The sequence below is a fragment of the Cydia strobilella genome, chromosome 1 (assembly GCF_947568885.1).
Source record: "Cydia strobilella chromosome 1, ilCydStro3.1, whole genome shotgun sequence".
NCBI lineage: Eukaryota > Metazoa > Arthropoda > Insecta > Lepidoptera > Tortricidae > Cydia > Cydia strobilella.
The window spans coordinates 19,127,016-20,280,448 of NC_086041.1; the positions used below are offsets into that span (position 1 = coordinate 19,127,016).

The 1,153,433-nt window shown below is 37.3% G+C and overlaps 19 protein-coding genes and 2 long non-coding RNA genes across 35 annotated transcripts; 9 read left to right on the forward strand and 12 right to left on the reverse strand.

The window, feature by feature from the left end:
• Nucleotides 1-2,567: 2,567 nt before the first annotated feature.
• Nucleotides 2,568-27,539, reverse strand: LOC134746230 (axoneme-associated protein mst101(1)-like). Its single transcript, XM_063680563.1, has 9 exons — nt 27,384-27,539; nt 27,088-27,245; nt 26,468-26,725; nt 23,726-23,818; nt 18,241-18,423; nt 17,123-17,322; nt 6,757-6,936; nt 4,752-4,914; nt 2,568-2,708 (listed from the first exon to the last, which is right to left on the reverse strand). Exons 1-9 carry the CDS (start codon nt 27,391-27,393, stop codon nt 2,619-2,621), a joined length of 1,335 nt encoding a protein of 444 aa, XP_063536633.1. The 5' UTR covers nt 27,394-27,539; the 3' UTR covers nt 2,568-2,618.
• Nucleotides 27,540-44,299: 16,760 nt separating this feature from the next.
• LOC134745972 (N-acetylgalactosaminyltransferase 7) lies at nt 44,300-75,624 on the forward strand. Of its 4 annotated transcripts, XR_010128212.1 has the most exons (8): nt 44,300-44,629; nt 46,814-46,879; nt 52,849-53,011; nt 61,865-62,036; nt 63,027-63,963; nt 64,890-65,040; nt 69,762-72,995; nt 73,045-75,624. XR_010128212.1 is itself a non-coding variant. In XM_063680128.1 (7 exons), exons 1-7 carry the CDS (start codon nt 44,428-44,430, stop codon nt 69,910-69,912), a joined length of 1,842 nt encoding a protein of 613 aa, XP_063536198.1. In that variant the 5' UTR covers nt 44,300-44,427; the 3' UTR covers nt 69,913-75,624. The 4 variants fall into 4 exon arrangements, 3 of the variants coding, with proteins under 3 accessions (XP_063536198.1, XP_063536210.1, XP_063536219.1); XM_063680128.1 differs by having other exon boundaries at nt 69,762-75,624; XM_063680140.1 differs by lacking the exon at nt 46,814-46,879 and having other exon boundaries at nt 44,301-44,629; nt 69,762-75,624.
• Nucleotides 75,625-78,784: 3,160 nt separating this feature from the next.
• Nucleotides 78,785-91,927, reverse strand: LOC134746585 (uncharacterized). Its single transcript, XM_063681008.1, has 6 exons — nt 91,542-91,927; nt 91,214-91,307; nt 86,592-86,731; nt 85,550-85,657; nt 79,010-79,096; nt 78,785-78,926 (listed from the first exon to the last, which is right to left on the reverse strand). Exons 1-5 carry the CDS (start codon nt 91,602-91,604, stop codon nt 79,022-79,024), a joined length of 480 nt encoding a protein of 159 aa, XP_063537078.1. The 5' UTR covers nt 91,605-91,927; the 3' UTR covers nt 78,785-78,926; nt 79,010-79,021.
• Nucleotides 91,928-99,839: 7,912 nt separating this feature from the next.
• On the reverse strand, nt 99,840-102,440 carry LOC134747237 (uncharacterized). The gene is made up of 2 exons (XR_010128305.1): nt 102,248-102,440; nt 99,840-102,009 (listed from the first exon to the last, which is right to left on the reverse strand). It is a non-coding gene; the product is annotated as an uncharacterized LOC134747237 (long non-coding RNA).
• Nucleotides 102,441-114,553: 12,113 nt separating this feature from the next.
• On the reverse strand, nt 114,554-124,211 carry LOC134741673 (tubulin-specific chaperone C). Of its 2 annotated transcripts, XM_063674552.1 has the most exons (3): nt 123,972-124,073; nt 115,935-116,028; nt 114,554-115,875 (listed from the first exon to the last, which is right to left on the reverse strand). In XM_063674552.1, exons 1-3 carry the CDS (start codon nt 124,071-124,073, stop codon nt 114,905-114,907), a joined length of 1,167 nt encoding a protein of 388 aa, XP_063530622.1. In that variant the 3' UTR covers nt 114,554-114,904. The 2 variants fall into 2 exon arrangements, with proteins under 2 accessions (XP_063530622.1, XP_063530613.1); XM_063674543.1 differs by lacking the exon at nt 123,972-124,073 and adding an exon at nt 124,079-124,211 and having other exon boundaries at nt 114,554-116,028.
• Nucleotides 124,212-139,818: 15,607 nt separating this feature from the next.
• Nucleotides 139,819-148,554, reverse strand: LOC134742090 (spondin-2-like). Its single transcript, XM_063675403.1, has 9 exons — nt 148,467-148,554; nt 147,556-147,717; nt 145,893-146,107; nt 145,112-145,294; nt 144,105-144,314; nt 142,546-142,803; nt 141,931-142,153; nt 140,390-140,535; nt 139,819-139,914 (listed from the first exon to the last, which is right to left on the reverse strand). Exons 1-9 carry the CDS (start codon nt 148,486-148,488, stop codon nt 139,819-139,821), a joined length of 1,515 nt encoding a protein of 504 aa, XP_063531473.1. The 5' UTR covers nt 148,489-148,554.
• A 3,548-nt stretch (nt 148,555-152,102) lies between these two features.
• LOC134746025 (spondin-1-like) lies at nt 152,103-185,395 on the reverse strand. 2 transcript variants are annotated; one of them, XM_063680216.1, is made up of 10 exons: nt 185,331-185,395; nt 184,858-185,265; nt 184,540-184,731; nt 184,134-184,340; nt 183,181-183,438; nt 174,354-174,522; nt 173,817-173,910; nt 171,696-171,873; nt 160,586-160,703; nt 152,103-156,658 (listed from the first exon to the last, which is right to left on the reverse strand). In XM_063680216.1, exons 2-10 carry the CDS (start codon nt 185,251-185,253, stop codon nt 156,564-156,566), a joined length of 1,707 nt encoding a protein of 568 aa, XP_063536286.1. In that variant the 5' UTR covers nt 185,254-185,265; nt 185,331-185,395; the 3' UTR covers nt 152,103-156,563. The 2 variants fall into 2 exon arrangements, with proteins under 2 accessions (XP_063536286.1, XP_063536275.1); XM_063680205.1 differs by having other exon boundaries at nt 173,778-173,910; nt 185,331-185,388.
• Nucleotides 185,396-197,455: 12,060 nt separating this feature from the next.
• LOC134747244 (sodium channel protein Nach-like) lies at nt 197,456-198,642 on the forward strand. Its single transcript, XM_063681852.1, has one exon. It carries the CDS (start codon nt 197,517-197,519, stop codon nt 198,627-198,629), a length of 1,113 nt encoding a protein of 370 aa, XP_063537922.1. The 5' UTR covers nt 197,456-197,516; the 3' UTR covers nt 198,630-198,642.
• Nucleotides 198,643-202,019: 3,377 nt separating this feature from the next.
• Nucleotides 202,020-204,633, forward strand: LOC134741685 (engulfment and cell motility protein 1). The gene has a single exon (XM_063674563.1). The coding sequence runs from the start codon at nt 202,125-202,127 to the stop codon at nt 204,336-204,338; it is 2,214 nt and encodes a 737-aa protein (XP_063530633.1). The 5' UTR covers nt 202,020-202,124; the 3' UTR covers nt 204,339-204,633.
• A 9,249-nt stretch (nt 204,634-213,882) lies between these two features.
• On the reverse strand, nt 213,883-257,985 carry LOC134746151 (transmembrane protein 87A). 2 transcript variants are annotated; one of them, XM_063680450.1, is made up of 12 exons: nt 257,742-257,985; nt 257,327-257,387; nt 254,128-254,219; nt 249,207-249,380; nt 248,221-248,370; nt 247,411-247,586; nt 246,470-246,577; nt 246,015-246,111; nt 243,340-243,461; nt 227,978-228,098; nt 226,686-226,836; nt 213,883-214,128 (listed from the first exon to the last, which is right to left on the reverse strand). In XM_063680450.1, the coding sequence occupies exons 1-12, from the start codon at nt 257,832-257,834 to the stop codon at nt 213,917-213,919; spliced, it is 1,557 nt and encodes a 518-aa protein (XP_063536520.1). In that variant the 5' UTR covers nt 257,835-257,985; the 3' UTR covers nt 213,883-213,916. The 2 variants fall into 2 exon arrangements, with proteins under 2 accessions (XP_063536520.1, XP_063536529.1); XM_063680459.1 differs by lacking the exon at nt 257,327-257,387 and having other exon boundaries at nt 257,742-257,981.
• Nucleotides 257,986-268,172: 10,187 nt separating this feature from the next.
• LOC134741694 (mesoderm induction early response protein 1) lies at nt 268,173-269,688 on the forward strand. The gene has a single exon (XM_063674575.1). It carries the CDS (start codon nt 268,382-268,384, stop codon nt 269,567-269,569), a length of 1,188 nt encoding a protein of 395 aa, XP_063530645.1. The 5' UTR covers nt 268,173-268,381; the 3' UTR covers nt 269,570-269,688.
• A 17,902-nt stretch (nt 269,689-287,590) lies between these two features.
• LOC134746010 (KIF-binding protein-like) lies at nt 287,591-292,890 on the forward strand. The gene is made up of 2 exons (XM_063680178.1): nt 287,591-288,903; nt 289,200-292,890. The coding sequence occupies exons 1-2, from the start codon at nt 287,928-287,930 to the stop codon at nt 290,024-290,026; spliced, it is 1,803 nt and encodes a 600-aa protein (XP_063536248.1). The 5' UTR covers nt 287,591-287,927; the 3' UTR covers nt 290,027-292,890.
• A 3,768-nt stretch (nt 292,891-296,658) lies between these two features.
• LOC134746094 (UDP-glucosyltransferase 2-like) lies at nt 296,659-350,389 on the reverse strand. Its single transcript, XM_063680343.1, has 4 exons — nt 349,414-350,389; nt 331,889-332,114; nt 307,095-307,311; nt 296,659-297,068 (listed from the first exon to the last, which is right to left on the reverse strand). The coding sequence occupies exons 1-4, from the start codon at nt 350,275-350,277 to the stop codon at nt 296,780-296,782; spliced, it is 1,596 nt and encodes a 531-aa protein (XP_063536413.1). The 5' UTR covers nt 350,278-350,389; the 3' UTR covers nt 296,659-296,779.
• Nucleotides 350,390-371,397: 21,008 nt separating this feature from the next.
• Nucleotides 371,398-386,376, reverse strand: LOC134747252 (protein cornichon). Its single transcript, XM_063681865.1, has 4 exons — nt 386,204-386,376; nt 386,022-386,134; nt 385,699-385,842; nt 371,398-372,483 (listed from the first exon to the last, which is right to left on the reverse strand). The coding sequence occupies exons 1-4, from the start codon at nt 386,351-386,353 to the stop codon at nt 372,456-372,458; spliced, it is 435 nt and encodes a 144-aa protein (XP_063537935.1). The 5' UTR covers nt 386,354-386,376; the 3' UTR covers nt 371,398-372,455.
• A 7,371-nt stretch (nt 386,377-393,747) lies between these two features.
• On the forward strand, nt 393,748-424,014 carry LOC134746137 (endoplasmic reticulum lectin 1). 2 transcript variants are annotated; one of them, XM_063680429.1, is made up of 8 exons: nt 393,749-394,009; nt 394,147-394,378; nt 409,444-409,608; nt 411,571-411,860; nt 412,340-412,393; nt 414,785-414,955; nt 416,135-416,297; nt 423,666-424,014. In XM_063680429.1, the coding sequence occupies exons 1-8, from the start codon at nt 393,851-393,853 to the stop codon at nt 423,986-423,988; spliced, it is 1,557 nt and encodes a 518-aa protein (XP_063536499.1). In that variant the 5' UTR covers nt 393,749-393,850; the 3' UTR covers nt 423,989-424,014. The 2 variants fall into 2 exon arrangements, with proteins under 2 accessions (XP_063536507.1, XP_063536499.1); XM_063680437.1 differs by lacking the exon at nt 412,340-412,393 and having other exon boundaries at nt 393,748-394,009.
• Nucleotides 424,015-432,854: 8,840 nt separating this feature from the next.
• Nucleotides 432,855-947,684, reverse strand: LOC134746100 (CUGBP Elav-like family member 1). Of its 8 annotated transcripts, XM_063680363.1 has the most exons (14): nt 947,666-947,683; nt 902,399-902,465; nt 706,903-706,959; nt 605,446-605,542; nt 601,699-601,819; nt 595,463-595,545; nt 546,786-546,834; nt 453,608-453,786; nt 449,789-450,053; nt 448,781-449,014; nt 447,944-447,970; nt 438,281-438,403; nt 435,800-437,829; nt 432,855-435,737 (listed from the first exon to the last, which is right to left on the reverse strand). In XM_063680363.1, exons 2-13 carry the CDS (start codon nt 902,449-902,451, stop codon nt 437,558-437,560), a joined length of 1,560 nt encoding a protein of 519 aa, XP_063536433.1. In that variant the 5' UTR covers nt 902,452-902,465; nt 947,666-947,683; the 3' UTR covers nt 432,855-435,737; nt 435,800-437,557. The 8 variants fall into 8 exon arrangements, with proteins under 8 accessions (XP_063536433.1, XP_063536477.1, XP_063536486.1 ...); XM_063680407.1 differs by lacking the exon at nt 706,903-706,959 and having other exon boundaries at nt 947,666-947,684; XM_063680416.1 differs by lacking the exons at nt 902,399-902,465; nt 947,666-947,683 and adding an exon at nt 845,453-845,474.
• On the forward strand, nt 673,282-673,765 carry LOC134747259 (uncharacterized). Its single transcript, XR_010128306.1, has 2 exons — nt 673,282-673,447; nt 673,726-673,765. It is a non-coding gene; the product is annotated as an uncharacterized LOC134747259 (long non-coding RNA).
• Nucleotides 731,436-732,388, reverse strand: LOC134746536 (uncharacterized). The gene is made up of 2 exons (XM_063680951.1): nt 731,751-732,388; nt 731,436-731,704 (listed from the first exon to the last, which is right to left on the reverse strand). Exons 1-2 carry the CDS (start codon nt 732,373-732,375, stop codon nt 731,700-731,702), a joined length of 630 nt encoding a protein of 209 aa, XP_063537021.1. The 5' UTR covers nt 732,376-732,388; the 3' UTR covers nt 731,436-731,699.
• Nucleotides 947,685-997,878: 50,194 nt separating the features above from the next.
• Nucleotides 997,879-1,001,301, reverse strand: LOC134743698 (uncharacterized). The gene is made up of 8 exons (XM_063677640.1): nt 1,001,173-1,001,301; nt 1,000,370-1,001,081; nt 999,946-1,000,287; nt 999,242-999,671; nt 998,752-999,128; nt 998,464-998,671; nt 998,189-998,352; nt 997,879-998,094 (listed from the first exon to the last, which is right to left on the reverse strand). The coding sequence occupies exons 2-8, from the start codon at nt 1,000,727-1,000,729 to the stop codon at nt 997,879-997,881; spliced, it is 2,097 nt and encodes a 698-aa protein (XP_063533710.1). The 5' UTR covers nt 1,000,730-1,001,081; nt 1,001,173-1,001,301.
• Nucleotides 1,001,302-1,051,234: 49,933 nt separating this feature from the next.
• On the forward strand, nt 1,051,235-1,082,953 carry LOC134745938 (sodium- and chloride-dependent glycine transporter 2-like). The gene is made up of 10 exons (XM_063680080.1): nt 1,051,235-1,051,397; nt 1,070,091-1,070,334; nt 1,070,817-1,070,959; nt 1,071,350-1,071,390; nt 1,071,655-1,071,747; nt 1,073,709-1,073,972; nt 1,076,351-1,076,558; nt 1,077,650-1,077,866; nt 1,079,112-1,079,368; nt 1,082,333-1,082,953. The coding sequence occupies exons 1-10, from the start codon at nt 1,051,314-1,051,316 to the stop codon at nt 1,082,762-1,082,764; spliced, it is 1,983 nt and encodes a 660-aa protein (XP_063536150.1). The 5' UTR covers nt 1,051,235-1,051,313; the 3' UTR covers nt 1,082,765-1,082,953.
• Nucleotides 1,082,954-1,143,152: 60,199 nt separating this feature from the next.
• On the forward strand, nt 1,143,153-1,144,022 carry LOC134747266 (histidine-rich glycoprotein-like). Its single transcript, XM_063681885.1, has one exon. The coding sequence runs from the start codon at nt 1,143,185-1,143,187 to the stop codon at nt 1,143,905-1,143,907; it is 723 nt and encodes a 240-aa protein (XP_063537955.1). The 5' UTR covers nt 1,143,153-1,143,184; the 3' UTR covers nt 1,143,908-1,144,022.
• Nucleotides 1,144,023-1,153,433: the final 9,411 nt, after the last annotated feature.

The window sequence follows — 1,153,433 nt, forward strand, 5'->3', positions numbered from 1 at the left end:
CTACTCGGTTCGAAGTTTTATATGGCCGATAGTAGAGGAAATGTACCCGAAAAATATGTTCGTGAAACTTGACAAGTTCGCAAAAAAAAATGGCAAGGAATTTGAAGTTGCGGCCTCAAGACGAAGTTTTATTACATCGTCAACAATCAAGTCGGACTTTTATATTAAAGAGTGCCTAGGGAAATGGAATTTTGCCATTCATTAGAAACCGATAACAGTCCCGTGAAATTTTGGCCTGATTTAGCCAGCTGCCACTACTCAAAAAAGTTTTGGCATGGTATACTTATAATCAGGTTCATTACATACCCCGCGAGATGAATCCTCCGAATTGTCCCCAATTTCGATCTATCGAAAACTACTGGGCAATCATAAAAATAAATAAACATGACTAGTCAAATTGTCCAGGATATCAATTCGTTGCGATCTACATGGGATCAACACGCCAAGAATGTCGACAAAAGTGTTGTGCAGAATATGATGGGGTCCGTTACGAAAAAAGTTCGTAAATATAACAGAGACTTCATAACAGAGATTTTTTTAATTTATTTATACATATTTAAAAGCTAAATACATCTATTTAAAATTCACCATTCATAACTTTGTTATATCGTTTGCTTAAAAAATATCAATTTTCTAGTGCGTACCAATTCTATATGAACTATGCTTTACGGTCGCCATAATCAGGGTGCCTAACCAATATGCCAATTTGTCCCGTAGCGAACGAAAAACTAATATCTCTCTGTCGCACTAATATGCAAGAGTGATAGAGAGAGATTACCGTTTCGATCGCTACGGCGCGAACAATTGGCATCTTGGCTAGGCCCTCTGAGCAGCTTAACTGTCCAGTACCATTGGCTCCATACAGGGTCTTACTACTGAAGCCTTACCCATACTGTACGAGCTGTAGAAGTAATACTGAACAAACAAGTATGGAACTAAGTCAAGACTATACCGCGCTATTATGCTATACCTTGTGATACGTTCGGCAACCTAATCCCAAGAATTGGAATTGGCACAGGCGCTCGCTTTATAATAGCTATTTATGCAACAAGTGCGGAAAGTGTATGAGGCGCGAGTGTATAAAGGAATACGAGTCGGAAATCATCTTTACGCACGTGTATCATACAATGTTTTACTATGCATTGTGCGAGTAAATAAAAAAACATATCATGGCAAATAAGTTTAATTATTAAAAGGAGTGTTTTAAATCGACACGAGTTGCAAACTACCTATTCGCACGTGATTCGTACAACGTTTTACAGGACATATGGCCCTTTAAACTTTCGACATATGCACGAAAAGTGCTCTTTTCCGCACTAGTGCGAGAAAGTACTGTAATATGTACTGTAAAAAAAAATTAAAACAAAATGCACTAGTGCGGAAAAGTAGTACTTTCCGCATGATATGGCTCCGTAGGAAACGCACTTTTCGAGCACATGCATTGTAAAAGCGATGACCCAAAAGGAAAACTAGGTCCTCATGATCGTACTTTCAAAATTATTATTCGGCCTGCAAATTTGTACATTACCTGCCTCGACAATAATGTACCTACCTACTTTTTAAGCCTACATCTCGGTTCACTAGCAGCAATTTCACAGCAAACCGACCGGGTAATGAGATACCGATGAAGCGCAGAAGATTTCCATTATACCCGAAACTTTCTACAAAGTACACTCACTTTAAACGCCATAAACATCATGGACGCCGCAAGACGCCAAGAACTTATAGAATGTCTTGTCATGTGTCATCGTATCCATAAGTAGGTACCAAAAAGTCTAATGGTCTAGAAACATTTGACATTCACAGTTACTCCATACAAAAATGAACTGTCATAGGAATCATCATTCGCCGCGTCAAGTATAGTGAGAATTACAAGATACCTACACAAGATTAGAGTGAACCTGATTGATGGTAAGCAGTTATATTCTAAGGGCGCTTGCGAGTTGGAATGGAACACATGCGCACGTTGCCGACCTGATATTTTTTTAGTTACGAGTCGTAACTTACGCCGTTGTTGGTTTCAAGCATTTGGCTACTACCTTTTAACTAATAACTGTTTTATTACGCCTATCCTGATAGAAATTTTTGTCCATAGGTCACAAAAATATGTTGGTGATCTCCTCTATGCTAACAGACAAAAAATGTCGACAGGTTTTGTTTTAGAGTTAAGTCTTGCTAACTTGTAAAATATAAACCACAGCTCATTATTTCATTTTCTTTATTTAAAAATGCACTACAAAATATATCTAACAACAGCAGTTCTCTACTACAGTTTCACATTGTTCTATAGATAAATTGGCTATCGACATGGTATTTGCTGATTCCTGAATTCGACGCAACTTTTATTCTGCACGCGGTGAAACATATAGCAGCGTCGATTTTGGTTTCCTTTGTGTGACGTAAAACAAAGATTTTCACGTACATTTCCTTACTTTTTGTGTCACATTTTTGCATATTTTTGTGAGAGTTACGGACACTTTTTTAGCAATTTACTCATACATTAATTAAACATTAAATATATTTATTGCGCACCTCATCATCATCATCATCATCCTAAAAACTATTACTACAAACAAAATTAACCTTTTAATTACTGTGTAAGATAAAATAATAAAAACTCAAAACTTTTTTTGTCTCTGGTTTTGTTCCTCGACCCTCTTGTAGACTTCCTTCATTTTGGTGAGAAGATTGTTTTGCATCGTCGTCAACTAAAACAGAGGAAAAATAATTATGATACAGATCAAAGCCGTAAATCCAGAAACTATTATGATAGTTTAACATATGACACCCACAAGTCAGTATTGCCAGCGTAATCAAATAGTCCAGACCAGAGACATAAGCATCGAGTTTAGTTAAGCTACAAGTTACAACTGCGCTGTTTAAAGATAAAAGATAAAGATAGTTTATTATTCAACTAGGCATATTACAATGCGCTTATGAACGTCAAATAAAGCTATACCGGCTCTACCCCTACACCTCTGACCCGAGAAGATTTAAATCCCCCCTCTCAATTGGGTATCCCAATATGGGACCGGCAAGAAACCGCGGGACACATCTTTTCAAAACATCGCTTTCTTGCTTTCGTTTGCTAATCCTTCTTGCAACCATAATAGGGAATATTACGCGATACTGCGCAGGGGGCGCCACTACCACAATCTGAGGGTCTATCGCAAAACGAGAAAATCAAAATTTCGTTATCTAACATCTCTGTCACTTGCATATTCGAGTGATAAAGATGCAGATAGCGAAATTACGGATTCGCGTTTCCCGGTAGGTTCTCTGTAAACAAACCGCCTTAATGCATCAATGTCATATTTTATTATCTCTGAAAACTTGTCAAAAAACTGTTAAAGGCACAGTATGTATAAGTTACTCTATGGTTTACTAAACGGACCAGCGCTGCACTCAGTTGCAGTAATACCCCCTATTGTTAATGCATGCAATCTAGACATGCTTTTGTTATTCTTTTATTGTGCTTTTGTGCCTACGTACGCTTCAAAATAACAGTGACATTTTCATACGCAAATAATTTTTAGCGAAATTTACAAGAATATTCTCACTGCTATCTACGGGAGTTAACGCTCTTTTCAATTTACTAGCCTCTGGTACCTATTACTCAGTAAGTCGACATTAAATACTCGCAAAATCAACTATAGCCAACCATTTGTCAGTATAAAAAGGCGCGAAATTTAAATTTTATAAGAGACTACGAGCCTTCGCGCCTATATGTGTTCAACTTGTTAATTAACACATTCATTGCCACCCCACCCAGCCACACAAGACATCCTCGCCAGGCCACAAAAATCTAGTCATACAAAGCTGTAGTATAACGATCCTGAATATCGGGTCGTCCGGCCTGGGAACGAAACCATAAAATACTCGATAGTCGGGTTTTCGGCATTGAATGTGTTAAGTGGTTTGCCAGACTATGCCTTCTACAAGAAAACCAACGCGTAACTACCTCATCAACTGTTTATGTCGTAGTCGTAGGATCATAGAGTCTGTTTAAAGGTAGACGTCCACAGAGCCGCATCGCACGCAACGGATCAGTGGACCCACTTGTGTGATTTTCTATACAAAGAGTACTAAAATCCGTTGCGTGCGATGCGCGCGGATCAGTGGACGCACTTGTGTGACTTTCTATACAAAGAATAATAAAATGCGTTGCGTATGATGCGCGCGGATCCGTGGACGCACTTGTGTGACTTTCAATACAAAGAATAATAAAAACCGTTGCGTGCGATTCGTGCAGATCAGTGGACGCACTTGTGCGACTTTCAATACAAAGAATACTAAAATCCGTTGCATGCGATGCGGCCTTGTGGACGACTACCAAGTTAACTCTGCAGCCTATGAAGTAAAAACTGGAAAATCCACTTTAAACACCACACAGAAAAAACCGCTTAATAAGGTCACATCTTATACGGTTTCCCGTATAATATACCATTCTACACTGGTCTCAGCTACTTTTTTAATCCATATTCGAATCACCAAAACGAATTAATTTGGATATTTTTGGTAAACTTTGTACATTGGTGCGGCCTGGAAAAGGGTTAACACATTCACTGCCAGCGACCCGCTAGGCGGGTTGTCTATTCGTAGGCGCTTTTCGCTACATACGGTTTTCCCTGTGTTATCGGCTACGCTCGCGCTGGCATTGATTGTGTGAAGCAGTTTAACTGTTTGAACTTGACGTTTATTGTGGCACTCCATACTCTGTGAAGAGTCAGTCCAACTTGTAGTGTACTCACGCTGCCGGCTGCGTGGTCCCTGATGCGGGCGAGCTCGGCGGCGCCGGTCGCCTTGTCGTGCTCGTACGTGGCGGTGGCCTCCTTGATGCTCTGCGTGAGCCGCGCCGCGCGCTTCGCCTGTTGGCTGGCGCACCGGTGCTTCTCCGAGGACTCCAAGAGGGCGCTGGAATAGTAGATTGTGTCACAAGGGAGCAAAATGACATATTTACGGCGAGGACGTACATTGAATCCTGAACAAAGCAAAGGATTCTATAATAGATGATTTGGATCTTTTTGAGACTTATTGCATTGATAATAAATCCGGACAAATGTTTCGTTATAAGTTTTAGCAGAAAAAGGAGTAGTATTAATTTTGACTATAAACTTTGTAATAAAAATTTAGGTCGTGTTCACCAGATTCGAGACCTCGGTGTCATAATGGACTCAAAACTCACTTTTGTACCTCACATTGATGACATGTTAAGTAAAGCATTTAAGCAGTTAGGATTTATATTACGCGTAGGTAAACCGTTTAAGAGACTTTTAACTTATAAGGTACTGTTCAACAGTTATGTTCGTAGTCGTTTGGAATTTGCAAGCGCTGTGTGGAGCCCACAGTATAAAATACATAGTGATAGGATAGAGAGAGTTCAAAAAAAGTTTGCTAAGACAATAGAATACAGGATTAGAAAAAAAAAATCAGATTACGTCACCGCAATGAGAGCACACAATATAACATCCCTTAGTTATCGCCGAGAACGTACCGATATCTTAACCCTTTATAAAATTATTAACAATATTATTGATTCTCCGTTTTTATTACATTCACTATCCTTCAGAGTTCCTCGACGTTGTGAACGCGCTTGCAGGAAAAAACCCCTCTTTTACATCCCCCGTAGTCGGACTGCTTACGCGAAAAATAGTTTTGTTGGAAGGGCATGCAGGTTGTACAACGAAAAATTTCTGAATCTCGATATTTTCTGCGAGAAACTTAATAGATTTAAAACACTATCTATGCAGTGTAATAACCGAGATCATTAGTTTGGCGCTATTGGGAAAAAATCTCAGTATTGAACGTTAATAAGTAATAAGAATAACAAAACCTTTTTAGTATTCAGTTTATATACAATTTAATTGTTAACACCCTGATACTCTTGCATTTTTTTTCTCATTATTGTTGTTATTGTTTTTGTTCTTGTTTGCACAAATAGCTCTGTTTTACTCTGTAGAAACTTTATTAAACATGATGTTAAAATATTTTCATTAAGGAAACTGTAAGTCTAGCTTTAAGAAAATTTCCAGTGTTATGTATTAAGACTGTTTGTTTCTTAAATAAATAAATAAAAAATAATTGAATCCTGAGGCGCTCGGGCCCTGCGGCGCTACTTGCGGCGCTCGGCGCCGCGTACTGTGCGTACTCTGGCGCGCCAGAGTACGCGTGACCTGACTTACCGGTCGTGCTCGGCCTGCTGCTGCGTTCGGGCCTGGCGGCGCTGCTTGCGGCGCTCGGCGGCGCGCTGGGCTGCGTCCCTCGCGTCGGCCAGCGCGCCAGAGTACGCGTGACCTGACTTACCGGTCGTGCTCGGCCTGCTGCTGCGCTCGGGCCTGGCGGCGCTGCTTGCGGCGCTCGGCGGCGCGCTGGGCTGCGTCCCTCGCGTCGGCCAGCGCGCCAGAGTACGCGTGACCTGACTTACCGGTCGTGCTCGGCCTGCTGCTTCGCTCGGGCCTGGCGGCGCTGCTTGCGGCGCTCGGCGGCGCGCTGGGCTGCGTCCCTCGCGTCGGCCAGCGCGCCAGAGTACGCGTGACCTGACACCGGTCGTGCTCGGCCTGCTGCTGCTTTGGGCCTGGCGGCGCTGCTTGCGGCGCTCGGCGGCGCGCTGGGCTGCGTCCCTCGCGTCGGCCAGCGCGCCAGGGTACGCGTGACCTGACTTACCGGTCGTGCTCGGCCTGCTGCTGCGCTCGGCGGCGCGCTGAGCTGCGTCCCTCGCGTCGGCCAGCGCGCCAGAGTACGCGTGACCTGACTTACCGGTCGTGCTCGGCCTGCTGCTGCGCTCGGGCCTGGCGGCGCTGCTTGCGGCGCTCGGCGGCGCGCTGGGCCGCGTCCCTCGCGTCGGCCAGCGCGCCTCGCAGCTCGCCCAGCTCCGTGCCCAGCACGTCCAGCTCGCCCTCCAAGCTGTCCGTGTCCAGGTCGCCGGTCTCCACCTCCCTAGGGGATTACAATTACTATTTACATCTACGCCCGAGTTATCTTAGTCGTAGACGTACTTTAAGGGTCCCCGGCGAGCTTGGTTCTCCATACAAACATAGTTACGATCTCATTTTAAAAAGAGTAGCTAGTTTGCTCTAATACTTTGTCCTTACAATAGGATAAGGTATATCTATGTCTGTAATTAGTTTATGTAGTTTCAGATACCACAGCTAAAAAAATACAGCGAATTTAAGTTTTTCATACAAAACTAGTTTTTGCTCTAATTAGTTTGTTTTTTAAACTGGAGCTATATAAACTAATTACAGACCTATATATACCTCATGTCATTGTATGTGCAAAGTTTCATTAGTCATTACAATCCAACCCGTAGTTTTAAAATAAGAACGAAACTCCGTTTGTATGGGAAGGTGAAATTCGGCCGAGCTTGCCGGGGACTCATAATAAATGGTACTAACTTTTATAATAATTTCAACTGCAATTAGCTCCATGCATGAATTTATTTTTATTTTTGGATTCATAACTTATATCGTTGGAACACCGGAAATGATAAAAATACTTTTGTAAACCTTAACATTATTTTATTAAAAAATATTTAAAATGTTGAAAATTTTTGAGCGGTTGAAACGCTCATAATTTTTGGCGCGAATTCGACAGAGCGTGATGACGTCACACGTTGGGCGGCCCAACTGACGTTTGCTACTAATGACACTAATCTGTCGAACGCGTGACGTCACGTGGCGTTTCGAGCGTTTCGCTCACTAGCTTTTCGCGGGCAAATTTTTGTACTTTTTATTTATAATTTTAAGTAATTAAATGGTAATTTAAAACCGGAAATGCATTTGTAACCAGGGACCGGCCCGCTATCCCTTATCGGGGTTTTATAAGGGTATTGCATAAGGCTTAACTCACCATACCCTTTGCCAGACGAAACCCTTTATTTTGCTTTTAAAAACCCTTATATAAAGCTACCACATTTGAGTAATAGGTAGCCCAAATACCCTTACAAAACCCTTATCATCCGCTCACCAACACCTTGCATATTGCTTATAAGGGTTAGCCTTATAAAGGGCTTCACTTTTAGCATACAAGCGTGCTAATTTAAGTCGTCTACCTTGTTCATAAAGCACACATTACTTCGAATCCGAGCGATCGTCGGCGGCGACGGCGGCGTTCTTTGACTAGGCACGTATTTTCTTTCCTTTTCATACACTACCGTAGATATATACTAATCCTGTCTCTTTCACGCAAAGGGAAACCTTTATAAAAAGCGCTTAAAGATAAGGGTAACCCTTATTAAGGGCTAGCCTTATTTTTGGTTAGCTTTTCGGTAAGGGTTAGTCAAAGGTAGGGCTATGAATGGGCTTGCAGTTCAAAAGGGAAAGTCTTTTAATGTGTTAGCCGTGTTTAAGTGTCGCCCATTGAAAGGGTTTTATCGCGGAAAGGGTTGTCTGGTCCCTGTTTGTAACATGATATAACGGTAACAAACATCCGAACAAAACATATTTCGTTCAAATATAAACTTCATGCATGAGGCTAATTGGCTCTCCCGATTCCTTTCGACTCAACTGTGCAACCCAAACTGCTCCCACTAAGTGCAATTACGCTAAGAGCTAGACTCCCTTCAGTCCAATTTGCAAAAAGGGATTTAATTTTATCCACTGGCAACACTGAATTTCTTGAAGCCTAGGACCACCACGATAAGGATCTGAAGTCAAACTGCGATCTAATAATAATGCAGTCACCAGGTGTAATATTCCTTTAACTCCAGAGGATATACACCATGCGGCATTATTTTTAATCCTAAAACTTAATTATACTGCGCCAATTAAACCTGCTAAAACCCTTATATATAAATTCTATTCAGCAAATTATGATGATATTAACAGCGACCTATTAAATATAGATGGGGACACATTTTTCAATAATTTAAATATCGAAGGTTGCGTAAACAAGTTTAATAATTTGTTATATACTTTAATAGAAAAACACGTACCTTGCCATTATTCTAGAAACTCGTGTACAAATTATCCTGTATGGCATAGTAGGTCTTTAAGAAAGATTTTGAAAGAAAAAAGAAAATATCATAAATTATGGAAATGTTATGGTAATCCGTTAGATTATGAGTTTTAAAATTTTAAGAAAAAGAGCTGAAAAAATAGAAAATGAGTGTTATAAAAATTATATAGACAGTTCCGAGGATAAGATAAATTCACATGTAAAACATTTTTGGAAATTTATTAAGTCTTCAATGTCTAATAAAGGCATACCTCAAACAATGAATTACAAGGGTGTTTTAGCATCAGACGGTGAAAATATTTGTAATATGTTCAGTGATTATTTCCAGTCAGTCTTTGAAAATTCCACCTTGCCACCTCTGGACATCGACTGTCTGGATCCACCGCCAAAGCCAGTTTTTAACTTCAGTACAATCATGTTGTAAAATGAAATGGTCCTTAAGTATCTAAAATCTGTAGATATAAATAAAGGCGCAGGACCTGATCGTATACATTCTTTACTTTTTAGTAAATGTGCTGGCACTTTGGTGGTTCCTGTCACCAAATTATTTCAGCAGTCATCAAGGAGGGAAAGGTTCCGCAAATCTGGAAAACGACGTGGATTACACCTATACCCAAGGGTCCTATAAGCCAGGACGTCGAAAAATATAGGCGTATCTCTAAGTTGTGCCAATTCGGTAAAATATTGGAAAAAATTGTCACTGATCAATTATCATACGCTGCACGCTGTACGGCGTCATATCAATCCGAGTCAACACGGGTTTTACAAGGGTCGAAGTGTGGAGAGTAATCTTTTGTCCTTTAGTGAAGTCATACGAGATGCAATGGATAATAAGCATCAAGTCGATGCAGTCTACACAGACTTCGCCAAAGCGTTCGACAAAATTTCTTACAATACGCTTCTGGTGAAACTCTGGAACCTTGGCATCCATGGGGATCTTTTTCGATGGGTGAAATCTTATATAGAAAATAGGTCCCAAAGTGTTGTACTCGGAGGTTTTTCATCGGCTTTCAAAATAACCACCTCAGGTGTCCCTCAAGGGTCCCAATTGGGTCCATTATTATTTATATTATATATAAATGATATCACGGAGTGTCTGACAAATTCGAAAGCTCTTTTATACGCTGATGATACTAAAATATTTCGAGTCATTAAAACAGACGCTGACTGTGCCCTACTGCAGGATGATCTAACTAGTTTTGAAACATATTGTATTGAAAATAATCTGTTTTTAAATAGTGACAAATGTTCAGTTATTACTTTCACTCGGAAAAGGGATCCCATTGTATTCAGTTACCGGCTGTGCGGCAGTACTCTAACACGACAGCATAGTATACGTGACCTAGTAGTAGGGGTGTTAATGGATGCAAAACTAACGTTTAACCCTCATATAGATCATATTTTAAACAAAGCATACAAACTACCGGGTTTCGTTCTTCGTGTAGCAAAACCTTTTCGAAGACATCTCACCTATAAACTTCTTTATAATAGTTACGTTCGCAGTAGATTGGAATTTGCTTCTGTAGTGTGGAATCCTCTCTTTAATGTCCATAAGACCCGAATTGAAAGACTCCAGAAAAAGTTCGTTAAAGCACTGGAATTTCGAGTGGGTCGTAACTATGTAAATTACGCTTCCTCGGCTACACATTATAATATCCAGCCACTTTCACTTAGACGGTCCTGTACAGATTTAGCATTTTTATTCAAAATTATTAATAATGTTGTAGATGCCCCCGACTTATTACATAAAATTTGCTTTCGTGTCCCCCGTAGGAATGAACGTAGTTGTCGCAGTAAGGCATTATTTAGCATTCCTAAAGGGGCCCACTGACTATCAGTCCGCCGGACGATATCGGCCTGTAAGTTGTTCGGAACTGTCAATTTTTGTTCTAACTGACAGGCCGATATCGTCCGGCGGACTGATAGTCAGTGGGCCCCTTTACAGCTAAACAAATCATGTTACGGTTGAAAATCCTAACTTGAGTTTTGGCTTATATAGGAATCAATCTCGTTTCGATACTCCTAACGCCATCTGTCGAGGTCGGGCAATACCTTTTGTATAGAACCTGGCAACATTTACTGCAAGGCGTGTTTTCAGATGTTTCGCTACATTATCACTCGACTCGACTGTCACATTTCAAACGTAGACAGAGAGAGTCATGCCGTCTTTGTCTTACACTAGTACTAGCGCCCAAAAGAAAGGGATGAATGTGATTTTCCTGGTTGTTACTGACTGACAGATTGGTTTGATGTATTCTGTTGATATGGCAACTTAATACGTGAGGACGTGGAAAAGTTGAAAGTGCTCGATCACTTGGAATCGAATGGCGATGTAGAACGTAACGGGAAAGATTCTGCAAGTCGATCTCTTCGGGCAAGCAGCCCTAAAATGCAAACACACTAAGCATTAGAGCTTATAACCCGTAGCGAGGTAAGTTTCTTGATATTTGTCATCGTGAAGGCACGGCCCAATCTCTAACGTGCTGATTTGTATTAATTTTTGGTTTCTTTGTTTAGAACAACGTGGCAATGGCGTTCCTGTCTTTTTGAATTCCTTGTGGGAATAATTTATTTAAGCTTCAAATCAACATGTTACAAGTTGATACCAACAATTTCATCAAAAGTCCGGGTAAGGATTTGTGATTTAATATAGAAAAGTGTAGTCTTTCTTTGTCTTTGTGCATACGTGGCAATAATGACCATGGGTCACATTTAATAGTTTTCTCATGAGTAGTAGAGTATTGTAGGAGTTTTAATTATTGTCTGGTTTGTTTTCGTGGAAGATGAAATCGAGGTGCACATGGCCATGCACTTTGCCAACATGTGTTTCAATGTGTAATTTTGTTTGTAGCTTGAAAGCCGGTCCTTCCTTCCTTCCCCACGGCATCCTTCCTTGCGCCCCTGCACACCTGGCTTTGTCTTCTGGGAACGTGCTAGTGCAGCCTGCTCTTGCGGTATCGTCCTTGTGACTCCGTGATGTTCATCGCAACTGTGGCGTACCAGTAGAACGGCTGGCTGGAAACGCAACGACGGTCTCGCTGCGTATCGTCGCGACTCCTGCCATCTGCTGCGCGCCACTGGGATGGCACGTGGCCACAGTTCTGCTGCCTCTGTAGCAACACGTGTCTCAGGTGTGGTCAACTCTAATTTCTCTTAGTGATTTTCTTTAATACTTAATTAACCTAGCAAGGAACATATAATAGTGGCCTCTTAGATTTGATTTAAAGTGCGAAGTGTTAAGCGTAGAAGCAGAACTTCATAGACTTTATCACGTTTAACGTCTCATTATAGTATAGTTCACCCTAGCATAATTACCATAAGTAATGTAAATTCTGTATCAGGATCACTGCCCGTCATCCATTTATTTAAGGATTGTAATTAAATGTGTAACTGAGCTCAAACAATAGTTTATTTCATCTCATATTAATCTTCCTTCTTTTGCACGCTTTATGTGTGCTGGCGCCCAATCTTTCTTTAGCTTAATTTGGGGGCACGGCCGTGCCCCCGCCAAGACGAGACAAAGGGCAAAAGGCAGTGCATATCTTTTCTCGGCACGTTTCGCCGTATTTTCGAACCCTCGTAGCTTCGTCTTGGACAATGCTAGAGAGCTGTAACTTTTTGTATACCATGTACTCAGTAGACTTATCAAAAACACCAAGTTTTATTAAGCTACCAATTATAATTAAAATTTTATAGTACCTTAATTTTCACTGTCCGAAACACATGAAATTCGCGTCATAGAAAATACAGACTACTTCCTGAAGTCTTAGAAGGCTGAAATTTGGCATGTAGGGATGGGTCTGTATGCAGACACATATGGTGACCAGAAATCTGTAACTTTCGCCCTGCAACCCCTTAAAATGGGAGTACCTAAAACACCTCTAATCCTGAAAACACTGGTTCCTGAAGTCCTAGAATCGTGAAATTTTGTGTGGTAGCAGTGATCGGAATGCTAATACAAAAACAACAGTAAAAAAACAAAAAAGTTTTCGAAGTACCTATTTGAACCAGGTTCACGTAAACCAGCCAAATAGCGCCCTCTATATTGGCACTGTTTCTTGTCGTAAACTTTTTAAAACCTTACTTCAAACACAAGCGCTGGTGGCCTAGCAGTTAGAGCGTGCGACTTTCAATCCGGAGGTCGCGGGTTCAAACCCCGGCCCGGCTTAATGTTAACAGAAGGCTGGTTAAAAAAAGTGATCGTATCTACATACATGTAGAAGCTTATATAGCTAAGTGCAGTGCCACACTATGACACTACGGATTGGTTATGAACGATTACATATAATGACATAGCTAAACTAAGCTCATAGAGTACTTCTGCAAGTACACAAGAGTTTCGGTAGATGTCACCTTAATTAGTTTAATTATTATATCATAGAATTGAGAGACTTAATCTATCTAGATTAGGTAAGTATTAGGTATTTGCTTTGGTATTTGTATGGACTAATACGTACTTATTTTACCTTGTTAAGATAGGTTTTAACAGTCGCTTTTCCGGAAAGGAAAAAATCGCGAGGAAACGGGACTAATCCTAATAATGGCAGTCGCTTTCGTAAAAAAATGTGGCTTGATATTAGTAGTTGCCAAGCGGACCCCAGGCTCCCATGAGCCGTGGCGTGGCTAAAAATGCCGGGATAACGCGAGGAAGATGATGAACTTTAAGCACAAGGGAGGTTCTGTGAGCTGTACAACCTCGCGAACAAAGCCTAAATAAGTGTAGCCTATTAGAAAAAAAAACTGTATTGATACAAAATTATTTGCCGATGGCGAGCACTTCGCAAGTAGGTGTTTGTGGAAGTCGCAAGAACCATGCATGCATACACTTGTAGGTACTAAAGTTTTGTGTTTGAACACTACAGAAGCGCGCCTCTCTTGGTCACTTCTGACCTTAATATCTTCGCGGAGCTCGACCTTCGGCCAAACCGTTCGCCATGAAGATACTTGGAGACGTTGCGGGTAGCGTGTACCTGTCATACGCTTCGGGCATTCGGCCTTCAGTAGCCAAAATGGCAAAAACGGAATCCTTACAGTTTTGTTTAGTCCGTCTGTCCGTCCGGTCTTCCGTCTGTCTGTCCATATGTGACAGCCATTTTGGAACATTATGTGTATTTTGTGAGCAGACTATGATCAGTTGTTTTATAAACTACATTACATACTCGACTGACGACGTTTATGTGACTCGTATTCTCACGTAACAAAATTTGTTAATTTAATTAAATTTGCCGTATTGTGATGCACAATTTATTTGTAGTAGAAGTTTGCAGGCACATACGACTTTTTGTTTTCGGATGTCACAATACCATCAAACAGTTCCCAACGATTTAGAAACTCGCATGCGTGTAGAGATCTCGAAACACCGGAGTAACGCGACCGTAAGATCCGTAACAATGTATGCATATTCGGAGAGCTCATTTATATACCGGTTTCTTTACCTCTTGACTCGCGTGTGATAAGTGAACTATTTTAATATTTTTTAACTAAATTCTGCTCACAAAATTTCCCGAAAATAAGTTGAGTAATACGTACGACTTATACAGAGGAACAGCCGGAGACTAGAAAATATTTTTGCCCAACTGTAACGAATACCTACGCTTAGCTCGGACTTCGCACTCGCTAATTTCACATTTTAATTTAAAAAATACATGTCTGGGGATCAAACTCGAATCGTCGCACTACAAAGCCGCGGTTTTCCAACAGCACTGCGATAGCACGTACGTACCCACACAAAATTCACAAAAATCGGTTGAGTGAGCTGAATCGGAGACCTTAACTAACGCTTAGGTCATTAAAAACAATTCCGATTATGATAATAATACTTTAACATTTCTAAAACTATCCTGTATTATCGTAGATTCTATAAACGAATAAGTCATTTATAGCTGGTATATCAACTCTTACAATAATGAATGAAATCCCACCAAAAACATTTCATGTAAAGTGTTGCCAAGACTAGGCGCATAAAGCTTTTACACTCAAAAGCTATCAGATCCCGTAGTAGGTACCAAGACTTTTACTCTGTAAGTCCTAACTTTATTAGCTCTAACTGTATAAAGCCAACATCTTGGTCAAACGTACAGTACGGCTTGGCCGTTTCGTTGCTGTCAAATGGACAAATTAGACAATCCCTTAATGACACTCAGAATTTGAAAGACTTGTGTAACTACTTTGTACAACAAGTCCACCGAGTGAGTGTTTATGTGAGTGCAACGAAACGGCCAAGCCGTACTGTACGTTTGACCAAGATGTTGTCTTTATACAGTTAGAGCTAACAAAGTTAGGACTTACAGAGTAAAAGTCTTGGTACCTACTACGGGATCTGATAGCTTTTGAGTGTAAAAGCTTTATGCGCCTAGTCTTGGCAATACTTTACATGAAATGTTTTTGGTGGGATATACTTTATCTACTAGGAGATACCTTAAGAAACTGCCAGACGTGAGACGGGTATTGTGATAGCAGCGTCGAGACCCACGTCACTGAGAGAACCTACATAGAGTCCATAGCGTAATATACTTGTTACAAACACGCACGGCATTCGTATATTGGGCGCGCGTGTAGGCAGTACAATGAAAAATGTATGGACGCAGATTTGTTTAGCAGTTCATTAGGCTTGTTTAAAAGAACTGTATATTCTTTATTAAAATAAGGGTGAAATATTGCAAGCAACCCGATAGTAAGTACTTGTAATTTTATTAATTTAAGTCTAAGTAAGTGAAAAGTAAAAGTATAAGTCTTTTCTCTTTTTTATATATTTATATACTATTGTTATTAGTAGGTATACTATTGTTATAATTATGTACAACTACTGGGTACTACAAGTTTGCACTATTTATTATTACTTTTTAATTGTACCTCGATATGTGAATTAGGAAACTATAGGTCTATAAAAAATCAATTTGTAGCTATTAGCTAAGTTGCTTATGTTTATTTTAAGACTGTTTGTTTCTCAATAATAATAAAAAAAGAAAGTTCTACTCGTAGATTATCCTGCTCTAATGAGGGTGAATCAACTATTTCTTGTCACTTGTTTACGTGGTTATGGATAATGGTCACCCCTAGTAATATGGCATTATTAACCAAACATGAATTTTTGTGGTACCTAGTTATAAGCCCTTTCCACAATGGGCCATCTACCGAGTACGATAATATAACGTGGTACAAGAGTTCTTCTAACAAACTGTGCTACTATTGTCGCCTAGCTGACAGGACAGAATAATAAAAAGAAATAGATGGTTCACCCATGAACCATGAACTTTACCAAGCTATAAACTGAAATAGATAACATACACTAAAGAAAAAGTGACCAAGTCCACCGGCGGCCGAGGCGAGAACCGAACCCGCGTCTTCAGCTTACGCGGCTAACGTCCTGACCACCCATTCGACCGTAAACCAGTAAAGGATTCATATATAGGTGCAAGCACACACTGCTCGCCCTTACGAGTTGGTCAAATGCGCCTAGGATTCCAAAGATAGCATACACCAGAGAATTTGGACGGGTACCGCCGTGGCCTGGTGGTCTAGTAGTCAGGACGTTAGCAGCGTAAGCTGAAGACGCGGGTTCGATTTCCACCTCGGCCACCGGTGGACTTGATGGTCATTTTTTCTGTAGTATATATAGTGGTGTGATTACTTAAAAAATACAAATCAAAAAATATTTCATAAAATAATTTGATTTGTTCCCTGGTTTTACTAATCTAGTCACCAAGTATTATAATAAGTGAACAGTAAGTTCTCTATTTCTCTAAGTTGTAGATTATAGACCGCGGGCCAGGAACAGATTTCTATGACCAATTACCTCCCGGGCGAAAACTCGTATAGTGGTTAACGGCTACGTATGATGAACCCTCGTGAACGTCAGCTGCCGCTCCGTTGGTGGGTTGAAGAATGGCAGCAAATAAAGTCTATAAAAAAAGTAAAGTCATCGCCTCCCGCTTGATACTTTGTCAGATGATAGTTTAGATGCTATTGTAAATAAACAAAATCGTCAGCCGATTGTATCGCTGTAGAAAGACCGTGTTCCTCAACCCATCAACGGAGCGGCAGCTGATGTTTACGAGGGTTCATCATACATAGCCGTTAACCGCTATATGAGTTTTTTCCCTGGAGGCGATGACTGACAAAATTTGCGCCTGGCTCGCGGTCTATTAAGAAAGACTTTCAGACTTACTTAATGCTGTCAGCCATTTTCATAATGTCATGCAGGAGCGTGTTGGTCTGGTCGAGCGTGGGCTTCAAGGACTGCAGGTTGTGCAGACTGCTCTCCTTCTGCGTGAGAGTTGCTGACAGGGTGCTGAGCTTCTCCTCCGCCTCTCTGAAGTTCTGGGCCGCTTGCTCCACCTGACCTCTGATGTCGTCCGCGTCATATACCTCGAAAATTACAATATTACGTAATGTTAACAATTTATAATTAAGTAATAGCACTGGTAGTTGTATGTTAGTAAATTAATAATAAATAAATAACAAAAAACCATTGTTCCGTGATGGGAAAGACATACAAATAAATAATTATTATAGGGACATTCTTATCCAAATTGACTACCATGGTACACTCAAAAAGGCTTGTGTTGCGGGTATAATATACAAATACTTAAATACATAGGTAACATCCATGACTCAGGAACAAATAGGTATCTGTGCTCATCACACAGATAAATGCCCTTAACGGGATTCAAACCCAGGACCATCAGCTTCATAGGCAGGGTCACTACCCACTAGGCCAGACCGGTCGTCAAAAAGTTGTAAGTTAAGTACCTAATAGCAATGTGGGTGGCTGGAAAGCCAGAGGTTGTAGGTTCAACAAGCCCTGTACCAATGAGTTTTTGGAAAGAAATATCATTTAATATTTACTCTAATAGCTTTCCGAGTCCGGTCCGGACACATCCCTACAAACAAATTTCTGTGCATGATGGGTGTTAAATCGTCACCACTGTGTGCAAACTGTCAGAAGACTGATGACTTGTCTCACGTGTTGTTGGAATGCGTCCGGAATTCGGACTTGAGAAAAAGAATTTTTGATAGTCTGGGCTCCATGCACAATGGACAGATCAATTGTTGGTTGGCAGAGCCTATGTCGGATAAAGCAATCAGTGTTTACCACTTTATTGACCTCTCCCTTGAGTAGGGAACTATGATAGCACCCATGAGGCTGACATGTTCACCTAGATTGTCCAAAGCCTCCATAAAAACCAGATTAAAAAAAAAAAAAAAAAAAAAAAAAAAAATTTAACTGCAGATCTTGGTCAGAATAGATGCGTATCATGTATTATGGACACTTAGTTACAGTACCTTCAAAGCCTTTTTCCTTGCATTTTCTGCCAAAATGCCATCCCTGTGAGCTTTCTTCTGTTCCAGCAGAATGTCCGTCTGTTTGTTCTCTTCAGTTATGGCCTCCAACTCTTTTTTTACTTCAGCCTCTATCTCTTTTTCCTGCTTGAATTCCTCTTCTAATAATGGTATGTCATGCTCAAGCTGTAATACAAAATGTTTAGCAGGTAAAATAAAACAAGTTTTTGCAACAGACGACACAGAATTTTAACACAATTGTTGTCTATGCTTTAAGTTTAACACCTCACCATCAGACAGACATCCATATTTACATAATAAATAAATAAATATAGGACATTCTTACACAGATTGACTAAGTCCCACAGTAAGCTCAAGAAGGCTTGTGTTGTGGGTACTTAGACAACGATATATATAATATACAAATACATAAATACATAGAAAACACCCAAGACTCAGGAACAAATATCTGTGCTCATCACACAAATAAATGCCCTTACCGGGATTCGAACCCAGGACCATCGGCTTCACAGGCAGGGTCACTACCCACTAGGCCAGACCGGTCGTCAAAATGTTTATGGAATTATTATTCTATAACTATAAGAAAACAACCTGCTATCCCTTTCAAAGGGATAATATTGACGACCGGTCTGGCCTAGTGGGTAGTGACCCTGCCTGTGAAGCCGATGGTCCTGGGTTCGAATCCCGGTAAGGGCATTTATTTGTGTGATGAGCACAGATATTTGTTCCTGAGTCTCGGGTGTTTTCTATGTATTTATTTATTTATTTAATCTTTATTGCACAAAAGAAAACCTTACAGTACAAAAGGCGGACTTAATGCCATAAGGCATTCTCTACCAGTCAACCTTAAGGCTAAGCAGAGAAATTGTGGGCGGTGCTACAAATACAACAGCAAAAATAAAATAAAAATAACATATAATCACATATATATACAAATATAATATACATATATAATATACATATATAATATATATATAAATAACGACGAGACTCATTATGAAACTAATAAAAATACACTAAGAAACTTTCTTTCCGCTAGCATAGAAAGCACGTAAGGATTTTTTGAACGCGAACTTATTTGGCGCATTTTTTATGTTAAAAGGAAGTCCGTTCCAAAGGCGCGCCACCTGCACAGTGAACGAATACGACATGAACCCGGTTCGGTGAAAAGGGATGGACAGAGACATATTGCCAGAAGAGCGAAGTTGGCGGTCGCGAGAAATGCCGTAGTATTGAAATAAGGATTTGAGGTACTCAGGAGAGTGTGGATCGTTAAGCACAGAAAAGAGAGTGGAAAGCAAGCGAATATTGCGACGTTGTCGAATTGGAAGCCAGCCAAGCTGAGAGCGAAAGGAAGAAATGTGATCATATTTGCGGAGGCAAAAAATGAAGCGAATGCAGTTATTCATCAGGCGATCCAATTTGTCGAGAAGCTCTTCGTTTAAGTCCGGATAACAAACATCACCATAATCAATAATGGGCAGTATAAGGGTGTTCATTAATGCAACTTTAGTTTTGATCGGTAAAAAGTGTTTCAGTTTGTTGAGAGAATGAAGTGAGCCCATGACCTTACGGCTGATTTCAGTAACCTGTGCCCTCCAACTCAGGGTATTGTCAAAAAGAACACCCAAGTCTTTAACGCTCTGACTAAATCTTATTGGGGAGCCGTTAAAGCTTACAGGTGCAAGTGCGTCCAAGTCTAGTTTTGCAAGCTGTCTGGAACTACCTATAACAATAGCCTGGCACTTTGACGGATTTACAAAGAGGCCAAACCTCTCAGACCACTGCTGGATATGCAAAAGGTCCAGGTTAAGTTTACCAATGCAAGTTGGGAGGTCAGTCACGGAGCACTGATCGTAGAGTTGCAAGTCGTCAGCATACAGATGGTAGGAAGAGCGAAGGTCAGGTGTAATAAAATTGATAAAAGTGGAAAAAAGAAGTGGAGATAAGATACCTCCTTGAGGCACGCCAGTTGCCAGATCACACCAGTCAGACAAAGTCCGGTTGACTCGAACTGCCTGCTGGCGCCCCCGCAAGTAGGCAGCAATCCAGTTAAGGGCTGTTTCAGAGACACTGATATGTTTGAGCAAGGCAAGGAGAATGTCATGGTCAACGGTATTAAATGCGTTAGAGAAGTCAATAAGAATAAGGACCGTGACCATTTGATTCTCCATGCCCCGCCTAATGTCTTCTGTTACCTTAACAAGCGCAGTACTGGTGCTATGACTTGGTCGGAAACCGGACTGCAAAGGGCTTAAAAGGTTATGCGAGTAAACGAAGACCGAAAGTTGTTTATGAACAACCGCTTCAGCGATTTTCGAAAGGAAAGGAAGAATTGAAATGGGCCTAAAGTTACTGAGAGTGGTGGGATTACTAATTTTAGGCAGTGGAATCACAAAAGCTTTACGCCAAAGAGAAGGGAATTCACCAGAGGCCAGTGAAGAGTTGATGATGTCAGCTATCACAGGAAGTACGCAGTCGAGGACTGACACAATCATGCAACGACTGACATCATCACAACCTACGGCTTTTGACTGGATAGCTTTAATAATGACCTTTATGTCAAATTCAGAGACAGGACAGAAAGAAAAGGAATCTGTGGCAGGAGAACGCAAAGAAGATATGTTCAAAAGAGTAGTGGCCTTAATAGTGGTGTCAATTGAAGGAGCGGAGGAAAAATGCCTGTTAAGGTCGTTGAGAGAAAAGGAACTGCCATTAAAACTGTTGGGGGGTTTTCCCAGGCCAAGAGATCGCAGAAATTTCCAAACATCGGCCATAGACGAAGAGGAAACATTACGGTGAATAAAACGCCGCTTCGCTGTACGTACCACCTGGTTGCAACGATTACGTGCTGCCTTAAAGAGTTTCCAGTTGTCATCCGCGCGGTCACGTTTAAAGAGCCCGAAAGCTCTGTTCCTCCTCCTCATTGCCATTCGGACGTCCTCAGTGATCCAAGGAGCCGGCGGACGCCTAACTCTCACTGTATGAACAGGCGCGTGTTTGTTGAAAAGCCCTAAAATTGCATCATTAAAGAGAGAGACCTTAGTGTCAGTTGACGAGGTCGAGAGCACAGGAGACCAATCGATAGCAGCGGCGTCTTTTAAAAGAGATTCAGCATTAATCTTGGCGAAGCTACGCATATGAATTAGAGCAGGTTTGCATTTAGGTGCCTTGATTTTGTAAGATGCATATATGAGGTCATGGTGAGAGAAACCAGGCGCCATGAACTGACCTTGCTTGGTAACAAGACTTGGCGATGAAGTAAAGATGACATCGAGCCAAGTGTCCGATGACGCCGTATGATGAGTTGGATCCAGTGGAAGAAGAGAGAAACTGACCGACTGAAGGAGTGACCTGAGTTTACGAGAATGTGTTGTATCTTTCAGAAGGTCCGTGTTTAGATCCCCCATGATCAGGTGATGTGTGTAATCAGAACTTACGGACTCAAGAATTCGTTCCAGATGAGAAAAGTAGTCGACGGTAGGGGGACTATAAATTACACCCAGTACTGCCCTAACGCCTTTAACATTCACCTCGAGGAAAATCCATTCCGCTGAGCCAGAGTAAAGGGAAGGAGTCGAATTAAGCAACTTGTACGGAATGGTACTTCTAAGGTAGATGGCTACGCCACCACCACCCTTGCCAATTCGGTCATTCCTGATCAGCACATAACCAGGCAAGGCATAGGAGGTAGAGTCGAGGGTAGGCTTCAACCAGCTTTCCGACACCAAGATGGCATGGACAAAGTCGGACTGAAATGTCTCAATAAGTTCACTATAGTGAGAAGGGATACTTTGGGCATTGATGTGGCATACATTAAAGTTCCCGGAGTTGAGAAATTCGCGAGACACGAGAGTGCCCAAAGTGTGAGAAGTATCAAAGGAATCTACAGAATGGAAAGAAGTACTGTCAATACTAGCAGAATAAAAAGTTTCATCGTCAGACATAAATAATTAAAATACGTAATAAATATATATATATCAATGCAAATACAAATATTTATAATACATAAATTATAATTACAGCCAAAAAAAAAACACAAACCCTGCTTATCCTGCTGGTTAGCTTGTGAGATTACAAAGTATGTATACGATTAACAGAAATTAAAAACAAAGTAAAGTTGTATGGCAGCAAGTCACGATTATTATGACATAATATTACGAGTGTAGTAAACAGAAACGGTTTAAACATTTATGTATTTGTATATTATATATATCGTTGTCTAAGTACCCACAACACAAGCCTTCTTGAGCTTACCGTGGGACTTAGTCAATCTGTGTAGGAATGTCCTATATTTATTTATTTATTTGTTTATTATTTATAATATGGGTTTTGAATAAGGCTAGATTAACTAGTAGTATTGATCCTAGGTAGGCTTTTTAACCGACTTCCAAATCAAAAAAGGAGTAGGAGGTTATCAATTTGGTTGTTTTTTTTTAATGGTTGTTACTCCATATCTCCGACACTCGACACTTCTGGACCGATTTTGAAAATGTTTTTTTTTTAATGTAAGTATATTGATACAGATTGGTCCCGTTTTTATCAAAACGCAGTCCTGATGATGGGATCCATGAGGAATCGAGGCAACTCCTCAAATGTTAAAGGCATACATATAGTGATTTTAGTATTTTCATCAACAACTCAAGAATTTAGATTTAAAAAAACCAGCCAAGTGCGATTCAGACTCGCGCACCGAGGGTTCCGTACTTTTTAGTATTTGTTGTTATAGCGGCAACAGAAATACATCATCTGTGAAAATTTCAACTGTCTAGCTATCACGCTTCGTGAGATACGGCCTGGTGACAGACAGACGGAAAGACGAACAGACGGTCAGACGGACAGACGGACAGCGAAGTCTTAGTAATAGGGTCCCGTTTTTACCCTTTGGGTACGGAACACTAAAAAGTGACATTTACTGCTGATGATGATCAGAAAGGAACTCTTCAACGACGCATAGTTCACGTTTGGCGATGTGTCTTTTCGTTATGTTTGTTAAGCAAGTTAAGTTTTTAAGACACATTTTTGTCAAGCTCGAGTTCACAGACCCTGACTCGGACCCGGTTCAGACCCGGACCTGCACTCGGACACGGAGTTATAACTGCGACCCTTACAGAAACGATAATGCTACTAGATAAGTGGGTTAGGTTAGGTTTGAACTGTGGTCCTCACAGAACCGAACTGCTATCAGAGAAGTGTGTTTGGTTAGGTTAGAACTGCGACCCTTATAGATACGAAATGCTACTAGAAAAACGTGACGAAATGGATTAATTATACTATATCTGGTGATCAATTAAATACCAGTCAATAATTTATATGGCATTTCAAACTGTTTTGAGAAGTCAGTTTATTTCTATTAAAGATTGTATAGGTGCAGGACATTATAAGTATGGTCTTTGTTTAACTTGATCAGGTCAAACATTTTGAAGTATTCCTGCCTATAAATAGTAATAAGTATACTGAACTTTACCTGCTCTAGGCGTTCTGCTCTGTTACCCTTCTCTGCAGCCTCCATGTTCCTCATTTGAATAAGATTGTCCTTCTTTTCTGTTAAAGCTTTTACCTGAAATTGTAACATAGATACATAAAATTTAATTTGACCGGTCTGGCCTAGTGGGTATTAGTGACTAGGGATTGCGGTCCGGCGGATCCGGTACATTTTTCAAGGTATCCGGTAAAAAGAATCAAAGCGCTAAAATATAAAATAACCGCTTAAAACACTGCCAAAAATTAGAGTTCTCGCCAATATTCGAAGTGCGGTGCGACGTTGCCGTTTTACTGCCCCGTGTTCCCGCTCGCAAACAGCAACAACTTGTTTGTTTTTCGGTATAGGGTGCACAATACGCCGTCTTACAACCAAACTCTGCTGTCGTGCTGTTAGGGGCCAAACGGAAACATATCTTCGGCCTGTTCAGATAGGTTTTGGGACAGCGCGAGGTGTGAGGCAGCGATACATACGACGCGGGCCTATGCCTTTGCTAATAAAGGTACAGACACTGTTTGGTTATACTTAAAATAGATATTAAGAATGTTTTCAACAGCGTGGAAGAGACGTCATTCTTGGTTAGGTAATGGAACAGGGAGCCCTCCCACCCACCTACCTGTTCTTTCCATTCCTTCACCAATGCCATTCAACACCTAGCAACTTGCTATTTAATGGGGTCGCAGGTTGGTGCTCAGCAGGGTGATCCATTAGGACCTCTCATCTTTTGCTTGGCGATACAGAGGATTGTTAAATTTCTTCTCTGGGTTCACCTCTAAATGTTTGGTACTTGGATGACGGGACAATTGGGGGTGATCCAAAGATTCCAGAGACAGTGCTGAATGACCTTAATAAACTTGTGCCAGCATTGAAGGGGATAGGTCTGGAGGTTAACCCTGCCGAGTTAGGTGCGCCAATTTTCCCAGAAGGGGTCGTTGCTGCACTCTTGAGCTTGAGCTTGAGTTGGGGCCAAGGAACACCTGGACAAGCTTATCTGCGCACGTCTCATGCCAAGTATGCGTACATTTTGAGAACGGCTCCAACTTGGTTGTTTGAAACCGAAGTCGCAAGGTTCGATGACATGATTAATAATAAGACAGTTTTAAGGTGGCGCTTGAATCTAGGTATTTTAAATGTGCATTTGAATGAAACGCAGTGGTGTCAAGCTGTTCTTCCAGTCCGTCACGAGGGGTTGGGAATACGTCGCAGTAGAGAGGTGGTACCAATGCTACCACTCCCGAGTGGTAGCATTCCTTGCCTCGGCTCACGGTACCCTGGGTCTTGTCACTCGGATTTTATCCAATAATGATGATATTACCCAGGTACCGTTTGTTGCGGAAGCACTAAGTTAGTTAGTTAATTTTGCTGGGCATTTTCCGCAAATCGACATCCAAATGTGCCTATTTTGCGTGAAACGAGGTAGCGCTATTCTAACCACCCCAGCTCCTCCACGAAGCCTAGGAAAGTCTTCAGGTTGCTAGCTGCCGTCTTCAGTTTGCTAGATGCCTCCTTCAGTGTGCATGGATTCCCTAGGTATTTGCTCCTATATACTTCTACCTGTTTACAGTCTAGGAGAATATGTTTTGTTGTTTCTTCAAGTCAAGTCAAGTCAAAATATTCTTTATTCAAATAGGCAGCAACAAGCACTTTTAAATTGTCAAGTTTTACAAACTTCTTCCATGCACGCTCTGCACATGGGGCTGTCAGTTATATTTTTCATTTGCAAACTCCGCAATACCAATCCGGTATGCAATTTGCAGTTTGCAATCCCTACTCCACCCCTTTCTATCTTGAGCAACGGTTTTGGCCTCGCTCCAGCTCGTTGTGTAAGATGTCCCTTAATATTTTATTATTTTATTTATTCTTAAGGAGTCATAAAGGGGTCATCCGTTAATTACATCACACGTTTAGGGCGGGGGGGAGGGGTCAAGAAAATGTGACATGTTGTGACAAGGGGGAGGGGGGTGTCACAAACTTTGTGACGTCACTATAACTTATTTTAATTATTTTATGTGCTATACAGTTAAATAACAAGTTTTTGGAACGATAATCGTTTTTAATCGTTTAATTTTCTTTCCTAATCAGTTGGATTATAAAATAAGTTTTTGGCAAAAATTAAATTTTGGTACAAGTTTTTATCGCTGACTGTACTTTTTTTCCACAGGAAACTAATACTCATCGAGACAATTCTAAAAACCCCAAACACAATTAGGTTGCGTTGTTTTATCACAGAGTTCCTATGACCACCTCCTGTCTTCATCATCAGATCAGCTCGATTGTACCATAATATTGCATTGTCACCCGACTTACATGCATATGCAAATTTTTAGCTTCATCGGAAACCGGGAAGATGGTTAAATTAGTTACCTTAGATTCCATAGTTAGTTACATACAGGTCGACCTAATAAAAGCGAGTTAATTACTAATATTTCCTTTATCAAAAATATTTTGATAAAATATTAATAATACGTCTTAATTCGATTTGCCGATTTCATTGAAAAAATGTGACATCACACAAATGTGACCAAGTGTGACAAGGAGGGGGGATGGGGTAAAAAAACCTTCAAAATTCGTGTGACGTAATTAATGGATGAACTCTTAAGGAACCTATTTAGATTAACGGCTATTCAACACCAAGTTAACTACTTCATTTAAATTCCAATTTTTTTTTAGAGACGGTGTCCTAAAGACAGGTTAAATGAATATTATGAAATAAACAATAACGTATACCTCATCCTTATGTGCAAACAGTTCCTCCTCACTGGCTGCGATATCCCCCAGCCTGGCTTCATTGAACACCATCTGGTTGAACAGCACCATGAGCATGGTGTAGGAGGAGCCCACCACGGGCTGCAGCAGGTGCATGATGAGGAAGCACATGTTGGATTCTGGCATGATGGGCACCACATGGTTGATGATGCGTGTAGTGTTGATCACAGGCAGTAAGTCACGGTAGTATGTTGTGTGCTCGTCAGATTCTTCTGGAGGCTGGAATGTAAAAGAGTTAGTATTGAAACTGAAACCTAGTTTGGATCATATTAATTATTAAGATGTTAAAGGTTGGCAGAAATAAATACACAATACCAGTCTCCAACTGTAAAAGGGGCAGCTAGTACTTACTACAGGGCCTGGGGCCTAGAGCGGCCAAGACTGCAAATCCGCCACTGGGTAGAGAATGCCTCATGGTATTAAGTTGTACATTGCCCTTTTGTACATTAAGTTTTTCTTTCGTGTAAATAAAAAAATAATTAATTAATTATAACATTCACTTAGGCCATCAACACTCAGTATCAGGCTTCAGTATTTTTCCAAACCGTTTTCCCAAACAGTGACTATATTCAGCATCATACCATTAACACAGCATCCCTGCTAACGCCAAGACGATCTAATATCTGGAACAGAGCCACCATAACAGCCTGAGGTCGCTTCAGGTCCGCCGTCGTTAACTGCATGTCCGGAAACAAGCCACTCCAGTTCGTCAGGAAGTTGTCCACAGCTATTGTCGACACTGGATAAACATTTCACTTTTATACGATATTTTATTACGATATAGTTACCCATAAGGCTAATGGTATTTCCAAATAAAAATTTACATAAATAGTTTCTTAAAAATGAGTTGTATTTCATACACAAGACCTGATTTTACCTTTTTCCATTTTGCCGATTTCTCTTACGAAAATGAGCGCCACGAATTCTAAGTCAATTCAATATGTAGGATATAACGAATATTTTATTCAACCCCAACCGTCTCCGTCCCGTCGTCTCGTCCAAAGAGTGGTTATATACTCTTTGAATATAACCACTATAACCACGTCTCGTCTCGTCTTTTGTCAGTTTTGTTTTGTTTTTTTGTATTATATCATCATAGGTTCTAGTTTTTTTGCCACCAACCACCAAATAAAGCGCTAGCATGACACTCTTTGATAGATAAAGATAGTCTTATTGCGATTCCTATACGAGGAATGAGAAAATAGTGCCATGCTTTGTCCTTATCACCAACCGGGTTTTTTTTCATGGTCGGGTTATGGCAGCATGGCGCCGCGACCGTGGATGTGAAATGACTCCTATTTAGTATGAAAACCAGTGTCGCTAAACTCACACATTCATAGCCACGTTAAAATATGTCACCACGGAGTAGGATGGAGATGGCAAGTGGGCGTTCCCGTCTATCCGACAGTTAGTAGCGACCTCAGAATAATGACTAAAGCAAAGAAGCCGGGCAAAAATAAAAGCTTGGTAAAAGATATCGTATTCACAACACGTTATTACTTTTTGTCTATGAGTGAGTGAGACAACAATCCGCAAGTTCTTTCGTTTTTTTCAGTATTGTCATAAGATGAACTGAGGGAAATGTCAAATGGTTCTATGTGGTTCTATAATATAATCCAGCCAAATAAAATATAAGTTCGTTATTTCACAGGTAGGTGTCAACTGTAACAACTTGACATAGTCGTATTATTTTAGTTGAAATATTTCGGGATGTTTCAGCGGTCATCTTGGTTTATTTTAATTATATTCTTGCTATTCCTGAAAGATTGTTGGAAAACGTGTTGAGTTTTTATTTGTAATGGTTTGAAGTTCTCTTTGTGATAATGTCTTGTGTGATCGAGGGCTGTAAATCGCATACAGGAAGAAAAGAAAATACGCACGAACCGATAACCTTTAATCGGTGAGTTTTGTTCAATTTTGAAGAAATTAATTTACAGGACCTGACCCTAAACATAGAAATCGATATATTGTTTATGTAATTATTACTTGCATTCAAGTCTATATAGATTTTTGCATAAATTTTCGAACTTTTCTGCTAAGTATGAAAGGTTATATTTTTGGCATAGTGATGTATCGACCTCAGATCAATAACCTATCGACATTTACAGCTTTCTTATAGTTTGGCCCAGGACTGTCTCATTTTAATTGATGAGTACAGTCAAGGGCATAAATATATATCATAGACCTAGCATTACATAGACCAGCTATACGCGTGCGCCCGTAAGGGATAGACATAGATGACGTCATAAACGTGGGGATACCATATTGGTAAAAATTACCCCAATATTTGATATCACGTTGGGGCGATTACCCTGGAGGCAAAGTTAGCTTGTTTGACGGTATTAAAAAATTGTTAAACAAAATGTCAATGGGTCGTTCTTTTTATGCGTATAAACAATGAAATACCTCTTATAATTCGCGCAGGTGGTACAAAACTAAACATGTTTAGTAAATAAAACGTAAAATAAAATGTATTATGGGTTTTAATTTAAAGAAATCACAAATCGCAATCACACCAATTAATGTACACCACATTTAATATTTACAACATTTGTTTATTTATTTTTTGGAATTAGAAGTACGAAAAAACTTCGAGGTCAAAATTACCCATAAAATTATGATATTTTCATCTGGTATCCCTAACATGATTGTTATGCAGCTAAATTAAGAAGAAGTTTAAAAATGGCTGACCTCCGACTCCTACCTACCTACGTAATTTGGGCGGATAATTTTACAAATAATGTTTTGTTAATTTGCGTAAATAATTGTGATATTTTTATTGAAATCGTGTGATTCTACATTGCTTTGAGTGTAACGTAATTTTACGATGTTATTCTCACATATTGCGTTAAGAGGAAGGTGTAAAATACCGTACTTACGTGTGAAAGGTTATGATCTCATATTTTTGCGCAGAGCGGCTATTACAGCCGATTACAGAACAATTCACCAGTATTTTATTAAAGTTCAAGCATTCAAAACGCTAACCATCACTATATTTCATAAGAGAAAGCACAATTTCATACAAAACAACAACGATTAAACAAGCAACGAACAAACATGACATGTCACGTACTTATTTGTTTGCCACAACCTCGGTTGTGGCAGCGGTGGAAAAGTGAAACTATGACAAGGACAAACAATAACAGCGCTTTCTCTGCTACTCCTACTGAAAGATACATAAGACTATCCCGTTCGGTCATTTTCCCCCACTCCTCATGACCGATCCAGTTATACTAGATTCATGATATATATACATTCCCAAAGTCTCAAAAATATGTGTACGCTCAGACAATAAAATCGTGTTCACATATTTTTAAGCCATTTGTCTGGATCGATATTTTTGCCTTCGACTGTACCTATAGTTTTCTTTGTTCTTACTTACTGACAGATTGTGTTTGCCAGACTATAGTTTAATACTAAAAACCGGTCAAGTGCGGGTCGGACGCGCGCACCAAGGGGACCGTACTTTTTAGTATTTGTTGTTATAGCGGCAACAGAAATACATCATCTGTGAAAATTTCAACTGTCTAGCTATCACGGTTCATGAGATACAGCCTGGTGACAGACAGACGGACAGCGAAGTATTAGTAATAGGGTCCCGTCTTTACCCTTTGGGTACGGAACCCTAATAAAAAAGACATTAATGATCATTGATGAATGTTCCTTTTATTAATATTGTTGGTCACAAAACTCAACTTTTTATTTCAGATTTCCAAAGGACGAGGAATAGGGGATATTACTGCAATGTTCTGCCACCAGAGTGCAGCACTAGCTTTTTTAGTGCACCGTATCGTAACTTATTCATACTGTACCTTTAACAGGTTTTTGACAAGTTTTCAGGGGACCTACCGGAAAACTCGAATCCGAAATTTCGTTATCTAGCTGCCTCTTTATCGCTCGAATACGCAAGAGTGACAGAGATGTTAGATAACGAAAGTTCGATTTTCTTTTTTCGCGATAGACCCTCAGATTGTGATAGTGGCGCCACCTACGCCGAGTTTCGCGTAATATTCCCTATTATTAAATATAAAAAATATATTACACGAACGTTTTTTTTTTCATTTCCTATTTGGTACAGTCAGCTGCACAGAAAAGGTACCCCACGTCCATACTAATTTACAGAACTTTGTATGCAGGGGGGGTGCCTTTTCTCTGCAGCTGACTGTACATGACTAGAAACTATACTTAGTCTTTTAGCATTAGAAAAAACGGTAAACCATTTCCACGTGTCTTTTTATTGACAAGTTTTTTTATAAATATAGCAATATTTTACTTATGAAAGCAAAAGTATGTAAATGATCGTATATTATATTTGTTGTGACATATTTTCAAAGTGTTTTTCGATAAAACGACACGTTAAGATCGCTCGCCTTCTTTCTAATGATAAAAAAACGAGAGGTATAGTTAGACGGTTCTGAGTGGTAGACTGCAAATGAGATAAAAGCTATATTAGGGACATGCATTAATCCTCATATCAGGCGGCTCTTTGATTCCAAGGATTGCATAATTTTTATACTTTTTAATGATTTTTAGAATATGAAAATTATAAAAGGTATAAAAGTTATGCAATCCTTGGAATCAAAGAGCCGCCTGATATGAGGATTAATGCATGTCCCTAATATAGCTTTTATCTCATTTGCAGTCTACCACTCAGAACCGTCTAACTATACCTCTCGTTTTTTTATCATTAGAAAGAAGGCGAGCGATCTTAACGTGTCGTTTTATCGAAAAACACTTTGAAAATATGTCACAACAAATATAATATACGATCATTTACATACTTTTGCTTTCATAAGTAAAATATTGCTATATTTATAAAAAAACTTGTCAATAAAAAGACACGTGGAAATGGTTTACCGTTTTTTCTAATGCTAAAAGACTAAGTATAGTTTCTAGTCATGTACAGTCAGCTGCAGAGAAAAGGCACCCCCCCTGCATACAAAGTTCTGTAAATTAGTATGGACGTGGGGTACCTTTTCTGTGCAGCTGACTGTACCAAATAGGAAATGAAAAAAAAAACGTTCGTGTAATATATTTTTTATATTTAATAATAGGGAATATTACGCGAAACTCGGCGTAGGTGGCGCCACTATCACAATCTGAGGGTCTATCGCGAAAAAAGAAAATCGAACTTTCGTTATCTAACATCTCTGTCACTCTTGCGTATTCGAGCGATAAAGAGGCAGCTAGATAACGAAATTTCGGATTCGAGTTTTCCGGTAGGTCCCCTGAAAACTTGTCAAAAACCTGTTAAAGGTACAGTATGAATAAGTTACGATACGGTGCACTAAAAAAGCTAGTGCTGCACTCTGGTGGCAGAACATTGCAGTAATATCCCCTATTCCTCGTCCTTTGGAAATCTGAAATAAAAAGTTGAGTTTTGTGACCAACAATATTAATAAAAGGAACATTCATCAATGATCATTAATGTCTTTTTTATTAGGGTTCCGTACCCAAAGGGTAAAGACGGGACCCTATTACTAATACTTCGCTGTCCGTCTGTCTGTCACCAGGCTGTATCTCATGAACCGTGATAGCTAGACAGTTGAAATTTTCACAGATGATGTATTTCTGTTGCCGCTATAACAACAAATACTAAAAAGTACGGTCCCCTTGGTGCGCGCGTCCGACCCGCACTTGACCGGTTTTTAGTATTAAACTATAGTCTGGCAAACACAATCTGTCAGTAAGTAAGAACAAAGAAAACTATAGGTACAGTCGAAGGCAAAAATATCGATCCAGACAAATGGCTTAAAAATATGTGAACACGATTTTATTGTCTGAGCGTACACATATTTTTGAGACTTTGGGAATGTATATATATCATGAATCTAGTATAACTGGATCGGTCATGAGGAGTGGGGGAAAATGACCGAACGGGATAGTCTTATGTATCTTTCAGTAGGAGTAGCAGAGAAAGCGCTGTTATTGTTTGTCCTTGTCATAGTTTCACTTTTCCACCGCTGCCACAACCGAGGTTGTGGCAAACAAATAAGTACGTGACATGTCATGTTTGTTCGTTGCTTGTTTAATCGTTGTTGTTTTGTATGAAATTGTGCTTTCTCTTATGAAATATAGTGATGGTTAGCGTTTTGAATGCTTGAACTTTAATAAAATACTGGTGAATTGTTCTGTAATCGGCTGTAATAGCCGCTCTGCGCAAAAATATGAGATCATAACCTTTCACACGTAAGTACGGTATTTTACACCTTCCTCTTAACGCAATATGTGAGAATAACATCGTAAAATTACGTTACACTCAAAGCAATGTAGAATCACACGATTTCAATAAAAATATCACAATTATTTACGCAAATTAACAAAACATTATTTGTAAAATTATCCGCCCAAATTACGTAGGTAGGTAGGAGTCGGAGGTCAGCCATTTTTAAACTTCTTCTTAATTTAGCTGCATAACAATCATGTTAGGGATACCAGATGAAAATATCATAATTTTATGGGTAATTTTGACCTCGAAGTTTTTTCGTACTTCTAATTCCAAAAAATAAATAAACAAATGTTGTAAATATTAAATGTGGTGTACATTAATTGGTGTGATTGCGATTTGTGATTTCTTTAAATTAAAACCCATAATACATTTTATTTTACGTTTTATTTACTAAACATGTTTAGTTTTGTACCACCTGCGCGAATTATAAGAGGTATTTCATTGTTTATACGCATAAAAAGAACGACCCATTGACATTTTGTTTAACAATTTTTTAATACCGTCAAACAAGCTAACTTTGCCTCCAGGGTAATCGCCCCAACGTGATATCAAATATTGGGGTTATTTCATGAATCTAGTATAACTGGATCGGTCATGAGGAGTGGGGGAAAATGACCGAACGGGATAGTCTTATGTATCTTTCAGTAGGTGTAGCACTGCAGAGAAAGCGCTGTTATTGTTTGTCCTTGTCATAGTTTCACTTTTCCACCGCTGCCACAACCGAGGTTGTGGCAAACAAATAAGTACGTGACATGTCATGTTTGTTCGTTGCTTATTCAATTATCGTTGTTTTGTATGAAATTGTGCTTTCTCTTATGAAGTATAGTGATGGTTAGCGTTTTGAATGCTTGAACTTTGATAAAATACTGGTGAATTGTTCTGTAATCGGCTGTAATAGCCGCTCTGAGCAAAAATATGAGATCATAACCTTTCACACGTAAGTACGGTATTTTACACCTTCCCCTTAACGCAATATGTGAGAATAACATCGTAAAATTACGTTACACTCAAACCAATGTAGAATCAAACGATTTCAATAAAAATATCACAATTATTTACGCAAATTAACAAAACATTATTTGTAAAATTATCCGCCCAAATTACGTAGGTAGGTAAGAGTCTGAGGTCAGCCATTATTAAACTTCTTCTTAATTTAGCTGCATAACAATCATGTTAGGGATACCAGATGAAAATATCATAATTTTATGGGTAATTTTGACCTCGAAGTTTTTTCTTACTTCTTTCTAATGATAAAAAAACGAGAGGTATAGTTAGACGGTTCTGAGTGGTAGACTGCAAATGAGATAAAAGCTATATTAGGGACATGCATTAATCCTCATATCAGGCGGCTCTTTGATTCCAAGGATTGCATAATTTTTATACTTTTTAATGATTTTTAGAATATGAAAATTATAAAAGGTATAAAAGTTATGCAATCCTCGTATTCCACGCATTTCATTTCATTTCAACGAGCCGCCTGCTACAGATTTCTTGAAATTGCCGCGTTTTTTCAGGTTCAACTTTCATTAGCCAGATCAATTTGCCAATTTCGTGATTATTCTTTTACACGGCACATAAACTTATGCATAATTTATCGATATAAAAAGTCGACACAGTCACATCCCTAGCAAATTATCAAACTTATGACACCGTACGTAAATGAGAAATAACAAGCATATATGCATCTCTTTTCGGCACATTATCTAATTCGTAAGGAAGTAAAGTACGGGTATACATATTTGCGAAGCATTTTTGCCCGACTTCTATGCTTTAGTCATTATTCTGAGGTAGCGACCGACTTACTTTATGCACAGACTATGCTCAGTTGTTGTGTAAACTTCATGCTCGAATGACATTCACGTCGTACGTACGCTCGTCTAACAAAAATTTATAATTAAATTTAAAATGCCGTATTGTGCAGTATTAAGCTGCAGAAATCACAGCGGTTTAAAAAATCTTTCACGTGGAGGTATTTCCTATCACCGGTGGTTATTTATTTAAATATAATCGGATAAATACGAAAAATCTGTTTATTTTGCATTATTTACGAATGTTCGTTAAGTAAATCTATATTTTATCAGTTAGAACTTAGAGTTCACAATCCTTTGTCACTATTCTTTACGTTTATCTGGAATATTCGCTATCCTAAATGTCAAATAACTTCGCTACTCAGATGCTGCGCAATGTCGATATTTATATCGATAAAGTTAAAGTTACGATATTTCAAGTTTGATGTTTGGTTCGGTAATAAATTATTATTTTAGACACGTTTCTAATTATTATTTGGGATAATCAATGTCTAAGTAAATATGGCAGCTCTGGTCATCAAGGACTAAGTTAAGTCGGGGTCATTTCATGGCAACCTTTCAAACCTTCGTATTCCTTTACATACGTTTTTGTTTTTTACACCCATCATATTTTCATCGTTAAAATAATTAGACTAGGTACTTAATGTACTTATGCGTACAATGCATGCAATGTGCCATGAATAAACGATTTATATTTTCTATTTCTTTATTATTAATTATTGTAGGTTCCCACAAGATGCCGATATTAAAAATAAATGGATCAATGCTACTGGGCAAGAAAATTAGTTTCCGCAAAAATATAGCACCATTTGCTAGGAGCATTTCTTAGAGAAAGATTTCTGGGGATAAAATTGCCATACATCTCATCTAGCGTCCACACGCCTAAAACTTAGTTACTAATTTAGTAATTATTAGTGACATTCGGGCTCACTAAATTAATAAAAAGTGTTCCATACCACGCAAACTAGCGTCAAATATTGGAATTTTGCCGCCCCCCTTCCTGATTTGATAGGTCACAATCTTACAATCAAATCAAGTGGGATCGATGAGCCAGTTTCATGTATGCTTTCACACCATACAATTAATTTGACAATTTAATCAGGTTGTCCCGTCTAGATTGGCCTTAAATGCTGCTACAAGTAAATATATTGTTAAAGACGAATACTTACCTATGTAAGTAATTGCAGATTTGTGATCACAAAATAACAGCAATACCGAGTTAATAGACCTTTAAAGAACTATGATTTTATCTGTTTGACTTTAAGATATATTTAATGTTCACATCAACAACCTAGTTGGTCAATTAATAAGAAACAAATTTCTAGTTAGATATTTGTTGTACTGTACTACATATTATTTTTCATACAATCACGATTATCACTACCTATATTATAATCATAAATAAAGTATCATCTAAATGTGTTAAAACATACGGTAATGAAATATCAATACCTAACTGAACACACAAATATCGATAAAACACTCCGATTACACTGTCCCCTCCCTATATCGTCGAATGGAAAGAAGTTCCAACGGTTAGCTACTCGCAGGCGTGTAGAGGTCTCGAAAACACCAGTGTAACGTGACCGTGAGATCCGTAACAAACCATGCGTAATTAGACCTTACTTATACTGGTTTTTTAGCCCTTTTCTCGCCTGTAATAAGTAAGTGATTTTAAAACTATATAAAATAACGCCATCTGGTGTTGAGTAGTTGTATTAAGTGAACGTTGAGCGAGCTTTTGTGAGATTAATGAGATAATGAAAGAGTCGTATGTCATATAGCTTTGACATTATATTTTAAACCGTCACTCATGTAGCCTACAGTTGATATTCGTTCGAGAAATGTCCACCGGTAATAACCTTTTGGTATGGAAAGTTGCTACGAATCAGAGCAATTTTGTAAGTGTGTGACGTATTTTAACGTGGCTATGAATGTGTGAGTTTAGCGACACTGGTTTTCATACTAAATAGGAGTCATTTCACATCCACTAGTTTATTAATTCGTGTATGTCAGACAAAATTGCTCTGATTCGTAGCAACTTTCCATACCAAAAGGTTATTACCGGTGGACATTTCTCGAACGAATATCAACTGTAGGCTACATGAGTGACGGTTTAAAATATAATGTCAAAGCTATATGACATACGACTCTTTCATTATCTCATTCATCTCACAAAAGCTCGCTCAACGTTCACCTAATACAACTACTCAACACCAGATGGCGTTATTTTATATAATTTTAAAATCACATTATTACAGGCGAGAAAAGGGCTAAAAAACCAGTATAAGTAAGGTCTAATTACGCATGGTTTGTTACGGATCTCACGGTCACGTTACACTGGTGTTTTCGAGATCTCTACACGCCTGCGAGTAGCTAACCGTTGGAACTTCTTTCCATTCGACGATATAGGGAGGGGACAGTGTAATCGGAGTGTTTTATCGATATTTGTGTGTTCAGTTAGGTATTGATATTTCATTAAGTACCGTATGTTTTAACACATTTAGATGATACTTTATTTATGATTATAATATAGGTAGTGATAATTGTGATTGTATGAAAAATAATATGTAGTACAGTACAACAAATATCTAACTAGAAATTTGTTTCTTATTAATTGACCAACTAGGTTGTTAATGTGAACATTAAATATATCTTAAAGTCAAACAGATAAAATCATAGTTCTTTAAAGGTCTATTAACTCGGTATTGCTGTTATTTTGTAATCACAAATCTGCAATTACTTACATAGGTAAGTATTCGTCTTTAATAATATATTTACTTGTAGCAGCATTTAAGGCCAATCTAGACGGGACAACCTGATTAAATTGTCAAATTAATTGTATGGTGTGAAAGCATACATGAAACTGGCTCATCGATCCCACTTGATTTGATTGTAAGATTGTGACGTATCAAATCAAGAAGGGGGCGGCAAAATTCCAATACTTGACGCTAGTTTGCGTGGTACGGAACACTTTTTATTAATTTAGTGAGCCCGAATGTCACTAATAATTACTAAATTAGTAACTAAGTTTTAGGCGTGTGGACGCTACATGAGATATATGGCAATTTTATCCCCAGAAATCTTTCTCTAAGAAATGCTCCTAGCAAATGGTGCTATATTTTTGCGGAAACTAATTTTCTTGCCCAGTAGCATTGATCCATTTATTTTTAATATCGGCATCTTGTGGTAACCTACAATAATTAATAATAAAGAAATAGAAAATATAAAACGTTTATTCATGGCACATTGCATGCATTGTACGCATAAGTGCATTAAGTACCTAGTCTTATTATATTAACGATGAAAATATGATGGGTGTAAAAAACAAAAACGTATGTAAAGGAATACGAAGGTTTGAAAGGTTGCCATGAAATGACCCCGACTTAACTTAGTGCTTGATGACCAGAGCTGCCATATTTACTAAGACATTGATTATCCGAAATAATAATAAGAAACGTGTCTAAAATAATAATTTATTACCGAACCAAACATCAAACTTGAAATATCGTAACTTTAACTTTATCGATATAAATATCGACATTGCGCAGCATCTGAGTAGCGAAGTTATTTGACATTTAGGATAGCGAATATTCCAGATAAACGTAAAGAATTGTGACAAAGGATTGTGAACTCTAAGTTCTAACTGATAAAATATAGATTTACTTAACGAACATTCGTAAATAATGCAAAATAAACAGATTTTTCGTATTTATTGGATTATATTGAAATAAATAACCACCGGTGGAAATACCTCCACGTGAAAGATTTTTTTAACCGCTGTGATTTCTGCAGCTTAATACTGCACAATACGGCATTTTAAATTTGCATTTTAAAATACGACGTGAATGTCATTCGAGCATGAAGTTTACACAACAACTGAGCATAGTCTGTGCATAAAGTGAGTCGGTCGCTACCTCAGAATAATGACTAAAGCAAAGAAGCCGGGCAAAAATAAAAGCTTGGTAAAAGATATCGTATTCACAACACATTATTACTTTTTGTCTATGAGTGAGTGAGACAACAATCCGCAAGTTCTTTCGTTTTTTTCAGTATTGTCATAAGATGAACTGAGGGAAATGTCAAATGGTCCTATGTGGTTCTATAATATAATCCAGCCAAATAAAATATATGTTCGTTATTTCACAGGTAGGTGTCAACTGTAACAACTTGACATAGTCGTATTATTTTAGTTGAAATATTTCGGGATGTTTCAGCGGTCATCTTGGTTTATTTTAATTATATTGTTGCTATTCCTGAAAGATTGTTGGAAAACGTGCTGAGTTTTTATTTGTAATGGTTTGAAGTTCCCTTTGTGATAATGTCTTGTGTGATCGAGGGCTGTAAATCGCATACAGGAAGAAAAGAAAATACGCATGAACCGATAACCTTTAATCGGTGAGTTTTGTTCAATTTTGAAGAAATTAATTTATAGGACCTGACCCTAAACATAGAAATCGATATGTTGTTTATGTAATTATTACTTGCATTCAAGTCTATATAGATTTTTGCATATATTTTCGAACTTTTCTGCTAAGTATGAAAGGTTATATTTTTAGCATAGTGATGTATCGACCTCGGATCAATAACCTATCGACATTTACAGCTTTCTTATAGTTTGGCCCAGGACTGTCTTATTTTAATTGATGAGTACAGTCAAGGGCATACATATATATACATTCCCAAAGTCTCAAAAATATGTGTACGCTCAGACAATAAAATCGTGTTCACATATTTTTAAGCCATTTGTCTGAATCGATATTTTTGCCTTCGACTGTACCTATAGTTTTCTTTGTTCTTACTTACTGACAGATTGTGTTTGCCAGACTATAGTTTAATACTAAAAACCGGTCAAGTGCGGGTCGGACGCGCGCACTAAGGGGACCGTACTTTTTAGTATTTGTTGTTATAGCGGCAACAGAAATACATCATCTGTGAAAATTTCAACTGTCTAGCTATCACGGTTCATAAGATACAGCCTGGTGACAGACAGACGGACAGCGAAGTATTAGTAATAGGGTCCCGTTTTTACCCTTTGGGTACGGAACCCTAATAAAAAAGACATTAATGATCATTGATGAATGTTCCTTTTATTAATATTGTTGGTCACAAAACTCAACTTTTTATTTCAGATTTCCAAAGGACGAGGAATAGGGGATATTACTGCAATGTTCTGCCACCAGAGTGCAGCACTAGCTTTTTTAGTGCACCGTATCGTAACTTATTCATATTGTACCTTTAACAGGTTTTTGACAAGTTTTCAGGGGACCTACCGGAAAACTCGAATCCGAAATTTCGTTATCTAGCTGCCTCTTTATCGCTCGAATACGCAAGAGTGACAGAGATGTCGGATAACGAAAGTTCGATTTTCTTGTTTCGCGATAGACCCTCAGATTGTGATAGTGGCGCCACCTACGCCGAGTTTCGCGTAATATTCCCTATTATTAAATAAAAAATATATATTACACGCACGTTTTTTTTTTCATTTTATTTGGTACAGTCAGCTGCAGAGAAAAGGTATCCCACGTCCATACTAATTTACAGAACTTTGTATGCAGGGGGGGTGCCTTTTCTCTGCAGCTGACTGTACATGACTAGAAACTATACTTAGTCTTTTAGCATTAGAAAAAACGGTAAACCATTTCCACGTGTCTTTTTATTGACAAGTTTTTTTTATAAATATAGCAATATTTTACTTATGAAAGCAAAAGTATGTAAATGATCGTATATTATATTTGTTGTGACTTATTTTCAAAGTGTTTTTCGATAAAACGACACGTTAAGATCGCTCGCCTTCTTTCTAATGATAAAAAAACGAGAGGTATAGTTAGACGGTTCTGAGTGGTAGACTGCAAATGAGATAAAAGCTATATTAGGTACATGCATTAATCCTCATATCAGGCGGCTCTTTGATTCCAAGGATTGCATAATTTTTATACTTTTTAATGATTTTTTGAATATGAAAATTATAAAAAGTATAAAAGTTATGCAATCCTTGTATTCCACGCATTTCATTTCATTTCATTTCAACGAGCCGCCTGCTACAGATTTCTTGAAATTGCCGCGTTTTTTCAGGTTCAACTTTCATTAGCCAGACTATTATCAATTTGCCAATTTCGTGATTATTCTTTTACACGGCACATAAACTTATGCATAATTTATCGATATAAAAAGTCGACACAGTTACATCCCTAGCAAATTATCGAACTTATGACACCGTACGTAAATGAGAAATAACAAGCATATATGCATCTCTTTTCGGCACATTATCTAATTCGTAAGGAAGTAAAGTACGGGTATACATATTTGCGAAGCATTTTTGCCCGACTTCTATGCTTTAGTCATTATTCTGAGGTCGCTACTAACTGTCGGATAGACGGGAACGCCCACTTGCCATCTCCATCCTACTCCGTGGGCCGCGACGATACCTACTCTGTGAAGACTGTACTTAACATCAATACAGGGCCTAGAGGAAGAGGCAGACCACCAGCCACTTGGTGGTCAACCGTCGAAAAGGATTTGAAAGCCCAGAAGCTTGCACCAGTGACAACCCGGGATAGAATATCCTGGCGCCGATGCACAAGGAGGCCCGACCCCAGATGAACTGGGACAGAGGCAGGAAGAAGAGGAGGGTTATGGCAGCATAGGTAGAAGGCGATGGCGAAATACCGAAATTTATAAGAGTGAAAGAGAAAAAGGATTATGCTGCCATACATTAACCTGTCAATACATGAATATGTCTTTCTCTTACCCCTGGTATCTCGGTTTCATGTCTATAACTACTATACTATGTCTATAGTCTGTCAAGCTAGATATGTCCGTAGCAATGTAATGTCGTAACACACCATCGCACTGCACCGCGACCTTGGAGCAGTTCCAGGAATAGGTAGTACTGGCGTGGGCTTCCACACTATCGCACATTTTTCATAAGGGCCCTCCACACTCGTGCGCGAATTTCGGCGCAAAGCCGCGAACGCGAGTGTGGAGTCTAGTTCGCTAATCTCACCGCAAGACCAGCGCTGGAAGTCGCCAGCAACATGCTGAGGTGAGACCATTTCGTGGCACTTTTTCTTTTATTTATGTTTCTCTGTTCTGTATAACTTTCTATTTGTGTGTGCTAACGAATAAATTATTTCTATTCTATTATTTCTATTTCTATTCTAATCAGCGAAATCGACTCCAGACTCGCGTTCGCGGCTTCGCGCCGCGTAGTCTGGAGCGGACCAAGGACCGGAAAACCCTTTCCGCGATAAAACCCTTTCAATGGGCGACACTTAAACACGGCTAACACATTGAAAGACTTTCACTTTTGAACTGCAAGCCCATTCATACCCTTACCTTTGACTAACCCTTACCGAAAAGCTAACCAAAAATAAGGCTAGCTCTTAATAAGGGTTACCCTTATCTTTAAGCGCTTTTTATAAAGGTTTCCCTTTGCGTGAAAGAGACAGGATTAGTACATCTACGGTAGTGTATGAAAAGGACAGAAAATACGTGCCTAGTCAAAGAACGCCGCCGTCGCCGCCGACGATCGCTCGGATTCGAAGTAATGTGTGCTTTATGAACAAGGTAGACGACTTAAATTAGCACGCTTATATGCTAAAAGGGAAGCCCTTTGTAAGGCTAACCCTTATAAGCGATATGCAAGGTGTTGGTGAGCGGATGATAAGGGTTTTGTAAGGGTATTTGGGCTACCGATTACTCAAATGTGGTAGCTTTATATAAGGGTTTTTAAAAGCAAAACAAAGGGTTTCGTCTGGCAAAGGGTATGGTGAGTTAAGCCTTATGCAATACCCTTATAAAACCCCGATAAGGGATAGCGGGCCGGTCCCTGGAGCGGACTATGGACAATTGTCTATTTTTCATAGACAAACATGGAAATATGGGACATTTGGCAACACTGGCGCACGTGTGCGGCAGTCTGTAAGGTAGGATCGCACCGTTTTGACGGTTCGATGCTATAGTGTGGAAGCCCACGCCAGTACTACCTATTCCTGGAACTGCGTCGCACAATGACCTTGGTGCGGTGCGACGGTGTGTTACGAACTTTAATAATGAGGCCTAAGGCCCCATAAAGCATGCACACAAATTAGCAGGCACTTCGTTAATTTATCTCAATTCCACCCCGCTTTTTACTTTCTTAAGCAATGATTTTCGGGATAAAAACTATCCTATGTCCTTCTCAGGGACTCAACCTATCTCTATGCCAAATTTTATCTAAATCGGTTTAGCGGTTTAAGCGTGAAGAGGGAACACACAGACAGAAAGACAGACAGACAGACAGACAGACTTTCGCATTTATAATATTAGTATGGATGGAGTATGGATGTCTATCATGGAGACTATATAAAGGAGCCAACTCTATGTATGAAAAGTGTCCATCAAAAAACAGTAATTAGGCGGCACCACCATACACCGAAATACTACCAAAAACAACCTACGTAATTTGGTCGGGTTATTTGTTGCCTTATATTATGGTTCATGCTATACTCATGTCCCAGAGCCTAACTAGCGCCACCGGAGAGATTAGGAACTATTATTTACAGCTGAAAGCTGGTCACTTTTGCAATCATGAATCTAGTATAACTGGATCGGTCATGAGGAGTGGGGGAAAATGACCGAACGGGATAGTCTTATGTATCTTTCAGTAGGAGTAGCAGAGAAAGCGCTGTTATTGTTTGTCCTTGTCATAGTTTCACTTTTCCACCGCTGCCACAACCGAGGTTGTGGCAAACAAATAAGTACGTGACATGTCATGTTTGTTCGTTGCTTGTTTAATTATCGTTGTTTTGTATGAAATTGTGCTTTCTCTTATGAAATATAGTGATGGTTAGCGTTTTGAATGCTTGAACTTTGATAAAATACTGGTGAATTGTTCTGTAATCGGCTGTAATAGCCGCTCTGAGCAAAAATATGAGATCATAACCTTTCACACGTAAGTACGGTATTTTACACCTTCCTCTTAACGCAATATGTGAGAATAACATCGTAAAATTACGTTACACTCAAAGCAATGTAGAATCAAACGATTTCAATAAAAATATCACAATTATTTACGCAAATTAACAAAACATTATTTGTAAAATTATCCGCCCAAATTACGTAGGTAGGTAAGAGTCTGAGGTCAGCCATTTTTAAAACTTCTTCTTAATTTAGCTGCATAACAATCATGTTAGGGATACCAGATGAAAATATCATAATTTTATGGGTAATTTTGGCCTCGAAGTTTTTTCGTACTTCTAATTCCAAAAAATAAATATACAAATGTTGTGAAGATTAAATGTGGTGTACATTAATTGGTGTGATTGCGATTTGTGATTTCTTTAAATTAAAACCCATAATACATTTTATTTTACGTTTTATTTACTAAACATGTTTAGTTTTGTACCACCTGCGCGAATTATAGGAGGTATTTCATTGTTTATACGCCTAAAAAGAACGGCCCATTGACATTTTATTTAACAATTTTTTAATACCGTCAAACAAGCTAACTTTGCCTCCAGGGTAATCGCCCCAACGTGATATCAAATATTGTGGTAATTTTTACCAATATGGTATCCCCACGTTTATGACGTCATCTATGTCTATCCCTTACGGGCGCACGCGTATAGCTGGTCTATGTAATGCTAGGTCTATGTTTGCAATAGTTCTGCCATAAGAGATTGTCGTCCTTTCTATACCGTCCATAATGTCCATGCCAACCTCCTAAAACGGTACGACGGTTGACGTACTTGACGTTGTCAACAAACGTCAGTCGACGTCACGTCACGTCATTCGATTCGATTACATTTCGTTGAATCGTGTTGCTGTTATCCGGCTTAAAGTAATATAATTTATTTAAATTAACTCAAATTTGTTATGAACTTATTTTAAATACGTACAAAATGCGGATAACAAATTTAAGACGCGGAAGGATCGCGCGAATGGGTTGTATATGTGCAATTTTACTGATGCTTATTTACGCTCTACACAAGTGGTCAAATGAAAACGTCGGCAAACAAGAGGATGTAATAGTTTCGGAGTTTTCAGATTCCTTTAGTAATTCTTTCAAATCGCACCGTGATGTTTATCCGACCCTGAAAACCGGTAAGTGTCTTTTTATGTTTTCGCCGAAGTTTAACTGGATAAGTAGTTACAGTTGTTTGTGGCCCAATGGGTGAGACGCGACGTAAAGGCCGGTTCTCGGTCCCATTGTTTTTTTTTATTGCCTGTACGACACCCGGCGTGCGAATATGACGATTTGCATTGAAGTGATACTAATCAAACTGTTTGCATGTAAATTGATTTTAATTTGATAAAGGTGAACTGAATTCATTATGTACTGAGTTTAGCTTATATAAGATATATGGCAAGTGTATGTATTCATTCTTACAAAATACATGTTTCAACTGCAAGAAAATATATGATGTAATTAATAGAATTATTATTGTCCTGTTACCATAAAGATGTTTTCATTCACAGTAGGTAGAATCAAGATGGTAAATCAATGAATGTGTATAAAAACGAAACTTGTTTATAGGAAATATTCACAGGAAGAAAGTGATACAAACAAAAAATACCCACTCATATTTTAAAGTTGAACTATTTACCATATACATAAGGGTGCGCTAAGCCCTATGGTAGGTATGACTAGTGATGTGCCGTTACCATGTTTTCAAGGTGAGTAAATTCCCAGTAACATTCCCAAAAATCATTTAACTATGGTAAACTATATCTAATGCCTTTAAACAAGCAATTCTTGTATATATAAATAAATAAATAACATAGGACATTTTTACACAAATTGACTAAGCCCCACGGTAAGCTCATGAAAGCTTGTGTTGTGGGTACTCAGACAACAATATATATAATATATAAATACTTTAATACATAGAAAGCCACCATGACTCAGGAACAAATATCTGTGTCATCACACAAATAACTGCCCTTATCGGGATTCGAACCCGGGACCATCAGCTTCATAGGCAGTGTCACTACCCACAGTACCCACTAGGCCAGACCGGTCGTCATATATGTATATATATTTCGGGGATCTCGGAAACGGCTCTCGCATTCGGGGTCCCACAAGGGAGTATCCTCGGCCCAACTCTTTTTATAGCATATCTAAATGATTTAACACATATTTCCTTAAAAACGCAGATATAATTTGCTACGCAGATGATACTGCTATATTATTTCACGGTAACTCATGGCCACAATGTCTGGAGTTCGCTCAGAGCGGTATTAAATTAGTTAACAGTTGGCTAAAAAGTAATCTACTAACTCTCAATGCCACGAAAACTAAATTTCTTTGTTTTCACAAAACCATTGCCTCAAAACCGACAGTCCAGCCTGAAATAAGGATCCATGAATTAACATGCAACCAAGGAACATGTTCTTGCAATTGTTGCTTAATTGAACTGACAGGAAACTACTTAAAATTATATACACTGCACTTTGTCAGCCAATTTTAACCTACTGCAACACGGTATGGGGAGGGGCAACTAGCTCAGCCATGATTACCTTAGAAAAAGCACAGAGATTTCTACTTAAGGTAACCCTTAAAAAACCTTAAGCTTAAGCTATATGTATCACCTAGTATTAGCACAATGTCAAAACTTCAGCGTAGGAAGATGTTAATTAAAAATTGGAATTGTCTCAACTGACTCCACAAGACAGGCCTAGCCTAGTGTGGAGATCATAGGTTAATAAAACAATGTATAATCTTTTGGTAAATAAACTATTTTTTTTTATTTTTTTTATTTTTTTTTATATTTACTAATTAAAAAGTTTACCAAAATTACTGGGAAATTTACTCACACTCTCAAAACTAATTCCATGTTAAATAATTATAGATTTTATGAGAAATAAAACTAAAATGTAAAAATTAGGTTTGTGTAACAAAATTAATGTCCTTACTTTCTTTGTTGAGTCATTATCACAGAGAACTCACAATGGTCCTAAGTTTCATACTTTTGGCACGTAAAAACATGCCATTACCCACAGAAATTGTATTTACCGGTTTTTGGTAACGTTACTGGGAAAAATGGTAATTACTGTTAATTTTCCCAAATTTACTGTTAACGGTAAATTACTGCCGGCACAACACTAGGTATGACAAATGTTGGCATGAGGTTAGCACTGAATGTATTTTAATTACTATAAAACTGCATTTCATGTTGTATTCAATATTTTAGTTATTATTATCATCCATTGTTGATGGGACTGTCCATACTAAAATTTAGCACATTTTAGTTAACATACCTTCTCCTTATTGGTGTGAGCTTTCAGATCGTTACAACATGTTTGCCCTGGATAATCCTACCTTATCAGATGGATCCATTAGGCATTCCCCAGGTAAAAAAACCTTCCAATAGTTCCCTGTGTAAGACCTTGTATATCTTTTGCTTCATGTAAGTGATATGTAGCAATCATTATCATTCTTATATTTATAAAATCCTTATTTTCCTCTAACCCAGGGGTCGGCAACCTTTTAGCAGCCAAGGGCCACATAGCGGTTAGCAAAATTGCAGCGGGCCGCACTCTGTTAATAATTCGTGAATTTATTAGACAAAAGGTACTACATTGTCGTTTGTCAAAAAGGACTTTTTTTAATATACTTTTTTATGCAAAAGAGTGCCGAAATTCAGATCGCGCTTCGCGAGTTCTTACATACAGGGCGCCCCTCATCGTCTTACATGCAGGGCTCCTGCGGCGTCCCTCACAGTTATTCAGCGCACTTCGCGCGCTCTTACATGCAGGGCGCCTACGGCGTCCCTCACAGTTATTCAGCGCCATTCGCGCGCTCTTACATACACCTTAAAGGTCGGGCGGAGCCGGACATTCATCCCGCTTGGCGCGCTCTTACATGCAGGGCGCCTGCGGCATCCCTCACAGTTATTCAGCGCGCGCTTACATGTAGGGCGCCTGCGGCGTCTCTCTCAGTTATTCAGCGCGCGAAAGCGCGCTCTGACATGCAGGGCGCCTGCGGCATCTCTCACAGTTATTCAGCGCGCGCTTACATGCAGGGCGCCTGCGGCGCTCCTTACACTTAAATGTCGGGCGAAGCCCAACATTCATCGCGCTTGGCGCGCTCTTACATGCAGGGCGCCTGCGGCGCTCCTTACACTTAAACGTCGGGCGAAGCCTGACATTCATCGCGCTTGGCGCGCTCATACATGCAGGGCGCCTGCGGCGTTCCTCACAGTTATTCAGCGCCCTTCGCGCGCTCTTACAAACAGTGCGCCCTCACACTTAGCGATGCGCGCTTTGCGCGCTTTTACATGCAGGGCGCCTGCGCCTGCTATTACATACAGGGCGCCCTTAAAGGTCGAGCGAAGCCCGACATCCAGCGAACCCTCCACACTTAAAGGTCGGGCGAAACCCGACATTCAGCGTGCTTCACGCGCTCTTACATTGCGATAGGCAGACACTCATATTGGCACAGAATAACTAATAGTACTACCGTAATATTGGCACGTCTGTGTATATTGAGTGATCGGCACATTTAATGTAGATCTTGTGATAACCCAACCCAACTCCAAATGATTAAATTGAAATGAAAGACTTTTCTTTTTCACTCGATCGCTTTAGTGACGTAGGACTGATGTACCCCGGAGGCTCGCGGGCCGCCGGTTGCCGACCCCTGCTCTAACCTAATCTTCCACTTTCCTTCCATTTTAGATGAGAAATGTTACATTATAACATTAATGAAAGTATCTGGGAGACAGTCGAGACAGAGCTTTACTCGGAAAACATATAAAAACTTTAAAATGCGCGTTTTCCCAGGGATAAGACGCATTTATTATAGGATTTGCTAATTTGCTAACTTGTGTTAAAACACCAAATGTTAAATGAAATTCTAATTGGCTGTTCTGTGACATGATGGAATATCACAGTGATTTAGGGTTGCCACCCATACTATAACATACTAGAGACCCGTTGCGGCGTCAACACGCCGCTAGAGTATGGTTCTAAAAGTTAGGTTGCCTGTCCACTGAAGCGGAGCGGTAAGCGGGAAAAAAATCCAGCAATAGAATTTCATTAAAATTTCAGAGCGGAGATTTTTCCTCGCTCATCGCTCCGCCACCTCGCTCGGCTCCTGTGGACAGGTAGCCTAAGACTGAACGCTTAATGAAATCAGGAAATGTGACGTCTTCAGATGAATCACTGGCTGTCACTATCTATTTGATGCTGACTATACCCACAGAATATGAAATCTTATACATAATTATCCATACTAATATTATAAATGCGAAAGTGTCTGTCTGTCTGTCTGTGTGTTACCTCTTCACGCTTAAACTGCTAAACCGATTTAGTTGAAATTTGGTATACAGATAGTTTGAGTCCCGGGGAAGGACATAGGATACATTTTATCCCAGAAGTTTTATCTCAAGGGGGTAAAAAGGGGGGTGGAAATTTGTATGGGGAATCAATAACCGCTCAACCGATTTAGATGAAACTTGGTATGGGGATGCTTTGAGCTGTGGGAAATGATATAAAATAACTTTTATCCCCGAAATCATCCCTTAAGGGTGTAAAAAATGGGGTGGAAATGTATAGTGTGGACCAATTTGGGGGTGAAAAAAGGATGGATTAAAAAGCAGATTTGTTTAAGAATTAAGATACCCAAATTACTAATTCCACGCAGACGAAGTCGCGGGCAAAAGCTAGTTTCTTATAAAATGGCGACACGTTTGTATAATTTTAGCGTATTATATTTCGGTCGCGTAGCACCTACCAGCATGTTTTGTGATCGTTAGTTTTGATGCAAAAAAGACATAATTATTGTCTATCTTTTTGCATCTTTCTAAACTAAAAATCATGATACGCGACCGCGATATGATACGGTAAATCAAGATTTCGTGAATAGGATGTCTTCTTGTCATTTGGCTCTCATGCCTAAAATTTCATAGGGCTAGAGTATAATTTATATTTAATTCTCTTTTTCCTATTATTCATGAGACTGAAGTTTACGAATATTTTATAAACATTCCGTGACATTCCGTGTCTGGGCTATACCGCGAAAATCGAAGTTCAAATTGCGGGCATCTTTCTCTATGTCACTCTAATTACGCCTTCATTGGAGTAAAAGAGAAAGATCCCCGCAATTTGCGAATTTCGGTTTTCGCGGTAGACCCTCTGACCTAATAATAGACATAGTATATATACACGTAGTTATAGACATGAAACCGAGCGACCAGGGTATGGATGGTATAGAAAGGAGAAGCAGAATTGTTGCAAAAGTGACCGCTTTCAGCTTTAAATAATAGTTCCTAATCTCTCCGTTGGCGCTAGTTAGGCTCTGGGACATGTGTATAACATGAACCATATAAGGCAACAAATAACCCGACCAAATTACGTAGGTTGTTTTTAGTAGTATTTCGGTGTATGGTGGCGCCGCCTAATTACTGTTTTTTGATGGACACTTTTCGTACATAGAGATTTGGCTCCTTTATATAGTCTCCATGGACCAGGGGTAAGAGAAAGACATATTCATGTATTGACAGTTTCATGTATGGCAGCATAATCCTTTTTAGGGTTCCGTACCCAAAGGGTAAAAACGGGACCCTATTACTAAGACTCCGCTGTCCGTCTGTCTGTCACCAGGCTGTATCTCACGAACCGTGATAGCTAGACAGTTGAAATTTTTACAGATGATGTATTTATGTTGCCGCTACAACAACAAATACTAAAAAGTACGGAACCCTCGGTGGGCGAGTCCGACTCGCACTTGGCCGGTTTTTTCTCTTTCACTCTTATAAATTTCGGTATTTCGCCATCGCCTCCATTTCATTCGGCATTTTTTCATGGTCGGGTTATGCCATCATAGCAAACCCAACCATGAAAAAATGCCCGGTCGGTGATAAAAATAAAGCATGGCACTATTTTCTCTGTCCTCTTATAGGAATCGCAATAAGACCATCTTTCTCTATCAAAGAGTGTCAGGCCCTTGAACCTAATTTACTTTTTTTTTTAAATTTACTTTTTTGAAAGTCTGTACAACGACTGGACCGCGACCTTAGTACCGTCAAAATATCTCTTTCTCGCTCTCGGCGTACGGCCCCCACCTTAACCCTTAAATGCATGATTTTTTGTATAACTTTTTAATAAATTGAAATAGATGTGTCATGCTGTATAAAAGTAATAAATGTGATTTTGGATAGCTGCATATTGAGCCACGGACCATCAAATATACGATGCATGTATACATCATTATGCATTTAAGGGTTAAGCGCCTAACACATTACCGCACCGCACCGGTCATTGTGCGATGCACCTATAAGTAAGAGCGAGAAAGAGATATTGCTTTCTCGCTCTTACTTACCCATAAGTAAGTCACACAATGTGCGGTGCGGTAATGTGTTAGCCGCTTTATAGCCGTATTTAATAGACTATCGTAAAAGCCGTTAGAGACTACCACACCTCACCGCGACCTTGGTGCGATGCGGCGCACGTATCGATAGTGCGCAAGGTGGTCACCGTACGTACGTTAAGGACGCAGCTTTAAGTTAGAGCGAGAAAGAAATATTATAGCCATATTTAACAGACTATCGTAAAAGCCGTTAGAGACTACCACACCTCACCGCAGCCTTGGTGCGGTGCGGCGCACGTATCGATAGTGTGCAAGGTTGTCACTGTACATACGTTAAGGACGCAGCTATAAGTTAGAGCGAGAAAGAGATATTTTGACCGCACCAATACGGCTTTTCGAAATATTCTCTTTCTTGCTCTCACTTATGGGTGTGGCGCACCAAGAACGCGGTGCGGTGCGGTAGTCTGTTACGGCTTTTACACACGATCGCACATACGCCGCACTGCACCAAGGGCGCGGACCGATGCGGAAAATGGGGTTGGCCGGTCGAAATAATTAACAGAGGGCGCCAGCATAGCTTGCCCTGTCAATCCCTAGAATTGTGTCAAATTTTTGTTTTTTTAATGCCCTGGATGCCAGCCCTTTAAGCCAAATCTTATAGAAAAAGAGGCAAGCTATGATGGTGCCATCTCTGCAAACCTTTGACAGTTGCCAACCCCATTGGCTGACCGTTTACCTTAAAGATCCGACATCATTTAACATCCTCATAAGAACAAACCTCGCCGTACGTGCTTTTTGAAGTAAATATAGATGCTTTTCCCCACCGATTTGTATGGTTTATGGTGGCCTGGTGGGCTACAAATTCTGTCAATCACGGGCGCACGCGGTACGCTACTTCTATAGGATCCTACCTTCTATGTGCCAAAGCAACAATAAAATAAACATGTGTCATTTTGATGAGTACGATGTGGATTAGAACGTAGTGATTATATGCTCTTTGATGTGGATGACACATGTCTGACATGTTGTCAAACACAATAATAAAATTTTATGGTGTTTTAATAGAATTTTTAGTGTGGTGTATGCATGTTACAGTCTCAAAACAAATATTTGAATGGATTAGATACCTTACATACATTGGATATAGGTTTGACATGAGTTCAATTCAATCTCAAGTCAGGACAAAGGTCACGTGGTACATTTTTTCAAATTAACTTTTTAGTACTTTTTCGGGAAAAAATCCAAAAACTAAGAGCTTATTGCAAATCTGTAGCATGAGACGAATCTAATGACATAGGTATAATTTATTAAAATCGAACCATAACTGTAGATCTGATGGGATGAACAAAAATCGGCCTCGCGTAATATATATATAGAAGATAGTATCGTACTATATTTTAGTCACTTGTACTATATATTATACAAAAACAATATAGTACGAAAAATACTATATTTTCATCACTTCAAGAATGGGGTATACAAATGTCACCGATATCGCATCGTATTTCTTTAATTCGCCTCAAATCTGCGTTATATTTTTTTTTTAATTTCCCAGTAAATACTACATTTTTACAATATTTTGACAAAAATACTATATGTGTATAGAAAAAAGGTGGCAACCCTACAGTCATTATAATATTGGTATTAGTGGAAAATTTATATGTGAAGTCATGTTTAAGTAATAAATTAACAAGATGGATTTTTAAAGTCTAAATTAAATATATTTAGTTATTTTATTTTATAATAGAATCAACATCCTTAATTTACATTTGCAAAATATAATAAATATATATATTTTCCCCTTAGATTTAATTTGAAAGTTAAGTTTATAGAATCATTTCAAAATCATAGATTGTGGTGTAAGAGACGAGATAGATTTAGTTATTTTATATAAAAGAAATAACAGTACAGAAGAGACAGGGCAAGTTGTAACTTCCAGTAAACTATATCCTCGTCTTATGACTTTTCTTTTTGTCTTAGGATTATTCGATATTTGTATAATTTGTTCCAGATGTGTTGGGTAACTTCGAGCCCAAAGCGCGGCGGTCGGTGGTCGGGCCCGGTGAGGAAGGCAAGCCCTACCACATGTCACAGGACCGCGCCAACGACGTGGCCGAGTCAGAGAGCGAGTACGGCATGAACATAGCCGCCTCCGACATGATCGCTATGAACAGGTGAGAGCTGTACTGTATGTGTATAGTATGAATTTTCTCAAATGAATTTTAGGCCTCAGACTCATCCGTTAAAAGTGTTAAAACAAAAGCCTTTGTTTTTATGGAGAGGCTCCTTAGTCGCGTGCCGAGCGCGTGTAAAAGCAACCATGTCGTTAAAAAACAACTATCGTGATAGTTTTAAGGTTCAAAATGTAACAGCTCATTCTGAGCTAACGAATTTGGGTAATGAAGGAATGGCCTCAGAATACAGAGCTGCTACATAAACTTGAACCATATAAATAGGACGGTAAATTTTCTTTTTAAACGAGTTTGTTCCCGTTCAGTAACCGCTAAACAAAAGAAACAAAGGCTTTTGTTTAACAGATTAGGGTGTGAGGCGTAAAAATCATTTGAGAAAATTCAGATTACGACATGTCGCACGACCGCGCTAACGACGTGGCCGAGTCGAAAAGCGAGTACGGCATTAACATAGCTGCCCCCACCATGATCGCTATGAACAGGTGTTGTTCTGTATGCGTAACAAGCCAGTGGCCGGGCCGAGCGGGGACGACAACCACATCCACATGTCACACGACCGCGCCAACGACGTGGCCGAGTTGGAGAGCGAGTATGACATGAACATAGCCACCCCCGACATGATCGCCATGAACAGGTATTTCTGTATTATCTGTATATGATAACTAAAGCGGGCCGGGTGCGGACGATAAGTGCAAAACTGTGTGTGTGTGCTGTATGTGTGATACATGAACACTAATGAACAGGTAACTGAACTGAGACAGAAACAGGTATCGGTTAGCGCGATAATTATTATTCTAACTTCCATAGAAGTACTATTATCTGTTTCATCAAGGTCAAGTTATACAGATGTTTGTTTGACGAAGTAGTTGACTTGTAAAAAGTGCAATTAGGCATTAAGGTAACCGAAAGGAGTTCTATTTCAACAGCAATGGAGAAAGTACACATAAGGTTTTTTATAGAAGTTTCCAACAGGTTTTATTTAGGTATGCTATTGACCAAGACTGGTTTGCCAATGTCATTGGAAATTTGCCTAAGAGCTCGTTCCCTGTCGGATGTCGGGACGATTTTTAATCGGGTGTCGGCGCCTCTGTTCACACTAGTCGGCTGTCGGGACGATTTTTAATCGGGTGTCGGTGCCTCTGTTCACACTAGTCGGCTGTCGGCCACGACCGCAGCTGGTGCCATTTTAACGACAGTTCAAACGAGGCCCCACACGCGATGCGACGCGCGGGAGGCACAGGGGGTGCGGCGCGGGCGAGGTCAGCCCGACATCCGACGTCATGTGAACAGCGCCGCCGACACGATTTTTTTCCGGACGGAGGGCTGACAAAACACACGATATTTTATGTCGGATCCGACATAAAATCGTTGTCGTTCGTGTGTGAATAGCTTCATATAAAATGTTCTGCCGCTTAGACACCCGATTAAAAATCGTCCCGACATCCGACATAGTGGGAACGTGCTCTAATCGTCTATAAATTTTCATATATATATTCTGTTGCAACCTAGTGCGGCTCCTTAGCCCGATTTAGTATGGAGGTAAGGTCCCATCCGGTAAAAAGCACGAAACTTGGCATGCATTTAGGTTTATAAGAATAAATAGAAGTAGAAACACGCCGAGAAGTTATTGTTTCCCTCCCTCCCCCACTTTTATATCCCCATTTTTAGGGTTCCGTTTCCGTACCTCAAAAGGAAAAAAACGGAACCCTTATAGGATCACTCGTGCATCTGTCTGTCTGTCCGTCTGTCACAGCCTATTTTCTCCGAAGCTACTGGACCAATTAAGTTGAAATTTGGTATACATATGTAAGTTTGTGACCCAAAGACGGACATGTAACGTAAACAAATGAATTTTAAACACGGGGGCCGGCCACTTTTGGGGGGTAAATGAGAAAATTAAAAAATTAAGTTTTTAAACTATATCGTGTTACATATCAAATAACTTATTGTGAGAATCTCAAATATTTTTTCCTTATAATTTTAGGATAAACAGCTTAAAAGTTATTCAAGAAAATAGGCAAAAAATTACGATTCCCTCCCCTTTATCTCCGAAACTACTGGGTCTAAAATTAAAAAAAAAACACACAAAATAGATCTTTACCTATAGATCACAGGAAAACCTACTAGAAATGTGCAGTCAAGCGTGAGTCGGACTTAATTACTTAGTATTTGATCCGACTCCTACGGGGTTTTTAAAGACATTTCACTCACGTTTCACATAAAAAGTACATTGTTTAAACTGTGTAATGTACGGAACCCTTGGAACGCGAGTCCGACTCGCACTTGGCCGGTTTTTTAGTTCTTCACGCATGGAACAAGCATTAAAACATTGTATTCATAGTTTTAAAATTCCAAATTCAGTGTTTTTTTAAACATCTTTAATATTTGACTTTGGCCATTAATATGAAGATCGTCACCGCCACGCGCTACAAATTATTACTTTTTCACAAAAAAAATGTATGAGTGCCTACTTTGAAGTGATACTTTTAAAAATAAGGAATAAACGGGCTAAATTGTCAAATTTTTTATTTATTTAAAATTGCCACACTGTGATTGTAAAGGCCAAAATTGTCACAAAAAGTTACATATATTTTCATTTTTCGTGCAAAAATCTGTTTTTTCGTATGAAAAAGTATAACAATTATTTCAAAAATGAATTCCTCGTCCCTAAATTATTACACGACAATGATATACTAGGGTTTCTGGTTTCTCGAACTTTTTTATTTCTCGAGGCGCGGGAATTCTCGACCAGGATTTCTCGAGTATCTCGAGAAATTTTGAAAGTTTCATAAAACATCATGTTATTTACTTACATTTTTCTGCTTTATTACAAATCAGACTCATAGGAGTCGTAGGTTAGATCATAGAGTAACTTATACTAGCGCGGTACTGTCATAGTAAATTTTGTAACCCCAGTAAATTCACTGCCATCTGTCGACACACTTTAAAACTAAAAATGAATTGAATGATTTATAAAAATACGATAGAATGTATTTAAATATTGATAAATGTTTCTTTTTATTTGCATTAATTATTTTTATGATTTTGACCCATGTTCTTTCACTGATATGCGTTAAAATTGTTAAATAACAAACGAAACCGTCAACGCCATCTATACGACTGTAGGCCAAAACTAGTAGCGCACTCTGAACGAGAATCAAATTTTCTTGATTTTCGAGGCACGTTTTTTCCTTAGACTGTATCCATCTATTACGGAGTTATATCTATCTTTGGTTAGATCAATAATCAAACAAATGGTAAATTTTTAGTTACCATAAATTAACCTTAATAATCAAAAATTCAACAACAAACCAAAAAAACTATAGATGCAGGCGTGCGTGCCGCGATGTGATGTATGCTACAGTGTATTTCTTTAGGAATTTAACAAAATGTAAACAGACCACAATATGGTATTTTATTACGCAAGAATATTAGTCAATTGATTTAACTCGATGCGACAAACTTACACCAGTATACTACGTAATATTAATTCTCAACGTAACAATGAAGCTGCTAAAATTGTGCTAACTTGCTAATAGGAATATATCGTTTTATAATATTTGCTATTACATGGCCATGGGCCATGGCCCTATAATTCGTTTTCTAGCATTAGAAAGAAAATAAGCTATCTTGACATGTCTTTTTATTGAAAAAAAAAAAAATGTTTTAAAAAATAAGTCATGGCAAATATTTAACAGTTATAATAAATCATATACGATCATTTACATTATTTTGCTTTCATAAGTAATAGTTATAGTTACTAATTGTTTAAAAGCGGTTTTCGATAGAAAGGCACGTGAAGGTTGCTTATCTTTTTTCTAATGCTAAAAAAACAAACGAAGTACCTATAGTAAAGAACCTAAAGAGAGACGAATTCTTTAGACATTAGTACTTCAAAAGTTTCAATTGTTTCAAAACATCAAAATGTCAAAATCGATTGAAGCCAGAACGATAGGGGACGGATCAAGGCAGTTTTTTATTTGGTTGGTTAACTAAAAAAATATTTTGAGTACCTGTAAATGTAAAAAAAAAAACATTGTTTAGGTACTTACCTAAAGAAATACACTATGGACACATCACGTGTTATACGCGTGTTTTCTATTTACTTATCACAAGAGATTTATTTCTCGAGTTCTCGAGGCATTGAGCTTTTTTCCCGTCTCGACTCGACAAATTTCTCGAGATTTCTCGCCTCGAGAATTCTCGAGCAGAAACCCTATATACAACTTGCCTTAGTTGCTAATAAGAGAGCAGGAAGAAATATAGCATAATAGATTGGACCTGGGGAGCCCCCCCCCCCCCCGCCTCTTCTTGGGGGGTAGTTACGCACTATCTCGTGGCTACCGGGCTAAATCAGCTTTCTTTGACTCAAGGAACAATCGTGCCACGCAGCAACCCCTGAGACATAAGTGCATACTCACTGCACTTACTTGCCCCACTAGTCGTCGGACGCAAATATTATAAGAAAAAATTAAGCATAATTTGAAAACTATAAGTAAGTCTTAAAAATATACTTCCATATATTGTAGAGAATTTTATGGAGATTATACTTCTTCTAGACATTTTTATTGTAGCTTCCACAGTTTTCATGCAAATTTATAAGAACTAAAAATGGGGATATAAAAGGGGGGAGGGAGGGAAACAATAACTTCTCGGCGTGTTTCTACTTCTATTTATTCTTATACATATACCTTAAAGCTTTACCTACGGATGCCAAGTTTCGTGCTTTCTGCCGGATGGGACTATAAATAGTTGAGGCTAAGAAGCCGCACTAACTAATCGTAATATTTCGTATAATCATGATCAAGGTACTTTAATTATTCCATAAACTATTTATATAAACAAACAATACATTTTTATAAACAGGATTTTAATCTTTAAAGCTATTTTACTTTGCAGAAAATATAATCAGTTGGGTAATTGTTTTGCAATAAATACCAAGTACAATCCGGTGAAAATCGCTATGGTTTGAATACCGTTTATGATTGTAAAATTTCACGGTTCCTTATCTGAAACAATGTTCAACGATAGCGTAGCATACGTTTTTTTGTGAAGCTCTTAAATCTCTCTATTATTTGAACTAAAAGTAAACTAATTTGTCCGTGGGTATATACTTAGAATGCCCTAAATTAAAATACCCTAAAATTTATATTTATTTTTCCCAAAAGAAATTATGATATCTGATTTGACACCGTTTGTTTGTCAATTAGCGTGTTTTTCACTTCTACTTGTGGCGCCAGGTGCTCGTTAGTTTACAGTTATCTACAGTTCTACACGATAGGAGTTTTTGTTAATATTCGTCAGCCAGTTCACATGGAACCACATTCAGGATAGTGACGTCGCAAGTGCATGTAAATATCCACGTAGCCACAATTGAGCTAATATTTGGTTCGAATAAAGTATGTATTGCCGACTTTACCTTTACATCCAGGCCCATGACCACGTATGCCGGCGACGACGCTGTCCGTCAAGCTATGGACATAAAGTTATTAGGTTTTACCATTGATAGTGGCCTGAGGTGGAACGTACACATCGACCATCTGTGCGCGAGGCTGGGCAGCGCGTGCTACGCTTTAAGACGTCTCGCGAGTACTGCGACCAGGGACGTCGTTAGGAGCTGCTATTTTGCAACTGTGCACTCGCTCATTTCGTACGGCACCGAGCTGTGGGGTGGAGCCGCTGACTGGCGTCGAGTGTTCTCATTACAGAAACGAGCCGTACGCGCAATAGCGTGTGTCTCTGATGACGTCTCTGCTCGTCAGTACTTCACAGAATACAGTATACTAACACTACCCTGTGTACTTATTCACCAAATAGCGACATTCACCCACGCCAACACGAACAAATTTACTGTGAAACAGGTTAATCTAAATCGTCATCTGCGTAGTAACAAGAACGTGGGCTGCCTCGCATCTGTGCCACATAAGTTAGCGAAAAGTGGACGATCAGCCTATGTACTTGGCCCACGTATATGCTACCACCTACCTAAAAGTATCAGGGATGCACCTTCCTTCCATAATTTTAAAAGTAGATTAAAACACTGGTTACTAAAATCACCATTTTATGACATAGATGAATATTTTTCCAATGAAATTATTGATGTACCTAAATAAAATTAACTATAAGAATAAAAATGTACTTATAATTGTGACATACAAATTGAATGTGTAATATACTCATAGGTATATGTATACTGTATTTATTGATACTATACGAATTTCAAATCTTATACAACCCTGTCCTGTAACCTAATGTTATTAATAAATTTTCATTTTCATTACCATAGGTGAGAGCCAAAGTCAACGTGTTTGCATTAATTTAAAGACTACAAAACGATTGTTTACTAAATCCATTTGACGTGCGTCAAATGTTTAAATATCAATTAAGTAGATTGAAATATCTTCACTACCTACATCACATTTAAAACTTTCGCGTTTTAAACACATATTAAATCACATTTACAATCGGGTCTATCGCGAATTTATTTTGTTACCTTTATTTACCGACTAGCACAATCGGATTAGCACTGGCACTAACCTCGAAATCTCTTCCAAAGTTATTAAATTTATGTTACGGTGTAACAACATTAAAGCTTATTAAATTCTACACAAAAAAGTCCTAGTATCTTTGCGGAAAAAATACATCTTGTTATAGAAAATAATTGCTGAATCCAGATTTAGCGCTTATACCCTTTCAGGGGATATTCTCTTAATAGGAAACTTGTAGGAATATGAATTCGACTTTTGTCTATACATTTGTACACGTTATACGCCAATGTCAACATTTTACTCGACTGCGACTTAAACTGAAAGTAGGGTTATTTGTTTAAATACCGATAATCAGTACCCTGTAGCTCAGGATACGGGACAGATTTTTTTAAATGACATATCGGTAGATTCCTCTTGCCCTGCACAACCTGTTTACACTTGTTTTATTAAATAAATATCAATACAGCCGCCTTGAGAGGACGCCGAATATTAAATCATATTTTTACTTCTAGCGCCTAAACTTTTTAGTGGATTTCAAAAAAAATGACATCAGTAGATCCATAATTGGTACACGAGTGCTATGCAATACAAATTTACTAAAATAAATGGAGGAAAAATGTTTAGGACTTAAAAATGTGACTGCAAAAACAGATATTAGGGGGTTTAAACAATAGTGAAAGTAATGAAATTTGACACCTACAATTTCAGGGATCCCTGTTTGCGTATCTTCAAAATTGGAGCTTCGGGGACCACGGGGATCAAACGCCATCTTGAAAAGTATAAGTCTTTTTTGGTTTTTCTGTTTTTCTCGGAATATCTTGGTTTAATATGAATACTGTGTATGGCGAAACAAAGCTTATTAAATTCCACACTAAAAAGGTATAAACCACAATGTCCCAAAAACGAAGCCTTTTTTTAGAAATAGGGCTAGTATGATTTTTGAGATAAAAACTATTGTCTTGGGACTTGAAACATCTCTGTACCAAATTTCAACTAAATCGGTTCAGTGGTTTAAGTGTGAAGAGGAGTTAAAAAAAGGTATTTGTTTAAAGTTTAAATTTTTTACTTCGGAATGGTGTCAATGTGATACCATAAATGAATTTGGCACTCCTGATTTATACGAAAACGATACCAAAAATGAGCTTCATTGATGTAGATATCAAGATACAATTTAGAGCCCCAAATAAACTTTCAATAGATAAATTTAATCGGCTTTCGTTTTGTTTAAGTAGTCATGTCGCTAAGACGCAAAGTTTCCAAGATATAAGTGAAAACGAATAATTTAACCTTCAGACCCCCTCTCCCCCTCCCCCTCCCCCCCGGCACCAGGGTTACGGCCGGGGACTTTTCATAATATGAAACTTATTATGTTCATCTCCTAACTAGTCCAATCAAAGTAACGTAGTCAAAAATTGTGTTCCTCTATACCTTCTTATTGCTTGGCCTACTACCCGACGAAAAGTCTATGAAAAGGTTAATAAAGGTAACAAAATAAATTCGCGATAGACTCGATTGTAAATGTGATTTCATATATCTTCACTACAGCCTAATATCACCATCATAGGCCTATCAAAGTCCAGTTTTGGTCACTTTCCTCTAGGTCGACGCGATTTGCTGCCTGTAGAAACCATTCCTCCTCCTCCTCCTTGCATCGGTTTCCTCATCACTGAGGGTCGTGGTCACTTCTAGGGAGCAGCTTCTCTTGGACAATTTGCCGCCACCTCTTTCTGTCTGTCGCCGAGTGTAGGGCACCGTGGAGCGTTACATCAACGGCTGAGCGGATTTGGTCTGTCCACCGCATTGGGCTCCTACGTCTCGGCCTATCGCCTTAGATTTTACCAGTGATTACCAGCTTTTCCAGGTTATCACTGTCCTTCCTGGCAATATGGCCAAAATACACAAGCACTTTGCGTAAGCAGACAGTGGACAGCCTGGTTGTGATGTTCAGTTCATCAAGGATCGATGCATTAGTGCGGCGCGCTGTCCAGTGTATGTTCAGCATCCTCCTCCAACACCACATCTCGAAGGCATCAATTTTGTTACGGTCAGCTTTCCTAAGGGTCCATGTCTCTGCGCCATATCTGAAAATTGAGAAAACTAGAGTCCGAACTAAAGTACTCTTGGTGTTGGTAGATATGTTTCTGTCCTTCCATACTTTCTCAAGCTGCGCCATGGCTCCCTTGGCCATTCCGATTCTTCTGCGGATTTACGTCTCACAGGACCCGTTGTTACTTATGGTAGAGCCAAGGTATATGAAGTTGTCTACGATCTCTAGGTCAAGTGTTCCACTGCGCTCCAGCTCCAGAAACCAGTAAAACTAGGATTAAAGCAACATATCTTCTCACAGGTCGATCCCCGACACGCGCTTGGAAGAGTGCAAATACTGGCACTATCCAACAGAGCTGCCCTCTACGTCGGTGATCATTGTGTTCCATAACGAGGGCTTCACCGTGCTGATGCGCACCGTGCACACCGTCATCGACCGCTCGCCGCCGAACATACTGCACGAGGTGGTGCTGGTGAGTACTGCACACTACAAGTACAGTCAGTTGCAGAGAAAGGTGACCACCCTGAATACAACCAGTCCATGCAGGGGGGGGGGGGTCACCTCTCTGTACATACTGGCTTCTGCCCGACGGAGCTTCCTCCACGTCGGTGATCATCGTGTCTCACCACGAGGGCTTCTCCGACTCATCGACCGCTCACCGCCGCACATACTGCATACGAGGGGTGTTGGTGAATACTGGACACCAAGTACTGGTTCTGCCCGGTGCGGCGGAGCTGCTCTCCACGTTGGTGACCGTCGTGTCCCACAACGAGTCCCACATAATAAATACGAAGGTTTCCGAGAAAATATGACCTAAGAGGATTATTCACTACACTACATCTGTATACACTACCGCTCAAAAGTATTTAGGCACCCGCAATTTTCACTATACAATTGTATACAAAAATTATTTTCAAAATCATACTGTTCGATCGCAGGCAAATGACTCTCTTACATGTTGGATTGAGTTTTTATTTAGGTAAATATATTGAGCCTTAAATTGTTGTCAAATACATCCTTTAAAATTTCGAGTTTACTTCATGCAACGATTTAAAAAACCCTTATGTACTAGTTCATACAAAATAAAACGATTTTGTACTGGAAAACGATTTATGTATTTTTTTACGCTTGCCATTTGGTAAATAGGCAATGTACACGAATATTCTGCACATCATTTAGAAGCTCGATATGTCTGTTAAATTAAAAAAGTAAACTCCACAAAAAACTATTACCCGACTGCGACTTAGCGGTATAATTCTGAAAGTCGATTTTGTATACAATTGTGTGGAAAAAAATACGAGTGCCTAAATAGTTATGAGCAGTAGTGTAGGTAACATTTAACTTAATTAAAAAGTAAAATTTAAATTAAGTAAAAGTACTTAAAAGACGTAAAAACAACTTATTCTCAATTTCCACGAAACGTACAAATACATAAGTTTTCACGTGTTTTATTTGTTTCTAGGTGGACGACTATTCCGATAAGGATAACCTGAAGTCAAATCTCGATAACTACATAAAGCGATGGAAAGGCAAAGTGCGTTTAATTCGCAATTCGCAGAGGGAGGGGCTTATCAGAACCCGCTCCAGGGGCGCCCAGGAGGCGAAAGGGGATGTTATAGTGTTCCTAGATGCTCATTGCGAGGTCAACGTGAACTGGCTGCCGCCGCTGCTCGCGCCCATTTATCGAGACTACAAGACCATGACTGTTCCAGTTATAGATGGAGTCGACCACAGGACCTTCGAGTACAGGCCCGTGTACGCCCACGACACCAACTTCAGAGGCATCTTCGAATGGGGAATGCTCTACAAAGAAAACGAAGTACCGGACAGAGAAGCCAACAAACACGCACACAAATCCGAGCCTTACAAGAGCCCCACACACGCGGGCGGTCTTTTTGCTATAAACAGGAACTATTTCCTTGAAATCGGAGCGTATGACCCCGGTTTATTAGTTTGGGGAGGCGAGAATTTCGAGCTCAGCTTTAAAATTTGGCAGTGCGGCGGCAGCATCGAGTGGGTGCCGTGTTCCAGAGTAGGTCACGTTTATAGAGCATTCATGCCCTACTCCTTTGGCAACTTGGCGAAGAATCGCAAGGGTTCACTGATAACTATAAACTACAAGAGAGTAATCGAAACGTGGTTCGACGAGGAGCACAAAGAATACTTCTACACTAGAGAGCCGATGGCGAGGTTCTTGGATATGGGGGATATAAGCGAGCAAGTGGCCTTGAAAGAGAAGCTAAAATGCAAGGACTTCAAGTGGTTCATGGAAAACGTGGCGTACGACGTGTACGACAAGTTTCCGAAGCTGCCGAAGAACGTACGCTGGGGCATGGTGCGCAACAAGGCCGGCAACATGTGCCTCGACACCATGGGCAAGGCGGCGCCCGCATATATTGGTAAGCTTCATATTAACCATACAGAAATAAGTAAGCTTAAAGTGCTCACTCCATACATGGATTTCCTTACTTAATAATAATAAGCTGTATGGGAGGTACGATTAAACTTATTATTAATCAGTTTAAAACTTGCTTGAAACTTAAATGGGGTATTACACGTTCAAGCAAAAAAAGAAATAGTAAAGGCGATTCGCGCAGCGCCCGAGTAGAGGCAAAAAAGAACTTTTTTAAATAAATTAAAAATTAAGTGGTGTTCATCAGTTACGTTACGTTACTATCACTTGAAAAAAGATGACAATAGTACATTACTACAGAGGCCGTGAAGTAAGGGGTTGCCGGCCGAATAGAATAGACGGCCGAACGTAGTGAGGCCGGATAGTTATGAGGCCGCCAATCCCTTTTCACGCCGAGGTATGTATAGTGCTTTTCTCAAACATGCAATGAAATAATAATACAAACATGATGATGATGATGATGATTGTTTCATGTCGTAATATGATAGGTTATTCAGTGCGTGGAGTATCGAGGAGGAACAAAAATTTGATTATTTTTGCGCTACGACACACGGTTTAGGAGATACAGATAAAAAGAAAAAAAAAAACATTATTTTTTTTGGGTTTTTTTAGCATGTTTAACCGCTTATAAATATAGTACCATTGATTTTGTTTTTTTTTATGTCGCAAGTATGCTTACAGAGAGAGTGGTCGTATGTAATATTTCCTTTGTCAGTCTAATCTTAGTGAGCAAATTTAAAAAGTTAGAGCAGCGGACAATAATGTACGTTTCATACTAACTCCTTACATTACTTCTTGGCCTAGGTCAAGAAGTAATGTAAGGAGCCATAAATGAGCAACTTCATGTCTTCATTTCGTGACATTAACGCATACATTTTGGAGTATGTTTGAGAAAAGATTTTTTTTTTACAGGCACATCAACATGTCACGGCTCCGGCAACAACCAGCTGTTCCGGCTCAACGCGGCCGGCCAGCTCGGCGTGGGCGAGCGCTGCGTCGAGGCCGACGCCGACAGCGTCAAGCAGGCCATCTGCCGGCTCGGCACCGTCGACGGGCCCTGGAGGTGAGCTCGTAGCGATGTCATTGTTGTATGATCAGACTAGCTCGGCGTCGGCGAGCGCTGCATCGAGGCCGACGCCGACAGCGCCAAGCAGGCCATCTCCCGCTCGGCACCGTCGACGGGCCCTGGAGGTGAGCTCGTAGCGATGTCATTGTTGTATGATCAGACTAGTTCGGCGTCGGCGAGCGCTGCATCGAGGCCGACGCCGACAGCGCCAAGCAGGCCATCTCCCGCTCGGCACCGTCGACGGGCCCTGGAGGTGAGCTCGTAGCGATGTCATTGTTGTATGATCAGACTAGCTCGGCGTCGGCGAGCGCTGCATCGAGGCCGACGCCGACAGCGCCAAGCAGGCCATCTCCCGCTCGGCACCGTCGACGGGCCCTGGAGGTGAGCTCGTAGCGATGTCATTGTTGTATGATCAGACTAGCTCGGCGTCGGCGAGCGCTGCATCGAGGCCGACGCCGACAGCGCCAAGCAGGCCATCTCCCGCTCGGCACCGTCGACGGGCCCTGGAGGTGAGCTCGTAGCGGTGTCATTGTTGCATGATCAGACTAGCTTTACGCAATATTGCTAAGGCAAAAGTTTCAGATCTTACTTTTATGTAATAGCTTAGGTACTTTTATTTCCTAAACTTTCTTCTTGCCTAGTCGGTAGTGCATTTATGTAAGGGCATTTATTTGTGTGATTATCACGAATGTTTGTTTAAGTATTTTATCAATATAAGTATGTATACCTTCGCCTATAGTACCCATTGTACAAGATTTACTTAGTTTGGAGCAAGCTTGATCTGTGCAATATTGTCCCCAAATATATATTTAATAAGTTTTTGGCAAAAATTTCATTTTTGGTACAAGCTTTTATCGCTGACTGTACTTTTCTTTCCACAGACAACTAATACTCATCGAGACAATTCTAAAAACCCCAAACACAATTAGGTTGCGTTGTTTTATCACAGAGTTCCTATGATAACCTCCTGTCTCCAATGTCTCCATCATCAGATCAGCTCGATGGTACCATAATATTGCATTGTCACCCGACCTACATATGTATGCAAATTTTCAGCTTCATCGGAAACCGGGAAGTAGGTCAAATTTAACTTGCAAGATTTGACCCTTACAAACATGTTACATACATATTACATACATACTTACATAGGTACATTGCAAGTTAAGAGCGCTATTACATTTCGGCGTTGAGCGAGTTTAGGTATTTTACGCGCTGCGGCGGGCTGTGCGAGCTCAGTATGCCGATCCCTTCTACCACGTTTTCCCTCTCGCTCGCACTACAATGATGGATTATAATCTTGATCCTTCGTGAAGCATACTGAAAACAATTATAACGACACTAACTGTACTTAAATTTTAAAATCCTAATTATTGTTATTTGGTACGAAAATACTAAATCCAGTGCAAATGTACTTACTTGTGTATTATAAAAGAATTATTTTATACTAGAAAGAAATTATACTCGCTTGTTTACATGTTTCGTCATTACATTTGGTACAGGTACAGGGTAACCGTACCGCTTGGGTAGCGAAACTATTTTAGCTATATGTAGCAGTGTTGGCCGTAATTGTTAATTTTAATTAACCATTGATCACTTGCATTAACCATTAGTTCCGCCATTAACCAATTGCATTACGCACCAATTGCATTAAAGTTAATTCGAATTAAATTTTTGAGACGTTAATGGCCATTGAAGTTAAAGTTTTGTTTAGTGTTGTTTGACATATCAGTCAAATTTGACAGATTGACAGTTTTTGTCTTTTTTTAGTGAAAATGAACATGGTTTGTTTGCTAAATTATATCCCAAAAAGATAATTTTCACAGAAAATGACAAAAACTGTCAATCTGTCAAACTTGACTGATATGTCAAACAACACTAAACTATGTCACTTAGTACCAAACTTTAACAAAACGTTAATTTTCACAAAAAATTACAAAAACTGCCAAACTGTCAATTTTGTCAGTTTTGACAGATGTGTCAAACTACATTTTCCATCCCATGACTAATGATGAAGGTCCTATCAAAATCAGACAAGCCGTTTCGTTTTGGGATCCAAAACTGTCAAAATGTCACAAACTGTCAATTTTGACAGATAGTATAAATTTACACTTAACAATGTCACTGGGTGCTAAATTCTATCCCAAAAAGATAATTTTCACTGAAAATGACAAAAAAATGTCAATCTGTCAAATTTGACTGATATGTCAAACAACACTAAACTATGTCACTTAGTACCAAACTTTAACAAAACATGTCAATTTTCACTAAAAATGACAAAACCTGTCAATTTTGACAGTTTTGACAGATGTGTCAAACTACATTTTCCATCCCATAACTAATGTTGAAGGTCCTATCAAAATCGGACAAACCGTTTCGATTTGGGATCCAAAAATGTCAAACTGTCACAAAATGTCAATTTTGACAGATTGTATAAATCTACACTTGACAATGTGACTTGGTGCTAAATTATATCCCAAAAAGATAATTTTCACTGAAAATGACAAAAACTGTCAATCTGTCAAATTTGACTGATATGTCAAACAACACTAAACTATGTCACTTAGTACCAAACTTTAACAAAACATGTTAATTTTCACTAAAAATGACAAAAACTGTCAAACTGTCAATTTTGACAGTTTTGACAGATGTGTCAAACTACATTTTCCATCCCATGACTAATGTTGAAGGTTCTATCAAAATCGGACAAACCGTTTCGATTTGGGATCCAAAAATGTCAAAATGTCGCAAAATGACAATTTTGACAGATTGTATAAATTTACACTTAACAATGTCACTTGGTGCTAAATTATATCCCAAAAAGATATTTTTCACTGAAAATGACAAAAACTGACAATCTGTCAAATTTGACTGATATGTCAAACAACACTAAACAATGTCACTTAGTACAAAACTTTAACAAAACATGTTAATTTTCACTAAAAATGACAAAAACTGTCAAACTGTCAATTTTGACAGTTTTGATAGATGTGTCAAACTACATTTTCCATCCCATGACTAATGTTGAAGGTCCTATCAAAATTGGACAAGCCGTTTCGATCTGGGATCCAAAACTGTCAAAAATGTCAATTTTGACAGATAGTATAAATCTACACTTAACAATGTTACTTGGTGCTAAATTCTATCCCAAAAAGATAATTTTCCCTGAAAATGACAAAAACTGTCAATCTGTCAAATTTGACTGATATGTCAACCAAACCTTAGTTCCACTAGGTACTGCCAGGGTTCAGCATCAGCTCTATCATGGGTACTGCTCTCCTAAGTGCTCATCAAGACGAGTCGGATGACTAAAACAGCGTGTGCCTATGTTGCACCAATCCTAAGTTCCACTAGGTACTGCCAGGGTTCATAAGGAGGATGAGTAATACATACTCAAAACTTATACAAGTTCAGTCTTAGTTATATCGGAGCATCGTTTATAATGGCGTAAACGCCATCGACAATAAGGTCCCTTTTTATAGGAAATACCACATTTTATTCTGTTTTTAGTATTTGTTGTTTTAGCGGCAACAGAAATACTTTCAACTGTCTAGCTATCACGGTTCATGAGATACAGCCTGGTGACAGACGGACAGACAGACAGACAGACAGCGGAGTCCTGGTAATAGGGTCCCGTTTTTACCCTTTAGGTACGGAACCCTAAAAACAGAATAAAATAGATATTTAAGTGGTGCTCCCATACAACGAACGTGATTTATTTACCGTTTTGTGCGTAGTACGGAACCCTTTGTGCGCGAGTCCGACTCGCACTTGGCTGTTTTTTTTTGTTTTAATTTACTACCTATAAAATGTCAGGTAATTTCAAATATTTTTATTGTTGTTCGGAAGTTTGTTATGTTACTATACTATATTATAATACTATAACAACAAATACAGTACTCGGATCAAAGTTTCTCAGTCGCAGTTTACACGCACACAGTATTGCGTTTTACACGGCGCCTGCCGCACACAACGATAAAAAACCTCGTTGTCGCCGTCGAAAACGTGCGGAGCCGACCGACACAGGTCCGACCTCTTCAAGCTCTGCCGCGGTACTGAGATCGCCAGCGCGCTTCATCGGCAATATAGAGTAGTTTTCAAAAAATTGCCAAAAAATTAAAGTAGAATTGGATAAACACAATACCAACAGTATAAGCATACGTTGTAGATTGCTCGTGTATAAAAATGACTTCGATACTAAGTAGATTTTCGTAGGAATTTACACTTGTTTCGAAGAGAAAATTCAATTCGTTTAACATTGATTTTCTCTTTCTTAAAAGCATGTAGGAAGAATATCGTTCGATATTCCTAAAGTACAGGATATTAGTAATACAAAATATCCAACTTTAGCAGAGTAAACTTCTCAAAATTTACAAATAAGAGCTCACAATTCAATGCTTCACGCGGTTTTTCGTAAACGACCATCAGAAAAAAAATCATTACTAATTTAATTAATCCTTTTTCTAAAATGTACAACGATATTCCTAAAGATAAGAAGACGCTCTTACTGGAACAAGTTCTCTTTATTTCTAATAATGAGCGTAAAATCTTAAATCTTGTCGGGAATATCATCAATTTTACATTATTTCGACTTTTCTTGTAAGAACGCTCTTAAATAAAAACTTATAAAAAAAAACTTCTTACGGGATTTAGTCAAGCAACCCCATGCACAATTTACCAATGTACGCAACACGACAAATCTCATATATTTATATTTTCAGGTACGATGAAGAAAATCATCAAATAATCCACCGGCTGCACGACTACTGCCTGACGCTGCAGCCGCACGCGCGCAACCTGGCGCTGGCTCCCTGCGACCCGCGCAACACCTACCAGCAGTGGAGCATCACGCACAAGCAGCCCGGCTGGTGATACCCCATCCCCCGATCGCCTCCCCACACACTCTAGCTCTACTATACATAAGTGTTCGAGGCTATGCTGCCGCGTGCGACGGTGCGATGTGAAGCAGAAAAACGAAAAGTGGCCTAAAATGTGCGGCTAAATAGATCTTACTCGGGAATTCTGTCAGTTTATCCGGGTGTATCGAATTTTTCGCTTCTGGTGAACTTATTTTTACGTCTTCACTCCTTTCACCACCGTCCCCCACAGTTGCATTTGGGTAATTTCGCTTCATATATATCTCCTCGGACCTCGTGTTTGTGTGCCACAGCTGGCAACTGCCTTAATAGTAGTTTATGTGACTGCTACATAATGAAAGGCATTAAAACTCGAGTGTGGGTTTATGAAACGAAGAAAGTGAGTTTCATAATACAATCACACGAGTGTTTTAATGCCTAATTATGCACAGGTACATACACTGCTTTATCCAAACTTTTTATGATATATTCACTAACCTCATATTAGAGCCGACATTGGGGCATTGTCAGTAGACATAGGGGCGTCTCCGAAATATCTTTAATGCACACTTTGCACGAAACTTTTGCTAGAGTTACTTTAAAAATAACAAAACAAATCATTTTTACTTACAAACTAATTAAAAGATAAACTGCACGTCAAATGGCGGCAAAGAAAATTTTTTTCACGCATCCGTAGTTTTTTTTAAATTCAGAGACAAACTAGAGCGGGGGTCGATTGCCATATCGTTCGATACCAACTAACAAGCGAGATTTGTCAAAATTGTATGCAATTGACATTTCATTTCGAATAAAACGTCATCTCGACCAAAGATAGATATAACTCCGTAATAGATGGATACAGTCTAAGGAAAAAACGTGCCTCTAAAATCAAGAAAATTTGATTCTCGTTCAGAGGGCGCTACTAGCTTTGGCCTACTGTCGTATAGATGGCGTTGACGGTTTCGTTTGTTATTTAACAATTTTAACGTATATCAGTGAAAGAACATGGGTCAAAATCATAAAAATAATTAATGCAAATAAAAAAAAAAACATTTATCCATATTTAAATACATTTTATCGTATTTTTATAAATCTTCATTTTTAGTTTTAAAGTGTGTCGACAGATGGCAGTGAATTTACTGGGGTTACAAAATTTACTATAACAGTACCGCTCTAGTATAAGTTACTCTATGTCTATTAGAATATAAAGGTCAAATCAAATTTCTTTGTTTTTCAGAGATGTTCGAAATTTGAATGAAATAATATTATCGAAATCGATGTTATTATTTAGCAATAATAACATTTTCACAGATAAAAAATTTACTGTAACAAAACAGTTTATCATTAAGATGGCCATTATTTACGGATTTTGAAGGCATCATAGAGGATTTATGATATGTGTGTAGATAAAACATATACAGTCTTATTAATAAAAATCGCTTATTTAAAAGTTAATCTACCGTTACACTTGGACTTGCTACTACGAGAGTAATTAAGTATTAACTTTGTAATTAGAACGTTATTAATAAACATCGAGTAACTTTGGCGTAGCAATACATTCCTTACACCGGGATTAACACGAATGTTATGGCAACCCTACATACTTTAAAAGTAAAAAGAGTGAGCTACGGAATGAAATGAACGACAGATGACATTTAAACATTGACATTTAATATAAACTTCAACGGCAGGCTCCAGTGGATTCTTACGTATTTTATAAAATTTTACATGCCTCAATAATGGCATCAAGTTCCCCACCTCATTTTATTCATCTAAATCCCTTAAATCGTCAATAAAATAATTTCTTACCATTTTCTTTGCACAACAAATAAATCACACACGATCTCAAAGCACACGATGCGTTACATAGACATAGTATAGTAGTTATGCGATAGTAAAGCCGAAAAAAGCCACAGATTTAAAAAAAAACGTCAAAATAGACAGCTACTCTATGCTTACTAAGTCGTTAAACTATGTGGTACCTAGGTTTAACTTTTACTCCGAGAATAAAGTCTGATTAGTATACTCCCTGCTTACTCTGCATTTATTAATACCGAATTTCACTAATCTTGAGTTACACCTCGAATTATAGTTACGCCTACTTTACTCCATGTTTATTAATAAGACTGTTAATGTTTCAATATTAAGCGCAGAAAGCATAATCTTGGTCTCGTTAGCACCCAAAAACGACTCATTACAACTGGAGGCAGTAGTAATCAAAGACTTTCTATACAGCCTCCTTTTTAAATTATGATTGAGATGAGAGGATAGATCTTTAATAATTTTTGTTGCCTTTCGTAGAACTAAACGAATCTTCCTTCTGGCAATGGACATGGCGTTTTGATTCGACGTGGCACTGTTAATGCAATCTGTAGCCGTGAATGAATGCCACGTCAGTTATTTTAAAACCCCGTTGACTGCAGTAACCGAATAAATTTACAGGTTACAGTGTGCTTAGTTTTTATATAATTTTATGTTTTTTTTCTTCTATTCGGTCAGTAATGTCAGAATAAGACAAAAGTTATGAAATGTATGCATTTATTTATTTTTAAACTTAATTAGTTGTGTCACTTTTGTCAGAGTACATCTCGTGAGTATTATTTTCTAATACTTTACGGAGATATTGATGTTTTGTCTCGTGCTATTCTTATTTCTCTTATTCTAGCCAAGGAAGACGTTTGAAAACGTAGTTTGAATTCTACGGTGGAACACACGACACAAACTTACGTCCATACATCAACTACTAAAATCATTACCGTAGTTATAAAGAAGACATAATTACCACCTTGTCCCCGCGGCAAATGAAGATCAGACATATATTATCTTAATTATCTATTAACATTTTAAGCAAATCCTAGCCGATGTATATTTTGCATATGTGTAATTGTTTACCTTGGATGGAACGTACCTTGGAGAACACAGATAACTAACTAGTCGTAAGATTTATCGCAACGGGGTAACGCGTAATACTGATTACCCAACAACTATGTATGTTCATTGCTCAATTACTCAGGTCTAGGACTGAGTTGCCGGTCTCTGCGATTGCATTGTAGGTATCTCGTGTACGATTAATTAGCTCAACCCAGAACTATAGTTATAGTTTAGCTAAGGTTAGTATTCCACCTGTTGGAATACTAAGTAACCTTAGCTAACTGCACTCATGGTCGGTAGCGAAACTATGCAAGTTTTCAAAGGTTTATTTACCTGTTCGACTTAATGTTTAATATTTTAAGTTAATATTTTTGAAACAAACTTGTCATTGTTTGACGTGACGTACTTATAAAATTCCATTGTACCATTTGAGAAGTAAATAATTAAAATTGGAGAATTGTACCCAAAAAGCATTAAATAAAATGAACACAGTTCGGCGATATCAGTATTGTTAGTATTCTGTAGTGTAATCACGATTTAGTAGACGTTTTGACAATGACAACGTTACTGAATCGTTATATTTGTTTATAACAAATAATACATTTGATTTGTTTAAGGTAAAACTGGTTGAGATGGTAGGACTATTCGTCCCTTTACGTTGATGAAAGTGTTGGTTATAATATAAAATGCTCATAACTCTCATAAGATAAGGTACTTAATAAATTTAAGAAATTCAATGGGTAATACACGCACTATTCAGCCAGGGATCATTAGCACTAAAACAAACAAGCGCCTATTCTGTAGAATGCTCTTAGCTTAACAATCGATTTATAGGTAACTTTAGCCTAAAAATAGTTTATAATTAAATTAATTTAATTAGATTGTGTATTTAACAATTAATGCTTAGTTGTATCATTATAATAAATTTTACCTTTATTTGACAATTAGTAAATAGTGTATAAGTTATTAATGACTACCTACTTGCCAACATTGCTTCAATTACAAATACCGACAGTTCAAAATATTTCATTCCAGTCAGGCGCAAAGAGTAATCTGCGTCTTATTTCTTTTTTTACGTTATCTGTGTTAAGTATTTAGTTGAAATTCAACGCATAATTAAACTAGATTTCAATGTCTCTTAATTATAGTTATATTGTTTTACTTTGTTATTATGTTGCATATCAATATATCTACTATTTATTCAAAATGAACAATATGTATAAATGTAAAGTCACGGCTCCATTAGGTATCGTTTTTTTGTTAATTTCTCATTAAAGCCTTGTTACGTTTAGGACCGGTTACGCCAAATCGGCTGTTATAACGTCGTCGTAATTCGATAAAGAGATTAGATATGATAAAGAGAAAAGAGGTAAATAAAAAAAAACATCAAGGCTATATCCGAGTTTGATCCATATACAATATTCGTGTTAATTTCTACTTCCATCCCTCTTGCACTTATAAAACTTAGATCAGTTCGTTGATTGTGCGTGGGGCAGTGCAACCTACCCTTAGTTCAGTTCGTTGATTGTGCGTGGTGCAGTGCAACCCACCCTTAGATCAGTTCGTTGATTGTGCGTGGTGCAGTGCAACCCACCCTTAGTTCAGTTCGTTGATTGTGCGTGGTGCAGTGCCACCCACCCTTAGATCAGTTCGTTGATTGTGCGTGGTGCAGTGCAACCCACCCTTAGATCAGTTCGTTGATTGTGCGTGGTGCAGTGCAACCCACCCTTAGATCAGTTCGTTGATTGTGCGTGGTGCAGTGCAACCCACCCTTAGATCAGTTCGTTGATTGTGCGTGGGGCAGTGCAACCCACCCTTAGATCAGTTCGTTGATTGTGCGTGGTGCAGTGCAACCCACCCTTAGATCAGTTAGTTGATTGAGCGTGGTGCAGTGCAACCCACCCTTAGGTACTGCTGCGCCAGACAATTTCTTTTCTACCGAACTTGCCGATTCGGTGCAAATTTAATACGGACTTCAGTCACAGATTAATAAATAGTTTGCTTCAGTCAGGTGGATGTTACATCAACTCGATGTAGAAGGAACATAAAGAAAATTACGTACTTATTATATATGTTATATACTTATATATTATATATTGTATAAAAGCTGACACTAAAATGTTTTTCTAGACTGATTATTTATATAACCGTAATCTATTGTCTTCCTTACAAGTATGTATGTAATTATGTATTTTCGTCTTAAATGTGTAAATTGTCGAGATGTTAAACCCATAACCAACCCGTTTTTTTGTCAATGGGATATAATTATTACCTACGTTTTTGTAAACTGCACACAACTAATAGGTACCTACCTATTAGTTGTGTGCAGTTTACGGTCAAGGTTTTAAATACCTTGACTGTACCTACAGTCAAGGGGCCTATTTAATACCTTGACCGTACATATAAGAAAAGCATGACTAAGTTTTTACCTATAACCATAATAAGAAGCAAGTATGTTGGTATGTCGCACAACCTTCTAAGCTAAGTGGAAGCCATATGAACTGGTCCGCCGGAGACACTGATCGTGGCGACCATCTAAGGTACCATCAAAGGTCTCATCACACTGTATATTTCAAACATTTATTGGCGAAAATCTTCGCCTCGGTAGCAACCCGTATATTTTAAACGATGGCAACTACCCTAACTAAGCTAATTGCCTGGTATCATATGTAGGTATGCAATATAAAATATTTTGCAAATCCTTAAAAAATTGTAGCACTGAACTATGTATAAAATCTGTTCAATAAAGATAATGATTAAACACAAATGATTGGAGATAATCTCACAAAAGGTATTACTGTGATTCCGAATTTAAAATATTTTCAAGGTCGATGTAAATAAATTAATATTTATTGTTTTAATGTCTTTAATCAATGAAATACCCTTAAATTATAATGACACGTTTAGAAACATATGTTACATTAGGGACTTGTGGGATATTTCTAGTACATAACTGCTTGAATAAGATACTTGCATAGATGTAATTTGGAATTTTATTTTAAAGCGCTACATATATCCCACAATTTTAAAATACTTAATACACTTCTATTAAAATATTGACGAGTTTTATCACAATAATATTATAAAAATAGTTGTATTAGCTATGTAAAAATTAAAAAAAAAAGAACTTGGCCATTTTCGGCCTCGATAGTCATGTACTCGTAGCTCTCACATTTAGCACTCAATAGGGGATCAGACTAATAAAAACGTTTATTTCACATTAACGAATAAAATAGACATCAAAAATTACAGACATCATGTAACTTTTGCTCATGTTTGTACCATTACACTTCTACGATGTTTGTTTACTTATAAAAAATACAGTTTTATGACTAATGAAAAATTAAGACCGACTTTATGACGACGTATTTATTCATTGACGTTTTATACTGACGGATCGAAAGCAACAAAGTTGTTACAAGTTTTTATAGTCAATCCGATCCCCTATTCTTCTAAGAATACTTTAAATGTGCCATGTGTGCCCTGTGCCGTAGCTACATCGGCAGTGGAGCTTCTAGATCTAGATCGGGTTACACTAATTTACAAACGTTGATTGTTGCAATCTGATAGTCTCCACCATTCGATGCACTATAATGGGGTTGGCCGGTCGAAGTATTTAGCAGATAGCGCCAGCATAGCTTGCCCTGTCAATCCCCAGAATTGTGTCAATTTTTTGTTTTTTTTAATGCCCTGGATGCCAGCCCTTTAAGCCAAATCTCATAGAAAAAGGGGCAAGCTATTATGGCGCCATCTATGCAAACCTTTGACAGTTGCCAACCACATTAGTTGTGCCAAGTTGTGCGTACCTATTAATGTTTGTCCCATCAAATTGTTACATTTGTAAACCCTATATCTACCCAAAAGTGGCAGGACTGATTAATTTCGAATAGGATACTATATGTATAGGTACAGTACAAATCATTATTCAAAATGTCAAAATCATTATTCTAACTATACATAACCTAAATTATGATTGTGATTAAAATTACACGTATACGTATAATGTTAAAAGAAACTAATAACTCTGTAAGCTACAAAGATATGAAACTTTCAGACGCAGTTAACATAATAATGTTAGAAGATATTCGTGAATGCGTTTAAATACACGTTTTGTACAATTATTAAATCACGACTACGGCATGTCAGCTTTATTAATTACTTCACTATCTCACTATCAAAAATATATTTTTGACATAGTAACGTTACTATGATAGTTAATTCAAAATCACAGGGCAAATGTACCTACTATATTACGCGGAAGAGAATACATTCATAAATAAAAAACATATATATATGACTTAGCACCACATCACTTTAAGAACCATTTTTTAAACAGGCTAAACAGCGCTTCCTCCTAGGCACATACGCTACTTAATGGACAGAAAATCGGTTAATTTTTCCGTGTTTAAAAAAAAAATCTTATCCTAGGGCCTATCAATACAAGAAAAATGAAATTAGAGCCTATAGCGTAGGAAATATGATGATTTTTCTTTATTCGAAAATTTTACTAAACAAAAGAAATGCAACTCTGTTCCATTTGAACATGGACACATTGGAACAGAGTTGCATTTCTTTTGTTTAGTAAAATTGAATACTATACGTAGGACCTTGAGCCTTAGGAGGGTATGTATGAGGAAGGGCTCACAGTTTAGATATAGTTTATCTAACCTACCTACATTTTTCCCTGAATTGTAGGAATTTAGACTGGTTATCTTAATCTTCTGTAGTCAAGTTTCGATACATCATTAAATTACTTCCAATTCTTTAATACCTATTCCGGTCACCTCCAGCGAATCATATTGAAATATACTTAAAAAAATATAAATAATATCAAAGACAAGAGGACGATCACAGTAGTTTAGCTTACAAGTCTTTCCATCCTTATATGATAAGCATTGAAAAAAAGGGTACTTATATATAGATTTATATATAGGTTTATTTATTTTATATATGGGTGGTCCCCAGTAATATAACTTATTCAAATCTTAGTAACTACTTATCAAATAAAATTAACTCCTTAACTTTGCCGATAGTTTCCCGTAACAGGAATTACGGAAACGACCTAGAGCTTATTTTGACTATTTAGGACTAGTAAAATTATTATCGCAAGAAAATTAGAGTTATTTTCCTAATTAATTAACTAAAATGATTACAATTTATTATTTAGGTAGTAATTACTCCCGTTCGTTTCAAGTTGGCCGTTACCCCCCAGCCCGCTCCCCCCGCCCTCGCCCCTCTGACGCTTTGTCCACTTTTATTACTTAAATTTAATACAATCACAAAAATTATTTAATAAAGTGAGCGTTTAAAAATTGAGTACGTAATGATTTATGAGGCTAGATGACAAATTTTCATTAATGGTATCAATCGATCAGGTTTATTTTTAAGGGGCCTACTGACGATCAGTCCGCCGGACGATATCGGCCTGTCAGTTGTTCGGAACTGTCAAATTCTTGTTCTACCTGACAGTTCGATATCGTCCGGCGGACTGATAGTCAGTGGGCACCTTTGGGATCAAATGTCTATATGGAACCCGTTGCATTAAAGCAATATAAAAGTCAGAAATAATAGTTAAAGCCAGACGGTCGTACTTCACTCGCGAAAGGCTTCTAACAAAACGATAAGTGAACGTGACGTCAAGTTCACTGAGAGCCCATTTTGAATGTAGGTATGGACAAAATAAGAAATTTTTTGTCGGTGAAATATTGCGTTTATGTTTATAGTTGCTATACAATATTTTTTTCCTTTTTGGAAGTTGAAAAATTACTTAAATTTTGAAACCGTCAAGTCCTGTATTTTTGTATTATTTCCATATATTATTTTAATATCTACATTATTGTGATAAATTACTCCTTTGCTAATTATGTTACTAGATTTTGTTATAAAATTCAACATGTCATCATCCCTATTGTACGTGACGTAACCATGTAGGAGCCCACTGACTATCAGTCCGCCGGACGATATCGGCCTGTCAGTTAGAACAAAAATTTGACAGTCCCGAACAACTGACAGGCCGATATCGTCCGGCGGACTGATAGTCAGTGGGCCCCTCCGGTCGCCGACGGCTATCTTGAAGCGAACGGGTAGTATTATATTATATGTACTTATAACTTTAGACTAGTAATAAGAAGAGTGTACCTACTCTTCTATGTAGTTGATCTGAAAAAAAAAACAGGGAATTTATTCGGAATCGTCAATATTTAGAGTAAACAACAGATATACTTTTACAGAAAATTACTTACCTCATTACAAAGTCAACAATCATCTGGTGTGCGTACTTTGCCCATACCCAAAATGGCTCTCATATGTTCTACTCGTTCCTTTAGTTCCTGAAAATACATACAAATAAGAATGTCAATGCTACAATACATATTACCAGTAGTTCGTCCCGAACTGAAAACTCGCGGTTCGCCAAAAACTATATAGAGTAGATTTATAGACATCTTAGTATTTAATTTTCGACGTGATTGAATAACAAATGTCTAAATGAATGTTGATTGAATTTAAGATGGTTGCAGTTTTTTTTTTATAATTTCGACTACGGATTTATATTAAAGGGCCTTTCAGATTCTCTTACATCAATTTTGACTAGTCCATTATTGACCCCGATTTCCAACTCAATCAGACCTGACATTCAACTTGGAACACACGGCTGGCTAGGGGCACGTCCCGGCATTTAAATGTTTTTTGACTGAACTTTCAAAGCAATAGTTTGTTATTGTTACGCAATAACTTTAGTAAAGGGTCTAGAAGGCTAAGCGAACAAGAAGTGCCCCCAACGACGGATTTGGTCATTCTTTCAGGTGGTGTACTAGCAGGACCTAAGAACACTACGCTTAATATCAGTCCTCGATATTCTTTTGTTTTTGAGTTATTCAGGATAATGTAAAATAATCAGCGTATCATTGAAAGTGTCATATTTTGTAAACTGTTCAAGTTAGATGTTGTTGTTGTCCTATGGCACCCCAGAGGTGCTAAGGGCCTTCACAAGCTCGCGCCACTCCTTCCTATCTTCAGCGACCCTTCTGGCCTCGCTCCAGCTCAACCCGACCGCTCGTAGCTCACTCATGACGGACCGCTGCCAAGAGTGTACAGGGCGCCCGGAGCCACGGCTTCCGTCCGGCGGTTCAAGTTAGATGAACCAAACAAAATTATATTTGACAATAATAAAATAGACTACAAAATGCATATTTTTAACTTGCATCATGTCCTTATACTTCATTATCAAAAAAAAACATTTTTTTTTATTTATTTTTTTACTATTCGCGGAGGGTACACCTACAAAAGAAATATGCATGAGTAGCCACTAATACCCACTACATACACATATAAAAATATTTGCATAAATCTTCGTGCGTCATGTCAAAAAAAACATTATCGAACAAGTATAGTTACTAGCATCTATACATATAATAAAGCGGAAGAGGGTCGAAAGTCTGTACATGGAAGATATTCGAAAAAAAATTGGCTGGGGATACTTAGAATCGATAACAGAACACGTTTCAACAGTTTTTAGAATTTTTGTCTGTTTATTTGACCGCACATCAAATAAAAACGGCTGAACGGATTTTGATGCAAACTTTACTAATCTGTCGAAAAAATCCACGGCCAGGTTATAGGCTATAAAAATTTGAGAAATTTTACCCCTAAGGGGGTTAAAAAAGGGATGAAAGTTTGTATGGGGTTCAAGATTTATTTTAAGCTAGCAATTTGAAACTTCGTAAAAAGATATATTATTGAAATACAAGAAAACTAATTTTAGCGTTTTTGAAAATTCATCCCCTAAGGAATTGAAAAAGAGGTTAAAAGTTTGTATGGAGATCAAATTTTTTTCGAGTGCGTTACTTGAAACTTTGTATATGGGCATATTATTAATACAGGAAAAGTGATTTCAGCGTTATCAAGAATTCGTCCCCTAACAGGATTAAAAGGGGGTTGAAAGTTTGAATATTACATATGCTTTGAAACTTCTTAGAAAGGTATAATAGACGATTACAAAAAAAAGTAATTTCGACGTTTTTGGAAAAACGCCTCAGGGGGTTGAAAATGGGATGAAAGTTTGTCTTGGGGTGCAAATTTTATTTTAAACTAGGAATTTGAAACTGCAAAAAGGTATTATATTAAAAAGCAAAAAAATTACTTTCAACGTTTTTAAAAATTCATCCCCCAAGGTGGTGAAAAAGGGGTTAAAAACTTTATCTTGATAACTATATCATTTAAGGCGGTTCCCTGAGCCAGAAGGCGAAAAATCTTATATGATCATGTTTTTCTAAGAGGCGTTGATATTCGTAGACGTGGAAAGAATATATGTAATTCTTGACTATATTATCTTTAACAACTCCGATACACGAATTATGACACTTCGCTCGATACAATTAATTCTTAAAGTAACCTCTAACTCGGACTTTTAATCCTACTTTACTCGCTTATTTATTATGTGATACTTTAAACAAAAAAAGAAGAAAAAACAATCTTAACATAAATAGTAATTTCATAGCTTTAGAATTTCGATGTTGTAAGGTAACGTTTTTAAAATAAATAAAAACCGACAAAATTCGAACAAAATTGACACTTGGCGCGTATGTTCTTTCCCGTTCTTTCTTGCGAAATGTGACAAAGACAGCGGAAAACCGATGGAACGGCCTTAAGCTACTAGGCTAAGTTAGGTATCGTTTTGGTATAAATCGGGTATGCCGAATTCATTTATGATATCAAAATGATACCATTCCGGAGTGAAATACAAAAAATATGAAAAAATAATACTTTTTAAAAATATGAAAAAATAACCGCTGAACCAATTTAGTTTAAATTTGGTATAGAGATAGTTTGAGTCCTAAGGAAGAGCATAGGATAGTTTTAATCTCAAACATCATCCCTTAAGGGTGTGAAAAGGGAGGTGGAAATTCGTATGGGATTCAATAACCGCTGAACCAATTTAGATAAAATTAGGTATAGAGTCCCGTAGAAGAACATAGGGTAGTTTTTATCCAAAAAAAATTTACCTTAAAACTGAAAAGGAAGGTGTAATATTGTAGGGGGAATAAATAATAACCGCCTGAACTGATTTACATGAAATCTACGTATACGTACGTCTTTTGATTTAGTTTAAAATGATACTAAATGACTTAGAACCTAATCTTAAACATCCCCACCCCCCTACAACAAAAATGTGGGTAGCTCCACTTCTTAAACACATCTTAGGAACACCAAGATTAATTCTGCCAAATACCTAATCGTAATTATATCGCATCTATATTCATACGTATCTTATTCGTGCTTCTTTCACACCTCCGTGGAGGGGTGAGTTGCCTTCCCATCCCTGCGGCGGATTTTTGGCGGTTTCATTCGCCGCCCGTTACAACGGGCGGGTCATTTTAGTGCCTCATATTTCGCTTGGCTTCTTTTGGCTGTGCCTGGCCATTTGAGATGGCCTGTCATGGCTTTGTGGGTGTTGACTTGGGCCTGCTTGCAGCTTGCGGCTTGCGGCTCCTCTCAGCTGCTGAGGCCCTCGTCCTCCTCGGCTGCCGGCACCAGTGCCCTGGGGAGCTGGCGCTAACGGCGGCGGTTGTCCGGCGGGCGTGCGTGGAGCGGCGCGATGCCCTGTAGGTGGAGGTGTCGGGAGTGGTCGGCGCGCTCGGACATCCTGCTCGAGAGGTGACCGATGAAGGTGTCCAGGCTCTGCCACTTCAGTCCGTTGTGGATGTCAATGTTCCGCACGTAGCGGGGAGCGTTGACTATCGTGCGTAGGGTCGCATTCTCCTGCGCACGCAGTCTCTTTTTGTTGGTTTCAGCCGTCAGGGCGTACCAGGCTGGAGCTGCGTACGTCAGGCGGGACCGCACGTAGGTCTTGTAAATCCCCAGCTTCGTGCGGCGGGGGAGGCTGCTGTCATACGTATCGCATCTTTTAAACACTTAAGACGAAAGTGGAGGACCGCGCGAAATCACCTTTTCGTACAACTGTTAGTCCTCATTTTCCTCTCTTGTTATTAACATTATTCAAAATATTTTGACACAATTAGTTGTGTATCATCTACAATTCTACAGCTATGTCCCGTGTAGGTACGTATGTGCTTTTGGAATTTTTAATTACTTATTATAAAAGTTAGAAGCATTAAAAAAATTGCCTGAAATCAGTTTTTCGCTCCTAATTTTTGAAATAATCAAAAAATCTAAAAAAGTCAAACGTAGAAAACGTAGCGTTTAGCTATGGTAAATATACTTACAACAAATTATGTACCTAAAAATATTTTCATAATGATAGAGGAAAATGGAGACTGGGTTTGTATGGAGAAGCGGCCGTGCCCTTTCCTCTTAATAATTAAAAAAAAAATCATTTTTCTATGTCGTTTGCAGAGCAATTGTCAAACGATTTGGGACTTATACGCGATACCATGCCTTCCAGAAAAAAATCGAATCTTTCGCAAAAGTCTCGCAACGCATTGAGGCTACAAGGGGCTCGGTCTCAGGAGTCTGAGAAAGACTACGGTGAGAGACTCAGTGGCGCTCTAGCCAGGCAGGTCGCTTCGCTTTCGGCTGAAACGACAAGCCAGCGCGAGTCTCGATTGTGATCCCAAAGACATCGTACGCAATACATATGTAGGCGCAGATCCTGACGGAGTGTGGCGCCAGAGAAGCCGTGTTCATCCCGCGCATCCCCCATTATCCCGAGCAACTTCCAGTTCCGCTTTAAGCGCCTACAGGTTCCCGTGAGCGTCTGCTACGCCATGACGTGGCCATGACCATCAACAATAAGTCGTAGGGGCAGACGCTGCGCGCCGCCGACGTCATGCTTAGACTGATTTGACTGGAGGACCGATTTGGATGATATTTGCCATGGACATGATTCGGATAGGTACAGTCAAGGACGTAAAAATACAAAAATGGTACTGTATCGTTCGATATACACCTACTACTCTATGTCGTTTAAATCGCGTCAAAAATTTGAATAAGGGCAAAAAAATATTTTGGAGTGTAGTTTTATTTAGTGGTACCTAATTGTAAAATATTTTATCTGGACTACAGTCCTCTAGCGTATCCATCTGTCAACTTTACTTCCAGTCCCGCCTACAGGGGAGAGGGAGATAAATTAGGGGTGAATTAGCCGCTTACTGACACAGACCAAATTCCACGCAGGCGAAGCCGCGGGCACAACTAGTATATAATAGTACATTTCGATGCTAGTGCGGAAAGTATGTCATTACTCCACGAGTACCGAGATATCTTGCCACGAGCCGTAGGCGAGTGGCAAGACTCGGGACGAGTGAAGAATGACATTTCCGGACGTGTATCGAACGACGTTTTTTAATACAGTTGCGAAAAAATTATAAAAACAACAAGTAAGAAATAAAAACTTTGGAAACTTAAAACGCCTCTTAGTAGGTAGTAAAAGTAAGAAAAAACGCGCTTTCTTTGACAGGCGTTTCGGCAGCTATTCCGTTCCATTCAGACAACATATTAAGAATGGTTTTTCAATATTCAATATTAAACAATAAACGTGTTATAATGGTGATAAGGTAAGTAATTAAATTATAAAATATGTATATTTTTCGTATTCTTACATTAACACTAGGTTTTAACGTTGATTACGACGTTTAAAGGAAACTAATATTAACACTCATCAATAAGTAGTCATGAATTGGAACAAGTATAAATTAAAAAAAATTGGAAAGTAAAAAGCACTAGTTCGCGAAAACCAACTTTCCGCACGCTAAACAGCTACGTAAAGTAGCACTTTTTGAGCAACTGTATTAAAAATAAAGTACCAGTGCAGTGTGAAGATAAGTTAGTGTGTAGGTACAATACAATCTCTTCTAATCTAATAAACCTATTTTATAATGCATCGACGATGACATGTCAACATTGATAATATTTGGCACATGATATTATCTGCATTTGTTTTTTTTTGCATTTTGTGTTGGAAAATGAATAACATTAAGTGTCAGTCTGAAAAAATATGGACGGGAAGAAAAAATGCATAAAAACTGGGCAAGAGGCTGATTTAAATGCAAAAAACAAATGCAGATAATATTATGTGTCAAATATTATACTGAATAACTCGAAAACAAAAGAAGATCGAGGACTGATATTAAGCGTAGAGTGTTCTTAGGTCCTGCCAGTACACCACCTGAAAGAATGACCAAATCCGTCGTTGGGGGCACTTCTTGTTCGCTTAGCCTGCTATAGACCCTTTGTTTTAATTTAAGTAAATGAAATTAGGTTAACGTGTTGTTGAGGGCAATATAACATGAGCAAGATCGATCAAGGGGTTCTGGAGCTAGAAAAGCCTTAAAGGCCCGAAAGCTTTTCAATTTAACCCCACATTCACCTACCAGATGTTATAACACCGATATTTTTTGTTTGTTTTTGTAGTGGTTAATTGATAATATATCGGAAAATCATAAAAAAATCCAGAGGTAAGATCTGTTAGTTTTTGGCTTATCTGGATTAAAATATTTAAAATATCACGGGTCTGAGTTTCGTTGTCACGTAGGTAAATATTTCCATTTTATTGTATTTATAAACAAAAACACACATTTAAAGTAACATACAATTAGGAAATTTTACACACAAAACAATAACTTAAATCTTTAATGTATCTAAATAAACTAAGAGTACAATGTAAAATAAAATATCTTATTCTAAAATACCTCCGCGAGCTGTACCGGGTGCAAAGGTGCCCATCGCACTTGCCGCAAACCTTCCCTACCTAGTACCTACTTAACTCATTGGTTGTCGGCATTGTTTTTATAGGTATATAACATAATTGAAATAATTACAATTACCTGCTGCTTTTTTAGACACATTTCAGCGCTCGGCGGTCTCCACATCTTTTCAGTTTCGATTTCTTTCAGCAGAGCAACGCGCTTTGTCATTGCGTTCTCAAGTGAAGCCTGGAAAAACAGTTGAATAACAAATTACTATTGTGTATCTTCACTTTATTGCTAGAATACTTACCCTAAGAAAGCATGAGTGAATTTAATTTATTTATGTAATCTTTATTACACCTAGGAAAACACATTGTACAAAAGGCGAACTTATCATGTAACAAGTGACGAAGGATGTAATTTCTTTCAGGTTGTGTTTTTTATCCTAGAAGTGTTCCTTCTTCTTCTTACAGCTAAGGTTAAAAGTTAAATGTGTAACATAAGATCAAAATTATTGACACTTCTTATTGCTTTTGAATCCTTTTACGCTCAAGATTCTTGCTCGGACCATTTTATGCCCAAGCAGGTGTGTCTCACTCAGTGTTGGCCGAACGTTAATTGCAATTAACCATTAACCAGTACAAATTGAACCGTAACCCGTAACGGACGGTTAAAGTTTACGGTTCAATTTGTACTGGTTAATGGTTAATTGCAATTAACGTTCGGCCAATACTGGTCTCTCTCCGCGATTTCGTCGCGTCGCTACAAGTACCTGCGGCCGCCTCAATTTTGAGGTTTTTCCATAGTAATTGCCGCGCAACGCTACGGAACGCCCGCCTGCACACGCTTGCGCCGCCTTGCGCGTAGTAGACGCGTTTTGTTAGGGAGTGAATCTTCTGTACCTAGTACTATTATATATTCTGTGGCCCAAGCTAGAACGGAGACGCATTATCGCTCCCTTTCGCGCTGGCTGATTCGGTCAATAAACAAAACATTGTTTGGAGACTACGAGTATTACCGCTAAGGTGACTAAGGGTCGGTTGCACCAAACCGCCTGTCACTGTTAAAGCGTTCGCAAAATTTTATTTTATGGGAATTTTCATAGTCCTCTGTTGAGTGATGTTGATCTGTCTGTCAAATGTGGTTGGTGCAACTGGCCCTAAGACTATTAGGTACTCACTTTGACATCCGCGAGGCTTCGAGTAGCATTTTTACTCGACTGCATCACCTGCAGATAATCCTCCGTGACGCTCGCCCGTCGTTTTCGGGCTTCCTCTAGTTGTGAACGGACGCGGTCTCTGTCTCTAATACTGGCCGCCACTAAAATATACAAAAAATGAGTTACTGCTGACATAGACTAATAAAAAAAAGACTTTTAGAAGACTGATAGTTGATAGTGTATAACATACAGTGGCGTTCCTCCAATATTCAGCGCCATGACTTTGACTTTGACCCATTTACTTTCACTAATATGTGTTAAAATTGTTAAATATCGAACGGAACGGTGTCGCCAACGCCATCTACCCGAGTATAGGCCAAAGGTGTGGCACCATCAATTGGAGCAAAGATAGATATAACTCCGTAATAGATTGATAGTCTAAGGAAAAAACGTGCCTCGAAAATCACGAAAATTTTATTCTCGATCAGATGGCGCCACTACCTTTGGCTTACTCTCGTATAGAGGGCGATGACGGTTTTGTTTGTTATTTAACAATTTTAACGTATCAGTGAAAGAACATGGGTCAAAATCACAAAAATAATTGATTCAAATAAAAAAAATTCTTTATCCATGTATATTTAAATACATTTTATCGTATTTTTATAAATCTTCATTTTTAGTTTTAAAGTTTACTGATTTACTGTGGTAACAAAATTTACTATGACAGTACCGCTCTATCTTATTATATCCTCTTTGATTGGAGTATAACTTTTTCTTGATATTCCGAGGCATGTTTTTTTCTTAAACTTTACTTATCTTATACGGAGTTACATATATATCTTTGGTTATAGTGACGCCATCTGGCAATAAGCTGAATATAAGAGGAATGCGATTTTGTATAGACGTTGTAGAACTTCTTGTTTTATTCGTCCATGGTACTGATTACTGTCATAGAAGCTAGGTGAAAACGTAACATCAATCTTGGTGTCCTTATAAATTGAAATATTTATATACAAACAAAATAATATCATTAATAAAAACCTGTCAAGCGGACTCCAGCAAAAAAAATGGCACGAATAGCTCAACTATTCTATGCGAGGTCGATTTGACACGTATCTATCTACCGTGGTATTCATTTACACCATAGAGTAACTTATACTAGAGCGGTACTGTTATAGTAAATTTTGTAACCCCAGTAAATTCACTGCCATCTGTCGACACACTTTAAAACTAAAAATGAAGATTTATAAAAATACGATAGAATGTATTTAAATATAGATAAATGATTTTTTTTATTTGCATTAATTATTTTTATGATTTTGACCCATGTTCTTTCACTGATATGCGTTAAAATTGTTAAATAACAAACGAAACCGTCTACGCCATCTATACGACTGTAGGCCAAAACTAGTAGCGCCCTCTGAACGAGAATCAAATTTTCATGATTTTCGAGGCACGTTTTTTCCTTAGACTGTATACATCTATTACGGAGTTATATCTATCTTTGATTTACATGGAGGTACTTAGGTAGGTACTGACACAACACATAGTCTGATGAAGATGGAGTCTACGTAGGTACCAGTGTTGGGCAAAAATTAACTTGAATAAGAATAAGAATAAAAACAGAAATGTTATTCTTATTCCAATCGATTTGAAATAAAATAATTCTTGCACTCGTTAGTCCCGAATAAAATGAACGGGACTAAATCATGTAACTTTTATCTTAAATGAGGAATAAAAAACGGACTAATTAGTCCCGATGTAGGATTATCCCAAATAAAGTTTTATTCAATTAAAATGTTATTCTGAATTGGATTAACTTTTGTAGTACAATTGGTTATAGTTTGTAAAATGAATTTCACCCCTCTTTTCAATGGTGGGATAGATTTGAAATTTTTTTAGCGTAAAAAGAGTTTATGTTAATATGTAGATAGGAACATTTTTTTGGTGCCTTTGAAACGTTGATGGTAATTTGATGATGAAGCTACACAGAAAGTAAACAGCGAAATTCTGTGATGGTTCAATGTATTATCCTTTGCGTATTATTTATTTTGTTTATTACTCCTATCAACCTTAAGCCTTAAAGTCTTACATATGCTAACTCTGACACACCTACGGTCGTACGGACAGTAAATGACAGGTAAAAAAAGAACCTGCGGCGCTTATCGCTAGATGTGTAGAAAGTCGCAGCATGAATTGTATAGTATTATTTGGCGTGTTTGCACTTAAGACCGCCATTGCTCATTGGCAATAACAATAGGTTTAAGTCGTAGCTGTTAAAATTCTTTGTTAGCACTTGCTAATAAACACGTGCGTGCGGCAGGCGGTGTTTCAAACGATTTTTGATATTACATATTTCTTTGTTACCTATTTTTCCGTCTCATAACAAATGCAAATTTTAAATACCTCAGAGAGTTTATAGAAACTTCATAATTCTTACTTTGTAGCTGTGTGATAAAGCTATAAAGTGAACAAGGGAACTATATAATGACTAAACGTAATGGACCCAGAATTTTGTGGAAAGTATAGTAGCTTGGGCTAATTTGTTTAGTTAAAGAGGTTAGCGACTGGTTAATGCGGCTTTTTAGTAAGTAATTTACAATGAAATTAGTACCTTTATGTATTTGACTTATTTGTAATTGCTTGCAACCATTGCAGGTATCTATATAATAAAGGTGTAGGTATGGATAGTGGAATAAAAATGCAAGTAATATGAGTAATATCTTTTTTATTATTATATACATTTTATCTCTGACACCCAGAGACTTTTACATCACTAAACAATTTTAATACTTCTGTTGTTTGTATATTTTTTATTAGTTTTTTTTTGTGTAATTTTACATTTATATTTATGTAATTGTTTTTTTTTGTAATTTTGGGTTAATTTTATTGTTTGTAAAAATTGACATGTAAAAGTGCCCCTGTGGCCTATTTACTGAATAAATGTTTGATGTTATGAGTTATGAGTTTAGTTGTAATCAAACTTAAAACATGATAGTCGGGGTATGTATGCATACAAGAAACTTTACAATATAAGTAGGTATGTATTAAGTATGCTATCTCTTTCACATCCACGGAAAGTGAATGAGATAGTAAATTAGAGCAGGTAAGAAAAGAGTCCTACGCTTATCGCTAGATTTATCGAAAGCCGCAGCATGAGTTGTATTGTATTATTTGACGTGTTAATTTTCACGTGTGACTGTGATTGTTTGTTTACTCATTGGCAATTTGGCAATAAAAATAGGATTAAGTCGTGGCTGGTGAATTCTTTGTTAGCACTGCGGCACCCGGGTGTCGAACGATTTGAATACTGTTCCTATGTTATCTTTCCGTCTGATAATAAATGCAAATTTTAAATATCAAAAGAACTTTAAAAAAAAAACACCATAAGTATCGTTAGTAATTCGGACAGTAAAACTACTAAACATAATTCTAAAACAATAAAATCAAGAGTGTATTCCCCATTTGTTCCCACCCCACGTGGCCGCCGCGATACATGAGGCGGGGACATATGGAAATGATTTATATGAAGCGCCTGTTCACATATGCGCCCGGCGGGGAGAAATAGGAATACACCACATCGAGCCATTACTCATCATACCTTTAGAAACATGTATTTTTATTTGTTACTTTAGTTTACGTACAATCAGCCATTTGAAGTTTCGCTACCAACCATTCGATCAGATCAGCTGAATTGTACCTGATGATTTTGTTATCACATTAAAAGCAATACGGGTACCAAGACTATGTGACAGTCAATTTGTAAGATTATACTGCATACAAATAGGTATAAATTAGACAAGAAAGAAACTACAATTATTTACCTCTATCTATACGTAACGCGTATACGGTACCCAGACCCAGACCACATTTTTATTTCAGGAATATTATTTGGAATAAAAAATCATGATTACATTTATTTGAATAAGAATAAGTTATTCCCATTCAATTTTGTCACATACAAATTAGTCCCGGCCAAAATTAGCGGAATAATTTTGACGGGAATAAAATCAACTCGATTTTATTCCGACCAAAGATAGATATAACTCCGTAATAGATGTATACAGTCTAAGGAAAAAACGTGCCTCGAAAATCATGAAAATTTGATTCTCGTTCAGAGGGCGCTACTAGTTTTGGCCTACAGTCGTATAGATGGCGTTGACGGTTTCGTTTGTTATTTAACAATTTTAACGCATATCAGTGAAAGAACATGGGTCAAAATCATAAAAATAATTAATGCAAATAAAAAAAATCATTTATCTATATTTAAATACATTCTATCGTATTTTTATAAATCTTCATTTTTAGTTTAAAAGTGTGTCGACAGATGGCAGTGAATTTACTGGGGTTACAAAATTTACTATGACAGTACCGCTCTAGTATAAGTTACTCTATGATTCCGACGAATTCTTATTCAAATAATGATTTTATTCCTGAATGCCCAACACTGGTAGGTACTTATACAACTTTGGTCACGTGTGATTTTTAAACTACCTTTCTAGTTCTTCTGCATAAGTAGGTACACCTGAACCTACCTGAAATACCTATTTCAAGGTGCATTTGTGCTTTTAATCAATTGATTTTCTACCTAAATTCAAATAATGAAAAGTGAATATAATGAATATACAACAACTAATGCTTACCCATAGCTGCACACATATTCTGCATTTCCACAAGCTCATAATTCATAACCTGCAGCGGAGTTCGCTCCTCAGTCACTGCCTCTTCTTCGACGTCCTTAAACATAAACGAAGTAGTATTTAACCTGCTGTTATTTTACTATTTGAGATTTAAACTTTATAGTCATGTTAGATCTATTTAAATATATGTAATTAGGTACCTACACCTAACGTCAACAATATAGTTTATGAGCATAGAACAATAGTAACTATAATATAAGTATCGTTGTTATTGCAGAAATTGTAGTTATGAAAATAACAAGCACATTATTTCGGTTAAAATGAAACTTACGATGATTTCCACCGTGCTATCTGGTTCACAGGTATCCATTTCCACGTCAATAATATTTGCCATCACTAAAACTATTATCACACTGTTTCACTAATTCTAAGGGCACAGACAAGACAAGCGCAAGCGCACGGTGTAAGACACAAGTTTGTAATGAGCAATGCAAAACACCGGCCGGCTCCAGATTAAGCATTGTTAGCGGGGAGGGGTAGTCTTGTAACTGTGTTCATGTCTTGCCAGTAATTCATTATGGCACTAATCGGTTTTGTAATAAAGTGCCAAATTGCATGGCATTTAAGACAGGTAAAATCATAAACAATATTTTTACAAGTCAATACATGGTGTTTTAAGAGATTAATGTGGCATGAACACTTACCTTTAGGTAAGTAAGTATAAATTTACAGACAGGTCGGCGTCTGGGATATTTAACTTGGATCTTTAAATTAGGTAGGTAGGTATACCTTACCTACCTAATTATCAATCAATCAATAATAATTTATTTCGAACAAAAGTCCATAATGTGTTAGTAACATACATACTAAATACTAATACTTAAATCTTAAATCTAGGGTTAGTACAAACATACTATTAATACAGATTTTTACATATAATGGGGCATGTAGCTGCACTGCACCCAGTGCTTTAGCCACGGTGACTGGTGAGTCCCACCGGTCGGCCAACGTGCACATGATATTTGAGCTGGCGCGCCTTCGCTTCAACAACGAGCTACACCGCTACACCGCACCGCTTCCTGTTGATCGCGATTATACCTAGTATCTAGATGATACCTAGTTACCTAATACATGCATATGTATCATCTTCTTATATCATCTTTGTAAAGGGTCTTAGATCTTACCTTACTGATGATACTGATCTACACCTATAGCTATTTGCTTATTATCTTTACGGAGAACTATAGATTATATAGGTAATTATATATAGTTGTTGGAATTCTTATGAATAATTTAAATAAGTAAGAAAATGTACCTACTAGCCATGAATATTTTTAGATGATCAATTTGAATTCAAACGAGCGCATAAGGTATATACACTTCCTTAACGACAATCGTTATTGGTCGTTAGTTAATTACAAAAAAATAATTAACAGATTAGTTTAAACCGTAAATTAATTTATTTAAATCGTGTTATTTTTTTCTCTTGTTTAAAATAACTCTAGATATCTACATCTAGCTAAAGAAAACATACGGGGTAATATATGAAGTAAAAAGTCAGTTCGTGTGAAAGAAGTTCACCTATTATCTATCCTCCTAAGTCCCAAGTGCCTGCTAAAAGAACAAAATGGCGTTCATAATTGAGTCCTGGGTATTGCTACGAAGAACATGTCACTATAACCGAATGTCCTTTAAAAAGATCAAATGTATTATAGTCATTGAGTCCTGAACTTATAGCAGCAATTTAATCTGTTTCAAACCCGACTATACGATTTTTGCTAGAACAAACATTATTCAGTACCAAAGAAACTTTTTTGCACTAAGTCAACTAATCCATACTTTTGTTCTTATTAAAGAACTCTCGTGCTTAGTATGTAGTAGTTAATGTAATAATTATAGGTAAACAGCATGGGTAATTGGTTATTTGGTTTTATTTTCTTCACCAAATCAGAAATTCACCACGCGTACGCACAAAGCTACGCTTCTCAACTCCTCAACGTTGAGTCCTTGCCCGACGGTTGCTGGCAGAAGGGTAATCAGCCTCATTTTCCGAGTCATATTTATTTTCTGAGCTAGACGAGTCCGCATCAATAATGGTCATCGCTACGTTGACCAGAAACTACGTCTATTTCAGGGTCTTGATAAGTCGACCCTTCGCCATCATCAGTGTTTTTATTTCAGATTCATTGAGAAGCTGCACTATGTCCACGTCGCGTAGCACTAGAATACAAAATACCATTTACAGTACATATGCTGCTACTTTCTCGCACTAGTGCGTAAAAGAGCACTTTTCGTGCATATGTCGAAAGTTTAAAGGGCCATATGTACTGTAAAACGTTGTACGATACACGTGCGAATAGGTAATTCGCAACTCGTGTCGATTTAAAACACTCCCTGCGGTCGTGTTTTAATTTATCACCACTCGTTACGAATTTCCTCTTTTCCGCACTTGTATCGTAAATAACTATTAATAACCGAACTCACTTTTAAAAGAACAAATTAAATTACCTTGCAAAAACATCGTTTACGTCGCACGTTTGTCAAAAATAATACATTATAGTTAAATATTACTAATTCATTAGAAAAAAACACAATTTTAATTGCAAGAAATACCAATATTACTATGAAGTATTAATGGATTTACTTACGTTGTTTCCCACATGCTGCCATTGTCCCCTTTTGCTGGCCACTAAGAACAAATATGGCGACTTGGTTTCGTTTCATTCAACGCGTGTGACAGGGACAAATATATAAACACTAAGATAATGGCGTTTAGGTCTAAAATATCGCAATAAAGTTTAAAAATTGATTTTGTTCTTTTAATAGGTAGTTCGGTCATAACGAGACCTATAATTTTCAAATCGTCAGGACTTAACAATGGTTGCCATTTTGTTCTATTAAAAGATAGTTCGGTCTTTCTAACAAGTAATATTTTAAAAGCCCGGGTCTTAGGAGGTTAAATATATAAACGTAAAAGTCCTGACTCACTTAAATCAACGCCCAGCCCAAATCGTTGGACCTAGAGAGCTGAATTTTTCAGTGGGTAGAGTTTATAACGTTAGTATCCACTAAGAAGGGGTTTTTCAAAATTCATCCCCCATAGGGGTGAAATGGGGGTCCGAAGTTTGTATGGGGTTCAAGTTTTATTTTAAGCTATGAAAATTTTGAAAATTCATCCCCTAAGGTGGTGAAAAAGGGGTTGAAAGTTTGTATGGAGATCAAATTTTTTATCAAATGCGGGACTTAAAACTTTGTATGTAGGCATATTATTAGAATACAGGAAAAGTAATTTCAGCGTTTTCAAAAATTCATCCCCTAAAAGGGCTAAAAAGGGGTTGAAAATTTGAAACCATTACAAATTATTATTAATGCTTAGAAACTTCTAAGAAAGGCATAGGTAATAGCCGCTTACAAAAAAATGTTTCGACGCTTTTGGAAATGTCGATGAAAGTTTGTCTTGGGGAGTTGGGTTCAAATTTTATTATAAGCAAGGAACTTGAAACTTTTCACAAAGGTATTATATAAAAAAAAACAAGAAAACTTATTTCAGCGTTATTATAAATTCATCCCCCAAAGTGGTGAAAAGGGGGTTGAAAGTTTGTATGGAGATCAAACATTTTATTGAGTACGGGACTTGAATATTTGTATAAAGGTATATTATTAGCATAGAAGAAAAGTAATTTTAGAAATTTTAAAAATTCACCCCTTAAAGGGGTTGAAAGTTTGTATAGGGTTCAAATTTTATTTTAAGCTAGAAATTAAAAACTTCGTTAAAAGGTATATCATTAAAAGAGTAGAAAAGTGATTTTAGCGTTTTTGAAAATTCATACTCCAAGGTGGTGAAAAGGGGGTTGAAAGTTAGTATGGAGGTCAAACATTTCTTTGAGTGCGGGACTTGAATCTTTGTTTAAAGGCATATTATTAGAATACAAGAAAAGTAATTTCAGCGTTTTTATAAATTCATCCCGTAAAGTGGTTAAAAAGGGGTAGAAAATTTGTAGGGGTCCTAATTTTATTTTAAGCTAGGTACTTGAAACTATGTAGAAAGATATTTAATTAAAAGGGAAGAAAGCATATTTCAGCATTTTTGAAAATTCATCCCCCAAGGTGGTAAAAAAGAGGTTGAAAGTTTGTATTGAGATCAAACCTTTTTTTGCGTACAGGAGTTCAGTCTTTGTATAAAGGCATATTTTTAGAATACAAGAAAAGTAATTTAAGCGTTTTTAAATATTCATCGCCTAAAAGGGTTAAAAAGAGGTTGAATGTTTGAATCCATTACAAATGCTTTGAAACTTCTTAGAAAGGCATATTGTATAATATTATAAAAAAAAAGTTATTTCAACGTTCTTAATAATTCAACCCCTAAGGGGGTTAAAAAGAGGATGTAGTACAAGTTTTCCTTTAAGCTAGGAACATGAAACTTGGTAAAAGGGCACCGTGTTTGAAAAGTTTGTATTTAATAAAGTTTGCATCGGGAGCGAACATTTTATTTTAATAGTGGACTTGAAAATCTAAGTGTTGAGAAGGATTATATCGAGAAAAATTTTTTCAGTTAGGGACTTGAAACTTCGTACTTTGTGAAAGACAAATTTCATGCGTTGTATAATTATTAACAAATGATTAACCGTCCCTACTGATATCTTTTGCTGCATAATGTTACAAATCCACGCGTACGAAGTCGCGGGCAACAGCTAGTAGTCTATAATTTGCAAATGTAGGATAAGGGTCATTAGAGGAAGTACGGTACCTACGCCTACGTGCCTAATTATTAGGTTGGAAATGTGGTATGCCCATGAGGAATTGCCATTTAACCCTTAGCTACTTTTATACTTTTAATTATTTTGCACTTGCATCGCATTTTAATTAGAGGGGAAATAGTTGAGGCACATAATCTACTTACATTCAGCATGAAAGATAGAACGAAGCATAGAAGAACTCAAGAATGTACCTAATTTTATAAAATAACTACAAGCTGAGCAATCATCCAAACTAGATTTTTAGCTGGCGCTTGCTGCTTTGCCTAAACCGGACTGGATTATACATTTTATGATCGCTTTGTTTCACTTTCTTTGTAAGCGCTTTGAATAGCAGCCTAAAAAGTGAGTAGGTACATGTCCATTGTTAAATAAAACACTCAGGGAAACAATGTACTCAGCAAAATAGACTAGGTACAAATAAAAAAAAATTGGAAACAACTTGTCTCAGTAGATTTCCGAATCAAGTGTCCAATTTACGGTCGTTTGTAGTTTGATTGATGCCCGATTGCCCGCACGTTGTATTTAAAATTTGATTCGTAGGATATTCGTAGTGGGTATAAAATTGCCAAGAGCGTGTCGGGCCATGCTCAGTATAGGGTTCCGTAGTTACCATTCTATCAGAATAGGCTAAACGGGGGCTATTAGTAAGTAGCATGTACAGTCAGAAATACTATTCGCTTAGCACCTTTGCATACAAACTTCTATGCAGGGGGGGGGTACCTTTTCTCTGCAGCTGACTGTACATTACAAAGCAGAGATGGGCATTATTCAAATATTTTTTTATCGGTATAATCATTAGAATAAAAAATAATTCACGATTTTTGTTATTAACGAATGATTTATTCGCTGGTGATTTATATAGCGAATAAATCATTCAATCGCTTTTCAAATGAATGATTTATTCGTTATATTTCATTCGAATAAATCCACGAAAAATATTAGTTTTTTGGCTTACACCAATAGCACGTTTAATAGGACTCGTTTTTACTGTTCTGACACATTAAAGATTGTTAAGGGTTAAAGGAGCCCAGATAGTATAATAAACAAAGGATTATAAGCGTGAAAAATGAATTACTCACACACCAAGTTATAGTAACTTTCTAAGGCCCCTCCAGACTATGTGCGTGAATCGCGGCGCGACTTCGCGGAGAGAACATGTCGCGACGTTGACGTACATAGACATAGTATAGTAGTTATAGACATGAAACCGAGCGACCAGGGGTAAGAGAAAGACATATTCATAGTATTGACAGGTTAATGTATGGCAGCATAATCCTTTTACTCTTTCACTCTTATTAATTTCGGTATTTCGCCATCGCCTCCTACCTATGCTGCCATAACCCGACCATGAAAAAAACCCCGGTCGGTGATAAGGACAAAGCATGGCACTATTTTGTCTTTCCTCTTATAGGAATCGCAATAAGACTATCTTTCTCTATCAAAGAGTGTCAGGCCCTTGTTGACGTAAGACTCCACACTCGCAAACTTCACAGCGATTTCGAAGTTTGGTTCTCGCCAATATGGCGGCAAAGCATCAGCTGATCGAGCTTAACTGCTAGTTATCTATGGCATCCTACGTTATTTAGCTAATTTTCCATTTTGTTTTGTTGTAAAACCGTAAAATATAGCCGCTTTATATAATATTATTATTTATCTTGCCACATGAGTCAAAATAGTGTGTGTAGTGTGTGTAGTAGTGTGGGTGTGTGTCTTGCCAGTTCGCGCTTCGCGCCTCCTTTGACGCGGGCTAATAAACCGGCAAAAAACGGGGAACTAGGCGCGAAGGCTTGAACAATCTGCGAAAACGACGCCACACTACGTTCGCGGCGCCGCGCCGTGATTCGCGCATGAGTGTGGAGGGCCCTCTAGCCTGGCCTAGAAGGAGATAGCTATATACAGCAAAAGAGTGGGAACACCAAATTTGCTTATCAGTTGTTTGCTTCAGAGCGCATCTCACAAGTACTCACAACGCATAATTTACATTTATCAGTAATAACTATTTAGTTTCAGTACTTTGCACATCACAAATCTATCTAAACCGAGAAAAGTTAATATGGTATTTCAATAAATAATTATTCGTGGCAATTCATTCGACGAATAATTTATTCAAATAAGAATAATCATCCGACAATTTTATTCGTCATTCACGAATAACTTTGTTATTCTTATTCGTCATTCGAATAATTTTTTCCATTCGCACGAGAGCTTAAAAAGCATTGCGTGTGCTACGCACCCATAAGTAAGAGCAAGAAAGCGATATCTCTGTCTCTGTTTCACCGTTTTTTTTTTTTTATATTTTACACTTTTTTATTTTTCTTTTGGAGCGATTATTTCCGCAAATATTCACTTTATTGAAAAATGGTTGTTGGAGACCAAGGGCCGACACTCTTTGATAGAGAATGATAGTCTTTATGCGATTCCTATAAGAGGACAGAAAATAGTGCCATGCTTTGCCCTTATCACCGACCGGGTGGCATCATAGATAGAAAATTAATAAGAGTGAAAGATAAAAAATCCTATGCTGCCCAAATTTTATAAGAATATTATTTCTCTTAGGCCCCATATTACGCACAAGAATTTTTCCAACGCGCGTTAAAAAAGCGTTTGAATGACACAAATGGAAACATGTGTATTTGTTCACACGATGGCGTTAGCGCTATTTATCAAGCGTTGTTGGATTTTCAACTTTAAGCCTTGGTCTTTAAATCGAATTTAGCGTGCGGGGAGTTTCAAGCGCTTTTTTAACGCGCATTTGAATGACACAAATGGAAACATGTGTATTTATTTATTCACACGATGACGGTAGCGCTTTTTATCAGGCGTTGTTGGATTTTCAACTTTAAGCCTTGGTCTTTAAATCGAATTTAGCGTGCGGGCAGATTTCCATTTGTGCTAATCAAACGCTTTTTTAACGCGCGTTAAAAAAGCGCTCGTGAGAATGAGAGCTTAAAAAGCGTTGCGTGTGGGACGCACCTATAAGTAAGAGCGAGAAAGCGATATCTTTTTTCGCTCTTACTTATGGGTGCGTCAAACACGCAACGCTTTTTAAGCTCTCGTGCGAGTGGGGCCATATACACATCTTAAACCGCGTTTTTGAGAAAAAGTTAAAAGATGTTTGGAACGCATTTTACTATTGAATGAGACAAAGAAAAAAAGTGTCCCCAGTTTTTCAAACAAATTTTGGGTGTCAGTTCTGTAACGGTGCATACAAAATGTATGTGAAAATGCGTTACAAAACTAACATTTTTTTTGGGACGTTTTTTTTAAGGGCCCTCCACACTCATGCGCGAATCACGAAGCGAAGCCGCGAACGTAAGTGTGGCGTCGATTTCGCGTGAGTATCATGATGGTGGGTTTACATGGAACAACAACACATGGAGCTGCGGTATACGTCAGGAGTTAGTGCTAGCAATGTGCCAAATGTGCGCCAAAATTGGAGCAATGTGCTCTTTAAACTCCAGAGATATTTAAGATATAAATGACGTCCGCTAACCTGACGTCAGGTTGGTGGGTGCATTTCCAGTTCTAGCTAATGGCTGCCTACTCAAGGGTGAAAATACTGCCTTCCACATGTATGAAGAACAATCAAATTCAGAGAGCGGTTAAATAGTAATACCTATGGAATTTAATAAGTATATATATATATATAGACGCCTGCTTATTTGAAATAGCAATGATAAAGATATGATTTGTGATATCGCTGTCTGATACAGTGACTGTATACTTTTTACACTGTGTCCATAGTATGTACCTCACGAGTACATACAAAAGCCCCTTTAAAGTCTGCCTATGACGCTCTTGGTTTCTTGGGTTTTTGATATTGATTTTGAGCTAAAGTATCGCTTATTATATAATAAATTAAATAAAACATATTTCTGGAAGAAGTCACCAAACCGTTTATTATTATTTTAGTAAGTGTGCGTTTCAATTTACCTAGCCTAAAATACAACTATTATATCCAGGGTGTAAAACCCTAATATTTATAAATAATAAAATGTATAATTATCCAAAAGGGATACAGTAATTATCTAATTATTCATCTTATTTTTATTAACCCCTTAACCATTTGTAAAGAAATACCTACCTATGTTATTAGTATTGTGCTATAATCCACTTGTTTAACCTAATGAATCAACATAATTATAATTGAATAAACTCAACAGTTATTGTTTTATAAATCATATGCATGCAATGCATAATACATCTACTACAAGTAACAGTCATAAATGTACTTACAGTGTTATCACAAAAAAATATTAAAAGAAGAGATTCTACTTACTTATTCGAAATGTTAGCAGGTACTTAGTAAATTATGCAGCATTCATTAAATAAATATTTCGATATTCAATACCTATACCTACCTACTTAAAAGTCAGTCATTAGTAAATACAAATATTAAAATATTTACTAAATTATATGTAATGAATATAATTATATTCAATATTCAAGGTGAACAGATTTTTCAAATTTTTTACTATATACTTATTACCTAGGTATACATAATTTAAAATTTGCTTTGGGGTAGTTTTTAAAGATTAGATACCCTCAAAGAAGACAACTTATTGTAACACCATGTTTAAAATAGCTACTATTGTGTGTGTTCAAATGCCATATATTGACATTGTTGGATAAAGCCTATTTATGACATTATATGTTTAATTATTGTTTATGGTAAAGGAAATAGTAAAAAAACAATTGTACAAATCTCAGCCATTACCTTAACTGTTTAAGCATGAAAATTCCTAATCACCATGAGTTGTCTACTAATGAAAGGTTGCAAAGAATTTAATATTCAATAGAAAATGACAATACCTAAAAATAACTGAGTGATTAAAAATTTACCAAATGCTTTGTAAAAAAAAAAACTGTTGAAGCAACATAATAAATCTTATCTTATAATATTCAAAGTCCAAGTAGCTTGGACGGATACATAACGAGGCATACGAAAGGTCAAGTTATAATTTGTGTTTCTCGGCATTCAGTACATATATAATTATCCTATAAATATTACACTTTAAGGTAAAAATTAGGCCCCAATCCCCAATTGTGATTTTAGAGATAAAGACAAATTAACAATGGCTGGCCATAAATAGCCGAGGGAAACTATCATCTTCTGTTCATCAACTTGTACATACATGTTTGTTGCTAGGACTAAGATCCAACTAGGGAACAAATCAAATTATTTAATGAAATATTTTGATTTGTGTTTTTAAGTAGTCACACTACTATATATAAATTATAAACTGAAATAGATATCATACACTAAAGAAAAAGTGACCAAGTCTACCCCTGTGGCCGAGTGGTCTAGTGGTCAGGACATTAGCCGCGTAAGCTGAAGGTGAAGACGTGGGTTCGATTCCCACCTCGGCCACCCGTGGACTTGGTCACTTTATCTTTAGTTTATGATATCTATTTCAGTTTATAGGACTAAGATGTTTAGACAATGTTTGATTTCTAACAAATCTTTGTTCATTGATTGAATTATATGTATAGTCTAAGAAAAGTCATGTCCGAGAGTTAGATAGGTGAAGAAGATGGCACTCTTTGCTTTGTAGTAATTGAATAGATTAAATTTTAACAACCAGTTACCACATATATAAAGCTAGCTTCATTAGTTGTCATATTTGAAGCATGAATTTGTCGTTATTCATCTCACAATGAATCTGTTTAGTATGCTAGTATAGTATGGATCCATGCATACATTTAAATTAAAGTTCACTACCTAAGATGCAGATCTACATCCTGAAGCGTATGGACAGTTAAGTAAAAATTTGAACAGAGTTTATCGAAAAATCATTTGAGATAAAGATAAGTTAAGCCACCACAAATTGCTATAATAATAGCAATTAAAACTAAACTAATAATCTTAGTACAGAAACAAAAGATGATGACTCCCAGTACAGCAGCACAAACCAAAGCAGCCGCCCAAGGAACAGTTGTCAATTTAAAAGCAGGTTTTTCATCTTGTTTTTTATCTGCAGTTGTTGTAACAATAACTGCAATAAGGAAAACTCCCACCGTCCAAGTTATTACGCGCGCCATCTAAAACAAGGATATAAATAGCGGCTTTGTTCGTACTATACAATTAAAGTAGTGTGACGCTCTAGTTCCGTTAAAAAAAATGAGTCACTCGCAAATTAAACATTTAGTAGGTACATTTTTAGACCATATATAATAAGGAAGTTAATTTACTAGTGAAACCCAACGAGTTTGCACAAATGAGAAGCTAATTTTGTAAAATACAAAAGAAACTTGGTAACAGTAAAATGTGTGTACTTACTTTTACGTTATTAGGTTACAAGAAAATTTAAAATATTCCGATGTTCTATTGTATTGTCAGCAGATCCCACGTATTTTCTCCACTAATGACTATACTTAAGCAGCCTTTGATTGATTGTGTCTTCCAAGTCAAAAATTCCTTGTTCATTTGTGCTTTCCTATCGCTTCAGCCATACTTCAGCTTACTTTGTTGATGTTATTTACATATTTACATTGATGTCAATGTCAACCTTGTCACTGTCACTGTCAAAGTGTAAAAGGGCTCTACAGATGTGACGATTGGGACTTCCGGTTCGAGCGCCATCTTGATAGTTAGCATCGTGATTAATTACTTTGTTTTTTGCTTATTAATATTGTTTAAAGTGTAATATCGATAGCTTATTATACAGTAAACTAATGTGGTAGTGTGCAGTGAATGGAGAATTAATTTTGAAGCGCGTTTAACCACCATCTTGGAGTCAACGGCCGGTAGTCCACGTGCTTCTTGTAAAGTCTAGCTATCGATTTACAAGAGCTATCACCGTACACTGTCTTGTACAACCGTACAATTTTTGTCGTTTGTAAACCTCTCAATACCTTGATACTGGCGAAATAGTCCCACTGGGCTGAAGCCATAATTTTAAAAGAAGAAGAAGAAGATGTGACGATTTATCAGCACAATAAAATTGTATAAAGATTTCGCGACTTCGCTTTTTTAGAGGTCGATAAAGGGCCTAAGATAATTATAATCCACTTTTTTGAATGAAAATCTTTGAAAATCTGCATCTAAAGCATTTTTGTCATTTCATCAACTGGCTACTTCGAGCAACACGAAAGGGAGGCGGCATTCGCAGTATTTCCCCTCTGCCGAGGTACAAGAAGTCCAGCCTATATAGAATCGATTACACATATAGATAGTTTGAACCAACGTTTCAGTAATTAAATATCATGTATAAATGTGAGGCTGTAATGTTTATGGACTTTGGATTTAAACTTAGGCAATTATATAGCTCTCATAACATCAACCAAATAATTAAACATGCCGAAATAAAGTTATACCTATTTAGGTAAACTTATTTTTACATTATGTACGTAATAAGAATCAGGCCTCATTATCACGAGCGCTTTTTCAACGCGCGTTAAAAAAGCGCTTGAATCTGCTCGCACGCTAAATTCGATTTAAAGACCAAGGCTTAAAGTTGAAAATCCAACAACGCTTTATAAAAAGCGCTACCGCCACGCCATCGTGTGAATAAATACACATGTTTCCATTTGAGTCATTCAAACGCGCGTTGAAAAACCGCTTGAATCTGCCCGCAAGCTAAATTCGATTTTAAGACCAAGGCTTAAAGTTGAAAATCCAACAACGCTTGATAAAAAGCGTTACCGTCATCGTGTGAATAAATACACATGTTTCCATCTGTGTAATTCAATCACTTATTTACGCGCGTTGAAAAAGCGCTTGAATCGGCCTGCAAGCTAATTTCGATTTAAAGACCAAGGTGTAGAGGGCCCTCCACACTCATGCGCGAATCACGGCGCGAAGCCGCGAACGTATGTGTGGCGTTGATTTCGCAGATTGTTCACCAAAGTTGTTCACGCCTTCGCGCCTAGTTCCCCGTTTTTTGTCGGTTTATTAGCCCGCGTCAAAGGAGGCGCGAAGCGCGAACTGACAAAACTCCACATTACACACTATTTTGACTCACATGTGGCAAGATAAATAATAATTATATTATATAAAGCGGCTATATTTTACGGCTTTACAACAAAACAAAATGGAAAAATAGTTTAATCACGTATGATGCCATAGATATCAGCTTGTAAGGTGTGGCGTCAATGATACAACTGTTGGTGTCTAAATACGAATATATTCTGTTAAAATAACGCGTACATGCTATTATATACTACAGCTACGTACATGTGGTGGTGAGGCATAGTAAACACACTACACCTCCCCCCTTGAAGAAAAAAAATGATTAAAATATAAAACTTAATCTATTTTTTTACGTGAGCACTGAATAGTACATTTAGTTAATATAATAAAATAATAATTACAGAAAAAAAGGATTATACATCAAAACAAACTTATTACGCTATTAAAGCAGTAGATACATTAAATTTAAAAGAAAATTAGACATAATGAAGCATCAATGTGCTTATAAAATGTTTGGTTACAATAAAAAAATACAATTGATATCAAAATTATAAAAATCTTATAAAAAATATTTATGTATGCCTTGATGAGGAAACGAAGCACTTTATTTTAATTATTTTTACATAATTAACTTAATAAAATTTACTTGAATACACAAAAATAACTACTATGTACTTATTTATAAAATAATAAATCTAAACAAAATAAAAATAAACTACAAATATGTTAACTTTATTTATTTATTTATTTATTTAATCTTTATTGCACAAAAGAAAATACAATCGTACAAAAGGCGGACTTAATGCTATGAGACATTCTCTACCAGTCAACCTTCGGGCAAAGCAGATAATTTGTAGGCGGTGCAACATAGTGATTACATATATACAAGTATAGTTAAATAATGGATAGGCATAGACATACATACATATATCTGTATATATAATATTCATATAAATACATACAATATACATACATACAAATACATAAGATATCAGATGAAACTTTCAAAACAGAAACACTAAGAATACCTTTACTAAACTTTAATTAATTAAAACGTTTTACGTTGGCATACCCGCAAATAATTGTTAAATGTTTTTTCCGTGATAAAAGTATTTTTTATGAACTTCATGTATAGGTACCTATTCACTTTATGTTTCTGACGTCAGTTAATCCTCATAATTATACAATTATGACTTATACTTCACATTGTATTATTTACTTATTTCAATAGTGCACCTTTAGCGTGCATTACTTGTGACACGGGTACATAAAGCATATTTCGTGGTCGGCCGACCTTGTAATAACAATATATTTATTTGGTCAAGACACAAGGTATTTTTTTTTAAACGCGCAAACATACTTTATATTTTATTCATTCAGGCAGTTATTTTAACACATCCTTTCATTATATCCTTCCATGTGTCCAAGGAGTCTCCACGATTGATGCTCGATCGAATCATGGTCAGACATCCAAGGATTCCCTACCTGCCTTGTGTCTTGGTGTACCCATGCTAACCTAATCGTTCAAGGCCGCCTCTTGGGCTAACGAAGATACGAAAGGTACTTTTTTTTAAATATTTTTTTACGTTCACACATTCATATATCAATCAGCCTTCCCAAGCACTACTTAAATAAAATGCGATCCGATCATACAACAATTCCATCTCCCCAACTGTCGCTCAAAAACCATATTACATTTTTTTTTCTTAAAACTATTCCATTTTAAATCTTTACATTACATATACTTACAATTTCAAACATCTATAAAACCACAAGCCATAAACTCCAACTTTAAAATAATCCTAAGTATTCTTATACCAACTAATAATTCACCGCAAAACGGAGCCAGTTCACATTGGCTCCCACTTTCCGAAATGTGTCCCTTCCCGTGACCAACACTTTAGAGCTTCTTGGTCTAAGTTTAAAATCAAACTTAAACTTCGGGTCGACTATTGAGTCTAGGGCTAAAACTGCTGCCAAAAAACTTGGTGTCCTATTTAAGGTGAAGCGGTATTTCACGCCGAATCAGCTTCTCTCCCTATACCAAGCACAGGTCCGCTTGTGCATGGAATACTGCTCCCACCTATGGGACGGTTCTGCTAAATATCAGCTGGCGGCCCTGGACTCAATAGAGCGCCGGGCTCATAGACTCTTTGGCGATGACCCATCTGTCAAGTCAAGGATACAGAGCCTTGAGCATCGCCGTCGAATCGCTTGCCTATCGGTGTTCTATCGGATACATTTCGGGGAGTGCGCACAGGAACTGCACGACCTGATCCCACTTTCCCCTGTCCATTATCGGACATCCAGGCGCGTGGAGCGAATGCACCCGTTCGTGGTCCACATTCCATTCGTTCGGACGAAACGTTTTGCCTCCTCCTTTTTGGTACGGACGGCTAAGGAATGGAATGCGCTCCCGCCATCTGTATTCCCTGATCAATATGACCTCGGTCTCTTTAAAACAAGAGTGAATAGACTGTTACTGATCGCTGAAACCCATAAACGATCACAATCCTACATTTGGTTTTTACATCTCTTTTTTACAATCCGATTCATTTATCAATATTGTCATCATTTAATCTCACTTTAATCTTTAATCCGTCAAGTCCGTATTATATGTCAACTCCGTTACAAATTACATTTTAAAAGTCAAAATAATCCTTAGCTAAAAACATTACTCATCTAGTATAATAATAATAATATGATATATGGTTAAAAGGCGGTATAACAGTATATTTTAGCATTATTTGGTATTTAAAAAAAACTGTTAAGTTTTATATGTATGATTAAATTTGTTCTAATACCATTACATATTGAATTCAAAAGATCTAAAACAGTGCTGAAATGTGAGATGAAATGACAGACTCCGCGTGCCATTCCATTTAAGGAGTACACGCGCCGCCGTCATGTGGGCTATATTCGTGAAGGATGAAAGTGTGTCATGTACTAGTATAGGTAAAGATATTATGATACTTTAGAGGAACGTAGTTGGGTGAGAAAAAGGTACCGTTGACGGGTAGACTTAGACTGATTTATTAAATCATAATCAAGTGTTTTATACATCTCTAATCTACGGCGGTACAGACATTATCTTAATCCAATCAGCGCGTGCTCTAACCTATACTAAGTTATCGACACGCGCCGATAATATTTCGCTGACCGCCATAGTTATATAATAACATAGACCTAGCATTACATAGACCAGCTATACGCGTGCGCCCGTAAGGGATAGACATAGATGACGTCATAAACGTGGGGATACCATATTGGTAAAAATTACCCCAATATTTGATATCACGTTGGGGCGATTACCCTGGAGGCAAAGTTAGCTTGTTTCACGGTATTAAAAAATTGTTAAATAAAATGTCAATGGGCCGTTCTTTTTAGGCGTATAAACAATGAAATACCTCCTATAATTCGCGCAGGCAAACGCAAGGCACGCAAAACTAAACATGTTTAGTAAATAAAACGTAAAATAAAATGTATTATGGGTTTTAATTTACAGAAATCACAAATGGCAATCACACCAATTAATGTACACCACATTTAATCTTCACAACATTTGTTTATTTATTTTTTGGAATTAGAAGTACGAAAAAACTTCGAGGTCAAAATTACCCATAAAAAGGATCATTTTACAAGTAATGTTTTGTTAATTTGCGTAAATAATTGCGATATTTTTATTGAAATCGTTTGATTCTACATTGCTTTGAGTGTAACGTAATTTTACGATGTTATTCACACATATTGCGTTAAGAGAAAGGTGTAAAATACCGTACTTACGTGTGAAAGGTTATGATCTCATATTTTTGCTCAGAGCGGCTATTACAGCCGATTACAGAACAATTCACCAGTATTTTATCAAAGTTCAAGCATTCAAAACGCTAACCATCACTATATTTCATAAGAGAAAGCACAATTTCATACAAAACAACGATAATTAAACAAGCAACGAACAAACATGATATGTCACGTACTTATTTGTTTGCCACAACCTCGGTTGTGGCAGCGGTGGAAAAGTGAAACTATGACAAGGACAAACAATAACAGCGCTTTCTCTGCTACTCCTACTGAAAGATACATAAGACTATCCCGTTCGGTCATTTTCCCCCACTCCTCATGACCGATCCAGTTATACTAGATTCATGTATAATAATGTTATTTCAAAAAATGATAAATGCACGAAGCAAAGAAAAAAAAAATGAAAATAATGTGCAACCAAAATATATCAAACATTGAAAATTAATTACTTTCTCCGTTATAGGATGGCCTTTTATCCATATGTGTTTCTTCATCTAGCGGCATTTTCATTTATAAAATATTATCGTACTTAATTACTTAGATTCGTTACGTTCTCACACTCAATTACAAAATTAAATGTCTGAAAAAATTACAATTAAAAACTTTAAAAATAGAAGTCATTTAAAATTGTATAATGTCTGTTTTCCACTTTTATTTTACTAATTTTTTAACTACCACTGTGATACGCTGGACCTTGTGCCTTGGCTAAGGGCACCCGTAGCTGCAGACCACACGCCCTTATCCACCGAAACGAACAACGCCCAGCACCAACCATCGTCACGAAAATTATAAGTCCTAATTTTTATTTTTAATAAGGTCATTCTTATTTGTGTCACGTTTACAGTCACTTTTATTTTATTTACTTCACTGTCCGAGGAGTATTCATAGGCACTCAATTATATTTTACATTGTTTGTTTTTTTATTTTTTTATTACATATTTATTATTGGAAGTGTCCGTTTTCACCTTTTGCCATAGCACAGACAAAAAAACAAGGTTCCGTCATTTCACCATAAGTTCTCTGAATTCACTGTTTATCGTCCTGCCGAATTACTCACTTTCACTGTTTTTAATTGCCTCGAAATGTGTTCTCGTACGTTTCTGGCGGACGCGGAGCGCCGCCAGCGCAGCGCAAGGCCGCACTGGCAGGATCGCCATGTAAGGTGTGGCGTCAATGATACAACTGTTGGTGTCTAAATACGAATATATTCTGTTAAAATAACGCGTACATGCTATTCTATACTACAGCTACGTACATGTGGTGGTGAGGCATAGTACACACACTACAAGCTGATGCAATTCCGCCATCTTGGCAAAAACCAAACTGCGAAATCGCCGTGAAGTTTGCGAGTGTGGAGTCATACGTCAACGTCGCGATATGTTCTCTCCGCGAAGTCGCGCCGCGATTCACGCACATAGTCTGGAGGGGCCTTAAAGTTGAAAATCCAACAACGCTTGATAAAAAGCGCTACCGCCATCGTGTGAATAAATACACATGTTTCCATTTATGTCATTCAAACACAGTTCACATCGTGCCGACATCATAGTCACCCTAGTGAGTTTGACAATTGGGGATACCAATTAATATTCAAAGTTACTACACTGCTACTAAAGATAGATATAACTCCGTAATAGATGGATACAGACTAAGGAAAAAACGTGCCTCGAAAATAAAGAAAATTTGATTCTCGATCAGAGGGCGCTACTAGCTTTGGCCTACTGTCGTATAGATGGCGTTGACGGTTTCGTTTGTTATTTAACAATTTTAACGCATATCAGTGAAAGAACATGAGTCAAAATCATAAAAATAATTAATGCAAATAAAAAAAATATCATTTATCCATATTTAAATACATTTTATCGTATTTTTATATATTTTTAGTTTTAAGGTGTGTCGATAGATGGCAGTGAATTTACTGGGGTTACAAAATTTACTATGACAGTACCGCTCTATCTTATTATATCCTCTTTGCTGCTACCATACTAAAATTAATGTTTTTTTATGTTGTACACATGCTTAGTTTAATCAGTTAATTATATTAACATCATAATTATTTAGAAATTACTTAAAATATATCTGAACCGAATATAGCACTCAAATATTATAAGAAGGTAATTAGGGCGAGCGAACCGCGAACCCTATCACTATTCGACAATCTATGCATTCTTGTGGCACACTTTACAGAAAAACTATAGCACTGTTAGCTTTGACATTTAACATAGTCATTTAAATTCATGTCTAGATGTGTTATCAAACATAAAAATATCATCTTATAAACATAAAAAAATAGAATAAAGGAATAACACTTTGTATGACTACTAACGCCATCTGTTAGAAAAATAATGAATTAACATTCGTACCTACTAATGTTAATTCTTTATTTTTCTAACAGATGGCGTTAGTATTAAAAAACCGAACAAGTGCGAGTCGCACTCGCCCACCGAGGGGAACTACATCACCTGTGAAAATTTCAACGGTTCATGAGATACAGCCTGGTGACAGACAGACAAACGGACGGACAGAGGAGCCTTATTAGTAATAGGGTTCCGTACCCAAAGGGTAAAAACCGGACCCTATTATACTAAGACTCCGCTGTCCGTCTGTCACCAGGCTGTATCTCGTGATCTGTGATAGCTACATAGCTAGACAGCTGAAATTTTCACAGATGATGTATTTCGGTTGCCGCTATAACAACAAATACTAAAAATAGAATAAAATAGAGATTTAAGTGGGGCTCCCATACCACAAACGTGATTTTTGACCGAAGTTAAGCAACGTCGGGCGGGGTCAGTACTTGGATGGGTGACCGTTACGGAAGTTACGGAACCCTTCGTGTATGAGTCCGACTCGCACTTGGCCGGTTTTTTACCCTTTGGGTACGGAACCCTAAAAAAGGGAAGGACAAAATAAAATCTGTAACAGACAGGCGTACCGGGCAGCGACCGTGGTCCGGTCACTATATTTCTTTCCAGCTCTCGGTTCTCCACTCCATACAAACGTAGTTACGCTCTCATTTTAAAACGACTAGCTAGATTGCTCTGAAACTTTGTACTTACAATAGGATATGCCTGTAATTAGTTTATGTAGCTTCGGATACCATAGTTAAAAAAAACCGGCCAAGTGCGAGTCGGACTCGCGTTCCAAGGGTTCCGTACATTACAGACTTTAAATTACCAAATGATATAAAATCAGAAGAGAAATACGTTTCGTTTGTAAATAAATTAAAAAACATGCTAGTGAACAAAGTGTATTACGATATAACAGAGTTCTTGAATGATAAGTGGCCCTAGTAATACAAAGCATATAATATACATATAAATACTAATGTTAAAACAATTAATTTTATTGTAAGTTAATTATTTTAGTTTTAAGTTTTTAGTATTAAGTACTTATGTTGCTACACCCTTCCAGGGTACATGTTCACAAAAAATGGTGTAAATACTTAATATGTTGTCCATGTGTGCAAATAAATGAAATGAAATGAAATGAAATAAACAATGTATTTTTTTGTGAAATACGAGTAAAATGTCTATAAAAAACCCGTAGGGGTCGGATCAAAAACTAAGTAATTAAGTCCGACTCACTCTTGACTGCACATTTCTAATAGGTTTTCCTGTAATCTATAGGTAAAGATCCATTTAGTGTATATTTTCCAAATTTTTAGACCCAGTAGTTTGGGAGATAAAGGGGGGAATGGTCATTTTTTGCCTATTTTCTTGAATAACTTCTAAGCTGTTAATCCTAAAATTATTTAAAAAATATATTTGAGATGCTCACAATGAGCTCTTTCATTTGATATATAACACGATATAGTTTGAAAAACTATTTTTTATTATTTTCTCATTTACCCCCCAAAGTGGCCCCTATGTTTAAAATTAATTTGTTTACGTTACATGTCCGTCTTTGGGTCACAAACTTACATATGTGTACCAAATTTCAACTTAATTGGTCCAGTAGTTTCGGAGAAAATAGGCTGTCACAGACGGACAGACAGACGGACATACAGACGCACGAGTGATCCTATAAGGGTTCCGTTTTTTCCTTTTTAGGTACGGAACCCTAAAAATACAGCGAATTTGTTTTTTTTTACAAAACTTGTTTTTGCTCTATTTCATTTGTTTTATAAGCTTGAGCTATATTAACTATAGTTTGTCAAAGGACTGTCTCATTTCAAACATAGACGAATCATACTATCTTTGTCTTACACTAGTACTAGCACCCAAAAGAAAAGGATGAGTACAGTTTTTTTTGTTCTTATTTACTGACAATTTGGTTTGACCAACTATAATTACACGCATAGATATACCTTATGTCATTGTATGTGTCAAGTTTCGTTACAATTCAACACGTAGTTTTAAAATGAGAACGAAACTCGTTCGTTCGTTCGTTCGAAACGTTTGAATGGGAAGGTGAAATTCGGCCGAACTTGCTGTCTCTATCACTCTTCCATATTAGTGCGACAGTGACAGCTGCGTTTCCTTCGCTACGTATCGGAAACGATAGGCATGCGGGTTACGCACCCTGGTTACAATAATAAACAAAATCGTTAAATATTTAAATGTGAAGTTAAAGGCGTTATAATTCTTTGGCGTGAAATAGAAAAACTTTCTATTGGAGCGTCAGTCATCATGAGGTACCTATCTATAAGTACCTTTAACAGAAGCATAGAAAACTGCTGTCTAAACGCGAAGTATACTTACAGCTAATCTTGGTGAAAACATGAAAAATTTAAATTATGCTCTCACCCATCGCGGAACAATGGTTCTGGACACTTAGAAGGCTTGCGTGGAGCCGAAGCCAACACGTAGTAGCCCTTCTGACACTTACACCGAGCGATTGCTGGCAAAGTGGTACCTTTTGATTGAGAACGCCACAAATATTTATTTTATTCTGTTTTTATTAATATTTGTTGTTATAGCGGCAACAGAAATATATCATTTGTAAAAAAATTCAAACTCGACCATACTTTCTTGTAATAACAGCTGGTGGATTCACCAATTAAAACTATATTTATCTGCTGAATAATATGTAGTTTAATGTTATTTTTACAAAGCGTTCTAAATGTTTTTATTTATATTCTCAGTCAGTCTTGACACTTGCGTTTTGTTATTCCTCATATCAATGGCGTTTTGTTTTAATCAACAGTTTAGGTATGCTAAGATATAATACTAGACATTTACTGGTATTAATCAACTATTAAATATTAACAATATTTATAACAATGTTGATAATGTTTTATAAAACATTAAATTACAATAATACCATAAACTCAAATAAACTCTTTAGTGGTGTAGACTGTCAAGCCTACAACTAAACCAGTCTATATTACTAATAGGAACAGTCTCAGGAAATATCTAACACTTGCAAATAAGATGACCAGAATAGCAAGAATCCTCACAAATAGCTTTTTGGCCTTCTAGGCTCTTCGGCTCCATAATAACCCCTTGATCGAGCCTGCTCATAAACCCAATTTGATTTAAATTAAGTAGAACAAATTTAGCCTAGCCAACCGTGTGTAAGCCAAGTTGAATGTAAGAACTTCGCTTCGCTCGCTCGTTCGATTATACTCTGGCATAGCGACCTTGTCAGTAGTAAAAGGCGGTAAATATAAAAAATTTTGAATCGAAGAACTTCCCCATAGAAAATTTCAATTTCGCGTCTTTTTTTTATCGACAAGCTGGGTGTGTTTCATTCAGTATAGCTCTAGCTAGAGTTAGACCAAGATAACTCTGCAGTGATTTTGATAGCAAACACTATTTTAAACAACAAACCTATGAAATTATGACGTATAAATAACACTTGCAGCGTTGTAACCGTCAGATTAAGGAAATGCGTACAAATCCAAAATCTTCTAAACGATTTGTTGAACCCCTCGGCAACCAACGGATCAAGATTAGACGGCTAAAAGTGGTAGACTCCATAAAATAGCAAGATATCACTAACATCTAGTGATGTACCGACTATGGTTTTGGCCGACTAATCGGCGCTCGGATGGCCGATTAGTCGGCTAAGTTCATAATCGTTACTTCCCGATAAAAGTTACATTCGTATGGCCACTGCAGCAGCTTTGTCTAAGTTCGGGTGCATTAGAAAAACAGTTGTTTTGCTCTTTGCATCGTCGAACTATTTACAATATGAACTGAAAGATGTTCCGAGCTGCATGGAACTAACGTCTAGTCGTATGGTGTCCCAATTCAACTATTAGTGACATTGTTCATCGGTACTGCTGATCGCAGCAGTAAACCTTGTTGGGGACCTTCCCAGGAGCTTATTTCCCGTACGTAGTGGCAAATCAAATATCCCACCCCCAATGGCTATGGACTTTACGAGCAATGTGCTCTGCAATCACACATACAACATTAATAATTCCCATGCGGATTATCTCATACTTAATTCGATCTCGCAGGGAAATTCAAAGCAAAACTCTCACTCTCCCTGTTGGCGTTTGAGCACTTTATACTAACATAGACTTTTCTTAAGAGACCCGTTTTTTCAGGTTGGCATCATAGTAGGTCCTAGCAGCTTAATTAAAGGCGCCTCAAGTAATATAAATAATTATTATTATTACCTACTGTAGAAAAACCAATTTTGCACCCTAAATAAATATTTGAGTAAAATGAGTATAAAACATTTGATTAGTATTGGCTGTTTATTTTGTTTATGTCCTCTTTTTCTGTAACTAATAATAGGCCGACTAATCGGCCTTTTTTGTCGACTACAAATATGGCCGGCGGCAATATATTACAGTAGTAGTCCGATCTTACTGACGCGCTCAAATAACTATAAAAATCCTCTCTTGGGCCCCCCAACCATAACTTTTTTACCTATACCTATACAATACAAACTGATGTTTAATAATATAACAAAATATAATGTGATAAAATGCTTTATTACATAAATTGTTTTCCAATCTAACAAGTACTATCTATATTAATGTAGATTAACTAAGCAGTTAGACAAAGATTTTAAGTAATTATTATAACAAATTCCAATTTTATTAGTCTTCCATATCAAACTACAGGTTTTACATGTATTTTAGGGATAAATAATTCAATAAAATTTTTAATGCCTTGAGACCGAATTATTTCCGGAAGGTTAATAAATTATTAATTATTAGAATTTTATTTAGTGTTGAAGCTTAATTGCAACTCCCATTCGGAATGTTTGAGTCTTGATTAGTACAAATATTAAATTAAATACCAGTTTTTTTTTCTTTAATTATCTTCAAGGAGTTTTTGACCAGTATACATTCCAATCGTTGACTCGATCAGAAACATCTAAAATAGACCAATTGGGGGAAGGGATATCAGGAGCGAGCCAGTTGAAGTCATCTAGACAGTTCCAATTATTGCTCTTCTTATCTAACAATGACATGTTAAAATGCTTCTCTAAATCATCATACTTCAAGTTATATGGTGATGTCCTAATCTCTGTGCAGTCTTCTACAATACCTTTACTTGTCACATGCAAATAGATATCACATTTTGTTGAGGTGTGCATTCTCAGCTGCTGGCATGCCACAACAATCTTGCAGTTTGTACATTTCTCTAAAAAAACGGAGGAAGTTACGGGGCCAGAAAGAATAACGCAGTTGTCCAGGTTATTCATGTGCAGTGTGCCCATGACACCCTTTAAACTAACTGTGCAATTTTTCAGATTGCGCAATGTCACGTCCCTTTGAAATAGTTCATCATTTTGCAATGCCAATATTTCATTTTCCTTTAGATCAAATCCAAAAAGTTTTTCGTCCCATTTGTTGCTCTCTGTCTTTCCTGCGCCATCATGTTCATCCGCCAAGTTCTGCTTTTGATTATCCGATCTAGGCAACTTCTTTCTAGTAAAACCAAATTTTTTTCTTGGTACATATCTGTCTTCTAACTCATAGCATTTTGTTTGTAGATTTTGAACTATTCCTAAATATTTGCGCATGTTAAACTCCTTCAAGAACAAAGCTGACGTGATTACATATTTTTGTAGCTCATTTACTTCTTTCTTAATATTGTCAAAGTGAGATGGGAGAGTTTTAATTTCTAATGTGGGTACTTGGGAGAGCAAGTCTTCAATGTACTCTGATTTTATTTTGAATGCTCCAGAGAAATATTCTTCATTTTCGTTACAGGCATCAACTTCTTCTCTAGCCTTGTGTGCCTTGTGAAGCTTTTCCAGTCTTTGTGCATCTCTTCTGCTTAGTCTCTCTAACACTGTGTTTTTGTCATTCATGTTTATTTCTTTATTAGGTCTTCAATTTTCTTATTAAGCTCGGAATCCTGTTTTGCCGCTTCTTTCAATACACCTAAGGTTTGATTAGCTAATTTTCTTGTGTCAGTGTGCTTCGATTCTTGATCATACTGTAACATAAAAAAAAAACCGTATAAAAACTGCTACAAGTAAGTAGAGATAGATAGAGGTAGGTAGGCAGTGTTGGCCGAACGTTAATGCCATTGACCATTAAAAATTAACCATTGAAAAGGTTAATGGCCATTAACCATTAACGGAAAATGAATTAGGCCATTAACATCAATGGCCATTAATATATTTTTTTTCAAACCATTGACAATTAAAACGAACTAATGGTTAATGGCTTCACAAACCATTAACAATTAAATCAATTTTTAATGAAAATTAAAATGTGATTGAAAATTAACAATTAACAAGAAGAAATATCATAATTTTATAAAGGCGTCCAATGGATCAAAGGTCTGCAAGACACAACTTGTAAAAGTTTTGAGTATGTATTACTCATCCTCCTTATGAACCCTGGCTGTACCTAGTGGAACTTAGGTTTGGTGCAGCATAGGCACGCGCTGTTTTGGTCATCCGACTGGTCTTGATGAGCACTTAGGAGAGCAGTACCCTTTGATAGAGCTGATGGTGAACCCTGGCAGTACCTAGTGGATCTTAAGGTTTGGTGCAACATAGGCACACGCTGTTTTAGTCATCCGACTCGTCTTGATGAGCACTTAGGAGAGCAGTACCCATGATAGAGCTGATGCTGAACCCTGGCAGTACCTAGTGGATCTAAGGTTTGGTGCAACATACGCACACGCTGTTTTAGTCATCCGACTCGTCTTGACGAGCACTTAGGAGAGCAGTACCCATGATAGAGCTGATGCTGAACCCTGGCAGTACCTAGTGGAACTAGGGTTTGGTTGACATCAGTCAAATTTGACAAATTGACAGTTTTTGTCATTTTCAGTAAAATTATCTTTTTGGGATAGAATTTAGCACCAAGTAACATTGTTAAGTGTAGATTTATACTATCTGTCAAAATTGACATTTTGTGACATTTTTGACAGTTTTGGATCCCAGATCGAAACGGTTTGTCCAATTTTGATAGGACCTTCAACTTTAGTCATGGGATGGAAAATGTAGTTTGGCACATCTGTCAAAACTGTCAAAATTGACAGTTTGACAGTTTTTGTCATTTTTAGTGAAAATTAACATGTTTTGTTAAAGTTTGGTACTAAGTTACATAGTTTAGTGTTGTTTGACATATCAGTCAAATTTGACAGATTGACAGTTTGTCATTTTCGGTGAAAACTATGTTTTTGGGATATAATTTAGCACCAAGTGACATTGTTAAGTGTAGATTTATACAATCTGTCAAAATTGACATTTTGTGACCTTATTCGCATTTTTGGATCCCAAATCGAAACGGTTTGTCCGATTTTGATAGGACCTTCAACATTAGTCATGGGATGAAAAATGTAGTTTGACACATCTGTCAAAACTGTCAAAATTGACAGTTTGACAGTTTTTGTGAAAATTGTTAGTTTGGTACTAAGTGACATAGTTTAGTGTTGTTTGACATATCAGTCAAATTTGACAGATTGACAGTTTTTGTCATTTTCGGCGAAAATTATCTTTTTGGGATATAATTTAGCACCAAGTGACATTGTTAAGTGTAGATTTATACAATCTGTCAAAATTAACATTTTGTGACCTTTTTCGCATTTTTGGATCCCAAATCGAAACGGTTTGTCCGATTTTGATAGGACCTTCAACATTAGTCATGGGATGGAAAATGTAGTTTGAGACATCTATCAAAACTGTCAAAATTGACAGTTTGACAGTTATTGTCATTTTTAGTGAAAATTAACATGATTTGTTAAAGTTTGGTACTAAGTGACATAGTTTAGTGTTGTTTGACATATCAGTCAAATTTGACAGATTGACAGTTTTTGTCATTTTCAGTGAAAATTATCTTTTTGGGATAGAATTTAGCACCCAGTGACATGGTTAAGTGTAGATTTATAATATCTACCAAAATTTAACTACATTTTCCATCCCATGACTAATGTTGAAGGTCCTATCAAAATCGGACAAGCCGTTTCGATTTGGGATCCAAAACTGTCAAAATGTCACAAACTGTCAATTTTGACAGATAGCATAAATCTACACTTAACAATGTCACTGGGTGCTAAATTCTATCCCAAAACGAAAATTTTTACTGAAAATTACAAAAACTGTCAATCTGTCAAATTTGACTGATATGTCAACCAACACTAAACTATGTCACTTAGTACTAAACTTTAACAAAACATGTTAATTTTCACTATAAATGACAAAAACAGTCAAACTGTCAATTTTGACAGTTTTGACAGATGTGTCAAACTACATTTTCCATCCCATGACTAATGTTGAAGGTCCTATCAAAATCGGACAAGCCGTTTCGATATGGGATCCAAAACTGTCAAAATGTCACAAACTGTCAATTTTGACAGATAGTATAAATCTACACTTAACAATGTCACTGGGTGCTAAATTCTATCCCAAAACGATAATTTTCACTGAAAATGACAAAAACTTTCAATCTGTCAAATTTGACTGATATGTCAAACAACACTAAACTATGTCACTTAGTACCAAACTTTCAAAACATGTTAATTTCCACTAAAAATTACAAAAACTGTCAATTTTGACAGTTTTGACAGATGTGTCAAACTACATTTTCCATCCCATGACTAATGTTGAAGGTCCTATCAAAAACGGACAAACCGTTTCGATTTGGGATCCAACTGTCAAAATGTCACAAACTGTCAATTTTGACAGATAGTATAAATCTACACTTTACAATGTCACTGAGTGCTAAATTCTATCCCAAAAAGAAAATTTTCACTGAAAATGCCAAAAACTGTCAATCTGTCAAATTTGACTGATATGTCAAACAACACTAAACTATGTCACTTAGTACCAAACTTTAACAAAACATGTTAATTTTCACTAAAAATGACAAAAACAGTCAAACTGTCAATTTTAACAGATGTGTCAAACTACATTTTCCATCCCATGACTAATGTTGAAGGTCCTATCAAAATCGGACAAGCCGTTTCGATTTGGGATCCAAAACTGTCAAAATGTCACAAACTGTCAATTTTGACAGATAGTATAAATCTACACTTAACAATGTCACTGGGTGCTAAATTCTATCCCAAAACGATAATTTTCACTGAAAAACAAAAACTTTCAATCTGTCAAATTTGACTGATATGTCAAACAACACTAAACTATGTCACTTAGTACCAAACTTTCAAAACATGTTAATTTCAACTAAAAATGACAAAAACTGTCAATTTTGACAGTTTTGACAGATGTGTCAAACTACATTTTCCATCCCATGACTAATGTTGAAGGTCCTATCAAAATCGGACTAACCGTTTCGATTTGGGATCCAAAACTGTCAAAATGTCACAAACTGTCAATTTTGACAGATAGTATAAATCTACACTTTACAATGTCACTGGGTGCAAAATTCTATCCCAAAAAGAAAATTTTCACTGAAAATGATAAAAACTGTCAATCTGTCAAATTTGACTGATATGTCAAACAACACTAAACTATGTCAGTTAGTACCAAACTAACAAAACATGTTAATTTTCACTAAAAATGACAAAAACTGTCAAACTGTTAATTTTGACAGTTTTGACAGATGTGTCAAACTACATTTTCCATCCTATGACTAATGTTGAAGGTCCTATCAAAATCGGACAAACAGTTTCGATTTGGGATCCAAAAATGACAAAATGTCACAAAATGACAATTTTGACAGATTGTATAAATCTACACTTAACAATGTCACTTGGTGCTAAATTATATCCCAAAAAGATAATTTTCACTGAAAATGACAAAAACTGTCAATCTGTCAAATTTGAGTGATATGTCAACCAAACCTCAGTTCCACTAGGTACTGCCAGGGTTCAGCATCAGCTCTATCATGGGTACCGCTCTCCTAAGTGCTCATCAAGACGAGTCGGGTGACTAAAACAGCGTGTGCCTATGTTGCACCAAACCTAAGTTCCACTAGGTACTGCCAGGGTTCAGCATCAGCTCTATCATGGGTACTGCTCTCCTAAGTGCTCATCTAGACGAGTCGGATGACTAAAACAGCGTGTGCCTATGTTGCACCAAACCTTAGATGAACTAGGTACTGCCAGGGTTCAGCATCAGCTCCATCATGGATACTGCTCTCCTAAGTGCTCATCAAGACGAGTCGGATGACCAAAACAGCGCGTGCCTATGTTGCACCAAACCTTAGTTCCACTATGTACTGCCAGGGTTCAGCATCAGCTCTATCATGGGTACGGCTCTCCGAAGTGCTCATCAAGACGATTCAAATGACCAAAACCGCATATGTCTATGTTGCACCAAACCTGAATTCCACTAGGTAGTAGGTACTGCTACTACTGCCAGGGTTCAGTCAGGGTCATTTTGCTCTCATTTTAAAATATCACGAATTTAATTTTATTACGTTAATGCAATTGAGAGTAATTCTAATTAATATTTTGAAACTTTAATGGCCATTGAAGTTAATCCGAATTAAAGTTAATGGCCATTAACGTCTCAATAATTTAATCCGAATTAACTTTAATGCAATTGGTGCGTAATGCAATTGGTTAATGGCGGAACTAATGGTTAATGCAATTGATCAATGGTTAATTAAAATTAACAATTACGGCCAACACTGAAGGTAGGTAATAGATAGAGAATCTGACATGTCACAAACATTAAAACTGGACGCTCACGCTTACGTTTTTTAAGTAGGAAATTGTTTGCCATGGAGGTCTTTATAGAGGTCATATATTATCATGTTATGTTATGCAATTTTCAACCGAAAGCATGATTTACCTGTTTTATAATAAATAATTTTTGCTATAACATCAATTTGATACAACCATTGTGATTCCACAAATTGATACAAATATTGATTATTTTATTCAAAATAGGGCTCAAAAAGCAGGTAAAAATTGATTATATTAACAATAAATATAATATATACCTCACAACACTTTTCAAATATTGTATGTATGAAATTAATTCTAAAATACAATAATCATATTATGACTTTGGATGATTCCAAATTCAAGTCCAACTATAATAATGAGTTTATTGGGGTTATTCCCACTAGTTACCATCAAATTGTTCCCACTGGTAACAACTGAGAAAAAATTACAGTAGTTACCACCAACACTGTTTGGTTTGTAGATGTATTAGTATTGAACACTAACAAATGTTGGTGGTAAATACTTACTAAAAAAAATCACTGGTTACCAAGTTCGTGGTAACTATTGGGAAAATCGTCCCTCAGTTGTTACCAGTTTGATCAGGTGAGAAGAAAATTGTCAGTTGTTACCACTGGTAACAACTTAGTGGTAACTAGTGGGGATAACCCGTTGGTTGTTAATAGCTCAACATTCATCCCAACAATGATTTAGAAATTATCAAGTCAAGCATGCTACTCATTTTTTACAAAAAAACTATCCACCTGTTAGTGACTAATTAAAACTGTTGACAAATCAATGGTAAATTTTAGCATCTTTCTTTAAATTACTTTGAAACCATTATCTAAAACTTATAAAAATATATATTATATTTGGGATTCTCAAAAGTAGCCCTTGCATTTGTAAAACTTTGGTTTTTACTTTTAATTTACTCCCCAAAAGGCTACATTTCGAATCAGTATGACAGACGTTCGGACAGATAGACATACAAATGATCCTATAAGAGTTCCGATATTTCCTTTTGAGGTTTGGAATACTAAAAATAAATTTCATTCTAAAATTGTTAATATTGATCATACTTGTTTTAATGATAAGCAAATTCATATCTTCATCATCATCATCATTAGCTAAAAACTGTTTGTATGGTGGCCCGGCGTTCATAGTGTCATTAGCACTATCGGATTAAGACATACATATATACATATACACATACAAGTTAAAGGTCTCTTTTTCATGTCCTCCCGATTCCTAGAGGTCCCCAAATGTTAAATGGTGTGGACAAGAAAAAGGGGCCTTCAATTTATATATGTACATACTAAATTTCAGGACTGTTCTAGAGTTTCGCAGTTAGTCTTAATCCGATTGTGCTATATTCAGTACTATATAGTTTTATTACATCTTTGTAGAAAAGAAATTACAAGAAAATTAGACAGTATAAATGCAGTGTAATGGAATTAAATTAATTGCATTTTAGTGTGAACTTTGCTCAGTTTCTATTTTTTTTTTTCACTAGGACAATTAAGGGGAGATCCTAAACTTGAGATTTTAAAAGGTACCTAAAAACCATTCCCTTTTTTTTGTAAGAATTTAGTACTTATTAAAATTTTGGTGAAATGTAATTTGTTCCTAAAATCTTAAATTTACTTTGTGAAAGCAGTTCAACTCAGTTTTGTTCAAAGATCATTTCATTGTTATAAAGAAAATAGAGAGCAGTAGAAGGTCAAGTTTGATTATGTAATCATAATTTTTTTCTTAACATCAGTCCAGTGCAAAATTGATTTTGAAAAACTTTTCCTGCTAGGATTTTTTCCTCCCTTATACACAATATATGCAGTGATAATGGGATTCAATTAACAGTTTTAATGTAAATTAAATAATGTTAAAACGAATGTAAATTAAATAATGTATATGAAGTATGAGTATGTACCTAGTCGGCTCATAAGTTCTGTCACTGGCCTTTAAAATTTAAATTTGGAACTCCTAAAACAAAAACCGTTCTGCATTTGAATTTCGAATCTTTATTAAATATTTGAGTAGTATAATTTTGCAATTTTCTGTTTTCTTCAACATGGAGTGGACGCTTAAAGATAGCCGTACCGCAATAATTGCACTATATCGTTGTGGTCACTCGCCGACTAAAATTTTTAAGCTACTTGAAAATTTAAAATTCTCTAAGATTTGTGTATCGTACCATAGAAAGATACAGTGAGGTCTCTAGTTTAAATGACAAGAAAAGAAGCGGTCGTCCGCGTACAGCTAGGACTCCAGCGGTTGTACAAGCAATTAGGGCACGCATTGCCAGAAATCCCGCTAGGAAACCAAAAGTTATGGCCCTCCAGATGGGTTTGAGCAAAAACACGGTGAAAAGAGTGCTTAATCAAGACCTGAGACTTCGTGCTTATAAACGAAAAACTGGCCATCTTCTCAATGGTCGGCTTTAAGCTTTAAGGCTTAAAAGATCTAAAGCTTTATTGAAGAAGTACGCTAAAAATAAGCACCGTTGTATACTGTTTTCGGACGAGAAAATTTTTGACATAGAAGAAAACTGTAATAAACAAAATGATAGAGTGTACGCTCGCAATAGTAAAGAAGCGTCTAATAGCATTCCCCGTATTCAAAGAGGTCATCACCCTTCATCTGTGATGGTTTGGCTGGGAGTTTCTTATGCGGGCGTCACTAGTATGCATTTTTGTGAGAAAGGAGTAAAAACTAGTGCCAGTGTACCAAGACACGGTGTTGACTAATATTGTGAAACCACTATCCCATACGATGTTTCTAAACCAGCATTGGGTTTTCCAGCAGGACTCTGCTCCAGCCCATAAGGCAAAGTCTACACAAGCCTGGCTCGCCTCCAATAAAATCGACTTTATACGGCATGAAGATTGGCCCTCCTCTAGCCCAGATCTTAATCCTTTAGACTATAAAATATGGCAGTATTTAGAGGAAAAGGTGTGCTCAAAACCTCATGCAAATCTAGACTCGCTGAAAAAATCTCTTGCTACGGCAGTGGCCAATATCGACATGAAAGTGGTGCGTGAATCCATTGACGACTGGCCATGAAGACTTCAAGCCTGTGTAGATAATTATGGCGGTCATTTTGAATAAATGTTATACATTTAGATTCTCTAGTTTATAAGCTTTCAAACGCTGTACAAATTATACGGAATAAACTTAAACTTTTGATTTTATTTGATACTATGTATATGACAGAACTTATGAGCCGACTAGGTATACAATTTTGAAAGCTACATGAACAAAACATCACAATCAGCCCATAATAATAATATAATGACCTTCTTCAGCAGTTCTTCATTAGGTTTGGCCAGTTTGAACATGGCATAGCCAAGCCCTCCGAACGTAACCACCCAGAAGGAGGCCCTAATAGCAATGTCCATCTCACCGCTAGATCTTGCCCTCGTTAGTCCACACCTTGTAGTCAAGCTCTCGGGTTTTGTGGTCCGCAATCCGTTCACCCAGTTGGTAATAGCCTTCCAGAACCCAGTTGCAGTTCTTGTGCATGTACAAACGAAAATCTGTGTAAAGGAATACATTGGCTGGTTAAGAAGAAAGAGACAAACATACTGATTTCTGTTGACTGACGACGTATGTGCAAAGATATTGAATTACGGAACCATAAACCTAGTAAGCTAGGCTTTCATCATGGGTAAAAGACAATTGTATACAATATAAAGCCTGACCAGTAATATATGATAATTGTCAAGAGGGCGCTGTTCATTCTCATGTATGTATGACTGTTCAGTATAGTATGAAAAATATTTTTTAAGTAAAATTCTGCAACATGACGCGTGATCATATATTCCGGTCAGGCTTAGGTCAGGCACCTTCACTGGGTTGGGGTATATAGCAAAAGGGGCCCGATTTTAGGACCGAAAATTTACGACCAAAATTTTTTTTTGCATTTTTGATTATGTTTTTTCTTTACTTTAAAGGAGACATTAAAATAAGCATCTTTTATTGATTGAAGTTTTTTTATAAACTTGACTGTTTAGGAACTAGAGCGATCTGAAGTTGCCAGCGACAGTTGTGGCGAGTTCGGCCATGGGATTACTAAGGAGCCAGACCAGTGCCTCAGAATAATTAATAGGCAATAATGTGTGTAAATTAGTTTTAGGTTAAAAAAAATGAAAACAAAAATCAAGAAAAAAAAGGACCCGGGTATGTCCTTAAACTATGTCCAAAAGAGAGGTATGGGCACTGTGAATGACATCTCGCTTTGTGTGGTAGGGTACAGGACAGCGGATGTCATTCCAGATCTAGAGCAGAGCCCAACTGGGGAAGTACCTCCACCTTACAGAAAACCGCAGCCAAATAACACTAGACCCTACTCATAGTGTTGTGTTCCTGCCGGTAAGTAAGGTTGCCAGAGCTCAACGAGGGAGAGGAGTGTTAGGGTCGGCAACGCGCGTGTAATATCTCCGGTGTTACAGGCGTCCATAGGCTACGGTAACTGCTTACCATCAGGCGGGCTGTATGCTTGATTGCCACCGACATGGTATAAAAAAAAAGGAAAAAAGTTAGGTAAGGTTCAATTTTGGTTTAGGTTAGGTTAGTGTGTCATCCTGCCCGAAGGGCATAACTACCCAGAATAAAAGCCGCCGCGAACGACCCTGTCACAGAAATGACTACCTATCACCAAAAAAATTTAGGTAAGGTTTAATTTCGGTTTAGGTTAGGTAAGTGTGTCATTCTGCCTGAAGGGCATAACTACCCAGAATAGCTACCCTGTCACAGAAATTAATTTTAATTTTGTTTTTTTTTTACCCTAAAACTAATTATTGCCTATTAAAGTTTAAAAAAAAACTAACAAAAAAAAGTTCTAAAATCGGGCCCCTTTTGCTATACTCTGACCCTTCACTGTGATAGGGGGTCGAAAGACCCCTTGTAAAATATGGTTAATTACGAGTTACGCTAATTGCCGCCGCGAAGGTGTTAAATGTTATTAACCTCCAGTGATAATATTTATGACATTGACAAATTATTAAAAAACCGCCCAAGTGCGAGCTGGACTCGCGCACGAAGGGTTCCGTACCATTACGCAAAAACAGCAAAAAAAAAACACGTTTGTTGTATGGGAGCCCCACTTAAATATTTATTTTATTCTGTTTTTAGTATTTGTTGTTATAGCGGCAACAGAAATACATCATCTGTGAAAATTTTAACTGTCTAGCTATCACGGTTCATGAGATACAGCCTGGTGACAGACAGGCGGACAGCGGAGTCTTAGTAATAGGGTCCCGTTTTTACCCTTTGGGTACGGAACCCTAAAAATGGTTGATATAATTATAATAAAGAATATATGACAACAAAGATACAAAATGAATGACCCACATAAAAAGGTAGGTATATATCACATGTAGACAATGAATTCCCGAATATACATTTCTCATTCATGAAACACGCCTTAATAGTCTCATAATAGTAAAACAAATCATAAAGTTCCAGATTTGTAACATTCAAACAAAAGCTTATAAGTACAAATAAAAAAGAACAGAACTTGCCTCTTTCCGTATTTAGCTTAAAATACACTCCGTACGACACAGCGATTCCAAGTGCTTCCAGAATAAAAACAGTTTTCAGAGTTTTACCGATCCACTTAGAGTAAGATGCAGGTTGCGGCTTTTTTACTAGCATAATATAAAAATACTAAAATCGTAAAAGATTTTCTTGTTTAACGAAGTTTTTTTATTATCGCAATTCGCAATATTATTTGGAATAAAGCGAAATGAAGAGGCCGAGATGAGATGACGTAAATTTTTTTTTTAGTGTGTGTTGCCAATTGCCATTGCCATTGTGTTGCCTTGTTAGAGAGTTAATTGTTTAGGGCCTCTATAGATCTCACGATAATTGCATTCGATTTTCGTTACATCGCGGCATTTGATCGATGGATTGAATGAGGGCTATCGTTTTTTTGCTCACCAGTTGGCGCCTCTGTTGATGGTGGTCCAAAAGACTAAAGCTCAGAATAATAACTAAAGCATAGAAGTCGGGCAAAAATGCTTCGCAAATATGTATACCCGTACTTACTTCCTTACGAATGAGGGCTAACACGTATGAATTCGCCGCTAGGGGCGCTAGTGTAGATGGTGGTCTTTTCCATAGTTCGAAATGTCAAATGTCACTTGTCACTTCAATGACTGACAGCTGTTCTTTAGACTTCCGGTTCGAGCGCCATCTTGATAGTTAGCATCGTGATTAATTACTTTGTTTTTTGCTCATTAATATTGTTTAAAGTGTAATATCGATAGCTTATTATACAGTAAACTAATGTGGTAGTGTGCAGTGAATGGAGAATTAATTTTGAAGCGCGTTTAACCACCATCTTGGAGTCAACGGCCGGTAGTCCACGTGCTTCTTGTAAAGTCTAGCTATCGATTTACAAGAGCTAACGAATCACCGTACACTGTCTTGTACAACCGTACAATTTTTGTAGTTTTTAAACCTCTTAATACCTTGATACTGGCGAAATAGTCCCACTGGGCTGAAGCCATAATTTTAAAAGAAGAAGAAGAAGAAGAAGCTGTTCTTTAGTCTTTTGGACCACCATCAACAGAGGCGCCAACTGGTGAGCAAAAAAACGATAGCCCTCATTAGATAATGTGCCGAAAAGAGATGCATATATGCTAGTTATTTCTCATTTACGTACGGTGTCATAAGTTTGATAATTTGCTAGGGATGTGACTGTGTCGACTTTTTATATCGATAAATCATGCATAAGTTTATGTGCCGTGTAAAAGAATAATCACGAAATTGGCAAATTGATCTGGCTAATGAAAGTTGAACCTGAAAAAACGCGGCAATTTCAAGAAATCTGTAGCAGGCGGCTCGTTGAAATGAAATGAAATGCGTGGAATACAAGGATTGCATGACTTTTATACTTTTTATAATTTTCATATTCTAAAAATCATTAAAAAGTATAAAAATTATGCAATCCTTGGAATCAAAGAGCCGCCTGATATGAGGATTAATGCATGTACCTAATATAGCTTTTATCTCATTTGCAGTCTACCACTCAGAACCGTCTAACTATACCTCTCGTTTTTTTATCATTAGAAAGAAGGCGAGCGGTCTTAACGTGTCGTTTTATCGAAAAACACTTTGAAAATAAGTCATAACAAATATAATATACGATCATTTACATACTTTTGCTTTCATAAGTAAAATATTGCTATATTTATAAAAAAACTTGACAATAAAAAGACACGTGGAAATGGTTTACCGTTTTTTCTAATGCTAAAAGACTAAGTATAGTTTCTAGTCATATACAGTCAGCTGCAGAGAAAAGGCACCCCCCCTGCATACAAAGTTCTGTAAATTAGTATGGACGTGGGGTACCTTTTCTGTGCAGCTGACTGTACCAAATAGGAAATGAAAAAAAAAAAAAACGTTCGTGTAATATATTTTTTTTATTTAATAATAGGGAATATTACGCGAAACTCGGCGTAGGTGGCGCCACTATCACAATCTGAGGGTCTATCGCGAAACAAGAAAATCGAACTTTCATCATCTAACATCTCTGTCACTCTTGCGTATTCGAGCGATAAAGAGGCAGCTAGATAACGAAATTTCGGATTCGAGTTTTCCGGTAGGTCCCCTGAAAACTTGTCAAAAACCTGTTAAAGGTACAGTATGAATAAGTTACGATACGGTGCACTAAAAAAGCTAGTGCTGCACTCTGGTGGCAGAACATTGCAGTAATATCCCCTATTCCTCGTCCTTTGGAAATCTGAAATAAAAAGTTGAGTTTTGTGACCAACAATATTAATAAAAGGAACATTCATCAATGATCATTAATGTCTTTTTTATTAGGGTTCCGTACCCAAAGGGTAAAGACGGGACCCTATTACTAATACTTCGCTGTCCGTCTGTCTGTCACCAGGCTGTATCTCATGAACCGTGATAGCTAGACAGTTGAAATTTTCACAGATGATGTATTTCTGTTGCCGCTATAACAACAAATACTAAAAAGTACGGTCCCCTTGGTGCGCGCGTCCGACCCGCACTTGACCGGTTTTTAGTATTAAACTATAGTCTGGCAAACACAATCTGTCAGTAAGTAAGAACAAAGAAAACTATAGGTACAGTCGAAGGCAAAAATATCGATCCAGACAAATGGCTTAAAAATATGTGAACACGATTTTATTGTCTGAGCGTACACATATTTTTGAGACTTTGGGAATGTATATATATTTATGCCCTTGACTGTACTCATCAATTAAAATGAGACAGTCCTGGGCCAAACTATTAGATAGCTGTAAATGTCGATAGGTTATTGATCTGAGGTCGATACATCACTATGCCAAAAATATAACCTTTCATACTTAGCAGAAAAGTTCGAAAATTTATGCAAAAATCTATAAAGACTTGAATGCAAGTAATAATTACATAAACAACATATCGATTTCTATGTTTAGGGTCAGGTCCTATAAATAAATTTCTTCAAAATTGAACAAAACTCACCGATTAAAGGTTATCGGTTCGTGCGTATTTTCTTTTCTTCCTGTATGCTATTTACAGCCCTCGATCACACAAGACATTATCACAAAGGGAACTTCAAACCATTACAAATAAAAACTCAACACGTTTTCAAACAATCTTTCAGGAATAGCAAGAATATAATTAAAATAAACCAAGATGACCGCTGAAACATCCCGAAATATTTCAACTAAAATAATACGACTATGTCAAGTTGTTACAGTTGACACCTACCTGTGAAATAACGAACTTATATTTTATTTGGCTGGATTATATTATAGAACCACATAGGACCATTTGACATTTCCCTCAGTTCATCTTATGACAATACTGAAAAAAACGAAAGAACTTGCGGATTGTTGTCTCACTCACTCATAGACAAAAAGTAATAACCTCAGAATAATGACTAAAGCAAAGAAGCCGGGCAAAAATAAAAGCTTGGTAAAAGATATCGTATTCACAACACGTTATTACTTTTTGTCTATGAGTGAGTGAGACAACAATCCGCAAGTTCTTTCGTTTTTTTCAGTATTGTCATAAGATGAACTGAGGGAAATGTCAAATGGTTCTATGTGGTTCTATAATATAATCCAGCCAAATAAAATATAAGTTCGTTATTTCACAGGTAGGTGTCAACTGTAACAACTTGACATAGTCGTATTATTTTAGTTGAAATATTTCGGGATGTTTCAGCGGTCATCTTGGTTTATTTTAATTATATTCTTGCTATTCCTGAAAGATTGTTGGAAAACGTGTTGAGTTTTTATTTGTAATGGTTTGAAGTTCTCTTTGTGATAATGTCTTGTGTGATCGAGGGCTGTAAATCGCATACAGGAAGAAAAGAAAATACGCACGAACCGATAACGTTTAATCGGTGAGTTTTGTTCAATTTTGAAGAAATTAATTTATAGGACCTGACCCTAAACATAGAAATCGATATATTGTTTATGTAATTATTACTTGCATTCAAGTCTATATAGATTTTTGCATAAATTTTCGAACTTTTCTGCTAAGTATGAAAGGTTATATTTTTGGCATAGTGATGTATCGACCTCAGATCAATAACCTATCGACATTTACAGCTTTCTTATAGTTTGGCCCAGGACTGTCTCATTTTAATTGATGAGTACAGTCAAGGGCATAAATATATATACATTCCCAAAGTCTCAAAAATATGTGTACGCTCAGACAATAAAATCGTGTTCACATATTTTTAAGCCATTTGTCTGGATCGATATTTTTGCCTTCGACTGTACCTATAGTTTTCTTTGTTCTTACTTACTGACAGATTGTGTTTGCCAGACTATAGTTTAATACTAAAAACCGGTCAAGTGCGGGTCGGACGCACGCACCAAGGGGACCGTACTTTTTAGTATTTGTTGTTATAGCGGCAACAGAAATACATCATCTGTGAAAATTTCAACTGTCTAGCTATCACGGTTCATGAGATACAGCCTGGTGACAGACAGACGGACAGCGAAGTATTAGTAATAGGGTCCCGTCTTTACCCTTTGGGTACGGAACCTTAATAAAAAAGACATTAATGATCATTGATGAATGTTCCTTTTATTAATATTGTTGGTCACAAAACTCAACTTTTTATTTCAGATTTCCAAAGGACGAGGAATAGGGGATATTACTGCAATGTTCTGCCACCAGAGTGCAGCACTAGCTTTTTTAGTGCACCGTATCGTAACTTATTCATACTGTACCTTTAACAGGTTTTTGACAAGTTTTCAGGGGACCTACCGGAAAACTCGAATCCGAAATTTCGTTATCTAGCTGCCTCTTTATCGCTCGAATACGCAAGAGTGACAGAGATGTTAGATAACGAAAGTTCGATTTTCTTTTTTCGCGATAGACCCTCAGATTGTGATAGTGGCGCCACCTACGCCGAGTTTCGCGTAATATTCCCTATTATTAAATATAAAAAATATATTACACGAACGTTTTTTTTTTTCATTTCCTATTTGGTACAGTCAGCTGCACAGAAAAGGTACCCCACGTCCATACTAATTTACAGAACTTTGTATGCAGGGGGGGTGCCTTTTCTCTGCAGCTGACTGTACATGACTAGAAACTATACTTAGTCTTTTAGCATTAGAAAAAACGGTAAACCATTTCCACGTGTCTTTTTATTGACAAGTTTTTTTATAAATATAGCAATATTTTACTTATGAAAGCAAAAGTATGTAAATGATCGTATATTATATTTGTTGTGACATATTTTCAAAGTGTTTTTCGATAAAACGACACGTTAAGATCGCTCGCCTTCTTTCTAATGATAAAAAAACGAGAGGTATAGTTAGACGGTTCTGAGTGGTAGACTGCAAATGAGATAAAAGCTATATTAGGGACATGCATTAATCCTCATATCAGGCGGCTCTTTGATTCCAAGGATTGCATAATTTTTATACTTTTTAATGATTTTTAGAATATGAAAATTATAAAAGGTATAAAAGTTATGCAATCCTTGGAATCAAAGAGCCGCCTGATATGAGGATTAATGCATGTCCCTAATATAGCTTTTATCTCATTTGCAGTCTACCACTCAGAACCGTCTAACTATACCTCTCGTTTTTTTATCATTAGAAAGAAGGCGAGCGATCTTAACGTGTCGTTTTATCGAAAAACACTTTGAAAATATGTCACAACAAATATAATATACGATCATTTACATACTTTTGCTTTCATAAGTAAAATATTGCTATATTTATAAAAAAACTTGTCAATAAAAAGACACGTGGAAATGGTTTACCGTTTTTTCTAATGCTAAAAGACTAAGTATAGTTTCTAGTCATGTACAGTCAGCTGCAGAGAAAAGGCACCCCCCCTGCATACAAAGTTCTGTAAATTAGTATGGACGTGGGGTACCTTTTCTGTGCAGCTGACTGTACCAAATAGGAAATGAAAAAAAAAACGTTCGTGTAATATATTTTTTATATTTAATAATAGGGAATATTACGCGAAACTCGGCGTAGGTGGCGCCACTATCACAATCTGAGGGTCTATCGCGAAAAAAGAAAATCGAACTTTCGTTATCTAACATCTCTGTCACTCTTGCGTATTCGAGCGATAAAGAGGCAGCTAGATAACGAAATTTCGGATTCGAGTTTTCCGGTAGGTCCCCTGAAAACTTGTCAAAAACCTGTTAAAGGTACAGTATGAATAAGTTACGATACGGTGCACTAAAAAAGCTAGTGCTGCACTCTGGTGGCAGAACATTGCAGTAATATCCCCTATTCCTCGTCCTTTGGAAATCTGAAATAAAAAGTTGAGTTTTGTGACCAACAATATTAATAAAAGGAACATTCATCAATGATCATTAATGTCTTTTTTATTAGGGTTCCGTACCCAAAGGGTAAAGACGGGACCCTATTACTAATACTTCGCTGTCCGTCTGTCTGTCACCAGGCTGTATCTCATGAACCGTGATAGCTAGACAGTTGAAATTTTCACAGATGATGTATTTCTGTTGCCGCTATAACAACAAATACTAAAAAGTACGGTCCCCTTGGTGCGCGCGTCCGACCCGCACTTGACCGGTTTTTAGTATTAAACTATAGTCTGGCAAACACAATCTGTCAGTAAGTAAGAACAAAGAAAACTATAGGTACAGTCGAAGGCAAAAATATCGATCCAGACAAATGGCTTAAAAATATGTGAACACGATTTTATTGTCTGAGCGTACACATATTTTTGAGACTTTGGGAATGTATATATATCATGAATCTAGTATAACTGGATCGGTCATGAGGAGTGGGGGAAAATGACCGAACGGGATAGTCTTATGTATCTTTCAGTAGGAGTAGCAGAGAAAGCGCTGTTATTGTTTGTCCTTGTCATAGTTTCACTTTTCCACCGCTGCCACAACCGAGGTTGTGGCAAACAAATAAGTACGTGACATGTCATGTTTGTTCGTTGCTTGTTTAATCGTTGTTGTTTTGTATGAAATTGTGCTTTCTCTTATGAAATATAGTGATGGTTAGCGTTTTGAATGCTTGAACTTTAATAAAATACTGGTGAATTGTTCTGTAATCGGCTGTAATAGCCGCTCTGCGCAAAAATATGAGATCATAACCTTTCACACGTAAGTACGGTATTTTACACCTTCCTCTTAACGCAATATGTGAGAATAACATCGTAAAATTACGTTACACTCAAAGCAATGTAGAATCACACGATTTCAATAAAAATATCACAATTATTTACGCAAATTAACAAAACATTATTTGTAAAATTATCCGCCCAAATTACGTAGGTAGGTAGGAGTCGGAGGTCAGCCATTTTTAAACTTCTTCTTAATTTAGCTGCATAACAATCATGTTAGGGATACCAGATGAAAATATCATAATTTTATGGGTAATTTTGACCTCGAAGTTTTTTCGTACTTCTAATTCCAAAAAATAAATAAACAAATGTTGTAAATATTAAATGTGGTGTACATTAATTGGTGTGATTGCGATTTGTGATTTCTTTAAATTAAAACCCATAATACATTTTATTTTACGTTTTATTTACTAAACATGTTTAGTTTTGTACCACCTGCGCGAATTATAAGAGGTATTTCATTGTTTATACGCATAAAAAGAACGACCCATTGACATTTTGTTTAACAATTTTTTAATACCGTCAAACAAGCTAACTTTGCCTCCAGGGTAATCGCCCCAACGTGATATCAAATATTGGGGTTATTTCATGAATCTAGTATAACTGGATCGGTCATGAGGAGTGGGGGAAAATGACCGAACGGGATAGTCTTATGTATCTTTCAGTAGGTGTAGCACTGCAGAGAAAGCGCTGTTATTGTTTGTCCTTGTCATAGTTTCACTTTTCCACCGCTGCCACAACCGAGGTTGTGGCAAACAAATAAGTACGTGACATGTCATGTTTGTTCGTTGCTTATTCAATTATCGTTGTTTTGTATGAAATTGTGCTTTCTCTTATGAAGTATAGTGATGGTTAGCGTTTTGAATGCTTGAACTTTGATAAAATACTGGTGAATTGTTCTGTAATCGGCTGTAATAGCCGCTCTGAGCAAAAATATGAGATCATAACCTTTCACACGTAAGTACGGTATTTTACACCTTCCCCTTAACGCAATATGTGAGAATAACATCGTAAAATTACGTTACACTCAAACCAATGTAGAATCAAACGATTTCAATAAAAATATCACAATTATTTACGCAAATTAACAAAACATTATTTGTAAAATTATCCGCCCAAATTACGTAGGTAGGTAAGAGTCTGAGGTCAGCCATTATTAAACTTCTTCTTAATTTAGCTGCATAACAATCATGTTAGGGATACCAGATGAAAATATCATAATTTTATGGGTAATTTTGACCTCGAAGTTTTTTCTTACTTCTTTCTAATGATAAAAAAACGAGAGGTATAGTTAGACGGTTCTGAGTGGTAGACTGCAAATGAGATAAAAGCTATATTAGGGACATGCATTAATCCTCATATCAGGCGGCTCTTTGATTCCAAGGATTGCATAATTTTTATACTTTTTAATGATTTTTAGAATATGAAAATTATAAAAAGTATAAAAGTTATGCAATCCTTGTATTCCACGCATTTCATTTCATTTCAACGAGCCGCGTGCTACAGATTTCTTGAAATTGCCGCGTTTTTTCAGGTTCAACTTTCATTAGCCAGATCAATTTGCCAATTTCGTGATTATTCTTTTACACGGCACATAAACTTATGCATAATTTATCGATATAAAAAGTCGACACAGTCACATCCCTAGCAAATTATCAAACTTATGACACCGTACGTAAATGAGAAATAACAAGCATATATGCATCTCTTTTCGGCACATTATCTAATTCGTAAGGAAGTAAAGTACGGGTATACATATTTGCGAAGCATTTTTGCCCGACTTCTATGCTTTAGTCATTATTCTGAGGTAATAACGTGTTGTGAATACGATATCTTTTACCAAGCTTTTATTTTTGCCCGGCTTCTTTGCTTTAGTCATTATTCTGAGGACTAAAGAACAGCTGTCAGTCATTGAAGTGACAAGTGACATTTGACATTTCGAACTATGGAAAAGACCACCATCTACACTAACGCCCCTTGCGGCGAATTCATACGCGTTAGCCCTCATTCGTTGCACCTATGAGCGTGCATGAACTGTAGGGGGCAGCACAGGAGCCCCCTGTTTATTGGCACATAATGCCATAGACTAATAACAGTAATGACCAAAGAATATAATACTCACAATACCGCTCTATCTTATTATATCCTCTTTAATACTCACTAGAAGCACAAAAAAATGTCCCTTTCAAAAGTTCGTTTATGCTACTAGCGCTCTGGTTGTATAGCATTAACTAAAATTGACAACCTGTGTAGCCTTGCGTACTTGTGCGTGCTTATGTTGGCAAGCTTTAGTCATTATTCTGAGTTTGGCATTTAGTATTGACAGTAATCCAATTCAGGAAGCTAATGGTCCTGGGTTCGAATCCCAGAGAGGGAATTTCTTTTTGTATTTTGTTCGTTGTATTTGTTTTTGTATTGGTTTTTGTTGTTTTCTGAAAATTGTTCAGCATTAGACTTTTCGTTCGTCGCGACATCTAGTATTAAGTAGCAGTACTGATAAACCACTACCTTCTTGCCGCTAGATGTCGACTACAAAAATAAGCAGCGTTTTTTGGTTACGCGAGGTTACGCGCTGGTCAAGGGGATTGGCGGTATCATGGTGGTATAATGTTATTAGTCTATGGTAATGTATATGTCAAGTTTAAAAAGCTTCCGATGTAGCCCACAAGATGGCAGAACTTACAATCAAATTATTGCGGCGCTATGCGACGCGACGTAAGCGCCATCCAATATTAATTGGAGCGGCGTTAATAATAGCATAAGCGCCAACCGCCATAAGGTACCTTTACCCGTGGGACGTCACATATATAGCTTTACTATTTTATATCTAGTGATAGATAATCTCATTAGGAATTCATTAGATATTTTTGAAATCGCGAAATGATAATTCATTTCCCGAATCGCGCTGAAAGTACTTTTTAGGATTCCGTACCGAAAGGGAAAAACCATTACTAAGACTCCGCTGGTCATCTCTGTCCGTCTGTCTGTCACCCGGCTGTATCTCATAAACCGTGATAGCGAGACAGTTCAAATTTTCACAGATGATGTATTTCTGTTGCCGCTATAACAACAAATATAAAAAGTACGGAAACCCTCGGTGGGCGAGTCCGTCTTGCACTTGTCCGGTTTTTACATTACGTTCGTGAATAGGAAACACAGTGTTTTCAGTTAAAGGAAGTAGTGAATCCGATGTACTCGGATATGCTTGGGGGAATTAACGACAGAGGGCGTGAAAATAAAATTTATAAGTCTTTCAAATCTTGTAGTCTTGTATAATCTGCGATACCACTTTCATCTTTTTCGTTACGCGCAATTAACAAAAGGAAAGAAATAACAAAATGATTCAGTTTTATTTTTTGTTAGCCTTTTAAAATGTTTTTGATTCATATATCTAACAATAAAACATGCATTGAGTGTTTTTTCCTTAAATTAGTCCGTTCCTAAATTTTAATTTGCACAAATTTAAGGATACAATTTAGAAAAATATGAAAGGAACGGAACGTTTTTGACAGACCCGCCATAACGTTTTTATTTCCAGTATGGATGGTATAGAAAGGATCGCAATCTCTTATGGCAGAATTGTTGCAAAAGTGACCGCTTTCAGCTTTAAATAATAGTTCCTAATCTCTCCGGTGGCGCTAGTTAGGCTCTGGGACATGAACCATATAAGGCAACAAATAACCCGACCAAATTACGTAGGTTTTTGGTAGTATTTCGGTGTATGGTGGCGCCGCCTAATTACTGTTTTGTGATGGACACTTTTCGTACATAGAGATTTGGCTCCTTTATATAGTCTCCATGGTTTACTTTCTCAGCCCAGCCATCTAATCAGAAATTGCCCCCTTTCGAGAGCGACTTTATAAAGGGTAATCAGCGCTAAAATGGTGAAATTACAACTCATTCATTGTGACACACACTTGTTTAATTAATCTCTGTCGGTGGACATGAAATTGTTTCAATTTGCCTCAAATTAAGGTCAATTAGTTGAACCACCAACTTTTTCCTGGAGGGAGTCGTTGCTGTGGTTCGGGCTCCGCTGAAACATAGTATTAAGTATTATAAGTACAAGGCGATGAATATAATAGCTGCCGCCCTTTTCTGGTGATTTTGGCTTATATATATAGTAGCAAAGATAGATATAACTCCGTAATAGATGGATACAGTCTAAGGAAAAAACGTGCCTCGAAAATCAAGAAAATTTGATTCTCGTTCAGAGGGCGCTACTAGCTTTGGCCTAGTGTCGTATAGATGGCGTTGACGGTTTCGTTTGTTATTTAACAATTTTAACGCATATCAGTGAAAGAACATGGGTCAAAATCATAAAAATAATTAATGCAAATAAAAAAAAACATTTATCCATATTTAAATACATTTTATCGTATTTTTATAAATCTTCATTTTTAGTTTTAAAGTGTGTCGACAGATGGCAGTGAATTTACTGGGGTTACAAAATTTACTATGACAGTACCGCTCTAGTATAAGTTACTCTATGATAGTAGGTATAGGCACCTAGGTACCTAGATTTTCTAAGAGTCAGACTATGCTAACTCTGTGTCAACGCCATCTAGTCGAGAATAGGCCGAAGGTGGTAAAACGTGGTGGCGCCATCTGTTCGAGAATCAAATTTTCTTGATTTTCGAGAAACGGTTTTTTCTTCCTGTATCCATCTTATTACTTATACGGAGTTACATATATAAATCTTTGATGTGCACTAACGAAATGTGCACAAACGACATTTGCGCACCAATGAACTGGGCCACTTCTAAGTGCCCGTAAGGCCCATCTTTATAAAGATATAAGTTATCAATGGTCTGCACGAGGCGCTCTTTGCATGCCATTTGCAATGATAAAATGTGACAATGTCATCTTTTTTTTGTCTGCCTTGGGTAAGACTTGAACTCACGGCCTCTGGATTCAAGTCTCACTCAAGGCAGTAGTTTTTCCACTTTTAAATTTATTCTAAGCTTAATAGCATCGTTCGCAGACGTTTCTGCTTGTTAAAAATTAATGTTATCATTAATGTAAAAAAAAGTCCACAAAAAAAATGTAGTTTATAATGGCACTGCCTCACTTTGTTCCATTCGGTGCAAAAGTGCAAAGTTAGCTCAGACGGACTCTAATACCTAATTATAACGTACAATACCTACCTACTTCTTTTGTGCAATAAAGTGTTTATTGCTTAGGTACTTACACGGCATACTTAGTAGATTTTGCAGTAAAACAAATACTTCTGCACAACACGTATATAATTTGTTAAGCACTTCCGAACACCACTAAAAAAATCTACACATGGAATTTAAAAATATACTATAACCAAAACAAATTATTTTTCTGACGGTCCGCTTTCCGCACTGGCGTGAACTGGTGTACGTGCGAAAGATAAAGGGCGTATAAATTTTGCTGCAGAAGGAAAGAAATGGATTAATGAGATGGAGATTATGGACGATAATGGCTGTTTCAACGGGTGATTGGTGCCTAAATTTAATGCCGAATATTAGTTTCGCCTGACAATTAGGGGCAATTAGAATTTTGAAAATGCCGTAAAGAAATGCGGAATACGGATAACAGCGGCTTTACAGAATTAAAAGAAATATGGCACAAAAAATAACAATGAACAATTATAGGGTTCTTAAACGAGAACCGATTCCATAACGTTAAAAAATATTCAAGCTCCGTAGACGATGACAATTTGCTAGTTCCTTTCCAAAGAAAACGTTCGGCCAACCAACGCTGTATACCTATCGAACCACGCAGTATGCGGGCTCGTGTCCTCCGTGGGTCTGCTAGTTCCTTTTACGGAGTTATATCTATCTTTGCTTTCCAAAGAAAACGTTCGGCCAACCAACGCGGTACCGTGACCTATTGAACCACGCAGTATGCGGGCTCGTGTCCTCCGTGGGTCTGATACCTGACCGCCGGTCGACGACCATCCACTGCCGACTGCCCGTCGGCGGCTGTGCCTTGTCGTTGATACGGCCACCACGTACCACCGGAGCACTGCTCGACGGTGGCCTTAAAAAGGTCCTGGTGCAGGCAACTACGGCCAACAAGGCCGCGGAACGACGGGAAGAAAAGCGCACTCCAAGTTATTATTGGCAACTTCCGAAGAAAACGTTCCTCTCGATTAAAGGTTTACTTGACGGAAACAAGGAAAAAAATGAAAAAATATTCGCGGACCACAAAACAGATCTTTCCACGTCAATCTCAAAATCCATCTGACGTCCTCCGAAGAAAACAAATTTCTTCTTTCCGAATCAGAATTGAAATTCAAAATTCAACGCAATTGTAACCTGCCAACATCGAAAATATCTCAATCCAAAAAAAGGTTCCATGTGTTTTAGAGCGCCATCTAAGAGAATTCCGCGCTAACGATAACCCACTAGCCCTCGCATAACAAACAACAAAAAAACCCGAAGAAATACGCAACCTACGTTGATATGGAAGAAGTTCCAAAAACCACCGATAGACGGCAAAAAAATAAAATATGTAGCGAACGCTACAATTTATATTTATAATGATTAAAATCTTAATGCAACTTTATTCACCTGTCGAAGTTTCTTCACAGTCTTCTTCGCACTGTTCAAAGTTGTATTCTTCTATTCCTCTACAGCTTTCTGGTACCTTGTCGTATTCCTGAACAAATAACATAAACTATGTGATAAAGTAATACTAGCATAGTATGAATTTCCTCAAATGATGTTTACGCCTCAAACCCTAATCTGCCGGGCTAGCACATGAGTGTCGCGAGAGTCTCTCGCCGCGACATAGACTACCCGTTAATAAAAGACGGGTAGTCTAACTCGCGGCCCGATACTGTCGCGCCAATCATGTGCTCGGCCTACTGAAAGCCTTTTGTTTCTTTTGTTCAGCGGTTACCAATGCCAATGCTACCGCTACTGACTGAACGGGAACAAACTCGTTTAAAAGAAATTTAACTGTCCTATTTATATGGTTCAAATTTATGTAACAGCTCATAGTCTACAGTATGGAGTTCTTCAAAAAACGAGTGTACAGGTTTTTAAAGGATCGGCAACGCGCATGTAACGCCTCTGGAGCTGCAGGCGGCCATAGGCCGTTATGGTTGGTTGGTATGTAAAATGGTTGTTACCTCTTCGTCCCCATACTCGACAGGATGGTTGTTGACCAAGTGGTACCGTTCCCGCTTGTGCTGCCCTCTGCGCTTGCCGCCCTCGCAGCTGGCAACGCATTCGTCCCAGTCGCTCCAAGCCGACATGGGACACTCCGGTGATGATTCTGGATCCGTTACTAACGATGTTTCACTAAAAATTCGATTTTTATTTTCATTGTAAAATGGCGCATTTACACTGCGTCTATTATTCTGGATCGTCCGCCGCAGCGTAAGTAATGGCTCCTCTACACGATGGCCCAGCGTAGGCCAGTCCAAGGGACGCAGCTATGCGATGAAATGAGATAGCAATATCACTTGCTCCCTCTAACGCATAAATACGAATACATACTTTTAAATCGACACGAGTTTCGAATTACCTATTCGCACATGTATCGTACAACGTTTTACAGTACATATATGGCCCTTTAAATTTTTGACATAGTAACGTAATGTGCTAATTATCGCACTAGTGCGGTAAAGTAGCACCATATGTACTGTAAAATATTTTTTGAGTGAGGGATTTGAAACTTTGTAGTAAGATATTGTGATTTGTGACAGTCAAATGTTACGTTTTGTCAAATTACTAACCCAACTGCATTCTTCTGCACAATGTTCTTGAAAAATTACAAGAACCAACATCAAAATCCTGCGAACGAAGTTGCGGGAAACAGCTAGTTTTTAATAATTTGATGATAATGATTTCGTCTCACCTGGTACTGGAGACAGTTGTTTTTACACTCGATTCTTTATCTTCTTCTGTAACAAAGTTGTTAAAGCTTATGGTTTTTAGGGTTCCGTACCCAAAGGGTAAAAACGGGACCCTATATATTACTAAGAGTCCGCTGTCCGTCTGTCCGTCTGTCACCAAGCTGTATCTCATGAACCGTGATAGCTAGACAGTTGAAATTTTCACAGATGCTGTATTTCTGTTGCCGCTATAACAACAAATACTAAAAACAGAATAAAATGAATATTTAAGGGGGGCTCCCATACAACAAACGTGATTTTTTTGCCGCTTTTTGCGTAATGGTACGGAACCCTTCGTGCGCGAGTCCGACTCGCACTTGGCCGGTTTTTTAAAGTAGGTAAGTACTAGCTACATATGTCATTTTAACATTGAACTATTATTACTAACGTATAGAACCGGCACAGAGAACCAGTATTTTGCGCCACGAGTTGCTGCCGGTTTGGCATCAAACCATAGAAGCGGAGCGTGAATCTCGCAACCTAAACGCGTAAGCGCCATGAATTTTACGGCGCTAACGACGTTTTGATCGTGTGGTACAGGTTGTGATTGCGACAATTTCATTGTTTGGTATGTCTTCTCTACATATAGTAATAATAACTCAATCCATTTTAATAACGTAATAATATCAGTAAACCAGAAGGGGCTACGAGAATGTAGGCTGATCTGAGCTGAGAGTGCTGAGACAGGGTAATTTCCGCGCACATATAGTCTTGAATTTTTAACATTTTAAAGTAATATTTCCTGTTGATCAGCAATGGACTACGCATCTTACCTTCTTCTTTATCTTCTTCTTCTTCTTCTTCAGTGTTGTTGTTATTGCCTTCGCCTTCATCCTCACCGGAGGTCTCAATCTTATTTTTCAAGCAGTCCGGAGTAAGTTTGAATGTTCTTATCAGCTCGAAGTGGAGCTTAGCGAATGGCTTTATTTCTTTGGGAGGGTTTTGGAATTTTACATTGCCTATCGCCTGAGGAGGCATAAGGTTGTCGTTCGCTGACTGTAAGTTTTCAAGGAATACCATTTTAATTTTATTGTATAAATAGTTATATAGCTGAATGTCTTCATCTAGCCGTCTTTGCATAGCTGCAAAGGCCTAGCGAATACCTTCATAGAAGTAAAGGCACGGCAAGGAGTATATAATTAAAACAATAATTGACCTGCATCAGAAAACTGAAAATCCTGAACCATTTTTATAATAAGGTAGACGCCTGAATGCTCGTCACTGTCCCAGTCACATGTCATGTTTAAGTTTACGTGATTAGCAAACGAGGTGACAGACACTTGTTATATATCGGGCATTCATATATGTATCAGCATGTCGAGGACTGAGACTTTTACCTTACGCGCCCGTACCCAGAGTACCTTTAGCGTTAAAGTATTAAGACTTACATTAAAGTCCGATCCCTTGTCGGTTCCCGCATCCAATGGGTAGAGATTATAAGTTATGCTGGGTGTCCACGTATTTGGATTTCTCGCGTTACATAGCTCTAGGTTGGATGCCCCTAAGAACCAATCTGGCGAAGGCAGGATCGCTGTCACTACCGACACAAGGTGGTATTTCTGGTTCACACGGAATATCGCGGAAGTGGCCGCATTTGTAGTGCGGGGCCTAGTTGCCTTGATTATGCTTCGAACACTGTTGCCAATCTGAAATAGTTATTTGTTATACAAGGGTGCAAAGTTGTATTTTACCCGCGAGTGTGGAATTGAAACACGAGAAGTAAAATACATTTGCACCCGTGTGTAACACAAAACTTTTCCCCTCACTATAGCGAGGAAAGTGCAACATCCACAGGCGTTAGATCATCTTCATCACTCATTTTTTTACGATAATACGATATTATAACAGAAATCTCTGGAAGTTATGTATTTTTACGTGTCGGAGTCGGTGAGAAAATTTTTGTTGACAATGTTGACATTTCTGACGATGCGTTTTGAAATTGCATCGACTCAACTTGTGCGTTCAGAATTACATTCAACATTATTTAAAAAAACAAATGTTTCTTATGGAATTTAAGGTTTATGACTTAAAATCATTAAATAAAGCTAAATTTGGTATTGTTTATTAAATTCTCAAAACATTTATTTAATGATAATTAATATTGAACGAACCATTATTATGAGCTTTACGTTTTGTTATCTCTCAAAAGCTACTTAAACACGCTCCATCCAAGGTCAAATTACTTTCCCCACTAGTGGATAAAATGCGTTTTTCCCCGCTTGTTTTAAAGGATAAAAGACGGCTTCCCGAGCTAGTGAGGGGAAAAGGTAATTTAATTAAATGTGTGGTGTTAAGTTAGATAGGTACCTACTATGACCAAATAAAATAATGCAAAACGTCAAATAAAACTATGAAAACGTATTATATCGCGTATATTGATTAAAGGGTTCGAAACGTCGGGATGTATTATAAATTTAATATACGCGATATAATACGTTTTCATAGTTTGATTTCATGAGTAACTATCGCGGTAACCTAAGACAATATAATGCAAAACGTGTTATTAAATCTCCAAATTGCTGAATTTTCTGAATATAACTAGGTAACCAAACACATCGCGCGTCCTTTGGGGTGATAGTCCTAAGTTCGTAGGTTTTTAACTTTTTACCCACGACTCCCACGAGCCACGAGTCGCTTTAAAGGTTTTCTTGTTAGCCTATTTCCCCTTAATCTCCAAAACTCCCGATGTAGTGCTAGCTTCCGGCTAAGCGAAGTTGTCTAAGTCGTCTCGCCATCTCCGTATTGGGTCTTCCCCGTCCAGTGGACGGCGTCCACACGAACACGACACGCCCTTGCAGCATTCGCATGGTGGCTAATATGCTAGCCCACCTATCGGGATGCATGAGGCAGACATGGCCGGCCTAGTCCTATTTGGACCTAGCAGTTTTCTTGCCTTACCAATGCATAAGTTGCCCAACCCATACTCAATTAAGTTAACTTTCAGTACCTTTTCCTGCATATCCAACTCCAGCACTGTGGTATTCCCCTGTTCAGCAAGTGTTTTAACTCCCTCGGAAGCCTCTTTGTTGATGATAAAGATTTTAAAGTTTTTGTTATGTGATGCTCCCACTATATCACTGAATGAGGGCGTACTCGTATTAGACATGGGGTACAAGGGACGGTGGGTATTATAACACCATACGCCTTCGAATGTCACCTGGGAAATAAAATAATTAATCTAGTAAGTAGCTTCCCATAATTGTTGCGTAAGAAAGGTAATCTCCTTTAATAATATCCTATAATCAATGTTGTGTAAGCATGCATTTTCGAACGAGCGAGCGAAGCGAAGTGAAGTTCTTACATTCAACTTGGAACATACGGCTGGCTAGGGGCACGTCCCGGCATTTCGATGTTTTTAAGCTGAACTATCAGAGGATAGTTTGATGGACAATAACTTAAGTAAATATGTTCTAATTTATATTTAGTTTTTGATAGGTATTTTTAATTTTTAGCTTTAGTTATTACAATTGTAGTTAGTTTTAGATTTATTATTTATTTTATGTGTAATTGTTATATTTTTTATTGTAATTTTAAATATCAATCATAAATTGAAGCGTTATTAAGTAGAAGTCAAACAGCTTGGAATATATTCTCTAATTTAAATGAAATTGGGCAAACGTGTAGATGAAGACATTATATTTTAGTCATTAAATTATGAGCAGGCACGATCAAGGTCATCTTGTTTGCAAGAAAGCATACTCCTAGCGCAGACCTTGCAATAAATCGCACGCGGTTTTCGCTATTTTGCCGACTAGGTAGGTGAAAAAGTTAGATCAATTGAATGCAATTGATCTAATTTTTTGGCGAACCGCGAGTACTCAGTTCGGGGCAAACTACTAGTATAAAATCAAGCTTTCGTCAGTTTGTTTCTAAGGGGATCCACATTCCGTATTTAACATTTAACACTTGTCTTCAGACTTTTTATAGGTTTATAGATATAGATTGAAACCACACCTTATACCTGGCCTCTTCACACACAGAGCAGTTAGGGCTTTCGTCCGGCGGCATGTCTTCAAGTTTGCGCACGTCCTCGCACACGCGTCGCGTCAGGCCGCTGTAGTACATGTCGTTTCTGATCGCCACCATTGCGTGGATGGTCACGCAGTCTTGGCCCTTGGGCGGAGCTTTCCATTTAGCCTCGATAAGATGACATTTCAATTCAATTCAATTCAATTCAATTATTTATTTCAGGCACATGCTCATATAATTTGTTAGTAATACAATTAAATTAATCTTAATATGCTAATGTTAGTAAACACACATTAAATTACAAATAAAAATATACATCACATTTTAACTAAGACTGCCACATTCCAAACACTACCGCTGTACATGCAACAGCATCCAGTGGTGTTGGAACGGGCAGTCTAGCCTCTCAGCCAGCACACGCAACAGACTGTTGGAGCATTTGAATAGAGACACTAGCGAAAAGGTCAGCCAAGCTACATATTTCGACTAAGGTGTAGTTTGTGAAGTTGGGGCTTATAGAATTAGAAACTTGGCTCTACGTGAGATCTGATAACTTTTTGACAGTGCAAGCCTTATGGTTTCGTCTTGGCAACAGTTTACATGAAAATGTTTTGGTGGGATACGTATAATAAATACTAAATGCATGACGAAAGTTGATACGTATTTGGTCGTGTTTTACGCGCCTACGTCTATTATAGTGCCTTCCTTCAACACTAGAGAGAGGTACTTATACATTTCATACTTGATTGATTTGACATCAAATTACCTGCACGATATTCTTAGGTACCAAATTAGTCTGAATTACTGTGTTATTGGGACATTCTCGGTCTCCAAATTTCGTCAGCGGATCATCCGGTAATAACTGACCAGCTAAATAAATTTTCGGTTTCCTTTTGTTCTCAGGATTTTCTGCGCTATGCCCCGTCAACCAAATAGTGAAACCTATGAACTTGGCTTTCCCGTCATTAGATTTAAGGATAACTAAAACATAAATTAAATTTTAGCTCAATTAACCTACCTATATAATATTTAGTAATTTTTTTTAAGTAATCAGTCAGTCGCCTTCAGATATATCGGAGCGGCCGAGGTGTTCACAATATCTGAACTCTCACTCTAACGCCCTGACAATAGAAGCGTGTTCAGATATTTGTGAGCGCCTTAGCCGCTCCGATATCTGATGGTGACTGTACATATAATGTGTAAAAATCTCCTAGTCAGCAATATTATAGTGCATATAATGATTATGATATACTTACCTACCGTGAAACATTACAATATTGCCCGCTTTTTTCGATCTTTTCCTTTTTTACGGTTCCGTAGCCAAAGGGTAAAAACGGGACCCTATTACTAAGACTCCGCTGTCCGTCCGTCTGTCTGTCTGTTTGTCCGTCTGTCCGTCTGTCACCAGGCTGTATCTCGTGAACCGTGATAGCTATACAGTATACACACTACACTGAGCATGGCCCGACACGCTTTTGGCTAGTTTTTAGGGTTCCGTACCTCAAAAGGAAAAACGGAACCCTTATAGGATCACTCGTGCGTCTGTCTGTATGTCTGTCTGTCCGTCTGTCACAGCCTATTTTCTCCGAAACTACTGGACCAATTAAGTTGAAATTTGGTACACATATGTAAGTTTGTGACCCAAAGATGGACATGTAACGCAAACAAATTAATTTTTAACACGGGGGCCACTTTTGGGGGGTAAATGAGAAAATTAAAAAATAAAGTTTGTCAAACTATATCGTGTTACATATCAAATGAAAGAGCTCATTGTGAGAATCTCAAATATATTTTTTATATAATTTTAGAAAAAACAGTTTAGAAGTTATTCAAGAAAATAGGCAAAAAATGACCATTCCCCCCTTTATCTCCGAAACTACTGGGCCAAAAATTTTGAAAAAAATATACAAAATAGATCTTTACCTATAGGTCACCGGAAATCCTATTAGAAATGTACAGTCAAGCGTGAGTCGGACTTAATTACTTAGTTTTTGATCCGACCCCTACGGGTTTTTTAGTCATTTCGCATAAAAAATATATACTTTAAAGTGTGTAATGTACGGAACCCTTGAAACGCGAGTCCGACTCGCACTTGGCCGGTTTTTTTATTATTCGATTCGGATGATTCCTACGGTCTATGCACAAAAACCGACCAAATGGGAGCCCCACTTCATTCTGTTTTTAGAATTCTTGTTAATGTTGTTATAGCGGCAACAGGAATACATCATCTGTGAAAAATTCAACGTTTCATGCCTGCATGGTGACAGACGGACGGACGGACAGCGGAGTCTTAGTAATAGGGTCCCGTTTTTACCCTTTGGGTACGGAACCATAAAAAGGGTGAGATGTGGTGGAAAACAAGGTATCTTTCTATAGGGTTAGTAGGTAGGTAATATATCTATAAATAAATATGTAATACAAAACTTTACCGGTGTAAGTTCCTTCTGGTACATAATTATCCACAGGAGGATTAATATCGATTATATAGCGGTCATCAGGAGGCAAAGCGGGCGTCTTAATGCCTAAAGGTACTCTGCAACTTTCGTCGCACAGGACACTTTGTAATAGTATAATGATGAAGAAAGGAAAATCTGAAAGTCGAAATAAAAAAAATTGTCGAAGTAAAGAAATAAGTCATGGTTAACTGTTAGAGATCCTTTAAATGGATAAGTTCGCCTTTGTACTAATGTTGTGTTTTTTTCCTGTTTTGTTTTTCTTTTTTGTACAATACAGTGTTTTACTACTAATATGCACTACTTATTGAATTAGGTATTAATTTTGTCATTTTGTATGTAAATCATAATACACAATAATAATAATAAGGTAAGATGTGTTGATGTGTTATGGTAATTCCAAGTAGGTAGGAACTTCAGAATGTCGGGTAATACCGAAAAACATGTATTTTCTAGGTACTTCGGTGGCAAACAAGCATACGGCCCGCCTGATGGTAAGCAGTTTCCGTAGCCTATGGACGCCAACAACTCCAGAGATACTTATCAATCATATTATAGTCCATTTTCCAAATAACCCGACAATCTGAAACTTAATCGGTATTACCTACCCGAATAAAGACACACACACACACACGACACACACATGTACACGATGAAACCCGGCCACGCATGATGTGGTCAATCTTTAAAATGAATGTACATTTTCAAGTAGCACTTTTCCTTTAATAATAAATGATATATATCATTTAAGCCCGCCATTTGTGAATTGCAAATAATAAGTGTAGTTTCATGTACCTATGGCTATGGCTGAATAGAATAAAAGATATCTCTCTCAGAAAAAAAAAGGAATATATATATAATCAAAATATAGGCAACAAATTACTTACCGATATTGAACGACTTAAGCATTTTGGAAACCTTTTCGTATGAACTTTTGATCACTCGTTGTAACCATTTGAAAGGACAGCACACAAATGCCGCATGACACTAAATATAAACGCCTTCATTAGCAGCATTACATTGTTAAACTGTAATGTATACTTTATCGTCCGCATCCTCATACACCTAATAAAGATCCCTTGGTTACTTGCTGATGTTATTCATACAGTTATTATGAATCAAACGAACGAATGAAACGAATAGAGTTGGAATTTTGGATTGGTAAAGTTATGCAATTTTTTACTTATACGAGGGGGAATCAGAAATTCCTTAGTTTTGTTTTTAGGGTTCCGTATCCAAAGGGTAAAAACGGGACCCTATGTTAATAAAACTCCGCTGTCCGTCCGTCTGTCTGTCTGTCCGTCTGTCACCAGGCTGTATCTTTAATTTTCACAGATGATGTATTTCTGTTGCCGCTATAACAACAAATACTAAAAACAGAATAAAATAAATATTTAAGTGGGGCTCCCATACAACATGTGATTTTTTTGCCGTTTTTTGCGTAATGGTACGGAACCCTTCGTGCGCGAGTCCGACTCGCACTTGGCCGGTTTTTTATTCTGAGCTGGCACTATGACTACAGACGTATTTTAGACAGTTGTTTTTTTTCAACTGTTCTCGCCATTAAATTGTACGAGCAAATGAGTCTTTTCTGAAAGAAGCTGACTAAAACGTTCAATTATGGAAAAAAATGAGTTACGAGCTTACGTCCCTGAATAACTAAATTAATAGGATCACAATCAAATATCTAGCAGACCCTTGAGATTTCATTTGGTAGTGTACATTCGATAATAACAGATGTTTTAGGTTTTAAAAAAGTTTCAGCAAGATGGGTTCCGCAAATTGTGCTTTTCCACCACGACAATGCTCCGGCTCATCGGTCACAGATGGCTCTCACTGCTATCCGCCGGGCTGTTTTCGATATCTTTGACCATCCGCCCTACTCGCCAGACTTAGCTCCGAGTGATTTCCACTTATTTCCAAAATTAAAGGAGTACATTCGAGGAACTAAATTTGACGACGACATCAACAAGGTCATGCGTGCTGTAGAGGAGTTTTTCGAGACCCAAGAAAAAACTATTTTTAAGGAAAAAAAAATTAAAAACGATACGTATACTAACTAAATGTATAGAACAACAAGGAAATTATGTAGTAATTATGTACCCTCCGTACATATATTGACTATATTTTTGACATTGATATTGGACAATTATTTTCTCTGCGTCGTGTATTAGAGTATTAGAGTATTATATATTATATTATTACATACTATTAGAGTACTTTAAAAAGTTTAATATTTTTCATACAATACTAATACATTAAATCATTTTACGGTTTAGACTCACTTGTTTTAGTCACTCACGCGACATGTTAAACAAGTAAAACAAGCGAGTCTAAACCGTAATAGTACATTTTACAACTAGTGTGAAAAGACATTTCACACGTGTTGTAAACGACGTTTTTTAATACAATTGCGAAAAAGTAATAAATTAATATATCATTAGTAGAATCATACCACCAAACCAAACCAAAACCAAAAGTACCTATACAGCTAAGATACGCGAGCTGCCGCAGCCCGCGATACCTTCATACTCGTGCGCGCCCCGGCCGCGGCCGCCGCGGGCCCGGCGCGGGTTGGTTAACGACACCTCCTCATAACTCATGAGGCCCTGGTACCTGCTCCGCGCTAAATTCAATTTTAACTGCGTTTCGAAAGTATAGTTTGGAACTAAAAAGTAAAAAGCACGAGCAATTGAGCTTCTCACACGCTACGCAGCCACAAAAAGTACCACTTTTTGAGCAACTGGTACCAGGGCCTCATGAGTTATGAGGAGGTGTCGTTGACCAACCCGCGCCGGGCCCGCGGCGGCCGCGGCCGGGGCGCGCACGAGTATGAAGGTATCGCGGGCTGCGGCAGCTCGCGTATCTTAGCTGTATGGGTACTTTTGGTTTTGCTTTGGTTTGGTGGTATGATTCTACTAATGATATATTAATTTATTATTTTTTCGCAATTGTATTAAAAAACGTCGTTTACAACACGTGTGAAATGTCTTTTTCATTTCTCATGCTCTGAAAGAGGGTCATTGTTGTTCTAAAAGGTGCGCAGAAAATGATACGTGTCTGCACTAGAGCATTTTACGTTCGAAGTACGACTTTTTTAATTTTTTTACGATACGCAATTGAAATTTGAGTTTAAATGGATTTGTAATAAATTTTTCATTTTGATATTTGACTCTCCATTCCATAAATAACGATACTTTTGTCTGAATTGTTAATTGAAAGTACCCTCAAGAAATACTATAAAAATGTATACTTAGTCATGTTTTAAAAAAAATACATGCATTTTACTTTCCTCGTATTCGAAATGAAAAGTAGAGTGTTTAACTCGGGTGAAAGGCATCATTTCTGCCTCGGACTATTGGCGCTCTCACTGCATTCGAGCGCCAAAATACCTCGGCAGAAATGAGTGCCTTTCGTCCCTTGGTTAACAATCTACTATTTACCACTCGTACCGAGTCTTGCCACTCGCTTTCAGCTCGTGGCAAGATACCTCGGTACTAGTGGTAAAAAGACATTCTTTTCACACTAGTTGTAAAATGTACTTGTTAGTATGTCTCACAACAGTTTCAATTCGAATACTAATACACTCTAGCTTAAAAAATATATTTTTTAATACAGTTGCTCAAAAAGTGCTACTTTACGTAGCTGTTTAGTGTGCGGAAAGTTGGTTTTCGCGAACTAGTGCTTTTTACTTTTCCAATTTTTTTAAATTTATTCTTGTTCCAATTCATGACTACTTATTGATGAGTGTTAATATTAGTTTCCTTTAAACGTCGTAATCAACATAAAACCCTACTATTAATGTAAGAATACGAAAAATATACATATTTTGTATTTTATTACTTACCTCTTCATCATTATAACACGTCTATTTTTTTATATATGAATATTGAAAACCGTTCTTAATAAGTTGTCTGAATGGAACGGAACGCCTGTCAAAGAGGAGGCATTTTTTCTTTCTGCTTTAAGTTTCCAAAGGCAACATTCGATATTGTTTTTATAAATGTACGATACACAAATAATTGTAATTAACGATATTTGGGTAATAATAATAATAATAAGCCCGCAGGGTAGCTTGTGGCGAGCTGTTGGGGAGTGACGACCCTACGGACCCGAGTGCTCCAGAGTCGGTCGGGGTCTCCGTCTCCGGCGTGCCTTCGTCGGTCGGAGTGGACCCCAAGGGGACCCGCAGGACTCTCAGCTCTGGCTTGCCTTCATTGGCCGTCCAGAGGGGAGTCGTAAGAGCTATATGCTCCAGGGGTGGAAGTGAAAGATGCATAAGACGCGAGTTGGCACAGTGGGTGTTAACAGTCACTGGGTAGAAAGCGGCGCACACCTCTCGACACCCCTGAGCCGCTCACACCGGTGTTGCTCCTGGTCGTCTTCACGACGGCAGTTTCAGGGGTCCATCTAGTCAGCGGCAAGTCACCACCTGCCTCGATAACGTGTTTTAACATTGTTATGGCAGGTGTCCGGACTTCTTTACAATAGCCCCGTCTCATTGTCCACCCAAACTTCAATCCATAGACCGGTATACTGTTCACTTTTTCTACAATAGTCCCAATGCCTGCTGCGACCGGTTCATGGGTGTCTATTGTTGCGCCTGTGAACGGGTTCCAGCAGGCGTTCTACATGACATTAAAGCTCTCCAAGGGGCCTCTACGTGTTGGATCTATATCCCCACGCAAGCCTATCAAAAGACCGGGATGCATAGGCCCGTGATATCCAAGGAGATACAAATAATAATAATAATAAGGGACAGGTGCCATAGTATTTCCATAGACCCGGTAACCAGTACACTAGCATCTCAATTAACACAATAGCCTAGTTTATTTTGTTTCGTATCATTGCAATAGTCCTGCACTAACCGGGGCTTGTCCTTGGGTGCACTACTATAGTGCATACAGGGATAATCGTCGGTTGGTGTCACATCACCTTGTCACATCACATTGTCTTTTTACAATGGGCCTCTGCGCACGCCTTCCAAATGTCCGGGACCCCATGGTCCCGAGATTATGTAAAGGACGAACATAATAATAATTAATAAATCTTTATTGATCAAAACATACATGGTACATATGCTGTTGGAGCCCTGGAGACTGCGTTAGTTTACACTGTGTTGCAGCCCCAGTGTTTGCCCGTATTATATAATCAGTTAGAATTATAAAGATCCATTAGACTTAACTTGTAACATAAAATATTTAATATATAATTTAGGTACAAACAATAATATAGCGGGAAGGCTATTCAAAAACTTGCATGCATTTGTGTGTGTGTGTATGTGTGTGTGTGTGTATGTGTGTGTGTACTAATCCTAACATCCAAATAATCCCTGGCTTAATAGTTTCTCAGTCTCATCATAATTCATAGAACACAACCATGTCCAAATAGTTTCGTTAAAAGCATGATTAGATAATGTTTTTATAGTTTTATGTTCCATTTTTATTTTATTATATATTAATGGTGGGGCGCTATAATTGATGTTTCTTCTGGCAAATTTAGTTTTGCATTTCGGAATAGGACAGCGCTCAATACGCTTGTGGCATGTCGATAGCGTTGGGGCTACTTTGTGGTGATATCTTTTTAGGCATTGCATGATGTATAATTTACGCACCGTGGGAACCATAGTCATGTTATATATTCGGTAGTAGGATAGCGGAAAGGTAGGTATAGCATGACCTTTAAGAGAGCTCGCTGGGCTCTTTCTGCCTCAATCATGTGAGTCTTAGCAGCACCACCCCAAGGGCAAATACAGTAATTCACAATGCATTCTCCTAGTGCTTTATATGTTTTAATTAACAATTGTTTGTTTGCCACGCTTCTTATATTTCTGAAAGCATATATGAGTTTCCGAACTCTAGAAGCAACGACAGTAATGTGATGATTCCATTTTAGATGTGCATCGATCTGTACTCCTAAGTATTTGAGATGATCAGTACGTTTCAGTAGGGCACAATTACAGTCCGTGGAGATATTTCTGTTGCATGGGTAAGTGTGTATAGTCACTTTAAAATCTTTCCCTGGTTTAGTGGCTGCTGTTTTACTAAAACAATTGTAATTTGTTTTGGTTATATTGAGTGAGAGCAAAGAATCTTCCAACCAAGAGGTGACTAGCCTAAGGCCATTTTCTGCAAGCGCACGTACTCCTCCCCAACTTTACCGTGGAATAATAGCACTGTGTCGTCTGCAAACATGAGCGTTTCGCAACCTACTATGTTATTTTTACACAGGCCGTTCACGTAAATAAGAAAAAGAGTTGGAGCCAGGGTACTGCCCTGAGGGACGCCGTACTCGATAGGAATCCATTCACTACTAATTCTGTTGATGCATGTACATTGCATTCTCCCTGTTAGATAGTCTGTGAAGAATTCAAGTGCAAGACCCCTTATACCTATATTCTCTAATCGTGCTAACAAAATTGGGATTGATACGGTATCAAACGCCTTCTGTAAATCGAGAAACACCCCCAGGCATTTTTTTCCATTATCTAAATGTTCCGTAATAGCGGTAGAAAGATGGAGTACGGCATCTTCAGTCGAGGTTTTTGCTCGAAACCCATACTGGTTGCTGCCTAGAAGGGAGTTTCTCTCCAAAAAGCTCTTGAGACGTTTATTCACGAGTTTCTCAATTATTTTAGATATTGTTGATATTAATGCTATGGGTCTGTAGTTACTAGGAAGATTTTTGCTCCCACTCTTGAATACTGGTGTAACTTTGGCTCGCTTAAAAAGATCTGGAAATACTCCCGTTGAAAAACAAAGATTACTATAGATAAGTTATTGGTTCTAGTATGGACAGCCTAAGTATTTTGAGCATATCTGAGGTAATGCCATCCTCACCAGGAGCACTACCAGACTTTAGTGATAGTATAGTGGCAGAAATTTCCGCACTATCTGTGGGAAAGAGAAAGAAGGAGTTAGAACTTGCGTAACTATCATCTAGGCTTTTAGATGCCAGTAGAGCGTCTGTGGTGTTGAGATTATTTAGCGTAGCGTCAGCGAGTGTTTTGCGGATTGATGTGAAATATTTATTAACTTTGTTTAAGGATTCAGTTACATTTTAATCTATTTCTAATAATTCTTCGGCGTGATTTGTGTTTGTGCTTAGATTACATACATCTTTGATAACTTTCCAGGTATTTTTTATATCACCATCATATATTTTTTTTATTTGAGACTCGTAATATTCCTTTTTCAACGATTTTATCAATTTGTTACATATATTCCTATATTTACAGTATTCGTTTCTTAACCTGGAATCGTCGGGTGCTCGAGTTAAGTTACGTTGCAATTTATTTCTTTTACGTATGGATCGAACTACACTTTCAGTTATCCACGGCTTTAATGGTTTCCTCTTTTTGGGTATGGTTTGTGCACAGGAGTTTACATCAATAGCTGATTTTATTTTGTTCACTAATAATTCAGCGGCCAGGTTAGCATTAGACACGTAGTAGTCCAAGTTTCAAGAGCAAGTGTTTCACTAATGGCTTTATAATTATATTTAATTTTACGGTAAGACCTCGAAGCATTGGTGCAAGCTCCGTCAGAGACGGTTAGTAAAACAGGGCAGTGGTCGGTACGGTGATCAAATATATATGTGGACCAAGTATTATTACACTTTACCATGCAATGGTCAATACAAGAGTTAGGGCCCGCTGTTGGCTTATGCTATACAGCATTAGTGTAAGGTAGTTAGCACCCTGGCTCGTAATCTGTCCTGGTAAAATATTTATGTTTATATCCCCCACAAATATTACGTTTGGTGTGTGTATATTATGCAAGATTGAATCGAGGGAGTTCAGGTATGCATCTGGATTGCAGTAGCAAGGTGGTTGATAGGAGCAGACTAGTGTGTACGCTTTATTAACCTCTATCACCAAGCAGTTACCATCTTTAACCGCGGGTTCTTGTGAATGCGCACTATGTTTGCTGTGCACATAGACTACGACACCATCGTTTTTGTTAAGTTCAATTTTGGTGTAGTGTAGGTTGTACTCAGTAATATTAAGTGGCGCACGTGAGTCACTGATCCAGCATTCAGTAAGTACCAGAACCTCAACCGCAATATCAAAACACGAGACGAACACCAAAAATTTATCTAAATTGTAGTTTAAACTACGTATATTTACTGTTAACACAGTAAAATTATTGAAATTGCCAAATTGTGAATAGTCTGCAGGCTCCCCTAGTTTGTAACAATTAGTACTGCCGTGTTTATCTATATCATCCTGTAAATTGTTTAATGTTGTTTGACTATCGAATGTTATATCTGGGTAGAACTGGAGCAAAATCCTTGATCAGTATAGAAACTTTAGTAGTTAGTGCTTTTGGGTTTAAGTAACAGTGTAAGACTGAGATGTATGAGAGGTGCAGGTTTGTTTTGGTAGATTGTTTGCGCGAGTTGTAGATTTGTGTAATTTGAATATTTTTGTGTGTAGGTAGAGTTAATTGCCATTTTGTAGCCCGATTGTGTAAATATCTTAACATATATAATTTTTTTTTTTATAATAATAGTACAATGTTTTATATGTACAATTGTTTCTGTCTTATAGAACATGCATTAAAAAAAAAACTTTCATTGAAGTGGGTTCAATAATAATAACACCCAGCTAAAAAAAAACACCTCTTCATAATGTCAATGTCAATGATGTCACAGAATTAATAATATAAAAGTTTCGAATTCCTTACTTGTTGTTTTTCTTATTTTTTCGCAACTGTATTAAAAAACGTCGTTCGATACCCGTGCGGAAATGTCATTCTTGGAAGGAATGACATACTTTCCGCAATAGCATCGAATTGTACTATTACTGACTATGTTATATGTATACCATATAAGTATATGGAAAGCGGTAGGCATGCAGGTATAGTTGGATTTTTTAAGATGTCCGATTATTACTTAAGAGCTCTTTCTAGAATTCGGACTTTTTATATTTAAACTATAGTGATTAATATGTTATCTTAAATTAAATCTAGTTAGAACATAGTTTACAACAAAGATCTGATGTTCTTTTTGTTGAAAAGTTCTCGTTTTCTTGAGCCCCACGGATGTCCCGGAATGATCATGTTCCGTCTACGTTCAGCTGAAATCAAAACAAATGGGTATATGTACCTACGTTTTAATTACATATCAGAGGCCCTGCCGCGAAAATCAAAAATCGAAATTTCGTTATCTGCCTCTATCGAGCGTAGGTATTCGAGTTATAGAGATGCAGATATAGTAGATTGTCAAAGGACAAAATCTATGTTTATTATTAAGTACTAACGTAGGCTAGGATCAACTAACACTCATTGGACCATTTGTTGTCTGGAATAAAATAATATAAATAAATAAAATAAACACCCGAATAAAACACTACTAAGTTTTTTTTTAAAGCATTTCTTGAGGGTACTTTCAATGAACCATTTAGGTAAAAAGTATCATAATTTATGGAACGGGGAGTTAAATATCAAAGTGGAAATTGTATAACAAATCTATTTAAAACCAAATTTCAATTGCTTATCGTAAAAAAATTAATAAAATCGTACTTGGAAAATAAAATGCTCTAATGCAGAAACGTATCACTCGCTGCACACTTTTTGGAACAACCCAACTTTTGTACAGGGTAAAACAAAACCAAAGCCGAAATATAGTATTTTATACAATCGTGATATAATAGAGAGCTTTTCAGTCGAGTAGAAGCTTGCTGAGTTGCTTAAGTAAGGTACGACATTAAAAAGCTTGATTATATCACTATTGTATACAATACTTTACAATGCATGTGCTGGAAAAGTGCGTTTCCTACGGAGCCATATCATGCGGAAAGTACAACTTTTCCGCACTAGTGCTTTTTGTTTTCAATTTATTTTTTACAGTACATATGGTGCTACTTTCTCGCACTTATAAGTAATATAATGCCAAATAGCACGTAAGGTTTATCTGTTAGTGCTGTCTGATTGATATAAATAAATAAACAATTATTATTATTATTAAACTAGTGCGGAAAAGAGCACTTTTCCGCACTAGTGCTTTTTGTTTTCAATTTTTTAATAATTAAACTTATTTGCCATTATATGTTTTTTTTATTTACTCGCACAATGCATAGTAAAACATTATATGATACACGTGCGTAAAGATGATTTCCGCACTTGTTGCATAAATAGCTATTTTCTACGAGACAAAAAATAATACTTTCAACTAGTAGAATCATATAGGTAAACAAACCAAAAGTATACAGCTAAGATACGCGAGCTGCCGCAGCCCGCGATACCTTCATACTCGTACGCGCCCTGGCCACCGGGGCCCGCCCGGCGCCCCCGGCGGGTTGGTCAACGACACCTCGTAACTCATGAGGCCCTGGTACCTGCTCCTTGCTAAATTCAATTTTAAGACAGTTTCTTTCTTCTTTCTCGGTTTTGGCCACCGTAGCCTATGGAGACTAACAAGCAACGCTAAGCGGTTTTCGTAGGGTATGGATGTTGCTATATGAAGGGTGTCACATGCTCGTTTCTGACTTATGAAGCAATGTTTCTACTACAACATAAAATAAAATATTTTTGTTGGCCAACCAGATGCAACGCAGCAGCGTGTTTAAGTAGGCTAATTTGCATTGAATCGAGTCTCCACAAGAAATATTTTATCGAAATGTATGAAGTTGTACAAATTAATGTACAAAAAGGGCGTGGCTTGGGACCAAAAGGGGCGTGGCCAAAATGGGCGTGACTTGGATTAAAAATGGACATGGCACAAAAGGGCGTGGTTCGGGACCAAAATGGGCGTGGCCAGCAAGGGGCGTGGCAAAAAGGCCGTGGCTTAGCAAAGGGGCGTGGTTTGGGTGTGGTCCCTCCCCCCACCCCACCCCCGCTGGGCTGGGGTGCGCTGGAACTCTCATATTTACCCTACTAAGGTCAAAATTAAATTTAAAAAAGCTGGAAAAGTAAAAAGCACTAGTTCGCGAAAACCAACTTTCCGCACGCTAAGCAGCTACGTAAAGTAGCACTTTTTGAGAGCAACTGTATTAAGGGGATCCCATGCCCCAATGACCTTCGATTTGAATCCCTTAGTTTTCTAATGTTTTTTGTAGCTTATCATATTAACAGCAACGGATTTTAGCAATATAGTATCCCATATTTACTTCAAAGTTCATTGTTTTCGAAATATTTGGCATATAAGTTGAACAATTTTAGGCCAAAAAACTGGTTTTCTGGCCATAACTTTTGTGTTAATTAGTTTAAAATTAAAACCCTAGACAAATTTTTAGAGACGTCTAAGACGAACCCAAATATGTAGATTTCGTATAAGTCAGATCTTTCACAGCAATCGAGATACGAAAATAGTTATTTGTTATACAAGGGCGCAAAGTTGTATTTTACCCGCGAGTGTGGAATTGAAACACGAGCAAGCGAAAGGATTCTATAGCTGAACCACGAGCGAAGCGAGTGGTTCTAAAATAGAATCCTGAGCGTAGCGACAACACACAACACAAAACTTTTCACCTCACTATAGCGAGAAAAGCGCAACATCCACAGGCGTTAAATCATCTTCATCACTGAAATCACTAATTTTTTTACGATATTATAACAAAAAACTCTGGAAATTCTGTATTTTTACGTGAGAAGTATTTAAGTAAAAATTTTGTTGACAATGTTGACATTTCTGACGTATGACATGTCAATGATGCGTTTTGAAATTGCATCGACTCAACTTGTGCGTTCAGAATTATATTTAACATCATTATTAAAAAACAAACGTTTCTTATGGAACTTTTAAGGTTTACGACATAAAATCATTAAATAAAGCTAAATTTGGTATTTTTTATTAGATTCTCAAACCATTTGTTCAATGATAATTAATATCGAACGAACCATTATTATGAGCGTTTTACGTTTTGTTATCTGTCAAGCTACTTAAACATGCTCCATCCAAGGTCAAATTACTTTCCCCACTAGTGGATAAAATGCGTTTTTCCCCGCTTGTTTTTAAGGATAAAAGACAACTTTCCGAGCTAGTGAGGGGAAAAAGTGTTTTTTTAGACAATGTTTAAAACAATCATAAATAAATAAGTATTAATTTTTCTCACAATCCGGTAGACAAAAATGGAGATAAAAGATTGAAGAACCGATAGCCGCTTGTCTTATAATTCTATGTGTAGTGCAAAAGTAGGAGATACGATTCAAAACTTGTCAAAAATCGATGAAAACCTCAGGTAGCCCCTTAAAATAGTACATTACTACAGAGGCCGGGAAGGAAGGGGTTGCCGGCCGAATAGAATATAGTTATGAGGCCGACAACCCGTTTTCACGCCGATGTATGTATAGTGCTTTTCTCAAACGTTTAATGTAGGTATATAGTTTGTCAAAGGACTGTCTTATTTCAAACATAGACAGAGAGAATCATACTATCTTTGTCTTACACTAGTACTAACACCCAAAAGAAAAGGATGAGTATAGTTTTTTTTGTTCTTATTTACTGACAAGATTTGCTTGACCAACTATATATAAAAATCAAATATCGTTTATTGTTTTATTTTAATAGGCGTATTGGCAGAATGTCATAAACGAACCAAAAAGCAAATATTGCTGAATGCCATGATGCTGTGCCACAATTATATGTGAAATAGAAATAAAAAATGCCACTTCCCGGCCTAGGCCTGCAACTTTGTATGAAATTTCATTACAGACCTCTCGTCTAGCCGCGCCTGAAACGTAATACTTCCCAGCCTAATATAAAGAACGTAATATCTATATTACATAGCATGTTTGAGAAAAATTATTTAAAGTTTAGCTGAGTTTGATTATTTACAGTTGTGATTTTTTCAACTTTAATTTTTTTTTGTATAATTTACAGCGTGTTTTTTTTTAATTAGGCGAAACTTTAAATAAAATATTTCGGCTTTGGTTTTGTTTTACCCTGTACAAAAGTAAAAGTTTGTGATGGTCATGTTAACAGTGTGTGAAAGAGTAAGTATATAAAAACGGCATTATACCTAAAGCTGTAAACTTTTGTAGGCCCAAATTCATAATGTACATACCAGTGACTTCAGTCCTTTCCCCTTCTTCCGTACACGGTTCCTCGCATTCCATGCGCTCGAAATCCTCGAAATGGGTCTTGCAGTATGTTGGAACTTCTTTCTTGCTTGGATGTTTTTCCTAGGGGGAAATTAATTGCTGTATATCAATGCAGTAGGTGCGTCAAACTTGCAAACATAGGCTCCAGAGGCGAGAGGACAGTGCCCAAAAGGACATTTTAGCCAATCTATAAGAGTTATGGTAACACTAATAATTTTAGCAGAGGCCGTGCCAGGATAAGCTAAGTGATAACGCCCCCGCCCCGCCGAGTTTGGCCTTGTAATTTTATAGGTGGTGTGGTATGGCTTTACATTAGTAATCGCAATACAACACATCAGTCTCCTAAGCTTTAGTAAAAAAAAACGAAATATGATTTTTCGTAAAAAAAAAATTCTGGCAAACCGATTTTAGTTGCCCCACATATATTGTACATTGTACATGTACTAAAAATGAAAAAAAAAAAAACCGGCCAAGTGCGAGTCGGACTCGCGCACGAAGGGTTCCGTACCATTACGCAAAAAAAACTGCAAGAAAATCACGTTTGTTGTGTCCCTAATTAAATATTTATTTTATTCTGTTTTTAGTATTTGTTGTTATAGCGGCAACAGAAATACATCATCTGTGAAAATTTCAACTGTCTAGCTATCACGGTTCGTGAGATTCAGCCTGGTGACAGAGGGACATACAGACAGACAGACAGCGGAGTCTTAATGATAGGGTCCCGTTTTTACCCTTTGGGTACGGAACCCTAAAAAATGGTAACAAAAATTTCAAAAAAATGTTTTTTTCTACTTCCTCGTTAGAGACCACTCCAACTTTTTCACCAGTGTTACACCCACCGACGAGCCATAATATGTATATTTCCAAAATTTTTGCGGTGGAGGAATATGGAAATATCTTTACATAATAGTACATTTCGATGCTAGTGCGGAAAGTATGTCATAATGTCACGAGTACCGAGATAGACTCGGGACGAGTGAAGAATGACATTTCCGCACGTGTATCGAACGACGTTTTTTAATACAGTTGCGAAAAAATAAGAAAAACAACAAGTAAGGAATTCGAAACTTTTATATTATTAATTCTGTGACATCATTGACATTGACATTATGGAGAGGTGTTTTTTTAGCTGGGTGTTATTATTATTGAACCCACTTCAATGAAAGATTTTTTTTAAATGCATGTTCTATAAGACAGAAACAATTGTAAATATAAAACATTGTACTATTATTACCCAAATATCGTTAATTACGATTATTTGTGTATCGTACATTTATAAAAACAATATCGAATGTTGCCTTTGGAAACTTAAAGCAGAAAGAAAAAACGCCTCTTCTTTGACAGGCGTTCCGGTCTATTCAGACAACTTATTAAGAAAGGTTTTTCAATATTCAATATAAAAAAATAGACGTGTTATAATGATGAAGAGGTAAGTAATAAAATATGAAATATGTATATTTTTCGTATTCTTACTTTAACAGTAGGTTTTTATGTTGATTACGACCTTTAAAGGAAACTCATATTAACACTCATCAATAAGTAGTCATGAATTAGAACAAGAATAAATTTAAGAAAATTGGAAAAGTAAAAAGCACTAGTTCGCGAAAACCAACTTTCCGCACGCTAAACAGTAGTAGCACTTTTTAAGCAACTGTATTAAAAAAAAAAATATTTCTCATGTTCTGAAAGAGGGTCATTGTTGTTCTAAAAGGTGTGCAGAAATTGATACGTTTCTGCATTAGAGCATTTTACGTTCCAAGTACGTTTTTTTTTATGATAAGCAATTGAAATTTGGGTTTAATGAATTTGTTATAAAATTTCCATTCTGATATTTTAACTCACCATTCCATAAATAACGATACTTTTGCCTAAATTGTTAATTGAAAGTACCCTCAAGAAATACTATAAAAATAGTTATTTGTTATACAAGGGTGCAAAGTTGTATTTTACCCGCGAGTGTGGAATTTTTTTCAACACACGAGAAGTAAAATACATTTGCACCCGTGTGTAACACAAAACTTTTCACCTCACTATAGCGAGGAAAGTGCAACATCCACAGGCGTTAGATCATCTTTATCACTGGAATCACTAATTTTTTTACGATATTATAACAAAAACTCTGGAAGTTCTGTATTTTTACGTGAGAAGTTATTAAGTAAAAATTTTGTTGACAATGTTGACATTTCTGACGTATGAAATGTCAATGATGCGTTTTGAAATTGCATCGACTCAACTTGTGCGTTCAGAATTATATTTATACGAAGGAAAAAATGACCAAATGACCACAAATTAAAATATTTTCATAGAAAATAATTTAATTTGTTCTTAGAGCATTTGTTTAATGATAATTAATATCGAACGAACCATTATTATGAGCGTTTTACGTTTTGTTATCTGTCAAGCTACTTAAACACGCTCCATCCAAGGTCAAATTACTTTCCCCACTAGTGGATAAAATGCGTTTTTCCCCGCTTGTTTTAAAGGATAAAAGACAACTTGCCGAGCTAGTGAGGGGAAAAATAATTTGGCCAAGCCCGCAGTCACAACTGCGGCAGCAAAGTGTTCCGTGAGTAGGTAATCTATCTACTATCGTACAGTCATCTACAATAATATGTTACTCTTCGAAGGCCGCAAAAATATCTGACATGGTCTTATTTGTAGAGCCTGAGCGTTTCTTATATTTTTGCGGCATTTGTAGAGTAACATATTATTGCAGTTGACTGTACGCATCGTTATGACGCATTAAAGTTTAGGCAAATCTCAAACACTATGAAATGATAAAGCTTATTAAATAGATAAAGCTTTTATCATTGCTTAAGGTATTTCGAACAGGTTTAATTTATGACCCATTTTGTACCTTGTCACAGTGACAATAGTATGAGGTCGGGTCGGGTACACTACATAATTCCGAAAAATTTTATGCCGAATTTTAGAATATCGAATATTATCATTCCGATTTTGAAATGCTCGACCCATCAAAATTCCGACTGTCGTAATTACGAATGATGAAAATCACGAAGAATTTGGAATTAAATATAAATTTACGAAAACCAAAAAACCGAATTTTGAAAATTCCGAACTACATAATTCCGATTATAACAATTCCGATGGTGGCAAACACCGAATTTAACAATAACGATTTTTGAAATCACGAATTCCGAATTGCCATTATTCCGAAATTTTAAATTCCGAACCACAAATAATAATAAATAATAATAATATACTTTTCCCTTCACTAGCTCGGAAAGCCGTCTTTTATCCTTTAAAACAAGCGGGGAAAAACGCATTTTATCCACTAGTGGGGAAAGTAAATTGACCTTGGATGGGGCGTGTTTAAGTAGCTTGACAGATAACAAAACGTAAAACGCTCATAATAATGTTTCATTCGATATTAATTATCATTAAATAAATGGTTTGAGAATCTAATAAAAAATACCAGATTTAGCTTTATTTAATTTTTTGAAGTCATAAACCTTAAAATTCCATAATAAACGTTTGTTTTTAATAATTATGTTAAATATAATTCTAAACGCACAAGTTAAGTCGATGCAATTTCAAAACGCATCATTGACATTTCATACGTCAGAAATGTCAACATTGTCAACAAAAATTTTACTTAAAAACTTCTCACGTAAAAGTACAGAATTTCCAGAGTTTTTGTTATAATATCGTACAAAAATGAGTGATTGCAGTTGATGAAGATGATCTAACGCCTGTGGATGTTGCACTTTCCTCGCTATAGTGAGGGGAAAAGTTTTGTGTTACACACGGGTGCAAATGTATTTTACTTCTCGTGTGTTGAAGCACTCGCTACGCTCAGGATTCTATTTTAGAACCACTCGCTTCGCTCGTGGTTCAACTATAGAATCCTTTCGCTTGCTCGTATTTCAATTCCACACTCGCGGGTAAAATACAACTTTGCACCCTTGTATAACAAATAACTATTATCGTGCACTACAAAGAAAAATACATGTTACAAAAAAAAACGTGTTTATCTAAATTGATTTGAGTTTGTCTGTAGCCGCGGACGTAATGGGACGTTCAAAACGTCAGTCAACCTAACATACTTCTTCTCGCTTTGCTGATCGTGCTTTGCTCTGGCAGAATACCTACAGTTAAAACTAGTTTCACCTAGTGAAAATGCGTTTTCCTGAAAAGTCAACTAGTTTTAACTGCAATCAATTTGAACTAATTATTTTCTTCTCACTAGCTCGGAAAGTTGTCTTTTATTCTTTAAAACAAGCGGGGATTAACGCATTTTATCCACTAGTGGGGAAAGTAATATGACCTTGGATGGAGCGTGTTTAAGTAGCTTGACAGATAACAAAACGCAAAACGCTCATAATAATGGTTCGTTCGATATTAATTATCATTAAACAAATGGTTTGAGAATCTAATAAAAAATACCAAATTTAGCTGTATTTAATGATTTTATGTCATAAGCCTTAAAGTTCCACAAGAAACGTTTGTTTTTTAATAATGATGTTAAATATAATTCTGAACACACAAGTTGAGTCGATGCAATTTCAAAACGCATCATTGACATTTCATACGTCAGAAATGTCAACATTGTCAACAATTCTTTTTATTAAAAACTTCTCACGTATAAATACAGAATTTCCAGTTATTTGTTATAATATCGTAAAAAAATGAGTGATTCCAGTTGATGAAGATGATCTAACGCCTGTGGATGTTGCACTTTCCTCGCTAAAGTGAGGTGAAAAGTTTTGTGTTACACACGGGTGCAAATGTATTTTACTTCTCGTGTGTTGAAACACTCGCGGGTAAAATACAACTTTGCACCCTTGTATAACAAATAACTATTATTTATTTACATACATTATTGCCATGAACCTGTGTTGTACCATATTGTATAAATGACCATTAATTTGTAATATGTATTAGGTTCCTAAATCATATCTGTCCATCACACAACCCTTATCCAGGTTTACTTGACAGTATAATTTGACTAATTAGATACTGAACTGTCAGTCATAGTCAAAATTTTAAATCATCAACACTATTAAATAAATATTAAATTAATTTATCTAGCTATCTACGATTTAGTGACTGTATGCACATATAAATTCCACAAACAAATTTACTAAATGACTTAAATATGTGAAAAATCCCGTTTCAAATTTAAACTTCGAATAAGGTTGTTTTTTTAAGGTAATAGGTAAATTGTAAATTATACAGAATTACCAAGTACTGATTCCCTAAGTAACCTAAGATCAGGCTGCAGTCAAAAAACTAGTAAAGGTCACGTTATCCTGATAATTTTCCCGCCGTCTTCATGCTCGTTTTAGTTCATTATTGTCTGGTTAGCTGCCTGTTAGCTATAGTTTTTGCGAAAATCCTCAGGACAGAGGCGAATATTTTTGTATGAAAACTTGCAACTTTAAATGCATTTTTTATCGAAACTACTGCAGTCTAAAATGAAGTCAAAATCAGTCCATCGACTCAATTTTTTGCAAGCTTCCTAATGGTACCCCACACGATTCTTACAAATGAAATAAAAAAATCTGGTTACCCCTCTCAAACCCCTAAACTTCCCCCTAAAATAAGAAATAAGCGGTCTTGACTAATTTACAATATTAGTTGTGGTAAATTATAACTATTTCAAATTTTAAGTATCTACGTCAAACGGTCTCTGAGAAAAACGCATTTAAGGCGCTTCGCGCAGTTTTTGGCCAAAATCTGTTACTTTTTAGAGCTTATAACTTCTAAATGAGTCAACCAAAAAAATATATATGCATCTTCACTCTATGGACAACAATCGCAACATTTGACTTTTTTCCTGAAATTTGTAGTTTCACCGAAAAAAAATAACACGACAGGCCGTTTTGCGGCTAACTTTGCTTATAAATTCTAAACGGCTTAATCGATTAAAATTATTTTTAAACTAACAAAAATGTTTTAACAGGTTCTACAAATGCAACATAGCTTTTCTTAATCAAAAATTATTTTCTTAAGAAGTCGAACGTTTTTCCACATTTCATGCGTATGCAGCCTGAAAATGGCGCAGTCGTGTGCCAGCTTTGAGACGAGGAGGTTGTGTCGCTCGTCGCTCCGTGCCTTCCTTGCACTATGTTCGCTTATGCACAAGCAAAGTGCTATAATATCGGAGTTATTGTGGCTAAAGAATAAATAACTGCAGAGCGCTGATTTGGTTGCGACGCGCATTAGTGTAATGATAATATCCGTATATATTATACTATAATATACGTATGTTTGAGAAAACTTCATTTGAAATAAATAAATAAATGTTTTCTAACCGACATATTATAATGTCATTTAAGTTTTACGTTTTGAATAATGTTCCATTCCATCTCGAAACAATAAATAATTGATTTAACTTAAGCTACCTATTACGTTGTATGTATGAATAGTACCTGTTAAAAAACATTGTTTTTGTAGTTTAAAAATAATTTTAATCGATTAAGAACTAGCAAAACGGCCTATCGTATTTTTATTTACAGAAAAACTTACTATTAAGTTTATTGTAGTTTTAGTTAAGTAGTAATTAGTGTTAAATAGTGTAATTGTAGTTATGTCTATAAATTTTTCATGGGTGATCCTTGCCTGTTAATAAACGTTTTATTATTTTATTATTATTTGTATCTCCTTCTGGATTTCACGGGCCTATAAATCCCGGTCTTTTGATAGGCTTGCGTGGGGATATAGATCCAACACGTAGAGGCCCCTTGGAGAGCTTTAATGTCATGTAGAATGCCTGCTGGAACTTCACAGGTGCAACAATAGACACCCTGAACCGGTCGCAGCAGGCATTGGGACTATTGTAGAAAAAGTGAACGGTATATCGGTTTATGGATAGAAGTTTGGCTGGTCAAAAGATTGGGCTTTTGCTGAGAGGTCCGCACACCTGCCATAACAATGTCTGTACACGTTATCGAGGCAGGCGGTGACTCGCCGCTGACTAGATGGGCCCCTGAAACTGCCGTCGCGAAGACGACCAGGAGCAACATCGGTGTGAGCGGCTCAGGGGTGTCGAGAGGTGTGCGCCGCTTTCTACCCAGTGGCTGTTACCAGCCACTGTGCCAACTCGCGTCTTATGCATCTTTCACTTCCACCCCTGGAGCATATAGCTCTAGCGACTCCTCTCTGGACAGCCAATGAAGGCAAGCCAGAGCTGAGAGTCCTGCGGGTCTCCAACCGATGAAGACACGCCGGAGACGGAGACCCTGACCGACTCTTGGGAGCACTCGGGTCCGTGGGGTCGTTACTCCCCATAAGCTCGCCACAAGCTGCCCTGCGGGCTTATTATTATTTATTATTAAGCCCGTCACAGACGGAGCGATAATCCAGAGGCACGGCCGTATCATACTTTTCTCGAAACCAATCAGGCCATTTTTAACGTCCTGTAATTTTACTTAAACATAATAAGTGTATCAGACTATTATATGACTATATTTTAGTACTTCAGCGTCTAAGTTCGCTACAAAAAAATCATGAACATAACGTATTGTTTCACGGAAAGTTGAGTAATTGGAAAGTTTCTGATCGGAAATTGAATTACTTATACTCAGCATTTTTATAGGAAAGCTATCAGGTTATTTGGGGCATTTTCTATGAAAAGGGACCTTGTTGTCAATGGCGCTTACGCCGCACAGCATCGCGCGGCATTGTATTTATATCGGAGCATCGTTTATAATGGCGTAAGCGCCATCGACAATAAGGTGCCTTTTAATAGAAAATACCATATTTAGTATCATTTCAAAGCTTATTAAGTCTTCCTAAAATTGAGTACAAAAAAACATATGTTATCGCTTTAGATTTTTTATGAAAAATAGTTTTTTACTAAATATCAGTAATTATTTCATTGGGTCAACTTGGTGTATTATGTCTTCTAAATGGGTAAACAAAAAATTATGAAAAAAATATATATGAATCTTCATTTATTGTTCAACAATTATAAAATTAAACTTTTTTCCTGATATTTATAGTTTTACGGGCCATTTTGCGGCTAACTTTGATAATTTTTACTAAACGGCTAAATCAATTAAAATTATTTTTAAACTAACAATAATGTTTTAATAGCTGACGGTCTTTCCACCGCGATACAACCGGCCGACGATTTGTTTTATTAACAATATCATCTAAACTACCATCTGACAAAGTATGAAATGGGATGCGATGACTGAAAAGATTTTTTTACATGTTCATGTGACCAGCTGACGGTCCACCGAGATACAACCGGCTGACCATTTTTTTAATTCACAATAGCATCTAAACTATCATCTGACACAGTATCAAGCGGGAGGCGATAACAATTTTTTTTGCGTGTTTCGGTGGCTGCCATTCCTCAACTCATCAACGGAGCGGCAGCTGACGTCCACAGGGGTTCATCATACATAGCCGTTAACCACTAAAAAAATAAATGACTACCAAGCGCTGATTTGGTTGTACTGTTTTTCATTTGATTTCAAGTGTGGCGCGCTTGTAATAAAAACCGGCCAAGTGCGAGTCGGTGTCGCGTTCCAAGGGTTCCGTACATTACTCAAATTAAACAATTTTTTTTATGTGAAACGTGCGTGAAATGTCTTTAATAAACCCGTAGGGGTTGGATCAAAAACTAAATAATTAAGTCCGACTCACGCTTGACTGCTCATTTCTAATAAGTTTTCCTGTGATCTATAGGTAAAGATCTATTTTGTGTATTTTTTTCAAAATTTTATACCCAGTAGTTTCGGAGATAAAGGGGGGGGAATGCTCATTTTTTGCCTATTTTCGTGAATAACTTCTAAACAATTTAAAAGTGCTTGCTGCTAGGCCTATTTGAATAAAGAATATATTGAATTGAATTGAATTGAATTGACTGTTTATCCTAAAATTATAAAAAATATACATTTGAGATTCTCACAATGAGCTCTTTCATTTGATATGTAACACGATATAGTTTGAAAAACATTTTTTTTTTCTATTTTACCCTCCAAAAGTGGCCCCCGTGTTTAAAATTAATTTGTTTACGTTACATGTCCGTCTTTGGGTCACAAACTTACATATATACACCAAATTTCAACTTAATTGGTTCAGTCGTTTCCGAGTAAATAGGCTGTGACAGACGGACAGACAGACAGACAGACAGACAGACGCACGAGTGATCCTATAAGGGTTCCGTTTTTTCCTTTTGAGATACGGAACCATAATAATGATGATATTCCCACGTAATGATTGAGAAAACTTCGAACTTCGAAAAATAACACATTTGTAGTAATATATGAAGCTAGTAGGTACTTTAATTTTATAAGTTAACTATTAATGGCATTATTTATATTTATTTATTACGGATAAAAAAAAACTGTATAAAATAAACGCACTGTACGCATCAATTTAGTACATACCAAGCTTTAGCTATAAATCTTAATCCGTTCATTTGACTTAGGTATTTATTTGTAAGAAACAGATAAAACACAAATTAACTAATTGAGGCTTGTAAAGTATAATGCATAAGGGAATATATTTTTATTATAATTTACGACCTCAACTACACGCATGATCTACTCATACTCAAACAACAAAATATCTGCAAAAGATACACAAATACGGGGTATAGCGCCAAATGCCGCGCGCCTCTGGGCTGTAGGTTATTCTTTGAACCTCGTTCCGCCGCAGTCGCCGCACCGAGACGAAATTCACGTACGATCGCAGTGAGCGGGGTGCGGGTACAGAGACGCTGAGACGCTCAAGGCCAAATCAGCGAGAATCGTCTTAACTGATTTGCAAGACCGAAGTGATCCCATAAGTGTTCCGTTTGTCAAAACAAAGTTTTGCACGGAACACTAAAAATTATACTTAGTCATGGTTTTTAAATAAATAAAAACCGGCCAAGTGCGAGTCGGACTCGCGCACGAAGGGTTTCGTACCATTACGCAAAAAACGGCAAAAAAATCACGTTTGTTGTATGATTTTATTCTGTTTTTAGTATTTGTTGTTATCGGCAACAGAAATACATCATCTGTGAAAATTTTAACTGTCTAGCTATCACGGTTCATGAGATACAGCCTGGTGACAGACGATCAGACAGACAGCGGAGTCTTAGTAATAGGGTCCCGTATTTACCCTTTGTGTACGGAACCCTAAAAACACATGCATTTTTCTTTCATCGTATTCGAAATGAATAGTAGTGTTTAACTCGGGTGAAAGGCACCATTTCAGCCTCGGACTATTGGCGCTCTCACTGCGTTCGAGCGCCAAACAACCTCGTCAGTAATGAGTGCCTTCCATCCCTTGGTTAACAATCTACCTAGGTACTATTGATAAGTTTAGTCAGCATTTTTTTTATTTTTTTTCTATGACATAATGAAAATGTAATTTATGTCATCAATTTTTTAACATGCAGATACGTCTGCGAGCGATACTCCAAATTTTATATTAAAGGAAAAAATGGAAAAAGTTACACTTCCGGCAGGATTTGAACCCGCAACCTCCGCAATCCGTAGCTCAATTGGTTAAGAGCAACGCACGGATTGCGGAGGTTGCGGGTTCAAATCCTGCCGGAAGTGTGACTTTTTCCATTTTTTCCTTTAATATAAAATTTATGTCATATATTCATCTTTAGTACATGTGCAATATATTATGTGATGCACGCTAAAATCGGTTGGCTAGAAAAAAAATTGACGTAAAATTATATTTCGTTTTTTGGGGGTGAAGCTAAGCGATTCTGCCCCCACCAAACTCGGTGGGGGCAGAATCGCTTAGCTTCAGCGGCGATTGATACTGCTTAGCTTATCCTGGCACGGCCTTTGTCAAACTTATCTAACACACATGAATGCAAGGTAAGTAAATTAATTTTGTGTATACCACAATGCAATTAGAAAAAATAAATAAAAAAAAAGCTTTGAAAAGGGAAAAGTGGAAAGATTTCCTGACTCGGGCGAGACTTGAACTCACGACTCCGGGATACCAGCCTGCCGCTCTATCAACTAATTATTTATAAATACGAAAAAAACGGGCAAAGTTGAAGAGTTTAAACTGTTAAACTCGTGAAATTTACCCGCTGGTACTGACCAGTGTTTATATTAATTTCAAAATATGCAAAGATTTGCTTACATTAGGGTCATACATCTCGATTGGCAACCCATCCACCAGATGGTAGCGTTCCCGCCATTTATAACCCGTGAGCGTGCCGTCCTCGCAAAGACCTTCGCAGGGGCTCCACTCCAGCCACTGCGTCATAGGACATTCCTCTGTTGATTCTGGATCTTGATCTAGAGGTATCTCGCTTGAACTGGAACGAGACATCATTAAAAGGAAACTTTATTAACTCTGGTCAGAGTGGTCAGATATTAATGTTAAAGCAGTTATGTATCTACCAGATGCAGAGAAAACAAGAAATTTATATACAAGTGTGCATGGCCATGATGTAGACATAGAGATTTATCTAGCACGAACGTCATGTTAGTAAATAATCTTTATTCTTGCAAATAATTAGGACTCTGTGGTCAGCTGATATTAGAATGCGAGAATTTCTAATGAGGCCTACCGTTTTTGCGGTCACCAGTTGGCGCCACTGTAGATGTAGGTCCAGAAAAACAGACCTCAAAATTCTTCTATGCTTATTTTTATAAAATCAATACGTTCTAATATACACAAAGGTATTTAAGCGTCTAAATGTGACATTTTTTTAACCTGTTTAATTTTGCATATTATTAAATTATTTGGCGCTTTTTTTAAACCACTAACATTTATTGAGCTATATATATCTATTGTTTACCATGATTAATCAAAGATGGACAAAGATTTACCACAATTATGAATAAGGAAGGAGTGAAAATTCCCGGTAAAAAAGCTTGAAGCCCCCAAAACTTCTATGCATTTGACATTTTGAAAGACCTCCATCTACACTAGCGCCCCTAGCGGCGAAATAAAACGCGGTAGCCCTCATTAATACCAAATGATCGTAGAGTGGTATTTCGACCAATGGTTATCTACTCGGGTAATCGTGACAGTTACCATACTCTGCGTACATACTAAAATTTTGCCAAAGGTTCCTGCCAAAGCGTGTGCGAAAAATCGGCGTAATTTTACTCGGGGACTCAATAGGGCACCCTACTAGGGTTGTGGGCATAGCCATCGTGCCCACAACGGTAGATCCGCCCTTGTTCCACCCTGTATATAATATGTTTTTATTCGTTTGTTTTTCTACATACCTATTACCTAAGCTAAATATTTTTTTAATACAGATGCTCAAAAAGTGCTACATTTCGTGGCTGTTTAGCGTGCGGAAAGTTGGTTTTAGCGAACTAGTGCTTTTTACTTTTCCAATTTTTTTAAATTTTAAACTTGTTCCAATTCATGACTACTTATTGATGAGTGTTAACATTAGTTTCCTTTAAACGTCGTAATCAACATAAAAAACTACTGTTAACGAAAGAATACGAAAAATATGCATATTTCATATTTTATTACTTACCTATTCATCATTATAAATATTATAACATGTTTATTTTTGAATGTTGAAAACCCGTTCTTAATAAGTTGTCTGAATGGAACGGAACGCCTGTCAAAGAAGAGGCGTGCTTTCTTACTGCAAGAATGTTTTTAATTTCCAAAGGCAACATTCGATATTGTTTTTATAAATATACCATACACAAATAATCGTAAATAACGATATTTAGGTAATAATAGTACAATGTTTTAATATTTACAATTTTTTCTGTCTTATAGAACATGCATTCGAAAAAAAAACTCATTGAAGTGGGTTCAATAATAATAACAAAATCTATTCTAGTCGAATAAAAGCTAGAAAAACACCTCTTCATAATGTCTATGTCAATGATGTCAGTGTCACAGAATTAATTTAATAATATAAAAGTTTCTAATTCCATTCCTTATTTGTTGCTTTTCTTATTTTTTCGCAACTGTATTAAAAAACGTCGTTCGATACACTCACACTCACTCACTCACTCGCCTACGGCTCGTGGCAAGATATCTCGGTACTCGTGAGGTAATGACATACTTTCCGCACTAGAATCGAAATGTACGATTCCGTAATCAAGATGTTTTATTAGTACTTAAACATAGGTAGTTAGGATCTTATTAGCTACCTAAGAAAAGAAATGGAAATGACCTTGTGTTAAACGACTTGGGTAAATAAATAGCAGAGTTTAGGAATACAGAACCATGGCTCACCGGCCGTGTTCGTCGCTAGGTATGTCAGGGTTTTGATACCTGGAAGGCTCGTCGGGTTCTTGACTTTCGGAATCGTTTTTCTCTTCCCCACTTTCAGGTTCCTTAGGCTTTTCTTCTTCTTCTTCCTTTTCTTCTTCATAATAAAAGGAGGATAAAGCTTTCATATTATATACCATTGGCCAGCACACAAACATTGAACAAAATAGGTACTACTTATATAAAGCGAGGTTTAGACTAGCAAGAACTTGCATCGTAGTAACTATTTATTAATCTGTGCTTGCATGCAATTTTCATTATATTGCGGTATCTGACTTTTGAATGCAGTACCTTAGTCGTCGGCAATATAACGTAAATTGCATGCAAGTTCTTGCTAAACCTCGCTTAAGTAATTATGTATCACTAAAAGCCATTTCACATTTTCCGAACCAACATTTTTATACATATGTCCTTCCGACTTCATAGATGCGTCAATTAGGTAATAATTAATGGGACTGCGATATGGTCGCTGAAATCATATCGCTTTCGGTTTAACTTCCGATATTATTTCAAATAATGCGAACGGGCCCTAATACTGACCTGTGGATTCTTCACATTCTCGTTGGTACGTCCTTATTAATTGAATTCGGATCCTTCCGAATGGGTGGACATCCTTCATATCGATTCCATAGAATGGTGAGTTTTTATCGTATGAACTCATTTGGACCCTGCCAATGGCGTCTTGAGGATACGTCTCTATGTTTGGGGACTAGAAAAAGAAGACAAATAGACCTTGACCTTGGTTCATACGATTTTTTTACGTACCAATCACAACCACGGAATAGTCAATGGGTAACATAATGGTACTTATATATACAATTATCTAAATGAGTTTATCTACACACATATCATAAACCCTCTATCATAATGCCTTCAAAATCCGTAAATAATGGCCAACATTAAGATAAACTGTTTTGTTACAGCAAATTTTTTATCTGTGAAAATCTTCTTTAATTGCTAAATAATAACATCATAAGAGATTGTCGTCTACCTCGATTCGATTGACAGCGTCAAACGCGAATATTATTTTTTTATAAATGGAGAATGATTCCCTCGGCGATCCTGGAGGGTCAACAGACCCTCCAGTTCTGACCCCGCCGTCTCCCGCTGCGTTTGTAACTGTCAGGAACGATATCTGCCGCGATATTTCAGCTCGTAGATATAGGCCGGATATCGACCTTAAGACCAGATCCCGCATCCCCATTAGCGAATATAACTCTAAAACAGATGGCAAGATTGCTGGAAATAACAAGGAAGCGGGTATTGCCCTTAGCAACTCATTTTCTAGTTTACCACATACTGATACTGATTCTCAGGACTGGACGTATCCCTATAGCCTAGTGTTAAGCTCATTTTTCATTACAAAAACATAGAAGAAGGGAAAATATACCTTTGTAATACTGAAATCCTCTTCAGTTGCATATTTCGTTCATAATTCCACTAAATATTATGACAGATGAAACTTGAAACACTTAATTCCATGCTTTACTATTTAACACTAGTGTTCTCGTTAAATTAATCCTTGTTTTTAACTTAAATGGACGAAATGAATTTAAAAAAAAGGTTCAATATAAAATTACGGTGACTGACAGTTTGACATCCGTTTAGGTGCTCCTGGTCACAGAATAAATTTTACGTCTGTGCTCCTGGTCACAGAACTAGGATTGCTCCTGGTACAATATGACAGCAATAACGTATTGATACTACATTCTGATCGTAAAATTTACGTGTGAAGGATAGTTGAATCTTAATTTTCGGAATATGTTTTAAACATATTTGTTATTAATAAACGTAAAACACGTCGAAATGAGCGAAGGATTCGGAAATAAACTAAAAATATCAAAGTAAAATAATATGTCAGACTCGTACGTAATGGGTTCTCAAACTGAACCGCTATCTATGTGTGCGTGAAATGTGGATGTCGTTGTAAATGTCTCTGTCATTCTCAAACACCGCATGCGTGAAAGGGATAGATATCGGTGGAATCGACATTTAGTGATAGTAAATGTTAATGTATAGGCCATAAGGTTTAGTAAACGCAATTGGACATATGACGTTCTCCTTGAGTCGAGCATCGTTACGTGTCATGGGGCGAACGACCTTTTTCTCGGTTCTGGTATCCTGGTACTTTTTGGATAGCGTTTGTCTTAATAAGTCGCCAGTCGCTTGTCGCTAGTCGCTACTAAAGGGTATAAATAGCTGGAGCGGGCAGGGGGGATATTCATTCATTCTTCAACCATCGGAGTAGTCGTGACTCTGGCTTTTGGGCGTTATTTTCGTACTGGTAAGCGAGGTTTCTCTGCTATTTTTCTGTGTTTGTTTTTACTTGGAATTATCTTGGTAAATTTAAACTTAGAATTTGTGTCTGTGTTGGGTTTTACGGGGACAATATCGTCGTAACGCCTAACCTAGACTATTGTGGAGATTCTTTGCTGCTAGGAATGGGTTTTATTTTATTGTAAAGTTTTCGATACTGAGTTGTTCCGAGTGCCGCCACGTTATGCAGGGACAATATCGTTGCATAGCAGGGACTTGGAATTGGTCTGTGTTTGGTTTTACGGGGACAATATCGTCGTAACGCTTAGACTATAGTAGAGATTCTTTACTAATGTGTTGTGTGTAGTGTTGTGTGCCGTGAAGTGAAGTTTTCTACACTATATTGTTCTAAGTACAGTCATGTTATGCAAGGAATAAAATCGTTGCATGGCAGGAACTTGGAATTGTGTCTTGGTTTAATTTTGCGGGAAGTAATTTTCGTAATGTTAAGCTTGGATAATGGTGCCTAAGGGAATTTCACTTCTTTATTTAGTTTGTTTGTTTTGTGAGAAACTTATACTAGTAAAATTACTCTTCGTTATTTTAGTGTTTTTTCTATGGGGTCTTTTGCTTTTTTTGAAGCCAGATCATTGCTTGGACTGACAGTTTGTCCAACTAAACATCCATTACACCTGGCGGTGTTAAGAGTCTTTTAGTTCCAGGCTTGAGAGGGGCTGGCATCTCTTCTTTACCAACATAAGAGATGAACTATCTCCCTGGTCTCAAAGCCCAGCTGTTAGATGGAAGTGAAGGGCATCACGTGCGTGCCATTCGGAGTAATCTGAGCTCACTAAAGTCGGCAGTAATTGAGATCTGGTCCCCTATTAAATATATTTATATATTTCGGTGCTCTGGCGCATGCTAGTGCTGATTGCGGGGAAGGATTCTGTCGTGACTATTATTATATACTTAGTCTTAGTTGCGGCAGGACTTCTTATGTGGTTGGTGCTGGTGTGTGCAAAGGGTGCCGATCCACTGATAGACACGGAATAGGGCGACTTACTTCCTACTTCTTTGGCTTGCGAGCGTAGGAGGGGGAGTCAAATACTCAGACCACCTAGGTTTTGCTAATCTCGGTTTGGTCGACCGAACTTTCCAGCTTCTAGTAGGGATACACTCGTGTATATTCCAAGGCACTAGGTCAATGGTAAGTGCGATCTGTGTTTTGGGTGTACATAGAATAGGGCCAAAGGGTAGGATTATAAATAGGCTAGAGTCATACACTATTTGTCTGTAGGTATTTGTGTGTAGGGTCTCTTTTATGCTTGGCCTAAGAATCTGATATGGTTGGTATAAATTCTTAAAGGGCTTCATTATCCTAAAATATGTGTATTTAAAAAGGTGAAGGATTCTAATCTTCCAAACTTTTAATTTATCTGGGGAAAATAATAGTTCTAACGAAATCTTTATTTTATTTATTAAAATTTCTGGTTTTTGGAGTAGAGACGAGGTTCTAAGTATTGCATTCAGGTTTCTAAGGTATTTACAAAATAAATTCTTAAAGTATCAAACTGGGTTTAGGCATACACTCCGTTCTGGGATAGAAGAATGGTTTGTTTTAGGGACCCCTTGGCAGGCAAGAGCAGTCCAATGGGAATTTGAGTGGAATAATGCTCAACTTGATATTTCAGTCTCATAAAATATAGCAAATAACCTTAGTGCTTCGTTTATACTTCTAAAGGACTAGAATTTCAGTCTATACTTTCAGTTCTGGGAATTGGGAAAAGGGATTAGTATCCCTAGCTTTTGAACATAAAAAAAAGTAATTTTGATTGACTGATGATACTTGGCGCTTCTTTCATGAGATCATCTAGGAATGCTTAGGTTGCGAAGCGTTGGTCTTAGCCCGTCTGGCTACAATGTTAGGATAGGTGACCCGAATGATGTTTTGGAACGGGATAAGGCCTTCTGACCCGCATCGAGCATGCGAAGCAGTACGTGTGAACTCACACATCGTTTAGAAGGTGATAGTATAATTATAACTTTTCCTAAAATATTAGGGAGTAAATGGGCTTATCCCGGGAGTGCTGCTTCGTATGTTAACCCGAAGGCTTAATAGGTGTGGCGGGACTTCACCAAAAACATTTTTAAACTAATTTTACTAACAACAATTTTAACCTCATACTAACCATATATGCTGCAATTACCTAAATAACGTCATTTGTAGTAAGCCTTTAACAGCGTTTACATTACACGAATAGATTTAACAAAATTGTAATATTAATTTCATCACTACGCTCGGAATACTATTTTAGAATGCTTCGCTACGCTCAGCATTCAATTATGGAATGATTAGCTCCGTTCAGGATTCGATGTGCTCTCTCACCGTAAATATGTCATTTTTCTCCCTTGCGGCACAATCTATTATTTTTACTACTGTAACTATTAAAATATTCTTTGAATTGTTCCTTAGTATCATAATAAAATATGTATCTTCAGTACCATAAATATTTATTCCTTAAAATATAGGTAATAATAGAATAATACCAGAGTCCAAAATTTTGTCGATACTCATTAAAGAATCTAGGGTTCCGCGGTCCACTTCGAGGGGTTCTAACTACTATCTAGACGATCACTTGGCCAAATTTTAGGGGTACATTCTTAAGAGGTGTTTAGCAGTTATTTAGAATAAGAGTAGTTTAATAGTAATAGTTGGGGTAGTGACAGGACTCTGAGTTGGCCCTCGGCCAAACACTGAAATGGCAAGACGCTACGTCTAGTAATATTTTGCCAGATAAATTCCCAAAGACAAAGTCTATTTCGTCGTATAGCCTCAAAATTAAAAATATGGCACAGGGACAGGAGGTAAGACTGCTGACTGATTCCCATGATGATTCCGACTATTACAAAAGTGATGATGAAGAACATGATGCCTGGATCGTCAGAACAAAAAATAAAAATTCAAACTAAAAACGAGAAAAGGAAGAAAACCGCTGTTGACCCTCCCAAGATAGAGTGGAATGCAGAAATTAACGCTCAAAGTGACAATGTCAATGGACCTCACGAGAACGAGAACGATCGGAAAACGACATTTAACGAGCTGTTAAATGTCGTTTTAAGACGTAAAGGAGGTGATTTTCCTAAATAGTATAAGTATCCAAGATAAAATTCAAGGCGTTATTAAATTATGTGTGGAATGGCTGGTGATTCTGGCGGTAGGATTCTTTTCACTCAAGTATAGTTAAAGGTTTTTTACAGTTTGTTAATTATGGCTAGTTCTAGTAATTCCATTAGTTTAAATATTATCCAATGGAATGCCCAGAGTCTGTTAGGCAAGCTTAAATCGTTTCAAGAATTGTTAAGATTACAAAAAGTTCATATTGCTGAGGTAAGTGAAACATGGTTATCTAAAGATTATAGCGTTAGAGTTCATGGTTATTAGGTTTACAGGAAGGATAGACATGATGGTTACGGGGGTGTAATGATTCTCGTACACAACTCGATTCAATGTCTAATTTCAAATGTTGTCATTGGTAATGCAGGTATCGAGTTCCTGAAGGTTAAGCTTTTAAAATGCCGAGTAATTGAAAACATTGTTGCAATTTATTGTCCTAGCAAAATAAATACAAGTCAAATGGATTGGGATGAAGTCTTTAGTCATTGTGAGCCGAAAACCTTAGTCCTTGGCGACTTTAACGGGCATCACTCTAGTTGGTCGTGTAAGACGGATCCAAGAGGTAATCAAATTTATAATTCTATTTTGGACAGTGACTTGTTAACACTTAACAGCGGAGAAACGACTTGGATGAGGTTATCCGACGGTGTGTTGCAAAAGTCCTCTCCCGATATTAGTTTGGCCAGCACAGATATAGCTCTAGACCTTAATTGGTCAATAGGTAATGAAACATTAGGTAGTGATCACTTTTTTATTAAACTTTCAACTAAACAACAATGCAATTTCAGCATCCCTGTTAAGAAAAGAAATTTCAAAAAGGCTAATTGGCAAAAATATAAAGAAGGTTTACAAGAACACTTTAAAAATTTTACGATCTGTAGTGACCATCAAGAAAATTATAATCAATTTATTCATCTCATTAATCAAGTAGCAGATATACATATCCTATATCATACATTTAATAATAATGTAAAGTCAGCATTTAAGCCAAAACCCTATTGGAACCAAAAGCTATCGGAAGCTATAGCCAAACGCAGGCTGGCGTTAACCAGGTTTCGTAGGAATCCTACTCCAGGTAATCTAGATATTTTACGGGACAAGACTTCTAAGGCCCATAATGATCTGTGTGGAGCTATTCGAAAGGGTTGGCAAGATCTATGCTCTTCAGTCGATGCAAGTACTACTTCGAGTGAGATGTGGAGGAAAATGGCCTGGATGAAGGGCTACAGAGCTCCTAGACAGTACATTGACCCAGTACTAGCTGAGGAACTACCCGAACTACTATGTTCACTGTCTCTAGATTACGCCCTCCCACCTTCACCGTTGCTTTTGGATTATGAGTCTCCCATTGATATTGATATCTCTATACAGGAGTTAAATAAGTGCATTAAACTCAAGGATACCTCCCCTGGGTGTGATGACATTTCATACTCTATGATTAGACATCTTCCAGAAAATGGCAAAAAGATATTGTTGTGTCTATATAATAACTTTTTCGTTAACGGATTTGTCCCTAATCAATGGAAAGATATTGGTATTATTCCTATTCCAAAACCGGGCAGAGATCCGAGCCAAATATCATCATTACGACCTATTTCATTAATGTCGTGTGTATGCAAAATCTTTCACGCAATTATCAACCATAGAATCGAGTGGCTTCTAGAGCGTAATAAGGAGTTCTCCGAAAATACTATGGGGTTTAGGAAATGTAAATCATGCTTAGATAATTTAAGCGTCCTAGTTACTAGGATTCAAATTGGCTTCGCGAAAGGATCATCAACTTTGGGCTGCTTTTTAGATATTGACAGTGCCTACAATGATATTGATAATACAGTGCTAATTTCTACTCTGGACTCACTAAAAGTAGAACGTAGAGTATGCAACTACCTTTGGAATTTTTTGAAGCATAGATACCTCAAAATACAATTAGATGAATTAGTTATAGAAAGATCGACAGGTCGCGGTTTAGCCCAAGGGGACCCGCTATCGCCATTACTATTTAACATAGCCACTATGAAGATCTGTAAAATCCTTGAGAAGGAGATATTCATTTCACAATATGCTGATGATTACGTTCTTTATTGCCATTGTAAAAACCCTGCTGAGGGAGAAGTTAGAATCCAGCAGGCTTTAGATAAGATACAGACTTTATTTTTAGACATAGGTCTAGAGATTTCTCAAAGTAAAAGTAAAGTTTGTTTGTTTAAAAGGGGGTTTAAAAAAGATAACATTTCTATTAATATTAACAACCAAGTACTAAAAGTTGTGGATACCGTTAAATACTTGGGCCTTTGGCTTGACCGAGGCTTGCGATGGGGGAAACACATAAATGAAATTAAAGTTAAAGTTATTAAATTTATAAATACATTTAAAGTGTTAGCGGGAGCGGGATGGGGAGTGCACCAAGTTCATTTAAGGCGTCTGTACATTGCAATGATAAGAAGTAGGCTTGATTATGCAAGTTTTTTATATGGAAACAGCGCTGCAACTAATTTAGCTAGGTTAGACACACTACAAAACACTTGCTTACGAATAATAGGAGGGTTTATAAAAAGTACGCCTATCCATGTGATGGAATCAGAACTGAGTTTACCTCCGCTAGCAATTCGGACTATTCGGAGACGGTATCTTGCAGGTAAAATGTTGTTAAAATCTAAATCTCTATGTACAAATTCCCTACCAGGACTTCTGACGGATTTAAAAACTCTTTTAATTACCTTTACTGGCGTAACAAAACCAAACCGTTACTTGGACTTGTATTTAACGAGTTTAAGGACACCCCGGTATACTGTAGTAACCAGTTAGAAATGTTTTCACTCGATACCTGGGTTACTAATATAGATTTAAGTAACTGTCTAATATCAAATGTTGATAAAATCTATAAAGCTAAACGTAAGTACGACGGTTCTCAGTTACGAAGTATATGTAATTCAATGCTTACAGGCACTTATCATGAGTATTATAAGATATTTACAGACGGATCTAAAACAGATATTGGTAGTGGAGCAGAGTTCTTAGATTGGCAAACCGGAGAAGTAATTAAACTACACATTAAGGACAATATTTCGATAATGGCTATTGAAATGATCGCAATTGCAGAGTCACTATCATATATTGACAGCATCAATAGTCATAATAAATTTGTAATTTTAACGGATTCAAAATGCACTCTTCAACATTTGAACCGCTGTACTTACGTCTTTAGGGGCATTCCAGTAGCTTACACAATAATTCGTCTAGTACTTAAACTCTGCGCTGCCAAAAAGAAAGTTATTTTACAGTGGATTCCCTCTCACTGCGGTGTTGTGGGGAACGAGGTGGTGGATCGGTTGGCTAGGGAAGCATCCGAAATGGGTGACAATTGCCATAATGTTCCTTGGTTTTCTGATGTTCTGTTTAAGGTCAAAAATATGTGCTTTTGACATGTGGTCCGAATATTTTGACGAAAGATCTCGCACAAAGGGCATATGGTATAAAACGATCCAACCCACACTCCCTCGTGCTCCATGGTTCTCTTTCTGTAGGATGAACAGGCAGAATTTAATTGTTGCTCTTAGATTGCGATCTGGCCACATTCCTTTAAATAGCTATGCGTTTATGATGCGTAAAGTTGACTCGCCCAAATGTAGTTTATGCGGAGTAGTTGAAGACGTGTTTCATGTTACAATGGAATGTCGCCGAGGTGCTGCGCAGCGTCGACTGCTTAATGTCAGGTGCTATAACCTCGGCAGGGTCAATAGTATCCTGGCTTGTCCAGCCTCAGAAGAGGCTGGGCTTCTTTATAATATGGTCAAAGACATCATTCAACTTAGAAATAGTGAAAGTTAGTCTGTTAATTTGTTACTACTTAAATCATAACTAACTTAACTCCTCAAGTCATTATATATTACCTATATACTTTATTACAGTATTGGCTGTTGAAATGTGGGTACCCACCTCATAAGATACTCCGCTATCAGTCCCAGCATCCCACGGATACAAATTTAGTTCTTTTTCTTGAAGCCAGGTGTTGTCTTCCTGACACAACTCAAACCTGGTCACTCCTAGGAACCAATCGGGAGACGGGTACATTGCCACGGCGGTGGTGATCAAGTGGCTGACTTTATCGGCTCGGAAGAATGCATGAGATGGATTGTCCATCTTTTTGTAACCGTGACCTTTTGCTTTGATAATTGTCCGGACGCCATCACCAATCTGAAGAAATATCATAGTATACGTCCTACATAAAGGGCCTTTATAGTTCATACTCGTATAAGGCTTGTTTTAAAGAAATTTTTTAGCATACAATTTTGACGATCAATAAGCACTAGTAGCACTACGCAAGTACGCATGATAATATTTAACGAGACTACTACTTTGCAAGGAACCTACATTAGTTACGAGTAATATAATAGTACATTATGATACAAGTGTGCTAAGTTGGTTATCACACACGAGGCGATATTGTGCGCGCGAGCTGTAAGCGAGCGCGCAATAAGAAAGTCGATGTGTGTAATGACTAATGCACACGCGTTTCATACGACGTTTTTCAACACACTTGCGAGAAAAAAAAAGAAACTTTCATATTAATCAAATTTTAAGTTAAAACAGTTATTATTGTGTGTTTCATCTGTCATACTCGTGTCGGCCGGCCCTCGCTCGCCCCGGCCGCGGGCGGCGGGCGGGCCAGCCGCCAGTCCGACCAATTAAAGAAGGCTCCCTTTCCATGCATATTATTAGCAATCAGTTAGCTTCTTAACTCAGTCGGATAATATAATGAAAAAGCACGAGTGGAATAATACACTGAAAGAGCACGCGTGTTTAATATCTAGGATTATGAGCCAAAAATCGGTGGAATAAAAACGTCGTTTTGAGCAAGTGTGTTGAAATAAATAAATTAATCTACCAACCTTTTCCCGTATCTCAGCTTCTAACTTGCTACTGTTGGCATGCTCGGCCAGTTGTCTTAGACCTTCGGAAGCCAGCTCCCCGGGCGCCCAAACCACAAAATCAGTCGCATGAGACGCCCCAATTAAGTTACTATAGCGCGGCAACCAGTCGCTTTCTGGATATAGTCGCGGATGAATGTTACGAGACCAGATACCCGTAAATGTAACCTAAGAAAAAAATATAATACAAAGTTGTTAATCAGTTGAACATACTTGGTTTCACGTAAACCATCTTTAAATATTTATTCGACACGGCGGGCTCATGGGAGACCTCATGGTTAAAAATGGTGGAAAGAATTCCAAAAGCTGATACTTGGCTTTGTACCTTTTGATAGCTTACGGCTACACCCTCCCCTCGTTACCTTACCTGATATTTAGCCTCATCACAAATATTACATTCGTAGTTAAGGTTCGGAGACACATCGTCAGGTTGGCGCATGTCCTCGCACAGTTTACGAGTCAACGGAGCCCCGTCTTCAAACCAGACCTCCTGGCTTTCTGCCACCATAGCTCGGATGGTCACGCACCCGCTGCCTGCTGGAGGAGCTTCCCAATGCACCTGGAAAAATATTACAAATAACCCCTGTACATTTAAAGTTTAAATTTTTGTAAAGCTCAATTTAAAAAATCTACCAAAAAAGTTCTCATAGTAAAGAAGATAACATAATTCCAAACAAGTACTTACTTCTACAGAAGACTTCGTATTATAGCTGGCTTGCTCCACGGAATACAAACAGCGATCACTATACTTTCCTGATGCTTGGCTTTGCGGCCTCAGTTCCCCTGGATTTTGAGCCAACATCCTTCTTGGATTCCTCGGGTCCTGCTTTAAATCACCTTCAACTGACAGCATGAACGCCGTAAATTCTGATTCATCGTCCGTTCTTGTAATTTGAATAGTATAGACTTCTTCCGGTAGGTACGTATTGTCAGTGCCGATAATATTTATCTGAAATCGGCCATCCGAGGGAGATGCCAAAGACGTAGAACCGTAAGGTCGACGATCACAACGAAAACTTGCAGCGGGCTTCAAAAATAGTATTAACAAGAGCAGAAAATGTGCAAGTTTCGTTTGTGACATTCCAATATATATCTGAAAAAAAATGCTTCTTAACTTTTTACTCAACTGATATTGAATAAAATTATAGTAATTTTAACTTACTACTATGTACAGAACACTAAAATGATGTGTTTTTCAAGACTGCGTAACGATTCAAATGAAGTGGGACAGGACTATGTGGGACGCGTCGACGGATATCGCATATCCTACCCAATTACTTAAGAACTCGTCTTAATCTAAAGGGATATATTACGTAGGTATGAACTGTAGACTGTAGTCATACTTCATATGTAGAACGCATGTTGATTATAATTACTAATACATATACAGTTCTAAATAAAATATGTACCTATTTCACTACATACTTACATAGTATAAAACAAAGTCGCTTCCTGCTGTATGTATACTTAGATCTTTAAAGCTACGCAACGGATTTTGATGCGGTTTTTTTAAATAGATAGTGATTCAAGAGGAAGGTTTATATGTAGGTATAATACATCAGCATACAGTGTTTAAGTTAACAAAGAGATAAAAAATAGACGATATAAGAAATCGTCGTTTTTTCCTACTTGTTCATCATAACTCAAATTTTTAGTTTAGAATAAGCAAGTTTAGTCACTGCTGATCAAAAATAAAAATAAAACCGGCCAAGAGCATGTCGGGCCATGCTCAGTGTAGGGTTCCGTACTTCCGTAGCACGTAGTTACCCGCCCGTCAATACTATTGACTCAATAGTACATATTAACTACGTCCGTAACTACGTACATAAATTTTATGTACGTTGGATTGCCTAACGCAGCGTACTACGTAGGCTAACAACACGCGAACGCTTAGCGGCACGGCACGGCGCCTTAATTAATCCTTTGATACCTATAGAAGTGTCCTACGTGGGCGATCTCTTTGCGAACGCGAACGCCTTGGGCCGGCCGCGCCGCGCTGCGTCGCTTCGCTTCGCGTTGTTCGCCTATGTAAGACGCAGCGTTACACGACGACAATAAACGAACTTTCTGTAGGTATTTAAGAACACACCTCAGAACAGAACACACGGTTGAACCTTCTTGGCGCAGTTCGTACCATACTTGTCGGCACATTAGTGTAAATCTAATGCGTTTATATTTTGTCGTTGTATTTTTTAAAGAGCATTTCTTACTAATTCTCGAACAGTCCATAGCATGCAAGTGTGGGATTGGGACTGAGTTATTTTCTGTCGCTTATCCAGAGGACTACATTTCAAAATATAAAACAATTCAAGGAACCTTCATGCCAAATTTCAGCTAAAGCGGTTCAGTTGTTAAGCCATGAAAAGGTAACAAAGAGGCAGACAGAATTACTTTCACGTTTATAATATTTGTACAGTTGTAATGGGATTTATATACAAAAGCTCATTATTTTTGACTGGTATTGTTACTACTTGGCTTGGGACCGACTACAAACGTATCGCTTGAAAACGCATATACTTAAACAGGGAACCCTAAAAAGGATAATATTTTATTTCATCCTTTTTGAAGTCGGTTTATCTTTTTTTATAAAAGCTTTTATTTTTCCATTTTTAGTTTTAAGACATTGTTAAGAGCGTGACGCATGAATGAAAAACATAACCATGTTTAACTTTAAATTCGTAAACTTTATTAAATAATTAGAATTTTCCTTGAGTCCGTCTGGGAAATCATTCCTGTCACTAAATCCATTCTCCGCCCCGCCACTGATCCAATCCCTCAAACCCCCCGATCACTCAACATCACAGCACATCATCAACCCCTGATCACTGAATCCCTCAACCCTAAACCACCAACCCTTCAACCGCCATTCCCCGACCCCTAACTCCAGACCACTTAACTCCTAACCCTAACCTCCAATCCCTTAACTCCCAACCTTTCAGTCCCCGACCCATCAACTCACCTCCCCTCAACCCCCAACCCCCAATCTCAAACCCCCCAAACACTAATACCCGCTACCTTCACCTCCCACACCTACCCCTCACCTGTCAGTCTCTTTGGTTGTTTCCAACACAACCTACATCAAAAATCATAATTTCATTTTTTTTTTTTTTATTTATCACATCATAATACACATACGAGGGAAGTTCCACATTTCGACCGTGGTCTTCATCATCAGTAGCCTTACCACGAGTTTGACATTGATATATTCGCTATCGTGTGCGTAACTTACTGTTTATGCATCTCGCTCGTACTGGCATATTAGTGTAAGTACAAAGTTACGAAGACGCCAGCGAATATTTAGTGTCAAACTCGTGGTTAGGCTACAGTCGCACTACATCAAATTGGTGGTTTTTGGGAGGAAATGCTTGAGTTACCTGAGAAAACACCGAAATCACCATACACGTGCCTTTAAAAATTGAGGAGTTCCCTCAATTCCTCACGGATTCCATCATCAGATCAAAACCAAAAATGTTACGAAAACACCTTGGAGGTAACTTCTTTCAAACAGAAAAAGAATTACTCGAATCGGATCATGGGTGCCGGCGTAATCGCTGAAATCATTATCATCAAAACAATCATCACCATCAGCTCCACTTCATCAAATTGGTGGCTTTCGAGAGAAAATTCTCGAGGTGCTTAAGAAAACACCCAAATCACCATACATGTGCCTTTAAAAATTGAGGAGTTCCCTTGGATCCCATCATCAGAACAGCGCCAGATTAATGTGGGACCACCTTGGGGGTAGTTCCTTTCAAACAAAAAAAGAATTGTTTTAGTCGGACCACGGGTCTCGGAGTAATCGCTGAACATCCTACATTAAGAAAAATCATCATCACTATTATCAAAACAATCATCATCATCATCAGATCCACTTAATCAAATTCAATTCAATTCAATATATTCTTTATTCAAATAGGCCTAGCAACAAGCACTTTTAAATTGTCAAGTTTTAAATATTACCTTAATCTAAATATCAGAGCAATTTATTAATGCAGTTATTATTATTCTTAAAACATTGAATTATAGATATGTCAAACTTAATAATAAGAATTCATAAAAGGATCGTCAAACACCAAAATTGTATAAAAAATACTAGTCTAGAAACTTTCTAGAATAAAAATCTAAATGTCAAAAAAATTGGTCGTTTTCGAGAGAAAATGCTCAAGTTACTTAAGAAAACACCCAAATCACCATACACGTGCCTTTAAAAATTGAGGAGTTCCCTTAATTCCTCATGGATTCCATCATCAGAACAGCACCAGATTAATGTGGGTCCACCTTGGAGGTAGTTCCTTTCAAACAAAAAAAAGAATTGTTCAAGTCGGACCACGGGTCTCGAAGTAATCGCTGAACATCCTACATTAAAAAAATCATCATCACTATCATCAAAACAATCATCATCATCGTCAGGTCCACTTCATCAAATTGGTCGTTTTCGAGAGAAAATGCTCAAGTTGCTTATGAAAACACCCAAATCACCATACATGTGCCTTTAAAAATTGAGGAGTTCCCTCAATTCCTCAGGGATCCCATCATCAGATCAGAACCAGATTAATACGGGCCAACTTGGAAGTAGCTCATTTCGAACAAAAAAAGAATTACTCAAATCGGACCACGGGTCTCGGAATAATCGGTGAACATACATTAAAAAAAATAGCCACAACCGAATACAGAACCTATGAAATTGAAGTCGGTAAAAAAATATTTTAGCGTTTTTAAAAATTTATTCCTGAGTTAAAATGGGGATGAATATATCTTTTAAACCGGAATACCTTAAACTTCGTAAAAATGCATGATATTGGAATACAAGAGAAACAATTTTAGTGGTCTAAGGGGGTCGAGATTTTTTTTTTAAACTTCGTGACACGATAAGAAATTATGAACCCTACAGCTGTTTTACTAGTTTTAATGTACAATGTTCTATGCTCATGTAGTTGTAGAATATAATATAACAACCAACATACAAATCCAGGCGTACGAAGTCGCGGGCAACAACTAGTTTAAACATAGAGTAACATATAATATTTTTCACCTCAGCAGCTCGAACAAGCCTACTTTCGTCACTCCCTGGAGTGAGGAAAGTGCGACTTTCCTCACTCCAGGGAGTGAAACAATGTAGCTTTTTAATTTAGTGAAGGCCATGAACTTCATACTACGGTACGGTACGGTCCGGTCCGGTCCGGTCCGGTCCGTCTCGTCTCGTCTCGTCTCGTATCGTATCGTATCGTATCTTATCGTATCGTACATATTATTTTCTGTTTATTCTGTGTACTTATGTCGAAATATATTTTAACCTTTAATATGTTCTCACTACTGAGGTGAAAAATTATGTGTGCAACACGAGAGCAAAGTTATTTTACATCTCGTGTTTTTGAGTCCCTCGCTACGCTCAAGATTCTACCTTAGAATCTTTCGCTTTCTCGGGACTCAAAATAAACACTCGCAAGAAAAACCAACTTTCCTCTCTTGTTGCACAAATAACTATATTACAATATTAGATGATATAGAAACAATAATTGCGAATTCCCTTGTAGAATATTACCTATGTGACTTATAAAATATTTCGTTTATTCAGTTCTTTTCTGATTTATAAAATAGTTGCAATCACGAACATTTTGTACACCACACATAGTAAAGTCAGCGTGACAAGTAAAATTAGATGATCATATTTTGTAGGCAGGTAGATACTATTGCTTTTTACAATCGAACTAGGACAAATTTCGAAGTCTCACTGTTGGATAGTCCTGAAATTGGATATATGTTAAAAGGAAACTAATGGTACAGTCGACGACCGCTTAATTTTCCATCAATTTAATCTACAATAACGTCCAATCTCAATCCCTGTTCTTGGGTAGATATCTTTTGGTGTGGTTTCCAGCAGGGCTTTCTACGTGATATCAGAGATCTCCAAAAGACCTACGTGTTGGATTTATATCTCCAAGCATACCTAATACCTTATAAATTATAAATTTCGAAGTCCTGAGAGTAGTGAGAGTTTTAAAACGGGGACAAATAATAATTAGATTTCAAAACAACAAGTAATAAGAACCAGTCCAGAGTGTGTCAGTTTTAATAATAGTACATTACTGCAGGCGCCGGGAAAGAAGGGCTTTCAGCTGAGTAGGCATAGACGGCCGACCGTAGGGAGGTCGGGTAGTGATACGAAGCCGGCAAGCCCTTTTCACGGCCAGGCATGTATAGTGCTTTTCTCAAACATATGCAATGAAATAAAGAAATACACCACTCAAAAAAAAAACAAATTTCTCCTTCGACTTTGGCGGCAACAAGTTATTAATTTCTAATTCTGCCTCCGCCCTCAATTGCGACGGAGTACAATTTATTTCTTCGTCGCTATTATTATCGGAACTCACATTGAAATTTTATTTATAAATATCGATCACAAATATAAAATCCAGCTAGTCGATAAAAGTTGTTTAATTTTCCCTCCAATCCCTACATAATGTTTTTTTTTACGGAAGCCGTGCGTATTTCGCGTGTGTAGCTGTGTAGTGTTCGAATAGACCTTATTAGGGTTATTAAGTTATTATACACAACCTGATATAGTTGGTCAAACCCATGAATCTACCTAGTCGGCTCATAAGTTCTGTCATATACATAGTAGTATCAAATAAAATCAAAAGTTTAAGTTTATTCCGTATAATTTGTACAGCGTTTGAAAGCTTATAAACTAGAGAATCTAAATGTATAACATTTATTCAAAATGACCGCCATAATTATCTACACAGGCTTGAAGTCTTCGTGGCCAGTCGTCAATGGATTCACGCACCACTTTCATGTCGATATTGGCCACTGCCGTAGCAAGAGATTTTTTCAGCGAGTCTAGATTTGCATGAGGTTTTGAGCACACCTTTTCCTCTAAATACTGCCATATTTTATAGTCTAAAGGATTAAGATCTGGGCTAGAGGAGGGCCAATCTTCATGCCGTATAAAGTCGATTTTATTGGAGGCGAGCCAGGCTTGTGTAGACTTTGCCTTATGGGCTGGAGCAGAGTCCTGCTGGAAAACCCAATGCTGGTTTAGAAACATCGTATGGGATAGTGGTTTCACAATATTAGTCAACACCGTATCTTGGTACATTTTGGCACTAGTTTTTACTCCTTTCTCACAAAAATGCATACTAGTGACGCCCGCATAAGAAACTCCCAGCCAAACCATCACAGATGAAGGGTGATGACCTCTTTGAATACGGGGAATGCTATTAGACGCTTCTTTACTATTGCGAGCGTACACTCTATCATTTTGTTTATTACAGTTTTCTTCTATGTCAAAAATTTTCTCGTCCGAAAACAGTATACAACGGTGCTTATTTTTAGCGTACTTCTTCAATAAAGCTTTAGATCTTTTAAGCCTTAAAGCTTAAAGCCGACCATTGAGAAGATGGCCAGTTTTTCGTTTATAAGCACGAAGTCTCAGGTCTTGATTAAGCACTCTTTTCACCGTGTTTTTGCTCAAACCCATCTGGAGGGCCATAACTTTTTGTTTCCTAGCGGGATTTCTGGCAATGCGTGCCCTAATTGCTTGTACAACCGCTGGAGTCCTAGCTGTACGCGGACGACCGCTTCTTTTCTTGTCATTTAAACTAGAGACCTCACTGTATCTTTCTATGGTACGATACACAAATCTCAGAGAGAATTTTAAATTTTCAAGTAGCTTAAAAATTTTAGTCGGCGAGTGACCACAACGATATAGTGCAATTATTGCGGTACGGCTATCTTTAAGCGTCCACTCCATGTTGAAGAAAACAGAAAATTGCAAAATTATACTACTCAAATATTTAATAAAGATTCGAAATTCAAATGCAGAACGGTTTTTGTTTTAGGAGTTCCAAATTTAAATTTTAAAGGCCAGTGACAGAACTTATGAGCCGACTAGGTAGTATAACTGGATCGGTCATGAGGGGTGGGGGAAAATGACCGAACGGGATAGTCTTATGTATCTTTCAGTAGGAGAAGCAGAGAAAGCGCTGTTATTGTTTGTCCTTGTCATAGTTTCACTTTTCCACCGCTGCCACAACCGAGGTTGTGGCAAACAAATAGGTACGTGACATGTCATGTTTGTTCGTTGCTTGTTTAATTATTGTTGTTTTGTATGAAATTGTGCTTTCTCTTATGAAATATAGTGATGATTAGCGTTTTGAATGGTTGAACATTGATAAAATAATGGTGAATTGTTCTGTAATCGGCATAGATCTAGTATATTTCTATAGATGCGGCCTACCGCGTGCGCCCGTAAGGGATAGACATAGATGACGTAATAAACGTGGGGATACCATATTGGTAAAAATTACCCCAATATTTGATATCACGTTAGGGCGATTACCCTGGAGGCAAAGTTAGCTTGTTTGACGGTATTAAAAAATTGTTAAATAAAATGTCAATGGACCTTTCTTTTTAGGCGTATGAACAATGAAATACCTCTTATAATTCGCGCAGGTGGTACAAAACTAAACATGTTTAGTAAATAAAACGTAAAATAAAATGTATTATGGGTTTTAATTTAAAGAAATCACTAATCGCAATCACACCAATTAATGTACACCACATTTAATCTTTACATTTGTTTATTTTTCTTTTGGAATTAGAAGTACGAAAAAACTTCGAGGTCAAAATTACCCATAAAATTATGATATTTTCATCTGGTATCCCTAACATGATTGTTATGCAGCTAAATTAAGAAGAGGTTTAAAAATGGCTGACCTCAGACTCCTACCTACCTACGTAATTTGGGCGGATAATTTTACAAATAATGTTTTATAATATTGTCTTCGGTTACCGCGATAGTTACTCATGAAATAAAACTATGAAAACGGATTATATCGCGTATATTGAATTTATAATACATCCCGACGTTTCGAACTCTTTACAGCGTTCGTGGTCAACGGGTAACTGAGGAAAAATTACAAAGTGCAAAAATACCCACATACTAAAATAATGAACAATCATAGACTACAAACTTTAAGGCTGGTTGTACATGCAAAATCGGTTCATAAGGCTAGTTATACACTATAATTATTTTTCAAGTAAAGATATACGCGATAAAAACTATGCCGGCTCCAACCCTACACCACGGACCCGAGAAGATTTAATTCCCTCCTAAATTGTAGGAGGGTATCCCAATATGGGACCGGCAACAAACTCGGCGGGACACATCTTTTCAAAACATCACAATGTCCAGCATCATCCAACACTAAGGTCTCACAGTCTGTCTCGCTTGCTCCTTGGACTACAGGATCTGGTGGTAGAGAAAAGCCATCTTCCCTATTAAAGTTTGGATATTTCTTAATCTCAATGGCCTCGCGCAGCATTCTGGGTATGTAACGCTTCTCCTTGGCAAGAACCAGAGGCTTATCAAACTTGATTAAGTGATTGGCTTTATCCATCACATGCTCACAGACAGCAGACCTAGGTCGACGGTGCTTGACATCAGCTATGTGTTCCTTCACCCGAGTGGAAATGCTCCGTTTCGTCTGCCCGACATATGGACTGGACTGTGAGTGTGGCCTAGTGTGGGCTATACAGATTAGTATACTTAAATTATTTAATATCAGTTCGTGTGTAATAGGCGTTAACGCGGATATTTTTGGTCCGATAACCATTCAGTCACTAGAAAAAAAATTAAAAAATCTAATTCTGCTGTTTAGCCTGTTCGAACACAGACGCCATGTTTACATTAATATTAAAGAAAATTACTTCCCGGCCTAGGCCTTCTATTTGGTATGAAATTCCTTTACAGTTCTCTCGAGTTGCTCCGCCCGAAACGTGATACTTTGAAGCCTGTTTTGACGCACATAAGGACGATATTTCATTGCATGTTTGAGAAAAATAATTAAATGAAGCTAGGGAATCATTAGGCCGCGAAAACTCGAACTAGGCCGGTTTCATTGCAGGCACCAACTTACAAGATGGATATAAAACTTAGGAAATATGAATGAAACAGATAAGTATTGGTAGGTATGTATAAAATAAGTTTTTGCCTAAAATATCATTTTTGGTACGATCTTTTATCGCTGACTGTGCTTTTTTACCACAGGTAACTAACAGACAATTCTAAAAACTCCAAACACAATTAGGTTGTGTTGTTTCATCAGTTCGTCACATATAGTTCCTATGGCCACCTCCAGTCTCCATCATCATATCAACTAGATGGTACCATAATATTGCATTGTCGGCCGACTTACATATGTATGATAATTTTCAGCTCAATCGGAAATCGGGAAGTGGGTCTTTAGCTGTCAAGATTTGACCCGCACTACCCAAGTAGCACAAAGGTTCTGTATTTATAACTGCATTTTTACAGTACACTATGGACATATTAGCTGCTTCCTGCTTACTATTGCTGTATACCTATCAGCACTATATCCTGCTATAATGCTGATATAACTTTAATTTGGGCACAAATTACGTGGCTACATGCTGTACAATTGAGTTATAATTGCATTATATTAGCATTAATAAAGGTAACAGCTACTCCAAGTGCTGAACATTGCCTGAATAACAAGGTACGTGGTAAGTACTATTTATAGCTAATATGCAGCCATTACTGACGACCGGTCTGGCCTAGTGGGTAGTGACCCTGCCTGTGAAGCTGATGGTCCTGGGTTCGAATTTATTTGTGTGATGAGCACAGATATTTTTTCCTGAGTCATGGGTGTTTTCTATGTATTTAAGTATTTGTGTCTCTGCTCTGACCATGGGCGCGATTCTACTCCCTAAACTGAGCTAAGCCAAAAAAAATCACGATTTTGGGGTCGGTCTCATTTCATTTATTTATTATCTCATATAAGCTTACAGTAATATACCAAATCGCTTACACGGTAAACATTATGCATAATTAATTGACAAATACAAGATTCTGACACAAATAACACCATAGAATTAACAACTACATAAAAGGACAACAAAACACTAATTACGGTTAAACAACCAAGTCAAATATAAAGAATAAAAATAATAAAACAGCGTAGTCAATAAACATTAAAATTATTAATTAATTACTAAGTATTACTCATAATAAAGGTAGCTCAGTTTAGCGAGAAGAATTGAGCCCTGAATTTAAAGCCCCATGGTCAGAGACACCCTGTATATATCGTTGTCTGAGTACCCATAACACAAGCCTCCTGGGCTTACCGTGGGACTTAGTCAATCTGTGTACCTAAGAATGTCCTATAATATTTATTTATTTATACTCATACTCATCTGCCAAATTGGGATAAGTGTGGACATCTTAAATGGTTTGAAGAGGCTAAAAGTACCTAAATTAACAGTGAAATTGTGGTACGCGTTTTTAATTATTACGAGTCAGTTGAAACCCTCTAAATCCAACAGTTTTGTGCGGAGGCAGGAACAGCTTACAGCTTATATTGTGCTTTACTGCGGTTGTACCGATCATGCACTTCCTTTAGCCATTTAAATTTCATAAAAAGGAATTCCAGTTTTTTGGTGATTACAATTTTTTGTACTAGAGAGGCTAAGTGCAATTCTCTTCGTCCAGCCATTTTAAGAATGCACTTTTCATTAAGGTACGGTGAAAATATGTGAGCTCTTTTAGGCACCGAATAGCAGAACCTCGTACACGCATTCTGTACCCTTTGAATAGCCTGGGCAGTTTTGGAAAAGATTCTAGGTCCATGTGAGGTCCATAGACCGCTTATTACTGTACACATAATATATAACACACTTAAGCGCCACTCCCAAACTAACTAACAAACCGCTAACATACTAACAGGGCAAGTTAAATAAATTTTGTAAAAATACAATTACCTAAAGTGAAGCTATGTAAAACCGGCCAAGAACATGATGTCGACCATGTTAAAATTTTTTTGGGCCTAGCCCTATGGTACAAGCCCTCTAGTCTCTACCGACAAATTTTTTATCTGCAAAAATATTGGCTTTATCAAGAAATGGTTTTGCATGTCTCGTTTTGAAAGACCTATCCAACGATAAGTACACCATAGAGTTTAAAGCGGAAAAAAATCGTCCCCACTTTACGTGTAGAATACACTGAAACATTTTTTTCCAGTTTTTAGGGTTCCGTATCCAAAGCGTAAAAACGAGACCCTACTCCGCTGTCTGTGTCTGTCCGTCTGTCACCAGGCTGTATCTCATCAACCGTGATGGCTAGACAGTTGAAATTTTCGCAGATGATGTATTTCTGTTGCCGCTATTATAACAACAAATACTAAAAACAGAATAAAATAAATATTGGCTCCCATACAATAAACGTGAATAAACGTGATTTTTTGACGTTTTTTGCGTAATGGTACGGAACCCTTCATGCGCGAGTCCGACTCGCACTTGGCCGGTTTTATTTTACCTTTTTGTCGGCGTGATTAATTTAGGTACCTACCTACATAGCCATATGCCAAATTGCAGATTTCTAGCACTAAGAGTCAGTGAGCTAAGCCTAAGCTAAGCTAAGCTAAGTTTTTTTTTAGCTAACCTTCAGACAAAACTGACGGATTTGGCGAAACCTTAAAAGCCCTAAAAAACGTGTAAAAACGTAAAATTGTTAAAGTTTTTTTTTCTAAACTTGATGTGGACTGTACGTGTTACAATTATATATTCAAATGTCGTGACAAACTGCTGTTTAATTGCTTGTCCGGAATGTATATAGCTCTGCACGTAACGTTATATGTGTACCGTAAATGGTTTTGATCCATTTCATATTAAAGTCTAGAAACAAAAGTAGGTTTTTACTATTAATAGGTAACTAATTATATGATATTGAGATCAAAACTTAGTACTTACAACTTCTGCAAAATTTTCCTTAGAATGGAAAAGAAACAAAATTCATTTTTTCATGAAGAACTCGCGCCGTCTCACATGCCGAAACAGATAAAGAAACTGCTAAACAAGAGAGTTCGTTTTCAGAAAGTCAAGACGCGAGTTAAGCTTAGCCGAGAGCAGATTGTACGAAAAAGTTTACAGCAAGTATTCTTTGAATACATGATTAATTCTTCTTTAAGTGGTGTCCGATTTCTTGTTGATACAACTAAGAGCAAAGCGGAGAAGATGATGTGGTTTGCCATAATTGGTTGTGCAATTTTTGGCTTTTTCTACTTTGTGAACAACGCGCTTCGAGCCCAGAGTGATCAACCTGCATATATGACATTAGAAGATCTATCTCTTCCTATCAACCAAATTATTTTTCCAGCCATTGCAATTTGCAACCATAATCGAATAAAAAAATCTGCTGTTGCACATCTCGTCGATGTTTTGTACTCACACGATAATACAACATTTTCCAGCAAAGAAGAACTTTTTGAAGTAGTTACGTTATACGGCTATCTCTACGATTTTTCTTATTCCAGAAGAGCGGATATTATGAAGTACAATGTTTTCCTTGAAAAAATTGAAAACATAGTGGACAAAGCTGAAAATATTAAGAAGAGTCACATATCCGAATTGATGCTCTCACTGACACCAACCTGCGACGAGAGTTTAATTAAATGTAGCTGGAAAGGAGAAGTTCAAGATTGCAATCGTTTGTTTAGAACGCAAATTACCCAATTCGGCTTCTGTTGCACATTTAACTACTACAATACTGAAGCAGGCAGAAAGGCAGAAGACCTTGATGATCCTCTTGATGAGCCTTATATATTGGAGTATCACGAAGCAGGGCCCTACTACGGCCTCACCTTAGTGGTTAACGCAAACACACACGAGTATCTTTACACAACACGTCAAAGCTACGGTTTTGACGTTCTATTCTTTGATCGATACGATTACGCTGATCAAACTGCTGGCGGGCTAGTCCACAGAGTAGTATCATTAGGCTCCCAGTATGATATGGAACTCCATCCATACGCTTACTACTCGACATCAGACATCAAACGATTTCCTATTGAGAAAAGACAATGCAAATTTGCTGATGAAATGCAAAATGAGTACCACAACCATTATAGCTTGAGTAATTGTCTAGTGCGGTGCAGAATGAGAACTCTAGAGAGACTTTGCAACTGTGTGCCTTTTTTTCTGCCAAGAAGGAGTAACGTTTCAGCATGCACATTGGAAGAGCTGTATTGTCAGAATAAATACAGCCAAAAACTTTTATTCGTATATCCTCCTGAGGATTTACCAGGTTTAGAGTTAGAACGGGAAAATTCTCTAAATTGCCCGATATGTCTCGCTGATTGCTCCGTTACAAAATATAATGTTATTAGCAATAGATTACTGTGTGATGGCGCGATTGAGTTCGCCAAAGACCTTGATTTAAATGATCACAATATATCTATAATCCGTATATTTTATCTTAATCCTACATTGCCACTATTCAGAGAGGACGTGACGTATCATTGGTATGAATTAATTAGCTACTTAGGTGGGCTATGCGGATTTTTTACTGGATTTTCTATGATAAGTCTAGCTGAATTCTTTTACTACATCTTCATACGTCTTAGTTACATTTTAGTTGAAAATTTTAGACGATATGGTTAATTTTCGTGTGCCTATGCCAGAGAGGATCATACTGGCTTTGTCTTACGCTAGTACTAGCACCCAACAAAGGTGAGTATAGTTTTTTTCTTATTTACTGACAAATTATGTTTGCCAGACAATAACTCTTGATCGATCGATCAAATGTCACATTTTTTTTTTTTTATTACAAAAAGGCAAGCACTTGACCGCAATCTCACCTGATGGTAAGTGCCGATGCAGTCTAGGATGGATCATGCTTACCTAAAAGATGTCTATTCAAAAAGATCCAAGTTATAGTGGACTGGGAATATATTTGCAGGAAGTGAATTCCACTCCTTAGCCGTTCGTATGATAAAGCTGGATGCATAGCGCTTAGTACGAATCAGTGGCAGAGTAACGACGTAAGGGTGAAACGCAAGTCCGCGTCTAGTCCCACGGTGACAGAATGGAGATGGGGGGATTAAATTATGTAATCCCATCGCACACTCCCCGAAATGTATCCTGTAGAACACCGATAAACAAGATACCTTTCTACGGTGTTCAAGGCTCTGCAGTCTAGCCTCTACTAATCCCGCATCTCCAATAAGCTTCCTAGCGCGTTTGTCTATGGAATCTAAGGCGGCTAACTGATATTTGGCGGACCCATCCCAAAGGTGGCTGCAGTACTCCATACACGACCGGACTTGAGCTACGTAAAGCTGAAGAAGCTGCCCCGGTGTGAATGTAAAGGGCCCTCCACACTCGTGCGCGAATCGCGGCGCGAAGCCGCAAACGCGAGTGTGGAGTCGATTTCGCTGAATAGCGAACTAGACTCCACACTCACGTTCGCGGCTTCGCGCATGAGTGTGGACCGACCTTAACGCAAACGGATGGCAAACGGCTACGATTATCTGTGAAGTGTGTAGAGACCTCAGAATAATGACCGCAAAGAAGTCGGGCAAAAATAAAAGCTTGGTAAAAGATATTGTATTCACAACACGTTATTACTTTTTGTCTATGAGTGAGTGAGACAACAATCCGCAAGTTCTAACGTTTTTTTCAGTATTGTCATAAGATGAACTGAGGGAAATATCAAATGGTCCTATGTGGTTCTATAATATAATCCAGCCAAATAAAATATATGTTCGTTATTTCACAGGTAGGTGTCAACTGTAACAACTTGACATAGTCGTATTATTTTAGTTGAAATATTTCGGGATGTTTCAGCGGTCATCTTGATTTATTTTAATTATATTGTTGCTATTCCTGAAAGATTGTTGGAAAACGTGCTGAGTTTTTATTTGTAATGGTTTGAAGTTCCCTTTGTGATAATGTCTTGTGTGATCGAGGGCTGTAAATCGCATACAGGAAGAAAAGAAAATACGCACGAACCGATAACCTTTAATCGGTGAGTTTTGTTCAATTTTGAAGAAATTAATTTATAGGACCTGACCCTAAACATAGAAATCGATATGTTGTTTATGTAATTATTACTTGCATTCAAGTCTATATAGATTTTTGCATATATTTTCGAACTTTTCTGCTAAGTATGAAAGGTTATATTTTTGGCATAGTGATGTATCGACCTCAGATCAATAACCTATCGACATTTACAGCCTTCTTATAGTTTGGCCCAGGACTGTCTAATTTTAATTGATGAGTACAGTCAAGGGCATAAATATATATACATTCCCAGTCTCAAAAATATGTGTACGCTCAGACAATAAAATCGTGTTCACATATTTTTAAGCCATTTGTCTGGATCGATATTTTTGCCTTCGACTGTACCTATAGTTTTCTTTGTTCTTACTTACTGACAGATTGTGTTTGCCAGACTATAGTTTAATACTAAAAACCGGTCAAGTGCGGGTCGGACGCGCGCACCAAGGGGACCGTACTTTTTAGTATTTGTTGTTATAGCGGCAACAGAAATACATCATCTGTGAAAATTTCAACTGTCTAGCTATCACGGTTCATGAGATACAGCCTGGTGACAGACAGACGGACAGCAAAGTATTAGTAATAGGGTCCCGTTTTTACCCTTTGGGTACGGAACCCTAATAAAAAAGACATTAATGATCATTGATGAATGTTCCTTTTATTAATATTGTTGGTCACAAAACGCAATTTTTTATTTCAGATTTCCAAAGGACGAGGAATAGGGGATATTATTGCAATGTTCTGCCACCAGAGTGCAGCACTAGCTTTTTTAGTGCACCGTAGAGTAACTTATTCATACTGTACCTTTAACAGGTTTTTGACAAGTTTTCAGGGGACCTACCGGAAAACTCGAATCCGAAATTTCGTTATCTAGTTGCCTCTTTATCGCTCGAATACGCAAGAGTGACAGAGATGTTAGATAACGAAAGTTCGATTTTCTTGTTTCGCGATAGACCCTCAGATTGTGATAGTAGCGCCACCTACGCCGAGTTTCGCGTAATATTCCCTATTATTAAATAAATAAAAATATATTACACGAACGTTTTTTTTTTCATTTCCTATTTGGTACAGTCAGCTGCAGAGAAAAGGTACCCCACGTCCATACTAATTTACAGAACTTTGTATGCAGGGGGGGTGCCTTTTCTCTGCAGCTGACTGTACATGACTAGAAACTATACTTAGTCTTTTAGCATTAGAAAAAACGGTAAACCATTTCCACGTGTCTTTTTATTGACAAGTTTTTTTATAAATATAGCAATATTTTACTTATGAAAACAAAAGTATGTAAATGATCGTATATTATATTTGTTGTGACTTATTTTCAAAGTGTTTTTCGATAAAACGACACGTTAAGATCGCTCGCCTTCTTTCTAATGATAAAAAAACGAGAGGTATAGTTAGACGGTTCTGAGTGGTAGACTGCAAATGAGATAAAAGCTATATTAGGTACATGCATTAATCCTCATATCAGGCGGCTCTTTGATACCAAGGATTGCATAATTTTTATACTTTTTAATGATTTTTAGAATATGAAAATTATAAAAAGTATAAAAGTTATGCAATCCTTGTATTCCACGCATTTCATTTCATTTCATTTCAACGAGCCGCCTGCTACAGATTTCTTGAAATTGCCGCGTTTTTTCAGGTTCAACTTTCATTAGCCAGACTATTATCAATTTGCCAATTTCGTGATTATTCTTTTACACGGCACATAAACTTATGCATAATTTATCGATATAAAAAGTCGACACAGTCACATCCCTAGCAAATTATCGAACTTATGACACCGTACGTAAATGAGAAATAACAAGCATATATGCATCTCTTTTCGGCACATTATCTAATTCGTAAGGAAGTAAAGTACGGGTATACATATTTGCGAAGCACTTTTGCCCGACTTCTATGCTTTAGTCATTATTCTGAGGTAGAGACCCATTAAAAAAAAGAACTGTCATAAAATGTCATTCGCTGTCCTGTCATTTCCTGCTTGCTTCTATTTCGTATTGCCTTATTTAATGGGAGGGACAACGGGGTGTGAGAATTTGAGCATCTCAAATACTCATTTCGTGTATTGTGTACGTGACAAATTATAAATAAATGTCTACTAAGCCATTGAAGATGCCTGCAGCGACGAGGGATTCGACTATACTTAAGATTGCGGTGGAAATGCTAAATGCTCCCGATAAGGTTCCTCAGTTGATAGAATTCGACCAAAGCCAACCCTTATCAAGCATTATTCAGCTCCTCTGCAAGCCGTGGGGTCTCCCAGATCCCGATAACTATGCGTTGCAGTTCTCGGAGAGCAACAACCAGAACTACATCACCGAGAAGAATCGCAATGAGATCAAGAACGGGTCCGTGCTACGTTTGGAGCAGTCGCCAGCGAAAACTGTGCAGGAGATACTGTATAAAATTAACAATGGAAATGAAATCGAGCAAGGTAATGCTCTCACTAAACTCTCTAGCCTAAGCAGTGACCTCACTTTCGCGCTTGAATTCATTAACAAAAAGGGTTTGACCTTAATAATTTGTAATATTGAATCTGGAAAATTCAAAGGTACTTGTCTGAAGCATGCTCTAGTTACTTTTGTTGAGCTTATGGACCATGGTATCATTTCCTGGGATATACTGGAGAATCAGTTCATTAATAAAGTGGCAAGTTTTGTCAGTAACCAAAGCACAGCCCAAGATCCTAAAGTCATTCAGTCCTGCTTGTCTATTCTCGAGAATATTGTTCTCAACAGCTCAGGAAAGAATTCCCAGGTTGAAAAAGAAATAACCATTCCAAGTTTGATCTCCCAATTGCAAAATCCTAATCAAGATGAAGTTAAAGTTATTCAACAAAATACTATTGCTCTCATCAATGCTATATTGGCCAAAGCTGATCTAACTAAAAGAAAAACTATTGCTGCAACATTGTCATCAAAACAGGTCCGTAATGTAATTTATGACAATTTGGTTGGTGTATTGGCCGTTCAAGCACAAGATACAGAGCTGGCGCACCAGCTGTATGTGCTACAGACACTTTTACTTGGCCTGCTTGAACCCAAAATGAGACAGAGAGCTGATTCACAAGAGCAGGAATCACAGGAAAAGATAAAAGAGCTAAGGAAAATTGCATTTGAAAATGATAACAATTTCAACATAGAAGTTACAACAAGACGTCAGCTTGGTAGCTTCTCAAAAGACTTTAAGAAACTTGGGTTTAAATGTGAGATTGATCCAATAAAAGATTTTAATGAAACACCTCCTGGTATGTTGGCCTTGGACTGTATGCTGTATTTTGCAAGAAACTATCCCGAAGACTACACAAAGATTGTTTTAGAAAACAGCTGCAGAGCTGATGAACATGAATGTCCATTTGGTAAAACTAGTGTAGAACTTGTGAAGCAGCTGTGTGACATATTGCACATTGGAGAGCCACCAAGTGAGCAGGGCCAAACATACCACCCTATGTTCTTTACCCATGACCATCCTTTTGAGGAACTATTCTGTATTTGCATAGTCCTTCTTAACAAAACATGGAAGGAGATGAGAGCAACCTCAGAGGACTTTGTAAAAGTGTCCAGTGTTGTGAGAGAACAGATAAGCAGGGCACTGGCAGTCTCGCCTAAAGGTTTTGACAAGTTTCGTCAGAAGGTTAACCAACTGACCTATGCAGAGATCACACAGATTTGGCAGACTGAGAGAACTAATAGAGAAGTTTGGGAGTCACATGCTAGACCTATTGTTGAGCTGAAAGAAAAAATAACCCCAGAAATTATTGATCTGATCCAACAGCAAAGATTGGGGGTACTAGTAGGTGGGACTAGATTCAAAAAGTATTCATCAAGAGGGCAGAGGGTTAAGGATAAATTTTGGTATGTCCGACTGTCCCCTAACCATAAAGTTCTCCATCATGGAGATTGTGATGAAAAAAGCACACCAAGTTTAGAAGAGCTTGGTAACAAACTGTCAGTAGCAGACATAAAGAGTGTCGTAACAGGAAAAGATTGCCCACACATGAAAGATTTACGAGGCAGAAAAATAAACCCAAGCTTGGCTTTCTCCCTGATACTCAAATCTGCTGAAGTGACTTCTTTAGACTTTGTGGCCCCAGATGAGCAGATATTTGACTATTGGACAGATGGTGTTAATGCTCTACTAAAGGAAAAGATGACAAGTAAATCATATGAAAATGATCTTGAAACTTTGTTGTCAATGGATATAAAAGTGCGTCTACTCGATGCAGAGGGCATTGACATCCCACAGGACCCTCCACAGATACCTGATGAACCTGAAGATTACGACTTTTACTATGATAATAATTAAACGTTTCCATTTTATTCATAAGATGATTTTCCAGATTAAAATATTACTTCCATGTGTATCAAAAATTATTATTAAGTATTAGTAGTTGAATAAGTTTTAAGCAAGATATTTATTAATTTTTAATTAATTTAAGAAAATGTTTCCATTTATTCTGACTGAATTTTATCAGCACTTCCACTTAATAATATAACAGTGGCCATATTCCATATTATATTTTATATACCAAAGATCAGGTCTAAAGAACAAGAAAATATATTTTAAAATGTGTGTGTACAAATAAATGTTTTCCTAGACATTCTTGTAGTTTATTTTTCTGGTAAGTAGAATCCTAGTAGTAGTAGTGTAGTTTATTTGCTATATTAGATACTTAGCTTAGTAGTTTGGCATGGCATGATTGATATATATTATACTCGATGACCCGGCGAACTTTGTTTCACCTATATCAATTTTTTTTCGTCTTAATTTTTTCTTTCATAAGAACCTTCTCCTTACAATAACAAACACAACAAAAAAAGAATTAGCGAATTTGGTCCACCCGTTCACGCGTGATGTCGTGACCAAGTGAAATAGGGATTGATTTTTATAGTTTTTTTGGCATGTATTTAACAGATCACCAGATTTAGTAAAATTTAACACCAAATAATTCGTTTTTACTACCAAAAATAATGAAAATAAGAACTATTTAATGAGAAATGATTCCCAAATTTGTACAATATTTTTATCCTTTTAAAACAAATAACACCAAAATAATCATTTTTAACCCAAAAAAGGTAAACGTTTACCAAATTTTGAACTCCATTTTAATGTGAAATTATAACCAAATTTTTTAATCTTGTTATCCTATTAAAGCAAATGCCTCCAAACTAATCATTGTAAACCCAAAAATTGTAAATGATTACCAAAATTAGACCTCCATTTTAATGTGAAATTATAACCAAATTTTTTAATTTTGCTATCCTAATAAAGCAAATTACTTGAAGTCGGTTAAAAATGTGCAAATATTTATCATCTTGTTATTCCATTAAATTAATTAATCCACTTTTTTCTGGTAGCATTTCGTTTCTGTAAGGGTCGCAGTTCTAACCTAACCTAACCCACTTTTATAGTAGCATTTCGTTTCTGTAAGGGTCGCAGTTCTAACCTAACCCACTTATCTGGTAGCATTTCGTTTCTGTGACGATCGCAGTTCTAACCTAACCTTATCCACTTCTCTAGTAGCATTTCTTTTATTTATGCGTGGCGCGTGACTGAATTGAGGATTGGGTCAGGCGAGCGCGGCGCGTGCGGTCGCAGTTCTAACCTAACCCACTTATCTGGTAGCAGTTCGATTCTGTGAGGATCGCAGTTCTAACCTAACCTAACCCACTTATCTGATAGCAGTTCGGTTCTGTGAGGATCGCAGTTCTAACCTTACCTAACCCACTTTTCTTGTAGCACTTCGTTACTGTAAGGGTCGCAGTTCTAACCTTTTTTTTTTTTGTTAGGAGGGAAAAATGCATTACGCATACCACCCGGGTGCGAGGGGTGACCCGAGTGGTTATGTGGGACTCCCGTCTCGGCTAATGAGGCCCACGGTGTACCCACTAAAAAACCCCCCATATGCCGCCTCGCCGCCCTATTGGTGGGGTTACAGGAACGCTTGCGCTTGTCATCTGCGACCCCACCGGCGGCAGCCGCCCACGAGCGCGGCTCCTTCGCGAATGCCCGAAGGCCCTTCACGCTAGGCGCGCCAGATGGTAAGACGCGCCTTCCTCCTCGGCTTCCATTCTGTATCGTAGCGGACCCCCCCGAGCCCGCCACAAGGAAGCCACGGGCGCCAGGAATTTCCCCGGCGCCCGGCGACAGATCAGGTCTATGGTTCTGCCGCAAAACCACAACTCGGCTGCAGAGGACAGGGAGAACGGCACATCGTAACACCGACACTCCTCTTCCTCTGCAGCCCCACCAACGCCGCTACAGCGGAACGGCCCCGCCAAGTTCGCAGGGGATAGGGAGAGTGGCGCATCGAAATACCATCACTCCTCTTCCCCTGCGATCCCACCTCGGCCACCGAGGATAGGGAGAACGGCTTACCGCAATACCGACACTCCTCTTCCTCGACGGTCCACCTTCGGCGCATCACAAGCGGGCTAAACCAGCCCACTTGGAGCGTCCTCCTCGGGCCAGCCCGCGACCCAAACAGGCCGGCCCTGGTTGCCTCTTCGCTTCACCGTGGGTGACCAAGCCACGGTTACTAAGCCCCTCCACCACGACAAGGTGAGCAACCCGCGGGGGGAGCAACCCGCGGGGGGTCGCAGTTCTAACCTAACCTACTTATCTTCATTTCTTGCGTGGCGCGTGACTGAATTGAGGATTGGGTCAGGCGAGCGCGGAGCGTGCGGTGAGGTGTACGGGGGATTGAGCGGGAGAGGCTAGTAATTTTGGCATCATTTTACTTTATTTGGTAATATGTATACATTTCTTGGTAATCATAGTGGTTTATTTAAGTGAAAATATCTCATTAATTTGCTTTTTAAGATTTGGTGATCATTAATTATATTTGGTGATCATTCATGATTTTTGGTGTTTGAATACAATTTGAAGTGCAGTCGTGATTTAAACAGGTGGTAGTTTTGTAATTTTAGACCTTATTTTTTTGGTGTTTAGTTTTTTTTTTGTGAAAGCCATTTCTTTATTTAGGGTACCAGAATATTTTTTGGTGGTCATTATATTTGGTGCCGTTTTTTTTTAATAGCCCGTCAAAGTGTCCCATTGCTGGGCAAAGGCCTCTTCCCTTGATCTCCACAACTCCCGCTGTTGTGCTTTTTAGGGTTCCGTACCCAAAGGGTAAAAACGGGACCCTATTACTATGACTCCGCTGTCCGTCTGTCCGTCCGTCTGTCTGTCTGTCTCCAGGCTGTATCTCATGAACCGTGATAGCTAGACAGTTGAAATTTTCACAGATGATGTATTTCTGTTGCCGCTATAACAACAAATACTAAAAACAGAATAATATAAATATTTAAATGGGGCTCCCATACAACAAACGTGATTTTTTTGCTGTTTTTTTCCGTAATGGTACGGAACCCTTCGTGCGCGAGTCCGACTCGCACTTGGCCGGTTTTTTTATACTCATGACAAATTACAGCGTTCTAGTACTAGCGATGTTTGTTAAGAACTATAGATAATAGAAGAAGAAAGATGCTTGGGCACCTGATACGACACGACGAATTTATCAAAAACATCATAGAAGGGAAAGTTGAAGTAAAGAGGAAGCAGGGAAGACCAATGACAGCGTACATGCATCAAACAAAGGAAAAACTCAACGTCGTGTATCAGGCTGTCAAAGAGAAGGCAGAAGACCGCGAAACATGGAAATTGCTCCACTCTTGTCGGTGGAGCAATTTCCATGTTTCGCGGTCCTCTGCCTTCTCTTTGACAGCCTGATACGACACCCGTCACGGATCATCATATATTTAAGAGTAAGGGTCGGTTGCACCAACTGTTTGTGATCGTTAAAGAGTTCGCTAAATTTCATTGTATGGAAAGTTTCATAGTAAACCGCCGCGGCGCGCCGGTTGACGTTGATCAGTCTGTCCAGTGCGGATGGTGCAACTGGCCCTAAGTCTGACTAGGGATCATTAAGGGGCCCACTGATTACTCGTCCGCCGGACGATAATATCAGCCTGTCAGTAAATCGCATAAGGCCACACACTAACAGTTCTCGTTCAGGTTTCGGCCTGACGGCTAACACGGACCGATAGTGTGTGGCCGCTTGACGATTCCGGTCAGCGCCGACAGATATCGGCGGGGGCCGGACAGTCCGTGGTCTGAAATAGAATTGTTAATGTGTGGCCTGTTGCGATTAACTGACAGGCCGATATCGTCCGGCGAACTGTCAATTTATAGGGACCTGTCAAACTTATGTCAGACCGTTACCGGCGGGCGGCCGTACGGCGGAAAACTGACGACTCTCAACTGCTAGTCTAAAGTCGCAGAGGTGGCAGCAGGCTATTGCCGGCAAGCAATTAATCGCTTAAGGGGCCTACTGACTATCAGTCCGCCGAACGATATCGGCCTTTTTTTTTTTGACGCAGGGGTAAATGCATTTACGCATCTCGCCCCCCGGGCAATGGGGAAGCCCATTGGGGGGTGGTATTTGGGGCTCGCTCCTCCCAAGGCTCCCTCTGTTAGTCAGAGAGAGAGGAGAAGAATACCCACTAAAATCCCCTGCGGCGTTTCCGTCACCTGCCGTTGACGGGAGGCGCCATGTGATCGCTAGCATTCTAACCACGACGCCTCCCCGGACGATATCGGCCTGTCACCTGTCAAATTTTTGTTCTAACTGACAGGCCGATATCGTCCGGCGGACTGATAGTCAGTGGGCTCCTTTATGTGTGTGGACGAGTTATTCCCACTAGTTACCACCAAGTTGTACCAATGGTAACTACTGGGAAAAATTCTCAGTAGTTACCACTGGTAAAAGGTGGGTTTTTTTTCCCAGTAGTTACCACCAAAATTTTGTTAGTTCAATACTAATAAAAATAGTATAAATATAGTGCTTTAATAAATAATTACAAGTCGATTAGTGTTTCAAACATATTAAGAGCCCGGTTACGATTTTAGTCGCAAAAATGTAAAGTTGATAGATTTCTTCTGTGAAATTGTACACCTTTTGTTACCTAATTGAAATAACAAGTACTGGTTTCTATTAGCACGACTTCTTATCTCTAGGTTTATCAGATAATTTTTTTGAAAAAAGGCTTACTAAATTAGTAATGAATTTTTTTCTGATGGACGTTTAGGAAAACGCGTGTAAAGCACTGACTTTGATGCTCTTATTTGTAAACTTCGTAAAGTTTGGACTGCTAAAAATGGTAAATTTGTATTACACATATTCTGTACTCTAGGTTTATCAGATTACATTGTTGTTATATGACTTAATGTTCGAGGAAATGAAAGTTAAACGAATTCAATTTTCTCCAGAAATGACCTCAAAACAACTGACAATTTCTCCGAAAATCTACTTATTTTCGACGTAGATTGCATACTCAAATAATCTGCAATGTTTACTTAAACTGTTGCTGTACTTCATTTTATTTAAATTGCGACTTTTATTTTCTGACGATTTTTTAAAAACTTCCCCTTTTACTGGTATAACATCGGTGACACGCGCCCGCGGCCTCAGTCTCGCGCGGGAGCTGGTAGAGGCAGGACGTTTGTTAATCGGCTCCGCACGTTGCATCGACGACGACGAAGTTATTTATCATTGTGTGCGTCGCTCGCCGTGTAAAAAGTTATATTTGTTTGCGTGTTTGGTTGTACTGTGTGCGTGTAAACTGCGACCAGAAACTTTAATCCTTGGGTTGTAAGTACTTGTTTATTAACCGCCTTCAAAAAAAAGGAGGTTCTCAGTTTGACCCGTATGTTTGTATGTATATGTATGTATGTATGTTTGTCCGCGATTATCTCGCATTTGGCTGAACCGATTTTGATGCGGTTTTTAGAAAAGTGTTTGTTACATTCTGGAGAAGGTTTTAGTATACATAGAGCTGGGCTGATGCTGAACCCTGGCTGTACCTAGTGGAACGCAGGTTTAGTGCAACATAGGCACACGCTGTTTTGGTCTGTCTTGATGAGCAATTAGGAGAGCATTACCCAAGATGGAGCTGATGCTGAACCCTGGCTGTACCTAGTGGAAATCAGGTTTCGTGCAACATAGGCACACGCTGTTTTGGTCTTCCGACACGTCTTGATGAGCACTTGGGAGAGCAGTACCCAAGATAGAGCTGATGCTGAACCCTGGCTGTACCTAATGGAACGCAGGTTTGGTGCAACATAGGCACACGCTGTTTTGGTCTTCCGACACGTCTTGATGAGCAATTAGGAGAGCAGTACCCAAGATGGAGCTGATGCTGAACCCTGGCTGTACCTAGTGGAAATCAGGTTTCGTGCAACATAGGCACACGCTGTTTTGGTTATTCGACACGTCTTGATGAGCAATTAGGAGAGCAGTACCCAAGATGGAGCTGATGCTGAACCCTGGCTGTACCTAGTGGAACGCAGGTTTGGTGCAACATAGGCACACGCTGTTTTGGTCTTCCGCCACGTCTTGATGAGCAATTAGGAGAGCAGTACCCAAGATGGAGCTGATGCTGAACCCTGGCTGTACCTAGTGGAAATCAGGTTTCGTGCAACATAGGCACACGCTGTTTTGGTTATTCGACACGTCTTGATGAGCAATTAGGAGAGCAGTACCCAAGATGGAGCTGATGCTGAACCCTGGCTGTACCTAGTGGAACGCAGGTTTGGTGCAACATAGGCACACGCTGTTTTGGTCTTCCGACACGTCTTGATGAGCAATTAGGAGAGCAGTACCCAAGATGGAGCTGATGCTGAACCCTGGCTGTACCTAGTGGAACTCAGGTTTCGTGCAACATAGGCACACGCTGTTTTGGTCTTCCGACACGTCTTGATGAGCAATTAGGAGAGCAGTACCCAAGATGGAGCTGATGCTGAACCCTGGCTGTACCTAGTGGAACTCAGGTTTCGTGCAACATAGGCACACGCTGTTTTGGTCCTCCGACACGTCTTGATGAACACTTGGGAGAGCAGTACCCAAGATAGAGCTGATGCTGAACCCTGGCTGTACCTAGTGGAACTCAGGTTTGGTGCAATATAGGCACACGCTGTTTTGGTCTTCTGACACGTCTTGATGAGCAAATGGGAGAGCAGTACCCAAGATAGAGCTGATGATGAACCCTGGCTGTACTTAGTGGAACTCAGGTTCATTTATTGTTATCAGAACTTCCACCCCCTTTTAAACCCCAGTACCTACTGCATGTTAAACGTGTGGTAGCTCTGGTCAGGTGCCTGCTTCATCTGGCAGCCCTCCAGGTGTTCCAGGTCTTGAAGAACTTAACCTGCCTACAGCATACTCTACCAACTTCAGATTAAAAGAGTTTTACCCCTGATCCGATGCGTCCAGCAGCACTCCAGGTGTTCCAGGTTTTGAGCTATCTCCGTCATACACTACCCACAACACGTTGAGCGAGTGTTACCCACCCTTTGCCCTTGACCCTTTGCACTCAGCAGCACTCCAGGTGTTTCAGATCTGGAGCTTTCCCCATCATACACTACCAGCGGCACGTTGAGCGAGTGTTACCCGTTACCCCTGACCCTTTGTACCCAGCAGCACTCCAGGTGTTCCAGGTCTGGAGCTTTCCCTATCATACACTACCAGCAGCACGTTGAGCGAGTGTTACCCCTGACTCTTTGCACCCAGAAGCATTCCAGGTGTTTCAGGTCTTGAGCTGTAGCCATCGTACACTACACACTACCAGCGGCATGTTGAGCGAGTGTTACCCCTGACCCTTTGCACCCAGCAGCACTTCAGGTGTTCCAGGTCTTGAGTTATCCCCATCAAACTCTACCAGCGGCACGTTGAGCGAGTGTTACCCCTGACCCTTTGCACCCAGAAGCACTCCAGGTGTTCCAGGTCTTGAGCAGTATTCATCGTACAACCAACAACACGTTGAGCGAGTGTTAGAAGAGTGGAGAAGAGAAGAGGATGACTTTGGAAATAAAAATTATTATACACCCTTCCCAACGATTAAGACTATCTCCATAATATCAAATTCCATCCAAATCGGTTTTATTGTATCCCATACAAATTTCCATAACCCCCCCCCCCCCCGTTTCTGGGGTAAAACCTATCCTATGTCCTTCCCCAGGACTCAAACTATGTCCATACCTCGTTTCATCTTAATCGGTTCAGCGTTTATTGATTCCCCATACAAATTTTCACCCCCTTAAAGGGTAAGTTCTTGAATAAAAAGTATTCTATGTCCTTCCCCGGGATTCAAACTATCTGTATACCAAATTTCAACAAAAGGCTAGTTTCCCCTCTGGGTTGGAACGTTGGAAAGTCAGATGGCAGTCGCTTTCGTAAAAACTAGTGCCTACGCCAATTCTTGGGATTAGTTGCCAAGCGGACCCCAGCAGACTTCCATGAGCCGTGGCAAAAAGGATGGGATAATGCGAGTAAGATGATTATATATATATAAGATATTGCCTTAGTGCAAATCATTATCATCATGCTATATAATTTGTATGTATTATATGAATACATAGGAAAATTGTTAAGAGTAATAAACGATTATATCAAATTTACCGAAAGTTTTATTTTAACCTAATTAAAGTTATAAAGTGACGCATAATGTTGCGAAAGTATCAATATTGTTTAGGCGGTCGCGTTATTTCAAGCAGCGGCCGGCGTTCGGTTACTGTGTAAAAGTCGTATCTTCGCGCGTTTTCAAATCGACTACGGGCTCCGGTAAGTACAAGTGCAAAAACTAAAATATATGTAAGGATAAATTTAATCATCCATTTAGATTATTTTTCAAGTGATTTTATTGGGTAATTAAACAAATTAAGTATTTCTGATCACTTTCAAGGCAGTTTACTGAAATGAAACACTGATTAATTTATAATAATTATTAAAGCAAAATTTATTAAATAACCGGCCAAGTGAGAGTCGGACGCGCGCAAAAAAACAGCAAAAAAATCACGTTTGTTGTATGGGAGCCCCATTTAAATATTTATATTATTCTGTTTTTAGTATTTGTTGTTATAGACACAACAGAAATACATCATCTGTAAAAATTTCAACTGTAGCTATCACGGTTCATGAGATACAGCCTGGTGACAGACAGACAGACGGACAGCGGAGTCTTAGTAATAGGGTCCCGTTTTTACCCTTTGGGTACGGAATCGTAAAAAATTGGCAGTTTGGCAAATTGACATTTTGGCTGGGCTGATGTTGATATTTGTATGGAAGAGTAAAATTTTTTTCGCAATTTCGGTATTGCTTCCATAGTATTAACAAAGATAGATATAACTCCGTAATAGATGGATACAGTCTAAGGAAAAAACGTGCCTCGAAAATCACGAAAATTTGACTCTCGATCAGATGGCGCCAGTACCTTTGGCCTACTCTCGTATAGAGGGCGTTGACGGTTTCGTTAGTATTTTTAACAATTTTAACGCATATCAGTGAAAGAACATCATAAAAATAATTAATGCAAATAAAAAAAAACATTTATCCATATTTAAATACATTTTATCGTATTTTTATAAATTTTCATTTTTAGTTTTAAAGTGTGTCGATAAATGGCAGTGAATTTACTGTGGTTACAAAATTTACTATGACAGTACCGCTCTATAATATTATATCCTCTTTGGTATTAATAAACAGTTGTTCAGTATGACCTGCATACTCACCCCGTAAATTATTGCAGGTGATTATAAAAAACAACCTGTATTTATACTGTTATTATTAGTAACAAAATTTTGGTGGTAACTACAGGGAAAAAAATCCCGCCTTTTAAAAATAATTCCCAGTAGTTACCACCAACTTTCACTCGTAACAACTTGGTGGTAACTAGTGGGAATAAGTGGAATAACCCCTGTTAAGCTAGATTAGGTCAATAATGAATTCACGACGACCCACAAGGCGGTGTCTTTCGTTTAGTCGGAGGTCAAATCAGGAAAAAAACAAATATGATTATAATACTTTACATGTTTATTTAAGTAACTGTTTACTGCATCTTGGACACCTCAAACTTGGTGTTGATGATCTCCTCGTCGGAGTCAAGGAGCGGTAGCGTGCTGGTGGGGATGTTTTCTTCCACCCAGCGCAGGTCGGAGTCCAGCGAGTTGGCGGCCGGCTCAGGAGCCTCGCGCTCCTCGCCGGCGGTCGAGCCGCGCATCTTTACGCCGTACGCGTCGTTCACGAACTGCTCTTCTTCTTCTGAAAACAAATGGGGGCACATAACTGTAATAAGTATATAAAACTTGTAAGCTTAGCTTTGGGCTATTTAAGTATCCGGAAAAAACCACAAACTGAGACTATTGTTGGAAAATGTAAGGGATCTCAAAACTGCGAGGAACACTGTCGCCTGCGTAATGACATCATCAAAATGGCTGCTGGCCTTGTTATGACACCCTATGAAAAATGTAAACTCGATTTAAGTAGAGTATACAGTACCGGCCAATAATATCACCTTTGAGTGCTTTTGTATGAGCTTGTATAGAGTAAACAATATAAGTTAATTTGTAGATTTCATATTGTACTAGTAATTTTATACAAAAATTTGACGAATACTGCAATGAAATACTGTGAATTACAATAGTATATTACTAAAAAAACCTCTAGTAAAAAAAAGAAGTTGACAATACATTAAAGAAAACACCTCTATGAAAAACCCATTACATGAGACTAATTTTTCTCATCGCCCGTACACAGGAATACTACTAGACTGCCTAAAGCAGTGAGGTAGAAGTCACTCACAAAAATAAAAAAAAAGTTATACCGTAAAAACATGGAGGTGATATATTATTGGCCGGTACTGTATAAGTTGTACTACATCTTGTTAATGTTATGCAATTCGAAACATATCTACATTTAAATATCAATAGAAAATAAAATAGAATAGAATAGATGGAATAGAATAGATTCATCGAAATATGTGGTCAAAATGATTGAAATTACTTATGACAAAAAAAAAACTAGCTACCAGTATAGAAGATTGCTTAACAAAGGTATGAAATTATGGTTGGTGCCTTTCGCCCAAGTTTAACAATCTACTTTTCATATCGAACATGAGGAAATCAAAAAGTCAAGGCAATGCATAATTAAGTCAGTACTTAATTAAAGTAATAGATATATTACGGCCTTAGAACTTATTTTCAATCGGAGACTACATTTTGGTCATAATAATCCATAGTGAAAAACATTTAGTCCATGGGCCAGCTAGCCAAAATTTGGAAAATAGTATAATTTGGGGGTACCAAATTTCCTTTTCACAGCAGTTAGATAGGCTTATTATGATTAAAAAACCATGATTGCCATCTCAAAATGGTAGCTAACCAAAATGGCCGCCGATCCAAGATGGCGGATATTGAGTTTAAATAAATCAACCATAACTCAAGAAGTATTCGTCCGAATTCATTACTATTTATTTTTAAACAAAAGCTCCATATGTGTGCTTGAAATTTTGTTCACATATTTGATCGATAAAGTCAACCGTTAATTAGTAATTAAAGAAATATTGAATTTTTTTTAATTTTTATGTTATACTTTTTTTTTTTATCTGGTTTTTACAAAATATCGAACATTACAAAAAAGTTTTAAATAAGACAAAATAGCGTATTAAATTATCTTTTATTTGGCGTATAGTTTGTATGGGTCTGATCACTGAAAATACATGGAAACATGAATTTATTTTACTTCCGTTAAAATTCACCGGTGACTAAATAACTTCGAACAGAAGCTTCAAATAGAACTTGTAGAGTGCAAAAATTATGCTTTTAGTATATTTTAATAATTTAAGCAATCTTTTAGAATAATTTTGTAGTATAATAGTAATATTAATTTTGATATGTTACAGGTAAGAACTAGTATTCGGTTTAAATAGTAATCTCTTTAGTGAAAATGTGTTCGGCTACAAATCAAGATGATGCAAATATACAATGTAAACTAGATATTTGTGTAATATGTTGCGAGATATGACCATTAAGTAACACCCCCCAAACGATGGACAATCTTGGGCAGTATTATTAATAAGGAATTTTGAGCCTATTATTTATTATTAAACGACGTGATATATCGGATGAAAACCCTTTACTCAAGTTATATTGAATTTTTTTCTTTGTAGAATCTGTTAGTTAGCTTTTGTAGCAGTATTATTTAATTTTAATGCTGCATTAATAAGGAATTTTGAGCCTATTATTTATTATTAAACGACGTGATATACCGGATGAAAACTATTTACATAAGTTATATTGAAAATTTTTCTTTGTAGAATCTGTTAGTTACGCTGACGACATCTAATAAGTAAGAAATAAGTTTTGCAAGTAAATAGAGAACTTTGAGATTTTACTCTTGGGTTTATTTATGAATACATCTTCTTATAAAGTCCTAAAGCATGTTAAATGATAACTTCTCTGCTGTACTGTACTCGTCAATATGTTTTTATTTTATCTGGTCGTTGCCTGATAGTTGTGGTGTATGCGAGTTAACAAGATTTATGATAAATTGCTTCTGCAGCTACATAATCTTTAGACGTTACTGCATTTTTTATCTCCTCTTTCAATAACAATTTCACGCAGTTTCTTGTGTGCGTCAGTGTTAAGCTCAAGAACTTGAACTAATGGTTCCCTAGATCGGCTTATTTCACTGTAACAGTTCAGCCGGTAGGTATATCACGTCGTTTAGTAATAGGCTCAAAATTCCTTATTAATGTTATTAACACTGCCCAAGATTGTCCGTCTTTTGGGGGGTTCACTTCACTTAATGGTCCTATCTCGCCACATATTATTGATATTCACACATCTAGTTCACTTTATTTGTATTCAGGGCTCGGAACCGATATAGAAATACCTGTTAACGTCGTTTCAAAATCGTTATATTAATTCGTTTATTAGAAATCGGTTAATTGATGGAACGCCAACTAAAACTCTCGACTCACTTCTGAGCCATGTCTATAAGCTGTTTTCAAGAGTCATTACAAACCGTCTCGCACGCAGGCTCGAAGAGGCTTTAATGCCGTAGACCACATCCATACGCTCCTGCAGGTAATACAGAAGACTGAGGAGTATAACCTGCCTCTCTGCTTAGCGTTTGTGGACTACGAGAAAGCCTTCGATTCGATCGAAACCTGGGCTGTAATACAATCTAGGTAGGTCCAACTTAGAGAAAGAGGTTAATTAACGAATCCGACTTGGATGGGCAGCGTTTGGGAAGCTACGGCACATCTATTTGTCCAATATTCCGCAGTGTCTCAAAACGAAAGTCTTCGACCAGTGTATGTTGCCAGTGATGCCATATGGAACTGAAACGTGGCCGCTTACTGTGTGCCTCATAAGAAGGCTCAAAGTCCCCCAAAGGGCAATGGAGAGGGCTATGCTGGGAGTTTCTCTGCGTGATCGCATCAGAAATGAGGCCATCCGCAGCAGAACCAAAGTAACCGATGTAGCCCTCCGCATCGCTAAACTTAAGTGGCAGTGGGCGGGGCACATTGCACGTAGAACCGATAGCCGTTGGGGCGGAAAGGTACTCTAGTGGCGACCACGTATCGGAAGGTGCAGCGTGGGTAGGCCCCCCACAAGGTGGACTGATGACCTGGTAAAGGCCGCGGGACTCCGCTGGATGCGGATGGCGCAAGACCGGTCATTGTGGTACTCTTTGGGGGAGGCCTATGTCCAGCATTGGACATCTTCTGGCTGATATGATGATGTTGAACTAAAAAATTACGTTTTCTCTTCTAACCGGTAAGAAGAGGGAACGGAATTTTACGGTTCGCGGGGAACGATATACTACCGGTTACTGCGGCCTTTCAGAGACTCGTTGTCATACGTGAAAGAGATAGCAATAACTTACTTGTTCAATCTTACTTCGATATTTTCAATTTACTTAACCGGTTAATTTCGTTCCACAAAAACGAAAGGCGAACGCATCTCATTCTCAACGTTATCTAAATAGAAGAGTTCTTTAACCGGTAACCACAAACGGAACCGAAATCCTTTTCGTTCCCGGGTTTATGAACGAAAAGAAACGAAGCCCTGCTACTATTCTTGTAAATTATTAAAATATATTATTTGTATATTGTATTTTATTTGTAGCCGAACACATTTTTACTGAAGAAATTACTATTTAAACCAAATACTAGTTTTTACCTGTAACATCAAAATTAATATTACTGTCATACTACAATTACTGTAACTAAATTATTGCTAAAATTATTAAAATGTACTAAAAACATAATTTTTGTACTCTACTACTTCTATCTGAAGCTTTTTGTTCTGTACGCAGTTATTTAGTCAACGGTGAATTTCAACGGAAGTAAAATCAAATTCATGTTTCCATGTGTTCTCAGTAATCAGACCCATACAACTTATACGTCAAATTAAAGGTAATTTAATACAATATTTTATCTCATTTAAAACTTTTTTGTATTGTACAAGATATTTTGTAAAAACCTAATTTAAAAAAAGTATCACAAAAAAATTAGAAAATTTTCATATTTTCCTTCATTAGTAATTAATGGTTGACTTTATTGATACAATATATAGAACAACATTTCAAGCACACATATAGAGGTAAGATTAAAAAAAAAAAAATGAAATCGGATAAATATTTCTCGAGTTATGGTTGATTTTTTAAAACTTAATATCCGCCATCTTGGATTGGCGGCTATTTTGTTTAGCTACCATTTTGAGATGGCAATCATGGTTTTTTAACATCATAATAAACCTATCTAACTGCTGTGAAAATGAAATTTGGTACCCCCAAATTATACCGATATCTTGGCTGGCCCATGGACTAATTAAATTGCAATATTTATAAAAAAAAAAACAAATTTTCGAAAACTGCAGTAATTTTAAAATGATCATGTTCGCTATATTTTTCGTGTAATGTCTTTCTTAAGCTCTTTATCTACGATTTTTTTTCATATTTTTTAGACCCATAGTTAGAAAGTTAGAGGGGGGCACAATTTTTTTTCTTGTCGAGCGATTATTTCCGAAAATATTCACTACCTATTCAACGATACCGTCAAATGGGGTGAATAGGGACGGCGGGGGGAATAGGGACAAGAACCGGAAATGACATTTACCTGATAATTTAAAAGAAAATATCTATCACAAATTATATTTATTATCTTGCGATTGAAAATAATAGTTGATTATATTCTTTTCATAATAGAAACACTGGAAAAGCATGAAAGTCGTGATATATTGTCAAACTAACAGTTTAAAATTGAGACTGTCAACGAGTGGTTGATATGAGCTCCAAAACTTTCTTCAAAAGTAAAGGTTTTACTTGTTTGTGACACTTCTGATAGTGAAAAATTGGTTTGGCATTCATTAATAACATATTAATTACATGGTAAGTATAAATAATCTATGTTTTGTATGCAGAAAGTGTGAAAATAGAGATCCATAAACATTTCGCAAAAACACGAGCTGTATAGGGACGCAACAGGGGTTAATAGGGACGACTGAGGGGTGGAGCGTAGTTAATAGGGACGCAATATGTGGGAATAGGGACGCTAAAGGGTCAATAGGGACAGGGCTGCCAAAAATAGTTTTTATAATTAGTTATTATTTGTTTAGTGTTTATTTGGTAGATGAGTACTAGGCACTTACACCAACTTATAAAACAGGCGGAATTTCCGAATGGGATTTAGGTAATAGGTATATAAAGATATTAAGTAACTGTTTTTAATTATTCTGACTTTTGTTACTTTCGTCCGTATAATAAGCCCCACTTTATAATAGAATAAGATTAATCATTCTGTGGTTTTTTATATACCTAAGAGTATAGATAATTTTATGATTACCTACAACAAATAATTAAAAGTTAATTTTTTAATCATAGTTTTAATCGTGTTTTAACTTATAATATTTACCTAATCATTTTAAAGTACAGTCGCCATCAGATATATCTTACCGGCCGAGGTGCTCAAAAATATCTGAACACGCACTCTAACGCCTTGACAATAGAGGCGCGTTCTAATATTGGTGAGCGCCTTGGCCGCTCCGATATATCTGATGGCGACTGTACAATAAACTATCTAGACCAGGTACTTACCTGTCAACTTATTATATTTTTGACAACCCTGATGACTTGTCCCTATTCGTACCTAAGTCGTCCCTATTCATCCCGGATCCAGTTTGAATCAAAATGACCTGTTTTTTTCAAAAAAATGACATTAAAACGAAATGATTAATAAATGGGTGTTATTTAATCGATCTGCAAAATATTCCTATTTTGATGAACAAAAATATATATTTGGTCAGCCAAAATGTAAATTGCTTTGGTTGGCAAATTAATTATTTGATCGGCAGTAAGCGATCCACCATTAATCAAATTTTGTTAAGCAGTCAGTGGGTAAGCGGATTATTTCGTTTTGGATCACAATTTAACTGATCCGCAAAAATTAGTTCTAACCTAACCCACTTTTCTAGTAGCAGTTGGTTTCTGTAAAGGTCGCAGTTCTAACTTAACCCACTTTTCTAGTATAGCAGTTTGTTTCTGTGAATGTCGCAGTTCTAACCTAACCTAACCCATAGTAGCTAATATCTTCCATTTTACACCTATAATACTCTCAAAGTACCAAAACGGATAAATATCCAACAAATACGTTAGAACACCGCAATGTGACTGCTAATAATCATCGAATAAAATGCACGCGCACGATTCCGCTCTGCCTGCAACCCTGCCGATTTTTCAAATCAAACGCAACCTATCTTATTATATCAGATTACCATTTGTTTAATATGCATACGTCTCAATTAAACTGCAAACCAATTTTTAAATCTTGCTGACCAAATAATAATTTTGCAGCTCAACTATTTATTAAGAAGATGGATATTGGTTATAATGTGGTCAACATTATAACCAATATCCTCGTTATGTTTGTGAACAGCTCGATTTTTATTTATTGCCGGCAACATATTTGTATGCTGCCTAAATGATGTAGTGGCTATTTTTTTGCAGATCAGTTTTTAAAATGGCTGATCATTTAATTACTTCCCTTAGTACATATTTTATTATAAATCGATTCTCAAACATAAGACAAAAGTTCATCCTATCCATTTGTGTCCATCGAGGAAAAAATCCTTTAAAATCTCTCTCAAAGTTCAAAATCGTCCCTATTCACCCCATTAGACGGTACCCCACACTGTAGGGTTAAAGCGAAAAAAAATATTACACCCTCACTTTACGTGTAGGGAGGTAGGTATCCTAAAAAAAAATTTTTTTTTTAGATTTTATTGTGCGACTGTCGGATTTATTGATTTATATATCCATGCCAAATTGCAGCTTTCTAGCTATAAGGATCACGGAGCAAAACCTCGGACAGACAGACGGACGGACATGGCGAAACTATAAGGGTTCCTAGTTGACTACGGAACCCTAAAAATGTTGGTAGGAAATTACTCTAGCTTCTTAGCACTTATTCAATTTACTTTTAAAATATCTTGCGGTGCCATGCCATCGTCCACACGCGCGGTTAACCGAGTAATAGTAGACCTTATTGCAGAAACATCAAGTTCATGGATGGCAAATACTTTGACACATTTTGTTGAATATCATATCAACCACAGCTATGCCCCTACGTTTGATTTTTATAAGAGTTAGGAGCGTTTAAAATTTATATGAAATATGTTTTTCACGCCTAATTTTTACAAGAGAGATGGCGGTGCCGTCTACGCGAGCGTATCGGCTCCGCGATACTTTAACGATTAAAAATGTGAATTTGCTCTTGCATAGCTATAGTCCATCTAAGTCGATAAAGTTGTTAAAGGTGTAGACCTGGTGCTGTTATCTCGAAGAAAAAGTGAGCGAATAAGTGGAAAAAGTTGCATCAAGATCTGGGAAGCACAATACAGACTAAGTACTTAGTGGCAGAACGTTTCAAAGTGACCACACAGCTTCAAGAAAGGCGGCGATTGAGCTCCGTGATCGAGGAGGTGCAGTGAGATGTGTCTTAAATGTGCAAAAATATCTGCAATTTTTGTTCGTTTTTTTTCTTGCACGAGGGTGGATTCAAGTTTTACTACAAGCTATCTAACGGACTTTTGTGATTGCATCGTGATATAAGTTGGTAAATTTCGACCATTAGAATATCTATCTGTTGGCCTAGTGGATCCAGTTAGACTTTTGGCGCCGCACATCACCAGCGTCCTCAGTTCGATCCCCGGCAGCTTTAGATTTTGTTTTTGTATTTATTCGAATACATGGGCGTTTTGGGAGCTGTGTCAACTGGAGACAACCGCCGCTCTGCCGCCATCTAGCGCACAACGGCTGCGACGGTACAGTATACATCTGCCTATTTTGGCAAAGCAAACCAATAAGTCAATAAAGTCGGCCCTGGAGGTCAAAGCTGCAGCTCATAATCCGCTAGACAGCGTGAATATCAAGTCGAATACCTGTGACCTGGTTTTATTTAGTGATTAAACTGTAATGTTGTGTAATATTAGTTGTTAGTAGTTTCTTTTTATTTTTAATATTAGCTTACAAACTAAGTTTTTATGTTGACTTATCTTTTGTTTTGTATGGCTTAATTGTGTACTTTGAGATTTTAATTAGTGCTTAAATGTTTAATGTTGCGTACTATTCTTCTTCTTCTTTTGTCGCGACCTTTTCCCATCTACTTGGGGTCGGCCCTCCTTATCCTTCTCTTCCACTGTGCTCGGTCTTGAGCTGTGCAGGCGTCCAATCCTAACTGTTTAAGGGCTTTCTCGACCGTCGTAAGCCAAGTGGTGGGTAGCCTTCCAGGTCCCCGTTTCGTCGTTGGCAAATCTAGGGCTAGCTTTACCATATGGTCCTCTGGCCGTCTTTAGATATGGCCGTACCAGCGGAGGCGGTTTTCTTTAACTTTTTCTGTGATAGGCAGAACCATAAAGCTTCCCCTGACAAACTCATTCCGGATTTTGTCTAACCTGGTGACACCCGCAGACCAGCGAAGCATCCGCATTTCAGTTGTGTGTATTTTGTTGAGGTGCTGTTTGGTAGTAGCCCAACATTCTGACCCATACAGCATTGCGGGACGTACAGCGGTTTTATACACATGGCCTTTCGTTTTTATTGGAATTTTTGTGTCACACAGAACCCCTGTAAGTTGTCGCCATTTGAGCCAGCCAGAGTTGGTTCTTTTTGTTACATCCACATCAATTTTTGCATCGTTACTAATTACAGAACCGAGGTACTTAAATTGAGTTACAGTAGGTACTTGAGTTGTCCCAATAGTGAACTTTACGCTATCGGATGTTGTGATACTGCCAAATATACATGACATGTGCTCTGTTTTCTTTCTGCTTATTCTCAGCCCATTGTCTTCGAGTGCCTCTACCCAGGAGTTGAAGTTGTGTTGAAGCTCGTCCACGTCATCCGACATTAAAACAACATCGTCTGCGTATAAAACATTCCAGGGTAGTGACTTTTGGCATTTTCTTGTAAGATAGTCCAATGTTGTATTAAAAAGCAGAGGGCTGAGAGTAAAGCCTTGATGCACTCCGACCTCCAGTTCGAACCTTTCACTGATACCAGCTGGACTTAGCACCTGTGTGGTGACCGCTGTGTACATATCCTGGATTAGATTCACATAGCACTCGGGCACTAGTTGTTGTCTCAGTGCTTCCCAGATCAGGTCCCGTGGTATGTGGTCAAACGCTTTCTCCAGGTCTATGAAGATCATGTGGAGATTTTTGTGGTTCGCTTTTGTCTTCTCTAACGAAGCGTTTGAAAAGTGTAAGGAAAGCTTAAAAAGCGCCGTCACACTTTCCCATCCACTACCTAAAACCAAGCTGGCGCTGATGACTGATGCATCAGAGGTCAGCCTTGGAGGAGCGTTGAACCAGAAAATTGGGGATGTTTGGCAACCCTTAGGATATTTTTCTCGTAAACTATCGGATGCGCAAAAGAAATATTCAGCGTATGATAGGGAATTGTTAGGAATTTATGCCGCTGTGCGATATTTTCGAAATCTATTAGAAGGTCGTGATCTTAGTATATACACGGACCACAAGCCTTTAACTTTTGCTTTTAGTAAGGTACATAGTGATAAAGAGAGTCCTAGGAGAGTGCGTTATCTGTCATATATAAGTGAGTTTACTACTAATATATACCATATAAGTGGTATGCAAAATGTAGTTGCAGATACTTTGTCCAGGATAGAAGCTATCTACTGTCCCACGGGAATTGATTACGCGGAATTAGCAGTAATACAAGCTGGCGACGATTACCTACAGGAAAGCGTGCAAGCGTCACATGATACCCTGCAGTTTAAGCAAGTCAGCTTGCCCGATTGTGAGAAAAGTATTTACTGCGAGGTGTCAACGAACAACCTGGTTTTTGGTGGTTTACCTGAAAGTTTTAGAAAGCAAGCATGGCATTATATACATAATCTAAGTCACCCTGGTATCAGAACTACGAAACGTTTAGTTACTGAAAGATTTTTTTGGCCGAAAATGAATGCCGATGTTACTAAATGGACTAGATCATGTATACAGTGTCAAAAAGCGAAAATAATACGTCATACAGTGTCAGGCTTAGAACGATTTGCGGAATCTGATCGTTATGCACATGTACACATTGACATTACTGGGCCGTTAGCAACAACCAGCGACGGTTATCGTTACTGTGTCACAATGATAGACAGGTTTTCAGGTTGGCCTGAAGCATATCCGGTTCAAGACATTACCGCAGAGACGATAGCTAGAGTAGTGTATGAGGGTTGGATTACTCGTTTCGGTTGTCCTACGCGTTTAACAAGCGATTGTGGTAGGCAATTTGAAAGTGATCTGTTCAAGCAATTAATGAAGTACCTAGGAGTCCATAAATTGCGTACAACCCCTTATCACCCTCAGAGTAATGGAATGTGCGAAAGGCTGCATAAAAGTATGAAAACAGCCCTTAAGGCTCGCCTTAGTGATAACACGTGTTGGGCGGACGAATTACCAACGATCATGCTCGGTTTGCGTGCCGCGCCTAGAAGCGACACGAGAGAGAGCTCAGCTCAGTTAGCGTATGGAAAAACAATTAGGTTACCTGGTGAATTTTATGACGATATCAAGGTTAGTGATTCAGTTTCGGAATACTTGCAAAAGCTTAGGGATACCATAAGTAAATTAAAACCGAAACCGCCAAGTCACAGTAATTCACGTTCTTTGTTTGTCCATAAAGATTTGAAAACCTGTGAATATGTATTTTTAAGGAACGATTTAGTACGTAAGTCCTTACAACCTCCTTATGACGGACCTTATAAAGTCATAAGTAGGAAAGACAAGACATTTGTTATACAATTGGAAAATAAGGAAACAATCGTTTCCATAGATAGGCTAAAACCGGCATATGTAATTAACGATACGGAAACTACAGATGAAAGTCCTGTAAATAGTTTACCCAATAATTTTAATTGCATACAGAATGACACTTCTTGCAAAATTATGCCCGCGAAAACAACGCGCAGTGGACGCGTTGTAAAGAGGCCAGTGAGATTTGCGGATGCAGCGTTATAGGCTTATAGCAAGTACAATAACAACGCCTCGATGCGGTAGGTATAATGTTGCGAGAATGCAATGTGCATTAACGTTATAACATAAGGTGTATTTTACTATGTTATATCATTTTAGCATTTGAAAAGTATTATTTAGGTTTCGAACGTGTAATTTCTTCATACTAAGAATTTTTGTATTGGTATATAATAGACATTTTCATAAAAAAAATGTTCATTATAAATTTTAATTTGGAATTAGTAACTACTGTTACTACCTATATAGTGTATTTAAACTACCTTGTTCCATACTTTGAATTTAACTTTGTATACAATGGGTTGGGGACAAAGTAAAGAAGGGGATAGGAGTGGCAGTGTCATAACCCAAACACAGACGGTAACCAACGAATTCCAATACCAGCTAGGCACCATAAGTTGGGTGTTAGTGGCCATGTCAGTGATGTTTGGCGTAATCCTGTTGTGTTTACTATGGCATCGCTGCAGAAAAACAGCGAGAAACTGGGTGCAGAAACAGTTAGCGGCTACCCCGCAACAGGCAGTACCGGGCGCCGGCTATGCATAGCGTTATGTTTGCATAATGTTTGGTGTAGACGTACTAAGTGTTGCTGCAACAGTGTGTGTTTTAGTTATAAGGTGTTAAGTTAAGTAAAAAAACTCTCGTTTGTTTTCATGTGTGTGTATTCTCGCCTCATATATTTTTTTTGTAAAAAAAGGGGAAGGGGGAATGGTGTAGGCACATGTAGAATGGGTATCTACCTATTCTACCTATCGTACTTGTAGCTTAGTATAGCCGCGGCTGCGCCTGCGATAGGTTATAAGTGCAGTTAATAAATCACTCGTAAACAGATCACACGTCTTTCGCTATCTCCGGATCGCTTGCAACCTTCGACATATAAATATATATGTACGTACTAAGTTATACAGTACGTACAGTTATTGTATTTTAAATGTAATTTGTATGTGATGTAATTGTTATTGTGGAATTTAACTTAATTTTTTTATTTTTACAATAATCGAAAATTCGAAAAAGTCAAACGTAGGAGCATAGCTATGGTTAATATACTTACATTAAATTATCTAAAAATATTTTCCATAGTGTCAATATCCAGAGAGGAAAATGGGGACTACGTTTGTATGGAGAAGCGGCCGTCCCCTTGCCTTTTAAGAGTGTTGTTGTTAGTACTAAAACTTCACTTGGACACCTGGCAACAGTGGCAACTGTACGTCGGTGGAAGTAAAATTAGTTTGAATAAGTGATCCTGCCTTAGAGCTTCATATAATGAATTACCATCATCCTCGTCGTCGGCGTTGTCGAGTAGCGGCGTGAACGCGTATCGCTGGTTGTTGTTGGTGGGCCGCCACAACACCATGATCACGGTCAGCACGCTCGCGAACAGAATGTGCCAGTAAGCCTCGTCCATCCACACCTCCTTCCAATCCTGACGGTCGACACACATTTTACACAACTTACTATACAAAGTTTCTCTCAGATTACAATTTATATAACCTCAAAAGTAGTGGTAACTTTTTTCCTGCAAATTAAATCTGAGTAGGTAGGTAAAACTACTATAATTACTACTACACTACACTACACTACTACATTTACTACATTTACACACATACATACACATACATTTACTATATTTATATTTACTATAATTTATTTTTGTAAACCTGTGTTGTGTACAATAAAGTGATTACTACTACTACTACTACTAAAACTATGCACTAAAATATAGTGTCGTTTACATATTACTGTACCGCAATATTAGATATTATAAAAACCCTAGCATGTCGGAAGAAAAAGTTAATTACCATTACTTTTGAGGTTAGACAAATTCTAATCTTTAAAAAAACGGAGTATAGCGTTAAATCTTGTGCGGCTGCGTATAGCTAAGGCGATCTTCACATTGGATGCGGATCCACACGCTGCTTCAGTGTGCGACCGGGACATCGCTATACACAGGTGCATAGGCGTGAGGAAATCCGCATGTGTGATAACCGCGTAATAGGCGAGCAAATGATAAACAAATATACATCAAGTATAGTTATATACCATGCTTATAGTGACTATAATCCCATGACAAATGTTTTAATAATTTATGCATGAATAATTATGTATTAATATTAATTAATATGTTTGAAACAAGTCTGAAGTCTTCAGTTTATTATTTTTATTGTTGACACCACAAACTAATGCCACACAGAAGATAAACAGTACAGGAGCATTTAAACTCCAATATAGTCCTCAATTCAGCAAGATGCAGAAGATGCTGGTCTTCACGGTGATCACTACATTTAAATTTAATATACCTAAATATCTACTCTACTTTATATACGATTTAGATGAAACGGCTGAGTCGGGGCATGACTTACTAGAGTTAAAAGAATTTGAACCTTCTAAAACAGTTGTTACAATCTTTAGTTATGTGGCAGGGGCGCACCGCGCCGCATGCCCGCAGCTAGTTGCGACCATCGGCGCTGCCATTTCAATGTTGAATGTATGTGGTACTGTATAGAAGGTTCACAGTCCTGTGACGCTTTGATGTTAATCATATGTAATACAAAAACAAAACTCACAGTGATGCAGGGGAGAACTCGGAACGCCTTGATGGAATACAGCATGAAAACCACGGAGGAGATGACGGCAAATATCAGCGTGTTCGTGAAATGCCGGTACAACGAGAGCTTGATCGTGTTCCTAAAAACAAACATAATATAAATAAAAATAATAAATAATAATGCTTGTATAAATATATATTATATATATATATATTGTATTGTATATTTATTTGTGTGTTAGGTTTCGTTTTAATACTTATATGTATAAGTAGTAATTGTAGTATGTGTGTTTGTGTTTAATAGTCTCCATATTTAGCTCTTTGCACTACCTGTTGACTTTTGTATGAGTTCTACATTTCCTGCTACCCAAAAGTTGTCTGGAAGAGATCGCTTTTTAGCGATAAGACCGCCTGTTGTTACCTGGTTCTATTTTTTCTTTAAATATTTCTTTGTAGTTTTACATGTATGTAAAATGTATAATTTTGGTGCAATAAAGAATATTTACCTTACCTATACAGTGTGACCTGTGTCACCAATTTAACAATTGTCACCTGAAAATGACAATTAGGGAACCCAGTGACCTTCGTTACATGCTGGCCCAGAAATGTAGAGCGAATTGTAAATAACCTGAGAGATAATTGTCAATTTGGTGGCCTGTGAAACGTGGCAATAGAACCTAATAGCCGAAGGAAAAAGGATACTCACAGTAGCGGCAAAAAAATCTATCATATTCCTATTTTCTTGCAGGCATTCATTCTAAAATTCGTGAAATTAGAATTAGTAATATCATATGAACAATGATTGTATCATCATCACAATCAGATATATTATACTTAAGTCCCACTCCAAGTGGCAATATAGGCGGCCACGTTAGCACAATGCGGATTGGGGACTTGCCACACACCAACTAATGTATGTTATAAATAAATATTGAATTTCTTATTTGAAAACACTCAAAAGCGAATCTTACCAACAATAAAACCTAGCTGGTTCTGCTGCCGCGCACTGCCGTGCCCCCGCCAAGTCGAGCAAAACAAAGAGGCACGGCGCTGTACCATCCTTTTCTCTAAGCCATTCAGTTGTGCTTCACTCGGTGGCAAAATTTGTTTAACCCTCGTACCTTGAAACACTCGCAACGCTCGAGATTCCACTTTTCGAACCAATTTAATTCAATTATGGAATATTAGCTTGCTCGGGTGTCAATATTAGCACGAGCGTTAAACAACAACTTTGCCCCTTGTAAAACAAATAACTATTGTATGTAAAAAAAAATAGTTTAACAATTCAGTGTGTAACATGTATAGGTATATTAAGCTGTGGACTATATGTAGGTTCTCTCAGAGCCGTGGGCCTCGACGCTGCTATCACAATACCCTTCTGGCAGTTTCCTAAGGTGTCTCCTAGTAGATAAAGTATATTAAGCTAAAGAAAGACTGGGCGCCAGCACACATAAAGCGTGCAAAAGAAGGAAGATTAATATGAGATGAAATAAACTATTGTTTGAGCTCAGTTACACATTTAATTACAATCCTTAAATAAATAGATGACGGGCAGTAGGCCTGAAATTTACATACTTATGGTAATTATGCTAGGGTGAACTATGCTATAATGTTGTATGTCACCACCAGATAATCAGTAAAACAACTCAATCACTTGAACTACACTTTATTCAACTACCACTTAGACTTCCATTTACACTTAGGTATACACACTTTTAGATACAATCAGACAACTCGTTGTTCACACTCTCGAAGTCAAGCCAAGAATAACCCGCCAGCCAACTGTCCGTAACATTTTAAAAACCGCCGCTCGGTTACGCCACCTCTCGGCATGTCCAATGTTGCCATATTCAAATTAAATTCGCGCGTTTTATTAATGTTACCACAAAATACATTAAAATAATCACGAAACCCAACAATCGTCCATCCTGATAACGTGCATGTCCCCATGCACGCATCATGTGGAACCCAACAATCAGCTGACAGGATTTAAATACAGTACCTAGGAACATAATTCATTTTGCTACAACTAAGACAAAAAAAACTTGATTCATCCAAGTATTTTTGAACGATAAATATAAAATAAATTATAATTATGTGAGCAAATCTGATCCCACAGTGCATTTGATATTAACTTTATGTGTTGATATATGAGCAAATCTGGTCTCGTTATACCCAACACACTAAATAATCAGTTATTTTCATATTTTGTACATATAGTGAGCTAAACTGTTCACACTGTAGAGGAAAAATATAAATATACTCTTTTTAGGTATAGTTAGAATACAACCATTTAACAAAATAAGCTTATTAAAACATCTTAATCATACGTTCTGGTTAATAAACTATATAATTATACTTATTCATTAGTCCAAAATAGTCTCTTATAGTACAAAATTATATTAACAATTCATCAATGAGTATCTGTATCTTCTTCAGTATCAGTATCGTCATGAATTTCAAGGGCAGCAACATGAACCCAGGGCTTCATACGTTCAGCGGCTACAGTGGAATTATATCCCTTTTTCATGTTGCTGAACCCCGGTACTTACGTTATTTTATAGCGGTCATTTCCTAGCACTTTTGATACCCGAAATGGCCCTACATATGCAGGTAGTAATTTCTTACTTTTAACATCCTTCTCATGCTGGTTTAGGTTTAGCGCTGGTAAGGAATTTAAAATGGTGCGATTGTAGCGCTCCACTTGTCCATTTGACTGTGGACTAGCTACTGCATTAAGTATATGTTTAATTCCCTTCTCAGCGCAATACCGTTGGAAGGAATGGGAAGTGAAGCAACTACCCCGATCTGTCACTAAGCGAACCGGAACTTTAAAAGTATAAAATATATTATTTAAACCCTAATGACGTTCAAGGTCTTGGTATTTCTCACAGGTCGTACGAATGTAAATTTGGTAAAGGCGTCGACAACTACTAACAGGTAAGAATTTCCCCTCTTTGATTTGACAAAGGGCCCAAGGTCATTTCTGTCACCTTTAAGGCACCTAAACAATTTGTTGTCTTTGACGACATAATTACGAAATAACTATGAAATAAAACTATGAAAACGGATTATATCGCGTATATTGAATTTATAATACATCCCGACGTTTCGAAGTCTTTACAGCGTTCGTGGTCAACGGGTGACTGAGGAAAAATTACAAAGTGCAAAAATACCCACATACTAAAATAATGAACAATCATAGACTACAAACTTTAAGGCTGGTTGTACATGCAAAATCGGTTCATAAGGCTAGTTATACACTATAATTATTTTTCAAGTAAAGATATATATATATACGCGATAAAAACTATGCCGGCTCCAACCCTACACCACGGACCCGAGAAGATTTAATTCCCTCCTAAATTGTAGGAGGGTATCCCAATATGGGACCGGCAACAAACTCGGCGGGACACATCTTTTCAATACATCAGAATGTCCAGCATCATCCAACACTAAGGTCTCACAGTCTATGTCTCGCTTGCTCCTTTATCAGATGGACTACAGGATCCCAAGCTGGTGGTAGAGAAAAGCCATCTTCCCTATTAAAGTTTGGATATTTCTTAATCTCAATGGCCTCACGCAGCATTCTGGGTATGTAACGCTTCTCCTTGGCAAGAACCAGAGGCTTATCAAACTTGATTGAGTGATTGGCTTTATCCATGACATGCTCACAGACAGCAGACCTAGGTCGACGGTGCCTGACATCAGCTGTGTTCCTTCACCCGAGTGGAAATGCTCCGTTTCGTCTGCCCGACATATGATAGGCCACACTCACAGTCCAGCCTGTACACTCCTGCAGTCTGTAGAGGGGTATTGCATTTTACAGGCCTCAGGAATTCATGAATGAATTCAGGAATGTCATGGATAAAGCCAATCACTCAATCAAGTTTGATAAGCCTCTGGTTCTTGCCAAGGAGAAGCGTTACATACCCAGAATGCTGCGTGTCCCGCCGAGTTTGTTGCCGGTCCCATATTGGGATACCCTCCTACAATTTAGGAGGGAATTAAATCTTCTCGGGTCCGTGGTGTAGGGTTGGAGCCGGCATAGTTTTTATCGCGTATATATTTATATTATAATTATATTATAATTATAGTGTATAACTAGCCTTATGAACCGATTTTGCATGTACAACCAACCTTAAAGTTTGTAGTCTATGATTGTTCATTATTTTAGTATGTGGGTATTTTTGCACTTTGTAATTTTTCCTCAGTCACCCGTTGACCACGAACGCTGTAAAGAGTTCGAAACGTCGGGATGTATTATAAATTAAATATACGCGATATAATCCGTTTTCATAGTTTTATTTCATGAGTAACTATCGCGGTAACCGAAGACAATATTACGAAATAACTATTTAAGACCCATAAGATATTAACACTGCCAGCCGTTTATATATTAGAAGCATGCAAATACATTAGAGTGATTAGAGCAAACCTAGATGCATATAAAAAAACCTGTACCCGCGACGCAGACAGCCGCAGAATGCCCATGCTAATCGCTCCTACTCAATGACTCGCGAAGGCCCGAAAGTCTCTCAGTGTTATCGGGCCAAAAATATACAACAAAATTCCTAATGACATTAAATTTACAGAAAGCGATTCAATATTTAATAAAAAACTTAAATGTCAACTCCTTGACCAAGCATGTTACTCTATTGATGATTTTATGAAAGAGATTATTTAAGAAATTGAAAACTTTGACCAATGTATTTTATCAATCATATTTAATTGTATATAACTGTCGTATTTCAAATGTACCTGTGTGACCTGTAAAATTCTTTTTACCAATAAATAAACTGAACTGAACTGAATTATCCCTAATATGTTGCAGATCTGTAGGGTCAACTTCACTCATAAGAGTATTACGGATCCTAGTGATTTCTGAATCTCCTAATTGAAGCGTAAGTAACCAATCCTCATTGGTTATATTCATAACCGACGGGAAGGGCTCAAAATTAGGGACAGGATCAGCAGCTGAGTTACGGGAGAGTGCATCGACATGTGACATTTTTATTCCAGCCCTGTACTCTATGGAACAATTGTACTCTTGTAGCATGAGCCACCAACGAGCAATACGTGGTATTAAATCTCGCTTTGAGAATGTGTAACGCAACGCGCTGCAGTCAGTCATGATTTTGAAGTGCTTTCCAAGCAAATATACACGCAACTTCTTTAAGGAACAGACAACGGCTAAAGTTCCCAATTCGTATGAATGGAAACTCTTTTCCTCGGGTTTCCGTACAAGAATGATGGGACTGGCATATTCCGATACCGATTCTCGGATTATGCCAGCTGCCAGCCTTTCATCAACCATGTTACGAACTTGCTCTCTTTCATGGTGGAACAGCCTATATGGTCGAGATGCTAAAGGACGTTGATCATTTAATTCAATAGCAATTTGAGTAACATTTGTGCATCCTAACTCTTCTAAACTAGACGCGAAGCAATGTTTACATTTATTTAATAACTGTAAAAGCCTATGTCTGTGCTCTTCAGCAACATTGTTACCTATACGAAGTTGAGATTCTGTTATATGATTGGATTCTACACACTCAAGTATTGTAGGGGACTGCGCAGTAATTCGGTTCACCAATGCTACTCTTTCGACACGACATACAGTGAAATTTTCCATCATCAAACACGACTACATGAACAAAACCTTTCTTTACAGTATAAAGGCCCCCAGTTAAAAAGAATTGCTGTCCGGGTTTGCCTATTATACTTTCCCTAACCACGATGCTTCCACTAAATTCGTCTTCCGTGACAGCTTTGATTGACGCAGGACCGTACAGTTCAATATCATTGGCAATCGAAATTTTGACTATAGAAGAACGATTTGGTTCTGGCTGTGGCATTTCATTTCCAATATCTATGAAACGTAAGTTCTTACAATCTTTGATAACTATGATTTGAGGCAACTCGGTAAACGACTGCCCAACTAGAACAGGTCTGTCAAGGAGACTATCCTCGACTACTTTGCAGGGGATGTTAGCTTTAACACCATCAATGTCGATATCGAGCCGTATTTCACTAATGGATTTCACCAATCCGTTTCCAAATCCTTTCATTATAGACTACCTGATCATTTACAATACCAGAAGAAGAAACAAAAGATTGTTTCGCAAGGGTAAGTTCACTGCCAAAGTCAATAAAAACTTCCATCGCTTTACCGTTTATATGGGCATTTTTAAAATATTTAGCGTTACAATGACCTGACCTCTGGGGTTTTAGTAGACTTGTTGTCAGACTTTCTACTAAAACAGTCCTCAGGTTTATGACCGACCTTGTTACAATGATGGCATTTAAGTAGTGGTTTCGGGCATTGTAAGAAGTGATGACCTTTCTCTTTACAGTTAAAACAAAATGGGCCCTTTGGCTGTGCCTCATTCTTAGAACCTTGATTATTAGCATTAGAATTGTCAAACCAACTTTTGTTTCTCATATGTCCTCGATCTGAGTTACTTAACTCTTTATCACTCATCAAAAATTGCAATAGTTGTTCTGGATCAGAACATCGCACGGCCACAGCGCTCGATTTTGTTGTTCTGACGGTTATACCGTGAATTATACAATCTTGCCACTAAGGCCGCACTGATGCAGGAGAGCCAATTTTTCATAATAGTAAACCGCTATTGCTTCGTTAAATTTGCTTTTCCGCTTCAGCATTTCCTCCAAGATTTGGCCATAGTTTTCCTCACACGGAAATGCTTTGATCAATATCTCTTGCCATTCAGGCCATGAGTACAATATAGTATCTAAACTTTCGTACCACACTTTGGCCAAACCTTGGAGCTTTTGCATAGAAAATTGTATCGTAGTCTTATCATCCCATCCGTATACAGCCGCACATTCATTGTCATTTTTCAGCCATACCACAATACGTTGACTTTTAGAAGAGGGATCAAAATTCGGGAGAATGTTTTTATGGTCTATGCCTTTGTTTAATGTATGCGGTTGAGATGATAGATTATTTCTAATAGAACTAACTATTTGTGCTACATCATCGGTAGAGAAATTGTGACTCCTTGACCTTCGTTGCTGTTGCTCGTCATCACGACTAGCACCAGCCCTCACGGTATCAGTATCAGTGCACTTGTTGCCATTGTGTGTCACGTTACTCCCTCCTCCACGTATATTGGAGGAGTGAGTAACGGAGCTGGGAGTGAGGAGGTAGAAAGGAAAGATAGATATAACAGGGGTAGGTTCTTTATTTAACGGCTATTGTCTAAATATGACACGCTAACAGATGGTTACAAAAAGAATAAAATAAAGTTTATAGTCGCGCTAATAGCACGCGCAAGGCAGGAGCACGCACACGGATAGGCGCGCTGATAGCACGCGCAAGGTGAGGCGCGCTGGTAGCACGCGCACAGTAAGGCGCGCAGATAGCACGCGCAAGGGTAAGGCACGCAGATAGCACGCGCAAAGGTAAGGCGCGCAGATAGCACGCGCACAGTAAGGCGCGCAGATAGCACGCGCAAAGGTAAGGCGCGCAGATAGCACGCGCAAAGGTGAGGCGTGCTGGCAGCACGCGCACAGTAAGGCGCGCTGGTAGCGCGCGCACGGTAAGGCGCGCTGGGTAAGGCGAGCTGATAAGCACGCTCTTCGAAGAGGCGAGGCGCGGTGACAACACGCGCCTGTTGAGGCGAGGCGCGCCGATAGCGGGCGAGGCGCGGTGACAGCACGCGCCTGTTGAGGCGAGGCGCGCCGATAGCGCGCGCCTAGGAGACGAGGCGCTCCGCTAGAGCAACCTCAAAGCACCACCGGACTTGGGTGCGTGCAGAGAGCGCCAGACTTCGCCAGGAACACAGGTAACCTTTTAAGGAGCACGATCGAGGGTTTCTTGATGGTGCGGGGCCTGGCTTGGCCCCGCACGGACCCTTACAACTGATGTTCCTTTGTTGGGAACTAGAAGCAAACTGAATTCAGATGTCCGCTGGGCCGCTTATATAGCTAGCAATAACATTTTCTAGAATTCTTCTTTACTTCGTTATTAATTTTGAAAATATTTGAAAATATTTGTTCACCAGTAACAATTTTTAGGTAAAATTTAGAACAAACTACTTGAAAACTATACGACCTAAACTTCATGCTAAAGAATTTTGAGTAAATTATTAGTTTGACGGATAATGTCAAAACAAAGAAACAAATATGTCAATGGAAAATTTATAGTGAATTTTAGGTCGATTAGCTTCGAAATTATAATAAAAACATGAAATGATTAGAAAAACAGCAAGGTAAGTAACCGGACGGGTCAGGGCCGTATTAGGGTAGAAGAAGTTTAGGGAGAATTTAGAAATGATAGCCAGAAAGTAAAACATTTTAAATCAAAAGTTTCAGGGAGTAATTTGGAAGACGAGAATCAGACAGAAAGAGAACGCAAAAGCGTTAAGGAATTATAGCCGATTGGAGAATCCAGAGCATCAGCCCGTGGGAGTAAGGACTGGGAGTTAGGACCCAGGTATGAGATGCTACATTACCCCAAAAACCACGGAAAAAAAACTTTGTCGTAATCTTAAACGGAAAAGTTTTTTTTTTTTGTGAAGAGTTAAGTTTAGGGGAAAGTAAAGGAAGTAAGGTAAGTAGGTAAGTAATTAAGTAAGTAAGTAGGTAGGTAAGTAATTAAGTAGGTAGGTAAGTCAGAAGAAAGAAAGAGCAAGCTCGTTAATGGGGATGAATAAATGGAATGAGAGGATGAGTGATATAATGGAGAAGAAGATGAATAGATCGAGGAACTTCCCTGCACTCATACATCGCCTGTCATAATCACGCATTCATAAGTCTCTGGCAAAGGAAGGGGATGTGGTTCACGCTCTATGACGCACACTCCTAGGAAGTCCTCGCTATGACCTGAGGCTTCTTTATAGAAGGGAGTAGTCAGCCGCTCCACTGGAAAAGATAATAAGATAATAATGAACGACCTAAGGCTTATTTTAAGGGAGTAGTCAGCCGCTCCGCGAAGATAAGTTTATGTACAAGTTCTCGTCGGTTTAGAGCCGACGAGAATAGAGAGTAGGGGTAGAGCCTACTTAGGTTGTGGTAGGGGTAGACCTACCACAGTAGAGTAAAAAAAAAAGTAGTGTTTGACCATAAGGCTTATTTTTTTCTTCAGAGTTGGACTACCGCTCTGCAGGGTGAAGAAAAGAAAAAGAAGGGCACCTGGCTTATTAAGCCACCCGAGAATGAAGAAATATTTACAGATGACACACTCACACAAAATGAAAGAAATGTAAAATGGCAGTTAATGAAGAATGAAAACGAGCTTGAAGAAGGAAAAAGGGGAGAAGGAGGACGGGCTGAGCTGAAGAGTAAAAGAAGTACAATTATTATAAAGTTAAAGACCTATAAAAAATACATCATTAGAAATAAAAGTGATAAAAAAAGTAGCTATCTAGTCTGATTGCTATAATAAGATAATCTAAAAAACGTGCCATATTGACTAAGGAAATAGAAAATTAAACAGAAAGAGGCCGAAAAGTTGTTTAAGATTTAAAGACACGGATTCTGTCTATAATTTAGAATTTAGTGGGTTAAGAAAGCCGGTAAATTTAAAAGTTGGGCGCCAAAACTGTCACGTTACTCCCTCCTCCACGTATATTGGAGGAGTGAGTAACGGAGCTGGGAGTGAGGAGGTAGAAAGGAAAGATAGATATAACAGGGGTAGGTTCTTTATTTAACGGCTATTGTCTAAATATGACACGCTAACAGATGGTTACAAAAAGAATAAAATAAAGTTTATAGTCGCGCTAATAGCACGCGCAAGGCAGGAGCACGCACACGGATAGGCGCGCTGATAGCACGCGCAAGGTGAGGCGCGCTGGTAGCACGCGCACAGTAAGGCGCGCAGATAGCACGCGCAAGGGTAAGGCACGCAGATAGCACGCGCAAAGGTAAGGCGCGCAGATAGCACGCGCACAGTAAGGCGCGCAGATAGCACGCGCAAAGGTAAGGCGCGCAGATAGCACGCGCAAAGGTGAGGCGTGCTGGCAGCACGCGCACAGTAAGGCGCGCTGGTAGCGCGCGCACGGTAAGGCGCGCTGGGTAAGGCGAGCTGATAAGCACGCTCTTCGAAGAGGCGAGGCGCGGTGACAACACGCGCCTGTTGAGGCGAGGCGCGCCGATAGCGGGCGAGGCGCGGTGACAGCACGCGCCTGTTGAGGCGAGGCGCGCCGATAGCGCGCGCCTAGGAGACGAGGCGCTCCGCTAGAGCAACCTCAAAGCACCACCGGACTTGGGTGCGTGCAGAGAGCGCCAGACTTCGCCAGGAACACAGGTAACCTTTTAAGGAGCACGATCGAGGGTTTCTTGATGGTGCGGGGCCTGGCTTGGCCCCGCACGGACCCTTACAACTGATGTTCCTTTGTTGGGAACTAGAAGCAAACTGAATTCAGATGTCCGCTGGGCCGCTTATATAGCTAGCAATAACATTTTCTAGAATTCTTCTTTACTTCGTTATTAATTTTGAAAATATTTGAAAATATTTGTTCACCAGTAACAATTTTTAGGTAAAATTTAGAACAAACTACTTGAAAACTATACGACCTAAACTTCATGCTAAAGAATTTTGAGTAAATTATTAGTTTGACGGATAATGTCAAAACAAAGAAACAAATATGTCAATGGAAAATTTATAGTGAATTTTAGGTCGATTAGCTTCGAAATTATAATAAAAACATGAAATGATTAGAAAAACAGCAAGGTAAGTAACCGGACGGGTCAGGGCCGTATTAGGGTAGAAGAAGTTTAGGGAGAATTTAGAAATGATAGCCAGAAAGTAAAACATTTTAAATCAAAAGTTTCAGGGAGTAATTTGGAAGACGAGAATCAGACAGAAAGAGAACGCAAAAGCGTTAAGGAATTATAGCCGATTGGAGAATCCAGAGCATCAGCCCGTGGGAGTAAGGACTGGGAGTTAGGACCCAGGTATGAGATGCTACATGTGAGGACTGCGAGACCTACGAGATTAGCGCCGTAAGTCCTCCGACAGCCGCGATCGCGCCCTACTATCGCGATCCTTTTGTAACTCGCGTTGCAAAGTATCCAATTGAGCGCGTAAATCTAGCAACTCACGTTCACGTCCGTGCGACCTACTATTTCGGGTACGTACTGTGCCACTTCGACGACGGGAACGGCTGCGGCTTCTTCGTTCTAGACGGCTGGGGGTGCGCTCCAGACGTGGAGATCGCGCTGGAGACGTCCGACGAGAAGCATCATTATGACTGTTTGGCGTTTTCAACCGTCTCCTTTTGTGGCTTGGTTCTCCACCGCCAATGTCACTCATGATTTAAAACCTCAAACAAAACAAAAAAAAGCATTAGGTAGGACACAACAGTGGTTAAACCAACACAAGGTGATAATGTTAATAACGCGATTAATAAATAATCATCATCATCATCATCATCATCATGGGTCGGCAAACCGCGGCTCGCGAGCAAGTGCGCATTAGATGGTACAGTACAATTGCGGTTGCGGTTAAACCATACAAAAATAATACCTTCTTAGACCACTTAGAAACAACACTTGTGGCTTTTGCTACATATCTATTATGCCGGTCAGCAAAATAATATCAGCGTGTGACAATGCTTCGATATTCGTAACCTCACGCGCTGATCCAAGTCAGATAATGTTTGTACAACGTAGATTAAAGATGTAGAATTCTGATTACTGAATTGTAATAATACGGAATAAATTAATCTCTTTACTCGTCAACGGTTCTTGCTGCGTTTAACGTTTGCCGATCCCTGGCCTAACCAAACCCTCCGAAAAACCGTAACATGACGTTTATTATTTAAAAGTACCCTATATAGTTCGTCGGTAATCGTTCCCATAGCTAATGCTATGCGTGGTAATCCACGGAGCGGCCTTGTCCAATGCTACCTCCTTATTCAAATATTAATTTAAATAAGGAATTATTTTAATAATTCGCGTTTCTTACGTTATCACTTGATGGCACAAACGGAATTTAAAACGAAATAACCCGAAAAAGAAATAAAAGTATAAGATATGGACGTGTACTTACGCAATTTAGCGTTGATTATCCCAATTTCTGAATTGTTGTATGTCACCACCAGATAATCAGTAAAACAACTCAATCACTTGAACTACACTTTATTCAACTACCACTTAGACTTCCATTTACACTTAGGTAAACACTCACACTTACACACACACACACTTAGGTACACACTTTTAGATACAAACAGACAACTCGTTGTTCACACTCTCGAAGTCAAGCCAAGAATGACCCGCCAGCCAACTGTCCGTAACTTTTTAAAAACCACCGCTCGGTCACGCCACCTCTCGGCATGTCCAATGTTGCCAGTATTCAAATTAAATTCGCGCGTTTTATTAATGTTACCACAAAATACATTAAAATAATCACGAAACCCAACAATAATTAGACGTTAAACGTGATTTAAAGTCTATGAAGTTCTGTTTCTACGCTTAACACTTCGCACTTGAAATCAAACCTAAGAGGCCACTATTATATGTTCCTTGCTAGGTTAATTAAGTCTTAAAAGATCACTAAGAGAAATTAGAGTTGACCACACCTGAGACACGTGTTGCTACAGAGGCAGTAGAACTGTGGCCACGTGCCATCGCAGTAGCGCGCAGCAGACGGCAGGAGTCGCGACGATACGCAGCGAGACCGTCTTTGCGTATCAGCCAGCCGTTCTACTGGTACGCCACAGCCGCGATGAACAGCACGGAGTCACATGGACGATACCGCAAGAGCAGGCTGCGCTAGCACGTTCCAGAAGACAAAGCCAGGTGTGCAGGGGCACAAGGAAGGATCCCGTAGGGAAGGACCGGCTTTAAAGCTACAAACAAAATTACACATTGAAGCACATGTTAGCAAAATTGCATGGCCATGTACACCTCGATTTCATCTTCCACGAAAATAGACCAGACAATAATTAAAACTCCTTCATTACTCTACTACTCATGAGAAAACTATTAAATTTGACTCATGGTCATTATTGCCACGTATGCACAAAGACAAAGAAAAAAACTAAACTTTTCTACATTAAATCACAGTTCCTTAAACGGACTCTTGATGAAATTGATGGTATCAACCTCTAACATGTTGACCCGAAGCCAAATTAAATTATTCCCACAAGGAATTCAAAAAGAAAAGGACGCCATTGCCACGTTGTATGCTATAAAAAAGAAACCAAAAATTAATACAAATCAGCACTTTAGAAATTGGGCTGTGCCTTCACGATGACAAATATCAAGAAACTTACCTCGCTACGGGTTATAAGCTGTAAAGCTTAGTGTGGTTGCATTTTAGGGCTGCTTGCCCGAAGAAATTGACCTGAAGAATCTTTCGCGTCACGTTCTACATCGCCGCCAGATTCCAAGTGATCGAGCACTGTCAACTTTTCCACGTCCCCACGTATTAAGTTGCCATATCAACAGAGATCGAAATTATATTTGAGTCTAAAGTAATTTGAGAAAGACGATGGAATATATTGGAAAATATTCCGTGTGCATTATTTTTAATTATACTTCCAGAACAAAACCTTAAATAATGTAGCGAAACATCTGAAAACACGTCTTGCAATAAATGTTACCAGGTTTTATCCAAAAGGTATTACCCGACCTCGACAGATGGCGTTAAACGCCTTCGACCCGACTATCGTTTTAACATACCCAACACTACTTTGCAGCATCGCTGCCAGATGTCGTTAGGAGTATCGAAACGAGATTGATTCCTATATAAGCCAAAACCTAAGTTACGATTTTACAACCGTAACAAGTGTTTATGCCACTTAAAAGCGCCATCGTAGGTATATTGTCGGAAAATTAAAGACCAATTTCAATAAAGCCTTGTGCTTGTAAATACATATGTAACTTTCTTTTTGTATCAAAAATGCGTTTTTATGTTGCCCTATTAAAATATTAGTGGTGGCCCATTAAAAGAATGCCAGCCGTTTTAACACGTTTAAACAAATCTCGAGAAAAAAGCAGAAGTCGTACTCCGACGGGTTTCTATCGTACGTTACTTTTGCTTGTTAAGCTTAATAGAAATACTAGCATGTGCCCGCGACTTCGTCCGCGTAGAACTCGTTAAGCTTAGGGAATGCAATACCGGGATACCAGGATCCCGAAATACCGGGATCCCGCATGCAATTTGTGGGATTAATCCCGCGCGTAAATTAAGCGGGATCCCGCGGGATTTGCGGGATTGAGGAGCGACGTGGTTCTTATGTGTTACTAAGTACAAGTAACACGTCTCATACTGGAGAAAGTTCTTCACGGAGCCTAGTATCTGTGAAGGAAGGGGGAAGGGACACGGAATAGAATTTCGCTCGAGTTTGTCTATTTTTTGCTATCTTGTGAATTGAGTAATATTTGTTTTGATTAAATATTCAAAAATAAACATTTATTTATATGAATAAATATATTTGCTTATATGTACTGTTAAGTATGTCGAAGACGGTGTGTAGATAAAGAGTTCACATGCAATTACTGGCAGTACAGCAACTACTAGGAAATTTACACTGTGTGTGAAAGTACCTATATTTATTGAAGGCGGAAGATTCGCAGAGTGCTAAATGCAAGTTGTGTCAAACAGTAATAAAACTATGGGCCGTATTTTATACCAGTAATGTCTAATAATTATTCTTTAAGAAGTTAAATAAAAAAAAATCACGTCACTTGCTCGTAACAGGTGTTACCTACAACACGTAGGCGATGCGGTCCGTAAATCGTAAATTCCGACCTGGGGTTGTAGTGTTTTTGGACCTGGGGTTGTAAGTAGTGTATTTTTTCGGCACACTTGCTAGGTGATGCGGTCCGTAAATCCTAAATTTGGACCTAGGCTGTACGTACCGAAATTAAGCAGAAGTTTTATTTTTTCCCTCTTTTTTCTCACAAGTGTGATGAGACTTGTGAGGAACATTTGGCGTGCCACGGTACAGGAATTACGAAATTGTGTTTTTAGCCTTCAGTTCACACTCGTTCGTACATTTTTGTTTACCGCCCATAATACACAATGTACTATTTAAAAATTTTGTTTACTTTTTGTATTAAACCTTCAAATTTAGTACCAATTCGTAAAATGGTATAGTAACTTGCGGGATCCCGCAAATACCGGGATCCCGCGGGAGTGAGACTGACAATCCCGCTAAATACCGGGATTGAATTCCTCATGCGGGATTGCATTCCCTAGTTAAGCTTCTTACCACACCCCGGTCAATCCCCTTAGTACTTTACACTAAATTTCAAAACCCTATTTCATTCACTTAAGGGATGCATTCCAAGATAATAATAAAAATACCATGTTTTTTTAGGCAGGCCAAATCTAAATCCGTTTTTACTTGATATAACAAATCGAACAATAACAAAACCAGCTTAGTACATAGTACTGACCTCCTCAGTTGCAGCGTGCGCATGGTGTGTGCGAGCGAGACGAACACCCACCAGCAGATTGCACTGTCCAAGAGCGACATGGGGGCTTCAGATAGGAGCAAGTCGCGATTCGAGTCATCAGCCTGCGAACAACAACTTGTATTATACAATAATACTTCATACATATTATGTAGATAATGAGTCGTCTTCAAAATTTGGAAACCATTTTTCGATCACTTAATCGTATTTGCCATTTGGCATTCTTATAAAAAACAGGTGATAATGCAATATTATGATGAAATTACAAACTGGTCTGATGAGGGAGACCAAAGTGGCAAGAATTCTGTCGTAAAACAACGTAATTTTATTGAGTTTGGGTTTGTCAGAATCATCTGATAAGTATTAAATGATTGTTGAAATCCACAGTACATTCAGCGATAAGCTTTTATCAAAAACTAGCGACCCGCCCTGGCTTCGCATGGGTTACACAAAACCTTAACAAATTATACACCTAAACCTTCTTCAAGAATCACTCTATTGATAAGTAAAAACCGCATGAAAATCCGTCGAGTACGTTCATCGCGAACATACATACACACAAACAGACAGATGCGGCAGGGACTTTGTTTTATAAGGTGTAGTGATGAAATTTTGAGAATAACTTTTTTGTAAAATTTCTTCAAAGACCATATCTCAAATTGTCAATATGTGACCTGCAAAATCTTTTTTATAGGAGTACCTTGTTAAAATAATGAATACGCTTTTTTTGCGGTGGGAGGGTGGCAACATTAATTGCATGTAAAAAATACGCATGAAATTAAAAAACAACAAAGCGTCTGGTATCGACGGGTTGCCAAGTGAAGTATGGAAGTATGGAGGGACAGAGGTCAGGGTTAGAATCTTCCACATAATTCAATGTATCTGGTTAGAGGAACGTCAACCCAGTGAATGAAACGTTGGTGTCATATGCCCACTACATAAGAAAGGAGACAGGAAGGTATGCTCGAATTATAGGGGAATTGCCCTGCTACCCCCTGCTTACAAGATCCTGGCGTACGTCCTACTGTCGCGGCTAGAACCCTACGCTGAAAAAACCATAGGGGATTACCAGTGTGGATTCCGAAGAAACAGAAGCACAGTAGACCAGTTATTCCTCCTTAAACAATTAATGGAGAAGAGGTGGGAATATGCCCAGGGTTTGCATATCCTCTTTGTGGACTTCAAGAAGGCCTACGATAGCATTGATCGCGAGTCGCTATACAACATCCTCAGAATATTTGGAGTACCCGACAAACTGGTGAGGATGATAAGAGTCGCAACCAGCACGAGCAAAATGACTGTCAACACGGGAGTCGGACTTACGGACCAGTTTGACGTCATCACAGGGCTTAAGCAAGGAGATGCACTGTCCCCGATGCTGTTTAACTTAGTGCTCGAGTATGTCATTAGGAAGTCTACAATCCCCGATGGCGGAGTAGAGTTGAATGGCAGACACCGGTGCGTTGGGTATGCCGATGACCTGGCCCTTCTAGGAGAAAGTGAAGAGGATGTCCGCAGAGCTGTCCAGAATTTAGAGGGGGAAGCTGTGAAGGTTGGCCTACGAGTAAATCACGACAAAACTGAGTACCTTCACATGAAGAGATACAAAAACACAAGGATTCGTAGGAAAGGCCTCACAGTGGGAGATACCTCATACAATGGCGTGGAGAGGTTCAAGTATCTTGGATGCATCGTCACAGATACCAACCAGAGAGAGGGCGAGATACAAGTCCGGATCAGAATGCTCTACGTTGTGCTGCTGCCCTGCACAAAGTGTTAGTGTCCAAGCTAATGACCAGGAACACGAAGCTTCGAATATACAAAACGGTCATAAGGCCAATTCTTATGTACGGATGCGAAGCCTGGACACTAACACAAAAAGAAGAGCGCGCGCTGCTGGTAGCCGAGCGGAAGATCTACCGCAAGATATTGGGACCCACACGTCGAGAGGATGGAACCTGGAGACTCCGCAAGAACCAGGAGATTGAAGATCTGGTGTCCGAGCCGAACATCATCGGAGAAACGAAAGCCGCCAGGCTCCGATGGCTCGGGCACGTAGTCCGGATGGGGGAAGATCGCGCAGTCTGGAGGGCGTACTCTGGAGTACCAAGTGGCCGAAGACTGTCTGGACGCCCTAGGTACCGCTGGAGAGACGAAGTGCAGAAAGACCTCAGCGAACTCGGCGCCGTCGACTGGACAGAAACGGCTTTGGACAGAGTAGCATGGCGGTCTTTGGTGTCGGAGGCCAAGATCCACTTCGGGTCGTAGCGCCACAGCAGTAAGTAAGTAAGTAAGTAAGTAAAAAATACGCAAGTAAGTATAACGGGGTAGCACTGACTGACTAGCACGTTATCTTTTCGCGGATAAGCAAAGTAATATTTTTGTATTAATGAGTACCTTTTTGTTTAGTATATGTGATATACCGTCAACCGGGGTGAATAGGGAAGGCTGGGGTGAATAGGGACAAAACATAAAATGTGATTTACCCGACAATTTCTTAATAACTACCCACATAAATTGTATCATACAAAATCTACTATTATTTTCAATCGAATGATACAATTTGTGTGGGTATTTTTTAAGAAATTATTAGTTATATCACATTTAAAGTTTCGTCCCTATTCACCCCGGTTGACGGTATCTGAGTAAGTAAATACCTTGTGGTGCAGCCTCAGCCAGGCCTCGATGGCGGCCAGCACGCCCCACAGCACGCCCGTGCCCACCACGCGCTGCAGCGCCGGGCCCAGCCGCGGCCTGCCAGTGCCACACAACACAAAACACACAATCAATACACACTAAGTCTACACTGCCATTACTATCGGCAATACATTTCAAGTCACGCGCACAAAAACATGTCCTACGTGATATGACATGTCATAACAGCAGGATTTCAAAATTAGTGTTCTTCTCTTTAAACGACATCAAGATTTCGAAGGCCTTATATATCATTATTCATAAGATGTTTGTTAAGTAATTGTCCTATGATCCTATAATCAAATAGACTTCAGCACACCGCTCAAATGAAGTTGATTTAGATATCACTGTCATTCATTCAATTGACAGATTGAAGAGCTGAAGGAGAAAAAACAGCATTAAAATAGAGTTGACTCACTTGACGATACCGAAGCCGAGCGACACGATGATGACGAGCATGCGGGCCAGCGCGCGCTTCGCCACCGACATCCACTCCGCGAACATGTACGCCTCCGCGTTAAAGTATCTGCACAAACAAACATTCATTAGGTACAGTACATATGTATATTCTTCGTTCATTTGGTAAACTATTATTTATTATAAATGTAAAACATCATTTTCCATTTTTAGGGTTCCGTAGTCAACTAGGAACCCTGAGAGCGGTTTCGCACTACGTCCGATCCGAATCCGATCCGAACCCGTGAAAATATCGTCCGAAGTAGCCGTAGAACTATTTCTATGGTAATTTACGCACTACGTCATCCAATTTCGAAAAGAAATCGGACGGATCTAGTGCGTAAATTACCGTAGTAATAGTTCTACGGCTACTTCGGACCATATTTACACGGATTCGGATCCGACGTAGTGCGAAACCGTTCTTACAGTTTCGCCGTGTCCGTCTGTCTATACAAGGCTTTGTTAATTCGATATTCCTATATTTGTTCCTTCCTCAGGATCACACAAAAACGGCTTTACGGATTTTGTATGATGTGATGTCCTGGGTATGGTGGCACTGGCTGGCAGCCACTTGAGATACCGTATCATGCTTGGATTATTACTGCCTATTAATAAGAGAATTGGATATATGCGAAATGCGTAACGGAGGAACAAAAAGCGATGGCAGAGCATTCCATTTTTACACTATTTGGCATAGGTACCCATTATGTCAAAGCTGTTTAAATTAAACACACCCTCCATCCAAATCCATTACTGGATGCTGCAGGTCGGGTACCCCTGTACTCACTCGGTGCGGTCTATGGAGAAGTAGACCGTGTAGTACGTGGCGCTCTCCACCATGCCGAGCAGGGCACGCCGCCGATCCAGTACTGGATGCTGCAAGTCGGGTACCCGTGTACTCACCCGGTGCGGTCTATGGAGGAGTAGACCGCGTAGTACGTGGCGCTCTCCACCATGCCGAGCAGGGCCACGCCGCCGATCCAGTACTGGATGCGCAGCAGGTCGCGCCACTGCAGCGCGCACACGGTGAGCCAGCCCGCGCACAGCACCGTATACACGGCGCACATCACGCCGAAAAACTGTCAATTTGATAAACTGTTAATGCCTGTTGACAAATAACTTGATGGTCTTAAAATTATACAGGGTACTTATCAACCCTCAGCCATATTTTGCGAGGTGTATAAAATGAGCTCCTTTTACTACGTGACCAACCTTGTATTCGCAAAAAAAAGGCTTACCTAATTAATTTTGTATTAAGCAGACACGTCTGTAAACAAGTGGAAAACCCCACTGTCACATGCCCATCGCTCTGCAAACTAGCTCAGTAACCCATTGCCATCGAATATTTTCACCATATGCTTCATATGCGCCTTAGGGAAGCGCCTAGCGACATCTACCGTAAGAGCATGAGCTTTTAATTAATTTCTGAAAAAATGGCAGTTTCATACATTTTTGCTGATCAGATGTAGATGTTTTCTATGGGAGAGCCAAAATAAGTTTCTCGATTTTGGGGTTGGTCACAAAGTAAAATTTACTTAATAAAATGTAATTAAAAGTTTAAAAACACCCTGTATCTTACCCCGTATCCCCGTAACTTTCACCGCCAGGACGCCAGGAGGCCCTTTATAAGTAGTAGTAGGTAGTAGTAGTAATAAGTAGGTAGGTAATAAATAACAGTACCATAAGTTTTATAACTTTTGTGGTATTTCGTACCGGTAATAAGGGGTAGATGGCAGCAGATAGATAACTTGTGCCTGACACCATCTCGATATGTACCGTGCCGTTAAACTTAGTCGTACTTAGCACCGCCATGCTTAAAATGTAGATACCCTCCTTATCCACTGTGATAAGTGGGAGGAATTTCTGTAAAAGACAATTGTAGTATGAAAAATGCATTGTGATAGATATTAAAATATTAATATGCTTAAAACATTTTAAAAAACCGGCCAAGTGCGTTCCAAGGGTTCCTTACATTACACAATTTTTAACAACGTATTTTTTTATGTGAAACGTGAGTGAAATGTCTTTAAAAAACCCGTAGGGGTAGGAGCAAAAACTAAGTAATTAAGTTTGACTCACGTTTGGCTGCACATTTCAAATAGGTTTTCCTGTCATCTATAGGTAAAGAACTATTTGTGTATTTTTTTCATTTTCTTGAATAACCTCTAAACTCTCAGAATGAGCTCTTTTATTTGATATGTAACACAATATAGTTTAAAAAACTTTATTGTTTAATTTTCTCATTTACCCCCCAAAAGTGGCCCTAAAAGCCCCATGTTTAAAATTAATTTGTTTATGTTAAGGGGCCTTCAAATATTACGTAACGCAATTCCATTTCCGTAGATGTTTGACCCCCCCTCCTCCCCGTGTAATGCGCCGTAACGTTTTCGTGTACCCCCCTCCCCCCCTCCCACTACCTGAAAGTTACGTAACACCCAAGTGACCATTTTTGCGTAAAAGTCACAATTATCTTCAGCAAAGTTTAAACATAAAATTGGAGAAATGAGCGAGCGTGTATGAGGAATGTTATAGCATGAAAGTGAAGAAAGCGATAGAGGTATGTCAGGATTGTAGCAAGTGGAAATCCGTGTTTTCTGCCTACCCCTCCGGGAAATAGGCTTGATTATATGTAGGTATGTATGTATTTTATTTAATAAAAAAAACATTGTTACGTAATGCCAGCCAGTAGGTGTACTCACAGATTGTGCGGTGATCCCAGCCTCTTTTTTGCCATTGGCTTTGACAATAGCGTCGTCGTCTTGAATTGGTATGGAGTGCTTGCTTGGACACGCGATCCTGCGCTCACCATTGGCATGGGGAAGCATTGTTCTGTTGCCCACATCGCTGGGGGGCTTTGTGCATACTACAATACGCTGGAATATACGATATTGTCAAAAAGTAATATTAAAAAATATTTGTAATGAAGTTTTATATGTGTCGAACTTCAATACAACACCACTTCAATTCAGTGAAAGAGATACTGTTGTTTTAAAGCTTGATCAAGCAACAAAGTTTGATAGTTACTAAGGTTGTAATATAATAAAATTCATAACCAACAGTTACAATTATTTTAGTTAAACTGTTATTCAAATTTGTTTCTTATGTGTGTGTTGTTATAACGAAACAAAACCTATTTAATCTAAAAGAAATGAAAAAGGGGAAATGATTTTAGTTCTTGCAAAATGGGGCCTTAGGGTGTTGCCCACATCGCTGGGGGGCTTTGTGCATACTACAATACGCTGGAATATACGATATTGTCAAAAAGTAATATTAAAAAATATTTGTAATGAAGTTTTTTATGTGTCGAACTTCAATACAACACCACTTTTTTTATTACTTTTTCTTTTTTTTTTTATTACAAAAAAGCAAGCATTTGACCGCAATCTCACCGGATGGTAAGTGCCGATGCAGTCTAGGATGGATCATGCTTACCTAAAAGATGTCTATTCACTCTTGATTTAAAAAGATCCAAGTTATAGTGGACTGGGAATATATTTGCAGGAAGTGAATTCCACTCCTTAGCCGTTCGCATGATAAAGCTGGATGCATAGCGCTTAGTACGAATCAGTGGCAGAGTAACGACGTAAGGGTAAAACGCAAGTCCGCGTCTAGTCCCACGGTGGCAGAATGGAGATGGGGGGATTAAATTATGTAATCCCATCGCACACTTCCCGACATGTATCCTGTAGAACACCGATAAACATGCTACCTTTCTACGGTGTTTAAGGCTCTGCAGTCTAGCCTCTACTAATCCCGCATCTCCAATAAGCTTCCTAGCGTGTTTGTCTATGGAATCTAAGGCGGCTAACTGATATTTGGCGGACCCATCCCAAAGGTGGCTGCAGTACTCCATACACGACCGGACTTGAGCTACGTAAAGCTGAAGAAGCTGCCCCGGTGTGAAGTACCGCTTGACCTTAGAGAGGACGCCCAATCGTCTAGCTGCAGAATTGGCCAGAGATTCAATATACGCCCCAAAGCTCATGTTAGACGAGATACTCGTGCCAAGTAGCTGAAGATGGTTGGATATCGGTACGGATACATCCCGGAAAGTAGGAGTCAGGCCGAAAGGACTCCGTTTCGCAGAGAACAGACACGCCTGCGTTTTGGTTGCGTTGAATTTGACCAGGTTAGCGTCGCCCCAATCGGACACTGTTTTAAGTGTCAAATTCAGACGGTCCACCATAGCTTGTCGACAAGATTGGACCTCATCTTTTTTGGCCCGAGCATTGGAGAGGTATCTGTCCACGACAGTGCTATCATCGGCATATTCAAAAGTATGTAGTACTAGCATGTCGTTGATATGTAGCAGAAATAAGGTCGCGGACACAACAGAGCCCTGAGGAACGCCGGCGTTAATAGTCCATTGGTCAGATGTGTAGCCATCTAACACCACCCGAATGGAACGTTCGCTCAGGAAATTCTCAATACAGTTGCACAGGCCAACTGGTATCCCATATGCTGGAAGCTTGCTCACCAAACTTACGTGCCATACCCGGTCGAATGCTTTAGAGACATCGAGAGATTCCGCAAGGGCTTCACCGTGCCTCTCAATTGCCTCGCTCCAAAGATGAGTAGCATGCACCAGAAGATCTCCAGTCGAACGACCCCCGCGGAAGCCATACTGAGAGTCGCTGAGTAAATCGTTATCCTCTAGGATAGGAGCCGCTTGTTCAGTACACGCTCCATAATCTTGCAGAGTATGGAAGTGACTGAGATTGGACGGTAATTAGCTGGGTCTGAACGACTGCCTTTTTTGGGCACAGGTTGCACGTTTGCAAGCTTCCAACACGAAGGTACTACGCCAGTTTCGAGCGACAGGCGGTACAGGCGTGTTAATATTGGGGACAACTCGGCTGCACAGTTTCGCAAGACAATAGCAGGGATTCCGTCGGGACCGCTTGCTTTATGCACGTCTAACGTTCGCAGTATTTTAAGGACTTCATTTTGATGTATACGAACATCACTCATACGGCTATTCTTTTGAGGAAGTACGGGTGGAAGTTTGCCGGCTGAGTCAAGACGTGAATTTTCAGCAAAAAGAGAAGCGAACAGGTCAGCCTTTTCTTTGGCTGTATGTGCCAGCGTTCCGTCAGGTTTGACCAGGGGAGGCAGTGACGGGCGGCAGAAGTTCCCTTCGACCGCTTTTGCTAGGGACCAAAACGCTTTACTTCCCGGAGGATACGAGGCTAGTTTGGTCCCAATACGACGGACGTGGTCGAACCTGGCCTTGCGAAACTGCTTCTTACTGGACTTGGCGGCTTTATTGAACTTCTTCTTCAGGTCACGTGTGTTCGGAGCCCTGCGTGTACGAGCATCAGCCCGTTCTCGGTAAGCCGACCGCTTAAGCGCCCCAGCTCGATCACAGTCGGCATTGTACCACGGGCGAGCTTTGTAGCCGGTCGAAACTACAGAGTAGGGAATAAAATATTCCATACCCTGACGAATGACGTCGGCTACTTCAGTAGCGCAGGCCGACGAATCATTTGAAGAAAAGCAGGTGGCGCGCCAAGGATACGATGCAAAGAAATGCCGCATCTCATCCCAGTCTGCTAACTTGTATCGCCACACCCGTCTTTCACCGCTGGGGCCCTGATCGGGTGGGGAATAAACGGATACAGCTTTTACTAGACAGTGGTCGGAAGTTCCTAGAGGAGCATCTACCACTACAGAGTATTGATCTGGGTTGGTGGTTAGCAGAAGGTCCAAACAATTTGCTATGTGAGACTCAACATCAGGTACCCTAGTGGCACAGGTAAAAAGCTGTGAGAGGTCTAGTAAAAGTGCAAATTTATGAGCCTCTCGCCCTGCGTGGTCAGTCATTTGGTACGGGAATAGCCACTCCTGGTGATGCGCGTTAAAATCCCCAACGATTGCTAGCTCTGCTGTTGGGTACCTTTGGCGAGCCTCATCGGCAGCCTCACTGAGGTAGCTAAACAGCCTTGTTGTCTCAGAGTCCCCACTATGCGATCGGTAGACACAGGGGTAGATAATTTGACCTACGCCGGTATCGATCAAAGCCCACAAGACAGAAAGATTAGAACCTTCAAGATTTTTGAGACGCTTAAGGCAGATGTCATCTCGAGCATACACACACACTCCTGCACGTGATAGGAACCTGTGCTCCAGAGTGTAACCTGGGTAGTTGAGGTATGACGAGTCGACTGGACATCTGATTTGCGTTTCGGTGAGGAACAGCAGGTGCGGTTTGTCAGTCTCTAGGTGATGGTGAACTGCATCGATATTGGAGTGCAGACCTCGAATATTGGAGAGGTTTAAATGGGAGGGATTGCAACCGCTGTTTAACTCTACTTTTCTTTCTTTTGTTTTGCATGTTTGTTTGAGGGATGAAGAAGAAGAGCGAATAGACGAGGGAATGCAAGTTGAGCGAGGCAACTCAGCCATCAGAACTCAAACACAAACTGACTGAAAGACTGCGGGGACGCCCGAACCCCCCTGAAATGGCCACCTGGCCCTCCCATCCGGTCGCCAACCGGCAAGGTGGAGCCGTTTCAGGATTTTTCGCTAGTTGGCGGGGCAGCCTTTCACGGGTGGCTCTCCCGCTACTTGGGCCCCCTACTACCTGCGGTCGGCCAGCGGTGCACCGTGCTTCGGATCCCGCTAGCCTCCAGAACTAGACGCTCGGTGTGGCACGCATCAGTAGTGCCACTGTAGTTAGGCCAGAAACTACTGCTCAGACACATCACCTCAACAGCTATCAACAGACTACATGACGGAACACGGTGACCCATTATGGCGCCATGGCTTAGTCTGAGGGGTGGTAACCTGCTACGGCATATGCCTACCACCGGTAAGATTGTCACTCAATTAGCACCACCCGGGGGTCACTTGTAGGGATTCGAATAGGGTAAACTCCTACGGAAGTGAGTGACACAACCCCCGGACTTCAATTCAGTGAAAGAGATACTGTTGTTTTAAAGCTTGATCAAGCAACAGAGTTTGATAGTTACTAAGGTTGTAATATAATAAAATTCATAACCAACAGTTACAATTATTTTAGTTAAACTGTTATTCAAATTTGTTTCTTATGTGTGTGTTGTTATAACGAAACAAAACCTATTTAATCTAAAAGAAATAATAAAGGGAAAATGATTTTAGTTCTTGCAAAATGGGGCCTTAGGGTGTTGCCCACATCGCTGGGGGGCTTTGTGCATACTACAATACGCTGGAATATACGATATTGTCAAAAAGTAATATTAAAAAATATTTGTAATGAAGTTTTTTATGTGTCGAACTTCAATACAACACCACTTCAATTCAGTGAAAGAGATACTGTTGTTTTAAAGCTTGATCAAGCAACAAAGTTTGATAGTTACTAAGGTTGTAATATAATAAAGTTCATAACCAACAGTTACAATTATTTTAGTTAAACTGTTATTCAAATTTGTTTCTTATGTGTGTGTTTTTATAAAGAAACAAAACCTATTTAATCTAAAAGAAATGAAAAAGGGGAAATGATTTTAGTTCTTGCAAAATGGGGCCTTAGGGTGTGACAATGACAACAATAAAATTAACCATGCTCCAATACAAATTGCACTAACAATGGCACAATCATCTCTAAGGTCCCTTTTCCAATGAATTTTTAAAGAGTGTATATACCTTTTCAAAATAATGGAAGTAGTCGGGAGAGCAAGAGCTTTGCTCCCAACGGTAAGATACAGTCAGGTTAGAGTCCACATTGTCACAGGCAACTGGAAAACGAGAAAAAAATCAGATATAACATAATATAATTTTATTCCATTCATTGTCTAGAGTCTAGAGCCCTGATCCGTGGGGTACTGGCACTCAGGATGCTACAGGAGACTGCAGGGCTTCCTTGCTCTACTTATCAATCTAACAATTCATACTACAGGGGCCATTCATAGATCTTTTTAATGTCAATTTAGCTTTTGATTTATTTCTAGATTTTTATTGTACCTGCCACACATACTATGTTTGTCATACACACTATTTCTTAAATATTTAATCTAAATTCTATAAATGTACATGCTAGATGTAAATACAATATATTGATCAAAAAAACAAAAAAAAAAAAAAACCGACTTCAAAAAGGATAAAACAAAATAATATTATTCCTTTTCTATGCGCTAGCAATATTATTTTATTTTATTCTTTTTGAAGTCGGTTTTTCTTTTTTTTTTCATGTCCACTGTCAAATGACACTATTTAAATTGTTAATGCTTAGTTTATTAATGAAATAAAATGATTATAATATTTCAGGAGTTCCCTCAATCCCTCATGGAATCCATCATCAAACTAAACCTTCATAAAAATGTTCTTTACAAATCTTACTGGCTTAGTAAACTTGACGAAGAGGACAAATCGCTAAAGCGAACTATGCATTGTTAAAGAGTTCCGTTCTGGTCTTCATCAGCAGTTCCACTTTATCAAATGGCACTTTTTAATTGTTAATGCTTAGTTTGTTGATGAAAATAAAAAAATCGCTGTATGTATGCTTCTAATATTTGAGGAGTTCCCTAAATCCCCAATGGAATCCATCATCAGACTAAACCTTGATAAAAATGTTCTTTATAAATCTTACTGGCTTAGTAAACATAACGAAGAGGACAAATCGTCAAAGTGAGCTATGCATCGTTAAAGAGTTTCGTTTTGATCATCATCAGCAGTTCCACTTTATTAAATGTCACTTTTTCTGAACGTAAATACTTGATTTATTAATGAAAATTGTATTGCTATGCCCTGACAGGGTAACCATGCATGCACTTAATACATGATAACACCTTAATGTAACCATGGTTCTGCAATAAATGAAAATGAAATGAAAATGAAAATACAAAAATTACTATATGTATTCCTATAAGATTCGAGGAGTTCCCTGGATTCCTCATGGATCCCATCATCAGAACTGGGTTTTGACAAAAACAGGACCAACTTGGGACTATACACATTCAAACAAAAAAATTTTAAAAATTGGTTCACCAATGACAGAGTTATGAGGTAACATACATACAAAAAAATATATATATGTACATATATACGGTTGAATTGATAAGCTCCTCCTTTTGGGAAGTCGGTTAATAAAGTAGACAATGCAATGGTTTTTACATCGTGAAGTAAAAGTATGAAAACGGATTATAGCGCATATATTGAATTTATAATACATCACGACGTTTCGAACCCTTTACAGCGTTCGTGGTCAACGGGTGACTGAGGAAAAATTACAAAGTGCAAAAATACCCACATACTAAAATAATGAACAATCATAGACTATAAACATTACAATTATTTTCAAGTAAAGATATATATATATATATATATACGCGATAAAAACTACGCCGGCTCCAACCCTACACCACAGACCAGAGAAGATTTAATTCCCTCCCAAATTGTAGGAGGGTATCCCAATATGGGACCGGCAACAAACTCGGCGGGACACATCTTTTCAAATCATATTATACTCAGAATGTCCAACATCATCCAACACTAAGGTCTCACAGTCTATGTCTCCCTTGCTCCTTTATCAGATGGACTACAGGATCCCAAGCTGGTGGCAGAGAAAAGCCATCTTCCCTATTAAAGTTTGGATATTTCTTAATCTCAATGGCCTCGCGCAGCATTCTGGGTATGTAACGCTTCTCCTTGGCAAGAACCAGAGGCTTATCAAACTTGATTGAGTGATTGGCTTTATCCATGACATGCTCACAGACTGCAGACCTAGGTCGACGGTGCTTGACATCAGCTATGTGTTCCTTCACCCGAGTGGAAATGCTCCGTTTCGTCTGCCCGACATATGTTTTGGTTTTGTATGGTTTTTATATCATTGTTTTTGAAGTTTCTTTGTCACAACTCTTAGAAAATTTGCTAGGTATAGTCACCTGCAATAATATGTTACACAACGAAGACCGAAAAAAATTCTGACACAATCTTATTTGTAGAGCCACAAGAGTGTGTCACATAATATTGCGGCCTTTGAAGAGTAACATATTATTGCAGGTGACTGTACCACAGAATAACTAATAGTACTACCGTACAGAAAATTCACTCCTTCACAAAAGCCAGATTTAGGTATAAAATTTTACCTACACTCGCCGCCTGCAAGCAAAATTGAAACTTATAACCGCGCACGAACCGTGAATCTTCTTTGCGCGCCGCAGTTTTATGACCGAGCTGCGAGTGTCGGCACGGGGTTGTCACTTGACAAGTTTTTGTACCTATACCTACTGATTTATTATTTTTAAGATAAATAAGTAGGAATTACAAACGTTGATTCTGTAAACATAAAATTTTTAGCCGGAGATAGTATGTCTAATTCTCACGGAAGTAGGTATGCCACAGAAGTACTTATTCCTTTGAAAATATGTCGGTCAATATAGTCCGGAATTTAAAAAATATGTTTTTTCTGCTTCCTTGTTCTTCCGTTTATTCAGACATCCGTAAACAGAACATTATCTTTTATACAGATTAGATCGCGATTTAGGTTTCGAAGCCATTGCGTATTTTCAATTTTGCGCGAGTGCCACGTGACACGACTATCGTGCGAGCCGAGCGCCAGCCCACTGCGATACACCTTCCCGGGCGGTGCGCCGGCCAAATATACCTAAACTGCGCAGTGACACCCCCCTGACTGTACAGTGGGAGTACTGTGTCATTTTCAGGCAGTTGCTGGATTCTGTTATTTCCATCACTCTTAACAGCGAGATGGCAGAAAGTGTCCAGCGAAAGGACAGATCTAATAACCCCTAAACTTATTGCTATACCTACTTATGATACCTATGATAAAATATGCCATAATTGATAAACTAATTAATAATAAAACAACATTATTATAACAACTTACTTGTTACTATGACTCTGGAATCTTTAAATAATGATTTTGCCAGTGTAAACTGGCATAATTCCTGCAACAGATAACATGGCTCCTGTAGTCAACACTGAAGGATTTAGATTTACCTGTATTTAAGTAAGTTGATTAAATATTACCTGTAGCCGTATGGATCATTAAAATTTACTAACATTAGTTTTGGGCTAAAACTTCCTTGTATTGATAACCGTAGGCGTAGACAATAGTAGACATTAAAATGTTTATGCATTGAGTTATGATACGAGTCAGGCAGACACTTGAAACACGACACAATTTGTATATATTGTACGCCCAAGAATCGATGCTTATGAACATTCTTATACGCCGCTCCATCATCTTGAAAATGTAACTAACCGTGTAGCATAACTACAATAAATTAACCAACGCTCACCCCATTCAGCGGCAAGTCCCATTTCCCAACATCGGAAAAGCACAGTGAAACTTTGACGGTCGCTACTAAAAATATACAGAGTAGTCGTAACATTATAAATAAAGCTTAAATATAAGGAACAGGAACTGTAATCTATTTTACTTTCTCCCGACCGCCTCTAAACCACATTTTCTTTTATTTTAACCAAAATTCAGACTTTCTTAAAACTCATATACGCCGCATTTGACAATAATGACAATATATATAAGTTACACTATGATGACATTCTCCACAAATTCTGCACCTAAACAATAGACATTATATCACTATATAATTATAATCAAAGGACTGTCTCATTTCAAACATAGACAGAGAATCGTACTATCTTTGTCTTACACTAGTACAAGCACCAAAAAGAAAAGGATGAGTATAGTTTTTTTGTTCTTATTTACTGACAATTTGGTTTGACCAACTTATAAAGGTCTCTCCACACTCATGCGCGAATCATGCCGCTTCGCGCCTCCTTTGACGCGGGCTAATAAACCTACAAAAAACGGGGAACTAGGCGCGAAGGCGTGAACAATCTGCGAAATCGACGCCACACTTACGTTCGCGGCTTTGCGCCGTGATTCGCGCATGGGTGTGGAGGGCCCTTAAGAGCAAGAAAGAGATATCGCTTTCTCGCTCTTATTTATGGGTGCGTCGCACAATGACTTTGGTGGTGTTATGGCCTTTAAGCCCGCTCCTTAGCGAACTAAACTCCACACTCGCGTTTGCGCCTTCGCGCCGCGATTCGCGCACTAGTGTGGAGGGCCCTTTAAAATTTGAAATAATTCACATTAAAAGCTCTTTCACACGAACTATCCGATATGGTATGTATACCAGCAAAGAATATAATACTCACTAGGAGGTATACCAGTGAACCATAAGCCCACTCTAGACTACGCGGCGCGAAGCCGCGAACGCGAGTGTGGAGTCGATTTCGCTGATTAGCGAACTAGACTCCACAGTCCACACTCACATTCGCGGCTTCGCGCCGCAATTCGCGCACGAGTGTGGAGGGCCCTATAAGTAAAGAATAACTCCTGACCATGAGTGAACCAACGGTATCTAGCATGGAGCAGCAAAAGGATTGGTCATTGCGCAATACAATTTGTTGGGCAACCTAAGGGTTAAGGGCCCTCCACACTCATGCGCGAATCACGGCGCGAAGTCTGGAGCGGCCGTTACAATATATTTTGGTTACAATACACGATTAGAAACTACCAAGGTCGGAATTTGGTCGAAAACAAGTTGCCAAGTGTAGTAGGCAACTAGGCACCAAAGAGTATATAAAGGGCCCTCCACACTCGTGCGCGAATCGCGGCGTGGAGCCGCGAACGCGAGTGTGGAGTCTAGTTCGCTAATCAGCGAAATCGGCTCCACACTCGCGTTCGCGGCTTCGCGCCGCGTAGTTGGAGTGAGCTTTAGACTGGCCTACGCTGGGCCATGGTGTACAGGAGCCTAAGGTGGTCGCCGTACGTGCGTTAAGGATGCAGCTATAAGTTAGAGCGAGAAAGAGATATTTAAACCGCACTAAGGTCGCGGTGCGGTGCGGTAGTCTGTTACGGCTTGGTCTAGAGTCTGTGCGGAAACAGAAGAGTAGTAGGATTTGAGGGCGTGCCGGTGCCTCAGAATAATGACTAAAGCATAGAAGTCGGGCAAAAATGCTTCGCAAATATGTATATCCGTACTTTACTTCCTTACGAATTAGATAATGTGCCGAAAAGAGATGCATATATGCTTGTTATTTCTCATTTACGTACGGTGTCATAAGTTTGATAATTTGCTAGGGATGTAACTGTGTCGACTTTTTATATCGATAAATTATGCATAAGTTTATGTGCCGTGTAAAAGAATAATCACGAAATTGGCAAATTGATAATAGTCTGGCTAATGAAAGTTGAACCTGAAAAAACGCGACAATTTCAAGAAATCTGAAGCAGGCGGCTCGTTGAAATGAAATGAAATGAAATGCGTGGAATACAAGGATTGCATAACTTTTACACTTTTTATAATTTTCATATTCTAGAAATCATTAAAAAGTATAAAAATTATGCAATCCTTGGAATCAAAGAGCCGCCTGATATGAGGATTAATGCATGTACCTAATATAGCTTTTATCTCATTTGCAGTTTACCACTCAGAACCGTCTAACTATACCTCTCGTTTTTTTATCATTAGAAAGAAGGCGAGCGATCTTAACGTGTCGTTTTATCGAAAAACACTTTGAAAATAAGTCACAACAAATATAATATACGATTTTGCTTTCATAAGTAAAATATTGTTATATTTATAAAAAAACTTGTCAATAAAAAGACACGTGGAAATGGTTTACCGTTTTTTCTAATGCTAAAAGACTAAGTATAGTTTCTAGTCATGTACAGTCAGCTGCAGAGAAAAGGCATAGAAAAGACATACAAAGTTCTGTAAATTAGTATGGACGTAGGGTACCTTTTCTCTGCAGCTGACTGTACCAAATAGGAAATAATAAAAAAAAACGTTCGTGTAATATTTTTTATTTATTTAATAATAGGGAATATTACGCGAAACTCGGCGTAGGTGGCGCCACTATCACAATCTGAGGGTCTATCGCGAAACAAGAAAATCGAACTTTCGTTATCTAACATCTCTGTCACTCTTGCATATTCGAGCGATAAAGAGGCAGCTAGATAACGAAATTTCGGATTCGAGTTTTCCGGTAGGTCCCCTGAAAACTTGTCAAAAACCTGTTAAAGGTACAGTATGAATAAGTTACTCTACGGTGCACTAAAAAAGCTAGTGCTGCACTCTGGTGGCAGAACATTGCAGTAATATCCCCTATTCCTCGTCCTTTGGAAATCTGAAATAAAAAGTTGAGTTTTGTGACCAACAATATTAATAAAAGGAACATTCATCAATGATCATTAATGTCTTTTTTATTAGGGTTCCGTACCCAAAGGGTAAAAACGGGACCCTATTACTAATACTTCGCTGTCCGTCTGTCTGTCACCAGGCTATATCTCATGAACAGACAGTTGAAATTTTCACAGATGATGTATTTCTGTTGCCGCTATAACAACAAATACTAAAAAGTACGGTCCCCTTGGTGCGCGCGTCCGACCTGCACTTGACCGGCTTTTAGTATTAAACTATAGTCTGGCAAACACAATCTGTCAGTAAGTAAGAACAAAGAAAACTATAGGTACAGTCGAAGGCAAAAATATCGATCCAGACAAATGGCTTAAAAATATGTGAACACGATTTTATTGTCTGAGCGTACACATATTTTTGAGACTTTGGGAATGTATATATATTTATGCCCTTGACTGTACTCATCAATTAAAATGAGACAGTCCTGGGCCAAACTATAAGAAAGCTGTAAATGTCGATAGGTTATTGATCTGAGGTCGATACATCACTATGCCAAAAATATAACCTTTCATACTTAGCAGAAAAGTTCGAAAATATATGCAAAAATCTATATAGACTTGAATGCAAGTAATAATTACATAAACAACATATCGATTTCTATGTTTAGGGTCAGGTCCTATAAATAAATTTCTTCAAAATTGAACAAAACTCACCGATTAAAGGTTATCGGTTCGTGCGTATTTTCTTTTCTTCCTGTATGCGATTTACAGCCCTCGATCACACAAGACATTATCACAAAGGGAACTTCAAACCATTACAAATAAAAACTCAGCACGTTTTCCAACAATCTTTCAGGAATAGCAAAAATATAATTAAAATAAACCAAGATGACCGCTGAAACATCCCGAAATATTTCAACTAAAATAATACGACTATGTCAAGTTGTTACAGTTGACACCTACCTGTGAAATAACGAACATATATTTTATTTGGCTGGATTATATTATAGAACCACATAGGACCATTTGACATTTCCCTCAGTTTATCTTATGACAATACTGAAAAAAACGAAAGAACTTACGGATTGTTGTCTCACTCACTCATAGACAAAAAGTAATAACGTGTTGTGAATACGATATCTTTTACCAAGCTTTTATTTTTGCCCGGCTTCTTTGCTTTAGTCATTATTCTGAGGCCGGTGCTATTTTACGGATTTTGCTATGCTGACAACACTGTGACGTAATTATAGTACGACAGTACGACACTATATTTCTAGAAAAATACAATCTACTTCACGAGAATCAATTCGGATTCCGCCACAAACGCTCAACCACCTTGGCCGTGTATAATTACGTCCAAGGTGTCCTCGAATGTCTAAAAAACAAAAAGTACGCTATAGGGCTGCTATTGGACATGTCCAAAGCCTACGATAGGGTTTCACATTCTATTCTACTACATAAATTACATGATATTGGGATCCGCGGATATGCTCACACTTGGCTACAATCATACCTGGAAAATAGACAACAATACGTGCAAATTGAACATCATCACACAGACTCTGGACAAATACAAAACTACCAATCCCAATGGAAAACAATTAACAATTCAATCCCTCAAGGTAGCGTACTAGGATGTGTTCTGTTTCTAATATATATTAAGGCCCATTTACATGGTGCGAGTTTCTCGCACGTTTTGGGGCGAGAAATCGTATGACATTATCGTATGCAATAATCGCCAGGCGAGTATCGTATAAAAATGTTTACATTCATGCGAGAAATATAAACTCGCCTACGATTATGTCATTCGATACTCGCACGGAGATTATCGCCAGGCGAAATAGTTTACACGAGGAGCCGCATTCTAGGGAGATATTTGCTTACGATTTCTCGACTTGTCTAAACTCGTTCTCGTATGACATTTTTTCACGTACGTGCGAGTATCGCACGAATCGGTCCGAACCGATTTTCATACGAGTTTTGCCAGTCAACTTACATGATTAGTTGCTAATCATTTACCACTAGGTATATATTGTAAATATTCGTAATAATATTTCTTGTTTTTCACATTATTTTTACTAGCTTTTATTTAACTTGCAAATGTTCGTTTGTTTGAATATGTTTGTTCTGGTAAAATCTTGCACATTTAACCCACTTCCCATTATTTGATTGAGCTGAAAATTCCTATACATATGTGAGTTCGGTGACAATGTAATATTATGGTACCATTGAACTGGTCTGATTATGGACACAGGAGGTGGCCATGGGAACTCAATAAAACAACACAACCTAGATGTGTTTAGGTTCGTTAAAATTCGCTCGATGAGTATTAGTTGTCTGTTAAAAGAAAAGTACAGTTAGCGATAATATCTTCTGCCAAAATTTTCTTTTTTAACAAAAAAAAATATTTTAATGATTTTAATATAATTTAAGTTGCATTTATTTTAATATTGGCTCTTGGCTGAAATGGCGTGACGTTGCCCTAAGAAAAAAAAGTTGGCGGGAAATAGTTAGCAGCATTCAAGTACCTATATATTCAAAGAAAAATTTTGTTGTGCGTTTTGGCGATTAATAAAACATTTAAAATGTAAAAGTAAAATTTAAAACGTATAAAGTACCGACACAATCAGAACAGCGACTTGCAATGCACTCATGATGACGACTGAAAATCATATAAACTCGAAATACGATTCTCGCATTTAAGTTTTGTTTACACGGAGACATCCAATCATCAAAGGCGAGGAGATTATCGCCCCTACTTGTACGATATCGTACGTATAGTTTACATGATGCCATATATTTTCTCGTGCAACGATAATCGCATGGTCGAGGCGAGTAACTCGCACCATGTAATTGGGCATTTAATGATCTCCCGAAAATATCCAATCACAAGTGTATCTTGTTTGCCGACGATATCTCATGCCTTTTCAACCATGACAATAATTCCAGCAATTACGATCATATAAAGAAAACTTTTAATGATATCTCCGAATGGCTACAAGACCACAACTTACTACTAAACACCAACAAAACTAAGATAATCCAATTTAGACCTTACCAAAAATGACCTACAGACTTGACAACCCTTTTACAAGACTTGAACATAGAAGAAGTAAAAGAATTCGAGCTATTAGGACTGGTATTAGACTCACATCTCAACTGGAAAAGACACGTAGGTAAAATTTTCTTCTTTCCTTTTCGCCTTGAGCATACTAAAATCCAACACAAACATGGCATGCGCTTTATCTGTCTATCACGCGTACGCTGAGGCCTGGCTTCGCTATGGTTTATTGTTATGGGGAAATAGTACAGAGTCGAACGATTTATTCCTCCTCCAAAAGAAATGCATCAGAATATTAGTAAACATCCCACAGACCGACACCTGCAAACCGCAGTTTTTGAACCTAAACATATTGACTCTACCTTCTTTGTACATTCTGGAAATTGCTACCTTCTACAGAAACAATATCGAAATGTTCGAATTCTGCAAAAGTGCACGCAGAAAAGATAACATTTTCCCACCGGAACCAGTCCTAGACATATACAAAAAAGGTCCATATTACCAAGCAAATTTACAACAAATTACGCTCAGATATGAAAAACATTGAGAGCAAAAACCTATTCATAACTAAGCTCAAGACACATTTGATAAACAAAACCTATTACACTGTTAAAGAATTTATGGAAGACACAATTAATTAATTTTTTATAATGTAGCCTATATATATCTTGATCCACAAATTATAAATGTATAATAGACCTAGCGCTTTCATTATGAAAGTAATTAAGTTTAGTTTTGTATAATTATGTTTAAGCTAGTTATAAGAAAAACTGATACACCCCACCGGGGTCCATGTGGAACTTTACATAATTTGTAACATCTATGTACATACCATGGTTTGCAATAAAGATTTACTTACTTACTTACTCACTAAAGGTCATGATACTTGAATCCTCTTGTTCCGGCTTTTTGCCACAGCTCAATTAAGGGAGCCCGGTGTCGGTTCTGCTACCTAATCCTATGAATTAGCACAGGCACTAGTGACTGCCATTTTGACTTCTACCCAAAGGTTAAAACCAACTTGTTTTTATATCTCAGATACTACAGTGACAGTTCGATGGAAAATACATGCCCATACTAATTGTTGTATTAGTACAAAACTAGATAGGTTCTAATTTACTCCAATCTGCCCAGTCCCAACAGTTATTTTAGCACAAACCTGGATAGGTAGATTGGGTAGGTAATCAAACTGTAATTTTAGTATCGGGGACATAAAAACAGTGAATAGGTTATTGGGATTATTCGAATCACGATATTTTACTTCGTCTAAAGTCACTGCAAAATATGAAATAATGTTTCATAACTAAAAATAAGGAAACATTTTCAACCAACAACTTTTATTTAAATCGAAGTCTGAGGGCTTACCGCGAAGTTCGCAAATTGCGGGCATCTTTCTCTGTCACTCTCTTTACGCCTTGATTGGAGTAAAAGAGAAAGATGCCCGAAATTCAGGAACTTCGGTGTTCGCGGTAGGCCCTCTGAATCAATATATTCAACGTAACTTATGATTGAGCTAGCTTCAGAAAAACCAGACGAGATACTCATCAAACCGTCTTCATCTAAACTAGATGTGCTTACAAACATGTGAATTACAAGTTTCCTTCCTCCTGTCCTGAAAATAAATTAAGTATGACTAAATATGACTAAAATGGTAAAGTATCAAAACTATTTCTCAGTTATTTTAAGATCACGAATGATCTTCATTATTTACATAAATTAATATATTTTAATGAATATATTTACCGATTATGTACCGGAGACTAATTACTTAGGGGGACTATTAAATAGGTAATTATTTTATATTAAATACAACATAAATACCCGTCATAGCCGAAGCACGTTGTGTGACTTATTGTAAGTCGATATAGTCGGCTTTTAGCCGTTTTCTTCCCGCTGACAAAACTGAACAATATTAAATATAATTTCCCTTGTCGTTTTGAAAATGAAAATGAAAATGAAAAAGCGTTTATTGGTTACAATATTGTGTACAGCAAATTATGGTTGGAATCTCCAAGTAAGTAAAATTATACTTGTGGCAGGAGATCCCGCTCTTCCTACCAGAGTTACATACAAAGTAACCGAACATATACTTAAAATTTTTTTATTTTATTTTTATTTTATTTTATTATTCAAATTAGTTACACAGCATTACAGTATTACTACCAAGGCACTGCGAACTACAAAACAAATAAAAATACAAAGATACAATGCCCTACGAGAAAACACAAAAATTTAAGTATTTAAGATTTGGGCGACGACATAACAGCGTGGCTCCGTTGCGTCGTCTGGCTTGGTGTAGAATTCGGCAAGTTGCCCCGGAACCGCCGAAACACCACACCCTTCGGCCAGAAGTCCGCGCTAGCGATGGTGTCCTGCAGCGGCCGCGGCACGCGCACCACAAATGAACTGAAGTGCACATAGTGACGCGACTGTAGCTGGTGCACCCTCAGCGTATAGCCAGTCTTCCGGCGGATGTACTCCACCACCTCGTCGGCTCCGGCGGAGTAATGCAGTCGAGACACGTAGAGCGCCTTACTCGGTGTTGCAATTCGTAGACCGGAATTAACCGGCTCCGCAGTGCCACACACAGTCTTACGGGGCGACCTGCGTGCCTTTCTCTTCCTTTCCACCAGTGTGAATCCCTCCTTATCCACATTGGTGCGGGAGGACTTCTCTAAAAGGGGAGCCCGTGGTTTACACGCCTTAGAAGGCGCGTTGACCCGGTTAGCTGCGACAGACTGACCGGCGATGTCAGCATAAGCACGCTGACGTGACTTGGAGGAGACAGGAGGCGGTCGCTCGCGCGGGGGGTGCGCGGGCGGTGCAGCGGCGCGTGCGGCACATTTTGCAGTGTCAGCAGCACGTAAACTAACCGACTCGACACAAGTGTCAGGTCGATAATCGCTCTTGAAATTTGAAACCGCCGACCGAGTTGGAGCATTCCGCAAACATGTAATTTCGTCACGTAACTCGGCGATAGTGACTAGGCTAGCTTCAAACTTCATAATAACTTCGGCTAATCTTGTATTTAGGGCCACGATTTCCTTAAACAAGAGGCGAACGTCGACATTACCCGGAGCACACGACGGAAGGATAGGGGCACCCGTCGCCACAAACTCCGGAATCCGATCCTTGTTTTCACTCAGGATTTTCATTATGTCCTCAAGGGACTTCTTCCCGGCTTCATCTCCTCTCCGGTGAGGTACATATGTGCCGACGATCCCGAGGGACTGGCACAGCACTTGCTTCGCTGCACAGATGTCTTCCACGGTGAAACTCGACGCACGCGAACTCATCTGGACAGCAGTCACAGCATCCATCGCTCCTTCCTGCACCAGCTTGTTTTTTAGTTGCAGGAAGGCGAGGAACTCATTCGTGATGGGTTGAGTCGGTTCGGAGTCAGTCATCCCGTCAATTTCCGAGCGGCGGCAATTAATTAATTACATATCAATGCGTCTATGTCGCTGCGCGCATTGGACGCGACTCGGCCGCCGAAAATGAATATCTTACAAACTAAACTAAAATTAATTAAAGCTAAGATGTGTGTGTGTGTGTGTGTGTGTGTGTGTGTGTGTGTGTGTGTGTGTGTGTGTGTGTGTGTGTGTGTGTGTGTGTGTGTGTGTGTGTGTGTGTGTGTGTGTGTGTGTGTGTGTGTGTGTGTGTGTGTGTGTGTGTGTGTGTGTGTGTGTGTGTGTGTGTGTGTGTGTGTGTGTGTGTGTGTGTGTGTGTGTGTGTGTGTGTGTGTGTGTGTGTGTGTGTGTGTGTGTGTGTGTGTGTGTGTGTGTGTGTGTGTGTGTGTGTGTGTGTGTGTGTGTGTGTGTGTGTGTGTGTGTGTGTGTGTGTGTGTGTGTGTGTGTGTGTGTGTGTGTGTGTGTGTGTGTGTGTGTGTGAGTGTGCATGTTTGTGAGTGTGCATGTTTGTAGTTGTGTGGGGTGTAAACACATATATATTTATTATTCATTTTTATTTATTATTTACTGTCTTTGTAAAAGTGCTTCTGTTTCCTCGTAGTCTAATTTTTTAATCCATTCGACTATAGCGTTTTATGTACGGTAAATCCGTTTTGATAATATTTTACGCATAAAACTTGCAGTTTTGTAAATAAAAATACACTATGACGGAAGTATGTTTACTTTTTACAAGAGTTACAAGCATCATCCATAGTTACAACTCAGAAGACAGGTGTCAAAGGTTTGATTGCCATATAAAATTGATAATGTTAGTTCCCGTTTCTGCCACGACGCTTCTCTTTCCGAACAGACTCTACTTTAAGGGCTTCGCGCCGTGATTCGCGCATGAGTGTGGAGGGCCCTTAAGTGCTCTCCAGACTACGCGGCGCGAAGCCGCGAACGCGAGTGTGGAGTCGATTTTGCTGATTAGCGAACTGGACTCCACACTCGCGTTTGCGGCTTCGCGCACGAGTGTAGGGCAAAGAGTAGTATAATATATGTGTAGGAGCTTTAGCTTTTTGTACAGCCATGAATGGTAGTGTAAAACCTGGCAACATTTAGTGTCAGCCATGGACGATTTCGTGTCAAAATATTTTTGTTTGGTTTATAGTATTTCGCATTAAAATTCGCATTAAATGTTATTCTCTTGGTATTTTATTCGCTTGAGTAGTCTAATTTATGAGACAGCTGTAGAATTTAGCGAGAATGTTATTGTGATGTGATCTTCGGCGGCCCTGCTGGTCTGTGGTGGCTGTAGTCATGACCGATTGCGCGCTGGTGACCAGTGTAAGCGAACACGATGCCAGTATGGACGTGGGGAGCGACAAGTCTCTCTTCGAGCCTACTGTTGATATGATGGTGAATGACTTCGACGACGAGCGCACGTTGGAGGAAGAGGAAGCGTTGGCGGCAGGGGAGCAACAGGATCCTAAGGCGGAGTTGAATAGCCTGCAACGTGAAGGGGACATGCCTTTGGACGAGTTGCTAGCCTTGTACGGCTTAGACAAAAATATGGACAAGCCAGCACCCGAACCTATACCTGAGCCCATTCCCGAAGAAGTAGAGAAGCCCGAGTCTGAATTGCAGCAGTTGTACACAGAGACAACAAGCCCTGAGGCGACAAGATGCCTGCGCTCCGGCTCCCGGCCCCCCTCAGAAGAAGAAGAAGACTATGACTACAGCCCTGATGAAGATGATTGGAAGAAAACTATAATGGTTGGTAGTGATTTCCAAGCAGGCATCCCAGAGGGCTTGTGTAGCTATGATGATGCACTGCCATATGAAAATGAGGATAAGTTGCTCTGGAACCCTACTGTCCTAGAGGAAAATGTTATTGAAGATTATATGAAGAAGATTAATGCATTAAATTGTGGCAGTGGAGTAGAAGCAGTGCCTAGAGGGAAGCAGCTACGGGATGACGAAGAGGCCCTGTTCCTGTTGCAGCAGTGTGGTCACAATGTGGAGGAGGCTCTCCGGCGACGGCGCATCTCTGCCCAAACCCCAGCACATGCCAGCTTGTGGTCTGAAGAAGAATGCCGCAATTTTGAAAATGGCCTTAAAGCTCACGGTAAAGATTTTCACCTGATAAGGCAAAACAAAGTAAGGACTCGGTCTGTTGGTGAACTGGTACAGTTCTATTACATATGGAAGAAGACAGAACGACATGATATATTTGCTAACAAAGCTAGGTTAGAGAAGAAAAAGTATACGCTTCATCCAGGACATACGGATTATATGGACAGGTTCTTAGAGGAGCAAGAAGCAACAGGTGGAACAGGTACCGTGCGTCCAGTATCCCCATCCCCCATGATGGTTTATGCTCCATCTTGTGATGCCCAGCCTGACCCGCTGGCTTTAGGAGAGAAAGAAGTGTTCTCACAGTTGAGCCACTCTGCACCTCCGAGGACCATGTCCACAGAAGAACAGGAACCAGACCATGGCTCCTAATATTTGTATGTAAAGGCAAGGCCACACTGTATTTCTTTACATGTACAAAGCATGCTGAATGCTAGCTTGATTTATTCAATGCAATTAGCATAGTAAGTTGCAGTGACTTATTGGGTTAGACAGTGGTTAGTTCCCAAGACAATGACTGAACTAACTTTATTCAAAACTAAAAACTGTAATAGATGTCATATATTAAAGAAAAAGTGACAAAGCCCTCCAGTGGTGAAGGCCGGATTTGAACCGGCGTCTTTAGCTATCGCGGCTAACGCCATGAACCTCCGGCCTTCACCACTGGAGGGCTTCGTCACTTTTTCTTTAATATATGACATCTATTACAGTTTTTAATTTATATATAGTAGTGTGACTACTTAAAAAAACACAAATCAAAATATTGAATAAAATAATTTGATTTGTTCCCAAACTTGTTTATTCAAAACATTAAAATGTATAGGTAGTTCATCTTTTTACAAGAAGTGATTACGTGGGTGTTAAAAGTGCGTTTTCAGTGTTTTCTAAATGTTTTATGAAGTCTATGTTGTCTATCACTATAAATTTGTGGACAAAAAAATATTTTCGCCAAGCGGGTTCCAGGCACTCACTGTGTTAAAGTAGGCCTAGGAACGAATACTTTTGAATACTTGTAATTTTTGTTGTTTTATCAACAGATTCATGAACTTTAAAGAAAAGTTCGGATGTCAATTACAGACTATTATCTGAATACATGAGATATCTGGATATCTCATTAACTGGTTAATCCAGTATTAAAATCTGCCAATACAATACTAAAATTATAATGCAAGAAATAAAAAAAATTGGTATGGTTTTAGCTACCACATATGGAAAAACTGTAGGTAACTGTAGGTGTAGGTTTCTCCAATATTATTCTAAAATTTCTAAATATATTGACTTCATAATTGTACAAGTATGTGAAACAATTTCTGTTAATGTGGATCGATTATTTTCAATGTTTATTCATATATAGACATGACAAGAGTGACATTAAGAAAAAATAATAAAAGAAATCATGTGGCCTTCATTTACAAATTAGTCTATGGAGTTTATCACAACCTCTAACATCCTCCCTTTTTGTTAAACGTTATAGGTTAATCCAATAATGCCACAGATTAATGCCATTCTTGGCTTAGAAACTGGTTTCGTCAGTATGTCCGCACATTGGTATTCTGTTGGAACATACTTCACATATAATTCATTTGAAGCAACTAGCTCTCTGACATAAAAGTGTCTTATGGCAATATGCTTCGTTCTTCTATGAAGCTCAGGATTCTGAGCCAGTTTTATAGCAGCATCATTATCTATCTGCAATGTAGGAATTGCGCTTAATGTCGTGATTTCCTGGAATAATCGTTGAAGCCAGACTATTTCTCGGGCCGCTTTTCTGCTTCAGTTCTTGAGATCGCGACTGATGTCTGTCTGCGACTTGCCCACGATATAGCACCTCCTGCGTATAGGCAAAGTATGCTTAAAGTGGAGCGTCCAGAAGTGAAATCTCCGCCGTGATCAGAGTCACTGTAACACTCCAACACTCCGGGTTTGTGTCCTTTCTTATAGACAATAACTGAATCCATAGTTCCTTTAAGGTAACGAAAAATGCGTTTTACTTTCAAGACATCTTCATGAGATGGATTCGCTAATGTTCTGGAAACAACACTTATGGCATATGATATGTCTGGTCTGGTTCCTGTCATTAGGTATGCCAGTGCACCGACAGCTTCTCGATAAGGGAATCTGACATCATTGTCTTTTTCCGTATCTGACTGTACTTCCTTTATGATTGGAGTGCTGACAGCCTTGCAATCACTCATGCCAAACTTTTCTAAAAGCTTGTTTACGTAGTGTTTCTGAGAAACCTTTATAGAACCATCCTTTTCATTTATGATCTCTAATCCAAGAAAGTAAGAAGCTGGCTTTGTTGTAATCTTGAATTTTCTCTTCAGTTCGTTTAGAAACTTTTCAGATTCCTTCTGATTAGTAGAGGCGATCAAGCCATCATCAACATAGAGTCCCATTATTATTTTGTTTCCGTTTCTGTTACGAATAAACAAACATGGTTCCATGTCACATTGCTTAAATCCGATTGATTTCAAGTAGTCAACAATGCATTTGTTCCAGCATCTTGGTGCTTGTTTGAGACCGTATAAACATTTCTTCAATTTACAAACTCGATTTGTGCCATCATTATAACCTTGGTGCATGTAGATATCTTCACTTAATGAACCGTTTAGGAATGCAGTGGCTACATCGAATTGAGTGAGAGCTAGACTTTCATTTGCTGCAATGCTTAGAATTGAGCGTATGGTCGCCATCCTAGCAACAGGACTGAACGTTTCATCGTAGTCTAACCCTTTTTCTTGTGTATAGCCTCTCGCTACAAGTCGGGCTTTATATTTGTCAAGACTGCCATCGGCATTGGTTTTCTTTTTAAAGACCCATTTACAAGAGATGAGTTTTCTATCTTTAGGTTGGTCTACCAAAATCCACGTCTTGTTAGAATTTAAGGATTTCACCTCGCTTTCCATAGCTTTTATCCATTCAGCTTTCTGAGGATTCTTCATGGCTTCTTTATAAGTTTTGGGCTCATCTGAATTTTCAACTATAGCTGACATGATAAAATCGTCATATCGAACTGGAGGGTTTAGTTTCGATCTATCTCTGAGAATTCTCGCTTCAGGAATTTCATCATGATCATCATTATCTTCATGATCTTCATCAGAGTAATTCATTCGACATCCATCAGGTTCAGGAGTGTCATACCTTTGTACGGGATCTTCCTCTTGTTGACAAGGTAAATCATTTGAAATTTGAGGCATACCAGAAGATACTTCGTCATCTTGTTCTATATCCTCCCTTGCATCAAAGAAGTGATGATTTTCTTTAGTCTTTGGGAAGTGAATCTCTATTTCAGTAGTTGTTTCTTGTTCATCTGCATCTGATTCTAAACCAACAGATCTGATTATAGATTCTTTAAAGGTTACGTCTCTCGATCTGATCAGAGTCGGTTCGTTATTTTTATTAAAACTCAGCAACCGATAGCCATCATCACCTTCGTAGCCAATTAAAATACATTTTTGGGCTTTCTTGGACATCTTTGTTCGCTTTTGCTTAGGAACGTGTGCAAAACATTCTGTTCCAATGACTCTTAAATGTTTTATGGCAGGTTTCTTTCCAAACCAGAGTTCGAATGGTGACTTTCCTTCTTGAGAAGTTGGTCCGGTTCTGTTTAGAATGTAAGCAGCCGTATTGACGAGCTCTGACCAACAGGCAAGTGGGAGTTCCTCGTGAGCGTGCATCATGGTGCGAGCAGCTTCTACCAGGGTGCGATTTTCTCTTTCGCTTGATCCATTTTGCTCAGCTGTGTAAGGCATTGTCAATCGGTGTTGGATACCATGAGATTGAAGTATTTTCTCAACTGCTTCATTTTTAAATTCACCACCGTTGTCGCTCAGTATTGTTTTTATGGTATGGCCAGTTGTCTTTGCTTCGTTGATCATCTGCACGAGCTTGTCTTTAACTTCAGACTTATGCTTGATGAAGTAAACATGACGATATTTGCTGTAGCCGTCCTTGAACAATACAAAATAACGTAGTTTCGTGAATGAATTTGGAAAAGGGCCACATACGTCGGTATGTATAATCTCACCTGGTTCATTAGCTTGTTGTCTTGTTCCAAATTTATGTCTATGTGCTTTTCCGTAGACGCATCCAGTGCATAATTCAGAATCAAGTTTAACTTTGATGCCAAGTTCCTTTTCAATCAACTGTTTAACGTGTCTTTTGTTCTGATGAGCAAATCTTTCGTGATATAGTTGTAAAGTGTTTTCTGTTGACACGATGTTTAATTCTGGAGTTTGATTCGATACAGTAACTTTCAGCTTGTAGAGTCCTCCATTTTTGATTCGTGTTCCAATCAGTTTAACCTTTCCATCATGTATCAATTGACAGGATTCTCTTTCAGATGTGAAGACACTATTCTCAAGTTTATCTTGAGCAGCAAGTACAGAAAAAAGGTTTCGTTTAATTTCAGGGACGTACCAGACATTGCATAGTTGAATTCTGTTGTCATAGTTGAACCTCTAACAATTTCTAGCTTCCTATTACCACTTAGTTGAAATAGCTACCTTATAGTATAGTGACTTAGCAACTTAGATTTGTTGGCTTTTGTACATACAGAGAAGCAGTAAATCGATTGGCATACATACAATTCTCTCACGAAATTAGTTGTTTGGTATCTATAGTAGTAGGTATGTATTTAGGAAAAATTTATTTGTTTCAAGTTAAATTTAAAAGTATTAATTTCTTATGCTTTCTAAAGTAGATGGTGCCCTAATTCTTAAGTGGTCTTTAAATGTGAGGTATCCTTTAGTATGGCACTTTTGACGTTGTACCTGCTCTTCTTCTTCTTTTCTTTTTATAGGTACTTATGTCTTGCAATTATTATTTTATGAAATGAGTTAACTATAAATCTCCTTCTAAAAGTTTGTTAAGGCCGACCGTTTAAGTACCTTGTCGTTTTTCAATATTGTTCCTTCAAGAAGCCGGTTTCAAAAGCCTTCATCTAAGCAAGCAAGGTGAATACATCACTTTCTGTTTCATTTATTTCCATTTACGAGCGCTTATTGGCGGCGGCGGTTATTCATATGAAACTACTGAAACCCGTTTTCAAACCTTACGAACTTCCAAAATGATACAAGAACTAATCTTAAAGAACTTAAATAAAATTATAGTGATAATAGCGCTCCCCGCGGTGAATTGTTGTTAAAATTTTCGATAGACATTCACTTGGACAATACTTTCTCATAATGTTCTTTCATTACACCTGCGAGGAAATAAATACAATCAAATAATCGCATGATGCACTGCCAGTCGTTTCAATGTCGTATAATAATATCAAACCTATAGTCGTAAAATCTGAATAACACTTCATTACTCCCTCGGGAGTAATATCAATTTTTACTCTCCAAATGCCGCGTAAAATTGGAAGTGTAATGAGAAAATGATTTGCCGTGCAAATTCTTTTAAAAATCCTCATTGTGCTAAGAACACTCGTTTTCTTAAGGGGCCGGCCCACAGACTATCAGTCCGCCGGACGATATCGGCCTGTCAGTTGTTCGGAACTGTCAAATTTTTGTTCTAACTGACAGGTCGATATCGTCCGGCGGACTGATAGTCAGTGGGCCCCTTTAGTGTGAAACGGGGAATACACCGAGGTAATGCCTATCGTATATTTATTAGATTGTATAAAATAAATGGTGTATTCAGAATCACAACCGCAACGAGGAAAGTATCTAACTGTCAATTTGATTAAATTGCGATTGTCTATGATATTTTCGAATTCCCTTATAAAATAGTACCGTCGTTGAGAGCACCATCTATTGGGCAATTAACGTTGCCAGCCTTCCCCATTGCTAAGTTTTCCTAGGAACAATGTTAAGTTTAGTTAAGTATTTATTAAGTCAATTAAGTGTAGTTGCGTGTTCCGTTTGTTTCAGTATTTAAGAGAATACTTGTATATTAATTAACTTAAACTTAAGGCAGATCTAAAGCGCTAAATGCAATATACCTATTTTGAGGGACCTTTATGAGTAGGGACGTAGTTATGTTAGCGGTCTATGTCGTGCTCATGAGCTTCAAGTTATTATCTTTCTCTGTAGGTTATCTGCTTAGGGATGTGCGTTTTTAACGTAATTGGAGCAATATTCTATAGATACGTTTAATTCCCATAAAGATTCTTCAAAAACATAGAGAAAAATCATTTTTGAAAAGCGCGCTCACAACAGCTCGTAAAGGCTCTTGATTGTTCAAAAACTAGAAAGTTTCATTTTGTCCACAAGAGAGTGGCAAAGTAATTTGATGCAAATTTTGAGTTGTTTCCTTAAGTCGGCTGGTAGACTTGACTTTTAAATGATGATTGTGAATGTTAAATATTTAATAACGTTAATTTGTTTGATGTTTTAAAATTAGTATTTTCTTTGCGTTGGTGTGGTGAAAAATTTCGTGTTTCACTCGGTGGCGCCATTTGTTTAACCCTCGTGCCTTTAAACGCTCGTAACGATCAAGATTCCACTTTACGAACCACTCGCTGCGCTTGTGGTTCAATTTTGGAATCTTTCGCTTGCTCGAGTATCAATATTAGCGCGAGCGGTTAAACAACAACTTTGCCCCCTTGTTAATTAAACAAATAAGTCAAATAACTATTAAAAGTGAGCGTGTAGCTGCTTTGGCGGGGGCGAATGGCGAATAAAATTGGTTTATCTCTATTTAGGTACCGTACCGAGAATATTTTAATTTTAATGATTATATCCCAATAGGCAAGTAAATACTTCATACTTCGCTTATTAGTTGATGGATGAGATAAAGAAGATAGTGGACGACCGATTCTCCATACATAGTTCCCATTTTCCTCAATACACAATTAAGTATTATTATTTATACACAATTTGATGTATATTAGCCATAGCTATACCCCTTAGTTTGGTTTTTAGATTTTTTATTCTTTTTAAAATTAGGAGCGAAGAATAAATTCCATAGAATTTTTGGATGCTCTTAACTATTATAAAAACTTAAAAATTTTAAAAATCAAACGAAGAGGCGTAGGTGTGCATAATTGACATCTAATTGTATCCAAATATTTTCTATAATGTTGATATCCGGACAGGAAAATGGGGACTACCTACGTTTGTAAGGAGAAGCGGTCACGTAGCGTCGTTCACTTTCGTCTTAAGACGCGCTGACTTTATATTCTCAGTGATCTATAGTAGGTTCATAATAAGTAAGGCTTCCATACTCGACATTAAATTTTTATGGAATTAAAGGCGAGGCCTCCTAGATCATTTAAATGGGTACCTCTTGTTTTTATTTTTGTCATGGCTTAGTCACTCCCATCATATTTGTAATATTAGGTACATATTAATAAGGGTATCATAAATTTGCCTGATGTAAACTTATAATAGGTAGGGTATCAGCATCGCTCGTCTCATTCGTTTTTCGTTTATTTCTTATTTCGTATCATTCATCACTCGTTTTTTACTCGTCTTGTTCGCTCTTTGTCACTATCTTCTTTGGCAATATTCTTTATTTCATTTAATTTATTGATTACATTGTAAAGTCATGTACATACATTTTATAATTTAGGTGTTACATCAATTCTGAAAGTCAGTCCATGACGTCCTGTGAGGACATACAACAATATATTAGACCGTAATCTAGGCAAAACATTATAACATTATAATTTTAACTTTCTCTTAAGAGGCCGTAGTCGATTTTGGAGCAAAAATGTAAAATTGATAGATTTAGTCGTTGAAATTATACACGTTTTGTTACGTAATATCTAAATAACAAGTATTGATTTCTATTAGCACGTCTTCTCATCTTGCCTTTTAATAATGAGGTCGTGAGCGTGCGTCACCGGTAATGCGTGACGAGAAGGGGCAGTTTTTAAAAATTCATCAAAAGATCATGGTGGTAAATTATACAAATTGATGTATAAGAATAGTTTCAGCAAATGTTGTAGATTGCTTAAGTATCAAAATTACGTTGAAATTAAGTCGATTTTCAGAGAAATTGTCACTTGTTTTGAAGTAATTTCTGGAGAAAATTGATTTCGTCTAACTTTCATTTACACTACTTCAAAGTCATAATAATAAAAATGTAGTCTGATAAACGTCAAGTACAGGATATGTGTAATACAAAATTACCATGTTTAGCAGTCCAAACTTTACGAAATTTACAAATAAGAGCGACAAAATCAGTGCTTTACGCGCGTTTACCTAAACGTCCATCAGAAAAGCAAACATTACTAATTTAGTGAGTCTGTTTTCAAAAAATTGATCTGATAAAAGGTAAGATAAGAAGACGTGCTAATAGAAACCAGTACTTGTTATTTCAATTAGGTAACAAAAGGTGTAAAATTTCACGGACTAAATCTATCAATTTTTCATTTTTGCGACTAAAATCGACACCGGCCTCTTAATATGTCTTCTTCTTTAGTTTCATTCATCATTTGTCTGTTTCGTTTTTTATCTCATTGACGTTTTCGCCGAAAATAATTTAACAAGTTTGGTTCTGGAGATATTCGTAATTAGTCTCTTTTGTTTTTTAACGCATTCTGAGTTCATCACATTCGTTTTCTCAATCGCTATTTGTGAGTTTTGTGACTATTGTTTCATATGAAACATGAATTATCAATATTATCATTAAACTATTGCAAATATCGTGTTCAATGCCTATTTACTACTTACCTGGATACGTCTCTAAAACGAATACAATAATGACTCACGAAAAAATACACGATCGAGAATGGGGCGGGTAGCAAATGCACCCAAAAAAGAATGAGACGAATTGCCAATGAAAGCAAAAAACAGAGTGACGAAAAAGGAATTTGACTTCTAAATATAACTTGCGAATGATACGAAAAACGAGGAAGAAAGACAACGAATGAGACCTAGGAAGACCGTGACGAAAAACTAATAAGACATCTTAAGAGAGAGACAGACTATTTACAGACTGACTAAAGTAGATAATGAAAAAAACGAACAAGAACAAGACGAATAAAGAACGAGTGACGAATACAAAATCATACGAAATAAGAAATAAACGAAAAAGTTAAATAAACAGACGAGCGATGCTGATACCATAGTTAGGCAGTTTAGGCAGACCAGACCTGCCTAGTTAGTTACCTGTAACTTATATTTCATACTTGTGTGTGTAGTGTAAATTTGCTAGAGTTAGACCAAGTCAAACTTCTATGAAATAATGACGTTTCAAATAACACTTGCACAGTCTGTGCTATGATGCTATCAAAATCGCTGCTAACTTAGCTTCTTGGTCTACCTATACATGGAATATGGCTCCGTCACAGAATAACTAATAGTACTACCGTACAGAAAATTCACTCCTTCACAAAAGCCAGATTTAGGTATAAAATTTTACCTACACTCGCCGCCTGCAAGCAAAATTGAAACTTATAACCGCGCACGAACCGTGAATCTTCTTTGCGCGCCGCAGTTTTATGACCGAGCTGCGAGTGTCGGCACGGGGTTGTCACTTGACAAGTTTTTGTACCTATACCTACTGATTTATTATTTTTAAGATAAATAAGTAGGAATTACAAACGTTGATTCTGTAAACATAAAATTTTTAGCCGGAGATAGTATGTCTAATTCTCACGGAAGTAGGTATGCCACAGAAGTACTTATTCCTTTGAAAATATGTCGGTCAATATAGTCCGGAATTTAAAAAATATGTTTTTTCTGCTTCCTTGTTCTTCCGTTTATTCAGACATCCGTAAACAGAACATTATCTTTTATACAGATTAGATCGCGATTTAGGTTTCGAAGCCATTGCGTATTTTCAATTTTGCGCGAGTGCCACGTGACACGACTATCGTGCGAGCCGAGCGCCAGCCCACTGCGATACACCTTCCCGGGCGGTGCGCCGGCCAAATATACCTAAACTGCGCAGTGACACCCCCCTGGCTCCGTATTCATGTAAGAATGTAGATTCGCCGTGCCCACCTGACTGTCCGTGGCAGCTCAGTACTTTTTATTACTTTTACAGTACATATGGCGCTACTTTACCGCACTAGTGCGGTAATTAGCACTTTACGTGCCTATATCGTCAATTGAGGTATATGTCGAATAGGTAATTCGCAACTCGTGTCGATTTAAAACACATCCTTCGGTCGTGTTTTAATTTATCACCACTGCGAATTTCCTACTTTTCGCACTTGGATCGTAATGTACTATTAATTTATATTACAGATTGTCCACGGTTAGGCCTTTTGTAACTTTCGTCTACTTTATAATTTTAATAAGTTTTACATGTGCCGTTTTGGATTCGGCTTGAGAACACTGGCTCGAATTTTAAAATTATCAAATACCTATATTGTTTGTATGTGGATAATTGCATTTTTGTGATTTAATTTTTATTATTTTTGACAAGAACGATTTTTAGGAATAATGAATAGGTAACAGTATAACATATAATTATAAGATATTATCAGTACAATGTATATAAATAAATTACAATAATTTTAATGTTTTATTATATGAATTATATCTAACATAATTTAATAAGGAACACCATGCTGGTTTATACAAAAAGACGTGTTGTCATAAGAACGTGTACAGTTGTAACAATCAATGGGTAGTGTAAGGGTTACTAAAATAGATAAAAAAACATTAAACAGTGCAAGTTCCAGTGATGGTTTTTATTTCGTAAAACGTACCTACTTATTAAGTCCGCTCCAGATTACGGGGCGCGAAGCCGCGAACGCGAGTGTGGAGCCGATTTTGCTGATTAGCGAACTAGACTCCACACTCAGGTACGCGGCTTCGCGCACGAGTGTGGAGGGCCCTTAAACTGAAACGTTATTACCTAATGTAATAAATAAGCTTTCACAGAGCTTGCTTGAAATTTATTTTTCACCTCAGCAGCTCGAACAAGCCTACTTTCGTCACTCCCTGGAGTGAGGAAAGTGCGACTTTCCTCACTCCAGGGAGTGAAACAATGTAGCTTTTTAATTTAGTGAAGGCCATGAACTTCATACTACGGTACGGTACGGTACGGTACGGTACGGTACGGTACGGTCCGGTCCGGTCCGGTCCGGTCTCGTCTCGTATCTTATCGTATCGTACATATTATAATACTTTTTTTTTCTGTTTACTCTGTGTAATTCGAAATACATTTTAACCTTTAATATGTTCTCACTACTGAGGTGAAAAATGATGTGTGCAACACGAGAGCAGTTATTTTACATCTCGTGTTTTTGAGTCCCTCGCTACGCTCAAGATTCTACCTTAGAATCACTCGCTTCGCTCGTGATTCAATTATAGAGTCTCGCTTTCTCGGGACTCAAAATAAACACTCGCAAGAAAAACCAACTTTCCTCTCTTGTTGCACAAATAACTAATGAATATTTTTATCCACATAATCCACAGACCTACACGCGAGCGCGTAAGCAGCGTTTTTAAATCGCTGCTTTTTAATAATAGTTTTTAGTGGTATAAAGTGAAGTGTTTACCTTGATATTTATGTCAAATTAATCGGCAAAGGACAGTGAATGTGTTTTTGTTAAAGAAAGTGCAAACAGATATCGGATTAAAGTACATATAGGTATAACAAAAACATAAAATCAAAACGAAAGTGCGCGCGAATCTAGCGACCGTCTCAACAAAACGAGTAAGATATATGAAATCCTGCAGCACTTCCGCCTTTTTTGGACTTGATGTACGCCACAGCTAGTTCCTAGAAAAATTTAGGCGATTTCCGCGAATTGACGAACTGTGTTGAACTTTGTGCAAACGCTTTGTGTAAACGACACTATATTTTGTGAAATATAAGTAGGTAATCGTTGAGTGCATCAGCGAAAGCATCCGTGGAATTAAGATGCATCAAGAAATAAACAACATAATCTCAAAATCTATATAACTCCAACTTCTACCGACAGAGGGCGTGATTATATAAAGATGGAATCCGTATGCGCAGGATGCTTCCGAAAATTACTCTCAAAGGAACACTTGAAATGTTCGCGCTGCAAAAATAAATACGATTTAGATTGCACAAATGTCACTAAGGCCCGATTCTATAATTCGATGAACGCGGCGAACAAAAGAGCATGGATATGCCAGCAGTGTCACTGCCAGACACCAAAAACAGGCAACACGAGTTTACCAGCGCATCCAGCCGATCGTGAACTTATACAGCAACAAACACCCTCCTCAGGAATAAGTAACATAAATCTAAGGAAAAGATTATCTAACGCACTAAACGATATAACGAGTCCTGATGAAAATAGCGTCCTAGGCGACACTATGACCAAGATTCCAGAAAGTGAGGAAGCGGATACCCAACCAGAATTAACGCTACACAACATAACATTACAACTTAAAGAAAACAACAGATACTGCTTAAGAAAGGGGCAAGTAGGTAATTTTGGAAAATATTTGTCAGATCGTCAAGACAGCACCACTAACCTTTCCAGGAGATGGGATCCGCAGACAGGACTCGGGCAGGGCACAATTCTTCAGGTAGGTATCCGAATTCACGAGGTTCACCACACCGGCGGCCAGGTGCATGTCTATTTTACGTCTGTCATAGGTCGTGTCAACTAATTAATTAGAGGGCCGCGCGGGCGGGGTGTGTGGCGGGGGGGGGGGGGGGGACAAATCTGCATACATAGATAGTATTTTGAACTGATACATAATATCAGAATTGAAAGAAATAATTCAAAATGAGATTAAAAAAGCCATCTCGGACTTACGAGAAGACCTCACAAACAAAACAAACATACTTACCATAGAAAATGAAGAACGAAAAATAGAAATATCAAATATCAACACAGAAATAATAGATCTCAAAAAAGAAAATGAAACTCTTCAAAAAGAAATAATGGAGCTGACTATTCAAGTTAATACATCTGGAATGAACAACTCCTTTGCAATTAACCACGTCCCAGAGAGCAACTCTAAGAAATTTGTAATATACGGTTTTGCCGAACATTATAGGATAAAACCGTATATTACAAATTCGTGTTGCCTGTTTTTGGTGTCTGGCAGTGACACTGCTGGCATATCCATGCTCTTTTGTTCGCCGCGTTCATCGAATTATAGAATCGGGCCTTAGTGACATTTGTGCAATCTAAATCGTATTTATTTTTGCAGCGCGAACATTTCAAGTGTTCCTTTGGGAGTAATTTTCGGAAGCATCCTGCGCATACGGATTCCATCTTTATATAATCACGCCCTCTGTCGGTAGAAGTTGGAGTTATATAGATTTTGAGATTATGTTGTTTATTTCTTGATGCATCTTAATTCCACGGATGATGACTGATGCACTCAACGATTACCTATATACTTATATTTCACAAAATATAGTGTCGTTTACACAAAGCGTTTGCACAAAGTTCAACACAGTTCGTCAATTCGCGGAAATCGCCTAATTTTTTCTAGGAACTAGCTGTGGCGTACATCAAGTCCAAAAAGGCGGAAGTGCTGCAGGATTTCATATATCTTACTCGTTTCGTTGAGACGGTCGCTAGATTCGCGCGCACTTTCGTTTTGATTTTATGTTTTTGTTATATGTACTTTAATCCGATATCTCTTTGCACTTTCTTTAACAAAAACACATTCACTGTCCTTTACCGATTAATTTGACATAAATATCAAGGTAAACACTTCACTTTATACCACTAAAAACTATTTTTGAAAAGCAGCGATTTAAAAACGCTGCTTACGCGCCCGCGTGCAGGTCTGTGGATTATGTGGATAAAAATATTCATTAGTTATTTGTGCAACAAGAGAGGAAAGTTGGTTTTTCTTGCGAGTGTTTATTTTGAGTCCCGAGAAAGCGAGTGATTCTAAGGTAGAATCTTGAGCGTAGCGAGGGACTCAAAAACACGAGATGTAAAATAACTGCTCTCGTGTTGCACACATCATTTTTCACCTCAGTAGTGAGAACATATTAAAGGTTAAAATGTATTTCGAATTACACAGAATAAACAAAAAAAAAAGTATTATAATATGTACGATACGATAAGATACGAGACGAGACCGGACCGGACCGGACCGGACCGGACCGTACCGTACCGTACCGTAGTATGAAGTTCATGGCCTTCACTAAATTAAAAAGCTACATTGTTTCACTCCCTGGAGTGAGGAAAGTCGCACTTTCCTCACTCCAGGGAGTGACGAAAGTAGGCTTGTTCGAGCTGCTGAGGTGAAAAATAAATTTCAAGCAAGCTCTGTGAAAGCTTATTTATTACATTTTATTTATCAATTCAAATTATTTTATTAAACATAACATATATAATGTAATAAATTTAAAATTAAATAAACTTTCTAATCTCTAAAACTAAACTAAACTTATAAAACTTAAAATAAACTTATAAATAAAAAATGCTCCCCAGGTCGCTATCATGTGTAATGGTGCCCAGAAGACTGGCAGCGTTACCTCTTTGGATGGCCAGACTTAGTCTCTGGCCGAAGTAGCTGCCAGCCCTCTGGTCACCAGAGGCGTCTACAAGGCGCTCGGAAATATCTTTAAATAATGATTTGGCACTGGGCCCCTACGGTCCCAGAGTTTCGACTCCGAACGGCGCAAATATGTAGCCCTCGCCGAGGATAGCATATTTGCGCCGCTTGTTTAGTTCTGCCGTTGTGGCCGCAGCACCCGCCTTGACGGAGGTCGCCTGTAGGTAACGGCGCGAGCGTGTCAACGCAGGTGGCGTCCCACACAAGCGTCCTCCCCAGCCTCCATGGAATGAGTGACATCCCGTCGGGCCGCTTGCCGTCGTCGCGTGCGATACCGTTCGGCTCAAGTATGGCCGGCACGCTGACGGAAGCAAGCGCCCTACGGATGACATCATTCAAGGATGCGTGGCGGAAGATATGGCCCGCGCTCCTCTGGCAGGACAAGCCGTGGTGACCCAGCTCGTCGACCATGGTACCACAGTGACAGCGGTGGGGCTCATTAGTTTTGGTGCCCAGTCGTAAACAGGTGGCAAGAGTGAGGGTCGTTTTATCAAGGAGGGTGCCAATATTGGTAGATGGTAATGCGTGAAGCCAATAGCCCGCTTCCGGTTCAGCCACTGCCAGCAGACGAGCGCGCTCTACTGAACTGTGAGCAGAGTCAGTGAGTTCTTTTAAAGTTGATCTGCAGAGCGGCTCGTCCCACTGTTTTTGTTATTTAAGGGAAACCGGAAGCGGGCTGCCTGGGCAAGACTGCAACCAGACATCTTTGGCCTCATTCAGGGTGGTGGTGCACACGTTTCCATCAGCTGGGCAAAAAATCTTACACGCAAGGTTCTGTGTACTGTGAAATGAAGCCAAAAACGCAGGGAGGGCCACACTGACGACTTGGCGTATGTCCAGGCCGCCATGCCGGATTGGCAGGGAGGCCTGAGACCAGGCGCGATTATCGAGGTGGATATTAAGGATTGATGAGAGAGTGGTTTTGAGTATGGAATCTAATGGCTCGATAAGGTGGGGATATTTCCAAATGGGACTACATCTGAGTATGTATGTAAATTTGGGAACGTACAAGCAAAACTTTATGATAACTAATGCCATGTGTGCGCTGATTTTTAAAAGGCGGTCCGAATATTGAATATGGATATTAAGATGTTCGTTGATGAGGGGTGGTATTGATTCCGGGTGGATGGGAGCGCCTAGGAGTCGAAGGGATTGTTTGTCAATTATTTTGATATTGGGAGCTAGAATATTAAAGTATGAGATTATGTTTCTCATGTCGACGGCAGGAAAGGGCTTGTTGATAAAGAGCTCGCATTTGGAAAAGTTTAGCTCCAGACCTATTGAGCTAAAAGAATCCGTAAGGTTTTTTAAGTCATCTAAAACGGTTTTCCAGTCTCCTCCTAGGGTCCCATCGTCGAGATACCATGAATTGAATATTGACTTTAGGTCTGAAATGATTGGATGGATGGCGAGGCTGAAAATGGCTGGTCCCAAAGGGTCACCCTGCTGACAACCCACCGCTGACGACAGGCGATGAGTTTTAAAGAGTAGGTGCGTGGGCTGGTGATAGCACTGCCATAGATATTTGTAAATCAGGGGGGTGGCGTCCTGAATTTGTGCAAGAAGAGCACCTCTGTCAACAGAATTAAACGCGTTTTTCACATCCACTTTCAGTAGCACCTCGCAAGTGTCGTCTCCAACAAAGGCACGTGTTGCATGTACAGCGGCTTCACAGCCGCCTTTGCTGCCAAAACCGAGTTGTAGAGGCTGAAATTTATTTGTGAGACTAGGAAAAATTGATTTACAGCAAATTTTTGAACAGATACGTCTAAAAGTTAGGCCTATGGCTATGGGTCTTATGCCCCCATCTTTTTTTTTAAGGGCACAGAGGTTAGCACCATAGAGTATGTCTAAAACTTCGTCACATACTTTGCCAGAAAGCATGATGTTTACTAGCTGTGTGATGGCGTTCAACAAATGGTCGCCGACGTCACAGGTGGCACCGCACAGCAAACCTTTCAGGTGTTGCGGAGAGAGGCCATCGAGGCCGCCAGCGGAGCCATTCTTGAATGACATCACAGCAGCTAGCACATCCTTTTTAGTGGCAATGAGGTGGGGTGCTTCGGAGTCGGGGGGATCAGGCAAGCGAAGAGATACTGCTGGAAGTGGATGTTTAGAAATTAATGCTGAAACGGTGTCAGGGGTGTCTGGTGCAACAACGTCACTTGAGAAAAGCAGTTGTGCGGCTCCCTTAATATCGCCATCTGTGACTTTCTGCTCCACTATTTTAAATAGATTAATATCATTCGGGCTGCGTTTCGACTGAGGGCGGGGAACTGGGTCAGTTGGATTGATACAGTTTGATTTAATTTTCTGAGTGAGGGATATGTTGTTATTATTGTCGCTAGCGTGTAATGTTCTGTAGGAAAAGGAAAATAGCTGGGACCAACTTTGAAATGAGTTATCGCTAACTGTTTTGAATATGGTTTGGCATAGGGCATTCGCGACGGAAATGCGAGCTCCCTTAGGAATTCTTTTGACGATAGGAGTTGCATTCCGTTGCGAACCAAGCCAGGCCGGTAAATTTACAATTGTGTTGTCACTCCTGATATGAGTGGGCGGCGCATTTATTCGTTGCGACTGTTGGTAAGTTTGCGACAGAGTTTTATGAACGCGAGTAATATGGACGTTGAGACCTTTGCGACCTTTGTAAAGACGGGACTGCTGTGGGCAGAGGGCAGTGTAAAAGATCGCCAGTGACGTTGTTGCTGGCAGTGCTAGAACTATTTTGAAGAACGGATGTTGATGGGGTTTGTGACATGGGGTTGGGGAGCATTAACTATCTAATAGGCTAAATACTACGTCTTAAATATAAGTAATAAGAAATAAAATAATATAAAAACACCACAGCACTAAATGTATCTTCTGCACGGGATATGTTTTTTCGAAGGCGGAGAAGAGTCGAAATAACAAAACTTGAACACTGTCGAATATAACAGATACAGCAAAGCACTTTTCAAGGTGTAGTTTTGATGATATAAGGAATATGAGGAATATTTTCACCGAAATATTTGTTAGTAAACATTTTCAATGTTGACATATGTGTCAAACGTCGGGGCATCGAGGTGCGCAACACGCAGGCGGCTCCAGCCCGCACTGCGGGCTCCGCAGAGACAGTATTGCAGTTCGGCTTGTCTATAGCTCGCGAGCGGGTTCTTAGGAACCTTAGGAATATCGGCAAACGATATATATGATTAGTTTTATAAATTTTTGTGGAAGAGAAATAAATTTTGCTTGTTATTCCGTTGCCATTTTATTTATTACCTCAGGGCTATAACCGCGAAAATTGAAGTTCGCAAATTGCGGGCATCTTTCTCTGTCTCTCTAATAACGCCTTCATTGGAGTGAAAGAGAAAAAACCCCGCAATATGCAAATTTCGATTTTTGCGTTGGACCCCCAGACTACGCGGCGCGAAGCCGCGAACGCGAGTGTGGAGTCGATTTCGCTGATTAGCGAACTAGACTCCACACTCGCGTTCGGGGCTTCGCGCCGTGATTCGCGCATGAGTGTGGAGGGCTCTTAAGGTAGGATCGCACCGTTTTGACGGTTCGGTGCGATAGTGTGGAAGCCCACGCCAGTACTACCTATTCCTAGAACTGCTCCAAGGTCGCGGTGCGGTGCGATGGTGTGTTATTTAAACAGCTTACACACCATCGAACCGCGCCAAGATCAGTGTGCGACGCACCCATAAGTAAGACCAAGAAAGCTATATCTCTTTCTCGGTCGTACTCATGGTTGCGTCACACAATGTCCTTGGTGCGGTGCGATGGTGTGTTACGATTTTTCTGATTAAATGGAGGTGCGGACACAAGAATACCATGACTCTAGTTTTCGCGTTTGGGGGCATTTTATTTAGAGCGCTCAAATATCACCATAAACCTGGTGATTAATTGGAGATTGACGCCAATTTCTTTTCTGATCAAATCGACCTATCTGGACTCCGCTTTAGCTATTAGTAGCATATTAGTAGCCAAAGCTCTAAATAATAAAAATGAAATGTCAAATTTGAAGAAATTATAAGTCTAGATAAGTCTCATAAGTAAATGAATACTATACTATTGATATTAGTGGTTATATACTCTTTGATTGATATCATTTATTCATTGATTGATATTGAAACGAATAACCAAAACCAAAATAACCACTAAATTTTAACAAGAGGAGAGTTACTAATTGATATACATTACATGGGTATAATCAGTTTTCTTTAAGACTTAATGTGTAAATAAAGGGAACGTTCGTGAACCTTATGGAATAATCGAAATCTTGTCGCATACTATGTGCTCACTCACACTTAATTTGAAAAATTGATATGCAAATAATGGGGGAAAAGGCAGAAAATATGACTGAGAAAGAAGTGCTTAACGATTTCAAAGAGAGCTATTATAAAGTAAGAAAGTTACTCGACGAGGAGAGCAAAAATGACCCGGAAACTGAGCCCTATCTGTCCAAATACAAAGCGAAAGAGTTATTGTTGACCATGCGCGAATCTCTTACCAAAATAATAGGCTCCCAGACCGATTTGGACAGGTTAAAGCTGGATGCGATGATGGGAACGGTTCTCTTAAACATCGGCATCATTAGCATGGACACGGAAGAATTGACGGCCAGCGAAAAGGTTCTTACGGAAGCAGTGGATCTACTCTCCGAAAACTCGTTAAAACCAGAGGTCATAACGACTGTGCTAAATATTTACAATAATTTAGGCATTCTGTGGTCAAGTAGAGATAATCCGGAATCAGCTAAAGTATTTTTACTTAAAGCCAAAGAACTGTATGAATCTTTCAAATGTACTTTACAAATGCCTTTGCCTATCGAACAAATGATTGTGAACTTTGAGGAGACTCCCGTATCAGATTTTATGCTACTGGAGAAAGCATATACATTGACTCTGTACTACTTGGCACAGGTGTATGGTACATTGAAAGAGAATTTGAAGTCAGGTGTGTATTGTCATTCAACTCTGCGCAGGCAGTTGCAGTACTTGGACTATGAGCCCATAGATTGGGCTTTAAATTCTGCCACACTGTCTCAGTTCTTTGCTGAGCAGAATGGTTTTTACCAGTCAAGACATCACTTAGCAGCCGCTTCTACAATCCTTGACAAGTATGAGGAGAAAATGATGAAGTCGCCCAGTAATGATGATGCATTTTTAGCTAAAGTGGAAACATTCAAACATAGATCAGCAGATGTGGCTCGGTGCTGGGCAAAGTATTGCCTGCTGCTTATGACTGCTTCAAAGGCTAGGTTGATGACGGACAGTGAAATGAGTGCTGATGCAGTAACTGGTTAGTGCTGATATTTTGCATTTTATATTGATATGTTTCATTATTGCATTCACCATGCTGGTTTTGAAGTTGTGATACTTTTACCTCTGGACACCATTATCACATTCAATTAATGCAGTTATTCAAGTAAAAAACTGAACACTTATTTTGAAACCATCATTGTGTATGTATTTATTTTTGTATTGCATTCCATTCCATGTATGATGCCAGCTTTTTGAGATACATCTTGGTGTTATTGTTGCTATTATCTTTTATTAACAAATTTTAATTGTGTATTAAATTTTTACCTATTTCAGACATGTCCAATTTGAAACTAGAAGACAAAGGAAATATCTGTGATGGAGACATTAAAAACCTAATATTCCCTGATCTGGATGTGTCTTCGTATGAAAAGAAAATTACTGATAAGTTCCTCCTCACTTACCAAGATGCCAAGGAAGTGTTTCTAAGTTGCCAGAGCTGGTTAAATAAAGCTAAAGAATACTACAAACTGGATACTTTAGCATCAGATTACATAGAGCTTGTTCAAGACAGTTCTCAAGCTTATTCATATCTGGCATTTTTTGAAGAGGATGATGAAAGACGTGCCAAAATGCACAAGCGGCGTATAGACATGCTGGAAGAACTAATCAAAGAAATCAACCCTACATACTACCTACAGTACTGTCGACAACTGTGGTATGAACTCGGTGAAGTCTACACAGATATACTTAATATAAAATTGGAAAAGCTAAATAATTCCAACGAGAGACCGACCCCACATGCATTGAAGAAAATTAATGCACTATGTGAAAAGAGTATTGAAATGTATGATCATTTTATCAACTCCGTGAAGGATAAAAATGGTAAAATGCAGCTTAAACTGGACAGTGATCATGTACGGCCTGTAATAAGTGCATATGCATTTATAGGTAGAAATAGTATGAAGCGAATTGCTCTAGATAAGAACACTCAACTAGAGAATGTTAAGAAGAGTTTTGACTCATACCAGGCTGTAGTGGACATCTGTACTAACGACCCTGATGCAGCTTCAATGATGCAAGAAGAATACAGTTTGTGTAAGGAGATGGTGAATATTCTGCCTATAAAGATTAAAAAGTTACAAATGGAGCAGCTTGAGTAACTTGCACTATGTTGTTTGTATGTTATTCAATTACTATAGCTTTGCTAGTTTAGCAGCCACATACAATAAGTAATTGGTTTCACAAATAGCAAAATTGTTGTTTCCCCCTTAATCCCCTTATGCTAATATTGAGGCCCAGCACAAGCAAGATAATCTTTGCTTTCAGAATCATTGCTGAGTTTCAAGGCATGTAAGGTGAACTTTGCTGCCAAGTGAAGCATAAAAAATTTTCAAATATGCTCGGAAATGGTCGCATTTTGTTCGTAAATCGAAAACGCAGTGCTTGATTTTTATCCCAGCGACGACAACGCCTGGCCGCCGGGCGCGGGGCGCGGACGTAGCTGGCAAAAATGAAATTCGTATGATTCATTTTACTCCTAGTAGTAAAATAACTGGTACAAATTACATTTCTGTCTGCTGCGCGCCAGGCGCGGTGCGCGCAACTACGCGGAGCGAATGTGTACATAACGTATGGCACATTCGCCAAATATATAATTCAGTGTTTTCTTACATGTTTGAGAAAAACACTATGTATACCTCAGTGGAAACAGGCATTTTCTGACTCGGACCTTTTGCCAGGCCTCGCCAAGCCTTGGCCTGGCATCTAGGTACCTCATTAGAAAATGCCTTTCTTTCCATCCCTGGGCAATAATATACTATTTCATCACAGTATTGAGAGGAAAATACTAGCTGAATAACAATACATTACAAATCCAATCCTATTTAGTTTTATCTTATGAAACTACTTATAATCTACATCTAACTAGCTTTTGCCCGCGACTTCGTCTGCGTGGAATTAGTAATTTGGGTAGCTTGTTTTTTTACCAATGAGCTATTTATTGTTTCCCCATACAAACTTTCACCTCCTTTTCACCCCCTAAATTTTACCTGTTGAACATTCAGCTTTTGGTAGCCCTGGTCTCCCATCAGTACCGTCTCCAGAAGAAACTTGTTCAGCAAAATATTGCAGGCGCCGAGGGACGCGTGGGAAGCCACCTCCAGGTGTTCCAAGTCTTGGAGAACTCAACATGATTACAGCAAACAGTACCTACCTACTGCGTTAAACGTGTGGTAGCGCTGGCCAGGCACCTGCTTCATCTGGCAGCCCTCCAGGTGTTCCAGGTCTTGTAGAACTTAACCTGCCTACACTCTTTGCACCCAGAAGCACTCCAGGTATCTTGAGCTTTCCCCATCATAAACTACCAGCGGTATGTTGAGCGAGAGTTACTCCTGACCCTTTGCACCTAGCAGCACTCCAGGTGTTCCAAGTCTTGGGCTGTATTTATCATCCACTACCAGCGGTACGTTGAGCGAGTGTTACCCTTGACCCTTAGCACCCAGCAGCATTCCAGGTGTTCCAGGTCTTGAGCAGAGTCAGATGAGAAGAGAAGAGAACCCCCTTACACTTTTACGGGATGATTTCGGGAATAAAAACTGTTCTGCAACCTTCCCCGCAACTAAAAATCTGTTTTAATGGTTTTCCATACAAAGTTCTTTTCTACACTATCCTATGTCCTTCCCTGGGACTCAAACTATCTCCATACCAAATTTTTTGATGTAAATCGGTTTAGTGCTTATGCTTATTGATTCCCCGTACAAATTTCCACCTCCTTTTTCACCCCCCTAAAGGATGGAAGGAAGGAAAGGAGGAGGAAAACTACCCTATGTCCTTCCCTGGGACTCAAACTAAGGGGTCACGGGTAAAGCGTGAAGAGGTAAGGGTAACACACAGACAGACTTTCGCATTTATAATATTAGTATGGATATGGATTGTCACATTTCTAAATAAAATAATGTGTTAAAGTAGTTAGTTTATAACACACACTTCTTTGGTAGGAACAAAAAAAATCTAAAAACATTTGACGTTGACAGTATTAACTCCACACAAAAATAAATTGCCATAGGAATCATCATTCGCCGCGTCAGGTCTCTTCACACCTATCCTCTTCTCTTCTCTTAGCTTACCTTATCTCCTCTCCTCATCTCTCCTCTCCTCTTCTCTTCTGTCCTGTCCTGTGTCCTGCCTCCTGTCCTCAATCCTTCCCCGGGGATTTCTGGGATAAAAAGTACCCTATGTCCTTCCCCGGGACCAACCGGCACTCAAACTATATCTGAACCAAATTTCATCAGAATCGGTTCAGCGGTTTAAGCGTGACACACTTTCGCATTTATAATATTAGTATGGATTACTTAGCACTCGTGTAAAATCATAAAATGCAACTTTGCACACAGGTTTCGAAAAATAAACGGAGCTTTTCCGAGCGGGTGTGAATACTGTGAATGGTGTGATGAAATTGTACATTATGCAAAATCGCGATCCCAGGGCTGATCAGATCCCATAGTTGCTCAGTAGATACGGTTATATATTCAACTCGCAAAATATGGCCAAGGGTTGAAAAAACATCCTGTATGGAGTGTATACTGTATATAGTCATTTGGTACCAAGTGGTATCTCAACATGGGTTAATTTTAGAGATAAATTTATTCGACATTTTATGCTATTTACATGCAAGTCTTGGACTCTAATCCATTTTGTGTAATTATATCTACTGTTAATTGGTATTGCCACAGGGCGGACACGCTATACATCAAAAATCTTGCGTTTCTTTTCTATGCGTGAACGGCACGTCTGTACACGTGTACGCGAAAATAGTACTGAGCGGCCGGCAAACGGCCGTCAATCTGCTGTCGCGGGGCGAGGTAATTCGAGTCGGGGCGGGGCGGTGCGTGGCCGTTCTGTATGATAATACTATTACTTATTCTGTGGTATTGCTATGTAAACACTATTTGCACTATATTACAGGATCGTGTATTCCTTATGTTACAAACATATTACACTACATAAACACTTATTACAAATAAAGCAAACTTAAATTGTTTTGACAATTTTAATTTCACTCTTAATCTTTTTGTTTTGAGTTTTTTGATGTTTCGATTTTTATGTATTAAATTGAGATGCTTTTCGTTCGCCAACGCTTACTGAAATGACGTGTTAGTTAATAGCAAAAAAATTATATTGAAAGACAAGACAACAAATGGTATCCCTTTTTATTTTTGGCATAAGGTTACTAACTAATAACAAAACAACATTTATAAATAATTTGGCTAGGGTGTAAACGCTGCCTGCTACCTAGAACTAGCTAGGGTGACCCCATGGTAGGTACACCATGACTTTCGTGTGCAAGGCGTACATATAAAAAAACCAGCAGCCGAAAATAGTTCACAAAATGGTCTCCTCAAATAGATTTCTAGAGAATCAGTTGTGACAAGTTAATTAGAATACCTACCTGTAGGTACCTACGCTGTGTACGAAACTTCTCCTGCTAAATGTATTCAGTGGGTACCTACTCCATGTACAGTTGGCATCAAAAATATTAACCCTTAAATGCATAATGATGTATATATGCATCGTATATTTGATGGTCCGTGGCTCAATATGCAGCTATCCAAAATATTATTCCCTCAATCTATACAACATGACACATCTATTTCAATTTATTAAAAAGTTATACAAAAAATCATGCATTTAAGGGTTAATTCATGCACTCTAATTATTAGCAAAGAGGATATTAGAGTGTATAGAGGATTATTGTCATAGTAAATTTTGTAGTCAGTAAATTTACTGCCGGAAGACAGTCTCCTGCCTAGATATTGATAAGGCAACAGTCGCCTATAGTTAAAATTACCCCCACCCCCCCTTTATCTCCGAAACTACTAGGTCTGAAATTTTGAAAAATTACACAAAATTGGTCTTTACTTATCTAGATGACAGGAAAACCTATAAGAAATGTGCAGTCAAGCGTGAGTCGGACTTAATTACTTAGTTTTTATCCGACCCCTACGTGTTTTTTAAAGACATTCCACTCACGTTTCACATAAAAAATACATTGTTCAAAATTGTGTAATGTACAAAACCCTTGGAACGCGAGTCCGACTCGCACTAGGCCGGTTTTTTTTAATATATCTAATTGAGAGCATAAGTTAAATAACGCTTATCCACCTACACAATTCCGCTAATAACATTAAATATAAGTAGGTAACTATTATTTACTGGGACAGTTTTGTTAATTAATATTTAAAAAATGCAACTAGTGGTAAAATAGACATTGGCATGATGCAATAATTTTTTCACGGCGTTCTTACAAGAAAAGCCGAAATAATGTGAAATTGATGATATTCCTGACAACATTTAAGACTTTACGCTCATTATTAGAAACAAAGAGTACTTGTTCCAGTAAGAGCGTCTTCTTCTCTTTAGGAATATCGTTGTACATTTTAGAAAAAGGACTAATTAAATTAGTAATGATTTTTTTTCTGATGGTCGTTTACGAAAAACCGCGTGAAGCACTGAATTGTGAGCTCTTATTTGTAAATTTTGAGAAGTTTACTCTGCTAAAGTTGGATATTTTGTATTAGTAATATCCTGTACTTTAGGAATATCGAATGATATTCTTCCTACATGCTTTTGAGAAAGAGAAAATCAATGTAAAACGAATTGAATTTTCTCTTCGAAACAAGTGTAAATTCCTACGAAAATCTACTTAGTAGCGAAGTCATTTTTATACACGAGCAATCTACAACGTTTGCTTATACTGTTGGTATACATTTGTGTTTATCAAATTCTACTTAAATTTTTTGGCAATTTTTTGAAAACTACTCTACCGATGACGCGCGCTCGCGATCTCAGTACCGCGGCAGAGCTTGAAGAGGTCGGATCTGTGTCGATCGGCTCCGCACGTTTTCGACGGCGACAACGCGGTTTTTTATCGTTTTGTGCGGCAGGCGCCGTGTAAAACGCTATACTGTGTGCGTATATACTGCGACTGAGAAACTTTGATCCCAGTACTGTATTTGTTTTTACAGTATTATAATATAGTATAGTAACATAACAAACTTCCGAACAACATTAAAAATATTTGATATGATCTGACATTTTATAGGTAGTAAATTAAAAAAAAAACAGCCAAGTGCGAGTCGGACTCGCGCACAAAGGGTTCCGTACAAACGCACAAACCGGTATTTTATACGGCTATTTTATTCTGTTTTTAGGGTTCCGTACCCAAAGGGTAAAAACGGGACCCTATTACTAGGACTCCGCTGTCTGTCTGTCTGTCCGTCTGACCACCACTGGGTGCTAAGTTCTATCCCAAAAAGATAATTTTCACTGAAAATGACAAAATCTGTCAATCTGTCAAATTTGACTGATATGTCAAACAACATTAAACTATGTCGCTTAGTACCGAACTTTAACAAAACATGTTAATTTTCACTAAAAATGACAAAAACTGTCAATTTTGACAGTTTTGATAGATGTGTCAAACTACATTTTCCATCCCATGACTAATGTTGAAGGTCCTATCAAAATTGGACCAGCCGTTTCGATCTGGGATCCAAAAATGTCACAAAATGTCAATTTTGACAGATAGTATAAAACTACACTTAACAATGTTACTTGGAGCTAAATTCTATCCCAAAAAGATAATTTTCACTGAAAATGACAAAAACTGTCAATCTCAATTTTTTTACATGCAGATACGTCTGCGAGCGATACTCCAAATTTTATATTAAAGGAAAAAATTTAAAAAGTTACACTGTGTGTTAGTTCAAATCCTGCCGGAAGTGTAACTTTTTCCATTTTTTCCTTTAGTATAAAACTGTCAATCTGTCAAATTTGACTGATATGTCAACCAAACCTTAGTTCCACTAGGTACTGCCAGGGTTCAGCATCAGCTCTATCATGGGTACGGCTCTCCGAAGTGCTCATCAAGACGAATCAAATGACCAAAACCGCGTATGTCTATGTTGCACCATGGTTGCACCAAACCTGAATTCCACTAGGTAGTAGGTACTGCTACTTCTGCCAGGGTTCAGTCAGGGTCATTTTGCTGCCTCATTTTAAAATATCACGAATTTAATTTTATTAAACGTTAATGCAATTGAGAGTAATTCTAATTAATTTTTTTTTTTGTTATTAATTTTTTTTTGGTCATTAACTTCAATGGCCATTAGTCTCAAAAATTTAATTCGAATTAACTTTAATGCAATTGGTGCGTAATGCAATTGGTTAATGGCGGAACTAATGGTTAATGCAATTGATCAATGGTTAATTAAAATTAACAACTACGGCCAACACTGCTACATATAGCTAAAATAGTTTCGCTACCCAAGCTGTACGGTTACCCTGTACCAAATGTAATGACGAAACATGTAAACAAGCGAGTATAATTTCTTTCTAGTATAAAATAATTCTTTTATAATACAAAAGTAAGTACATTTGCACTGGATTTAGTATTTTCGTACCAAATAACAATAATTAGGATTTTAAGTTAGTGTCGTTATAATTGTTTTCAATATGCTTCACGAAGGATCAAGATTGTTTAATCCATCATTGTAGTGCGAGCGAGAGGGAAAACGTGGTAGAAGGGATCGGCATACTGAGCTCGCACAGCCCGCCGCAGCGCGTAAAATACCTAAACTCTCTCAACGCCGAAATGTAATAGCGCTCTTAAGTTTTTTTATAGGTACTATTGGGACGGTAGATGTACAATTTTCGCCTAGTTTCATTGAAGCGTTTGTGTAATGCAGATGTGAATTTGACTGTGTGTGTCGCGTGAACATGGAAAACTCAAATACCTATAGGTAAATTTTAATAATACATCCCACATTTTTACATACCTACCTAAATAACAATGTGTTACTAGACTAATCTATTACCAAAAATACCTATTATGTCACCTGGACCACCGCCAAACATCAATGAATCTTCTTTTTCTCTTTACCGAAACTTGCACTTATTGTTTTAGGGATAAGGGTGAAGATTGTGTAATGTAGTAGAAGGATAGACAGCGCGATGGTCCCCAGCAATGCGGCAGCGACGTCGAGTAGCGCGTATTCGTGGAAGGCGAGGTGCTTGGCGCCCGAGTGGAGGGGCGCCTGCTGCCCCCAGCGGAGCACCCTCTCCGTCCAGTAGACCGCTGTATCCAGCGGCTCGTTCTGCCTGTCTCGCCAAGTTTGGGAAGCCCGACGAGCGCTGACACGCATTCTGAAATCACGAGATAAACAGGAGATTAACTTTGGCACTGTACTTAATACACGATCTGCCGAAGCCTGCCTGAGTGCATGGCTATGCGATTAGAAGTTTACTTTATTCCCTGGAGCGTTCATCGATTTCACGAAATAACACTTAATAGATGGCGTTGACGCGCGGTACGCGAGCGCCGGCAACTATAACGCGTTTTGAACACAGAGAAGAATAATCTTGATCGTTGTCGATTTCAATAGCAAGTAACATTATTTTTATTGTTATAGCCACTCTTTTATTTTATTTTATATGCATGGTAGTAGTAATTTCAGTTTATTATGTTAATAAAATATACATACAATCTTCACCCAGAGATGACCAGGGTGCCTAGCCAAGATGCCAACCGTTTAGGTACTTATAGTTTACATTAAAACCAAGTCTGCAGCTGGCCTCTGAAATGGGTAATAGAAACGCGATCCGTATGTCTTTCGCTTTCCAAATGACCAGGGTGCCTAGCCAAGATGCCAACCATTTACGCTCCGTAGCAAACGAAACGTAACTATCTCTGTCGCACTAATATTGAAGAGTGATAAAGAGAGATTACGCTATTGTTCGCTTCGGAACGAACGACTCGAATCTTGGCTAGGCACTCGGGTTTAGTACCTACAGTTTACGTTAAAACCACTTAAAACCAAATCTGTAGCTGGCCACTGAAATGGGTAATAGAAACGCGTTCCGTATGTGTTTTGCTTTCCAGATAATCAGAGTACCTAGCCAAGATGCCAGTCGTTCGTTCCGTAGCGAACGATAGGGTAATCTCTCTCTATCACTCTTCCATATTAGTGCGACAGAGACGGTTGCGATTCGTTCGCTACGGAGCGTAAACGGTTGGCATCTTGGCTAGGCACCCTGGTCATCTGCAAAGCGAAACACATACGGAACGCGTTTCTATTACCCATTACAGTGGCCAGCTATAGATTTGGTTTTAATGTAAACTATAGGTACCTAAACCTGGGTGCCTAGCCAAGATGCCAGTCGTTCGTTCTGCAGCGAACGATAGGGTTATCTCTCTCTATCACTCTTCCATATGAGTACGACAGAGACGGTTGCGTTTCGTTCGCTACGGAGCGTAAACAGTTGGCATCTTGGCTAGGCACCCTGGTCATCTGCAAAGCGAAATACATACGGAACGCGTTTCTATTACCCATTACAGTAGGCAGTTATAGATTTGGTTTTAATGTAAACTATAGGTACCTTAACCTGGGTGCCTAGCCAAGATGCCAGTCGTTCGTTCCGCAGCGAACGATAGGGTAATCTCTCTCTATCACTCTTCCATATTAGTGCGACAGAGACGGTTGGGTTTCGTTCGCTACGGAGCGTAAACAGTTGGCATTTTGGTTAGGCACCCTGCTCACCCTGGTCATCTGCAAAGCGAAACACATACGGAACGCGTTTCTATTACCCATTACAGTGGCCAGCTATAGATCTGGTTTTAATGTAAACTATAGGTACCTAAACCTGGGTGCCTAGCCAAGATGCCAGTCGTTCGTTCCGTAGCGAATGATAGGGTGATTACTCTTACATATTAATGTGACAGAGACAGTTGCGTTTCGTTCGCTACGGAGCGTAAACGGTTGGCATCTTGGCTGGACACCCTGGCCATCTGGAAAGGGAAAGACATACGGAACGCGTTTCTACTACCCATTCAGAGGCCAGCTACAGATTTGGTTTTAATGTAGACTATAGGTACCTAAACGGTTGGCATTTTGGCTAGGCACCCTAGTCATCTGGAAAGCGAAAGACCTAAGGAACGCGTTTCTACTACCCATTTTAGAGGCCAGCTACAGATTTGGTTTTATTGTAAATTATATTATAGATACCTAAACGGTTGGCATCTTGGTTAGGCACCTTGGTCATCTAGAAAGGGAAAGACATACGGAACCCGTTTCTACTACCCATCCAGAGGCCAGCTACAGATTTGGTTTTAATGTAAACTATAGGTACCTAAACGGTTGGCATCTTGGCTAGGCACCCTGGTCATCTAGAGAGCGAAATACACAAGGAACGCGTTTCTATGACCCATTTTAGAGGCCAGCTACAGATTTGGTTTTAATGTAAATTATATTCTAGGTACCTAAACGGTTGGCATCTTGGCTAGGCACCGTGGTCATCTGGAAAGGGAAAGACATACGGAACCCGTTTCTACTACCCATTCAGAGGCCAGCTACAGATTTGGTTTTAATGTAAACTATAGGTACCTAAACGGTTGGCATCTTGGCTAGGCACCCTGAACAGACCCGATCACCTAGGCGAAAAAATCTAATATTTGTGCTATAAAATGTACCTATGATTACATTGATCACCTAAGGATCAAGATTTTCTAATCGCAGTATACACCACTTCTCGGAACTAGCTCGTTGGTTGCGAACAAAACAAACGCCTGACGATCGAGTACAGGTCCGTCCCCTAAGCGCTCTCGGCGGAGACTGAGCGCGCAGTGTCGGTGCAGCGTGATTTATACGTCTTTTAAAAATATTTAAATTATTATTAATATTTAATTTATTTATTAATATTTAAAATTGTTAAGTTTTTTTTTATGGGTTCACATAAAGTTAGTTTGCTATAATATTATTTTGAGGGCAAAATATAAGTACAATTTGCGATAAAAAAATATAATGCGACCCTGTTTTCACCGAAAAAATGAAGAAAACTCGGAAGGTATTTTATCATTTTTTTTAAATGAATCTTTGATTTTCAATCATTTCAGCCCCTCGTACAAAATATGGTGAATCGAATTGTAATCATTCATGTACCAAATGATTCTTGTTTACTGCAAAATTGGCAACCGAAACGACACTTCTCACTGCAAATTTTGAAAAATACTCCCAGGAAAACTCATTTATTTTAGGTTTAAAAAGAGAAAAGAACTTTAACTATTTCAGCCGCTAGTTTAGGAAATGATTATTTAAGAACGTTAACAGTTTTTGAATAGATACTAATAGTTACGTCGTAATGTTGAATGAAAAAGGAAGCATTTTGCGAAATACGCTCGTTTGTAGGAATAAGGCCTCTTATGTCAATATAATCTTCGAAAAAGTGATTGCACCAAAATTAACATTTTTAGGGTTCCATACTAGGGATGTACCGACTATCTGGCCACATTTTTAGTCGGCGATTAGTCGGCGACTAGTCGTGAAAAGTTTTGTGTTACACACGGGTGCAATAGTTATTTATTATGTAAGGCTGCAAAGTGCAGAAGGATAGACAGCGCGATGGTCCCCAGCAAGGCGAAATGCAAAGTGGTTATTTGGCGTGAGTGTTGAAATTTAAAGCTGAGCGAGGGAAGGAATCTAAAATTGAATTGGTTCAAAGATAGATTCCTGAGCGTATAGCGAGGCTTTCAAGACACGAGACGCCAAATAATTTTGCAGCCGTGCGGAACACACAACTTTTCACCGCACTACAGTGAGGAAACTGCGATGCTAGTGCGGAAAGTATGTCATTACTGCACGAGTACCGAGACCTGGGACGAGTGAAGAATGACATTTCCACACGTGTATCGAACGACGTTTTTTAAAACAGTTGCGTAAAAATAAGAAAAGCAACAAGTAAGGAACGGAATTCGAAACTTTTATATTATTAATTCTGTGACATCATTGACATTATGAAGAAGTGTTTTTCTAGCTTTTATTCGACTAGAATAGATTTTGTTATTATTATTGAACCCACTTCAAGGAAAGTTTTTTTTTTCAAATGCATGTTCTATAAGACAGAAACAATTGTAAATATTAAAACATTGTACTATTATTACCTTCGTTATTTATGATTATTTGTGTATCGTATATTTATAAAAACAATATCGAATGTTGCCTTTGGAAACTTAAAACATTCTTGCAGTAAGAAAATACGCCTCTTCTTTGACAGGCGTTCCGTTCCATTCAGACAACTTATTAAGAACGGTTTTTCAACATAAAAAAATAAACGTGTTATATAATACTTATAATGATGAAGGGGTAAGTAATAAAATATGAAATATGCATATTTTTCGTATTATTACATTAACAGGAGGTTTTTATGTTGATTACGACGTTTAAAGGAGACTAATATTAACACTCATCAATAAGTAGTCATGAATTGGAACAAGTAACAATTTAAAGAAAATTGGAAAAGTAAAAAGCACTAGTTCGCGAAAACCAACTTTCCGCACGCTAAACACCCACCACGAAAAGTTGCACTTTTTGAGCAACTGTATTAAAAATAGGCTGGACTTTGGATCGAATATAATTATTATTGGCCCTTGTCTCAGTATCCTCTGCAGCCTCTCCTCTATTACTTCCGATAGATACGTCTTTAATAAGAGTAATAAGTCTCCATCCTTTGGTTTTAGCGTAATCTAAGTTATTGTTTACTGGTTCTTCGGAGTGAAACTGTTCATGTCCGTATACATACCTTGAGTGCCTACTTAAAGTATATATTTTTTTTCTAATTAGTGTAAATTCTACCAAGTCTGCAAAGATACCATGTCCATAAGAGTTCATAATGACACGTAAGTACCTATTTACACGTATGGGTTAGACTGGCAGAGTTATTATCAGTAATGTCTACAGCAGGGTAAGAATAAAGCACCTAATTACACATAACAATTAGCAAGGAAACGCGAGGGTTATACTGGTTAGATACGTTGGTTACGTTACTAGGTACCTACATAATAATTATGTATATAATGTATATTATTTGTGATAATGAAAGTCATGCTGCAGAAACCAACGCTAGTACCTATAGGAAGTGATGTAATGTCAATTACCTATGTCTACGTACATGATACGGTGTATAGTTGGGATTTTGTTCTGTGGAGGTTTTGCTCAGTAACTAACGTAACTATCAAACACATTCCCATACTACTTATATGATTCTAACTATACGCCCAATGGTGAGCGTGTCCAAACTAGCTGTTGCCCGCGACTTCGTACGCGTGGATTTGTATGTTAGTGGTTATATATTTTACATGAGCATAGAACATTATGCAGCAAACAACGCATGAAATTTGTCTTTCACAAACTACGAAGTTTCAAGCCCCTAACTGAAAATAATTGTTCTCGATATAATCCCTCTCAACACTTAGATTTTCAAGTCCACTATTTAAATAAAATGTTCGCTCCCGATGCAAACTTTATCAATCAGTTTTCGTCTATTTTAATATAATGCCCTTTTACCAAGTTTTATGTTCCTAGCTTAAACGAAAACTTGAATCACATATAAACTTACATCCCCTCCTTAAACCTCTTTGAATTTCGGTTGAATTATTAAGAACGTTGAAATAACTTTTTTTGTAATATTATACAATGCCTTTCTAAGAAGTTTCAAAGCATTTGTAATGGATTCAAACTTTCAACCCCTTTTTAATGAATATTTAAACACGCTTAAATTACTTTTCTTGTATTCTAATAATATGCCTTTATACAAAGATTTAAGTCCCGCACTCAAAAAAATGTTTGATCTCCATACAAACTTTCAACCCCCTTTTCACCACCTTGGGGGATGAATTTTTAAAAACGCTGAAATTAGTTTTCTTGTTTTTTAATATAATACCTTTTTGCAAAGTTTTAAGTTCCTAGCTTATAACAGAATTTGAACCCCAACACAAACTTTCATCCCCTTTTTAACCTACTTAGGGGTTGAATTTCCAAAAACTTCGAAATAATTTTTTAGTCCTGTACTCAAAAAAAGGTTTGATCTCCATACAAAGTTTCAACCTCTTTTTTACCACCTTGGGGGATGAATTTTGAAAAATGCTGAAATGAGTTTTCTTCCCTTTTAATTAAATATTTTTCTACGAAGTTTAAAAATTTCTAATTTAGGACCCCTACAAATTTTCAACCCCTTTTTAACCACTTTACGGGATGAATTTTAAAAACGCTGAAATTACTTTTCTTGTATTCTAATAATATGCCTTTATACAAAGATTCAAGTCCCGCACGCAAAGAAATGTTTGATCTCCATACAAATTATCAACCCCGTTTTCACCACCTTGGGGGATGAATCTTCAAAAACGCTGAAGTCGGTTTTCTGCTCTTTTAATGAAATACCTTTTTACAAAGTTTCTAATTCCTAGCTTAAAATAAAATTGGAACCCTATACAAAGTTTCAACCCCTTTTTAACTTCTTTAAGAGGTAAATTTTTAAAATCCCTGAAATCACTTTTCTTCTATTCTAATAATATGCCTTTATACCAAAATTCAAGTCCCACACTCAATAAAATGTTTGATCTTCATACAAACTTTCAACCCCCTTTTCACCACCCTGGGGGACGAATTTTAAAAAACGCTGAAATTTGTTTTTTTCTTTTTTAATATAATACCTTTTTGTTAAGTTTCATTGCAAGTTCCTAGCTTAGAATAAAAACTAAAACTTAAAACAAATTTCATCCCATTTTTAACCCCCTTAGGGGTTGAATTTCCAAAAAACGTCGAAGTCACTTTTTTGTAATCGGCTATTATGCCTTTCTAAGAAGTTTCAAAGCATTTTTAATGTATTCAAACTTTCAACCCCTTATTAACCCTGTTAGGGGATGAATTTTTAAAAACGCTGAAATTACTTTTCTCGTATTCTAATTATTATTATTATTGGGGCGTTGTGGGCCTTTGAGTGTCACGTCGACCAAACAGTGATCTATTGTGACGGCCCTTTAAAGCTCATTACTAATGCCCGTTGAATCCAGAAAATTCCAGATTCTTTGGGCCGTAATGTTCTGTACCTCATAGGGTTGCAGTACGTGCCGCCCTAAGTAGGTACTTCTTTTTGACATTAGTGGTCCACAGGAACAGAGAATGTGCATTGCAGTCTCCTCTGACTCCTGGCAAAACCTGCATGTCGGATCTTGTATCTTTCCTATTTGAAACATGTGTTTGTTCAACTTGCAGTGTCCAGTCAGTATTCTAGTCACCGCGCAGGTTTTGTGTCTTTTGAGCCCTAGAAGCTCCTTAGCAACTTTGCTGTTGAATCCTTTGATTAGAGCTTTCGAGTGTTTTTGTCCTTTGACGAACTTCCACCAATCGATTGCTCTCGTTTTTTCTAAGTTGCTGAGCAGAGAATATGCATCCCGTTTTGTGGTTCCACAGAACGGTTCTGGGCCGACCAGGGTTGTGTCTGCGCCCTTTCTAGCAAGTTCGTCCGCTTCTTCGTTTCCGTTAATGTCGGAGTGCCCTGGTACCCATCTAAGTATGACTTTGTTGGAGTTAGCCAGTCCATTTAGTTTTTTTTTACAGTTCTGGACTAGTTTTGAGTTTGACTCAAGTGAATCTAGTGCCAGCAGAGCAGCCTGGCTGTCTGAGTTGATGTAGATATGTTGGTGTCTTAGGTTTTTATCCAGGTTGATCTCCGCACATTTGTTGATGGCGAAGACTTCTGCCTGGAAGATTGAGGCCTATGTGCCCATGCTTACGCTAGCTCTGAGCTTAGGTCTTTCACCATAGATCCCACATCCTACATCATTGCCTTTCTTGGAACCATCTGTGTACCAAATATGGCTTCCCTCCTCAACGTACATTTGGACGTTGGTCCATTTGTCTCTAGGAGGTATTTCTACTGTGAACAGTTTGATAAATTGACATTCTGTGTGCGTGTCATCAGTGGGCATGCTAAGGGTTTTATTTGCAAAAACCCAGGCCTTCAGTTTGGTTAGTGCTTGAGAGCGCCATTTTGGCCTGTTTAGCGTGCATATTCTGTAGACGCACTGCTTGGCCTCCTTTTGCACCTGCAAGTGGAGTGGTAAAATGTCCAGCAGTGCATCGAGGGCCGCCCCCGGTGTCGAGGAGAAGACGCCTGTTACTGTTAAACAAGCCATGCGTTGCAGGCTGTTTAGAGTAACTGTCACGTTACTCCCTCCTCCACGTATATTGGAGGAGTGAGTAACGGAGCTGGGAGTGAGGAGGTAGAAAGGAAAGGATAGATATAACAGGGGTAGGTTCTTTATTTATCGGCTATAGTCTAAATATGACACGCTAACAGATGGTTTAAATTACAAAAAGAATAAAAATACGTTTATAGTTGCGCTAGTAGCACGCGCAAGGCAGGAGCACGCACACGGATAGGCGCGCTGATAGCACGCGCAAGGTGAGGCGCGCTGGTAGCACGCGCACAGTAAGGCGCGCAGATAGCACGCGCAAAGGTAAGGCGCGCAGATAGCACGCGCAAAGGTAAGGCGCGCAGATAGCACGCGCAAGGTGAGGCGCGCTGGTAGCACGCACACAGTAAGGCGCGCAGATAGCACGCGCAAGGGTAAGGCACGCAGATAGCACGCGCAAAGGTAAGGCGCGCAGATAGCACGCGCAAAGGTGAGGCGTGCTGGCAGCACGCGCACAGTAAGGCGCGCTGGTAGCACGCGCACGGTAAGGCTCGCTGGGTAAGGCGCGCTGATAGCGCGCGCACGGTAAGGCGCGCTGGGTAAGGCGCGCTGATAAGCACGCTCTTCGAAGAGGCGAGGCGCGGTGACAACACGCGCCTGTTGAGGCGAGTCGCGCCGATAGCGGGCGAGGCGCGGTGACAGCACGCGCCTGTTGAGGCGAGGCGCGCCGATAGCGCGCGCCTAGGAGACGAGGCGCTCCGCTAGAGCAACCGCAAAGCACCACCGGACTTGGGCGCGTGCAGAGAGCGCCAGACTTCGCCAGGAACACAGGTAACTTTTTAAGGAGCGCGAGCGAGGGTTTCTTGATGGTGCGGGGCCTGGCTTGGCCCCGCACGGACCCTTACAACTGACGTTCCTTTGTTGGGAACTAGAAGCAAACTGAATTCAGATGTCCGCTGGGCCGCTTATATAGCTAGCGATAACATTTTCTAGAATTATTGTTTACTTTGTTATTATTTTTGAAAATATTTGAAAATATTTGTTCACCAGTAACAATTTTTAGATAAAATTTAGAACAAACTACTTGAAAACTATACGACCTAAACTTCATGCTAAAGAATTTAGAGTAAATTATTAGTTTGACGGATAAAGTCAAAACAAAGAAAGAAATATGTCAATGGAAAATTTATAGTGAATTTTAGGTCGATTAGCTTCGAAATTATAATAAAAACATGAAATGATTAGAAAAACAACAAGGTAAGTAACCGGACGGGTCAGGGCCGTATTAGGGTAGAAGAAGTTTAGGGAGAATTTAGAAATGGTAGCCAGAAAGTAAACATTTTAAATCAAAAGTTTCAGGGAGTAATTTGGAAGACGAGAATCAGACAGGAAGAGAAGGCAAAAGCGTTAAGGAATTATAGCCGATTGGAGAATCCGAAGGATCAGCCCGTGAGATTAAGGACTGGGAGTTAGGACCCAGGTATGAGATGCTACAATCTATTGCCGTCTTTTGGCTGGTTTTGTTACACCAGACTGCGGAGGCGTAGGTTATAATGGGCCTCACTACCGCTGTGTATAACCACATAGCAATTTCTAATAATATGCCTTTATACAAAGATTTAAGTCCCGCACTCAAAAAAATGTTTGATCTCCATACAAACTTTCAACTCCCTTTTCACCACCTTGGGGGATGAATTTTAAAAACGCTGAAATAAGTTTTCTTGTTTTTTAATATAATACCTTTTTGCAAAGTTTTAAGTTCCTAGCTTATAATAAAATTTGAACCCCAAGACAAACTTTCATCCCCTTTTTAACCTACTTAGGGGTTGAATTTTCAAAAACGCTGAAATTAGTTTTCTTGCTTTTTAATAATATATCTTTTACCCAAGGTTCGAATTCATAGTTTAAATTAATAAGAAGAGAAACGATAGGAAGAGATAAGAAGCGATTTTGACAAATTCAACCCCTAAGGGGGTTAAAAATGGGATGAAAGTTTGTATGGGGTTCAACATACAAACTTTCATCCCCTTTTTAACCCCCTTAGGGGTTGAATTTGTCAAAATCGCTTCTTATCTCTTGTACACATCATAAATGTAACCGTGTGCAAATTTCAACTTTCTAGCTTTCGCCTCTGCGTTGATGAGTCAGTCAGGACACGTGCATTTATATATATAGATAAATTGTCCATCAATCAAGATACTTACTCTGCGCTGAGAACGCTCTGTAGCCCCTCAAGCATGGATTCCTCCGACAAATCCGCATACGACAAGACCTTGGCCAGCCCCGCAGCCTCGGCCACCGCTGCGTTCTGTGGTTGGTCTCCAAAGAACGGCACTACCAGCATTGGCTTGCCTGCAAATATCGCCTCGGTCATGCCCAGCAGACCTCCGTGCGCTATGAACGCCAACACTTTCTTGTGCCCTGAAAATATTGATAAAACACACTAAGTTAACTACACTTCTTGTGTACTCGTCTAAACCTAAGTTAGTATGTGGTCTAGATGAAAATACCTAATTTTGTACTTTCAAGCATCAGCTTCACAAAATTAGGTATCTGGGGGCACGGTTCCCCCGCCAAGACGAGCCAAGCGAAGCGCAAGGGCACTACCTACCTTTTCTCAAAGCGCTTCGTTGTTTTTTGAACCCTCATAACTTGGGTTTGGATAATACTACATAAACAAAATTCTCGGGAGCGCGGCGGCACGTGATTGGTATTTTTTTTTAAATAGTTGACTACAGCGTATCGAAATGAATATTATAGTTGAGTTGGGAGTTCATACATGAAAAGTACGCAATTATAATTTTGTAAGTATACGAAATCTTGATTCAATCATTACAGTCGACGAGAAGAAAAAGATATATGTAACTCCGTATAAAATATAGACCCGTACCGCTGGCTATATTTTGACCCCTAGGTTATAAAAATATTAAAGTCAATTCTGTTTTCGCTTATGAATACTTTGTTAAGATGTAAATCTTACATTTTGTTTTGTGTCATATATATATAATTTGCTTTTCTAGTAATTTGTTATTTTGTGGTAATTATTTTTTATTTTGAATTATTTTGGAGAAAAAAATATTCGAGAGAAAACATGTAACTGTGTTGCATTTAGGATAGTGTTTTTAGTGTGAAAACATAGTTTGTGTCAATTACGTCCACTGCAATCTGATACTATGTCATAATATTCTAAATGACACAAAAAAAAATTAGAGTTAAAAAAAATTACTTAGGTCGAATTTAATCGTTTAAATAGGTCCATTAAATGATTTTGTGTCTTATTAAGGCATAGCTTCATAAGATATTTGATGATTTTGTTGTAACAGGCTGTCACCGTTACGAAAGAATATTAAAGATATTAGAGTTTACATCTTATTAATTTGAAATGCGGGATAAATAAGATGTATGAATTTGTGTCGCATCCACTGCATAAACAAATATTACAAAAATATTATTTGCGTTCATACGAAGCTAGCGGGCGGTCTGAATGGGCAACGGAGGCCGTGCAGGGTGGGGCCGCGGCGTGACCTTGCCGTACGCAACGCATGTTTACTTCGCCTGTGCGCCAAATTAACGCAACTTATTCAAAGAAGTTACGCAAACAACACAACAACAAGCAACAAGCAAGCAAAGAATGCGTCGAATTATCTTTTACCTATTTAAAACTTATAGATATTGTACAATGTCACCATTATGCAAAAGAACTGTAAGTACATGTTTGATTTGCGAGCGAGCTGGCAACATTGCGCAGGGAAATCTTAAAAATATCGCGTTTACGTGAACGCCACATACATTTGTGACAGTGATAAGGAAAAGGTACCACTAAAGTAAAATTTGGTTATTAATACCGTGACTTTCTTTCATTCTTTGATAAAAAAAATTGCTACTTATGCAACAAGTGCGGAAATCATCTTTACGCACGTGTATCATACAATGTTTTACTATGCATTGTGCGAGTAAATAAAAAAACATATCATGGCAAATAAGTTTAATTATTAAAAGGAGTGTTTTAAATCGACACGAGTTGCGAATTACCTATTCGCACGTGTATCGTACGTTTTACAGTACATATGGCCCTCTAAACTTTCGACATATGCACGGTAAGTGCTCTTTTCCGCACTAGTGCGAGAAAGTAGTACCATATGTACTGTAAAAAAAAATTGAAAACAAAAAGCACTAGTGCGGAAAAGCAGTACTTTCCGCACGATATGGCTCCGTAGGAAACGCGCTTTTCGAGCACATGCATTGTAAAAAAAAATATAGGACTGTATCTCCTAAACCATGCGTCGTAGCGCAAAAATAATAAAATTTTCGTTCCCCTTTATGTAACCCAAAAGTAATACATGAAAAATACAATGAAAAAAAAGGAAACAAAATCTTTATAGGGCTGTATTAGCTGTATCTCCTAAATCGTGCATCGTAGCGCAAAAATAATCAAATTTTCGCTCCACTTTAAGAAGCCCCTAATTAAGATTTAAAAACGCAAAAAAGAAAAAAAAGAGGAAAATATCTTTATAGGGCTGTATCTCCTAAATCGTGCGTCGTAAGGCAAAAATAAACGTTTCGGTCCCGTTTATGTAACCATTAATTTATATTTAAAAAAAACGCAATAAAAAAAAAACAAAAAAAAACTTTATAGGGCTGTATCTCCTAAACCGTCGTAGCGCAAAAATAATCAAATTTTCGTTCCCCTTTATGGAACCCCAAACTAATATACAAAAAACACAATGAAAAAAAAAAACAAAAAAAAATCTTTATAGGGCTGCATCTCCTAAATCGTGCATCGTAGCGCAAAAAAAATCAATTTTTCGTTCCCCTTTAAGAAACCCTTAATTAATACTTAAAAAAAACAGGAAAAAATCTTTATAGAGCTATATCTCCTAAACCGTGCGTGGTAGCGCAAAAATAACAAAATTTTCGTTCCCCTATACGGAACCCCAAAGTAATATACAAAAAACACAATGAAAAAAAAAACAACAAAAAAAATCTTTATAGGGCTGCATCTCCTAAACCGTGAATCGTAGCACAAAAATAATCAAATTTTCGTTCCCCTTAAGAAACCCTTAATTAAAACTTAAAAAAAAAACCAGGAAAAAACTTTATAGAGCTATTATAGCTATATATATAGATATGATATCTCCTAAACCGTGCGTGGTGGCGCAAAAATAATAAGTTTCGTTCCCCTTTATGCAACCCATAATTTATATTTAAAAAAAAAACGCAAAAAAAATTTAAAAAAATCATTATAGGGCTGTATCTCTTAAACCATGCGTCGTAGCGCAAAAATAATAAAAATTTCGTTCCCCTTTATGAAGCCCCAAAGTAATATACTAAAAACACAATGAAAAAAAAGAAAAAAAATAACAAAAAAACTTTAAAGGGCTGTATCTCCTACACCGTGCATCATAGCGCAAAAATAATTAAAAAAACCCATTTAAGAAACCCCTAATTAAGATTGAAAAACGCAAAAAAGAAAAAGAGGAAAAAAAATCATTTTAGGGCTGTATCTCCTAAACCGTGCGTCGTAGCGCAAAAATAATAAAATTTTCGTTCCCCTTTACGGAACCCCAAAGTAATATACAAAAAACACAATGAAAAAAAAAAATAAACAAAAAAACTTTATAGGGCTGTATCTCCTAAACCGTCGTAGCGCAAAAATAATCAAAATTTCGTTCCCCTTTGTGGAACCCCAAACTAATACAAAAAACACAATGAAAAAAAAAACAAAAATAAAATCTTTATAGGGCTGCATCTCCTAAATCGTGCATAGTAGCGAAAAAATAATTAATTTTTCGTTCCCCTTTAAGAAACCCTTAATTAATACTTAAAAAAAAAAACAAAAAAAAACAGGAAAAAATCTTTATAGAGCTATATCTCCTAAACCGTGCGTGGTAGCGCAAAAATAACAAAATTTTCGTTCCCCTACGGAAGCCCAAAATAATATACAAAAAACACAATGAAAAAAAAAACAACAAAAAAAATCTTTATAGGGCTGCATCTCCTAAACCGTGCATCGTAGCACAAAAATAATCAAATTTTCGTTCCCCTAAGAAACCCTTAATTAAAACTTAAAAAAAAAAACAGGAAAAAAAACTTTATAGAGCTATTATAGCTATACCTATATATATAGATATAATATCTCCTAAACCGTGCGTGGTGGCGCAAAAATAATAAAATTTTCGTTCCCCTTTATGCAACCCATAATTTATATTTTAAAAAAAACGCAAAATTTAAAAAAAAATCATTATAGGGCTGTATCTCTTAAACCATGCGTCGTAGCGCAAAAATAATAAAATTTTCGTTCCCCTTTATGCAACCCATAATTTATATTTAAAAAAAAACTAAAATTAAAAAAAAAAACATTATAGGGCTGTATCTCTTAAACCATGCGTCGTAGCGCAAAAATAATTAAAAAAACCCCTTTAAGAAACCCGTAATTAATACTTAAAAAAAAAACAAAAAAAAAAACAGGAAAAAAAACTTTATAGAGCTGTATCTCCTAAACCGTGCGTGGTACCGCAAAAACAATAAAATTTTCGTTCTTCTTTATGCAACCTAATTTATATTTAAAAAAACGCAAAATTTAAAAAAAAATCTTTATAGGGCTGTATCTCCTAAACCATGCGTCGTAGCGCAAAAATAATAAAATTAAATAATATACAAAAACACAAGAAAAAAAAAAGAAAAAAATAATAACAAAAAACTTTATAGGGCTGTATCTCCTAAACCGTGCATCGTAGCGCAAAAATAATCAATATCCGTTCCCCTTTAAGAAGCCCCTAATTAAGATTTAAAAACGCAAAAAAGAAAAAGAGAAAAAAATCATTTTAGGGCTGTATCTCCTAAACCGTGCGTCGTAGCGCAAAAATAATAAAATTTTCGTTCCCTTTTATGAAACCCCAAAGTAATAACAAAAAAAGCAATGACAAAAAAAAGAAAAAAAACAACAAAAAAACTTTAGGGATGTATATCCTAAACCGTGCATGGTAGCGAAAAATAATCAAATTTTCGTTCCCCTTAAGAAGCCCTTAATTAAGATTTAAAAACGTAAAAAAGAAAAAGAAAAAAATCTATATAGGGCTGTATCTCCTAAACCGTGCGTCGTAGCGCAAAAATAATCAACTTTTCGGTCCCCTTTATGTAACCATTACTTTATACAAAAAAAACGCAAAAAAAAAGTTTTTTTTTTATAGGGCTTGATCTCCTAAACCATGCGTCGTAGCGCAAAAATAAATTAATTTTCGTTCGCCTTTATGAAACCCCAAAGTAATATACAAAAAACACAATGTAAAAAAGAAAAAAAGAAAAAAACAATAAAAAAAACTTTATAGGACTGTATCTCCTAAACCGTGCGTCGTAGCGCAAAAATAATCAAATTTTCTTTCCTCTTTATTCAACCCTTAATTTATATTAAAAAAAAAACGCTTTTACTAAACTGCTGTAACTCGGAAACTTAGAATCCACAAAGGGGACTTTACTAAATTATGACACATATTAAAGCCTGACCAGTAATATATGATCATTGTCAAGAGGGCGCTGTTCATTCTCATGTATAGGGTGACAGTTCAGTATAGTATGAAAAAATATTGTATTTAATGAACATCATCATCAATGTAATTAATGTTGCTTGCCACGCTTAAACATAACAAAAATCACAATAAATTGCGTCTTAAAATAAACTTAAAAAGTCTACTAAAAATCGAAACAAAAGTAATTTTTAAGTCGCTGATGTGACATTCTCAATCAAAAGGTAGGTACCACTGTCGTTTACCATAAAGACGAAATTTGATTATATCTTTATACAAATAACCTGTCAGAGAAAGTGGTACCTTTTGATTAGGAACGTCACAAATGTTGGTCAGCATGAGGAGTGCAGCCTACAGTTTATTTTTAATTATATTTATATACCTACTACGGTAAGATTGATAAGACAATGTAATTATGCCTCCGAATGAAATAAATACACTGTATCGCAAAACTAAGTGGCGAGACAGCTCATAATGCCATCTCTTTCACTCTTGGTTGGTCTTAACAAGGGTAAAGGAGATAGTATTAAGATCTCAGTCGCCAGCTGATATTGCGGCAAGTATAATAAGCACCCCACCCGCGTAGGTACCCTTCCCCGCGCACGCCCTTCTTGCTCAATTGAGTTTTATTTTGCCAGATAGTAAAAAAACCGTGGATCAAAATGACCCAAATTATGAATGATGTCTCAATGTGGTATTATAATATTGTAGACGTAAACTTAATAATATGAATTTTTTTTTGTGGCAGATACAGGGTGTTAATTAGAAATTTTTTTTTTTAAATAAAAGCGGTGGATGAATTTGACACAGATTTGTTTGAATAACATATAACAATGTTCTGTAAAGTACAACACTTCACTTACCGACTCTAATATTTTTTTAGGCGTTTTAGGATCAATATTAGGTATTTATTAAATGCCATTATACCCGTGGATGAAAATGACACAAAATGCGTGTGTACGTCGGAAGCCACTTTGCCTTTACAGGGAAACAAAGAATTTCGTCTCTAATATTTTTTTTACAGAATGCTGATTGAAAAAAGAAATACCTAAATTTCTACCTAAGCAAATACCTAGGATGACACAAAATATTATTTTTAGGTTTAGTATATGGTCTGGAAACTATATATAAAAAATAAGCAACATTAATATTCTTATAACCTCAGAAGTTATTGGTACAGGTCTAATAGGTAAGTATAAAGTGTAAAGAAAAAATGTGCCTCGGAATATCAAGAAAAAGTTATACTCGAATAGATGGCGCCACACATTTGGCCTATACTCGGTTAGATGGCGTTGACGACACCGTTTGATATTTAACAATTTTAACACATCAGTGAAAGAACATCCGGGTCAAATTCATATGGCGTTCTAAAAAGACCGGCCAAGTGCGACCGGACTCGCGCACCGAGGGATCCGTACTTTTTAGTATTTGTTGTTAAGTATAGCGGCAACAGAAATACATCATCTGTGAATAAAATTTCAACTGTCTAGCTATAGCTGTATAGCTAGCTATGTGGTGGTTCATGAGATACAGCCTGGTGACAGACAGACAGACGGACAGCGGAGTCTTAGTACTAGGGTCCCGTTTTTACCCTTTGGGTACGGAACCCTAAAAAAAATAAAAAACATTTATCCATATTATATATACATTTTTTGATAATTTTATACATTTTCATTTTTAGTTTTAAACGTGTGTCGATAGATGGCAGTAAATTTACTGTGACTACAAAATTTACTATGACAATAACTTACTTACTATACTATCTATTCTCTTTAAAAATACACTGTAAAACATTACAAATCAAGTCCAAATTAACGCTATTAAATATTTATCATTCAAAATCATAATTTAAAAGTCAATTCTACCAGCCATCATGTGGAAACAACTCAAAGAATCGACTTATTATAACACTTTAAACTCTCGCGTTTTGTACATATAATGAATCTCATTAACGCGTCTAACGCGATTAAATTTCATTATTTTACCTTTTTTCCGACGTTTCAGCTATGTTGCACAAGCTGTCGTCACGGAAGACGACGTCCGCGTCCCAGCAAAATGTCAATTGCGATATTCGTAAACAACACTAAACTACCATGAAATGAAATTACCCGACATTAGTCGACATTACCCAAAATAATGAAATTTAATCGCGTTAGACCCGTTAATGACATTAATCGACTTATTGCCCCCCTTATGGATAAAATTCAACTTTCTCATCAGTTTTTGAAGAATAAAGAGAGCCTACGAGCTGTTGCGGTATTTTATTTTATTTTTGATTAATAATATCAAAATGTAATGATATAAAAGATTATTTTTCTGCTCGTCGACTATAATCTGTGTATTAATATGTTACTTGGGTTACAACTTGATATGCAATGTATATTGATGATATAGGTAAACAAACCAAAAGTAGGTACTCGTTTACAGCTACTGTCCGCGCGCGAATTCCGTGCACGGCTGAGGAATGTTAGGAATGTTGGGCGTCATGACAGGGTAGTGTCATTTTGTACGTACGGGCGCGGCGCACACCCTCCCACTTCCTCGACCTCCGAATGCACGGAATTGGCGCGCGGACAGTAAGATACGCTAGCGGAGCGATGCCTTAATTCATACAGGTACGCGCCCCGGCCACCGGGGCTCGGTGGGTTGGTCAACGAAACTTCCTCGAACTCATAAGGCCCTGGTACCTGCTCCTTGCTAAATTCAATTTTAAGACAGTTTTTTTCTCGATTTTGGTCACCGTAGCCTATGGAGACTAACAAGCAACGCTAAGCGGTTTTCGTAGTCTATAGATGTTGCTATATGAAGAGTGTCACATGCGCATTTCTGACTTATGAAGCAATTGTTTCTACTATACAACATAAAATAAATAAAACTATGAAAACGGATTATATCGCGTAGGGTAGTTTAGCCGGAAATTTCGAATTCAAATGTATTTTATGAACAATGCATTCGACCAATCTTTGTCATTTTATGATTTTTAGACTAAAAATATAATACACTTGCCATGTTTGTATCAAAATCCGTCATTAATAACAAAGTTTTATTTATAAAATCAAGAATATGAAAATGTAGCCATTTAGCTGGTTTTCGGCCACTTTTTTTGGTTCTCGGCCGCTTGTTAAGGCGCTAGTCGCTATTTTTGGCCGTAAACTCTTACTTTCTAGAGTATATATCTTCTTAACGGTTCAACAAAAGATTATGAAAAATATATATATGAATCTTCATTTTATGTACAACATTCCTAACGTTTGACTTTTTTTCTGCGACTTATAGTTTTTCCATAAAAGGAACATTACGACAGGTCGTTTTGCGACTAACTTTGCTTAAATCTCCTAAACGGTTTATTCAATTAAAGTTATTTTTAAACTAACATAAATGTTTTAACAGGAACTACAAATGCAACGTTTCATAATGTAAAAAATATATTTTTTTTTAAGAAATTGAACATTATTCGACATTTCGTGCGTATGTAGCTCGAAAAAGCCGTGGTCGGCAGTCGTGTGCTAGCTTTGAGACGAGGAGGCTGTGTCGCTCGTCGCTCCGTGCCTTCCTTGTACTCTGTATGCTTGTCCTGAGCCCAAGTGCTATAAAATTGGAGTTATTGTGGCCAAAGATTTAATAACTGCAGAAAGTTGAATTGGTTGTGACGCGCTTTAGCGCGCGTAAGACGGTGTTTCGCAGCATATTATTACGAACGTAATGACAATATTTCCACTTATGTTTGGGAAAGCTTCATCTGAAATATAAAAATAATAGTTTTCTGACATGCGCGGACATATTGCATCTAAAAGTTTGATTCCTAAAACTTAAAAATTAATTGAATAAAATCTATCTATATAGGTAGGTTATCTATTTACGTTGTATATAGTTTGATTTAGACACATTAGGATTACATTTTTAGGAGTAATACCTATTAAAAAGACATTTGTTTTTTTTTCTAGGTTTGTAAAAAAATTGTATTAGATCGGTGCGCGGCAAGTCGGCAACATGAATAAGTAGGTATTTATTTACTACTACTCGTAAGTACCTACGCAGTAAAATGTGGAAATAACGTTAAATTCCTTAAAAAATAAATATTTGATTAACGTAAGTTTCATTGTATTTGTGGAACATGTTAAAACATTTATTAATATTAATTCACTTAGCTGTATAATAGAGATAGTCGTTACCTATACGTATTATAAAAATATGTATGACTCAAACCCTTCTTCCCGGTCTATGTATATGTGTGTAGGTATTGAGAACGTTATAAATATGTAATTACTAATAAAACACAGTTTTAAAAATCCGTAAACTTTATATAAGTAAGTAATTCTCTTTCACAGTCACTGCTGCAATTTACATTCTTCCTTTATGTATGTACTTAGATTCATCATTCATGACATAAAAAACTGACTTTATAAACGCACTATATATATATAGGTATATGCCTCAATTTTGTACCCAGCTCTAAATATTAAACTTAATATGTCGCTTTGATTTAGGTATTTATTTGTAAGAAACGGATAAAACACAAATTAACTAATTGAGGCTTATAAAGTATAATGCGTGTGTATGCGTGTTTTTATTATAATTTACGACCTCCACTGAATGTATGATCTACTCATACCCGAACGAAAAAATATCTGCACAAGACACTAATACGAGTAAAGCGCCAACTGCGCGCCTCGGGGCTGTATCTTATTCTTTGAACCTCGTGGCGGTGCAGCGATATAAAATTCACGTACGATCGCAGTGAGCGGGGTGCGGGTGCAGCGGGTACGCATTTTGCCGAGACGCTCAAGGCCATATCACAGACTATCGTCTTAACTAGTTGTCGGCCGCTGTTATTTATGTTTTTAAATGACTCTTATTTCACAGTCAATAGGAATGATTTTTGATTAAAACACCAAATATTCAATGGTACAATACAATGTATTACATTAAGGAACGTTAATGGTAATTTTTATTTTCCAAAACATGCTCAAACTAATTCCAATAAATCCATAACTTGAAGGTCAGATGGCTGTCACTTTCGTAAAAACTAGGTTCCCATGAGTCGTGACAATGCTAGTAGGGAGATCATGAAGACTGAAAATATTAAAATAACGAAAATTCTTCGTCGCTGCTAGTCAAAGCATCTTGTTTGAACCCTGGCTACATATACCTAATATCATTTGTAAGATTTGTTGAGTTATGGTTTTGCTTCTCCTTTGCTATATTCCTTATCAGCCATATTTCTTGCTTCCTTAAATAAATAAAAACAATTTCATGCAAATAAAGTATGCGCAATGCGCAGCTTTGTGATGTTACGTATGATCTGTCAAGATGGGAGGGATCCCACCTCCGTCTCGGCAAGTACCTATCACGTATTGTTTTCTGCCAAAAATAGTGTAAAAATGTTTTTTTTTCAAGGGCCGAAAACTAAATAAATTTTACTTGTTTCTCGGCCGTCATAAGTTAGCTAGGCCGAAAACTAACCTCCTGTTCTCGGCCGCCGAATACAAAAGATTTTAAAGCGGATTTTAACCAAGTATTTGTTAATAAGCATGCGGCCGACAATGAACTACATGAATTACTTTGATACAAATAAGTCTTATTTGAAATATTTATTTTGTTGGCTTTCTTTTAATAGGGAAGATAATCAATTAAAAATTACCTGCCTCAAGCTAAGCCCGTTCTCGGCCGGGCGGCCGAGAACTAAATATTATTGTAAAATTGCATTCAGTTACCCGACCACCAAATTTAATTGACTTATATCAAATATTTCGTACATTTAAGTGAAAATAACATCAATTCAACTTATCCACTATGCGCATTAACATCAATAATGGTCTCAAACCCACGGAAACAATATGTTTACTTACCTCGAAAAAATATTGAATCACAATTTTTTTTGCAAATTTGTCTAACATTCACACTGTGTAAATTACTTTGTTGCACTGACGAGCCAATCAAAACGTTATCAAGCTAACAAATTTAGGATATGTCAATGTCAACTGAATTTATCCGATTACCCTCATTTTTTCAATAAATACGGTAAAGTTGTCATGTTATATTCGCGCACGAGTGTGGAGGGCCCTTTTGCTCGAGTCGGAAGTGCCATAGACTATCAAAAGTTGAAAAGAGTAAGGTTGTAGTGTTGCATATTATGGTCGTACCACACCATCGCACCGCACCAAGGTCATTGTGCGAAGCAACCATAAATAAGAGCGAGAAAGAGATATCGCTTTCTCGCTCTTACTTATGGATGCGTCGCACAATAACCTTGGTGCGGTGCGACGGTGTGTTATAGTCTTTAAGTTGTAATACACAGATTATAGTCGACGAGTAGAAAATAGTAGATTGTGTCACAAGGGAGCAAAATTACATATTTACGGCGAGGGCGTACATTGAATCCTGAATGAAGCAAAGGATTCTATAATAGAATCCTGAGCGTAGCGAGGGATTCTAAAATAGAATCTTGAGCGTAGTAAGGGATTCAAGTGATAACGCTCAACATGGAAATAATTTTGCTACCATGTGACACATACTGTTTTTCACATCACCTATGAGGAAATTATTATGTTCCTAAATATTAATTTACCAAAAAAAATAGTATGCAAAAAAGAAAAAAAAACATGTTTAGAACAGAAAAGTGCCACTCCTAGCGGGGAAGAATAAGCCCTTTGTCGAATAGGTGATGTGAAAATACTATTTTGTCACTTTCTTTTATGTACTTATTTAAGGTACAAAACTCATCATAATAATTAATATGTTACGACTTTAACTTCTAACCGGAGTTTGAATTGGAAATATTGGCTATTGGCAAATTTGCACTTGAACAAGACTTTAATTCTACCACTTCGTCGGCGCGGCGTGACTGATTTATAAGATACTTATTAGGTATGTATTATGTCGGTATGACGGAACTTTAAACCCCGATTTCTCTGACAGGGTTTCGACCAAAGAATAGCTTCGACGCAAAAGTGAAATATTCGAGTCGAGAACCTCTTCCTTTTTAAATAGCTTAAAAAATTCAAATATGTACCTATTAACATAAGCAGGTAATTTCATTTCTATTCATCCGATCGAGTTCGGATACGTTTAGTAGGTAGGTATACCTACATATCAGGTTCATGTGTCAGTGGTGTCGTCGATATAATTTACAAACAATGCTATACAAATGTATGTGTAATGGTTGATAGAAGCAGTACAGGCGTTTGCCTCCTACCACACACACACCAGTGTATGATAACGAAGTAGGTGGAAGTAGTCTCATAAAGTACATAGATATTGAATCTACCTAGAGTTAGACCAAGATAAGTCTGCAACGACTTTGATAGCACACGCAGTGCAAGTTTTATTTTAAACATCAAACTTCTATGAAATTATGACGTTTAAATAATACTTGCACTGCGTGACGAATATATCACTATTGTACATAATACTTTTTCTACGAGTTATCTAAAATATTTTTATTTTTACTATGAAACTTAAATAATTAATGAAAATTGGTAAGTATCTCAGTAGGAGTAGAGCATAGATTCATGAGCATATGAAATAGTTGCCCATTTATTTATTTTCCCCTCACTAGCTCGGAAAGCAGTCTTTTATCCTTTAAAACAAGCGGGAAAAACGCATTTTATCCACTAGTGGGGAAAGTAATTTGACCTTGGATGGAGCGTGTTTAAGTCGCTTTTGACAGATAACAAAACGTAAAACGCTCATAATAATGGTTCGTTCCATATTAATTATAATTAAACAAATGGTTTGAGAATTTAATAAAAAATACCAAATTTAGCTTTATTTAATGATTTTAAATCATAAACCTTAAATTCCATAAGAAACATTTGTTTTTTAAATGATGTTGAATGTAATTCTGAACGCACAAGTTGAGTCGATGTGATTTCAAAACGCATCGTCAGAAATGTCAACATTGTCAACAAACATTTTCTCACGACTCCGACACGTAAAAATACACAACTTCCAGAGTTTTCTGTTATAATATCGTATTATCGTAAAAAAATGAGTGATTCCAGTGATGAAGATGATCTAACGCCTTGGATGTTGCACTTTCCTCGCTATAGTGAGGGGAAAAGTTTTGTGTTACACACGGGTGCAAACGTATTTTACTTCTCGTGTGTTTAAACACTCGCTACGCTTAGGATTATATTTTAGAACCACTCGCTTCGCTCGTGGTTCAACTATAGAGTCCTTTCGCTTGCTCGTGTTTCAATTCCACACTCGCGGGTAAAATACGACTTTGCACCCTTGTATAACAAATAACTATTTCCCCTCACTAGCTCGGAAAGTTGTCTTTTATCCTTCAATACAAGCGGGGAAAAACGCGTTTTATCCACTAGTGGGGAAAGTAATTTGACCTTGGATGGCGCGTGTTTAAGTAGCTTGACAGATAAGATAACAAAACGTAAATCGTTTATGATAATGTTCGATATTAATTATCATTAAATAAATGGTTTGAGAATCTAATTAAAAATACCAAATTTAGCTTTATTTAATGATTTTAAGTCATAAACCTTAAAATTCCATAAGAAACGTTTGTTTTTTTATAATGATGATAAATATAATTCTGAACGCACAAGTTGAGGCGATGCAATTTCAAAACGCATCGTTGACATTTCATACGTCAGAAATGTCAACATTGTCAACAATTTTTTTACTAAATAACTTTTTTCACCGACTCGCGTAAAAATGCACAACTTCCAGAGTTTTCTGTTATAATATCGTAAAGAAATGAGTGATTCCAGTGATGAAGATGATCTAACGCCTGTGGATGTTGCATTTTCCTCGCTATAGTGAGGTGAAAAGTTTTGTGTTATACACGGGCGCAAATGTATTTTACTTCTCGTGTGTTGAAACACTCGCTACGCTCAGGATTCTATTTTAGAACCACTCGCTTCGCTCGTGGTTCACCTATAGAATCCTTTCGCTTGCTTGTGTTTCAATTCTACACTCGCGGGTAAAATACAACTTTGCACCCTTGTATAACAAATAACTATTTCTATGGGAGTGCGGCGGCACGTGATTATTATTTTTTTTTATAGTAGTACAGCGTATTGAAATGAATATTATAGTTGGGAGCCCATACATGAAAAGTACGCAATTATAGTTTGGTATACGAAATCTTAATTCAGTCGACGAGTAGAAAAAATAAAAATATATTTATGATGTGCCACTTTTCTATCGTGGAAACCGCTTTATAGTGGATCTAAACATTATTCCTTTTCTCATGTTATTTTGTGCATCTTTACACGTAAATAATATTTGATTACTCAAGTTGTATATATATATAAGTAACTTAGTTGGCTGAGCATTTCTCCAGGAATCGTTCACTACACGACAAAAGTACTTACTTTACTCTTAGAATATCATGTCGTATTTGTGGTGATAGATGCAAGGAACATCGCTTCAATTCCCTATAATCGGATATCTATTATCACGCACACACCACAGAACGTGATGTGGAGTGAATAGGTTATCAATATTAGATGTAAATAAGTAATAAGGTCAAGTATGATGATATCGTAATATTTTCTGCTTATTCATTATTTACATAAGACTGCATGATTGCACATATGCGATAAGGAAGTATTGTTTGAGGCATAAAACATCACTTTAGTATTAATCTACTTTTTTACTGGAAAGGAAGTTCACTTTTAACAACAATATGAAGTCTGACAATTTTATATGAAGGGTACGCGGAAAGAACATGTCTAGTCACTTTTTTCGGAAAATGAGATTTTCATTTCAAAATGTAGATCTCTTAATGAACTATAAGTTACCGTGTTAGGAACACGGAGATCCTTAGGCGTGCCGATGTCGCTGGAATGGAGGCCTACCTAATGAGACGACAGCTACGATGGTGCGGTCACGTCTCCCGCATGTCCCAGGATCGAGTCGCGAAACGCATCTTCTACTGCGAACTGCAAGATGGAAAGCGCAAGCAAGGCGGCCAGTTCTTGCGGTTCAAAGATGTGTTGAAGCGGCATATGAAGAGTGCTTATATAGAGCCAACGACATGGGAGAGCCTAGCCAGTGACCGTCCACGTTGGAGGCATATTGTGCAGACGCAGGTGCGTCAGTTTAAAGCTAGGCGGCGCACAGAACTCGACGCTAAGCGCGACGAGCTAAAGGCCAGACCACCTGTGGCCATACGTTACAATTATGTCGGAGGGGTGCTGACCTGCAGCGAGTGTGGTCGCACATTCGCTGCAAAAATTGCCTATGTCAGTCACCTGAGAGCGCACAAGCGACGCTCTCAGTGGTAAAACGCAGTCGCTGTGGCCGAAATCGGCTAGGAGATGATGATGATAAGTTATATATTTTGCTACCACTGTATAAATTGTATAATATATGTAACACAATTTTTTTTAGTTAAAAAAGACCTGGTCACGGAATTACCATACATTTTGACATGGTTCCAAATTTTAAAACCGCGATTATAGTACAGCGGCCAGGTGGCCTAAAACACCATTCGATGTGACTGTACAGTATACTACCGACAAGTGGTATCGTTGTGTTCGGTGGAGTCTACTGAGTACAAAATAAGAACTTGTCACTTTCTAAGAGTGTGGGGGGGGATAACTGTGACGTCACAAAATCGGCAGTACAAAGTTTTTAACTTTTTTCTTTTAAACATACCATGTGGGGTATCAAATGAAAGGGCATTGTGAGTAGATTACAAATATATAACATAGTCTAACTAGTGGGAGATCTTAGGTCCACCACCATGCATTTTTGAGACAAAGCAAACCGTTTGGAACAGTTGTCTCTGGGGGTGATCTGAGCTGATTTAGCCCGGTTGTCACGAGGTCCCCCCCCCCCAGCAGGTGGGCAGGGGGGGGGGGGGGGTGGAAAGTGCCTCCGGCGCGCCTCACTCTAAGCTTTATATCTGCATACATCTAGCAAATATATCAAGTTTGGTGTCTTTTTCGTATAATTCGAGCATGAAGAATTCATTTCTGTGACTAAATTTTCACTCACCCATACAAAAAATACGAGAAATTCAAAATTCAAAAATTTTCTTTACACTTTTTTTTTCGAAAATCCTCTACAAAATTAAAACTATGGCGATTTGCTCTACAAAAAAAATACCTGTGTATAGCCCAGTTATCCTTCTATATAAAATAGTAAACTTGTCAAACATATTTCTTTTATAACTCTGTTAAAAAAAAATTGTGTCGCGCGGCGTACCCACGTTGTAAGAGCGGTATGCAGCTTTTAGGATTTTTAAGTATGTTTAGATGATTTCTGATGAGTTGTTATTCTTCTGTTCGTAGATTACATTAATAAATTACTTCTGGACGTGATATATATACAAATATATAAATAAAGACTTTGGAAAAACTTTACTATTAACTAGCTTTTGCCCGCGACTTCGTCTGCGTGGAGTTAGTAATTTGGGTAGCTTATTTTAAATCCAATATGCTTTTTATCGATTTCCCATACAAACTTCCACCGCCCTTTTCACCCCCTTAAAGGATAATTTCTGATATAAAAACCACCTTGTGTCCTTCCCCGGGATTCAAACTATCTCTGTATCAAATTTCAACTAAATCGGTCCAGCGGTTTAAGCCTGAAGAGGTAACAGACAGACAGACACACTTTCGCATATATAATACTAGCTTTTGGCCGCGACTTTTATCCAATCTCCTTTTTATTGATTCCCCATATAAATTTCCACCCCCCTTTTCACCCCCTTAAGGGGTGAGTTCTGAGATAAAAATGTCCTTCCCCGAGACTCAAACTATCTCTACACTGAATTTCAAGTAAATCGGTTCAGCGGTTTAAGCGTGAAGAGGTAACAGACAGACAGAAAGACACACTTTCGCATTTAAAATATTAGTATGGAATAGTATGGATGTGATAAAATTAACATAGTTAGATGTTTGACAAAAAATGCGGGTTGAAATAAGATATATTGTTCGCAATTGCCACTACATGCACATAAATATGTCAGTGGATTTTAGTTTTTTTTAACGCAGTTGCACCTCCCTGCGCATTTTGTTTTGCAGCGGCAACGAATAAGCTCTAAACAAGCAGCAGCCGCCGCAGGTAGGCTTGTCCATATGGGCTCCCAATAACCTGTTGCTGAGCGGCTATAATATGTCCCCAAACATAGCCTCCTTGGTAAACTGCACGGATAATAATGTTTACGTAGCGCATCCTCCGTTGGAGGCTTCATTAGGTAACTTTTGTAGTTCCTCCATAAATTGTAAATAAAATAAATATGTCACCGCAGTACGAGACAGGTCATCTGGGCAATTGGTCATGTGCTGCAAACTTTCTTTAAATATATGATTTTATTTGTAACGCATAGATATATAATTTATTTCACAGGACCAGAAAGTACAGTAGTCTTGGCATTCTTCCACGCCTTTTCAGGTTGCGACACTGTTTCTTTTTTGTGTGGAAAGGTGAAAAAAAGCGTATTTCAAGCTTGGAGGGCATATCCTGCTGTAACAGAGGGATTTAAATACGACAAACAAGGCAATACTGAGCAGGCGTTGCCAATATTGGAAAAAATTGTTATGGTCTTGTATCACAAGTAAGAGTCTTACATTTTTAAGTCTGGACAGATTTGAATTACGAGGTGTGAATTGATCCCTAGACAGTATTTTAACACTATGCATTTTGTTACTGATTTCAGATCAAGTACAAGTACAAGTACGAGGTACGAGTGTAAATGAGTGCCGAAGAGTACTTTATACAATAAGAAATCTCCAGTTAGAGAATCTGCCTCCAACAGAAGATGCCCTACGTAAACATATTCCCCGTGCAGTTTACCAAGGAGGAGTTTGGGGAGGAGGTTTGGGGACAGATTATATCCTCTCAGCAACAGCTATGCCCTGCTGACTGGGGCTGGTCCAAACAAAATGGTTATTGGGAGCCCATATGGACAAGCCGACCTGCGGCGGCTGCTGCTTGTTTGGAGATTATTCGTTGCCGCTGCAAAACAAATGAGCAAGGAGGTGCAACTGCGTTAAAAAACTAAAATGTACGGACCTATGTGCATGTAGTGGCAATTGCGAACAATAGATATCTAATTTTAACCCGCATTTTTGTCAAACATCTAACTATGTTAATTTTATCACATTTATAATAACTACTGGCGAAAGTTCTTCTTCTTCTTTCTTTATTTATATATTTAATTTATATTTGTATATATAGTTCTTATATATATATAGTTAGTCAAGCAAATCTTTTCAGTAGAAAAAGGCGGCAAATTTATAAAATGTAGGCACGAAGGGATATCGTCCCATATAAAATTTGAATTTCGCGCCTTTTTCTGCTGACATGATTTGCTTGACCAACTATATATCACATCCAGAAGTAATTTATTAATGTAATCTACAACCAGAAGAATAACAACTTATCAGAAATCATCTAAACATACTTAAAAATCCTAAAAGCTGCATACCGCTCTTACAACGCGGATACGCCGCGCGACACAAAACATTTTTTTAACAGAGTTATAAAAGAAAAATGTTTGACAAGTTTACTATTCTTTATAGTAGGATAACTGGGCTATTCACGGGTATTTTTTTTCTAGAGCAAATTCTCATAGTTTTAATTCTATAGAGGATTTTTGAAAAAAAAGTGTAGATTTTTTTTAAATTTTGTATTTCTCGAATTTTTTGTATCGGTGAGTGAAAATTTAGTCACAGAAATGAATTCTTCATCCTCGAATTACACGAAAAAGACACCAAACTTGATATATTTGCTAGATGTATACAGATATAAAGCTTAGAGTGGGGCGCGCCGAAGGCACTCCCCCCCCCCCTGCCCACCTGCTGGGGGGAACCTCGTGGCAACCGGGCTAAATCAGCTCAGATCACCCCAGGAACACCTGTTCCAAGCGGTTTGCTTTGTCTCAAAAATGCAAGGTCCCCTTAGAAAACGGGATGTAAGATGCCACTGTCTTTGTCACATTTCGCAAGAAAGAACGGGAAAGAACATACGCGTCAAGTGTCAATTTTGATCGAATTTTGTCGGTTTTTATTTATTTTAAAAACGTTACCTTACAATATCGAAATTCTAAAGCTATGAAATTACTATTTATGTTAAGATTTTTTTTATTTTTATAGTATCACATAATAAATAACCGAGTAAAGTAGGATTAAAAGTCCGAGTTAGAGGTTACTTTGGGAATTAATTGTATCGAGCGAAGTGTCATAATTCGTATATCGGAAGCTATGTTGTTAAAGATAATATAGTCAAGAACTACATATATTTTTTCCACGTCTACGAATATCAAAACCTCTTCATATAAGGAGATTTTTCGCCTTCTGACTCAGGGAACCGCCTTAATGGATTAGTCCAAAATTTATATACAATGACTGTGAATATCCTCTATATTATATCTAAAAATAATTAAACAGATAGTGATACGTTGTGCGAGGAAGCCGCCAGCTCTTCGGTCACCAGTTACGTCAAATATATAAATGATATAAATCTCTTGCCACCATCAATGTACCCGCTCTTCTTGAGCCGACTGGCATTATTAGGGATGATGGCAAGAGGCCCGATGGGGTGTCCTTGGTTCCTTGGAGCTTGGGACGGATGTTGGTGTGGGATGCTACCTGCGTAGACACACTGGCACCGTCCCACCTCCAACGGACTAATGTAAAAGCGGGCGGAGCGGCGGAAAGCGCCGAGATTTTAAAACGTAATAAATATAAGAGCCTCGGTAGAGAGTACTATTTCGTTCCATTTGGAGTTGAAACTCTAGGTCCATGGGGTCCCAGCGCGCACAAGTTGTTTGCAGAAATCGCGAAGCGTCTGGTTGACGTAACTGGTGACCGAAGAGCTGGCGGCTTCCTCGCACAACGTATCAGCATTGCGATACAGCGAGTAAATGCCGCCAGCATCCTTGGTACAATGCCTCAAGGGCCTATTTTAGATTTAAGTCAGTTATTAATTTCGTTTACGTAGTACCACTGTATATATCTAGTAAATATTTATTAAAATAAATTGTTCTACATTAAAAAAAAATTAAACATATATCCAAAAATAAGAAAAGTACATGAAGTTGAATATCAGTATAATTTTCTGGTCTAATGTATGTACTTATTTTGGTATAGTATAACAGAAAATTATAGTGTTATTCAACTTCATGTACTTTTCTTATTTTTGGATATATCTGGTTAATTATTTTTAGACAATATAAAGGATATTCACAATCATATTGTATAATATTTGGACTAATCCATTCAGCTATATTCAATTTAGAGCAGTTCAAAGTCAACTCTGAATTGTGAAATTTTTTATCATTTTCTAATAATTTGTCAGACCAACTAGTGAAAATGTTAGACTATGTTATATATTTGTAATCTACTCACAATGCCCTTTCATTTGGTACCCCACATGGTATGTTTAAAAGAAAAAAATAAAAACTTTGTACTGCCGATTTTGTGACGTTACAGTTATCCCCCCACACTGTAGTATACTGTACAGTCACATCGAATGAGGGCTAACGCGTATGAATTCGCCGCTAGGGGCGCTAGTGTAGATGGTGGTCTTTTCCATAGTTCGAAATGTCAAATGTCACTTGTCACTTCAATGACTGACAGCTTTTTAACCGACTTCAATTTCATAGAAGGAGGAGGTTCTGTATTCGGTTGTGGCTATTTTTTTTTTTTTTTATGTATGTTCACCGATTATTCCGAGACCCGTGGTCCGATTTGAGTAATTCTTTTTTTGTTCGAAAGGAGCTACTTCCAAGTTGGTCCCATATTAATCTGGTTCTGATCTGATGATGGGATCCCTGAGGAATTGAGGGAACTCCTCAATTTTTAAAGGCACATGTATGGTGATTTGGGTGTTTTTATAAGCAACTTGAGCATTTTCTCTCGAAAACGACCAATTTGATGAAGTGGACCTGATGATGATGATTGTTTTGAAGATAGTGATGATGATTTTTTTAATGTAGGATGTTCAGCGATTACTCCGAGACCCGTGGTCCGACTTGAACAATTCTTTTTTTGTTTGAAAGGAACTACCACCAAGGTGGTTCCACATTAATCTGGTGCTGTTCTGATGATGGGATCCATGAGGAATTGAGGGAATATTCTTCGTAACTTACTTTGTACACTAATACGCCAGTACGAGCGAGATGCATAAACAGTAAGTTACGCACACGATAGCGAATATATCAATGTCAAACTCGTGGTAAGGCTACTGATAACTTCCCTCGTATGTGTATTATTTTTAATGTAGGTAGTGTTGGAAACAACCAAAGAGACTGAGAGGTGAAGGTAGAGGGTATTAGTGTTTGGGGGGTTTGAGGTTGGGGGTTGAGGGGAGGTGAGTTGATGGGTCGGAGACTGAGGGGTTGGGAGTTAAGGGATTGGGGGTTAGGGTTAGGAGTTTAGGGGTCTGGGGTTAGGGGTTGGGGAATGGCGGTTGAAGGGTTGGTGCTTTAGGGTCGAGGGGTTCAGTGATCAGGGGTTGATGTGCTGTGAGGTTGAGTGATCGGGGGGTTTGAGGGATTGGGTCAGTGGCGGGGCGGAGAATGGATTTACTGACAGCAATGATTTCCCAGACGGACTCGAGGAAAATTCTGATTATTTAATAAAGTTTACGAATTTACAGATAAACATGATTATGTTTTTCATTCATGCGTCACGCTCTTAACAATGTCTTAAAACTAAAAATGGAAAAATAAAAACTTTTATAAAAAAAAGATAAACCGACTTCAAAAAGGATGAAATAAAATATTATCCTTTTTAGGGTTCCGTGTTTAAGTATATGCGTTACCAACTGATATGTTTGAAGTCGGTGCCAAGCCAAGTACTCCAAGTAGTAACAATACCAGTCAAAAATAATCAGCTTTATGTCTATAAATCCCATTACAACTGTACAAATGTTATAAACGTGAAAGCAATTATGTCTGCCTCTTTGCTACCTTTTCATGGCTAAACAACTGAACCGCTTTAGCTGAAATTTTGCATGAAGGTTCCTTGAATTGTTTTATATTTTGAAATGTAGTCCTCTGGATAAGCGACAGAAAATAACTCAGTTCCAATCCCACACTTGCGTGCTATGACTGTTTAAGAAGTGCTCTTTAAAAAAATACGACGACAAAACGTATTAGATTTACACTAACGTGCCGACAAGCATGGTACGAACTGCGCCAAGAAGGTTCAACCGTGTGTTCTGTTCTGAGGTGTACAGGAAGTTTATTGTCGTCGTGTAACGCTGCGTTTTACATAGGCGAACACTCGCGAACACGAAGCGAAGCGACGCGGCACGGCGCGGCCGGCCCAATTCGTTCGCGTTCGCAACGAGATCGCCCACGTAGGACACTTCTATATAGGTATCAAAGGATTAATTAAGGCGCCGTGCCGCGCCGCTTCGCATTCGCGTGTTGTTCGCCTACGTAGTACGCTGCGTTAGGTAATCCAACGTACATACTTATATAGCCGCATCTTTATCGAATTGCACCAAAATCCCTATGAATATATGGTTTAAAATTTGGCTTGGCACCGACTTCAAACATATCAGTTGGTAACGCATATACTTAAACACGGAACCCTAAAAAGGATAATATTTTATTTCATCCTTTTTGAAGTCGGTTTATCTTTTTTTTATAAAAGTTTTTATCTATAGTCTTTTGGACCACCATCAACAGAGGCGCCAACTGGTGAGCAAAAAAACGATAGCCCTCATTGTGTTTTAGGCCATCTGGCCGCTGTACTATTACTCAAAATGTTACTAAAGTGACTAGACACATGTTCTTTCCGTGTACCTACCCTTCATATGTATTGGCTCTGAGTAGGGATTGCAAATATTCGAAACTTTCAGGTATTCGAATACTTATTCGATTTTTTCTGACGAGATATTCGAATAATACTTGAATATTATAAAAACTTAAGAAAAGGAACGAGAAATCTGTTTATTATAGTTTTATAAGAGATCTATTTTCACATATTGCAAAAACTAATGGTATTTAGCAGAAATCCTTTTAATTGACTAGATTTTATCATCCTACTACTATGAGATGCCCACATTTATAAAAACCGCCCAAGTGCGAGTCGGACTCGCGCACGAAGGGTTCCGTACCATTACGGAAAAAAATCACGTTTGTTGTATGGGAGCCCCAATATTTATATTTTTCTGTTTTTACTATTTGTTGTTATAGCGGTAACAGAAATACATCATCTGTGAAAATTTCAACTGTCTAGCTATCAAGGTTCATGAGATACAGCCTGACAGACGGACAGACAGACAGACAGCCTGATACAGCCTGACAGCCTGGTGACAGTGGTGACAGACGGACAGAAAGAGACAAACAGACAGCGGAGTCTTAGTAATAGGGTCCCGTTTTTACCCTTTGGGTACGGAACCCTAAAAAGGAGTCGAAACGCAAAAATGTGACGTATTCGATATTTCTAGATAAAACTTTTATTATAAATGCATCGTTGCGTGAATTAATATAACTTCAACCATCCAAACACGTAAGAAAAATTTTTTTTAGTAAATTATTTTCCGATTTAAATTTAATATTAACTTCTAGTTGCTCAGAGGCATGGGCAAAGAAGCCTGGGTCCAAGCAAGTTCATTAAAACGGACATTCAAGATCGATTCCAGTTGTGACTTAAGGAGACTATCGATAGGTTGAATTAAATGAGCGACCTTCCAGATAGGGCAGCAACGGAGCAAGTAAGTAAATTTAGGAACCATCAAACAAACTTTTAAAATAAATATGACCGAATAGCTAATACTAATTTTGATTAAATGATCTGAATTTAAACAAAATTTAGAAATAAAATTGGCCAAAACAGACGGAATAGCTTCATCGAAAATGGGGGAGCCGAGAAGGTGGAGAAGCTTTGGATAAAATACATCAAATTATGTAAAACTATTTTTCATAATGTCAATATCCAAAGAGGAAAATGGGGACTAAGTTTGTATGGAGAAGCGACCGTCCCCTTTCGTCTTAAAACTTACGTAACGTTGCTTGTACCTACAGTTCTGCAAATAGTATTAGCCGCACGGAAAAAAACATACTTTTTGATTTCGTTTTGAAGTGTGAAGCCTATCGAGAGGATACAGTAAAAATATTATTTCCTTCGCATTTAGGTATCTACTGTTCCCCGTTCACTGTAAGTAACCGGCAAAACACACAAAAACTGCAACTATGGCGGATGAAATAAATTTTTTCGAGTAATAAAAAATATTCGAAAACCGAGCGACCGAATATTCGAATATCAAAACAGGTCGAATATTCGTCAAATTCGAATATTCGAATTGCAAGCCCTAGATCTGAGGGCCTACCACGAACACCGAAATTCGAAAATTGCGGGCATATGTCTCTGTCACTCTAAATAAGCGTTAATTGGAGTAAAAGAGGCAAATGCCTACAATTTCCGAACTTCGGTGTTCGCGGTAGGTCCTCTGTTGCGCTGCGCGCGGCAGGGATAGCAATACCAGTTTGAAACCAGCCCAATATTTAGGCACATTTTTAAACATGGTTATTGGTTACTCACTCAGCAACTCTGACTGCGGTATCCATTTGACCCTCATGATGTTCCCAGTGATGGTGCCCTCCTCGTCGCTGTTCTCGTACTTCCACACCACCCGCTGCTTCAACTTGGACAGGGCGTTGATGATGATCTCCTCTTTGTACTTCGGTATTGACGCGGTCTTGATCAAAGAGCCGAAGCTGAACAGTATCACGCCTTCGGAAGACTCGTTCAGAAATTTCTCCATATACTGAAACGAACACAACATAAAATAGCCCTTAACTTTGGGTATGGTCCTCAGTATGACTAGAAAACATTTTGTCGTGATAACACATAAATATACCTAATACTAATATCGTAGTGGCTATTGATGATATTTTGAGCTCTCAGTGTTACTGAGTAGTCTAAAATAGAACGCTCGGTATTGGCATGCTCCGCTCCATGCTCTGCTAGGTCTACACAGCCTAAATATACTTACCAGTTAAAATTAGCCGTTAATCATTATTGGCGCGAAGTAACATTTCGCCAACAAGTCACGTTATGTACTGTTGCTTATTACTACCTACTCGTATCGTACCACGTACCACATGTTGAAATAAGACATTTCTATGATCGAATAACGGATCCGTGTATATAATCAGAATTAATTGATTCAATTCAATACCTTAGTAAGCTGGTTGACAGTGGGTTTGTTTATGCACAGTAATTATCGCAAATTCTGAGAAAACGCAAAAAAAATCTAATACATTTTTCCGCATAAAAGGCGCCCCTTGGCAACAAATTTTTACTAACCTAAGTAAATATTCAATAAAGTGAACAAAACGACAAGTAGACCTGTGTTTATCCGAAATATAACTAAACTTGAATAAATTATGTCTACAATAGTTCATAAATCACATATGTATCACAGTTATTACCTAATCGAGATATGGGCATTAGAAAATGGAGTGATCCAGTGTCAACCATCTTACCCTAGGTACATTAAATTTACCAGGCGGGGCATCGAAATGGCACTTTTCTGTTTTAAAACATTTTTATAGTTATTGCTGTCAGTGCAAATTTTGATTCCGGAGTAAGCAAAAGGTCCTATAATAAATTCACGGGAGTAGCGAGGGATACTATAGTCTAGTATCTTGAGCGTAAGAGCGGCTCTAATATGAATTACGAAAAAATGGTTTCGTGTGGCACGTACAACGTTTATCCTCAGACTTTCATTGATGTCAAATTGATATATATATACAGTGTACCGCAAATAATGCCTTTTAATATATTATACAATAATGCACTTTATTAATTAGACAAGCTCGCGCTCGCAGCAAAATAAGCACCAAATCACCTTTGTACTTGTTCGAAGTTCGAACTGCTGGACCGAAAAAATCGTTTATTATTTGCACCCGTGTCTTAATTCGTCATGGTTCATACAATTAAAATAATCGATTAGAAATAGAACATAATAAACGGCCACCTGCAAATATTTTTTATCTAAATAACCATGTTGAATGTAGGTATTATATTATAAGCGTGCCTAAGTTTGCATACTCATTAAGTAATAACAAATGTGATTTAACGAATAGTATTCATTTGGTTTTTATTTCTTACGCATAGTGAAAGTAACATTATAATTATAAAATAAGTATCAAAAACCGGCCAAGAGCATGTCGGGCTATGCTCAGTGTAGGGTTCCGTAGCGTAACAAGCAAAAGGGAGTACTTTTGTAGCACTTTTACTAACCTTTTTGGCAAAAACTCAAAAAGGATCATGTTCACTAGTTTTCCTGTCTTTACAAAAAAAAAATCGTTTCCACTTTTCGTGTACCTACCTCCTTTTTGGAGTGGGAAATGCATTTACGCACCGTCCCCCCGACCGCGGGAAGGCATTGATGGGGAGGTGTGTGGGACTCGCCGCTCCTGTCCCCTCTCATCTGGCGAGAGGGGAGGGAGAACTTGGCCCTACCCACTAAACCCACTCCGGCGTTTCACCCTCTTTGCCGTTTGCGAGAGCGCCATGGGATCGAGTATACTTCACTCCACCATAAGAACTTGGCCCTACCCACTAAACCCACTCCGTGTACCTAGGGGGCACTCCCCCTACCCTAAAAATCTTTTTTTTTCTATTTTTTATTTTACGACTTAATATATAACTATATAACTGATTTGTACTGTATATATCCCTCCCAAATTTTAGCTTTCTAGCACTAACGATCATTGAGCTAAGCCGCGGACGCGGTGCAGTTGGTGCGGTGCGGCGCACGTATCGATAGTGTGTAAGGTCTTCGCCGTACGTGCGTTAAGGAGCAGCTATAATTTAGAGCGAGAAAGAGATATTTTGACCGGTGCGGTAATCTGTTACGGTTTTAAAAGTTGTTCAGTAGGTTATCCCAATTACCCAATGGTACTCGTAGGCCTCGTAGCTACCTCTTATCTATTGCAAGTTACTTCGCATCGCTCAGGATTTAATTACCTACCTGCATATACCAATGTGTATACCCTCGCTGTGTTCCATTTGGCTCTCTTGTGGCACAATCTACTATAGTGGTTTGTATCGTACCTAGTACAGTATATATAGATGACGATAAAGGAGCGCACTTGTCAATTGTATAGTATTGACTTGAGGATAATATCTATCGGAGAACAGGGGTCCTAGCCAAGATGACAATCGTTCGCAGAGGAACAGAACGAAATGCTATCTGTCTCTATCGCGCTAATATGGAAGAGTGATAGAGAGACAATAGCGTATCGTTTCGATATCTGCAAACGATTGTCACCTCGACTAGGCGTTGACGTAGATCAACTTACGTTGAACATCTACGACGACGTATATCTGTACGGCTACCATCAGTTTGGCACTGACATAAACGCCAGCGTGAACGTAACTTACTTTCTATGCATCTCGCTCGTACTGACATATTAGTGTGAGCGAGATGTACATAAAGTAAATTACGTAGACGTTAGAGTATATGTCAGTTTTGACACTGTCAGTGACTCATGGTACGGTAACTTCATGGGTACGGGTACTAGGCTTCGCTAACTGCCCAATTGTCCGAAGGACGAAAGAGGCAGCGAAGCAGCGGTAGTGAAACGGGAGCATCGCCGAGCAGAGAGGCTTCCGATCGCGCGGAGCAAGGAAAGTCCGCCTTGGGACCTTCCAAGCGAGGAAGAGGACGCCGACCAACCACGGCACTCCACGCAGGGCTGACCAAGGCGAAGGCTGAACTCCTGAAGCTTGAGCTGCAAACCGAAGAAGACCTGAGGGCCGCGTCCAAAAAAGTGACCCAAAGACGGCTTGCCCGTCGTCCGGAATCGTTTGGGACGACAAGTGGGTCAGACGACGAAGACCGCACAGCAATGGCCCTGAACCAGCAAGTGCATGATAGTCTGGGGCTTATCAAGAACGTGGCCACTAAGTCCAAAAACCTAAAGGGCACGTACATACGTATCCTGAACGAGGCTGTGGCTGCGATCCGGGAAGCAGTCGGCGAGATGAGTGGCCGGACTGTCTCCGATGAGACGAGGAGGCTCGCCGCCGAAAACGCTCGCCTAAAGGCGGAAATGGCCGAGCTCCGTAAGGAGATGGGCGACCTGCGTGCTAGCCTAGAACAGCGCCTCGAAGGGACGCGCCAAGAGACGGCGACATCACCTGCTCGGGAGCAAGGCGACTTAGAGAGCAACATCGTGACCAAGGTGAGTGCCATGATGGGTGCAAGGTTGAGCGCCTTGGAGGAGAGACTGCTCCCACAGCAACCTACCCAGGCGTCGACTGCTCCCGTACCTTCCAAAGCAGGAAGCTCTCCGCCCCGTCGCACCCCAGCTACTACCAACCCATCGGGTGCAAAGCGGACCGTGAAGGAGAAGAAAAAGAAGGAGGGGCCTAAAAAGCCTCCTACGAGTGTTCCTGGCCCCGCTTCCCAAGTCCATCAACCACGGCGGCAGACACCAGTGCCTGACTCTGAAGGGCGTTGGACGACTGTGGTCAAGCGGGGTAAAAAGAAGACTTCCGTTGGAGCAGCGACGACTGCGAAGCCACAACAACGTCCGGCACCGCTGAAAGCGCAAGAAGGGAAGGGTCGCAATAAGGCCAAGGCGATACTTCGCGCCCCGCGGTCAGCAGCCGTAGTCCTCACCCTTCAGATGGGAGCAGAAGAGAGGGGCGTCACCTACAAAACGGTGATTACGGAGGCCAAGTCCAAAATTTCCCTGGCCGGGCTCGGTATCACCGGTCTGAGGTTCCGCAGGGCAGTGACAGGGGCGGCAATCCTGGAGATCCCGGGCCCAGCCACCACCAGCGGCGACAAAGCAGACTCCCTTGCTGCCAAGCTGAGGGAGACGCTGAATGAGGCCGACGTCCGCATCGCTAGGCCGGTAAAATGCGCGGAAATGCGCATTACCGGTCTGGATGACTCGGTCTCAGAAGAAGAGCTCGCCGCTGCCGTGGCGAAAGGTGGCGGGTGTGCTCTAGATGCGGTGAATGTTGGCCGGATCTCCCGTACGCCAACAGGCCTGGGTACAGCGTGGGTTCGCTGCCCCGTAGCAGCCGCTAAGAAAGTGGCTGAGGGGCGACTCCTAGTCGGCTGAGCTTCGGCAAACGTGAAGTTGCTGGAGTCCCGACCCCTGAGGTGCTACCGCTGCCTGGTGCCTGGCCATGTTAGGAAGGGGTGCACCTCAGAAATCGACCGTAGCGACCAATGTTACCGCTGCGGTCAATGCGGTCACCGGGCCAGAGATTGCACCGCCGCGCCCCACTGCACTCTGTGCGCTGCAGCGGGCAAACCTGCCGACCACAGTGCCGGCAGCAGTACCTGCACGACGGGGGCTAAAGCCCCGAAACGCGCGTCCCAGAAGGAGGCCAGCAAACCAAGCGCCCCTGGAGCGTCAGCGCCGCCGGCTGCACAAGAGGGCCTGATTAATGCGACAAAATGACGAAGTCACTTAATCGGGTCCTCCAGGCGAATATAAACCACTGCGCCGGGGCTCAAGATCTCCTCCTGCAGTCCATGGTGCAGTGGTCGATAGATGTCGCCGTGGTCGCAGAGCCGTACTATGTCCCTCCCAGCCATAACTGGGCCGCGGACCTTGACGGCGTAGTGGCCATTATAACAAAGGCAGGGGCAGAGGGCATACCGCCCCCGTCCACCTTGGCGAGGGGTCAAGGGTATGTGGCTGTCCTCTGGGGCGAAATCACCCTGATCGGGGTATACTTCTCCCCCAATAGAAGAGTCTCTGAGTTCGAAGCTTTCCTCGGCCAGCTAGCGGCTCTCGCTGGGCAGACCCAACCGCGCCAGGTAGTTGTCGCGGGGGACTTAAATGCCAAATCCACGGCTTGGGGCTGTCCCGAAACAGATATTCGTGGAGACCTTCTTGAGGAGTGGGCGACGATGACCGGCATGTCGGTTCTGAACCAAGGGTCGGCCAGCACCTGCGTGCGCTGGCAGGGAGAGTCCATTGTGGACGTTACGTTCGCGACCCCGGCACTCGCGACCCGTGTCCGTGACTGGAGAGTACTAGAGACGGTGGAGACATTATCAGACCATTTGTACATCCGGTTCGATGTCTCCACGTCTTCCGGAGGCACGACAGACACGGATCGTCGTCCGAATGGCCGTGCTGCGAACCCTTCCCCTCGATGGGCCCTGAACAGCCTAGATCGTGAAGCGGTGGAGATAGCGTCCCTCGTCCAGGCCTGGACAACATCTTCCGAGCCTGTGGAGGTCGAGGAAGAGGCAGCCTGGTTTCGAGAAGCCATGTCACAAGTTTGTGACGCAGGTATGGCACGAGCCAAGCCACGGCCTCCGAAGCGCCAAGTGTACTGGTGGTCTCGAGAAATCGAAGAACTCCGATCCCGGTCCAACAGGGCGAGACGCCAGTACACACGGTGCCGCCGACGAAGGCAGACCCGAGACGTCGTGGAGGAGACGCGGCTGTACAGAGCCTATAGAGAGGCGGTTAAGGAGCTGCAGCTATCCATCTGCGAGGCGAAGGCGAGCGCCAGAGCGGAGCTTCTCGAGACGCTAAACCGAGATCCATGGGGGAGGCCGTACAAGGCGGTCAGGGGCAAATTACGCCCCTGGGCCCCCCCCTTGACGGAGAGTCTCGAGCCTCGACTGCTGGAGCTGGTTGTTTCCAACCTGTTCCCGAACAGCCCGGAACACCAGCCCCCAGCAATGGCACCTCCCCATCAGCTCGTAGGGTATGAGGCTCCGGTAACGGAGGCAGAGCTAGATGCAGCCGTGCTGAGGCTAAAAGCTAAAAACACGGCACCGGGTCCAGACGGGATCCCGGGACGCGTTCTCGCTCTGGCGCTGCGGGCCCTGGGGGAGAGATTCCGCGGGCTACTGGATGCCTGTCTACAGTCCGGCCGATTTCCGACCATCTGGAAAACCGGCCGGCTCGTCCTCCTTAAAAAAGATGGGCGTCCCGCGGACTCTCCATCAGCCTACCGTCCGATCGTGTTGCTCGACGAGGCCGACAAGCTCTTCGAGCGTATCATCTGCTGTCGCATCATCAAGCACCTCCGGGGAGTAGGACCTGACCTGTCCGAACACCAGTTTGGATTCCGAGAGGGCAGGTCGACCGTAGATGCGGTCGCGCGCATTAAAGCCCTCTCGGATGAGGCGGTTGACCATGGTGGGGTTCTCCTGGCGGTGTCCTTGGATATCGCCAATGCCTTTAACACCCTGCCATGGTCGTGCATTAGGGAGGCGCTGAAACACCATAAAGTGCCTCCCTATTTGTGTCAAATGGTCGGGGCCTACCTTTCGGAGCGGTGTGTGGAGTATCCGGTCCGGGGCGGCGGGCTGACAAGGTGGGAGACATCGTGCGGTGTTCCACAGGGCTCGGTCTTAGGGCCGCTCCTGTGGAACATTGGATACGACTGGGTGCTGCGGGGGGAGCTCCTCCCGGGGTCAAGTGTGACTTGCTACGCAGACGACACGCTAGTCACCTCCCGGGGGACCTCGTACCGGGAAGCAGCACGCCTCGCCACCGTGACGGTAGCACAGGTGGTGAGACGCATAACGATGCTGGGTCTGGAGGTGGCGCTGCACAAGTCCGAGGCGCTCTGCTTCCACGCTGCCCGGAAGGCCCCACCTGCAGGATCCAGCATCGTCGTTGGTGGCACTCGAATCGAGGTAGAGTCCAACATGAAATATCTTGGACTTGTCCTCGACTCCCGCTGGAGCTTCCGCGAGCACTTTGCCCGCCTGACCCCCCGACTAATGGCAGCATCGGCCGCACTGAAGAGGCTGATGCCCAACATCGGGGGGCCGGAGGTTGCGAGCCGCCGTCTGTATATGGGGGTGGTGCGATCGATGGCCCTGTACGGGGCGCCGATCTGGGCGGTGACTCTGGTGGCCCGAAATGTCGCCCTGCTGAGGAAGGCTCAGAGGGCGATGGCCATCAGCGTCGTACGCGGGTACCGCACCACCTCATATGATGCGGCGTGCCTATTAGCGGGAACGCCTCCTTGGGATCTGGAGGCGGAGGCCCAAGCGGCCCTGTACGAGTGGCGCAGGGACCTCCGGCTCCAGGAGTACCATCCTGCGCCCAGGGAAGTAGAGGCGCAGAGGTTCCTCGTCCGGCAGTCCATCGTCCTCCAATGGGAGGAAGAACTAGCTGGGCGCGAGGGAGGACACAGGACTGTCGAGGCGGTCCGGCCGGTCCTACAAGACTGGCTGGAAAGAGAGCGGGGCTCGCTGACCTTCCGGTTGGTGCAGGTGCTCACGGGTCATGGCTGCTTCGGGAGCTACCTGCACCGGTTCGCAAGACGGGAGGTGACGGCCGAGTGTCACCAGTGCAGCTGCGGTGAGGACACGGCGCAGCATACCCTGGAGGAATGCCCAGCCTGGGCGGGGCAGCGCCGTGACCTCATGGCAGTGGTGGGGGACGACCTCTCCTTGCCGGCCGTAGTTAAGGCTATGGTCGCCGACGAGAGGTCGTGGAAAGCGGTCCTCTCCTTCTGCGAGGATGTAATTTCGCAGAAGGAGGCAGCGGAGAGGGAACGGGAGGCCGACCCAGCCTCGCACCCGATCCGCCGCAAGCGCGCAGGGGCTCGGAGGAGGGCGTATGCCCATCACCTCCCCCCCACCTAGCGAGGTCTTGGCAGCGGCGCGGGGGCGTCGCTGCCCATTACATAGGCCTCGCAGAGAAGGCGCGCGTGGTGTGCCCACGCGCCTTCTGAGGAGGCAGGGCTAGAAGTTACTCCCTAGCCCCCCCCCCCCCCCCCCCCCCCAGAGAAGGGCCCGCTGCATGTGGCGGGCGGCGCCGGCGTGGTCACGGTTGCGTACTTAAGATAATCCGTGGCCACGCCGCATTGGCGGCGCGCAGGCATACCGTTGGTTTTTTAGTGGGTAGTGGCGCCTTTTGCCGAGTCCCACATAACCCGCACTTTCTCCCCCGAGGGTGTGGGTATGCATTTTTCCAACGAAAAAAAAAAAAAAAGGCGTAAGCGAATGCCGAAGTTAACCTTCTGTCACTTGCATTATCCCACTAACCCGGGGTTAAGCGATTACACCGTTAACCCAGTGTCCAATTGTACAATTTGACGATTGTACACTTGGACGATGTACGATTGGACAATTGGGTTAACGATTTAACGGGTTAACTCCGGGTTAGTGGGATGGTGCAAGTGGCGCTTAGGAATACTTATGTATGATATTTTACGAGTAGAAAACTCGGTCACATCAAAATTAGGTCATTATTCGTTGCTGCTACATAATGTAAAAATAAAGTTGCTTGCTACATATTTGTGAGTACCTACGGAATCCGATGGATTTTAACAGTGCAGTCCGACAGGTTTTAATATTATATACTTACTTACCAATAGATTGCAATGATCTGGGCAAAGCGAAGCGCAAGGGCACTACCTACCTTTTCTCGAAGCGCTTCGTCGTTTTTTTGAACCCTCATAACTTCGGTTTGGATTACACCAAATAAACAAAATTCTCGGGATATGATGCCAATAGTGAACTTATTAAGCATTTTTTCTATTGCATAGTTCTTATACTTTAGATTTTATTCATATCAAAAAAACCTCGATTTCGTCACTCACTCATCCTCATCAAAACCTTTAGGGTACTTCCTGAAGTCCTAGGAAGCTGAAATTTGGTATGTAAAATTGTCTTAGTACACAAACAACAAAAAAATTCTAAAAATTTAAATTTTTTGCCCCTAAGGGGGTGAAAAGGGGGGTGGAATTTTGTATGGGAAATCAATAACCGCTGTACCGATTTAGTTAAAATTTGGTATGTAGATAGTTTTTGTTATGGAGAATGATATAGAATAGTTTTTAACCCCAAAATCACCCTGTAAGGATGAAAAGGGGGTGGAAAAGGGCGTAATCAGTAAAAAGCAGATTGTATAAAAGATGCCCCAGATACGAAATTTCAGGATTTTTTTTATAGTAAATTACCCTCAACCCTTTAAATTAGGGTATGGAAGATTGTCACAAGCAACTTACAAAAAGAAGTGAAATCCCACCAAAAACATTTTATGTAAAATGTTGCCAAGACGAAACCAGCCTTACGCACTGTCAAAAAGCTATCAGATCTTTTGTAGAGCCAAGCTTCTAACTCTACAGGCCCTAACTTCACAACTCTACACCTTAGTTAAAATATGTGGCTTGGCCGTTTTGTTACATACAAAATAATTTATAGTGAATACATTTTTCACCTTACGCCCATGTGACAGTAGCGAAACGGCCAAGCCACATATTTTGAGTAAGGTGTAGAGTTTGTGAAGTTAGGACCTGTAGAGTTAGAAGCTTGGCTCTAAAAACGATCTGATAACTTTTTGACAGTGCGTAAGGCTGGTTTCGTCTAGGCAACATTTTACATGAAATGTTTTTGGTGGGATGAACTTGTCTTGATTGTTTACTACCTAGTATATTATTAAGGTTATTTTAGGACGTTAAAGGACCACGTACGTACTACGTATAACGTACCGAGTATATAAGTAGCTATAGTTTAGGAGGTCCCATAGGTACTCGTAAGTTTTTATTTATATTATAAATACTTACCCAGTATCGAAAGCAATAATAGTACGAAAACTGGAGCGTCAAATCCGCGAGTACCGTTGGCTAACGTAGCTACTACAGCGAAACTGAAAGTAATACCAATACCTACCTTATAAAAAGTTAATAGGTTTTTAACGGTTATGGGTTTATACTACTTAATTTATTTTTAAGGCGCTAGTCGCTATTGTTGGCCGTAAACTCTTACTTTCTAGAGTATATATCTGCTTAACGGTGTAATAAAAACTTATGAAAAATATATATATTAATCTACATTTTATGTACAACATTCCTAACGTTTGACTTTTTCCCTTTGACTTATAGTTTCTCCATAAAAGGAACATTACGACAGGCCGTTTTGCGACTAACTTTGCTTATATCTCCTAAACGGTTTATTCGATTAAAGTTATTTTAAAACTAAAATAAATGTTTTAACAGCCACTACAAATGCAGTTTCATAATGTTAAAAAATAATATTTTTTTGAAGAAATCGGATATTATTCAATATTTCGTGCGTATATAGCTCGAAAAAAGCGTGGCCGACAGTCGTGTGCTAGCTTTGAGACGAGGAGGCTGTGGCGCTCGTCGCTCCGTGCCTTCCTTATACTCTGTATACTTGTGCTGAGCCCAATTGCAATAAAATTGGAATTATTGTGGCCAAAGACTAAATAACTGCAGAAAGTTGATTTGGTTCTGACGCGCTTAACACGGTGTTTCGCAGCCTATTATTACGAAAATAATGACAATGTTTCCACTTATGTTTGAGAAAGCTTCATTTGAAATATAAAAATAAGTTTTCTAACATGCGCGGACATATTGCCATTTTTACGTTTTTAATAAAGTTCGATTCCTAACAAAACAATAATTAATTGATTAATATAGGCTATCAATTTACGTTGTATATAGATATTTATTTATTTATTTTTAAGTTAATTTTTTTTAATTGTGTTGGGAGATTGGGTAATCTCCCATTGATTGGTGGTGGTTGATGATGAAAAAGAACAGTGACAAGTAAGAGTCAATTGATATTCTTTTATAAGCTAATCATAAATGAAAGTAGGCATAATCCAAATATAAACTATTTATAAATAACCCTTACAATTAATTAAGTCGTTTAGTAAAAAGACCAAAACGGCCTGTCGTATTTTTTCTTGGCGAACTATAAATTAAGGCGAAAGGAAAAACTAAAACGTACTACTTACCACCGCAACGATAATATGAGTACCTATGCTACAACGCATTAGTTAGTTCGTATTTTACAAATGTTTTCTTGTTCAGATACGAATAGACCTTGCATTTCGTGGAGGCGGTAAATTATTATAATGGTAAATAATACCTCTTTAATTTAGAAACTATATACTTACTTACTGTTACGATCTAGAGCGCATTTCTTTTAAATGGGTAAACAAAAAAAAAATGAAATGTTCAACAATTATAACATTTAATATTTTTCTTCAAATTTTTAGTTTCACCGTAATAAAAATAATACAACGGGCCATTTTGCGGCTAACTTTGGTTATTACTACTTAACGGCTAAATCAATTAATATTATTTTTAAACTAACAATAATGTTTTAACAGCTGACGGTCTTTCCACCGCGAAACAACCGGGCGACGATTTTTTATTTATTAACAATATCATCTAAATTCTAAACTACCATCTGACAAAGTATAATGAAATGGGATGCGATGACTGAAAAGATTTTTTTCGCATGTTCATGTGACCAGCTGACGGTCCACCGAGATACAACCGGCTGACCATTTTTTTATTCACATTAGCATCTAAACTATCATCTGACAAAGTATCAAGCGGGAGGCGATGACAATATTTTTTTGCGTTTTTCACTGGCTGCCGTTCCTCAACCCACCAACGGAGCGGCAGCTGACGTCCACGGGGGTTCATCATACATAGCCGTTAACCACTATATCGGAGTTATTGTGGCCAAAAAAATAAAAAACTGCAGAGCGCTGATTTGGTTGTGGCGCACTTGTAATATAATGATGACGTAATGTTTGAGAAAACTTCGAACTTCGAAAAATAATACTAGTTTAACACTAATAGGTAGGTAACAATTCCCAAAATTTTATATGTAGGTAGACTAGGTAGTAGGTACTTAATTTTATAAGTTATCTATATTTATGGCATTATTTATATTTATTTATTACGGATAAAAAAATTACTATAAAATAAACACACTGTACGCCGTACGCCTCAATTTAGTACATACCAAGCTCTAGCTATAAATCTTAATCTGTCGAATTGACTTATTATATTGGTATATTATTTATTTGAAAGAAACAGATAAAACACTAATTAACTAATTGAGGCTTGTAAAGTATATAATGCATAAGGGAATATATTTTTATTATAATTTACGACCTCATGCATACGCATGATCTACTCATACTCGAACGACAAAATATCTGCAAAAGATACACAAATACGAGTATAGCGCCAACCGCGCTCCTCTGGGCTGTAGCTTATTCTTTGAACCTCGTTGTGGTAAGTTAACGCACGATCGCAGTGAGCGGGGTGCGGGTACAGAGACGCTGAGACGCTCAAGGACACATCAGCGACTATCGTCTTAATGATATGGTTTAATTAAGGGATATTTGTTGGACTAATCGCACGCGATATTGCAGGAATATACTTACTTAGGTAGGTTTATACTTGTTGTGACCTAGCCGCCGTCTAGTACTATTATATATTCTGTGTTCCATAATGATATACGAGTATAGGTACCAGTATGTACCTACATACCAACAACTGAAATTCTAAAAAATCGGCCTTTAGGTCTCATATTCGCTAAGAAGATTTAGATGGCATTATTTTTTTACAAACATGCTATATTATATCAAGGGGTGTTATCTATTATCGGTATAAGTCGAAATTGCTTGGTTGCTTGTAAGTGGAAATACCTAGGTATACAGGGTGGATTTTCTTAATGTGTCAGTGAGGGCAGCTACCAGATCCCGTGCTGCTACGCGGAAACGGTCTTAGAAGACCTTCCCTCGATTTCAAATTAATGAAGAAACTATTTCCATACATTTACTACTTATGGAAAAAAAGTGAAATTTTATTAAATTTTTTCTATCTCACCCATCAGTTCTACAGTAATGTCGTCATATAGTGTTATAGCCCTTAAACGTAACAGGACTGATTGGCGAGATAGAAAAATGTGAATAAAATTTCACGTTTACTCCATAGTAAATGTATGGGAAAAAAATTCTAATTTTTGGATTTTTAGTACATTACCGTAAGTTGACCCCTAGGAAACATTACTGGATAGGAATGGAATCGATTGGCACAAAAAATAGCATGTGAAAAATAAATTTTCATTTTCATACAAATTGTATGGGAAAAGTTTTAATCGATTTGTGGCTTTTCTACTCGTTAATTTTTTTTTTGCTCCCATACAAGCTTTTGATCCTGGATAGGAATGGGATATGGGATCGATTGGCATCAAATAAACGTTTGTCAAAAATGACATTTTTCTCGCAACATGTATGTTTTTTCCAAAATCTGAAAACGCCAATCTTCATTAATTTCAAATCGAGGGAAGGTCTTCTAAGACCGTTTTCGCGTAGCAGCACGGGATCTGGTAGCTGAATTAAGAAATTCCATCCTGTATATTGGATCGACTGGCCAGATATAGCATTAAACAGAGACGAGTGGAAAAAGAGGGGGGAGGCCTTTGCCCAGCAGTGGGACACAGTGGGCTCTGAATAATAAATAATAATAATAATATTGATCGGCCCGCAGGGCAGCTTGTGGCGAGCTGTTGGGGAGTGACGACCCCACGGACCCGAGTGCTCCAGAGAGTCGGTCAGGGTCTCCGTCTCTGGCGTGTCTTCGTCGGTCGGAGTGGACCCCAAGGGGACCCGCAGGACTCTCAGCTCTGGCTTGCCTTCATTGGCCGTCCAGAGGGGAGTCGTAAGAGCTATATGCTCCAGGGGTGGAAGTGTTAAAGGGCATAACGCCGCGAGTAACTTCGGAGAAAGCGCAGCACACCTCTCGACACCCCTGAGCCGCTCACGCCGGTGTTGCGCCTGGCCGTCTTTACGATGGCGCATCAGGTGCCCATCTTGCGAGTGGCGAGTCACCGCCTGCCTCGATAGCACTGTATAGCACAATGTTATGGCAGGTGTCCGGAACTCTTAGCAATAGCCCAGTATTATATTCCACCTAAATTTAAGCCATAGACCAGGACTCTTTCCACTTTTCTATAATAGCTCCCAATGCCTACTGAAACCGGTTTACGGGTATCTATTTATGTACCCGTGAATGGGTTCCAGCAGGCGTTCTACATGACATCAAAACTCTCCAAACGGCTTCTACGTGTTCGTCTATATACGTCTATGTACGTCTATATCCCCACGCACGCCTTATAAATGACCGGGCCTGAAATCCCGAGGGTTTTAACGGATATATTGATCGAAATAAGTAAGAATAATCATAATACTGCTATTGTCAAGGCCAGTTTAACTCATAACATAAATCTAACAAGACAGCGATAAATGTATGGTCCGTTATCGTTCTACGCGCCAGTAAAATTAAACGGTCGGTCGGTGCTTGCGGTACGGTACGGTACGGTAGCCGAGATTATCTGACTTGGTTTGGTTGTGGTTTGGTTCAAGTTCAATATTTATTATCGATGTTGATGCGTCGCGCTCGCGCCGCGCCGTAGTATGAAAACGGTATCCAATAACCAAGCCGCTTGCTTTATGTAACAGTTATAATTATTTTGGATTTCACGGGCCTTTAAATCCCGGTCTTTTGATAGGCTTGCGTGGGGATATACATAGATCCAATACGTACGTCGTTATGCTTAATCAGATAAACTCTATTATTATCATAACATTCATAAGTATACACCAACGATATGGCTAAAGTACTTACTGTAAACTGTATATCTGTCGCAGGCAAATTGTAACAATCCGCCGTTTACAAACGTCGACGTTTGTAAATTGCCGAAGGCAAATTGTTAGTGCGCTCAATAGTGTCGACGTGGTGGTTGTCTGAGGATAACTATGGTTTGCTGTTTTTAGGGTTCCGTACCTCAAAAGGAAAAACGGAACCCTTATAGGATCACTCGTGCGTCTATCTGTCTGTCCGTCTGTCTGTTTGTCTGTCTGTCCATCTGTCCGTCTGTCACAGCCTATTTTCTTCGAAACTACTGGACCAATTAAGTTGAAATTTGGAACACAGGTGTCACAGGTACACATATGTAAGTTTTTGACCCAAAGATGGACATGTAACGTCCACAAATTAATTTGAAACATGGGAGCCACTTTTAGCTTCAGAACATTAAAAAATAAAGTTTTTCAAACTATATCGTGTTACATATCAAATGAAAGAGCTGATTGTATATATTTTTTTATAATTTTAGGATAAACAGTTTAGAAGTTATTCAGAAAATAGGCAAAAAATTATCATTCCCCCTTTCCCCCTTTATCTCCAAAACTACTGGGTCCAAAATTTAGAAAAAAAAATACTAAATAGTTCTGTACCTATAGATGACAGGAAAACCTTTTATAAATGTGTGTTAAGCGTGAGTCGGACTTAATTAGTTACTTTTTGATCCGACCCCTACGGGTTTTTTAAAGACAATAATTCAGTCACGTTTCACATAAAAAATGTATTGTTAAAAATTTTGTAATGTACGGAACCCTTGGAACGCGAGTCCGCCCCGCACATGGCCGGTTTTATACATTTATATTAACTTTTATATCACACCACCATCCTCACGCGCGTTCACAACATCGCCGCTTCGCGGGGGTTCGAAAAGTGGAATCTTGAGCGTTGCGAGGGTTTATAGGCACGAGGCACAAATTTTGCCACCGAGCGAAACACAAAAGTTTTCACCACACCACGCGAGGAAAATACTGTAAAATATCAAACAAAATCAAACCACATTAAATCCAAATGAACGTTATTGAATATTTTTATCATTCAAATATTCTACCAGTCAACATAAGGAAACGGCTCAAAATTTGCATTAGACTACTTTGCCACACATGTGAATAAAACGCAACTTTCTAATTCGTTTTTGAACAATCAAGACCTTCCAGCTCGTGTGGTGAAAAAGTATATTTTTTACAGTCTTTTTAATTTTGCTTGTCTAAAAATAATCTTAATCTTAAGTACTAAATTCGATTTTATGGAGATTGGACAGACGAGTGTAAGACCTAATGTTATCATTAATATTAACTTTATCGACTAGTAGAATAAAATAGCGTTTTTATTTTTTGGAATTTTTAGTCGGTTTGATTCCCGGGCGAGACAAGCGAATTTAAAATAATCTTTGAATGCAGTTTTGATTCTCTTTAAAAATAAAAGAATGTTTCCTTTAAGTAAAATGAGCTAACTTAAGGTCCTGGCTCTTACCCTCCAGTCCAGGGCCCATAATTTTTTTGACACTGTATATACTTGCTCCCTCAGCATGTCATTGGCATGAATACTCAGTTATGTAGTACCTACACAAGGTATATAATTTATATCTTAAAACCCGAGGCAGTGGAGTGACACTGGACCTTTCGGGCATTCTCGGTTTCGTTCGGCTCAGCGTTGCTACGAGCAATTATTTAGGGTTGGCAAAACTTGACGTTCCTCTGCGTGCACAGATAAGATAATTAAGTACTTAAAAATTGACAACCCTAAATAGCCGAAAGGGATAGTGCCATACATCAGAAAGGAACAATATGATTCGTCCCTGAATCGCTGTCAAACGGAGGTTTTGTAGGAACTTAGGAAGTGTCATATGTACGGTAGTACTATTATTTATTCTGTGCCTGAGGACAGCATTTTATGTATGTAAGTGTACCTATACCTACTTATTTGTGGGTACCAACAGGGAAAACGACAAACAAAACTTTGGGGTATTTGATTCGAAACATGACTGAAGAGTTCGTTAGTATAGTGCGACATAAAATAGTAGAAATAAAATAAAATGGAACTAAAAAATTCCATACTAAATTGTTGCCATGTTTAAGCAGTGACAGTTAGGTACGTAGGAAGTGGCGCTCTCAATAATTTTCTACAATTTCTTGTCTGACTATACATCGTGCGTTTAACTACACGTGGGTAGCTTGAGGTAAAAGGTAAATCAATATTTTTGACTAGTTAGTAGGTATAAATAATTAAATATATATTAAATCTTGTGTGAAAGCTAGTGAAAAGTAACCGCAATATTTAGGAGACAATTTCAGTGTAAATACACCTGCCTCTAGTACGGGCAAACGATAAAAATAAATACTTATATACAAGGCCTAACCCCAACCCAACAACTGAAAACCCTTACCGGTTTTTTTTTATTACCTAAATAACTATTCGCAGCGCTCTTCTCTTCACGTATGTACTCCATTAGGAATATTAGGATTCTGCAGCTTGTTGTCATTTATGGACTTTATGGTGGTTTAATTTATTTACCCAAGTTATTCATTTCTAGCCGATTTAAATTTCAAGATGATGATTGCGGGATTAACATTTTCTTATCTTTTTGGTAAAAGTGGTAAAGAACCTATTCAAAATATTAAGTAACCACTTACCGGTGGTATTGTTTTCTTATTTTGATCCAAATGCATACCGCCGACTTCCACCACCCCGGGTAAGAGTGGCCTTGCTCCGTTCAAACCGTGAAAAGTATTCAACAACATCAAAGATATATTCTTCCCCAGATCCGACAAATCCGTTATCTTCCTGCCGAAATGCTTTTCAATGATCTCCTGTTCTTTCACCTGGATGTTATATCTATACCACCACTTAAAGTAAAGTTGTAACAATGTATTCTCGAGACGTTCAATGAAAGTCATTTTATCGAGAAATGCAGTGCTGACAGTAGGGACATACGACGGGTTATCAGCCAGGCCAATCCGTCCTGGCGACCACGGCATCACTCCACTTGATAAAAGTGCTACAATAGGGGCTTTTATACCGTAAACGTGGGCTAGACCTAGCATACAATCACTGTTAAAGTTCTCAACTAACACTAAGTCGTAATCCTTTTTTAAGGCACTTGTTAACGCCGGCCAGTCCACCAGTTTCCGGCAAACATTTAAAGCCATATCAGCTAGCGGCGCAAACTCCATTGCTTGTTTCACCATCCGCTCTACATCCACACCCAAATACTTTATAAAACTGGGCGGGTTTTCATATATTTGTAAGTCTATCGTTTCGACTCCAAGTTGAGCGATACCTTCGAGGCTAACGTCGGTGTAATTAGCTGGAGGGTTTTTCAGCGGGAAAAAAGACACCGTGGTTAAATGGTGTCCGCGCTCGGCGAGAGTTTTTAGCAAAGGCTCGAAGACCATTTGGTGACTCTTGCCCGTGTGAGGGAACAACCCAAGAATACGTGCCGTGTAGACATAGTTAGAAAGCGACAGCGCGGCAGCGATGTAAACGAGGGAACGCATCGCGGTCGTTACAGCGTGCGTCAGAGTCGGAGGGAGGACTGCGAGCCGAGCGTTCACCGTGCACCGACCGGCCACCGTCGCGTAGATTGCACGACTGGGGAGATATTTTCAGCTGTCGTCTGATAGGGTAACGTCCATTAACTGAATTATACTTGAAAGATGGCAAGGCTTCCGCACTGCACACTAGGTAATCCTAATCGTGGTTGTTTCACGATTACCTATGATATATTGAATTCTATTATTAAAACAAGTTAGTTTTGTTTACCCTCTCTTAAATGATTAAATATATTTAAGGTACGATGTATAGGTACCACAGTAGCTACCTATGACAAGTCGGTAAACCAAAGACGGACGTATAACTACGAGTAAAACAAGTCAATATTAAACATGCATGGGGGGGGGGGGCACTATCAAGGGCTAAATTAGAAAAAAAATAAAAAAAATTCAAACCACCTATAGATAGGTATTTCAGATTTCAAATAGGTAGGTATATTTTTTATAATTTTACAATAAATAGTAATATGAGTATGTCTACTTGAAAAACCACAAATTAAAATATTTTCATAGAAAATAATTTAATTTGTTCTTAGAGTATTAATGGCAGCGCCATCTCTCTTCGCTAGCCCGTAATCACCTGAGTTGATTCAGTTAGAAGGTCGAACCATACTGTTCTACCTTAGAGATGGCCAGGGGGCGCCACAAGCCTTCGGGAATTGTCATATACTTGGAAATTTCGACCCATGCCACCGTGGCCGGATAGCCGAGCGGTTCAGGCACCTGTCCGGTAAACGGGGTACGCTGGTTCGATTCCAGCTCTGGACACTGGAGGCTGGTCATTTTTTCCTTCGTATATGATATTTATTTCAGTAAATAGTAATATATTTATAGAAAAGTTTAATTACGAAAATACTCTCTATTTCCAAAACTAACGGTAAACATTAAAAAACAAAAAATAATTAGGCGCAGGATAATGTATGAGGAGAAGAATCTATAATAAGGACAAGCGTGGATCAGTTCCAAAAAAATAAAAACTGTAAAATTGTATGATATACCCACGGAACCCGCGGGGCGCGGGTCCTTCTTGTACTGGCCGGTTTTTTTATTTATGGTGAGTCGAGTTACTTTACCTTAATTATTTCAAATGACACGTCATATAAAAATATGTATTATTTGTATTATACTGCATGTGAAGGGTCAAATAACAGAGATTTCATGATGACCAGCGATATTCGTCTGTCTGTATTTATATGTCCGTTTTTAACCCCCCAACGCAAATAGGGGTGTTATATGTTTGACGCCAATGTCTGTGGCATCGTAGCTCTCAAACAGATGGACCGATTTCGATGTGGTTTTTTACGTGAGAGCGAGTTTCCTTGAGGTAGTTCTTAATAGTTAAGTATGTTTAGTTTGAAGAGTATCAGCTCTTTTCCAAAATGATTTAAGGCATTTTTGACATAAAATGGTTTAAAATCTTATGATTAGAGTTTAAAATCAGTACTTATAGTTATTACACCTTTATTTTACTCTCAAAATTGGGTATTTGACATTTTTTTTATTAATGGTAGTATCAGTCGATCAGGTTTGTTTTGAGGATCAAATGTCTGTAACTCTATATGGGACCCATTGTCTTAAAGTAATACAAAAGTCGCAAATGATGGTCAGTCTGGCACCCGCACTTTATTACTGACGAAACGCTTCTATCAAAATGGCAATAAGTAGGTAGGTACATCGTGATGTCACCATGTAACGTCGCTATTGCTTATTGCTTAGAAGCCGTTTCGATGGTTTCGATATATGGAAAACTAGGAAGTTGCGATTTTGTCGATAAAATATTGCGTTTATATGTATATTGTTGCTATATAATATATATTTTTCCCCTCACTAGCTCGGAAAGCTGTCTTTTATCCTTTAAAACAAGCGGGGAAAAACGCATTTTATCTACTAGTGGGGAAAGTAATTTGACCTTGAATGGAGCGTGTTTAAGTAGCTTGACAGATAACAAAACGTAAAACGCTCATAATAATGGTTCGTTCGATATTAATTATCATTAAATAAATGGTTTGAGAATCTAATAAAAAATACCAAATTTAGCTTTATTTAATAATTTTAAGTCATAAACCTTAAAATTCCATAAAAAACGTTAGGTTTTTATAGTGATGTTAAATATAATTCTGAACGCACAAGTTTAGTCGATGCAATTTCAAAACGCATAGTTGACATTTCATACGCCAGAACAGAATTGTCAACAAATTTTTTACTTAAAACACTTCTCACCGACTCACGTAAAAATCAGAATTTCCAGTGTTTTCTGTTATAATATCGTACACAAAAATAAGTGATTCCACTGATGAAGATGATCTAACGCCTGTGGATGTTGCACTTTCCTCGCTATAGTGAGGGAAAAAGTTTTGTGTTACACACGGGTGCAAATGTATTTTATTTCTCGTGTGTTGAAACACTCGCGGGTAAAATACAACTTTGCACCCTTGTATAACAAATAACTATTTTAATAAAATGTAAGGCATCGAATGGAACCTTTATTTTTTTCCTATTAGGAAGTAATTTTTTTTAAACATGTATTTTTTTTTCTATCTATTTAACTAGATTTAGTTATAAAATTCAACATGTGTCAACATTAGACTTATATTGACCGGGATATAGACCGTGATTACCTTTTGTATTATTTGTGAGTCACCCGTGAACATGATGCATGTAACTGCGTCGAAATATCGGGAGCTCACAAATGATACAAAAGGTAATCACGGTCTATATCCCGGTCAATATAAGTCTAGTGAAACTAACCGTGAATCATTCAAAACTCTAATGTGTCAACACTGTCAACAACCCTATTATGTAAGTAACACAATCTTGTATTGTTAATGAAAATGGTGAATGCCCAATTCATATGACCACTTTGCTATGCTTATGACTAAGAATTACAGCACATGCAATCAAACCAAGGATTGCAACAGTATGTTAAACCGAGTTCATACTAGGCCCAATAAGATTATGCCTAGAAGTAGTATTCTTTAGACAAGTAATCTTGTTGTAATTGAAAACATGCTTAGAGAAACGACATAAGTGTATTATACTGGCTGAACCCTAAAGATGAACATCCCGATGGCTGTTAGGTGTCAACCAGTATAATGTAGTTATGCTGTTTTTAGTACACATCTTTCAATATGACAATGTAAATAAAGCTATTGTAATTTATATCTTTTATATTTAGCACGTGTAAATATTAAATATTAGGTATGATTATAATTGTTGTTGTTTATTGTAGCCATGAGAGTAGGTAAGTACTTAACAATTTACAGCTCCAACTCTGACAGAGCTGCTATATATAATTAGGGGGCGTTCAAATGTTACGTAACGAAACTGGGGGGGGGGGTCTTGTAAAACGTTACGATGCGATACAGGGGTGGGAGGTGGGGGTGTTGGAACAAGGCGTTAAGTAACATGTGTTTTTTTTAATAAATAAAATACATACGTATAATCATGCCTATTTCCCGGAGGGATAGGCAGAGACCACACGTATTTCCACTTGCTACGATCCTGACATACCTCTTTCGCCTCCTTCTCTTTCGTGCTATAACATTCCTCATACACGCTCACTTATATCTTTAATTTTATGATTATACTTTGCTGAACATAATTCTGACTTTTAGGTAAAAATGGTCACTTGGATGTTACGTAACTTTTAGGTATTTAGGGGGAGGGGGGTACACGAAAACGTTACGACGCGTTACACGGGGGGAGAGGGGGTGGGGGGTTCAAAAATCTTCGAAAATTGCGTTACGTAATATTTGAACGCCCCCTTACTAGCTGTTGCCGGCGACTTCGTACGCGTGGATTTGTATGTTGGTGGTTATATATGAATGAGCATAGAACATTATACAGCAAAATATATCAATAGGACGGTTAATCATTTGTTAATAATTATACAACGCATGAAATTTGTCTTTCACAAACCACGAAGTTTCAAGCCCCTAACTAAAAAAAAAGATCTCGATATAATCCCTCTCAACCCTCTTAGAACATTTTCAAGTCAAAAAATGTCACTTCACTAAAAAATATGGTCGCTTCCGATGCAAACTTTATTAATACGAACTATTCAAAAACGGTGAAATCAATTTTTCCCCTCACTAGCTCGGAAAGTTGTCGTTTATCCTTCAATACAAGCGGGGAAAAACACGTTTTATCCTCTAGTGGGGAAAGTAATTTGACCTTGGATGGAGCGTGTTTAAGTAGCTTGACAGATAACAAAACGTAAAACGCTCATGATAATGGTTCGTTCGATATTAATTATCATTAAATAAATGGTTTGAGAATCTAATAAAAAATACCAAATTTAGCTTTATTTAATGATTTTAAGTCATAAACCTTAAAATTCCATAAGAAACGTTTGTTTTTTATAATGATGTTAAATATAATTCTGAACGCACAATTTGAGTCGATGCAATTTCAAAACGCATCGTTGACATTTCATACATCAGAAATGTCAACATTGTCAACAATTCTTTTACTTAAAACCTTTTCTCACCGACTCGCGTAAAAATACACAACTTCCAGAGTTTTCTGTTATAATATCGTAAAGAAATGAGTGATTTCAGTGATGAAGATGATCTAACGCCTGTGGATGTTGCACTTTCCTCGCTATAGTGAGGTGAAAAGTTTTGTGTTACACACGGGCGCAAATGTATTTTACTTCTCGTGTGTTGAAACACTCGCTACGCTAAGGATTCTATTATAGAACCACTCGCTTCGCTCGTGGTTCACCTATAGAATCCTTTCGCTTGCTCGTGTTTCAATTCTACACTCGCGGGTAAAATACAACTTTGCACCCTTGTATAACAATAGTTATTTGTTATACAAGGGTGCAAAGTTGTATTTTACCCGCGAGTGTAGAATTGAAACACGAGTAAGCGAAAGGATTCTATAGGTGAACCACGAGCGAAGCGAGTGGTTCTAAAATAGAATACTGAGCGTAGCGAGTGTTTCAACACACGAGAAGTAGAATACATTTGCGCCCGTGTGTAACACAAAACTTTTCACCTCACTATAGCGAGGAAAGTGCAACATCCACAGGCGTTAGATCATCTTCATCACTGGAATCACTCATTTCTTTACGATATTATAACAGAAAACTCTGGAAGTTGTGTATTTTTACGCGAGTCGGTAAGAAAAGGTTGACAATGTTGACATTTCTGATGTATGAAATGTCAACGATGCGTTTTGAAATTGCATCGACTCAACTTGTGCGTTCAGTATTTAACATCATTATAAAAAAACAAACGTTTCTTATGGAATTTTAAGGTTTATGACTTAAAATTATTAAATAAAGCTAAATTTGATATTTTTTATTAGATTCTCAAACCATTTATTTAATGATAATTAATATCGAACGAACCATTATCATGAGCGTTTTACGTTTTGTTATCTGTCAAGCTACTTAAACACGCTCCATCCAAGGTCAAATTACTTTCCCCACTAGTGGATAAATGCGTTTTTCCCCGCTTGTTTTAAAGGATAATAGACGGCTTTCCGAGCTAGTGAGGGGAAAATAACTATTCTTTTATTTTAATATAATCCCCTATTAAATAGGGTTTTTTTTCTGTAGTGAATGCACTGGACTTTTTTTCCAAAATAGGTAAATTTAATGTTTTTCCTACTCAGAATCACGAGCTCATTCGTTCCTACTAGGAGGAAAAAAGCGGGTCAAGTTTTATTTTTTCACATCACCTATTCGAAAAGGGAACTTTTCTTCCCTGCTAGGAGGGATCAAAGTGGCACTTTTCTGTTCAAGGACATTTTGTTGCCAGTATGAAATATTGACACAAAGACATATGAAATTAGTATGCATATAATCGATTACAATTTCTTTATAATCGATTACGTGCATACAATTTTTCTAACTTAAATAATATTTTGTTAATTGTAAACAATAAATGTAATTAGCGTATTTTAAATTAATTAATAGCATATTTTAATTAAGTAAATTAATTAATTAGCATAATATTTACAAAGAAACGTAAAAAACATTAGTTTAATAATTTAATTTTTATTTTGACATTTTAGGTCTCCTTAAACGCAGCCATACTTGTCTATGCAATTTAAAAAGTTTATATTTAAAAAGTTTTGTACAAATATTTCACAAAGCATAATTATGCGGTTTTGTATTGTGTATAAATTTGTAAATACTTAGTTTAAATCAATAACTTTATAATAATAAATATAAGTGATATCAGTCTTCATAGTGTTCTTCCGAAGATTCGGTTCAAAGGGGTAAGAGCTAATTTGTTACCAGAAAAATCTACAAAAATAATGTACCTGATTTTCATTGTATCATTTTAGGTGTTTGCTGCTGTCTTTGAAAATATATTAGGTACATAATTATGAGCTGTAGGTACTTTTAATTTGTCAGTACAGTCACGTCTGAAAATATCGATACGGACAAAGTGCCAGAAGTATGTACCTATACACTTCTATGGGCCATGCCTGAAAATAAATGATTATTTAATTTAATTTAATTTATACTAAGGTCGTGTATACATATTTTTGGCACTTTGTCCGTATCGATCTTTGCTTAAAATAATAATGTTTTGAAACCTAATATATGTATGTAATTTCCTCATAGGTGATGTGAAAAGCAGTATGTGTCACATGGTAGCAAAATAATTTTCACCTTGGGCGTTAACACTTGAATCCCTCACTACGCTCAGGATTCTATGTTAGAATCCCTCGCTACGCTCAGGATTCTATTATAGAATCCTTCGCTTCGTTTAGGATTCAATTGTACGCCCTCGCCGTAAATATGTCATTTTGCTCCCTTGTGACACAATCTACTATTTCCATTCCGCTACCATTTTTCAAACACTGCACGGCCGAGTACGGCGGTAACGAAATGGAAAGTACGTAAAATGTATGAACATTTTGGGACATTGTTTCTATCCTAGGAGCATGGATGGAATCAGCTCATGATTCTGGGCACAAATAACATTAAATTTACATATCCTAAAAAAAAGTCCAGTGCATCACTACAGAAAAAAATGCCCAATTACCAAGTTTCAAGTTCCTAGCTCAAAAGAAAACTTGTACCACATAAAATTACATCCCTTTAGGGGTTGAATTTTTAAGAACGTTAAAATAACTTTTTTGTTATCTTAAATAATGCCTTTTTAAGAAATTTCAAATCATTCGTAATGGTTTCAAACTTTCAACCCCTTTGTAACCCTTTAAGGCAACTTTTAGGGGATGATTGTTAAAAAAGATTAAATTAATTTTCTTGTCTTCTAATAATATGCATTTATAAAAAAATTCAAGTCCCACATTAAAAAAAAAATTGATCATACTTTTCAACCACTTTTTTACCACCTTCGGGGATGAATTTTCAAAAATGCTGTAGTACTTAATATAAAATTAGGACGCATACAAACTTTCAACCCCTTTTTTAACAATTTTAGAGGATGAATTTTAAAAAACGCTGAAATAACTCTTCTCTTATACTAATAATAGCCCTTATACAAAGATTCAAGTCCCGCACTCAAAAATATTTGATCTCCATTCAAACTTTCAAACCCTTTTTCACCACCTTGGGGAATGAATTTTTTAAAACACTGAAATTCGTTTTCTTGTTTTTTAATATAATACCTTTTTGGAAAGTATCAAGTTCCTGGCTTAAGGACCCTTAGGGGTTGAATTTCCAAAAACGTCGAAATTTCTTTTTTTGTAATCGGCTATTATGCCTTTCTAAGAAGTTTCAAAGCATTTGTAATGGATTCAAACTTTCAACCCCTTTTTTTATATTATAAACTGATCGGCGATTGGCCCTAGTCACACCTGATGGAAAGTGAAGACAGGGCCTAAGATGGAGCTCACCGGTTCAGTAACAGCCTATTCACTCTTGTTTTAAAGAGACCGAGGTCATATTGATCAGGGAATACAGATGGCGGGAGCGCATTCCATTCCTTAGCCGCCCGTACCAAAAAGGAGGAGGCAAAACGTTTCGTCCGAACGAATGGAATGTGGACCACGAACGGGTGCATTCGCTCCCCGCGCCTGGATGTCCGATGATGGAAAGGGGAAGGTGGGATCAGGTCGTGTAGTTCCTGTGCGCACTCCCCGAAATGTATCCGATAGAACACCGATAGGCAAGCGACTCGACGGCAATGCTCAAGGCTCTGTATCCTTGACTTGACAAATCGCCATCGCCAAAGAGTCTATGAGCCCGGCGCTCTATTGAGTCCAGGGCCGCCAGCTGATATTTGGCAGAACCGTCCCATAGGTGGGAGCAGTATTCCATGCACGAGCGTACCTGTGTTTGGTATAGGGAGAGAAGCTGATTCGGCGTGAAATACCGCTTTAACCCTGTTAGGGGATGAATTTTTTAAAACGTTGAAATTACCTTTCTTGTATTCTAATAATATGCCCATATACAAAGTTTCAAGTCCCGCACTAAAAAATTTTTTTGATCTCCATACAAATTTTCAACCCCTTTTTCACCATCTTAGGGATGAATTTTTAAAAACGCTGAAATTTGTGTTTTTGTATTTTAATAATATATCTCTTTATTCTCTTTACGAAGTTTCAAATTGCTAGCTTGAAATAAAACTTGAACCCCATACACGTTTTCATCCCCTTTGAATTTCTAAAAATTGCTTATTATCTATTGTAGATATTATATATGTAAACTGGTGTGTAAATTTCAACTTTCTAGCTTTTGTAGTTTCGGCTCTGCGTTGATGAATCAGTCAGTCAGGGTCAGGACACACGCATTTATACATATATACACTTATAGATTAAAAGTCTGCAATCAAAAGAAATACGTTATTGGTATGTATGGGCTCCGTAAAAAAAATTGAAATAGTACATTACTACAAAGGTCGTGAAGTAAGGGGTTGCCGGCCGAATAGAATAGACGGCCGAACGTAGTGGGGCCGAATAGTTATGAGGCCGCCAACCCCTTTTCACGCCGAGGTATGTATAGTGCTTTTCTCAAACATGCAATGAAATAATAATACAAACATGATGATGATGATTGTTTCATGTCGTAATGTGATAGGTTATTCAATGCGTGGAGTATCGAGGAGGAACAAAAATGTGATTATTTTTGCGCTACGACACACGGTTTAGGAGATACAGCCCTATAATTTTTTTTTGTTTTTTTTTTTTTATATAAATTGAGGGCACCTAGAGGTAAACGAGAATTTTATTATTTTTACGCTACGACGCATGGTTTATGAGATACAGCCATATAAATATTTTTTTTTTACTTTTTTTTCTTTTTTGATTTTCATTGTGTTTTTTGTGTATTATTTTGTGGTTTCTTAAAGGGGAACGAAAATTTTATTATTTTTGCGCTACGACGCATGGTTTAGGAGATACAGCCAAATAAAGATTTTTTTTGTTTTTTTTTTCAAATATAAATTAAGGGTCTGCTAGAGGGGAACGAAAATTTTCTTATTTTTGCGCTACGACGCATGGTTTAGGAGATACAGCCCTATAAAGATTTTTTTTCAAATATAAATTAAGGGTCACCTAGAGGGGAACGAAAACTTGATTATTTTTTCTTATTATTTGTACCATGTAATTTTTAATATGTATATTTGTACAATAAAGAGTTTACTACTACTACTAATACTACTGTTATTTTTGCGCTACGACGCATGGTTTAGGAGATAAAGCCCCATAAAAATTTTTTTGTTTTTTTTGGGTTTTTTTTTAGCATGTTTGACCGCTTATAAATATAGTACCATAGATTTTGTAATTTTTTTAATGTCGCAAGTATGCTTACAGAGAGTGGTCGTTGGCTGTATGTAATATTTCCTTTGTCAATCTAATCTTAGTGAACAAATTTAAAAACTATACTTTCTATCTCTGCCTTAAGTTGCCATTTTATATATTGTATATATGCTTGTATAAATATATATTATATATATATATATATATATATTGTATTGTATATTTATTTGTGTGTTAGGTTTCGTTTTAATACTTATATGTATAAGTAGTAATTGTAGTATGTGTGTTTGTGTTTAATAGTCTCCATATTTAGCTCTTTGCACTACCTGTTGACTTTTGTATGAGTTCTACATTTCCTGCTACCCAAAGGTTGTCTGGAAGAGATCGCTTTTTAGCGATAAGACCGCCTGTTGTTACCTGGTTCTATTTTTTCTTTAAATATTTCTTTGTAGTTTTACATGTATGTAAAATGTATAATTTTGGTGCAATAAAGAATATTTACTTACTTACTTACTTACTTAAAAAGTTAGAGCAGCGGACAATAATGTACGTTTCATACTAACTCCCTACATTACTTCTTGGCCTGGGTCAAGAAGTAATGTAAGGAGCCATAAATGAGCAACTTCATGTCTTCATTTCGTGACATTAACGCATACATTTTGGAGTATGTTTGAGGAAAGGAAACTTTATGGTGCCACTCTGTCTGTCGGCATCGATCGTTCGCGCGCAAGCGTATTTTCCGATTTGGATCGGATCTTGTGCTACAATAATTATTTCTGAATTTACCCCCATGGTGATATTTTTCTTGAAATTTCTATAACAGCAAGATGAAAGACTTTTGTTTAAAAAAATAATAATGGAAGGATCGTAGAGGACATAAACCAGATGTAATAATAAGTAAGATACCAATATAATTAAAAGTCAAGCCGAAGAAATCAAGCTGATAAATGTGCATAGGTATATTTTTAATGAAATTACCATCTCATTCATAATACACAGGCATGACCATATGAACATTTTAAATAGGTAATTTGTAAAGTACCTGTGTAAAATAGTTATTTGTTATACAAGGGAGCAAAGTTGTATTTTACCCGCGAGTGTGCAATTGAAACACGAGCAAGCGAAAGGATTCTATAGTTTAACCACGAGCGAAGCGAGTGGTTCTAAAATAGAATCCGGAGCGTAGCGAGTGTTTCAACACACGAGAAGTAAAATACATTTGCACCCGTGTGTAACACAAAACTTTTCGCCTCACTATAGCGAGGAAAGTGCAACATCCATAGACGTTAGATATTCTTCATCACTGGAATCACTTATTTTTTTACGATATTATAACAGAAAACGCTGGAAATTCTGATTTTTACGTGAGTCGGCGAGAAGTGTTTTTAAGTAAAAATTTTGTTGACAATGTTGACATTTCTGTTCTGACGTATGAAATGTCAAGGATGCGTTTTGAAATTGCATCGACTCGACTTGTGCGGTCAGAATTATATTTAACATCATTATAAAAAATCTAACGTTTCTTATGGAATTTGCAGGTTTATGAATTAAAATTATTAAATAAAGCTGAATTTGGTATTTTTTATTAGATTCTCAAACCATTTATTTAATGATAATTAATATCGAACGAACCATTATTATGAGTGTTTTACGTTTTGTTATCTGTCAAGCTACTTAAACACGCTCCATCCAAGGTCAAATTACTTTCCCCACTAGTGGATAAAATGCATTTTTCCCCGCTTGTTTTAAAGGATAAAAGACGGCTTTCAGAGCTAGTGAGGGGAAAATATAATTTACAGTACATATGGTGCTACTTTTTCGCACTAGTGCGGGAATGAGCACTTTTCGTGCATATGTCAAAAGTTTAAAGTGCCATATGTACTGTAAAACGTTGTACGATACACGTGCGAAAAGGTAATTCGCAACTCGTGTCGATTTAAAACACTCCCTGCGGTCGTGTTTTAATTTATCGCCACTCGTTTCGAATTTCCTCTTTTCCGCATTTGTAATTAAATAACTATTCTCTTTCTTCTTTCAATGGAACGCTTTTACAGTTTCTGTTCCAGTGTTCCTCAAAGGAGGAGTGGTTAATATCAAACTAAAAACCGGACAAGTGCAAGTCGGACTCGCCCATCGAGGGTTCCGTACTTTTTAGTATTTGTTGTTATAGCGGCAACAGAAATACATCATCTGTGAAAATTTCAACTGTTTAGCTATCACGGTTCATGAGATACAGCCTCGTGACAAGACGTTTTTACCCTTTGGTACGAAACCCTAAAAAACGCTATCTTAAAAAAAACTTGATGGGTCACTGACCTGTCCCAGTAAAAAAAAAAAAAAAAAACATTTATTTCAGACAAACATGGTCCATAATATTTTGTTAGTTGTTAATTAAAACTTATAACTACGGTTAACTTAAAAATAAACTTAAAAGTAAAGTGAGGTAGGGTAGGTCTAGGTAGTGTGCGTGAAGTGCGCTTGTGTGTGAAACGTTCCTAAGCAATGCCATTTGTCATTAAACACGGGTACTATTAAATTTGATCCACCCTCGTACAGGGTGTTTTTTTAGTCACCTGCAATAATTTACGGGGTGACTATGTTGAGGGCACCGGGGTAAGCAACTTTTCCTATGGGGCCAACCCCGAAATCGTGAAAAAAAAATAGGCTCTTTCATACATTTTGCTGGCCTGATGTTGATGCTGATATTGTTCAATTTTTTTTCGCGATTTCGTGGTTGGTCCCATAGTAAAAGTTGCTCAGTATGACCTATATGTATATTCACTATGTAAATTATTTCAGGTGACTAAAAAAACATTCTGTATACCATATGTTGCGTTCAAATGACGATACAATTTGAAATTAATTTCCTACGACGTAGGTACCTTACCTACCTACTTACGCTACTGTTTATGTAGGTAACATAAGTTTAAGTGGGTATATATACTTGCATCGGGTTACTAATGTATTACGGAAAACTTTTTGCCGAATTTTCATATCCCAAACTATCTTTCCCAAAAATTTAAAACCCAGCTAATCATTTCCCAACTTTACACAATCCAACCAAACCTAACCCAACCTAGTACGTCATTTTCATTTCCCAACTATGGGGTTGAGAAAAGAAATGGTTGCGAAATAATTATATGGGAAAGATTGAGTTGACAAACGTGCAGTTGGTAAAGTTTGGTTGGGAAATGAAATTTGGTCAAAAAATATTTCGGGAAAATAAAGGGATCCGACTTGCATCATTCCACTAACCCGGGTTTGCCGGTTAAACTAGGAGTTACCAAGGTTAAGCCCGCGTTAGTGGGATGGTGCAAGTGGGCCTAAGTGTAACAAAATCTATACCCTATATAGATTCGAAGTTGTCAGCTTTAAAGGACCTACCACGAACATGGACAATTATGTTTCGTTATCGCTCTTGACTTGCATAGCGTTGAAAAATCCGGGAAAATTACGGGAAAATTTCAAAACGGCTCGTTTTTTTCAAGTTTCTTTGGAAAAAAATAATTGAAATTTCAGTTACAATACTTTCAAAAAAAAGAATAAAGCTAAAAAAACCATTTTTTTTAAAACTTCTGTATATTCAATATACTTAATTAGGAATTTAAACAGGTAGGTTAAGGTTGCATGTCTAATGTGTTTGTTTTTGGCATTGGCACTGTCATCACTCATCAGTGGCATTGTGTGTGACGTATTTAATTTTTCTGAATAGAATTGGAAAAAACCAAAAAAAAACGAAACGTAAAATTCCCGAAAAAAACATTTGATTTTTTCCGGAATTTTTATCCCTACTCTTGCATATTCGAGCAAATAGACACTCGGGGCCGCGTCGAGCGATTTCGCTCGGAGCATTTTTTTGCTGGTGCTTTCGCTTCGGGTAACTGTACGCAAAGATAGATATAACTCCGTAATAGATGGATACAGTCTAAGGAAAAAACGTGCCTCGAAAATCAAGAAAATTTGATTCTCGTTCAGAGGGCGCTTCTAGTTTTGGCGTTGACGGTTTCGTTTGTTATTTAACAATTTTAACGCATATCAGTGAAAGAACATGGGTCAAAATCATAAAAATAATTAATGCAAATATTTTTTTTTTATCTATATTTAAATACATTCTATCGTATTTTTATAAATCATCATTTTTAGTTTTAAAGTGTGTCGACAGATGGCAGTGAATTTACTGGGGTTACAAAATTTACTATGACAGTACCGCTCTAGTATCAGTTACTCTATGCTGTACGTTACGTACATCATCTTCGTAGCCGGCCGCTCTAATTTTGTTGTTTGAACCTAACCGAATGAACTGTACTTTGCCGAGAACCTATAAAAACCAAATTACAAATAGTTCCAGTTATCTAACTAAAAGTTGTGTATTAGAATACCTAAAATTGTTTGTTACTGACGAACGTTACTCGGTTAATAAAGGACAGGAGATCGCTATGCAGCACGCCTCCTTATAATTAGCTAGCTTTTGCCCACGACTTCGTCTGCGTGGAATCATGTTGAATTGATAAAAACTATGTCCTTTCCCGGGCTTCAAAGTCTTCGAACTATCTCCATAACAAATTTCATCTAAATCGGTTCAGCGGTTTTAGTGTAAAGAGGTAACAGACAGACAGCAAGCAGACGGAGCCCTATTTTTAGGGTTCCGTACCCAAAGGGTAAAAACGGGACCCTATTACTAAGACTCCCCTGTCCGTCTGTCTGTCACTAGGCTGTGATAACTAGACAGTTGGAATTTTCACAGATGATGTATTTCTGTTGCCGCTATAACAGCAAATACAAAAAAGTACGGAACCCTCGGTGGGCGAGTCCGACTCGTACTTGTCCGGTTCTTTACTACGCCAAGCTGGCTGTCCGTCGGGTGCGGGTGGTTTAATAAGTGGAATCTTGCGCATTGCGAGGGTTTTTAATCACGAGAGGCAAGCTAACTTTTCTGCCGAGTATAGCACAACATTTTTCATCCCACAGAGAACAATACTGGCTGTCAAACATTATACATAAATCTAAACTAAATATCAACGCTTTTAAATGTGTATCCAACATTCAAAACAATATCTATAGTCCAACGTGAAATAACAACTCAAATTATACATTCAATTACTGCACACTTACTTACTTAATGACTGGTCAAGATTAAATGGTGATACAAAAAACTTGTTTTGGAGCTCTTGCGTTTTGCGGTACAAACATTTTCCGGCAGAGAAAGTGTGAGGGTAAGTGCTTATGTGCGCTGCTGTGTACCGAACGAACGCATCCCTCGCATTTTCCTTACCCGTTTAGACTGACTGCATCTGTGATTGTAAGGTATATTAGTTACATTACATTAAATAAACATCGATGGACTGATAAAATTTTGTGAAGCTTCTTGCATGGTTACTCTAAATTATTACCAACACAACAATGGAGGTACTTACAGGTACTCTGACTTAACCAGTCCTTTGCGATGCGTCCTCTTTAACCGCCTCAACCCAAGTGAACGAGTCTGTCCCCGTTACTCCGTGCCCCACCATTTGCTAAAACTACCGTGTTGCCAACAGTATAATGTTACTTTCCCAGCTACCCCTGTATTAATCGGGGTAACGTACTAATGTTACCACAGTAGAATTATTATTTAACTGCTATCTTAAACGTTAACATAAATAAATCATGACAATTATATGACTTTAGTTCAATGAAGGACTTATTAAGATAAGATTATCAGAGCCAGCGAACTATCTTTGTTTCTTTCGAAATTCAGGAGCATGATTGTCTGTCGGCGTCACATAAGTAGTAGGTACGTATGTCTGTACACTTTGAAACCTTCGTTATACCTACATACTTATCAATAGGACATTTGCAATCAATACTTAATAAGAAAAGTTAGACCAAGCTAAGTTGGCAGCGATTTAGATAGCCCAGACTGTACAAGTTTTATTTAAACGTCATGATTTCAAAGAAGTTAGACGTTTAAAACAACACTTCCACAGTCTGGGCTATCAAAATCACTGCCAACTTAGCTTGCCTACTGTCACATGCTATGCTATTTCAGTCAGTCTCTGTAGGTACAAAAAGTAGTGCGGTTGACTGAAGTAGCATGACAAATACGAAGGATTCCGAGAAGATACGATGGGAAAGGATTATGCACTACATCTGTTGATATACGGTGTAAGCAGTAGAGCGAGCTAGTTGCCCAAAATGATCTGCACACGTTCTTATTTACTTAACAGATAACTTCGCGTTGGACATCAGCTCACCGGCTTAGCTACTTTGGCTGTTGACTGTATACCTAAGTGTAGATGAAGTGAAGCTGGTCTAGCTAGTGAAAAACTAGAATCATATATATCTACTAGCTGTTGCCCGCGACCACGACGCGATAATTATACAACGCATGAAATTTGTCTTTCACAAAATACGAAGTTTCAAGTCCCTAACTGAAAAAAATTGTTCTCGATATAATCCTTCTCATCCTACCCTCGCGCGGGCAGCTTTCTCGCGCAAAGGCTTGCTATCGCGATACAGCGCGGGAATGCTGCCTGCGTGATGGGCACTTTGCCAAGAGGTCAGGGTTTGTTATAGGGTTTTTTTTTTAGGTAGGTTTAGTTTTAATCGTTTTATTTTATAAGTAGTCTTAATTTTGTTTTATACAATTAATGTAAATTTTATTTATCATCTTTTCAATAAAGCTTCTCAACACTTAGATTTTCAAGTCCACTATTAAAATAAAAATGTTCGCTCCCGATGCAAACTTTACAAACACGGTGCAATCAGTTTTCGTCTATTATAATATAATGCCCCTTTACCAAGTTTCATGTTCCTAACTTAAACGAAAACTTGTACTACATATAAACTATATCCTCTTTTTAACCCCCTTAGGGATTGAATTATTAAGAACGTTGAAATAACTTTTTTTTATATATTATACAATGCCTTTCTAAGAAGTTTCAAAGCATTTGTAATGGATTCAAACTTTCAACCCTTTTAGGGGATGAATATTTAAAAACGCTTAAATTACTTTTCTTGTATTCTAAAAATATGTCTTTATACAAAGACTGAAGTTCTGTACTCAAAAAAAGGTTTGATCTCCATAAAAACTTTCAACCTCTTTTTTACCACCTTGGGGGATGAATTTTCAAAAATGCTGAAATAAGTTTTCTTCCCTTTTAATTAAATATCTTTCTACATAGTTTCAAGTACCTAGCTTAAAATAAAATTAGGAGCTCCACAAATTTTCAACCCCTTTTTAACCACTTTACGGGATGAATTAAAAAAAACGCTTAAATTACTTTTCTGCTCTTTTAATGATTTACCTTTTTAGGAAGTTTCTAATTTCTAGCTTAAAATAACATTTGAACCCTATACAAACTTTTTACCCTTTTAAGGGGTGAATTTTTAAATTAGCTAAAATTAAATTTTTCTATGCTAATAATATACCTTTTTACAAATATTCAAGTCTACGGGACTCAATAAAATGTTTGATCTCCATACAAACTTTCAACCCCCTTTTCACCACTTTGGGGGATGAATTTTTAATAACGCTGAAATTAGTTTTCTTGTTTTTTTTTTATATAATACCTTTGTGAAAAGTTTCAAGTTCCTAGCTTATAATAAAATTTGAACCCCAAGAAATCAGAAATCAGAAACATTTATTTTATTGTTCAAACTGTGTAGGTACAAGAAGTATAGCTAGGTACATTTTTTTATGGGTATCAACAGTTTAACACCAAGACAAACTTTTATCCCCTGTTTAACCCCCGTAGGGGTTATATTTCCAAAAACGTCGAAATATTTTTTGTAAGCGGCTATTATGCCTTTCTAAGAAGTTTCTAAGCATTAATATTTTGTAATAGTTTCAAATTTTTTTTTCAAATTTCAAATTTCAAAATTTCAAATTTATTTTATATTTTTCATTTTTTTTATTTTCTATTTTTGTTTTTGTAATTTTTGTAATGTGGTAAAATATGGGTTTGTAAGACCTGAAATAATGAAATGAAATGATTTTTATTTATTTATTTATTTAACCCTTTTTTCCTGCATTCTAATAATATGCCTATATACAAAGTTTTAAGTCCCGCATTTGATAAAAATTTTGATCTCCATACAAACTTATAACCCCTTTTTCACCACCTTAGGGGATGAATTTTCAAAAACGCTTAAAGTAGATTTCTTGTTTTTTAATAATATATTTTTTACCCAAGGTTCGAATTCATAGCTTAAAATCAAACTTGAACCCCATACAAACTTTGGACCCCATTTCACCCCCTTGGGGGATGAATTTTGAAAATCCCCTTCTTAGTGGATAGTAACGTCATAAAAGCTACCTATTGTGAAAAATTCAGCTCTCTAGGAGTCTAGGTTCAACGGTTTGGGCTGGGCGTTAATTTAAGTGAGTCAGTCAGTCAGGACTTTTACGTTTATATATATAGATTATGATATTTCTTACACGTGACATTTTTCAAACGACTCGGCAATGGGACCCTCAGCACAGAATAACTAATAGTACTACCGTACAGAAAATTAACTTCTTCATAAAAGATTTAGGTATAAAATTATACCTATACTCGCCGCCTGCAGGCAAAAATGAAACTTTATAACCGCGCACGAACCGTGAATCTTCTTTGCGCGCCGCAGTTTTATGACCGAGCTGTGAGTGTCGGCACAGGGTTGTCACTTGACAAGTTTTTGTACCTATACCTACTGATTTATTATTTTTAAGATAAATATGTAGGAATTACAAACGTTGATTCTGTAAACATAATTTTTTATCCGGAGATAGTATGTCTGATTCTCACGGAAGTAGGTATGACACAGAAGTACATACTTATTCCTTTGAAAATATGTCGGTCAATATAGTCCGGAATTTAATTTTTTAACCGACTTCAAGATTTCAAAAGGAGGAGGTTATCAATTCGGTTGTATGTTTTTTTGTTTTTTTTTTTTTTTAATGTTTGTTACTCCATAACTCCGTCATTTCTGGACCGATTTTGAAAATTCTTTTTTTGATTGTAAGTATATATATACAGATTGGTCCCGTTTTTATCAAAACGCAGTTCTGATGATGGGATCCATGAGGAATCGAGGGAACTCCTCAAATGTTAAAGGCTTACATATAGTGATTTTAGTATTTTCATCAACAAATCAAGCATTTACATTTAAAAAAGTGACATTTGATGAAGTAGAACTGCTGATGATGATCAGAACGGAACTCTTCAATGACGCATAGTTCACGTTTGGCGATTTGTCCTCTTCGTTATGTTTGTTAAGCAAGTTAGGTTTTCAAGAAACATTTTTGTCAAGCTCGAGTTCTGATGATGGGATCCATGAGGAATCGAGGGAACTCCTCAAATGTGAAAGGCATACATATAGTGATTTTTGTATTTTTATCAACAAATCCAGCATTTCCATTTTAAAAAGTGACATTTGATGAAGTGGAACTGCTGATGATGATTAGAATGTAACTCTTTAATGACGCATAGTTTACGTTTGGCGATTTGTCCTCTTCTTCATGTTTGTTAAGCAACTTAAGTTTTTAAGGCATATTTTTGTCAAGCTCGAGTTCTGATGATGAGACCCATGAGGAACCGAGGGAACTCCTCAAATGTGAAATGCATACATATTGTGATTTTTGTATTTTCATCAAGAAATCCAGCATTTACATTTAAAAAAGTGACATTTGATTAAGTGGAACTGCTGATGATGATCAGAATGGAACTCTTCAATGACACATAGTTCACGTTTGGCGATTTGTTCTCTTCCTTATGGACCCAGACCCAAACTTGGACCCGGACTCGGACCCGAACCCAGGTCTGGACATGGACCCCAACTCGGATCCGGACCCGGACCGAACTCTGACCCAAACTTGGACCCGGACAGCCGGACACGGACCCGGACTCGGATCCGGACCCAGACCCGGACCCGGACATGCTAGAAAAGTGGGTTAGGTTAGGTTAGAACTGTGACCCTTACAGAAACGAAATGCTATCAGAAAAGTAGGTTAGGTTAGAACTGCGACCCTTACAAAAACGAAATGCTACTAGAAAAGTGGGTAGTTTTACCTCCTTTTCTACATTATTAGGCAATATTATAATAATTAGGCAATTAGGCAAAATTAGTCAAAAGATGGATTAGGATAATTACGCAAAATATGCTGTCTATTTCATTTCATTGTCTGGAATCTAAGAGTGCACCATCAACAATAAGTATACTTTCAGCGGCATCCCCCATTGAAGTCGGTTTTTTTTTTTCTTAAAAATTATCTTTATTTCTGCTTCCTTGTTCTTCTGTTTATTCAGACATCCGTAAACAGAACAATATCTATAGATTTAGGTTTCGAAGGCATTATGTATTTTCAATTTTGCGCGAGTCGAGCGGCAGCCTATTGCCATACGCCTGCCCGGGAGGCGCGCCGGCCAAATGTACCTAAACTGCGAAGTGACACCCCCCTGCCCTCAGTAATGGTAAAATGCAAATTACTATTGTACGGTGTTGATTTTTATCTCTTTAGGCTTCGTACCCAAAGGGTAAAAACGGGACCCTAATACTAAGACTCCGGTGTCCGTCTGTCTGTCACCAGGCTGTATCTCATTAACCGTGATAGCTAGACAGTTTAAATTATCACAGATGATGTATTTCTATTGCCAACAAATACTAAAAACAGATTAAAATAAATATTTGTGGGGCTCCCATACAACAAACGTGTTTTTTTGCGTAGTGGTACGGAACCCGTCGTTTTTAGGGTTCCGTACCTCAAAAAGAAAAAAACGGAACCCTTATAGGATCATTCGTACGTCTGTCTGTCTGTCCGTCTGTCACAGGCGTCACAGCTTATTTTCTCCCAAACTACTGGACCAATTAAGTTGAAATTTGGTGTACATATGTAAGTTTGGTGGCTACGGGTTTTTTCACATAAAAAATACATTGTTAAAAAAAAGTTTTGTAATGTACGGAACCTTGGAACGCGAGTCCGACTCGCACTTGGCCGGTTTATTTTATTTTATTATAAAAATGAGAGAACGTCGCTCTACAACCTGGCTGGCTGACGTGTATCTATTGCGTGCGCCTCAGTGTGCTTACGTTAAATTAGTATGAATTAAACTAACCAGATATAGTCTAGGTATTAATTCCAAGAGGTAGGCAAATGTTAACATACTGATGTTAAATTTCAAAATCCTGATCTTGACTTGAGTTTACAAAGACGGCGCATCGTAGTCCATAGCACAGAATTACTAAATTTTGCCCCCTCAATTCCCAGATCACCAACAAGTTTTATAATACTTTTGCCGCCGATCAATAAAAGCCTGTTACAGGGTCAAACTAGGGAGTTAAAGTAAAATAGTTAATAGGAATAAAATGTAACCAGCATTGATTTGCCAGTCAAGAGGACAAAAAATCAAAAATTTAGCATTACATAAATTATTAGCAGTAATTTTTATTAATAAAATACTTTCGTTCACAAATTACACACAACAGTCACTAGAATTGCAACAATATAGGGCAACAACCCCGACAGACATTGATACATATAAACAGCAACAGGATAAAGTAAAAGATATGCTGTTATTACTATATTCACACTGACCCAAGTGTAATAATTAAGTGTTACTGTTTACCTACATACTATTAGTATTGCGTGTTGCTATCAGATTCTGCAGTGAATACACACAATATTCATTTTATGATCAGATTTTATTAAGTACACAATATAATTTTTGTAATTTTCTTTGATAAACAAAATATTGATAACATTGACAGTATACTGTTTTTTTTACTTTTTTAGGGCTCCGTACCTCAAAAGGAAAAAATGGAACCCTTATCACATATAGGATCACTCGTGCGTCTGTCTGTCTGTCCGTCTGTCACAGCTCATTTTCTCTAAAACGACTGGACCAATTAAGTTGAAATTTGGTACACAAATGTAAATTTGTGACCCAAAGACTGACATGTAACGTAAACAAAGGAATTCTAAACATGGGGGTCACTTTTGGGGGGTAAATGAGAAAATTAAAAAATAAAGTTTTTCAAACTATAACGAAATTCAAACTATAATATCAAATAAAAGAAGCTCATTTTAATAATAAATAAGAGGGTACTCAGACAATGATATATATATAATATTTAAATACTTAAATACATAGAAAACACCAATGACTCAGGAACAAATATCTGTGCACATCACACAAATAAATGCCCTTACCGGGATTCGAACCCAGAACCATCGGCTTCACAGGCAGGGTCACTACCCACTAGGCCAGACCAGTCGTCAAACTAAACTGAACTGTAAGAAAAAAAAGTATGTACCTATTGTAACAGATCTGCCAATACAGATTAGTCAAATGATGAGCTTCCCTGTCAGGTAAAAACCATTTACACGAATTTGTTCCTCATACAATGACTTAAGAGTGCTAATTATAAACAACAGGGGTACCACTTAACATTAGGGTCTGCGGCGTCTGCCATCCAAATTATGCTGCAATCAGCACCACAATCATTCTGAAAAAAAAAGAGAACAATATGGTTACTAAGATATTTAACATTTTAGTGGAAGGGGATTCCTAATGGCCCAGTTAAATTAAGGGTTTAACCTCGGAATGAGTGATAATAAGCTGGAAACTCTTATACACCTTCGTTTTTTTCGCGGACGCTCAGTCACACCAGTTGGACACCTAAATTTTGTATGGAGATTTTGGGACTGTTATAGCATTCCCGTCACTACAGACATATCAATTAAGTTGCTATATGACGCGTTATTCTATGCAAGTCGAATGCTATGCAATCCGCGTCAATATGAAGTATATTTTTTATATGCTATGTGACAACAAATGCTATACAATTCGGATGGATAAGCATGTCTGTCACATGACGTAGTCAAGATGTAATTCTATATGACACCGCATGTTATAATAAATAAATAAAATAAAATAGCCTTTATTTGCTGAACAAGGAATAGTTGCACATTAGTAATAGTAATAGTAGTAATAGCCTTTATTTCATGCTTCTTTTTTTACAATTACATAAATTTCAATTATTATTGGTTTATTATTTGCATGTCGCTTGAGCGGAAAAGGCCTCCCCCAGTTCTTCCCATTCCTTCCTATCCTGTGCTGTTCTCCACCAGTATCTGTCGAAGTTCACTAGCTCGTCTCTCCATCTTTTATTTGGTCTTTTTTTGTTTTCTTGCTATTATCACATTATCTCTCTATTATCTCCCATCTTTTGAATTCCCTGCCTGCTTGCCCTTCGGCAAAGGCCTCCTCCAACCTTCTCCACTCTCTCCGATCCGTTGCCACTCTGCTCCAGGTACGGCCAGCTACCTGCGCGATGTCGTCGCCCCATCTCATTATAGGTTTCTTCGCCTTTCTTTTACCTTCTCTTGGGTACCATTGGGTTAACCGCATGTTATAGCATTCATTAATTGTGCTCAACGGCTGAGACTTTTGACTTCTAGAGGCGAGATTATTGCTCTAAAGACTCATTGCTTACTCCTACAAACACTTTTATACTTACTTTCATAAATATGTGTCCCTCATACGTGCGCCATTCCAAATACCTTCGTCGTTCATTCGGCTTGAACTTATGCGATTCCACAACATCATGCGTTGGAGACCGCATAATATATCTAAAGAATCAAAGGGTCTGCTCATGGCATGCCGTGGAGAGCCGAGTTGCAATTACTTGCAATGTTGAGCTCTCTTAGTATGAGGAAGTTTGTTCTTCTAGCTGTCCAAGGTATTATTATTATTATTTATTTGATCTTGGAGCTGATGCGTGTATATCGAGCACTTGTATTTTATTTTGTACTTTTCAAAGTTCTAAAATGTGTATCTAGTCTATTTTTGAAAGTGTTCACTGACGGTGCACTGAAAACAGTTTCTGGTAGAGAGTTCCACACATTTACCACACGATTCGGCAAGAAGTGTTTCCTAGGGTTGCTAGCACACGGGGGTTTGACAAGTTTCTTAGTGTCCTCTCAACTTTGCATTCTAGCTTGATATGTATAGGTCTTTAATATTTGGAACATTGTAGTGTCCAGACAAGATTTTGTATGTCTCAATAAGATCGCCTCGCTTCCTTCTGTCCTCCAATGTTGTAAGACCTAGTTCCTGAAGCCGTTCTTCATATGGCTTGTCCTTCAATGAAGCAACCATTTTCGTTGCTCTTTGCTATACCTTTTCCAGCAATGTGATGTCCTTTTTAAAGTAGGGGGACCATATCTGAAAAGCATACTCAAGTAAAGGGCGAAGGTATGACTTGTATATTCTAATAAATAGGTCCTTAGTAATTACATGGAATGCTTTCCGGATCATATACAGCATAGAATTTGCTCTCTTGGTGATTTTAGTGATATGCGTGTCCCATTTCAAGTTGTGTGAAACAATGATGCCCAGATCTCTTTGACTAGCTACTGCTTGAAGGGGAACAGAGTCAATGTGGTAATTTAGTTTAGGGTTTGTATTACCTATGTGTAGAATTGTGCACTTGTCAGCATTTAGTGATATGAGCCAGTCTTTAGTCCACTGAATTATGCGATCTAAATCACTCTGGATAATATTATGAGTTACTAATGGATTACCCATAACTTTGGTGTCATCAGCAAATAGACCTGTACCAATAACTTCTGAGGTTATAAGAATATTAATGTTGCTTATTTTTTATATATAGTTTCCAGACCATATACTAAACCTAAAAATAATATTTTGTGTCATCCTAGGTATTTGCTTAGGTAGAAATTTAGGTATTTCTTTTTTCAATCAGCATTCTGTAAAAAAAATATTAGAGACGAAATTCTTTGTTTCCCTGTAAAGGCAAAGTGGCTTCCGACATACACACGCATTTTGTGTCATTTTCATCCACGGGTATAATGCCATTTAATAAATACCTAATATTGATCCTAAAACGCCTAAAATAATATTATAGTCAGTTAATGAAGTGTTGTACTTTACAGAACATTGTTATATGTTATTCAAACAAATCTGTGTCAAATTCATCCACCACTTTTATTTAAAAAAAATTTTTTTTCTAATTAACATCCTGTATCTGCCACAAAAAAATTCATATTATTAAGTTTACGTCTACAATATTATAATACAACATTGAGACATCATTCATAATTTGGGTCATTTTGATCCACGGTTTGGAGTTTTAGTGAGTGTCTTATATCAGAAGTGGCAAGAACGTTGAAGAATGGGCTTAAATGTCAAAGAACAAATGATATAAAAGCGAAACCTACTGACTGAGCAAACTGAATGCTTTAGTGCAAAATCTTGAATATTGAGTATTGCACATATGCAAACATTTTACAGCCTACATTCTTAGCTATGATCGCATATACGCATGTCAACAACTCAACAACAATGACAACCTTAGTGACAAGGTTATGCTAACCTTAAAACATGAAAAGAAATGTGTATAATAAAAGTTTGGTTATTTATATAATGTTGAGAAATTGCTTCATGTTGATAAATATTTTAACTATTCTAAGATGAAAAGTAACGAGATTGAGAACTACATGCACAGATGATGATAGTTTGGGTGTTTGGATATCCACAAAGGCCTAATGTTGAAGAATTATAATGAATTATTGCAATGTGCTATATCGCCATATATAAAAGGTTTATGAAATATAATCAGCCATATAAGATTGAATGAAAATGTCAAAGTCTTTCCCAATGATCACTGCAGCTGCTTGATGGGAATCTTCACCAAATTGTGCACAAGGATTTTTTTTTTCAGCGAAAGCAAAGAGCATTGGCAAAAGAAAATCTGCGGTGAGAGATGACTGCAGCTAACTATTATGTCAAAAGTTACCAAGTGGATACTGCATTTGCTACTATGACAAAAGTTAAGTATTCTCTACACAAGTTCTTTGTGTGTTGGCTGTTGGCTTAAGGGTATACTTATCTAATCAGGTGAAGGATATTATTATTATTTTGTTTTAGACAGGCAGCTAATGCTGGTACGTCTAAATCATAGTTCACTTAGCATGATTTCACAGTTTTGATAGTTTGTCTAGTCTATTTTTAAATTGATTCACACTTGTAGAGTTCACAACTTCAGAGGGTAATTTGTTCCAAGCCTTTACTATTCGGTTTGCAATAAAGATGCAAGATAGTATGCTATTTGAAGTTCTCCAACAGTACTGCCATAAGTCAGTATTGGCTCACACTTCAGTGTCAGACACTTAAGGTTGAGACCAATTTGTGAGACTTCAGTGGAAATCGTGGATCGTGTAACTGTATGAGATATATGTGTGAGTTATCACTGGGTTAAGTGTTGTGTATAGAGGTGTTATGAAAAGTGTAGGATGCTGGCATACAAGAGAAATAAAATAAGACAGATTAGTATATGAGGATGGTAAATGGGCGATTTATAGTTATTTAAGAAGGGAGTAAATTTAGAGGTTGAGTTTTTGATCAAAAGTCGAGGAAGATGGCTTTTCTCTACCACCAGCTTGGGATCCTGTACTTCACCTGATAAAGGAGCAAGCGAGACATAGACTGTGAGACCGTAGTGTTGGATGATGCTGGACATTCTGATGTTTTGAAAAGATGTGTCCCGCCGAGTTTGTTGCCGGTCCCATATTGTTTGTGACCACATGTTTTATTGATATTACTGAATGCTTATAAAACTTATTTTTACAAGTTTTTTATTTTTTATTTACTTGCAATGTATCTATATAACTATGTATGTTTGCACGGGTCAAATCTTGCAAGCTAAATTTGACCCACTTTCTGGTTTCCGATGAAGCTAAAAATTGGCACACTTAAGTGCCACAACAAGTTGGACAGCTTTGCAGCTATTTTGCGCAAAAGAGTGGCATCCTTAGTGAAGAGGTTGCGGGGCAGCCCAAATAGCATACCGAACACCATTGCAGAGCGATGTGAGGGGCGCTTCCAGAAGCACTGGAACCTTTTGCATTGCTCGCTAGGTTATGTATGATTGTTCTTGAGTGTGTTATTATCTATATATTAATTTAAGGTGCCTACTAATACTAGCTCTAAGTAAATTTTTTTTTTACTAACAACTATGGACATTGTTTCCGAAATAATTTGAATTTGAATTTGAATAAGTAAGTTGCGTGACAATGCAATATTATGGTACCATCCAGCTGATCTGATGATAGAGACAGGAGGTGTCCATAGGAACTCGGTGATAAAACAAGGCAACCTAATTTGCAAACCAAACCGTGTTTGGGATTATTGGAATTGTCTAAGTATTAGTTGTCTGTGAAAAGAAAAGTACAGTCAGCGATAAAAGCTTGAACCAAAAATGAAATATTTGCAAAAAAAATTTATAATATGAGGGATAGAGTTACCTTATCAAGAATCTCAATAGAGTATTTGACTTGTTTTGTAAGTGTACATCTTAGTGCATGTTGATATTGTAGCCTTCATCATTAATAACAGATGATGTCCCAGTGCTGGGCACAGGTCTTCTCCGCAAGGTCATATTTAATCCTTCTGATCAAACATTATTTTGATAAATTATTAGAAAAATGTTAGTGAGTCAAGAATAGTTGAACCGAAATTTGAAATGTTGAATCCAAACATGCTTTAACATGACGAATATAGTTATTGCCCTGAATTATGATTGCAGAATGTACTGGCAAGAGTCTGCGCACTTGAGCGGCGGTCCGAGTCTGCGCACTTGAGCGGAGGTGCGAGTCTGCATACTTGAGCGGAAGTGCTAGGCTATACGTCTAAGCGGCGGTGCGAGTGTGTGCGCCTGTGTGGCGGTGCGAGTCTGCAGGCCTAAGCAGTGCACAGTCATCGGGGTCAGTGGAGTCGCTGAGGACCAACTTAGCTACGTCGCAAATCTCCTGATGCGATTTAGAAGGCGCACGAGGTGTAGAAGTTCGGAAGTGCTGCTTGCTGACCTTATTGGGCGAAGGCTTTTCATCATGAGGTCGAACTGATAACTGATTATGACGCTTGCTCGAGTGCAGTGCAGCCCTATGTTCAATGTTGCAGATGGTCTGATCACTATATACTGTTGTGGCCAGAGCATTGCCCATCATTGCTGGCGTCATTATGTGGTCTACCTAAACTAATGCTTATCCTAATATAATATAATATCTAATGGTTAATCCGTTATTTAATGATACATGTATGGTGTTTCTTCTTTAACACTACTAAACGCTTGTGACATCTCAGAAAAAAAATGTCTAGGTTAATAATTGTATACAGTCATGCATGTCAATAGTACAAGATTGAGATGATTGATATGATATGTTGATGATTCAGGTTCGGTAGATTCATTAAAATATGATTGACTTTTACATGAAATATTATGAAATGTACGATATTATGGTATTAGGATATCTGAAACAAAGTAACAGATAGCGAAACGAGAATAGTTAGTAAAATAGAATTATTTGGGTGAGAAAGAAGCTATTCCACCTAAGTAACGTGATGTAAATAGTAAGGAAAAATGAAAGTCAAAGAAAATGATTGTTGTTTATGAAAGTCATGTTTATATATGTGAACATATATTTAATTATGATAATACTTACTGCCTTTAGATGAATACTAAAGGTTATAATGTTGCCTTTTTGCCGCTGAGATTGTTATTTGTTGCAAATATGGATAAGTATACTAAACAAAGGAGCAGGTTCACCCAGCCACACTGGTGAGTGGTGTGGTGCAGAGCAAAATGTCACCTCAGGTGAATATTGTTAATCAGTTAATGTTTAGACTGAGTGACCAGGTTTACCCGGCCCTAGTGTGGTGCGGAGTGAAATGTCACCTCAGGTGAATATTGTTAATGTTTAGACTGAGTGACCAGGTTCACCCGGCCCTAGTGTGGTGCGGAGTGAAATGTCACTTCAGGTGCATATTTTTAATGTTATAGACTGAGTGGCTAGGTTCGCACTGCCGCAAGTAGAGACTAATATGGTACGGAGTGGAATGTCACATCAGGTGAATGTTAATAATGTTTTAGACCGAGTGGGTAGGTTCACACGGCCGCATTGGAGGCTAATGTGGTACGGAGTGGAATGTCACATCGGGTGAATATTCTTAATATTCAAGACTGAGTGGGTAGGTTCACACGGCCGCAAGTAGAGACTAATGTGGTACGGAGTGAAATGTCACATCAGGCTATAATTTTTTATGTTAGGTATAGACTGAGTGGGTAGGTTCACACGGCCGCAAGTAGAGACTAATATGGTACGGAGTGGAATGCCACATCAGGTGAATGTTAATAATGTTCTAGACCGAGTGGATAGGTTCACACGGCCGCATTGGAGGCTAATGTGGTACGGAGTGGAATGTCACATCGGGTGAATATTTTGAATATTCAAGACTGAGTGGGTAGGTTCGCACGGCCGCAAGTAGAGACTAATGTGGTACGGAGTGAAATGTCACATCAGGCTATAATTTTTGATGTTAGGTATAGACTGAGTGGGTAGGTTCACACGGCCACAAGTAGAGACTAATATGGTACGGAGTGGAATGTCACATCAGGTGAATGTTAATAATGTTCTAGACCGAGTGGGTAGGTTCACACGGCCGCATTGGAGGCTAATGTGGTACGGAGTGGAATGTCACATCGGGTGAATATTCTGAATATTCAAGACTGAGTGGGTAGGTTCACACGGCCGCAAGTAGAGACTAATGTGGTACGGAGTGAAATGTCACATCAGGCTATAATTTTTGATGTTAGGTATAGACTGAGTGGGTAGGTTCACACGGCCACAAGTAGAGACTAATATGGTACGGAGTGGAATGTCACATCAGGTGAATGTTGATAATGTTCTAGACCGAGTGTGTAGGTTCACACGGCCGCATTGGAGGCTAATGTGGTACGGAGTGGAATGTCACATCGGGTGAATATTCTTAATATTCAAGACTGAGTGGGTAGGTTCACACGGCCGCAAGTAGAGACTAATGTGGTACGGAGTGAAATGTCACATCAGGCTATAATTGTTGATGTTAGGTATAGACTGAGTGGGTAGGTTCACACGGCCGCAAGTAGAGACTAATATGGTACGGAGTGGAATGTCACATCAGGTGAATGTTAATAATGTTCTAGACCGAGTGGGTAGGTTCGCACGGCCGCATTGGAGGCTAATGTGGTACGGAGTGGAATGTCACATCGGGTGAATATTCTTAATGTTTAAGACTGAGTGGGTAGGTTCACACGGCCGCAAGTAGAGACTAATGTGGTACGGAGTGAAATGTCACATCAGGCTATTATTTTGAATGTTATGGACTGAGTGGGTAGGTTCCCACGGCCGCAAGTAGAGACTAATATGGTGCGTAGTGGAATGTCACATCAGGTGAATGTTAATAATGTTCTAGACCGAGTGGGTAGGTTCACACGGCCGCATTAGAGACTGATGTGGTACGGAGTGGAAAGTCACATCGGGTGAATATTCTTAATGTTTAAGACTGAGTGGGTAGGTTCACACGGCCGCAAGTAGAGACTAATGTGGTACGGAGTGAAATGTCACTTCAGGCTATTATTTTGAATGTTATGGACTGAGTGGGTAGGTGGTTCCCACGGCCGCAAATAGAGCCTAATGTGGTGCGGAGTGAAATGTCACATCAGGTGAATATTTGTCGCATTAGAGACTAGTGTGGTAAAGGTCGACATGTCACGTAATGTAAATAAGGCTAATGAAACAAATTCTTTACGAGACTTTAGACTAATTTGTGATAAGTAAAAATGTTAAAATAAGTTAATATTGAAATGTAATAAGAGTCGTGTGGTACATTGGACAAGAAGGTTGTGAAAAGTTAAATCCTAGAGTGAGTTTGAGGACAAACTCCTAGATTGTCAGGATGGCCGAATGTTAGATGTTGAAGGATATCTCAAACGGTCTTTTAGTTTTATTTTTAAATATCTGACAAGTGACAGATGGTTTGCCGCGGTTTTGGACAATAATGACATTGACAGGGGATTAAGTTAAGACAGAGAGAAAAACGCAAGTTGTTGGATAAGAGATTTGTATTGCTTTAATTATAGAAAACTCAAAATAAATAATCTATTGTAAACTAATTTGGAGTTTTAGTGAGTGTCTTATACAATATAAAAAAAATCTAAGTAATATGTGTCAAAATTTAGTAAAGTCCCCTTTGTGGATTCTAAGTTTCCGAGTTACAGCAGTTTAGTGAAAGCTCCGGTTTGGCATCTGTCAAGTAAGCAGTGTGTGAAACGTCGTGTCAGTGTTTTAATTAAAAATCGAGTGAAATATCATCTATCCTAGAACTAAAGTGATTTAAAACAACGGGACTTAATCGTCGGAACACAAAAACAATAAGCTCTAACAAAAAACCTATCGAAAAGTCGCAAAAAGTGGAAAAAAAACTATCACAGTGCTATATATAACAATAACTACGGAATATAAATCTCGAAGACCAACTTCCGGTGCACGTTGTCTGTTGACAGTGACAACTGACATATCGAACCAGTGTTGCCATTACAAAATATATTTCTCCCAAAGAAAAGTGTTGCCCACCCTAAACAAGTGTAGCCATAAGCAAATAAAACCTACCAAATAGTAGAAAAAGATCTTAAAATGGACCAAGTACAAATGGAAACCCTAATATCAAGAATGAACGAAACTTTTAGGGTGAGAACGCAAGAAATCAAAGAAGAATTCGAGAAACAAACTCAAACCCTCACTGATACCTTTACTAAAAGCATGGGGACGGCACTATTCGCTACGACAAACTTATAATCAAGAGAAAATTGCCAGCGAAAAACCATAACAAACGAAACCGTTCACCTACAAAATCACCAGAAAACAAACAAATAGATGAAGACAAAGTCAGCCAAACGGCCCGAAACAAAATAAATAAAACAAATGATCTTGAATTTAGTCGTTCCAGAACAAATTCAGTATCTGAAAGTCAGATTCCAAAAAACTAAAAATGCCCTCTAAGAACCGGAAGATCCCAACTAAACATACAACTAAAACCAAAACATACACACCAAAAACAGATCCCAACCCGGCTGATCCCCGTGGGATGTCAGATCAAAACCCTCCAAATTTACACCACCAAAAGTCAAAAATAAGACTAAACATATGTACCTATAACGTCAGGTCTCTATCGAGCCAAGAGAGACTAATAGAATTAAAACATGCACTCAAAACCATTAAGTACGACATTATTGGCCTTGCCGAAGTGCGACGTCAAGGAAGCACAATACAAGAAGAAGATGACCACATTCTCTGCTGGAACGGAGAAAGACAAGGACATCTGGGAGTCGGATTCCTGTTGAAAAAATACCTCAAAAAACATGTAACTGGATTCACAGGCTTATCTGACAGAGTAGCAGTCCTAAACTTAACATTCGACAAAGAGGACATATCAATAATACAAGTTCACGCTCCAACATCAGAATCAAGTGACAGTGAAATAGAAGAGTTCTATAAAGCGGTCAGAGAAGCCCAAGAAACATCAAATAAAACCCAGATCATACTTGGCGATTTCAATGCAAAAATTGGCATTCCAAAATCCACTGAATCGTTAGTTGCCGGAAAATACGGAACAGGAAATCGAAACCACAGGGGTGAGCGACTGATGCAATTCGCTATGGAACAACACATAAAAATAATTAATACAATGTTTACTATAAAAAATAATAGGAGATGGACGTGGATCTCACCCAACCAACAAACAAAAAATGAAATTGATTTCATACTCTCTAACAAACCAAATAATTTCACAAACATAGAGTTTTTGAACACATCCTTCCCATCTGACCACAAAATGGTAAGAGGAACATATATACTCAATAACAGCAATAAATCCAGAAAAACCTTCAAAACACTCCCCAAAGTACCTAAAAGCGAAGAAGACACTAAAAACTATTTATACAAACTCGATGAAAGCCTATCACAAGTGATGAAGGACCCTCCGAAAACCATTCAAGACTACTACAACAAACTAGAAAAAAGCATCATTGATGCAGCAAAAATAGAACCTACTAAAAAACAACCATACTCAATATTACAAACGGAGACTAGAGACCTCATCGCGAAACGAACTGAACTACTAAGAAAATCACACAGATCGAGACAAGAAAAAGCACAACTAAGCACCTTATTCAAAGTAACCAATAAAGCTATCCGCAAAGACTATGAAAACCATAGAAAGAAAATTATAGAAAAAAATATAGTGGCACATAAAAGCATAAAAAAAGGCTTAAAGGAACTAGACTCACAGAAAAACTGGATTCAACAACTTAACAAAGAAGAGAAGAAAATGGTCACACGGGCCGATATCCTAAATACAGCAACCAATTTCTACCAACACCTTTATAAAACAAGGAATGACGACGATCTCAACTACTCTGAAGATATAGAAACCCAATCAGAAAACGCAAACAACTCCATCCAACTAATAGAGGAAAAAGAAGTCTTAAAACATATTAAGAATTTAAAAAAAGACAAAAGTCCTGGCCCTGATGGCATCAGCAACGAACTTCTAAAACTGGGAGCCAAACTGCTTGTAACACCACTGACCCAACTGTTTAATATGATCATACAATATGAGAAAACTCCCAAACAATGGCATACATCAGACATCACAATTTTATACAAAAAGGGTGACCCAAAAAATATAACTAACTATCGGCCTATAAGCCTGCTAGCATGCACCTACAAGCTCTTCACGTCTCTGCTCTTAAATAGAATAACAAGACAAATTGACAATCTCCAACCAGTAGAGCAAGCGGGGTTCCGGTCAGGCTACTCAACAACAGACCACATCCACACAATGGAACAAATCATAGAACGATACAAAGAATACAACAAACCTCTCTATGTAGCCTTCATAGACTACACCAAGGCATTTGACAGCATCTCCCACAACGCAATCTGGAAGGCCCTCAATGACTGCAAGATAAACTCTAAATACATCAACACTCTAAGGAATATATATGAAAACAGTACTAGCAGAGTCAAACTCGAAACGAGAGGAAAAGAATTCAAAATAGGCAGAGGAGTCCGACAAGGGGACCCAATATCACCAAAGTTATTCATAGCTGTGCTACAAAGCATATTCTGTCAACTGGACTGGGATAAAAAAGGAATTAAAGTATTCGATAAACACTTAAGTCATTTGCGTTTTGCAGATGATATAAACCAGTAGAGCAAGCGGGGTTCCGGTCAGGCTACTCAACAACAGACCACATCCACACAATGGAACAAATCATAGAACGATACAAAGAATACAACAAACCTCTCTATGTAGCCTTCATAGACTACACCAAGGCATTTGACAGCATCTCCCACAACGCAATCTGGAAGGCCCTCAATGACTGCAAGATAAACTCTAAATACATCAACACTCTAAGGAATATATATGAAAACAGTACTAGCAGAGTCAAACTCGAAACGAGAGGAAAAGAATTCAAAATAGGCAGAGGAGTCCGACAAGGGGACCCAATATCACCAAAGTTATTCATAGCTGTGCTACAAAGCATATTCTGTCAACTGGACTGGGATAAAAAAGGAATTAAAGTATTCGATAAACACTTAAGTCATTTGCGTTTTGCAGATGATATAGCTATATTTTCAGAAAATACCAGCATTCTACAAATAATGTTAAATGAGCTGAACGAGGAAAGCTGTAAAGTCGGATTAGAAATGAACTATACAAAAACAAAAATTATGACTAACGGAGCCCCTACAAAAATACACATACAAGGCAAAGAACTTGAATATGTAGACCATTACATATACTTGGGCAAGAGAATATCTTTCGACACTGACAGCAACAGCCAGGAGATAGACCGTAGAATCCATAACAGCTGGAGGAAGTACTGGAGTTTTAAAGAGCTTCTAAAAGGAAATTACAATCTAAAACATAAGAAAACAGTAATGGACACGTGCATTTTACCATGCCTTACATACGGTTCTCAAACTCAAACAAAAAGAGCCATGGAAAGGAGCATTCTCAGTATAAAACTAAAGGACAAGGTTAACAGCAAGTACATACGATCCAAAACAAACATCATAGATGCCCTCGAGTTTGTGCTGAAACAGAAATGGAGATGGGCTGGCCACATAGGAAGATTGACAGATGACAGATGGACCAACAAAGTCACAAAGTGGCCAGGACCCCATGGCAAAAGGAAGGCGGGAAAACCCATAACAAGGTGGTCCAAGGATATTATAGCCACAGCCGGAGAAAATTGGCTAATCAAGGCAAAAGACCGAGAAAGGTGGAAAGATATGGAGGAGGCCTATACCGAACAGGGGTCCTTAAAATAGTAAAAATGGAAAACAATAATATTAGAAAACTTTTTTTATCATGTAAAACTATTTAAGGAAAAATAAAGGCTTAAATAAATAATAAATAAATAAATTTTGTCCCTCTTATAGCATTTTTTCCTAACCAAGCATTTTTAACCAGAATCAGTAGGACAATCAAGCGCCGTGGAAGCTTGAACTCACAACCTTGGCTTTTTTTGTTCTTTAAAGTGTTAAGGTTCAGCTAAACCCGAATAGTCTGGAAATAATTTACATGAAAAGTTTCTAACGACACAAATTTTGCATTTTATAAAAGTATTAAATCACCAAAAAAAACAGTTCAAGCTCTTCTAAATCATAAATTGATACTTGAGAAATAAAGAGCGAGCAGCAGAGCATTGTGGCTGCCATCCAACTCGTAATTGTTCAATGTGCACTGATTACTGATTAATAACCCAATTAACTAATTGGGTTATTAATCAGTCATCACACAATCCACTTACCCGTATAAGTATAAGAAGAATGACAAGAGGTAGAACGCCAATTTGATCCAGCCTTCTCTTTGACAAACTGTCAGAACATCTGCATTCATTATGCTTGTGGGGTCATACAGGCCAGGCCCTGACATCACTGGCCGCGTGCGGTATCTGCATTGTAAAATAACACACATTACTCATGCCATCGAAGGTAAATCTTTAATAAGCAATTTCGTTTGCGGATGTGAATTTGTCAACCCTGTATTACTTAATTCTAATGTTGTTTTGTGGAATTAATTTAATAAAATATATAGCTTCGTTGATTTCGTCACCTAAACATAACCTCTAACCTGTGTATGTGATACAGAATCAAAGGCACGTTTATCAACAGCGAAAACCATTCTCCCGATAGCAGGAATAACACGTTTATAAACAAGTGCAGCAGATATTCCGGCAGGACTAGCTGGAAACAGATAAAATAGGTTACAACAAAGTCATCGCCCAGGTTTTCTCATAAGAAACAAATACGTACCGGGTTGAGGCTGTTACATTGATCTATTGGATTTTTATAATCAGTTTTAAGTTCATCAAAAGCTATCACATGGAAAATTGAGAAAAATATAAGGAATGCATCTATTATGAGGGCTATAATATAGGAAAAGGCAGGAAAGCTAAACGCCATTTTGACAAAACTAATTGACAAAAGAAATGTCAATTGTTAAATTGTCATGTGCAATGCCCACAGGCTATGCTAGAAATGATTGCTCATAGATTAATAATGTTTTTATTGTTTGTGGTGTAATGTTTAGTCCGCACTAAAGCATAACACACCGTCGCACCGCACCAAGGTCATTGTGCGACACATCTATAAGTAAGAGCAAGAAAGCGATATCTCTTTTCGCTCTTACTTATGGGTGCGTCGCACAATGACCTTGGTGCGGGCGATGGTGTGGTACGCAATAAGAATAAGGCCCCATAAGCAAGAGAGCTTTTTCAAAGAGCATTAAAAAAGCGCTTGGATCTGCCCGCATGCTAAATTCGATTTAAAAGGGCCCTCCACACTCATGCGCGAATCACGGCGCGAAGCCGTGAACGCGAATGTGGAGTCGATTTCGCTGAATAGCGAACTAGGTGATTCGCGCATGAGTATGGAGGGCCCTAAAGACCAAGGCTCAAGACCAAGCTGAAAATCCGTCAAAGCTTGATAAGAAACGCTACCGCCATCGTGTGAATAAATACACACGTTTCCATTTATGTCATTCAAACGCTTTCGCGCATTGAAAAAGCTCTCGAGCTTAAGGGGCCTAAATAATAGTACTACCGTACAGAAAGGAAACTTCCTACAAAACCGAACTTTGACAGCGGTTCAGGGTCCAATCATGCTGTCCTTTTCTAGTATATGGCGCTATCCCTTTAGGCTATTTAGTTGTCAAAATTCAAGTTAGGACGCCATTTAGCGAAAAGGATCCATCCTCTAAAATTTGCATAGACATAGTTTAGTAGTTATAGACATGAAACCGAGCGACCAGGGGTAAGAGAAAGACATATTCATGTATTGACAGGTTAATGTATGGCAGCATAATACTTTTTCTCTTTCACTCTTATAAATTTCGGTATTTCGCCATCGCCTCCTACCTATGCTGCCATAACCCGACCATGAAAAATAACCCGGTCGGTGATAAGGACAAAGCATGGCACTATTTTCTCTTTCCTCTTATAGGAATCGCAATAAGACTATCTTAAATCACATTTAGAAACGGGTCTAACCCAACACTAAACTATCTAACTAAGACTATCTTTCTCTATCAAAGAGTGTCAGGCCCATGGAGACTATATAAAGGAGCCAAATCTCTATGTATGAAAAGTGTCGATCAAAAAACAGTAATTAGGCGGCGCCACCATACACCGAAATACTACCAAAAACAACCTACGTAATTTGGTCGGGTTATTTGGTTCATTTATACTTATGTCCCAGAGCCTAACTAGCGCCACCGGAGAGATTAGGAACCATTATTTAAAGCTGAAAGCGGTCACTTTTGCAACAATTCTGCCATAAGATTGGCATCCTTTCTATACCATCCATAGTCAGGCCCTACAAAATTTGCCATTTAATTATTTAATTAAATGAATGACTTTTCGTGTTGACAGAAAGTTCAAATTCTATTGACAGTCTTTTGTGGATTGGATCCTTTTCCCTAAATGGTCTTATCTGTGGTCGTGCACGCTGTGGCGTAGCAAATAACCTCACGTTGGCGTAGCGTGAACTAATCTAGCCGTGAGCGAAATCGCATCTGCGAGGCCATTTTCTTTCACTGTGCCCGAAGGGGCCTAGCGCGAGGCCCCCCTTGGGGTGCAAGGCCGTGACGACGGCCCACTTCGCCCACGCCTAGCTACGCCACTGCGACGAAGACTACGCGCCGCGAAGCCGCGAACGCGAGTGTGGCGTCGATTTCGCTGACTAGCGAACTAGACTCCACACTCGCATCCGCGGCTTCGCGCCACGATTCGCGCACGAGTGTGGAGGGCGCTTAAGGCTCCATTCACGAGAGCTTAAAAATCGTTGCGTGTGGGATGCACCCACACGCAACGCGTAAAAGCGAGAAAGCGATATCTCTTCTATCTAATGGGGCCTTAAAGCCATAACACAGTATCTCTTTCTCGCTCTTACTTATGGGTGCGTCGCACAATGACCTTGGTGCGGTGCGATGATGTGTTACGGCCGGCTCGGAGCAATGCTGAGCCGAATGGAGCCGAGTTGCCCGAAGCGAGGAGTTTCGCACTCCTGCTATCATGAAGGTGAAGTATAGTCTGTCAAGCAATTTCCGTCAGTAGGTTATAGTAGAAAAAGGCGCGAAATTCAAATTTTCTATGGGACGATACTCCTACGCACCTATATTTTTTAAATTTGCCGCCTTTTTCTACTGACAAGATTTGATTTAAACTTTCAAGATTTTTACTCATTATTATTCACAACGGGACTTGCCTCCAAACAACCGGCATTTTTACCTTATGTGAAACAGTAACGGATAATAAGGTTGGCCACAGTACTTGAGAGGTACTCTATAAAGACGGTATACACTCCTTTATCCAAAATAGGCTATTTGACTAATTTTTGAAAATGGTTTTAATTTATTGTTTATGACTTAATAATTACACTACATTGATATTTCCGTGAAATTTCCTGTATTAAATATAAAAAAACAATGTTAAAGTTTATTTATTTTGAACGCGCCTTAAACGCTGTTTTTGCAAAGGGGCTAATCACGTGACACGTGTGACGTCACACGCGAGTAAACTCAGTCAATGACCTTAGTAAATCTTATGGTTTATGTGCATTGAATTGATTATTTCACTGTAAAATGGTATATAAATGGTGTATAGTGCCGCAATGTTTAAGTACGACTATAAAAAAATCCAGATAAATTGTTTGTTTCCGTTCCAACGAATCCCAAAAAAAGAAAAATGTGGTTAAAACTAGCGCGAAGAGACCCAAAGAGCATTTAAGCGCATATAAATGTTTTTATGTGTGAAGACCACTTCGATGTAAGTAATATTTAACTGTAAATAAATATGGTAATTAAAGCAGCGGATTTTGTTATTTAACGAAACAAGATGTAGGTATTTAATGTATAACTACATAACCTCATAACATAGCTCTTTCAGCATTAGTAGGTAGTAAGTAGCATACTTTTTCTTTCAAACTAAAGTGCAGTATGGAGACATTATTCTCGTCATCGTATTTTATATATATACCTATATATATCGTCGTCGTATTCGTATCATCGAAATCGAAATGTTTTTACATTTCTAAGTTCCGCAGCATAGTAATCCGGATTATCTTTAAAGAAAAGTGCAACCATTAATGCGTCTGTCTGGTAGGTTGCGCTATCAGCTTTCACATATTTCGGCTCCATTTTGAGATTCTTATGAATATTGTGCTACTAGATATACGGATAAATCGGAATATATCAGAGAACTGTGGAACAATACCTAAAATTAACTAAATACAAATAAAACAGTTAAAACACTCAAGGCAATCAAGAATTTTTACCCGCGCGTTCACGTCCCTGATGAAATTTCAAAAAATATTAAATTTTCTTTCGTTTATTTTCCAAAAAATAAACATAATTTACATTCAAATATAGTGAAATATACTTTATTAGTTTATTATCTTTCAGGATGACAGCAATTCGTTATATATTTTTAATGTTGTCAAATACCCTATTGCAGGAAACCTGAGGTCACCGAAGGACGTTATCCCGTTCCAGTCACCTGGCGTTTATAAGATCGATTGCAGTCTCAGAATAATGACTAAAGCATAGAAGTCGGGCAAAAATGCTTCGCAAATATGTATACCCGTACTTTACTTCCTTACGAATTAGATAATGTGCCGAAAAGAGATGCATATATGCTTGTTATTTCTCATTTACGTACGGTGTCATAAGTTTGATAATTTGCTAGGGATGTAACTGTGTCGACTTTTTATATCGATAAATTATGCATAAGTTTATGTGCCGTGTAAAACAATAATCACGAAATTGGCAAATTGATAATAGTCTGGCTAATGAAAGTTGAACCTGAAAAAACGCGGCAATTTCAAGAAATCTGTAGCAGGCGGCTCGTTGAAATGAAATGAAATGAAATGCGTGGAATACAAGGATTGCATAACTTTTATACTTTTTATAATTTTCATATTCTAAAAATCATTAAAAAGTATAAAAATTATGCAATCCTTGGAATCAAAGAGCCGCCTGATATGAGGATTAATGCATGTACCTAATATAGCTTTTATCTCATTTGCAGTCTACCACTCAGAACCGTCTAACTATACCTCTCGTTTTTTTATCATTAGAAAGAAGGCGAGCGATCTTAACGTGTCGTTTTATCGAAAAACACTGAAAATAAGTCACAACAAATATAATATACGATCATTTACATACTTTTGCTTTCATAAGTAAAATATTGCTATATTTATAAAAAAACTTGTCAATAAAAAGACACGTGGAAATGGTTTACCGTTTTTTCTAATGCTAAAAGACTAAGTATAGTTTCTAGTCATGTACAGTCAGCTGCAGAGAAAAGGCACCCCCCTGCATACAAAGTTCTGTAAATTAGTATGGACGTGGGGTACCTTTTCTCTGCAGCTGACTGTACCAAATAGGAAATATATTTTTTTTATTTAATAATAGGGAATATTACGCGAAACTCGGCGTAGGTGGCGCCACTATCACAATCTGAGGGTCTATCGCGAAACAAGAAAATCGAACTTTCGTTATCTAACATCTCTGTCACTCTTGCTTATTCGAGCGATAAAGAGGCAGCTAGATAACGAAATTTCGGATTCGAGTTTTCCGGTAGGTCCCCTGAAAACTTGTCAAAAACCTGTTAAAGGTACAGTATGAATAAGTTACTCTACGGTGCACTAAAAAAGCTAGCGCTGCACTCTGGTGGCAGAACATTGCAGTAATATCCCCTATTCCTCGTCCATTGGAAATCTGAAATAAAAAGTTGAGTTTTGTAACCAACAATATTAATAAAAGGAACATTCATCAATGATCATTAATGTCTTTTTTATTGGGGTTCCGTACCCAAAGGGTAAAAACGGGACCCTATTACTAATACTTCGCTGTCCGTCTGTCTGTCACCAGGCTGTATCTCATGAACCGTGATAGCTAGACAGTTGAAATTTTCACAGATGATGTATTTCTGTTGCCGCTATAACAACAAATACTAAAAAGTACGGTCCCCTTGGTGCGCGCGTCCGACCCGCACTTGAGCGGTTTTTAGTATTAAACTATAGTCTGGCAAACACAATCTGTCAGTAAGTAAGAACAAAGAAAACTATAGGTACAGTCGAAGGCAAAAATATCGATCCAGACAAATGGCTTAAAAATATGTGAACACGATTTTATTGTCTGAGCGTACACATATTTTTGAGACTGGGAATGTATATATATTTATGCCTTTGACTGTACTCATCAATTAAAATGAGACAGTCCTGGGCCAAACTATAAGAAAACTGTAAATGTCGATAGGTTATTGATCTGAGGTCGATACATCACTATGCCAAAAATATAACCTTTCATACTTAGCAGAAAAGTTCGAAAATATATGCAAAAATCTATATAGACTTGAATGCAAGTAATAATTACATAAACAACATATCGATTTCTATGTTTAGGGTCAGGTTCTATAAATTAATTTCTTCAAAATTGAACAAAACTCACCGATTAAAGGTTATCGGTTCGTGCGTATTTTCTTTTCTTCCTGTATGCGATTTACAGCCCTAGATCACACAAGACATTATCACAAAGGGAACTTCAAACCATTACAAATAAAAACTCAGCACGTTTTCCAACAATCTTTCAGGAATAGCAACAATATAATTAAAATAAACCAAGATGACCGCTGAAACATCCCGAAATATTTCAACTAAAATAATACGACTATGTCAAGTTGTTGCAGTTGACACCTACCTGTGAAATAACGAACATATATTTTATTTGGCTGGATTATATTATAGAACCACATAGGACCATTTGACATTTCCCTCAGTTCATCTTATGACAATACTGAAAAAAACTAAAGAACTTGCGGATTGTTGTCTCACTCACACATAGACAAAAAGTAATAACGTGTTGTGAATACGATATCTTTTACCAAGCTTTTATTTTTGCCCGGCTTCTTTGCTTTAGTCATTATTCTGAGATTGCAGTTGTGGTAGTTCCTACATCTGGGAAACGAAACGTACCATTGCGGAGCGAGTTAAGGAGCATATATCGCAGCTGTCGAGAATCGTGGTGAACAAGTCTGCCGTTGCTGAGCATTTACTAGAGTCAGGGCCAAACCACTGGATTGAGCTTCACAACCCTAGAATACTTTCTACAGATCGTGGGTTTTATAGTAGAAAAATCCGTGAAGCCATTGAAATCAAAAAACATAGAAATTTCAATCGAGATGGTTTTAAGGTGGTTTTAAGATCTCATCCACATGGAACCCAGTCATTAGTAAGTGTAAGCGAAAACAAATATCGAAAGTTGAAAAATCGAATATTGTGAGTGTTGTGTGTCGACCCGGTGACATCCCTAGTGCGCAAAACGTTCAAGTTAATAAACAAGACCAAGTGCGGGTAGTTTGAAAAACTCGCGCGACTAGAAGATGTTGATGTCAACTTTAGCCAGTTTTCTCCGAGACCACGGGGACAACCCCGTCCTCGAAACGTCGGAGGTAAATTTAAAACTTATATTACGCGATTAAGTCCCGTCGTTGTGAATAATAATGACAAGATTTGTTTGACCAACTTATAGCTTATTAAATGTTTTATGTCTAAAGCTCGCGCCAGACTATGCGGCGCGAAGTGTGGAGCCGATTTCGATGATTAGTGAACCTCCACACTCGCGTTTGCGGCTTCGCGCCGCGATTCGCGCACGAGTGTAGAGGAGGCTTAACTTGTCCCAAAAGCACTAGTTACACTCTATTTTGGCACAGTTTGAAATTAGTGTGTGGGTTTACAATCTAATTTAATTTTTAATGTAATTTGTAATGTATGGATTATATTTTGGATTTTGTCGCCCCTTATATTCTTTGCTCTCAATGGACTCTACAGGACTGGTTTGAGACTTGAGACTTTATATATAGCATGTATGTATTATGTGTGTGTATGTGGAGGGCCCTCCACACTCATGCGCGAATCGCGGCGCGAAGCCGCGAACACGAGTGTGGAGCCTAGTTCGCGATTAGCGAACTTTATAGCTCTATCTATACGTGTTGGACAGTGAACACCAGTGAACACAGACCAACCCCCAGTGAACCATTTTTAGCAATGTATCATTTGCTAAAATACTAAGGCGAAAAGATGCTTTAAGTATGGGACATATGGTCGAATTTCCTTAAAACAATATATCTGTCAGTTTCTTATCATCTGTCGTGGCTGTCTTGCATGGCTCCAGCTCATTGTATTATTATTCGGATAAATTGAATAGTTACGATGAATCGGATCGGAAAATGATATAGCGCTTTGATATTGGCACTTGGCACTGTACTTCTAATCTCTTATTAGTCTGTGCTTCTAATTTAGCTACATTAATACTTGGCTGTTATTTTTTCGTGTACATTTTGCTGAATTTATGGATTAATTTATTAAAATTATAGATGATGATTGTGTGATATTATATTGAAAATGAGGGGTCTTTGTTTATTAGTGTTAACTGCTGTTGGATTCGTACTGTCTATCGAACATGATTACAAGGGATTCGATGATAGTATATTGTTTGGTATTAACTGGCCCGGTGCTGATGAAGCCTTGGAAAATCTAGTCGATGGGGAAACAAAACCACAGGTGCTTATAAAACTCATAGAAATTCTACTAGTATCGACACTTAGTAAATATTACATCATAATAAGAACCTAACAAATATTAGCCTTAACTTCATAATTCATAATACTTCAACTTCATTTACACATTTAATGTTACAGAACAAAGAAATTCACTTAGTAACAACGTCAAACAAAGAGAAATATGAGTGTCACTTGCCAGAGCTACGAACCAAAGAGACCGCAAGGATAGAAGAGTATGAAGGACCATCTCCAATTGAGTTGCTAAAGCCACTGTTTGCTCAGAAGATATGCTCATATCGCCTGGAAAGCTATTGGAGCTATGAGGTTTGCCATGGGCGTTATATAAGGCAGTACCATGAGGAAAGAGAAGGTAAGTCTAAAGAAAAACTAAAAAAATTGTTTTTCCATTGGGCAAATTGGTTACAAAGTGTATACATAATTACTATAATTTTTGTAGTTGTAATACATTATATGCCGATGACAGGGTCAAGTGGAAAAAACCAGGGACCGGCCCACTATCCCTTATCTGGCTTTTATCAGGGTATTGCATAAGGCTTAACTCACCATACCCTTTGCCAGATGAAACCCTTTCATTTTGCTTTTAAAAACCCTTATACACAGCTAACACATTTGAGTAATCGCTAGCCCAAATGATGAACTTAGTGGAATTTACTGATTGCCTTAGTCTGGTGAGTGCTACTATTAGTAATGATGATGTCCGCTCGGCGTACATACTTGGAGACTTTAACGCTCATCCTGATGAACTATTTTATAACGAAATGTTAAATTTTTGTTCTGAACAAAAGTGGACTTGTGCTGACATAGTTATGTTGGGAATACAATCAAACACCTACAGTTTTATTAGCGAGGCTAATGCGCCTAAGCACTGGCTAGACCACATTTTGACAACGGAATTTGCCATGAAAACAATTAGCCTCATGCATGAAGTTTATATTTGAACAAAATATGTTTTATTTGGATGTTTGTTATCATGTTACAAATGCATTTCCGTTTTTAAATTACCATTTAATTACTTAAAATTATAAATAAAAAGTACAAAAATTTGCCCGCGAAAAGCTAGTGAGCGAAACGCTCGAAACGCCACGTGACGTCACGCGTTCGACAGATTAGTGTCATTACTAATGACTCATTAGTAGCAAACGTCAGTTGGGCCGCCCAACGTGTGACGTCATCACGCTCTGTCGAATTCGCGCCAAAAATTATGAGCGTTTCAACCGCTCAAAAATTTTCAACATTTTAAATATTTTTTAATAAAATAATGTTAAGGTTTACAAAAGTATTTTTATCATTTTCGGTGTTCCAACGATATAAATTATGAATCCAAAAATAAAAATAAATTCATGCATGGAGCTAATTGTAAATGTTAGCTTTAAATATTATTATTATTTTTCCTTTATTTATTTTCAGTCTTAGGCTAGGCTTTTTACAATATGAGTGTAAAAGTAAAATATAAAAACACTTACAAAACATGACAAAAATATATAAACACATTATAAAAAACCTAACCTAGGGTGCCGCCGTACGCCCTTAGAAGGGATTGAGAAGGGCGTATGGGTGATACGCTTTCACCAAAACTGTTTACTCTGGTGCTAGAGGACATCTTAAAAAGCCTGAACTGGGAAAAGTGTGGATTGAATATATGGGGTAGTCGCTTGAATAATTTGCGGTTCGCTGATGATATTGTCTTGCTGGCAAGTGACCCCGCTGAACTTCAAAACATGATCCAAGAACTCAGCGATGCTTCCATACGGTGTGGACTGGAAATGAATCTAGATAAGACAAAAGTTATGACCAACACAGATGTCAAGGCGAATATCACAGTTAACCATACCGCCATCGAAACTGTAGATAAATACGTGTATTTGGGACAAGAGATAGTGACTGGAAAAAAGAACCAAACCAATGAGATCAACAGACGCGTACGACTAGCCTGGGCAGCCTATTCCAATCTCGAGTTTGCCTTCAAAATGAACCTTAAGGCCGAACAAAAAGCACGCATATTTGACCAATGTATCCTGCCTGTTCTCACTTATGGAGCTGAAACCTGGGTTTTCACCAAAGACATTGTAAACTCTAGTTCCTCATAACGTGAAATAAGAATTGAAACGCCGATTTGCAACACAATTATATTATTAATAAATTAGACGCGTATACATGACATGTTATTTCTTTGAAGGATATTGCAAAAGTAAAAAGCTTGACAATGGCCGCGCTTATATAGGTCGCAGGAAACCCGTAGCGCGCGATGTGTGCAGCGCAGCGCCATCTACCATGAAATTGAGTATGCTTTCTTGCTTGCCGCAACATACTCCCGCCTAAAGAATAGCAGAATCCTTTCTTCTCACATCTGGTAGTGGACAGAGCTTCGAAATCGAGCGGGTTAGCACTCCAGTTGCTGTGCGGACTTCGTAGACTCGTGTCACGTTGTCTTGTCCAGGGTGTTTCTGTACAACTCTACCTAGTAGCCATTTACTAGGAGGTAATCTATGATCCTTAATTAGTATGAGGTCTCCGACGTTAAACTCTTGTTTTCTGATTTTCCACTTCGGTCTCTCTTGTAATCTTGTTAGAAATTCAGTTTGCCATTTTCTCCAAAATATTTGTAGCATTTTCTGAATGTTTTGCCATCTTGATAATGAATTTGTCTTATGTTGTGTCAAATCTCTCTCCGGGATGGTGACTAACGGTTCTCCGACAAGAAAATGTGCTGGTGTCAGCGGCTCTAGGTCATCAGGATGATCGCTCAGCGGTGATAAAGGTCTTGAGTTCAGACAAGCCTCGACCTGGTTCAAAAGAGTTGTAAATTCTTCGAAGGTAGGTGTAGCGTCTCCGAGAGTTCTCTTAAGATGAAACTTGATACTCTTGACTCCGGCCTCCCACAATCCGCCATGGTTTGGTGATCCAGGAGGGATGAACTTCCACTTGGTGCCTTCTGTATCTAGTAGGGCTGCTAGTTCAACAGGGATTGTTGACTTGCCAAGTCTCCAAGTCTCTAGTATTTCTTTGCTCGAGGAAATGAAGTTAGTCCCGTGGTCACTCCACATCTCCTTGACGAATCCTCTTCTTGATGTAAATCTTCTAAATGCTGCCATGAACGCTTCCATAGACATGTTGCTCACACATTCTATATGTATTGCTTTAGTTACCATGCAGATGAAGATGCTTATATATGCTTTGAAAGTCTTTGTTCCTCGTCCAGGGCTCATGCGCACGTTTACTGGACCTGCGAAATCTACACCAGTTGTAAGGAACGCTCTTGACGGCTTCACTCGTATCTCAGGTAAGTCACCCATCAGTTGAGTTACTGTCTTTGCTTTTTGTTTAGCACAAGGAAAGCAATTTCTCACGTATGTTTTTATAGTGTTTCCTGCGTCAATCAGCCAGTATCTTCCTCTAAGATATGTAGTCATCAGTTGAGGGCCTCCATGCAACGTCTTCTTGTGTGCGTCGTTAAGTAAAAGTGGTATCAGTACGTTGTTCTTGGACAGGATAATTGGATGTTTGCTCAGGAACTCTAAATCTGCATGTTTCAATCTTCCTCCAACTCTCAGGATTTGTTTGTCATCGAGAAAAGGCGTAAATGACAGTAAACGACTTCTTTTCTTCAATGTTGTGTGATTTCTCAGAGCTTCGATTTCTTGTGGAAATTCTAGTTGTTGAGAAAGCTTGATACATGTTGTAAGTGCTTCTTCTCGCTCATCATGAGTTACATATTGAGGTAAGTTTTCTTTTACATGTTTGTTTTTTAAGATAAGCCATCTTCTACAGTAGGCTATGACTGAGATGAGTTTTCTCAATGATGAATATCTCTTTGAAATTGTAAGTATGAAATCTTCTGTCTTCTGAGTCTTCTCTGACAAGGTAGTAGTTGCGCATTTGATAGATTTTCTTGTTTCTAGATCTGTATCTTCTACTTCAACTATGAACACTAGTTCTCTTCTCCATTCTCTTTGATGTAAAAATGTTGGGCCTTGAAACCATAGTGTATGTTCTTTTAATTTCTCAGGTGCGACTCCTCTCGATGCTGGATCTGCAGGGTTTTCTTTTGTGTTCACGTACGACCATGTTGTATCTATGTTGTTGTTGATTGCAATGACTCGGTTTTTCACAAATGTTGTCCACTTCAGCGGGTCTCCGAGAATCCAGGCTAAGGTTACTTTTGAATCTGAATAAGCGTATGTATGGTTGTGCTCGATTCTCATAGCTGTAGCGACGTGTTTCAGTAGTTGGCTCAGTAGCAGTGCTGCACTCAGTTCAAGACGGGGCAAAGTGAGTTGTTTTTTCAACGGTGAGATTTTTGTTTTTGCCATGATGAGTGATATTTTGACTTCTCCGTCTGGTTGGATTACTCTGCTGTAGACTACTGCTGCGTAGGCTGACATTGATGCATCAGCAAAGCCATGCAGTTCTACTAACTCGCTGTTGTTGGTCGTTCCGATCCATCTCTCAAGCTTCACGTCTGACAGGTGCTCTATGCCTCTGCAGAAAGTCTTCCACTCTGTCTTCAAGTCTTCAGGTAACTCTGTGTCCCATGATAATTCTCTTGACCAGGTCTTCTGTAGAAATATTTTCGCCATGGCTACAGATGGTGCTAGCCAACCCATTGGATCAAACAGGGAAGCGATGACTGTTAAGACGTTTCTCTTTGTTACTCGCTGCTCAGATAAAGTGTTGATTTTGTTTGTTACTAAGAGGGTATCTTCGTTTGAGTTCCAAGTGATTCCTAATGTTTTGATTGTCTCTTTTTTGTTGATATCTATCTCAGAATTCTTCGCTCTCTTCTCTGGTTCTACTGTGTTTATGAATTCTTTGCTGTTTGAAGACCATTTTTGTAACTCGAATCCTCCTCTTCTTAGTACTTCTGTCAGTTGACGTTTAGCCTCTACTGCGGTTTCTATTGTATTTCCCCCTGACAGTACATCATCCATGTAGAAAGAATGGTTGATGATTTCTCGAGCTTGTGCATAATCTTCTGTGTTTGCCTCATCGATTGCTATCTGTCTCAGGGTTTTGATTGCTAAGAATGGTGCACATGCTGTTCCGAAGGTTACAGTTAGCATTCTATACTCTCTTATGTCTTCATCAGGGCTGAATCTCCAAAGTATTCTCTGAAAGTCTGTGTCTTCTCTTCTTACAAGGATCTGCCGGTACATTTTGATGACATCGGCGACAAAGCAGACTTTATGCGTTCTCCATCTCATAAGAATGTCTCGAAGATCTCCCAGAAGTGACGGACCAATTAGCAGTTCTGAGTTGAGGCTTACTCCGTTGGCTCCTCTGCATGAAGCGTCATAAACTACCCGAAGCTTAGTAGTGTCTCTGTCTTCACGGATCACAGGATGATGTGACAGGTATACTCTTCTGTCTGGCTCTCTCATAGGTTCATCTCGTTCAACTAATTCCATATGTTGTAACATTATGTACTCTCTCATGACTTCATTGTAGGATTCTCTCAATTTTGTGTTTGCTTCTAATCTTCTCTCAGTGCTCATGAATCTTCTCAGTGCGATTTCTCTCGAATTCTCTGGTAAAGTAGGTTTGTCACACTTGAATGGAAGTGATACGATGTATCTTCCGTTTGTATCTCTTGCTACTGTATCTTGATAAATGTTCTCAGCTCGAAGTTCTTGTGGGGTGAGAGTGTCGTTTTCCTCTGACTCTAATCTCTCTGTCTCCCAAAATTTTTCTACCATCTTCTCTAATGTTATGTTCAGATGCATGCTTTTGAACTCTCTCATGTGGTTGTTGTTCAACTGACCTCCTGACAGGATGTATCCCAAGCGAGTTTGTTGTGCTATGGGAGTACCTGGTTCTCCTTTAATCACTCCGTTCATCAAAATGTCTGTGTAGATGTGAACTCCAAGTAGTAGATCAATGTTGCTTGGTGTATGGTAAGTTGGGTCTGCAAGTGACAAGTATTGCAGATGACTCCATTTCTGTGGATTGATTGGGACTTCAGGCATATTGTCGGTGACATCTTGAACAATGTAGGCTGTGCAGTTGACTTTGAAGTTGTCGTTGAACCTTGAGTAAACTTCTATATCTGTAGCGGACTTGATTCTTGTTGACATATGACCCACTCCGGTAACTAATCCATCAGCTGGTTTTCTTCGCAGCTGTAATTGTTTGACAGTTGCTTCACTTATAAATGATTCTTGTGAACAGGGATCAATGAGTGCTCGTAGAACTTGTATACCATGGCCAGTCTTAATGTTTACTAGTGCGGTAGCCATGAGCGCAGTATGACTCTGAGTGATAAGGTAGTTTCTTATTTTTGGTGTATCTGAAGGTTTTGTAGTAGTCTCTTCTCTCAAATTTGTAGCGGTTTCTCTCGATGTAGATTGTATTGGATTTTCTCTCTTCTCAGTTGGTTGGTTTTCAAAATGAAGTAAAGAATGATGTCTTTTTTGGCAATGATGACAAGATACTCTGGATTTACAATTTTTCACATTATGTTTTGATGACATGCAGTTAAAGCAAAGTCTTTCCTTTTGGACATGTTGAACTCTGTTGTTGACATCTAGGTTTGCAAATTCTTTGCATAGATAGGTGAAGTGGTTTTGTTTGCAGTAGGAACACTGTATTGTAGTTGTAGCGGGGCTTGTTAGAAAGGATCTCTGTCTCACGATAGCTCTCTCTCTGTCCTTTGAATAGGTTGTAGATGGAACCATTTCTAACACTCTGAAACGTGTCTCTAAGAAGGTTGTAAACTTCTCTAGTTTCGGCAACTCTTGTACAGGTAGCGCTTTTATCTCCTCTTCCCACTGTTTGCGCGTCTCGTCATCCAATTTGTTGAGTATAATGTGAATCACGATAGTATCCCACTCGTTAATCTTTACGTCGTTGTTTTTAAGGCTGTTCAGGCATTCTTGGGTAGTATCGAGTAGCTCTCTGATAGATCTAGATGTGCCGTTGTACACTTTCTTTTGATTCATAAATCTATTCAAGATGGTATTTACTATCATGCGTTTGTTGTTGTACCTCTTGTCTAAAGTTTCCCATGCAACATCATAGTTTTTCTCGGTTATTTGCAGATGCTTCAATAATTGTTCAGCTTCACCGGTGACACTTGATTTCAGGTAATGAAGTTTTTGTACCTTGCTCAGCGATGTTTTATTATGAACGAGCGACGTGTACAGGTCTCTAAATGACGTCCATTCTTGATAATCTCCAGAGAATTGGGGCAGGATCACTTTTGGAAGCTTCACCTCTTGCGTAGAATGCTTGTTTACTTCCGACGTTGACTTGTATTGCGGTTGCGATTGCGGTTGCTCACTCAAAGTTTCGGATTTGTTGAATAGCTCGATAGTATCCGATAACTCTCCTTTAATCACAAAATACTCTTCTTCTCCATTGGAGTACAAGTCGGTTGTGAAGTAATTATGCTCCTTTTTCTGAGCCGTAGTTGCATATTTCAAGATTTGGAAATGGTTTGTTTGAAATTTCTGCCAATACTCGTTCAATGTATCAATTCTAGCTTGTACATAGCCTTTCGTAATACGTGATTTTCCTTGCTTCTTGAAGTTTATCCCGATCTTTCTTATTAATTCGTAAGTAATTTCTTGTTCCGACACGTAAGTATCCATTTTGTAGGTTATGTAGTAAAATCTTACGAAATATCTTGAATCTTCACTCTTTTGGCTTAAAAAACACTAAATGTTCGTAGCTTTGCTCGTTTTTACAAGTTTTCTTCAAAATTATTACGAATCTCGATGTATTTTCACAGTTTTATGTCCATTGTTTACACCGAAGCGCCGACTATTTTTACGAAAATCACTCAATTATTGTTCTCGCGGTACTCGATATGGTTATTTATTGTATTTATGCACTGAAACCTCGTAAATATTGTTCATTCATCGTTTATTTCTCGTATTTTTAGTATTTTTTTCATCATTGTTCGTATTTTGTTTTTTCACTCTTGTTCCTTCTTCATTTATTTTGTTCTAGAATGTTCGATGCGTGACGTCTATAATCTCTCAAAATTATTCTTATTTCACTGCGATTGTTCGTTTTTCACCACTAATTCACTATATTTCCGGCTCTAATGGACCACTTTTGCAGACTCTAGTTCCTCATAACGTGAAATAAGAATTGAAACGCCGATTTGCAACACAATTATATTATTAATAAATTAGACGCGTATACATGACATGTTATTTCTTTGAAGGATATTGCAAAAGTAAAAAGCTTGACAATGGCCGCGCTTATATAGGTCGCAGGAAACCCGTAGCGCGCGATGTGTGCAGCGCAGCGCCATCTACCATGAAATGGAGTATGCTTTCTTGCTTGCCGCAACAGACATACTACGTAAATTGAGCGTTGCCCAGCGGGTGTTAGAGAGAAAATTGGTGGGGATCACATTGAGAGACCGTAAAACAAATGAATGGCTGAGACAACAGAGCAAAGTCAATGATGTTATAAAACGCGTAGCCAATTTGAAGTGGGAATGGGCTGGTCATATAGCACGGAAGACCGATTCGTGGAGCAAACGACTACTCGAGTGGCGACCATGGGGGGAAGAGCGTCCTCAAAGTAGACCCCAGATGCGTTGGGACGACGACATTAAGAAGACTGTGGGGAAACAGTGGCTCCAAGTCGCACAGAACCGCGACGAATGGCGCAAAATGAAGGAGGCCTACACCCAAAGGGTAGAAAAAGGCTAAAGAGAGAGAGAGAGAGAGAGAGAGAGAGAGAGGGTGCCGCCGGCAGCGGGGCAGGGCCCAAGCTGCCGGTGGTCAGGGCCGCAGAGAGAGGAACCGGCGGACTATCCGCGCCGTGTCCAAGATCACCGCCTTCTGCATCTGATCCTTGATCCAACCACCTAGCGAGAGTCTCTCAAGGTGTTGGTCGAGACTCTTCGCTATGAGACCGTTCGCTGAAACGACTATTGGGACAATGATCGTCAAATCAATATCCCACATGGCGGTTATCTCGTGAGCCAAGTCTAGGTACTTACTGGACTTGTCCTTCTCGGCTTTCACGAGATTCTCATCATGGGGGATGGGGATGGTGATGTCGACGAGCACGGCCCGGCGCTGCGATCGATCTATTACCACAATGTCAGGCTTATTGGCTACAATAGTCCTGTCAGTGATGATAGATCGATCCCAATAGAGCGTGGCACGACCATTCTTTTTTTTTTTTTTTTTTTCATTTATTTTTCAAAGGCACATATACATAATTAATTTCAAAATTACTCGCCAAACTGCGTATGCAGTTTGTTGGCGAGAAAGCGCTCTTTTTTACAATTTTATGCTTACTTATGTTGCTATCTTACTATGCTTACCCTAAGTTTGACATTAAAGTTAGTCTTAGAAAAAATATACCTATATAATAAAGTAATAAAGCATCCTTTTACAAATAAATGTTTCTACCTAAAGGATACACTATGCTAAAATAACAAACAACAACAATTATAATTTAAATAATAATACACGGTTGTTAAGTCAAGGTAAGTTATCTATAAGTGTTTTTTTTAATTTGTTCTTTACTTCCAATATGCTATATTTATTATCTCCTCTTAACCATTCTATTTCATTATATATTTTTGGGACCAAAAATTTATCTGTTCTCCTACCATAATAATTTTTGACAAAATGTTGCACATATTTCTTTAATCTAATATTTTTTGTTCTATATCTGCTTTGTTTAGGGACTTTAAACTTATTATTACAGTAATTATCTATGGCTATCAAATATTGCACTCTTTGAGTCACAGGTAATATTTTATACATTTTATAAAGTTTTTCGTATTCGCCTTTCAACTTATTTTTAGTTTTGCTGTCCAATAAGTATTTCAGTGACCTTATCTGGAGCTTTTTAATTTTATCGATATACGTTTGGAAGGTTCTGCCATATACATTAAGTCCATAACCTATCACTGAGTCCGCTAGTGCGTAATACACTACAAGCATAGTTTTTTTGCTAATTAATTTATGTAAGTAGTACATTTTGCTCATTACTGAGCGTAGTTTGGAACAAACCACATTTATGTGTGCTTTCCAGTTAAAATTATGATCAATATGCATACCTAGATACCTATAAGTATTTACGTATTCTAGCGGTTCACAGTTACATTTGTTATCCTTTTGGTTGTGCAAGCAATCGTATCCGTGTCCTATCACACCTATCTCATTATAATTAACCGACTTAGCCCTGCGGTTGTATGGGGAATATATGTGCATACTTTTTGTTTTTGATAAGTTTATAATTATTCCGTTATCGTGGGCCCATTTAGCAATCTCGTCGAAGTCGCTTTGGATACAACTGTGAGCCTCTGATATATCTGTATGCGAATATAGTAGGCACATATCGTCCGCATACATGTATACCTTGCATTTCTTTATAACGTTTACAACACTGTTGACCAGCATTAGATAGCCGACAGGGCCATACACCGAGCCGGTCGGCACCCCGAGCGTGACGTCACACTCCGCGCCCATGGCGCCGGCGATGCTCGTGCGTATGGTCCTGCCCGCCAGGTAGCTGCGGAACCAGTCGTTGACGGGGCCGTCTATGCCACATTCCCGCATTGCTTGCAAAAGCACTTCATGGTCGAGGGTATCAAATGCCTTTTTATAGTCTATAAAAAGCGCAAGCACCTGTTTACCTTCGTTTAGACGGCTGTTGATTTCATCCGAGAACTGTGCCAGAGCCGATCCCGTACTTCGACCTCTCCTGAACCCGTGCTGCGAGTCTGTAAGTATGTTATGCTTCTCCAGAAAACCTGAAACTTGTCCGACAACCACCTTCTCGACAATTTTATTAATTACTGAAAGGATTGCGATAGGCCTGTAGTTTGTATAATCCAAATGATTTCCATTTTTATAAATTGGCCTTATAAGAGATTTTTTTAGGTTTTCTGGATAAACACCTTTTATCACACACATATTGACGAATTTAGCCAGAATGGGACATAATTGCTTTTTAATGTACTTAATGTCTTGTGTTCTTATTTGGTCAATGCCCGGCGCTTTTTTTGAATTTAAATTACTAACAATCTTTTCAACATCAATAGCAGACACTTTTTTATACCTAAAAGACAAATCAATTTTATTAACATAAGAGTTCTCGATTAACATTCTCGAGAACTGGCACAGGTAAATACTTGTAGTACGGTACTTCGTCGTCCACAAGGCCGTATAGAAGAGCAAGTTGCTGGTGAATGACCCTGTGCAAGTACTCGCCGTTAGCAAGATGAGAACAACCGGAAATGATATGCCTGAGTGACTCTCCGGGACGGCGGCATGCCCGACAAATGTCGACCGTACCGTCCTTCAGGATATATTTCCGATAGTTGTTCGTCATCATAACTTCGTCCGCAATTGCACAGGCAAAACCCTCGGTTTCTCCGAAGAGGTCCCCGAATCGTAACCAGTTCACCGACGCGAGCAGGTCTACATCGGGTCCCGTGAGGGCCTTGTAGAACCGCCCGTGTAGCACCTTACTCTCCCATACCGCCCTGCGGTCCGCAGCACTTTGTACCACAGGTTTGTGCCAGTTCTCGTTTGCCAAGGAGAGCGGCGTGAAGTTCCTGTCCACTGCCACCACATCACGATGCATCCCACACTCATTGTTAAGGAAATAATTCCTGAGATTGTACACCTCGCGGTTGTGGAGATCTTTGGCGTTAAGGAAGCCTCGAACTCCACACTTCCGTGGGATGTACAATCTCATAACTGACGAGCGTGGGTGTAGCATACGGTGTGTGGTGAGCAGTAGACGGACCCTCCGATCCAGGGCGTCCAGCTCGGTCTGAGTCCACCTTAGTATGCCAAAGGAGTATATGAGTAGGGGCATTACCCAGGCGTTGAAGGCGCGCACTTTGTTGCCTCCTGACAAAAGACTGTTAAGAACTTTTGTGAGCCGACTGAAAAAGCGCTCCTTCACCGTCCGTCTAATACCCTCATCCTCAATACCCAACGACTGTGACATACCAAGGTATTTATAGGTTTCTGATTCAGAGATAGATCTGAAAGACATAGTCTCAAAAAGTTGTAAATTTGTTGAATTTACAACCTTCCCCCGCTGTACATGCATAACCGCACACTTATCGACACCAAACTCCATTCTGATGGCGGTACTGAAAACTTCTGTGGTTTTCAGTAGCACCATCAAGTCTTGGTTATTTGGCGCAAACAGTTTGAGGTCATCCATGTACAGAAGGTGAGAAATGACTTCACCCTCTCTCCGAAGCCGGCAACCTAACCCTGAATCCTTCGGCAGGGTGCTGAGGGGATTCAGAGCTAGGCAGAACCACAGGGGACTCAGACTGTCACCCTGAAATATTCCTCGCTCGATCCTTATAAAGTCCTGCGGGCCAGGGCGGTCATCCCCACCACCTGGTTGACGAAGAACTGTGATCCACTGCCTCATACATGCGCTTAGGAAAGATATTAAAGCTGCATCAAGTTTATACAGCTCCAATACCCTTCTCAGCCATGAGTGAGGCACCGAATCATAGGCCTTCTTATAGTCAATCCAGGCAGCCGAGAGGGCCCCCCAGTTCCGCCGAACTTGTTGGCATATGGTCATGTCTATGAGGAGGAGCTCTTTAGTACCACGGGACCCAACCCTACATCCATTTTGAGCGGAGGCCAAAATATTGTTTGCGACAATATGCGCTCAAAATGGATGTAAGGAGCTTGTAGAGTGTAGGCAAGCACGTGATGGGTCTGTAGTTCTTCGCTTCCGTGGTACTACCGGACTTGTAGAGCAGGAAGGTGACACCAGTTGTTAAGGAAGGTGGGAGAGAACCAAGCTCGAGGGCTTGTTGAAATTGTGCTGCCAAGCAGGAGTGCGAGCATCGGAACCATTTTAGCCAGAAGTTGTGCAATCCATCCGGCCCAGGACTTTTCCAGTTCTGGGCCGTGCGGATGGCACAACTTATGTCATCGGGGCTGATGGTGACTGCCCCCATAGGTTCGATAGACTCGCACTCATGCTCAACAACATTCATCCAACTCCCCTCGGTGTGTCCGACAGGCACCGACCAGATGCTACGCCAGAAGTCAGTCATGACAGTAGCATCCGGCGGCTGCGTGTCAGACGCGCGAAGGTTGGCTTCCTCCCACCTTCGGTACACCTTCCTTTGGTCACTCTGGAAAAGACGATTCTGCTGGAATCGATCCACACGCTCTCTGTAGCGGCGAATACGGTTTGCCCATGCATAGACTTTCTGCTTTAGAAAGTCAACGCGCTCTGTAACATTGGCCATGTAGTCGCGGGGCCTGATATCCGTCCCCGCGAACGCCTGGTTCACAAAGCGCATTACTCGGGGGCGATTATTGCCCCCCCTAAAGCAGATCAGCTTTGCAATGAGAGTCCTAAACGAGCTGATACGTCGCTCGATCCGCGCTTGCCATGCAGGGACACCTCCGGCGGTCCTAGTTCAGCGTCCGGAAACTTGACTCGAGCAACACGGCACGCTGCGATGGCTCCGCAGTACATGATCGAGTGCGTATCTTCTAAATCTTTACTAGTCCACAGATATGGCTCTAGCAAAGCGTTTAGGGCTCCCATTATCGCTAGATTGCGTTTATTCATAGGCAAACGTGGTAATCGTGGCCTAGTGTCGGGTGCGGAGCGATACTGCGTAATTGCCTCCTCCAGAGTCCTCCTCAGTTGCTCATTGGCTGTACTACTCACACTCTGTGCGAACTCCTCCTCGTCGGCATTGAGATCCACCCGCGGCGCCCCCGGTGCCTGCCGGGCTAGCACATGATTGGCGCGAGAGTATCTCGCCGCGACATAGACTACCCGTCCCTCTTTAATTCACACAGTTAGTAAAAGACGGGTAGTCTCGCGGCGAGATACTGTCGCGCCAATCATGTGCTCGGCCTACTGGTCGGGTGCCGGCACCGGATGACGATATTCGGATCCATACAGGTTGGAGTGCGGGGTGAGACAGCAGGGGGGTGTCTCCTCACCCAAGCTCTTCAACCTGTATGTGAATGAATTAATAGAGGAGCTCAGCAGCACTCATGTCTGCTGCCACATTGATGACGTATGTCTCAACAACTTAAGCTACGCTGACGACATGGTGCTGTTGAGTGCCTCTCCGTGTGGCCTTGGGCAGTTGCTTGGCATCTGTGAGCAATTTGCTAGCAGTCACGGCCTAATATACAACGTAAAAAAGAGCGAATGCATGGTCTTTCAGGTCAAAGGTAAAGATCTGCCACCCGTGCCCCCCATTCGCTTATACGGCACTCCTTTGAATAGGTTAGAATCTATTAAGTACCTCGGCCATGTGGTAACCTCCGACTTAAAGGATGATGCCGATATTGAGCGAGAGCGGAGGGCGTTGTCTGTTAGGGCAAATATGGTGGCCCGCAGGTGTGCTCGTTGTTCTGCTGAAGTTAAGGTAACTCTCTTTAGAGCCTTTTGTACAACCTTCTACACGAGCAGCCTGTGGATCTCTTACACGCAGAAACAGTACAACGCCCTTCGTGTACAGTACAACAATGCCTTCAGGATGATGATGGGGCTGCCTGGCTACTGCAGCACATCGGGGATGTTTGCTGATGCTAGGGTACACTGTTTTCACACCACTATGCGGAAGCGGTGCACATCCCTGGCACGTAGGGTGCGGGGCAGCACGAACAGCGTCCTGAGGGCATTTGCGTCAAGGTTTGACTGTCAGTACATGAACCATTGCCATATGATACATGTGCTGACAGGCAAGCCAATTTACTGTATGTAAAAATAGAATGCTGTGTATATATACTAACCTTAGTTGTAAGGCTTAATACTGCTACTAACAAATGAAATTTATTATATAATTTAACATTAATTTTACTTGTAATTCAATTGTATATGGAAATGGTCTGAATTAAAGAATATTCATTCATTCATTCATTCAAATACCCTTACAAAACCCTTATCATCTGCTCACCACCTTGCATATTGCTTATAAGGGTTAGCCTTATAAAGGGCTTCCCTTTTAGCATATAAGCGTGCTAATTTAAGTCGTCTACCTTGTTCATAAAGCACACATTACTTTGAATCCGAGCGATCGTCGGCAGCGGGGGCTGCGTTCTTTGACTAGGCACGTATTTTCTTTCCTTTTCATACACTAGCGTAGATATATACTAATCCTGTCTCTTTTACGCAAGGCTGAACTACGAAATTACTAAAGGGAAACCTTTATAAAAAGCGCTTAAAGATAAGGGTAGCCCTTATTAAGGGCTAGCCTTATTTTTGGTTAGCTTTTCGGTAAGGGTTAGTCAAAGGTAGGGGTATGAATGGGCTTGCAGTACAAAAGGGAAAGTCTTTCAATGTGTTAGCCGTGTTTAAGGGACACCCATTGAAAGGGTTTTATCGCGGAAAGGGTTGTCTGGTCCCTGGAAAAAACGAGAAGCCTTTGCAAAAAAAAAAGTTGTAATAAACACATTAATTCCATTTCCTGAATTCCAGGCAAAGTTGTGAAGACTCAAGAGTACTTTCTGGGCCACTGGAGCATGGACAAACAAACCAAGCTGGAGGAGCAGGCTAAAGTGCCACAGGAATCCATAGTACCTCCTCGGACCACTAAGGTTGAAGGCATGGTGCTGCCCTATGTGGAGATGGTTATGGATGACGGTGAGCCAGCAAAATATTTGATATATGTCAATGTCATTGGTGGGGTGTCATCAGTGGCAGATTTACCCTTAGGCCAAGTAGGCCTGGGCTTAGAGCGCGATATATTAGGGGCGGCACTCGGCAGTCTACCTATATGATGGGTGCTGAGAAAGGGGCGGCTAGTACTTACTACAGGGCCTGGGGCCTAGGGCGGCCGACACTGCAAATCTACCACTGGATGTCATACTTATGAGTTATGTTATGTCTGAAGATGAATTGGAGCCCTTTCTATTCCAATGCTTTTAAAATAATAACAACTACTAGGGTCCTAAAAAGCAGATATGCCCAAGGGAATCAAGTTACATAGGAGCTCTTCCATAGGTGCATATACATATATGCCATAATTCATAAACATTTCCCAACATTATTTTAGTTATAATTTTGTTTATTCTTGTCTAAAACGAATGTTTTTAGGGTTCCGTACCCAAAGGGAGACCCTATTACTAAGACTTCACTGTCCGTCTGTCAGTCACCAGGCTGTATCTCATGAACTGTGATAGCTAGACAGTTGAAATTTTCACACATGATATATTTCTGTTGCCGCTATAACAACAAATACTAAAAAGTACGGAACCCTCGGTGGGCAAGTCCCACTAGCACTTGTCCGGTTTTCTACATAAAAATCTCAACATAGCAATTTTGCTAAATATGTCTGCTGGAGTGGAAGAAGAGGGGGGAGGCCTTTGCCCAGCAGTGGGACACAATAGGCTCGTAATAATAATAATATATCTGCAATACAAGATTTTTGGTCAGGTGGTTGTAAAAGCAAATCGGCAACATGCTGTGTCCCATTCAAACTACTGATAAAATTCTTAACGGGCTTCATCATTCTCAGATTATTATGGAATAGCCCTATTTACAGCATAACCTCAATACATCTTAATTGGTAATACCTACATGATGAAAATAATAGTAGTTTATGTGACTGCTACATAATGCCTAATTATGTACAGTTACATACACTGCTTTATCTACACACATATTATAAACTTTCTATGATATATTCACTAACCTCATATTACAGCCGACATTGGGGCATAGTTGCTCTCTGGCGGAATTCGCGGATATGAGGTGGCGTCTCCGAAATATCTTTATCGCACATTTTACACGAAACTTTACTAGAGTTACTTTAAAAACAACAAAACAAATTATGTTTTACTTACAAACTAATTAAAAGATAAAATGCACGTCAAATGGCGGCAAAGAAAACTTTTTTCACGCATGTCATGCATCCGTAGTTTTTTATTTTATTCAGAGACAAACTAATAGAGTGGGGGTCGATTGCCATATCGTTCGATACCAACTAACAAGCGAGATTTGTCAAATTTGTATGCAATTGACATTTCATTTCGAATAAAACGTCATCTCGACTGACATTAGAATAGAGGTCAAATAAAATTTCTTTGTTTTTCAGAGATGTTCGAAATTTGAATAAAATAATGTTATCGAAATCGATCTTATTATTTAGCAATAATAACATTTTCACAGATAAAAAATTTGCTGTAACAAAACAGTTTATCTTAATGTTGGCCATTATTTACGGATTTTGAAGGCATCATAGAGGGTTTATGATATGTGTGTAGATAAAAGCTTTTTAAAACCATTTCTATAGACTTCAATCAATGAAAAGTGTGCATGAATCAATTAATTAGAAACAATACTTAAACTTTAAACACTAGAATTTGAGATGTCTTGCCACATGGAATTTTAATTGATGTAGGTAATGTTTAATTTTAAACTTTGCCAGTTTATAAAAAAAGCCTTTTATTTCTAGGTAACAATATAAATATAAAATATTTGCAAACTTAGTCTAGGATAAAATCTAATTTATATGTAAAGAATTAAAAATCACACCAGAACTCTCTTATGAGGTAAAAGGCCTCTTCCAGAATTTCAGTTTATAAAGAATTGCTTATGTACCAGGCACGCTCTGCGATCTCAGCAACAAACCGCGCGTGACCCGCGTCCAGTACGTTTGCTACGCGCACGGCAAGCACGAGGTGTACTCCTTCAAGGAGACGTCCACCTGCGAGTATGAAATCATCATACTATCGCCTTTGCTCTGCGAACATCCTCAGTTTAAATCCAAAGAAGTTGGCGAAAACATAATTAATTGCATTCCGATTGGAGACTCGCCAAAGAAACCTAGAAGTTTACTGAAAGCGGAGGTGGATAGCTTGAGGTTCCATCATCAGACTATTAGACTGAGCAATGTAAGTATGATATGTTAAATATTGTTATTGTTTTTGCTATTTTTTTTAATTACTTTTGGTCATATTATTTTTCGGTAGATTATTGTTATTATTGAGTGAAGATTTGAATTTTTTGCGTGTGTTAGTATTTTTAGTAATCTTTGAAATCTGATAGTTTATTAATATTATTGAATTAGTTAAATGCAAGTGAAAGAGTGAATACCTAATTTAAGTACAGTGAGCTGCGAAATTGCATGGAGAAATTATGAATAAATTCACTGATAACTTCGCCATGCACTTTTACAGCTGATGGTACCTAGTTGTTTTGAAGTATATTATTAATTCTGTATTCCCGTGTAGCTTGCTTTAATATTAAAACCTTTCCTGTATTGTATTTATTTGTCATTGCCGTTTTTGAAGGAGACTTACTAATGTTTTATTTAGTAGTGTAGTTATTTAGTTATAGATGCTTGTATGTAACTTTTTGTTGGCATGTTAAGGACGGAGACGCTAAGGACATACTAGCGGTGTTGAAAGTTGAGAAAATTGAAAAGGTAATTATATGATTTTTTTTATTTGCATTGAAGCATCCCATATTATTATTGATAGTATGAAAATTTTACTTACTTTCCCATTTTTCGGGGATCTCGGAAACGGCTCTAACGATTTCGATGAAATTTGCTATATGGGGGTTTTCGGGGCCGAAAAATCGATCTAGGTCTTATCTCTGGGAAAACGCGCATTTTTGAGTTTTTATATGTTTTCCGAGCAAAGCTCGGTCTCCCAGATATTTAAGAACTATGGGACATATTTTTGAGTAAGTTGTATACACCTATATTTTTTATACTTGACAAACGGGGCATTTCACGTCAAGCGGGCAGCAAAAAAATTGTCTGGTTCTGGATTTTGTTCATAGTTCGATTAATTGGACCTATATGTAAACAAAAAAATTTGGCATCATTACTTTTTTAATCCATTGTTCATGCAGGTATACGCTTAAATCTTACTATGCTATAAAAGTGACGTACTCAGATAGTGATGAACTCAGAAAGCGAGGGCCTCAGAAAGTGGCGTTCTCAGAAAGTGACGTCCTCAGAAAGTGGCGTTCTCAGAAAGTGACGTACTCAGAATGTGACAAACTCAGAATGTGACGTCCAGAAAGCGACGTCCTCAGAACGTGACCTAACTCGAAAGTGATCTCTTAAGCATGTGACATACTCCGCCTAAACCGGTAGCGCTACAAGGCACGATGAAATATTGTTTATTGCTTTAATTCCGTCACGCAAAGGTAATAAAACCCGTAATTGGCCATTAAAGACTGCCACATAGAACTACCGCTCAGTACGGAGCGTCGCGCAGTACTTTCGAATTACTTCATGAATCTTCAAAACCAATCGAGATGCCATTATAAAAAAAAAAAAAGGACATTAGTACAACATAAGCTACATTCTTGTGTAAAAATAAAAAAAATAAAAAAATGCGAAGTTGAAAAAAAAAGATATTTAATACTAACTTCCGGTTTATATGAAAAAAAAATAAAAAAAACTTTTTTAATTAATTTTCAAGGAAATCAACTAATATTCTCAAATAATCACTATTTAGTTATTAATAAATCCATTGAAAGAATTGCAATAATAACTTAAAAAAACCGTTCCTCAAATTTTGTAATTTTTTTAAATGCGAATAAATTTTTAACAAAGCAATATATTAAAAAAGTAATGATGCCAATTTTTTTTTGTTCACATATAGGTCCAATTAATCCAACTATGAACAAAATCCAGAAACTGACAATTTTTTTCCTGCCCGCTTGACGTGAAATGCCCCAAACGTCAACTTTTGACAGCCAGAACTACCGTGTAAAGGGGTTATTACATTCATCATTTTTCACCACACTGCTGAGGGACAAAGAAAGGTATATGTTGTTTCCCTGTCCCTCTTAGCAGCTCTTGCTTAGCAGAAAGTGTCTAGCGAAGGGATAGGTGTAATGAACAGGGCCGTACACCGACATTTTCTTCAGCTGCTACATTTAACCACCCAGACAATCAGAGTAGAGTTAACGCATAATGTATAAAGTTGTATAGCGCCATCTACATTAGCTGTCAAACTCGAAGCACGAATTTCACTTTTGGCGTTATGTAACAAGCCATTGATAATGGTTTGTCCCTATCAGTCACATTTGTGTTTTCACACATTTTTACATTTGTGTTTGTTTGAAAGAAACAAAATTTACCAGATTTGCTAATATGGACCGCGAGCCAGGCGCAAATTTCGTCAGTCATCGCCTCCCGGGCGAAAACTCGTATAGCGGTTAACGGCTATGTATGATGAACACTCGTGAACGTCAGCTGCCGCTCCGTTGGTGGGTTGAGGAATGGCAGCCACCGAAACGCGTAACACGGTCTTTTCACCGCGATACAACCGGCTGACGATTTGTTTTATTAACAATAGCATCTAAACTATCATCTGACAAAGTATCAAACGGGAGGCGATGACGCCGATGACTGAAAATAATTTTCTTTTTTACATGTTCATGTGACCAGCTGACGGTCTTTCCATAGCGGTACAATCGACTGACGATTTTGTTTATTCACAATAGCATCTAAACTATCATCTGACAAAGTATCAAGCGGCAGGCGATGACTAAATTGTTTTTATAGACTTTATTTGCTGCCATTCCTCAACCCACCAACGGAACGGCAGCTGACGTTCACGAGGGTTCATCATACATAGCCGTTAACCACTATACGAGTTTTCGCCCGGGAGGCGATTGGTCATGGAAATCTGTTCCTGGGCCGCGGTCTACAACTTACGCTATGTGAAGTTTCAGCTCAATGGAATAATTTGAAGTGGGTCTTAATTAGTTTGCAAGATTTGACCCCAACAAACATAATTGCAAACATTGCAAGTAAAATAAAAGCCTGGAAGAATGTTTTATTGTTTATCAGGATGGTGAAACGCACTTGAAGTTCGAATTGCACCCACTGGGCGAGGGCGAGGGCGACGACCTCGCACAGGAGAGCGCCAAGGCCACGCAGGTCGCCGAGAAACCCCTGCCCATGATATCCGACGACTCGCCCGTCAGAGCCTTCCTCAACGGAGAGAACTGTCTTAATGGGGTAATCTAATCTTACAGAAATAATAAATATGTTCTAAAAACGCAGTGTGTGGAGTGAAGCGCGAGTGTTCCAAATTAAATGTAGGTATATAATTTTAACATTACACAGCAACTAATGTCAAAAACCCAGGTTTTTAATAACACTGGCAAAACTTAATAAAAAGCCTGAGTTTTTTTGCAAACTACACAGGGTTCAAAACTTTCTTGCTTGCAAAACATAGTTTCACATTCCTTCAAGGAATCCAAATACCATACCAAAAATAAACTGAATTGTACTGTGAATTTCTTTACATTGCGCTTTGCGTTTTTGATGTAAAATTTGACTGCTCTATAAGTCATCAACATATATTTAAGAACTGGACTCTTGTCGGTGGTGGAGCAGTTTCCATGTATGTCTGTCCTCCACCTTCTTGACAGCCTGATACGACATCACGTTGATTTTTTCCTGTAGGTGATCCATATGTACGCCCTTCTTAAAATCCCCTTTTTCCTGTTCGCTACAATTCTCCCTTCTATTATGCTTTTTAAGTATTAGTCGTGTCGTAGCAGACGCCCAAGTTTAGGGCAATTAAGAGAAAAATTAAGTCGAAAAACAAGTGGGTCTATCAACTATTTCTTGTTATTATTCTGTTTCTGTCCCATCAACTAGGGGACAATAGTAGCATATTTTGTAAATATAGGTAAATTATGTAATTTTAACCAAAACCAAACCAATCTAAAAGGCCTTTTCGCTTAATTTAAATTTCATAAGTAAAGGTTTAAAGAGTGACCAAGAGGACGTAACGTAACTATAGACACGAGTGAAAAAATAAAGTTGATTTACTGTACTACAGTAAAGTGCGAAGGCAACGCGGATAGGCCCCTAACCTCAAGGCACGAAGCCTTGAAATCCTTGCAACGCTCAAGATTCCACGCTACGCTCGTGGCTCAATTTTGGAAACTTTCGTTTGCCCCGGTATCACGAGGGGTTAAACAACAATTCAGCTCCCCTGTAAAACAAATAGCTAGGTATTTCAACTGACTGTCCTAAAGAACTTACACACATTGATGCGTGCAGACATGTCGTGCGCACATAGACACAACACAAACGATATCTGTCCCATGCGTTTCATAATAAACTCACATTGTTCAACCTTACGTTTGGGGCATAATATTCAAAATTGGATGAACTAACCTCCAGGGCACCGGGTGGTGGAAGTACGAGCTCTGCTACGGGCAGCACGTGGTGCAGTACCACGTGAACCGCAACGGCGAGAAGACCACGCTGATGCTGGGCCGGTTCAATGAGCAGGCGCATCTCGAGTGGATCAAGGAGAACAAGGCCAAGGCGCCCAAGCCTATAGGTAGGTTTAGTGCGGGTTGCACAACGCACAGCTGACTGACTAAGTGCCAGTTGCACCATCCGCACTTGACAGACTGATCAACGTCATCCGGCGCGCCGCGGCGGTTTACTATGAAACTTTCTATAAAATAAAATTTTGCGAACTCTTTAACGATGACAAACAGTTTGGTGCAACCGACCCTGTGTAAGGCCTGAGTTACACTCGCCCGAGACGCTCGGACGCTCGAGTTAGGCGTGCAGCGGGGCGGGGCGTGTGGCGTGCATGTTAAACAAATGCAAACGTATAGGAGCGGCCTTAGTGCACGCTCACTCACACGCTGCTCACATCACTTGTGAGCCCGACGCCACGCTGCACGCCCGGCCGAACGCTCCGCTTCGAGCGTCCACTCAGGCCTTACACTAACGTATCTTCGCAGTACTGTGAATTTCCCATAAGTACATTTTAGCGTTTTGACGATGGTATTTGACAACTAGTCAAATCAGTTTCTTTTTTCGAACTGTCAAAACGATTTTGCTACTATGGAATTTATATGAAACACTAGCATGTGACGTCACAATCAAATTGCCTACTCTTTATACTTAGTTTTATACGGGTTTTAAAATAGAAATTGTGTCTAAAAATAACTGCTGTCTACGTTTCTCTATTAATGGTTGGAGAGCCGGCAGTAAAGTTTCGAACCAACGTGATACCGCGATGAGATGCACAATGGTTTCCCATAAAACTGATGCTAAGTCCGAATTTGATAGTCTGCCACGGCGGAACTAGCCGAAAGTACAAAAAAAATAGCCACTTCCGGTGCGAAAAAGGGGGGGTCATTTAACCCATCTGATACTGCAATAAAAGCTATGGCATCAGTTAGAAATTTACGGGTAGATACAGAAAAGCGAAATCTGCCAGTATGATTCCTGCCGGAAGTGCTTGGCATACGCTCTCAAAGGTGACCATCAGGACCCCTAAATTAACCCATCTGATACCAGCATGAAACCAATTCCAGTCGGTAGATATGAACCTTCTCTTCAGGAATATATAAGTCTGCCAGGGCGCTTTCAGCCGAAACACCTTGACATACGAGATTATGTGGCGCAACATCCGCGGTACCCGTATAACCCGTATTTTGGAATTGTACATATTACGGACATTTCAAATACTGCAGGCTTATTAATTTATTACTCTATGCTTATATTTGTATATTATTACGTTATTAATAACACATATTTATAATAAATTAAGTTAAAATAAATTAAATAATGTGATTAATATGATTAATAGTCATTGAATTAGCTATATGAATCGTTTGTCTTTGTCTGTCATTTTGACTTATGTATTTGTAAGAAAAGGATAAAACATAATTTAACTAATTCAGGCTCGTAAAGTTTTACGAATAAGGTGGTATTAGTATTCATAGCTAAATCAGGCTTGTAATGCGACATAAAATAATTTTTGGTGGTTTCTTTTACGCTTGAGGCGTTTTTTCACCTATTTGGTGTATCTAATCACTATCTTATGTAGGGGAGAGAGGGGCAAGACGAGTAAGACGGGGTAGCGGCTTTATATGGCGACACGACTGACCAACCATCAGAATCCCGTTAACGCATGACGATGCGTCACCATCATAGCAATCAGTTCGCACAGTGACCGGCTAGACAAATGGTGTCGTTAATTATTTATTTGCAAAAAAACTGTTTTTGCCATATTCCTTGTTATTTTTAGGGTTCCGTACCCAAAGGGTAAAACCGGGACCCTATAACTAAGACTCTGCTTTCTGTCTGTCTGTCTGTCTGTCCGTCTGTCACCAGGCTGTATCTCATCAACCGTGATAGCTAGACAGATGAAATTTTCACAGATGATGTATTTCTGTTGCCGTTATAACAAACTATAACTAATTGTTTATAACACCTGTATTCATTACCTGTAATGCACACTTGATGAATAAATGATTCTAAAAACATAATAAAATAAATATTTAAGTGGGGTTCCCATACAACAAACGTGACTTTTTTGCCATTTTTTGCGTAATGGTATTATGGTACGGAAACTTACGTGCGCGAGTCCGACTCGCACTTGGCCGGTTTTTGTGTTTTATTTGGTTTGCGTTTGTTTCCTTATTATCACCAGCACATATATACTGTTAATTTATTCCTATGGCCCAGCAATCACGCCAACAGCTAAGGACTTGTTTGGTTTCAAGTACGGTTTATTTTACAAAAAACTTTCGAATTTCATTAGGCACATGGGGCAAGATGGGGTACATCTTGAGGGCCGTAGTTTTAAAGTGATAAACTGATGAAGAATTGCGGATTTGAATTTATTTATTCTTCAACATCAACATCAACATCAAACATTTATTCAGCAAATAGGCCACAGGGGCACTTTTACATGTCAATTTTTACAAACAATAAAATTAACCCAACAAACAATAAAATCAACAAGGGAAGATGGGGTACATGTTAGCTGTAAACACATTTTCTGTCTCTCAGACGACTTAAGAAATAAAAGTAAAACAGTTCGTGAGAAGTTATCAGACGATGGACCCAAAAGCCAAAAATTTAAGTTTTGTTTAGGCCCTAAATATAATATTTATATGAATCATTCTTATCTTGTCCCGTAGGGGTTCCCCATCTTACCATACTTGGGGGGCAAGATGGAGAGAAGGCACTTTTGGCCATTTTAATTTATTTTTAATTTAATTATCTAACTAGAGAGTTCCTAGTAAGTGTTGATTATGAAAGACTGATTACCAAAGATAAAAATAAAAATAACAAAAACTTAAAAAAAATTGCATTTTCAGTTTTATTGGACTTGAAACATTAAGTATCCCGTCATGCCCACCTCTCCCCTACATTTCTTGACGTTGACGCAAAACTGACGTAGTTTAACATTCAGGGTGTTGTTTTATAACACTACAAATTGAGATAACTAAGGTCTGTTTTTTTATTCCGTAGACTAAAATGACGTTTCATATGTAAGACATGACATTTCTTAGTACCACATGAAATGTCATTTTAGTCTACGGATTACGGAATAAAAAACAGAATATATAGGTAATCTATTGGAGTCTTAGTAATAGGGTCCCGTTTTTACCCTTTGGGTACGGAACCCTAAAAATGATTTAAAATGTTCATATTTGGATTATTGGTAAAAATCTTCCTTGACGTTGAAAATCCTGTCTTTTTACACCCGTTTACAATAAGTATGTAATAATAATAATTTTGTTCATTTTGGTAAATAAAGGATATTGTAATTTGAAATTATTGTATTATTTATATATAAGGTGCTAACAAATTAGCTACAGAAATTTTACGAGATGGTTGGTACTTTACACTAGAACAATTAACTTTTAATAGAAATTAAGAAAGTTTCTCATAATTTTTATTTTATTTACCGAACAAAATAAATAAACTATAATTCTATCTAAAAAATAATCATCATGTATTTAACTGCTTGTTTGTCTTAAATGTCATTGTCAACGTGTCATTTGATTTATCAGCGTGAAGTGGCCAGTTAAGTTTTATATTTAAAAGAGGTTTTAGAATCTGTTCAATGAGGTCTCATTTAATTATCTCATTAACAGAGTTTTTTTTACAAAGCAAATTTGTTTTCCAATTTTCTCAAAATAACATCATAAAACCTATAATGTTTCATACTTACATATACTTCAGGAGCCGAGTACTATCAACTGTAAAGATATCGGTAGCTAATTTGTTAGCACCTTTATAAGGCAAACAAAGAAGTACAAAGCCGTAAGCAGGTATTAAATTAATGCCCAAATTATATTGTGTATATTAATAAATTTGAAATATATGTTATTAATGGCATAAAAATATACAAATATAAGCATTAGGTAATAAATCATAAGCCTGCAATAATTAAAATGTCTGTAATCTGTACAATTCCAAAATACGGGTTCCACGGATGTTGCTCACATAATCTCGTATGTCAAGGTGTTTCGGCTGAAAGCGCCCTGGCAGACTTATATATTCCTGAAGAGAAGGTTCATATCTACCGACTGGAATTGGTTTCATGCTGGTATCAGATGGGTTAATTTAGGGGTCCCGATGGTCACCTTTGAGAGCGTATGCCAAGCACTTCCGGCAGGAATCATACTGGCAGATTTCGCTTTTCTGTATCTACCAGTAAATTTCTAACTGATGCCATAGCTTTTATTGCAGTATCAGATGGGTTAAATGACCCCCCCTTTTTCGCACCGGAAGTGGCTATTTTATTTGTAGTTTCGGCTAGTTCCGCCGTGGCAGACTATCAAATTCGGACTTAGCATCAGTTTTATGGGAAACCATTGTGCATCTCATCGCGGTATCACGTTGGTTCGAAACTTTACTGCCGGCTCTTCTACCATAATCTGCTGGTGCTTTATTTCATGCATGGTGTAAAATAATTGATTTTAAATACAGCTAAATGCGTTTAGGAGGTACAAACGAGATCGTTGCGAAGATAAATGGAACATATTTAAAACAGCCAGGAATAAATGCAATCAGACGGTGAGAGCTGCCAAACGGAGATATATCCACGACAGTATTGCATGTTCGTCACCAGCTGAAACATGGAAATTCCTAAAATCGATCGGCATTGTTAAACCTACTTGCTTAACTCCCTCCTCTTTCTCTCTTAATGACTTAAATTTACACTTCGCTAAAACTTTGCCTTTAAATTCCGCTACCTTAACCAAAAGTTTAACCTACATTAGAGCCTTGCCCTGTCTTTCTAATATAACCTTCTCACTCAATCAAGCCACTGACGATGACATTATTAAGGTGATAAAATCGATTAGATCGAATGCTGTAGGCCATGATGAGTTGAGCAGATTAATGATCGTAAGCATCTTGGAATGCGTTCTTCCAGTTCTAACATACATAATTAACTTTTCACTCACTACCGGAGTTTTTCCTTCAGCATGGCGGAAAGCCTATGTCATACCACTTCCAAAAGTTTCGAACCCCATTACACTAAAAGACTTTCGTCCTATTTCCGTTCTTCCGTTTCTGTCAAAGATTTTAGAAGCAATCGTTCATAAGCAACTTTCGTCTCATGTTTATTCCAATCAAATTCTCTCTTCTTTTCAGTCGGGTTTTCGCCCAGGGCATAGTACTTGCACTGCTCTGCTCAAAGTACTCGAAGATGTTAGACAAGGCATGGAGCTGTCTCAGTTAACGTTGTTGGTACTGGTAGATTTCTCAAATGCATTTAATGCGGTTAACCATGACCTTTTACTAGCCTGCCTAAGTCACTTAAATATGTCATCGTCGGCGGTTCAGTGGTTTTCCTCTTATCTTCAAGATCGCCGTCAATCAGTTCGTGCTGACCGAACCTTCTCTGACTGGTGTGATCTTTCTGCTGGAGTTCCACAGGGTGGCATTCTCTCGCCTCTTCTTTTTTCAATTTTTATCAATATGGTCACCCCTAACATTGGCTGCTCCTACCATCTATATGCTGACGATCTGCAGCTTTATACACAGGCAAACGTTAAGGACATGGATCATGCAGTCTCTATCATGAATAGCAATTTAAGCCATCTTTCTGCATGGTCACGTTCTTTTGGGATCGTAGTTAACCCAACCAAATGTCAAGCGATCGTACTTGGGAGCCCACGCATGCTGGCGTTGATGGATTTACATAGTGTAGCACCTATCAGGTTTGAGGATGTCGTGATACCGCTATCACCTAAAGTGAAAAATCTGGGTCTGATTATAGACAGTGGCCTTACGTGGGAACCCCAGGTGTCTGATGTATGTCGCAGAGTGACGTACACGCTGAGATCGCTTTACAGGTACAAAAACTTTTTGCCAATTAGCACAAAGATCCTTCTCGTTCAAGCTCTTGTACTTCCCACTATCGATTATGCTGATGTGTGCTACTCTAATCTAGTTCAAACTTCACTTAACAAACTGGACAGACTGCTCAACAACTGTATTCGGTTTATATTTTGTCTTCGGAAGTACGACCACGTATCAGCTTATCGTAAGCAGCTTAATTGGCTTCCTATTCGTGAGCGAAGATCTTTGAGACTGTTAGGTACACTTTACTCTCTTCTATTTGATCCCAATACACCAGAATATCTCAGATCCAAATTTAAATTTGTTACTGCTTGCCCTGGTGGTGTTCTCCGTCCCTCCCGTAGCCTTAAGCTTTCCATTCCCCCTCATCGCACTGGTTTCCTGACCAACTCCTATACTGTTCAGGCGACACGCCTGTGGAACGACCTTCCACTCAATATCAGAAAAGCTCAAAGTAAATTCACGTTCAAGCGTATGCTGCGCAAGCATTTGTCTGAAAGATGTAAGTAATGTTTCACAGTAGGTACATGTATAAGTATATATGTAGATATGTATGTAAGTGTATCATACAAAGTATATGTGTAGTTTATGATTTAAATATAATAAGTATACTATAATTAGTATTTAATTTGTAAATAGTAGGTAGTGATATCGTTTAATTATTTTCAAATACAGTACAAAGCCTGCACCAACAAACGTCTCTTTTTGGCCCAGTGGTTGACTGGTAGAGAATGCCTTAAGGCATTAAGTCCACCATTTGTACTTATTTTATGTGCAATAAAGTATAAATAAATGCCCTATATCTGAACTAAGCGGCTATGATCCAGCCAGACGTTAAAGTGCATGTTCAGTGCACCGTTCAGTGCGTCTATTTGCTGAACGCTTTGTCTTGTAGTTCCTAACGTGCGACCTAGCCATTAGCCATGGCAGGTGTAGGAAACTAAAGCGTTCGGGCTTTTTCGGCTCCGTTCGGCTCAGCATTGCTCCGAGCAATTATTAGGGTTGGCACAAATTGATGTCCCTTTGCATGTACGACCACAGATAAGATAATACCCTGAATTTTGACAACCCTAAATAGCCGAAAGGGATAGTACCATACATAAGAAAGGGACAGCATGATTCGTCCCTGAATCGCTGTCAAACTTTGGGTTTGTAGGAAGTTTCCTTTCTATACGGTAGTTCTATTACTTATTCTGTGGCCATGGTAACATCTTGTATGCAGGATTTACTTAAAATTGCACCCTTATACTCTTATACTCTTTATTGGCACACCTCAGTAAAAAGGTACCGCTTAAAAAAGTACAATTAATTAAAGATAAAGGCATACAACAGGTAGGCTTGTCGCTAAAGAGCGATCTCTTCCAGACAACTTTTGGGTAACGGAAACAGCGTTTTAATCAAATAGTACTTAGGTGTTGAGTAGGTAGTGAGTTCTAGCCTTTTGGCGCCAATCCTTGTAATGAATGTAATGATTTTGTTATTTGAAAATATTGACCATGCTCCACCAAGGAACATTTTGTAGGCAACGTCAACCGTAAAATTAGGTTTTACTATTTTACGGTTACTACTTTAATTTCAGGTCAGCGCACTTCTATAACCCACTTCTACTCCGGCGGGGACATCTGCGATAAAACCGGAAAGCCTCGGCAGACCGAAGTAAAGCTAAAATGCCTGGAAAACTCCTCGAGCTCAGCTCAAGTCTCCTTATATCTCCTAGAACCAAGAACCTGCCACTACATTCTCGGAGTGGAGTCCTCACTTATATGTGACATATTGCCGTATGCCGACGACAATGGAGTGATCAAGTCCAACCCGTTGTCAGGGAAGAGAGAAGAAGTAACTGAACCAAAGGAAGAAGGAGAAGTAAGACCGGAGGCGATGCCAAAACTAGGAAATGATTAGAATAAAGTATAGGACTAATTTGAAGATTTTTATTTAAGTTCATTTTACATGCCTGTACGTTATTTGTTTTATTCTAGCAAAGATAGATATAACTCTGTAATAGATAAGATAGTCTAAGGAAAAAACGTGCCTCGAAAATGAAGAAAATTTGATTCTCGATCAGATGGCGCCACTACCTTTGGCCTACTTTCGGATTGATGGCGTTGGACGGTTTCGTTTGTTATTAACAATTTTAACGCATATCAGTGAAAGAACATGGGTCAAAATCATATAAAATTAATTAATGCAAATAAAAAAATCATTTATCTATATATAAATACATTTTATCGTATTTTATACATCTTCATTTTTAGTTTTAATCATGTGTCGATAGATGGCAGTGAATTTACTGTGGTTACAAAATTTACTATGTCGGTACCGCTCTATCCTATTATATCCTCTTTGATTTTAGTAAATGACGTATAATGGGTTTTCAGAAAAAATGGTACCATTTACGTTTTTTCGAAAAGTCTCGAAAAGTTGATGTATTTTAGAAAAAAAGTAAATGGTACACTTTTAAGTGAAAATGCCCATTATAGTTGAGATCGAGAAGATTACCTTCATCTTTTACTAAAGTAAGAATGCTAAGCACGATAAATGTGCCATTTTTAATCAAAAGTGTACTTATTTTCGCTTGTCAGTAAGGCGCTATTTCCATATAGCTTCAATTAGAAATCAACCTTATCGACAAGCGACAATGTGGTACCTTTTGGTTGAAACCTGGTACCGTTCTTATCTCTATCGCAATTATATTGCTGTACCGCTCGCACAGTGGCATTGACCGTCGGCATCTTGGGCGGAACAGCATCTGATTTAATTACGCGTGTGCGAAAGAGATAGGAACAGGTTGGTCAATGTACAATCAGCGTCAAATACTTTTTAGCAACCAAAGTAGTCAAATAGTTCGGTACACCATATAAATATATTAGCCACGCTCAGTGTTGGCCGTAATTGTTAATTTTAATTAACCATTGATCAATTGCATTAACCATTAGTTCCGCCATTAACCAATTGCATTACGCACCAATTGCATTAAAGTTAATTCGGATTAAATTTTTGAGACGTGAACTTTAATGGCCATTGAAGTTAATCCGAATTAAAGTTAATGGCCATTAACCTTAAAGTTTCAAAAAATTAATTAGAATTACTCTCAATTGCATTAACGTCTAATAAAATTAAATTCGTGATATTTTAAAATGAGACAGCAAAATTACCCTGACTGAACCCTGGCAGTAGTAGCAGTACCTACTACCTAGTGGAATTCAGGTTTGGTGCAACATAGACATACGCGGTTTTGGTCATTTGAATCGTCTTGATGAGCACTTCGGAGAGCCGTACCCATGATAGAGCTGATGCTGAACCCTGGCAGTACATAGTGGAACTAAGGTTTGGTGCAACATAGGCACGCGCTGTTTTGGTCATCCGACTCGTCTTGATGAGCACTTAGGAGAGCAGTATCCATGATAGAGCTGATGCTGAACCCTGGCAGTACCTAGTGGATCTAAGGTTTGGTGCAACATAGGCACACGCTGTTTTAGTCACCCGACTCGTCTTGATGAGCACTTAGGAGAGCGGTACCCATGATAAAGCTGATGCTGAACCCTGGCAGTACCTAGTGGAACTAAGGTTTGGTGGACATATCAGTCAAATTTGACAGATTGACAGTTTTTGTCATTTTCAGTGAAAATTATCTTTTTGGGATAGAATTTAGCACCAAGTAACATTGTTAAGTGTAGATTTATACTATCTATCAAAATTGACATTTTGTAACATTTTTGATAGTTTTGGATCCCAGATCGAAACGGCTTGTCCAATTTTGATAGGACCTTCAACATTATTCATGGGATGGAAAATGTATCTGTCAAATCTAATGTATCTACACATCTGTCAAAACTGTCAAAATTGACAGTCATTTTTAGTAAAAATTAACATGTTTTGTTAAAGTTTGGTACTAAGTGACATAGTTTAGTATTGTTTGACATATCAGTCAAATTTGACAGATTGACAGTTTTTTTTGATTTTCAGTGAAAATTATCTTTTTGGGATATAATAGGCTATTTGACTAATTTTTGAAAATGGTTTTAATTGATTGTTTATGACTTAATAATTACACTACATTGATATTTCCGTGAAATTTCCTGTATTAAATATAAAAAAACAATGTTAAAGTTTATTTATTTTGAACTCGCCTTAAACGCTGTTTTTGCAAAGGGGCTAATCACGTGACACGTGTGACGTCACACGCGAGTAAACTCAGTCAATGACCTTAGTAAATCTTATGGTTTATGTGCATTGAATTGATTATTTCACTGTAAAATGGTATATAAATGGTGTATAGTGCCGCAATGTTCAAGTACGACTATAAAAAATCCAGATAAATTGTTTATTTCCGTTCCAACGAATCCCAAAAAAAGAAAAATGTGGTTAAAACTAGCGCGAAGAGACCCAAGGAGCATTTTAGCGCATACAAATGTTTTATGTGTGAAGACCACTTCGATGTAAGTAATATTTAACTGTAAATAAATATGGTAGTTAAAGCAGCGGATTTTGTTGTATTTAACGAAACAAGATCTAGGTATTTAATGTATTACTACATAACCTCATAACATAGCTCTTTCAGCATTAGTAGGTAGTTAGTAGCATACTTTTTCTTTCAAACTAAAGTGCAGTATGGAGATACTATTCTCGTCATCGTATTCTATATATATATCGTCGTCGTATTCGTATCATCGAAATCGAAATGTTCGTAAATAAACAGTTTCTACGTATACTCACACAGCTGTTTTTACATTTCTAAGATCCGCAGCATAGTAATCCGGATTATCTTTAAAGAAAAGCGTCAAATGTGTCAAACTACATTTTCTATCCCATGACTAATGTTGAAGGTCCTATCAAAATTGGACAAACCGTTTCGATCTGAGATCCAAAACTGTCAAAAATGTCACAAAATGTCAATTTTGACAGATAGTATAAATCTACACTTAACAATGTTACTCGGTGCTAAATTCTATCCCAAAAAGATAATTTTCACTGAAAATGACAAAAACTGTCAATTTGTCAAATTTGACTGATATGTCAACCAAACCTTAGTTCCACTAGGTACTGCCAGGGTTCAGCATCAACTCTATCATGGGTACTGCTCTCCCAAGTGCTCATCAAGACGAGTCGGATGACTAAAACAGCGTGTGCGTATGTTGCACCAAACCTTAGATCCACTAGGTACTGCCAGGGTTCAGCATCAGCTCTATCATGGGTACTGCTCTCCTAAGTGCTCATCAAGACGAGTCAGATGACTAAAACAGCGTGTGCCTATGCTGCACCAAACCTAAGTTCCACTAGGTACTGCCAGGGTTCATAAGGAGGATGAGTAATACATACTCAAAACTTTTACAAGTTCTGTCTTGCAGACCTTTGATCCCTTGGACGCCTTTATAAAATTATGATATTTCTTCTTGTTAATTGTTAATTTTCAATCACATTTTTAATTTTCATTAAAAATTGATTTAATTGTTAATGGTTTGTGAAGCCATTAACCGTTAGTTCGTTTTAATTGTCAATGGTTTGAAAATAATAATATTAATGGCCATTGATGTTAATGGTCACGCAAAGGGCAATGGAGAGAGCTATGCTCGGGGTTTCTCTGCGTGATAGAATCTTCTTCTTCTCGTGTCGATGGTTTCGTTCGTATACATTTCATATTAAGCGGGACCAGAAGGTAGCGACGCTTAACGCCCTGTCTGTTGCATTCCTCATATCTTGCTCGGAACATGTGTGCGGGTTCGCTGGGCAGGACAGCATGTGTCTCATCGTTTGGGGAGCCGTGCCACATACGCATAGGGTATCTGCGCCGTTTAGGCCGCCCCACCTTACCAAATTCTCTTTGCTGCAGCCAACTTGGGAACGCAGTCTATTTAAGGCTTTCCAGATCGGCCATGGTTGTTTGTATCCGGCGGGGAGCGTTTCGGCGGGACGGACGTAGTCATCGGGAGGTGCGCGAGTACTTTGCCAGTGTGCCAGCCGGTTCTCGGGTGGCGGGACACTGATAACGGTAGTGCACCGCATAAAGCTCTTTCGGCTCTTTAGACGCGACGGTGGTAGCTTGTGGCCGTGGAGAGGGTGTCTTGGGTCTTGCTCCTGCTTGAGTTTTTCGACAGCGCAGGCCACCTCCCTGCGGGTCTCCGGGGGCGCTATACCCGCCAGGGGGTAGAGCTTACTGAGCGGCGTGGGTTTCAGACAACCGGTGATCGTGCGGCAGGTGTCGTTGAGTGCTGAAGAAACTTGTCCTGCATGGGGGGAGCGGTGCCACATCGGGCATGCGTATTCACCCGCCGAATAGCAGAGTGCTAGGCCGGTTGTGCGGAGTGTGTGTGCAGAGGCACCCCAGTGCGTTGAAGTAAGTTTCCTCAGCAGGTTATTTCGTGTTGTGACCTTTTGGCGTGTCTTTAGGCAGTGACTCTTAAAAGACAAAGTTCTATCGAGGCAAATTCCCAGGTACCTCGGGTTCGGGCAATGCTCAATGTTAACGCCGTCCCAGATTATATTGAGCGGTCGATTTGCGTACCGATTTCGCAGGTGAAATGCGCACGAATGTGTTTTTGTAGGGTTTTGTTTTAGGCAGTTGGCTTTGTAGTACCTCGATTGACCGTCCAAGGCCGTTGACAGAGTTAATTCAGTATCCTCGAAGTTGTTGCTTTGAACCGCTATTGCCAAGTCATCCGCGTACGCGAACCGCCGAGTTCCGGGCGTGTCTGGCTGATCGTTAGTGTATATATTGAACAGGATCGGGGCCAGCACACTTCCCTGAGGGAGTCCGTTTTTTTGTGGACGCCAGTGACTTTTTTCCGATTGCAGGTGAACTTGGAATCGACGATTGTGGAGCAGTTCGCGAAGAATGTTTATGAAGCCCACGTCCTCAGTCATGCCGCCAACCTTCGAAAGTAGTCGTTGTATGTTCACCGTATCATAGGCTGCCGTTAGGTCCACAAAGACTACGCCCGTTACCAAACCGAGCTCGAAACCATCTTCTATGTACTGTGTGAGTTTCAGGGTTTGGCTGGTACAGGACTTTCCCGGCCGGAAGCCTGCCTGCTGTGGAATCAGGAGCGGGTCAATGACGGGAGCAAAGCGATTTAGGAGCAGGCGTTCGAACAACTTATAGGTGTGACACAACAGGGAAATGGGACGGTAACTTTTTGCATCTGACGGATCCTTTCCAGGCTTGAGAAGAGCGATGACTTTGGACTTGCGCCATGCCTTTGGTATTTTGACCGTCGACAGGCAGTTGTTATATAAGTCCAGGAGCCAGTTCGTGGCTTTCGGCCCAATGTGTTTAATTTGTTCTACAGTCAGGTCGTCGACGCCTGCAGCTTTCCCATTTTTCAAGGTTTTGATTGCGGTCTCGAGCTCGTGGAGAGTAAAAGGCTTACTAAGATCGGTGCAATTCTGTTGCTCAGCGGCTATTGGAGTCAGTTTTGGCATCCGATCAGTAGATTTGCCGTTGAGCAAGAGTTGGGTTACTACTTGATTAGCTGTGACTTGGCCTGGGTTCTTTGGTGGCGGTGGTTCACCTGTGAGCTTTCGCAAATTAGACCATGCTTTCTTGCTGTTGTGAATCATGTCTGTGTTGGTCATTGCTTCGCACCATCTTGCCCTTCGGTCCGTAGCTATTTCCCGCATCAGGTGCTCCCCAGCCAGTACAGTGTCCTCCGAGAACGGGTCGCTGCAGTACAGGGATTCGTATGTCTTGAGGAGTTCAACGGAGGTCGGATTGAGTCCTGGAATGTGACGGGTTCGACATCCTCTTGGTATAAACCGGCATGACACGTTCCTGACGATCTTGATAAAATTGTCGTATTCTGACGCTACTGGTGGCAGACCATCCAAGTTCTTATCCAAGCAGCTAGAGAACTCATTCCAGTCAGCCTTTAGGAAGTTAAAGCGGGACTATAACGAGTTGCACAACCGCTTGGATTCGGCACATTAAGGGTCTGTGTTGCGTTCTCGGGATCGGTTTACAGACTATTTTAATGCACTGTGAACTTATCCCTTCACTCGTGAAAATTTAATCAGGGTTGTAGCCCCGCTTCCAGCGCCCGCTGTTGAAGGAGGAAGGTAGTTTCGGGTTATGCAGGAGTGTCAGCCCGTTCGCTTCTGCCCATGCCTCCACTTTTTCACCATCCGGGTTTGAGTCTCGGTAGCCCCACGTAGTACTGTGGCTGTTAAAGTCGCCCATAGAATCAGAAATGATGATATCCGCAGTAGAACTAGGGTCACCGACATATCTCGCAGAATTGCAAACCTTAAGTGGCAGTGGGCGGGGCACATTGCTCGCAGAACTGATGGCCGGTGGGGCCGGAAGGTTCTGGAGTGGCGTCCGCGTACCGGACGACGAACTGCCGGTAGGCCTCCAACGAGGTGGAGCGACGACCTGGTGAAGGTCGCGGGAATTCGGTGGATGCGAGCGGCACAGGATCGGGCGGAGTGGCGAGCCTTGCGGGAGGCCTATGTCCAGCAGTGGACGTCTATCGGCTGACATGATGATGATGATGATGTTGATGATATTATATATATCGTTGTCTAAGTACCCACAACACAAGCCTTCTTGAGCTTACTGTGGGACTTAGTCAATCTGTGTAAGAATGTCCTTAATATTTATTTATTTATTATTTATTTATTTAGGTTCTAGGATGCAAACTCTGCCGATGGGAAGCTTCAGAGAACAGCTCATTGTGCAAGTTGTAGAACACACACACACAGAGTCAAATTGTCTTCTTACTTAAAGATTCAATATCGTTTGTCAGTTTGGAATTGTCGATTCCGATTCGCACAGCGCGCCTTTGGACTGATTCGAAGGGTCCAAGCTGGCACAGGGTGGGCTGAAAATCGCCTTTTATAGAAATAGAAACTAATTTTTTAGTGTTTTTTTTTTATTGAAAGAGTTGTCCGTTGGGCTCTGGCCCTCTGTCTCTTCAAAGACCTGTCGACCCACAACACAAGCCTTCTTGAGCTTACTGTGGGACTTAGTCAATCTGTGTAAGAATGTCCTATAATATTTATTTATTTATTATTTATTTATTTAGGTTCTAGGATGCAAACTCTGCCGATGGGAAGCTTCAGAGAACAGCCATTGTGCAAGTTGTAGAACACACACAGAGTCAAACTGTCTCCTTACTTAAAGAATCAATATCGTTTGTCAGTTTGGAATTGTCGATTCCGATTCGCACAGCGCGCCTTTGGACTGATTCGAAGGGTCCAAGCTGGCACAGGGTGGGCTGAAAATCGCCTTTTATAAAAATAGAAACTAAATTTTTAGTGTATTTTTTTTTAAATTGAAAGAGTTGTCCGTTGGGCCCTGGCCCTCTGAGTCTCTTCAAAGACCTGTCGAAGAGACTCAGATATGCCACAGGAGACCGAAGAGCTGGCGCTTCCTCGCTCTGCGTATTAGTTTAACAATCCAGCGAGGAAATGCTGCCAGCGTTTTCGGTACTATGCCGCATTGGCCTTTTTTAGAATTATTATAGATTCAATTATTTTTTTATGAAAACATTTTAATTTGTGTTTTTTCAAGTAGACACAGACCCACTACTATTTAAACTGTAAACTGAACCGATTTATTTAAATTTTAATTTTAGTTCAGTTTTTAATTATAGTGTTACATCCCAGAACAAATATAAGTGAATTTGGTCGGGAAAATAATTTATTATATTTTAAAATTTGTATTGGAATTTGGAGCGTATGGGAATAATGGGATTTTCCCTGGAACTAACAGGTAAACCCTAAATAATCTAATATTATCGCAGGTGTTTACAATGACAATTATTTGTGATTTTTTGCCATACTTACTTAGAATTTTTGGAGTAATATTTTTTTTACTAAGAACTACTTCAACTTACTATTTCAACTGATTAAAAAACTCACCTGAGGCCAATTTTTAGTTCCAAAGAAAATATCATTACTTATTCCCATACGCTCCATAACCTCCTAAGGCCCAGCCATACAAATGCAAAATCTAAAATTTGCCACTGAAATATGAACCTATAATGCAGGGAATAGAGTTGATTTTGATTTGTTTGAAAATGTAACGAAACAAAAGAAATGCGACTGTTCCAATTGCATAGGGTTTAAATTTCACCGAATTGAAGAAGTACTATAGGTAGGACCTTGGACCTTAGGAGGATAAAAGAACTTCGAAAAAAATGACAATAAATTATTTTCCTAACCAGATTCACTATTGTGTATTCATTCTGGGATCTAATCACTAACACGGGACACAACTCAGGAGCACACTGCTTGAGCACAAATGCTGGTATGCCATCTGGCCCGCACGACGTATGAACGTTCAAGCATAGAAACTCCGCCAACTTCTGGCATAGAGTATTTTTGCACCGCGGGATGATGGGCGGTGCGGTGGGGCGCTACAGTCGTCTTTCAAGGTCGAGTTCGAGGCAAACAATTACCTAAATGATCGGCTTTCTCTTTTGCGCTGTGGGCCAGATTTCCATCAGCATTTCACAGTGGGGGTAAATACGACTGACAAGTTTTCCTGCTGCCTTTGGCAAGCCGGAGGGGTAGCCTTTTGCCCATTTTGGCGCCCCTTCCTTGGACGGCGCCCGGGGCACTTGCCCCCTCTGCTCCCCCCCCCCCTGGTTACGCCTGACTACATGTGTCTGTGCGTTCGTGTATGCGTGCGTGCGTGCGTGTGCGAGAGTCTGTTAATTCGTCGCATGTATGTATATACAACACTAATTAATAAGGACAAGATCCCACATCAGGTGGGAACGCAAACGCCTACCTGTTCATCATAAAAAAAAAGATCAGTAACGAAACATTTTGTTTTTTAAACTTGACATTTATTTACATTCATATCAACAAAACAGGTGTTGTATAAAACAGTTCTTTTATATTAATTTTTTACCATTGTATACTAAAGAAGGTGCCTCGAAATAGTGTAAAAATAACTTTACGTCCGTATTTTAGGATATGCTGACATGGTACATGTAATATGGACTTAATTATTCTGTCCTATTTATGGGTCGATTTAGTGTAAACTCATTTTAGTAGGGTAAGTAAGGACAGTAAAAGCCTGTGGCGAAATATGACTAGGAGAGCCGACCCCAAATAACCTTCCCAGGTCCAATTCGTCCAGGTCTTAGCAACTAGGTTAAGTAATATATCATTTTCGTGTAATTTAGGGACGAGGAATTCATAATTGAAATAATTATTATACCAGTCATGCAAAAAAAATAGTGCAGAAAATGAAAATGTCATGTAATTTTTTGTGACAATTTTGGCTGTTACAATCATAGTACTTATGGCGAATAACACTAAATAAAAAATGGGGTTGGCCGATCGAAATAATTAGCAGATGGCGCCAGCATAGCTTGCCCTGTCAATCCCTAGAATTGTGTCAAATTTTTGTTTTTTTAATGTCCTGGATGCCAGCCCTTTAAGCCAAATCTCATAGAAAAAGGGGCAAGCTATGAAGGCGCCATCTCTGCAAAACTTTGACAGTTGCCAACCATTGGATAATGTTGCCCATTGGGGGTGTTTGTATTGTATGATTAAAAAGAAAAATGACAAATTTGTACCTTAAAAGGGCAAAACCGCATGGGAAAATCATTAAAACATTATATTTTTACTTTTAAAATGCCAAATTCAGTAATTTTGAAAAAAAATTTAATCTTGGCCATAGTTCCATTTGTATGGAACTATGGCTATATTCATACATTTTTTGTACGAAAAAATGTATGAATGCCTACTTTAAAGTGATATTTTCTAAAATGAAGAATAAATGGGCTACATTGTGCAATTTTTTATTTAGTGCAAAATGTCATGTAATTTTTTGTGACAATTTTGGCTGTTACAATCAGTGTGGACTGATTGTAACAGCCAAAATTGTCACAAAAAATTACATGACATTTTCATTATTTGCACAATTTTTTTGTATGAAAAGGTATAATGGTTATTCCAAAAATGAATTCCTCGTCCCTAAATTATACGAAAATGATAAATTACTTGCCCTAGTTGCTAATATAGCATAAATTGGACCTGGGGAGCCGACCCTTTCCCCCTCCCTTTTTGGGGGGTATGCACGGTACGATCTCGTACTCGTACCGGGCCAAATCAGCTTTGTTTGACCTAAGGAAAAATCGTGCCAAGCGGCATCGTCTGAGAAAAAAGTGCATACTCAAGGCGCTTACTTACCCTACTAATTACAAAAATTAACTAAATTGAATGAGTACTTCATAAATGACGGTAGGTATACAATAAAGCTGACAAGTAACAAAATACCTGAAGTTAGCAGTTACCTATTTTGTTTTGCGTAGTCGTTCTGGATTTGGACAATTCTTATAATTATTGAGCTCTATCAGTAATTCAGGATAAAGAAAATAAAATTTTGCTCCCAGCATCGTCAGGTTGAGCTACCTGTGTGGTTGGCAACTACTTACACTTCATCAGTTTTGCATAAAGTTAAATTAGTTACAAACTATTAGACTAATTCTTAACTGACAATAGTAAACCTCTTGTCTCTGCAACAAGGTTTATGAATTGTTAGACGACGGGTGGCATGTTTAGTAAATCTCACTAAAATCATCTCATTCTTAAAGTGCTTGCAGAATAAAATTCTAAACAAATAATGGAGACACATTGGCTGCTGATGGAGTCAGCTGCAAACTTGCAAAGTAACCCGGCATCACATTTTCTCGTTCTGTTGCTTTCATATTTCATGCATATGGAACATATTTGGCCATTTTCTCATTTCTTTGGCATGTTTTTTAATCAAGGAAGCGAAATATAATTTATCACGGCAACACATACAAAATGCTATTTTGTCAATTTTTTAAATATCATCATTTTTAAGCGCAATTTCCATACATCTAAATAAAATAAAATAAATAGATCCCATGGCTGATCTTTTTATCTAAAACGAAGAACAATGTTATCATGGATGGAAATTGTAATGATGTCTATTATTTCGCTTCGTGCTACCTCTCAAATTTTCCCACATGCATTAGTAAACTTCAATGTCGGACGAACACAATATATTTTTAAATGTCAAATACGGATTTGTATAACGTTATAATCATGATTACAAATGTTGGCTGTGAGTGTTTTGGCGGGAGACTCAGATGTAGCACCACTACTATACGAGAACTGAAATCTTTATTTCACATTCAAAGTCCAAAAGGCATTTATTATGCACAACAACAATGAGGTCTCCCTTATATATACCTAAGAAATATTAAGTAGGTAAAAAACCCTCCACACTAGCATTTTTGACAAGTATGACAAATCATACCTATAAGTTAACACTGATCTTGTGGTCGTGTCCCATTTTTTTATTAACCTACCAAAACGTTAAAATAAAATTTAAAGAAATACATTCCCCTAATAATAATTTATCTTACAACAAGAAAAAAGAACGACAAAAAGCTATAATCATGTAAGTTCCACGGAACCCTAAATAAAGGAATCACTAGACAATGACTGAATCACTAACTGCAACACCTACAACGGAACTTATTCAGTCTAGATATTGTCTTTTTTCAGACATCAAAACACGACTAAATTAGAGTAAATAACTTATAAACCATCTTATAATCCTCGCTTTAATATATAACACTCAACTAAATTTAATTAAGCTATTTCAAAGATGATCTACATCAGTTCTTTAAATGACAAAAGTAAACACGTAGAATATAGTCTGCATCTTCTCAAATGATTTTTTCGCCAAAGACCATTTGAGTAGATGCAGACTATAATAACTATTACGTCTATAACTTAAAGTGACAGGTTAGGTACTTTACATTTTAAATTGGTCGTTTGTGGGTAGTTGGAACATAACGCACCGGCATAACTCGAATTAGTGAAATATCATTTACACAAGTAAATAAAATACGATTATGATTCTAACAAGTTAAAATACTCTCATGAATTACTTCCTTTTGCAGGCTTTAACTTACATCTTGGAGTTATTATAATTAAAGGAAAAGCATCTAAAATTACAAAAAGTGTAAGAAGTTTAATTATATTATTATAATAACGTAGAATATAAAGAGAAAACTGTGCCAGTGATATAAGAAGTGAAATGTATTGGCAAACAGTTTTAAGTACCTGAACCCATGTTACGGGCAATGAACATAATAATGTCGCCGAGCTATCTTCTTCAGAATGTTTTGGTGCTCTAATGGGCGATGTTCGAATACCAAACTTACGTACGAAAATATTCTAAATATAAATACTTAAACCTAATAAAATTTTGACTAAAGGTCCAGTGTTCGATGTGTTAAATAAAAGACTAATGGGATCATGGTAAAACGAATCCCCGTAATGGGTCGTCAGTAGTACGCCGAATACAGCCTAGACGGTCGACCAGTAAACGGTTCAATTGAATATCTATTTACAGATAAATTATGTATAAGTTACACACAGGGGCGACATATTCGTTCACTCGAAAAAGCCCTTTAATAAAGATTAAAAAAAAAAAGTTACAAACAAGTACGACAAGAAGGAACAATTTACGATTTGAACCTACTAGATATCTCAAATATCCACACGCTCCCGAATATTTTCGAGTGAAATGAACCTTTTTCTTGTGAGAGCCATTTAACTCGTGGTCTAAGTCAGTATTATAATTTGTGTTTAGGTGCTCAAATATGACGGAAATTAAGAACATCATCGAGAAAAGTACAATGTATAGACATTTCATGATTTGAATAAAACATTTGAGATATCTTAGATATCTACTACGTAATATGAATAATTCACATATTTCGGGTCAATAGAGCGATAGAAACGTTCACGGTAGGCAGTCTTATAAACAAAATTACAAGTTTAAGTACACTATTGACAACAAGTCAGGTAAAATAAATACATTGATCACTTTGAGATCGATTCGTTACTCTAATATTATTTGAAGAAAAACTGCGTAACTGCAATGGCCACGTGGATTACTTTAACACAACAAATTATATCGGTAACACAGAAAATTTATATAACGAAGAAATATCTACTTAAGTATCTAAATATAAAGTTGTTCTATAATATGACGAACAAAACAATGAAATTAGCAATACTCATTTGGTAGTTCCGGCGTTTGTTCACCGGTAATAAGCTTTGGATGGCAAAATATATAGGTATTTTTAACACGTACGTAATTTGAGTTATTCCATGAGCGTATGAATCGACACTGTTAGCTCGGTAGGTACCATTTCTTTGGTGCATAAAGTATCGCTTGCAAAACGCGCTGAACTTACGCTTAAAGTGACTAAAACTTATAAGTTAAAAAATATGAATAAGTAATAAACAATTTGGGGAATACTTTGGAAACGATAAATCCTTTGACACAAACCTTAACCTTATACTTATTAGTTAACAACTGTGCACGTGGACTCGCGTTTTCGTACGAACCTTATCTATCTGTCAGTTCAAAGTGCACCGATTTACATCACAACAAACGTTCAAATACTTACAACCTTTGCATAGTTTTTAGTTTTTTTTAAACAATCACTAGGAACAAGTTGTCTATGTTTAGTACGGTCTCGAGAGTTCCTTGGAACGTTTCAATTGAACTTTGAGTCTTTTTGTACCTATTTGGAAGCCATTCATGGCTTGTATCGCGGCCTGTGCGGAGGCGGCGTTGTCATAGGACACGAAGCCGAAGCACTTGGAGAGGTTGGTCTGTTTGTCTATGAACACTTTGGCCGAAATTACGTGCCCGAAAGGTAAAAAGGTCGATGCGAGATCTGTATCGGTGAACTCCTGCGGCAGGTGGTATATGAACAGGTTACCGCCTTCTGGACCTGCAAGAAAAAGCAATACTCGTTACCATCATTGATACATTCTGCTCTGACCCTAATTAATGGAGGTAAAATTAAACGTACCTACATTTTAATATTTACTAGCCACGACACGACCCGCCCCGGCTTCGCACGGTTACACAAAACCTTAATAAATTATACACCTAAACCTTCCTCAAGAATCATTCTATTCATAGGTGAAAACCGCATCAAAACCCGTTCAGTAGTTTTTGAGTTTATCGCGAACGCGGCGGGAGACTTTGTTTGCCTAATAATGTATTCATTTGTATAGGTACCTACATGAACTTACTAAATAACTACATAATTAATTTTGGTTAATATGCATTAGGATACCACTAAAACCATGGAAAGAGAGCCTTGAAACACTGAGAAAAAACTACTGACAAACAGACTGACGCGTGACGAAATGTAAGTAATAGGTATCGTATCGTACCTTCGACCTGCTTGCCCGCAGCTGCGGCGGCGGCCGAGCCGAGCACGGAACCGAGCGGCGCGGCCGCGAACGCGCTACCAAATTGCGCCGCGTACGCAGAGCTCAGTGGCTCCGCTGTAGACCCTGTAAACATTAGGCTCCTTATTACACGTTGTTCACAGTAGAGTGTAAATTAATAATATATACTTCTGACTAATTTAAGTAAGATCTAAATATGACGTCAATTTAAGAATAAAATGAACCTTATTACCAAGCCCTTCAAACGCGATTATTTTAGAGTTTTTTTAATATCTTATCTTAAGGAGATATCCCACTACTATTCTCTTCTTGGCCAGTGCTTATCAGGAGTCCATATTACTTCGGTGTCTGTCCGTCTGTCGCAGGCGTTTTTCTTAAAGACAGTTTGTCATAAAAAGTTTTTTTATTAGAATATTTAGAATAGGTGATGAATTAACAAACAAAGTGACGAACAGGCTCATATTACAATCTCTTTCACTCTTGCTATGAGCATGCACGTACGAAAGAGAAGGATTACAACCCCGGTCATCCGTGTAGTTACTGTAGTTTGCGGATACCTAGGTAATAAAACATTACTCTGATTAAAAGGAATTTGGGTTCAAATTAAAATTAACCAATATATATTATCATCATGTAGGTAAATCTGCGGCAACAATTTATAACGCGAAACGAATAACACGAATTTAAGGTTATTAGTAACAACACATAAAACACCGCTTTATACGTATACTGCTGGCGGCAAAAGGATAATTTCATGCATTAAGTAATTACCCTTTGTAGATCAAAGGTCTTCTGCCTACTCTTCATTTATAAAGCAAGACTTAAAACGATTTATCACACCTCTACCTAAGTTATTAAGTTTAATATTCTCAGTAAAGTTTATTAAACATGTCTTACTGAACTCTATTACGTGGACATACAATTTGATAAGTTACACATACGGAAAACATGTACCATGTCCTTGGTTATGCTACTAGGTGCAATAAGGAAATTATGTATGAGAAGCTTATGCTTTTTTAACTTTTAAGTACCACGGTACCTTTGTTATCTCAATAGGTTTAAAAAAACAACCCTCTTTTACCATATCAGTAGGTTAATAAATTCATATGTAGCTAATAGGTACTGTCCGCATCAACTAGCAACTAGGTAAGTAGTGACGACCAGTGGCTATTTGATGCTGACTATAGTGACTATATAGGTACAATTAGCTTAATTGGGGCATTTTCTATGAAAAGGGACCTTATTGTCGATGGCGCTTACGCCGCACAGCGTCCCGCGGCATTGTATTTATATCGGAGCATCGTTAATAATGTCGTAAGCGCCATCGACAATAAGTACCCTTTCTATAGAAAATATCACAATTCATTTGTTGATCGTGTGATCACATTGTTTTAGTTTTTGGTAAAAATATAGGTATGTTTTTGGTAAAAATATAAGTATGTTTGTGGTAAAAAATATATGTCACAGCTACACAGTAGATTATTATTAAATAAATATTTATTGTACCTTATTTTGTTATGAGTAGGAATGTCGAAAAACAATAATTGTGTCTCTAAAATAGTTACATAAGTACGTAGTAAATACTTGGCATTTCATTATAAATGTAAATGTTGACTCGCTTGACACCATCCCACGACAGCACTGCACTTAACCCAACAGTGTACAAAAAAATAGTTAGCACACATGCGAAACAATGGATTGTTAATTAACAAGAAACACGTTTTAACAACGCAATACTCATATTATTAATAAAAATAACAATCTAAAGACTAAAGCCACACTCTAGAAATAAAGATTTCAGGCTTAAGCAAAATTATAAAACAGTTAAAGAAATTCTTCTTGTAAGAATAAGGTATGTAGCCTAGGTATGTAGTACTGACATTGAGACCACCATGCAAGCTAACAGGGTAAGGAAGGTCCTCTCCACCAACTCGACTATTACCTTAGGATCCCTGCGTAAGCCAGACAACTCTCTCACTAACTCACGGGAGGAAGCGGAGCGGGTCCTGGTGCAAACACACTTCCCGGACTGCGTTATATCGCACCCAGTGAGTCTGGAGGAAGAGGAGACTACTCCGACAGAGGACAAGTGGCTACAGACACACGAGGTAATCAGCCTGCAACGCACGCGATGGGCCATAAACAGCTATGACTCCTTTAAGTCTTCAGGAATGGATGGGATCTTCCCTGCGCTACTTAAATGGGGCGGGAAACATCTCACCCTGAAGCTGACCACCGTTCTGCGCGCCTGCCTGGCTCACAGTGCAACGTCTACGCCGGGCAGCAGCCACTCCACACCATCTAGCCGTCCTGCTCCCGCTACCGCCTCTGCGCCGCGGAAACAGCGCGCCTCCGCCGTGCGCACGAAAGAGAAGCTCGCAGCGATGACGAAGCAACCGTCAAAATTCAAACGCTTAGCTAAACAAGAGCTCTCGCAAATACCGACCGCCAAATCAGAAAGTGATCTTCATACCGAAACCAGGTAAAAGCGGCTACTCGGATCCTAAATCCTTTAGGCCCATCAGCCTGACCGCCTTCATGCTGAAAACCTTGGAGAGGTTGTGCGACAGGTATCTGAGGGAGAGGGTGCTGAGTAATGTGCCCCTACATCCCAACCAACATGCCTACAGCCCTGGCAAATCTACAGAGTCGGCACTTCATGCAGTGGTAAGCAAAATCGAGGTGGCGATCAAAAGCAGGTCCATGTGATTAGGAACCTTCATTGATATAGAGGGAGCTTTCGACAGGACCAGGTTCAGCAGCATAACAGCAGCACGGAGCGAAAGCAGTTATGACCAAATGGATAAACAACATGTTGAGCCAGAGAGTCATCAAACTCGGGACAGGTGAGACACAACAGGCACTAGTGGCAAAGGGATGCCCCCAAGGCGGAGTCCTATCACCACTTCTATGGAACCTAGTGGTGTACGACCTGATCACTACACTAAACAACAATCACTACTACACGATCGGCTATGCCAACGACATAGTGATACTAACGAGCGGCAATCATTCAGGTACGGTATGCGAGGTTACCCGCTCTGCACTAGCCATCGTTGAGCGCTGGTGCGATAACAACGAACTCACAGTCAATCCACGCAAGACGGAGCTGGTTATGTTCACCAACAAACGCAATTTGGGAAACTACCGCCTTCCCAAACTGTTCAATACAGAACTCCAACTATTGCAGAGGTGTATTTAGGGCTAGGGGTAATACTCGACAGCAAATTAAATTGGAGTAATCACTTAAACGGCAAAATTGACAAAGCTACAATCGCATTCTGGCAATGTCGTAGAATGGTGGGTAAAACCTGGGGACTAACTCCCAGGATAACTCTATGGCTTTACCAGGCAATCATACGACCAATAATAAGCTACGGCGCGATAGTATGGTGGCCACGCACCAAACTATCCACAGTGGAAGCTAGACTACAACGAATCCAGAGGCTGGCCTGTATGGCGGCCACGGGCTGCTTGAGGACAACACCAACTGCGGCCCTGGAAGCCCTACTGGGCCTGCCGCCGCTGCACCTCTTTATACAAATGGAAGCGCTAGCTCCGGCGGTACGTCTCAAAAAATCTAATCTCTGGAGACCGCCTAGGGTGCCACACACCGAGATCCTCTACGAGGCCATAGGTAAGGAACCGCTAATTGAGGCGGTGACTGACAGGATACCCAGGCAATTCGTCTTCGACAAAAAGTACAAAATACAATTACACGAAGAACCCCATGAAAGACTCAACCCAAGGGAGCTGAGAATGTTTACGGATGGATCAAAGACAAGGTCAGGCACTGGCGCTGGGGCATTCTCAGAGGACCTAAACATACACATCTCGACACCACTCGGTGTACATAACACAGTCTTCCAGGCAGAATGTATGGGCATCATAATGGCAGCACACGCAATCGTCTCAAGGAAAGTACTGGACTACCCCATCCGCATACTCTCCGATAGTCGGTCGGTATTACAAGCCCTGCAAAGTTATACTTTGACCTCAGGGCTAATCTACGAATGCCACAAAGCTCTGTCAGAGGTATGTACCACTAATAGCGTAACTCTGCAGTGGATTAAAGGACACAGCAACTCGCGAGGTAACGATGCAGCCGACATATTAGCAAGAGGAGGCTCGGAACTGAAGGTGGCAGGACCGGAGCCAATCCTACCTCTGCCATATGCCTGGCTCCGGAACATGCTGCGATACAACACCAAGGTAAAACACCAACAGTATTGGACTAACTTAGGTACCTGCAGACAGGCGAAGGAAGCCCCGACGATCAACCCCGGTCTGTCACGGAGGCTGTGACTGCTGAAGAGGCCACAGCTCCGGCTACTAACTGGAGCCATAACTGGCCACGCCCCACGCAGGGGGCTATCTGTAACACGCACTTAGTAACCATGCGTGTTACAGATAGCCCCCTTTGCAGGGCATGCATGGAGGCAGAGAGAGCCGCCCACGTCATCCTCGAATGTCCAGGGGTGGCAGAATACCGGCCACAATACCTCGGTTCGCCGGGGTCTCTCCCAGAAGCCGTCGGCAACATCAAGGGTCTGCTAGGCTTCTTGGAAGAGTTGGGTTGGCAAGAGTAGTGCCGGCAACCTATCACGCAAAATAGGCGCAATATATGACGTCGAGTTGTGGAAACCTAGCCCGCGAAAACCTATAGCCTATAAGGTATGTAGCCGCCATTCTTGTGAAAAATTACAAGTAGATAGCCTAAGATACGTTATAAGTTAAGGTCGACCTTAACCTATACGTCTGACGGATGTAACTTATATTTTATGAAAGAAAATATGTTTCTGAAGATAAATAAATAGGGTTGCCTAAAAAAATATGGTCTAGGCTATTTTTAATAGATTTTGAAAGCAAAAATTTTTTTCTTCAAATTTCACGTCTGACGAACGAAATAAGTTCCAATGGAAAGTATACAACTTGTAAAAGATTAATTAATTAGGTTGCCTATCTTTTTCCGGTCACTATTATGTGATTGCTGTGTTTAAACAGGTGAGTTTTTATCGATAATTGCACTCATCTGTCTGACGCTTGAATTAAGACGTATCGGTGAAGGTCGACCATATAATAACGTATCTCCTACTAAGACAACAGCATCTTATTATTATTGTTGGACACCGTACTATAACGTCAAGGCTGCTGAGAGACGGTCTATCAAGTAAAGTAACGACATCGTCAGAATGGCAAATGGCTGCCGAATCGTTACTACCATGTAACTACTCAATAAATAAGAAGTGTAACATTTAATCCAAAAATAAATGCATCGCATGTAATGGAAATGCAATACATAGTGTTACTGTCAGTGAAACTTTCAAATTAAGTAACAGAGCTGCAGCTATTTATTGGCTGTAGAATACCAAAATAATGCAACATTAATACTAGTACGAACTAGAAACTGGAGCTGATTACATGATAATAAGTAAGTACGTAAGTACCTACCTATTCCATTATTAAGAGGAAAGAGGACTATCGCTTCTCCATACAAACATAATCCACATTTTCCGGTCTGGATATTAACATTTTAGAAAACTCTAATTATAGAAAATATTTTTACACAATATGATGTTAATTAAACACAGACCCTTCGTTGGATTTTTTTTCGTTTTATTAGGAGGAAAATACGTTTGTATGGAGAAGCGGTCGTTCACTTACCTCTTAATCAATTTCCATTAAATAATAAGGGCACTACCTAATACCCTGTTGCTCAGTTTCAACCAAAGTTACAAAATTACGTTCTTTTGCGATTTAAACGTTGTCGAGGTAGACAAGTAGGAGGTAGACAAACCTCCATTTAAAATAAGTATATAATTATTAGGTATTCCACAAATTTTTATTAAATGGTATCAGTCGATCAGGTTTGTTTTGTGGATCAAATGTCTGTATGGGACCCATTGTCTTAAAGCAATACAAAAGTCACAAATGATGGTCAAAGTCTGGCACCCGCACTTTACTGACGAAACGCTTCTAACAAATTGGCATTACATCGTGACGTCAGCATGTAACGTCGCTATTGCTTAGAAGCCGTGGAAAACAAGGAAATTGTGATTTTGTCGGTGAAATAATGCGTTTATGTATATTGTTGCCATACAATATATATTTTTAATAAAATGTAAGGAATCGAATGGTAGGTACCATTATTTTTTCCTTTTTGGGTTACTTTTTTGTTTGAAACTGAAGTCTTGTATTTAGTTATTATTCCCATATATTTTTTAAGTTTTCAATTTATTGAGATAAATTGCTCATTTTGTATCTATTTTACTAGATTTTGTTATAAAATTCAAACTAAACTAAACTTTATTAAATAATCAGAATTTTCCTCGAGTCCGTCTGGGAAATCATTCCTGTCACTAAATCCATACTCCGCCCCGCCACTGTCCCAATCCCTCAAACCCCCCGATCACTCAACCTCACAGCACATCAACCCCTGATCACTGAACCCCTCGACCCTAAACCACCAACCCTTCAACCGCCATTCCCTGACCCCTAACCCCAGACCCCTTAACTCCTAACCCTAACCCCCAATCCCTTAACTCCTAACCCCTCAGTCCCCGACCCATCAACTCACCTTCCCTCAACCCCCAACCTCAAACCCCCCAAATACTAATACCCGCTACCTTCACCTCTCACACCTACCCCTCACTTCTCAAGAGGCTGGTTGTTTCCAACACTACCTACATCAAAAATCATAATACACATACGAGGGAAGTTCCACATTTCGTCCGTGGTCTTCATCATCAGTAGCCTTACCACGAGTTTGACATTGATATATTCGCTATCGTGTGCGTAACTTATTGTTTATGCATCTTGCTCATACTGGCATATTAGTGTACAAAGTTACGAAGACACTAGCGAATATTTAGTGTCAAACTCGTGGTTAGGCTACAGTTGCACTACATCAAATTGGTGGTTTTTGGGAGGAAATGCTTGAGTTACTTTAGAAAACACCGAAATCACCATACACGTGCCTTCAAAAATTGAGGAGTTCCCTCAATTCCTCACGGATTCCATCGTCAGATCAAAACCAAAAATGTTACGTAAACACCTTGGAGGTAACTTCTTTCAAACAGAAAAAAAATTACTCAAATCAGATCATGGGTGCCGGGGTAATCGCTGAAATCATTATCATTAAAACAATCATCATCATCAGCTTCACTTTATCAAATTGGTGGTTTTCGAGAGAAGATGCTCGAGTTGCTTAAGAAAACACCCAAATCACCATACATATGCCTTTAAAAATTGAGGAGTTCCCTCAATTCCTCATGGATCCCATCATCAGAACAGCACCAGATTAATGTGGGACCACCTTGGAGGTAGTTCCTTTCAAACAAAAAAAGAATTGTTCAAGTCGGACCACGGGTCTCGGAGTAATCGCTGAACATCCTACATTAAAAAAATCATCATCACTATCATCAAAACAATCATCACCAGGTCGACTTGATCAAATTGGTCGTTTTCGAGAGATAATGCTCAAGTTGAAATGAAAGTTGCTTATGAAAACACCCAAATCACCTTAAAAATTGAGGAGTTCCCTCAATTCCTCAGAGATCCCATCATCAAATTAGAACCAGATTAATACGGGACCAACTTGGAAGTAGCTCCTTTCGAACAAAAAAATAATTACTCAAATCGGACCACGGGTCTCGGCGTAATCGGTGAACATACATATAAAAAATAGCCCAAATCGAATATAGAACCTCCTCCTTCTATGAAATTGAAGTCGGTTAAAAAACAGAATGGCTATCGCCTGAGCCCGTCCCATGAGTCACTGAAAGTGTCAAAACTGACATATATGCTAACGTCTACGTAATTTACTTTCTATACATCTCGCTCACACTAATATGCGAGTACGAGCGAGATGCGTAGAAAGTAACTTACGTTCTCGATAGCGTCTTGTACCAAACTGGTGGTAGCCACACTTTTTTAGGAAGCGTTAAAACAGCCTGTTAAGCTAGACATATTTTGTATAGATATATGTAGATTCTGCTGGTAAAAAATGCAGGTGGCTGAAACATCTTTGCAACTTTTGTAGTCATTCGGTATCTACTTAACGAGGGAGATAGGTAGGAGTAGGCAGATTGATATTTATTTGCTTTGTGCATGACTGCTATGAAAAAGTATATAAATATTATCATCAAATATAATATATACATATCTATATACAGGGTGAAATTGTTATTTCTGACCATACTCTGAGGGGTGGATATGTAGGTCCATACTGAACAACTTTTACTATGGGGCCAACCCCGAAATCACGAAAAACAAATTGTTCTATAGAAAACATTGACTCCGATTCACCGAAATGTTTGGCGTAGACGGCAGATTTTTTTATACAATAGAAGTTGTTAAATATGACCTACATATTCACCCGTCAGAGTTTGGTCAGAGATAACAATTCCACCCTGTATATCTATTGTAGAGATTATGGGACGACAGTTTACATTTTTCCCACGCCGTGTGAAGTCGTCGCTTTGTATGTAAGTGTATTATTTGCATAATTCTATTTATGTATACCTACTGTATTTTTATTCATCAGTCCATTGTATAAGCTTTGCTTAGTTTTGCACAAGGTATGTGGATAATAGTTACAAATTATTGTTTAAAGAAACTTAACAAAAGTATTTTAATTTTAAACGTTTTATTAAATAGTAGGTTTAATAAAGCAAAGGTACAAATAATTTGTCATGAAAAATAAAACTCGTACCGTTTAAGAATAGTACGAAAATAGTTTAAGTTAAGTTAAGTTACTTATTCTGCACTTAACAAAATTAAAATAGGGTTGTACTTAGTCACACCTCGATTTTAACGGAATTCAATAAAAACACCGTGTGTATCGGAACACATCCTTATCTGTAAAGTAACAAAGGTGTGTTACGATATATTTGCCCACTTTGGCTGTCACTATCTATTTGATGCTGACTGAACCCACGGTTTTAAACCGACGTATGTAAGTACTTAAGACTTAGAACTTAGTATCTAATGCTACAAAAGCTGCAAGAATTGGATTCATTCAATTTATAACAATTAATGTTTCTCGTCTACGATATTAGTAGGTAGTAGGATGATGATGAAACATCCTGCATATCAAAAGTCGCAGTCACTTCCGACACAGATTTCTACCTCTACACAAACATACGATTGGTCCTGGTAACACAGTTGTACATTGATATTAATCCAAGCCATCCTCGGATCGGCGTTTTAAATGAGACCTACAAAAATGAGAGTAAATGTGCGCGTAAGGGATTTTTCCCGGCAATTTGCTCAAATCAAATGTAAAGGATTTAGTTAAGGCAGCCATTGTTCGTACTTGTAATTGCTTTCTACTCAATTTTACCCCAAAATCCGTAGGAGTCAGATTAAATTCATTCTTGTAATGTTCCCTGGCCACCTAACTTTGAAATCAACCAAGAGAAGCAATTTCTTTAATGTTAATCCAACACAAATGGAGGTTTCGATTCGAAACGCGGCTTAGTCTAGTAAAGTTACCTATTTGTTATAAGAGAGTTTATTAAACATGCAATTTTTGTAACAAAAACTGATTCGTCTCATTTAAAACGCCGTACCAAGAAATCATAAACAGACAGGCATTCCATATAAACAAGGCACACTTTCGAATTCATAAAAATTCGTTTTTACCTGTTATGTTAGTCTTCCCGAGAAGACCTGAAGTGTGAAAAATGTTCATCGTTAGTAACGTTTTTAATTTTTTCTCAATTTATAAAGTCCAACCTGAAATAGGAAAGTTTGCAGGACAAAAAGTACGTTTTTATGGTTTTTTTATGGTTGCCAACTTATGTAAGCTACGTCCCAATTAGGGATCTCGCAGGGTTGACAATTAGTATGGAATTTATTACAGCTTAATAGCGCTGGTGGACGAGTTTCGGTGAATGGATGGTGAGGGTCCGCGTGAGGGTTGGCAGCCCTATTTATTACCCGGTTTCTACGTATCCTCGCTTTACCAATCCGATCCAATATATCTTTATTACCGGCCATAAAGAGTTGAAACAGGATCAAAAGTTAGGACGTGTTTTCTGAAGTCTTCTTCTACAAACGATATTATAGGTAATCAATTTCTGTGAAACAATTTTCCTGGTCCGGATTTGCTATAGGTAATTTTTAGATGACACTGACAAACTTAGAGTCAAAAGTATAAACTTTTAAAGTAAAAGTGATAGGTGCCTATGTGGTTTGACAGAAGACAGAATCAACTTCGGCTTACTCATACATACGAGTAAGTACATAGATTCAGTATGGATGGAATACTGCATTAAGGTACCTACCCACTTGGCAATCAAACCTGCCGGCCGGCGAGGATCCTATGGTTGTACTCCTCACTCCTCAGTATTAAGCGTTACACATGACGTGGGTAGGGACGTATTTTACTAATGCGAGGATGGAGGACAGGATGATGTAAGTATAAAATAGAATAACGGATCATGACAGTAATTAAATAAGGTAAATTAGCGGACTCACATAATTGTGGCGCCGCCGGCTGTGGCGCGGCAGCAGGTGCCATGGGCGTCGCCTGTGTCACCACGGGCTGCGTCATGGCCGCCAGCGCCGCCAGGTTCTGCACCGACACCGGCGCGAGGAGCCCACCCAGCTGGTCGGCTGCCCCGCCGCCCATGGACGTCACTCCGCCCACCCCGCTCACTGTCCCTCCGCTCAAGCCTGCGCCATTGAAAGCGATATCCTGATAGTTAACACCTAAATGGAGAAATAAAAACAAATTAAAAGGGAAAGGGCAAAATAAAATATGGGAGTGGCAAGGGTGTAAAGTGAACGTAAACTATAAACAAAAAAAAACTTAATCTACATTTTCATTTAATTCAAGTTTAATTGAACGTAGCAATTTTAAGGTATACCTGCGCCTGTGTTAACATTAGGTATACCTACTTAGATATCGCCATGGAGTTAAGGTGAGTGATTAGACATACAGCTACATAGAGTGGGTACCTACCTACTAATAGCTCAACTTTGGTATACATATTTTATGGTTATACGCTTCCTTTGTTTAAGTAGTCTTTTATTTATTGTTATAGCCAATCAACCGAAAATATATTCAGTTCAGGTACATGGAATGAAACTCACTTATATAATAAATAAAACAGATTAAGGCTCATTTGAAACCGTCGTGCCCCAAATCGAGTCATCTGCGGAAACTGAGTCACTGATATTCTTTGTTTGTTATGTGAGTTAACCATAATGCACAAAATGCCTAGGTTTCATTACGGCTTGGCACTAAACTACATAATTATGAATGTCAAAATTTTTTTATTTATCAGTAGTGTTAGGCTAATCGTTTTTTATGAAGGTTAGAGTAGAGTATAATGCCATACACGTTTTACCCTAACTAACCCAACCTTCAAGGTGTCGATCTTTACTATGTTAAACCATATTCTGTTTAATTATTAGGTAACGTAAAAGACGTTGCTGTATCACACTCCACATGAACATTATTTAATCTGGGCAGCAACTAACCTTGCAGCAGCGTGGACCCTTGCCCCTGCAACAGCTGCTGCTGCAGTCCCACCGCCTGCAACTGCTGCAGCAGCTGCAGCTGCGTGGCGGGCGAGAGCGCCGCCTCCGAGGCGAGGTACGCCGTCGGCGTCACCGGCGTCGTCAGCCCCCACAGGCTCGCCTGCATGGCCTGCAGCTTCTTTTGCTCCTTCTCCTTTTGCGTGTCGGCGAATTTCACAACCAGCGGGGCCGAACAACCCTCCATAGTCTGACTGTGGTGCAGTGTCTGGAAATTGGGAAATGTATCGTTACTTATTAGGTTAGGTTTGTAGGTAGGTGTGTAAGCGAAAGTAGGGGGAAATAGGAGCCTTTAACTTTCAACATTTAACAAATACTTATAATCAATTCTGATTACAAACTAGTTTGGTTAACTGCCTAACACAAATATAGAAAATTTAATATGGTAAGTATATCGACAACAAATCCATACTTTCATCCATACTAATATACTAATCTGGGGGCACGGTAGTGCCCCCGCCAAGTCGAGCAAAACAAAGAGGCACGACCGTACCCATCCTTTTCTCGAAGCCATTCAGGTCATTTTCGACGTCCTGTAATTTTGTGCTGTCTATAGCTAGAACCCTGAATTTTCAGTGACATTATAGGGCATGATATGGCTTACATATATTCCGATCATCATAATTGTAAGGTACTTCTAGCCAACCAACAAGCTTCAAATTTTAAACATAAGTAGTTTTTAGCTTAACAAGCCATAAAAAAACCTTAAAATATTGCAATATCAGTCACGTTTTAAAGATTTAGGAACTGCATAAGTAAGTTTGTAGTCCCATATAAAAATATGGTATTACAAAGTTACTTTTGTAGTTCCAACAAATAGTAGGTAAAGTAAAGGTCTATGATGTACGATGTGAGTATAAAGATGTGTATAGTATGAGTATGGTATGATTGTGAGTATGGTAAGGGTGTGGTGTGGTGTGGATATGGTATAGGTATGAGTGCGGGTATGGTGTGGGATGGGGACTTGGGTATGAGTATTGTATGAATACAAGTATAGTTTTGTATGACCATGAGTATCTATTGTATAGGTATGAGTACGAGTATAGTGTAATACGGGTATGAGTATGAGCTTTGAGAAAAGTGGTAATTGACTTACAAGAAGTAGTACCCGAAAAGAAGGACTGCCTACAAAACGAGATGACATCCCATCAAAAACATTACATGTAAAAAGATGCAAGTCTCGCAACGCAATTCTTCTACTACAAAAAAGTTTTGAGATGTAATGTGATACTAAGTCGGTTATTTTAGTCAGTGCCAGGGGGTGTTAAAACCGCATCAATATTAGATATCTTTAATTTTTAATACGTATAATGACTTGGCCATGGCACGGCTGCATAATGACATTAATGACATAAGGATCATCGTCAACTACATATTAAAAATAATTCTAATTGAACATAACGCTAGCGCTAATCACATGCAGCTTGAGCATTACACATATTTAGGAGTACGGTACGGTACGAGTAAAGCATTATGTACGATTGCCAAGTCATTATATATATTAAAAATTAAAGATATCTAATATTGATGCGGTTTTAACACCCCCTGGCACTGACTAAAATAACCGACTTGGTATCACATTACATCTCAAAACTTTTTTGTAGTAGAAAAATTGCGTTGCGAGACGCATCTTTTTACATGTAATGTTTTTGATGGGATATACTAATATACTAATATATACTAATACTAATATACACTAATATATTATTATAAATGCGAAAGTCTGTCTGTCTGTCTGCCTGTCTGTGTGTTACCTCTTCACGCTTAAACCGCTGAACTGATTTAGTTGAAATTTAGCATAGAGATAGCTTGAGTTCCGGGGACGGAAAAGGATAGTTTTTATCCCGAAAATCATCCCTTAAGAGGGTGAAAAGCGGGGTGGAATCATGGTGGAATTGAGATAATGAATGAGTTGCCTGATAATTTGTGTGCATATTATGCTCAAATTGAATGATTGCTATAAGACTTTCTCCAGGCGCTAAACTTACTCTAGCTGCTGTTACTGATTCCACGCAGACGAAGTCGCGGGCAAAAGCTAGTTATTTATAAGTAAAACTAGCAGAAATGATAATTTAGGTCGCAAGAGGGATAATTGTTTATGTCCTCATTTTCCTTGTTCCTAATTACCCGAAGTACTTACTCAATAATAATGTTAATCAAAATAGCCATTATCCAACTCCCTAATAGATACCTATTAACCTACGCACATATTTGACGCGTTCAATAGACATGTGCGAGACATTGTATTACGGGAACGGGAATCTACATTCTACGTTCTCCACATTCCTATGCTTCCAGTAAAGTTTTAATGCAATTTTATTTTTAAATTACCTACCTTCAGTTTCTCATAGGCGCCCGACAGACATTATGCATTTAAAAGTGAGATACAGTACTCATCAATTAAAAGGTAACAACTTACCTACGTATCTTTTTAGTCATAATAACTATATAGTCATTGCCACTTACTTAGATATTACATATTATTACATATTGCGGCATTATTCAGAAACATCAATCCTAGGCGGGTAATACTGTCTAATTCCCAAGGCGCCGGGGAGCATTTCTAATTGGGACCATTAATGGACCGAGTTATTAGAACGATCCAATCCGCTTAAAACTTCACCGCTACTAGCCAATCAAGAATTCGTAACAATTTAAAAACCTCAAGCATTTAACAGAACTTCGAGCTTTCAAAGTTTCTTATTCAATTGAAAGTGATCCAACTTAAAGAAGTTTTTGTGCGAAATCTCTATTGATTTTAACACGAACGATTAGATTTTATTAGTTCAAATTCTGTTGGAAGTTTCTTTTGGACAAGCTAGAGTTAAGAAAGAATTAATGATTCAATAAGTATCGATTTCCGAATGTAAAAAAGGTAGTTATTACTTACGAGTTTGTTGAACACAGATTGGTTAGTGCTCGGACATGCTTGATTTGATCCAATAAAATATTGAGACTCTTTGTGTACAATAGAATGACTATTATACTGACTGACTCGAACGAAATAAGTGGATGTGTAGTGCATGTATATAGAGTTTTTGTTCGAATGTAACTATTACACGCAGTAGCTACCGTAAGCTAAACATAGAAGGAAAACGTAAGTACATATAGGTATTTTTATCAGCTGTCACTTGGCACTCACTATATTCGGACGGTGCTTTGAAAGTCTTTTCCCGCCGCTATAAATGTTCAGTAAGGCGGCTTGTTTATTTATTTAACATACACAAATATTTTGCTACCCGATTTTATTGTAGCATAGAGTAACTTATACTAGAGCGGTACTGTCATAGTAAATTTTGTAACCACAGTAAATTCACTGCCATCTATCGACACACTTTAAAACTAAAAATAAAGATTTATAAAAATACGATAAAATATATTTAAATATGGATAAATGTTTTTTTTTATTTGCATTAATTATTTTTATGATGTTGACCCATGTTCTTTCACTGATATGCGTAAAAATTGTTAAATAACAAACGAAACCGTCAAAGCCATCTATACGACAGTAGGCCAAAGCTAGTAGCGCCCTCTGATCGAGAGTCAAATTTTCTTGATTTTCGAGGCACGTTTTTTCCTTAGACTGTATCCATCTATTACGGAGTTATATCTATCTTTGATTGTAGTTAAATCAGATTTTCAAATATTTGCAGTTCCGCATATCGTTGCCAAAGAGGAATTTAAAACACAATACAAATCTAAGCGTGGATCAGAAGATCAGCTTTAGCAGTCTTAGTGCTATTTATTTAGTAGGTAGTTTACCTTTATGGCAGCGATGGCCGCCTGCTTAGAGACGAACGTGACGAACGCGCAACCCTTGCTCTGGCCCTGCGCGTCCCGCAGCACGGTGCACTCCTCGATGGCGCCATGCCCTGCGAACAGCGCTCGCACGTCGTTCTCAGACAGCTTCTTATTGAGCATCCCCACGAACAGCTTGCGTTCTGTTGGCAAATATATCATACACTTAAATTGAGGGCGATTAAACATTAATTATAGTTATTACACATGTTTCAGGTATCATTAATAAGCTAAGGGCAAGGTATATGCCCAGACAGAATTAATGTTATTTACGATTCTACGAGTACTTTCGGTTTTTCTTATGACCGAAATGTTTAATCAATGTCTCTAGTTTGGAACTTTAAATGTAGTCAGTCTATTCTGTAGTAATTCCGCCAATGATTTTGATATGATTCCAATATCAATATAATATCGGTTTGAAGTCAGTGGACGTTCGTAATTTTAGTACTTACTCATATCTTGGAATTAAATCATTACTCAAAACGACCGAGTCACGTGTTTATTTTAATTAAAATTCAGGGGGGCCATTTCGACTGCGGAAAATTTCAACTAATCGAAATATCTTCTATGTTTTACATTATTAACTAGAGTGCCATATATGTCCAGATAGCGAAAAAAAATGTTCACAATTTCACCACCGACGGTGTTAATAGACCGAATGCTTTCTGAGTTACCAATTTTGTTTTTGACGAAATTCGGTGTGGGCACGTGCGAATTTTGCGAACAAACACTAGATGTTTCTTATTTAACAAACCAAAAAAAAACGGCCAAGTGCGAGTCAGACTCGCGCACCGAGGGTTCCGTACTTTTTAGTATTTGGTGTTATAGCGGCAACAGAAATACATCATCTGTGAAAATTTTAACTGTCTAGCTAGCACGGTTCATGAGATACAGCCTGGTGACAGACAGACAGATGGACAGATGGACAGACGGACAGCGGAGTCTTAGTAATAGGGTCCCGTTTTTACCCTTTGGGTACGGAACCCTAAAAACGAAACGGAAGTCATAAGCCAGGAGAGGTATATTTGTTACCAGAAAGCAAGTATCTCCGTGGATGTTTAAAACTTTGCCCCTCGTTGCTGATGTTGCACTGGGAATTCGCTCGAGGTTAGAAAGTTTCTATTTGTTTCTTGTTTACGTTTATATGTTGTTTCAACCTAATTCAACGACACGGGTTGAAATAATATCGTACAAACAGATTTTATCTAGAACCTTTGTCGAGGCGATCAGCACGTGAACACTTTTGAAATATGTATCAAGCAAGCTTCCAAGTAGCATGTAACATTTATGCAACGACCCCGCGGACACAGTACTGAGTGCATGGTGCATTGTACATTCGAGGCATTGATGTCAGAAATCCTTGCTTTACCCTGAAATATGTACTCCTCGATCCGAAACGCGAGGTTAAGTGCGAATTCACAATTCTTCTGCATTATATAACGTATACTCCAATCCTCGCTCTGCATGTCAATTCTTTAGCTTTTAAACCTTCAAATATACAACATTAAGAATGTAGGTCATATGAAACGCAAACGTTATAAAAACAAACGGCGAGAAATATTCCGGGCGTCAATACATACGGCTAGAGTACACAATGCAGTGAGTTTTACGCATAAAATTCAACATTCGGCGCTTTCAACCCCCGCGGGGGAAGTCCTGGCGAAATTGAAAAGGTACGAAGCGAAGGCCCGCCTGTTACAAATATTTCATGCCCGCAAAATCAGCACGCTCGCGGGGAGATTAGCATGAAAATGGCGCGAGAAAACGAGCCGTGTGGAGTGAAAAACTCACCAGGCGTTAGCAACGGAGCCACGTAATTCCGACTCTCTGTTTCGCACATTAGATGTATGTTTAAATTTGTGATCAACACGCGTGAACGTTTCTCGTGTGAGTATGAATATTGTGGAATCCATTTGCGTGCTACCTATTTAATAATACGTGATTAAATAGAGTCCCTTAGTTACCGAATCATCGTACCCAACATAAAACGATGGTTTTCCAGCGTGCAGGGGTTGATTTTCAATAAGAGGTCTTCGATAACAAAAAATATTTACAGAAGCCCTCATATCATATCATTTTTTAAGATGAAACTCTTATTAAACCGGATAAGTGCGAGTTGGACTCGCCCACCGAGGGTACCGTACTTTTAGTATTTGTTGTTTTCGCGGCAACAGAAATACCTACATCATCTGTGAAAATTTCAACTGTCTAGCTATCACGGTTCATGAGATACAGCCTGGTGACAGACAGACGGACAGACGGACAGCGGACCTATTACTAAATAGGGTCCCGTTTTTACCCTTGAGTACGGAACCCTAAAAAAGGTTAACAAATCTTATGTTGTTTAAAAATATTCATTAATATTAATTATTCTTATGTTGGTGGAACGTGTATAAATGTAACACACTTGTTACCCTGGAAAATTACGGAATACCGTGGGAACAGCGGTATCCTTCTATCATATGTGAGTATTATATGACAATCTCACAATGTAAATAGGTATTTCTTCCGTCACGTAAAGCCCGGAGTCACGATGTTAAATTACAGTCAACCATTAAAAAGGCAGTAAAGAGCGTCAACTACTAATTAGAATATTCAATGTGAATCCCCACTTAGTCTGGAAGCGGTGATCAGTTTAAATGCACAGCTAATTGTGTACTTTGCGCAAATACCGCTTTAAAATGCTAAAGGTTTAAGTGGCCCGTCGTCTTCGTAACGGCACCGTTCGTTAACCAATTTACATAACCTGGCAAGTGCTCGGTCTCTTGTAGCGACTACAATAATTAATCGCACTGTAATGAGCGTTGAGTCTCGTGCTCTTTTCAGGATTCAAGGATTTTTTCCTCGGAGTGCCACTTTAGTTTTCGAAATACGCAAATTAAACGGGAAACCGATTATGCAGCCTATTTTGTTCCTACATGTAACCGAACCAAATATGTTTTTTTATCTCTTAATGAAAATTTAATGAAAAACGAAAATGAAAAATTGGTTATTACCTTATTAAGCTTAATCTACAAACTGCCATCAGTGGTTGCTAAATAATTGTAACGAAAACCTTTAGAAAAAATATTCTTTTTGACTTTCCTTTCTGTTTAATTTGGAATCTCAGCTTCAACAACCATTATGAATTTCCATGGTAACTAGATGCTTATGCAATGGTGAGCATCTAATCTAATTGATTACAAACCAATCTCGATCGAATTTTAATTGAAATTAATATTTTCAGGATGAAATGTAATTACTGATCAATCTTATACACTAGTCAACCATCTATTAATAAATTAAGCAAAATTGATCTAATCTACGCTTAATGCGAATCGATAAAAATGTGAGTTCGAGTTTTCTAATAATATGAACTCAATTATGCATAATCGCAGATCACATACCGGTTACCGGTTACGCTAGGCAAACATTGGAAATAAAGATCCGGCCGGAAGATGAACGGTTCTGTGTAGACGCATAAATAATAGTAGATTATTAACCAAGGGATGAAAGGCACTTAATACTGCCGAGGTATTTTGGCGCTCGAACGCAGTGAGAGCGCCAATAGTTCGAGGCAGAAATGATGCCTTTCACCCGAGTTAAACACTCTACTTTTCATTTCGAATACGAGGAAAGTAAAATGCATGTGTTTTTTTAAAAACATGGCTAAGTATTCATTTTTATAGTATTTCTTGAGGGTATTTTCAATTAACAATTTAGACAAAAGTATCGTTATTTATGGAATGGAGAGTCAAATATCAGAATGAAAATTGTATAACAAATCCATTTAAACTCAAATTTCAATTGCTTATCTTAAAAAAATTAAAAAAATCGTACTTCAAACGTAAAATGCTCTAGTGCAGACACGTATCATTTTCTGCACACCTTTTAGAACAACAATGAGGCTCTTTCAGAGCATGAGAAATGACAAATATATTATAATATAGACATAAAAGGATCAGTCCATGGCGTCTGTCAGTGCGAATACTAAATAAGCATTGTACACTATCGGTCCCAGGTGTCGCATTCTATTAGATACGATGTCGTTTAATTTATTCCGGTTTATTTCCGGTGGCTTGCAATTTATATAATATATTATTGTAAAACCTATTAGTTTGCGGATTAAGTTAAATGTTTTTTACTAAATGTGTCCATTTTTCAGCTCTAAATTTAGTACTTTCAATTGAAATTACGTGGTTATTTCCACAAGAAACCAACTTCAGTAGTTTGTTGCTTTGCTCTCGTACTACTTTTCTTTTTTTTTTTCAATTAAATAATAACGTGGGTTAAGGTGGGTGGGTGGGTGGGGTAAGGGTCACTGACTGCAATATAGAGTGCAAGGTGCTCAGAAGCCTCTGAAATAGTTATTTAAAATATGCCCTTGGGAGGTAGGTGCCACTTCGAACAAAAAGTGAATGTTATTAAATTGTAAAACGGGACTTAATCACGTATTTAAGTTTAAATACATACGCGATTAAGTCCCGTTTTACAATTGTGTAGAAATCGTGAAAGTTTAAATCAGTGAAAAAGTGAATGTTCCGATGGACGCTTTTCTCAATTTGTAACACATGCGAGTAGCATTGGAACATTCAATTCCACGGGTATGAGTCGCGGCGTATTCGACGCTGAAATAAGGTAACTGAACTTATTTACTAAAGTAAATAAGTGGAGTAACTTAAGGGTGACTTGAATGCGGTAAATAGAAGTTAAGTAAAATTGCAATGTAAGTAATATTGATGTATGTAGGTAAGTTAGTTTCAAAATCTTCATTTTACGTTCACTTGTTGGAATCCGAGTTAGAGGAATTAGATATAGAGAGCTATTTGGTAGAGAATCACTATTTTGGTATGGTAGGCAATTTCGAGCAAGTTATAGGTAATTGATCCAAATTAAAAGAAATTCGAACCACTTCCCCATTATGATGAAATTGAAATTGTTCATGGACAAAGGAAACGATATCACAGAGTTGCGGCTCCTTAGCAAGGGGTCGAGGTGGAATTGATAGTGCGACGTGCAATAAATACAATAATGTTCGCTTAGCAATACACACGAGTATAAAAAAACCGGCCAAGTGCGAGTCGGACTCGCGCACGAAGGGTTCCGTACCATTACGCAAAAAACAGCAAAAAAATCACGTATGACAAATATTTATTTTATTCTGTTTTTAAACGGTTTTATTAGTATTTGTTGTTATAGCGGCAACAGAAATAGATCATCTGTGAAAACGGTCTAACTATCACGGTCCATGAGATACAGCCTGGTGACAGACGGACAGACAGATGGACGGACGGACGGACAGCGGAGTCTTAGTAATAGGGTCCCATTTTTACCCTTTGGGTACGGAACCCTAAAAACACATTTTTTGACAGTAAAGTTTTATAGGAATACATTCCTAAATGAGTTGGATTCTATTTCCAAAATTTAGTTACTACACATTTAAGCAATTTTACTACGGTTATAAGTTTGGAAATATAATCTCGGCCAAAAAATTATGATGTTGTGAAAAATAAGAAAGTAAGTATATTTTATTTTCCCATACCAAGAAAGTGGTAGTTTCTTAGAAAATCTGTCATAATGAAGTACTTTAAAAACTAGTTTCATAAACGCCATTCAGACTAGAACTATTATTGGTTATTTATATACTTTTTCTCGTTTGAGTGCAAAAACATTCCGTCTAAATTACGAGGCTTTTATCTTTGGTTAACAATCAACTATTGTTGAATACGTATTAAAACAATAATAGGTACGTATTATTGTTTGTATATAGCAAAACAAATAATATTCGATATGCTGCGGTCTCTTGATCTGGAACAATATAAGCGGCGTGACGTCAGATATCAGTATTCAGACGAGCAACAATAAGTGACCATCGTCTTTACAAGGTGTCACTTTGATGCCGTCATACACATCAGACACAGTAAGGATACGTTCGTGACAAATATAAGTGTTCTTATTGAAGGTTGGTCTTCATATTAGATATGTTTGTTCTAAAACGCTTTGAAGTAAGATCATGTAACACATGACATTGCTATCTGTACCTTAAGTAACAAAGTTTACCCCTATCTGTTTGCATAACGCTAATTCTGCTTGCCTCTAATGCTACTATAAATTTTAGCTACATTCAAGATTAGGTACGTGCTTGCTGCAGTGAACTGGATTTACATTACATTTTTATTTACCTATAGATTTTGTTTTTATTAATTTAAATCTATGAAATAAATCACATGACTAAAAAAAAATCGTAAACCGCGATTGGAAAACATATAAAAAACGGCCAAGTGCGAGTCGGCCTCGCGCACCGAGGGTTCCGTACTTTTTAGTATTTGTTGTTATAGCGGCAACAGAAATACATCATCTGTGAAAATGTCAAATGTCTAGCTATCACGGTTCGTGAGATACAGCCTGGTGAGAGACAGATGGACAGACGGACAGACAGTCAGACGGACAGACAGACAGCGGAGTCTTAGTAATTTGGTAGTTTAAAGGTACAATATAAGATTACAAACCAGTAGGGCAGGGCTAAGATGGTCAGTTTTTTATCATCTGTCATAATGCCTGTCACGTTCTAACAAGTATGTAAGTGCGAAAGTGACGCACGACATAACAAGTGACAAAAATGCGACCATGATACCGCCGCAGATTCGGATTTTAAACAACAACAAGAAATTTAAATCAGAATCAGGCTCCAGATAATTGTATGAAGGATACATGCACATTGCTTGCTACGGCTACGGCGTAGCGTACCGTAACGTAAGTGCCAACTTACTTAAAAGTAGTAAGGAAAAAAATAATAACAGTGAATACTTTACAATTACAGACGCAGACGGGTTGGTGCAACCCGCCATTATTGTTTTGCGGTTTTTAAATTCCTTCTTCGTTCGCGCTTTATACTGTAGAGCTCATTATAATCTTAGAGTCTAGGACCTAGAAAATCGAAGTTTTCTTTCAGCTTTGATTTTTGTTTCAATGAATAAGAATATAGGAATAATAATAACAAATAGGATACGAACGAACGTGAGAATAAAAAATAATATTATTTTAGTCATTTAATCTTATTCGGAGCTAAACTCTGTAGCTGTAAGGTGGTTTTAGCATTAGGAATTGACACGTTCACTGCGGGAGGGCATGCAAAGTATGGTTAATTACGAGGTATGTTAATAGGGTTGTTTCCACATGTTGAATTTTATAACTAAATTTAGTTAAATAGATAGAAAATGAGCAATTTATATCATAATAAATTGGAAACTTAAAAAAATATATGGGCATAATAAATAAATACAAGACTTCAAAGTAAAAAAAAAAAACTTTCTAAATAGGAAAAAAAATAATGGTACCATTCGATTCCTTACATTTTATTAAAAAATATATTGTATAGCAACAATATACATAAACGCAATATTTCACCGACAACATCGCAATCTCCTTGTTTTCCACTAATTCTAAGCAATATAGCGACGTTACATGCTGTCACGATGTAATGCCAATTTGTTAGAAGCGTTTCGTCAGTAAAGTGCGGGTGCCAGACTTTGACCATCATTTGTGACTTTTGTGTTGCTTTAAGACCATGGGTCCCATACAGACATTAAATTTGATCCTCAAAACAAACCTGATCGACTGATACCATTAATAAAAATTTGTGGAATACCCTTTTGCCGCAGTGAAGGTGTTAAGCTTGTAAAGCTGACTCAGTACTAACTCACATTGATGCCACTTATGGTGCCACTCACAGTAATTACATTCCCAATTTTCACACTATATTACTTCGTAACAAGGTGAAAAATATTTTTTAAATAAGTCACTGAGAATCTGTGTGAAGTACCGACCCTCATCCATAACGTGCCTTTGCCAAGTGCGTTTGCTTGTTCGCAGGACAATGTGTCGTTAAACCGAAGTTATGAAGCGGGCCGTTTGCGGCAGAGACAAGGCAGAGGCGCTTATCTTATGCGCGCGGCTTGGACAAGGACACGCCTAAAGGAGGTTAACTGGAGGTTACCTGAGTTAGATTACGAGTTATGTGTGCGTAAATAATTATATCAATTAGGTACTGCTACATCATAGATGGATCTATTTCTTTATATTATTAGGTAGTGCCCACTGAGAAAGCATAAGGACAAATAAAAATAGCTGTTATAACGCTGTTAAAACACTAGTTTAGGTTTTGATAAAATCTACGTACTCTCTTAACTCTATCTATAAATACATACCTTATTTTACGATAAGTGAATTAGCGTTATAAAATGACGCGAACGTGGCGAGCTGGCGAGGCTTTGACAAAAGCCATAAACACATCCTCTTAACCCACGCGGCCGCAGCAGGTGCGAAGAGGTTATGCACACAAGTCGGCCGGGCGCCGTGACATACTAGCATACATTTGTAATGGACCTATATACGAGAGATATGTGCTCTGCTGGATTTATCCAACAGCTTACTGACAGATGAATTGTGACTATAATGCAATACGTGCAATTTTAGCATCAAAGATTCCTTAAGCAATTGAAGGAATTAATAAATATGTATGAAATTAATAAATTCTGGCTCAGTGTATTTATAGCTAATATAAATTACTTCGTTGTGTCAGAGTTAGACCAAGATAAGTCTGCAACGATTTTGATAGCACACCCAGTGCAAGTGTTATTTATATTATATGTGATAATTTCATAGAAGTTTGACGATGAAAATACCTAACGCACTGTGTGTGCTGCACTATCAAAATCGTTGCACTCATCTTGGTCTACCTCTATCAATAAAGTTGTTACACCTGTAACACAAAATAAACAATAAATAAATGTAAGCGTGCGTAGTCAATTTGATGACGTTAAAATTAAATTAATGACAAAACGAATTATAATTTTTGTAAGAAAGAAAAGTTCTTAAATCCGATATTTCGACAAATAATTTAAGTCTCGTATAAGTTAAGTGATTTGTAATCTCTACGGGTACCACAAGTTGGCATTTGACATTTAATTTACGTTAGCGATTGCGTGAACTCGATTGGAATCGCATTCCCTCTCTATCGCACCAATACATTAGTGCGAGCGAGAAGGACTGTGATCGAGTTTACGCAGTTGCCAACGTAAAACCCCAAGTGTCAACTCACGGTACGGCTACTTGTCTGTTGCTCAAACCTAGACTATCTATTATGCTATATAAATACTAATAAATAAATAGACAAAGAAATTGCACATCGGATTGTCTAGCCTAGCTGAATCAGGTATCCGAAATAAGTAACATGGCAGAAGTAGCGGCTATGCAGAAAAGAGATGGTTAAGTACCTTTTTTTTTTTTGACGCAGGGGTAAATGCATTTACGCATCTCGCCCCCCGGGCAATGGGACAAATTCAACCGTAAACTGTAACCGTCCGTTACGGTTTACGGTTCAATTTGTATTGGTTAATGGTAAATTGCAATTAACGTTCGGCCAACACTGCTGCTTAGTATGTAATTACCTACCTACTGTTTAGTATCGTCTTAGGGCCACTTGCAACATTCTCTAATCCGGGGTTAAGCGGTTAAAACTGGAGTAACCATGGTTACCAGTACAATTTGACACTGAGTTAACGGTTTAACCGGTTAACCCTGGGTTAGTGGGATGGTATAAGTGGCGCTTAAAGATTATCGCTGCACAAATCTAAGCGCAATTTCAACGCGTACGCGCAACTGTGCGTTTACGTTCATTCTAACGTCTCTATAACGCTTAAACACGGTTAATTGCAAACTAGAGGCGACTCGGGAATTAAACAAGGTACATTAGAGTTCTAACCATGTTTATGAGTTTAAACAATTTCCAGACCACGTTAAATAGTCACGGGTCGAATTATAGCCGTTTAAGTGTATAATATTAACCTATATGGAACTCGTTTACGACTGTTTGTGACTTTTGTTGGGATTTGTCTGAAATTAGTGTTGGTGATGTTTCGAGGGATGCTTTTAACTTCATATGAAATAGGTATGTTACAGAAAGAACAGAATTTATGGCTTAAACATGTCCGAGTTTGGATTGTCTTTTTATATGTGAACACTATTTGGCACCAATACCGTCTACTAACACTAATATTAAGAAAAAAAAAAGTTATTAAACTTTTGCGCTCATAATTATTTAGTTAAAAATTATGGTACAAGAAAAAATATTAAATGTGCATAGCATATTATATTATATTTTCTCTTGATGTGGTAAAATGGATTTATCCTTGGTTAAGTTTTTTACCGAAGGCATTATCATGCTTAATGTTCTTTAAAAAGAAAGCACCAAGAAATGCAAAATTAATTCACAATTGACATTACCGTCTTTGAAAAGTAATGTTCATTAGAAAAGGTTCATTAGCGCCCTCAGCCGGCTTCAGCTGAAGTTGGTTGGTTGCGCGCAACAGGTCTTAACTTTTTGTGAATGATCATTTTTTGTTTCACCAAACTTGACTCGCTTTGGGTTCAGCTTCAGCTAAACGCCACAGTACATTGTGGGATTTAAAGCCTGTTAGGGGAAAAGAAAATGTTTTTCACGTCGTGGAATAGGATAGGATAAGGATAAGAGTCTAATTATGTAACATAGAGAGTGTACTAAATAGGATAGCTTATTTTTTATCCAATCTGCTTTTTATCGATTCCCCGTACAATACCCACCCCCCCTTTTCACCCCCTTAAAGGATGACTTCTGGGATAAAAACTACCCTTTGTCCTTCCCAGGGACTCAAACTATTTCTATACCAAGTTTCAACTAAATCGGTTTAGCGGTTTAAGCGTGAAGAGGTAACAAACAGACAGACAGACATACTTTCGTATTAATAATATTATTATGGATTTTTAATGGGTCAATCTAATAATACGAAGTTGTACCTGAATAGTGATGAGTCCTACGTAAAGAGCGTAAAATAATTAAAATGTTGGGCCTATTTCGGGGTTTAAAAAAAAAACCGGTTCGTAGCTTTGGTATTTTTGAAGAAATGCTCAATTAATTGTCTCATCAATTATAATTAATGACTAATGTAGCATCACCCACACGGTAACTGTTCATCGGTATATAAACCTTATTACAGTTACATATTACAAAAGGCACAAGGTCCAACGATGGACAGTTAAGAGTGTTGCTGTTTGTACTAATAATATAATGTATACTATAAAAAAAATAACGAACCTTTATTTAAACAAATTTCGTACAAGGTGAAATTAAATTCCCAAGCGGGCACTATCAATTTTATGTTCCGCCATGAACCGTTAAACGGTTATCTCTGCGATAGTATGCTATCGCCAGCGCCCGTTGAGTTCAAAACAGTTAGGATACATGCATACAGCGGTGAGGGAAATTATGCAGGAATTATCAAATAATCATTATTAATATGGGTCAAATAAATGAAGCTTTTAAACATACACAGTAATATATTATAATGCATGGTAAATAAATTAACAATGAAATTTTAGTAAAATATTAAATCATATTAACTATTTAAAAAAAAACGACACCTTTAACTAGATCAGCGGTCGGCAACCTTTTAGCAGCCAAGGGCCACATAGTAGTTAACGTAGTTGGCGCGGGCTGGACTTTGTTAATATTTATGACTTTATCAGACATTGTCGTTTGTTAATATTACATACAAAATAACCAGAGGCTCGCGGGCCGCCTGTTGCCGACCGCTGAACCTGTTTACCTATACTATCCACATAAACTTACACAAAATTGGACTAAGGTTGTTGACACCATTAAGGGGATCCCATGCCCCAATGACCTTCGATCTGAATCCCTTAGTTTTCTCATGATTTTTGTGGCTTATCATATTAACGGCAAAGGCTTTAAGCAATATGTTTATTTTGATGGATGGTGAACTACGGTTTTTAAGCTTATACACGCTATTCATTTAGTAAAAAATATAGTATCCCATATTTACTTCAAAGTTCATTGTTTTCGAGATATTTGGCATCAAAGTTGAACAATTTTAGGCCAAAAAACTTATGTGTTAATTAGTTTAAAATTAAAACCATAGACAAATTTTTAGAGACGTCAAAGACGAACCCAAATATGTAGATTTCGTATATGTAAGATCTTTCACAGCAATCGAGATACGAAAAAAGTGTTTTTTTTTAGACAATGTTTAAAAAAATCATAAATAAATACGTATTCATTTCTTTCAAAATCCGGTAGACAAAAATTGAGATAAAAGATTGAAGAACCGATAGCCGTTTGTCTTATAATTCTATATGTAGTGCAAAAAACTTTATTAGTACATTATTGTCGAGGTTCGGAAGTAGCTACTTGCTGGCTGAGGATTCGTTTTAAACGGACGACCTTGGGAGTCCGTTTAATTGAATCCGAAGCCAGCAAGTAGCCTTCCAGCCGAGTCATATATAGTGCTTTTCTCAAAAATGGCGCAATAAATGCAAATATAATAGAAATATTTTACAGAAGCAACATTTTTATTTATATATTTTCACAGAAAAAAGTAAAAAGATTTGCTTTGCCGCTGTTTTATTTTTTTAATTAAAAATGGAAGTGTATTTTTCTGCTGAAATTACGCCAACCTATTTGAGACACCTAAATAGTCGCGTTGCCAACATTATAATAATAAGTACTGATCATCTGTTTGGCTGTTTAACGAACCTATGCCTTCATTTGATATGGCCACTTCAACTTTTAAAATGTTTGGAGCTCGACAAATAATGGAATTTGTATGCAACGTTGCAGTCCTGAAATCGAGACTGCAATGTTTTTAACTTTGTAATTTTTTGACTGACCATAAACTACCCACTTCGCGACCTACTTTTTAACCGGCAACGTCGACTTTGCCGTCCATTTTTGAGAAAAATAATTATATTGATCTATGTTATCGTAAAGTTCTGGGTGTAATATTGGTATCTTGTATGAGGAAATTGGCTACATTGACCTCTATACGAACAGCAAGACTGAACCTGCTGGCGACATCGCTACTTTTACCTCTCACCTCTCGCGTCAATAATGGTCCCTATGACAGTTCATTTTTACATGGAGTAGCTGTCACGTAAAATATTTTTAGAAATTTATTGGAAGTTATGCTTAAGTAATAAAAATACGGAAAAAACATTTATTAAATTGTGTTTATATAATAAGCCCAACCAAAAGTTACTTGAAGGAATTGTCAGTGGGGTGGGGTCATCATTCGACGCGAGAGGTAACATCGCCCCGCCACAATCTGTCATTACAAAAATACGGCTCTAGTCACCCGTACTGACCACGATACTGCCTTATCTGACAAAGGGACAAATTTGGTCCGTTAAGTAATTATAATAAGTACATGTAATATACCGAGTGTTGTGCTCGGTAATGCAGCACTTACAATCCCAGTGAGTTTGAATAGATTTGAATTTAATTATTACCACCGAATGCAAACGCTGCAAAATCGAAGGAGCGCAGTTTAAAGAGTGTGAAAACCGTAGTGTGGTCGCGCGCTAACAGCGGCGGATGCTAATAGAGCAGGAAGTGTTCCGCGAGACGTTTCATTTCCACTCGGGTCGTCGACGAAATTGAATAAATTTGAATGTGGAACAACGGCGAGGGCGGTAGGTTGGGGTGCCACTGACAGCGATTAATAGTTTCAAGTAAAAATTGTGTTAACGCATTAGGCGTAACTGACACAGGGCAGGGATTGTGTTGTTTACCAAATGCTTACGCATACCCACCCACCCACAACAGTTTTTCAAAGAAAGAAACGTATTTAAAGTCGCATACAGGAAGATTTAAAATGACTATGTCCTTTTAATAATTCCAACTCATAGTTTTCTACTGGAGGTACAGCGTCTTCTTCTTCTTCAGGCCTTATTCCCATCTCTATTTGGGGTCGGCTCTCCTAATCCTTAGTCTCCAGAGTGGTCTTTTCTGGGTCGTCTCTGCGTCCGTGTTGGAGTTTTTGAGGTCTTTCTTTATGACGGATATCCATGTAGTTCGAGATCTCCCGCGATGCCCTGGTCTCGGTTCGAGTTCCAGCACTTTTCTTGTCATGTGGTCGGCAGGCCATACCAGCGAAGTCGTGTCTCTTCCAGCTTTTCAGCTATAGGCCTTATTTTGAAGCTGCCACGGATATACCGGTTAGGAATCTTGTCAAGAAGTGTAACTCCTGACGACCACCTCAGCATTCTCATTTCAGCAACGTGAAGCTTGTCGGTTTGTTGTTTATTCAAGGGCCAGCATTCCGCTCCATACGTCATAGCTGGTCTCACTGCTGTTTTATAAACTGTTCCTTTAACCCGTACTGGCATTCTAGTGTCACACAGCACTCCAGTTAGGTCTCTCCACTTCTGCCATCCGGCGCCAATTCGGTTTGTGATACAGCGTATTAAGTAAGTTAGCAATCGATTTAGCGTCAGGGATTTTTTAAACAGACCAGACCGGTGTGCCTATTTTTAGTCAAGATTCATAGTTATGGCGAGATCTTATATAACTGCTTTTGCCGTGTGTTCGAAACAAACAGTGTTCGAAAACGACATCCAAATCGCTACAACTAAAACTCCATACTGACTGGGAGTTTCCCAGTCTTGTCTTGCGGCAAACGTCACAGGTCCCCGTACTCCTCGTGTAGCTGGCCGGGTCGCACCATCTAATTTTGAACTCTATTCCATTGCAAAGGGATTCGTGCTCGCTTGGCTTGTCCTGTGCACTTAGAGTAAATTATGGTTATGTCGTCTGGCATGTGCAATGGATTGAAGGATTCTGATCATGTTCGTGAGATTCGTGAAGAGTTTGAACTCAATGGGATGTTGTTTTGTTGTTACTTTACTCTTGTAGGAAACATTAGGTAGAACTTTGACTTTGACGTTGTCTTTGGCTAAACCTCCGTGAAATAACTACTCATGCAAGAAAAAAGTTGCAAAACCATTGTTTACTGCTCATTAGCAGTAAATAAAAGAGTAAGAAACGAAACATTTTTGTGGAATCCAAACCCTTTTTCATAAAATCAGCAGCTGGTTACACGAACGCTTTTTAGGGTTCCGTACCTCAAAAGAAAAAAACGGAACCCTTATAGAATCACTCGTACGTCTGTCTGTCTGTCACAGCCCCATTTCTCCAAAACTACTGGACCAATTAAGTTGAAATTTTGTACACGTATGTAAATTTGTGACCCAAAGACGGACATGTAACGTAAATAAATGAATTTAAAACATTCCATGACCTCGAGTTCTGCGGGTCACAGCGGGCAGCGGCTGCTTGAGTCTCTGGTCAAACTGAGCAATTTTTTACTTAGTGGGCAATTAAACCCTGAAGTTTGTCCATATTTATACGGAGCATCCCTGTGCGCTTTGACAAAAAAAAGGGGGGTACACGGCCAATTGCCGTGGGTAGCACGTTTCGCCGTTTGGTGGCCAAGCTGGGGTGTTATGAGGTTAAAGAGCGTATGGCTGGGTTTCTTCAGCCACATCAGTTTGGGGTTGGCACACAAAGGGGGTGTGAAGCCGCAATTCATGCCACACGCACTTTTGTCATGGATCCCGGGAATGAAAACTGCATCATTTTGAAATTAGACCTCACGAACGCGTTCAATACTGTGGAGAGGGATGTTCTGTTGGGCGCAGTGGAAAAATACATTCCTACCTTGTACCCTTTCTTGCACCAGGTGTATCATTCTCCATCTCATGATTCCCTAATTCTTTCGCAGGTTGGTGCGCAGCAGGGTGATCCACTTGGACCGCTTGCCTTCAGTCTAGCTATCCATGAGGCGGTGTCGTCTCCAAAATTCCCTCTTAATATTTGGTATTTAGATGACGGTACTTTAGGGGGGGACCCTGAAGTCGTAGAGCGGGACTTGGCTTTCCTTATCCCCCGCCTTAGGGATATGGGTCTGGAGGTAAATGCGGGGAAGTGTGAGGTTTATTGCTGTAGACCTACCTCTTCTTCTTTTTTCTCTTCTTTAAGGTCTTTGCTTCCTGGTCTCAATGAGCTTTCAGACGAAACGTTTACCCTTCTGGGTTCTCCTATATTCCCGGAAGCCATTTCTAACGCAATAGAGACCAGGAAGCGTCTCCTTTTACTTGCTATTGCCTTTATTAGGGAAGTGGGACGTCGCATTAGGGAGAGGGGGTCTTACGCCCGCGCGGGTTCGTACCTGGTGCAAAGGTGCCTGGCGCAATTCAACGTGGTAGCGCGGCTAGTGTGATGGGCACCTTTGCGCCGGAGACAACTCGTGGGGGACTTTTTGACTAGGCTTAAGTTTAGTCTTAAGTTTATTGAATTGTTTTTGTTTTTGTATTGACAAAATAAAGTTTTTCAAACTATATCGTGTTACACATCAAATGAAAGACCTTATTTTAAGAATCTCAAATATATTTTTTTTTTAATTTTAGACTAAAGAGTTTAAAGTAATTAAAGAAAATAGACAAAAATTTACCATTCCCCCCTTTAGCTCCGAAACTACTGGGTCTAAAGTTTTGAAAACAATACACAAAATAGTTCTTAACCTATAGATGACATGAAAACCTATTAGAAATGTGCAGTCAAGCGTGAGTCGGACTTAATTACTTAGTTTTTGAACCGACCCCTACGGGTTTTTAGTCATTTCAGTCACGTTTCAGATAAAAAAATACATTGTTAATAATTGTGCAATGTACGGAACACTTGGAACGCGAGTCCGACTCGCACTTGGCCGGTTTTTTTTTATCGTAGCAACTTGCGCAAACTCAATGTACCTCATTCTATTGAACACGTCCCAAAAAAAGAAGTCTAAATTCTTGTCATGGCCGATAAGTTACGTAAGCTACAGTGCATTTTTCATATTCATTATTTCAGCCCATATATATTCCTTAACAGGATCGTACGAATCGACGCCGAAATCGTTACCTGTGAAAAGACGCTACATTTCATTTTCATTGTTGTCCTTTGGCGTGTAAAGATACTAAACACAATAAGAGAACTCGACATTCAGAACCTTGTGAGAGGGAGGATTTTAGGGAGTAAAACACACCAATGAAAATTACGAAAATGTTCGGTATAACAAAATACTGTTGACGGTATTAATGAGAATGACATGCTACGCAAAGTACATTTTTATTAAATTTAACGTGTTTGAATGTCATGGAACGAAACAATATAGATTTTCACAAAATAGGTGTGTTGGTTACCCGATAGCATAGTTATGTACATAATTTATAATATGGTTTTTAAGAGTTACGATATACCTAAGAGGGTTCTTTAATTACGAAAGAAAACATTTCCCTTTCATTGAACTCCATGCCGTTGTGGCAGCGATTCGCACAAACGCGTGAGAAAATTAAACAGTAACATCACAACTTTCCATTTCACTTGTCGCTGCGTCGCTCCCGTGCCGTTCAGTGGGAATAGTGGGATGACATCTAGCAAGCCATTTAGTTGCATATAACGCAAATGTTTTCTTACACCTTCATTTATAATTTGTTTCTTGACTTTTACTTACCTACATTTAAGACTAGTGGCTCTATAAGCTGTCGCGAACCTCCATGAGTCTGCCAGTTTGAATAATTCTCAATAAAAATCTGTATAATCGTCAAACCAGCTGACCAACTGTCACGAGAATCGGTTGAAAAATTCGAGCTGTAGACGAGAACATCTGAACCGTGATTATAGGCAACTTTCTCTAGCTCTTTAAAACGTTGTTTTGAACAAATGCTACAATAAAGAAATATCTATCTTTGTTATTAATATAAGTAAGCATACTTTGTATTAAGTTAGTACGTAAGTAAACTTATTAATACTTAGCTTAAGAAAATGTTTGCAACACCCTTCTGGGGTCCATGTGATACTTATATACTCTGTAATTTTTTGTAACAACTTTTTACCATGGTGCAATAAACGATATTATGATTATGATTATGATTAAATAGAGAAATACATAAACAATTATCCGTAAATTTTGCATTTCTGCGAATTCGGGATAGCACGAAAACTAAGTAATAGCCCTAATATTCTACCGATAAGTGTTACATACTTACACATTTTAAGAGGAAAGGGGATGGCCGTTTTTCCATACAAACGTAGTCCCCATTTGCCTCTATGGATATGAACAATATGGAAAATATTTTTACATAAGTGGATAAGATGTGGTCGATTTACAAAAAAAATATGTAAAAATATATTCAATAACGTTAATATCCAGAGAGGAAAATGAGAAAAGAAAGTGATTTCGCGCGGGTCCTCCAATTTTGTCTTGAGCGCGCGGTTGAGCAGCGTTGAATGAATGTAAGTATGAAAAATGACAATGCGCTTAGCGCTGCGTTTATCGCATAAAAGAACCGCTCGCTTTAATCTAAAACCGCAGGCAAACTGACACACTGTAAGAATCTACGAACAAATACACGCGTATATTATATGAAGCAAAGACGCTTTCCACATAGATTTTCGTACCCACCTGTTGCTATCTCTATTGCACGCGCATAATTAAATTGCTGTCATGCTCCCACAGTGACATTGACATGCGCGTGGCGGGTCAATGTGCGAAAATCTATGTGGAAAGCGTTTTCTTTACCATATATTTAACATGCAGCAACAGTTAGCATGAAAATAAAGACTTTTGTACCGTACTACTTTTAACTTTGACTGATATAATAAGCGTCACTTGCATCATTCCACTAACCCGGGGTTAACTGGTTAAACCTGGAGTTACCATGGTTACCAGTACAATTTGACACTGGGCTAACGGTTTAACGCTTAACCCCGGGTTAGTGAAATGGTGCAAGTGGGCCTAAGTGTTGAACGTCACGTTCGTTCACTGTCCCTATAAAAATGATACGGCAGTCACATGTCCAGCACACTTGGACTTTTACTTTGAATTTGTGACCCCATAGTGGAAGCACGGACTCCTGAAGAAAAGCTTCATGACCTCGCTTTGGGGGCACCCGGACAGGGAACGTGTTAAAGCTTAACGAACAAGAACATACCTAAAATATAAAATTAAATTATATATATATGTATTTATTTATTATATTTATTAGATCATGTAATATATTATATTACGTATTTAAATATACAATGGCCTCAAGTTCAAGGATTTTGCCTTTACAAATTGTGGTATACGTTGTGCTTATGCACGTCCTTAAAACTAACGCCGTCCAGAAGCCTGAAAACTGACTTAGCAGACTTACAAGTCGACTCGTTTGTGACACCTCTTGTCAGAACGGGGTCGACGGGGGCAGCAATCCCAATTAACTCTGTCCGGCGTTATCGGTCCGGCGCCATTCTGTACCCAGTTACCTTACGCATTATAACGTAGGCAGAGGATTTGTCATGAAATAAAATATTAATAGGGATTTAATATTCGGCGTGCAGATAATTTTTGGCGCGAATTCGACAGAGCGTGATGACGTCACACGTTGGGCGGCCCAACTGACGTTTGCTACTAATGACACTAATCTGTCGAACGCGTGACGTCACGTGGCGTTTCAAGCGTTTCGCTCACTAGCTTTTCGCGGGCAAATTTTTGTACTTTTTATTTATAATTTTAAGTAATTAAATGGTAATTTAAAAACGGAAATGCATGATAACGGTAACAAACATCCGAATAAAACATATTTCGTTCAAATATAAACTTCATGCATGAGGCTAATTATATATGTATATATATAATTATAATATCCCGCATCTGAGTGTTAATAAACTATAACAAGGGAATGGGTAGGGTAGATCAAATGGATCAGTCGATTAGTCTTTACCAGGTGCCTATAAAAGGGAAGAACTGGTGGTGGGTGATCTTTACTTACCTGCTAGATATGGCTATATCGAAGGCTAGGCGACTTCAGGCCTTGCTGACGGAGACTGAACCAGATGTTACTTACTTGGACCAGATAGCATTCAGGCGAATGATAGCCCGCGCGTACCTGCGACCAACTAAGACAAAAATTCGTCCTACGTCGTCAATGTGTCGTCGTCGTCATACGTGCGATATGTGCCTAAAAACGCTTTGTGTCGAACGAACTTGCTTTGCACAATATCACTCCTAATCTGCCCATTGTACTCGGCTGGGTACACCCCCATAATTCCATTTTTTTTTCTTTTTTTTCTTTGCAAATGTGTTAAATGTCTTTATGTTGTTAGTTTTGAACTAATAAATGACATAAAAACCAATAAAATATAGCCAGTTTTATTTTGGGCATTAATGGATTAGGATTAGACAGACGACGTTTTTCACAGGTCACATGCACGGGTAAAGTCAAAACGTATTTATTGTACATTGATATGTAGTCTTCCTTATAAACCGAGTGAGGCCGTTATGAAAATAGAATACGAAGAATGTTAGTTTAAATTATAAAACTAGTTTCATAGGTTAAGTGTATAAAAACTGAGCGCATCTCGCCATCAAACGTAACAGTTTGGCGAGAATATAAATGTTTAGTAATTAAGTTGTAAATTAGAATATATAAATAAAAAAAATAAAAAAACAATGGGGATGAACATCACACCTGACTAACTAATCACATTATACTCGTGCACGGAGACCGCGGGCTTAGCGACATCGACACCGGTCTTCATCTAATTAAGCTATGCATTCCAGCTCACATTGTTTACACAGTAGACCAGGCTGACGCAACTAGGAAGTCTGGGAACAAAAAAATCTTTTGTATGGAGCTCGGTAAAAACAAAAGAAAAATTGATTCTCGGACAGATGGCGCCTACACCTTTGGCCTATTCTCGGCTAGATGGCGTTGAGGGTTTCATTTGTTATTTAACAATTTGAACACATATCAGTGCAAGAATATGGGTCAAAATCATATAAAAATAATAAATACAAATAAAATAATTATTTATAATTTTTTGTATTTTTATACATTTTAATTTTTAGTTTTAATCGTGTGTCGATAGATGGCAGTAAATTTACTGTGACGACCAAAATTTACTATGACAGTAACCCTCTATCCTATATATTCTCTTTGGTTGCGACCCTCCCCATTTTATCGATATCGATAAGAAAAGCAAGCGTGTAACATACTACACTATATAAGTTTGTAATGTTGGTGCTATTGTTTTTTGACAATTCTTTGTCGTACATGTTGGTAATGATTTCTGATCCAAACTGAGACAAACTGATTCCAGTCGCTAGAATGGGAGTCCCGTCTCTTAAAACGTAGTGATTATATTCTCTTTGCATTTGCAGTAGTCCGTTTTCAAGCGAGACGGTGAAGTGTACTAACTACCTATATACATGACCCGTATCCATGTAAAATTAAACCAACTTAAAATAGATTACTTACTTATTTAATGAAATAAATTACAGTACAACTTTGCCTCAGCCAAAATATGATATAATATAAGAATTCACATCACGATCGTCAAAAACTAAAAACTAACATGCAAGAATTCCATAAAACCATAATATTTTTATCTCCTAAAAAGGATCACCTTGTAGAATTCACAAGAAATATAAGTCAATTTTTCGTTATAAGGAGATTACCTACTTAAATATTTTTACTCATGACATAAGGTAATAAAATTAATTTTAAGCAAAAGTGAAATCCATAAATTACTTAACGGAGAACATACTACATAGACTAGATCACTGCACCAGATGACGACTATCCTAGTTCAGACTCCTAAAATATATAGCTGCGGCAAATGAATTATGAAGTCTATAGTCTGTATCTTTAGGTATTTAAAATAATATAAACAAATCAGAATTAGAAAATATTTAGATCAGTACGGTTTCACTCACTATTAAGCTTCTGTACCGTTATTTGAAGCCTATATTTTAATATTTGAGAGAGCGATGCAGTTTGTCAGTGACGAGCGGTTCCGGTTCATGATTGTGCTGACACGGGTAGCGGGTAGCCGCATGTTTCCATCTTACCAATTTCAATTTTTAACCCCCTCCACCAGCGTCCGTGGCGTGCGGCCGCGGATTTGGTTCATTGGCGTTCTGTTTGTCGGAAAGTTCGGTTCACTACAAAAAATTCTTAGAAATTCTTAAATTCTTAGAATTTTTTGTAAGTACTAATTAAAAGTATTTCTTTTTAAAACGGTGTTACCGTTCGATTATTAATATAATTTAAATTTAAAACATTTGACGGACAGCTCGGGTTCGTTAACGTGTTTAGAGAAGCTGACACCTGATCGATCCACATCGCGAGTGCAGCGCAGCGGTCGCCGTAAGTAAGCGACTTTTATATTATTTTGTTTACAGTGAATCGATTCATCTTAAGGCACGGAACAGGCCCTTGAAAAAGTGAAAATGACAATTTATAGGCCTCCGTTTTAGTGTCCTCCGAAAGGGAGGTTATAACGGTTTCTTTTTCAGAATAGAACTGCCTAATTTCAAAGGTCTTAAAAAGACGCGCTCTATGACGTCGTAATTTATGCTAAGTAATCACTGTGTGTTTGCATTTAGTATTTTTAGGGAAAGTAATTACAGTGTTGATGATCGTGAGATATACCTATGACCTGATATTTTCCGTGCATTTCCACATTTTCTGGTACTGTGCAGCTGTAATAAAAATTATTTTCCTTTGCATTGAAATCGAAATATCACAAAAATAAAAAAATACCATATTTGGTATTGGCATGGGAACCATTAAACAGTTACTCTAGTATCAGGTTGGCTTCGCTTCCAAACTAGTGTCCTATCTGCCTTAAAGTCGACGAAGCCCAGCTGTCTCTGGGCTTCTATTTCCGCTCTGAGGAACGAAAGGTAACTAACAAACCTACATCGAAATCCTCCCTTTTCGATCTTTGTGTTTATATCCTTTGGAAAGTTTTCTCTTAAGTATTGCCAACTTTGGATGCACGGTAGTCACGGTACCGTCAGTACCTCTTTGAATTTTATTTTCAATTAAGGGTTTTGTACCTAACAATAAATACTTAGCTGTTAAAAGCTGCCTGCTAGTTCAAGCACGGGATTGGAAAGTGAAACTCTTGTATGTAAAATTGACGTATCTCTATCCAGTTTATGTGTTGTTATGAATTTTGGTTAATGATAAGTATTTTTATTAATACAAAATTTAGATTTTGTATATAATGTATAACAGCATACAGGAGGGGCACTATTTTAACCTTTGCTATAACAATAACTCTTGTGAAAAATAAAAAAGGAGGTTTGAATTATTATTCGTTTCATGACATTAAGGACGTAATTGAGACTGTATATTATAATTACCAGAGGGCCGCCCCGGCGCCACATATGATGCAAGTCATTGCGATTGCAAGTTAATGGGCCACTAGTGCCTGAAATAAAGTTTTTAATTTTTTCATTCATTTTCAGTTTATTCATTCATTAAAAGGTAGAAATACATTACTCTTGACTGGCTCAGGCCAAAAATTCATCATTTAATCCCATGTGGGTTAAAACATTTAGAGAAAGATTCCTTCTCTACATATAATTATAAAAGTTTGATACAATGTATCCCACCTGCAAGGGTGCATTGTAAGAAGTTAACTTTAGATTCCCTTAACTTTGCATTGTCTTCAGGAAAGACGTGAACGAGGTAATCAAATTACTATATATATAAAATGTGTATGACTCTCACATTGCAACTCATCTACTCAGAGTATCAGTACAAATGAAACAAAGCCATTTTGTTTATCAATCCAGATGAATAACACACGTTAATGATATAAATGTCCTAGATTCCCTAGACAACTTCATGTTAACAACAGAGCCCTCGCAGGCTCGCACGTTTTAAGGAATGGGGACAAAGGTCATTTTCTGGCAAACTGATCCAATCCCTTAAGTTAGTAAGTTGAAAGAATTTGCATACATGTATCAATGGGTTGAAATCCAACAATATAAAAAACGGTCAGTTTGTTTCTAAATATCAAAAGCTAAAAATTACTCAGGAAGCAGTAATAAGGCAATCTCGATGGTTATTACTGTACTAATGCTCATTAATTGGTGTCCGGTGAAATTTTTCCCATATTTATTGTTTTTGGTAACAATATTTTAAAAACAGTATTAGCTTTGTGAGGATGGTACAAATTCATGCGCGAATCAGTAAGCTCACTCAGATAACTATTATTTAAATCATCTTAATATAGAGGGTTGATAAGATTTAAAGCTAGGTGCCTGCGCCATAGCCCAGGCGGCATGTTGAATTGGTGCTCAAATCACGTTTGACACTTTAAGGCACTTCATTTAAAAGCTACATCACTATCTTTCTTTCGTTTCTCTTCAAAAACATAAAAAGAAGAAGGGTACTTAATGCCAAATGATTGAATGCTGATCATTTTACATGCGAAGGTCATTGACCTTACCTACCTAACCCGCCAGATAATAACATCAGTTAAATCTATAATCTATATATAAATATATCTTGCTCTTCCTTGAGCTTGCACTACGGGTAGTACAAGTAATCCCGAAATAAGGTGCTGTTGTAGACAAAACGCCCTAGCTTTGTAGCCCTCTTCCAGGTAGCATGGCTGTTATAGGTTGAAATTATGCGAATGCAAATATTGGTTTTGAAACACTACGCAGATCTGTCGTCTATGCACGGGCCAAACCTTGGCTAAACAGAAACGCAAACATAGTACCTAATATGTAAAATATCAAACGGCACAAAGAACTAAGCGGAAGAGCAATTCTCTGGACAGAGCTTACATTAAGTTGTAGCTGGTTAACCGAAATTGACGGGCTTTTATTACCAATGATACAGCACTTGCTTATGACTTTGATCAGATACGGTCACTACGTTTTTAATCTAAAACCAAAGGCCAAGTTAAGTTATATATGTTGTACGCCCTAATATACTAATATTATATACATCTTGCAGGATGTTATATTTTCACAAATAGCAATGAGAGGAAAATCTTACTGTTATTCTTGCGGTAATACCTATACAGCTCTCGGATTAATATTATACTTACCATACCGGCTCTAATTATTGCTCGCGTAATAAAATAAAACCACATATTAGGTTGGTTAGTATGGGCTTAGGCCCTAGAATATTTTAGAATATCATAGAAAAGGTTTAGTTTTTTACAAAATGTATATATCTATAACAAGGGCATTCACATTATGAATAGCTGAGCACTGTACCTACACAACGGCAGAGAGTTCATGTTGGGTACCTGGCTAACTCCTTCAGATGGGCAACAGAAAGTTGTTATAGCCCTACCGAAATTAACTTGTCAACGTGTCATTCACGATCCAATTGTTATTCAAGATTGTACCATAGCTAGAAAATAATGGTAGCTAATGAGTTAATCCTTTAATTGATTGACCGAAAGCCCTGATCACATTTACATTGTGATGACAAGTGCACTTTACAATTACCTGCCTCAAATACTAAGACTTTTAAAAAGAAACAAGTGAGGCTCGGAGGAATGTATTGAAAACTCGTTTTTGGGTGCCTGTAAAATAAATTGTATCCTGCCTTATCATTACTAATGTCTGGTATTATTACCTAGGTAAATGACACTTGAAATTTTCAACAATCAAGGTTTATTTTCCTCTTTGCAAGGTAAATACGTTGAATACTATAATAAATATTGAAAAAGAATACAAACACAAATTATGGCCTGAATACATTTGTGGGATGGATGAAATAAAAAATATAATAATGTTGTCAGAAATAATTTTAATAAACATACTGATATCTATATACATTCAGTTTTTGACAACCCTCCTTACCCACCTATAAATAATTAGGTGTAGTAGAATATGTCACTTCACACTTAGCCTATTAATCTATTTCACATTCATCCATGTACCCGCATTGTTGTACTAGTTGTTTCCACCAGTTTCACTTATGAGTATAAATGAGTCACATAAGTCACATTGGCGTTTTCTGACCACCAGGCGATCACAGACACGTCTCAAATATTAAAATATAGGCTTCAAATAACGGTACAGAAGCTTAATAGCAGCGTTTTACCTTACAATAAAACGCTTATTAAGCGAAATACCTTATTTGAAGCCTATATTTTTAACTTCGCCTGTGGCTACAACACTCAGTTGCAATAAACCACATCACTTTTATTTTATTATGCCCGTTGAGGGTACTTTTGGCACACTGCTTTTTCTCCTACCATGCAATATGCAAATAGCAACATCTGTCTTTACAGTTCAATGCCAGTGCATACCAGTGATACCAGTGTATGTCTTTGTTTTATTTCACATCGGAATAATAACTGAACTGCAACCCTTTGGTAAGTGGTATATTGCAACTTCGTTTTATTTAGGTATATTTTGAGACCCAATGAACCAAATACGCGGCCGCACGCCACGGACGCTGGTGGAGGGGGTTAAAACTGAAATTGCTAAGGTGGAAACATGCGGGTAGGTGTCAGCACAATCATGAACCGGAACCGCTCGTCACTGACAAACTGCATCGCTCTCTCAAATATTAAAATATAGGCTTCAAATAAGGTATTTCGCTTAATAAGCGTTTTATTGTAAGGTAAAACGCTGCTATTATTACCCACAATTAGGTATTTTATTGGGCAAGAAAATTCATCAAGTCAATTAATTTAACTCGATATGCCAAAACTTACTTACTTTATTCAACGAACTTAACAACGAAGCTGCTATAATCGTCCTATTTTGTTAATAGGAATATATCGGGATGATTTGATTAATCAATACTAATTTAGTTTTGTGATATTTGCTATATCTTAGCCCTAGTAAGGAACCTAAAACGGGATCGAATATTTAGCCATTTGAGGGTAGATGAAAACATTACACGATGAAATGAAATAGCACTAGTTATTACAGGTTAAAGCCAGAACGATGAGGAACAGACCCAGACAGTTTTCTATTTGGTTGGTTAACTGATAAATGTTTCAAGTACCTAAAGATACAGACTATAGTATCATCTTCAATCATTTTAAAGTTACAAGTCTTACTAATTCCCTTTGTAGATATGGCGTTTTACAAAAAATATACTGGACAATATTACAAGCTTGAATATATCCGACACTCAAATAAAGCTTCCAGTCACTTGCAAGCACGTTTGTTGTATTGCATAGCGCAGTTTGCGTTTGCGATTCAGCACTTACTTTTCTATCGCAAACGAGTGCCCCGAACACACTTTTCAAGTGATAACTTCTCCAGGCAGAAATCTAAAAGAGTAGTGTACAGTAGTATCGAGTACGACTTTCTCACGAAAATTTTAAGTTTCAATTTAGCTCAAATTGCATGAACAGAAATACGAACTTGTGAAAGTTATTCTTTACTTTATTGTGGCACGTAAAGCATTGTACTTGGATAGAATTTTAATAAACAGATAGGATGAGATTACGAAATGCAATTCAATGTTTGTTTTAAACAAAATACGTCGTATGAACAGCACATTCTGACATTTTGGTTTTGGATCTTTTAGCCGGACATCGATATACTTAATCCGTTTAAATGAGTTCATACATTTGTGATACGTATATTTCGAAATGGACACATCGCAATAATTTTCTGACATCTTACGATATTAGTAGGAGAGAAAGAATTAGTTCCAACTTAACGTTAAAGAGAGCTGTTTTATGATACGAGTAGCAATCAGAAACTTTGTCGCCGTAATTATATAAATAAATACTTATTAATATTAGGGGACATTCTTACACAGATCAACTTAGTCGCAAACTAAGACCCATACATTAAATGGATAAATACAGGCTTATAGGGTCATTGCGCTAGTTTCCGACCATGCTCTAGTTTTCGTTCACTTGACGGACTAGCATATAATATATTTCATTTTTAATTTGACATATATTGTTTAGACATTAAGGATTGCAATAAGTCCAAATTTGTGCAGAAATGTAGGTTTATATTAAAATTTCGTCAAGTGGACGAAAACTAGCGCAATGACCCTATACATAGAAAACTTCCATAACTGAGCACAAATATTCGTAATAAACACAAATAAATGCCCTTACCAGGATTCTAACCCGGGACCTCCTGCTTCGTAGGCAGGGTCACAGGGTACCGACTAGGCTAGGTCTAATTATTATTCACACCCAATAGATAATACGATATTGTATATTGTATGTAAGAGAGACTGAACTTACTCGTAGCTAAACAACCGGATGTCATTGTAAAACTATAGGTAAGGGTTATCCCTCTTTGAGGACGAATACCCAAAATAGACCAACGCCTCCACACTGAAATGAAAAAACTGCAGTCCTGGCAAGAAGTGCACTATTATATCTCATTTTTCTGTACTGTAACAAATTAAAAAACTGCAGTGGAACAATGAGCTATGTCTTAATGAAGCTGGTTCGTATTCATGCGACCACCGGCCCAACTCGAACTTTAATGTCATTTACTAATTCTAGAAACGATATGGATTAGATATGTCAGTGTCACAAATGACGTTTCTTCAAACAAAAACGTACGTGATACGTCACTTTTGACACTGACACATCTAATCCATATCGTTTCTAGAACTAGTAAATGACGTATCTTAAAGTACGAATCGGGCCGCACATCTCTTTAAATTTGTACTTTTTTTTAAAAGGGATATTATATCATATTAGATTTTTTTCGTTATTGTTCCGTGTGTGTGGCTTCAATATAGATATTGCCAATTATTCTTTTTTTGTGAGTAGGCAAATATAGGTAGAAAGTAAGTGGTAGGTATGAGAGTAATTTGATTGACTAGTAATATAATATGGAAGTTATGAACTAAAAAAAATATTTAAATTATTAGGTAATGGTTTAACGTTTACTTAAATAGAATAATAAAGGCTTAAATCTCTTAAGATTTAACTTTGTCTAATTTGAGCAACTATTATTCAGTTGTAAGGACATTACATTACATTTGGAATTAGAAAAAGTGCTGAATTGGTTTTTTTTCCACTTTTGTGCCTTGAATTGGGAAAAGGAAAAGAGACAATTGATGACTTATTTCTACTCAATTCAATTTTATTTTTATCTGTATATGTATATCATATACAGATACAAAAAAAAAATGAAGTGCCATGTTTCATGCTTTCTGTCGCGGGACTATACATAGACGTACCGTACCACAACTAAGCAGGAGGCTTCTCCACTTTATTTTGTCTGTTTCGTTATTAAAATGTCACATTCACACAAAAGTGAGAGAGTCATAATAATGAAAAAAAAAACAAGGCAGGCAATACCGACAGAGGCGGTTGGATTAATACAACTCAAATCTAAAGTAAGTAAGTAACAATATAATAATATATATTATACTAGCGACCCGCCCCGGCTTCGCACGGGTGCAATGCTGATGTATTATTATACATATAAATAATAAACCACATCAAAATCCGTTGCGTATTTTTAAAGATCTAAACATACATAGGGACAGACAGACAGCAGGAAGCGACTGTTTTATACTAAATATGTAGTGATATAAGTTTGCAGTTTATGAATTTATTTAAATTATAACATTACGAGCCACACGAGTAAGTAGGTACTTTGCTCTTCAGAGGTCGGAACTTAAACTGATCTTCTTGTCATTTAAGCTCCAACAAGCTGGGCAAAGGCTTACATCTATTGGACGTTAAGATTATCGTCGTTCAGTGCAATAAGCGTTCAAGCGCTGAAAGGTGCACTTGTAATGAAGTTCCCAGGGGCGATATACGTTCAGAGCAACAACGTAAATTGTCGAGAAAAGCCGACGATAGCCGAGGAAAGCTGAGCGTACTATGAATTATTACCCCCTGGGATTGTACGAGTACATGTTTAATTGCTGAACGTAGCAAAGATTAAAATTCAACTGCTTATTAAATAGGATTAAGACGTATTTTGGAACGAGTTACAGTTATTTTACAACGGATGTTTTCATGAGAGTTTAAATGTCAATAATATGTGGAAATGTGTCGCTTCCGTTTTTCTTTGTCGTTATTGGCCATAAAAAGTCATAAGATGAATGGAAAATTGTAAATGAAAAACTACTACTATGTTAAACAATCAGTTTCCTATTATTAAGGCTGTTTGGTGGTATTTTATTACTGAAGGTACTTAATATCTCTTCAAAAATTGTACAGCCAAGTCTAATAATTGTCAGTGTAAATCCGTCTTAATGTTTTAGAAGTAATTTTATTGTTACGTTTGTCAAGTTTGAGCGCGGTTTTCATGTTTGCACGAACGAAGTCCATATTTATCATCGAAGGAATAATGTTTATTTCAGTATGATAATCAAGTAATATTGTGAGCTTTTATTTGTAATATCAAATATCTTCCATTTCGCGATTAAAGTAAAACTTGAATGGTTTCCAAGTTGGAAGGGTGTAGGTAAAGACATACCTACCTACGTGTCAAGACTTCCTTCACTAAGCTGATTATAATTAACCCTTAATTAATTAATTAATTGGCCTTTGTACTGCCTATTTCTGTGCCATATTTGGGTTCTGTGTTTTGTACAATAAAGAGTTTATACATACATACATAATTAGTAAGTACTAACTAATTATGTATGTATATGCTGAGAAACAAAAACGGGACGTACTTACCTAATATTTGTAACATTAAAATTATTAATAAGAAACAACTTGAGGTAATGTGTAAAATATTTAATAGGTGATATTATACTTACAATGTAGTGAAGTGGGCCCACGATAACGGTATAATTATCCATTTATCAAATACGAAGTGTATGCATATATATTCCCCATACAATCGAAAGGCAAAAACTGTAAATTACAATGAGTATGGGATAGTGGGTCACGGGTACGAATGTCTACAGAACCGAATAAATAATATCTATAGTTGTAGCTGTAAACCTTTAGAATATGTTAGTATATATAAATATTTAGGTATGCATGTGGATAACAATGTTAACTGGAAAACACACGTTACTGCAGTTTGTTCAAAACTCCGTCCAGTCCTAAGTAAGTTGTATCACTTAAATAAATTATTTAATAAAAAAACAATGCTCGTTGTTTATTACGCGTTAGTGGACTCAATCATTGGTTACGGTCTTAGTGTTTATGGTCGAACTTTTCATACTTATTTAGATGAAATTAGAAAACTACAGTTAAGATCTATGAAATACCTAGTTCATAAAAAAAAGCTTAAAGGAAATTACGACAAATTGTATAAGATATGTAAAATACTTCCTATACATCAAAAGGTGGAATATAGGATAGCAGTAGAAAATTGTTTTGATGATAAATTTAAGGTGCTGAAACAAAGTAGATATAGAACAAAGAGCATAAGGCTTAAAAAAATTGTACAAAACACTGCTAAAAATTATTATGGCAAAAGGACTAATTTGTTTTTGATACCAAAATTGTATAACGAAATTAACTACCTAAGGGAAGAAAATAAATGTAGTATGGCTAAATTTAAAAAATGAGTTAAAAAAAACGTTATTGGAAAAGATACCCTAATATTAAAACTGTAAACTGTATATGTATTTATCTTAATTAGTTGTTAAAATAGTTTAAAAGGTGTAGTGACAATTAAACAAAAAGATATTTTTTTTAATAGTCATCATAAACTATCGCCATGCATGTTCGCTTTTCGGATAGTATCTAAGTTTAGTTTTTTTAGTGTATAAATGTTTAAATTGTAAAAATGAGCGCTATCTCGCCAACAAACTGCAATCGCAGTTTGGCGAGGAATATAATTATAAGAAAATTGTTGTGTACTTTGTGATAAATAAAAAAAATAAAAAAACGTAAATTGTAAAAATCTGCGTATAAGGTAATAATCATATTTATTGATTTAAATATTGGAAATTAGCTTTTAACTTGATTTATGGGTTTGTTAATCATTGGAACTACTTACATTGATCCCTACTAATATCCCTACTATAATAAATGTCATTCGCCGGTCGCGCATGCATTTCGCTCGTACTTGTCTGTAAATGTTTTGGCGAGTATGTTTTACCACCCGGTTTTTGCATACAAATCAAGATTCTACAGTAGGTATAAAGTTAAAAACCGCAGCACCGGACGCCGCGCCGCTTGGACGTGCGGAGCAGTGTGATAACCGCCACCGGTACAATACAAACACAGACGTTCAAGAAGTCGCTTTTCGAAAGGAATAATTTCCAAAAGCAAAACATAAACAAATTTGTAAATAGTAGGTAGTGATATCGTTTAATTATTTTCAAATACAGTACAAAGCCTGCACCAACAAACGTCTCGTTTTGGCCCAGTGGTTGACTGGTAGAGAATGCCTTAAGGCATTAAGTCCACCATTTGTACTTATTTAATGTGCAATAAAGTATAAATAAAATAAACCAAATCATTTATACTCACGAAGGACGCATAATCCAATAGGCAAATTGAATACAGGACATGAGGGTATCAGTCGCTGGCACCCAGGAAGGGCCCATGAAATATTCACGAGGTCATAGTGCCAAGGCCGAGGGCACATTTAACCTGTCAATTTATTATACATATAATGCTATTCCGAAAGGTATGTGGCTAAGACAGGTGATTGATTTGGTAATTTCTAATTACATAGTAAGAAGTATACATAAATACAGGATATTATGAGTTGAGGTTTTTATTCAAATGTCTCGGTCTCGGGGCTGAGTGATCTGATGCCTTTATAGTAATTTCGTGTGAATTCAAGATTCTCTACTCATTTTTACTCGAAAGTTGCAATACTAAACTTCATATGAATTTGAAATGTTGTTGTTTTTCTAATATATAGGTATTAATTATGAATATAATACCAACTAAATTTTGTAATAATTTCTCCTTTAACTTTTACTACATGGAAAATTGTCTCGACATTTTCCTTGATATGTCTCAATTAAGTTTGAATTTCACTTTTAATGGTGCTTGGAATGAGTTTCCATATTTGCTATTAGAACAACGGTGCATAATCTCATTTAGAATATAACAACCAGTTTTAACTTTAACCTAATATTTGTTGAAAGGATATACTAATAGTTTGTAACTACTTTACTGGAATAAATTACGTATTATGTAAATGATTTTAGAAAACATTAATCATATCGGGTGTTCCAGAAAGTATAAGCACAAGCTTCTTTAACAATTTTACTTCAAAATTTTCGGGATTCTCACACTGACTTGGTACACTACACGCGTACCGTCAGCCGCATGTTATGCGAATTACGAATGTTAACTCCGTGTGTTGTGTTGTGTCACATAGGAGCGATAACAATGCAGCTGTTATGCTGACTTCCCACCTCCAGTTAAACGATACTGGCTGAAGTCGAACTCAGGGTTGCCACTTGTCTTGGTGACATAATAGTATATTAATTATAATATTAAATTATTTATGTACTAAGTTTGAATTAAGGACCTCTCTTCGAGTGAAGGCCTCCTCCATATTATTCCATACATCTCTATCGTTAGCTTTGGACATCCAGTCTTTGCCAGCTACTCTATTTATTTCATCTATCCATCTCTGCCTTGGTCTTCCTGTTTGTCGTTTATTTTGTGGTCCTTTAATTAAACTGCACGACATAAAGTATATATTGAACAATAAAAAAAAACAAAAAAAAAATGTATATTTTAAATCTTATCATAATCATATTTAATTGTTTAATATAGATTGATTAAAATTCTAGATAATAATTAAATTAATATTTAATATACTTAATGTTAAAATGAATTATGAAATTGAAATTGCTATTCTAAACTATTTTGCACGTGATATTATTTAAGAATTGTTATGTATATTTTTACTATTCTAATGTTTTTTTAAATTAAGGAATAAATGAGGCTATAATAAATAAATTATAATATTATTTTAATCTTATTAGTGCTAAAAGGTCCCTTACCTTTTTGCACTAATCAGCTTGAATACAATCTCAAAATAAACAAATTATTTAGACGTTTGAATAAATACAGTTGAATAATAACGGGCTCTTTGACAATCTTATGGTACCTATAGAAGTCAGAGATACATAACAGACAAGTTATAATTAGTACTGAAAGTAAAGCTCCATTTACACGGCGGCGCGAGAACTTGCACGCAATATTCTAATTCCATTGCTAACTACAGAGTACTTACAATGAATTTAGTCTATCGACTAAATACCGCAATGTAACGAAAATCGCATGCTCTTGATTCGTCTAAATGGGGCTTCATTCTACGAGAAACTTGCGGAGTTGTTAGTTAAAATCTAATAAAATGTCATATATTCTTTTAAGTAAATTTTACATAAATAGGTAGTAATTATTCAGATCTCGAAAGAATATGACCTGATTTTGAAATCATCTTATTTAAACCACAGCGAAATGTGAAGGTGCACCTTATTTTTTAGTTAGTTAAGTTAGTCATGTGGCATTAACTTAATGGTTTGAGTAGATTTGTAAAGGCGAATCGGTTTTAAACCGGTACAGCGTAAAAAAATTTTGCATACGTAGTTGGTGTCAAAATTTACATATATCCTATTTATGTCATGGCCAGGTCTTAGAATTGATAATTTCATGATGTGGCAATCTTTTTATGAAATAATTGGTTGGCCACATCATGAAAAAGTCAAGTCTAACCTAACCATATCATGAAGAGATCAACTTTAACATGGCATTTCATGAAATTATCAAAATCTATGATCTGGCCACGACATTAAATGTATTTTGAAACGGAAATAGTATAAAATGTAAAATAGTTTATCACGAATAAATGTAATGATTCTGATTCTAACGAAGTAGAAGAAGCAGTAACCCTAGTTTTGCCGAAACCTTACATGTCAGGTGTCCATGTGAACGTCATCGGGGAGTCTGCTGAACTATGATTGCCGCTGCAACAACTTGCCATAATCTGGGTTTGCTGCCATTTTATTTATAGTGTATTTACAGTGGACCGTGAGGTTGATTTTCTCAAAAGTGTCTGTAAACTGAATGACGATTAATCAGATGTGATGATGATGATTAATGATGACTGACGTGGTATGATGTCGTGAGATATTTATTATTGAAAACCAACTGAATTGGTGATATTTTGGGGCTGAAATATTTTTTTGGTTCAATACGAGTATGTATTTTGTCTGTGTAACAAACATTTTAATGACGTAGGTACGTACACAATATTTTCGTATTACTTCGATTGATTTAATTACGAAAAATAAAGTAGTTATAGGTACTTTTAAGGTTTGCTATTTTAACTTGTACAGTTCGCTAAGAGGAATCAAAATGTGCAGATGTGTCTACGCCAGCGCCTAAGTAACCACCTCACCACGTCAGATGCCTAGTTGCAACGCATGCCTTGCCGCTTCCTCAGCCTCGGAATCTACGCTTTTAGTGCGCAAAGTGTACCTACTCACTTTCACATTGCACAAATAACAAAAAATAACTTACTCAGCGTAGTACGTAGGCGAACAACACGCGAACGCGAAGAGAAGCGATGCGGCGTGAGGTGAATCAATCCTTTGATACCGATAGAAGTGTCTTACGTGGGCGATCTCGTTGCGAACGCGAACGCCGTGGGCCCGCCGCGCCGCGCCGCTTCGTTTCGCGTTCGCGAGTTCTTCGCTTACGTAAGACGCTGCGTTTTCGTGAATCTTGTCGTGGCCTTTGTGAAGCGGGCCAAAGGGTACTTAAAATGTCATTATATTTTGTGTTTACGGGAAAGTCAAGAATGCTCTCAGAATCTGAAGTCAATAATGAAGATGCCTATATAGATGCAATCTCAACACATACATGACCTATTGACCCAAATCCAAACACATCCGAAATTCATTAACCATTTGCTGTTAAACACATACTTAGGTACGTGTCAGGTCGTGGTCAGCACACTACTGCACGACCGCATGAGTAATAACAACTAGCATATTACATACCGTAACCAGAAGAGTGCAATGGGCCAAAAATAATCTGGGGGCACGGTAGTGCCCCCGCCAAGACGAGCAAAGCGAAGCGCAAGGGCGCTACCTACGTTTTTTCGAAGCGCTTTGTCGTTTTTTTGAATCCTCATAACTTGGGTTTGGATTATACCAGATAGATTATAGTGGACTTATTAAGCATAAAAAAATTCAATTACATAGGTCTTATACATTAGATTTTATGCATATCTAAAAAAAAAACGATTTCGTCACGCACTCACTCACTCACTAATGATCATCAAAACCTATACTTAGGGTACTTCCTGAAATCCTTAGAAGTTGGTATGTAAGATCGTCTTAATACTTACACAAACAACAGAAGTTCAAAAACTTGAAATTTTTAGCTACCAAGCTTTACCTCCTATACCTTATGACGTCCTCTTTTCATAATATAAAACATAAAACATTTTTCTAATTGTATTGTATTTAATTGAGATAGTTCTGAGGTGTTTTAACTTTGGTGAATATGAGTTTTTGACAAAGTTTCAGAGTGCTAAAACTACTTTCAGTGCTTGGAGTGGAGTCTTCCTGCCTACCATAAATATAAATAAGTTTCAAAAAGCATTTTTTGGTAAGATGACATTCTAATGTGCGTAAAACAGCTTGTAAAAATATAAATACAGTTGACATTGTAGCAGGAAGCGAGTGAAGATCGTCAAAAAATGCTGTACAAGAAATGTACACGTACTTACCCATACATACATTTTAATACTATTTTATTTTTATGATATAGTATTATTTATACAAATTATTAAAAATAAGAAACTGCTTGAAATTGTGTATTCGGTAAAAAGATATACCAGTACGGCTACCATCAGTTTGGCACTGACATAAACGCCATCGAGATCGTAATTTACTTTCTATGCATCTCGCTCGTACTCACATATTAGTGCGACCGAGATGCATAAAAAGTAAATTACGTTGTCGATGGCGTTTATGTCAGTGCCAAACTGATGGTAGGCGTATAGATCGGATCATGCCCGACCACTTTTTTTCGTGGACAGAGTTTACAGTAGCACCCGCGTGCGTGCGCCGCGTATTTTCACGTTTGGCGATTTGTCCTGTTTATTAAGCAGGTAAGGTTTTTAAGGAATATTTGTGCCAAGGTCTAGTTCTGACGATGGGTTCCATGAAGATGAGGGAACTCCTCGATCTTGATGACTTTAGATCCAGACTATAAGTACAGATAATACAGCTTTCTTTATTTCTTATCGAACCGTACCAGGGTTCGACCAGGGTTTCGCATTCGGTTCGACAGTGTTGACGTTTTTAAGATTTGGCTTGGCACCGACTTTAAACATAATAGTTGCTAGAGCATATAAAAGAGATACTATTTTATTTTATTGTTTTTATTAATACCATAAACCCCCACTTTATGGTATTTCGTTGGTGAATTTAAATTCGGATAAAACTGTAGTTTGTAAGAGTGACTACAACTGACAAAAGTTGCTTGTGTATACAAAGTTCGTTTGACAATAAAGCCTTATTTTGCGTACGGCAAGGTTGAATTTGCAAGTGACTGAGCAAGATATAGGAACATGTCGAAATAAATGATTTATATGCGAATAGGTAAAGGTAAAGAAACAAATAAAAATATTATTAGCGTTACTTTGAGTTAGTAGGTATTGCAATGTTTGCGTATAGTAAGATACGACATTGTAAAAATATTTAAGCGGTTAGCGATAGTGCACAAACAAGCCCAAGGCCTGTTGACAATATGACAATGACCATTGTGGTTCCAGCGATTCACTCGAAGCTATTGCTTTTCATACAATTCCTTAGACGTGTCATGAGTACGAAGAGTAGGTACTTAAGAATGATTGATGGCATGTCGTTGTTATCCATGAACAGTGAAGGTTATAAAGAGATTTCCATTTCAGTATTTATATGTGTAGTAAAAATTAGAATAATAAGTGGTAAACTCTAAAGCTGTAGTGTAGAGCAATTTTTATAATCTTTAAGATTGAACAAGTTTGGGAACAAATCAAATTATTTTATTAAATATTTTGATTTGTGTTTCTTTAAGTAGTCACACTACTATATATAAATTAAAAACTGTAATAGATGTCATATATCAAAGACGCCTAGTCTTACTAAGATGGCATATAGTCGAGAAATTCGGACGGGCACCGCCGTGGCGGGGTGGCCTAGGGGTTCATGGCGTTAGCTGCGATAGCTAAAGACGCCGGTTCGAATCCGGCCTTCACCACTGGAGGGCTTCGTCACTTTTTCTTTAATATATGACATCTATTACAGTCTTTAAGATTGACTTAAATCCTTAAGAAGCCAAGATGTTAATAATACTAAGTAAAATTAAGACTTAGACGAGTAGTTACGCATGCTATGTAAATCTATGAAATAATAATTTAAAGATTGTCTACACCTCATACGTCGACTGATGGTCCCTATGATAGCTACAGCTACTCTATATATGAATTAACTGTCATTGGGACCATCATTCGAAGCGAAAGGTATTAATTCGACGGGTTTTTAAAAATTAATTAACACATACAGTATTATATAGGTATCGATAAACTAATTTTAAGTTTAGATTGTACGTGAACATTTCGCATTCCAAAATCAACATGACTAAATTTAATAATTGTAATAAAACTATGAAAACGGATTATATCGCGTATATTGAATTTGTAATACATCCCGACGTTTCGAACTCTTTACAGCGTTCGTGGTCACCCGTTGACCACAAACGCTGTAAAGAGTTCGAAACGTCGGGATGTATTATAAATTCAATATACGCGATATAATCCGTTTTCATAGTTTTATTTCATGAGTAACTATCGCGGTAACCGAAGACAATATTAATAATTGTATTCAATTAATGTAAAGTAACCATTGTAAGTAAAGAAAAGTAACATTTGTACCCTTATTGAGTTATGTACCACATACAGAAATCTTGTGTGTACTTGGCCGCTTAAAGTGATCTCTTAAAAAAAAAACCTAAGTATGCAAACGAATGCGTAGTGCATACAAATATATGTACCTAATTTGACTCATAATTCCGTACGTAACCGCTTATTTTATGGTGATATGACGATCCTTAAATCGAGCCATATAAAGGTATATATGCTATCGTTGCACTCAATATAGTTGCAGAAATTACAGATTATATTCTTCTATTACATGTAATCAAAGTAAATATCTGGCCAAATTCCTGGTCTGTGGGCATTTTCAATCTCTCAACTTCTTAGAAAAGGTCCAGCCAGTGTACTCATATTTATATATGTATACTGTTTTTTTTTGTTAAACAGGTGACGTTGGTTTTAAAACCCATGTTTTATAAACTCTTTAACTTTCTATGTACCTATCGAGCGTATTCGTTGTAACGAATATGTGAAAGCGCATCCTCATGTTCCAATCATTCAATGTATGTGAGGTGACTAGTGTGCAGTGCATACGCTGTGACAGACATTGGCCTGTATCGGTTTCTGCCTTGTTTAATTGTAACACCGATGTATCAAGCAAAGTAACACAAAATAGCAACAACTGACAGGACACGACACTAGTAATATTGCCAGTGTATCAGTATGGTTATGGCTCAATTCAATTCAATTCAATTATTTATTTCAGGCAAATGCCATATTCCAAACACTTAGCGCTGTACATGCAACAGCATCCAGTGGTGTTGGAACGGGCAGTTTAGCCTCTCGGCCAGCACACGCAACAGACTGTTGGAGCTACCGCGCAACCGCCGCATCAGTGAGGCAGTACGCTTACACATTATGGCCTGGAATCCATCAGTTCGAGCCTCCGCAAACATACCTGATGGAGATTTGAAATTTGAAATTACAAAATTACCCCGCTCACGATTGAATTGGATTAATTAAACTACTTGGCTTAGTAGTTGTTCTATATACCTTACTTTACCTACCTACACGTAAGGCATTCTAAATTTGTGAAATTATTTTCGGTGCCAGTCATACAAGCCACAATTAAAAATGTGGTCATGTCAAACAGCCCTGTGCACTTAACGAAAATTAAATGTGCAGCCGTTGGCTGTAGGCACCAGTAATTTTACCCACGACGATGTAATGTTACCGCTGCCGGTAATGGTGCACACGAACCGATAATTTCACGTCCGTACTAGTAATTTTACCTTCCCTTACGAGTGTACAAGTTTGATACCGCTTCTAACAAATTCGAGGTGTCCGAGGACAGGTTGATTATTGTCAGTTTGATCTTTTAATGTAACTCACAAATGAAATTATTTATTAACCGATATTTATTGAGTTTTCATTTGACGTTTCAATAGAATATTTTTCGCAGTTCTTGGACGCTCACAATAATTATAATATAGAAAAAAGCAAACTATAGCTGGGTTAAATATAAATGGTTTTAGTACTACGTTACTGGAGCTGCTCTGCTCTTAATAAAGCCGTTATTCCATGTTAATTTGTAAACCATTCATGTCATTTGTGAACATTACCAGGCGATAGGTAGGTAAACCTCGCCGACTCCACTTTTCAAAACTGTAAAGGCTGGCGTCCACTAGGCTCGCCGAGGCGAATCGCAATAATTCGCCTTCTATACATTTACTATGAAACTGCGTCTATTGATAAAGAGCCGCGGCGCGTCGAATCGAATTTACCATTCATAGTAAATGTATAGAAGGCGAATTATTGCGATTCAATTCGCTTCGCCTCGGCGAGTCTAGTGGACGCCAGCCTTTACTGTTTGTATAAGTCCTTAATCATCGCAGACACTGATTCGTGGAAACATAACGTATCTGAATTTCCTCTCAGCTATCGCGTAAAACGTAAAACTTCATGAATGACCGGTTACTGAATGTTTTTTGTAGCTTGCCAACTTTTTTCACTCAACGTAGGTGTAGGTAACTAATTTGGTCGTTTGCGGATGCGCGGGGTCGGTGTGGATGCTTGCTAATTGAGCCAATTTAGCTAAGTGTCGGATGCAAAATAGGTTTACCGAGTGCCGCTCCTATCCTAAATTGCTGAGCTTATTGAGATGGTGGGTCTCATACATCATTCAGCGGCTTAAGTCAAAGTAGGTATCTCTTACAGACTTACCTAGTGTGGGTGTTATTGAATTACGTTATCCAAAAAAACTAGACTACATCATTTCAATACCTCTGCAACGCTTCAAATTGGACAGATAACAGAATAGTTAACACAATAATATATTTTTTAAACAAATCGAAAGCTTCCACACGCGTGGTCGCGCCGGGGTCTCCGGTCGCGACGCGCGCGCAAGGAATTTTAAACAAACGGTAAGGATCAATAACCCGGCGATAGGCATCCGTGTCGAGTGCTGACATATACCTTCGAGTGGTGGCGACAATAAGTGTACTGGGCCGTTATTCATTAACAGTTGCAGTTATACGTGTCAATTTGTACCAAGGGTTGTTAATAATAGCATAAATTATAATGTAGGTATAGAATTTAACGACAAAACTTGGTTCAGATTTATTCAGTATTTTACAGCGAAACAATACTTGGCAGGACATTTTGTTTTGGCCCATTGGAACTTTACCGTTATCTTTGTAAAATCTTCCAAAGTGCAACAATATAATGTAAGCTAAAGTTTAGGTTTAACTGCTAAACATTTGCAGCATCGATTTGACTGGACGAACGCCTTCATACATACAAATGAGTGAACTATAAGTACAAATATGGATAATATATGAAAAAAAAAACCGGCCAAGTGCGAGTCGGACTCGCGTTCCAAGGGTTTCGTACAATACACAATTTGAACAATGTATTTTTTATGTGAAATGTCTTTAAAAACCCGTAGGGGTCGGATAAAAAACTAAGTAATTAAGTCCGACTCACGCTTGACTGCACATTTCTAATAGGTTTTCCGGTGATCTATAGGTAGAGATCTATTTTGTGTATTTTTCAAAATTTTTGACCCAGTAGTTTCGGAGATAAAGCCCCCCCCCCCTTTATTATGGTCATTTTTTGCATATTTTCTTGAATAACTTCTAAACTATTTACTTTAAAATTATAAAAAAAAAATATATTGACGTAAAATGTAACGAAACAAGGAAATAATCCAATATTTCCAGTTAAAGTAAATCACACTGAATAAAATCGTTTAAAAAAGTAAAATTTCGAATGGAGGAAAATCGCTAGCTCCGCGAAATTCCGCGCGGGCTTGCATTTCCCTAAATAAACTGAACTGACGACCTGTCTGGATTCGCAATGGAGCAATGAAATGCTTTCCGAAACCATGTAAAAGTATAATTAGGTTAGTTTTGAGTGTTACCAATCTTCTATCGATCTATATATATATATATATATATATATATATATATATATATATATATACATGCGTGTGTCCTGACTGAGTGACTGATTCATCTATGCAGAGCCGAAACTACAAAAGATAGAAAGTTGAAATTTGCACACCAGGTTGCATTTATAATAGCAGGGGAGGCGATAACTCGAGACCTATTGGAATCGAAAGATTAGTAAATGGGAAGAAAAAATATTATAAAATATTTTCTTTTTAGCGAGCAAAAAGCGTCTACAGATTTTTAAAATGTAAAAAAACCACCATGTGTAGTTAATCGAGCGCGTCAGAATTGGTAGTGTCAGTCGGGCAACATGTATCTGATAACAAGTTAATCTGCCGGTTTACATAGGCAGGGTGGTCATACGGAAGGGTAGAAAATTTGGAAAAAAATAATTTACTCGAGCGCGTCAGATATTTAAAGGGGTTGTTAAATGGACCGTACAAAAGTGTCAATTTCAATAATCTGACGATTTCAGCGAGCAGTTAGCAAATGGCAGAGTCACAAAGTTGCAAAAAAATACCGCCATCTTGAAATACTCGAGCATGTCAGATTATTATACAGACATGTTCAGATTTATGTCCCAGTTATGTAAAACCTTAATCTGACGATAATGTGGAGCAGTAGCCTTATACTGACGATTAAAAAAAAAACCATTTTCCAAGATAATTTTAAAAATCCCTGTCGTATGTATTTATATTATTTGTAACCTTTTTTGTACCTAAAAAACTATGCCGCTAAGTAGGTCAAAATCGGCCAAGGGGTTCACGAAATATCACAGTTTGAGGATTTCTAAATAAATGTTGGTTAACAACGATTTTTTTTAAGCTCGAGTTGCTTCAAATGAAGCATCTTGGGCTCCCCTGTTATTGTTTAATTATATCGTTAAAAGCATATTATTAAAATAATGACAACGGAGGGCTATATGGGAACAGTGTGAGAGAGAAAGAAAGAAAAAAAATGCAACAACTAAAAATATAAATAACAATAAAATTTTACACCCGCAAGTTATACTTAACCTAGATGAAATCTATAAAAGAGCTTAATTTACAAATAGGAGTTAGAGATAGCGAAAAAGTTAAAGGGTAAAAGAGCTGGGTGCACTAAACTTCATAAATGATTTTTGACACTTTTCTGCTTGCTGTAACTGGCAGATTATTTTAATTTAGTTATTCTTGTATTATTCCCTTCAAAAGAAAATAAAAATCGAACGCGCTCGAGTAAGGTCGCGATTTTTGCAACTTTGTGACTATCTGACTGACTTTGTAATATTGTCAGATTATTGAAATGGGCACTATTTAACAAGTAATTAATCCACCATATCTTAATCCCATCAAAAACATTGCATGTAAAAACATGCAAGTCTCGCAACGCAGTTCTTCTACTACAAAAAAGTTTTGAGATGTAATGTGAAACCAAGTCGGTTATTTTAGTCAGTGCCAGGGGCTGTTAAAACCGTAACAATATTAGATACCTTTATTTTTTTATACATACTTATAATGACTTGGCAATCACACGGCTACATAGTGCATGACATTAAGGATAATTCGTCAACTATTTAAAATAATCCTAATTGAACATAGCACTAGCCCTAATGACATGCAGTTTGAGCAATACACATACGAGTACAAGTAAAGTATTGTGTGTGATTGCCAAGTCATTATATGTATGTATTAAAAAAATAAAGGTATCTAATATTGTTACGGTTTTAACACCCCCTGACACTGACAAAAATAAACGACTTGGTTTCACATTACATCTCAAAACTTTTTTTAGTAGAAGAACTGCGTTGCGAGACTTGCATCTTTTTACATGCAATGTTTTTGATGGGATCTCATCTCTTGTAGGCAGTCCTTCTTTTCGTGTACTCATACGCGTACCATACTCATACTATATATACACATATCATAATTATACACATCTTAATTCATACTCACATCGTACAACGTAGTGTACCTATACTTAACCTACTAATTGTAGGAACTGCAAGCGTAACTTTGTTATCGCATATATTTATATAGGATTACTTACTTATGCAGTTATTAAATCTTTAAAACGTGACTGATATTGCAGTATTTTTAAGTTTTTATTGGCTTAATACGCTAAAAACTTATTACGTTTCAAATTTGGAGCTTGTGGGGTCTGCTAGAATAAGTACCTTAGAATTATGATGATCGTGAGTCAGTGACAAAACTAAGGAACTTTGACATGCAATAATTCTTAAACTACATGTTCAAATTACATGTTATTGAGAATATATCTAAATCATGTTATGCTCTATACGTCACTGAAATTTCAGGGTTCTAGCTAAAAATTACAGGACGTTGAAAATGGCCTGAGTGGCTTTGAGAAAAGGATGGTACGGCCGTGCCTCTTTGTTTTGCTCGACTTGGCGGGGGCACTGCCATGCCCCCAGATCTGACGCGCTCGAGTGTTTCAAGTTAGCGATTTTTTTTACTATTCTGACGGGCTGGCCTTGACTCCCTGCTCGGTGTCAAGGACGCATACTTGGTGGAGGTACTCAACAGGATGCAAGGTATCCCCCATATCTTAATCTGACGCGCTCGAGTGACTCCAAAAATTCCCTCTTGGGCTCCCCGACCATAAAGTGTGCAAGAGATAAGGAGCGATTTTGAAAAATTCGACCCCTAAGGGGGTTAAAAAGTTGATGAACATTTGTATGGGGTTCAGTTTTATTTTAAGCTAGGAATTTGGAACTTTGTAAAAATGTATCTTATTAAGAAATAAGAACTAATTTCAGCGTTTTTGAAAATTCATCACCTATAATAGGATTAAATAGGGGTTTTAGGGGTGTATCGGAAAATACTAAATCCACGCGAACGAAGTCGTGGGCAGCAGCTAGTATTATATATTCGTACATTTAATTTAAACGACGTATGGTAGGTATAATACATTTTTGAATTGCCAGTTTGTCAGCACAAACAAATACACTAACTAGGTACAAAATAAAATGAAACGTACTATTACATGGTCTTATTGCTACCAGCATATAATCCAAAACATGCTCTTTTAAATGCAAGGTAAGGTAAGTTCCGTCCTAATTTTTCTATGATTTTTTGAAAATTCATCATGTAAATGTACAGTGAGATATTCGATGTTAAAGTTTGAAAGATTAAGAGACCAAGTTCTAGTGCGAAAAATCATTATAATCCTAAACAAATTACATTTTTAGGGTTCCGTACCCAAAGGGTAAAAACGGGACCCTATTACTAAGACTTCGCTGTCCGTCTGTCCGTCTGTCTGTCCGTCTGTCACCAGGCTGTATCTCATGAACCGTGATAGCTAGACAGTTGAAATTTTTACAGATGGTGTATTTCTGTTACCGCTATAACAACAAATACTAAAAACAGAATAAAATGAATATTTAAGGGGGGCTCCCATACAACAAACGTGATTTTTTTGCCGTTTTTTGCGTAATGGTATATTAAGGAACCCTTCGTTCGCGAGTCCGACTCGCACTTGGCCGGTTTTTTTTTCTTTAATATTCTACATATTATGTCCCTGGCTTGCGTTTCTCATACGCTTTGTTTTAATAAGTACTTGTCCTGGTGTACCTAATACCCGAATAGCTCATTAAATTAATATGGCAATTTTTTAAACACGAATATTTAATTTATAAATTATGTTCAATAGCGACAATAAGTACCCTTTTGATTGAAGATAACACATATAATTAATGTGTCAATTAACCTCGTTTTTCACATCACCTATTCGGAAAGTCGTTTATATTATGTTACGTTAACAATTTGGTGACATTTCGCGAATTTATATTTAATTTTTGCATAGTTATGTTTAAACTTACTTTATTGTTAAACAATCAGTAGGTAATACAAGCATGAAATGACGATATGACTCAATACAATACCAAGATTTTGTTTATAAATAAAAGCGCATACTTGGTATAGGAGCTAGGAGTGTGAAAGTATATAAATAGACCACTAATAATAAATCACACAAAAGTGTCTCAAGTGGCTGAGACGCGGAACGCCTGGAGTAAGTATTGAGTATTTCTTCTGATTTATGCAATCAATCCGTATAGTTACTAAAGGTCTAATAAATGAGTCATGTTACATACCTATACCTGCTATTGAAATAAATAATTATTTGTGCGCGTATTTATTTATAAGATTAGAATATTCGTCTTAAGAGCGGATTCTAATCTATCCTCAATTTTTTGCTGATTACAAATTTTTGGACTAAATTAGAGTGTAACAGTTTCTATGGGTATAGATTAATTTTTAAGAATTAAATTACAAGTTAATGAGTGTAAAGATTTTTAGTTACGAGTATTTTAATCTTGAATGTCTTGATTGGAATAATCACAGCCGGAGTTTTGTTGATTTGTATAATTCGGAACATAAATCTTTTAATATTACAGGAGTGCTATATGTATTTTCCTTTATTACCAACACTTTTATAAAAATCGAATTGCTACGAGAAATTTCTGTCCACCATCTAATATACAGGATGTCCCTAGCCAATGGACAAAGCCGAAATGTACATATGCATTAGGATATTTAGAACCAGTATACAAAGTATCATAACAACCGGTGCAGTGGTAACGAAGAAATTAACAAATTCCGATTTTTTGCTCCAAAGAGCAGCCTGTATGTGTAAGTAGCTCCTAAGGAAATTAATAGTATGAAACCTTCTTCGACCTTTTTGATCATCTTTTTTATTTGACATTAAATAAGATTCTGACTGTTGACAAATGTCATCATTGTCGCACATTTTCGAATAAATTGTCAAAAACACTGCCAATGACTAATACGGTATGTTTCTTTTTGTTGTATTGGAAAAAAACTTTTGTTTGAAAAGCATGAGCATTCCTGAGAAGTATCCCTACGTGGGATTTCAGGGTTTGTCCAATGGCTAAGGTCACCCTATTTTTTTTTTACAATATAAATTTATTGTTAACTTACTGCGTGTAGCGCTATTGATCTTATTACGTTAAGGATATATATATATATATTTAATATGAAGTTAAAACCGCCAAAGGGACCACTCAATGACCCCTCTTACATGTACCTATTGTTCTTACGATTCGGTATTCCGTACGTGCGAAGGGCGTAGGAAGAAATCCCTTGTGACCCGTCACTAGAGGAATTCTGGTCTGTTGAAGAATTCCAACAACCTTTCTTCATTTGAACTTGTGAAGAAAATTCAGTCACATAAATGACATAGAAGGGTCAGTTATTTATAATTTTATATCTCGAGCGTTGCTCTTTTTCATTATTATACCTAACCAATTTGTAACGAAAATGAAATAAAGAAGTTAGTTACAATTCGTAGTAATACCAAGACAATAGTGTAAATAAAAATACTATTTTGGTACCTAACGATTAGGTTACATATGTTGGTTACGATAAAATTTTAACTTAAGCTAACTACCAGAAGTAGGTAAGCAAATGAACTCGATAACAATATATATTTTAAAATATAAAACATTGTAAAATATGCCGGACACGTGCAAGAAAGCTCGCGTTTGCATATTGTCGTTCGTCCGGCGCGCGCATTGTATTGCGTTGTTGCAATGCGATACGGTTACCAACACTCTTCGTTGACTGAATAACACAAACCGGATTAAAAAAACATTTGCCTGTTTGGCACCTATATAGGTAATGTACAAAGTAAAGTCTGTACACGGTGAAACCCGGCCATGCATGATCTGGTATATCTTTTTACCGAATGCTCTTGTAGATTCAAGCAGTTCTTTTATTTTTAAAATCTGTTATTATTGCCATTTATAATTAAAAAAATACAGTCGTATTACAATGTATGGGCTTCTGCAAGTTTTCGCCGAATACCTGTTATTCCATCATATCTTAAAATTCTTGTCCAGCGTGTTTTGATAATCATCCACTTTCTTCGTACTACAATGCCACAATTGTATTTATATTTTCATAAGCTGTTTCATTAGAATGTCATCTTATCAAAAACATACTTTTTAAATCTTTTTTCTACTTGAGGTAGTCAGGAAAACTTTTTACTCCAAGCACTAAAAGTTGTTTTTTTGTCAAAAAGTCAAATTCACCAAAGTTTACTATCTACACGAATCCGTTTATAAGATGGTTCTTTATTTCTCTTTCGTTGTAACTGTTCTATTTTTTTTGTGATATTCACTAATTCTTTCATCGATAGTACGCTTAGGCATGATTTTAGCGCGTGCGCTCGTTGCCGTGCACGAATAAGGAATGGAGTCTACGGCAGCGCCCCACCACCGGGTGGCGGCCGCCGGAACTACCAATACCGATTTTGAATCAAATGAAGTACTCTAAAAGCGTGCTAGTTGCCTGTAGGTTTAAGGGACTACCTGTTCAAACATTATATCGAGAATGAAGCGATGAAATATAATTTAGTTTATATAATTAAAAATAATAAATATTTTTAACTAGAAAACTTGCTGAAGACTCTCAGAATCAGAATCAGAGAATCGATTCTGATTCAAAATTAACACACACAAAAGTAGATTAGCATATTCGATAAGCTCCTGACTTCCAAAGTTCTTGTCTACCCATAATTTCCTACAAATAGGTTAAAATCATTGTTGCATGAAAACCTTGCTTGATAAGTATATGTAGTAGTTGTGTCTACTGCAAAAGCTATTTTAACCAACTTGATGTTACGGCACTACTTCCTGAAAGTTTCCACTACTTTTCCATCACCGAAAACATTTTAATAAACACAATTGCTGACGAGACGAGTGTTTGGCTGAACCTATATCCATCAACGTCAGCAGTCACGCCCATCTTGGCATGAACAATCATTGAGATTGAACGCGCTTAAAATGGTCCGATGTGACCGCTGCTTCATACATCAAAACTGAAAATTGAACCCTAGATAAATTTGCGTTCTCTACTATAAATATATAAAACTAAGGTATGTATGGTGACACTCGCCGGAACACTAACACTTTTATTGTTGTCCAACCTATGGCACAAAAAACACGAGCTGATATTCATAAATTCAGAGCTTGAATCCATCTCTATGGTCACTTATTAAACTCAGATAATATAATTATGGAACCTGTGTTTAAGTATGGAAACATCTTTGTGGTAACGGAACATCTGAATTTATTAAATGCATGATTTTTTGTATAACTTTTTAATAAATTGAAATAGATGTGTCATGTTGTATAGATTGAGGGAAAAATAAAGAAAAAAATCATAGTATTTAAAAAAAAACATATATTTTTACCATGCATATATACATCATTATGCATTTAAGGGTTAAGTGACCATTGAGGTAAAAAAACATACAGATACGACTGACTTCCATCCATATACCTATAGTACCTTCCTGGAATTTTGGATTGAACTAAGTGTAAATAATCAAATAATGTAGTAGTAGTTAAGTAACTAACGTAGTCATAAGCCAAACTAACAATTCTATGGATAAAATTTATCTGAAATAAATAATTAATAATAATAATAGTAAAATCCTTTTAGTGAAAAAACATAAAATATTCTAAGCTAACAAAACCGTATGCATAACTGCCACGACTAATGAGAAAAAGGTACTTATGATTGGCTCTATCGATAGTGTTCTGTATGTGATATTGGCCGAATAACCTAGTCACGTGGTTTTCCTTGTTTACATATTTAAATACCCAAAAAATGTGGGTTGTATTATTTAAATTGAATGACACCCATGATATCGGCATTAAACAAATCAGTTCAGCCTTGTTTTTGGTTTTAACGCGTACTGTAAAATAATGCGAGCCTACCAAGACAACTGTAGCTTCAATGGAATAGTAAGAGCCGATAATCTCATAACTAGATCAAAAAAGTCCAAACATTCTCATTAACGGAAAGTTGACCCGCGTCCATTGCTCTAATAACGGCTATTAGACAAAACGTCCGCACTAAATGCTGAACATATATCCGAACACGTCCGAAGTAAGCCGAGTGGCGCCGGAGACGGTCGGCATATCCGGCCGGCTTTTGACGAATGAGAATCGTAACATCCGGTGTTTAGGAGGTCACGCTATAACATATTGGGTGGTCTATTATATTGCCTAAGACAATGCATTTTGAGAAAAAAGGCGGATAGGTAATCCGGTGTTAGGTTCTTATGATTTTTTGTCAGCTTTTATACGAGTAAAAAAGAGGCAAATGGTTCAACGTATCATTAATATCGGATATCTAGAGTATGTACAGATACAGAGTATGTAGATATATCATACATCATGAATATCATGATAAACATAATTATTTCAGAAACTGAAACCTTAACGCATTAAAATATGTGACGAAATCCACTATAAAAACAATACCGCATTTAAGAACGAATCTATTAGTCGATTACATAAAAGTGTATTTTATTCTCTAGTGCATAAGTCATATGTTCGGATTCCGAACAACGTGTAAGTGGATCCGATGACGGTGAACCGAGAGGCGTCGTATGACGGATCGCATCTGCGACAGCGCGTGAACGAAACGCTTTGACTTCTAGAAGCCGAGGTGTTTATATAAAATATATGTAAGTATATTATAAAAGGCATTACTTAATGTTGCCTGTGTTACAGAAAATTATCCCAAAACTAATTTTCTATTCCAATTTACAGTACCTACATATGGAATTAGCACATAACGTGCCTATGTCAAAAAATTAAAGGGCCGTATGTACTGTAAAACGTTGTACGGTACACGTGCGAATAGATAATTCGCAACTTGTGTCGTGTTTTAATTTATCGGCACTCGTTGCGAATTTTCTACTTTTCGCACTTGTATCGTAATGTACTACTATGTATATTGTTTTCGAATGTTACGCTTGTACTCACAAATATCACAAATAATACGATGCGCACTGTGGCATTTCTGGCAATACGTACCTAAAACAAAATTAAACAAAGATTAGCAATTGTATGCAGAAAAAATTGCGAAAATAGTGAAATCCATTCATAAAGTGGTCATGCAATTTCGCGGCTCGGTGTACATAAAGAACCATGGTAACCCAGTCAAATTAAGGGTTTCACTGGAAACTGTATAGTGTATACACATTACAGCATTTTAAAAGTTGCCTTAAATCACAGAAAATCTCGTGTGCGCGTAATAGTTGTATACAAATCTTGATATTGGCGAAAACCCGATTTCTGTGAACTTTGACCTCGTGTAATTTCCGATGTGTTCTCGAGATTTTCATTAAAACCCGTATTAAGGTGTATACAAAAGCGCTGATGACCTAGCGGTAAAAGCGTGCGACTTGCAATCCGGAGGTCGCGGGTTCAAACCCCGGCTCGTACCAATGAGTTTATCGGAACTTATGTACAAAATATCATTTGATATTTACCAGTCGCTTTTCGGTCAAGGAAAACATCGTGAGGAAAATGGACTTATCCCAATAAGGCCCAGTTTTACCCTCTGGGTTGGAAGGTCAGATGGCAGCCGCTTTCGTAAAAACTAGTGCCCACGCCAATTCCTGGGATTAGTTGCCAAGCGGACCCCAGGCTTCCATGAGCCGTGGCGAAAATGCCAGGAAAAGCGCAAGAACGATGATCATTAAGGTGTATACAAATTTCCAGCATATTGTCGCTCATTTCGAGGTTGACCCCTTTTTTTGGCTTAGCAGGACTGAGCTATAGCAGAATTCTTAAAATTATAATTATGAAGTTGATATCAATGGCATCTACCTACGTTTAAAACCTACGTTATTAACGAATACGCATTTAGTTGAAAGTATGTACGTATTTATTCACACCTACAAGTAAGTATGTGAAAGCAAAAGCAACAGTATTAGTACATTTCGATGCTAGTGCAGAAAGTATGTCATTACTTCAGGCAAAGATAGATATAACTCCGTAATAGATGGATACAGTCTAAGGAAAAAACGTGCCTCGAAAATCACGAAAATTTGATTCTCGATCAGATGGCGCCACTAGTTTTGGCCTACACTCGTATAGAGGGCGTTGACTGTTTCGTTTGTTATTTATAATTTTAACGCATACCAGTGAAAGAACATGGGTCAAAATCATATAAAAATAATTAATGCAAATAAAAAAATCATTTATCCATATTTAAATACATTTTATCGTATTTTTATAAATATTTATTTTTAGTTTTAAAGTGTGTCGACAGATGGCAGTGAATTTACTGGGGTTACAAAATTTACTATGACAGTAACGCTCTAGTATAAGTTACTCTATGCTTCAGGAGTTTTTTTTTAAATGCATGTTCTATAAGACAGAAACAATTGTAAATATAAAACATTGTACTATTATTACCCAAATATCGTTAATTACGATTATTTGTGTATCGTACATTTATAAAAATATCGAATGTTGGCTTTGGAAACTTAAAGCAGAAAGAAAAAACGTTTTTCAACATTAAAAAATAAACGTGTTAATTAATAATACTTATAATGATGAAGAGGTAAGTAATAAAATATGAAATATGCATATTTTTCGTATTCTTACATTAACAGTAGGTTTTTATGTTGGTTACGACGTCTAAACAGTCACGAAAAGTAGCACTTTTTGAGCAACTGTATTAAAAAGATATTTACACCATCATTAATACTAGGTATGTCACAAACTATATAGAAAGGTTCCTTATTGTTTATGAATCTACTACAACGGACCATTCAGTCGTAGTTAGAAGCAGCAACATTTATTGGATTTGATTTGACCGAGTGAATACATCTTCACGACACCCTTGAGTATGTATCGGTGTCAATGCTAACAATAATTGACATCTTATATAATCGAAACACAGCACAGAGGAATAATATTCGCTACCACCACTGAGGAATTGTCAAGTATGGAAATTTAAACCATTTGCCCTAGGAATAAAGATGCATTCATTAGAATATAGGTACAATTATTGAGTAAACTTAGAACGAATCACACATAAGGTTTATACAAACCATTGAGCGGGAAGGTAAGTAATTTTCGCAAGATTGTATATTATAGTCCGTTTAAAAAAAATCCTAATTGAAACCTTAAATGTATAGTGCAAGATCGTTTTTGCTGTGACACCTGAGCAGTTAGTTGTAGGCAGGCACACGTGATACCTACAAGTCAGCTGGCGTCATCGTTGTAGGTATGTACCTATACTTGCGCTAGTTGCGCTTCTTAAGCTTAAGCTAAAATACACTTGCATAATAATAATGATACTTTCGTAACTTACAATTCAAAATACGAGAAAAACTATTTTCACGGATTATATCGCATATAATGAATTTAAAATACATCCCGACCTTTCTAACCCTTTAATAAAATCCAAAGTGGATATCAACTTTAATAGAGAAGATGGCTTTTCTCTACCACCAGTCTATCATCTTGGGATCCAGTAGTCCATTTGATAAGGGAACAAGACATAGGACTGTGAGTCCATAGTGTTGCATGGTGTGGACATTTTAGTATAGTACCTAGTATTACTTAAAATAATTATTTTGTAATGTAAAAACTAGCTATGAACCTAATTTGCATGCATAACCAGCCTTAATTGTATTTTGACAACTAGTACATAATAAAGGTTCTTAAAATTCTCGGGTCTATCTTTACAAAACTCGACTTCATCTCCTTTTGAACCTTCGGCAATATAAGAGCAAATCGTACCTATACCTACAAGAGTAAATCAATTTGGTTTGTAGCGATCTTTGCCTAGAAGTGATCAACCAAAGAAATACAAACGATGTAATATATTGTATGAATATTCATAAGATGACTGTCAAGCAGTTGTATTATGATCCTATAGACAAGCACCACCGTGCCCCACGCGCCGCGCTTCATATAGTTGTTTTATCTAGATATCACTCGCAGTCATTTAATTGACAAATATAAGTGCTGGAGCAGAAAAAAATAAAATAAGTTTTGCACATTGTAACTTTAACAGAGGCGAACACATTTTTCCTCAGTCTCCCGTTGACCACGAACGCTGTAAAGGGTTCGAAACGTCAATATATATTAAATCTGGGGGCAAGGCAGTTCCCCCGTCAAGTCGAGCAAAACAAAGAGACATGGCCGTACCATCCTTTTCTCGAAGCCATTCAGGCCATTTTCGACGTCCTGTAAAATTACAATTGTTCTGGCTAAAGTTAGAACCCTGAATTTTCAGTGACATATAGGGCATAATATGGCTTAGATATATTCCTAAGAACATTCAATTTTAACTTGTAGTTTAAGAATTATTGCACGCCAATGTTCCTTAGTTTTGTCACTGACACACTCACTCACATCATCATAGTTCTAAGGTACTTCTAGCAGACCCACAAGCTTCAAATTTAGGATGTAAGTACCAGATAGTTTTTATCACGAAAATCATCATTCCCCGTTAGATGAAACGCGGGCAGAAGTAAGTATGTATTTAGCTACTCCTGTATTTAGTCCAGTGGGCAACTAACTCATTATTATGTTTGTCGTTTTGTTTTCAAAACTGAAAACATAACGGAAAAAGTTGGTTATTTCAAAATAACACCCGAAAAAAATAGCCGCTGGAAAACTGCAGAGTTTTCCGTAAATTCTACATTCCGCATCGATATTGTGATCATGATTAATGGACTTATAATTCAGGAACGAAATTACACTGGGGCAGAAAAGTTGCGTTATTGCCTATATTAAACCGTGGGGCCTCCCCCCAAGTGGGAAATAGTGAATTATTACCCCCCCGTGCATTACCGTTGCGCCTGTAGGACGACAATTCTATTCGGGAGAATGGCGGCCGGACTCTAATAGCATTAATTTGTCTTCGCCATAGAAAATATAAGACGCTATATGATATCGCAATAATCTCTAGCCATTTGTCATTTGATGTGTTTTTTTCAAGACTTGAGATATAGTTCATTGTGACGGTAAATCTTAAATGTCTCAAGCGTCCCTCGTATCACTTCGTTCTTAATATTAATTTTACGTCCAAAGTTATACGGGGTGTATTTGTTTTTATCAGTAAAGCGTTCTGTCAATTATGTTTCTTTGATATACAAAGACATTTCTTATTTAATGACGGCTTGGACTGAAAATAAACGTAAAGTAGAGTCTGCGCGGACGAGAAGAGTCGTGGAATATATTGGTTCCCATACATTCCACGATTATTCTCTTTCCGCACAGACTCTACCTATTGTGTATTTCATATGTATCTTATTAAAATACACGTAAAACTATGCTAATGAGTTAAAATTTTGTATCTATGGAGTTATGTCATTGGCGGCTCAAAAAACTCATGTATTTATTTGTTTACATTCTATTAAAATCAATAAAGAATATACGTTTAAGTAAAAACAACATTAAATTATGCAGCACTTATCATTGTCTACTACATTTAAACCTTAAGATTTGTTCGATGGTTCTGGGTTCGAATCCCGGGGTAAGGGCATTTATTTGTGTGATGAACACAAATATTCGTTCCTGAGTCATGGGTGTTTTCTATTGTATATAAGTATGTATAATATGTATATCGTCGCCTAGCACCCATAGTACAAGCTTTGTTTAGTTTGGGGCTAGGTTGATCTGTGTAAGATGTCTCCTAAATTGTTTATTTAATTTGTGGTTACCATTCGATTTTCTAGATAACAGGACAGTTTATAATTTTAGTTCGTTTCATATTAATAAGTGAGGTTGTTTGATATGTAACTTATACAATTTTATAAAATAAGTCTTGCCTCGAGATATTGTAGTAGGTATAGGTGCGTGTATGTAGCTGCAAATATAACATTTCCTAACTTCTTCTTCGTTTGATATAGGTACGTAATGTCCCGAGAGTGTCCCGCTTGAAAACATTCTGCAAACTAATTCAAACCATGGCCGCCACTTGTACCTACCCAAGTTTTTATTTTAGTTCGAAAAACAACGCGGTGAAAATGCGAAATATCCCTCCATCCTTCCCCGGAATACATTTAACCGCATTATGGCAAATTTATGCACATAACAAGCAACCTTGAGTTACCTACTTATCGGTTCATTTGATTCCCGGGATGCGTCGATACATTCATGAGAGCAGAGCTCCCCAGGGCCGGAAGATAGAATGGCTTTAATATGCAATCAACAATCGCTGGGTTATCATACATATAGCTTTGCAAGAAATATTGTGTGTGTCTTGAAGATATAACCTAAGATGAAAAATATGACAAATGTTGTTGTTACCGGGAGTTTTCTTTTGTAGCTTTAAATTATACCGGGAACTACCGGCAAATATTGAGTACTAAAAAAACCGGATAAGTGCGAGTCGGACTCGCCCACCGAGGGTTCCGTACTTTTTAGTACCTATTTGTTGTTATAGCGGCAACAGAAATACATCATCTGTGATAATATCAACTGTCTAGCTATCACGGTTGATGAGATACAGCCTGGTGACAGACAGACGGACAGACGGACAGAGGAATCTTAGTAATAGGGTCCCGTTTTTACCCTTTGGGTATGGATGTAACCCTAAAAAACATACAAGGTAGATGGACGGACTCGGTATACCGATTACCGGTAAATAAGTTGAGTACGGAGTGCATGATCATAATGCCGATTCTTAATTCGATATCGCTAATCATAGGCAATGGGCATTATTAATTATGGTCATTAACTATACGTAGGTACTATACAATCACCAAAGAAGCTTCGACCCGCTATAGTATAAATTGAATATGAGCAGTACTGGTAACGAAGCTTGCACTTCTGCTTATGAGTCAATAGTCATCATGGAAGTCGTATCGGGGGCACAGCAGTGCTCCCGCCAAGTTAAGCAAAATAAACAAAGGACTCAAAATAGGAGCCGTAATCACTTTTCTCGAAGCCTTTCAGGACATTTTCAACCCGCCTCTAACTTCTTTATGGATAAAGCTATAAGACTGAATTTTCAGTGACCAATAGGGCATAATCAAACAAAGGCATATTCTCAATTTCTCAAATATATTTTTAAGAATAAATATAGTTAAGAATTATTACAAGTTAAAGTTTCTTAATTTAGTTTCTGATCACTGACTGTTCATTGATCATCAATAATCAAATTGTTAACACAATTAGTGTTGAACCTAAAAGCACTAGAAAAATGTAACATACCACAATTTCAGTACTTACGCATAAGTAACTTTGTAATTGTATGTAATTATATGAACACACAAAGTTACTAACTACTTAGTAACTAGTGCGTTTGCCACACTAATTATTACATATGTTATTTTGCCAATGCGAACCGAATGATTTTCTAGATTCTCGAGGTGCCGATTTCTAAAATTGTGACCATTTTGGAATCCAAGATAGCGAACTGCCTACAAAAAGAAATGAGAACCCATTAAAAATATGCAAGTCTCGCAACACACTTATTCTACTGAAAAAAGGTTTGGGACGTAATGTAAAACTAAGTAGATTAATTTTTGGAGTACCGTCCCATATACCAGTCCATGGAACTCAACTGTGAATTGTCATTAATTGCTACCTACCACCTACCTAATAACGATTAGTTAACTAACTACCTATTATAATGACCGCATCAAAATGAGAGATTTTTCAAATAAATAGAAGGACTTGGCAATCGCATACGTCATTTACTCGCAATCGTTTACTTATAAGTATATTAGGTATACCTACCTAATATATAACTGGCATCAGTAATATTTTTTTAATAGAGACATCAAATAGAAACGAAGTTTTTTCTCTATGTGTTTCCGGAGCTAATTTTATTTAAACCAGAAATAACTAAACAATACTCATATCTAGGCGTTTGTCCGCAGGTGGCGATGGACGCGCTCCCACATTACTCCTGCATCGGCATTCGGGAACCGACACTGTTAACTGACATCCCTATTTATACTTTTCACCATCATAAGACGAACTACAAAAACCAATAACAACCAGCATATAAGAGACCAGTAAAAAATAGACGGCTTATTTAAGCTGGTGGGACACTAATGACCTATGCGTCATAATGTTTTTTTTTCTTGCCCAGAGACAATGGGATTATTGAAAAGTGAAAACAATAATGTACGAGTATCATGATGTTTACTGAGTTGGTACGATTCACTTGTTGGGCTTTTATTTTGGCAGGTATTGTTGCAGTTCATTTGAATTAATAAAGTATGATTTCTTTCTGTAAGGCATTTTCCACAATGGAAAAAAAATGTATGGAAGAATAGACCTACAAACAAAGAAATAATTAATCTTCCCTAAGTATAAAAATAATAATACTGAATTAAGAATCCATATATCGTCATATAAAAGGCTAGTCCTATCACTACAGGGACGAAATAAAGCAAATACATTCACTCTATGATCATTATCAATCACCGGCCAGGCGGACGGACGGTCTGCGATCGGATACACACGTCACACGCCGCGGTCGGATAGATTTCTACCAGACAAACGTCGTCTTGCTCTCGCTTGATACGGGATTGTCTTTTTGTTTATAACTGTGCAATTTGTTTTGTGAGACTTTTTTGAATACGCTTTCACTTATTGGGGTTCCGTACCCAAAGGTTAAAAACGGGATCCTATTACTAAGATCGCAGGCTGTATCTCATGAAACGTGATAGCTAGACAGTTGAAATTTTCACAGATGATGTATTTCTGTTGCCGCTATAACAACAAATACTAAAAAGTACGGAACCCTCGGTGGGCGAGTCCGACTCGCAATTGGCCGGTTTTTCTAATTGATTTGATCATAATGAAATCTGATTCCACAAAGTTAAAAATTCCACAAGAAAGTGTCTACTGTGCCGAAACGCGAGGTTCTCCATTCGTCGTAAACTTACTTTTTGTGACTTTTCCTGATTTCCAATTTTTTTATTTTATTTTATATAGTCTTTGAAATTTGTATAAAAAGGCTTTACAGTTTATTGATGGATGTGATCCTGGAGAAATCGAGGTCACACTTCAAATATCTCCAACCCAGAATATTTTTTTTTGCTTTCATGCATTTGCTTTCGGAAAGCACCAAAAAATAATGTTATTTTTTCTCGAAGTCGGTTATTTTTTGGTAAATCCTATCCGACATGAATATGCTATTGTGTTTTACAGAGGAGGCCTTAGTCCAGCACTGCGAGCAGTGGGACACTATAGGCTAAAGAAAAAAAATAAAAAAAATAATGGCAGGGCAGCTTGTGGCGAGTGTTGGGGAGTAACGACTCCACGGACCCGAGTGCTCCCGAGAGTCGGTCAAGGTCTCCGTCTCCGGTGTGGCTTCGTCGGTCGGAGTGGACCCCAAGGGAACTCGCAGGACTCTCGGCTCTGACTTGCCTTCATTGGGCGTCCAGAGAGGAATCGTTACTGTCGTTAGAGCTATATGCTCCAGGGGTGGAAGTGAAAGATGCATAAGACGCGAGTTGGCACAGTGGCTGTTAACATCTGTCACTGGGTAGAAAGCGGCGCACACCTCTCGACACCCCTGAGCCGCTCACACCGATGTTGCTCCTGGTCGTCTTCACGACGGCAGTTTCAGGGGCCCATCTAGTCATGAAGCGGCAAGTCACCACCTGCCTCGATAACGTGTGTTAGCATTGTTACGGCAGGTGTCCGGACTTCTTTACAATAGTCCAGTCTCATTGTCCACCCAAACTTCAATCCATAGACCGGTATACTGTTCACTTTTTCTACAATAGTCCCAATGCCTGCTGGGACCGGTTCATGGGTGTCTATTGTTGCGCCTGTGAACGGGTTCCAGCAGGCGTTCTACATGTCATTAAAGCTCTCCAAGGGGCCTCTACGTGTTGGATTTATATCCCCACCCAAGCCTATCAAAAGACCGGGATTTATAGCTCGTGAAATCCAAGGAGATAATACGAAATAATAAATTATTTATTCAAGACCATCGAGGATCATTGTGTTAGTAATAATCTTAAAAATAAATAATCTTATCTGTGTTAGAACTATATATAAATATCCTTAATAACTATAACGGTACATTTATTTATTTGTTATTGCGTGCGTCAATTGCCTAAATTGAAAGACATTTGCTTGTTTTTCGAATTTATGTAGTTATTTACAAACTGTTATATTGTAGGTGAGTAATTTCACTATCCATAACACGAGTTAATTTTTAATAAAGGATGACTATGAAAAGCTCATGGCTTTGACATCATGTATGTAGTTATGTATTATCTAGATAAATAAAGAAGCTGTGTAATTCATATAATACATAATTCATATTCACACACCGCCACTGCTGCTAAAGTGAAGACCAGAAGACCAGCTGATGGTGTTCCAGCATCGATCGCGCCAATACGTGCACTTTTAACTCTTTGGCGGTTATCACACTGCCGCCGCCTTTCGTTGTAAAGTGCGGAGCGATGACGACGGTACGGTGGTGTGGTTTGCTCCGTGTCTTCGTCCGGAGCTGCGGTGCACGACGAACTGCGTGTACGCACAAAAATCCGTACGGTGTTACAGAGCTCGGTGTAGCATTCCCCGCGGCCCGCACCGCATCTCCGTCCGAAAGCGCGAACCGTCGTGCGATTGATGCGATTCGCACCTTCGCACTGAGAGGCGGGCTAATGTGTTATAGCACCGCAGCACCGGACGCCGCTTCGAAGTGCAGAGCAGTGTGATAACCGTGCGCGCGTGATTGGTGCGCGTGCCGCGATCGCTGCTAGGGACCATCATCGGTGCGTCGACTTCTGGCAGAAGTCGTCGTCGTCGGGTGTTTGTGGTGTTTCGGAGGTTCCGAGGCAAACTGTCGAATCCGACTCAAGAGCAGGCGATTCAACGGAGCCACGCTGTTTTGTCGCCTCAATAGTTTTTAGTTTATAAAATTTATATGTATGTATGTTCAGCGTTGGAGGTAATGGCGACCAAATGAAAGCAGGGAATACTGATATCTAAATTTAATGTTTACAGAAGGCTGGTTAGAAAAAGTGAGTTTATCTACATACATGTAGAAGCTTATATAGTTAAGTACAGCGCCACACTATGACACTACGGATTGGTTAGGAACTATTACATACATTGACATAGCTAACAGCTTATTGAGCACTTATAGTTTCGGTAGATGTCACCTTTACATATCATAGGACTGTGGTGCCACATACAGACGATTGAGAGACTTAGTCTGTCTAGATTAGGTAAGTAGGTATTTAGGTATGCTAATACCTACTTATCTGTTACCTACTTGTTAAGATAGGTCTTAACAGTAGTCAATAAGGTACCTATTTGTAATATGGACCTCGTTACCTGATTCAAATTTTAAATTATAAAGTAATAAAGTATTTTTTTCGTGTGGCAAACATGTGAAATGTGAATTTGTATATTCACAATAACTATCATGAAAAATCTGGAAAGTAGAAAGTTCCCGGAATGCATCAACCAACCACGAAAACAGATTGACATGACACAACTGTTACTCTCACCCTCATTACAGCTCAGCTCAGAAGAATAAGTATGCGCGGCGCAAAGCCCACTCGAGTACAATTAAACATTGTTTTAATAGGACTTATGGGTCATTCGAATAGACTCTTTTTACAATAGTGCGCCAACTTGCCAGTATTGATCTCCAATTACTTAGTTAGCCAATTATATATTGATAAGAATGTATACATAGGTAGAAGTTTGATGTCTAACATAGCTCTTAAATATACAAATGTGTATTATACAAGCTATAATATTTGATAAGTGATTATAAATTCCTAACTTCACATAATATTTGTATAAAGGCGTCATTTCATGAAAAAAACTACGAACACAAAAAATTATGTGGTTGATATGGATTGTTTTAAATTGTAGATAGTATTAAGTATATTCAAGGAGAGAATAATAACTAACCAACATTTAAATATAAAATATAATTCTCCCGCCACACGTTCGTTAAAATTGATCAAGTGAACAAATCCGTCGACAAATTGGAATCCAGCAATTATACTAATTAATACAAATGCCTATAAATATGTACTTAGTTTTGGAAAATACGAATGATTGGCAGTTCACGGTCCACAGTTCGGAGGGACAATGTCAAAGTGCCAACAGTATAACTGTAGGCAACTAGGCAGTCATAAATTCATAATTATGCAACACTGAACAACGAAGGCTGGCAGGGCACATGACAGGGTTACACTATACGACGTTTGCTAGTGTGGCAGAGGGCAGGTATTTATTTTTACGCCGTTTTATCGAAATACGGCTACCACCAGTTTGACACTGACATATACGCTAGCGTGTGCGAGATGTGTAAGCGCCACTAGCACCATCCCACTAACACGGAGTTAACCGGTTAAACCGTTAACCCAGTGTCAAATTGTACTGGTAACCATGGTAACTTCATGTTTAACCGGTTAACCCCAGGTTAGTGGGATGGTGCAAGTCGCCCTAAGTAAGTTATGCAGACATTCGTGAATTTGTCAGTTTGACATAAAACTTAGACAAAAGCATAAAACTTAAAATCCACGCAATAAACTGGTTTATATTTGTAGATACTTTTATTAGCGTATTTTCAACTTATCTAGATCACACATCTAGATTTCTTTTAGCTGTAGGATGTCTGATCAGATTATTGAGTGGATTTAATTAATACCTACCACTGGAGCATTATTGTATAGTGGCTGAAGTGTATATAACTTAAGTTGTTTAATGAGAAACCTAGACGTGGTACGACTTAACCGGCGATACAATATAGCCGACTTCCCTTATATTATGATATTATTATGTAAACATTTTTGGTATAAAATAGTTGATTATAAATAAAATACCATTTACCTAGTCATATAATAAAGCGAAAATTGAATAGCGTTAGAATTAAAACTACCATTTTTTTTAATTAGACTAACAGTATATTAAAGCACCTTAATCCATGCTTATGGAAGGTCTCCTCCAGAGATTAACTACCCAATCTAGTTAACCAGTTACACCTAATTCTTTTGCAGGAATCCTTCCATAGATGCCTTTTTAGTCCAAGCTGACTGGTACGAGTAAGTAACTAATTCTACAGAAATACTTAACTAATCGCATTGTCCTCAACCTCACGGACTAGCTACGTGGAAACCGTCAACAAGGCCGCATTACGAAACACCGCAGCTTGAGCAAATGCGAAGACGATATTTCAAATTCGACATCCATTGATCGCCTGTCAAAGGACAAGTTATTTATGCGAGTTGTTAAAAAGTAATGTAACTGAAGGTCGACGGTATTGTTGCGTCTCGGTTTTGAAAGATTGCCCTATTCAGTTAGTATTGTTACCCAAGTGCTGGATTTTTAAACGTTTATGGTATTTACAATGCTAATAAGTCTGTTTAGTTTTGTATTGGTGTTAAAAGTGTTTACTAACCAGTTTTTGACATTGAAATTATATTCTTCATGAATTTGATAATGCATAAGTAGCGTTTCTTATGAAATGCTAACAATTTAAAAGGTTTCAATTAGAAGAGATTGTTTTACTGAAAGTGTTTTGTACTACTTTTGATACCTGAACCCGATTAAGTATTCACCTCTATAAAATATCGTTCGATATAGACATTATTTCGAAAGAACATACATAATAGTGATGAACATCCGACATCATAATATCTCATTGTTATTGGGCACATCTTATAACGTGACGATCTACAAAAGGCTCGGACACTGATGTGTACACACATACAAACATACAAATGCGCACAACAGGCCTTCTGTTATGATTAGCGCAGCCTTGCCAAGTATCCGTGCACGTACTGACTGTACGTTACTTCATAAGTACTGGCTTACACACAAGTGTTTGTAACATTACATAATAAATAAGACAAAATATCCCAATAACAATTAATAATAAATATGCGTATACTGTACCATAGTAAGATGACAAATGCATCTAAGTAAATTAAAGACGGGTAATTCGTTCTCGTATTATTGTAAAACCTACCTAGTAATCGTTTAAAACCGATCGATGAATAATTATGTTTTCCCCTCACTAGCTCGGAAAGTTGTCTTTTATCCTTTAAAACAAGCGGGGAAAAACGCATTTTATCCACTAGTGGGGAAAGTAATTTGACCTTGGATAGAGCGTGTTTAAGTAGCTTGACAGATAACAAAACGTAAAACGCTCATAATAATGATTCGTTTGATATTAATTATCATTAAACAAATGGTTTGAGAATCTAATAAAAAATACCAAAATTAGTTTTATTTAATGATTTTATGTCATAAACCTTAAAGTTCCATAAGAAACGTTTGTTTTTTAATAATGATGTTAAATATAATTCTGAACGCACAAGTTGAGTCGATGCAATTTCAAAACGCATCATTGACATTTCATACGTCAGAAATGTCAACATTGTCAACAAAATTTTTACTTAAAAACTTCTCACGTAAAAATATAGAATTTCCAGAGTTTTTTGTTATAATATCGTAAAAAAATGAGTGATTTCAGTGATGAAGATGATCTAACTCCTGTGGATGTTGCACTTTCCTCGCTATAGTGAGGTGAAAAGTTTTGTGTTACACTCGGGTGCAAATGTATTTTACTTCTCGTGTGTTGAAACACTTGCTACGCTCAGGATTCTATTTTAGAACCACTCGCTTCGCTCGTGGTTCAACTATAGAATCCTTTCGCTTGCTCGTGTTTCAATTCCACACTCGCGGGTAAAATACAACTTTGCACCCTTGTATAACAAATAACTATTTAATTTTACATAACAAAAGTAATTAGTTTTCATATAGTTATATGTTTTTTCGAATTGATATAGTTACAAACTGTCATAATTAAAATAATAAATAAATCAATTATTCTGGCGAAATAAACCCTATTTTTAACCGTTTAACCGACTTCAAGATTTCAAAGGAGGAGGTTCTCAATTCGGTTGTTTTTTTTTCTTTTTTTTTATGTTTGTTACTCCATAACTCCGTCATTTCTGGACCGATTTTGAAAATTCTTTTCTTGATGACATACAGATTGGTCCCGTTTTTGTCAAAAAGTAGTTCTGGTGATGGGATCCATAAGGAATCGAAGGAACTCCTCAAATGTTAAAGGCATACATATAGTGATTTTAGTATTTTCATCAACAAATCAAGCACTTACATTTAAAAAAGTGACATTTGATGAAGTGGAACTGCTGATGATGATCAGAACGGAACTCTTCAATGACGCATAGTTCACGTTTGGCGATTTGTCCTCTTCGTTATGTTTGTTAAGCAAGTTAGGTTTTCAAGAAACATTTTTGTCAAGCTCGAGTTCTGATGATGGGATCCATGGGGAATCGAGGGAACGCCTCAAATGTGAAAGGCACACATATAGTAATTTTTGTATTTTTGTCAACAAATCCAGCATTTACATTTAAAAAAGTGACATTTGATGAAGTGGAACTGCTGATGATGATCAGAATGGAACACTTTAATGACACATAGTTCACGTTTGTTCTCTTCCTTATGGACCCAGACCCAAACTTGGACCCGGACTCGGACCCGGACCCGGGTCTGGACATGGACCCCAACTCGGACCCGGACCCGGACCGAACTCTGACCCAAACTTGGACCCGGACAGCCGGACACGGACTCGGACTCGGATCCGGACCCAAACCCGGACCCGGAAATGCTACTAGAAAAGTGTGTTAGGTGGGTGGGTGGGTTTTGAACTGCGATTCTCACAGAACAGAACTGCTATCAGAAAAGTAGGTTAGGTTAGAGCTGTGAACCTTACAGAAACGAAATGCTATCAGAAAAGTGGGTGAGGTTAGGTTAGAAATGCGACCCTTACAAAAACGAAATGCTACTAAAAAAGTGGGTGGTTTTACCTCCTTTTCTACATAATTAGGCAAAAGATGCTGTCTTTTTCATTTCATTGTCTGGAATCTAATAGTGCACCATCAACAATAAGTGAACTTTCATCAGCAGCATTCCCCATCGAAGTCGGTTTTTTTTTCTTAAAAATTATTTACAATTTAATTCTTCTGCCAAACTGCAAGACAGTTTGTTGGCAGAGGGGACTCCCTTAAAGGGGTAAAATTGTAGATGAATAATTTCACTATCCACAACACGCGTAATCGTTAATAAAGAAATCCTTTGACTATGAAAAGCTCATCGCACAAAAGCGCTAAAAAGCGTAACTAGGTCCCGGTAAAAAGCTCGACGTCCCAACTATGCAGGATAGATGCAATAATTAGGGAGTGCGATCTATATATTTTAACTGCTGGTTCGACATTACTTTCCTCATTTACAGACGCATATCGCATGGAAAGGCAAACACACACAAATATTGAATCAAGGATAAAAGTAATTAGTGTGATTCACACAACGGGGCAATTTACAGCTGGTTTTTAAGGGGCCCACTGACTATCAGTCCGCCGGACGATATCGGCCTGTCAGTTAGAACAAAAATTTGACAGTTCCGAACAACTGACAGGCCGATATCGTCCGGCGGACTGATAGTCAGTGGGCCCCTTTATATTAAAATCTTTGGTTCTTAAAATCACACAGGAAGACATACAGCTAGATTCAAACTTTAAGATATGTACGTCTATTAATAGATCTAGAAACGATATGGATTAGATGTGTCAATGTGTCACTTTTGACACTTACACACCTAATCGGATCCATATCGTTTCTAGATTTATTAATTGACGTATGTTAAAGTTCGAATCGGGCTGATAGACGTCAGTTTTAATTTCGATACCACGTAAATACTGTACCTAAACAGGGATAAGTAAATCTTAGTGTTTCATACATCGGCTGTGTTTGCTATTAAGGATCAGAACGATTTTTTCTGATTGGACATAAGAAATATATTTATAACAATGTTTCATGCAATAATTACAAACAAGACACATAAAACATAAATGTCAAATGTAACCACGAAAGAAAAATATACCGTGTAAGCCCAACCATGTTATACAATTAAAGGCTTGTAATGCCAATGCCTCGTTACCGGTCTACTGCATCACCAAACTGATCTGACTGAACTGAAAATCATCATTAATACGAAAATGTAACTGGATTAGTTTGTTGGATTATATCGTTTGTGTGAGCGAGCTGCGCCCGGCGGCGGCGGCGTCGCTGTTTAATAGGTGAATTATCCGGTAGATGCACCAGCATGGATCGCCAGGCTTCACGGACACTGCATCCGACCCGCTCTGGCGCGAGTCAATCGGTATGTTAGTTATTACTTCGACTGAAAATTTAATTGCTAAAGACTCATAATTATACCAAATAAAAAAAGCAGCTGTATATAGGTAAATTAACACGGTTTGTACTATAAAGGTATGTGCTACCGCAATGGCGACGAATGTATTCCATACCGTCAAATGTTCTGTATGGAACATGGCCACTCTATCTTTAGTAAAAAATCACTACATAGCTTAAAATAAAGTCGCTTTCCGCTGTCTTTCTCTCCCTAGGTATGTTTAGATCTTTAAAACTACGCAATGGATTTCGATGCGTTTTTTTAATAAATAGTGATTCAAGAGGAAGGTTTAGGTGTATAATTTGTTAAGGTTTTGTGTTAATTGTTTGAATTACCGTGCGAAGCCGGGGCGGGTCGGCTATATAGTATAATTTATAAAAGGTATGTATGTATGTATGTATGTAAACACTTTATTGTACATAAGACAGATTACAAACACAATAAAAGAACAAAAATATATACAATGTACAAAGGCGGACTCATCCCTATAAGGGATCTCTTCCAGTCAACCTTTAAACAATTGAGAATGAAACAATAAACAAACCAAGATAGACAAACGAACACTATGAACAGAAAGTAAATTATGGTTCAATTATTACAATCGTAAATAATTAAACCCTGTAATATAGGATATGAAATAAACATATATATACAACGTGTTCACGAGGAAACCGAAACATTTAAACCACGCTTTTCTGAGGCCAAAAAAAGGAAAAAATTTAATAAATTTAGGTCAAATTCACAATTTTTTTTTTGTGTTATGTTTTTTCGATTTTTCAGATGTACTTGTACATAAAAAGTAAATATTATATGTAAACTTGTCACTTAAAATGGACTTTTACTTTTTTTCTGTAAAACGTAGTTTTTACAAAGTGTTACTTGTCACTTTTTGACATCTATCAATAAGGTTACTTAGACTACGTCCCACAGTGGCAACATCGACATCAAAAATGCGTTTTGCACTATGTAATAATAAAAACTTGTTTTTTTTTTTAATTGGTATTAACTGAAACTAGGCAAATTACAGAAAAGTTTATAGGACATTTTAGTCTTTAAATATGATCAGGAATACGCTGTTAAAATTATTCGGTATCCTCATGTTACACCGTATAATTTTAACAGCGTATAAAATATATACCTATAAATATATATATACATATATATAAACATACATATATATATATATATATATTATCACAACTAAATAAATAAATAAACATAGTACTCAACTATGTACAACACAAGTTATCAGAAAGCCACAACTTATGTAATTTTCCCTTGAGTGATGCTACCCAGGTATATATAATGTACCTAGTAATGTTACCGTTAATAAATCATAACAATATCATTCAACTATCGGTGACTGTACCCACACTAAATAAGTAGGCTCCTTGCATATCAGTAGCATACTAATACTAATACAACTAAGTACGATAGTGCTAAGTGGACAAACCAACACACGGCGAGTCGGCCAGACCAAGGCAAATAACTACCGAGATGAATTGATGATAAATATAGTAAAACTAAAAATTATTTTGCCTAATGTTCCTGATACTTTAGGTGCTCATTATGTCTGTATTTTAATTAATGTACTTTCATTATCATATTTGGACTAGCTGCCCGATTCGAACTTTAAGATACATCAAATATGGATTAGATGTGTCAGTGTCAAAAGTGACGTTTTTGTTTGAAGAAACGTCACTTTTGACACTGACATATATAATCCATATCGTTTCTAGATCTATTATTGGCGTATTTTAAAGTTCGAATCGAGCAGTTAGTCCCATAGTCGCAACATCGCGATCAAAAAGACGTTTTGCACCAAGTACCAATAAAAAGATGTTTTTTTTATACAGTTGCTCAAAAAGTGCTACTTTTTTTTAGCGTTTAGCGTGCGGAAAGTTCGTATTCGCTTTTTACTTTTTCAATTTTTTTTAATTTATACTTGTTCCAATTCATGACTACTTATTGATGAGTGTTAATATTAGTTTCCTTTAAACGTCGTAACCAACATAAAAACCTACTGTTAATTAAGAATACGAAAAATATACATATTTCATATTTTATTACTTACCTCTTCATCATTATAACACGTTTATATTTTAATATTGAAGACTGAAAAACCGTTCTTAATAAGTTGTCTGAATGGAACGGAATAGCTATGTAAGGTAGAGGTAGGAATAGCTGCCGAAACGCCTGTCAAAGAAGAGGCTATTTTTATTACTGCAAGCTAAGTTTCCAAAGGCAACATTCGATATTGTTTTTATTCCTTACTTGTTGTTTTTCTTATTTTTTCGCAACTGTATTAAAAAACGTCGTTCGATACACGTGCGGAAATGTCATTCTTCACTCGTCCCGAGTCTTATAGTCGTCTCGATATCTCGGTACTCGTCGCACTTTCCGCACTAGCATCGAAATGTACTATTTTTAGGGTTCCGTACCCAAAGGGTAAAAACGGGACCCTATTACTAAGACTCCGCTGTCCGTCTGTCCGTCTGTCTGTCTGTCACCGGGCTGTATCTCATGAACCGTGATAGCTAGACAGTTGAAATTTTCGCAGATGATGTATTTCTGTTGCCGCTATAACAACAAATACTAAAAAGTACGGAACCCTCGGTGGGCGAGTCCGACTCGCACTTGTCCGGTTTTTTAAACTGATTTTAACTCTGAAACTAGGAGAATTACAGAAAAATACAACACAATGTTGTACATGTATAATCACAAAACAGTTTAAAGTAAATTAAGTAAGATTAACTCACACACACAAACAGTGTGTGTTTATTTTTGTACAATAAAGTGTTCTGAACACCCATAATTATCACGAAGGTGTACCAATAATATTTGAAAAATGTGTTCGAATCTTATTTCCACCATCAGATCTTGACCTTATGACAACGGAACCGAAATACTGGAAATTAAAATTCAATGAAATAAAAATCTAATCTATAAATTAACTATTCTCAAGAGCAACGATAACAGGTCACTTTGTATGGAAATTAAAAGCCTTGTGTTTGTCGAAAAATTCACCGAGACTAATCTCTACTAATATTATAAATGCGAAAGTAACTCTATCGGTCTGTCTTTCTGTTACCTTTTTACGCTTAAACCACTGAACCGATTTAGATGAAATTTGGCGTGGAAATAGTTTGAGCCCCGGGAAAGGACTTATTTAGGATAGCTTTTATCAATCATCATCGTCGTCATTCCACGCAGACGAAATTGAGGGCAGAAGCTAGTTTAAAATAAAGATCATAATATTTTAAAATTAGAATGCGACTTCAGGAGAGGTATTCAGATTTTAAAATATTTCATATTTTTGATGTTGAATTGATATGATACAATTGCTCGCGCTTATCGAGGCACAGAAAATGGTCTGCCAGTCGTGTCAAGGTTGTATCATACCGATAAAAAAATTAGTTTAGATTGGAAAATTTAGAATCGGCTTCCTGGGTATTAAGGGGTTGCCTTATTCACCATATTTCCATGCGTATTTCCATTTTAAACATTAGTACCCTCACAATGAGTTTTACGCGGTTTTATGTCATTACGAGGGAAATGCATTTGTGAGTTAGTTTACGCAGTTGCTAGCGAATATGTCAGTGTCAAACTCGTGGTAAGGATAAAGAAAGGTAAACATCAAGATACTTTATGTTACAGAGTTTGGTAATGTTTTAAATGCCTAAATTCATTAATACCGTTAAAAGGGTTTTACGATGCATTTCAAAATATTTTCAGTCATATTTTTAAGCCGTGATGATTTAGTAGATACAGTACAAATCATATTTCTAACGAACTAGACGTTTTCGCCTTTCCACAGCATTATTAATAGTGGTCGGCGGATAGTACGCGCCGTCATTACGAGTGCTAATGATACAATAAAACACATCCCCACTATCAGGAGCTCGAATCAGTGCTAAATATGAACTCAATTACTATTACATCGGAGAAATGCGGCGAATGAATCAATATATATTATGTAAGCAAATGTAAAAAAGTACATTTAAAATGGGTAGTTTCCGTAGTGTAGAGAATTGTGGCACTCCACATTCTTTGTTGCACCGAGACAAGTGCATTTCAGTTTGTCATGTCTGTTTTTATTTTACGATAAAAGACGACAAAGCCGCCGGTTTCAACGCATCAGAAAATCAGATTCTTCACGATGTTTACGTTCGATTTTCAGCTCAGGTGCACTGTCAATATTATCTACAAAATGAGGTAGTGGTAAAAGTAAAGAGTTAACTCGCATAAAATATTAACTTACTTATGGTAAACTTTGTACAGAGGGTATAGGTAAGCGATTTTTTTATACTGTCAAACGATATAAGTAGTTTATTACGTGGAAACTAAATGAAGAACAAATCATAATATTAAAAAGCTCCAATCAGTTATCTGAATCTAACGAGATTAAAGTAAATTGCTTTAGACGATCATAAGATATTGCGTTAGATGATATTATTACCTCTAAATTAAACAAGTGCTAGTGTTCTAATTAGTCCCGCAAAGCGAATTAATTCGGGTTCTTTCTTATACCCCTTTTTATTTATAAATATAAAGTAATCAATCTATATGTTTCGACCTATCAATTTCAACGAAGTACAGTCAAGTGTAAAAATATGGGTGTAGACAACTTACTCAAAAATATGTATAATTACATATCAGTTTTGGCATTAAATTACATATCTAATATATAATATTTCAGCCTATATACGTCCCACTGCTGGGCACAGGCCTCCTCTCATGCGCGAGAGGGATTGGGCTATAGTTCCCACGCTAGCCCAATGCGGGTTGGGGACTTCACATACAACTTTGATTTTTTTCGCGTATGTATGCAGGTTTCCTCACGATGTTTTCCTTCACCGAAAAGCTAGTGGGGTAAATATCAAGTGATATTCCGTACATAAGTTCCGAAAAACTATCATAATATATTATCAAATATAAATAAGATTAATTTGTGGTGCGCGTGCCGAGGTCGCTGCAGGACACCATCGCAATTGCGGACTTCTGGCCGAAGGGTGTGGTGTTACGGTGGTTCCGGGGCAACCCGTCGAATCCTACGCCAAGTCAGACGACGCACGACGACGACGCTGAAATATCGTCGCCCAAACCTAATGTTTAATTTGTCTTTGTTTTTTTTTGTTTCCTTGTATTTTCTCTTATTTTGTAGTTTCACAGTGCCTTGGTTTTTACTCTAATGCTGTGTCACTTATTTGAGTAATGAATAGGCATCGTAAACTGCGAGCGAAATCCATTGAAATGACGTACTTTGACTTGACAACAATCTTAGTACTTTAATGGATTTCGCTCGCAGTTTACGATGCCTAGTAATGAACAAATGATTTTCGAATACATATAGTTCAAATGAATTATTATTATTATTAGACGACCAGTCTGGCCTACTGGGTAGTGACCCTGCCTGTGAAGCCGATGGTCCTGGGTTCGAATCCCGGTAAGGGCATTTATTTGTGTGATGAGCACAGATATTTGTATCTGAGTCATGGGTGTTTTTTATGTATTTAAGTATTTATATATTCTAGGCCGTGTGGTTGCCGGCTTAAGAATAGCCCACTCCGTGCTTATCCATGGATGTCGTAAAAGGCGACTAAAGGAGTAAAAGGACAGTCACCTAAGTCAACTAGGGATTCCCAAGGAGGGTTGATGTCAGGCAGGCGGCCGATCGTAAAAAGATATGCCAAATCGTATACAACATGAGTGCGACAGATAATAGAATATGCGATAGTGCTAGGGCGTACCCCGCAGGCGACGCGCAGGCGCAGCACCCGGCGGCTGTGAGAAATGGACGAGGGTTGCTGCACCAGGGACGGGGGCAGCGTAAGAAGCTAGTCCGCGGAATAAGACTGAGGATTGCAAGTTGGAATATAGGTACGATGACTGGAAGAGGAAGAGAGTTAGCGGATGTTTTGGAAAGGAGAAGAATAAACGTGGCATGTCTGCAGGAGACGAAGTGGAAGGGACGGAAAGCAAGAGAAATTGGAGCGGGGTATAAGTTTTACTATTGCGGCAGTGATGGGAAAAGAAATGGGGTGGGTGTAGTGTTAGATAAGGAGCTTAAGAACAAGGTGATGGATGTAAAGAGAGTGAATGATAGAGTAATTATCGTGAAATTGTTGATAGAAAACTTGATTTTAAATGTAATTAGTGTATATGCACCGCAGACTGGATGTGATGATAGTTTGAAAGAGAAATTCTGGGAGGATTTGGATGTGGAAATTATGGGAATACCAGAATGTGAGGAGATATACATTGGAGGAGATTTTAATGGACATGTGGGAAGAATGAATGACGGATATGAAAGAGTGCATGGGGGCCGTGGTTACGGAGTCAGAAATCAAGAGGGTGAAGCTCTACTGGAAGCAGCCTTAGTCTTTGACTTAGCCATAATGAACACCTACTATCAAAAGAAAGAACAACACCTTATCACATACCGTAGTGGTCAACACTCTACCCAAATTGATTACTTTCTCCTGAGAAGGAGTAAAATACATTTGGCTAAGGACTGCAAAGTAGTACCCAGTGAGAGCCTAGTTTCCCAGCATAGGTTACTGATTCTAGACTTAAATCTTAAAGTACAACGTTTGCAAAAGAACTCGAAGCCCCCACCTAGAACGAAATGGTATAGATTGAGTGAAAGGGAGTTGGCTGAGGAATTTAGAAAAAGAATAGTCGATAAGATGGTAGGAATGGGTGATATGGCAGAGATGAGAGTGAATGATTGCTGGAATGAAATGGCAGTATGTGTAAGAAGTGTGGCGAGGGATGTTCTTGGGGAAACAACAGGGAAAGGCAAGATTGATAGGGATACATGGTGGTGGAATGAAGATGTGCGAATGATTCTGAAAGAAAAGAAGAATGCTTTTAAAGAATGGAAAAGTGTGGAAGAGGGTAACGATAGAGAGAAAGAAATCAAGAGGTCAGCTTACCTAACAAGTAAGAAGAAGGCTAAAAAAGCAGTTGCAATAGCAAGGGCCAAGATACAAGATAAATTGTACGATTTTCTTGAGAGCCCACAAGGCCAAAAAGACCTCTACAGAATAGCAAGAGAGAGAGAGAGAGGAATGCAAGAGATATAAATCATATGAAATGTATGAGAGACGAAGCAGGAAAGATTTTGACGGATAACAAGAGCATACAAGAACGCTGGAAGAACTACTTCAGTAAACTAATGAACGAAGAGAATAATTGGAGTGGAGTGCTAGAAAATGCTAGAAATAACATTGGTATGGTGAAAGAGATCACTATAGAAGAAGTAAAAATGGCAGTGCAAGGTATGAAGAATGGGAAAGCGGTTGGGCCAGATGGTATACCTGTGGAAGTATGGAAGTTTCTGAAAGCGGATGGATGGAAGTGGCTGACTTTATTCTTTAATAAGTTGTTGCAAGAAGAGGCAATCCCTGAGGAATGGTGCAACAGTTCACTGGTGCCCGTTTTTAAGAATAAGGGTGATGTACAGGATTGCAACAACTATCGAGGAATAAAGCTCATGTCACATAGTATGAAGATATGGGAAAAAGTGGTAGCAAGACGAATGAGAGAAGAAAGTGAGGTAACACAGAACCAATTTGGGTTTATGCCGGGACGGGGAGCTACGGACGCCATATTTGCACTTCGCCAACTGTGCGAAAAATACAGACTTGCGCAAAAGAACTTGCACATGGTGTTCGTGGACCTGGAAAAGGCATACGATAGAGTCCCCCGTAAGGTTCTGTGGTGGTCTATGAGAGAGAAAGGAATGCCAGAGAAGTATGTGCGGCTTGTTCAGGCGATGTATGATAGAGCCAGTACTCACGTCAGGTCCGAAGCTGGAGTAACCGACAAGTTCAATGTGGCGGTAGGTTTACACCAGGGATCGGCTTTAAGTCCGTATTTGTTCCTCCTGGTTATGGATGCTCTGACATCGAACATACAGGAGGAGGCACCCTGGTGTATGCTGTTTGCCGATGACATTGTTCTTGTCGGAGATAATGCACTTGAGGTCCAGAGCAGGCTGGTAAAATGGCAAGAAAAGCTGGAAAGTGTGGGACTGAAAATAAGCAGAACCAAAACGGAGCACATGTTCTGCGATTTCGGTGGTCTAACCAGTTTTTCCCATATTGCCTTAGATGGTGTATCCCTACCAGTCTGCTCCGACTTCCGGTACCTTGGGTCATTGATCCAGAGCGACGGACGCATCGACCGTGACGTGAAAAATAGAATAAATGCGGGATGGATGAAATGGCGACAGGTCTCTGGAACAACTTGCGATCCACGAATGCCTCTTAAACTTAAGGGGAAAATTTACAGGACGATCGTGAGACCTGTTGTAATGTATGGATCAGAATGCTGGGCGACGAAAGTGACGGATGAAAGAAGAGTGCACGCAGCGGAAATGAGAATGTTGAGATGGATGTGTGGAGTGACGAGGAAGGATCGGATTAAGAATGAGTATATTAGGGGAAGTTTGAAAGTAGCACCAGTAACGGAGAAGATAAGAAGTAGTAGGTTAGCGTGGTATGGGCATGTGATGAGGAGGAATGAATGCCATATAGGCAAAAGAATGTTAGGGATGAATGTTGATGGACGGAGAGCGTATGGTAGACCCAAAAAGCGATGGATGGATTGTGTAAAAGAGGATATGAGAAAGAAAGGAGTGAGTGCTGAGGTGACGAAAGATAGAGGAGAATGGAAGAGAAAAACATGTTGTGCCGACCCCACATAACGTGGGATAAGGGTAGGAAGAAGAAGAAGTATTTATATATTCTATATATCGTTGTCTGAGTACCCATAACACAAGCCTCCTTGGGCTTACCGTGGAACTTTGTCAATGTGCGTGAGAATGTCCTATAATATTTATTATTATTGTAATTATCGGACCTAACGATAAAACAAGGTTTTGCATAGAATAGCAAATACCAGCTGCATCTACACTACTAAACACCAATCTTACTCGTAGCTCTCAATCTTCAGGCAAATACTGCAGTACTCGAGTTAAAACGTCACACAACAAACGGGCCGGAATCCACTTTGGAGCCAGATCTGTCTGCGTCCGTATTCCAAAACTCAGTAACGACCTTCTAACTGTGGCCGGCGAGTACAACTTTTAATTGAGTTTGGAACAAAAGTCTCCGTCTAGCTAGGAGACATCTTTGTACCGCGAATTGGTTTGTCTTAATTTTCTTGAATGACCTTAATACCTGCATGTCTTCTAAGAAACTCATCATCCAGGTGGTTGTTTATCAGCTAAGTTTGTTGTGAAGGTGTTTGAAATGACATAATAAAAAAAAAGTTACGCATGTCTGAATTCCAATCGGAATCATCCAGTTATCTAAAAAATTAAAGTGAAGTACTCTATATTTACTTGACGTAAAACAAAATGTCAAGTGTCAAAGCATAAGCGTCTCATGTCTCATCTCGCGAAACTTAAGCAATCACGTCGCCTGCGCCGCCACATACGTCGCAGAACTTTTCAGCGAACTATTCGCAAGCCTGCCGGCGACAGCGTTGAGGAGGCTATTCCGAGATTTGAATCATTATTGCCATCAGAATTAGTACCTATTGTAATCAGGAAAAAATCTGAAATTAATTTTTACGCATTTGAACGTAAAAAAACTAAATTTTTACTTGCTTACACTTGTCCATAAATAAGAGATTTACAAGCACGAAAAGTAAAAATAAAATTAGTGCATGACAAGCTCTTAGAGTTAATACTGGCTTACATCAATCAAAGCTTTTGAAAAGAGGAGGGAGGACTTTGACAAATAATTATTCGATAAACTCAAAAAAGAAAACATGTCACACCTAAAATGCGTGTTCACATATTATAAGTCGTAAAACCTTTCCAGGAGAAACTTTTGAGAGCCTGCCGGCGACAGCGATCGGAAGGCGATCTCGAGATCCTTATCAAGCCAGAGCTTCCGGACCGGTACGTTTACATTTCTCTGTGGATAAAACTCTTGGGAGGCACCCTTAAAGGCAGCTCGATGCGCCTTATCTGCCGGTATTGCTTCGATATTGTTGGCACAGCGACTGCCGGTGTTTGCTCTGTCCGGAATGTAGAGGAATGAAATTTATAAGTACCCATCCGGAGGTAATGGCCGTATATATATACAGCAAACTTTAATGCAATAAAAAGAACAAACTGGAGAGCAATAGAAATATTCTTTATTGCTCACCAATAAGAAGAGCAACAGTACGTACTCGTACAAATTAAGCACTACTTAAATTAAACTATAGTAGACAATAGGTGATCTATCATAGGGGGTCTTGTTGCTTAAAAGCTCAATAATCTCAATATATTTAATTCGATGGTATAATTTATATCATACAAAATACATAATATAAAGGGTCATAAGAAATTAAACTGTATATAGATAGGATAATTTGTTTATCTTGCATTGTCAATCAAAAGAGAAATATTGGAACTATGTATGAATCCCATATACTTTGAACAGTAGCATGAGATACGAGATTTTTTCAAAATAATGACAGTATTCTTTACCTATCCTAATTGATTGTTCTATAAGGTACATTTAATTCATTAACTACTTATTGGTTATTGAAATTCTTTAACACAATTGGTCTCTACACTTACAGCCCACTTAGACTTACTTAGAAAGAGGGAAGGCTGCCTAATATGAACACGGTGATCTTATTATCCTCGTACTACATATTTATGAACCTCTATGAACTAAATGTGTAGGAAGTTTGGGATCGAGTTAACAGTGCAGCCTACTGCGACTTAATAAACATGGTAATGTATTCAAGACCGAGACAAGTGGGCATGTTCCGGGCGAGTGTTACGGCTAATGTTTCGGTTGTTCCGATACAGGAGTACCGGACTGTCCCCGACTGTTCCGGACATGGAGCCAGACGGAACTACAACGAGTCGAATAAGGATTTGCATAATTTGGCCCATGAAGGGATTTCAGCGTGACTGAAATTATTTTAATCTCGAATGCGAGTTACAAATGTTACAATCAGACCGTCGTATAGGCTCTGTCATTAATATTATTTGTACTGCATATAAGTATTCGAATGATGACATTGGTATATAGTGTAATGTAGACTACGAAAGGTTGACTTCTCGTTAAACATAATACAAATAAATAACTTTGAACTTTTTAAATAAGCATGCTGCTTGCAAGCAAGGTATCTATGTATCATGCAAGCATACGACCTAACACCTTATGCTTATTTTTTTCTATTGAATAATTTATACATGCAAAGTATTTTGAAATGATTTATGAGCGGTACGTTTTTCAACGTTAAATATAAAATTGACATGTCAAAATTGTATGTCATTCCATAATGAAATACACATGTAATATGTACCTATATATTTGTACACACGTTTGATTTATATAATATATATATAGGCTATAAGAGTGATCATAAATGCTGGATACAAAGACACATGCCGAGAATTTTTCAAAACCCTGAAAATCATGACGTCAGTGGCTCAATACATATATGAAACTATTATGCTTGGTCGGGAAAAAATACGCACGTTCCGAAGGAATGGAGAATCAGAGCGCCCGAATCGTTATCCAAATGACCTCTGTTTAAGCCCCCACAAGCTCGCAATGTCGAAGAAAATGCCCGGATCTATTGGTCGTAAACTATATAATACATTACCTGAACATCTCAAATAGGGATCAAGATTGACAGTGTTTCGTGCTCAAGTGAATGACCTATTATTAAAAAATACTTTGTATAAGATAAGTGGATTCAATGAAATGTAAATGTTACAAATTATGTCATGCATGCACCTTAGTCCAATAATTTCCTGACTAGTCGCACTTGTTAGTAGTACAGATATTGTGTACATGATGTATATTTTAAATGTATCTATTACCATGTGTTGATGAATAAACTATTATCTATCTATATACCTACATAATGATTGACCATTAGTCATTAATAAATACAAATATCTGAATACTTCCGAATACGTAATACCTCAGTATTTTATTTTATCAAACTATTAACCTACTTAAGTAACTTCTATTTCTAGAACACTAATGTACCTACGTATAAGGCGTTTAACAGAAACACACATCTGATCTAGTCTACTGTAACTAGTTCTAAATACAAGATTCTTTGGAAAAAACTGTTTTTATTTTGAACAAGTTTGGGAACAAATCTAATTATTTTATTAAATATTTTGATTAGTGTTTTTTAAGTAGTCACACTACTATATATAAATTAAAAACTGTAATAGATGTCATATATTAAAGAAAAAGTGACAAAGCCCTCCAGTGGTGTTTTTATTTTATTTATTACTTTATATTTTATTTTTTAAAGAACACTTTTCTTGCTGATATCAATATTTGAAACAAATGCCAAAATAACTTAAACATTATACATATAATACATACAACATTATTTTTGAACATCTACATCCTGCATACTACTAAAAAAATTGTATTAAGTAAATTCAAGGGGACATCATTCATCATTTACGTCGTGTAAGAGTAATAGGTACGAGTAGGTACCTAATTTACCTCATCACTTTTACCTGATGCAGTTTCCAAGTACATAATTTGCATGTCTTTATATTACGCGGTAAAAGTTATAAACGAATTTATCAAGCATAATGCTTAATAAGCATGGTAAACAACCGTTAAAACATTAAATCCTCATTACTGACATGGCGGCGCGTACCTATCAAATTACAGTTTATATCAATTACCGAACGATATGGACAACTAGCACTATCACACTAGTATTTATTTGCAGTTAAAATAGTTGTTAGTAAGTAGCTAAACATATATTTAGTACTATCTTCTGCTCGCGCATTCATCTGCGTGGAATGATTATGATGATTGATAAAAACTACCCTATGTCCTTCCCCGGGACTCAAACCATCTCCATATCAAATTTCATCTAAGTCAGTTCAGCGGTAAGCGTAAGTAAGCAGAGAGACAGACAGAGTTTCTTTTGTATTTAAAATAATATTATAGTATGGATTTGGATATATCTACGAAGTACCTTTTTGGATCTCTATGAGGAAATTACTACAAATTTAATTTGATTTTACAGTTGATACTCAAATATAATGAAGTACTTAACACAATCTGTAGAAGACTAAAGTCATGATTTAGAAAGATTTATTTAATTCTGGTAAATGATTTCGTTTTACTAAATGCTTGTTAAACCAGCCCTAATGGGGTAGGTACATTAAGTAAATGACAATCAATCGTTATCGTTACGTTAATATTCGTGTTTGGATGTTAGGTCATAGAGCAAAGTGAAATATGCGAGACCTCGCCAATTAATGCCATTAGGGTTGGCGGAGAGTCCTCAATAGACCACTTGCTTTTTGGTGGTTAACAGGAAAATATCATCACCCAAATAAATAATAAATACACTTGTGATAAATGAAGTCCATATTTCTCCTAAATAAAATTGTATTGTGGTAATATTGTGTACTTATGACTCTTATGAGTAACACGAAACCGCTGCTAAAAAGCCGCTACCATACAATCGAAATTACGGTCTAATTTTAAAACGACATGTTTAAATTTTATGAAACTCGGCATGAACAGTGAGTAGAAGTATTGTACGTAAAACTAGTACCAGACATAGATAAAAAAATATTAAACTGTTTATTACATAAGAGGTTAGGTACAAACATTCGTCTTAACTTAGTTACAATCTCTATATTTTGAGATTATTTTAACTAAGCTTAGCCTTAATTATATGTGTTATTTGCTTTAGTTAGTTAGTACTTACGTGTTATTTTATATTAGTTAAATAAATGTTACTTTAATGTTCATGTCAAATTTTACGTTTTAAAATGATCGTAACTTCGATTGTATGGCGGCGGCTAGGGTCTTGAAATTTTTAAGTTGTTGTTTTAATCTTTTTGAAAATGGAGAGTTACCTTTGCGTTGCGGTATTTTGGGTGCTAAAACATCAAATAACGTACGCTACTTGGATATGAGACTATCTGTGTTTTGAGCTAATGGAATAGCCTTAGCGGTTTGGAGAATAACTAAAAAATGGCAATGTGTACGTATACCCCTACAAATAATTAAATGTTAAATAAATATCACAGTAAAAACAATGTCAGTTTGATGTTTTACGTCAGCGTATCGAAAATACATACACATTCGTAAACAGATCATGGTATAATTCAAATAAATTGATATACCTGAACAATATTGGGGATTTTATAAAAATAATATATATAACATCCGGATCTGCAAAGCTAGATATATTTTTTTAGTAGCTGTCACAAGACTAAATATATCGGTGCTTCAGAGATTTAAGACCAAAGCAATAAATTAGATATATATGCTGTGTAAGCATGTGTGTTAAGTTTAGGGACGTACACAATACACAAATACTAACACTAGTAATACTGTACCGGCACGGCGACAACCTTGCTATTCGTAGGTAGGTACGTGCTGTGGTATGGCATCGACATTTTACCCTGTACTGAACCGTTAGTCGTACATGGCTGGCTTGGCTCGTGGCTTCCAACCGCTCACCGATTTATAACTTGCAACCCATTTCTAAAACATCGATTGCAACTTAGGTTCTGCCGTTGCATTTGAATTTCGATCTTGAATAACATGGGGAAAGGCTGATTCTAGCATTTACGAGGATTTGAATATTTGCCGTTTATATTACCTGCGCTAAATTCTCGTTCGTATTTGGCTATAAACAAGCTGACGGTTGGAGAATGGTTTCGTTGCCGAAATGTAGTGGTTGCATGCGCTTAGTGAGGCATGGGATGAAACAGCGAGCGCTACTTTCGTAGTCGGATAACTCTCGCGAAGGAAACGACACAAGCTGCGCCTGAATTGTTTAACTCCTCGGTGCGATAAGGCTAGCCATGCACGATGGTAGTTGATATGTAAGTATTTACTAAGTTATATTATTGTAGGTATGTACTAAGCATAGATAGACACAGGTTTACTACAACAACACTTAGATTTGGCATAAATGTTGCTTTTTTCAGCCGATTACGGGAAGGGTCATGATTTTAGCAGAGTATATTTTAGATACGTAAACTGCCAAAAGGGGTTCTATAAGACAATGAACAGCCTGTTTTGTTAAAGCCACGACATGTCTAATTCACCCATCGCCAATCGTTCACCCGTACGTAGTACGTACGTACGTACATTACCATCCTCACCACTTAGATGGTTGGCAGTCCTCAACTGTGCGTTTCTCTAGAAACTTCCTGCCTCGCACAGCTAAACTGTGGAATGAACTGTCGCCTGCGGTATTTCCGGACCGATATGACCTTCAAACCTTCAAGAAAAGAGCGTATTCCCATCTTAAAGGCCGGCAACGCACTTACAACCCCTCTGGTGTTGCGGGTGTCCATGGGCGGCGGTAATCGCTTTCCATCAGGTGATCCGTCTGCTCGTTTGCCTCCTATTTCATAAAAAAAAAAAAAAAAAAAAAAGGTTCTCAGTAGGTCGGTAACCATTGTGCCCGTCGCTTGCGCAATGTGCACTTGTTCAAACAGTGCGCGCGCAGTTGATAACGATCTACTATCAATTGAGTTATAATCGTTGACTTCTCGTCTACAGCTTGCGAACTGTCCATCGCAGTGCAATTTAACTAATTCCTCAAGGAGTTGAATGACAACTTAGTCATGGCAACATAATGTCAATGAAATGGGGCTCCAGGAAACTAAATTCCGTCAGATTCTTTGTCACTGCTCAGATTAAGAGGATACGGGAGCTGAAATTTAAATATTTTAGGTGAATATATCCGTCTCGCTAATGGAAGCGGCTCCTAAAACTGGTGCGATAAGGACAACGCCAGATTAGGCGAAAAATCCTGCGTAAAAGTCTCAAAAACCGAGGTTTAGTACTAGACTGTTTCCTCCTCCAAAAGTTAACCAAATGTAATGAAATTTTGAGATCTAGAAGGTAATGAAATTATCTGTGTCGGTGTTTTGCTTTTTAGGTTAATGGACGTCAGTTCTCTTTGCGGCCTAGTAAATTAAGCCGTTTTTGCGAATATTTGAATATTTGAAATATTTGCGCCTTAAAAATATCAAAAAAATGAAAACAGTCCGACACAGATATTAATTAATAATAATAATCTGTCATAAAAAATTTTTGCTCTAGCTTCAAAACCCATGGAGGAAACAGTCGAGTACGTTAGTATGGAGAAACGACCACTCCTGTTGCTTCTTAAACATGTTCAATAGGGTATATTATACCCGATGGAAGTTTTGTAACTTACAGTCACTAGCGCCCACTTTTGAAGAAAAATCATCACTGACATCTTTAAATAATATTGAAAGGGTCAATTGGAGAGTGGAGGGCGCCATAATAACTGTATACCTACCTTTGTACTATACCTAAGTAAGTAGTCTACTCTAGATGCTGCATGAAATGGCGAATATAAGCGGTTTTGTAATATTATTGCTTATTGCCCCACTTACAGCTCAGTTTCCGAACTAAAGCGTGCATTTATTGGTAGATATATTAGGGTTATATACTTTAGTTTCGATAACAGAAGACAATTATATCCCCTCGTGCCCTTCAAGTGGATGCCAAAACTGAATTAACCTTGATTCCATATATCGATAAAGATGCATTATGCCATGCCATTATACTAATACATATTTTGGATGCATGGACCGTGGAGTATTTATACGTTACTAAAATACTAAATAGGGTCAAATTATAGTTGGTTCATATATTCACAATTACCTTCAGTAATATGGGTAAGCACTGTTCACGATGTTCACGTCACGACGGTCAGATTCTTTTCAATGTTTGAATCGACATGCAGGTGCCGGTGCGTCGTCGGTAAATATTTGTATTGTGAGATGCCTGAGCCGTGACACCCGTTATAGCGCCGTGAAAATAAATTATTGCTTTACCCAACACATCCAGGGTTCCAGGGTTATCAGATAACTATTCGTGTTTCTTGTTAGTCTGACTGGATTTGTATTCAATGAATACCAGAAACGGAAAAAATGACTGATTCGACTAAAATATTTAAAGATGAAAATACCGTTTAACACAATCATATATTATATTGATTCCACTTTTAATATGTCTGGGGATCGGGAATGTTAGAAAGGCAAGGCATAGGTATTAAAATTATTTTACCCCTATCATGTATATCCCTTTTGCACTAATACATAAGCGCAATAGAGTTTTAAGGCAAATGCAATATCTTTAATATAGAGGACAATTCAAACATGGTAATGATCTAAATGATGCCAGTCGCCTGTGCATCTCGCTTTCGCCAATATATGTACGGAAACATACGAACGAAATGCCCGCGCGATAATTATCATTTAGATGTCACAGTGTAAGTTTGAATTGACCTTAGACAGAACGTAGATTCGCTCGTCGAGTTTTGCGCTATTCGTAGAACGTACTGGTAGCATTTTCTTAGCTTCTGGTTTTTGCTGTTAATGTATCCACCTGTTGTTATGTCATTAAAGGCTAGATTAATTATCTTTCGCACTGGTTCAAAATAAGCTTGAAGCCATAATAAGAGAATTAATTACTGCCATGGGGATTCCCGGAACCGGCTTCTTCATAAATTACGAAAATATAAATAAATATATATATATATATATTAGTTTTATAGGTATACGTGCATACATATGAATCTTCTATTTAGCAGATTATTGGAGGTTCAAACTCACTTTTACTACTAGCCTGTAAAGAATACATCGTCAGATGACAACCAACCAACACAAGTATAGTGAACCGTACTGGTATACCATAATAAGGTTGATGTTTGTTTAATTATTTTTTAGTAATATTGTCTTCGGTTACCGCGATAGTTACTCATGTAGGTGTGTTAGTTAGTTTATTTTTTAGGGTTCCGTACCCAAAGGGTAAAAACGGGACCCTATTACTAAGACTCCGCTGTCCGTCTCTCCGTCTGTCCGTCTGTCACCAGGCTGTATCTCATGAACCTTGATAGCTAGACAGTTGAAATTTTCACAGATGATGTATTTCTGTTGCCGCTATAACAACAACTACTAAAAAGTACGGAACCCTCGGTGCGCGAGTCCGACTCGCACTTAGCCGGTTTTTTAGTAATTGGTGAGTTTTAGTTGTCACCTAACCATACACATAATAAAATAAAACTATCGCGGTAACCGAAGACAATATTACATACACATAATGGGAACACCCAATAATTCCGAAATATATTTTTCCGAATTTCATAAGCACGATTTTCATAATCCCGATTTTTTATAAGTCCGAAATATCAAAATTACGATTTTAAAAACATGATGGAAGAAAATCACGAATGTGCTATTTCCGAAAATTTAAAATCCGATTGTCATTTTACCGAAAGCTTAAAGTTCCGATATAACACTTTTCCGAAAAAATGTTTTTCCGAATTCTTAAATTCCGAATAACCATTGTCCGATCGGAAATAAAATAATTCGGAATTCAGAAATTCGGTCTTTTGTAAGGTCGGAAATATGAAATTCGTGATATTCAAATGAAGACACGTTTCGTTTGAGTAATTCGGTATTCAGAAATTCGGTCTTTTGTAAGGTCGGAAAAATGAAATTCGTGATATTCAAATGAAGACTCACGTTTTAGTAATTATTACGGTTGCCTGTCGTGCCGCATCACGTTAAATTCGGCATAAAATATTTTTGGCATAAAAATTCGGCATAAATAAATTCCGATTCGGAGATTCGACCTCCAAGAAAACGAACTGCTGGGTTAGGTTAGGTTATAACTCCGACCTTCAAATAAACGAACTCTTGCCAGAAGTGGGTTAGGTTCGGCTAGAACTGTGACCCCCAAGTAAACGAACTGTTGCCAGAAGTGGGTTAGGTTAGGTTTCAACTGCGACCCCCAAGAAAACGAACTGTCGCCAGAATCAATTCGGAATTAAAATAATTTTTAAGAAAAAAAAAACCGACTTCAATGGGGGCCGCTGAAAGTTCACTTATGGTGCACTCTTAGATTCAAGACAATGAAATAAAAAAGACAGCATCTTTTGCCTAATTATGTAGAAAAGGAGGTAAAACCACCCACTTTTCTAGCAGCATTTCGTTTTTGTAAGGGTCGCAGTTCTAACCTAACCTACTTTTCTAATAGCATTTCGTTTCTGTAAGGGTCACAGCTCTAACCTAACCTACTTTTCTGATAGCAGTTCTGTTCTGTTATGGAGTAACAAACATTAAAAAAAAACATACAACCAAATTGAGAACCTCCTCCTTTGAAATCTTAAAGTCGGTTAAAAATCGGAATAATGACAATTCGGAATTCGTGATTTCAAAAATCGTAAATGTAAAATTCAGCATTTTTCACTGTCGGAATTGTTATAATCGGAATTATGTGGTTCGGAATTTAAAATTTCGGAATAATGGCAATTAGGAATTCGTGATTTCAAAAATCGTAATTGTTAAATTCGGTGTTTGTCACCATCGGAATTGTTATAATCGGATTTATGTGGTTCGGAATTTACAAAATTCGGATTTTCGGCTTTTCGGAAACATAAATCTTTGTGATTTTTATCATTCGTAATTACGACAGTCGGAATTTTGATAGGTCGAGCATTTAAAAATCGGAATAATAAAATTCGGTATTCTGAAATTCGGCATAACATTTTTCGGAATTATGTAGTGTACCCACACATAATACATTATACGGTTAGTAAATGTGATTTTAAAGGGTTTAAATTATGAAATTTATTATTTATGGTACAACTTACTGGTTCCTTTATATTGTTTTTCCCTAACAAGAAATCAGTCACAATTAAGGCGATGAGAGACCTCCCAAAATATTCTGATCATTAAAAATAAACAACAAGACACCCAAGGGATCTGTCAAATGAAGGAAAAGTGGCCAGAAAGGGACAGACGGGCAAAATTGGACTCTGAGTGACAAGGCTTCGTAATAATCTGATTTATTGTTGCAACAGGAAATATTATGTTGAAAAGAAAGAATATAGTAGTGTCCAATATAATATCAGTGAAATACACTAGAGTAAATAATTTCAAAAAATATTTTATACCTACACCTACGCAATCGCGGCTTGTCGTGGGCGACACTCTTGCCAGAGCCTCAAGCCTCAAAGTGCAAATGATGGACCATAAGTACCTACGGTCAGCGAGGAAGATCATCTTATGATGAGATGGGTGTAGAGGTAAAGCTCCGATTAAAAATAATGGGCAATGTAAATATTTTAATAGTTTATTACAGTTTTAATAGAATTTCCGCTAGGAAATAAATAAGCCGGTTTTCATGACTGTTGTTTTTATTGAAACAATTATTATTGTTATAATTTTCTCATAGACTGCTATTATATCATCACATCTTTGATTTTTCCAATGTAATAGATCAAAGGCTTTTTGGCATCTTTGCTCGTTAGTGCAGACAACATGGTTACAAAAAATGTGTAAAAGCATTATTTTGTCGCAACCTTTTAAATTCTATTAGCCGATATTATTTGTTAAAGTGACATATTTAAAGAGATAATGACTAGTGAGATGAAATTTATAAAAAAAGGACAGGAACAGTTTGGGACTTAAAAGATAATTTTTGATGGGACTAGTTTGCTATTATTAAGTTTTTATGGCCAGTAATATATTATATTTAAGGACTTCGATACTAAGTGGTTTAGGTTTACTAGGTTAGTTTTAATTTAATAATATTATAACTTATATAAAGTATAATTTTCATTTCTGTATTGGTAATATTTAGTTCATTATTTGACGTTAATGGGAAAATTAATTTCTATTTAAAATTGACTTCCGCTCACGCCTCGACACTTATTGAATTGCAACAAGAAGTGTTGAGATGCCTTTGGACACGGCATCGGACCGCAATAAGAAAAGGCGCGAGTTGGTCTATTTCGGATCTTGCCATACCTGCGCTAGCGCAGACGGATTCTCCAGTGTTAACTACATTAGAATGCATCGAGACATTAATCAGACGGTACCTAAATTAGACGGATTGAGTGCTAGCTAAGGTAGGTAGCAGTATATAGTTGTATTTAAAGATGTACTTAGGTTAGGTTAGGAACAATTTTAGTAAATAAAATTGGCATTACAACTATCTATGATGTAGGACTTCATTGTTACCTACTTATATCCTACTACTACCGTACATTGCGCAAATAACGGCGAAAAATCACGTTTATTGTATGGGAGCCCCACTTAAATATTTCTTTTATTCTGTTTTTAGTATTTGTTGTTATAACGGCAACAGAAATACATCATCTGTGAAAATTTCAACTGTCTAGCTATCACGGTTCATGAGATACAGCCTGGTGACGGACGGACAGACAGACAGCGGAGTCTTAGTAATAGGGTCCCGTTTTTACCCTTTGGGTACGGAACCCTAAAAAAAGAAACAAGTTCATAGAATATTATGTTTTTTTTTTTACAATTATTATAATTATGAATTTACTGGCTAACTAGTAGTAAAGACTGCTGATTTTGCTGACGTTATTGTACATGTGAACAGATAATATTTTCGGTAGCTAGGAATGTAAAATGTGCATTTTTACAATGAATGTTTCTTAGGTTAAATTATAAAAATATAATCGACTATTATGCTAAAATCGCACTAATTACGTATAAGCAAGAAAATAAGATGTCATCAATTCATTGTTACTAATCAATTATTTAATTTTCTTACAGGCCAATTCGAGTTTTAGTTATTCTATCTGTTTCCAATATGATACCGATCTGCCAGTGTCAAAAGTGACATTTCTTCTTTTAAAATATCTTGCGTATGTAGCCATTGTAATTCAAACTATTAACAGACGATACACAGTAGTAAGACATGCCACTAAGTACTCTATACTCGTATAAATAAGTGATGTCATGTTTGTGTAGATAGGTCGTGAAATAGCAATAGTAAATAGCAACAGTGAATCTATTTAGCAAGCTGCTGTTTCGATAAATGACCTCGTACAAAATAAATGATGTATCTACTCGCATTTGTAGAAGCACACGAAAACACATCTTAGGTATTTGACGGCATTTAAAGTATTCGTCTCATTTCGCGGTGTTGTTTAAATCGATGATTGTTTCGTCGCGCGCGATATCGGTCAATGTCAGAGCGATTTCGATTTTAAAACAAAAAAATGCTAAACTAAACCGATTTCAAAAGCAAAGCGAAAGGCTTAGCCGCGTTAAATATTGCACGAAGTTGATAACGACTCCATTAGACGTGACAGAATAATTACAAGGATAATTAACGCTTATTATTAGTCACTACAACGGGGAAAATAAAATCTAGTTTTAAGAGTAGGTAAGTTTAACATAATGGCAAAATGTAGTTTTTGCTTTGGTCTCAAAAACCCAAGTACGAAACCAATCGTAACACAGTGTCTTATCATAAAAAAAATCGATAGGTATTTAACCGCTACATGTAGAGACACTGAAGATTGTGTAACATGATGTAAAACGTATTCCGAACTGTGAAAAATTTAACCTTTATCTAGCAAACAGAAAGTAACGTCTACAGGGGATCTAAATTAGGTACGGGTATCAGCATACCACTTCGAAAAAAACAATCGGATGATTCAGACATCAAAGGTTTTAAAACAATTTGAAGCACGTCGATGCGTGATCGAACCTGGCACATGGTAGGGGGTCGGGTTCGAGGGGGGCAGCCAGTAGGCGGCACTGATAGGCGGGTAGCCGCCGTTGGACCGGCCCGCGCCCGCCTTGCCGCGCGCGCCGCCCGTGTCACCGCGCATCCTTCACTTCACTTCACTTCACATGCACCACACCACATGACGTTATACGTCTGCATTCAACCGCGGCCGAGCAACTACTAGCGCGCCGCCGGTACACGAGGTGCGCGCGCGCTGACGAACGATCAGTCATTCTTCGTTGTCACCAAAGCCCCCTTTTGCCGTACCCTTCCCCCCCTTTATCACCACTAACGAGCAGAGCAGTCCGTCTGACACGGTTTTCACAAGTCCAGGTGTGATTCCGACCTATACCCGATTTATGTGGGTGACGTTATCATTGCTTCCGTCTTCCGTAGAACTCCGTTGATATGTGTATTTACTCTTTGGGATTAACCCATCGATTTACAGCTGATTAAGTAGCTACAGCTACGCGCTAGACTCAAACGAATGTTGAAGTTAACCTTGCACGTTTGGAAGTAACAATCACATAGACGGGATGGAACGATATTAATCTACCCATTAACTAACAAGTTATGCGGTCAGGAATTGCAACCTGAATACAATTTTGTAACCACTTTGTAAGCATAATATTGTGTTCGGTTACCGGGATAGTTACTTATGAAATAAAACTATGAAAACGGATTATATCGCGTATATTGAATTTATACTACACCCCGACGTTTCGAACCCTTTACCCTTTTATAGTTGTATTGTATTACTAGCCTTATTTTGCATGTACAACCAGCCTCAGTTTATAGTTTATTATAGTTCATTATTTTTGTATGTGGGTATTTTTGGACATTGTAGTATTTCTTCAGTAACCTGTTGACCACGAACGCTGTAAAGGGTTCGAAACGTCGGGATGTATTATAAATTCAATATACGCGATATAATCCGTTTTCATAGTTTTATGTACCTTACCTACGTTGAACAAATAAATGACTTTGACTGACTATTTCTCTTTGTATACAATTAAATATTGCAAGTAAGTAGTAAATAATAGTTGGCCCACCTTATATTAAAACGATTGGTAGAAATATGACATATATCGTAATGAAGAAAAAGTAGGTAATTTTAACTTTCCTTTCTCCTTCTGAAATATTTAATAAGTGATATAGGTAATATTTATTGAAATATTCTTTTGCTGTGTGCTCTACAACTCTTTGCCAAGATAATTCGTGAAGAAACTTTTTCGTTGAACAATATCTAAAAATCGAAATTTTGTGTGATGTAATTAATGGACGACCCCTAGTAAAAAGTATTTACAGTCATACAAAAATTTTCTTGCAATTGCAGCAACTGAATATGGCATGTGTTTTTCAAACACATCTGCGCGGTACGTAATAGGTATACCGCATTATATTCTCCCCACGTGCGTCGATTTACGCCAGGCGACTTTCACAATAGTCCATAATTCGTTCGAATAAGAGCTATTTCATTCTTGAATACTGGAAATACTTGGGGTATGCTGTTTGTCGATCATTGCCAGGCAAGTTACTCGATAGTTAGCGATAGTACTAAATCGATTTGTCACACAGTAAACGTTGGACGTTACTGCGTTATCAACAATCGGCCAAACATTGGGAAAATATGTTAATTAAATTGATTATCAAAGTAATAGACCGCGGGCCAGGAACAGATTACCATGACCAATCGCCTCCCGGGCGAAAACTAGTATAGTGGTTAACGGCTATGTATGATGAACCCTCGTGAACGTCAGCTGCCGCTCCGTTGGTGGGTTGAGGAATGGCAGCAAATAAAGTCTATAAAAAAAGTTTAGTCATCGCCTCCCGCTTGATACTTTGTCAGATGATAGTTTAGATGCTATTGTGAATAAACAAAATCGTTAGCCGATTGTATCGTTGTAGAAAGACCGTCAGCTAGTCACATGAACATGTAAAAAAGAAAATTATTTTTTAGTCATCGGCGTCATCCCCGTTTGATACTTTGTCACATGATAGTTTAGATGCTATTGTTAATAAAACAAATCGTCAGCCGGTTGTATCGCGGTGGAAAGACCGTGTTACGCGTTTTGGTGGCTGGTGGGTGGCTCAACCCACCAACGGAGCGGCAGCTGACGTTCACGAGGGTTCATCATACAAAGCCGTTAATCGCTATACGAGTTATCGCCCGGGAGGCGATGACTGACAAAATTTGCGCCTGGCTCACGGGCTATAACATACACGCTGAGTAGGAAACTTAGCAAACAAAAACATGGTATTGGCTTAGTAGTTCTATAAGGAAAAAATATCTGAAACTAAATATTGTTAACTGGTTTTTGAATTAACTGTTATTTATTAAATCTATTATCTATATTAAAAAATCTATCTATAAATATATTATCTATATTATAGTATGCCGTGTGGTTGCCGGCGTAAGAATAGTCCACTCCGTGCCTATCCATGGATTTTGTAAAAGGCGACTAAAAGAGGAAAATGACAGTTATCTAAGTCAACTAAGGAGTCCCAAAGAGGGTTACCGTCAGGCAGGCGGCCGGTTGTAAAAACTCAATGCCAAATCCTTTTAGCAGCATGAGTATCGGACAAAATGAGAGGTATGGAAGAAAAAGACATGCTGCGCCGACCCCAAATGAATGGGATAAGGGCAAGCGAATGATGATGATCTATATTTAAAAAATGCTTTGTTACAAAAAAATCTCAATGAATGTAATATACTTCGTAAAATTTTCTACTATAGTTACCCTGAAAGCATGTTGCTAGGACTTGTAATTATCAAATCATGACTTGCAAATTTTGTCGATTTTGGCGTGATGTTTTTCTGCCCTATGACACTGTACGGGCAATACGAACAATAAAAACCAGCCAAGTGCGAGTCGGACTCGCGCACGTATGGTTCCGTGCCATTACGCAAAAAACGGCAAAAAATCACGTTTGTTGTATGGAAGCCCCACTTAAATATTTATTTTATTCTGTTTTTAGTATTTGTTTTTAAAGTGGCAACAGAAAAACGTCATCTGTGGTAATTTCAACTGTCTAGCTATCACGGTTCATGAGATACAGCCTGGTGACAGTCAGACAGACGGAAAGACAGCGGAGTCTTAGTAATAGGGTCCCGTTTTTACCCCTTGGGTATGGAACCCTAAAAATTTGCTAAGCAAAAATTTATTATATATTTCAAGAGAAGGGCTACACCTAATGCATAGTTTGGTGCTCTTTTATATTCTTAACCCGTCCATTATATTCAGTCAATTGATATTTCTTAAAGCAGCCATATAGTATGGCTCATACTGTCTTGTATGGCAGCCCATCTTGTCAAAATTTGCATCTAGCATAATTCAAGCCACATTTAGAAGGTTCAAAACCTTGCGTGCAACATTGCGGTATTTGGTAGATCGATTGAAATAATTGTACCTACTCTATAATAGTTAGCAACGTATTGAATATTGCATACATGCAAGTTCTTGAACCGTCGTAATGGGGCTTTAAAAACTGTAATTCCTAGCAACATACTCGAGACTATTGTAGGGAATTGAAACTTGAACTTTTCTAATAACAATCAATACCTAACTGCAAAATGGAACACAAAAGTGGGGGTAGAATAGAGTTGATAAGCTACATGCGTGCTAAGTTTCATGATTTCTTCTGGTTGTGACTGTACTTTGATAAAAAAGAGAAAAACGAGGTAGTAAACTTACCATTTCTATTTTCACTGTCAGCCGGTTTCATTTGGATTGGATGGTGCATCTGAAAATAAACAAAGAAATAATAAGTATAAAAACGTTATAAAAATAAGGAAAATTATCGCCAAAGCAACCCTATTTTGATGATTTGTATAAAAAAGAGATTATTTTGAAGATTCAACAATGTTTTTTTTATAACTCATCATCTCGGAAATCTTTATTGTTTAGAAACAGTGGACAAAAGTAACTTATTTGTTTAGGGGGTAGTGACGACTACAAGTTAACTTAGTATTAACGTTTTCTAGTTTTAAGGATCTACTTGGAATAATTATTTGACATGTTTTAATTAAATACATAAGTAATTATTATTATGATCTTTAAGAATATATTTTTACTTACACATCTTTTACAAAATGTCATTAATACATTACATTAGTATGTCTTAACTACAAATTTCCTAAACTGAAATAGATGTCATATATTAAAGAAAAAGCGACGAAGCCCTCCAGTGGTGAAGGCCGGATTCGCACCGGCACCGGTCTTTAGCAATCATCAAAATCTATAGAAACTGAAGGATAGGCTTGCTCCGGTTGCATATTAAAGTAGAGTCCCTTATTTTTTCCGCAATTAGTAGTAATTGTAGAAAAAGTACTGCACATTTCCACTGCGAGGGAATTCCACTATAATTGAGTTATGAATGAATGAATGAATAGTATTTATTTCAGGACAGGTCCCATATTGTGACATACAATTACAATTATAAATATATTAACAAATAAAATTAGGTACATAATATAAACAAATAAAGTAAGTAAGTAGTTATGATAAAGTGAGTGGCAAAATGTTTTCGGAACTGAACCGGCAGTAAATATATATTATGAACTGTAAATATTAAGCAATAGTCCATAATTTGAGGCCAACATGTTTATCCTTATGTTAATTAATATTAAAACAGGGAATGACGTGTAATATCGCCTACCGATCTAGTGCGCACATTTATAATTTACAAAAACGAAGGTAAATACCTACATGCTACAATATCAAATGTGTGCATGTATTTGACACATAGGTACCAAGGATTTTAACATTAGATAATTTTACGGTTTAGACTCACTTGTTTTAGTCACTCGCGCGACATGTTGAGAAAGGAGACCTAGGCGCTCCGAAACATGTCGCGCGAGTGACTAAAACAAGTGAGTCTAAACCGTAAAATTATCTAATGTTAGTATGTCTCACAACAGTTTAAATTCGACTTTAACATTGTTTTTATTAGCGATCGACTGTTTACGACTGTTCATGATTGTAGCCGAAATTCATATAAGTACTGTTGTCAACTCAATATTTTGAATGGTTGTCGAAAAGGCTAAACACCAGTACCATTAATTAAGGCTCATACGACTGTGCTATTATCTGTTCGAATGTTTTTATTATATTTTGCTGCCAAAACTAATAAATTGATCGATAAAGATTTTGATACCTTCAAAAGCAGCTGCTTCTTGCAGCAAAATACATCAGAAAGTTAAAAGGCTTCTTTCGCTGTCAGTTTTTCATTTTTGCTGGAAATAATTGTACTAGGGCTGTCAATTCCTAAAAACTTAATGGACTGCAGCGTGAGCATAATATTTACTATTAAAAAGGTTTTAAACAAAATATACTGTAGTGTAAAAGGTTATATTTATATACTATACTTTTGCCTTTAAACTTTAAAGCGTCCGACAAACGTGCTTATTTCTTAAAATTTTGGACGAATCCGTTTTCACCGAGATAATACTATTCAGACGGATTATATCGCGTATAGTGAATTTAAAGTACATTATCGCAATTATACGCTACATAAATCGCCTAAATAGTTTTATTTTATGAATAACTGTCATGATAAGATAACACAAGAAAATATTAAGGTTTTCCGGTTAATTAAATTTGTAATTTAATAACTTTTATAAGACTTAACAATAACTGGTTAGTAATACAAACAAAGTACTTACAAGCAATGGCACTGATATGAGGATTTATGGCGTGCCACTACATATTTATGAGACAATGCATGAGAATTCAAACTGCGTAAGATGCGCGTAGCGTAGATTATATTTTATACTTTCACTGTTTGATATTTTCAACCCTATAGACAGTAAACAAATTAAACTATTTAATTAATTCGTAAACAAAGCCCGGCGGCTAAATGCAAACAGTAAACAGTCGATCGATTGATGTTTTAGAGTGACTTCAGACTTCGGTGTTGAGATTAACTAATCAAAACATGGCAAATAGGACAAGTTAAATTACATTTAACTTCACTCAAAATGTTTATGTATTAAAATAAAGTCTTTAAAATACTGAGATTTATGATCATATGACTTGAGCTAGTGGTGCAGTAAGCTGAATATAACATCATTTTAAAGGAAAGTTGGGATATTGTGTTAAATAATTTGCCTTAATTCATTCAGTTCAATCATTCATTATTATTGTAATTTTTGAGATAAGCATAATTTTATAACATGAGATACTGTATTTTGGGGCTATCAACGTTATCAGCGTTAGTTTTCGGAAGCAGATATGTTCTGTCTACCCAAAAACATGAAACCACCTAACATAAAACATGTATGTCAACCGCTTGGTCAGGTGGACTAGTCCAATCTCTCAACGCCTAGTTTATTTCTGGGCGGCGCGGACGGACGCGGCGTCTTATTGAGTAATGAGTTTATGTGGCTATAATTACTACTAAGGAGATAATGATATGTTTCCAGTACTTAAAGGAGTTTGGAAAATTTTTGTTTTATTACCATTTGTCAAATACCGCTCTGGGGGATCACCCATACAAAATTTCATCCCCTTTTCAACCCCTTTATGAATTTCCAATATTACTAAAATTACTCTTCTTCTATTTTAGTATAATACCTGTTCACGAAGTTTCAAGTTCCCAGCTTTAAGTAAAACTTGAATACCATACAAAAGTTCAACCCCTTTTTAACCCCCTTAGGGGTTGAATTTTTCAAAATAGCTTCTTATATCTTATACACTTTATAAATACAACCTAGTGCGCAAATTTCAACTTTCTAGCTTTTGTAGTTACGGCTCTGCGTTGATGAATCACTCAGTCAGGACACACGCATTTATATAATATATATGTATAGAGATGAAGATAGAGATTATTACAATAACAGAACTTAATTGACTAGGTAGATTTTAATGGACACCATGAGGATGAACTTCAGAATGTACCATGTTATCTGAGTTTAAACGTTTCTATGAAACGTAGTATAAAACAGGGTTGATTTACAAGTAACTTGGTTTGATATGAAAAAATAATAATAGTTGCAAATGTATTTATTTTATTTCTCTACGTAATCTCCCCGAAGTTCTACGCACTCGTCCCAACGAATCTGCAACTTCTCTATGCTTTCAAGGAAGTGCGTCCAAGGGCGTCAAAATACGCATTAAGCTCCCGTATATAGCCTCATTGGACTTAAATTTTCGTCGTGAGAGAAATGTTTTGAGTTTCGGGCAGAGGTGATAGTCCGACGCAGGCACATCTGGTGAATGAAAAGCAGGGTGTGGAAGAAGTTCAAATTGTAACTCCGACAATTTTTGTGCAGCGACTTGAATGCACCGGAGCGTTGTCATGGTGAAATATCACGTTCTTTTTTGCCAAACCTGTCCAGTCCAGACGTTTTTCAGCTATTGCCGCCTGCAACTGATCCAAAAGTGATGCACAGTATGCTTCAGTTATAGTTTTCCCCTTGGCAAGGTAGTCAATTCGCCATCACCTTTCCAGCACATCCAGCAGACGGAATGCATTTGGCTTTCTTTGGAGCTGGCTTACCATGACCAACCCATTGTTTCGACTGTTGTTTCCTCTCCGGGATGTACAAAAAAAATAAATACAAAATACAAAAAATACAAAAAATACAAAAATTCTTTATTTAATAAATTAGCAATATATAATGATTTAAAGGGATGGAGCCGCCCAGTAAGCATAAGAATGCCTGTGTCGGGAGACACCGCTCTTCCTTAACTATGTTTTTACATAGAAACAATAACACGACTAATACAATCAATTCTAAATTTAATTTAATTTAATGTAGTGATGGATCTAGGTTTCATCCATAGTGACAAAACTGCGAATAAAATCTGTTTTTAAACACCTGTAAATTTTCATCAGATATTCGCATGCGAATACGCATTTGTTCTGGAGGCAGTAATCGCGGCAAAGACAAGGTGGGTACCTTGCACAAAGCTTTTTCATGTGCAACTCGTTGTGTAAAATACTAAAATAAAATGCACCCGCTAAGAAGAGATGTTTGTGGCTTCAGCTAATTCGCGTATTTTCAATCTTCGGTCGGCTAAAACCATATCATGGATTTTATGGATGACTTCGGGTAAAACTGCAGTTTTCGGGGCTCCAGAGCGAGGTGCATCTTCAATGCTTGTCCTGCCTCGCTTAAACTCATTTACCCAAAGTCGAACCATTTCTTAGGAAGGACACGAACTACCCAAAGTACCTAGCCTATGTAAAATCCTTTCATGGATTTGTTTTGCAGTTTTGCCTTCCAAAAAAAAGCTGAATAACTCCACGAATTCCAATTTTCTCAATTTTGCCGCGTTACTCAAATCACTTGTTTGAAATACTGACAAATGTTTAATTGCCGCCAAAAATGACATGACGCCACTAATTAAATATTTTTAGTTACTTAGCTTATCAATACATACAGAGTTGACGCCAGCGCCATCTATACGTAGGCGAAACAGAGTTACTTCTCAAACCCTCCTCGTACATTGCTTGCATGCTCTTATAATGTCCTTACATTGTGAAGTGCTTTATACAATACCTACACCTACTAAGGCCCACTTGCACTATTCCACTAATCCGGGGTTAACCGGTTAAACCCGGAGTTGCCCTGATTACCAGTACAATTTGACACTGGGTTAACGGTTTAACCGCTTAACCTCGGGTTAGTGGGACGGTGCCAGTGGGCCTAAGCATTATTGGCGAAGAGTTAAGTCGTTTATAGCACGCTAGTTTTGCGCAAAAACTTACGTAAAGTTAATGTAAGAATGTGTCTATTATTATAAATTGATCATCAATCACGGGGACCTTCGGGCGGTGTGCAAAATGAACGATTTGACTTACAGCGGACGCGTTAATCTAAGCTAAACTAAGCCTAGATAAGCCTGGCTTAACTTGCTCAAGCCAGAGCGTTCTAGTTAGCCCAGCATATTTTAGTTAGTGATCATAGGTGAACTACGAGTATAAAATTTAATTGATATTAGGACAGGTGTCCATTAATTTGATAAACCATTAGTTGATTGGGTAGTTAATTAAAATGTCATAGTATGATTGTCGAGCAGCTTTAATAAAGCGTTGGAAAACTGATACGAGAATTAAACGTTTATTGTTCATCGCATGTTGAACTCGAGAAATATTGAGAAATACGACGCTTTGTGAATATCGCCGTGATGGGGAAAAACACAAAGTTAGCAGTTACTTACGCGAAAGTCGCGAAACTAATATTGAGAGATGCTACTGAAACAGTCATTTGACTTAGTGGTTAACTTAAGTATGTGTAGTGTACATATTTTCGACATAGGTACTGTACTGTACAAACTAACATATTGCTTTATTAGGCATTGTAAATACCCAATAAAGCGATGTTAGTGTGTACAGGGTTCTAAGAGTCCGATAACATGTAGTATGCAAATGAAAGAAACCTTCAGGACGAAACGAATATGATTTAGTACTTTGTGCGTATGTATATACGCGTGTACGTTCATATTGTAGGTTTTAATTGTCACTAAAACGAAACTCATTTTACGATTCGACGTGATGCCAGTTTGCTGTCGAGCCAAGGCGAGTTGTTCTGTGTAAAGAATATATAAGGTCTAGATAAGTATAAGATAGATAACATCTTAGGCAGTGTTTTAAAGGCGACTTTTATGATTCAATACTGATTTTCAATATAAATGTTACTTTTTACATAAATACAATGATGCATAATGAAAATAAACATTATTAAAAAATCCGCACGCCGCCGCCGCCATGTAAGCCTATCCTGTGATTCAGGTGCAAATATTTACACTCACCGTAATTCTTTTGCCCCATTCATTTGCATGCAAAAGTGCAAAAGAGAGGACGCTTTGCTAGCTATAGCTGCATCGCCTTTTGTTACTACATATTACATACGAATTAATGCTTGATAAAATCAGATTACTAGAAAATTATAATATGAATAGGAAAGTCGTACGTTAAACCGTATGAGCTTAATATAATTTCGAACACATGAACAAAACAAACAAAATGTTTCTGCATTTAAATGAACCCAGTCAACAATTGGGAGGCGATAAAGTTTTAATTATGAAACCGCTGGATCCTACTAAACCCGTTCATGGAATAAACTATTTGAAAACATAACACATCGACAGGTAAATTTATCTTAACGTAATCTTTTATATAAATTAATAAATCTTATACTCAATAAGGCTTGTGTTGTGAATACTTAGACAACGATATTATATGTAATATATGAATATTTATAAATACTTAAATATAACCCTGGAACAAATATTTGTGCTCATCACACAATAAATGCCCTTACCTGGATTTGAACCCGGGGCCATCGGCTTGATAGGCAGGGTCACTAAATAACCATTAGGCCAGATGGGTCAGGATAGGAATAATTCACATAATATGACAAATATCTACAAGTATATTCCAGTCGATTATTCTGTTACGAAATTAAATGTAGCGTTAGGTACTAGCGCTATATCGGATTTAGTATTTAAATAAAATTAAAAACACGTCAATTTTAAATGAATGCCTACTACTTATGTATTGTGTACTCGCTCGTTTCGCACGTGACGTTCTCTGATTGCTTATTGTGTTGTCGCAGGAGCATTTTGTTGGCCGACGTAACATACTCCCGCGTTAAGAAACTTTTAAATATTTACATACATTACTATACGGCAACACCGCGTAAACTACATAAATAGCTAGCCGTGGATATTAGGGCATTACTGGAAACAAGTTAAAGCAATCCTACAATCTAATATTCTTTGGTGTGAAAAGATCTCACACATTTAGCGCTATTAGAGCTGGTCCGCGCAATCAACACACATGGTTCAATCAAATTAAGATAATTGCCTTGCCCTACCAGGGCCCATGTGAAACTATTATATATGTAACACCTGTGTACCATGGATGCAATAAATAAATATGAAATATGAAATATGAAATATGAAACCCCTTATTTATATTTCAAAAAATATAAATTAAATGTTGCTGCTGTTTGTCCTTCTATAGCATGCCTGTGGTTGATTCTTATGAATTTTTTTTATCGACTTGTCTAGTCTAAGTAAAGATGGTTTGCATATGGGTGAATCAACGTTTATGTCACTACTAGTTGCTATGGTTACGGTCGCCTGTGTCACTCTTAAACCCTTGTTTTATATGGTACTTATTTAAAATATCCAAATTTCTGTTATAAAACTCAAAGGATTACATGGGGTAAGAAAACTATGGGTCAAGATAAACTCTTGTAGGGAAAATAAACAGATACTTAGATATTAAAAACTAAATTACATAAAAATACTAAAAAAAACTGATGCATAAATAAAATTAGCTTAAAATACTTATGTAAAAGGACTTCCCTCATACGGTTTCTCTTTCAGCCCTTTCCATATTAGTGCTGAGCATATTAGTAGAACGATTAGAACGTAGTACCTACGTATAATATTACTTCTAACAAACAATGCTATTGTTGTCGCCTGACTCACGGGACAGAATATCTACTGATTTTTTTTAAATGAAATTTGTTTTATGATACTCACAAAATACAAAGAAAACGTAAAAAGGCGTTTGCAATTAGCCGGTTTTACCCATTGATTTAAATAATTGACATTATACTGATTGAATTTTCACGATTTCTACACATTATTAAACTGTAAACGGGACTTCGCGTATTTAAGTTTTAAGATTTTCCTCCGGCGTTTCGAGGACTGCGTTGTCTCCGTGGTCTCCACCACCGGACGTGGTCACCACGGTGACAACAACGCCGTTCTCGAAACGTCGGAGGAACATCTTAAAACTTAAATACGCGATTAAGTCCCGTTTTACGATTTAATAATTTACATTATATGTACCGACAAACGTTAAAAGCTATGGCCACGCATCACGGAATCTTCCAATCACTTTCGTATTGAAAAGGCTCTCTAGATATAAAAAGATCCAATCCTTTGAACGAAATAATGGTCTGCTAACTCAAAGGATTGTTCAACGAAATATATGTACGGGAGAGTATATGTAAAATTTAAGAAACTTTAAGAACATAAAGGGTAATAATACCTTTGTAGTGTGACCGTGGTTGAAACGGCCGGCTTTGACTTTGGCTTGAAATCGTTAGTCTCTTCAAAGGTGAGTGAAAACCTAAAGAAAAATAGGAAGGGGCCGAAATCAAAGGGCTTTAAGGCTTATTATTCGGGGATGGGGAAGGTTGTTGAAAAAAAAAAATGTAGATGGCACGCGGCGATCAGAAAGGTGTGTTACGACTGCGATAAAGGTGTGAGGAGTGAGGTACCGTACCGTACGTACGTTTTGTAACTGCACGTGTTCACTTAGAACATTATTGAACATAAGTTAAGTCATTGAATTACTTTCATTTTTTGTTTAAATTACTGGGCGCATCTTTCTCTCAAATTTCACAGTTTGTTAAGGTTTACCGTTAAATGTTTCTTGAGTTACATAAATAAACGTTCACATGGATTTATGATACATCTTCCTTAACCGCTTGCTGTCCAACGGCTAAAATAAGCTTCATGAGATGAAAGTAAATTAAAAATTAATAAAATAAATATGAGGTTCTTAATGTGTAGCATTTTATTCAGCGACAGTTACAGCGAGTACCTACCATACTTGACGGACAGTTCACGAAATAGAGCAATTTAATTTCAACACGTGTTATTTCATGATTTAGCCATTAAATTTTTTTTTAATATTTTATTGTAATCATTTTATTCAGGTAACTATGAAATAGGTACATTTAAGAAATATAAGATGATATGTTGGGGGATAATCAAAAACACTTTTAGTAAAGGAAAACTATATGTTTGGAATTGACCAATCATTGTCTGCTAGTACAACAAAATTAAGTATTGTGAATTTACTAGTATCTATTTTGTTTTTGTCCACGAGTGAACATGTTACTTGCAAGCTGTATTTTGAATGCAGCGATTCAAATTTGATGCTTTGGCAAGCTTATTTAAATACGTTTATTGGAGCTGACAATTCTCTTAAAGAGCTTTCAAATTTAAGCTCTAAAGAACATCAAGATTATGCAGTATCAAAAAATATAAACTTTAAATATATCCCTAGCTATTCGCCTACATCTGGAGGCCTCTGGGAGGCAGCAGTGAAAAGCTTAAATAACATTTGTTACATTTGTAATAGCAAAAAAGCATTTTAAGCAGGTCATGGGTAACAGTTTATTTAGGTACTTATGAAGACTTTAATAGTATCATAGTGACCTCAGAAGGGATTCTTCACTCAAGACCCATAACAGAAATGTCTAGAGATCCCACAGATTTTACATACCTAACCCCGGGTCACTTCTTAATTCAAAGACCAATAAATGCCATTCCTGAGCCTGACATAATATCTATACCTCGAAATAGGTAACGTTTATGGCGCCGCACAAATAGATCAAAACTTCTGGAAGTCTTGGCACAAACAATATTTAAGTCTAATGAATAACCGGCCTAAATGGCAAAATGTGCAACCTAACGTTGTACTAGATAACTTAGTGCTTCTAGAGACACTAGATGCAGTCCGTTGCAGTGGCCAGTAGGCAGAATCATCAAGATTCATTATGGGGCGCTGACAAGAAAGCACGGGTGGTAGACTTAAAAATGCCTAATGGTAACATTACTAGTAGGACCATGAACAAAATTAGTGTTTTACCCATTGAAATGTAAATCTATGTATGTTGTTGAATAATATATATATCATTCTGTTAACCTTAAATGTATGTGTTAATTATTAAAACTTAGTAAACTGCATATAAAAATGTAGATTGTAATGTTTAAGAAAATAGTCTTCAAAGTTTAATTTTGTTAGTCAAACCAGCATACTACTTTTAACAAATGTTATTTTTTTAATGAACTTGATCTCTATGTGAAAATTATTGATCTCAAGTACTTATATGGTAAATGTAACTATAACCAACCAGGTAAATGCTTCTGTAACTAACCTTTTGTTATTGTTTAAAAGCATTTTTACTTTGTTTATCTGTAATTCTGCATTAGCATTAGTCCCAGGGCTACATTATTTAAAAAAAAACCGGACAAGTGCGAGTCGGACTCGCGCACGAAGGGTTCCGTACCATCACGGAAAAAAACAGCAAAAAAATCACGTTTGTTGTATGGGAGCCCCATTTAAATATTTATATTATTCTGTTTTTAGTATTTGTTGTTATAGCGGCAACAGAAATACATCATCTGTGAAAATTTCAACTGTCTATCTATCACGGTTCATGAGATACAGCCTGGTGACAGACGGACAGACGGACAGAGGAGTCTTAGTAATAGGGTCCCGTTTTCACCCTTTGGGTACGGAACCCTAAAAAACTGTATAAAATGGTCAAACCATCCCCCGGGATTATGTTTCTGAACGCAACCATACACTTGACCGAATGGTTTTGGTTTTTACGTTTCTCTTTTTCCTCAACAACTCCCATCTCTCTGTGTGCATTTATTGTTATTAATGAAAATATATAGTTTACCTTTACTAAAAAGTGTGTTTAATCATCCACCAACAGATATCAAGCCTCCATTTTAGCGTCGTGTCAATCCCGCAGGGAGGCCGCGGAAGCTCTCGGCAATTACAATGAGTGCCGCATTGTCCCCGTCGCGGCTAGGACGATTACAGTCGTTTTTGCCTTAATGCAATGCAATAAGGTGAAAAAATGTATACATATTTATGAACTCGACTGTACAAGACGGGGCCAATTTAGTCAGCGTGCCATGACGTACAGTATTCGTATAGTCATCAAATCGAATATTGAAGTTCACTTAGTTCATAGTTTTGCATTGTTATAATTAGATACGTAAAAGTGAGCTTTCTTAAATAATTTCACGGTTTAGCCTCACTTGTTTTATTCACTCGCGCGACATGTTGCGGAGAGCCTAGGTCTCCATTCCTTTAGGATTAAAACAAGTGAGTATAAACCGTGAAATTATTTAATGTTAGTATGTCTCACAACAGTTTAAAATCGATTGAGTGAGCTTTCTGTTTTATTTTAAGATATTTAAATGACTCTAACAATTTAAATAGGTGTACTTTTATATACATTTGTTTCAAATGTACATACAAACAGTTTTTTTTAATACAGTTGCTCAAAAAGTGCTACTTTACGTAGCTGTTTAGCGTGCGGAAAGTTGGTTTTCGCGAACTAGTGCTTTTTACTTTTCCATTTTTATTTATTTATTCTTGTTCCAATTCAAGACTAATTATTGATGAGTGTTGATATTAGTTTCCTTTAAATGTCGTAAACAACATAAAAACCTACTGTTAATGTAAGAATAACGAAAAATATACATATTTCATACTTTATTACTTACCTCTTCATCATTATAACACGTCTATTTTTTTTATTGAATATTTAAAAACCGTTCTTAATAAGTTGTCTGAATGGAACGGAACGCCTATCAAAGAAGAGGCGTTTTTCTTTCTGCTTTAAGTTTCCAAAGGCAACATTCGATATTGTTTTTATAAATGTACGATACACAAATAATCGTAATTATTTGGGTAATAATAGTACAATGTTTTATATTTAAAATTGTTTTTGTCTTATAGAACGTGCATTAAAAAAAAACTTTCATTGAAATGGGTTCAATAATAATAACACCCAGCTAAAAAAACACCTCTTTATAATGTCAATGTCAATGGTGTCACAGAATTAATAATATAAAAGTTTCGAATTCCTTACTTGTTGTTTTTCTTCTTTTTTCGCAACTGTATTAAAAAACGTCGTTCGATACACCTGCGGAAATGTCATTCTTACATAATTTCCGCACTAGTATCGAAATGTACTATTATATTACGTAAATAGATATTTAGAAATGATTAGGACAGACGCTTTTTATATTACCTTATTTTTAATTAAAATTATAATATTTGGAAAGTATTCGGAAGTTATTAAGTAAAATATTAATTGTTTAGTGATGACACCGTGCGGTCTGTGCGCTTAAAGCGAATAGAAAAACCGTAAAACGGCATAGTATGCAGGTATACAATATTAGACTTGCAGCAGATCAATGAAGAAGGTACGTGCGACAGACCCGAAATATCGGTAACTCAAATATAAATACAAGGCAAATACCTACTCCGTTCTTAATAGCATTAATAGATATTTTTTGAAAACGACTATTCAAACCTAACAGACAGATTTTAAAATTTTGACTAAAATCTACTCGGTGTTTGTTTTTGACAGTAAGCCAATGAAGAGCCAGGTTAGTGTCAAATCGTCGCAAACCTAATGGAGCGGACGAAGGGAATGAACTTCTAAATTGGTCGACGAATCTTTTTTGTTTGAAGTTTCGTATCCAGATCTACTGACCTGCTTGTGTATTGAATACTTGTTAACGTATTGTGTAATCATATCCTTTTTATCCGGGATTAAGGTGCTACAGGGAAGCAAACAGGCCGAACATTCAGCGACCACCAAATAAATTCTAATTCAATTTTAATTCTAGTTATTTCAAAGAATTTTTCCACATTAGATAAAACGATATAAGAGAATGTGAGAGAGTTCAATATTTACACAAGCATTAATTACTTTTTTCCTCTCGCGCATGAAGAGGCATTTGCCTAGGTGGGGCGTATCTGGGGGCACGGCCGTGCCCCCGCCAAGACGAGACAAAGGGCAAAAGGCAGTGCCTATCTTTTCTTGGCACGTTTCGTCGTATTATCGAACCCTCGTAGTTTCGGCTTGGATAATGCTAGAGAGCTGAAATTTTTTGTGTACCTAAGTAGACTTATCAAAAACACCAAGTTTTATGAGGTTACCTACTATACTTTAAACTTTATAGATACCTTAAATTTCACTGTCCGAACCATATGAAATTCGTGTCATAGAATATACAGACTACTTCCTAAAGTCTTAGAAGGCTGAAATTTGGCATGTAGGGATGGGTCTGTATGCATGGCTTGAACAACTTCCAAAAAAAAATTTAAAGTATGGTTTTCACATTGAAAAATAATAATATAAATAATACATAACGATTACATTACATTTAAAATAATTTAACTTTAAAGCTATTTTATAACTGTTTAGGTCGTTTCATGCGATAAATATAATTTCGGTTATTAACCGGTTGTTGGCTCCAAAAACCGGTTTTCAACAAAGCATAAAATGTCTCGGTTAACCGGCTTTTCGGTTAACCGGTTAACCAGTTTGCATTCCCTAGTCTCAATAAGTATAGCTTTTACTTGCTACGAAAAAAGCAGTCAGCAGTCGGCAATTAAAGCTTGTATCGAAAATGAAACTTAAGATAGGATCTTTTGTAACAGCCAGAGCCAGAGCTAAGAGAGAGAGAGAATGTGGAATCATTGAGTATTTCGGTGAATTCACTTGATAATTGAAGTCTTCTGCAACGTTTTTGCAGTTACATAAAAAAATATTTCATAATTATAGACACCTACCTACTTGCGACATTATTTAACAACAGTCGAATCTAGTTGTGCACGTGACGCACATCTCCAAAAGTGCCAAGCGGCATATTACTGGAACGGGATCGTTGGTAAATGCACCACTACCCTGTCACGTGCGATGCCAACAAATGGGCGCATAAACGTTTAACGTGACGTTCGCGGCGTTAACTGACCGTAAGTATTGTTTTAGGGATTCGAATGTGCCAACTTTACTATGCTTATGCGCTATTACGAAAGTCAGTTCTTTAAATTTATTTACATATTACAAAATAAACATGTTTAAGAAGTCATCAAAAATGCTAAAGTGGAAGCTATTCTTTGACAATATGACTAATTGTCATTTTAACTTTTTCTAGCCCAGCTTGGAGTAAATACGTTTTATTAATGATTTTTTTATGATAAGAATTTACCATCTGATGCCTGCGACTTCGTCTACGTAGAACTTGTTAATTGCATATTAACATATATATGTGTGATAAATTTCATTAAATTCCGTCCACCGTTGTGCGACAAAGATCTAAAAGATTGAGTAACAAAGATCTAAAAAAATGCAATGGGATATGTACATATACTTCGATTACTCGCCCCGCCTGTCAACCTGGCCAAAAAAACTATCAATGCAATAACGCAAAGCCGCTCGTATTACTCCAGATATTACATCAGTTGGAATGCCAATAATGATAGAGCCAAGCGTGCCCTTTTTAATTCGTCTGAGACCATCCTGCGCGTTCCATTCGGTTCGATTAGGCCTCGCCAGGGTACCGCTATGACGTGACAACGTATTGAGTACAAAAAGTTTCTTGAAATCCTAGCTTCAAAAATAAGACAAAAGGAACAATCTGACCTCACGAGGCAATCCGATTGTAAATAATAGCAGGTTATAAATTTGATCTAGATTTCTTACGGAATAGGTTAGGGATTATTTACAATTTTATGTTTTGTAATATTTATACTTTTACCTAATCGCTATTATGAGATTAGGTATATTAGTTAAGAATTATTTGTAAATTGAACACTTCGCATAGTGGCAGTCTTGCTTGACCAAATTCTTATATTCTATACGAATAGTCCCATACGATGCCCAGAGGCGGGTAGGACATTGCACAAATAACTTCACCCCTTTGAGACTCGAAACCCTCATTCTGTTCTTACGCGGCCACTTAACTGACCTCGTTGGGATGTAAGTACTTAATTAACTTGTTAGGGTTTATTTTACTAGTACGCTTTTAGATAAGATTATGTAGAAAGGTAGCACTTCACTTTGTATGTGGTTATATAGAGTTTTGAAGTGTTGTATATTTGAGGGTTTGTATAACTTAGTAACTAGAAAAATGGGGCTGCGTTGGAGAGGGACACGGAGCCAGATTCAGATTTTTATTTCGTATTCTAAAAATCTTATATGTAGCTTTGATTTATCAGCTGTTAATAGTGACATTTCTGGTTCAGATCAGAACAATAAATTAAAATCAATCACATTTCTGGACCAGAAGTGTCACCTGACCAGAAAAAAAATTTTTTGGTACTAGAAAAGTGGACGTGATGATTGTTTAGGCATTTTGAAAGCATTTGACCACAGTATCAAATAATGATGAAAGATGCTATTAGCTATGCTAGCTGGGAATAGATCTTTAGGTGGGTTATACAGCGGAAACAAAAAAAAAGAGTTCATTCTAGCCATGTCTTCCCTTATGCCCATGGCTTGTAGTATGTAGATGTTATTGCTTTGCGGACTTGCAGCGTTATTACTGTTGTTTGACCGAATTGTGGTATTTTTCTGGTATTCATACTCAAAAATGTGGTGATTAATTCCAGAAATATTATCATATTATGCTTGCGCATTTAATAAATTAATTACTTTAATTTCGTTTTAACACATTCACCGCTGAGCTACGGTCGTAGCGCTACGTCTTAGACAACATGGGTTTCCCGGTATGTAGCGAAAATGCTTCGTAGACGGTTAATGATGAATGCTGGGATATGGAATGCAAAGTTTAGACTATGCAAATCAGTCTGTCATGTATATTTATTTATATCATAGGTGCTTTATTCATAATCTATATTCAATGTTTTCCATCATCCATGCGGCGCTATTCAACCAAAACGAAAATCCGCTAGATGCAATGTATAATAGAAAAATGCAATCTTCTTCGATCGCCTTACAAACGCAAAAATAATTCAAAGACCCGACGGAACGGAGTAAAATATCTACCGGGCTCCGATACACCGCTATGAAAACTCGTTGTAAACCGATAGACCACGATTTCAATCCGAAGATACGTGAACCGACTTCAATTGGAAACAGATATAACGAAATATGTATCTTTGTACGAGTAGCTAGCGCCAATTCAACATGATCTCCTCACCCGCCACGCACCTCAGACATTTGGAGAATCAAAGGGGGAATTAGTATAATTTGAGAGGTCCGGTTACATTTGTCGAAAGTAAGATCACATCTCACGTGAAGACTAATATCATCGTAGTAGAGCAAAGTTGTAACTCGTAGCTGGTAAAGTGTGAAGTTAGTGACGCTCGAGTACTCGGAGGCTATTATAACAGTTTCCAATACGCTCGTCTGAACGACTGAGGGAACGTCTTTGGGCAATTATGTAGGCAATAAATAGCAAACTTCACTGCGAGGCAACTGGGGTTAGAATTCAGAGAATAATCCTGGTTAGCTTTTAGCTCAGCGGTAAGGCGTGCGACTTTCAAACCGAAGGTTGCGTGTAGGAACCCGGGCTCGTATCAACGAGTTTCTCGGCACTTATGTACAAAACATCATTTAATATTTACCAATTTCATTTCGGAGACCTAGGCTCTCCGAAACATGTCGCGCGAGTGACTAAAGATACGTGCCGCTAAGTTAGTTAGGTTATGTATTTCACTTTGTATAGTATATTTGTATACTTTTATTTCTTTGAAACTGCACCGACTGCAATAAATGATACGTCGTTAGATTTGTATTTATTGCACAAATACGAGGGCTGATCCGAAAGTTGTTAGCTGCTTCGGCTCTACTCATGCGATCACAATATTATTTATACCACTGTGAGGGATATTTCAATGCTTATTATGGCTAGGTTTTTTTTAAATTAATGCGAGTATTTTTTTATTATATATTTTTAACTGAAAGCTGTTTTGTATGGAGTTACGAATTCCTTAGAAAAAACGGCAATTTTAGGCACAATTAAATAAATTTCGTATTGAAATCTTTGAAAATCGAACTTAAATTTACCCGGGACTAATTACTCTGTTCCTTCTACTATTTCTAATGTATAAATAATAGATAAATAATGTTATATGTATATATATTTTTTTAAATATAAATTTTTACTTTTAATGAAATGACTCATTGTTGACACCTATTAAATCATAATAATGTTTACTCAATTAAAACGGTTTACATGTAAAAGAACGGTCGAGATTCGTAATTAACAGCAGCTAAAAAAACTAATTGTTTTTTTTTAACAATACTGTTTATAAAATTACAGCACATTATGGAGACTCAATTACTGATTTTCATGACTGATGATTAGGCTTAACAAAATAAAAAATAATCTCACCGTTTTCTAAAAATGTATTTACACCACTTCAATAAGTACTGAAAGATCCCTCAGAATGGTATAAATAATATTGTGATCGCCGCATGAGTAGAGCCGGAGCAGCTAACAACTTTCGGATCAGTCCTCGTATTAGTGACCACAATGATCAATTATTTAAAATGAAAATGGTGATATTTACGTGAAAATCCCTGGATTATTCATTTTGTTATGTTTTTTTTAAATGTTATTATTTTTAACCCCCGACGCCAAAGGGGGGGGGGGACTTATATGTTTGACGCCAGTCTGTCTGTCTGTCTGTCTGTGGTCTATATGTGGCATCGTAGTTCTTCATCGAATGAATTGATTTCGATGCGTTTTTTTGTACGTGAAAGCGAGTTTCCTTGCGGTGGTTATTAGCATATTAGCTATGTTTGTTAGTAATTGATGCTCAGCTCTTGTTATGCATGGATATTATGGGTTATAGCGTAGAGGGATTTTAAAAATTTTAATTTGATATTTATTATGCCATCAATTTTACAGTTTTTCTAAAAGGTATACTTTCACTATTACAAGTACAAACTAAGCAATACAAAACAAGTTACACAGAGTATATGGAAAAAACATATCCTCTATACGTTCATTATCTCGCATCATATAACAAGCAGCTTGACCGAACAAATCGGCTGTACAATTCTGCAAACTCGCATCTTACTCAACAGTACAGTTATAACAGAATGCTTGTTCGGTACACATTAAAGTTCAAACTTCAATGCAGCGCAGAAATGAGAGGCGAGTTCAGGAAAGCAGAGGAAGAAATAAACCGGACAGTTTGTACCGGCCGGCGGTCCGGTCGTTCCTTCCGGTACATTGTCTTATCCGGACCACTTGGTCGGTGATCAATCATACCCGGGTGGACGTCGTCGGCACGGCCGAATATCGCAAATGGCGTGTGTGCAGAAGTACGGTTACGTAACATTAGAACCTGGTAAGTTTCATATTGGTACTTGATCTCTTTCTTGACAAAAATGTTACTTTTTTTCTATAGTACAGGCATCAACATGTCCAACTTTATTAAAACCAAATTAAGGTAATTACTATTATAATAATATGACTAAGTAATGTTTCTTTTTATCTATTTTTGCAGCTGGATGTAGGTACAGTCAAGTGTAAAAATATGGGTGCACACATCAAATTCAAAAATATTTTAGAGTAAGTTATATGAACCCATATTTTTACACATGACTGTACACTTATTTTGCAATTCGCCCACGTTTCTTTTAATTGTATTGTTAACTTTCTGTACAAAATGGACTAAGAACTCTTGTCACCAATTCTCAAAATCGTGGTCAAGTTGCTTTATACTAAATAATAGTTTATCTGCCAAAATCCAAGTAGTGTTAGTTCAAAAATGGTGCAATATCGACAACAACTTAGGTCATTAGCTAATGTCGTAATTGGTATACCTATTTTACTTCAAGTAATAAGATAGTGGTGAACGTATAAAAAATGACAGATGGACGGATTTTGCGAGGCTATTCCTAAGTGTTCCGAATTTAGTAACGAATCCTAAAAAAAACCGGCCAAGTGCGAGTCAGACTCGCGCACGAAGGGTTTCGTACCATTACGGAAAAAAACAGCAAAAAAATCACGTTTGTTGCATGGGAGCCCCATTTAAATATTTATATTATTCTGTTTTTAGTATTTGTTGTTATAGCGGCAACAGAAATACATCATCTGTGAAAATTTCAACTGTCTAGCTATCACGGTTCATGAGATACAGCCTGGTGACAGACAGACAGACGGACAGACGGACAGACGGACAGACGGACAGACGGACAGACGGACAGACGGACAGACGGACAGACGGACAGACGGACAGACGGACAGACGGACAGACGGACAGACGGACAGACGGACAGACGGACAGACGGACAGACGGACAGACGGACAGACGGACAGACGGACAGACGGACAGACGGACAGACGGACAGACGGACAGACGGACAGACGGACAGACGGACGGACGGACAGCGGAGTCTTAGTAATAGGGTCCCGTTTTTACCCTTTGGGTTCCCCCTAAAAAGTGACCCTGTAATAAAATTATAACTTCAAAGACGTCCATTATATATGTAAATACAAGCTCGTTGTCGTAGTGAAATTGTAAAATAAGTTAGTACTCGTAACAAAAAAACCCTAGAAATATCTACATAAATACTCACGCAGACTAAGATACACTCATAACAATAGATTTTATTCACAAACGCATATCAGCATTAAGGGCTGAAGTCATCACGGCACTGTAGACAAAGAAATAAAGACCGCAATATTGACTCCGGTCCGGACACTCAAGGAAATTGAAAGGTCGACCCTGGCGGTACCTTTTCGCTACATTGTCTTATCCGGCCATACATCATTTTGCGCGGTTCGCCCGGGTGATCGGACCCAGATAACCAATAATTCGTGTTACACTATTCAATGCGGTTGTTTTAATAAGACTTTTGGGTGACGCCACGTCACCTTTTTTGCAAATATATGCATATATTTTTTTTTTACTAGCCTATTATGGTGTCCCACTGCTGGGCAAAGGCCTCTCCCCTTGTCTTCCACGACCCGATATAGAGCCTCCTCCGGCCAGTTGTTGAGAAAGGTGTCTAGGTCGTCCCGCCATGCATATGCATATTTAAATGTCTTTATTGGAACATGTAAAAATCCATTATGGTCTACTACTTATATATTTTAGTCAAATACCCATTCTACTACTTGATTTGTATTATAACTCTATCGTAATACTTTTTCCTGGATACCCTAATCCCATACAGCTCTCCGATTTTATCGCCGACATCGTCAAAATAAAAAGACGAAGCAATTCCGAGCTTATATTCCATTATCGTCTTAAACCTAAGCGGGGGTCGATTCTGGATTAAACTTTTCTAATTTCGCACCGATGAACAGGTGCGATCGAATTTGTAACTCTATTGTAAGAAGATGAGCAATTTTGGTGGAGTCAGCTAGAGATTAGCGCCGGCCCCCGTAATCCCAGCACCCCGAGATGTGACCCTCATATTTCATAATGGGGGCGCCCCCTCTGTCTTACACAATTCGGCTGCGGCAGATCAGAACCTGCCAAGGAACATTTTTATGGTTCCGTTTTTATCGCTTTGATTTGATTGTCAAGATGCTTGGTGAGTGAAAACATATTTAAACAAATCACGACTTCATATTTAAACTACTTACTTCGCTACATTGAAAAATTATGTGTACCTACTTCTTTTGTAAAGGGATATCAAATAACTTTATCTTTTTTTGAGGTTAGTAGTACACTCTGTCATTCCGTCCGCGTCCGTGGATATATGAAAGCTGAAAATTATCATGGGTATATTGCGTATCCGTATATACAACAACACACCTAAAATATGGTAACTAAACTTGGCCTGACGACTTGGTACTCAATATTTTACTGTTTACATGTGTTCTGAGATAATAGTTTTCAACTTATAAATATGATTACTTTATGCCGTCTGCGTAGTGCTAGCTGAGCCCAATCTGTCTATATATGAGAATAGCCTGCCCCACCCTCTTTACATTCTCCGATTGGTTGATGATATGTTTATTATGGCTTGATCACAAATTGGCATAGTTAAGCGTGATTTGCACTTTGGCTCCTTCCAAACGCAACTTTGACCAACTTGGAGTAACTTTGATTGTTTAATCAAGTTTGATATTGAAATAACTTTCTTGGCAAAAAGTGGGGTGCGGTAAATACATATAAATTATTATTGTTTGATTTATAATGTTAATTTACTGGTAATTCAGGCAATTTGAACTAAAATAAATGATTGTGAACTCTGGTAATTTATAATTAAAACATGCGTTTGTTATGTCATGTTAATATTGTATTATGTAATTATGAGTCTAGTTATTTAAAAAAACCAGCCAAGTGCGAGTCGGACTCGCGCACGAAGGGTTCCGTACCATTACGGAAAAAACAGCAAAAAAAATCACGTTTGTTGTATGGGAGCCCCATTTAAATATTTATATTATTCTGTTTTTAGTATTTGTTGTTATAGCGGCAGTAAAAATACATCATCTGTGAAAATTTCAACTGTCTAGCTATCACGGTGCATGAGATACAGCCTGGTGACAGACAGACAGATGGATAGACGGACAGACGGACGGACAGACGGACAGACGGACGGACAGACGGACAGACAGACAGCGGAGTCTTAAACTGAAATAAATGTCATATACGAAGGAAAAAATGACCAAAGCCTCCAGTGTCCAGAGCTGGAACTTTTTTTTTTTTTGTCCTTCGTATATGACATTTATTTCAGTTTATAGTTTAAATAGTAGTGTGTCTACTTGAAAAACCACAAATTAAAATATTTTCGTAGAAAATAATTTAATTTGTTCTTAGAGTGTTAGAGCGGAGTCTTAGTAATAGGGTCCCGTTTTTACCCTTTGGCTACGGAACCCTAACAAACTCACATTTACGTTGGTATGTTATCTTATATTTGGGATTACTTGTTAATTTTGTTTTCTTTTTGGTTGCAAATATTCTTTGTTTCAAAACCCTCATATTTCCAAACTTTTAGAATCCCTTTTCAATATGATTTCTCCAGGAATATACCGTTACACAAATACCTATATTAGTTTCTGTACAAATCAGCATCGTTAGGGTACCTATTATACTAGTTTGTATCACTATAGGTCGTTTTTTTTTTTAATTAGAAAACAGGTAAACAATCTTGATGTGTCTTTTTATTGAAATATATTGAAAACGCTTTAAAAAAATAGTTTATATTACATATGAAAGCAAAAGAATGTAAAAGATCGTATATTATTAATAATTGTAACATATTTGCTGTGACTTATTTTTCAAAAGTGATTTTTAATAAAAAAGACACGTCAAGATCGCTTACCTTCTTTCTAATGCTAAAAAAACGAAGTATAGATAAACAGCCCAGCATTGCGGCATCTTTAGCACCTGCGTCGAGACTCGTAATCTTGAGTAGTTATAAACTTTAACGGGGCCATTACGGCTCAAGGTCACGGTGCGTCAGCGGATTCTTTTGTTTCAATTGTTAAATACTAATTGGCACAATAAAAACTTGACTTGTTTAAAATGGTAATAAAGTGTAAGATTAAATTAATACTTAAGTCCCCGGCAAGCTCGGCTGAATTTCACCTTCCCTTCCGGACTTTCGTTCTCATTTTAAAACTACGAGTTGGATTGTAATGAAACTATGCATATACAATGACATGAGGTATATCTAGGTCTGTAATTAGCTTATATAGCTTTAGCCTTAAACAAGTTTTGTACGATAAACTTAATTTTTCTGTATTATTTTTAACTATTGTATCTGAACCTACATAAACTAATTACAGACCTAGATATAACCTTATCCTTTTGTAAATACAAAGTTTCAGAGCAATCTAGCTCGTCGTTTAAAATGAGAGCGTAACCACGTTTGTATGGAGAACCGAGTTTGCCGGGGACTCACAGGAAAGGGGACGGCCGCTTCTCCATACAAACGTAGTCCCCATTTTCCTCTGTGGATATTGACGTTATGTTTTTCTTTTACATAATATGATGTAATATAAACCCTACGTTAGATTTTTTGATTATTGTAAAAATTTGGAGCGAAAAATAGTTTTCATACAAATTTTTAAATGCTCCTTACTCTTATAATAATTAAATTTTTTTTTAACATAGCTGTGATTGATATACAACAAATTGTTAAAACACCGCTGAAGTTACCGGTAACTTCAGCGATGTTTACTCGAGTATCAAGCAGTTTCTAGGTCCTGTGCCTAAGAAGACAGCCCCTCTTAAAGAAGTGGATGGTACTGTCATAACCGATAGCTGCCGTCAACTCGGACGATGGGTGAAACATTACACCGAACTCTATTCGAATCCGATTACTACTGACTCAGAGGCCTTGGTACATACGCCAAAACTAGCAGTTGGGTTCGAACTAGATGCACCAGAGTAGAGAGATGTAGAGGAATTTCAAAGAGCTGTAAAGCAGCTGAAACGCGGAAAGAGTCCAGGCAGTGAAGGCACTCAAGCCGACATCATAAATCTCGAGTGTATGGGCCCAATTCTGCATAGTCTGTTGTGGAAATGCTGGGAGGAAGGAAAATTCCTACAGGATATGCGCGATGCTAACATCATCACGTTGTACAAAGCCTACAAAGGGAAAGGAGACAGCGGTGATTGCAACAATTACCGGGGCATTTCCCTCCTTAGTATCGTGGGCAAGTTGTTCGGTATGGTAGTACTATCAAGGCTACAACAACTTGCCAATCGCGCGACAATAAGCGCGACAACTGTTCGCCACGGGCACACTACAGCTGCCTGTCATGCGGTCGTGGTTGCCGCTCCCGTATTGGCTTACACAGCCATGTGAAACGTTGTCACCCTACCTGACATTATTTGTATAGTCTGCAATAGACTGAAAGGCCTATGATTGTTAAAATATTTTCAATAATGTTAATATTCCGAGAGGAAAATGAGTACTACGTTTGTATGAAAAGGAGATTTCCTCCACCTTCGTCTTAAGGGATAAGAGCTAGAGTGAGATTCTCCATTGTTTCACACTTAGAGGCTTATTATACTGGCGATTTAAGGGCGAGTTGAAAGCGAAGCCAACTCGTTGCGCGCTCTCGACGAATTCGCTGCGCGTTCGCTTGTGTTAACGCTCTTAAGAGGTCGTAGTCGATTTTGGAGCAAAAATTTTTAATTGATAGATTTAGTCGTTGAAGTTATACACGTTTTGTTACGTAATATCCAAATAACAAGTAATGGTTTCTATTAGCACGTCTTCTCATCTTGCTTTTTAATAATCAGGTCGCGAGCGTGCGTCACCGGTAATATATGAAAAGAAGGGGCAGTTTTTAAAAACTCATCAAAAACTTATGGTGATAAATTATACAAATTGATGTATAAGAATAGTTTCAGCAAATGTTGTAGATTGTTTAAGTATCAAAATTACGTTGAAATTAAGTCGATTTTCAGAGAAATTGTCACTTGTTTTGAAGTAATTTCTGGAGAAAATTGATTTCGTCTAACTTTCATTTACACTACTTCAAAGTCATAATAATAAAAATGTAGTCTGATAAACGTCAAGTACAGGATATGTGTAATACAAAATTACCATGTTTAGCCGTCCAAACTTTACGAAATTTACAAATAAGAGCGACAAAATCAGTGCTTTACGCGCGTTTACCTAAACGTCCATCAGAAACGCAAACATTACTAATTTAGTGAGTCTGTTTTCAAAAAATTGATCTGATAAAAGGTAAGATAAGAAGACGTGCTAATAGAAACCAGTACTTGTTATTTCAATTAGGTAACAAAAGGTGTACAATTTCACCGACTAAATATATCAATTTTACATTTTTGCGACTAAAATCGACACCGGCCTCTTAACGCGTGCTTTCGTGCACCTAACATCTACACAATCAGTTTCAAACGTTAATTCAAAAGTTTATGCAATGGATTTCGAGGCGTTTATAATTGAAATTCAAAATCGTCCCATCCTATGGTATCAAAAAAGGCGAGAATATAGTGATCGTAATTTTAAGTTCCTCGTCGGAATCCATTATGTAACTGACTGTCCAAAACGCCGATCACGTTCCGCGACTTTCCGCAATTTTTGTACTAATACTAATTCATTTATGAATATTCGATGTTTTTGTTATTGTGAATTCAAACTGCAATCTTCAACATTTATTCAGCAAATAGACCACAAGGGCACTTTTACACGCAAATAAAATACAATGCGCATTATAGAAAGGTTATACTTTAAAATCAATACTCAAATAGATCCTACAGCGCCGCCCAATAGCAACATAAAAATTATAATTCTATAGTAGGTATGTGCAGATAAGTTAATTTGAGCACACCTTTCGCATACAGTTGAACTCGTAAAAAGTTATTACCTTTACAAGAGGCTCCTAAAAATGGCGTCACGTGTAATAAATCCTTAATGAATATTCAGATTTATCGCGGAATCGATGCTGTCACGTAACATTTGAGATGGCTATAAAATGTAATACGCGGGTTTATATCTTTACACCACAAGTTAATGACATTTCTAGGTAAGAAAATATTCCATTACTACTAATAATAATAATAACATTTGGGCCCATCTTGTGTGGGTGAGTTGCCGTCTGCCGGAAGTCCCACTTGTGTGACTAAGAACAAGTGAGTCTAAACCGTAAAATAATTTAATGTAAGTATTTGTGGTTTTGATGTGGGTTTTGAAAACGGTGTTTTTAGGAACTATTTGAATCTTGTCAAGCTTATTAACAAGCAAATAGATGGCGTGATACTTAAACGGCTGATCTTAAATATTTAAAGACCTCCTTACCCCTTTTTTATAATTCCTTAAGTTTTTCCTTGGTAATCGGTTACGAACTAAGCGCAAAGTAAATTAATCTTAATAGTCGTCATTAATTGATTTAGTACATTGATTGGACATGACTAAGCCGTTCCTTCAATTTATTTGGGGTTTACTTGTATCTCTTTCAAGATTATTGCGAACTTTATTTGTCTTAAGCGTTATATATACAGTTAGTAGCATAACTGAACCAATGTTTACTATTTTGCGATGTATCTCTAATTTACATGAAATTGGTAAGAAATTATGTTTGCAATCAATTCTTTTCCGTTATCGTACATATTGAGGATACCGTAGCATTTAGTCATTTTAAAATAGGATTAGGTATTTAATTTTTAAAACGTCTTTAACATTGACTCTATTTTGTACCACCCTCTATGATTGGCGGGTAGTCCAATTCATAGTTTTCATGACATAAAACTCTTCTGAGATCTTCATATCTCTTGATACACGTTAAATACAAATAAACTAATAAATAATAGACAATGTGTAAATTTTTTTTAAGTCGGAGTTAAAGATCATGACTTATATTATCTTAACTCCCTTTGAACCAATAGGTATAAATCAGATATTTTGGTTTTACTTGAATTAAAAAAAACTATGGGAATGTGAAATGTGCTACAATTATAAGACAAACTGATTAAGTACGTGTCTTTACAATAAACAGCAACTCTCTTAAACCAGACATATGTTCTAGTAATTATTGCCGAAAAAAAACAGGTGCAAAAGTGAATTAATTGGCGGCTCCATACAGTATTGCAATAATTCAGTACCACACACTTTGTTCACAAAATTTTCTGCGAAATTTTATTAGACCCAATAGTTTATTTGCTTATGTACAGGTACTCATTCCCTGATTTAAGAATTTTGGGTATTGCCTTTCATACCTACACAGGTTTGGTAATTATCAGGGGTACAAAAAAGTATGAATTTTACGGTATAGCCTTTTGAGTTAATAAAAAACCATAAATGATAGATCATTTCTGAACTGATTGATAGAGCATTTCATAATTTGTAAGTTGTATTTAAAGCAATTAAGTAATGCTTGACTATTATTAATATATCTGTATTTTACTAAGGTACTACTATTGACTCACTTTTGCTCCTAACTGTACATACTTGTCTTGGCACAAACCGATAAGTAGACGGTTAGGTATATCAAGCAAGTAAAATCACTTCAAAACCTTTTATCATAACCTTCTTTGATCGGTTAAAGCCTTATACAGCACCCTTGTGGGTGGGTAAGTTACACCAAAGTATAAAAGTAAGTTAATCAGCATAATTTATTCTTTTTTTTTACAAAAAACCTTAATACACAATACCTATTTCCCTTAAAAACTTCGCCAAACTGCATGAGAGTTTGCAGGTGCATTAATTTAATCCACATCAATGCCCATATCAAATACAAATGAATACGTGTGCAATACCTACTGAAATTTTAAATGGTATAATCTAAATCACTACTTTTCTGTTCCTGTCCTCTGTAGGCATTATATTTTAGCTATATAATAATAACTTATAGTTTTAAGTTAATTATAACCAATGATAACATTTGCAATAACCGTGGAGGTACGTTTTATGTCGACTTTATTTGTACAAGGTCCATGAATACGAAATTATCTCGTATGGTTATTAAGTTGGCACGAGGATACAAAATAATCGAATTCACATGCTACGAGCTCTACGCCCGTAGACTTTGAGGGCTGCTACGAATTGTCTCGTATTTTGCACATGTTTTAATAGACTCTTTGTGTGATTTCCTTTCTCTTCATTCATAAATGGTTAAATTAATTCTGAATTTTAGTTAATGCTGTTTCAAATAATACAAATTATTGAACATATTTCTTTTTGAATATAACATTCCTATTAAAATTTCATATTTATGGTTATACATATTTTTTGTTTGTTTTGGACATTGGTTGTGCGAGGATACATTTTCATTCAATCAGGACCTCATTTAATTAGAACTGGCTCCATATTTGCGGAACCCTGCACAAATTATGTTAAACAAGTATATTTTAACAATTAAGATACGCAAAGTTACCTCAACTTATGTAAAAAAGATCGTCATATTGGGCAGGATCAATTCTGAGGTCCCGGATTTTCGCCCGACTTTAGAATTAGTTACCTAACCAAGATTTGATATTCGTTTTTTCGAATTTTTATTTCTAAGATACGAGCAGGACTTTGTTTTCATTTAAATATTCTAAGTAAGAAATTATACTTTAAAATTTGTTTGGTAAAGGAAAAGTAAATAATAAGGAGTTGTTGTAATGCGGATAGCGAGTGCAAGTAAAGTTTATTCTATTAGTGTAACCTGTAAATTTAAACAGTATTTACTTTAAACAAGAATATTAGATGGCGAGATAGTTTCTTAAAGTAATAAAGTATAAATTACTAGTTTCACATTCAGCATGATCAACAATAATACAGGCGGGGAAATATTCAACATTTCTGCTTATTTATTCATTTATTTTTAAATTTTAAACTTGCTGACTGTGACCTAAAGGCCATCGACCTTGGTGAAACTAACCACACGCGTGAGGCACATAGTAATTGACTAATTAGCTTACATCGCGCACCTACCTAATTGCTTATATAATTACAAGGCAGCGCTTTCATGCGAGCGACAAGCGGGAAAATTTGGAAGTGTTAAAATAACACAATATTACACCATATAAAATACATATAAAAAGTATATAGTGTATATAGTTTACATATAAAAAGTTTAATCTATTTTAAAATGAGTTTCACTTCGTAACTAATTAATACATTGCTAATATTTATATCATTAAATGTTGCGTTAAAAACCTTTTCAGGTCAAACTGGCCAGTTAAGTGTCCCGTCGATGGTACCTAATGATTTCGTTATTTCCAAAATCGTTGTGACACTTGTAACAGCGGACATTGTAAAATGATCGTGTATTGGTGATACAGGAGCATTTTAAAATGTCAAGCCTACAGTAAAATAGGTGCCAATTATGTGTTCAATCAATTATACTTTAATGATTAATGTCATCAAATGATGAGCTATCAAACTAATCTGTTTGATAGAAACATTTATTTGGTGAATGCGCAGAGCCATGTATTTAATCCTCAACTAATGCGCTGGTTTCGACCTCACGCAGGTGCACGCAGTGATATTCTCACAGTGACATGTACGGTAGTTGTTGTAATCCGGGGTTAAAACTAAAAAAGGCAAATCCTCGAGGGGCGGAACACGAATCGCCCTTACAGGATTTGTTTGAAAACCTGTACAATGTGTTCGATACTGGTTGTATTTGGGAAGGGATAAAACGAAAAACTAACTTTCTCGAATTAAGTGTTTCTTGTATGTATAATATGTTATAAATAAATTTAGCTACATTTTCTTAATATCAAATATAAACCAATAAGTATGGAAGGAAATAGTTTAGTATTTTTGATTGCACCATCAATGTTATAATAGGTAGATCACTCTCAAATTAAACTGAGTAAAAGAGAAATGTTCTACTAGTTAAGAACTTCAAAGACACTACATTGAACTACAGTGAATTAAATTATTAGGAGATAGTATATGTCCATTTCCGTTTGTCGGATGAAAGGGTGTTCGGCAGGGTGTTCATCCTCACACCCTAGAACCTAAATGGTCGCGTACTGTGCGGTTTAAGAGGAATTTCCTCCCGTGGACGCTTCGGCTGTGGAATGAGCTCCCTGCCGAGGTTTTCCTGAGGGGATACAGTATGGCGTTCTTCAAAAAAGGAGTATACAGGTTTTTAAAGGGTCGGCAATGCGCGTGTAATATCCCTGGTGTTGCAGGCGTCCATAGGCTACGGTCCAGCTTACCATCAGGCGGGCTGTAAGCTTGATTGCCACCGACGTGGTATAAAAAAATAAAAATAAAACCTTTCTATGTATTTTAGGGTTTCTTTAAATAGATGACTACAGTCTATTACATACTAAAATCGTAATGTCCCCCGCAGATGTAGAGGGTAAAGGGAAAGGGTCAAGCTGGAGTAGTGGGTGTTGGACATATTTCATTCACAAACCGAAGAAGCAAGCGTGAAACAGCTCTGAGAGCGCTGTAAACAATGTAGACGCCAGAAGACGCTTTGTCGCCCTCATCACAGTTAACGTTGTAAAATCAGTACTTCCTTGTATTATTTGCAAAATGCCCAAAGCTAAAAACAATAAGGGGTTTACTCGCACAGATAACCATAAAACTCACACTGTTAGGTATTTATGTGATACGTATAATGCCGACAGTTCCTGTTTGTTTTATTAAGTTTCACAATCTACAATTGTATAATAGGTATGCCATATTACATGAGTGTCTGCATTTGAAATAACAAAGTAGCTCAACCACGCTAACAATGACAGAACAACACCAATGACGTGTATACAGTGTTTAATAAGCTGTTGTCGTAGGTTTCACTATTATATTGAAATTGGTAAATCGTTAACTTTCTTAACGAAAGATTAATAGAGTAATAAATATTCACATCAACATTCCAGCCAAAAGAACATTCGAGGCCAGAACCAAATAATTTAAGGATTTAAACTATTTTAACACTTGATAGTTGATACATATCTAGTTATAATACTATTGCAAAAATATGTACTGTGCATCGTCTGAGTCAGTGTTGTTGTGTTCTACAAATTGAGCTTACGGACCGGCGGATCCACAATGGACGCAGAATGGAAACTGCCGCTTTGTCCACACTAGATGAGATGCAGTGTTTAGAGTTATATTATAATATTGTAGAACACCCGGCTGTAGAGAGGGCGTCTTGCCAATATCGTTACCAACTTGGCCGGGGTAACCGTGCTTGTTAGGGTTCAATGTAACTATTTGGTTGCAGTCTATTAAATTCCATACTTATCGTGTTTTGTAATAGTATGCTCCTGTAGGTAAATAAATCCATGGAAGCGTCAACAGTGTCAGTTATGCTATGGTAGAATTTACATATAGACTTGACAATGAATAACGATAAATTTGTTTTTGACGTACCCACTGCTTCAAATTAAAACCGTATTCGAACGTTTGTTTTGCTAATAACCATATTTTTATATGTGAACGTGAGCGTGGCCATAATTGATAACCGGTCGCCATTGAGTGTATTTAAGCCCGGAAGACCAATCGGAATTTATATTTAAAACCACATTTTAATCTAATATAATATTGATATCTTTGCATCTTGGCCGCACTTATCTGAGCACCTATATTATTCAGTGCTTGTGAAATGCACATAAACTATTAAAACATATTAATATAGTTAATAATAAATAATCTGATAACATTTTTAAAGTTCGAATAGGCCACTGTATGAAAAAACGGAGGTTAGAACTTCGAATCGCCGATTCCTTTCCGACATCACTAGACTTAAATGATATTAAGTAGGTACTTATTCAGACGGCATTTTGACTGCAATGAAATTATTTACCAACAAAGTTTTACTTGCATTGTGATAAAATTTCGCCTTTCAATAGCAATTTAATTGAACATTTGATTGCATGTGGAAGTTAGTTAACGCTACAAGTTCTGCAAATCGGAGCGCAACTTACAATTACTCATAATTATAACAATGTACCTACGCATATAAATTCGAACAACTGAGCTATACTAGACAGGAAATTTTGAAAATTGTTATTCAGAAAACTAAGTTACCTACTTACTTAGTTATCGTGCTACGATAACATTTACAACTTATTAGATATTATCTACAAGGAATTTAAAATTTTAAATATATACATTCCAATATAATAATTATAACTTGTTGTTAAAATATAAATATACTACTACTATAATTACTAATTGTAAGTACAGTACGTGATGTTGCATACTTTTGAATAATCAAATAAGCAAACACTAAGTCTACACTTATTGTGCTTTATAGTTATAATAAATAAGGCACATTTAATGAACGTACGGGGCCGGTAGAGGCTTGAGTAATAAATCAATCTGTTGCCAATGCGCGTGCTGTGTTGCTCCAGGGTTGCCAATCCCGAGTAATGTAATTTATGCGAGCACTCAGGTAAACACAAATAAGATATTTACTGTCATAATGTTGCCGCTTTCTATTTTTTAGAGCTGTTATTTAATGATTCTCTTCGTCTCTACGAGGACTACGAGTAATATATTTGATTTTAGACAATTTAGTAATGAATACTGCAACAATAAAGTACTTATTATTATTGCCTGAATAAAAGTTTGTTTAATATAGGTATTTTTAAGAAACTCCACCACTTACAAACAAAAGTAACAATTATTTCCCATTAGATAGTATAATAAATTCTATAAAATATATAAATAAAGGTAACTTGGAATGTAAGATAGGCGGGACTAAATAAATAAGGATCCACGAATCTTTTTGCCACATCTTACACTTATAGAAACACACCAATTGTGCATCTGTCTGCCAAACACCTGCCCAGATAAGGTTGAGTAAGTATTTTGAGGTTGGTGTGCTAGTTCTATGCTCTAAGCAAATATCCAGATGGGCCAGGAACTCCTTTTCAAATAAAATCAAATCAAATACTCTCTAAGTCACACTTTACAACAGCTTAAAACCGGTCTTTATTAACAAAACAACCAAATAAAATTGTAAGCGGGGTAAATTTGAAATATAGATGCATTTCAGCTTTAAATAATAACGCGACAAGATGGATCCATTAATAACCCTTATACGACAAAATTCCACAAATACAAATAATTTATTAATAACACCAAGTTACATGTCAGGTACGTATATTCTATAATATCGCATTTTAAAATTAATTACATAGGTAGTACATTATTTGTTCTGAAAAAATAACATGCTTATTACAGGTTATCAAAAATACCTGAAATAACAGACATGCGACATGGTGAAAGAATCTAATTACGGTTTCACTAGAATGATAATGCCAATTCGCATTCTTGCAATAGGTATTTAGACTGGCTTTTGAAAATCCGAGCATCTAGCTTTAGATCTGTTGCCCGATAGAAATATACTTGGTCTATTAGTTCATCCCTGAAACAAGGCATTTCTGTAATAAAGTTAATTAAACGTTTTGTTCACGGATATGTAGCAACCCTGCGGGGTCCACGTGACCTGTGATCGATAGGGGATTTATGACGGAGCTCCCCGTTTTAAGTAATTGACTTGCTTTATTAGGGGACTATCGTTTTTGGGTCAGTTACCTAATTCTTTTTGTATTATTTAAGTAATTAGCTAAAGTCCAAACTATTTTGCTAACGGATTTAGTGCCTAGACTCACCTTAAGACTTGGGTGACTGTGCAAATTTGGGGCGGGACTGTAATATGAATAACTAAAATTAGATAAGAAACCTATTGTGCTCAAATTCCTTTCACGGCATACGTGCAACTAAGTTTTGTTCTAAGACAATATTAGAACTAAATTCAATTTCATTAAGTACAAAGGTATGTCTTATATCTGTTTTCGTACAAAATTGAGAATATTGGCATTCAATGCATAGCTTCCTCTCTCCTATTTGGACGGGCTTTCTGAAGGAATGGTAGATTCAGATATCGAAAAAAAGCTTTTGAAAACTTAACCACTTTGTTGGCATACTCAGTTTCTGTACAGCCGACGTCAAATATACACTTGAGGGGGCCTAAAGACGAGACGATTTCAACATAGATTTTCATACATTGACCCGCCTGTTGCTATCTCTATTGCACGCGCATAATTATATTGCTGTCAAACTCGCACAGGGACATCGACAACCGGCATCTTGGACAGCAATATTATTATGCGCGTGCAATAGAGATAGCAAACTGTCGGGTACAAAAAATCTATCTGGAAAGCGTCTCTTCTTTAGCTAAGATGCCAATCGTTGCGTCGTAGCTAACGAAACGGTAATGTCTCTCCATCACTCTTCTATATAAGTGCGACAAAGATACATTAGCGTTACGCTTGCTACGGCACAAACGAATGGCATCTTGGTTAGGCCCACTGTAATCTACTTGAGTTTGTAATAAGGCGACTAAGGCGTAGGCGTACCTACATATTATAAGTACACATTAAGATTAGTTTGGTTGTTTACTATTCCAGTTCATTCTCTTATTATCGGACTATTCCACCTTCTGGGGGCGTAGGCAAGTAACAATGGTTTATAAAAAAACTTATAAGAGAATCACATGACTTTTCGTTCACATCTACCTATTATCCCGATACGTTTTTACTTTCCGATTGGCGTTAGCCGAAAAACGATTGTCATCTTGGCTACGGCACCTGATTACTAGACGCGGCCGGCCCGTCAGTTACTAGACGCGGCCGGCCCGTCGGTTACTAGACTTTACTACGCTCAAGTTGATCCTCTTCAATTTAACTTGCCATGCCAACGGCTAAATCAAGCATAAGGCTAATTATTTTAATTTTATTTGAATGCCCACATTATTTTGAATGGTCCTCTAAATCAAAACCACGACCACATCAATGCTAAGATAATAATTATTATCTTTAAAACATTAGAAATCTAATCCAGAATTAAGTTTTTTTCACTTAAAAGTCCATTCTAAAATTAATTTTATTTAAAATTTTATTAAAATTTAAAATTAATTATTAATTTAAAATTAATTAATTAAAAATTAAAAATTGCCTACTCCAGAGCACACAGTCGCTGTGGCCGAAATCGGTCAGGAGAGCATCATTATAGCTGTATCAGGAAGCACCGCTCCTCCGTAGCAACAAGTTATCTTACATTTTACTTCCTTCCGACATCCGATATCGGATCGGACAATATCAAAATGCTGCTAGGTATTTTTGGTAACCGAGAAAACAAATACCTATGTCAAAAAATAGCGCACAGACAAAACATAATCATGGAAATTGCGATAGGTAAGGAAAAAAAAAGACCGACGAGAAATTATGCGTCCTGTATAAGTCGCCAAAACTTCACGCTGGTATGTCGCAAGTATTTCATTAACAAAATTATGTGCCTCCGGCGACTGCATTCAGCAGGCACGCTAATTCAAGTTTCCATCGTAAAACTTGCGTTCTTGGGCGAACTTGCGTTTCTGAGTCAGTCGGGCAAAGGAGAACGGTAACCGGTCATCTTGTACATATATTTATAGCTGTACACAATTTTGCACATGTTATAGTTTTAACGATTTCTGGGAGATATAGACTAACAATGCCAATCTAATTTACCAATAAGAAAACTAAAAAATATGGGTTACATTTTAAAGTTAAAACTTTTTCAAATATAAAAATAAACGATTTGGCTATTCGTTTTTGTTTTAAATATTTTCATTATATAAAGCTAAGAGTATGAATTTGATGCTTCAATTGAGAAAACTGCAGGTTTTGAATATTTCTGAGTCTTATTTAAGTATATAAAATATAGAAAAAATAAAACTATGAGGAATAGTTTTAGTTTTGGTAGATGTCATGAATATAAATTGAATGGAATGTTTTTTTCACTAAACCAGCTCGTAAAGGCTCTTTTCATTCTTAAAAAACTGAGGAAAATGTATTAAACCACAAGAGTGGCAAAGTAATTTGATGCAAATTCTGAGTTTTTTTCCTTATGGTGGCTGATGTAATTGACTTTTAAGTGATGATTAGATAGTTAATAGCGTTAATTTGGACTTGGAAGAACACGGACGCTCGGGTTGGCGTGTAGCACGGATGCCGGGAGCCCTTATTTTAGGAGCCCTATTGATATCTGGTATAACATAAATACACAAAAATAAACGTCATAGCGGGAAGACAATTTTGGTCACTGTTTAAATGTCAGGAAGGAAAGTGTTATTCGAATAACCAAATAAAGTAAGTCCTGATATTTCAAAAATCATGTACTTATACATAAATAATTTATGAACAACCAAGTCGCTGAATGTCCCATTTAGACGCTGCGAGAACGCGTATGCGAGTTAAATACGTTGACTATTGAGTTTACTAACGTAGAACGAATTCAATAAATCAATCGATACCCGCATGGGAGTTTTCAAACCGTCTAAATGAGACTTAAGATACCTCTCTAAAACTTTGACCGTGTAAGTTCATATTTCCGGTAGACTGAAAATTCAGTTAAAAATAACTCGTGTCAATTATAGTTATTGTTAAGCTCTCGCCTTGGCACGTTTTCTTAGGTCGTCTCCGGTTAAAGGTATAACAATGTCTAAACAGAGACACTGACAAGTTTAGTGTTTAATTTAAAAAGCCTTCTCGTGTACCGAGCTACGCTAATTAGCCGCTTCCCGATCGGACGCGATATAAAGCTAATCGGCGATCGAAAGGCGTGAACGACTGACGTTTAGACGGTGTGGAGGATGGTAAAAGTAACATACCTGCCTAAACCAGGCAAAGCAGATTACACAGAAGCCAAATCGTACAGGCCGATAAGTCTGTCATCATTTTTCCTCAAAACATTGGAGAAACTGGTAGACAGACATATAAGGGATGGTCCTCTTAAGAGACATCCACTGCACCAATTGCAATGTGCGTACCAGCCGGGTAAATCGACTGAAACGGCACTGCACCTGGTGACAACCAAGGCAGAGCAGGCGATAGAGAACAAGGAACTATGCCTAGCCACTTTTCTAGACGTGGAGGGGGCATTTGACCGCACCACGTATCAGGCAATCAGCACTGCAGCATCTAAACATGGCATAGAACCGACAATCTGTAGATGGATTGGTACTATGCTAAATAGCCGACTAATAAAGTCCACCCTCATGGGAGATGAAATATTAGCCACGGCCACGAAGGGTTGCCCACAGGGGGGGGTTCTTTCACCGACTCTCTGGAGCCTGGTAGTGAACTCACTGCTGGAAGAACTAAACAAAGGCCCAATATACACGGTTGGGTATGCAGATGATTTAGTGATTCTTGTAAACGGGAAATTCCCGGGAACGGTATCGGAAATCATGAATACAGCACTGAAGCAAGTGGAGAGGTGGTGCAACCATCATCAGCTCTCCATCAATCCTGGCAAAACAGTAGTAGTACCGTTTACCAGGAAAAAGACCCTTAACGGCATGAAACAGCTGAAGCTTTATGGAAGGGTTCTGGAAATGTCCGATGAAGTGAAATATCTAGGTTTAACACTAGATAAAGAACTGAACTGGAAAAAGCATGTCGAAACTACCATAACCAAGGCACTGAGGGTGTTTGGAATGTGTAGAACGGCATATGGCAAAACGTGGGGTTTAAACCCAAAGGTACTGAGATGGATCTATACCATGATGGTAAGACCTATCATTCTGTACGGATGCCTGGCATGGTGGCCAAGGACACTAAAGAGCACATGCAGGGATGCCCTTACGAAAATACAAAGAACGGCGTGCATGGCTATTACTGGCGCGTTTAGAACGACGCCAACAGCGGCGATGGAGGTACTACTAGACCTCCCGCCGCTGCACCTAGTGATACAATCTGAGGCGCGGAAATCGTTACACAGGCTGGCTTTGACAGGCCTCTGGAGCGATAACAAGCCAAAGACTAAACACACAAACATGGAATGTGACAATTTCATGAAAAGGATTACGAATATGGGCTGCGATAAGATGCAACCCAAGTTTGTGTTCCGTAAGAATTTTAATGTTAAAGTTCCAACAAGGGCTGAATGGACCGAAGGTCTTGAAGCACCAATGTCTAATGAAAATGACATCATATGGTACACAGACGGGTCCAAGACAGATTCTGGTACTGGGGCAGGCATTTATGCAAATGACTTTAGTAGTAGCATAAGCATGGGCAATTACGCCACTGTCTTCCAAGCCGAGACATACGCTATAATTGCCTGTGCACATGAGAATATAGTTAGGCAAACCCAAGGGAAGAATATCTATATTCTCAGCGACAGTCAAGCTGCACTCAAAGCGCTTAAGGCGCCTAGAGTGGGCTCTAGACTGGTATACAATGGCATCCAAGCTCTGAACAAGCTTGGAAGGCAAAACAAAGTGCAACTGGTGTGGATCCCAGGGCACGAGGGATTCATGGGCAATGAAAATGCAGATGAACTTGCCAGAGCCGGATCTGCAAACAACCTTATAGGTCCGGAACCATTCGTGGGGCTCTCACAGGGAACCATCACAACGGCTATCAAATACCTTACTAAGACCAAACACCAGGAAGAATGGGACAGTCTGACGGGTCTAAAGCACTCAAAGCTCTTTATACAAGGGGTAGACTCTGGTTGGAGCAAAAAGCTTTGGAAACTTTGCAAACGGCAACTCCAAATAATAACGGGGGTGTTTACTGGCCATTACGGGGTCAAGGGAATCCTGGCCAAGATGGGGCACGCTGACAACACCGATTGTCGTATGTGTGGCGAAGAGGAAGAGACAATAGAACACCTTATGTGTGAATGTCACGCCCTCGCCAGACAAAGAATGAAGGACTTTGGAACAGGCTACCTGGTACCAAAGGAATTCAAAAAGCTACCCATAAGGTCCATCATCCGGCATATGGAGATGGTGGGGAAGGCTCTTGAGTAGCGGACGGATCTTTTCTAGGGGGTAACTGCACAAAAGATCCCTATGGGTCGAAGTGTATCCGTAAGGGCCCCGAAACCATAAGATAAGATAAGACGTTTAGACGGCGCTATAGTGGCTATAAAGAACCCCTAGTGTAAATAAAGTTTGTTGCTTAAACATCTTTTGATGTACCTAAAGAGTTATTGTGTTATCGTTTATTGAATACAAATAAACATACCAGCTAGGTAATGATTTAATCAACGGCCCCGGCAGAGTAGATGAGGTACTTAGAATATTTTAACACGTTTGTAACTATTCTTTCCATACGAAAAATAGAGCGACGCTGCGACAGTCATGGAAAGTATGATTAGACTTTTTTGTTATTAGAAAGGATATTTTTCTGCGTAGGTAATGGGTCACTATTTTTACTCATTTAAAATATAATCTGTAGGTAGCTAGATTTTTAGATTTTTTTTGATAAGATAAAAATAAAAAAATTAAAAGAGGTATCTATAAAACTTAATTATATGCGATTAAGTCCCGTTTACGTGATTAATAATGTGTAAAAGTTGTGAGTCGAAATCAGTGTGACACAAATAAAAGCGTGACAGAATGGTCAGAAACACGACAACTAAAAGAATTTTGACCCAGCTTTATTAACTTATTATAAAAATAAAGGTACTACTTAACGCCCTTATTCATAAAACTTAGCAACCTTTTTTTAAATTTTGTCTCCTTTAACAAATAGAAATGAAAAAAAGATGGAAATTATCAATGGGATGTTTAGATTTGACAGAAGAATATGAATAACGCCATTAGACTGTAAATACAATGCAATTGTTGGTAAAGTTATGTAGCCAGGTTGGGATAAATGATTTCCATTTAAATTTAAATTTCATGCATAGTTAACAGTTTGGGCGATGGTACTAGGTAGGTAGGTATTTTTTGTATAAAATACAAAATCGTAATACAGAGATCAGCATTTCTCAAGCTTCCATCGCCCTCGCATAAGTAGTAAACAATGTAACAATCAAGTATATTATTTCGACGTGTATACAAGATGGCGCCCACCTGCCACTCCCGGGAAGATCGGAATCAATCGAGAGAGAAAACCCCGATAATATAATGGAATTGAATTATCACGAGATGAAGACGGAATGCCACAGTAAATTCAAGCGCAGTATGGTAACTTACGTCTTTAATTGTTGGTGAAAGTGACACTCACTATGACTAGTCAGTACTAATATAAATGCGAAAGTAACTCTGTCTGTCTGTTACCTCTTCACGCTTAAACCGTTGAACCGAATTAGATGAAATTTGGCATGGCGATAGTTTGAAGCCCTGATATGTAACTTTGACAATAACGTATAAGTTTGTTTAAGTAATTAATTCTACGAGAACCAGACTATATACCTAATGGCATTTACAGAATACCTTTTTCGAAAGTTTAGGGTAATAATAAATAGAGATGCAACGGATAATTGTTTGGCCGGTTACGTGTAGATTTTAAAATTATAATCAACGACTTCGAGTATGGCATTTAAGACTGTTTTTCAGATTCAATTTTACTACCCCAAAATCAAGCAGTTACAGTACAGTAATACAGTTAAAATTTGGCAAATGAAACATCGGACTAACTTTTCTTGCAAAACGATACATTTTGTGGGCTTTTAGTAGCGCATAAACTACTGTTCATTGTTGACATTGCGTCAAGCGAGGCGGGGTAAGGCACGCGCTACAGAAAGAATCGGTAATTCGATTGTATTCTATAACAATTCGGCGCGCTATTGATACGTTCCCGCGAATATCGCTATACGTGGGGGGCTATTGCCTATTACGTCGTCCGGAAATAATCCACCTGTGGGGTGTGTGCGTGTCCTATTTTGATATGAAATTCCTTAGGAATACAATATTAATTTGATTAAGTAGTAATATGTAGTAGTAAAACTCTTTATTATAAAAAAAAGAATAACAATAACAAAACAGGAAAAAACATATCATAAGTGCAAAGGTGAACTTATCTCTTAAAAGGCGCTCTTCCAGTTCAACTTTGAGGAACTGATTAATGAAGGTTAATGTTTAAAACACATATGCAGTTGTAACTTTCCTTTATATACCTAGTCAGTACCCAAAATAATATAAGCGATTTTGGAAATTTCAAACCAGGTACATGTAGCTAGAAAAATATATACCAACGGCAAAAGTAAACACCGCAATTATTTATGTGATCTCTGACATAGGTATGTACAGATTCCAGATTAATTAGCATCGACGATGATCAAAGGACGGGAACTAAGACAACTTCAAAAGAGGAGGTAGAGGTAGCTAATTTTCTCAGAACTGGCTTTTGAGATCTAAGATATAAAAGATTTCTCATATAGAGTAAAAATTTGATTATCAAGAATAAAGAATAATTGCTCTGAAAATATCAATTTATTGATATTCTGGGATGAGAAATAGGGAATATTTATATTTGGCGTAAAAATAAGTTTTTTTCGTAACAATTGTTTATTAAGCATGGTATTTCACGAACGTTTAGCGGCATTTTATTCCCTAGGGAGTGTTATTTTTTTAAACACCTTTTTGTTTTGTTGGTTACCGCTAGTCATAAAAACCCTCTGCGCATCTCGTATCTACCTATTGGGTTTCTATTTACCCTCGTGAAAATTTGCCCATGGCTCTCCACTTCCATTGACTGTTAGTAAGTATTTACTTACAAACGTTCAATAAACGTTCACTCCGTTCGTAATTTATATGGTAAAACTGGTATGTAATCTGCAGATTTAACTTAGCAGTTCTGAATTAATCTTGGGTTTAGCGGCAGCGACACTATACAATCGGGTTGAACGCGGTTAAATCTGTCAAGAGCAGAAATCTCTTTGTTGCTTAGGTTGGATTAAAATTCCTATAGTTACATCAATATCAAATAAAAAATGTCACGTTGCTATAGAGCATTACCTATATACCTATACTAATTCATATGTTGAAAAAAAAAATAACAATCCATTACAGGCTTTTTTCCTTGTGAGTAACTATTATATGTATTAGGTAAGAGGCTAAGAGCATGCAGCGTAGCGCTGGGCTTCTAACGCGCATGGAATAGTTGGAGCTTCAATATAATTTACTGTATCGTAATACTTTTATTCCTATTATTTTATTCCTAAAAGAAATTATCAATAAAACCTACATCTACACTTACAAGGAAGGGTACCCAACTGTCCGGCTTCGATTTGATTTATTTTTATGCAACGTGTTACACGTCCAGCCACTAAAAGCTTCAGACACCCCAACTGATTTTTTAAATTCAGAATTAGTCTAGTGTGTTTATTCTCAAATCGGTGTATTATTTCCAAAGATATTGCTGATTCTTTTATTTTCGTAATTCTGGTCGATTAGTGACTCTACATTCGTTGATTACGTATGTGTGACGTAGTAACCGTTAGCGTATCATCGCCCACACAGATTACTGACAATTCGTAAACATTATTGCAAAGACATAGGGTTCATCGATTGTCAGTTTAGAGTGTTGCTGTTAATACAATAGAACTTTGTCATAGTAAACTTCAAGTTTGACATTCAATGGCAATAAGCGAACGTAATACTTAGTTTAAAATGACAAGGTTGTAAGACTTGTAAGTGTCACTCAACATGTTCTTGGGAAGATGATACTTAGTTAGCACACTTATCTAGGTAAATTTAATTGTCTAACTACTTAGGCAAAAAAACAACACGCAGATTATTTTTTTAAATTTAATTCAACATGTGCTTATTTATAACTTGTATACCTCGGAGTATTTGACTTATTTGTGTTCGCTCTACTTCAACAGCTGTTCAAAATGCCTACCACCCTGACGAGAGCACAGCAACGAGCGTTTTCTTAAATTCATTGTAAGAGAGTTTAGCACTTCTGCGTTGTTTTTCACTGTTTCGAATGCAGCTGTAATTTTGTTTCGAAGCTCGACGACAGTCGCTGGGCTATTTCCGTCATCATACACCAAAGACTTCACTTGGCCCCACAAAAAAAAAGTCCAGTGGTGTCAAATCAGGTGACCTGGCTGGCCACTGCCTGATTTGACACCACTGGACTGGGCGTGGAGGTCCAATCCAGTGGGATTGGACCTCCACGCCCGATCCAATGCTGTCCATACACATCATCAAAATGTCTCCTTACGTTTAGCTGAAAGTGAGCTGGAGCGCCATCGTGCTGGTAGTACATTCGTCTTACATATTGCAAGGGTACTTCGATATCGAGTAATTCAGGAAGTGTTCGTGATAAATTGCAGGTAACTATCGCCATTCAAACGTGGTAAAAACAGTGGCCCCAGTATGTATGGTCCTATTATTCCCGCCCATATATTTAGCGAGAACCGATGTTGGAACGAGTCTTCTTCTGCTAGAAAAGGATTTTCGTGTGTGCCCAAGTGTGTCTATTATGTTGATAAAATGTCCATAAAATGTTCCAGTTTTCCAAGAACCACTGGCAAAACTCAACACGGGGTTCAAAATCGAGAGGGTTTAACATCGCCGGTAGTGATAAGGATGCTGGTGGTCGTCTTTCAAAATACGCCAAATCACTACGTGGTTACAATAGGCTATTTGACTAATTTTTGAAAATGGTTTTAATTGATTGTTTATGACTTAATAATTACACTACGTTGATATTTCCGTGAAATTTCCTGTATTAAATATAAAAAAAAAACAATGTTAGTTTATTTATTTTGAACGCACCTTAAACGCTGTTTTCGCAAAGGGGCTAATCACGTGACACGTGTGACGTCACGCGCAAGTAAACTCAGTCAATGACCTTAGTAAAACTTATGGTTTATGTGCATTGAATTCATTATTTCACTGTAAAATGGTATATAAATAGTGTATAGTGCCGCAATGTTCAAGTACGACTAAAAAATCCAGACAAATCGTTTGTTTCCATTCCAACGAATCCCAAAAAAAGACTAGCGCGAAGAGACCCCAAAGAGCATTTTAGCGCATACAAATGTTTTTATGTGTGAAGACCACTTCGATGTAAGTAACATTTAACTGTAAATAAATATGGTATTAAAGCAGCGGATTTTGTTATTTAACGAAACAAGATCTAGGTATTTAATGTATTACTACATAACCTCATAACATAGCTCTTTCAGCATGAGTAGGTAGTTAATAGTATACTTTTTCTTTCAAACTAAAGTGCAGTATGGAGACACTATTCTCGTCATCGTATTCTATATATATATCGTCGTCGTATTCGTATCATCGAAATCGAAAGGTTCGTAAATAAACAATTTCTACGAATACCCACACAGCTGTTTTTACATTTCTAAGTTCCGCAGCATAGTAATCCGGATTATCTTTAAAGAAAAGTGCAACCATTGATGCGTCTATGTCTGGTAGGTTGCCGCTATCAGCTTTCACATATTTCGGCTCCATTTTGAGATTCTTATGAATATTGTGCCACTACACGATAAATAAAGGGGAGTAAGGGGAGAACGGAACCAACAACCTATCCGTCCCAATTGTCAACCTCACCTGCTCGCGCTACTGGCGGCGGTGGTATTCAACCATCGTGGTGCTCCCTGCTAGACAACAGACGAGGCTCTGGCGACCGAGCAATGGCGGTATAACCACACACCCGATCGGGCAACCGAACGGAAGAGGCAACAGCGGCCTTGGGGTCCAAATAACCCCAGAAATGCCTGGAGCAGAAGGCAACGGGAAACCACTGCTACTAGTTCCCAAGACAGTCATCATGGATAGTAACGTAATGGATGAGAGTATGTTGTGCGACCCGGCTGACGCCCGGCGCCACCCCTCCGGGATGGGTGGTGTGAAATCTGCTACCGGCCATGCCTCAGTGACGCACCAGGCTGCGCATGGAAATTATGTTTCTGGTGACACAAACACCATTAATACCCGACACCCACATCGCATTGGGACTTGGAATGTGCGTGGGCTGAACCAACCGGGCAAGCTGAAGATAGTGGAAAACGAAATGCTAAGGAAGGATATACAGCTTCTAGGACTTAGCGAGACTCACTGGAGAGGTCAAGGCCATTTTTACTCAGACACGGGAAATAAAGTTTTCTTTTCGGGACCAGAGAAGGAGAGCAGCAGAGGAGTGGCTTTTGTGGTACCACCAGAAGTTGAGAAATGTGTCCTAGGGTATAAACCTGTGAATGACCGTATTATTACTATACGATTGAACACCAAACCATGCACGTTAAATGTCGTACAGATATATGCTCCAACGGCTCAGTCCAGTGAGGAAGAGGCCGAAAGCTTTTATGATACATTAGTTACGACGCTCAGAGATATACCAAGGAGAGAAATTACGGTCATCGTTGGGGACTTTAACGCAAAAGTAGGCAACACGGCAGAAGACGACCATCTTCGTCGAGTAGTTGGGAAGTATGGCATAGGAGAACGCAACGAGCGAGGCGAACGTCTGCTCCAATTCTGCAGCGAGGAAAGTTTCTGCCTAACCAACACCTGTTTCCGTCATCACATCAGGCGACTGTATACATGGGTTTCTCCTGGTGATAGATACCGTAACCAGATAGACTACATTTTGGTAGGATCACGATGGAGATCATCTGTTATAAATGCCACTACGTTCCCTGGTGCTGATTGTGGTTCAGACCATCAACTACTGGCAGCTACCATTCGGATCCGTCTAAAGAAAATTGTCAAGCCCAAAGTGAACCCAAACCTGCGTAGAGTGGACCTAACTGGTTTTAGGCAGAGCCTAACACAACAGACAGCAAATATCTCATGCGAAGGGTCAGCACAAGACAGATGGAGTCTCCTAAAACAGGTGATTACCCAGGTTGCCAAGCAGCACATCATTAAGAAACAGGACATGAAGGACTACATAACATCATCGACTAGCCGCATTATCCTGGAACGACGTGAGCTGAAAGAGAGAGGTACAAGTTCAGCTGCGGATCAGCAACGGTACATGGAGCTCAGTCGCGAAGTCCAAAGAAGATGTCGCCAGGACTACAATGCACACATAAACAACGTATGCATAGAGCTTGAGCAACATAACATACGTAACGAAACCAGGGACTTGTTTCGTAAAGTGAGGGAGCTAACTGGGTCTCGAGGCGTTAGAACCTGTGTCATCGAAGATGAAACCGGGAATGTCCTGACAGACACGTTGCAGGTTTTGGAGCGCTGGAAGCGGTACTGCGCAGCACTGTATGATACAGGGAGTACAGAAACTGTGGTAGAGGAACTGTTACCAGACGAACCGGAGATCCTTCGTTCGGAAGTGGAAGGCGCTATCAAAGGGCTTAAATGCGGAAAGGCGCCTGGCAAGGATGGTATTCCTGCCGAACTGCTGAGGAACATGGGAGAAGTAGGAACAGTACTTATGGTGGAAATATGTAATGAGGTGTGGAGAACGGGTAAATGGCCGACGGAATGGACAGAATCAGTGTTCATCCCCTTACACAAAAAAGGATCTACCAAGACATGCGGCAATTATAGAACCATCGCGTTGATCCCCCACGCAAGTAAAATCCTCTTACATATAATTAACCAACGGCTCAACAATTTTCTCAGGAGCCAGATACCACAGGAACAAGCTGGCTTCGTGAAAGGAAAGGGCACAAGGGAGCAGCTTCTTAACATCCGCCAAGTCATCGAGAAAAGCAGAGAATTTAACTGCCCAGTTGTCTTGTGTTTCATAGACTACACTAAAGCTTTTGACTGCGTGCAGTGGGACAAGTTGTGGACTGTGTTGCGCGAGATGGGAACTCCGGAACATTTAATTGGTTTGATTCAGCACCTATATGTTGAGAACCGCTCTTTTGTCAGAATCGGCACCGACTGTTCCAGTGTGTTCAAAACAAAGATGGGAGTGCGGCAGGGCTGCATCCTATCCCCGGCCCTTTTCAACATATATGGTGAATATATCATCCGGAAGGTACTGGAAAATTGGGACAAGGGGTTTCCCATAGGAGGAAAGCGGATATCAAACCTGAGGTATGCCGATGATACGGTCCTTTTGGCGACGTCTGTGGAAGATATGCAGGAGCTGTTTCAGAGACTTGAGACGGAGAGCGACCGAATGGGTCTCACAGTAAACAGGAGCAAGACGAAGCTAATGGTAGTAGACCGTGCCAAAAAACTGCCCAGAATAGTTAACATCGTCCCAGGGGTTGATATCGTGGACCACTATGTCTATTTGGGCGCACTTATCTACGATGATGGCGACTGCGTACCGGAGATAAAAAGGCGTATTGGTATGGCTAAAGAAGCTATGACCCGGCTGAATGTCATCTGGAAGAAGAGAGGTATAACCAGTGCCACCAAGACCCGGCTAGTACGCGCTCTAGTATTCCCCATATTTCTGTATGGCGTGGAAACATGGACAATACGAGCCCGAGAAAGGCAAAGGATCGATGCATTCGAGATGTGGTGCTGGAGGCGTATGTTAAGGATACCCTGGACCGCCATGCGCACCAATGTATCGATCCTTTCACAGCTTCGTGTCCAAACTCGCCTATCCACAGTCTGTCAACAGCGCATATTGTCCTACTTCGGCCACATAATGAGGAGGGGAGATGAAAGCCTTGAAAAGCTGATCATCGTTGGAAACACGGAGGGCAAACGAGGCCGGGGACGGTCTCCAACTAGATGGAGCGATCAAGTAAAAGGGGCCCCATCCTCAACCAGCTTTTGCTCGGTCGTCAGAGACGCGATGGACAGGCACCGATGGAGGCAGATTAAAAGAACCAGGTGTGGAGCATCCACATCCACTGATGACCACGATCCTCAGTCATGAGGGAGCGACCACAGAGAGACACGATAAATATACGAATAAACCGACAAACGCATAAATCGAAATATATCAAAAAACTGTGGAACAATAACTAAAATTAACTAAATACAAATAAAACTGCTAAAACACTCAAGACAATCAAGAATTTACCCGCGTGTGACGTCATCCGAGCGTTGACCAATCACAGAGCCTTCACGTCCCTGATGAAATTTCAAAAAATATTAAATTTTCTTTCGTTTATTTTCCAAAAAATAAACATAATTTACATTCAAATATAGTGAAATATACTTTGTTAGTTTATTGTCTTTCAGGATGACAGCAATTCGTTATATATTTTTATGTTGTCAAATACCCTATTAAATCCCCGACCTGCTTGTCGTGTGCTAGCCGTAGGATTATAGCGAAAGAATTCCAAAATTGCCGCCTCGAAATCAGGATCGCGTTGGATATTTCTTTCTACGGCCATTGGTGGCCGAAAGGTACCGTCAGTACGTAGCCGTTGCGTAGCCGCAAACATTGTGCCGTTTGAAACGGCAACCCCAAACTCCTCTTGAAAACGTCGTACTGCTAAATTGACGTTATCGTTGCAGCGTGCTAACATCCGTACCATTTCGCAGTTTTGAACATTAGTGAATCTAAATGCCATTTCGAAAATAATCAATATCTCAAGAATACCGAAACAATGACACCGAGTCATAGAACTTTTTGACACACATGACAACTTCGTGCAGCGAAAAAAGAATCGTGAAAAAGAACAGTACCTATAGTATGCAACCTCTACCAATGATACAGTAGTAAAGTGTTGCGTTTGTAATTTTTAGACCGGGCACGCTAAAAATGGGAAACTAAAAAAAAAATACAACCTGCATTAAAATATAGTGTAATCGATTCTACTCTTGATTCTGAACAAACTGTTTTCCGGTTTTCAGTGGGTTGTGTAACACGTTGTATATGTAATAGAGTAGTCTAAAATAATAGACACGTATTTTTTTTAGCTGCCCAAACACAGCATACTGGGAGAAATTGGCCTCCAAAGTACTGAAAAGTGACAAAACCCTCTATCTTTTGTAGTTTTTTTCAAGCAAATTGCTCGTTAATTCTGGTTTGATTATATGTTGGAAAACATGAAAAAATAATGGACATGTATTTTGTTATTTTGGCACACTCGTTTAAAAAAAAAAACACACTTCAATGTTTCATTTCGTTTCACTTATCGTTTCACTTACTTCCCTTAAATTCACTACTAGTGGGGCAGTGTTCGAACAAATTACCATAAATGTGGACACGCTGGACAGAAGCACCATTTTTTGTTTCAGACACTTGTTAGGTCCATAGCTTTAAGTTTTTGATAGGAACCAACTCCTCCGTCGGCCATATTTAATTTTATGGCGGCCATTGTGAATTTATAGTTAATTGTTAATTATTACTAAGGGCCACTATGACTTAGACAAATTATATAGTGGTAGTATAAAGGGGTTTTCAAGCTAAATATTTATGTAGGTCATAGTCAAATAACGTAGTTTTACTGAAATTAACCACGTTAGCACAAAAAAAGCTGTGTCATACACATCGGCATCGGCTGATTACAGGTTTTTTTTGGTGTGGAACAGCTATTTCCACTAATACATTTTTAGTATGGAAATCTACCTACATATTATTTGTCTTGTGTAAAATGGCAAGACCTTCGAAAACAATCTTTACCTGTGGAACATAGCAGAAAAAATATAGGCCATTATTTTAAAGTATACATGTGCGATTGTGCAAAATTTTATAACACTGACACTAACTGGCTGACACTTAAGTATATTATTATTTATACCAGTTCCACACACAGTTGGTAGAAAACAACATAAAACGCACTTACCCCGCTCAGCGTTTTGATATTGTGCAAAGCGTCTTGCGCTTTCAGCGCCGCTTTGCGGGTGAAAAACGTCACAAAACAGCACCCTGCAACAGAAGCGCACACGTACATAACATGACACACACCAAACACACACATCGACTACATTACAACAGCGTTTTTTAAAGTAAACAAATACACGTATAAGGGTTTGACACTTATTTAGATTAAAATGTGTCGCTATTATTCTAGAAAATGAAGGAAATGAATTTTTAAACACTTAGGTGTATACTGTTGAGAGCTAAAACTTTCGAACACAAAAAGGAATTTGTCGTTTTGACCGTAAGTGTGCGACCTTTAACATTATTTTAATTATTGTCCTTATTATGAGTACTGAGTAAGCGAAATATTCTATAATCTCGAGGGATCTACTTTACTGTCTCAGGGTCCTAAAACCTAGGAATCTCGCAATCTCTGTGCCACGTAATTCCCAGTGCCCCGAGTCCCGTGGGACATCCCACGTTGAAATTACCTTTAAATGTTAAGATTTATCTAACGCTCGCAACAAAATCGAATTTTGCTCATCTTATTTAAGCAATAAAGTATCCTTGGTCGAGCTGCTAAATTCAAAATATATTAAAGTTTTCTTTATTAGTTTGCTTATGTAGTTAATACAATATGTTATAGGTAGTACTTATTAAGTAACAAAATGAATGAATACAGTACCGGCCAATAATATAATCACCTTTGTGATTTTTTGTATGAGCATGTTAAGAGTAAACAATATAGGTTAGTTTGTAGATTGCGTATTTTACTAGTCATTTTATAAGATGAATACTTCAAAGAAATACTGAAAATTACTATGGAAGACTAAGCATATTACTAAAAACATTAAATTAATCGCACTTAAACTATCGTGAGACATATTTCAAAATATTTATCAGTACGGTTTTTACTCACTATTATTTTTAGTCGCTTTTGGCGACATGTTTCGGATTCTTTGGGAATCCATCCTCAGGCACGAGTGTCCGCGGCGGTAATTTCAATCGGGACGGATGCTGGATGTTGCCACCTGCATGGAAGCCTATAATACCTAGGGTCAAGCGGCAAGTGTGTTGTGACGATCGCGGGGACATAGTGAGTGCAGTGTGCTTGACTTCGTTCGATACAGCCGCCCTACCAGACCTTCACTTGACGACTCCATCTGCGGACTGCCCCGCGCCCCCCGCCCCCCCGCCCCATCAGCGCGTGCGCAACGAGCGACGAGGCGGGCGGCGCGGGCAGTGCACGACCTACAACCGCCGCGGACACTCGTGCCTGAGGATGGATTCCCAAAGAATCCGAAACATGTCGCCAAAAGCGACTAAAAATAATAGTGAGTAAAAACCGTACTGATAAATATTTTGAACATTAAATTAGTTTAACAGGAATGATCAAAATTCTTAATGGCTCTTTTTTCAAGTATTACATTATGATGATGCGGATTTCAAATCGGAATCAAAACTTTAGTTTCTTGGTCATAAGGTCTAATTAGAAAGAACAGAACTAATTAGTTTAGTTCAAAGAGAATATAATAAGATAGAGCGGTACAGTCATATTAAATTTTGTAACCACTGTAAATTCACTGCCATCTATCGACATACCTTGAAACTAAAAATGAAGATTTATAAAAATACGTTAACTTGTATTTAAATATGGATAAATGATTTTTTTATTTGCATTAATTATTTTTATATGATTTTGACCCATGTTCTTTAACGGATATGGGTTAAAATTATTAATAACAAACGAAACCGTCAACGCCCTCTATACGAGAGTAAGCCAAAACTAGTGGCGCCCTCTGATCGAGAATCAAATTTTCGTGATTTTCGAGGCACGTTTTTTCCTTAGACTGTATCCATCTATTACGGAGTTATATCTATCTTTGGTTTAGTCGAATGTATAGGCCCAAAATAAATTTCATTTTGTTGCCCCAATCCCAAAGATACCGACAATGCATTATAAAATTTTCGAGTATCAGTAGGATTAGTCGCCTGAACAACCTAGGACGCCTTTTGTGCCTGGGGCAGGTAAATCGCTGCGGTCAAGAGAAGGTTAACAATTTTACAAGTTTACACATACACATTTTACCTTGATTTTTATACGGGACAAGAATTCTGTAGCTAAAAATTTTGTACAGTCGCCATCAGATATATCGGAGCGGCCGAGGCTCTCACAAATATCTGAACGAGCCTCTATTGTCAAGGCGTTAGAGTGCGTGTTCAGATATTGTGACCACCTTGGCCGCTCCGATATATCTGATGGCGACTGTACCTATAAATACAATAGGCTCGATGACAAATTTTCATTAATGGTATCAAGCGATCAGGTTTATTTTTAGGATCAAATGTCTATTTGGGACCCATTGCATTAAAGCAATACAAAAGTCAGAAATGATTGTCAAAGTCCGACAGTCTTACTTCACTCGCGAAACGCTCCCAACGAAACGATAAGTGAACGTGACGTAAAGGTCACTGAGAGCCCATTTTGAATGTATGGACAGAACAATAAAATTGCGTTTTTGTCGGTGAAATGTTGCGTTTATGTATATAGTTGATATACAATATTTTTTTGGATAAAATGTAAGAAATCGAATGGTACCCTTACTTTTTTCCTTTTTGGAAGTTAATAAATTAGTTAAATTTTTAAATTTTGGCGCCTTAGAACGAGGAGAGCCGACCCCAAATCATGGGAAGTGGCAAGGAAGAAGAAGAAGAAATTACTTAAATTTTGAAACTTTCAAGCCCTGTATTTTTGTATTACTTCCATATATTATTTTTAACCGACTTCCAAAAAGGAGAAGGTTATCAATTCGACCGTATTTTTTTGTATGTATGTTACCTCAAAACTCCGTCATTGGTGAACCGATTTGGAATTTTTTTTTTTTTTGTTTCAATGTGTATAGTCCCAAGTTGGTCCCGTTTTTGTAAAAACCCAGTTCTGATGATGGGATCCATGAGGAATTCAGGGAACTCCTCGAATCTTATAGGCATACATATATTATAGTGATTTTTGTATTTTCATTAATAAATCAAGTATTTACGTTCAGAAAAAGTGACATTTAATGAAGTGGAACTGCTGATGATGATCAAAACGAAACTCTTTAACGATGCATAGTTCACTTTGACGATTTGCCCTCTTCGTTCACTAAGCCAGTAAGATTTATAAAGATCATTTTTATCAAGGTTTAGTGTGATGATATATATACTGGTTCTTTCTTTCTTATCAAACTACACCAGGGTTGGCATTCGATTTGACGGTGATGATACTTTTAAAATTTGGCTTGGCACCGACTTTTTTTCACGGTTTTTACTCACTATTATTTTTAGTCGCTTTTAAATATTTTGAAATATGTCTCACGATAGTTTAAGTGCGAGTTTTTATAATATCTACATTATTGTGATAAATTGCTCATTTGCTATCTATGTTGCTAAATTTTGTTATAAAATTCAACATATGTCATCATCCCTATTTAACTAAAAGGAACCGACTTCATAAAACAGTTTACAACGCCATCATTTTATGGTTCTCATCAGCAGTTCACCAAATGGTACAGTCACCTGCAATAATATGCTACTTTTTGAAGACCGCAAAAATATGTGACGCGTATGTAAGTATTATATATCTATGTATAACCCATTTCAAAATGGCTGTCTCTTCTTTGGTTACTCGTTAAAATATGTACCATAAAAGTAAGCGCCCAAAAAAGGCTTTTGTTGTGCACGATGGAGGTACTCGTTTATTTGCTTTTACACATACATAAACTTGAACCCTAATCCCAATATTTAGCAGCATATGTTAAACCACTATTGAATAATAAACTCTGGAATTAGTTTTTGGTCTTGAGGCTCTCTCGCATTTTAAGTAGTGAGTTTTTTCAGTGGGTCCAAACGACACGATGGAAATAATATGGGTCAGATTGCGTTAGTTGATAATATGATAATACTTAAATACGTTTAGTGTTTATTATTTATACCCTTTTGTACTTGTACAAATTAGCATTTTGAAAATCAGTCCTCATAGAAGACAAGTTTTCTCTTGAGAAGTGTAATGTAGTCTTCAATAACAATTACTATAGGTATATTATATAAAAAACATATTTTACATGTAATGCCATAGTGGATATAGCTTTAGTTATATTTCCTAAAGGCATAAATAGCTGAGCTGGGCTGCAATCTGCAGCCGCACTTTAGGAAGATACTAAATCACAATTATAGTACACAATTGTATTTCTTTCATAGGGTTCCACATTTTTATAAGAATTTTCGCGACTCGGTATAAAAGCCGGTTTTTATGTTTTTTTTTTACTTCCAATATAATTTAAGTAAAGGTTACAGTTAATTTTGAAAGAATGTCAACTAATGTAGAAGAATAAGAAAAAAAGATCCAATATAATTGATCAAAATTTATAGATTTCCCCTAATTTTCATTTTCTTATTGACTGCTGCTACTACGTTGATAACATGGAATTTATCAATTTACCCATATTGTAATTGAAGTCACAGATAACTGTTTGTGCAATGTTAAATATCTACGTGTACTCATTAAAATAGTTTTAAGTAGAAATATTGCAGAAGAACCCGTGCCGTGAATAGTGTTGGTAGGAACTCAAGTCTTTCGAGTCTGAATTTGAAGAACTCAGCTCGTCTTTACGAGACTCGGCGCTTAAAACACTTTGAGTCTTTTAAGTCCCGAGTCGAGTCTTTTCTCAACGAGCAACTGAAAAGGACTCGAGCCTCCGAATAAAGACTCCGTCAACATTTTTATAGGTTTATCCTAAATAACTGTAAAGAAATTAGGCGTTGTTGTATGATTTGTGTACATAATCTACAAATTGTACATAAAGACAATGCATTTCGAAATTGTTTGTAAAAAAAATCAAGAGCTCTCTGAAAAGGACTCAAGTCTCTACAAAAGACTCGGGACACTCACAAGTTGAAAAGAACTCGAGTATAGATTTAATTATAAGAGTCTGAAAAACTGAGTCGAATCTTGAAGCAGAGGACTCAAAGGACTCGAGTCCCAATCAACACTAGCCGTGAACCGAAACATATCTGTGACTGAAATAACTATTTCTGTTTTCTACATAAAAAACACTAAAAATTAAGTAATATCCCGTTAAACTACATACAAGGCGGTTAATTTCCGAAATGGTTACGCCGACGCTGGTAGCTCACGGCATGGCGTGCTCGGGTAATGGGGATTTATACTCAATTCCGGCCGATACACGCCTTTCTAATGTAATTGATGTCAAACTTGCACAGCCATTATTGCCTGAACAAAGAATTTTATTTTGACAATATTATGAACTATTATTAAAAAAAAAGAAATAAACCTACAAATATTAACAAATGTTGTGTGTAAAAACACCTTTAAAAAAGGTTGTAGTACTATTTAATTCTGTACAATAAGTATACCTAGTAAGAGTAGTTTTAGGACGTGAACTTTACTATGTAGCTCAATGTCTACATTTGGAGCATATTTATAGTTTAATAGCTAAGCAAAGCAAGCTCGTGTGCATCGCAACGTAGTATCACATCGTTACGTAGTTTGGTATTCACAGCTTTGCAAACAACATTAATAGCGCAAGCAACACAAAACGACTAACAATATTAAAATAAACATCTAAACGGATCCCAACAGCTTTTCTCCTGACAAAAGGGTCCATATTTGCATGAGAACTAACAAAAGGAACTCTCTAACCGAAGACATTCAACGGAGCAAAACAAAAATGTCAACACGAAACGTACGGACCTTTGTGAACGGAAACAAAAGACAACGTGAATATTTTTCTACTCCGACATTAAATTGAATTGAATTTAACGTAATATACTAATATAATCCTGTTGGTCGAAATAAATGAATTTATTATTATAAGGCGGTAATAATCTGGTGCTGGCATTTAAAAAAATCAAGCACCTTTGGGTAGATGTTCCTCAAGACCAGTAAGGTCTATGTAGGACCAAATTGGCCTCATTTTGATGTAAATTTAGTCTATAAACTAAATAAATTGTCATATATGATGTACAAAGGAAAAAATTACCAAGGCCTCCAGTGCCCAGGGCTGGAATCGAACCAGCGTCCTCCATTTACGCGAACCGCCTGAACCGCTCGGCCAGTCATATAATTGGAAATTTCGAGGCATTTTGGAGGCATCTTGGCAATTTGGAGTTTAAGGCATACCCATTTAGAAATGTATGGTGTTATTGTGATAGGTTTACCTTTGCTCGCACCGGTGATCTTGTCGCGCAGCACGTTGATCTGGTGCACGCGCCCGAACTCCTCAAACATCATGCGCAGGTCGTTCTCGTCCATGCTGCGCGGCACCTGCCCCACGAACATCTGGAACATTCGATGTTGGCTGTTCAGGTGTATGGATATTATGACTGAAACGGAGGCGGAGTACCTAAACATAGCCAAAACTTACTTAAAAATGACAACATCTCATTTTAGTTTAATTTTAAAATGATTTTCCGGGGTCGCGCTTTGACGTGCTTGGCTAGATTTATAGAGGCTAGCGGTAAACGAGCGATACGTTTTTACCCAGTTCATACATCAGAAGCGTATTTAAAATTCATATTAGACGATTGTATGAACGTTTCTGTTAATAAAGGTATTATTGTAGCAGTTTCACCTGGCCCGTTATAAACCTGGCTGATAAAATATGCTATGAATATTGGGTCGGGGGACGCGCTAAAAACTGTGCAGGCCAACTTCATCATGCATTCAGTCAATTCACACACAGTATCCCATTTACACGTCAGTCGCGTTCAATTTAATAAAGCCACGCAACTCATTTAATCGTCGGCGCTATTCGGATCACCTCCCTAACTAAACTTTGTTGTTGGTAAGTTGAAATGCGAGATGAAAGCCTATTGCCTTAAGGAACGACGCGTTAGCTATATTTGTACCTTTAAAAAATTTAAAAAAGAAGTTTATTTCTAGTCAAGGAACAATAATAATTTTAAAGTATATTTTTTTTTCTAATCGTAAACATTTCTACTTTAAAATTAGATATGTTAAAACGTCAGAAATATGAACTATGATATAAATTACATATAAGACCCGTTACTTTATATTGATAGTGTAAGGATCATTATTAATAATAATAATTGCTGCTGGTCGTCTTCACGACGGCAGTTTCAGGGGCCCATCTAGTCAGCGGCGAGTCACCGCCTGCCTCGACTGCCTCCATTTTAATTTAATTCAATAGCCATAACCAGCCAGACTTCAACACCATAACCGGCACTCTTTTCCACTGTGTTTATAATAGCCCCTACGCCTGTTGGGACCGATTTACGGGTATCTATTTGTACCCGTGAATGGGTTCTAGCAGGTGCATTACATAACAGTAAACTTCTCCAAAGGGCCTCTACGTTTTGGATCTGTATCCCCACGCACGCCTATCAAATGACCGGGATGTATATACCCGTGAGTTTATATGAGATACAAATAACAATAAATTCATTTATTTCAATCAACTTTAGGATCACATTACATATAATTATTATATTAAAGTTAAGATTATTATATTATATCTTATATTTTGATTACTCTTACTTTTATTTATGATTACCTGATTAGCTTATAGAATAATAGCAATTGACCCTTACTTGTCACTGGTTGCCGCCATGTTGAACAAGTATATTATTATATAAAATATTGGTAGGGGAGACCAAGGAGATTTGTGACAATTTTTACCTTAACCGACATAATTATCTCAGCAACAAAGCATACTATCGCTATGATGTTTATAATAATGTGTAGCTTAATTCATATTTTTCCAAAACCTGTAATCAACATAAATAAAAGTATTAGTTTTTGAGAAAATCTACGAAAACCAGAACAACTCCCCGTGTCACAACTCTCCTAACACCGAGGTAAGTTGTGACAGCTTCCGAGGTAGGTTGTGACACCCCTTTATTTTGACTATTTGATGAATAAAAAAACTGTTATAGCGGCAACAGAAATACATCATCTGTAAAAATTTAAACTGTGTAGCTATCACGGTTCGCGAGATACAGCCTGGTAACAGACAGATGGACAGACGGACAGCGGAGTCTTAGCAATAGGGTCTCGTTTTTACCCTTTGGGTACGGAACCCTAAAAATATAATTTTATAATTTATTTTTTTGTATTGTATAAACCATGAATACGAATAAGTATTAGGTTGTAGTATTTCTTGAGGTAAGTTTCACGAATTTTCATTACTAAAATTAGAAAAATATACCGAAACGTGAATTAAATGTCATCCTTTCTGCTTATACCACACGGCCATGGTTATAAAAATCAAAAACTTTACGCAATATAACGGTTAAATTAAGGAACAAAATGGAAATAATTACTTAAACAGGCTTTGATTTGACGTAAATCATTAGCATGCACATCCTCAAACAAGTAAGGTCAGTACGGGTAAGTGCAGCTAGGAGGCAAGTGTAACTGACTTTCATAATCTTCATCTTACTTAAAATAATTGAGATTTTGATTCTGTTGTCATGAGCAGGCATCGTAAACTGCGAGCGAAATCCATTGAAGTACTAGGGTTGTTACTTAGTCAAGTCAAGTCAAAGTACGTCATTTCAATGGATTTCGCTCGCAGTTTACGATGCCTGGTCATGAGTAAATAAACTATCAATTGTAATTTATTACTAAAGGTGACGTTGTCAAGCAATTTTAAGATTGTCGTCAATTTGAAATCTCACAATTTTTTTAATACGAGTTGCAGCCTACACGTGGCATACAATGAGTGACTGGGAAAGTGTGTCTATCTCACTTGATGCAAGTACTGTATGTTACACTTGCCCCGTATCAGAGATCGTAAACAATCATTTCTTGTATCATCAATGACTAGTAGCTTTTGCCCGCGACTTCGTCTGCGTGGAATTATTAATTAAGGTACCTTCCTTATATTTCATCTTCATCTAATAAAGACTTATTCGAGTTCGAGTCGAGTTACGGTTATTAGACAATAGCCGGCTGGAACAACAAGCGCCACAGCGTTAGGAAGTGTGTTTATTCCTATAAATAGAAGGTCATTTTTGTTTTGTTCACATATTTTTTTTCAGTCGTAAATATTTTTTTCTTAAAAGTGCATTTTTCATTAAAAAAGTTTTTCCACCCCAGGTTGGAACATACGACACAGTTACCCCGGATTATATTTTATCATAAATGATGATAACTAACTAAGTATATAGTATAGATAAAAATTTATAAATTATCATCGTTTAGTATCATGGCTATTGCGTTTTTTAATATTAAATTTTTTTGTCTAGCGTGCACTAACAAAGTAGTCACAATTACCTCATTTTGTTGGAGAAGTGTGACCCTGACTACTTTCATTAAATACCTTAAATAATACCATCTTTAAATCATCAAACGAACATAAAACACATTGATTTCAGCTAAAGTTGAACCATACCATATTGTACCTTAGGGCACAGTTCGAAATCCAACTTTATGATATTGATTTATGGGTTCAAAGTAAACTTTTACAAAAGTATGTCACACTTACCCATATCGACCTTATTGTTTTTGCACTTGTTGTAAATGGGGGAACACTTGAGGAACATTAGAATTAGATCAAACACCTTTATTTTATTTTTCTATTTTTGTGAAATCCGTAAAATGAAGGACAACACTTTATATCCTTATATCGCTTACTGAGCGTCCTTCGTCTGGGCTATCTAACTTGCCAGTGCAAGTCAGTGATAGAATGTTAAATATAGAGAACTATCTGGTTTTAAACCGAATAATAGTGTGTCTACTTGAAAAATACAAATTAAAATATTTTCATAGAAAGTAATTTAGTTTGTTCTTAGAGTATCTGGTTTTACCCGCTATCTGGGTTCACCCCCCTTTCCACCCTACTACCCTTGAACTTAAGGTTAGCCATAATAATCAACTTATCTACTATGTAAACCGTCCAATCACCCCGATTGGGCTTCCTCCTACTAAAAAGGGCCTCGTACCTTAATGTAGTCGGGGTCGGGCATATCCGCCTTCTCGTCCTCATTGTTGTTATTGTTGATGCTTGTGCTGTTGTTGTTGTTGATCATACTTATCCCACTGAAACAAATGACAAATTCTTGTGAATACGAGATGAATGGGAACAATTAAAAAACGGTGGGCATAAGCAGAGTAATGTTCCAAGCACACAGAATAAGTATAGTATTTCATATAGAAGGGACACGCTCCACCCCGCCCCGAATGAAATTACCTCATCCCGCGACAGTAGAATGTCTAATATGGCGTGTCCGCCGTGTGCACATAGAAGATGCCCAAGAGGAAGGTATTTCGTTCAATAGGTAAATCAAGTTTAGGGGTATCGACTATTAGGTATATCGACTTTCGGTATTGCGTGGATTAGGTATATCGACTTTAGGTGTTTGGTTCGTTAGGTATAATAGCTTTAATGTAATTCATGTATGTAATGATGACATAATGAAATATATCGCTTTAGGTAATTCATGTAAGTATGATGATGATGACCAGGTATGTTTTTTCTTTAACTGGTTTTAACTGAAACTAGGCGAATTCCAAAAAAGTTTATAGCATATATTTGTCTTTAAATATGAGCAACAATATTATTATTATAACCGGCGGTGTCCCACTGCTAGGCAAAGGCTTCCTCACTCGATTTCTATTCGTCTCGGTTTTGAGCAATCTCCGGCCAGTCGTTGCGATATGCGTCCAGGTCGTCCCGCCATCTCCGTCTGGGCCTACCAGATCCTCGCACATTATGCGGCACCCATACCATGGTTATTTTGGCCCACCTCAGTGGATGCATGCGGCAGACATGGCCGGCCCAATCCCATTTCAGCTTGGCGGTCTTAGCTCCATCATCAGTAATGCGCTTTTTGTGCCCATCAGGAATATAAGTACTGTAAAAACCTCTCGGGTTCCCATGGGCACGTTGTATAGTTTCCAGCTAATTCCGTAACAAATTCGTAATACTATTCTTCGCTTCTTATTCAAATTATAAAGCTGCCAATGTATATATTGTTTAGACACAAACATGTTTTTTTTAACAACACACCTACAAAAGATTTTTCGCTAAAATTTTACTCTCGGTGACCTATTAGAGACGTCAGGTTAGGGCAGGTCGTGAGTCGGCTAGATGGAAGGCAGATCACATCAACTGTCATTCTAGTGAGTTAAATATACAATTATACGGTTACCAATGGCAGCAGGTACTTGTTGAAACGCTCATCCGCAGATCCAATATTTACTAACAAATATTACATTTACGCTTAATATTAGACAAGTAATAAATCATAAGTATAAATTTAATATCAGTCTGTTGACATTTCCGAATTTCCCCACAGATTTCTGTAATAGAAGAAATAGTTTCGTTTTCCCAAGGCGGCATATCGGGTTTTATTTGTGGCAGATATTGTAGTTAATAAGTTCGGGAAAATCCTAAGTAGATGACCGCATGTTATACTTTCTGAGAAATGTAAAAGAATATTCGCAACGCGTGTAAATATCTTCAAAGTGTAAATACGAGTTATATTACCTACTTATATGAAACTTTCTTTAGACAATTACACTGGTCTCATAAATATAAATTTCGTTACAAGAGGGCCCTTTTTGTTGCTGTATTAAACGTGGATCAACTTAAACAATTAAAGTAAAATATAATTTTTTGTCATGGTGACCTAGTATGCTACACGATATTCTGAAAATCATTGCTTTCAGCGAAATCGAACACACGTTTATTCACTCACGTCATTGATATTTTTAAGTGAACTCGTGGTTATAGATGTATACATTTAATCGTGATTAGGTAAATAAAGAAAGTTTAATTCTAAGAATAAATAATATAACAGGCATTCGTTTTTATAAAATCGTGGTGTATATCGAAATGCGACTGATTAATGTCTAATGATATTATATAAGTTTCATAAAACTCATTGGTGTAAGCTGGGGTTCGAACCCACGACCGGACCTCCGGTTTGTAAGTTGCATTTCGTACCTGAAAACTCAATGCTTAAGGTCCGTATTTGAAGCTTTAAGGCTTCTAAGAGATCACTGCGGTGCACGATAACGATCTGTCAGTGTCAAAAGTGACACTTGTTCAACCAAAAAAAGTCACTTTTGACACTGACAGATCGTTATCGTACCGCAGTAATCTCTTAGAAGCATTGTCCGAGTTGGGCAGTAAGAAATAATATATAGGTAGTTATGATGATTATTTTACGTATCATTACTTAAAGCACATTAATTGCTATGCCTAATAAAACCACGGTTAAGATAATTTTGTCTGAATATTAATATAGAAAAATAAGAATTATGTTTCAGTTCATGTTACGTGAAACACATAAATGTATAATAGAGACGCATTTCTGAACAAGATAACCTAGATTCATCCATGATAAAGAATCTATGTAAACAAAACCGTACTTAATGATGGTGCTTGTATCTGATGTGAAACAGATATACATATCTGTAAATGTAAACCAGCTACGTTTAAGGAACGTTATATATTATATTACATAACATTTTTATTACTGCAAACTGTATCATTATAACAAAAGATACAAATTATTTACTAAAACATAAAAACAGGTATCAATTTTATATTTAGGAATCGTCTTTTGTTTCGATCTTGAATTCTGTAATTTGGTGCAGACAAGGAATTTGATTTCTATGCCACTTCGTAGGTACCTTGTCACATTGACAATACTTAATATGAAATCCCTATCGCGTTACATAATAGTGGTATTTGGTGCACAATTGCACATGTTATTCTCATAAACATAAATCTTTGATTCGAAATGAGTATGTAACCAACCAATAATTTACTACAAAAAAATTTGTCCAATATTATTGAAGATATACACAGATTGTTCAACATAAACAAGGCAATGAAAAGCAAATTCTAACCTCAAAATGTACAAATAAAATAGCATCTAACTGGTACCTCATTGTTCTAGAAAAACTACGGTGCCACACGCCATGCTCGCACTTGTTTGCCATCACACTATCACTGATAAACGCATACATATCGCTTGATAACAGCTCTTATCAAGAGCACTATCAGACTCGATCAACAACCGCGGAGAACTACAAGTGGATACTGGCGTAGGGTACATTTATACCGGCATCGCCATGTCCTTACAATTTAAAGTGAACTTTATATACTCTGATATAAGAATTAATGTAGATTTATTTTACGAATTGTGGGTAGTTTCCCCTTCTGAGCACAGAAGTGTCAAGTCTCCAACAAATCAATAGTGGTTTGATTGCTGTAATAACGAAAAAACCACCAGGTACCTAAATAGTTATTACGTTGAAAAAAATAGAAGTCGCATTAAAGCCAAAAAACTCCACTTGATTAATTTTGTTTGATTTCTAATACCACGAAAAAAATAGTACGGCAGTTTTTGGTCTAGAAGTTTTCTGGAAATCAATTTTCGCTCATGTGGCGAACATGGACATATTTGGTATCAGTGCATTCAGTGTGATGTCCTGAATACATATATATGAGATGACAAGCGCGAAAGTGGTGGGGGTAGTTGCTGTGACGTCAAAAAGTCGGCAGTACAAAGTTTTTTACTTTTTTAGGGTTCCGTACCTCAAAAGGAAAAAACGGAACCCTTATAGGATCACTCGTGCGTCTGTCTGTCTGTCTGTCTGTCCGTCTGTCACAGCCTATTTTCTCCGAAACTACTGGACCAATTAAGTTGAAATTATATATTTTTTTATAATTTATTAAAGAAAATAGGCAAAAAATGAGCATTCCCCCCCTTTAAATCTCCAAAACTTCTGGGTCTAAAATTTTGAAAAAAATACGCAAAATAGATCTTTACCTATAGATCACAGGAAAACCTATTAGAAATGTGCAGTCAAGCGTAAGTCGGACTTTATTATTTAGTTTTTGATCCAACCCGTCGGGTTTATTTAAGACATTTCACGCACGTTTCACATTAAAAATATATTGTTCAAATTGTGTAATGTACGGAACCCTTGGAACGCGAGTCCGACTCGCACTTGGCCGGTTTTTTTAATCATACCATGTGGGGTATCAAATGAAAGGCCTTTGTGAGTAGATCACAAATATATAATATACTGTAACATTTTCACTACTTCGTCTAACAAATTATTAAAAAACGTTCAAAAATTTCACAATCCACAGGACTTTGAACTGCTTTAAATTGAAAATGACTGAATGGATCATTCCAAAATACATTAATTATACTGCAACTATTATTAAAACAATAAAAAAACCAGACTATTTACATATATTTTTGAAATGGCCTTTTCACTAGCTTTCATTTGGTACCCATATTGCATTAATTATACTGCAACTATTATTAAAACAATAAAAAAACCAGACTATTTACATATATTTTTGAAATGGCCTTTTCACTAGCTTTCATTTGGTACCCATATTGCTATAGTAGGAAAAAAAAACAACCCCCCCCCTCCCTTTTTTTATTAGCGGGCGCCATTTTTAAACTTTATATAGCCTATGTCACTAACACAATTCTGACCAATTCAACCACATCTCATATGGGCTATATAAATTTTGAAAATGGCGCCCGCTAATGAAAACAGGGAGGGGGGGATTGTTTTTTTTTCTTACTATAGCAATATGGGTACCAAATGAAAGCTAGTGAAAAGACCATTTCAAAAATACATGTAGACAGTCTGGTTTTTTGTTTGTTTTAATAATAGTTGCAGTTTAATGTAACAGAAAATTATACTTTTTTTCAACTGGATGTAATTTTCTTATTTTTGGTTATATCTGGTTAATTATTTTTTAACATTATATAGAGGATATTCACAGTCACTTTGTATATATTTTGGAATGATCCATTTAGTCATTTTCAATTCAGAGCAGCTCAGTTAACTGTGGATTGTGAAATTTTTGAACGTTTTCTAATAATTTGTTAGACGAAGTAGTGAATATGTAACAGTATGTTATATATTTGTGATCTACTTACAAAGCCCTTTCATTTGATACCTCACATGGTATGATTAAAAAAAAAGCAAAAAACTTTGTACTGCCGACTTTTTGACGTCACAGCAACTACCCCCACCACTTTCGCGCTTGTCATCTCATATATTTGTGTTCAGGACATTACACTGAATGCACTGATACCAAATATGTCCGTTTGCGACGACATGAGCGAAAAGTAACCTAAATCCTGTTCCGCCAAGCCACTAAAATAATTGTACCGCATTTTATCATTTTATACAACAAGGAATTACGAAAATAGATCCAACTACTGGTTTTTTGGGAGTCGTATAAAAATAGCAAGCCAAACTATAAAAATACCTGATTCATCAAAATCTACTGGTTTTTAGAGTTACGTAGCTAAAAAAAAGGTAAAAACGGAACCCATTTAAGATCACTTTGTTGTCCGTCCGTCCGTCCGTCTGTCGAGACCCTTTATCTCAGGAACGCGTGGAGGTATCGAGTTGAAATTAAAACCGGCCAAGTACGAGTCGGACTCGCGCACGAAGGGTTCCGTACCATTACGCAAAAAACGGCAAAAAATCACGTTTGTTGTATGGGAGCCCCATTTAAATATTTATTTTATTTTGTTGTTAGTATTTGTTGTTATAGCGGCAATAGAAATACATTATCGGTGACAATTTCAACTGTCTAGCTATCACGGTTCATGAGACACAGCCTAGTGACAGGCAGACGGACAGACAGACAGACAGACAGACGGACAGTGGAGTATTAGTAATAGGGTCCCGTTTTTACGTTTTGGGTACGGAACCCTAAAAACCATAATTAAGCTCAGGTCTACTTACAGCTCCTTGAAGCTATGAAAAAATCAACTAAGTTAACGTAAAAAAATGATACGGCCGTCCATGTCGCAAAAAACGTATATTTCGACACTTAAGGGAAACAAAAATTTTTTTTTGCTTCTTTCAGCAGAGCGCTCCTGGAAACCAATGTAAGTGGCGTATGGTTCAAACGTATTCTCACTCAACGGTATGGGGATTTTTAGAAAAAAGTGTACCACTTACATTTATGGAAAACCTAACAACTCTTGGGGTTATTTCGACTCTGAATCAAACCAGTTTTTTAATCTAATTTTTGGGTGTCAGTTTCGTGACGGTCCATACAAAATCTAGGTAAAAATGAGTCACAAACCTGATATTTTTTTCGGACTTTTTTTAAAATCGATAGTCCTCGTGATTCTAAGTAGAAATAACCCAAAAGTTGATGGTTTTTCAAAAAAAAAGTATAGTACCTACACTTTTTTTCTGATAATGCTATGTTTCTTCATTGTGATTGACATCTGTATATACTGTGTAATGTTCGTAAGGTGTTTCGCTGTGGATACCAAGATGATTCAGTATTGTAGGTACAATAAAAATCAATGAAAAAAAATCTGCGAGTCGTGATCATGCGTGTGTCTGCTTTTCATAAGTAATTTAATTATAGTCTTAGTGCAGCTGCTTGTGTGTGTGTGTGTGTGTGTGTGTGCTTGTTATTAAGGGTAAGTTAGAATTTTATATCCTCTCTGAAAGTTCTAACATAGGTAGGACGTGCTTTTATCCTAGTTTGGGGTCGGAACAAGTACTAATCCACCACACAAACTTTGGTGTTAGTCGCACAAGCGCTAGCGACGGCGACACAGGAAAAAAGGATATGGGGTGCGCTAAAGTTTTCGCTAAAAAAAAACTAAACGTGCTTGTGTAAGTACACATACATAAAAACATCTGATAAACAAACATTTTTCCACTCGTACTTTCAGATAAGAAAGAGGCACTTATGAACAGAAAACAGGATTTTTTCAATAAATAAAATACTCCATTTACTTAAAAGAGGATAAATAAATATTAAATATAGTATAGATTTTGCATGATACAACTATTCTTAGTAATTTCTTTAAGAAATTATGAGGTATATATATCATTCCTGGTCTGTATGATCTGTATCCCTATTCCTATCCCTGTATTCATCGCAGTTGACGGTACCTACGTAGTTCTTGTTTTCAATGAAATGCAGCATTGACAGCGGCGATTGTATAATAGGTACATTTAGCTGTACCTAAAGTTGTAGCATAACTACGTACGTATGCAATGAATAACACTTTTAAGAATGCGAATAGCAGTTTCTGAATTACTAATTTGGTTGCTTTGACTTAGAAATTGTTTACTTACACTACTTACAGCAAAGAGAAAATATAGGATAGAGGTTACTGTCATAGTAAATTTTGTAGTCACAGAAAATTTACTGCCGTCTATCGACACACGATTACAACTAAAAATGAAAATGTATAAAAATACTGTCTACGACAACAAGTTACGGACCCCCACAAGCCATTAGCTCCAGCGGCCGCCACAGCGTCGCACGCGTCTTACATACATAAGAAACTGATACAAGGGTTGATATCCGAAGATTGTAGAGGTAACTGGTCCGTTCACGGCGCGCCCGCGCCCCGCGCGGTAACTTGTTGTCGTAGACATGACCTATCAATATGTCAATATCAAAAACTTCATTGTTTTTTTACAAAAGAAATCAGTGAAAAGTTAACCAGGTTCTGGAACCTTGAAGAACTTCCAGAAGGCAAGGCTCCTTTGTCAGCTGACGAGGAGTATTGTGAAGAGCACTTTAAAGCTCATACTTACCGTTTACCAGATGGCAGGTTCTCAGTTCAGATGCCACTGAAAGAGACCCCTGAATAGTCATTAGGCGACTCTTACCGAGGTGCTGCCATTATGTAAATTTATATTAATATTTTTTATATGTGAGGCACTAAAGTTGAAATGGATAAATAATGACCCAACACAAAAAACGGTAATAAACAAGATCTAGCGAAGAGAACAATCTTATCTAAACCTAAGTAAACAGTCCAGTGTTCTAGGTGTACAATTGACACCAAACACTGACAATCTTACATTTACAATATGTAGGTCCTGTCACGGTCGCCAATAACTTGCAGGCGATTATGGTGCAAGTAAAAGATCTTGATGTATATTAAATCCCTATTTCATATACATCAAGATCTTTTACTTGCACCATAATCGCCTGCAAGTTTATCGCGACCTTTGGACTGGATGCCACGCCGGCGACGCGGGTCTCCACGGCGAACTACTTCCAGGGGATGCCCAATTCTTATCCTTTACCCTTTTACCTATCCTAGTTTTGATTTTTGTGCTTAGTGTACTATTTATTTATATATATATTCCAAAAATATATAAATACATTAAATAAAATTAAGATTCCGGTAATCATCTTATCTTGAGTGCATTCTTCGCCTATGTTGCTACGCGCCTATACATAATACAGCAATAAATACAGCATTAAAATCACTATAAAAGTAAAACATTTAAAATTAAAAGCATTTTATTCGCTGGCCTGCTAGAGCTAGTCAACCTTAATATATAAGTCATAAAGTGCTAATTGCATTGCATCTTGAATTTGCACTGCTTAAATTTATAATTTATCTTAAGTTGTTGTTTACGTAAAATACTTAATAATAAGTGCTTGTGCACCGAACACGCCCTTGTTCACGCTTTCTTTATACAAAGCATTCCTTAAATATTATTTCGCTAAGCTACTTCATAAAAGCAATTAGTTTAAGTAACTAAATTAGTAAAATTAAGTGGTTACAAGTAAATAATTGTTTTCTCACATTATTAATGATAGTGTTTATTCCTTAAAGGTCCAAACCATTATATACCTTATATACTTGCATCATTGCTCATTTCGTTTCGGGCCGACATTTCCAGGATAAATACTTCGGACTGACTGCGCTCGCGTCGGCTGTGCCTACTGCCTACTCTCCGCAGTGCCGACCTACTTCGCGTCAGCTGTTCGAGCGAGACTTGGCCTAGTTTCGCGCGGCGCGGCGTCTCCGCGCACCTGGAACTCCTGCCTGGTTTGATGCACAGTTTTCTGATCTTGTTTATTGATTGCCCTTCGCTAGATCTTGTTTATTAGCGTTTTTTGTGTTGGGTCATTATTTATCCATTTCAACTTTAGTGCCTCACATATAAAAAATATTAATATAAATTTACAAATACCATAAAATTTATAATTTTTTTATTTGTATTTATTATTTCTATATGATTTCGATCCATGTTCTTTCACTGATATATATGTGTTAAAATTGTTAAATAAAAATCGAAACCGTCAACGCCATCTAGCCGAGAATAGGCCAAAGGTATAGGCGCCATCTGTCCGAGAATATTTTTTTCTTGATTTCCGAGGCACGTGTTTTTCCTTCTTAGAGTTTATTCATCTTATACGGAGTTACATAGGTCTTTGCTTACAGTTATAGGTATTTTTCAGTGTTTTTGTGATAGGTTTCTTTCATTGCATTTGCAACACATATGTAAATTTATTAGTTTCCGCTACCTAAAGGTCTGTCTGGAAGAGATAGCTTTTTTGCGATAAGACCGCATGTTGCTTACCTCTGCTTGTGTCGCTGTTTTCTTTTGTATTGTTTTCTTCTATTGAGGTGTGCAATAATAGTACATTATGATACAAGTGTGCTAATTTGGGCATTACACACGAGGCGATATTGTGCGCGCGAGCTGTAAGCGAGCGCGCAATAAGAAAGCCGATGTGTGTAATGACCAATTGCACACGCGTTTCATACGACTTTTTCAACACACTTGCGAGAAAAAAAAGACTCATATTAATCAAATTTTAATAGTTAAAACAATTAGTATTGTGTGTTGCATCTGTCATACTGCCGGCCGCCCCTCGCCCCGGCCGCGGGCGGCGCGGCGGGCGGGCCGGCCGCGGGCCGCGCACCGCGCAGGCGGTCGGGCGCGCCGGTGCCCGCCAGTCTGACCAATTAAAGAAGGCTCCCTTTCCATGCATATTATTAGCAATCAGTTACCTTCTTAACTCAGTCGGATAATATAATGAAAAAGCACGAGTGGAATAATACACTGAAAGAGCACGCGTGTTTAATATTTAGGATTATGAGCCAAAAATCGGTGGAATAAAAACGTCGTTTTGAGCAAGTGTGTTGAAAAGAGTATTTGTATTGTACTAAATAATAAATAAATATTAGGTATAGGACATTATTACAGAGTTGGGCAGATTAAGTGTCCTAGTTAAAATAGCCCTAAAATTAAAACAAAACTTCAAATTTCAATATTACACTTGTTTTTATTTTAAGCATACTCTATATTTACAAAATTAATACATTAGCTCAAATCGCTCTCCTTTATTCTGTACTTATAACTTTACGCATTCTACCATAGAATAAGTTGCACGCGGCACGCACTACCTCATCTATTATATGTGTCATTTTCAACCAAAAGGTACCACATTGTCGCTTGTCAATAAGGTTGACTTCAAATTGAAGCTGTATGGAAATAACGCCTTATTGACAACCGACAATAAGTACCCTTTTGTTTGAAAATGGCACATATCGTCCCATATCTTGACCCTCTAGTGGCAGTGACAATGATACAATCCACATCTTAAATTATTTTACCATGCTAAACGGATCTATTATTAGTTTCCTCATCCGACATGTCCGTTACCTATATCCGTCTGTCCGTATGTCACAGCCATTTTATTCGAAACTATTATCTTTCGGTTGATTGTTAGACCATAACACTTTAGTAATCATGGCCATTTTTGGATTTCGGGGTCTTTCCGGGGGGAAAATTATGTATTTGTTAGTATATGAAATACTATATATGAATTATCTGAACAGCTCTATTTATTTAAAACGACATAGGCGGCTATTAATTAAAACGACATTATATTATAAAAATACCGTTTTTGAAACTCCTCCCCTAGAAGGTATAAAAAGTAATAAAAGGAGTAATTTTATAGCTATGTGTAGCCAGTCGGCTATAAGTACTGCACGTTTAAGGTATGTGGGCAGTGGGGTAACTTCCACCCCACATAACTATGTATTAATATTTTATTGGAACTATCGGTTATTTAAAGGGTTAAAACCCGGTAGGTGGTGACTAGTGAGCCCTGCGCTCCTCACGATAACGGTTAACGTTATTATCTCCCCGCAACACGCGCCTGACTGTACATTTGACAGGCTGACTCACCCTGTGTTTGCCGTGGACGATTCATGAGCAAACATTGGATTAGGAATTAGGTATGGGTCACGACGAGGACGCTCTATTATATTGTTAGATAATGCAAGTAAAGCAGACGCTTTTTGGACCCGATTAATAAAAACTGAAATAAAGTGAGGGGCTGAGACTAAACGTAACAATCGCTTGTAATAATTTCAAAGGATTTTTATATCGAATATTTATATATCCTAGGCAGTTTTAAAGCAACATGGTTCTCACATATTATTTCAACTAACTATAAACTTCGCACAGTTCGCATTTAATATACTCGTATCTCGTCTGATAATATCTATCGTCATTGCTCAACACGTCATCATCAGCGCCGACTATTATTAGACCTTTCAAAAAAACTTTCTAGATTCGAGAATTTTAGTTAATTCTACTTAGAATCAAGTATGGCAGTTCCTTAACACTTTAAAGGGTGCTTTAATTACTGCACAATGAACTATGAAATATATAAACCACAAGCTCTCGATTCAATAAGGACTATAAGGAGCAACATAGTGTGAATGCGACCGTTAGTAACGTTGAAAGTGAACGCAGCCGACGCGCAAGAATGAGGGTAGACAGAGCGCTGTCTACACAACTTTGACACCCACCCGCTATCTTCAGTCACCCGTGAACATGATGCATGTAACTGCGTCGAAATATCGGGAGCTCACAAATAATACAAAAGGTAATCACGGTCTATATCCCGGTCAATATAAGTCTAGTGAAACTAACCGTGAATCATTCAAAACTCTAAGCAACATAGTGTCCTAAGTTTTTTCTCTTTTAGTAACGAAATTTTCTATTAATCACAATAACTCACCCATCGTTTTTAGGGTTCCGTACCCAAAGGGTAAAAACGGGACCCTATTACTAAGACTCCGCTGTCCGTCTGTCCGTCTGTCGGTCTGTCTGTCTGTCTGTCACCAGGCTGTATCTCATGAACCGTGATAGCTAGACAGTTGAAATTTTCACAGGTGATGTATTTCTGTTGCCGCTATAACAACAAATACTAAAAACAGAATAATATAAATATTTAAATGGGGCTCCCATACAACAAACGTGATTTTTTTGCTGTTTTTTCCGTAATGGTACGGAACCCTTCGTGCGCGAGTCCGACTCGCACTTGGCCGGGTTTTCATTTTTAATTATAATTTTTTTGGTTTATGACAGCAAACGTGATAGTCTTTTTTTTCAAATTAGTTAAATATTGTGTTTTATAATATATACTCATACAATAACAACTAAAAATGTAGTTTATATCGTGTAATAATGATTTTGTACGTAATGTTGTCAAATGGCGAAATAAATATTAAGTATATAAAGTTTTTGAACATCCAAACCCTTTGATGTGGACGTATGGATGGTCTGAAAAAAAAAATGGAAAAGTAAATAGCACTAATTCGCAAAAACGAATTTCGCGAACGCTAAACTGCTACGTAAAGGAGCGCTTTTTGAGCAACTGTAGGTATAAAAAAATATCTCGCACTTTACTAAAAAAATTACACACCTATCATATGAAAACTGTAAATTTGTACAATGTAATGAGATTTGCATCATGGATTTGGAGTCGAATATCTATCTTGCTCGCGAGTGTCATTCATCTTGTCCGGAAACAAGTAACTCTTAGAAACTTCAGGATGAAATTCGATTTTTCGACCTTACTCCGTTGTCATCAAGCAATGGACATTCCAATCTTACTACCTACACTACACGGGAACACGGGATGACCGTGTACGAGTATTTCACGCTAACATGAGTTTCGTAATCGAAAGCTTCATGTCCCGGGTTGCTGTGAGGTGAAATTTCTTAGTCACATGGTATATCTTTAAAAATACTCAGGTACGAGTATTTAACCAGGGGGCCTATATCTTTGATGACATAAACGTATATCGTGATTCAAGCTCTAGTTATATCGATATATTTATCATCATTCTAGCCCTGTCTCGGCTTGTTTTCCAGGACTCCTGCTGCAGTCCGCTCGGCAACCTAATCCCTAGTAGGTATATAGAAGAACAATACTAAAAATTGTTTATAATTAGTGTCAATAACAGCGATTAAGAAATAAATAAGTATGAAAAAAAAAACGGGTAATTAATGTATTTTAATCTCAATGAAACGTAACATATGGGAGACTCATAATTTGCAATCATGTTTACATATTTTTATCGGTTTAGATTTACTTTTGTGTTTTTTCCGTTGTTTGTTGATTATTGATAATAATCAATTTTCTAGTAGAATTACACAACACGATAAAATAAAGCAATTTTATTAACTTGTTACAAACTTGTACATAGTAGTATTTCTAGTATTGTGAAAGCACGTTTTAAATGAAATGAGGCTGGACTTCAAATCAGAGTAGCGTCACACGTGACGTCACAACATGACATCACGTAAGCACATCACCATCACCGCATTTTGGACTCACGCTCGACTAGCCCACCTGACATATTATATCTTATCTGATCTATCCGTAAATATAAGTACCGGGGCGCCACAGCGTTTCTACTAAAATAGTTTCATTTGATCGTTATAACTTATAATAAAATACTCATTACCGATGAACAGGGGTCACTTCGTATGGAGATTTCTATTACACTTTGTATTGAGGCACTTTGCATGTCATTTGTTAATAAATTTTAAAAAAAATCTACGAAATTGGCTATGAGTAAATTTGCCCTAGGTATTATTATTATAACTTTATCAAAGTAACAAAAATACAGCAATGTGAGCACCATGTTTAAGACCCTAGTTATAAGTAGAAACTTTAAAATGTTAATACATATATTTTCAGTTTATTTTAGAAACCTGATGATTTTATATAACTCGAAACCGAGATTACAATCATGACTCGCAATATTTGACTTCTCACGCGATTCAGTTTATATATTTAGTAAACTTATAACGACTTAAACGATTCACTATCATTTAGGTACTATTACACAAGCAATGTTTGTGTACATATACATATACAGGGTGTCAAGTCACGCTGCTAATGGTGGTTGCGTAAAACTAATCCCATCAAAAACATTACATGTAAAAATGTGACGTTTTCAACCAAAAGGTACCACATTGTCGATTGTTGATAAGGTTGATTTCTAATTGAAGCTATATGGAAATAGCGCCTTACTGACAAGCGACAATAAGTACCCTTTTGGTTGAAAATGGCACAAATTTGCATCGCATCGCATTAAATGTTATTGGGAATGTATTTAATTAATATTACAGTACGCCCTATATATCACTGAAAATTCAGGGTTCTAGCATTAGGCAGCACAAAATTACAGGACGTTGAAAATTGCCTGAATGACTTCGAGAAAAGGATAGTACGCCCGTGCCTCTTTCAGATACACTCGTATTCAGACTCTTCAACGGCTTTGTGTTAACTAGCATTTGAATAAATAGTTAATGCTAAAAGTATGTAAGTATAAAGCGTGAACATCCACCAGAGAACGCGTTCTCAATGGCGAGCGCGTTTCTATGTATTCAGGTTCCTTATCGATTATCCATCACGCACAGCTTCGTTACCTCGCTCATCCCTAGTGCATGCACACCTTAATAATTTTACTACATGGGTACCTATGCCTGATCATGAGGATAAAATATAAAAATAAATTACCTTTTGGAAAAGCCTAATTCAAAAAAAGTGTGTTACTTACTTCGAATGCTCAATAGACATGTCAGTATTCTTATTAATCTAGTACTACGTAATTATATTGAATTTTAATGGATTTTTTTGCCTAAATATGACTAACAGAAATACGTTTTTTTTAACACATATCTAAAAAGGCACTTACCAAATTGAGGTTCAACGTAACAATTCAAGATCGACAAAATCACTGACAGTGGAATAGTACAATACTATAGAGGCCGTGAAGTAAGGGGTTGCCGGCCGAATAGAATAGACGGATAGTTATGAGGCCGGCAACCCCTTTTGCACGTCGAGATATATACTTAGTGCTTTTCTCAAATATACAATGAAATAATAACACAAATATGATGATGATGATGATGATTGTTTCGTGTCCTAATGTTATTCAGTGCGTGGGGTATTAATTAAAGGGGAACGAAAATTTTATTATTTTTGCGCTACGACGCACGGTGTTTAGGACATACGGTCCTATAAAGATTTTTTTCTTTTTTTTTCATGGTGTGTTTTATATATTAATTAGGAGTTTCTTACAGGGGAACTAAAATTTGATTATTTTTGCGTTACGATGCACGGTTTAAAAAAATTAAAAAAATATAATTTAGCTGTTTAGCCTGTTCATGAACACAAACGCCATGTTTACATTAAAATAAAATAAAAAATACTTCCCGGCCTAGGCCTTCAATTTTGTATGAAATTCCTTCATAGTTCTCGAGTTGCTCCGCCCGACACGTGATACTTTGAAGCCTTTTATAACGCACGTAATAACGACATTACATTGCATGTTTGAGAAAATCAAATTAACGTGAGGTACTGGTGATCTGGGTCTCTTAATACTTAATATCGAACCTACTTAGTAATTAACGAATCTGTACAAGGTAGTACTAGCATTGTCACTTACTTGGGCTTAGAGTAGGGTGCAGAGGGCGAGGACGCCTTGTGGTTTCGGTTGGGGTGCGAATGCCGGTTCGCGTTTGTGTCGAGGCCGCCGCCCGGCGAGATCTTGCCCGCCAGCGCGTTTAGTGAGTGCAGCATTGCGGGCGGCGGCCGCTTCGGTCCAAGCAGCCTGGTCACCCTGAAGACTTCACCACGTTTGCCGATACCTCGCTTGCCTCGGGCCGCCACGACGCCTTATCAACTGATAAGAGGCGCGGGGGCACTCCCGCCCCCCGCCTCATCGCAACCTGACACTCTCACAACACTCACACTGATTCACTTTTTTTTTAATGTTCACAACGTGGAAACGATGGGGTTATCGTCCTGTCCGATTTAAGCATGTTTGGGACATGTTTTCATTTCCTTAAAATACTTTTTAACACTTGTTATCACTATTTAACTGCGAAACATGTTGCATTAGATAGGAACACATTTTTTAGGTTTTTTACCTTTGTCTAAGCGTTGCGATATTCCAGACGAAACTTACAAACTAGGTAGATATTTGTGACGTTTTCAACCAAAAGGTACCACATTGTCGCTTGTTGATAAGGTTGATTTCTAATTGAACCTACATGGAAATAGCGCCTTACTCAGATAAGTTGGTGGTTGGGTTGGTTGGTCTGGTTGGTGGTTGGTCTGACAAGCGACAATAAGTACCCTTTTGGTTGAAAATGGCACATTTGAAGTTAAAGTAGATAGCATAGGTCCCTGTACTTTAAAAAGTAGGCAACCTATAATAAGAAGCAAGAAGAAGCATTGTAAGATATGAATTGCTTGTTTTATATAATAATTTTTCACTTATTGGAATATAGTTAATAGGTATCGATACCTCCATAAATTTCATCAAAAGCATTCATAAACATCAACAGAGAAAAAAACGCCTTAAGGAAAGTATCAGCAATTTGTTTCAGGGCAGCGCGGCTAGCAACACTTCCGCCGCAGGCGTTTGATTTAAGGCCTTACGATAGCTTATAAGTACACGCCGTACGCCGTCCATGGTCCGCTGATAGGTAGGGTAAACACACGCTTTTAGGCCAATGTTTATTTATAAACAGACGAAGAATATTGTTATTTATTACTAACATTGCAACCCTTTAACAGTATTTTTTTTATATTTGCAATAGGTAATTTGCACAAACAGAAAATAGTAAAAATGGAAACGAACACCTCATTAATGCTTGGCGCTGGTCCAGAAGTCTAAGTACGTACAACTATATAAACTTACATATATATTATATGTCTGTATGTAGAAGGTCGGTACTATACTGTCATGTTACTTAAGCGCAGTTCGCTTTTCTCAGTAGGAGTTCCAATTCCTTTTGCCATTTGCTTTTCGAATTCATTATGTATTTTATTGAGAGTATAGTCTAGTTTAATGATTGAAGAAAATAAATTTAGGACAAATTTTATTAATTTAGCGAGGTACCAAGTTCAGATTTTTTCAACGAACATACTTGACTATCTCTTAACCATTAAAAAGCCATTAAATACAACAGCAATAAATATAAACTACAAGTATAAAAGCAAGGGTTACCAAAACTCGTCTAGAAGTCACGTTTGGTTCATAATTGGACTAGCACTTTTAGAACAATAAATGCTAATGTGCGCTTTGGGTGTCTATATTTATAAATAATGCTTTATATTAAATCCGACTCCTCGATTCAGTTATCATAATAAGGCACTTATTACCGCGGGAGGCACGCCAACAGCGCTGCGCTGTTGCCAAGCCAAATATTTATGTGTTTATTTGTATTCATTATACATGAAAGTATTCTTGGAATCCGTACCCTGGGCGGTTAAACACGTTGTAATATTTTTTAGGCTTCCGGTACCCAACAGGTAAAAACGGGACCCTATTACTAAGACTCCGCTGTCCGTCTGTCAGTCTGTCTGTCACCAAGCTGTATCTCATGAACCGTGATAGTTAGACAGTTGAAATTTTCACAGATGATGTATTTCTGTTGCCGCTATAACAACAAATAGTAAAAAGTACGGAACCCTCGGTGCGCGAGTCCGACTCGCACTTGGCCGGTTTTTTTTACATGGTATTCGTAAACGGTGTTGGTTTAATACCGTCGATTCCAGAACATGTGCTTTTTATTGAACCAATAATTATCCACCAAGTGACACAACATATTGCAAATTATGGTAAGTCCAGCGCTTACGAAAACACTGACATTACGAGCTCGTACCATAACGTTCGTTTCGCGTTTACTCTTGAAATTCCACGATGATTTAACTAAACTAATTGTATCTAGTCTCAAGCCTAATACCTAATACAAAAGCGTGCATTTTATGGAGTTTAATTAATCTGCACTTGAATGAAGTTAATAACTTATTGCGGAATTCTATATTTCCTCTGCCACAAATAAATACCCACGATCTTTCAGCTCTGGTTCAACGGAAATTCATTTCATGTCGCATTAACGTCGGGCGAAATAAAATTCCATACATTTCGCTCCAAGCATGCCTGCAGGGGGTGCAGGCCCCATTCGTGACTTTGACGATTTGGCGTGTTCAATAAAAAAACCTGCCAATTTATGTTCACGAATAGGCACTGCGGACGATTTGCGCTCAAGCCACGATTCTTTCGGTCTCCTTCGTTCAGTAATAAAATGCGAAGGGGTCGATTACCATAATGCTGTTAGCAGATTTTTTCGTTGCCTTTAGTTTGCCGAACTTGATGGGTTGACGGTTGTTTGACCTTCGAGGTAGCGTGGTGTGGTAATTGAAAAAAAAAAATGTTTCTATAAAATCTTCAACTATTAGATATTTGTATAAGAAAAAGAACAACTTCGTAAATTTGCGATTGAGACGAAAATAATTACATCTTTAATTATAGTTATAGCGCCTTTTTGACAACAAACGATAAGTTTTATTTTTGTTATATATTATCTCCGTGAGAGCTATCTCTAGGTGCGTACATAGGTGCACGCACTTTGTTTTGCTGAACAGCCTTTGCTGCAATATCCGTAACATCACTATCTATCAGCGACGAAGGACAAAGACGAACAAGCCGAGACGGGGAAGGATTGTGTAGACGACGACGTAGACTTGTGCAATCTTATATGTCAGAACTAGCCGGACGCAACGTAAGTAAATAGGTGCTTCTGCTTAGGTACCCACTTGTTCGTCGTAACATTCAAGACTGACTTCCTTGCTTATCATTACACAAAAAAACACATACATACATACACATCTAGTTACCAATTCGTCGTTCGTTTCATATTGGTTGGGACAAGTAAATAAATATGTTTTTTTTTTGTCTAAGCCTTAGCCGGGCCTGATATCCCGAAGTCGCGACTTCGAGTCTCACCCGGTGCTGAGTTTTTAGGGTTCCGTACCTCACAAGAAAAAAAACCGAACCCTTATAGGATCACTCGTGCGTCTCTCTGTCTGTCTGTCCGTCTGTCACAGCCTATTTTCTCCGAAACTATTCGAACAATTATCTTGAAATTTGGTACACATAAGTAGGTTTAAAAAATGTAGGTATACCTGTCAATTTAACAGAACTGCACGCAAAAAACGATGAAATCAATTAAGAACAAATGAGCTTGGCTCTGTTAACTTTCAATTACAGAGTGCTGTATAATTTCCGACCACCAGTGAAGCTGCGTTAAATAAAAACACAAACACAAGTCCTTGTTTGATTGCGAGTGGTTCAGCGTTTTCGTGCTGAAAGTAGGTAGTACGAGGGACGGACTCAATACAGTTCGCTTTTTCACCTAAAACGATATCAGAAGTTCAGCGCTTACGAAAACACTGACATTAAGAAGAATAGGAAACATATGTTGTAAATACTGTATCGTTAAGTATAATGACAATTTTACTTAGCCGTTTTTTTGGTATTAAATGTTTATTTAAAAATTACACATGTTTAATAAATGCTTTAATAAGGTACACTCGACAGCTCGACGTAAAGCATATGGTTTAGACAAAATGTACTTAATAACTGTACTCGGGAGTAACAATAACGACTTCGGACAAATACTACAAGAAAATATACGATGTGCGAACAAAACGATAAATACCTACACCAAAAAAAATTGTACTATGCGAACCGTAATTACACATGATTCCTAACTAATTCCTAACTCTGGGCATAGCGTAATCATGTCTTTTAGTTAAAAAATAGGTTTGGCTCAGTGCATGGTGGTCTTTTAGAGAATATGGTATGTTACTTACGACAACTTTGGCTTAGGCATCCAATAGGTATAACTATCGTGGAGCGTTTCTATCGACCCTCTCTAGTGATGGTTCAACGCCATGAATGTCCGTTAGGTTTTGGTTTTTAACTGATTCTTTTAGCTGTTTTTTTACCCTCATTTTGCTTGCATCAGAAATTGAAGGGAATCCAAAACGTACGTGAAAAATCGTATTTATGTAAAAATAAAAAATCATATTTATTTCGCAGCTGCTTAATTGAGCAATGATGAAGAGGACACTTAGATAACATGTTTTGGCACATTATTAACCTTTTGTTTTTTTTTTTATCGTACTACCAAGGAGTCAGTGAAATAGTCTCAAATTAAGCTCGATAGGCTTGTCCGAAGTGAATTTGCGAGACGCGATATTGATGAAGCATGATTGTGTCACCGAAAGTTGCTATAAAAGCTGGAAAATACAGGAATCCGTGGTCTTTCTCACTCATGGCTCAAAAGCTATTTGACTGACAGAATACAATGCACACAGATAGGAAGAGTGGAAAACAATAAGCTTATGTCTTACAAATCAGAGTACAAACTGAATTCTTATGGCGTTCCTCAGGGGAGTATCCTGGGCCCTCTCCTATTTCTTGTTTACATTAACGATTTACCTGATACAACGAAGCATGAATGCATCCTTTTTGCTGATGATACGACTATCATAATTAAGGGAACAAATGTTAACAATTATGAACTAGATTTAAATCTTGCTTTAAAGGATATAGTTACATGGCTAAGTCAAAATAGTCTCAAAATAAATTTAAGTAAAACGAAACTTGTGCATTTCAAATCTTCATCATCATCATAACTCTTAAGAGCCTGGCTCTTGTCGGTGGAGTAACCGCCACTCCGTTCTTCTTTCTGCCACTGTTTTGAGCTCCTGATACGTCACTACGTTGATTTTCTCCTTGGCTTGGTCCAAAAACGCACGTCTCGGTCTTCCTCTGCCTCTCCTTTTTTCTATTCTTCCTTCTATTATAGACTTTATGTAAGTATCGTGCCGTATCAGGTGCCCCAATATGTTTCCACTTCTGTTTTCAATCATTCTCAGCAGAGATCGCTTCTCACCTACCAAATCCAATACTTCTGCATTCGTTTTCCTCTCCTTCCAGCTTATACCTTCCATTCTTCTCCATGTCTACATTTCAAAAGCGCTTAGTCTGTCTCTATCACGCTGGGTTAATGTCCACGTCTCGCTACCATATAACGCTATACTCCAGACGTAGGTCTTGATAAATCGCTTTCTAATGTTTCGGCATATCTTTGCTTTAAATAGGTGTTTTTTTGGTGTTGAAAGCTTTTTTAGCCATGGCTATGCGTGTGGCTATGTGTGTGTTCAAATCTTATAAAGCCATAAAACAAGATATAAAAGTTAGTCACGACAACACCGATATTGGAGAAGTTGATAGTACGCGATTTCTAGGAATAACTCTAGATACATATTGTAATTGGAAAGACCAGGTCGCCGTAGTATGTAAAAAAATTGACAAATTCTGTTTCGTGTTGTGGCGACATAAACAAACAGTTTCCATGAAAACAGCTCTTATGGCTTACCACGGATACATTGCATCTGTACTAAGATACGGAATCATTATGTGGGGGAATTCCGTATATGCTGACCAAGCCTTTGTAGCACAAAAGAAATGTGTAAGGGCTAATATGCAGTGCCCGCTACAGGGAATCCTGTCAACCCTTCTCAGATCTCATTCCCAGTCCTATTATATTTAGTCAACGCTATGTACTCCATAATTGTCGTACTGTATCAGGTATTGACACAATTTTAATGCAACATATGTAATACATACGATGTGGCTGTACTTAATAAATAAAATAAAATAAACCCTTGTTCCCTAAGCTGAATATACTTACACTGCCCTGCCTTTACATATACGAGGTTTCACTATTTGTTAAGTAAAATCCAGATCTCTTTCCCACACCGGGGAACGTTTCCAACAGGTCCATAAGACAATACCAAATGCCAATACCGCCACACAGTCTAGTAGTCAGAAAAAAGAGTGCATACATTATGTGCATTAGAATCTTTAACAAAATTCCTGTGGCATTAAAATTTTTATCAACTCTGGAATTCAAACGTAAACTCTATGAACTGTTATGTAAGTGTTGTTTTTATAGTATTTATGACTTTCTTAATCATAAATTTTTATCCTTCTAATTGTAATTCTTAAGCTTATATATGTATGACATTCTTTCTAATTTTGTAATTACTTTGACTTTTATAATCGAAATGACGTAACGTTATAACTTGACATTGTATAAATTTATAGGTATAAATTGAACTATGTTGTAAGATAATTATTATAATTAAGTAGTAATATTAATTTTCTGTGATTTGGCGAAATTCTACTACTGTTAGTAGCGAATCAAGCCAATATACAGTGCATGTACACCTGTATAGGTAGAATCTTGGTGAAACCAAACTCAAAATATTGTACCCAACACCTACTTATGTAACCCAATATTCATATGCAAATAAATCATTCATTCATTCATTCATTCATTCATTCATTCCCTAAAGAAAAATCTGATATGGCTTAAAAATACCTTTAGATCAAACCCCTAGAATATAGGAACACATATCAACAGTTAGACCAGGTTTTATCTGTCTTTATTGTTAACGATACAGTCTCAATATCATCAAGTTCACACTACTAAAAATCTCTGATCATACTACCATCATCCGTATTTAACCGACAATTCAAAAAACTTAAATAAAATAGTTATTGGTTTGGTGGTATGGCAAGGGGGCAAAGTTGTTGTTTAACCTCTCGTGCCAATATTGATATCTGAGTAAGGGAAAGATCAAAATTGGACCACGAGCGTAGCAAGTGGTTCAAAAAATGGAATCTTAAGCGTTGCGACGGTTTCAAGACATGAGGGTTAAACAAATTTTGCCGCCGAGTGAAACACAATATTTTCCACCACACCAACACAGGGAAAATTCTAACTATAAAATATCAAACAAAATCAAAGCAAATCAATTCAAAATGAATGTTATCAAATATTTATCATTCAAAAATCATCATTTAAAAGTCAATTCTACCAGCCAACATAAGGAAACAACTTAAAATTGGCATTTAATTAATGACTCTACTCAGTTGGCCCCTCAGTAGATAAAATGCAACTTTCTCATCCGTTTTTGAACAATCAAGAGAGCCTTTAATATTCGGTACAAACATGGGACCATATCAGGCTCCGTAACCGCCTACTACATTTCTTGGTCTATCCTGCAACTTCAAACAGCAGCATAATTTTATTCAGAGGTTGAAGACTGATGTGATTTTAACTTTAACGTTTGAATTTGATGTATAGTTAGGTTAATGCCTTAAATTTTTATCTTTCACGAACGTACAATAAAACCGTCGTACTTAAATAAAAATATTGCCGGTTGTTACAGATTTCAAATTCCTAATTTGTATGTTGAGCTTAAATCGGTGTCATTCAAAGGTTTTTATTATTTATTTTTATGTAAAAAAGGCGATTTATGATTGATTACAAGATAATGGCTTTCTTATAAGTATCGAAAATCATGGCACCATTAACCCTTAACTACCTACGTCCAATTTCTATAGCATAACCACCTACGAAAGGTCTGGTAGACCACTATTTGAAATGGGTCTAAAATATTTATAAGAATTATGTTAGAGGGACAATTAAATTATATTTACCTATCTATTGGTTGAAGGCATTTATTAACAAATACCGATACAACATTAATCAATAACATAGAGCTTGAACTTAACATATAACATTTTTCTTACTTTTAACAAAAAAATCATTGTAAATCCTTTGGGACAAGGGATCACAAAATATTATTTGCATGATATATTTTTATATTAATAAATCTTAAAGAACAATAATCAGTCTAGCTAATCAGCTATAATTTTTATATAAAAACGTATTATTATTATAAAATTGCAAGCTATTCAAATAGCCATTTTTCGCGGCAGCCAATGCACAGCCAATAAATACAATACTTACACATTTTATTCAATACTTTATTATATCTGTCCTAGAAAGCTGAACTTTCCCATGTAGTCTATGTTTTAGATACGTACATAGAACAGTAAAACTAATAAATCTGTAACTTTCACCCTCCCACCTCTAAAAAAGGGGGTAGAGTTCTGAATATATTACAAGTAAAACTAGGTAGCGTGTAGGCAGTGTGTAGCCTACGGTTTACATAAAACGCTGTACCGTAACCCACTGAGACCACCGACGACAGTCTTTTGCTCACCAAATTCACAAAGACACACGTCCGAAGGCATCGATCACATGGCCGGCACTGAGACGGCTGCAGGGAAAGGTAGAGGGTCACAGAGGTCCGTGCAATGAACACGTGTTGAGTTATTCACTATTTTGTATTTGCAAAGGTCTGAGAGACCTTGCGTAGGTGGTTAAGGGTTAAAGATAACAGAAGAGCCCTCTAGAAGAGCTTCGAGTGCATCTCAATGCACAAACCTTAAAACTTAAAACCACGTCGAGTTATTAAAGCAAACCCAGCCGTTGCTCTTGATGCTTGTTTGAAGCAATTATTTACACAATACTCTTTCCTAGAGTTGGGTCAGTGCAAAGTCGTTGAGAGGCAAAGTTGGCGGTGCCAAGTGGAGCATGCCGTGAAGCTGGGCTTTAGGATAGAATTAAATCCTACAGAAACGACTTTATCCTAAAGCGATCTAAGAAATGATAATAATTATTGCACCTTGATTGTACAGTCAGACGCAGAAGTAGACACGCGGTCAAGGTATTTAAAATAATTTACAAATGCTCTCTTTAGATCTGTTGAGATAATTTTAGGTGTATACATCGCCCGTTTGCCTACTTCTGATGGTGGCTGGACTTAATTAATTAAGAGCGACTCACGCTTGACTGCACATTTCTAATAGGTTTTCATGTCATGTCAATATCAATAAAATGGTCATATTAAAAATATGCCTTAAATATTTTTTTATACCACGTCGGTGGCAATCAAGCATACAGCCCGCCTGATGGTAAGCAGTTACCGTAGCCTATGGACGCCTGCAACACCGGAGATATTACACGCGCGTTGCCGACCCTTTAAAAACCTGTACACTCCTTTTTTCCCGTCCTTGAAGAACCTCATACTGTAGCCCCTCGGGAAAACCTCGGCATGGGAGCTCATTCCTCAGCCGAAGCGTACGCGGGAGGAAATTCCTCTTAAACCGCACAGTACGCGACCATTTAGGTGCTAGGGTGTTCTGCCGATGGCGAGCGGTGCGGTGATAGAAAGCGGCCGTTGGCATGTCAAACAGTTCTTCAGAGCACAGCCCATTGTACAAGCGGTAGAACACGCATAAGGAGGCGAAGTCTCTCCTTAGACTTAAAGGTTCAATACCGCTTGTGAGTTTGGGATCGTCGACGATTCGTACAGCGCGCCTTTGGACTGAGTCGAAGGGTCCAAGCTGACATCCAGGTGCTCCTGCCCAAAGGTGACAGCAGTACTCCATATGGGGTCTGACTTGCGATTTATATAGCAGCAGTCTTTGCCCCGGAGTAAAGTATCGCCGTGCTTTATTGAGCACACCGAGTTTTTTGGATGCCAGATCAGCCTTTCCTTCCAGGTGGCTACGGAATTGGACGTCACTGGAGATGTCGACACCGAGGATCCCAATACTCCCTGACATGGTAAGGGCTGTGCCTTCGAACTGTGGGACCACAGTAAATGGGGTTTTCTTAGCGGTGAACGCGCAAACTTGTGTCTTGGTTGGTGAATCGCACTAAATTGTCCCGGCCCCACACCAAAATTCTGGATAGAGTGCCCTCAATATCCGACACAAGCTTTTCACGACTCTCTAGCACCACGGATGTTGGCACGGCCTGCGTAATAGGCATCCCCAGTACTGTCGTCTGCATAGCAATGAATGTCGTCGATAGACAACATGTCATTGATGTGCAGCAAAAACAGCGTTGGGGATAGCACAGAGCCTTGCGGAACGCCAGCGTTAATGTCCACATGTATGTATGTGTTACATATGTAAGCAAACGGTATTAATAATGTTAGTGCGTGTGAATGAGTGATACACAAAAATTTCATCATTTCTTTAATTTACATTTTTTTAATACCACGTCGGTGGTAATCGACGGTAGCATACGGCCCGGATGATGGTAAGCAGTTACCGTAGCCTATGGACGCCTGCAACACCGGAGGCATTTTATAGGATAGTCACTAGAATTCATATTCTACTGATGATACATGAACAGAACTTTGCACGCTCTTACTTAATCAGCCGGAGCATTCGTCATAAGTTTCATTACCGGGTGCTGTGCATATCCTTCTTTATTCTGGTGACAACGGTAAAAAATGCCCCCAGAGCATAATTACGCCTTATCCGGTAAATTTAACTCGACGTTGTAAAACTGAGCTCGGACACTGGCTTTGTAAACCGACCGTCCTCCTAGTGGGGAATTTCATTAATTTTCATTCGTCCAACTTTGGCCTGTTCCTCTTCAGCAGTTATTTTGTTTTGAATTTCAACATTTCAAAGTCGCGTAAGGCTGCTTTCACTCGACGAGTTTTTGAAAGGTTGTGATTTCTCTTCATTGAAATATACAGCCAAGAGCAATGAAACTTTGATTGTTTGAAGTGTAGTGTAGTAGTACGAGTATTTAACCAGGGGGCCTATATCTTTGATGACATAAACGTATATCGTGATTCAAGCTCTAGTTATATCGATATATTTATCATCATTCTAGCCCTGTCTCGGCTTGTTTTCCAGGACTCCTGCTGCAGTCCGCTCGGCAACCTAATCCCTAGTAGGTATATAGAAGAACAATACTAAAAATTGTTTATAATTAGTGTCAATAACAGCGATTAAGAAATAAATAAGTATGAAAAAAAAAACGGGTAATTAATGTATTTTAATCTCAATGAAACGTAACATATGGGAGACTCATAATTTGCAATCATGTTTACATATTTTTATCGGTTTAGATTTACTTTTGTGTTTTTTCCGTTGTTTGTTGATTATTGATAATAATCAATTTTCTAGTAGAATTACACAACACGATAAAATAAAGCAATTTTATTAACTTGTTACAAACTTGTACATAGTAGTATTTCTAGTATTGTGAAAGCACGTTTTAAATGAAATGAGGCTGGACTTCAAATCAGAGTAGCGTCACACGTGACGTCACAACATGACATCACGTAAGCACATCACCATCACCGCATTTTGGACTCACGCTCGACTAGCCCACCTGACATATTATATCTTATCTGATCTATCCGTAAATATAAGTACCGGGGCGCCACAGCGTTTCTACTAAAATAGTTTCATTTGATCGTTATAACTTATAATAAAATACTCATTACCGATGAACAGGGGTCACTTCGTATGGAGATTTCTATTACACTTTGTATTGAGGCACTTTGCATGTCATTTGTTAATAAATTTTAAAAAAAATCTACGAAATTGGCTATGAGTAAATTTGCCCTAGGTATTATTATTATAACTTTATCAAAGTAACAAAAATACAGCAATGTGAGCACCATGTTTAAGACCCTAGTTATAAGTAGAAACTTTAAAATGTTAATACATATATTTTCAGTTTATTTTAGAAACCTGATGATTTTATATAACTCGAAACCGAGATTACAATCATGACTCGCAATATTTGACTTCTCACGCGATTCAGTTTATATATTTAGTAAACTTATAACGACTTAAACGATTCACTATCATTTAGGTACTATTACACAAGCAATGTTTGTGTACATATACATATACAGGGTGTCAAGTCACGCTGCTAATGGTGGTTGCGTAAAACTAATCCCATCAAAAACATTACATGTAAAAATGTGACGTTTTCAACCAAAAGGTACCACATTGTCGATTGTTGATAAGGTTGATTTCTAATTGAAGCTATATGGAAATAGCGCCTTACTGACAAGCGACAATAAGTACCCTTTTGGTTGAAAATGGCACAAATTTGCATCGCATCGCATTAAATGTTATTGGGAATGTATTTAATTAATATTACAGTACGCCCTATATATCACTGAAAATTCAGGGTTCTAGCATTAGGCAGCACAAAATTACAGGACGTTGAAAATTGCCTGAATGACTTCGAGAAAAGGATAGTACGCCCGTGCCTCTTTCAGATACACTCGTATTCAGACTCTTCAACGGCTTTGTGTTAACTAGCATTTGAATAAATAGTTAATGCTAAAAGTATGTAAGTATAAAGCGTGAACATCCACCAGAGAACGCGTTCTCAATGGCGAGCGCGTTTCTATGTATTCAGGTTCCTTATCGATTATCCATCACGCACAGCTTCGTTACCTCGCTCATCCCTAGTGCATGCACACCTTAATAATTTTACTACATGGGTACCTATGCCTGATCATGAGGATAAAATATAAAAATAAATTACCTTTTGGAAAAGCCTAATTCAAAAAAAGTGTGTTACTTACTTCGAATGCTCAATAGACATGTCAGTATTCTTATTAATCTAGTACTACGTAATTATATTGAATTTTAATGGATTTTTTTGCCTAAATATGACTAACAGAAATACGTTTTTTTTAACACATATCTAAAAAGGCACTTACCAAATTGAGGTTCAACGTAACAATTCAAGATCGACAAAATCACTGACAGTGGAATAGTACAATACTATAGAGGCCGTGAAGTAAGGGGTTGCCGGCCGAATAGAATAGACGGATAGTTATGAGGCCGGCAACCCCTTTTGCACGTCGAGATATATACTTAGTGCTTTTCTCAAATATACAATGAAATAATAACACAAATATGATGATGATGATGATGATTGTTTCGTGTCCTAATGTTATTCAGTGCGTGGGGTATTAATTAAAGGGGAACGAAAATTTTATTATTTTTGCGCTACGACGCACGGTGTTTAGGACATACGGTCCTATAAAGATTTTTTTCTTTTTTTTTCATGGTGTGTTTTATATATTAATTAGGAGTTTCTTACAGGGGAACTAAAATTTGATTATTTTTGCGTTACGATGCACGGTTTAAAAAAATTAAAAAAATATAATTTAGCTGTTTAGCCTGTTCATGAACACAAACGCCATGTTTACATTAAAATAAAATAAAAAATACTTCCCGGCCTAGGCCTTCAATTTTGTATGAAATTCCTTCATAGTTCTCGAGTTGCTCCGCCCGACACGTGATACTTTGAAGCCTTTTATAACGCACGTAATAACGACATTACATTGCATGTTTGAGAAAATCAAATTAACGTGAGGTACTGGTGATCTGGGTCTCTTAATACTTAATATCGAACCTACTTAGTAATTAACGAATCTGTACAAGGTAGTACTAGCATTGTCACTTACTTGGGCTTAGAGTAGGGTGCAGAGGGCGAGGACGCCTTGTGGTTTCGGTTGGGGTGCGAATGCCGGTTCGCGTTTGTGTCGAGGCCGCCGCCCGGCGAGATCTTGCCCGCCAGCGCGTTTAGTGAGTGCAGCATTGCGGGCGGCGGCCGCTTCGGTCCAAGCAGCCTGGTCACCCTGAAGACTTCACCACGTTTGCCGATACCTCGCTTGCCTCGGGCCGCCACGACGCCTTATCAACTGATAAGAGGCGCGGGGGCACTCCCGCCCCCCGCCTCATCGCAACCTGACACTCTCACAACACTCACACTGATTCACTTTTTTTTTAATGTTCACAACGTGGAAACGATGGGGTTATCGTCCTGTCCGATTTAAGCATGTTTGGGACATGTTTTCATTTCCTTAAAATACTTTTTAACACTTGTTATCACTATTTAACTGCGAAACATGTTGCATTAGATAGGAACACATTTTTTAGGTTTTTTACCTTTGTCTAAGCGTTGCGATATTCCAGACGAAACTTACAAACTAGGTAGATATTTGTGACGTTTTCAACCAAAAGGTACCACATTGTCGCTTGTTGATAAGGTTGATTTCTAATTGAACCTACATGGAAATAGCGCCTTACTCAGATAAGTTGGTGGTTGGGTTGGTTGGTCTGGTTGGTGGTTGGTCTGACAAGCGACAATAAGTACCCTTTTGGTTGAAAATGGCACATTTGAAGTTAAAGTAGATAGCATAGGTCCCTGTACTTTAAAAAGTAGGCAACCTATAATAAGAAGCAAGAAGAAGCATTGTAAGATATGAATTGCTTGTTTTATATAATAATTTTTCACTTATTGGAATATAGTTAATAGGTATCGATACCTCCATAAATTTCATCAAAAGCATTCATAAACATCAACAGAGAAAAAAACGCCTTAAGGAAAGTATCAGCAATTTGTTTCAGGGCAGCGCGGCTAGCAACACTTCCGCCGCAGGCGTTTGATTTAAGGCCTTACGATAGCTTATAAGTACACGCCGTACGCCGTCCATGGTCCGCTGATAGGTAGGGTAAACACACGCTTTTAGGCCAATGTTTATTTATAAACAGACGAAGAATATTGTTATTTATTACTAACATTGCAACCCTTTAACAGTATTTTTTTTATATTTGCAATAGGTAATTTGCACAAACAGAAAATAGTAAAAATGGAAACGAACACCTCATTAATGCTTGGCGCTGGTCCAGAAGTCTAAGTACGTACAACTATATAAACTTACATATATATTATATGTCTGTATGTAGAAGGTCGGTACTATACTGTCATGTTACTTAAGCGCAGTTCGCTTTTCTCAGTAGGAGTTCCAATTCCTTTTGCCATTTGCTTTTCGAATTCATTATGTATTTTATTGAGAGTATAGTCTAGTTTAATGATTGAAGAAAATAAATTTAGGACAAATTTTATTAATTTAGCGAGGTACCAAGTTCAGATTTTTTCAACGAACATACTTGACTATCTCTTAACCATTAAAAAGCCATTAAATACAACAGCAATAAATATAAACTACAAGTATAAAAGCAAGGGTTACCAAAACTCGTCTAGAAGTCACGTTTGGTTCATAATTGGACTAGCACTTTTAGAACAATAAATGCTAATGTGCGCTTTGGGTGTCTATATTTATAAATAATGCTTTATATTAAATCCGACTCCTCGATTCAGTTATCATAATAAGGCACTTATTACCGCGGGAGGCACGCCAACAGCGCTGCGCTGTTGCCAAGCCAAATATTTATGTGTTTATTTGTATTCATTATACATGAAAGTATTCTTGGAATCCGTACCCTGGGCGGTTAAACACGTTGTAATATTTTTTAGGCTTCCGGTACCCAACAGGTAAAAACGGGACCCTATTACTAAGACTCCGCTGTCCGTCTGTCAGTCTGTCTGTCACCAAGCTGTATCTCATGAACCGTGATAGTTAGACAGTTGAAATTTTCACAGATGATGTATTTCTGTTGCCGCTATAACAACAAATAGTAAAAAGTACGGAACCCTCGGTGCGCGAGTCCGACTCGCACTTGGCCGGTTTTTTTTACATGGTATTCGTAAACGGTGTTGGTTTAATACCGTCGATTCCAGAACATGTGCTTTTTATTGAACCAATAATTATCCACCAAGTGACACAACATATTGCAAATTATGGTAAGTCCAGCGCTTACGAAAACACTGACATTACGAGCTCGTACCATAACGTTCGTTTCGCGTTTACTCTTGAAATTCCACGATGATTTAACTAAACTAATTGTATCTAGTCTCAAGCCTAATACCTAATACAAAAGCGTGCATTTTATGGAGTTTAATTAATCTGCACTTGAATGAAGTTAATAACTTATTGCGGAATTCTATATTTCCTCTGCCACAAATAAATACCCACGATCTTTCAGCTCTGGTTCAACGGAAATTCATTTCATGTCGCATTAACGTCGGGCGAAATAAAATTCCATACATTTCGCTCCAAGCATGCCTGCAGGGGGTGCAGGCCCCATTCGTGACTTTGACGATTTGGCGTGTTCAATAAAAAAACCTGCCAATTTATGTTCACGAATAGGCACTGCGGACGATTTGCGCTCAAGCCACGATTCTTTCGGTCTCCTTCGTTCAGTAATAAAATGCGAAGGGGTCGATTACCATAATGCTGTTAGCAGATTTTTTCGTTGCCTTTAGTTTGCCGAACTTGATGGGTTGACGGTTGTTTGACCTTCGAGGTAGCGTGGTGTGGTAATTGAAAAAAAAAAATGTTTCTATAAAATCTTCAACTATTAGATATTTGTATAAGAAAAAGAACAACTTCGTAAATTTGCGATTGAGACGAAAATAATTACATCTTTAATTATAGTTATAGCGCCTTTTTGACAACAAACGATAAGTTTTATTTTTGTTATATATTATCTCCGTGAGAGCTATCTCTAGGTGCGTACATAGGTGCACGCACTTTGTTTTGCTGAACAGCCTTTGCTGCAATATCCGTAACATCACTATCTATCAGCGACGAAGGACAAAGACGAACAAGCCGAGACGGGGAAGGATTGTGTAGACGACGACGTAGACTTGTGCAATCTTATATGTCAGAACTAGCCGGACGCAACGTAAGTAAATAGGTGCTTCTGCTTAGGTACCCACTTGTTCGTCGTAACATTCAAGACTGACTTCCTTGCTTATCATTACACAAAAAAACACATACATACATACACATCTAGTTACCAATTCGTCGTTCGTTTCATATTGGTTGGGACAAGTAAATAAATATGTTTTTTTTTTGTCTAAGCCTTAGCCGGGCCTGATATCCCGAAGTCGCGACTTCGAGTCTCACCCGGTGCTGAGTTTTTAGGGTTCCGTACCTCACAAGAAAAAAAACCGAACCCTTATAGGATCACTCGTGCGTCTCTCTGTCTGTCTGTCCGTCTGTCACAGCCTATTTTCTCCGAAACTATTCGAACAATTATCTTGAAATTTGGTACACATAAGTAGGTTTAAAAAATGTAGGTATACCTGTCAATTTAACAGAACTGCACGCAAAAAACGATGAAATCAATTAAGAACAAATGAGCTTGGCTCTGTTAACTTTCAATTACAGAGTGCTGTATAATTTCCGACCACCAGTGAAGCTGCGTTAAATAAAAACACAAACACAAGTCCTTGTTTGATTGCGAGTGGTTCAGCGTTTTCGTGCTGAAAGTAGGTAGTACGAGGGACGGACTCAATACAGTTCGCTTTTTCACCTAAAACGATATCAGAAGTTCAGCGCTTACGAAAACACTGACATTAAGAAGAATAGGAAACATATGTTGTAAATACTGTATCGTTAAGTATAATGACAATTTTACTTAGCCGTTTTTTTGGTATTAAATGTTTATTTAAAAATTACACATGTTTAATAAATGCTTTAATAAGGTACACTCGACAGCTCGACGTAAAGCATATGGTTTAGACAAAATGTACTTAATAACTGTACTCGGGAGTAACAATAACGACTTCGGACAAATACTACAAGAAAATATACGATGTGCGAACAAAACGATAAATACCTACACCAAAAAAAATTGTACTATGCGAACCGTAATTACACATGATTCCTAACTAATTCCTAACTCTGGGCATAGCGTAATCATGTCTTTTAGTTAAAAAATAGGTTTGGCTCAGTGCATGGTGGTCTTTTAGAGAATATGGTATGTTACTTACGACAACTTTGGCTTAGGCATCCAATAGGTATAACTATCGTGGAGCGTTTCTATCGACCCTCTCTAGTGATGGTTCAACGCCATGAATGTCCGTTAGGTTTTGGTTTTTAACTGATTCTTTTAGCTGTTTTTTTACCCTCATTTTGCTTGCATCAGAAATTGAAGGGAATCCAAAACGTACGTGAAAAATCGTATTTATGTAAAAATAAAAAATCATATTTATTTCGCAGCTGCTTAATTGAGCAATGATGAAGAGGACACTTAGATAACATGTTTTGGCACATTATTAACCTTTTGTTTTTTTTTTTATCGTACTACCAAGGAGTCAGTGAAATAGTCTCAAATTAAGCTCGATAGGCTTGTCCGAAGTGAATTTGCGAGACGCGATATTGATGAAGCATGATTGTGTCACCGAAAGTTGCTATAAAAGCTGGAAAATACAGGAATCCGTGGTCTTTCTCACTCATGGCTCAAAAGCTATTTGACTGACAGAATACAATGCACACAGATAGGAAGAGTGGAAAACAATAAGCTTATGTCTTACAAATCAGAGTACAAACTGAATTCTTATGGCGTTCCTCAGGGGAGTATCCTGGGCCCTCTCCTATTTCTTGTTTACATTAACGATTTACCTGATACAACGAAGCATGAATGCATCCTTTTTGCTGATGATACGACTATCATAATTAAGGGAACAAATGTTAACAATTATGAACTAGATTTAAATCTTGCTTTAAAGGATATAGTTACATGGCTAAGTCAAAATAGTCTCAAAATAAATTTAAGTAAAACGAAACTTGTGCATTTCAAATCTTCATCATCATCATAACTCTTAAGAGCCTGGCTCTTGTCGGTGGAGTAACCGCCACTCCGTTCTTCTTTCTGCCACTGTTTTGAGCTCCTGATACGTCACTACGTTGATTTTCTCCTTGGCTTGGTCCAAAAACGCACGTCTCGGTCTTCCTCTGCCTCTCCTTTTTTCTATTCTTCCTTCTATTATAGACTTTATGTAAGTATCGTGCCGTATCAGGTGCCCCAATATGTTTCCACTTCTGTTTTCAATCATTCTCAGCAGAGATCGCTTCTCACCTACCAAATCCAATACTTCTGCATTCGTTTTCCTCTCCTTCCAGCTTATACCTTCCATTCTTCTCCATGTCTACATTTCAAAAGCGCTTAGTCTGTCTCTATCACGCTGGGTTAATGTCCACGTCTCGCTACCATATAACGCTATACTCCAGACGTAGGTCTTGATAAATCGCTTTCTAATGTTTCGGCATATCTTTGCTTTAAATAGGTGTTTTTTTGGTGTTGAAAGCTTTTTTAGCCATGGCTATGCGTGTGGCTATGTGTGTGTTCAAATCTTATAAAGCCATAAAACAAGATATAAAAGTTAGTCACGACAACACCGATATTGGAGAAGTTGATAGTACGCGATTTCTAGGAATAACTCTAGATACATATTGTAATTGGAAAGACCAGGTCGCCGTAGTATGTAAAAAAATTGACAAATTCTGTTTCGTGTTGTGGCGACATAAACAAACAGTTTCCATGAAAACAGCTCTTATGGCTTACCACGGATACATTGCATCTGTACTAAGATACGGAATCATTATGTGGGGGAATTCCGTATATGCTGACCAAGCCTTTGTAGCACAAAAGAAATGTGTAAGGGCTAATATGCAGTGCCCGCTACAGGGAATCCTGTCAACCCTTCTCAGATCTCATTCCCAGTCCTATTATATTTAGTCAACGCTATGTACTCCATAATTGTCGTACTGTATCAGGTATTGACACAATTTTAATGCAACATATGTAATACATACGATGTGGCTGTACTTAATAAATAAAATAAAATAAACCCTTGTTCCCTAAGCTGAATATACTTACACTGCCCTGCCTTTACATATACGAGGTTTCACTATTTGTTAAGTAAAATCCAGATCTCTTTCCCACACCGGGGAACGTTTCCAACAGGTCCATAAGACAATACCAAATGCCAATACCGCCACACAGTCTAGTAGTCAGAAAAAAGAGTGCATACATTATGTGCATTAGAATCTTTAACAAAATTCCTGTGGCATTAAAATTTTTATCAACTCTGGAATTCAAACGTAAACTCTATGAACTGTTATGTAAGTGTTGTTTTTATAGTATTTATGACTTTCTTAATCATAAATTTTTATCCTTCTAATTGTAATTCTTAAGCTTATATATGTATGACATTCTTTCTAATTTTGTAATTACTTTGACTTTTATAATCGAAATGACGTAACGTTATAACTTGACATTGTATAAATTTATAGGTATAAATTGAACTATGTTGTAAGATAATTATTATAATTAAGTAGTAATATTAATTTTCTGTGATTTGGCGAAATTCTACTACTGTTAGTAGCGAATCAAGCCAATATACAGTGCATGTACACCTGTATAGGTAGAATCTTGGTGAAACCAAACTCAAAATATTGTACCCAACACCTACTTATGTAACCCAATATTCATATGCAAATAAATCATTCATTCATTCATTCATTCATTCATTCATTCCCTAAAGAAAAATCTGATATGGCTTAAAAATACCTTTAGATCAAACCCCTAGAATATAGGAACACATATCAACAGTTAGACCAGGTTTTATCTGTCTTTATTGTTAACGATACAGTCTCAATATCATCAAGTTCACACTACTAAAAATCTCTGATCATACTACCATCATCCGTATTTAACCGACAATTCAAAAAACTTAAATAAAATAGTTATTGGTTTGGTGGTATGGCAAGGGGGCAAAGTTGTTGTTTAACCTCTCGTGCCAATATTGATATCTGAGTAAGGGAAAGATCAAAATTGGACCACGAGCGTAGCAAGTGGTTCAAAAAATGGAATCTTAAGCGTTGCGACGGTTTCAAGACATGAGGGTTAAACAAATTTTGCCGCCGAGTGAAACACAATATTTTCCACCACACCAACACAGGGAAAATTCTAACTATAAAATATCAAACAAAATCAAAGCAAATCAATTCAAAATGAATGTTATCAAATATTTATCATTCAAAAATCATCATTTAAAAGTCAATTCTACCAGCCAACATAAGGAAACAACTTAAAATTGGCATTTAATTAATGACTCTACTCAGTTGGCCCCTCAGTAGATAAAATGCAACTTTCTCATCCGTTTTTGAACAATCAAGAGAGCCTTTAATATTCGGTACAAACATGGGACCATATCAGGCTCCGTAACCGCCTACTACATTTCTTGGTCTATCCTGCAACTTCAAACAGCAGCATAATTTTATTCAGAGGTTGAAGACTGATGTGATTTTAACTTTAACGTTTGAATTTGATGTATAGTTAGGTTAATGCCTTAAATTTTTATCTTTCACGAACGTACAATAAAACCGTCGTACTTAAATAAAAATATTGCCGGTTGTTACAGATTTCAAATTCCTAATTTGTATGTTGAGCTTAAATCGGTGTCATTCAAAGGTTTTTATTATTTATTTTTATGTAAAAAAGGCGATTTATGATTGATTACAAGATAATGGCTTTCTTATAAGTATCGAAAATCATGGCACCATTAACCCTTAACTACCTACGTCCAATTTCTATAGCATAACCACCTACGAAAGGTCTGGTAGACCACTATTTGAAATGGGTCTAAAATATTTATAAGAATTATGTTAGAGGGACAATTAAATTATATTTACCTATCTATTGGTTGAAGGCATTTATTAACAAATACCGATACAACATTAATCAATAACATAGAGCTTGAACTTAACATATAACATTTTTCTTACTTTTAACAAAAAAATCATTGTAAATCCTTTGGGACAAGGGATCACAAAATATTATTTGCATGATATATTTTTATATTAATAAATCTTAAAGAACAATAATCAGTCTAGCTAATCAGCTATAATTTTTATATAAAAACGTATTATTATTATAAAATTGCAAGCTATTCAAATAGCCATTTTTCGCGGCAGCCAATGCACAGCCAATAAATACAATACTTACACATTTTATTCAATACTTTATTATATCTGTCCTAGAAAGCTGAACTTTCCCATGTAGTCTATGTTTTAGATACGTACATAGAACAGTAAAACTAATAAATCTGTAACTTTCACCCTCCCACCTCTAAAAAAGGGGGTAGAGTTCTGAATATATTACAAGTAAAACTAGGTAGCGTGTAGGCAGTGTGTAGCCTACGGTTTACATAAAACGCTGTACCGTAACCCACTGAGACCACCGACGACAGTCTTTTGCTCACCAAATTCACAAAGACACACGTCCGAAGGCATCGATCACATGGCCGGCACTGAGACGGCTGCAGGGAAAGGTAGAGGGTCACAGAGGTCCGTGCAATGAACACGTGTTGAGTTATTCACTATTTTGTATTTGCAAAGGTCTGAGAGACCTTGCGTAGGTGGTTAAGGGTTAAAGATAACAGAAGAGCCCTCTAGAAGAGCTTCGAGTGCATCTCAATGCACAAACCTTAAAACTTAAAACCACGTCGAGTTATTAAAGCAAACCCAGCCGTTGCTCTTGATGCTTGTTTGAAGCAATTATTTACACAATACTCTTTCCTAGAGTTGGGTCAGTGCAAAGTCGTTGAGAGGCAAAGTTGGCGGTGCCAAGTGGAGCATGCCGTGAAGCTGGGCTTTAGGATAGAATTAAATCCTACAGAAACGACTTTATCCTAAAGCGATCTAAGAAATGATAATAATTATTGCACCTTGATTGTACAGTCAGACGCAGAAGTAGACACGCGGTCAAGGTATTTAAAATAATTTACAAATGCTCTCTTTAGATCTGTTGAGATAATTTTAGGTGTATACATCGCCCGTTTGCCTACTTCTGATGGTGGCTGGACTTAATTAATTAAGAGCGACTCACGCTTGACTGCACATTTCTAATAGGTTTTCATGTCATGTCAATATCAATAAAATGGTCATATTAAAAATATGCCTTAAATATTTTTTTATACCACGTCGGTGGCAATCAAGCATACAGCCCGCCTGATGGTAAGCAGTTACCGTAGCCTATGGACGCCTGCAACACCGGAGATATTACACGCGCGTTGCCGACCCTTTAAAAACCTGTACACTCCTTTTTTCCCGTCCTTGAAGAACCTCATACTGTAGCCCCTCGGGAAAACCTCGGCATGGGAGCTCATTCCTCAGCCGAAGCGTACGCGGGAGGAAATTCCTCTTAAACCGCACAGTACGCGACCATTTAGGTGCTAGGGTGTTCTGCCGATGGCGAGCGGTGCGGTGATAGAAAGCGGCCGTTGGCATGTCAAACAGTTCTTCAGAGCACAGCCCATTGTACAAGCGGTAGAACACGCATAAGGAGGCGAAGTCTCTCCTTAGACTTAAAGGTTCAATACCGCTTGTGAGTTTGGGATCGTCGACGATTCGTACAGCGCGCCTTTGGACTGAGTCGAAGGGTCCAAGCTGACATCCAGGTGCTCCTGCCCAAAGGTGACAGCAGTACTCCATATGGGGTCTGACTTGCGATTTATATAGCAGCAGTCTTTGCCCCGGAGTAAAGTATCGCCGTGCTTTATTGAGCACACCGAGTTTTTTGGATGCCAGATCAGCCTTTCCTTCCAGGTGGCTACGGAATTGGACGTCACTGGAGATGTCGACACCGAGGATCCCAATACTCCCTGACATGGTAAGGGCTGTGCCTTCGAACTGTGGGACCACAGTAAATGGGGTTTTCTTAGCGGTGAACGCGCAAACTTGTGTCTTGGTTGGTGAATCGCACTAAATTGTCCCGGCCCCACACCAAAATTCTGGATAGAGTGCCCTCAATATCCGACACAAGCTTTTCACGACTCTCTAGCACCACGGATGTTGGCACGGCCTGCGTAATAGGCATCCCCAGTACTGTCGTCTGCATAGCAATGAATGTCGTCGATAGACAACATGTCATTGATGTGCAGCAAAAACAGCGTTGGGGATAGCACAGAGCCTTGCGGAACGCCAGCGTTAATGTCCACATGTATGTATGTGTTACATATGTAAGCAAACGGTATTAATAATGTTAGTGCGTGTGAATGAGTGATACACAAAAATTTCATCATTTCTTTAATTTACATTTTTTTAATACCACGTCGGTGGTAATCGACGGTAGCATACGGCCCGGATGATGGTAAGCAGTTACCGTAGCCTATGGACGCCTGCAACACCGGAGGCATTTTATAGGATAGTCACTAGAATTCATATTCTACTGATGATACATGAACAGAACTTTGCACGCTCTTACTTAATCAGCCGGAGCATTCGTCATAAGTTTCATTACCGGGTGCTGTGCATATCCTTCTTTATTCTGGTGACAACGGTAAAAAATGCCCCCAGAGCATAATTACGCCTTATCCGGTAAATTTAACTCGACGTTGTAAAACTGAGCTCGGACACTGGCTTTGTAAACCGACCGTCCTCCTAGTGGGGAATTTCATTAATTTTCATTCGTCCAACTTTGGCCTGTTCCTCTTCAGCAGTTATTTTGTTTTGAATTTCAACATTTCAAAGTCGCGTAAGGCTGCTTTCACTCGACGAGTTTTTGAAAGGTTGTGATTTCTCTTCATTGAAATATACAGCCAAGAGCAATGAAACTTTGATTGTTTGAAGTGTAGTTGGTACGAAAATATTACAGTGGAAAACAAATGGAAGGCAGCTTATTCTACTACCTCGTTAACACCTTAAAACTATTATGATTATTCGACTAAAATAACTCACAGGATACTCGAACCAATTAACAACTATTGCAAAAGAAAGATTTAATGTTTGATGTTTAACGAATAAGCGTCCATTGTTTTCATTCAAACTTCATTCAAAACCAGCGATGCTTATTTTCATAGTTCCAATTCAGTAACTATCAATAGACGAAAACTATTGTCCTTAAATACTGGCTACCTACTGGTACATATACCTAAATTAACTGAAATGGATATAAACAATATTAATTGCTTTGTGGAATGGACGAAATAAGTAGGTATTGTAAACTGAAATAGATATCAAAAAATAAATATTTCATGAAATAATTTTATTTGTTCCCTAGTTGAAGTACGTATTGAACTTATTTGTTTACACTAGAATTAAATTTTCGAGTAATAATCATTTAATAATTAATATACGTACTCGTAAAATAAAACTATGAAAAAGAATTATCAATTTTTTAACATGCAGATACGTCTGCGAGCGATACTCCAAATTTTATATTAAAGGAAAAAATGGAAAAAGTTACACTTCCGGCAGGATTTAAGAGAGGATTTTTCAATTCGTTAAGAGCAACGCACGGATTGCGGAGGTTGCGGGTTCAAATCCTGCCGGAAGTGTAACTTTTTCCATTTTTTCCTTTAATATAAAAAACGGATTATATCGCGTATATTGAATTTATAATACATCCCGACGTTTCGAACCCTTTACAGCGTTCGGGATGTATTATAAATTCAATATACGCGATATAATCCGTTTTCATAGTTTTATTTCATGAGTAACTATCACGGTAACCGAAGACAATATTTTATACATACTCGTAGATTATTAGAATATAGTTTAGACTTGGTACTGTTTTAAGACACATTTTAACACATTTTTTTGATAAATTATATGGAAGTCAAGGATTACTTACACAAAATTAAACTTGCTAATCGTGTTACCATTTTAGAATAAGTGGGTAAATTAATCAAAAAATAACCGACCACACAAAATCTTTATCAACAGCTGTTGATGCTCCATTTCGCCAAATATCGGGTTTAGAGATCAAGCGTTGCCTGACGAACTGGCTTCTAGACCAGTGCTACTATAGCGTAAAGGAGTACCTCGACCGCGGTTCAGTTCTAGGATAAGAATTGATTTTCGTGCCTCTAGGTTAGAATTAGTTTTGAGTGTATTGTTATTTGTACAAAATGGACATTTTAATTATTCATTTGTATTAAGCTTCATTGATATGTTATTTATTTTTATTATTTTTAAGATTGATTTGATTTGCACGCTTGCATGCAGGCAAGATACACATTACATTTATAAATAAGTAACATCCCATTACTGTATCTAAGCAAATAAATATTTCTGATTTCTGATTTCTGAATAATTGCACGAGCACATCAAATATCCATATCAGTATCACTATACATAGATGTAGGTGTTTATTATAATATTTGGGTCCTCCAGGGTCTCCTCATTAGATACTGGCTTAGTGACAACGAGCACTGCAACAGCAACTGTCAACTGTGTTTAAAAAAACCGGAAAAGTTCGAGTTGGACTCGCCCATTGTCTAGTTATCACGGTTGATGAGATACGACCTGGTGACAGATAGACAGACAGACAGAGACGGACAGTGGAGTCTTAGTAATATGGTCCCGTTTTTATCCTTTGGGTACGGAACCCTAAAAATAAACAATTTCTCAGATCCGCAGCATGTTCGACAAATCGGGAAATAATAATAGAAAAAGCCATATTTCTTACAAAAAACAATACAAATATTTAACTAAACTTATTTCTACAAAATAATCCTACATTCTAACATTGCTTCAAAGTTTAATATCTAATAGGTATTGTAAGAACCCCTCGCTACTAAGGTGAAGGCCTCCTCTTATCTAGTGATTTCCAAGAGTCTCTATTATTTATTTTTGTGCATCCATTGATCACCAGCCACAACAAAAAGCTAAAAAAACAACTAGGGTCCCGTCGTATTGAAAACCTCTGTTTTGAATCGTTTAAAAAATACAATGTTCTTGTTGAATATAACGTAACACACACTTGATATTATCGTTGTAAACGAATGATTATCCCCAAAAATACCTACGACTTTTTTGAGCGTAAAAATATCCACCAATTAACGCCGCGAGGGAAATAACGGAAATAACCCAGTTTCAGTACTGTACTGATAATGACTTGTTTACTTGCGCGAATCAAACCAATTCCTGTCCTATAATTGCCTGTCAGACACTCAATGCGTGAAATAATACGACGCTGAGGGCACAACTTTCCCGAAATTACTAAGAGATGTAATTTGTTGGAGATATATATTTAAATCAAATAGGCGGCAATCCCATGTTTTTAATCAAAATTCTCTAAAAGAAAATGCCTCAAGCCAGAAATACTTAACATAAAGTATATAGAAAACTAAGGAGGGCCTATCCCCTTTTTTTAGGGTTGGTACATTGAATAGATAAAGGCGGCCAGAAAAGGCTCCTCGTGTCATGTGTACAGTGCATTGCCACACTCTCAGAATAAACAGGACAAAAACAAAAAAAAACTTTACAACCAATCAGGCGCCAGTCAATTCAATCATACGGGCGCGACCTTTCTGTATCAACATTATATCCGTTGCAAGGCAAGACGGGGGCATGGGTAAAGAGGATTGCGCGGGAAGCCGGGGGGGGGTAACGCTAGCGGCAGGAAAACATTGCGGGTAGGAAATTACGTTTCCGCGGCGAATGTACGCCGGCAAAGGTCGGGTTCTCCTAATTTGTTGAATAATTGCGGAGGCGACGAAGCCAGCGCTGGATCCTCGTCACAGAGTAGCACAGGGTGGAACAGTAAGACCGGACTGCGCGCTTCAAGTGAGCAGTTCCCTGACAGCACTACGGGCCGCTTGTCGTATACTATTAATTAATTAAGTCCGACTCACGCTTCACTGCACATTTCTAATAGGTTTTCCTGTCATCTATAGGTAAAGAACTATTTTGTGTACTTTTTTCAAAACTTTAGGCCCAGTTGTTGCAGTCATTTTTTGGCTATATTCTTAAATAACTTCTAACTTAAATATATATTTAAGATTCTTACAATGAGCTCTTTCATTTGATATGTAACACGATATCAATAGTTTGAAAAACTTTATTTTTTTATTTTATCACTTACGCCGCTACGCTTTACGCTGTAAAGGGTTCGAAACGTCGGGATGTATTATAAATTCAATATACGCGATATAATCCGTTTTCATAGTTTTATTTCTCATTTACTCCCCAAAAGTGGCCCCCATGTTTAAAATTCATTTGTACTGCACATTTCTAATAGGTTTTCCTGTCATCTATAGGTAAAGAACTATTTTGTGTACTTTTTTCAAAACTTTAGGCCCAGTTGTAGCAGTCATTTTTTGGCTATATTCTTAAATAACTTCTAAAGTATTTATTTTGAAATTACAAAAATATTACTTAAATATATATTTAAGATTCTTACAATGAGCTCTTTCATTTGATATGTAATACGATATCAATAGTTTGAAAAACTTTATTTTTTTATTTTATCACTTACTTACGCCGCTACGCTTTACGCTGTAAAGGGTTCGAAACGTCGGGATGTATTATAAATTCAATATATGCGATATAATCCGTTTTCATAGTTTTATTTCTCATTTACTCCCCAAAAGTGGCCCCCATGTTTAAAATTCATTTGTTTACGTTACATGTCCGTCTTTGGGTCACAAACTTACATATTATGTGTACCAAAATTCAACTTAATTGGTCCAGTAGTTTCAGAGAAAATGTGACAGACTGACAGACAGACAGACAGACGCACGAGTGATCCTATAAGGGTTCCGTTTTTTTACTTTTGAGGTACGGAACCCTAAAAAGGCAAAAACGGCGTCTGCCTGCGTGGCGTAGTACTGCTTCCTGTCACACTATGCGCTCGGTATACTTTATGGTGACTTTATGTAGGCAATCTACAGGTTAGGGGCGGCTGTTAGGCTCAGACGATTTGAATTCATGGCGACTCTCTATCAGATTTATCCCAGAAGCATTTACTTACTGTTACGGATTTACCGAGATTTTCTCTTCCATTGAATTCATAGGACATATTTATAAATTATACGCTGTCAAGACTACAAAGTAATAATTAATAATTCCACCAACAAAATTTGGAATCTTTGGAACAACGTTTTTGGAACTAGGTATTCATCAAAGAAAATTGATTATAGGTACTTAAATGATTCAATGCTGTGCAATTATTGTTACATATCGCCTTCAACAGCCGCCCTTCTTCTTTTAGAGAATCCGTGGGAGATTAGTACTTAGATAGTATGAATTTAATACAAAAGTCATTATTAAATAAATTTTATTCTTGAAAAATCTCCTAAAGGAACCAGCAAAAATGGCATCTGTAGTAAAACTTTTTGTCCATTTCCGACCTTTCCCGGACGAGAGCAAATCCAATATTTGACTGTCCCATTCGCTGTTGATCCGGCCGATTGCATGGTGGAACTTTTGTCATAATTTACAGCCTATTTCCAATACATTTTAAAGTATTCTTGTACTTGTAGAGTAGTTGTAATATAAATTACTAAACAACAAAGGAAATCGGATAATATGTATAAGTCGCGTAGAATGTGTTTAACTTCAGTTAATATTACAAATAAAATTAGGTGTTGCTACTGACGAATGTTTTACGGATTTGTTAGTAGTTATATTTTTTTATGACATAGGACGCAAACGAGCAAATGAATCGCCTGATGGTAATAAAAACAATTAGGAACAGTCTAAATTCTATGCTTATATACCTGTTTTTATATTAAAACAGCCTGCCACAAATGGATTAAAAATTTTAATCTAAAATCTAGTGGGAGCTGAACCAAGACGCTAACTTGACCTGACTCTTGCACACATTCTTTGTCGCGGGCCATTGCAGAGTCACTTAAACCCTTGTGTTATAAACCTAGTAGGTACTTAATATACTACAAAGGTGCATGATAAAAGGCACGTGAAGCAAGAACTGTTAGAGTTTTTTCAATGACCGCAAAAGCATCTAGGTCACATACGTGTTAAAAGTGGGGTAGTAAGATATTTATGAATGCGACATAACGCATATACTAGGTAGTAGTTCAATAGAAACGTAACAATATCAACTATACCTACTAAATAATTAAGAAGAAACATTTTAAGTACTATAATAGATAGTACTCAGTTATTTGGTATGTCGATGACAAATTTTATAAATATGTTGTGTACATAAATATGGTCTGGCCTGGATAAAAAAAAAATAAGCCTCTTTATTTCCATAATGAGTAATCAATCCAGGTACATAATTATATTTAACATGCATAACATAATTATTACATTTACACATTAATTATTAAATTGTTGTCTTACCATGATTAATTAATAAATAAAATTTTGTTCCGTGCAGAAATTAAGTTAAATTAAATTATTTTACCACTATAATAATTATGCTCAAGCTATACAGTTAATAATTAAAATTATACAATTAATTATTAAAATTATACAATTAATTATTAAAATTATTAAGTGATCATTTTTACAATATGGACCCCTCAACGGGTAAAGGCCTCCTCCATTTTTCTCCACGTCTGTCTATCCTGTGCTTTTGTGATCCAGTCTTTGCCGGCTTTTCTTATAATTTCATCGATCCATTTTTCCCTCGGTTTACCTGTTTTTCTTTTGTTTGTTGATCCTTGCCAAGTAGTTATTCTCTGTGTCCATTTTTCTTTGTCCATGCGTGCTATGTGACCGGCCCATTTCCATTTAAGTTTTCGAGAGTGTTCCAGAGCATCTATTTTAGTGGTTTTTCTTATTTCAGTGTTTCTTTTTCTGTGTTTTAATCTTATATTAAGTACACTCCGTTCCATTGCTCTTTGACTTACTTGTATTTTATTTTTTTTATTATATATCCAGGTTTGGGACGCGTATGTCAGGCAGGGTAGTAAACAAGAGTCGATAACTTTTTTCTTGAGTTTCATGGGGAGCTTTGATTTTAGGGTTTCTTTATTGCTCCAAAATTTATTCCATGTTATGTTAACCCTTCTTTTGACCTAGTCTTCGATTCTTGTCTCAGAGAATGACACCTGTTGGCCCAAGTAAACATAGCTTTGAACGTATTCTAGTGTGTTGTTGTTAACACTTATTGGTATTTTATTGTGGTTCGTCATTACTTTGGTCTTGGTAGTATTTAATTCTAAGCCAATCTCACTGCTTACCTCATTTAGGTCATTAATCATTTTTTCCAATTGAAATGCTGATTCAGAAAAAAGTATGATATCATCCGCAAAGCGGAGATTACTGAGAAGTTTCCCATTTATATTTATTCCTTTTCTGTCCCAGTTCAGAGTTTTCATCACGCTTTGGAGGACAGCTATAAAGATTCTTGGTGAGAGGGGGGTCACCCTGCCTAACGCCTCTACGTATGTTTATTTCAGGACCTTGTCTCTCCAATTTAACACGACTTTTGCTTTTGTAATAGATGTCTTTTATAAGATCTATGGTTTCCGATGGTACTTCGCACTCGTGTAGAGCCTTCCACATACTGTTATGAGATATAGAGTCGAAGGCCTTGGCATAATCAATAAAAGCCAGGTAGAGTGGTCTTTTTCGCTCTATATATTTCTCTATTATCAAATTCAAAGTATGAATGTGATCTGTCGTGGAAAAGTTTTTCCTGAAACCTGCTTGCTCTGGGGGCTGAAATTTCTCTGTAAACATGGCTAAGCGGTTCTCAAGACATGAAGCAAAGAGTTTGTATATGTTTGGCTGAATACTTATTGGCCGGTAGTTTCCAATATTGGCCGGGTCTCCTTTTTTATAGAGTAAAATTATGTCGGATTCCGCCCATTCTTTAGGGATTGTTCTGTTGTCTAGGATCTTTTTAAATAGGGTTGTTATATGAGGTGCTAGTACGTGTTTGCCTAGTTTTAGTGCTTCATTAGGGATGCCATCTGGTCCGTTACTTTTTTCGGATTTTAGACATTCAATTTTTTTTATTACTTCATGTACATACTGAAAATCTAGCCAAAGAAGTAGAGTTCCGGTTGGTTATTTCAGTTTCCAGAGTCGTTTCTTTTGCCGTGTATAGGTTTTTGAAAAATGTTTTAGCTTTATTTTTTTATTTCTGATCTTGAAAATATATTTTTGCCGTTGCTCTCATCTGTTATGTATGGTATCCACTGCTTGGTGGTATTAAGATTCTTGAGACCTTTTTTAAGGCTACCTGTAAATTCAAGGTGTGTTTCGATAACTTTTATTCTTCGTTCTGTACGTTCTTGTTTCAATAATTTATAGATGTTTTTGTATAGGTAGGTACGTTCATCTTTTTCTCGTTTTGTTAAAAATTTCTTATGGGTTAAAAAGTTTCTTCTTGTAATAAGGCATTTTATATGATCAGGGATGGATTCTCGTTTTGTTGTTGATTTCTGGTGGATCGAATTTATACTGGAAATTATTGTTTTCTTGATCTTGCTGTATAGCGACTCTACATTTTCATTTTCTTCTATTTTCGTTTCTTTTATGTTTCTATTTACTTTTTCGGTGAATTGTTGTTTTTCCTCTGCCGTTTCCAATTTAGTTTGATAGTTTTTAAAATATGCTCTACGTTTCTTTTCAGATCTAATAAGTAGCGTACTTCTTAAGAGCCGGTGGTCGCTTGGAAATGTTACATTCGATATGATTTCCAGGTTTGTGATGTTTTCTTTTCTATTTGTTAATATATAATCGATTTGACTCGTCCTTTTTTTTGGCGAGAGGGAGGAATAAAAAATATATATACATAAATCTTAATGATTAAATTTTGCGATCAACAATTTAATTCAGTATTAAATATAAATATCCAGTATAATTATGATATAATTTATTTTATAATTTCTTGTATGGGAGCCCCGCTTAAATATTTATTTTATTCTGTTTTTAGTATTTGTTGTTATAGCGGCAACAGAAATACATCATCTGTGAAAATTTCAACTGTCTAGCTATCACGGTTCATGAGATAAAGCCTGGTGACAGACGGACAGACAGACAGACAGCGGAGTCTTAGTAATAGGGTCTCGTTTTACCCTTTGGGTACGGAACCCTAAAAAAGAAATCAATTCAAATGTCACTGAGACAAAAAATCGCGTCCGGACTAGTTAAGGCGGAAGGCTCTGGTTTTTAAACTCGATCTCAAGTCAAACAGCCGAGGTGCTCGGCTAACTGCTTCTCTCGGTTTACACTTAATTAACTAATATTTACATTGGACCGGAGAAACAATTTCAACTTGCACACCTGCCGGCTATATTGCGGCTTGGGAGCTTGCCGTTTCAACAAATTTACGTGATGAAATTTAGGACGTGCCCGTTCTTATATTTGCATACGAGACTTACATAATGTTCAGTATGTGCAGGTTGCAGTAGCTTTACAAGAAACTTTACGTAAGTAAGGGATATAATTTGCATGATGATGTCGCAGCTTAGCGAAAATTAAGTTATATGTTTCATTAAGAGTTAAGTGTCCTATCTAATTACCATTTTAACAACCTGGGCAAAACATATTATGCGCTTGATTAGAGCTTTCACCACGCTACTTTGTCACAGGTAAATAACACTTAGTTTTATTGGACAATTAAAACGAGATGAACATGAGATCATCAGCCCAAACCTAAGCTCTTTTACAGTGCGGGTGTGGCCTTATCGACCTCAAATTCCTTCCTCAGATAGTTACTTCATAATCATAATTTTGCCTAGACGAGGATAAGGTTTTTTTGTGTGGTCTTCATTTGTCAGGAAATGTTTAAAATACTTAGCTCCGCCCTGTGGTTAAAGAAAAAATACCTAAAGTACCTTGTTTTATTAAAGAAAAATCAATACAGTCGCCTTGAGAGGACGCCGAATATTAAATCATCATCAATTTCAATAAAATAGACGTCAGTAGATCCATAATTGGTACACGAGTGCTATGCAATACAAATTTACTAAAATAAACGGAGAAAAAATGTTTAGGACTAAAAACCGTGATTGCAAAAACAGATTTAAGGTCTTAAATGGGGTTTGAACAATAGTGACAGTAATCAAATTTGACACCTAGAATTTCAGGGATCCTTGTTTGCGTGTCTTAAATTTTGAGCTTCGGGGACCACGGATCAGACGCCATCTTGAAAAGTATGTCTTTTTTGGTTTTTCCTTTTCTCGGAATATCTGGGTTAAATGTGAATGGAATTGTATGGCGAAACGAAAGCCTATTAAATTCCACACTAAAAGTATACAACACCATGTCCTAAAAACGAAGCCTTTATCTAGAAATAGGGCTCAGAAGTCAAAAGGTTATTACTTAATCATCTCCTACTAAAATTTTATTCTAAGCACTAAATCTGGATTTAGCAATTATTTTCTATAACAAGATGCATTTTTTCCGCAAACATATCTAGGACGTTTTTGTGTAGAATTTAATGTTGCGTTACACCATATTTTCATAGAGAACGTATATTTAGAGTAAAACGCAAATTTCTCCAGGATGGTACATATTTTCCAAGATGGCTGCGATTCCTCGAGGTCCCCACATGTCAAATAGTGTGGACATGAAAAAGAGACCTTTAATGAACATGTACTAAATTTCATAACTAACCAAGAGATTTCGAGGTTAGTCCTAATCCGATTGTGCTATCCTGGGATGGAACAAACTCGGATTACGCGCATTCGGGACCAAATGAAAGTATTAAAACGATTCCAAGCTTGCTGGGAATTAATTCCTCAAAACGCTATTTTTGGATCTAATTTGATTGACCTAATTGTATGACAACACAAAATATCAATGTCATTTATCTGTTAACGGTCGTGGTATACGTCGTCGTTAGATCAATTAGTATCCACCTAAAAACTTCATTGTGTTGCATCGAAACGAAATAGACAATTTCCCTTGTAATATGGATGTCTTGAATATCTACATATATTAGAAAATATTATTTAAAGCCCAAAATCCCACAACCAGTGTTTGTTATAATAACAGGTTCCTGTAACCCTATAATATTTATTGCCACGGCACCGTGCACTTTACTACACCGTATATTTCATTGCGGGAGTATCTCGGTATACACCGATGCGATTTAGCGATACAGTGCTGCAGTTAAGTGTCTTTAAATCGTTGTTTAAACTAAAGTTAGATTCGGCCCGCGGCGACCGGCGACTATGGTTGCGTTTATGTAAATTTGAGCGTTAGTCTAAGCGCAGTTTGAACGAGCTAGCTGGGACTTACATCTTGAGACTGCGGGGAATTTTAAAATGTATGTCATGCAGTGTTGTTGATAACTGGAAAACTTTTTAAATTGGAATATTCGCCAAAATTTAGCCTTTGTATAAAATAACCCATGTCATAATCTCAAGAAGTCCATATTAACTATTTACATAGAATAGCCCTGACAAAAGGGGGGAGGGGGGTCCAAAACCAAAAACAATATCGATGAATGCGCGCGTGTTTACATTTGTATTACCTAGATTGCATTTTTTATCATTAAGTATTGTAGCTTTAATTTATTCGTATTCGTCAATACCAAGAAATACATTTAAAGTAACCATAAAAAATTACGTTTATAACAAAATTTATATATTTACGAGTACAAAGTACAAGTTTTGGAAAATGGTTAGAAATATGTACATATAGATATGGATGTGCGTAGAAAAACTGTTAACTTTTGTGCATTTATGTAATAGCTTTTAATAAACTTTAATAGAAAATAGAAAAGAAGGTTAATAGAAAAGAAGTACCAGTTTATGGGGAAAAGAGTTCAATCAGAAAATTAGCTTTTGTAGCCCTTAAATTTCTATTGAAGAGACGTGAACCTAATTGTTGAGTAGACAAATCATAAAATACACCTTATGTAATCAGTAAATCCATTTGTGTATGTATGAAAGCCATATGTTCAGTAAAGCGACATAAAAGTCTATCTCAACTCAATCAAAACCGGCAGGTTGGCTGCGGCTAGAATAACAGGGTCTTGTGAGCAAAAACCGCACCTCATTGGACATTGTTCACAGGTTAAGACAAAGTGCCGAGGAAAAGTTGCTTATCCCGCCTCGTTGGAGTCAGGGCTGTGAACTCATTCGCGATCATGAGATTTGCTGAGCATTGTTCTTTTGTTGTAGAAATAATTTAATATTTCTCATTCTGACAATAAAATAAATAAGTAAATATTAGGGGACATCATTTTACACAGATCAACCTAGCCCCAAACTATAGGTAATCAAAGCTTGTACAATGGGTGCTAGGCGACGATATACATACTTATATAGATAAATACATACTTATATACATAAAAAACACCCATGACTCAGGAACAAATATTTGTGTTCATCACACAAATAAACGCCCTTACCGGGATTCGAACCCTGGACCATCGGCTTCACTGGCAGGGTCACTACTACCCACTAGATCTGACCGACCGGTCGCCGTAGTAATATACCGATACAAAACGTCGCTCTAACTTTCACATTGTTTAATTTCAGCAAAATACAACCTTTATCAGCACTATCAGTTATAAATGGCGTCATTACTTAACTTCTAAAGCTAACGGATGGATGTATATCGAGAATAAATGGACGTATGTAATATCAGAACAAATTAACTGTTAGTTTGTTCAGAACGGAAGCACTCCCGCCTGGAACCAATGTTAAGTACATTAGTGCTTATATAGTATTATGTGAAATAGAAAATGTATTTGCTATATTATGTATGTACAACAGTTTTATTAGGTTGGTTGGTGGTTTTGGTTAGTAATTGAAGCGCATTATTTAACGCGTTACGGTAAGTTACAATTTTTAATATTTAACATTGAGGTCGATACTGATTTATCAATTTGGTTTTGATCTTGTTATGACACTACCTTAACCCAGTAGTTACAGTTTATTTCACGCGCAGTAATAAAGTAAGCGCGTGCGAGATATATAATGACACGACTTCCAGTGCATTTCGCACGCAACAATCAGCGTGAGCTATCGTTAAGGTTGTATCAAAACACGGTAAAAACATTAATAAATTGTTATATGAAAACCGACATCTCCTTATATCTTTTTGTTTTTGGAAATAATTTTCTGTAAATATACCTAACAATAAAGTTTAAAAAAATATAACCTATGAAGTTAAACTATTTAAATGTCTAAATGCGGCAACCCTATGTGCTCACAAGGATTAAGCGATTTCCTCATCCAGGATTTGTAGACACGAGCCGAGTGGCAAAAAGTCGGTCATCTCCGGAAATGTTCGGCAATGTTCAGCGATGAGGCATTACCTCGAATCGAGAGTAGAGCACCTTTATGAACGAGTAGTTTAGAATACCGACAGGGAAAATGTAAATAGTCAACTAATAATTGATAGATATAGTAAGGCGCGTAATGGATATAATTTAATTTAAGAGCTTTTTTGCTAACCAGTTCTGCCAGGGCTGCAGGTTTTCAAAGTCAAACCATCTAGGTAGGCGTTAATGATTTTTTTCAATGTTGACGCGAATGTATACCTACGGTGAATAGCTTGAATATCTACTACTACAACGCTGATTGAACATGTGATTGAACATCTAGGTAGGTGTTAATAATTTTTTTCAATGTTGACGCGAATGTATACCTACGGTGAATAGTTTGAATATCTACTACTACAGCGCTGATTGAACATGTGAACTGTGTTATGAGTAATTTCGACCAGATAACCACCGTAATCATCACAATCTGGCAATGGCCACGTCCCTATTCAAGGAATGCTACGCTATGCAGGGCGCATCGGCGCTCCATGCCTTAAACATTTCCATATTTATATTTTAGCATTATTTACAAAAGGCTATTTATTGAATCAAAGTTATTTAATTTAATATTTATTTACTCACCAAGCATATGTATCCCATAAAATTAAAAATTAGGTAATAATTTTACTATTTCTAGAGTCAAAGTTTAAACCAACTTCCCCATTATTTTCCCCGTAGTTACGTATGTACTACTAGGTAAAACGACCAATAGCGTAACACTCAACTCTCAACAGACTTGAGTCAGAGTAAATACGCCGTGTAATTGCAGATAAAGCCACTATCACAACTTTTAAAACCACGATTACTTTCCTTAGTCCATTAAAAATAATAACTTGTCGGGCAAGTGCCACAGCTTCGGCGCCGAAAGAATTCTATTAAAACTTGACTCCGGCTACAAATTACATAACCGACTGTTCACTGGGTACCTACCTACTTGTACTGTTTTCTAGGTAGTTTCAGAACATCAATTTGATAAGTTATGAAATGAAGTGCTACTTAATACTTTAATTAAAACTTTTCTTTACCCTACGATAGTAACAGCCTTCTAGACTCGTCAGTGATGCTACCACCAGTTTGGCACTAACATAAACGCTATCGAGAACGTAACTTACTCTCTATGCATCTCGCTCGTATACTCGTATATTATTGCGTGCGAGATATATAGAATGTAAATTACGTAGACGTTAGCGTATATGTCAGTTTTGACACTGTCAGTGACTCATGGTACGGGTACAGGAGTGACCCTACCTGTAAAGCTTGAGGTCCCTGGTTTGAATCTCACAGTAACGGGATTCATTTGTGTTTTATCATGTATATTTGTTCTTAATTATGCATGTTTGCTATGTATCTACCTGTGTATGTATTTATTTAGGAATGGATATTGTCGCTTAATACCCGGAGCGGAGCAACTGTACAAGCTTTGCTTAGGTAATGAGTTAGGTCAATCTGTGTAACACTGGACAGTGTTAAATATTCATATTTCCTAGTAAAGAAGTGAAAGTGTAGGTTTTATTCACTACCGAGTAAAAATAGATTCGATTAAATTACACACAACAGAAATTTGTTTAAAACTCCAGTGATAGGTATGTCTAATCTATAGGTAGGTACATAATTTTCAGCTGGCGGTGGCGTGCCTTCATCATACAATCATAGTAAGAGCTTTCATGAGTGACAGCTTCAGGGTGCTGCTTTACTCGAAAATTGATAAAGTTTGAAGGAAAATTTACTCAACTTCACTCACCGATGTAAGTTTATGACTGATGTGCTATACAGTTTGTATCGCTGTATGTTACACGAGTAGATGCGATACAAAGGTAACAATGTGTGTCAGTGTGTGGTTTATTAAGTGAGACTCATATTATTTAGACTTACCTACTTGTGTAACGTCAATGTATTAAATATCGACATGGACAACGTGCCAAAAGCTGCCCTGCGCGTTTACTATTATCTAATGAATAAAAAAGCAATTTTCGAATAAGCAGATATTACTTACAAACATAAACGGATAGCTCAATAGGTTGCACCGATCGATATAATCTTATACTTAGTACTCAAACACTAAGTAAGTAACTAAGTAAGTAAGTCGTTTTTTGCAAACCATGGTACAATACAATAGATGTTACAATTAAAAAAGATCACATGGCACCCTGGTAGGGTATGACAATTATCCTTAAAACTACATTAACTAAATACTAAATAAATTAAATATAACATTTAGTACTTACAGATAACACTTCTTAACGTTATATTATTGCTTTTTAATATTTTCTAAGTATAGGAACTTTGATTACTATCATACTAAGCATGGGTATATAGTAAGTTGGTGAAGAATTTCAACCAAACGTGCTTACTCACTATACGATTAGTAATCATTGATTACGTACCTACGTCACTGAGACCTGGTCACTCACAAGAGCTCAGTAAGAGATGCACCTTCCACCTCTGCATTCAAGGTTAGGCTTAAAAAGTGGTTGACGCAAGAGACGTTCTATTCATATGACGAGTTTTTTAGTCTACCGATTATTGATTAATTATTAAAAATTATATATTGTGACATATTAAGATATTTCGAATAAACAAGAAGTGAATTGACATATAATGCGAATAATAGTAATTAGATTAATTTTATTTGTTAGCTATTTATTAGCCGACAAAATAATTGTAATCATTAATAGATATACACAATTGTACACTCAATATTGTACTTACCTCGACATGTAACAATTGTTATTAATAAATATATTTCATTTCAAAAGTCATAGAGGGGAGATCCCCAAACGTTCCCAAAAGAAAAGAGAAGATTTTATATCCCACGAACAGACGCTGTGAAAATTTACCTTTGAAAATTTGTTTTGTCGACATTCAGCTGATATGATGATGTTGAAAATAGTACTGAAAACTAACTTTTCAATGGCTTTCCTGTACCAGTGTAAAATATAAAGTTGAGTTGTCAACTTAGTTAATTGATCGTTCTTTGAGCTCATTTGTCAACTCGGTAACGATCTCAACTGGATTAATTAAGTTATTTGTTCCTGCGCAGGTAGATTTAGGGCAGAGGTAGATTGCTAAACTTTTACTAAAAGCCGTTCGGTTTACTTGTGACTCAGATTACGATTATAAAATTTAGCTTAGGTATATAAAAAAAGTAATGTGTACAGTAGCGGCAAATAATCTATCATATTTTTTCAGATACATTTGCATAGTTTTGTTGGTAATTTCTCAAAAACGGCTCAGATTTCGATGAAATTTACAACATAGGGATGAAAAGGACAATTCGATTAAAATAGGATACATTGTTAAAATAATAAGTTTCGCGGTTGCCCGGTGGGTATTAAATTGTAAAGTAAACCAGGGTGAAAAATCGATCCATCTAGGTTTTATTGTTGGTAAGATCTTGAGTGTTTTCATATAAAAATATCAATATTTATAACATACATTAATTGGTGTGTGTAAAGTCCCCAATCCGCATTGCGTTAACGTGGCTGCCTGTTGTCAGGTGCAGTGGGACATCGTAATGATGATACAATCATTGTTTACATGATATAAAGTCTAATTTCACGAATTTTCAAATGAATGCCTGTAAGAAAAGAGGAATATGATAGATCTCTTTATATATATACATATATATACATAGAAAGGAGATTATGGTCACTACACTTGTTGTGTTATGAATTGATTATCAAAAGTGGTTTCATTGGTAGATTTAACGCAAATCAGCCTAGTTCTAGAGCACCGTACCGTGACGCAACGTGCAATAATATTTAATGCAAGTAATAAGGCAAACGCGTTCATTTGTGTTGGCGGTTTGCCAGATTGGACGTTATAAAAAGCAGGATTAGCTGATGAAAATTTACATTTTGACTAAACTACAATTTGACAATAAAGAGTAGAAAATAATTGAGGGCTTTGACCAAATGACCATTTAACAAAAGCAGGCAATATTATAAATGTTAATATGGTTGAAATAACACACATTAACAAATGTATCTCAATTTACAGCTTAAAAACGTCCTGTGCGTTCTCTTCTGGCCACCATGAACATCTAGTGTAATTTACTATTAGTTTTTAGGGTTCCGTACCTCAAAAGGAAAAACGGAACACTTATAGGATCACTCGTGCGTCTGTCTGTCTTTCTGTCTGTCTGTCTGTCCGTCTGTCACAGCTTATTTTCTCCGAAACTACTGGACCAATTAAGTTGAAATTTGGTATACATATGTAAGTTTGTAACCCAGAGACGGACATGTAACGTAAACAAATTAATTTTAAACATTGGGATCACTTTTGTGGGGTAAATGAGAAAATTAAAAAATAAAGTTTTACAATCTATATTGTGTTACATATCATATGAAAGAGCTTATTGTGAGAATCTGAAATATATTTTTTTATAATTTTAGGATAAACAGTTTAGAAGTTATTCAAGAAAATAGGCAAAAAACCCCCCTTTTATCTCCGAATCTACTGAGTCTAAAATTTTGAAAAAAATACAAAAAGTAGATCTTTGCCTCACATCTCATCATCATCTTTGATCTTTAGATCACAGGAAAACCTATTAGAAATGTGCAATCAAGCGTGAGTCGGACTTAATTATTTAGTTTTTGATCCAACCCCTACGGGTTTTTTAAAGACATTTCACGCACGTTTCACATAAAAAATACATTGTTTAAAATGTGTAATGTACGGAACCCTTGGAACGCGAGTCCGACTCGCACTTGGCCGGTTTTTTTTTAACCATATTTGACGAGAAATTTAGTACTGTAGTATAAAACATTTTATTTTCTCTTTATTTTATTTCTACTTTTTATTGTTGATCTGTATGTCATAAGTCCATTATTAATCAGTACATACTCGTTTTGGCATCTTGGCTAGGCACCCTGGTCCGTCTTAACATTAGAGAACGGAAGAGGCAATTGAATTTGAACTTTCGTGAGACATATTACATATTAATTTTAATAATTTACTGACCTGCAAGTATTAAGTCACTACGCATTACATGTTTGAGAGAGCCTAGGTCTCCCTTTTTAAGCTCTAAGGTCGTTTGTACGCAGACTGTCGTCCTGCGCGTGGCCAGCTGGGTCACTGTGATAAAACTGGTTGTGGGTGGTCTAAATATACGTACCTAAGAACCTAAACAGTACAATTATATTGAAAAGACAACATTTGTCGTTAACATAAATATTCCCGCCTGTCCGCACCTTTACTATTGAAATGTTTACCGCCATCAAATGTTCAAAATTGCGTTACTCCGAGTTAGAAATTAATTTATTATTCGATCAAAATTAATTGGACGTTAATAATAACCGAAGACTGACACTTCAAAGACGTTCATACTCTTGAACAGAAGCGTAACACGCACCATAAGTATTATATTAAATCTTTGACCCACTTTGTGAATTATAAAGTTACTTGCTTACTAAGTCATCGGTATTTGATGTTGAAACCAACATCAAATAGGTACCGATGATGTTATACAGTAATAAAAATACGAAAACACTTCAAAAATATCGATGTGTTGTGATCGTAATAAATAAATGTATTTTATCTTTTAAAAGGATAAAACAAAATATTATCACTTTTATACGAGCCAAGCCGTCGGTGCCAAGACAAATCTTAAAAGCGTCAACACACTATCGAACCGAATACTGACCCTGGTGCAGTGTAAGTAGAAACAAAAAATCTGTCCATTGGTTGTATTATTGGCCGATATTGTAACTAGCGCATACTATAACAAGCACAATATTTTATTTCATCCTTTATGAAGTCGGTTTCCTTTTATTAAGGTTTTATTTTTATATTTTTAGTTTCAAGTTTTTGCTATGAGTGACGCAGCATTCCGCAGTAGGTATCTACTTGTTCCTGTCTGGCCAAACATTAATGTAAGAACTAAAATGTTTTGTGCTTTGGATACGTTTCAAGTTTCAAGATTTTAATTAACCAATATTTGAGGAGTTCCCTTAGTTCCTCATGGAGCCCATCATCTGAACTAAATTTTGACTGAAATAAGACCAATATGGATTCTGGGACTTTATATGTACTTAAGTAATTTAAAAAAAACCGTGGGGGATGCCGGTGAAATATTATTGTTTATGGTGCAATCCTAGATTCCAGACAATGAGAAATAGATTTTGCCTAATTATATAGAAAAGGAGGTAAAACCACCCATTTTTCTAGTAGCATTTTCTAGTAAATTAACCCACTTTTTTAGTTGCATTTCGTTTCTGTAAGGATCGCAGTTCTAACTTAACCTATAACCCACTTTTCTAGTAGCATTTCCGAGTCCGGGTCCGGGTCTGGTTTCGGGTCCAGGTCTTAATCCGGGTCCAGGTTCAGATTCAGGTCCAGGACCATGTCCAGATCCGAGTCCGGGTCCGTGTCCGGGTCCAAGTTTGGGTCCGAGTCCGGGCGCGGGTCTGGGGCTGGTTCCAGGTCCAAGTTTGGGTCCGAGTGCGTAACGAAGGGGACAAATCGCCAAACGTGAACTATGTGTCGTTGAAGACTTCAATTCTGATCATCATCAGCAGTTCCACTTCATCTGATGTCACTTTTTTAAATCTTATAAATGCTAGATTTGTTAATGAAAATACATAAGTCACTAAGTATATGTATAATTTTAACATTTAAGGAGTTCCCTCGATTCCTCATGGATTCCATCATCAGAACTCGACTTTGACCAAAATGTGTCTTGAAACCTTACTTGCTTAACAAATATAACGAAGAGGACAAATCGGCAAAAGTGAGTTCACTTTTGCCGATGCGTCATTGAAGAGTTCCATTCTGATCATCATCAGCAGTTCCACTTCGTCAAATGTCACTTTTTTAAATGTAAATGCTTGAACTGTTGATGAAAATACTAAAATCACTATGTATGCCTTTAACATTTGAAGTTCCCTCCATTCGTCATGGATCCCATCATCATCAGAACTACGTTTCGACTAAAACGGAACCAATCTGTATTAATACTTACAATCAAAAAATTAATTTTCATAATCGGTCCAGAAATGACGGAGATATGGAGTAATGAACATTTAAAAAAACTACCGAATTGATAACCTCCTCTTTTTGAGATTTGGAAGTCGGTTAAAAAAATCCAAATTGGTTCAGAACTCACGGAGTTCTGAGGTAAAAAACAACAATAAAAAATATACGTCGTCCTTTTATAATGCGGTCAAAAATAGATTCAATCAGTTGTAACAAAGTGCTTGTATTTGATAGGTATCTCTATTGCTTGTATTGTAAACAATTCGTTCTTAAAAGACTGTTGCCTACCCATATGTACTGCCGTATCGTGTGTAGTAATTAACAATAATAAATAAATAAATAAAATAATAAATAATTATTATTGTCATATGGATACCGTCACGTATAAATATATCGTTATCAATAAGCAATCCCAATGCGTTCCTTATTACTTCGGTCGTAAGGGACCGGGCCGTATTAATTGCGTGTTTCGACCGTTACACGCGGCTGTGTTATATTTGCCAATACCGAGGGATAATATGTAATCTCTGGGGAATCTCCTCATAGATTAACGATCGACGGATTAACTTACATTATAGTGGCAACGGTCTACGCTGAATTAAACGTTTTCATTTCTCATGCTCTGAAAGTGGGTCGTTGTTGTTCTAAAAAATGTGCAGAAAATGATTCGTTTTTGCTCTAGAGCACTGTATATTAAAAAATTGGTTTTAAATGGATTTGTTGTACAATTCCCATTCTGATAATTAGCTCCCCATTATGGAATGGAGACTTAATAACGGCATTTTTTAATCTAAATTTTATTGTTAATTGAAAGTACCCTCAAAACATACTACTGAAGCTTAGCCGTGTCTTTAGGGTTCCGTACCCAAAGGGTAAAAACGGGACCCTATTACTAAGACTCCACCGTCCGTCTATCTGTCTGTCTGTCACCAGGTTGTACCGTCTCATGAACCATGATAGTTGAAATTTTCACAGATGATGTATTCTGCCGCTACAAGGCACATACTAAAAATTAAATTTGTACGGAACCTTTGGTGGGCGAGTCCGACTCGCACTTGCCGGGTTTTTTTTAAATGCACATGGTATTTTAATTTTCTCGTATTAGAAAGGAAAAAGAGTGTTTAACTCGGATGAAAGGCACCATTTCATTCTCGGACTATTGGCCAAACTATGTACCTCGACAGAAATGGGTGCCTGTCATGCCTTGGTTAACAATACTACGATTTCCCAATTATATTTAGTGATCTTAAAATTCACTCGATTTTGTTATTATAGCGTATAGTAGAATTTAAAACGACTATATACTTAAAAGCAATGAAAACGTGTTACTTTACATGGAAACCTAAAAATAAAGGCTGTTGTTTTGATTGCTATGGTATTGCTATTGCTATATTTGACCCATCAACTCTAGCTTTTGTGAAACGTTGTCTAAATATATAAATATTTGGAACAAAACTCGTTAAAAAAAAGTGTAAAAAAAATAGTGATACCGTAGTTATTGAAAAATTGATCATTTTTGGTATGATTTTTATTCTAAGCAATATGATTGGTACTACCTAAAAGGGTAAGCGTTTTACTAACATCTGCTTTCTTATGCAAAGGCAGGGTTGTCACTATTGACCGTGAATTTTTATAACATATTATTCGAGTGGAAATAAGATGCTTTAACATTATCCCACTTTTATATCATCTGCCATATCGTGGCCTTCACTTTCTAACAAGTATTTAATTACGAGTGTGATACACGATAAGTAGATAGCTAATGAATTAAAACTGCTACTATCATAAACTTACAGGGTAGCTTGTAATTATTGGTAGGCTTTAAGTACGTAACGAGTAACTATCAGGTCAATTCGAACGTACACTGACATCAGAATTATATTTGAATAATGTCATTTAGTTACATGATACATGTACGGGCAAGTCAAGCGAAATGCGCGATAACTGCATGACATCAGTTAGATGTAATTTTGATATCAGTGGACGTACGAATTGGCCTGTATGTATGTGTACCTATTTCAGTGTATCCTACTGAAATGTGAAAATTTGGTTGTTTTTTCCGAATACTATTTATTCTGGAATTCGTCGTCTAAGATGGTGCAATTTAGTACGAGAGTTCGACGACTTCTATGCGGCTGAAAGTTTGGTACTCGTAGTTATAAGTATACGTAAAAAATTACATTATTATCTGTGTCTCCGCGTGCACAGCCCTGGACAAGACAAGACTGCCAGCGAGGGTTACGCTGAGTTTTTTCCGGTCAAATGGATGGAATTTTAATTAGTGACTCGTTAATGAAGGAGGTTAAAGGGTGCTCGCTTGAAGCTTTTTTCAATATCCTCTTTTTATTCGTCCGTTTAATAAAATTCATTATTCAGCAAGTCAACGTTGATGTATTTACGCATCGGTTTTTCTTTGTTTGTTTTGTAATCTATTGAAGAGTATTTCTTTAAAACCCCACACAAATCTTAGATTCTAAAGTTTTTAAGGTGTCTTTTACCCAGTTTCAGAGATTTTAATAACATAACGCAAAAATGTTAATTTTAAGTAAAGGACCGTACTTAAAAGGTTTTAATGTTTTAAGGTTATTTAATAATAGAACTTAATGTAAATCTTTTAACAATATTTAAACAACGGTTTTTGTGTTTTTATTTTATGCCCCTTTCATAAATTAAGTACCAAAAACAGTGTAAAAAAAGCGGCCAAGTGCGAGTCCGTACCATAACGCAAAAACCGGCAAAAAACCGGTGACAGACGGACAGACAGACAGACAGACAGCGGAGTCTTAGTAATAGGGTCCCGTTTTTACCCTTTGGGTACGGAACCCTAAAAGCAATTAAATGAACTCTACAAAAAATTATAATGACCGTACACATACAGAAAGGCCAACTACAACATTAATATCAGACTACCCATGACCGGCCTACTTTCACCGGCCTCCACCTTTTTCCCCTTACTATCTAATCGGGCGGCGCATAGCGGGCCTCGTTAGTATAATGGTCGTATTAATTGCCCACCGTATTGTTTGTGCCCGGGATTGGATCGTCCCGGGATTAACGATTGCAGTCCCTGGAAGGGACACAGTAAACCAACTTTAACCTATATTTCGGATTGATGATAACTAAATTGTATCAGTCAGCTATTATAATGTTTGATGTATTTGTTTCATACTCTAATGTTGTAGCACTATTTCTATCGAACCAGAACTTGTCATAATTATACCTATTGCTGAAGTACCTAACCTTCTATTGTTACACCGTAACCTGTTGAAAAGGGATTCTAATCAAGTACCTATACAACATTATAGATTCGAGTAGACGTGATGACAATAATGCGAATGGGTTAAGAATCCATACTAATATTATAAATGCGAAAGTCTGTCTGTCTGTCTGTCTGTCTGTGTGTTACCTCTTTACGCTTAAACCGCTGAACCGATTTAGTTGAAATTAAACAGAGATAGTTTGAGTCCCGGGAAAGGACATAGGATAGTTTTTATCCCGGAAATCATCCCTTAAGAGGGTGAAAATTATCTCACTTCCACCCCGAAAGTAAGATAATTGATACTAAGTATTATGCTTAAATTGAACCATTGCCTTTACATTTTATCAAGGCGTTAGAAGTTAGAATTGTCTCTCAAATTAAGAATATAAGGATATGAAAAATTGGTATAGGAAATCAATAAAAAACAGATTAGATAAAAAAAGAAGCCACCTAAAATACTAATTCTACGCAGACGAAGTCGAGAGCAAAAGCAAGTTAATAAATATAATGAAGTAAAAGAAACCGGCCATGTGCGTGTCGAGCCGTACTAAAGGATATTACGAGTCAATACAAGCCACAAACAAAACAAGCCCTACTTTCGCAACACGTGCTTAATTACTATTTGGCTTCATTGTTACTAAATTAATGATTTTTTACGCTATTGTTTAATGCAAGAAATACTGAAGGATATTTTTTGTGAAAACTGAACAGTGCTCGTGACTCTAACCGCTTTCCCTGGTTACAAGAGTTTTCCTTTAACTCCTTGGTTACAATGACTTAATAAAGCGTTTATATGATTGATTGGAATTGTAACAGAACTATTAATAATTAATGTCATTACCGAGTCTAACTCGATTAAATTTCATTATTTTACCTTCTTTCCGACGTTTCAACGGTAAAAATAATGAAATTTAATCGATATAAAAATTTGTTATAGAACTATTAATGTGTCTAAAATGACTCATCGAGATTTATTATTATTTATTTATATATTTTTTTCATTTTAGGCCAATAATTATAAGTATGTTTTATGTGTTTGAAGTATTTATTGAAATAAAAAGAACGACTACTGTTAAAATATTACTGTGGCTTGGCGTAATCTAGTGCTGTAAAAGAAGCGACCAGAGTACAAGTAGTGGATTCTGGGATCCGTTTCGGTAATTAACTATAATACTATCTATTAATAAGAAGGTTTTACCGCCGATTGTACTTTCCTATAAACAACTATCTAGGTACCACTCATAGAGGCACTTACAAATAGCCCAAATTCAAACGGTTTGTGTTATAATGGTAGCATTTAGTCTCCAACAATCAGTTAGTAATACATAATAATTATGTATTACTATGTGACATAATATTTTTTAAGCACTATCGGCTATGGTCGGAAATGGTCGAAACTTGATCGAGTATATCGCGCAGTTTTTATTTTATATTGCACATTAATTTGGAATGAACATGGCAGTATGAGTTGTGCATTAAATTGTTGTTGATGGTTTAGATGTAAAGGTTTAATTCGAATGAGTTAACACGTGGGTTCGTCTTCTTTCGAATCGAAATTAAAACGAATCTCGTCCTCGAATTGCCATTTCCCGGTCTCTGCATTATTATTTATTATGTAATATTTTTATATTTTTTCTTATCCTGCATGTATTTATTGGCAATTAAGCTTCAATTGTGGATTGTTAATATATGGTCTAGTAAAGGGTTATAATAGACCATTGGATTAATATAATAATGTTTTTTTTAATCTCGATGGGTGGGGTGACAGGTGTCATTTCCATATTATATAAACTTCAAATGTCGCAAATTGTACTGAGATATTGCCTGTAAATTAGGTATTATCCGATTTTATTTCAGTTAAGTGTAACAGAGTAGAACTATATACATAAATATAATAGGATAAATTATTGGCTACTTCACTACATAGTATAACTATAAAACAAAGTCGCTTTTCACTGTCTGTATGCCTGTCCCTATGTACGCTTAGATCTTTAAAAATACGCAACAGATTTTGATGCGGTTTTTTTAATAGATAGTGATTCAAGAGGAAGGTTTATATGTATAGGTTGATAACGCTGCCTGTGTGATGGGCACCTTGCCGAGGGGCCTAGGCTTAGAAGGTAGGTTTTAGTGATTTTTATTTTATTAGTTAGGTTTAGTTTTAGTTGTTTTATTTTATACTAGCGACCAACCCCGGCTTCGCACGGATAGTTCAACCAATTTACACAAACTCTTTACAAATTATACGCCTTAACCTCCTTCAAGAATCTCTATTCATAGGTAAAAACCGCATAAAAATCCGTTCAGTAGTTTTCACTGAAATTATTACGATTTACATACTTCTCGCTTAATAGTTGTGACAAAATACGGGCCTATAGTTGCAACCGCTGTGTGGCGCTATTGTCGTGCACGGTCCCAATAGCGATAGCAATCCTTTGCGCCAGAAAGCTGCCGGCGCGAGAGTCCCCTGTTGCCTCCCTTAACTGCTTTTCAAGCTCCTTAAGGAGCCCACGCGCTTCTCTACCCCACGGCCCGAGTGTCTCGACGCCAAAAGCTACGAACTCGTAGTTGGCGCCGAGACAGCTGTATTTGTAGGCCTTAAACCGCTATCGGGAGTCCGCCGCTGCCCCGGAATTTCTGATGGTCGCTTGAATGTAGGTCGCCGCTGCGGACGGTATTATCCTGTGATATTAGGGCGTAGGTACAAAAAATGTATTTGCTGTATTCAAAATGTAACCGGATGCAGGCTATAAGTCCCCTATCAGTCATGGCTTACGATCAATATATCTCAGCAAAATCACACGCATTCCATCATAAGTAGAATTTATTACCGAGATAAATAATTCGACCCCTGCATGGGACTCACGGTTCCCAAGTTCACTTAATGTATGCCAATGCGTAAAAGATGATAATATGAGATACAACGCTCTCTTATTTAAGTTGGTGTTTTTCGAAGTGCGGCACATATTTCATTTTCATTTGTTTTAACTAAGTTAATAGATGGTTCATATAAGTCCTTATGTATTAGAGGATAAACGTTAACCGCCAATAACTATGACAGCATTCCTAATTGTACCTGCGTTCATTATTTCTAATGAACATTTTGGTGAAAAGATCTTTCACGTCCTTTTATGGTCGTGCTTTTTTGTTATTCCGAAGCCGGTTAATTTCATTACCAACTGGGCTAAAAACAGAAAAATAACAAGTTGTCTCTCGTCTCCACATTATGTAGATTCGTCCTCCCGAATTACTCTTTTAAGCAATAAACGGACTGGGACTGAGTATAAAAATCTTTGCCGAGAGGAATGGAAAAGTGGAGAAAGACGACGCAAGTTGGAAGTGATAGCGATATGATAGGAAAGTGACGAATCTAAAACATTTCAAATCTTAAAATTAATGTTGCCGAATGTTGAAATCTGCTTGTTGTATTTTATGTATTGCCGCAACTACCACTACTAAAACAATCTACAGTATAATATATATAATGCAATGTTTAAAGATTACAAATAAGTAGGTTGTGTTTTCTTAGGGATAGGTAATTTATATAGTTTTACTAAAAGTTGCTCGAATTTTTATCTAAATAAATACCTAAATTGTTTCGAACCCATGAACTACTACTAAGTATACACTGATTGTTAATTAAATTTCACCAAATTTATCAGATCTGTCAAAAATCACTGTCATTGACTAACGTCAAATACTATCAGTGCAGTGATGGGCTGGGTGCATAGCCAACGTGGAATCGTTAACGCTCCGTAGCGAACGAAGTGTGGAAGAGTGATAGAGAAAGATCCGTATAGTGGGGAATAGTGATAGAAAAACATGACTACGTTACGCTACGGAGTGTCAACGATTGGCACGTTGGCTACGCGCCCTGTTAAGACTACGAAGAGGGGGCGTAAACCCAGCAAATTAGAAGGGAACAAAGACACATAAAGATACATACGAGTATTGCCATCGCGCAGGTTTTAATTTTGTACCTACCTCAATAATTTGAAAACATGCTTTTGTTGGTCACGTTCCTTGGCTATATTATTATCTATTTCATACTAAAAGTATACTGGTAATGTGGTATGCTGGGTAACGATATACAGCTGAAATTAAATCAGACATTTTTCGGTGTTTTTTTTCTATTGAGCCAACTTTAACCTAATAAGGTTTTGGTTGTAGTCTGCCCTTGCAAATATGTGACGTCCAAAGGGGAAAGGTATCTTACGCTGTTATTCACGACGCTCCTATACGAATACGCTGCTACGCTACGCGTCGTAATCGCCATCCGCCATAAGGTACCTTTTCCGTGGAACGTCACATATAATCTAGTTTCCATATGTTTTATCCATGATATGATATGACATGATATGATTTATTTATCTCACAATATACAATTGCACTTAAAATTACACATGGTATTAGGAATTTATATTGTGATTGTCAGTGTTTTACATTATGAATGATCGAATATGAAAAATAACAGTGACAATCAGAATTACATTCAAAATTATTAAATTACAATCAATTAAAATAATAGATTAAAAACATACATGGCATTTGCCTTAGTAAAAACGTGTACCAACTCAATATAACAACTATAATTTTGCGTTAGCCCCCTTAAACGGATTGGTTACTACTTACTAGGGCGATTAAATTGTATTTCTTGCAAAAAAACTCTGATTACATATAGGTATTTGTATTAAATAGTGCCTCCAATCCGAGTCGTTAGTGGTCTTGGAGACTAGGTTCAAATCCCGTCAAAACCAACATCACACAAGCACAAATATTGTTATAATAATTCATTTACAGCAAAAGGAACAGTTGTTGTCTATGTAATGTCACAAGACAATCGTAAATCATTTATTCTTGGACAGAAGGCGGATGAATCGCAATGTAAATCACGGCAAAGAACGACGTTAGCAAAAAATAATATAAATGTCTGTGTTTTCCTATTAATAATACTATTAGTCATGTAAATACCTAACATTACAACAGACATTAATTTTTACGAATATACTTGTAGCAAATATAATAATTTATACGAAACTTGAAATACTAGTAAAACACGCTACAAGAGTAGGTACATTTTAGAACAAGGAACAGTTGCGCAGAATACACAATTCGAGTAATCCCTCTTTTAAAATAATTATTTAGTCACCTACAAAACATTTATATTTTATTTTCGCAAAACCTACATTTTTACCCGACTGCCAAAGGAGGAGGGTCATGTTTTTCGAGTGTATGTAAGTATGTATGTCTGTTTCTTTGTGGCCTCGTGTAGCCTAAACGGCTGGATGGATCTTGATGTATGAGGTATCGTTAGATTCGTCTTGATCACGGGAGTGTCATAGGATACATTTTATTCCGAAAGTCCTACGGGATACAGAGATAATATTTTCTTTACTTTCTCTTTGAAAAAATTTGATGTATGAGGTATCATTAGATTCGCCTTGATCACGGGAGTATCATAGCCCCCGCAATTTACCCCGAAATTCCTACAGGAACATGTTAATTCTTCGTAAACTCAAGCCACCCACGCGTCAGCAAGCAATGAGCATATAACTTGTTCTGCAACTCCCGCGCTCGTCGTAGAACTTTCAAATGGTACTTACATAATAATCTACAAAATTTTCGTTAAATAAAAACAGCTAAAAAGTTATAAATAAAAAAATAATTATTATAAAAAAACCCGACTGCACACTAAAAAGAGGAAAACAAGCCCCACAAGAATATTGTTTAATCAAATGCTACAACCAAGCTATGGAATACCGTTTAAACAATATAAAATGCACTATGAAATGTGTTCGAAATCGATAGTTAAATAAATAAAAACTTATTCTAAATACTAACTAAATATAATTTATAAATGTTAATAGTAAGTATCGCAGGCGGGGACCAACAGAGGGTTACTTATAGTCATTTTGGTTGTTGGTTGTTAAGTTCACTATTTAGCAGAATGTTACTTAGGTAGGTATTTTCGTTGGTGGCGGTCAAGTTGGTCCCCGCCTGCGATACTTACCATCAACATTTATAAATTATATTTAGTTAGTATTTAGAATAAGTTTTTATTTATTTAACTATCGATTACGAACACATTTCATAGTGCATTTTATATTGTTTAAACGGTATTCTATAGCTTGGTTGTAGCATTTGATTAAACAATATTTTTGTGGGGCTTGTTTTCCTCTTTTTAGTGTGCAGTCGGGTTTTTCGTTTTTTTATAATAATATTTTTTTTGTATCAAAGAATAATTAATAATGATATCGAATCTTTGTGGCCGTGGCTCGCTCAGTTCTATGTACACTAGTGTACCGGTCTGTACAGGAGTGATGCTTTGCAATCTTTGCATCCAATCTATACTAATCCATACTAATATTATAAATGCGAAAGTGTGTGTGTGTGTGTGTGTGTGCGTGTGTGTGATTATAAGTGTGTGTGTGTCTGTCTGTTACCTCTTAAGCTTAAACCGCTGAACGGATTTAGTTTACTTAAATTTGCCATAGAGATAGTTTGAGTCCCGGGGAAGGACATAGGATAGTCTTTATGTCGGAAGTCATCCCTAAAGAGAGTGAAAAGGGGGTGGAATTGAGAGACTTAATGAATTGCCTGATAATTGATGTGAAGCAATTAAGCTTATGCTCAAATTAAATGATTGCTATTACACTCTATCCAGGCGCTAAACTTACTCTAGCTGCTGCTGATTCCACGCAGACGAAGTCGCGGAAAAAAGCTAGTAACATATAATTGACATACAATTTAGTTTATAGTTTTGAATGATTCACGGTTAGTTTCACTAGACTTATATTGACCGGGATATAAAATAATACACAAATAATACAAAAGATAATCAAGGTCTATATCCCGGTCAATATAAGTCTAATTTAGTTTATGTTAAACATGCTTCTAATTGCAGAACACGATAAACACAACGATTAAGTATATCTAACTGCCATGTGTGTTCATCTATTAGTGTCAATATTTTTCTCTATTTGCATTGGGCCTACTATAGAAAGCGGCATTTTTAGGAGTCAAAGTTAATAGTCGCTATTTCTTGAACACTTCATCCCCAGTCCCGCTAATCAAGCCGCTTCCAATTCATGACTTGCTGGCCAAAGGGCGGGCCAGTGATAATGGTTATGGCGAAAGTTCGCCATCCTAACTGCCCTATTCCGCACCGGCCCCGCGAGCGCGAGGCGACAATTTGTTACCAACGACTGTTCCAGTTGCGAGATTGGGTGTTATTGCCGGCGTCGATTGCGAGTTTTCACTTCTTAAAAACTTTATACGGAATCACCCAAATGTTAAAGCGTCGTAAATTTGTCGATCTTTTTTAATCAAGTCGGAAATTTATTATTTTTGTTGCGTAATTACTACTTGTATTTTCCTTGGTAAATGTAATAAAAAAGAAATAGTAGGTATTGGCACGACTTCCATACGGGACCCTATTACTAAGACTCCTTTGACCGTCTCTGTCTGTCTGTGTGTCTGTTAACAGTTGAAATTTTCACAGATAATGTATTTCTGTTGCCGCTATAACAATAAATACTAAAAAGTACGGAACCCTCGATGGGCGAGGCCGACTCGCACGTGTCCGGTTTTATAAGATGAAGCAGACGAAATTATTACGTAACTTTTCCATTAATATCACTCTTTTAATTCTTTTTGCAATGATGATATTAAATCTGTCTTTTTGATCTAATTTATTTCTGCGTAGACTCAGTATTAGTACTTCATAGTAAATTCCACACTCCTTGCCTTAATATTATTATAGTAGGGTTATGGACACGCATCGTTATAGTAGGGTGCCACTTATAGAACCTAAAAACACCTAAATATTTTGGTGTACACTTTTTATGACGATTGTTAATAAATGGTTATGGTTAATAACCAACTTGTATTTTGCAAATAATATAAGCAAGATGAAAGACAAACTGTTAAAAAATCTGTTCAGAATAATAATTGAACGTTTTTAGTTTGCAGCTAAGAAAACCCAGATAAAATCGTTATCCTCCTGAGACCCGCGTGCAAATATATGCACACATTGACGACCAGTCTGGCCTAGTGGGTAGTGACCCTGCCTGTGAAGCCAGGTATGGGAATTTATTTGCGTGAACACAAATATTTATTCCTCGCTCATGGGTGTTTTCTATGTACACATATAAGTATGTATGTCGTCGCCAAGCACCCATAGTACAAGCTTTGCTTAATTTGGGGCTAGGTTGATCTGTGTAAGATGTCCCCTAATATTTATTTATTATTATTATGTATATATTTCACAATATATCTGAACTTTTAATAAACTACCTACTTAACTAAGTTTTAAATACAAAAACAAAACAACTGCTTCTGGGTCTCAGGAGGGTTAAGCAGTTAGGCAAGCAAACTCGATTCAATTAAAATAGTAAATTTTGACTGAAAATTACCTTTTTTCAACAACCGCCTGAAAATACATATCCAGACAATGCACAGAGCTCAGTATCTAGCAAAAAAATCGATCTACTTTTAAAACTTAACACGAATTTACGATCCTAGCTCTTGCCAGAACACGGAAAGGAAAAAGAAATATGGTGGAAATTCCATAAAAGTCATCCGTAATACAATATTATAGAGGAGGTGGTTGTAACTCGGCGTGGCACTCCTGGACGTGATTTACGCGGGCAGAAGTGTGTGTGCGTAGCGATATTTGACGCGGAAAAATGGTTTTGGGATAAGATTAAAAGTAAATTAATACTAGGAGGCTAACTACTACTAGTCAATGATCAAATCATGGTAAGTATCATAACATTCATAACATTGGTTATGGTTGGTTACGGTACGAGTATAACGACGGAGGCCAAGAAACACTGTGTCGCTGCGCCAGAGGAGTAAATAAGTAATTAAGTTAATATCTATAATACCTACCTCTACTTCTTACTTAAGAGGTACAAAAGATGAAGTTATTAAGAAGAAAGGTCAGAGACCTGTCCTACCTTCGAAAATAAGTGAGTTACGATATGGAAGTTTCTTAAGTTTCGGACAGTGCTTGCCTTCATTGGCCAGCTGGAGTGGGGTGTCAGAGCTAAATGCTCGCAGGGCAGAAGTGAAATATGCCTAAGACGCGAGTTGGCACATGAGTAGAAAGCGGTGCACATCTCTCCACGCCCTGAGCGGCTCCTCCTCCGATTTTTGGGAGCATATTGTGAGTTGACGAGTCACCACCTGCCCATTTTTTCGTGTTTTTAACATATGATCAGGGCAGGTACCATAGTCCCTTCCATAGTCCCAGTTACCAGTCCAGTAGCATCTCAACCCAATAGCCCAGTAAGTTCTTCTTGTCCCTTTCTCTTTCAATAGTCCTACACTAACCGGGCCTTGTCCTACTGTCGGTGCACTACTATAGCGCATACAGGGATAATCATCAGGGGTTAGTGTCACATCACAAACTAAATTGTTTATTTACAAGGGGACTCTACGTGCTGGCTTCGGCCCTACGCACGCCCACCAAATGTCCGGGACCTCATGGTCCCGAGATTATGTAAATGACAGACATAATAATAACCCGCGGGGGCAGCTTGTGGCGAGCTGACGATGAGTGGCGACAACGCGGACCCCTATTTCAGAGGGCCCTTTCATTTGGCCCCACGCCTCTGTCTGTACTTGCCTTGACTGGCCGGTCACAGAGGAGTCGCAAGAGCGGGACCTATGCTCCAGGTTGGAAGTGTAATATGTCATAATGCCGGCGGCCTGCTGAATGGATTACCGGGAACTGGCTACCGCAGACTCACCTCTCGATATGTTCACGGCCGCTCTGAATTGTTGCTCTATTGTCGCACTGTGCGTGCGGCCGTTGTAGGGCCCAGGCCCACTAAATGAGTTGGCGAGTCACCACCAATTCACAATTTTGAGACTGATTGTCACGGCAGGTGTCCGCTAGTCTCCACCCATAGCCTATTATCTAGTCCATCCAACATTCAAATCTATAGCTCATGACCTTATAGTTCCCATCGCAGCACAAAAGTGCTGCACTGCAATAGAACCACATTGTGCGTTCGGGGATGGTATCCGCTACGTGTATCCCTTGCTTTTAGATTAATTTATCTTAAAGGGCTTCTGCGCTGTTGGCTTCGGCCCCACGCACGCCTCCCAAAGGTCATGGACCCCATGGTTTCATAATACATTTATTTACCTATACGGATTCTACGTTTACACGTATATGTTCCGTGTACGATATAATAGTCGATAACTAGACGCGTTCTAGTCATTATTTTGATACTATTAAATTTTGAGTGAAAAGTAGCGTTTTTACTTTTTCATTGGTGTGATTGCTGTCAGAATTTTTTTTTAGCATGTGTATTATAATTATTTACGATACAATTGCGAAAAATCGGAAATTCGCAACGAGTAGAGAATTTTAAGATACGAGTGACGAGAGAGACGAGACAAGTTGAATATAAACAGTTTAAATTGGGTACCTACTACGTTCTAAAACGAAGTGAATTGAAGTTTACTTAAGCCATAATTTAATGAATATAATAGGTACATATACATATAATATATAAACGTAATACTTACTCATTTATCGATACCGACGTCAAACTTACTCAACAACTTTGAAAACTAAGCACATCAAACTCGAACAGTAATCGCACTGCATAACTAGAACTGGCTTGCACGGCAATATCGTCATAACAAATGTTCGGCCGTTAAACTAACGGCAGTATTAATCGCTGTTTTGTCTAGTACGTCGGGATTTATGGGGCGCGCGATCGATGGTGGCTCCGCTGTCAGTTTGTGGGCTGTGACAGATGCGGATGCTGATTGATATGGAAGATAGTTTCGAGTTTGTTAATAGTGGACAAATGAAAACAATTCTTACACAACAAAACAAAATAATCGTTTCTATCTAAAATTGATAATGATGATCATGTAAAAATACAACAAAGTCATCGTCTTTAATGCCTTCGTCCCGTACTATCCTACTAGCAAATAAAAGAAGCGTAAACTTATTCCAAGGGGAATAAAATTGAATACAAGCATTGTTGTGCCAGACGGCGTAGTTTATGTCTAAGAAGATACAAACTGTTGCACATATTTTTAAGCGCACACACATATTTCCCGCGTCAAGCCGTAATCGAATTCTGCCGCCCGCAGCCCTGGCTGTTGTTCACAACGCTTCCAGAATATTTTCTCCACAGGTACACCGGTGGTGAGTATAGGAGGATACCGCGAATATCGGAATTCGCAGAGCGCGTTTATTAGCCTCTAGCGTATTCGAGCGATAAAGAGGCAAAGAGAATGAACATACGAAGTGGATCGCGGTTATAATAATAATAAATAATAATAAATTTCTTTATTTCAATAACACAACTAAAAGTTACATTAAGTACTTATAAATAGGTAAGGATGGAGGTACATACATCAGTCTGATTTAGGTACGTAAATAAACTAATTTAGTTGTAAAGTTATACATTATGAGAAGAATGAGTCCTTTACTCCCCGTACTAGTTAATAGACTACAAATAAGGCATAAGTTATACCTATGACATCGTACTTGTATATTAATAGTAGATTGTGTCACAAGGGAGCAAAATGACATATTTACGTCGAGGGCGTACATTGAATCCGAAACGAATATTCTATAATAGAATCCCGAGAGTACCGAGGGATTCTAAAGTAGAATCCTGAGCATAGTGAGGGATTCAAGTGTGTTACGCCCAAGATGGAAATAATTTTGCTACCATGTGACACATACTAATTTTCACATCACCTATAAGGTAATTATGATGTTTAAAAATATTATTTAAGCTAAAAAAATTATGTGCAAAAAAATGTAAAAATAGTGTCCTAGATCAGAAAAGTGTTACTTTGATCCCTCTTAGCAGGGAAGAAAAGTGTCACTTTGATCCCTCCTAGCAGGGAAGAAAAAGCCCGTTTTCGAATTGGTGATGTGAAAAAGGTATTTATAACACGTATTATATTAATAGTACTGAAGTCAATAGCGTCTAGTCAAATACTCAAACGTTGTAAAGTTTTATCGACACGGCTTTACTAACGCAGTTGTTTCTTTTTAAATACGAGTATTACAACACAGGATGTAATTACGAAGTACAATTATTGTCAGACAATGATAAAAACCAGTTTCTATGCCTAAAATCGGCGTCAGCATTAACAATCTACGCGCAATTACCATTATTTACAACTTGAGTTTTAGTAGTAGTAGTAGTAGTAGTAAAACTCTTTATTGTACAAAAATAAACATAAAACAAGAGAAAAACGCATCATTTGTACAAAGGCGAACTTATCCCTTTCAGGGATCTCTTCCAGTTAACCTTTGAGCAGTTGAGGGAGAGCTCCAACAAAGACATAAGTTTTATACCGATTCCCAAGTTACCTATTGTTGAATGACGTAACTTTAAGGAACCTTAGTTATCTCAAGGGTCAAATTATACTAGAGACAAAATTGACACACAAGAACATGTTTTGTACGTAGGTATAAGTTGGTTGAGTTCAGCGTAGTCCAAGAATAAGGGTGTGCTGTTAAAAGTGTTCATAAACAAAGAGCGCAGTGTTCGAGATTTGCATTCCGCAGCAAGTTGTTTACATGGAGTTACGTGTTACATGTCGGTGACATGTTGTCACGCTAGCCAAGGCAACGCCACAACTAATAAAAAAACTATGTTATAAAAAATATGTCATGGAAAAATTCTAAAAAATAAATAAAAACCGGCCAAGTGCGAGTCGGACACGCGCACGAAGGGTTCCGCACCACTACGCAAAACACGGCAAAAAACCGGCCAAGTGCGAGTCGGACTCGCGCACGCAGGGTTCCGTACTATTACGTAAAAAACATGTACACGGTAACGCGTGTTTACATTTTTTAGGGTTCCGTACCCAAAGGGTAAAAATGGGACTCTATTACTAAGACCCCTCTGCCCGTCTGTCCGTCTGTCCGTCTGTCTGTCTGTCCGTCTGTCTGTCACCAGGCTGTATATCATCAACCGTATAATAGCTAGACAGTTGAAATTTTCACAGATAATGTATTTCTGTTGCCGCTATAACAACAAATGCTAAAAAGTACGGAACCCTTGGTGGGCGAGTCCAACTCGCAATTGTCCGGTTTTCTTTTTTTAAATATGATTCCAAATTGATATAAATCGCAGACAATATAAAGACGCACGGGACTGAGAATCCGATATAGGAGAAATATAATTTCAAACTCAAGTAGGTAATACATACAAATACTATAACTAGTTGTATACCTACACTGGCAAAGAAAGTGACGCGGCTACAAAGGTAATATCAAATGGTATAATCGTAAGGCACGAGAACAGAACAACACAGAACAGAAGGTGACAAATTGAATTGAAAACTTTGATGATTGGGCCGTGACATTGCCACACAGTTTTGACATAATACTAGCACATACCTACTCGTGCATTAAGTGTGCTTGGGGTCTAATACACGTCGTCCCTTTGAGCTGCCTCGAATCACACGGTGCAGCGCATTATGTAACCCGTCTGTGTGTCCACAGATACAGAGACAGTCGCTCATTGGGACGTGAGCGAGCGCAAATTAGCCGAGTGGACGGCGGCCTCATGGTATAACGAGATTGGAATCGGAATCAGCTTAAAATATCACATTACGCTATAGCTTTCGTGCTGCCTGTGGGTGAACTATACTCAGCGGGCAGTCAGTGCCTTAAGGGTGCAATATAACAACACGCTCAGGATGCTGTTGGGATTGCCCAGGTATTGTAGCGCATCGGGCATGTTTGCGGAAGCGCGAGTAGACGGCTTCCATGCCATTATTCGGAAGCGGGTCGCCTCCATCATGCGCCGTGTGCGCGAGAGTAACAACAGCATACTGGGCGTGATCGCTAGCAGTTTAGACTCCCCCATAGCGAGACACTGGAACAGCCTTCATGTAGTGAGTTGACCTGACGGAATTTTGTTGACATTATTAATATTTATTTTGTATTTGTTGAATTTTTGTAATGTGCCTTTTTTTTGAGTTGTGTGTTTAATGACGGAAATTTTAATTTAATTTAATTTTAAGATTTGTTTTAATGTACCTATTTATTGTTATTTTAATTGTGCTCGTGATTTTAATGTAATATGGATCTTGTTATCTGCAATAAAGAATACAATACAATATAGTAAATGGGGCTCTTTGGTTTATTATATTTAATTTAGTAATCAGTTTGGTGTTTGTTCTTACTTTTCATCTCAATAATTTTTAAAAATCTTTATCTAAGTGCCAATTTAGTTGCTTTAGATTTGTTTTTCCATTTTTTTTTTGTAGTGCTCATTTTCTATTAGTTTGATTAAACTAAACGAATACTTTAGTAAAGTTATAGTTTACTATTATAATATGAAACACAAAATGTGGCAACAATCCTCATTATGAAAATCTCAAATATATTTTTTAAATAATTTTAGCATAAACAGTTTAGAAGTTATTCAAGAAAATAGGCAAAAAATTACCATTCCCCCCCCCTTTATCTCCGAAACTACTGGGTCTAAAATTTAAAAAAAAAAATACACAAAATAGAACTTTACCTATAGATCACAGGAAAACCTATTAGAAATGTGAAGTCAAGCGTGAGTCGGACTTAATTACTTAGCTTTTGATCCGACCCCTACGGGTTTTTTAAAGACATTTCACTCGAGTTTCACATAAAAAATACATTGTTCAAATTATGCAACGTACGGAACCCTGGAACGCGAGTCTGACTCGCACTTTTTCATGATTGACCGAGTGAGCACGAAGTGCGAGCGAAGTGTCTCCGTTTTAGCTCGGGTACCTAAATATACTTTCGTATGTGTGTCCGGCTTCACCTCTACAGTTTGCATTTCTCAACCTATTATGTGTATTAGTGTTTGTAAAACTAAAGATTTTTCCTACTGAAAAGTACCATAGCTTATAATTATATATGTATCTAAGTTACGGTACTTTAGATTTTCTCAATACACTGTATATAGTAGCACCCTTAGTAAACCTTAATAGCAGCTAAGTTTATTTCTAAAAATAACAGTAAAGTGAATGCAAGGGTTTGTTTTCAAGTAAATGAGACAATGCAACATGTGTATGTAAACTCACACTATAACCTTGATAAAGTAGACGAGATAGTGCGAGATGTAGTACGCGCACAGCTGTAAAGCTGTCCGGTACGCTGCACGCTGGTCGTTGGGTTGGCCACGAGGAAACTTGCATTGCACCACAATATATTTTAATCAACATCATACTGAATGTTATTAGGTTTCTGTAACTTCAGTTGATAAGTTGAATGTTGTGTTGGTTGCGTTACAGTTACAGGTACGCTTATTTTTTTGCATATCTGCTTAGTGGTAATAAAAGGCACATTAATATAAAATTTGGTAAAAATACGGAACTGATGACACGGTACCGGTGTTAGAATAATTTTAAAAGCATAGATTTGATAACATAATACATTTATAATATTAAACAGGATCGAACGAGATGGTTTAATTTTACATTTGATAGGAGTGGCAGAAGGTCTTTTCCTTTGTCTTTATCAGACTTACTTTTCATCTCAATAATTTTTAAACATCTTTATCTAAGTGCCAATTTAGTTGCTTTAGATTTGTTTTTCCATTTTTTTTTGTAGTGCTCATTTTCTATTAGTTTGATTAAACTAAACGAATACTTTAGTAAAGTTATAGTTTACTATTATAATATGAAACACAAAACGTGGCAACAATCCTCATTATGAAAATCTCAAATATATTTTTTAAATAATTTTAGCATAAACAGTTTAGAAGTTATTCAAGAAAATAGGCAAAAAATTACCATTCCCCCCCCCTTTATCTCCGAAACTACTGGGTCTAAAATTTAAAAAAAATACACAAAATAGAACTTTACCTATAGATCACAGGAAAACCTATTAGAAATGTGCAGTCAAGCGTGAGTCGGACTTAATTACTTAGCTTTTGATCCGACCCCTACGGGTTTTTTAAAGACATTTCACTCGAGTTTCACATAAAAAATACATTGTTCAAATTATGCAACGTACGGAACCCTGGAACGCGAGTCTGACTCGCACTTTTTCATGATTGACCGAGTGAGCACGAAGTGCGAGCGAAGTGTCTCCGTTTTAGCTCGGGTACCTAAATATACTTTCGTATGTGTGTCCGGCTTCACCTCTACAGTTTGCATTTCTCAACCGATTGTGAAATGTTCGAGCAGGTTGGTTTGATAATAATATTGCTTTTTGTCCATTCCGTTTTTGGATTATTTTTAAATACAACAGTTTAACCTCTCGCGTTTTGAATACATATTTAATTACACGAACGGGTCTACCGCGATTTAATTTGATTGTTTTTATCTTAAATTCCGACGTTTCAGCTGAGTTGCACCAGCCGTGGTCACGGAAAGACTGACGTCCCAGAAAAATAAACTATAAACTAATTTCGGGTAGTTTAATGTTGTTTACTTAGATGTGTTGACATTTTGCTGGGATGTCAGTCTTTCCGTAACCACAGCTGGTGCAACTCAGCTGAAACGTCAGAAATTAAGGTAAAAACAATGAAATTAAATCGCGATAGACCCTTTCGTATAATTAAATATATTTTCAAATACACTCATTTAGTTTTAAACTAAGTGAAGACTCGCGAGGACTTCATCTCTCACAGCCTCTAATCAAGTCTAATCATTTAATCTAAATAAAACTATATAAGTAAATGATTCTGTAAACGACGGAGTTCAACAATAAAATGTAATCTGAAGACCACGTAAAATCACAAAACTGTAGCAATATCCTAGCAACCTGGGCCGTTACCGTAACGTTAATTATTCATTTATGGTGTTTTGCTGTTCACTATGCAACAACAAAAACCGCCGCTAAGCGAACTCGAACCTTATCTTCTATGACTTACGAGTGACTGCATTGTTTTTAGCAAAGATCCCTCCATTGCTACGCTTCTATAAACAGAAATGCTTCCATGGCAATTTTGAACTATATTTTCAATAGAATACGGTTGATATTGCTTTAAGTGTACGAGGTTGCTACGAAACGGTTCATAGAGTAGAGGCGTTACGGAGCTACGACGTAGCCATTGAACTTGTGATTTACGGCATCGAAATTGAAAATATTCTTTAGTGTAGGTCCTCTGCAGTACTAAAAGTAATAGTAGTGCTAAAGTAAATTGTACTACCATTTTTAAACATAAAACAGCCATTTCGACCCAGACAGCAGAAACCGCCCCGTGGCAATTTTGAATATTAGGTAACATGTCCATGGAAAGAAACCGAACGTAGAAACCAGGAAGTGTTCTACGTAAATTGTATGGTCTAATAATAAGTAGATTTATATTACCTATTGTATAACACTTTAAACACTCGCGATTTGTACACATAATTAATGTCATTAACGGGTCTAACGCGATCACACCACCAGGCCAATTCGAACAATGATCTAGATATCAACTAGATATCCACTAGATATGAAACAGAAACGATAACGAGATATTTAAGAAAGTAATGTCAAATTTGACATTTCCGCGATTCCGAATGTCCCCTTGAACGAACTCTTTAAGATTTTCTTAAGATATTACTTAGACATCCAATGGATATCTAATGGATATCCCCAAACATCACAATAATTGTAGCGTGAAATGACAATTGATTTCTCGAATCGAACTGCAAAATATAACTAGTTGAGAACGGTTCATGAGATACAGCCTGGTGACAGACAGACGGACAGACGGACAGACGGACAGTGGAGTCTTAGTGATAGGGTCCCGTTTTTACCCTTTGGGTACGGAACCCTAAAAAGGTAAAATTATGAAATTTTATCGCGTTAGACCCGTTAATGACATTATTTATGTTTACCTATTGTGATCATCATAAAGGTAGTACAAAATGTCGTCATGTCAGATTGCAATTTATTTTGCAATACCTATAAAATAATGTTTTATATCTAACAGAGAATCATCGAGGTACAATTTGTTAATAACATAACAAGTGAAAATATAACATATTTTGAAACAGTCGTTTCATTTAAAATATTATTTTTATTTTGAATTACCGTGATGCAAACTTATTAAAAAAATTATTGTATAATTTGTAATATTGTCTTCGGTTACCGCGATAGTTACAGGTCAATTCGAACAATTCTAGTGGATATCTAGATATCAACTAGATATCCACTAGATATGAAACAGAAACAATAACGAGATATTTAAGATAGCCATGTCAAATTTGACATTTTCGCGATTCCGAATGTCCTCTTGAATGATCTCTATAAGATTTGCTTAAGATATTACTTAGACATCCAATGGATACCTAATAGATATCCCAAAACGTCACAATAATTGTAGCGTGAAATGACAATTGGTTTTCTCGAATCGAACTGCAAAAAGATAACTAGTTGAGAACTAAACTTTAACGTATCTAATAGATCTCGTATTGTTCTCGTATCTAGTAATTATTGTTCGAATTGACCGGTAATTCATGAAATAAAACTATGAATAATGCTGTAAAGGGTTCGAAACTTCGGGATGTAAATTATTATATAATAAATTCAATATATGCGATATAATCCGATTTCATAGTTTTATTTTACAATAATTTGTATTTATTTATTTTAGATAATATTGAAAATCACAATTACAATGGGCTTAAAAATAATAATTATCTCAGTGACTGTTACAAGTAGGTACTGTTACAGTCTACCTAACCGTCAATAATTACCAGTGATCGGCATACTAGGCAGAGTATAAGTACAAAAAGTTATAAGAACAAAGTCAGGAAGTGGAGACTTCCTTGCATTAATACTTTTTTCGGGATTTCCCGGATTAAAACAATTCCGGGACTTTCCGGATTAAAATGATAGTCATGTGTGCAGATGTCATGTGTGTAGATCGCTTTCACTTACAAGTGAATTTTAAGCGTCAAAAGAAACCGGCATATCATTGAAAATATGGAAAAAATAGTAATATATCTACAAGAAAATTAGTTTTGATTATGATTCTGATTCTGACGATATTGACGATAAGTATATAATTTTGTATTTACCTATAGATTGAAGAAATATATTTATTGAAAGTTACAAAAATAAATATTTTATGCCTATTCATTGTATTGGGCAAAACAGAGGAATGCATTGTTTTTTTACCCTATTTATAACAATATTATTTACTTAGTACGTTTCCGGGACTTTAATAGTCACGCAAAAAATTGTAGTCGTAAGAGTTTTTAATTTTTGACTATATTCTACTAAGTTTAGGTATTTATACTCGGTCTATTCCGATCACTGATAATTATACTATTCACTATACTATTCAGCGCACCGACACTTCTTAAAGTTGCGTTCAGAATCTCGCGAACTACATTGACAAGTCAATGTGCACAAATGATACCACAGTTTGGACAGTGCTGCTGTTCATATCGAAAAAAGTTTTAATTACAGAATATCGCGAGAATTCACCGCTAGGGGCGCTACTGTTGCGCGGTCAGTTCAAATGTAACTAAGAAATTTTGTTGTTATTTTACAAATGATACTTGGTATTTCGAAAATTGTGCATTTTTATAGCTATAGAGACAAGACAAAGACAAATACATTGTAATTAATTACATATTTTATTTTATTTATTTTGTTAGGAAAACTTACAGCTAGAGTAATAAGTAAGGTGATAACATAGAAACAGTGATTTTGGCTCAAAATACAAATAAGGGCAATGTCAACGGGGAAATATTTCGTACAATCTGATTAATTTCTCATTTTATATTTACATTGTGTGGTGCGGTGCGCAAAAATAAAATCGTCTCGGTGATCCATATTGCTTCGATTACAAAGACCAGTCCCCAAACGGGACATTCAAGTTGACAATTAGGTCAGAATTTAAATAATTATGGATCAATCTCATCTACCGGCCACACGTACAAAATTAAATCACCAATTTTAGATTTATGGCGACAACTTGCCCCCAAAGCTGCATACTAACGTCGAAATTTTTCAATTTCACATTCGCACCGCCTGATTTGATCAGTAACGTCACAATCTTACAATCGAATCAACCACTTTTCTCGTCACATTCATATAAATCGAAATCGTTTGTGACCCCTTTATAATTATCACACGGGTAGTAAGTGATCTTACTTATCGAGTATCATTTCATCGACATTTTTATTTTTATCGAAATTATATATAAAAAAAATATAATTTTTAAACAATATAAATTTTTAAATTCAAATATTTCTTTTTTATAAAAATTTAAACTCGTGACTATTTTTTCTTTGCTTTTCCTAGTATCATTTTATCTGGCAATCTCATGTCAATTTAGTTCGCGAGATTCTGGAGGCGATCTTAGCTGCACTCGCTTTGCAATATCAAATGACTGTGTCCAATCAAGCCATTCTGCATATCTGGTATGTGTTGTGAGGATGTCGTGTCTTGGTGCTGTCTTACAGGTCTTTTCTACTAATTTCAGGTAAATAGTCCATCCATGTCCTATTGACAGGTTAAAGGTGTATCAGGTTCGAAATGTAATGGGTATGTACTTACTGGGTAGTATAATAAATATTAAGCTCGTCTTTAAAACAACTTAACTTGGAGTAACTTTCTACGAATGAATATAAAAAATAACTACGACTTACAGACCAATTCGAACGTACAACTGACATCAAACAAATATTAGAATGATATTGAAATCATATCAGTTCGCTGTCATTCGCGCATTCATTTCGCTCGGACTTGAGACGCCCGCGCGAATGACAGCAGAGCTATCTGATATATCGGTTTGATGTCAGGTGCACGTTCAACTTGGCCTGCTCTGCAAAAGCAGCAAATTAGTAACATTCGGATAAGTTCAGAAAGTCGTTTTATAGTAAACTCATTTTAAACTATCTTGTGCCCGTGGATTTGCCCGCGTGACAAACAATAGTTTTATAAGCAATAAAGTTAAATAAATATCACATTCCCTGCTGGATCGATCTAGTAGTGATAGCAAAAGCGCTTAGAATCTACGATAACAACAGCAGCTGGCAGGATTTCCTCTGTTATGCGATATCAACTGATCACGTCTGCGAAAAGTTCAAGAAATAAATACAAAGGAAATTATGTAAACGCGATTAATAAATATGTAAATTACTATGCATAGAAACACAGTGGAAGGTCGAACGCTAACGCTATTCCCTTCCCTTCAAAGCTCATACCTCCACATATCTCAAATATTTAACCTCATCGAGATGAAGTAACCAATGATTCTCGGTTATCCAATATAATTTTGATTACCTCCATAACTTTTTTTTTTTAATGATGAATAGGCAGGCGTTTGACCACGATCCCACCTGATGATGCGGTCTACGGTGAAGCACGCTTACCTATGAGATACCTATTAACTCTTGCCTTGAAAAGCCCCAGATTGTACTCATGCGGAAACACAGACTCGGGCAGGGCGTTCCACTCCTTGGCAGTTCGCATAAGAAATGTGGAAGCAAAACGCTTCGTGCGTATTTTTGGAGTTCCTACCATGAAGCGATGCCGGAGTGCCGTTTGTCTTATAGTCCGATGGTAAAAATGGGACGGAGGAATAAGGTTGTGCAGTTCCTCGGCACAATCTCCGAAATGTATCCTATAAAAAGAATAAAAGATCGACAGGCTGGCAACCTTGCGACGATGCTCCAGACTTTGGAGTCGAGCATTCGTCAGATTGCTGTCATTGATGATTCTCTTGGCCCTCCTCTCAACTGACTAGAGCGCCTCAAGCTGGTACTTTGCAGAGCCATCCCACAGATGAGAACAGTATTCTACACATGATCGGACTTGTGCTTGGTAAAGGTCGAGCAGCTGCCTAGGTGTAAAATACTGCCTCACCTTGTTGAGCATGCCTAGCTTTTTTGCCTCTAACTGTGCTTTCGACTCGACATGCGGGCCGAAGTTGAGTTTCGAGGTCAGCGAGATTCCGAGCAGTTCAAGATGGTCAGTTACCGGAAGGGATACACCTCGGAAAGTAGGAGTGAGATGGAATGGACTCCGTTTAGCGGAAAGAGACACGCCTGAGTCTTACCAGCATTGAACGCAACCAAATTGGCTTCACCCCAATCGGAGACTGCCTTCAGTGACACGTAGAGGTGGGTAGGGGTGAGTAAATACTGAGTATTTACTCGGTATTTACTCAAATCATACAGTAAATACTCGTATTTACTCATTTTGGTGAGTAAAAACGATTATTAACAAAATTTCAATACTTTGGTGAGATTTAAGTACTAAATTGGTTTTTATTTAATTGTGTTAACGTGTAATAATGATATTTATGTTATAAGAAGCTTATTACGCTAAGTTTTTGGCAAAAAGGTGATTATCAGTGAGAGGTCATTTGGAATTTAGCGGATATAGACGTGATAAAGTATAGTTAACAATTTTGTTTTAAATAAGAAGGTACTTAATTAGTAATTACTTTCAAAGTTACTTAATTACTTGCGTTCTAGATAAGTGCATGTTGCAAGCTGATTCACATATTATACAGTTTTTAACCAGTTGTTTATTAAAATAAAACTGCGGCGAAAATACTTTACAATATTTATAGCTCTTACCAGATAGCGCGACGATTGTTACATAGTATGTATAGTAGTTCTTACGGCTAACTCTTTGTCTATTGTAAGTAAAACCGCACGTGCTTACTACCTGCAAAAAAGGTTCGGTCATTGGCATATAATTCTAATAGGGTATTTGACTACTAGTCAAATCAGTTTCTTTTTGCGAACTGTCAAAACGATTTTGCTACTTTGGAATTTATATGAAACACTAGCATGTGACGTCACAATCAAATTACCTACTCTTTATAGTTTTATACGGGCTTTAAAATAGAAATTGTGTCTAAAAATAACTGCTGTCTACGTTTCTCTATTAATCTTCTGGTGCTTTATTTCATGCATGGTGTAAAATAATTAATTTTAAATACAGTCAAATACGCTATTGGCTTATCAATATTCGGGAATCTAAAATAATAAACACGATTTATATGTTATGTATTAATATTTTAGCGCCAATAATTTATATGAGCCTCAAACATATAGCCGTTTTCTTTTTAAAATGTGGTCTCCTTCTCCTCCTTGCATCAGTTTCCTCATCACTGAGGGTCGTGGTCACTTCTAGGTTCTCTTGGACAATTTGCCGCCACTTCTTTCTGTCTGTCGCCGAGTGTAGGGCACCGTGGAGCGTTACATCAAGGGCTGAGCGAAATTGATCTGTCCACCGCATTGGGCTCCTACGTCTCGGCTTATCGCCTTCGATTTTACCAGTGATTACCAGTTTTTCCAGGTTATCACTGTCTTTCCTGGCAATGTGGCCAAAATTCATAAAAATACAACTCATATTGATTAATTTAAGGCTCCGTTTTTGTTGCGAATTTATTAATTTTAGTATCCATGGCCAAAATGGTTACTGAGTGGGACCCACGGAACACCATAGATGGTGCAGGCCGGGGTTCAGGCAGACCGAAACGGAGATGGCGGGACGACTTGGACGCATTCTACCCCAAATGGTGGGAAAATGCCGATGACAGGGTCGAATGGAAAAAACGAGGGGAGACCTTCGCCCGAAGTAGGCTAATAAATAAAAAAAAAGTACCCATTTCTATTTTTTTAAACTACCCGAATTCGATTAATTAGTTGACCGGTTAAATATGTGCCAATTGCAATGGAAAACTATTAATTACGTCCCACGTTTAGGGGGAGGGAGGGGGTCTAGAAAATGTGACATGTTGTGACACGGGGGAGAGGAATTAGAAACTTTGTGACGTCACTTTAACTTCACTCGTAGTCGAAAATTGTTTTGATTGTTTGTATTCGCGATACAACTAAATAAGCTAGTTTTTGAAACGATATATCGTATCGGTTTCGTGTCATAATATTTCTAATATTCCTATTATTTAAAATATTTTTATTAAAATAACTATATTTCATTCAATTTGCTAATTTCGTTGAAAACAAAATTGTCAAATATGTGAAGTCACACGAGGGGGAACGGGATTGCCAAATGTGAAATCACTAAATTCGTGTGATGTAATTTATGGATGACCCCCTAGGCCAACGCTCAAAAACCAGTGTAAGTGCGCTCTCCGATATATATACATTTTATTTATTTATTTTTAAACTTTATTGCACAATTAAAATATGTACAAATGGCGGACTTAATGCCTCAAGGCATTCTCTACCAGTCAACCATTGGGCAAAACAGAAATTCTCAAAGAATTTCAGAAATTTTATATCGGATAACGCGCCTTTGTTACGCATCTCGTTGACATATTTTAGACTGCTTCTGTAGCGTTCGACTCGCCGAAACTCAGTAACCGTAGAGGGACCCCACACAGCCTCGCAATTTTTCCGTAGTTCATTTTGAATCTTATTGCAAGTTCCATAGAAATTGTAATTCAATAACCGGTTAAATTGACCGAACCGTTTTTTATTGAGTGAGTAGCACGTGCGGTTTTACTTACAATAGACAATGAGTTAGCTGCAAGGGCCAGCTTGAAAATTAACGACTATACATAGTATAGCCCTATAGTATACGCGGTCAAAGTTAGCGATTCTTTTTTTTGCAGGTAGTAGCACGTGCAGTTTTACTTACAATAGACAAAGAGTTAACCGAAAGGGCCAGCCTGAAAACTAACGACTATAATAAAATCATATTTTAACCACACTAAATACATAGTTACGGTATACGGCAAATACGGGTATTTTAGGTAGGTGGGTTTTCTTCCCACTCCCACTAGTTGCTTCCCAATCTTCCCATGCGGCGAACTGCTGCTTAGAAAGCGTTTCCACGCAGAGGTCCAATCTCCCATTAAAATAAGTGACTGAGGACTGGAATAGAATCCACAGGTCCACCTTTTGGAATCCTGAATCCCCGTACACGCCAAATTACGTGTTTACGCGGCACTTACGTCCTTTTATGAAGAGTTTTTTAATGAAAACTCAAAAATGACCCGACCGATCATGTTTAAAGTATTTTTTCTCAAAGTGTTTTCTAGGGTCTATTTTCCCGATATTTTTTCATATTTTATTTAACTTTGTTCCAAAAGTTATAGAGGGATGAACATTATTTTGGCCTTTGGAAACGGTTTTTTCCCAAAAGTATTAAATTTATCGAAAAAAGTGCATAATAACATTGAATTTATTTTTAAAGACCAATTTAATGATGTGCCACACGTTGGTGGTTTCAGATTTTTTTATTGTGACACTTAGTTACATGTATGGAACGCCCCTCCTTAAATATATTTTTTACTAATTGGACTACTAAATCCAGTACAAAATACACCTTTATTTCAGATTTCTATACCCTGTCAGCAGTGTCAGCACTCTAAATAGTTTATACCCACCAAATTGGGTATAAACGAGTAAATACGGGTAAATTGAGTAAATACTGAGTATTTACTCGATATTTACTCTTGAGTATTTACTCACTACCCATCTCTAGTGACACGTTCATGCGTTCGACCATTGCCTCCCTGAGCGCCTGAATTTCGGCTCCACTAGCTCGTGAATTGGGTATGTAGCTTTCAACAACCGTAGTGTCATCTGCATATCCGAACGTACCTGGCTGCAGCAGGTCGTTTATGTGGAGCAGGAAAAGGGTCGCTGCATTGAGGGACTCCGGCATTGATTGCCATTTGATTGATGACAACCCGAATCGATCGATCCCTCAAAAGTAGACCGAAGGACGGTAGCTTGCTAATAAGGCCCTCGTGCCAAACCCTGTCGAAGGCCTTCGATACATCTAGAGAGACAGCTAAAACCTCTTCATTCTTCTCGATGGCCTCACTCCAGATGTGCGTGGCATACGCTAAAAGATCTCCAGTAGATAAGACCGGCCTCGGCGGAACCCATACTGCCGGTCACTGAGCAGGTCGTTCGCTTCTAGGTATGCCAGGAGTCGGTTGTTCAGTACACGTTCCATACTATTCCAGAGTATGGACGTGACCGAAATCGGTCTATAGTTGGCAGGGTCAGCTCCGCTACCTTTCTTCGCCACTGGTTGAACATTAGCAAGCTTCCAAGACTTCGGCTGGTTGAACATTAGTAAGCTTCCAAGAACTCGAACTTATTTACTGACAAACCTCTATAAGTCGAGGAAAATAAAAAGACAAGTACTTTATGCGTATATTTACCTCTTTATTATGAACTAGCGTGACTTCGTTGGCGTGGAATCAGTAACAACAGCAAGAAATAGCAACCATTCAATTTGAGCCTTATTAATTATCAAGTAATTCATTAAATCTCTCAATTTTACCCCCCTTTTCACTCTCTTTAGGGATGATTTCCGACATTAAAACTATCCTATGTTCCCCGGGACTCAAGAGATATCTATGCCAAATTTCAAGTAAATCGGTTCAGCGGTTTAAGCGTGAAAAGGTAACACACAGACAGACTTTCGCATATATAATATTAGTATGGATGTATGGATATTAGTATGGATAGTATGGATTTTATATTCGTTTCACCTCTAACTGTAACTCGAAACCTAGGTAATGAGTTTAATTTTACCTTGAGATTTATTCTACTTTACATAAAAGGGTTTTAACAAGTAAACAAACTATGTATTTTCTAATATTAAGACTACACAGTGAAGTTATTCTACCTTGTACAGATTTTAAGCTTTAAAAAGTCTTTCACTAGGCAGAAACTGAACCCAGCAGTGTTTTAAAATTTAGTGTAGAGACTGCAGTGTGCAGTGGCTGTCGATATCATATACTAAAACCAAAACCCTGCCATACTAGCCTCAATAAAGAAGTTAGCGGCAATCGCCTAATTTTGCCGCAAGCACTTGGGCGATATTTAATAAGTAAACAATGATAGCACAATCGGATTAAGTCCCACCTCGACATCCTTCCAAAGATATGAAATTTGGTATGTATGTTAATTCTTCTTCTTCGTCGTTTTACTCTTTGCAGAGTGTCGTGGTCAACTGCTGACATCAGGCACAGATGTTGCTTGCCGTACGATTTCTCGCCATTTTCCGCGGTTGGAGGTCATTCTGGCAAATGCGTTCAGGGGCCCGTCCATGGCAGATTTGATTTGGTCAGTCCATCGAATAGGTGGCCTTTTACGCGGTCTTGCTCCGTTTGCTTTACCCTGCACCACTAGACGCTCGATGGAGTCATTGTTTCGCTTTGAGACGTGACCGAAGAAACTGAGCATGCTGGTCTTTACGAGAGTCGAAAGGCGCTGCTTGATACGGAGTTCTTTAAGGATGGAGACATTAGTTCTAAAGTCGGTCCAGGATACCCCCAGCATTTTCCTCCAGCATCACATCTCTAGGGCGTCTATCTTTTTCTCACCAGTCTTTCCAGTCGGATAGTCCACGTCTCCGCAGCATATAAGAATATGGGAAAAACGAGGGCCCGTACAAGCCGAACCTTCGTGGTGTTTGTGACGTTTTGATTCTTCCAAATTCTCTTCAACTTATCCATTGCAGTTCTAGTCATACCCATACGTCTTTTCACCTCATCTTCACAGTCACCAGTTGTTAATGGTTAATGTTAATTAAAGGTCTCTTTTTCATGTCCACAATATTTGACATTTGGGGACCTGGAGAAATTTGCGTTTTACTCTAAATATACGTTCTCTATGAAAATATGGTGTAAGGCAACATTAAAGCTTAATAAATTCTACACGAAAAAGTCCTAGATATCTTTGCGGAAAAAATACATCTTGTTATAGAAAATAATAGCTGAATCCAGATTTAGCGCTTATACACTTTCAGGGGATATTCTCTTAATATGAAACTTGAAGTAATATGAATTTCACTACATTTGTACACGTTCTACCCCAATATCAACATTTCGCTCGACTGCGACTTAAACAGAAAGTAGGGTTATGGGTTTAAATACTGAAAATCAGTACATTCTGTAGCTCAGGATGCAGGACGGATTTTTTTAAATGACATGTCGGTAGATTCCTCTTGACCTTCACAACCTGTTTACACCTGTTTTATTAAAGAAAAATCAATACAGCCGCCTTGAGAGGACGCCGAATAGTAAATCATATTTTTACTTCTAGCGCCTTAACTATTGAGTGGATTTCAATAAAATAGACATCAGTAGATCCTTAATTAGTACACGAGTGCTATGCAATACAAATTAACTAAAATAAATGGAGGAAAAATGTTTAGGACTTAAAAATGTGACTGCAAAAATAGATTTTAGGTCTTAAATGGGGTTTAACCCTTAACCACCTACGCAAGGTCTCTCAGACCTTTGCAAATACAAAATAGTGAATAACTCAACACGTGTTCATTGCACGGACCTCTGTGACCCTGTACCTTTCCCTGCAGCCGTCTCAGTGCCGGCCATGTGATCGACGCCTTCGGACGTGTGTCTGTGTGAATTTGGTGAGCATAAGACTGTCGTCGGTGGTCTCAGCGACCTTGCCTAGGTGGTTATATACTATATCTCGCTGGTCTCCGAGACCTTGCCTAGGAGGTTACGTTAATTTTTATAAGCTTGTAATTTTTAATATTTTAACGCACTTTACGTTTTTTCTTTGTTAAAAAGCTTCCTAGGGAAATACCCATTAATAGTTGGTTACGAGAAGAGTCGTCCGACGAAGATGGCTTGCCGGATAATGAAGGCAGCGATTTAGGCTTCATACCAAATATTAGCTCTCTAGGACATCGGGAAGTGCCCTGGGTACACTAGTTCTGTATAAGTATTTACAACTGCACCCCCTCTATAAAGTGGTGCAGTTTTAGGACGGCAAGCGGGGGAGGGGGAGGGGGAGAAAGGTACAACTTTTTACGTAAACCCTAGGCTCATCAGGATATCGAGAAGTGTCCTAGTTTGACTTGTTATGTATTCAGAACTGCACCCCCTTTTTAGAGGCGGGAGGGTGAAAGTTACAGATTTATTAGTTTTGCTGTTCTATGTAGGTATCTAAAACCTATACTACATGGGAAATTACAGCTATCTAGGACAGACATCATGAAGTATTAAATAAAATGTGTAAGTTTGTATTTATTGGCTGTTTATTGGCTGCCGCGAAAAATGGCTATTTGAATAGCTTGCAATTTTATAATAATAGTACGTTTTTATATAAAAAATATAGCTGATTAGCTAGACTGATTATTGTTCTTTAAGATTTATTGATAAAAAAATATATCATGAAATAATATTTTGTGATCCCTTGTCCCAAAGGATTTAAACAATTTTTTTTGTTAAAAGTAAAAAAATGTTATATGTTAGGTTCAAGATATATGTTATTGATTACTGTTGTATTGATATTTGTTAATAAATGCCTTAAACCATTAGATAGGTAAATATTATTTAATTGTCCCTCTAATATAATTCTTATAAATATTTTAGAGCCATTTCAAATAGTGGTCTACATGACCTTTCGTAGATGGTTATGCTATAAAAATAGGACGTAGGTAGTTAAGGGTTAAACAATAGTGACAGTAATGAAATTTGACACCTACAATTTCAGGGATCCCTGTTTGCGTGTCATAAAATTGGAGCTTCGGGGACCTCGGGGATCAAACAAAGTATAAGTCTTTATGGTGTAAGGCAACATGCCTTACACCATATTTTCATAGAGAACGTATATTTAGAGTAAAACGCAAATTTCTCCAGGATGGTACACATTTTCCAAGATGGCTGGGATTCCTCGAGGTCCCCAAATGTCAAATAGTGTGGACATGAAAAAGAGACCTTTAATTAACATACATACTAAATTTCATATCTTTGGAAGGGTTTCGAGGTGAGACTTAATCCGATTGTGCTATGAAGCCCGGCCGTCATTTTGCAACAATTTGGTGTAGATTTCCACCGGATGCAGCCGCCCGTGGTGGCCTGATAACAGTATAACGCTGCAAATTAAGGACGCTGCTCATTGGTTGGAATTTGAAAATGATATTTAAGTTTCGGGTTCATTTTAATGGATTTTTGCGTAAAATTTTCTATTTAATGACAATCGAACTAAAATGATATTTAGCTTTTAGGCTTTCTATAAAAAAAAAACGCGTGCACTGCAAGACAAAAAGTTAGACAGTACTCCAAAAATCATGCTATGTCTATAGGCGCCCGCTACGCGGGTTGGCGAGGTCACATAACGATCAACACAGTAGTGCACGCCGAGCGACTACTAGGCAGGTGCCAGCAGAGCTGTACCAAGTCAAATAGTAATTAAACTATAAACGAAATAAATATCATATACAGCGTACGAACCAGCGTCCTCCACGCTGGTTCGAGGCCTTGGTAATTTTTTCCTTTGTATATGATATTTATTTCGTTTATATAGTAGTGAGACTACTTATAAAAACACAAATTAAAATATTCTCATAAGAAAGTAATTTAATTTGTTCTCAGAGTAGTTAAGTAATCAAACTATTTATATTTTTTACCTAGTCTCTCCACTACGTGACGCATTTACGAAGCAATTAATGCAAGACAATTTTTAGAATAAGAATAGAATAGAAAACGTTTATAGTAAAAATCTACCTAGATACAGCACCATACAAGTTTAAAAAGAAGATCTTATACACTAACACGTAAAATTACAAGTAGCTTATACTAACATGCAATAATTACAATATTGATGGTGCTATAGAGGCCACAAATGGACACCACTCAGCATATGCTCTAACATATAGGTATATGCTACAGCGCTGGTCTTCCGTGGAGCTTCATTGAAATCGAGCTATTGAAAGCGGCTCCAAACGGTTTTCGAAATACCATTAAAACAAACAGGTTGTAAAACATACATATACAATCCCGAATAGATTTCGTAATTTGCTACAAATCAAGCATATTAATGCATGTTTAAATAATATAATAATTAAATCTTCTTTGCTGGTGTCAAAGCTGCTAGCCATGGTGATGTGCGCCCGCTAGGTGCAGGGCTCTTTGGCGTAGCCTGTTGTTCTCTACGGCGACAATCCCGTCTAGCGGGTTGTGTGGCACCGAATGTGTTAAGATTTGACGTTTTGATCAAATCTCGAGTCACTATTTAAATGAACAAAATTCTACCAAATATGCGATTTATAGTCATACACACAGGAGTTGTCAACATTTAGGTTCAACATGTCCATTTTAAGTCACTGCTATCATTTTGAACCTCAGGATAGGTTATTAGGGCCCATGGTAAATTGCGCTAGAAACTATTTCGCTAACACATTACGTTACGTCAGATACCTACGTCAAATTCATTCGTTTTAGAATTCTATTTGCCAAGATTGCGCGTGTGATCTAAATAATTGCACCGCTTAGCACCGCATCGCGGATTAATGGGTCAGCCGTCCACCGCCCGCGTCATAAGTCACCAGTCCGCGGCGCCTAAACGAGTAATTGTCGTTATAAATGACCACTCGGCCCGTGCAAGCTACACGAATTAATTACTGGACAGCAGGAATGTCTGCGAGGTAAGCAATAGATAGCTTATTAACTTTGATTAACGGCCTTTACTTGTATGCTTTTTCTTTGAAGCTTTTTTTTAATAACATAATTAGAATGGACTTTTTTGAGAAATCCATAATATTCCTTCTTAAGATCCAATACATACATCTCTTTGATTTATTAGTATTGAAGAGTATATCCTATTCTACAAGTATAAACTTGCCCTCTCTTGGATACGAAGTACAAATACTTAGAGAAGGGACGATGTTCTGGAACATTGCTTTTTAGCCCATTAATAACTTTAATGCTGGTATGAAATTATGAGGTATCTATATAAATGATATTAATCCGACACCTCGGTCTGCATAGCAGATTGGTTGTTTGTGGAGTATACAACTGAATTTTTGCTACGTTTTGTTACACAGCAAAATCATAATATCTATCTGTATAAATAATAATCTTACAAAATAGCCGAAAATTTTAAGAAGTGTGATTCAGGTATGTATAAGTAGAAGTAACACATCGTATAATTATTCGATTTCAACATATTAGTTCGTTTCAGTTTAAGACACGACAACAATTTGAACAGCTTACACTGTTTTTTTCCTAAACAAACTAATAATGTTCTTAAAATGAGAAAGTCTGCTCATTAGCGTTTCAATTAAAACTAAAACTGAACGGAATAGTGAAATACAATATCACGAAAGTCCATTTACATCACTATCGCATTCAGGGGATAACGTAGAAAGCTTTGCATGTAACAGTCAAGTCGATGCAGATAATTGACAGATTGAGTGAGAATACCCCAGCACTTCTCCCTATTCTCCCCTCCAAGCCTCCAACTATTGAAACTAACCCTGTCCCTTTCAAACGCATGAGCGCGATAGTGATAACAACTAAAACCCATGTGTTGTTGGATGTTCAATATTGAACAATAATGATTTCTCTCTTGTGTGCTTTTTTAAGGTTGGTACTAAATTTCGTGATATAAATGGAAGGAAATAACGTCCTGTTTAGAATGACATGCGATTTTTCAACAGTGCTCATTTTGTTGGTGTGGGGGCGTCTACCTATATTCGGCAAAGCTGTTGGTTAGGTGATCGAACCGGTGTTCCGTAAGATCCCAAGTTCAAAACATGAAGTTCTACTTCTTAATTTTGCTTAATGCAGTGATTTTTAAATTTTGCCTTACTTTAATTAAAAGTCGTCTACTTGAAGAAGTTTTTTTAGACACTCAATTAAACTTTATTTATTTCGAGACCGACCGTAAGTCTACATGGTGCGCCTGCCTTAATAGACGGATTAATAGAGGGATTACAAAATGTAAAATGAATTTAAAATGTATCCCAACGATTTTAGCCCTTTATTGGCACTCGAGAAAAAAGTGTACATAAATGAATTACTAATTTTGACAGTTACAGAACTTAACCTCATTGTAACGTGTTGACTTTGACACCACCATTTACGCTGTAATTAATTATTTTACTGTTATTTTCAAGGTTATAACATTTTGCTGGAAAAATGTATTATTATCCCAACCACCGCCACCATGGAAGATTAACCTTTGCAAATTCGACAGGCAAAATTTATTGCACCACCATAGTCCCCTCGGAGTGTTTTGTTTAGAAATATTGTTTTGGGACACGTGGATCCCATTTACAGTACAATAAACAAAGGTCATAAGTTACATCATATTCTTTGCAAAATAAACCCATATTTTGTGTGACGGGGATCGCTTACATTTTATGTGCATCTACAACCGTTCTAATGGGTAGGCCATAAAAATTACGTTAGGGTGCATCGAGGGTACTGTGGAACGATACGTGCTGAACTTCAACATTAAATTAGAAGGGCGTATATATTAGAATAGCTAAATTAGTGTTGTTCGTTAATTTACTATTTTAATCCTGGAATGGAAGAAAAAATATTAATTAATTACAAATATATAATAATTGAATTTAGATGACTGGTACCTAAGAAAATTATATTGTAAGTAGGCAATAAGTGTACTTCATAACTTAATACTTCGACGCTTAATTTTATTTCGATTTCATAATTTCATAATCGTACCTGATAACTCCAGCCTATCCTCAGCTTTATTTCATGGCGAAAATGAAAAATGAAGCATTGTTATGTAAAACCGCGGGGTGGTACTATAAGAGGTGTATAAATTTGAAAATTATTCCTAAAGCGGGCAGATTCGCTATTATTTTATTGCGAGTGTTTTTTGTGGTTTACTCCATTGTCAGACTTTGTGCGGAGGAAATTATGGTCGCTATTATTATTAATCGAGAGAGATGGCGGCATAAAATGGGAAATGCCTTATTATTTAAAATTATTCATCAATATATGGCGTTTTTGTAGATGTTTGTGAATGTTTACAAAATACGTTCTTACTTACACTACTATTACGTAAAAGAGGATACGACTCTCAGTGCATCTAGCGCACAGCACTAAATACGAGCGAGATGCTAAAAGACATGACTCTCAGTGCATTTTGAGCGCGCCAATTAGCGTTAGCGATCTTATCATATTATTAATATCAAAGCTTTAACTAATTTTAAAATCAAAATACCGATAACTGTGTAGGTATCAAACTTAATGTACTTTTATTTTAGTTATTTTTCTGCCGTCCGGCCGGAAAGCGTCAAGTTTCGCTCCCTGCGCTAAACGAAGTTGCCGCTTTCTGGCTCCTTCCCGTAATAGTTATTTGTTATACAAAGGTGCAAAGTTGGATTTTACCCGCGAGTGTTTCAACACACGAGAAGTAAAATACATTTGCTCCCGTGTGTAACACAAAACTTTTCCCCTCACTATAGCGAGGAAAGTGCAACATTCACAGGCGTTAGATCATCTTCATCACTGGAATCACTAATTTTTTTACGATAGTACGATATTATAACAGAAATCTGGAAGTTGTGTATTTTTACGTGTCAGAGTCGGTGAGAAATTTTTTGTTGACAATGTTGACATTTCTGACGATGCGTTTTGAAATTGCATCGACTCAACTTGTGCGTTCAGAATTACATTCAACATCATTTAAAAAAACAAATGTTTCTTATGTAATTTTTAAGCGTATGACTTAAAATTATTAAACAAATCTAAATTTGGTATTTTTTATTAAATTCTCAAACCATTTATTTAATGATAATTAATATCGAACGAACCATTATTATGAGCGTTTTACGTTTTGTTATCTGTCAAAAGGTATCCAAGGTCAAATTTCAGGTTTTAAAGGATAAAAGACGGCTTTCCGAGCTAGTGAGGGGAAAAAAAAATTGTACAAACCTCGGCCAGTAAAAAAGAAAGCTTCGCCTCCGCCTAAAATTACATGTGATCTGATAAATTTCTTACTTTATTGCCCGGGGTATGTAATATTATACTTTTACGGACTACTAATACTGTCCCGCCCATGATGCCGGTTGTCAATGTCACACACGACACGAGTTTGACAGCAATATAATTATGCGCGTGTAATAGAGATAGCAACAGGCGGGTCAATGTACGAAAATCTATCTGGAAAGCGTCTCTTCTTTACCGGGTCAAATCAGCTTTTTTTGACCTAAGGAACAATCGTGCCAAGCGTCATCGCCTGAGACAAAAGTGCATACTGAACTTCTCCATACATTTAGTTCTGCAATTACCCCAGTATATGTTGCTACTTATAATCATAAGCAGGCATCGTAAACTGCGAGCGAAATCCATTGAAGTACTAGGATTGTTACTTAGTCAAGTCAAGTCAAAGTACGTAATTTCAATGGATTTCGCTCGGAGTTTACGATGCCTGATCATAAGCAGTTGCTTATGACACATAGTCATGTGTCCCATCAAAATTCATTTCACGATCCTTCAATACACGAGCTGTTTGGAATGCCCCCTGTCTCTTATAAACCTTATGCTTCGCATATGCCTTGCAAGACTGCAGGGAGTATAGGTACACGTTGAGTTAATGATGTAAGAAATATGAGAACGCTTCCGCACCCTCCAATATTGTTGGAACGATGCAGTGCAGCGTTTCGACACAGAGTAATAACTAGCGGATGGTGCATCATAGTTTGCGGATTTTTTTAAAATTCTTAAGTATAAAGAAATAATATAAGATTTATTGTAAAATGTATATTTTGTTTAGTTAACTATACTCATATATCAATTGTCAATCGCGGCTGTATGCCAAATGGGTTTTGCTATGGACGGACTTATATTTGTATTTTATTTTTATTTTATCATATATTTATTTTAGCTGAATAGAGTTCCGTACCCAAAGAGTAGAAAACGGGATCCTATTACTAAGACTCCACTATCCGTCTGTCTGTCTGTCACCAGGCTGCATCTCATGAACCGTGGTACCTAGAGAGTTGAAATTTTCACGCATGTATGTCTGTTGCCGCTGTAACAACAAATACTAAAAACAGAATAAAATAAATATTGACGATAAATATAAACTGATTTTTGATGATAAATATAAACTGATTTTTTGCCGTTTTTTGCGTAATGGTACGGAACCCTTCGTGCGCGAATCCGACTCGCACTTGACCGTTTTTTTATTTCCTGGCAAGCATGATGACTGATGACAAGCTTTATATGAAACTCAGAAGATAGTTATAATAATATTAAAACTACCATCTAGAACCGCTACCTTGTCATACCCCACATTGACTTTGCGCTTGCGCAAAATACGAAAGTAAATTTGTATGAGATTAAACTTTTTTTTTATACCACGTCGGTGGCAATCAAGCATACGGCCCGCCTGATGGTAAGCAGTTACCGTAGCCTATGGACGCCTGCAACACAACACATTTCATCAACTAATAAAAAAATAAGAATATAAAACTACGGAACCGGTGGACTTCGATAGTAGTCCTACTAAGGTAGTTTTGGACGTATTATAAATTTATTTAGCTAGTATGTATACATTCAAAAAGTCCAAGCCTTGCGTATATATGTTACGGGTAATGTTAGAAGGTTAATTAAACTTAAGTTTACCCTGGTATAACTAGTATTACCCGAGCCTTTTGGGTAAAGTCCGAAAATGTGTACAACATTAATCTGTATTCGGCGTTTACCCGTACACATCTAAGTCTACCCAACATTGGATGGCTGGGTAATGTTAGGTGTTGCATCGTCACTTCTAATCTGACATTACCCTCCCAGTGTTGGGTAGACCTACATGTATACAGGTAAACGCCGAATACCTACAAATTAAAGTTGTTTTAATTTTCGGGCTTTACCCATTAAGGCTTGGGTAATACTAAGTATACCCAGGTAAACTTACTTCACTGGCTCAGTGACCCAAAAAGGATCTTGGCCTCTGACACAAGAGAGCGCCACTCTGCCCTATTCTGCGCCACTTCACGCCAGTTGGGTATTCCGAGGGCGGACAGGTCTTTTAGTCCTTAACTTAAGTTTACTTAAATTCGGGCTTTACCCAAAAGGCTTTTCTTAACCTTCTAGTATTGCCCGTAACATTTAAGTAAACATAAGTTTGCCTGGGTATACCCAAGCTGTTTAGGTAAAGCCCGAAAATTAAATCAACTTTAATTTGTGTTGTAATAAACATAGATGGGAATAGATGGGATTTCGAGTCGGTGAAATTGACCTTAACTTTCACTGCAATTGGTCCGCTGGTGAGCATGCGCATATTAATTTTATAGCCTCTTGTAGGGTGATATTTTGCTTGAAGTTAGTCTTCCATGCTTTTTTCGTTTGCTGGTAAAAATGGAGATGTTTATGACATGAGTGTTTTATTCGAAGTGAGGTAACTAGGCAAATCAAAAATATATCAAAAATAGAAATAGAAAACTTAAACATGTGTCTGTACAAAAGAGGTTACAAACTACAACAATTTGTATTCGGCGTTTACCCGCATACATCTAGGACTACCCAACACTGGGAGGGTAATGTCAGAAGTGATGATACAACGTCTAACATTACCCAGCCAGTATTAGGTAGACGTAGATGTTTGGGGTTAAATGCTGAATACAGATTAATGTTGTAAATTTTTTGGACTTTATCCAAAAGGTTGGGGGTAATACTAATAGTTATACCAGGGTAAACTTGAGTTTAATTAACCTTCTAGCATAAACCCGTAAGATATACATGACATTTTAATACTGTATCTACTTGCATTATTATTACATTGCAGATCGCGCTGCACTTTATTAATACAACGAGCGTCTCAAAGTGAAAATTTGCGGCGTCGATAAAATTTGCTAGCGATTCTGTGCTCGAGGTCGGGTTGCAGTATTGTAAGGTTGCCTGTAAATAGTTATTTGCTATTTGATTGAATTTTCATGGCTTCGAAGTTAATTTAAATGTACCATACGGCTTTATTACATACAAATCAATTCGTACCACGCTTCATGATTTCTTTATTCTGGGTTTTAATGTCTTTAAATATAATTATATAGCTTTCTGTAACGATTAAGTTATATTGGGACGGATGAGTTTTGGATATCAAATGATAAATACTCTAGTCTTACTGAGATGTAGATATTCAGCTAAGTATTTTTTTCTCATGTAAAACTAAGAGGAAAGTTGAATGCGTTAACAATAATTATTAATTACTCAAGTGTACATAACACAAATCGACACCAGCCAAGGATCAAAGTTAACTATGTTAACAAATTAGTGTAATTATGTTGGTCGGTCCGCCGGGTGTAATTTTCGTTGTACGGACCCTTGTGAAACTGTACACTGCGAGGGGACCGCACGCACCCCAACAACCACCTAATATGGTCGCGAGCGGTTCAACTGATTTTTACGAATCACTATACGAGATCAAGTTTGCCACTTCCAAGTTAAAGGAATATTTTATGTACACTCGTTCGTATATCCTACCAACCACATGCTATTGATACAAGAAGTAAAGGAGGTGTAAAAATAGAGAACAAAGTATTTTAGTCTAGAGATGGAATAATATATCCAAGGTTAGTACGCTTTTTATTATACCTACGCTTGTCCAAAAGTAGGTATTTGTTGTAGTTGTAGTTTGTGAATATTGTAGTTAGAAAGACTAGCGATTAATACCTATTACCTACTACTGACGACGACGGATACTGTCTAAGGTTCCATCTAAGGTTTAAGCTAGTTTGGTTATCAATAATGTCCAATGTACAGTAAATCCTAAATGGCTCAACAATTAAAGTCCGTGACTGTACTGTAAAACGCTGTACGATACACGTACAAATATAGGTAATTCGCAACTTTGCAACTCGTCTTTTTTATAACTCAAGTTATTAATAGTTAAACGGAATGGTTTTGTAACCCAACTTTATTGTAAAAATACGAATATAATTATACTATTATAGTCACTGGTTTGACCTTTCATACACTCAGGTGAGAAATTTATGTTATATATAAAATAATCCCGATATTTGGTCTATACCATATACATATATATTATTATAGTAAATTTCCAAAATAAATAATTATAAGTATCTAACCGACCTAATAACAGGAAACTACTGATTCTACGAAAATTAGATAAATCATTCTTACTGATATTGTGCATAATCACTGTCGGAGGTAAATGCTACTGTATAGTATGGCATCCACCTGAAACAAAAGAAATGACGACACATTAGGTAAGTATTACGTTTGGGTAATATGAACATACAATGAGAAAATGGGTACCTAATGAATCCTCGACAAATTTTAGCAGATTATCGATTCGCAGACAACGTTTCGCCGAACATCGTTTCGCAGTGATTTATTTGTAGATGTAACTTTTGGTCGACTAACGTTACTTAGATTCTTTGTTCACATACAGTTCAGTTCGCTTCTGTGTAAATTAGCAGAACAACAACATTATTGGAATCAATATAGCTATTTATGCAACAAGTGCGGAAATCATCTTTACGCACGTACAATGTTTTACTATGCATTGTGCGAGTAAATAAAAAAACATATCATGGCAAATAAGTTTAATTATTAAAAGGAGTGTTTTAAATCGACACGAGTTGCAAATTACCTATTCGCACGTGTATCGTACAACGTTTTACAGTACATATGGCCCTTTAAACTTTCGACATATGCACGAAAAGTGTTCTTTTCCGCACTAGCACTATATGTACTGTAAAAAAAATTGAAAACAAAAAGCACTAGTGCGGAAAAGTAGTACTTTCCGCATGATATGGCTCCGTAGGAAATGCACTTTTCGAGCACATGCATTGTAAAATAAATTATAATAATTTCACTTGTCAGAGTAATCTTTTCGTTTAAGCAACGTTTGTAGTCGAATAACGTGTGAAATTTTATACATCGCTGTTTTTTTCGAAAAAAAAAGCGTTTTTTAATACAGTTGCTCAAAAAGTGCTACTTTTCGTGGCTGTTTAGCGTGCGAAAAGTTGGTTTTCGCGAACTAGTGCTTTTTACTTTTCCAATTTTTTTAATTTTTTACTTGTTTCAATTTCATGACTACTTATTGATGAGTGTTAATATTAGTTTCATTTAAACGTCGTAATCAACATAAAAACCTACTGTTAATGTAAGAATCCGAAAAATATGCATATTTCATATTTTATTACTTACCTCTTTATCATTATAAGTATTATAACACGTTTATTTTTAATGTTAAAAAACCGTTCTTAATAAGTTGTCTGAATGGAACGGAACGCCTGTCAAAGAAGAGGCGTATTTTCTTACTGCAAGAATGTTTTAAGTTTCCAAAGGCAACATTCGATGTTGTTTTTATAAATATACGATACACAAATAATCATAAATAACGATATTTTGGTAATAATAGTACAATGTTTTAATATTTACAATTGTTTCTGTCTTATAGAACATGCATTTGAAAAAAAAACTTTCATTGAAGTGGGTTCAATAATAATAACAAAATCTATTCTAATCGAATAAAAGCTAGAAAAACACTTCTTCATAATGTCAATGATGTCACAGAATTAATTCCTTACTTGTTGCTTTTCTTATTTATTCGCAACTGTATTAAAAAAAAAACGTCGTTTGATACACGTGCGGAAATGTCATTCTTCATGTAATGACATACTTTCCGCACTAGCATCGAAATGTACTATTATTTGTACATTTAGGAATTGCGATACCTACCTAGTACAAGTATATAGTTTACACAATTTGTTGATGTTTTTGTGAATTTTGGGTTCATGGGATATTATTATTATTTCTTAAATGGCAGCCCCAAAAGTCAGGACTATACTTAAGCTGGCTGGTTGGTGTCCCGCGTATGTATTTTTCATAGAACCACTGGGATCAGGATCTGTAAGAAGCTGATTTCTAAAGTAAATTTAATGACGCAAAAACCAAAAATGTCGGTAATTTTGCCGTGTTTGTGTGCGTTATTCATTCGTCTTTAGTATTTGTAGTTAGCCTCTTGGGTCGTTCGTTAATTTTATATCTCCGTGTCTGCCTTCACGATTAACTTTCGTCAGCTCAACACTAGACTGTTTTGCTGTCATTAAGTCGACACGGTGGGGATTAATGAATTATTACTGATAAGTCGCCATGTTGATTTTGTATTCGGTTTAATTTTCATTTGATTCTGTTTGCCGTCGTTTACGGGTGCCGGCTTGTTTGAGCCTTCCAATTTACTAATTTTGCTGGTTAATTACGAATACACCATATACGAGTATATTAGCAGTGTGAGCCTGAATGAGAGCATTCATTACGTTCGACTGATATTAAAGTAACTTTGATTAATTTTTAATGGTAATAAATCTTTTTGGCTTTAAAACTAGTCAGAAGTTTCAGGGGGCCTAGCCAATATGACAATCGTTGCTAGAAAACGCCAATCGAAATATTCACGTGACTTTACGTAGCATCTGTCACTTTTCGGCATTTCTCGATGAACGATTGTCTAGGCCCTTAAGCTGTCAAGGAGATTGCCAAAGAAAGAGATACCTTATTATTTTCATATCTTTTTTATATATTACAGCAACTAAGCTAATGAGATAATATATTAATTTACGATAGAAAACACGAAACGCTATGTAAAATACCAGAAGGTTAGGATCAATCGTTCGTCGATATAGTAATATAATTCAACCCGGTACCAGTTCCACTTCCACCGTTTCCACGAGAAAAGGTAAAATAGTGCTAGCAATAACTCAGCATCTGAAGATTTGCGAAAATTTATAAGCGTTCTGGTGATAAATCTAATAAATTCACTTTTTAAACGCCATATATCACTCCTGTGTTAGGTTAAAATTTGTTGGACAAGGATAAATTTCTTTCAGTAAGAAAATACATTGAGTAAGTCTTAACAGATATTTGTTTAGATAAGGAAAACATAAGGCTCTTAAGTTATGCAGATTTACTCTTAGTTAACAGTAAGCAAATAATTAACAGTCTGAAAATTTGCTTATGCGTATATTTCTTTTTTCCTGCACTTCTTCGAAAAAATCAAAACAACTCGATGAAGATTATTGCCAGACTCGTATCCCTGTACGTACATCATCGGCAATTCGTAATTTTCCAGCTGCTGTAGTAATTTACTAAAAAAACCGGCCCAGTGCGAGTCGGACCCGCGCACCGAGGGTTCCGTACTTTTTAGTATTTGTTGTTATAGCGGCAACAGAAATACATCATCTGTGAAAATTTCAACTGTATAGCTATCACGGTTCATGAGATACAGCCTGGTGATAAACAGACGGACAGACGAACAGACGGACAGAGGACAGCGGAGTCTTAGTAATAGGGTCCCGTTTTTACCCTTTGGGTACGGAACCGTAAAAAACGAATACAAAACTGACAAACTTTCTTTTTGTAAAACACATTTATTGCCGACTGTACTTAAAGACTACTTAAATTAGGTATTGCATTTTCATCTTACAAAGTTTCAGATAGATGAAGAAGAGTAAAATCAACTTTCAAAATTGTATTAAGTACATTCTTAATTAGTTAACAATAATGTTAATGTACATTACCTACTTATTACATGACCTATTCAGATAATTTTCTATTGTCTAATTTATATTTATTCTATAAATCGCCATCTGTCAAGTGGAAGTTAAACAGCAAAAACAAAAGTTTAAATGTACTTGAATATTTCAGACACTGATACAAATAAGAGCATTGTAATAAAAAATATTTACAACCGCCGCATTAAAACTCGTGAAGAAAATTAGGGCAGATATTTTATATTTTTTCACGTGGAAAAATACCAGACCACCGAATGGGATGGGTCTTGGGCAAATTTATTATGATCTATTGATTCTCTTCTGTTCATAAAGGTTCCTCCGGCCCCCTTGCGAAAGTTTGCCAAGTCGGAATTATGTCGAGTTCGCTCCCTCGTATAAAAGTTATTTTACTACTCTTCTAAGAGTTTAAGTAAGGCTTGAGGATGGGCCAATAAAAATTGGTCGCTTGTGTGTGGGAGCAGCGTCGTTTCCGTATGATGACGATTTTTGTTTCCATTCCGATACAGGTACAGGTACTCATAATGAATTCGGTAGGTATATAGCCGCACTGTAGAAGAGAAACAATATTTTAATTTAAGAGATTAAGGTTAAAACGAAAAAAACACCTCAGAAAATTTCAACTAAGATGATGATTGCACAAGTTGAAATATTGTCATGTTTTTATCATTTTATACGACTTTTTCGAAAAAAATATTATGAGAATAAACAGCTTAGCTTATTGCTTAGTTTTAGGGAGATTGAAAGTTAAGTATTTTTAACGAAACTAGTTTCTTGATTAAGTCCTAAAATTTGAATTAATGTAGGTATATCATATCCAAATTAGACATATTTATGTATGTGTACATAATTGACCCTTAATTAGTCCACATGTAATTGATTTCATTGTGTTACGGAAATTAACCACACAACCTGTATGTGATTGTAGTAATCAAACCCTCTGACAAATAATATTACTAGGGGCTAACTTTATCAGCCAGTTGTCATGGCGTCCAATTTCCAGCCGGTATTCGATATCCGCATACCTGGAAAATCGACAAATTACTTTCATAAACTCGTATGTAATTTAAACTTGTTATTGGAATAGTGTCCTTACGTTGATCAAATTAAGATTATAATTTCAATTCAGTGTCAAAAGCGATATACGCCATTCAGAAATTAAGCTGTTCAAATACCTATAAGCCGCACGAATACAATAATCGTTTCATAATCCAGTTACATTTCAATTCACGCACAACCCTAGCCGGTCGAACGCTTAAATTATGCTAAATTGGATTTTATTCAATGATGATTAAAATGTTGTTTGCGTGTTCTGGGCAGCTAATGATAATTAAATTCGGGGTGAAAAGGTTTTTGTTGCATGTACTAATCATATACCTAGTTAATAATAAAATTATTTTGATGAATGTAGTTTCAACATGTTTGGTTCTCCCGACAAACAAAGGACCTGACGTGTAGGATTATAAAATATTTGGATAGAGTATGCATTAAAAGAAGTACGAACTCAAGGTGCCCCTCGATTATTTCAACCAATCCCGTGAGCGTTGGCAACTCGTTGCGAATAATTAAATTTCGTCGCCGTGGCATTTCGTTATTCCGTTATTATTATTTATTGGTCCGAGTCACCGGGGAAACGTGGCTGAGTTTTATGTAAATTTTCATTTGCACTATTCTTGCCATATATTTTAATACGAATTATTGACCTACTTAGGTACCTACTAAATTAAAACAGACACACCCATGTCGGTTAATTAATTTATTTTGAGTACGATTAGACAGTAAATTTTTATTTTGTATAAAGATATTTTTGGGTAGATTTTTAACTAATATTTTACCCGTTATTATCACTACATAGTATAAAACAAAGTCGCTTCCTGCTGTCTGGATGGATGTCTGTCCCTATGTATTCTTAGATCTTTAAAACTACGCAACGGATTTTGATGCGGTTTTTTTAATAGATAGTGATTCAAGAGGAAGGATTATATGTATAATACATCAGCATTGCACCCGTGCGAAGCCGGGCGGGTCGCTAGTTTTAAAATATCACGCTAAGAACGATCATTAAAACAACACATCTCGGTCCTGTGTCGAAATAGTTTTCCAGTCCTGAAATATGACTATGAGTACGCGGAAGTTGCCGTACAGACCCAAGTGCTGAACTTCACCCGTTTGGAGGACTTGTGTTAGAAGCGTTCATATACCCCAGTGGAACTTTATTTGAAAATTTATTGGGGTACCCATTGAATTTTAGACTTAAAACAGTCTATAGTTTAGACGCACAATGGAAGACTGTCGCTGTTTAGCATCTAATAAGAGTTACTTAGAAATGACTAATTCTGCTTTAAAAATTGATACACAAATAATAATCAGGTATTAAGTATCTACATGAAGCACCAGAAATTCATTTTGATATGTAATTGAGACGTTAACGTGTAAATATAGAAGTACTGAGTTGAGTTTATGATCGTCTTGCCATGCATATCGTTTTTTCTTTGGAGATATTAGCCAATAAGTAAATATTAGACGGGATCCAATTATTTCAAAGCTGAACAAAATACCATTAAATGACTTTTTTTATTGGATACAAAAAAGAGATATTCCCGCATTGTAAAACAATGTAACTACATACACTGAAACTGTTATTTTAATCATTATTTTGTTAATAAATCATAAAACAAAAAAAAGGAATATTTAAACAAATAAAACTTCCCAAATTAGATACTTATCCAAGAAAAAACTAGTTTTAATATCCGTTTTTTTAGTAAAATGCCCGCTACTAAAATAATAAGAACTCCGTGAACAAAGTTTTGTACGGAGCTCTAAATATGAAACTGTAAATAAAGGCGTCACTTGACCACGGAATTGTATATTACAAGTATATTGAGAGTAACGCAGTGTACTATCCAAGCAAGTAGGACGACGCTATAATAGTCTCACGTCAGAACAAACACACGTTATTTTCAATAAAGCCCCGATTCGCCTGCTTCTTCTTATTTGTACGTCGCTAGCCGTCGGCGACTCGATTGAACCTTAACATATCCATGTCCGTACCTTTAAGACTACCATCACGAACCCTCGAGCCATGCACAGCGATGTAATAAAATCCTTTCAAATGTATTTCGAGAGAGACGTCATATTGATGGCGTTATATTTGCTCAACAGGCATCGAGCCTCAACGGATAGCACTAGCAGGGATTTTTATTTTGTAAAATATAGATTTGAATGTTTATATGTTTATGAAGATAATACTATACCCATAAAATAGTATGGCATATTGTCCCTTTGTGGACAAGCATGAATGCAACGTATTTATTTGTAAAGACTTCACTTTACTCTTTAGAAATGTTAAATCATTTAACATTGAGAGAATGTTTGTAATCGTGAAAGCACAGCATGTGGCATCTGCCTGCATACACTAACAAATTGGAATTCTCTCAAAGAATAACATTAAAACATTTTAATTTACAACTGAACCGGCTCATTACGCCAGCGCGATTGTATTTCAAGTCAACAAAACGTCTAATGAAACAAAAGGCTATTCTTACAGTTTGCGAATATAAATTTAATTACGGAACTCCGACCAAGTTTATTACCGTTTAGGAAGAATACTGTGTTACCATGGGTATTTCCATTACCTACACAACATTAAAAATCGGAAGATTGTAAATCAGTCACACAGGTTATTAACCAATCTCATTATTGCGGTCGATAAGAAAGCACTGTGTGGCTCTGACACAGTGATGGATGGTGCAATGTACATACGTTTTGTAAAAATTATATGTCGCTGTGATAATTCGTTTTGAAAAGGTTTCGACAACGCATCTTGCTAATTATAGAAGTTATATTAAATATATTAAACCGGGTCACTCACGTTTATAAAGTCGATGATTGCTCGACATGTTTCGCTTCATAACGAGGAGCATTTTCAAAGAGCGCTTGCGTAAACGTGAGTGACCCGGTTTAATATATTTAATGTCAGTGCCTCACGGAAGTTTTGTTATTAAAATTCTAGAAGTTATTATATGACTGGCCCATAACAGAATACAGTATAAGTGACTAGGTTATTAACCAATGATATTTGGATGAATGAATACATAATTATGTATTATTAATATGACATTTAAAGGTATCGCAAGATGTCAGATGTCGAGCATTTTTCGACTTGAAATACGTGAGTGACCCATTATTAATATATTTAAAATACCCAAAACTTCTTCATCAATATGAAATTATTGATATTGGTAAAGAGAACCATCACAGGAAATGTAACACCATTTCCTGTGATAATTCCCATTAACGAAAATAAACGAAAAAATACTGTAACGATAATTACTGATTATCCATTAGTCCTTAAAATATGTGGGTTATAACAAGGAAGAGCCTTACTATTTATTTAAGAATTACTACATATTTATTTAATGAGTAGGAAGTTGAATAACAGGTGCTGCTGTATCCAGTGATCTTCAAAACAGCAATGTTGGTAACAGTAGTGGAAATCATAATTCAATTAAATTATTTATTAATATGAAAGGCCAAGTAAAAATTAAAGAAACTAATTTATGTAGTAGGTACAGTCGAAGGCAAAAATATCGATCCAGACAAATGGCTCAAAAATATGTGTACACGACTTTATTGTCTAAGGTGTAAGAGCGTACACATATTTTTAAAACTTTGGGAATGTATATATATTTATGCCCTTGACTGTACACACATTGCCTGACGAAACGTATTTGTTTGACTCAACTGTTAGTCCGTAAGTGCTAATTGCCAACATGCCAAGATAACAAGTTACAAGTAAAGCACTTCGTCATGTCACTGACAAAGCGTCTCATATTCACATGTTAAATTAAAACGTTATGTTGTAAATAAATCTCATCACGCACACTTATCTTAATAAATAAACGACTATCAGTAATAAGTGATAAGGTTCAATTTCGAAATGTGCGGTGGATTGAGATAAGCTAGTTTTATTGTTTATGTTGCTTGCGGGGTAACTGCAAACGACAGTCGTTACGTCGTGTTAAACGTCCTCCACTTATTGTATAAGTAATTTTAACGCGAGTCAAGTTACTACATTTATGAAAGGTGATAGTTGATTAACTTGAAAAAAATTAATTAGCCACACATACCATTACGAATATGTTGTTTATTATACATGTTGTCATCAATAATAAAAAGTCCATATCATTGCAGAATTCATTAAAAATGTTACGATTCACTGAATATATAATACCAATAACTTTTTTCTGAATCAGTGTTGATATAGCCATTTTATATCTTAATTTTTATAGATTAACATCACTGTCCAAAAATTTAAATACAAAAATAAGCTTATAATGTAAGTATTGTGTTTAGTGTTTACTCCATCAAAATTTAGAGTTCACAGCGAGATTCCGAGGTTGCACCGCAACTATGGAAATCATGGTGTCAAAGTTTGGTAAAGTAACATAGGCCTCGCCGATATGGCGTAGCGTCGTAGTATATAAACTGTAGCTGTGAGCACCCGCGGCTCGTAGCACCTGCTACGATACTTGCATAACAAGTCGGCTTGATTTTGAGATTGTTTTAAAATTCTAAGGAGGATTCATTTGCAATTTCTTCATTAAGCCTTTAAGGAGCCTGTGTTGAGGCTGTTTGATTAACCAAGATTAAATATAACATAAAAATGATAATTAGCTACAATCAAACTAATGTACTTTTAAAAAGCTACTACTACTTTATCTACTTTTAGTAACATATTTATCACAATGTTTTTGCTGTAGTGCCATAAACAAACGAGAATTACCCGTATCGAATTCCAAATACCCAAACCACACTCGAAACATCACATAAATTTCAACGCTTTCACATCGATTCCATACGAGTAAAAACACAAACAAAAAAGCAAGTCACCCAATAAATAACCTAAGCAACCCCAATGACACGTCGAGCCAAATTGATATTTAAACAACATTAAATGCTTGTATTAGCAAACTCTTCAGCATTTCTTTAGTTTATATTTTTTGTCTGTTGTTGTAGAAATAAGTACCATAGCATCTTGAAATAAAGCTGACATTAAAAACGTGTCGTAAAGTACAATGCCATACATAATACTCAGTATTTTAGTAATATTTCGTACTTAGGATAAATAATAATTATGGTCCCGAGATATGGTAAGACATACTAGTTAAATGTACGGGTAACAATATTTTTAAGCTAGCAAAAAAAGCGACTTTGTAACGTGCACGGGGTTATCCCAACAGGTTTTTGGTCGAGTTGAGGGTACAGGGTACTTAATGTTTGTTACTCGAAAGCCACAAGTTATTAATGATTTCTTACAACTGCTGCTGTTTGTATATGTTATCGTAAAAGGTCGTTTAAATTAAAATGTGTTTTATCTAATAAAAAATCTGAGATCTCGCTTTTAGATTTATTAATGTCTTGGTTAAAACCAGTTGGAACTGCGTTTTTCCTGTTAAAAGTAGTTTATGCGCAGTTTTTTTTTCTTATTCATAACTAGGTTACATAAAGTGTCTTGGTGCTTGTGCCTTGGCAATATTTATATAGGTAACAAGAATTGAAGCCTTCTACTCGTACAAGCTCGTACTCGTTTGTAATTTTATTTAAATAAAGAAATTCGATATATTTTGATTATTTACTAATGTATTAAAAAACAAAAACATCAATAATATCGGAGTATGAATTAACGTAGCACTCTCGGCCGCGACTCGACTCGACCCGCACGCACTGCCATAAATCGGCGGTCTCCTGTCGTCCCGACGGCGATAAATCTCACCATTCACTAATACACCGCATTCAAATGTAGCGAGTCCTCCAATGTAAGGAAATCTCGTATGCGACTTGAGATTTTCAACCCACGCTTTTCACCTCAAAAGCGGTGCGTAACGTATGGCCACATTTATCTCGCGCGATATTTGGTGAACGAAATAGCACCCCTATACCCGTTTTGTTTGCATGGAATGTTCTTTCAGGCGTTTCATATATTTTTTTGGATTGGAATTGGAAGTGGGCGCGGGATCGTTTAAATGATTGTCTGCGTTAGTGTGAAAAGAATTTGGATAAAAAGGCTGCTAACATTTAAGCGTAAGTTGATAAATAAAGAAGGTTTTTATGCGGACGTTTAGCAAGTATATAATGTTAGTTACATGAATCATTTTGACAACATATAATATAAAGACAGGCTAGTTTCATACATATTTTTTTTAAATCTTTAATAAGCATCTCATGTAATGACTGCAGAATAAACATCAGCTGGTTTGAAAAGAAACACTTCAAACCAAGACCCTCCAACCTAGCCAATCAATCTGCTTCCACTGCCGCATCGCAGCAAATTTGACAGGGAAAATGGAAACTTTCCATTGCCATTTTGCGCATTCGATGCTAAAACAGCATATGTCTTTTATAATCGGTGAGATACTTGTGCTTCTCTTGTTTAGTAACATCGCATTTCTCGTTTCCAAAGTTGAGGCTCGACTTGTAACTTTACCGTAATAATTTAAGAGGCAAGTTGGGCCTAACGAATATGAAAAAAGGCCCGTTGTCACTTCTCAATTGCCACTTTTTTCTTGTTGTCGAAGTTCTTTGGAGGGGATAAGCAGCAGGCTTTACTTTGCTTTTAAAGGACAGTTCGTGTCTGTTCTGAGTTTAGATAATGTTTGAACGAATTGTCGGTGATATTGTTTTTTTTTATGCAAAATTTTAAAACGAAACAAATATAAACGAATTGTGTCGATGTATTTGAGTTACCTATTTACTCGTATTGATGTAGCGTTATTTTTTGTACTGAGCAGATAGTTGCTACCATATTTATTCAACATTACATGTCATGTGCATCTTTTGTAATGCAGATGACATGTAATGTTGAATAAATATAAATAAATAAATATAAATATAATAAATACCTAAATAAATATAAAAAATCTAAAATCTTGTACGACGTGAATTAATTTTATTTTATTCGTTAAATATTATAAACAAAAACAAATTTTGACGAACCTCTACCTTAATCAATTCATCGACCTCAACAAAACTACCTAACTTAAATATAGTATATTTATGTGATCATATTTAAAAAATACTTTACAAATAAAAATACCTTTTAGAATTAATGTTAATAAGTCAACTGGGACGTCAACTGCCTAGCAACGGAAAAATACGGCTCTAAATAAATTATAAATGTAATTTTTATTTTAAGTTCAGCCGCTTTACGAATTTTTACGTTTCAATCGCTCAATTTCTAAATACTTACAATGAGAAAAGACGAAAAATAGCAAACGAGCACTTAGCGGAAGACCGAACGCGTTCCTTGGGGCCCTACACGGTCGTGACAGCCGCCGTCAATCAACGAAATCAAGCAAAAAGAACTAATAATATCTATTGAAAAATAGTGTTTACATATAATTGTACGAGGGTTGATCCGTATGCACCACCCCTAACCCTGTTACAATGAAACTACATTCAAGATTTATTTTTTATATTTCTACATAGCCTCTCTCAACACTAATACACTTATTCCATCGGTGCTCCAGCATTTCAATAGCCTCCTGAAAAAAAAAAGTCCGACCTCTGAAAACCACTCCTCCACAACAGATATCACCTCCTGATTATCCAAAAAAAAAATTCCACGTAAAAATTCCTTTAATTTTGGGAATAGCCTGTAGCCGCTGGGGGCCAAGTCAGGCGAATACGGTGGGTGCTCCACCAATGCGAAGCCTGCTTGGTGTATGGCAGCCTTAGCGACACAGGACGTATGGACGGTAGCATTGTCTTGGTAGAAGAGTACGCCACTTGTCAACTTGCCCCGGCGTTTCTCTTTAATAGCCTCTCGCAGTTTTAGAATTAAGTTTGCATAATAGGCCCTTGTAATAGTCTCTCCCTTTTTCAAATAGTCAGCCAGGATTATTTCTTGAGCATCCCAGAATACAGACAGCATAACCTTTCCTGCAGACGATGCCACTTTAAATTTACGTGGTGGCGGAGAACCACTGTGTTTCCACTGCTTACTTTGAATTTTAGTTTCGGGATCATAGTGATGTACCCAAGACTCGTCCATGATTACGTATCTATGGAGAAAATTATCTTTATTAGCTTGGTACATATCCAACAGACGCTGGCAAATCAATACTCTATGTCTTTTCTGATCAATGGTTAACATTCGTGGCACCCATCTTGCACTGATCTTGTTCATACCCAATTCTTTAGTAAGTATCTGTTGCACTACATGATATGACAAGCTAGTCTCTTCAACAATTTGCCTGATACGTATTCGCCGGTTTTGTAACACCATATCGTGAACTTAATGTTTTCGTCTGGAGTGACCGTTACAGGTGGTCCACCGCCATGTTGGTTTTCACAACTTGATCTTCCGCACTTAAACTCTCGACACCAACGTTTTACTATGTAATAGGATACTGCACACTCCCCTACAGTTGTCACAATATATTGATGGATTTGAGTTGATGTAAAATATTTTTTTTGTAGATATTTTATTACCGCCCTCTGCTCAACAAAATCCATTTTCATACAAAAAAATCACGACTCAACAATTACAGTAAGCTGTAGCTCAATAATAGTTCGACATTTAAAAATGTTTTATTTTTTTTAATAACCTCTAAATGTCTATAAACCTACAGCAAAAAGGTTTTAATAACCAAGTGACAGCAAAGAGGTCAGGGGTGGTGCATACGGATCAACCCTCGTAAATCTTACCACTGAAGTGTATTTTGTGCATAACTATGATGTTTTTTTGTATCTCATAAGAAATTGCTCGCGTAGCCAAGGGATCGACAGGAGGCCAAAAGACGTACTTTTAGCCACAAGGAAGCCCTGCAACCGCAATCAAGTCTGGATTCATCCTGAGGGTCGTGAAGTTGGAATCTCGTCATAGTGAGAATTTTAATTCTTTTGTTGTGAGCGTTCCGACTGAACATCTAGCGACCTTCACCAAGGAGGAGTTCTGGCCAAAGAGTGTGAAGTTCCGGCGGTTCCGCGGCCGGCTCCCTGACACTGCGGGCTTGCGAACTGTATCGCAGCCATAATTGTGTGTTTTTTAGTTTTAGTTTTTAATATTTTTTACGGTTACCGCGATAGTTACTCATGGAATAAAACTATGAAACGGATGTTGGATGATATTGGACATTCTGAGTATAATATGTTTTGAAAAGATGTGTCCCGCCGAGTTTGTTGCCGGTCCCATATTGGGATACCCTCCTACAATTTAGGAGGGAATTAAATCTTCTCGGGTCCGAGGTGTAGGGTTGGAGCCGGCGTAGTTTTTATCGCGTATATATATATATCTTTACTTGAAAAACTTGTATAACTAGCCTTATGAACCGATTTTGCATGTACAACCAGCCTTAAAGTTTATAGTCTATGATGGTTCATTATTTTTAGTATGTGGGTATTTTCGCACTTTGTAGTTTTTCCTCAGTCACCCGTTGACGACGAACGCTGTAAAGGGTTCGAAACGTCGGGATATATTATAAATTCAATATACGCGATATAATCCGTTTTCATAGTTTTATTTTAGTTTTTAGTTTTATTTTATAATAATATGTATGCTAGTTTTAAGGTCAATAGTTGCCTGAAAATAAAGAATTTCATTTCATTTCATTTCAATACACGGCGCGGGGGGCCGAGACCCTCCAGTGTCCAGGGCTCGCGACAGGACATGTAATTATCAACTTATATGTATTATATTTTTTATCCTTTAAATTTTTAAGCATACTGTTAGTTTTAGTTAACGATTATTTTTAATATGAGCTGCCTAACTAAAGCAGCGTGCCCACACTGTCCCGGTTCATCCAAGTTGTATGCAGGGTCAAGGGGCCTTAGTGTGCATATCGGTAAGGTTCACAAAGAAAGTGCCGGGCCTTCAAGTTCCGACTCTAGTGCTACTGCACCGGGTACTCCCGGGATAGGTGTATCCACGACTCCATAGTTTGCCTGCATTAAAAAGGAATGTCCGGGTGTTGAAGTACATCCCCAAAGGTGCGAGGAACCTTGCTGCAGGCAAATTAGCAAAATTGGTCGATGCGTGTCTCCAGACTAATGAGGTTAATGATTGGTTAACCTTTCTGTCATTTCCTTTTACCGCTCTGAGAGTTCCTGAGGGCGGGGCGGCCAGATCTTTGACCTCAAAGGTTAAGGAAAACATTGACAGTTCAAGTTTGTATATTCTAGATGTAGCCAGCCACAAACAGCGATCCTTGTACCGGGCAATAGAAGGCAAGGTTTATGATGGAGATTTGAGAGGGGCGGTTCGTCTTCTTTTGTCCGATTCTTCTCTTGCTCTGTCTAGTGCCGACACTCTGGAGGCTGTTTAGACACTACGTAAGAGACCGGACGGCCTTACACTTGTGCCTTGGGCGTAGGGCCGCAGCTTGCTTTAGGATGCCAGGATTCTACGTGTGTGAGTACTTTTGCTCACACTCATCTCGCGCGCACAGTGAATGAGGCAGGTTCAAGCACAGCAAGTGCGCGAACCTTGAACAGGTTTTGTACCGGTTGCCGTCAAGACGACGGGGTCTTGGTGTGCCGAAACCAAAGCCTTTATTAAGGATACAGGGCGACGCTTAAGGGAAAGGGGCGGCAACCCTCGCTCTGGTTCTTTCCTTGTCAAAGATATATCCCTGGCCATTCAGCGAGGTAATGCCGCCAGTATGTATGGCACATTTGGTCCGGGGGATAATCAGAGTGGGATATTACCCATATTGAATTTGTTAAGTCATTTAGTTTTACTTTTTCTTATTTATTTATTTTAAACTTTATTGCTCATCAAATAGTATAAAAGGCGGACTTAATGCCTCATGGCATTCTCTACCAGTCAACCTTAGGGCCAAACAGAAAAAAATATCAAGGTGGGTGCAGTGAGAAGCGTTTAAAAGCAATACAGAATACTATACCTTATCTAGATATTTCTATATACTCGTATAGTTTATAGGGTATTTCATAGGTTTATTTTAATTTATAAGTAATTTGTATGTTTTTTTAAACATATTAATCATTTATTATATACAACACATAGTTCATGATCAGCAACGCAGGCTTCGTCAAGTGCTTACAACAATAAATCAGCTACAGGCTTCGTCACCTACTAACAAATGATATAATCCGTAACAGGCTTTGTCAATCTTAAACACTAAATTAAACTAGGCCAAGTCCCCACTTCGGACCGTAGCCGGTCCAAAAGTCCCCATGACACTGGCAGCGTTGCCCCGTTGAATTGCCAAGGAGATCTGTTGGACCAGATACGATCCGGAGCGAGGATCGCCACCCCTTTCTCTTAGTCGCCGACCCAATTGCCACACAAAACACAATAATTTACACAATTTGTTAAAAAAAAAACACAATAAAATGTTTAATTTGTATGTTTGATTGTTACATTTCTATCCGTTCATAGTTTGTCTTTGTAATAGTGTACGTTATTTTATGAATTAAAGTTTATACTCGTACATATTAGTATTACTAAACTTATATTAGTGTGGATTACTCCATATTGTAATACCTTATGAAAATAATAGAGCTCGTTTGGGGGTTGTTTCCATTGCAAAATTATAAGAACCCTAAATTGAGGTTCTCCAACTACAATTAAAATAAACATCATCTTAATATCATTTTTAGGATTCCGGACCCGAAGGGTAAAAACGGGACCCTATTACTAAGACTCCGCTGTCTGTCTGTCTGTCTGTCCGTCTGTCACCAGGCTGTATCTCATGAACCGTGATAGCGTTCTGTTGCCGCTATAACAACAAATACTAAAAACAAAATAAAATAAATATTTAAGTGGGGCTTCCATACAACAAACGTGAATTTTTTGCTAGTTTTTGCGTAATAGTACGGACACCTTCGTGCGCGAGTCCGACTCGCACTTGGCCGGCTTTTGATTTTTTTATTTATTTCTGTAAGATTCAACAATCTGAAATCATGTAAAACTAGCTCGTTTTAATGAACCTGAATATTCTGAGATCTTGTCGCGCGTTTCCTCTGAGAAACGATGGAATCTTGTTCCTTAGTCTCATGGTACCAGTAAAGACTTCAGGTAGGAGGAAGACTTACTTACTTCTTGACTGCAACTACGGATTTAATTTAAAATAAATGAGACTTGGCAGCGCTTATTTATAGTCCTGGTCAGAGGTAAAATTATGTTAGCTGTAATAATGTTGGTTAAAGTATTTAACTTCAAACTTACAGCTCCTGAATTCATGATTTCTTTTTTGACGAGATTTAAAATCATCAAAAGTTTAATATTGTCTTCGGTTACCGCGATAGTTACTCATCCGTGGTCACCCGTTGACCACGAACGCTGTAAAGAGTTCGAAACGTCGGGATGTATTATAAATTCAATATACGCGATATAATCCGTTTTCATAGTTTTATTTCATCAAAAGTTTCTTAATGTATTCAATAATAAGAATATTATGTAAATTAATATTAAAATAAAGTGCTTGTTTTCTATTTATTTATATAAAATATACATCATAAATGATTCATTCAGTAACCAATAACCCATATACATTATGGTAAATAAATCCTAAATTATTATTATTTACTTAAACGAGACTTAATGGCAAATAAGCTTTAAAATTACCATTGACGTTTCGAGGACGGAATTGTCCCAAATGAAGATTGGCAAAATAAATAAAATCCTGTAAATATATGACCTTATTAAGTTGTGTACCTATAATATCTATGCATCACTGTTCCCCAGAGGTGAAGAGACGGTGGCGCACCTACTAGATTAATTCCGATTTAACGATCCGAATTTTTCTTGATTGCTGGATGGCCGTGGCATTCAGCTGGTCACGCAATTAACATAGGTCAATTGTATAATGTGAAACGCTAAGTACAGTTAGCTTATAAAAAAGCCTTAAAATAAACATATATATGTATTTACAATACATGTGCTCGAAAAGTGCGTTTCCTACGGAGCCATATCATGCGAAAAGTACTACTTTTCCGCACTAGTGCTTTTTGTTTTCAATTTTTTTTTACAGTACATTGGTGCTACTTTCTCACACTAGTGCGGAAAAGAGCACTTTTTTTAATAATTAAACTTATTTGCCATGATATGTTTTTTTATTTACTCGCACAATGCATGGTAAAACATTGTATGATACACGTGCGTAAAGATGATTTCCGACTCGTATTCCTCGCTTTGCTCGCTCGTGAATAAAATTCCACTCATCAAATCATACACTTTCCGCACTTGTTGCATAAATAGCTATTGTGTTTCTACTTTTATATCTATAAGATGTATGTATGTGTGAATATGTGTGTGAAATGTGTATGTTCTAATATTTTATATCCGTAAATCAACAAAACCAATACAAATGTATAGCCAGCCTACAAGTTCGCTCCGTGGTACATTATCTAGCTGGAGGAAACTGCTTCTAATGTCCACCATTACGAGAGCCGATGTAAATGCGTGTCAGCCATTATGTAGCGAAACGTTTTGTGGACTGTTTACTTGTTTGGATAGTTGATGTGGAACATTACTTTTATGACCCTAATCGAGAAAGAAATCTGCGAAAATTGTTGAATGTATTTTCCAGATTAGTATGGGACACGAGAAAGTGTGTGTGCAACAGAGGTTTATCATAAGACTTGATAATAAACACTGAAGACTGTACACGATGAAACCCGGCCACGCATAATGTGGTAAATCTTTTAAATGAATGTACATTTTTAAGCAGCACTTTTTATGTAATTTGTGGTTATCAAACTACATAATAAAATTTGAATCATAATATAAAGTTAGGTTGTCTGTGACTGAGCGTTATATATTCCACAGTACCTATATTTTTTGGACCACGGTCTTCTGACAGTCTTTACCAAATTATCCAGTTAAAAATATTTTATTATTTTTAATTATATAAACCAAATTATACCTAGATACCTAGTTAGTTTTAGTCATGTTTTAGTAGTAAATATAAGTGGAAGTATTTTCTACGTTCAAAATACAGGTCGAATATTCTAGTTATCCTTATTTACAGGTAGGTCACAGCCACAATGTCTCACTAGTTACCTATGCTACCTACTGGTATTTTGTCTACTAAATACCGAAGTTAACTAAATAATTAATTACGCACTATAGCGGAGGATGTTCTAAAAGCCAACGAGTACCTATTTACAAGAATTATTTTTATTATTTGAAATAACTCAAGAATAAATGTCGTCCAAATCGGTCCCATTTTAATTTGACAAAATTATACCTTATTACATTCTTTTTTCACAATACCTAACATTTTTCTGTGTCCAGATTGAGATAGTTCTGAGGTGTTTTAACTATGGCGAATTTGACATTTTGACAAAAAATGCCTCCCATATAAAAACAACTTTCAGTACTTGGAGTAAAAAGTTTGGCTGACTACCTTAAGTAGAAAAGAGTTTCGAAACGTATGTTTTTGGTAAGGTGACATTCTAATGAGCATAAAACAGCTTATGAAAATATAAAAATAATGATGGCATTGTAGTACGAAGCGAGTGAATACTAATTTACTCTCGTGAAGGCTAATGATGAAACTCTCTTGGGTCTCATGCAAAATGACATACCTGGCGCACTTGCATTATATTATAATGTAACTCACAAAACTTTAGATTTTTTAATAATAGGAGTAATTTCCGGGATGTAAAACTTGAAGATTTAACAACAACATTTTTACCTGGAACAAGGAAACAAAGTCGTTAGGTGTAAACGTTTTCTTATAAAATGTTAACTTTATAGGAATGGTAAGTTAAGGTGACATTCGGATGTCAACTGCAGCATCATTGTTGCGACATTCCTGCAGCCGCGTTGCAGCTGCCGCTGTATCTGTCAATTTCCTTAATAAAATGAATGACCGATTTAACGTCTTAATCGCGACAGTAATGCGGCGTCGAGCGTCACTTAATCTATCATTTTTATCAAGGATGTTGATAGATACAGCAGCGATATCAACTGCGCTGCAGTAATGTCGCAACGGTAATTCAGCTGCAGTTGATATCGGAATATCACCTTAACTCCGAAAGTTAAGCCGCACGACAATTATAGCGATACAATATATTGCAGAGGCGATAACATAAGACATACACGTCAGCCAAATCCGGTAATTACACAAATCCCTACACTTAGGGGATGTACACATTTCAGCGTACGAGAACGTTGAATACTGAATTTGTAGAGTCGTTTCTACACAACAAAAATCTATTGTTCCTTAACGGAAAACATGTGTGTTTCGGCGGCTAGGTCCGTTTTAATGGTAGAAGAGCTGACTGCAAAATTTCATACCAACTTGATGCCGCGATGAAATGCACAATGGTTTCCCATAAAAGTGAATTTGATAATGTGTCACGGCAGAACTGGCCGAAAGTACAAAAAAGAAGGCCACTTCCGGTGCGAAAAAGGGGAGCTGATTTAACCCATCTCGACGAGCACGGTCCAGCGCTGCGATCGGTCTATCAGCACGATGTCTGGCTTATTGGCAACAATAGTCCTAGGTATCAGTGATGATAGATCGACCATTTTCGAGAACTGGCGCAGGTGAGTATTTGTAGTACGGCACTTCGCTGGCCACAAGCTTGTAAGCCAACAGGGATCCCTGAAATTGTAGTGTCAAATATGATTACTGTCACCATTGTTTAACACATTCACTGCCCCCAACGCACATGTGCGTTCACCGTCATACAAGTTTGTTCCTAGGCCACGCCCCCTGGCAGTGAATGCGTTAAGCCCCATTTAAGATCTAAAATCTGTTTTTGCAATCACATATTTTAGTCCTAAACATTTTTTCTCTGTTTATTTTAGTAAATTTGTATTGAATAACACTGGTGTACCAATTAGTGACCTACTTTTGTAACTTTTATTGAAATCTCCTCAATAGTTTAGGCACTACAAGGAAAAATATAATTTTACTTTCAGCATCCTCTCAAGTCGACTGTATTGTTTTTTCTTTAATAAACAAGTCTAAACAGGTTGTGAAGGGTGAGAGGAATCTACCGATACGTCATTTAAAAAAATCCGTCCATTATCCTGAGCTACAGGGTGTACTGATTATCAGTACTGAGACTACTGAGTATTTAAACCCATAACCCTACTTTCTGTTTAAGTCGCAGTCGAGCAAAATGTTGATTTTAGGGTAGAAAGTGTACAAATGTATAGACAAAAGTGGAATTCATATTCCTCCAAGTTTCATATTAAGTTTTCTATTAAGAGAATATCCCCTAAAAGGGCATAAGCGCTAAATCTGGATGCAGCAATTATTTTCTATAACAAGATGTATTTTTTCCGCAAAGATATCTAGGACTGTTTTGTGTAGAATTTAATAACCCTTAAATACTGCCTTACACCATATTTTTATAGAAAACGTATATTTAGAGTAAAACGCAATTTTTTCCAGGATGTACACATTTTCCAAGATGGCTGCGATTCTTCGAGTGCCCCAAATGTCAAATAGTGTGGACATGAAAAAGAGAACTCTATTTAACATATGTGCTAAATTTTGCAACTGTCCAAGAGATTTCGAGGTGTCCTAATCCGATTGTGCTATTGGCAATGTTATAAATTTTGTTTATAAGCATGTACCTTTTGTGTAAAAAAAAAAGGTTAACCGTGACCAAACAGCGTGTGAAGCCCAGCGAGCGCCAGAACTAACTTTAATGGTAACTTAAAAAAAATCTTATTTTATGGTACCAGTTTACAGTGCAATAAAATTTTGAACAATTAATTTTCGCAAAGTACACACTTAACGTGGTAAACTAGTTTTGACTGAAAAATCCCAGTTGAATCTAGTTTTTACCGATGCCATACGAAAAACTATTTTTAACTAGTGAAAACGCGTTTATACTGAGGCGATACGGAAACTAGTAAGTAAGTTTAAGTTTAAGCTTCTACTTAAGAAACGCGTTTTCACTAAAAACGGATTTTTATGGTAACATATATAAATAAGTATTTTTTATAAGTGTTTAATACTATAAACATAGACCACTATAAATTGCCATTGTGATCAATATTCAAATTAAGAGATAAATACCTACATATTTCTTTTTCACGAATTACTATAATTAGTTAAGATTTCAATGTAAGTACGCGACTTCAGCCGAAGATCTCGGTTGCCAACCCTTAGGCTACTCTAACCGCGACCGCTTACAGATAATACAGAATTCCTAATTAACCTGCCACGTTCGCGAGGCGTGGAGCCGGTAATATAATGAAGCCGACGCTAAACCCGTTTAATATTAAAATAACTTTCCGACGCGCAGTTGGGTTAGTGTTATCCAGATTTCTGAGAAAAATGTTATGACTTCATATTTTTCTTGGTATCATATTCTGCTGTAAATCAAGTACCTACATTACAAGCAAGTTATGTGAATCGACGGGGTTAATTAATTAATTAGCTAGGTACTTGTTCCCCCCTTAGATGTTTACTAACATTCGCAAAACGAAAGCGTGAATTGATAATAATAAACGAATAAATTGGGTAGACGGTCATGACGAAATTACCTAAGTTAAATTTTTGTAAATTTGGCTACGAACTTTAAAAAAGGAAGCCTGAACCGTCGTAGGTATCTTAAGCATATTTTAATGCGCTTTTAAGGTTGGTCGGAACTGTCAAATTTTTGTTCTAACTGACAGGCTGATATCGTCCGGCGGACTGATAATCAGTGGGCCCCTTAACGATTCACTGGAATATGATCAGGCGAACAAAAAGCACGCGCAAAAACAAAGTGCACAAAGGCTATTGCACCGGCCTAGAGAAGTGAACCCGGATCGAAATCCAATCAACACGGTTGATCCGGTTCAATCCAGCTCCGATCCGGTATCAGGTATCGACCCGTAGTTGGTATTTACACAATCAAAAGTATTTTTGTCATCCGCGCCGTATGTGAAATTAGGCCGTTTTGCGTTGTTTTGCTGATATTAAAACCAGCGGCTGATGTTATAGTTGTATTTTTACACGTTTATACGTATTCATCTAACTTTATTTTGCCGTGGCGATGTATACTGTAATGTATGACAAAAGGTTTACAGCTACCGTAAAACGGGTTAAAGTTTAAAAATGTCCATACAAATTGCATTATTATGTATATATTTAGCCAAACTGATAAAAACAAATTAAAACTAACAAAAATATTTTAAACTACGAACTAAACAAACTAAACTAAAACTACCTAAAAAGTGCTATAAATAAAAAATTGGAACCAGGTCTGTGCCGTCCGGTAGGGTGCCCAGAAGGCTGGCGGCGGTGCCGCGCTGAACGGCAACGCCGATGCGTTGGGCGAGGTATGCTCCAGCCTTCCGGTCACCCGTTGCGTCTATTAGGCGCTTGGCCAACTCCTTATATATACTGTACCCACATTAATTAAAACATTAAGATGGCGTAATTCGTTGGCGTAACAATCGTTCAAAATAAATAGTTATTTGTAACCGTACCGTACCGTACCGTACCGTACCGTACCGTAGTATGAAGTTCATGGCCTATTAATTAAAAAGCTACATTGTTTCACTCCCTGGAGTGAGGAAAGTCGCACTTTCCTCACTCCAGGGAGTGACGAAAGTAGGCTTGTTCGAGCTGCTGAGGTGAAAAAATACTTTGTTACACGCAATTACAAACTGATTAACAATTCATTCATATATTTACCTTAATCAATCACCCCGCTTAACGGTACATACCTGAGTACTAAGTTTAAGAAATTTAAATTTTATCTATGGTAAACCCAAGCGGTCTGAGTGAGTTAGCTTTATAATTATTTACAAATATTGCCTTATATTATATTATATAGCATATTTTTCACAAAGAAAACTAGTGTCATTTTAACAAGGCATATTTCCGTCAGTCTCTAGAAGCAAGTACCCACATTAATTAAAACATTAAGATGGCGTAAATCGTTGGCGTAACAATCGTTCAAAATAAAAATACTTTTTAATATAAATAAGTTAGTTATTACTATTAGTAGAACGTCTAGCTTTGTTGACATCGTATTTATACCTGTGTTGTGATCGAAATAACATTTCATAATATGAAAAATGGAACAAATGATGGAATGATTTTATTTTGGTATTTGTATTTGTTGCCGCAGTGTGCTACAGATCGCTTCCGGTGGCGGTCTATGGGGGAGGCCTATGTCCAACAGTGGACGTCCGTGGCTAATAGGTAGGTAGGCAGATAGGTATTTGTCATTCTTACCGATAAGGTCTGGGTGCGTAGACAAGAAGCCAATTGTTTACGCTCCGTAGCGTAGCGTAGTTATCTTTCTCTATCAGTCTTCCATATTATTGCGACAGAGACAGGTCCGTTTCGTTCGCTACCGAGCGTTCACGATTGGCATCTTGTGATCTTGTCTACGCACCTTAGACCGCAAACGAGTATCCCTCCCATAGGGAAGGATAATACCAAATAATGTTTAATGTAGATATATTATCCCGTGATTCAAATATGGAAGTCTCATAAGCCAGTCAATATATATGAACTTAGCCTTCCAACAAGAAAATATGCAAGCATTTCTCAAAACTATACAGGAATTTACAACCCTAAAAAACACAATAAAAAGTGACGGAATTTAAAACGGAACTCGCTTAAACTTTAAAGCCGACTTGAGTCGAGTTTCCATGCAATTGTAGTTCTAGAGTTTGGGAAGAATGTTCGACGATTGTTCAGCAATTACGCTGGGAACACACCGCGATATGCGCTCTAACGAATAGAACTAGTCTGTTCTACTTACGCGTAGTTTAGCGAATTCTTAAAATAATGTCATTAAAGGGTGTAATTAATTGAGTCAGTGCGGTTTTAAAATATAAGACTAACAGAACAAACTACTTAATAGTTGAAATATGCTGTCTTGTTGTTCTTCTTGTCAGTCAAATATTTTTCAACCAAAAACGTTACTATTGACACTGACAGATTGGTATCGTATCGCTGTGACACCTTATGAGCATTGTTCGAATTGGGTCGTATGTTACGTAATAATTTCATTATATAGAAAAGTGAGAGAAACTAAATATGTTTGACGAAGCGACGAAACCCGATGTGTCCCCAGCGTTACCACGGCGACGCTCGCGGTAACACTTGGGCACAGTTATATTAACTTTGTCCCCTACGTGACGGATAAGGGGACGATTATCAAAGTTTTGCCGCTCAGCTTTGTGTGCGTATTAAGAATGTTTGTTTATTTTACATACATACATACATACATACAATCACGCCTATTTCCCGGAGGGGTAGGCAGAGACCATGGATTTCCACTTGCTACGATCCTGACATACCTCTTTCGCTTCCTTCACTTTCATAACATTCCTCATACACGCTCGCCGGTTTAGGGTGCTCTTGACCTAGCCTTTCTTCAGGATTTCCCCGATCTGATCAGAGAAAGTCCGCCGAGGTCTGCCCCTTCCAACTCCCGTTTCTACCTCTCCCTTATACACTCTCTTTGTTAGCCTTCTTTCACTCATTCTTTCCACGTGTCCAAACCATCTCAACATACCTTTCTCAATTTTTGTCACTACATCTTCGCTCAGTCCACACTTTTCCCTTATCACACTGTTCCTAATTCTATCTTGTAATCTCACACCACACACACTTTTCAACGCTCTCATTTCCACTGCATTCACTTGGCTCTGATGCCTCTTCTGCCATACCCAACTTTCGCTACCATACATAAGTGTAGGCACCAGCACCCCTCTATGCACAGCCAACCGTGCCTTTTGCGACACCTTCTGGCTACTCATAAAAGCGTTAAGTGCCCCATTCACGCGATTTCCAGCACTCACTCTTCTTTCAATATCTTTATCATGCTTACCGTCCCTAGTGAATAATGTTCCCAAATACACAAACTCTTTCACTTGTTCTACTCTTTCTTGACCAATCAAAATTTCACAGTTTGTCATATATTCCTCCTTTTCAAATACCATAACTTTCGTCTTACTTACATTTATTTTTATTTCTTTCCTTTCAAAAGATCCATGCATTCTAGTTACCATCTCCTGCAACTCTTCACCTGATGACGCTAGCAATACCAGGTCATCAGCGTAAAGAAGACATTTGACGGGTAACCCACTCATTCTCAGCCCACATTCATCATTTCTCAAATCATGCAAACTACTGTCCATGAACAGATTAAACAGCCACGGTGACGCTACACATCCCTGCCTAACACCCTTTTCGATGCTAAACCACTCAGTGTCCGACCCGTTTACTCTCACACAAGCACTGGAATCCTCATAGAGCGATTTCAGTGCCTGATTGAGACGGCCGCTCAATCCATACACCGTCAGTACCGACCAAAGTTCATTCCTTACCACTCTGTCATAAGCCTTTTCCAAATCCACGAAAGCGCAATAGACCTTCTGACCTTTGGCCAAATACTTTTCGGCTATGCATCGCAAGGAAAAGACTTGATCCGTACATCCCATACCCTTTCGGAATCCCGCTTGTGCACTTTCTCATCGGTTTCTTTCACTACTCTTGCAATCAATATCTTTGCATACAATTTGCCGACGACGCTGAGTAAGCTAATGCCTCTGTAGTTTTTGCAATCCAGTTGTGATCCCTTTCCTTTGTAAAGAGGTACAATGACGGCCTTGCACCAGTCCCTGGGCACTTGACCGGTTCTGAAGCACATATTGAAAAGGCGGCGGAGCGGTTATTTTAATAAAGCAACAATTGTATTTTATGCTACTTATTACATAAGTACCTACACCGAGGTATAGCTCTAGAATCGTTGTTATACCTATATTCAGTCGACTACAATAAAATTAACATCGGTAAACAATATTTTAACATGATGCCTCGTTAACAATAATGATAAGTTAGGTAATCTGACAGACAATAATTTTGTCTAAATATAATCTAAACCTAAGCCTACATCAATTTTATTATATTTTCTCTTGCAAATGTTCTCATAATTTGTGGATTATGAAATACACTGCGGTCGAAATATACAATTGAACCTAAAATGTAAACTTGTCTGACTATAATCAATTTAGAAACATAATTCTAAGAACTTTTTAAATAAATAAAAGATTAGCAAATCAATACACAAAAAAAAATCTAAGAACATGTTTCTTTTTAATATACCTAGAGTTGGCATTTATAGTTCCCTGGCGCGCGCTTCAGGAAGCAAGCGTTGACAGGTGATAATTTGTGGTGAGTGATTCTTTGTTATAATTTCTTTTCTTTATTTGATGCCTATGCCTAGTTTCGGTTCAACCGTAGCCATGACGACCATCTCCGGCAGTTCCTGAGCGGCCCTAGCTGACGTCCCTTAGCTCGTCCGTGTCCTAACCCGCGGTGGCTCCGGCATCTTCAGGGGAGTACTTGCTTGGTGGAACTGACCTCGGAGAAAAATCAGTACCGGCCTAAAATGTACCCTACCCTACGACTTACTCGTGTGCTTGGGGTGGAAATTACGGGAGAATAAACTAAGTTACTTATTTAACTCATTGATTCATTTATTCTCACCACTAACTCGTAGATCTGAGTTGGGTTCATTTCGTGATGTTTGTGATTGTCACGAATTAAAGTATTTTAATCTTTACCTTTTAAATCGCGGTATTTGCTCATAGAATATTGTCGTCTGTCTGTCTGTCTGAAGCTTTGCTCCGTGATCGTTAGTGCTTGAAAGCTGCAATTTGGCATAGATATATAAATCAATAAATCCGACAAAGTCGTACAATAAAATTTAAAAAAACCGGCCTAGTGCAAGTCGGACTCGCGCACGAAGGGTTCCGTACCATTATGGAAAAAAAACAGCAAAAAAATCACGTTTGTTGTATGGGAGCCCCATTTAAATATGTATATTATTCTGTTTTTAGTATTTGTTGTTATAGCGGCAACAGAAATACATCATCTGTGAAAATTTCAACTGTCTAGCTATCACGGTTCATGAGATACAGCCTGGTGACAGACAGACGGACAGACGGACAGACGGATGGACAGACGGACAGCGGAGTCTTAGTAATAGGGTCCCGTTTTTACCCTTTGGGTACAGAACCCTAAAAAGGACGGAATAATGATTTTGCTAACATATCCATAATTTTTCTATAAATATTTTTTTACAATCTTACAAAAAAAAAACCGCTTTATCATGGTTAAAATTTACTGCACTAAAGTGACAACAAGAACTTTTTGTACATATATATTGCCGAGCCATCCGGAAAGAAGTAATTTTAACCTGGTGCCTACGTTTGTCCTACTCAAAGGACACAGACCGCCGTTATATATGTGGTACAAAGTTCAAATTAAAAAATACGAGTAGGCAGGAGGTTAAAGGAGAAATTTAAAGACAGTCTCCTGAAACAGATTATTGTAGGTACCACAAAATATTGAGACTGAACGAAAACTGATAATATAACAAAGTCATGTGAGATAAATAAATAATTTATAGCCGAACCTAACCCTTTTTTGGTATAGATGGCCATACCAGTGCCACAAGAGAATACAACCAGAAATGCAGAATCACTCTTCATCATGTAATGACAATACCAGCTATCATACATCTGTATGTAAGTTTTTATTTTATTTCGGATTCAAAAGAAGCCATATTTTTGACTGCTGTTCGTGCTGAAAACACGTAGTTGTTTATAACTGGGGAAGTACCTCCACCTTACAGAAAACCGCAGCCAAATAACACTAGACCCTACTAATAGTGTTGTGTTCCTGCCGGTGAATAAGGTTGCCAGAGCTCGAGGGAGAGGAGTGTTAGGGTCGGCAACGCGCATGTAACTCCTCTGGAGTTGCAGGCGTACATAGGCTACGGAGACTGCTTAACATCAGGCGGGCCGTATGCTTGTTTGCCACCGGCGTATTATAAAAAAACAAAGTAAAATAGCTATTCTGAGTAAATAGTTTCTTTATTTATATCTTACTTTATTTATTTAACATTTTTATTTTTATTTATTTATTTATTACAACTAACAGAGTATAATTTGTACCATTCAGAGTTGAAACTTGGTCCATGGGATCCCAGCGCGCACAAGTTGTTTGGAGAAATCGCGAAGCGTCTGGTTGACGTAGCTGGTGACCGAAGAGCTGGCGGCTTCCTCGCTGCGAGGAAATGCCGCCAGCATCCTTGGTACAATGCCTCAAGGGCCTATTTTAGATTTAAGCTAGTATTAATTTAGTTTAGTAGTACCACTCTATATATTTTTTATGTAAGTAAATGTAATTTGGATTAAAAAAACAATGTCATTTTTGCGACAAACACCTTGTTAATAGTGTTAAAGCGAAGATAATTCATACTCGTATATTACAGAACCAGGACGAAGCGTACATCTATCATCATCAAAAACTCGTAAAGAGCAAACTTCATGCCATCCAGCAGCTACATAATCTAAGTGTATGGATAAAACTAAACTGAAAGTAAGTTAGTTTTAGTCGTTAATAATTTCGGGCCACGGATGGGGGGAAGGACCTTATCAAATTAGTATCGACACCGAGCGGAGGGGTAACGAGGGTATAAATCCGTGGCATGTGGCAAACTCGACGTGACACAGTTCACGGCTAGGAAATCTGCGGGAGAAGTAAGAAACTTACGTTAACATTGCCCTTTAATATAGTTTTAAATAATTATGTTCTATTAAACTGTTATTGTTTATGATATCTGGGAGCACGGTAGTGCCCCCGCCAAGTCGAGCAAACAAAGATGCACGGCCGTACCATCCTTTTCTCGAAGCCACTCAGGCCATTTTCAACGTCCTGTAATTTTGTGATAGCTTGAGCTAGAACCCTGAATTTTCAGTGACGTATAGAGCATAACAAGATTTAGATATATACGCAATAACATGTAATTTGAACATGTAGTTAAGGAATAATTGCATGTCAAAGTTTCTTAGTTTTGTCACTGACACACTCACTCGCGATCATCATAATTCTAAGGTACTTCTAGCAGACCCACAAGCTCCAAATTTGAAACGTAATTAGGTTTTAGCGTATTTAGCCAATAAGAAATTTAAAATACTGCAATATCCAGTCACGTTTTAAAGATTTAATATCTGCACAAGTAAGTTTGTAATCCTATATAAATATATGCGATAACAAAGTTACGTTTGCAGTTGCTACAATTAGATACCTTTATTTTTTTTATACATACATATAATGACTTGGCAATCGCGCACAATGCTTTACTTGTATGTGTATTGCTCAACATGCATGTCATTAGGGCTAGCGCTATGTTCAATTAGGATTATTTTAAATAGTTGACGAATTACCCGTCATGCACTATGTAGCCGTGCGATTGCCAAGTCATTATAGGTATGTATTAAAAAAATAAAGGTATCGAATATTGTTACGGTTTTAACACCCCCTGGCACTGACTAAAATAACCGACTTGGTTTCACATTACATCTCAAAACTTTTGTGTAGTAGTAGAACTGCGTTGCGAGACTTGCATCTTTTTACATGTAATGTTTTTGATGGGATAAAAAATTACTAAACGTTTAAGAAGGTAAGAAATAGATAGTACTAATTTATACGTTTATTAAATGTGAAGAACCACCACTACCATTTATTTAATTATATTAATTGATTCCTATTGTCATTGATATATTCATTATACGTTTCAACAAATAATGAATCATGTACAGTCGCCATCAGATATATTTGAGCGGCCAAGGTGCTCACAAATATCTGAACACGCCTCTATTGTCAAGGCGTTACGTGCGTGTTCAGATATTTTTGAGCACCTCGGCCGCTCCGATATATCTGATGGCGACTGTACATAGATACATCTAATTGTCAACTATCTTGTTATCAATGCTCATAAAAATTGAAATACGTATTATATTTATTACATAATTAAATAATTGTAAATGTCAGTGCTATTAAAGAATTCTACTTTGTACAATATATCCATACATAAGAGTAGAGAAGTAGCGTAAAACTCTGTGATAATGTGTTGTAAACTTGACGTTATAACTTTAAGGGCCATAGAATCGAAGGATCGGAGCTCAAACCACTAGAACAATCTGTGCGATTACGTGACGAAGTGCGATAGGACCTGTAACCACAGAATAAATAATAGTACTACAGTCTGGGCTATCAAAATTACTGCACTTGTTCTTACTGTCGAGTAGTAAACAAACGACTTTAGGATTATGAATCAGTTTTTAAGTGTACGTTGTTAAGCGTGAGGGGGTCACTAGACGGAGCCCTATTGGGTTGGTTGTTTATATTTAGATACGTCAAATTAATATTAGAGAACAAGAGCCTAAAAACCGCTTGTTTTAGGGCTCGAAACACGTAGGCAATATCGCGACGCCCGACGCTTTAATACTGGTGTACTCATTACGCACAAGTTTCCCTCGCCTGATGATGCTATTATTTTAATAAACCTAATGTAATAAACTGCACAATATACTTTTTCACTACGTTGGGTTTGCACTAAAAATAAACGTGAGCAGCTGATATGATTACCAGAACAATTTTAGTGCGACAAATTATCAATCAACTGATCAGTTTGGCGACCAACGCTTGTACAATACCTACAACTTATGTACAACATATTATAGACCGTCGTAAAACTACGCGACAACACGACTATATTAATATTAATCAGAACTGTTAATTATTATTAATCAGAACTGTTTGTACCTAATAACTAGATCACTATTATTAGTAAATCGCTATTATTAATTATTTATTATTGACGTGTAAATTGGTTTTATAAATAAATTAATGATTATGATTATTTCAGATAGATCGTTAGCAGGTGGTATGGTTCCCTGGGTCTACACTTCGACTACAAGATTTCGCCTCGGGTTTATCACCAGCACCACTATACGCACTACCTCCAGTATAGGTGACCTACGGCATTTTATGTGCACGCTTACTTCTAAAAATAACAAATCTAAGGAATAGTATTCTCGCGTTTGCCATTCTGGAGTGAATGATGGGACCCCAATATATAATTGATGATAATATTCATCCTAAATTATTAATTGATGAAAAAGCTATTAATTTACGTAAAGAAGTTTGATTTAATCCAGTCCAGAAACTATTATTCCCATATATGTACATAATTATGTTGATTTTAACTAACACGCATTCATAATTTTAAACAAATACGAAACGTCAGGCCAAATATAAAAAAAAAACGTAAGTCTACGCGATTAAGTCCCGTATATTTTATTCGCATTGGTATCTACTTATCAACGCCGTCTATAACGTTGAGTACAGATGTTGTGTTTTTACAAGCTTTTTCGCATAATCGATTATTCGCTCAATAATTTGTCGCACAAATTTGTCTGTGTAAAGTGGTATTACGACGAACGCTTGTAAAACACAACCTTACCATTACAAATTATTATCGACGATTCGATATGTAATTTTATCGCACTGGGGTTTTGTTATGTTATTCAAGCGCTCCGTCGAGTAATAGTTTATCGCGATATAAATTTTCGAAAAACGTTCACGGTGAAACCGATCTGTCGAGCAGCCGTTCATCGCGATTTTGATCTTTCGAATAAACATTAATCGCAAAGCTTTCTGTCTAGCAAGTTAATGCGATTTCGATCTTTCAAACAAACGTTCGTCGCGAAAACGTTCTGTCGACCAACAGTTTATCGCAATAGCGATCTGTACCCCTAGTGTAAATTTCATTCGATAGCGTGACGTGACGTACGCGTTTGCGTTAAGTGTCATTTTGTATAGGATTTTGGGTTTCCAAAAGTCCCGCTTGGCACGCTGTTCAACATCCCATACAAAAATAGACATAACGCAAACGCTCGTCACGCAATCGAATGAAATTTACACTAGGGGTTCTGTCGCACAATCGTTCATCGCACGTTTGTACCTAATTTAAAGTTCAAAGGTGCACTCGAATTTTAAGTATTGTGTTTCCATGCAACTTGAGTAGAGAATGACATTTAATTAGTTTCGAGCAATACACCTTTCTATTTTTACTAGAAGCTGTTTTTTTTTAGTTTTTCATTAGGTCCCTATGAAAAATTGAACATTGAAAAAAGGATTTAAGATAAGATAAGATAAAAGACAAAACACATTTATTCGTGACGATCACAACATAAGTACGAACATTCCAACTGACTTAAAAAAAAGAAGTAAATACCTACTCATTCAGTTTCTTTTTTTAACCCCAGAACTTGAAAATTTAAAAAGAGTTTATTATTATGATTACTTAGTTGGTACCTACCTTATATTAAATATTAACTGTTTAGAAAACGTTTGATGATGATTCTAAATACTATGTTGCTACAACCTTAATAGAATTGCGATTATCGTTTGCTTTGGCGACCGGTCTGGCCTAGTGGGTAGTGACCCTGCCTGTGAAGCCGATGGTCTTGGGTTCGAATCCCGGTAAGGGCATTTAATTGTGTGATGAGCACAGAGATTTGTTCCTGAGTCATGGGTGTTTTATATGTATTTAAGTATTTATATATTATATATATTATTGTCTGAGTACCCATAACACAAGCCTCCTTGGGCTTACCGTGGGACTTAGTCAATCTGTGTAAGAATGTCCTATAATATTTATTTATTTCCGCTTGATGCAAAACAACTGTAGAAGTTCAACAAAAAGCAGAGTATCTCTTCAGTTTTCATTCACCCCGTCAGATTTTCAGCCCGTAGACGCTTTAGAACCAACTTCAGGGCAATCCGCCTCAATACAATACTTTTAATTATTCAGGTGAGTATTTCGACGTCTCAAGATTTGAATTTACCTTATTAAAGTTTGCACAGCGGAGTTGAGGGTGTAAAATTTTAAGAAGCTCCTGATTTCACAACATTGACAACAGATGTAGACGCCAGGTCTTTCAGAGTGGGGCCACGAAGAAAGACTTCAAGTTGAAAATCGTTTTTATTATCTTTAATTGATGAAAAAACAAACACTATTTACAAAAAAAAACACACATATGCTCGGTTTTATAGAGACCCTTTAGACCCTTCCGGAACATAATATTGAATTCTCATAATGTTGAATTCTCAAAATGTTGAATTCTCATAATGTTGAATCTCAAAAAGGGCTCCGTCTAGTAAGGTGAGAACATTTTGAGAATTCACCATTTTGAGATTCAACATTTTGGGAATCCAACATTTTGAGAATTCAACATTTTGAGAATTCCACATTTTGAGATACAATATTTTGGGAATCCAACATTTTGAGAATTCAACATTTTGAGATTCAAAATTTTGAGAATCCAACATTTCGAGAATTTAACAATATGTTCCTGTAGGCTTTAGCATTGAGTCAATCATTGACATCTATGTAAGTAGTACGTATCTAAATCAACATACGACAGAACAATTAAAAACCGGCCAAGTGCGAGTCGGACTCACGCACGAAGGATTCCGTACCATTAAGCAAAAAAAACGGCAAAAAAATCACGATCGTTGTATGGGAGCCCCACTGAAATATTTATTTTATTCTGTTTTTAGTATTTGTTGTTATAGCGGCAACAGAAATACATCATCTGTGAAAATTTCAACTGTCTAGGTATCACGGTTGATGAGATCTAGCCTGGTGACAGACAGACAGACGGATAGACGGACAGACGGACAGTGGAGTCTTAGTAATAGGGTCCCGTTTTTACCCTTTGCGTACGGAACCCTAAAAATCAACCTTTTTTGCAGCATAACCTAAAAAACTGATATTTGGTGCTATCGTTTTTGTGAGCCATTCGGTATTTACAAGTTTGCTTTTATTCTGTCGTTAATAAATTTACGGGACAAAACCGGGACAAACAAACAAAACGAATAGCAAGATCACCACAAAATAAACCCATATTCCGCTCTGAGCCATCTAATGTGGAAACTTTTGTATAATAAACCAATTTTCTTTGTTTTAGATCAGTTTTGTTTACAATTTGCAGAGTCGTTATGGTTGACATTTCTCACCTCAATTTCCATCTTTTATATGAATCCGATAATGCCTGGCAGGCATCCAGGAATTGGGTACCTACATCTACCCTATTCGGTTTGAATTATTGATTTCACAACAATTGCTGTCTGTTACAGAATTTATATAATATGCAAGCGAGGTCAAATTACAGGCAAAATATGTTACTCTCCCCGTTTCAATTTGGGATTTTCATTGCGTCTATTTTTCTACTACATTAATAAAACAAGTAGCTCAGTAAGTTTATTGCATTGAAAATTACCTTAACAAAAAAAAAAACAGTGACGGCATACCTAATTAGTGACTAATTTTAAATCATGGGAGCTCTAGCTGAATAAATAATATAATGTTTACATTGAATACGTAGGTAGTAGGTACATAATATAATGGTGCAAAATAATTTTAGTAGTCTATTATATCAACATTATTGATAATATTTTCTATCTTTTTCGCTTTTGTGTATAACTAAATATTTAAATAAGAGCTGAAGGCCTTTTAATTATTATCTTAATGTAATGGGTTGATACCTAAATAAATAACATTTTTATTTATTTATTTATTTATAATTTAGTTTAGTTTAGTTTATTTATCACATTTATATAATTTTCACACAGGTAAAATATACGTACATTTCAGCTTGTACTACTTGTCGTATAATGAACGTTTTTTAAAATAATAATAATAAGAATTAGAATTGAACATAAGTATAAATGAAGTTAGAATTAATATTAACAAAACAATGCAAATAGAAATAAATTAAAAACGCTAAAATGTCACAATAGTAAAAAATAAAAATATAGAACAATGTCAATACAAGAACACGAGAAAACAATGTAAATGATGTCAATATTTAAAGATAAATACTAAGTCTAAAATATAACTAAATAATAAAAAGGATTATTAAATAGGTCTAGTACTATATAGTACGCATCAATGTCAAATAACTATATAACAAATTAATTAATCAATCAAAGCATGTTCAATATTTATTTAATTATTTGTATATATTCTTTTACGGAGTAAAGTTCCATTTCCAACAAAAGGTTCTTCAGTCTGCGTCTAAACGTTTCTTCGTTAGTCTCATTAAATTGTTAGTCTCATTATAACCAGCAGATTAAATAAAATGCTACTTGTAGGTAAATTTAATAATTTTTTTCTACATTATAACATGTTATTTAGTACACTTACTATATACTTGATCTTGAATCTCTGATTACCACGAACCGAACGAAAGTAAATTGTGGGGCTGCGTGAAATTTTATATAAGCTATGGTAGAAATAATGCAAAGCGTCAGAAGCCCTCACAATAAAACAGATAGATGCCACCACTACAGATATAGACGAGTATACGTACGGATTTCGAGTTATAAGTAATTAAAAGCTATTGGTTAACTAGTTTATGGTTTCACTTTTTTTAATTTTTTTTAAATCGCTAATTTAATAGCCATCGACTTAATAACTGGAGCCTTTTTACAAAGCAAGCACTTAGCCTTAATATACATATTCATGAAGAGCTCGCAGACATTCTCCCTTATCATTCGTTCAATTAACTCCCGATATCTATACCGATATAGATAGTAAACTGGGTGGATATCATTCTTTAAACAAGGTTCTAGGTTGAATAAGATTTAAAAGCTCTTACGATCTTTTCATAAGAACGTTTAAGTGGAGCTTGGTCTTTTTAAAAGCATTTGCAGCGATGCATATTTAAATTACTTAAGAAATGAATACAGCTTTACGAGCCCAAATGCAAAAGAGTTCGTCTATTAACATTCTTATAATGAACAGATATTTACACTAGAAATATCGAGTTCAGTAAATAATTAAAGCAATGAACAAACACCGTTAAATATTCAGACAATAATTACTTTTTATTTTATATATTAACAAAAATAAATACATATTCATGTTACTTACTACTGTAAAAAAGACATTTATTTACTTAAGCTATCGAAGCAAAACAGTTCGTATGCTAGACTAACACAGTGTAAATAAGCTTAATAAATACTTTCTACGAATATTATTTTAAACATGCATTAATGATTTTCCAAAAAACTTCTCTACTTATTAAAAGGACGTAAGTGCTAGGATGTTACGTCCTTTTGCTGGTACGGCTTTTAATATAGTATGAAGGTGCGGAACCCTCTATTATTACGCGTGGCCCAAAACGCACTTGGTCAGTTTTTGAACAAAACATGGTATCTTTTGACGGGCGCCTTAATAATGACTAGGTCAACGCGAGGCCATAATCGAGGCTTTATGGCACGCTCTATGTAAGCTCTAAGTAAGCTCTATGTAGTGGACAGGGGCCTTAAGAGTTGTTCGTAAACTAACCGGCTTTGGGTTAATAAATTTATCGTCAAGGCTTTTGAGTGCTGCTGTAAGGGTTTCTCTCATGCAATATGTTTGGAAAAGTTCTCAACAGAAGCTGTTTTAGTAGTAAGTACTTAATAACTAAAATAGGACAGTTGTTAAGGGGCTATTCTCGTAAGCCCCATTTAGACGATCCAAGAACGTGCATGCGATTTTCGTTACATTGCGGTATCTATTTGGTCGATCGACTAAATTCATTGTACTCTGTAGTTAGCAATGTATCGAATATTCCATGTAAGTTCTTGAACCGTCTCAGTGGGGCTAAATAATAAAGTAATATTTTATTTATAGTTTTTGCTAACGTTATACAAAATATTTACATAAGAGCTGGGGGCACGTTTTAAACAGACTACAACTACATAAATGCTAGTTGTAGGTAAAATATTTTTTTTTCTACATAATTACGTTTATATACATATAACACATTTGCAATATCCAACAGTCGCACTCGATCATAATAGTGTCTATTGAAACTCGTTGATTACCATAACATGACCTGCCGATACGTCTTCTCAAAGTAACTGACTGTGTTATGAGAAGTTAAACGCTAAATTTGCATAGAAATTATATCGCGTTCGCTTGTTCATAGGAAATTTTACTAATTAAAACGCCTTCGGAACGGGGATTCCGGTCCAATTAAAAGTTTCTCAGTGAGGAAGCTATTGTGTAGCAATTGATAATTTGGACGGCCATGCTGTGTTTTAATGCTTTGTTCGGACGGACACTTGAAAAAAATAATGAATGGAAGGGAATATCGAGTTAATTGGTGACAGATATTCAAATCGGTCTAACGCGCAATCAGGATACACATTAGACAGGCAAATAATTATGCATTTACAGAAAAATTTAAAATTATTATTGCTTTTATTAGTGATCAAAATTCACAATACATCACCAACAAAGTAAACTAGCCACATGTCTACATGAGTAATTCTTTAATATTGTTAAGATATTGTGGAGAAATTTAATACTTTTGTCGATGATATATTACAATATGTTTCAAAAGTATATCTACATATATCTAAGGTACAATTTACGTACTCAGTCATCAATAATGTCACAGTAGTCATCATCATAACATTGTTTTTTCTTTTCTCTTTACAAATACAATAAGTAAGTGTCACAACCATGGAAGGTTGCGAGAGTTACGTGCTGGGTCGTGACAAAATTAAAACGTGTTCGTTATAACTTACACGTTCGTTTTTACCACGCTAATTGTAAAAACACTCCCTTAAACTATAATTCTTAAGGTACAATACAAGGTACCTACAACTTAAAATACGAACCACAACGATGACTGGTTAAGTTTGTCCTTTTCTAAATATCAACATTCACAAACAAATATCAATGTGCAACTATTTGGTTCTGCGTTTTGAACTGAACTCACAACGATATAATATTACTTTAAAAAAACATAAAACACAATAGCTGCTAGCTGCCATCATCAATGTTTTATTACTACCGAGAATTGAATTGAATTTTTACACTATCGCATATGGTCGTGATACAAATACTGGTAACACATATATCGTCGTTGAGAATTCCAAAGATTAACCAATAGTTACCTAGCCACAAAGTACATAATGTATTAATTAATTTGATTAAAATCGCGCACATACCGGATTTAGCATTCTCAACGACGATTATGTGGTTTAAAATAATATATAGTATTACTTATTTTCTTGTATCGGTCTCGTAACAATAAGTTTTATCCGTGGACGGGGTGTTAACCCGCCGCACAACCCCCGAAATGCTGGAGGACCACAAGAACTATAATGCTGAAGAACAATAAGTGTCCAGGTGTTGATGGCATACCAGGAGAAATATGGAAATATGGGGGGGGGAGCGGTACAGTCCAGACTGTATGAAATTATTGTTAAGATCTGGAATGACGAGAGACAGCCACAGGAGTGGAACCTGGGTGTAATATGCCCCATACATAAGAAAGGTTCAAGGAAAAAATGTGCGAACTACAGGGGGATTGCGCTGCTCCCGACAGCTTACAAGATACTCTCTTACATTCTTCTGGGTCGTCTGGAACCATATGCGGAATCAGCTCTCGGAGATTACCAGTGTGGCTTTCGCCGTAACCGGAGCACTGTGGATCAGATCTTTCTCCTAAGGCAACTTATGGAGAAAAATTGGGAGTATGGCCAGGACATTCACTCAGTGTTCGTTGACTTCACTAAGGCATATGATAGTGTCGACAGGGAAGCGCTTTTCCAAATTCTCAAGGCCTTAGGCATACCCGACAAGCTGGTAAAAATGGTCAAAGTTGCCACTCAAGTAAGTAAGCTGCGGGTTAGAGTGGGTAGCGCCCTTACAGAGGAGTTTGAAGTCGTTACAGGGCTCAAACAGGGCGATGCACTCTCACCCTTGCAACTTGATACTTGAGTACGTCATCCGGAAAGTCTTATTGTATGATGGGGGAGTTGAGTTGAACGGCCAACACAAAATAGTAGGATACGCCGACGACCTGGCGCTACTGGGTGAGTGTGAGGAGCACGTGCGAGGAATGGCGCAAGCTCTAGATGAGGAGGGTAGGAAAGTGGGGCTTAGGATCAGTCTGGAGAAAACGGAATATCTCCACATGAGAAGACGGAGAAGGGTACGCAGAGATGGGCTAACCATTAACGGGAACTAATACAAGCGCGTATCAACGTTCAAGTATCTCGGTTGCACAATAACAGACACCAACCAGAGAGAAGACGAAATCGACATCCGTATCCAGAATGCCCTAAGATGTTCAGCAGCCCTTCACAAAATTTTAACGTCCAAGCTCATCAGCAGGAGAACCAAGATTAGAGTTTACAAGACCGTGATAAGACCGATCTTGGTATATGGATGCGAAGCGTTGACGTTGACCTTGAAGGAGGAAAACAAGCTCTTGGTGACAGAGAGGAAGATCTTTAGAAGGATCTTAGGCCCTACAAGACGGGAGGATGGCTCTTGGAGAGTGAGGAAAAACCTGGAGGTGGAAGAACTGGTGGACGAGCCCAACATCATCGGCGAGAGCAAGGCTGCTCGGCTTCGCTGGCTCGGCCACGTGGAGAGGATGGGAGAGGATCGTGCGGCCAAGAGAGCTTATCTGGGGCGACCAACTGGGAGACGTCCGGTCGGAAGGCCTAGGTACCGGTGGATCGATGAGGTCCAGAAGGACCTATGTGACATCCAGGCGGCTGAATGGCGTCGGATCGCACAGGATAGGAACGAATGGCGAAACCTAGTATCGGAGGCCAAGATCCACTTCGGGTCGCTGAGCCAGCGAAGTAAGTAAGTAAGTATTACTTATTTTGGGTATATATATCAAGAAGTCATTTTCTAAGAAAATTGATATAGACATTACTGATTTTTTTACAAAACATAATACGCTATTTTTACAAATCACAAAAAAGCATAAGGATAAGAAACACCCAAATACGTAGCTGATGAATTGTCAAAATATGCATAAGTTTGTACATAAGAGGACCCAGGGAATTATTCGAACAAGTACCTAGATATTATTTAAATTCATCATTACCTGTTGTCGTACTTCCAATAAGTATACACATGACACATACTATGGCCAAATTTCACTTCGCTCCTTGCAATATGATTAATTATCGTATGTCAGCGTGGAGTGATTGTTTGCCCTGTACTCTGCTCTGGCACACTATCGTTTGTCAAACTAATTTATTTACTAGCGAACTTCGTCTGCGCCCTCGTATTGACGTATAACGTCTAAACTTCATTCGACTAAATTACTTGTCGGAGCAAATTAATAACGAGCGTAAACAAAGAGAAAGATTATTAAAACTATAGACATAAAGACCGCGAAAAAAATGTCATAGAGAGACAATCAACATATTTACAATTTTTTTTGTTAAAAAAATGAAGGTTGTTAACTATTGGGTGTTCCAGAAAGTATAGGCACAACTTTGCAATGCTGCCTTTTGGATTCATAATACTAACTAGATAAAAAAAAGGTATTTACATTCGTCGCAAAGCTTGTGTGCAAAATACGCGAAATGTGGGGCATTTCTTCAGAAACTTGAGAAAATATATTGTGCACAAATGGTGAACTATTCCTAACATCATGCTCAAAGAGTTGGCGAATTCTGCAGTAGTTAACATTGGAGCCGCACGTAAGGCTATTCGAAAGTATATACATCGATAAGGGGGGAGGCAATGTTATTTTCACAAAAAAACAAAAATCGTTTTGAAATGTACAATTTGAGCTCTATCTACGATACCCCACTTGACTTAGTAACTAGACTTTGAAATTTTGCCCCCTGCATATGGGGCAATTTTCATATTTAATAAAAAAAAAAAAAAAACTCCATGTGGGTAAGCATTGTTCATAACTATTTCTAATTTCATATCGATAGCTCAAGCAATTCTCGAGATATTTAGCAATGTGACAGACAAACGGACAGAGTCGCACCATAAGGGTTCCTTTTGTACCTTTTTGGTACGGAACCCTAAAAATTAGCTGAATGAGATTTCTTACCACTAACTGCAAAATTTTACAACATTTATAAAGGAACACGTTGCACTTCATCATTTGCACTGACAGTTTGCATCTTCATAAACCGATCGAATCTGGAAATGTTTTGCATATTTATTAGCTTCGGAAACTTCTCGATGTAATCAATTTTCTTCAGCGTCAATTACAGTCAATCGCAATCTAATGGAACGATGACCTTTTTAATCCTGTATTACCTATATTATTTGTTAGTTGGCGTCAATCCATGCTTCAGTAATTTTTGATCGCAGATTGGTTACTTGGTTGGTTAGTCTTATGAAATCTATCTATATATATATTACGCGAGGCCGATTTTTGTTCATCCCATCAGATCTACAGTTATGGTCCGATTTGAATAAATTATATGTCATTTGGTTCGTCTCATGCTACAAATTTGCAATAAGCTCTTAGTTTTTTGATTTTTTCCCGAAAAAGTACTAAAAAGTTAATTTGAAAAAATGTACCACGTGACCTTTGTTCTGACTTGAGATTGAATTGAACTCAAACCTATATCCAATGTATGTAAGGTATCCAATCCATTCAAATATTTGTTTTGAGACTGTAACATGCATACACCACACTAAAAATTATATTAAAACACCATCAAATTTTATTATTGTGTTTGAACATGTCAGACATGTGTCATCCACATCGTACTCATCAAGATGACACATGTTTATTTTATTGTTGCTTTGGCACATAGAAGGTAGGATCCTATAGAAGTGGCTTACCGCGTGTGCCCGTGAGGGACAGAATTTGTAGCCCACCAGTCCACCATAAACCATACAAAACGTTGGGGAAAAGCATCTATATTTACTTCAAAAAGCACGTACGGCGAGGTTTGTTCTTATGAGGATGTTAAATGATGTCGGATCTTTAAGGTAAACGGTCAGCCAATGGGGTTGGCAACTGTCAAAGGTTTGCAGAGATGGCGCCATGATAGCTTGCCCCTTTTTCTATGAGATTTGGCTTAAAGGGCTGGCATCCAGGGAATTAAAAACACAAAAATTTGTCTCAATTGTAGGGATTGACAGGGCAAGCTATGCTGGCGCCCTCTGCTAATTATGTCGACCGGCCAACCCCATTTTCCGCATCGGTCCGCGCCCTTGGTGCGGTGCGGCGTATGTGCGATCGTATGTAAAAGCCATAACAGACTACCGCACCGCACCGCGATCTTGGTGCGCCACACCCATAAGTGAGAGCGAGAAAGAGAATATCTCGAAAAGCCGTATTGGTGCGGTCAAAATCTCTTACTCGCTCTTACTTATAGCTGCGTCCTTAACGTATGTACAGTGACAACCTTGCACACTATCGATACGTGCGCCGCACCGCACCAAGGCCGCGGTGAGGTGTGGTAGTCTCTAACGGTTTTTACGATAGTCTATTAAATACGGCTATAAAGCGGCTAACACATTACCGCACCGCACCAAAGTCATTGTGTGACTTACTTATGGGTAAGTAAGAGCGAGAAAGCAATCTCTTTCTCGCTCTTACTTATAGGTGCATCGCACAATGACCGGTGCGGTGCGGTAATGTGTTAGGCGCTTAAGGTGGGGGCCGTACGCCGAGAGCGAGAAAGAGATATTTTGACGGTACCAAGGTCGCGGTCCCGTCGTTGTACAGACTTTCAAAAAAGTAAATTTAAAAAAACTAAATTAGGTTCAAGGGCCTGACACTCTTTGATAGAGAAAGATAGTCTTATTGCGATTCCTATAAGAGGAAAGAGAAAATAGTGCCATGCTTTATTTTTATCACCGACCGGGCATTTTTTTCATGGTCGGGTTTGCTATGATGGCATAACCCGACCATGAAAAAATGCCGAATGAAATGGAGGCGATGGCGAAATACCGAAATTTATAAGTGTGAAAGATAAAAAACCGGCCAAGTGCGAGTCGGACTCGCCCACCGAGGGTTCCGTACTTTTTAGTATTTGTTGTTGTAGCGGCAACATAAATACATCATCTGTAAAAATTTCAACTGTCTAGCTATCACGGTTCGTGAGATACAGCCTGGTGACAGACAGACGGACAGCGGAGTCTTAGTAATAGGGTCCCGTTTTTACCCTTTGGGTACGGAACCCTAAAAAGGATTATGCTGCCATACATGAAACTGTCAATACATGAATATGTAGTAGTAGTAGTAGTAGTAAATCACTGTATTGTAAAAAACAAAAATTGTTAACATGTCTTTCTCTTACCCCTGGTCCATGGAGACTATATAAAGGAGCAAAATCTCTATGTACGAAAAGTGTCCATCAAAAAACAGTAATTAGGCGGCGTCACCATACACCGAAATACTACTAAAAACAACCTACGTAATTTGGTCGGGTTATTTGTTGCCTTATATGGTTCATGTTATACACATGTTCCAGAGCCTAACTAGCGCCACCGGAGAGATTAGGAACTATTATTTAAAGCTGAAAGCGGTCACTTTTGCAACAATTCTGCTTCTCCTTTCTATACCATCCATACCCTGGTCGCTCAGTTTCATGTCTATAACTACGTGTATATACTATGTCTATTATTAGGTCAGAGGGTCTACCGCGAAAACCGAAATTCGCAAATTGCGGGGATCTTTCTCTTTTACTCCAATGAAGGCGTAATTAGAGTGACAGAGAAAGATCCCCGCAATTTGAACTTCGATTTTCGCGGTATAGCCCAGACACGGAATGTCACAGAATGTTTGTAAAATGTTTGTAAACTTCAGTCTCATGAATAATAGGAAAAAGAGAATTAAATATAAATTATACTCTAGCCCTATGAAATTTTAGGCATGAGAGCCAAATGACAAGAAGGCATCCTATCCACGAAATCTTGATTTACCGTATCATATCGCAGTCGCGTATCATGATTTTTAGTTTAGAAAGATGCGAAAAGATAGACAATAATTATGTCTTTTTTGCATCAAAACTAACGATCACAAAACATGCTGGTATTAGGTGCTACGCGACCGAAATATAATACGCTAAAATTATACAAACGTGTCGCCATTTTATAAGAAATAATTATGTGTAAGATTTCATATTCTGTGGGTATAGTCAGCATCAAATAGATAGTGACAGCCAGTGATTCATCTGAAGACGTCACATTTCCTGATTTCATTAAGCGTTCAGTCTTAGGCTGCCTGTCCACAGGAGCGGAGCGAGGTGGCGGAGCGATGAGCGAGGAAAAAATCCACCGACTGAATGGCATAAAATCTCCGCTCTGAAATTTTAATGAAATTCTATTGCTGGATTTTTTCCCCGCTTACCGCTCCGCTTCAGTGGACAGGCAACCTAACTTTTAGAACCATACTCTAGCGGCGTTTTGACGCCGCAACAGGTCTCTAGTATAATATAATATTCATTAATACAATACTAGTAAGGAAGTGCCATTACGAACGTCAGATTTTCATAGATATTTGACATTGATGATGACATTACCACACATTGTCATTGCAAATGACATGCAGAGTTAGCTTGGTCCGACTCTAGTCCTGGCAATATTTATAATTTTATTATTTACTCTTGTTATAATTTTCAGTCGATACAGTTATAAATTACAATAGTTTAATCATACATTACAATGTTAAAGTAAGTAATGGCCGATTGTTAATTTTGCGATTTGTTTTGTCTAACACAATGCCGCATTTATTTTGTTATTCATCCAGATCCAGACGAACAAATTGGAAACAAGATACTGTTGAAATTGGCAATACCAATCTGTTGTGGATATTCAGTAAAATTTTACAGGTAAGATGTTCTTACGACTTTTAGTGTTGTGACAATTAAGAGGAGGGTACGAGAACAGGACGATTAAACAAGTGTAGCAAATTTTGTTGCCTTTGATTCAAAATGTTATCAAGCAAACATTACTAGACGGACGAAATAACGGCCAATCTATTTAAGTATTTATATCGCTGCGTCGACTGTGGTATTCTTCAGTTAGTAAAAGTAAAGTCTCGACACTGGTTTACTTTGTGTAAAAGTATTGAGAAATTACAAGTGTAGATTGTCGTTTGCTGCTTTTAATACTAGTATTAATAAACCCTTTATATTATCGGCAAAAATTACCACACTGCAACATCATCTTTTTGTATCTTTTTCTTATGCTGATTTTTTAGGATTTTTTTTATCAGGATCGTTAAAGGGTTTAAGATATGTTTTCATGGCTTTGCTCTGATTTTTATTTTAATCAAGTAATTAATAAGTAAAAAAAACTTCGTAAATCTAATTACCAGTTCAAGCTCTTAATTTAGAATCACATACTTAGTTAAAATAAACGAAGATCAAAATAGAATTATGTCATTAAATAAAATGAGAATTTTGTTAAATAATATTAATAAATAGCTTGATTCGTAATAATTAACATATATATGTTATTATAATTATTTAACCGAAATCTGTATAATATTATTAAATATCCTAAGTATCCTAAGATCTGGCATCTAACTAGTCGAATAAATTTAAATCATTGGCAGTTGTTCGCCTCAAGTCAGCGACACAATCTCTCAGGTTCGATACATATAATAAAAAAACACGTACATTTGAAATTGTTTTTTAAGTCAGTTTTTGCTCTGTTTTGTAGATGAGTACATAGTAAAATTAATGTCAAACGCTACAACCAATGTAACCAATTTATTTCGCGCGTTACTACTACCAATCCAACCCTGACGTAAACTGTATTTTACACTGGCTCCGATTCAAATATTTAATTAGTTTATTATTAGTCGGATTGCGCTCGCCCAATTGGATCTGTAAATTGTCAGTCGACAAATTAACTTCGAATATACTCGTACAATCGTGATTTTAACACAGCCGTGTTGAAACTTGATTAAACGCTACGCCTATTTTCTGTCATGATTTGCATTTTGAAAAGCGCGGAAGTATTTTAACGTTTATTGAAATCGCCACGTAAACAAATCAGCTGTACTTACTACTTAGTAGCCGAATATTTACTTCAGCTAGGTCAAAGCCAATAATTGAGTTCCATAAGTGCAAAGTCCGTTCAACGAAACGTTCCAATTGAGATTAAGATTTTTTTTTATCAAACAGACACGTGTGCGAGCGATACTGATTTTTTTATATTGAAGGTATAATGGAAAAATTCACCGCGTCCGGCAGGACTTGAACCCGCGACCTCTGCAATCCGTGCATCGCTCTTAACCAACTGATCTACGGAAACATAAAGGAAGAAATGCTAAGATTCGCGCGCTACTGGTAGGCTGCCGTAGCTCAGTTGGTTAAGAGCGATGCACGGATTGCATGGGTCGCGGGTTCAAGTCCCGCCGAAAGCGGTGATTTGTAAAAAAAAATATCTATGTCGGAGTATCGCATCCGGTTTCCGGCCGCCGAACGCAAGTATGACATGACCGGTTTGTCAACTTGGACATGGCCGTTGGGGCGCTTCGGGCATTCGATTGTGAGAGCTCGTAGCGAGCGGACGTGTCTGTTCGGTTTACCTCTGTGTATTGTTCCTTTGTCCATTATTGTAAACCAATCATTCAGTAAAAGTGATCAAGCTATTTCTGGTGTTTTCATTATTGCTTGAGGCTACCCATAATGCAGGATCCTGAAGAAAATGAACGCCCACTCAGTCCAGTTCTCAATCCTACCCCGTCATCAGAAGTGGGATTCCCTCGAGCACAACAAAGAACTCAGAACAAAGAATCACGTGTCGATGAATATTTATTACGGAAAATATTTGAGCTGCAAAATAACAACGTGTTGAGTCTGATTGAAGCCATAAAACAACCGGCAAGTACGAACAACATCAAACTACCCGAATTTAATCCGGAGAAGCCTGACGCCGATGCACGGGCGTGGTGCAACACGGTCGACCTTTGTTTTGGTGAAAAAACACCTCAAGGCGGACCGCTAATACTAGCTATCAGCGGTGCATTAAAGGGGAGCGCCTCGCAATGGCTATCACATGTCTCCTACCCCGGAATGCAGTGGTCGCAGTTTCGAGAATTGTTCATAGCCAGGTACGATAGTGCTGAAACTCCGGCGGCTACCCTCATTAACCTGCAAAGTAGTAAACCAAAGGAGAATGAGTGCCTCTCGGTTTACGCTGCAAGACTGTTGACGTCATTAACCTCAAAATGGCAAAATATGAGTGTAGAAGAGATTGCTGTGTCTACCGTCCTGGCGCATGTAACGCAATTTGATAAGCGCCTGCAACGTATAGCATTTACAACCGAAATCGTCACCAGAGAGATATTGCAACGAGAACTCAAGGCAACTACTTTCATGAAGAGGAAATCAACATCGGCAACTGAGGAAAATCACTCTGAATCAAAACGAAGCAAGCTGGGATCTTCAATAAGGTGCTATAACTGCGGCAAGTTAGGACATCGTGCGCACGAGTGCCGCTTAAAGATAAAGGGAAAGAGGCTGTCGACAGTGCCTTCACCATCGACTGCAACGAGTAATCAACAATCTCAAGTAATCTGAAATGTAGTCGGAAATCTGGCACCATTGGTGCCGGCAGCGGTGGCGAAACGCAGCGTGCGGGCTCATCGGGATTGTCGGCCACACATGGGCGCGATCGTCAGGTCAACATATGCAGCGTAAGCAACCCACGTGGTCAACTATCAAACAACGGTAAGTCCTATTCTTTTTTTTTCGATAACGGTGCTGAGTGTTCCCTTATGAAAGAAAGTATTGCCAATAATTTCTCGGGAAAACGCGTAAACAATACTGTCAGATTAATGGGGATCGGTCCGAATAGCGTGATTAGTTCATTGCAGATTTTATCTCAAGTGACGATTGGAGATTTCAACATGGAAATTTTATTTCATGTGTTGCCCGATGATCATCTTAACGAGAATATTTTAGTAGGAAGGGAAATTTTGTCACTGGGTTTTAGCGCTAACGTGACGTCAGATAGTGTCGAGTTGTCACGCCTTAAAAACGTCCTTAGCTGTGAAAAGTCGATCCCGAGTGACACGTTGGATTTTACCAACATTGATACTGATGTACCCTCGGAATTTAGACAACAGTTGGAAGATGTTTTGCACGAGTTTTCAGCATCTTTTTCTCAGGGTGTGGCAGCGTCGCGCGTGAATACAGGGCAGTTGGAGATTCGTTTAATAGATCCTGCGAAAACAGTTCAGCGCCGTCCCTATCGTCTCGGTGTTGATGAGAGGCAGGTTGTTCGCGACAAAGTTAATGATCTATTAAAGGCAGGAGTGATAAGGCCTAGCTGTTCTCCGTTTTCTAGTCCAGCGCTGTTGGTTAAAAAGAAAGACGGGTCTGACCGCATGTGCGTCGACTACCGGGAGTTGAACGAGAACACCGTGGCTGATAGGTATCCTCTCCCACTGATTGAAGATCAGGTTGCCAGATTAGGTGGGGCTAAATGGTTTACTTGTTTGGACGCTGTAAGTGGTTATCACCAGATTCCTGTAGAACCCTCATCGGTGGAGAAAACGGCTTTTGTCACACCTGACGGGCAATGGGAGTGGCTTTCGATGCCGTTTGGTTTGAAAAATGCCACATCCGTCTACCAGCGAGCTGTCATGAAGGCTTTAGGAGATTTGGCACATACCTTTGTCGTTGCGTATGTAGATGACCTGTTGATCATAGCATCGGATGTCGAGCAGGGTATAGAGCGACTTCGTCTTGTTTTAGACATTTTGACCAAAGCAGGCTTCACGTTGAATCTGTCCAAATGTTCGTTCCTGAAACGTCGAGTCGAATACCTAGGTTTTGTTGTTGAGGATGGTAAGGTGATGCCGAACCCCAGCAAAATAGCAGCACTCACTCGACTCCCACCTCCAAGCACTGTTACACAGCTGAGACAATTTATAGGCCTGGCATCCTACTTCCGGCAATTTATTCCGCAGTTTTCGGAGATCATGGGTCCTTTGTACAAGTTGACAAGTGGGAAAGGTAGTGAAATTGATTGGCAACCCGCTCACGAGCAGATCAGACAACAAGTCATCAGTCTTTTGACTTCACAGCCAGTTTTAAAGATCTTTGATCCCGATCTCCCAATAGAAATTCATACTGATGCTAGTGCGGATGGATATGGGGCTGTGGTCATCCAGAAGGTGGATGGCAAGCAGCATCCAGTCGCGTACTACAGTCGTCGTACTTCTTCCCCTGAATCTAGGTACCACTCCTACGAACTCGAGACACTGGCGGTGGTAAACGCGGTCAAACACTTTAGACATTACTTGCAGGGCCGCAAGTTTACAGTTGTTACTGACTGCAACTCGGTGCAGGCCACTAAGAGTAAGATAGAGCTGTCTCCGCGAGTTCATAGGTGGTGGGCCTATCTCCAGTCATTTGATTTTGACATTCTGTACAGGGAAGGGTGTAGAATGAAACACGTAGATTGTCTATCTCGTAATCCCCAGCCATCTGCCCCCAGCCCCGCATCTTCGAATATGCTTCAGCGCGTGGATCAGAAACGCGTCAACTTAGCTGAACTCTCGGATAACTGGCTTCAGGTGGAGCAAGAGAGAGATCCGGAGATCAGCAAGATATTGTCTAATCTTCAAAATGAAGTGTTATCGGCTGATGATAGAAAGACGTATGAAGTCAGGTCCGGCATTCTTCATCGTAAGATACAGAGAAATGGCAGAAATCGTTGGTTACCTATAGTCCCACGAGCGTTTAGGTGGTCAGTAGTCAACAATGTTCATGAGTCAGTGATGCACTTAGGTTGGGATAAAACCCTAGAAAAGGTTTTTGAGCATTATTGGTTCGACGGCATGTCTAAGTTTGTTCGAAAGTTCGTCGAGAACTGCATTACCTGCAGAATCTCAAAGCCACGTTCGGGTAGAGTTCAGGCCGAGCTACACCCTATCCCTAAAGCAAATACTCCATGGCATACAGTGCACATTGATGCTTCCGGGAAGCTTAGTGGCAAAAATGATGTCAAAGAATATGTGTTCGTGTTGATTGATTCGTTCACGAAATTTGTCTTGCTTCTCCACTCGATGAACATTGATAGTAAGAATAGCATCAAAGCCTTGGAATCATGCATAGCGTTGTTCGGTGCACCTACTCGTGTGGTGGCTGACCAGGGCAGGTGCTTCGCCAGTAAAGAGTTTGCCAACTATTGTGAAAGTCATAACATACAGCTACACCTTATTGCAACAGGCAGTAGTCGCGCGAATGGCCAGGTTGAGAGGGTGATGAGTACTCTGAAGAGTATGCTAACTGCGGTAGAATCGAGTAGGCATCGTTCTTGGCAAGACGCTCTTGGTGAGGTACAATTGGCAATGAACTCAACTATTAATCGGGTAACGAAAGCTAGCCCCCTGGAGCTAATGATTGGAAAGGTGGCTAGACCGCTGGGGCTAATGACAGTAATTGATGATGATGATAATGATGTTGATCTTGATGCAATAAGGGAACGTGCAGTACAGAACATTCGAAAATCTGCTTTGTATGATAAAACTAGGTTCGATAAGAGTAAAGCTGCTGTAAAACTGTTTGATGTGGGTGACTATGTTCTTTTAGAAAACGAGGAAAGAAACCAGACCAAGTTAGACCCTAAATTTAAGGGTCCGTTTAAAATCATAGAAGTTTTGGATAACGACAGATATCGGCTGAAATCTCTGAATTCTAACAGAACATACAAGTACTCACACGACAGAGTGAGGAAGGTACCTTATCATGAGGTTCCTGTGGAATTAGATGATGTAACTGACTCATGTGCATCTAGTGACGATCGCAGCAACGTTTAAACACCAAACGGCGTTGTAGCGCCTAAAAGCAGTTTTACTAACGTAAAACGTTGATGTGCTATAAACTAAAATAGGCGTTGATGCGCCTTAGCACTGTATCTTATATTAACGTTGATGCGCTCTATACTGGAGCAGGCGTTGCAGCGCCATACATTAAGACCGTTATTACTAAATTGAACCGTTGGTGCGGTGGCATGTTCATTATCGTTACGTTGGTGCGTTAACGAGGTGAGTCGTTGGTGCGACAACTACATGCGTTTCTGGTTACCCTTATTTTCGTCGAAGCGAAAGTAAGATGAGCCGTTGGTGCGGCGCTATTTGGTGTTGATTTAAGATAATCTTATTACAATGGATGTTGAGATTGTAATGATTTGTAATAATGTGTATGGTAATTTAGAATAAAGATTAAATGCGATCATTTGGAGTTGTGAGTTTCAATACACATTGTCACAAGGTCTCAAGTGTGCACGGTCAGAATAACCGAGCGAAGTTACTGTCTTGGTATGGTCTTTACAGGTAACACACACGAGGACGTGTGAGTCATCAGAGATGGCCGTGTCGGAGTATCGCATCCGGTTTCCGGCCGCCGAACGCAAGTATGACATGACCGGTTTGTCAACTTGGACATGGCCGTTGGGGCGCTTCGGGCATTCGATTGTGAGAGCTCGTAGCGAGCGGACGTGTCTGTTCGGTTTACCTCTGTGTATTGTTCCTTTGTCCATTATTGTAAACCAATCATTCAGTAAAAGTGATCAAGCTATTTCTGGTGTTTTCATTATTGCTTGAGGCTACCCATAATGCAGGATCCTGAAGAAAATGAACGCCCACTCAGTCCAGTTCTCAATCCTACCCCGTCATATAAAATTTTGAGATTAAGAAGATGTCATTATAGTGCTGTATTGTTAGCGTAAAAGTTAATAATCAAAATCATTGCGAGATTAGGTCGAAAAACCTACGCTATTAATACTCGTCTTCGCCAGTCTTCCAGCGTGAAAATTGTATCCCATCATAAACAGGAAATCAAAATGTTTCTGATGTCTAAACAATTGAGCAGATTTCAATATAATACACTTCGGTATGTTGGTAATTAACACTCAGGTACTATAACAAATTAATTTACAACGTGTTTTAAAGTTCTAAAAATCTAGTCTTCTTCATAATAAATATCTTTAACTGATGTTCTAATCAAAGAACACTCAAAAAAATAATTATAATAATTTCTTAACAGATCATACGAACAAACGTCAGCAGAAAATAGTAAGTAGGTGTAGTCGCAAAACTGTTAGGTAGACTTGAGCTGCAAGTTATATGAGTACTCCACGTCGATGACTAGTTGATGCTCGTTTTACTCTTACCACCTTAACTAATTTCATGTTTCTCATAGCACAGATAGAACCAAAACTACATTAAATAATCAATCTTTAGGGCTGAAGATGTAGTAAAACTTGCAACCTGGACAGTTAGCTCACGTACGCAATAGATGTCGTCTGGAAAGTTGTGCGGCATTGTAATTGCTCGTAAATTTATATGTTACGCTTATTTTAAAGATTGTGCTTAAAATTCCAATTTTTAGTTTTTACAAAAACCTACTGATTAACTAAACAAACATTGTCACGAAGTAAACTGAACTCGCATTTGCAAACCAAACGGCAATAAAAACTGCAGTTCCAAGTAACTTATTCAGCCTAAAGCAGTCCACATCCGTAACTGAACTGGGGCGGGCAAAGCCACCAGGCACGAGGCTGAAGAGGACTTAGCTTTCAAATGGGTTTTCAGAAAAAAACGCTACCAAAAAGACATAATTTACTTGTAATTGCAAGTTGGAAGTCATATTTGTTTACATAGTAAGCACGTTCGTAGTACTCCAAATACCAGATATCAAATCTCTTTTTAGGGTTCCGTAGCCAAATGGCAAAAAACGGAACCCTTATGGATTCGTCATGTCTGTCTGTCTGTCTGTCCGTCCGTACGTCACAGCCACTTTTTTCCGAAACTATAAGAACTATACTGTTGAAACTTGGTAAGTAGATGTATTCTGTGAACCGCATTAAGATTTTCACTCAAAAATAGAAAAAAAAAATTTGGGGGTTCCCCATACTTAGAACTGAAAATCAAAATTTTTTTTTCATCAAACCCATATTGAGGTTTTTAATATATATTTTTTCTAAACTGAATAGTTTGCGCGAGAGACACTTCCACCGAAAATTGGTTTGAACCAGATCTAGTAAGTAGTTTTTTTTAATACGTCATAAATCGTAAACCGCAATTTACCTTTCACTCACGTTTCACATTTAGCCCGTGGGCTCAGCAGTGCTCTGCGGGCCCAGTTGACCACCAAGTGAAAAATACATTGTTTAAATTGTGTAATGTACGGAACCCTCAGTGCGCGAGTCCGACTCGCACTTGGCCGGTTTTTTTTACACTAGTGATATTACAAAGTAGGTACTGACCTTCTTTGTAATATATTTATGTTTATTAGTGGCCACTTACCTCGGCGCATCGTATTTTAACGGCACTTTTTAAATAACTTACATATTGTTTAAATTCTTATTAATCTTATAGGCACCTATACTAATTTTCATAATCTTATAGTTGAGGAGTCTTTTAAAAACCAGGGCTTATTTTTGTACGGTGTCCATAGAGAAATAAGTCCTTTTGAAAAGACTTTCCTCGGTTGTACTAACATTGCTTGCTAAATTTGCGCTTGCGTGCAAAAATCGTTGTCTACGTCGAGGAAAAAATGAAAAATGAGAAATAGAAATAGTAATAGTTAGTTAGTAGTAGTGAATAGAAAATCAACAATAACAAACAAAATATATCTACCACGCAAACCCAAAGCTACCCTACCCATATACCCGTGATAAGACCGCCTGTTGTTACCTAGATATAATTATTTTTAACACAGTTGCTCAAAAAGTGCTACTTTACGTTGCTGTTTAGCGTGCGGAAAGTTGGTTTTCGCGAACTAGTGCTTTTTACTTTCCAATTTTTTTAAATTTATTCTTGTTCCAATTCATGACTACTTATTGATGAGTGTTAAATATTAGTTTCCTTTAAACGTCGTAATCAACATAAAAACCTACTATTAATGTAAGAATACGAAAAATATACATATTTTATTACATGTTTACCTCTTCATCATTATAACACGTCTATTTTTTATATATATTGAATATTGAAAAACCGTTCTTAATAAGTTGTCTGAATGGAACGGAACGCCTGTCAAAGAGGCGTTTTTTCTTTTTGCTTTAAGTTTCCAAAGGCAACATTCGTTAGTTTTTATAAATGTACGATACACATATAATCGTAATTAACGATATTTGGGTAATAATAGTACAATGTTTTATATTTACAATTGTTTCTGTCTTATAGAATATGCATTTAAAAAAAACTTTCATTGAAGTGGGTTCAATAATAATAACACCCAGCTAAAACAACACCTCTTCATAATGTCAATGTCAATGATGTCAGAGAATTAATAATATAAAAGTTTCGAATTCCTTACTTGTTGTTTTTCTTATTTTTTCGCAACTGTATTAAAAAACGTCATTCGATACACGTGCGGAAATATCATTCGTCACTCGTCCCGAGTCTTGCCACTTGCCTGCGGCTCGTGGCAAGATATCTCGCTACTCGTGAAGTATTTACATACTTTCCGCACTAGCATCGAAATGTACTATTTCCTTTTTCACCTCAGCAGCTCGAACAAGCCTACTTTCGTCACTCCAGGGAGTGAAAAAAAGTAGCTTTTTAAATTAGTGAAGGCCATGAACTGCCACTTCATACTTCTATTACAAATTCGTTTTTTTTTGTTTCTGTATTAGTCTGTGTAATTCAAAATACATTTTAACCTTTAATATGTTCTTACTACTGAGGTGAAAAATTATATGTGCAACACGAGAGCAAAGTTATTTTACATCTCGTGTTTTTGAATCCCTCGCTACGCTCCAGATTCTAACATAGAATCTTTCGCTTTCTCGGGACTCAAAATAAACACTCGTGAGAAAAACCAACTTTCCTCTCTTGTTGCACAAATAACTGTTGTACCCGTGTGTAACACAAAACTTTTCACCTCACTATAACGAGGAGAATGCAACATGCAAAAAATAGCTCATAAAAAATAAGTCTTTATTTGTACACATTATAATCATCAAGTTAACTTAGCTAACTTAGCGGTTTCAGTCACGTATTTTTAGCCCGCCCGCTCGTCCTGACCGCTACTCACTCAGGCACTGTTAGTGCTTGAAAATGGAGACCTAGGCTCTCCGAAACATGCCGCGCGAGTGACTAAAAATACGTAAGTGGAACCGCTAAGTTAACTAAGTCTATCATCTACTTCGATTATCATCACTATCATCAGGTTAATTATAATCATCATCAATAAAAGTAATTTTTTTGTTGACAATGTTGACATTTCTGACAATGCGTTTTGAAATTGCATCTATTCAACTTGTGCGTTCAGAATTATATTCAACATTATAAAAAAAAAATCTTATGGAATTTTAAGGTTTATGACTTAAAATCATTAAATAAAGCTAAGTTTGGTAATTTTAATTAAATTCTCAAACCATTTATTTAATGATAATTAATATCGAATGAACCATTATTATCAGCTTTTTACGTTTTGTTATCTGTCAAAAGCTACTTAAACACGCTCCAGGGTCAAATTACTTTCCCCACTAGTGGATAAAATGCGTTTTTACCCACTTGTTTTAAAGGATAAAATACAGCTTTCCGAGTTAGTGAGGGGAAATAGTTATTTGTTATACAAGGGTGCAAAGTTTGTTGTTTTTCACTTTTCAATATTGCACAAAGTTTTTAAATAATAATTAATAATATTAGCTATGACCTCTTCAAAAATCATAAATAGCTACGTAGAAACATTATTGTACACACTGCAAGCATTCTTAACTAGCGACAAAGCTGTTGTAAGCTGTGCCTGCAACCTCTTATTTCGTATGTATGAGGGAGCACCATGCGGATGGCGTATTTAAAAACAGACGTTTGGCTGGACGCATCGCTGTAGAATACTAAGCAACCAGTCTTTGTCATGACGAAATTATCATATTACAAAGAAGGGCAGGGATTGTTTCTTAATTAAAATTATCTTATAGTGGCTTGACCTTTTCTCGAAGTCTTTTAGAAATCGATTTTCGCTCATGTCATGTCAGATAATATGGGTGAATATAGTGTCAATGCATTCAGTTTGATATCCTGAACACAAATATATGCGATGACAAGCGCGAAAGTGGTGGGGGTAGTTATTGTGACGTAATAAAGTCGGCAGTACCTACAAAGTTTTTAACTTTCTTCTTTTAAACATATCATGTGTGGTACCAATTGAAAGGGCTTTGTGAGTAGATCACAAATATATAACACACTGTAACGTTTTCACTACCTGGTCTAATTATTAGAAAACGTTAAAAAATTTACACAATCCACAGTTGACTTTAACTGCTCTAAATTGAAAATGACTGAATGGATTATTACAAATTTTATACCAAATGACTGTGAATATCCTTTAAATAAAAATAATTAGCCAGATATATCATAAAAAAAGAAAAGTACATCAAGTTGAAAAACAGTATAATTTTCTGTTACATGAAACTGCAACTTATTACAACAAACAAAAAACTCTAATTTTTACATATATTTTTGAAATGGTCTTATCACTAGCTTTCAGCTTCCTCGACTTTCGAATTGACTGAGTGCAATATCTATCTTACAAGCAGTGTAATCGTAAACCGAAATAAATATCATATACGAAGGAAAAAATGACCAAAGCCAGAGTGACAAAGCCTTTAGCCAGTCTTCTCCGAGACCACGGGGACAACGCCGTCCTCGAAACGTCGGAGGTAAATTTAAAACTTATTTTACGCGATTAAGTCCCGTCGCAGTATGCAGCAGTACATATGTGCAGTAATTGAACCAGCGTCCCCCGTTTACCGGACAGGTGCCTGTACCACTCGGCTATCCGGCCACGGTGACATGGGTCGAAATTTCCAAGTACACGACAATTTCCTGAAGGCTTGTGGCGCCCCCTAACCGCCTAAGCGGGGGACGCTGGTTCGATTCCAGCTCTGGACACTGGAGGCTTTAGTCATTTTTAAGGTTTTTTACCCAAAGGGTAAAAACGGGACCCTATTACTAAGACTCCGCTGTCCGTCTGTCTGTCTTTCCGTCTGTCCGTCGGTCTGTGTGTCACCAGGCTGTATCTTATGAAACGTGATAGCTAGACAGTTGAAATTTTCGTAGATGATATTTCTGTTGCCGCTATAACAACAAATACTAAAAAAGTACGGAACCCTCGGTGCGCGAGTCCGACTCGCACTTTGCCTGTTTTTCGTTCGTATATAATATTTATTTCGGTTTATAGTTTAATAGTAGTGTGTCTACTTGAAAACACTAATTAAAATATTTTCATAGAAAGTAATTTAATTTGTTCTTAGTGTAATCGTAAGTTAGTCACCTTAAGTACATCACATTTTTTAAATTCCTCAATTTTAAATTCACATTATCTACTTTCGCAAACGTTAAATTTAATGTTGTCTCTCGTTTTTAATTAAAATGTGTATTTTTAAACTCCGGACGTTTTCAATTGTAAACAAAGGGCCGTGATTCACAGACACCGTCCCGTAAATTATTTACATTTCCAAGGAGCTCTGTTTAAAACCGCGTGATCAAAAGACGACCCCCCCCTCGCCATTACGAACTACAATTTCCACAATATCATATCTGAACTTACTTAGATACTAATAAATTTTACCTTATGATATGGCGGTAGAGTTCAATATTAGAGAATATCATTAACAATCATGCCAGGTTATAAAAGTTATATAAGGTACCAACATTGTGAGAAATATTGCGCTAAGAAAAAATGCTTCCAAACTTAAAACTATAGTGAAATGGTTTTTGTAATTAACTTGCTTTCTAGATGTCAAAAAAGTTTTGTTTAAAATTTTACAAATGTCTCTAGACAGGAAACAAAAATTTCATTATCTACGACTAAAACACGGAACTTTTAAATCAAATAAATACGCACAGTGAGCGTGTTACAATATTGTACCCAACATATTTAAGAATAACGATAACGGGTAAAACGTAAATAAATAAAAAAATATGTATACAGAACTTTAAACTTGAAAAAGAGCTGTTACTAAAAAAGTCTAGTCAGTCTACAACCGTTGGTTGACATCCGTCGTGAGCAAAAAGCAAAGAGAAATCTTGCACTCGTTTCCTCCTATCTTTTCAGGCTGGCGAGTGTGAGGCAAATTAAAGAGTAGTCTGATGTACGGTGACAATGTTATAATATATGAAAATATTATTTTTATTTTACCTCCAATACGATTGTAAACAAATTGTAAACGAGTTTGAACTTTACGGGATTCAATAGCGCAAACTTTCCCTTTAGTTACATTTCGTGTCGCAAGACGATTTCTGTTTAATTTAACTAATTGAAAACATCACAAAAATAAATAAATCTTAATAACATATAAATGTTGGAATGTCTGTAAATTGTACTCTGTCCAAGTAAGTCTGCAGCGAATTAGGAGCCACACAATTAGTGCGTAGTGCGCCAGAAAAAAGTTTTAATGTATATAGGTAGTAGGTAATTATTGTGTTCATTGAAGGAAAATCCAATTTATTTCATTTAGTTGGCCGCTTCTTTGAATGATGGAAATGCAGCAAAATTACCGCGTATCCACCAGAAATAAAGTTGTTAACGAAAAACGATTGATGGATTGGTCGATAGTATCAGTACTTACTGAAAGAAGGAGTACATTATCCTATATGTAAGGTAATAGCGGGAAATTGGTAGTATTCAGCCATTATGAAAAAAAAAATTCACATCACCTATTCGAAAAGGGAACTTTTCTTCCCTGCTAGGAGGGATCAAAGTGGCACTTTTCTGTTCAAGGACATTTTGTTGCCAGTATGAAATATTGACACAAAGACATATGAAATTAGTATGCATATAATCGATTACAAATTCTTTATAATCGATTACGTGCATACAATTTTTTAACTTAAATAATATTTTGTTGTAATTGTAAACAATAAATGTAATTAGCGTATTTTAAATTAATTAATAGCATATTTAAATTAAGTAAATTAATTAATTAGCGTAATATTTACAAAGAAACGTAAAACACATTAGTTTAATAATTTAATTTTTATTTTGACATTTTAGGTCTCCTTAAACGCAGCCATACTTGTCTATGCAATTTAAAAAGTTTATATTTAAAAAGTTTTGTACAAATATTTCACAAAGCATAATTATGCGGTTCTGTGTTGTGTATTAATTTGTAAATACTTAGTTTAAATCAATAACTTTATAATAATAAATATAAGTGATATCAGTCTTCATAGTGTTCTTCCGAAGATTTGGTTCAAAGGGGTAAGAGCTAATTTGTTACAAGAAAAATCTACAAAAATAATGTACTTGATTTTCATTGTATCATTTTAGGTGTTTGCTGCTGTCTTTGAAAAGATATTAGGTACATAATTATGAGCTGTAGGTACTTTTAATTTGTCAGTACAGTCACGTCTGAAAATATCGATACGGACAAAGTGCCAGAAGTATGTACCTACACTAAGGTCGTGTATATATATTTTTGGCACTTTGTCCGTATCGATCTTTGCTTAAAATAATAATGTTTTGAAATCTAATATATGTATGTAATTTCCTCATAGGTGATTTGAAAAGCAGTATGTGTCACATGGTAGCAAAATTATTTTCACCTTGGGCGTTAACACTTGAATCCCTCACTACGCTCAGGATTCTATGTTAGAAGCCTTCGCTTCGTTTAGGATTCAATTGTACGCCCTCGCCGTAAATATGTCATTTTGCTCCCTTGTGACACAATCTATTATTGATTCTTTTAATAGTAGGAACATAGTATTCATCCTCGTCGCGAGATGGTCAGAAAGGAAACAACCGTACTGCTCTGTAGCTAGTTTATTACTAGTTTGACGTGGGTAATGCGCTGACATATATTTCAATAACCTGATTATTATAACCAGCTTCGTCAAGAACACTGCACAAAAATCAAAATAAAATCAGTCCTTTTTACTTAAAGTTTTATGGGCACCAACTCAGCGAATCGTCGAGGCGGCGAAGGACGGCATTCAGACGAGAGCTCTCCGAGCACCGCGTACCGCGTCCCATTCATTGTGATGATTGCTCCCGCTCATTATACTTACTCGTATGCAGCCTGTTTCAGCGGCATGACGACTGCTGTCCAAAGGCTTGTCTGTGCTTTCAAATTGTGAATAAAGAATTTCGAAGAATTCTCATAATCTAAGCATATAACATGTAACACCCTTGGAGTTGCAGGCGTCTAAAGGCCACGGTGACCTCTCACCCTTCAGGCGGGCCCTTGTTTGCCACCGACGTGGTATAAAAAAAATGTCTTGCAAATTAAGGGTTGCAACTTTAATTGTAGTATGTGTGTTTGTGTTTAATAGTCTCCATATTTAGCTCTTTGCACTACCTGTTGACTTTTGTATGAGATCTACATTTCCTGCTACCCAAAGGTTGTCTGGAAGAGATCGCTTTTTAGCGATAAGACCGCCTGTTGTTACCTGGTTCTATTTTTTTCTTTAAATATTTCTTTGTAGTTTTACATGTATGTAAAATGTATAATTTTGGTGCAATATAGAATATTTACTTACTTACTTACTTATTCTGATTGTAATAACTGGTTATGCTCTAGTACGAGTTTAAAATATGCGAGTCACTGACCTAATTATTGAAATGATTTAATGTATCTTTGACATGATCTTTATGTACTTAGTCCATACATTTATTATTATTGTTTTTTTTTTAATTATTATTATTTATAATCGAACCTAGATATAAGCAATGTAATGACTTAGGCAAGTCCTGTAACGTTGCATTTTGTTTTAAATAAATAAATTGAAAATAAAATAATTTGTATACGTTTCATTATAATAATAATAATGTGAACTCGAACTTGTGCAACAATAACAAATGTTTTATAACATTTCAAACTTTCGCGTTTGAACACATAAAATCATATTTACAATCGGGTCTAACGCGAATTTATTTTGTTACCATTTACCGACGTTTCGACACAGGTAAATAAAGGTAACAAAATTGAATTTCTGAAATAAATAATTATTTAATTTAATTTAATTTAATTTAAAAATAAATTCGCGTTAGATCCGATTGTAAATGTGATTTAACAAATGTTTTCTTCTCATTTATATCATTTAAATGTATTAACTAGCGACCTGCCCCGGCTTCGCACGGGTAAACCTTAACAAATTATAATAATATACCTTAACCTTCCTCAATAATCACTCTATTGATAGGATAGGATACTCTATGGATAGGTGAAAACCGCATGAAAATCCGTTCAGTAGTTTTTGAGTTTATCGGGAACACACATACATACAAACAGACAGACGCGGCGGGGGACTTTGTTTTGTAAGATGTATAGTGATCAAACAGAAACAAATATAACCCGTTGCTAGACTAAAGGTATGAGAGGGGCCTCACTAGTGCGTTGCGTTGCGTCGAGTCCTCGTAACGCATTTAATTGGGCATGTCATAAAAAGCATATGTAAAATGTCGCAGCGTCGACGCTGGCGACGAAACAACGCAACGCAAAGTAACAGCATTGGGGCCGGGCCCTATTTCGTATCGAAATCAAATAAAAATGTAACTCACTAATCTCACTATCACTGTAACTGTGTTCACTTCGATAATTGTGACGTTTTCAACCAAAAGGTACCACATTGTCGCTTGTCCATAAGGTTGATTTCGAATTGAAGCTATATGGAAATAGCGCCTTATTGACAACCGACAATAAGTACCCTTTTGGTTGAAAATGGCACAATTATTTTGTAATGAATACATTATAAGAATGATGGTGTTTTCATATTACTTATATTTTATGAAATTAGCTATACCCACATATGTAACACCCGCTATGTGCTATAACAAATGCCATATAACCGTAATACGTACCAGCTATTATACGTACTATGGCAAAACCAGTTGTGTTTTTTTTGTACATTTAGCGCTGACTTAACTGAGGCTTATTTTACATAGCTGTTTTTAACTTTTTGTGAACAAATTAAAATACAGAAAAAATGGATTAATGAGTCAAATACATAAAAAAAAATTACAAGCGCAGCGACCTTATGGCGAATCTAGGGTGCGAGTTCATCAAGCACATGACCGGTTTTATTTTATTCTGCGTTATAACAAAAGTGATGCCTACCTACCTACAAATGAATTCAAATTGGTTTTCTCGACTTATCGCTTTCTCGTTAAATATATTATATACCTACCTATATTTAATCTGTGTCCTTTTCGTTGCAATTCCTGTGTGACATAAGTGCATTAAGAAAATTACCCGATGCAGTCGCGACGTTAAATAAATGCGAATGCGCCTTCCACGGCGCTGTACATGGAAATGCGAGATATTTTTCTGCGTCACAAAGATTTGTTGCACAAAAGCCTTTGTACCTTTTATGTATACGGAATATTTATTTTTTGTCGACCTTATTCCTTTCCTCGTGTTTTTCAAATTAAATGTTGGCGTTGCTTTCTTTCAATACAAAATAAATCCTTACTTTATAACATTTCAACATAAAATTTATTTTTCGTGGTAAACCTTAGTCATCTGCATCATTATAATAGATCAACATCTACCGGTATCGCGGTGGTTTTTTTATACGCTTACGTTGATTTGTCCCAGTATTTATTCGTCATTAATATTTTATTTATCTTTTATACGCTACCTATTATGGTTTCTAGGGTTAAATTTTCTATCTTGTCTCATCAAATACTTCCAATATTATTTACAAAATAAATCGCTTTAAGAATGTTAATTTAATTTATATCTATGTACAGGAAAATATAGTGAACATGGCCACAACTAACGCCGCGAATTTAAAATGTGGCTTAACTTTAAAGTAACTATTTAGTTATAAATGTACCAGAAGTGATGAGTGATTTGTGACGTAAAAGTAGGTAAGTAAATGAAAAAAAAAACATACAGGTGAACAAGGATTGAGGCTATGAAAGAACGCGACCTAAAACTCATAAAACAATTACAATAAAAACGTCTGTAGGTAACTAGTAAACCATTTCATTCAATAAATTCGGCTCTACAGTTTTGATGCTACTACTTTGATACAGACGACACAAACATACCCATATACAATATATACAGTAGCGGCAAATAATCTATCATATTTTTTCAGATACATTTACATAATATTTTTGGTAATTTCTCATAAACGGCTTCAGCGATTTCGATGAAATTTACAATATAGGGACGTATGAAAACAACAATTCCGTAAATTCAGTAACGTACCAAATGATTCAATTTAATTTTCAAACCAGAGGCTAACGAGGGCGAAACATCGATACGTCTAGGTATTATTGTTGGTAAGATTCGCTTTTGAGTGTTTTCTAATAAGAAATTCAATATTTATAACATACATTAATTAGTGTATGTAAAGTCCCCAATCCGCATTGTGCCAGGGGTGCGAAACTCCTTGCTTCGAGCAAACCCGGCTCCGTTCGGCTCAGCATTACTCCGAGCAATTATTAGGGTTGACACAGCTAGACGTCCCTTTGCGTGCACGAGCACATATAAGATAATCTTATTTGAATTTTGACAACCCTAAATAGCCGAAAGGGATAGTTCCATATATTAGAAAGGAACAACATGATTCGACCCTGAACCGCTGTCAAAGATCGGTTTTGTAGGAAGTTTCCTTTCTGTACGGTAGTACTATTATTTATTCTGTGATTATGCTAACGTGGCTGCCTAATGCCACGTGCAGTGGGACGTAAGTATATCTATAAGTATATGGTCGAAATGATGATACAATCATTGTTTATATGATATAAAGTCTAATTTCACGAATTTTCAAATGAATGCCTGCATAAAAATAGCAATAGGTTTGATAGATTTTTGCCGAAACTGTACATAAATTGAAAAAGCATAACGCTTTCCGTAGACAGGTATGTGTTTTCTATCTTAGGTATGTTGTGTTTGGCATATTTAGAGGGCCGACCCCAAATGAAATCGGAAGAGGCACGAAGAGGTACCAAATAAACATCTGAAACGAGGCAACAATAGGTGCTTAATATAAAATCCAATCTTTTTATTTGAATGACTTAAAATAATCGACGTATTAAGTATTAGCAGTTTTCGGGATATTCTGTTTTTTTATTCCGTAGACTAAAATGACATTTCATGTGGTACTAAGAAATGTCATGTCTTACACATGAAACGTCATTTTAGTCTTCGGAATAAAAAAATAGACCTTAATTTATTTTTTTGACTGCTTTGATTCCGTTTCATGTTAGATATAAACCTTAAACAAACAAAACGTCCGTTTACGGTACGCAAATAAGAAATGAACGTCAAAAGGTGACACGGTGCTATGCCCGCCAAAAGAGTCTATGTAAGAGTAGGTGCTTAAAGCGGCATACGTCTTTTTAGTTTTCTGTCCTATTTTGTGCTCTGTGGTAAAGCCACTGTTTTGTTTTAGTACCTTTGTTCAAATAAAACGCTGTAATGCTGAAGGTGCTCGTCAAAATCTTTTTGTAGTTGGAATGCAAGTAAAAATAAAAGCATTTGTGTTAAACACAAATAATTTTAGTAATTGTTTATGAAATATTGATGTCTAAGTATAAATCGTTATAAAGCCATTTTCTGAATAAGATAGTGGTGGTGATGGTAAGAGCTAGTCTTTGAAAGTAAACACAGTAATTTTGGCGTTACTATCCTCTTGTTAGATCTAAACGGCCAAGCAAGTTAAGATACATTTAAATATAGCTAATAATTATCATTAGATAATATTCTATACTTACGTAATTCCGAAAAGTTAAGATAGGATTTAAATATAGCTAATAATTATCATTAGATAATATATTGTATACTTACGTAATGTTAATATTAATTACAAACTTGTTGTTGTATTTAATAAATAAAAAAACCGGACAAGTGCGAGTTGAACTCGCCCACCGAGGGTTCCGTACTTTTTAGGGTCCCGTACTTCAAAAGGAAAAAAAAAACGGAACCCTTATAGGATCACTCGTGCGTCTGTCTGTCTGTCCGTCTGTCACAGCCTGTTTTCTCCGAAAATACTGGACCAATTAAGTTGAAATTTGGTATACATATGTAAGTTTGTCACCCAAAGACGGACATGTAACGTAAACAAATGAATTATGAACACCGGGGCGACTTTTGGGGGGTAAATGAGAAAATTTAAAAATTAAGTTTTATTAACTATATCGTGTTACATATCAGATGAAAGAGCTCATTGTAAGAATCTCAAATGTATATTTTATTAATAGTAGGATAAACAATTTAGAAGTTATTCAAGCAAGTAGGCAAAAATTGACCGTTCAGCCTTTATCTCCGAAACTACTGAGTCTAAAATTTCGAAAAAAATACACGAAATAGTTCTCTACCTATAGATCACAGGAAAACCTATTAGAAATGTGCAGTCAAGCGTGAGACGGACTTAATTACTTAGTTTTTGATCCGACCCCTACGGGTTTTTCAAAGACATTTCACTCACGTTTCACATAAAAAATAGTACATTGTTTAAATTGTATAATGTACACAACCCTTGGAACGCGAGTCCGACTCGCACTTGGCCGGTTTTTAGTATTTGTTCTTATAGCGGCAACAGAAATACATAATCTGTGAAAATTTCAACTGTCTAGCTATCACGATTCATGAGATACAGCCTGGTGACGGACAGACGGATAGTGGAGTCTTAGTAAGGGTCCCGTTTTTACCCTTTGGGTACGGAACCTTAAAAATAGACGTCATTACACTGTTGTGTTAGTATTATAACATCACAGAAACAATGAGCGCCTTACTTAAATAACTATTCTCTCTCTCTCTCTCTCAGCTGTCTGAGCTGATCCCACGTGCTAATTCTAGTGCCCCTTTCCCCCGGGGAAAGCTCAGCCCGGGTTCGAACCGCAAGCCTCATCCATTTGTTGCTCCTTACAACGCTTCGGCCACTAAATATTATGAATAATTAATGCCGGTTCCTGTCGACCTGTCGATAATGCAAGTTGCGAGAAAAGAAACGATAATGACAATAAAAGGTTACCTTGTTGAATAACGGGGCATGACGTTGGTGTCATCAGATCTATTCTTGGTTTATAAACTCAAGCAGCCAATTATAAAGCAGAGAGCAGCATCAAGGTATCATAATTATAGGACAGCATCAATATTAATCACGTTATTAGATCTTAGAAAATAATGGACTAAATGAATTTATGGAAATAAAAATCTCCCTCGCAATCTCTAACAACTCTTTCCCTATTATCACTTGCCCTAACCGTTTTGTTCTAATGGGTAACAGCCCTAACGCTCAGTATTCATAACACTCATTTGCCATAAATATCAATAATCCTAATTTTATTAGCTAAAGGTTAGTAGGTTAGAACTGAGATGACCACGAAAACAAACTGTTGCCAGAAAAATGGGTTAGGTTTGGTTAGAACTGCGTCCCCCACGCTACCAAACTGTTGTCAGAAAATTATGATGTTTATTATATTTCCATATTAGATATGTGTCCCATGTGAATATTAGGACAAATGATCTTTATGACAAGTTGCTGTTAGGTAATAAACATATTAGAATAGAAAATCATTAAAACAAATAATATTAGAATATATACATTAGAAGAAAAAAATAAGCACATAATTAGGTCATATATAATCGTTAAGAATAATTATCGTTATTTATAGCAGGAAATACTAATAAATGCAAAAATAGAAGAAAAATAAACTTTAGGAATCACTATATCGATCCAAAAAAAGTACCGCGAACATTGGCTTTTTGCGTTAGGTAACTTTTTTTTCTTTGTTGCATTTTAGTATCGCATAAGGGTAGCATCCTCTAATAAACGTGGTCCGTTACGCTTTTGACCTGATTTTATTTATAATTTGAACAAAAAATGCGAAACTAAAGAAAACATGTGAATGCAACATAATCCCATGAATTGTTGTAACTTCTGGTTTGTAAAGCGTGAGCCATCTGACTCGTACCTTTTTACAGTTAGAATAGTACATTACTACAGAGGCCGGGAAGTAAGGGGTTGCCGGCCGAATGCATATATACGGCCGAACGTAGTGAGGCCGGATAGTTATGAGGCCGACAACCCCTTTTCACGCCGATGTATGTATAGTGCTTTTCTCAAACATGCAATGAAATAAATAAAGAAATCTCCACGAAATCAAAGTTTTAATTCTAAAGAAACTAAAAGTAAACTAGGCACAAAATATAACTACTACCTGTACCTATCTTTATCACACGTGTCGTATATTTTACACATGTAGTTAATCAATTTATTACACAAATGTTCAAAGGTATATTTATGTATTTTTGATTTTTCGCCTTGCATCCTTCTGACTGTAGTGTTAGTAGCCACATAACTAAGATTACATCGTTTTTTATGTTGATATTATGCTTCACATACATCTTTGCCTTAAACATGGAGTATAATTAACAGGTACCTATTCATTTAATATTTTCGTCGGAACTCATATTATACAATAAACAACGCACAATAAATCCAATAAAATAGAATTACAGATACACAATGAAAAATGTTCAACTTTACCTCCAAAACGATTAAAAAAACACCAACGCGTGTTTGAGTAGACATTTTTACTGCTAATATTTAAATGAAATATAGTTTATCAAAGGACTGTCTCATTTCAAACATAGACAGAGATTATCATACTATCTTTGTCTTACACTGGTACTAGCACCCAAAAGAAAAGGATGAGTATAGTTTTTTTGTTCTTTCTTACTGACAAACTGGTTTGACCAACTATATTTTAAATCTGTATTTGTAGGTAAATTTGCAATTCAATATTATTGGAATTTGTTAATAATGTTTTATTTATATATTTTTGTAAAACTGCAAAATATATTAATTATCGTTTATTGTTTTTTTATAAAGGGGTATTGGCAGAATGTCATTCCGAACCATAAGCAAATATTGGTTATAGTTTTTTTTTTGGCTGAATGCCATGATGCTGTGTCACAAATATATGTGAAATGGAAATTAAAAAAGAGGCACTTCCCGGCCTAGGCCTGCAACTTTGTATGAAATTTCATTACAGGCCCCTCGTCTAGCCGCGCCGGAGTCGTGATACTTCCCAGCCTAATATAAAGAACGTAATATCAATATTACATAGCATGTTTGAGAAAAAATATATTCTGGCCAGTATTATTTATTATTCACGTGTAAATTTGTTTTATAAATAAAATATTATGATTATTATTAGCCGCGACCACGACCAGTGAAATCTGCGTCGAAACGTCGGTAAATAAAGGTAACAAAATAAATTCGCGATAGACCCGATTTTAAATGTGATTTAATAAGTATTATTAGTTATTGCTTAATTCATTTACTAAAAAAAAACCCTAACTAATGCAAGGTTAATCTGAAAATAATGTCAAAACTAAAACCACCAGTCAATCCGAATCCGAAGCGAAAACATTTATTTTGAATTGTCCCGCAATTTAGAGGGCGCTGCTGTCGCTCGGGGTTACGGAGGTATGGCGCGGGAGGCAGTGCGAGTAAAATCCCTAAAATACACGTCAACGTGTTGACGTTTTGATGAGGCGAAATAAATTCGCGCGAAGATGCCCGGGGCGGACGCGTGCCCCCCGGAAATGAAGTTAATCACGGGACTTTTCTCATCTTTGTGTGTTGAAAAATAAAACGGTTTTTGAGCGTTTTCAGGTACGGCGCTGGTAGAGCTGCTAGCTCGGTTTTTGCTGTTTCGGTCATATTTATTATGTAGCCTTATTATTATTGCTCTCGTTTATTTCTTTTTCAACTTATTTTATAATGTGAATATAAATATAAAATACAAAAAACATACAAACGCAATACTTATAGATCTGATATACTATAAAAAAACCTATCCTAGGGTGCCGCGAGCAGCGGGGCAAGGCCCGAGCTGCCGGTGGTCAGGGAGAGAGTGGAACCGTCGGACTATCCGTGCCTTGTCCAAGACTACCGCCTCCTGAGTCTAACCCTAAATCCAGCTTCCTGCTGCCAACTACCTTTCATAAGCATTCTAATTATATAATTATTAACGTTATTTACTGCTTACATAATTATGATGTGGGTGTAGAGTTGAACGGCAAACATAAGATTAAAACGAAATGGACATGGTGGAGGCCATGGCTAGTATCATAGAGCAGGAAGGAGAGAAGATTGGTCTTAGAATCAACCACCAGAAAACAGAATATCTCCTAATGAAAGATATAAGAACATCAGAGTGAAGAAATAACTAGTCAGAGCAATCACCTACAAAGGTGTAGATCATTTTAGATACCTTGGTTGCACAGTACTTAACTGATACCCATCGGAGGGAATAAGAGATAGATTTCGAGTTCAAATCCTGGCTGGTACCAATGAGTTTTTAGAAACTTATGTACGGAATATCATTTGATATTTACCACTAGCTTTCCGGTGAAGGAAAACATCGTGAGGAAACCTGCTTTCATATGCGAAGAAATTCAAAAGGTGTATGTGATGTCTCCAATCCGCGTGGACTAGCGTGGGGACTATAGCCCAAGCCATCTCGCGCATGAGAGGAGGCCTGTGCCCAGCAGTGGGACGTGTATAGGCTCAATTGCTTAACTTGCCTTAACTTAAATTGCCGAGGCATGAGCCCGCCAATGTCATCTGTCGAAAAGCTGTCACTAAACTTGTCATTTTAATCAATCGTATTCTAATACTATATGAAAATTACCTATAAGCGTAGAAGGCATGATGTATGTAAAATATGTCTGTGGTAGAAGGTTATTTCAATATCAATTAAGAATGTTCGAAGAATAATATCTGCTGGTTATTAAGTAGTTTTTTAGTGTAGTTTAGAAAAGGGTAGGTATGAACGACAATGTTTCTTTTTGGCACGTTTGTAAACTAAGCTGCTGGCTGCGGCTTATGTACGATTACCACCGACCCGCTGGAGTCGGGCCGCGACGGAGCGCATTTTCAATGTGCTTATACAATATGTATGACAAACGCGATGGAATCCGTAAGGAGCCGACCGCGTCCGCGAGGAGCCGACCGGCTTGCGGCCGTACAAATGTGAAATGCGCTCCGACTCCACCCGTTCGGTGGGAAGCGGGTATAAGACGGATTCGGTGGGCGTTAGTGAGCTTTGACAACACATTGCTGGTATAAAACGGATTTTTACCTGCAAATATGGACTAAGTATACGGCAGAATGCATGAAACTTGGTACGCACAAGGCACAAAAGGTACAAAAGTTTTTAAGGTACAAAAAAAATGACGTAGAAGTTTCTTTAATATATAGGTAATATAACAAACTTCATCAAACTCGTACCCAAAATCAATTGAAACTGGAATCTTCCGTCTAAATATGCCATAAACAATTAAACACACCAGTTTTATGCATGTTCGTTTTCGATATTTCACAACAACTGATAAAACAAGGGGATGTGGCAAGTTTAATATATAGGTAGGTACTTAATTTAAAGATCATATTGTTATGTATTGTGCTTTGTTGTGCTAAATACGTATAACTCTCCTAAACTATTCAGTGGACCCCGAGTTGATTACTAAAGTACTTCAGCAGCCCCAGAATTATAATTGCTATGAAAAATCTGAAACGCCTGTTTTCCCCTCTCCTTAAATGTGAAAAACGTCAAGTCAGTTGCAGGTAAAATACTGCAGACTCCAACCCTTATCTTTGAGGGGTGCACAAGAGTCTTGCCAGCCGGATTGTTTCCTTAAAGAGGCTTTCAAGGATTATTCTGCAAAAAGTTAATTAGTTCACAAATTACGTTTAATTGGACATAAAATGCTGGAAGGTTTCTTTTTGTTTAACAACGAAAAATAAAACTAGGTAACTACATACTAATATTTTCAGTTGCTTTTTTTACAATAATAAATAAAAATCTTTAATACATATACTGAACTATTATTATGCTAAAGTAGCAGCAAAAAATCCACCATACTGCTTTTTACAGGCATTCACTCGAAAATTCATGAAATTAGACTATATATAAGTATCATGTAAATAATGATTGTATCATCATCACGACCTTATAAGTAAGGTGTGTACTTTTGCCAGTTTTAACTGCAAGTCGATAAAGCGCTCCATAGATGGTGTGAGGGAGTTATGTCGTACCTGTGACGTAATAGCCTTACAAGAAACATGGTTACTGAAAGAGGATTACCTAAGCAATGTAGATAGTGAGTTTGTGTTTACGGGAACTTCGGCCGTCGACACGTCAGTGGAAATACTACGCGGTAGACCGTATGGCGGAGTAGCTCTTTTGTGGAAACATAGTGTTTTCTCTGAGGTGTCAGTGATAAAATGTGATAATAGTCGAGTGTGTGCAATCAAGGTCGCCATTAAAGATTGTTATATAAATGTAATGAGTGTATACATGCCTACAAATTCGGCTGTGAATCTGTCGGAGTTCACGGACTGCCTGGGTACGGTGAGTGCAATCATAGATGAATATGGCATAGAATCCGTTTATATTCTAGGAGATTTTAATGCTAACCCGGGGGAATTATTTTTCACGGAGCTAATGGAGTTTTGTAGGGAACAGAACTAATCTTGCATCGACACAGATAAGTTAGGTTTGAAGTCCCTTACTTATACCTTTATTAGCGAAGTGTACGGAATCCCTAGTTGGCTTGATCACGGTATCCTTACCCGGGCGGCTGTGCATTCTGTGAGAGATGTGCGCGTCAAATATGACTCATTCTGGTCTGATCACTTCCCTCTTATCATAGAATGCGATTTAGAGTTATTAAAACCTAAGCTGCTTAGCACAATAATCGCGAATAAAAAGCTAGTATGGGGGGAAAGAACGGAGCAACAAATTGAATTATATAAGAGGGAGGCTCATTCTAGACTGGGGCGTATAGACTTCGACCAAAATTTCACAAACTGTGCAGATAGATATTGCGGTAGCGTGGCTCATAGGCGTATTATTGACAACTTATATAGTAATATTGTAAAAGCATTAAGTGAGGCAGCAGTATGTGGTAAGGGTAGTAGAGCGAGGGGAGCAAGGGGTAAACGCGTATTGGGGTGGAATAAACACGTCGTCGAGGCTCATCGGGTGGCCAGGGCGAGGTTTCTCGAATGGGTGTCATGCGGAAGACCCCGGGGTGGTATAATGTACGAGATGTGTCTCAGTCGAAAAGTATTCAAATAGTATTCAAAGCAGTTAAAAATGGATACTCTCGCTGAGAATCATTCTAAGGGCAACTTCCGGGGTTTTTGGCGTGATACAAAAAAGATGAACGCTCGTCCGGGCCTTCCTGTGAGTGTTGACGGGGTGAGTGACCCCAAAAGCATTGCTGATGCCTTTAAAGATCATTTTCGTGTGCAATCTCCTCTGGGTGCAGGGAGGACGGCGCCCGATGCTCCGACCGGCTTGGTGGGGGGGATAAGATTCACAGCTAAGGCAGTCGCACAGGCAATTAAATCTATCTCGCGAGGTAAATCTGCGGGCCATGACGGTCTGAGTATCGAGCACCTCCTGCATGCCGGTCCACATATCGCAAGAGTCTTAGCTATGTTTTATAAGCTTTGTCTGGGTCATTCCTATATACCTACTGTTATGTTAAAAACGATAGTCGTACCTGTAGTTAAAAACGACAGTCGTACCTGTAGTTAAAAATAAAACTGGAGACCTAACGGATCAAACTAACTATAGGCCAATTTCTTTAGCAACGATTATTGTAAAAGTGTTTGATTGTATGCTTAATACACAGTTAGAGAAATATTTGAAACTGCACGATGATCAGTTTGGTTTTCGTCGTCGACTGTCCACAGATAGTGCAATACTGTGTCTTAAGCATACAGTCAGATACTATACCGATCGTCTGACCCCGGTGTATGCCTGCTTTCTGGACCTCTCCAAAGCCTTTGACATCGTGTCCTACAAAGTACTATGGGAAAAAAATGGAGAACATAAACATACCCAGGGAATTAATTAATATATTTAAGTATTGGTACGGACACCAGGTCAATAGGGTCAGGTGGGCGGGAGCAACATCGGAGGAGTATGGGTTGGGGTGCGGGGTGAGACAGGGGTGGTTGACTTCTCCCGCACTGTTCAATCTATACATGGACGCGCTAATCGGCGAGCTCAGCAGTCAGCATGTCGGTTGTCATGTGGATGGCGTGTGTGTGAATAACCTTAGCTACGCGGACGACATGGTGCTGCTGAGCGCGTCGGTGTGTGGTCTCAGAAGGTTGTTGAGAATTTGTGAGGAGTACGCTATGAGCCATGGCTTGAAATATAATGTGGCTAAAAGCCAATATATGGTCTTTGAGGCCGGCAGTAATCGACCATTGCATGTATCTGATGTATGTATGTATGGAACACCACTAGAAAGAGTAAAGAGTTTTAAATATTTAGGGCATATCGTTACTGCTGACCTGAAAGATAACGTTGACATTGAACGGGAGCGAAGGGCATTGTGTGTAAGGGCGAACATGTTGACGCGCAGGTTTGCTCGGTGTTCCAGCGACGTAAAGTTGACGCTGTTCAAAGCCTACTGCACGTCGCTGTAGACGTGCAGCCTGCGGGCTAACTACACGCAGAAAGCATACAATGCACTTCGCGTCCAATACAATAACGCGTTCCGGGCAGTGATGGGGCTGCCTCGCTACTGCAGCGCCTCGGGAATGTTCGCGGCAGCGCACACGGCGTGTTTTCATACCACTATGCGACTGCGCGCCGCGTCCTTGGTCCAGCGGGTGCGAGCCAGCTCCAACACAGTCCTAGCGATGATCGCGGACAGACTGGACTGTCCTTACACCATGCACTGCTGTGACAGGCATGTAATTAAGACTGGGATAGGATAGGGACTTAGTGTATGCTTTAAATTTATTTTATTGTTTTATTAATAGCAAAGATAGATATAACTCCGTAATAGATGGATACAGTCTAAGGAAAAAACGTGCCTCGAAAATCACGAAAATTTGATTCTCGATCAGAGGGCGCCACTAGTTTTGGCCTACACTCGTATAGAGGGCGTTGACGGTTTCGTTTGTTATTTATAATTTTAACGCATATCAGTGAAAGAACATGGGTCAAAATCATAAAAATAATTAATGCAAATAAAAAAAATCATTTATCCATATTTAAATACATTTTATCGTATTTTTATAAATATTTATTTTTAGTTTTAGTTTGTCGACAGATGGCAGTGAATTTACTGGGGTTACAAAATTTACTATGACAGTACCGCTCTAGTATAAGTTACTCTATGTTAATAGGTACTTATCAATTTTTCGATTTCAATTTTAATTTTATATTTGTTTTTATTATTTTTATGACATGTTTAAAAACTGATTATGAGCCTTGCAGCTTGAAATAAATGTTTTTTTTTTATATTTTTTTATATATGTACTTACGTCCCACTGCACATGGCAACGTGGGCAACCACGTTAGCACAATGCGGATTGGGGATTTCACACAACCCAATTAACGTATGTTATAAAACTTATAAATATTGTATTTCTTATTGAAAAAAAAAAAAAAACGAATCTTACCAACAATAAAACCTAGATGGATAGATTATTCTGCCTCATTAGCCTTTAGTTTAAAAATTAAATCGCATCATTACTTTACAATTTGGTACCCACCGGGCTACCACGAAAACTCGGGCAAACTAATTATTTTCAAAAGGAACCCTAGCTTAATCGAATTGTCGTTTTCTTACGCCCCTATCTTGTAAATTTTATCGAAATCGCTGGAGCCGTTTTTGAGAAATTATTAAAAAATATATGCAAATGTACCTATCTGAAAAAATATGATAGATTATTTGCCGCTACTGTATTTATGCTAAATGGCTTCTGCATCCGCATCCTTAAAGCGACTTTCAAACTTTATGGTTGCGTGATCCAACCCCGGTTAATTGCAATAAGATCTTAAACACTATATGTCGTCACTACTTTGAAAAAATCTCGTCTCACATTGCTATAGGTACTCAAAGTTGAAACGCAGTAACCCCGTATGCATCCCATACATAGTTACATTTTTAGGGTTCCGTACCCAAAGGGTAAAAACGGGACCCTATTACTAACTTCGCTGTCTGTTTCTCTGTCTGTCTGTCTCTCTGTCCGTCTGTCACCAAGCTGTATCTCATGAACCGTGATAGCTAGACAGTTGAATTTTTTTACAGATGATGTATTTTTGTTGCCGCTATAACAACAAATACTAAAAACATTATAAAATAAATATTTAAGGGGGTTCCGATACAACAAACGTGATTTTTTGCCGTTTTTAGGGTTTCGTACCTCAAAAGGAACAAACGGAACCCTTATAGGATCACTCGTGCGTCTGTCTGTCTGTCTGTCCGTCTGTCACAGCCTATTTTCTTCGAAACTACTGGAGCAATTACGTTGAAATTTAGTACACATATGTAAGTCTGCAACCCAAAGACGCAAACAAATAAATTTTAATTATGGGGGCCACTTTTAGGGGGGTAAATGAGAAAATAAAAAAAAAGTTTTTCAAACTATATCGTGTAATATAACAAATGAAAGAGCAAACTTTGAGAATCTCAAATATATTTCTTTTTGTAATTGTAAAATAATTAGTTTTGAAATTATTTAAGAAAATAGGCAAAAAATTACCATTCCCCCCCTTTATCTCCGAAACTACTGGGTCTAAAATTTTGAAAAAAAAATACACAAAATAGTTCTTTAGCTATAGATGACAGGAAAACCTATTAGAAATGTGCAATCAAGCGTGAGCCGGGCTTAATTACTTATTCTACGGTTTCTTTTATAATGTTTTCTCCGAAACTACTAGACCAATTAAGTTTGAATTTGGTACACGTATGTAAGTTTGTGACCCAAAGACGGGCATGTAACGCAAACAAATGAATTTTAAACATGGAGGCCACTTAGGGGGTAAATGAGAAAATTAAAAAAAAAAAAAATTTTTCAGTGACGAGCTCTTTCAAATGAAAGAGTAACGTGAGTCATTTTCGCACTTGGCCGGTTTTTTTGCGTAATGGTACGGAACCCTTCGTGCGCGAGTCCGACTGGCACTTGACCGGTTTTTTTATTGTTATGATTAGCAGAACAAGATGCGAGTTTTTTTCAAAGTAGTGACGATATATATTAATTTAATATTTACCAGTCCCTTTTAGATAAAGAAAAACATCATAGTTCTGTTAGTATTTTTTTTTTTTGTTAAATTGCCCTTTGCGTAAAAATACCTGCGCCTATTGTTGGGGCCAGTTTACTGAGTGGCATGGCAAAAGCTATAATAGCATTAGGAAGATGATGAGTATACAGTAGCTCCAAATTTGGTTCAATTCCTAACAAGTTTCAAAAGTCCCAGTATTTCAAGTCGTATGCCGTCTTACGGTTGAGACTGTACTTTGAGCTTACGAGTCGGATTGAAACATGAATTTACGAAACACTTTATCTAAAAGTCACGAAAACCCGTCATTTTTAATAGGAATTAAAAGCCATTAAGTCCAATGACATTGAACTGATTTTCAATAAAATAACCAGACAAGTGCGAGTCGTACTCGCCCACCGAGGGTTCCGTGCTTTTTAGTATTTATTGTTATAGCGGCAACAGAAATACATCTGTTGTGAAAATTTCAACCACTTCAACTGTTACTAGTTATCACGGTGCATGAGATACAGTAGCCTAGTGACAGACAGACAGGCGGACGGACAGACGGACAGCGGAGTTTTAGTAATAGGCTCCCGTTTTTACCCTTTGGGTACGGAACCCTAAAAAGTGTAACACAAAACTGTATCATCCAGTTAGTTTAGGATTAAGACGCCTAGAAACTATAAATTCTACGAAAAGAGACAACAGGTGTGCAGGGTCGTATGGGGCGTTACCGCATCGCAACTGCCGTCTAAGCTAATGTGTTTACCTCATTACACGAACGGGTTTTACAGCTAAAAAGGCAAGTAACTGCCACGCCTCCCTCGCCGCTAAATAAACAGGACGTCAGAGGGGAAATTAAACCAAAGAAGAGATCTTAATAATCCTCAGCCATGTTACTACGTAGAATCCGACAAACATCGTCGACTCGACGCGTTTGCATTAAGTTTTATTACTTCCAACTCGTGTAAATTATAGGTATAATATAAGGGAGATGCGGGAAAAACTAAGATATTTTCCTTGTTAAGCGATAAAAATATAAGTGGGATCCTTGGATGGTAGCCGAAGCTTGCAAACCATAAATCTAAAGGGTGGAATCTTGCTCTTGAGAATGTACCTATAATGGTATGATTATAGAGACGTGATGGTGCGCCGACAGGGATTTATTAATCTCTTTGTCACGCTGACACACATGCGAAAATTACAGAGTACAGATTTGTTAGTATACTTTTACGTTGGATCACTACATAATTCTGGAAGTAGCTTAACGAATGGTAAAGATGACAAGATATAAAGTCTAAAAGCAAGAAACAATCAATAAATTATGCGTGCGCATTTATATATTCAGTTTGACCTTCAACTAAATCGATATTTTTAGGATAGGAATTACATTGCTTTTGAACTCCTTTTTTATATAATATATATAAATACAGACATCGTAAACTACAAAAAAAAGAATTTTCCAGTCTCCGAGAAATAACCGGAAGAAATAAAAGGTAAACGTACATAAAAAAGCTAAAAAAAAACAAAGATCCTGGCAAATTGACAACCTCCTGTATTTGCAAGTCGGTTAAAAATAATTTAAATACACAACTCCCGTGAGACTCGGAATAGTACATGTCGATGCTAGTGCGGAAAGTATGTTATTACTTCACGAGTACCGAGTGGCAAGACTCGGGACGAGTGAAGAATGACATTTCCGCACGTGTATCGAACGACGTTTTTTAATACAGTTGCGAAAAAATAAGAAAAGCAACAAGTAAGGAACGGAATTCGAAACTTTTATATTATTAATTCTGTATGACATCATTGACATTGACATTATGAAGAAGTGTTTTTCTAGCTTTTATTCGACTAGAATAATAGATTTTGTTATTATTATTGAACCCACTTCAATGAAAGTTTTTTTTCAAATGCATGTTCTATAAGACAGAAACAATTGTAAATATTAAAACATTGTACTATTATTACCTAAATCTCGTTATTTATGATTATTTGTGTATCGTATATTTATAAAAACAATATCGAACGTGCCTTTGGAAACTTAAAACATTCTTGCAGTAAGAAAATACGCCTCTTCTTTGACAGGCGTTTCGTTCCATTCAGACAACTTATTAAGAACGGTTTTTCAACATTAAAAAATAAACGTGTTATAATACTTATAATGATGAAGAGGTAAGTAATAAAATATGAAATATGCATATTTTTCGTATTCTTACATTAACAGTAGGTTTTTATGTTGATTACGATGTTTAAAGGAAACTAATATTAACACTCATCAATAAGTAGTCATGAATTGGAACAAGTAAAAATTAAAAAAAATTGGAACAGTAAAAAGCACTAGTTCGCGAAAACCAACTTTCCGCACGCTAAACAGCCACGAAAAGTAGCACGTTTTGAGCAACAACTGTATTAAAAACATTATTATTAAACAAATTTGAAGCAGGCTTCTCGTTTTAAGTTGTAATCACAAACTAGGTAAAGCTTGTTGCTATGGAGCAAAATATGTCAAATAATTTTCGACTAACCTGTGTTTTCAACAAGTTTTCGAGTAAGTAAGTAACCCGTTTTAAATTATCACATTTAAAATCCAATAATATGTATTCAGCGTTTATAATTATAACTGACATAGCTAGTAATCAAATTGATGTCCCAGAAAATAAATAACATGTCGATTTTCTAACGGCGGAAATATCGCGTCTATACACTACATTCACTTCTCCTGCTCCCCCGCCTCCTCCCACCGGAAGGTGCGCGCGCGCCGGCGGCTCACTTCCGGCGCCTCGTTACCCGCTTTGTGCTCGGACCCGATGAGGTATTGTCACACTTAGGGAGATTTATGGTGCGATGGTGATACGTATTGATATGGGGTGTTTGGGGTGCTTACTGTCTATGAGAACCTTTCGAATATCTCTTTTTTCTTATATTTGAAACACAAAACTGAAAAATATTTTTGGTAGTTACCTATATATGTTCATTTGGAGATCATTTGAAAAAATTGGTATTTCAAAATTAGACATTGCATAATAACTACTAATAATTGTAACATACTTCAAAGAGTAGCAGGTTCTCAATACATTAAAATCTTGGAAGTGGAAGTTTGTCTTTTCTATGTAGGTATGTTCCTCTATGTCTCAAAGACGGCTGACCGATTTTTTTCCTCTTTTTTAAGTTTGAAAAGGTATACTTTACAGTTAGTTGCATTGTTATAAGCCAAACTCGGAAGATGAAATCGAAGGAAATTTTCATATATTCCAAACATACTTAAATATCTATACTATGTATCTATAGTAATTTGTGTTACGTTACATAAATATATTTTAGAAACTCGTACTGACAGTCCGACATTAAAATAAAATGTTTTATACAACTGCTTTCGTATTCGATTTCCATTCGATATTTAATCAAAACAGGTAAATGCCAGGTGTAAGATCGCGATCAAAGAACCAACCTCTATAAATATAAAGTATTGCATCCCCGCCGCCCCACATTCTATTTCCGCTAACAGACATTGACACGATTCTATTTCACACGATTCCGTTTTCAGATGTTGCAGCGAGTGAATGTTTTCATTTTCTGCGACATAAATTAGATACTCGCTGTAAACGTTAACTTTCACAACCGACCATCCAGTCTAATGCTATTGTAGGAAAATTAGCCTCATGTTGGTGTGTACAGAGTTGGTTTTACGTTAGACTATTATGAGAGATGAAGCTTTGGAGTATTTCCATGATTTGCGAATGGGCAGACCAAATAAATATAGACGTCGAGCCGGTCGAGTGACCATTTTAATGGAGCGGGCCCGGTAGAGCAGACGTGTTATGAGATAAAATGAACGATGCACTACCTAAATTTAGTTTTTGTTAAAAGCTTTACTATATTTTTTCATTGTTATCAGTTCAATCTTCTGGTTATAACGATTTCTAACAATTACTACTATAAGTATTCTTTTGGTTACGCTTTATATCTTCATTATTTATGTAGCCCTGCAATTGTTAGAATCACTATTTCGATGAATAAACTGTTATGGAAGTCCGATGATGAGATGGTCGATTTGTTTGATTAATATGAAGAAAAAAGACACCAAGATATTTGCCTAATAAGATTTGTAGTAATGCCATATCTACGATTACATAAATAAATAAGGTAAGGTAGGGTAAGACTATCACCGGGGTAAGACTATCTCTTGACATATATCGACCGGGATATGGACCGTGATTATCTTTTACGTATTGTTTTCTAGCTCCCGATATTTCGACGTATAAGCCTAGTAAAACTAACCGTGAATCATTCACAACTGTAAGACTATCACTTGTATGAAATCCTCATACTATTAGTCTTGTCCCGAGCAAAATAAACTATAGTTTGTCAAAGGACTGTCTCATTTCAAACATAGACAGAGGGAATCATACTATCTTTGTCTTACACTAGTACTAGCACCCAAAGGAAGTGGATGAGTATAGTTCTTTTGTTCTTATTTACTGACAATTTGGTTTGAGCAACTATATGTTAGTCTTACCCCACCTTACCTTAATTGTATTTGGTTTGGTAATTTAATTCTTTACAAAAAATGTATCATCAATAGTTATACATATTGCTTCAATTAACCATACATGACTGTTAATTGATACAATGGGCATTTGAAACAATATGTTATCAAAAGCCTCCCCCTTTCAATTAGATTGTTTTTAGGGTTCCGTACCCACTAAGATTTCGCTGTCCGTCTGTCCGTCTGTCTGTCTGTCACCAGGCTGTATCTCATGAACCGTGATAGCTAGACAGTTGAAATTTTCACAGATGATGTATTTCTGTTGCCGCTATAACAACAAACACTAAAAAGTACGGAGCCTTCGGTGCGCGAGTCCGACTCGCACTTGGCCGGTTTTTTTGTACATAAGTCATTTTTGAGAACCAATGTGAAGGTTTGGTTTTGTTTAAAAGTATATAATAATATGTACCAATATTCACAAGTAACGATGACAAAAGCAGCGGTAACACATACCTGGAACAAAAATAAACAATGGTCAATGGATTTTTTTTTAATGAAATATCAGTATAAGCGATCGATTTTATTGGCAGCTATTTTATTTATTTACTTATTTACCCATTATTAATAAAACTTTACGGGCCTGATTTAGCTAAATTATGTTTTATCCCTTTCCTACAAATACACAAGTCAAAATGACAGATAAAGACAAACGATTCATAGCTAATTCAGGCCAGTAACGCGTTTATGAATAATGCCATTAATATTTACTGCACAAAAGAAAATACAATAGTACGAAAGGCAGACTTAATGCTATGAGGCATTCTCTACCAGTCAACCTTTGGGCAAAGCAGAGAATTTGCAGGCGATGCAACATTATGATGACGAGCTATGGTGCAAAACAAATAAGTTCATTCAAATAATAAATTAAAACCACATTTCCATTAATAATTAAATAAAAACATGGAAAAAATACTGTCAAAGTGTTTGTTTCTTAAATAAAGTAAATAAAAAAATATACTCAGGATATGGAAAAGGATCATAATATAATCAAACACAATGTTAAAAGAAGAGTGGTCTAATCGCTACAGAGCAATATTTTTCAGTGAACACTTGGACATAAAACAACTCAGATATTCAAAATACCTGAATAAATGCTGTACCTATATAATTATGCTCCTAGAAAAGAAACAATGTCCCAAAATTTTCATACATTTTACGTACTTTCCATTTTGTAACCGCCGTACTCGGCCGCGCAGTGTTTGAAAAATGGTAACGGAATGGAAAAATAAAACTTGGGACGCTTTATTCCTTCTAGTAGGAACGAAGGAGCTCGCGATTCTGAGTAGGAAACACATTTAATTTACCTATTTTGGAAAAACAGTCCAGTGCATCACTACAGAAAAAAATGCCCAATTATACAGTTACTGCTATTCCAACCTCTTTGCATTCAGTTAATATAGGAAAATCAACTCAACAGACAAAAGCCAAACAATAATTCCAATAAACAAACACTCGATCTTGAACCAATATCCCGTTAGCTTAAAATACCGTGCAACAAAATATCGCGAACTCAGCCAATGTTGTATTTATTTCATCTCCGAGGATTAGGCCTTGCGCAAGGCAACAGGTGCCTTCGCCCTCCCAGTGAACCCCTATGACCCCCCCTAGGCTCCTTTAGGGGGTCGACAGTAGCGCGTGTACAACGCATATCGGGACATGGGGACCTGGGAGTCCTGCTTTTTATGGAGGTTGGCAATTTTTACGTCGTCCGGGGAGTCCTGTCGGTTAATCCTGTTAGAAGCTTCCTCAATAAAAGACAGTTTAACTAGTAATCAACAATTAACATTTATTTTCTTTCTTCTCCGTTCTCTTACCACACACTTCCCCACCCCGAACGAACTAACACCGCCTTCTACCCGTTTACTATTTTTTTTTTCAAACTCCCAAACTACCTTCTAGGCTTGTGTAGTACATGCACTAAAATCAAAAACACACGATTCCCTCCACTGTACTAGACCGAACTATTCCCTAAAATGATTCTGCTCTTAGTACGTTTTAGTACACTACACGCGAACGAAACAGAATGGGAGCGAGGACCGAGGAGTGACAATGACAGCAAAGCGATCCGAGTGATCCGACTCATCCGCCCGAACTAAAACTAAACGTCGACTCTCTCTGTGTACTACTGTACTAATAGACCGAATTAGTACAGTTGTGAGATTGTACTAGTTGGGAGCGATCTTTTCAGTGAACGGCGAGCATGCACAACTACTACCTTTAATAAAAATATTGTCAGTATTACCAATTGTAAAAATGTTAAATAATTATAATTTTTTGTAACAGTTAGTTTGAAATTAATCAAACCTTACGAATCCTCTTCATTTGTATGACGCGTGACGTTACTGATTAGTTTTTCGTTGAGGGGCATAGAAATCACTTCATATAAAACAAAGTCGCTTCCTGCTGTCTGTCTATTTTAATAAGTAGATAGAGTGATTCAAGAGGAAGGTTTATGTGTATCAGCATTGCACACGTGCGAAGCCGGGGCGGGTCGCTAGTACACAATAAATACATTAAATACCTATTCAAACTCTCGTGGTGAAAAACTATTTATTTCATAAACAGATATGAGCCATTACAAAAAATGCTCATTTCCCCTAGACATAATTTGAATGAATTTTGATTTAGGCTCCCTCAATCTGGAGCAAGCGGTTATAATAATAACCGGTGCCGTAAAACGTGTATAAAGAGTGCGAGCAGTGCACGCAAGCGCGTGCTTTCCGGAAATAGTTTAGCTTTACTGCCCATTGTCACACACTTTTTATTTAATGGGTGTAATTGATGGATTCTCTTTCTTTCATTCTTGAAGGACGTAAAAATTACATTTTCACGCCTGCATTCGTAACATAATAAAAATATCGACTTGAGTAGTTTATTTTATTTCTATTTGTATAAGATGTACCAAATTAAATTCTTTTTTGCTGAAATTGCAAACGAAAAGTTAATTTGTGTTTATACATGATATAATTTTTTTTCTTTTTTTTTTGATACAAGTTAGTCTAATAAACAAAATAGATTCTTACTAACTGCCTCAAGTACTGTGAGCTAAAAAATGACACGCCTATTATCAAATCCAGGCCACGAAACTAGAATGATTTCCTCTTTCATGCCCAAATTTTACTCGTAGCACACTCGAAGCGAGAGCTCGTCTCAATCTCAACATCAAAGTATCGCAGTTTACCGTGTTGCTCGTTTTCGTGTAGGTTGACAAAGTTATTTTTTACAGGTGAACCAAATCTAAACTAAACATTGATACATACAACCTTGAACAACTTCTTACGACGTCAGCGACTCCGCTGCTTGAACACTTAAGTTTGCAACAAGAGCTATAATTTTTACACGCTGCGATCTCGTTATGTCTCTTCTGATGTCTTGTTAGTTTTCGTGCTGCGTAAATATTTGTCAGTTTCCTTGATTAAATACTATGTATTGACGCGTAAACAAGTTCGTAGTTAGTTGATATTTTCTTATTATTGGGTAGTTATACCATTCTACGGGATGGATTTTCTTCTTGGGTCTGTGAGGGCAGCTATACCAGATCCCGTGCTGCTACGCAAAAACGGTCTTAGAAGACATTCCCTCGATTTCAAATTAATGAAGATGTTTGTTGTTTGTGTTTTTTTGATGCCAATCGATCATTACTATCCAGGATCAAAAGCTTGTATTTAACCTAAAAAAATTAACGGCTAGAAAGACACAAATCGAGGAAAACTTTTTCCATACAATTTGTCAATATTGAACCCGATTGTACCCGACTATAAATAAAATAAACAAACGAGGGTATAATAAAATCTAGGCACATGCGTATTATAACATCAATTAGATTTATGTTTTACTGCACCCAATTAGTAGGTACAGAGCTGCCAGCTCATATAAAAATGGTAGTGTAGGGTTGCAATTTCATTATAATTGATCTCCCTGTTTCACGGTTCGGTTACGGAGCTACCCTACCTCGGAGGTTGGTAAAGGGCATTTTATGATAAAAATCACGTTACACTGTTTGTTCATAAACGAAAATATTGGTTAAATGGGTTTCTATGTACTTAAAACCTTATTTGGATTCCTACAATAACGTAGTGTAAATGCCTTGTGTCCTGTTCATCACCAAGTCTATGGTATGTGTATCAAGTTCTGAGGCTAAAGTGAAATAAAAACCATAGGTATGTTTTGCAACTATATTTGATATGAATTTCGCTTATTCATAATCATAATCATTTATTTGCACATAAAAAGGGTAAAGGGTAAGGGTAGGGGGTAAAGGGTAAAGGGTATTATAGCCAGCATATAATATGTGGTGACCGAGTGTTATTTTGTGTACTACATCTCGTAGTTTAGGTTATCTGTGGTCAAAACATATCTGTCCCTTACTTTTCGCTCACCTTTCATATATTAATCCTCCGTCTAAAAACACGGATTAAATAATTTCCTTTTCCTAACTCTCCAAGCTAAGAACATTAAATCGAGATTCAACGAAGGGCGCTCGTTTATGTAGATGATGTAAATACATATGTAGTTAAAAATTATACGACGTGGATAATATGTGCTCGGGCGAATGATTAATGATAATAAATTAGATCGTATTAGATTGCCGAACATGCAGGCAATCAAATTCTAAATAGGGTATTTGACAAATTTTTATTAATGGTATCAGTCGATTAGGTTTGTTTTGAGGATCAAATATTAGGACCCATTGCCTTAAAGCAATACAAAAGTCACAAATGGTGGTCAGTCTGGCACCCGCATTAAGTGACAATTTAACGCTTCTAACTAAATGGCAATACATCGTGACGTCACAACAAAGCCGTTTCGATGTATGGAAGACAAGGAAATTGCGATTTTGTCGGTGAAATATTGCGTTTATGTATATTGTTGCTGCACAATATATATTTTTTAATAAAATGTAAGGAATCGAATGGGACCATTATTTTTTTCCTATTAGGAAGTAAAAAAAATTTTTTTAAACAAGTTGTATTTTTTATTATTCCCATATATTTTTTAAGTTTCCAAATGATTGTTATAAATTGCTCATTTTCCATCTATTTAACCAGATTTAGTTATAAAATTCAACATGTATCAACAAACCTATTGCATCTAATAATTGTGTTATAGATATAAATAAAACATACATACATGTCATACAAAATAAAACATTACAAAAATCTTAACCTAAACTAGAACCTAACAAACACAAAAACTATTCACAAAATGCTCCCCGCGCCCCTCCAGATGCAAAGGAGCCCATCACGCTCGCCGCGTTGCCACGTTGAACAGCGATGGACAACCTTTGCAAAAAGAACAACCCGGAGCGAGGGTCATGACCACTCTCCCGCAACCGTCTGCCCACTTCCCCAATAAAAGTCTTGGCCTCAGCACACCAACAGCCAGTGGTTTCCACGGCAAGAGGGACAAATAGGTAGTGCGTCAACACCGCATACTTTTCCCGCTTCCGAGCCGCCGCTAGCTCAGCCGCTGCCCCCGCCGAACGCACGGTGCGGCTAATATGCGAAGCAGCAAAAGTGTTGACGCACGTGGCGTCCCACAACAGACATTTGCCCCTCTCCCACGGGACCAAGGTCAACCCGTCGGGCCTCTTTCCATCTGATCTGCTAAGACCCGGTGGCTCCAGCACACACGGAACATTCGCCGAGACCAACGCCCTTCGTACGATATCATTCAAGGCGTGGTGGCGTGGGTACCTCCCAGAACACCGACAACAACTCAACGCGTGATGGCCGTCTCTCTCCACCATAGAGCCGCAGATGCATACATGAGGTTCACACACATCACAGCCCAGGCGAAGAGTCACGGCCACCCGCATCGAGTCGTTATCAAGAAGGGTACTTAAGTGCGGAGAAGGAAGCGCCTGAAGCCACGCTCCGGACTCCGGCCTCGACACAGCGACGAGCCTCGCCCTGTCCACACCCGCTGCATTCCCCAACAAGCCGTCGAACACCCGCTTCACCCCTAATCGTCCCATGAGCGCTGACGGTCCTGTAACTCCGGCGTGGGCGCACCCGGGTTGAGATCCGACCATGCCGCCAAAGCATTCGCAGCATAAGGTATGGCTACCTCATCACCATTCGAAGATAAAATTTGAGTGACCAGGCTGCCAACCACAGCCACCGACGCCAAGAAGGCCGGCAGGCTCACATCCCGCGCGCGCCGGACGCCCAGACCGCCGGTCCGAATGGGAAGGGAGGCCAGATCCCATTGACTCGAATCAAGGGAAACATTTAACAGCAATTCTAATGACTCCCTTAACACACAATCAAAGGAGTCAATATGCACAGGGTAAAGCCAAGTCGGTACGGTACGCAAGAAGTAAGTCAATTTGGGAACGGCAAAACAGATCCGCAACAACAAAAGAGCTAGGTGCGCAGAAATGTGTTTTAGCCTTTCCCCGGCGGTCAGGAGAAACTGCCTTCGCACCTCAAAAGCCTCTGGAATGGCTTCAGGGAAAATGGGCGATCCAAGAAGATGAAAGGTTCGAGGAGAAAGCTCTTTAAGCCCAGGGAGAAAATCACAAAATGAAGGTGAAGAAAGCTGTGAATCGGCGCTGCAAGGAAAAAATTCGCTCTTATTCGAGTTCACCTCCAGTCCCAGTTCTCGAAAGCGTGGAAGCAGGGTGATCAGATCCTGCTCCACCACCTCAGGCCTACCCCCGAGGGTACCATCATCCAGGTACCAAATGTTCAACGGGGATTGAAGCACTGAGATCGCCTTATGAATGGCGAGACTGAAGACTAGAGGTCCAAGCGGGTCTCCCTGCTGAGCGCCGACCTGGGAAGAAATGAGGGAACCATTATAAAAAAGATTGGAGGGGGACGCATATACCTGAAAAAGGAAGGGATACAATGAGGGCACCCTTTCCTTGGCCTCGGCTAATAGGACATCACGCTCTATGGTATTAAAGGCATTTTTTAAGTCCAGCTTGACGATCACACACCCTTCGTTATTCGGATCTGACGCAAACGCCCGCGTTGCGTGTATTGCGGCCTCACACCCCAACCTCGTGCCAAACCCTAACTGAAGAGGACAGAGATATGTGGCCATTTCCTCCTTCACAGCTCGGCAACCCAGCGTAGCTGTCAGGCGACGAAAAGTGCTACCTATCGCAATTGGCCTCATACCTCCGTCCTTCTTTGACAAGGCGCACAATGAGGCCCCATACACAAAAGGGCAAACCACAGGGTTTAACTGACCACTGAGCAAGAAGTTGCACAACTTCGTCACGGACTCAAGCAGCCGGAAGACATTATCACCCGCGGAGCTGGACGTAAGTTCCTTTAGGTGCGCTGGACGAATGCCGTCCAAGCCAGCGGCAGAACTGCTGTTGAAGGAGCCGAGAGCCTGAGCTACGTCCCTTGGCTCCACCGTCAATGCAACAAAGGATCTATCTGGCTCCTGCGGAAAAAGGAGCGGTCGAAAAGGGGCCGGGTGTTTAGACTGCAAGGCAACAAGAGTTTCTGAAGAAGATGGGGCCATTGCCTCCTCCGACATTAGCACCCGTACTGCCCCCCTGAGATCACCCTCGAAAACTTTAGATTCGATCGTTTTCAGAACCGAGGATGAACTGCAGGTTTTTGGGTCGGAGACCATGACATCCACACCGTCGAAACCTCCCGTCGAATCTATATTCCGCTTGACCTTAGTGGTCAGGTTACCCTTAACCGCTGCATCAGGCACTCGCAATGCGGAATAGGCGAAAGACAGTAAAGAAAACCATTCATTTTCACCGTTCGCGCTGACACAACTATCGATTAAGGCCACTCAGTTTACCCGCCGCCAGACTCCGAGCTCCCTTAGGAATATGACGCAGCACCCGCACCGACTTCTTAAGGGCCGCCAGGTCATCCAGCCCCATAGAACTGGGGACATCCGTTTGCACTGGCTGTGGCACCGTTTGCGCGGATCCGGAGGAAACATACATAGGTATTGAAAATAAAAGAATACTTACTTAAAATTACTTTGTTATTTTAAGACGGAAGTAGTGGACGACCGCGGGAAACCTCCCTTCCATACAAACGTAGTCCCCATTTTCCTTTCTAGATAATTAACATTATTGAACATATTTTGACATAATTTTATGTATTTTAAACACAGCTAGTTGATTTTTGTTTTCAAAGATTTTAATTATGATTTAGAAGCTTTAAATTTTTTTAATGGAATTAGTTTTTCGCTCCTAACTATAATTATAATAATCAAATAATCGGAAAAAGTCAAACGAAGGGGCATAGCTATGGTTGCATCCAGAGAGGAAAATGAGGAAAAAATAATTAGTTCAGTACGGTTTCACTCACTATTATTTTTAGTCGCTTTTGGCAAATAATAGTGAGTGCAACTGTACTGATCTAAATATTTTGAAATATGTCTCACGATAGTTTAATTTCGAATAATAGGACACTATATACTGATTTAAACTAACACGATTTTCACTCATAAATTAAAACTAACACGGGACTTAATCGCGTACAAACTTACGTTTATTTATGGCCTGACGTTTCGAACGTGACGTTACGTTCGTGGTCACAGGCAGACTGGCGAGGAATTGTATCAATCAACATCTTCTTGCCGCGTGGGTTTTGCGAACTACCCGCACTTGATCTTGATTATTAACTTGTACGCTAGGGTTGTCACTTTGCCTACACACAACACTCACGACATCCGATGGTATGTGGTGGGATGTTTTTTCCCCCTTACATTTGCTAATTACTGGATTCCACGAAGACGAAATCCCCTGTCCCTCATTTTGATTGAAATTTCGATGTTTTCTGATTTCAATTGCTTGACGTACCAATCCGCTCCGCTCCGTTCCGCTCGCCAGTCTGCCTGTGACCACGAACGTAACGTCACGTTCGAAGTCAGGCCATAAATAAACGTAAGTTTGTACGCGATTAAGTCCCGTGTTTTAAAATTATGAATGACTACACAAAATTTGCCATTTGGTCGTCGTGTCACGAGCTTTTATTTAGACAAGTCGAATTTACCTTTTTGTCCCATTTTGAACTTGTTTGCATGTATTAATTAGTTTTAACCCGTTAAACGCTCATTACGCGTCAGTCTGCAAACACAATCGCAGACGTTCGAAAATACGGCGAAAATTTAATAAAGCGGGGGTTGGCGTGTGTCGCAATTTACATTTAAAGCACCAATTATTTGACGTCATTAGCGCCCTCTGGTGCCATAAAACGCACCCAACACGCGCGGCTACGCCCTTCCTATTGCCTTTATAAATTAGAAATAAAATGGCAATTTTTAATCCCCGACACGCTTGAAAGACTCATTTGTCCACGCTTTGGTAAGTTAGGAAAATATAATTAAAAATTTAATATTAACTGTTTTTAGGGTACCGTACCTCAAAAGGAAAAAAATGGAACCCTTATCACTCGGGCGTCTGTCTGTCTGTCCGTCTGTCACAGCCTATTTTCTCCGAAACTATTGGACCAATTAAGTTGAAATTTGGTACACATATGTAAGTTTGTAACCCAAAGACAGACATGTAACGTAAACAAATGAATTTTAAACACGGGGGTAAATGAGAAAAAAAAAACAAGTTTTTAAAACTATATCGTGTTAGATATCAAATAAAAGAGGTCATTGTGTGAATGTCAAATATATTTTTTTTATAATTATAGGATATATTTTTTACAAGTTATTCAAGAAAATAGGCAAAAAATGACCATCCCCCCGTTATCTCCGAAACTACAGTCTAAAATTTTGATAGAAATACACAAAATAGTTCTTTACCAGGAAAACCTAATAGAAATGTGCAGTCAAGCGTGAGTCGGACTTAATTACTTAGGTTTGTATCCGACCCCTACGGGTTTTTAAAGGCATTTCACTCACATTTCACATAAATAAAAATACATTGTTAAAAATTGTGTAATGTACGGAACCCTTGGAACGCGAGTCAGACTCGCACTTGGCCGGTTTTTTTATAAAGATAAGATTTAAATTTTGCCTGTTTTGTAGTAAAGTCCGCAAAAATTCTAAATACCTATTTTATTAGTACTGGATTAACCCATATATGCCCAGAACTAGTTAGGGTTCCGTACCTCAAAAGGAAAAAAACGGAACCCTTATAGCTGGATCACTCGTGCGTCTGTCTGACTGTCCGTCTGTCACAGCCTATTTTCTCCAAAACTACTGGACCAATTAAGTTGAAATTTGGTATACATATGTAAGTTTGTGACCCAAAGACGGACATGTAACGTAAACAAATTAATTTTAATCATGGGGGCCACTTTTGGGGTGTAAATGAGAAAATTAAAAAATAAAGTTTTTCAAACTATACCTATATTATTATCGTGCTACATATTAAATGAAAGGGCTCATTGTTAGAATCTCAAATATATATATTTTTTATAATTTATTAAAGAAAATAGGCAAAAAATGAGCATTCCCCCCTTTAAATCTCCAAAACCTCCGGGTCTAAAATTTTGAAAAAAATACGCAAAATAGATCTTTACCTATAGATCACAGGAAAACCTTTTAGAAATGTGCAGTCAAGCGTGAGTCGGACTTAATTATTTAGTTTTTGATCCAACCCCTACGGGTTTATTAAAGACACGCACGTTTCACATAAAAAATACATTGTTTAAATTGTGTAATGTACGGAACCCTTGGAACGCGAGTCCGACTTGCACTTGGCCGGTTTATTTTTTATTTTTGGTTTCAATTCCTTTCTAATTCCTACTTTTAATGTCTAGGAGAGTGAGTTTCATTCACTGGGTCGAAAACGATCCAATTGGCATATATCGGTTAGAGAATGCTTTATTTTGTTCACATCTTCAACTGAAACTTATAATAGTAAATTATTTTCGACGCGAGGAAGAAATCAATTGTTGACCAAGCATTTATTGTAAACGAACAACCTAGTCTGTATAATTTAATATGAGGCCAGCAGTCGCCATGTTGCCAAATAACATAATAGTATATTTTCATACTAGTGCGCAAGAAGTGGAGAAGTGAAAAGCCAAGCCGTCTAGATACAAGTTCCTCTATTTTTAGTAGTATATACCCATGATTAGTGTCGTTTGGTTCAATGATGTCTTTCGAGTACAAAATGAGGAGTCGTTACTCTCTAAAAGTGTGGAAAAAAAAAATATGACGTTACAAAGATTCAATGATTAAAAGTTTGTCAGAATACAAAAAATACTGATTTGGACAACCGATGTGTAATATGAATGTCTTTTAATTTGTCACAAAATGTTTTGACAGCTGCATACAACCTAAAAGCAAATAAAAGCTTGTAATAAAAAACTAGGACTTTAATTGGTCGGTGCTTAGTAAAAGCGCATCGCAGCCATACATCAGTGTCCCCTCTAATTAGCGCGTCTAGTGCAGAGCTTAAAGTCGTATGTTCACTAGTCGCTTCCTAAAATGACAAACATGAAATCGAATTCATTATTCGAATCATGGGAGATTGTCTGAGTTTAATCCAGCATTGGGTGGCGTAAAATATTTGTGTATTACTACAGACAAATTTCATGTTTTTTAAGCCTTAAATGCATAGTGTATTAGGACCCAGTTTACGCAACTGAAAACTTAAAATTATTTATACTAAAAGATTATGAAAGGAAATTATTATTATATTTATTAACAGTTTTCACATTGGCGGGCCTGAATAAGAAATTAGTAGATTGTGTCACAAGGGAGCAAAATGACATATTTACGGCGAGGGCGTACAATTGAATCCTAAACGAAGCGAAGGATTCTATAATAGAATCCTGAGCGTAGCGAGGGATTCTAACATAGAATCCTGAGCGTAGTGAGGGATTCAAGTGTTAACGCCCAAGGTGAAAATAATTTTGCGACCATGTGACACATACTGCTTTTCACATCACCTATGAGGAAATTACATACATATAATTAGGTTTCAAAACATTATTATTTTAAGCAAAGATCGATACGGACAGTGCCAAAAATATGTATACACGACCTTAGTATAGGTACATACGGTACGGTATGGAGGCGCTATTGATGCAGCGCCAGCTCAGGTGGTGTGGGCATGTTCTCCGAATGGATGATCGCCGCTTGCCCAAAGTTATATTCTACTCGGAGTTATCAGAGGGTAAGCGGAAGCACGGCGGTCAACATCTTCGATATAAGGATGTGCTTAAGCGTCACCTGAGCGCGTGCTCTATCGATCCTACACGTTGGGAGGAGCTCGCTGCGAAACGGTCATCTTGGCGGTCTACCATCTTCGAATCCATCATGTCGTTTGAGGAAAACCGCCTCACGACGTTAGATGTAAAACGGCAATTGCGCAAGGAAAGACCTAAGCCCTCCTACGTGTATACGTACAATGCGGCCGGTCAACTCTACTGTCGTGAGTGTAAAAGAGTTTTTAAGAGCAAGTTTGGCCTGGCCAGCCACATAAGAGCTTATGAGAGGGAGAAACCTTGATTGTGGAGGTCGCCGTCATCGAAATCGATGTGGAGGACTATATATATATATATATATATATATATCGTCGGCCTAAATCGCATACCTCGTAACTCCATTTTTTTTGAAAATCATGTTTTGACACTTTTAGATAGTACTATTCTGAACGCATCTAACGGCAAAACTCTTAAATACCAAAAATAAACCGTTTACGTTTAAAAAGCAAAATAGAAAACCTCGCAATTCCCGACCACCATTTTGTACAAGAAGTACCTCGTATCTCCCCCCCGCCACTCCCTTTAGTACCTACAGTTTGCGACTTTGCGATGGCGATGTGACTGAACGTCAGTTTTGCGTATATTTAGGAAGAAAACGGGTGCTGAATAACAGGTATGTGTAATAAGGTTCTACAATTTTACTGATTGTGTATTCTTGATAGATATTCATCACATTTAAACACAATTAGACTATTGAAAATGTCGTTTGGTTGCGTGCCACCGTGGACATACGAGGTTTGCTTCGCGTGGATCTTTACGCATGAAGATTAGTTACGTGGTTTTCTACGCAAATTATTTAATCTTTCTGTGACTTTGGTCGAGACTTTATCTCGTGTTCAAATAATTAATTTATAAATCCCGACGTTTCTAGTACGACGTTATGTCCGTAATGAAGGCTTTTCTGTTTAATGTCAACTTTGACCACAACTGGTGGGGCTGTTGTATCCTTGATTCCTTGTTGCTTGGTTGTTGTTGGATGAAGTTTCGTCAGGTGGCTTCTTCCAAGGGACAAAAACTTTTGACGCCCGATTATGCTCAATCGCTTGCTCAATGAAGCGTGTATTGGAGCATAGGAGGTCACGTCGTACTAGTTTGCCAATCTTCTTGTTTAGAGCCCGTCGCTATGACGAGTGACAGGTGGGTCTTCCCGTCGTTCCTTTATTAGCCTGTGGGTTTCCTCCGAAAGCTTTAACCTCCCGGCTTTTGCTGTACCTCGCAAAATCTCGTACCTTCGTCCCTGAGGATTCCAACCACATTTTTGAGGGCCTGGTTTATTATGTCAAAGGCATTTGTGCTTTCCACTGCAGCGAATCGGTTCTCCAGGTTCGACTGGAATGCTTTAGATCCTACCATGGTTTGGAGCCGGCTAGGTCGGAGCCTGGACTTCCTCAAACGGACACGTGCCAGCTTATAGTTAATATTTAGAGAGCCTCTAACAAGTCGGTGATCACTACCGGTGTTGAACCTGTTGATCACTGAGACTTCTCTGAATATATGCTTTCCGTCGGTTATGATAAAGTCGATCTCCTTTTTTGTCATAGTATCGGGGCTCGCTCTGTCCACTTCATCTTCATCTTTTTCTTGAAGAACGAATTCATCAAGAAAAGCCCCTCTCTCTCGAGGAAGTTCACAAGCATTTTTGCCCTCTATGATCCAGGGACCAAAACCATGGGATCCTAAATTACCGACTCGCTTCAATTCTGTACTCCCACTTTAGCGTGTGAAGCCAGAAGAGGCTTTTCTGTTTAAAGTTTAATAAATATTTTTTACTTTGCAAGTTTTATATTTTTTTAATCCACAATTACCTTGTTCAGAATGTTCAGATCAAAAGATTATCCTCTATTTTCATGGATTTTTATAGCAAAACTCTTAACTCCCGATTAGCTTTCTAATATTTTCAAGATAAACTCGTAACTCCAAATTTTCCATGTTTAGGTGATTTAAAAAAAAGTAGATTTTAACAATCTGACGGCTAAATTTAACATTATGTAAAAAAAAACTAAGCAAGTCTTCATCCAAAATTTTTGGTAATGAAGTTTTTTGTGCCTCCTGTAAAATTTGGTCAGATTGAGTTACGAGGTTTGCGATTTAGGCCGACGATATATAGGTACATACTTCTGACACTTTGTCCGTATCGATATTTTCAGACGTGACTGTACTGACAAATTAAAAGTACCTACAGCTCATAATTATGTACCTAATATCTTTTTCCCCTCACTAGCTCGGAAAGCCGTCTATTATCCTTTAAAACAAGCGGGGAAAAATGCATTTTATCCACTAGTGGGGAAAGTAATTTGACCTTGGATGGAGCGTGTTTAAGTAGCTTGACAGATAACAAAACGTAAAACGCTCATGATAATGGTTCGTTCGATATTAATTATCATTAAATAAATGGTTTGAGAATCTAATAAAAAATACCAAATTTAGCTTTATTTAATAATTTTAAGTCATAAACCTTAAAATTCCATAAGAAACGTTAGATTTTTGTAATGATGTTAAATATAATTCTGAACGCACAAGTTGAGTCGATGCAATTTCAAAACGCATCGTTGACATTTCATACGTCAGAACAGAAATGTCAACATTGTCAACAAAATTTTTACTGTTCTTCTCACCGACTCACGTAAAAATCAGAATTTCTAGTGTTTTCTGTTATAATATCGTAAAAAAATTAGTGATTCCAGTGATGAAGATGATCTAACGCCTGTGGATGTTGCACTTTCCTCGCTATAGTGAGGGGAAAAGTTTTGTGTTACACACAGGTGCAAATGTATTTTACTTCTCGTGTGTTGAAACACTCGCTATGCTCAGGATTCTATTTTAGAACCACTCGCTTCGCTCGTGGTTAAACTATAGAATCCTTTCGCTTGCTCATGTTTCAATTCCACACTCGCGGGTAAAATACAACTTTGCACCCTTGTATAACAAATAACTATTCAGAGACAGCAGCAAACACCTAAAATGATACAATGAAAATCAAGTACATTATTTTTGTAGATTTTCTGGTAACAAATTAGGTCTTACCCCTTTGAACCAAATCTTCGGAAGAATACTATGAAGCCTGACATCACTTATATTTATTATTATAAAGTTATTTATTGATTTAAACTAAGTATTTACAAATTTTTACACAATACAGAACCGCATAATTATGCTTTGTGAAACATTTATACAAAACTTTTTAAATATAAACTTTTTAAATTGCATAGACAAGTATGGCTGCGTTTAAGAAGACCTAAAATGTCAAAATAAAAATTAAATTATTAAACTAATGTTTTTTTACGTTTCTTTGTAAATATTATGCTAATTAATTAATTAATTTACTTAATTTAAATATGCTATTAATTAATTTAAAATACGCTAATTACATTTATTGTTTACAATTACAACAAAATATTATTTAAGTTAGAAAAATTGTATGCACGTAATCGATTATAAATAAATTGTAATCGATTATATGCATACTAATTTCATATGTCTTTGTGTCAATATTTCATACTGGCAACAAAATGTCCTTGAACAGAAAAGTGCCACTTTGATCCCTCCTAGCAGGGAAGAAAAGTTCCCTTTTCGAATAGGTGATGTGAAAATAGTCATTTGAGATGACAGCAAGTAAGAAAAAAGATGAAAATGCGACATTTTATGCAGTGAACAACCAGATACGCCTAAAAATAGCATTCCAGATTGTACAGCACAACCACTTGAACCACCGAGTGCAGTCAGCAACTAGAGATGTCTAGTTATAACACTCCAAACGCACAGCACTAACACCAAATAGAAATAAAATAACTTGAACAATTTAGCACTTGGTATTACTCCATTCTATTTCTTACCTTGCATTAATGTTCCCTTTCGGAATGTTAGGTGTATTAAATAGTAAAACTAATCGAACGTCCCAGCATACCAGCCATGCCGAATTGCAGACGAGGGGACGCTTGACCTTGATCGCGAACGTTCTTTCTGCAATCTTCTTATTTTTTCTTCCAATTTACAATTGGGTCACTCTTCTTTACATATTTTAAGGAGTTTCGTGTCCTTTTTAAACAAAAACTTGTTATTTTAATAGGACGTCATGACCGTTTGGCATGCATGACAAACGACAATGAGATGACAGATGCCTCACTCACGCGGGAAGTAGGAGTACGTTCAGAAATCCGATAAAAGTGTGAATTCTCGTTGTTTATTTTTTATTTTTACTCTCTCTCTCTCTCTCTCTAAAAGTCATGATCAAAGGCACGCCGATAGCGCCTACTACAAGTTATTATACATCATTGAAGAAGTTTATGCAGCGTAATATAATTGATATTTTGTACAGTATATGTAAGTAATGTTTCAATTTTTTTTGAAACTGACAGCAGACAGACCATATTTGTAAAAATATACAGATCAAATTCTGTTATTATAATCGGAATATACCTTGTGGTGGTAGGCTGCGTCCTCATTTGTTTATTAAATAAATATATATATTTTTTCTCTAATTTAAGGGTTAACAAATATTCTATTAAAGGGAAATCGTATCCGTACAGTAAAGGTTATGTATTCCAAATAGCTAATCCAACAAAGTTGACTGCAATTTAGGAACTAAATTAAATATTAGTAATTTAGGAACTTGAAATACAACGCAAACAACTGAAGCAACCGTGCGTTAACTTCAGAATGGGCAACGTTACGCTCACTAGATCCACACTCTATGCACTCTATATTAAATGCAAATTACCCACTGCACTTCCAAATTGCATTCCAAACAAGCCTTCAAAACAATGCCGTATTTAAATCAGATTGAAATTCGGGACGTCGATTAAAAGCTCTAAGAGCTACGCGTACCTAAGTGCCAAGCAAACATTGCTAGTAGCTAACTTAAACCTACCCTTGACAGACAAATTTAACCTGAACTCTGTAATACTAAAGACTTAATACACCCTACAGTCTGCCAACAATGCGCTAGAAGGGATGTAGCAGAGTTTAGGTTAAGCTGGTCACAACCATGTGATCGCAATTACTCCGTGTAGGGAAGCAAGCCGCTTATGCAAATGACGATTTCCCGCGGACGCATCTAATGGCCCGTAAAGAGTGGGAAGGGGGGTCCGTTGCACTTTTAGAACTGTCCCCCTGCCGACAATGTCCGACACCCAGCCAAATCAGCCAAATTCAGTGCTAAATCTAGATCACAGGCTTTAAGTGACCGCTGGCTGGACAGTTTGATCTATTTTTATTTAGAACTAGCGGTGCCCCGGCTTCGCACCGGTGCAATGCTGATGTATATAAACCTTCCTCTTAAAATCATTTTTATCTAAGCATACATAGGGACAGACAGACAGCATGAAGCGACTTTGTTTTATACTATGTAGTGATAGTGATGCCTATACATCAGGGTTCGCGCTATAAATTTACAAGATTTTTTTAATAACAGCGAAAATGAATACAATAAAAACCTTTACGATACGATACGATCATTTATTGATAAAAAATATTTTTACATGTCATTATGTCTTAATACTAGGTTCTTAAATCTATTACAGTATTCAATATTTGAAATTTCAATATTGATACAGAGATCACATTACTGTTGTCGCTTACTCTTTACTAAATGGAACAATCATTGTTTTGTTTGATGGCATAGATATAAAATATATTTTTTTAAGTATGTTATCTCTCTAAAGAGCAACAGTGTTCTTACAGTAAACCATAGTTCGAATGTTCTATTTTTAACCGACTTCAATTTCATACGATGTATTTTTTAAACGTATGTTCACCGATTACTCCGAGACCCGTGGTTGATTTGAATTTTTTTTTTGTTCTAAAGGAACTACCTCCAAGGCGGTCCCACATTAATCTAGTGCTATTCTGATGATGGGATCCAAGAGGAATTGAGGGAACTCCTAAATTTTTAAAGGCACGAATAATACACGTGTCACCATACGGTGATATCGGTGTTTTCTAAAGTAACCTCAAGCATTTCCTCCCGATAACCACCAATTTGATGTAGTGCAACTGTAGCCTTACCACGAGTTTGACACTACATATTCGCTAACGTCTTCGTAACTTACCTTGTATACATCTCGCTCGCACTAATAGGATGCCAGTACGAGCGAGATGTATAGAAAGTAAGTTACGCACATGCTAGCGAATATGTCAGTGTCAAACTCGTGTAAGGCTACTGATGATGAAGACCACGGGCGATATGTGTAACTTCCCTCTTATAATTGGGAGTATTATGATTTTTGAGTTAGGTAGTGTTGGGAATGACTACAGAAATACTGAGAGGTGAGGGGTAGGTGTGAGAGGTGAAGGTAGAGGGTGGTGTTTGGGGGTTCTGACGTTGGGGGTTGAGGGGTCAGGGGTTTGACGAGTCAGGGTTTGAGAGGTTAGGGGGTTTAGGGGGCGGTGAGTGATGGGTCGAGGGGTGATGGGTTAGGAGTTGAGGGATCAGGGGTTAGGAGTTTAGCGGTCGGGGGTTGGAAGTTGAGGGATCGGGGGTTAGGGTTAGGAGATAAGGGGTCTGGGGTTCAGGTGTGGTGGTTCAGGGTTCTGGGTCGAGGGGTTTAGTGATCAGGAGTTGGTGTGCTGTGGTTGGGTGTTGGTTGAGTGATCGGGGGGTTGGGGGTTAGGGTCAGTGACGGGGCGGAGAATGGATTTAGTTTAGTGACAGGAATAATTTCGAATTTAGTGCTAAGCATGATCATGTTTTTCATTCATGCGTCACGCGTCACTCATAAGCTTTTAACAATGTCTTAAAACTTAAAAAAAAAAAAAAAAACATTTTACAAAAAAAAGAAAACAGACTTCAAAAAGGATAAAATAAAATATTATCCGTTTTTAAGTGTATGCCTTAGCAACTGATATGTAACTTCATACATATAAGTACTACGCGTACATACCTAGTTTTCAATGAAATGAATTATTTCAGTGAAAACTAGGTACCTACGTAGTTTTGACTAGACGATCGATGTAAAATTATAAAATATATGGTGTGTTCTGGTCACGCGGTTTGGTCACGGTTAACCTAACACGTTGTTGTGCAAAATGATTTTTTTTTTTTTAATTCAATTCAAATTTCGATGATTTGATAGTATAAATTTCAGAAGGCAGTGCGACAAAGCGAAGGTTTGGGACAGGTATTTTTATACCATTTAAGCGAAATTACACTTTGTTTTACTTACGTTTAAGTAAGTACCTTTGTATTCTTAAGTTGGTATTATATTCTAATTCTCACTAACCCAGTCCTTATCTAATTTTAGGTATTTTTTATGTCTTATTATTTTTCGTGTTAACGATTAAATCACGATGGAGCAGCGAGAATAAATTAGCCCAAAGGCTGGTCACGCGCGTTGGCCGGGATCCACGGATTGATTAATTTATAACACTTGCCCAATTTTATTGCCGCTCTTCCCGCTTAATTGCTATTCGATCGATTAAAGGCCTTTATCCATTGGCTACTTTATTAAAGATAATTTTCGACAACAGGTAACACCCAAACCCAATATAACTATGACAAAATAAATACATCACGAAAAATTCTCACATAGTGGAATAAGATGTAATAGTTATTTTGTTTTACAAGGGGGCAAAGTTGTTGTTTAATCGCTCGTGCTAATATTGACATCCGAGCAAGCGAAAGATTGCATAATTGAACCACGAGCGCAGCGAGTGGTTCGATAAGTGGAATCTTGAGCGTTGTGAGGGTTTCAAGGCTCGTGCAACTACCCTATTTCAGACCCTCGAGGGTTAAAATTTTTTTGCCACCGAGTGAAACACTTTTCACAACACAACAACAACATTTTTCACTACAATTTTAAAACTAACACGGGACTTAATCGCGTACAAACTTACGTTTATTTATGGCCTGACGTTTTGCATTTGATTATATTGCCCGACAATGTGGATAAAATGCAACTTTCTCATCAGTTTTTGAATCAAGAGAGCTTTTACCAGCTGGCGCAGTGAAAAATATTTTTTACAGTTTTTAACCGACTTCAAGATTTCAAAAGGAGATTTCGGTTCTCAATTTGGTTGTTTTTTTTTATGTTTCTTACTCCATAATTTCTTCATTTCTCGACCGGTTTAGAAAATGATTATTTAGATTGAAAGTATACACATACAGATTGCTTCCGTTTTTGTCAAAACTCAGTTATGATGATGGGATATATGATCGAGGAATTAAGGGAACTCCTCAAATCTTAAAGGCGATTTACATATAGCGATTTTTGTGTTTTCATCAACAAATCAAGCATTTATATTTAAAAAAGTGACAGTCGATTCGAACTGCTGATGATGAAAACGGAACTTTTCAACGATTCACGTTTAGCGATTTGTCCTCTTCGTTATGTTTAAAGTTAGGTCTTCAAGTCATATTTTTGTCAAGCTCGAGTTCTGCCTTTATAGCGATTTTTTAGCTTTTACCTAAAAGTAACAGACATATATACATATTATCACGCCTATTTCCCGGGAGGGGTAGGCAGAGACCACGGATTTCCACTTGCTACGATCCTGACATACCTCTTTCGCTTCCTTCACTTTCATAACATTCGTCATACACGCTCGCCGGTTTAGGGTGCTCTTGACCTGGCCTTTCTTCAGGATTTCCCCGATCTGATCAGAAATAGTCCGCCGAGGTCTGCCCCTTCCAACTCCCGTTTCTACCTCTCCTTTATACACTCTCTTTGTTAACTTTCTTCACTCATTCTTTCCACGTGTCCAAACCATCTCAACATACCTTTCTCATTTTTTGTCACTACATCTTCGTTCAGTCCACACTTTTCCCTTATCACCCTGTTCCTAATTCTATGTTGTAATCTCACACCACACACACTTTTCAACGCTCTCATCTCATCATCATCAAAAAAATCATCAAAAAAATCGTCTAAAAAGTAAGCATATGCGTTTAAGTAATGCTGTTTGATGATATGACCAAACAGCATTATTTAACTCATCAAGACCAGAATAGAACTCTACAACAAAAAATCTGTAAAAAACTCTAGGCTAATTATTGTTGTTATTGAGATGCATTATGGTTGTAAATGATTAAATGGCATTTCAAACTGTTTTGTGAAGTGGTTTTTTTCCAATGATTATTTATTAACCCTTAAATTTATAACTAAGCAATGTAATGAAGGTAGAAATTTAGTACGGGAGAATAAGTATATGAGAATAAGTACGGTGACTCGGGGAGTGAGCAGGGGCAGTTTGCCAACTTCTATATACTACAAACATAATTATGCCTTCATACAGACGGGTAAAACTTATGTTTTTATGTATGTCTTAGAGCTCTTCAATTGGTCCAAGTACTTAAACTAAACGTAAACTATCAAAGGCTGTGTTTTTGTTAATATTCTCATTTTACGATTCAAATTGTCGAATTAAATATATATTTTATTAATAAGATACACGAAGTTTTTATTACTTTGCTCTGTCCGTGTACACTCAGCGTCAAATACTTTGTAGCAGTCAAAGTAGTCAAATAGTTCGGTACACCATATATTTGGTATGGTGTACCGAACTATTTTGCCACTTTGACTGCTACAGAGTATTTGACGCTGAGTGTACGTCGTGCCCAACTCTGTAATGTCCATTAGCCGTAATAATGTACAAGCACATGTTTCGCACGGCTCCGTTACCGATGACCAATTAATCCAAATGTAATTGCAGCGTTCCGTTCAAAACCAACCACCCGTGACATAGGTACGAGTAGTCTATTCAAACGAGTTTAACCTTTAGTGATTGGAATTAAAATGAATATTTGCCAGCTTACGTTCTAAATTATAATTAAGGCAATTTGACAAAACAAACCATTCGTAATGAGAATCAGATATGAATAGGAAGTTCTTGTTGACTAATATGGATACGCTCTTGCATGTCCGTTTTCGAGGGATTTGTGTTGTGGGTTATTAAAAACCGGCCAAGTGCGAGTCGGACTCGCGCACGAAGGGTTCCGTACCATTATCTATAAAAACGGCAAAAAAATCACGTTTGTTGAATGGCAGCCCCCTTAAATATTGATTTTATTCTGTTTTTAGTATGAAATACCCCCTAAAAATATCCCAAAAAATATTTTGTTCGAAAATTGTTAACATTCAAAATAAATTGATATACATATGTTTTTCTTAATCTCCATGGCAAAAACTTTAAAAGGTCTACCTCTACCTGCAGTACTATTAGAAAAATAATAAAAAGGAACAAAATAATATGTTGAACGTCATGTAACTTAATACTTAATGGTAAATGACGTAACATACATAAAAGTGACTGGTTTAGTTTTGATTTATTGTGTTGGGAATGTTTCTAACTTATACCTAAGGTAGGTACAGATTAATATGTTCATACACTGAGGTCTCTTATATGAATACTTTTTATGTGTTCTCACCTCCTGCTGTTTTATAAAACCATAAACAAGCTAATGAAGTTTTAATTTAGATTGCACATAGAGCTTTAATATGCCTTGTTGTCGCAATCTCCTTAATGTTACACTTGTTTTATTATTATTTAATATTTACAAGATTTTCATACTTTACTAATTGTCTGTTGGTCTTGGTTGTAACTAATTTTATACAAACGAATGAAAAGATAAACTGAACGGCACATGGCGGTAAACGAAATCTCTTTTCACGCATGTCACGCGTCCGTATTTTTTTTAAATTCAGAGACAAACTAGAGTCGGAGGCCGACTGCCATATCGTTCGATATCAAGTAACATGAGATATAGGTATGTCACTTCTCATGCTCGTAAAGTTCGACTTTAAGTCGTGCGTAGACGACATAAAGTTGCTTATTATGTTCTAGAGCATAAAGTCAAATCATCTATTACGACTTATTAACTTAGCAATAAAGTCCAAAATCTGCCATACAAACCGACCGGCCGCCCCCGACCGGCGCGCTCCCGACTGGCGTGCCCCGCGCCCCCGAAACAACCGAGTACAATTTACTTTAGTCTTGAATAAATACGGTAAAATAACCTAAAATATTGGATACTAGCTGTTGCCCGCGACTTCGTATGCGTGGATTTGTATGTTGGTGGTTATATATTCTACATGAGCATAATATAGAACACTAGAGACCCGTTGCGGCGTCAAAACGCCGCAAGAGTATGGTTCTAAAAGTTAGGTTGCCTGTCCACTGGAGCGGAGCGGTAAGCGGGGAAATAATCCAGCAATAGAATTTCATTAAAATTACAGAGCGGAGATTTTATGCCATTCAATCGGTGGATTTTTTCCTCGTTCATCGCTCCGCCACCTCGCTCCGCTCCTGTGGACAGGCAGCCTAAGACTGAACGCTTAATGAAATAAAAAACTCAAGAGCAATAAAAATGGGTACATAAAGTATCCTATCAAAACATTACATGTAAAAAGATTCATAAAATGTTCATTCATTCAGGCATTCATGTGCTGTTGTTGATGTGTAGTAGTTGTTGGTGCTGTTGTTGGTGCAGTAGTTTTGTTTTCCAAAGGGAAAAAGTAATGAAGTTGTACTTTTGGTAGAAAGAAAAGATCCTCATGCGAGCACTTCATTCCCGCAGCTCGGCCTTCGGCCTTCGCTGGGTTTCTGCGCGTTGTTTTCTTGTCTTGCCATTTGGCTCTCATGCCTAAAATTTCATAGGGCTAATGTATAATTTTATGTTTTCAACACACTTGCTCAAAACGACGTTTTTATTCCACCGATTTTTGGCTCATAATCCTAGATATTATAACACTTGTGCTTAGGGTTCCGTACCCAAAGGGTAAAAACGGGACCCTATTACTAAGACTCCGCTGTCCGTCTGTCCGTCTATCCGTCTGTCTGTCACCGGGCTGTATCTCATGAACCGTGATAGCTAAACAGTTGAAATTTTCGCAGATGATGTATTTCTGTTGCCGCTATAACAACAAATACTAAAAAGTACGGAACCCTCGCTGCGCGAGTTCATGAGACTGAAGTTTACAAACATTTTACAAACATTCCGTGACATTCCGTGTCTGGGCTATAACAACGAAAATCGAAGTTCAAATTGCGGGCATCTTTCTCTGTCACTCTAATTACGCCTTCATTGGAGTAAAAGAGAAAGATCCCCGCAATTTGCGAATTTCGGTTTTAGCGGTAGACCTAATAATAGACAATACTATATACACGTAGTTATAGACATGAAACCGAGCGACCAGGGGTAAGAGAAAGACATATTCATGTATTGACAGTTTCGTGTATGGCAGCATAATCCTTCTTCTCTTTCACTCTTATAAATTTCGGTATTTCGCCTTCGCCATCGCCTCCTTGCTATGATGCCATAACCCGACCATGACAAAATGCCCGGTCGGTGATAAAGACAAAGCATGGCACTATTTTCTCTTTCTTCTTATAGGAATCGCAATAAGACTATCTTTCTCTATCAAAGAGTGTCAGGCCTTTGGACCTAATTTAGTTTTTTTTTTTTTAATTTACTTTTCTGAAAGTCTGTACAACGACTGGACCGCGACCTTGGTACCGTCAAAATATCTCTTTCTCGCTCTCAGCATATGGCGGCCCACCTTAAGCGCCTAACACATTACCGCACCGCACCAAGGTCATTGTGCGATGCACCTAAAGCGCGAGAAAGAGATAGTGCGCAAGGTGGTCACCGTACCTACGTTAAGGACGCAGCTTTAAGTTAGAGCCAGAAAGAAATATTATAGAAGTATTTAACAGACTATCGTAAAATCCGTTAGAGACTACCACACCTCACCGCGGCCTTGGTGCGGTGCGGCGCACGTATCGATAGTGTGCAAGGTGGTCACCGTACGTACGTTATCGACGCAGCTATAAATTAGAGCGAGAAAGAAATATTATAACCGTATTTAACAGACTATCGTAAAAGCCGTTAGAGACTACCACACCTCACCGCGGCCTTGGTGCGGTGCGGCGCACGTATCGATAGTGTGCACCGTGGTCACCGTACGTACGTTAAGGACGCAGCTATAAGTTAGAGCAAGAAAGAGATATTTTGACCGCACCAATACGGCTTTTCGAGATATTATCTTTCTCGCTCTCACTTATGGGTGTGGCGCACCAAGATCGCGGTGCGGTGCGGTAGTCTGTTACGGCTTTTACACACGATCGCACATCTGCCGCACCGCACCAAGGTCGCGGACCGATGCGGAAAATTGGCTGACCGTTTACCTTAAAGATCCGACATCATTTAACATCCTCATAAGAACAATTCTCGCCGTACGTGCTTTTTGAAATAAATATAAAACTTGGCTTTTTCATACATTTTGGCAAATCAGATGTCGACGTTTTCTATGGAAAAGCTAAAAAAAATTCGCTATATTAGGGTTGGTCCCATAATAAAAGTAGCTCAGTTTAGCGAGTAGAATCGAACCCTGAATTTAAAGCCATGGTCAGAAACAAGATACTGTAGAATCCTACCTTCTATGTGCCAAAGCAACAATAAAATAAACATGTGTCATCTTGATGAGTACGATGTGGATGACACATGTCTGACATGTTTGTCAAACACAATAATTAAAATTTTATGTTGTTTTAATATAATTTTTAGTGTGGTGTATGCATGTTACAGTAACAAGTGTCTTGCTGTTTTCTTAGACCTGCAGAAGGCATTTGACACCGTCTCTCTCCCCACTCTTATTCACAAGATGAAGAGGGCTGGCATAAGAGGTACTCCACTAAATTTGCTAAGTGACTATTTACAGGGGCGAACCCAGAGAGTTAAGATAGGTGACTTTATAAGCCAGGAGGCAGACATAACATTCGGCGTCCCCCAGGGTTCTGTCCTTGGGCCTACATTATTTCTACTCTATATTAATGACCTGACAAACCTCGGAATACAATGTGGGCACATCTTGTCTTACGCCGATGACACTGCCATAGTATTTGAAGGTCCATCCTGGGAGTCTGTGTTTGAAAGGGCTGAGATAGGACTCAGTAAAGTGGCTTCTTGGCTAAAAACGAACCTTCTAACTCTTAATGTTAATAAAACAAATTACATATGTTTTACTAAATATATCAGCTCACAACCTAATAATAATCTTAACTTAAAAATTCATACTTGTAATAATTCTAATCTACCTTCATGTAACTGTATGGGAATTGATAAAGTAAACTCCACAAAATATCTAGGTGTAATGCTGGACCAGCGCATGTCGTGGTACGCTCATACTGAATATGTAAATATGAGAATACGAAAACTGATATGGCTATTCAAAAAGTTAAGACACATAACAACAAAAAATCTATTAAATCAGTTACATATAACTTTAGCTCAATCAGTAATGTCTTACTGCATATCAGTGTGGGGTGGCTCAGCAAAAACCAAGTTTCTGGAAGTTGAAAGGGGGCAACGTTGTTTACTAAAGGTTATGTACTCTAAGCCATACAGATTCCCAACGAAAGAGCTCTACCACCTAAGTGACTTACTAACAATGAGGAAGCTGTATGTACTGAGTGTAACAACGAGACTACATAAAACATTACCATTTAACCCACAGCTGCTAAATCGTAGAAGAAAACATAATGTTGCCCCCATATCAACTACAAAATCTGTATTTGCTAAGAGACAATTTGGAGCGCAATCTGCATATGTGTACAATAAAATAAACAAAATACTAAATATATACAATTTACAACTATATAAATGTAAAAAAATATTAACCGAGTGGCTTAAAATACTTAACTACGAGGAGACAGAGGCTCTGATATATTAAATTAAGTTGATATTAACTTAAACTGTAAAGTACCTACTTATCAGTTTTAATATAATAAGTATTGTATAAGAAAATACCTATTGTGTAAGAAAAGTACGATACATAGTTCTATGCTTTACAGTACCTATATATAAGAAGTGCCGATTAGTACATCACCTCACCACCTGCACTCACACGATCTCATACACCTACACACACACACACACACACACACACACACACACACACACACACACACACACACACACACACACACACACACACACACACACACACACACACACACACACACACACACACACACACACACACACACACACACACACACACACACACACACACACACACACACACACACACACACACACACACACACACACACACACACACACACACACACACACACACACACACACACACACACACACACACACACACACACACACACACACACACACACACACACACACACACACACACACACACACACACACACACACACACACACATTTAATGTAGATAATATTATGTATTAGCTTAAGTTTTCTTTCTGCTCTTCCTGATACAGGTATAATATACTTAAAAGGAACCTACTACCTTGTAATGTAACATTTTATTAATGAAATAAAATATTTTAATTTTTTTCATTTTCATTTTCAAAACAAATATTTGAATGAATTGGATACCTTACATACATTGGATACAGGTTCGAGTTCAATTCAATCTCAAGTCAGAACAAAGGTCACGTGGTACATTTTTTCAAATTAACTTTTTAGTACTTTATCGGGAAAAAATCAAAAAACTAACAGCTTATTGCAAATGAGACGAATTCAATGACATATAATTTATTAAAATCGAACCATAACTGTAGATCTGATAGCCATAACAGCCGTCAATGGTCGGTCGTTTAGATTTTGTTGCCGTTTTTAAAGATAATAATGGTACGGCACCCTACGTGCGCGAATCCGACTCGCACTTGCCCGGTTTTTTACATTTAGTCAATATGCTATATATAGTGACACGGAACATTTTGATCACGAGTCCAACTCGCACTTGACCGCGCACTTGACCGTTCTCCACATTTTAAATAGGTATGCGAAATAAGTTTGCATATATCAACATTTTTTAACCCTTTACCTACGGAGACTTTGAACACCGAGTCACCGCTCAATACGGGCATGTATTGGCGAGAGTCAGCGGTTTGACATAATTTCACTTACTTGTAACTTTTGAAGTACTACAGCAGAGCTACGTGCTTGAAATTTCACACACACATTAAGTATAATATGTTTAGTTAATAACTTATCACTTAGTGTATTTATATTCACTAATATTTCTTATTTCACGCTTAATATTAATCACTAAGAAATTGAAGAATTTTAAGTTACTATTAGCGAATTTCTCAAAATTAAGTTTTAAAGTATTAGTTTATTATATATGTAACACAACTAACTACTTGAATGATGATGATAATTATTGAAATATTGCAAAAATTAAATCACTTAAAATGTGGCATACAAACAAATCTCTGCTACTGACGAAAAATAGTGATGTACGCATATCGATACAACTGTCGATATTTCTGTAAGTACGGGATAGAAGCTCAGGAAGTTATGTTTTTAGTAAAAAAAATATTATATTCCAATTTTGTAACTATTTGGACAAAGAAAAGTCAAAAAACTAAAAATAACATTCAAAACACCCACACGTCTCACTCCTACAACAAGTCGATGAAATATAAAACAACACTAGGACCGCCATATTGAGTTCAATTATTTGCGCTTCTGCAGTACGGGTGTCAACCCCAGTTGACAGCAAAAAAGCGGTAATTTTAAAAATATGTTTATGTCAATGCCATCTACCGAAACATTATGATATTTTTTCCTTGCACCTATATTAATCCCAATGCATAATATGACCGCTATTACCAAGACACAAGGTCTCATTTTGATTTAAAAAAATATTAAACATGAACATAGCTTCGATCAACTATAGTTGACACCCGTACTGCAGCGGTGTTGCCTTACTGGCAACTCTGGTTGACACCCGAAGGTAAAGGGTTAAATGAAAACAACCTGGCAATTTAGAGTATTGACATAATAGTCCCCTTAAAAGTTGACACAATATGTTTACTGTCATTCATTGTCAACAAATTGTAAAATCATTTTTGCATTTTCGTACATGTTTTAAGTGTTGCGGATATCATGTTGCCCTCAAAAATAATATTTCATCATGCTGAAGAACTTACGACAGGTTTGAGTGCAATTCATGTCTATTATTATTTGGTCATCTTGACATCTTGAGTCAAAATTGGGAACGTGACATGTCACGTGGTCAAACTCACAAATTAACTTAACATTTTCAAATTAAGTTTTCAGTACTTTTTCAGAAAAAAATTAAAAATCCAGGAGTTTTATGCAACTCTCCAGCATGAGACGAATCTAATGCCACACACACACACACACACACACACACACACACACACACACACACACACACACACACACACACACACACACACACACACACACACACACACACACACACACACACACACACACACACACACACACACACACACACACACACACACACACACACACACACACACACACACACACACACACACACACACACACACACACACACACACACACACACACACACACACACACACACACACACACACACACACACACACACATTTAATGTAGATAATATTATGTATTAGCTTAAGTTTTCTTTCTGCTCTTCCTGATACAGGTATAATATACTTAAAAGGAACCTACTACCTTGTAATGTAACATTTTATTAATGAAATAAAATATTTTCATTTTTTTCATTTTCATTTTCAAAACAAATATTTGAATGAATTGGATACCTTACATACATTGGATACAGGTTCGAGTTCAATTCAATCTCAAGTCAGAACAAAGGTCACGTGGTACATTTTTTCAAATTAACTTTTTAGTACTTTATCGGGAAAAAATCAAAAAACTAACAGCTTATTGCAAATGAGACGAATTCAATGACATATAATTTATTAAAATCGAACCATAACTGTAGATCTGATAGCCATAACACCGTTTTTAAAGATAATAATGGTACGGCACCCTACGTGCGCGAATCCGACTCGCACTTGCCCGGTTTTTTACATTTAGTCAATATGCTATATATAGTGACACGGAACATTTTGATCACGAGTCCAACTCGCACTTGACCGTTCTCCACATTTTAAATAGGTATGCGAAATAAGTTTGCATATATCAACATTTTTTAACCCTTTACCTACGGAGACTTTGAACACCGAGTCACCGCTCAATACGGGCATGTATTGGCGAGAGTCAGCGGTTTGACATAATTTCACTTACTTGTAACTTTTGAAGTACTACAGCAGAGCTACGTGCTTGAAATTTCACACACACATTAAGTATAATATGTTTAGTTAATAACTTATCACTTAGTGTATTTATATTCACTAATATTTCTTATTTCACGCTTAATATTAATCACTAAGAAATTGAAGAATTTTAAGTTACTATTAGCGAATTTCTCAAAATTAAGTTTTAAAGTATTAGTTTATTATATATGTAACACAACTAACTACTTGAATGATGATGATAATTATTGAAATATTGCAAAAATTAAATCACTTAAAATGTGGCATACAAACAAATCTCTGCTACTGACGAAAAATAGTGATGTACGCATATCGATACAACTGTCGATATTTCTGTAAGTACGGGATAGAAGCTCAGGAAGTTATGTTTTTAGTAAAAAAAATATTATATTCCAATTTTGTAACTATTTGGACAAAGAAAAGTCAAAAAACTAAAAATAACATTCAAAACACCCACACGTCTCACTCCTACAACAAGTCGATGAAATATAAAACAACACTAGGACCGCCATATTGAGTTCAATTATTTGCGCTTCTGCAGTACGGGTGTCAACCCCAGTTGACAGCAAAAAAGCGGTAATTTTAAAAATATGTTTATGTCAATGCCATCTACCGAAACATTATGATATTTTTTCCTTGCACCTATATTAATCCCAATGCATAATATGACCGCTATTACCAAGACACAAGGTCTCATTTTGATTTAAAAAAATATTAAACATGAACATAGCTTCGATCAACTATAGTTGACACCCGTACTGCAGCGGTGTTGCCTTACTGGCAACTCTGGTTGACACCCGAAGGTAAAGGGTTAAATGAAAACAACCTGGCAATTTAGAGTATTGACATAATAGTCCCCTTAAAAGTTGACACAATATGTTTACTGTCATTCATTGTCAACAAATTGTAAAATCATTTTTGCATTTTCGTACATGTTTTAAGTGTTGCGGATATCATGTTGCCCTCAAAAATAATATTTCATCATGCTGAAGAACTTACGACAGGTTTGAGTGCAATTCATGTCTATTATTATTTGGTCATCTTGACATCTTGAGTCAAAATTGGGAACGTGACATGTCACGTGGTCAAACTCACAAATTAACTTAACATTTTCAAATTAAGTTTTCAGTACTTTTTCAGAAAAAAATTAAAAATCCAGGAGTTTTATGCAACTCTCCAGCATGAGACGAATCTAATGCCACACACACACACACACACACACACACACACACACACACACACACACACACACACACACACACACACACACACACACACACACACACACACACACACACACACACACACACACACACACACACACACACACACACACACACACACACACACACACACACACACACACACACACACACACACACACACACACACACACACACACACACACACACACACACACACACACACACACACACACACACACACACACACACACACACACACACACACACACACATTTAATGTAGATAATATTATGTATTAGCTTAAGTTTTCTTTCTGCTCTTCCTGATACAGGTATAATATACTTAAAAGGAACCTACTACCTTGTAATGTAACATTTTATTAATGAAATAAAATATTTTCATTTTTTTCATTTTCATTTTCAAAACAAATATTTGAATGAATTGGATACCTTACATACATTGGATACAGGTTCGAGTTCAATTCAATCTCAAGTCAGAACAAAGGTCACGTGGTACATTTTTTCAAATTAACTTTTTAGTACTTTATCGGGAAAAAATCAAAAAACTAACAGCTTATTGCAAATGAGACGAATTCAATGACATATAATTTATTAAAATCGAACCATAACTGTAGATCTGATAGCCATAACAGCCGTCAATGGTCGGTCGTTTAGATTTTGTTGCCGTTTTTAAAGATAATAATGGTACGGCACCCTACGTGCGCGAATCCGACTCGCACTTGCCCGGTTTTTTACATTTAGTCAATATGCTATATATAGTGACACGGAACATTTTGATCACGAGTCCAACTCGCACTTGACCGTTCTCCACATTTTAAATAGGTATGCGAAATAAGTTTGCATATATCAACATTTTTTAACCCTTTACCTACGGAGACTTTGAACACCGAGTCACCGCTCAATACGGGCATGTATTGGCGAGAGTCAGCGGTTTGACATAATTTCACTTACTTGTAACTTTTGAAGTACTACAGCAGAGCTACGTGCTTGAAATTTCACACACACATTAAGTATAATATGTTTAGTTAATAACTTATCACTTAGTGTATTTATATTCACTAATATTTCTTATTTCACGCTTAATATTAATCACTAAGAAATTGAAGAATTTTAAGTTACTATTAGCGAATTTCTCAAAATTAAGTTTTAAAGTATTAGTTTATTATATATGTAACACAACTAACTACTTGAATGATGATGATAATTATTGAAATATTGCAAAAATTAAATCACTTAAAATGTGGCATACAAACAAATCTCTGCTACTGACGAAAAATAGTGATGTACGCATATCGATACAACTGTCGATATTTCTGTAAGTACGGGATAGAAGCTCAGGAAGTTATGTTTTTAGTAAAAAAAATATTATATTCCAATTTTGTAACTATTTGGACAAAGAAAAGTCAAAAAACTAAAAATAACATTCAAAACACCCACACGTCTCACTCCTACAACAAGTCGATGAAATATAAAACAACACTAGGACCGCCATATTGAGTTCAATTATTTGCGCTTCTGCAGTACGGGTGTCAACCCCAGTTGACAGCAAAAAAGCGGTAATTTTAAAAATATGTTTATGTCAATGCCATCTACCGAAACATTATGATATTTTTTCCTTGCACCTATATTAATCCCAATGCATAATATGACCGCTATTACCAAGACACAAGGTCTCATTTTGATTTAAAAAAATATTAAACATGAACATAGCTTCGATCAACTATAGTTGACACCCGTACTGCAGCGGTGTTGCCTTACTGGCAACTCTGGTTGACACCCGAAGGTAAAGGGTTAAATGAAAACAACCTGGCAATTTAGAGTATTGACATAATAGTCCCCTTAAAAGTTGACACAATATGTTTACTGTCATTCATTGTCAACAAATTGTAAAATCATTTTTGCATTTTCGTACATGTTTTAAGTGTTGCGGATATCATGTTGCCCTCAAAAATAATATTTCATCATGCTGAAGAACTTACGACAGGTTTGAGTGCAATTCATGTCTATTATTATTTGGTCATCTTGACATCTTGAGTCAAAATTGGGAACGTGACATGTCACGTGGTCAAACTCACAAATTAACTTAACATTTTCAAATTAAGTTTTCAGTACTTTTTCAGAAAAAAATTAAAAATCCAGGAGTTTTATGCAACTCTCCAGCATGAGACGAATCTAATGCCATATCATTTATCAAAATCGGACCATAACTGTAGATCTGATGGGATGAACAAAAATCGGCCTCGCGTAATATATATATAGATTACGCAGCAAAAGATATCAGTAGGGACGGTTAATCATTTGTTAATAATTATACAACGCATGAAATTTGTCTTTCACAAACTACGAAGTTTCAAGACCCTAACTGAAAAAAATTGTTCCCGATATAATTCCTCTCGACCCTCTTAGAAGATTTACAAGTCGACTTTAAAAAAAAAAAAATTCGCTCCATAAACTATTAATACAAACTTTTCAAAAAAGGTGTAAGTAATCCATGAATCTAGTATAACTGGATCGGTCATGAGGAGTGGGGGAAAATGACCGAACGGGATAGTCTTATGTATCTTTCAGTAGGAGTAGCAGAGAAAGCGCTGTTATTGTTTGTCCTTGTCATAGTTTCACTTTTCCACCGCTGCCACAACCGAGGTTGTGGCAAACAAATAAGTACGTGACATGTCATGTTTGTTCGTTGCTTGTTTAATTATCGTTGTTTTGTATGAAATTGTGCTTTCTCTTATGAAATATAGTGATGGTTAGCGTTTTGAATGCTTGAACTTTGATAAAATACTGGTGAATTGTTCTGTAATCGGCTGTAATAGCCGCTCTGAGCAAAAATATGAGATCATAATCTTTCACACGTAAGTACGGTATTTTACACCTTCCTCTTAGCGCAATATGTGAGAATAACATCGTAAAATTACGTTACACTCAAAGCAATGTAGAATCAAACGATTTCAATAAAAATATCACAATTATTTACGCAAATTAACAAAACATTATTTATAAAATTATCCGCCCAAATTACGTAGGTAGGTAGGAGTCTGAGGTCAGTCATTTTTGAACTTCTTCTTAATTTAGCTGCATAACAATCATGTTAGGGATACCAGATGAAAATATCATAATTTTATGGGTAATTTTGACCTCGAAGTTTTTTCGTACTTCTAATTCCAAAAAATAAATAAACAAATGTTGTGAAGGTTAAATGTGGTGTACATTAATTGGTGTGATTGCGATTTGTGATTTCTTTAAATTAAAACCCATAATACATTTTATTTTACGTTTTATTTACTAAACATGTTTAGTTTTGTACCACCTGCGCGAATTATAGGAGGTATTTCATTGTTTATACGCCTAAAAAGGACGGCCCATTGACATTTTATTTAACAATTTTTTAATACCGTCAAACAAGCTAACTTTGCCTCCAGGGTAATCGCCCCAACGTGATATCAAATATTGGGGTAATTTTTACCAATATGGTATCCCCACGTTTATGACGTCATCTATGTCTATCCCTTACGGGCGCACGCGTATAGCTGGTCTATGTAATGCTAGGTCTATGAAGTAATCAGTTTTCGTCTATTTTAATATAATGCCCTTTTTACCAAGTTTCAAGTTCCTAGTTAGAAAGAAAATTTGTACCACATATAAACTTACATCCCCTTTTTAACCCCTTTAGGGGTTGAATATGTAAGAACGTTGAAATAACTTTTTTGGAATCTTATACAATGCCTTTCTAAGAAGTTTCAAAGCATTTGTAATAGATTCAAACTTTCAACCCCTTTTAGCCCTTTTAAGGGATGAGTATTTAAAAACGCTTAAATTACTTTTCTTGTATTCTAATAATATGCCTTTATACAAAGATTCAAGTCCCGCACTCAAAAAAATATTTGATCTCCATACAAACTTTCAACCCCATTTTTATTACCTTGGGGGATGAATTTTCAATAATGGTGAAATAAGTTTTTTTCTCGTTTAATTAAATATCTTTCTATGAAGTTCCAAGTTCTTAGCAAGTTCTAGCTTAAAATAAAACTAGGACCACGACAAACTTTCAACCCCCTTTTAACCACTTTAGGGGATGAATTTTTAAAAACGCTGAAATTAGCTTTCTTCTCTTTTAATGAAATACCTTTTTACGAAGTTTCAAACTCTTAGCTTAAAATATAATTTAGACCCTATACAAACTTTCAACCCCTTTTAGCCCTTTTAAGGGATGAGTATTTAAAAACGCTTAAATTACTTTTCTTGTATTCTAATAATATGCCTTTATACAAAGATTCAAGTCCCGCACTCAAAAAAATATTTGATCTCCATACAAACTTTCAACCCCATTTTTATTACCTTGGGGGATGAATTTTCAATAATGGTGAAATAAGTTTTTTTCTCGTTTAATTAAATATCTTTCTATGAAGTTCCAAGTTCTTAGCAAGTTCTAGCTTAAAATAAAACTAGGACCACGACAAACTTTCAACCCCCTTTTAACCACTTTAGGGGATGAATTTTTAAAAACGCTGAAATTAGCTTTCTTCTCTTTTAATGAAATACCTTTTTACGAAGTTTCAAACTCTTAGCTTAAAATATAATTTAGACCCTATACAAACTTTCAACCCCTTTTAGCCCTTTTAAGGGATGAGTATTTAAAAACGCTTAAATTACTTTTCTTGTATTCTAATAATATGCCTTTATACAAAGATTCAAGTCCCGCACTCAAAAAAATATTTGATCTCCATACAAACTTTCAACCCCATTTTTATTACCTTGGGGGATGAATTTTCAATAATGGTGAAATAAGTTTTTTTCTCGTTTAATTAAATATCTTTCTATGAAGTTCCAAGTTCTTAGCAAGTTCTAGCTTAAAATAAAACTAGGACCACGACAAACTTTCAACCCCCTTTTAACCACTTTAGGGGATGAATTTTTAAAAACGCTGAAATTAGCTTTCTTCTCTTTTAATGAAATACCTTTTTACGAAGTTTCAAACTCTTAGCTTAAAATATAATTTAGACCCTATACAAACTTTCAACCCCTTTTTAACCCTTTTAAGGAATGAATTTTTTAAAACGCTGAAATTACTTTTCTTGTATTCTAATGATATGCCTTTTTACAAAGATTCAATTCCCACTCACAAAAATATTTGATCTCCATAAAAACTTTCAACCCCTTTTTCACCACCTTGGGGGATGAATTTTTAAAAACGCTGAAATGAGATCTTGTTTTTTATTATAGATAATTTATATTAAAATTTGAACCCCAAGACAAACTTTTATCCCCTTTTTAACCCCCTTAGGGGTTTAATTTCCAAAAACGTCAATATTACTTTTTTTTGTAATCGGCTATTATGCCTTTCTAGGAAGTTTCAAAGTATTTGTAATGGATTCAAACTTTCAACCCTTTTTTAACCAATTTAGGGGATGAATTTTTAAAAACGCTGAAACCACTTTTCCTGTATTTTAATAATATGCCTTTATACAAAGTTTCAAGTCCCGCACTAAAAAAAATTATGATCTCCATACAAACTTTCAACCCCTTTTTCACCACCTTAGGGGATGAATTTTGAAAAACCCCTTCTTAGTGGATACTAACGTTATAAAAGCTACCTATTGTGAAATATTCAGGTCTCTAGCTCCAACGGTTTGGGCTGGGCGTTGATTTAAGTGAGTCAGTCAGTCAGGACTTTTACGTTTATATATATAGATTTTTGTATATTTTACTCACACTCGAAGTGAAAAGCAGTGTATAACTAAGGCATAAATGTCCATTTTTATCCTCGACTATATTTGGTCCTCGCTGCGCTCGAACCAATAAATTGCCTCGGATGAAAATGGATCGCTTTATGCCCTTGTTGTACAATCTACTATTGCAGTTGTTCGAAATTTGAATGCTATTACAAAATCATATTGATGTTATAATACGGTTTCCTACTAGTCAAATCAGTCTTTTTTAGAACTGTCAAAACGATTTGCTAATACGGAATTGATATGAAACATTACATAATGACGTCACGGTCAACTCACCAGATTTTTTATATTTCTATCCAATTAATTAAATGTAACTTGTGTTTAAAAATAACTGCTATCTATGTTGTTCTAATAATTATCTTGTGCTTTATTTCATGCATGGTGTGAAATGATTTATTTCAAATACAGTCAAATACCCTATTATGCAATAATAACATTTTCACAGATAAGGAATTTGTTCTTACAAAACAATTTATTTTTATGCTGGTTTAATTTGCGGTTTTCAAACGCATCATTTAGTTTATGATATTTGTGTAAAGAAAATAAACAAAAAAGTAAGATTAAAAAAATATATAATTCAGAAATCCCCTGTATTCATAAGACTATCTCGTAATTGGGCAGTAAAACCCCGCAAAAGCCCCGCTTAGGAGAGGCGATTGTATCAAGATCTCTTTCTACGTGAGCGCCCTCGTGTGTTAACACTGACCGAGCTAAACGATTTAATAAAGATAGCAAACTAAGGGTGCGCTGAGGAAACGGCCCTTTGGTCTGTTTCAAGTGAGGTTAGGTCTATAGTAGACAAGGTCTATAGTAGACAGGAATGTTGCGTCACGTGTTTATTAGCTTTACAATTAACCCACTGTTTAAAGTGATGAGGTGTTTATATCTAAGTATTTGCATAATTTAAAATCTAGCAACATAATCACAATTTTTAACACAATTATATTAACTTAGTGCCTTTATATCAATTTTAACGTGAGACATTTTAAATATGGGTTTTGAACGATTGAACCCATCCATTAATAAATTTCACCTGACTTATCTAAATCTAAATCACAAACCCAGCAATATATATTTATATATACTAAAACGCATATGTCCTGACTGACTGAGTGGCTGACTCATCAACACAGAGCCGAAAATACAATATACACATATGTATGTATGTATAAACTCTTTATTGTAGAAAACACAGAACACAAAATATGGCACACAATAGCATATGTGTGTGTGTGCTTCAAATCTTGTAACTTAAATATGAACCACTTCCTGATATCTGATTCAGTCAGCAATAAAAGATGAAGCCACAAAAAATATTGTCACTTGTAAGATTGCAGCTCCTTGAGATGTATACTAAACTAAATAATACATAGGTACGTAAGAAGTAAAAATTGTGAATTTATATAAGTACATCAACATCGACCCTCTTGGAAAAGAATTATGCTTTAAAATTTACTTCATTGAATATACAAAGAATGTTAATATGATATTGGCATAAAACTTAACTTTCACCAATAAGTTTATTTGCACTTATTCACAAAAATGGTTTTAAACTATCCGCATAAACTATCGTTTCCCGAGAGGGCATTTAAAAGATAGTAAGTTAAACCCTCGATGGGTTAACACGCAATGGGAGTGTACAATAACTGTTGATCATTAGTTGATTAATTAAAATTTAAGGTACGAATAAAAATAAAATAAAAAACCGGCCAAGTGCGAGTCGGACTCGCGTACGAGGGGTTCCGTACCATTACGCAAAAAACGGTAAAAAAAAAACGTTTGTTGTATTGGAGCCCCACTTAAATATTTATTTTATTCTATTTTTAGTATTTTTTGTTATAACGGCAACAGAAATACATCATTTGTGAAAATTTCAACTGTCTAGCATTTTTGTAAACCGCAATTTGAAAATATATAGTACTAGGAGTAATCTCAATCAGTCTGGCTTGTATTACTCCCCTACGCAACGGTCCGATGGAAAAGCCTCATTAAAAAAGTTCAACCGTATAGTATGAGGGAACACACGCAACTGACAGACGAACTTTTTGAGACATATTATGTTGAAAGTGCGAATTTGAAGGGCGTGCCATGTTGGAAGAAAGTGGCAGCACTTTATATGGATTTTTCATTATATTTTGTGATAATTTTTGAGCAGTACATTTTTTATAGTAATCTGTAGATACTATTTTATAAAATTAAATACAATCGTATTTAAAATAAAAGGGCGAATTCAAGTTTTCGCCTTTTATATCACATCTCTCCTAACACTTTTTGGACAGCGTCTTCTGAGAACTTATGAGGTGTTTCGCACAAAAATAGTTTTTTCAGTTTGATGAGCTAATTAATACCTGATAAAATTGTCTTTTGTTCAATTTTTTTTTATTTGACTTCACTTTGAGCTAGTTACATGGAATTTCTACTTTTGTGTATTTGCCATTACAGAAATCTGTCTCCTATAGAAAAACCTCTGTTAGATTAGTTAGATTGGAGAGACTTCCTGAGTACCCATCCCAAGATAAAATCCATTTAAGTAATTAAGTAGTATGACTTATTCGCTACATGATATTCCTAAAAGCATAATACAAGTTGTGAAAATGGAAATGCAATTGTGGCATTGTGGAAAACGGCAAGTGAAGATTGTCAAACTGCGTTGTCCAAAAGTTTTCTAAGTACATTGCAATAAAAACGAGAAAAATCAAACAATCGCATATTTTTCAATATGGTTTTATAGTATGTTATATACAGCACCGCCGCCGTCACCGTCGACGCAAGCTCCTGATGACGCTCCTCGGTACGGAGTGAAACATGTCGAGCGTTTTCGACTTAAAACACGTTAGTGACCCCTTATTAATATATTTAATATGTTATATACAGATTACTAAAAAAAAACTGCTTCTTAATTAGCAAAAGATAAAAAAAAAATATACCAGATATTTCACTGCTACTTTTTTACTGAACCACTCCTTACACCCACTTATTTATAAAACTTAGCAACTCTGATAAACCTCTGTAAAATTTTGTCTTTTTCTAACAAACAAAAATGTGAAAATGACGCATAGGGACAACCGATTATCAGCGATACTATCTACCGATATGTTAGATTTGACAAACATTTATAAATTCCAACAGTCCTTAGCTCATATTTAAGAGTAATTTTTCAGTTTATATTTTCACGTTTATTTTTTATGACTGATCGTTCCTTGCAGCCGTGTTGGAACAGAATTACTGGAATACGGTTTTATATCCAGATTCAGTCTTGATCACTTTGATGTGCCGGCCCCATGCCAATGGAGCCGCGGGATTACTGCCGTGGATTTACGTTTTCGATTTACGAAACTTACGATGGGATTACGTAATTCTGTTGATAACAATTTAAGTACCTAATACGAATCCAATATTTCATTACTCTACGTACCTACCCTTTCATTTGAAGGGTACACGGAAAGAACATGTGTAGTCACTTTAGTAACATTTTGAGTATTCGCGGTTTTAAAATTTGGAACCATGTTAGAATGTATGGTAATTCCGTGACTAGGTCTTTTTTAACAAAAAAAAATTGTGTTACATATTGTAGCGTTCGCTACATATTTTATTTTTTTGCCATCTATCGGTGGTTTTTGGAACTTAATATGGAAGAAGAATTTGTTTTCTTCGGAGGACGTCAGATGGATTTTGAGATTGACGTGGAAAGATCTGTTTGTGGTCCGCGAATATTTTTTCTATTTTTTCCTTGTTTCCGAAGAAAACATTTCTCTCGATTAAAGGTTTACTTGACGGAAAACAAATACTTCTGCACAACACGTATAATTTGTTAAGCACTTCCGAACACCACTACGGCTATCAGGTAATGGACCAATTAAGTCAATAGAAAGAAGATCCATTGGAGCAGCAACAGGACGAGGGAACAAACGAAGACCACGAGGTTGTGAATTAGACGTATTTAAAAGCCCGTGATGTATATTATTGGCCGAATATGTACCGTGATGTTACCAGGTTCCTTTCCGATTGTCAGGTTTGCAAGTCTTTTAAAATTGCAAATTCACAACCTCGTGGTCTTCGTTTGTTCCCTCGTCCTGTTGCTGCTCCAATGGATCTTCTTTCTATTGACTTAATTGGTCCATTACCTGTTGGCCGTAGTGGTGTTCGGAAGTGCTTAACAAATTATACGTGTTGTGCAGAAGTATTTGTTTTACTGAAATATATTATACAGTGGTAGCAAAAGACATAGTTCATTTTGAGATGAAAATCTCATTTTCCGAAAAAAGTGACTAGACATGTTCTTTCCGTGTACCCTTCATTTATTTTAATGTTTAATTGACTGTAACCTCTACTTCTGTGTCTTAAGACAAATTTACTACCTACTATTTATAAAAAAAAATGGCTGATGTTTCATACATTTTGGCTGGTCCATATTGGAGGGTATTTTTTTTTTTCGCGGTTTCATGGTTAGTCTCATAGAAAAACTTACTTAGTATAATCCCAAAACCTCCCTGGCAACGCGAATGGACTTATTTTTCAGCCACCACACTGCTGTATAGCATCACACTTGCTTTTATGTCAGTGACTTATTCGTAGAACGTCGTAGTAAGACATAAAATTGTAAATCAAGAAAAGCGACTCTAGCGTTATTAAAAATTCATCCTCTACGGGGGTTAAGAGCAGATTGAAATTTTGTATCAGGAATTAAATATTTTTTGAGTGAAGGACTTAAAACTTCGTAGAAAGATGTAATATTATAGAAAAAAAAGGCAGTGATTTCAGTCTTTTTGTATCGGGAACGGACATTTTTTGTAGTTAAGGGACTGAAACTAATATAATCGTTTTTGAAAACTACAAAATTTAAAAAGGGGTTGAATAAATCTTCTAAAGGGGGTTGAGAGAGATTATGTGGAGATTTTTTTTAAATGGCATGCGTTGTAAAATTATTAACAAATTATTAACAGTTCCTACCGCTATCTTTTGCTGCATAATGTTCTATGCTCATATAGAATAAATAACCACTAATATATAATAAAACTATGAAAACGGATTATATCGCGTATATTGAATTTATAATTCATCCCGACGTTTCGAACTCTTTACAGCGTTCGTGGTCACTAATATATAAATTTTAGCGAACGACGTCGCGGGAAATCTGCTATACGTAACAAATCAATGCCTACAAGAGTTTACCTAACTACTAAACTAAATATTTCTGACATTAACTGCAGTCAAAAAATATACTTGCTCAGTAAAATCGTCATACGACCCGTATTTCTACAAATTCTACATAACACGCGATGTCATCCGACAAAGTTACGGTTGCTGCCGATCGTGACGCCACTGTCATATAATATCAACCAAGCTGGCGTGTTGTGAAGTAGAATCGGGATTTGCGCGCTTGATACGGCTAAGTTGGCAGCCGTGTGGTATGGCCCCGTTTTCCGTGTGACTAGAATTTGGTTGATACTTTAAGTTGTGTTCACACAATAAAATAATAAGAAATAATCTTCAGCTGATAAAACCCAGTAACTTTATTAACCAAAAAAAGCATATCATCAGATCCACAGCGCAGGAATATATGTATTAAAAAAATAAAGGTATCTAATATTGTTACGGTTTTAACACCCCCTGGCACTGACTAAAATAGCCGACTATGTTTCTCATTACATATCGAAACTTTTTTGAAGTAGAAGAATTACGTTGCGAGACTTGTATTTTTTTACATGTAATGTTTTTGATGGGATCTCATCACTTTTTGCAGGCAGTCCTTCTTTTCGTATACTCATACCAATACCATACTCATACTATATATACACATACTCATATTATTATTATAATTATACACATCTTCATTCATACTCACATCCTAGAACGTAGTGTACCTATACTTACCCAAATGAATTAGAGATTCACTAAATATGAAATAGTAAAGATATGTGACGTTCCACGCCAAAAGGCACCATATGGCGGCTGGCGCTTACGTCGCATAGCGCCGCAAATTATTGCCGCGTTATGCGTCGTAAGCGCCATCCAATATTAATTGGAGCAGGAGCGTTAATAATAATAACGTAAGCGCCAACCGCCATAAAGTACCTTCACCCGTGGGACGTCACATATCTTTACTATTTCATATCTAGTGAATCTCTAATTCATTTCCCGAATCGCGCCGTTAACCTACTAATTGTTGGAACTGCAAACGTAACTTTGTTATCGCATATATTTATATAGGATTAAAGACTTACTTGTGCAGTTATTACATGTTTAAAACGTGACTGATATTGCAGTAATTTTTAGGGTTTTTGGGCTTAATAAGCTAAAAACTAATTACGTTTCAAATTTAGAGCTTGTGGGTCTGCTAGAAGTACCTTAGAATTATGATGATCGTGAGTGTCAGTGACAAAAGTAAGGAATTTTGACGTGGAATAATTCTTAAACTACATGTTCAAATAACATGATATTGAGTATATATCTAAATCATGTTATGCTCTATACGTCATTAAAAATTCAGGGTTCTAGCTTTAGCTATCACAAAATTACAGAACGTTGAAAATGGCCTGAGTGACTTCGAGAAAAGGATGGTACGGCCGTGCCTCTTTGTTTTGCTCGACTTGGCGGGGGCACTGCACACAATAAAATATTTGACGTCAGACTTATGGGTCGGTAGTTCTCTATATCTTCCTTTTGTCCCTTGTTAAATATACTTACTTACTTACTGCTGTGGCGCGACGACCCGAAGTGGATCTTGGCCTCCGACACCAAAGACCGCCATGCTACTCTGTCCAAATCCGTTTTTGTCCAGTCGACGGCGCCGAGTTCGCTGAGGTCTTTCTGCACTTCACCTCTCCAGCGGCGAAAATTGGTCATAAGGCCAATTCTTATGTACGGATGCGAAGCCTGGACACTAACACAAAAAAAGGAGCGCGCGGTGCTGGTGGACGAGCGAAAGATCTACCGCAAAATATTGGGACACACACGTCGAGAGGACGGAACCTGGAGACTCCGCAAGAACTAGGAGATTGAAGATCTGGTGTCCGAGCCGAACATCATTAGAGAAACGAAAGCCGCCAGGCTCTGATGGCTCGGGCACGTAGTCCGGATGGGCGAAGATCGCGCAGTCTGGAGGGCGTACTCTGGAGCACCAAGTGGCCGAAGACCGTCTGGACGCCCTAGGTACCGCTTGTTAAATATAAGAATAATTAAATACTTTTACAGTTTAGACACTTGTTTTTAGTCACTCGTGCGACCGCGAAGTGTACACGATACACGGCCGTCGTGAACGCTGTGCTTGAGAAAAGAGACCTAGGCTCTCCGAAACATATCACGCGAGTGACTAAAAACAAGTGAGTCTAAACCATAAAAGTATTTAATGTTAGTATGTCTCACAATAGTTTAAATTCGATTATAAGAATAATGATTGATGTAGGAATTAGACCAGTTGTTAGTATTTCATTAAATTGTGTAGTGAGTATTGGTAGTAGTTCCTCAAGGATGCTTTTAAGAAGTTAGTTTGTCACTTTGGGCCTGGAGCTTTTTCCATCTTCTGGCTATATATAGCTTTTTCTAAAATAACTTTTGTTTCAGTTAACACTTTTTCCTGTTCTTTATTGTCGTATGTCCTTTGATCATGTTTCTGTTTGTTGTCTGAATGTGAATATAGGTCCTGGTAAAATTTTGTGGCTATTTCATTTATGTCTTTTCTATTGAATGAGGTATGCTACTTTTTGTTAAGTTTTGGTATCCATCCATATTTGGTATTTGATTGTCTGTTGTGTTGAGCACTTTTTTCACTCCTGTTTTTACTGTGTTTCTCTAAAGTAACCTCTTAGTTTTCCTATCTTTTCTTATATTCTCTCTGATTTCCTTACTTAGTTTTGTTATTGTTTTTAGGTTATCTTTTTTTTTCTCCTTCGTCGAATTACTCTTGGCAGAGCAGTCGTTGTCACGTTGAACGACGAACAATTCTACGCCAGTTCTCCCTAGCAGATGCTTCTCTGACACATGTGTTAAGTGGGGTGTTGGTAAGGGTTTTTATCTGATCCGTCCAATGCATTGGGGAACGTCCTCTTGAGCTACAGCTATTGACCCGACCCTGAACAACAAGTCTTTTCATGGCCTGCTCTCCACGTCGCGTCACATGTCCGAAATATCTGAGGATACGCGCTCTGGTAGAAGAGCCGGCAGTAAAGTTTCGAACCAACGTGATACCGCGATGAGATGCACAATGGTTTCCCATAAAAGTGATGCTAAGTCCGAATTTGATAGTCTGCCACGGCGGAACTGGCCGAAAGTACAAAAAAGATAGCCACTTCCGGTGCGAAAAAGAGGGGGTCATTTAACCCATCTGATACTGCAATAATAGCTATGGCATCAGTTAGAAATTTACTGGTAGATACAGAAAAGCGAAATCTGCCAGTATGATTCCTGCCGGAAGTGCTTGGCATACGCTCTCAAAGGTGACCATCGGGACCCCTAAATTAACCCATCTGATACCAGCATGAAACCAATTCCAGTCGGTAGATATGAACCTTCTATTCAGGAATATATAAGTCTGCCAGGGCGTTTTCAGCCGAAACACCTTGACATACGAGATTTTGTGGCGCAACATCCGTGGTACCCGTATTTCGGAATTGTACATATTACGGACATTTCAAATACTGCAGGCTTATTAATTTATTACTCTGTGCTTATATTTGTATATTATTACGTTATTAATAACAGATATTTATAATAAATTAAGTTAAAATAAATTAAATAATGTGATTAATATGATTGATAGTCATTGAATTAGCTATATGAATCGTTTGTCTTTGTCTGTCATTTTGACTTATGTATTTGTAAGAAAAGGATAAAACATAATTTAACTAATTAAGGCTCGTAAAGTTTTACGAATAAGGGGGTATTAGTATTCATAACTAAATCAGGCTTGAAATGCGACATAAAATGATTTTTGGTGGTTTCTTTTACGCTTGAGGCGTTTTTTCACCTATTTGGTGTGTCTAATCACTATCTTATGTAGGGGAGAGAGGGGCAAGAAGGGGTAGCGGCTTTATATGGCGACACGACTGACCAACCATCAGAATCCCGTTAGTGCATGACGATGCGTCGCCATCATGGCAATCAGTTCGCACAGTGACCGGCTAGACAAATGGTGTCGTTAATTATTTATTTGCAACAAAACTGTTTTTGCCATATTCCTTGTTATTTCTAGGGTTCCGTACCCAAAGGGTAAAAACGGGACCCTATAACTAAGACTCCGCTGTCTGTCTGTCCGTCTGTCACCAGCCTGTATCTCATCAACCGTGATAGCTAGACAGATGACATTTTCACAGATGATGTATTTCTGTTGCCGCTATAACAACAAACTATAACTAATTGTTTATACACCTACACCTGTATTCATTACCTGTAATGCACAATTGATGCATATATGATTCTAAAAACATAATAAAATAAATATTTAAGTGGGGTTCCCATACAACAAACATGACTTTTTGCCGTTTTTTGCGTAATGGTATTATGGTACGAAACGCGACTCGCACTTGGCCGGTTTTTGTGTTTTATTTGGTTTGCGTTTGTTTCCTTATTATCACCAGCACATATATACTGTTAATTTATTCCTATGGCCCAGCAATCACGCCAACAGCTAAGGACTTGTTTGGTTTCAAGTACGGTTTTTTTTTTACTTTCGAATTTCATTAGGCACATGGGGCAAGATAGGGTTGACGGCCGTAGTTTTAAAGTGATAAACTGATGAAGAATTGCGGATTTGAATTTATTTATTCTTCTCTTGTAGAACGGTGAAAAAGTATAAAAGAAAGTCAAATAGAGGAGAGTGGTTAGAGGCCAAGAAAAAAGCGGTGGATGCTGTTATAAAGGGAAGATGGGGTACATGTTAGCTGTAAACACATTTCTGTCTCTCAGACGACTTAAGAAATAAAAGTAAAACAGTTCGTGAGAAGGTATTAGACGATGGACCCAATATCCAAAAATTGAAGTTTTGTTTAGGCCCTAAATATAATATTTTTATGAATCATTCTTATCTTGTCCGGTAGGGGTTCCCCCATCTTACCATACCTGGGGGGCAAGATGGAGAGTAGGCACTTTTGGCCATTTAAATTTATTTTTAATTTAATTATCTAACTAGATAGTTCCTAGTAAGTGTTGATTATGAAAGACTGATTACCAAAGATAATAATAAAAATAACAAAAACTTAAAAAGAATAGCATTTTTAGTTTTATTGGACTTGAAACATTAAGTATATTAGTATACCGTCATTCCCACCTCTCCCCTACATTTCTTGACGTTGACGCAAAAATGACGTAGTTTAACATTCAGGGTGTTGTTTTATAACACTACAAATTGAGATAACTAATCTATTGACTACCGGTCTGGCCTACTTACTGCCTGCAAAGCCGACTGTCTTGGGTTCGAATTCCGATAAGGGCATATATTTGTGTGATGAAAACATATATTTATTCCTGAGTCATGGTTGTTATCTATATGTTTAAGTATATATTTATCTATATAAGTATGTATGTATATCCTCGCCTAGTACCCATAATACTCCAAATATTTATAAATAACAACAGAAATACATCATCTGTGAAAATTTCAACTGTCTAGCTATCACGGTTCATGAGATACAGCCTGGTGACAGACGGAACGGACGGACAGACGGACAGCGGAGTCTTAGTAATAGGGTCCCGTCTTTACCCTTTGGGTACGGAACCCTAAAAATGATGTAAAATGCTCATATTTGGATTATTGGTAAAAATCGTCCTTGACGTTGAAAATCCTGTCTTTTCACACCCGTTTACAATAAGTATGTAATAATAATAATTTTGTTCATTTTGGTAAATAAAGGATATTGTAATTTAAAATTATTTTATTATTTGTATATAAGGTGCTTACAAATTAGCTACAGAAATTTTACGAGATGGTACTTTACACTAGAACAATTAACTTTTAACAGAAATTAAGAAATTTTCTCATAATTTTTATTTTACTTACCGAACAAAATAAATAAACTATAATTATATCTAAAAAATAATCATCATGTATTTAACTGCTTGTATGTCTTAAATGTCATTGTCAACGTGTCACTTGATTTATCAACGTGAAGTGGCCAGTTACGTTTTATATTTAAAAGAGGTTTTAGAATCTGTTCAATGAGGTCTCATTTAATTATCTCATTAACAGAGTTTTTTTACAAAGCAAATTTGTTTTCCAATTTTCTCAAAATAACATCATAAAACTTATAATGTTTCATACTTACATATACTTCAGGAGCCGAGTACTATCAACTGTAAAGATATCGGTAGCTAATTTGTTAGCACCTTTATAAGGCAAACAAAGAAGTACAAAGCCGAAAGCAGGTATTAAATTAATGCCCAAATTATATTGTGTATATTAATAAATTTGAAATATATGTTATTAATAACGTAATAATATACAAATATAAGCATAGAGTAATAAATTAATAAGCCTGTAGTATTTGAAATGTCCGTAATATGTACAATTCCGAAATACGGGTACCACGGATGTTGCGCCACAAAATCTCGTATGTCAAGGTGTTTCGGCTGAAAACGCCCTGGCAGACTTATATATCCCTAATTGAAGGTTCATATCTACCGACTGGAATTGGTTTCATACTGGTATCAGATGGGTTAATTTAGGGGTCCCGATGGTCACCTTTGAGAGCGTATGCTAAGCACTTCCGGCAGGAATCATACTGGCAGATTTCGCTTTTCTGTATCTACCAGTAAATTTCTAACTGATGCCATAGCTATTATTGCAGTATCAGATGGGTTAAATGACCCCCCCTTTTTCGCACCGGAAGTGGCTATCTTTTTTGTACTTTCGGCCAGTTCCGCCGTGGCAGACTATCAAATTCGGACTTAGCATCACTTTTATGGGAAACCATTGTGCATCTCATCGCGGTATCACGTTGGTTCGAAACTTTACTGCCGGCTCTCCAACCACTCTGACCGTAGCTGAGAGAGCCTCTCTTTCACCTTGAGTTCTTCAAGTATGGAGACGTTTGTACGGTGTTGTGTCCATGATACTCGCAGCATTCGTCTCCAACACCACATTTCGAGTGCATCGGTTGTTTTTCTCTCTCGCTTTTTGACTGTCCATGTCTCAGCACCATACAGTAATATAGGGAACATTAGAGACCGCACTAATTGAACTTTAGTGGCCTTGGTGATATTTCTGTCCTGCCATTTAGAATAGAATAGAATAGAATAGAATAGAACATTTTTATTCAACATCACATGAAATGGCAGAGTTAACAGATAGCGTAGTACATTTTTTACAGATAAACCTTAAATTTAGACTTACAAAACTAAGAAATTGAGTTGCACATCAGAGAGAAATATTCATGCGTGTTAAATAGGAGCTTGCCTCAGCATAATGTTGCAGTGTATTTACTACAACGCTGGTTTTCAGGCAGACCCTTGATACATTATCCCTTACTCGCTGTTAGTCGAAAACTAAATGGCTTAGAATTATGTTAACATGTATGTATGAGTGTAAACTATGTTTTAGAAATTGGACAGAACAATTGCTGGTATAGTGTGTAAGCAGAATTTAATAGTTACATATGTATTAAAGGAAGTATATAAGCTTATGATAGATAGATATGAGTGCAAAAATACTTAATATAGATAAGAATAAATAAAGACATAAGGTGCATAGATATAATCATTTTAAATATGACGGCGTGGGTCTAGTACCAAGAGGTAGCGAGTTTTGTATTGCTAAAAGATATTGTTTAAACCGCAATTTAAAACTACTTATTGTATTTAAGTTTTTGAGGGGTGGAGGTATATTATTCCAGCATTTCGTTGCTGTATATTTGAAGCTACCTCGAAATGCAGCAGTATGGTGACGTGGTAATACCAACTCGTCACAAACCGATCTGATGCCATACAAGCTCGACCTGCTTGCGCGCCAAGTGAACTTATCGAACAGATACTCTGGCTCTGATGTTTTAAAAACTCCAAACAACAAAGATGACAGGTGCAGTTCTCTGCGAAATGCCATTTTGAGAATACCTGCTGAGTTCAAATAAGGTGTCACATGCTCTCGTGGCGGAATTCCGAAGCAATAACGAGCACATGCATTCTGCACTCTCTGCACTATACGATCAGTGCGGGCTAGTAAACGTGGACCGTAGACTATGTCCGCATAATCAAATTTAGAAAGTACTAAAGAATTACAAAGTTTGATTCGCAGATCGACGCTGATAAAATTCCGAATTCGATATAGTATTGTGAGTCTATAAAATGCGTTTCTTGTAATTTCCGCAATATGCCCCTCGAAACGCAAAGATTCATCCATTATTAATCCCAGATTGCGTGCCTCCGATACACGTTCTACTTCTTCTCCCGAGATTATAACTGCTGGTTTATGGTGTTCGATCCGCTTAAGTTGATTTTTAGAGCCAAATACCATAACTTTAGATTTACTTGGATTTAACACCAAGCAGTTGGACTCTGACCAGGCTGTAATAATTTCTAAATCTTCATTTAGTTTCGCAACAGCGTGTCCTGTATTATTTGGATTAAATGAGATGTAGATTTGAATATCATCAGCATAAAGGTGGAACTTACAATGCTTTATGGAGTCACGGACATCTGTGGTATAGAGAATAAAAAGCAGTGGACCCAAGATAGAGCCCTGAGGTACCCCTCTGGAGACAGCAGATGGCTTTGAATTTGCACATAACCCTCTATCATTTTGAAGTTTAACGATCTGCGAACGACCACTAAGATAACTGGCAAACCATGCAACTGTCTGTGACTCAAAACCGTAGTATTTCATTTTGGATAATAACAATCGAGTGTTAATGGCATCAAAGGCACGAGAATAGTCAAGAAGAGCCATTATCGTGCCCTGACCTATATTTTGTGCAGATAAGATGTTGTCAATCACATCCAAAAGTGCTGTCGTGGTGCTACGGGACTTGCGAAAACCTGATTGCAGGGCAGGAAGTATTTTGCTTTTTTCAAGAAAAGCTGATAGTTGCATATATACCACCCGTTCTAGTATTTTGGATAAACACGGAAGAATACTTATAGGTCTCAAATCTTTAAGGTTAGTGACATTACTTTTTTTAGGAAGGATTTCCTCTTCAACTTCTCCGTGGCAGGTCTTGTAATAGCAATTCTTCTTTTATCAATCTCGGCTATACCTAGAGCAATATAGCGCAATATAACATAAGTTTTTTTTACAATTAAACTACTATGCGGATTTTCGAGAGTATTATTATTATTTTCGCGTCATTATATCAGCAGTACAGCCCTTTACAAATATGTTTTCAAATAAAACGCATGACTACATTAATTAGTCGGCGGCGCCCGCGGTTTTTGTCCTACCCTCATTAATTGTTCTTTAATGAGAGCCCGCTTGAACACTTAGTTAAATATTGTGCTGCGGTGTAAACACACGACATGTCTATTATTTAAAAAACACGTTTTTATGAAATACCACACAATTGTATGGTGTGTAAAAACAAGCTTGGGTTGGAGTAAACAGTAGTTAAGTCTACGATTTCATGCTTATAATTTGTATAAAGTTTGACAGGCCTTTAAAATATAACTAATACTACCTTATTTCAGACGACAGTGTACGACCGCTACACTATACAAACGTAGTCCCCATTTTCCTCTTTGGATATTTAATATATAGGCAATATTTTTACGCTATTTGATGTATATTAACAACAGCTATGCGCCTTCGTTTGAGTTTTTGATTTTTAATTATTATAAGTTTTGAATTTTTTTAAGGAATTTGTTTTTAGCTTCTAACTTACAAAATACCTAATTGAAAAATCGAAAATAGTCAAACTAAGGGGCATATTTAGCTATGGCATATGGGGCATATTTTATAAAATAAATTGTGTATATGGTGGCACTACTGCGCCAAATTCCCTTTCTATACAAACCTCTTTTGATATAAACTCACCACTACTGGTGACTACTGACCACCGAGACGTGACGCTGACATATTGACAAACTGACAACTGACACACAAATAAATCAACTACGGCAAGCTGCACGTTAAAACATATCTCCTATTATTGTTCATTATATTGATTCCGCCCCGCTAAGTTTTATATCGACACATCGCCTCCGCATATCACAAGAATATCACACCCACTCAAGAAGATTAAGACTTTGCAATGATTTGACGAGACGACGGACTAATCGGGGTAAGTCACCTTCAGTAATAATGATTTTTTGGTATACATTTTTAAAATAATCCTTTAGCGCTACAATCGTAATCGTCCCGTTGTCGACCGTTCGTCCTCAAAATTCTGTGTTTACGATAAACTTCATCAGCGTAAAAAAATTTTTTGATTGTAAATAGTAAATAAACATCAAATTATGTAAAAATATTTTCCATAATTTCAATATGCAGAGAGGAAAATGAGGACCATGTTTGTCTGAAAAGGCGATATCGCGCGGTTCCTCTACTTTCGTCTTAATATCCGGAGAGGACAATGGGAACTACGTTTGTATGAAGAAGCGGTCGTCCCCTTTTCTCTTAACGTTGTTCGGTTAATCAATAACGCGTGGTGCAAACTGCTCTTAGACCAGCGTCTAGCAGTGACTAGTATATAGTAACTATCTAGATAAAAAAAAGATAAAAGATATTTATTCGTGACGATCACAACACAAGTACAAACATCTACATTTAAACATCTTGAAGCGTATTCTGATTGTAATAACTGGATATTTGATTTGGATTTGTCAGTGTCAAAAGTGAAGTTTCTAATTGAAGATTTGTCACTTTTAGCCCTAACAAATCATATCCATAACAAATTCATATCAAATTCATAATCTGTTATTACAATCAGAATTTGCCTCCTTTCCTTAATTTTATTGGTAGGTTATGACAGAAATTGAGATTTAAAAATGTTGAATACTTACCACTGTAGATATTTCTAAAGAGCACAACTCATAATCCAAATGATCTAGACAATCTAGTGTTTCAGCCAAGTTTGCAAAGCAAAAATGGCGTCACACCGGCCGTGGCTTATATTATACGAACCATTTTGAACCGCTTTTTAGGGTTCCGTAGCCAAATGGCAAAAAACGGAACCCTTATGGATTCGTCACGTCTGTCCGTTTCGCTCAAAAATTGAAAAAAAAAAAAAACAATAAATTGTAGGGGTTCCCCATACTTAGAACTGAAACTCGAAATTTTTTTTTCATCAAACCCATACGTGTGGGGTATCTATAGATATAGGGATAGGTCTTCAAAAATTATATTGAGGTTTATATTTTTTTTTTCTAAACTGAATAGTTTGCGCGAGAGACACTTACAAAGTGGTAAAATGTGTGTGGGGGACATACATTTTACCCCTCTAAACTTCTAAAATATGAAAATGATAAAATATGATGTACATTACCATGCAAACTTCCACCAAAAATTGGTTTGAACGAGATGTAGTAAGTAGTTTTTTTTTAATACGTCATAAATCGTAAACCGCAATTTAACACCTTTCACTCACGTTTCACATAAAAATACATTGTTTAAACTGTGTAATGTACGGAGCCCTCGGTGCGCGAGTCCGCCTCTCACTTGGCCGGTTTTTTTTACCGATATTTTCACAGAACTATATCAAGATAGAAGTAAAGAGCTCGGCAAATTGTAGGGAGACCGAGCGTGTAACATTTTGCGTAGGTACTTTGACGTCACGAGCGTAATTTATTGATGAGCAACATAAGCCGCGCGTAACGAATCAAAAGCATCGATTCACTGATCGATTAGAACACGGCATCGATTTTAAAATATCGATAAGAATCGACAGAGGAAATGATAATTATTTTCGACAGAGGAAATGATAATTCACGTTGACGATTCAACGGAGCCACGCCGTTCTATTGCCAAAATAGTGTTTAGTTTTTAAGTTTATGAAATTTTAATGTATGTTAGTCTGTAAGGTATAAGTAATATGGGCCTTGTTGCCCGAATTAAATTTTAAAATAAAAATCATATAACTATATCAAGATAGAAGGAAAGAGTTCAGAAATTTGTAGAGAGACCGAGCGTGTAACATTTTCCGTAGGAAACCATTTTTTACGACCAGTTGCTTCAATCCATTTATTTTTAATATTAGGATCATTCGGAAAACTAAAACAAAATTGCAATATAGAAGTAGTAACTATAACCTGTTTGTTAATAATATTTGCTTTGCACTACGTACATTATATAGCTGCATAAATTATATAAGAACGTAATTATCATCACGTGACTCGACAGTGCTCGACAGTTTAAATAGCTTATTTTTACATCGCTGGTTTTAAACGCACGCCAAGTCTGGCTCGTCAAATTTAAGCCGCAATGGAAAGCTAGCGTTGGCACACAAACGCCCGCTACTGTTTTGATGAAAATAATAAAATAAATAGTTTTTTAATCAATAACAGATATTTAAGGACAAATTGTACTTACCAATGAAAGGAAATACCGCCATTAACAGCTCCAACTTTATTGGTAGTGTTTGAACAGTTAATTATTGCTCAAGAAACCATTTTGTTTTTAAAACCTGACGTCGCAGGCAGACATTGATCGGGAGCAGACTGAAGTTCGCGGCGAGCAATTGAGCCACCGGGTCGTAGTTTCGCCACGCGAGGTACATACACTCTTTTTTTCGATCTTGATATAGTTCTGTGGATATTTTACTTTAATGATCACGATAAAAAATGTGAGAATGCATTATATGTTCTAACTTTCAATTCATGTGAAATGTACGATGACCTAGAGATTTTTCATGTGTATTGTACTATTTCATACTGTTATTACTTTGATGCGCAGAGGCGCTTTGCTGCGAGCGGCACAGGATCGGTCGGAGTGGCGAGCCTTGGGGGAGGCCTATGTCCAGCAGTGGACGTCTATCGGCTGACATGATGATGATTACTTTGATGTGTGTAGAGTTTTTCAAACTGTAACTAAACGTACAGTCAACCAATTTGAATCCTAGGCCTATAGTGGCAACTGAGTAATTAAAACAGACGAAGGTAGCAATGTTTAGATTTTGTGATTACGCAATCACTAAGTTCACGAAAAATTGTTATAAGATTTATTACATTCTGGAACTGGATAGTTTGGAACCTGACCTGATTTTAATTTCTTGTTCGTAAACTATTATGAATATGATCTATCAGCCATCAATAGTGACAGAACAAATTTGTAATAGTTTTATAAGTAAGAAGAAAATAGAGTCAGAATTAGGCTCCTGTTTATAAGATTGTCCAAGCCCTTGGAGTATGCCGCTACGCACGAACGCTTATCATACATTTGTTCGTAGCAAACTGAACTACGAGCTTTCGTGAAATGTACGTAGCATGTGCTACGTACGTGCGTAATGTCGTTGTCTCTGTTGGTAAACTAATATATTTATTGGAATAAAAAAAATATCATGTTTGCTGCGGCATCGTGTCGATTCAGCCCAATCTGACCGATGCTACTTGCATGTATGTGTAAAATTTTGAGGTTTAGATGATCTTCATACCGGCGCTGCAACCAACGGCGATGCAGTGAAGGTGTGCAAGTAACCTAGCATTATGGATGTCTATAGCGCATTAATTTAAACACCGACATTTTGAATGTTTCGTCATCGGGTTGCTAATCGGTTGAAATTTCGACAATCTGTAGACAATCTGCCGCCTCGGGATGAAGAAATTCCATTCGAAGTAGGGTGGAGCGTGGCCATTCTGCATAAAATACTGTTACTTAAGTATGTTTCTCAGCATACAAATTTCAGGGTCCAGTTTCCGTAATGCATTGCATACGTTGCGTACGTAGGCTCAGTTCGTCCCTGTCTTTATTCTGCGATACAAATATCAAATTCCTATAAAAAAGTATGGGTAGTTTTTTTTTCAGAAATCCTTAAGTTAATAATTTGGATTTGGCAATTTTTAATAAAAGCCCTCTTGGTCGTGTAGAGTTGATTAATTTGGTTATGCTATTTGTTTGGTGCTTTAATGTCATCAATCGAAACGATATTTCAACATAATACTCGCTTTGATATATATTAAAGCGATTAATATGACACAAAAAAGTACCACGACGTATCTGAAGCTAACAATACGCTTTAGTATCACTTCGAGATTGTTATAAGGACGGGTCGGAACGAGACGAGAACAATGCAGGCAGTGTAGCGACGGAACAGGCGTTTCAGGCGATATTCATCTGGGAATAGAAATGGCAATCTTGATTTTCCGTATGCTGTTTAGATTGGAATTCTTTTGTGGTATTCATAAATTATTTATAACAATTATAACATACGTAAACTAAAATAGTTTTCATATATGAAAGAAACGGTGACCAAGCATAGTAGGCGTTGGTTACTTCTTCTTCCGTATATTACATAAATTTCAATTTAAACTGTTTTTATTTTCTTATACATAATACAAAAAAGGAGTTCTGAAAAAAGTTACTTACTCATACTATATTACTATATTATATAATACAAGGCAAGCCATGTTGGTATCATGTGAATAACAAATAAATTTAAGACTTGAAGTTACAAGACAATAAGTTTGTCCTTTGATTTGGAAAAACAGATAGCACTCGCTTTTATATAAATAAGTAAGTACCTGCACAAAAAATACAATAATACTTAAGGGATGAAAAGAAACACAAATATAGATAAGTTTTAGTTTTTGTGTAAAATTAATTGATAATCATGAAAATAATGAAATTTGGCATCTAAATTGTTAAATTAAAACTTTTGCGGCTTCTATTGTTATTGGTATTCAATTAGCGAAAATTACAAAGTCACGTCTGGCATCATTATTTACATTACAAAAGCTTTTAATTGATTGAGTTTTAAGCTGTTTGATTAATTATTACAAAAGCAATTTATTATTCGATCCCCAAACTATATATCAAACTGATCAATAATAAAAATATTTGATAGCTTGTTAGGTTTATTATTGCAAAATAAATTTATTGAGAAAAAAACTACCAACTTAAAAGTAGATGAATGATACATACATATATACATACACATCTAGAGAATCCGAATTACAGCTTGCGTAGCAATAAACATGAAGATAGGCTAAGTACAATCTCGCACAACTATGACAGTTTCTTCAAGTCTTTTTTGGTAGGGCTTAATTTTAAAAGTAATTATATCAATCTGTTGTAACGGTATTTTATTTACTTAGTTACATTTTCAAATAACAGGTTCAAAAAGTTCGAAAGCCGCTCCAGAGATCTGACTCTGTAAACAGCTTCCCGGCCGCCAGTAGTTTTGTTGATCACGTTTTAACTCTGTTTGACAGGTGGTCTACGGTACGCTGTCGGAGGTCAACGTACTTATTGATAACATATTTTTGGATCGCTCGATATTATATTGTGTGCGATACAGCACCATTACAACGCTTGTAACATATAAAAGGAACGTTCAAAATGGTGACTGTTATTTGTGTTTGTGAAAACATTGTGTTCGAAATAAACCTAACACCATGTAACAATGAAATCACTACATAGTATAAAACAAAGTCGCTTTCCGCTGACTGTATGTCCGTCCCTATGTATGCTTAGATCTTTTAAACTACGCAACGGATTTTAATGCGGTTTTTTTAAATAGATAGAGTGATTCAAGGGGAAGGTTTATAGGTTTTGTGTAAATTAGTTGAACTACCCGTGTGAATGCGGGGCGGGTCGCTAGTATTAGATAAATATATAGGTACATTTATTTCTAAGTTATTTTGTAAGGCTAATGCAGTAGGGTAAATAATTGTAATATCGCGAATTAAAACTTACCATCTAAATTAACCGGTTCTATTTCATATCTAACAAAAAAATCACTTAACATGCAAAACGATGTAAACGCAGTTTTATTAGCTAAAACTTACCATTCTAAACCCGAACGATTGCCTCGATCTAAAACGACGCTGTACACGTTACCCTGGAATATCGCAACGCTCACTTAATTTACCTTACTTCTTCAATTTGTATTGAATCGATGGTTTTTGATTTATAATATAATAACACAATAACACTATCACTGTCTCGTAATGCTCACGCAAAGGGCAGGCGGCGGAATCGCTCTCGCCGGCAGCCGGACGGTTACTGCCGGCCGCCCGCCTAGAGTACCCCCGCCCGCCCTGCGGGCCCTTTCTTTGTTTCGCATCCCCACTACGACCTTTAGGTTATCAATTGAAGGCAAGATATTGTTTCAATAATTATATCGTTGTAAACAGAAATGTAATTGTATTTTCTCAAACATGCTATGTAATATTGATATTACGTTCTTTATATTAGGCTGGGAAGTATCACGACTCCGGCGCGGCTAGACGAGGGGCCTGTAATGAAATTTCATACAAAGTTGCAGGCCTAGGCCGGGAAGTGGCTCTTTTTTAATTTCCATTTCACATATATTTGAGACACAGCATCATGGCATTCAGCCAAAAAAAAAGAATTATAACCAATATTTGCTTATGGTTCGGAATGACATTCTGCCAATACCCCTTAAAAAAAACAATAAACGATTATTAATATATTTTGCAGTTTTATTTGTATCGAATTTACAAAAAATATATAAATAAAACATTATTAACAAATTCCAATAATATTTAATTACAAATTTACTTACAAATACAGATTTAAAATATAGTTGGTCAAACCAGTTTGTCAGTAAATAAGAACAAAAAAACTATACTCATCCTTTTCTTTTGGGTGCTAGTACCAGTGTAAGACAAAGATAGTATGATTATCTCTGTCTATGTTTGAAATGAGACAGTCCTCTGACAAACATATTTCATTTAAATATTAGCGGTAAAAATGTCTACTCAAACACGCGTTGGTGGTTTTTTAATCGTTTTGGAGGTAAAGTTGAACATTTTTCATTGTGTATCTGTAATTATATTTTATTGGATTTATTGTGCGTTGTTTATTGTGTTATTTAATATGAGTTCCGACGAAAATATTAAATGAATACCTGTTAATTATACTCCATGTTTAAGGCAACGATGTATGTGAAGCATAATATCAACATAAAAAACGATGTAATCTTAGTTATGTGGCTAAAACTACAGTCAGAAGGATACAAGGCGAAAAATCAAAGATACATAAATATACCTTTGAACATTTGTGTAATAAATTGATTAACTACATGTGTAAAATATACGACACGTGTGATAAAGATAGGTACAAGTGGTAGTTATATTTTGTGCCTAGTTTACTTTTAGTTTCTTTAGAATTAAAACTTTGATTTCGTGGAGATTTCTTTATTTATTTCATTGCATGTTTGAGAAAAGCACTATACATACATCGGCGTGAAAAGGGGTTGTCGGCCTCATAACTATCCGGCCTCACTACGTTCGGCCGTATATATGCATTCGGCCGGCAACCCCTTACTTCCCGGCCTCTGTAGTAATGTACTATTAAATTCAGATTCGTTTTTAATTTTATTGTAAGTAGTTTTATATATATGTAATGTTTATTTGTAACTTAAATATGTTTTTGATTTGTTTGTGTATATTTGATAAGAAAACTTTTATGTAAATAAATTTCAAACACAATGAAAATTGTTTATTAATAAACATAAATACATATCGTGTCTTATTTTTTATTAAAAAAAATCGCATGATAGATTTGAGGCTAAACAGCGGCATAATCCAAATAAAATAATAATAATTGTGTGGTTTTAAAAAACCACGTTGCAAGTGAAACTTTTTTTCGAATTGTTTTAGTAAATATTATGTAGAAAAGGTTTTAAAGAGTGGAATGAAAATAACAAAAACATAATAGTAAAGTAAGTATTTTTATTGCTTTCAATTGGTTATACAAAGTTACCAATAAGAGCAAGTGTAACTACCAAGTAGGTCGAATCCACTGCTTGCAGCTTCTGACTCTATATCCATTTTCGTTGCAATAATTTGTATTTAGTAGTATTAGTATTACATTAGGAGAATTTCGGGTAATGTCGCTACGCCACGCTCCGTACACAGTTTGCTCCAGAAATTATTTAGAATTAGTAATGATGTCATGATTCGGGTCCATCTTGTAGCTAAAGAATTTCAGGCATAGCTCTTATCTCTTGTATAAGAAGGTACTTTCCATATATGCGCTCTAGTTCCTCCCACGTGCCTTTAGCGGAATCAAATCGCACTATTTTTTGCAGAATGGACATCGTGACACACTGTCGTGATCAAAATTAAAATTGCCTTGAGGACTACTCAAATTTTAAGCCTCCAGGTGTTTTAATATTGGGAGGCTAATTTCCCTATTTTAGTCATTCTCGTTTTTAATGCTTGCTCCATGTTTTTAGGTAACACTTCAAAATGAATACAGAAATAAAAGCTTATATTATATCTGTTTACGACATTTACTTTTGTCTGACAGTAAACAACAGTTGCTAGGTTACAACTGCCAGGATGACTATTTGCCATTCACAGTACAATATAATCTAAGTAGCGAATGTTCTTTCACATTTAGAATATCTAATATTCTAGATAGACATAAAGAATAATGACAAAAGACTAACTACTAACAAGACTATATACATACCCATTATTCTTTATGTATTATGACTGATTCTATTGGAATTTGACAAAAGCGCTACCATATTTAAGGAAAATTTTGTATGAAATTACAAGCAAATATCAGCCTCCATGAATTAAAATAAACGTAATGCGACAGGCTAAAACAGCCTAAAAAATTTGGGGCGATAGAATAAAAGTTTAAAATTATTATAAATATCATAAATAAAAGCAATAAAACTAGTTATATATCAAGCTCCGCTTCCGTTGCCATGCGCATGGTATTTATTAAATCCCGTTACCCGCAATATTAATTGATTAACGATAACGTTATTTTCCCGTTTTCGGGAGCGCCTGTAACGTTATTACGATATTATGATAAAGTTATTACAGATAATTTTATTAAATTGGTTAGGTTAGGATAGAAAGTTTTAATCTGAGGAATGTAATTTCTCAGAAGATAAATATTTAATCCAGTAAAGATGGATTTCTTACCTCTCTTTCTCGAATAATTTTGATTTCTAATCAAGGAGCGGAATTCTCTTAGCAGAAACTTCAAGAGGGATTGACCATTGTGTTTCATTTACAATTCCAGTTATCGATGTTATCAAATCATTTCGCATATTACCGTTCACCACCTTTTTACATTATTTTGTTATATTTGACCTCTTTGCATCTCCTTATTAAAATAAATCAAGTCAGCGTCACATATGTCATTTATGTCGCTTAAGTTTTCATAAGTCATTCCGGTGTCGTGTTACTAAAATGGTTAATCCTGAAAGAAAAACGATAAACGAATCGATAAAGAAATATTCTTGTCTAAGTAATTAACAATGCAGATTCTTTCACTATATTATATTGCTCTAATTGTGGATTTAATTTAACCCTTTACCTACGGGTGTCAACCAGAGTTGCCAGTAAGACAACACCGCTGCAGTACGGGTGTCAACTATAGTTGATTGTAGATATGTTCATGTTCAATATTTTTTTAAATCAAAACGAGACCTTGTGTCTTGGTAATAGCAGTGACATTATGCATTGAGATTTATATAGGTGCAAAGTAAAAAATATCATAATGATTCAGTAGATGGCTCTGACATAAACATATTTTTAAAATTACCGCTTTTTTGCTGTCAACTGGAGTTGACACCCGTAATGCAGAAGCGCAAATAATTGAACTCAATATGGCGGTCCTAGTGTTGTTTTATATTTCATCGACTTGTTGTAGGAGTGAGACGTGTGGGTGTTTTGAATGTTATTTTTAGTTTTTTGACTTTTCTTTGTCCAAATAGTTACAAAATTGGAATATAATATTTTTTTTACTAAAAACATAACTTGTTGAGCTTCTATCCCGTACTTACAGAAATATCGTCAGTTGTATCAATATGCGCACATCACTATTTTTCGTCAGTAGCAGTGATTTGTTTCTATGCAACATTTTAAGTGATTGATTTTTTGGAATATTTCAATAATTATCATCATTTAAGTATTTAGTTGTGTTACATGTATAATAAACTAATACTTTAAAACTTAATCTTCAGAAATTCGCTAATAGAAACTTAAAATTCTTCAATTTCTTAGTGATTAATATTAAGCGTGAAATAAGGAATATTAGTGAATATAAAAACACCAAGTGATTAGTTATTAACTAAACATATTATACTTAATGTGTGTGTGAAATTTCAAGCACGTAGCTGTAGTACTTCAAAAGTTACAAGTAAGTGAAATTATGTCCAACCGCTGACTCTCGCCAACACATGCCCGTATTGAGCGGTGACTGGGTGTTCAAAGTCCCCGTAGGTAAAGGGTTAAAACAACTAAAGAAGTATAAAATAATTGTATTTTGTGTTTTATCCATTATTTTGCTAATCCAAAAGTCTAATTTCATTACTTAAACGATATCGTGTTGTGACAAATATTTATCGTTAGTCGATAAAACACAGTAGTCAATCTCTCTTGACATTTATTTATTTATCGTATGGCATTACAGTTACTGGATTTAAATTAAATACTAATCTAAAGATTGAGGTTTGCACTCTTCAAATACTCGATGGCCCTTCCACTGAGGTTCGCGAGGTCTTCCGTCCCTTGAATTTGGTGAGAGGGCATTCCAGAACAATGTGTTTGACCGTCTGCTCGGGGTCACCACACATGCACTGAGGGGTCACACCATTTCTGTCTCTTGACATTTGACATTGTCTCTTGACATTTGATTTCTGCTATGAGAATTCCGCTCCTTCCTTATAATATAAGAAAAATATTAAAAATATTGAAATATTTTAATGAGTCACGTAATATTGGTCGCCGAGTTTCGGGCTACGTCTACGTGTTTCAATTAGTAAGTTGGTATTTTGTATAGAACTCATCTAGAAATCGATTTTCGCTCATGTCATCTCGGATATGGGTGGGTATACTTGGTATCAATGCTTTCAGTATAATGTCCTGAACACAAGTGTATGAGATGACAAGCGCGAAAATGGTGGCGATAGTTACTGTGACGTCATAAAGTCGGCAGCACAAAGTTTTTTACTTTTTTCTTTTAAACATACCATGTGTGGTACCATATTTTATTTTATTTATTTTAGGCACAGTTACAATATACAAATTACATAAAAAAACAAGAATCACATGGTTATCGTGGTAAATTTGTTCATCGATAACAACCGTGCACAATATTTAAATGTACTCATCAACTTTACTTAACTAATTATTGTAAGACACATTTAACTCTATGCTTAAATGTAACAAGGATATGAAAGGGCTTTGTGAGTAGATTAAAATATCTGGGGGCACGGGAGTGCCCCCGCCAAGTTGAGCAAAACAAAGTGGCACGGCCGTACCATCCATGCCATTCAGGCCATTTTCGACGTCTTGTAATTTTGTGCTGGCTAAAGCTAGAACCCTGAATTTTCAGTGACATATAGGGCATGATAAGGCCTACATATATTCCTAAGAACATTCAAATTTGAACTTGTAGTTTAAGAATTATTGCACGTCAAAGTTCCTTACTTTTGTCACTCCCACACTCACTCACTCACTCACCGATCATCATAATTCTAAGGTACTTCTAGCCAACCCACAAGCTTCAAATTTTAAACATATGTAGTTTTTAGCTTACCAAGCCATAAAAAACCAAAAATATTGCAATATCAGTCACGTTTTAAAGATTTAGGGACTGCATAAGTAAGGCTACGCGCGTACTGCGGATTTCTGCCGTGCGTTTTTTTCCGCAAAATCTGTGAAGTATGCAACCTCCTTGAAGTGCGCGCATTGCGGAAAATAATCTGTATGCGGATTAAAATCTGTGGTTTGCTGCAGATTGGTTGCGGTGCGGCGCCGGTGTCGTCGCCTAACGTAGTAGTCCATTTTCAACGTCCGTCCTTAACTTGAGTTGGGACTAGAATGGCAAAACGTGCGGATATGTCACCGCTGTGCGCGTACTGGACACTCACGGTTTTTTTCCTTTGCGTTTTTAAAAACGCACCACAACTCGCCGCACTACAGTGCGCGCGTAGCCTACGTTTGTAGTCCCATATAAAAATATGCTATTACAAAGTTATTTTTGCAGTTCCAACAAATAGTAGGTAAAGTAAAGGTCGAAGATGTACGATGTGAGTATAAAGATATGTATAGTATAGGTATGGTATGGCTACGAGTATGGTATGGCTATGAGTATGGTAAGGATATGGATATGGTATAGGTATGAGTGCGGGTATGGTGTGGGATGGGGACTTGGGTATGAGTATTGTATGAATACAAGTATAGTTTGAGTACCATGGGTACCTTTTGTATAGGTATGAGTACGAGTATAGTGTGGGACGGGTATGAGTATGAGCTCTGAGAAAAGTGGTAGCTGACGTACAAGAAGTAGTACCCGAAAAGAAGGACTATCTACAAAAAGAGATGAGATCCCATCAAAAACGTTACATGTAAAAAGATGCAAGTCTTGCAACGCAATTCTTCTATGACAAAAAAGTTTTGAGATGTAATGTGATACCAAGTCAGTTATTTTAGTCAATGCCAGGGGGTATTAACACCGCATTAATATTATATATCTTTAATTTTTAATACATATAATAACTTGGAAATCGCACATAATGCTTTACTCGTACCGTACTCCTAAATATGTGTAATGCTCAAGCTGCATGTGATTAGCGCTAGCGTTATGTTTAATTAGTTAGGATTATTTTTTATAGTTGACGATGATCTTTATGTCACTATTCAGCCGTGCGATGGCCAAGCCATTATACTTATTAAAAATTAAAGATATATAATATTGATGCGGTTTTAACACCCCCTGGCACTGACTAAAATAACCGACTTGGCATCACATTACATCTCAAAACTTTTTTGTCATAGAAGAATTGCGTTGCGAGACTTGCATCTTTCTACATGTAATTTTTTTAATGGAATATAACATACTATAACGCTTTCACTACTTGGCCTAGCAAATTATTAGAAACCGTTCAAAAATTTCACAATCCAGCGTTGACTTTGAACTGCTCTAGATTGGAAATGGCTGAATGGATTATTTCAAATATTATAGTATACACGGAACCCTCGGTGCGCAAGTTAAACGAACTCGCACTTGGCCGGTTGTTTTTAGATATATCTGGTTAATTATTTTTAAACATTATATACTGGATATTCACTGTCATTTAGTATAACATAGTTATAGTATTAATTTATTACTTTTCAATGTTAATAGACACTATCGCATTGGGAAACTGTAAGGATAGCTTTAAGATTTATTAAATAAAAAATAAAAAAAATCATTTGGAATAATCCATTCAGCCATTTACAATCTACAGTAGTTAAAAGTCAACTCCGGATTGTGAAATTGTTAAACGATTTCTAATAATTTGCTAGACCAAGTAGTGAAAATGTTATAGTATGTTATATATTTGTAATGTACTCATAAAGCCCTTTTATTTGTCACCCCGCATGGTATGTTTAAAAAAAAGTATAAAACCTTGTACTGCCGAATTTATGACGTCACAGTAACAAGCCCCCACCATTTTCGCGCTTATCATCTCATATATTTATTTTATATTCAGGACATCAAACTGAATGCATTCATACCATATTCACCCATAACCGAAATGACATGAACGGAAAGTAACCTAAAACCTGATTTGCCAACCCGCTAAGTCAATTACAATGATAATGATCTGGAGCCACCAATAATATGTGAGACTGATTTGAGAATATTATCTTTTTATCTGGCTTTTGAGAATGTCAATATTAAGTCATATTTAAAATTCACGAACTGTTCATGGAAAACTGCCGATTATATTGAACAATAAGTACGTTTATAGTTTTTTTTTTACAAAAGAACCATTAATCATTATCGAAATATCAAACGTTGGATATCAGAATAGTATTCAATACATTACAATAGCCGTCCGCACTACCACATCTACGATCTAAAATGGTGTCATTAGGTTTATAGCACAATTGGATTAGGACTAACCTCGAAATCTCTTCCAAAGTTATGAAATTTGGTATGTATGTTAAATAAAGATCTCTTTTTCATGTCCACACTATTTGACATTTGGGGACCTCGAGGAATCGCAGCCATCTTGGAAAATGTTTACCATCCTGGAGAAATTTGCGTTTTACTCTAAATCTACGTTCTCTGTGAAAATATGGTTTAAGGCAACATTAAAGCTAATTAAATTCTACACAATAAAGTCCTAAATATATTCGCGGTAAAAATACATCTTGTTATAGAAAATAATTGCTGAATCCAGATTTAGGGGTATACCCTTTCAGATTTACTAAACTAAACGGAGGAAAAATGTTTAGAACTAAAAAATGTGATAGCAAAAACAGATTTTAGGTCTTAAATGAGGTTTAAACATTAGATTCAGGTTCAGATATTTATTAATAAAATGTAGTATTTACATGTCATTTTCAGTATAATAAATAATTATATTAAATTATTACTAATTAACACAATTAGTTAGTGAGAGTAATGAACTTTGACACCTACAATTTCAGGGATCCCTGTTTGCGTGTCATAAAATTGGAGCTTCGGGGACCACGGGGATCAAACGCCATCTTGAAAAGTATTCTTTCTTGCTTTTTCTGTTTTTCTCGGAATATCTGGGTTTAATGTGAAAACTGTTTATGGCAAAACTAAAGCTTATTAATTTCTACACAAAAAAGATATAAAACACCATGTCCCTAAAACGGAGCTTTCTTCTAGAAATATGGCTCAGAAGTCAAAAGGTTATACTTAATCATCTACTAAAATTTTATTTTAAGACGAGTCAGAAAAAATACTTGTATAATTTTTAACCAATTTTTGGAATACAAAAACTACCCAACCACGGAAAAAAAATTGTGTGGAAACTTGTAAGCTTCTGAGCCCTATTTCTAGAAAAAGGCTTCGTTTTAGGACATGGTGTTGTATACCTTTTTAGTGTGGAATTTAATAAGCTTTCGTTTCGCTATACACATTATTCACAAAACCAGATATTCCGAGAAAAAAAGAAAAAGCAAAAGACATACTTTTGAAGATGACGTTTGATCCCCGTGGTCCCCGAAGCTCCAATTCTATAACACGCAAACAGGGATCCCTGAAATTGTGTCAAATTTCATAATTGTCACTATTGTTTAAACCCCATTTAAGACCTAAAATCTGTTTTTGCAGTCACATTTTTAATTCCTAAACATTTTTCCTCCATTTATTTTAGTAAATTTGTATTGCATAGCACTTGTGTACCAATTATGGATCTCCTGATGTCTATTTCATTGAAATCCACTCAATAGTTTAGGCGCTAGAAGTAAAAATATGATTTAATATTCGGCATCCTCTTAAGGCGGCTGTACTGATTTTTCTTTAATAAAACAAGTGTAAACAGGTTGTGAAGGGCAAGAGAAATCTACCGATACGTCACATTAAAAAATCCGTCCAGTATCCTGAGCTACAGGGCGTACTGATTAATGTATTTAAACTCATAACCCTACTTTCTGTTTAAGTCGCAGTCGAGTAAAATGTTGATATTGGGGTATAACGTGTACAAATGTATGGACAAAAGTGGAATTCATATTCCTCCAAGTTTCCTATTAAGAGAATATCCCCTGAAAGTGTATAAGCGCTAAATCTGGATTCAGCTATTATTTTCTATACCAAGATGTATTTTTTCCGCAAAGATATCTAGGCCTTATTTGTGTAGAATTAAATAAGCTTTAATGTTGCCTTACACCATATTTTCACAGATAACGTAGATTTAGAGTAAAACGCAAACTTCTCCACGATGGTACACATTTTCCAAGATGGCTGCGATTCCTCGAGGTCCCCAAATGTCAAATAGTGTGGACATGAAAAAGAGACCTTTAATTAACATACGTACCAAATTTCATAACTTTGGAAGAGATTTCGAGGTTAGTCCTAATCCGATTGTGCTATTATGAGTCACTGCGACATCAACATTTTCTTTTATGATCATTTTGAATAATTGAATAAGGAACCACTGCTATCATTATGCCTAATAGTGTCCTGTAGTAACAGTTGTTGTGCGTGCGGGTATTCTAATAAGCTCGGCTAGGTTATCCAAACGCGAGGCAATGAACGCCATTGATCGCCACCAACATCAGGGTTGAAGCAGTCGTCTAGGCTGAAATCAGCTGGGACAGATATCTTGTAATTATATTTAGACAAATCTAATCTCTGAAAAATATTTGCCATAAGAAATTTAGTAACTGTTAGGTTGGTAATAACATCACTAGTTTAGTTTGACATTTAGTGTTATCTATGGCAACTCTCTCTTCTACCCAAGATGGCGTCGCTGTACAAGTGTTGAGACTGAGCTCCACAAATATATTATAAGAATAAATTATATAAGAAAGTCAGTTCGTCTTTCCTTCATCACCATTATAACATGGTGTCAGAAGTGTCGTGATGAGTGACTCAGAAGATCAGACAGAAGTCAAACGGAAACAAGAAAAAGTCACACGCGCCGAACTTGCACCTCCAACAACGGAAATGGCGGAGGGAAGTGAAGATGTCGGAATCAAGTCGCATGGACTTGGTACATCTTTACCGAAGCTCATGATCTCGTCGGACACCACAAATAATAATGCGGAAGAATGGAAGAGGTGGTGGCAGCGATTTGACATATATTTATTGGCATCGGGACTTGACAAGGCGGACGACAAAAGAAAAATTGCAATCATGCTGCACTCCATGGGCGTTAAAGGTTTGGAAATCTTTAATTCTTTCAACGTAGACTTCGACAAATGCCAATTAAAGGAAATCAAAAAGAAATTTGACACTCATTTTGAACCTCAAAAAAATCTTACCATGACACGTTATATGTTTTTCACACGGAAGCAGAGTAAATCTGAAAACATCGATGATTTCCTAACTGATTTAGAGAACAAGAGCAAAGATTGTGAATTTAAAGAGCTGAGAGAGTCTCTTATCAGGGATATTTTTATTGCAAACATGAGTTCTGAGCTGTCACATGTTCGACAAAGGTTGTTACAAGAGCCCAATTTGTCATATGCTAGGATGCGTGAGCTTGCAAAAGCTGTCATTGCGGCTCAACAAGATTCGGACAGAATAGTACAGGAGAGCACCGGCACACAGAATGTGTTGCAACTGAGGGGCAGAAGCAACAACCGCAGTAACAGTCATCACAGATCAAAGTCAAGATATTCAACGTCAAGTCAGTCACCGTCAAGAAGTCAGTCAGCATCAAGAAATCAGTCAACGTCAAGAAATCAGTCAACATCAGAATATCAGTCATCGGGTCGACCACACTACACCCAGTCAGCTCCGTCGAGGCCATGGCAGAGAGGTCAGCAGTCTACATGCACGCGCTGTGGGCAGGTGCATCGCTTCAAGTGTCCAGCAGTCAACGTACAATGCAGGTCATGTAACTCTTATGGTCACTTTGCAAAATTCTGTTTTAAAAATAAAAATGTAAGACAATTAGAGCTAGAAAACCTCGATGATGATAATGCTTACTGCGCTGAGAGGTTATTTGTGGGGCAAGTACAGAACAAAAACAGAAATAAAAAGTCTTGGTACTTAAATGTCAATGTCAATGGTCGAGATATAAATTGCCTTTTAGACACTGGGGCCGAGCTTGATTTGATGTCGTTACAAACTTACAAAACTTTAGGGCTCAACAATATAGTTGAAACCACTCTTACTGCTAAGGCATATAGGTGTGAACTTCCAATAATAGGGGAAACAGAATTGGAATGTCATTTCAATAACAGAGTAGAGAAAATAACCTTTGCAGTGACAACTGTAAATGGTGAAACCATTTTAGGTCTAGATACATGTGATCGAATTGGTATAGTCAAACGTGTTTATCAGCTAACTGAGGAAGTAATAGAAAAAAATAATTGTCAAATTCTTACACAATATAATGATGTTTTTCAGGGTCTGGGGTGTCTACCTCCTGTCTGCCATCTGAAACTGAAGTCTGATGCTGTGCCATGCATTGATCCTCCGAGGAAGGTACCATTTGCGCTACTGAAGGACCTACGGGATGAGCTGGATCGCATGGAGAGCATGAAAGTCATTGAAAAAGTCACCAAGCCAACGGCATGGGTCAACTCTGTAGTAGTCACCGTCAAGTCAACAGGTCAGCTTAGAATATGTCTAGATCCTAGAAATTTGAATAAAAATATTATGAGAGAACATTATCCATTAAAAAATATTGATGAGATTAGGTCGCAATTGAAAGGTGCTACTTGTTTTTCACATCTGGATGCGTTCTCAGGTTTTTGGTCTTTGAAACTTGATGAGGAGAGTTCTGAACTTTGCACATTCCAAACTCCCTTTGGTAGATATAAATATCTTAGATTACCTTTTGGCATAAATGCATCAACAGAGATTTTTTATAGAGTCATTAATGAGTTATTTGGTGACATAGAGGGCGTTCTCATTTTTGTAGATGATTTTTTAGTTTATGGTGAGACCCCAGAGATTCATAATCAACGACTTAAAAAAGTGCTAGATAGGGCTAGACAAGTCAATTTAAAATTAAATAAGTCGAAATGCAAATTTGGAGTGTCGGAGGTAGAATTTTTAGGATATATTTTTAACCGAGATGGTGTCAAAGTCAGTCAAGAAAGAGTCAAGGCGATCAAAGAGATGCAAAGTCCCAGTAATCTTAAAGAATTACAAAGATTTCTCGGGATGGTAAATTTTGTAGGATGTTTCATTGATAATTTGTCAGCAAAGACCACTCTCATGAGAACTTTGTTAAAAAAAGACGTGCCCTGGCAGTGGGACAGTAACTATGAAAAAGAATATTGTGAATTAAAGGAAATAATATGTAACACGCCAGTTTTAGCACACTATGATGTAAATTTGCCACTGATTCTATCAGTAGACTCGTCAAAGTCAGCGATAGGTGCTGTAATTTTACAGAATAATAAGCCAATTGCATACAGTTCAAAAACACTAACTAAGTCACAAGAAAATTTTGCACAAATTGAAAAAGAGCTATTTGCAATTCAGTTCGGATGTTGTAAATTCAATCAATATGTCTATGGACGTAAAGTCATTGTGCACACGGATCATAAACCATTGGTTTATCTGTTTAAAAAGCCTTTGCATGAGGTACCAGCAAGACTGCAGCGTATGATGCTAACTTTACAGAAGTATGATTTAGAAGTTATTCACATACCTGGCAAAGAAATGTATATATCTGATACTTTGTCTAGAGCAGCTATGAAAGACCATTTTATTCCAGAAAATGAATCTGATATGTCTTACCATGTCAATTTAGTCGAGTCAAATTTAGCGATCAGTCAAGAGTACAAAAATAAATTAAAACAGGCAACCATTGATGACGAAACCCTTCAATTATTAAAAAAATATTATTTTGAAGGTTGGCCAAGTAGTAAAGATAAAATCAATTTATTAGTGAAGCCATATTGGAACATGCAGGGTGAAATTCATGTCATAGGAGATTTATTGTTCAAAGGGTCAAATTTAATTGTTCCAAAGTCCATGCAAAAAGAAATATTAAATAAATTGCATGAAGGTCATCAAGGGATAAATAAGTGTCTAAGATTAGCTAGAGATTCATTATATTGGTCTAACATGTCTGCTGATATAAAAAATGTAGTGGAACAATGTGACACCTGTGCCAAGTTCAAGCCATGTAATCAAAAGGAACCCTTAAAAAACTATGAAATTAGCAAATATCCTTGGCAAAGAGTTGGCATTGATCTAATGCACTTTGATAACTTAACCTACATTGTAGTAACTGATTATTACTCAAAGTACATAGAGACAGCATTGTTAAAAAATAATAGTACGGCTCAAAATGTCATAATAAATTTAAAGTCAATATTTGCCAGACATGGGATACCTATGACATTAGTGTCAGATGGTGGTCCTCCCTTTCAGTCATCAGAATTTAAATCATTTCTATATGAATGGGACATAGAACATATAGTAACAGCTCCTTATCATTCAAACTCTAATGGCCAAATTGAAAGTGCTGTGAAAGTTTTAAAAAATATGTTCAAAAAATGTAAGGAAGATGGATCAGATCCTTACTTAGCATTATTACAGTATAGAAATACAGCTAAAAATCATATGTTATCACCGGCTGAGTTATTAATGTCTAGAAAATTAAGAAGTAAGATACCAGTAAACTTTAACAAACTCAGACCTAAAGCTGTGACATTTAAGGAATACAAACAATCAGCTGTTAAAAATAATGAAGATATGTCTAGATATTATAATAGGAATGCTAAATCAATGTCCATTTTGTATCCAGGAGACCAGGTTTATTATAAGAAAAATCCACACAGTACTTGGGAAAAGGCTGTAATTATTAAAAAGTTAAGTAATAATAGGTCATATGTGATAAAAACTAGTAATGATGTAACTTATGTAAGAAATAGGATTCATCTTATTCATAACTATAGTATCTTGAATAGTGACTTGACACAATCGTCTCCCATGCGATCTTGCTCACCACGAAGGGAAAGAAGTATGGAAGTGGCAGAGGCAAGACAGGAGACGGGTACTCCAGCACCAGTAATAACTGATCACAGAGTGACGAGATCAGGACGTATTGTTAAACCTCCAAAGCGTTATATAACGGAAATTTAGATATAATATAATTTAATTAAGTCAACTGAATGTAAATGTAGTTTTGCAATTAAGCTATTTCATAAAATGTAAACTAAATTGTGTAACTGTAAAGACCAGTTAATGAAAAGACTGTATCATAATTTGTAGAATATTTTATTGTTAACTATAAACATAAATACATTGATTTTAGTAATGACCATAGAGACCAGTTAAAGGAACAGACTGTCATGTTTAAATGTGAAGATTATTTAATTGTTAATACTTAGGTAACTGAAAGACTTTAACATAACATGTTGTAAAGATGAGTTAAATAAGAGACTGGTCATCAATGTAATTATAATATAAACTTAAGGAAAGGGATGTTAGGTTGGTAATAACATCACTAGTTTAGTTTGACATTTAGTGTTATCTATGGCAACTCTCTCTTCTACCCAAGATGGCGTCGCTGTACAAGTGTTGAGACTGAGCTCCACAAATATATTATAAGAATAAATTATATAAGAAAGTCAGTTCGTCTTTCCTTCATCACCATTATAACAGTAACCACAACCTCCTGCACCCGAGTACAAATGCGGACCAGCGTAACGTTGCAGGGCCGCTAATGCTAATTTGATTCTCTACTAGAGATATGAAACTTTCGCAAGAAATAAAGTAAATTCTTATTTTCGAAATACGCAGTTTTGTTCTCCAGACAATAATGTTTTTAAGTAATTTCAAAACTTCTTTTGGATAATTTCCCCAGTTTCGGAAACTTTCCGTTTGCACATCAGTATCTGATAGCTAATTAAAGCGTTGATCCGTCGCTTTCTAGTCTAAATACTGTAGGTATACCTATCTAACAGTTAGACCAATGAACTTTAAAGTAAGCATCACAAAGCAAAACAACTAATGCATCAAGTCAATATTGCATGCACTCAGCCAAATGAGAATCTCCAGGGCACGCTGTACACTGCTCGCGGGAGCGACAGGTGTTGGGGGTCTCAGCGGTCGGCGCGCGCCGATGGGGCAATGAATAATGTATAGCGCAGATCGGTGCACGGTGAGTTGCTGCCATTATTTTGTAATGAGTACTTGGCAAGGGACTGTGCATGTTTGCGATTTTTAAACGCAGCGATAATATGGTGAAAAACATGCTAATAAAGACAGAGAAAACACATACCTATTTTGACTAGGCATCGTGAGTTTAAGGGCATTTTCAGAAAATAATGTATAACTTTGTCGAAAAACAACCTTTGGGTAATTTATATTCAGAATCACAAGGTTTCACAAAAAAAGTTTCTGAAAAAATTGGCATTTTTGTAACGCATATTCACACACATTTTGTGTAAGGATCTCGGCAGCCGATGGTAAAATCCGCCAGATCATTATTTTCTGAGGCATATCATGAAACGCTGCTATTTCGTGATCTGACTAGGATATCGTTGAAACCTCGATGATTGGCCTGGTAACGTTTAGGTATATAGATCGTCAGATATCTGACACCTAAACTTAGTGTGAAAAATAGGGAACACTTTTTTATTTGTCTTCGTGATTCTGGGTTGAAATAACCCAAAAAAACCGGCCAAGTGCGAGTCGGACTCGCGTTCCAAGGGTTCCAAAACATTACACCACTTTTACGATGTATTTTAGCGTTCCGTACTTCAAAAGGAAAAAACGGAACCCTTATAGGATCACTCGTGCGTCTGTCTGTCTGTCTGTCTGTCCGTCTGTCACAGCCTATTTTCTCCGAAACTACTGGACCAATTAACTTGAAATTTGGTACACATATGTAAATTTGTGACCCAAAGATGGACATGTAACGTACCTAAACAAATTAATTTTAAACACGGGGGCCACTTTTGGGGGATAAATGAGAAAATTAAAAAAATTAAGTTTGTCAAACTATATCGTGTTACATATCAAATAAAAGAGCTCATTGTGAGAATTTCAAATATATATTTTTTATAATTTTAAGATAAATAGTTTACAAGTTATTCAAGAAAATAGGCAAAAATTGACCATTCCCCCCCTTTATCTTCGAAACTACTGGGTCAAAATTTTTGAAAAAATTACACAAAACAGATCTTTACCTATAGATTACCGGAAAACCTATTAGAAATGTGCAGTTAAGCGTGAGTCGGACTTAATTACTTAGTTTTTGATCCGACCCCTACGTGTTTTTAAAGACATTTGGACAAATTTAGAGGAACGCAAAAAAAAGTTTAATTACTAATTTTGGAATTACTCTAGGTGCTGTAATCCAGTAATTGAACCTTATAGGTAGGTATCTAGTCTATAAATTATATAATTATATACTTTTGAATAGGTACACATTACCCACGTGACTTTTGTTAAGTACATGAAACTACTTCTTACAAAAGGGTAACCAAATAAGGGTCATTGCACTGGTAAACATTTAAAAATAGTTTAGTAATTAAATACCTACTACCTATTCCTCACATACCAGGGTGGTCAAGATTCGATTTGAAGTAGGAAATAATATTTCCTACTTCAAATCGAATCCAATATTCATGAAATAAAACTATGAAAACGGATTATATCGCGTATATTGAATTTATAATTCATCCCGACGTTTCGAACTCTTTACAGCGTTCGTGGTCAACGGGTGACATTATTGGATTTACTTATTGGGGATTTAGCAAAAGCCCTCTATTTATTTAAAATACACGCTGAGAGGGCACATTAAATTGATTATGTAGAAACTATTGGGAAGGGGTGAGAACATGCTATAATTGGGGACTGGTATTAGTCTGCTTGGTTTGATGTGGGAATAAATGCGTTCATCCCTGTATAATTTTTGTTAGGGTGGAAAGTCATAACCTATATATTCTGAATTGGATTCTTGATTGTCATTACTGAATTTGTATACAAAATAATCAATGTATATAACCGGCCAACTTTGACTCCATTTCCGGAACTACAAAACAAGTAGGAAATTCCGTCGAATTCTTCTAAAACTATTTATTATGTGAGGATTGTACATATATAATACTATTAAAATTACCATGCTCCATGGCTGCAACATTTATTTTGTTTACGCAAGATTTAATGAAAACAACGCCGTGCAGGTATCGTACTAAACGGTCGCCACTTTATATGTCACAAATGTTTGTTATTTTAAGGTAGTTTATCACATTGATGCGGTTTCTTGATGCTGCACCTGCCTAATGGTGGTCCCACACTGGCTGTTACATAACATTATATAACTTTGTGTGACAGGGACAACATAATAAAACATTATCAATACCTACTATCATGTTGTCCCTGTGTTATACTATGTTGTGCACGCACGCAACATTATACAGTGTGGAAAGAATGAATGAGCCCTGGAGGAAAAGTACCTCAAAACCTTAAGTTAGCTCATTTTGCTTAAAGGAAACATTCTTTTATTATTTAAATAAACAAACCTGCATTCAAAGATTTTTCATTTTTTTTTTCAATTCTTCTTGTCTTAAAATATTCTTGATTACTAAATATTCGATTTTATGGATAATTTGTATGACAGACGAGTGTAAGGCCTAATGTTTCTTGGAGAAATGTTCTCATTAACATTAGCTGTATCGAATAGTAGAAAAAAATAGGGTTTATAAATATTATTTTTAGTCGGTTCGATTCCCGGGTGAAACAAGCGAATATAAAAAAATCTTTGAATGCAGTTTTTTTCTTTTTAATAATAATATAATGTTTCCTTTGAGCAAAATGAGCTAACTTAAGATTTTAAGGCACTTTCCCTCCAGGGCGGGAATTCACACGGGATTCGTTTTAATTTAAACATATTTACTAGTAATTCTGAGTACCTATTCAGACAAAAATGTTGAATAGGAATACATAATTATAATACTAACTTACAAGTGGGACATTTTTTTATTGTAGATAACGATATAAGTACCTATAGAACTAAGTGCTTAAGACGAACGGGGACGACCGCCTCGAAACCGGTTTTCCATACAAACGTATTCCCCATTTTCCTCTCTGAATATAACCATTATTGAAAATATTTTTACACAATTTGATGTATTCTAATCATAGCTATGCCCGACTGTTAGATTTAACAGCTTTCAGTATTAAAAAAAAACAAGCGGTTGGGCATACCTATGACTAAAATACATAACATTGTGTAAAAATATTTTCCATAATGTCAATATCCAGGGAGGAAAATTAGGACTACGTTTGTATGGACAATCGATCGTCCCCTATCCTCTTAAGGACCAAATATAAAGCGGTATACAAGGAAAGCTGGATATAAAAAAATCTAACAACAAGCATATAATTCGATTTGTTAGTAAAAGTATGCTAAAAATGATATGCGATCTTAAGTGGCGTCACTTTAAAAATATGTTAACACGTAGGAAAAATAGAGGATTATGTCCTACAATTATACGACCTATTTGTCTTAATAAAAAATATATCATCATATCAGTAAATTTTATTTCAGACAGACGCGACATTAACATTCTTTTTGAATTGCCACTGAAGCAAAACTCGCCAACAACAAAAAGTATAAAATAACTCCATACCAACGTGGTATTTTTCATCAAAATTGTCGACGCTCGTTCCATATTCAATTTTTACTAACCATCGCCAGACGCGATCGTTTAAATAGACCTCTCCATATTACCCACGCTACACCATAATTAACTCGTGTTGCCGGCGGGATTGTGTTACTGTTAAATGTGAATAATATATTAAGTATTTTTAGGTACATGTAATGTTTCTCTACAATACGATTACATACAGTATACGTACATACATGTTTTATAGGCAGGACTCAATTTTACATGGGTATATTACAATTCTAGACTTTGATTACTTTATTTTAAAAAAGTAAGAATCTACAAATATTATAACATTTACTCGCTAATCTTACTATCGTACTTATCACGAAGGAATCAATTATGACAAAAAATCGATTAATAAATAACAGTGAACCAAATGTTTACTTATATATGTTTACAAATAGACAAATCAACTTCGTATTTATACACGTGACAGGGATGTTTTTCAGACTTGATACTTGTTTCCGTTTAGGAGACATTTATTTGTGTCGGAAATGTGTATTAATGATAATAAAATTATTTTTAAATACATCCACCGCCTAATCAATGGTTACTGCCACTTATTTCTATGTATTGTAGCTAAATTTAGCAATACTAGTTTTTGGTAGGTTCAAAAATAAATTCGGTAAGTAACCCGTTTTCATTAACGTTAAATATAAATAATTAGCCAACCAAATTTGGGCATAACGTAATCGACTAACGATTAACGATTAAAATTAACCGATTTAATCGCGAGCGACAATTAAAAGTGACGATTAATTAGTTTTAGTCAACGAGTTTCGATTAACATAAGTCGCGATTAAATTAATCGTCGACTAATTTTGCTATCGATTCGGCTAATTTTACCTTGATTAATTTTAGGAACAAATATGATCTTTGTTGTTTTATAGGTTTTTTTGGGACTGCGGATTTCTAAAATGATGACTGTTTTGGAATCCAAGATGGCGGCCGTGAGCATTGTCATAAAAGTCGTCGAGAATGTAGTTTTATAGATTTTAGGGAGTGCCGGTTTCGAAAATGATGACCATTTTGGAACTCAAAATGGCGGCCATGCACTTTGTCATGAAAGTCGTCATGGATGTCGTATTATAGTTTTTTGGCAGTGCCGGTTTAGAAAATGACGACTGTTTTGGAATCCAAGATGGCGGCCGTGCATTTTGTCATAAAAGTCGTCAAGAATGTCATTTAATAAATTTTGGACAGTGCTTGGATGCCAATGCACGCAATCTTTTTTTCTTTACGTACATAAATGACCCCCTGTTAAGTTTCAATCGAGATTTAATCGAAAATTTAGTCGATTAATATTCAGATTAATTCAATTTCAATCGTAAGTTAGGTCTAACACTTTAAACTCCCGCGTTTTGTACACATAATTAATGTCATTATGTCATTAATTATGCGCAAGTTAGGTGAACTAAATTAATCGCGATTAAAATTTGTCGATTAACTTTTTTAATCGATTTAGTCGAATAAAAACTTAATCGATTAATGCCCATCTCTGGCGCCAACGACTGCCATAGCATAGAAGATAACTGTGATAAAGCTTTAGGCACGACTAATTATTCTTATAATCATAAACTGATTCCTTAATGATGTTGATGTTAAGCAGGTATTATGAGATACTGCTTAAACAAACTAATAATATGAATTAAGTAGAGGTAGACATTTAAATAAACAGCCACGTAATAAGCCCGATACGCCATCGCATTGGTGGTACTGTCGCTAGGCAACCAGGCGCTTTGAAGTACGTCCCCTATTAGTGAGCAAGCGAAGGGATATAAAGAATAATTTTTGAAACCTTTATTTTTATCCGACTAAAAAAGAGGGTTATAATTATATTAAGGTATATGTTTTATGAAATAAAATTATTAAAACGTATTATATCGCGTATATTGAATTTATAATATATCCCGCCGTTTCGAACCCTTTACAACGAAACGTCGGGATGTATTATAAATTCAATATACGCGATATAATCCGTTCCATAGTTGTATTTCATGAGGATACTTATGTTACTCTAAGAATAAAATAAGTAATTATAATTCAACGTTGTAGTTTTATTTTGTAACCTTTTCCTTATCCCGAGTTTCTCGTCGCTCAGCAACAATATTTATTCGAATTCCGTAGATTTATTTCCAATGTGCTCGATAGTCGTGTGAATTTTTCTTCGCAGGTGTGATGAAAAACATTGTGTGTAACTCCGGGGTAAGAATATTGCAAACTCGGGTCTTTAATTCCTTTTAGCCTGCGGCTATCGGGAATTATTACCCTCGTTTCCAATATCTCACTTACAAGGGGGGTAAGGGTTGCACAATGTACTATTATTAGTTTTTCATTCATTTATTTCTTAGAATGATAGGCTTTCTAGATAGGTATATTAAGATAAGTTACCTTAACCTAACCATCCTTCATAGAGGCATGAAGAAAAGTTAGCAAGGTTGCATTTTTTAAAATAAATGACACGTTACGTATAGCTTTACGAGATGATTTTAATAATACCCCGTCACAGGTAAAATCGGGCCTTGAACGTGTCATCATACGCCGTGACTTGTCAAAAAGAGCAATTTATCCAACGTGTTGAGTGAAAAAATAAACTGACAATGTCATCGTAGAAAATGTTTTCACAGGGCGACCCTTATTTCGGCAAACTGGTGTTCGTGATAAAATATGTTTATCAATTTTTTTTTACAATGGTTCAATAATTTTCCCGAATAAAATTCGTAATTTATTTTCACAATTGTTTACAATAGCAGAAGAAGAAAAAAATAGATAATTATTTATTTAACTAAGTACAACAGGAGGCTGGTTGCTTAATGGTTTTAAAAATGCCAGTTTTGAGACAAAATAACATTATTAAAACTTTAAAAATTATGACTCACTATAAATTTAACCGCCAACTACCTTAAACTTACCTTCGATATTTGTGACAATGGAGATTGTCCCATATGAAAAGTGAATTTTTTTGGTCCTTTTTAAATCCATTAAATGAAACTACTTTGTTAGAATTCACAGTCAATGCAAATAAGGTATTTAAATGATTGATTTATGTCTACTGTCATTAGTTAACGTAGTAACAGTTGGGCAGTTTCGGCGGCTTTAATGACCTCTCACACAGACAAATAATGCGTTCATCACGTTGGACATTCGCTAATAAAACGCACAAAAGCCGTCGCCTGTAGTGCCGCAGTAGAATTTTATATCAGAAAGCATGTTACATTCACCTGTAATGATCTTTTCGCTTCAGTTTATGCTAAGTTTTATAGTTCTGCAAATATATTTGTGTGTTGTGGCTGTAAGAGTATTATTTTTTTTAGTCATTTCGGTTAGTTTTTACTACATTATCAATATGTATAAGACCATCTTCTAATATATATAATTCAATTACAACGTCTGAATCACTTCGTTCTGTATTATCACAAAGGATACAACCATATATTTAATGCACTGTTTTCAATTTCCAAAGTAGGTACATGGCATATCTTACTGGTTTTTCCTGCACTCGTAAAATGTGCTACAGAAGTATGGCTTCGAAGGGTAAGTCACCCTGTTAATACTCTATTTACTATGTCACAGGAAACAGTATGCGACGACATGGGTGATTGATGACTGCCGATCGATTACAAACGAGTGCTGTGGACGCGTCGCTGTCTCTAGCTGCGAGTGTGTACGTATTGGTAGTGTCTCTTCGATATATTATGTATAAGATAATGTAATAAAACGTTGTTTTTACTTTAGTGATCGGAAATGTGGAAATTGACGGTCTATGGGTCGGTTGCACCAAACCGTCTGTCACCGTTTTACCGTTCGCTAAATTTTTTTGTATGGAAAGTTTCATAGTTCTCTGCTGCTTGACGTCAATCAGTCTGTTAATTGTGGTTGGTGCAACTGGCCCTAAGTCAATGATAGAAAATTAATGGCAACCAGGCCGAATATGTAAGCTACGGCGTAGCACAGGAACATTTTTCACTCTATCGAGAGCATCCTGTCCGACTCATATTTCAATTAGAATCAGCATAATATTTTACTATTCTACCCAGTAAAAAAAAATAACAATGTTTGTTGCAGATAATCAACGGGGTGACACTGATTGATTTTTCAATCGGCTGCCTGGAGATCATCGGTCTACCGCAATTAATCAGCGATTAAATTTGTAACAAGGAAACCCAACGGGAATAATTTGAAGTAATTCTGTCAACCACCTGCTTTGATTTGGATTAGAGTTAAATTATATAGAAAATTTTTACTAGGGCGCAGCACCGGGTGGATGTCGGAATAAAAACCTAAATATTCAATGGTTTCGAAATTCTCATTGTCCTAAAAACGTAATGTTTTCTTTTCTGTTAAAATTGACGATGTAAAATACACATACAAATTGTTTACTAATGCTAAGTGTCTTTTCTTTTTTAGGGTTCCGTACCCCTGAGGGTAAAAACGGGACCCTATTACTAAGACTTCGCTGTCTGTCTGTCTGTCTGTCCGTCTGTCACCAGGCTGTATCTCATGAACTGTGATAGCTAGACAGTTGGAATTTTCACAGATGATGTATTTCTGTTGCCGCTATAACAACAAATACTAAAAACAGAATAAAATAAATATTTAAGTGGGGCTCCCATGCAATAAACGTGATTTTTTGCCGTTTTTGCGTAATGGTACGGAACCCTTCGTGCGCGAGTCCGACTCGCACTTGGTCGGTTTTTTTTTAGTTTCTAGTAAAATCTATTAAAGCCTTTATTACCTTTTATTATTATTTTACTACTTTTTATTATTTTATTACCTCTAGCATATTAATACTGGAGGTTGCGACTTGGTACTATAAAGGTGTGCAACCTTTACAGTTACAGCCTTTTGATCAGTGACTGGCAACAGGCACACATTTGAATTTAGAATCTGATTTCGCTGTCAGATGGAATGGGTGTGCAGATCGGCATTCCAGAAGAGGCATCCATCAAGGCTAGCCGAGTATTATTGTAACGTAGCTAAGTAAAATATATGAAAAGAATATAAAGAAGATCAACGAAGTGTGTTTAATCTTCCACATCCTCCCTGCTAGGTCGTATCCCTTTACATTACTGACAGCTAATATCAATTCGTTACAAATTTATAGCGCAGAAATCGTAAACAGTCATTATGACTTTCAGGATTGGTAGATACTAGCTCAAAAGTGGATAGGTACTTTAATACCAACACGATATTTATCAACTCCGAGTTCATGTATATTGTCGCTGAATATACCTAATTAGGGTGTACCCAGGTTCATTTCCGCAGCTTTGTAGCTGCAGAATGAGCCGGACCGAAATTATTCAAATATCAAACCTAAATGAATTTCCTGCTAACTGTCCGAATCTCATATCCAGTTTTTAAATTATTTTGAAAATATGACCTTTAGTATGCATTTTATGGTAGTATGTCGTAGTTTTTCGACTGAGTTAGATATGAGTTTCAGAAATATCTTTATCTAAATATAGTAGTCCAATAACGAGTATGTTAGATTTACGGAGTTTGGTTAGGGGTTCGAAAAGTAATATACATTAAGAAGAATTCGAATTTTCCACTCATTAACTCTAAGGTTAGCTGGAAGAGATCCCTTATAGACATAAGTTCGCCTTTGAACCTAAATTTATATGAATTTCATGTTAACCATTTTTTGTACAATAAAGTGATTTACTACTACTACTAATAATAGTAACTTCTTGTTAAGAATTTTGTTTTTTATTAGGCTTTGAATCATATCCAAATAACCTTTATAACAAGGACGTATTGAAAAGATAATAACTATAAAACTAAATTATGCGGGCTCCACAAGGAGCTCGAAAAGCTGTTGAGGGAGGCAACGGGGAACCCTCGCGCGGGCAGCTTTCTCGCGCCAAGGCTTGCTATCGCGAAACAGCGCGGGTATGATGCTGCCTGCGTGATGGGCACCTTGCCAAGAGGCCAGGGTTTGTTACAGGGATTTTTATTTTATAAGTGGTCAAAATGTTGTTTTATACAATTAATGTACTTAAGTAGTTATTTATTAGGCTGTCGATCGCTAATTATTTTAAACAAAGTCCTAACAATATTGTCTTCGATTGGGTTCGGTTCGGTTGGGTTTGGTGTAATAAAGTCCTAATGTTCGAAGATCACGTATTTAATATACTTTTTCGACAATTTTGGACACATCTACACTCGTTATTTGATTACATCTTTTGTGAAGAAAATACTATTTATAAGATCAGGAATATTATAATCTTTATACGGCAAGCAAGTTGTCGTTTGGATGACATCATTACAATCAGAGCGTCCATGTTTTTGCGACATCATTCATGCCAATAAAAGTGCCCTCCGATACACGGACGCAATTAATCCTCGCAAGGAATCACAGTCAGCCCTGATTAAAAACGTGCCATGCAAGGGGACGATTTTTCCTCTGACGCTCTGCCTCGCGAGTAATTGCCCGGCAGCCGTTATAATTTGTTCAAATTACTTGCGGCCCGCGGACCGTAAATTATTCAAGACCGGACTAGTGATGGGCGGGACGGACGCATTTCAATTTTGGGGCACTTGATAGTAATTTCATAAATTAAATTTACCTATATATATGATTACTCAAGTACATTTCAGCTACAATTAAATAGGTATGAGATAATTTTACAGTATAAGCAACTCAATAGGACATTGAGGGAAAAACTAAAAATGGAGATACGAAAATTGTCACGATATCGATCGACTAGACACTCGATAATAAGTATGGGTCATTGCAAATACATTGGAATGTGTCGCCCTGTGGTGTAGCCCATAAGGTAATTTTCAAACTATCTATTCCGACATTCTGAAGTCCGATTTTTAGAAACCAGAAATGTTTATTTGCTTAGATACAGTAATGGGATGTTACATATTTATAAATAATTATATAATGCAACTATGAAATCATTAAAAGTTAAACAAGACAGTGTCAAATATATTGTACATACATAAATCAATCTTTAGATTTTATGATAATTGCCGTGCCCTATACCAGGGCCCATGTGAAACAAACTATTATATATGTAACACCTGTGTACCTACCATGGGTGCAATAAATAAATATGAATATAGATGTAATGTGTATCTTGCCTGCATGCAAGCGTACAAATCAAATCAGTCTTAAATTTAATAATAAAAATAAATAACATAACAATGAAGCTTAATATAAATTAATAATTAAAATGTCCATTTTGTACAGCTCATTTATGGTTTGACCGGATTTGATTCACAGTACTATTTAATATAAAAGAATCTTTGAATGCTGTGTTTATTTATTCTTTATTTGGCTTTATGATTCCTATGACATTTACTTTTCTTTTCATGTTTGAGCTCATCGTCAGAACACATTTAATGTTATCTATGCACTACTAGTGTATGGGCATTACGTCGCAGCGCTGCGTGTTATATGACACGTACCGGACAATTGTGCTCGTGCTCGATGATAACTGCCCAGTGCATGCGCTTTGTGAGCTCAATAATGTAGGGTTGAACACAAAATGAGATTATTCAACTGTAAATTTCTAATGCGTACCTAACCGTTCCAAACTTTACCGTGTCTTCGATAGGATTCAACGACAGGTCGCTAGTATATTATATTATAGTAGCTATAGTAGCAAATCGAATCATTTTCGTATTATACAATTGAGAATATACTAATCATTCAATCCCTCGCATTGGAAAGACGTTTTGAATATTATTTATTTTGTCTTAGCACGCATGTAATAGGTATAATATTATGTAACTCAATCCATCAAAACTAGGTTTCCCAATCTTACTTATTATATAATTAAGGTCTTACTTATCTTAAACAGCATGTAGCATTGCAATACTTATTTACGATACAAGTGCGGAAAAGAGGAAATTCGAAACGAGTGCCGATCAATTAAAACACGACCGCAGGGAGTGTCTTAAATCAACACGAGTTGCGAATTACCTATTCGCACGTGTATCGTACAACTTTAAACTTTCGAGATATGCACGAAAAGTGCTCTTTACGCACTAGTGCGAAAAAGTAGCACCATAATATGTACTGTAAAGAGTATTTGGCTTACATATATAAACATTAACAAAGTGTTTTCCAATCAACACATTTTAGTTTATTTACTGTTGCTTTGAAACATACAATATCTGTTAAAAAAACTAACATTTAACAGAAAAAGTCAATAAAATAGATCTTAATTAATAGCATGACGAAGTCTGGCTCGATGATTTGAAGCAGAAAAGACTCCGGGCTTCACAGGAACCACCAACAGACTCGCGTTTCACCTGCGATCTTTGTGGCAGAGTGTCGTGCTGTGATTGGACTTTACAGCCACAGGAAGAGATGTGCCGCACCTCCGATCTCCGACGGCGCACAGACCTCTTCTTCATAATAAACTGTCGCTGCAACAATCATCTGTCAAGATGTTGTGGCCAATGATGATGATGATGATGAATTAACTATAGATGACATATAAATTGTCACAGCCCTACCTGATACGCTCAGACATCATTCACACGGTCCCTGTTACATTAAAGGTTTCCCGTTCAATGTAGTAGCTGGTTCATACCATTTCTATTGTCTTTGACAAATTCCCCCTAACAATTAGGGTGATCGATTCGATCCGGTACAATAATTCTCAGTGAGTACTGTAAATGCATTTTATAGTAGTGGTATTTCGAAAAATATTTAAAGGTCCACGGGAATTTTGTCCATACAAACTTGGTCCCAAAACCGACAGACTTAAGGGTAAGGTCATTAAGTGTTTTAATCTACAATACATATTAAATTTCATTCAAGAACAGAAATATTTACTAATTTTGTCACTATTCTATAGTTACAGACACTTTTACATCGACTGTAGCATTCTAACTATACTCATAATATTTGCCGTTATTAATATGCAACAAATCTGATGTATGACATCATTAAAACTGTTCCCTTACCAAGTACCTGAAAGCAATATACAACGGTTTTTAGAGGTCGGACCTTGGGCGAGAAATCCTGAAAGAGTAATACATGTGTATCACGAGCCATATATATGTTTACTTGTGTATGTAAATCGCTGAGATCCTGTACCCACGAAATGGCTTCTGTTTTTGTACAGTGAGCTCCATTATATGATGAGACAATTAATATTTTTAGTTTAAATAAAATATACGATTACTTGAACCTATAAATATCAGGCTTGCGGAACAGTCACAACAGCGCTTACAAGGGTGTAATATGGAACTGTACATAAAATAATTAAAATATTTATTTATATGTAGATTATGTAGATATGTAACAAATCTTATAAACTTAGTTATGTATTAACACATTTATTTGGTAATGCATTTAATCATATTCTTTAATAACATATCCTTTTCAGAATCCAGTAGCGAAATCGTTTCGCTTCCTTTGGATATCAATGGAACCATTCGTTCGTGTGTATGGCAAGCACACAAATTCTTTCTTTCGGGGGTAAAACGTTTTAATGTTTATCCGCCAGCTGACTGTACATCCGTATAAAATTGGGCAGGTAAATTCTGACGTACGCGCCCGCATGTTGCTCCGTCCCTCGGGAGGTCTAAATTACGCAGCCCTTTATTCTTAGAAGGCGATATAAATATAAAACAATGGACCCTTTTGTCCGCTAACTTCAACCGGCCCGTAATTATCTAAAGTTTTACCAAATTTATTTGTTTTACGATGATTTTCGTGTTAGACGAATTTTTATGTGTTCTATAACGACAATATTTGCCGATTTATTTTGAAATAGGTACGAAAATCCTATTGTAAACGATTTCCTTTTTTTAAACAGGATGCCTGTTTGGTTTATTTTTTAACGTTCCGTACCTCAAAAGGAAAAAACGGAACCCTTGTAGGATCACTCGTACGTCTGTCTGTCTGTCTGTCCGTCTGTCACAGCCTATTTTCTCCGAAACTGCTAGACCAATTAAGTTAAAATTTGGTATACATATGTAAGTTTGTGACCAAAAGACGGACATGTAACATAAACAAAAGAATTTTAAATATGGGGGCCACTTTTGGGGGGTAAATGAGAAAATTAAAAAATAAAGTTTTTCAAACTATATCGTGTTATACACGGTGTTTCATGACCCACTGAAAACCTAAAAACAGTTTGTTCAGAATCGATAGGAGAATCGATCGCGCTATGTTTTAATGGGGGTAATTTTTTTATCATCTTTTATTATTTTTACATGCCCATTCTACAGGTTTGTAATGCAACAATATCAATAACTAGCATTTGACACGTTATTTGTCAATGAGCAACACCCTTAACTGGCCATTGGTAAACCTTATCTCGTTGCAGTAAGGTATGCAAATGGTCTGTCAACAGTGTTTTCGATGGTAACTAGCAATTGTTTGATGTCACTAAAGCATCTTGTGTAGAATTACCAGTCGAATAGAATTGTTGAGAAAACTAAACAACTAATATTTTTTTAAATATTTATCGAATTAAAAAATAAATACTCTAGATGAGTTCAAAATAAATAAAAACTGTTGGGGTGTCTGAGGTTTTCAGTGGCTCAAGTAACACCGTGTATATCAAATGAAAGAGCTCATTGTGTGAATCTCAAATATATATTTTTTATAATTTTAGGGTAAATAATTTAAAAGTTATTCAAGAAAATAGGCAAAAAATGACCATCCCCCCCCTTTATCTCCGAAACTACTGCGTATAAAATTTTGAAAAAAATACACAAAATAGATCATTACCTATAGATTACAGGAAAACCTATTAGAAATTGCAGTCAAGCGCGAGTCGGACTTAATTACTTAGTTTTTGATCCGACCCCTAAAGGTTTTTTAAAGACATTTCACTCCATAAAAAATAGATTTTTTAAATTGTGTAATGTACGGAACCTTTGGAACGCGAGTCCGACTCGCACTTGGCCGGTTTTTTTAGATTAGGTTGCTGAGTAGACCTCAGGCTTCCCAAGTGAGCCATGGCACAAACATCAAGACAATAAATATAAAGATTAAGTCTGGCGGTGCAAAGGGACAACGCCTCCAGTGTCCTAGGCACCATTCCAGAAGCGAGTAGCTTTGGGGAGGTATTTTACTATATTTAGTTTTTATATAAGTATGTTGTTTATAATATTTACTAAAATAAATACCTATCTAAAAAATCTGATTGTCATAAATATCTCTCAAACACAATTATCATGAATAAAATAGGAACACAACTTAAAACGTACACACTCCAGTACCTACTGAAGTAGAATATTACTTAATTATAATTGTTGTCTTCTTTTAAATGTAAATTATAAATCTTACGCTGCGTCGTAGGCGAACACTCGCGAACGCGAAGCAAAGCGGCGCGGCGCTGACGCGGCGCGGCAGGCCCAAGGCGTTGTTCGCGTTCGCAACGAGGTCGCCCACGCCCACTTCTATAGGTATCAAAGGATCGATTCATCTCGCTCCGCGCCGTGCCGCTTCGCGTTCGCGTGTTGTTCTCCTACGTAGTACGCTGCGTTAGCGAGCTGACATTACACTATTTACCCTTCTACTACGCTCCCCTCTACCACGCTCTCAAAATAGGTTTGGACTTTGGTCATCTCAAATTCTAGAAAGATAATATTTATGTTATGGGAATATAACGGATAGGTTTATATAAATTTGACCGTATAAACGTTTGAAAACAAACGTTGATAAAAGGGCCAACTGGACGCAGGTGGTGGATTACGATCGGGGCAGATATTATTTGAAGCTTTGCAAAATATCGTTCGTTTTAACCGTCGCTGCGCGAAGTCTCGGCAGGAGACGCGTCCTCGGCAAATTTCCATAAATCAATTTCAATACAAACACCTCTTAGTGAACTCTGTCCGCGGTCTTGATGTAGGTTGAGATCGTCTATAAGCGATCAGTTTTTCAAACGAAACTTCGCAGCGGACATACTAAGATACCCAAATTGAATATTAACTGAAGTAGGTAAGTACTTGCGCCCTGATCACATTTGGTTCTTTGGCACAAGCGCGTAAGAGTGAAAAGCCAAGAATATTATCAAAATCAGGATTGGAGTATTTAAAAAAGGCACTAGGTATTTGAGGTAGGTAAACGTAGGGTTGGTATGGGTGGATAGAGCGTTATGATGTGTGGGTAGATCACAATTATTACAACTAGAAGCTCATCAGTTAATCCTTGAAGGTGGAATCCGCTTCGCGGAGCTTTTATTTTGGCTCTGCGAAATTGTGGTAGAGTACAAAATGGATATTTTATTTTTGCTGTACTAAATCTGTATCTTTTAATAATTAGAAAAAATTTAAAGTTAAGGATATCAAGATACTAAGGTAAACGTTGTACATAAAATAAAACAAGGTGCAACCTTATTACCCAGAAGGAACCCCACGGCACAGTATCGGGCTGTTATGGTATCAAAAAGTGATGGTATTAAAAATCAAGTTTGATTGTACAAAACCAAAATAGGGAACTAAAAAAACTTTACGGGCTTTAGACTGGCAATGGGGTCTAGAGGGTTTTTATAGATAGGTAAGTAATTTTTTCCAGTTTATCTTAATGGAGAGACGTGAATACTTATAATTATGTACCTGGAAATAATTTTATTCTGCCTAGTAACATATATATATTATACTACCGTTTTTCCTAGTTTTAAACTAATTTCCCGTAACGTTTCAGTGAAAAATGTGTTTTCACTAGGTAAAACTAGTTTTCCGAAACGCCTTGGTGAAAACTAGTTTTAATTGGGATTTTTCAGTGAAAATAAGTTGTCTAATTTTTTGCTAACTTTCCGAAGTTAATATTAGTCAAAACTAGTTTCAAGTAGTAAAAATCCATTTATACTGAAGCGATACGGAAAACTAGTTTTAACTAATAGGGAAAACGCGTTTTTACTAAAAACGGGTTTTTACGGTAACATAATATAACAAGTGAAATGCCGCCTAATTTCTGCCAGGTCAATGCCGTGGAAAAATATAAAATGTTCTGAAAAGCAAACAAATTGCTGATATATCAAGATAAATTAAGACATAATGTAGCTGGAGTTTACTGGTTACAGGAAAATTTTAAGAAACTTAACTTTATCACTTTCAAAAGGCTGTTTAAAAATTATGTAAGTTATGGGAGGATTGAGCACTTTTTAGTTGAGTCGTGATAAAAACGTTACATTTTAGCATAATCAACTTCGTATATCATATATTAGTAGCACATTTATTTGGCTTCAATTATTATTAAAACACTTATACGTGTATATATACGAGTAATAAGCAGTCGTTAAATTGCAAGATTTTTTAAACCAAGTCAATAGTGCCCAAACCATGTGGTTGGGTGGTTTGGGCATCCCAATGGGAGGTTTAGGCACTGTGTTAAATGCGTCTTTTTATATTAAATTACTTGAATTATAAGTAATATAACTATAAAACTTGCAATGAAATTGACAAGCAATTAACTGTTTAAAACTATAACTACGGGAATAAAAACAGATACTAAAGATTTAGAAATCAATACTCAGCATTTTTTTAAAGTAATAAATGGATCTAAGATTCGATGTTACCCAGATAGGCTTATCTAAAGTGTACTAAGATCTTCCCTGTTTGCTCCATATCTTTGGGTATGGTAATTTGGTTTAAATGTCTGTCAATGGGACAACTTGATATGTTATCAAGCTCTGGATACGTGAATTTATTACGTATCTTACTCATACGCATGAATTTCATAGTAGCCATGTTTAATAGTAACGAACTTCTTCAATTTGGCCAACAAAGTGATAGACAGGCGATTGCCGATTGCATACCCAAACCTCCCTCTATAATTAATTAGTGCTCAATGCTCCCCACATGCTTTTTTTTTCATTTGTTATTTCCTATGAAATAACATCAAAATACTCCGTTTTGCACCACTCACGAAACCGTCGACACCATGTGGTATCGACCACTAAACAATATCACGAATGAGATTAGCCTGAGTTTTCATACCGGTAACTAGTCTTGAATACCACAGTAAACAAAATTAGTCCGAACCTCCCGACTGCCCAATGCTCCCCTACCTCCCCTACATGTATTTTTATTCGATTTCAGCCTGTTTTAGTGTATTGAGGATCATTCCTTGAAAACAACATTAAGGCTAAGGTTATAGTTATAAAACTAATTGCTGATAACGTACATACGATAATGAACACAAACAGTAAAATATTCGGGTTTCTCGCTAGCACTGACACCACAGTTGTCCGTGACTTGGATAGCGAGCGGGCCGCGGTTACCGTGCGACAGTTGGAACGCAGTTATCGTGATCAAATTGAGTCAGTTGCTGCGGCGTTGCCTACGAATACAAGATGCGATTGCATATAATGAAAATGTTGGATGTGATGAAAGTTGAATAATATTTTGAATGCAAATATCTCTAAAACTGTTTTACCTCATTTCTAGAATTGTAACTTATGCTACGTGTTACTTAAATTGATGATCAACTACATTATAGTTAATCAACTTACTATCCATCTCCCATTATACAATTAGATTACAGGCACCAGAGTGTTCACACAGCATCAATCATTCCGAAACACACATCCATCAGCAAATTTCACACCGACCAATCAGACATTACAACCGCGTCTATCCCATGGGATGATAACCATCAGGGGCGCCATGGTCCCAGGCTGCAGTCGTCGGCCGATTAAACGCTTGAATTACGACGGAAAGACAAACAGTTGTGCTTCGGTCACATTTCCATACGCGTAAGCCAATAATATATCATAAACTGGTCGGACTGGTGGACGACTAGTCTGGCCTAGTGACCCTGCCTGTGAAGCCGGTGGTCCTGGGTTCGAATTCCGGTATATAAGGGCATTTATTTGTGTGATGTGATGAGCATAGATATTTGTTCTCGAGTTTTGGGTGTTTTCTATGTATTTGTAAGTAGGACTTAGTCAATCTGTGTAAGAATGTCCTATGATATTTATTAATTTATTTATGAAGCATTGCATCATAGTTTTTGAAAAACCCTTATATCTAACATCACATATTTGAAACCCTTAATATGTATGGGACGAAAGTGCGGGTAGAGACGAGTGTTATATAAATAAATAGTATACAAGACGCTAAGATGTAATTCGTTTTGTTTAGCATATTCATTTTAATAAAATAAAAACATCCAAATATATATACTAACCTATAAACAACTTTTCTATATTTTTTGTGTCGAAACATCTAGTACATTCTATCATAATTCCATAGTCATACGTCTCTACGAGTATGTTTCATGTAGACTGGCCTTTACTGGCCGTTCAATACTGGCTCAGGTGTACGCTAGGGGGACATGTCGTTTAATGGACCCGGAACAGTATTGGAATTTATCGCTCCATAATTTCAATCTTGACAGGTACAAATTGATAGGTAGACATTATATAATTGAACAAATCATTAGCTAATTACTCTTCATTATTTACCACTAGCTTTTGCCCGCGAAATTTGTCTGCGTGGAGTTAGTAATTTAGGTAGCTTATTTTTTATCCAAATCGCTTTTTACCGATTCTCCATAAAAACTTCCACCCCCCCCCCCTTTGCACCCCCTTAAAGGATGACTTCTAGGATGAAAAGTACCCTATGTCCTTCCCCGGGACTCAAACTATCTTTATACCAAATTTCAACTAAATCGATTTAGCGGATGAAGCGTGAAGAGGTAACAAACAGATACACTTTCGCATATTAGTATACTGTTAGTCATGTTCAAACCCCGACTCGTACCAATGAGTTTTTCGCAACTTTTGTACGAAATATCATTTGATATTTACCATTCGCTTTTCGGTGAAGGAAAACATCGTGAGATAAGGCCTAGTTTACTCTCTGGGTTGAATGGTCAATGGCAGTCGCTTTCGTAAAAACTAGTGCCTACGCCAATTCTCGGGATTAGTTGTCAAGCGGACCCTAGGCTCCCATGACCCAAAATGAATGTATCAAATATCATCATTTATTGGTAATAAAACGTAATCTAAAGCATCAGATGACTAATTACACTCGTAAAAATAAATTATATCTACGAGTACCTGACCACATGGTAGAAAATTTATATCCCGTAGAGATTTAAAAAAAAAACCGGCCAAGTGCGAGTCGGACTCGCCCACCGAGGGTTCCGTACTTTAATGTAATGATCATATTACGTTATGGTTAATGAATAAACTAACTATTCAAGAAAATAGGCAAAAAATGACAATCCCCCCCCTTTATCTCCGAAACTACTGGGTCTAAAATTAGTATTTGTTGTTATAGCGGCAACAGAAATACATCATCTGTGAAAATTTCAACTGTCTAGATATCACGGTTCATGAGACCTACCAACCTGGTGACAGACAGACAGACGGACAGCGAAGTCTTAGTAATAGGATCCCGTTTTTACCCTTTGGGTACGGAACCCTAAGAACACGTCAACAAAAAGTCGAATAAAATAGGAAAGGAAAATAATCAATTAAGAGTAAAAACATTTTTTGTTATTTAACGGGGCATTTTCTGCAATAAATATAATTTTTCGTGCTACGGTCTACGGCGTAGCAGTAAGGCTACAGCGTCTACGAATATACAATTAAATATCATCTATTACTTTAAAAGAAAACAAAGTGCAATAACTAAATAATGCGATAACTAGTATGTATGACATACTTGACAAAATAAAAACAATATAAAAATATCATGTTAACCTATTTTGACGACAACTTGGCAAAGTATTAAATGTAATACCAACCCCTTTTAAATGTACTTTTCTGAAATTCTTGGCAATGTATCAAATATGATACATACCAATTTCATGTAAAGATTCAGTGTATTAAATATTTTTAAATACGACCACTATCACTAAAAGATAGTAAATGCATCAAAATGCAAAAATATATACTAATCTAAGAAATAAGCGCCAAACTTACAGTACGGAACGACATATATTGTTTCCGCGGCGCCTTATTAATTATTACTAATGAACTTACAATGAAACTTGTGCGCATTATATTTTACTATAATAAAGGAGGGTAACTCGACATCTTTATAGCAGTTCTTTTGTTAGGTAATAAAGTGGACCTAGTAGATTTTTTAATGTTCCATGTATCACGGGTGTTACAATGCCAAGATAAGGGCTAACTGGAAAACTGGACAGATTATTTAATGAGTAACAAGCACTAGCCAGCGGAATTTAAACTTTTGTTTGTTCATACTATTGACGATAAAATCAACAAGATTTTATGAGAGGAGCATTGATTAAAAAACCCTGCAATATCTCGTCAGAGAACTAATTGGACGGTATCCAACTTACGCTGATTAAAAACTTCTGTTAAAAAGGAGCTTTTTCAATAGTCGCCCGACTTTTTTAATTAATAGAAAAGCAACAATAAAATAAAACAAGTGTAATTTAAAATTACTATTAGTAAAATTGGGTGCTTAGTTTATTTTAAGCCTACAATCAGTTTATTCGGTGTTTTCTGGCACAACAATAATTATTTTACTAGTGTTACTCAATATTACCGAAGCTGAGCGTTTTCCGCAATAAATATTGAAAACCTGATTCTGACAAATCAGGGGCCCATTTCTCGAACGGTACTAGTCTAGTATTATTAATGTGTTGCGATGGTAACCCATACGACTTGACAGTTCGTGGACTAATATTATTAGTCTAATACCGTTTGAGAAATGGGCCCCTGGACTTTACTAAGCTCATTCTACTCAGAATTGCCAGAATTCTCCATCCTACCATTAAAAACAGATGTCCCGAAATGTTCATTCCTTTACGTCACGTTTGCGTGACATAGTGCAAACTAAAATTAGGTATTCTAACTTTACCCTCACTACTAATATACCAGATAGCAATCTACGTACACATGAACCAATCTGAATATAAAACACGCGCGGACTCCGGTCGCCCTTTACGGAACCCAAGCAGACTGCTTCCGGTACAAAGAAGACTCGCACGGTCGAACAAGGTAACACACGTAATGGGCCCTACTATTTACAATAGGCTACCTGAGACAGTCACTTCAGCTCCTTCATTGATTAGTTTTAAGTCGAAACTAAAAAGTTGGCTTCTCAAGCACACGTTCTATAATTATGACGAATTTTTAAATGTTTAGTTAATTATTTTATTTTATTAACCCATTTACAGTTAATAAATAAATAGTATCCGTATTTGACCTGTTATATTAGAAATATAATAAATAATATGAGTATGAGTATGAGTAAAATTTCCATACAAAGTTTTGCCACATTTTTTTAGCATCAGGATTGAATATGCAAGTAATTCTGTGTTGGAAGAATCCAAAAAGATCTGGATCTGTGACAATCAGGTTTCGAATTTTTTTTTGGAAAATGCTCAGCTCAGGCGATTATGAGAGTACCGCTCGGCTCCGCACGCTGGTGCGGGAGCGAGATAGCGCTATGCATGTCTATAGCGAAGTCACGCTCACTTTGCGGTAAAGCAGTGACCGTAGTTGGCTTATATTTATAAATGAAAATACCTTCTAGTAGTAACGTTAAAATTGTACGCCTTAGAAATGTCGTTTGACAAATACTTGGGTACGATATAAAAGAAATCCTCCTCAAAAAACTCGAATAGGTACGTATATATTATTCAACTAAGTAAATCTGAGTAAGTATCGCTAACTTTACTGTGCCCTTACGCATAAAGCAAAAAGCCCATTTCGTGTCACCACGATTCGGACTACGTCGCGGCCTTCACGTGCCCCTAATGCTCTTTATGTTTTTATTCCATTACCTCACACCGCTCCTACATTACGCACCATAGAGAGCCTGACGCTACTAAAGGTGAATGTTTTTGTAGCTGCCAACTTATTTTACACACGAGTGCCTGAATAAAATGAAAAGGAGCAATTTACTTTTATTAAAAGGGTGCCTTTTAGAATAGTGTCTTGATACATAATTAATAATAAAATGTTTACGTCTTTTTCAGGCATTAGTAAATTTTACTATAGATTTTTTTTAAATGAAATATATACAGCACCGGCCAAAAAATATCACCTTCAGGTTTTTAAAAAGGTTTGACGTAAAACCTGAAGGTGGTATATTTTGGCCGGTGCTGTTACCGCAAAAACCAGTTTTTTTAACTAGTTTTCCTTAGTCAAAACTAGTTTTCGCTTCAATTGGTCGCTAATTATTTACGAGTATTCATACCCTTATTTAATTTTAGTTTATTTTAAGGTATTCTACCAGAGCCGAAAGATAGCTGCGACGACGAGCGATGCGAGGAAGAGCGAGACATGTTCACTTCACCGTGAGTATCGTGACCAAATCGCGCGAAGCCGAGTGAGCGAAGCGAGCGTGCCGCGGCAGTGCCTGCGAGCGCCAGAACCAACTTAAAAGTATTTTATCTACACACATATCATAAACCCTCTATCAAAATCAGTAAATAATGCCAACATTAAGATAAACTGTTTTGTTACAGCAAATTTTTTATCTGTGAAAATGTTATTATTGCTAAATAATAACATCGATTTCGACTTCCGGTTCGAACGCCATCTTGATAGTAGCCTCGTGATTAATTCCTTTGTTTTTTGCTCATTAATATTGTTTAAAGTGTAATATCGATAGCTTTATTATACAATAATCTAATGTGGTAGTGTGCAGTGAATGGAGAATTAATCTCAAAGCGTGTTTAACCACCATTTTGGAGTCAACGGCCGGTAGTCCACGTGCTTCTCGTAAAATCCAGCTATCGGTTTTACTAGACAACTACAACAACCACCGAACAGCGTCGTGCTCTAAGAGCATTTATTTTGTTCCATACCCTTTTACGTGACATTGGCTACGGGCAACACCGCCCTCAAGTCCATCAAGAAAAGAAAAGAACATCGATTTCGATAATATTATTTTATTCAAATTTCGAACATCTCTGAAAAACAAAGAAATTTGATTTAACCTCTATTCTAATATCAGTCGAGATGACGTTTTATTCGAAATGAAATGTAAATTGCATACAAATTTGACAAATCTCGCTTGTTAGTTGGTATCAAACGATATGGCAATCGACCCCCACTCTAGTTTGTCTCTGAATAAAAAAAAAAACTACGGATGCGTGACATGCGTGAAAAAGTTTTCTTTGCCGCCATTTGACGTGCAGTTTATCTTTTAATTAGTTTGTAAGTAAAAAATAATTTGTATTATTGTTTTTTAAAGTAACTCTAGCAAAAGTTTCGTGTAAAATGTGCGATAAAGATATTTCGGAGACGCCACCTCATATCCGCGAATTCCGCCAGAGAGCAACTATGCCCCAATGTCGGCTGTAATATGAGGTTAGTGAATATATCATAGAAAGTTTATAATATGTGTGTAGTTAAAGCAGTATATGTAACTGTACATAATTAGGCATTAAAACACTCGTGTGATTCTATTATGAAACTCACTACGTTCGTTTCATAAACCCACACTCAAGTTTTAATGCCTTTCATTATGTAGCAGTCACATAAACTACTATTAAAATATTAACTTAGAAAATGAAACTTTTTGTTAGGTACGTGCATCATATATTAAAAACTAGTTTTAACAGAAATAATTGTTTGAATAATTAGGTAGTCAAAACTAGTTCTCACCAAGGCCTTACGGAAAACTAGTTGTATCTAGTGAAAACGCTTTTTCACTCAGGCTAAAACAATTTTTATCTAGGGAAAACGCATTTTTACTAAAACGGGTTTTTACGGTAACATTTACAACCATAACACCTTAAAAATGTTACAATATAGGTTTTTTGTATGGAACTTCTAACTATCCGGGTTATATTGATAGACTCGATATAATAGTAAATAAAAAGAAACTGACTGCAGTTTATTGACCGTCTAGGTATCGGCCGGGTGCTTAGCCGGCACCTAATCAGCCCAGGTAATTCTACCGATGCCGGGGCCTGGCTGATTGGTTATCGACCCGACGAACTCTTGCCAAAATTAAATATCCAACTCCTATTATTGATAAAAATATGCAGTTAAAGGTTTAAAAATCTTATATAATATCATCTACCTTTGCTTTAGGAGAAATCCATTTTTCTATACATCATTCCGAATCCAATTAGGTATTACAAGTATTCTTAGGAGCAGTACCTATCTCTATTTTAAACTTGTCGATTAGACTACAATACAATACAAACAAACACTCTTACAATACAAATACTCTTTATTGCACAGCTCAATAAAATAAAACAATACAAAATAAAACAGAAACACAAGCAGCGGTAAACAACAGGCGGTCTTATAAAATAAATAAATGTTATAAGGACAGTCTTACACAAATTGCCTAAGTCCCACGGTACGCTCAAGAAGGCTTGTGTTGTGGGTACTCAGACAACGATATACTATATAATACTTATACAAATACTTAAATACATAGAAAACATCCATGACTCTGGAACAAATATCTGTGCTCATCACACAAATAAATGCCCTTACCGGGATTCGAACCCAGGACCATCGGCTTCGCAGGCAGGGTCTCTACCCACTAGGCCAGACCGGTCGTCCAAAAACTGTCGTCGTCTTATAGCAAAAAACATTGTTACGCTACCTGACTGATCATCTTTACTTTTACGATTTGTAATAGTAGATTGTTAACCAAGGGATGAAAGGCACACATTCCTGTCGAGGTATTTTGACGCTCGAACGCAGTGAGAGCGCCAAAATAGTCCGAGGCTTTCACACGAGTTAAACACTACTTTTCATTTCGAATACGAGGAAATTAAAATGCATATGTTTTTTAAAAACATGAGTAAGTATATTATTATTCGATTCATTGTCTCCTTATTTTATTCCTACTTGTCTAATTTTATTGTGCCGGTTCGATCTTTTGCATAGAAAATTGAAAAACCTGTTGAGCATTTTTAAAAAACAATAACCAAGAACTACATTTACAGGCTTACATTAAAAGGTTACATAAAATTATGTATTCGAGCTTTTTAGGTACCAGCCCTCCCCTAGGTTTTTAAGCAAATAATATGATTACAAAATATATTATCTTAGAAAAAAATGAAAACTCTGCCCGGTCTGGGTGATAAAAATTAAATTCCTACCTTTTTATAAAAAAAATACTTAACACGTTCCCTGTGTAACTGGGAACTAAAAATCGACTCCTCGCGTGCATTTTAGTTTTTTTGTAAATACCTTTTATACAGTATATATAATTATATTGATGTATAAAAACACCATTCATGAGGACCGTTTTCCTATTTTCCCAATTTTTCCGAGTGCCCCACATGTGATGCATACACGTATGAGCTTTTAAACTGGTGCCCTACATGTGATGCATACACGTATGAACTTTCAAACTGATGCCCCGCATGTGATGCATGCACGTACTAGCTTATTGCTCAGTGCTACATATATCATTCATGCACGTATTAAGACAATTTGACGTTTCTCTTGGTCTTATATCTGTGGTCTACGTTAGTCTATGCCATATAAAGAGGAAAAAAAGTTAAGAAAAGTTTGTATACTAAATTTTAGTTACTTACAAATAACCAGTATATGGATACTGTAAAGTTACGTGTCATAGTGTTTGATAAGGTGGCTGTTAATCATGTAACGCTCAAGATCACGCGGTAAGCCGATTTCGCAATATACGTCTGAAGAAATCTGGAAAATTTTAGAAGAGAGTGATGGAGAAGACTACTTCATGGACGAGTTGGAGGAAATGGAGGATTCTAACATGTCTGGTGAGTTTAATCCACCTCGTAATACAGAGACGATGGACAGCATAAGAGACTTTATTAATCGCGATTATTTTGAAGATCCTTTAATAACAACTGGAGACTCCGTTGTTTTGCAAGAGCCTAGAATGTCATCGCCTGAACCAGGTTTGCCGCCTCTTTTTGAAAATGCAGAATGTGTGCTGCCAGTGCCAAATTTGACATCCAACGACCGACAATCTGAAGTCTTGGCGAGGTCACGTGTTGTATCACAGATTCAACAGCCAGCAGTGTTGCCAGCACAAAGAGTTCAATTATCCCAGCAGCAAGAACATGCATTGCTACAAAGGGACCAGGATATTGAAATAATACCGCCTGCAGCAGAAATAAATAACCGGTTGCCTTCCGCTTGGACTTCTAACATATTGCCATTGGAAAAGGAAGTCTTTACTGGTTTTGACCAGTTAAAGAGACAAATTCAATATTTTTCAGCTGATTCGGATTTATGGACTATATTTAGTTCAATAATTGATGACGAAATAATTGATTTGATGACTTATCAAACGAACAATTATGCAGCACAATTACTGCAGCAAAGGACGCTAAAGCAAAATTCCCGCCTTAAACGATGGAAAGATGTTACTTCTAATGAAATGAGAAAGTTCATTGGTGTGTATTTATTGACAGGCGTAATCCAATTTCCAACCACAGAGTGCTACTGGAAAAAAAACAGACTGTATTACCACCCACTTCTTCACGAAATTTCGATGACATATGACAGATTCTGCCTTATTCTGAGATGTTGGCATTTTGCTGACAATAGAAGTGCGCACAGTGGACGACTGTTCAAAATACAACCACTTATAGATAAAGTGATTCATAACTGTCGGAAAATATTCACTCCTGGAGACGTTATTGCCGTAGACGAGTCAATGGTTGGATTTAGAGGAAGGCTAAATATACGCACATACAACCCCCAAAAGAGTGACAAGTACGGTATAAAAATATACAAATTATGTACTGATACAGGCTACACCTGGAGCTACAAAGTCTACTCCGGAGAGGATCAAGTTATGGAAGGTTTGGACAAACCAGGTTCAGTAGTTATTAGTTTAGCTCAAGAGTTACTGAACGAAGGCAGGCTATTGGTAACTGATAATTATTATACAAGTGTGCCTCTAGCCAGATATTTAAAGAATCATAAAACTGATTTTTGTGGCACTCTCCGGAAAAACAGACGAAATCTTCCCCCGGAAGTAATAAATGCACCGCTTAAAAAAGGTGAAATAGCTGCCCGTCAAAACGAATGCATGACTGTATTGAAATGGAAAGACCAACGTGATGTTTTGGTTTTATCAACATGCCACGATCATCAAATGGCAATGTCCACTGGATTCAGGCCAATCATGAAACCAAAGATTGTATTAGATTACAATCGCGGCAAGAAAGGCATTGATATAGCTGATCAACTGGCAAGTTACAATTCGCCTGTTCGCAAGACTTGTTTCTGGTACAAAAAAATTGCGGCTGATTTGATGTCTGTTGCGGTAGTTAATGCAGTTTTGATTTACAAGGACCTCAATGCCAACAAAAAAATGCCTCTCTTGACAGGCCACGAAATAATTATCAGCCATCTTCTTGGCATTAAAGATACCGAACCTTCGGCTGGACCATCGATTCCAGCTACCGTATCCCGCCGCCATGAACTGACCAAAATTCCACGCCGTAACAATAAAATCTTTAGAAAACGATGCGTTGGGTGCTATAAATTATTGACTGAACAGGGTAGCACACCTACAGACGCTCGCAAAAAGGCGAAGCAAACAGACACTGAGTGTTTGATGTGTAAAAAAGCATTGTGTCTTCGATGCTACAATGCTTGCCATTAAATAAAAATTCCAGCAATTATTGATTCGTTTCTTACAAATTTATTTGATTATACTTTTGTTTTAATTATCATGTGCCATAAGTTCGAGTAATTAATTTTGTTTCGTTATTTCAAATAAAAATTGATCATTTTTTTGTGTTTTATTTGTAAAGGCCATAACCAGGCAACATTATCAAAATGTCATCGGGACACACGTGTTTTCTGTCAAAGTTGTCGTAGCCAGTATGTGCACGCAAATCTAAAACATCTAGCTCACACGTGCAAATTTTGGCAATGCTTTAAGTTCACAAGGGGTCGTGCATCATCCGTGATGCATGCACGTATCATGTATACCCTAAAATGCTACACATATGATGCATGCACAGGGAACGTGTTAAATATCACTGATGACATGTTAAATAATTTTACGGTTTAGACTCACTGGTTTTAGTCACTCGCGCGACATGTTTCTAAACCGTAAAATTATTTAATGTTAGTATTTCTCACAACAGTTTAAATTCGATGATGACATGTTGTAATATATTGATTGTTGATATATCAAGTAAAACACAAAATGTTTATGAATTTAGCGTCAAGAACATACTTAATTGACGTAAAAATGGTCAACAACATCAGCTACGCAGATGATATGGTACTTAACTTCTGGCCCCAACTGTCAGCGCCCTCAACAAATTTCTGCGCATGTGTGAGAGGTACGCGTAGGCCCATGGTCTCAAATATCACAAAAAGCGACCGGCCCTGTTAGGTGTAAGGCGGGTACCAAAACATTCTCAGTTCCACAGGTAAAGTTGAATGGCGATCCTTTGAAGCAAGTCACGCGTTTTAAATACCTCGGATACTTGGGTCTCTTGAGTCCATTTGTGTGATGGACATAGAACGGGAGCGTAGGGCTCTGGCAGTCAGATGCAATATGGTAGCTAGCAGGTTTGCAAGGTGTTCTAATAATGTTAAATTGACACTTTTTAAAGCATAATGTCAGACATTTTATACCTGCAGCCTGTGGGTTATCTACACGCAAAATGCTCTCAGGGCCCTTAGAGTCCAGTATAACAATAGCTTTAGGATGCTGTTGGGGCTGTCGCGATTTTGTAGTGCATCGCAGATGTTTACAGATGCACACACGGACAGCTTTGCCGCAATTTTTCGCAAAAGAGTAGCATCCTTAGTGAAGAGGTTGCGGGGCAGCCCAAATAACATATTAAACACAATTGCAGATCGATGTGAGGGGCGCTTCCAGGAGCACTAGAACCTTTTACATTGCCTATGTATGATTGTATTTAACTGTGATATATGTATGTATTAATTGTGGGTACTAACACTAGCTCAAGTAAATTTTTGTTACTGACAACTAAGGAAATTATGTTTCTGAAATAAATTATTTGTATTGAATTAAGTAATAATTACGTACCTAATAAATCAATTCTTTTAATCTTATTAACAGCATATTAAACAAAACAAAAGTACCAAATTTTAACTAAGTATTCTTATACTTAATTTAAACTTAAAAAAATGACAATTCAATTAACTGCAGCCAAACTTTCCCTTATGTTCAGTAACTACTTCTGTAAGCAAGATCTTCTTTTTACACTATTTAGAAGAGTTTCAGTTGACGTAGCGGTTTTAGTTTCTAAAATAACATGCATAACAAACGAACATCGTTAAACATATATTAACTGTATGTGACATTAAAAAAAAAACAGTTTGAATTTTATATTTAACTTACATTTTATTTAGTCTTTTTTAGTGTCCCACTGCTGCTGGGCAAAGGCCTCTCCTCTGATTTTATGTGACTTCCAATTTTGTGCTTCTTCCGGCCAGTTTTTAAACAAGGTGTCACACCCCGCCACACTTCTTCTCTGGACTTCGATAATTCGTGACGTATGAAACAAACATCTTAAAGGAAGTTGTTGTTAAGGGAAGATACGCAGCATAGCTATTTAAGATTTGTAATAAAACAGGTTCAGTAGAATGGATTTTAATTTTAGCTTCTCGATATTGAAGTAAGATGATAAGGAATGTATAGATAACTTTTTTTCTCGTTAGCTTTTATACTAATAGCTTCTTTTTAAACAATTGCTCAAAAAAAAATTTTTTTGACAAAAGTGATTTTTTACCTTTCCAATCGATACGTCTACTCCATGTCAAAGAGTATGGATGTTCAAAAACTTTTTTAATTTATTTCGCCATCGATATTAATTACGTACAAAACACATTATTACACGATTTAAAGTTAATATTAATTTGTTTTTATATAAGTAAAATTCATAACCGTAATACATACGAGTATGTAACCAATAACTGTTTTATTACAATTTTTTCGCATAGGTACGTATTTATTAAAAATCGTCGTTTATTGTACGTGTACAAATGTCATTTTGTACTTACGTGTCCCCTGTCTTTCATTCGCTTACGGCTCATAAAATACATCTTAGGACTCGTACTTAACACACTTTTCACACTTGCAATAAAATGTACTATTTCCCTGCTTATTAATTAATGTATTCCGTGCATAGTTTTTAATAACTGTAATGAAAAGTGCAAATATGATGCGAGGAAGCCTATACCGAGAGGCGCCAACGGTTAAGGGATCGGATTGAGTGTTAAAATAGCGGACTTATTTAGGTGCAAAATAACTGAGAGCAATTATAGTTAGTGATGGTAAGCTAATAAAGTTAATATAAAAATAAGCATTAATGAAAACCGAGTCTATAATACTATCCGTTATATAAATTAACCTAGCTATGTTTTAGCAGATTTTTTATTGCAAGACCTTACTCATTCACTGAAATCTTATACTTAAAATATAAATATGTTTAATCAAATTACCTACTTTTTTAAATCATAAGATTCATAAGAAAAATATCTGTGCGGCAAGAAAAAATAAAAATCCCTGCTTGTACTTATTTAAATTCAAACCTAAGAAATGTTTCGTAATTAAACAGCAAAGTTTATTGTTTATTCTTGGTTTTGCCACTACAAATAATTATTCTTTATACCTAAGCAAGCAAAAATTAAAAACGTGCAAATTAATTTACTTTTTCATAACAAGTTAAAAAGTCGCCAGTCTTTTATCACAGTAACCTCAATAGTTTCAGAGGGAGGTGCATTAGTAAAATTGCTCACGTACAGCAGGCTTACTCTTCGAACTTGGGATTTGTCGCGAGATTTTACACTACTCAAACTAATTTACCCCAGCCATAGTCAGCGTCAAACAGTTCGGACATTTATAATTTAGTTACAAATTAGTCAACGTGGAGATCGGTTTTGAGTTAAATTATTGCGTTTTTTCTATTCTGATTCTATTCTGAACTGTTCGTAGTGTGTAACAAGAGATAAAACTGAGAAGAGTACGCGTTATATACTTGAATTGGCTATTCACTAAATTGAATGAAATCCTATCTAATACTAACGGCCTCCGTAGGCTAAGGACTGTATCGTTTATCTACTTTAGGTAATAATATGTTAATACAACTTAGTCGTATTTTTTGGTATTACATTTTAATTTAAAAATTAGACGTGTTTAATTAGTGCTTTAATACACATTTCGTCCCGAGTAACAACGATTTTGGACAAATACCACAAGAAAATTTACGTTGTGCGAACAAAACGATATTACACAAAAAAAAAAATACTATGCAAACCACAATTACACATGATTCGTAAATAGAAATATCTGGGCGTAGTCTAATTATTTCTTTTAGTTAAAAAAAAGGTTTGAATCTGTGCATGGTGGCCTTTTAGAGGATATAGTATCTTACTTACAACAATTCCGACTTTGACTACCATGGAGCGTTTCTATCGACCCGCTCTAGTGATGGTTCAACGCCATGAATGTCCGTTAGGCTTTGGTTTTTAGCTGTCTCCCTCATTTCGCTTGCATCAGAAATTTAAGGAATTCCGAAACGTGGGATGAAAAATCGGTTTTATGTAAAAATCAAAATTCACCACATTTATTCCGCAGCTGCTCAATTGAGCAACCATGGAGAGGCCACTTAGATAACACGTTTTTGCAGCATATTAATCTTTTGTTTCTTTAAATCGTACCAAGGAGTCAGTGAAATGGTATCAAATTAAACTCGATAGGCTTGTCCGAAATGTATTTGCTAGACGATTTTGTAAGCATCATAAAGTCCCTAAAATAAAATAAAACATAAAACCTATCAGATATGGCTAAAAAAACCCCTTAGATCAAACCGTTAGCACATAGTAATACAATATTTTAACTCGACCATGCTGCCATGAAATTAAAACGTTGTTACCGATCACTATTAGATTACGTTGCTTTAAAATTTATGATTGTCAAAAGAAAATTGACAATAATGGCAATGTAAAAAATATACATTTATTGCATATTACATGGTACATTTTGTAGTGTGGCAGTGTGGCAGTGTGGCGCACTGAACGTATCAGGATGAAGGCACTATTAAATTTCAATTTTAGATGTCGCGTCATTTGATCTAAATTACTATCGGCGTTGACAGTGCCCCGTCAGGATGGGGCTATGTCGGCGTTACTAACGAACCTGCTATTGAAATATTTGCCAGCCTGCCGTGCGTGATTGACATGACACCGACAGGAGTTTTCCAGATGATTCCTGTTTATGGTTATAAAATTGATGGAAAATTACAACGCTCGCGCCCATGGCGATATGTGCAGCACAATATGCAATTGTAAATAATCACAATGTTACTTTGTTAAAACAGATTTTCTAATAAACTTATCTTAGATATTACACATACATTAAAATAGATAAATAATGGAAAGAATACAGGCACATTAAGTAACATGTTCCTTTTTCTGAAGAAATTGAGAATTGGTAGTAATTTGGGACCTGTTTAAATCAAATTAAGCGCCGATTACGCCATCCCACGAACCCGGGGTTAACCGGTTAAACCTGGAGTTACCATGGTTACCAGTATAATACGACACTGGGTTAATGGTTTAAAGGGTTAACCCCGGCTTAGTGGGATGGTGCAAGTGGCCCTAAGATTGGTTAACTTGATGTTTTATTCAAATCAACTTCAAAACTGCCGTTAATCCGTTCCATGCACAATCAAATTTTATCAAATCTCGTCAAAGCAGCAATGAAACAAATGAACTTCGAACTTTGTCACTCGAATTTTCAAGGTTTTTCTCAACCTCAAACTACATTATTGCCATCCCGTCTGAGCATAACAAATTTGAAAAAGACGGTAAGAGTTTCTCTCAAGTTTGAAATCGTTTTCAATGCCACGACGTGCCACGTTTGCAGAGTCAGAAGGGCGGCCCTCGACAACTTTATTTATGAGACTCGACGAATATAAGGACCCAACTGGAGTAAGTACTAGAAGACTGCGATATTTTGTCTTCTTATTCCGTCTGGACCTGAGACTGCATATTGTATTTTTCGTTCTATGTAATGCGAGAGGCAAAAATATAATATGCACAGCAGGACTAATTTTATTTTAAACTTTCTGTACTATGCAAGTTTTTGTCCAATTTGGCGAACAGTAAAATATGAGTGAAGAGTATTTTTAGTTCATATAACTACTCTTTTCCCTTTAAAATTATAACAAGGGAGGTGCTCATTACCAAACAGTGAATTTGTTCACGTATTAATAATAACACGTATTTGTCCATGTATTATTAATTAAAAGTAAAATGTTTGATTCAATTCTAGTGAAAGTTTGTGGTAAGTTACATCGATATTATCACACAAGTCACACAACAAAACTAAGCACCTACTCTCAAGTAGATAATAGCACACTTAAAAAAAAATACAAATTGACCCGGATTTGTTACTCTATTTAGCGCGAAGAAATGATAAGCTAAGATAGAGTTGCGAGAAAATGTACCACTTTGCTCCGGCTGCAATCCATTAATAACTGTCGATAGTCAAACGATAGACATAGCCAGCTGTCATAACCAGTCTGCAATGGATAATGTCATTTTATTACCTTTCTAATTAACGCTTGGCATTGAGTTAGTAAATAATAAATTAAATTACGCAAATTACAAGTTGAAAGAGCGGGTTTGGCGCCACTTTTTTAGATTTTAGGCAAGGTAACGATTAAACGAAACGGAATTTCGCAATGATAAGTTAAGCACTTACCTATTTTGAATGTTTAGAAATTCATTATCATCTTCCTCGCGTTATCTTTATTGCCACGGCTCATGGGAGCCTTGGGTCCGCTTGACAACTAATACCGAGAATTGGCGTAGGCACTAGTTTCTACGAAAGCGACTGCTATCTGAACTTCCAACCCAAAGGGTAAACAGGGCCTTATTGGGATTAGCCCGGTTTCCTCACGATGTTTTTCTTCACCGAAAAGCGACTGGTAAAATATCAAATGATACTTCGACATAAGTTCCGATAAACTCATTGGTACGAGTCGAGGTTTTAAGCCGTGACCTCCGGAATGAAAGTCGCATGCCCTTACCGCTAGGTCACCAGCGCGCCATGAATGTTTAGAAATTCATAGTAAAATTAAATTGTTTAGATGATTTATGATGATGATGAGATCATTGAATCATACATGGAATACTGTAACAAAATAATGAACTTATCTAACCTTGTGGCTTGTTTCGATGATTATAAATATAGTAATCAATTTGGTTATAATAGTCAATCTTTCATACTCAAAAAATTATACTAAATTACATTAACAAATTATATAACACAAAAAAATAATAATTTAAAAGTGGAAAAATTACGGCCTTGGGTGAGACTTGAACTCACGGCCTCTGGATAGATACTCCAGCGCTCTGCCAACTGAGCCACCAAGACCTCATCCATAGTCAGCAAATCTTCCCACTATATGGGTCTAGGGGACCCTAGCGACATCTACCGTAAGAGTGTTACACTTCTTAAACGGCCACCGGAGTTCCAAGTCATATTGGAAATTCACCAGTTACGATGTGCTACCCATTCTAGAATAAATTTAAAAGTGGAAAAATTACTGCCTTGGGTGAGACTTGAACTCACGGCCTCTGGAGTTAAAGTCTCACCCAAGGCAGTAATTTTTCCACTTTTAAATTTATTCTAGGCTTAATAGCATCGATCGCAGACGTTTCTGCTTGTTAAAAATTAATTTACAAAAAAAAATAAAAAATAAAAAAAAAATATTAACAAATTATTTAGTATAATATAGTAATTATTTATCATGATATTTTGTGGCCATAGTGTCTATGGCCATAAAATATGTTTTTTCTGTCATAACACATGCTAATAGGATATTATTCTGCACAGGTTAATAACTTATTTTAATCCTACAAAAGAAAAGGATTTTTACTTAGTTTAATGAAATATATTAATCTATTTCTTCCCACTTACTCGTACCACACAAGCAGCGGTAAATTTTCTGATGATTGTTTACATCGTCGTTGATGCGTATACACGTATACAGATATGTTGTGCTCACATAGACGGTTTCCGTACAATGGCATGTCCTCCCTCTGTGATCTAGCTCCACCCTAAGCGAAGCTTATAGTGCCATAGGTACAGTCAGCAAGACATTAGCTAAGCTGGCCACATGTTCCAAAAGGTACATTATTCTCTAAACAACAACTGTGATCAAATAATTTCTAACACCTCTCGTCCGCTTAGCTCTTTCTGCTCTGCTGACTGTAATAGGGAGAAATATCATACATTTTCTGTAAAAAAAATTATACATAGACATATCACATGACATTAAGACAGTTTATGATTTAAACCCCATAAAAAAATCGCCTTGATTTTTTCGTAAATACGTAAGCTCATAAGACCATAGTGCTGTTATTAAAGTATTTAAGGAAGAGAAAAATGAAAAGTTATGTAATAACAGTACCTAATTTATTTGCCGCAACTCCTAGCATGGTTATATGTATAATCAAGACCTAGACAATAATAGACCTCTGGTACGGCCAGGCGTGAAATTCTGCTCAAGCGAGCAGCGCTTGCCTGCGTGAACGCACAATGACACGAGTGTACCCCGAGGGGTAATATGCTATTAAAGGCTACTTAGTCATAATTAAATTAATAATAACGCCACCAATGTCTTCAGATAAATGCTTTTCATCTGTGAACTGAAAAAGTAATCGTCACGCTTGTGATATACGTGTAATCATAAATTATTATATAAACTTAGTAATAAAATTAAAATTTACAATAACTCATCACCTTCCGGGCTGTTTTATAGGGTATTTGACTGTATTTAAAATAAATTAAAATAAACCATGCATGAAATAAAGAACCAAAAGATTAATAGAGAAACGTAGACAGCAGTTATTGTTAGGCAGAATTTCTATTTTAAAACCCGTATAAAACTATAGAGTAGGTAGGTAATTCGATTGTAACGTCACTTTAGTGTTTCAATATCTGGAAGACCGAGCTTTGCTCGGAAAACATATAAAAACTCAAAAGTGCGCGTTTTGTCAGACATAAGACCCAGCTAGATCAATTTTTCGCCCCCGAAAACCCCCATATAGCAAATTTCGTCAAAATCGTTAGAGCCGTTTCCGAGATCCCCGAAATTTATAAATAAAAATATATACAAGAATTGCTCGTTTAAATGTATAAGATATAAATTCCAAAGTAGTAAAATCGTTTTGACAGTTCGAAAAAAGAAATTGATTTGACTGGGTAGTCAAATACCCTATTGTGCTTTTTCAGTGGAATTAGGCTATTTAAATTTATCTGTTATTTTTAAAAACAGTCGAAACTGTGTTACATATTTCTACCTTGAGTTGTAATTATATGTAAAGATTATTTTATATACAATAACAAAACGATGAATATTTATGTAAAAAAGTCTATTTCGTTGTGTATAATGTAGATGTTTGCAGTACATCTGGTGCTCCATTTACGACACCCTGTGCTCACTACCGCTCATAACTATTTAGGCACGTATTTTTTTCCATACAATTGTATACAAAATCGACTTTCAGAATTATACCGCTAAGTCGCAGTCGGGTAATAGTTTTTTGTGCAGTTTACTTTTTTAATTTAACAGACATCGAGCTTCAAAATGATGCGCAGAATATTCGTATACATTGCCGATTTACCAAACGGCAAGCGTAAAAAATCCATAAATCGTTTTCCAGTACAAAATCGTTTTATTTTGTATGAACTAGTACATACGGGTTTTTAAATCGTTGCGTAAAGTAAACTCGAAATTTTAAAGGATGGCTTTGGCAACAATTTGAGGCTCAATATATTTACCTAAATAAAAATTCAATCCAACATGTAAGAGAGTCATTTGCCTGCGATCGAACAGTATGATTTTGAAAATAATTTTTGTATACAATTGTATGGTGGAAATTGCGGGTGCCTAAATACTTTTGAGCGGTATTGTATAATAATTAAGCACATTACGTAACTACGTCGAAAATTTAAAGGGCCATATGTACTGTAAAACGTTGTACGACACACGTGCGAAAAATAGGTAATGTGTGTTTACACGTGTTACTGTTCTCTTATTTGTTACATTATTTACACTAAATAGAGTATGTACACGGAATTAGCTATAAGCTTCCTTTTCCCACCATCTATAAAATCGTCTGTTGCTACCTATTTCTAATATTCTATATTTTTTCACTTATTGATACAACAAAGAAGAATGTCCTATTACAATATTATACCAACAAATGGCAGCGCAAAAACGATTATTTTTAAATAAGTGCAGTTATTGCTTTTATTGTAAAGTCATCAGTCTATCCTATCCCGTCAAAATGGCTCATAAGTTTCCTGGCATGGCAAAAATGTTCAATTATTATTTGATTTTTATTTTTAATCCTTGAATCAAAAATCAATGATTTATTTTATCAAATGTGCATAGGAACATTTAAGGAAATTCCATATAAAGTGCACTACATTATTTATCTTTCATCAAATGCAGCCCCTCCGAAATACCCACCCGAAGCGCAAAATTTCTAATCAGCTTAAGCATCAAGATGGCAATCTGAAACACAATCAGGCTTCAAACGCTCTCAATAGATGCATTTATGTATCAAATACATATGTTTCTCAATTCATATTTCCGACAATATCATTTCGCTGGGCGATGTAGCATGAAATACGCTTTGAGTGACTCGGCAAAGATGCCGCTGGTGTGTGCGGGCTCGTTGTACAGGGGTTGATACGATGGGGAGATTAAAATAATTCTAAGTAATAGTGACGGTATCAACAAAAGAGGACGTCTTAATGTAATCTGATGCTAGATTACATAGGTCACTAGATAAGTTTTGCAATAGACAAATATGAAACAAAGAAGTGGCCATAATTATATACTTTTTTTAAATATATTTCCATAGACAGTGCCTACTTAATAAAAAATAGACAAAGTTTGTATGAAATGAAAATGATGTAAATATACAATTTGTCTATGGCAAAACTTATCTATAGTTAGTCAAGCAAATCTCGTCAGTAGAAAAAGGCGGCAAATTAGAAAAAAATATGCGCGAAGAGTTATCGGCCCATAGAAAATTGGAATTTCGCGCCTGTGTCAGTAGACAAGATTTGCTTGACCAACTATAGTGACCTATGTATATGCATAAAGTTAGGAAAATTTGACCGTCAATCTACCATTAAATCATTTTACGGTTTAGACTCACTTGTTTAAATCACAACACACACAACACACACACAGTCACAACAGTTTAAATTCGATTAAATTCGACCGTCAATCTATTTGTCTGAAAAACAAAAAAAAATACTTACTATGTCAAATAGTGTACCATATTTTCATAGAATATAATTTAGCAGCTATATAGCTCAAGTTAACTAACCACACGTAAAAACATAATAACCGAACTTATAAGGGGATTATAATGATACGATATATAAAACTGAAATAATATCTCAGAAATCGTACATGGGTAAGTAACACTAGCTACTATTAGCTTCTACTGTAACTGTGGCCCAGCACGAACAACCCGTCTGCCTGAAACCTCCGATGTATTTTATCCCCCGAATCATGGTACTTCTTTTACAGTGATTTGATGATATTGCACTTTGACGAACGCAGGATTGGGGAGAAAAAAGAAACAAGATGGATGATGCAGGACGGTTGAATGACGAGAGTCTCACGCAGGGACGAGGGCTTTTTTACATCGAACCCTCAAATTTACTTGCACTCCTGACTAAACCGTTTACGTCGCTGCAAAATCTGACTTAGAAGCAACTGCTTGAACCCATTTTTGATGTAACTGTGTTTATCAACATTACGACGTTATGAAAATTATGCGACTGTAAGTATTACAGTCAAATCTGTATGTAGTCTTTTGATGTCGCACGCGAGACTCCGTCTTTTTTGTTGATTAAAGTGTTTTATACTAGGGAGTATATAGTTCTAATGTTATTCATGTCACTTTACAGAAATAGCATTGTGCTGATTAATACAGCAGCATACTATTTGAGCTTTTGACATACACTCATGGACAAATTTAGAACGCAAAAAAAAGTTTAATTACTGTAATCCAGTAATTAACCCTTTAAAAAAAAAGCTTTCGCCTAAAAAAAGGTTTAATTACTGTAATCCAGTAATTATTAATATATTAATAAATTAATCCATGAGTATATATGAAATTATATTGTATTATGGCGGGCGGCTATCGAAAAAATCCCACCTTTTGCACAAATCGGACTAATTTGAGTCTAGCTCTTAGCCTACTTGAACTACCTAATTAATGTTGGTATCAGTTAAAAGAACGTTTAATTACCTCTACATTGACATATATTGTGGTTAGAAAAATATTGTATTATTATGAGTTTGAGATGTTTGAAAAAAATATGAAAATAATTTTTTGACGGGTCGCGCGTTTTCATTATCGTAAGAATGGTTTGAAAATGGTCAGATCATACTTATCCACTTACCTGACCAGGGTTCCTTATGAGCAGGCTCCAATGAGGCGCAACAAATTACAGAGCGCCCCGCCCATGAAGTCCATGGACCCGGAAGGAGAGTGGTTGAGGGCCTGTTTCCGGAGGCGCCGCACTTTGTCCCACCGGCGATGCCCCCCTGGACCTGGTCCCAACGGAACCTCTCGTCTTCGTCCCCATAACCAACGACGAGATAGAGTGGGCAATCAAACTGTTTTTCGCATGTGTAAGCATTTTGTTCGTAAATTTCGTAATATTTCATCAAAATAAAAGTTTTCTATTGGTGTACTGGCTTGTATTTTATTTATGACACATATAGGCACCCATAAGTACTACTATTCTAATGAAATTCCATAATTAAAACCAAAAGTCTTTGTAATTTACTAATATTATTTGTGAGGAAGGGGGGGGGGGGAGGGGGACCACAAAACTGGTTGGCAACATCTGTTAATTGGATGTCTGGGATCTATACAATATATACATGTCAGAATGAGGTCCGCAATTTTTGCAAACTGAACTTCACTGAGAGGCAACTTCTTTTTTAAATCTAAAATCTCATACTAAATAATACTTTTTGGAAACAAATAATATGTCAAGGTAGAGTTAATTAAACGTCCTTTAAATTGATACTAATATTAATTAGGTAGTTCAATTAGGCTAGGAGCTAGACTCAAATTAGTCCAATTTGTGCAAAAGGTGCGATTTTTGCGATAGCCAATGTATGATAATTGTAAGGGGGAAATTTAAAGGGCTGGTGGGCGTAACGGCACCACTTTTCAGCTCGGCAACATCGGGTTTCTAGGAGCCTAGGAACCCCACTACAAGGATCAGAAGTCAAACTGCGGTGCGCTATTTTTGCAAAAGAACATCTTCTTAGAGCCTGCTCTATACCCTTAGGATTTAATTTCTTTCCAAATTTATATGGGCCAAGTCCGTGTATACTCTTTCCAAGAAAAAAGAATTATCAAAATCGGACTACTCTGTAAAAAGTTATGCATGGTAAGGTAACACATAACAAAAAAAAACCGGACAAGTGCGAGTCGGACTCGCCCACCGAGGGTTCCGTACTTTTTCGTATTTGTTTTTGTAGCGACAACAGAAATACATCATCTGTGAAAATTTCAACTGTCTAGCTATCACGGTTCATGAGATACAGCCTGGTGACAGACAGACGGACAGCGGAGTCTTAGTAATAGGGTCCCGTTTTTACTCTTTGGGTACGGAACCCTAAAAACGGAGGAGGTTCTCAAGTCGACGCATTAATAAATAAATTAAAACAATGCAAAATTAGGAAAGACATGAATCAGTTATCGGTACTTAATTGTTTATACATATAACACTAACTAATATATCACTTACCTGTCATTTACTCCAGCCATCACCTTGAAGTCCTGAATCTCCATGTCAGTCATAAATTGCGAATAATCTGAAAATAAAAAAACTATATTAGACTTCCTTTCAAATCTCCAAATTAAATGTATTACTGACCATAGAGACTACAGTGTTTACCCGGGTATTGGTATCAATTTTGAATCACGTTAAACTATATTAATTTTAGCTTAAGATTATTTATAATTCAGAAGAAATATTTTCAATTTGATTTTATAATATATCCGCTAACATAAATTTCATTTATCTGCCCAGTTATACTTCGAATTAATATGAAATGTTATCAAACCAATACAAAAATTAGACTAAGTACCTATAGCGAAAAACGTAGTCAAAAAGTTCAATCTCAGCTGAGTAGCAAGGGCGATCTTTTGACATTAGGTATAACTCTCAGCCCCCGAGTCACGCACTAAATTAGTCAAGTGTCCGAATGTCTGTGTAATTTGAACACAGCCCGCTCCGGCCTGAATTACGTTTACCGAGCAACAGCGCGTACTGCCTGTGTCACTTACGGGGAAACGCCTCATTTATAACTGACTGGATGTAATACCCTTGATTTTGGATGGTCGTATATGTAGCCGGTATATTAAGCAGAAAAAAAATGTAATATAAGTCAAATGTTGCTTTTTGTTGGCGTTTTTAACACAAACTCGTAATTCCACAAAGTCGGTTAGGTACCTTTGTTTAACTTTAAAGCAAATAGCTTTAAACAAAAAGTGAATTCTTTGAAAATTCTGTTAGTTACGACGAAAGTTTATCGGTAAAATTTCATGTCTGACCTCTAGAAAATCAGAGGTGACCATTGCACTGAATTTGATCTAGGTACTCATTTATTACCCTAGCTAGAGGAAAAGTCAATGAACAAAGTTTTCAGGTTCTTTTTAAATCTTGTTTTTTATCAAATCAGGGTTTTAAAGAAAATAATACTATGAAAAAAATCTCGTAGGGAAAACGCAGTAACTGTATGAATCTCATATAGGTATGCCTAGTTACCACATTTTTCTTTTTATTGGCAGAACGATGTTTTTTTTTTTCAAAGTAATCACGTTATATTTTTGTATTGGCCACGTTACCACTCATACCTCATTTCAGTATGGATAATATGTAAATCATCGACAATTATGGAATTTATGAAATATTAATAATTATTACATACAGGGTGACTAAATTGGTGATACAAAATCAATGTTTTACATACATTTTCCCTAAACTAAGCCCCTCAATTAAGTCTGATGCTTTAAAAATAATCAAAAGTAATTTGTTAATTTTTTTTTATTTTATCCCGTTTTTTTAGGATCCACATGGTTATCCTAACATAATGATAAACAAAGAAAAGGTTAAATTATTTCAAATGAATCTGATTAAATTGTCTGATCAAATCAAGTGGTGTGGATGCAAACATCAATTTGGCTCGCCGATTCCCCTTTTCTTCGATTGTTAGATTATGACCGATACAATGGAGGTTTGTGATGCCAGTATGCGCGTTTAGGGGCATTATTTTTTAATTTAGAGCACTTAAATATCACCATAATTCTCCCGTCCGTCCGGACTGGGCTTTAGTTACACGAGTGTCACTAATGGTGATATCGATAATTATTAACTTACATTGAAAACATCGAGTGACAGGTATGACAGTTAGGTATTTAACCTGGGGTAACCACACTTCGGGACTTTAATTATTTGTTTTATTAGAAAATTTGCGATAATTAAATACAGCTAATTTTAACAACGGAGTTACTGTAGTATACTATTGGGCATTAACTGAGCCACAATCAAGTGTTTTGTATTACCAATTTGAAGTCACCCTGTATAGACTGACAATGGCATTGGCAACTAGGCGCAAAATCCAAACAATAACGGCGGTCAGTGAATCTACCAGGTATCTGTGGGCACGGTAGTGCCCCCACCAAGATGAGCTAAGCGAAGCGCAAGTACGTCCTACCTTTTCTCGAAGCGCTTCGTCGTTTTTTTGAACCCTCATTACTTGGGTTTGGATTATACCAGAGTCCCGTAGTTGTTGAATAATAATTAGTAAAAATCGTGAAAGTTTAAATCAGTGTTATACCAGATAAACAAAATTTTCAGGATATAATGTGAATAGTGGACTTATTAAACATATTTTGTAACTTATTAAATATTATAACGTATTTCAGGATTTTTATTAAATCATCTCCCTTCCTTTAAATTAGGGGATGGAAGATTGTCATTACCTACAAAAAGTAGTGAAATCCCACCAAAACTAAAACAAACAAATTCTACACCTTAGTCAAAATATGTGGCTTGGCCGTTTTGCTACGTCACATGGGAGCGACACATGTTAAAGCGCACGTCTACGCACAAGCATCTGGTGTGGCCTGGCCTTTAGGTTCAATCAAGAATAATGAAAACGTTATGTTTTTATTACCTTTATCATATTATTGTTGAGTATAATTTATGATTAAAATTAACTACCTAGAACTATCGTCACCCATGCCAACCACTGTGTCCACTGTACCTAAGCTTCTAGCAACCAGCCGTTTCAATATTTCTAAAAAAAAAAAGATTAAAATTTAAAACTATTTATTTCAAGAAATAAAAGTGCTTAAATCTATTTCTGACCGATCCCGTGGAGATGCGTACGCAGACGAATGGCAAATTAATAACAAACGATTTTCGACACCGCGGGCAGGCGGGCACCCTTTGGCGAATACGAATACGACGTGATTTCGAATTCGGATCACGGCACCTCCCTTTAACGGGTTAGTGATGGGAATGGCGGTTTTTTATTGTGTAGATTATACGCATTATAAGGGAACTGTACAAATATGAGTAAATGTGGCAAACAGATAGCTTTTGACCTTGCCTATGTATTTTTTTTTATTCTATCTTCTTCTTTGTTTGCCATGCCCTAACGGACGTCGGCGACCACCTTTGCCATCTCTCTCCCTGTTCTTAGCCATTTCTGCCAGCATGGCTGCGTTATCGACGTTCGTCCATTTTTTTATGTTGTCAAGCCAGGTGACCCTCCTTCTTCCCCTTCCCCTCTTGCCATCAATTTTTCCTTCTAATATTAGTTGTAGTATATTATATTTGTCATTTCTGTATATGTGTCCAAAATATGATATTTTCCTTCTTTTTACCGTGATCAAAACTTCTAACTTTTTATCCATTCTATTAAGTACTTCCACATTCGTAACTCTATCGGTCCAGGAGATTTTTAACATACGCCTATATAGCCACATTTCAAATGCTTCTTTTTTCTTTTCCATAGCCTTATTCAGAGTCCACGTTTCACAGCCATAGAAAAGTACTCATAGTACATAGCATTTCACAAGTCTCCAACGAAGCTTTAGGTTGATATCCTTGTTGGTGTAAATAGACTGCATTTTTACAAAGGCGTTTCGCGCAATCTCTATCCTGACACGTATTTCCTGCTCCTTGTCCCAATTCTCGTTCAGCCAGCAGCCCAGATACCTATACTTTTGTACTTTTTCTATCGGTGTATTATTTAATCTGAAAATGTGTGGAGTTGTATTAGATTTGCTTACTACCATAAATTTAGTCTTGCTAATGTTAATTTTCAACTTGTAATGATTTATTTTCGAATTTAAACGGTTTAATAGATGTTGTAATTCTTCAGCACTATTTGCTAGCAGGACGGTGTCGTCTGCATATCTTAGATTATTAATATACTTCTCACTACATTTAATGCCTATATAAACCCCATCAAAGGTTCGGGGATAAAATACATCCTTGGCGGACGCCTTTTAATATTTCTAAGTCTTCGGTGGCTATATTTCCGACTTTGATGTGAGCAGTTTGATTCCAGTACAAATTTTTAATTATTCGAGCGACTTTGCTGTCAATATCTGTTTGATAAATTACTTCCATAAGTAGCTGGTGATTTACGGTGTCGAATGCTTTTTCGAAATCGATAAAGCACAAAAACACGTCTTTTTGATGCTCCAAACAGATTTGTACCAGCACCTGGACCGCTAGCAGAGCTTCTCTTGTTCCTAGACCGTTTCTAAAGCCAAATTGAGTCGCTGTTGCAGCTATCTATCTTACTAAATGTTCTGTAGTGTAATACTTTAAGGAAAACTTTTAATACGTGGCTCATTACACTGATTAATCTATATTCATTGCACGTTTTAGCGTTAGGTTTCTTGGGGATTGGTAAGAAGGAGGACTCAAGCCAATCGTCTGGAAGGACTCCAGTGTCATATATTTTATTAAACAATGTTACCAACATGTTAGTTCCAAATTCATCCAGTAATTGAAGTAATTCTCCATGCAAATTATCAGGCCCAACAGCTTTTCCGCTTTTTTAAGGTTTTGATGGCTCTTTTTACATCTTCTTCTACAATTGGGAGGCCCCCATATTCGTCATGGTTATTCCCAGGCTCCATTCTAGTGTCATTGAAAATCTTCTTAATATAGTTTTCCCATTCTGTTCTTTGCTCATCAATATCCGTTAATAACTTATTTTCAGAATATTTTAATTTACCGGTAAGATGTTTGCGTCCGGTGTTAGTGAAATCTTTTACTTTTTTATGCAAGTTAAAGTTATCGTTTTTTAGGTCTAGCTCCTCTATCTCCGCGCATTTCGATTCCAGCCACTTATCCCTTTCACGTCTGATTAATGATCTAATTTTATTATCTATGTTTCTGTATTTTACTTTATCTATTTCCTTGTACCGTCTTCTTTCATCCATTAAGTTTAATATTTCTTTTGTTATCCATGGGAATTTAGTTTCTTTTTTCCAGTAACCTAGGACTTCTTTGCTGACTCTAGTTGTAGTATCCTTAAACATATCCCAGATTTGTTTTGTATTCATGTTTTCTAGATTACAATTTTTCTTTAGTTCGTTGTTATAGTCAGCCATCACTTTGATTCTGGTATCTCTATCTTTAAGTTTATCAATTGCAATTTTTCTATGATGATTATCCTTATTCTTTTTTGGTATTTTAAGCTTTAAGTTCAGTTTTACCACTAAGGGATTGTGATCGGAGCCAACATCTGCACCTGGGAAGGTCTTAGCGTTCAGAATAGAGTTGCGGAATCTTGTTGGAACAAGTACGTAGTCAATTTGGTTGCGAACAATATTTTCCGAATTGTGCTTAGGTGAGGTCCAGGTGTATAAACGTCTAGGTGGATGATGAAACAAAGTATTTGTCACAACGAGATCTTTCTCTATGCAAAATTGCACTAACCTGTCCCCCGTCCAATTCCTTTCCCCTAGTCCGTAATTGCCTACATGTTTTCCAACTGTGCCTTTACCTATTTTCGCATTCATATCTCCCAGCACTATGGTCAGTTGTTGAGATTTAAGTGAGCTAAGAACCGTATCCAGTTCTCCATAAAAAATTTCAAGGAGTTCTGGTTTTTTTTCGCTTTTTCTGTTGTTGGAGCATATACTTGCACGATATTGACATGAAATGGGTGTCCACGCAATTGCAGAAGAATGATCCGCTCTGATACGGGCACGAAGTTTTTAACATATCTACTAAGTTCTTTTTTTATAAGTATACCTACGCCATGGTAGTGGTCTTTGTCCGTTGACAGTTTACCCGAGTAGTACAAGACTGAATCTTGCCTTTCGTATTTGCCATTATCTTTCCATCGTACTTCACTGAGGCCTAATATGTCCAAATGTAGTCTATCCATTTCTAATATTACGTTGTCCAATTTTCCTGGTTTTATTAAGCTTCTAATGTTCCATGTGGCTATCTTCAGGCAGTCTTCTTTTCTTCGTATGAGCTTTATCCCCGTTATGGATTTCTTCTTTTCTTCTTTTGGATCTTCATCGGTAACATACTTAACATCACAAGTCCCGATTAACTTGTGACGCCGGGGTGAGTCCGGGTCGCATTCTACTGGCATTATTTGGCTGATCATGTATTTCATGGTGGTTTTCTTGGAGCATTTTGTAAGTGTAGTGGGGCCCCGAGTCCTTCTACACCGGCTGTGCTTTTGTCCAAAGCTTGGACGCCACCGTTGGCCCATTGTGGGTTCATCCGCTGCCGTTCCTACTGTCTGTCCCAGCTCCAGCAGACAGCACCCTCACGACCTCTGCTCCAGATGCTAGAGAAGCCCGCAAGGCGGGTTTGATATCGGAGTGGCCATCTCCGGCCTGTGCGGTCCGCGGGAGGTATTTTATTTCCCTCCTGCCCCCCGCTCATCTCGAAAGAAGAGCGGTGAGCATCCCCCTATCCGCCACCTGGGGACGCGCCCTCTAGGGATATAGGCTTCCCCCGAGGGATAAATCTATAAGGATCGATTTATTTAATACCAAGAGCACATAGTCATTGGCAAGCTAGTGTAAAATAAATAATGAAATATAAAAAAACCAACACCAAAAAAAATACATATCATTCTTTGGCATTATATATATATGCTTTCCACAACTTGTTTAATAAAGTACTGTAGTATTCACTCAAGTCAATGTATGTAATGTAGGTAGTATTAATGTAATATCATCAAAGAAGAACACATCCTATTTATTGCGGGTCAAATCTACAGATGTAGTGCATACTCCTACGAATGTTATTCAATCATAGGTAACGAGTATGACCAGGTCGTGAAGATCGGTCTCTGACAATATGATAAACGTCAAAGTTAAGTAATATTTTCTACTGCGACTACTGCATCAGATCTAGCCCCGCACTAGTGTGGTGAGCTCTAGGCGAGCGACAAATCACGCGCACTGCGGCCACCGCCTAAATGAATATTGACAACCAACTAGCGACCGGGCGGAATTGATAATCGGACCCCTAATGGTTTCTATCCAATTTTATGTCGTTTTGAAAAAATACCCTCGTTTAGTTTTAAGGAGAGATGATTACTAAATGATTAACAAGTTTGACCCTCTGCAATATTTTTTAACCACATCAGCTCATAAAGACTCTCTTTATTCTTAAACAACTGATTAAAAAGTTGGGTTTTATCCACAAAAGTGACAAAGTAATTTGATGCAAATTTTGTTTCCTCTTGATAGCTAGTAGTATTGAATTTCAAGTGATGATTGTAACTTATAAATATTTAAAAGCGTTCATTTGCATTTGATTTGTAATGTTGTAAGTAAGTATATTTTTCGCGTTAAACTAGTGAAAAAATTTGTTTCACTCGATGGTTTGGTCTTGATGGTTCAAAATTTGTTTAAACATCTGCCTTGAAACACTCGCAACGCTCAAGATTCTACCATTCGAGCCACTCACTACGCTCGAGGTTCAATTTTGTAATATTTCACTTGCTGAGGTACCTAATACCTATCAATATTAGCACGAGGCGTTAAGCAACAACTTTGGCCAATATGAAATGTTTTTCCAATATGAGAGTCAGCATTACGTCGGTTTATTGTTTTGTTTTGTTAGTGAATTGTAATTATAAATTATTTGTTTATTGCAGGTTAGTTATATTTGTTTTAATTAGGTTAAGAGTATATTTACCGCCTTGCTGTGGAAGAGCGGTACCGCCTGCCATAAGTATAATTAATACTTAGTACGTTAACCCGCTGGAGCGCCCCAGTATCAAATTTGTATGGAGTTAGTATAGTAGGCGTTCCACGGGTTAAATGCGTTTTATTTAAGGGTATTTCTTTTAATAATAAAAGTAGGGTAACAAATTATGGAACCAAATACAAGTAAATGAATAGTAATTAAAACATTGATATTAACTGCTAAAGATTATTACAATTTTAACAACGCAACATTTAAGTAAAATGACAACACTGAATAATGATATATTGTTTATTCTCGTTGTTAACGCCTCGTCTTTGTTCGGGCATCTTCGGGAGCCGTCGCCGACGCAATGCATGGTGCGGGGCAGCGGGGCCGCCAACGGCATTCTCACAGCAATCTTGCGACGGACGGTGGAGCCCGTCCGCTTACCGTGATATTATACCACCTCTGTATCACCAAGTTATATTATACGTGCATGTATTGGACTATGAGTGTCATTTAACTCACCTCATCCACGACCCCAAGAACTTCTCGTCCACCCCTACATGCGTGGACACTCGTTAGTCCTTGTTATTGTATCGCATTCGTAATACTTATACCAAAACAAATTATCTTCATCAATCAGACTGATTTATTTTACATAATTTTGGAAATATTGCTCTCTAAGATAATGGAGGGAGGACGTGGATAGAAGAACAGATTTTGCATAATTAAAAACCTAAAACGATTGCTTATTCAGGATGAATAATGACTAGCTATTGAGTATTTTCTTGAGACGGCATCGTTATCCGACGTTGTTGAAAATAAGACCTTATGCTTATTCGTTTAAAATTTGAATTTGTATGATTGCAGAAATATCGAAATAAATAGGTAGCTTACGAAAATATTTTTAAAATATGTTCAGATAATGTTGTGATATAATTCTAAGAATCGTTATAAAAAATTTACCTACCATGTATATTTAAATTTGTTTTAATGGTTCCCCGTATTTCGGTACGGTTACACATGTTATTTTCGCGGAGTAGCTAACTGACGTGCTGTGAGTTTAATAAAATTGCGATCTACCTTGAGTTCCCTTGTTGAATGAGTTGTCACTGCTATTATCGGGAAAATCTATAAAATCGGGAACTCATTAAAACAAAATACTTATATATGTCGCAGGCGAATTGTAATCCGCCGTTCACAAATGGCGAAATAGTACTGTGAAATAGTAAATAATATAATAAGAATAATAGATAGGCTCTGTAGGGATTTCTGTCGTTTGTTAGTTACCTATCCATTATAAATTATGTTATCTTAGTTTTGTCATATACTTATACACGATGTGCAAACAAATAACCTTCTAGAATACTATAAGTATAAATAAGACAATACTTAAACATTTATTAAGATTATGTTGTGAGATTAGAGAATTCTCGATAAAAAAAATTAGACATACTTTGAGTGACATTTAATAAACCTGAGCGAGTGAGAGTTTAAGCGTGCGTGTGGAACTCGCTTCAGATTCTACGAAGGTCTTCCCTAACGAATATTTGATGGGCTCATCTATCTCGCGACATAATATTTTCCAGTCAATGAATAATGATGTTTTGAGTTTATTCGCAGTTCTGCTCTGACAAAACGGCTTCAGCGACGGATAGATTTATTTAGGGGGATGGTGCAAATGGCGCTTAGTGAACTAAAACAAAATTTTAAAACGAGATGTGCTTCAGTTCTAAAAATTTGCCGTTCAGTTTCTAAAGTAAAAATATTCTACGCCACGTCTTCGATAACTTTCAAAGTTATCGCGGGCTAAAGTTGCTTATTTCTTTGGCGGTACCCTAAAACCATTCGACTAAACACTCCCGGGATTCAAAAAGTTTTGTATTCTTGCCTCTTGCGGCGTTATCGCACGTGCCCGTGTGACTGGCAGGTATGAGGGATTCGAATCAATTCGATATATTTCTTTACAGGACGCAAAGGTCCTAAGCACTTTTAAATCCTAAACCAAGTAACGATCCTTTGGTAATAGGTATCAGCAAAGTAAAACAAGAAGACATTACTTTTTTCCGGTCGTGATTCTACGTTTGTTTACACAGCCAGTATTGAATCGTGAACGAACAGAAATGGCGATTATAAACGCATTTGTGCTTAAAGGGCTCACTATCATATTTTGCGAAATATGAATTTGGGAATTTTAACTGTTTCAAATTATAACATTACTAGTGACTCGCCCCGGCTTTGTACGGACGGGTGCAATGCTGATGTATTATACATATAAACCTTCCTCTTGAATCACTCTTATCTATTAAAATATCCGTTGCGCAGTTTTAAAGATCTAAGCATACATAGGGTCAGACAGACAGCAGGAAACGACTTTGTTTTATACTATGTATGTAGGGGTAATACTCGACAGCAAACTAAATTGGAGTAATCACTTAAATGGCAAGATTGACAAAGCTACAATCGCATTCTGCCAATGCCGTAGAATGGTGGGTAAAACCTGGGGACTAACTCCCAGGATAACTCTATGGCTTTACCAGGCAATTATACGACCAATAATAAGCTACGGCGCGATAGTATGGTGGCCACGCACCAAACTATCCACAGTGGAAGCTAGACTACAACGACTTCAGAGGCTGGCATGTATGGCGGCCACGGGCTGCATGAGGACAACACCAACTGCGGCCCTGGAAGCCTTACTGGGTCTGCCGCCGCTGCACTTCTTTATACAACAGGAAGCGTTAGCTGCGGCGGTACGTCTCAAAAAATCTAATATCTGGAGACCGCCACACACCAAGATCCTCTACGAGGCCACAGGTAAGTTACCGCTAATCTAGGCGGTGACTGACAGGAGACCCAGGCAATTCGTCTTCGACAAAAAGTACAAAGTACAATTACACGAAGAACCTCATGAAGGACTCAACCTAAGGGAGCTGAGAATCTTCACGGATGGATCAAAGACAAGGTCAGGCACTGGCGCGGGGGCATTCTCAGAGGACCTAAACATACACATCTCGACACCACTTGGTGCACATAACACAGTCTTCCAGGCAGAATGTATGGGCATCATAACGGCAGCACACGCAATCGTCTTGAGAAAAGTACTGGACTACTCCATCCGCATACTATCCGATAGTCAGTCAGTACTACAAGTCTTGCAAAGTCATACTTAGACCTCAGGGTTAATCTACGAATGCCACAAAGCTCTGTCAGAGGTATGTACCACCAACAGCGTAACTATGCAGTGGATTAAAGGACACCGCAACTAGCGAGGTAACGATGCAGTCGACATATTAGCAAGAGGAGGCTCGGAACTGAAGGTGCAGGACCTGAGCCAATCTTACCTCTGCCATATGCCTGGCTCCGGAACATGCTGCGTCACAACACCAAGGTAAAACACCAACAGTACTGGACTAACCTAGGCACTTGCAGACAGGCGAAGGAAGCCCTCCCGACGATCAACCCAGGTCTGTCACGGAGGCTGCGACAGCTAAAGAGGCCACAGCTCCGGCTACTAACTGGGGCCATAACTGGCCACGCCCCACTAAACAAGCACTTACTAACCATGCGTGTTACAGATAGCCCCCTCTGCAGGGCATGCATGGAGGCAGAAGAGACAGCCGTCCACGTCATTCTCGAATGCCCCTAGGGGTGGCAGAGTACCGGGCACTATACCTCGGTTCGCCGGGGTCTCTCCCAGAAGTCGTCGGCAACATCAAGGGTCTGCTAGGCTTCTTGGAAGAATTGGGTTGGCAAGAGTAGTGCCGACAACCCATCACGCAAAATAGGCGCAAAATAATGACGAGTTGCGGAAACCAAGCCCTACTTAACTATGTATGTACTCTACTTATATTAGTAAGTATGATTTTCAAGTAAATAATAAATATGCATTTTACAATGATTAGGTAACATTAAGTGAAACGAATATTATGTAGTCACATCTAGTTTTGTTTGTAAATTACGAGACATCCGACATACATAACTAAATACGTAATTAAAATTAGTTAATAAAGAAGTAGCCGTCATTTTATTTATATTTATTTATACGAGCCTATAGTGTCCCACTGCTGGGCAAAGGCCTCCCTCCTCCCTTTCCACGTATCGACGTAAGCCGTAAGTATGCAAAAAAAACTAAGAAAAATCAACGCCAAGTGAATTTCGGATTGCGGTATTAGCATAAAGACGGTAGGTAATCATCGGTGTCGCGCTCCGTGGACTGAATACGGATGGGTTATGAGTCGGATCGAACTGTGTAAATTTGCCTCAAAGTAATATTCTTGGATCTTGGGGACTCGATTTGGGTTTTACGATAAAAGTAAGTTTAGTCAAGATGATACAATGATGATGATGGTTATTGAATGTAATGATGATGATGATGATGATGAGGTATATACAATTATACATATTGTAGGTATATAAACAACACTGCGAGTTTAGTATAGATCACAAAACTTCGGATGTCAGACGGTCGATGTAGCTTAATTTTTAATTATCACATTTAACTACAAAACGATCCTCTTTGTTAAAATAAAAATAGTTCTATATTTTACAGTTATAACGTTTACTTTACCGCACTAGTGCGATAATAGGCTTGTTATGCAACTATGTCGAAAATTTAAATGGCTATAATTATGTAGTGTAAAATAGGTAATCCTCTCTCCGATCGTGTTAAATTTATCGCCGCTCGTTGCGAATTTCCTATTTTTCGCACTTGTATCGTAATGTACTATTATAGAATGGTACTAAGAGACAATTTTCGTATTAAAATAACGAATCTAATTAAATAAGACTATTTAATAATTTTATTCTGTGTGAAACCGATCATAGTACATAGGTCTGAACGTGAAGAAGAAGTCAGCATTAAATTCACGGAAAGGTAATTATTTTCATGTTACATTGAACCTCGTAATGGGGGCTTAATGAGATCCCCAATAAATATCCCCTAATTGGAAACGTCGTTCATGCTAAGCCTCTATCCTTTACCTTTGTACCTAAGATTACAATACGTCTGCATGACATATTACTCAAATGATTAAAAGATGTAGTTGACAAGAAGGTTCTGTACAAGTACAATTTTGATCACACAACAAAGCACACCTTTAAGTGAGTTCAGGTCCTTCGAACGCAGCTCGCTGAGTACTGAGCTGACGACCGTGCGTGCCCGGGATCGCGGATATCATTGTTATTGAATAGTTTAAAAAAAACTCGAGTTAGCTGGCTTAACGCACGTGTCAAGTTGTACTTAACAGCTTTTATACGTATTACAATAATTATTCCGAAATCGAAGTTTGGCGTATTATTATGTCTTGGTAAGCAATTTGATTTCTGATTATATTGTCATTAATGTTGTATGTACCTAAAGTACACTAGTAACCCTTGCTCAAATGTTGTAGGTAACCGCAAGAACAAATGTGTGCAAATATTTATGTACAGTCAGCAATACTATTCGCTTAGCACCTTTGCATACAAAATTATATGCAGGGGGGGTACCTTTTCTCTGCAGCTGACTGTACATAAATTTATGTACTGAGGGATATCAATTTTACTAATGATGTGTACATGCTTCTGTTGCTGATAAGTACCTCAGTAATAGGAGAGGCATTGTTATCAGCCCTCTTTTTTAAGTCGCACAGAGGAGGGAGGCGCTAGACAGAAGAGTCACTTGTTAGTGACTCGTTTCGAATTTCTTGTGAGTTATTGAGACCTGTAGGTAAGTTTAGTACTAAAGAAGACAATTTAATTTAAAAATGTAAGTTTCTGACGAAGTTGTAATATATAATAAGAATAACTATTACGGTAACAAGAGATTGATGTCTTTTGATTAGTGGTTTGCCGGATTATGTTTACTTATTTTAATAAAAATGTTAAAACAAAAGTTGCATCAATATTGGACTAAACAAGCAGTGCCAATCTCATTAGTACCTTGAGACATTATAATCGACGACGACGAATAGTCTATCGTTACGTGGACCACAAGATATCACTAGGTTCGTTACATCTTCAAAAATAGAATTAATGTTTTTAGATTAAATACAATATTGGATATAATCGCTCCGAATGCCAATAAAATTGTGTGTGTCCCTCTAACTTTTAAACCAGGCGTGCAAAAAATTTGAAAAAAAAAAGCCTTTAACACAGCTTTTTTTTTACCACGTCGGTGGCAAACAAGCATACGACCCGGCTGATGGTAAGCAGTCACCGCAGCCTATGGACGCCTGAAACACTAGAGATATTACATGCGCGTTGCCGAAACTTTAAAAACCTGTACACTACTTTTTTGAAGAACCCCAAACTCGGGAAAACCTCGGCAGAGAGCTCATTCCAAGCTCCGTGAGCTGTATACTTGGCGTGCATAACCTAAAACCGAATGAATGTATGGGTCCGCCGTTTATAATAACAAAGCCGTTTATAAACAGAGTAAATTAACAAAAAAAAAACATATTTTTTTGGAGCAAGTTACAAGCTTGTAAAAATGAAACGAATACGCTTAGCCCGCGCTTTGCGCTCGCTTGATCAATGGACAATACGAAATTTAAGTGTCAAAAAATACAAAAAGGTATGTGTTCCCGGCGTTCCCGCATTATTGGGGGATCGAACCAGGAACCTCCCTACTTCAAAGCGGCTGTTTGCAAACTGCGCCATGACAGCACTTATCTAAGCTGACGAAATTTGGCTACTTATTCTCGAGTAAAAACTAAATACCGCTTAAACCAGCGTTACAAAATTTCTGTATAGCCACTCACACTGTAAACATGTCTTAAAAAGCAAAAAAACTTAGGATATCGATACGATTATTTGTTTAGGCGCCGAATCACGAATCCGCCATTTTGAAAAATTTCCAAAAACCGAATTGACAAAAAAAATCTATTTAGTCATAGAATCTGGCCACAAAATTTCAAGAGAATCGGTTGAGAATTGCGAGCTGTAGAGGAAAACATCCAAACGTACAAAAGCAGACTGCCCGAGTCAAAACGGAGACCTAACGCTTCGGTCAATAAATATTTTTCACGATAGTTAAATTTATTGATCGATGAGCCATATATTAATAAGCTTTTTTCAAAACCGAGAAGTGAGTACCGCAAAGATACGCTCTTATTGCCAGTATTGATTTTTGTATTGTAAGAAAGTAAGGAAAGTAAAGGTATTGTAAGACACGCACCTGGCCGTTTTTTTTTGATAAAAAATCGCGAGCATAAATGCCAATACATAAATGAATTTGCACCTGAATTAGAGTACAACTTTGTAGTCGTATAAAAAACACGATTTCAAACTAACGAGTAATTTAAGCTAATTTTACGGATTCACTCACGTATTTTTAGGAACTCGCGCCACATGTTTCGGAGCGCCTAGGTCTCCATTTTCAAGCACTACATGAGTGAAAAGCGGTCCCAACGGACGGGCGGCACGAACTGCAGTGCGCCGCGGCGCGCGCTAGCGCGCGCGATGAGAGGACCGTTTCGCTGGCGTTGTAGGCGGGCACGGTGGCGGGTTTGGGTCACTCAACCCTTGTAGCGATGAACAACACGAACTCACTATGTCCATTGCACTGTCACAACACGCAACGGAGTTTCGTCCATGTCTCGCGAGTAACTAAAAATACGTGAGTGAAACGTAAAATTAGCTTAAAGTTAGTAATATGTTTCACGATGAGCGATTTACTTATTACTACGATTACAAACTGTACGAGTATATGTGTGTACCCATGTATTAAATATATAATAATTGCTTTATTAAATATCCGATATTTCAGCACAGTTGCGAATTCCATTATTACTCTCGTAATATGAGGCTTAACTTTACCGAAACCGTTTACCGTTTTATTTTTCATTGAATGTCCCTAATAAGGAGTGTACAATTTAAGAAATAATTGTGTCCTCAGAGTTTGATAGATTGTTTGTGGTAACTGAATATTCAAAAGTCCAACTTTTGACTGTACTCGACGCGCACACGTTCATATTTTACCTTTTTTCTGCTGTGCTTTTTATGCATAAATAGTGTCACTACTACTGACTGCGTTCTCAATCCAAACATAATCTCGTTAACGTCACACACGTTACAGTAGTATCAACTAGCGCATTTTGGCATCCTTGGACGCCAGACATCAGGCTGTTAAACCTATTTTTAATACAGTTGCTCAAAAAGTGTTACATTACGTAGCAGTTTAGCGTTCGCAAAGTTGGTTTTTGCGAACTAGTGCTTTTTACTTTTCCAGCTTTTTTAAATTTAATTCTGACCGTAATCCACACCAAAGAGTTTGGATGTTCAAAAACGACCTATATTGTTTTATTTTGCCATTACACATTTATTACGTATAAAAGTATTGTTACACGATATAAAGTAAATATTATTTGTTATTATATAAATAAAACATTATAAAATCCGATATTTCACAAAAAAACTTTTTTATTATTCGGCTGAATGGAACTATCATTGCCACGTTGGCTGTCGTAAACATAAAAATAATAATTTTTAAGAAAAAAAAAACCGACTTCAATGGGGGATGCCGCTGAAAGTTTACTTATTGTTGATGGTGCACTCTTAGATTCCAGACAATGAAATGAAAAAGACAGCATCTTTTGCCTCATTATCCTAATCCATCTTTTGCCTAATTGCCTAATTATTATAATATTGCCTAATAATGTAGAAAAGGAGGTTTAACCACCCACTTTTCTAGTAGCATTTCGTTTTTGTAAGGGTCGCAGTTCTAACCTAACCTAACCTACTTTTCTGATAGCATTTCGTTTCTGTAAGGGTCACAGTTCTAACCTAACCTAACCCAATTTTCTAGTAGCATTTCCGGGTCCAGGTCTGGGTCCGGATCCGAGTCCGGGTCCGTGTCCAGCTGTCCAGGTCCAAGTTTGGGTCAGAGTTTCTTGAAAACCTAACTTGCTTAACAAACATAACGAAGAGGTCAAATCGCCAAACGTGAACTATGCGTCATTAAAGAGTTCCGTTCTGATCATCATCAGCAGTTCCACTTCATCAAATGTCACTTTTTTTAAATGTAAGTGCTTGATTTGTTGATGAAAATACTAAAATCACTATATGTATACCTTTAACATTTGAGGAGTTCCCTCGATTCCTCATGGATCCCATCTTCAGAACTGCGTTGTGACAAAAACGGGACCAATCTGTATGTATATACTTACAATAAAAAAAATATGTTCAAAATCGGTCCAGAAATGACGGAGTTATGGAGTAACAAACATTTAAAAAAAAACAACCGAATTGATAACCTCCTCCTTTTGAAATCTTGAAGTCGGTTAAAAAGTAAAACCGGCGCCTGCTATTTTCACTTCAGTTGTATCAAAATAATTCAATTAAATTGCAACTGTACGAGTGTTTTTGTATGAAATAAGTTAATATGATTAATTTTTGCAATGTAAATCAACGCTGAAAGTAGTTTATAGTAGTGAATAATATACAATATCACTCAAGTTCAAAGGAAAATTCGTAATTGTAAGTGTATTACTCATGTCATGTAACCAATATTTGTTTTCTTGTGATTTTTTCGCAAATGTATTTAAAAAATTCGTTCAATGTAGATACGTGTGAAAGTCTTATTATTTTCTTGTCCCGCCTACGGCCCATAAAAGACATCTCGCGACTCGTGAATAATAACACACTTTTCACACTTGCATTGAAATGTACTATTTCCTAGCCGAATTTCACTAAAAAAAACTATATTTTCTGTGAATTTGTCAACACACACTGCCGGGTGGCGTCCTATTTTTTTGCTAGGTTCTACTACTATCAGTTATGTATATGTGTGTGTTAGTCAGTCATATTTAGGAACCAGTGAAAAGGATGACCAACCCTTTGTAGTAGAATTCCAATACCGATCAAATCTATAGAAAGGCCTGTGCAAGGGACACCCTATTGTAATACTTCCCTCTGTACAGTCAACACGAATACTTCAGTATAAGTATGAAGTTTTATTCAAAATTCAATTTGAATAGTTTGAATAATGCTCATGTGCGAAATGCACAAAATGTATAATTTGTACAATGTCTTCAGATGTTAAATAGTTTACGAGAAATATTAACACGAATAAGGTCCATATTATAGGATTGGCATTCGGTTCGACAGTGTGTTGACGCTTTTAAGATTTGGCTTGGCACCGACTTCAAACACAGTTGCTAGTGCATATAAAGGGGATAATGTGTGTGTGTGTTTGATGTTGATGTTGAATGGGTCAAACACAAAACTGTGTTCACGTCTTTTCTCTAAAGTCTAGACATACCCAAAAGAAAATTAACCTATATAGCCCTTAAGCTATAATTATATTAAGTTAATTTTCTTATTTAACCCTTATTCACATGATAAGGTTTCCTTTTATTTGGATAAGTATAATAAAATCATTACCTACATGCCCACAAGCTGTTAACTATTATCGACAGGAGAGAACCCCGTACAATTTTGATGAACATACTAGTTTTCTCTCTTGTGGACAATCGTTAATTGCTTGTGGACATGTAGGTAATGATTTTATAATAATTATCCAAATATTTAAAAGGAGTACTTTTCATGTTATTTATTTATTCAAGTAAATACACATAATATACAACTGTAATGAGACGACAACGTAGTAGAATGAAAATTATAATATTTATTTTATGAATTAACAGTTAAACGAATGCGTTAGGGCGAGGCGTCCACACGGATGGCCGTGGTAGGTTGCCTACGTATGTACTGTCGCGGGTGCCGCGGTAGTACAGGGGAGAGCTCTGTCCGTCACGGGTGGCCGCGGTGGACTGAATGCCGGGCGCTGCGTCGGCCGGGTTTTATAGGGGTGCGGCGCGTGAGTGTGTGTGCCGTGTCGGCGTTCAGATGGCTGTGTGCGTGAGTTGTTTACTCACTCCCGGCGCGGGCGCGTTGCTAGGGTCTTAGGTACTACATCCTCCCCCTCTGGATCCGATGGCGGCCCGACGAGGATACAGTATAGTAGCTACTGTCGGCTTCGGAGCTTTCTGATCACAGGCGAAGAGGCAGCAGTCTTCCTTGGGCGTCCTCGTTTGCGTATCGCCTGTACAGGGTTTGGCAATGGCAGGTCATCGTTTGAACCATGATAGGGCTCCAGAGCGGATGCATGGTATATCCCCACGACAGTATCAGGGTTGTTGGTTGCGGCAAGCTGGTAAGATGATGGACCGTGTTGCTTACTGACGACATACGGGCCATCTCGACGTGGTGCAAATTTTGCACTTACTCCTTGGGCAGCTCGGCTGATTGGATGAGTTTTTACCAGCACCAGGGAGCCCGCGGTGTATGGTATCCCGCGTCTTCGAGTTTTATCCCCATAAATCTTCCTGGATTCCTCCTTCTGTTCTTGTATGTCTCGTGCTCTCTTAAGCGTTTCCGACAAGAGAATCAATTTTGGGGTGATCTCAGCAACAAAATTATCATTGAGGATGATTTCTCTTAGATCGTTAGACGTATCATCAGCCGTTCTAAGTTCTCGGCCGAAGGTTAGGTAAGCCGGAGAGTATCCGGTAGACGTCTGCTGAGCCGTATTCATGGCGAAACGGATTATTGGAAGTTTCTCGGCCCATTTACTGTGATCATCTTGCACTAAGATGCTAAGCTGGGTTTTTAGATCACGGTTTCTTCTTTCGACCGGGTTCGCCTCCGGGTGATAAACGGGGGTGAAGTTGTGTTTGATTCCGAGACAGTAAGCGACTTGTTGCATCACAGAGCTCACGAATTGAGGGCCATTGTCGCTAATTAATCTCCTCGGCATGCCATATCTCAGAAAAATCTCATTTATTAGGGTGGTTGCACACGCTTCGGCAGTCGCCGTTTTTAGGGCAAACAGTTCAACCCATCTGCTCGCTATGTCTTCCGCTATAAATATCCATGTTTCCCCATCAGGAGTGGGGGGTAGTGGCCCGAAAAGATCAAAGGAAATAGCTTCAAATCTTTTCGCGGTTGCGGTAGTCTGAAGCAATCCGGCTGGCTTCATATTAGAGGGCTTAAACCGCTGACACTGGATACAATTTCGAACGTAACTCTCGATGTACTTGCGCATTCCCTTCCAATAGTAGCGCTGGGATATTCTTTGGAATGTTTTGTCGGATCCGTAATGTCCTGAAGTCGGTTCATCGTGATAAACAGCCAAGAGATTAGCCCATTCGTGTTCAGGAACTACTAGTTGAGCGTTTTCAGCGTCTGAACTGGGACTGTGCCGGTAAAGGATGGCGTTATTCAACAGATACCCTTTATTGCTCCAATATGCTGCGTCTTCATATTGCTTTGGGTCTTCCATAGACGCGATTATTTTCCGTAAGGATGGGTCCTTCAGTTGCTCCTCCCTGATCTCCTTTGGATCTCGGGTAGGCATGTCTACAGCGATCGAACATATGCCACACGTTTCACTCGTTTCCTCGCCACACGTCGGCCTTGATAAAGTATCAGCTACTACGTTAGTCTTTCCGGGAGTGTACTTGATTGTAATGTCAAAAGCCTGTATCTGTAGTGCCCATCTGGCCAGTCTGCCTGTTGGTGATTTTAGCTGCATCAACCAACGTAAGGCCTGATGGTCGGTGACGACGGTAATGGGTAATCCTTCTATGTAACCCCGGTATTTCTGTAGGGCCCATACTACAGCCAGCGCTTCCTTCTCCGTGGTTGAGTAGTTGCGTTCCGCAGGAGTGAGCAGTCGACTAGCATACTCAACTACATATTCTTCGCATCCCTCCCCCTGGACCAAAGCCGCCCCGAGCGCGTAGTTACTGGCATCAGTCTTCAGTATGTAGGGCCTAGTATGGTCAGCTTGACGTAATATTGGGGAGGAAGTCAACCGGTGTTTCAGTTCTGTAAAGGCATTTTCCTGCTCTTCAGTCCAAGTCCAAACAGCTGATTTCTTTGTCAGTCTTGTGAGCGGTTCAGCGACTGTCGCAAAGTTTTCTATAAAACGTCGATACCATGAACATGTCTGTAGAAATGTGACCAGGTGTGTCAAATTCTTTGGAGACGGCATACTAGTAATAGTGGCAACTTTCTCAGGATCCGCCTTCAGGCCCTCAGGTGTGATCAAGTGCCCTAAGTACTTGATTGAGGAAGCGAAGAATCTACACTTATCCTTGTTGATAGTGAGATTATATTCTCTCATTCGCTGGAATATTCTCCTCAGGTCTGCCAGGTGGGTCTCGAACGTCGTAGAGAAGACTATTAGATCGTCTAGGTACCCAAGCATCTTAATTTCTTCTAGGCTCACTCTGAACCTGTCTATCATCCTCTGGAAGGTGGCAGGCGCGTTGCGCAAGCCAAACGGCATACGAATGTACCTATATACACCAAAGGGCGTTATGAAGCTCGTCTTGTCTCTATCCGCTTCAGCGACCAAAACTTGCCAGTATCCAGCCTTTAGGTCTAGGGCAGTCATGTACGGCGTAGGCTTGGCTTCATGGAGTAAGTCATCGATGCGGGGTATAGGATATGAATCAGGTACCGTAATAGCATTTAAACGCCGGTAATCCACGCAGACCCTGACTTCGCCATTCTTTTTTGGTACCATGACAACTGGTGAGGCCCATGGAGATGAACATGGTTCTATGATGCCTCCTTGAAGCATTTTCTCTATTTCTGCTTTAAGGATTTCTCTACGTGGTGGAGACAATCTATATGGTGGTGAAGCTATGGGAGGGTGATCTTTAGTGATGATACGATGCTCCACGTCGACTACAGCTTCACCCTTTAAAGAGAAGACGTCTTCGTATTCCAGTAGAAGGTCCTCAAATGCCCCTTGCTGGTCTTCAGATAGGTTTTCAGACATGTTTACATCGATTGCGTCAATTCCCACGTCCCAATCGAGTTCTCCGTCGAACAAGCCTTGCTCGTGTAGAGTTAGGTCAACGGCCTGAGAATGTACATTCATCTGTGCGTCTCGAATCATGTAGTCCAGACCTGGGGAGCTGGCTTCGAAGAACCGCCTCTTCTTGGGTGACTGGGTTTTTATGGGAATCAAATTCCAAGCGGGGGTGTTCGGGGCTATAATGGTCTCTTCTACGGGTGCTACGGTTGTCATCTCAAAGCCTGATATCTCTGTTCCATTATCTGCAGGCTCTGGTAATGATGGCGATGAGCACGATGGCAAGGACGGTGAAGCCAAAACGTTTCCTGGCATTGTGGATGATGAATCCCAAGTCAAAACGGAAAGGGGTGATGGTAACTGGAACTCTTCCATCGAAGGTTGTCCGAAGGTGGCAAATCCCTCGTCGTATAGGTCGTAGTCCTCTTCTGGCCGCTCAATGAAGGACATCGTGAATTGAGGTAAGTTAATCAGTATCCCTGCATCTTGGATGTAGCCGACACCGAGTAACGTTCGATTTTTCTTACAACCAGGCAGGACGACGAAAGTAGTGTCTATCGTTTTCCCATAAAGTTCTACGGGAGCTCTGACAATTTCCACGTTCTGACGTTTGCCGATGCCGTCCGCGAGAGTAATCTTCGCTCTTTGTTGCTGGAATACGTACCCCTTTTCCCGTAATTTAGTGGCCAGTTGGTATGACGCAATACTGGACTTGGCGCAGCAGTCGAGCTTAGCGCACTCTTCAATGTTGCCAATCTTCGTGAATACCATAGGCCGGGGCCTTACATCCAGCTGAATGTCTATGGAACATGCACTAGTTTCTACCAGTCTCTTTTTGTTGCAAGTGGAGCACTTGGATCGAACCACTCCCGGAGCTCCGCATCCGTAGCAATAGAATCGTGGCTGCGAAGGTGATGGAGCCTGGGTCACCGCTTCTTGCTTCGGTACGGCAATTGCTCCAAGTGCCTTTTGTCTCCGTCTGCATGATGCCATGTCATGCCCTATAGCACGGCAAAATTCACATCGCTCTTTTCCCCGAGCGAATGTTTGACGCTTCGATTCGCTCGCACTGCTGACCAGAGGTTCATTTCTCTCCTTGATGATACTTTCTGCGGTCCTTGCCAGCTGTACCAGGCTGTCAAAGGAGCTGACAACTGACCTGGGTACGGCAGATCTTATTTCCAGGCGGAGAAGTCCGTACACCATGTCCAGCTGACGGATCTCAGGTATTTTCGGTGACGGCAGCTGGGCAAACAACACTCGTTTCTGGGCCACAAATGTTTCCGTGAGCATAGATTTTGGTTGCTCATTGCTCGTTATCTCACGCAGCAGCTGGTAAGCCTCTTTTTGGGGAGCAAAAGCAGCGTGCAGCCTCTCCTTGAAGTTTGCCCATGTCTCGACTTCGTGCTTGATACCTTGCCACCAGATGCCTGCTTCCCCCACCAGAACCAATGGTAATCCCATTATTGCTTCTTTCTCCGGGATCTTCTCCACCATTATGTACGTGTCTACTGCCGACAGGAATCTGGTCACTACACCAACATCCTTCGCTCCATCATAGTGGTGAATGCAACTCGCCAATGTGGCGTGGCGTGCTGATGATGATGATGAAGATAGCGTAGACATCAGGCGAGTGAACTGGTCTTCGCTGAAAGATGCCATGGTTTCTCTCTTCTTTTTCGCGTATCTACTCGTCGTGACACGTCCTGCCTTTGTGATATATTTTGGACGTGGTGAAACGTGCCCCACGTTGGGCGCCAGTGTAATGAGACGACAACGTAGTAGAATGAAAATTATAATATTTATTTTATGAATTAACAGTTAAACGAATGCGTTAGGGCGAGGCGTCCACACGGATGGCCGTGGTAGGTTGCCTACGTATGTACTGTCGCGGGTGCCGCGGTAGTACAGGGGAGAGCTCTGTCCGTCACGGGTGGCCGCGGTGGACTGAATGCCGGGCGCTGCGTCGGCCGGGTTTTATAGGGGTGCGGCGCGTGAGTGTGTGTGCCGTGTCGGCGTTCAGATGGCTGTGTGCGTGAGTTGTTTACTCACTCCCGGCGCGGGCGCGTTGCTAGGGTCTTAGGTACTACACAACTTAATTACAAAAGTCCCGTTGATAAGGGTTAAACATAATTTTTTTGTCCTTTTGGAAGTCGGTTTCACAAAAGGTTAATTTTGTCTTGTAACAGTTTGTAACTGTAGGAGGTCACAGTTCTAACCTAACCTAACCTACTTTTTGGTAGCAGTTTCTTCGTGTGGGGGCTGACAGTTCTAACCTAACCTACTTTTCAAATAGCTGTTATTTCGTTCGGGATGTCGCAGTTTCGCACTTCTTTTATTTAGATCTACGTATTTATTTTTTACTAACGAGAATACTTAAATAATATTTTTTAACGTCCATTATTACATATAATGAATGTATATGAAATGAATTTACGAAAAGGCGATACTCCAAATAGCAGAATAAGCAACCAATTGTCACTTACAACCTAAGACACTATTGTACCTACTTATTCTTTGCAAATAAATACTTACTTAGTTACTCGTACCTATGGTAATTTTACATTGTAAAATGTATGATAAATTATTATTACGTTATACGATTAAAAACAAAATATTTAGTTTATTATATCAAACATAATTTTACTTTTCGAACATTAATACATTGAAATTATACCAAACATGCGTATACATATATTGTGACACGTACCAAACTTATTTACCTTTACTTTAAATAATTTCATTATATGTAAATATCGAGCGTGTTATACTTATGTAATATGTTCACGAGTTTTTACACATAGGTATGTACTACCTACACGTTTTCCATTACAACTACTTATTTATATTTTTTCCTTTACCAAACTATGGATGTTCATTGACATACTTATATTTATACATCATTATCATGTACTTATATTTTATATTTTTCGCACGCTAAATATTGACACCAACTGTACGTATTCCAGGCCCCGTTTATTGTGAGGCCTCGCTAGCAAGATTATTAATTTGACCCGATAATACTCCTCTTATAAGTAATAAACGTTCAAAAAGGTAGATAATAATTTCATAAATAAGGATTAAGAATATCTTTGGCTTCTTCAGAGCTATCAAAATACTTGACAAATTAAATTTGTAAAAGTAGCTTTTGACGACAAGAACGACAAAACAATTCTTTTTTATATAGTCAATACCTCTTAGCAATTTAATAGCAGACATTTTTGAAACAACAATGAACATGAAATAATTTGAGGTTCTAATAATATATATATTTAGCAAAGTTTTTAAATCCATACTCAAATTAATTATAAATATAGGTAAATTCGATTGAATTTTGTATATTTATTTTTACCTATCATTAATTAAAACTATAACATTTAGCTGTTATTCCAAGAAGTGTCATTTAATAATCTATAAAATAAGAATTGAATTATCTACTACAGATCGTTGTATATGACTAAGATATTATTTTTATTTGGTGGCAAAAGTGATTTTATTAAACACGGTATGATACAGTACGATAATAAGAAACAGAAAAAAAATTAAATAAAAACTAAATTTTATTCTATAACAACTTTTCCGTACTATAAAAACTACTTATAGACGTAACCGATTCATAAAAATACCAAGCACATAACTTATAAAGCTAAGTTTACACACCCCACCTTGTGGCACCTTCGCATCAAAAAACGTTAGCAACGCGTTTTGAATTTGGAAAAGTGTATTGATTTTAGTCCCCTTCATTTAAGACATGGGGTGATATAGAGACTGTCAATATGCTTAAGGGCGAAAACGCAGCAAACATGCCGATTCTATAGGTACTGAGAGCGTCGCTTCGCCACTTTTTAGGTAGGTATAGAAGTGAAGCTCAGTACTAAATGCTAATTCTGGATTCTGCCAGTGTTAGAAGTTTGTTGGTAATTTTAGTAATTAAGTTTTATTTAAGCTGGGACTTGCATGAGTAGATGCTTAATAAAAAATAAAAACCGGCCAAGTGAGAGCCGGACTCGCGCACCGAGCGTTCCGTACTTTTTAGTATTATTTGTTATAGCGGCAACAGAAATACATCATCTGTGAAAATTTCAACTGTCTAGCTATCACGGTTCATGAGATACAGCCTGGTGACAGACAGACAGATGGACAGACGGACAGACGAACAGACGGACAGCGGAGTCTTAGTAATAGGGTCCCGTTTTTACCCTTTGGGTACGGAACTGTCATAGAAGGATTCCCTCTACAGATTGCAGGAGTATACCTATACAGGCTGGACTGTGAGTGTGGCCTATCATATGTCGGGCAGACGAAACGGAGCATTTCCACTCGGGTGAAGGAACACATAGCTGATGTCAAGCACCGTCGACCTAGGTCTGCAGTCTGTGAGCATGTCATGGATAAAGCCAATCACTCAATCAAGTTTGATAAGCCTCTGGTTCTTGCCAAGGAGAAGCGTTACATACCCAGAATGCTGCGCGAGGCCATTGAGATTAAGAGATATCCAAACTTTAATAGGGAAGATGGCTTTTCTCTACCACCAGCTTGGGATCCTGTAGTCCATCTGATAAAGGAGCAAGCGAGACATAGACTGTGAGACCTTAGTGTTGGATGATGTTGGACATTTTGAGTATAATATGTTTTTGAAAAGATGTGTCCCGCCGAGTTTGTTGCCGGTCCCATATTGGGATACCCTCCTACAATTTAGGAGGGAATTAAATCTTCTCGGGTCCGTGGTGTAGGGTTGGAGCCGGCGTAGTTTTTATCGCGTATATATATATATATATATATTTACTTGAAAATAATTGTAGTGTATAACTAGCCTTATGAACCGATTTTGCATGTACAACCAGCCTTAAAGTCTATGATTGTTCATTATTTTAGTATGTGGGTATTTTTGCACTTTGTAATTTTTCCTCAGTCACCCGTTGACCACGAACGCTGTAAAGGGTTCGAAACGTCGGGATGTATTATAAATTCAATATACGCGATATAATCCGTTTTCATAGTTTTATTTCATGAGTAACTATTGCGGTAACCGAAGACAATATTAAGAGGTTGAAAGTTTGTATGGAGATCAAATATTTTTGTGAGTGTGGGATTGAATCTTTGTATAAAGGCATAATATTAGCATACAAGAAAAGTAATTTCAGCGTTTTTAAAAATTCATTCCTTAAAAGGGTTAAAAGGGGTTGAAAGTATGTATAGGGTCCAAATTATATTTTAAGCTAAGAGTTTGAAACTTCGTAAAAAGGTATTTCATTAAAAGAGAAGAAAGCTAATTTCAGCGTTTTTGAAAATGCATCCCTTAAGGTGGTGAAAAAGGGGCAGAAAGTTTGTATGGAGGTCAAACATTTTTTTAAGTGTGCATAAAGGCATGTTATTAGAATACAAGAAAAGTGATTTACGCGTTTTTTAAAAATTCATCCCCTAAAGTGGTTAAAAAGGGGTTGAAAGTTTGTCGTGGTCCTAATTTTATTTTAAGCTAGGTACTTATAACTTCATAGAAAGATATACAATTAAAAGAGAAAAAAACTTATTTCAGCATTATTGAAAATTCATCCCCCAAGGTGGTAAAAATGGGGTTGAAAGTTTGTATGGAGATCAAATATTTTTTTTGAGTGCGGGACTTGAATCTTTGTATAAAGGCATATTATTAGAATACAAGAAAAGCAATTCAAGCGTTTTTAAATATTCATCCCCTAAAAGGGGTTAATCCACGCGTACGAAGTCGCGGGCAACAGCTAGTTACTTATATAAATACATTCTGGGAAAAAGTGTTTACAATTCCCCTATTTAACTGTAAAACACACTTTTTAATCAAAATAATCCGAAACAAAACCCATTACGAGCCCTAAGGCACCCTCCGACCATTCAATTTGAGCGAATATTTTTGAATCAATTTCCCGGTCGACTTGCCGCGCAGGGTGCGCGGGCTGCGATCGTGCGTGCAGTTTTTACAGCAGTAAGACGCGTTGCAGGATCATAGTGAAAAACGTGAATATCAAGGTGTCAAATACCCGAATAGGAAATAATATGCAATGGAATATGCAGAAGTATATCAGGCGTATTCTAATTTTCATTCTTATAAAATAACATAAATAATAACAATAAATAGGATATGAATTCGATCTGGATTAGATATGGATCGAATTCATATCCTATAATTAAAATTGAAATACCTACGCCTGTTAAGTGTTATTGTTAAAGTGGGAAAATTGTTAACAAATTAGTTTACTTTTATTACTCCGTGATCAATAGACTTGTTAACAATGTATTTTATTGAATTTTTAATTAGCATTTCATTAAATGCAGTTCGTATAAATTATAAGTTAAATGCTAACAAAGTATGTCATATATATGACTGTCATGTTATACTTTTTCCTTAAATATTTAAGGAAAAAGCCAGTCAGCCAGCCAGCCAGCCAGCCAGATTTATGTATATACAAGAAGCTGGCTTGGTAAGTAACCAATTCGAAAATACCACAAATCAGTCTGGACATGATTCCCTTACTCGAATACATATTTTTCTTACACTTACCTACTCAAAAATTTAGACAACCGCAAGTTTGGTTCTGACGGGCAAGGCATACTAAATATCCTCGCTTACCTACGCTCAGCCGAAATTGTACCTTTGATATTAGGTGTAATGAGTCTAATATCTATATTAACTAATTTTATTATTATTTACTTGAAGCAAATCGGTTATTATGGTTTCCGCATTTATGTTAATTGAAACTTATACCTACCAGGAGGCGTATTCTGGTTATATTAATAGGTTTCTGGTTGAAAAGGAATGTATTGTCACCACTGTCACTGACGATATGATCTGTGTGATAACAAATCGAGATCAAATCCAAAACCTGTTATTACAAGCAGAATATGTTTTAGGGGTCGTTTAACTGGAAAGACGTCCGATGTAAAAACCATTTTCTGAGAGACACTGGTAAAAATAAGTCATTAAACAAAAAAAAAGTTGCTTATCTATGAAATAAATCCCCAATGGAAGGCTTTATCTGTGATATTTACGATTGGACAATACGGGATCGTTGCCAGGGCAAATATTTAGGCCTTTTGTTCATTTATTGTTTGTTAAACAGCGCTGCTACCTATTTCAGATGCATTTCATCCTATAATGAAATTGGAGCAGGCAGTTGTATAAATTTAACGTCCATTAGGTATGGTTAAATCAAATCAAAAACTCTTAAAAAGTATCGAGTGTATTCAATGTATCTGCAATAAATCCGACCAAAAGTAGCTGTTTTGCTTTCAAAAGTTTTGCATATATATATATACAGGGTGGCCAAAAAATATGTGCATTCCCGTTACCAGGGAGATTTAGGGATTATACTGAGCAACTTTTACTATGGAACCAATCCCGAAATAGTGAAAAAAAATTTGGCTGTCATACATTTTGGCTGGTCCATTTTCTATGGAAGGGTAAATTTTTTTTCGCGATTTCGTGGTTGCTCCCATAGTAAAAGTTACTCGTGTACGAGCGCTCGCCGGCCGCGATCGGATGCGAGAGCGGGACGCAGCACGCGAGGCTAGAAGAGCGCGGGCGATCGGCCAGGTGGCCAGTCGACGGGTCCACTCTAACGCACGCGCACGCCGCTCAGAGCCAATTTCTGTATTTTCGTAACTTTAATTCAAACTGTGAACCTAGTAATAAATTTTGTAAAGTATTGCTGGGTTTATTACTGTCGGCCTGGACAATAGTGGCGACCGTGACAGGACCTCCCTCAGGAATCTCAAAACCTCCCTGGCAAAGGGAATGCACATATTTTTGGCCACTCTGTATATTAACACAAGCTCACGGCGTAAGTTCAAGCGACCGGTGTCTCGCACGTTTGCACGTGCTCGCACGGATTTTTAAATCAATAGTGTTATTATTATATTTACTAGCCTACTGTGCTGGCCCACAACCCTACCCTAGTCTTCCACGACCCCCGACTGCTTGCCTCTTCCGGCTAGTTGTTGAGAAACGTGTCTAGGTCGTCCTGCCATTTCCGTCTGGGCCTCCACCTGAAAGCTACACTAGCCCATCTGTCTGGATGCATGCGGCAGACTTGACCAGCCTAGTCCCATTTGAGCCTAGCAGACTTCTCGCCGACGTTAGCAATGCAGGTTTTTGCGCGCAGCGTGGTGTTCCAGATACGATCGGTCCTCTTCACACCTAAAATGCTGCGCTTAATAGCCCATTGGCAAACTTTCAACTTGGACTTCTGTCTCTCTGTGAATGATCATGTTTAAGCACCGTAGGTTAGGATGGACAGGATACACATGTCGACAAGTTTTCGCTTCAGTGACAATGGAAGGCTACCCTTCATCAGCTCTTTCATGGACCAGTAGCTCTTCCAGGCTTTCTCGACACGGCGCTTGATTTCTTTGTCTTGTCTGTTGCTGAAAGAGACTAATTAGCCCCAGTAAATATACTCGTCGTCAACATAGTGTATAGTCTACCCGTCTACCGCAACCATACTACGTTTTTTGCCTTACGTTTCGTTTCTTATATTAATTTTGGCCATCCAAAAATAAAACATAATTGTAGTGGTTACCATAATTCACATAAATCCAGAAAATAAATACATTAAAGGACTGCATTGTTATTAACAGTGACACGTTAAAAGTCCGCAGCAACCTCGGCCGAATCTCATATCTATGCCTGTAATTAGTTTACATAGCTCCAGCTTATAAAACAAACTAACGACTTTCAGAAAACAACACGAATAAATTCGTAATCCTATATCATAAACTAGCAAATTGTGATTGGTCGGACATGAGATAAGAAAAAATCCCATCAAAAACATTACATGTAAAAAGATGCCAGTCTCGCAACGCAATACTTCTACTACAAAAAAGTTTAGATGTAATGTGATACCAAGTCGGTTATTTTAGTCAGTGCCAGGGGGTTGTTATAACCGCATCAATATTAGAGAGATCTTTAATTTTTAATACGTATAATGTTTTGGCCATCGCACGGCTGCATAATGACATAAGGATCATTGTCAACTATTAAAAATGATTCTAATTGAACATAACGCTAGCGTTAATCACATGCAGCTTGAGCATTATACACATATTTAGGAGTACGGTACGAGTATGTGCGATTGCCAAGTCATTATATGTATTAAAAATTAAAGATATCTAATATTTATGCGGTTTTAACACTCCCTGGCACTGACTAAAATAACCGACTTGGTATCACATTACATCTCTAAACTTTTTTGTAGTAGAAGTATTGCGTTGCGAGACTGGCATCTTTTTACATGTAATTTATTTATTCATTTATTTTAAACTTTATTGCACAAGAACAAGTACAGTGTTTTTGATGGGATCTCATCTCTTTTTGTAGGCACTAGACAGTCCTTCTTTTCGGCGACTAGGTACTTCTTGTACGTCAGCTACCACTTTTCTCAAAGCTCATACTCATACCCGTTCCACACTATACTCGTACTCATACCTGTACAATACTCATGGCCATACCAAGCTATAATTGTATTCATCCAATACTCATACCCAAGTCCCCATCCTACACCATACCCGCACATGAGTGCCTTATATATGGTATGAACCTATACCATATTCTTACCATACTCATAGCCATACCATACTCATACTGTACACATCTTTATACCTACTCACATCGTACATCTTAGACCTTTACTTTACCTACTTAAACTATTTGTTGAAACTGCAAAAGTAACTTTGTAATAGCATATATTCATATGGAACTACAAACTTATTTATGCAGTTCCTACATCTTTAAAACGTGACTGATATTGCAATAGTTTTAGGTTTTTTATGGCTTGTTAGGCTAAAAACATGTTTATGTTACGTAGTACCACTGTATATATCTTGTTTGTAAATAAAGAGTTTACTTATGTTTAAAATTTGAAGCTTGTTGGTTGGCTAGACGTACCTACCTTAGAATTATGATGATAGGTGAGTGAGTGAGTGAGTGTGTCAGTGACAAAAGTAAGGAACTTTGACGTGCAATAATTCTTAAACTATAAGTTCAAATTGAATGTTCTTGGGAATGTATGTAAGCCATATCATGCCCTATATGTCGCTGAAAATTCAGGGGTCTAGCTTTAGCCAGCTAGCACAAAATTACAGGACGTCAAAAAAGGCCTGAATGGCTTCGAGAACAGGATGGTACGGCCGTGCCTCTTTGTTTTGCTCGACTGGCGGGGGCACTACCGTGCCCCCAGATAAATGACGACATCGAGTGCTTCTATTCCACATATGCACCTCCTTGAAAGTAATTAAGGCGGCGCTCATGATAAGCTAGGTACTTTTAATATTTTTGTACATTCATATACCCCTTGGAAGGAGAAACGGGAAATGACTTAGACCCTCAAGTGGGTGGAGCGGCAGCTAAAGCTAGTTTATCATAAATAGTGTATACACTAACTTCTTGCCTCATGTGAAATTAACATTACGAGGAAAGAGCTAGAACTCGAACCTATACAAAAGCATCTTGAGATTCCCGTGGCCTTTCCGCGTTATGATGCGCAACGGGGATGGAGTCGAGACCTTGGTGCATACGCTTTTCGTTTCTATTACATCAAACATTTATTCAGCAAATAGGCCACAGGGGCACTTTTACATGTCAATTTTTACAAGCAATAAAATTAACCAAAACTTACAAAAAACAATTACAAATATGGAATCAATAAAATATTAGATAGTTTGTTAGAGATGTATCCAGTCTAAATGTCAAATTACATTTAAAAAAAACTAATAAAAATATACAAACAACAGACAAGTACTAAAATTGGTTAGAGATGTACAAGTCTCTAGGTCTCAGAGATAAAATATAAAAAAACGATCATCAAATTATCCTTAGAGGTGTAAAGGGTCTCCAAGACTTGAATTGTTATATAAGTAATAAAAGACAAGAAATTAAATCAGACAAACAGACAAGAACCGAATGAAGTGTCTCACGTTAATGCCACTCAAAAGTAAAGTTACATAGGTACTTATAACGTAACATGAAGCCCGTGTAAACTTAAACAGACCGGTCTCCACAGACAGCACCCGTTCACGAGTATGACGCGTATCTCAGCCATCGTCTCCCTCAACCTTCATACGGGAAAGTGGCGACCCGATCAACGACGCCACCGTAAGCAAAGACAAGCGAGCATGACATGTTCAAGCTGCCGGGCTGTATTAATATATATAAAGTAAATTAATTCAGTGAGATACAACATTAATTGTGCTCGTATGTTACATTAAAGACGGCATAGCGCCACATAATCACAACATAATTCGTAAGAAGTATGCCTACCTATAAAGAACTAAATTACAAATTTAAATTGACGTAGAGATGTAAAGGTACCTGTCAGAATCATTAAAAATATAGGTATTATTACATATAAAATAAATTTAAAACAAAATAAAATCTTAGAGAGGTGTATAAGGTCTCCAAGTGTCCAAAACTAAAATTAACTTTTGGTCTTTAGGTTAATACATACACAGTTCCTTTGCAACATTACTTATACAGGTAATTACATCTGTCGCAAAGAAGCTTTGTAAATATTTGTGGCTTCTTGTCGTCTACTATAGTTCGTCGTCGCTATATCTATGAGGAGTTGTATTGATTGTCGTTGCCACTGCTACGGCATTCTACTCGACCGCCCATAGAACATGGCCCGGCTATCGGTATTTCCAATTTATCGATATTAAAAATGTATTTATTTGGCCAGTTATTATGATAGTATAATTAAAATGGTACAAATAGTATCAGAGTCAATATACACTTTTCTGAACAATAAAATACAGTATTATTATATAAGTAGACAGCCAGAGAAACAAATTTAACGTCATGGTAGAAATTGCAAAGTTTTGTTACTAGTTACATTCATATTTTTGTAAGAGAATGAAAGGAGAAGTTGTTTGACGACGTAGGATATAAGCTTGAGCCACTAGTATTAGGGAAAAGTATCGATAATTAAATAAATCGATATAGGAACTCCCAACCTGTCATTAAATTTTGCCCCCTAAAGTCCGAGGTCTGTTTATCACTGTTTCAAGTTTGTCCGACATAGATAAAAACACTGTATTCTTAACAAAAACCGTATTATCTAATATTTCAGAAATGGCACTCACGCTTCCCTCAACCAAATTGACGCGCCATCCAAATGATTGATTACTGTTTTTTTTTTGTCTCGCCCAGTTATTTTATTGAAATTGATGGCTTGTTCAGTCCGCCAGACAGACGTTTATGCCGGGATCGAGTGATTTTCCTTTTGGAAATGTATTAATAAAAAAACTTGATTAAACGTTTAAGAAAGTACAAGGTGCATTGGGGTAAATTCCAAGTCGATCGAAAATAGCTAAATATCTATGAAGCCATAGACATATACATATAGTTATAAACATGTATTTTTTTTTGTTTTACGGGGGTAGCTTACCGCATTGCTAAAACTTCCAGATAAAATAAATGAAAAAAAAAAAAAGAACTATGAAGCCATTTCATAGTTTGGCAATACTTATAGTTACGCCACTACAACGCTTACTCGTACCAAGACATCTTGCTTACTGTTGCTACAGTAGAAGATGGTTCGAGTTTAGTCGATGTTTGCAATTTGTATTATCCCACTTTTTAACTTACCTCAATGCAACTCAAAGTGAATATTTATTGTTTATATTTTATTGTAAATCAAAGAAAAATAGACTGTTGTCCAAAAGTGAGTAAAGTAGTCCTGGAAATAGGTATAGATCTACGAAACCCCCATTACTATAAATCGTCTCAGTAGTTATAACGCCACAAACTTAACCCTGCAATGCATAATATATCTATTATATACAAAGCATAATAATATATTAACACGTTCCCTGTGTATGCATCATATGTGTAGCATTTTAGGGTATATATGATACGTGCATGCATCACGGATGATGCACGACCCCTTGTAAACTTAAAGCATTGCCAAAATTTACACGTGTGAGCTAGATGTTTTTTATTTGCGTGCACATACTGGCCACGAAAACTTTGACAGAAAACACGTGTGTCCGGATGACATTTTCTATAATATTTCCTGGTTATGGCTGTTACAAATATTAACACAAAAAATATACATTTTTATTTTAAATAACAAAACACAATGAATGAATTGCATTTAAAACACATGATAATTTAAATAAAATAATAATCAAATAAATTTGTAAAAACCTACTCAGAAATTCCTGGAATTTTTCTTTAATGGCAAACATTGTAGCATCGAAGAGACACTGCTTTTTACTCATCAAATACTGTCTGTTTGCTTCGCCTTTTTGCTAGCTTCTGTAGGTGTCCTCCCTGTTCACTGAGTGTTCAGGCATCAATTTATAGTACTCAACGCGTTTTCTAAAAATTCTATTGTTACGGCGTGGAATTTTGGTCAGTTCATGGTGGCGGGATAAGGTAGATTTAATCGTTGGTCCAGCCGAAGGTTCGGTACCTATCTTTAATGCCAAGAAGATAGCTGATGACTATTTCGTGGCCTGTCAAGAGAGACTGCATTACAAATCGCAACAGACATCAAATCAGCCGCAATTTTTTATACCAAAAACAAGTCTTGCGAACAGGTGATGAGGTGATGACTTGTCAGCTGATCAGCTAGCTATATCATGCCTTTCTTGGCGCGATTATAACCTAATACAATTTTTGTTGTCATAGTTTTCCTTTTTATGGCATAGACTAATGTAGACCACAGATATAAATCCAAGAAAAATTACAAATTGCCTTAAAACGTGTATGAATGATATGTGTGATGCACTGAGCAATGAGCTAGTACGTGCATGCGTTACATTGTGGGCACCAGTTTAAAAGCTCATACGTGTATGCATCACATATGGGCACCAGTTTGAAAGCTCATACGTGGATGCATCACATGTGGGCACCAGTTTGAAAGCTCATACGTGTATGCATCACATGTGAGGCACTCGGGAAAATGGGAAAATAGGAAAATCGGTCCTCATTAATGGTGTTTTTATACATAAATATATTAATATATACTGTATAAAAGGTATTTACAAAAAAAGAAAAATGCACGCGAGGAGTCGATTTCTTGTTCCCAGTTACACAGGGAACGTGTTAAGACACAGGATAAATAATTGTTAAAAAATCTTTAAAACATCAAACTGTATAGTAAAATATAGGCCATATTTAAGATATTCCTGAAAACACTTATTAAAACAAACTGTAAATTGGATTCCACCAAAAACATTTTCATGTAAAATGTTGCCAAGACGAAACCATAAGGCTCGCACTGGCAAAAAGTTATCAGATCTCTTGTAGAGCCAAGCTTCTAACTATATAAAAGCCCTAACTTCACAAACTCTACACCTTAGTCAAATTATGTGGCTTGGCCGTTTCGTTACTACAAGAACTAGTATTATAAAAAATAATGAATAGTGAATCAATTTTTCACCTTACGTCCATGTGACGGTATGTGACGGTGTGGGAGGATAACTCCCATACAACTTATTATTGATAAGTTTTAAATAAAAATGTATTATACATAATTTAACAAAATGGTAATCCCCCACATGCTTCGTTATTGTACAAATTTAAATAAATGCTAATAAGCAATAATGTGTCAACCCGCAAAAGATGAGATTTTAATGCCATATTGTAGCTGGTTCACTCGACTTCATTTTGCAAAAATGACCTTAGTGATTTGAAATGTATAAATATTCCAAAAAAAGGAAAAAAGGTTAACACAATTCCCTTAAAATGTGTTGTCTGTTTTGCATTAATGCGTTTAGTACCTTAACTTATGGCAGTAATGGGGAAAACGCATACTATAATGTCAATAATGTCTTAAGAGAGGTTAACTCATTATTGTGGAAATCACATTCCATTAGTTCTGTTTTACCAGCTGAAGCGCTATGAAGGTAAGTGTTGCTAAAAATAGTGTTTATAATAAGTAATTTTACGAATTTAGTGCACAAATCTGTTAATTGTTGCGGTTTTTAAGAGGTAAACACTAATGCTGATCGAAATAAGGTATTTATAAAGCCTAATCGCACTAGTTTTTAAGGGTTTTATTTTTGAGGTTAGTTTGCCGAAATAAATTAAACAAAACCGCAAAATGCTGTAGTTTTTCTTAGCAATTTATTTTAAATGTCAAGTTCAACAATTTGAATGTATGTACATTCGTAAAATAATGTTTTTTTTTTTGTAATTACAATAATTTTAAATAACTTGTTAGACTTGAATTATTTTTGCAAATCGAAAAAAATCATATCAATGCATTATGAGGCTTGATTGATTATTGCAAAACAAAATTTACATTAAGTTAGCATTGTACAACTACACTTTCTGTGCTATAACATATTGATTTTAAGTTGAAAGTCAGATTTACACAATTAGCAAAACTGTGTTAAGTATAATGGCACGTTCTTGAGAAAGTTTTACGTCATCAAGCAATTCGCAATAAACAAAAAGGGGTTATTCCGACAAATTGAAATTTATTTCGAATATTATAATTATAAATCACTAGTATTCATTGTATTTAAACTGACAAATACAACAGTTTGAACAAAATCTTAAATTTATAGAACTAACACTCAAAAACGACGAAAAAATCTTTAGATGCCATTTCTCATTTTCTCTTCTCAAAATGGTCCTTAAGTGGGTTAACACATTATTGCTTATCAGCATCTTAATGTAATCCGCTACAAGCTTTGTCAAAACATCTATAAACAAAAAAAGAGAGACTTTGGGAAGTGGAAATGGAAGCAAGATATGATTTGGAAGCAGTGTATAAAACAGTGTACATGAATGCTGTACCTACGTTATTGATGATCGGCAGTTTTTAGAATGTAAAAAAATCCACAGAGACTTGTGTGAAACTGCCTTATGAAAAGGGAGAAAAAAGATTTAGCTAAATATTTATAATATCTTACTCCACCGGGGCATGCTTGCCTAATTACAGTTGACATAAGGTTAATTTTAATAATGCTTGCCTAATTACAGTTGATATAAGGTTAATTTTGATATAAAAAACCACATATGTTCATGTGTGATTTTTTTCTCGTAGAAAACTCGTAGAAGCAGAAACGCGAAAATCTAAATTTCGTTATCTGCCTCTCTATCGATCGAATAAGTATGCAAGAGTGATAGAAAGGCAGAAACCTAACTTTAGATTTTCGTGTTTCGAGGTAGGCCCTGCGATTGTGCTAGTGACGCCCTCTACGCAGTTTTGCGTAATATTCCTTATTCTATATGACAAAATTTATAAATTGTTATGTGTTTAAAACTGTTTGTTTTTGTTGTACTTTATATTTATTTATATATCGAATTATAAGTTATTCGTTATAAATGCCTTATTAGGTAACCAGATAATTAAAGGTTACGACAGTTTTGTAACTCTTTTCATAGCCTGCACTACGGGGCTTCACTGAGTTTTCTTTTACGGTTTCCTCTAGGTACAATAATAAGTATTTCAGTTGACGATCTTTTTGATACTTTTTTCCTTTTACACAAGTTGTTTTACAAAAGTAACAATTGGCCTTTTTTGTTTTTATACAAACAGATAATTATATAATAATGGGACTTTTATTTCGTTTAATTTTAATTTTAGTTCATAATTATGTTATCTATGTATTTAAATATAATAATAATAATATTAGGGGACATAAATATTACAAAGAACAACCTAGCCCTAAACTAAGCAAAGCTTGTACAGTCACCATCAGATATATCTTAGCGCCCAAGGTGCTCAAATATTTCTGAGCAGGACAAAAATTCACTAAATTCTGCACACTGCAAATACCAATTATATCATAACTGCTGTAATGTCATAAATATCTTAGCACGATGTTATTCAATAATTTCTTTGCATATATCCAGCCGAAAATATCTGATCGCATAAAATGTCAAACGTATCTAAGCAATAAAGGCGATCACAAATATCTGCACATTTGAGGAAAATATACCTTAAGTCATTACGTTAAGGTTTAAGAGTGCAATGCAACAAGTGTCTGTCTTCATATGAAAAATGATATCTGTCAGTTTTTTGTATCTATTTACGAAACGTTTAAAATACTGAATGCCAGTATCAAATATAACTGGACCCTTGAAGTCTTACAACTGTCCATGATGCTGGATCTCAAGCTTACTGGTTCGTAAGTAACGAAGCGCGACCGTCCACTTATTAATAGCCGCCCGAACAATTATAAAGCTAATTTCGTATTTTGAATTTTGACAATTCACGAGAAGTTCAACATACGATATGTTTGTCCCTTTTCAACAGTCCTGTCATCCGATGCTTATAAATTAGTGGGAGCTGTGTGAAAGTCAAGTCAAAGAAGCAAATTTAATGTTAACAATTCGTAACGCTTTGTTTTTGTCACCGAGCGCATCGCGAAATGAGAACTAATATAAGCCTGGCCCTCCATTACGTATAATTGCAAGGAAACTTGGGACCAAGTTATATTAGTCAATTCAAAGGTCTAACAGTTGAAAACAAGACGTGTTGTGAATATCGTCGCTATACTTACTCAACCTCATATCTGCAACAATAATTTGATTGAAATGTCGCTTTTCTTTCATTCGGAATACGGGTGTTTTTGTCATCAAATGAGTGTTGCAGATACGAGGTTGAGTAAGTATAGAGGCGATATGCAGCCAAGGCTGCGGACAAGTCCGTATTTTTAAGTTTTACCGTTAGAAAATTGACAGCCTCCGTATACCCGCCATTTCTATGCTCTCTGAGCCTTTTGAGTGTAAGCAATCTTTTTAGGGTTCCGTACCAAAAAGGTACAAAAGGAATCCTTATGGTGCGACTCTGTCCGTCTGTCTGTCTGTCTGTCACATTGCTAAATATCCCGAGAACTACTTAAGCTATCGATTTGAAATTTGGACTAGTCATGAAGAACGCTAACCCAAACAATTTAAAAGTGTAATTTTTCAATATTTTTTTTATAATTATGGAAATTGCCCAATATAAAGGGGGAAAACTTTCAATGTCTAGTTGCTAGGTCGAGTGGGATATCTTTTGAAAGAGCTCAAACCGAATATTACAAAACAATATTTTTTTTCATAGTGAAAAAAAAATTACATTATGAAGGAAAATGGTAAAAAAATTCCATTCCCCCCTTATCTTCGAAGTTTACCAACTAAGAATTATGAAATGTTTACACTAATAACATTATCATAAATATTACAGGAAAAATATAATCACACCTCTATCTTGAATACTTTTTTTCTATTATCAAAAAACATTTTGTAATTTAATTTGCAATTTAAGCCCATTTACCACCAATACTTGAAATATCTATGAGATTACACTAAAACCACCTTACTTGAAATAAAACAAAAATTGTTATATGATAAATAATTATCCCAGAAAAACCGGCCAAGTGCGAGTCGGACTCGCGCACGAAGGGTTCCGTACCATTACGGAAAAAAACAGCAAAAAAAATCACGTTTGTTGTATGGAAGCCCCACTTAAATATTTATTTTATTCTTTTTTTAGTATTTGTTGTTATAGCGGCAACATAAATACATCATCTGTGAAAATTTCAACTGTTTAGCTATCACGGTTCATGTGATACAGCCTGGTGACAGTTTATTATTTATTTATTATTAAACTACTCTGAACAATCTACAATTATTCGCAGGCAGAACCCCGTGCACCGCCAGGAGATCATATTTCCGTGAAAATACAATGGAAATATTTATGCACTACATCTGTACTCTGTTGTTGGGTTTGATTGTCTATGGTCTTTAGTCATAGTTGAAATATCTGTTTCGTTTTCAAGCAAAAGGTGCCACATTATCGCTTGCCATAAGGACGCTCCGACAGGTTTTTCGTATAAAGATACAAGCAATTTTCGTCCTTATGGTAAGCAACAATGTGGTACCTTTTGATTGAAAATGTCATATTTGTCAAATCGTTACTTTAACTATTAGCTAACAAATTATATGACATATGACAATGACTTAAGGTATATTTTCCTCAAATGTGCAGATATTTGTGATCGCCTTAATTGCTTAGATACGTTTGAAATTTTATGCGATCAGATATTTTTGGCTGGATGTATGCAAAGAAATTATTGAATAACATCGTGCTAAGATATTTATGACATTACAGCAGTTATGATATAATTGGTATTTGCATTGTGCAGAATTTAGTGAAATTTTGTCCTGCTCAGAAATATTTGACCACCTTGGGTGCTAAGATATATCTGATGGCGACTGTACTATGGGTGCTAGGCGACGATACACATACCTCTATAGATGTATACATACTTATATACATAGAAAACACCCACGACTTAGGAACAAATATTTTTTTGTGTGCATCACACAAATAAATGCACTTACCGGGATTCGAACCCAGGACCATCGGCTTCACAGGCAGGGTCCTACCCACTACTAGGCCAGACCGGTCGTCAGTATGTATTTTATAAGTAAGTATCATGAATATTTGTTTCTGAATTGTGGATGTGATCTTTGTATCTATGTATGTATTTATCTTTATAAGTATGCATATCGTCGCCTATCTGTAGTACAAGTTTTGCTTTGTTTAGGGTTAGGTCGATCTGTGTCAAGATTGTCCTCAAATATGATTAACTAGCTGTTGCCCGCGACTTCGTACGCGAGGATTTGTGTATGTTGGTAGTTATATATTTTACATGAGCATAGAACATTATGCAGCAAAAGATATCAGTAGGGACGGTTAATCATTTGTTAATAATTATACAACGCATGAAATTTGTCTTTCACAAACTACAAAATTTCAAGCCCCTAACTGAAAAAAAATGTTGAGAACATTTTTTTTATATATATACCTATAATTCCTCCCAACCCTCTTAGAATATTTTCAAGTCCACTACTTATTTAAAAAAAAAGGTTCGCTCCCGATGCAAATTATTAATACAAACGGTGGAATCAGTTTTCGTCTATTTTAATATAATGCCCTTTTACCAAGTTTCAAGTTCCTTAGCTTAAAAAAAGACTCGTACCACATATAAAATTACACCCCTTTTAAGCCCCCTTAGGGGTTGAATTTCTGAGAACGTTGAAATAACTTTTTTTACATTGTCTTATACAATGCCTTTCTAAGAAGTTTTAAATAATTTGTAATAGATTCAAACATTCAACCCCTTTTTAACCCTTTTAGATGAGTAGTTAAAAAGGCTTAAATAACTTTTCTCGTATTCTAATAATATGCCTTTATACAAAGACTGAAGTCCCGTGCTTTAAAAAAAGGTTTGATCTCCATACAAACTTTCAACCTCTTGTTTACCACCTTGGGGGATGAACTTTCAAAACTGCTGAAATAAGTTTTTTCCCTTTTTATTAAATATCTTTCTAAGAAGTTTCAAGTACCTAGCTTAAAATAAAATTAGGACCCCTACAAATTTTCAACCCCTTCGTAACCACTTTAAGGGATGGATTTTTCAAAACGCTGATTTTTATTTTCTTGTATTCTAATAATATGCCTTTATACAAAGATTCAAGTCCCGCACTCAAAACAATGTTTGATCTCCATACAAACTTTCAACCCCCTTTTAACCCCCTTAGGAGTTGAAATTCCAAAAAAGGTCGAAATAAGTTTTCTTTGTAAGCGGCTATTATGCCTTTCTAAGAAGTTATTAAGCATTTGTAATGGATTCAAAATTTTAACCCCTTTTTAACTCCTTTAGGGTATGAATTTTTAAAAACGCTGAAATTTCTTTTTCTGTATTCTAATAATATGACCATATACAAAGCTTCAAGTTCCGCGCTTGATAAAATTTTTGGTCTCCATACAAACTTTCAACCCCTTTTCACCACCTTAGGGGATGAATTTTCAAAAACGCTCTAATTGATTTCCTTTTTTTCTAATAATATATCTTTTTACCAAGTTTCAAATTGCTAGCTTAAAATAAAACTTGAACCCCATACAAACTTTGATCCCCTTTTTAATCCCCTTAGGGGATGAATTTTGAAAAACCCTTTCTTAGTGGATACTAACGTTATAAAAACTACTTAAACGTATTTCTTTAATCGTTTTAGAGGTAAAGTTCAACATATTTCATTCTGTAATTCTATTTCATTGGATTTATTGTGCGTTGTTTATTGTGTTATTTAATATGAGTTTCTACGAAAATATTAAATGAATACCTGCTAATTATATTTCATGTTAAAGGCAACGATGTATGTGAAGCATAATATCAACATAAAAAACTATGGAATCTTAGTTATGTGGCTAAAACTACAGACGGATGCAAGACGAAAAAATCAAAGATACATAAATATATCTTGAAAATTTGTGTAATAAATTGATAAACAACATGTGTAAAATATACGACACGTGTGATAAAGATACGCATAGGTGGTAGTTATATTTTGTGCCTCGTTTAATTTTAGTTTCTTTAGAAATAAAACTTAAATTTCGTGGAGATTTCTTTATTTATTTCATTGCATGTTTGGGAAAAGCACTATACATACATCGGCATGGAAAGGGGTTGTCGGCCTCATAACTATCCGGCCTCACTACGTTCGGCCGTATATGTGCATTCGGCCGGCAACCCCTTACTTCCCAGCCTCTGTAGTAATGTACTATTTCACTAGGTACACCAGCTCGTAAAAGCAAGCCTGCCTTTTGCTCGTAGTGTAATAACAAGTTATGAGTTTGATCTGGATTTTTTGTGGATACGATCTGTCAGTGTTAAAGTGACCCTTACAGGTCTTTCGATGCTTCATTTTGTCAATTCCTCGTTATGCTGGAAAAAATTATAGGTAGGTAAGAAACTGACATTGTTTAGATATCCAATTGTTTAAATATCCAAATGTGCGCTTGAATTTGGCCTACGTGTCACTGTAGCAACCTGCCTCTCATATGAATTCAACCATTCATATTTATTATGATGAGTCGACGTTCTTAGTATGTATGTATCTGTATTTCTTACAAGCTTTATAACCATTTTTATGAAGTTAATTCTACACCCTAAACATAATATATACTCATGGACAAATTTAGAGAAACGCAAAAAAAGATATAATGAATGACCTAAAGTAATTTCAAAATTAGTAATTAAACTTTTTTTGCGTTCCTCTAAATTTGCCCATGAGTGTATGTTTTTTTTTCATAGGTAAAAAAATGATAAGATGAATTCCTAATCGTCAGGTTGACAAAGAACTTTAAATTATATTTTAAGAAATAATAATAGTTTTTATTGTAGATTACACTACTTTCTTAATTAAAAAGAGTCATCTTAAGAAGTCAAAAGTACCTACTTACATAAAAAAAATGAATGCGAATCACATCTTGGTATATGGAAGAAGTCCAAAAAACTTTTCAAAATAATCTAAACTTAGCCGGGACGGTAAACTTCCACTACGTAAGTGAAAAGTTGCAAGCAAAATTACATTTCGTTAAAAGTATATTTCGCTCTGCAGGGGTGGCAAAGGTAAGAAAAGCAGGTGTTAGAAAAGTGAGAATTGCTAAGAGTAGCAGTGAGTTGTCTCAAACATTTTTTGCTGGGACACAGAAAATGAATGAGTAAATCTCTGTTTATGAAAATTTAAGGTTTAAGGATTAAATAACCCTTATAGTTTCGTCATATCAGTATGTCCAGCAGTTCAGATATATTTTAATGAAACTTGAAATGTAGGTGTATTATGTAAGTCACTTCTTAATTTAGTACAGTAAACAAACAAACAAACAAACAACATTTTATGGGGCCAACGAATTAGAATTACTATAGAGGCCTGACTAAAGCTGAAAAATGAACTCTGTATTGTGCCGCGAACAACTCGATTGCACACGGGCTGAATTTGACATTTTTATAACCACAGTGGCTTTTGGTCTTATAAGATGTTAGCCGATATGAATTATTTATTTCATAAACCCGGTAAAATGCCTTCTTGTCCGGTTAAGTAGTGCATTGACACCTAAAAAAACTCAAGAAAAAAAACGGAAAACCGACTTTAAAAAGAATAAAATAAAACAATATCTGTTTTTATGCGCTTGCAACTTATGAATGAATGAATGAATGAAATTATTTAATCCAGAAAATATTTCCATATGAGGTTAAAACATTTAAAACGAATTAAGTACATAATAATATATTATTAAATTAAATTAAGACCTTATATGATTGAAGTCGGTGCCAAGGCTGTACTGTACGTACGCTTTATGTTTCTTCCGTACCATATACGGGTTCGGAACCCCCCATAATAGAAGGTCCGACACGCATTGTTTATATAACTGTCATTAAGACGCGGAAATCATGAGAACAGCGGTTAATGAAAATGGCAAAATTAAGTAAGTATAACAGTTTTTTCCGAAATTGATTTACATTCAAGAAAAGTCCCGGGTCGTCCCTTGAAAATTTCAATACAACTATGCAAGCAACGGAGCAAACCAACAATGACTTTTCAGTGAAGTCTGCGTCTACAGTTGAATAAATGAACTGTTCATCTGAACAAGCCATTGTCTTGTGCAATACGGGATGCATCCTAACTTTGGGCATGAATCAATATTTGTGGGCCAACATTCGGAGAACATTCATTTTGAGGTTTTACGTCGAGTCAAATTTATTCGTTGATGGCAGGATTTCGACGTTGTTACTTTGAAAGCTTGCTTGAATAACTTAACCTTAATTTAAAAAACGCAAATACTTTTACACGATAAGTAATATAAAGAAAGACGCAATAAAAGAACAAGACAAACTGAATATTATTATATCTATACCTAAACCTAATCATGCTAGGTATGCCGGAATTTCTATATTAGAGATTTTGAGCAAACACTTTTTGGTTTTTCAAAATCGCAACTGTTTAAAAGCATTTTTTTTTTCGATTTGATTAATAGGTACTTACCCTACATTTTTGTTGCTTTTTTCTTGTTTTTTTTTTAATTGGCGAATTCCTAGATTATTGATTGTTATATTGTGTGTTTGTTGTCTTTATGTGTTTTAAAGTAACACGACCTCTGTTTTGATAATATTGCTAGAAATTTGAGTGAAAATTATAAAAGGCCCGGAAACACAAACTATTAAAGAGTTCTTGAAATAACACTTACTTATATGCTCCAGTTTGTCGATTATGAAGACCTGCAATAATAGAAAAATATGATTACTGTTTACTCTAGTATTTACTTGCAAAAATTTGCGAAAGCGATATATATTATGTAGTAGTTAGCAACACACTTTTGCTGACTTGTGGATCATTTTATACAGACAAAATAATGTATGTATATGACCTTTATTTTATCAGAGTAGTCAAATATCTAATCAAAAGTTTTGATAAGTATATGTTACCGTAAAAACTAATTATTAGTGAAAACGCGTCTTCACTAGTTAAAACTAGTTTTCCGTAAGGCTTCCTTAAAAACTAGTTTTAACTGAGTATTTTCAGTCAAAATTAGTTTTCGCAATATACCTTGTGTGCCGCGTGCTTCGTTATTGTTGTAAATAGCGCTACTTTTTTACTGTTTAGTAAAAAAAAAACTGAATTTAGGGATATTTCAATCAAATTTTTTTGCTGTTATTCTGTCCCGTACACCAGGGGAAATACAACAGCAAAAGATTATAATTTGTAATTTAAAAATTGTGTAACACGTACACTTGTAACATGATTCGTAACGCAACAAAGAAATGGTCCCAAAAATGCCTGTAATTAAATAACTAGTTGATTTACAGGTATTACATTTTCATGCCGTAAATGTCTTAATTTTATTGTGGCACCTGCGTTTTTATTTAAGGGGACTTGAACGGCTATTAACAACATATTTGCAAACTTCTTTAGAATAAATACACCATTTTTGACATACCTTATTAATTAGCAAATGAGCTCCTAAATTTAAGAAGCTTACAGAAATTACTTAGTGAGTCTTTCTCCATACAGCAGGCTGGAAAATTATCTGATATAGAAAACAAGGCATTTCCTCGCTAGAAGCTCACATTGCCTTATAGATGAGACACGCGGGAATTAGTTTCGTAAAACTTATACAAAACACAAAAGAGTTGTTGTTAATCCTATCTATCTTACAAAACGAAGTCCCCCACCGCGTCTGTCTGTATGTATGTATGTTCGCGATAACTTCAAAAACTACTGAACGGATTTTCATGCAGTTTTCAGATTCTTGAGGAAGGTTCAGGTCCATAAAGTTGTATGCTATTATAAAAATAAAAATAAAATACATTAAAAGAATATGTGTGAACCTGTAGACAATTTATCGATTGATTCTTATATACACGAGTCCCATCACTATTTACTATGGAGACCAGTTGAAATTACCTCGCTTAAATCTATTAAGTCTTTTTTTTTGCAAAAATAAACGTAGCTGCATAAATAAACGGGATCAATATAGATCCCTTACGCCCTGACTAACCACAGGAGCTCAGGTTTAGCTGTGCAAGTTCACTGTAACGAAACTTATAATCAATAGTTGTAATTGGCCCTCGGCGGGATAATTACAACTACTTTTTATATAAAACGTAAACGTAAACATATTAAACACAGTATCCAAACCAACCTTTGTCACTCGTAGATGTAATACTATAATTGACATTACTCTAAGCACAGGACTGGCAGCTCAACACATATCCAACTGGCACGTGTCGGACGAGTTATCCTGCTCCGACCACAGATGGATTCGGTACGACCTGACAGCCGACACACACACACACTATCACCTAGAAGAAACCCGAGACGCACGGACATACCGGCGTACAAGGAACTTCTGGAAGGTAAACTAGACAATAACACACACACAGACAGACCTAGAACTACAAAGGAGTTGGAGGAACAGGTAAACTTACTTATTAAAAACATTACCGATAGCTACGAAAACACATGTCCACTATCGACCTCATCAGCTAGCGGAAAAAGCAGTAACAACAACAGCTGGTGGGGAGCGAAATTGGACCGAATGAGAACAAAAATGAGAAGGTTACTTAACAGAGCAATGAACACAAGCTGAAGAGGACTGGGATAAGTACAAAACAGCTAAAACAGACTATAAGAAAAGACTAAGATACAGAAAATCAGCCACATGGCGGAATTTCTGCGACAACATATCCACTGTAACACAGGCAAACAGAACAAGGAAAATCCTTGCAGACCAACCAAAGCAACTACTGGGCACCCTGAGGAGACAGGATAATAACACCACCAGCAGCCCAGCAGAGACAGAAAGGCTACTGGTGGAGACCCACTTCCCAGGATGCAAAGTAGTAAATGAGTAAGACCCAGAATAACATATAATGAACTACAATCCAACTGAAACAGAATGGAAGACAGCAGAACGCATAACAGAACATAGCAAAACGACCTGGGCGGTAAATAGTTTTGATAACTTTAAATCGCCGAGAACGGACGGAATCTACCCAGCCCTACTAAAGTGGGGAGGACATACATTAATAAAACATCTATCCAATCTACTGTGCAGCTGTATAGCCTTTAGATATATACCACAGAAATGGAGGGAACTGAAAGTGATTTTCCTACCAAAACCAGGAAAAACCGATTATTCAGATCCTAAGTCTTTCAGACCAATCAGCCTTACGTCCTTCATGCTAAAAACACTAGAAAGACTATGTGACAGAGAACTGAAGGACACGACCCTAAAAAACATAGAAATCCATCCAAACCAACACGCCTACAGTCAAGGTAAATCAACTGACTCAGCTCTCCATGCTGTAGTAAGCAACATAGAGAATGCGTTAGCGAGGAAAAACTCCTGTTTATGCACCTACATCGACATAGAGGGAGCCTTTGACAAGACCAATTTCCGCAGCATTCAACAAGCATTACATAGACATGGAACCAATCCGCTCATCATCAAATGGATAATGAACATGCTAAGACAGAGAATAATAAGACTAACAGAAAATCAAAATCACCAGGGTCATGAGAGGATGCCCCCAGGGAGGAGTACTCTCACCATTGCTTTGGAACCTGGTTGTAAACGATTTGATAACAAAACTAAACAACAAACACTTTATGACTATAGGGTACGCAGATGACTTAGTAATACTAGTCAGCGTCCTAGTAATAAGCACACTGTGCGATCTCACACAGACAGCACTGAGAATAGTAGAGAAATGGTGCAAGGAGAATGATCTATCGGTAAACCCAAAAAAAAACCGGCCAAGTGCGAGTCGGACTCGCGCACCGAGGGTTTCGTACTTTTTAGTATTTGTTGTTATAGCGGCAACAGAAATACATCATCTGTGAAAATTTCAACTCGCTAACTATCACGGTTAATGAGATACAGCCTGGTGACAGACAGGCAGACAGACGGACGGACAGACGGACAGCGGAGTCTTAGTAATAGGGTCCCGTTTTTACCCTTTGGTAACCCTAAAAAGACCGACAGAATTCTCTTCACATACAAACGAAAACTGGGTACATACGAAATGCCAACACTTTTTGGCACAAAACTGACACTTTCAAAGGATGTAAAGTACCTAGGCATAATCCTATACGATAAACTGAACTAAAACAAACACCTGGACAATAAACTAAACAAAGCAACAGTAGCCTTTTGGCAATGGCGGAGGATGGTGGGCAAAAGATGGGGACTTGCCCCTCACATTATACTGTGGCTGTACAAAATGGTAATAATGCCAATGATCAGCTACGGCGCGGTTGTATGGTGGCCCCGCACCCAGCTAACCACAGCAATAGACAAACTAAATAAAACGCAAAGACTAGCATGTGTGGCTGCAACGGGCTGCATGAGAACTACTCCGACTGCGGCCCTATAAATAATGCTAGGACTCCTGCCACTACACATATACATACAGAAAGAAGCGGCTGCCACAGCTCTTCGTTTGAAAAATCTAAACCTATGGACATCTTTCAGCTCATCGCACAAGAAGATCTATGAAAATACGATCTCAAAACTGCCCATGCTGGAAGCGCCTATTGACAAAATACCAAAAACTATGATCTTCTGGAGAGATTACGCCATATCGTTAACAGAAGATCCGAAAGAGGGACTAAACCAAACAAACCTAAGAATATTCACAGATGGCTCAAAAACAAACGAAGGGACAGGATGTGGTGTCTTCTCAGAGAACCTGAACATACACATCACAAAACCCCTTGGTGAATACAATACGCGGTATTCCAAGCTGAATGTGTAGGAATAATAGAAGTTTGCAATGCTATTACAAGACGACAAGTGAAACACGAAACCATACTAATACTGTCAGACAGTAAATCGGTATTACAAGGGCTATGCAGCGACAAACTTACTTCAGAGCTTATACTTGAATGTCATCGGAGCCTCACTGAAGTGAGCAAGGAAGGCAACAAAGTGACAGTATAATGGATAAAGGGGCAAGTGGATCAAGAGGAAACGATGCAGCGGATGAACTGGCCAGGAAAGGTTCAGAAACACCGGCATATGGACCCGAGCCAATCATGCCCCTACCATTATCCTACATACACAACCAGCTAGAACAACATCGCAGACAACTGCACAACAAGTACTGGAATGAAATGAAGACATGCAGGCAAACCAAAGAAATTCTACCGGAACTGAACCACAAGCTCACCAAATTATTACTGAAAACATCAAGAAGCCAACTACGTAAAATAGTGGGATTAATAACAGGACATAACACACTAAACAAACACCTACATAATAAGGGTAAAACTGATAGCCCCATGTGCAGAGCGTGCATAGAAGAAGAAGAAACAACAAAACATATTCTCCTAGACTGTAAACAGGTAGATGTATATAGGAGAAAATACCTAGGGAATCCATGCACACTAAAGGAGGCAACTGGCAACCTGAAAACCTTGCTAGGCTTCGTGGAGGAGCTGGGGTGGTTAGCGTAGCGCTACCTCGTTTCACGCAAAATAGGCACATTTCGATGTTGATTTGCGGAAAATGCCCAGCAAAACTAACTAAATAACTAACTATATAAAACGCTAATTTTAAAGTATAAAGACTCAACATTTTTGGATGTGAGCCTGTAAAAGTAAAACCAAGATAACAAATCTACAGTATGAAGGTAATCAAGTGCCAATAAAAGTACTGTAAATAATAGTTTTCGGTGGTCAAAGATGCACTTTATAACTTACTAGTCGAAATTGTCAACCTGTAGCTTACAAGATAATTATCTTTCTTGATAAATTACTAATTATATTTTTTTTACAAAAACTTACTATAGGCGCATTTAACGCCATGAGGCATTATCAGTTCACCTTAAGGCGACTAGTGTTAAGGAATTTAAATTTTTGAAAGCCATAGGTCTGAAATCATTCCATCATTGCCATCATTTTTACCCAGGTTCTAGGCTGTATAACAGAAAAAAATAGAAAGTTTTTGTTAGCATACCAAATACAAGCACGTGTAGTTGTTACAGCAGTTCTGTTCTGTGAGAAACGCAGTTCAAAACCCACCCACCCACCTAACCCACTTTTTAACCGACTTCAAGATTTCAAAAGGAGGAGGTTATCAATTCGGTTGTGTTTTTTTTTTTTTTAATGTTTGTTACTCCATAACTCCGTCATTTCTGGACCGATTTTGAAAATTCTTTTTTTTATTGTAAGTATATACTTACAGATTGGTCCCGTTTTTGTCAAAACGCAGTTCTGATGATGGGATCCATGAGGAATCGAGGGAACTCCTCAAATGTTAAAGGCATACATATAGTGATTATAGTATTTTCATCAAGAAATCAAGCACTTACATGTTAAAAGGTGACATTTGATAAAGTGGAACTGCTGATGATGATCAGAACGGAACTCTTTAATGACGCATAGTTCACGTTTGGCGATTTGTCCTCTTCGTTATGTTTGTTAAGCAAGTTAGGTTTTCAAGAAACATTTTTGTCAAGCTCGAGTTCTGATGATGGGATCCATGAGGAATCGAGGGAACTCCTCAAATGTGAAAGGCATACATATAGTGATTTTTGTATTTTTATCAACAAATCCAGCATTTCCATTTTAAAAAGTGACATTTGATGAAGTGGAACTGCTGATGATGATCAGAATGGAACTCTTTAATGACGCATAGTTTACGTTTGGCGATTTGTCCTCTTCTTTATGTTTGTTAAGCAACTTAAGTTTTTAAGACATATTTTTGTCAAGCTCGAGTCCTGATGATGAGACCCATGAGGAACCGAGGGAACTTCTCAAATGTGAAAGGCATACATATTGTGATTCTTGTATTTTCATCAACAAATCCAGTATTTACATTTAAAAAAGTGACATTTGATGAAGTGGAACTGCTGATGATGATCAGAATGGAACTCTTTAATGACACATAGTTCACGTTTGGCGATTTGTTCTCTTCCTTATGGACCCATACCCAAACTTGGACCCGGACTCGGACCCGGACCCGGGTCTGGACATGGACCCCAACTCGGATCCGGACCCGGACCGAACTCTGATCCAAACTTGGACCCGGACACGGACCCGGACTCGGATCCGGACCCAGACCCGGACCCGGAAATGCTACTAGAAAAGTGGGTTAGGTTAGGTTATTACTGTGACCCTTACAGAAACGAAATGCTATCAGAAAAGTAGGTTAGGTTAGGTTAGAACTGCGACCCTTACAAAAACGAAATGCTACTAGAAAAGTGGGTGGTTTTACCTCCTTTTCTACATTATTAGGCAATATTATAATAATTAGGCAATTAGGCAAAAGATGGATTAGGATAATTAGGTAAAATATGCTGTCTTTTTGATTTCATTGTCTGGAATCAAAGAGTGCACCATCAACAATAAGTAAACGTTCAGCGGCATCCCCCATTGAAGTCGTTTTTTTTTTTCTTAAAAATTATTTACAAGTTTTTTATTAACTTTCAATGTAATATGATGGATGTAATATGTATGTAACATGTTTGTAAGGGTCAAATTTAGCAAGTCAAATTTGACCCACTTCCCGGTTTCAGATGAAGCTGAAAATTTGCATACATATGTAAGTCGGGTGACAATGCAATATTATTGTACCATCGATCTGATTTGATGATGGAGACAGGAGGTGGTCATAGGAACTCTGTGATAAAACAACGCAACCAAATTGTGTGTGGGGTTTTTTACAAGCTTTTTATTAACTTGCAATGTACCTATGTATGTAATATGTATGTAACATGTTTGTAAGGGTCAAAATTTGCAAGTTAAATTGATCCACTTCCCGGTTTCCGATGAAGCTGAAGATTTGCATACATATGTAAGTCGGGTGACAATGCAATATTATGGTACCATCGAGCTGATCTGATGATGAAGACAGGAGGTGGTTATAGGACCTCTGTGATAAAACAACGCAACCAAATTGTGTTTGGGGTTTTTAGAATTGTCTCGATGAATATTAGGTGCTTGTGGAAAGAAAAGTACAGTCAGCGATAAAAGCTTGTACCAAAAATGAATTTTTTGCCAAAAACATTAAATCATTTTACGGTTTAGACTCCCTTGTTTTAGTCACTCGCGCTACATGTTTCGGAGAGCCTAGGTCTACTTAGAGCTAGGCCTAGGGCGCGCGCAGCGAGCGACGCGGCGCGCGGCAGCACGCAATACACGGTCGTCGTGAACGCTGCTCGCACTATTAGTGCTTGAGAAAGGAGACCTAGGCTCTCCGAAACATGTCGCGCGAGTGACTAAAACAAGTGAGTCTAGACCGTAAAATGATTTAATGTTAGTATGTCTCACAACAGTTTAAAAACGAGTTTTGCCAAAATCTTATTATTACATGTAATGTTTTTGATGGGATCTCATCTCTCTTTGTAGGCAGTCCTTCTTTTCGGGTACTACTTCTTGTACGTCAGCTACCACTTTTTTCAAAGCTCATTCATACTCATACCCGTCCCACACTATACTCGTACTCATACCTATACAATGGGTACTCATGGCCTACCAAACTATACTTGTATTCATACAATACTCATACCCAAGGCCCCATCCCACACCATACCCACACTCATACCTATACCATATCCATGTCCTTACCATACTCATACTATACACATCTTTATACTCTCATCGTACATCTTAGACCTTTACTTTACCTACTATTTGTTGGCACTGCAAAAGTAACTTTGTAATAGCATATTTTTATATGCGACTACAAACTTACTTATGCAGTTCCTAAATCTTAAAAACGTGACTGATATTGCAATATTTTTGGGTTTTCTAAGGCTTGCTAAGCTAAAAACTACTTATGTTTAAAATTTGAAGCTTGTGGGTTGGCTAGAAGTACCTTAGAATTATGATGATCGGAGAGTGAGTGAGTGTGTCAGTGACAAAAGTAAGGAATTTTGACGTGCAATAATTCTTAAACTACAAGTTCAAATTGAATGTTCTTGGGAATATATGTAAGCCATATCATGCCCTATATATCACTGAAAATTCAGGGTTCTAGCTTTAGCCAGCACAAAATTACAGGACGTCGAAAATGGCCTGAATGGCTTCGAGAAAAGGATGGTACGGCTGTGCCACTTTGTTTTGCTCGACTTGGCGGGGGCACTGACAACCCCGTTTCAAATTTTTTTTTAACTTCCAAATAGGAAAAAAATAATGGTACCATTCGATTCCTTACATTTTATAAAAAAAAATTGTACCTCAACAATATACATAGACGCAATATTTTACCGACAAAATCGCAATTGCCTTGTTTTCCATAGAAACGGCTTCTAAGGAAAGCGTCGTTACATGGTGACGTCGCGATGTTTTGCCATTTAGTTAGAAGAGTTTCGTCGGTAAAGTACGGGTGCCAGTACCATTACTATCATTTGTGACTTTTGTATCGCTTTAAGACAATGGGTCCCATACAGATTTGAAACTTAAAACAAACCTAATCGACTGATACCATTAATAAGAAATTGTCAAATACCCTATCATGATTTGTCAAAAATAAAGATGCAAAATTCAATGGAATGGAAGGCCTTCTGATAGGCCTCTGGACGGCTAAAGGATTCAACTTCAGTGTATAGAATTTTAGAGTGAGGTTGGCGTGTCGGCTGAGCAGTGTGTAAGGACATATAAGTCTCATCGGGGTTTTTAATCGGCTTACCGCTTCAGCGCGGCAGCCACTCGAAAAAGCACCACTCAATGGGTATTGTTATTAACTACAGTTACTTAGGCGGACAAACTTAAATTCTAAAAGTACAATAAAGCATTAGTAATTCAGCAGAACTATCATAATGCTCATACAACAGTTCGAGTTACTAACTCGTAATTAAATTTTACTTTAATAAGTGTAAGTACCTTGTAATATTAACGAATATGTCGCTAGCTAGGCGCCTCGGCAACTCGGCATAATACCGTATTGTCGCGTATTTGAGTGAATTGCAAAAAAAGCGTACTTTTCACAATCAGAAATGTCTAGTATCAACATTAAATTAACTGTAAAAAAAAAAATTCCGCACAATCATTTTAATCACTTACATAATAATATAGTGTAACTCAAATTATAACAGGAATTTTACACTTTCACAGTAAAACATTGCTTTAAGTATTTAAATAAAAAAATTACGAAAATGTTGAATTTTTACTCCCACACAAAATGTGTAGGTATATCCTCGCAACACTCCACTGTAAATAAAAATTCATATCTTTGGTTAGTTTGGTGTAAATCGGCTCAGCGTGTTTTTTTAAATGACGTCTTTCATCCAAACAAAAACTTATTATCAAAATGTTTGTTAGACGGATTTAACGTATATTTTATATAACATAATCTAAGTGTGGAAATTCGGGGACAGATTTTGTTCCTTTGTGTTACACACCTGTGTTACGGCTATTTCGCGCGTTTGAAGGAAGAATATGAACGCATGCATTTAAACGCACGTGTCGTCCGCTATATTGGTTTTCGAGCAGTGGTGAGAAAATGTGTGTTTCCGTATTTTGTCGCAAAAAATTTAAAATTTGGATAGCAGTTAAAACTGATAAGCTAACCGTTTTCTATTACTGTTTTCACATTGTTGTATAGATCAATTACTTGGCTATTGGCATGGTATTTGCGGATTCCTGAATTCGACGCCACTTTTATTCTACACGCGGTGAAACATATTTCGGCATCGCTTTTGGCTTCATTTGTGTGACTGTGTGACGTAACACAAAGACTCACTTACATTTTCTTCGTTTTTGTGTCACATTTTTGCATAATAATATTTTTGTGAATATTCCATTGTGTTGCGTACACTTTCTTTGCAATTCACTCATTTACGCTTAAATAGATCCTATTATACAAAAACTATTACATTTTGTAAGTAATTATTAAATATTGTGTACTAGGCTCATTGATACACCATCTAAATTTACGTATAATTTACCGTATAATTTTCCGTTTTGTGACAATATCTATTAAGCCTATTTATAGTGAAAAACGTAACTAATTGACTATGAAATTTTCAATTACAAGGTTATTAACTCGGTATTGTATCTTAGGTAGGTATACACTTGAATAATTGGCTGACATAACAATAAAACATACCTAATCAGAGGAAAGACTAGGGGGTTCACTTCTCCATACAAACGTAGTTCCCATTTTCCTCTCTGGAAATGGACATTATGGAAAATATTTTCAGAAAGTTATATATTTATAAACTATAGCTATGCCCGACGCACCGGCCGACCAGTCTGGCCTAGTGGGTAGTGACCCTGCCTGTGAAGCCGATGGTCCTGGGTTCGAATCCCGGTAAGGGCATTTATTTGTGTGATGAGCACAGATATTTTTTCCTGAGTCATGGGTGTTTTCTATGTATTTAAGTATTTATATATTATATATATCGTTGTCTGAGCACCCATAACACAAGCCTCCTTGGGCTTACCGTGGGACTTAGTCAATCTGTGTAAAAATGTAGTATAATATTTATTTATTTATTTATTATGCCCTTTCCTTACATTTCTTTATCAGATATTTTTATTATTATAAGAATTAGGTGCAAGAAACAAATTCCATGCAATTTTTAAAAGCTCCTATAATAACTTAAATTATCAACTTATTATTGTGAATATTTATTTTATTTTTATTTTATTCTTAAGAATTTGAATGACTTGTAAAATGTATTTTATTTTTACCAATAAAAGATCTGTATCTGTATCTGTATCTGTAATAATTAAAAAAAAAATAAACGAAGAGGCATAGCTTTAGTCAATAAATATTAAACTGTGCAAAAATATTTTATATTGTATTAATACCTGGGGAAGAAAATGGGGACTACGTTTGTATGGAGAAGTGGTCGTCCACTAGCGTCTTAATACTTGTGAAAATACTTGCAAAGTTTGTGACGAACTTGTGAAACTAAAAGCTGTTTTGATTACATTGACAAACATTTTGAAACATAAATGTTAAGCCTCGGTTAATAATTCTAATTTAAGACAAACAATACACATACACGTGTCACACAACGATACCTAATTTAGTTAACTTCATCGTTCCTTATTAACCAATTTTTTTTAAAGTAGGTACAGAAGGGCTGGTAAAGACGGACTTTAAAGATGGACGGAAAGCCGGAGCCCAACTGCAACTTGTATGGGAAGCCTTGCAGTTAGTGTGCAGTCGGCGCGCAGTTCCCATACAAGTTGCATTCTGGTTGCAGTCCGTCTGTATCGGCCCTAAATGAGAAAAGTGTTTAACATCATCTCTAAACTAGCACAGGCTACGTCTTCGTTCGGTGCTAGGATATACGTCATTATAACCCCACATCCGTACCCTAACGAGAGATGAGCCAGAATCGCTGACACTAGCGTACGGTAATCACCCTGTATAAGCGCTTGTGTTAAGCTGCACGCTTGAGCATAAGCGGAGCGAGGTCAGAATAAAATAAAAACGATTTTAAAATTAAAATTGTTTTAACATATTAATGATGACGTGAGTATGAACACACCAGACTAAAAGTATGGAAACAAGCTAGGATTTTCTTGCGAGGGCATTTTTACTACTCAATGACAATTATAAAACAAAATAGTTAAAATTATAATTAAATAGAACATTCTAAAAGTAGATATTTCAAATTCTGGTTACGATAATTCCCAGTTCAACATTTCGTAAGGCAGTTAATTAACAAAAGCTGGTTTTCACCAAGGCACTTTGCAAAAACTAGTTTAACTGAAAAATCTCAATTAAAACTAGTTGTCACCGAGGCCTTACAGAAAACAAGTTTTAATAAAAAAAATCGTTTTCAATGAGGCCATACGGAAAACTACTTTTAACTAGGGAAAACGCGTTGTCACAAAAAACTGATTTTTACGGTAACACACACTACTAGCCCCGATGAAAATTAGTTCATCTAGTTCCACACAAATATTTTGTTTATTATAAATATAGAGTATTTGACTGTATTTAAAATAAATTATTTTACACCATGCATGAAATAAAGCACCAAAAGATTAATAGAGAAACGTAGATAGCAGTTATTTTTGAACACAATTTCTATTTTAAAACCCGTATAAAACTATAAAGAGTAGGCAATTTGATTGTGACGTCACATGCTAGTGTTTCATATAAATCCCATAGTAATCTTTTTGACAGCTCAAAAAAAGAAACTGATTTGCCTAGTAATCAAATACCCTATAATAATAAATTGTACACATGAAGATCAAATGACTCAGTAATGGGATCCATAATAGTAATGTTTATTCTAGTTTATTTTGATCGTGTAATAAAAAATGCATGATTTTTATTGCTGAAAAAATGAACGTTTAAAAAACGTCCAAATCATTTGATTGTACTCTCCTACAGCATTTCTGCATGCATGGACTCGAAACAAAATTGTCAGAACATTGTCAGAGCCCTGTAATGTTGCTTTCCCTAGTAACAGCAATTTTCACATCTGTTATATTCCTACCCGAACAAACAAAAAATCATATTTTTTTTCTTTCATCAAAAATGGTATTTTTGTTGTATTTGGATTTAGTTATTGTAAAATATGTCCAAATAAAATTTAACTACATTATTGTGATTTTTTTAGTAAACAATTATTATTGTACAAACGGGAGAACCTCAAAAAATGCTCCGACTAAACACGATAACACATGCATCGGGGCTAGTACATATAAAAAGCCAATGTCTCTCTTATAATACGATAACGTATTTCGAATGATACGATGATATTGATGATGAAGATACGATACTATTATGCACAAGTAGGCACATGGCATTTGTTAAGTTTCCTACCTCAGTAAATGATTACGTCTCGTACTGAAATAAATCGATAGATACGATACTTTCGATAGTATAAGTAAATATATACCAAAACAAAGCACAGTTTATTTGGTAAACATGTTTATACTACCTATATAAACTCCCTCAAAGGGATAAGTTCGCCTTTGTACATCTTATTATTTGTACCATGTAATTTTTAATGTGTATATTTGTACAATAAAGAGTTTACTACTACTACTACTACTACTACCTATATATATATTATTTATTTTTATCACTCGCTCACAATTATAACCACCTTCCCCCTCTATATGATCACACCCTAAAGGAGTGAAACGCTCCGTATCAGCTAAACTCAACTTCTCGTCAGAGGGTGCTTTGCCTCTTTATTCATTATTTTGATCCCAGGAAACATCTGTCATCACTTTTCTTTACAAAACGATTAGAAGATATTAATCAGTTATAAATGAGCTTTTCGACCGATAAGTTTTCAAATATTTTGGAGAACATCATCATTGCTATTGATCTTTAAAATTTGCATTTCTTCTAATTTAGGGTATTCATAAAAAAACAAAAAAAAAATTCTATTCTTCTACTTGTATCTAATGTGACACATTAAATTGTTATTTTTGTGTACGAAAATCTGCTTCAGTTAAAAAATCATATTATGCACATTTTTTTAACTGTTAACGCATTTCTTTTTTGTTTGGACTCGCATTTTAAAGTAAAAAAATGTAGTGAACCCCGTATTTTTTAAGAACGAAATTTATTTGTTCTGTAGGGTTATTACAGATACATACATTAAACAGATCATAAAACTCTAGAGATCACAGAATCAGAGACTAAACTTTTTGTGATCGTTGTTACGATTTCGATACAACGTGAACTAATATGCATCGGATCGGATGCATTGTGCAACGAGGAGGGTAAGTTGAATATTGGAAACGAGGTCTTTAGGTATAGGTCTGAATTAAAGAATCGAGTTTGCATTATTGTTATCCCCGAAGTTACACACAATGTTTTTCATCACACTTGCGAAGAAAAAAACTTAAATTTTAAGCGAAATAATTCTTATAGACATTTCAAACCACTTCAAACATTCGTCCGCCATATTGTTAACTTTATAACAGGTTAGGCATCAGGCACAGACCCATCCGGCATTCAGCCACGGTTAAAACGTAAAAATATTTTATATGCCTATTAAATTAATCAAATTAATTATTTAAACTTAAACAGTAAAAATTAAATTTTTAAACGCCAGTAAAACTCATTTATACCTACATGACATAATAATAAAAAAACGAGTTATAAACGGTGGCTAATGAGAACATGGTGTTAAAGCAATAGAAACATGCGCGTTGCTGACCTTTCAAAAACATGTACGTGTGCTGTCCACACTTCTTTTTCGAAATACTGCACTTATAAAGGTTAGTGTCTAAAGGAAACCTCTGCAGGTAGTTCATTCCACAGTGAGAGCGGTTGGTGGACGAAGTTCCCTTGAAACCGCTTCATGCCCACCATTTTAGTTTAGACTACATGGATTTAATAAAATATTTTTGAATGTCATCTATGTTCCTAATATAATGTTAATGGAAAATAAATTATAAATATTAAGCGCTGGTGGCCTAGCGGTAAGAGCGTGCGACTTTCAATCCGGAGGTCGCAGGTTCAAACCCCGGCTCGTAGAGATAGAGAGATAGAGATAGAGATCTTTATTTGCATACCAGTATGTTACATAGGTATATAATGGACCCTGGAAGGGTATGGCAAAACATGTTATTCACTATAATATATACTACTTATTTGTATTGCTAATTTTCTAAATTACAATTACTTACCAATGAGTTTTTCGAAACTACTTTAACAGTTGTTTTTCGGTGAAGCAAAACATCGTGAGGAAACCGGACTAATGCCAAAAAGGCCTAGTTTTCCCTCTGGGTTGGAAGGTCAGATGGCAGTAGTTTTTGTAAAAACTAGTGCCTACGTCAATTCTTGGGATTCGTTGTCAAAGCGGACCCTAGGCTCCCATGAGCCGTGGCAAAAATTCCGGGATAACGCGAGGAAGAAGAAGACATTATAAATATTATTACTTCAAACCAAAAGTTAATAATCCTTTGCTTACCTTTACACGACAAATATTTGTAATATATCCAAATAGAACAGAATAATCTTTGAAACTTATGTCACCTGAACAATATAAACACTAAAATTTCGCACAATCTCAAACGAGATTTTTATTAAAAAAGACTACATAAAATATAAAAAAACACACAACACAAAATAATTACAAAAATTTTAGTCACATTGCTCGGCCATTTATTTTACAACTGAAAGTTATGCGGGACGTCAGGGTGCTTTTTAAAATCTTGTTAAATGACATAGTGTCCAGTGTTTTCAGTAGAGGTTTTATGCCCGATTTTTTTTTGTAGTTTACTTACTTAATACTTTGTAGATTAGTTATCTAAATTTGTAGTGTTATTATATGGTTATTATAAAACAAGTGCCTGTATCATAGACATAGTACCTATATAGTAGTTATAAACATGAAACCCAGCGACCAGGGGTAAGAGACTGACAATATTCATGTATTGACAGGTTATTGTATGGCATCATAATCCTTTTTCTCTTTCACTCTTATAAATTTCGGTATTTCGCCATCGCCTCCTACCTATGCTGCAGCCATAACCCGACCATGAAAAAAAAACCCGGTCGGTGATAAGGACAAAGCATGGCACTAATTTCTCTTTCCTCTTATAGGAATCTCAATAAGACTATCTTTCTCTATCAAAGAGTGTCAGGCCCTTGACCTGTATGTTAAATTACGTCATTTTAATAATAAGGCAGCTGTTGGGGAGTAACGACCCCACGGACCCGAGTACTCCTGAGAGTCGGTCAGGATCTCCGTCTCCGGCGTATCTTCGTCGGTCGGAGTGGACCCGTAGGACTCTCGGCTCTGGCTTGCCTTCATTGGCCGTCCATAGAGGAGTCGTTAGAGCTATATGCTCCAGGGGTGGAAGTGAAAGATACATAAGACGCGAGTTGGCACAGTGGCTGTTAACAGCTACTGGGTAGAAAGCGGCGCACACCTCTCGACACCCCTGAGCCGCCGACCAGAAGCAATACCGGTTGCTTCTGGTCGTCTTCACGACGGCAGTTTCAGGGTCCCAACAATCTAGTGGGCGGCAAGTCACCGCCTGCCTCGATAACCTGTGAAAACATTGTTATGGCAGGTGTCCGGAAGTGTTTGCAATAACCCAGTCTCATTGTCCACCCAAACTTCAATCCATAGACCGGTATACTGTTATTTTTATCTTCAATAGGGCCAATGCCTGCTTAGACCGGTTCATGGGGTGTCTATTGTTGCACCTGTTAACGGGTTCCAGCAGGGGTTCTACATAACATTAAAGCTCTCCAAAGGGTATCTACGTATTGGATCTATCCCCACGCAAGCCTATCAAAAGACCGGGATTTATAGGTCCGTGAAATCCAAAATGAAGAAACAAAATATTATTATTATTGACGCGCCATATACATAAATATAAGCATGGTTTTATTATTTATCTGTGATATATATTATTGCCATAATATAGTCCGACAAGAAATTGTAGAAAATTATTGAGGGTGCCACTTCCTCCGTAACTGTCACATTTTTGACGTAAAATGCTTAAACATGGCAATAATTAGGTATGGAAATTTTTTAGTTCCATTTTATTTAATTTCTACTATATGTCGTACTATTTTGACGACCGGTCTGGCCTAGTGGGTTTGAATCCCGGTAAGGGCATTTATTTGTGTGAGGAGCACAGATATTTGTTCATGAGTCATGGGTGTTTTCTATGTATTTAAGTATTTATATATTATATTATATATATCGTTTTCTGAGTACCCATAACACAAGCCTCCTTGGGCTGAGGTATGTCAATCTGTGTAAGAATGTCCTATTATATTTATTTTTTCTACTCGTCGAGTATAACCTGTGTATTACAACTTCACAAGCAACACTACAACCTTACTCTTTTCAACGTTGGATAGTCTATGGCACTTCCTACTCAAGCAAGGGCCTGACACTCTTTGATAGAGAAAGATAGATCTTATTGCGATTCCTATAATAAAAGAGAAAATAGTGCCATGCTTTGTCCTCATCACCGACCGGGGTTTTTTTCATGGTCGGGTTATGGCAGCATAGGTAGGAGGGTATGGCGAAATACCGAAATTTATAAGAGTGAAAGAGAAAAAGGATTATGCTCTCATACATTAACCTGTCAATACATGAATATGTCTTTCTCTTACCCCTGGTCGCTCGGTTTCATGCCTATAACTACTATACTATGTCTATGTACTCAAGCATAAGAATTTTATCGATACGGTTTAGTCAATAATAAAAATTTTGCAAATAGAACTTCATACGTTTCCATAGAATATTTCTTGTTTAAGAAGACTCGATTCAATGCAAATTAGCCAACGATGGCGTTCCGGAACGTAATTTCGTCGCGGCATCTGTCATACTTCCGTCTACTTAAACACGCTGCTGCGTCGGCTCTAGTCTGCTTTGTGATTGGTTGGCCAAGACAAACGTTTTTTCACAACGGACGCCCACAAGATTTTCTTTGCATCGGAATTTGAAAAGTTGTATTTAAGTGTAAAACTTTTGGCTTTTGAGTGTAACAGTGAAAAATACTAAATAAAAATGAGTGGCAGTGATCACAGTGATGAATACATGTTGGCCACTACTCCTCAGGAAATATTTCCGAGGAAGCTGTACTAAACTTGTTGCCAGAGAAATCAAAGAAGCTTTACAACAAAAGTTACGCAAATTTTATGGAATAGCGCATGAAGAAACGCATTTCTTCTTTCTCTGAAAATGTGTTACTAGCATATTTTCAGGAAATTAGCACAAAATTAGCCCCATCAACACTGTGGACTGATTATTAAATGCTTAAATCAACTTTGAACATATATCAAAAGGTAGATGTATCCAAATACAGCAAGCTACACGCTTTCTTGAAAAGAAAGTCGGATGGATACAAGGCCAAAAAGTCTAAAACGTTTTCACCATTGGAAATACAACAATTCCTCAATGAAGCACCTAACGCAGTGTATCTTTTGACCAAGGTAATACATAATTTTCATATTACCCATATTTTATTTTAATAAGTACTAACTGTTTAACAACATTCTAAAGTGCAATCGTTTGTTAGTTTCAGGCAGCAGTCATCTTCGGCGTAATGGGTGCCTGCCGAAGGCAAGACCTGCACAGTTTGATGTTTGAAAATGTCAAAGACTTAAATAATACATTCTTAGTGACTGTATTGAATACCAAAAACATATTACCAACTGATCAAGAATTACATTGATCTGAGGCCAGTTGGTTGCGGAAATGATCATTTTTTCATAAAATATTATAATGGCAAATGCACTAGCCAAAACATTGGAATCAATGCATTCGGAAACATGGGGAAAACAGTGGCTAGTTACATGAAGTTACCTAACCCGGAGCTGTACACTGGCCACTGTTTCCGGAGGACCTCTGTTACTTTGTTAATTGATGCAGGTTGCTAAATAGTATATTTGGATTTCAAATGAAACTTTTATTTGATTTTTTGTCACATAGTTTTATTTTATGAAATTAAATTGTAACTTTTTTGATGCAGGAGGAGGAGGAGGAAAATAAAATGAAACTATCCAAAACCATATTAAATTCCATAGAGCAAAGTACCCGTCTGTGTACATCGACATCATCAAATGCCACCTACATCCCGAGCAGGAGCTCAGCCTCGCCTGCAATAGAGGAACTTCAAGCCCAACTGAGTGTGTTTCATTATTCACTAGTAGAAGTATTGCATTAGGTACATTGGGTTAATTTCGGCAAGACGATATTTTTGAATTTTTTTTTCCGAAATTACCTCAATTCATCTTAACAAATGTACACAGTAGTTTTACTATTTGTAAATGAGTAAAAGAAGTCAGATAGTAGAAGTAGAATAGAAAGTAAAGTATTATTGACTTTTAAATTACTTATTTTAGTTAACTCGTAGAAAAAGTATTGTATACAATAGTAATATAATCAAGCTTTTCAATCTCGTACCTTAACTTAACTTAAGCAACTCAGCAAGCTTCGTTGCTTAAACACGTTATTCGACTGAAAAGCTCTCTATTATATCACGATTGTATAAAATACTATATTTATTTCTTTATTATATGTAAGCTGTTTGTAGCTGCTCTATCACTGAGCCCAATACTTTGACCCATGATGTAAGTCGCGAGTTCATTGAGCTCGTACATGTTAAAGCGCGAGCGAGACGCATGGGCGATTGACATCATTTAGATGTCACAGTGTAAGTTTGAATTGGCCTCATCATGCTTTATGTTCGCAATTAATATCGGACACCGGCCTATTTGCTGTCATGTTACTGACATTGTCATTTGGTTTCATTGGTTACATTTTCACTAAATGTTTTTATCTTAATTTTATTAATTTATCATTCATCCTCAATCAAAATATTGTGTTATTGTTATTTTATGTTTTTCGTGTATTTAATTGGCAGCAAAATTGATACGGAGGGTAGCATGAATAGTAGCTGCAGAGGTTAGTAGATATATTTGCACGTTTTGACTGGTTATATTTATTGTGTTATTTTATTAGTCTTCACGTTCATTCAGTATTTAAAAGTTTACATTTGATACTAAACCGTGCCTTATAGTACGTAACTTACTTATTATTTATCACAAGATTTTAAAGTTATTATCTGTGTTTTAAAATAAGCATTTTAAAATTTAAATAAGCATACGAAAACTTTTGTTGGCTGCATAAGCAGAACGTGAAGTTGTTAATCGCATTTTATCAAAGTCGAATCTTATTTTGACATTGTGAGAGCCTCATATCTGACCTGATTGCATCGCAAATTGTTCATGAATAAATAATATTGCAAAGAGAACTTAAAGAGGGATGGAAACGTCGGGTATTTGTGACATTAGAAACACGATGAAGTATTTTTAGGGTTCCGTACCTCAAAAGGAAAAACCGGAACCCTTATAGGATCACTCGTGCGTCTGTCTGTCTGTCTGTCTGTCCGTCTGTCACAGCCTATTTTCTTCAAAACTACTGGACCAATGAAGTTGAAATTTGGTACACATATATAAGTTTGTGACCTAAAGATGGACATGTAACGTAAACAAATTAATTTTAAACACGGGGGCCACTTTTGGGGGGTAAATGCAAAAATTAAAAAATAAATTTTGTCAAACTATATCGCGTTATAAATCAAATGAAAGAGCTCACTGTGGGAACCTCAATTTTGTTTTATAATTTAAAGATAAACAGTTTAGAAGTTATTCAAGAAAATAGGCAAACAATGACCATTCCCCCCCCTTTATCTCCGAAACTACTTGGTCAAAAATTTTGAAAAAAATACACAAAATAGATCTTTACCGATAGATCACCGGAAAACCTATTATAAATGTGCAGTCAAGCGTGAGTCGGACTTAAGTACTTAGTTTTTGATCCGACCCCTACGGGTTTTTTAAAGACATTTCCACATAAAAAATACATTGTTTAAATTGTGTAATGTACGGAACCCTTGGAACGCGAGTCCGACTTGCACTTGGCCGGTTTTTTTTTATCTATATATATATATATATAGGTAAACGTAAAAGTCCTGACTAACTGACTGACTCACTTAAATCAACGCCCAGCTCAAACCGTTGGACCTAGAGAGCTGAATTTTTCATAATAGATAGCTTTTATGACGTTAGTATCCACTAACAAGGGGTTTTTCAAAATTCATTCCCTAAGGTGGTGAAAAAGGGGTTGAAAGTTTGTATGGAGATCATAATTTTTTTTGATTGCGGGACTTGAAACTTTGTATAAAGGCATATTATTAAAATACTAGAAAAGTAATTTCAGCGTTTTTGAAAATTCATCCCTTAAGGTGGTGAAAAAGTGGTAGAAAGTTTGTATGGAGGTCAAACATTATTTTAAGTGCGCGACTTGAATCTTTGCATAAAGGCATGTTATTAGAATACAAGAAAAGTGATTTCAGCGTGTTTAAAAATTCATCCCCTAAAGTGGTTAAAAAGGGGTTGTAATTTTGTCGTGGTCCTAATTTTATTTTAAGCTAGGTACTTGAAACTTCACAGAAATATATATAATTAAAAGAGAAAAAAACTTATTTCAGCATTATTGAAAATTCATCCCCCACGGTGGTAAAAATGGGGTTGAAAGTTTGTATGGAGATCAAATATTTTTTTGAGTGCGGGAATTGAACCTTTGTATAAAGGCATATATTATTAGAATACAAGAAAAGTAATTTAAGCGTTTTTAAATATTCATCCCCTAAAAGGGTTAAAAAGGGGTTCAAAGTGAATCTATTACAAATGCTTTGAAACTTCTTAGAAAGGCATTGTATAAGATTCCAAAAAAGTTATTTCAACGTTCTTAAAAATTCAACCCCTAAAGGGGTTAAAAAGGGGATGTAAGTTTATATGTGGTACAAATTTTCTTTTTAGAATTTTAGAATAAGATTTTATTCGTAAGCACAAACAAACAAGACATTAAATAATATAGAAGAAAACATAAAATAAGATTAAAGTGCCACGAAATGGCCTCATCTCAGCATGTTGCTGGTGACTTCCAGCGCTGATCTTCCGATGAGACCATCAGGTGTGAAAAATCACGGAAGGTAACAGACAAGAAAAAAAGATACATACAATAACATACAATGAACAAATAGTTAAATAAGAAAAAGGTACACAGCAAGAAGATACAACATAACGATTTAATTAAAATTATTTATATATTAAGCTAGGAACTTGAAACTTGGTAAAAAGGACATTATATTAAAATAGACGAAAATTGATTACTTACACCGTTTTTGAAAAGTTTGTATTAATAGTTTCGGGAGCGTTTTTTTTTTAAATAGTGGACTTGTAAATCTTCTAAGAGGGTCGAGAGGGATTATATCGTGAACATTTTTTTCAGTTAGGGTCTTGAAACTTCGTAGTTTGTGAAAGACAAATTTCATGCGTTGTATAATTATTAACAAATGATTAACCGTCCCTACTGATATCTTTTGCTGCATAATGTTCTATATAATGCTCATGTAGAATATATAACCACCAATATACAAATCCACGCGTACGAAGTCGCGGGCAACAGCTAGTTTAATATATATAAGTAATGTAATGTTTGATAAGTATGTCACCGTATTTAAGAATTATTTCGTTTATTATTATTTATTAAATTTTTTCTTCGTAAGTGTATAACTCCGGTGGTAAGAATATTGTAAACTGGGGCCTTTAATTCCCTCGTTTCCAAAATTTCACTTACCCCCCTTGTTGCGCAATGTGCTATCGTTGTTTAAAATAGTCAATATATACTTATATACCAACTTCGTAGTTGGTCGAATGTCTTTAGAATGTCTGATCATGTAAACCTGGAGCAATGAAATAACAGATATGCCACACACACATATTGATTTATTTTAGTCATTTACAATTTGCAACGTCAGCAACGGCTCTACAATTCCACTTTATGTACAAACAGTTCAATTATTCCTAGAAAGGCCAATGTCCAAATGTGAATCTGAACTTTCCAAGGACTCATTTGAATATACATTAAAAAAATCCGTACATTTTTAACACCTATTTCCAATTTTAATATTGATTTGAATTATGTGCTTCAACTTAATACATTTAGTGCCTCTGTGATTTTAATACATTTTCCTTAGAAATTGATACAAAAAATATTAGCTCAACTAAGGACGAGCTCTGCTACGTGATCTAACTCCTGATTTGACATTCAACCTGATAAGTAAGAATCGACTTTTACGGGCCAGTCATCTTAAGCCTAAAATGGGGGTCAACCTAGGAATGAGAGATAATAAGCTATATTCTGTTTTTTATTCCGTAGACTAAAATGACATTTCATGTGGTACTAAGAAATGTCATCTCATATACATAAAACGTCATTTTAGTCTACGGAATAAAAAAACAGACCTTAGAAACTCGTATACACCTTCGTTAAGGTTCTCTTAAAAGTCGACGCATAGATCGTGTGTGCGTTATTCAAGGTCAAGTGTCATACAAATCGGTTTTTCGCGGATATCAAAATTTCTATAGCTCCGTTGTTATTTACTGATAATCAGTGGGCCACTTAAAAGAGCTACGAAGGCATTAAAATAAAAACCGCCCAATGAAGCATACCTATTGAGCCTTTAGAAAAAATTAAAAATGTAAAACTATTTAGATGGCACCATTAAATAAGAATATAGGTATGTATACCTAAAATGCGTGTATTATACTTTAATTGTACCACATCAGCTAGGAAAAAAGGATTTTCGTTTAGAAGTCATAAATTTCAGTAGGTGATAGATTTTATACGTAATGTATACAAGATCTAAAATGAAAAAGGCACGCGTCGAACGCGAAATTGTAATATGAAGGTTGTCCGTCTTGAATATTTACTAGTCTCTGCAAAACGCATAGTTTCATAAGCAGGAAGCAAAACCGAATTGTAAGATGAATATTCAGATACAAAATAATACGGAAAAAATATAAACACACCACAATAAAATCGACGACTCGATTTTATTGTGGTACCCTTATATTTAAGCACGTTTCATGCTTTCTGTCGCATAGGACTATATTGCTAGGAATCCGATCCATTTAAGTAATTATTGTCCATGTCATAATAACGAGCCTAACAGATGTAGTTTAACAAAAATACCGTAGTAAAAATGCATCTATCGTAAAATAGATATATCCTCAAATAATAACTAATTACTTTACCAATCGATTGATAAGCGTGGCGTCCATAACGATCGGTCAGTGCGTTGTGCCACCGTTTCCAAGTAACTGGCGGCCTCATCAACAATTGAACGTTATCGACCCTCGTCGTTGTATGGTAATTTTCTAGAGGCGGAGAAAAAGACATCGATAGGTTATGGTAGCCTTGTATTTAACTCGCATAATAATATATGTTTTATTATTATTATTTTAAATAAATAAATAAATATTATAGGACATTTTTACACAGATTGACTGTCCTACGGTAAGCCCAAGGTACGGTAAGGTAAGATACGGTAGGTAATTATAATATAACAATGAACAACATTTCAAGGTATGTATAATAGTAACTGAAACTACATAAAGTGCCATTTCGTTAAAATGCGGGAAATAAAGTAAGCAAAATCAAACGGTTACGAGATTACTAATGTTAAACTGCGTCACACGAATTAATGAATTGGGATTCTCGTGCTTGGGGCGCCACTGTGGTATTTTCAAATGGCACTTTCAGTACATTTCTTATGAAAAGATCGAATGTTAATGTTTATTTATAAAATTGTGCAAGTTTTAGTAATTATAATAAATATAATGGTAAACAAACGTTATGAATCTAAAAGAAGTTATTGCACTATTACGTATATTAAGAAATTGCACTATATATTGTTATTATTCTATATATTAAGAAGGTGCAAAATTACGCATCTGGAAATAAGTAATATTAAGGAAATTTTGAGGTTAGTGTGGCATAGATGTATTTATAAGACATCTTTGCCGCATTAACGTTTCTATTTAGCTACAATACTATAATTAGATATAAATTATAAAACTACTAATTAATAATACAAATCACGGAAGAGTGTCGAGTTTCGAGTATCCTTGGAAATAATACAAACCATTATTCAATGAATGAATAATTAAATAATTATTCTTAAGATTATGCGTTGTAGGCATTCTCAGTAAAATAAATGTCCAAATGCCCAAGGAGGCTTGTTTTATGGGTCAGACAACGATATATATAATATATAAATTATTTAATTACATAGAAAACACCCGTGACTCAGGAACAAATATCTGTGCTCATCACACAAATAAATGCCCTTACCGGGATTCGAACCCAGGACCATCGGCTTTACAGGCAGGGTCACTATCCACTAGGCCAGACCGGTCGTCAGTGATGATATTAAACTTATAATATTCCAGATTTTAATGTTTTTTTTATCATGGAACTAAGTTATAAAGAAGTATAATTATCTCTAAACCACTGTTCTACATTTTACCTGCTTTAGGCATTTTTTTCAGGAACACATACAAATACAAATAGTTTATTAAAATAAAGGTTGTTTACATGTGCATCGATATATCCATCAGACTCCAAACTAGGCTGAGCCTGTATCTTGGAAGTCTGCGAGAGCGATTGACAATTATGTCCACATTATACATTGCTTAATACTAAAAGTAAAAACTACAATACAAGCTAAAGAATACAGAATAACTAAACTAAAAGATCTAAACATGTTATTCAAGTTTGGGTGTGAGCGTGTGTTTGTGTGGGTGGTGTGTGTGAGTGTGTCAAAAAGGAGTGTGTGCATGTTTGCAGGTATGTATTATGTGGGTAGGTTAAGCCTTCGTTGTCAGTTTTTCCGTCTCAGCATAAGATAAAGTATTCAACCATCTTGTCACTTTAACTTTGACATTGTGAACCGACAATGATTTTATATCGAGAGCCCTACAAATATTGTTATAGATGTACGGATGTGCGAAGTCTGGAGACTTCCTGGCCAACGCAGACCTAACTGGGGGTAGACGGGCTTTGAAGGTTATCTTTAGTAGCATCTCCTTATATGACGAAGAGTTAAGTAAGAATCGGTGTGTACGCGTGACTGCTTTTAAGATGTAGAGCTGCCTCACCCTTAGTAACTTGGACTCAGAGTACAGCCGATTCGTAGGGAAACGATAGCGTTTTTTGTACATAACTTTTATCACGGCTCTTTGTGCGCGTTCAAGTATTATCATGTGGCTTTTTCCTGTGCTACCCCAGACAGCCACTCCATATTGCATAACGGACTGGCACAGTGCAAGATATACGATGCGTAGCACTTCACGAGGGGCGCAATCCCGGATTTTTTTTACGACGTAAATTAGTTTCCTCACTCTTGCGGCAAGGGTGGTAATGTGCTGGTTGAAAGTGAGATGCTGATCAAATAGTAGCCCCAGATACTTGACAAATACGCGCCTCTCAATTGCTTGACATGAGCAAGGTTGTTCTGGTGAAATGGATGCGGCGACAGGGTTTGATAGACACGTGTGGTATTTAATGACACGATTTGCCGAGTTAGTTTTGTCTACATTCAGTGTGAGCAAGTTATTACTTAGCCATGAGGCGACTTTAGTAAGTGCATTTTCCGCTTGACAGAAGGTTTTGTCCCATGTTTCGACGTGAACCAGGATCACAGTGTCATCAGCGTAGCATAAGATATCTGTGTTTTTAAGTTTTATGTCGAAAATGTCATTGATATATAATATATAATGAATAGAGTTGGGCCCAGGATGCTCCCCTGTGGGACTCCAAATAGAACTGGAAGTTCATCGCTACTGTGTTAGTCAATTTTTACCTTTTGACGGCGGTCGGCTAAGTAGCTAGCAAACCGGTCAAGAGCAGTGCCCCTCACACCCATGTGTTCCATTTTTTTCAAGAGAATAATCGGTGAGACAGTATCAAAAGCCTTGGCGAGATCTTGGCGAGATAGAGACATAGCTTAAAAAAACAGAATATGTACGACATAGAATTAATATATGTAATGAATTCTCCTGTATAGTAGAGATTAATTAAATTACGCAATGCGAATTCTGGTTTCGCCCATGTAAATCCATACTAGTGAAATTTCACGTGACCTCACGCATGGTAAGCGAAAAACCGGTATTCCCTAAACAAAAACTACGTTTGTGTTTTAATTGCAGATTTTATACAATCGATTTATTTTTTATTCCGGGTAGTAATTAACGCAGTAATAATTAATGAAACTTGGATTAGGGAATGGTATAGTCGGATTCGTTTTTTAAACTTTAGAGTCAATTTAGTCAGGCTGATCACTATTATTATTATTAGTAATTATATTACAAATATGGGAGGAGGAGGTTACCCAAGCTGCCCAGGACCAGAGTACTGTGTAGTAGACACCCCAGCAGGGGGTAACATGATGAAAAGAAGAAGACGAATTATGAATCTGCTTGACTAAATTGACACTGAAACTTGCTGAAATTTGCCTATTAGAGTATATTAAATAACTATAATACTAGCCATCCACTGTCATTGGATTCAATTCATCCACGGTTTTAACTAATAATCTTCATTATATTGTCTTCGGTTACCGCGATAGTTACTCATGAAATAAAACTATGAAAACGGATTATATCGCGTATATTGAATTTATAATACATCCCGACGATTATATTGAATTTATAATAATCTTCATTGTTATAGTCTCTAGAATGAAACCTTTAGGCAAATTATGTGGCTTGGCCTTTTCGCTACCCTCACATGGGAGTAAGGTGAAAAAATTATTCACTATTCATTTTTTATTATTATTATAAAATAGTTCTTATAGGGTAACGAAACGGCCAAGCCACATATTTTGACTAAGGTGTAGAGTTTGTGAAGTTAGGGCTTGTAGAGTTAGAAGCTTGGCTCTACGAGAGATCTGATAACTTTTTGTCAGTGCGAGCCTTTCGGTTTCGTCTTGGGAACATTTTACATGAAAATGTTTTTGGTGGGGTTTTTTTGTAAGTTACTTATGACAATCTTCCAAAAGGGATGGGGGTGATTTACTATTAAAAATCCTGAAATACGTATCTAGGGGCATCTTTTATACTATTACTATCTGCTTTTTACTGATTCTTCATACAAACTTCAACCTCTTTTTCCCCCTAACGCCCTTTTTCACCCCTTTTCACCCTTACGGGGTGATTTTGGCGTTGAAAACTATTCTATCTTCGTAAGACCCAGGGCAATTGTTGAGTTTTTTAATTTGGAATTTCCTTTATTTCTATATGAGTTCAAAACTACAATTTAATTTGTAAGTACTTGTACAAGTACACGGGGACTTACGAGGCTATATCGTTCCCCATAACAAAAACTATCCACATACCAAATTTCAACTAAATCGGTTCAGAGGTTATTACCCATACAAAATTCCACCCCCCCTTAGGGGCAAACATTTTGAAGTTTTTGAATTTTTTGTTATTTGTGTACTAAGACTACCTTACATACCAAATTTCAGCTTCCTAGGACTTCAGAAAGGTTTTGATGATCATCAGTGAGTGAGTGAGGGAGTGAGTGAGTCAGTGACGGAATCGGAGGTTTTTAGATATGAATGAAATCTAAAGTATAAGAGCTATGCAATTGAACATTTTTATACTTAATAAGTCCACTATTTACATGATATCCCGAAAATTTTGTTTATCTGGAATAATCCAAACCCAAGTTATGAGGGTTAAAAAAAACGACGAAGGGCTTCCAGAAAACGTAGGTAGTGCCCTTTCGCTTCGCTTTGCTCGTCTTGGCGGGGGCACTTACCGACCTTACCGTGCCCCCAGATACGAGATGGCTACGAAGATTTTTAGGACCGTTGTTCGAAACCTTGTAAGGGCATTTTATTTGTGAGTTATCGATGTTTTCTGGGTATTTACGTTCTATTTATCATTATCATTGTCTAGTACCTACCTCTACCTACAACAGCAGTCTTTTTCAGCTTACTTTGGAAATAGGTTGATTTGTATAGAATATATGGGTAAGAAATATTTATTTGTTTATTACTTACGGCCAGTTTTCACTGAATCTAAACACTGCTCTTTTAAAGTGTATCGTTAGTGGGCGGCTTTGTAATGTAAAAAAAATACAAAATAAAAATAAAAAAGGAAATTAATCTTATAGTTGCCAAGAAATGTATTGTAGGTATCCATAAGCAGATTTTTTTGACTTATGCGTCCCTAATAAAACTGACTAAGCGTAGCTAGACATCGATGCATAATATATCTTAATCCGTTATATTTATTCAGACAATAAGTGGTTCTAAGCATAATAATTAAAATAAGTCAATATGTATCATCCAATTTACTGACAAATATATTATTATTTTTTACTTTTGATCTACCTACATATATCATTCATATCATTATCTACTGAAATTAAATTTCGTAATTGTTATTGTAACTAAACTGCCATTAATGTCGTACCCTAGTTCATAAAATCAATACTAACTTTGTAGATGGATACTTTACAAATTACTCTGGGAACTTGAGCAGCTGAGACTTGTCACGGTTATATTTTAGACGCAAAGTTAGACTGCTTGACTTCAAATGTTTTGCTTTTGATGTAATAAAAATTTAATAACTCAATTTTAATTTGTCTGTGTGGTTAATCATTATAATCATTATAACGGATATAGATTTAGACTCCAAATTCAATTACTCAATTACTGAGTTAAAACGCGGACGGATGTACGAACGATCGGAACTCTAAAGGGTTTCTATTTGACTACGGAACCCTAACAATACCAATGACATTTTAGAGACCTAATATTTTTGAATGACCTAAGTATTTAACGACATCCTACATTCCTTTGAAGGGCCGAAGCGGAAATAATAATTCGTTCCCAGTACTCTACGTTTTGCAGCTCTTTTTTATTACTTTTCAGCGTGATTGAATGTATACCTAAGCCAAATATCAGCTTTTTTGTACTAACGATTACTGGTTAAAGCCGTGGATGGACGTTCATGGCGAAACCATAAGGGTTGGGTCAAACATTTAACATATTGCATATAAGAGAATACTTCTATGATTAGATTAGATTAGATTAGATTAGATTAGATTAGATTAGATATTTATTCTCATAATATGAAATTACATTATAAATGATGCTAGACTAATCTACATGAATTTATATTATGAAACACTTTTTAGCTTTTAATAGTCAACTTGACTATCAAGAGCTAAAAAGTATTTTATATAAGTATTCTTATATATTAAATATGGTACCTAAATAAAAAACTTGTTAATACATTTTTCATATGTATTACCGATAAAAAGTAATATCCTAGTATAAACTTTATAATCCTAACTTCGTGACATGAAATCGGTTAAGCATCTGGATCGCGTCCAAAACAATTAGCGCAGCCTATAATGCGAGGAATTGGGTAAAACACTCTAAATTCTCTTAGTCCCGGCTAGTTTAACGTTAGCACTTGCTTATTTTGTTAGCGACTTGACTTACTTTTACTTAACGATTGGTAAAATTTTCTTGCTGCTTGTTTTTTGTCGGTCGTAGTAATCACTTTATTGTATACAACACAGCAGGTTTGCATAATTAAAATTTAAAGACGCTCTTGGACGGCATGGCCTCCACTGCAAGATGAGCGCTGGCTGTCTGTACAGGCATTCCTCCCTGAACGACTTAATCCGCCGTGCCCTTAGCACCGCCTCTCTTACCGCGTCTTTGGAGCCATCAGGCCTCTCCGCAGCTTACGGCAAAAGACCTGATGGCTGCACTCTCGTGCCATGGAGCCTGGGTCACCCTTTAGCGTGGGATGCCACCTGCTTCGATACGCTGGCCCCGTCCCACGTTGAGAGGTCTGCTCGGAAGCCGCCACAAGTAACGAGTTTGCGGCGCTTGCAGTGGGAACATTGGGTCCTTGGTCGACCGACACCAAGAAATTTGGTAAGAAAGTGTCGGTTCGACTGGTAGGCGTCTCAAGGGACCCTAGGGCGGGCTCGTTCTTTGCCTAGAGGCTAGGCTTGGCTATTCAGGATAGTTAGTTTTAAGTTTGATTTGTCTTGTACGTATTTTTGAACTGCGATTCTCACAGAACAGAACTGCTATCAGAAAAGTAGTTTAGGTTAGGTTAGAGCTGTGACCCTTACAGAAACGAAATGCTATCAGAAAAGTAGGTTAGGTTAGAACTGCGACCCTTACAAAAACGAAATGCTACTAGAAAAGTGGGTGGTTTTACCTCCTTTTCTACATAAGTAGGCAAAAGATGCTGTCTTTTTCATTTCATTGTCTGGAATCTAAGAGTGCACCATCAACAATAAGTGAACTTTCAGCGGCATCCCCCATTGAAGTCGGTTTTTTTTTCTTAAAAATTATGATTATTATAAATTGTATTTCATATAGGTACCTAATAAATAGGTAATAGGGATGATGACATGAATCGTGAATATATAAAATGTTATGTTTTACCATAGCAGGGAATATTAGAATGCTGAAAATCATATTTTGTAGGTGTAAATATGCGTAATAAATTAATTAAAAATAATCTAAAGCTCATGGACATGTGTATACTCCCAGTTCTAACCTACCTACGGTGCACAGACTTGGTCTTTGACCAAAGCTCAGAAGTCCAAACTCGGGGTTTGCCAACGAGCCATGGAGCGTAGCATTCAAATTCAAAAATCAAATTGGGTGTCAAATTGGTGGATCGAGTCCGGAACACCACGCTGCGCTCCAAAACCCAAATCCTCAATGTAGCTCGGAAGGCGGCCAAGCTAAATGGGACTGGGCTGGTCACGTCTGCCGAATGCCGAATGAGTTGTGGGGCAAAATCGCTACAGAGTGGGAGCCCGAAAACTCAAATCGGGGACATGGCAGACCCCGCCGGCGATGGTGGGATGAACTAGACTCCTTTTTGAAGGAGTGGCCAGACACAGCATTGGACAAAGATCTGTGGAGAAATTGGGGGGTTTGCCCAGCAGTAGGACACGTAAGGCTCCAAATAATAATATTTAAAATAATGCCCAGCATCACGTGATTCACGTGACTGCAAACGCAAATCGGAGCACGTGCCGTCACTGTGTGAGAAACACGCACAGACAATTTGTCAAACCTGGTGGTGAGGACCAGCCAGAGGCCAGAGGAGAGAGCCAGAGTTGGCACTGACAGCAGTTTGTTTATCACATCGTTACTTCATCAAGATCACGTGACAGCTTGGAGCGTTATTGCGCGAAATTTAAATACTAAACTAATTAAAGTCGATTTTTTATTCAAAACTAATGAATAAAAAGTATTTTTTTTTTGCAATATTTACGTGTATATCTGAAAACTGTTCTAAAAAATTGTCAACATCCCTATTGTATACTTAAGTCAAAATACAGAAATATATTTAAATTTAAAAAATATACAATCATTAATAAATACCTAAAACCTAAACAGAAACGATTGTAGCGCTTGATGTGGCCAAAAGTGGCGAAGTTCCCAGCTGTGTTTGAATCTTGTGTAGATTTTTCACAGACCTAAAATTTATGCTTACGCATAAAGACAGTTGAAGTGTGGGAAAGGGAAGCCATCACGTATATGAACATCCCATGAGTGCGAAAGAGTCAGACTACAAATGAGAAAACGTAACCATTTTTCAGTGACAACCGGCCCAACTCGACCCGGAGCGCATTGCCGTATTTTTTAATCTTGAAAATAAAAAGTAATCAGGAAGAAAACGTACAATAAAGTTGTTCGGTACTTTTATATGTACGCACAAATACTACGTATTTTTTCTTTTCTTATTTCTAAATCGGTTAATACTTAATCGAATAACTAGCATAGTCCAAAACGGGACAAGCCTAAAACGGAACGCTATTCAAAGCGCGCAACACCGAAACTCGAGTGTTGCCATACTCTCTTCTCAACGATCTCGAAACACGAAAACCGCCGTCGCTTCGCTCGCTCCGAAGCTTGAGCTCAAAACCCAAAATCAAACCATACCAAGTGTCCAGCACAAATAGAAGATCGTCTGTCGACTCCAGCCTATGAGGTTGCTACATTCATCATCGAAGGAACAGGGGCCCCTGGAGAAAGTCTAACACGTCATCAGGTTAGTCCCAAATTACGGTCTATGCTAGGCTATAAACTACATTTCCCCAACAAAAGTAATGTAGTGAAGATGGTGTCGTGTAGTGTGCCGGATTGTAGTATCACAGGGCGAAATAACCCAGGTAAACATTTATTTCACAGGTAATTATGATATTCCGAGCGAAGTTTTCTTAACGATATTTTGTCAAATGAACAGCATAAAAAGTGTAAAAAGCCGGTTTATACAATTAATTATAAGTTTTTCTTCAGTTGTGTGCTAATATTTCATCATATTAGTCAATAATTTGGAATATTTTGTGTAAAAATTTAAACTGTTACTATACGCTAGGGCTTGACAAAATGTTCATATGACTGTATCGATAACTTTTCGGTAAATAGGTACAATATATATTTAACTATTTTTTCACATCCTTAAGATATTAGCCTTTATAACCGAGTTAAAATAATAACGATTGTTATAATACCTTTTTTGAAGGTGCACATGTTTAGCGGTAAATTTAAACTTCACTTTCCAACACAGTAGGTACTTATTTACATTTTAGCCACTTTTCCACGACTTTGCCACCAACACAAGGAAACACAAGACAGCGTATACTTGCACACAGCGTATACACACCCAATCCAAATTATCAGTAGAAAAAGGCGCGAAATCAGGGGTGCGAAACTCCTAGCTTCGGGAAAACTCGACTCTGTTCCGCTCAGCATTGCTTCGAGCAATTATTAGGGTCGGCACAACTTGACGTCCCTTTGCGTGCACGGTCGTGCACACAGTGGGCACAGATAAGATAATGATCTGCATTTGAACAACCCTAAATAGCCGAAAGGGATAGTGCCATATATTAGAAAGGGACATCGTGATTCGACCCTGAACCGCTGTCAAACTTCGGTTTTGTAGGAAGTTTCCATTCTGTACGGTAGTACTATTATTTATTCTGTGGCGAAATTAATATTTTCTGTGGTAAGTCAACTCTTTGCGCCTACTGTTAGCATGTTTTTGTGTTAACGACGTTGCACCACACACACGCATACGACGAGAAACCGGCTTTAAAGCTGTAACGGTGCGGTGCGGTAGTATGTTACGGATATTATCAACGCTTGCTTGCTTTTTTTTTTCATTAGACTTTACTTATCTTATAAGGAGTTACATAATATCTTTTCACATCACCAATTCGAAATAGTAGATGAGTCACAAGGGAGCCAAATGACATATTTACGGCGAGGGCGTAAATTGAATCCTGAACGAAGCGAAGGATTCTATAATAGAATCCCAAGAGTTACGAGGGGTTCTAAAGTAGTATCCTGAGCATAGTGAGGGATTTAAGTTTGTTACGTCCAAGATGGAAATAATTTTGCTACCATGTGACACATACTGCTTTTCACATCACCTATGAGGTAATTATGATTTTTAAAAATATTATTTAAGCTAAAAAGATAATGTACAAAAAAATGTAAAAATAGTGTCCTAGAACAGAAAAGTGTTACTTTGATCCCTGCTAGGAAGCAGGGAAGAAAAGTGCCACTTTGATCCCTCCTAGCAGGGAAGAAAAACCCCTTTTTCGAATTGGTCACATCACCAATGTGTTACTTTGATGAAAAGGGGTTTTCATCAAAGTAACACATTTCTGTTCTAGGACACTATTTAAGAAAAATTGCGCATTATTATTTTAGCTTAAATAATATTTTTAAACGTCATAATTACCTCATAGGTGATGTGAAAAGCAGTATGTGTCACATATGGTAGCAAAATTATTTCCATCTTGGGCGTAACACACTTGAATCCCTCACTACGCTCAGGATTCTACTTTAGAATCCCTCGTTGCTCTCGGGATTCTATTATAGAATTCTTCGCTTCGTTTAGGATTAAATTCATTCATTTTATTTTAATAAAAAGAAATATTGAAAGAGTAGTCGATAAAGCAGTCAAACAAGTATTTTGTTATATCGTGCGAAAACGAACAAAACTTGAACAGTGATCTACAACTTACAAGTTAATTACGAAAAAACTAAAATTATACAATTTAAACCTTTCCAAAAGCGAACATTAAACATTAATTACTCTTACAACAATAATACAATAGAATCAATAAGTTCAACGGTATTCTTGGGTGTTAACATTGACTCAGCCCTTAACTGGAAAGATCACATAAATAAAATAAGTAGCAAATTAAGTAGCTTAATTTACGCACTATATCACCTAAAAAAATGTACTGACATAAAAATAGCCACAAATGCATACTACGCCTATGCTCACTCTTGGTTACAATATGGAATTATACTGTGGTAGTCCAAGTGTGAACAGTCTTTTTTTATTACAAAAACACTGCGTTAGGATCCTTGTGAACATTCATCAACTGGAAAGCTGCAAACCTCACTTCATAAAGTTAAGAATCCTGACCTTAATCTCCATGTACATACTGGAAGTGTGTCTATTCGTAAAGAATAATGAAAACCTCTTTCCCCAATACTCGCGATCGGCCCACCTACGACCTAAAACTAGACTAGCCACACCAAACTCTACTTTGCAGATGATCCATAAAGGCCCCTTTGGCATGGCCATAAAAATATATAATAAAATCCCAAACGAAATAAAAGAAATAAATAATTATAGTAACTTTAAAAACGCATTAAAAACTTACCTAGTAAAAAAAGCATACTACACATTAAATGATTTTTTAACGATAATATGGACTAATAACGTTACCGGCACTGATAAAAGTTTGAAAAAAAGGTTACAAGAGTGACCATTATAAATTATACACTAGTCTTTAGGAATTGGCTTATGCCTATGATGCATGTTATCTCATAAGTTAGTGTTAAGTATATTACAGGGTTCATGTGGAACTGTATTAAATAGTTTTAAGAACTGTATACTAATATGAGTGCAATAAACAATTCTAATTCTAATTCTAACACCGATAGATTACTAATATGTTGTAACTTGACATCACTAGTTTTGATCTCACATAGACAATTTACGCACACACTTGCATTTCATTTTTGGTCGCACTTTTAAAGCCTGACAGTTGTTCTTTGTCATCTTAGTTCTGTGAGACTTTTATTTTAGAATGTGGCTATACCACACAACGTCCAATTGAAGTTTTATAAATTCCATAGTAATTTGGAATGGAAATGGATATGGAATGTTGTTGACACTATATTATTATATCAATCTATATTTAATTTTACGTAAAAATTGGTAATACCTATTTAATTGAATTAAAATCGTATCTAGGCACATTTAAATTGTTAGTTCTTTTAAATCGTTAAATAGTAAAATCGTTAAAACTAAAAATTTAAAATATAAAATAAATCCCTCATATTATTATGGCATCACGTCATGTTCGCTTTGAGTTTAGATTAAGTATGGTTTTATCTATTTATACTGGCATTTGGACAATTTCAGACAATTATATTGCCGTAAGAATTATCAAAATTTGGCCCACGCGTTTACTCTTTAGTGTCACAAAGGAACAAACATAGGTACAATACATACATACATAGACTGATAAACACATTACCCTCCTTTGCGTCGCGCATTTGGGTAACGAGTTTTCCATGTATCCAAATTAAACAGATTTTACGGTATTAGCAGGTGTATCAATTGTAAAACTACAACGTCGCGCAACAACTCGGTTACTGTGATTGTGTTTGTGTTATGCTGTTATGGAATATTTATATGAAAGCAATGCAATATTCAAAATTACAGTTACAATTATAAACTTATTTCCCTTTCGAAAAAAAAAATGTTTCAAGTCCTAACATAAGAGGCGCATGGAAGAACGAATAACTGATACATAGTAACATGGAGTACGACTAAAAAGTAAAAAACCAAACCTTCGTTTTATAATGTCTGCTTTTCTGGTGCAGCATTCACGGCAATCATTTGTTTTTATCATTACATAAACAAATGAGTAAACAATCTTAAAACACAAAGCCATTTTCATTACTGTGAAAGACAAACTCACAAATATCACGGAACCCAGTTGCAAAACAGGCGATTTCGCGCGAATATATTGCATCATTAAACTGCAGGAGCAAAATAAAATGCGAACATGTGGGTGCGACCTCGAATAATTATATTTCGGGACTGCAATGTGAAACGCGTCCGCTGTGTCACTATGCGAATCTCGTAAATTTCTTGTCGAATTGGGTGCAAGACAATTGTGCTGTTTAATTTTTTAACATACCTTTCACTACTAGTGTCCAATGGAGTAGGTATTATTGTAATTACAACATGTGGCTCGCATATTCCCAAGAAATTTCGGTTTATGGAGATCCAATTTGTGTTTTACAAGACTGTACAACACAAGTTTTAGCATTTTCAAAAATGTTATAGATCTGGCAGTCGAACAACCTAATCAAGTAATTTATTTGTATCAACCAGAAACGTCACTTTTGACACTGACATATTATTATCAATTTGTAATCCAGATTAAAATCATAACCTGTTATAACAAACAAAACATATAACAAACAGAATAACCCTCCAGTATTTATGATATGTGGACATTCAATTCAATTCAATTCAATATTTGTATTTCGAATAAAGAATCCATATTATTGTTAGTACAAGGCACAGCAAAACTTATAATTGCACAGTGAAATAATAATAGCATTGAATTCCAGATGTCATATGTCTTTTGAATCTAGCAATTCTTAAAATTTTTTAAAACTGCTACCAACTCCTTGTTACAATAGTCCGTAAAGACGTTAGATGTGGCGTCAATCTAATGTTTATGCGACATTTGCGTATTGAAAGTCGGCCACAACGATCAAGGAACACGATAGAGACGCACGCGCAGAAATGCGGTGACCTATGCCCCATGCAGATAACTCACCGGGTCAGACTGTGACCGCATCGATCGGTAGTGATAAAAATATACTGACCTGCTTACACGGCGAATAGGATAATTATCGTGCCTACGGCTATGTTTTTTAAGGATGCCTTCATTCATCAAGCCAAGGCATTCTACGCTTGTAGTTGAAAGAGTCCAAAAATCGTTCGTAAGATTTCTTTATAAGAAATTATACGGGTATTATCCTCTTCTGTATCCAGCACTATTCGTGTTGGGTATGGTAAACTACACATCTCTCGAAACCCGCAGGAGTAACCTAACCTAGTGTAACCTAGTGAAATATTTCGTCCAATTAATACGGTGGACAGTGACTAACCCCCAATTACTGTCACAAATAGCACTCCGTGTTCCTCGACTCACCGCCAATGTGCTACGTCCTCGACGCCGCGGTCTCTTCGCTGTCCCTACAGCTCGAACTCGCATGCATGCTAACTCTCCTCTTTATCAAGCACAGATGCTACTGAATGACATATTAGACAGCGACGACCAACTTGACATTTCATAACAACCGAGACCAAATTCCTAGCTGCATCATGTCGTTATATCGAGAAACTCGTTACTCCTAGCTCCATTATTTACTAATGAGTGCATATAAAAAAAATTGTATCAGTAATTATTACTTTTGTCCAATTTTGACTAATTTTCTTAATTTTGTTATGTAGAAATGAATCCATTATTAATTTTATTAGAGTAGAATATGACATTTACTTAGGTCTGTAAAGACGAGTTTAATTTTATTTATTTTTTAATTGAGAAAATTGTGACGTTATTATATATTAACTTATTATTCCTAATTCTGTATTCGGTTATTTTATAATTTATTGATTCAATCCAATTTAATTTAAATTTATTTTATTTACGGTAATTAACGGCCCTATTCGTCTTGCCAAATATTGTATTTTTTTTTCTTCTATTTTAAAGTAATTAATGCATGTTAGATAATAAGTAATATAATGCCAAATAGCACGTAAGGTTTATCTGTTAGTGCTGTCTGATTGATATAAATAAATAAACAAATTCTAAAGATCAGAAATCTGGTTTACTGAAATATTTAGGTAGACGTTTCAACACTGTCATTGAACCCAGTTCCGATAAATGTAGCAAAGAAATTGACCCTCCGTGATACTATATTTTTTAATACAAATGGATATATACAAAATATTGTCAGTAATTTTGAAATAAAAACGTATACTCCCTACCAAATGTTTACCCAAATCAGAATTCCACTTATACTATAATAGTGACATGATGTGACATTTAAAATTAAGGGATAAAGTTTTTTGCCACCTCGGGTGACCATAAAAATGATTTATTTACCCGTACTAACGCAACTTTAAAGCTAAGCTGTAATTATTATTGAATATAATATATACAAAAGGCAATATAATACAATATAGTATTTAACAGATCACCAGATTTAGTAAAATTTAACAGCAAAAAATTCGTTTTTACCACCAAAAATAATGAATGATCACCAAAATAAGAACTCCTATTTAATGAGAAATGATTCCCGAATTTGTACCATATTTTTATCCTTTTAAAACAAATAACACCAAAATAATCATTTTTAACCCAAAAATTGTAAACGATCACCAAACTTAGAACTCCATTTTAATGTGAAATTATAACCAAATTTTTTAATCTTGTTATCCTATTAAAGCAAATGACTCTAAACTAATCATTGTAAATCCAAAAATAGTAAATGATTACCAAAATTAGACCTCCATTTTAATGTGAAATTATAACCAAATTTTTTAATTTTGCTATCCTATTAAAGCAAATTACTTGAAGTCGGTTAAAATGTGCAAATATTTATCATCTTGTAATTCCATTAAATAAATTAATCCACTTCGTCACTTTTTTCTAGCATTTCGTTTCTGCAAGGGTCGCAGTTCTAACCTAACCTAACCCACTTTTATAAAAGCATTTCGTTTCTGTAAGGGTCGCAGTTCTAACCTAACCCCCTTTTCTTGTAGCATTTCGTTTCTGTAAGGGTCGCAGTTCTAACCTAACCTAACCTAACCCACTTTTCTTGTAGCACTTCGTTTCTGTAAGGGTCGCAGTTCTAACCTAACCCACTTTTTTTAGCATTTCGTTTCTGTAAGGGAAGCAGTTCTAACCTAACATAACCCAATTTTATAGTAGCATTTCGTTTCTGTAAGGGTCGCAGTTCTAACCTAACCTTACCCACTTCTCTAGTAGCATTTCTTTTCTGTAAGCGTGGCGCGTGACTGAAATAAGGATTGCGTCAGGCGAGCGCGGCGCGTGCGGTGCGGTGTACGGGGGATTGAGCGGGAGGGGCTAGTAATTTTGGCATTTTGGCATCATTTTTTGGTAATCATAGTGGTTTATTTAAGTTAAAATATCGCATTAATTTGCTCTTCAAGATTTGGTGATCATTACTTATATTTGGTGATCATTCATGATTTTTGGTGTTTGAATACAATTCGCAGTCGTGATTTAAACAGGTGGTAGTTTTGTAATTTTAGACCTTATTTTTTTGTTTAGTATTTTTTTTTGGTGAAAGCGATTTCTTTATTTAGGGTACCAGAGTATTTTTTGGTGGTCATTATATTTGGTGCCTATACAAAATATGACATTCAACATCCAATGATTTGTCAGAAAAACGTAAAACTCGCAAATACCCGTAGTATGAATTGATTTTATTAAGTATTTAAATGTCAAAAGTCAAATTTGAGACAATACATTAAAGAAATCGACGCATTGTAAGGGCTTAGGTAAGTAAATACTAATAGGTACCTATTATATGTATAAAAAAAGGGCTCAACTGCACTTTAGCTGACGCGGAGTATAGGGCTCATATTTTTTTTATAGAAAGTGCTCATCATAACAAATCTCCCCACCAAGTCTTATAGTGCGGAACCCCATAGTTTTCGAGAAAAACAAATTTCCTTCAACACGGCTCTGGCGCATTCAGTTGTCAAAACTGATGAATACATTCCTAGCTACGCAGTTTAGGACAAGGACAAGAAGAGTGACAAAAGGGGCACGGGGGGGCGAAGCCCCCGCATTAAAAAACAGACTCCATAAGATAGTTACTTTTAATCTGGATAGGTTAGGTGTAGGCCCTTCGTGTATTTAAGTAGTTACGAGCTGGTAACCAGTTGACGAAGCCCCGCTCTCGCGGAACTTCTACTTTCGCTCTGAGGGACCTAGGAAACCTAACTAACCTATCCAGGTTAAATATAACTATCTTATGGTGTCTGTTTTTTAATACCCCTCTTGGGGGGCTTCGCCCCCCTCCCCCCCGGTCCCCCCTTTTGTCACTCTTCTTGTCCTTGGATGCGTAGTATTCAGTTTTGACAACTGAATGCGCCAGAGCCGTGTTAGAGGAAATTTGTATGGGAAGTTGGAAATTTAAGCATTTTTTTTCTCGAAAACTATAGGGTTCCGCACCATAGGACTTGGTGGGGAGATTGCTTATGATGAGTACTTTCTACAAAAAAATATGAGCCCTGAACTCCGCGTCAGCTAAAGTGCAGTTGAGCCCACTCACGTATTTTAAGTCGAAAAACGCTCGACATGTTTCACTCCGTACCTAGGAGTGTCATCTGGTCATATTTAATATCTGTGTCTCACGGAAGTTTTGTTATTAAAATTATTGTTTTGTGTTAGTCTCAAGAAAAAAGTAAATTAACTTACCGTTCACTGTACAATCCACATCTAAAATCAGTGTTCACAAAACACACACACTACACTAAACTACTAATTTTATAAACCGGGCTCTAATCATCCTAAATGCAATGGTGCAAAACTTACAACCACGTGTTGCGTAAAATTCGCTGGATCAGCAGAACTCACGAAAACTTTCATACACTACCCGCGGCAAAACAATATTAAAAGCAAGTCGCGCGCTCGTATCCACTAGTAACTGACAACTGACCGGCCGTTAGATATTCACCCTGTACTATAAACACTTTATTTTCATACACTACGGACGCATCAAACACGTTCATCGATAGAACGCAAACGGTGGAAAAAGCTATTAGGCGGCCAACCGTCTTCATTTTTATCGACAATAATTATTCTAAATTTGAATTCCTGCCAGTGGCGTGCGACATTCGGCTGTTTGTTGTTGAAACCGGCCAGTTTCAAAGCCGATGAATAAACAGATAAACACTTGGAAAAATATTCAGTGTTTTCGCAGCGGTACGACTGAACGGAAATTGGGATATTTTAGTTTTGGAAGTTTCTGATGTGGTATGGTTAATTGTCGGGGTTCATCAAAATTATAAATTCTTTTCCAAAAATGTTTTTGTGTCATTATTATCATCATTTAAACGTTAGGTTTATTCGTATAGCGAGGCTAGCAGTTTTACTACTTAAGAAGAAAACTGCTAACCTGCATGCATGCTGTCTCTTTTACACAGTAGGCCAGTAGGTCATAAATTGTATTACCTACTAAAAGTACGTCAGTGCAATAGCTTCTTAATGGGATATTTTTGTTTATTTTAATTCAGTTTGGATTTATTAGTAGGGTGGCCGAACAGGATCTAGGTTACTTTTCGTTCATCTCGGATATGCGGATGCGTATGCGGATTGGGGACTTCACACACCCCAATAAATGTATGTTATAAAACTTATAAAATTATAGTACTTCTTATTTAAAACATACTCAAAATCGAATCTTACCAACAATAAAACCTAGATGGATCGATTTTTTTGCCTCGTTAGCCTCTGGTTTAAAAGCTAGTAGCTCATCACAGAACTAAGAACTCGCGGTTCCCCAAAAAGTTAGATCAATTGAATGCACCTAGTTAGTTAGCAAAGGATCGAAAACTGCGTGCGATTTCTTGCAAGGTCTGTGGAGCCCTTAGCTAATAGATTTAAGTCGCCATGGAGATAAAAATAAACTGTATCTGTGGTAAGATTTCTTGTCAAAATGTCATACCTGCTGTGTGGAATGCTTTACCAGTAGAATTAAGATTAGCTAAATCTCTCCCCATATTCAAAAATCAGCTAAATCTATACTTTCTATCTCTGCCTTAAGTTGCCATTTTATATATTGTATATATGCTTGTATAAATATTATATATATATATATATATATATATATGTGTGTGTATTGTATATTTATTTGTGTGTTAGGTTTTGTTTTAATACTTATAATAATAGCTTTTTGACCTTCTAGGCTCTTCTAGCTCCAAAACCCCTTGATTGAGCCTGGTCATAATTTAATGACTACAATATAATGCCTTCATCTACACGTTTACCCAATTTCATTTAATTTACAACAAAATTTCTCTAGTTATTGTCCATCAAACTATCCTCTGATAGTTCAGCTTAAAAACATCGAAATGCCGGGACGTGCCCCTAGCAAGCCGTGTGTTCCAAGTTGAATGTAAGAACTTCACTTCGCTTCGTTCGCTCGTTCGATGAATATAAGAACTTCGCTTCGCTCGCTCGTTCGATTAAATCGCATCATTACTTTACAATTTAGTACCCACGAAAACTTTACCGCGACAAAATATGATATATAATTTGCCGCTACTGTGTGTATAGTTGTATATCGTCCTAAAAACTTACAAAGGTATATTATATATACTATATTACGTATAATGCTAAATAGTACTAGCTTTCCATTCCTAACCATAAAACACCAGACTTATTTCTGTTAACCTACTACGAGTATTATGTATATAAAAGAAAAACTTGCACGCAGTATACCCCTGACGCTAACAAGGGTAAGGGGCAGCTGAATCGAAATGACCAGAATCGATACCATTTAAATAATAGAACACATCGGCCGATGGCCGGACAATAGATCCCACTATATACCAACACATACACAAATTGGTTTTACGTGGAATCTGTTGTTTCACCGCAAATATGTATTTCATAGTCATACAATGGTTTTAGTAGTAAAACAATTGAAAAAAAATATATATACATAATATGTTTTTTTAACTAATTGATCAGAAATGACAATATGCCGGACAAATTTTATAAATTAGGCAAATATATTTCTGCAAACAGATCTGTAGCTACTTAATTCCCGTTATACATTGACAGATTTCTCGGCCACACCATGTACAGTCAACCAATTTGATTCCTAAGCCACTACAGAACCTTGTCACTACCTATATGTGACGTTTTCAACCAAAAGGTACCACACTGTCGCTTGTTAATAAGGTTGATTTCTAATTGAAGCTATATGGAAATAGCGCCTTACTGACAAGCGACAATAAGTACCCTTTTGGTTGAAAATGGCACAGATAATCAATCCATAAGGGCTGTCATAGAATATAAACAAATTGATTCATTATGATGGTTCTATAGCGACCTAGGAATCAAATTGGTTGACTGTACGCATATTTCTAGCTAATAAAATGGGCTCAGTAGTTTGTATTTTATAGTTAAGTTTTAGATAGAAATACAATTGTTTTAAGAGGGTTTTTATGTGAAGTAGCTTCTGGAAGTGATTTACTATGCTATGAACAAGAAATATAAATTATCAAGTGTTGTAAGATGTCGGGACTACGAATATAACGAATTGTTTTAAGTAAAAGTAAAATGCAAGTTATTTATTGCAACCATAAATATAACCATAATTATAAATTCAATATACGCTATATAATCCATTTTAGTAGTATTAACAATAATAGTCTTCATTTTCTAATATAGAAATATTTCTATGGACTATCCTCCAAACTGAATTAAATAATAACTTTATTATAACGATGAAAATTATAAGAACATTAAAAGACAACATAAAAACTAAACTACACAGAGTAAAGGGGCCCACTGATTACCAGTCCCCGGACGATATTGGCCTGTCAATTGTTTCTGAACTGTAAAATTTTTGTTCTAACTGACAGGCTGATATCCTCCGGTAGACTAATAATCAGTGGGCTCCTTTACTATATGTAGTTACGTTGTAAGTTACTTTCTATTGTTATATCTACTGGTGACATATTTACAAGTGAACCCCTAGTGTAAATTACTTTTTATTAACAAGTTTGGGAACAAATCAAATTATTTTATTAAATATTTTGATTTGTGTTTTTTAAGTAATCGCACTACTATATATAAATTAAAAACTATAATAGATGTCATATATTACAGTTTTTACTTTCTATTGTTATATCTTCACTCACTGGTGACATACAGCTGAACCCCTAGTGTAAATTACTTTCTATTGTTATAGGTATCCCCACTCACTGGTGACATACAACTGAACCCCTCTAGTGTAAATTACTTTCTATTGTTATATCTTCACTCACTGGTGACAAACAACTGAACCCCCAGTGTAAATTACTTTCTATTGTTATATCTTCACTCACTGGTGACATACAACTGAACCTCTAGTGTAAATTTCATTCGATAGCGTGACGTGCGTTATGCACTATTTTTGCACGGGATTTTGAACAGCTCGCGCCAAGCGGGACGTTTTGGAAACTCAAAATCCCATACAAAATGACACAACGCAAACGTGGACGTCACCTCACGCTATCGAATGAAATTAACAATAGGGGTACAGAAGACACGAGTCACTTTTCAGTAATCAAGTCATTACTCACTACTATCAAATATAGATATAACTCCGTAATAGATAGATACAGTCTAAGGAAAAAACGTGCCTCGAAAATCAAGAAAATTTGATTCTCGATCAGAGGGCGCTACTAGCTTTGGCCTACTGTCGTATAGATGGTGTTGACGGTTTCGTTTGTTATTTAACAATTTTAACGCATATCAGTGAAAGAACATGGGTCAAAATCATAATAGTACATTATGATACAAGTGTACTAAGTTGGTCATTACACACGAGGCGATATTGTGTAGGCGCAATAAGAAAGCCGAGGTGTGTAATGACCAATGCACACGCGTTTCATACGACGTTTTTCAACACACTTGCGAGAAAAAAAAAGAAACTCATATTAATCAAATTTTAATAGTTAAAACAGTTAGTATTGTGTGTTGAATCTGTCATACTGCCGGCTGCCCCTCGCCCCGGCCGCGGGCGGCGCGGCGGGCGGGCCGGCCGGGCCGCGCACCGCGCAGGTGGGCGCGCCGGTGCCCGCCAGTCCGACCAATTAAAGAAGGCTCCCTTTCCATGCATATTATTAGCAATCAGTTACCTTCTTAACTCAGTCGGATAATAAAATGAAAAAGCACGAGTGGAATAATACACTGAAAGAGCGCGCGTGTTTAATATCTAGGATTATGAGCCAAAAATCGGTGGAATAAAAACGTAGTTTTGAACAAGTGTGTTGAAAAAATAATTAATGCAAATAAAAAAAAAACATTTATCCATATTTAAATACATTTTATCGTATTTTTATAAATCTTCATTTTTAGTTTCAAAGTGTGTCGATAGATGGCAGTGAATTTACTGTGGTTACAAAATCTACTATGACAGTACCGCTCTATCTTATAATATCCTCTTTGCTACTATTTAACAGTCTGACTCGATGTTCTCAATTATCTAGAAATAACAAGAGTTGGTAAAATGAAATTCCAATAAATGAAATTCAATCAAGTCTGGTGTGGCAAATTAACTTTGGCAATTAAGAAATTTCAAACAAGAATGTTAAATACTTACTCGGTACTTGAGTTGAATACTCAAAGGAGACCGTCGATTTTGTTGAGCACGGGCCCAGAACAAACCGGAGCGTATTTGATTGAAACGCACCTTCGCACCTCTTATTACTATTACGAAATGAAACGGAACGGATTAAGAAATCCTGCAGGGAAAACTTGAAGCTCACAAAAAAAACTGAAATCGTGTTCTCATATAATACAAAGTAATATTTTGATCTTGTTCGTAGTTCATTATTTATTTATTGCACAATAAAAAATAAGTACAAATGGCGGACTTAATACCTTAAGACATTTTCTACCAGTCTGCCAACAATGTTGCACAAATTATATTACTACACACATATATATATATATATATATATATATATATATATATATATATATATATATATAGACATATTGCTATAGAAATACCAATATACGTATATAAATAATACTTGTATCAATACATGAACAATATAATATGTAATAATAATGTGTAATTGTATTTCCTATTGAGAGTGAACAGATTGATAACTGACTTTTCAACATACTTGCTCAAAACGACGTTTTTATTCCACCGATTTTTGGCTCATAATCCTAGATATTAAACACGCGTGCTCTTTCAGTGTATTATTCCACTCGTGCTTTTTCATTATATTATCCGACTGAGTTAAGAAGGTAACTGATTGCTAATAATATGCATGGAAAGGGAGCCTTCTTTAATTGGTCGGACTGGCGGGCACCGGCACCGGCGCGCCCGACCGCCTGCGCAGTGCGCGGCCCGGCCGGCCCGCCCGCCGCTCCGCCCGCGGCCGGGGCGAGGGGCGAGGGGCGGCCGGCAGTATGACAGATGCAACACACAATACTAACTGTTTTAACTATTAAAATTTGATTAATATGAGTTTCTTTTTTTTCTCGCAAGTGTGTTGAAAAACGTCGTATGAAACGCATGTGCATTGGTCATTACACACATCGGCTTTCTTATTGCGCGCTCGCTTACAGCTCGCGCGCACAATATCGCCTCGTGTGTGATGACCAACTTAGCACACTTGTATCATAATGTACTATTTCAACACACTTGCTCAAAACGACGTTTTTATTCCACCGATTTTTGGCTCATAATCCTAGATGCTTTTTCAGTATTATAACACTCGTGCTTTTTCATTATATTATCCGACTAAGTTAAGAAGGTAACTGATTGCTAATAATATGCATAAAAATGGAGCCTTCTTTAATTCTCTATGATTGCGGATAGAATGGATTGTCCGTACATAATGCACTGTTATGGGCTTCACAAGCCCAGTAACAGTGCAGTAAATTATTACTGTCACTAACATAGTTTTTTAAGTTTTATTGTAAGTACTAACATTTTATGAGTCATGAGCTCGAAATAAACGATAATTTAATTTAATTTAATTTTAATTTAATTGGTCGAGATAGATTTTACCACGGGGACTGGCGGCTGTCGCGGCCCGGCCGGCCCGCCCGCGGCCGGGGCGAGAGGCGGCCGGCAGTATGACAGATTTCAGACTTTTACTGTTTTAACAATTGAAATTTGATTAATATGAAAGTTCTTTTTTTTTCCTCGCAAGTGTGTTGAAAAACGTCGTATGAAACGCGTGTTCATTGGTCATTACACACATCGGCTTTCTTATTGCGCGCTCGCTTACAGCTCGCGCGCACAATATCGCCTCGAGTGTAATGACCGACTTAGCATACTTGTATTACAATGTACTATTACTTTCACATTTAAATCACTTTTACAACATTTACAATTTAGCCGCGACCACGACCAGTGAAACCTGTATCGAAAGTGTCGAAACGTCGGTAAATAAAGGTAACAAAATAAATTCGCGATAGATTGTAAATATGATTTAATATGTGTTCGAAACGCGAAAGTTTTAAATGTTAATACAACAACACTGATTTAAACTTTCACGATTTTTACCCATCATTATTTACAACGACGGTCTTCTCCGAGACCACGGGGACAACGCCGTCCTCGAAACGTCGGAGGTGGGTTTAATACTTATATTACGCGATTAAGTCCCGTCGTTGTAAATAATAATGTTAATACTTTCACATTTATAATATTAGTAGGGATGATAGATCTTTTGCTACTCGTAATATCTTACTCAGATATAAATAAATTAATCGAATATGGTCAAAATCTGCGCGCTACCTAATAGAATAGAATAGAATTCATTTATTCATGGTAAACTACATTTCATACAAACGTATTGCAAAGAAAAAGTATATTTAAAACAAAAAAGCATATACCTAGTTTACCACAAAATGGTCCCGCCTCAGCATAATGCTAACCTTAAAGTCAGCGCTGGTCTTCCGGCGAGACCATTTGTGGGCCACGAACGCAACCGTACAACACGGCCTTATCTATCACCGAACGCATCCACTTTGCAGTGACGTCCCTGCGCCTGCGCTTAAATGTCATGATGACTTATAAGGCCATGCCGTACAAGTGTTGTTAGATGAATTTCCTATTAAGGTGGTTCGACTAGGTTACTCAAAGCTTAAACCCCGCTAGATGGCCCCACTTTCGCAAATTTTTAGGTTTTATTTTTTTGTGGAATAGTCTTGGTATCTGTATACTTAAAAGTATGTTTAGCGCAATCTTTACATAAATATTGAACTATTATAATAAACATTGAATACTTCATTAGTGCAAAAAATACTTTTAAAGTCGACAGAGTGTTTCTGTCATGCTATTTCCTACTATTACTCACACATGCAAACAGTGTTTCCGTGATCCTTGTAGTAGAAGATTTCACGGAGCGTAAGTATACTGTAATGGCGTTGCAGTATGTTCGTGGAAATACGTGCAAGAGGATTCGGGTTCAAGACTGGGACGAGTAGGTACTTTTTTTTGTTTTTATTTGTCCTTTTTGTGTTATCTTTCTTATACTTTTAAACGAGCAATTCTTGTATACCCATACTAACATTATAAATAAATAAATCCTACAATCCCTACTAATATTATAAATTGAACCGATTTAGTTGAAATTTGGTATAGTGATAGTTTGAGTCCCGGGGACGGACATAGGGTAGTTTTTATCCCAGAAATCATCCTTTAAGGGTGTGAAAAGGGGGTAATAGTTTGTTCTACCAGTAAAGCAATCCCTTCCTGCCTAGCCTCTTATAAAATAGGAATTGTAAAATAAAATTACAACATTTTTTAAATCTTTTTATTTTGAATTCCAGTACAGTGACTTACAACATTTGCATGGCCTTCTAATTATAACAATTATATAAAATAGTTATTTGTGCAACAAGAGAGGAAAGTGGTTTTTCTTGCGAGTGTTTTTTTTAATCCTAAGAAAGAGAAAAATTCTATAATTGAATCACGAGCGAAGCGAGTGATTCTAAGTTAGAATCTTGAGAGTAGCGAGGGACTCAAAAACACGAGATGTAAAATAACTTTGCTCTCGTGTTGCACATATAATTTTTCACCTCAGTAGTGAGAACATATTAAAGGTTAAAATGTATTTCGAATTACACAGAATAATACAGAGAAAAAAAAGTAATAGGAGTATGAAGTGTCAGTTCATGGCCTTCACTAAATTAAAAAGCTACTTTGTTTCACTCCCTGGAGTGAGGAAAGTCGCACTTTCGTCATTAGGCTTGTTTGAGCTGCTGAGGTGAAAAGGGATATTTATCATGTAAGTATATTTATATTATTGATTTGCCGATATTTTGAATTTTATAACTAAATCTAGTTAAATATATAGAAAATTAGCAATTTATCACAATAAATTGGAAACTTAAAAAATATATGGGAATAATAAAAAAAAACTTAACTTTTTTAAACTTTCAAATAGGAAAAAAATAACGGTACCATTCGATTCCTTACATTTTATAAAAAAAAATGTAAAGCAACAATATGTACATAAACGCAACATTTCACCGACAAAATAGCAAATTCCTTGTTTTCCATACATCGAAACGGCGTGACGTCACGATGTGTTGCCATTTTTTTAGAGCGTTTCGTCAGTAAAGTGCGGGTGCCAGACTTTGACCATCATTTGTGACTTTTGTATTGCGACCCATACAGACATTAGATCCTCAAAACAAACCTGATCAACAGATACTATTTAAAAAAAATTCAACTATCCAATTATTCTAGATCAATACTTTTAGCTCCCTTAGGTATTCGCCTAAGTACGATCTCTGGCAAAATATAGTTTTTATAAAAGTGAACTAGCTTCTGGATCATATTTTTTATGAATTGGTCATTTTTGTAGACTTCGATCACAGTTATTGGTGTAGACGGATTTACATAACAAATGAAATAACATTTTTTCATATTTGTGACGCGTAGTTGTCCCTGTACCTAAAAGAAAAATAATATCATGATATCATCTCTAATGTTATAGGAAGTAATTGATGCAACAATATGGATTCTAATAAAGTTATTATTTAATTACCTGGTAGTAATAATTGTGCTTTTCATTCATGGACAAAAGTCCTTTATTTTCAATCACAGGAAAGTTTTTATTTTCTTTTACTGCAGTAAGGATGCTCTGATTTCTTCTGGCCAATGAAGGAAAACATTTTATTTCTAAGATGGCCTCTTCATTTTGCACAATACCTAAAAAAACCTAGAGTTAGTGACACATTGACTATTCGGCATCCAAAACAGTAATACATAATTACATATAGGTATATAAGATATAGGTATTGTCACTGCTTATTATCCTACCATCAGGGCTGGCGCCCACAAAACCAAATTCAGCATCAATGTATAGTCCAGCTTGACGAACTGTCTTTTTGTAATTTTCTATAAAGTACGTCCTCGCCACAGATTCGTTTTGTTGTCCATAAAGCATGTCTTTTGTCAAAATGTTGCTTTTGTAAAGCACTTGTTTGACATGGTTGTGAGACGGCGTAGTTTTTCTTCGCTTACATATCTAAAACAAAACAAATATGACAAAGGGTCTAGGAGATCATCATCATCAAGTACCTTCATAAAAATGACAAAGGCACTAACCAATCCAAATTGACTTGCTGTCAACCTGTCACTCCTATACATATTGTACAGATCATTTTCATGTTGACCTATAGTGCTTTCTTCTATAGCCTTGATTTCGTCAGCAGTTTTGTTGAATTCAGGCAACTTATCAGCACACATTTTTTTTAGGTCATCATGATTTACTGGGTCTGCTGTGTCTTGAGCTTCAGGACCATAATTTTTATCGGGCTGAGGTGGCTTGGCATGAAAAAGTCGCCTGCGTTTGTAGAGTTTCCTCCGCGCCTTAGTCCTTTCACTCTGGCCAATATATTTCCTAAAAGTTTTGCCTGGCGAACTGTTAGTATGTTTTCGCCACGCAGGGTTATGCCAAGTTTGACCAGTTACTTGCGAGAGGCCTGTAAAAATATATATAAATATTTGAAATTGAGCCTCTGCATGTGTAGTCATAACACTATTATTATTTTCTATCTTTAGGAATTGCGCAAAACTTCTAGTAATAACTACCTACCTGCAACCATCACTCTACGCTGATAAGATCCACCTGTGTGAAGATTGAGCCGCTTACCACAGTTGAATTTACTTATAATACTCATAAAGTTTTCAACATGATTGGTTGTATCATTTGACAACCGATTTGTTTTAGCGATTACAGATTCATTTGCAGCAACAATAAGTGCCCAAACGGCAGGAGCCTGTTTCTTCATACTGGTGACATAATTTTCATCTTGCTCGCCAGTTGCAGTGAATTTGCAAAAATAATCTTGGCATTTTTCATGTTCACCAAACACATGTGAAGGGCCATGCTGCAGGTCATTTCTCATGGCCAATCTATTTTCGGCATGATGCAAGATTATCATTCTCGAAATTACAGTTAGTTTTGACAACCTGGCTTTTAACATTTTGCGACCGTACAAAGGTAATTTGGTATTAGCCAGTATCTGAAATAGTATTAGTAGGGATTATGTATTTTATTAATAATAATAATTCAGCCTGTATACATCCCACTGCGGGGCACAGGCCTCCTCTGCGCGAGAGGGCTTGGGCTATACTCCCCACGCTAGCCCAATGCGGATAGAGGGACTTCATATAAACTCATTGATACGAGCCAGGATATGAACCCGCGACCTCCGGATTGAAAATCGGACGTCAGATCCATTCGATTATATGATACAATATATTTAGGAATTATCATTGATAATATAAGAAAAATACCTTATAAAGTCCACTTGTATAATTTTTTATAACATAGTTTTTGCACTCTGTTTTCCGTATTTTTTGACCATATGACACTTTTTCTTTCAATTGAGCGAAAACAGAGGAATCGCCATCTCCAATAAATGAAAGATATTGTACACCATGCATTTCTTCTGACTTCTGAAAGCCCTCCACTAATATTTCTGCCTCCATACCAGTTGATGATCCCTGGTAATTTTTGAAACATTTGTGTGGGGGCACATCCTTTTTGTCTTTCTCGTATAAATGACAATGATAACAATATTTGTTTTTTATGCCAATATACAAGCACTTCCTCGTGTTTTTCCCAATGATGCAAGCCTAAAACCAAGTAAACTAGAAAATAAATACTGAATTTTCAAAATAAATAATAAAAAAATAACAATATAATTTAGTCACTTACCATACCAGATGCTGAGTTATAGTTATGACCGTAGCTCCTCTTGGCCCACCCACCATCTACTTCAACTTCTATGTATGGAATGCCATCGTCAGTAATTTGGCCTTTTTCAATAGCTATAGCTCTCTCTTGTTGTCCTATTTTCTTTATTTCTTCTGTCAATTGATCTTTCCATGTATGTCCCAGTGATTTTTCTATCTTCCTAAATTTTGTAGGACCCATTGTAGGGATATCCATTACATTAGTTAAGTGAGACGCTTGTGTATAATAACCCCCACCTGTTACAGTTCCCCACACAAAGCCAGTGTTTAGTTTTTCACCATCACTATTCTCATTGCTCTCTCTAAATTCTTTATCACACATGCTGCATTTAAAAATGAATATACTGTTGAAGCCTTTCCGCAGCTCTCTGACAAATTCAATGGTACTATTTGCGCAAGTTTTTGTGTGCTTTTCCAGAGCAAATGCCCAGTGAAGGACGTGTTGGATGTCAACAATTCTGTTCCCAGTCAGACCAATCAAGTTATTATCAACACTTTTCTCAATAGTCAATTCATGGCATGCCAAAGTTAGATCAGTTACTGGCCAGTTTATTTTCAAAGCCTTAGTTTCAGAACTATTAGTACTAGTTGATGGCTGATTAGATTTTGCATCAAAAGTAGCCTCTAGATGTACGACTGGCACTTGCCTACTATAAGTTTTCACAATATTTTGTCTGGAAAAGAAGTTGAAGATTATTATATCACATCTGAATCTAGGTGTGTACCTAACAGGAAGCTAAAGTGCAATTAGAAATTAAAACTTACCCTGCACTTTCAGCTGCTTCATTTTGAGGTATTTCTATTTTTCTCTTTTTACGCCATACATCTACACGACTGGCAAAAGAAAAGTTTTTTCTTATAAACAAGATTACGGAAGTAGTAAGAATTATTTTCTCAAAGATGGGCACGAGAAAATTACAAAGTACAAGGAACGAATGAAACTGTAACTTACGACACTTCACCACCATAATTAAGCTTCAATTGAGCGTAAACTCTTTTTCTGGATTTACGCGGACCAGAATACCGGTGGTTTTTGTAATTTGATTTGGACGTTGCAATCATTTTCAATCCACAAACAAATAAAATTTACAAGTCACATAATAAACATGAGGTAGTTTTGATCACGTTTTGATGTCTATCAAGTACCTGTCAAGTATTCAGTGTCAACAAAAACTGGAATAAAAATGACGGGAATACAAATTCGCGCCGATGCCAGCCCAGCCGCCGAGGCATAGAGTGGCAACGTCGCAGCGTATATGTACACGACATTTGTGACACACACATACGTAAAATTGATGAAAATATTGCGTTGATTTATGTATGATTTCTGTATGAAACAAAGTTTTTCTACTAATTTAGCGCAAACGAATACTCGAAAGTAGATAAATGAGCAAATATTTGTGTAGTAATAGTGTGTAGTGCCTTAATTAAAGCAGATTGAATTTTGTATGAAAATCGAACCACCTTAAATTAATATAATACGTAATCGTTTTTGTGAAAATTACATGAAATAAACTCGATAACACTACAAACAAGATGAAATACAAACATACAACGTAAAACAAATAATAAACGAAGTGGAAATGATGAAAATGATGATACGGACGCTTTGAGCGTCTGTGAGGATAGGATATAAAACAGATATATTATTTGCTTATTGATTTGCTCGCTGGTAAAGCATATAACATTATAGTAAGCACATAACTATTTGACTAAAATTATATTACAGTAGATGAAACTTGTGTCATTTCTAAAAACTTCCTGCTGCCGCTGGTGTTGAAGTATACATAGTTTAAGTTTGGCTTTAAAACTTATGATACTTTGTAGGTTCCTGAGGGGGGGGAGGTATATTGTTCCAGCAGCGGCTGGCCATGTATCGAAAGCTCCCACGAAAAGCTGCTAAAGCATGTCGCGGTGTCACCAACTGAACACTGCAATATATAATATAATCAGTGACTATAGGTACTACAGAACGGCTATATCTTAAGTAGACTAGCCCACATGAATGGTGTCAGCAAACGCTCTACTTGCCTATTGTGAAGCCTCTCAACCGTTGCTCCATATAAACTATCAGTACTATTGTCTCTTGTATGTACGAGTATATTCACGCGCATTGATAGGTAGTATACTAGGAGGAGTAAAGAGAAACAATTGTGTTGCATGTAGTAGCTGATGAATATATATACTCAGTAAAAAAAAGAAGTATCAATTTCAAAGACCCAAAGGGGCTGACAAATCCGGGTATTATAAAAAAAACCGGCCAAGTGCGAGTCGGACACGCATTCCAAGGATTCCGTATATTACACAATTTAAACAATGTATTTTTTACGTGAAACGTGAGTCTTTAAAAAAACCGTAGGGGTCGGATCAAAAACTAAGTAATTAAGTCCGACTCACGCTTGACTGCACATTTCTAATAGGATTTCCTGTGATCTATAGGTAAAGAACAATTTTGTGTATTTGTTTCAAAATTTTAGACCGAATAGTTTCGGAGATAAAGGGGGGGGGATGGTAATTTTTTGCCTATTTTCTTGAATAACTTCTAAACTGTTTATCCTAAAATTATAAAAAAATATACTTGACATTCTCACAATGAGCTCTTTCATTGGATATGTAACACGATATAGTTAGAAAAACTTCATTTTCACTTCTCATGCTCGTAAAGTTCTCCTTTGTGCTAGATGTAGGCTGCACAAAATGCTACTTTTATGCTCTAGTACACAAAGTAATATTTTTTTAAAGACTAAGACAATCAAATCACTGCCATAGTACACAATAAAACATAATCGGATAATATTATTATTCCACTTAATTTGGCCCGTTTTTTTAATATTTAGTGTTTTAAATATTACCAAAGATAGATATAACTCCGTAATCGATGGATACAGTCTAAGGAAAAAACGTGCCTCGAAAATCAAGAAAATTTGATTCTCGTTCAGAGGGCGCTACTAGCTTTGGCCTACTGTCGTATAGATGGCGTTGACGGTTTCGTTTGTTATTTAACAATTTTAACGCATATCAGTGAAAGAACATCGGTCAAAATCATAAAAATAATTAATGCAATTAAAAAAACATTTATGTATATTTAAATACATTTTATCGTATTTTTATAAATTTTCATTTTTAGTTTTAAAGTGTGTCGACAGATGGCAGTGAATTTACTGGGGTTACAAAATTTACTATGACAGTACCGCTCTAGTATAAGTTACTCTATGATATTACTAAATCATTAAAATCTTACAATACAGCATAGTTATTATAGAAATAAACTACAAAATGTAGTTATAATTTGGAGTATGAATAAAGACTTAAAGCTCCCTCCACACGAATTGCGGCGCGAAGCCACGAACGCGAGTGTAAACAGTTCGCTAATCAGCGAAATCGACACCACACTCGCGTTCGCGGCTTTGCGCCGCGATTCGCGCACGAGTGTGAAGTGAGCTTAAGGTAAATATCACGTGTTAAAAAAAAAAAAAAAAAAAGAAAAAAAATGAATGTTGGCGGGAAGCTCTTGTTGCGGCTTTGCAATTTGTTGCTGTTTTACGATTGTTATTTTTAATAATGTCGTCGAGTGAGGAGGAAATTACAGTTTCGCCTAATACTTTAATGGAAAGGAAAGCGAAAAATGTTATTGAGCAGTTATTGCCGCAGAAATCCAAACAAAAATATCTTACTGTATACGAAAATTTCATGAGTTGGAGAGCCGAAAAACTAGTCGATACTTTCTCGGAAGGTGTTTTCTTAACATATTTCGACGAATTGTCCAAGAAATTGAAGCCGCCTACATTATGGAGTGTGTACTCTATGCTTAAGAGTACGTTGCAGGTGAAAAATGACGTGAATATAAAATCATATGTGAAACTTACTTGTTTTTTGAAAAGACTTTCTAATGAGCACAAAACCAAAAAATCAAAGGTTCTCACGGCAAACCATGTGGAAACATTCTTAAACACCACTCCCGATGCTCAATATTTGGCTACAAAAGTACGTTATATTAATTTCCGTTTATTCAACATCTCATACTTTGTCTTTGCCTATCGAAATTCAAAAAGTAATTTTTATTTGTTTGCCATTGTTTTATTTTACTCACAATCGAAGTGAAAAGCAGTGTGTATAACTCAGGCACAAACGCCTATTTTTATCCTCGGTTATATTGGTCCTCGCTGACGCTCGGACCAATAAATTGCCTCGTGTTGGATGGATCGCTTTGTGCCCTTATTGTACAATCTACTATTTTTAAATTTGTCATTAACCCCCCCCCCAGAAGTGGACCTGATGTTTAACATTCATTTGTTTACGTTACATGTCCGTCTTTGGGTCACAAACTTACATATGTATACCAAATTTCAACTTAATTGGTCCAGTAGTTTCGGAGAAAAAAGGCTGTGACAGACGGGCAGACAGACAGACAGACGCACGAGTGATCCTATAAGGGTTCCGGTTTTTCCTTTTGAGGTACGGAACCCTAATTTATTTATTTACGTTACATGTCCGTCTTTGGGTCACAAACTTACATATATTATGTATACCAAATTTCAACTTAACTGGTCCAGTAGTTCCGGAGAAAATAGGCTGTGACAGACGGACAGACAGACAGACAGACGCATGAGTGATCCTATAAGGGTTCCGTTTTTTTCCTTTTAAGGTACGGAACCCTAAAAACACCCTAAAAACACGCGCCCTGTGGTTTTTATCCATTTTTTTTACATAATTAATAATATAATAATAGATATACAATTCATGTGTATTAGACTGCCAACATTGTTACTGTACATGTTTTACCAAATCTACTCGTTGTATGGCAGTCAAAAGTGTGTTACTGAAAAGTACCCTAAGTTTGAAGGGTATTAGCTGAAGTACAGACTTGTTGGAGAACTAAATTGCTGGTGATAGTTTAATGTTCTAATAAAGTAGGTTCATATAATGAAACTATTAATAAAGTAAAGTAATAAGTAAATATTTTATTAATTTTTACTCCCTTTTCTGAAGGATAGTTTATCAGAATCCAGCCGTGTTCGCGTCTAACGACAATCACGATAATATATAACCAAGAATTAAAATTTCCATTTGGTTTTCCGCTGTCACTGTCACATTTCGCAAGAAAGAACAGGATGCGCGCCAAGTGTCAATTTTGATCGAATTTTGTCGATTTTTATTTATTTTAAAAACGTTACCTTACAATATCGAAATTCGAAAGCTATGAAATTACTATTTATTTGTTTATAGTATCACGTAATAAATAACACAGTAAAGTTGGATTAAAAGTCCGAGTTAGAGGTTACTTTGGGAATTAACTGTATCGAGCGAAGTGTCATAATTCGTGTATCCGAAGCTATGTTATTAAAGATAATGTAGTCAAGAATTACATATATTTTTTCCACGTTTACGAATATCAACGCCTCTTAGAAAAACATGATCATATAAGGAGATTTTTCACCTTCTGGCTCAGGGAACCGCCTTTAAGGCTTTGTATTTTTGTTGTTTTTGGAAATGTAACCCCTACGGGGGTTAAAAAGGGGATGAAAGTTTGTCTTGGGGTTCAAATTCAAATTATTATAAGCTAGGAACTTGAAACTTTGCACAAAGGTATTATTGTCAAAAACAAGAAAATGAATTTCAGCGTTTTAAAAATTCATCCCCCAAGGTGGTGAAAAGGGGGTTGAAAGTTTGTATGGATATCAAACATTTTATTGTGTGCGGGACTCTCTCTTCGCGGGACAATCTTTGTATAAAGGTATATTATTAGTATAGAAGAAAAGTAATTTCAGCGATTCTAAAAATACACCCCTTAAAGGGGTTGAAAAGGGGTTGAAATTTCAAAATTTATTTTAAGCTAGAAATTAGAAACTTCGTAAAAATGTATATCGTTAAAAGAGTAAAAAAAAGTGATTTTAGCGTTTTTGAAAATTCATCCCCCGTTCTATGCTCATGTAAAATATATAACCACCAACATACAAATCCATGCGTACGAAGTCGCAGGCAACAGCTAGTTGTACATAATTCTACAAGAGCTTGTAGTATGTTGCAAAACACAAACACCAATCAAAACATACTCACACGTTGACAAAGTATTTTACCCGTACCCTAATTGCACAGTCATGTATGAAGGTAAAACATGCTTGAAATACGATCAGGTGAGGGTAGGACGGTATGATCAAAGGGACAATTCAGGCTACACCGCCTGTGTATTCACCTTACAGCTGTTGTTTCATTACGATTCAGCGCCTAACTTAAAGACTAGGAACTACCCGCGACATCGTCTGCCTCCCCTATAGCAACTGTTTGTTGTTTTTTGGGTCATAGTCATAGTCATAGTCATTTATTTTATAAAGCCAATTTACAAGTCAGTTGCTAAATAACATCAAATTACTATACAGTAAAGTTCATCGATTAAGTTATATCATATTAAAATAACAGTAAAATAACTTACATTAAAAATTACAATAATTCATTAAGTACATAAATAGAAAAGTCACAAATTCATTGAAATTATTATAACATCCATAATAGCAATATAAAAATAATAAAATTCAGCATGATTAATATATAACTATATGTATCTAGTTAGAAGCGTAAAGGGACTAGCTGCCCTTATACATTAAAAATTCATTGTAATTATAGAACGAGCGCTCAATAAGCCAGTGTTTTAGACGGCGTTTAAAGCTATGCAGACTTGTAGACTCAGTGACAATGCTTGGCAACTTGTTGTAGACCGTTAGGCCCATCACGTGAGTTAGCTTGGAGGACTTCGCAATTTTCCGGCTAATACCCACGAGCTTGTGTGCGTTTCGCATATTGTACTCGTGTACCATTGCGTTCGTTTTATAGGACGTAAGGTGTTCACGCACGTACACAGCCACTTGCATAATTACTACTGCGGGTAATGTTAGAATGCCTAGTTTTTTGAACAGTAGCTTCGCCGGAGCATCTAGCGGCACTCGTGAGATGATGCGTATGGCACGTTTCTGGAGGCGAAAAACTCTCTCCCACTCAGCGCAGCGCCCCCAGAGCTCCGCCCCGTACTGTATTAGAGAGTGGACTGTAGCAAAATAGCATGTACAGGCTACCTCCGGAGTCACAGACTTGATGACTTGACTTAGGGCGAAACACGCGCTGCCTACTTTGCCGCACAGTTTGTCAACATGACGATCCCACTTCAAGCCCGAGTCTATTTCAAAGCCCAGGAAAGCTGTGCTAGTAGTTTGATCGAGTAGCGTTTCTTCGATTCTTATTGCTAGCGGCGCTGCCTGACGACCTGATAAATCAGATTGCATGAAATTGCGTCTTCCGTAGGTTAAGAGCCAAGCCATTGGTCCTAAACCAATGGGCAAGCTGCGCCGCTGCTTCTTTCAACGCCTTCTCGACGCCATCGACATTTGGAGCAGTAACAATTGCAGCAACGTCGTCAACATACATTAATACCTCGCCGGCTTTTATAGCGTCTGGCAGGTCGTTTAAGAGCAGCGAAAAAAGCAAATTTGAAACTGACGATCCTTGCGCAACCCCCATCTGTGCGCCCAATGGATCCGACCTCACTTTCCCACCATCACTTACCACAACTTGTGTCATATTCTGGAGTAGGCTCGTGAACAAGGACAACGATTTGTCGTGAATGCCGTAGTGGCGCAGCTTGCCTGTAAGCACTGCATGGTCGGCCACATCGAATGCCTTCGAGAGGTCGCAGCACAAGACGGCGACTTGCTGCTGACTCTCTCTGGCAGCTACTATGCGCCGTACCAGTTCACGGGACAGAGATGTAGTGGATCGGCCCTCACGGTACGCATACTGTCTCTCAGATAGACTATTAGTCTCTTTTAGGAACTGAGAGAGACGGGAACTTAGGCCATGCTCGAATATTTTAGCTATCGCCGGGATGATTGATACCGGTCTATAGCAAATTTAGTAATTGAATTTAGTAATTGAATTTTTACTGCCTTCCTGCCTCCACGACTAGTTCTAGCTGATAACAACACAATTATGTTCAGTATCATTGTAAATTTAAGATGCCAGCCTCCACAAAATTCCACATTACATACATATTATTTTTTCGCAACTATATGTGTATCAAATAAAAGGGCTAGACTAGTAGATTTCATAGTGCACTATATAAAAATCTAACAATTGTTGAAATAAAATAACGGTTTTACTTTAAAAAGGTAGACAAAAAATATAGAATAGAATAGAAATAATTTATTCGTTAGCACACACAAATAGAAAATAGGTTGGAGTAATGACATAGGAAGGTACTTAAAGCTAATAAAAAATAATTAGCTTGGTCCTATTGGTCCTAGGTGTCAGTCATTAGACTACTATTATTCTCATCCATGCAAATGCATTTTCCTCGGCAATGATCAGTCTACAAAATAACATCGCATTTCACACAGTTTGGTTTAATTGCAAGATATTTTTAACTCTTTTCGTTCTGGTGGTTATCTGCAATAACCACTTTTTATCGACCGATTATTTAGTAACAGAGTCATCTATGGTCAAAGTATCGTATTACGTGGTCAACAAGAAGGCCTAAGTTAGATAACAATGTCATTCGCAGTTCGCTCGACGGCTGTTTGTGGAACTAAATTTTTATTCGAAAACCGCCGTTTACGGAAATGTGAAAGTGTGATTTTGCTGGTAAGTAAAAAATTATAAATAATCCTTTATTTGCTGTGTTTTGTGATACGTATTATGAAATATACTTATTCATTTATTTTAAGTGAAAAATATTTACATATAGATTTATAACTTTTGGTAGAAGTGGACTTAGTCAAAGTGGTTAACAGCGATAACCACCGTGGCACAATTGTTTTTTGTTACTCGATTTTTTTTTGTAAAAAATAGTTTCACATATAATAAAAAGTGTTAAATATTCAGGTTTTAAAAGGTACCTTTAGGTAAAAGCTGACTTATTCTTTTCGAGGCACGTTTTTTTCTTAGACTGTATCCATCTATTACGGAGTTATATCTATCTCTGGTACCACTTTGCTAGTGTAAAGAGGGAAATGCGTGCTTTAATTCACATCGTGATGTGAATTAAAGCACGCATAAGACCGTGGTCTTATGTATTAATTGATTTTGTTTTGTATATAATACAATATTTTTGCAAATAGGACTGTATACTTGTTTCACGGTGGTTACACCTACTGACCACCCTATAAAACACCCCCTTCAAACAGAAAATGAAAAAAAGTCATGGATTTTCCTATTATTAGCCCAAATCAATAAATAAATGCAAAAAATAAGTTTTTATTATAATAAACAAAAATCTGTGACACAAAGAGTTAATGTGGCCTGGTTATCTGACAAATCCCTAATTAGATAATGTTAGCTCTAGGTGGCACAGCTGTCATGCATAGTCCCAATTTTAAGGATCGTACTATGTGACCTTTAGACTTATGTGCATTTTTAATAGTAGATTGTTAACCAAGGGATGAAAGACATCCATTTCTGCCGAGGTAGTCTCACTGCGTTCAAGCGCCAATAGTCCGAGGCTGAAATGAAGTCCGAGGCTGAAATGATGCCTCTTTCATTTCGAATACCTACGAGGAAAGTAAAATACATGAGTTTTTTTTAATTCTTATAGCATTTCTTGAGGGTACTTTCAATTAACTATTTGGGTAAAAGTATCGTTATTTATGGAATGGGGAGTTAAATATCAAAATGGAAATTCTATAAAAAATCCATTTAAAACCAAATTTCAATTGCTTATTGTAAAAAAAAAGATAAAAAACCGTACTTGGAAAGTAAAATGCTCTAGTGCAGAAACGAATTACTGCACACTTTTTAGAACAACGATGACCCTCATAAACTGAAATACATATCATACACTAAAGAAAAAGTGACCAAGTCCACCGGTGGCCGAGGCGGGAATCGAACTCGCGTCTTCAGCTTACGCGGCTAACGTCCTGAACACTAGACCACCCGGCCATTACCTGACTATCTATTTCAGTTTATAAATTATATATAGTAGTGTGACTACTTAAAACACAAATCAAAATATTTCATAAAATTATTTGATTTGTTCCTTAGTAGCATGAGAAATGAATAATATTTTACTTTATTTTCTACACTGAAACATTCACAAACCAGATGCGAAATTTCACCACGATGTACCTTCTTACATTTACTTAGGTACACGATATCACTTTAGTGCGCGTTGAAATATATGACCAGTGTTCTTCGTGTTTCAGTTTAGGTCCGGTTTGGCCCATCGCCAAGTCAGTACATACTAAATTGCGAAACACTGACACTCAGAACTCGGCCCCACTTCCGTGCCTGATTATCATCATCTTTAATGATTTATCTTAAGCGGTTTGTGAATTGAGTGAAAGAGAGACTTACTAGCACATCAACGGGTCAGCCTGTTTACTTTACTTATATTAGGTAGTTTCTAATAAATGTCTAAGAAGATATCAGACACATTAATACTTTGAATATAGAAATATTAAAAACAGTGTTCTCATATTCAAGTTTAACTATTTGAAGCCTCATCACAAAATATCATATGGGTCAAAAATCTGAAGGCTAACTTTAAAATCAAATACCGTACATATACTATATAAATATAAATACAAAGTGTTATGCACTTGAATATATACTTTTAATCCCAGTAATGCGGGGAACTCCAGAACGATTATCCTCTTGTCAGCGAATCGCAAAATGGCGGAGCACTCGTCCACTTCAACAGTCAATGGGTATTTGCGCGATTTTACGAAGAAAAGTTTTTGGATTTTTCATCAAAAACTTTTGAGTAGGTATACCATTAGATTTATTTTATAGACTTAATCAAACTTAGGTAGGTATAGTAATAAAAAAAATCATTCATCACTCACCTCACCTAATTTACCTTAGCCGTAGGTGGTAGAACTACTTATTAAAATCCGCTATCTGAGTTGGAATTTTGTTAAGGGCGTCTATTTATATGATGAGCTTTACTTTACCTGTATAACTTTACGTTACTTTCAATAATAAGCTTTGATTTGTGTGATGGCTATTTTAAAGTAGGGCACTTAATCTGTGCAACCCTATATATTAGACGAAGTGTTAATGTTCCCTATAACCATTATACCAAGAATAACATTATGAATGTCGTTGAATAGGTATTATAGTAGTATGCCTTGTATTACGTTATTCTTAATAACGATATTTCAAACAATTATATGTGAAAAGTAATTATAAAAAATGTAGTGCACCCATTTTTTAAGCTTGATACTAATTATTTTGTACTTCAGCACTTGCTTTAGGAAATCTACATGAAGACATCAAAACAAATATTCAAATTTTAAAACGATTCAAAATCAAACCTCTCGCCCTAGACATAAATTCATTCCGTACATCCGCGCCCGCTTCCTACCTAAACGGTCTTTAACGTCGACCAGGCTTTGAGTAAATAATGTTCTTTAAATTTATCGTCCTAATAAATGTTCGGAACCCTTTTTCTATGAAAATAAGTTAAAATTTACTGTTTAAAATTTCACTAGCGCGGTTATGGGATAGCGAATGCGATTGTTTGTTAGCAATGACGTTTTTCCTTACAATGTATTTTTGGTATATGCACAGACGGAAAGTTTACAATATTGTGAAATATTGTGAAAAAGAACGTAATGGACTATTTCCCAAAATGGAAACTTTCTTGTTTTCTGTTTGGTGACAAATGACTTATTGGGCTTCCGTAATCAAATAGGAACTCTTATAGTTCCGCCATGTCTGTCTGTCTGTCTGTCTCTTTGTTTGTCTGTCTGTCCGTTCACGGCTCAGTTCAGTACTTATTAGTACTAGAAAACTGCAGGGCATAAATATTAATTACGCCGACAAAGTTGTACTTGATAATTGATAAAAAAAACTTACATAAAAAATACAAGTTTAGGGTACTTCGTACTACTACACCGCGCACTTCATGGTGTGGGTTGCTGTTAGCTAACTAGGTTTTTCAGAAGAAATAGGGGGTCTTAAATATCATTTTTGATAAGGTACCTAAATATTTTCGAAAATAATCGCTCCAAAATTTAAAAACAATTTCTGTTGAACCATTGGTTCAAAAACACGGAAAAACTATAAAAGTGAAACTTAATACTGACTTTCAAACTATTTTGATCATGATCGGTTAAGCCGTCTCTTTCAGTTTTAGCAAAAGTATTTGTTCTTAGTGAACGGACATTAATGCTGAAAATATACTTCCTTTTGGTTTTATATTCATAGTATCCACAAAAAACTTGCTTTAAATCTGTCTAGTTTAATGGACAGATACCTACGGAGCCGTATACTGAGCATGGCTCGACGTACTTTTGGCCGGATTAAATGACATTCCACTGCAACATAAAAATCTTATTAGTCCGCTAACTGTTGCTATCAAAATTTATTTTAGCTGTAAAATTGTCGTGGAAAACAATTTCAACCCTCCATCCTTTCCATTTTCAAAAACTATGTTTTCTACTTCCTTAGCTTCCTTGCCAAAACTGCAAAAACGGAACCCTTTTAATTTGAGAAACTTACGTTCGATCTAATGACATCATCTTCCTCGCGTTATCCCGGCATTTTGCCACGGCTCATGGGAGCCTGGGGTCCGCTTGACAACTAATCCTAAGAATTGGCGTAGGCACTAGTTTTTACGAAAGCGATTGCCATCTGACCTTCCAACCCAGAGGGGGAAACTAGGCCTTGTTAGGATTAGTCCGGTTTCCTCACGACGTTTTCCTTCACCGAAAAGCGATTGGTATAAATATCAAATGATATTTCGTACATAAGTTCCGAAAAACTCATTGGTACGAGCCGGGGGTTTGAACCCGCGACCTCCGGATTGAAAGTCGCACGCTCTTACCGCTAGGCCACCAGCGTTCGATCTAATGACATGTGGAGTGTTAAAAAATAAAATAATATATGTCAAATATGTTATCAGGTGATCATCATCACGTAAGTAACAATGTTGCAGCTTTAGGGCTTACGTATATTGCGAGTTGTACAAATGTCACGAAAATGTAAGTAAAAAAAAATTTAACTTTACTACATCTTGCTATATTGGGTTAAAAATGAATTCACGTAATTAACTTTTAAATTCCTAATTTGAACATGACTTAAGCTTAAGGCAGTAGCCGATTTGTAAAATATTTACATCGCAAAGATCAAACTTTTAATTACTTCGGCGGTATATATATTCAAAAGTTATATCATTTTGGTGTATTTACACAAAGAGTTCTGTTTATGACGTTATTTATCTGTAAAATGTGAAATCTAAATATTTACCTGACTTTTTCTTAAGAACGGTTTAATTTTCAACTATAATATACAGGTGTCCCAAAAATACGTTGACAAAGTTTTTTCAATTTTTTTATGAAGTACTCACGTAACTAATACCAGTGTTGGCCGAACGTTAATTGCAATTAACCATTAACCAGTACAAATTGAACCGTAAATCGTAACGGACGGTTACAGTTTACGGTTCAATTTGTACTGGTTACTGGTTAAGTGCAATTAACGTTCGGCCAACACTGACTAGTACAAAATAAGTTAAAAATGAAAACTACAGTCTGTTTGAAAGCATAAGCTACGTAAAGCACAACTCCTTGAGGATAAAGATAAAAAAGTTCGCTTGGAGAGATATTGGTTGATTAAGCAGCCGCTACTAAAAAGTTGGGAAATGTAGGTCTTTTTACTGATGAAAACATTTTTGTATTGAACAGGCCCATAATCACCAAAATGACAGAATTCACTCTTCTAGTCGCCTTGAAGTCGGCCCGCAGTCATTCCTCATCGCCAAAAGCCAGGCAGCGCAGGTTTGGGGTTAAAAGACCAGATGGCACATTTACGAACACAGAAGAGGAAACTCTGGACTTGCTCAGAGGCACCCACTTCCCCTCTCAGAGGCGCCCAAAGGAATTCTCGAATCCACAGGGCAAGCAATATCGACTGAAATTTGGCAACTAACATTTTTAGACCAAACAAAATTGGTTAAATTTAAACCATTTAAATCGGCAGGAGAAGATGGAGTATTTCCGGCGCTTTTACAGCAAGGCCAGGAACTCCTCCTCCTCCTCCTGGCATCTGGCCCAAATATTGCGAGCAAGTTTCGCGTGGGGAATTATACCAGATGAATGGACTAGGGTCAAGGTACGCTTCATACCAAAAGCAGGGAAAAAGGACTATTCACAACCTAAATCCTTCAGACCTATTAGTCTAACATCGTTCCTACTCAAAACGATGGAAATAATCATTGATCAACACATTAAGGGGCCCACTGACTATCAGTCCGTCGGACGATATCGACCTGTCAGTTGTTCGTAACTGTGAACGATGTTAAAAAGTTACACTTCCGGCAGGATTTGAATCCGCAACCTCCGCAATCCGTGCGTTGCTCTTAATCAATTGAGCTACGGAAGCCTACCAGAACCTTGCAAATCTTTACATTCCTTCCCTTACGTATACATGCCTTTGGGGTGGCGTAAAGCGACATCTACCGTAAGACGATTACATCTTTTTAACGGCACCGGAGTCTCAAGTTGCATTGAGAATTCACCAGTAACAATGTGCTAACCCATACTAAAATCAATTTTTTTAACATGCAGATACGTCTGCGAGCGATACTCCAAATTTTATATTAAAGGAAAAAGTGGAAAACGTTACACTTCCGGCCGGATTTGAACCCGCAACCTCCGCAATCCGCGCGTTGCTCTTAACCAATTGAGCTACGGAAGCCTACCAGAACCTTGCAAATCTTTCCATTCCTTCCCTTATGTATACACGCCTTTGGGGTGGCGTAAAGCGACATCTACCGTAAGACGATTACATCGCTGACTGACATCGGTGACTGAGTCACCCGTGAACATGATGCATGTAACTGCGTCGAAATATCGGGAGCTCACAAATAATACAAAAGGTAATCACGGTCTATATCCCGGTCAATATAAGTCTAGTGAAACTAACCGTGAATCATTCAAAACTCCAATCTGAATTGATCTATCGTGTCATTTCAAAATATACAATTTCAATAAAGGAAAACGAAATGGCAAGGCTGACTCTTTCTTGGGTTACAAATATATCCTGCTAATAATTGAACAGATTATATAGATTGCCTACAAATTCCCAGCTTTAATAAATGCTCTAATTTATAACTAATTTAAATAACACGGTGTCGCTTTCAGTACAAATCAAACGAGCACCATTGATAGAGGACCCTATGAGCTACCGATTGACTCACATGTGAATGGGTTTCATTAAAACAAATATTTTTGCTGAATCATAATTAGCGGACTTCAACAATCTGTGCCTGAATCCGCATTATTTATCACAAAAGCCAACAAAAAATACCGAGGCAATTGTGAAAAGTATATTTAGAGCAAATTGCCAAATCCTCCACGTGGCCACTTGGCGGATATAAGCCCGGAATAGTCTAGCCGGGTATACACCCGGGCATAGCGAGAACGATACTCTTTATCCGGGATTAAATTTTGCAGAGGACTGACTTTTCGCGAGTCGATGGGCCGGTCTCGACAAACGTCTGATAATATTATTTTAGTATTATGCGCGATTAGGTTAAAAAATTATGGTTTAGAGATTATTTTGTATATAGTGGCTTGGCGGAACAGGCTTTAGGTTACTTTTCGCTCATGTCGTTGCAGACATGGACATTTTTGGTATCAGTGCATTCAGTGTGATGTCCTGAACACAAATATATGAGATGACAAGCGCGAAAGTGGTGGGGGGATAAATTTTGAAAATGGTTCCCGCTAATGAAAATAAGGGAGGGGGGGGGGATTGTTTTTTTTCTTACTAAAGTGAAAATACCATTTCAAAGATATATGTAAAGAGTCTGGTTTTTTGTTCGTTTTAATAATAGTTGCAGTTTAATGTAACAGAAAATTATACTTTTTTTCAACTTGATGTACTTTTCTTATTTTTGGTTATTGTAACATTATATAGAAGACACTCACAATCACGTTGCATGTATTTTTGTTGTATTTTGGAATGATTCATTCAGTCATTTTCAATTTAGAGCAGTTGGAAGTCAACTGTGGATTGTGAAATTTTTGAACGTTAAATAATTTTCTAGAAGAAGTCGTAAAAATGTTACAGTATGTTATATATTTGTGATCTACTCACAAATCTCTTTCATTTGATACCCCACATGGTATGATTAAAGAAAAAAAGTAAAAAACTTTGTACTGCCGACTTTTTGACGTCACAGCAACTAGCCCCACCACTTTCGCGCTTGTCATCTCATATATTTGTGTTCAGGACATCACACTGAATGCACTGATACCAAATATGTCCATGTCTGCGACGACATGAGCGAAAATCGATTTCCAGAAGACTTCTAGACCAAAAACCGCCGCACTAATATAAGTATGTTACTGTAAAAGCCCGAAGTACGATAAAAACCTAGGATTTTCCGGTAAAACCTAGGTTTTACCGATGCCCATAAAATGTTAAATGTTAAATAATATTATTACTTATACTTCGGGCTTTTACCGAAACTGATTCGGTTTTACCACAGCGACCGGTAAACGTTGAATCATGCACTGGTTCTTGAGATTATTCGATGAAAATCTTGTACCAGCGTAAGGACCTTTATATGAAGCTCTATTTAGAGTGATGCTTCATATTGTTTCGGCTGTTTTACTAGTCCCGTACTGAGATTTAGATCTCCCGCTTTCCGCTTCTGCTGAAAGTGAGAGTGAACTATACTCACCTGCGTTTGTACCGCAAATTCGAACGCCATGAGCACTGTAGCAGTTGGCAGTAGGGCAATGTAAAGTGTGTCACATACCCTCTGTCTGTAGGCAATATGCCCAGTTGGTCCAAATTTTCAGGGAAATTCTATGAACTATATTTTATGTAGCATGCCACTGTAATGGGTAATAGAAACGCGTTCCATATGTGTTCCGCTTTTCAGATGACCTGAGTGCCTAGCCAAGATGCCATTCGTTTACGCCCCGTAGCGAACGAAACGCAACTGTCTCTGTCGCACTAATATGGAAGAGTAATAGAGAGAGATTACCGTGTCGTTCGCTACGGAGCGAACGACTGGCATACAGGTTTAGGTATAGTCTACATTAAAACCAAATTAAGTATTAAGTTCTCGCTTGTTGAGTTGAAGCGGGTGGGTGGGTGATGGTGGCTGGTCACGGCCCGTGCGAAGCCGGGGCGGGTCGCTTATCAAACAAAAAATCGCATTTATATACATTTTTTATACGATATTATAAGGCAAAAATTACAAACATTGGCAAACGATGGCCTCAGATTGCTGCAAAGCTATAAAGATTAGAATAATAACGTCCATTTGTGCAGAATCTGAAATAACCCCTACCCTTCGCTCGCTTACTTATCTAAATCGCATACAAACACCTGGCGTAGAGAAGAAATATTTAAGGGGTGAATTTATTAGTCTGATTTTCAGTAAAGAAATATCAAACAGTTTTTTCGTATTTTATTGTGATTAGGCGAAACATAATATGTTATGCAATATGCAATAAAATCCGGTGATGATTTTAATGATCATCTTGTTCACAAAAAGTTTATATTAAATATTTTCAAAACCTAAAATTTTTGTACGTTTTTTACTTGATATACTCGAAAGCTGGTTTACATATGAGCATAGGTAATTATATAGAATAAGCTGCTCACTGAATTACACTATGATTAAATGTGAAAGACAATCAAGTTCTGAATTCTGGCCAACTGGCAGCACATGGCGCAATGAGGTAAATAAGTCTGTCAGTGAGTGAGCCACACAATAGCGTGGGCTAATTTATTAGACAACGCTTAGGGGACAGTGTGGCCACTAATGTAGCGGAAAAGACGTTGTTTGTTCATGGTGGCTAGAATACCAGGCAATTGTCGACCTACCCGACCGGTGTAGGACACTGTGCCAGATGTGTAAATATCCCAGCTAATAAGCTTAAAAAATTACAATTTCTCCAAAATGAATCGAGCCTTCTTCTGCTTCTCGAAGATCAAGCAAAACATTTGAAAAACTTGACCACGGTGTTTTCGCTCAAACCCTCGTCCTCCTTGAATGTCGATTGAAAATGTTGCTCATATCACCCGGGCCACTAAACCGAATCGAATGGTACCTCTTTCACAAATCGACAGCTTTGATGCTACGGTAATTACGGTATACAACATATAGTTGTGTGCAATATAATAACAGTCAATAAGAAAATGAAAATTAGGGGAAACTAATAACTAGAACAATTATATTGGATCTTTTTTTATAATTCTTCTACATTACTTGCCATTGTTCCAAATTAACAGTAACCTTTACTACAGTTAATTTTTAACAGTAATGTAGAAGAATTATTAAAAATATCCAATATAAAATTGATCTAAAGTTATAGTGTAATTTTTATCCTGAAATAAATAAATCTAAATCTAGTTTTCACCTAATTTTCATTTTCTTATTGACTGTACATCATACATTGACTGTTAAAGTCGTCCGCCGTATTCTGGCAAAAACAAGGTCAGCCACCAACATATACACGGACTTAACAAATACTCCGAATCAAGAGTAATTTTATTTTCAGTGTTTTCTTTATTACATAAAAGAAATAAAAGATAAAATAAAAGAAACAACAAATAAAAGATGAAATGTTCCTACTTAATAAAAAAATGTAGGGCCCTCCATACCAGCTTATTTTTTGGTTAAAATGTATAGGATGGCCCAAAATACGTTGACAATAGTACATTACTATACAAGTCCGAAAAATAGGAAATTTGCAACGAGTGGCGATAAATTAAAACACGACCGAAGGGAGCGTCTTAAATCGGCAGGAGTTGCGAATTACCTATTCGCACATGTATCTTACAACGTTTTACAGTACACATGGTCCTTTGACATAGTTACGTAATGTGCTAATTATCGCACAAGTGCGGTAAAGTTGCACCATATGTACTGTACCTAAATATTTTTATTTTGCATATTACTTATTGATAATTTAAAAAAATGTTCACGTTTGTGTATCAAATTAAAAGAAGAATATTTTGAAGATAATACTTTTTTTGTTTCAGTTAAATTATTGTATTTATAGTTTTTAAGGGGATAGTAATCCGTACCTAAGAGGCATAATACTGTAAGTCAATTTTTGTGATTTTTGGATTTTTACAGTATCGTACATAATTTCTGATGCTCCATCGATCCATAAAATTATATTTATTGATAATACCATTAATTCCAAGTTTTTCACATGCATTTTACTGTAAGTTCGAAACCTACTGGGTTTTTTTTTATGTAAGTGAAATGCAGTAAAATGCTAACTGGTGCTAATAAATTAATTTTAAGGTATGTCCAGAGAATTCAGGGCTATAAGTGCACATACACTAAAATTCTAGGCATATAGTAAGGCATTTTACTGTATGTCCGGACTAAAACTTAAAATTTCCGAATTAAAATTAATGAAAGTTAATTACAATGGTAATTTACATTAAAATTTATTTGTTATTGTTATAAAAATGATAAAACAGTATTGTTATGTTATTTTTGCTACTCCAGCACTCTTATTTGTCGATTAAATGACTCCCAGTGAGATCGAAATCAACTTCATAAGAAGCGCGGCACGGCGGGCCCCGGTGCCCCCCCCCTGTCTATGGGATCCTAACAGCAGTGCTGTTCATTCATACAATATAGGTATTATGCAACTGTTGTTTTTTTTATTCTTATTTCTAGGCAAAGATCTACAAACCAATATTTACTTTAATTTTATTCATAATTTTAAGTTTGCTGCTGTATTAGAAAAAATATTGTCTGCAACGGTACATAATTATTACTATTAGTGTAGTCAAATCTCAAAGCCCTTGCAATTAATTCTCTTCATTTTCTATTAACGATTTAAATAAACATTTTGCTAAAAGTTCTTCTTTAGACCCTGACACCAAAGATTTAAGCATCTCGTACATTTCTTCCTTACCTTGTATTTCTAATAAATTTTCTTTCTCTCCTGCCACTGATGATGAGATCCGTAAAGTAATCCTGTCAATTAAGTCCAATGCAGTTGGCCATGACGACTTGAGTAGGTTAATGATTACCTGCATCTTAGAATGTATTCTCCCAGTTATCACTTCTCTGATTAACTCTTCAATGTTCAATGGGGTTTTTCCTTCAGTGTGGCGGAATGCCCTTTACCCAAAATTTCTAACCCCATTTTACTTAAAGACTTTCGGCCAATATCTATTCTCCCATTAATGTCAAAAATATTAGAAGCAATAGTTCACAAACAATTGTCCACCCACATCTACTCTAACCAACTATTGTCCTCTTTTCAATCCGGCTTTCGTCCTGGGCACAGTACTACGACAGCTCTGCTGAAAGTGGTTGAGGATGTTAGGGAAGGCACGGAGAACTCTCCGCTAACTGTATTGGTTTTAATTGATTTTTCCAACGCCTTTAATGCGGTTAATCACGATCTTTTACTTGCTGCGCTAAAACATTTAAACATCTCGTCATCGGTCGCGGAGTGGTTCTCTTCCTACCTCCAGGATCGCTGGCAGGCGGTTCGGGCTGGTCAGTCCTTTTCTGACTGGCTAGAGCCATCATAAATCATAAATCTGATTACTAATACACTTAGCTGCTCTCACCATTTGTATGCCGATCACTTGCAACTTTATACGCAAGCAAATACCAAAGACATTGAGTGTGCATAACTCATTTAGTTTTCCTGTAAGAAAATGTTTTTTACCAAGGGGTCTTGACTTATAGGGGTTTACGCAAAAATAAAAATGCCGTTTATGTCACTAAGAGGTTTTATTACTTATAAAAAACTTAAAAAAAGAAGTTAATCTACAAAGTGAGAACGGTGTTATTCTTCATCTAAATCATTTGGTGCTTTGCCGGCAAATGTTATTAGTCTTCTTATCCATCGATGATACTCCTCAGGTATAATTTGTTTCCTGCACATGGTTTCTAAATCTTTTTTTAGCAATGCTTATAGGTAAGACTACTGTATCTTAACTCTTCTGGCCATGGCATTGCAACTGATGGTGGGTTAGACTGTCTCTTAGCTCTTGTTCCAGGTGTATTTGGGTTTTTTTAAACATCTGACGAAAATCCTCGGACATGTCGTAATTAAAGTAAATTTTAAAATCTCCTTTTATATACCGAATCCTTTTAATTTTCAGCCAGTTCGCGGCCTCATTCGTGGTATCTTTGTTTTTATTATTCATTATAGCAACACAGCTTTTTCAAGTCCAACATCTCGTTATATTTAAACTCTTTCACTTTATAACTATCGAATTCAATTTTTTTCTTTCCTTCGTCAGTGGTAACGAACTTTATTTTTTTTAGTTCTAGCAAATCCAAAGACATTTTTCCAGTCATAAACGTATTGATCGATTCGTTTTTCGATGCATGTTCAATAGCTGCATGCATCGAATCAACTTCCATATGGCTATGCCCACTTTCGAGAAACTTTGTTCAATTATTTGTAGGTGGTCTGTCGTTTGTACTGCCCAGAGTAAGAGCGGAAATATATTGATTTCGGTTCTGGCCGCTGCACGTATCCGAAAAAATGCTTAATTCTGTCACGGTCTTAGGCAATTCAGAAAAGTAGTAGAAAAGGCATGTTCCAGTTTCACAATTGCCTTTATTAAAGGCACATGCACAATGAACATGCATCGAAGCACGTATCAATCAATAGCGTTTCTAACTGGAAAAATGTCTTTAGATTTGCTAGAACTAAAAAAACAATGTTCGTTACCACTGATGAATGAAAGAAAAAAATTGAAGTCGATAGCTATAAAGTGAAAGAGTTTAAATATAACGAGATGTTGGACAGTGCTGCTATAGTGAATCATAAAAACAAAGATACCACGAATGAGGCCGTGAACTGGCTGAAAATAAAAAGGACATCTTAAAATTTACTTTAATTACGACATGTCCGAGGATTTTTCTCAGTTAGATGTTTCAAAAAAAAAAAAAAAACAAATACACCTAGAACAAGAGCTAAGAGACAGTCTACCCCACCATCAGTTGCAAATTTGCAATGCCATGGCCAGAAGAGTTAGAGCCAAGATACAGTAGGTAGTCAGAGTTACCTAACTTACCTATAAGCATTGCTAAAAAAAGATTTTAAAAACCATGTGTAGGAAACAAATTATACCTGAGGAGTATCATGGATGGATAAGAAGCCTAAAAACATTTGCCGGCAAAGCACCAAATGATTCAGATGAAGAATAATACCGTTCTCACTTGTAGATTAACTTCGTTTTTTAAGTTTTTTATAAGTAATAAGACCTCTTAGTGGCAGTAACGGCTTTTTTATTTTTGCGTAAATCCAATAAGCCAAGACCCCTTAGTAAAAGACATTTTCTTACAGGAAAACTAAGTGAGTTACATGACTATAACACAAATTAACTTAAAGTGGATGAAATTACCTTGCACGAAGAACTTATAGAACTTAGAATTTATTCATCAAAATTAGTGTTTGATGACCATAAACCTTCAACATCGTTTTACTCGAAACTAGGTTTCTCATATTTATTGGGTTTGACCAGGCAACCCTCGAGATAACAGCTTATCTTTTCATTTGCCGTTGAAACACTAGGTCCAGTCATAGAAAATCTGTTATTAGAAGCACCCTGATCCCACTGGAACGCGAAAAATAATCAATATTATTTAATAATTTAATCAAACATACTATTAAGTTAAACTATATTTTTATCATTTTGTACCGTAAGCATCACTCAGTCGCGTAGTTTGATTATTAGCTAGTACTAAAACCCGACACGACGGCAACGACTAAATTTGCTCTAAATGAAACAACAACAATGCTTATCATATTAACGGTTACAATAGCTTAGATTTATTGTTATTTAAACACAGTAGTCTAAACACAATGTCGTCAAACATACTTATTGGATTCTTCCCCGGACAACTTTTTGAAAGAAATTTGTTAAAGGCCTGTGCGAGAATCTGATAACTAGACTTAACATAATATTTCTTAAAGATTTGTTTCCGATAAGTACTATAAGTTTGTCTATTGGGTCTTTCTTTTAAGTAGTTTGCACGGTTAGTAAATAATATCTTAAAAGTAGAATCCGACAAATGCTTTTAACGTTTTCTAATTCTTACTAAAATCCTTTTAAGGTTCGAATCGTAATGAGGTAACACCGGGTAAGTAATAGTAACTGATTCTACGTTGTGTGTTTAGTTCAATTTAGCGTAAATATCTCTGCACTAAATACCTATAAATGTGTATTGTGTGGTTCTTCCACTAAGTAATACTAAAAAATGAAGCCATAAATGTACTTGTAGTATTTAGTTCTAAATTAAAACTTCAAATCAAGTACTTATTGGGTTATCAACTCGGCATATTTCCGTGATACATGTCAAATCCGCTTATCTGATATTACCATTAGATTAAGCTATACCGAAAAAATCTAAAACTGTTTTTACCTTAAAAATCTCACTTTTCGTCACTTATTGGGTTTTACCAGGCAACCCTCGATATAACAATTTACTTTACCATGGCTATGTCCCTTCTTTTAACTATTTTTGTTTTTTTTTTTATTTTATTTATATAGGAGCGAAAAACAATTTCCATTCTATTTTATTGGAAAATAGAGTTGAATTAGTTTTATTTAAAATCGAAGGAAATAAAACAAAAGCAACTGTTCCTTTTATTTAAGATTTAAATTTCATTGGAGGTAATTTGTACTACTACTATTAGGACATTGAACCCCAAAAAGATACCTCTCGCGTCGAATGATAGTCCATAATAAATAATATGACAGTTCCTTCAAGTCTTTGGATGTGTTAATAAAAAAAAAGTATATGTTTTTACCATATTATTATTACTTAACAGAACTGTAACATTTCTAAATAAATTAATAAGCTAAACTTTCAAAAAATGTCTACAGACATTTTACGTGCCGGCTACTCCGTATAAAAAAGAACTGTCATGAATTATACCTATATATTATTGTGTAAAAATAATAACCCGAATAACAGTATGATTATTTTACCCAATAGAATCAATCACAGAAATGAAATACAAATACGTATCTAATACTCTGTGACACAATGTAATATTTTTTAAAGGACTGTTATTTCTGGCCTATTTCGTGGCTTCACCCTCAGGGGTAGTTGGTAAAATTTACACCCCAGCAGGGCCGTGCTCTCTTAACAAGCTTTCTAACAAACACTGAGGAGAAATTATAGGAATTTGCGGCCTCCAGTTATTAAGTTACGGAGACTCGTGGACTCCAAATCCAGACTGATTGGCCTTGCGCCTAATTGCGACGTTTGGCTTGAAACTATCTATAGTTTATTGACGATGGAGGCAAAACGTATTGAATAGAGTCTTGAGATTTAACCCAAGCTGTGGAATCAAAGGAAAACTTTAATTAATCTTTAGACAAATAAATTTAAATTTTTCCTGAATGTTTAGTTTTTTTTTATACCAATCAAGCATACGGCGCGCCTGTTGGTAAGCAGTTACCGTAGCCTATGGACGCCTGCAACACCGGAGATATTACACGCGCGTTGCCGACCCTTTAAAAACCTGTACACTCCTTTTTTGAAGAACCCCATACTGTAGCCCCTCGAGAAAACCTCGGCAGGGAGCTCATTCCACAGCCGAAGCGTACGCGGGAGGAAATTCCTCTTAAACCGCACAGTACGCGACCATTTAGGTGCTAAGGTGTGAAGATGAACACCCTGCCGATGGCGAGCGGTGCGGTGATAGAAAGCGGCCGTTGGCATCATGTCAAACAATTCTTCAGAGCACAGCCCATTGTACAAGCGGTAGAACACGCATAAGGAGGCGAAGTCTCTCCTTAGACTTAAAGGTTCAATACCGCTTGTGAGTTTGGAATCGTCGACGATTCGTACAGCGTGCCTTTTAGTAAACATAGAATAAGTATAATTAGTTTTTCTGTTGCCCACAGCCTGGGTTTTTATAATATGTTATTTATTCTCTTGAGTGAGCATTAAATAAAAAAATATATCAACCCAAACCTTTTTATCATATTTACTTACCTACAATTATAGGAACGTCTTACAAATAAATCATTATAAATAAAGCATTTTTAACTAAGCCTAAGCATACATACTCACAGCTCAGGCTCAATGGTGTAACTACGAGTATATTATTATCTATCGCCAAATTTCAGGTTTGCCTCAACAAATATATTTGTAATCGTATAAATAATAAAAACTTTTAACAAAAAAAAAGAAACCGACTTCAAAAAGTATGAAGTAAAATATTACCAACTGACATGTTTGAAGTCGGTGCCAAGCTAAATTTTGAACCATATTATATTCATAGTGATTTTGGTGCAATTCGATAAGGGTGCGGCTATATAAGTATGTACGTTGGATTGCCTAACGCAGCGTACTACGTAGGCGAACAACACGCGAACGCGAAGCGGCGCGGCACGGCGTGGCGCGGAGCTGGGTGAATAATTAATCCTTTGATATTTTATAGAAGTATCCTATGTGAACACAAACGCCTTGGGCCGGCCGCGCATAATATTTTATTTCATACTTTTTGAAGTCGGTTTCATTTTCTTTGTAAGTTTTTATTTTTCCATTTTTAGTTTTAAGGCATTGTTTAGAGCGTGACGCATGAATGAAAAACATAATCATGTTTAACTCTAAATTCGTGAACTTGAATAAATAATCAGGATTTTCCTCGAGTCCGTCTAGGAAATCGTTCCTGTCACTACACTAAATCCATTCTCCGCCCCGCGACTGACCCAATCCCTCAAACCCCCAGTTACTCAACCTCACAGCATATCAACCCCTGCACAAACGCACATGAAACCCTCGACCCTAAACCACCAACCCTTCAACTCCCATTCTCCGTCCCTAACCCCAGACCCCTTAACTCCTAACCCTAACCCCCAATCCCTCAGCTCCCAATCTCTCAGTTTTCGATCCATCAACTCACCGCCCCTCAACCCCCAACCTCAAACCCCCAAAACACTAATACCTTCTACCTTCACCTCTCACACCCCTCACGTTGGAGGTAACTTCTTTCAAACAAAAAAAAAATTGTCTTCGGTTACCGCGATAGTTACTCATGAAATAAAACTATGAAAACGGATTATATCGCGTATATTGTTCATTATTGTTCATTATTTTAGTATGTGGGTATTTTTGCACTTTGTAATTTTTCCTCAGTCACCCGTTGACCACGAACGCTGTTAAGGGTTCGAAACGTCGGGATGTATTATAAATTCAATATACGCGATATAATCCGTTTTCATAGTTTAAAAAAGAATTACTCAAATCGAATCACGGGTGCCCGAGTAATCGCTGAACAATCTACATTTACAATCAATCTACATTTATTTATTTATGACATTGTGTTGTATTGATGTGTTTTCTAAATAAATGATTTCTATTCTATTCTATTTAAATAATCATCATCATTGTCATCAAAGCAATCATCATCATCAGGTCCACTTAATCAAATTGGTGGTTTTCGAGAGAAAATGCTCGAGTTGCTTATGAAAACACCCAAATCACCATACATGGATCCCATCATCAGATCAGAACCAAATTAATGAGACCACCTTGGAGGTAACTCCTTTCAAACAATAAATAATTACTCAAATCGGACCACGGGTGTCGGAGTAATCGGTGAAAATACTTTAAAAAAATAGCCACAACCGAATACAGAACCTCCCTCCGTCTATGAAATTGAAGTCGGTTAAAAACGGTCTCCACGTAAGCGAAAATAGCGGGCGCCGGTTTTACTTTTTAATTAGGGTTCCGTACCCAAAGGGTAAAAACGGGACCCTATTACTAAGGCTCCGCTGTCCGTCTGTCCGTCTGTCACCAGGCTGTATCTCAGGAACCGTGATAGCTAGACAGTTGAAATTTTCACAGATGTATTTCTGTTGCGGCTATAACAACAAATACTAAAAACAGAATAATATAAATATTTGTATGGGGCTCCCATACAACAAACGTGATTTTTTTGCTGTTTTTTTTTTCGTAACGGTACGGAACCCTTCGTACGCGAGTCCGACTCGCACTTGGCCGGTTTTTTGTATTTTTTCTGTTAACGACAGCCAACGTGGCAATGATAGTTCCATTCAGCCAAATAGTAAAAGTTTTGTAGTGAAATATCGTATTATATCACGTTTTATTTATATAATAACAAATAAATATTTACTGTATATCGTGTAACAATACTTTTTGTACGTAATAAATGTCTCTTAGCAAAATAAAAATATAAAAGGTTTTTGAACATCCATACTCTTTGGTGTGGACGTATTGATTACGGTCAGAATTAAATTTAAAAAAGCTGGAAAAGTAAAAAGCACTATTTCGAAAAAAAACAACTTTGCGAACGTAAAGTAACACTTTTTGAGCAACTGTATTAAAAAACTAATTATTATGGAAGCTGCATTGCAAATAGACTCACGGCGATGGACCATTGCTTGAAACATTGCCAATAGATTTCCTTTAGGCGCTCCATGTATAAAGACAAGACTCAACTTTGGAAAAAAGACTTTAATTTTAATTTTTCAACCTTTCATAGCTAACATATTAAATAAATGGTAAATATGAACTCTGTATGTCTGGTAAATTAGAGTATATAACAAATTGGCATATCTCCTGTGAAATCAACATTCAAAACCTTTTTTAATAAATAGATAAACCTTACGTCATGAGATGGTAACAAAATAAGTCGTATTTGCCATTCTGATCTATGCACAAATAAACAAACAGTATCTCGTTCTAAATGCACACATAGTGCACCAAAGCTTTCCGTGCAAATGTATGTACATACCTTGCCGTCTAGGGTAAAACATGTAACCTAGCCAAAATGCTGCGTGAGGTGAAATCAAACAACGTAACAGATAATTCTGAGAAAGTGACGTAAAATTAAAACGGGTCATATTTATTACGTACATTACAAACCTATTAATTACCACCCAACTGAACACGCGAATTGTCTCCCATTACAGTAAGGGTGTCTTAATACGAGGGAGAATGTTCATTCGAGATAAGCCCTCTCACACGAGTGCTTTTTGTCACATAATGCCAGTATCTTACGTGCGAACATTTCAACTAATTCATTAGCTTACTCGGCATTAACAGGACTTGGAAATAATTGTTTTTAGATTTATAAAACATAGTATAGAGAAACAATGGATGCTTAAACTGAAGCATTGGCACGAGTTAATCGAGGGAAAACTTTCTTTGTTAGAAACATCAACAACAAAAAAAATACTTCACAGAACAGTGTAATAGAATATTATTTTGTGGTCTTCATCAGCATTTCCATTTCATACAGTAAATGTGAGACTTACAAAACACACCCATATCTCTCTCTAAGTTCGATGGCAATGAGACTAACTGTGAAGTCAAAGAAGTCGAATCGATCCAACCGTCTTAGACAAAGCCTACGTAAAACTTTTTTTTTCCAAAATCCCGATGATGTGCAAACCTGCTACTTTATTTAGCGAAGAGAGTTTCATAATAGGATCACGCGAGTGTTTTAATGCCTTATTATGTACAGTTACATGCACTGCTTTATCTACACACATATTATAAGCTCTCTACGATAACAAATAAATGTTATGTTATAAGTAGGACAATTTTACACATATGAACCTAGTCCCACAGTAAGATCAAAAGGCTTGTGTTGAGTTGTATATTAATATTTACTCATACACACAGAAAACACTCATCTCAGAAACAATATTTTGTGATAAACACATACCTACATAAATACCCTTACCAGTATTTATTCGAACCCGGGGCCTCCTGCTTCATAGGCAGGGTCACAAGCGACAAGGTCAGGACTTCAGGAGGCCGTCGAAAATTATAACATTTATAATGCTACGACCGTCACCGCGACATCGTTGCTCTGTCGCGGATATCAGGTAGCGTCTTCAAAATATCGCTCGATAAATCAGTGTATAATTGATCGCTAATTTTACACGAAAGTTTTGCGATAGCTATTTTGTAAACAACAAATCTTGAACTATTTTTTACGACATGATAATCTGAACGTCAAATTTAATGGTGGTAAATAGAAACTTTTCACGCATGTCACGCATCCATAATTGTTTTATTTTTAATTTAGATACTATAGTCGACCCCAATCTGCTATATACTCGTATATATTTATCGTTTCCAGTAACATTGCGAGTAAAATTTTTGTCAATACATAATTCATTTCGAATAAAACGTCTTCTCGACTGATATGATAATGTTCGAAGTATTAATGCCCTTATAGTATCGAATTCGATGTTATTATTATGCAGTAATTACATTTTCACAGATAAGATTTTTTTAACTAAACAGTATCTTTCTGCTGGCCGTAGGTAATTAGCGATTTCTGAACGCATCATAGAGGGTTTGTTATATGGTGAATGTGAGTATTCAGAGTTATAATCAAAAGGTTTTAAACGTTTTACTTGATGAAATATTTTAAATAATGCTGGTGCAATTATATTTGAGCGGTGACCGATAATATCGTATTATCCCACAGATTCAGTAAGCATTAGCTTTAGGTATAGTTTTGGCCAAATCACAACCAGTGTTTAGGGGAATTTCAAGAAATAGAGGTTTGTTTTTATTAAGTGTGTATGTATCTTGTTGATTTTAAACTATTTACCTACCTATTTTATTCTCCATAGGAAAGGGATTTTTTTCCAAATAGTAAAATTTTAATGCAATTTTGTCAAATCTTAAAGTTTGATTATCTTTACGGATTAATGTAGTTTTTTTTTGGGACAGCACTGCATAACAGACATGCATAATTTTGTACACATTAAGTATTAGGGAGGAATTAATTCATCACCAGTTTAAGCCAACATACATTCTAGCTGTCATCTCATCTTATTGCAAGAGCGCGCTGGTGGCATAGCGGTAAGAGTGTGCGACTTTCAATCCGGAGGTCGCGGGTTATTTTATTTTTATTTTTTCTACCTCCAACTGAATCGGAGCCTATTTTTGCTACTTCTCTTTCATTCCAGTTCTCGCTTGTATGCTTCTCGTACTTCCATGCTTCATTCTATATCTTTCTTTCATTCAATCTCATTCATACTGATCGGGTTGGAGCCCGTCTATTTTTCCTATTCTATTTTTTTGCTTATTGATCTACGTGTACACAGGACAGGAAAGGGTGGGTTTTATTTATTTTTCAATTTACAGTTCTTTCCTTACACGCTTTTACATTTTTACTTACATGCTATTGCGTTACATAGGTTATTGGGTTTTTATTTTATTGGCATTTTACATTTCCAGTTACATTTTTTATTTACATGCTACTAGATTTCTTGTTTATTTTATTGTAGTTTACATGTCTCATTTTATGCTTATTGTTAATATAATTATTTTAATACAAAAACATATATTTCCTAATTCTTATTTCTCTTATTAACTGTTTTCACAATGTTGGTACAATATTTTATGAATTCTTCCCTATTTGGGCTTGACATTATAACACTCATGTTGTTTTTCACAATGTTTACGCCTAGTTTTTGCTCAATGTTGTACCTCTCCACTGCATGTATCGGACATTCCGTTAGGATATGCAGGACCGTCTCTTCCTTTGCTGGGTCACAGTGACACGATGGGCTTTCTTTACACTTAAAGCGATTTAAGTATTCAGAGAACCCACCGTGCCCCGTTAGGACCTGAGTTTTCAAGCCGCAGGGAGTCATTTTTCTAACCATCCTGTAAGCCGCTATAACAGTGGGGAAAAACATCTTTGTAGTGGAGGCGGTGTTCCCAGTTACGAATCTATTGTTCCGCACGTCGAGCGTTTCCATTCGGATACTTCGCTTGACATGTGCGATCGGGCATAAATCGTAATGCGGTTTCCTTTTGGAGCCTACAGCAGCCTCCTTGGCTAATTGGTCAGCCCTCTCGTTGCCTTCCAATCCTGCGTGAGCCTTTATCTAGTACAAAGATAACAGTTTGCTCTGCTGAGATATAGTTTTTAGGTTATCTCTTGTTTCCACGGCTAGCGGATGGAGGCAACAGTGGTTTATGACCGTCTGGAGCGCAGCTCTGGAGTATCTATAGATTCCAAAAGATGTCGCGGGTTTATCGCGGTTTCATAAACTCATTGGTACCCCGGCTCGTACCAATGAGTTTATGAAAACTTATGTACGAAATATTCTTTGATATTTACCATTTGCTTTTCGGTGAAGGAAAACATCGTGAGGAAACCGGACTAATACCACCAAGGCCTAGTTTACCCTCTGGGTTGGAAGGTCATATGGCAGTCGCTTTCGTAAAAATTAGTGCCTACGCCAATTGCCTTGCCAAAAAGGGGAAACAACGCGAGGAAGATGATCTCATCTAACTGCAACTCTTAGCTTCGAAATATACCACTGGATTTGCCTGACCGTACACAAAACCATGTAACTGTAGAATGTCGAACATATGAAAGGCATGGTAAGCAAGTACACTACATACCTATGTTAATAGTTGAGTGATTTTATGTATTGTCTTAGAGAGGGTTAACAAGAAAGAGCAGTATGACAATTAATTTACTCCTCTCAGATATTACAAGAAAATTGTGCTCATGTACTTTTAACGTGCACGGATATAGATAGTTTTTAGGGTTCCGTACTCAAAGGGTAAAAACGGGACCCTATTACTAAGACTCCGCTGTCCGTCTGTCCGTCTGTCTGTCTGTCACCAGGCCGTATCTCATGAACTGTGATAGCTAGACAGTTGAAATTTTCACAGATGATGTATTTATGTTGCCGCTATAACAACAAATACTAAAAAGTACGAAACCCTCGGTGCGCGAGTCCGACTCGCACTTGGCCGGTTTTTGTTTTTTCATTATTCAAGAAGCGATAAAAAACGGTGTCAATCACCATCAAATCAAGTATGCTCAATTCTAAATCAAACATACAACAAATCGACACAATGTTTCATTTGGTGTTTACATGTTAAATTTAAGCGGACTGATTGTATGATAGTAATTTTAACAGTTGTCACGGAAATAATTTGATGAATGAGTAAGGGATAATTAATTTTGCAATATTTAGTATGTTTTGATTGTACAAAAAGCTTTAACTTATATGCACGATCAGAGGAAGGTCAGGTATCTTTTACTCTTCTTCTTTTAGCTTTAGCGTGATTCGACTATGGGTAAAACATCAAATGAGCCTAGTAAATCGAAGTAACCTCGAAGTTAAGAGAAGTTAAATGCATTTCGTACGTGCGAGGTAATCCACACCAAGTAAAGCTTGAAGAGTGCTCGCTGGGGCAATTTCGATTTGATTTATCATTGTTCTTCAACGATAAATCAGGGTACAATAGGGCTCCGGGGCTCGTACGAAGTTCTATTAATTCCGCTAAGAACAATCCCGAAGTTCCCACACAAAGGGATTAGAGACAATACGTCTCAAACGTGAGATGTTATCAGGTGCCCATTTAGAGCTTAATCAATAGTTGATAGTGTATCGTATGGACTATTGTGGAGGGATTCTAGTTTATTAGAGCACCATTTTACGGAAAACTGTTTAAAAACGTGTTTCTTCTTAGCCCTACGTTATGGCTCGAGAAAAGTGATGTACCTAATTAAGGTTTAATAGATGTAAAGGAAGAGAATGCATTATTAATATTTAGTTGTCAGTTATAGTTTGATATTCTCTAGAATATCTATTTGTTAAAATTGTGGACTTCGTGTTAAAGTTGTGATTTTTTTAAACCATTAAACAATGGTTTTCCATAGTGTACATTTTATCAATGTGGACGGAGGAAGAATTTTGCTGCTGAGTGCGGGGCTTTCCCCAACTCCCCTCCCCCGTTGTTCTCTCGTCTGAGAGAACGCAACGAATTAGATAAACGTATCCGTTAAATATGTTTGATGTGTGGCAACACCGACTTACTACTCGATTTAACTGATAAATTTAATTTGTTACTTTCCCATACGTAGAGTCTATTTAAGAGACTTTAACCAAAGATAGATATAACTCCGAAATAGATGGATACAGTCTAAGGAAAAAACGTGCCTCGAAAATCACGAAAATTTGATTCTCGATCAGATGGCGCCACTAGTTTTGGCCTACACTCGTATAGAGGGCGTTGACTGTTTCGTTTGTTATTTATAATTTTAACGCATACCAGTGAAAGAACATGGGTCAAAATCATATAAAAATAATTAATGCAAACAAAAAAATCATTTATCCATATTTAAATACATTTTATCGTATTTTTATAAATATTTATTTTTAGTTTTAAAGTGTGTCGACAGATGGCAGTGAATTTACTGGGGTTACAAAATTTACTATGACAGTACCGCTCTAGTATAAGTTACTCTATGCTTTAACAGAACAAAGTGTGGAAGTGTAATGATAAAAGTCATATTTTCATTAATGATGAAGTTTCCTCACTTTGTCATTGCAAATGCCATGCAGAGTTAGCTTGGTCTGACTCTAAGCGATTCTTTAAGAAACTGTCTAAAACGTTAATCGGGCAACCTTTTCTTACTAAAAGCCAAATAACCATTTTAAAAACTATATATTTTCGTGTCGCGCTAGACGTCGAAAACAAATCGCAGCTTATTCAAGATTTATTTTGATTAGATATTGATGATAAAAAACTGACTAGCCTGCCTTATGGTAGGTACACGTGACAGTAAAATTGAAGTATCAAACAAATTAGTTCATAAAATTTGCTAATTTATAACTTGTCAACTTTTCAAGATGAATCAAAATTTGAAATTGAATTCTGTTTTGTGATTTCGTGACTTGTAGATATTTGTCTCGATCAATTTGAAGGATTAAATTACTCGAAGGGAAATTGGATTAAGTTTTGTTGTACAATTTGCTTCGAAATTAAAACGAACAGTTGATATAATTAGATCAGTCTTCATAGGATTTTAACTGAAGTACTTACCTACTAGTTCTGACTCCATTTCGTCTTATGCTTAATAGAAGCTTTTATTATACATATTATACTTGAATTCGAAGCAACAAGCCAAGCAAATGCAGACTGAAGTAGCTAATTCCGTATCTTTATATCTAAGTCTGCAGGTACAAAACGCTTTACTTAATAACATTTTTTTATTAGGACCTCAGGTTAGATTTTTTGAAAAGGTAAATAACCTGTCGATAAATTTTAGCCCCTACTTTTTAGCCTCTCACACGCGTATTGCTGATCTTGCACACGGATCACGTACCATAGTTCTTTCTGAACGGAATTGCTTCCAATAATCCAGCGAGCTATTTAATTTAAACCTTTTGGACGAGCAACACGCTTCATTTTCGATCGACGCCTGTTGCGGTCGTGATTCTGGCGGAAAATCTGAAAATCTTTCCGAGGTTGTACACTTTGTATGGACCACGGGTTTTCATGTAGGACGCCCGTGTGGGTGAACCTTTTACATCAATTTTCGTATTACCAATGGATTAAATCCAAGGGTTATCCGGTAGCCGTAGAAAAGTTTTCGATTGGATTGGTGGTTGTCGTTGTGAATCAATGTTGTAAAATTTGTATTCAGGTGGTGTGCTTACTTAACTTTCTCCTCGGACAACGTTCTCGGATCGATTTAAAAATATTTGGCGTACTTTGTCTGGCAACATTTATTACGACGTTGGAGTTGGCTTCATATTACTTATGGTTAAGTTGATTTAAGATACTAATCGGATTTTAAAGAACTTTTGTCTTGCGATAAAAGCGGTAAATAACTCGAAAATTGTTTATTATTGCTTGAAATACTGGAAAGTTTTGACAGTTCCTAATTTTTCCATTAAAATAACTTAAATAACTAATTTAAAAAAAGTGTATTAAAATACTCTTGACGTCACTAAGTATTTTTACGTTTTTTTTACATTTAAGTAAATTTAGATAGATATTGCGTATGGGGTTTTTATGCTGCTCGCTGCTGGGGCTTTCAACTAATTCAGAATAAATCATAGCATTGAACTTAAAGGTATCTTACCTGTAAAGAGTTTTATTTTTCTTAAGTATATGCACTGTTAAGTAAATAATTACACTTTATTAATTATGAATAGTCAATAGAAATCAAGATAGTGAAGTAATCACACTTATTTATTTTTGTGTGTAGCAATTATGACGAAGTTTACGCTGTGGATTGATATTGTATTTTATTGGGATTATTTGTTCCATAATATGTAAATGTTTATTTAATGTATTTATATATTATGTAGAGTGACTAAAACTTAAACAACGTATAAAAGTGTTATTACTTCAATATTTTTATTAGTTCTACCATAGAGTAATTTATACTAGAGCGGTACTGTCATAGTAAATTTTGTAACCCCAGTAAATTCACTGCCATCTGTCGACACACTTTAAAACTAAAAAATGAAGATTTATAAAAATACGATAAAATGTATTTAAATATGGATAAATGTTTTTTTTTTATTTGCATTAATTATTTTTATGAGTTTGACCCATGTTCTTTCACTGATATGCGTTAAAATTGTTAAATAACAAACGAAACCGTCAACGCCATCTATACGACAGTAGGCCAAAGCTAGTAGCGCCCTCTGAACGAGAATCAAATTTTCTTGATTTTCGAGGCACGTTTTTTCCTTAGACTGTATCCATCTATTACGGAGTTATATCTATCTTTGGTTCTACTTAGTCACTATCGGGACAATTATTGTCGAATCAAGGCCATTATTTTGTGTGTCAATCCTAGACTTACCCTGTACCAAGGTATTTGCAGGACTCGCCGTTAGCAGGATGAGAGCAACCGGATATGATATCCATCTCCATCCATCCATTTTACCGTAACACTAAGTTACTTATTACACAACTGTTTTTGTTATTTTGTTAAAAATTAGTAAAATATTCAGATCGGACATGTATGTTGGCGAATTTAGTGTTAATATACAAGTGTAACTCATTCTGGGCATATATCATATCATATACCTACCTACATATATGAAATATGCATATGTGTCGTTTCCAAGCATAAAGTCCCACTATGTCGTTTGCCATAAGTATTCTTTGACAGGTTATTCGTATAAACAAAGATAGATATAACTCCGTAATAGATGGATACAGTCTAAGGAAAAAACGTGGCTCGAAAATCACGAAAATTTGATTCTCGATCAGATGTCGTCACTAGTTTTGGCCTACTCTCGTATAGAGGGCGTTGACGGTTTCGTTTGTTATTTATAATTTTAACGCATATCAGTGAAAGAACATGGGTCAAAATTATATAAAAATAATTAATGCAAATAAAAAATAAAAATCATTTATCCATATTAAAATACATTTTAACGTATTTTTATAAATCTTCATTTTTAGTTTTAAAGTATGTCGATAGATGGCAGTGAATTTACAGTGGTTACAAAATTTACTATGACAGTACCGCTCTATCTTATTATATCCTCTTTGGTATAAATATATTTTCCCTTACCTCTAGTCACACTGAAATTGATACCTTTTGAAAAAAGTATATTTTATGATATGTATTATATAAAAGGACAATAAAATAAAGATACCTTAATCGCATAGGAACGCAACGTGTAAAACACTTGTTAACTTCAATATGAACTATCATTCAGCTGTGAACAAGGTCTATTACGATTGCCTGTGAATGAAACGACCTTGTGACGTCATGGCCTTAGATTTCCTACTTGTTTTACTACAATTTTCTTAGCACAGCTGGATTACGGTGTTTGTTAGGACAAATTACTTGTAATTATACATTACAGTAGTACGTTACGCTATTGTTTAAATGAATTTGTATAGTTTAGCAATTTGATTTGACTATTAATTGAACTGATTTATAGTATTTTATAATACTCAAATTATATTCTTAGTAAAGTAGGTACGTAGGTAGGTAGGTAGGTAGGTATGCTTATTTTAAACTAAAGTGCATACATTCATTGCTCCGTCATCGGTTACATTACTAATTACCTATTTATTAATGTGTTCATTTTTAAACTTTATAGCGAATTTAAAAAAGTACATCAGGTGGACTTAATGTCTGTAGGATTTCTCTACCAGTTAACCATAGGGCGTAACAGAAATTCTTCAAGGTGCAGTAAGAAATTAAAATAGGTATCTAAAGTATGAGCGAAATTTAGTATAATTACTAGGTATACAATAAATAGTATAAATATAAAGATTATATTATTATTCAAGTAGGCATATTACAATGCGCTTATGAACGTCAAATAAAGCTACGCCGGCTCTAACCCTACACCTCTGCCCCGAGAAGATTTACATCCCCCTCGATGGGAGGAGGGTATCCCAATATGGGACCGGCAACAGACTCGGCGGGACACATCTTTTCACAACATTACATCTTATAATTAACATTAATTACGAGCAAATTAGAAAAATACATAGAGTAGGTAAGTATTTTATTAAAATTATGCTTTATTTTACATCGAGCTCAAAACACATGCTATCTTATTCACTATATAATGCTTATTATCTAAAGCTATAATACAACTATGAAATTAGTAGGTAAGTACTTTTCTTTATAGAAATTTGATTTAAAAATATATTTATGTACATCAAATCATACAATCATTTTCAGAAAACATATCAAATTCTTAAAAATGAAAAGAAAATAAAAGGAATGAGAATATATATTATATAAATCTGACTGATTTTTATGAAATACCTACATAAAATATTTGATGTGCTGTCTTACCTGAGCTGTGTCACTTATAACTCTAATACACATAATACAATGATTTTAATTGCTACTAGTTTTTATTATCACTATCATTAAATTAATATACAAATATAGGGATAAATATCTACTTATTACTTTTTACTTTGTGACTTATCTTTATTGGAAACTGGCGCAAGTGCGTCCACAAAATGATTACATATGTAGATATTAGACAAAGAGGATATAATAGGATAGAGCGGTACTGTCATAGTAAATTTTGTAACCACAGTAAATTCACTGCCATCTATCGACACACTTTAAAACTAAAAATAAAGATTAAAAAAATACGATAAAATGCATTTAAATATGGATAAATGATTTTTTTTATCTGCTTTTATTATTTTTATATGATTTTGACCCATGTTCTTTCACTGATATGCGTTAAAATTGTTAAATAACAAACGAAACCGTCAACTCCCTCTATACGAGAGTAGGCCAAAGGTAGTGGCGCCATCTGATCGAGAATCAAATTTTCGTGATTTTCGAGGCACGTTTTTTACTTAGACTATACCCCTCTATTACGGAGTTATATCTATCTTTAATATTAGATAATGTACCTGGTCTGCGTTGATATGATACTACATCCGTTACATATAACTTAATTTAAAATAATCGTGAGTTCATGTTTAGCTACGTTATATATCTGGATTATGTATATTTGTCTTTCCAACCTGCGCCATATTATACCCACACGTTTAAGTTAACGAGCCCTCTTTCCCTGACATACGAAACCCATAACAACAGCGCTTCGATCTTTTTAATAACCTTTTTACCCTAACTCAATGTTCCATTAAAGTGTTACATTGTAAGAGATAAAACATTTAGGAAGGCTTTCACGGAGCCCCCTCAGGCGTGGTAGACCCGAACGAGTAACTCATGTTCGATCTCACCTAATAAAATATCATTTTGAATAGAAAGGGTGGAATTTCCCCTTTTTGGGTCGGCGGAAAAAATAAAAATTGCATAAAAAGAAATGTGAACTCATTTATTACGAAAATTTCACACATAAGTAAGTAATTGAGATAAATATAATTTTACTAATACTCGGGGCTAACGAACTACTTGTTCGTTCCCCTTGCTGTGGAGACGTCTGGGTGCTGGTGCGCGGAGGCGAAAACTTTTCTCGGGGAGCTGGGGCGTCGCCTGCGGGAGAGGGGTCTCGACCCCCGCTCCGGGTCGTTCCTGGCGCAGAGGTTGACCATCGCGGTTCAACGCGGAAACGCAGCAAGCGTGATGGGCACCTTTGCGTCGGGAGCGATGCGGGGTGGGTTGTTCGACTAGTTTTTAAGGGTTAGTTTAGGTTTAGTATTAGTTAAGTATATTGTGGTTATTTTTAAGTAATAGCTATTTTTGTGGTTGGTATTTTTTAATGTAATTTTGTTGTATTCTGTTTGTAATTTTGTTGATGATGATAACATTGTTTATGTTCATATGAAATAAATTTTATTTTACTAATTTGAGAAACCCATTTTTATCACTCACTACATATGTTGTACAAATTACAGATCCCATATGGTAATTAATGGCTCCTCTACACGATGGCCCAGCGCTGGACCAGCGAGATGGCCATGCCATGGTTGAGAGCATGCACTATCGAATGGGCCACGGTCGTGTAGATGCGTACGCACCATCGCTGGCCCATTACCTTTGATGTGCGGACGAAAAACCGACACTGTCGCCATCCCATCGCCATCCCGCCGCGCCATCATAAGCCATCCGACAGCACTACCCTCTTTACACGCTGGCCCATCTTAATGGGCCAATATGATGGCCCATCGTGTAGAGGAGCCATATAATTGTATGTATTTGTGTTGTTTGATTTTATAAATATAATACTTACCTAGCAATTTTTTACCCAGTACAGTAATCTATCTCACTTTTTAACATACATAATTAGCAATAGAGGTCACAATAGAGAGTCATCTGTTGGGCATTATAGGCACTGGGGCGTTTAATACCTTATTAGTAGTTATTGCCGAGGACCAGAAAGAAATGCATTTACTGGCGAGTTTTGTCGAAACATAAACTTCGGTTTTTTATCATTATTAAGAAATACGAGCATTTAGTTGTTTTTCGGACACTTTATGTGGTATAGTAATAAAATACGAGTGATATTGACCTATAAGTATCACAATTATGTCTCACTACCTTCTGCCCGCAACTTCGTCTGCGTGGAAAGATGATGATTGATAAAAACTATCCTGTGTACTTCCCCGGACCACAAACTATTAAAAAAACTTGAACATACAAACAAACTTTCATCCCCTTTTTGACCCTCTTAGGGGTGTAATTTCTCAAAATCGCTTCTTATCTCTTTTACACACTATAAATGAAACCTGGTGTGTAAATTTTAACTTTATAGCTTTTGTAGTTTCGGCTCTGCTTTGATGAGTCAGTCAGTAAAGACACCGCATTTAAATATATATTATAATAGAATTACCGTCTGTGCTGCTGGATTTTTACTAGTTATTAGTACTGGTTTTTTTTTTTCACATTGAACCATTGTGATTGAAAACCTTTTTAAATCTTCCATATATTTTTTACTCGACAGTTATTCTGGCGGCAAAGTTAAATTTGTTTTGCTATTATACCGTTTCAAGGTTTCTCAAGACATTTACGATCTCTACAAATATTTTTTGTCTACAATGACAACATATTAGTATGTGCGACACCATTCATATATTAAAAGGCGATACAATTTATGGTACATTGATAAAACTTGTCTCTGCTTTATCTTAAACCAAGTCTTATTAATAAGGTTAGATTATTTTTTTAGTATCTATAAAAATATTACTTTGTACAATAAAGCATATTTTTGACCTAAGAATAAATTTAACCTACACTTAATAAAATATGCTATGTAGGTACATATATTCCATAAAAAGTACGAGGCGGTTACTAAGATTCACGGTATTAAATCTCCCAAGTAGTAAAATAATATATAGTACCTTCTATGTACAAACATACAAAGCTATTATATATCATATTTTTTTAGTTGTCACTTGAAGTACCGTACTTTTTTATCATAATAACAACAAAATATACATAATATGAAAATCATCATAATAACCTTTTACTTCATATATAAAATGTTGACTCATATACGTATTTTAGAGCAAGAATCTACACTGGTTGCTTGATATGTCGTAAGTATTTTCAGTCTAACACGAGGTATGACTGCAGGTTTAAAATATCGATTCGGAGGGCGATTCGAACTTTATAAACTTGTAATGAAACGTCTATGGATATGATATGTCAGCTGAGTACAATGACATTTCGGGTTGAAGAATCTGGCGTGGCCTCCTGGACAAAAGGAAAAAATATGCGACCATGAACTTTTTTCGTCTGAGGGGCTCTACTGCGAAAACCGAAATTCTCAAATTGCGGGGATCTTTCTCTTTTACTCCAATGCAGACGTAATTAGAGTGACAGAGAAAAATGCCCGCAATTTGCGTATCTACTTCGTTTTTCGCGGTTATAGCCCAGGTGCGGAAAAACGTACAAATATTTTAATATTATGAATGACGTTGACGACACGGTTGAATACATTTTAGTCGACTTCGTGTAGTATATCTTTTTCACGATCTGCTGGTAAAAACTAACTTTGTTTAAACAGATGATTTACGTACGTTGAGTAAATTGTGACTCATATACTAGGATGTGATAGGACACTTTACACATAAGTTATATTTTCAACACAGTTAAAAGTTAATAATAGAGCATTCGCACAACCTAAAAATAACGTTACCTATTGTTTATTTTATAGCAATTTTATGAAATAGAAATCTTATAAATGATAATTTACTTAATAGTTTCTTATAGATTTATTTAGACCGTCACGTGTCTATTCTTTCAAGATAAAATAGGAACTCATTCCACTTATATGGGGAAAAAAACTATACATACGTAACTTGGAAGCCGATACACACGATACGATCGAAACAAATTTGGAATCCATTTATAACTTGCAGCTGCGTATAGAATGCTAGAACTGAGCATCCCTTCTAATGGGCCACGGTGGTATATATAGGGTTCCACAAAACTCCCCGACATCTTTGTGTTCTGTTCATATTAGGTAAACCTTAAGGCCATATTTATAGGACTACTATTTATTTTAAGACCACCGATTGTATGAAAACACTATGTTCTAGCAATAAATATATTTCATTTTATTTCATTTCAGGCTCTGAACGTACTAGAATCTTAGCGGTGGAGACTAGTGATACAAGAATGTCAATAATTCCTTGAAAGAGCATCTTATCCACAAACCTTATTTAACCCTTAAATGCATAATGATGTATATATGCATCGTATATTTGATGGTCCGTGGCTCAATATGCAGCTATCCAAAATATTATTCCCTCAATCTATACAACATGACACATCTATTTCAATTTATTAAAAAGTTATACAAAAAATCATGCATTTAAGGGTTAAAGAAACATAGTACGAGGATAGAGGCCGCTAGTAAAGTTTTTTTTTGTTTTCTTCACCCCGGGCCGTGCCTGACGTCCTACCGCGAACCACGTTCGACGTGATGCCTCCCTGTCACACTTACGTAAAAGTTTACAAGTGTGAAGAGTTGTGCCGTTCCCGGTAACATTCCCCATTTTGTATGGGGAAATTTCTCGCTCGGTAACATTCCCCATACAAAATGAGGAATGTTACCGGGAACGGCACAACTCTAAGTGTGACAGAGAGGCAACACGTCGTACGTGGTTCGCGGTAGGCCCTCTGGTTTGCCTCGCGTAGTATACAATAAAACCTGCCAAGTGCGAGTTAGGCTCGCGCACGAAGGGTTGCGTACCATTACACAAAACAAACGGTAAAAAAACCTCGTTTGTTGTATGGTACTTAACCTTTCGTATGCTTAGGAGCAGATCTGCTCCATATATATTCAACTTAAACATCAAGTTGTCACGATTGCTATTTATATGGCAGTTTTTTGACATGCGCATACGAAAGGTTAAATTCTGTTTTTGGTATTTGTTGTTATAGTTGTTATAGCGGCAACAAAAATACATCATCTGTGAAAATTTCAACTGTCTAGCTATCACGGTTCGTGACTTTCGTGAGATACAGCCTGGTGATAGACGGACACACAGACAGACAGCGGAGTCTTAGTAATAGGGTCCCGTAGTAGTAGCGTACTAATAGGGTTTTACCCTTTGGGTACAGAACCCTAAAAATAATTTACTTCAATATTGTTTTTATATTTATTTTTATTAGTTACTATTTACACACCCTTAACCAAATATATTCAATCTACAAAATAAGCGCCTGGTTCTGGAACCACGCACTATAAAAATTAATCAAATTATGTTTACGTGAATGGGCCTGAAACCCATTAGGTACGTTATGGTCAGTGATCTATCACTCATATAGCCGAGCCGACAAGCATTTATGAACAATTACTTACCTGGAACGGCTATCAACGTATAAAGCGCATATATAACTCTCGAACTTATATGAATATTGGTGCGAGCGAAATCCACTGAGTTTTATCAAATCATGACCAGTCTATTAAATATAAATTATAAATTGATAATACAGTCGTATTAAGTAAAATAATTATTTTGCATTACTCTCGGAGGAAGCCTAATCTCTAGAGAGTCCGTCCCCAGGTGGCGAGCTAAGTCGATGAAGAAAGCCAATTCGATGCGATCCAGGCCCGACCCGGCGTCAGGAGATTTTCGGGTCTTGTGATGGGAAATATACTAAAACATTATCTCATCATTGCAAACACATCATTGCAGACGATTATATACATGGACGTCACCCAAACACACATGAGATAACTTATTGCGAAACCAGATATACTACAAATTGGTACCTGCTAGATATAGAAACTCAATAGTTAATGTAAAAACATATCCCGGTGCGGATATTGGATTTAATCATAACCCGGTAGTAGTTAAGCTTAATATAAAATTAAAAATAGTTAAAAGGAACAATACACAACATGGAAAAAGTGCAGTAGATAAGCTAAAAGACGTGAATTCAAAACCCTTGCAACAATTTATAATGAACTAAGAAGACACTTCCAAGATACCATTCCAGGTGATGGTACAATTATTAGTAATGAAGACATTTGGGAGAGAAGAACTAGAACTATTGGACCGCTTAAATACCAAGGTAAAACACTACAACTATAAACGAACGTTAATAAAACCAAGCTGATGGTAATAAACAGATCAACATTTCTAACAAACAAACTGCTAATCGATGGTAAACAAATAGAAAGAGTTTCAAAATATAGATACCTGGGCTGCTGGTTGAGGGAAAACTGGGATCCAGAACAGGAAATCAGGGTGAGAATAGAAAATTCCCGTAGTGCTTAAATTAAAATGCAAAAATTGTATACCAATAAAAAATAAGTTAAAACTAAGATTGAGACTAGTAAAATCTATATCCATGTTCTATTATGGTGTTGAAACATGGACCTTGAATAAAACAATGGAAAAGAAAATAAAGGACTTCGAAATGTGGCTGTACAGGCGTATGCTAAGAATATCATGGAACGCAAGAATAACGAATATATGATTCTGAAAAGAATGAAGAAGAAAAAGGAAGTACTAGCCACAGTTAAGCGGAGAAAGATTGCATTTTTTGGACATCTACATTGTAACCCTCCCCATACATACAACTCTACTAACCCTCTAAATAAATACATATATACATATATAAACCCTTTACTCACTTACTTACTTAAATAATTTGGCCATGTGATCGTCTAGATAATAGTTAGGACCCCTCGAAGTGTACCGCGGTACCCTAGATTCTTTAATGAGTATCAGCTAAATTTTGGACTCTGATTCTATTACTATTATTACCTAAATTTTAAGGAATAAATATTTATGATACTGAAGATATTTTATTATGATACTAAGGAATAATTAAAGGAATATTTTAATAGTTACAAGAGTAGAAATAGTATACTGTGTCACAAGGAAGCAAGATGACGTATTGACGGCGAGGACGAACATAGAATCCTGAACAAAGCGAAGGATTTCATAATTGAATGCTGAGCGTAGTGATGCATTCTAAAATGGAATCTCGAGCGTAGTGACGTAAATAATTTTACATTTTTATTAAATCTATTCGTATAAAGTAAATGCTGATGAAGGTTTACTACATATGATGTTATTTAGGTAAATGCAGCATATATGGTTAATATGAGGTTAAAAATGTTGTTGGAAAAATGAGTTTAAAAATGTTTTTGGTGAAGTCCCGCTACGCCTATTAAGTCTTCGGGTTAACATACAAAGCAGTACTCCTGGGATGAGCCCATTTACACCCTATCTTTTTAGGAAAGTTATAATTATACCATCACCTTCTAAACGATGTGTGAGTCCACACGTACTGCTTCGCATGCTCGATGCGGGTCAGAAAACTCTTAGCCCGTTTCAAAACATCATTCGGATCACCTATCCTAACATTGTAGCCAGACGGGCTATGACCAACGCTTCGCAATCCTATGCATTCCTAGATGATTTGATGAAAGAAGCGCCAAGTATCATCAATCAATCAAAATTACTTATTTTTTTTATGTTCAAAAGCTAGGGATACTGATCCCTTTTTCCCAATCCCCAAAACTAAAAGAATAGACTGTATTTCTAGTCTTTAGACGCACAAACGAAGTACTAAGATTATTTACTATATTTTATGAGACAGAAATATCAAGTCGAGCATTATTCCACTCTGACTCCCCATTGTACTGCTCTTGCCTGCCAAGGGTTCCCTAAAACAAACCATTCTTCTATTCCAGAACGGTATGTATACCTAAACCCAGCTTGATATTTTAGGAATTTATTTTGTATATACCTTGGAAACCAGAATGAAATATACAGTACCTCGTTTTTACATCAGAACACTAGAAATTTTAGCAAAATAAAACAAATAGTATAAGATTTTATATACAACAATACCTTTTTTCGCAGATACATTATAAAATAGGAATATCTAGGCAATTAAACCCCTTGCCTATTACACGTACGCTTTTTAGGATAATGAAGCCATATTAAAAGTCTTTAATAGAGAAATATATACCAACCAGATTAGATTTCGATAAATAGTGTGCGATTCTACCCTACACCTACCTGGAGCCCTAGCTAGTACACTCAAAGCACAATCCGTACTTACCATAGGCCTAGTGCTTTGACGTGTACGCAAGTGTATCCCTAACTCTCTGTACAGTTCAGGAGGCGACCCTGAGGTATAGTAACTTATCGGCCAGTGTGTTGTGTGACTCCCCTCTATACAAGCTCGCAAGCCCGGTGGTATAGAGTAAGTCGCCCTATTCCGTGTCTATCAGTGGATCGGCACCCTTAGAACACACCAGCACTACCCACATTAGAAGCTCTGCCGAGACTATGACTGTAAGTGTATGACATCAGTCGCGACAGAATCCTCCCCTGCAGCCAGCACTAGTATGAACCGGAGCACCGAAATATATAAGTATATTTAATAGAAGACCGGGGATCAGTTACTGCCGACTGCAATGAGCTCCGATTACTCGGAATGGCACGCACGTGATGCCCTCACATTCATCGGACAGCTGGACCCTGATACCTGGGAGGTAGTTCATCTCTTATGTAAATATAAACGAGATGCCAAGAGCCTCAAATCTTGGAACAAAGACTCCCAAGCATCCACTTCTTAACACCGCAAGGGAACTGGATGTTTGGCTGGACAAACAGTCTGTCCAAACAATGATCTGGCTTATAAAATAGTAAAAGCACTACATAGCAAAACACTAAAATAATTAAGTTCACTTTTATGTAACTAAACTGGACAAATAAACCGAACAGAGAAATGAAATTCCTTCACTGTTATCCAGGCTTAACGTTACGAAAATTGCTTTCCGTAAAATCAAACCAAGACACCATTCTAAGTTCCTGATATGCACGATATTTACTATCTGTGCATAGCTTTACGGCACTAAGAACAACACAGCGTAGGAAACCTCACTTCCCAATAAAATAAATCAAACAGGTAAGATCCTCCATCATAGTCCAGGCTTAATTCCACAGAGATAGGTTTATCTTTGTACAATCAAACATAGATCCAATGTCCCAAGTTTAACTTCACTTAGATAGCTCTAAGCTAGGCCATACAAATGGACAGAGTGACAGAGTAATTTCACTTACGAAAGTTATGCACGCGCGAAGCCAGAGACACTGCTAGTTTGACGGATAGAAAATTAATGAATCCCCCCTGCCCCGTTCCAGCTATTTATATTGGCCAAATGGCGACATATTCTAAAAAGAAAGATCATAAGTCTTGGTTTGTTTACCATTAAGGAAAGGCATATGTCCGAGACTTTAATGCTTACAATCGCTTAACGCTGGCAAATTAAAATATTCTAATAATATGGTAATAAATCTTACGAATTTAATTACTAAGATAAGGATTTAATCCCCGGTTTGTTTACTATGTCTTACGCCCATCATATTAAAGGCCATATTCTTCATAATTCGAGAAAGCAATTATTAAACCATAAAACCGTAAAACTAGCGACACACTCCAAAAGGAAATAGTCTTAAATCCTACTTTGTTTGTTAAGTCATCTGTAGCACATATTAAGAATCATAATCTATTAATGCTACCAAAATAACCTACGTAGGCATTTCTGCAGGTGCGATCTTGGAATTGCATTTGTGTGGTACTGTAAAAGCGGCGACAAAAAGTTACTTCTGTCTTGCTTACTAAACTTTAAGTTAAACATATTAAAGCTCCAAATCCATTAATGCTCACGAAGGTGACTTTCACTCACACAAGTTAAAGTAGCGACCAAGAGTTTCTCACGAACACATGTCTATAATCCCGCCTTGATTAATAAGCTTTATGTCAAACATATTACAGCTCCAAATCCCATAATGCTAACGAAGACGATTTTCACACACACATGTAGACTAGCTCAACGAAAACGGTATGTTCCAAAATCTGTCAAACTCCATTGTGCTGACAATTTCCCATTTTTAGATTATTTCTTATTTAGCTTGTTATTTCAAAATAATGCTCGTTTTGAAATATTTCATGTTTATTTTTAACATATTGTATTAAAACATAAATAAACTTAAAATTCAATTATGGCAACGTCTTATTTCTATCGCACCTTTTGGACTTTATATTTCATAACGATTTTGGAACGTTACGTCACTTACGTCTCCCTCAATGTCAACAAACAATCGTAATGTCAATATATTTTCTATTTCCTCAAGCGGATTTCTGCTCGTATTTTGTGTTTTTACTACGTGAATTAGTAATTAATTTAACCTCAGTTATATGTGATAAACCGTAGGCCGTGAATGCAGTGTTAGAAGTTATTATTGTTAAACTAATCGATGAAATTACGGAGAAAACCGGCGATGGAAAGGACCGACGAAAACGAACTTTGCTTCAAGGCTAAAAATGTAAGTTTTATATTGATAAGTAAGCTTTTACTGTGTAATAGGCTTCTGGCCAGTCACAACATCTGGCAGCAGAAGAAGAAGAATTATTTTGCATATAAGAAGGAATTCAAGTTCTTGTACATACGGATACATTTAGTTAGATTAATCTTCAAATGAAATTATAATATTATTTAAACATATTTTGTAATACTTTTACTGGACTGCGCGTCCCATTAAAAATGTATTTACATTATATGTTTGTTTTAAAAGTATGTACTGCATATTTACTTCGTTAGTAATTCTAGTTTAATTGCAGGTAATATTAGTACCGTTTTGTAATGTTTTTATGAAGCAAGGGTTCGTCATCGTGTTATTATTACCATAGAGTAACTTATACTAGAGCGGTACTGTCATAGTAAATTTTGTAACCCCAGTAAATTCACTGCCATCTGTCGACACACTTTAAAACTAAAAATGAAGATTTATAAAAATACGATAGAATGTATTTAAATATAGATAAATGATTTTTTTATTTGCATTAATTATTTTTATGATTTTGACCCATGTTCTTTCACTGATATGCGTTAAGATGGTTAAATAACAAACGAAACCATCAACGCCATCTATACGACTGTAGGCCAAAACTAGTAGCGCCCTCTGAACGAGAATCAAATTTTCTTGATTTTCGAGGCACGTTTTTTCTTTAGACTGTATCCATCTATTACGGAGTTATATCTATCTTTGTTATTACCTTTATCTACACACATATCATAAACCCTCTATGATGCCTTCAAAATCCCTAAATAATGGCCAACAAATTTTTTTTTCTGTGAAAATGTTATTATTGCTAAATAATAACACCGATTTCGATAATATTATTTTATTCAAATTTCGAACGTCTCTGAAAAACAAAGAAATTTGATTTGACCTCTATTCTAATATCAGTCGAGATGACGTTTTATTCGAAATTAAATGTCAATTGCATACAAATTTGACAAATCTCGCTTGTTAGTTGGTATCGAACGATATGGCAATAGACCCCCACTAGTTTGTCTGAATAAAAAAATACTACGGAATCGTGACATGCGTGAAAAAAGTTTTCTTTGCCGCCATTTGACGTGCAGTTTATCTTTTATTTAGATTGTAAGTAAAAAATAATTTGTTTTGTTGTTTTTAAAGTAACTCTAGCAAAAGTGTCGTGTAAAATGTGCGATAAAGATATTTCGGAGACGCCACCTCATATCCGCGAATTCCGCCAGAAAGCAACTATGCTCCAATGTCGGCCGTAATATGAGGTTAGTGAATATATCATAGAAAGTTTATAATATGTGTGTAGATAAAGCAGTGTATGTAACACTCGTGTGATTCTTTTATGAAACTCACTACGTTCGTTTCATAAACCCACACTCGAGTTTTAATGCCTTTCATTATGTAGCAGTCACATAAACTACTATTTATTACTATTTTATCAGTGGGTAATAAATACATTATTATAGGGTTTTAGTATAGATATTGTCATAAAAATATTAAATATTAAATAGAATTAGCCCTAACTGTTACACAGTACGTACACACAGTATAGTGCGTGTATACAGTTATATTATACGCAGTTCATTCATAAATATGTATTATTGTTACTCTTAAAATGAATCAATTTCAAAAGAAAGTTGGCTCTCATTCCGCATCTTAAACCTTAAGTTAAAGTTAAAGTGGTCAGTGGCTCTGTAATTAACCCATGTTTTTATTTTACTCATCGCGTCTGGTTCATTTATTGGTGTTTTTTTTTTAAACGTCCATTAATGGTTCATTTCAAATTTAAACCTTACGGCCCAGCATTTAGATTCATTTTTATAAGGGTAACGAAATGGCTGTAAATGCCTTTGATAAATCACTTCTCATTTCCATAACTGACTGGTGCCGCACGCGCTGTAGCGTGGCGGTGTGCTCGCGACGCTAGTGCGGAGAAAAGTCGATAACGTCAACTTCCGCAGGCGGAAGGAACATGAGGAAGACATGCAAAAAAAATATTGCATTATAAATTTAAATATTGAGACCTTTTTTATGGTAATGGTTAATATTTGCGGAGTTGATTATCATGTACATAATATGATATTCATGTATATTATATATTATACATGTATTATTTAGATAAAGATAAAGATAAAAGATATTTATTCGTGACGATCACAACACAAGTACGAACATGTATACAGCAAGAAAAGAAGAAATCATCAAGTGTGCATCAAGTTCAAGTGTGCATTTATGTACTTATATTATTATTTATTATACAAAATGTCATTATCACAACCATCGCCGGTCACTGCGAAGCGAAGTACACAGTGCAATAGCGTACAATTTTGCCATATTAAGAAATCGGTTTCCTACCCTTATTTTCTTGAAAAAAAAAATATTAATTAATTATACTACTTAAAGGTTATTGGTTCCTGTCGGCCATTGGTGCCACTACGTTACTAACTTGTAGGAATTCAAACACTTTTTAGTGAAACAAATAATTTTTTTGCTTACTCTTGGTAATCGTCCATATATTATGAAACAAATTTAACCTAGATACACTGTTATTTGCAGGTATTCCACTTATTTAGTTCCAATGTTTAATTTAGATTTACTTTCAATTACTTTCATCATTGATTAAACCTAAACTATTTAGTTGATTTTAAAATTTTCAAATTCAAAACAAAAATTGTGTCGCTTTTCCATATGAAAAGAAAAAAATTAATAGCATAGCATAGCGTTAATATAATCAAAAACGTGAAATAAAAATAAAAATTTCTTTCATCTTTACATCGACAACGCTCATTATCAACACGCCCATCTCTAATAAACACACCTTCCTTGTCAGTAATTCAGTTTTACGGGCAAGGCGCATGCGCGCGATCGTCTCTTGTTTTCAAGTGTGGCTCATACATGTTTTTATATGGCAGTGGCTCCATGGCTATGTGAAAAATACACCTCGGATCGCAGCAATGGATGCCAAGGACGAATTTCCAGAAACGGCATGGTAGGTTTGCGGTGACCTTGAAATTTTAAATAATAATAGAATCCTTGTTGATGAGAGTCTATTAAGTGATTTTCTGTGTTGGTGTAAATTTTTTGAGGCAATTTTTGTGTATAAAAGTAAATAAATGAAATGAAGTCACAAATTTTAAGAAATAAAACGAAGATTTTATACTAGTGGGGTCTAGTTCAAGGTAAAATACGATGGCTTCCTCTAAGTTACATTACAATTACGCCGCCAATGACGTTATCGATGGAAGGAGTAGTATCTTGGAGTAGATTGTTATCACAGATGGTAAAAAATAGCGGCTTGGTTTAATCTTGGGAACCTGAGATCCAATTAACCTATATTCGAAGTAAGATGTTGCAGTCGACACATCATTTTTAAAAAATTTCAATCTATTCAGATTTTTCAACATTAGCATTTTTAGATTATTCAATATATAATAGGTATTATTCCCGGGAAAACTTAATTTGACACGATTTAGCAGATTAAATATAGTTACATTGGGTGTAGCGTAAGGTTCAGCTAGGTACATGTATGTATGTATGTCACTTTATTGTTCATAAACAAGTTTACACAAAATAGACATAAAAGAGTAAAGGATGTAAGTATAATATGTACAAAGGCGAACATATCCCTCAATTCCCTAATAGAGAGTGAGAGAGAGGGTATAGGTACCTACTCGTAGTTTACTCGCTAATAATTCGACACGGTTGGAAGCCTCGTATTACCCTTTGCATTATGTATGATGTAATGATGTTGGAGATTATTTAAACCTCATATTGCGGTTTGTAATATTCATATGCAGCACCTTGCTAAATAAACCCTGATTTACTCGGCTATTTAAAGTATACTTAAAATTATTAATTTTAAACGGCCTAAGAGTCATCATTATTATTTACCAAACAATAAACTTATCGAAGTCTCTTAGTCGAATAGTCAGCGAGAGCAAGTGTACGTTGGTATTCCTTTTACACCTGTTTATTTGATTTAAACTCAAATACAAGATTGAAAAGCACAAAGGGTCGGGACAAGCCGAGCGTGACACGTATTAGGGTACGGCCAAAGGACCCTAAATTAAAGGAGGCCGTTTGATGACCCTAACAATATGTGTCGCTTTAAGTCAGAAAGTTCTACTTCTCATTTTGTCAATAAGGCGCCAGGTATGAACATTAAATACGCAATTTGAAATTGTGCATGGCTTATGTTTATGTAAAAAATTACACAAATAAAGTATATGTAGGTTCTAAGATTATATTTGACTCGTTTCCATTTCAGCATAAATTAGTAGGTAGGAAAGTCGCCTTAACTAGGGTCTATAAGGCATTATTAACTTAGTTATAACAAGGAACTATAATAAACCCGGTCCACCTTATTAAGCCAGGCTTAATGTTCCACTGCTTTATGTTTTAATCCTCTTTAATAAGTATAAACCGGAAATTCTTCGGGGTTCGTTGGACGTTAAAATTTTTATATAGTAAATATGCCAAAATGAACTTACAAAAGTTATACATATATATATATATATATATATATATAAATATTATTAGGATTGCGTGAGTCGTGTGTAAGCGAGCGTAAAAGTGAATAATCATGACCAGCGGTGCCAGCATGGTTCCATTTTTATCGCCTGTCACCATGCCTGTCACGTTCTAACAAGTATGTAAGTGCGAAAGTGACGTTCATAGTGATAGACGATAAAAATGGAACCATGCTGCCACCGCAGGGTAGATCGCAAAAAAACACGAAACAAATGTCGCTTTCGAAACGTCAGGGAAAATAACAAAAGTAAGCGCACGCGATTAAGTCCCATTTCAGTTTACATTATGAGTGGAAATTACGTTACCTAAAAAGAACTGCGTTACTTAAAAAGGCTGTTTTCTGAAATAAGTAAGGTGCTGACTTTTCAAAAGTTCAAATAAAACTGTACCTGCATAATATAATGAGTAAAATAGTTAAAACAAAAATTTTTAATTGCAGTATGATATTTATTTTATAAAACTTACATTATAACGTCACAATAAAAAAAAGGAAACAAAAAAACAGTAAATAGAAAGTCCATGCATAGATCGTGATCGGCAACGCAGGCTCCGTCAGGTGGACACAAAAGCATATCAGCAACATGCTTTGTCAATCTTTACCACTAAATTAAACTAGGCTATGGTGCCACCCCTGACCGTAGCCGGCCCAAACGTCCCCATGACACTGGCAGCGTTGCCTCGTTGAATTTCCAAGGAGATCTGTTGGACAGGTACCATCCGGAACGAGGATCGCAACCCCTATCTCTCAGTCGCCGACCCAATTCCCACACAAACTCATTAGCCTCCGCACCCCACGGTCCTGCAGTCTCCACCGCAACTGGTATAAAATCATACATTGGTTCCAAGCAAAGATATAACTCCGTAATAGATGGATACAGTTTAAGGAAAAAACGTGCCTCGAAAATCACGAAAATTTGATTCTCGATCAGATGGCGCCACTAGTTTTGGCCTACTCTCGTATAGAGGGCGTTGACGGTTTCATTTGTTATTTATATTTTTAACGCATATCTGTGAAAGAACATGGGTCGAAATCATATAAAAATAATTAATGCAAATAAAAAAATCATTTATCTATATTTAAATACATTTTAACGTATTTTTATAATAGTATGGAGGAAACCGGCCTGTTTGGAGAAAAGTCGTCGACATCTCTTCTAAATACCTAAAACTGGTATGGATGTGTTCCTCGTGGTCTCTAGAATACGAATTGACCGGTTTTAGTTTATGGAGGGGGGACGGGTCGAGAAAAAGGGGGGGCAAAGATGGCGGCCTACCATCATTGATATTTGTTCACATCTTGAGTCCTATCGATCGACGTCGACGTCGATCGCCCGCCATTTATGTGTCCGTGCGTAGTGACCCATGCTGAACAGAATTCGACTTAACTTGGTTATATAAAATCATACACCAATAAAACTTATATTTTTGGATAGCTAATGAAATATCCCGTATATTTTGTTATAACATTAATTGCGGTAAATTTATAATTTATTGAGTTAGAAGCATGTTTTATCAGTTCTTATGCCATCCATGCACGGTAAACGACTACAGTTATGACTACGGTTACTAAGAAACAATAATAGTACGTTTAATATTCTTTCAAACGACACCTCACACGAACCGATCGGTCCCATAGGACTCAAGATGTGAACAAATATCAATGATGGTAGGCCGCCATCTTTGCCCCCCTTTTTCTCGACCCGTCCCCCCTCCATAAACTAAAACCAGTCAATTCGTATTCTGGAGACCACGAGGAACACATCCATACCAGTTTTAGGTATTTAGAAGAGATGTCTACGAAAATCGTGAAGGAGACGACTTTTGTTTAATCTGCCTCTAGTCTATAAATCTTCATTTTTAGTTTTAAAGTATGTCGATAGATGCTAGTGAATTTACTGTGGTTACAAAATTTACTATGACAGTACCGCTCTATCTTATTATATCCTCTTTGGTTCCAAGGCAGAGTACTTCGTATGCTTCTGTTAAAAAAATTACATTATCTGTTTAATAGACTTTCAACATTTCATACAGTCCATTCATTATACTCGTGTTATTTATTATTTCCCCAAAAAACAACGAAAGTTATTTATAATGATTGCATGCAAGGAAATAATCAATTTATTACTTGTTTAAGTTATATTACATTTATAATTATTTTTCTATTTATTACTTAACCCAAAAAACACAACTCACCTACAAAAACAACTAAATGCATCATTTCCGACCTATATTTTTCTGATAGATTTTTCGATGATTCGTAAGTTATCGGAGTAAGGTTTAATTTTGTATGAGTACCGAGTTGGTAGCGTGTAGAGCCGTAAGCTATTTGAAGGAAGGAAGTATATAATACATTCGCTGACATGAAATAATAGTTGCTTGCGACAAGGTTCCACGTACGGTCTGTAAATCAATACTCTTGTAAGAAACACCTCAAAATCGACTTCAAAAAGGATAAATTAAAATATTACATGTTTTATATCCACTAACAACTGATACGTTAGAATTCGGTGCCAAGTCAAATCATTAAAAAAGTATCAACACACTGTCGAACTGTTTGCCGACCCTGGTATGGTTCGATAAGAAAGAAAGAAAGAAAACGTGTGCTGTAATTATTTGGCTTGGCTTCCACTTCAAACATATCAGTTGCTAGCGCATAGGTAAGTAGTTGATAGCGCAACAAGTAATATTTAGTTTTATCCTGTTTTATCGGTTTCCTTTTTTTTAAAGGTTTTATTTTCGGATTTTTAGTCTTAAGTTTGTGTTAAGTTAGAGTTCTGCAGCAGGACTCATTACTCGATACCTGTCAGACAGCCATGTCACTAAAAAGTCTCGAGCTTCGGGAACGTCTCAAGTTTCAAGGTTTGGACCTGATCCATCAGTATTTGAGGATTTCCTTTAATTCCTTGTGGAACCCATCATCAAAACGACCTTGACAAAAATGTTCCTTAAAAACCTTACTTGCTTCATTTTAACAAAGAAGACAAATCTCCAAACGCAAAATACGCGTCGTTGAGTTCCGTTTTAGTTTTCATCAACAGTTCCACTTCATCAAATGGCACTGTATTGCATTTTTAAATGCAAATGCTTGGTTTATTAATGAAAAAAAAAATACGCTTTATATTGTATTGTATCATTTATTTCAGACAAGTAGTCCATATCATATACATAACTTAATTACAAACATCATTAAAAATAGATAAATTAATCATACATTCATTAAAACAACACACACTAAGTCAAATAAATTAAATTAACACAGATCATAATAAAAACAATTAAATATTCTAAAATTCAAAATTCACATTTTATCTTAGGTACAAATAATAAATGTAAAAATAAAATTATTTAAAGTAGTCAAGATTATAATATTTAAGCATGTCCCGTATAATTCTGAAATATATGTGTGCCTATAAAATTTTAGGAGCTCCCTCAATTCCTCATGGACCCCATATTCGATTTTGAAAAATATTATTTATTTATACTTTTAAGCAAAAAAAAAAATAACTTTCCAAATCGGTTCAGAAATAACGGTGATCTGAGGCAACATACTAGCAATAAAAAATAGAGTCGAATTTTGGTAACCTCCTTCTTTTTAGAAGTATTTGATAAATATAAAGCTTTTGTCAATGTATTTCTAATATACAATTTTGAATTTGTGTTACTGCATGCCCGGAATAATTTAAACTAATTTTCCTTACTAGATAAGTAGTTCATTAAAAAGTCACACTACATATAGAATATAACCAAAGGGCATTTGATACCTATGAATACCTTCTAGTATTAAGCCAGTAAATTTCAGACAAAAGTAAACAAGGTTGGCGATATTTACGAGCAGATTACCTTGTTGTTTTATTCTCGCAAACAATACAGCATTTGCATAATGATGACTAGTGAGTGACGTTAGTAACAAAAAATATTGTACCGGTAAATGTACTTTGATAACAATAAAACTAAATTTATGGAAATGTATAAGAATGGTGATATATAGAGCGAGCTACAATAAGGGGAAGAAATATAGAACAAGTCAAGAACTTCAAATATTTGGGAAGTATCATAACAGAAAACTCAAGATGTACTCCAGATATAAAAGCAAAAATTGCAATGGCTAAACAGATATTCTATAAGAAAAAAAACCTATTTAAATCACGTATATCCTTAAACATAAGAAAGAGATTTATGATAACATATATATGGTCCATCGCACTATATGCATGTGAGACATGGACGCTAAATAAAAGAGATGAAAAATATATACAGTCATTTGAAATGTGGTGTTGGCGAATGATGGAAGGAATAAGTTGGACGGAAAAGTTACCAATGAAGACGTCCTAAAGAGAGTGAATGAAAAGAGAAGTATAATGAACATTATTAAAAATAGAAGAGGAAAAATGATCAGCCACCTGCTACGACACCACCACTTCATCAGGAACATTATAGAAGGGAAAATAAACGGAAGAAGAGGTAGGGGAAGACCAAGAAACAGTTATATGAGCCAAGTAAAGGAGCATGCAGGGGCCGTGTCGTACACGTCGTGTCGGAGACAACTTCATCACGCTGCAACGACAAGACCCCACAGCTCTTAAATTGAATGATGAAATGTACTTTGATTCATGGGGCCAATCTGATTCATGGGGTAACACCGATCATCGATTTTTCTATAAGGAATTCGTTTCTGAACACTTTCAACCACAATCATATCAACATAAACAACCACATCATAAAATCCTTAGCCTCGGGACACTATCCACTTCATACTCAGTCTTCTTGCGGGCAAAACTAATATAATATGGATACGGAATTTCATTTTGATGGATTTGGTCGCATCGACTTTAAATAAAATTGGACATTTTCATTCATAATTTAAGAGCATGGCTCTTGTCGGTGGAGTATGCGCCAGTTTTCTCGGTCCTCGGCCAGGTTCTTTAGGTCCCTGTAAGACACGACATTTGCTTTCGCTTTCAGTTGTTGTGTGTAGCTTGCTCGTGGTTTTCCGCGGCCTCTTCTCGCTTCTATCTTGCCTTCTAATATAGTGTTAAAGAAAGTGTCGTGTCTTATCAAGTGACCTATCATTCTGCCTCGTCTATTTTCTATAGTTCTTCTATAAAATTGGACAGAGGTTAGATATATATTTTTAGATAAGTATTTTTTCTACTTGAAGAAATGGTAAACGTGAACAGTAAATTATGTAACGCGAGTTGCACCGCGAGCTAATCAAGTGTCAGGTCTTTACCAAGAGATCGGAGCTACAGAAGCTAATAACCGTATCTCAACGTGAGTATCATAGACCCATGCGACTTTTCACATTGTGCTACTATGCGGACATGCGATGCTAATCATTGAAATCAATGAGGTGTCAAGTTTGTGCCGTGCAAAATGAACTCTATTACAACTACCCAGAGTTAATTATTAAAGTTGATAGAGAGTATCGTTCAGTTAATTACGACAAGTGCTAAATATCACAGATATATCTTTTGCTTACTGTAGGTACATTTGTCAATTCAAAATTGTCTCACCGATTTCTGTATGACTAATGATTGTAATTAAGTAATTAAAATACAGATCGTACTTACTCGGATCTACATCTACATCTTGCATACTATGAAATACTATATATTATGAAAATTTCAATGCTTACCTGTAGATACTACTAATTTTATATGATAAATGAGAAAAATATCAAAATAATAAGAAATTTATTTAATAGGCAAAAGCTCGGAGGCACTTAAATTAGAATAAGTTTATTTGCTTTTAAAACATGTTCAATAGTACAAAATATAATTATATATATTTTTCTATTTTAAAACCATTAAGAATTCTCTTGGTACAGTCAGTAGCTTGCCCCGTGGACGGACGTCACTCATAAAATATGAAGGTGTATTCCACATAATTGTTTTAATTGCCCGCTGGTTTTCCTTTTCTTCGGAACCTAACGCATAATGGCCGCTGTTGACTAATTATAATAACTACGTGTATTTAATAGCCCGTAGCAATGCTATCTGTAGTTGCTGTATTATTGCTATTAAAACTGTATTATATAACTATTCCACTAAACATATTGAGACTTAGACCATCGTATAAATTCATCATCAACACGATGGCCGATGCTTTCAGTGAGGAAATTAAAAAGATCTTAGAAAATAAATTCAAATGGAATAATAATTATATTGAACAAAAAATTAACACTGAAAAGCAATAAAAACGGGTTACTATACATGGAATTATTTATTCCTGAATACCCCTGAACGACTGATCTCCGGTGGAACACATTTTAATTTAGTTGACATGTTAATTAGGTGTAAATGGTATTCCTACTTGAAAGGTTAATTGATGGGAAGAGGTTAATCAGTAGTAGTCAATTAACAGCTTCCCACCTTAACTCACGATACAATATCCGACTTTTTTGACCCTAAGCCGTAATTAACGTCTTATTACTACAAAAGAGTTAATAGTAGAAGAGATATAGTCTAAGAATAAAACGTGCCTCGAATTTGACAGCTGAAGTAGATTTTTTTGTAAGCCCGATACTTACATTAGACAGTAGTTCTGGTTATCAATAGCTTGACAATTCATTTAAGTATTAAAAATAAATTAAGATTTTTTATCAGCCTTCTATAATCATTAATTAAAATTAATAAGTAAACACGAATTGAGCGCATGGTTTACATTTTAATGTGACTTTTTTCAGGAGTTAGAGAAATTTAATCATAGGTAGGGAGATCAGCACTCACTGACTTGTTAATACACTGTAGAATTTCCCTGCTTCTAGTCACTTGATCCTATTGGCTATGTGCGAAGTGCGTGAGATCTAAGTAGCGGAAGGCGGGAGAACTTAAGTTCCGTATTTATTTTTAAACATATTTCTAGAAAAAGGCTTCGTTTTTGGGACATGGTGTTGTATAACTTTTTAGTGTGGAATTTAATAAGCTTTCGTTTCGCCATACATAGTATTCACATTAAACCCAGATATTCCGAGAAAAAAAGAAAAACCAAAAAAGACATACTTTTCAAGATGGCGTTTGATCCCCGTGGTCCCCGAAGCTCCAATTTTATGACACACAAACAGGGATCCCTGAAATTGTAGGTGTCAAATTTCATTACTGTCACTATTGTTTAAACACCTTTTAAGACCTAAAATCTATTTTTGTACTCACATTTTTAAGTTTCACACATTTTGCCTCCATTTATTTTAGTACATTTGTATTGCATAGCACTCGTGTACCAATTATGGATATACTGATGTCTATTCTATTGAAATCCACTCAATAGTTTAGGCGCTAGAAGTAAAAATATGATTAACTATTCGGCGGCTATTCAAGGCGGCTGTATTAATTTTTCTTTAATAAAACAGGTGTAAACAGGTTGTGAAGGGCGAGAGGAATCTACCGATATGTCATTTTAAAAAATCCGTCCAGTATTCCGAGCTACAGGGTGTACTGATTTTCAGTATTTAAACCCATAACCCTACTTTCTGTTTAAGTCGCAGTCGAGTAAAATGTTGATATTGGAGTAGAACGTGTACAAATATATAGACAAAAGTAGAATTCATATTCCTCCAAGTTTCATATTAAGAGAATATAAAAAAAGAAAGAAAGAAGAACATAAAAGAAAAAGAAAGGAAGAAAGGGTATAAGCGCTAAATCTGGATTCAGCTATTATTTTCTATAACAAGATGTATTTTTTTCGCAAAGTTATCTAGGACTTTTTTGTGTAGAATTTAATAAGCTTTAATGTTGCCTTACACCATATTTTCATAGAGAACTTATATTTAGAGTAAAACGCAAATTTCTCCAGGATGGTACACATTTTTCCAAGATGGCTGCGATTCCTCGAGGTCCCCAAATGTCAAATAGTGTGGACATGAAAAAGAGACAATTAATTAACATACATACCAAATTTCATATCTTTGGAAGGATTTCGAGGTGAGACTTAATCCGATTGTGCTATAAACCAAGTGCTTATCAATTGTAACAATGCGAGTACGACCCTGGTGGCACATCTGTTGTTATCTATAAATGCAAAACGTGTGAAGTGTTATTTTTCCTTCAAAGCATTTTTGATTCTTATGATAAGATTATAGAGCCGATAATATAATGACATTTTATGGTATCCCGTAGCCGTTTTTCTACAGTGCATTTTTTTTGAGTGTCGACGGTTGTTAATGCAAAAAAAGTTATGTTAGCCATTATTTAGTTAGTGTATTTTGTAGTCTATTGTTTAAAAAATAGAGTTGTTGATCTATACTAATATTTCAAGGCGGTTATAATCAGCTTTTAATTCGAGATAGTTATCCTAATTTGTGGTTTATCACTCAATGGTATTGTATTCATTCTTGAGACCTTTTGAGTAAACTAGCTCAGTTCAAAAGATTTACACTATACCATTCTGCATCAAATTCTGCAGCCATCATTGTGTCCATTTAGCAATATCCAATTAGGTACTGTTTTAGAGACGAGCTGATTTAGTGCCATGAGAAGTTTATATTTGATAACTAATAGTTCAAATTATAATTACATCGATATAATATAAAAACTTTTCTTTATAAAAACTGGCCAAGTGCGAGTAGGACTCGCGCACGAAGGGTTCCGTACCATTACGCAAAAAAACGGCAAAAAATCACGTTTGTTGTATGGAAGCCCCACTTAAATTAATTTTATTCTGTTTTTAGTATTTGTTGTTATAGCGGCAACAGAAATACATCATCTGTGAAAATTTCAACTGTCTAGCTATCACGGTTCGTGAGATACAGCCTGGTGACAGACGGACAAGACAGACAGACAGACAGATAGACAGACAGCGAAGTCTTAGTAATAGGGTCCCGATTTTACCCTTTGGGTACGGAACCCTAAAAAGTAACACTGAAGTGAAAAAAGCGGCCAATTTCAAGATTTACATTTACTCGAGGGTTGCCTACCATCGCCTACATTGTTAACTTACTGTCCATCGGTGAACCTTATGCCTTTTGTAATATGATCCACCGATGTACAGTTCTGGTTACAGTGTTTGCTGTTGCTGTTTGTAGGTACTATCGCTTTTTAATTAATTGAATAAGAATATTTTACAGTACATATGGTGCTACTTTCTCGCACTAGTGCGTAAAAGAGCACTTTTCGTGCATATGTCGAAAGTTTAAAGGGCCATATGTACTGTAAAACGTTGTACGATACACGTGCAAATAGGTAATTCGCAACTCGTGTCGATTTAAAACACTCCCTTCGGTCGTGTTTTAATTTATCGCCACTCGTTTCGAATTTCCTCTTGTCCGCACTTATATCGTAAATAACTATTTCTTTATTATTGATTCTCGGTTGACGGAATTTTATTATTTGCTTTTACCAAGATACACAATAAAAAATAAAAAAAACCTCTGTTTAAAGAATCTTGAAAATTCACGTTCCCTTTATATGGAATCGTCTTTAGTGTTTATTGTTACAACTATTTTTAACTATACAGGATGAAAAAAAATGCGTATTGGAGGGAAAGTGCGTTAAAACCTTATGTTAGGTCATTTTACCTAAATAAAACATTCTTTAATTTTTTTAAACAAACATTTATCTTCTTCTTCTTTTTTGTCTGGAAGAGATCGCTCTTTAGCGATAAGACCGCCTGTTGTCTACCATAGTTTAAGTGCTTAATTTGTATGTCATGTCCTTTTTATATTGGTGAGCAATAAAGAAGATTTGTATTGTATTGTATAACTGCATTCAATTTTTTTTAATTCGCATGCCCGGGAATCAAATCGACTACAAATAAAAACTAAACTACTCGCTATTTTGTTCCACCAGTCGATACAGTCCATGTTAATGTTTAAATTTCTCCAAGAAAAATTAGGTCTTTTACTCGCCTATCGTTCAACATATTCATAAAATCTAGTATTTAGTATTTTTTTGAATTTTAAGTCGGTTCAATTCCCGGCCGAGACAAGCGAATTAAAAAAAAACTGAATGAAGTTTTGCTTCATTTTAAAAATAAATAAATGTTTCCTTGAAGTCAAATGAGCTAACTTGAGGTTTTAAGGTACTTTCCCTCAAGGGCCCATTAATTTTTTCCACACTGTAGACCAGATACTTAGTACGATTAGTGATTACCTATCGAGATACAGTCCGCTGACAGACGGAAGGACGGACGGACGAGCGCGGACAGCGGGGGATTAGAGATAGAGTTCTGTATACGCTTCGAGTACTGAACCTTTAAAGTAAGACTTACGTAGGTCTATTACAATTGTATGCTTTGTCATCGACATAATCACGGACAACAATTCGCATTCTTACATTGATCATTTTCAAAACACTGTCTTACAAGACAATAGCTCGACGACTGCATACCATCAAATGTTTGCATTATAGTTAGTGGTTTATTCAATGTTTAACGTAGTCGCTTTGAAAGACCACACATACCTATGTTAACCACCTGGCCCCTATTTCACCACGGTGACAGAAGCGACAATTGTCGACATCACTATTACTGACGTCACACGCCTCCATAGGCTACGGTAACTGTTTACCATCGAACGGGCGGTGTGCTTGTTCGCCAACATTTTAATAAACAAAAAAAAAACTCCATTACATCGCCAATAAATACGTACTTATTTTACGAAGCTAATGACAGTTGTCACAAGATTTAAAGAATTTTCGGTAATTCTTGACAGGCGTTTTTGTTATGACACTTGTCATTAGTGTCGCAAAATAAGTACTTATTTATTGGTGATATAATAGTTTTTTAAATTGAAATGTTGGTGGCAAACAAGCACACCGCCCGTCCGATGGTAAGCGGTTACCGTAGCCTATGGAGCCCTGTGACGTCAGTAACAGTGATATCGACAATTGTCGCACCTGTCACCGTGGTGAAAATATAGGGGCCTGGTTAAGACTTAAATAGAAATAAAATTATAGATTACATCTTTAAATGTAAGTACAGAAAATATCCATAATTCTGAAAAAAAAAAGAGCTCCTCACACAAATAAACGCTTTTACCGGGATTCGAATCCGAGACCACCCAGCTTTGTAGTGATGGTCACTACTGACTTAAGTACCTTCAGTTGCCGATAACTGATTATACTGATTAACAAAAAGCTTCAAAAGCAATATAACATTGACAAAACGAGCATGTTTTCATGCAAATTACGTAATCAATCTTGTCAAAGAAAATTGAGGTATTTCTTTGATACGAAATGATCAATGAAAGTATAAATAATCAAGACTCACGGTGAGTGCTCGTTTTCCTCGGCTAACGATATCACGTGGGGCCTTGTTTTCATTTACGTGACTAGAAAACTCATCAGATTCTTTAGATATGATCGAGATTTAACGAGAATTTACTTTTTGTACCAAATATCAATTCAACTTGTGTTCCACGCTGAATTACGGAAATTAAAATCGTACCCACTCAAGAAACCATGCTAAAAAGCAAATTAGCAAAAAACACGTTTCATGTGGTTTGAAAAGTCTTATCGTAATTGTTTATATACTTACTATTTTAAAAAGACGCAATTTGCCCAACTGGAACAAAGGCGTCCAAATTTCCGTTTAAAAAAAAAACATCGATATATTTTAATTATAGCGCAACGAAATCGTTACTTCACAAATTATCTTGGCAAAGAGTAGAAAGCACACGACAATAGTATATTACGATACAAGTGCGAAAAGTAGGAAATTCGCAACGAGTGGCGATAAATTAAAACACGACCGAAGGGAGTGTTTTAAATCGACACGAGTATATTACGCAACTATTACGCAACTATTACGCAACTATTAGCATATTAGAGTTCTGAATGATTCACAGCTAGTTTCACTAGACTTATTATTGACCGGGATATAGACCGTGATTACCTTTTGTATTATTTGTGAGCTCCCGATATTTCGAAGCAGTTACATGCATCATGTTCACGGGTGACATGATGCATGTAACTGCGTCGAAATATCGGGAGCTCACAAATAATACAAAAGGTAATCACGGTCTATATCCCGGTCAATATAAGTCTATTAGCATATTACGCAACTATGTCAAAAATTCAAAGGGCCATATGTACTGTAAAACGTTGTACGATACACGTGGGAATAGGTAATTCGCCACTCGTTGTGAATTTCGCACTTGTATCGTAAATAACGATTAAATAACTAGCAATATAAATTATTCAAATTAATTAATTATTTAAATTAATTATAGTAAATAAATGAAACGATAAACATAGACATTTTTCTTGATTTGTAGGTATAACTTAATGACATAACAAATAAATAAAACATAGACCGATATAAGTCTGCAACGATTTAGTAGCACACCACAAGCAGTGCGTTATTTTAAACGTCATACTTCTATGGAATTATGATGTATATTTAACACTTGCGGTTGGGGTATAGCAAAAGGGGCCCGAATTTAGGACTTTTTATTTTACATTTTTGATAGTTCGACCCTGTCACGGAAGTTACTACCTATCACCAAAAAACTGTAGGTAAGGTTTCATTTCGGTTTAGGTTAGGTTAGTGTGTCATTATGCCCGAAGGGCATAACTACCCAGAATAGAAGCCTGTCACAGAAATTACTATCAACAAAAACGTAAGTAAGGTCCGAACTCGCAACTTCAGATCGCTCTAGTTCCTAAACCAACCTACCTTTTTTCGCATTAGTTAAGAGCCAACAGGAGTGGTCATTTCTCCATACAAACGTACTCGACTGTTTCCTCCCTGGTTTTCGAAGCTAGAGGAATGATTTTTTCAACACAGATTAATATTGTCAATATCTGTGTCGGTGTGTTTTGCTTTTTTTGATATTTTTGTTTTTTAAGGCGCTAGAGCCCTTCAAACATGGCCAAAAATGGCCTCACTGACTATGCCGCAATGAGAGGCGTGGTATTCAAAACTGGTATCAATTAGCCAAAAAATCAAAACAGTCCGACACAGACAATTTCATAATCATTTAGATTTCCAAATTTGGTTACGATTGCTTAAGTTTTGGAGGAGGAAACAGTCGAGTACGAAACCTCGATTTTTGAGATTTTTACGCAGGATTTTTCGCCTAAGCTGCAGTTGTCCTTATCGCACTAATTTTAGGGGCGGGGTCAAGTTTCTAAATACGTACACGGACACAAAAGTGATGGGCAATAGTCGACATTGAAAGTCGATAATCTAGTGATGTGATAAGTTATCGATAAACCATAACAAAGTCGCGATTTGCCTCTTAGTAGGCGAAGTAAGTAAAGTGAGTATGCACTTTGGCCTCAGGGGATATCGTTTAACACTATTTATTATTCCTTGGTTCATACAAAGCTGAGCTGACGCACTAGCTACGAGATTAAGTGGCTACCCCCCAAAAAGGGAGGGGAAAAGTCGGCTTCTGCGGTCCAGTTTGCCTCTATTTCTACCTATCTCTTGATATGAGATCAAATTTGGTATAAATTTTGTGTAAATTAGGGACGAATAATTTATTTTAGAAATAATAGTTTTACATTTTCATACACAAATCTGAATATACGAACGAAAAATTAAAACTATATATAATTTTTGGTCACAGATTTGCTCTTTAGAAGCAAATTGTGGTGATTTGCACTAAAAATTAATTACACAATTTAGTTTATTCATTCTTTATTTAGAAAAGTATCAGTTCTAAGTACGTATTATTATATTGCTTTATATTTTACAATTTTCACTATTATTCAAAAAATTATTTTAAACAAAGTATTACTTTTATTAAAACTTTTGTGACGTGATCTCATGAAAGGGGCTCCACGAGGCGAAATACTTTTTACGCCAATTATTTTCTTTTTTTTTTAATTTACAACAAAGACGAAAGTTCGAAAAAAATGTGGTTATGAAAAAAAAAAACTATACTATATACTTAATAATTGCCTAACTTGTTGAAAAAATTACTTTACATAATATCAATTTATAACCGTAGTATATTCCATGATATGTTTTAAATACACCATATTATTTCCTAATTTTTAAAAGAATATTTAATACCTTTAAAATAATATCTGTCTGTCTGTCTGTCAATCTGCCTGTCCGTCTGTCACCAGGCTGTATCTCGTGAACCGTGATAGCTAAAAAGTTGCAATATTTACGGATGATGTATTTCTGTTGCCGCTATAACAACAAATACTAAAAACAGAATAAAATATTGTTTTAAGTGGGGCTCCCAAACAACAAACGGGATTTTTTGCCGTTTTTTGCGTAATGGTACGGAACCGACTCGCACTTGGCCGTTTTTTGTTAATAGCTTTGAACTTTTTTTATGTGGGAATAAACGCTTCGAATACATTTTTCTAGACATCATTCTGAATCCAATGAGGTATCATACGTATTTTTAGGAGTTAGTATCTCTATTAGTGGCAGCCGTACAAGCCCAATTTCAAAGGAAAACCGCAAATCGATGTACAGGTTAGCCTTTTGGCACACGCATACTAAGAGGTCAAAACAAAATTTTTGAACCGCAGTTTCTAAAAAAAATCCCTTAGGAGGGGTATGCTGAAACATTTTTTTGTATGAAAAAAAAACATATTTTTTTTCCAAAAACCTATCGTGTGTGGTATCATACGAAAGGGCTTTTTGAGGCGATTCTAAAATTATACCATATCATTACATTTTAGCCATTTTTTTGTAAATTAAAACAAATAGAATTTTCAAAACACACCAAGTTTGGGGTCAAGTTAAAGGGTTAAGTAGAACTGTGTCACTTTGTATTGAAAAGAAAAAAAATCTATATAAATTTTTTATTGCTTTTTTGGGGTTACATATGAGGATATCACGTATCATTTGTACAAAAAAAATCAGCCATATCGTATCTGGAGGAGCCCAAACTTGGTATGTTTTGAAAATTCTTTTTCTTTCAATTTAAGAAAAAACCGGCCAAGTGCGAATCGGAATCGGGCGCCGAGGGTTCCGTACATTACACAATTTAAACAATGTATTTTTATGTGAAACGTGAGTGAAAGGTAAATTGCGGTTTACGATTTATAACGTATTAAAAAAAAACTACTAACTAGATCTCGTTCAAACCAGTTCTCGGTAAAAGTTGGCAAGGTAATGTACATCATATATTTTTTCAGTTTTATCATTCTCTTATTTTAGAAGTTAGAGGGGGGGTTACACATTTTACCACTTTGGAAGTGTCTCTCGGTCTCGCGCAAACTATTCAGTTTAGAAAAAAAATATATGAGAAACCTCAATATCATTTTTGAAGACCTATCCATAGATACCACACACGTATGGGTTTGATGAAAAAAAAAATTTTTTTGGGTTTCAGTTCTAAGTATGCCCTAAAATTTTTTTTTTCCTATTTTTGAGTGAAAATCTTAATGCGGTTCACAGAATACATCTACTTACCAAGTTTCAACAGTTCTTATAGTTTCGGAAAGAAGTGGCTGTGACATACGGACGGACGACAGACAGACAGACATGACGAATCCATAAGGGTTCCGTTTTTTGCCATTTGGCTACGGAACCCTAAAAATGGCTAAAATGCAATGATGTGGTATATTTTCAGAATCGCTTCAAAAAGCCCTTTCGTATGATAGATGAGAAGTATACGATAGGTTTAAAAAAAAGTTTTTTTTTTATACAAAAAAAGGTTTCAGCACTCCCCTCCTAAGGGATTTTTTTTTAGGAACTGCGGGTCAAAATTTTTGTTTTGACTAGTATATACCTTACGTGTACCAAACGGCTAACTTGTACATCGATTTGCGGTTTTTTTATGCGAACAGCTTACACTATTTTTTTCACCACCTTGAACCTTTTGTAGACTAGACTATTGTCCCAAAATATTGGGCGACGACCGGTCGTCTGGCCTAGGAGGTAGTGACCCTGCCTGTGAAGCCGATGGTCCTGGGTTCGATGATATGATATGATGAGCACAGATATTTGTTCCTGAGTCATGGGTGTTTTCTATTTGTATTTAAGTATTTATATATTATGTATATCGTTGTCTGAGTACCCATAACACAAGCCTCCTTGGGCTTACCGTGGGACTTAGTCAATCTGTGTAAGAATGTCCTATAATATTGATTTAATATTTATTATTATTTATTTATTTATTGGGTTTCATATTTATTCCGATCAGAATTAGGAGCTCTTCAATTTATACCTATTTTTATCAAAATCTGACACATAAATAAAAAAACGGACCATCAATAAAACTGTATAATTACATCAAAGTAAGAAATATCACTTGTCACATGTTTCTTTATTATGATAATTTTATCTAACCTGAGGCTTTCTTTTTTTCTATTCAACGAAGCCGGAGAGCGGCAAATTTGTTTTTCAAGACGCTTGCTCGAAAAGATCTTATTTCATGCAGGTGTACTGAAGGGAAAAGGCCTATATTGTTCCCGCGGGAGTTATAGCTTTCTTTTTTAATTAGGTATGTCACTAATTCATACGAACCAAGTAAGTTATAAGTAAAATACTTTGTTTAAAATCAAGGTATAAGGGAGTTTTACTTTTAAAATACGACTATAATTTAATATTTTTGTTTATCATATTTAAAAATATTTAATTGGATTAATTTAACAGCCGTTATCTTGTATGTTTTTATACAACAATGTTTTCTTGTATGTCCATGTTATGTTATGTTTTTTTACTATTCTGTAACTCGAAATGTTAATTAGATTGCAGGTTGTAGAAGGATATTGAATTTAGTTACTAAAAACGCGAGCGGCGTGAGGCCGGCGAGGAGCGCAAATAACGTGCGCGTCGGTGTGCGTGCACCACACACACTGGGATAGTCCCTCGGTACGCGGTACCGCCCCCGTCAGCGCGACGACGATATTCTCTTTCAAATCTCAAAATTGAGTTTGGTCTCGGCTCCTGTTGGCTCTTAAGTACCTACACTATGTAAAAAATGTAAAACGTTTATAATAAAAGTTCTTTATTTAGATAACCAGGTTCCACATATTGTTAGTTACATATTTTATGTTTATGTCTATCTTTAAACGTTGATATCTCTATGTTAGGATGAAAATATAAAAAAACAATTTTATTTGCATTTATTCACTAAACTTACGAGTATTAGTAACTATTACTGTTGTTAAGATAATACAACGTCCTGTTTGTTACTGGCACTACGTTAGCGCGGAGCACTGCGGAGTCTGCGTTATACAAATTACCAAAGCAGCCTATTAGGTACTTCAACATTATTATATTAAATCAATCAATGTTTCAGGTTTTAAAGTCATCTCTAGACTTCATCAAAACGCAGTTATGCACGCTGGCAATTTCGCTAACGCTGTTCAACTTCGTACGTCTTCCGCGAGAAGCGTTCAGACATGGAACACTTCCGTACATGGTGGCGTACTCGGTGTGGCTCGTGCTGGTTGCGCTGCCGGCCAGTCTGCTGCAGCTGGCGGTTGGGCAGCTCAGCCAACAGGATCCGGTCGGGGTGTGGAGAGCAGTTCCTATATTGAGAGGTAAAATTAGTACAGTAGTAGTAGTAAACACTTTATTGCAAAAAGCAAGTACATAACACAGAGAGAATACAGTAAATGTGTACAAAGGCGAACTTATCCCCTTAAGGGATCTCTAAGGGGGGGAGGGAGGGGGGGAGGGAGGGGGAAAAGTTACCAGCTATATCCATGGCCATGTGCCCAAGTTCTTTTTAACAAACTGTATACCGGAAATATTGTTAAAGTAAACTGTTTGGTTGCCTCCTTAAAGCCCGAAAGTTATTAGCCCCTGTTGTTTAGAAAAGTTACCACTACTGCCTTGAAATAAAGTTGAAGGAGCCAATCATTAGAGTTTAACCGGAAAAGGAAAGGAACGTAAATTTCAAGGTTTTTTTAGAAGATGCGTAGACAGACTCGGGGTTTGATTATTGCATACTGCAATAGGTACGAGTAGGTAACTAGTATAATAATATGACAAAAATACATTATACGATTTAAAATTTCAGGTGTGGGACACTTGAAAGTAATAACGTCATACATTTGCAGTGTATACACGATGATGTACGTAGCTTTATCGGCAGCATATCTGATCTGGATAGGGAAAGGCTCGTTCCCTTTGAAGGATTGTACAAAGCTGCAAATAACGCCAGTAAGTGATATTAAATAATTGACTATTACTTCCAAACTTCAAAATATCAAATGTCAATCAAACACAAAGTATACATTCACTAAAAGGTAAATCGTTAATTACAAAAAAACAGTTTCATTTTACGAGTTTTTCAAGAGGAAAAGCACAACAAAGTACTACTAAATCAATAAATTAATAAAAAACACAGAAACAAATTAAACTATCGCATATTTATCATTAATCATGACTCGTAATACAAAAGTAAGTGAAGTCAAGTGTGACAAAAAATACATAACAATTTGGAGCCAATTTGCAATTTCATGCTCAACGATCAAGTTTCAAAAGTCTCATCGTTGCTCATTCAAAAATTTAAATTACCAGATGAATAATTTATTTGTTTCTGTTTTACAGCACGGCTATGAAAACAAAATGAATGCGTCCGAATGTTTCAAGTAAGTTTTAATTTACGCTTGAGTAAGTTATTTGACTCTTTGATAATTTTATTAAATGTCCTTGTATTTGTGCTAGTTACGTCCAAGCCTCTATTTTATATTGATAATACATACAAACAAAACACCAAGTCCCTAACAATCATATTTCGAGTAAAATTTCATAACGTCCCATCTAAATAATATGTATCCCACATAAATCACTTTTAAGAGACCCATTTCCACTCTAATTTAATGACACCTTAACCTGTATCATATTTTTTTCAGTTCAACATTTTTGGCGCCATTTACAATGTACCCGCAGTACTTCGGGATAATGGCCATAATTATATTTATTTTATGGTTCTTCGTGCCCATCTTGTGAGTAATATCATTGTTATTTTATTGCTAACGAGGGTGCTAAGTCACCTGGGTTGAGCAAGGAGAAAATTGCCACAGTACATTACAGTGTCTTATGTGTAAAATAATAATCCCATCGAAAACAATACATAAAGAAAAATGCAAGTCACCCAACGCAATCCTTCTACTGCAGTAAAGTTTTGATAAGTAATATAAGTCTGTTAATTTATTTATTACCGTCCTATCTACCGATCCATAGAACTCAACTATCATAAATGGTTACCCAATAATGATTAGTTAATTAATTACGTGTTATAGTGACCGCATAAATATTGGACACATTTTAAACGACTTGTCTGTCGCCCGGCTACACAAACATAATATAAAAATAATCTATTATTTAAATAAGTCCTGATTGTACATAGCGCCAGCCTTAGCTATTATTTTAAAATTTTAAGAACAATTCACAATAAATAAACAAAATAAATAAATAAATAAATATTATAAGACATTCTTACACAGATTGACTAAGTCCCACGGTTAGCTCAAGAAGGCTTGTGTTGTGGGTATTCAGACAACGATATATATAATTTTTAAGAAAAAAAAACCGACTTCAATGGGGGATGCCGTTGAAAGGTTACTTATTGTTGATGGTGCACTCCAGACAATGAAATGAAAAAGACAGCATCTTTTGCCTAACTAAAATGAGGTAAAACCACCCACGTTTCTAGTAGCATTTCGTTTCTATAAGGGTCATAGTTCTTACCTAACCTAACCCAATGTTCTGATAGCATTTCGTTTCTGAAAGGGTCACAGTTCTAACCTAACCTAACCCACTTTTCTGATAGCAGTTCGGTTCTGTGAGGATCGCAGTTCAAAAAAAAGTCCAGGTCCAAGTTTGGGTCTGGGTCCATAACGAAGAGAATAAATCGCCAAACGTGAACTATGTGTCGTTGAAGAGTTCCATTCTGATCATCATCAGCAGTTCCACTTCATCAAATGTCACTTTTTTATGTAAAAGCTGGATTTGTTGATGAAAATACAAAAATCACTATATGTATGCCTTTCTCATTTGAGGAGTTCCCTCGATTCCTCATGGATCCCATCATCAGAACTCGAGCTTGACAAAAATGTGTCTTGAAAACCTAACTTGCTTACCAATCATAACGAAGAGGACAAATCGCCAAACGTGAACTATGCGTCGTTAAAGAGTTCCATTCTGATATTTCTGATCATCATCAGCAACTGCACTTCATCAAATGTCACTTTTTTAAATGGAAATGCTGGATTTGTTGATGAAAATACAAAAATCACTATATGTATGCCTTTAACATTTGAGGAGTTCCCTCGATTCCTCATGGATCCCATCATCAGAACTGCGTTTTGACTAAAACGGGACCAATTTGTATGTATATACTTACAATTAAAAAAAGAATTTTCAAAATCGGTCCAGAAATGAATGAGTTATGGAGTAACAAACATTTAAAAAAAAACAACCGAATTGATAACCTCCTCTTTTTGAAATCTTGAAGTCGGTTAATAATATACAAATACTTAAATATATAGAAAACATCCATGACTCAGGAACAAATATCTGTGTCATCACACAAATAAATGCCCTTACCGGGATTCGAACCCGGGACCATCGGCTTCATAGGCAGGGTCACTACCCACTAGACCAGACCGGTCGTCAATAGATCATAATTTTGAGCATGCCAAAAGTATTTTACTAGAAAAACGCTATGCTACTAAACGCAAGTAGCATAGCAAGTTATAAATTTATGGATAACCACTAATCAATGTGTAAAATGGCCCCAATGTGAAGGCAAGCCATACTTACCCGTATGCCACAATTACCTGTATCAATTGACCATAATGGATTTTATAACAGTTTCCTCTATTTTCAATAGTTTCGGATTTCCTCATATTGTCCCACTCATAAAAAAACACTGTATATTATCTTAGTCTTAATTTATTTTCAGATTATATCGTCTTCGAAAATCACTGAAGGTGTCACTCAGTATCTTGGCACCCATCACAATGATAACTGCTATAGTGCTTTGTACGTTTTTGTCCAACGGTGATGTACTTTTTTCTATGCTCCAAGATTGCGAGCAATGGAACGTGGTATTTGAGCCTTTTATTTGGCAAAGTGCTATGGTACAATCCTTGTTATCGACGCAAGTTGCTGGAGGATACTTGATATGTGCTGGTGGGACGGTGTACAGACATTCTGATGTCCGGTGGTAAGTATCTGAAAATATTCACAAACCACACATAATGCCGACTTCAAAGATTTGTTTCACTTTATTGCCTCATTTTAAATACAAACTTTTGCCCGCTCTGCTTTGTCAGCCTAGAAGTCAACAGTCCTGTATACATTTTCAGACAATTAGTACTGTGATACGATGTTGATTTGCTGCGAAGTGACTTGAGCAGGCTAGTCCACTGGTGTAATAATAACCAAATGATTTTAAATGCTGATAAATGTGTTCATGTTAAGTTTACGAGGAAACAAAATATCATCAGATCAGATTACAGTATTAACAGCAACACTCTTCAAGAAGTAGACACAATACGCGATTTAGGAGTGGTCTTTGATAAAAAACTCACTTTCATCCCTCAAGTGGAACATATCTCTAAGAAATCCAATAAAATGTTAGGATTTGTTATAAGGAATGTCAAGATGTTTCGACGAAGTAATACCAAAATCTTGCTCTACAACAGTCTTGTGAGGAGTATATTAGAATATTGTAGTGTAGTGTGGTGCCCACACTACGCTACTCACTCTTTAAGACTGGAGCGGGTTCAAAAGCGGTTCTTGTGGCACCTAACTTTTGCAGAGGGCAAAGCCAAAACCGCGGTTTCTTATGCCAAAAGATTGAAACTTTTCAAACTTGAGTCTTTATCACTATTACGCAGAAGCATTGCGGATGCAATGTTCTTGTACAAATTATTAAATAATGGCACAGACTGTCCTCAACTCCTAGGCCTTCTTCACTTCCGTGCTCCGAAGAGAATACCCCGCAAACCGATAACTCCCCTGTGCCCCCCGCTTCGTCGGACGGTCCATGGCAGCAATTCACCTGTCCCTAGATTGTGCAAAGTAGTGAATAGTTGTAGTCATGTAATGGATGCACACTTTGACTCTGCGCAGCATTTAAAAAAATCTGTTAGCTCCTGCTTAGCAAAAAATAATAGTATAGTATAAGTTAATGATATCCACTTAAGGTAGTTATTAGTAATCTCTGCATTGTTATTGTTATTGTAAAACAACTAAAAATAATAGTGAGTGAAGACGTACTGATCTAAACATCTTGAAATATGTCTCACGATAGGATAGTTAATTTCGATTGTAAACAGTATTAGTTCCTGTTATAATTAATGCATTATTATTATTATTGTAAAATATGTCACGTAGATGCAGCCTTCTTACTTTATTCAATGCATGTGGTGTTTACCTTTAAGTAATTGTTACGCTAAGCGATAATAGTTTAAACGTTTGTAGTTATACTTAACAAAGTGTAAACAATTGTTGGTGAACCAATAAATATAAAAAAATATATATATAAAAAAATATTACGTATCCTATATGTTAATCCAGGTGATGAATCATCTGGATATGAACTTATATCTTTCGTGCTCTCTTTCTCAAATACAACACAAATACAAATGAATTGATACTCCACCGATTGATTTCCATAAAAATACACAAATACACAATCCGTTTAGCCGGTTTCACACGACTAATTAACAAAAACCTACGTTGTATACATTTATGCCTAATATTGTGCGAATTTTGAAACATAAGAGACTTTATTTGTAGACCGCGAGTAATCTGGAAACTTGACTTCTTCTTCTTCTTCGTCTTTGCCTTTATCCCATTATTTGGGGTCGGCTCTCCTCGTTCTTATGCGCCAGGACCGTCTGTCCTGGGTTGTCTGTGGATTTAATTGGGCTCGTTCTAAATCCTTTGAAACGGTGGACCACCAAGTAGCAGGCCGGCGCCCTGGTCCTCTTTTGGTTTTCTAAAGGGCCAGCGCCTTTTTCACGACATGGTCATCGCCACGCCTCATAATATGTCCATACCACCTCAGCCTCTGTTCGGAGAGTTTCTCAGTGTTTCTCTGGAATCTGGAAACCTGACTGTCTAATTTATTTAGACAACGACTCGATCACTGGAACAAAATTCATTGGTAAAACTTTTCCATAATGCTTTTATGATCTTGTTAAACATTGTTCACAAATAAATTACTGATATTGAATTAAAACTATTTCACGGATCGTATATTTCAGTACTCACGATCAATGTATAAGTCCAACTTTTACCTAGCGCTTCAATTATACCTTTATTATAGTTTTTTTTTATGTAATGCAGAAGGTTTTGTTATTACAACTACAAGCTAACTATTAATCAGTGTTTATTATTATCTAAGTTGTTTCGGTCAAATGTTACAAGCAAGATTTTAAATAGCTCCGGATATCCGATTGAGCTAAAATTTGAAATGCCCTCTTAAGCTGGATGATAATGCATTTTTATAATAATACCTACCTATCGAACAAAATTACAATTTTTCTTATTTATGTTTTTCCAAGTATTGATCCTGTTTTTATCTTATTTCAGGACATCAATTATGATAATAATAGCTAATTTAATAACAGGATGGCTTTGGGTATTTTTGTGGGAGTCCATCGGTGGAGAAGGCACAAAAGATACTAGTTTTGTATCAATTTTAGTAGTAATATACCAGTCTTCAGTGGCAGAAAAACGGAGTAAGGAGTGGCCGATATTGGCGTTTGGGATTGTGGTATTGTCTGGCATAATCACTGCGGTATGTAGTATATGGTTATAATCGTAAACATAACTTTAATATAATATATTCTACTTACATATATTTTCACAAATTTTAATTTCATTAGTAGACGGCTCTGCTGCCTGTATGTGTGTCTTTCCCGTCACGGAACAAGGTATTCCGGACATTTGGAAGGCGTGCGCGGAGCCGAAGCCAACACCTAGAGATGGGTGCTAAATCAACCCTATTGAAATAAAACTATGAAAACGGATTATATCGCGTATATTGAATTTATAATACATCCCGACGTTTCGAACCCTTTACAGCGTTCGTGGTCAAAGGGTGACTGAGGAAAAGCTACAATGTGCAAAAATACCCACATACAAAAATAATGAACCATAATCCGTTTTCATAGTTTTATTTCATGAGTAACTATCGCGGTAACCGAAGACAACCCTTATTTTTTTAAATTTTGTTTTATTTGCTAAAAAAAATATTCTTAAGGCAATCTGTAATTTATTATAATTTAAAATAGAATATCTAAAGAGTAATAACAACAATATGCCAGAATATTTAGTTGGGTTTTATGTTTACACTTGCCGAACGCGTGCGAAATTAGTTTGCAGAAAATCTAAAAATGTATTTGAAATAACCCGCGGGGGCAGCTTGTGACGAGCTGAAGGTGAGTGGCAACACCGCGAACCCCCATTCCAGAGGGCCCTTTTATCTGGCCCTCGCCACTGTGTGCTTGCCTTGCCTGGCCGGCAAAAGTGGAGTCGCAAAAGCGACATAGGAACCTTTGCTCCAGGTTGGAAGTGTTAAATGTCATAACGCCGGCGGCCTACTGAACGGATAACCGGGATCTGGCTAGCGTAGCTGGTACTCACCTCTCGCCAATCTCTCAGCCGCTCAGAAATTTTGCCCTATTGCCGTACTGTACGTGCGGTCGTTGTAGAGCCCACTCAATGAGTTAGCGAGTCATCGCCTGCCTTTCACAATTCTTACTCCAGGTGTCCGCTAGTCTCCTCCCATAGCCCAACACAAAAAAAAGACAGATCTATAAAGACGGATTAAAGTCGTTATGAAAAATCTCCACGAAATTATAATAACAATGTTTTTCCCAATTTCAGTTGCTGCTCCTCTTCACGGTATTTAGCAAGTTTAGTCGCACGTTCAACGATCACTGGCGACTAGTTGCAACTGCATCGTCAGCTGTAGGTACCACATTAACCATCGCGGTTCTGCTAAAAGGTCTCAAAGTAGTGACGGTCCTAGACGAACTGGTGGTACCGGTATTGGCAGCTTTTACTACTGCCATGGAAATCGTAGGATTTGTGTTCATTTACGGTAAGCAGATAATATCTGATCTGAAAATAACGTTATGTATTTTATACTATTAACAATAATGTTATATATTATATAACATTATTTTATAACAAGCTCTTTTCTAACTTGCATTGTTTGTATGTATGTTCGGGTCACATCTTGCAAGCTCAATTAGAACCACTTCCCATTATTCTATTGAGCTGAAATTTCACATACAAATGTAAGTTGGGTGACAATGCAACATTATGGTACCATCGAGTGGGTCTGATGATGGACACAGGAGGTGGCGATAGGAACTCTGGAATATAACAAAAACGCAACCTTATTGTGTTTGGGTTTGTTAAAATTATCTCGATGAATATTAGTTGCCTGTTACAGTCAGCGATTAAAGCTTGTATGAAAATTATTTTTTTGACAAAATAACTTATTTTTACACATAAAAAATTATTAGCAAATTATATGACACGCTTTTACATTACTGCAAATATTATTAAAGATTTCCTATATCATAGCAGCAAAGTCTTTTTCCCCTCACTAGCTCGGAAAGCCGTCTATTATCCTTTAAAACAAGCGGGGAAAAACGCATTTTATCCACTAGTGGGGAAAGTAATTTGACCTTGGATGGAGCGTGTTTAAGTAGCTTGACAGATAACAAAACGTAAAACGCTCATAATAATGGTTCGTTCGATATTAATTATCATTAAATAAATGGTTTGAGAATCTAATAAAAAATACCAAATTTAGCTTTATTTAATAATTTTAAGTCATAAACCTTAAAATTCCATAAGAAACATTTGATTATTTATAATGATGTTAAATATAATTCTGAACGCACAAGTTGAGTCGATGCAATTTCAAAACGCATCGTTGACATTTCATACGTCAGAACAGAAATGTCAACATTGTCAACGAAATTTTTACTGTTCTTCTCACCGACTCACGAAAAAATCAGAATTTCTAGAGTTTTCTGTTATAATATCGTAAAAAAATTAGTGATTCCAGTGATGAAGATGATCTAACGCCTGTGGATGTTGCACTTTCCTCGCTATAGTGAGGGGAAAAGTTTTGTGTTACACACGGGTGCAAATGTATTTTACTTCTCGTGTGTTGAAACACTCGCGGGTAAAATACAACGTTGCACCCTTGTATAACAAATAACTATTTCCACTTAATAATTTTACCGGCCATGTTACATGTAAGCAAACTGACTACAAGTAATATTTCACAGTTTGACAGTTAAAAAAAAAGTAATAAATATATTTTCAGGCTGGCATTATCTAAGATTAGATGTAGAATTCTTGACTGGCACGAAACTACCTTTGATCTGGATAGCGGCGTGGGCGTTGGCACCAATCCTCCTCGTCGGGGTCTCGGGGTGGTGGCTGCGCGTCCTACTGCATACTACTTGGAATCAAAACTTGTCGCTGTGGCCAATGAGTGGTGTTTTCATTGGCATACTGGTAGTCCTCGTCATCATGGCGGCCATCGCTGTGGCTCAAGAGGAACAATTTAATTTAGTTTCGGTTAGTTTTCTGCATTTTAATAAAAGATAATATAGATATAGTCATAAAAAAACTCAAATAAGTAAACTATACTATGCCTATGCCTATTTAATTTGTATAAAAGTTATAAAAATAGGTGAACAGCTTAAGAGTCCGCAGAAAGCTCGGCCGAATTTCACCTTCCCATACAACGGAATTATGTTCTCATTTTAAAACTACGTGTTGGAGTGTAATATAACTTTGCACATACAATTACATGATAGGCCTGTAATTAGTTTATATAGCTCCGGCTTATAAAACAAATGAAATAGAGCAAAAACAAGTTTTATATGGAAAACTTAAATTTTCTGTACCTATTTATTTTTAACTATGGTATCTGAAGCTACATAAACTAATTACAGGCATAGATACGAGATACCTATTGTAAGTACAAAGTTTCAGAGCAATCTAGCTAGTCGTTTTAAAATGAGAGCGTAACTACGTTTGTATGGAGAACCGAGCTTGCTGCGAACTCTTAAGAAAAAGGGTGCCGCCAAAATTGGCTGACTATATGGTGCTATACGGCGCCATATGCTTTGTGGTGCCTAAATGATCAACCGTCAGTATTTGACAACCAAAGTTACTGCAGAATGTAAGGGACCGTACATCGCCATCTAAGTATTTCAGCTGTCAAATATGAAACACAATTTTTAGGTTTCCGTACCCAAAGGGTAAAAACGGGACCCTATTTCTAAGACTCCGCTGTCCGTCTGTCCGTCTGTCCATCTGTCTGTCTGTCACCAGGCTGTACCTCATTAACCGTGATAACTAGACAGTTGAAATTTTCACAGATGATGTATTTCTGTTGCCGCTATAACAACAAATAATAAAAAGTACGGAAGCCTCGGTGCGCGAGTCCGACTCGAACTTGGCCGGTTTTTTCTTAGACTTTACACCTCTTCTACTAATAACCCCTTGATGGACACCAAGTCATCAAGGGGTTAAGCAATCATATTATCTGGGTATAGAAACGTATATCGTCGGTATAGGATATGACTTGATATACTAAATGCCTGGATTGCGAAGGGTTAATAAATAACTCTGACTTGTATGCTAAAATTAATAGGTGCTTTAATTGAAAATAATTTACCTAACTAAATGGTGACTGATATAGCGCTTTAGTAATACCAAAATGAAGTGTTAGGATTTTAGCAGTCTGTGTATATAAACATATCATCCTTAATGTAGGTATGCACATAACATACTTAATGTTTGTTAGTGGGTGTGTGACTGTGTGCACGTTTGTGATTACCTATGTTTGTATTGTGTATTACACCGTAGCGCCGAAATTACGCAGCTGATTTATTTGAATGAGGTGTCAATCGATTTGACTTTGTAGCTCTGATGACACAGATATTATATATTACAGTATTTTTATTGATATTATAACTCTTTTGCTGGCCTGCTACCATGACCTCCACAGATGAACATTGCCAAGCTCTCAAATCATCTTTACCAAAGATAGATATAACTCCGTAGTAGATGGACACAGTCTAAGGAAAAAAACGTGCCTCGAAAATCAAGAAAATTTGATTCTCGTTCAGAGGGCGCTACTAGCTTTGGCCAACTGTCGTATAGATGGCATTAACGGTTTCGTTTGTTATTTAACAATTTTAACGCATATCAGTGAAAGAACATGGGTCAAAATCATAAAAATAATTAATGCAAAAAAAAAACATTTATCCATATTTAAATACATTTTATCGTATTTTTATAAATCTTCATTTTTAGTTTTAAAGTGTGTCGTCAGATGGCAGTGAATTTACTGGGGTTACAAAATTTACTATGACAGTACCGCTCTAGTATAAGTTACTCTATGTCTTTACTAATAAAGATTAGAAAGAGTCGTTAACTCAAACTAGCCATAAGGGTTTCCTTGTTCTATAAATTGTACACATCAAAATCATTACATGTAAGAAGATGCAAGTCTAGCAACGCTATTCAGTTTTGAGGTGTATTGTGAAACCAAGTCGAAACATACGAGTACGAGTAAAGCATTGTATACGATAATGCCAAAGTCGTTATATGTATTATAAAAATATAGATATCTAATATTGATACGGTTTTAATACCCCTGGCACTGACTAAAATAACCGGCTTGGTTTCACATTGCATCTCAAAACTTTTTTGTAGTAAAAGAATTGCGTTGCGAGAATTGCATATTTTTAAATGTAATGTTTTTTATTCGAATTCTCTTTTTGTAGGCAGTCCTTCTTTTCTGGTATTACTTTTTAGGGTTCCGTACCCAAAGGGTAAAAACGGGACCCTATTACTAAGACTCCGCTGTCCGTCTGTCCGTCCGTCTGTCTGTCTGTCTCCAGGCTGTATCTCATGAACCGTGATAGCTAGACAGTTGAAATTTTCACAGATGATGTATTTCTGTTGCCGCTATAACAACAAATACTAAACACAGAATAATATAAATATTTAAATAGGGCTCCCATACAACAAACGCGATTTTTTTGCTGTTTTTTTTCCGTAATGGTACGGAACCCTTCATGCGCGAGTCCGACTCGGACTTGGCCGGTTTTTCTACGTCAGCTACCACTTTTCTCAATACTCATACCTATGCCATACTCATACCCATCCCACACTACACTTGTAGGTACTGCATACCTATACAGTAAGATACTCATGCCCATACCAAACTATACTTACAGTCATACAATACTCATAGTCATACCAAACTCATACTATACACATATCATAACTATACAAATCTTCATACTCACATCGTTCACCGTAGTGTACCTTTACTTTACCTATTTGTAGGAAAAACATGCAAAATATTTACAAAATTTTACATAGCTTTCCACTTTTAGAACGGTAACGTAACGTGTGACTTACACAAGGGACAATATGTGTAAAAATATTACATGTTAAAGGAATAGGTTTAAATGGATGCCACAGTTACAAAGGATTAAAAACAATTAAATCTTGTTACAGAAAATTGCATCTTCCTTCAGATCATCTAGACTTTGGGGGCCAGAAGAGCTCATGGCTCGATACGTATGGATGTCTCAACGAATCACAACCGAACAGGATTCTGAAAGGAACTTTCCCCAAACCGTACAGAAAACGAACGGAATGTTAACTGAAGATTGGATCACACCAATACCTTCCTACGTAATAGCCCCTAATCTTAAAAATGGATATTTAGGCAAAGAAGAAGCAGTTGCAGAAGATAACGGAGTAATTTATGCAAATCACTCAATATCAAAAACTAAAAAGATGAAAAAATCTGAAGAAAATTTTAGATCTCCCAATATTTGTATAGCTGAAACTGAACTAGGTGGTTCTTTAGCTTGTAATTGCAATAGACATTTTACTCTTAACGTGCCGGATTTAAGAAAAACAAAAGTAACCACATCTCTATAGAAAAAATATCCAAAAATTTTAAGTTCAAATCGTACAACGAAGGTCTTACCTAGTCGTTATTTATGGTTTTATATTTTTAAGTCTAAGTAATAAAGAAAAGTAGTATTAAGAGGTCAAGCGTAAATAAAATGTATATTTAGGGTGAACCTAAAGTGACAAGATAAATGTAAGTAAAGTTATTTAAAAACATTTTATCGCCTTTCTTTGCATCTTTGCTGTAAGTATATTTAATGTTAAAGCTCCTTGTTAAGTATTAATTACATTTTTCAACTCCTAAGACCATTGACCAACATTCAATTTAATTTGGATTAACAAGCTTTTATTTAGTTCCACCTGTCCCGTGTCTCTAAGATAAGATATATTTATTTGGTAAAATGAGTGGTAAACATACTTGGACAGTGGGTAATTTTTTGGGTAATATCCTTATTAACTAGGTACTAGAACTAAGTAAATAATTATGTAATAAAATTTTGCAAGTTTAATTATACTCATTTCCCATTATTCTATTGAGTTGAAACTTCAAAGTTGGGTGACAATACAATATAATGGTCATCATCATTAACTTAAGAGTTATTCTCTTGTCGGTGGAGTATCTTCCAGCTTTCCCTATCCCGCGCCAGCTCTTTGACTTTTTCATACGACACGACCCCTACTTTTTCTTTCACTTGATCTAAAAAGCTGCGTCTGGGTTTTCCTCTACCCCGCTTCCTTCCTATCCGCCCCTCCAGGATAGTTTTAAAGAAGTAGTCGTGTCGTATTAAGTGTCCAATCATTTTCCCGCGTCTATTTGCAATAGTGTTCAGAATAGCTCTTCTTTCACTCACTCTTCTTAGCACCTCCTCATTCGTTATCCTGTCTCTCCAACTAATGCCTTCCATTCGCCTCCAGCACCACATTTCAAATGCTTCCATTCTCTTTCTATCTCTTAGGGTCATTGTCCACGTTTCACTTCCATAAAGGGCTATACTCCAGATGTACACCTTAATCAGTAGCTTCTTGCTTCTGCATGATAAACGGGATTTCAATAATTGTTTCCTCTGGTTGAAAGCTTTTTTTGCCATAGCAATCCTTGAAACGATGTCTGGTGTGCACCTGGAGTCCCTGGTAATTAAGCTACCTAAATATTTGAAACTATCAACCTGCTGAATTGGGATGTTGTTGAGAACTATTGGAGGATGATTAGTTTTGCGTTTTGAAGTTATAAGGGTCTTAGTTTTCTTTATGTTTATCTTTAAGCCTAATTCGTTAAATACTGTGTCCATTGTTAACATTAGATGTTCTAGTTGAGCTGAAGTTTCTGCAAACGCCGCGATGTCGTCTGCAAATCGTATAAAATGTATTTTCTCCCCATTGAATTTTACCCCTCCCTTGTCTGCTTCAACAATTTTTCGTATAGCGTATTCTATGTATATATTAAATATTAAAGGTGAAAGTGGACACCCCTGTCGTACTCCTTGTCTAATCCTTGCATTCCCAATTTCCTCTCCCACTTCCATCAACGCCTCCTGCTCCTTGTAAAGTTGGTAGATTATTCTTCTATCTCTATAGTCTACTCCTACTTCTTTCAAGATGCTCATCATTTTTCATCAATGGTACTATCGTGCAAATATATTATGATGAAGAAGACTGGAGGTGGCCATAGAGTTCCTGTGATATAACAACACAACCTCGTTGTCTTTGAGTTTGTAAGAATTGTATCTAAGATGAGTATTCAGTTGGTTTTTAAAAGGAAACTACAGTCAGGAGGGATAATAGTTTACTGCAAGACATTGATAATAATTTCTTGTATAGAGATGAGCAAAAAAATAAACGCAAATAAATAAGTTTTTATTTTTAGAGATGGGTCGCAAAAGCAATGTGAGTGACTGTCAAAAGAAACTTTGGGTTCGGCCCAAAAAAAATACGAAAATGATAATCGTTCGTAGAAAACGGGCACGGGTGGGAAAAAATGAGAAATGGACCAAGTTTTTATCATAAATCTAAAGAAAAACTCGGAAAAGTTACTTGTGAGAGCTCGTTCAGCTTTTGCAGTTAACTGAGTTCGTTTGTAAGTTACGAGTGTATGAAAAGGTAAGAAGAACTATTTAACCTATTTAACTTACATTTTTTAAATCAGATGTAGTTTGTTTAAATTTAATGTCGTCAATTTTTTTTTTACTTTTATTTTTAGTCCCAGACCATTAATTACGTCTAACGATACACTTTTACATAAATAACAACAGGTACGATAGTGGACGAAAACGGCAACAAGGGAAGTGGGATTATTCCAACAAAGGTATTAAGATGATATCCGGTTCTCCTTAATGATCTTAAAAAACCCTGCCACCGGAAAAACTAACGGTATATACCGCTGAGGGCCACTTGCACCATCCCACTAGCCCGGAATTAACCGGTTAAACCTGGAGTTACCATGGTTACCAGTACAATTTGACACTGGGTTAACGGTTAAACCGGATAACTCCGGGTTAGTGGGTGGTGAAAGTGGCGCTAAGGGGTTAAGTAAAATAATACCCTGTCTAGGGTTCGAAACGGCAAAGCGCGTCAAGAGCAGGAGCCGCCAGATTGAACCCTTTTTTTTCTATACTTAGTCTATAAAAACTGAACTTCGACTATAATGTCATAAATTTGAATCAAAAAACGACATCAAACATAAAAATTGTTTTAATGACCTATTGACTTTGGTCCAAAACCTTTTAACTTTAAATACAATTTCATTTTAGCACGGCGACCAAAGTAAATCCGCCTGTCCCTGTTTTAATATTTACTAACTCGAGATAAGGCACGCGTGGCACATCATTTCAGCCTTCAGTTCTGTTTGGATCACACTTACGTTAATGAAAATAATAAAGCTTACCGAGATAAGGTAAAAATAAGGGCTTTCATAGCCAAATGTCTCGAAAAAATATTTGATAAGATTTTTTTTTTATATATTTACTAATATTAACTTAAAACAATAAACAAATAAATTACAGTAAATTTAAATTGTGTTTATTAAGACAGTAAAAATAATAATACAAACTAGGTATAAATAAACTTAAAATAAAGGCCCTATAAATAAAACACGTCCTCCAAGTCACTGCCGATGGGCAGTGTGCCCAGAAGGCTGGCTGCATTGCCACGTTGAATGGCAATGCTAATGCGTTGAGCAAAATACTGGCCAGCCTTCTGGTCCCTTGTGGCGTCTATAAGGCGCGCCGCTATCTCTTTGTATACCCGGCGCGCGCTTGGCCCCCACGGCCCCAGCGTTTCGACCCCAAACGCCTCAAAAATATAACTGCTGCCAAGGGTGGCATATTTGCGGCGTTTGAGGTCTTCTGCCATGGACGCGGCACGACCAGCAATACTGCTAGTGCCCGGAAGGTGGGACGGCGCGAGGGTGTCAACGCATGTGGCATCCCTGACTAGAGGCCGTCCCATCCTCCAAGGCACCAACGTCATACCGTCAGGCCTCTTGACGTCGTCCCTAGCCAGACCTACGGGCTCGAGTATGGCCGGAACTTTGACGCTGACAAAGGCCCTTCGGATGACATCATTGATGCTGGCGTGTCTAGGTATTCGTCCGGCGCTTCTGCCGCAGGAAAGCCCATGATGTCCATGTCTGTCCACCAAGGCACCAATTAAATTTATTCAACAATAAACTGACAAATATTCAACCTTGTTCAACCTTTCAAATTCAAATAACGTCTTTAGCTTTATAAAATGCTTGGAATAATAATTTGTTACTTTCTCGGAACATAGGGAAAAATTGCCCGGGCTTGGGATAGATAATGCCGATAACGGCATCCCTTTGCATTTAACTTTTCAATTGGAAACGTCATCGTGTTCAACGAATTGATACCGGCGTTACACGATTTTATCTTGTCGGAGCTTTGGAGTCCCGTTATCAAACAATAATGATTCTTATTCTCGTGACTGGTGCTTACAATCATAATTTGCAGTTTATTTAATAAGGATTAGTTTTAAGTGTAAATGTACATAATTATGTTGTTAGTTCTGAATGGCAAGAAAGACACAAATCTGAAAGATCAAGCAGATAGCGGTCGACAATATAAAGCTAGTGGCTCTGTGAGCTGTAGACCTATTTCGCAATCCCCAAAGGCCATTTTGAAAAACCCAAAAACTGAATCGACAAAAAAAGATTCTATTTAATTCTTGAATCTGTTTCAAGAAAATTTTTTTTTTTTTTAGAAATGCGACCTGGAGGAGAACATCCGGACATACGGAAGCATTTTTGCCCAAGCTGAAACGGAGACCTTCGCTAACGCCTGATCAACTATATTGTTAAATGCTAATTCAATTTCGTTTACATAAAGTGAAAGCCAAATACGTCTCTAATATAAAAAACCGACCAAGTGCGAGTCGGACTCGCGCACCGAGGGTACTTTTTAGGATTTATTGTTATAGCGGCATCAGAAATACATCATCTGTGAAAATTTCAACTGTCTAGCTATGGTTCATGATACAGCCTGGTGACATACGGACGGACAGATGGACAGAAGGACAGCGGAGTCTTCTTAGTAATAGGGTCCCGTTTTTACCCTTTGGGTACGGAACCCTAAAAAGCAAACATACCTCAAAACATCAACTTCCGTTACAATTCAAAAATACAGGTTTTTCTGTCATCATGATTCTCAGATGATTTATTTCGTTGCCATGACTGTGTCTGGATACTTTATTCATATTCACAAAGGCAACAATAACAAAATGAACATTATTTTTTTCAATTTGTATGTACCTAGGTACTAACTCTCAATTGTACAAAGACACAAATATGGCACAGGATAGGCAGTACAAATTAGATTTTTTCCCTGTCTTCTAGTTAACCTTTGAGTAGTTGATTTAGTCACACACACTTTATATTCTTTGTTAGTTTTGTCAATTAATACAAGTTTGTACGAACTAACTACTAAGTAAGTCACGCATGTACTAGTAGAACTGCCTTGTTATGTAGCCAGTTCGTACCATAAAAAGTTTTCCTGGAATGTACCTAAAGAACTGTATAGAATCGTAATGACTATTTGTGGTGATTAGCACTTTTGTTCTACTACTCTTATTTTTCATCACCGTTGTTTTGTTAAAAACATTTTTCTAGATAACCGCCAAAAAACTGAAAACAAACAACCATACCATTAACTTCATGGGAACATTAAGGTGTACAGGATCGTAATAGCGGCAGTATAAGAAATCTCGGCTTGCGACTAACTGCCACATTTGTCCCCGCCATGTGGCCCGGCTTATCAGATCAGGGCCGCTAAAATGAATGGACAAAATTATTCAATGAGTGAAAGTATTTGTGATTGAAAACCACCAAAATGTTTGAGAAACAAACTCGACTAGTATTCTTTTCGTATAAGGTATATTCTTTTCGAGTCGGTTAAGGATGACATGGATAGTGTACTGTATGTCATGCTGTATGTGACGTTTTTACAACGACGAATAATCTATATATTATGTTATATAAAACGATAAAAAATTATAAATAATATAAGTAGTCACAAAAAATATAATAATATTACGCGTACGAAGGTTCGGGCGCACATACATTCACTTACACATCGCAATTTCCCGCATTATATTAAAGTGCATCACCAATTGCTGCAACTTAGTAAAATGTTGAACAGTAATTAAGACTAGATCTTCAACGGCGACAGGTGGTGTCTTATTAAAGTTCCCCGAGCCAGCGAGCTCTAGGTATTTTATGTGACTATCAGCCTAGGTATCTTAGGGCTATCGCTAACTATTGTCCGCTAATGTTTAATTTGGAAAATCTCACCGGCTTGCTTATTTTTTTATACCGTTGTGTTGAGCTTTAGGATCATGAAGATGATGAATATAAAATTAGCCCCAGCATGCTTAGACAATATAACCAAACGGAGTAGCCATTAACAGGCGTTTCCCTCTGTCGAAAATAGTCAAAAATAATGATCATACACAATTTATGGACCGACGTTTATCTAACATGGCTATTTTTACGTTACGTATACATTTGACGTTCCCCTTCCCAGCAAAAATCGGCAGACTTTTTGTACTGAAAATTACAGACAAGGCGTCTCCGTTTGGTTATATCCTCTAAGCCAGCACATATTAACTGAGTTTCTAAGCTGATATGGAGGACAATTCAAACTTACATTTTACATCAAAATGATATCTAAATGTTGGCATATTTTTCTCATTCGCCTGTGCGTCTCGCTCGCGTAAGTAAGTACGAGCGAAATGCATAGATACTCGAATGATAAGTAAATTACATCATCACTAATACATAGTATAAAACAAAGTCGCTTCCTGGTGTCTGTCTGTCCCTATGTATGCTTAGATCTTTAAAACTACGCAACGGATTTTGATGAGGTTTTTTTTTAATAGATAGAGTGATGCAAGAGGAAGGTTTATATGTATAATATATCAGCATTGCACCCGTGCGAAGCCGGGGCGGGTCGTCTTGTTTAAATATAATTTTGATGTCAGTGTACGATCGAATTGTATGAAATGTTATGATGGCCCAATATTTACCTACTCGTACGATAAGTAATGAAATCGAAATAAAACTTCTTTGGCAAGATGATAAACGTTTTAACCTTCAAAGAATATTTTCTCAAACATGCTATGTAATATTGATATTACGTTCTTTATATTAGGCTGGGAAGTATCACGTCTCAGGCGCGGCTAGACGAGAGGTCTGTAATGAAATTTCATTCAAAGTTGCGGGCCTAGGCCGGGAAGTGGCTTTTTTTAAATTTCCATTTCACATATATTTGTGACACAGCATCATGGCATTCAGCCATAAAAAAATGTAACCAATATTTGCTTTTTGGTTCGGAATGACATTCTGCCAATACTATATAAAAAAAAACAATAAACGATATTTTGATATATTTTGCAGTTTTATTTGTATAGAATTTCCAAAAAAATCATAAATAAAACATTATTAACAGATTCCAATAATATTGAATTGCAAATTTATAGTTGTTCTAACCAAATTGGCAGTAAATAAGAACAAAAACAACTATACTCATCCTTTTCTTTCGGGTGCTAGTACTAGTGTAAGATAAAGAGAGTATGATATGATTCTCTCTGTCTATGTTTGAAATAAGACAGTCCTTTGACAAACTATAATTACAAATACACATTAAAAATATTTCATTTAAATATTAGCGGTAAAAATGTCTACTCAAACACGCGTCGGTATTTTTTAAATCGTTTTGGAGGTAAAGTTGAACATTTTTATTTTGTTATTCTATTTTATTGGATTTATTGTGCGTTGTTAATTGTGTTATTTAATATGAGTTTCGACGAAAATATTAAATGAATACCTGTTAATTATATTTCATGTTTAAGGCAACGATGTATGTGAAGCATAACATCAACATAAAAAACTATGTAATCTTAGTTATGTGGCTTAAACTACAGTCAGACGGATGCAAGGCGAAAAAATCAAAGATATATAAATATATCTTGAAAATTTGTGTAATAAATTGATAAACTACATGTGTAAAATATACGACACGTGTGATAAAGATACGTATAGGTGGTATTTATATTTTGTGCCTCGTTTACTTTTAGTTTCTTTAGAAATAAAACTTTAATTTCGTGGAGATTTCTTTATTTATTTCATTACATGTTTGAGAAAAGCACTATGCATACATCGGCGTGGAAAGTTGTCGGCCTCATAACTATCCGGCCTCACTACGTTCGGCCGTATATATGCATTCGGCCGGCAACCCCTTACTTCCCAGCCTCTTTAGTAATGTACTATTAAGCTTTGGGGGATCATTACTTTGCCATATCAGCCATGTGTAAAATCTACTGTGTGTATATACTTATATTTTTTGTCTTCCCAATCAAAGTTTATACATTAACAGCATACATTAACAGATGGGTAAAAATCTAATGGGAAATTTTAGTATTCCAGTTTGCGACAGGCTTAAAACTGTGGCTTCAAAGGACTAAAATCAAGTTTGCAAATTCTCTTAACACTTTATGTTTTATAGCAGTCCTCCAGGTGTAACGAATATTAAGAGTAGGTATTATATAAGTTTAGTGGATTAAGCAAGTGAAATATTTATGTTTTAATTTGAAGAATAAGGAATACGAGTATTTATAATGAATTTAAACAATAAATAAAATAAATAATTATGTTATTAGTAATGATTCTGTAATATATCGAACCCTTTTAATTTCATTTGATGTAATAACAATGTTTAGTTTAATGTTATTTTGTACCTAACAACATGCGGAATTAATAACATCTCCTTTTAAGGATGACTCACGTTAGACCGGGTCGTGTCCGGGCCGGAGCTTCCGGAGCTTCGTTTTCTATGGAAAGCATCACGTGATCACCTGTCATGTCATAGAAAAGTAAGCGCCGGAAGCTCCGGGCCGGACACGGCCCGGTCTAACGTGAGTCATCCTTTATGAATCGGTTTAAAACGTAGGTGTACTTATATACCGATTGCCGAACGTTCATTCAGCATCAAGAGGGGATCAAAAGAAAAAAAGCGGAACGGTTTGAAATACCTATCATTAAAATTGTTTACAATCATAGTGCATAGTGTAATAAAAAATAAATCGCTCAACGCTATGCTTCTAATATTTGAGTATTTCTCTCAATTTCTTGTAGGTACAATCCATTCGTCAGAACTCGACTTAGATAATCATTGCTTGAAAACCTAACTTTTAATTTTATTTTTGTTTTATTATTGGGGAAAGAACAGTGATCACAAATACAACACAAAAAACCGGCCAAGTGCGAGTCGGACTCGCGTTCCAAGGGTTCCGTACGTTACATAATTTAAACTGTATTTTTTATGTGAAACGTGAGTGAAATGTCTTTAAAAAACCCGTAGGGGTCGGATCAAACACTAAATAGTTAAGTCTTCCGACTCACGCTTGACTGCACATTTCTAATAGGTTCTTCTGTGATCTATAGATAAAGATCTATTTTGTGTATTTTTTTCAAAATTTTAGACCCAGTAGTTTCGGAGATAAAGGGGAGGGATGGTCATTTTTTGCCTATTTTCTTGAATAGCTTCTAAACTGTTTATCCTAAAATTATAAAAAATATATATTTGAGATTCTCACAATGAGCTCTTTCATTTGATATGCAACACGATATAGTTTGAAAACCTTTATTTTTTTAATTCTCCTTTACCCCCCAAAAGTGGCCCCCGTGTTTAAAATTCATTTGTTTACGTTACATGTCCGTCTTTGGGTCACAAACTTACATATGTATACCAAGTTTAAACTCAATTGGTCCAGTAGTTTCGGAGAAAATAGGCTGTGGCAGACGGACAGACAGACAGACAGACGCACGAGTGATACTATTATAAGGGTTCCGTTTTTTACTTTTGAGGTACGGAACCCTAAAAAAGTGAACCACTGTGACCCACTCGGGGAGTTCACTTCACTTTTTTCCTCCTTTGTTCCTCCACCGAAACGCGTAACACGATCTTTCCACCGTGATACAACCGGCGGACGATTTGTTTTATTAACAATAGCATCTAAACTATCATCTGACAACGTATCAAACGGGAGGCGATGACGCCGATGACTGAAAATAATTTACTTTTTTACATGTTCATGTGACCAGCTGACGGTATTTCCACAGCGATACAATCGGCTGATGATTTTGTTTATTCATAATAGCATCTAAACTATCATCTGACAAAGTATCAAGCAGGAGGCGATGACTAATTTTTTTTATAGACTTTATTTGCTGCCATTCCTCAACCTACCATTGGAGCTGCAGCTGACGTTCACGATTGTTCATCATACATAGCCGTTAACCACTATACGAGTTTTCGCCCGGGAGGCGATTGGTCATGGAAATCTGTTCCTGGCCCGCGGTCTATTATAGTCAGATAATTATTTATTTCCAACGCAGTGTGTAGAGTTCACAAAAGTATTACAAACTTACCGTTAAGAGACCTTATTATGAACAGACGTTTATTATAGAGTCCCAGTACCTGTTGTCCAAACATCTCACGCCAAGCGGTTTGCTTGTACATGCACACTTTTATTTATAATTCTGTCTGCAAAATAATCGATCTAAAAACATGTACCTTATCTAATGTTAAATTTAAACTCAAAACATGGTTTGTGACCCTATCCTACAATGATACTGAAGATATAATACATTCTTATTTTTAGTTATGTCATCAAGTTGTCCTAACTCGCTCGCTTCGCTCTCCTACACTACACCTTACACACACACACACACACTCACATTCACATTCACGCCCTCACATGCACAACTTCATCACCTTGTCAACCATTCTCACACATAATTTTTTAGTTATCTAGATTTAATTAGTCCAATGTCCCAACTGTTTCATACTCTTTTTGTTTTGGTGAGTCCCAAGATACAGGCTCAGCCTAGTTTGGGGCTTATCGAACACCCTTTTGTGCATGTCATTGTATTTTAATTATTCTCAATAAATTTATTCTTATTCTTATTCTTAACCCTTAAACCCTATTAAGAAAAAAAAAACTGTAAGGAAGCTTAGACATAAAATAAGATGAAATTTAAATAAAAGTGGAGAAGTGTGTCCACTGCTATGAATGTTACCCATGTGTGGGTAATGTGTAATCACAAGCCATAAAGAAAACGATTTGTTTTAATCATGTAAAAAAGCTTTGTTACAGTAATATTTTAGTTCTGAAGGTGAGATGGTGTCTAGTTAGGCAAACGGAGGGCGCTGTTAAAAGCGGTAACGTCGTGAGCAGCGGTTACCCCTGTACAAGTAATATTAGCAAAATTATTGCAAAAGATCCACTGTTACCCTTGATCCACTGTGACCCACTCCCCCTAAGTACAATTATAATCACAGCAGTATTATAAACTTGCTTGATTTGATGAGGAAAATGCAAAAATCTCTAAGGATATGTATGCCTATACGATTAGAGAAGTTTTCTCGATTCCTCATGGATCTCATCATCAGATGGGACCAATCAGTAAGTACATAATATATACTTTCAAACCAAAAACAAATCTCTGTTCGAGGTAATAAACATAAAAGAACAGAACCGAATTGAGAATCTCCTTCTTTTGGAATTTTGAAGTCGACTATATGTAAAACAATAAGGGCATGGGAGATAGATAATTTTAAACGCAAACTCTTTGTGGGAGAGATACAATACATCTGTATTTGTAAAGTTATTACGGGATGACAGAATGGCAGATATTTGGCACGTAACTGTATAAAGCAAAACTAGCGGCTAAAATCAACTTGCATAAATATTATACCCCCAAGCTCGGTTCGTTGACGTCCTTCTAAGAGACAATCTTAGGAAAGTTAGTTTACTAAGTTACAACGTGTGACTTTCGTGCAATTAGACTAGGTACCTATCTCGAGACTAACTCGGACGACAGAGCTGAATGTAGAACTAGGTACCTACCACCGAACTTGAGGTTTAGTATATTATGTTTTTGCTGATGGAAGTATTAAAAAGTACAGTTAGCATCAATAGTAGCTAGTGATAGGCGAGCGGAAAGTTTCCGTTATGGCAAACTTTCAGTAACATAATTTACTGAGAATATTTCCGTAATATTCTGACGCGAATAATAAGGAAATTTACATTTTTTGATTATTACATTGCACTTTTCTTAGTGAGTAGAGCTGTCAAAAGAGTCACTTAGTAAATATTATTACAAATGGAAAATATAATACATAAAAGGGTTTCTAAGTTAGGGATATTTTTCAATAAATTTAGGTAAATTCTCTTAAATTACCGAGAATATTCTCGTGAAATTTAATATAAAAATTAACGATACATAAATTTGTGCCCCATCATTCAGTTGGATCTTAAAAATGATTTCAAACTTAAATAATTGTACGGTTTAGACTCACTTGTCGTTAGTCACTCGCGCGACATGTTTTGGAGAGCCTGGGTCTCCTTCATCAAGCACTAACAGTGCGAGCAGCGTTCACGACGGCCGTGTATCGCGTACTGCGGCGCGCCGAAAAAACCGGTTGGGATTATGTAATGTTAGTATGTCTCACATCAGTTTAAACTCGATGATTTCAAGATAATTAAGATTATGTTTTCTTTAAATAAATACTTTGGGAGATAATCGAATCGAAAGCCTTAAAGATTATGAACCTAAATTAATAGTTTCCTAGAGGTTTTCATTATTTCTCTAGCTATACTTTATTTGTTTTGCATTCTTATATTTGTACGAAATAAGTATCATAAAAAATCTAAAGAAGCGTGTGTACAAGAAGCGCGTATGTTCTTAAAAAACTCACGGCAGTTACGCCGTTTTGACGGTATCACTATTGTACCAAAAAAAAAGTGAGTACTGAGGCCATTAGGTAACTAGGGATAATATGTGACCTCAACAATGAACTTTTGTAAAAACCAGTCTCATCGAGGGGACGCGTTCACATGCAGTTATAGTTTGCACTTGAATACATGCTAATCATCACTAAAATGTTTTTTTTAAGCAAACATCACACGGTTTAATTGCGAGAAACAGCATACGACAATTAATTTTGTGTCAAGCAGAAACGTCTGCGAACGATGCCACCCAGCCCAAGACAGTGAATTTTTCCACTTTTAATTTATTTCTAAGCATACAACAATGTTATTTATATACCATACTTCCATAGTAAGACATAAATTACCAATGAAATTCCCCTACAATTTATGAGAATTTTATGGTGATTTATGGCAACTTACGAAAAAAATCATGAAATTCAAGTGAAATGATCCCGGTTTTAACGTAAGGATATAGAACCTTGTATTTTTAAAATATTTCATCATTAGAAAAAATCTAGCTTCTATACAAAGACACGCGTAACGTTAACGTAAGTAACGTTACCGAGAATATTCTCTCAATCGGAAATATTCTCGGCAATTTTCCATCACTACGTGTGACACCAAAAGTATTTGCCACATTTCGATTCCTTTTCCAAATAGAGGTATATCTCGACAGTTCCCGTTTAAAAATATCTGCAACATTTTAATTGTACTACTTATATATTTATAATAGGTACTTTTGACGCGTAGTTTGTTCCGCTACTTTTGATGCTGACTGTACATATGTTTGGACACATGAATTATGTAATAAAAATGTATTTTTCACCTCAGCAGCTCGAATAAGCCTACTTTCGTCACTCTCTGGAGTGAGGAAAGTGCGACTTTCCTCACTCCAGGGAGTGAAACAAAGTAGCTTTTTAGTTTAGTGAAGGCCATGAACTGCCACTTCATACTTCTATTACAAATTCGTTTTTTTTGTTTCTCTGTATTATTTTGTGTAATTCGAAATACATTTTAACCTTTAATATGTTCTCACTACTGAGGTGAAAATTATATGTGCAACACGAGAGCAAAGTTATTTTACATCTCGTGTTTTTGAGTCTCTCGCTACACTCAAGATTCTAACTTAGAATCTTTCGCTTTCTCGGAACTCAGCATAAACACTCGCAAGAAAAAACAACTTTCCTCTCTTGTTGCACAAATAACTATTTCATATTTACTACCGATAGCTTCAGTATTTCTCGCTACTGGTATTTTGAATCTGGTCAGTATAAATTATTACAATTATTTACCAAATAACTCAAAATGTAATTAGGAAAATTCAATAAGCAGTAAACTTAACTTAACCGCAAATATCCATCCTACATTACGCATAGCGGCGGATTTATGACACGCCTAGGTTATCCTCAATGGCAATGAATAATTCGTTCAAACTTTAGCGGCGTAACTTTATACAAATGGCGCGGTTAGATTCAGTACAAACGTGGTCCAAATAAAAGCCATTGCATTAAAGTTATTTATTTATTTTGGACACTTTACACCTATTTTGAATAGCGTGTAAGTAAATAAGTATTCTTTATTGTGCACCATAAAGTTAATAAATACACAGAAAGCGAAATACAAGGTTAAGACTAGGTAACAACAGCGTGATTCTTTCTTCTAATGTAATATTTAGTAACTACATAATATTGAGCAACGCTTTTCCACATTTAAGGTTTAGGTTACGTTTGCTATTCTATGTGTAATCGATACTTCAACTGGACAAACGCGACACAATTATTACACAAAACTAGTTTACTAACAATAGGTACCCAACTATAAAAACTAAAATAAACCTTCACCTATCGTTTGATACTAATTTTAAGTCATGAGTAGGTACATCTCTTGCAGGACTTAAATCGTTTGCAGGATAAGCTATAGTAAATTTTTCAAAAACACAAATATCTTTTTACTTATGCCAAATCCAAATGACTGCGCTTCGCGCGATTGTTGCAATGCTCCATTCCGGGCTATTCCTGGCCACCCATTCGCGGTTCGTTAACTTTGTTATACGAGTGTTCTGTACTTAGTTCATGATTCCGGTGAAAATTAACCTGTAATATTTGTGCCATTCTAAAAAGTAAGAAGCGTCGGTAAATAATGATGGCATTTAATGCGTTCCGGTTGGGGAGTCTGTACAAATGCTTACAAATGCAACACAATTTTAACAGAAAAATGCTAACACGGTCGGTGGTAAACGGTGCAGTTCTCCAGCTTTGATTTGATTGGCTTGGACAGCGTTTGCTTAGTTAGTGATAAATAATTAAAATACCTAAAACAGTATGTTAACATTAAATCCAGCATAACATAAAAAACCTATTTGTCGAAACTTCCACAACCTTAATAATTGAAACCTCAAAACTAAGTGCCCAAACTAAAATTATTATACGCAAGCGAAATGTGCTATATCGAGTACTGGGTTGTGTATGACAGCTACCTGTGATAAATTGCTGGTAACTTATCATGTGGTAGACAGATATATTTCGCGCTCGATCGTGTATTGTACTTCGACAATGTTGCCAGAATGATACGATTCAGTAAATATACAAGATAAATAAGAAATAAAACTGTAATTTAAAGATACCACGTATATGTTTATGGCAGCTTTATTAATACGAGCAATTGACAATGAACAAAGTAGATAATTTTATTAAATATTAAATAAGAAAATACATAATAGATTAATTATTTTTATTTAAACTAAAAACAGATAATAGTTACTTTACAGTATGATTCCTGACTTGAGCATGACCAACCCTTAACTGCACTGAGTATGAGAGACTGAAATGTTAATGGATCGTTTACCATCGTATTTAAGTAAAACAACCAAACCTTTTCCCTGTTTTTTAACTTTTGTTTAGTAAAGATTTGCTTCACTATAGTCATGCTCACCTTACAATGCCCCAATTATAAAACCTGTTTTACCCTTATGACATCACTTTGATTAAGTATGAAGAAAATAAACTGTCAAACTTGAGTGACAGACGATTTTTCAAAAATAACCAGACTATAACCAGACTGTAACATTCAATTTGACACTAAACAATCATGGATGAAGCAAAGTTAGAGTATCATAGACATAGTATATACAAGTAGTTAGACATGAAACTGAGCTACCGGGGGTAAGACAAAGACATTATCATGTATGGCAGCATAATCCTTTTTCTCTTTCACTTATAAATTTCGGTATTTCGCCATCGCCTCCATGCTATGATGCCATAACCCGACCATGAAAAAATGCCCGGTCGGTGACAAAGCATGGCGCTGTTTTCTCTTTCCTCTTATAGGAATCGCAATAAGACTAGTATCTTTCTCTATTTCTCTATCAAAGAGTGTCAGGCCCTTGGATGGTATGGTGACTGGTGACCATGCATGTTTTCAACAATATGAAACCTTATTTTTCAATAGCCAAAAAAAATTTAATTAATCATCAATAATACTGGCACGAATCAGTAGCTTTTCTTTTACTGAATATGTTGGGATGATCCTGCTCACGTTTCCAGAATCATCCTGTCTATTATAGTTTGTGATCATTACTGTAGTATGTGATGGAACTAGGCTAGAGTCATTTGTCTTTCATTGGTCATCGCCATCGCTTAATGCTTTAACGTTTTTTGCATTTTTATTATCATAATCATCACCATAATTTTAAGAGCCTCTTGTCGAATAATCACCTTTCGTTTTTGACTTTTTCTTAATCATTTGACTTGTTATTATCGGTTTATAAAAGTGATCTTAAGTTTAAAGTTTTATGTATTAGTAAATGTTACTACGAATAAATATATTATCTGCCATATTACTAGACCAAACTGCTGTAACAAATTAAAGCTACTATCTCCAACGTCCATTCTAAAAACCATTCGTTCCTATCCTTTACTAATGCGTTTTAAAAATATGTGACGTTTTCAACCAAAAGGTACCACATTGTCGCTTGTTGATAAGGTTGATTTCTAATTGAATCTATATGGAAATAGCGCCTTACTGACAAGCGACAATAAGTACCCTTTTGGTTGAAAATGGCACATATAATGTCCTCTAGCGAGTGCTGCGCAAGCCTCATCGGTACTTTAATCCGGAGGAGGGAGAGTAGGTATAGGATTAATTAAAGCCCTTACGCTAACGATGTCCTATTTATACTTATGAGAATTTTAGGGTTCTGCTGTGCATTGCAATATATACTCGTAATTCCTAGTCTCTTTATCAACAGCATTATATAATATGTACTTTTAAAGAAAAAAACTGTTTTATATATTTTGTAGTAGGAAAATAATTGATTAAATACATGTCTTTGAGAAAACAAGTCAGTTTACAACATTTAGGTTTAATTTATGTTTATCGGTTACATCATTGTAACCACTGTGGAGTTACTATGCCAAGAGATACGGACACGGCCCAAGTTGACGACAGTCGAACCCACTTAATACCACTACGTTTAATAAGATTTACCGCACGTAATCACCACAGTTGTTAACCACTTGTCATATAAAATAAAACTATGAAAACGGATTATATCGCGTATATTGAATTTATAATACATCCCGACGTCACGTCACGTCACGTCTTGTCATATACATACATATATATATGGTGCGTTTTACTCGTGGTCCCTTGAAAATTTTCTTAAGCGGGCTTAAATGTATTTTTGTATTGTGTTGTAGTTTGCGTTTAAAAGTATCTGCCACAGTCTAACTATTCTACATTTAGACAGATAGTATCTATCTTCTGAGCTATTAGACAATGGTAAATACTATTGACGTATAGTCTGATACGAAAAGGACGCATAGTCATCAAAAGAAATTGATGCTGAATGTACCTAATATGTAGCAACTTGATTTTCATAACTATGATTTTACTACTACCTTCGTCTTCATTCAATATCTTGCAGGGTAGTGTTAAAAAAGTAATCATTAACATCTCTATTTGAAAGCCACCCCGTTTAACAGAATCGGGTATAAAATATGTTTGTTAGGCAAAAATTTTCTGCGATAAAAGTTTATATACTAGTCAAAGAACCCAATCGGTGGCGACTGGCCCCACTTTGCTTGCCAGGTTTCGGTTTTTCTCATTTATCTTCCTGAGCTGATAAGAGAGTGCTCATGACAGTCTAACTAGTGCTTAATTGTAATCTTTAATACGTAATTTGTATACGTAATGGATATATTAGCAGTATAAAACAATAAACCTGCAAATGTATTTTTTTTTCTACGTCAAGTATTCTCGTGAACAAGTCAAAAAACAAGACGGTGTTATTATGATTTGTGATCATAAAATTACGATTGGGCATAAAAAAACCTGGGTAGGTTTGTCAGTTTTTTTGTTGTCCAAAGCTTCTAAAAATCAGCTTCTAACATACAACGTACAAAAAATAACCTACGTAATTTAATCGGGTTCATTTTGCCCACCAAGCTGTGGTGGATAGCAACAAATGCATGCAACAATACATCTACTGTTTGGACGTGACACTTTGGACTTTTTACAAATAGGCAAAAAAAAAAAACTATTTCAAGGACAAACAATTACTTAGTAGCGCTTTCTCTGCTACTCCTGCTGAAAATTCCATAAGACCATCTCGTTTGGTTTTCTCCTCCATTCCCCCTTTGTCACCTCTATAGTATCTTCTTACACATTAAGAACAATCGAGGTACTTATGTCTCTAAATGCGCTTAACGGTTTTTGTATCTTAGTTGTGGTTTGTTTCTGTAAATAAAAATATAAGCACCGTCGGGCGGAAATCAGGAATTTGTACGTCATATCCGGTGTGCACCGGCGACTTCCGGCCCTCGTGCCGCTGACTTCCGCTGCGAGCTTAAATCGTGTATATGATGTACAGGTATGTTGTAAGCTGAGATCGCAGTTTGATTACGCTTACCTACCGTTTGTGTCTACTATGTTCAATATGATTAATCTCCTGTACCGTACCTCTATTTGTATACAACATAAAAGAAAATACTTTTTTGTTTTTGTTCCTCTAAAATAGAGATACAACAAATTGGCTGGCGGTCATTTTTTAAACTTAAGCTTTACATCACAATCTAGAATTAGACTGGAAATGTATTGAGTAGCGCGCACTTAAGGCCTGTCCCGTAGTTTTTTTACAAGGACTAATGCTGACTTTGGTAGGTATTTCTGGTTTATTTACTTTAATATTTTAATATATCATATCGACTTTATTTACAACATTTATCAATTATTTTAAGGTGTGCGGGAGCTCGATAGCACGTGCAAGTTTCTCGCTTGCCTAGGAGCGAATAAAAAACAACTGTACAATTTAAGCGTTTGAATTGTGGAATGCCTATAACCTATCTAGTTATAATATCATTGGTTCTTGCAGGGTTTAAGCTTCTTTCCCACCTCTATACGTGACTTATTAAATTAGAAGTTATAATCCTCGTCCAGCTTCACCGGACTTCACAAATTGCGTTAACGTTGCGATCACGAGACTGATCCGGATTTCATTTAGATAATTGAATGAGGATCTATCCTGACTGAGAAAAGGTCCGGGGGAATGACTATTGTTTGGAGCCCGAGAACGGGCGTACTCAAACTATAAGTTAATAAAGTAAGAAGTAAGTTAGTAAGATTGCATTTTTCTTTTGTAACTTAAAAACCGGCGACATGCGAGTCGGACTAACCCACCGAGATTTACTACTAAGGAACGCTACAGATGTTCATACTTATTGAACCTTAATTGAGGTACAAGCTCAATCATGCTATTAGAAAACGGATGCATATCTAGGTTTCAAACTTCAAATAAGTATGAAAACATTTTGAAATTTTGAATACTTATTTAAAATATTCCTTTGGAGTTATACTTACTTAACCTTTTGGACGCCGATGACCGATATATACGCACCGTAAGTTCAACGCCAAAGACCGATTAATCGGTCATAGACCACAGAGCGACATAGACCTACGTGCATATGCATAAAGTTCAATTTCAGTTTCGACACTTCGGTGACGTGGATGACAGCTTTTGTGTTTGACATGGCGTCGAAAAGGTTAAACACAAAATTCATTCTTAATTTAATTCGGTATTTTATTTCAGATTTAAAAAAAAAATTGCATAGCATGCCAGCATTGCCCTAGTAACTTTTTAACCACGTCGTATATTTGACCACTAACGAGTGAATTAAGCCTTTCGAGGCCTCCGCGATTTCCCTAGCCACGCCAGAACAAACGCTGACTAGCGTACGATCCCTTCCGTCGAGGTGTGATTAATTCTGCACGTTTACCTGATCGGGGTTCCGTAGTTAACTCCCGTTTTACGTTAGCAAACTGTGGCCCTTTTTCTTCGCTTACCTTGTTTGCGTGATCAATCTTGTACGTGGATTTGATTAAAACCATCAGTTCCGGAGGTCAGGGCGCTTGATTTATCGAGGACTTCGAACTATGTTCTTAATTAGTATTTAAGTCCCGGGTATGTCCTTAAATACAAATACAAACACAAATAGTTTATTATCATAAAGGTTGTTTACATGTGCATCGATATATCCGTCAGACTCCAAACTAGGCTGAGCCTGTATCTTGGAAGTCTGTGAGAGCGATTGACAATTACTTCCACATTATTATACATATCTTAATACTAAAAGTAATTACTACAATACAAGCTAAAGAATACAGAATAACTAAACCAAAAGATCTAAATTCAAGTTTGGGTGTGAGCGTGTGTTTGTGTGGGTGGTGTGTGTGAGTGCGCCAAAAGGAGTGTGTGCATGTTTGCAGGTTTGTATTATGTGGGTAGGTTAGGCCTTCGTTGTCAGTTTTTCCGTCTCAGCATAAGATAAAGTATTCAACCATCTTGTCACTTTAACTTTGACATTGTGAACCGACAATGATTTTATATCTAGAGCCCTACAAATATTGCTATAGGTGTACGGATGTGCGAAGTCTGGAGACTTTCTGACCAACGCAGACCTAACTGAAGGTAGACGGGCTTTGAAGGTTCTCTTTAGTAGCAACTCCTTATATGACGAAGAGTTAAGTAAGGATCGGTGGGTACGCGTGACTGCTTTTAGGATGTAGAGCTGCCGCACCCTTAGTAACTTGGACTCAGAGTACAGCCGATTCGTAGGGAAACGATAGCGTTTTTTGTACATAACTTTTATCACGGCTCTTTGTGCGCGTTCAAGTATTATCATGTGGCTTTTTGCTGTGCTACCCCAGACTCTTAAGGACCCGGGTATGTCCTTAAACTGCGTCCGGACCCGGATATGTACTTAAACTACGTTCAAAAGAGGTATGGGCACTGTGAATGACATCTCGCTTTGTGTGGTAGGGCACAGGACAGCGGATGTCATTCCAGATCTATAGCAGAGCCCAACTGGAGAAGTACCTTCACCTTACAGAAAACCGCAGCCAAATAACACTAGACCCTACTCATAGTGTTGTGTTCCTGCCGGTAACTAAGGTTGCCAGAGCTCAACGAGGGAGAGGAGTGTTAGGGTCGGCAACGCGCGTGTAATATCTCCGGTGTTGCAGGCGTCCATAAGCTACTGTAACTGCTTACCAGCAGGCGGGCCGTATGCTTGATTGCCACCGACGTGGTATAAAAAAAGTACTGCTTAAACTGGTTGTAGATTAAATTGTAATGTTGCAATAATAAATTCGAGTGTCTGTCCAACGAATTAATAAATAACGTTAAAGAGATAAATTTGAGTCTCCGTGCGCTATCTCTAGCAGTATAAAGTGCTGGCATAAAAAATGTTTTCATTTTTCATTGTATTAGGAATATATTAGGATTTTAAAATATTATTTTACAGCAGATTATTAATAACTTCACTCTACTAAAATAATTTAATTTATTTCACACGTAGCAAGAAATAGCCAAAAAGCTTAAAATTCATTCCTTACACCACTGCAATTATGTTTTCGACATCAATAATAATGGTTCTTAATGATTCCAAACGTTCAGCGCGACCAACTGTTCAAGCGGTAACTTGAATAACTAACGGTGTCCAGATACGACATTCGTGTGGCAAACCATGGTTTGTTACAAAAACGACGTTATTTCAATATTTTGTTTATGTGCAATGTGTTGTAATAAAGTTCATTACTGTATAGAGGCCGGGAAAAACTTGCCGATCGAACAGGTATAGGTACGCATAGGGATATGAGGCTGGCAAGCCCTTTTCACGCCGAAGCATGCATGTACATATAGTGCTTTTCTCAAACATGCAATAAAATACAGAAAAAGAATGAGAACTAAAACAAACAGTGAAATCGAAACGCAACGTATTTTTTTTAACCCACCAAAATCGTTTTTAGGGTTCCGTACCCAAAGGGTAAAAACGGGACCCTATTACTAAGACTCCGCTGTCCGTCTGTCTGTCACCAGGCTGTATCTCATGAACCATGATAGCTAGACAGTTGAAATCTTCACAGATGATTGAGATGATGTATTTCTGTTGCCGCTATAACACAAATACTAAAAAGTACGGAACCCTCGGTGCGTGATGCCGACTCGCACTTGGCCGGTTTTTTTAAACCGCGGATGTATTTTGTTTGTGCTGTTGATATCACGCTTTTAGGGCTATAGATAATAGTACATTTCGATGGTAGTGCGGAAAGTATATCATTACTACAAGAATGATATTTCCGCACGTGTATCGACAGACGTTTATTAATACACTTGCGAAAAAATAAGAAAACCAACAAGTAAGGAATAAAAACAATATCGAATGTTGCCTTTGGAAACTTAGCTTGCAGTAAGAAAAAACGCCTCTTCTTTGACAGGCGTTTCGGCAGCTATTCCTACCTCAACCTTCCATAGCTATTCCGTTCCATTCAGACAACTTATTAAGAACGGTTTTTCAATCTTCAATATTAAAAAATAAACGTGTTATAATGATGAAAAGGTAAGTAATAAAATATGAAATATGTATATTTTTCGTATTCTTACATTAACAGTAGGTTACACTAACATAAGTTAGTTACGACGTTTAAAGGAAACTAATATTAACACTCAACAATAAGGGTCCAAGTTTAGGTCTGGGTCCATAAGGAAGAGAACAAATCGCCAAACGTGAACGATGTGTCATTGAAGAGTTCCATTCTGATCATTATCAGCAGTTTCAATTTCATCAAATGTCCCTTTTTTAAATGTAAATGCTTATAAATTTGTTGATAAAAAAACAAAAATTACTATATGTATGCCTTTCACATTTGAGGAGTTCCCTCGGTTCCTCGTGGGTCTCATCATCAGAACTCGAGCTTGACAAAAATATGTCTTAAAAACTTAAGATGCTTAACAAATATAAAGAAGAGGACAAATCGCCAAACGTAAACTATGCGTCATTAAAGAGTTCCATTCTGATTATCATCAGCAGTTCCACTTCATCAAATGTCACTTTTTAAAATGGAAGTGCTGGTTGTGTTTATAAAAATACAAAAATCACTATATGTATGCCTTTCACATTTGAGGAGTTCCCTCGATTCCTCATGGATCCCATCATCAGAACTCGAGCTTGACAAAAATGTTTCTTAAAAACCTAACTTGATTAACAAACATAACGAAGAGGACAAATCGCCAAACGTGAACTATGCGTCATTGAAGAGTTCTGTTCTGATCATCATCAGCAGTTCCACTTCATCAAATGTCACTTTTTTTTTTAAAATGTAAGTGCTTGATTTGTTGATGAAAATACTAAAACATCACTATATGTATGCCTTTAACATTTGAGGAGTTCCCTCGATTCCTCACTTCCGGACTCGGATCCGGACCCAGACCCGGACCCGGAAATGCTACTAGAAAAGTGGGTTAGGTGGGTGGGTGGGTTTTGAACTGCGATTCTCACAGAACAGAACTGCTTATAGAAAAGTAGGTTAGGTTAGGTTAGAGCTGTGACCCTTACAGAACAGAACTGCTATCAGAAAAGTAGGTTAGGTTAGGTTAGAGCTGTGGTGGCCATAATTGCCCCCGCTATAGCCGGATCTCCGGCCATCGAAAAGACTGTGAGGGGCAGGGGGTTTGTTCTGGCTGTCATAGGTGGCTTAGGCATCATCGGGATTTATTTCTCACCCCGACGTGTCCTTTCCGAGTTTGAGCAGATGCTCACAGAAGTTGGAGCCCTGATAGGTCAGATATCCCCTATCCCGGTGCTGGTCGCTGGGGATTTCAATGCAAAGTCAATGGCATGGGGATCCCCAGCGACAGACGTCCGGGGGGAGGTGCTGGAAGAGTGGGCGATCTCTATGGGGTTGACTGTCCTCAACACCGGGTCGGAGAGTACATGCGTGAGGACCCAAGGGGAGTCCATCGTGGACGTTACCTTTGCGTCCAACGCCTTGGCCCGCCGTGTACAAAATTGGAAGGTGGAGATTGGCACAGAGACGCTATCGGATCACCGATATATCCGGTTTGATGTCACAACCCTGCCCGCCACCCCCAGACAAAACCGACCCGCTGTGGGGGACAGTCCAAGGTGGATGGTGTCAAAGCTTGACAGACAGATCGCAAGGGAGGCGGCCATAACCGAGTCCTGGAGGGCTACTAATGACCCAGCGCAGGTGGTACAGGTCGATCAGGAAGCGGAGCTTCTCAACGCCACTCTAACCCGTGTGTGTGATGCGTCAATGCCAAGGGCTAAGCCTTTCTCTCCCAAACGCCAAGTGTACTGGTGGCGACCTGAACTCCGCCAATTGCGGAACGCTTGCGTGGCTGCGCGTCGCCAGTATACTAGATATAGGAGAAGGCGGATCCGAGACCAGGCAGAGGAAGAGGCCCGGTACGATGCCTACAGGGAAACACGCTTAGTTCTGTAAAAGGCTATTGCGAAAGCCAAAGAGGTCGCTTGGGAGGAGTGGCTCGAGACTCTTGATAGGGATCCTTGGGGCAGGCCGTATCGAGCTGTTAGGAATAAGATCCGACCTTGGGCGCCTCCACTGACCAGCAGTCTCCAAACCGACCTTCTGAGGCGAGTCGTCAGTACTCTGTTTCCAGAGAGGGGCGAGTTTGTGCCGCCAGCTATGGCGCCCAACATAAGACCGCCGGTAGTGGCGAGAGAGGTCCCGCCAGTAACGCAAGTCGGGCTCAATGCTGCCGCCCGAAGACTTCGGTCGAAAAAGACAGCTCCCGGACCAGACGGCATACCTGGTCGTGCATTGGTAGTAGCACTCGCCGAGCTGAAAGGAGGAGTCAGAGGCCTTTTCACCTCTTGCCTGACTCAAGGGCGGTTCCCCGACAGGTGGAAAACAGGCAAGTTGGTGCTCCTCCGGAAGGATGGGCGCCCACCTGATCAGCCATCGGCCTACCGCCCTATTGGGTTGCTCGACAAAACCAGTAAGCTTTTCGAGCGTATAATCGCAAGTCGTCTCGCCAGGAGCCTGCAGCCGGGTCTGAGTGACTGCCAATATGGCTTCCGCCCACTGCGCTCGACGCTGGACGCGATTGCCCGAGTTAGCCGAGAAGGAGGTCTCTCAGGGTGGGGTTGCGATGTGTGTGTCACTAGACATTTCCAACGCCTTCAACACCCTGCCCTGGGAAACAATTAAGGCGGCTCTAAAATACCATAACGTGCCCGAGTACTTGCAGAAAATAGTGGCGGATTATTTTGCAGGCCGCGTTGTGATATTTCCCACAAAGGATGGCTGGGGGAGACGGGAGATGTCGTGTGGTGTTCCACAGGGTTCGGTGCTGGGGCCGCTCCTGTGGAACATTGGGTACGACTGGGTCCTACGCGGGGCCACTCTGCAGGGGGTCAGTATTACATGTTACGCTGATGACACTCTCGTGTCGGCCCGTGGCAGGACCCACAGGGAGGCCGCTTACCTAGCCACAGCAGGGGTGGCACTGGTGGTCCACAGGATCCGTGCTGTAGGCTTAGAAGTGGCCCTGCATAAATCCGAGGTTCTGGTTTTCCACGGGCCTCGAAATAAACCACCGGATGGGACACAGATAACTGTGGGAGGAACTTCCATCGCCGCCGGGTCGACGATGGAGTACCTGGGACTCGTTCTCGACGGCAGGTGGAAGTTCGAGGAGCACTTCCAGCGCCTGGCTCCAAAATTGCTGGCTGCAGCTGGGGCCCTTGGACGGATCCTCCCTAATCTAGGCGGACCAGGAGGAGCCTGCAGGAGGCTATATTTGAGTGTGGTGCGCTCAATGGCGCTCTACGGGGCGCCAATATGGGCGGGTACCCTGAGCTCTCGGGGTGCGGCCCTGTTGCGCCGTCCGCAGCGGGCCATAGCTCTCAGGGTGGCTCGAGCGTACCGCGACAACTCGCACGCAGCAGCTGGCCTCCTAGCCGGGAGCCTGCCATGGGACCTTGAAGCTAAGGTTCAGTCCGCGGTTTATTGGCGAGTGCTGGAAGCAAGGAAAGAGGAGAACTGGCCCGCCCCACGTGAGGTCCGCCAGTGGCGTGAAGAGGCGCGAGACGCCTTCTACCAGCAGTGGTCAGAGCGTCTGGAAATCCCGGGTGCTAGCCGGGACCTAGTGGCCGCTGTGCGGCCTGTTCTTAAGGAATGGGTCGAACGCAAGCACGGCGCACCCTCCTTCCATCTCTCACAGCTCCTAACGGGGCACGGCTGCTTCGGTTGGTACCTATGTGAGAGGTTAGGAAGAGAGCCGACGACGGCGTGCCACCACTGCAACGGAGGAGCCGTAGATACGCCCCAACACACGCGCGAAGAATGCCCTGCGTGGGCGGAGCCCCGCGCTATCCTGTCCGCAGCTGTGGGAGGAGACCTCTCACTGCCGGCGCTAATACGCCGCATGGTCAGCAGTGAGGTGGTATGGGCGGCAGTAGCCACCTTTAGTGTCACCGTCCTGACACTAAAGGAGGCTGCAGAAAGAGTGCGCGAGGACGATACAAATTCGCTCCCTCAGCGCCGTAGGAGGCCAGGCCGGCGGCGAAGGGCCTACGCAGCCCGAATGATTCCGCCTTAACGGGGACCTGCGGGTGATGGGCCGGGAGTTCCATCACTCGCCTGAAGAGGTTCTGAGCTGGAAGGCCCTCAAGTGTTCCGAGGCGCCTTCAGCGGAGTAGGCTGCTGGAGCAGTCCCAAAAGACGAGCCCGCGAGGGCAACGCCGGCGGGGTATCGGAGGCCTAAAGTCACGTTCCCGAAACCCCGCCCACAAAGCGCGCGGCAGAACACCCCAGGGGGTTTAGTCCGTGGGAGTCGGACATACCCACCTTAGGCTTCTCCCGGGCCGGTGGGATCCATTACGGATTCCCCCTGGGTAAAAAAAAAAAAAAAAAAAGGTTAGAGCTGTGACCCTTACAGAAACGAAATGCTATCAGAAAAGTAGGTTAGGTTAGGTTAGAACAGAACTGCGACCCTGACAAAAACAAAATGCTACTAGAAAAGTGGGTCGTGTCACCTCCTTTTCTACATAATTAGGCAAAAGATGCTGTCTTTTTCATTTCATTGTCTGGAATCTAAGAGTGCACCATCAACAATAAGTGAAATTTCAACGGCATCCCCCATTGAAGTCGGTTTTTTTTTTCTTAAAAAATATTCTGTATTTACTCCTATATAACTATAACTAAACGTAATAACTAAACGTAAATTGTCCCATCTGTGGTTTCCAACTCTTTGCATTCGTAGCCAGTTATTCCTCGCCCCGTTTGTCCCACATTGTTCCAGGCTCTAATTAACTCGCAGTCAATAGCAGCGCCTTCAGACGCAACAGAAGCGTGCGCCCAATTACTCGCCTATTAATTTTCCAATAACAAAACGGTCGTGCGTTTATTAGAATAGGAATTGATTTCAGCCGGAATATAATGTACTTATTATAATGAGCAACGTTGATAGGTAGGCCAGGCTTATTAGTACCTATCACAGGTTATTGCTTTGATGTTATAATATACTAATGAATTTAATGTGAATTAACATAATTAGGTACGCCATCTATTTTTTACCACATGGACAGTCGGGCCCTAGTTTTAAACACTTTTAAGGGTCAACTGGACCCATTACTATATGTGACCCTACATGTCGGTTAAATGCGTAAGGTGCGGAATTTCTTCGTCCGCAAGTTGAAACCTCACTTGTTCGGTTTTCTTTAAATTGGTCGTGGTATTTTTTATCAGTATTTTAAAAGCCATTCATAATGTACATAATATATAATTATGCAGCTCGCTGTACCTACAAAACGCCTACCTACCATTTTATGAAATTTCGTAGGTAAAATTGAAATTGAAATTGAAAATATTTATTTCCGGCACAGAACAGAACCCATATAGTGTTAGTACAAAAATTATAATATGCTACCTATATCTATGTTAGTCTGTACACTATGTAGTAAAACAATAAATACCTAAAAACTAATTAAAACGAATTATTTCGTTGATGCGCTGGGCTCATGTAATTGGTTCCAACGCCTCATCAGTGGGCAGACCACTCTGACGACAAATGCAGTTACTATTGAAATATTCATAAAAGTTTGAAGGGTTGTTGAAATCCTGCCAAAGTGAAGTGAATCAATGAATCGCTCCTCGATTCGATACATTCATGCTGTTTCCAAGTCCCAAGGATTCTGTTTTATAATGTCTAATGAATATTTCAGAATGTTTCGAAATTAAAGTAAAGTAAGTACTTAACATCCTTGCTTTAATTTCGCATATGTACGAATAAAGTAGGTAACTAAATCATAGTAGTAAAACATTTTGGCTATAGAAGAACTAATAATTATTTGGGTAATTAATTATGTAGTACAATAACTGAGTAAACAGTAATTACTAGAACGAAAGATTATTTATTCTGCTAATTAGTATAATTACCAAAATACAAGTTACAAATATATTGCTACTTTAACTATTTAAGTGTAGGGCACGCACGCAAAAGAGATCATTAGATACCTAAAGTTTAGAAAATACTGTTATGAGCACAGTGGTTATGAGATAATAATATCGTGACTATAAACGTTATAAAAACATTATCTCACAAGCATCATTATCACACTAGGTACGTATTGTTGTAAAGTCCTTTATCGGTGTAATTAAATGTTACACTTATTAAGCAATATGTTTCATAATATAACCTTACGAAAATAACTGCAGCTGTGTTGATCATGAATTAAAGATCAAGAGAGTTGTATATTCAATTGCGATTCACAGGGACCACCCGATATATTACCCGATTATTCCCAATTTACTACATTATGGCCCCGTGGGTTCAGGTTCTTCCGTCGCTCTCACTGAGTGTAACAAGCGTGGGCGAGTTGGCTGTGCGTGCCCGGGATATTGGACCATCTTAAGCCTAAAAAGGGGGTCAACCTCGGAATGAGAGGTAATAAGCTGGAAACTCGTATACACCTTCGTTATGACGTATTAAAGGTATTATTCACCGATATTCCCGATTGACCTTGCCTCATAGTACGTATGTCTGATTACTACGCTTTCTGTGCCCTATATCTTGGAAACGGCTTATCTCATGAAATGTTTGGTACCTAGCTTGTCGCAAATTGTATGCTCTACAAACCTTACCTACATGTAAATAACATCAGAGCTAAAGAAATTTTGATATCCGCGAAAAACCGATTTGTATGACCCTTGATCTTGAATAACTTCTGACGCGCACACGATATATGCGTCGACTTTTAAGAGAACCTTTAATACGTCATAACGAAAGTGAAGACATTGGGTTTCGAATCGATGAAGTTACTAAAAAAACACCTAAAGCTTGCTTATTACATGCTTGCTTTTCATGTTCTTTTAATGTATGTCTATTGTCTGTGTGTGTGTTTACGAATAAAGTATTCTATTCTATTCTATTCTATTCTATACATTTTTGGCAACCGTATTGTGATCTAGAAAAGCGCTACGATTTTTCAAAAACTCTGCTAGCTGAACCTACTGCACCTTAAGGAGGGAGGGAGCACCTTGGAATTTGTGAACCAACGTAAGAGTTAGAAGCAATAAAAGAGCCTATACTTTCTTCCCCGGATTGATTTATGTACTTGTTTCACATTTCCTGCACCCTATGTCTAAAATATCGAAACAATTTAGAACTATTACGACCGTACTCAAAAGTTGTTATAGGTTTTATGCCGTACTCTGAAATTGTTAAATGTTGTAGGAGCACTAACAATGAATAACTTTAACAAGCTGTCCAAAATATTATTATGAAAATTAATGAGGACTAGAATCAGCCCTTAGCTTTGCGAAATTTATATATAAAATATTGAATGAATTGTTGTGTGGACGCACTGTGGACGTGAGTAAGTAGTAGTACCTTATATTTTTTATCTAATGCCTGTCGATGCATATCAATTATTCTGTTAATTCTAGATCACAAGGCAATCGCTAAGTAACACTAGCGAGCACTGTGTGTTTTTCATGTCTGTACTCATTCTTTATTTTAAATTTAAATAATTATGAAAATAATACGAGTAATTATTTTATTATTTTATTTTAAGCTCATTCATAATTGTAGGTAAATAAATGATTTTTTAGTTATGTTAAATTATGAAATAATGAAATCACGAAATTTCATTTTTGTCTTATTCAGAAATGTATTGAAAACTATTTATATTTGCGAAGGTATGGACTTGTAGGTAACAATCTAATTTCTCGTTCTGGCTTTTGTAATATATATTAAAACATGGTATATATTAATATAGAATTGAAATATCAGCTAGCAAATCATTGTAATCCCCCCTTAACTCAGATGTTGTCTGGAAGTGATCGCTTACAGTGATAAGCCCGTCTGTTACTACCTTTATTGAGATTGTAAATAAGTGTTTGAATTTGTTTTCATTTGTGGTGCAATAAATAATTATTAAGTAAATATCCCTTAATATTTACTCATCTACTTATTCAAAATCCGTGCGGTAAAACAACAGTGATTGAAAGGTGTTAAATATTTTAGGTCCTATATATTTGAACAAAGCGGAAAGCCACCGTGCTGTTCTTTTCTGAATTCAACGTGAAGACAAGGCAAGATACGTGATACATTTTATATAAGACTTCACTATGCACTTAGAGCGAGACCATAGAGACACGACGTCTAAGCTTACAAGGGGAAGTTCTGAGACCGGCGTTTGTGTTCAAAATAGAATTGTAGTGTGTGATATATTACAACTCGAGAATCTCATACTTCATGTGCCAGGTACAAAAGGGTATTTACGGAATTTCTCATCAAATTAAGACGTCTAAACGTCGTTTAACGCTGGCAAATCGTGAAATACGCTTTTACTGTGGCTCAATGCGTGGATCTGAGGCCGATTGCATATGCATAATAAATTGTAACTAATAATATTAGCGGAAATCTCTTCCCAATCCCTTGATTAGAAGGAGACTTCCGCTAATATTAATTAGTTCCTGCTATCACTATATAAATAATTTACTTTCTCGCACAACGTATCAGCATTGCGATACAGCGGGGAAATGCCGCCAGCATCCTTGGTACAATGCCTCAAGGGCCTATTTTAGATTTAACCCTTAAATGCATAATGATGTATATATGCATCGTATATTGATATGTTTTTTTAAATACTATGATTTTTTTCTTTATTTTTCCCTCAATCTATACAACATGACACATCTATTTCAATTTATTAAAAAGTTATACAAAAAATCATGCATTTAAGGGTTAAGCTAGTTATTAATTTCGTTTACGTAGTACCACTGTATATATCTTTTACTTATATTTAATAATTTACTTAACACTAAATAATCATAAATATAATATTCTTCATGGTAGACCTCACAAAAAAAGAAACAGCACAAGTTACAAAAATTACTATATACATAGGTTCTATAACTATACCTACCTAAAATTATTATTTTGTAGAATTGTTGATGAAACCTGAGTATTGAATTCACACAAACTTTTAAGCTTGACGTAATATTTTCTTTATATTGAATCATAGACTGGGCCTTTTGATATTATGACATTACACGAATGCATATCTGAGTCCAATTATTATTTATATTATATCATCGGATCACACTATCCATTTCTAACGTCGGTTAGCAAAAGGGTTATAAGAATACAAAACTCGACGTGTCGTAAGGTAATCGCTTTTTGACGAGGGTACCGTGTCTCTGGACACCTGTGCTCCTTGAAATATTACACTTGGATTTAGACTCTATTATGTGTAACGGTTTTAAATCGATATAACCACGAAATGCATTGCATATCAAATGGTGTCCGAGTTTTAAAACAATACAGTATAAATAGTTACATGTAAGATCAATAAAATGGATGACTGTTTTAAAATTTCTATGCAGTGACACGTTTTCATAGGTTGTTTATTTAGATTTTCTGCGTATTAGCCTCACTGTAATTTTACAAGAAGGACCTATTTAAAGTGTAAGGGTTCACTAATTTTAGAATTGTAACGCAATCAGGGCGTAATATTGTCTGTAATATGCATACAAAAATCTTTAAGCAGTATTGCTGTAAACTTAATTATTAAATATACTCGTAAAAAAAATCCGAAGAGAGCTTTTGATTATCGAGCTGGAGTAGGAGGTGAATGCAGGAACTTTGTAATAAATACAAGCTATATTGTAAAATAAGAGCTAATTAAAATCGTTTTGTTCGGTAGTTGTTGTGTGGAAAGAATTCGGGAAAAGCTATATTGTAAAATAAGAGCTAATTAAAATCGTTTTGTTCGGTAGTTGTTATGTGGAAAGAATTCGGGAAAAGCACAAGCATTTCTTAATCATATAATAAAACTATGAAAAGGGATTTTATCGCGTATATTGAATTTATAATACATGCCGGCGATACGAACCCTTTACAGCGTTCGCGGCAACAACGGGTGACTGAAGAAAAGCTACAATGTGCAAAAATACCCACATACAAAAATAATGAACCATAATATATACACTTTAAGGCTGGTTGTACCTGAAAAATCGGTTCATTATACAATACGTCTATTTTCAAGTAAAGATATACGCGATAAAGCTACGCCGGCTCTAACCCTACACCTCTAACCCGAGAAGATTTAATTCCCTCCTAAATTGTAGGACGGTATCCCGGCAAGAAACTCGACGGGACACATCTTTTCAAAACATATTTTATGTAGTACAGAATCACAGGGCGGACACGCTATACATCAGAAATCATTTGCGTTTCTATGTGTGAAAGGCACGTCTGTACACGCGTCATGCGTCATTGTGTGAGTAAGTTGCTTAAAAATAGTACTGAGCGGCCGGCAAACGGCCGTCAAACTGCTGTCGCGGGGCGAGGTAATTCAAGTCGGGGCGGGGTGGTGCGTGGCCGTTCTGCATGATAATACTATTACTTATTCTGTGACAGAATGTCCAACATCATCCAACACAAAGGTCACACAGTCTATATTGTGTCGCTTGTTCCTGTATCAGATGGACTACAGGATCCCAAGCTGGTGGTAGAGAAAAGCCATCTTCCCTATTGAAGTTTGGATATTTCTTAATCTCAATGGCCTCGCAGCATTCTGGGTATGTATCGCTTCTCCTTGGCAAGAACCAGAGGCTTATCAAACTTTATTGAGTGATTGGCTTTATCCATGACATGCTCACAGACTGCAGACCTAGGTCGACGGGGCGTTTTCATAGTTTTATTTCATGAGTAACTATCGCGGTAACCGAAAACAATATTATAATGTTATCGGTTACCTTACCTTACCTTAATCATTAGTCATAATCAGATATCTAACAGTACCTCTATTGTATCGCTTTCAATAAGACTCTATTTTTGACCATTATAATTCGACACTCAATTCAACACCTCGGATTTTTTTATTGAAATTGACGCTTCTTAAATGTTGTCTTACATTGGATGTTCAAAGGCAAACAGTTGTAGTTCTTTTGGTATGTCACAGCCCCCTTACTATTTAATACTACATTGTGCAACGAGGGGGTGAAATATTGTACGAGAGTCTATATTATATTCAACAATATTCTTGCCCCCGGAGTTACACACAATGTTTTTCATCACACTTGCAAACAAAAAAAAATTAAGAGAAATTATTCTTAAAAACGCTAACATGTCAGACATTCGTCCGCCATAATTTTTGTAATTTTTTGACTAGTTAGGCATCGAAGAAATCATCACATTTGCTTGAAAAAGATTTTATTTCATACAGGTGTACTGACAGAAGGACAAAGGCCTATATTGTTCCCGCGTGAGTTATGGATTCTGAAAAAAAAATATTAGACTCGTACAATGTTTCACTTACCCCCCAGGTTACACAATGTACTATAGGATGACAGCGATGTCAGCTCAAATAATCTTTTTTTCCTTAATGTATAATATCATTAATCTATTCTAAATATTACAAGAAAAATTACAAGAAGTAGGAAAATGAAAAACAACAACCATACCTACAATACGTACTGTATTCTATAGTAAGTGGGTATCATAATAAATGAACGCTTTCCCTAATCAAGCTCTATGTTTTGTAAAAAATACAACATAATATATTATATTACATCGCTTTATCGCGAATTCTCAAAAAAATTACGTTGTTCATAACATTTTATGAGTCGTATATTTTACAGGGAACAGAAAGCTTTAAATGATTTAATTTTCCTACACGTGTATGGCTTAGTTAAATGAGCCTTCCGCGTATTTACGAGTTAGGCGGTGGTTGAAAAACGGTTGTTACCTAGTAGTGATGTGCTGAAATCATAAAAAAGTATAATAATTAAGAAAAATATATTTCAATTTTATATTTTCACTCGAATAAAACAAAATATCTTTACTTAGACTGCAGTTACAACACAAAAAGTAGACTCATATTGCAATCAGTATATTAAAAACTTGATAATTCGTTAGTTATAATCAAAGTATAATTGTACTTAGCAGATTTATAAATAGCATAGCATTGAAATTCTGCCCCCATCTACGAATTCTGAGACTTATTTTAATTTTTTCTCGTACGTTTGAGCAGTATTTCTAGCACCGGTAAATACACAGAAACATCGTACATCTCTAGTACTTTGTATCGTAACACGTCAAATACAGAGGTACTTGGGCGCAGATAAATGGGCAATTCGAGCTCGAGTGTGGATCTCGGTGCCATTATTTTGACAGATGAAAATAACGAGTGTACCGCCGTAAATAACGGTACAAATCGGTGTGCCCGTTACTGGGTTATAGTTAGCCGATGGTGAACAACATTTCAAACGGGTAAATTATTAAGTTATAATATAACTTATAACGTAAAGTACAAATTCTGTTATTTAAGAACATAGTATAAGACAATATAGTCTAACTAGTAACGAAATAATCGTCATTATTTTCAAGGATAACCTGATTTAAAAGGCCCCTGTAGAACTAGGTACTGTGAGCCGCAATAGTATATTTTTATTACTTTTCTAAGAATACCAGTGCCCAACAAGTATATGTATATTATTACGTCGAAGGCAAATTGTAAATAGCCTGCATTTTGTAAAAACCTTACCTTACGTTAACAGCGCCGTTTGTAATTTGCCGCAGCATTTTGGTCGAATTAGTTCTTTAATTTACCACGCGTGGAGCTGCACATCAAATCTGGAGTTCATCGGACTTATTAGTCGACATAGGGGGTAGGAGAGGCTTTTGGATCTTAGTGGCTCCGGTGCTGCGGAAGAGCAGCCCTTCTGCCCTCGCGTGACGAAGCATGGTCGCTATACTCGGCTCCGCAGCTTCGGCTTGCTGGTCGCCTTCGGCGGCCAGCCTCAGCCGCTCGCCTCGCTCGATCCCGCGCTCCGTCACAGCGGGCAAGAAGGGCTGCTCTCCTTCCGCGCCTTCGATTCGCAATTGCTCTCTAAGGGTAGGGACAAACAAGACCACGAAGATAGTGCGGTGCTATAATTCGGTTTTGGGTGACCTTGAGATTTTGGTGGCCATGAGAATGGTGGTGTGGTATAAAAGTTAATATAATTTTTATAAAACAGCAAACCTTGGTCACCCTCAGACAACCATCAAGTTTACGTTTACGCTATTGAGCGCACTAACAAATTGCCTTCGGCAATTTACAAACGTGAAAACGTTTGTACTTTGTTTAATTCCATTTTACTTAATTTAACTAATATACCATTCCGTTTTACTTAATTTAATTAATTTTCCTTTGTTTAATTCCATTGATCGTTTAATCAATTTCGGAACTTTTATCACATCAAAACGTAAAACTGCATCAAACAAAACAAATTAAAGGCATAGTTTTTGTTTTACCATTCCCTTTTTACAAACTATCTACGTTTTATTTAATCCAATTTATATTTTATTGCAAAGTATGTTCTACTAAACTTACTAAACGACTGTAAGTTTTTTATTGTAAAGTGTATAGTTAGTTACTTAGCCGTTTGCAAAAAAAGATTTAAAAAGTAATATTATAAGGTTCCATTAGCGGATAAAACTGTAGCATATACAACTTTGTTGCATCACAGTTGCCTGTTGCTGCTATTTCCATTATGTTCAGCGTAACCTAATAATGCCTTTTAAATCATATTTCCGCTAAAAGTTTTCATTTCAGTTCTATCAAACCGGTCAATTCGAACAACGTGATAATTACTAGATACGAGAACAATACGAGATCTAATAGATACGTTATAGTTTAGTTCTCAACTAGTTATCAGTTCGATTCGAGAAACAAATTGTCATTTCACGCTACAATTATTGTGACGTTTTGGGATATCCATTAGATATCAATTTGATGTCTAAGTAATATCTTCGGCAAATCTTAATTAGAGATCGTTCAAGAGGACATTCGTAATCGCGGAAATGTCAAATTTGACATGACTTTCTTAAATATCTCGTTATCGTTTCTATTTCATATCTAGTGGATATCTAGTTGATATCTAGATCATTGTTCGAATTGGGCCGAAAGTGTGATGACATTTTATTCGTATTTTGGATAGAAGAGAAACTATCAACTATAGTTTACCTTAATACATAGAATAAAATTTTGCAGAAACACATTATGTCTTGCGATAATTATGCTTTTAGCAATTGTATATATTTGTATCAGAAAGTCGTGATAGTTTTCACCAGAGGTTAGTCTATAGGTAATGGATAGTAAATATCCTAGCTTCGAGCACCCAATATACTTCAAGTAGGCATAAACAAAACACGTTGGTAATCTTTACCAAAAATGAACCGATTTCGCATCCTTTTTAAAAAGTCATCATATAAATGACTTCATCACCAGTTCCACTTCATAAAAATTTTACTTTTCGGCGACAAATATTTCCAAACAACAAAAATTCTAATACACAAAAACTCAAGCCAACCAAACACCTTGTTAATAATGCTTACAAGACTCTATAAAAAACTCTCCTGACGCAATGCGTGAACTCTGTAAATGGAAAAGTTTGGAGTAATAAGAAATAGGTGTTGTTGTTTTCATGACGAAATATGGTAAATTGTGAGGTGAGTTATGGAACTCAAGTTGTTTTGAATTTGTTCTAGAAGTCTCAGCTAAGCTACCCACAAAAGAGATTGGAAGAGAAAGGGCCACGGCCTATGGGAGCCTAGAGGGCCTAGAGGGTATGACAGTATAAATGCCTTTGCGTCGAGGATTTAAGCGCAACGACGTAATCAGTGGGTGTTCTGCCATCGGAGAGTAAATATCTCTCATAGTGCAAGTAAGTTAAAGGTACGTAATTTAGCTAATTACAAAATTCCTTTAGGCAAGAGCAATGTAAAGTGACATGCGATTTGGTGCTTTATAGATATTGAAAGCTTGCGTTTCAGAAATGCTATAAAAGAAATGCTTTGTTGAGATATTTAGGTAAATATATGCATCGTGCACGAATATCGCAGAAGTGAAACGTGCGCCACTTGCTCTGTGTGTGCACATGAATTCTCTTGCTTCGTCATTTTCATCGGCTTCCCGTATTTCGTGCCGCGTGCGGGAAGTGTACATATTGTTTTTAAAATTTCTGTGCACAGTAAAATATAATACATTTTGAGCAAGTACAATAATTATGTGATTATTGTACATAAATTAGGAAGGTTCAAACCCTGGCTCGTACCAGGATTTACTTGGAACTTACAGTATTTTTATATTTACCAGTCGCTTTTCGGAGAAGAAAAACATCAGGAAACCGCCCTAATAAATAATAAAAGAAGAATTACTGAATGACTGAATAGTGTATGACGTATCTACACTATTCACGTACACTGTACGTGATCATTGATACGAAACATTAATTCCAAAGTATAAGTTTCAAAAAGGTCTCTACGTGTTGACTTCGGGACCGCGCAAGCCGCCTAAGTGTCCGGAACCACTGTTCCGCAATGGGTGAAAGCATTAATATAACTTAATTTTTTCATGTTTTCACCAACTTATGCTGTAAGTATAATCCCATCAAAAACATTACATGTAAAAAGATGCAAGTCTCGCAACGCAATTCTTCTATGACAAAAAAGTTTTGAGATGTAATGTGATACCAAGTCGGTTATTTTAGTCAGTGCCAGGGGGTGTTAAAACCGCATCAATATTATATATCTTTAATTTTGAATACGTGTAATGACTTGGCCATCGTACGGTTGCATAATGGCCTAAGGATCATCGTCAACTATTAAAAATAATTCTAACTAATTGAACATAACGCTAGCGCTAATCACATGCAGCTTGAACATTACACATATTTATGAGTACTGTACGAGTAAAGCATTATGTGCGATTGCCAAGTAATTATAATGTATTAAAAATTAAAGATATATAATATTGATGCGGTTTTAACACCCCCTGGCACTGACTAAAATAACCGACTTGGTATCACATTACATCTCAAAACTATTTTGTCATAGAAGAATTGCGTTGCGAGACTTGCATCTTTTTACATGTAATGTTTTTGATGGGATCTCATCTCTTTTTGTAGGCAGTCCTTCTTTTCGGGTACTACTTCTTGTACGTCAGCTACCACTTTTCTCAAAGCTCAAACCCGTCCCACACCATACCCGCACTCATACCTATACCATATCCATATCCTTACCATACTCATAGTCATACCATACTCATACTATACACATCTTTATACCCACATCGTACATCTTACCTTTACTTTACCTACTATTTGTTGGAACTGCAAAAGTAACTTTGTAATAGCATATTTTTATATGAGACTACAAACTTACTTATTCAGTTCCTAAATCTTTAAAACGTGACTGATATTGCAATATTTTTGGGTTTTTTATGGCTTGTTAAGCTAAAAACTACTTATGTTTAAAATTTGAAGCTTGTGGGTTGGCTAGAAGTAGCTTAGAATTATGATGATCGGTGAGTGAGTGTGTCAGTGATAAAAGTAAGGAACTTTGACGTGCAATCATTCTTAAACTACAAGTTCAAATTGAATGTTCTTGGGAATATATGTAAGCCATATCATGCCCTATATGTCACTGAAAATTCAGGGTTCTAGCTTTAGCCAGCACGTCTAGGACGTATAGGACGTCTAAAATGGCCTGAATAGCTTCGAGAAAAGGATGGTACGGCCGTGGCACTTTGTTTTGCTCGACTTGGCGGGGGCACTACCGTGCCCCCAGATCCGCGTTTAGACAGCAGTTTTCTATGCTTCTGTTATAGGTACTTAGATACCTCATGTAGCCCATTAAAATTGTATGTGAAGCTCCATTTTAATGTTTACGTTCAACTGTACAGTGCTACTGCTGCTGCTGCTGCTGAAAATAACTGTGTAGAATTACGAATGTAGTAAACTGCAGTTGCGATGAACCCATACTGTACAGAATCACGAATAGGAAGAATCCCGAGTGCGTTAAAATATTGACTGTGTAGAATTACGAATGGAGTAAACTGCAGTTGTTGCGATAAACTAATTTTGTGTAGAATCGCGAATAGGAAGAATCCCGATTGCATCAAAATATAGACTGTGTAGAATTACGAATGTAGTAAACTGCAGTTGTGTGGAATCCATATTGTATGGGAATCACGAATAGGAAGAATCGCGTTTGTGTTATCCATCGCACAATCCTTTATAAATACCGGTTGCAGATTTCTAGTTTCAGTTAATTTACAATTTAAAAACCGCACAAGTGCGGGTCGGACTCGCCCACCGAGGGTTCCGTACTTTTTAGTATTTGTTGTTATAGCGGCAACAGAAATACATCTTCTGTTGAAATTTCAACTGTCTAGCTATCACGGTTCATGAGATACAGCCTGGTGACAGACAGACGGACAGACAGACGGACAGACTGACAGTGGAGTCTTAATACCGCCACCGGAGAGATTAGGAACTATTATTTACAGCTGAAATCTGGTCACGTTTGCAACAATTCTGCCATAAGAGATTGACATCCTTTCTATACCATCCATAAGTTATGATATGCATAAGGTTACATTGTCAAAAGCACTAAGAAAGTTACATGCGAAATGCCAAGATTAATTGATTCTTCTTTTGTCGCGACCTTTTCCCATCTACTTGGGGTCGGCCCTCCTTATCCTTCTCTTCCACTGTGCTCGGTCTTGAGCTGTGCAGGCGTCCAATCCTAATTGTTTTAGGTCTTTCTCGACCGTCGTAAGCCAAGTGGTGGGTGGCCTTCCAGGTCCCCGTTTCGTCGTTGGCAAATCTAGGGCTAGCTTTACTATATGGTCCTCTGGCCGTCTTTGGATATGCCCTTACCAGCGGAGGCGGTTTTCTTTAACTTTTTCTGTGATAGGCAGAACCTTAGAGCTTCCCCTGACAAACTCATTCCGGATTTTGTCTAACCTGGTGACACCCGCAGACCAGCGAAGCATCCGCATTTCAGTTGTGTGTAGTTTGTTGAGGTGCTGTTTGGTAGTAGCCCAACATTCTGACCCATACAGCATTGCGGGACGTACAGCGGTTTTATACACATGGCCTTTCGTTTTTGTTGGAATTTTTGTGTCACACAGAACCCCTGTAAGTTGTCGCCATTTGAGCCAGCCAGAGTTGGTTCTATTTGTTACATCCACATCAATTTTTGCATCGTTACTAATTACAGAACCGAGGTACAAATTGAGTTACAGTAGGTACTTGAGTTGTCCCAATAGTGAACTTTACGCTATCGGATGTTGTGATACTGTCAAATATACATGACATGTGCCAAGATTAATTGATAAAATTACAATTTCCAAACGCAGCCGTCATTGTTAACTTGACAGGTAGGAACAATTTGTATGGGAAAAAAGAATCATTGTTTTATAATATTCCTTACAATCTTTCCGTGTTTTTACACTGCCTAAACCTTCTGTGGTCTAATAAAAACATTTCAATGCCAAAATTAGATAAATCGGTCCAGCGGTTCTCGAGTTTATGCGCGACTAACAAATATATATATCATAATTATTATATATATATATATATATATATATATATATATATATATATATATATATATATATATATATATATATATATATATATATATATATGTGTATATATATATATATATATAATATAATAATTAGTAATAGGGTCCCGTTTTTACCCTTTGGGTACGGAACCCTAAAACCAAACAATTTGACATTTGATGGCATTATAAAATTCAATGTTGCGGATTTTTTTTATCATGTCTCAGTGGTCAGAATCTTAGCGTGCTTACGTAATTGAAGCATGTTTTAAAGCCAACGATTCGTTAGTTATTGCACCGATAATTTGATTCGGTCATGGGTGCAAATGTTTCGCAAAACTTCTTCGGCCCAGAATATATCCCAAGGCCAGGCTCCAGCCGATACACTTGCTGCACGCCGGCAAACATATTGAGTGTGCAGCGGAGTTTGGAAGAAAATCCACGACCCCTATTTTTTAGAAAATGCCAGAGGCCGAGCACTTACCGTCAATTGTGAAAACTATAGACAAACCAGGGCTCGGAACCGGTATTTTTAAAAAACCCCGAAATAGCCCAATATTTTGAATTTTTTTATGCTTATTACGTAGGACTGAATCATGTATTTAGGAAACAATTTTGCATTATTAAAACGTCCCATTAAAAATTAAATTATAAACAAAAGAACGAAAAAGAACGTAATTGACCGAAGCGTAGCGAAGGTCTACGGATTGACTCGGGCATTTTGCTTTTGTATGTCCGGATGTTCTCCTCTACAGGTCGCAATTCTCAACCGATTCTTGTGAAATATTGTGACCAAATTCTATGATTAAATATATTTTTTTTGTCGAGCCGGTTTTTGGAAATTTTTCAAAATGGCGGAGTCGTGATAGCTCGCGCCCAAACAAATAGTCGTATCGATATCATGACAGTATTTTCTTTTTGAGATATGTTTACAGATTAAATGGCGAAAAATGCAGAAATGTTGTATTGCTGGTTTTGGCGGTATCTAGATGTTTAGGTTTTACTCGAGAATGAGTAGCCGTATTTCGTCAGCTTAGACAAGAACTAGCATGGCGTATTTTGCAAACAGTCGCTTTTTTCGTTTGCAACGGGTGGTCCCTGGTTCGATCCCCGGTAATTGTATGCTGCTGCAAAACTTTTTGTATTTTTTTTTTTCACTTATATTTCGTATTGTTTTTATTTGTTTTATATTTTTCTATTTTCAAAAAATTAAAATAATCGTATTATTGATTGATCAAGCGCGGGCTAAGCGTATTCGTTTCATTTTTACAAGCTTTTATTTAACTAGACCTAAAAAATATGTTCTTTTTGGTTATTTTAATTTTCTAAAGTGTTCTTAACCGCGGAGCCATACATTTATTTAAATTTAAGTGGTTCGCCTTATTCCAAATTTCATATAATTTTATTTACAGTTTTTCTCTCAAAATACGTAGATATTTTGCACCATAAACTTTGAGGTTTAGGTAGTATAGATTCGTTTGTCTGAGTGGGTTTATGGAGCCAATTATTCAATAATATTACCTATTGAAAAATTCAATAAAAATTGAGAAAATTTTGCTCAACGCCTGTCCGTGTGAGTGATCATCCATGTTAAACAAGATGGTGAAGTTAAGTATAATAATAACTAACAAAGATGTCACTTTAGCACAGGTGACCTAGCTAAGTAGTGCCTAATTTGCTAGATATGTTGTGACATCGTGAGGTCGAAACGGGCCGATTTTTAGGGTTCCTTATCCATAGGGTAAAAACAGGACCCTATTACTTACTAAGACTCCTCTGTCCGTCTCTCCGTCTGCATCTCACCAGGCTGTATCTAATGAACCGTGATAACTAGACAGTTGAAATTTTCACAAATGATGTATTTCTGTTTCCGCTATAGGAACAAATACTAAAACGTACGGATCCCTCGGTGGGCGAGTCCGACCCGCACTTGCGGTTTTTAGAGTTTCGAGCGCTTGATTTCGTGTGGCTCCCTTCAATATATCTCCACTACTAAGCACTAAGCATATATAAGCAATACTTTTATCAAAAATCAGCCAGGTATACAGGGTGGTTTGGGTCAGTGAGGGCAACTACCAGATCCCGTGCTGCTACGTGAAAATGGTCTTAGAAACCTTCCCTCAATTTCAAATGAATGAAGATTGGGGTTTACAGATTTTGGAAAAACATAGGTACAGGATGCAAGAAAAAGGTCATTTTTGACAAATGCCTGCGGCGCCCTTTTTCTCTTACCTACAAGCTTTTCACTGTAGGGTCGGGCAAAGCCCAACATTCAAGTCTTACATACAGGGCGCCTGCTTAACGCTATGAGGTCCCTAAGATGCCCTATGCGGTCTTCGCAATAACTTTTCCACGCCACGTTTCAGGTCAACCACTGCGGCTGTGTCCCTAATAGTCCTAATACAGACTTTCCCCATGTTTTTTTGATGCTTATCGATTCCATTCCTATCCACGATCAAAAGCTTGTATGGGACCATAAAAAACTTCCGCCTAGGAAAGCCACAAATCGAGGAAAACTTTTCCCATACAATTTGTATGAAATGAAAACTTTTATTTTTCACATGCTATTTTTTATGCCAATCGATTCCATTCCTATCCAGTATCAATAGTTTCATAGGGTTCAACTAATGGTCCTACTAAAAAGCCACAATAATTTTCAAAGCGAAGTTTATAAATCTAGAAAGTATTATGCTGAAGCGATCAAAATCAAAGTGATTTGTTAAGATTTAGTTAGTGGAAACCGTTTTCTCCCGAAATGGAAATTGTATGAAAAAAAGTACCTATTGTCTGTAGCTATTCTACCCTCTTATTTAAACCATCCTAGACACATCCATCTTAAGCTATGCTCGCGAGGTCTACAGCTCACAGAGCCACTAGTAATACCGGTATTTTTGTATGGAGCAAATACCGGTTTCCGACCCCTGAGACAAACGATAGTGGATTACTTTTTGCCTGATAGCACATCCATCATACCAAAGAGGATATAATAAGATAGAGCGGTACTGTCATAGTAAATTTTGTAACCCCAGTAAATTCACTGCCATTTATCGACACACCTTAAAACTAAAAATGAAGATTTATAAAAATACGATAAAATGTATTTAAATATGGATAAATGATTTTTTTTATTTGCATTAATTATTTTTATGATTTTGACCCATGTTAACAAACGAAACCGTCAACGCCATCTATACGACAGTAGGCCAAAGATAGTAGCGCCCTCTGATCGAGAATAAAATTTTATTGATTTTCGAGGCACGTTTTTTCCTTAGATCCATCTGTTATATCCATAGCAACAAGCAGCAAGATGGTGCTACGCCCCATACAGTATGGCTGCAGTAGTTGCCGGAGTGTCTATGAATTTGCTTTGCGAAATAATCCCTAGATAATTGATAAGCCGTTTTGGAGATATCACGTGGCCACCGCGATCATCCGATTTGACCCTTTTGGATTTTTTTCTATGGGGTCCCTCAAAAGCGGAGTAGTAATAACAACCCTATAGCTGATTTAAAAGAAAATATCACCAATGGAATCCGCAACATTTCGCCGGCTATGCTGCAGCGTGTAGTGCTAAACGCGAGGTTCTGCTTCGAAGAATGCGTACGTGTTCACGGAGGTCATTTAGAGGATATATTTTTTATGTAACTAAATCCGCATTTGTGCTCTTTTCTAATAGACGTATATACATGTTCTTCCTCAAACCGCTGTTTTTTTTATTTCATAATAAAAACATAAATCTGCCACCGGACATCCTGTATGACAAAAAAAGGAATAGAAATATACAGCTCTTATATACATTTTCAGTTAAGTCAAAAGTGCATTCTGTATATATAAATGTTATTCTTGAAATTTTCCTACGATTTTAAGCTCGGACAAAAAAAATAAGATCTCAGACTCAGACCCATACGTACGCTCGCCGTACGTACAGCGAGCGAGCGACACATTTAATTATGAATGGAATTCATACATAAAAAGGCCACGCAGTTTTGCAGCTGGGTGTACATCTAGTTTTATTGTTATTCTGTTGTGCCTCCGAATAGTTATGATGGGTTAATGAACATAAATACATGTCTTTAAACAAACACTATGTGACGTTTTCAACCAAAAGGTACCACATTGTCGGTTGTCGATAAGGATGATTTCTAAGCTATATGGAAATAGCGCCTTACTGACGAGCGACAAGCGACAATAAGTACCCTTTTGGTTGAAAATGGCACATATTTTTGAGTAACTACTATTTGTACAACTTATACAAACGTAACTATGGACCGGTAGAGCTGGTAGCTTCCTCGCACAGCGCATGTCATCAGTATTGCAATTCAGCGGGGTAATGCTGCCAGCATCTACAGCACCCTTGCCGAGAGGTGATTTTTATTTTAGTTTAGATTTAGGGATCTTTTTATCTATTATTAATTTAGGTTTTAATATAACACAAATATGTACTTTGTAGCTAGGTTTTAATGTTTATTTAGATTAGGTAAGTAACACACGGTATCTATTATTATTATTCACAACTATGGGACCAAATCGCTAAAAATAAGTTTTAAATTTACCTCCGACGTTTCGAGGACGGCGTTGTCCCCGTGGTCTCGGAGAAGACTGGCTAAAGTTGACATCAACATCTAGGCGCGAGAGTTACGTTAAGCGATTATGTCCCGTCGTTGTGAATAATAATGAGTAAAAATCGTGGAAGAATAAACGGTATATAGTTTTAAAACTGCTATAATCTATACAATATAAATATATTTAATTGCCACTAGACACCTTACTTTATTGTGAAAAACATTTTTTTGTTTATTAAAATTTCTTATCACGATGTTTTTTCTTTTACAAACTCGTTTAGAAAGCCGACTTATAAAAAATGCGTGCCTTAATACATTTCTGTCATTCGCGAAGTTTAAAAGTTTTTTATCATTCCCAAACGCCTCGGAAACTATACTTTAGGGACGTCGCCTTCTATATAAAAGTTTTATGGTGTGGAAGAAAGGGATTCAGCTATCAAGAAAATACAGTCTAAGTTTTTGCATTCCCCTTTTGTAGGTTTATTTTTTGTGACGCCTTTTCGACGGAAATTTTAAGGAAATACATAGAATAGGTACGACTTTTGTAACTGTGGATACAACGCATTTGAAATCATTTAAATTAATTTTATTACTCAATTATATTTATACATATAAATTATTTTGCTATTTGAAAAATAAATAAACCGGTCGTGCGAATCGAATAACTAATTTGGTCGACCGGTAGTATGTACCTATGTTTTTCAGGGATAATTCTATATCATGTGAACCGATTTCAATATTTTTTTATTTTATTTAAAAACGTATTTTAATTGTAATCTCATATAAATTTCAAGTACAGTAGTAGAGTCAGGTTATAACGACGCTCAAGGGACCGCTGATATTACGTCGTACTAACTACTAACCGGACGTCGTACTAAACGAACTACAATTTAATATTTTTTTCAAATTAAAATAACTACATAATTTTGTATTTATTAGTATATCCATCAAAAAAAAACATTTAATTTAAAATATTTATTTACGTTGTGTTACAACACTTTGTCTTAAATGGAGAGACTTGTTTGTTTGAGAAGCCACTTTTGTACGCGTACTCACTTATCACCCGCAAGGCCGCAAATTAGTGTCGTAAAATAAAGCGGATAAAGCCGCAATTTTTGGGGTTGTAATGTAACCAAGATGACAAGATGAAAATCGTACATCGACAACCAAAATTAATGTCACAACCAGCTATCTCTTTTGCTCTTGCACTTTTTGGTATTTTTCTCGCACGTTTGAGTAGTAATGCAGTTTAGAGCTAAATTAATAGATATCGACGTTATCGTATAAACATAAAGTAGATTTTTGTATTGTGTAATAAAAAAGTCTGTTGTAGAAAACCGATTACATAAAAAATAACATTTAAAAAAACCGGACAAGTGCGAGTCGGATTCGCCCACCGAGGATTCCGTACTTTTTAGTATTTGTTGTTATAGCGGCAACAGAAATACATCATCTGTGAAAATTTAAAGTGTCATGGTTCCTGAGATACAGCCTGGTGACAGACAGACATACAGACGGACAGACGGAGAGACGGACAGACAGACCGACAGTGGAGTCTTAGTATTAGGGTCCCGTTTTTACCCTTCGGGTACGGAACCCTAACAATTAAGGAAATAAGGCCGATCGATGGTATAAAATACCTTCATGGGTAATATATTTGTTACTTAGCTTGTGGTTGTCCCCTCCACAACAGAGAAATACAGCAATTAGGGTTTCGTTGTCACCTAGAAACCCTTATAGTTTCGCCATGTCCGTCCGTCTGTCTGTCTGTCCGATAGTAGAAGCCGCTCGACCCCAATAAAAAAAAATCGCAAATCGATGTACAGGTTAGCCGTTTGGCACACACATACTAGAGGTCAAAACAAAATTTTTGACCCGCAGTTCCTAAAAATATTTCCCTTAGGCGGGGAGTGCTGATACATTTTTTTTTAAACCTATTGTGTGTAGTATCATACGAAAGGGCTTTTTGAGGCGATTCTAAAAACATACCACATCATTACATTTGAGCCATTTTTTTTAAACAAAAAGAATTTTCAAAACATACAAAGCGCCCTCTCTAGTAGGTTTAGTTAGCGCCAGCCATAACTAAACCTACTAGAGAGGGCGCTTGCTTAGACCACATCTTTGTCAGATCTAAATTTACAGTAGTCGGTACGGTCTGCGAAACAGATATAACTGACCACAAGATGGTTGCCGTTGGAATTACCTCAACCAGACCCAGGCCTGTAATTAAGAATAAGCGTCGATCACTTCTTACCGACTTTGGCGGCGTTGCTGCTGAACTTTCATTGGTCAACTGGGATCCGGTGTTAGAGGCAGGCGACACAAATTTGGCTCTTGATTTATTTATGACAACCTTCGAAGCTGTATTTGCAAATAACACGCGGGAAGTAACTTTAAGTCGAACGAAGTTTCCCCCGAGTTTCCTTCGTTTGGTGGCCTGAAAACTATAGCGAACGATCGGTCTAGTCGTTTTTGAGTTATTACACAATTTTTTCTTTTCTTAGTAAAACGACGTACAAAGCACTGCAAAGGAGTCCCTTATGCTTCTAAATGTGCTTACTAATAGCCCCCGTTTGGCCTATTTTGACAGAATGGTAACTACGAGTAGGGTTTCGTAGTTACCATTCTGAGCATGGCCCAACATGTTCTTAGCCGATTTTTGTAATTTAAAATGGGTTAGTTACACGGTTAATCTTCGTAGTGAACTGACAATTGTCTGTGATCAGATTGCGTTTAACTAATCTTAATATGCCGCACACTTCAATTTGCGTACGTTACATTTCTATAGTTTTTTTTATTTTCTGTGGGTCCAAACCTAAATATGTAGATCCAATTAATTTTCATTGTAATATCCATATTCAATATTCGGACCGCCTTTTAAAAATCAGCGCACACATGGCATTAGTTATCATAAAGTTTTGCTTGTTCGTTCCCAAATTTACATACATACTCAGATGTAGTCCCATTTGGAAATATCCCCACCTTATCGAACCATTAGATGCCATACTCAAAACCACTCTCTCATCAATCCTTAACATCCACCTCGATAATCGCGTCTGGTCTCAGGCCTCCCTGCCAATCCGGCATGGCGGCCTGGGCATACGCCAAGTCGTCAGTGTGGCCCTCCCTGCGTTTTTGGCCTCATTTCACAGTACACAGAACCTTGCGTGTAAGATTTTTTGCCCAGCTGATGGAAACGTGTGCACCACCACCCTGAATGAGGTCAAAGATGTCTGGTTGCAGTCTTGCCCAGGCAGCCCGCTTCCGGTTTCCCTTAAATCACAAAAACAATGGGACGAGCCGCTCTGCAGATCAACTTTAAAAGAACTCACTGACTCTGCTCACAGTTCAGTAGAGCGCGCTCGTCTGCTGGCAGTGGCTGAACCGGAAGCGGGCTATTGGCTTCACGCATTACCATCTACCAATATTGGCACCCTCCTTGATAAAACGACCCTCACTCTTGCCACCTGTTTACGACTGGGCACCAAAACTAATGAGCCCCACCGCTGTCGCTGTGGCACCATGGTAGACGAGCTGGGTCACCACGGCTTGTCCTGCCAGAGGAGCGCGGGCCGTATCTCCCGCCACGCATCCTTGAATGATGTCATCCGTAGGGCGCTTGCTTCCGTCAGCGTGCCGGCCATACTTGAGCCGAACGGTATCGCACGCGACGACGGCAAGCGGCCCGACGGGATGTCACTCATTCCATGGAGGCTGGGGAGGACGCTTGTGTGGGACGCCACCTGCGTTGACACGCTCGCGTTGTCCTACCTACAGGCGACCTCCGTCAAGGCGGGTGCTGCGGCCACAACGGCAGAACTAAACAAGCGGCGCAAATATGCTATCCTCGGCGAGGGCTACATATTTGCGCCGTTCGGAGTCGAAACTCTGGGACCGTGGGGGCCCAGTGCCAAATCGTTATTTAAAGATATTTCCGAGCGCCTTGTAGACGCCTCTGGTGACCAGAGGGCTGGCAGCTACTTCGGCCTGAGACTAAGTCTGGCCATCCAAAGAGGTAACGCTGCCAGTCTTCTGGGCACCATTACACATGATAGCGACCTGGGGAGCATTTTTTATTTATAAGTTTATTTTAAGTTTTATATGTTTAGTTTAGTTTTAGAGATTAGTTAGTTTATTTAATTTTAAATTTATTACATTATATATGTTATGCCTAAATTAAAATAATTAATTATTTTATGTTAGTTAATTACTTTAAAATTATAACTGTATTTAATATTGTTTTTTTTTTATCGCGTATATATATAGGTATATCTTTACTTGAAAATAACTGTAGTGTATAACTAGCCTTAAGAACTGATTTTGCATGTACAACCAGCCTTAAAGTTTATATAGTCTATGATTGTTCATTATTTTTAGTATGTGGGTATTTTTGCACTTTGTAATTTTTCCTCAGTCACCCGTTGTAGAGATGGGTAGTGAGTAAATACTCAGAGTAAATATCGAGTAAATACTCAGTATTTACTCAATTTACCCGTATTTACTCGTTTATACCCAATTTGGTGGGTATAAACTATTTAGAGTGCTGACACTGCTGACAGGGTATAGAAATCTGAAATAAAGGTGTATTTTGTACTGGATTTAGTAGTCCAATTAGTAAAAAATATATTTTAGGAGGGGCGTTCCATACATGTAACTAAGTGTCAGAATAAATAAATCTGAAACCACCAACGTGTGGCACATCATTAAATTGGTCTTTAAAAATAAATTCAATGTTATTATGCACTTTTTTCGATAAATTTAATACTTTTCGGAAAAAACCGTTTCCAAAGGCCAAAATAATGTTCATCCCTCTATAACTTTTGGAACAAAGTTAAATAAAATATGAAAAAATATCGGGAAAATAGACCCTAGAAAACACTTTGAGAAAAAAATACTTTAAACATGATCGGTCGGGTCATTTTTGAGTTTTCATTAAAAAACTCTCCATAAAAGGACGTAAGTGCCGCGTAAACACGTAATTTGGCGTGTACGGGGATTCAGGATTCCAAAAGGTGGACCTGTGTATTCTATTCCAGTCCTCAGTCACTTATTTTAATGGGAGATTGGACCTCTGCGTGGAAACGCTTTCTAAGCAGCAGTTCACCGCAACTAGATGGGAAGTTAGTAAAAACCCACCTACCTTAAATACCCGTATTTGCCGTATACCGTAACTATGTATTTAGTGTGGTTAAAATATGATTTTATTATAGTCGTTAGTTTTCAGGCTGGCCCTTTCGGTTAACTCTTTGTCTATTGTAAGTAAAACTGCACGTGCTACTACCTGCAAAAAAAAGAATCGCTAACTTTGACCGCGTATACTATAGGGCTATACTATGTATAGTCGTTAATTTTCAAGCTGGCCCTTGCAGCTAACTCATTGTCTATTGTAAGTAAAACCGCACGTGCTACCCACTCAATAAAAAACGGTTCGGTCAATTTAACCGGTTATTGAATTACAATTTCTATGGAACTTGCAATAAGATTCAAAATGAACTACGGAAAAATTGCGAGGCTGTGTGGGGTCCCTCTACGGTTACTGAGTTTCGGCGAGTCGAACGCTACAGAAGCAGTCTAAAATATGTCAACGAGATGCGTAACAAAGGCGCGTTATCCGATATAAAATTTCTGAAATTCTTTGGGAATTTCTGTTTTGCCCAATGGTTGACTGGTAGAGAATGCCTTGAGGCATTAAGTCCGCCATTTGTACATATTTTAATTGTGCAATAAAGTTTAAAAATAAATAAATAAAATGTATATATATCGGAGAGCGCACTTACACTGGTTTTTGAGCGTTGGGCTAGGGGGTCATCCATAAATTACATCACACGAATTTAGTGATTTCACATTTGGCAATCCCGTTCCCCCTCGTGTGACTTCACATATTTGACAATTTTGTTTTCAACGAAATTAGCAAATTGAATGAAATATAGTTATTTTAATAAAAATATTTTAAATAATAGGAATATTAGAAATATTATGACACGAAACCGATACGATATATCGTTTCAAAAACTAGCTTATTTAGTTGTATCGCGAATACAAACAATCAAAACAATTTTCGACTACGAGTGAAGTTAAAGTGACGTCACAAAGTTTCTAATTCCTCTCCCCCGTGTCACAACATGTCACATTTTCTAGACCCCCTCCCTCCCCCTAAACGTGGGACGTAATTAATAGTTTTCCATTGCAATTGGCACATATTTAACCGGTCAACTAATTAATCGAATTTGGTTTAAAAAAATTGAAATGGGTACTTTTTTTTATTTATTAGCCTACTTCGGTGTCCCACTGCTGGGCAAAGGTCTCCCCTCGTTTTTTCCATTCGACCCTGTCATCGGCATTTTCCCACCATTTGGGGTAGAATGCGTCCAAGTCGTCCCGCCATCTCCGTTTCGGTCTGCCTGAACCCCGGCCTGCACCATCTATAGTGTTCCGTGGGTCCCACTCAGTAACCATTTTGGCCATGGGTACTAAAATTAATAAATTCGCAACAAAAACGGAGCCTTAAATTAATCAATATGAGTTGTATGTTTTGAATTTTGGCCACATTGCCAGGAAAGACAGTGATAACCTGGAAAAACTGGTAATCACTGGTAAAATCGAAGGCGATAAGCCGAGACGTAGGAGCCCAATGCGGTGGACAGATCAATTTCGCTCAGCCCTTGATGTAACGCTCCACGGTGCCCTACACTCGGCGACAGACAGAAAGAAGTGGCGGCAAATTGTCCAAGAGAACCTAGAAGTGACCACGACCCTCAGTGATGAGGAAACTGATGCAAGGAGGAGAAGGAGACCACATTTTAAAAAGAAAACGGCTATATGTTTGAGGCTCATATAAATTATTGGCGCTAAAATATTAATACATAACATATAAATCGTGTTTATTATTTTAGATTCCCGAATATTGATAAGCCAATAGCAAAATTTGACTGTATTTAAAATTAATTATTTTACACCATGCATGAAATAAAGCACCAGAAGATTAATAGAGAAACGTAGACAGCAGTTATTTTTAGACACAATTTCTATTTTAAAGCCCGTATAAAACTATAAAGAGTAGGTAATTTGATTGTGACGTCACATGCTAGTGTTTCATATAAATTCCAAAGTAGCAAAATCGTTTTGACAGTTCACAAAAAGAAACTGATTTGACTAGTAGTCAAATACCCTATTAGAATTATATGCCAATGACCGAACCTTTTTTGCAGGTAGTAAGCACGTGCGGTTTTACTTACAATAGACAAAGAGTTAGCCGTAAGAACTACTATACATACTATGTAACAGTCGTCGCGCTATCTGGTAAGAGCTATAATACTTTAAAGTATTTTCGCCGCAGTTTTATTTTAATAAACAACTGGTTAAAAACTGTATAATATGTGAATCAGCTTGCAACATGCACTTATCTAGAACGCAAGTAATTAAGTAACTTTGAAAGTAATTACTAATTAAGTACCTTCTTATTTAAAACAAGATTGTTAACTATACTTTATCACGTCTATATCCGCTAAATTCCAAATGACCTCTCACTGATAATCACCTTTTTGCCAAAAACTTAGCGTAATAAGCTTCTTATAACATAAATATCATTAATACACGTTAACACAATTAAATAAAAACCAATTTAGTACTTAAATCTCACCAAAGTATTGAAATTTTGTTAATAATCGTTTTTACTCACCAAAATGAGTAAATACGAGTATTTACTGTATGCTTTGAGTAAATACCGAGTAAATACTCAGTATTTACTCACCCCTACCCACCTCTACCCGTTGACCACGAACGCTGTAAAGGGTTCGAAACGTCGGGATGTATTATACATTCAATATACGCGATATAATCCGTTTTCATAGTTTTATTTCATTATAACTGTATTTTTTTTCGTGTACCTATAGTGGGGGGGAGAATGGGATTGTTTTTTTTTTACATTTTCCTTTGAAAATTTTTGTCGCCTCTTATTATGGGGCATATTTCATATTTAATAAAAATAAAATAACAAAAATAACACTTTCCATGTGTGTGTGTGTGTGTGTGTGTGTGTGTGTGTGTTTGTGTGTGTGTGTGTGTGTGTGTGTGTGTGTGTGTGTGTGTGTGTGTGTGTGTGTGTGTGTGTGTGTGTGTGTGTGTGTGTGTGAGTGGGTTAGCGTTGTTCATGACTATTCCAAATTTCAAATGGATAGCTTAAGTAGTTCTCGAGATATTTACAGCGATGTGACAGACAGACGGACGGATAAGGACTCCTTTTGTACCTTTTTGGTATGGAATCCTAAAAGGGACAAAATACTAAGTAGTACTAGTTTCAGTATCAGTATAAAAAAGTTATAAAACGTGACCGTACCATCGACAACTTGGGCCCATAACAATGTAGCAATTTATATGCGGTCCAATGCGAACTAGAGTTTCCAATAAAAAGCACCTAATGGATTTCTTTTACTGCGCGGTTGGGTATCAATCCATTGCCATAGTGGCGATAAAACCAAGAACATAGAAGAACAGTTTATAAGGGTGTGTTCTCGATGCCTACTATATGTATATGGTGTCTCGGCATTTTTTCTTAAAAGACAGGGTACCTAGTATTTATCCTAGTAAGACTCGAGATAATGTTTGCGCTTTTAATTTGGAACTTTTCTTTTATTTCTATAAATGTTCAAAACTAATTAAATATATTACTTATACAAGTAAGTACGCGGGGAATTACGAGGCTATAACAGGGACGGGACAGTAAAAAAACCGGCCAAGTGCGAGTCGGACTTGCGCACGAAGGGTTCCGTACCATTACGAAAAAAAACAGCAAAAAAATCACGTTTGTTGTGTGGGAGCCCCATTTAAATATTTATATTATTCTGTTTTGAGTATTTGTTGTTATAGCGGCAACAGAAATACATCATCTGTGAAAATTTCAACTGTCTAGCTATCACGGTTCATGAGATACAGGCTGGTGACAGACAGACGGACGGACGGACAGACGGACAGCGGAGTCTTAGTTATAGGGTCCCGTTTTTACCCTTTTGGGTACGGAACCCTAAAATGACTCTATTACTAACTACGTAACGAGACCAATGTTTTGCATTTTTTGATGTACAGTAAGCTGCAAAGATAACTGACCCCAGGTTATTTTTTCTCAGGCACGAGTAGAGATATCTAGCTTAAATTAATATTAATACCTACTCCAGTTAGCTACCTGTTGACGCAGTGAAAAAAATATACATAAAGTTTATAGCGCATAAAATAAATACGTAAAGTTTATAGTGCTCGCTATAGTAAAGGAAATTAGTTTTAAGAAATTATAAGGTAATTTGCTGTTAGAAAACTAACCGCGACCTATGTTCATGTATGGGGACAACAGCTTTCCAACGGCAAAGTTAAGCTTGCCCCTCAGTATTTTTTTTTTTCGTTCGAGGATCCGTGTAAGGACGTTCTATGGTAACAAATATGTGTTACGATATATTTGGACACTTATACTATACTATCTATTTAATGTTGACTGTACATAAATACATTAAACTCTCTTAAATAAAATTTTGTTCCCAAAACCCCAAGAAAAAAATAACATTTTGGAGTTTTGCGTATAATCTAACCATTAATTTATTATATTATTATAAATGTATTCGGTAAATACAAAAAGTTTTTTACTACCTACTAAAGACTTGAAGCAAAAACGGCTCTGTGTCCTTACCCCACCTTCAGAGGTAATAAGTGGTGTCACAGAAAACTTATTTCTCCCTATTCGCAGTGAGTGATTCAGATCAGTAGTGTAGTGCATGTACATTCTTGTACTATTGCATTTTAAATAAATACAACAAGAAACCATTCTTTAAATAATAAAATAAAGGTGTCAGCTTATGATAACGACAGTCCTGAAGAGTGACAATCCGACACCAAAAACCATCATTAGAAGGTAGCAAGAACGGCAACATCGCGGGATGTGAATTTTACAAGAGGTCAATTAGAACTTACATTTTGATGTCAACATGATGTTTTTTATAAAAGTCATTTTATAAAAAACATCCTTTTGTTATCAAAATGAAGAATTTGCCTTCAAAAGTGTTGATAATAAAAACAACAGCTGGTTCATTTACACTCATTAGCGAATGTTCGGGTGTTCAATCTATCAAAGAGCAAAATGTATAGTTCTGGTTTAGTTTTAACCTCAGACTGTATACTTAGACCTTTATTTAAATGATGCATTCACATACTGTTGGTCCACTCTGCTGTGACTCGCTCTGGAGGGGTGCGAGGTGGGGCCGAGACGTATTCGGATTCCGTCACGAATGGTACGAATGATTTATCCGAAACGAGAGGAAGAGTGCCCTGAGATAAGACGTGACAAATCAGAGCTTGAACCCGCGACATATCTCTATTTACAATTTTCTTGAGTTGACGACTTTTCCCTCGTTCTTTTATTGAACTTTACTCTCGGATAATGGAACACGAAGTTATATTGCCAAAGCGGCTTTTTAGGATTGAGTTTTAGAATCTGAAATTTATATTCATCCAACTCGAAGGTGATGTTTTATACTATTTTTTACCTTTATGGTACTTCTGTTGTTTATGTAATAATGGGTACTAGTACTAAAGAGGGCAAACGTTTCTTAAATTGCGCCTCGGTAAGAATCACATAACAGATAACGAACTAGAATCAGCTAACAGCGTATCCATTAAATATAAATCCCGTATTCCATTTAAATTCTGAGCTTCAACACTGCATTTATGGAATGTATTTTTCTAATACCTAAAGAGAGAAAAATATATAACTTACAATACGCGTAGTACAACTTTTGATTTTCAGTCGTAAAGAAACATTGACTAGTTTATGGAAATGCCAATTTGAGTCCAGTAGCCAAAATGGCACATGGCAGATGTTAAGCAATAATATTAAGATTACTTTATTTAATATTCCATATGCTACAAATGAGTATAAAGCCCCATTTAGACGGATCAAAAACTTGCATATTATTTTCGTTATATTGCGGCAATGAGGATATAATAAGATAGAGCGGTACTGCCATAGTAAATTTTGTAACCACTGTAAATTCACTGCCATCTATCGACATACTTTGAAACTAAAAATTAAAATTTATAAAAATACGTTAAAATGTATTTAAATATTGTGATATTTGATCGATCGAACGATTGCATGCAAGTTCTCGAGCCTTGTAGATGGGACTTAATGACGATTTGTCAAGTTTTATATTTATATGGAAGCAATTTCTTTTTTGACGTCTTTCAACAATTATTATAGATAATGGTATCCAAATAATTTTCTACATAATTCAGACAGATTATATAGATAACCGATATTGTAATATTACACAGGTTGTGCCATTATGTAGAAAATTATTTTAAATAATCATATTAACGATCTATACATGATCTATACCGTCTTTATTTGCTTTTAGTACGAACCGCATTAACGCTGTCTGAAAGCTTTCATAAATATTTATTCATCTTAAATAACAGACTTGAATCTTCGACAAATACGTTACCTATATTTCACATTACGAAAACTCACGAGATACCTTTTCGATTCCACTCAAAACATTTTAAAATGCTCCTATTTAGCATAAGCAAACATTTAGTTTTGCAACTTAAAAAAATATTTTTCTAGTTGAAAACTTCAGGGGTAGTCCCCGAAGGGTCGTCTAAAGACTCTAAAGCCTCTTTGTCGGGACCTTATTCTTATAAATCGCACTGAATTTTGGGATAGAAAGGATTATGCTATACGTGTGTCGACGTCTTGGGATGAAACTTTGTCGAAATACATTTATAATTTAACCTTGTTGCAAAAACGAGAAACGACATCTGACGGGAGGTCTAATTACTTAACACATTTAAGAAACTTTTCGGGTTTTGTTGCTTTCAGTTAAATATTATTTCGACAAATCGCTAAATCAAATTCCAGCACCTATTTATGTACACATATAACGATATATGCATATTTAAAGCTTGTTCTATACTAAAATAATAACGTATCTAAGCATAGTAACTGACTAAACATATAGTACTTTAACATTTTCTCAGGCTCAACGCTAGTGTGAGCAGTTAGCAATGCTAAGCTGTATCCTGCCAGGGATTCCACCAGTGTGCGGCACAAGCAAATTCAGTACAAAAAAGCTTGTGCCGCACAGTGCCGCACACTGGTGGAATCCCTCTTCGCTCAACAAGCACTCCAAATTAAATATAGTAACTAAGTATACTGAAAAATTCGATTATAAAACAACACTCCAACAACTTCCAATATCAACCTGTGGAGATGCTGCAATGAGACTCCGATCGACCAGCAGATCAAGCGCCGGAAATGGAGTTGGATTGGGCATACACTCCGAAGGGATCCTGAGCACATACCGAGGCAAGCCCTAGACTGGAATCCCCAAGGAAAGAGGAAACGTTGCCGTCCAAAGCAGACCTGGCGCCGGACTATCATTGCAGAGGCGAAGGCTATTGGGAAGACTTGAAGCGAAGTCAAGCACGAAGCTCAAGACCGATCCAGATGGCGGCGCACTGTGGACGCCCTCTGCCCCACCTAGGGGACATAGGACAATAAGTCAAGTCAAGTAAGTCAAGTATACTGAAAAACACTGAAAAATAATAAGACAGAATGTAACTTGGAACATTTTCATTATTTACTAAAGGTGACATTTGGATATCAACTACAGCCGCATTGCTCGATATTACTGCTGCGGCATCAACGCCGCCACTGTAGCTGTCGATTTGAAAATGAGTTACAATTTTATTACTGTCTTGATTATGACGTTCAATCCGTCACTCATTTAATCAAGGAAATTGACAAATGCAGCTGCAGTTGCAATCCGAATATCACCTTAAATCTTAAAAAGCTCAAAAATCTGCGGTAAGATATAGTAACGGAGACGCTGTTGCAGCCCAAAAAGTAAAGAGTGCACCAAAAATATATAATATCAGGATATCTACCTATATTATTTTTTCTTAAAATCATACATATTTTAAGTTTGCCCAAAGGTATCACAACAATACACTCACAACAGTACAATAATTTTGATATAAAACTAATAAATACCCAGCTACGAGTAAGTAATTCAAAGTTGACAGCGCGATAAGATTTGGGAGTGAAAAAAAAAGTAATGGGTTTGTTATGTATTTTTGAAAATAATAGTAATTTCCATTCAGAATAATAGATACAGTAGATATAGGTGTGTACTTCGTTTTTTAGAACAAACGTAAACAATATTGACATGACTTTTTATTAAAAAAGGTTTTTAAAAATCCGTAACTAAGGTAAGTATTAACATACGATTTATGAAATTCGCCTAATTATTTATTCTCCTCAAATTCGTACCAATTTGTTGTACGACCTGCATAAATGAAAAACCTGGTTAATTGACACAGGGCCGGTCCCTTGAGATTGCAGTTCGCAGTCGCCTTCGCCTTCGAGATGGCGCCTTGGAGCCATCGAGTTTCTCGCTCCTCCGCAAGGTGGCGCCAGCGCTGCACTCGATTGCCAACACTTTAGACATTAAGTCCGCCATTTGTAATTATTTTTGTATTTTGTGCAATAAAGATTAAAGAAATAAATATATGTGTAAAAATATATTAGCCTCAAGTAAATAAAAATATAACATGTAAGTACTACAATTTACGACTGTGAACTCAAACACATTGAATCAATTGTTTACTGAAGGGACAACGCTTTCTCTCCCATTTTTCCCTGGCTGCATAAAAGGAGCAATTTCACTGCATCACCCGGGCGAAATTTAATCAAAACAACAATAGGGTTTGCCTTTACCGGGGGTTTGTTGTTTCATCTTCTTTCGAAATTTGACGCGTCCAAATATCATTAAAGGAACGTTTTTTTTTGGCGAATTGTGACATTTTTTATTATCTACAAATCTATACCACGTTGTTTTTAGCATTAGAAAAAAGGTAAACAATCTTAACGAGTATTTTTATTGAAAAACACAAAAAAAATAAGTCACGGTAAATATGTAACAATTATAAATCATATTTTTTTTATTAGCCTACTTTAGTGTCCCACTGCTGGGCATAGGCCTGCCCTCGTTTTCTCCACTCGACCCTGTCATCGGCATTTTCCCACCATAAATAATATACAAGGCCAGAAACTAATACAATATAAACTTAAACAAACAATCTATCATAAAAAAATATTCCTTAACCTGCTTAACCTCCTCGTTTATATTATGTAGTATGTAGAAATAAAAATATGTAACTATGCAGTACCAAATATTACTATAAATACCTATTATTTAAATCAATAAGACTAATATTATCAATATGCAATTATGTAGATCTAATAGTCCTTATTGAAAGTAAGTATCAAAGATGGCAGCTTTTACATAGATATAAAAATATGTTTAATTTTTTAACGCGACTTTCCACTGTTATAGCCACTTAGAATTTTTAATTTATCACGAACGGACAAAGTGTTGTGTTTACGTTTCGGCATATTTTACGTAAAGTAGCTCGAACGAGTAACAAAAAAAAACTAATCTATCAATTAAAGGATCTCACGTTAGACCGGGCCGTGTCCGGGCCGGAGCTTCCGGCGTTTCGTTTCTATGGAAAGCATCACGTGATCACCTGTCATGTCATAGAAAAGTAAGCGCCGGAAGCTCCGGCCCGGACACGGCCCGGTCTAACGTGAGTCATCCTTAAAGCGCGCAATATCGATAAATACCTTAAACTACCCTCCATCGGAAAATCATATCTCCTAACAAAAATAAAATTACGTATCATGTTTTATAAAAATATCGCTGAACAAAATATGTAGGTGCAAAATGTAATATAGATACCATGTATCTGCAGTCTTGTTCAAGCGGCGGAGCCACGTAGCTATTTAATTTTAGAAGGCGTTTAACATTCCATAAAATATGTAGCAACATGGCTCTTACTTACCATTAAACTGCAGAAAACGCATCTGAACATAGTGTTGTATATTATGTGTTCCTTGAACCAATTTAGATATAAACTGTAAACTGACTGGTTTAGGTTGTAATAAGTATAACATTAAGAAACATGTTAGGAACTAATTTGTGGATTGGTAAATTTAAATTACTTATCAATAATTCAACTTACATCAATAATTTTAATTGGAAGATAATAATTTGATACAATGAATTTTCATTTAACAAAACACAATTTCGTAAATTAAAATACACGTAGGATCTACAACTGACTAAATTATTGAGTAAACATATCAAAAAGGCAATAAAACGGACACAAACGAACCACACAATACAATTACACTTTGTAACGGTCCAGCGCTCAATGGAGTATGCAACTGAACCTTGTCCCTGAGTTGCGGAACGCTTTCTTCATCTTATTTGAGACTATAAATAGATAAGATAATATTCATCGATCACAAAACAAACTTAACCAACAATGAGGTTGGTTATAGCAGTCTCACTAGTCTGCCTTCTGGCGGCGTACGCCAGGGAGATAGACCAGACTCAGGATCTGGTTCCCGCAGAGAGCAAAGGCCATCATCATGAGTCTGGCGGCGGCAAAGAGCACCACGCCCACCACCATCACGAACATGGGGAAAAAGGACACAAAGGCCATAAAGGGCATCATCATCACCACAAGGGAGAGCACGGTGACCACGGAAAACATCATCATGAGGGTCATCATGAGGAACATGGCGGCGGACATAAAAAACATCACGATGAACACGACCATCACGGTCACCATCATGAACACGGACACCATCATAAAGGTGGCAAACACGGCCATAAGAAACATCACGATAAAGGTGAAAAGACTGAAGGTTACCATAAGAAGTACCATAAGGATGACTTCCATAAGGACCATCATTTCTATGACGATCATCATCACGAGGGCAAACATCACAAGCACGGCAAACACCACGGACATCACGAAAAACACGGCGGCGACCACAAAAAGGGCGGACACCACGAGCACGGTCATCATGAACATCATCATGGCAAGCACGGTCATCATGACAAGCATCATTATGACGAAGATCACAAAGGACATAAAGGCCACCACGGTCACGAAGAGCACCACCACCACCACCATGACCATGGTAAGAAAGGTGGTCACCATGACGGAAAGGAGTGGGGCTTCCATCATGGAAAGCATTGATCTCATACCAAATTTGAGCTGTGATATTTTTCCTAGAAACGTGCGGGTTTTCTAGAAAGCCCAATTTTAGTCGTTTTTTATTGTTATTTAGTTTTGATACTTTGTTGATTTTTATGTAAGAGCATTGGCTCTTACAGGCAGACATTGGTCTGTAATCGGTATGTTTTGTATGATACTTCATTAGTTTTGTAAAGAATAAAGAAAATTTCAATTCTACTGCGTTCCATTACTTGAATAACTATAATATCAGGGTCGACGAGATTTAATTAAATTAAAATAAAAATATCCTTGGCGAAAACATTATTGAAAGGCAATGCAATGTCGACGTCTAAATGTACTTTAGAACAGCCGTAAACAATCCTTAGTAAGTAGAATAAAGTTGGAAACCTACGTCGAAGTAAATCATAATTAATAATCTACTATTTTATGATCTTGGTAGTTTCGGCCCCCGTCATGCTAAATTACTGGTAAGTTTGAAGTTCATCCATTAGGCGTCCGAACCTTACTTAGCAATGTGTTCGTTATAGTTGACAAGTTTATGTACATATTCGTGGCTTTCCATCAGAGAAGGGTCCTGATGCTTCACTTGCAATAAGGACCTTTTTATCAGAATTTCTATTGGAATTTCAGATGGAAACATGCTAATTGTACTTGAAGCATAAGGACCCTTCTGTAACGGAAAGCCACATTTTACACCTTTATAACTATGTATTAAACATTATTCATGTTATAAAATAAATCTTTGATAATGAACTAAACGACAAAGAATCGACGAAGGACCGAAGGTGATCGCAACATTCGCTACGCCAACGTGCTTTCACTTCACAAAATAAGTTACTAGTCATGTCCAAATTTTCAGTGAAGTATACCTAGTACCGTAGTACCTACAACTACAAAGGTATAATATAAGAACAATATATTATTACTTTAAAAAGGCGGGATTTGCTTTTCAATATATTTACCTACATATGAGAAAGAACATTTAAATTTAATTGAGAGTAATGAAACCATAATGAAACAAATTAAATTGAATTGGTCTTGCATTTCGTCGTTTATGGGTTAATCTAACGTGATAATTTTGTGACCAGAAATCTGTAACTCCTTAAAATGGGAGTACCTATAAATACCTACAAAAATGAAAACACTGATTCCTGAAGCCCTAAAATCGTGAAAGGTGAGATAGCAGTGATTGGAATGCTAATAACAATACAACAATAATAACATCCAGAGTTCAGCTTCGAACCATATAGGTTCATAGGTTCATAGTCTCTAACAAGGAGGTATGTAGCTAATAATTTGGTACTGTAATCTAATAATATATATATATAAGTATCGAGAGATTTGACAACGTTGCAGTGTAAAAACTATTTATACGCGCTTGTTAAATGAGTTGACTGACTTAATGACTTTACATGAAATGTTTTATGGGGTCGGCCGATCTAATTGTTTTACAGATGGCGCCGGCATAGGTTTTACCTATCCATCATACGAACAGTGTCAAATTCTTGATATCTTTTGGAATTTTATGGCCTGGATGCTATAGCCCTTGCCTTTGATGGATGGATGCCAACCCCATTCCATTCGATTCCTCAACAGAAATTAACGCCCACCTCCATTCCCCAAATATGGTTAAATTTCGAAGAATTATTTACCGTTTCCCAACCGGTACTTCGTTATCATAAAATAAACCTTATCAATTCTACTAAATAAACAATATGACTAATATGAGCACGTGACTAGTCGGCACATTATGTAAATCAGTCTCTAATGTAAGTATGTGAATGATCATAATATATGTATATATCTCGGATCAAGTTTATAGGTAACTTTTTAGGGTTTCGTAGCTAAAATAGCAAAAACGAAACCCATATATATATAGTTTCGTTGTGTACATCTGTCTGTCAGTATGTCACAGTTATTTTTCACAAAAACTATATTGTGTGTTGTATGTTTGATTGAAATTTGGTATATATTGGCTTTATGGTATAAAGGTACGAAACCCTCCATTATGCGTAAGATTCATAAAAAAAATGACAAAAGTTTGATATTTTATTTTCTAATAGCATAACAACCTGATATATTCGCTAAATACCTACATTATATATAATGAAGAATCAAGAAACTTTTCTCCGAGCTCTCCAGTGTAAACTGTAAAATGTAAACAAAATCCCAAATTGGTTTACGTGCTGTAAGCTCGTAGCACAACTACTAGTCAATAGAGCACGTAAAACTCCACTAAAGAGTGCACAGGGGACCGCAAAATATGCATACAGCTCACAGTTTTATAACTAAACCAATTTGTATTCGAAGTCCCTTAGCTCCAGAGACGAAAACTAAAAGCCGAAACTACACGCAGCTAAATCCAGTTTGGCTAGTTTTAGCCTTTAGTTTTTATACACATTGAAATAAACAGGAAGTTTTCAGTTTGAATTCATTATTTCAACATAAATATAATATATTATATTTTCTTTTTGCTTTTGCTTTATATTACGTAAATAGGTTTTTAATGGTTATATGTATACCTATATAATAGCGTAGAAGCTGAGCTATGGTGATGTTTACCTATAAAAGTTCGATGGACAATAACATCTGGAAACAGAAATGATAAATAAAAATATTAGTTTTTTGTTGCTGTAGACCACAAAGTTTAATACATTTTTCGTTTTACAGACGGACCTGGGGAAGGAGCTGAAATGCCAATGGCGAAATATAAGGAAAGTAGTTAACGGTAATGCAGTTCCGGGCACTTGTCTGCGGCACAGTCTACATACGACCAGAACAGACACTGCTCATAAATAACTGTAGGCGTATAGGTGGAAATATTAACATTATGTAACAACTGCAACAATCGTTTTTGTTACAATTTCTCGTGTGTTATTTCGAGCTGGTCTACAAGAAACTAAGGAGTGTTTTCTCAAATTATTTTACATTTTAGTATGGTTTTCACAGACAAATAGGCCTTTTTGCAAAACACTTCAACTTTAAGGGCATATTTTTTAATTATATTACAAGTACTAAGTCATGAAACGCAACGGAGATTCTAAGCCAAATATTAATAAAGCTAACTAAATATTATTTCGAAACCATAAAATTATTTTAATGCAAACTTTATCTTATCTTTATAATCCAATTACATTTGTTTAAATTAATCTACATTATGTTCAATTAATACCATTATATTTAATTGGATTATCTTACTTGACTTGCATGGTAATGTACGTGCTTATAAGGAAATGAATGAATGTTATTGCTCACCCAGGAGGCGTATTACGGATGGTTTTATCCACGTGATAAAATAACCGTTGCTTTTTAACACCACGGGATTGAAAGTGACGGACACCGTTTTATCACGCTGTCTCGTAGACAAGACCGACCATCATATCCGTACTGGTGTAAATAATTTATTGCGATGTGAAGATATACAATAAGTCAATGTTTTAATTATCTTTAAAATTATTTGTACATAATATTACTCTTTAATTCTTATTCCATGATTGTAAATATTAGTTTAAAGATATTTTAAGACCTAGTTTGTAAGCTTTAGCTTGTGCATGCCATGAATGGCAGATTCCAGCGGACTCTTTTTTATGCAACATCCTGTTGTTTTTTACCTGAAATAGTACAAAATAAATAATTATCATTATCGTTAATAAATAATAAATTTCCTTGGTACAATGCCTCAAGGGCCTATTTTAGATTTAAGCTAGTTATTAATTTCGTTTACGTAGTACCACTGTATATATCTTGTATGTAAATAAATGTGTAAGAATTATAATAATAATAATAATAAGCCCGCAGGGCAGCTTGTGGCGAGCTGTTGGGGAGTGACGACCCCACGGACCCGAGTGCTCCAGAGAGTCGGTCAGGGTCTCCGTCTCCGGCGTGTCTTCGTCGGTCGAAGTGGACTCCAAGGGGACCCGCAGGACTCTCAGCTCTGGCTTGCCTTCATTGGCCGTCCAGAGGGGAGTCGTAAGAGCTATATGCTGGAGCTATATGGTGGAAGTGAAAGATGCATAAGACGCGAGTTGGCACAGTGGCTGTTAACATCAGTCACTGGGTAGAAAGCGGCGCACACCTCTCGACACCCCTGAGCCGCTCACACCGGTGTTGCTCCTGGTCGTCTTCACGACGGCAGTTTCAGGGGCCCATCTAGTCAGCGGCAAGTCACCACCTGCCTCGATAACGTGTTTTAACATTGTTATGGCAGGTGTCCGAACTTCTTTACAATAGCCCAGTCTCATTGTCCACCCAAACTTCAATCCATAGACCGGTATACTGTTCACTTTTTCTACAATAGTCCCAATGCCTGCTGCGACCGGTTCATGGGTGTCTATTGTTACGCCTGTGAACGGGTTCCAGCAGGCGTTCTACATGACATTAAAGCTCTCCAAGGGGCCTCTACGTGTTGGATTTGTATCCCCACGCAAGCCTATCAAAAGACCGGGATGCATAGGCCCGTGATATCCAAGGAGATACAAATAATAATAATATTATTAGACTAATACGTTGAGCGAAAAAACTGCCAGCTCTTCGGTCTCCCGTGACGTAGGTATTCATGTCTTTGTGTGCGTATGTTACAAACGCATTAAATTCTCTAGGTAATTAAAAACAAATAAAAAAGCAAAAACAAATGATGTGCTGTATATCTAAACATTGATACCTTTGTGTGCGTAGGTTACAAACGCATTAAATTCTCTAGGTAATTAAAGACAAATAAAAAAGCAAAAAAAAATGATGTGTTGTTGATTTATTATAATAAAAACAAAAGAGACTGAGACACTAAGCTATTAAAATGAATAAAGCTCTATTGTCTATATCTAGACGATGACAATGTTGGATTGGTTTTAGTTGATCTTCTCATTGATTGGCCTCGTGTAAACACTGTATGTACCTAAATACACTGCACCGATAGCCCCCGGGGAAGTTGAGAAGGCTACACACTTATGAAGCTTACCGATTTGTACGCAATCTTTATATTGCCGACCTGCGGATGCTCATTAAGCGTGCATCGCCCCTGGCTCTGAAAACCTATCTTATAAAAAATCCTTTATGTTAAATATTGGAAAAGTGGAGAAAAATGTACCTAATAGGTATGGGTTACACAGTCTTTGAATGGAGAAACAATTTTTTTAAATGAATTAGTACTTTTACTTTAGATATACTTAAGGGCAAATAATATTTGATAAAGTTTTCCGCGATCCACAAATATGAATATTCTTACGTTTCAAAATGTAAGAAGTTCATGGCTCAAATCAATACAAATCACAAACAACAATACATTAACTCTTTTTACCTCAGCTGCCAAACTATCATATCATAATGCCAAAATAAAAGAAATAAATTAGGAGAACCTTAATTTGTGCTGCACTGCTCACACCGCTTTATGTCACGCAACTTGTCATTTCATAGTAGTGTATAATCGAAAAAAAAAAACAACTTTTCTATATTACGTAATAAGTAATTTGCAAATGGTAAGGCAATTTTTTCTGGTCCGTTTTTAGGGTTCCGTAGTCAAGTCAACTAGGAAATTCCGTGGTCGTTAGTGCTAGAAAGCTGCATAAATACATAAATAAAGCCAGATATATAAATAAAAAATCCAGCAGTCGTACAATAAAACCTATAAAAAAATGTTTGCATACAGTGAATGTTTACGGAAATAAAGGCTCCAAAAGAAAAAAAAATAGTACCTATGCCCATTTCCATGGTATAATGATTTAGAACGCATAGTAACTTACGGTACATTAGACAAATTACACAACCTTTATTTACCTAAAAGAAAATAGTGACACAATGAGATCGGTTGATAACGCGAGTGTTCGAATGATGTAAAGGAAGTACTCTCGTCAAACGTTTCCCGCTGAATGAGCACTTGACGTTACTACGCGACCATTCCCAGACGAGCCTCTGCCATAGTAATCTTAGCTGACAGTAATGTTATCGGTCACGACTAGAACACTATATGCGAACTATGAAACGATAATCTTATTTTGATTTGTTATTTATTACTCGCACTACATCTCGCTCGTAATAGTCATTGTGCATTATTATTCCTTTCTACTGTATGGCACTATCTTTTTCGGCTATTTAGGGTTGTCTAAATTCAAGTCAATTATTTATCTGTCGTCGCGCACGCAAAGGGACGTCAAGTTGTGCCAACCCTAATAATTGCTCGGAGCAATGCTGAGCCGAATGGAACCGAGAATGTCCGAAAGGAGGAGTGCCACTGCCATTGCCCTCGTGGTCTCGAAGAAAGACTGGTTAACATCTAGCTGCGCTAGTTTCTCTAACTACCTACCGCACTTGATCTTGTTTTAAAAGTCTTATAGCTAAAAAAACTTGATATAAACTCTTGTCTTTCTTCGAGACGTCGTCTTTAAAACGTTAGTTAGTTAAGACGAAAGTAGAGGACCCGCACGAAATCGCCTTTTCATACAAACGTAGTCCTCATTTTCCTCTCTGGATATTAACATTATTGACACACCTTGTTGTATAATTAACCGCAGCTATGCCCCTATGTTTGATATTTATACGAATTTTCAATTATTATAAGAGTTAGGAGCATTTAAAGGTGTGTATGAAATCTGTTTTTCGCTCATAATTTCAATATTGTCAATATTCAGAGAGGAAAACGGGGATTACGTTTGTATGGCCGTCCCCTTACCTCTTAAGTATACGAGGTGTGAGGTGGAGGTCCAGGTGGTGGTGGAGGCACGAGACGAAACCTCAATCCATTTAACCATTTTGGTTATGGAATCCTTAATAGATTTTCTTTAATTTTGGCGCCCTTTGATGCTACTATATATTGTAGAAAGAAAAACAATAGTATCCTGATTTCGTACCTATTCATATTAACGAACTGTTTGATTTCAATTGCGAAGATTAGCATGGTCCAATGGCTACAAGGCATAAGCGTACGTGGAGTTGACAGGTCCTCGGCACAAGGGCTTAGGTCGCAATCAAAGAGACCGAATGACGCTTAAAGATACCGGACTGTTATATAGAATCTTTAGGCAATTATGTGATGCTGCAAAACTGTAGGTGTAAGAATGTTACCAATACTAAGTCTGGAACCATAACTTCTTATTTTTCTAAACAACCCTGGTATACCCTAACCTAATTTCACCCTAAATCCTGTACCTACCCTTTAATTACGTAATTAGAACGTAATATCTGCCTTAGGTAGTAGTAGATTGGAAGCAAGTGGGTAAATCCGAATTGTTTTCTGCTAGGCACATGCGTTGGGGCGTAATAAAATTGCAGAATTATGAAATTATGAACTAATGGCCACAACGAAAGGATGTGCTTAATAATATAATATATAATCACAAAAGTTGTGTAAAGGAATTGAGTAGGGCTACTAACTATTAATATATTTTTTTACCACGTAGGAAGCAATTACCGTGGCCTGTGGACATACGGACGCTTGTATCTTTATCATGCGTATTGCCAAATACTTATCAATCAATCAATCAATGCGCAATCAATCAATCAATAATAATTTAATTCGAACAAAACGTACTTAACTTATGAAAGTCTACATTTATCTGTAACACTTAAACCAAATATATATGTAATTCCGTATATGATAAGTAAAAGAACACGCACTAAAACACCGAAAATACTTTACAATAGTTTATTTATTTTTGAGTTTTCTATAATTAAAACAATACAAATCTCTTATTCATCCGCTTGAGCAAAGATAGATATAACTCCGTAATAGATGGATACAGTCTAAGGAAAAAACGTGCCTCGAAAATCAAGAAAATTTGATTCTCGATCAGAGGGCGCTACTAGCTTTGGCCTACTGTCGTATAGATGGCGTTGACGGTTTCGTTTGTTATTTAACAATTTTACCGCATATCAGTGAAAGAACATGGGTCAAAATCATAAAAATAATTAATGCAAATAAAAAAAGACATTTATCCATATTTAAAGTTTTGTAATAAATCCATTTATTTAAGAGTAAAACTAAAAGTAACTAAGAATAACAACTTATAAATAAATAAATAAATTAAAAAACAAAACTACTCTTAATTAAAAAACATCTAAATAAGGCCCCCGCGGCATTGTGCCAAAGATGCTGGCAGCATTCCCTCGCTGAATGGCAATACTTATGCGCTGCGAGAGAAAGCCGCCAGCTCTCTGGTCACTGGTTGCGTCGACGAGCTTTTTGCTAAGTTCTTTAAAAATAACTTTTGCGCTTGGACCCCACGGCCCCAGTGTCTCGACACCAAATGCCACAAAGTGGTATTGTGGGCCGAGACCTCGGTACTTAGCGAACTTTTTGCCTTCAGCCGCCTCGGCAGCCGCCCCAGCCCTGAACGAAGTTCTTGGTAGATGGGACGGAGCTAGTGTATCGACGCATGTGGCGTCCCAGACCAGCACCCGTCCCATCTTCCACGGGACCAGGGTCATACCGTCCGGTCTCCTGCCGTCGTCCCTCAAAACGCCGTTTGGTTCAAGGATAGCCGGCGCGTTGACGGTGGCAAGAGAACGGCGGATGATATCGTTCAGGGCAGCGTGCCTGGAGAGGCGACCAGCGCTTAATTGACAAGAAAGGCCGTGGTGTCCAAGCACATCGACGGTTGCGCCGCAGGGGCATCTGTGGGGGGCGCAGACCTTTACCCCTAATCTAAGACTTACGGCTAAACGTAAAGTATCCGGCTCTAGATATGTACCAGTGGGGGGGGGGGAGGGATAGGCATGCAGCCACTGGCCGGATTCTTGTTCTGCAACTGCGAGAAGCCGTGCGCGCGCAGGGCCGTCAGAGCTGGAAAGTAGTTCCTCATACTTAATTTTGCACAACGTGTCGTCCCAGCAACGTTGAACGTTTAATTTTGAGGGTAAATTTTGACCCGGACAAGCCGTCAGCCAGGCGTTTCTAGCCTCCGTCAAGCACGCCATCTCGTAGTTTAAAGGACAGGCCTTTAGTATTTTTCCTACGAGGGAGGAAGTGCCATGGACGGAAGATAGAAAAGCCGGCAAAGCAACACTGGAAATTTTGCGCGTACCCAGCCCGCCGAATCTGATGGGCAGGGACGCCTGGTTCCAAGAATGCTCGCTAAGCTGTATATTTAGAACGGATTCTAAGGAAGATATAATAAGGTTGTCAATCGATAATAAGGAGTTTTGGTGTTTCCAAAATGGACAGCAGCGTAGCAAGTAAGTAAATTTTGGTACAAAAAGGCAAAATTTTAGAATAGTCAGAGCGGAATGGGAATCGATTTCGAGCAAGCGATCGGCGCAGTTTTTGAATTTAGTAATCGCGTTTGTAGTAATGCTGGGAATGGCTTCTTCGAAAATTGGTGACCCTAGGAGGTTTAGTGAGTCCTTGCTGACTACTTTTATATTGGGAGTGATGGCTTGAAATTTTTGTACGATGTCAGGATTATAACGGTTTAAATATAATTCGCACTTTTCACAATTCAATTCCAATCCTATTAGCTTAAATTTATTTATTATTTCCGAAAGGTCAGCAAGTACTGTGTTTACATCACCTCTTAGGGTACCATCATCCAAGTACCAA

What these genes read in the sequence shown, in the direction of transcription:
- LOC134741673 (XM_063674552.1), bottom strand. Translation starts at nt 124,073, where the DNA reads ATGGACATTGCTATTAGGGCCTCCTTCTGGGTGGTTACGTTCGGAGGG. An exon ending in ATGAAGAACTGCTGAAGAAG is followed by an intron (nt 116,029 to 123,971) that starts GTCATTATATTA and finishes TTTATGTTACAG; the next exon opens with TATGATCAAGAATCGAAGCA. An exon ending in AAAACAGGATTCCGAGCTTA is followed by an intron (nt 115,876 to 115,934) that starts ATAAGAAAATTG and finishes ACACAGTGTTAG; the next exon opens with AGAGACTAAGCAGAAGAGAT.
- LOC134746536 (XM_063680951.1), bottom strand. Translation starts at nt 732,375, where the DNA reads ATGGACAGTAGTTTGCATGATTTGAGAAATGATGAATGTGGGCTGAGA.
- LOC134745972 (XM_063680128.1), top strand. Translation starts at nt 44,428, where the DNA reads ATGCGGATAACAAATTTAAGACGCGGAAGGATCGCGCGAATGGGTTGT. An exon ending in TTATCCGACCCTGAAAACCG is followed by an intron (nt 44,630 to 46,813) that starts GTAAGTGTCTTT and finishes GTGAGCTTTCAG; the next exon opens with ATCGTTACAACATGTTTGCC. An exon ending in TACTGCACGAGGTGGTGCTG is followed by an intron (nt 62,037 to 63,026) that starts GTGAGTACTGCA and finishes ATTTGTTTCTAG; the next exon opens with GTGGACGACTATTCCGATAA.
- LOC134743698 (XM_063677640.1), bottom strand. Translation starts at nt 1,000,729, where the DNA reads ATGTGTGATAAAGAATTTAGAGAGAGCAATGAGAATAGTGATGGTGAA. An exon ending in ATAACTCAGCATCTGGTATG is followed by an intron (nt 1,000,288 to 1,000,369) that starts GTAAGTGACTAA and finishes ACTTGGTTTTAG; the next exon opens with GCTTGCATCATTGGGAAAAA. An exon ending in CAGCAAGTCAATTTGGATTG is followed by an intron (nt 998,672 to 998,751) that starts GTTAGTGCCTTT and finishes GTTTTGTTTTAG; the next exon opens with ATATGTAAGCGAAGAAAAAC.
- LOC134746100 (XM_063680354.1), bottom strand. Translation starts at nt 621,182, where the DNA reads ATGCTGCACTCACTAAACGCGCTGGCGGGCAAGATCTCGCCGGGCGGC. An exon ending in ATATCAAAACGCTGAGCGGG is followed by an intron (nt 546,835 to 595,462) that starts GTAAGTGCGTTT and finishes GTTTATTTTCAG; the next exon opens with ATGCACCATCCAATCCAAAT. An exon ending in AGGGTCCACGCTGCTGCAAG is followed by an intron (nt 449,015 to 449,788) that starts GTTAGTTGCTGC and finishes TTCTCCATTTAG; the next exon opens with GTGTTAACTATCAGGATATC.
- LOC134746010 (XM_063680178.1), top strand. Translation starts at nt 287,928, where the DNA reads ATGCAAATAATGGGGGAAAAGGCAGAAAATATGACTGAGAAAGAAGTG. An exon ending in GAGTGCTGATGCAGTAACTG is followed by an intron (nt 288,904 to 289,199) that starts GTTAGTGCTGAT and finishes TACCTATTTCAG; the next exon opens with ACATGTCCAATTTGAAACTA.
- LOC134741685 (XM_063674563.1), top strand. Translation starts at nt 202,125, where the DNA reads ATGTCTACTAAGCCATTGAAGATGCCTGCAGCGACGAGGGATTCGACT.
- LOC134746137 (XM_063680429.1), top strand. Translation starts at nt 393,851, where the DNA reads ATGAGGGGTCTTTGTTTATTAGTGTTAACTGCTGTTGGATTCGTACTG. An exon ending in AGACTATTAGACTGAGCAAT is followed by an intron (nt 411,861 to 412,339) that starts GTAAGTATGATA and finishes TGGCATGTTAAG; the next exon opens with GACGGAGACGCTAAGGACAT. An exon ending in GAGAGAACTGTCTTAATGGG is followed by an intron (nt 414,956 to 416,134) that starts GTAATCTAATCT and finishes ACTAACCTCCAG; the next exon opens with GGCACCGGGTGGTGGAAGTA.
- LOC134746230 (XM_063680563.1), bottom strand. An exon ending in GAGCAGAACGCCTAGAGCAG is followed by an intron (nt 18,424 to 23,725) that starts GTAAAGTTCAGT and finishes TTTGTATTACAG; the next exon opens with CTTGAGCATGACATACCATT. An exon ending in CAGCAGGCCGAGCACGACCG is followed by an intron (nt 4,915 to 6,756) that starts GTAAGTCAGGTC and finishes CTACTATTCCAG; the next exon opens with CGCCCTCTTGGAGTCCTCGG.
- LOC134741694 (XM_063674575.1), top strand. Translation starts at nt 268,382, where the DNA reads ATGACCGATTGCGCGCTGGTGACCAGTGTAAGCGAACACGATGCCAGT.
- LOC134746025 (XM_063680205.1), bottom strand. Translation starts at nt 185,253, where the DNA reads ATGTCACAAACGAAACTTGCACATTTTCTGCTCTTGTTAATACTATTT. An exon ending in TCGAGATGTATGACCCTAAT is followed by an intron (nt 160,704 to 171,695) that starts GTAAGCAAATCT and finishes ATTTCCCCCTAG; the next exon opens with GAAAAACATCCAAGCAAGAA. An exon ending in GGAAAGGACTGAAGTCACTG is followed by an intron (nt 156,659 to 160,585) that starts GTATGTACATTA and finishes TTTTGATTTCAG; the next exon opens with CTGAACGTAGACGGAACATG.
- LOC134745938 (XM_063680080.1), top strand. Translation starts at nt 1,051,314, where the DNA reads ATGGCAGTGGCTCCATGGCTATGTGAAAAATACACCTCGGATCGCAGC. An exon ending in AGCAGTTCCTATATTGAGAG is followed by an intron (nt 1,070,335 to 1,070,816) that starts GTAAAATTAGTA and finishes TTAAAATTTCAG; the next exon opens with GTGTGGGACACTTGAAAGTA. An exon ending in CAAAGCTGCAAATAACGCCA is followed by an intron (nt 1,070,960 to 1,071,349) that starts GTAAGTGATATT and finishes TCTGTTTTACAG; the next exon opens with CACGGCTATGAAAACAAAAT.
- LOC134742090 (XM_063675403.1), bottom strand. Translation starts at nt 148,488, where the DNA reads ATGCTTAAGTCGTTCAATATCG. An exon ending in GCTTAAGTCGTTCAATATCG is followed by an intron (nt 147,718 to 148,466) that starts GTAAGTAATTTG and finishes TTCGACTTTCAG; the next exon opens with ATTTTCCTTTCTTCATCATT. An exon ending in ACCAGAAGGAACTTACACCG is followed by an intron (nt 146,108 to 147,555) that starts GTAAAGTTTTGT and finishes TTTATGTTTTAG; the next exon opens with TTATCCTTAAATCTAATGAC.
- LOC134747266 (XM_063681885.1), top strand. Translation starts at nt 1,143,185, where the DNA reads ATGAGGTTGGTTATAGCAGTCTCACTAGTCTGCCTTCTGGCGGCGTAC.
- LOC134746585 (XM_063681008.1), bottom strand. Translation starts at nt 91,604, where the DNA reads ATGGCAAATATTATTGACGTGGAAATGGATACCTGTGAACCAGATAGC. An exon ending in ATAGCACGGTGGAAATCATC is followed by an intron (nt 91,308 to 91,541) that starts GTAAGTTTCATT and finishes TTTATGTTTAAG; the next exon opens with GACGTCGAAGAAGAGGCAGT. An exon ending in GAATATGTGTGCAGCTATGG is followed by an intron (nt 86,732 to 91,213) that starts GTAAGCATTAGT and finishes TGTATATTTTAG; the next exon opens with TGGCGGCCAGTATTAGAGAC.
- LOC134746151 (XM_063680450.1), bottom strand. Translation starts at nt 257,834, where the DNA reads ATGTTACGACTACTCTGTATATTTTTAGTAGCGACCGTCAAAGTTTCA. An exon ending in ACTTCCATTATTTTGAAAAG is followed by an intron (nt 249,381 to 254,127) that starts GTATATACACTC and finishes CGTATATTCCAG; the next exon opens with CGTATTGTAGTATGCACAAA. An exon ending in CCATCTACCCCTTATTACCG is followed by an intron (nt 247,587 to 248,220) that starts GTACGAAATACC and finishes TCAAATTGACAG; the next exon opens with TTTTTCGGCGTGATGTGCGC.
- LOC134747252 (XM_063681865.1), bottom strand. Translation starts at nt 386,353, where the DNA reads ATGGCGTTTAGCTTTCCTGCCTTTTCCTATATTATAGCCCTCATAATA. An exon ending in ATTCTGTATCACATACACAG is followed by an intron (nt 385,843 to 386,021) that starts GTTAGAGGTTAT and finishes TTTACAATGCAG; the next exon opens with ATACCGCACGCGGCCAGTGA. An exon ending in TTCTTCTTATACTTATACGG is followed by an intron (nt 372,484 to 385,698) that starts GTAAGTGGATTG and finishes TTTTTTTTTCAG; the next exon opens with AATGATTGTGGTGCTGATTG.
- LOC134746094 (XM_063680343.1), bottom strand. Translation starts at nt 350,277, where the DNA reads ATGCGTTCCCTCGTTTACATCGCTGCCGCGCTGTCGCTTTCTAACTAT. An exon ending in ATAAGAAAACAATACCACCG is followed by an intron (nt 332,115 to 349,413) that starts GTAAGTGGTTAC and finishes TGTTCGTTTCAG; the next exon opens with TATATGGAGAAATTTCTGAA. An exon ending in ACCGCAGTCAGAGTTGCTGA is followed by an intron (nt 307,312 to 331,888) that starts GTGAGTAACCAA and finishes CAATATTTTCAG; the next exon opens with GGCACAAGAAAGTGTTGGCG.
- LOC134747244 (XM_063681852.1), top strand. Translation starts at nt 197,517, where the DNA reads ATGAAGTACAATGTTTTCCTTGAAAAAATTGAAAACATAGTGGACAAA.